This window comes from Anas platyrhynchos, chromosome 6 (genome assembly GCF_047663525.1).
Source record: "Anas platyrhynchos isolate ZD024472 breed Pekin duck chromosome 6, IASCAAS_PekinDuck_T2T, whole genome shotgun sequence".
Classification (NCBI taxonomy): Eukaryota; Metazoa; Chordata; class Aves; order Anseriformes; family Anatidae; genus Anas; species Anas platyrhynchos.
Window position 1 is genome coordinate 28,428,238 of NC_092592.1, and position 906,788 is coordinate 29,335,025.

Genomic DNA, 906,788 nt, shown 5'->3' on the forward strand with positions numbered 1-906,788 from the left:
GACTCTGCGCCCCAGCGACTCTGCGCCCCAGCGACTCTGCGCCCCAGCGACTCTGCGCCCCAGCGACTCTGCGCCCCAGCGACTCTGCGCCCCAGCGACTCTGCGCCCCAGCGACTCTGCGCCCCAGCGACTCTGCGCCCCAGCGACTCTGCGCCCCAGCGACTCTGCGCCCCAGCGACTCTGCGCCCCAGCGACTCTGCGCCCCAGCGACTCTGCGCCCCAGCGACTCTGCGCCCCAGCGACTCTGCGCCCCAGCGACTCTGCGCCCCAGCGACTCTGCGCCCCAGCGACTCTGCGCCCCAGCGACTCTGCGCCCCAGCGACTCTGCGCCCCAGCGACTCTGCGCCCCAGCGACTCTGCGCCCCAGCGACTCTGCGCCCCAGCGACTCTGCGCCCCAGCGACTCTGCGCCCCAGCGACTCTGCGCCCCAGCGACTCTGCGCCCCAGCGACTCTGCGCCCCAGCGACTCTGCGCCCCAGCGACTCTGCGCCCCAGCGACTCTGCGCCCCAGCGACTCTGCGCCCCAGCGACTCTGCGCCCCAGCGACTCTGCGCCCCAGCGACTCTGCGCCCCAGCGACTCTGCGCCCCAGCGACTCTGCGCCCCAGCGACTCTGCGCCCCAGCGACTCTGCGCCCCAGCGACTCTGCGCCCCAGCGACTCTGCGCCCCAGCGACTCTGCGCCCCAGCGACTCTGCGCCCCAGCGACTCTGCGCCCCAGCGACTCTGCGCCCCAGCGACTCTGCGCCCCAGCGACTCTGCGCCCCAGCGACTCTGCGCCCCAGCGACTCTGCGCCCCAGCGACTCTGCGCCCCAGCGACTCTGCGCCCCAGCGACTCTGCGCCCCAGCGACTCTGCGCCCCAGCGACTCTGCGCCCCAGCGACTCTGCGCCCCAGCGACTCTGCGCCCCAGCGACTCTGCGCCCCAGCGACTCTGCGCCCCAGCGACTCTGCGCCCCAGCGACTCTGCGCCCCAGCGACTCTGCGCCCCAGCGACTCTGCGCCCCAGCGACTCTGCGCCCCAGCGACTCTGCGCCCCAGCGACTCTGCGCCCCAGCGACTCTGCGCCCCAGCGACTCTGCGCCCCAGCGACTCTGCGCCCCAGCGACTCTGCGCCCCAGCGACTCTGCGCCCCAGCGACTCTGCGCCCCAGCGACTCTGCGCCCCAGCGACTCTGCGCCCCAGCGACTCTGCGCCCCAGCGACTCTGCGCCCCAGCGACTCTGCGCCCCAGCGACTCTGCGCCCCAGCGACTCTGCGCCCCAGCGACTCTGCGCCCCAGCGACTCTGCGCCCCAGCGACTCTGCGCCCCAGCGACTCTGCGCCCCAGCGACTCTGCGCCCCAGCGACTCTGCGCCCCAGCGACTCTGCGCCCCAGCGACTCTGCGCCCCAGCGACTCTGCGCCCCAGCGACTCTGCGCCCCAGCGACTCTGCGCCCCAGCGACTCTGCGCCCCAGCGACTCTGCGCCCCAGCGACTCTGCGCCCCAGCGACTCTGCGCCCCAGCGACTCTGCGCCCCAGCGACTCTGCGCCCCAGCGACTCTGCGCCCCAGCGACTCTGCGCCCCAGCGACTCTGCGCCCCAGCGACTCTGCGCCCCAGCGACTCTGCGCCCCAGCGACTCTGCGCCCCAGCGACTCTGCGCCCCAGCGACTCTGCGCCCCAGCGACTCTGCGCCCCAGCGACTCTGCGCCCCAGCGACTCTGCGCCCCAGCGACTCTGCGCCCCAGCGACTCTGCGCCCCAGCGACTCTGCGCCCCAGCGACTCTGCGCCCCAGCGACTCTGCGCCCCAGCGACTCTGCGCCCCAGCGACTCTGCGCCCCAGCGACTCTGCGCCCCAGCGACTCTGCGCCCCAGCGACTCTGCGCCCCAGCGACTCTGCGCCCCAGCGACTCTGCGCCCCAGCGACTCTGCGCCCCAGCGACTCTGCGCCCCAGCGACTCTGCGCCCCAGCGACTCTGCGCCCCAGCGACTCTGCGCCCCAGCGACTCTGCGCCCCAGCGACTCTGCGCCCCAGCGACTCTGCGCCCCAGCGACTCTGCGCCCCAGCGACTCTGCGCCCCAGCGACTCTGCGCCCCAGCGACTCTGCGCCCCAGCGACTCTGCGCCCCAGCGACTCTGCGCCCCAGCGACTCTGCGCCCCAGCGACTCTGCGCCCCAGCGACTCTGCGCCCCAGCGACTCTGCGCCCCAGCGACTCTGCGCCCCAGCGACTCTGCGCCCCAGCGACTCTGCGCCCCAGCGACTCTGCGCCCCAGCGACTCTGCGCCCCAGCGACTCTGCGCCCCAGCGACTCTGCGCCCCAGCGACTCTGCGCCCCAGCGACTCTGCGCCCCAGCGACTCTGCGCCCCAGCGACTCTGCGCCCCAGCGACTCTGCGCCCCAGCGACTCTGCGCCCCAGCGACTCTGCGCCCCAGCGACTCTGCGCCCCAGCGACTCTGCGCCCCAGCGACTCTGCGCCCCAGCGACTCTGCGCCCCAGCGACTCTGCGCCCCAGCGACTCTGCGCCCCAGCGACTCTGCGCCCCAGCGACTCTGCGCCCCAGCGACTCTGCGCCCCAGCGACTCTGCGCCCCAGCGACTCTGCGCCCCAGCGACTCTGCGCCCCAGCGACTCTGCGCCCCAGCGACTCTGCGCCCCAGCGACTCTGCGCCCCAGCGACTCTGCGCCCCAGCGACTCTGCGCCCCAGCGACTCTGCGCCCCAGCGACTCTGCGCCCCAGCGACTCTGCGCCCCAGCGACTCTGCGCCCCAGCGACTCTGCGCCCCAGCGACTCTGCGCCCCAGCGACTCTGCGCCCCAGCGACTCTGCGCCCCAGCGACTCTGCGCCCCAGCGACTCTGCGCCCCAGCGACTCTGCGCCCCAGCGACTCTGCGCCCCAGCGACTCTGCGCCCCAGCGACTCTGCGCCCCAGCGACTCTGCGCCCCAGCGACTCTGCGCCCCAGCGACTCTGCGCCCCAGCGACTCTGCGCCCCAGCGACTCTGCGCCCCAGCGACTCTGCGCCCCAGCGACTCTGCGCCCCAGCGACTCTGCGCCCCAGCGACTCTGCGCCCCAGCGACTCTGCGCCCCAGCGACTCTGCGCCCCAGCGACTCTGCGCCCCAGCGACTCTGCGCCCCAGCGACTCTGCGCCCCAGCGACTCTGCGCCCCAGCGACTCTGCGCCCCAGCGACTCTGCGCCCCAGCGACTCTGCGCCCCAGCGACTCTGCGCCCCAGCGACTCTGCGCCCCAGCGACTCTGCGCCCCAGCGACTCTGCGCCCCAGCGACTCTGCGCCCCAGCGACTCTGCGCCCCAGCGACTCTGCGCCCCAGCGACTCTGCGCCCCAGCGACTCTGCGCCCCAGCGACTCTGCGCCCCAGCGACTCTGCGCCCCAGCGACTCTGCGCCCCAGCGACTCTGCGCCCCAGCGACTCTGCGCCCCAGCGACTCTGCGCCCCAGCGACTCTGCGCCCCAGCGACTCTGCGCCCCAGCGACTCTGCGCCCCAGCGACTCTGCGCCCCAGCGACTCTGCGCCCCAGCGACTCTGCGCCCCAGCGACTCTGCGCCCCAGCGACTCTGCGCCCCAGCGACTCTGCGCCCCAGCGACTCTGCGCCCCAGCGACTCTGCGCCCCAGCGACTCTGCGCCCCAGCGACTCTGCGCCCCAGCGACTCTGCGCCCCAGCGACTCTGCGCCCCAGCGACTCTGCGCCCCAGCGACTCTGCGCCCCAGCGACTCTGCGCCCCAGCGACTCTGCGCCCCAGCGACTCTGCGCCCCAGCGACTCTGCGCCCCAGCGACTCTGCGCCCCAGCGACTCTGCGCCCCAGCGACTCTGCGCCCCAGCGACTCTGCGCCCCAGCGACTCTGCGCCCCAGCGACTCTGCGCCCCAGCGACTCTGCGCCCCAGCGACTCTGCGCCCCAGCGACTCTGCGCCCCAGCGACTCTGCGCCCCAGCGACTCTGCGCCCCAGCGACTCTGCGCCCCAGCGACTCTGCGCCCCAGCGACTCTGCGCCCCAGCGACTCTGCGCCCCAGCGACTCTGCGCCCCAGCGACTCTGCGCCCCAGCGACTCTGCGCCCCAGCGACTCTGCGCCCCAGCGACTCTGCGCCCCAGCGACTCTGCGCCCCAGCGACTCTGCGCCCCAGCGACTCTGCGCCCCAGCGACTCTGCGCCCCAGCGACTCTGCGCCCCAGCGACTCTGCGCCCCAGCGACTCTGCGCCCCAGCGACTCTGCGCCCCAGCGACTCTGCGCCCCAGCGACTCTGCGCCCCAGCGACTCTGCGCCCCAGCGACTCTGCGCCCCAGCGACTCTGCGCCCCAGCGACTCTGCGCCCCAGCGACTCTTCCCACAGCTCGTTTTTCAATCTTTCAAATACTTAAGAACCTCCTTCAATTTCAGGCTGACCTGTGTGCACTTGGGCTTCTGAGGCCTTTTTTGTTTTCCTCCAGTGCTTGGAAGGGAGCTTAGAAGCCACCTAAGTAATTTCACAGGAAACAGACAAGGTGAAGGAAGTACTCAAACTCCTCAACAGTAACAACCACAGAACCCAGGAACTCTTACCTGCTGCTGTCTCCTGAACTCGAGTCACTTCCAACGTGCTTCGCAGTGAAATAGTCCCACCGGGGTTCTTCTGAAGAAGGCACCACCAATGTAACTGGCTCATAGAGTCTCTAAAACTATTTCACAGAGAGGGCAGAAAACTTGAAGGAAAAGCAGCCTAGTAGGGAACACTGAGCCCGATTCACCACGAGAGAAAAACACCCTAGGCTACCCAAGCCTCAGTTTCTCCTGGGGAGGCAATTCCCCCACCCATCCTCAGGCTTCCTATATAACAAAGGTCAAATGACCCACACCTGGCAGGTTGCACTTAACAAGGGTGAAGCCAAGAGACCTTGTGGAATAAGCTCATCTACCTGGCTTCAAGGTTTTAAGGTCTATTGCTCCTTATCACTTGTAGAAATAACCTGACAAGGGGCTTAGTGGTTACAGTTGACATAATGAATTAAATACAAAATTTGCACAAAGCTCATATTTCTGTTAGTCATTCTGTGAGCAAAATTAGTACAGAGCCTGTTAAAAAAAATAAATACAAATAAATAAAAGAAATGAATAAAAATAAAATGACCTTAAAGGCAAACTTGCCATCATAGATTTTCATCTGTCTAGTCATGACAGATAAACAATTTAGCAATCAGAATTCCTTTTCTTGATATTAATGCTATCTACATTTTCTTCTCTGAGATCCCTTCTTTATGCAGGACTTTTCTAAATCTAGCCCCATGACCTCTGACTACACTATTTATAGAATCATAGAATATCCTGAGCTGGAAGGGACCCTTAAGGATCATCAAGTCCAACTCCTGGCACCGCACAGGTCTACCCAAAAGTTTAGACCACGTGACCAAGTGCACAGTCCAATCGCTTCTTAAATTCAGACAGGCTTGGTGCAGTGACCACTTCCCTGGGGAGCCTGTTCTAGCGTGCAACCACCCTCCTCTCGGTGAAGAACCTCTTCCTGACATCCAGCCTAAACCTTCCCTGCCTCAACTTAACACCGTTCCCGTGGGTCCTGTCACTGGTGATTAGGGAGAATAGGTCAGCACCTGCCTCTGCACTCCCCCTCGCGAGGAAGTTGTACGCTGCAATGAGGTCCCTCCTTAGCCTCCCCTTCCCCAGGCTGAACAGGCCCAGTGCCCTCAGCTGCTCCTCATGCGGCTTCCCCTCTAGGCCCTTCACCATCTTCGTCGCCCTCCTCTGGACACTCTCCAACAGTTTCATGTCCTTTTGTACTGTGGTGCCCAGAACTGCACACAGTACTCGAAGTGAGGCCGCACCAGCGCAGAGTAGAGCGGGACAATCACTTCCCTCGATCGACCAGCAATGCTGTGCTTGATGCACCCCAGGACACGGTTGGCCCTCCTGGCTGCCAGGGCACACTGCTGGCTCATGTTCAACTTGCTGTCAACCACCACGCCCGGATCCCTCTCTGCGGGGCTGCTCTCCAGCATCTCGTCACCCAGTCGGTACATATAGCCAGGGTTTCCCCGTCCCAGGTGCAGGACCCGGCACTTGCTCTTGTTAATCCTCATGCGGTTGGTGATCGCCCAGCTCTCCAATCTGTCCAGATCTCTCTGCAAGGCCTTTCCACACTCAGCCCCTCATTCGAGTCCACAACTCCTCCAAGTTTGGTGCCATCAGCAAATTTGCTCAAAACACCTTCTAGTCCTACATCTAAATCGTTTATAAAAACATTGAAGAGGACCGGCCCTAAAATGGAGCCTTGAGGGACCCCACTAGTGACCGTGCGCCAGCCTGATGTGGCCCCATTTACCACAAGCCCTTGAGCCCTGCCTGTCAGCCAATTGCTCACCCATCGTATGGTGTTTTTGCTAAGTTGTATGCTGGACATTTTTGTCCAGTAGGATCCCATGGGAAACCATGGGTTCTTCACAGAGAGGGTGGTTGCACGCTGGAACAGGCTCCCCAGGGAAGTGGTCACTGCACCGAGCCTGTCTGAATTTAAGAAGAGATTGGACTGTGCACTTAGTCACATGGTCTGAACTTTTGGGTAGACCTGTGCGGTGTCAAGAGTTGGACTTGATGATCCTTAAGGGTCCCTTCCAGCTCAGGATATTCTATGATTCTATGTCGAAAGCTTTGCTCAAGTCCAAAAAGATCACGTCAGCTGGTTTCCCTTGATCAACCAGATGGCTGATCTTATCATAAAAGGAATTCAGATTTGTTAGGCAGGACCTACCCCTCATGAACCCATGTGGGCTGGGACCAATGACTGCATTGTCCCCCAGATGCGCTTCAATACCTTCAAGGATCATCTTCTCCAGAATTTTACCAGGCGCTGATGTGAGACTAACAGGCCTGTAGTTGCCACGGTCTATTTTCTTGCCCTTCTTGAAAATTGGTACGACATTTGCCAGCTTCCAGTCTACTGGGACCTCTCCAGATTCACAAGATCATTGAAAAATAATTGAGAGAGGTCCCGCGATGGCGTCAGCCAGCTCCTTAAGCACCCTGAGATGAATCCCATCCAGACCCACGGACTTGTATAGATCCAGGTGGAGCAGCAAATCCCGCACACGTTCAGGGTCGGTTGGGAGTTTATCGTGCCCACCGTCGTGGTCCTCCAGCTCAGGGCACCCGGGGTGTATTTACTTTGACTGTGTAGAAGCTATCGCGCATAAATGCCAGGATCCGGATCCTCACTCACTATTCAGGTCAAGGACTGGGCTGGCAAGTTTTGGCTTTAATTTGGTTACCTGCCTACGTTGCTGTTTCCTGGCAGGTCATGGGAAGAAGATTGGCTGGCTTGCGGCAGCTTACATACACGTGGCTTTTAGCCCGCAGTCAAAGCGTTCCTCTAGATCTGGAAATTTAAAGATGGTTGGAAAAGCCATCTGAGTGGTTAGAAAGCTGCCTGGCAGAGAAGGACCTGGGAGTACTGGTGGCTAGTCGACTCAGTATGAGCCAGCAGTGTGCTCAGGTGGCCAAGAAGGCCAACAGCATCCTGACTCCTACAAGAAACAGCATGGCCAGCAGGACTAAGGAAGGTGATTGTCCCCCTGTACTTGGCTCAGGTGAGGCCGCAGCCCAAGTACTGTGTTCGGTTCTGGGCCCCTCGCTACAAGAAGGATATTGAGGGGCTCCAGTGAGTCCAGGGAAGGGCAACAAAGCTGGCAAGGGATCTGGAGAACAAGTCTTAGGAGGAGCGGCTGAGGGAGCTGGGATTGTTCGGTCTGGAGAAGAGGAGGCTCAGGGGCGACCTTATTGCTCTCTACAGATACCTCAAAGGAGGCTGTAGCGAGGTGGGGGTTGGTCTATTCTCATATGTGCCTGGTGATAGGACGAGGGGGAATGCGCTAAAGTTGCACCAGGGGAGGTTTAGGTTGGGTGTCAGGAAGAACTTCTTTACCGAAACGGTTGTTAGGCATTGGAACGGGCTGCCCAGGGGAGTGGTGGAGTCACTATCCCTGGAGGTCTTTGAAAGATGTTTAGGTGTAGAGCTTAGGGATACGGCTTAGTGGAGGACTTGTTAGTGTTACGCCAGAGATTGGACTACGTGATCTTGGAGGTCTCTTCCAACCTAGGTGATTCTGTGTTGTGGTCTCCAAGCTGGGATACAACCACCTGTTAGTTTGGCATAACTGAATTTTGCGTTCCTTGCACTAGCTGTTCCTTCGCCTCCTCTTCAGAGACAAGGACATGCATCTCTTTCACGCTCCTTCATTACTAAACAAACCAGGATAGATAAAGCCCCTTTCTTCACATCAGTAAGATACCTGCCTTTGGTTTCAGTGAAAATTCAGGCCCTAGCACCTGAAGTTTCTTCTGGATGGTGTTTCTTTTGTATAGGGTAATTTCATTTCCCTGTTGAAGACTTACAAGGATGTAGTAACAAAAGCAAAGGCATAAAACAGACCAGGAGGCATAGGCTGCTTTTGAGCCTGCAGCAGACTATAGGTATGATATTATCATTTCAGACAAATACAGTCTACGTAACGTGAATGGTTCCAGCATGCTTGCAATCTGCCAAAAGCCAGAAAATGGGACCTTCATTTTATGACCAGATGGAAAAGAAAAACAACAACGACAAAAATTAAGAGAAGGAACTTTTCCTTCACCTAAATTTTATTATTTTGCAACTCCTTCAGGTGTCCCCAAGGAATTATCAACACCCTCCTCTCCCCTCCCCAGCCCTCCCCCCCAAAAAAATAAATAAATAAATAGAGAGACATTGTGGCAGAGAGGTATAATTTCAGTTCACACCAGAAGACATTCTTCTCACTGAGGTACAGCTAAGCCCCACAAAGCATCAAAACAAAACAAAAAAAAAAAAAAAAGAATGCCAACAAGGGATATATCTACAAGTTAGTTTTATGTGCCGGCATTATTTCCTTGTCTGGTCTCGCATTCACGGCAAGATCTATCTGGGGGGGGAACGTGTAATGCCGTGCAAGGTTGTTTGGTGGTATGACTGACAACATGACTTTAAAATTTTGAGCTGTTTGTATAGAAGCAAAGTACAGAAGAGTACACTACCCCCAAGGGCAACGTAGAAACTACCTGTTGCTTCTCAGGTTTAAAAGTTAAAAGGTGTAAGCAGCTGTTTGAGTACAATACTGACGTATACATGAACATTTTCCTCTCCAATGTACAAGTTTGTGTGCAACATTTTTCATCGTGCTCTCAGATCAGGATTCTGATTCTAACAATGGTTCCTAGTGCAAACTTCCAGAGAAGAGGGAAGCAAACCAGTCCTGACTGCTTTGAATGAGATGGAGAGAGCAAGCAAATGTAAATCACAGAATCACAGAATCACAGAATTTCTAGGTTGGAAGAGACCTCAAGATCATCGAGTCCAACCTCTAACCTAACACTAACAGTCCCCACTAAACCATATCCCTAAGCTCTGCATCTAAACGTCTTTTGAAGACTTCCAGGGATGGTGACTCCACCACCTCCCTGGGCAGCCTGTTCCAATGCCTCACAACCCTTTCAGTAAAGAAATTCTTCCTAACATCTAACCTAAAACTCCCCTGGCATAACTTTAGCCCATTCCCCCTCGTCCTGTCACCAGGCACATGGGAGAACAGGCCAACCCCCACCTCTCTACAGCCTCCTTTAATGTACTTATACAGAGCAATAAGGTCACCCCTGAGCCTCCTCTTCTCTAGGCTGAACAAGCCCAGCTCCTTCAGCCGCTCCTCATAGGACTTGCTCTCCAGGCCCCTCACCAGCTTCGTCGCCCTTCTTTGGACCCGCTCAAGCACCTCGATGTCCTTCTTGTAGCGAGGGGCCCAAAACTGAACACAGTACTCGAGGTGCGGCCTCACCAGAGCCGAGTACAGGGGGACGATCACCTCCCTAGCCCTGCTGGTCACAGTGTTTCTGATACAAGCCAGGATGCCGTTGGCCTTCTTGGCCACCTGAGCACACTGCTGGCTCATATTCAGCCGACTGTCTACCATCACTCCCAGGTCCTTCTCTGCCTGGCAGCTCTCCAACCATTCCTCTCCCAGCCTGTAGCTCTGCTTGGGGTTATTGCGCCCCAGGTGCAGGACCCGGCACTTGGCCTTGTTGAACTTCATGCAGTTATGAAGAAGATAAATCTGTAAGGATAAATGAAGAAGATAAATCTGTAGGAATGTTTTCAGATAATTGCCACTGTCCAAAAGCTTTAAAGTGGTTGAATCCCTGAAAGTTCATTACTGAAAACGCTGGCTGCATCACTGAATTTGAAGGAGTAAGATAGACTTGCACCATCGCAGAGCCTCAGTCACAGTTTAATTGGGCACTGCCTCTAACTTCACAAGAATGAAAGAGAAAAGGTCATCTTTCTACCTTGTCAGCTACTGGCAGACCTAGAGAAAGAAAAAACAAGAGTTGTTAACATTAAGATGTAATGTTTGTTGGTTTTTTTAGGACTTCTCACCAAAGGTGTAATATTGAGTAGTAACCTGACAACAAATGAAAGGGAAGATGAAAGAGTAGAAGGTCCTTGCATGGCCTTAATTTACGTGGCAACTGACAACAACCACAATCCGCAATGATTTCTAAGTGCCTTACACCATTGACCCTTGAGGCACAAAAACGGGATTCCCATATTAGGTAAGGGGAGTACGATCCCCCTCAAAACACGGGAGTCTGGGGTACACGACTGAGTACTGGAAATCTTAAGACTAGGATGGTCACATACCAGAAAGGAAACTCACATTTTAGCACTAAACAACTATCTTTAGAGACAGGCTGGGAACCACAGAATCACAGAATTTCTAGGTTGGAAGAGACCTCAAGATCATCGAGTCCAACCTCTGATTTAACGCTAACAGTCCCCACTAAACCATATCCCTAAGCTCTACATCTAAACGTCTTTTAAAGACTTCCAGGGATGGTGACTCCACCACTTCCCTGAGCAGCCTGTTCCAGAGTCTAACAACCCTTTCGGTAAAGAAGTTCTTCCTAACATCCAACCTAAACCTCCCCTGGCACAACTTTAGCCCATTCCCCCTCATCCTGTCACCAGGCACGTGGGAGAACAGGCCAACCCCCACCTCGCTACAACCTCCTTTAAGGTATCTGTAGAGAGCGATAAGGTCGCCCCTGAGCCTCCTCTTCTCCAGGCTGAACAAGCTCAGCTCCTTCAGCCGTTCCTCATAGGACTTGTTCTCCAGGCCCCTCACCAGCTTCGTCGCCCTTCGTCGCCCTTCTCTGGACCGGTTCTTTTTAACCCAGGGTCCATTGCAGCATCTTCAAAGCTAAAGAAATGGTTGACTGCTCTGTTGAATTGTGTTCCAGGCAGAAAGACTCACGTTCCTATTAACATAAAGAGCTTAATACCTTGTGTAATAAATAGCTCAGTATTCAAAATAGGACTATAATCAAAGTTTACAATTTATTAAAGGAATACAGGTAAGCAAACAGCGCTGGGTGCACCAGGAGTCTCTGCTCCACCAAGACGCACACCAGTTACATCAAGCAGCTGATTTTTATGCTCCTAGGCTAATACATATTCATTACTACTTCTAAAAAAAACAACAGGTTTATTATAATTAGATTCTGGAATCCAAACCCTCCTACTGGAGCATGCGTATCAGTCTCCGGTGGTCCCTCTGGTGGTCTCTCGTGCTGAAGGCTCATAGTCTTCCTCCCTCTTGTCCAACTTGGCTGTATGTCAGAGACTTGTGCAACGTTCCCTGCAAGCTTTGTCTTTTAGTTGTTCTTCAGCTCTCCCTGTCTCCTTGATCTCCTGCCCAGATATCAGAGACTTGCATAGTGTCCCACGCAATAGTCATCATAGTTAGCAGTTATTCTGAAACCCCCCAGATACCAGAGACTTCAAGGAAAAGTCTACAAATACATTTCCCTTCAAGCTCTCTATTGACATGAATTGCTAAAACATTCCTTTGCAAGATACAAGAACTATATACATTAACCACTGTTTTTCTTAGACTTGTGGTTATACAAGGGTATGCAAGACAGAAGGTCACATTCATCATACAATGCGGCCCTAGCATTGTTCCATACTGACACGAATCAGGTGAACATATCTCACACTTGCTTCTGTTCTAAAGATGAGTTTTGGATTCAAATGTACCCCCTCCAAGATGAACAACTACCTTAACTATGTGGGGTTGATATTCTGCATAAGACATTCGTAACGTCAAGCTTCACAGCTTCTCCTCTGGATGCAGGAAAGAGGTTACAGACGTATAAAAGGGCAAGACAACTTCCAAAACTACATTGCATTGCCACAAAACTACTTTAACGTATCCCTGCAGGCACAGAAACTCCTTTGCAAGCCACCACAGATTAGACATTATGGCTAAAGAGCGTGGAAAGGATTGTTGAACAACCCTATGAGCGACTTCTGCGGCAGACTTCTGTGCCGCTCCTCGTAGGACTTGTTCTCCAGGCCCCTCACCAGCTTCGTCGACCTTCTCTGGACCCGCTCAAGTACCTCGATGTCCTTCTTGTAGCGAGGGGCCCAAAACTGAACACAGTACTCGAGGTGCGGCCTCACCAGAGCCGAGTACAGGGGGACGATCACCTCCCTAGCCCTGCTGGTCACAGTGTTTCTGATACAAGCCAGGATGCCGTTGGCCTTCTTGGCCACCTGAGCACACTGCTGGCTCATATTCAGCCGACTGTCTACCATCACTCCCAGGTCCTTCTCTGCCTGGCAACTCTCCAACCACTCATCTCCCAGCCTGTAGCTCTGCTTGGGGTTATTGCGTCCCAGGTGCAGGACCCGGCACTTGGCCTTGTTGAACTTCATGCAGTTGACCTCAGCCCATCGGTGCAGCCTATCCAGATCCTCCTGCAGAGCCTTCCTACCCTCAAGCAGATCGACACACACACTTTGCTTGGTGTCATCTGCAAACTTACTGAGGATGCACTCAATGCCCTCGTCCAGATCATTGATGAAAATATGAAAGAGGACCGGCCCCAGCACCGAGCCCTGGGGGACGCCACTAGTGACCAGCCTCCAACTGGACTTGGCTCCATTTACCACGACTCTTTGGGCCCGGCTATCCAGCCAGTTTCTAACCCAACGAAGCGTGCGCCAGTCCAAGCCAAGAGCAGCCAGTTTCTTGAGGAGAATGCTGTGGGAGACGGTGTCAAAAGCCTTGCTGAAGTCAAGGTAGACCACATCCACAGCCTTTCCCTCATCCACCCAGCGCGTCACTTTGTCACAGAAGGAGATCAGGTTCGTCAAGCAGGACCTGCCTTTCATAAACCCATACTGACTGGGCCTGATCGCCTGCTTGCCCTGCAAGTGCTGCGTGATGACTCTCAAGAGAATCTGCTCCATGAGCTTCCCTGGCACTGAGGTCAAACTGACAGGCCTGTAGTTTCCCGGGTCTTCCCTCCTGCCCTTCTTGTAGATGGGCGTCACGTTTGCTAGCCGCCAGTCAACTGGGACCTCCCCCGATAGCCAGGACTGTTGATGAATGATGGATAGGGGCTTGGCCAGCTCCTCTGCCAGTTCTCTCAGTACCCTTGGGTGGATCCCATCCGGCCCCATCGACTTGTGCACATCCAAGTGCCGTACCAGGTCACCAACCAGTTCTTCGTGGATAGTGAGGGCCACATCCTTCTCCCTATCCCCTTCCACCAGCTCAGGGTACTGGGTATCCAGAGAACAACCGGTATTGCCGCTAAAGACTGAGGTGAAGAAGGCATTAAGCACCTCCGCCTTTTCCTCATCTCTTGTAACTAGGTTTCCCCCCGCATCCAGTAAAGGATGGAGATTCTCCTTAGTCCTCCTTTTTGTGTTGATGTATTTATAAAAACAGTTTTTGTTATCTTTAACGACAGTAGCCAGATTGAGCTCCATATGAGCTTTGGCCTTTCTAATTTTGTCCCTGCACAGCCTCGCTACATCCTTATAGTCCTCCCTAGTGGCCTGTCCACTTTTCCAAAGATTATAAACCCTCTTTTTTCTCCTAAGCTTAAGCCACAATTCTCTGTTCAGCCAGGCTGGTCTTCTTCCCCGCCAGCTCGTCTTTGGGCACGTGGGGACAGACCGTTCCTGCGCCATTAAGATTTCCCTCTTGAAGAGCGCCCAGCCTTCCTGGACCCCTCTGCCCTTCAGAACCACCTCCCAAGGGACTCTACCAACCAGTGTCCTTAGCAGCACAAAGTCAGCCCTCCGGAAGTCCAATACAGTGGTTTTACTGGTCCCCTTCCTTGCCTCGCCAAGAATAGAGAACACCATTTCGTGGTCACTCTGCCCAAGACAGCTCCCGACAATCACATCTGTTTGTGAAGAGAAGGTCTAGCGGGGCACCACCCCTGGTAGGCTCGCTAACCAGCTGCGTCAGGAAGCTATCTTCCACGCTCTCCAGAAACCTCCTAGACTGCTTTCTCTGGGCTGTGTTGTGCTTCCAGGATATGTCAGGGAAGTTGAAGTCCCCCATGAGAACAAGCGCTGAAGATTTTGCAACTTCTGTCAGCTGCCTGTAGAACTCCTCATCCGTCTCCTCATCCTGGTTCGGCGGTCTATAGCAGACCCCGACCAGGACACTAGCCTTGTTGTCCCTGCCAATCCTAACCCAAAGGGACTCGACCTTGTCATTCCCAGCCTCAAGTTCTACAACATCAAAAGACTCTCTCATATAGAGAGCCACACCACCACCCCTTCTGTGCTGCCTGTCCCTTCTGAAGAGCTTATAGCCAGTCATTGCAGCACTCCAGTCATGAGACCGGTCCCACCACGTCTCTGTGATGGCAACCAAGTCGTAGCCTGCCTGCCGCACGATGGCTTCCAGCTCCTCCTGTTTGTTACCCATGCTGTGTGCATTGGTGTAGATGCACTTCAGCTGGGCCATTGCCTTATCCCCCGGCCTTACTATTGTTCCCTCTGGCACAGCTCCAACAATCCTTGCTTCAGCCCCGTCCCCCTTCTTACCTAGTTTAAAGACCTCTCAACGAGCCCTGCCAGCTCCTGGCCCAGGATCCTTTTTCCCCTAAAAGATAGGGACCCGCCTGCAGCCATCAGGCCGGGTGCCGAGTAAAGTGCCCCATGGTCGAAAAACCCAAGATTTCTGCGTTGGCACCAGCCCCTGAGCCACATGTTTAAGAGGTGGGCTTTCCGTGTCCTCTCTGTACCCCTCCCTGCCACTGTAGGGATGGACGAAAACACCACCTGCACTCCTGCTCCATCCACTAACCGTCCCAGCCCCCTAAAGTCTTGTTTGATAGCCTTCAGGCTTCTCTCTTCAATGTCGTCACTACCTGCCTGGGTTATCAAAAGAGTATAATAGTCAGAGGGGCGTACCAGGTTGGGAAGCTTCCTGGCAACGTCCCTGACCCTGGTCCCAGGGAGGCAGCAGACTTCCCGATGGATAGGGTCAGGCCGACAAATAGGGCCCTCTGTTCCCTAAGGATAGAGTCTCCCACAACAATAACCCTTCTGTCTTTCTTGGTGGAGGCAGCCCTGAGGCATGGAGTTGACCTCCTCGCCCTAGGCATCCTCCTGGGAACACTTGCTACCTCTTCCTCACCCACCGGTCTCTCGAGCTCCAGGGCCTCAAACCTGTTGTGTAAGGGCACCTGGGAAGGTGGGACCAGAAGGGGAGGACATCACTTGCGATGTCGAGCAGGGACCTGTCTCCATTCCTCCTTAACTCCCAGATCCCCTCCCTCTGCCCAACGGCGACAGGGCAGGGGTCTGTTAGGAAGCACGGCCGAAAACACGACAGACACCGGTTGAGTCAGATCATGCTGCTCCATTTTATTGCCCGAATAGCCTAACTTTTATAGTGAACTTAACAGGGGCGGACAGTGTTTCACACAAGATTGTTGGTCAAAAGCACTCAGACAAACAACTAGAAGAAAACAACCCCACCTGCAAGAAAACAACCCCCCTTGTGATTAGCACTCACGTAGATCTTGTCCTTGAAGCCAGCTGCTGGTAACAATATTTTTCTGAATTCCTCAATTGGGCAACATGGGAATCATTGTCGTGGGAGCTTCTCATAGTTATTCTGGTAGCTTGGTTTGCTCAGCTACAGCAGGCCATGAGATTTTCTAAGGCCTACTCCTGGTTGCTTAAGGCAAGCTCAGATCAAACAATTGTTCCACGGACTCATGTCCAGGCCCTGTATGCCAATTCCCAACAATTCCCCCTTTCTTTTTGTACGAGCAGTACTTGGCCAAAGTTTTTTCATCAGACGTCGAATACATAACATAACACAACTACAATGACATAACAAAACTTAAACCTAATAACACTACAATTACTGTAATCACTTAATGGTAACACAACTTAAACCTAATCACACCACAACTACTATAGTCAATGAATGGTACCCCGACAAGGTATGTAACAGAAGGTGTGCTAGGGCTGGCTAGACTTTCACAGAAGGTGGTGGTATTCAGTTTCCTAGCCAGGGATACCCAGACATTCTCCTTAGGATCGAAGGCTGTCCTTGGCAGTCCTTGAGTTGGCGCAGCTCATGTCATTGTCAGAATGATTATCAGGAACCTCTTCATGGTCGTCTTCGGCATGTGCAGATTCTACGGCTGCTTTAGTCCACTTTGCAGGGATCCACCGGGTACCTGTTTCCGGCACCACTTCAAAATCTCTATAACGTTTTTGCAAGTAACCCTTTAACCACATTTATCACAATACTACATGCAATGATGATTGACACCACAGCGAACAGAATCCTTAATCCCTCTTCGACTAATGCCAGTAACCATCTATGCGTTGTTTCCACCAAGTCAGTGAACCATTGATTGAAAGGGTTGATACCATATTGAATCTTTCTCATGTGCTCTTTCAGGAAAGTAATGAATTTGTGAATTGACTCATTATGATCAAAAAGGTTTAAACAGTACATTCCCTTAAATTTCTCCAAGTGGCTACTTCAAACAATGACTCCGTACTTGTGAAACATGATTTTGCTCAACCGATTGCAACTAGTCCTGCTAGTTGCTTACAATCGACTCCCCGTTTTTCTAAAAAGCGCTGTAACAAATCTAGGGCTACTTCGTCCTCCATTTTCCTATGATTTTTGCCAGCACCGATTTCCTATGCTTTCAGCCTGCACTATGGCAAAAGCATGCTCTCACTCACACAGTACACAGCACAATCGCACACACAGAGCACAATTGCACACCCAGAGGCCTCTGGCACATCTCAATCTCAGTCATACCACAATCTCATTCACAAGAATATAATTTAGCTGCTGACTCTATCTGCTGTTTACTCTTCAATATTCTCCTTCTGGCGACAGTCGCCTATGTCTTCAAATGCTGGTTTTACGCATCGGCTAGGCACCCAGATTGCACCTGTAGGGAAAGAAACACAAGCGTAACCGCGCCCCAGGTAGATCACTTCAGCAGGGCCTAGCCATTGCCCTGTTTTCATGTCTCTGTATAACACTGTTGCGAAGCACGGACGAAAGCACGACATACACCAGCAGAGTCAGATCATGCTTCACCATTTTATTGCCCGAATAGCCCAACTTTTATAGTGAACTTTACAGGGGTGGACAGTGTTTCACACAAGATTATTGGTCAAAAGCACCCAGACAAACCGTTAAGAAAATAACACCACCTGCAAGAAAAGAACCCCCCTTTTGATTAGAAGTTAGGAAAACAACCCCCTTTGTGCTTAACGGTCACGTAGGCCTAGTCCTTGAGGCCAGCTGCTGATAACAATACTTTCTGAGTTCCTTAATTGGGTGATGTGGGAGTCATTGCCGTGGGAGCTTCTCACAGTTACTCTGGCAGCTTGGTTTGCTCAGCTACAGCAGGCCCTGAGACTTCTAAGGCCTATCCCTGGTTGCTTATGTCCACGTCCTGTATGCCAATTCCCAACATAACACCTTCATGCGTGGTGGCTTAGAAGTTTCTGCCCCGGCATGGTGACGTACTATAGGGGGCTCAGTGCTGTCCCCAAACACACGTAAATGTTTAAGTACAAAGAGAGCCTTTCCTATTATTTCTTTTACGTCTTCAATGTCTCTGAACTTTTCTAAGTATCATTTCATTGTTCCATTTGCCCTTTCCACTATCGCCTGTCCTGTGGAGGAGTGTGGGATGCCAGTAACATGATTGATATTCCATAATTGCATAAATCGTTTCAGTGGCCCACTACTATAAGCTGGACCATTGTCAGTCTTGATAGTGCTAGGTACCCCTAACACAGCAAAACAACTAGTGAGGTGATGCCGCACATCCCGAGCCTTTTCCCTGGGTTGTGCAGTAGCCCATATCATGTGGCTAGAGGTATCTATCGTTACATGCAAGTATTTTAACTGTCCCAAGGCTGTAACAGGAGTGACATCCATTTGCCACACTTCATTAGCTTTCAACCCTCTTGGGTTAACTCCACACCCGGGTCCCATTCCTAAATTATGGTAACTACATATGGGACAAGCCTTCACGATTGCTTGAGCGTCAGCATTAGACAAATTGTAGGCTCGAGCTAGTCCCTTCGCGTTCTGGTGAAATATGGAATGAGCTTCTCGAGCTCAGTAAAATGGTGATAGTGGAGCTTCAGTGACTGCAGCAGCAACTAATTGGTCGGCTCAGGCATTGCCTTCTCCGAGCCCTTGTTCCCACTGATGACTGCGAATATGAATCGCTGCATACGGCTTACTTCTCTGTGCGATTGCAAGCTGCAAACTTGTCAATAGTTGAACCAGTCGTCCATTCTGCACTTCTCGCAAACTTGAGTCCTCAATGCGATTGGCTATGCCTACTACACAAAGAGAGTCAGATACAACACTCAACGGAACATCCTTCCATTTTACAAACGCCCATACTACTGCGAACAGTTCTAGTGTCTGTAATGAATCCTCTTTCTGAGCTTGCAAAATCTGATGTTGCCAGCCATGCTCATCCTTCCATGTCACTGCAGCAGTTCTGGAGCACTTACCGGCATCTGTAAAGACTGTTATTGCGTCTGCAACTGGTTGGGGTGATCACTTTGGTCTACTTATCCAGCCCTGGTTTTTCATCCAGGACAAGACAGGAGATTGTAATGGTTTTGCTATTAACATGGCTCCATCATGCAATAGAGCAGTTTGCAGTTCTCAGAATTTTGTATATACCATTCCAGATCACTTGACTTCATGGGTAACCATATGGTGTTAGGAGGGGCCCCGTCTACTTGCAAGGTTCTACTTCGTCCCTTTTTAATTAATTCTGCTCATGTGGTGATTTTTTCTTGAATTGTTCGTCGTGGCCGCAACGGAGGAGCTAGCCATTCTAGTACCACCATATCTCCCTGCTTCTCCCCCGTTTTTATTTTTTGCTGTGTTATCGCACCCATCAAATATTGGGGGCCACACAGAATAGTTAGATCAAGAGGCGCACCCTCTATACGCCGATGCGTAGCCCGTGTTGTAATCATTGAGGCTATTAGCTGTAGTGCTTGTTTTTGTTGGTCTGTAAGCTGAATTGGTGCTGCTGGATCTGTCCCTCGTAGCAAAGGTCGTAGTTGATTTAACAGCTCGTTGGGAATACCAACCACTGGTCGAATCCATTGCAAATCACCCATCAACTTCTGGGCGTCGTTAAGAGTCTTAAGGTCTGATTGTATTGTCAATTTCTGCGGTTGGATCGTAGCATCGGAGATATGCCATCCAAGATATTTCCATGGGCTTGTCTCCTGTACCTTCTCGGGGGCAACTACTAATCCTCTCTGTTTAAGTTGCTTCGTTAGTTCATCCTTTTGCTGTGAAGAAAATGGTGTTGACTGGGCCAATAGAATATCGTCCATATAATGATAGATTATTGTTCCTGACCATATTCGTCGCAACGGCTGTAGAGCATCGTCGACACAGAATTGACATAGAGTTGGCGAATTTCGCATTCCCTGCGGCAGGACCGTCCACTCAAATCTCTGGTCCGGCCCTTCTTAGTTTATTGCAGGAAGTGTAAAAGCGAATCTTTGCTTATCATTTTCATGGAGAGCAATTGTGAAGAAACAGTCCTTTAAGTCCACTATGAATAAATGCCATCCTTCAGGTATCATCGCAGGATTAGGCAACCCTGGCTGCACTGCTCCCATATCGTACATCTGCTTATTTACCGCGCGCAGATCGTGGAGCAGCCGATACTTTCCCGACTTCTTTTTAATCACAAAGATAGGTGTATTCCACGGGCTCGTTGACAACCTTAAGTGCCCCTGTTGAAACTGTTCTTTAACCAGCTCATGCGCTTGTATCAGACTTTCCCGTTTTAACGGCCATTGCTCAACCCACACAGGATCATCATTCTTCCACAGGAGCGGGATCGGGAAAGTCCAAACAATGGCCATATCTATAAAGGGCGTTCCCAGGTAAGGACCATTCCCATTTGAGCAAGGATGTCCCGCCCTATTAGTGTGTGCACCCCGTCAGGCAACGGACTAACAGAGACACAACATTTCACCACTTTGTCCCCTATTGTCCACCGCAGGGGTGGTGACTGACGGCAAGTGTCATCGTCCGACCCCGGCCACCGTGGCATTGGTTTCAGATGTTGGCCAATGCTGCGGCCAGTTGTGTGTGCTGATTATAGATACATCGGCTCCCTCTCGTGGCTGGTCGGAGAGGAACGGGTTCCCCCTCGGTGTTGCTGTGCATGCGGCCGCGTTTTGTGTCGTCGCGGGGCGACTCTTCCCGCTGTTCCGGCCGTTTCCCGACACGTTGCGTCGACATGCCGCTTCACTGTGATTGCCCGACTGACAATCTGAGCACCATACTGCCCCAGCTTTGCAGTTTCGTCTCACGTGTCCAAAAACACCACCACGATAACATCGCAAGCGGTGTGGTATTTGGCCACTACGGGGTGGTGCTTGACCACCAGAGCGTGACCCGGCGGTTTGCAAAGGAGCAAGAGCTGCAAGGACTTGACTCTGTGTAAACTCAGCATGCTCTTTCATAGCCTGTGCCTGCTCTCGCATGCTGTCACCTAATTGCTTTACTGCCTCTACTAACATAGCCTGTGGGCCTACTGGTACCTGAGCCATTCTTTCCAACCCTTCCTCGATTGTCCATGTCCCGGGTAAGGAAGCTAATATATTGCGAGTAGAAGGGTTGCTATTCTGAATTGCGCACTGTTTTAATATCGTGCCCTGGAGGTAATCAGGCACCCCAGCCGCCTGTATGGCGTTTGCTATGTGGTCAATAAAAAGCCCAAATGGTTCCTCTCTACCCTGTTTGATTCCCATGTAGGAAGGTATTCCCCCTGGCCCCTTTATCCGATCCAATGCTCTTCTGGCCATTCTCATCGATTCCTTCACTTTATCAGGTCCCAGCAATGCCTGTGCTTCTGTCCTAAAATACGGTCCTACCCCCATCAACTCTTCCAGCGTGACCCCATGTAAAGGGTCCCCAGGTGCTCTTCTCACTGTGACTGCTTCTTGACAAGCAGCCTGCCAATGGGCATTAAATAAGAGCTGCTGGTGTTGGGTCAAAATTAACTTCATTATGCTACATATGTCTCCTGGAAGCAAAATATTCGTTCCCCAAATATAGTCCAACATCTGTCTCGTAGGTTCACCTTTCAGACCTGACTCATTTACTGTGGACCGCAGCTGAGTTAACAATTTCCAGTCCAAATTCATGAGATTAACCGTAACATTACCCTGGGCGTCCGGTGGTGAATATACTACCGGGAAGGCCTCTTGAACCAATTGTGCAGCTATCCCGTGTTCACCTTCGCATACAGCCTCATCTGCTATTTGCTTCCACACCCTCTGCCTCTCCTGAACACCTTCTATAAACGGGCTTGTGTTTTTTCTGTCTGGTTTTTGCTCTCTTATTTCCTCATCCATTTCCCCACTTTTGTGAGAAGGAGCCGGTGGTGCTGCTGGTGATGGCGGGAGCACCAACACCGACTCTGAGAAGGATGATGAGAGAGGAGGAGGCTCCCATTGCCCCATAGCCCCCTGAGGCAGCGTTATCGTCCTCACTGAAGGCGGCAATGGGTAATCCCCAGCTCCCCCCATCCCTCCCTGTTGAGGGTTAACACTACCAGCACTTCCTGGCAATCCCAGTCGCTCTGTAGCAGCAGCAGCGACTCTCTGCTCAGCCTGATGTATAGCTAAGGCGTTAGTGACTGCTCTCCAAGGCTTCAATAATTTTTTAGCAGTCTTATTTTCATTAATAACTTCATCAAACAATTTGTCCCCAAATTTACGCCACTCTGTTTGTTCAAGAACTGTATCCGGATTGATAAAACAACCCTTTGTTACTCCATATGCTAATAATCCTGGTAAATCATTTTTGCAGTCTATACCCTGCGTGCTCCGCTTTTCTAAAAAGCATTTGAGCAAATCATATGCCGCTTGTCTCTCCATACCATTATTTATGCTGTTGCAGCCTTTCCGAGACCTCGTTCCCACGTCCCTGCGCGGTTCCGTTTCCCGCGTTTCCCCGCGGATCTCTTTCCACGCTCCCCACGGTTTCTTTTCCCCGTGTCTCACCGTGAGTCCTTTGTCCGGGTTGGTGCTTGGAGTTTCTCAATGCCTCTCAGGTGTTCCGGCTTCTGTCAGGTCTGTGTCTTTCAGAGCCGTCCATGGCTCTGCAGCGTCTCTCAGGGCTCTCTCCGTCCGGCAGGAGTCCCTCCGTGTGCCTCGGGTCTCCCGGCGCTGCTCCGATGTGTCGGTCCCGCGCCGCTCTGATGTCCCGGCGCCACTGCTCTCCCTGGGCTCCCAGGGCCTCCGGTCTCCCGCTCCGCTGCGATGTCTGTCCCAGCGCCGCTGCGATGTCCTGTTCAGGTCTCAGCCTGTTCGGGCGCCATTTGTTAGGAAGCACGGCCGAAAGCACGGCAGACACCGGTTGAGTCAGATCATGCCGCTCCATTTTATTGCCCGAATAGCCTAACTTTTATAGTGAACTTAACAGGGGCAGACGGTGTTTCACACAAGATTATTGGTCAAAAGCACTCAGACAAACAACTAGAAGAAAACAACGCCACCTCAGACACTGGTTTGTACAGCCTGGGAGGAAGATAGTCTCTCCTCACTGGTGGACCTATTCCAAATCTTTCTCCACAGCCGAGACGCCGGCCTGTAGGGAAGAGGAGAGGCTTTCTTCACACTGCTTTTGACTTACATGTTGTGAAAGCGGCATTTCTTTTAGGAACAGCACAGTCTTGCGACTTCCACTGAGTGAAAGTTGTCATAACTCCGCCAGTACCTTCCCCATCGGTTTCTACTCACTGCAAGGCATAATTTGAGTGCACATTAAGGCACCTTTTTCCACACTGCCCGTTGCTGAATCCTAACAAATAGTTAAGAACATTCTTCAAAGTCAGGCTTACCTGTAAGCACTTGAGCTTCTGAGTTGGTGGGGCTTTCTTTTTAGCTTTCCTTCTCATTAGATTTGGAAGGGCTGGAAAGGGAGCTTAGAAGCCACGGAAGTAATTTCACTGAAAACAGACAAGGTGAAGGCAGTACTCAAACTCCTCGACATTAAAGAACCGTAGAACCCAGGAACACTTACCTGCCAGCTCCTGAACTTGAGTCACTTCCACACTGCTTCACAGTGACTTCGCACCACCAGGCTCTCACCGTACTGAGAGGGCACCAACAACATAGTTAGCTCATAGAGTCACTGTTTCACAGAGATGGGACAAAAGGTGAAGAAAAAGCAGCCCACGGGGGAACACTGAATCCGCTCCACCACAACAGCAGAAAAGCACCCTAGAGAACCTGAGCCTCAAACTCCCCCACCAGGAAGGCAATTCCCCACAAGTCCTCAGGCTTCCTATATAGCAAAAGTCAAATGATCCACACCTGGCAGGTTTCACTTCACAAGGGTGGAGCCAAGAGACCTCCTGGAATAGGCTCATCTACCTGGCTTCAGTCTTGTAAGCTTAATTGCTCCTTGTCACTACTAGAAATAACCTGACAAGGGGCTTAGTGGTTAGAGCTGACCTAATGAATTAACTACAAAAAGTGCACAAGGGTCATATTTCTGTTAGTCATTCTGTGAGGACAAGTAGTACAGAGCCTGTTTAAATAAATAAATAAACAAACAAACAGACAAACAAACGAAAGAAAAGACATCAAAGAAAAAAGAAAATGACCTTAAAGGCAAAATTGCTCTCATAGTTTTTCATCTGTCTAGTCATGACACAAAGAATATAGCCATCAGAGTTACTTTTCTTGGCATTAATGGTATTTAAATTTGCTTTTCTGAGATGTCTTCTTGATGCAGGACTTTCCAAAATCTAGCCCCGTGACCTCTGACTACACTGTTTACTTCCACTGCGTATAAGCTGTCAGGTATGAATGCCAGGATCCGGATCGTCACTCACTATTCAGGTCAAGGACTGGGCCAAAGGTTTGGGTTTTGATTTGGGTACATGCCTACCTTGCTGTTTCCTGGCAGGTCATGGGAAGAAGATTGGCTGGCTTGGGGGAGCTCCTGAACACGTGGCTTTTAGGCTGCAGCCAAAGTGTTCCTCTAGATCTGGAAGTCTGAAGAGGGTTGCAGCCTCCAAGCTCAGATACAACCACGTTAGTCTGGCGCAACTGATTTTTGTGTTCCTTGCACTGGCTGTGCAAGGAACCTCCTCTCCAGAGGTAAGGACATGCGTCTCTTCCGTGCTCCTTCATTAGCATCGCATTAAGGGGTGTAGCTGATTAACCGTTATGGGACCGGTCGGATTCAGGGTACCGAACCTGTTGGACACACCAATAACGCGTCAACCGTCTGGGGTCCGGTCGGATATTCACCAGTAACGTGTTAACCGTCTGGGGTCTGCTTGGATTCAGAACACTGAACTATCACGGTCACAGATTCACCAATAACATATAACCACCCTTACCCTAGTTGCACTTAATGAGAGCTATGACAATGCAATCAAGTGTGATTTATTACAGCAAGAGATAACCAGGTTCTTTGGATTGCCGGCAATAGTGCCTGTCTGCAAAAGCAAGCTAGCATGCATGAAATACACAGGTGTTACAGGTGCACAGCCTAGAAATTAATGCGTTAAACGGATCAAAGATTCTAGAAAGATTTATAACTGTTATATATGGAGTGGAAATTCGTGTCGAGAAAATGGTTGATATTAATAAAGAGGGGGAAATTTGGGAACGTGGCCATGGGCGTTGGAAAGCCCCGTGGTTGAGATAACATTAGACTCTTAACGACGAGGCCATCAGGAATATAAAAGTGTTTAGAGGGAACAAAGAAGGGTGATTCAGGAGACTCCATGCAGTCTCCGGTTTCTTGTTCTCCAGTTAAGGCATGGATGTTTCTGGGTGTTTGCTGTTGTCGTTACATTCAAAGTTGTTTGAGCAATGAAAAGTTGTTTTGAAAAGAACTGCCGTGGAGAGAAGGGTATAAGAGGGGAGCCTGCCCTCAAGACAAAAAAAAAAAAAAGGCAGCACGATGAAGTTACATCAATAAAGAAGCAGGAACAAGAAGCGAAGAGGAACAGGCTGACAGAATGGAGACCAGGACGGGAACAGGCACTTTGATTGCCTCATGAAGATAGGTTTGGCCAAACTCAAACTGCTCAGAGAAGCTCGTACAGAAACTCGCTGGAAATAGGCGCACTGGAGCTGGAGAGAAGCTCGAGCTGAGAGAAGCGGACCTGTGCACACAACTGCCCCTCGCTGGTAAGCAGTTGCGCGTTATGAGGAATCATACGTCCTTAGGAACAAAGATTGTCCTGGTAACCTTACAGCTTATTCTCTTTATTAACAATTGGACAGTTTATGAGCCTCAAATATGGGACCAAACTGAGGTCAAGGTGTGCAACTCTGCAACTAAAAATGACAAGGTTGCAGTGGGATTGCTCGGCACCTGGTGAGCAGCCTCTGAGGCCTTAAAGAGCCCTGTGGTGCCACAATCACAAACGTGTGGTTTGCCAGACAGTGAGGGAGCTGCGGGCTCCTTTACTGATCCGACTGCTACGCCAGGGGCCCCTCTGCTGTTACAGCCATCGAAGGCTTTTGCTGTTGCGCTCCCTGCTGACCTGGACATGCCTTTTGACCCAGGTCTATTGGCCTTCGCAAGGAGATGGATATGCTTTTCTTCGATCTGGGAAGAACGGGATACATAAGGCCTTAAGACCGAGTTGCTTGACAACTTAAAGCGAGACACATCGCTCAAAAGGAATGGAAAATGGAGACTGTTAAGTCATGGAACTTAAAGGATTGTTTGTTACCTTTTCTGATCATGCACATGTATAGGCGTACTCGATTTTTATTAAGTTATGGAACTTAGAGGATTGTTTGCTACCTTTCCTGATTGTATGTATGTAGAGGCATACTTGCGTTTAGTATGTAAAGCAATGCTCTGTACATTTAGGATGTTTGATGTTTGTGTGCGAGTGTTGGTGGAGCGTAGACTCCCCGCACACCCAGCGCTGTTTACTTGCCTTTTATAGCTTTTCTACCTTTTAGAAATGTTTGTTTTATAAATATTACAAAATTCAGATTGAGTTGAGACCTCATTTATGACAATAACCAAGTGTTCAAATCTCACCCAAAGGCATCCCAATGGGGGGTGGAGAAAAAGTCTGAGCCCATCGACTGGTCCCAAGAGTCAGGAGGTCCGAAGGATGTTGTATTCCCTTGGTGTGGTACCTCCCCTGATGGTGGTATCTTCCCTAACATCCCCTCTCTCTTAGGCCAATTTATATTATTTTCTCTCTTTTGGGTGGAGCTTGAGTGGCTCTAGCCAAGCATATCTTAGTTATGATTGGTGAAAAGTTCTCCCGTCTCCGTTTAAAGTAATAGACTCCGAGAAATTCAGAGCGCATGCTCGGTGAGGGGTGGTTGCTACTAAACAAAGCAGGATAGATTAAAGCCTCCTTCTTCAAGTCAGTAAGATACTGGGCTACAAAGATGGCGAAGGGCCTAGAGGGGAAGTCGTATGAGGAGCGGCTGAGGTCACTGGGCCTGTTCAGCCTGGAAAAGAGGCGGCTGACGGGAGGCCTCGTCACAGTCTACAGCTTCCTCACGAGGGGGAGTGGAGGGGCAGGTACCGCTCCTATTCTCTCCAGACACCAATGATAGGACCCACAGTGAATGGTGTCAGCCTGAGGAAGGGGACGTTTAGGCTAGACAACAGGAAGAGGTTCTTCACGGAGAGGGTGGTCGCACACTGGAACGCGCCCCCAGCGACTACGCACCCCCCGCAACTCCGCGCCCCCCGCTTCACACAGCCCGTTTTTCAATCTTCCAAATACTTAAGAACCTCCTTCAATTTCAGGCTGACCTGTGTGCACTTGGGCTTCTGAGGCCTTTTTTTTTCCTCCAGTGCTTGGAAGGGAGCTTAGAAGCCACCTAAGTAATTTCACAGGAAACAGACAAGGTGAAGGAAGTACTCAAACTCCTCAACAGTAACAACCACAGAAACCAGGAACTCTTACCTGCTGTCTCCTGAACTCGAGTCACTTCCAACGTGCTTCGCAGTGAAATAGTCCCACCAGGGTTCTTCTGAAGAAGGCACCACCAATGTAACTGGCTCATAGAGTCTCTAAAACTATTTCACAGAGAGGGCAGAAAACTTGAAGGAAAAGCAGCCTAGTAGGGAACACTGAGCCCGATTCACCACGAGAGAAAAACACCCTAGACTACCCAAGCCTCAGTTTCTCCTGGGGAGGCAATTCCCCCACCCGTCCTCAGGCTTCCTATATAACAAAGGTCAAATGACCCACACCTGGCAGGTTGCACTTAACAAGGGTAAAGCCAAGAGACCTTGTGGAATAAGCTCATCTACCTGGCTTCAAAGTTTTAAGGTCTATTGCTCCTTATCACTTGTAGAAATAACCTGACAAGGGGCTTAGTGGTTACAGTTGACCTAATGAATTAACTACAAAAGGTGCACAAGGGTCATATTTCTGTTATGTGAGCAAAATTAGTACAGAGCCTGTTAAAAAAATAAATACAAATAAATAAAAGAAATGAATAAAAATAAAATGACCTTAAAGGCAAACTTGCCATCATAGATTTTCATCTGTCTAGTCATGACAGATAAACAATTTAGCAATCAGAATTCCTTTTCTTGATATTAATGCTATCTACATTTTCTTCTCTGAGATCCCTTCTTTATGCAGGACTTTTCTAAATCTAGCCCCATAACCTCTGACTACACTATTTATAGAATCATAGAATATCCTGAGCTGGAAGGGACCCTTAAGGATCATCAAGTCCAACTCCTGGCACCGCACAGGTCTACCCAAAAGTTTAGACCACGTGACCAAGTGCACAGTCCAATCGCTTCTTAAATTCAGACAGGCTCGGTGCAGTGACTAGTTCCCTGGGGAGCCTGTTCCAGCGTGCAACCACCCTCCTCTCGGTGAAGAACCTCTTCCTGACATCCGGCCTAAACCTTCCCTGCCTCAGCTTAACACCATTCCCATGGGTCCTATCACTGGTGATTACAGAGAATAGGTCAGCACCTGCCTCTGCACTCCCCCTCGCGAGGAAGTTGTACACTGCAATGAGGTCCCTCCTTAGCCTCCCCTTCCCCAGGCTGAACAGGCCCAGTGCCCTCAGCTGCTCCTCATACAGCTTCCCCTCTAGGCCCTTCACCATCTTCGTCGCCCTCCTCTGGACACTCTCCAACAGTTTCATGTCCTTTTTATACTGTGGTGCCCAGAACTGCACACAGTACTCGAGGTGAGGCCGCACCAGCGCAGAGTAGAGCGGGACAATCACCTCCCTCAATCGACCAGCAATGCTGTGCTTGATGCACCCCAGGACACGGTTGGCCCTCCTGGCTGCCAGGGCACACTGCTGGCTCATGTTCAACTTGCTGTCGACCACCACGCCCGGATCCCTCTCTGCAGGGCTGCTCTACGGCATCTCATCACCCAGTCGGTACGTATAGCCAGGGTTGCCCCGTCCCAGGTGCAGGACCTGGCACTTGCTCTTCTTAAACTTCATGCGGTTGGTGATCGCCCAGCTCTCCAATCTACCCAGATCTCTCCGCAAGGACTTTCCACCCTCATCTGAGTCTACAACTCCTCCAAGTTTGGTGCCATCAGCAAATGTGCTCAAAACACCTTCTAGTCCTACATCTAAATCGTTTATAAAAACATTGAAGAGGACCGGCCCTAAAATGGAGCCTTGAGGGACCCCACTAGTGACCATGCGCCAGCCTGATGTGGCCCCATTTACCACAAGCCCTTGAGCCCTGCCTGCCAACCAATTGCTCACCCATCGCATGATGTTTTTGTTAGGTTGTATGCTGGACATTTTGTCCAGTAGGATCCCACGGGAAACCATGTCGAAAGCTTTGCTCAAGTCCAAAAAGATCACGTCAGCCGGTTTCCCTTGATCAACCAGATGGCTGATCTTATCATAAAAGGAATTCAGATTTGTTAGGCAGGACCTACCCCTCATGAACCCATGTGGGCTGGGACCAATGACTGCATTGTCCCCCAGGTGCGCTTCAATACCTTCAAGGATCATCTTCTCCAGAATTTTACCAGGCGCTGATGTGAGACTAACAGGCCTGTAGTTGCCACGGTCTATTTTCTTGCCCTTCTTGAAAATTGGTACGACATTTGCTAGCTTCCAGTCTACTGGGACCTCTCCAGATTCACAAGATCATTGAAAAATAATTGAGAGAGGTCCCGCGATGGCGTCAGCCAGCTCCTTAAGCACCCTGGGATGAATCCCATCCGGACCCACGGACTTGTATAGATCCAGGTGGAGCAGCAAATCCCGCACACGTTCAGGGTCGGTTGGGAGTTTATCGTGCCCACCGTCGTGGTCCTCCAGCTCAGGGCACCCGGGGTGTATTTACTTTGACTGCGTAGAAGCTATCGCGCATAAATGCCAGGACCCGGATCCTCACTCACTATTCAGGTCAAGGACTGGGCTGGCAAGTTTTGGCTTTAATTTGGTTACCTGCCTACGTTGCTGTTTCCCGGCAGGTCATGGGAAGAAGATTGGCTGGCTTGCGGCAGCTTACATACACGTGGCTTTTAGGCCGCAGTCAAAGCGTTCCTCTAGATCTGGAAGTTTGAAGCTGGTTGGAAAAGCCATCTGAGTGGTTAGAAAGCTGCCTGGCAGAGAAGGACCTGGGACCCGGTGGCTAGTCGACTCAATATGAGCCAGCAGTGTGCTCAGGTGGCCAAGAAGGCCAACAGCATCCTGACTCCTACAAGAAACGGCATGGCCAGCAGGACTAAGGAAGGTGATTGTCCCCCTGTACTTGGCTCTGGTGAGGCCGCAGCCCAAGTACTATGTTCAGTTCTGGGCCTCTCACTACAAGAAGGATATTGAGGGGCTCCAGTGAGTCCAGGGAAGGGCAACAACGCTGGTGAGGGATCTGGAGAACAAGTCTTATGAGGAGCGGCTGAGGGAGCTGGGATTGTTCAGCCTGGAGAAAAGGAGGCTCAGGGGCGGCCTTATCGCTCTCTACGGTAAGATACCTGCTTTTGGTTTCAGTGAGAATTCAGGCCCAAGCAACTGAAGTTTCTTCTGGATAGCTTTTCTTCTAAATAAGATAACTTCACTTCCCTTTCATCTGCAATGATTTCTAAGTGCCTTACACCATTCACGCTTGAGACAGAAAAAAGGGATTCCCATGTTACGTAAGAGGAGCACAACCCCTCTCAAAATAGGAGAGCCTGAGGTACGCTACCGAACACTAAAACTGTTAAGAGTAAGAGGCAACGGACTCAAAAGCCAAAGGAGGCTGACCCTCTCCGGCTGTTCATGTAACAGAAAAGAAACTCAGATTTGGGCCCAGGAGCTGTGATTTTAGGGAACGGGGCCACTCCCCAACATGAAACAACTCTAGAACCCAGGAACACTTACCTGCCAGCTCCTGAACTCGCGGCACTTCCAAGCAACTTCACAAGCCGTACCACCAGGCTCTACTGCACGGAGAAGGCACCACCAATGTAACTAGTCATAGAGTCTCTAGAGCTATTTCACAGCAAAAGTAGAAAACAAAAAGAAAAAGCAGCCTGCTGGGGTTCAATTATCAATAATAAGTTCCATTGCTCCTTATTGATAAAAGAAATCACCTGACACAGAGTTTTGTAGTTAGAATAAATTTCATGAATTAACTACAAGAGGTGCGTAAGGGTCATATTTCTGCTACTCGTTCCGTGAGGAAAACTAGTTTAGAACCAGTTAATATAAGAGAAATAAAAATATATAAATACATGAAAGAAGAAAGGGAATGAAATTACCGGCTAAATTGCTCTCACATTTTCATCTGTCTAGTAACAGCAAAAAAAAAAAAAAAAAAACTAAAAAAAATAAAAAATAAATTAAAAGGATTTTCTTGAAATAAATGGCGCGACTCTGCGCCCCAGCGACTCTGCGCCCCAGCGACTCTGCGCCCCAGCGACTCTGCGCCCCAGCGACTCTGCGCCCCAGCGACTCTGCGCCCCAGCGACTCTGCGCCCCAGCGACTCTGCGCCCCAGCGACTCTGCGCCCCAGCGACTCTGCGCCCCAGCGACTCTGCGCCCCAGCGACTCTGCGCCCCAGCGACTCTGCGCCCCAGCGACTCTGCGCCCCAGCGACTCTGCGCCCCAGCGACTCTGCGCCCCAGCGACTCTGCGCCCCAGCGACTCTGCGCCCCAGCGACTCTGCGCCCCAGCGACTCTGCGCCCCAGCGACTCTGCGCCCCAGCGACTCTGCGCCCCAGCGACTCTGCGCCCCAGCGACTCTGCGCCCCAGCGACTCTGCGCCCCAGCGACTCTGCGCCCCAGCGACTCTGCGCCCCAGCGACTCTGCGCCCCAGCGACTCTGCGCCCCAGCGACTCTGCGCCCCAGCGACTCTGCGCCCCAGCGACTCTGCGCCCCAGCGACTCTGCGCCCCAGCGACTCTGCGCCCCAGCGACTCTGCGCCCCAGCGACTCTGCGCCCCAGCGACTCTGCGCCCCAGCGACTCTGCGCCCCAGCGACTCTGCGCCCCAGCGACTCTGCGCCCCAGCGACTCTGCGCCCCAGCGACTCTGCGCCCCAGCGACTCTGCGCCCCAGCGACTCTGCGCCCCAGCGACTCTGCGCCCCAGCGACTCTGCGCCCCAGCGACTCTGCGCCCCAGCGACTCTGCGCCCCAGCGACTCTGCGCCCCAGCGACTCTGCGCCCCAGCGACTCTGCGCCCCAGCGACTCTGCGCCCCAGCGACTCTGCGCCCCAGCGACTCTGCGCCCCAGCGACTCTGCGCCCCAGCGACTCTGCGCCCCAGCGACTCTGCGCCCCAGCGACTCTGCGCCCCAGCGACTCTGCGCCCCAGCGACTCTGCGCCCCAGCGACTCTGCGCCCCAGCGACTCTGCGCCCCAGCGACTCTGCGCCCCAGCGACTCTGCGCCCCAGCGACTCTGCGCCCCAGCGACTCTGCGCCCCAGCGACTCTGCGCCCCAGCGACTCTGCGCCCCAGCGACTCTGCGCCCCAGCGACTCTGCGCCCCAGCGACTCTGCGCCCCAGCGACTCTGCGCCCCAGCGACTCTGCGCCCCAGCGACTCTGCGCCCCAGCGACTCTGCGCCCCAGCGACTCTGCGCCCCAGCGACTCTGCGCCCCAGCGACTCTGCGCCCCAGCGACTCTGCGCCCCAGCGACTCTGCGCCCCAGCGACTCTGCGCCCCAGCGACTCTGCGCCCCAGCGACTCTGCGCCCCAGCGACTCTGCGCCCCAGCGACTCTGCGCCCCAGCGACTCTGCGCCCCAGCGACTCTGCGCCCCAGCGACTCTGCGCCCCAGCGACTCTGCGCCCCAGCGACTCTGCGCCCCAGCGACTCTGCGCCCCAGCGACTCTGCGCCCCAGCGACTCTGCGCCCCAGCGACTCTGCGCCCCAGCGACTCTGCGCCCCAGCGACTCTGCGCCCCAGCGACTCTGCGCCCCAGCGACTCTGCGCCCCAGCGACTCTGCGCCCCAGCGACTCTGCGCCCCAGCGACTCTGCGCCCCAGCGACTCTGCGCCCCAGCGACTCTGCGCCCCAGCGACTCTGCGCCCCAGCGACTCTGCGCCCCAGCGACTCTGCGCCCCAGCGACTCTGCGCCCCAGCGACTCTGCGCCCCAGCGACTCTGCGCCCCAGCGACTCTGCGCCCCAGCGACTCTGCGCCCCAGCGACTCTGCGCCCCAGCGACTCTGCGCCCCAGCGACTCTGCGCCCCAGCGACTCTGCGCCCCAGCGACTCTGCGCCCCAGCGACTCTGCGCCCCAGCGACTCTGCGCCCCAGCGACTCTGCGCCCCAGCGACTCTGCGCCCCAGCGACTCTGCGCCCCAGCGACTCTGCGCCCCAGCGACTCTGCGCCCCAGCGACTCTGCGCCCCAGCGACTCTGCGCCCCAGCGACTCTGCGCCCCAGCGACTCTGCGCCCCAGCGACTCTGCGCCCCAGCGACTCTGCGCCCCAGCGACTCTGCGCCCCAGCGACTCTGCGCCCCAGCGACTCTGCGCCCCAGCGACTCTGCGCCCCAGCGACTCTGCGCCCCAGCGACTCTGCGCCCCAGCGACTCTGCGCCCCAGCGACTCTGCGCCCCAGCGACTCTGCGCCCCAGCGACTCTGCGCCCCAGCGACTCTGCGCCCCAGCGACTCTGCGCCCCAGCGACTCTGCGCCCCAGCGACTCTGCGCCCCAGCGACTCTGCGCCCCAGCGACTCTGCGCCCCAGCGACTCTGCGCCCCAGCGACTCTGCGCCCCAGCGACTCTGCGCCCCAGCGACTCTGCGCCCCAGCGACTCTGCGCCCCAGCGACTCTGCGCCCCAGCGACTCTGCGCCCCAGCGACTCTGCGCCCCAGCGACTCTGCGCCCCAGCGACTCTGCGCCCCAGCGACTCTGCGCCCCAGCGACTCTGCGCCCCAGCGACTCTGCGCCCCAGCGACTCTGCGCCCCAGCGACTCTGCGCCCCAGCGACTCTGCGCCCCAGCGACTCTGCGCCCCAGCGACTCTGCGCCCCAGCGACTCTGCGCCCCAGCGACTCTGCGCCCCAGCGACTCTGCGCCCCAGCGACTCTGCGCCCCAGCGACTCTGCGCCCCAGCGACTCTGCGCCCCAGCGACTCTGCGCCCCAGCGACTCTGCGCCCCAGCGACTCTGCGCCCCAGCGACTCTGCGCCCCAGCGACTCTGCGCCCCAGCGACTCTGCGCCCCAGCGACTCTGCGCCCCAGCGACTCTGCGCCCCAGCGACTCTGCGCCCCAGCGACTCTGCGCCCCAGCGACTCTGCGCCCCAGCGACTCTGCGCCCCAGCGACTCTGCGCCCCAGCGACTCTGCGCCCCAGCGACTCTGCGCCCCAGCGACTCTGCGCCCCAGCGACTCTGCGCCCCAGCGACTCTGCGCCCCAGCGACTCTGCGCCCCAGCGACTCTGCGCCCCAGCGACTCTGCGCCCCAGCGACTCTGCGCCCCAGCGACTCTGCGCCCCAGCGACTCTGCGCCCCAGCGACTCTGCGCCCCAGCGACTCTGCGCCCCAGCGACTCTGCGCCCCAGCGACTCTGCGCCCCAGCGACTCTGCGCCCCAGCGACTCTGCGCCCCAGCGACTCTGCGCCCCAGCGACTCTGCGCCCCAGCGACTCTGCGCCCCAGCGACTCTGCGCCCCAGCGACTCTGCGCCCCAGCGACTCTGCGCCCCAGCGACTCTGCGCCCCAGCGACTCTGCGCCCCAGCGACTCTGCGCCCCAGCGACTCTGCGCCCCAGCGACTCTGCGCCCCAGCGACTCTGCGCCCCAGCGACTCTGCGCCCCAGCGACTCTGCGCCCCAGCGACTCTGCGCCCCAGCGACTCTGCGCCCCAGCGACTCTGCGCCCCAGCGACTCTGCGCCCCAGCGACTCTGCGCCCCAGCGACTCTGCGCCCCAGCGACTCTGCGCCCCAGCGACTCTGCGCCCCAGCGACTCTGCGCCCCAGCGACTCTGCGCCCCAGCGACTCTGCGCCCCAGCGACTCTGCGCCCCAGCGACTCTGCGCCCCAGCGACTCTGCGCCCCAGCGACTCTGCGCCCCAGCGACTCTGCGCCCCAGCGACTCTGCGCCCCAGCGACTCTGCGCCCCAGCGACTCTGCGCCCCAGCGACTCTGCGCCCCAGCGACTCTGCGCCCCAGCGACTCTGCGCCCCAGCGACTCTGCGCCCCAGCGACTCTGCGCCCCAGCGACTCTGCGCCCCAGCGACTCTGCGCCCCAGCGACTCTGCGCCCCAGCGACTCTGCGCCCCAGCGACTCTGCGCCCCAGCGACTCTGCGCCCCAGCGACTCTGCGCCCCAGCGACTCTGCGCCCCAGCGACTCTGCGCCCCAGCGACTCTGCGCCCCAGCGACTCTGCGCCCCAGCGACTCTGCGCCCCAGCGACTCTGCGCCCCAGCGACTCTGCGCCCCAGCGACTCTGCGCCCCAGCGACTCTGCGCCCCAGCGACTCTGCGCCCCAGCGACTCTGCGCCCCAGCGACTCTGCGCCCCAGCGACTCTGCGCCCCAGCGACTCTGCGCCCCAGCGACTCTGCGCCCCAGCGACTCTGCGCCCCAGCGACTCTGCGCCCCAGCGACTCTGCGCCCCAGCGACTCTGCGCCCCAGCGACTCTGCGCCCCAGCGACTCTGCGCCCCAGCGACTCTGCGCCCCAGCGACTCTGCGCCCCAGCGACTCTGCGCCCCAGCGACTCTGCGCCCCAGCGACTCTGCGCCCCAGCGACTCTGCGCCCCAGCGACTCTGCGCCCCAGCGACTCTGCGCCCCAGCGACTCTGCGCCCCAGCGACTCTGCGCCCCAGCGACTCTGCGCCCCAGCGACTCTGCGCCCCAGCGACTCTGCGCCCCAGCGACTCTGCGCCCCAGCGACTCTGCGCCCCAGCGACTCTGCGCCCCAGCGACTCTGCGCCCCAGCGACTCTGCGCCCCAGCGACTCTGCGCCCCAGCGACTCTGCGCCCCAGCGACTCTGCGCCCCAGCGACTCTGCGCCCCAGCGACTCTGCGCCCCAGCGACTCTGCGCCCCAGCGACTCTGCGCCCCAGCGACTCTGCGCCCCAGCGACTCTGCGCCCCAGCGACTCTGCGCCCCAGCGACTCTGCGCCCCAGCGACTCTGCGCCCCAGCGACTCTGCGCCCCAGCGACTCTGCGCCCCAGCGACTCTGCGCCCCAGCGACTCTGCGCCCCAGCGACTCTGCGCCCCAGCGACTCTGCGCCCCAGCGACTCTGCGCCCCAGCGACTCTGCGCCCCAGCGACTCTGCGCCCCAGCGACTCTGCGCCCCAGCGACTCTGCGCCCCAGCGACTCTGCGCCCCAGCGACTCTGCGCCCCAGCGACTCTGCGCCCCAGCGACTCTGCGCCCCAGCGACTCTGCGCCCCAGCGACTCTGCGCCCCAGCGACTCTGCGCCCCAGCGACTCTGCGCCCCAGCGACTCTGCGCCCCAGCGACTCTGCGCCCCAGCGACTCTGCGCCCCAGCGACTCTGCGCCCCAGCGACTCTGCGCCCCAGCGACTCTGCGCCCCAGCGACTCTGCGCCCCAGCGACTCTGCGCCCCAGCGACTCTGCGCCCCAGCGACTCTGCCTTTTTTTCAATCTTTTAAATCCTTAAGAACATGCTTCACATTCAGGGTTACCTTTGTGCACTTGGGTTTAGGAGGGCTTTTTTTTTTTTTCCCCCTCCAGTTCTTTGAATGGTGCCTAGAACCCACTAAGTAATTTCACGGAAAAAAGGCAAGGTGAAGGAAGTACTCAAAGTCCTCAACAGTAACAACCACAGAACCCAGGAACTCTTACCTGCTGTCTCCTGAACTCGAGTCACTTCCAACGTCCTTCGCAGTGAAATAGTCCCACCAGGGTTTTTCTGAAGAAGGCACCACCAATGTAACTGTCTCATAGAGTTTCTAAAACTATTTCACAGAGAGGGCAGAAAACTTGAAGGAAAAGCAGCCTAGTAGGGAACACTGAGCCCGATTCACCACAATAAAAAACACCCTAGACCACCCAAGACTCAGTTTCTCCTGGGGAGGCATTTCCCCTTGCATCTCCTCAGGCTTCCTATATAACAAAGGCAAAATGACCCACACCTGGCAGGATGCACTTAACAAGGGTGGAGCCAAGAGACCTTTTGGAATAAGCTCGTCTACCTGGCTTCAAAGTTTTAAGGTCAATTGCTCCTTATCACTAGTAGAAATAACCTGACAAGGGGCTTAGTGGTTACAGTTGACCTAATGAATTAACTACAAAAGGTGCACAAGGGTCATATTTCTGTTATGTGAGCAAAATTAATACAGAGCCTGTTAAAAAAATAAATACAAATAAATAAAAGATATGAATAAAAATAAAATGACCTTAAAGGCAAACTTGCCATCATAGATTTTCATCTGTCTAGTCATGACAGATAAACAATTTAGCAATCAGAATTCCTTTTCTTGTTATTAATGTTATTTACATTTTCTTTTCTGAGATCCCTTCTTTATGCAGGACTTTTCTAAATCTAGCCCCATAACCTCTGACTACACTATTTATAGAATCATAGAATATCCTGAGCTGGAAGGGACCCATAAGGATCATCAAGTCCAACTCCTGGCACCGGACAGGTCTACCCAATAATTCAGACCGCGTGACCAAGTGCGCAGTCCAATCGCTTCTTAAACGCTGACAGGCTTGGTGCAGCGACTACTTCCCTGAGGAGCCTGTTCCAGCGTGTAACCACCCTCCTTTCGGTGAAGAACCTCTTCCTGACGTCCAGCCTAAACCTTCCCTGCCTCAGCTTAACAGCATTCCCGTGGGTCCTATCACTGGTGATTACAGAGAATAGGTCAGCACCTGCCTCTGCACTCCCCCACGCGAGGAAGTTGTACACTGCAATGAGGTCCCTCCTTAGCCTCCCCTTCTCCAGGCTGAACAGGCCCAGTGACCTCAGCCGCTCCTCATACGACTTCCCCTCTAGGCCCTTCGCCATCTTTGTAGCCCAGTATCTTACTGACTTGAAGAAGGAGGCTTTAATCTATCCTGCTTTGTTTAGTAGCAACCACCCCTCACCGAGCATGCGCTCTGAATTTCTCGGAGTCTATTACTTTAAACGGAGACGGGAGAACTTTTCACCAATCATAACTAAGATGTGCTTGGCTAGAGCCACTCAAGCTCCACCCAAAAGAGAGAAAATAATATAAATTGGCCTAAGAGAGAGGGGATGTTAGGGAAGATACCACCATCAGGGGAGGTACCACACCAAGGGAATACAACATCCTTCGGACCTCCTGACTCCTGGGACCAGTCGATGGGCTCAGACTTTTTCTCCCCCCCCCCATTGGGATGCCTTTGGGTGAGATTTGAACACTTGGTTATTGTCATAAATGAGGTCTCAACTCAATCTGAATTTTGTAATATTTATAAAACAAACATTTCTAAAAGGTAGAAAAGCTATAAAAGGCAAGTAAACAGCGCTGGGTGTGCGGGGAGTCTACGCTCCACCAACACTCGCACACAAACATCAAACATCCTAAATGTACAGAGCATTGCTTTACATACTAAACGCAAGTATGCCTCTACATACGTACAATCAGGAAAGGTAGCAAACAATCCTCTAAGTTCCATAACTTAATAAAAATCGAGTACGCCTATACATATGCATGATCAGAAAAGGTAACAAACAATCCTTTAAGTTCCATGACTTAACAGTCTCCATTTTCCATTCCTTTTGAGCGATGTGTCTCGCTTTAAGTTGTCAAGCAACTCGGTCTTAAGGCCTTATGTATCCCGTTCTTCCCAGATCGAAGAAAAGCATATCCATCTCCTTGCGAAGGCCAATAGACCTGGGTCAAAAGGCATGTCCAGGTCAGCAGGGAGCGCAACAGCAAAAGCCTTCGATGGCTGTAACAGCAGAGGGGCCCATGGCGTAGCAGTCGGATCAGTAAAGGAGCCCGCAGCTCCCTCACTGTCTGGCAAACCACACGTTTGTGATTGTGGCACCACAGGGCTCTTTAAGGCCTCAGAGGCTGCTCACCAGGTGCCGAGCAATCCCACTGCAACCTTGTCATTTTTAGTTGCAGAGTTGCACACCTTGACCTCAGTTTGGTCCCATATTTGAGGCTCATAAACTGTCCAATTGTTAATAAGGAGAATAAGCTGTAAGGTTACCAGGACAATCTTTGTTCCTAAGGACGTATGATTCCTCATAACGCGCAACTGCTTACCAGCGAGGGGCAGTTGTGTGCACAGGTCCGCTTCTCTCAGCTCGAGCTTCTCTCCAGCTCCAGTGCGCCTATTTCCAGCGAGTTTCTGTACGAGCTTCTCTGAGCAGTTTGAGTTTGGCCAAACCTATCTTCATGAGGCAATCAAAGTGCCTGTTCCCGTCCTGGTCTCCATTCTGCCAGCCTGTTCCTCTTCACTTCTTGTTCCTGCTTCTTTATTGATGTAACTTCATCGTGCTGCCTTTTTTTTTTTTGTGTCTTGAGGGCAGGCTCCCCTCTTATACCCTTCTCTCCACAGCAGTTCTTTTCAAAACAACTTTTCATTGCTCAAACAACTTTGAATGTAACGACAACAGCAAACACCCAGAAACATCCATGCCTTAACTGGAGAACAAGAAACCGGAGACTGCATGGAGTCTCCTGAATCACCCTTCTTTGTTCCCTCTAAACACTTTTATATTCCTGATGGCCTCGTCGTTAAGAGTCTAATGTTATCTCAACCACGGGGCTTTCCAACGCCCATGGCCACGTTCCCAAATTTCCCCCTCTTTATTAATATCAACCATTTTCTCGACACGAATTTCCACTCCATATATAACAGTTATAAATCTTTCTAGAATCTTTGATCCGTTTAACGCATTAATTTCTAGGCTGTGCACCTGTAACACCTGTGTATTTCATGCATGCTAGCTTGCTTTTGCAGACAGGCACTATTGCCGGCAATCCAAAGAACCTGGTTATCTCTTGCTGTAATAAATCACACTTGATTGCATTGTCATAGCTCTCATTAAGTGCAACTAGGGTAAGGGTGGTTATACGTTATTGGTGAATCTGTGACCGTGATAGTTCAGTGTTCTGAATCCAAGCAGACCCCAGACGGTTAACACGTTACTGGTGAATATCCGACCGGACCCCAGACGGTTGACGCGTTATTGGTGTGTCCGACAGGTTCGGTACCCTGAATCCGACCGGTCCCATAACGGTTAATCAGCTACACCCCTTAATGCGACACTAATGAAGGAGCACGGAAGAGACGCATGTCCTTGCCTCTGGAGAGGAGGTTCCTTGCACAGCCAGTGCAAGGAACACAAAAATCAGTTGCGCCAGACTAACGTGGTTGTATCTGAGCTTGGAGGCTGCAACCCTCTTCAGACTTCCAGATCTAGAGGAACACTTTGGCTGCAGCCTAAAAGCCACGTGTACAGGAGCTCCCCCAAGCCAGCCAATCTTCTTCCCATGACCTGCCAGGAAACAGCAAGGTAGGCATGTACCCAAATCAAAACCCAAACCTTCGGCCCAGTCCTTGACCTGAATAGTGAGTGACGATCCGGATCCTGGCATTAATATGTGATAGCTTATACACAGTGGAAGTAAACAGTTTAGTCAGAGGTCACGGGGCTAGATTTTGAAAAGTCCTGCATAAAGGAGACATCTCAGAAAAGCAAATTTAAATACCATTAATGCCAAGAAAAGTAACTCTGATGGCTATATTCTTTATGTGTCATGACTAGACAGATGAAAAACTATGAGAGCAATTTTGCCTTTAAGGTCATTTTCTTTTTTCTTTGATGTCTTTTCTTTCGTTTGTTTGTCTGTTTGTTTGTTTATTTATTTATTTAAACAGGCTCTGTACTACTTGTCCTCACAGAATGACTAACAGAAATATGACCCTTGTGCACTTTTTGTAGTTAATTCATTAGGTCAGCTCTAACCACTAAGCCCCTTGTCAGGTTATTTCTAGTAGTGACAAGGAGCAATTAAGCTTACAAGACTGAAGCCAGGTAGATGAGCCTATTCCAGGAGGTCTCTTGGCTCCACCCTTGTGAAGTGAAACCTGCCAGGTGTGGATCATTTGACTTTTGCTATATAGGAAGCCTGAGGACTTGTGGGGAATTGCCTTCCCGGTGGGGGAGTTTGAGGCTCAGGTTCTCTAGGGTGCTTTTCTGCTGTTGTGGTGGAGCGGATTCAGTGTTCCCCGGTGGGCTGCTTTTTCTTCACCTTTTCTCCCATCTCTGTGAAACAGTGACTCTATGAGCTAACTATGTTGTTGGTGCCCTCTCAGTACGGTGAGAGCCTGGTGGTGCGAAGTCACTGTGAAGCAGTGTGGAAGTGACTCAAGTTCAGGAGCCGGCAGGTAAGTGTTCCTGGGTTCTACGGTTCTTTAATGTCGAGGAGTTTGAGTGCTTCCTTCACCTTGTCTGTTTTCAGTGAAATTACTTCCGTGGCTTCTAAGCTCCCTTTCCAGCCCTTCCAAATCTAATGAGAATGAAAGCTAAAAAGAAAGCCCCACCAACTCAGAAGCTCAAGTGCTTACAGGTAAGCCTGACTTTGAAGAATGTTCTTAACTATTTGTTAGGATTCAACAACGGGCAGTGTGGAAAAAGGTGCCTTAATGTGCACTCAAATTATGCCTTGCAGTGAGTAGAAACCGATGGGGAAGGTACTGGCGGAGTTATGACAACTTTCACTCAGTGCAAGTTGCAAGACTGTGCTGTTCCTAAAAGAAATGCCGCTTTCACAACATGTAAGTCAAAAGCAGTGTGAAGAAAGCCTCTCCTCTTCCCTACAGGCCTGCGTCTCGGCTGTGGAGAAAGATTTGGAATAGGTCCACCAGTGAGGAGAGACTATCTTCCTCCCAGGCTGTACAAACCAGTGTCTGAGGTGGCGTTGTTTTCTTCTAGTCGTTTGTCTGAGTGCTTTTGACCAATAATCTTGTGTGAAACACCGTCTGCCCCTGTTAAGTTCACTATAAAAGTTAGGCTATTCGGGCAATAAAATGGAGCAGCATGATCTGACTCAACCGGTGTCTGCCGTGCTTTCGGCCGTGCTTCCTAACAAATGGCGCCCGAACAGGCTGAGACCTGAACAGGGCATCTCAGCGGAGCGGAAGAGCAGCGGCACCGTGACATCAGAGCAGCAGCGTCGGCACATCGGAGCAGCGCCGGGAGACCCGAGGCACACGGAGGGACTCCTAACGGACGGAGAGAGCCCTGAGAGACGCTGCAGAGCCACGGACGGCTCTGAGAGACACAGACCTGACAGAAGCCGGAACACCTGAGAAGCATTGAGAAACTCCAAGCACCGACCCGGACAAAGGACTCACGGTGAGACACGGGGAAAAGAAACCGTGGGGAGCGTGGGAAGAGATCCGCATGGAAACACGGGAAACGGAACCGCGCAGGGACGCGGGAACGAGGTCTCGCAAAGGCTGCAACAGCATAAATAAAGGTATGGAGAGACAAGCGGCGTATGATTTGCTCAAATGCTTTTTAGAAAAGCGGAGCATGCAGGGTATAGGCTGCAAAAAGGATTTACCAGGATTATTAGCATATGGAGTAACAAAGGGTTGTTTTATCAATCCGGATACAGTTTTTGAACAAACAGAGTGGCGTAAATTTGGGGACAAATTGTTTGATGAAGTTATTAATGAAAATAAGACTGCTAAAAAATTATTGAAGCCTTGGAGAGCAGTCACTAACGCCTTAGCTATACATCAGGCTGAGCAGAGAGTCGCTGCTGCTGCTACAGAGCGACTGGGATTGCCAGGAAGTGCTGGTAGTGTTAACCCTCAACAAGGAGGGATGGGGGGAGCTGGGGATTACCCATTGCCGCCTTCAGTGAGGACGATAACGCTGCCTCAGGGGGCTATGGGGCAATGGGAGCCTCCTCCTCTCTCATCATCCTTCTCAGAGTCGGTGTTGGTGCTCCCGCCATCACCAGCAGCACCACCGGCTCCTTCTCACAAAAGTGGGGAAATGAATGAGGAAATAAGAGAGCAAAAACCAGACAGAAAAAACACAAGCCCGTTTATAGAAGGTGTTCAGGAGAGGCAGAGGGTGTGGAAGCAAATAGCAGATGAGGCTGTATGCGAAGGTGAACACGGGATAGCTGCACAATTGGTTCAAGAGGCCTTCCCGGTAGTATATTCACCACCGGACGCCCAGGGTAATGTTACGGTTAATCTCATGAATTTGGACTGGAAATTGTTAACTCAGCTGCGGTCCACAGTAAATGAGTCAGGTCTGAAAGGTGAACCTACGAGACAGATGTTGGACTATATTTGGGGAACGAATATTTTGCTTCCAGGAGACATATGTAGCATAATGAAGTTAATTTTGACCCAACACCAGCAGCTCTTATTTAATGCCCATTGGCAGGCTGCTTGTCAAGAAGCAGTTGCAGTGGTAAGAGCACCTGGGGACCCTTTACATGGGGTCACGCTGGAAGAGTTGATGGGGGTAGGACCGTATTTTAGGACAGAAGCACAGGCATTGCTGGGACCTGATAAAGCGAAGGAATCGATGAGAATGGCCAGAAGAGCATTGGATCGGATAAAGGGGCCAGGGGGAATACCTTCCTACATGGGAATCAAACAGGGTAGAGAGGATCCATTTGGGCTTTTTATTGACCGCATAGCATACGCCATACAGGCGGCTGGGGTGCCTGATTACCTCCAGGGCATGATATTAAAACAGTGCGCAATTCAGAATAGCAACCCCTCTACCCGCACTATATTAGCTTCCTTACCCGGGACACGGACAATCGAGGAAGGGTTGGAAAGAATGGCTCAGGTACCAGTAGGCCCACAGGCTATGTTAGTAGAGGCAGTAAAGCAATTAGGTGACAGCATGCGAGAGCAGGCACAGGCTATGAAAGAGCATGCTGAGTTTACACAGAGTCAAGTCCTTGCAGCTCTTGCTCCTTTGCAAACCGCCGGGTCACGCTCTGGTGGTCAAGCACCACCCCGTAGTGGCCAAATACCACACCGCTTGCGATGTTATCGTTGTGGTGTTTTTGGACACGTGAGACGAAACTGCAAAGCTGGGGCAGTATGGTGCTCAGATTGTCAGTCGGGCAATCACAGTGAAGCGGCATGTCGACGCAACGTGTCGGGAAACGGCCGGAACAGCGGGAAGAGTCGCCCCGCGACGACACAAAACGCGGCCGCATGCACAGCAACACCGAGGGGGAACCCGTTCCTCTCCGACCAGCCACAAGAGGGAGCCGATGTATCTATAATCAGCACACACAACTGGCCGCAGCATTGGCCAACATCTGAAACCAATGCCACGGTGGCCGGGGTCGGAGGAATGACACTTGCCGTCAGTCACCACCCCTGCGGTGGACAATAGGGGACAAAGTGGTGAAATGTTGTGTCTCTGTTAGTCCGTTGCCTGACGGGGTGCACACACTAATAGGGCGGGACATCCTTGCTCAAATGGGAATGGTCCTTACCTGGGAACGCCCTTTATAGATATGGCCATTGTTTGGACTTTCCCGATCCCGCTCCGGTGGAAGAATGATGATCCTGTGTGGGTCGAGCAATGGCCGTTAAAACGGGAAAGTCTGATACAAGCGCACGAGCTGGTTAAAGAACAGTTTCAACAGGGGCACTTAAGGTTGTCAACGAGCCCGTGGAATACACCTATCTTTGTGATTAAAAAGAAGTCAGGAAAGTATCGGCTGCTCCACGATCTGCACGCGGTAAATAAGCAGATGTACGATATGGGAGCAGTGCAGCCAGGGTTGCCTAATCCTGCGATGATACCTGAAGGATGGCATTTACTCATAGTGGACTTAAAGGACTGTTTCTTCACAATTGCTCTCCATGAAAATGATAAGCAAAGATTCGCTTTTACACTTCCTGCAATAAACTAAGAAGGGCCGGACCAGAGATTTGAGTGGACGGTCCTGCCGCAGGGAATGCGAAATTCGCCAACTCTATGTCAATTCTGTGTCGACGATGCTCTACAGCCGTTGCGACGAAAATGGTCAGGAACAATAATCTATCATTATATGGATGATATTCTATTGGCCCAGTCAACACCATTTTCTTCACAGCAAAAGGATGAACTAACGAAGCAACTTAAACAGAGAGGATTAGTAGTTGCCCCCGAGAAGGTACAGGAGACAAGCCCATGGAAATATCTTGGATGGCATATCTCCGATGCTACGATCCAACCGCAGAAATTGACAATACAATCAGACCTTAAGACTCTTAACGACGCCCAGAAGTTGATGGGTGATTTGCAATGGATTCGACCAGTGGTTGGTATTCCCAACGAGCTGTTAAATCAACTACGACCTTTGCTACGAGGGACAGATCCAGCAGCACCAATTCAGCTTACAGACCAACAAAAACAAGCACTACAGCTAATAGCCTCAATGATTACAACACGGGCTACGCATCGGCGTATAGAGGGTGCGCCTCTTGATCTAACTATTCTGTGTGGCCCCCAATATTTGATGGGTGCGATAACACAGCAAAAAATAAAAACGGGGGAGAAGCAGGGAGATATGGTGGTACTAGAATGGCTAGCTCCTCCATTGCGGCCACGACGAACAATTCAAGAAAAAATCACCACATGAGCAGAATTAATTAAAAAGGGACGAAGTAGAACCTTGCAAGTAGACGGGGCCCCTCCTAACACCATATGGTTACCCATGAAGTCAAGTGATCTGGAATGGTATATACAAAATTCTTGAGGAACTGCAAACTGCTCTATTGCATGATGGAGCCATGTTAATAGCAAAACCATTACAATCTCCTGTCTTGTCCTGGATGAAAAACCAGGGCTGGATAAGTAGACCAAAGGGATCACCCCAACCAGTTGCAGACGCAATAACAGTCTTTACAGATGCCGGTAAGTGCTCCAGAACTGCTGCAGTGACATGGAAGGATGAGCATGGCTGGCAACATCAGATTTTGCAAGCTCAGAAAGAGGATTCATTACAGACACTAGAACTGTTTGCAGTAGTATGGGCGTTTGTAAAATGGAAGGATGTTCCGTTGAGTGTTGTATCTGACTCTCTTTGTGTAGTAGGCATAGGCAATCGCATTGAGGACTCAAGTTTGGGAGAAGTGCAGAATGGACGACTGGTTCAACTATTGACAAGTTTGCAGCTTGCAATCGCACAGAGGAGTAAGCCGTATGCAGTGATTCATATTCACAGTCATCAATGGGAACAAGGGCTCGGAGAAGGCAATGCCCGAGCCGACCGATTAGTTGCTGCTGCAGTCACTGAAGCTCCACTATCACCATTTTGCCGAGCTCGAGAAGCTCATTCCATATTTCACCAGAACGTGAAGGGACTAGCTCGAGCCTACAATTTGTCTAATGCTGACGCTCAAGCAATCGTGAAGGCTTGTCCCATATGTAGTTATCATAATTTAGGAATGGGACCCGGGTGTGGAGTTAACCCAAGAGGGTTGAAAGCTAATGAAGTGTGGCAAATGGATGTCACTCCTGTTACAGCCTTGGGACAGTTAAAATACTTGCATGTAACGATAGATACCTCTAGCCACATGATACGGGCTACTGCAACAACCCGGGGAAAAGGCTCGGGATGTGCGGCATCACCTCACTAGTTGTTTTGCTGTGTTAGGGGTACCTAGCACTATCAAGACTGACAATGGTCCAGCTTATAATAGTGGGCCACTGAAACGATTTATGCAATTATGGAATATCAATCATGTTACTGGCATCCCACACTCCTCCACAGGACAGGCGATAGTGGAAAGGGCAGATGGAACAATGAAAGGATACTTAGAAAAGTTCAGAGACATTGAAGACGTAAAAGAAAGAATAGGAAAGGCTCTCTTTGTACTTAACCATTTATGTGTGTTTGGGGACAGCACTGAGCCCCCTATAGTACGTCACCATGCCGGGGCAGAAACTTCTAAGCCACCACGCATGAAGGTGTTATGTTGGGAACTGGCATACAGGACGTGGACATAAGCAACCAGGGGTAGGCCTTAGAAGTCTCAGGGCCTGCTGTAGCTGAGCAAACCAAGCTGCCAGAGTAACTGTGAGAAGCTCCCATGGCAATGACTCCCACATCACCCAATTAAGGAACTCAGAAAGTATTGTTATCAGCAGCTGGCCTCAAGGACTAGGCCTATGTGACCGTTAAGCACAAAGGGGGTTGTTTTCCTAACTTCTAATCAAAAGGGGGGTTCTTTTCTTGCAGGTGGTGTTATTTTCTTAATGGTTTGTCTGGGTGCTTTTGACCAATAATCTTGTGTGAAACACTGTCCACCCCTGTAAAGTTCACTATAAAAGTTGGGCTATTCGGGCAATAAAATGGTGAAGCATGATCTGACTCTGCTGGTGTCTGTCGTGCTTTCGTCCGTGCTTCGCAACAGTGTTATACAGAGACATGAAAACAGGGCAGTGGCTAGGCCCTGCTGAAGTGATCTGCCTGGGGCGCGGTTACGCTTGTGTTTCTTCCCCTACAGGTGCAATCTGGGTGCCTAGCCGACGCGTAAAACCAGCTGTTGAAGACACAGGCGGCTGTCGCCAGAAGGAGAATATTGAAGAGTAAACAGCAGATAGAGTCAGCAGCTAAATCATATTCTTGTGAATGAGATTGTGGTATGATTGAGATGTGCCAGAGGCCTCTGGGTGTGCGATTGTGCTCTGTGTGTGCGATTGTGCTGTGTACTGTGTGAGTGAGAGCATGCTTTTGCCATAGTGCAGGCTGAAAGCATAGGAAATTGGTGCTGGCAAAAATCATAGGAAAATGGAGGACGAAGTAGCCCTAGATTTGTTACAGCGCTTTTTAGAAAAACGGGGAGTCGATTGTAAGCAACTAGCAGGACTAGTTGCGATCGGTCGAGCAAAATCATGTTTCACAAGTACGGAGTCATTGTTTGAAGTAGCCACTTGGAGAAATTTAAGGGAATGTACTGTTTAAACCTTTTTGATCATAATGAGTCAATTCACGAATTCATTACTTTCCTGAAAGAGCACATGAGAAAGATTCAATATGGTATCAACCCTTTCAATCAGTGGTTCACTGACTTGGTTGAAACAACACATAGATGGTTACTGGCATTAGTCAAAGAGGGATTAAGGATTCTGTTCGCTGTGGTGTCAATCATCATTGCATGTAGTATTGTGATAAATGTGGTTAAAGGGTTACTTGCAAAAATGTTATAGAGATTTTGAAGTGGTGCCGGAAACAGGTACCCGGTGGATCCCTGCAAAGTGGACTGAAGCAGCCGTAGAATCTGCACATGCCGAAGACGACCATGAAGAGGTTCCTGATAATCATTCTGACAATGACATGGGCTGCGCCAACTCAAGGACTGCCGAGGACAGCCTTCGATCCTAAGGAGAATGTCTGGGTATCCCTGGCTAGGAAACTGAATACCACCACCTTCTGTGAAAGTCTAGCCAGCCCTAGCACACCTTCTGTTACATACCTTGTCGGGGTACCATTCATTGACTATAGTAGTTGTGGTGTGATTAGGTTTAAGTTGTGTTACCATTAAGTGATTACAGTAATTGTAACGTTATTAGGTTTAAGTTTTGTTATGTCATTGTAGTTGTGTTATGTTATGTATTCGACGTCTGATGAAAAAACCTTCGGCCAAGTACTGCTCGTACAAAAAGAAAAAGGGGGAATTGTTGGGAATTGGCATACAGGGCCTGGACATGAGTCCGTGGAACAATTGTTTGATCTGAGCTTGCCTTAAGCAACCAGGAGTAGGCCTTAGAAAATCTCATGGCCTGCTGTAGCTGAGCAAACCAAGCTACCAGAATAACTATGAGAAGCTCCCACGACAATGATTCCCACGTTGCCCAATTGAGGAATTCAGAAAAATATTGTTACCAGCAGCTGGCTTCAAGGACAAGATCTACGTGAGTGCTAATCACAAGGGGGGTTGTTTTCTTGCAGGTGGGGTTGTTTTCTTCTAGTTGTTTGTCTGAGTGCTTTTGACCAATAATCTTGTGTGAAACACTGTCCGCCCCTGTTAAGTTCACTATAAAAGTTAGGCTATTCGGGCAATAAAATGGAGCAGCATGATCTGACTCAACCGGTGTCTGTCGTGTTTTCGGCCGTGCTTCCTAACAGACCCCTGCCCTGTCGCTGTTGGGCAGAGGGAGGGGATCTGGGAGTTGAGGAGGAATGGAGACAGGTCCCTGCTCGACATCGCAAGTGATGCCCTCCCCTTCTGGTCCCACCTTCCCAGGTGCCCTTACACAACATGTTTGAGGCCCTGGAGCTCGAGAGACTGGTGGGTGAGGAAGAGGTAGCAAGTGTTCCCAGGAGGATGCCTAGGGCGAGGAGGTCAACTCCACGCCTCAGGGCTGCCTCCACCAAGAAAGACAGAAGGGTTATTGTTGTGGGAGACTCTATCCTTAGGGAACAGAGGGCCCTATTTGTCGGCCTGACCCTATCCATCGGGAAGTCTGCTGCCTCCCTGGGACCAGGGTCAGGGACGTTGCCAGGAAGCTTCCCAACCTGGTACGCCCCTCTGACTATTATACTCTTTTGATAGTCCAGGCAGGTAGTGACGACATTGAAGACAGAAGCCTGAAGGCTATCAAACAAGACTTTAGGGGGCTGGGATGGTTAGTGGATGGAGCAGGAGTGCAGGTGGTGTTTTCGTCCATCCCTACAGTGGCAGGGAGGGGTACAGAGAGGACACGGAAAGCCCACCTCTTAAACATGTGGCTCAGGGGCTGGTGCCAACGCAGAAATCTTGGGTTTTTCGACCATGGGGCACTTTACTCGGCACCCGGCCTGATGGCTGCAGGCGGGTCCCTATCTTTTAGGGGAAAAAGGATCCTGGGCCAGGAGCTGGCAGGGCTCGTTGAGAGGTCTTTAAACTAGGTAAGAAGGGGGATGGGGCTGAAGCAAGGATTGTTGGAGCTGTGCCAGAGGGAACAATAGTAAGGCCGGGGGATAAGGCAATGGCCCAGCTGAAGTGCATCTACACCAATGCACACAGCATGGGTAACAAACAGGAGGAGCTGGAAGCCATCGTGCGGCAGGCAGGCTACGACTTGGTTGCCATCACAGAGACGTGGTGGGACCGGTCTCATGACTGGAGTGCTGCAATGACTGGCTATAAGCTCTTCAGAAGGGACAGGCAGCACAGAAGGGGTGGTGGTGTGGCTCTCTATATGAGAGAGTCTTTTGATGTTGTAGAACTTGAGGCTGGGAATGACAAGGTCGAGTCCCTTTGGGTTAGGATTGGCAGGGACAACAAGGCTAGTGTCCTGGTCGGGGTCTGCTATAGACCGCCGAACCAGGATGAGGAGACGGATGAGGAGTTCTACAGGCAGCTGACAGAAGTTGCAAAATCTTCAGCGCTTGTTCTCATGGGGGACTTCAACTTCCCTGACATATCCTGGAAGCACAACACAGCCCAGAGAAAGCAGTCTAGGAGGTTTCTGGAGAGCGTGGAAGATAGCTTCCTGACGCAGCTGGTTAGCGAGCCTACCAGGGGTGGTGCCCCGCTAGACCTTCTCTTCACAAACAGATGTGATTGTCGGGAGCTGTCTTGGGCAGAGTGACCACGAAATGGTGTTCTCTATTCTTGGCGAGGCAAGGAAGGGGACCAGTAAAACCACTGTATTGGACTTCCGGAGGGCTGACTTTGTGCTGCTAAGGACACTGGTTGGTAGAGTCCCTTGGGAGGCGGTTCTGAAGGGCAGAGGGGTCCAGGAAGGCTGGGCGCTCTTCAAGAGGGAAATCTTAATGGCGCAGGAACGGTCTGTCCCCACGTGCCCAAAGACGAGCTGGCGGGGAAGAAGACCAGCCTGGCTGAACAGAGAATTGTGGCTTAAGCTTAGGAGAAAAAAGAGGGTTTATAATCTTTGGAAAAGTGGACAGGCCACTAGGGAGGACTATAAGGATGTAGCGAGGCTGTGCAGGGACAAAATTAGAAAGGCCAAAGCTCATATGGAGCTCAATCTGGCTACTGTCGTTAAAGATAACAAAAAATGTTTTTATAAATACATCAACACAAAAAGGAGGACTAAGGAGAATCTCCATCCTTTACTGGATGCGGGGGGAAACCTAGTTACAAGAGATGAGGAAAAGGCGGAGGTGCTTAATGCCTTCTTCACCTCAGTCTTTAGCGGCAATACCGGTTGTTCTCTGGATACCCAGTACCCTGAGCTGGTGGAAGGGGATAGGGAGAAGGATGTGGCCCTCACTATCCACGAAGAACTGGTTGGTGACCTGGTACGGCACTTGGATGTGCACAAGTCGATGGGGCCGGATGGGATCCACCCAAGGGTACTGAGAGAACTGGCAGAGGAGCTGGCCAAGCCCCTATCCATCATTCATCAACAGTCCTGGCTATCGGGGGAGGTCCCAGTTGACTGGCGGCTAGCAAACGTGACGCCCATCTACAAGAAGGGCAGGAGGGAAGACCCGGGAAACTACAGGCCTGTCAGTTTGACCTCAGTGCCAGGGAAGCTCATGGAGCAGATTCTCTTGAGAGTCATCACGCAGCACTTGCAGGGCAAGCAGGCGATCAGGCCCAGTCAGTATGGGTTTATGAAAGGCAGGTCCTGCTTGACGAACCTGATCTCCTTCTGTGACAAAGTGACGCGCTGGGTGGATGAGGGAAAGGCTGTGGATGTGGTCTACCTTGACTTCAGCAAGGCTTTTGACACCGTCTCCCACAGCATTCTCCTCAAGAAACTGGCTGCTCTTGGCTTGGACTGGCGCACGCTTCGTTGGGTTAGAAACTGGCTGGATAGCCGGGCCCAAAGAGTCGTGGTAAATGGAGCCAAGTCCAGTTGGAGGCTGGTCACTAGTGGCGTCCCCCAGGGCTCGGTGCTGGGGCCGGTCCTCTTTCATATCTTCATCAATGATCTGGACGAGGGCATTGAGTGCATCCTCAGTAAGTTTGCAGATGACACCAAGCAAAGTGTGTGTGTCGATCTGCTTGAGGGTAGGAAGGCTCTGCAGGAGCATCTGGATAGGCTGCACCGATGGGCTGAGGTCAACTGCATGAAGTTCAACAAGGCCAAGTGCCGGGTCCTGCACCTGGGACGCAATAACCCCAAGCAGAGCTACAGGCTGGGAGATGAGTGGTTGGAGAGCTGCCAGGCAGAGAAGGACCTGGGAGTGATGGTGGACATTTGGCTGAATATGAGCCAGCAGTGTGCTCAGGTGGCCAAGAAGGCCAACGGCATCCTGGCTTGTATCAGAAACAGTGTGACCAGCAGGGCTAGGGAGGTGATCGTCCCCCTGTACTCGGCTCTGGTGAGGCCGCACCTCGAGTACTGTGTTCAGTTTTGGGCCCCTCGCTACAAGAAGGACATCGAGGTGCTTGAGCGGGTCCAGAGAAGGGCGACGAAGCTGGTGAGGGGCCTGGAGAACAAGTCCTACGAGGAGCGGCACAGAAGTCTGCCGCAGAAGTCGCTCATAGGGTTGTTCAACAATCCTTTCCATGCTCTTTAGCCATAATGTCTAATCTGTGGTGGCTTGCAAAGGAGTTTCTGTGCCTGCAGGGATACGTTAAAGTAGTTTTGTGGCAATGCAATGTAGTTTTGGAAGTTGTCTTGCCCTTTTATACGTCTGTAACCTCTTTCCTGCATCCAGAGAAGCTGTGAAGCTTGACGTTACGAATGTCTTATGCAGAATATCAACCCCACATAGTTAAGGTAGTTGTTCATCTTGGAGGGGGTACATTTGAATCCAAAACTCATCTTTAGAACAGAAGCAAGTGTGAGATATGTTCACCTGATTCGTGTCAGTATGGAACAATGCTAGGGCCGCATTGTATGATGAATGTGACCTTCTGTCTTGCATACCCTTGTATAACCACAAGTCTAAGAAAAACAGTGGTTAATGTATATAGTTCTTGTATCTTGCAAAGGAATGTTTTAGCAACTCATGTCAATAGAGAGCTTGAAGGGAAATGTATTTGTAGACTTTTCCTTGAAGTCTCTGGTATCTGGGGGGTTTCAGAATAACTGCTAACTATGATGACTATTGCGTGGGACACTATGCAAGTCTCTGATATCTGGGCAGGAGATCAAGGAGACAGGGAGAGCTGAAGAACAACTAAAAGACAAAGCTTGCAGGGAACGTTGCACAAGTCTCTGACATACAGCCAAGTTGGACAAGAGGGAGGAAGACTATGAGCCTTCAGCACGAGAGACCACCAGAGGGACCACCGGAGACTGATACGCATGCTCCAGTAGGAGGGTTTGGATTCCAGAATCTAATTATAATAACCCTGTTGTTTTTTTTAGAAGTAGTAATGAATATGTATTAGCCTAGGAGCATAAAAATCAGCTGCTTGATGTAACTGGTGTGCGTCTTGGTGGAGCAGAGACTCCTGGTGCACCCAGCGCTGTTTGCTTACCTGTATTCCTTTAATAAATTGTAAACTTTGATTATAGTCCTATTTTGAATACTGAGCTATTTATTACACAAGGTATTAAGCTCTTTATGTTAATAGGAACGTGAGTCTTTCTGCCTGGAACACAATTCAACAGAGCAGTCAACCATTTCTTTAGCTTTGAAGATGCTGAAATGGACCCTGGGTTAAAAAGAACCGGTCCAGAGAAGGGCGACGAAGGGCGACGAAGCTGGTGAGGGGCCTGGAGAACAAGTCCTATGAGGAACGGCTGAAGGAGCTGAGCTTGTTCAGCCTGGAGAAGAGGAGGCTCAGGGGCGACCTTATCGCTCTCTACAGATACCTTAAAGGAGGTTGTAGCGAGGTGGGGGTTGGCCTGTTCTCCCACGTGCCTGGTGACAGGATGAGGGGGAATGGGCTAAAGGAATGGCCAGGGGAGGTTTAGGTTGGATGTTAGGAAGAACTTCTTTACCGAAAGGGTTGTTAGACTCTGGAACAGGCTGCTCAGGGAAGTGGTGGAGTCACCATCCCTGGAAGTCTTTAAAAGACGTTTAGATGTAGAGCTTAGGGATATGGTTTAGTGGGGACTGTTAGCGTTAAATCAGAGGTTGGACTCGATGATCTTGAGGTCTCTTCCAACCTAGAAATTCTGTGATTCTGTGGTTCCCAGCCTGTCTCTAAAGATAGTTGTTTAGTGCTAAAATGTGAGTTTCCTTTCTGGTATGTGACCATCCTAGTCTTAAGATTTCCAGTACTCAGTCATGTACCCCAGACTCCCGTGTTTTGAGGGGGATCGTACTCCCCTTACCTAATATGGGAATCCCGTTTTTGTGCCTCAAGGGTCAATGGTGTAAGGCACTTAGAAATCATTGCGGATTGTGGTTGTTGTCAGTTGCCACGTAAATTAAGGCCATGCAAGGACCTTCTACTCTTTCATCTTCCCTTTCATTTGTTGTCAGGTTACTACTCAATATTACACCTTTGGTGAGAAGTCCTAAAAAAAACCAACAAACATTACATCTTAATGTTAACAACTCTTGTTTTTTCTTTCTCTAGGTCTGCCAGTAGCTGACAAGGTAGAAAGATGACCTTTTCTCTTTCATTCTTGTGAAGTTAGAGGCAGTGCCCAATTAAACTGTGACTGAGGCTCTGCGATGGTGCAAGTCTATCTTACTCCTTCAAATTCAGTGATGCAGCCAGCGTTTTCAGTAATGAACTTTCAGGGATTCAACCACTTTAAAGCTTTTGGACAGTGGCAATTATCTGAAAACATTCCTACAGATTTATCTTCTTCATTTACATTTGCTTGCTCTCTCCATCTCATTCAAAGCAGTCAGGACTGGTTTGCTTCCCTCTTCTCTGGAAGTTTGCACTAGGAACCATTGTTAGAATCAGAATCCTGATCTGAGAGCACGATGAAAAATGTTGCACACAAACTTGTACATTGGAGAGGAAAATGTTCATGTATACGTCAGTATTGTACTCAAACAGCTGCTTACACCTTTTAACTTTTAAACCTGAGAAGCAACAGGTAGTTTCTACGTTGCCCTTGGGGGTAGTGTACTCTTCTGTACTTTGCTTCTATACAAACAGCTCAAAATTTTAAAGTCATGTTGTCAGTCATACCACCAAACAACCTTGCACGGCATTACACGTTCCCCCCCCAGATAGATCTTGCCGTGAATGCGAGACCAGACAAGGAAATAATGCCGGCACATAAAACTAACTTGTAGATATATCCCTTGTTGGCATTCTTTTTTTTTTGTTTTGTTTTGATGCTTTGTGGGGCTTAGCTGTACCGCAGTGAGAAGAATGTCTTCTGGTGTGAACTGAAATTATACCTCTCTGCCACAATGTCTCTCTATTTATTTATTTATTTTTTTGGGGGGAGGGCTGGGGAGGGGAGAGAAGGGTGTTGATAATTCCTTGGGGACACCTGAAGGAGTTGCAAAATAATAAAATTTAGGTGAAGGAAAAGTTCCTTCTCTTAATTTTTGTCGTTGTTGTTTTTCTTTTCCATCTGGTCATAAAATGAAGGTCCCATTTTCTGGCTTTTGGCAGATTGCAAGCATGCTGGAACCATTCACGTTACGTAGACTGTATTTGTCTGAAATTATAATATCATACCTATAGTCTGCTGCAGGCTCAAAAGCAGCCTATGCCTCCTGGTCTGTTTTATGCCTTTGCTTTTGTTACTACATCCTTGTAAGTCTTCAACAGGGAAATGAAATTACCCTATACAAAAGAAACACCATCCAGAAGAAACTTCAGGTGCTAGGGCCTGAATTTTCACTGAAACCAAAGGCAGGTATCTTACTGACGTGAAGAAAGGGGCTTTATCTATCCTGGTTTGTTTAGTAATGAAGGAGCGTGAAAGAGATGCATGTCCTTGTCTCTGAAGAGGAGGCGAAGGAACAGCTAGTGCAAGGAACGCAAAATTCAGTTATGCCGAACTAACAGGTGGTTGTATCCCAGCTTGGAGACCACAACACAGAATCACCTAGGTTGGAAGAGACCTCCAAGATCACGTAGTCCAACCTCTGGCGTAACACTAACAAGTCCTCCACTAAGCCGTATCCCTAAGCTCTACACCTAAACATCTTTCAAAGACCTCCAGGGATAGTGACTCCACCACTCCCCTGGGCAGCCCGTTCCAATGCCTAACAACCGTTTCGGTAAAGAAGTTCTTCCTGACACCCAACCTAAACCTCCCCTGGTGCAACTTTAGCGCATTCCCCCTCGTCCTATCACCAGGCACATATGAGAATAGACCAACCCCCACCTCGCTACAGCCTCCTTTGAGGTATCTGTAGAGAGCAATAAGGTCGCCCCTGAGCCTCCTCTTCTCCAGACTGAACAATCCCAGCTCCCTCAGCCGCTCCTCCTAAGACTTGTTCTCCAGATCCCTTGCCAGCTTTGTTGCCCTTCCCTGGACTCACTGGAGCCCCTCAATATCCTTCTTGTAGCGAGGGGCCCAGAACCGAACACAGTACTTGGGCTGCGGCCTCACCTGAGCCAAGTACAGGGGGACAATCACCTTCCTTAGTCCTGCTGGCCATGCTGTTTCTTGTAGGAGTCAGGATGCTGTTGGCCTTCTTGGCCACCTGAGCACACTGCTGGCTCATACTGAGTCGACTAGCCACCAGTACTCCCAGGTCCTTCTCTGCCAGGCAGCTTTCTAACCACTCAGATGGCTTTTCCAACCAGCTTCAAACTTCCAGATCTAGAGGAACGCTTTGACTGCGGCCTAAAAGCCACGTGTATGTAAGCTGCCGCAAGCCAGCCAATCTTCTTCCCATGACCTGCCAGGAAACAGCAACGTAGGCAGGTAACCAAATTAAAGCCAAAACTTGCCAGCCCAGTCCTTGACCTGAATAGTGAGTGAGGATCCGGGTCCTGGCATTTATGCGCGATAGCTTCTACACAGTCAAAGTAAATACACCCCGGGTGCCCTGAGCTGGAGGACCACGACGGTGGGCACGATAAACTCCCAAACGACCCTGAACGTGTGCGGGATTTGCTGCTCCACCTGGATCTATACAAGTCCGTGGGTCCGGATGGGATTCATCTCAGGGTGCTTAAGGAGCTGGCTGACGCCATCGCGGGACCTCTCTCAATTATTTTTCAATGATCTTGTGAATCTGGAGAGGTCCCAGTGGACTGGAAGCTGGCAAATGTCGTACCAATTTTCAAGAAGGGCAAGAAAATAGACCGTGGCAACTACAGGCCTGTTAGTCTCACATCAGCGCCTGGTAAAATTCTGGAGAAGATGATCCTTGAAGGTATTGAAGCGCACCTGGGGGACAATGCAGTCATTGGTCCCAGCCCACATGGGTTCATGAGGGGTAGGTCCTGCCTAACAAATCTGAATTCCTTTTATGATAAGATCAGCCATCTGGTTGATCAAGGGAAACCAGCTGACGTGATCTTTTTGGACTTGAGCAAAGCTTTCAACATAGAATCATAGAATATCCTGAGCTGGAAGGGACCCTTAAGGATCATCAAGTCCAACTCTTGACACCTCACAGGTCTACCCAAAAGTTCAGACCATGTGACTAAGTGCACAGTCCAATCTCTTCTTAAATTCAGACAGGCTCGGTGCAGTAACCACTTCCCTGGGGAGCCTGTTCCAGCGTGCAACCACCCTCTCTGTGAAGAACCCATGGTTTCCCATGGGATCCTACTGGACAAAAATGTCCAGCATACAACTTAGCAAAAACACCATACGATGGGTGAGCAATTGGCTGACAGGCAGGGCTCAAGGGCTTGTGGTAAATGGGGCCACATCAGGCTGGCGCACGGTCACTAGTGGGGTCCCTCAAGGCTCCATTTTAGGGCCGGTCCTCTTCAATGTTTTTATAAACGATTTAGATGTAGGACTAGAAGGTGTTTTGAGCAAATTTGCTGATGGCACCAAACTTGGAGGAGTTGTAGACTTAGATGAGGGGCTGAGTGTGGAAAGGCCTTGCAGAGAGATCTGGACAGATTGGAGAGCTGGGCGATCACCAACCGCATGAAGATTAACAAGAGCAAGTGCCGGGTCCTGCACCTGGGATGGGGCAACCCTGGCTATACGTACCGACTGGGTGATGAGATGCCGTAGAGCAACCCTGCAGAGAGGGATCCGGGCGTGGTGGTTGACAGCAAGTTGAACATGAGCCAGCAGTGTGCCCTGGCAGCCAGGAGGGCCAACCGTGTCCTGGGGTGCATCAAGCACAGCATTGCTGGTCGATTGAGGGAGGTGATTGTCCCGCTCTACTCTGCGCTGGTGCGGCCTCACTTCGAGTACTGTGTGCAGTTCTGGGCACCACAGTATAAAAAGGACATGAAACTGTTGGAGAGTGTCCAGAGGAGGGCGACGAAGATGGTGAAGGGCCTAGAGGGGAAGCCGCATGAGGAGCAGCTGAGGGCACTGGGCCTGTTCAGCCTGGGGAAGGGGAGGCTGAGGAGGGACCTCATTGCAGCGTACAACTTCCTCGCGAGGGGGAGTGCAGAGGCAGGTGCTGACCTATTCTCCGTAATCACCAGTGACAGGACCCACGGGAACGGTGTTAAGCTGAGGCAGGGAAGTTTTAGGCTGGATGTCAGGAAGAGGTTCTTCACCGAGAGGAGGGTGGTTGCACGCTAGAACAGGCTCCCCAGGGAACTAGTCACTGCACCAAGCCTGTCTGAATTTAAGAAGCGATTGGACTGTGCACTTGGTCACGTGGTCTAAACTTTTGGGTAGACCTGTGCGGTGCCAGGAGTTGGACTTGATGATCCTTAAGGGTCCCTTCCAGCTCAGGATATTCTATGATTCTATAAATAGTGTAGTCAGAGGTTATGGGGCTAGATTTAGAAAAGTCCTGCATAAAGAAGGGATCTCAGAGAAGAAAATGTAGATAGCATTAATATCAAGAAAAGGAATTCTGATTGCTAAATTGTTTATCTGTCAAGACTAGACAGATGAAAATCTATGATGGCAAGTTTGCCTTTAAGGTCATTTTATTTTTATTCATTTATTTTATTTATTTGTATTTAATTTTTTAACAGGCTATGTATTAATTTTGCTCACAGAATGACTAACAGAAATATGAGCTTTGTGCAAATTTTGTATTTAATTCATTAGGTCAACTGTAACCACTAAGCCCCTTGTCAGGTTATTTCTACAAGTGATAAGGAGCAATAGACCTTAAAACTTTGAAGCCAGGTAGATGAGCTTATTCCACAAGGTCTCTTGGCTTCACCCTTGTTAAGTGCAACCTGCCAGGTGTGGGTCATTTGACCTTTGTTATATAGGAAGCCTGAGGATGGGTGGGGGAATTGCCTCCCCAGGAGAAACTGAGGCTTGGGTAGCCTAGGGTGTTTTTCTCTCGTGGTGAATCGGGCTCAGTGTTCCCTACTAGGCTGCTTTTCCTTCAAGTTTTCTGCCCTCTCTGTGAAATAGTTTTAGAGACTCTATGAGCCAGTTACATTGGTGGTGCCTTCTTCAGAAGAACCCTGGTGGGACTATTTCACTGCGAAGCACGTTGGAAGTGACTCGAGTTCAGGAGACAGCAGGTAAGAGTTCCTGGGTTCTGTGGTTGTTACTGTTGAGGAGTTTGAGTACTTCCTTCAGCTTGCCTGTATCCTGTGAAATTACATAGGTGGCTTCTAAGCTCCCTTCCAAGCACTGGAGGAAAAAAAAAGGCCTCAGAAGTCCGAGTGCACACTGGTCAGCCTGAAGTTGAACAAAATTCTTAAGTATTTGAAAGATAGAAAAACGAAATGTGTGAAGAGTCGCTGGGGCGCAGAGTCGCTGGGGCGCAGAGTCGCTGGGGCGCAGAGTCGCTGGGGCGCAGAGTCGCTGGGGCGCAGAGTCGCTGGGGCGCAGAGTCGCTGGGGCGCAGAGTCGCTGGGGCGCAGAGTCGCTGGGGCGCAGAGTCGCTGGGGCGCAGAGTCGCTGCTGGGGCGCAGAGTCGCTGCTGGGGCGCAGAGTCGCTGCTGGGGCGCAGAGTCGCTGCTGGGGCGCAGAGTCGCTGCTGGGGCGCAGAGTCGCTGCTGGGGCGCAGAGTCGCTGCTGGGGCGCAGAGTCGCTGCTGGGGCGCAGAGTCGCTGCTGGGGCGCAGAGTCGCTGCTGGGGCGCAGAGTCGCTGCTGGGGCGCAGAGTCGCTGCTGGGGCGCAGAGTCGCTGCTGGGGCGCAGAGTCGCTGCTGGGGCGCAGAGTCGCTGCTGGGGCGCAGAGTCGCTGCTGGGGCGCAGAGTCGCTGCTGGGGCGCAGAGTCGCTGCTGGGGCGCAGAGTCGCTGCTGGGGCGCAGAGTCGCTGCTGGGGCGCAGAGTCGCTGCTGGGGCGCAGAGTCGCTGCTGGGGCGCAGAGTCGCTGCTGGGGCGCAGAGTCGCTGCTGGGGCGCAGAGTCGCTGCTGGGGCGCAGAGTCGCTGCTGGGGCGCAGAGTCGCTGCTGGGGCGCAGAGTCGCTGCTGGGGCGCAGAGTCGCTGCTGGGGCGCAGAGTCGCTGCTGGGGCGCAGAGTCGCTGCTGGGGCGCAGAGTCGCTGCTGGGGCGCAGAGTCGCTGCTGGGGCGCAGAGTCGCTGCTGGGGCGCAGAGTCGCTGCTGGGGCGCAGAGTCGCTGCTGGGGCGCAGAGTCGCTGCTGGGGCGCAGAGTCGCTGCTGGGGCGCAGAGTCGCTGCTGGGGCGCAGAGTCGCTGCTGGGGCGCAGAGTCGCTGCTGGGGCGCAGAGTCGCTGCTGGGGCGCAGAGTCGCTGCTGGGGCGCAGAGTCGCGCCATTTATTTCAAGAAAATCCTTTTAATTTATTTTTTATTTTTTTTAGTTTTTTTTTTTTTTTTTGCTGTTACTAGACAGATGAAAATGTGAGAGCAATTTAGCCGGTAATTTCATTCCCTTTCTTCTTTCATGTATTTATATATTTTTATTTCTCTTATATTAACGGGTTCTAAACTAGTTTTCCTCACGGAATGAGTAGCAGAAATATGACCCTTACGCACCTCTTGTAGTTAATTCATGAAATTTATTCTAACTACAAAACTCTGTGTCAGGTGATTTCTTTTATCAATAAGGAGCAATGGAACTTATTATTGATAATTGAACCCTAGCAGGCTGCTTTTTCTTTTTGTGTTCTACTTTTGCTGTGAAATAGCTCTAGAGACTCTATTACTAGTTACGTTGGTGGTGCCTTCTCCGTGCAGTAGAGCCTGGTGGTACGGCTTGTGAAGTTGCTTGGAAGTGCCACGAGTTCAGGAGCTGGCAGCTAAGTGTTCCTGGGTTCTAGAGTTGTTTCATGTTGGGGAGTGGCCCCGTTCCCTAAAATCACAGCTCCTGGGCCCAAATCTGAGTTTCTTTTCTGTTACATGAACAGCCGGAGAGGGTCAGCCTCCTTTGGCTTTTGAGTCCGTTGCCTCTTACTCTTAACAGTTTTAGTGTTCGGTAGCGTACCTCAGGCTCTCCTATTTTGAGAGGGGTTGTGCTCCTCTTACGTAACATGGGAATCCCTTTTTTCTGTCTCAAGCGTGAATGGTGTAAGGCACTTAGAAATCATTGCAGATGAAAGGGAAGTGAAGTTATCTTATTTAGAAGAAAAGCTATCCAGAAGAAACTTCAGTTGCTTGGGCCTGAATTCTCACTGAAACCAAAAGCAGGTATCTTACCGTAGAGAGCGATAAGGCCGCCCCTGAGCCTCCTTTTCTCCAGGCTGAACAATCCCAGCTCCCTCAGCCGCTCCTCATAAGACTTGTTCTCCAGATCCCTCACCAGCTTTGTTGCCCTTCCCTGGACTCACTGGAGCCCCTCAATATCCTTCTTGTAGTGAGAGGCCCAGAACTGAACATAGTACTTGGGCTGCGGCCTCACCAGAGCCAAGTACAGGGGGACAATCACCTTCCTTAGTCCTGCTGGCCATGCCGTTTCTTGTAGGAGTCAGGATGCTGTTGGCCTTCTTGGCCACCTGAGCACACTGCTGGCTCATATTGAGTCGACTAGCCACCGGGTCCCAGGTCCTTCTCTGCCAGGCAGCTTTCTAACCACTCAGATGGCTTTTCCAACCATCTTTAAATTTCCAGATCTAGAGGAACGCTTTGACTGCGGCCTAAAAGCCACGTGTATGTAAGCTGCCGCAAGCCAGCCAATCTTCTTCCCATGACCTGCCAGGAAACAGCAACGTAGGCAGGTAACCAAATTAAAGCCAAAACTTGCCAGCCCAGTCCTTGACCTGAATAGTGAGTGAGGATCCGGGTCCTGGCATTTATGCGCGATAGCTTCTACGCAGTCAAAGTAAATACACCCCGGGTGCCCTGAGCTGGAGGACCACGACGGTGGGCATGATAAACTCCCAACCGACCCTGAACGTGTGCGGGATTTGCTGCTCCACCTGGATCTATACAAGTCCGTGGGTCCGGATGGGATTCATCTCAGGGTGCTTAAGGAGCTGGCTGACGCCATCGCGGGACCTCTCTCAATTATTTTTCAATGATCTTGTGAATCTGGAGAGGTCCCAGTAGACTGGAAGCTGGCAAATGTCGTACCAATTTTCAAGAAGGGCAAGAAAATAGACCGTGGCAACTACAGGCCTGTTAGTCTCACATCAGCGCCTGGTAAAATTCTGGAGAAGATGATCCTTGAAGGTATTGAAGCGCACCTGGGGGACAATGCAGTCATTGGTCCCAGCCCACATGGGTTCATGAGGGGTAGGTCCTGCCTAACAAATCTGAATTCCTTTTATGATAAGATCAGCCATCTGGTTGATCAAGGGAAACCGGCTGACGTGATCTTTTTGGACTTGAGCAAAGCTTTCGACATGGTTTCCCGTGGGATCCTACTGGACAAAATGTCCAGCATACAACCTAACAAAAACATCATGCGATGGGTGAGCAATTGGTTGGCAGGCAGGGCTCAAGGGCTTGTGGTAAATGGGGCCACATCAGGCTGGCGCATGGTCACTAGTGGGGTCCCTCAAGGCTCCATTTTAGGGCCGGTCCTCTTCAATGTTTTTATAAACGATTTAGATGTAGGACTAGAAGGTGTTTTGAGCACATTTGCTGATGGCACCAAACTTGGAGGAGTTGTAGACTCAGATGAGGGTGGAAAGTCCTTGCGGAGAGATCTGGGTAGATTGGAGAGCTGGGCGATCACCAACCGCATGAAGTTTAAGAAGAGCAAGTGCCAGGTCCTGCACCTGGGACGGGGCAACCCTGGCTATACGTACCGACTGGGTGATGAGATGCCGTAGAGCAACCCTGCAGAGAGGGATCCGGGCGTGGTGGTTGACAGCAAGTTGAACATGAGCCAGCAGTGTGCCCTGGCAGCCAGGAGGGCCAACCGTGTCCTGGGGTGCATCAAGCACAGCATTGCTGGTCGATTGAGGGAGGTGATTGTCCCGCTCTACTCTGCGCTGGTGCGGCCTCACTTCGAGTACTGTGTGCAGTTCTGGGCACCACAGTATAAAAAGGACATGAAACTGTTGGAGAGTGTCCAGAGGAGGGCGACGAAGATGGTGAAGGGCCTAGAGGGGAAGCCGCATGAGGAGCAGCTGAGGGCACTGGGCCTGTTCAGCCTGGGGAAGGGGAGGCTGAGGAGGGACCTCATTGCAGCGTACAACTTCCTCGCGAGGGGGAGTGCAGAGGCAGGTGCTGACCTATTCTCCGTAATCACCAGTGACAGGACCCACGGGAACGGTGTTAAGCTGAGGCAGGGAAGTTTTAGGCTGGATGTCAGGAAGAGGTTCTTCACCGAGAGGAGGGTGGTTGCACGCTAGAACAGGCTCCCCAGGGAACTAGTCACTGCACCAAGCCTGTCTGAATTTAAGAAGCGATTGGACTGTGCACTTGGTCACGTGGTCTAAACTTTTGGGTAGACCTGTGCGGTGCCAGGAGTTGGACTTGATGATCCTTAAGGGTCCCTTCCAGCTCAGGATATTCTATGATTCTATAAATAGTGTAGTCAGAGGTTATGGGGCTAGATTTAGAAAAGTCCTGCATAAAGAAGGGATCTCAGAGAAGAAAATGTAGATAGCATTAATATCAAGAAAAGGAATTCTGATTGCTAAATTGTTTATCTGTCATGACTAGACAGATGAAAATCTATGATGGCAAGTTTGCCTTTAAGGTCATTTTATTTTTATTCATTTCTTTTATTTATTTGTATTTATTTTTTTAACAGGCTCTGTACTAATTTTGCTCACATAACAGAAATATGACCCTTGTGCACCTTTTGTAGTTAATTCATTAGGTCAACTGTAACCACTAAGCCCCTTGTCAGGTTATTTCTACAAGTGATAAGGAGCAATAGACCTTAAAACTTTGAAGCCAGGTAGATGAGCTTATTCCACAAGGTCTCTTGGCTTCACCCTTGTTAAGTGCAACCTGCCAGGTGTGGGTCATTTGACCTTTGTTATATAGGAAGCCTGAGGACAGGTGGGGGAATTGCCTCCCCAGGAGAAACTGAGGCTTGGGTAGCCTAGGGTGTTTTTCTCTCGTGGTGAATCGGGCTCAGTGTTCCCTACTAGGCTGCTTTTCCTTCAAGTTTTCTGCCCTCTCTGTGAAATAGTTTTAGAGACTCTATGAGCCAGTTACATTGGTGGTGCCTTCTTCAGAAGAACCCTGGTGGGACTATTTCACTGCGAAGCACGTTGGAAGTGACTCGAGTTCAGGAGACAGCAGGTAAGAGTTCCTGGGTTCTGTGGTTGTTACTGTTGAGGAGTTTGAGTACTTCCTTCAGCTTGCCTGTATCCTGTGAAATTACATAGGTGGCTTCTAAGCTCCCTTCCAAGCACTGGAGGAAAAAAAAAGGCCTCAGAAGTCCAAGTGCACACAGGTCAGCCTGAAATTGAAGGAGGTTCTTAAGTATTTGGAAGATTGAAAAACGGGCTGTGTGAAGCGGGGGGCGCGGAGTTGCGGGGGGTGCGTAGTCGCTGGGGGCGCGTTCCAGTGTGCGACCACCCTCTCCGTGAAGTACCTCTTCCTGTTGTCTAGCCTAAACGTCCCCTTCCTCAGGCTGACACCATTCACTGTGGGTCCTATCATTGGTGTCTGGAGAGAATAGAGCGGTACCTGCCCCTCCACTCCCCCTCGTGAGGAAGCTGTAGACTGTGACGAGGCCTCCCGTCAGCCGCCTCTTTTCCAGGCTGAACAGGCCCAGTGACCTCAGCCGCTCCTCATACGACTTCCCCTCTAGGCCCTTCGCCATCTTTGTAGCCCAGTATCTTACTGACTTGAAGAAGGAGGCTTTAATCTATCCTGCTTTGTTTAGTAGCAACCACCCCTCACCGAGCATGCGCTCTGAATTTCTCGGAGTCTATTACTTTAAACGGAGACGGGAGAACTTTTCACCAATCATAACTAAGATATGCTTGGCTAAAGCCACTCAAGCTCCACCCAAAAGAGAGAAAATAATATAAATTGGCCTAAGAGAGAGGGGATGTTAGGGAAGATACCACCATCAGGGGAGGTACCACACCAAGGGAATACAACATCCTTCGGACCTCCTGACTCCTGGGACCAGTCGATGGGCTCAGACTTTTTCTCCCCCCCCCCATTGGGATGCCTTTGGGTGAGATTTGAACACTTGGTTACTGTCATAAATGAGGTCTCAACTCAATCTGAATTTTGTAATATTTATAAAAGAAACATTTCTAAAAGGTAGAAAAGCTATAAAAGGCAAGTAAACAGCGCTGGGTGTGCGGGGAGTCTACGCTCCACCAACACTCGCACACAAACATCAAACATCCTAAATGTACAGAGCATTGCTTTACATACTAAACGCAAGTATGCCTCTACATACGTACAATCAGGAAAGGTAGCAAACAATCCTCTAAGTTCCATAACTTAATAAAAATCGAGTACGCCTATACATATGCATGATCAGAAAAGGTAACAAACAATCCTTTAAGTTCCATGACTTAACAGTCTCCATTTTCCATTCCTTTTGAGCGATGTGTCTCGCTTTAAGTTGTCAAGCAACTCGGTCTTAAGGCCTTATGTATCCCGTTCTTCCCAGATCGAAGAAAAGCATATCCGTCTCCTTGCGAAGGCCAATAGACCTGGGTCAAAAGGCATGTCCAGGTCAGCAGGGAGCGCAACAGCAAAAGCCTTCGATGGCTGTAACAGCAGAGGGGCCCATGGCATAGCAGTCGGATCAGTAAAGGAGCCTGCAGCTCCCTCACTGTCTGGCAAACCACACGTTTGTGATTGTGGCACCACAGGGCTCTTTAAGGCCTCAGAGGCTGCTCACCAGGTGCCGAGCAATCCCACTGCAACCTTGTCATTTTTAGTTGCAGAGTTGCACACCTTGACCTCAGTTTGGTCCCATATTTGAGGCTCATAAACTGTCCAATTGTTAATAAGGAGAATAAGCTGTAAGGTTACCAGGACAATCTTTGTTCCTAAGGACGTATGATTCCTCATAACGCGCAACTGCTTACCAGCGAGGGGCAGTTGTGTGCACAGGTCCGCTTCTCTCAGCTCGAGCTTCTCTCCAGCTCCAGTGCGCCTATTTCCAGCGAGTTTCTGTACGAGCTTCTCTGAGCAGTTTGAGTTTGGCCAAACCTATCTTCATGAGGCAATCAAAGTGCCTGTTCCCGTCCTGGTCTCCATTCTGCCAGCCTGTTCCTCTTCACTTCTTGTTCCTGCTTCTTTATTGATGTAACTTCATCGTGCTGCCTTTTTTTTTTTTGTGTCTTGAGGGCAGGCTCCCCTCTTATACCCTTCTCTCCACGGCAGTTCTTTTCAAAACAACTTTTCATTGCTCAAACAACTTTGAATGTAACGACAACAGCAAACACCCAGAAACATCCATGCCTTAACTGGAGAACAAGAAACCGGAGACTGCATGGAGTCTCCTGAATCACCCTTCTTTGTTCCCTCTAAACACTTTTATATTCCTGATGGCCTCGTCGTTAAGAGTCTAATGTTATCTCAACCACGGGGCTTTCCAACGCCCATGGCCACGTTCCCAAATTTCCCCCTCTTTATTAATATCAACCATTTTCTCGACACGAATTTCCACTCCATATATAACAGTTATAAATCTTTCTAGAATCTTTGATCCGTTTAATGCATTAATTTCTAGGCTGTGCACCTGTAACACCTGTGTATTTCATGCATGCTAGCTTGCTTTTGCAGACAGGCACTATTGCCGGCAATCCAAAGAACCTGGTTATCTCTTGCTGTAATAAATCACACTTGATTGCATTGTCATAGCTCTCATTAAGTGCAACTAGGGTAAGGGTGGTTATACGTTATTGGTGAATCTGTGATCGTGATAGTTCAGTGTTCTGAATCCAAGCAGACCCCAGACGGTTAACACGTTACTGGTGAATATCCGACCGGACCCCAGACGGTTGACGCGTTATTGGTGTGTCCGACAGGTTCGGTACCCTGAATCCGACCGGTCCCATAACGGTTAATCAGCTACACCCCTTAATGCGACGCTAATGAAGGAGCACGGAAGAGACGCATGTCCTTGCCTCTGGAGAGGAGGTTCCTTGCACAGCCAGTGCAAGGAACACAAAAATCAGTTGCGCCAGACTAACGTGGTTGTATCTGAGCTTGGAGGCTGCAACCCTCTTCAGACTTCCAGATCTAGAGGAACACTTTGGCTGCAGCCTAAAAGCCACGTGTACAGGAGCTCCCCCAAGCCAGCCAATCTTCTTCCCATGACCTGCCAGGAAACAGCAAGGTAGGCATGTACCCAAATCAAAACCCAAACCTTCGGCCCAGTCCTTGACCTGAATAGTGAGTGACGATCCGGATCCTGGCATTAATATGTGATAGCTTATACACAGTGGAAGTAAACAGTTTAGTCAGAGGTCACGGGGCTAGATTTTGAAAAGTCCTGCATAAAGGAGACATCTCAGAAAAGCAAATTTAAATACCATTAATGCCAAGAAAAGTAACTCTGATGGCTATATTCTTTATGTGTCATGACTAGACAGATGAAAAACTATGAGAGCAATTTTGCCTTTAAGGTCATTTTCTTTTTTCTTTGATGTCTTTTCTTTCGTTTGTTTGTCTGTTTGTTTGTTTATTTATTTATTTAAACAGGCTCTGTACTACTTGTCCTCACAGAATGACTAACAGAAATATGACCCTTGTGCACTTTTTGTAGTTAATTCATTAGGTCAGCTCTAACCACTAAGCCCCTTGTCAGGTTATTTCTAGTAGTGACAAGGAGCAATTAAGCTTACAAGACTGAAGCCAGGTAGATGAGCCTATTCCAGGAGGTCTCTTGGCTCCACCCTTGTGAAGTGAAACCTGCCAGGTGTGGATCATTTGACTTTTGCTATATAGGAAGCCTGAGGACTTGTGGGGAATTGCCTTCCCGGTGGGGGAGTTTGAGGCTCAGGTTCTCTAGGGTGCTTTTCTGCTGTTGTGGTGGAGCGGATTCAGTGTTCCCCGGTGGGCTGCTTTTTCTTCACCTTTTCTCCCATCTCTGTGAAACAGTGACTCTATGAGCTAACTATGTTGTTGGTGCCCTCTCAGTACGGTGAGAGCCTGGTGGTGCGAAGTCACTGTGAAGCAGTGTGGAAGTGACTCAAGTTCAGGAGCCGGCAGGTAAGTGTTCCTGGGTTCTACGGTTCTTTAATGTCGAGGAGTTTGAGTGCTTCCTTCACCTTGTCTGTTTTCAGTGAAATTACTTCCGTGGCTTCTAAGCTCCCTTTCCAGCCCTTCCAAATCTAATGAGAATGAAAGCTAAAAAGAAAGCCCCACCAACTCAGAAGCTCAAGTGCTTACAGGTAAGCCTGACTTTGAAGAATGTTCTTAACTATTTGTTAGGATTCAACAACGGGCAGTGTGGAAAAAGGTGCCTTAATGTGCACTCAAATTATGCCTTGCAGTGAGTAGAAACCGATGGGGAAGGTACTGGCGGAGTTATGACAACTTTCACTCAGTGCAAGTTGCAAGACTGTGCTGTTCCTAAAAGAAATGCCGCTTTCACAACATGTAAGTCAAAAGCAGTGTGAAGAAAGCCTCTCCTCTTCCCTACAGGCCTGCGTCTCGGCTGTGGAGAAAGATTTGGAATAGGTCCACCAGTGAGGAGAGACTATCTTCCTCCCAGGCTGTACAAACCAGTGTCTGAGGTGGCGTTGTTTTCTTCTAGTCGTTTGTCTGAGTGCTTTTGACCAATAATCTTGTGTGAAACACCGTCTGCCCCTGTTAAGTTCACTATAAAAGTTAGGCTATTCGGGCAATAAAATGGAGCAGCATGATCTGACTCAACCGGTGTCTGCCGTGCTTTCGGCCGTGCTTCCTAACAAATGGCGCCCGAACAGGCTGAGACCTGAACAGGGCATCTCAGCGGAGCGGAAGAGCAGCGGCACCGTGACATCAGAGCAGCAGCGTCGGCACATCGGAGCAGCGCCGGGAGACCCGAGGCACACGGAGGGACTCCTAACGGACGGAGAGAGCCCTGAGAGACGCTGCAGAGCCACGGACGGCTCTGAGAGACACAGACCTGACAGAAGCCGGAACACCTGAGAAGCACTGAGAAACTCCAAGCACCGACCCGGACAAAGGACTCACGGTGAGACACTGGGAAAAGAAACCGTGGGGAGCGTGGGAAGAGATCCGCGGGGAAACGCGGGAAACGGAACCGCGCAGGGACGCGGGAACGAGGTGTCGCAAAGGCTGCAACAGCATAAATAAAGGTATGGAGAGACAAGCAGCGTATGATTTGCTCAAATGCTTTTTAGAAAAGTGGAGCACGCAGGGTATAGACCGCAAAAAGGATTTACCAGGATTATTAGCATATGGAGTAACAAAGGGTGGTTTTATCAATCCGGATACAGTTTTTGAACAAACAGAGTGGCGTAAATTTGGGGACAAATTGTTTGATGAAGTTATTAATGAAAATGAGGCTGCTAAAAAATTATTGAAGCCTTGGAGAGCAGTCACTAACGCCTTAGCTATACATCAGGCTGAGCAGAGAGTCGCTGCTGCTGCTACAGAGCGACTGGGATTGCCAGGAAGTGCTGGTAGTGTTAACCCTCAACAGGGAGGGATGGGGGGAGCTGGGGATTACCCATTGCCGCCTTCAGTGAGGACGATAACGCTGCCTCAGGGGGCTATGGGGCAATGGGAGCCTCCTCCTCTCTCATCATCCTTCTCAGAGTCGGCATTGGTGCTCCCGCCATCACCAGCAGCACCACCGGCTCCTTCTCACAAAAGTGGGGAAATGGATGAGGAAATAAGAGAGCAAAAACCAGACAGAAAAAACACAAGCCCGTTTATAGAAGGTGTTCAGGAGAGGCAGAGGGTGTGGAAGCAAATAGCAGATGAGGCTGTATGCGAAGGTGAACACGGGATAGCTGCACAATTGGTTCAAGAGGCCTTCCCGGTAGTATATTCACCACCGGACACCCAGGGTAATGTTACGGTTAATCTCATGAATTTGGACTGGAAATTGTTAACTCAGCTGCGGTCCACAGTAAATGAGTCAGGTCTGAAAGGTGAACCTACGAGACAGATGTTGGACTATATTTGGGGAACGAATATTTTGCTTCCAGGAGACATATGTAGCATAATGAAGTTAATTTTGACCCAACACCAGCAGCTCTTATTTAATGCCCATTGGCAGGCTGCTTGTCAAGAAGCAGTCGCAGTGAGAAGAGCACCAGGGGACCCTTTACATGGGGTCACGCTGGAAGAGTTGATGGGGGTAGGACCGTATTTTAGGACAGAAGCACAGGCGTTGCTGGGACCTGATAAAGCGAAGGAATCGATGAGAATGGCCAGAAAAGCATTGGATCGGATAAAGGGGCCAGGGGGAATACCTTCCTACATGGGAATCAAACAGGGTAGAGAGGAACCATTTGGGCTTTTTATTGACCGCATAGCAAACGCCATACAGGCGGCTGGGGTGCCTGATTACCTCCAGGGCACGATATTAAAACAGTGCGCAATTCAAAATAGCAACCCTTCTACTCGCAATATATTGGCTTCCTTACCCGGGACATGGACAATCGAGGAAGGGTTGGAAAGAATGGCTCAGGTACCAGTAGGCCCACAGGCTATGTTAGTAGAGGCAGTAAAGCAATTAGGTGACAGCATGCGAGAGCAGGCACAGGCTGTGAAAGAGCATGCTGAGTTTACACAGAGTCAAGTCCTTGCAGCTCTTGCTCCTTTGCAAACCGCCGGGTCACGCTCTGGTGGTCAAGCACCACCCCGTAGTGGCCAAATACCACACCGCTTGCGATGTTATCCTGGTGGTGTTTTTGGACACGTGAGACGAAACTGCAAAGCTGGGGCAGTATGGTGCTCAGATTGTCAGTCGGGCAATCACAGTGAAGCGGCATGTCGATGCAACGTGTCGGGAAACGGCCGGAACAGCGGGAAGAGTCGCCCCGCGACGACACAAAACGCGGCCGCATGCACAGCAACACCGAGGGGGAACCCGTTCCTCTCCGACCAGCCACAAGAGGGAGCCGATGTATCTATAATCAGCACACACAACTGGTCCCGGCATTGGCCAACGTCAGTCACCACCCCTGCGGTGGACAATAGGGGACAAAGTGGTGAAATGTTGTGTCTCTGTTAGTCCGTTGCCTGACGGGGTGCACGCACTAATAGGGCGGGACATCCTTGCTCAAATGGGAATGGTCCTTACCTGGGAACGCCCTTTATAGATATGGCCATTGTTTGGGCTTTCCCGATCCCGCTCCTGTGGAAGAATGATGATCCTGTGTGGGTTGAGCAATGGCCGTTAAAACGGGAAAGTCTGATACAAGCGCACGAGCTGGTTAAAGAACAGTTTCAACAGGGGCACTTAAGGTTGTCAACGAGCCCGTGGAATACACCTATCTTTGTGATTAAAAAGAAGTCGGGAAAGTATCGGCTGCTCCACGATCTGCGCGCGGTAAATAAGCAGATGTACGATATGGGAGCAGTGCAGCCAGGGTTGCCTAATCCTGCGATGATACCTGAAGGATGGCATTTACTCATAGTGGACTTAAAGGACTGTTTCTTCACAATTGGTCTCCATGAAAATGATAAGCAAAGATTCGCTTTTACACTTCCTGCAATAAACCAAGAAGGGCCAGACCAGAGATTTGAGTGGACGGTCCTGCCGCAGGGAATGCGAAATTCGCCAACTCTATGTCAATTCTGTGTCGACGATGCTCTACAGCCGTTGCGACGAAAATGGTCAGGAACAATAATCTATCATTATATGGATGATATTCTATTGGCCCAGTCAACACCATTTTCTTCACAGCAAAAGGATGAACTAATGAAGCAACTTAAACAGAGAGGCTTAGTAGTTGCCCCCAAGAAGGTACAGGAGACAAGCCCATGGAAATATCTTGGATGGCATATCTCCGATGCTACGATCCAACCGCAGAAATTGACAATACAATCAGACCTTAAGACTCTTAACGACGCCCAGAAGTTGATGGGTGATTTGCAATGGATTCGACCAGTGGTTGGTATTCCCAACGAGCTGTTAAATCAACTACGACCTTTGCTACGAGGGACAGATCCAGCAGCACCAATTCAGCTTACAGACCAACAAAAACAAGCACTACAGCTGATAGCCTCAATGATTACAACACAGGCTACGCATCGGCGTATAGAGGGTGCGCCTCTTGATCTAACTATTTTGTGTGGCCCCCAATATTTGATGGGTGCGATAACACAGCAAAAAATAAAAACGGGGGAGAAGCAGGGAGATACGGTGGTACTAGAATGGCTAGCTCCTCCGTTGCGGCCACGACGAACAATTCAAGAAAAAATCACCACATGAGCAGAATTAATTAAAAAGGGACGAAGTAGAACCTTGCAAGTAGACGGGGCCCCTCCTAACACCATATGGTTACCCATGAAGTCAAGTGATCTGGAATGGTATATACAAAATTCTTGAGGAACTGCAAACTGCTCTATTGCATGATGGAGCCATGTTAATAGCAAAACCATTACAATCTCCTGTCTTGTCCTGGATGAAAAACCAGGGCTGGATAAGTAGACCAAAGCGATCACCCCAACCAGTTGCAGACGCAATAACAGTCTTTACAGATGCCGGTAAGTGCTCCAGAACTGCTGCAGTGACATGGAAGGATGAGCATGGCTGGCAACATCAGATTTTGCAAGCTCAGAAAGAGGATTCATTACAGACACTAGAACTGTTCGCAGTAGTATGGGCGTTTGTAAAATGGAAAGATGTTCCATTGAGTGTTGTATCTGACTCTCTTTGTGTAGTAGGCATAGGCAATCGCATTGAGGACTCAAGTTTGCGAGAAGTGCAGAATGGACGACTGGTTCAACTATTGACAAGTTTGCAGCTTGCAATCGCACAGAGGAGTAAGCCGTATGCAGTGATTCATATTCACAGTCATCAATGGGAACAAGGGCTCGGAGAAGGCAATGCCCGAGCCGACCGATTAGTTGCTGCTGCAGTCACTGAAGCTCCACTATCACCATTTTGCCGAGCTCGAGAAGCTCATTCCATATTTCACCAGAACACGAAGGGACTAGCTCGAGCCTACAATTTGTCTAATGCTGACGCTCAAGCAATCGTGAAGGCTTGTCCCATATGTAGTTATCATAATTTAGGAATGGGACTCGGGTGTGGAGTTAACCCAAGAGGGTTGAAAGCTAATGAAGTGTGGCAAATGGATGTCACTCCTGTTACAGCCTTGGGACGGTTAAAATACTTGCATGTAACGATAGATACCTCTAGCCGCATGATATGGGCTACTGCAACAACCCGGGGAAAAGGCTCGGGATGTGCGGCGTCACCTCACTAGTTGTTTTGCTGTGTTAGGGGTACCTAGCACTATCAAGACTGACAATGGTCCAGCTTATAATAGTGGGCCACTGAAACGATTTATGCAATTATGGAATATCAATCATGTTACTGGCATCCCACACTCCTCCACAGGACAGGCGATAGTGGAAAGGGCAAATGGAACAATGAAATGATACTTAGAAAAGTTCAGAGACATTGAAGACGTAAAAGAAAGAATAGGAAAGGCTCTCTTTGTACTTAACCATTTATGTGTGTTTGGGGACAGCACTGAGCCCCCTATAGTACGTCACCATGCCGGGGCAGAAACTTCTAAGCCACCATGCATGAAGGTGTTATACAGAGACATGAAAACAGGGCAATGGCTAGGCCCTGCTGAAGTGATCTACCTGGGGCACGGTTACGCTTGTGTTTCTTCCCCTACAGGTGCAATCTGGGTGCCTAGCCGATGCGTAAAACCAGCCGTTGAAGACACAGCATGTGCAGTCTCCTCTGGGGGTCTCTAGGGGAGCCTTCATGCTGAAGGCTCGTAGTCTTCCTCTCACCTTTGTACTCACTCAGCACAATTCCAAGTTTATAGAACAGTTTCTGCAGGTCTTGTCTCCCAGCCGTCCTTCAGCTTTTTTCCTTCCTCTTAATCTCTTGGCCTCCTAGCCAGATACCAAAGATCCGCATAGTATCCCATAACAGTCACTAGTTTTTATCAGTTGTTCTGAAACTCCCAGACATCAAACACAAACAGCTTTCTTATTTGACGCTTCACGAGTAATTAAAACATTCTTCCCCAGCCATTCACGGACACATCTCTAGCAGTGTTAAGTTAATCTCGAAGAAGACAGGAAAAAAGGCTGTAACTGTTAGAAATAGAAGTCCGGAATAACAAAAGCAAACAGGTTCATAAATTTAAGGAGTGTTTTCTGAAGACGTGATAAATTGACTAGAAGGAGGGGGAGACTGGGACACACTGCATCTGTGGTTCAAGAATTAAATTGCCAGTGCAGGGCCCAGAGGCAGACAGGATTCAAACAGAATTGTTCTTTATGGACACGAATTGTTGAAACATTCCTCACACACTGTTGCATAAACATCATCAGCGGTCCAAAGTTGATTACAATTGGGTTGTAATAGAAAACACTACAGAAAGCCTGTCCTTGTCACAAATCACTAATAGCAATGTAAAAAAACTAATAATTTTGTTGTCTGATTTCAGAAAAGGCTCCAGGCTACAAAATCTGACACTGACAAATGTGTAAGTGGACTGGACTATTTTTCTTGAACTTCTTCAGACTGTATGGCAATCATCCATTGAATATTTCAATATCAACAGTTTTAAGCAATTGTCGGACATTGGAAAATATAACTTCAGATATTCGGGTACTTCCATGAAAGCACTGACACTGAAGAACATTTTAGTCACAGATCTGTCCTTTTCACAGAACGACCTGTACCGGATATTTGCAGACATGAACATTGAAGCCTTGACAGTAGCAGGATCAGAGATGATACATATGCTATGTCCTTCATCTAACAGTCCCTTGAGGTACCTAAATTTTATAAACAATGATTTAACCGATCTGCTTTTTCAAAACTGTGATCCATTAATTCGACTGGAGATATTTATCTTACAGAAGAATAAAGTCCTGGTCCCCAGTCCTTTTTACTCACAAGCTCTCCACCTGTCCATTACTCTCCCCCAGCTGGAGCTGGGTACACTCTAATTGCTCCCTCACATAAGGGCAACCCCACCCCCTCGCTTCCCCAGCCTGTCTCTCCTAAAGAGGACGTAGCTCTCCATGATTGCGTTCCAGTCATGCGAGCTGTCCCACCACCTCTCAGTGATTGCAACAAGATTGTGGCCCTGCGACTGAACACAGATCTCGAGATCATCTTGTTTATTTCCCTTTCTCCATGCATTGATGTACGGGCACTTTAGGGAAGCAGCAGGTACGGTTACCCCTGGGGGGATGCAAGAAGAAGATACTGGACAGGGGATTGGGAACGCTACCTTCTCTGAGGAGCTCTCAGACAATCCTATGGGAGAGCTCAGAAGTCTTTCCCTGTCTTCAACGGTGACAGTAATGACCACTTCCCCCAGCCCTTCTCTGTCACCTTTCCCCCATCAAACCTAGTTTAAAGCCCTGTTAATCAGCCCAGAGAGCCTGCTCCCCAACACACTTGCACCCTACTTGCCCAGTCCTGGTCCCCAGATTTTTGCACCAGGAACATGATTCCACAGAGCCTTCAAGCCTTTCTGTAGCTTTAAAATGCTGAAATGCTCCCTGTCTTAAGAACTAGTTCCCCGCCTGGCACTACGAATCGTTGCTTAGGGCTAAAAGCTGAGGCTCTTGTCTGTTATGTGAACAGCCAGAGAGACTCAGCCTCCCTTCTCTGAGTTTGGTGCTGCCTAGCCTTAACATCTTCAGTACTCAGTAGCGTCCCCCAGGCTCTCGTATTTTGAGAGGGATTGCACTCCCCTTATATAATATGGGAACCCCTTTTTCTGTCTCAAGGGTGAATGGTGTAAGGCACTTGTAAATCATTGCAGGTTGTCGTTGTTGTCCATTGCAGTGTAAATTAAGGCCATGCAAGTACCTTCTACTATTTCTTCTTCCCTTTCATTTGTTGTCTGGTTTCTACCAAATGTTACGTTTTTTGTGAAATGCCTTAAAACAACATTACTTTTTAATTAACAACTTATTTTTTTTTCTCTCTAGGTCTGCCAGTAGCTGACAGAGTAGAAAGGTGTGCTTCTCTCTCTTTCTTGGATAGAGTTAGAGGCAATGCCTGATATCTGGCCGAGATGGACAAAGGAGAAGGACAAGGACAAAGCCTGGGAGGAAGACTACAAGCCTTCAGCACGAGAGACCCCCAGAGGGACCACTGGGGACTGATACGCATGCATCAGTGGGAGGGTTTGGAATCTGGGAACTAATTATAATAACCCTGCCTTTTCTAGAAGTAGTAATGAATGTGTATTAGCCTAGGAGCATAAAAAGCAGCCACCTGATGTAATGTGTGTGCGTGTTGGAGGAGCCCAGACTCCCCGCGCACCCAGTGCTCTTTACTTGCCTTTTATTAACCCCATAAATCTCATAAAGCTAAGTTGACTTGGAATTTATAACAGTATGATGGAAAGTGTTGCACTCCAAGTTGGGAAGGGGAGAGGAAAATGCTCATGTATATGTGAGAATTGTACTCAAACAGCTGATTACACCTTTGTATACACCTTTTAAAGGAAAACTTTAAACCTGAGAAGCAACAGGCAGTTTTCTGTGTTTCCTGATATGATATCATGATATATAGATACGATATTAAAGGATGATATCATACCTATAGTCTACTGCAGGCTGAAAAGTAGCCTGTGCCTCAGGTACCGTTTTTTGCCTTTTGCTTTTGTTACTACATGCTGGTAAGTCTTCAAAAGGGAAATGAAATTATCCTACCCAGAAGAAACACCATCTGGAAGACACTTGAGTTGTTAGGACCTGAATTCTCACTGAAACCAAAGGCAGGGATCTTACTGACCTGAAGAAAGAGACTTTAATCTATCCTGGCTTGTTTACTCCTGAAGGAGCGTGAAAGAAAGAAACGTTTGTCTTTGTATGTGAAGAGGAGGTGAAGGAACAGCTAGTGCAAGGAACACACAAATCTGTTGTTGCTCCTGGAACTTGTGCTCCAGCCAGTTTGCATATGCAGCCACATTTTGTTGCCTTGGTTAAATTCCTCCTCAAGGCAGAATGGTTTTATTACAGCTGTAAGGAGCTGCAAACTCAAAGATGACACAAGTGCTATGCAGAGCCCTCGGATAAGAAATGTCCAGAATGGTGACTGAGTCTGGGATATTGGGATCCTCGGAGCTGAGCCTCACTAGTTCAGCTGGGCAATCTTGGTGGATGCCCCGGAGCCCAGCCTTTGGGGTTGGGGTTCTGGAGGAAGATACAGGCACCACGGTCATCCATCTTCTGGGCACTGCTCTGGGTAGGCATAAGGCTTTAGTATCTTTGGGACCAAAACCTTTACACATTGGTGTGTTGGGAGAATTTGGACTGGGCATGGGGACTGCCTGTCCAGGGTGGAGGGGATCTCTCTCTCCCCAGGTGATGTCTCTGGGTTGCTTGGCGCACATCCAAGGGAGGTTTCTCATAGTACCACGTTTTCAGAAGTTTGTTCACCTGATCCTGGTGTGTGATGCCTCGTAGAAGATCTTCCTCTTCCTCCTTAGGCAAGTCAAAGCTGTGCTGCCTGATCTCTTCCCGCATGCTTTCAAAGAAGTGGAGGATGCATTTGTGAGCAAAGAGCCGGCTGTGCTCACAGCAGGTTTCCTCAAAAATCTTCTGCTCAATGTCAATGTAGTTGCTCCAGTGACGGGTCTGCAGGAGGGCAGCCTGGTTGAAGCAAGGCCTGAGCCAGCGGGCAAGGAAAGCTGCTATGATGAGCATCAACAAAATGCTCCAGCCGAGGGCCTGCGTGATTAGAAATAAGCAGAGGAACAGGATCAGCAACAGCATGAAGGCAGCACAGGCTGTAACACTGAGACAGGGAGTCTGTGGCTGCAGATCTAGACTGCTGTCCCCAAACTGTCCCTTCAATCCAGCACCCCAAACTGCACTCAGGATGCGAGTGCTGGGGAGGTGGATATGACATTTATCTGTGCATCAGCAGCTCAGCAGAATAACTCTTTGCAAAGTGGGTCTGGAGCATTTGCTCTGAGCATGGGAGCACCATGTATGAAGGGGACTTTGGTGCTCCCCTGATGGGCACGTACTAATCTCCAGGACATTCACCTGCCACCTACACCAGTTTCAGATGTCTCATTCTCTCATTGTTCCTGAGCAAACAGCTTTCATCTCTCTCAGCTTTCACTGTCCTTGAAGCAGCAGGTCCTGCCTGCAAGGTTAGAAAGGTCTTCTGACCCTGAACAGATAGGGCCTTAGCAAACCCAATACTCCTTACAACTGCTTCTTGCTATCTGGGTTTAGAAGTTGCTGGCTCTTCTAGAAGCAAAATCCAATTAGGATTAGGACAGCAAAGAGCAGTCTTGCTCCCAGCAGGACCGTGGTGAGGCTATGCCAAATCAAAGAAGGGTGGGATCAGCAAATGCCTGCGCGGAGCATCTCAAGGACACAGGGCTGTGCTGGCAGCCACCCACCTGGGACCAGCAGCGCAGGTACCTGGACACTGCCCTGCGGGACGTGCTGCTCTCCACCAGCTCATCCTCCTTGCAGGGCACCTTGGCAAGCAGCTCCTGCACTTGCTCTGCGGTGGAATTGGTGAAGCCTGGGAACTTCTCAGGATCCACAGAGCTGCTGAAGGCACAGATCAGGCACTTGCCATCCAGGAGGGCGACCACGATCCAGACGGCTGGGGCGACCATGGCTCGCTGCATGATGGAGGAGCACATGTACCTGGAGCAGGGGCGAGACATGGGAGGGGAGGTATGTGGGGAGCCTTCTCCTTGCCCAGAGCCTTGATGGACACAGGCTGTCTGGGCTCTGCAGCCCTCACAGAGCAGATGCACGACTTTCCCCCACACCACTCCAGCTGGCATCTCTTCTGCTCTGGGGTCTCTCTGCTGGGGCTGATCGCCAGTGTGAGGTCTGGTCCAGTGCACAACAGTGCTTTTATTTTTATTTTTTTCTACTTGGAAAATCCTTTTCTCAGAGACCTTTCTCACCCTGCTGTGTGCCAACCTGTGCTCTGGGTAAAGGTTTGTGTGCCACAGGGTGAAGCTGATTCTCCTCACCTTTTTACCATTGTAAGTCTGTAATAACTTAGTTGAGGGGAGGGAAATCACAGTGCTGTTGATAAAGAAAACTGTGATGGAAATGCCACACTTCCTTCACATTCAAACACCTCATCTTTTTGCACATTTAAGCCCCTTGAGAAAACCCCTGTGTGCACAAAAGGGACAGGCAGCACTGCAGTTTCCCAGGGTGGCAGCGTAAATGTAGCTGCTTGTTTCGAGATGTTCCTGCCCTTCTTTGCTGGGGATGGGGCTGTGGAGCTCCCTGCTGTGGCCACCTGGGAAGCACTGACAGTGCCCCAGAGCCTGGGCTTGTGGGGTAAGGTGTTGGGAACTGAGTTCAGAGGAAAACAAGTGACCGAGAGGATCAAAGATACAGAGAGAGACAGGATAAATGGGAGGGGGGACACCACTCCTGCTGCAAATCCCACCTGATGACAGCCGGGTCCTTCCTCCTGCGCCCCTGCGGCCGCCTCCACTCATCCAGCATCACCAGGGACTGTCTGTTGAGGATGAGGCCACAGAGGAAGAAGGCAACGGGGGGCACAAACAGGATCCCCAAGCCATAGGCCATGTTGTACTGGTGCAGGCAGGGGCAGCTGAAGTCAAAGCAGGTGTAAATCTTTATACTGGCCAGGGCTAACAGCCCACAGATTCCATTCATTACAGACTCCGAGTTGGACTGGAAGTACTGGAAGATCATCCGGAAGCGATCCATCGTGCTCTTTTGGCTAATTCTCCTCCTGGGAAGTCCCTGGGCTGCCCAGCACAGTCTGTCTCCTTTCCTCCCCCTTTCTGCTGCCTGGGGATGATGAGGATGGAAGAGGGCACGCAGCTTTCACAGGTCTGTCTCTCGCCCTGTTGGTAGCTTTTCTAGGTGAGCAGATGGATACAGCCTCTGGGGGTTGTTTTTTCTGCCCTGTTTCTCATTTTCATGGCTGTCCCACGTGTCAGCCAGTGACAGCCTCCGGTAGCACTGGTCCCTCCCTCCTTTCCCAGGGCTGCTCACTCACAGTGGTGAGCTGTCAGCAGGTGACTGGGAGCTGTCCTTTCCCCATCAAGAAATTCATCAGCTGGTAGAAACCAGGAGAGTCCAACTTGCTCATCTGTGCAACCTCTGCCTCCCTGTCTTTTTTTGGCCAAGCAGATCCCCAGCCCTGAGCAGGCAGGGAGTGCACGCTTGGCTTTGAGCCCACACTATCATCTCCAGCTCAGATTTCCATAAATGAAAATGGGCTGAAAGGCCCAACCTTGCAGTGTAGAGGCTGTGAGGATTAACAGTTTTCCAAGCCTGGAACGTCACCTCATGGCAAAGGTTTTGTACCATTTGTGCATTTGCATGCAGCACACCTGCCTCCACATTTGGGACCCTTGTGTTGTGGCAGCTCATATTTCCCATATAAGATGCTTGTCGTGAAGCTGGTGAATGTCAAAAGATGCCATTTTGTGTAAGAGAGGGTTTTATGAAGGGAAAACTCATGTGTTTGCTTCTAAAACCTCTGCTTGTGCTGCTGTGGGTTGTGTGGCTCTGCCTGCCAGTGAAAAGGCATCGTTGGCACTGGATGTGCATTTTGGCTCAGTGTGCACTAGAAATCCTGCAGCCAACATGAGCTGCACAGGGCAGGTTGTACGTGGAGGGGCTCCTTCTCACTCCCTGTCAGAGAGCACAGTGCAGTCACAGCAACTATCATGGAAAAAGCATAAGGAAAGCTCCAAGTGAGCTCATTTATCCCACTTATCCCACTGCTCCTGTTGTGGGGCAGGCTGCCTCGGTGGGATCACACCTATAGGGAGGGTTGGTACCTCAATGTAGATGCTCGTGGGCACGCAGAGTGTTGTGCAATGTGTGCTGACTCATGGGGTCACCGTGTCGTCTCCTCCAATCTAAACAGCAACTTGCACAATTACTGTAATGAAATGCAGTTGCACCAGCCATCATATTTGTGTTGTCCTTGACTAGCGAATGGAATTGATTGTTAAAGTGCATCCATCAGCAGTAAAAACCCGTGGCTAATCAGCCACTGTTTGCATTTTTGCCATCATACGGCATCAGGACCCCTCGCTGAACTCTGCAGGTGATTTTTAGCCAGGAAGCAGCCTGTCCAGTTTCCAAAGTGCTTTAATGCTTGTTGGGTTTCTCATTGAATGGCTTACATTTATGTGCTGATGGGTTGGGAAAGTTCTGTGCCCTTTCTGCAGAACAATTACTTTAAAGAAATTGTTTTTTATTTAGAAGAAAAGCTATCCAGAAGAAACTTCAGTTGCTTGGGCCTGAATTCTCACTGAAACCAAAAGCAGGTATCTTACCGTAGAGAGCGATAAGGCCGCCCCTGAGCCTCCTTTTCTCCAGGCTGAACAATCCCAGCTCCCTCAGCCGCTCCTCATAAGACTTGTTCTCCAGATCCCTCACCAGCTTTGTTGCCCTTCCCTGGACTCACTGGAGCCCCTCAATATCCTTCTTGTAGTGAGAGGCCCAGAACTGAACATAGTACTTGGGCTGCGGCCTCACCAGAGCCAAGTACAGGGGGACAATCACCTTCCTTAGTCCTGCTGGCCATGCCGTTTCTTGTAGGAGTCAGGATGCTGTTGGCCTTCTTGGCCACCTGAGCACACTGCTGGCTCATATTGAGTCGACTAGCCACCGGGTCCCAGGTCCTTCTCTGCCAGGCAGCTTTCTAACCACTCAGATGGCTTTTCCAACCATCTTTAAATTTCCAGATCTAGAGGAACGCTTTGACTGCGGCCTAAAAGCCACGTGTATGTAAGCTGCCGCAAGCCAGCCAATCTTCTTCCCATGACCTGCCAGGAAACAGCAATGTAGGCAGGTAACCAAATTAAAGCCAAAACTTGCCAGCCCAGTCCTTGACCTGAATAGTGAGTGAGGATCCGGGTCCTGGCATTTATGCGCGATAGCTTCTACGCAGTCAAAGTAAATACACCCCGGGTGCCCTGAGCTGGAGGACCACGACGGTGGGCACGATAAACTCCCAAACGACCCTGAACATGTGCGGGATTTGCTGCTCCACCTGGATCTATACAAGTCCGTGGGTCCGGATGGGATTCATCCCAGGGTGCTTAAGGAGCTGGCTGACGCCATCGCGGGACCTCTCTCAATTATTTTTCAATGATCTTGTGAATCTGGAGAGGTCCCAGTAGACTGGAAGCTAGCAAATGTCGTACCAATTTTCAAGAAGGGCAAGAAAATAGACCGTGGCAACTACAGGCCTGTTAGTCTCACATCAGCGCCTGGTAAAATTCTGGAGAAGATGATCCTTGAAGGTATTGAAGCGCACCTGGGGGACAATGCAGTCATTGGTCCCAGCCCACATGGGTTCATGAGGGGTAGGTCCTGCCTAACAAATCTGAATTCCTTTTATGATAAGATCAGCCATCTGGTTGATCAAGGGAAACCGGCTGACGTGATCTTTTTGGACTTGAGCAAAGCTTTCGACATGGTTTCCCGTGGGATCCTACTGGACAAAATGTCCAGCATACAACCTAACAAAAACATCATGCGATGGGTGAGCAATTGGCTGGCAGGCAGGGCTCAAGGGCTTGTGGTAAATGGGGCCACATCAGGCTGGCGCATGGTCACTAGTGGGGTCCCTCAAGGCTCCATTTTAGGGCCGGTCCTCTTCAATGTTTTTATAAACGATTTAGATGTAGGACTAGAAGGTGTTTTGAGCACATTTGCTGATGGCACCAAACTTGGAGGAGTTGTAGACTCAAATGAGGGTGGAAAGTCCTTGCGGAGAGATCTGGGTAGATTGGAGAGCTGGGCGATCACCAACTGCATGAAGTTTAAGAAGAGCAAGTGCCAGGTCCTGCACCTGGGACGGGGCAACCCTGGCTATACGTACCGACTGGGTGATGAGATGCCGTAGAGCAACCCTGCAGAGAGGGATCCGGGCGTGGTGGTCGACAGCAAGTTGAATATGAGCCAGCAGTGTGCCCTGGCAGCCAGGAGGGCCAACCGTGTCCTGGGGTGCATCAAGCACAGCATTGCTGGTCGATTGAGGGAGGTGATTGTCCCGCTCTACTCTGCGCTGGTGCGGCCTCACTTCGAGTACTGTGTGCAGTTCTGGGCACCACAGTATAAAAAGGACATGAAACTGTTGGAGAGTGTCCAGAGGAGGGCGACGAAGATGGTGAAGGGCCTAGAGGGGAAGCCGCATGAGGAGCAGCTGAGGGCACTGGGCCTGTTCAGCCTGGGGAAGGGGAGGCTAAGGAGGGACCTCATTGCAGCGTACAACTTCCTCGCGAGGGGGAGTGCAGAGGCAGGTGCTGACCTATTCTCTGTAATCACCAGTGATAGGACCCATGGGAATGGTGTTAAGCTGAGGCAGGGAAGGTTTAGGCCGGATGTCAGGAAGAGGTTCTTCACCGAAAGGAGGGTGGTTGCATGCTGGAACAGGCTCCCCAGGGAACTAGTCACTGCACCAAGCCTGTCTGAATTTAAGAAGCGATTGGACTGTGCACTTGGTCACGCGGTCTAAACTTTTGGGTAGACCTGTGCGGTGCCAGGAGTTGGACTTGATGATCCTTAAGGGTCCCTTCCAGCTCAGGATATTCTATGATTCTATAAATAGTCCAGTCAGAGGTCATGGGGCTAGATTTAGAAAAGTCCTGCATAAAGAAGGGATCTCAGAGAAGAAAATGTAGATAGCATTAATATCAAGAAAAGGAATTCTGATTGCTAAATTGTTTATCTGTCATGACTAGACAGATGAAAATCTATGATGGCAAGTTTGCCTTTAAGGTCATTTTATTTTTATTCATTTCTTTTATTTATTTGTATTTATTTTTTTAACAGGCTCTGTACTAATTTTGCTCACATAACAGAAATATGACCCTTGTGCACCTTTTGTAGTTAATTCATTAGGTCAACTGTAACCACTAAGCCCCTTGTCAGGTTATTTCTACAAGTGATAAGGAGCAATAGACCTTAAAACTTTGAAGCCAGGTAGATGAGCTTATTCCACAAGGTCTCTTGGCTTCACCCTTGTTAAGTGCAACCTGCCAGGTGTGGGTCATTTGACCTTTGTTATATAGGAAGCCTGAGGATGGGTGGGGGAATTGCCTCCCCAGGAGAAACTGAGGCTTGGGTAGCCTAGGGTGTTTTTCTCTCGTGGTGAATCGGGCTCAGTGTTCCCTACTAGGCTGCTTTTCCTTCAAGTTTTCTGCCCTCTCTGTGAAATAGTTTTAGAGACTCTATGAGCCAGTTACATTGGTGGTGCCTTCTTCAGAAGAACCCTGGTGGGACTATTTCACTGCGAAGCACGTTGGAAGTGACTCGAGTTCAGGAGACAGCAGGTAAGAGTTCCTGGGTTCTGTGGTTGTTACTGTTGAGGAGTTTGAGTACTTCCTTCACCTTGTCTGTTTCCTGTGAAATTACTTAGGTGGCTTCTAAGCTCCCTTCCAAGCACTGGAGGAAAAAAAAAGGCCTCAGAAGTCCAAGTGCACACAGGTCAGCCTGAAATTGAAGGAGGTTTTTAAGTATTTGGAAGATTGAAAAACGGGCTGTGTGAAGCGGGGGGCGCGGAGTTGCGGGGGGTGCGTAGTCGCTGGGGGCGCGTTCCAGTGTGCGACCACCCTCTCCGTGAAGAACCTCTTCCTGTTGTCTAGCCTAAACGTCCCCTTCCTCAGGCTGACACCATTCACTGTGGGTCCTATCATTGGTGTCTGGAGAGAATAGAGCGGTACCTGCCCCTCCACTCCCCCTCGTGAGGAAGCTGTAGACTGTGACGAGGCCTCCCGTCAGTCGCCTCTTTTCCAGGCTGAACAGGCCCAGTGACCTCAGCCGCTCCTCATACGACTTCCCCTCTAGGCCCTTCGCCATCTTTGTAGCCCAGTATCTTACTGACTTGAAGAAGGAGGCTTTAATCTATCCTGCTTTGTTTAGTAGCAACCACCCCTCACCGAGCATGCGCTCTGAATTTCTCGGAGTCTATTACTTTAAACGGAGACGGGAGAACTTTTCACCAATCATAACTAAGATGTGCTTGGCTAGAGCCACTCAAGCTCCACCCAAAAGAGAGAAAATAATATAAATTGGCCTAAGAGAGAGGGGATGTTAGGGAAGATACCACCATCAGGGGAGGTACCACACCAAGGGAATACAACATCCTTCGGACCTCCTGACTCCTGGGACCAGTCGATGGGCTCAGACTTTTTCTCCCCCCCCCATTGGGATGCCTTTGGGTGAGATTTGAACACTTGGTTATTGTCATAAATGAGGTCTCAACTCAATCTGAATTTTGTAATATTTATAAAACAAACATTTCTAAAAGGTAGAAAAGCTATAAAAGGCAAGTAAACAGCGCTGGGTGTGCGGGGAGTCTACGCTCCACCAACACTCGCACACAAACATCAAACATCCTAAATGTACAGAGCATTGCTTTACATACTAAACGCAAGTATGCCTCCACATACGTACAATCAGGAAAGGTAGCAAACAATCCTTTAAGTTCCATGACTTAACAGTCTCCATTTTCCATTCCTTCTGAGCGATGTGTCTCGCTTTAAGTTGTCAAGCAACTCGGTCTTAAGGCCTTATGTATCCCGTTCTTCCCAGATCGAAGAAAAGCATATCCATCTCCTTGCGAAGGCCAATAGACCTGGGTCAAAAGGCATGTCCAGGTCAGCAGGGAGCGCAACAGCAAAAGCCTTCGATGGCTGTAACAGCAGAGGGGCCCCTGGCGTAGCAGTCGGATCAGTAAAGGAGCCTGCAGCTCCCTCACTGTCTGGCAAACCACACGTTTGTGATTGTGGCACCACAGGGCTCTTTAAGGCCTCAGAGGCTGCTCACCAGGTGCCGAGCAATCCCACTGCAACCTTGTCATTTTTAGTTGCAGAGTTGCACACCTTGACCTCAGTTTGGTCCCATATTTGAGGCTCATAAACTGTCCAATTGTTAATAAGGAGAATAAGCTGTAAGGTTACCAGGACAATCTTTGTTCCTAAGGACGTATGATTCCTCATAACGCGCAACTGCTTACCAGCGAGGGGCAGTTGTGTGCACAGGTCCGCTTCTCTCAGCTCGAGCTTCTCTCCAGCTCCAGTGCGCCTATTTCCAGCGAGTTTCTGTACGAGCTTCTCTGAGCAGTTTGAGTTTGGCCAAACCTATCTTCATGAGGCAATCAAAGTGCCTGTTCCCGTCCTGGTCTCCATTCTGCCAGCCTGTTCCTCTTCACTTCTTGTTCCTGCTTCTTTATTGATGTAACTTCATCGTGCTGCCTTTTTTTTTTTTTTTTTGTCTTGAGGGCAGGCTCCCCTCTTATACCCTTCTCTCCACGGCAGTTCTTTTCAAAACAACTTTTCATTGCTCAAACAGCTTTGAGTGTAACGACAACAGCAAACACCCAGAAACATCCATGCCTTAACTGGAGAACAAGAAACCGGAGACTGCATGGAGTCTCCTGAATCACCCTTCTTTGTTCCCTCTAAACTCTTTTATATTCCTGATGGCCTCGTCGTTAAGAGTCTAACGTTATCTCAACCACGGGGCTTTCCAACGCCCATGGCCACGTTCCCAAATTTCCCCCTCTTTATTAATATCAACCATTTTCTCGACACGAATTTCCACTCCATATATAACAGTTATAAATCTTTCTAGAACCTTTGATCCATTTAACGCATTAGGCTGTGCACCTGTAACACCTGTGTATTTCATGCATGCTAGCTTGCTTTTGCAGACAGGCACTATCGCCGGCAATCCAAAGAACCTGGTTATCTCTTGCTGTAATAAATCACACTTGATTGCATTGTCATAGCTCTCATTAAGTGCAACTAGGGTAAGGGTGGTTATACGTTATTGGTGAATCTGTGACCGTGATAGTTCAGTGTTCTGAATCCAAGCAGACCCCAGACGGTTAACACGTTATTGGTGAATATCCGACCGGACCCCAGACGGTTGACGCGTTATTGGTGTGTCCGACAGGTTCGGTACCCTGAATCTGACCGGTCCCATAACGGTTAATCAGCTACACCCCTTAATGCGACACTAATGAAGGAGCACGGAAGAGACGCATGTCCTTGCCTCTGGAGAGGAGGTTCCTTGCACAGCCAGTGCAAGGAACACAAAAATCAGTTGCGCCAGACTAACGTGGTTGTATCTGAGCTTGGAGGCTGCAACCCTCTTCAGACTTCCAGATCTAGAGGAACACTTTGGCTGCAGCCTAAAAGCCACGTGTACAGGAGCTCCCCCAAGCCAGCCAATCTTCTTCCCATGACCTGCCAGGAAACAGCAAGGTAGGCATGTACCCAAATCAAAACCCAAACCTTCGGCCCAGTCCTTGACCTGAATAGTGAGTGACGATCCGGATCCCGGCGTTAATATGTGATAGCTTATACGCAGTGGAAGTAAACAGTGTAGTCAGAGGTCACGGGGCTAGATTTTGGAAAGTCCTGCATCAAGAAGACATCTCAGAAAAGCAGATTTAAATACCATTAATGCCAAGAAAAGTAACTCTGATGGCTATATTCTTTATGTGTCATGACTAGACAGATGAAAATCTGAGAGCAATTTTGCCTTTAAGGTCATTTTCTTTTTTCTTTGATGTCTTTTCTTTCGTTTGTTTTTCTGTTTGTTTGTTTATTTATTTATTTAAACAGGCTCTGTACTACTTGTCCTCACAGAATGACTAACAGAAATATGGCCCTTGTGCACTTTTTGTAGTTAATTCATTAGGTCAGCTCTAACCACTAAGCCCCTTGTCAGGTTATTTCTAGTAGTGACAAGGAGCAATTAAGCTTACAAGACTGAAGCCAGGTAGATGAGCCTATTCCAGGAGGTCTCTTGGCTCCACCCTTGTGAAGTGAAACCTGCCAGGTGTGGATCATTTGACTTTTGCTATATAGGAAGCCTGAGGACTTGTGGGGAATTGCCTTCCTGGTGGGGGAGTTTGAGGCTCAGGTTCTCTAGGGTGCTTTTCTGCTGTTGTGGTGGAGCGGATTCAGTGTTCCCCGGTGGGCTGCTTTTTCTTCACCTTTTCTCCCATCTCTATGAAACAGTTTTAGTGACTCTATGAGCTAACTATGTTGTTGGTGCCCTCTCAGTATGGTGAGAGCCTGGTGGTGCGAAGTCACTGTGAAGCAGTGTGGAAGTGACTCAAGTTCAGGAGCTGGCAGGTAAGTGTTCCTGGGTTCTACGGTTCTTTAATGTCGAGGAGTTTGAGTACTTCCTTCACCTTGTCTGTTTTCAGTGAAATTACTTCTGTGGCTTCTAAGCTCCCTTTCCAGCCCTTCCAAATCTAATGAGAATGAAAGCTAAAAAGAAAGCCCCACCAACTCAGAAGCTCAAGTGCTTACAGGTAAGCCTGACTTTGAAGAATGTTCTTAACTATTTGTTAGGATTCAGCAACGGGCAGTGTGGAAAAAGGTGCCTTAATGTGCACTCAAATTATGCCTTGCAGTGAGTAGAAACCGATGGGGAAGGTACTGGCGGAGTTATGACAACTTTCACTCAGTGGAAGTCGCAAGACTGTGCTGTTCCTAAAAGAAATGCCGCTTTCACAACATGTAAGTCAAAAGCAGTGTGAAGAAAGCCTCTCCTCTTCCCTACAGGCCTGCGTCTCGGCTGTGGAGAAAGATTTGGAATAGGTCCACCAGTGAGGAGAGACTATCTTCCTCCCAGGCTGTACAAACCAGTGTCTGAGGTGGCGTTGTTTTCTTCTAGTTGTTTGTCTGAGTGCTTTTGACCAATAATCTTGTGTGAAACACCGTCTGCCCCTGTTAAGTTCACTATAAAAGTTAGGCTATTCGGGCAATAAAATGGAGCAGCATGATCTGACTCAACCGGTGTCTGCCGTGCTTTCGGCCGTGCTTCCTAACAAATGGCGCCCGAACAGGCTGAGACCTGAACAGGACATCGCAGCGGAGCGGGAGAGCAGCGGCGCCGGGAGCCCAGGAAGAGCAGCGGCGCCGGGACATCAGAGCAGCAGCGTTGGCACATCGGAGCGGCGCCGGGAGACCCGAGGCACACGGAGGGACTCCTGCCAGACGGAGAGAGCCCTGAGAGACGCTGCAGAGCCACGGACGGCTCTGAAAGACACAGACCTGACAGAAGCCGGAACACCTGAGAAGCATTGAGAAACTCCAAGCACCGACCCGGACAAAGGACTCATGGTGAGACACGGGGAAAAGAAACCGTGGGGAGCGTGGGAAGAGATCTGCGGGGAAACGCGGGAAACGGAACCGCGCAGGGATGCGGGAACGAGGTCTTGCAAAGGCTGCAACAGCATAAATAAAGGTATGGAGAGACAAGCGGCGTATGATTTGCTCAAATGCTTTTTAGGAAAGCGGAGCACACAGGGTATAGGTTGCAAAAAGGATTTACCAGGATTATTAGCATATGGAGTAACAAAGGGATGTTTTATCAATCCGGATACAGTTTTTGAACAAACAGAGTGGCGTAAATTTGGGGACAAATTGTTTGATGAAGTTATTAATGAAAATAAGACTGCTAAAAAATTATTGAAGCCTTGGAGAGCAGTCACTAACGCCTTAGCTATACATCAGGCTGAGCAGAGAGTCGCTGCTGCTGCTACAGAGCGACTGGGATTGTCAGGAAGTGCTGGTAGTGTTAACCCTCAACAGGGAGGGATGGGGGGAGCTGGGGATTACCCATTGCCGCCTTCAGTGAGGATGATAACGCTGCCTCAGGGGGCTATGGGGCAATGGGAGCCTCCTCCTCTCTCATCATCCTTCTCAGAGTCGGCATTGGTGCTCCCGCCATCACCAGCAGCACCACCGGCTCCTTCTCATGAAAGTGGGGAAATGGATGAGGAAATAAGAGAGCAAAAACCAGACAGAAAAAACACAAGCCCGTTTATAGAAGGTGTTCAGGAGAGGCAGAGGGTGTGGAAGCAAATAGCAGATGAGGCTGTATGCGAGGGTGAACACGGGATAGCTGCACAATTGGTTCAAGAGGCCTTCCCGGTAGTATATTCACCACCGGACACCCAGGGTAATGTTACGGTTAATCTCATGAATTTGGACTGGAAATTGTTAACTCAGCTGCGGTCCACAGTAAACGAGTCAGGTCTGAAAGGTGAACCTACGAGACAGATGTGGGACTATATTTGGGGAACGAATATTTTGCTTCCAGGAGACATATGTAGCATAATGAAGTTAATTTTGACCCCAAACCAGCAGCTCTTATTTAATGCCCATTGGCAGGCTGCTTGTCAAGAAGCAGTTGCAGTGGTAAGAGCACCTGGGGACCCTTTACATGGGGTCACACTGGAAGAGTTGATGGGGGTAGGACTGTATTTTAGGACAGAAGCACAGGCGTTGCTGGGACCTGATAAAGCGAAGGAATCGATGAGAATGGCCAGAAGAGCATTGGATCGGATAAAGGGGCCAGGGGGAATACCTTCCTACATGGGAATCAAACAGGGTAGAGAGGAACCATTTGGGCTTTTTATTGACCGCATAGCAAACGCCATACAGGCGGCTGGGGTGCCTGATTACCTCCAGGGCACGATATTAAAACAGTGCGCAATTCAGAATAGCAACCCCTCTACCCGCACAATATTGGCTTCCTTACCCGGGACATGGACAATCGAGGAAGGGTTGGAAAGAATGGCTCAGGTACCAGTAGGCCCACAGGCTATGTTAGTAGAGGCAGTAAAGCAATTAGGTGACAGCATGCGAGAGCAGGCACAGGCTATGAAAGAGCATGCTGAGTTTACACAGAGTCAAGTCCTTGCAGCTCTTGCTCCTTTGCAAACCGCCGGGTCACGCTCTGGTGGTCAAGCACCACCCCGTAGTGGCCAAATACCACACCGCTTGCGATGTTATCGTGGTGGTGTTTTTGGACACGTGAGACGAAACTGCAAAGCTGGGGCAGTATGGTGCTCAGATTGTCAGTCGGGCAATCACAGTGAAGCGGCATGTCGACGCAACGTGTCGGGAAACGGCCGGAACAGCGGGAAGAGTCGCCCCGCGACGACACAAAACGCGGCCGCATGCACAGCAACACCGAGGGGGAACCCGTTCCTCTCCGACCAGCCACGAGAGGGAGCCGATGTATCTATAATCAGCACACACAACTGGCCGCAGCATTGGCCAACATCTGAAACCAATGCCACGGTGGCCGGGGTCGGAGGAATGACACTTGCCGTCAGTCACCACCCCTGCGGTGGACAATAGGGGACAAAGTGGTGAAATGTTGTGTCTCTGTTAGTCCGTTGCCTGACGGGGTGCACGCACTAATAGGGCGGGACATCCTTGCTCAAATGGGAATGGTCCTTACCTGGGAACGCCCTTTATAGATATGGCCATTGTTTGGGCTTTCCCGATCCCGCTCCTGTGGAAGAATGATGATCCTGTGTGGGTTGAGCAATGGCCGTTAAAACGGGAAAGTCTGATACAAGCGCACGAGCTGGTTAAAGAACAGTTTCAACAGGGGCACTTAAGGTTGTCAACGAGCCCGTGGAATACACCTATCTTTGTGATTAAAAAGAAGTCGGGAAAGTATCGGCTGCTCCACGATCTGCGCGCGGTAAATAAGCAGATGTACGATATGGGAGCAGTGCAGCCAGGGTTGCCTAATCCTGCGATGATACCTGAAGGATGGCATTTACTCATAGTGGACTTAAAGGACTGTTTCTTCACAATTGGTCTCCATGAAAATGATAAGCAAAGATTCGCTTTTACACTTCCTGCAATAAACCAAGAAGGGCCAGACCAGAGATTTGAGTGGACGGTCCTGCCGCAGGGAATGCGAAATTCGCCAACTCTATGTCAATTCTGTGTCGACGATGCTCTACAGCCGTTGCGACGAAAATGGTCAGGAACAATAATCTATCATTATATGGATGATATTCTATTGGCCCAGTCAACACCATTTTCTTCACAGCAAAAGGATGAACTAATGAAGCAACTTAAACAGAGAGGCTTAGTAGTTGCCCCCAAGAAGGTACAGGAGACAAGCCCATGGAAATATCTTGGATGGCATATCTCCGATGCTACGATCCAACCGCAGAAATTGACAATACAATCAGACCTTAAGACTCTTAACGACGCCCAGAAGTTGATGGGTGATTTGCAATGGATTCGACCAGTGGTTGGTATTCCCAACGAGCTGTTAAATCAACTACGACCTTTGCTACGAGGGACAGATCCAGCAGCACCAATTCAGCTTACAGACCAACAAAAACAAGCACTACAGCTGATAGCCTCAATGATTACAACACAGGCTACGCATCGGCGTATAGAGGGTGCGCCTCTTGATCTAACTATTTTGTGTGGCCCCCAATATTTGATGGGTGCGATAACACAGCAAAAAATAAAAACGGGGGAGAAGCAGGGAGATACGGTGGTACTAGAATGGCTAGCTCCTCCGTTGCGGCCACGACGAACAATTCAAGAAAAAATCACCACATGAGCAGAATTAATTAAAAAGGGACGAAGTAGAACCTTGCAAGTAGACGGGGCCCCTCCTAACACCATATGGTTACCCATGAAGTCAAGTGATCTGGAATGGTATATACAAAATTCTTGAGGAACTGCAAACTGCTCTATTGCATGATGGAGCCATGTTAATAGCAAAACCATTACAATCTCCTGTCTTGTCCTGGATGAAAAACCAGGGCTGGATAAGTAGACCAAAGCGATCACCCCAACCAGTTGCAGACGCAATAACAGTCTTTACAGATGCCGGTAAGTGCTCCAGAACTGCTGCAGTGACATGGAAGGATGAGCATGGCTGGCAACATCAGATTTTGCAAGCTCAGAAAGAGGATTCATTACAGACACTAGAACTGTTCGCAGTAGTATGGGCGTTTGTAAAATGGAAAGATGTTCCATTGAGTGTTGTATCTGACTCTCTTTGTGTAGTAGGCATAGGCAATCGCATTGAGGACTCAAGTTTGCGAGAAGTGCAGAATGGACGACTGGTTCAACTATTGACAAGTTTGCAGCTTGCAATCGCACAGAGGAGTAAGCCGTATGCAGTGATTCATATTCACAGTCATCAATGGGAACAAGGGCTCGGAGAAGGCAATGCCCGAGCCGACCGATTAGTTGCTGCTGCAGTCACTGAAGCTCCACTATCACCATTTTGCCGAGCTCGAGAAGCTCATTCCATATTTCACCAGAACACGAAGGGACTAGCTCGAGCCTACAATTTGTCTAATGCTGACGCTCAAGCAATCGTGAAGGCTTGTCCCATATGTAGTTATCATAATTTAGGAATGGGACTCGGGTGTGGAGTTAACCCAAGAGGGTTGAAAGCTAATGAAGTGTGGCAAATGGATGTCACTCCTGTTACAGCCTTGGGACGGTTAAAATACTTGCATGTAACGATAGATACCTCTAGCCGCATGATATGGGCTACTGCAACAACCCGGGGAAAAGGCTCGGGATGTGCGGCGTCACCTCACTAGTTGTTTTGCTGTGTTAGGGGTACCTAGCACTATCAAGACTGACAATGGTCCAGCTTATAATAGTGGGCCACTGAAACGATTTATGCAATTATGGAATATCAATCATGTTACTGGCATCCCACACTCCTCCACAGGACAGGCGATAGTGGAAAGGGCAAATGGAACAATGAAATGATACTTAGAAAAGTTCAGAGACATTGAAGACGTAAAAGAAAGAATAGGAAAGGCTCTCTTTGTACTTAACCATTTATGTGTGTTTGGGGACAGCACTGAGCCCCCTATAGTACGTCACCATGCCGGGGCAGAAACTTCTAAGCCACCATGCATGAAGGTGTTATACAGAGACATGAAAACAGGGCAATGGCTAGGCCCTGCTGAAGTGATCTACCTGGGGCACGGTTACGCTTGTGTTTCTTCCCCTACAGGTGCAATCTGGGTGCCTAGCCGATGCGTAAAACCAGCCGTTGAAGACACAGCATGTGCAGTCTCCTCTGGGGGTCTCTAGGGGAGCCTTCATGCTGAAGGCTCGTAGTCTTCCTCTCACCTTTGTACTCACTCAGCACAATTCCAAGTTTATAGAACAGTTTCTGCAGGTCTTGTCTCCCAGCCGTCCTTCAGCTTTTTTCCTTCCTCTTAATCTCTTGGCCTCCTAGCCAGATACCAAAGATCCGCATAGTATCCCATAACAGTCACTAGTTTTTATCAGTTGTTCTGAAACTCCCAGACATCAAACACAAACAGCTTTCTTATTTGACGCTTCACGAGTAATTAAAACATTCTTCCCCAGCCATTCACGGACACATCTCTAGCAGTGTTAAGTTAATCTCGAAGAAGACAGGAAAAAAGGCTGTAACTGTTAGAAATAGAAGTCCGGAATAACAAAAGCAAACAGGTTCATAAATTTAAGGAGTGTTTTCTGAAGACGTGATAAATTGACTAGAAGGAGGGGGAGACTGGGACACACTGCATCTGTGGTTCAAGAATTAAATTGCCAGTGCAGGGCCCAGAGGCAGACAGGATTCAAACAGAATTGTTCTTTATGGACACGAATTGTTGAAACATTCCTCACACACTGTTGCATAAACATCATCAGCGGTCCAAAGTTGATTACAATTGGGTTGTAATAGAAAACACTACAGAAAGCCTGTCCTTGTCACAAATCACTAATAGCAATGTAAAAAAACTAATAATTTTGTTGTCTGATTTCAGAAAAGGCTCCAGGCTACAAAATCTGACACTGACAAATGTGTAAGTGGACTGGACTATTTTTCTTGAACTTCTTCAGACTGTATGGCAATCATCCATTGAATATTTCAATATCAACAGTTTTAAGCAATTGTCGGACATTGGAAAATATAACTTCAGATATTCGGGTACTTCCATGAAAGCACTGACACTGAAGAACATTTTAGTCACAGATCTGTCCTTTTCACAGAACGACCTGTACCGGATATTTGCAGACATGAACATTGAAGCCTTGACAGTAGCAGGATCAGAGATGATACATATGCTATGTCCTTCATCTAACAGTCCCTTGAGGTACCTAAATTTTATAAACAATGATTTAACCGATCTGCTTTTTCAAAACTGTGATCCATTAATTCGACTGGAGATATTTATCTTACAGAAGAATAAAGTCCTGGTCCCCAGTCCTTTTTACTCACAAGCTCTCCACCTGTCCATTACTCTCCCCCAGCTGGAGCTGGGTACACTCTAATTGCTCCCTCACATAAGGGCAACCCCACCCCCTCGCTTCCCCAGCCTGTCTCTCCTAAAGAGGACGTAGCTCTCCATGATTGCGTTCCAGTCATGCGAGCTGTCCCACCACCTCTCAGTGATTGCAACAAGATTGTGGCCCTGCGACTGAACACAGATCTCGAGATCATCTTGTTTATTTCCCTTTCTCCATGCATTGATGTACGGGCACTTTAGGGAAGCAGCAGGTACGGTTACCCCTGGGGGGATGCAAGAAGAAGATACTGGACAGGGGATTGGGAACGCTACCTTCTCTGAGGAGCTCTCAGACAATCCTATGGGAGAGCTCAGAAGTCTTTCCCTGTCTTCAACGGTGACAGTAATGACCACTTCCCCCAGCCCTTCTCTGTCACCTTTCCCCCATCAAACCTAGTTTAAAGCCCTGTTAATCAGCCCAGAGAGCCTGCTCCCCAACACACTTGCACCCTACTTGCCCAGTCCTGGTCCCCAGATTTTTGCACCAGGAACATGATTCCACAGAGCCTTCAAGCCTTTCTGTAGCTTTAAAATGCTGAAATGCTCCCTGTCTTAAGAACTAGTTCCCCGCCTGGCACTACGAATCGTTGCTTAGGGCTAAAAGCTGAGGCTCTTGTCTGTTATGTGAACAGCCAGAGAGACTCAGCCTCCCTTCTCTGAGTTTGGTGCTGCCTAGCCTTAACATCTTCAGTACTCAGTAGCGTCCCCCAGGCTCTCGTATTTTGAGAGGGATTGCACTCCCCTTATATAATATGGGAACCCCTTTTTCTGTCTCAAGGGTGAATGGTGTAAGGCACTTGTAAATCATTGCAGGTTGTCGTTGTTGTCCATTGCAGTGTAAATTAAGGCCATGCAAGTACCTTCTACTATTTCTTCTTCCCTTTCATTTGTTGTCTGGTTTCTACCAAATGTTACGTTTTTTGTGAAATGCCTTAAAACAACATTACTTTTTAATTAACAACTTATTTTTTTTTCTCTCTAGGTCTGCCAGTAGCTGACAGAGTAGAAAGGTGTGCTTCTCTCTCTTTCTTGGATAGAGTTAGAGGCAATGCCTGATATCTGGCCGAGATGGACAAAGGAGAAGGACAAGGACAAAGCCTGGGAGGAAGACTACAAGCCTTCAGCACGAGAGACCCCCAGAGGGACCACTGGGGACTGATACGCATGCATCAGTGGGAGGGTTTGGAATCTGGGAACTAATTATAATAACCCTGCCTTTTCTAGAAGTAGTAATGAATGTGTATTAGCCTAGGAGCATAAAAAGCAGCCACCTGATGTAATGTGTGTGCGTGTTGGAGGAGCCCAGACTCCCCGCGCACCCAGTGCTCTTTACTTGCCTTTTATTAACCCCATAAATCTCATAAAGCTAAGTTGACTTGGAATTTATAACAGTATGATGGAAAGTGTTGCACTCCAAGTTGGGAAGGGGAGAGGAAAATGCTCATGTATATGTGAGAATTGTACTCAAACAGCTGATTACACCTTTGTATACACCTTTTAAAGGAAAACTTTAAACCTGAGAAGCAACAGGCAGTTTTCTGTGTTTCCTGATATGATATCATGATATATAGATACGATATTAAAGGATGATATCATACCTATAGTCTACTGCAGGCTGAAAAGTAGCCTGTGCCTCAGGTACCGTTTTTTGCCTTTTGCTTTTGTTACTACATGCTGGTAAGTCTTCAAAAGGGAAATGAAATTATCCTACCCAGAAGAAACACCATCTGGAAGACACTTGAGTTGTTAGGACCTGAATTCTCACTGAAACCAAAGGCAGGGATCTTACTGACCTGAAGAAAGAGACTTTAATCTATCCTGGCTTGTTTACTCCTGAAGGAGCGTGAAAGAAAGAAACGTTTGTCTTTGTATGTGAAGAGGAGGTGAAGGAACAGCTAGTGCAAGGAACACACAAATCTGTTGTTGCTCCTGGAACTTGTGCTCCAGCCAGTTTGCATATGCAGCCACATTTTGTTGCCTTGGTTAAATTCCTCCTCAAGGCAGAATGGTTTTATTACAGCTGTAAGGAGCTGCAAACTCAAAGATGACACAAGTGCTATGCAGAGCCCTCGGATAAGAAATGTCCAGAATGGTGACTGAGTCTGGGATATTGGGATCCTCGGAGCTGAGCCTCACTAGTTCAGCTGGGCAATCTTGGTGGATGCCCCGGAGCCCAGCCTTTGGGGTTGGGGTTCTGGAGGAAGATACAGGCACCACGGTCATCCATCTTCTGGGCACTGCTCTGGGTAGGCATAAGGCTTTAGTATCTTTGGGACCAAAACCTTTACACATTGGTGTGTTGGGAGAATTTGGACTGGGCATGGGGACTGCCTGTCCAGGGTGGAGGGGATCTCTCTCTCCCCAGGTGATGTCTCTGGGTTGCTTGGCGCACATCCAAGGGAGGTTTCTCATAGTACCACGTTTTCAGAAGTTTGTTCACCTGATCCTGGTGTGTGATGCCTCGTAGAAGATCTTCCTCTTCCTCCTTAGGCAAGTCAAAGCTGTGCTGCCTGATCTCTTCCCGCATGCTTTCAAAGAAGTGGAGGATGCATTTGTGAGCAAAGAGCCGGCTGTGCTCACAGCAGGTTTCCTCAAAAATCTTCTGCTCAATGTCAATGTAGTTGCTCCAGTGACGGGTCTGCAGGAGGGCAGCCTGGTTGAAGCAAGGCCTGAGCCAGCGGGCAAGGAAAGCTGCTATGATGAGCATCAACAAAATGCTCCAGCCGAGGGCCTGCGTGATTAGAAATAAGCAGAGGAACAGGATCAGCAACAGCATGAAGGCAGCACAGGCTGTAACACTGAGACAGGGAGTCTGTGGCTGCAGATCTAGACTGCTGTCCCCAAACTGTCCCTTCAATCCAGCACCCCAAACTGCACTCAGGATGCGAGTGCTGGGGAGGTGGATATGACATTTATCTGTGCATCAGCAGCTCAGCAGAATAACTCTTTGCAAAGTGGGTCTGGAGCATTTGCTCTGAGCATGGGAGCACCATGTATGAAGGGGACTTTGGTGCTCCCCTGATGGGCACGTACTAATCTCCAGGACATTCACCTGCCACCTACACCAGTTTCAGATGTCTCATTCTCTCATTGTTCCTGAGCAAACAGCTTTCATCTCTCTCAGCTTTCACTGTCCTTGAAGCAGCAGGTCCTGCCTGCAAGGTTAGAAAGGTCTTCTGACCCTGAACAGATAGGGCCTTAGCAAACCCAATACTCCTTACAACTGCTTCTTGCTATCTGGGTTTAGAAGTTGCTGGCTCTTCTAGAAGCAAAATCCAATTAGGATTAGGACAGCAAAGAGCAGTCTTGCTCCCAGCAGGACCGTGGTGAGGCTATGCCAAATCAAAGAAGGGTGGGATCAGCAAATGCCTGCGCGGAGCATCTCAAGGACACAGGGCTGTGCTGGCAGCCACCCACCTGGGACCAGCAGCGCAGGTACCTGGACACTGCCCTGCGGGACGTGCTGCTCTCCACCAGCTCATCCTCCTTGCAGGGCACCTTGGCAAGCAGCTCCTGCACTTGCTCTGCGGTGGAATTGGTGAAGCCTGGGAACTTCTCAGGATCCACAGAGCTGCTGAAGGCACAGATCAGGCACTTGCCATCCAGGAGGGCGACCACGATCCAGACGGCTGGGGCGACCATGGCTCGCTGCATGATGGAGGAGCACATGTACCTGGAGCAGGGGCGAGACATGGGAGGGGAGGTATGTGGGGAGCCTTCTCCTTGCCCAGAGCCTTGATGGACACAGGCTGTCTGGGCTCTGCAGCCCTCACAGAGCAGATGCACGACTTTCCCCCACACCACTCCAGCTGGCATCTCTTCTGCTCTGGGGTCTCTCTGCTGGGGCTGATCGCCAGTGTGAGGTCTGGTCCAGTGCACAACAGTGCTTTTATTTTTATTTTTTTCTACTTGGAAAATCCTTTTCTCAGAGACCTTTCTCACCCTGCTGTGTGCCAACCTGTGCTCTGGGTAAAGGTTTGTGTGCCACAGGGTGAAGCTGATTCTCCTCACCTTTTTACCATTGTAAGTCTGTAATAACTTAGTTGAGGGGAGGGAAATCACAGTGCTGTTGATAAAGAAAACTGTGATGGAAATGCCACACTTCCTTCACATTCAAACACCTCATCTTTTTGCACATTTAAGCCCCTTGAGAAAACCCCTGTGTGCACAAAAGGGACAGGCAGCACTGCAGTTTCCCAGGGTGGCAGCGTAAATGTAGCTGCTTGTTTCGAGATGTTCCTGCCCTTCTTTGCTGGGGATGGGGCTGTGGAGCTCCCTGCTGTGGCCACCTGGGAAGCACTGACAGTGCCCCAGAGCCTGGGCTTGTGGGGTAAGGTGTTGGGAACTGAGTTCAGAGGAAAACAAGTGACCGAGAGGATCAAAGATACAGAGAGAGACAGGATAAATGGGAGGGGGGACACCACTCCTGCTGCAAATCCCACCTGATGACAGCCGGGTCCTTCCTCCTGCGCCCCTGCGGCCGCCTCCACTCATCCAGCATCACCAGGGACTGTCTGTTGAGGATGAGGCCACAGAGGAAGAAGGCAACGGGGGGCACAAACAGGATCCCCAAGCCATAGGCCATGTTGTACTGGTGCAGGCAGGGGCAGCTGAAGTCAAAGCAGGTGTAAATCTTTATACTGGCCAGGGCTAACAGCCCACAGATTCCATTCATTACAGACTCCGAGTTGGACTGGAAGTACTGGAAGATCATCCGGAAGCGATCCATCGTGCTCTTTTGGCTAATTCTCCTCCTGGGAAGTCCCTGGGCTGCCCAGCACAGTCTGTCTCCTTTCCTCCCCCTTTCTGCTGCCTGGGGATGATGAGGATGGAAGAGGGCACGCAGCTTTCACAGGTCTGTCTCTCGCCCTGTTGGTAGCTTTTCTAGGTGAGCAGATGGATACAGCCTCTGGGGGTTGTTTTTTCTGCCCTGTTTCTCATTTTCATGGCTGTCCCACGTGTCAGCCAGTGACAGCCTCCGGTAGCACTGGTCCCTCCCTCCTTTCCCAGGGCTGCTCACTCACAGTGGTGAGCTGTCAGCAGGTGACTGGGAGCTGTCCTTTCCCCATCAAGAAATTCATCAGCTGGTAGAAACCAGGAGAGTCCAACTTGCTCATCTGTGCAACCTCTGCCTCCCTGTCTTTTTTTGGCCAAGCAGATCCCCAGCCCTGAGCAGGCAGGGAGTGCACGCTTGGCTTTGAGCCCACACTATCATCTCCAGCTCAGATTTCCATAAATGAAAATGGGCTGAAAGGCCCAACCTTGCAGTGTAGAGGCTGTGAGGATTAACAGTTTTCCAAGCCTGGAACGTCACCTCATGGCAAAGGTTTTGTACCATTTGTGCATTTGCATGCAGCACACCTGCCTCCACATTTGGGACCCTTGTGTTGTGGCAGCTCATATTTCCCATATAAGATGCTTGTCGTGAAGCTGGTGAATGTCAAAAGATGCCATTTTGTGTAAGAGAGGGTTTTATGAAGGGAAAACTCATGTGTTTGCTTCTAAAACCTCTGCTTGTGCTGCTGTGGGTTGTGTGGCTCTGCCTGCCAGTGAAAAGGCATCGTTGGCACTGGATGTGCATTTTGGCTCAGTGTGCACTAGAAATCCTGCAGCCAACATGAGCTGCACAGGGCAGGTTGTACGTGGAGGGGCTCCTTCTCACTCCCTGTCAGAGAGCACAGTGCAGTCACAGCAACTATCATGGAAAAAGCATAAGGAAAGCTCCAAGTGAGCTCATTTATCCCACTTATCCCACTGCTCCTGTTGTGGGGCAGGCTGCCTCGGTGGGATCACACCTATAGGGAGGGTTGGTACCTCAATGTAGATGCTCGTGGGCACGCAGAGTGTTGTGCAATGTGTGCTGACTCATGGGGTCACCGTGTCGTCTCCTCCAATCTAAACAGCAACTTGCACAATTACTGTAATGAAATGCAGTTGCACCAGCCATCATATTTGTGTTGTCCTTGACTAGCGAATGGAATTGATTGTTAAAGTGCATCCATCAGCAGTAAAAACCCGTGGCTAATCAGCCACTGTTTGCATTTTTGCCATCATACGGCATCAGGACCCCTCGCTGAACTCTGCAGGTGATTTTTAGCCAGGAAGCAGCCTGTCCAGTTTCCAAAGTGCTTTAATGCTTGTTGGGTTTCTCATTGAATGGCTTACATTTATGTGCTGATGGGTTGGGAAAGTTCTGTGCCCTTTCTGCAGAACAATTACTTTAAAGAAATTGTTTTGTTTTTACATCTTTTCTGGCAAAAACGTAGGAAAGACTAAATAGGTCCCTACAATTCAGGACAATAAGATGTAAGAGTAGGAAGCATTCTCTGGGCACCACAAGCAACACGGAATTTTTACTTCTCCAGAATACGATCTCCTGGCCTGGATGTCAGAGGTCCATACAGGATGCCTCATGGCAATTATTGTGCACTGCTGTGATCTGGGGTCTTGCCAGTAACTCTGAGCTGAGACATGGGGTTGCTGAATCATAGGAGGGAATATTCCTCCATTTGTCGCAAAAGGAGCTTCCTGGGGTGAGAGAGAAAGAACCCTGGAGGTAAGTAAGTTGCTAAACATGGACAAATGTACGAACTGATTTCCAAACCCAAGCACATTTGACTATCCCTCTTGCTCATTTGACTCGGGCACCGTCCTCTGAGTTAGGCAGCTGCTCCTTGGCAGCTGATCTCCAAGACCACACTGGGAGCTGCTGTTGCTCAGTGCAACCTTTGTGTGCCCATGTGGGACAGCCCTTTGGTTTTGACCCAGCACCACAGCACATCAGAGCAGTGGGGAAGGGACAAGGACACATTTCCCTATTCCTTTGTGGTTGTAAAATAGCAGGCCTGGGCTTTTTACCTGAGATGATAGAGAGGATGGAGGGTACAGGCACGGGAAATCCTCATCATAGAGATGAAAGCTCTTTTACTCCATCACAGACTTCTTGCTTGAGGAAAGAGGATAATTTCACCACCAAAATTCATGTTGTTCATTTCAAGTAGGACAAACTCCGCAGAATGATGCAGTCAGATTTGTGCATGCTTTGGGATCCCTATTCTGCTCTGGGACTGAGCTGGTACCTGGGGAGCAGACACTTCACCCAAAGCTTGCTCTGCTGGAAAAAGGCCTTTGGCACCAGCACTTGTGGTGTGGGAGGTGCTGAGTTACCTCATTAGGAGCCACTGGCAGTTGTTTATAACTTTGTCAAATTATTTAATTACATGGACTGATTTTTTTCTGTCCTGAACGTCTGCCTCAGGCAAAATATTTTTAGAAAACTGCTGCATGGAATGGTCAGCTGCTCCTGGGCTGATGTAAGGGAAAAAAAAAGGGACTTATTTTCCTCTGTTATTAAAGGGGGGTTGTGCAACTGATCTGAAAATGCACAGCAAACCTGTCACCCACCTGGGGGGCATGGTTGTGACTGCTCCCAATAAGAGCAGGGGTCCCTCCCCACCAGTGTGCCAGGAGCCCAAATTATCCCCCTGCTCCTTTTTGTGCTACTGCTGCCAGCCCTGTAGTTACCCTGGGACAAACCAGGAGCAAAGGACCAGCCTGCAGGAGATGGCTGTGAAATCAATTTAGCTCCGAACGTCTCTTCCTTCCTAATTTCTTGGCTCATTACTTGCCAGGCAGGGATGCCACCTCCAGTGAGCACTGTGTTACAGCAAGTGCTGTGCAGCCAGGAGCAGCAGGCACTCAGAGACTGCTCCTCTCCTTGGCCTCCCTGTGTTTCTGCACCCATGTGCGCATGCAACCTACTGCATCTCTGGGGTGCAAGGGCAGCTGGGTGCTCCCAGTCGCTGCAGGAGGACTCTGGTCCTGTCTCTGGGGACAGCAGAGCTGCATCACTGCCTTCTTCCTCCAGGCAAACAAAATAAATGCAAAGCTGGCAGGGGACTTTACCCCTCACTGCCTGGAAATCTTTCAGCATCTTGTATTTATCATGGAAGAAACCACCTTCCATTGCAGCTGCACATGAAGAAGGATATAGGCAGTGTTTTCTCCCTCCAAATAATGTGCAAGCTCACTGACAGCAGAGACAAACTAGGACACAGCTCCATGGGGCAGGGAGCATCCACATCTGAGTACTTCTGCAGAGCTGAGTACTCTCCCCAGGTTAAGCAAATAACGAGTAATGACCATTAAATGATTAACGAGATGCTAGAAAAATAATGGCAGCATTGTGAAATGTAGTTTGTCTTCACTAATAACGTTCTCTGGAGATTGGATGCTCCTGTGCTCTGCCTTGTAACTTCGTTAAAGCACCAACATGCAGCTGAGTGCCAGTGAGGAAATACATGGCTTAGTTTTGTGCTTTTCTTCTTAAGAGCTCATTATATATTGCTCTCCTGGCCATTAAAGCTTAGCTCTCTGGCTTATGTGAAAGCCCTGTTTCCTGATCTCTGCGTTATCCCAACCTTGACCTAATTCACGCAGTTTCTGACTGAGAGAGTGTTTTGCAGGTCCATTTATCTACTTGGCTTCGAACAGATGCTGCGGCGAGATCATTTTAGATGGAGTCTCTTCTCGTCTTGGGAGTGAATTAGGGAATAAGGCAGAGAATTAGGGAATCAGGCTGATCGCTTAATATCGTGGCTCAGTGATTTTCAGACTTCTCTGATCTGATAACGCTCGCACATCTTCTAAGGGAGGTGCAAACTCCAGATAGCAGATTTAAGGCTGCTGACATTTAACTAGCTTTCCTTGTTATTTTTCTCAGACTCTTAAAATTAGGCTCTGGCCCTGGGGAGCCTGCAGTTTGCAGGCTGAAAACCACTGATAACAAACTTTTCTTGATAAGGCAGTTTGTCTTCAGTGCACAGAGGTGTCACAGAAACCACTGAGGTGTTCAGGAGGAAATGGGGCTCAGGTGAGGGAGCCCAGTTCAGTGTGGTAACCTCAAGCTTGGGCAACTCTCAAGGGCTGACGTGGACCTGGACTGGTGTCACTGCTTCAGGCAAGATCTTCAGTAGCTGGATTTGTGCCTTCTAAGCCAGCAGCTCTGCCTCTACAGTGTTAATTCACCAAGGATCCTCTGGTAAGTCATGGCTAAAAGCTGATTCTGCAGCTGTATTTCTTTCCAGTCTCTGGAGGATCTCTTGGTCAGTGGGTGTGAGATCTCTTGAGGTATGGGCTTTGGCTGCCAATGCTCACATCCCATGCCGGTTTGCTCTTATTCTTTTCCTGACTGTTACATTAAAATGCCAATAAAATTATAAAATCTTGCCTGATTTAACCCTGGAGAATATGGTTTTATAAAATACCAAAACAAAATTTGGAGGTTAATTCCATACAAATCGTTCCATGCTGGCAATGCAGACGAGAGATCAAATATGAACCACTTTCTGTTATCAGTTACCAATGACTTGGGTGGCAACCCAACTGTATGACCACATAAGCCCCTTGTGTTTACAAGATGTGAGCCACAGCACAGATTTCTTAAAAGTACTGTGGCTATGGGTAAGTTGCTATAACATGACTCCACCTGTACTGGCTGCGATCAGGCTTGATTCTGATACCTCCAATATCTACAAATAATGATGTTCATGAGGAACTGAATAATGTGACAGACCTTTTGTTAGGAGTGATACAGTATTTCTATCACATGTTAAGAATGGAAGACATTTGTAAAGACAAAGTTTCATTGGGAAATTTCACAATTCTTTTTCACAAGAAAAAATACTTAACTGTGGCCTTAAAAAAAGTTGACTGTGGTTTTGAGTCAGGCTTTGGGCTCTGAGGGAGGAGCTTTATAAACGGGGAGCTGTGCCTGTTTGCACCCAGAGGAACAAGAGCAGGGAGGATGGAAGGGATTAGAGCAAAGGCTCTAAGAGCTGTGGAAATACTTTTTTTTGTTCAACATGAAGCAATGTCTGGGTTTACAGGGCAGGCAGCACCCATCAGTAACAGCATGTTGAAAAGGAGTGAGTGCTGTGCAGCCTGAGCTCAGCATGCAGCAGGGATCCTACACTCCTCTTGGCCATCCATCGGTCTGTCCGATCATACTCCGAGGCAAGAGGGGGATGTTTTGGGAGCACTGAGCATCCCAGAATGGGGCCAACACTCATCAGCAGGGCCAGGAACATCAGCATTGCTGTCCCTGCTGTGTTGTCACTCAGTGACAACTGCCTGACCGTTGGTGCCATCGGTATGGTGTTAGAGATTGAAGCATAAGCGTGGTAGTCACTAGGTACACTTGAGCTCATTTTATATGTGTATCTGAAGTACAAAGATTTATGAAGCTAAAAATCTTGAAAGATTTGTAAATATTTTCTGGGCTTAAATAGTGGTACAGCAGCGTTAAATACTTCTTATGCACTGTGAATAAACTGCAGAGGTTGTTCTGGTAGCTGAGAGGGAAGCAATCCCGCTGGGTGCTGCTAAAGGTGATGGTCTCCACTCCTCTGCGCTGTGAGCCACAGAACAGGAGGTGGAGTTTCCTGAGAAAAATGGGATATGCATTGAGACATCAGAACCAAAACGCTACAGACTGCTTCTTGCTGCAGGAAAATCTGATCCCTCTCCACAGGGGTAAAAGTTCATCCTGTGTCCGTGGTTCGTGGTGGGGTGAGCAGGGAGATGTGCTTTTCCAGTGCCCTGTGTAGTTACTCACTCTTGCCTGCAGTGATAGTTACAATAACCCACCTCTACAAGAGGAGGCTGTGCAGGTGGTGAGGCATGATATGTGCCTTGCTAAGGCATGAGACATCACACAGAGGGGTAGTAGTCTGTTTGGGGTTTGGGTTTGGGTTCTCTCTCTGCCTCAGATTTACTTCAGGCTCCAGTGCTACCTCCAGCCTGGCCTCAGAGCGAGCCACAAACAGAAAGCTCATTATGGCATTTCTCCACAGAGATAGAGTGACTGTTTCTCATCAGGATCCCTTAGTCCCAACCTTCACCAACCACTCTGGCCCTTACCAAGTGGCTGCAGTGCTGTCAGCCGGGCCGGGGCGCTGCCGGCACGAGCATCCTCTGCCCCGAGCTGCTGCTATGTTTCTAAAAGCCTTTTCTTCCAGATAAGAAATCTCTCTTGTCTTACAGGTTCCTTTGGCTCAGCCTAGCTCCAACTGCTAGAGAAGAGCTATTTTTTCAGACGTTTTGCTCAGGATTAGCAAGAGTAGGATGGTTTAGAAGCTGTGAAGAGGACATCTTAATCATCCAGGCAAATATCAGAAATTTCTCTCGTAGCTCTTCTCCTTATCTGCTCAAAAAAAAAAAAAAAAAGCTTTTTCCAAGGATCTGTGGCTCAGGTAACAGCCCAGATGTTAGGTTGTCTGGGCATCCGTTCCTCTGCAGAGTAGTAGTGGGTTTCTGTTCCTAAGTAAAATCCTCACTTCAATAAAGAATTGTTGTTTCATTCACCTGCAGAAGCTAGGGCACTGGAGCTAAAACACACATCCCAGGGCATGTAAAACTGCTGCTTCTGAGTAGCTGCAATTCATCTGCTGGCGAAATTAGAGTCTTGTTTCACGAGGCTGTCTTGTCTTGACTTTCTCTGTGTACATAAGCCACCTTCTCACATCATTAATCTTCTTCTCTGTGTATATTTATGTTATTTATAGAGTGCTGGGTGTCTCCAGAATGTGGTGAACACAAGTGCTGTTATCTGATTATAGCAATTTTGTCTTTCTCCCAGGAAAATAACAGCCTGCCTTAACTTCTCAGGGGGGTCTCTCCCCTCCACCAACAGCAGATCGTCTGTGATGACAAGTGACTTGTGAATGATCCTCGGGGCAGATCTCATCTACACTTGGCCATGATAAACAAGAAACCAACAAATCCTAGGGAGATAAGTATGCTCAGGCTCAAAGGCACAGTATTTCTTTCTCTGCCCATTTTTTTTCTTCTCCTTGTCAGGCTCTGACTTTGGACCCTACTTTTGGGCTTAAAAGCTTCAGAGCTCAAGCTCTGACAGCTTATGAGAGGGAAGATGGGAGGAAGAGGTGGCTGCAGGTTGCTGTGCGTTCACTGCTGCATGACTGGCCTCTGGCATGTCCCTGCTCACTGTTCCTATGTATACAATTGTGAGGAATAATTCACGCATGTTTCTAGAAGACGCAATCCCAAGAAAACAATAAATTTCATCCAAAGCACTAGGTAGTCTCAGAAACTGTGGGGAAAATCAAACAACCATCCCAATCCCCAGAGACAGCTGCTTCAAGAAACAAACTCTGCCCACTTCAGTCCTGATCCTCAGTGCAGAGCACAAAATACCTTTGGAAGACGAAACTATGGGCTGCAGTTCCTAACCCTACTGACTACTGATAGACATGGATTCAACAGAGTAACGGTCTTGTAGGGCACACTGCAATTTCCCATATTCTCTGCCTCAAGTCAGACCCTTGTGGTTCCACAGGCAATAATTATATGCTGTGCCTGGTATTCTGCAGAGGGTAATAATCTCCTCACTCTCCCTTTGGTAACCTCCTATCTCTGTCCAACAACTCCTGCCTTTTTGAAGCAAATAGCTAGCATCACGCCGTCAAGGATGATAGGATCCTGTGGCTTCCTAATTGCCACCCTCTGCTTCATCAGGCTTCATCTGCAGTAACAATGCTCTGAGTATGGGCCTTTTCCAAGAGCTCTGAATACCCCTGAACTGTCCAGTGTTAAACCTCCCAAGAAGCTCAGTGTCTTGATTTTGGTACCACATTCAACATTAAATATGTTGTTAATGTATCTTTCTCCCTTCATCAGGACCTTGTGTGGGCAAACACCCCCTACCTCTTCCCCTTCCTTCTCTGTAGTGCCACTTGTCCCTTTGTGCCACTTCTTGTCTTTAAACCTCATGAAATTTGCCTTTTTTTTTTTTTTTTTTTTTTTTTTTAGCTGATGGCAGCCCTGCTCTGCAAAATACCATGCTGTAGTGACACGACAGAAAATACCTAAGGTCTCAGCCAGGGTCCCTCAGCAGCTCATGGACAAGCACTTTTCTTGCAGCTGATTTTCCAGCCATGGAGCAGCACCTTCAGCTCAGCCCGTTCGGTGCCCCCGCATGCTTTCTGGTATTTACCTTCGCTTTTCCAGCTTCTTCCTCCCATCTGGTCTCCTGCATTTGTTGCCAAGAGCTACCCTTGCTCGTTGTGAGTAAGTCATCACTGTGTGGTTTAAACTGATTTTGGGGGAACCAAGCCAGCAAACGGTGGCCATGAAACAACCACAAACCGGTGTTGCTGCTGCGGGTTACAAGCAACACTCTGAGCTGACTTCACTCTGATTGCTGGCTCTGAGCCGTGGCTTTCTGACCTGAGCAGCAGAGCAGAACGATTAGCCATATAAGTGCAAGGCAGGGGCTGTATTTTGGATTATTCAGATTATCAAACTCTCAATCTCTGCATCTGGCATAATCACCGTTTCATTGCCTGCTTCCTCTGTTAGCTAAAAGTGCACTCTGGAAGCAGATAGAAGCATTGTAACCCCAGCTCTTGCTCTCAAATTCCTTCCCAAAATGAGGCTAGATTCCAATCTACAGGGATTTGACTATTGCAAAGATGGAGAAAGTAAAGGTAAGAACTGTAAGAATTATATAGAAGCAAGGCCCTTATCTTGGCAGTTCGCCTTAACTGCTAGCAAGACTGTAACTAGGACCTTGACCTGTTCAGTTTGTGAAGAAGAAGGTTGAATCAAGGAATGATAATTTGTAAGTATCTTCTTCGGCTGCGGGATCAAACTGAAGAACATCTAATGAGCTCCACTGGCACAGAACTTGCAACTCAGCAAATTCAGATTGGAAGAGAGTTGCAAGTTTTTAACAGACAGTCATTTAAACACTGTAAAATTTAGTTTAATAGTGTGGCAGCTTCTCCTTTACTTGCAACTTTAAAATTAAAGGGGATTTGTTTTCTAAATATGTTTGAGACAGTGAAAATCTTGGCACTAATTCTTAGGCAGAGAAGCAAAATTGCCTTTTGAATCTAGCAGGCATAACTCATGCAGAGACTTTTAGAAGAGATAATAATGTCAGGAATATGTTCATCAGTAAGTGAGAACTGCAAATCTATATCTGTTCGTGAAGTGAATAATGATGGATAATGCTCAGTCACAAGGCTATAATGCCGCCTGCAGGATTTTAGTGACAGCGTGAACAATGCGAGTGGTGCAGTTAGAAATGAAGTATTTATTCATACAGGAAGGCAGTGTTTAGTCCTTATGTTCACGTTTATCAGAACCCAGTGACAGTATCTGATTTCATATTGTGATCCTTTGTGCAGACTGGAAATTTTGAGAAAAGAACAGATCTGTCAGCAAGATTATTCAAATAAGCCCTGCTGGGGACTTGTGCTTCTCCTCTGTTCTTCCTTGGTTTAGATGTGCATTTTGAGATTAGTTTTGAAATGCATGCTAGCTCTTCCTGGCTGCCAAGCCAAAATTAAGGCTGACATTTGCCTGTGGGGTTAGCCTTCACTGCTGGGACAGTGTTGTACCCTTGGAAAAAAAAAAAAAAAAGTTGCACCTGTTTTGCTGAATTCAGCAGTCCCCAATAATTTCCTGGTGAAAAGTGCTTCCGTCATGAATGCACTACAAATTGTCTTTGTGTATCAAAGGGGCTATATGATACTAAACTTGACATTTCTGAGTTTCTGGCTGGTTCCTACCATTTGAGTCAGAGCAAAGAAGAAAATCTGACTTCAGATGCTACCAGCAAGCTGCACATCCAGTGCCACCAGCACTACAACCTCTGTAGATGGGGATGAAAAAAATAACTGCTGTTATTTCCAGGTCACCTTTTTCAGATCCAGCCAAAATCAGTGAAGTTGGCTGAGGAATCCCCACAGAGGCCATTAGGGAATTAATAAGCAGCATGGTCAGCCGTGTCTGGGGACCTCTGAAGGTGGTGCTCAGCTTCAGGAACTACACAAGGGCTGGACAGCTTGGATGGAAGCTGGTCAGAAGGAGAAGTACTGGGTGCATCCTGCTTCTAAGATCTGTCTAAGGGTGAGTCTAGTTTGTCTGGCTGTTCAGCACAGCTTTTGACATGGTGCATGGTGGTTTTGTGGGGCTGTTTGCTGCCTGGGGCTCTGCAGATTGTAGAGGAATTGGAAGTAAAAATCCAGATTTTTCACATTGCTTGAAGTTTATTTGGAACTTTTAACCCTCTGAGGCTGTGAAACTATACTGCTTTCCAAGAACCCAATGGGGAAAGGCTGAGGGGTCTGGATAAGAATAGGATTAGGTTGGCCCATTGTCCATCACTATGCTAGGAGTGGGGCCAGGGACTGTTGGCAGCCCGTTCAGTGAGGAATGTGCTGTGATGGGAAGGAACTGGACCAAAAAGATGTAAAAACATCATGTGCAATATGGCTAGGAAATACTACCATAAAATAACTCCACCTGTAGGCAAAACATCATGTAGGGTCAAGACCTTAATACCTTGGCAACTGAGTATTGAGTAGTATGTCAGAGTTCTTCCTTTGATAATCCAGACCACATTTTTAGGCACTGAGGATGTCAAGCACATTTAGACGTAACCCTTAAGGCACTTGCCCTTTTTCTAACTGACCATATTTAGTAAAGGTTTGTTTTTTTCCAGTACTCCCTGAGGAGGCTGACTTCTCAGCATGATGTAAAGTTGGCTAGGAATGACCCAATTAGAAATCCGAGCACCTCCACTGTTAATTTGGGCAGTAAATCTAATTAAAAGCAAATATTTAGATGCAGAAATAGGAAGGAGGTATGAGGTTGGCACTGGCATCTGTCATCAAAGTCTCGATTTGTTCCTGTTTTAACAGAAAAACCATTCAGATCTGCAAAGAATTAGGGATCTCCTTTAAAAGGAAAATATCCCTCAAACTCTGTTCTTCCACAACAGCTTGTTTGCCGCATCAGAAATATCCATCGTCTAGACCAGGACATCAAAGAGAGACTGACGGGAAGGTCTATTAATCAAAGAGAAATGTTGAGGGAGAAGTTACCCAAAAGTAAAGTGAATGGGCACAAAAAGAAGAGAGAGAGAGGGGGGAAAAAAAAAAAAAAAAAAAAAAACCACTACCCTGCAATGCCAGTAAATCTGTGGAGCTGGTAAATTCACCTTAATGTGCCAGGAGGGATCTCTACTTCATGCTGCTGGAAGTGGGGGTTCGGTCTGGCTGACTGTGAAACTCCAAAGGGAAGATCAAAGACCTGATTATTAACTATGCTAAAATCCTGTTAGATTTCTCTTGTAGATCAAAGGACCCTTTAAAGAGGGAGGAGCTGATTCCCCTGGAAATAACTTCTGCTCAGCACAGGGCTTTCATGTAAGCCCCAGCTTAGTGGTAAGATCTGGGCTTCTGGGATATGGGACAAATGTGTTGCAGTATGGTTATTCTCTGCTCCTGGGAGCTTTCCTCTGTGGGAAGAAGCAGCCCTGGGCTTGTTCTAATACATATGTGGGGTTCAGCAGGCCTTGCCAAGCTCCCCATTGTGGGGAGCACAAGAAGTCTGAATGAAAGGTGAGTTAAAATCTCCTTAGGTAAGTCTTGCAAGGCTATAGGTGACATGTGCATGCCAGAGCTCAAAAAATATAAGCAGTAAGTGTGGGAGAAATACATATTTTCTAACCATCCTATTTATTCTACTTGGTCAATAATTATCTTTATCACATTAATTTTGAGCCTAGTTCATAGCAAACACGAGCAATGCTTTTGCAAATGGCTTAAAAATGCAAAAGTCTTTGGGTTCTGCTTGTTAATACAGGGACCAGCCCCTTACCATGACTTCCATCCCATAACCAAACTGACTTTCTTCATTAAAATGAAACTTCCCAAATGAAGCAATTGTCCAAAGGAAGCAGTTCTCTTCTGCTATTTTCCTTGTTTTGTCATGTAGTGCAGTTATTGGGTTTGTATGAAGCTTTTCACACAAGCAGCTTCAGAGTGAATGAAATTACCAAGTGAAAGAAATGGAAAATGAAAAGATAAGATAAAGGCATCTCTGCATCTTACTTGATCTGGTTCCATGAAAACCTGCGTGGGGAGATTTGTGAGAGGATCGGACTCCTTCGCTTGTCACACGAAGACACTAGGTGGGGCAAGGCATGGAAGTTCAAGTTAACAGACTTGGAGCTGGAAAGCAGGCACACATTTTTGATCGGGAGGCCAACTGTTGTAGCAGTAACTTCTCTAGAGCCTGAGTTCTCTGCTGTCACGCTGTGCTTTCAGGTCACAGCATAGATCTTGAAAATCTAGTGCACTGCAGTGCAGGAGTCACAGGATGGAGTTTCATGCCCTCTGTTACACTGGAGCAAGATGATGATGGATACTGTGGTCAGCAGTGGTCCCCACACAAACACACTCTGACTGATGGGGAAGGTTTATAGGGTATTGCAACAGGGGATTGCATTACTTTTTTTTTTTTTTTTTTTTTTTTTAATATGGGAAATGAAAGAACTTTGCTTACTTTTATGGAAAATGCCTTCTAAATAGACACTGCTGTGAAGATACTTCATGAAGCTGCTTGATGGAAAATTTATTAGGTGGTTAATCTCAACCTAGCAGCTGCAGAGGAGACATGAAGGGGAGGAATGTAGGAAGGCAAAGGGAACAGAGAAGTAAATAAGAAAATTTCATGCTGTCTCTCTGTACTTCTTTACGTCTTCTGAAAGCTCTCCCTTTCTGGCAACCATTTGGCTTTGGGGATGAGATGGGGATAAGAGCCAAGCAGGGTTAGGGCAGGCTTTGCCAGAGCCTGTGGGGCAAGAGACATGAAGAACTGCACAGTGCAGGGCTGGAAATAGGCCAGAGGCTGCAAGTGGGCTGATTTCTACAGAAATGGAAAAAGGGGCACCCTGACATGCTGGGGGATGCTGGCAGTCAGTGTTAACTAAGGCCTGTGGTCCTGCAGGATGGAGCTGGGACTCTGAAAAGCAACTCCAGAAGTCTGATGCTGTTAGGAAGCAGATCCTGCAGGGCCACATAAGCATCAGCCCAGGAGAATGATTTTTCCTGTGGCTTCCAGGATGGATGTCTGTGTATACATGAGGCACCAACATCTTGTGTTAAGTACTACTTGTGTTTCTGCATCTTGTCTTCAAGGTCAGACAGCAGCTTCTGCTCCTGTGCAGGTCCTGTGCTGACGAATGGGAGAACTGCTAATGTAAAGGTCAGAAAACAAACAGAACTAATCTGGAGCATTAAGCTGGCTGTGCGAAACATGTTTTCCTAGTCTACGCACTGTAGAGCCAGTGTGTCATGAAATATTGAAACTTTTTCCCTATCTCACTCATAAAAAAAATAATGAATATCTACTTTTCTTGTGAGAGAGGTGACCTCAGATTTAGCTGTCTCAGGGAAGGAATGCCAAATTGGAAGATCACCTGTCATGATGTCCTTTTGCTGACTGCTGTCTTAGACTGAGCATTTTATAAATGCCGATGGAGATTTGCACCATCAGCCCCTTCGCTTTAAGGTAATATTTCTGAATATATCTTCCAAGACAGTGCAGGATGCTGCTGTGTAATCTGTTGTTTTCTGGCTATGGCTTCGTGTGTACTCCTGCTCATGTGATTCTTCATAATTACTCCTTGTTTGTGGTTGCCTGGTTTTGTGTGCAGTCCCTTGAGGGGTGATGAGCCTAGAAGGCACAAACACAGGCTTTGCAAAGGGAATTTTAACTACATTTTCCTCATTGCTGTACAGCACTCTGGAGTTAGAAATCTCTTCAAAACACCCAGAGTCCTTATATGCAAGTGCTTTCATCTGATCTTGCCTTTTTCATAGTCTGAAATTGTGCCTGGGTACCAAATCTGACAGCCTGGCCATCCTTTTCCAGCGAGCTCTCTTTGCATGTGACAGTAGATGCTACCCTCGAGCTGTCTCACTAATCCTCCTCCACATCCAGCCTCTCTCCCCTTTGACGTATGCCCGAGCTGAACAGCTGGAGCTCATCCTTGCACTCGGCTTTTGGGTAGAGAACTCATGGGTGTTGTCGTGACTTAAGGCAGCAGAGGCTGTCTCATGTGCAGATGTGACTGCGCCGTGGCTTTCCCCTCGTGTTCTTTCACAATAATAATCACGATGTGTGCACCTCTCCCAGAGCTGATGCTCATTTCAGGTGAAGCTCATGGGCTGATTTCATTGTCCTGACAGACTTCTCGGCATGGATTGCAGATCAGTGGTCAGCTGCCTATGCACAGGTACGGGAGGTGGAAGGGAATTATAACGTAGTGCAAGCTCACCCTGCTCTATCACACAGCGTTGTTGCTCCACCAGACCCTCCCCACTCCTTGACGGGACCAGTACCAAGAAATTATATGTCCCTAATTAGTCAGTTCAGTCGATATTACTGGTACTAAGAAACAATCGGTATCCTGACTCACGGGCATGGAAGTCCTACAGTTCTGGCAAGCTGTTTCAATGTTCCCTGTTGCTGAAGCACAAGAAAAAAAGCAAAAACCCAGAATCAGTATGATCCTGTTTTGTCTGTCAAGGGCCCCTGTGATCACAGAGCATATTTCTCACCCTGCTCAACATTTTCTGCGGGAAGAGCTGACACAAGTTGGCAAGGACAGCACCAGCCCCTCCTTCCTATTCCTTATCCAAGCAGAGCGATGAGCAAATCCAAATACCCTTTGATAAAGTGAACCAAGATACGATCACAGCAAAAGCCTGGTGCTGTTTTGCATTCCTCCCCACAGTGTTAATGACAGCCTGTGGTGTGAGGCGAGGCGAAGCCCATCCCTCAGAGAAGCTGAGCACGTTGCTAAGGCAGATCCACACGGCTTCCTGCTTCCACTGATGGAATTGTGTTTTACCTCGGCTCCCCAGGGGCAGCAGGGACCTGGCTGAGGATGTAATCTAAGAGCCATGTGTGGTATAATTTAATATTCTTGCCATGGTCCCAGGATTAAATTGGTGCCTGATGCCTACAACTTGGATTTGGTGGAAGTGAAAGGCACTTGGTTCTTCTGGGAGTGAGCCCAGCATGCAGCGAGGTATCACACAGCGCAGTTAGTGGGCATGATGCATGCGTGAGTGCCTGTGGTTTAATGGGTGGATGCACAGAGATGTTCCCTGTGCTGCTATTTGGATGCCCACCATGCCTACAGTTAAGAACTCAGGGAAAGAGAAATAATTTTTTCATGATCTCTTTTATCCAAGGAGAAGAAGCACCTTTCTGTTATAATTTGCCTTACGATGACGCTTCTTTCTACCATATAGAACATGATTTCCAGAAAAGTGTAAGTCCTTACTCAAGACCTCTTACAATCCAAGGACAGGCACAGAGGGAGAATAGAAAAAAAGGAAATGAGAAAGAATTGGGATTTTTTTGTTGTTGGTTGGAGATAGTTTAATTCAGCAGGATGGAAGGCACTGTGTGGCAAGGGGGCAGGAGCTGGAGTTGCCCGTCTAATGCCCATTCCAGTCTTGTGCTTCTTTGTGAGCTTGCTGTGATGAGCTGTCTCAAAGTAGTGTTCACAAAGGATATAAATAAAGATGTGACTCAGTCTCACATTCTCTGTCCCACCTCTGCTCATGAGCTGCCTGCTGGTGGATTTACCACGGGGCTGGAGCAGGACCCAACACACCAGCAACACCCACCATCGACAAGCTTGTGTCTGAGCAGCAGTTCAAGTGTTTTCAGAGAACAGGGATCTTTTGGCTTTTTGGGTGGGGAAATCATGGCAATAGCTGTTTTCAATGTGAAAAATGTACGTGTGTGGTCCCTGACCAGAAAGAGCTTTTCTTGTACTTACTAGGAAGAGGCAGAGTGGAAGTAAATAGATAGATGGACAAAGCCACCTTTTAGAAAGAAGCTGAGCATTAGACATTTCATTCAATAGAAGGAAGGAAGATGACATTTTGGAGCCCTGACATAGCTGAACTGAAGCTGTTCTCAGTCTTCAACATTCTCTGAAACCCCAGATGAAGCTTGCAGGTGTGTGCATCTCCAGAACCTGGAGTCTCTTGAAGAAAAGTTAATACAAATACACAGTAGACCAGCATCCTGTGGGGATTTATTTTAATGTGATACCTCCTGAACTGCCTCATACAGTCCCAGCTGCTTTTGTGGAGCATCACCACACCTTGCAGGTGCAAGGGAGGTGGTGGTGCATGGCTGCACGAGATGTCTTTTTGGGGGGGCTGGGGAAGGAAATAATGGCACTGGCCCTGAGATGTCCATGCCTCATACATCAGCTCAAGTGTCGTGCTCCAAGGGGAGACTGGTGCTGCTGGGTGCAAGGGGGGGGGGATGCTGGGGAGATGGATGAGAGCTGGGGGGATGTCGAGGGATGCTGGGGGGATGTCAAGGGATGCCAGAGGATGCTAGGGGGATGTGAAGGGATACTGGGGGATGCCTGGGGGATTTGAGGGGTACCGGGGAGATATGAAGGGATGCCGGGGGGATGCCGGCTCGCTGCCAAGACCCCGGCCACTCCACTCCCTGCACCGCAGCTGAGCCGTGGGGGTCCCCGCGTCCCCCCACCTGTCGCTCCAGCGGCGCCCCCACCCCCTGCCCGCCGTAAGGGGGGGGTCAAGAAGGAAGGGGGGGGGGCAGAACATCTGTCTCCATAGCGACGGGGCGCGGCGGGGGGGTCTCGGTGCCGCCGCCCCGCCCCGCCGTACCGAGCCGCCGCGGAGCCGAGCGGAGCCGGCGCGGCCCCGCGGAGGGCGGCGGCAGCGCGGGGCTATGGGGCCGGCTGGGAGCGGGGCTGGGAGGGCGGCCGGTGAGCTGCCACCCCCTTAAACCCCCCCAAAACCTCCCATCCGACCCCATCCCATCCGACCTCATCCCATCCCATCCCAGCCCGCTCCGCCGCCGCTGCTCCCCGGGAGAGACCCCGCGCGGTGCCCTCCCGGCCCGGCCCGGCTCGGCTCGGCTCGGCTCGGGGCTCGGATGCTGCCATGGGCAGCCGCTTCTCCAGCATCCCTGCGCTGCCCCGCGGCGGCCAGGGCCGGCTGCACCGCGCCCGCCACCATCACCTGAAAGGTAGGGCTCCCGGAGCGCCCCGACGGGGGGTGGGCACCCCGGGCTCCTCTTTGGGACGCGTTGGGTCCCCTGGGTGCTGTGGGGTGGGACGGTCCCGTGCCGGCACCCCTGGGGAGCGAGGGGACAGCCCGTCGGAGGAGTCGGAGAGCTGAAGTGCCCCCCCCCCAGGTGCTTCTCTGGCAGGGAACGCTTCGCTTTGGCATCTTTTCTGGGTGCCACGGGAACGTGTCTGTGTGCGTGGGGCTGACAGCCCTGTCTGGAGGAGGGCAGGCGGTGTTTGGGGCACCCTGAGCAGCTTACGTGGTTATTCTCCTCCTCGTGAGGATGAAATCCCCTTTCTGAAATCCCTGGGCGCTGGCAGGACCAAACCAGATGGGGATGGCTTCTGTAAGGCGAGCAGGAGCGACTGCCAAAGTCTCCTCTGCCCCTGCCCTTTTTTGCCCCTCTGGGCTGGGAGGCTGGTAGCAGAAAATAACCTGTCATTCTGGAGAGGGATTTCCTTGGGCAGCAGCACACACCGTATGTGTTCGCTGCTACCTGGGTACCTCTTTGTTAAACAGAGGGTGTCAGCCATCCCTCTGTGAGCAGGGATCGAGGGCAGGTGCTGTCCCTGCAGCCGTTTCAGGAGATCAAAACTTGTTGCAGCTTCACCCGTGTTGCAGGATTTGCAGCCAGCAGCATGGGAGATGGGGATGTTGGTATTCACCCTGGTTTTTACTGAGCTTTTAAACCATAGGATAGGGGAGTGGAAAGGGTTAATAAGGAGCTAGGCAACTGGTTGCTCTTCTGAAGGATTTTCTAATACTTGCATTATACTCCCCTTCCACCTCTGTGCTTGGGTGATTTGGAACAGTTGCATGAACTGAGGGTGGTCATACCATGGCCATGCAAGGAGGCATTACGGATGCTTGCTGCTCTGTCATGGACAAAGTCAGTCAGAAACTCGGCCCAGACAATGGCCGTGCTTAAAATCAGACTTGCGAGGAGGGTGCTGAGCCCTAGATGGTGAACCATCAGCTCTGTCAATGCAAACAAGAAGGTGCACGACATGCTGTAGTAGCTGGTGTGCAATTGTAAACTGCCAGGGAGGATTTGTCTCTGAGAATCATGCTGTCAGCTAGAAATCTTTCTGGAGCAACCTTAAGCAGATAAGAATTTATAAACTGGAGCCAGAAGGGACACTGCCACTTAATCCATTACCAGTGGCTTACGTGAGATTTCCAGGATGCTCGGTATGAATCACCTGATCTGGGGGGAGGGAGGCTGATGGCACTTTTGTTTGTTTTGTTCCTCCTTTAATTTCCATTTTAATGAAATTCCTACCTGTGCCAAGGCAGCAAGTAGAAATGTTCTCAGACTGTAGCACTGACATCATTTTGATTTGGAGTAAAGAGTTAACAAGACATTGTCTTTGTTGTAAAAACCAAGCGACTGCCAGGGACAATATGTGCCTTTTCTGTCTTTTTTGAAACCGAACTGCCTCAGGTCCTACATTTAAATGCAGAATAAACAAGTCTGATTGGATCTGACAGGTTCCTGTAAAATGCTCTGGAGGCACCGCAGTGAAAGTATGAATGTCACACAGTTTTGTTACAAATCTGCCATTTAACATTTTGTAAAGTGTATTTTAATTGAAGGTCCCCAGTTCTTCTTCCCTTGGTGCCTGGCTCAGTGAGAGGGACACTGAGCTTTGATAATTCAGCCACCATCGAGTACTCCCCTAGCCTGGTGCCAGGGGTGATTTAGACTCATCTTTGCTCAAGAAGAAGCTCTGACTGCTATTGGTGGTCTGGGGACTCTGAAGCCAGTCCCTGAACCTTACAAATGTATCCCTGCTGTGTAAGAAGTAAGACCTCCATAGATCTGCTTCCCACATGTACTGAAAGTTTTTATACCTTTCTTTTCTTGCTAATCCTGCTAAAAATGTTCGTCATTAACTAAGCACATCTTCTGAAGACCCTAAGATACTTTGGGTGACATTGAAGACACAGAAATATCATTGAAGACTGGCATGGCTGGCAGAGTACTTGCTGTGCTTTTGGTGTCTGCGTGTAAGAAGGACAGCACCCAGCTGGGTTCTTGGATTTCAGCTTCAGTTTTAAGACCAGGTAGCTGGAATAGGCAGGTCTCTACTGAAGGTGCTGATGAGAGTAAATCTGGAACCCCAGGCAGATGATTTTACTGCTGCTTTCAGAGCTAGACAACACTTTAAAATCTGATCTGTCCAGCCTTAGAAACCTCTGTTTCTGTTCCCTAGAAACTGCTGGATGCCAGGACTTTGGTGTTACCTATTCCAAAACACTGTGTCACCCCTGATATTAGTGTCACAGTTGTGCCTGAAGGCTTTGGCCAGTTTGGAGACGGTGAAAACTAAAGTCAGCGAAAACAGAAGACATTTGAGTCCTCAGCTGCTCAGATGCCACAGTCTTGACGTGGCTGTTAATCTTGAGGCCGTGGCCAGTGGCTGGAAGGAGTTTGTCATTCGATGGCATAACGATGGGGAGGTTGAGGTGAGATTATTTTCAGTATTCCTGAGAGTTTTTCACTTCCCATAATCCAGACATGGCTGTTTCCCTGGGGTGACAGAAGGTGATCCATTGTGTACTTTCCTAATGAGCAAAAGATTGTGATTATCTGGGAACAATCTCCTTACGTTGCAGCCAGATAAACTCCAGGAAATTTTTGCTGTCCACCCTCTCTGAAATATGGTTTGGGACTGCTGTCAAGCAAGGTGTCTCTTAATTCTCCTTTGTAATCCTGCTGTAGCTGTAAGCTGCCCTCCTTGCCTAGTGTTACCACTTCCACACACCTGTAGCTGTTGCACTGCTTCCTTAGCTATTGCTCAGCCTTGCTAGATCCGTTTAACTCTTCCTGCTGTGATCTGTGGGCTGTGTACCCCATCAGGCCTGCTGTGTTGTTCCCAGAGTTGCTGGTCCTGGATGCTAGGAATGTGTTTTTGGCTCTTGGACCAGAGGTGAACCTGGTGGTGGACCACAGGTGGACCCAAATTCCATCTCCTGGGCTCTGTGGGCAAGCTTCTCTTTATCGTCGCTTATCTCCATGTCCTCAGCTGCAAGAAGGCTTAGCTGCTTCTGTGGATCAATATTATGTTGTAGAAGCTAAGAAGTCATACTGTCTCCTCTCTTAAACCCTTTCCTTGAGCATCCTAGGCAGGTTTGCTGCTCTTTTTTGATCCTCCTCTTGCCTTGGAAGGCTGTTTTCCACGGGGAGTGACAGTGAGCAGGATTTCTTCCCGTCGTTTTTCTGACGGGTTATGATATTTATGCAAAAGAATGCATGCACTACATTAGAGACAGCCCGAGGTAGTCAGGGATCCTCTTCTCAGCAGTGGGTGATTACTCATGGGTTATTGGTTATTGTTTGTGTTGCAGTGGCATCTGGAGGCTCCTGTGGAGATCTGAGTCATGCTGGGCTGGGTGTTTCTACAGCCCCTGCTGAAAGGGTGTGCTGTGCTTGCTGCTCGTTCAGACAGATAGCTCTTGCTCGTGGGTGTGTGTGATCTCTGGGACAATTAGGGGCTTATATCTCTAAAGTACCATGAGAAGCAGGTTATTACCTTGGCAGGACAGTTCTTCTGAGTCTCTTCTTTTGCTTGGAAAGCTGAAGTCAGGGCCAGCAGTGGTTTGATGAAAGCTGGGACCCTGCCCTTCTGTCTGTGAGCCTCCAAAAACACAACTGCTGTGCAGCACAGCATCATGGAGATGGAAGCTTCCCTCCTTCCTTAGCCCCTGGGGATACCAGTCATCACTACACGTCTTACATGATTCTGTAGTCTTTGCCGGCATTTTTGCAGTTGCCATTCCAAATTTTACATGTCCCATTGACTCATAAATGTGTCGGACATTTTTCTCCTTTCACTGGTATTTTATGAGCCTCTGAAATGAATGCGGGAGATAGGAATCTGGATGGTGGAGGCATTTCAATAATTTTATGTTGTTGACAGGAAAGAATATCGTGCTGCCAGCTCCATTTCTTGTACTTGCTGGATAAAACAAAGTGGGGAGGAAAAGAACATCAGCAGCTGGTGAACAAGGGTATTAGAAATTGGGGTGCAAGCAGGGCATCAGGGAGAATGCCAACCATGGTGCTGTGGGATAGCCTCGGCTCCCAGTGCTGTCATAATTGGTTCCTTGAACTATCATTTCATTTTCTTCCAGCCTTAGGGAGTCAGAAGTTTCACCATCACAGGCTCTGAAAGTTGCCTCTGGCTCCCTGCTTTTCTGCTTCTGTTCTGTCCTGGGGTTTGATTTCCCTCTGACCTGTCAGTCTGTCTGGGTCATAGGTGTAAAGCTAATCCTGCATGAGGTTCCCAGGTGTATGTTACCTTCTCCCAAGCACTGGATTTTTTTCCCCAAGTTACTGAACTTTGATGTATTGACATTTAAGCTGTCTAAAATCACCCAATGCTCCAAACACAGCAATTTATTGACTTTACTTTTTCTTTCCAATTGTCCCTTCCGTAAGGTACAGAGGCCTGTTGGTGAAGCAGGTAATGGTGCAGCTTGTTGGAAATTTCCCAGGAAACGGTGTAGTGCTTTGCCAAAAGGGACTCTCTGTATTTCACAAGGGCAAGAAAGGCCGCTTCTGAAAACCACTAGGAAGCAAAACAGCGGTGAGGTGATTGAGCTGAAAATGTTAGTCCAAGGCTCAGTAGTAGTTAAAAAAGCAAATGAAATAGTAGAAATCATAAGGGAACCCAAAGAGAAGAAAATAGAGATTTCTACAATTTATACAAAAAATAGATTGATACGATTATATAATTGTATAAATCTGGATGTTGCCTGTAGTTCTAGTTCTTCCCTTTCCACCATCTTAAAAAAGGTACAAGGAATCTGGAAAAGGTTCGGAGGAGGGCAACAAGGGTGACGATCAAAGGTCTGAAATAATTTAATGTAAGGAATGATTGAATAAACTGGGACTCTTACCTCTGGAAAAAGGGACAGATGGGGTGGTAAATGATAGAGATTTAAAAGTCCTGGCTGGCATGCAGAGAAGGGGCAGAGCTCCACACTCTGCTGTCTCTTCCAGTACAGGAACTAGGAGGACATCAGGTGAAGTTGGTAGTTCCCTTTGAGCAGATGGAGCCTGTAGCCATCTGCAGTGGCCGGTAGCTCTCAGAGCTCATTAATAGTGGATGTTATGTGTGCAAAAATGCGTCCAATATTACATGACATTGGAGGAGGTCATGAAAGAGGAATCCTCTGAAGTTTCCTGCATACAAAACCCACACACTCACCCTGCTCATGTGGGCTTTCTAAGGGGGTCTTCCTAAGGCTACCCATAATCTGCTGATAATGATAATGCTGAGATGAGAGCTCAACATTTCTCCACACCAGTGACAGATGGAGCTGGGATGTTCAGTGATTGTATTGATGGCTGCAGGGACAACCTTCTCTGATGTTGGCTGGTCTCTAACTGGATCCATCCTCTTTTTTTTTGTGAATATCCCTGCCTGTGTGTTTACAGAGTGGTTCATCACCACGGCAGCCTCAGAGTCGTGCACAGAACAGAACATCCAGGCTTTATCCGGGAGACAGCAGGGACTGTGACAAGGTCCCTGTGCAAACTCCCACCACATCTTTCATGGATGAGACTGTGTCTCCTGCACCCCAGGGTTTGGACAAATAAAGGTGTTTTTGCATTTGAGGGCTTTTGTGAGTAAGAGAAAACAGGTTCTCTTTGCTTACTTTGACCCCCCTGAGTGACAAAGAGTATAAGCAGCCCCCGCTTTGTTTTGTTTCCTAGACTACTGAAATATCAGCTTTTGTGGATATCCCTGTATCTGGGGAAGGTTCTAATGCAGAGGCTTGGAAGATTTCAGATTTGGCAGCTGTTCTTACCTACTGCTGCTAGGATAATTGCAGGAACCAGCTACTTCTGCATCGCTCAAATTGTTGCCCGTGGCAAGTACACAAGTACATGTCATTTTACTTACGGTGTGTAACTTCACAGTGGCTACTTATTTCAGGGTGGGGATCCACATATGCTCTGGTTTAGGCTCTCTAGAAATTTTCCTGAACTGTCCTGAAGAGTGGGGTCTGCAACACCTGTGTTTCGGTAGCGTCTCCATCCTCCAGTGTCCATCCATGGTTGATCTGCGATTAACGTGGATCACTGCACCACGCAGGTGCTCAGTGCCGGGTTGCAAACTGACAAATCCCCAAGTTGTTTCTGACTTTAATCACAGCGCTGTAGAGGTGCTTGGTTCTGTGCCACAAATTGACAAATCCCAAAGTAGTTTTGGAGACAAGAGCTGAATTTTAACAGAAACACAGAGCCTTACAATGTTAAAGCTTCTGCTGTGACTGAAACACGTGTACATGAACCTGATCTGCCTTGTAACCTAACTGGGTAGGGTACTGCCAGCAGTGCAGCTGGGGAGGAGGGTAGGCACGTGGATAATTCCCCATATGAAGGTCTTAGGTTGATGCAACTATGTCACTAAAACCAAGCCAGGGCAGCTTTTCATCTCCGCTTATTCTTGGGCATCTCTAGCTGGTAAAAGCAAGTTGTATATAAGATTCTAGTTCATGTTTATATTACTGGTTATTTGGCCTTCCAGTAACACGATTAAAATAGAGTTGCATTCTAAAATTATAGAGCAGAGGATGCCATGGTAGTATTATATGTATACAATTCTGTTCGTCCCACTCGGTTCATCTCTTTGCTGAAGCATGGGGAAGGATTCTTGGCTCTCAGAAGATGATCAGGTCAAACCTCAGGGCTATTTTTATGCAAAATTCTAGAAAGTAAATGTTAATAGTTCTCAGCCAGCCTGAAAGATAAAATACCATGCAGATTTTTTATTTAATTTTATTTTTTTAATTGTGCTTCGTGTATTGTGCAAATACTTTTGGAAAACTAATACTAAAATTTTAGCCAAAATAAATTCTTAAGTACTGGCATTGCTTGCAAAGTCTCCCTCCTCTCTTTGTTCCTTCATATTCAGTATTTGGGTTTCATGCTGGTAACACTGACACTTCCAGATGTTCCTGCATGTGTGGGCTTACACATGTGCACGGGCATATGCAGGGATTCCCTGTTGACTGTTGAGCTCATCATTTTATGGTATGGCCAGAACACACACACTGTTTAGCACCGGGACGTGAGAAGACTGGCAGATCCCACATTATTTTCTAAATGCATTACAGCCTTTTCAGCAAAGCAATGGCTGGGGAGCTCTGTAGCTGCCCATTGCCAACTACTCGTGATGAAACAGAGGTCTGTGGGTTGGCCATGAGCTATGGCTGCAAGTGTCTGCTATCCAGCCGAAGTCTGTCTTTGCCTTCATGCTTTCCCCTTTGTGCTCCCTTTGGCTTGTCTCATGGAGGAATACAAGAAGCAACCCATCATGTGTAATTAAAACTTCCCGTGTGACTCCAGAAACCACTGCTGCCTATTTTCCCAGCCAGGCCAGGAGAATATTCCAGGAAGCAGTTGTGTGAATATTCAAAGGGAAAGAAAGTTGATGAAAAATTTCACTGACCCAGTGGAAATGGTTCTACTCTTGGGAGTGTCTTTAAAAAAACTGTCCAGTTTGGGTAAATGAAAAAGTTGAATTTGCTTTCAAACAAAATGCTTTGAAAGTCTTTTAGATGGGACCAACAAATGGGTCAGGTTTGGCAGGTTTTGAGCATTTCCTTTCATTTTGAAATGGGGATTCAGAAGGGGTTATAGGTCCATTTCCCAAAATTGAGAGAAGGGTGCTGCCAACAAGGACCTTTCTTCTCAGCAACAGTCACACCTTTACTGAAAGGGTGATTTTTTAATAGTAATGGAATTGGGTTTGGTAAATTGAGTTTCTCTGTGAAAGAAAGGTCTCAGCGCTTAAATCCATTAAGTTTTATAACATTTTCTCAGGCAAGTGAGAAGAATTCTTATCTGAAAAACATATATATAGTCATTGAAAATATTGTATTTGAATTTGCTAAAAGGCAAATAAATCAAAGCACTGTAGAACAGAAATTTCTAATGTTCCAGCACAGGCAATTTGGGTTATGCTTTGAGAAGAAGTTTCATCCTAATGGGGTATGAAGGAAGGAGCCTGGCTTTTGAAGAGACAAGGGTCTGCAGGATGCTGTGCAGAGGTGGAAATGTGGGATCCTTTGTCCCAGAGGAATTAATCAGGGGCACTTTTGGGGTGTTACTTATGGAGCGGAATGGGAGCATGAAAGTCTTTGTGAGCAGTATCTGTCTGGACATCTTTCTGGCTTCACCCTACTTGAAAGCTGGAGCTCACACCTTGACCCTTGTTTAGAAGAAATATAATCATGTTATGCTTGATTCATTCTAATTTATGTTGACTTCCCATATGCCAACACATGATTTAAAAACCCCACTGATCATCTTTTATCCTCTGTTAGGCATAAGCTCTGCTTGATTTCCCTTTAACTGCTACTTGGATGGAGCCGTGACTATGTTTTTTGCTCTGCTGCTCATCAACACCATCTAATGTAAAGATTAGTATTAGACTCTTAACTTGCTGCTGGACAGGCTTTTGCCAGATAAGCTGAGCAGAGCTTATTTGCTATCCAGATTTCAACTGTTCATCAGAAGGTCAGTTCAAATCTCCTCCTTACGTGATAGCTGCTTAATTTAGCATTTAATTGTATTGATATTACTATGGATGATTTCTTTTATTTGAGCAATTAGTGGAACTGCATTTTAAAATATCTCTATGTATCTCACTGGATCATTTTTGTCAATGATAAATGTTTACTTTGTATTTAGCAAGTATTTACTAGGTAGGAAGGGAAGAGATGGTTTCCCACAGACATATTGACTCCTTTTAGAAGACAGGATGCCACTGGAAGAGTTCAAACAGAATCTGTGTATTATGTGAGTGAGTCACCTGAGCATGTGATAGAAAATGGAAAAGAAAAATTGTGCCTCACCAGTCAGTTATGTTTCAGCATTTTAGCAAATACAAAAATGGGAGAAGTAATTGAAATAATTTATTTATAAAATATTCTACAAATACATTATGAAGGGCCTGGGTAATGTTCTGGATTTCTACATTCCCATTGCTATCTTGGTGTGTCATTTATTGTATTTGTTTTAATAGTAGAGCTCTTCAGTGATTGGATCCCTTAATAGGCATAAAATAAAATAAAAATGCAAAAAAGTGCTCACTATTTAAATCTACAAATACCTTTTGTTTAGAGTAGAGATGCCAAGCAATAAGGACAGGCATCAAGAGCTTTACTCCTCCACTTGCAATCTGTCCTGCATTCATTGCGGCAGAAAGTTCTCACCTAAGCTGGATGCCTAACAGCCTCTACGGATGGTGTGGTACACGGTGCATTTGCTTTGGGTGGTTGTTCTCAGACTGGATTGTCATGCACTGGTGGACTTAGCAGACAGATTAAAAATCAGCTGGAGGTTTCAAGCAGAGAGCTCCTGCAGGTGGGACATGTCGTGATGAATGGAGCGAGCTCTGGTGCTCTCGCCCACGCTCCGCGTGTTTGGTGGCTGAGCAGATAGAGTCAGTCCCCAGTTGTCATCCCAATGTGAAGCCCAGGAGGAAAAATTGCCGAGTGATGGGTGGGAACAGAGACTGAGGGTAAACTCCCAATTTGGAAATGTTAATGTGACATCTATTATTAATAACCCCGCTGTGAAAGAAAAGAAAAACCACAACCCTAATGTTTTGCTGCAAATGAAGCTGTGACACAGGGAAGTGGCAGGCAAAATTAAAATTTCATTCTTGCCATGGTCTTACAATAAAGGTTTTGTGATACACACCCAGCAATGCCACTATAAATAGTCTCGTTATCTAATCTTCCAACTCAGAATATGACAGAAGATTACAAATAGGGAAACAGTGCAGTGTAGCTTTTAGCTATTTTCCCACTGCTTCACTTGCTTCTGCCGGAGCATTATTGCTCTGCCCCTTGTAATTCTTACGGAGACAACATTATTCACAAGTACAGCATGTCACAAGCAGGAGGAGAGTTCAGATAAAACCCTGAAGATTTATGACATAGTTTAGATAAGGCCATGTAGGAACTGAGACGAGGAAAGCAATAATTTGGAGTCCGGCGGCATTTCTCAGGGTGCGGTGAGAACTTCTTGCCAGCTCCATTGGCTCAACTCAGAGCAAGCGATTTATAAGAAGGTGCTCCACGTGGTGGGCTGCAGAGAGAACCCTTCCCTAATGAATAACCCAGACACTCACACAGCACAGACTCTGTCCATACAGGGTTTGGACCTGATCCAAAACCAACAAGACGATGCTAGAAAATTTCACAGGGGCATAGCTAGTGCAGAAAAAACCTCCTGTTCCTTTTGAACTTTTTTTTTTTCCCATGGGAGAAGACAGAGGTGGCTGGAGGAGGGATGATAGCTCCCTTCTTCCCACTTCCCTGCCCTGCTGGGGATGCAGATGCCCATTTTTGACCCTTCCTTGGAGCCCTCCCCAGCCCATCTCACGTGGGGCACCTGTAGGCAGCAAGGAGAGCTGAGTCCTTGGGATGCTTCCCCTGGGCAGGGGCAGCTGAAAACAACCTTCTGTAGCCTTTGAGTGTGGACACAAATAATCCTTTTCCACAGGGGACTCTGGATCGTTTCCTCAGCTGTCATCAAGTGACACAACCTTATAGCAGCCATGAAGAGGTGGGAGGGAGTATGGCTGTTTTAAATCTTTAATAAAGGCTCAAACCATCCACTTTTTGCTGCATGAGGGGAGCACGAAGGCTTTGAATGCTTGTTCAAACCCCAGTGTTTCCACACCACACAGCCTGAGGGAGGCCCTTAGCCTCCAGCACCCAGCTGGACCAGGCTGGGGCCGATGGAGCACATCCAGGCAGCGTGGTGGAGCATAGTGGTTGGCACACACATGCTTCACAGCCATGGTCAACTACAGAAGTCCTCTTCTATGCCTCTATCAACGCCTTCTCATGAAGCAGTTAAAAGCAATGACAAAACTTGAGGAATTGAGCCTCCCTGCAGCTGTTGCTGGGAAGAGGAAAGAGAGCTTGTGCCATCCCCTTGTCCAAAAATAGGACAAGGGATGATTCCCAAGCTGATTTTTAGGGAGGTAACATGATTTGTTTTTATTTTCCACAACAATTCAGTGACAGGAAGACTCAGTTAATCAGCTGTGTAGGACACAGCAGTCCTACATCCATCAGTTCCTGTAGAGCTCTTGTAATCCAGGGTCAGGATCCAGTATTGTCTCCCAGGGAAGTGCTGGGACTTGAGAGCTTCCACCTGTACTCCCAGCCCATTGATGCAGCCAAACAGGCATCCACCTCCATGTACCTACATCACCCACTCCACTCCCTGGTCAGCACAGCACCCACAGCATCCTTCTGCGAGAAGGCAGTCATCTTCAGCTGACTCACTGAGGTGGGCACTTCTGCCTCTTGCAGAAAATCATCCTTAAACATTGCTAAATGCAAACAAGCCAAAGGATGTCCCTGACTCTACCTGCTTGAACTGAGGCACAGTATTGCTAGCAAACTCTTTGGGTTATTCCACCCACCCCAGATTCTATTTCAGCTAAATTCATAGGCATAAGCAATCAGAAACAGTGGCATTTGCAATGCTTTCTGGGCACAGGCACTCTTGAACTGTAGACTATTTACCAAGGAGTAGAATTACCTTCCTAGCAATTAGATTCTGTAGGCAGATCAAATCAGCCGTTGGAACAGAGGTTTTATATATATATATATATATATATATATAGTAAAATGCTCCCAGGTGTGCTTTTTAGTACTGCTTCTGGGCTGAAGTAAGGATTGATTAATAAGAGGCACCCAAACCACATTATGTGGTGAAGCAGAGCTGGAGCAGGGTGCTTTTGCTCTGATTCAGGGATCTGATTGAATTTGATTCCAAGGATTTATGTCCTTGCCCGATTTTATCTGTTAAATTAGAAAGTGTTAAAAGAAGGAGCTATTTTTGGAATAAACATATTAAGCAGTGGTGGAGAGTGCCAGCTAGGTATTGGTGGGGTGGTATTTTATTTTTATGTATGCTTGTCCAAGGTATATTACTCAGAGCATCAGAATAGAAAGCTGCAGGGATAATACACTGCTCTAGGTTTACACCAGAATACTTGAGTTCAGAGCAACCAGTATGTTTTTTTGTGACATTAATGTGGTATCATAAAGAATATGATTAAATTATATTTATTGTATAAGCACAAGTGAATATAATATAGTACTATGCAATTATAATTTTTGCTATAAAGCTCCTACCAGTTGTCCATATTTCTACATTAACATGGAGAGGGGATTATCTTATGTTTTTTTTTAGCATGTTGATAAATGTCCAAACTGTAGAGAAGCTGTTACTTGCCTTGGAAACCATTGCAAAGACACCTCCTGGTTCTCTGCTCACTCTCCTCCTACCAGTAGTCTTTCTCCATTTAATTTATTCTGTAGTATTGCCAGTAGTGTTGTTTTGCTTGATTTATTCTGTAACTTCACCTAAAATAGACTCTGACCTTTAATTTTTGTTCATAGCTTGTATATAATTCTTTACAGTTTTTTTTTTTAATTATTTTATTATCTTATCACCTCCTTAATGAGCATTTTACCCTTTTTAGCCATTATTTAGCCTTTTCAACTTCCCACAGGCCATCTTGAAGCCCCTGAATGGTGACAATTTATGGCTGAATCAAGATGCAGGGTGAGGCTGAACAAGGTGACCCTTAAACTTCACAGAAGTTGTTGCATTTCCCGTGCCTCTGAGGCCATCTTGTGCCTCAGAAATTAATATTAGTAACTGCTACTTACAAATTGCCTTTTACTGTGCTCCACCAAATAATACAATGCTGAAATAATTTATGACAGATAAAATATCCTGGAGTATTCAAATAAAAGCCAAAAAACATATAAGGAAACCATGTCCTGTGTAGGAAGGTTACAGTATGAAAAAAAAAAAAAAGATGTCTTGCTTTGTCTGCAGGTCACATTGACACATGAGCTAGAAATACATGTACAAGATGGAGACCTAGATGTGCTAGATTTAAGGGGGAACTCCGTAGCTGCTGCCGTGGGACTATTTTCAGGTGCTCAGATGAGTGAATAACCCAAATATAGTTTAAGCCTGTGACTATTTAATTTTCATAGCAATGCAAATACATTAGGTGAAGGCTAAGAGCTCTGCATCTAATTTAGCAGTGTTGCTTTAGCAACATCATGCAGGATGCAAATAGTCTCCTTGGTAACACTTCCTAAGTGTCATTAGATAAGCGATGGTTACAAACACGGAAGCAGATCAGAATGAGAGTCCTGCTCTTGTCCTGTGCCTTTTTATAGCCCCAGACACCACGATTAGCAGGAAGGCAAAAGAGGAGAGGAAAGCAGTTTGGAGGGTAGGAGCTCTTGTTAGCATTTTACGTTTTGTTCTTTGGAAAAGCACACTGGTGGTGACTGGGTTATCTGAATTGTTTTAAATAATGTGTTAAATAAAAGGAGGATGCTGTGCCTGCCACTGATGGCACCTCTCAGGGACAGGCACACACTGTTCTCCTTGCTCTCCAAGGGATGCAGGTTGCAGGTATTAATGCCTAATGGCATCCTCATGTCTTGGTGAGTTTTGAACCTACAGGATAGAAAGGGGAGAGGGAAGGAGACCCCAGCGCTTAGTGTGAGGGTGACCCTGATACCTTCACTCAGTGTGGTGGTAGGGGATCTGCTTCTGGGCTGGGACTAAGCACAGGAGCTGCTCCCCTTCTGCCAAGTCACTTCCCCTGCCCCACTATCACTGTCGGTGCATTGCCTCTCCAAAACCAGATTTGTTTTTTTTTTTTTTGTTGAATTTTGAAGACCTTTTCCTAGGAAGCAGCAGTGCAGTAGGGATGAAGGTGAGAAGTGGGGTAACTTAGTGCTCAGAAACAGTGCTCTGATGTTGGCAGAGGAAACTTTTCTATATAGAAAGAGTTGTGAATGGTGGCAGCTTTTCTAGTTCTCATGTAATATAAATATATATATATATATATTATTTATTTATTTTTTCATGAGGGAAGCTGCAGGGATTGCACAAGAATCCTAGCTTTCGTTTGACAATGCTTCCCTTCCCCATCCTTCCCTTCTGTATACTTCTTGTTTACACAGAAAAGCTGAAAGGTACATAACCAATATGACCTGATGGCTCAAAACTGAGAAACCAGACAAAAGTTCTGCCAATGCTTTTGTTTTACACTGATCTTTATTTTAATCCCACTTGTTGATGTCTGAGGATCTTATCCAAGGAATCTGAACGCCTGGTAATGTCAGCACGTGAAGGGCAGTGGTGGAAGGGGCCAAGTCTACAATGGCATCAAAAGAGGTTTATTCAGGTTTGGGATGAAAGTCTGAGAGCAGATGGTTTTATTTTATCATGATCTTGACCCTGCTTCGGTAGAGGTAGACATCTGGTGGACTTCTGTACTTTTGGAGAGACCCTCGGAACCAAAGCTAAGCCAGACCCTTGCAGCCAAACACCTCTTGAACAGTGACCATTAGGTTTGTATGCAATTACAGGTCCCAGGGACTTGGGGCTGGTTAGGCCAAGGGGCTTCATTTCAGCAGTGTACAGCACCTTGTGGTTTAGATTCGTGGCAACAGGCTGACTGCAATTTCTCCTCTTCTGATGTAAAGGGAATTGAAATGTCAATAGCCTCTCTTTACAAGGAGGATTTAAAAAGAAAACCAAACACCAACCATCCCCCACAGCCCTTTTTTTTTTTTTCCTCCCAAATCCTCTTGGAATTCATCCATCTTCATATCGCTGTTATCTCGTGGCCTCTACTCCAAATGTCAGTGCTAATTAATGGGACCTTGGTCCTCCGTGTTCAGATGATTAGCAATCTGCTGTTCCGATGATGAACAATCAAACATTTGTTCATGAGAGAGGGGCCCTCAGGTCTCCTCCACCTCCCGGGGGAAGGTGCTGGGGCTGTTGGCCTTGTGCGTGACAAGAAGCAAAGTCTGAAACACGTCTTTACCTCATGCTGTCAAACCCAAGGAGGTGATGTTCTCCTGAGCAGGGTGAGAGATGTGTTTCCTAAGCCTTCTAGAGGTTAGAGCAGCACTGGGGGGTTTTTTTGGATACCAAGTGCAGCACGATAACCTTCCTGCAGTGAGGTTTGGAACTGTTTTGGAGATGAAGTTTGGCTCTGCATGCAAGTTGTTCTGCAGTAGAGGAGCAGCTTCTCCTCACCACTGTGGCCCATGGCTTAGTAGGACAGGGGACGTGGACAAATGACAGCTAAATGGGAGCTCAGCCCTCAAACTGCCCCTCTGGCTGCTGTGTGCACAGCAGTGTTTCCCTCCAGGACAGCCACATTGCTGTGTTTCTGCCACCTGTTGTATGTAGGAATCATTTTTTAAACCAAATTGAGATAGGAAAATGATCCTTTTTCTTCTTTTTCTTTCTTGATACTCCTGGGGCTGCTCCATCCCTGTGTCCCTGCTGGGGCCTGATGGATGTCTCCTGTCCTGCACTGCTCCCTCCCCCTCACAGCCCCTGAGCCGGACACTGCCCCTCGCCTCGTCCTCCTGCTGGCAGTCAGGGTGGTCTTAGGATGGGGACTGGATATATCAAGGCACCCAACACAGCACATGAGCTTCCTCTCTACCAGCCCCCTCCTGACCCCCAGCCCTGACTCCTCCGTTCCTGTGAATATGCTTCTTTCTCCCCTTTTCACCGAAAAACAAACAGAAGTGATTGCAGCCAAAACTCCCTCCCGGGGTGACTCTGGCATGGACACAGAAGTCTCTCATTCAGCATTCACCTCTGACAACAGATGACTTTTGGCAACTCTCTGCTTGCTCGGATGGGTTTATTAGCACTTGCTGTGTGCTTCCTCTGCAGCTGGAGCTGCTTTCACTGCCGTGCAGGCGTCCGCAGTGTCTCTTCTCTCGCTGGCACCCCTGTCTGTTATTTTTATATTTTTAGTGGCCTTCCTCGTGCAATAACAGGAATTATCTCTTCGACAAGCATCTTCTCAACAGAATATTAATGTATATAATTAGGATAGTATTTGCCTCTTGATTCACACTGTTCATCCCAAAATTGGCTTAATTACACAGCTGCTCCTCTTGAAGGAGGCCGTGTTTGTTTAAAAGCTTAAATATGGAGATAGGGGCTAAATTCCTTCCTTGGAGAAGGCAACCTCAATTTTGGATTTCTAGCTATTTTGTCAACAGTGTTTTGTCTGTTTTAAGGAGGGGAAGAAGTAGAGAGAATGGTACTGCTGGTTTTTGTTTTAATCCTCTACACAGGGAGAAAGGCACAAACCCCCTTGGCCGATTGATTGATTTAGTCACTTTTGAGCTGCTGAAGGTAAAAAGCCTAAGGATCTCACATCCCTTGGTTCATGTGTGATTCCTGTGGTTTTCCTCTCTCTCTGATGTCTTGAAACTCAGGTGTCCCTACCAGCCAGACAAAGTCTGTAGGGTAAGACACTTGCCTTTCACCCGCTTCTAGTTTGCAAACCACAAAGCTAGCTTTAGCAGCAGCCTCAGCCTTGGTGTTATAAAGACATGGAAGAAAAATGCCTCCAGACAAGTCTGTGGGATTATTTCAGCTTTCTGTGAGACAGCTGAGATGTTATGTTCAATTTTGCTATCAATTCTTCAGCTTTGAGCATTGCTGCTGTAAACTATCAGCACCTCCTGTGAGTATGTTAGTGTTTGGAAGTATGCAGTAAATCAGATTATAGCCGCCCTTTATTAACCCTGATGCACAAGACTTCAGCAGTAGAGGTTTGATTCAGAGAAAATGAATGAGGATAGTTAAAGTCAAATATAAATAGAGCTCATTAAAAAACAAACAAACCAGCCTCTGTTTCATTATGTGACTCTTAACTGCACCATGAGAACAGAAGCAGTCCTCATTAAAGTCCCCTGGCAGCCTTGTTCTCTTCATCTTCTTCTGCAAACTCATGAGCTATAGGAGCTTTTGGGGACATGAATCCAATCTGTGTCTTGTAATGGCAGAAAGAGGGGGAAAAACAAACAGAACAAGCCTGTGTGCACGCGCAGACAATAAAATGAACACAGCCCTGCCAGCACATCCATGTCCCATCCAGACCCCTGACAGAGCATCGCTGCTGTCCTGCACCTGGGTAACCTCTCCTGTGCTCTCAGCAGCACCCTGTCCTTGCCAGGCTGTGAGGTGATGGAGGAGCCTCTGGTGTCTCCTCCCAGCACCTCGTTTTGGTGGTGCTGTGGGTCCACGTGCTCCCTGTCCCCATGCAGGGGGTGCTCCTTTCTGCAGGGTTTTGAAGCACATGTGTGTTGGGAGTGCTTTCATGAATAGGGAATGCTTGCCTTCCTGAGGTCCTGAGTATGTAGGTGCAAGGGAGTGTGGAAAGAGTCCTGGAAAGGGTAACGGGCAGTGTCTGGCAGGGAGACCTGTGGTTCTGGAAGTGCAGCTCCTCTTAAAGCAGAGTTAAAACATATTTTGTTTTTAAAAAAGTGTATTAAAGAAAAGACAGCGTGAATCTCATTACGGATAGTGCAATAGCACAAGTGGGAGTTTAATATTCTGCATAAGGGAATAAAAATGCAATACCTCTTGAGCAAACCTATTCCCACTGGAGAAACTGAAGACCTGGAGACTTTATCAGCAAACTGCAGCTTTATGCCATTTACAGGTGGAGAAAGTGCAGAGCCTGCAAGGGACCTGTCTGCATCAATTGTTTTTTTTAAGCAGAAAATCATTCAAAAGTTTTAATTAATTTTAATTCATGGTTGCAGAGCAATGTGGTGCGTGCAGATGGAAAGCGGTAAAGAAGTGTTGGTTCATCTCACTTTAGCATTTTTTTAATGTATACATATGTTTTACAAAAAGAGTTGCAGCTTACTCAGAACCTGGACTGGACCAAAACCCGACTGTTTAATTACTGTTTACACAGAAGTAATTTGCAAAGTGTTAATTTCCAAAATCAATGCACTCCAGTCCAATAAATATTTAATGCTTCCATCTGCCATTTTTAAGTTAGTTACCAACCCTGTCTGATGAAGTCTACGAGACAGTTGCCTGCTGTTGACATAAAGAATGGTTCTGAGATCCAGTTTGTGTGGAAACCGAGAAAAAAACAGGTTTCCTAAATGCAGTTGGATTCTCTTCTCTTGATTTAATACACATGGGGAAACCATTACATATGGAGACAGGTTTATAGCAGGCAGGCCTACGTAAAATTACTTCTTAATTTTATGAGGGGAAATAGGCTGAGTCTTTTCCGCTGGCATGGTGACTGCAGATCCGGGGTCTGACCTGCAGGAGGAACCTGGCTGGCACATGCAGCATCGTTAGCAGGGGGAGATGAGGTGGAGAAGACCTCTGCCCACATATGAAGGGGGATGCCAGGGTTCCTGTGGGCCACGGTGAGATGCCGACTCCTCCGGCTGCACTGGGGACAATTTAATTGCTGGTAGTCACAGGGGATCTGGAGCTCTCTGGATGGGAATGCCCTGTGCCAATGCAAATGTCACCACTCGCAGCACAGCACGGGGGTCTTGATGATTAGTTGTTTTAGTGTTTTTCTAGTATAATTATGTTTAATTCATGTGTTGTTTCATCAAAGTGTCTGTCACTCAGGGCTTGGCATCGTCTTCTTAAATAGCTGGATATAAAATTACAATGTGTTTCTCCAGTGAGACCATATTTCCAGAACATCATGACAGCTTTATTATGACACAGGGCTCTCTGTTTAGCTGAACAGATACAGTGAATTATCCTCTTAAAAAATCAAAATCTCTTGCAGTGGGTCATTAGACTTGTGCCATTCCCTGCACAGGGTTACTCTGAATCAACATCAGAAGCATCTGCAGCCAGGGAGCTTGTGCTGTGGCATTTAGGCTTCCTTGCTGGGCTGGGGTGGGCTGGTACATACATAAGAAATAAACTGCAAAGCACCATGCAAAACAGGACTGATTTTCCAGCAGAAGCTGTTCTCTCTCTGAGTCCTTCCCCAGCCTGGTGGCAGCTTCCAGGGATTATTCAGAAAGCAGTGAAATAGTGGGAATGATCCCCATGTCCCCGTGGTGCCTAAAGCTCCCGCATGAACCCAGAAAAGCGTTGCTGCCAGTACTAGCACGCTTTAAATACCAGTCCCCCAAAATGCTAGCGTGGGCTGCTGACAGATGGGTGGAAGCCTGTAAATAGGAAAATATAGTTTAGATAACATTTGTAGCAGTGTATTCAAATTACTGGCTCAAAGCTATTCCTCACTATACTCTTGAGTGTAAAAAGACCTGTGCAAGCCTAACTGGACCCTAAGAAATTGCTTCCTGTAGCTTTTCTGCTGTGCAGGTGGGTGCTGTACTGCCCCGGGCAGACATGACAGCAAAGCTCTTCTGGATGCATTTCATGATGTTTCTTGTAGTGGATGGAGGGCCTTTGGGATGGGTAGATATGTCAGTCAATCTAATAGTGACACCTCTAGATTAAAAAATTCACCGGATTATGGAAAAAAATTTGGAATTGCTACTGCAAAGGGCTGCCCCTGCGTGGCTGGGAAGCACAGTCGTGTGCTGGTCTTGGTGTTCATACAGGTGGTGACATCCCAGAAATGAACGAAAAAAAAAAAAGGAATGGGGGAAAGTGTGTTGGAAGCATAGTTTGCAGTATTACTTTGCTACAGTTATTATTATTATTAATTACTTTAAGACGGCTTTTAAACTTTGTGGGTCAGGTGCTGACTGGCTGCCCTCTGGCTTCATTAAACAGCATCTAGCCTCAGGAAATCCCTGGTGGCTGGAAACAAATATTAAATTAAGCAATGTATTTGGCTAATGGCTGTGCCTCTACAGCCAGCAACGTGGGGTCCCAGGCAGTTTTCTTGCTGTGTTTTGGGGGCAGCCAGACACACCACATGCAGGTGAAGTGGGGGGAGTGGGAAGTGGTTCGCTGCTTCATACACCAGGCTGAAATGTTTGTGATGCTGGGGCAGTTCTGAGGAGCACCTGGCACTTTCTCTCCCCATCGTCTGCTTTGCAGCAGTCTCTGTAGGAAAATATAATTTGAGCACTGCAGAAATCTGCTTGTTAATGGAGGACGGCACGGTCTGCTAGTCACAGCAGGGCTTACTGGAGATAAATCCCTCTACTTGATGTTCCCAGCTCTCCCACGCAGACACCGAGGCATTCACCTCTCTGTGCCTCACGGTGCCCACGTACAGAGATAAAGGAAGCAGAGATGTGGAGTTGCATTATTGTTATTGGGGACTAATTCGAACCAGAACTGAGTGGCAGGAAAGAGCAGGCAGCTCCTGATTCCTGCTGCCAGCACTTAGACCCAAATTTGCGACTCACTGTGAGATCCAAGGCAGGTTGGGCTGATCAATGTGGGGCCTGCTGCAGGCCACCGTTTCCTCCCTTCCCAATTTCCTCCTTTTGGAAGGATCAATCCATGTGCCTTTGCTGAAAATTTAACTCCACTGGAGGGATCGTTCAGAAAACTGGAGGTGTCTTTGAACTCAGTGTGTGGTTTGTCATTTGACCAGCTTGTCGGCTTGATCTGATGAGTTCTTGTGCAATTTAGATTCTCCTCCTGCTGACACCTCCTTTGGTCTCGGTGGCAGCCCTGTGCCAGCCGGTATGACCATACCTGCACTGATTTGCAGTGCCGTCCCTTGCAAGTTCACAGAATCACAGAATCACCTGAGGGCCGGTCTCCCAGGGCTGTGATTTTCACATTTTTCTGAACCAAGAGACTGTCTGTCATGAATTCAGCAGATGAAGTCAATGAGGCAGCCTTGCCATACCGCTTCCATCCACATATCTCCATCACAGGACCTGGTGTCCTGCCTTGCATGGAGGCTGAGCAAGGCAGCTCAGTTTGGGGAGGAATGGGCCGGTTGCAAGGCTCAGCGCATTTGCTTCTTCATCGTCTGTGGGCCTCGCTACAGAGGCCTGATTGTGCCGCCTCTGTAAGCTTCAATCAATTGCTTGCAAGGGCCATATTAGCATTCTGCAAAGAAAATTGAAGTGCTTTCATGAAGTCAGCTCAAAGGACTTGCGTGTGAGCTATTGTAGGGAACAAAATGGTTGCTGGAAAAATTAAGCTTTTCTGTTTTTAAACTTATGTTCTGCATTGAATTGATTAGGTTAAAAAAAAAAAAAAAAAAAGTGGTGTAAAAGGCTAGAGCCTGGCTCAGGAGAGCAGGGCTGTGGCAGCCTGCAGGATGAGACCCAGGGTACAACTTGACTTCTGTAGCCTCCTGCAGGGCAGCCAGTGCAGAAGGAGCCTTGTCAAAGAGATAAGCAAAGGCAAGCTGGCAAACAACAGCATTCCTTAATAGTGCTCTTCCTGGGTATTAAAGTAATTCTATGAAGCAGGAATTTAATAGTACAAATCTGGCTGATAACCATTCTGGTAAATAATAATAAAAAAGCTCTGACAGTCCAGCCCTAGCTTGACTAATGTAGTGATAGTATCTGTCTTGAAGAGAAAAATGTAATAGCAGAGAAGGCTCCTTGCTGCCATTTGTCAGGGTTGCAGAGGCTGTCATTGGGTGACATTCAGTCCCAGAGACCAGCACCCATCTGCACACCTTCAGGTATGATTTAAGCCTTCTTAAAATCCCCTGTTTCTGTGTCCCAAACCTTTGTTCCTGATGCCTTTCAATTTGAAAACAGCAGCCTCCTTCCCTCATTTAGTGTGGGGATTGTTTCTCTCTAACAATCAGGAAAGTCTGGAGTATCAACCCAGGCAATCTGTTTCTCCTTTGCTACATTAATAGCATTTGCTAGTGCTGAGACCTCTGCTGCCCTGGGCAGCATTATGGATTGTGTGTTTTTCTTACTTAATGACCAAGAGAAGCCAGAGATAGGTGATAAACTTGGCTAAGCACAGAGAACTGAATGAAAAGATTTGCATCTGCCCAGGTGGGAAACAGGGGTTTCAGTGCTGTGCTTTCCTGCTCTTCTCCAGCATTAAAAACTTGGAATTAATTGCTTTGGGTGGAAATCATTGGAATTGATTGGAAGGGGCTGCTGAGTCATCTCCTCCCATCTGCATATTAATGCCACCCCACACCCTTCATCCCTTCCCACCCAGTCTGAAAGCAGGAGGATGAGGAGATTCCCTGGCAGCATCTGGGAGCCAAAGGTGAGAGCTGAAGCTGTGAGACCTGGCTGCCCTCACCGTGCAGCAACCAGTGGGAAATGCTGCCTTCCACTCGTGTGTTTGCTCTGTATTTGCTTCTTCAGGTTGCAGCCAAGGTAATGTGCATTGTTCTTTCCCAGGTAGACACTGGTGTTCTTGTATGAGTAGCTCAGGAGGAGTCTGCCTCAAGCAGCAGACAGATGTTGGGAGCTCTGCTTTTAATTTCAAATGTGCAGTCCTGATGTATAGCCCAGATCAGCTGTATTTTTACTCAAATGATGCTTCTTGGGACAAAGAAGGGAGCATAAAGGCTCCTCTGCTCTCATTTCCTTGAACAGGACCAGGCTTTGGCTTTACAAGTGGTAATAACCAGTGTTGTTGGAGTTGTTCTTACAGTAAACTAGAGGCCCCATTTAGGATTATGGCCTATGTGGTTTGGTGCAGTAAAGAGGGCTTGGGGAGCGCAAGCTCTGCCTTGGAGAATGTGCATCCTTCTTGAAAAGGTCTTCTATCTCGTTTTGTGGCTTGTCCATCAAGCTTTATTTAGTTCTCTGTCAAAAGCAACAGCTTAAAGTGCTCAGGAGTTCAAGCTTGTTCTTTCTTTTGTTGCTTTTAAAACAAAAGAAAATTATTTAGAATAGCAACTTAAGTAAGGTAATGTTATTTGCAGCTTTCTAAGAAAGTGTTGGAAAAGGAAAGGGCAAACCTTTGCTATGTTTGGCAGCTTTCTTGGAAACATTATTCCCTGTGTGAGAGTGCATTAAAAATAATGCTCTCTGGCAGCTCTTTTGGAGCCTGGAAGTTAAAAGGTAGCAACAAACTCTGTATCACACACTTATGTCTTCATGAAATGTGAAATCACAGAAGTTTCAGACTTGTGACTCAGTCTCCTGGAGAGCAAAGCCACTGGGCACACTTAATTTTAATGACTATTCAGTGTTATATTGTTCCTTCTTTCCCCAAGTCCTGGAATGGGGTTTATGTTCTCATATGATAACAGAGGATGAACCTCACAGAGTCTCTCTGATGGTCAATTCTTGTATTTAAGTTTGCTTGGAGCTTCTCTGCTGATGCCTGCTGCTGTATTGTCTCTTTGGCTGGGATTTCATCCAAGTTTGTAAGCAGACATGAGGCTCAGCCCCTACGAGTTTGGACCCCGCTCTGAGTTTTCCCGGAGTGCCAACTGGCCTGCTGTTGGGTACCAGCTGTACTGACTCTGCTAATAAATCTTGCAGTCTTGGGTGATAAAAATCAGTTTCTAAATTTAGGATACCAAAGAAAGTGGTAGCTGTTATTCAGTGGGGAAATATATTTTTCCTCTGATTTGTTACTAATCAGATATGCATTGTTGGAAACACAATCTCTATTTCTTGTACCTCTTTTTTTTTTTTTTTTTTTTTTTTTAATTGCAAAAAGACTTATCCATTCAACACTTATCACAATGAAAGAATACTAGTAAACACAAGCTTGTTGATATTTAATATTCTGATGCTGGACTTGAGGGGAGATCTACAACTTAAAAGGGGGTTGGAATAATGAAATCCACAGTATAGCCTGTCCTTGGGAAATAGGAATGGTGATGTTAACCCTGAGGGTACTGGCTTCTTTCAGTTAGCAATGAAATGGGATCCTTAAATTAAAACTATATAATTGCTCTGCAGCTTTGCATCTGGGGCTGTGGGTACTGTTCATGTTCAGCTATGTGCGTTCTGAAGAATTGCTTTGCTAAGAGCATTCAGAAACGGTGACTTCACATCTGTCTTCTGCTGTGAGGCATTGCTCTGATTCCCTGCAGATTGGTCTCCTCCTGCAGGAAACAGTTACTCCACCTCTCAGCTGAAGGCAGAGTAATAGGTGTTTGTTTGTTTGTTGAACAATTTTTTATCTTAAATGACAATGTTCAACAGAAGCATCCTCTGAGGGTATGCTGTACATCAAGCAATACAGCCTTTTCTCCCTTTGCACAAGCATCTGTTGATAAGGAGAGCTGTGGGTGTGACTGTGGAGAGGAGGATGAAGGTGTGAGGGATGACTTGACAAGGTCATGAAAGCAGGTTCATTCACCCTGCTTTCTCATGTTCATTATCCCACAACCACTTCAGCTTCCTGTCACTTCCAGCCATGTGGCACATGGCTAAGGTCCTTGGTACAGCTTTTATTGTACAATGATTTGCTGCGCTTTCACAACTGGTTGCACTTTCTCTCTTGCAGTTAATTCTGGGCACCTGCTTACTAGAAAGACTGATAAATTCCAAGGAGAACAAGTATATGGTTATCAATGGGACCGAGGAGATTGATGTAAGAACAAAGATTAAAAAAGCTGAATCTGAGTAGTTTTGCCAAGCAAAGACTAAATAAGTCGATATGCTTGTATTGTATTTGATGGGTGTAAGCACAAGACAGGAAGGCATTTAACATGTTCACTGGGATGTAGCAAGGATGAAATAAAAGGAGAAGGCTTGATATGATTAGCAGGTAAACCTTGAGACATCACTACTAGAGAAGTCACAGGCCTTGTAACAACCAACTTATTGGTTTAGCTTTTGTGTAATAAATTCAGTCTAGGGAGAATCCTTGTCTAGTAGAAAAATTAATAGTTTTGAGTATGAAGGATCCTGTAGGATCCTCCAGGTTACAGGATCCTCTGATCCTGTAACCTGGTCCTTGTCTGGTACAGTAAGGTTTCTCCACACTGAGGTCTCAGTGATGGTGTGAAGACGGTGGACCAATGCTAACCTTGCAGGCGTTTGAGTTTTCCTGGCTAATGTGGTGAAAAACTGAGGTCTGTGGCAGAAAATCACTGTACAGTCATTCAAGGAGGTTGTGCACTGCCCTGCCTTTGGTGTGTCCCCCTGTTACTTGGTTACAAACATCCTTTGTCCTCTTTCTTCTCCAGTTTCTTCTGAGGTCCATCTAACAGCTTGTGCTTTGCTTTAGCACCCAGAAAGCCTTGGTGATTCAAGGGGCTGCTGATGATGAACAGGCCAAGGATTTGTAGGATCACAGATGTGATATTGCTCTCCATAAATCTAGTGGCAAAAACCTTTCTGAATTGATGAGGCTCAGATTTGGTCTCTTTACTGTTCTGGGATATAGCCAGCAGTTACAGCAAACAGGATGAGTGGTTGTGGTACACCTTGCTCCTCCATTCCTTGACACGGGTGGCTCAAGATGTACAGAGCAGTTATTGCTGGCTGCCCCAAAGGTCTTTGGTGCAGTATGGAAAGTCTGTGTTTAGGCCTTGCTGACAATGTGCTGTGGACTTATTTTATGGGCAAGGATGTTCCTGGGTAGGTTGGAGGTCTCCCCCTCCACCTCCTCTATTCCTGAGATCTCTTCAGTCTGTAGGTCTCCTTGTCCTTGATCTGAGAGCAGGGGGGTGCTGTGGATCTTGCGGTCCTCACAAATCAGTAGCCAGGAAATCCAGGTCCTTGGATGTTGATGCTGTTGGGCTCTTCACAAGGTTTTAATGCTGTTCTCCTCTCTGAATTCCTGCTCAGCCATCTTGCTTTGCTTCCAGTGCTTTCAAATTAATCACATTTCTCTGTCCTTGTCAATAGGACAATGAATGTGTTTTGTGCAGAAGAAAATGTCCTGAGGGATGGCATGATCTTCCTCCTCCCCTCTGCTCCCAGATGGCAGCATGTATGTGAGGGTGTTGGTGCCTTCTCCCACCCTCCTTCACCCAACAGCCTGGCTGGGCTGCAGCTCCTCTGAATCTGCACCTCACTGCAAAGCAAAGCAAAACTTTGTAAATTAAACTGTAATTAAAACAAGACATCCCCACATAACACGCCTTCTTTCCCACCATCTTTCTGTGCTTATTTCTAGGGCTCTGCCTTTTCTTGCAGGTGTGTTGGGAAGCTCAGGGCCACCCTGCGTGGAGCAGAACCGTTGTTGCTTTTGCTTCAGCAGCCTCTAGTGGGGAGATCAACGCAGCTGAGGCCAGGGCATGGCTCCTCCCTTACTGCAGCCGGAGCCATGAGTTGGTGTCTGGAGTTGGAAATGATCTGTTTTAATCTCTGTATTGTAAGCAAAGGCTGATGAATAGAAGAAAAGACTATTTCTGCCCCACAAGGGGCCAACATAGGAGATTTTTTTTTTTTTTTTTCATATCAGATGTGGGGAAAATAAAACTATCTAGAGGTGAATGAGTCACTTTTCTGAGTCACCAATAGTGGGAAGAGGGGATATAGTATTTGTGAATCAGAAGCAAAAAGTACAGCCTGTTCCCTACTCAGTGTGAGAGAAAATAATGGACAACATCAAGAAGCAATCTTATCCCTATAAGAAGCAAGTTTTAGGCTCTGCCTCAGCATCTTGGGGTGAACCAGTGCCTCCCCCCTGGGCACCATGGCCCTGCTGGTCTGGAGCTGGCTGCATCCAAAGGTGCTTGTTGCCTCTGGATTTTTCCATACCTCAGGGACTTCTGTCCGGCACTGCTGGTAACTTCTTCGGCGTCACCTTGCACATGTTCCCCTACAATATGAGGCCAGAGCTGGCAATTTGAAGTTTACTAAGCCAGACTTTGTGCCTTAAGCATCCCATTCATGCTCACAAAGAATGTGCAAATGCAGGCAAGTCTTGCAGGCAGCAGGAGGGGTGTAAAGCAGAGGCAGTGAATAACACACTGATTGTGCTAATAACTCTTTCCAATTCCTGCTCTGTGCTGCATAAGGAGAGGATAACTGTCCAAGGTCTCATAAGAGGGAGGGTGTACAGCCCTGCTGATTAAAACACAAGGGCAAAAGGGCTGCCTGAGCCAGCAGGGAGAGCTTGGTCCTGGGTGCTTTCCACTGAAGGAGCAGCAACCTGTGGACACGGTGTCTGTTGTGGCTCCTCACTCCAAGGCTCTTGGGTTCAGCTGAGACTAACCAGAGGTGGAGGACATGCACCAGTGGGCAGCTGATGCGTGGGGCTTTCTCCCCGTGTCCGCCAGCTGTCACTGTTGCCGCACACACAGGGGGCAGCGGGTGCATTTTGTCTGGCTGGGATCTGCAGCTGGTCCTTTCAGCGCTGACATCCCCCCAGCTGGCCCCAGGATGAACTGGGCCTCTCGTGAGAGATGCTGCAAAATGCCGAAGGTGATTTTTGCCCCAAACAGCCAAGGAGGCTTGGTTCACACTCAGAGCATTTAGCAGTCTTAAGAATGTGTTCCTGAAGTCACAATTTTGTTGCCTATTAAAAGGTTCTGTAGGGGAATACAAGAATTTTAGCACATACACGTTTCCCTCTTTTGGGTGTAACAATTTCAGAGTTTTTTTTTCTTGTTACAGAGCTCAAGCTCCTTCAAATTACTTCTGATTAAACAATGGCTTGTAAAACAGAGGGGAAGAAAGTAGCTAGTAAATCAGGAGTAGTGGTCACAGCAGGATCTGGCAGGCAGTATCTCATGGTGATAACCCCCTTCCAGTCCCCCTTCTCTTGCCTTGCCCCAAATGTGTGCAGAGTGAGTCCCAGCTGCCTGCAGAGCAGCGCCAGGTGAGCCCTGAGCCTGGTACATCAGAGCCAAGTGGTACTGCAGACTTGAAAACCACATCAGTGTGTAGAGGGAAAGTTTCCTACTGAAATCAAGCTGTGCATGCATGTGGATAAGTATTCATGTACCTATCTCTATACATATGCACTCAGCTTCTTCCACCTTGTGTTCTGTGTGAATTTTCCTGGTGTGGTTGAATACATGAGAACTGTACATGGTTGTAAAGTGGAGGAGCTGGAGCTTTGCCTGCCTGGTGGGAAGCAGCTCAGAGTTGGAGGTGTTCTCTGCGTGCTCGCCAAGTGATACTCTGCAGCTACCTGTAGGAGCAGTTCACATCCCTTTGAGGAATTGTACTTTAACTGTCTCAGCTGGCAAACACAAAATTCGTTGAGTACTGATCAACGTGAGATGAGAGGAGGCTGAAATCAGCCTGGCATTTGCCCTGTTTTGGGAGACAATACGCATATATTGTCGTCATGTTTTGCTTGCATTCAGGTAACCGAGAACCTGATACTTGAATAGACTGAGTCATAGTGTTACTTGTGTTAACTATTCATGTACTCTGTGGAGATTATGCAGCAGACTGCCTGCACCCTATGTTTTACATGTCACTGTAAATTGGATGTGAGATCCCCATACCTATTGGACCAGATTCTTCTGTGAGATGCAGCTGGAAGTCATGCCATCCATCAGTGGTGCTGCTCCAGATTTGCAGCAAAGACCAGCATTTGACCTTTAAAATTAAATTACAGTAAAAGCAAGCACAAATCTAGACAAATTTCTGCAGTGAGATAGATCCTGTCTCATACAGATGTAATTCAGAGGAGAAAGCGAGCTCCTGGCAGAGACAAATGGGTGATCCCAGCCCCTGCTTTTTGTTCATACACTTTCTCTTGACTCCTTTCAAACCCATGTTTTCTTGTCAGTTGTCTCTCATGAAGCTAAGCACGCAGAACAGCAAACTGATAGATTTCAATAGTTTTCTCAGCTCCTGACCAGATTAGCAGAACTGATTATAAAGGTGAAGAATTCGTGGGAACTTGTGCCTGTGTGCAGTGGGAGCTGCATGGGAAGCCTCCTGGGAAGAGGTTGGTTGCATTTAATTTTTTTTTGTGTGTGTGTCTGTGCTCCTATATCAGACAATGTCTGTGCAAGGTGCATGTGTGACTAGTGGGGAAAAAGGCATCTTTCCCATCTCCATTTCTGCTTTTAATTTGGCAGTGCAGGGGGCTGGTTCACAGCCAGGTAAGTAGCTGCGCTCACAGCCCTGCCTGCACCATTAACGTCACTGTGTGTTTGTACCACAGGCTTTTCAATGCAAAATAGGCACATTACAGTCAAAAAGTCAATTTGTTTCTCTAATGAGACACTTAGATGTGCGGTTCAGCTAAACACCACCAGAAATGGGGTGTGCTGCTGTGTGCTTTGAAACCATTAAGTTGGGCTCCTGGAAGGAGGCTGAGCAGCAGCTCGGGCCTTTCCAAGCTTCTTGCTGCCGCTCTCGCCTGCAGCTGCCTGCTGCTGCTCAGCGCTCATCCGGTCTATTTTTAATTGCTTTATACTGATGTGGTGGTTTCTGTACGGATCTCCGGGGAGCTGGCAGTGCACAGCACTAACAGGGAAATCAGTCCCTAGCTGGGCTGCCTCCTGGCTGTGTCCTTGCTTGTTGGTTACGGTGGTCCTCTGCCTGGTGCAGCCCCCCAGTGTTCCCCGTGTGGGGCTGGGGAGCTGGCAGCCCCCTGCTCTGCATTTTGGGAAGCATTAGGCTTCTCAATACCTTAATTTTTGTGGATTACAGCATTCATGGGACTGATAGGATTTAGACATACTTTATGCAGGAGCAGCTGGGGATGGAGTTTCTCTGAGTGTTGCTGAACAACAGGGTTTAGCACTGGTGGAGTTTTCCTTGTTTCTCCCCTATCTCTCTCTTTTTGTTTAACCACAAGCACCGTATGGAAATTCTGCTTCTAACTAAATGTCACAGCCCTAGCAGCATGTCTCTGTTTTCCATATTTCTTGCCACGTCGAGGCTTATCTTGTTTACCAGGTTTGAGTAAACAGGTCGTGGCTCTTTAGAGATGGGAAAGTGAAAGGAGGGTTAACCACGTGGCACCCAGATCCTGCCAGCTGGGATGTGAGCAGATGTCCGCACGCAGGCTGAGGGGGTTCAGTTTGTCTACGCTGAACCTGAGCAAATAAAGCTCTGCTGAGAGGCAGGTAACCTTAAGCTGAGCTCATACAGCATCCAGGTGGCTCGGAGGGCAGAGCAAGGCTGAATCTGCCCATGAGGGATGGCATAAAATTACCCACTTCAAGCTTTGTTGCACTAAGTAGGAAGGCAATTTAAACAATGCGGGAAGGAAGTAGCCTGCTTCTATTTAAATTCACAGCAGCAATTAAAAGAAACAGGAAGTGTGGTGTAAGTTTTGCTGCAAAGCACTGAAACTTCTCCTAATCTGACATTTAATAAATTAATTAAAAAAAAAAAAATCTGACTTCTGCACTGCAACAATAGTGAGGAAATAGAGACTTTGGGGCCAAATGTTAGCCCAATTAAAAAGTGAGTTGGTGCAGTTACACCAAGGTGGGACTGGAGCTGGTCCCTCCTTGGGACTTGCATGTGGTTATCCCTTGCTGAAACTGTCCCAAAGCCTCTTAAGAAAAACGAGATAACCCAGCGCTGGGTTTGCCGCGGCGCGGTTTCCAGAAGAGGCCGCAGGGCTCTCCTTCATCTGCACTCTGGAAACAAACAACCAATTTTTCATTTTTAGTGGTTAATTCTGCAAATATGAAGGTCTGTTTAGTCTTGTCTCCCTAACATAAACCAGCCAGAACCAGGCAGCTCGAGGGGAGTTTGCAACAAGTTCCCTTATTTGGACTCGCAAGCATTGCATTCACGGGGCTGCCGGGGACCCTCAGGGTGCAGGGGCTGCTCTTGGGCTTCCTCATGGGGCTGGCCCAGGGCACCTGGAGCAGCCACAGACACTGGGATGAGTCCCCTCCTGCACTGCCTATGTAGACTGTGCATAGGATGTACAAGGATACCATGCAAAAGAAAGTAAAATCTGCGGAGGCAAACTTTTCTGTGTCACTTCCATGGATGTGATTTTTTGCTTTCCTTTTACAGGGCAAAAATCCTCTGTGTGTGCTTTCCTAGATGAGCTTTTGTCCCTTTTCACACCTATGATGTGGGGTAACTATGATGTGAGATCCTCACCTCACTGCTATGCTGCTCTGTCTGGATGTGGTGGTCTTAATCTTGCAGAAAGGGGCACAAAATGACCTGTTTGTGTATTATATTTTTCTTAATTTATGCTCTTTCTCTACTGACATAAAATTTTCGGTAGCTTGCTGGTGGTGCAAACTTGTAAGCCTCTTAAACCAACAGTTTTTTGTGGTCAGAAATGACTTCCCCGGTCCTCAGCAAACAGGGGAAGTGATTTTTTTTAATTAATTAATTTATTTATTTATTTTTAGCTCCTGCTAGGAGTTTGGTTTTGGTGAGCTCAGCTCGAACTGTGATATGTTCAACCGATGTGATTTTGGAGAGCTGATTACTATTTACCTTTGACAAGAGCAGAAAGAAAATTAAATGTGTATTTCATTTCTACTTCTAACTTTTAAATATTGTCCCTGAGCTATTTCTTTACACTCTCCTGCAACACTGTCATACTCCCTTCCCTCCTAGTATGAGATCCTTTTTTGCACCGTTGCTTCTGGAGGCAGTGCTCTTTATCCAGCATCTTCCACCCCTAAAACACCTTTATTGGTTCTGTTTGCTGGAACTGCATTGCAAGCTAATATTTGGTATGACAGATGCTAAGCACGCTTAAGACATGATAATACTTGGATATGCGTTCATCATTGAAAGAGCCAATATATTTTTTTTAAGTTTGCAAAAGCACTGCTGAGCCCAGATCCCAAATTCTGTGCTGTCCTCCCAAGAGTGCTTGCAGTATCAATGCGCTTGGTTTTGATGCAGCTGTCTCTATTGAATTTGTTCGTAAAGTTGGAACATAAATCTGCTTTTATAGGTAGATATTTATCATTTCATAGTCATCTAACCAAATTTCCTTAAATGGAGGGTTAAGTACTGTCTAAATTACTTTCATGCCATCTGAATTTTTTCACAGATACTTCTCAAGTCCTAATGATGATTTTAAGATGATGGAAATCTGTATAACCATGAAGAAATATTTCTTTTTCACACAGCATTTTTTTCCAAGGAGTCACTGTAATAACTTGTATTCCTGTTCAAGGTGCTTTATAAATTCTGGATCTGGTTCATCAATCCATCCTTGTTTAACAAAGTGTTTAAGTGCATATTTGAATTCCACCTACTACAAGAGAGTTAGGCCAAGTTCACGTGGCAGGAACTGGATAAGGCCCAGAGGAACCAGCTCCCTCTCTCTTGGGTTAGTTAGGGGACCTCTGAGCATTGCTGTGAGTGCTGTAGCTGCTGGTCTGGGATTTTGGCCCTTTTGCCACTGAGATTTCTTCTTGCGTGAATTAAGATGCTACAGGTGGAGCAGGAGCGTCCTGGTCCTGGTCAGAATACGCACTCCCACACCATTTTGGAGCAGCCAAGCTCTTCACTTCTGCCTGCTTACTCAGACGTGTGGGATGAGCTTTTGTAAATTTGCTCCTTTTTTAAGCTTTCTGTACTAAGGCTCTTAATTGACAGTCAGAACCATGAGTTTATTCCCCCTTTACACCCACCTTTCCCTTTAAAACTCCCACTTGCAGAGAGAACAGTAATTACAGATGCCTTTTGAATCACTTTGCTCTCTCTGTAAACACAGTGCCTGACATCTGGCATATTTTGAAGTTTTGATTGAATCTTGATCATTCCTGTAAATAGGCTGCATGTGTGTCATACCTCAGTGCCAGTAAATAGACGTACCTCTGCCTGCACAGGCTGAATGGGAGATGCTCTCCTGGGTCACTCCGTGGTTGGCAGAATCCGGAGGACGGATGCTCCTGGGGCTGAACCTGTGAAATAAAGACTCCTTCAAGAAGAGTGGAAGGACATGCACATGCTCATGACTGTGTTGACATACGGTTAGGATCCTGGTAGGAACAGATGATAAAATGGATAAATGATGTGGACAGAAGAGACAAAATCAAGTCAGTTTTGAGGGAAGCCTTGTTTTTGGTTCTCAGATATGGAAGCGGTTGAAACTTAAAGCATCTTTTCCAGATTTGAAAATCTTTTCTGTGAACAGAAGTTCCTTAGAAAATTCTACAGTTTCCACATTAGCTCAGTGTGAGCCAGGTGGTAAAATAGGTTGTGTTTTTGCAAACTGGGAGTTACTCTGTGGAGTTTCCCACCCTGCTTTATAATTTAAAACAAAATAAAAACCTTATAGCCTAATGGTGAGGAAGCTGTAATGTATAGCATGAAATTCAAAGCTAATGACATGAGGGCCAGGTGAATGAACCTGGCTTTGAATGCAAATGTGAAGTCAGCTTGAAATAGGAACCTGGTTAGTTAATGTCAATGGGTTTAAGCTGGCATTTCCCTTCTCCCTATACCCAAATGTGTATCTAAAATCATTAAGAGAGGACATGTTCACCATTCGCTGCTGAGGTGGAAGGTTTATTGCTAAATTCTAGGCAGAGGGAGGTGAAGTGATTGGCCAGGGATCGCAGAGGAAGGTTAGTAGGATCAGGAGCTGACCCCGATATCCTGAGATCTCTTTTGACTTTTAGGCTGTACTGGGGAAAGCAAATTTTCTGTGCTTACTATAGGAACCGATGGTGGAAAAAATGTTTTACATTTGGTGTAAACACGGTTCATTTTCCACGCTTCGTGTCTGTACAAGTCTTGTGACAAAGACTGAAATTTGTTATGAAGGGCTGTAATTCTTACACACTGGAGGGGGAAGGAATGAAATATTTCCCTTAATCTCTATAGCATATTCCATATTTTCCTTGCTTTGGTTACATTTTTGTGAGGCGAACTATGAATTCCCTTGCCTATTATTAATTTATTGTTACTGGAACATAATAGTGCAGAACGCAGTTCATCCAGGAAAAAGCTTCAACAGGGAGTGAGTCATGGATGGTAATAAACTTCCGTCCCTCTCCATAGACCATAGGACTGTTTAGAAAAATGTTTTTGCCATGATTCCTGAATTGCTTGTGCTTTGTGCAGCAGCTGGTAGAGATAAAGCTGAGCAGAGCTGGGCAGACTCCCTGTCTCCCCTCTATTACTATAGCATGTTTCTGAATCATACGCAAAAAAATGTTTTTGGTATGTAAAAGTGACTTTAGAAAAGCAATTCTGACTTGAAAACAGCCAGCGCTGCAGAGAGGATACATTCTCGGAGCATGATATCGAGTGTGAGATCTACCATGCATACGGTGTTCGGGGAGCTGGAAGCGCAGACGTGCGGAGCTGAGCTCTCGTGTGCTGCCCTTGCGTGAGACATGTTATCTGCTGGGAGCCCTGGGGCTGTCAGGAGGCGAACGTGAAATGGATCAGATAGTGCTCTGCAGCTGCTCGGGTTGGGACATGGCTTTGCACGTTGCTGTCTGTAATTTCAGTCTCGTTGGTGTGCAAGGTCTCATCTGCAGAGGGCTGGTTTCGTGTCTGACGGCTGCGTTGTGTGTTCCCTGCTTGGCCGGACCCAGGACTGAATGCTCCACTTGGGTCCAGGAGAGCCAGATGTGTCTCTGGCCATGATTTACTCTCTCCCTGAAGAGGCAGGGTGGTTAGTCACTGGATAGATATTAAGCACCTTGAGGATGTTCATTAGCTCTATTTAAAATGGCATTGCTGGGATGAGGAGTGTGTAGGCAGTCCTCAGTGGAGAATACTTTCCGTGGCACCGGCCTTAAGTTCGTGGTGGGACGAATTAAATGCCTGTGATATCACATATCAGCATGAGGGCTGGATTCTGCCCAGCTCATGAGCTGGAGTGCTCTGTGTGCCCAGCAAGCTGCCCCCAGCAGGCTAACTGAGCCTTCTGAACATCAAGATCAAAGGTTTTGGAGAGGAGCTCTGGCTGGACAGTCACCCTCCTGGCAAGCAAAGGGGAAGCATCACTGCATGCACGGTGCCGTGACTGCACCCAGCATTGCCTCGATAATGCTTTCAAGTCTAGTTTATCATCTGATGTTTTAGCTGGCAGATTTTATGATTTTAGCAAGAGCAATTGCTGTTACCCTTCAGGGCATGTTTTCATTGTAAAGCCTACAGCTGGGTGACTTCTTGAGTGCAGTGGTGTTATCTGTAAGGCTGCTTATGGCAGTGCTAACACAATCGATTTTCTTCTTCCACAGTAAAGAAACAAACCATAATTTCTGGCAGAAGATAATAAGGCATTATTAAATACTTCATCATTTTGATCATTTTTAAGAGACTTTTACCAGATCCTTCTTCATTAGAAATCTCAGTAGACTTCGCTTTGGCAAAAAGTATTTCACCCCTTGTTGCTCAGAAGCGCAGCACTTCTGGAGCAAAGTGCAGCAGCAGCATTGTGGGCAGGGGTGCACAGCATCCCCTGGGTGAGTTGCACACAGGTGGGCAGGCTGCCCAGATTCCTGCATTGTCTTCAGCTCTCTTACAGGACCTGTCCTGCTGGAGTATCTCTGGCTCTGTATCTCCTCTGCCAAAAGGAAGAATGTTTCCTGAATCGCTTTGACACTGTTGTGAGACTGGTGAAGCCTCACAAAAAGAACCACTTGCTTCCACAACAAACCTTTCAGCATTATCAATACTGAAATTACCAAGCACATGCGCTACAGGTATGCCTTCTGCTTTAAACATCCCTCGGGTGCCCGTGTACCTGTCCTCTTGCAGCTGTCTCCCTTTATTGAAACATACTCGCTCCCTTAGTGCCTGATTCTGATGCCTGCCTAAAACGCCACTGACTTCTCTGAAGGAAATCCTGATTGGTTTTTGTGTAAACAAGATTGAAACTGGGCCACAGAGCTTGGATTTTGAGGTAGCAATAAAATACATTGTTCACTCTGTCCTGAAACCCTAAACGTTGTAGGTAATGAAGCTGGGCAGCCAAGAGGGTGACTGCTGATATGACTTCCATCTGTTGGTCTTCTGTTGTAAAGGAATGGGAGCTGCACATCCCCAGCACGCGGATCTGTCGGGGAATGAGTTTTAGGTGCACAGATGCTGTGTTTTTGACCGGCACCCAGAAAGTATGTATCCCCTGGCTAGGAGTGGCTTAATTTGTTTTATCATTAATTGTTTAATTCCTACACTGGGACAGGCTAGCACAGTATAAACAGAAGAGCAATCAGAGTCACTGTGATTGTATTTAAGCTGTTTGGCGTTCATAAAGCAGCAGAAGAATTGTGTACTCTTGTGTTTTACAATTATCTGACAAACCTGAGATGTGGCAGGGGAGCAGTGTGGTGAGATGCAGCCTGGGCAGTGCATGCTCTGCAGTGCTGCTAATACACACTTGTGCAGTTGTTGTAGTGCTTTTTTGGGATCACATCTGGCCATAAGACCTCTGGGCTGAAGGCATGGGAAGGGCAGAAGGTAAGAAGACAGAACAACCTTTTCAGCCAGGGCAGAGCTCAGCTGTAAAGTTCTTTTCTTGCAGGAAAGAAGGAATTTGAGTAGACATCACTAATTTTTGTAATCACAACCAAATGTTTTATTTGTGCATTCCACTAAAAACAAGGAAAATGGGTTCTGTTCTAATTAATTCTGGATACTTCTAGGTAATGTGGGTGTGTGCTGCCTGGCTTTATTTTTTGATTGTGTAGTTATTGGACATCTGGGACATAAGCTCCTCTGGTTTCTTCCCTGCTAATTTTTGTTTGGGAAAGATAACTTTTTCTTAAATCATGTGTTGCTGATTTAAGCCCCGTGTCCTTGCTTCCCTACAAAAATGTGATGTTGATGTAAGTATGGGCCTTTCTCAAACAGGAATTATTTTTGTTGATTCTTCTCTAATTAAGGTGTCTTGCAGCACTTCTCTCTCTTCAGTGATGTGTATGGATTTGCTATATTTTTTATATTCTGCTTGTTTCTTACTTCTGTGATTATCTGATGGCTGCAGCAGGCAATGACCTATCTGCAGTTTGTTCCCATTCTTGCAGATATTTTTATCCTTTTGAGCTAACATACAGTAATTGCTGTCATTGTCACTGAAAATTAGACATACGAATAGCCATCGTCACTTGTTCTCATTTGCTGCTCATTCTTCTGAATAATGGGTGATGCTCAGATACAGTCACAGTTTAACACGAAACTTCATTGTAGCCAAGTGGAGAATTGAGTTTGTGTCCTCAGTGACTTCCTAGTAGATGCATCTCTGGAATTTACCCAAGTGACCTCAATTCATGTTGTAGGCTCAGGATAGCAGGAGTTGGTTTAAAGGGCAGAGAAGCTATCTGTTTTGTCCCAGAGATCTTCTCTTTCAATCAAGAATGGGTTATGCAGGATAGGTGAAGAGTGGGAAGCTTGTATGGTCATAAGAAATTGTGGAAAAAGATGCTTTTGGATATTTGAGTTTATCTGTATTTAAGGTGAAGGAATTTTGAGCATTTCTGTGAATAGCAGTTGTGGCATAAGGCAAAATAGCTGCTTACTAGCTAAAGCTGGGTTTCCCTCTGCAACCAGGCTCTGAATTGTCTTTTAATGTTGTGTAACACATGCTAAAATCATTGCTTGCTTGTAAATATTTTATTGTTTGAACACACTTTAAAAGGCTCTTAATATTTCAATCTACATCCTGAAATGTTTTCTGCGTAGCAATTAGAGTGCAGCCAGAGAACGGTGCTTCAGTTTAATGGCTTGTGAACTCAAACTGCAGCGATACTGTTCTCTAACAAGTGTTACTCTAATTTTCAAGAGGAAAGACCAGTAGAAAGCTAAAATATTCACCATGTTGAAAAATGTCTGTATTTAATCCCAGGTCTGTGGAATCTGAAATACTATGTGTGACCCGTCTGGACTTAATCTTGGGTGGGAGATGATTAGCTGGATGGTGTAGATTCAGCCTGCCTCAGTTGACTTCAGCAACAATTCTACCTATTAAATAATTATCTTCCACTGAAATGGTCTGGAAATTGCTGTATTGAGCATACAGCATTTCAGGAGTAATCATCATGTATCACCCATAATCTGACTGTAATAATCCCAGTCTTCTGCAATGACTCGGTTGTTCACACTGCCTCTTTCACACCATATCAAATTTGCTTTTCATTATCACTTAACAGTATTTTTCAAATGGGCAGGTTTCTCTTCCCCGTGAAATTTATTTATTAGGGTTTTTTTCTTCAGGATGTACCAAGCTTGTATCCTTGGAGTCTGCTTTCCTGCTGTGTTCTGCCAGCACCTCTTCCTTACTTATTTATTCTTCCCGCTGATTAGATTTTCTAATTAGTGTCTTCTACCATTTCACTTAATGCGCTATGGCCCTTTTAGCGTGACATGCCTGGCTATGCACCTGTCCACCAAGAGATGATATGGCTACCTGGGCTTTCTCCCAAATAGAGGTGTTTGCTCAGTAGAATTTAATTACTGTGCCCTCGCTGCTGCTGCTTTCTTCCTGGTGCTTCAGCTGCTTCCACCTGCTGATGGACTTGACTGATGGATGTCTGTTGTTCTCAATCAGTTTGTAAGATGATTCCTGGCTTATGAATTACTTAATTCTGTCAAATTCATCTTGCCACATTTTCATGTAACTTTGGACTTTAACTGATTTCACTTATTTTCTGAATCAAGACTTTTTAAAGCAGTCTTTTTTTTTAATTGTCACTTTTCTGACATCTGGCAAAACATCTCTGTCAGTCATACTTTTCCAATAATACTTTCCCAGCTAATTTTGCTTGTAATTGCTTTCATTTTGGGGAGTTGGGTCTTTTATCATCTGTATTATCCTGTAATTACTGTTTTGAACTTACTGTGTTTCACATGCTGAATGCAATCAAGTTGATGAAGGAGGGCACCTGGCTGCTACTATTTTTATTCTTTAACTCCTCATTCCATGTGAAGATGAGATCTGCTGTGGCATTTCTTCCCTTACTGAAGATCTCAGAAGGAGAATGTTCAAATTGTGCCTTAGCTTCAGTTGAACATTTGAGCCTTACAAAATGTTGCGTGGGAGCTTGTTGCTGATGGCACTGCAGGGTCAGGTGCTCACTGCTGCAGCTCCTGTCTTCCCAAAGCAGCTGCCAGCCAGGCATCTGTCCCCCATGGGGATCTCCCTTGTCCTTACTGGACTCTGCTGCAACAGCACTGGCTCTCCCCTCTCCCCAGATGACTTTGCAACCTGATAGCATCTGTGATCCCCGCTGCAGATGTGAGGAGCCAAGCACGTGGCTTGTGTTTCCTCACTGCTGCACCAGGAGTGCACAGAGCAGTGCTGCATCTGACAGCATCGGGTTTGCTCTGAAATAGCTAGTCAGGAATAACCTTCCTTATGCTTTGCTTCTTGTCCTGGAGAGTCTTCAAATACTCAAGTTATTTGGTGAAGTAACCTACTTGTCTTGATCTCTCTATATTGATTATCCTTTGTGTGATAATTAAGTTGCCACTTAAGGCAGGCTGTTCGTGCTGCGATGCTTCAGAAATGGATGCTGTTAACAAACCTTCCCCCAGGAATAGATTTACCTCCATGATGAGGGAAGCTATAGTGTTTTACTGCACGTTTCAGCGGGCTGAGAGCTTGGACATTACCAATTAGCGTGACTTGCTTGCTGGGGGGAGGGAGGGGTAATTAGTTAAGTAACTGGTTATGTGCCCATGCCTTCAAACCTTTAACTGGATCAACAACCTAACCTAGCACAGCAATTCCTAATTCCTTTATGAAACCTTGTGCAGAAGCTGGACTCCATCCAGTTCAAGAAGCTGCTGCTTTTCATTAGTGGCTATCTAAGAAAGCCACTAAGAGCAGCCTTTAGAATTAGTGTCAAGAGTGACGTTAAAGGAATATTTGTTCTTATTTGAGGTGCGATAAATCATTTTAAAACCGATGAACTGGCCAAAGAAAAATCTCTCAATCGATCAGGTGCATGCAGCAGCCCTCTGCCTATGATATTGATCTTGCCCTGAACAGCTAAGCTCTAAAGCAAAGATACAAGGTGTGACTGCTAGAGACATCAAAGAGATGATTTTCAGGAAACTGATTTCTTGAGTGCACATAAAAACCTGATAATTAACAACTGTATCAATGGCTATATTTGAAAAGAAGATAATCTGAAAAATGCCTAGTTGTGGTTTTGTAGTGGCTTGATATCTGAAGGAGGGTAAGTTCATATAGTTATTTAAAGGAAGCAATTTTTGAGTGAAATCTGCAGCCAGGTGACTGCAGTAAGTTTTACCAGTAGAGCAGATCTGGAAGCACTTTTACTCACTAGGATCTTGATCATAAAACTTGATCATAAAAATAGTTCAGAACTGGCAGATGTGGCTCAGTAAAGACAGTAGAATGATGCTGTTCTTGAAAAGAAGAATTTGTGGGTACAGATAAGTTAGTGTGATGTGGATCTGTGAGGCAAGCTCAGCAAGAAGTGGCGTGGTCCTGCTGCAGGAGAAGGAAGTTTTTTTCCCAAGGGAAGTGATGGAAACCCCCTTGTTGACAGGCTATGACAGCGTGTCCGGTTCTGTCCTGCATGCTTTGGGGAAGATGTAAAAACTTAATAGAGCCCAGAGGAGATAAACAAGAACAATGAGGATGTGGGAGCAGTTTCCAATGAGAATATTTGAAGGAAGTGGCTTCATTTCCTTGGGGAGGTGAAGGGAGGTGAAGGCCTTTGAGAAGGCTGCGGCAGAGCAAAGCTGTCCCCTGCCCTTCTTCACGAGTAGGAGACGGGCAATCACTGTTGGAGCATTTCAGTCAAATATTTGGGAGAAACTTGCAGAGATTAGCATAGGTAGGTGTTAGGAGTTGTTACTGCAGGAGAAGCCTGTTTTAAGGTAGGTATTAGTGACAAGTCAGACATCCACCAGGCTCAGCTCCTTGTGCTCTAGGCATCCAGGTCGGTCCTCCTGGTGAGGACAGATGGAGTTCTGACAGACAGAAACCCTCATTAATCCATGCATCAGGTACACTGTGATGCTGCCAGTGGCACAAGCAAGAGTACGGCGGCTTCATCCTGACCTGGTGGGACCACTGTGGGGGTGAAAGGGCGTTCAATCCTGTGGAGGAATATTGTATTACAAGATTAGGATTGGTTTGTGTAGGGGCTAAGTGGGCAATCCTGGATTTCTTTCAAGAGGCTGACATCTAAATTGTAACTCCAGCAATAAAGCCTAAACAATGAAAAAGCCCCTATCTGTAAAAGTTATAAAAGCAACTTATAGACACCTTGTTGATCTTACCTCTTGCTAACACAAAAGAGGAAAAATGAAGTTGACTGGGCTGCAGATATTGTCATGTTCAAGTAGCTGAGAGTAGCTCATCAGGTTTTAGGTCCTGTCTTAGTGGACTTGTTTTCCTTTCCTCTTCATTTTAGATGTACTGGGTTGGTACAATTTCATACCTCTGTGTGACATAATTATTTCTCTGTCTGCGATAGGATGTGTATTAGGAAAAACACTTCAGAGCTGAGCTTTAAGGTTTGTTTAACTCGTTTAAGCTGCTAGATAATTAGTCAAATGTTCACAGGTTTTGAACACACCACAGTCCTCTTACATCCCCTCTGAAGCCCCAGGAGTTTGACTACTCAGTGATATCCAGCCTGCTGTGAATATCCAGCCCCCCAAAATTAGGCTTATTTGTTTGTTTACTGAGTGGTGCTATTTAAAGTGTTGTGCAATGGATGAAGCCAATTACTGAGCTATCTGAATACACCTGATCTGTTGCTCACCCTCCACCTGTATCCAGCCTCTGTTCTTTGTGAGCATCTGTGCTATGTTGCAATATGGGAACGAGTCAGGACTGGGCAGAAATGAGCTTTGTGAGAGCAGATAAGAGCGACTTGTGCGGGAGCGGCAGATGCGACTGTTCTCTGCAAGTAGATGATTCCCTAATCCTCTTAAGGACAGCCTCAGTAAAATCCCCTTTGTGACATTAGGCACAGCTCTGGGCCAGGTGGCCTCAGCTTCTGTCACTGGCTCTGTGAGCTGCTTTGCTCTGAGAAAATGCTGCTGTGAAAAGCCACCATAAAAACAGCCGAGCTGCCAGGTGTGCTATAAGGGCTGGGATGACAACAAGCCTCATACAGCAAGATCTTTGAGTACAGCTGAGAGGTTTTCTTTGCTTCCAGGTCCTTGGAGACTATGGGTGGTAGAGATGTTGAGTGCCGTTTGTAGCATTTACATATATTACACGATTGTGAAATAATGTGCAAAAATAAAAAGGGATGGCACTATGGGGGTGAGGGATGAGTGAGATAGTACAGGAGAAGCCTAGTGATGGATGTGTTGTGAACTGACTTGGCACAAGGAATACTTTGCAGCTCCCTCTGTCTTCTTCCAGGGACAATTCCTCCTCTCACTTTTCTTTGCGACGGCACAGCTTAAGTATTTCCCCATGGCTGGATTGAAAATAGCGTGGTGAAGGAGAATGGCTGGGGTTGGGATGGTGGTCAGATGCCTGCCATAAACTTTGTGACCTTGGAAAAAATATTTTGTGCTGGAACGCTCAAAGTACCCCAAATCTGTACCCCAAACCCAAGCTCCATCCCATTGTTTTTCTTGTCCAGTGCCTGCCACTCTCTTCCTTCCCCCATCTCCTTGTACCATATTCAGCCACCAAAATCTGTTTTTTGAACATTCCTCCCAAACCGATCTTATTAACTGCTATGAGGAGTGGTGAAGGCCATGTCTGAATGCCATATGGCACCTTGATCTTTGTAGCATAACAGTGAAATTACTGTGAGGACAAATGGCTCTGAGATTGTTGTTTTCCTTTCAGTTTGATAGACACCAGGATTTTTGTCCTTGTTTTAATTAGCCAAAGAATTTTGGTAAGCCAAAATTCATCCTTGGAATGACACAAGATACATTGTGGGAGTACATCAAGGCTGCCAAGTTCTCTGGATTTTGGTGAAAATAATTTTGGAGGGTACAGTCCTGAGGTTTTTACTTGGGCAACTATCCCACTGACTCATCCAAGACTATCATGTTAAAGTCCTCACAAGGAGATTATGAAAAGGTTTGAAACTGTGTTTCTGTAACGCATTTTTGTGTGTCTAAAATGGCTGATATTAGCTCTATTCCATTGTTTTCTGGTTTATTTTTTAACTACTTCACCATTTTGGTTCATATGTTGTAAAAGACCTTTCCTGACGTCAGAAAAGAGGCAAAAATTTCTGGCCTTGCTTCCTTTGTAAGAGATGGTGATAGCAGGTTCTAAAGTTGCTGGTAGTAACAACATCAGGAAGAAAATAATTTTTTTTAGTCCAATTAAACAGTGGCTTTTCTGCAGTGATGTGTGCCACCCTCACTCAGCCCTTGTGACTCAAGGTTTAATTGATAAAGCAGCAGGGACATCAGAGGCATTTTTAGCTCAAAAGACATTTGACATTGTGGGATCAGTCAACTTCTACAGTTTATACAAATAACATGTAAGAAGGAAGATGTCTGTTCGCAAAGCAAATTCCAGATACAGGTTGTGATTAGTTTGCTCTTTTGTGAGTTTGAAGAATTGTACGCATTTTGGACAAGCCTTCTTCTAAACTGTGTCCTAGCAACCTGGTGGAAGGCCAGTGCCTGCCGTGGAAGTGTGGCTCTGTTATTCAGTCATTCCAGCAAGAACAAGGTGCCCTCAGAGGGTATTTTTCTCTGACTGGTATTTGTCACCAATGTTACTGGTCTTTATGAAAAGAAATTGCATGAAGGAAAGAAGTCTGGGGTCTGAGCTTTCAGGTATTGAAACAAGCATTTGACTTAGGAAGCTCGCCCACCTTTGAACCTACTTCTGGCTCAGCCCCTGACTTTGAGGAACCCCAGCATTTCTGGGCTTGGGTACATTTCATGAATAGGTAAAAAGATAAGTAAGGAAAAATAATAAGGCAGTGCTTGCATTGAATGAGCTTTTAACAAACTATAAGGCATGGGACTGCTGCAGCATTACATACTTTTTGGCTTCGGTGGTGTTACCCTGCATTTCTACTGGTGTAAAGAAGATCTGAATCTGTCCTCTTGGCTGCCCCACTTCAGCAATTGATTCTAAATCAGCCTTGCTATCCAAACATGCAGAATTAAAGATTTGTTACTAATTATGTAGCTGCAATTCCTGACTATTTTTCTTCCTAGTTTAGTCAAAATCTTTCTGACATTTAGCAGATTGACATTCTCTTAGAATCTCCACAACAATCTGTCCACTTTGTTTAAGAAGGCAACATTTTTGGAAGAAACTGCAGCATCTCTGTTGGAAACTCAAGTACCTGGCAAGATACTTGTTGAGCTGGCCAAGTTCTGCTGCTGAGCTTAGTGATAGTAATGGGCAATCATGTGACATCATGTTTTTTCAGCTGTCTAGGGTTCACCTTTTTGTTTTCTGATAGAAAGCTAGTGAAAAAGTGGCTTGGAGTGATGGACTACAGCAAGAGCACTGTTGCCTTAGATAGTTTCTGTGTGGTGCTGACTATTCTCTTTGGTGAGAGGTGATTGATTCCAGTATGACGCTTGGTCAAATTTCTAGTTTGTACATTTCCTCATTCCTGGGGTGTGGATAATGACTGCTTGCTGGTCAGACATTGTCACCGATGCTCGGGAAATGCTTGACTCACCTCATTGCAGGCATAAAATGCTGGATGATGGTTATTGTTCCCAGAGCTTGGTAGAGGAAGGTTCCCATGTTAAAGTTGTCATTTCATGGCTATATTTTAAGGGACTATCCTACTTAAGAACAAAACCCATCACCTAAGCTAATTGTAGTCAGAGACCAAGCAATAACTACTGTCATCAGCAACAGCTGTCATCAGTCTGAAAATAACCATGATGGTTGAACAACTTGCACCTTACCTGGGGTCTCCCAGCTCCACCTGGGGCCTGCATTTCTCCAGTCACTCAGACTGCTTTCTTCACTGGTGTCTGTCAGTGCCCTGAGAGTCTCCTTACATTATTTGTTGTGCCACTTGAATGGTTTGGCACTGTTCTTGATTTCCACCAGCTAGTGGTGAAGAGACCTGTCAAAGAGCCTTAACAACTGTAAAAGCATTATCAGGTGTATAGAAACATGTAAGAGGCATTCATTCTCTTTGGTTTTCTGCTCTGTGTAGTACTCTAAGATACTTACACCTGATGCATCCCACATTTCAGAGTGATTGTGTTGATCTTCTCTGCCTTTGCAGATCACGATGGCGATGAATACATGATGCATGCTCAACATGAGGCTCATTTTTTTTTGTTCATTATATTCTTTATTGCAGTAGTTAAGTGGCTGCAGGCAATATTCCATCTTTTGGGGCAGATTGGTTCTTGCAAGATCAGCTGTGCATGCTGTGGACAAGACAGTTGGTTTGTGTGTCTTTTTTACATAACTTATTGCACCGCAGTAGTTGCTTTCTGTTGTACGTGATGACAGGTACTGAATTCCAGGTTAGCCATACAGAAGTGTGCACTATTTTTGCTATAGTCCTTTTCAGCCAGTACTGAAACGTGGTGGTGACTTTGGGTGTTACAAGCTGATCCTACAAGGGTTACTCAAAGTTCAGCCTTTTAGCAGATACTTAGCTTATCTGTACTTGTCCCTATTGGAAGATCACTGTTTATTCTCATTTTGAGGTCCATGATTTGGATAGCTTTTTACACATTGCTCATTATAAATTATACTTAGTGTGTTTCCATTTGGCCTGGATTCCTTTCTCTTTAAAAGCTTATTCCAGGATTTGTTCACTATCTGTTTCATATTCAAGTGGCCCTTTTATAACCTCAGTGAGAATTTACATGTAATTTAAAGCCTTGTGTCCAGTTTCAGTTTACAGTCCGCTTTCATTTATTGTACAAGAACAGACTTTGTTCTGCTGTAGACACAGCAATTAAATCAGTATTGTTGGGAAAGCTGTGAGGACTTGGTTACAGAGACAGCTTACTGGCAAACTGGTCTCTGCCTTAATTTCAGAAATGACAATGGAGAAAATACGAGAGCTGTGCTGAGCCAGAGCATCAGTGACAAAAGTAGCCATCAATATCTCTCAATGAAGTATTTACTGATGGACCCCCACTCCCCAAGACTTTGGGGTTAAAAAAAAAAATAAAAAATGGAGCAGATAAGGAAATCCTTCCCTAAGAGCCCTGGGCTCTTTGACTCATCTAAAAGATAAGTTCTTTGTTCTTGGTTGAAGAGGGCTTATGACTTGCTCAGGCATTGCTTACTCTGGGTGCTGCTTTGCTGTCTAAGAGGCCATCTATTAAGTAGTATGCTGGCAGAAACTTATACTCTTTTTATATAGCACTTGTCATTTGAAGATCTCCAAATCTATCCAAAGTGGAGGAAATTTATCATCTCTATTTTGTAAATTTAGCAACTAGAAACAGGCATTCAAGGTCAGAAAACCATTGCCAGAGCTGGAAATAAAGCTCAACTCTTTTGAGTTGTATTTTCTGATCTTGCTAAGAGCTAGATCACAAAGGTGGAAAGGAAAACTGTTCTTAAAACCACAATTATTAATTTACATCTGAAGCTATCTTCTGCTGAAGTTGCTAGGCTGCCATAGTCTTTGTCATTCTCTTGCATGGGTAAATAAAAGCTGTTTGTACAGTGTAAACTAAAACATTGCTTTACACACAGTAGCAGTAAACCACCACATAGCTTAGGAATTCAAGTGTGTGCTCTGGGTCAGCATTACCCTGTAATGTTGTGTTAGTTATGGTGATGTGCCCCAAGGGACGGGGATTGCCTACCAGTAACTGTACAGAGCCTGGCAAGATGATGCCTTTGTCCTACTTTGATCTCCAAGATGTTGCTGAAATGTAAATGGTAAATAACATATTTAGGTGCAAAGGCAGTGAACTTGTAAGAAGCAAGCAGAAAATACTCATGTTGCAGCAACCAGTGAACCTGCTGTTTTCTTGTTTTCTCAAGTCTTTTATACAAACTGTGTCACTGGGGAGGGAGTAAGGAGGCACATGCAAACCTATATTGGAACTAAATACAAGAGGACAAATAGTTTTTTGAAGAAGCAGAAGAGTTGGAGGGACTTTGTCTTCTGTATGCAACTGGCTTGGAGAACACTACTCCTTCTTTTAAAAATACCAGCTGCTGACTTGTTGTGCAAGGCAGTGTCTCCCTGGGAAAGACAGTCTCCTAAATTCCACAAGTCCACTGATGGAGAAAAGGGAAATTTTTATCCTTGTCTCTGATGAAGTCATCTCCCCTCTGTGAGTCACAATGTATCTCTGCTAGAGGTGGCCAAAGCCTCAAAATAGTGAAAATGTTTCAGTTCTATCTATGTTCTTAAATTGATCCCCCTCACTGCATTCAAACATCTGTTCCCTGGGGAAGACCATTTGCTTCAGTATTTTGATTTGGAAATTGCACTGACATAAATAGACAGCAACATCAGATTCAGCATCTTGAATGCACTTTCCAGTCTCTGCATATCTTCAGGCTATCTATTAGGGAAAAAAAAAATATTAAAAGTATTTCCAGTGAATTCACTAAGATGCCAAGTCATTTAAATTCTCAGCCTTTTTTAGCCATTGTTGTTACCAGACATTTATATAATGGCACAAAGAAAGAGCGTTCCCCGTCTCCCCCTCCACATTCACCCCAGCATGTAGCCTGGTAGGCTCAGGGACAGCAACTTAATGTGATCCTTTTGTCAAAATGGGCAAGTCACCTCTGAAATGGAAGGTGCCCTGATCTGATTTGAGATGGTCTTTTCTGGTTTCTTGGAATAATACAAGAAAACAGTTCTGTGTCACATTGACATAGGCAACTTTAGAAATCCCTGGATTAGTGTACATCAAGTGACTGGTGCATCCAGCACTGCTAAAAGCAGCTGAGAGAGAGCCTACCTCTTGCTTTTTGACTGTGGCAGCACTGGAAGTCTTTTTCTAATTCTGAAAAGAGAAGTAAATGAGTGCTGAAGACCATTTGGGAAAGCTGCTGCTGAAATGCAATGATAAAAAAAATAAATAAATAAAAAAAATATTCCTGAAAGGTCAATTAACCTAATGCAAAGTGGAAATTCCTGCTATGTTTTGCTGCAAGATGCCCAAGTAGGTTTGTGTTAAAGACTGCTTGCAGAAGGGCTGCTCATCCTGTTGTGTTGGGATAGTCTTTTCTGTTTTATGGCACATAACCTAAAAGTCTGTCTTTCGGGTTCTGTTAGTTTTTTAAGTGTGTTTTTTTTTTTTTTTTTTTTTTTTTTTTTTTGCATACTTAGGAAAAGTCACTGATAAAAGAGGCAGTAAGATTCAAAAATAGATCTGGATGATCTGATGGGAGAAGGGATTTCAAAGTAAAATGCTTTGAAACTCTTTGATTAATAATCACTAAACTCCAAAATCCAATGGGCGGTTCAGATGTTTCCTTAGGGGTTAAACATTGCTCAAATTCCCTTTGATTATCCTCATTATGAGCAGGCCTGAAGATTGCCAGGGTTGTTACAGCAGTGCAACCAACCATGACCAGATTTCATACTCATATCTTTAAGCTTAAAGACTGTCTGGAAACCAAACAAAACCATTCTGAGTCGCCCAGAGTATTGAAAGCCTTTAGGATCATCAAGGGTGATGTTCACTGTCTCACATTTAGTGAGTATTTTACAATTTACCAGTAACATCTCTTTTTGAAAAAGTGTATTGCCCGTGTCCTGCTGCAGGGCTCTGCTCACCTGATGTGCAGGGATCTTGGAAGCTTTGAAGGACTGATATCACATAGGTGAAGTCATGTAGATGCAAGATATAAGAGGTTTTTAGCAGATGGGAAAGGTGACTAAGGCTGCAGTAACAGCACTGACAGTCCCTTCCCTTGAGTTCTGCTGGGGCTGGATCAGATATTCCCTTATATGTATTTATGGCTGATTTTAATTCTGCAGCCCTGCTCTTCTCACGGTGGATGCTGTAAGCAATAGTGAATAAATTTAGGACAAAGTTATGTGTAGTGCTGTAACTATGGATTTTTGTACCGATTAACTTCCAACTCCAGAAGTGCATATATATTTGTAAGGTGCTGAGTACCTTGGTCTCTTAAGCTGTGAAACATTTAGCACCTGTGGGATCTAACAAAACACACAACCGTGTTTCTCTCTGGCACACGTTCTCTTTTCTATGAAAGTGTGTGAAATAACTCTTAGTTCAGAGGATGGCTTGGGTCTATTCTGGTTGTAGGAATAGGGCAGGTGTTTTCCACAGGTGCTATCTCCCTGTTCTGCCTCTCTAACTTACTGCTCATTTACCAAATGAAGCTCCTGGGCTAGAGACTATCTGTGATGGAGGTACTCACCCCCAGAGGTACAGGGAGCAAGATCCCAGAGATCAGCCACAAAACTCACTCCAAAAGCAAAGTGGAAATGCTCTTTTTTATTGCTTTGGTTTTCTTTTTCCTGCCATGAGCCTTTAAATCTCATGTAAGAGCCCAGCTCTGTAGGATTCAGCATCTGCAGGATTTAGAGCTTAAGGCTGGTCTCCTGGACACAACAGGGCATCACCCTACAGCCTGTGCATCTGCAAGTAGGCTCACTATGCTGTCTTGCAGTGTCGTCCAGGGGCTGCTCAAAATGAGAATTTCTCATGTGGTTTTATGCTAGGGTATATTTGGGAAACCTGAACTAGACCATGTGAGAGATGTTTGAGAGACGAAAATCTTGCTAGGCTGGGCAGTGCTGAGGGTGGCCTTTCTGCATCCTCCACTTAGGCAATGGGATACTTCCTGCAGTCTGCTTGCAGATGCTACCCTCTGCTTGGCAGGCTGCACAGTGGAAGTTTGCTCTGTCAGGCTCTTTCCAGAAGCCTGAGGTCAGATTGCAGCAATGTTAACAGTGAAAGGAAGGGTATCAATAAACCTAATACCCTCTTGATCTTTGTTTACATACTAGGTTTGCACATTTTTGCCTCTGTAAACAAAGTGCATTGCATGTACAGTGGTTATGTCCCTCTTTCTCCCACAAAGATCCCACCTTCTTGTCCTCTGTTTTGGAAGCTCCCTGTGTCCATGGCCTCACATAAAGGTTATGGGGACTTCTGAACAACATTTTCCTTTCCTTTCTATGGGCTCTCCATATCCCATGGTCAGCATATTCCCACTGGTCAGCAGTCTTTGTGGCCACTCTTTTCTCTGTGACAAATCATGTAACTTGAGATTTTTTAATAAACTTTCTAGGGATGGGGGACAGAAGTGAGATGTAGAGTAGTCATGACCACCATTACCTGTTCCTTTCATCTGCAGGTGATTATAGAAGTAGCAGCTGTGATGTCTGCAAACTGGGTGCAGAGCAGCCATGTACCTCATGTTTTCTCCTTAGACTTTTTTTTCTTTTCCCTGATTATCCCCTCAGAAGTAGATGGCTGCCTGCTTTGTGACACTTGGGAGATCATTTGGCAATGGTTCCAGTGGGGTGTTGCAAGGCTGTTGTGCTTAAAGACAGGAGACTACTTGCTCATTAATTGAGCAGGGTAACGTGCATTTTGAGCCAGGAAAACTTATCAGGAAGCCAGGGGATGGGAGGGAGGTGTGCATATGAGGGGATTCTGCCCCGTGTGGGGAGAGGAGTGATGGAGGACCTGTGAGGTCTTGGCCTCCATCCACAGTCTTGGCCTGGCTCTGGCAACCACCAGAGCAGGCTGTGTCCTCTAAGAGACCTTCTGTTTGAAGCCTCCAGGCGAGGAAGTGCATTAGTCATATTTTGTCAACATGATAGTGCAAACAGTGAAATCAGTGAGGTGCTGTTTGAACTGGAGTTGTGGTAGATGTGTTATCTTCTGCGGACTGGGAATAACGCAAATCCTATAACCCTTAACAAAGGGTTCCGGCTGTTTTTATAAGACTTTTATTGGCGTTGAGTCATTCTGCAGGGTCCTTCTGGATGCTGAAGGTAGTGTGTTGGCATCTGAGTCACCCATGTGAAAGGTCAAAAGCTTTTGCTTTTGTTTTCGCTTTTGATACAGTTCCACTTTCACATCATAGGTAATAACTCACTGATTAAACTGCAATTTCACTGACCGGGGTGAAGGCCAGCATGGTCATGGCCTCGCAGAATTGTCACCCACGTGGGGTCCCCATGGGCTGCAGCGGCCGCTCCAGCTGGGTGCCCTGTGTGCAGGCAACAGGTGGAGTTGTCCTGTTCCTTAATTGCACGAGGTGTATCTGAGATGTTTGTGTGTTTATCTGAAATTTGATGGCTGCTCTTGGTTAAGCAATTAATTGCTTCTGACCTAGTAATCAAGAGTGTTCATTCACTGCTCGCCTCCCCAGCATGACATCTCTTCTTGGTAATATTTCTACTTACTGGTTGGGTGATTGCAGCTCTGTCTTGGGATGAATAATATACTTTCTCTAAACATTCCTATTAGTGCAGTCTTGCTTGTCTGAGCATTTATCAGTGGTGAATAAAACTTATTTCCACATATGGTGGGTTTATATTTACAACTGGTGTTTGTCAGAACACTCCAAGGCTATTTACTGAGGTCTAATTGAGGGAGAACTGTGATATTCCCACATCGTAAGGCTTGGACAATGAGGAGAGGAATTAGCACTCTTTGATTTTGCATCTTTTAGCTTTGAAGTAGATTTAAAATGATATTAAAAAAAAAATAATCCTATAAATACTCTCTGAATGTGAAGAAATATAAAAAGAATTTGCTCCATCAGCGAAGCTTCCTGTCCGCAAAAAAAAAAAAAGTCAGAAAACATGCTGAACTTGAACTGCACAAGATTTGCAGTGGTTGCCATTTCTCTGGGGCTGGTAACGAGGAACTTGCCAAATGTCAGAGCTGGTCCATTACCAGCAACGGTCCATTAAACTGCTGCTTGGCAGGAAGAGGGGCAGAGCAGCGGGCAGTTCTTCAGCACTGTGGTGTCCTGGTTCTGTGGGTCTGGCACTGGTACCTGTCTCATCTGGGCTCTGACCCACAGCTGGCTGGGGGTGGCAGTCGGATGTCCTCAAAGGACTCAGGGTCCAGCCTGTCTGTCACGTCCCTGGCTTTTGCTGGCCCTGTTTAGATGTTAGCATTCATCCAGCATTACTGTTCCTCCTACACACCTTGCCTGGTGTCAGGGCTCTCTGCCTCTGTGATGCCTCTTCATATTACTTTGTGCTTATTTAAAAAGGGAGAAAGAGCCAGGTGGTGTCAGGCTGCATTGCGCATGCTGCCAATTTACCCTCTTGAAAAAACACATACCCCGTGTGACTTTTTTCATACATGGCTAAAGGGAAATCATTACACTTAATGCTTCAGAAGTGTTTTCAGAAACTTTTAACTCTGTTTCTTACTGAGAAAGTAAGTGAAGAGAACAACTGAAGAAGAAACCCCCACATTTTATTCATTTGAATAAAATAATAGTAATAAAAAAGACTGAACACCTGACTTATTAGGTAAGAAACAGATGGCAAAGGCTTGAGGGATAGTGCGCACACACAACATCTGCTATGCAGATAATATTTAGGTAACAATGGTATTAGAGCCTGTTGCTTCCCAAGGGTTATAAACTGTGGGAACAACCCTAAGACACGTGATTCCCAGAAAAGGACCTAAACCCGGATTTGACTGCCCTGAACTGCTACTATTGGATCTAGCTGTAGTGGCTTTATACTGCTCTGTTACTTACCCAAATGCTGATTGTTTGGGGTTAGTGGAAAATGATCCAGTTGAAAAACCCAAAGCCATGAAGACCTCAGCCTGTATGTTAGGACAGCGAGTGAGTGGCAGTACAGGCCTGTCAAAGAGTTGGGAGTGTAAACTGTTCAGTTGTGGAGAAATTAGTAATGTAATTGCATAATTGGGATTTCACAGCCCATCCAGTCTTTGACTCTGGAGGGATTTCTCTGGGATGGAGCTGCAAGTGGTGATGGTGTAACAGCTGTGTGGGTAAAGGCACATCTCTGGCAGCGTCTGAGCAAGTGCCCTGGGAGGTGGGGAGGTGGCACCTTGTTCCTATTACTTGGTTCCTTCAATATGTGTTTACTATGGGAATATTGGAAAATATTTTCTGTTTTAAAGCTCATCTTCTTCCTCTTGACTGGCCGATCTCTGCATCAGCTATTGTCCCTGCTATCAGCAGAGAGGGGTTCTCAGCTGCCTCCCTCCTGCAGGAGCCTGGGAGAGGAGCTGCACTCCTGGTGGTTTTGTACCTACAAAACTGCAGTCCTAAAAGTGAGGTCTCTGACACTGCGTCCCAGAGCTGGGTCTGTGCATGTGACAGACAGACAGCTGTCACTGCCAGCCACGAGGTGTGAAAAGCCAGAAGGACCCATGTGTGATGCAGGCTAGCTCACACTCATGTGAAACGCACAGACCTTTTCTCAGTAAGAATCTGTGTGCCTAAAACACATTGGACAGAAACTTTGCTTTTGAGAGGTTGGAGTGGGACATGCAGGGCCATGTTTCCAAGTTTCTGCTTTTGGCGTTTGCTGGTCTGGTTGGTATTCAGCTTGCTGATCTTTGGAAAAAATGACCCCCTATTTGCTAGCTAGGTGGGAGATGAGAGCTTTCTGAAGTGTCCCACGTGACTTTCATTTTTATTTCTTGTTTCCCTTCCTGCTTTTGTGCTGCTGCATCGTTTCTTTCTGCATGGTTCCTCCTGCCATTCTTCTTCCCTCTCCCAGTGTGGTTCTGCTGCCTGCATGAATAATCTACTGAGAATCCCTGGGTTTTGATGTTGAGGTCCAAGTCCTGTCTTTCTGTTCTGCCTTATCTTCATTACGTGTTTTGTGCTCATAGAGAGATTAATTCCTCAATGCCATTCTCTCCATATTGACCCCTACGCAGCTGTGTCATTATAATCTTAAAGGTACGAAATCAGATGCTTTTTATTTATTACTAGATAATGAATTGGCGACCTAGGTTTATATAATCAGTTCCCCAAAAGTAATGGTTAGCAGAATTACTTTACATACAAAGAAGTTTAAGGATTACTTGAACAATAAATTATTTACAAACAATTTTATCCAAATTCTTTTCTACTCCTGAGCTTAAACCTTAATCTCTGTTGTATTTTTGCTTTTTTTTTTTTTCCCCTCTCACATGTTATTTGTTTGTTGTCTCTATAGACTTAGCATGATTATCCAAGTGGAAAATCTTTCCAAATATGACTCAGCATAAGCAGCCTTTACAAGCTCCAAAATTCTCCAGATCATGACACTCTTGTACTGGAAAATGGAGGTTTAAAATCATCCACTGCCTATGGTACATTATTTACCCAGCTCATAGGCTATTAACTGCAGCAATTTGTATGGGTCTAACATAGCAATTGTCAGATGCTGTTTCCATTTCTGCTTTTGTTTTGCTTCACTGGCAAAATCCTCATTGATTTCACTGGTGGCAGATTAAGCCCTGCATATGTTTCATTTTCATGAGCCAGCAAAAATGTCTTTCCTCTTTATTGTGCCCATCTCCTTTAAATATTTTTGTGCGTCTTTGCACAACTCTCCCACTAAAATTGCAATGTCTTCCAAGTGTCCTTCCTCGACTCAAGTTGTCTAAATCCAGACAAGCATTAGCTCAGACTAGGTCTTACCCAGAGAAAGGCCCATCCCAGCTGCAGTAGGCCCTGCTGCTGTTTGCTAGAAGGTCAAACAAGCTATTGAATAAATATGCTTTCCTGTGTTGCCTGAGTTTTGAGGCCAGACTGTCCAGTGTTTCACAGATTTACGAAGCAGGAATATGAAGTAGGGACTGTGGGGGAGGAAGTACAAGTTACTGATCTTTGGTTGGAAAATATCCAAAAGAAGTGACGAGAAAGTAGGCCCTGTGGTCTGAGCAGCCAGACGTGTAGAATCATAGAATGGCCTGGGTTGAAAAGGACCTTAAAGATCATCTAGTTTCAACCCCTCTGCTCTGGGCTAGTTTGCTTTACACCCACCCTGTCAAGAGCAGCTGGTTCATGGGGAAATTGCTGTGGTATGGGTTGCCCAAATCTCACACCTATTCTGTTAAATAATCTTCTGCCTTGACAGGTGGCACCGGGGTTTGTCTTGTAGCAAAGACTTCTGTCTGGGGAGATGATAAACCTCACAATACAGATGTGTCCTGTTAACACTGGATGCGAGGAGATACTAAATCTTTTCATGTCCCACATCTAGTGTTCCTGTCTTAATCTAGGTCAGAAAGATTTGTATTTCTAAGATGCTCTATAGTAACGGTAGGTGCTCTCTCCCATCCTCCGAAGTCACTGCTGCTGCAGGGGGAATAGTCCTAAAGTGAGCGAGACCATTGTCAGACCTCAAATGAGGTCTTGGAAATGCCAGTAAATTTGTGGATCAGCAATGAGTCATGATGTAATTTGATAAGGATCTGGTGGAAGGAGGGGAGTGCTGAGCACCAACCCCTCCCTGTTTCCTCCTTGAAGGTAAAGGTTGGGTGTGAGTCAAGTGGGGATTCCCTGGGAAGGAGCAACAGTCTCCTGTGGGCAAGGGTACAATTTCCAGTAAAGCTTTCATATTGCTTCTTGAAGCTACAAGGCAGGAGCTAACATATGAAAACGTCTACTTCTGCCTTGACAGGTCAGAAACATGGCAAAAAGAGTGGCTGTTTTTACACTTCCAAAGAGACCTGTGAACATTTGCTTTCAACAGAGCAGTCTAGCTACTGAAATACTCTGTCTGCATTACGATGGCTCTGTTGCTTTAACTGTGTTGATAAAGACTTTGAAAATGGACATTTGGTCTTTGTGGCTACAAAAAACTAAAGCAACAAAAGTCACCATAGCTGACATGTAACTATGCAGGTAAAATTATTATTTATTTTTTTCCAGATAAAACACCTCTGGGACATAAAAACAGCTCAGTTAAGTTGACTTGATAGGATGGGAGAGATGTTTTGTTTAGAGTGATGTGGCAAATGCTGAGGTCATTGCTGATTTTACTAGCCTGGGGTATGGCTCACAGGTCACCTTAAGAAAACTAATAACTGCACAAAATAGCTATAGAGTCTTTGAATCTTGTGGAATGTACGCTGTGGTCCTAATAAACAATATTTGTGTCTCAACTGAAACTCAACTTCTTCTGTTCTAATTTTGTGTAGAAATCCCAAATATTATTTTTAGAACCTTGGGCTGAACAGAGTTCAGATGTATTTTGCCTGTTCAGTGACCAAATGTACTGGGGTCAGATTCTGGCTATTGTTAGGAATGTGTGAATTTCATAAAATCTCTTGTTTATATTCCAGGCTATCCATTTTTTCTTTCTCAGATAGGTGTGATTTAACATAACATTCTGGTATTAAAGATATCTGCCTGTGTTCCACCAAAAACAAATAAGCTTGGGAGACTGAGAAGGGTGGGAAGATGCAGACATCTAAGTAAAACATATGTTGAATGGGAAAAAATCAGTCATTCTGGGTTCTGGGCCTGTGATTATTTCCACATGCCTGGACTGTATCGCCGTGCTGTGTGCCATTAGTGTCATTAGATGCTTTATGTCGGAGTGGATTTTTGCATATGCTGATGAGATTGCAAGATTGGGGCTGTACTGGGTCTGTTCTGCCAATGTGGTTGCAGAGCTTTACGTGGAGGTGTGTGTCCTTCTGGACCCCTCCTTGTGCCACGTGTGTGGGCACGTGTGTGTGCCCGGCCAGCTCAGCGGTCCCCACGGTGCCAGTAAATGCCTGGCTGGGTAACGAGCCTCCAGGCAGCAGAGTTTGTCCTCAGCCTTTTCAAGAAAAGCAGACAAGAATATTGGCTAATCAAACCCCACGTTGTAAAAAAATGGATATTTTTAACTGGTGCTTGGTGCTGGAAGGAGACACGATTAAAAATAAGCCTAATGTTATTGTTCAAAGGTGCCTGTGTGTTGGGGAGAAATGCCAGTCTTCTCCCCCCCCCCTCCTCCTTGTTTTTCTCTGGGCTCATTTGCAAGAACATGAGACCTTGGGAGCCATTGCTGTTCCACTTGGTTCCTGGTGAAAGGAAAAGAGATTTGACTGTTCCCTCCAGATAAAAACACAGAGAAAAGGAGACTTGTAGGCCAGAAAACATCTTACTATTATTTTTTCTTTCCTTTTTTTTTTTTTTTTTGTTATTTGAGCCTGCCAGATTGGTCTGCTCTCTGCTCTCCAAGTGTGTGGGCGGCACAGACGAGGATGCTGAGGCAAAGAATGGGGGAGGGAGGGAGGGAAGAAGTGAAAAAGACCTTTGGACTGAAGGCATAGCGCATGGGAGGGGGAGAAAGTAATGGCAGTCAGAGTTGTTTTGGTTTGCAAAAGTTTGCAGCAGATCAGAAGAAGCTGTGGTAGGTCAGAGACACTCAGTCTAGATGCTGTAGTGATGAATATATTAGCATGTTTTAGATCTGAAGCATACAGATGTTTTTCTGCGTTTGGTAATTTTATGAATCTTGCATCTTACTGGTGGAAATAGGGATGTTGGATGGAGTTGGCTGGAGGGGAACATGACCATTGCTCTACTCAGTAGTGTACTTACAATTTCTGTTTATCCGCTGTGTGCTTTGAATTAGGCCCTAAAGAAATGTCATTTGATAAAAGAAAAGCTCTGATTTTGTCCTGATAGAATCATTTTTTCCTGAGATGAAGAACCAACAGTTTTTTTTTTCTTAAATTCCAATAGTAGCTACCCACTGCATCTGGCTTATGGTCATTTGTGGTGCTTTTGAGAGATTGAGTTACGTGCAAAACATGATTTAACTCCTTTCTCTTATTATTTAAATGAAAAAGGTACAATAATGGAGGAAGGATAAACTTCAAATACAACTTGAAAAGCCACAGTGAGAATGGGTTGGAGGGGTGTAGGTCAGTGGCATCAGGTGAGGGAGAAGAGACCAGAGAAGAGATAAGCAGGAGATGAACAGAGGGAAGGGGCAATGTGCATGTAAGGCATTACGTGGCTTGTTTCGTTTTTACACCCACAAGATTCATCTTGCTTGGGCTGAAAAACTCACCCTTGCTGTTCAATTTGCCCTTAGAGTATTTAACCTTCATCTCCTTTGGCTCCTTGAAGTCTAATGCAAAAGAACTCGCAAAAGCAGCCCTTTAAGGGCAAAGTTCGAAAATAAATCCAAATAAATCCTGCTTCGTACAGGACAGCCCTGCAGCAGGGGGCAGGGAGGTTTTGGTGAGAAGGGATCCAGTCCTGGGAGAGGATCTGGGACCTTCCACTGTGAGCCCAGCCTGAAGCTTAGTGCTGGGGGCACGTGGTGGGGACATGGTCTCATGGAGATGTGGCATCTCACCTCTCTGGTCATCCCAGAGTTTGTTTTGAACTCCGCTGTGCTTTCCTGTCCTCTCCGAAGGACTTTTAGCAGGGTAGGGAGTTCAGGTAATAAAAAGGTGTTTCTCTGCTGGGTTAATATTTACATCACAAACATAAAGTGCTTTGGTTTGGTCACAAACATCTGCGTGTGTGAGAGGCGTTTTTCAGAAAGGGTGGGGCATAAAGCACCAAGGTTGTCCTATCCTGTAGCATGTATTCACTAAGAAAAATCTTGGAAATTACACTTTGACGCCAAGGGAACATTATCAAGGTTACAAAGTAAAGCTCTCTAAAGTGAGCACGTGCCCGATGGAAGCAGTCTGTCTAACCTTCACTTTCACCCTGGTGCCAGTGCTTTCTGATTACCTTACTTACCTCTTGGAGCTGTTTGCTTTGCAGAGCACTTCGCAGAGCTCCTGCCTGTGCTCTTTCCAGAGCACCAAGCAGAGGGCATGGAATTAAGGTGGTCAGGGCAAACTATCCTGTTGCTTACAGATCCCCGTATGCCTTTTTTTTCCCCTCAAAAGTCAGAATACACTTCTGTAGCTCAGGAAGAGGCAGCACTTCTTCCAGGAATGTTGTGAAAACAAATGGTGTGTTTGCTCAACATGCACCATAAAAATGCTATGACTTCTGCAGGTAATTCTGTTTTTCAGTGTAGAGTTTCGATATTGCCTGTGATAAAGTGCGAATGAGCTACTTTATGTGATGTAAATGTATGTGTAGTGCACAAGTATTCCCTGTAGATCTGTGTGGAGCAGTGCTCTGCTTTTGTTGCTAAAAGCTTATTGCAGTGCCATATCATATGGAACGTCGTTGTTCTAAGTTTCCAAACATTTGATAGACATAGGACTGGGACTGAAATACGATTTCTCAGTACTGCCTTGCTGCTATTATGCTGCGTCTATGGGTGGAGTCAAAATGAAGGTGTTCAAGGGGGAATTAAGAAAAATCTTTGCTTGATGGTAGACCTAGAAAGGCAACTGAAGTTTCATACGCTTTCTCTCAAAGCAAAAGCCATTAGCGTGAAAGGTATAGACCAATCTTTGTGTCTTTTTTAGACTAATATGTTTCTTCTGGTGAGGTGATTGCTTTTATCTTCATATTTCATTACACCTAGATAGGTCTAAAACTCTTTTTGAAGAAGTGTTGTGGATGAAGAGCTAATCGGCAATGAGAGAGAGAGACTATTTTATTAATTTGGTTTATAAATAGATGTGAGGACTAGAAGCATTCAAAAATGCAGTAGGTGTCATGCCCTCAGGGAATAGACTTCTGGCAAATTCCAGATGATATTGCCCCAGAGTGTGCACAGCTTTTCTGTATTATCTAAAAGTTGCTTTTCAGAAGTGCCGTTGAGCCCAATGCAATGCTTTGATGCAAGGTGCATCTTACATTAATTTTATCATTTTTATCATTTCCAAATTTCGCTAACTTACAATATTCTGTGCAGATTTCTAAACTACATTATCTCTTGAAAGTGCAAAAATATGTGAGGAGGGAGATGCTTTTGGCTTTGAAGATAAAAGCTGCATCCAGTGGGGCTTTTTGAGCATTTGCATGATGGTGAGATACTACACAACCCAGCCTGGGGTTTGCTCAATTCCTTGCCTTGGAAATCCTTTTCCCTGCTCAGCCTCATGCCTATTTCTAGTACTTTTCCCTTCTACCACTCCTGCAGATGGTTGCACAGGGATTATGAGAAAATGCCAAGCAGGCAGGGGTTGGCTGGGCTCTCCTGCCACCGTGTCTCTTTCATTGAACCAACCCACATCATGGACATCCATTCAAATACCTCGCTGATGTCTTCATCGCCCTACCGAGCAGCAGCCTTTACTGCTGTGCCTGTGTGGTTCCTGTCACCAAAGCAAATGGCGTTGATGTCTCTTTTACGCTGAGTGCAAGTGTGAGGTGCTCAGCCTAAAGACTTCCCTGTTCCTAAATCCTCCATCCTGCTGAGCCTGCAGTGAATTGTCCCGGGGTAACCGAGTGCCTGGGTTAATGGTCACTGTGCCGTAGGTTGTAGGTGTCAATCCTGGTTTCAGTTTCGAGAATTTTGGCTTGGGTTTTGAATTTCACGTGACACAAACATTGAGATTAGACTTTAATCCAGGGTAATACTTAATTACACAACTCATCATGTTTTCAAATAAGCATCAGCTAGTCAGCAAATCTTTTGCTAGGTCAAGATCTGTGTATTTTGCATTACAGATAAAGAATGGAAAGCAGATATGCATCTTTGGTCTAAGCCCTCTCCATTATGGGCAATAAATTCATGTTAAGAGGAGGCTTAGAATGTAAGATTTCCCAGTTCTGGTCACTGTTTTTTGTGTGCTAGCACATGCTGGTGAGACACTTTCCCTTGGATGCTTTCCTGCTGAGAACATAGTTTTTCTTCTGGAGTTACAGTGTTAGAGGTTCCCAAATGAAGTCTGCTTTCTGTACAGGTGAAGTCCCTGCTGTAACAGCAGTCAGGAGCTTATGCTAGAAAAAAGACCTGAGAATGTTCTTCTAAACCCTAAATTCTTATCTTCCTACATCATCTCCAGGTGGTTGCAGAGAGCTACTGTATTGAGTGAAAAAGGACAACTTTTAGTCAATCAGTTTGTTACCGTAACACTGAGTGCAAGTGGTAATAGAGAAACTGATGTTAACTTCTCAAACACTGAAGACATTAAGAGAAGGTTCCTTGTCCCTGGCAAATATCAGACTGATTTCCACAGTTGCCTGCTTTCCTCCACACTGATTTTCAGGGAAACTCTTTGGGCCATTTCTTGGAGAAATCTTGGTGCCATCACCATTAAAGTGGGCGCAAAACCCCCATCAGGAGAGGGGCAGGCTGAGCGATGCAGCGAGCGCAAAGGAAGAGTGAGGTGGTTTTGGTCCACACAACAAAAGGTCGTCAGACACCACAGCTATTTTGAGATGTCCTTTCCCAGACCTTGGTGGGTCCCTGGTGTCCTCCTTGCTGACTGCCAGCCTGCTCCTGCCTTGCTGACCAGGACACAGGGAAGCAAAGCAGCTGCTCATCACCCATTGCCTTTCCTACCCAAAGCTGCTGCCCAGGGCTGGGTATTTTTCCTGGGGCTGTGGGAGAGGTGCCCTATTGTCTTGCTCAAGGCTGGCTCAGAAAAATCCAAGACTTCAGTCTAACAAGGGGGACTGATGACTGCGTATCTGTCTACAGAAGTCATCTGCAGCCTCAGCATTCTGATCTTCTGGTTAATAAATATATTTAGCAAGTTTGGATGCTGCCTCAAAGTGCTCCTGTAGCAGATCCCCGCTTGGATAGCAGCAGTGCTGTTTGGCCCCAGTTTGCTGGACGCAGTTCATGAACGGGAATGGATTTAGGGGCTGGGTTTCTGTTGGGTCCAGCCTTAATACCTTTGTCAATAATTTAGAAGGGAGCACAAATGGAGATATTGATTATTTTTTTTTTTATATACTTGATGCCACAATGGGAGGCCTTGCCGGGATTGGCAAGGGCAGAGAAATAACCCAAGGGGACCTAGAGGGTATCGGCATGGAGAATTGTAATTGGGAACGGGGTTGTAGACAGGTTTTCTTTGTCCAGAGAAAAAACAGAAGCCTGAAGGACAGAAGAGAAATTTGGGAAAGGGCAAGATCTGAAAGGGATTTGGAGCTGATAAGCCCGAATCAAAGATAAGTTCCAGTGTGATGTGGCTATGTGGGAAAGCTTTGCCATATAGCAAGTAAACCTTGAGGAGCTAGAACGGGGCAGACTTGCACTGCTGTGGCTCTGGGGGCTGCATCCCACAGGAGCTGTTCCACAGCACTGGGGGAAGTTGGGGAAAAGGGGTACTGTTTTTTCAAAAAAAATAAAAAAATAAAAAAAAGGCAATTTTTCAATCAAATGAAACCGTTTACAATTTTCTGCCAAACTGGATGACTCATTCTGGCATCTTGCCCTCCCAGCCCTCTCCCTCAGACAAACAAACAAAGCCAATAAGTCGCAAACAGTAAAATAATCTGAAAAGATAACAGTTCAAACTTTTCCTTTTGGTATACTCAGAACAAAGTGCTTAATGTTTTCTTCAAGACATCATTTCAGAGCTGGATTCAATGACCGTAACTTGAAAAAAATGAGGTAAAAATAACTCCAAAATTAAATGCTTCGTTTTGAGTTAAAGAAACATTTTGTTCAGCAAGACATACAAAGCATTCAGTTTTGGGCCAACACGAAATGATATTTTTTTTTTCTAGCAATCTCTTGGTTGAGGCAGTGAACCAAAAAGTCAATTATTCACAGAGCTGCAGGAAGATTAAGGTAAGGATGGAAAGCAGAGCTGAGAGAGCAAGGGAGAAAAATTGGGGCTGGCTATTGGAGTAAATCTTCATTCCTTGGGGTGAAATGCCTTGGTTGTGGTGTCAACACCCAGAGGTCCCTTTGCTGTCAGGGCTGCCCACCAGGGGACAAAACCAGTGATGTCCTTGTGGTGGCTGCAGGTCCCTGGTGGTGTGGGAGCAGAGCAGGGTGCCCTGGGTTGGCACGATGCGAGAGATGCCCTGCATTGCTCGGGGTGCGCGGGCCGCGCTGCGGTGCTCTTGCTGCTGCTGTAAATGCAGCATCGTCCGGGAGGGGAGGAATTAAAAGGAAAAAAAGTCTTCTGCCAAGAAGCTGCCGTAAGCTCTGCAGAGTGTGAGTTTGGGCAGGGAGGAGCTGAGCGCTGCCTGTGCGCCGCTCATCCTGGGGAAAGCTGCTGCTTGGCTCTGGGGTCCCGGCGTGAGTCTCCTCGGCGGGGCAGGAGGGAGCTGGGTGCTGGCGGTGGTGCTGGCTGCTGCTCGGGGGCTTGGAGATGCTCCTCTGGCAGGTTTGAAACGCTGGGCACAGCCTTCCTCACGCACGCAGTGTTAGTGCAAACACCCTGACTGTGCTTCTTTGGCTTGAGCTTTTCTGCATTGCTTTTTTTTTTTTCCCCCTTCCTCTTTTCAGAAGTGCTGAGTCCCTCAGCACCCAGCCATCCTAAGCAATAACCTTACAACACGGGTGAGAGAAATCTTATTTCCCAGTTTCCCGGTGGGAGAGTCGAGGCAGTGGGATGGCAGGATTTGCCCAGCACCATGGTAAGAGTTGGGAGGCAGAGCTGTGCTTGTGGCTGCATAACTTTGGGTCTCACTCCTTTGCAGAGCGAAGAGCGACTGCGGCATGCCATAAAGATGCATGAACTAGTTTTTCAACAAGCCAGCTTGGACACACCACGGCCGGCTGTGGCAGCACGATGCCTGCTGTGTTAATTTACCCTTAGGCTCGTGGACAGGACTGATGCAGAGAGATGCGTGCGGGCAGGGGCATGCGGTGCTGGAGACGGACAGGAGGGAGCTGGCTCCTGCATGAACCGTGGCGTAAAGGGAGCAAGCGAGGGGCCAAGCCTGGCTGCGGTTCCCCGTGCACCTCCCCGACCACCCTCGGCATCCCCCTGCTTTTAGTGCTGCTGGCCCTTATCCGGCAGCAGAGGCAATGGGCTGGAGAGCAGGAAGCACTGTATCTGGACGGAGCATGCAAGCCTCGCACAAAAGAGTTGACGGGGGGTAATGTTTTTATTATTACAGTCCGTGGCGTACCCGTCTGCATTTCAAGCACTTCTTCTTTGCTTTTAAATAACTAATAATTAACCAGCAGAGGCCGTTTGAAGACTCTGGTGCAGTGATGTCTGGTAATAATTCTTTTCCTCTTATTTTTTTATTTTATTTTGATTTTTGATTATTATTATTATTTTTTTTTTTTTGCCATTCCACTTTCCTCCCTAGGATACCAAAGCAAGTTTCAAATGGCCGGAGCCGTTTGATATTTCTAAATGAAGTCCTTAACGTCGTGAGCGAAGTTGGCAGCGCCTCGGGCTTTGTTCTGCGCGTTGCCTGGGAGCCGGGTACCGCGGCGGCTGCCGGCCCCGCACCTTCTTCCCCCCCCTCGGCTGGGTGAAAAGGGGGCTGGAGCAGGGCGGGGGGGTGCTGAAGAGCCCCTGTGGGATGCTGAGAGCCCCCCGGAGGGGATGCGAAGAGCCCCCGTGGGATGCTGGAAGCCCCCATGGGATGCTGAGAGCCCCCGGCCGGGGGACGCTGAGAGCCCCCATGGGATGCTGAGAGCCCCGGAGGGGGGATGCTGGGGGCCGTGGGCGGTGGGGGGGCCGCACCCGATCTCCCCGGCGTCGGCAGCTATTTCAGGAAGACGCGAAGTCTCCTCCTCCTTATGTAAATAGAAAGGACAGCTCCTGGCTCCTAGGGCCGGCAGCGGGTGGAGGCAAGCGGCGAGGGGCAGGCGGCTGCCGGGCGGGCCGGGGGCTGGCGGAGCAGAGCTGGGGGGGGGGTGCAATGAGCCCCTGCCCTGCTGCTGCCTGAGGCCATATGGGGGGCCAGGTGACCCGCGGGGCGCCGCACGGTAAGGGGAAGGGGGGGACAGGAGCCCGAAATGGCCGGGTGGGGGGCAAGGGTGGAGGGCGAGGGGTCGCGGCACGGGTGGGGAGTGGGGGTGTGGGGTGGCCGCATCTGGCGGGGGGGAGGCTGGTGGAGCTGTCACCTCGTTTCTCCTCTCCATCCGTGGCTGCATCCTAGCAGCGGTTTTCCGCTCTCTGGTGTCACGCCGGTAGGGTTTGGGATGGACACGGGGCTGAGCTGGCTGCTTTTGGGCTAAGCTGAGGTTATCAAGCACCGCTTGGTGTCGGCTGGGTAATGCAAAGCGATGTGTGGGAGGGCTGCACAAGGACCCGAGTATCCTGCCCAGGCCGGTGCTGCAGCAAAATTGGGATCTCCAGGCAGTGTGTGATGCTAGCCGCCTCTGTGTCTGCACAAATCTCATGCCCTAAGCGTGTCGGTGGGAATGTTGTGCTGGTTGAACGTGCTGATCGCGCTGCAATGTTCCGCTTAAAGATGTGCTGCGTGTTCCGTGCAGTTTGGATGTGTTTGCAGGCAAACTTCCTTATTGCTATAGTAAACACAGATAGGAAACAGATAGAAAGCATCATGTAAGCTTGGACTATCTCACGTGCTTTCTTTGAAAAGAGGTTCAGGAGGTGTATGCTGAGGCTGTGACTATTCATATTATGGTCCTAGTTCTTGTTGTATTTTCCAGCAAGTCCGAACTCTGCAGTTTAAGGAGCAAATGGACGCAGTTAGGAGGCAGATGACTTTTCCCTAATGGTATTTAGCAAGCACATCCTTATAGAGATGTTAATTTGTTCATCATCTGTGTCCTGAAATGTCATCTGTAGTCTGACCTTCTTACTTGTCCTGTAATGTCACAACACAAGCATTACATGCAGAATAAGAGCACTGTTGGGTCAACATTTAAGGAAAAAAAAAAGCACATCTTTGGCTGTTGTCTTTATAGGTTCCTTTTCCCTTTTGAAACATTATTTGAATGAGAATGAAAAACCTGTCTGGGAAAGAATAATAGCTGTATGTGTTCCCTGTGTGTGCCAGGGACCTGGTATTCCTGCTGGGGCTTTCTCCTGTCTGTAGCCAGCAGCCCACTGCACGCTGATCCTGCAACTTCTGCCTTTCAGCGATGCTACTCCAGCGAGTGTGGTTCTCTTTTATTTTGTTGGGAGATGGAAAGTGATGAGGAGACATGGGTAATCAACTCTGTCAAATTTTCCTCTCCACACAGAGGGGCTACAGGCTGTTACAATCAGAGGTGAGACACTGTGGTGTCAAGCACAATGATGCTTTTAAAAAATGGATGCATAGTGTATTTTAAAATAATAATAAAAAGTCATGCAGCAAATCACATTTGATGAAAATAGATTGCATCTGGACTTGTGGTTTGTCTGTGGCTACTGTTCCTCCAGTTCCTTATTTCTGCTGAATATTTCTATTTCAGATGTGTCCCAAAATAGCTGGGAAAGAGAACAAAAACCTTATCCATTTCTCTGAAAGATAATTGAAACTGAATGTAACGATACCATAAGGGAGCTGTATTGACAGCCCTTGGGGTTAACACCCCTTGTTTTCAGAAACCAGAGGTAAAATCCAAATTCACCTCTTCCAGGTATTTCTGGTGACCTCTCTGTGTTGCAAGGATGGGCTGGGATTTTCACAAGCATCTCAGTAACTCAACCTTGCTGTAAATCAGATTGGGCAGGGTGAAACCATGCTGCTGGGCTGTGTGGGGCTCTGCCACTGGTGGGGCAGCTGCCAGCTCCTGAGCAGCGTGCCTGGGCTGGAGCATAGGGTCCCTGCCTGCCCTGGGGCTGCCCACCCTGACTATGATGGAGATGGAAAAGTGAACTGAGATATTGGCTGGTGAGGGTGGCATCCTCTCAAAAAGCATCAAATCGGGCTGGTGATGTTTAAAACCTGTGTGACATGCGGTCAGTGGCAGGTGATGCTGGATATCCTGGGATTTGCTATTCTGTCAGGGGCTTTTGTGAGTGGTCCTGTCTGAGCTTCCTGGGGGGTACACGTGTGGGCAGGCAGCTCCTGCCTGGCTGCAGGGGGCTTTGGGTGGAAGAGCTGCTCTCCCACAGGTACAGTGGCAACAGAGGAGAGCCCTGCTACTGTGTTCTGATAAGAGCTGGGCGCTGAACGTGTCCTGAGTCACACCCAAAGGAAGTTTTCAACGTGGAACGAGGCTGGAAATGAGCTTTAACCAATTAACCAAGGGGCAGTAGCTGCTTTCCCAGGAGAAACCTGCCTCTGACTCCATTTCTCATGAACAAACCAACCCCAGCATGCTTGAAAGGCAGCACCGTTAGTTTTGAAAGGGGACATCCAATGGCTTCAAGTGTTGGGAACTGCCACTCCTCCGTGAAATGATGTGAGTTGTTCAAGCATCCTCATGCAATTTCTGTCTGTGTGCCCATGTTCTCACTGGCATCGTGATGGTGCCTGCTCCTCCTGCCCCTTCCTAACCTGTGTGCAGAAGTCCCTGGGGGGATTTCCAGTGCTCTCCATGCAAAAAGTCAGAATAGGAAGTTGAGTGGTAACACAGTCTTGATGGACAGGATGTTTACAGGGTATGTTAAAAAGAACATCTATACATGTGGTGTTTACTTTAGCAATATTTTAAACAGGAAATGTTAATATGATTGCTCGTGGTTCATCTGAGGCTAGTTTCTTCAAGAATGACTGTGTGCTATAGTGTTCCTACAGCATAGGCAGACTTAACTAAATATTTATGTTAAACAGTACTTGCTAACTAATCATGCATAAAGCATCTCCAATAGATGCATAACTCATAAGTATGTTCTTGTTATCCGTTTGATTCAACCGTTACCTGCTGCGTCAGCTTTTAATTCCTCCCTATGAGTGAGATGCTATTTCCTGAAGACCCAGTTCTTAATTTTAAGGGGCCAGATCCAGGAGATCTTGTCTGGGAAAAAACACTCTGAGCTTTTTGTTTTTTTCCTCCTCATTCACTCAGAACCAAACTGACAAAAAGTTGCGCTTTAGCCAAGGAAGCTGCTGCACTGTACTGGGAGAGGAATTCAGTGTGTGTATACGTGCAGGGGTTAGCGATTAACACGTACGCATCCCTTCAGAAGGCTTTTGACAAGCTAGAGGGTACACAGTGGATTAATTCATGTGCCGGGGATGTGTGTCTGTGCATGCATGCACATTTGCTCAATAACCTCCCTTCCTACAAGACATTGTCACTAATAAGTCCCTCATTGCAGGGCTTTGTTTTATTTTTGTTTTAATTACTCAGATGTCACATGCATTCATTAGTGTTTTGCAGTGGAATAATTTTTACACGGGGCAGGGAAAAAAAGTATCTTGTCGCATTTCCCAAACTGTAATTATATGGCATCAGCATAATTACAATGAAGTCTCTGGTGAGAACGCATCAGCTTTTTGCCTGGGAAGGAGCAGTGACTGACAGATGTAATTTTTGGCTTGAACAGGTAAGTTTTTAAGCTTCTTAAGTGGATGATGCTCTGTAACTTGTGGATGCAATACAAGTAACGGCTCGTGTGTCTCTGTCTGATGCATACACAGGTGTAAGTATTACGTATGGCCAAATTTTCCCCTCACCTATTTCAGTGTATAGATGCTAGTTAGTGTCCAATACAGCCACAGCTGTGTGCTGTATTTTTCATGCAGGAGAAGGAAGTGGGAGCTGTGGTGTAACAGCACTCCATCCGCACTGCATGGTGATAAGGACATTTGGGTAACTATCTGGACTCATTTCCCACTGGGAAATTTCAATGGGATCTTATTTGCCATGGTCCTTCCTGCACCTGGCTGTTCATTTATTCCTGTGCAAAATAGGTGTGAAGCACTGGTATTGTCCTTAGCCTGCATTTTGTTCCCATGAAGAACAATCCATGGGCAACGCTTGCTCACCTCAATAGGAGTTTTGGGATATTTGGGGTTTGCTGGAAGCTGCCAGCCCCAGCAAGCATGGCTGAGCAGCTGCTGTAGGGCTTTGGGGAACGGCAGAGGGTGGAGGCTGTTTCCCTAATACAAAATAGCTACTGTATGTAACTTCATTTATTCTTTCTGTGCACAATAGAGCTCTATTTTTAGCTTTTCTCCTAATTCCTTGTAGTGTAGTGAATGGTATATCCATAGGCAAGTGCTGGAACCAGCCCCATGCTTTGTTTCCCACTCTGTATGTTCAGTGCCTATACTGCAACAACCTTTCCCAATACCACATTTCACCCATGCAGTTAATATCATTAAGCTGAATTGTACCCCAGTGCATACTATTGTACACACCTTCAAGTTTAATAATTGCCAGCTGCTTTCACCTAATTAAAACTGCAAATGTCCCAGAAGAAATAAGAAATGAATGAAAAATGAAGACCTGACAACACCAATTTAGTGAGATTTCTTTGCATACCAATGTTACTTTGTATTCTTATCTTTAAATTACTGTCTGGATTTTGGGGGCATTTTATCAAGCTTCCAGATGTGATGGAATGATTGAAAACTGGTTCCCCTCACTAGGGGGTTAACATTTACTAAAACCTGCAGGCAGTCACTCATTGATAACCAAAACGGGACTGAGGAGAAGAGGCTCTTTCTAAACTCGCCCTGCTTTCAGCAAGATTGCTATATAGCTCTGAAAGCAAATGTGTGTGTGTGTGAGAAGTTAATCCTGCTCAGGGTTGGATTAACTGGTGCAGAAGACCCTGGGCAGGGTGCCAAAGCAGTGCTGGCATTTGCTAAAAGTGGGGCTCCCAGAGATTATTTCAGTTTGTGCCTCTGACCTGCAGGTCACCTTCGAGTGTCCTTAGGTGGCTGATAGTATTGACTGCTGACAATGCTTTTGAAAATGAAGTGTGGAGTACCTCCATATAGAGAGATTTTATGGGCAATCACACTTATGCTTCAAAACAGTGCTATTTGTTGTGAAAGGCAAATGAGTTTTTCATTAGTTGTGGCTATATTTGACCGTAGGGGTCTTGGTATAAGTGACGAGAGCAAAGAGCATCCCCGTTCTAATTTTGTCCTTTGCTTTCCTGGCATTTTCCCTGTTCATTTCTCCATGTCCTCTTGATGCTCTGCTGTGGTAGGACCTACGGACTGCATGTTTTGTGTTATTTTTCAGATTTGGTTGTCTTATTTGTCTCCTCTTTGACAGGCCCTCTCCCTCCCTGCAGGGAACCGTTCTTACCTCTGATCTGTTTTCACCTGTCCCTCACTTAATTTCTCTTTTGTTGAGAATTATGGATGATATATTTAGCTATCATTCAATTAATCTAGAGGTAGCAGGTGTCTCTTCAGGAAGGTTTGTCAGATCCCCTGACAAGTCCCAGGGAATCATCTGCATGCCTAATCAAAACAAGTACTCCCAGTGCCAGGCGATTCATACTGTTAATGGTATAAAATAAAGCTGTGAAACAAACACAATTACCATTGTTGACATCAAGAAGGAATTAAGAAGAGGTGGTCTCTAGTCATATAATCTCAAAATTGATAGACTTTAAAAAAAAAAAAAAAGTTACATTAATGATGTCCATACATGCTGAGGATAGAATTGAGATCAGTCTAAAAAAGATTAATCATTGAGGAATGGAAGCTTCTTGAAAAGTGAAGGGAAAGCAAAGAATTGATCCTGATGGATTGCCCTAGAGAATCAGCAGGGATTACTGAAGGCACAGCAGGGAGTGGAGGTGGAGGTCAGGAGAGATCTTGTCTCCCAGAGGCTAAACGAGGAGCATGCCTGCCAGCTGCAAGCCTTGTGGTCCATGTGCCCGTGATCAGAGCATATGCTGCAGCCCTCTGTATGACGGTATCTTGCTGTAGGGCTGATCCCTATTAGTGTTGCTGCTGTCTGCTTTTTTTTTTTTTCCTTTCCCATCTATACCCCCTCTAAATCACAGCATTTTGCTTTGATGATGTATTTATCTGAGTGAAGCTGGTCTGAGATGAGTCAGAGCCTTCTACTCTGTAGCTCTTGTCAAGTTGGTCTCAGTGGTATTTCTGTTCCTTGACTCTGTCCTTGATTTTCTCTTGAAGGGATGCTGTACTTCATTGGCATTAAAAATAACATTCAAGATGACTGCAGTTGATGGGGCTGGGGAGATGAGTCCTTTGGTTTATCTGAGACTTATGGTGGGTCTGACAGCACAGCGAAAGTGGGGGGCTGAGAGAGCCACAATAATTGATCAGATGCATGAACGCATTTTCCCCTTGTAAAGGCTGATAGCAATTTTATTTTAAAGAAAAAGAGATAGTAGTAAAAAGGGGACATAATAAAAGCCATATACATTAATGAACATGATATAGAATGTAAATTCTGTACTCCTGCTTGGCTCCCTTGCAACAGCCCATGTTGGCAGAAATCTGGAGTTCTTGTCCTTCTCCTCAAGATAAAAATCTCTATTAATAGAAGCCTTAGAGATAAACCAAGGCCCCTTGCTATTAAAATCAGTTCCTCTTTGATGGTTTGGTTTACAGCCTTTTCTGCCTACACTGGTATAGTAAATGAATGCTAATACGGGGGGGATGCATCGGGGGTCAAGTACCACAGAGTCCCTTGGGTCTGAGTTGTCCCACCTTATGGTGTACCTCACACAGCAGTCCTGCCCAGAGGCTGCTCTGGGTGTGGGGACCCACACGGGCACACTGCTTTAGCCCCTGGGGAACTCAAGTTGCTCACAGCAGACTTTGTTGATGAAATCTGGAGAAAAAAGGACCCAACACTTGACCAAACAGGAAAGATGTTTGGTGACCTCTTCATAAAATTTGCCTAGGTAGCAGATGGCTGTTCCCATCTTTGACTACCTTTGAAGAGAAATTTTTCTGGATCAAAGCACACGGGGCCTGAGAGAGAAAGTGCCGAGAGCCAACATGCAGATTGCTCACTGTGGCTTCTGAAAACGCCACTTTTAGTCTCACTGCAGGTTTTGCTCTGGTGTGCTGCTTGTGATTGCATGAAGTCTTCTCTGGCTGACATAGCCAGTGGGTACCACTCAAAACAGGTCAGTCTTGGTGTGGGTTTGGGGAAGCGGAGTTCAGCTTTGACTTCAGCTGGGAGGCAGCAGTTTCTGTGAATCCATAGAGGATGCTGCTGCTCCCTTTTCTCTGCTGGTCTCAGGAATGAGCCACAGGCAATGGGGTGTATGGGCCAGCCTGGCCCTGGGAGTCAGGCTGCTTGGCTGCACTTCACTAGGCCATCTTCAGCAAACAAACTCTCTTCTCAGCCAAGGGGTTTCCATCTGAGAAGCAGGGACAGCAGCTGCATATCTTCCTGGTGATTCACCTTGCCTGTGCAGCCAAGTGGCACCGTGTGGGTACAGCATTGGAACATTTTGTCTGGTAGGCTTCTCAGTGAAAGCAGGACCTGCTGCGAGATACCAGGGCAGGATTAAAAATTTGGTTTTCAGGAAACTGAGAGGCTTGTAGTGTCTTAGCTCTGCTTAAGCCAAGCTGAGGCTGCAACCTTGGAAGCGGCACCGGTTGAACCAGCAGGTGGTTGGGGAGCAGCAGGTGCTTGTGATTGAGTTGCACCTTGCCAGGACTGGAGGTTTGCTTTGACTCAGCCTCTTGCAAGAGCCTGTTCCTCTTCTGTTCTCTGCGGTGCTTCCTAGCAACTGAGCCCTTGGCCTGCCTTGCGAAGTTCAAGTGATCCTCAGGCTATTGCAGGTCTGTGTTATCAGCCAGAAGGAAACTGCAGAACCTCGAGGAGAGTGGGTGGGGTTGGAGGAGCTCCCCCACCTGCTGAGAGGTTGCCAACACCAAAGCAAGGATGAGGAGGGGACTGTGCAGAGCCTCAGTGTGATGCTACCCTTTGCTTGCAAGCACAGAGGGAGAATTGAGCCATAAACCACACCGTGGCTCACAAAGAAGCCATTTTAATTTCAGTCTCTGCTGGAAGCACCTCATGGAAAAAAAAAATGTGATCAGTATAAAAAGAAATGTTTATGTTTCTAGGAGCATAGACCTCCCAAATAATTAACATCACTTGACAAACTGCTGTTTAAAATGCAAGTGGTTTAAGTGCTGCAGCTCAACAGGCATTTGTCACAGCTCTGGTGTAAACGTGGTACACGCTGTGGGTTGGTTGCTGCTTTAAAGTAAAGAAGATTTCTTCTGGTAAACATCTTTTGCTTGAAGAGAATGTCTTCATAATTTTATTTTTTCTTATTTGGAAAAGTTAAATGTTAGAGAACCATTCAAATGGCACCATGGAGGCAAGGGCATTGGAGATGTGGTTTTGGAATGAAGTAAATTCTGGACTTCAGTTTCTGCTGCACAGATCATGCTTTTGGTCAGAAGACAGGCAAACAAATGTTTTTTGGCTTTGGCATTTGTGGAGTAAGAGACAGAAGGGAAAAGGCTTTTAGAGGGAGATTTTTGGAAGCTACAGCTTCAGCTTTGGTCTGTCTATATCTAATATTCACTGACTCAACTAAAAGTACTTTAAATAAAACCTTACTTTTCTCTAGGCCTGTTGGGTGAAGGACTGGAGACATAAAGATTGTTAAGAACTGGTATTTTCAAAGGTTAAAAATAGCAGCTTACAAAGAGACTGAGATTAAAAAAAAAAAGTCTCCCTGGAAGATGGAAATTTAGGGACACCCATATTGTGCTGAAACATCTGGGATCAAAATGACTTCTGTCTTTGCACACCAAACAGAATCAGATTATCAAATATAACAGAGTCTTAAGTATCTAATTACTTTTACAAAGGCATTACTGATTCTGTCAATTTCATATAATGTGGAAAAGGAATGAAAATTGCTTAATTTATTTTCTGCTTATCACAAATTACTTCAATGTTGCCCTCAGATTTTTTTTTTAATCTCCAAAGGGAAAGAAACCATCACTATGGCTTTTTTTTTCTTTTCTTTTTTTTTTTTTTTTTTTTTGTATTCCAGTTCTGAGTAAAGCTATTTATTTATAGGACATACAAGTTTGGGAGTCCTGATGGGTGCTGGTCCATCTCACACTGTAAGATCTGCAATATGGTAGGAGTTGCTGTCCAACTTTCAATCCCTCAGAGGCTTTGAAAAATTGCCTGAAGAGACCTTGATCAAGTGGCATGACTGTGATGAGATTTCTGGACAACCTGGCTCCTTCCTGTCCAGTGCTTGAGCAAGGGTAGTTGATTCAGTATCTAGGTATCATGTGTCAGTATTTTATGCCTTGTAATTTGCATGTTTATTGACTAGAAAATGACCTAATTCTCCTTGACCTCTGCTACTTTGAGCATGGCTTATAGCAGTCAGGCTTAGGTGGGAAAGTGGGTAAGACTGTTTTTGGAATGCAGTAGAAAATCTTGTCCTATTTTAGAAATTAATTCCTGAAATCTTCTGTTTTGGGGAAAGAAGGCAGAAAGACCACCTCTTAGTTCACCAGGTCCACCTGCTGGAGCAGCAGAGGTCAGACATTTTTATTCCCCACTACTATATTTTACACCTGGGGTGTTCCTGCTTGCAAAAGATCTGATCCTGCTGTGAGATGGGGGTTAGAGGCTCTTATGAGTTTCCTACTTGACACTGATAAAGGTGCAATTCCTAATAAATTTAGTAATTAAGATGGTGAACACAAAGATCTGCAAGCTGTAATTGCAGATCCCCATGGCCCTGCTTAAGGTGGATTTATACCTATATAAACTGATGTTAAGGACAATCCCAAGTCTGCTGAAATAGGGTATAGAGATGTGTTGATTCCAGCTTCCTGTATTCTTCCTAGGCAGATGTGCATTGGCAAAGGATAAAGCTTTCAGGCTATCTGTTCCCATGGTAGAAAGGATAAAATGCAGAGAAATATCATCTGAATGTTCTCCAAATGGATCTGAAAGGGTGTGAAAAACATTCAGTATGTCTGCAAGAGATGACCGCAGTTTTTAAAAGGCTCTTTGCCAAAGGTCAGGTAACCCCAGCCATTTCCTGGAAGATGTTTCTATCCCTTTATCTGTAAAGTATCTACCTGAGTTCTCTTTACCCGTTTATCAGTTATCCCACAGTTTCAGAGACCTTCCCTCTCTGAACCCTCATACAGCAAAGCTGCTCTTTGGGGACTCCAAAGGTCATGCCTCATCCATAACTCTGAAGCTGCGCTCAGCACACAGTGTACAGGTAATATCTTGTAGTAGTTTGAGAAATTAGTTAGCATATGATAGCTGGTATCTTTTGTGATTCATTGGCTATATGTCCATCTTCCAATCCTTTCCACTTTGGGAAATCTGTGCTTGAAGTTAGGTCCATTAGGTCCTTTGTGCATGCCAGAAGCAGGACTTTTGTGACACATGCATGCCTGGTTCTGCTGCTCAGTTGTTGCAGGGGGAGGTGTATAGTATCGTGTGGGAAGCTGTAATAAAGTGTAAATACAGACAAGTTACCTTGAATAGCTTCACCACTCCAGAGAAGTAATTTTGAAGTGCACAATCTGGGGAAAAAATAGAGGTTGGTAGCAGTTTTAGATTTGTGCAACTTCAATTTGATGACAAATATTGTGGTTTTACTCTATATACAGTACTTACAGTATGTATTGAGATGTGCTTTTGAGTGCAGAGAAACTCAGCAGAGAAATGCTTCATGGCCCAGGAGTCCAGATTTGTAGACTCCAGTTCAGCAACTCTGCAAGTCTCTGCATGCTAGCAGGAAGGGTTATCTGTCAGGGGTGCAGTGTGCTCCTTATTAAATCAGAATTTAAGTCTGTGGCTTACAAAATCAGGTGCAATTATATACTAGAAAAAAAAATAATTAAATAGTCTTTGTTGTCAGAAAAAAATGCCCCTTAGCAGGACAAGGACTTAAAGGATTTTCCACAAATTCTCAAGCTACAAAGAGCAAGGAAAATGGATGAATGAATTTACCTCTGCACTTAATTGCTCCTTGCTCTTCTGAAATTTTGTAGGTGTCTTTCCACAAAGAGAATACAGCACCTTGAGTCCTCTAGGCTTGTTTTTTGTTCATGCAGACCTTCAAGGCAGTCACGCCACAACCATGGCTACATCAGGAACAATGCACTGAATTGCGTGACATTGCATTTCTTCCTCCTTCCATTCTTACCTGTAACCCAGTATGCAAAAATGCCCTTTTACACAAATTAAAAACAAAAACAAAAACAAAAAACACACCTTCCTTTTTCCCAAGCTGGCTTGCTTTTCCAACACTCACTTTTCTCTTCCTTCAGCTATTTAGAAATGCAGTCATCTTCATTATGTTCCTCCCAAGTCTCCTACTGTAAGGTACCCGACTTTGGTAGATGATGACTGGTCATCTGAATAAGACGTGGCCGTGTGAGCAAGCCTGCAGCAGTATGAAATTGCTGAATATTGCATGGCTGAAAGGTTGTCTTCTGCATAGTTTGCATGCGTTGATGTTAACACAACTTCAAGCTAGAAGTGGTAGAACTTCCTTGGCACCCTCTCACAAGAAATTTTGGGGTAACCTCCTCTACAAAAAAAAAACTTGAGAAGTTGGCTCTGCTGCACAAGTCATAAGAAAATAGCCATTAATATTTATGGAAACTCTGTGAGGGCTTTTAATATGCAGGCCTTGATTTTCTAGTCTGAAGTATACTTTTGCCTACATAAATCAGAGAGAACTGGAGCTCTTTCCTCTGCTGTTAGGGTAACAGAAAAGGGGTGGAATTACCTCCCTGCTGTCTTCTGGTGTGAGGAATCACATTGGCCATGGGTATTGAACGGAACTCGTCCTGATAGATTACAAAGTTGTTTTCCTTTTTCCCCAAGGTACACTCTGTGCTCTTTTACTCCAATTTACTGGCTTCTTTTCATACGTCCAGACTGTAAACAGGGTGTGGCAAGACCCACCTCTTCTTTCAGTTTGTGATATTCAGCAAGAAGGGTTGCATAGCAGGCAGGATCACATAAAGCATCTCTGCATGCTCTTCCGAAGGCAATATGAATGCAAGACCCTTGACAATTTACTGGGTGACCTGTTGCAGCAGACACTAAGGAAACCAAGTTCCTGTATGGACTACTCCAGCAGTTATTTATAGCAAAGCGTTAAGTAATAACTTCATGGGTCTGGCATGGGAATTGGTAGGAAGGATGATGGAATAGTATTCATGCTTTTTCTTTGTAATCAGCGCCAGGGATGCTGTTTGTCTTTTGTTAAAATAAACGGTAACTTTATTCCTAGGCTGGCCGTTGAAGGTTCATGTTTGAATTCAAAGGATTGGATTCAGATGTTGATTTGAAAAAACAAAACAAAATAAAAAAAAAAAAACAACACAGGGTTAATTACTGGTAGAGGGTGTTTAAACTGGTGCAAGTGACGTTCTGTAGAGCCAAATGAGAGCGGGAAAGTCAATAATTCTGCACAGAAATTGCAGATTAACAAAGGAATGTGCCAGTGGATGGCCAAATTCTTGTGTAAAGGGAGAAATGTTGCCCTTTCTTCTGTTTTTGCTGCAGCAATACTTAAATTACTTGCCTGGAAAAATAATATTTTAATTGTGTGTGGTGGCTAGCACTTCTAGTGCTACTGGAGACCTTTCTGGTCTGGGCAAATGTTCTCAGTAATAATATCTATTTGTGAGGCAGGAGGTTGCCAGAGTCCTGCCTTGGGCTGGCACCTTTGTTTGTGTGTTCTCCTTCCAGCTCTGCTGGGTGGGCTGCAAGTTTTTTAGTTTGACTGTGGAAGTCAGGCTTGGAGCTCCTGTGTTTTAATCACAGCAGTGCTCTTGAAGTGAATTGTATCAAAAATCCGCTGCTGATGACAAACTCCATAACCTCACTTACTGCCCACTGCAAGTTACTTTGCAGAAATACCTTATGGGATAAATAGTGGGTGCCACCAAAAGAAGAAAATCTGGTTCTAACTTTTTGGGGCCGAGGAGCCTTGGCTACTCATTAAGACCTGTTTTGTTTTAGGAGAGGGGTAATTTTTTTTTTTGTTTTAAATGAGAAGTGAAGCATGTCTGTTTAGAGAAGAACAAGACAGGAGAGCATAAGAGCTGAAAAAGTAAAGGTGTGACAGAAATGTGCTGAGTAAGTTGAGGTCAGTGATGGAAGTGGCTGAGTACTTATGAGAAAGGAGGAGGAGGAAGATCTTTTGGAGAAGGAATGGCAAAGCAGAGGTGAAGGTCATCTGGTCTGTGAGTTCTCACAGAGGAATGGCAGACAGAGAGGGAGAAGTGGGAAGGAGAAGGCGGGAGGATTTCAATACAGAAATGGTGGAGGAGGAATTCAAGGAAGTACATTGTTCCTGTAATCCTGAAACATTTATGAGGTTGTTAAACATGGCCAAATAGTAAAGTCACATTTTCATGTACCTGCTAAGTCGTTAGCTCTTAGTAACTCTACACTTTAAGGGTTTACGTACTGCCAAATGTAATCAGGAATAAAGCCATTGGGATCAATATCTTCTGGGATTGGCCAGACAGCATGTCAAAAACAAAAATTCAAGTGCAATTTTTCTTTGTGAATGAAGAAACCAGAAGACCCTCGGTAATTATATACTTAAAGGGCTTCCCTGTAGGATTGCTTTGCACTTTATATTGAATGAAAATCCTTGCAATTTGGTTAACTGGTGTAGATGTAAATAGTTTTAAGACTGTACCAACAAATGGCAAAATAAGCAGTGTAATCATCTTGCACTGAAAAAGTGAATTTTCAGTTGATCAGAGAGGAACAAAAACATACCAAAGAAGACAGAAGATGTAGTGGGTGACAGCACATCTACCAGTACAAAACTGCAGGGAGGAAACAGCAATGGTCTGAGTATTACAACATCACCACCAGCAGGGTTTTGCAAAAGATTCAAATGCTCCATGTCATAAAAACAAGTCATTGTTGTCCTCAGACAGACACGATGGCAGTCAGGAAATTTCTGGTGTTTCCACTGAGGGGTGGAAGATCTCCATCATGGAGCTGGGCACTGTCCTTTGGCTGTGCTGTCACCTCGCGGTGTCCCCTCCATGGGAAGGGGAGCACTGGCTCTTGGGTTTGGACCTGAGCTGTTTCACACATGCTTGTGGGCAGCCACCAGCAAAGGAGACGTGCTCTGAAAGCAGCGGAAGGGAAGTACTTAGTGTGAAGTACTGCTTGGGCTTGGAAAAATAATCACAGCATTTTAGAAGTGCTTGTTAAGTTTTAAATACGGAGGGTGTAAGGAGCTGCTTCCAGCAGGCATGCTCTCAAAGGACCCTGCAAATTATGGCAGTGAACTTTAGGAGGAAGAATGTGAAATAAGCATGACCCAAGCGCGCTGCATTTTTAAAGAAGACTAACACAAAATGACCCAACTTTACGGTACCTCAAAGTGGATCTAAATTGATGGTTTATATTGGGAAAGAAGGCACGCTCCAAATGTAAATGTCATGTATGAGAGAAAAACTGCTTCCTGAGATTCTTTAGAAATGGCATTACGGCTTAAAGCTTCATGGTATGTGGTACTGAATGATAAACATAATCTACGCTGTCCAGCTGGGAAAGAAGAGAAGTAAAAAACAGTCTCTGGATTATATATCCTGACCAACCAGATACTAAATTAAAGTGAGGGTATTCACACGTGACATTTGCAATAAATTCAAGCAGCAAAATACAGAAGAGGCAACAAAGCCACTGGAGGTTTCACAACTTCAGTCCAAAGTTGTTGTGAATGTTTCTGGATTGAAAGAAATGTTATGCCTTACTCACACATGCTGCTGTAAGGCAGGCGCACGTCGTGTTGGTGCTGGGCATACCTTTGCTGTACCCAGAGATGGGTATTTGGGTTGGCACAAAGTACATTAAGATCCTGAATCCCCAATGTGATTGAGCCTGTCAGCTCTTGAGGAAGAGCTGTTTGCTGATTGCTGATCTAAGCTCATCTAGCCCGTTGGTGTCTGAACATTTTGTGGCTTTGAGGAGCTGATGGTATTTGAAGCTTAAATCTCTATAACCTTGGGGATATTTCAATTAGTGCAAGCGTAGAGTTTGTTCTGAGGTGAATGGCGCTATTCACGTCTTGAAGTGTTATCCAGGCTCTTTCTAAAGGCATCTATCCTTCCAGCAGCTTTTGTTCTGTGCCCTGCAGCTATGAATATAAGCTTTAAATGCCCAACATCCATACCACCATCCTGCAAATGCTGTGTCTGCAGAAATATTCCTGTATTTTTGTCCTATTTTGGGGAGCCTGTGCTATTCCAGTGTCTTATTGTTCACTTGTTTTATTCCAGGGACGCATGGCAGAGCCATGATTTTTGTAGAGAGCAAGGTAGGAGGGTGTTTGTGATTTTTGACGTAGTGCAAAGTGGTCTGTGATTAGGGAGCTTTGCTAAACAGAATGCTTAAGACATGAGAGGTCAGAAGCAGCAGGAGGGTTTTGGCCAGCACCTTCTGCATCCCTAATGTATAGTCTTATACGCTGGGATGAGGTAGAAGAGCAGAGGGAGAGAATCCTCCAGTTGATGATCCAGACAAGAAGATAATTCAGAGATGTTCTTCATTACTAACTTGAGACCCTGTGTCTTTTTACTGGTGACAGAGGGAGTATTTAAAGAAAATCAACCTAATGCAGCTCCTTATATTGTAAATATGGGGTGTGAGTGGCCTGCTGTGGGCCTAGTTCAGCATCTTTAGTCTAGAGGAACATTCTCGATTTCATACAGGTATGATTCAAAGCTAATTCAAGGAGATGAGTTTAGAATAACAGCTTCTCCAACTTGCATTTTCTTTGCACTATTTGGGAGGTCACACTACTTTCTTCTACTTTCTTTTTGATTTTGGATTTTGGTTCTGCATACCCATTTTCTTGTCTCTAATACTTTTAGGTTTGCAGGTTTGTGCTTTTTTTTTTTTTTTTTTTTTTTTTTCCTGATCTCCATTGCCCTCACCTTCTTTCTTGTCCTGAGAAATATCTAAGTTTAACCTTTACGGGTCACCTCATTTTGTGGTGAACTCTCAATATTCGGGCTTCCAAGCTATTACACCGTACATGGAAAGTGTGCCCAGGATAGACTTTCCATTAAACTATTTAAATTGGAAGAGAATGCTGGCACATCTACAAGTATTCCAGAATTAGATCCCAAAATACTGAGGCTAGTTAATCTTTTGGAAGAACAAAAACTCTTACTGATTTATATTTAGCAGAGGGAATGCATTTTAAAAACACAGTCTATATGAGGCCCCTTGAAGAAAACATCTTTTACATTGATTTGTAGTCCGTGGAAATACTACATGGCCATAAAATATTTGCAGTTGGGCTCTGCTTTTATGCAGCTACTTCTTTCCAGCGTGAACTGTCATTAACCCTCCAGGCATGGCCGTGCTGTGGGCTGTGCAGCGAAGCACAGCTACCTCTGGGCAGCAGCTTCGCCGTTCATCACAGCTGTGCCCAGCATTGCAGGAGGGATAGGGAAAAAGCACCTTATGCTAGGGTGGAAATATTGGACTGGGAAAGATGCTTTGGTTTAAAACCGATGCGATGTTTGTTGTTGGGATGAGTGCCTTCTGGCTATGCCTGCAGGGTAACGTGACTCCAGGGAATTTGCACAGTATCTCAGGGCCTGCCAGGATATCAGCGATGGTCAGATACGTGTCTGGGACCATTAGAAGCTACATCTAAGACAACCAGTCAGTGGGTTAGAACCTTGGCTGAAACTTGTTATACCAGGAGACTGCATTTAGCAGTTCCCTGGGCAGCAGCATGCTGGCTACCTCCAGGTGGGACACAAAAATCTCCTGACCCCATAGATTTTCTGGGGGAAAAGCTGAGCAAGTAGCTGCCCATGTGCTCCCCAAGGAGCTGGCACTGCTGCTGCCAGCAGGGCAAAACGTTGTTTTCTCAACCAGAACAACAGGGAAATCATCTCTGGAGCCTGTCTAGCCCACAAGTGAGCAGACGTACTGCCTGGGGACAGCACGTAAGGAACCAGTGTATTGCTTCCTGGCGGTCCCGTGGAAGAGCATGGATGAAAGAAGAAGCTGAACTTGTCCTTGCCATCAGAGGATGTGCACTCCTGTGAGGTTAGAGAGTCAGGCAGAGACGCTGGTGGCCCCAATCTTGCAGCACCATCCTTAGTTAAATGTGTATAATATCTACTTAGGCTTAGTTTATATTATTATAAATTAGGAGGATCTCTAATGTTAATACAGGTGTAGAGTGCTCCATGCATAGCTCTGCTCTATACTAAGAAAATTAATAAATGGAATTAAGTTAGATGGGAAATGACACTGGATTGTCCAAGGTGGCCCATGATGTTAATGTTTTTTCGAAAAGGAGCTTTGACAAGTAGTTACTTCATTAATACATTGGAACAGCGGAGCAAAGATAACTCAGATTATTTTATTAAGTATATGTAATCTTATAATTTTATGGCCAACAGTGTATCTACTTTTCTTTGAGACAAGGAGGATGAAGTCAGAAGTCCATAGTTCCTCCCCAGAATAAATAATTAGATAACACACCCAAGTTGCTCCTGCTTGCAAGAATCAGTGGAGCTCCTGGGAAATAGCGTGGTTGCTGCTGATGGAGGGATTTGCACCGTTGCACTCGCTGGCTCCTTTCCATCTCCTTTCCCCTTTTTTCTTTCTTTCTCCTTTCCCTTTCTCTTTTTCTTTCTTTCCAGGGGGCTGCTCAGCCCATCTTTCTCCTCACACAGCCAAAGGGAGCACATGCTGCTGACTTAGTGCCTGCTGGTCTTATGTGCTCAGCACATTTCTGCTCTGCGGGGGCTTGGGGAGAGGGCAAGAAGGGGGCCTGCAAAGGCAGCTGCACCCACAGAAAGCAGCACGGTGCTGGAGCTCTTGGTAATGGGGGTGGCTGAATTGTTCCAAGTGACTGTGCGAGATGCTGAGTAAAGAGTGCCTTATTAGGTGCCAAGAAATTGTTAATGATTACACGGTAGCATTACTGAAGGTGGCAAGTTTAAAAATTAATTCTCCTGGTAAGGGTTTTCTTCTAAGCAGCCTTATATGCATATAGAAATACTTCTGTATTCTCGCAGCTCTCTTCTCATATCATATTTTCTTCACAAAAAAAAAAAAAAAAAAAAAGAGCATAATGAGCCATCCTCATGGTACTTGGCTTTGCTAAACACTTGTGGTGCCATCAACTGGGTTATTACTCCTGAGGTTGCTCACCAGCTCCGTCCTGCCTCCTCCCTGCCTGCCTCTCCTGCATTTCGAGGGTCTTCCTTGCCTTGCTCTGCACATCCAGGAGAGGTTCCACTAGGCTCTGCCCAGGAGCATCATCTTTATCTTTCTCTGGGCAATTTCAACCACAAACATTAGTTTGGATGTAACTTTCCTACAGACAATTAACAGATTTACTGCTCCTCTGTAGTACCTAAGTCTTCTTTGGCCAACCTAAATTTTTGCACTAGGATTTTATTTTTATTTTTGCTTTTTAAATAAAATATTGCAAACAATATGGGCTTAATAGAACTGAATCAGAGCTCTTTTATCTTTCCTAAGATCTTTGACCTTCTTTTTTTAATCTCCATAAAAATTGCCACTCTCCTGACTCTTGCTAAAACTTATAACCTTGAAGCAAGCCTTCATAAAGTCTTGCATCCAGGATTCAGGTTGTAGCCATGCAGTTGTTGTTCAATGGGTTCCACTGAGGTTGCTTAAAAGAAAAAATAATTAAAAAATAGCACATCTCCAAGCCCCACCCTGGCTGGTATTATTTCCTTTCATGTACATGTTGTCTGTCCGCACCTGTCTCTTGTCTCACAGTTTGCAGTTTAAGTGGAAAATCTTACACTATGTGCGGACCTACTCTCTTGATACATCTCATCACTGCTAAAATAGCACAGATGAAAATAAGTTATGTTTTGGCTTTGACTAGTTTTGTAGTCTTGGATGGGAGTGCTAGATCTGACCTGCTGGCTCAAATCCACCTTGTAGATAAGTCCCTAATTCTCTGAAGTTTAACTGAAGATGCTGTATAAGTTCAGGTTGTCTGGCTTTAATGCTCCCCTTTTAAGCATTTTAATGCTCCTCTTAAAGAATTAACCCTTTGCATTCTTATCATTACATGCCTCAACTCCTGCAAAGCTGTGGTCTTTGTGGAAGAGCAAAGTTGTTTATCTTGGTCATCTTGTAATGCCAAGATCAGTAGCTGACCTGGTGACAGTGATATAATAAGGCCATTATCATCATAACAAGCATAGGGGGAGTTGTTTATAGCCTGGAGATGCGTGATTACTTATTCCTTCAAGAGAAGGCAATGGAAAAAAAAGCTTTTTTCATTTGCACTTATTTACAGTTCCTTCTCTCCTGTGCACATGCACAGGGTCAGGCTGCACGCGAGGAAAACAAGGTTTGCAACCCCTTTCAGTTTCCCATGGTGTTGAGCTAATGTTTATTTTTAGTAAACCATATCTTGAAAAGTGCTTTTAAGAATACATTTGCAAAGCCTAGCACAAGGAGTTCATTGTGGTTTTTCTGCTTTTGATCTTTATTAATATGCCTTTGGAGAGACTGTGCAGATACTTTCAGGGCTAGGGCTTTCCTGCTGCACCTTGCTCGTGTCCCCAGGGAATTGTGTCCCTTGCATTCCCCACGGTGGTTCTTCCTTTTCATTTTCTTCCTTCTCAAAATCCATCCTGTAAAATACAGATATGGTACAGCCACCTGGCAATAAAACTAACTTTGTCATCTCCCTTTGATAAAGTCACCGTATTGAAACACGTTTTTATTTTTAAGATTTTCTTTCATGGAGGGGCTGGTCAAGCTTTGGAGGGGGCTGTCCAGGGAAGTGGGGGTTTCCCCATTCCTGAAGGTTTTTGAGAGATGTGGATGTGGCCCTAATGGGCATGGTTTAGCTATGTGACTTGGTAGGTGAGATTGATGATTGGACTTGATGATCTTTAAGTCTTTTCCAACCTAAATGATTCTATGATTCTTGGTGTGGTGTTTTGCCCTGTCCACTCTTCTCACTCTCACTGGCCTGCAGGACAGGCATGCCTCTGTCACCAACCCTTATGCCTCTCTTTTCCTCTTTCCCAGGTACATAAGGATTTGTCATTCCCACTTGTATTTCGTGTCAGTCCCAGGGCTCTGGTTTCAAGTTGTCTTTTCTCTTTCACTCAGTTCTGAGTGCCAATCATATTACACGCTTAAATAAGTTAATCTTAAACACCTTGCAGTTAGTTTCCACTCTGAAATGAGTTTTGACAATATTCTGATATGTGCCTGTCAAGATTTTTTTTCAACTGGAAAAGATGTATTTGTTAAAAATGAACTCCAGTCATTTTTTTTTTTTTTTGCAGCATTTAAGAAATCCAAGCCTTTAAGACTGTCTCATTTTTGCAGAGCATGAATGCTTCTAGTGAAAACCCCTAACAGGCTTTGGGACACATTTTCTAATCTGAGAACATCCAGTGCCCCAGTGCTGCCTTTTATAAGGCTTGTGGATTTTGCTCAGGCCTTGAGATCCTGGAGCTAGCACACATGAAGGGAGAAGCGTGCCACTTGTGGGGCAATATTCCGCTTTCTCAAACAGCCTGGGCTCCAGAAAGGATGCACTTAGGCGTCTGAAGGCAGAACAGTTTGGAGTGCTTCATGTTGTGGTTTCCAGTACTGAAGGAAATGGCACAACCAGCATCTGTTGTTGAGCATGAATTGAAAATTAAAGCCTATCCGATCCTTAAAACCATGAGAGTGAGCAGATGCTGATCTCTGTGACCCACAACGTGAAACCTGGAAACCTGTATGGGGACGCATGGGGCTTCTCTAGATTTGCAGCACTTTGACACTGGGGCTTTTTTCAGGCATGCCTTGGCTCTTGTGACTGTTGTCACAAGATAACAGTTGTTTGCATGATCATGGCACGTTGTTACAACTCCCGCTTGTCAGGAGGAAGTTTTTTTGCCTGGCTATTTTACAGCTGTGTCGTGGCATGGGAAACCTGTGGTGCCCTTGAACATGCTTTTGGATTCGAGCCTTCTTGTTTGTTTGCAAACTTTATTAGAAGCTATTACTTCGCTTCTCCTTTGTAAGTGACTGATAAGTCAGGCTGTGGAGGAGGAGGATTAGGCTTCCAGCTAATGGAATCTCACATGATTTCTCTGATGCCAGAAGGACTTTTGCCTGTTTTGCCAGCTGAGACTCCAGGTTTGTGAGCTTCACTCAATTCTTTTCTATGAAGATGAAGAAACAATAAGTTGAAACCTACTGCAAAGGCCTCAGATGTGTTGTACCAATATTCCTAGCAGCAAAAGCTAAGGATGTTGAAATGTGTAGTAATTTAAATAAGTGAATGGGAGAAGACTGGAGTCTAGGTCAAGCTCAGTTTGAAAAAAACTCTCAGCAGAGGATTTATTTTTAGCTGGCCAAGCAAGGACAGTGACGTATCACCATATTGTGTTTCAGAAGTGTCCCTTTCCTTTCTTAAGTCCAGTCTTTGGTGTTTGTGTTACCACCTGTCTGAACTTGCATGGTGTATCCTCCTTTTGGAGTGGGCATACTGTCCTGAAGAACTGAGCAAAGGCATCTATCCTATTTGGCCCATTGCTTTGTAACTTCTCCAAACGTTTGTTAGGTGAAAGTAAAACCCAAATATTTTTGGTTTTAAATAAAGACTTTTTTTTTTTTTTTTAAATTAAGATAGTTTCTTGTCCTTATCCAACTGTGTTCCTCAAGTGAGAGTCATTGCTGAGTGAGAGCATGTGGGTTTTCTCCCCATTTGCATTTTCCACCTGAGGAAGCCTTTCCCTGAGTGATTCCTTTCCTTCCCATAGGATGTAGTCACCCTGAGTTTCAGCTGTATGCACAGGGGCACTTCTCCTGCAGGCATTGGCCTAGGGTGAGTTTGACCCATTCTCACTCAGCAGTGCCAGACTGTCACAAAAAATAAGCATTCCTCTAACATTTTTCCCGTGGGGGCAGACAGGACCCTAAGGCTCCGTAACACAGCTCCAGCAGATGCTCTGGACATATGTAGTGTTGTTATCAGAGCGTGTTTTGAAAGCTGTGAGCAGTTTTTGTCACTTCATTACCATGTTTTAAAAGGGTGCCACATCCTAGGGAGAGATGCAGCAGTTGTTATAATCACAGCCAAATTATCCAGTAAAATTAGAGCAGAGATATGCAAACAAGTTAAAATGTCTGTGCCTTTATGCTTCACAAGTTTGTTTTGGTAAGTGGCTGCTAGCAAAAAGTTGGAGCTACAAAATTCAGGTCTGGATGCAAGTTTAGCTTGAATTGAATGTATATTTGGTGTTTGCTTCTCTTGTGAGAAACAGGAAGATGTCTTATATTCTACACAATTTTTAGCATCAAATCACTTCCAGCTGGTTCATCTCTCCCTTACAGCATTGATGAGAATTTTTCAAGGTAAAATCACTTGTCTGGCCTCTTTGCTCTGTTCTGGAGGGATAGCATTGAGAAGCAGAACAGCAAGAGGATGAGAGCAGAAAGCTGAAGAGGCTGATGTTGAAGTTGCGTCAAAATGTTCTCATCAGAAATCAGCATTCTGAGTTCTGTTGTTACTTATTTAGACTTGCTGTGATGATGAACCATTGCACTGTCACATAGTTACAGGCTGCCCTAAAAGCTAGGAGGAATAAGGTTCAGGCTCTACATTTCTACCTCCCAGGAATTACATTAGAGGTGTAAGCATTATTTTATAGTAGCTATATAAAGACATAAGTGTCAGCAATTAATTTGCATGAAGAATGTATATAATTAGTTTATGTAGTTTGTGCATTAGAGGAATAGAATTTTAAACCGGTGTTTAGTCGTGCACAAGCAAAGTGACACAGCGTTAAGGTCACATTGCTTTCATTGCATCCCTGAGTCTATCATGGAATAATTCATTACTCTGTTGGTACTCTATTCCCAAATCTATGAGCATCTCCTCCCAAACATACATGCATAATGTAGTCTGTTTTGTGCACACAAGGAAAAAGAAGCAGATGACTTTTGTTCAGTATAATGATTGTTTTGTGCTTGAACTGCTTCAGGCTCCCTATTGAAAAAAACAACTCATGAATCCTGTCATTCATGAACAAAGCTGCTGTCGTGAATATGTCAGTTGTGCACTGACTCTCTTGGTTAAAGACGTAATCTCCTCCCTGCTTTACACCTTCGCTCCCTCTCCACTTTCCTTGCCATGTCATGGTGTGCTGGTAAGCGCTTTCATGACGAGTGGGATCTCAGCTGAGGCTCCCATCTCTGGAGGAGAGAGGAGTGTAGGTGGGTGGAGAAGTCCAGGTGGGTTATCACTGAGTAGTGCTCAGGTATGAATTAGGAATTTGTGTCTGAGCTGGCACTTAGTGAGAGCGGATAGGACAGCACGCAAAGGCAACTGGGCACAAGGATTGATGGAGCTGCTGTTGCAAAGGAGGAGTGGGGGAAATGGTCAAGTTGGGTGGGAGTCCTCCAAAAAGGGAAGATTTCACCTGACTGGGACAGCTTTGATACACAAACATCACACATGCTTTGGTCCAGTTTTGGAGCTGATTCTTGCCTTGTGTTCTGATGTGTGGCCTCAAAATGGCCTCTGATTTCAGGAGCTGAGCTGTGTTCTCCATGCCATGCCCTGTACCATCAGGTTGCCCGGATGGGGACCTTTGATGTCCTAATAGTCTTTTGTAGTTCAAGGTGCTCTAGAAACCTCTAGTAGTTTACAGAGACAGGATTGACTGACTTTCATTTGGCTTTACAACCTTCTCTCCCCCTTCTCCCCCCATTTTTTCATTGAGAGTTTTTTGTTTTACTTATTACAGTGGATTTTAAACCTCACTTTTCCTCATTCTGCTTTCAGATTCCATAGGTGGCTCATTTCCAGCTTCCTCCCACCGATGCCACCACAAGCAGAAGCACTGCCTTCCCATCCCACAGTGTGGGACTCTGACCGTCAGCCCTCTGCTTTTCCACCCCCACACGAAGGGGTCCCAGATCATCATGGACACGACACAGAAGGCAGTGAAACGCCAGTCTAGCTTCTGCAACGCCATTACCTTCAGCAACAGGCCCATCATTATTTATGAACAAGTCAGGCTTAAGGTGAGTGGTTAATACCTTCCCTTATTGGCATGGTAGCTACTGTGAATGACTGTTGGGGTATACCAGGTGCTCACAGAAGATATTTAACCCCTCCACACAAAGCACAGTAGTCAGAACTTGGCCTTAAATATCTATAATCTTTCTGCTTTTGTCACCATCGTTCTCAGACCCATTAGTACAGACCCCTATAGAAACTGAAGAAAATTGCTAGAGATCCCAATGTGCTGGGATCTATGGCAGCGTGCTAGGCTTCCCTGCCTCTTCCCTTAGAGCCAGCAAAGGAGCAAGAAAGGAGGAAGATGATTCCTTTTAAAAATGTAGGGTGATTTCAGGCTCAGGCCCATAGGCAGAAAATCCCCCCTGTAGGTTTGCTTCGTCTCCTGTGGAGTTCTTACTGGTTCCATTCAGGCTGGAAACACAGCAGGACTCCCTCACATTGCCTAATGGGATTTCTTCCATGTTGGCTAGCAGTTTGGACAAACAACTGCAAGAAATGATTTGGGAGGAGATGAAAGCAACATTTCCTTTTTGAAAACACTATCAAAGGTTTGAGTGGGCTTAGTGGTTTAGGCAAAGGTTCTGGATTATTTCTTTCTCATTCTGAAACAATGTAACTATCTCAGGAAATTCAGTTGTTTATTACTGTATATTTTAGGATTTTAGTTTGCATAACATATGTGAAGAATATGCATGCAAATGTTTCATCTCTGCATGAGGGGTTTATGAGCAGGGCTCCTGCTGAATCTACTGGGAAGGCCTCCTGGGAGTGATCAGCAGGCTTCAGCAGAACTTGTACCCTAGGGACAGACAGAAATGTGAAAATGCCTCTGTTTTCTGATAAGTCCATAAGCCTTATTGTTACGTATGCCTGTGGAATACGGGATCTTAAACATTTCATGTTTCTTACCAGCTAAAGACCAGCCACTAACTTAGTTGTTCAGGTCTTATAAAATCCAAACTCCCTTCGGAAAACTAGGGGAAAGAGGTCAGGAGACCTCATTCGGTTTATTGAGGTTTATTCTGAGATTTCTTTGCAGCTTTGGGAATCTATCAAGCTGCCAGAACCATATGGGGTTCAGGAAGATTTCCTCTTTCTCTGCCTCTGAGATGCATGCCCCAGTTTGTTTTCTTCCATGTAATTCAGGGTACTGCTAGGTAGTGGAGTCCCTTCCAACACTTTAGTGGGAGCCTGAGTCTGTAGAAGCAGCTATAGCTTAGCAGTTTGGGTATGGAGTGCATCTTTTCCTCCCCTTCTGGTACCCAGGGGACCTCCCAAGCCTTTCTACTAGCAGTGGCTGCTGAAGAGAGAATCTGGTCCATCATTAACCATTGCCTTTTTTAGCAAAACTGTGTATCCTTTGTCCAGCTGTGTCTAATTCTTGGCAGGCTTTATACTAGATTTTAATTTGGATATTAGTTTGCCTGTGGTCAGACTGTATTGAGAACTGTTTATAGGTGCTGATTAATACATGGAACATGTGCAGCCTAGATTACCATATGAATATTTACTTCATGCAGCCTGTGATTGCTGTAAAGTATTGGCAAGAGACTGTGAAAGAGTAAATTGTACGAATAACAATGAGGCCATATTTATCTCAGTCCCAAAAGCTTTTAGGGCTTGCAGTAAATTTGCTACAATAAATAATCCTGGCCGCTTCTTGGAGTGCGTGCATATTCCCTGTTTTGGCACATGCATGCCCCCATCCACCCCCCTTCCCCTGGGGACACGTGTGATCCCATCCCAGCCCAACCAGGGATATAAAATAGCAAATCTGCTTCGGTCCTTTCTAGTGCCACCCCAGTGCATGTCCTGCAAGCCAGAGTGTCATTCCCGGGCCAGAGGGCAGCTCTGAGTGTCTGATGCTGTTTTGTGTAAACAGTTTAGGTGCTTGGCTGGGTTGAGGAGGGGTAAAGAGCAGCACTCACTCAAGTGAGAAACTGTCTGTCGGTTGGTAACTTTTTTTTCCTGAAGCCCTGAGGTGTTTTCTCTGACACTTTAATAACGCAGAAATCTGTAGGCTTTCAGCAATGTCCTTGTGGTGAGATTGTTGTGCTCGCAAGGGCACGTGTTCCAGATTTGCCTTGGAGAGGAACATGTGAAAGAAAAAATGCAATATTTACAAATGTTATTACAGAAGTATTCAGAAATCCAAAGAAAATGTCTCAGAGAATCCCTTGGTGAAAATCCTGCACTGTTGGCTCCCACACTGGTATATGAGGAGCTGCTGCCAGGCTTTTGAGGACAAAATCCAGCAGTCCTGGGCAGCCTAGCCTCTGGCGTTGCCAATTACCCGAGCCATCAGCACTTGGACACAAGGAGAAATTACAGTAAGGCAGCAAGTTGTGTGAGACATCTGCTCTGTGGTACCTATTCCTGTTTCTGCTCTTGTCCTGCAGCAAATACTGAAACTGCTTGAGGCTGCCTGGGCGCTGCAGGATTAGTGCACAAATAAACAGACTAATTATGCATCAACTGACAGGCAGTGACTATCCTGGCCCTGCAGAAGGATTGGATTCAGCATTCTTAGGTTTTCATTTCATAGGCTGGATGCTGATGGGCTGTATGCTTTTGAGAGGAGCAGTTCCCAGCAAGGTCGTAATGAGCAACCATATGAGAGAAAAAAATCTCTGCGAGCATGGTGTCCATGTGGGGCCCTGCTGCCACCCTGGAGATCACCCCCTTCTGCAAGGAAAAGGCAATTTTGTGCCTGGGTGGTGTTCCTGGTATGCTGTATGTGCTTAGGACCCACTGCCCGTTCCCTGCCCATCTTATTCAGCCCAGAGCCCAGTTCAGGTCAGAAGCAGTTGATGGCTCTGGAGGCATCTCTGAGCCTTTGTTCTGCTCTCTGATGTGCAGAAGGGTGGGTATGACACATGCAGCACACCAAAATTTATTAGCCAATGTTTCTAGTGTGCTTTTCAAACACATTAAGTAACCACACAACGATGGGGAGCAGGAGGGTGAGTATAGGTGAGCATCACTATCTTGAAAATCACCGCTCATGGCTGAAATGAATAGGTTTTCATCACTTATAATACAACATCTATCATTGTCCCCTAACTGTTTATTAAATATTGTTAAATACTTTAAGTTGTGCTTTTCCACACACAAGTTCTCTGCTGCAAAGCTGTGATTTCATCCAATCTGACAAGCTAAAGAGGGGTGAGATTGTCTTTAGCTTGGCTGGGAAACCCAGAAAACCCTATGGTGGTGACTGTGATTCTGGAGCCAGTGCTTTTCCCTCAGGTCCTGAGAAACCCCATCATCCAAACACCAGGGGGGAAGAGCTCTGCTGCTGCAGGTGCTGCCTCAGCTGAGATGAAAGCTCTTATGGCCATTTTTTTGGCACATTTTGCAAGACGACATTTCTTAGGCCAAAAGGAATTACCCTCGAAATAAAAGTGAGTCATCATGCAGCTGTAATTACATTTCATCTCTCCCCATAGATTTGATGCAATTTTTTTAAAAATATGTGCATTATATCCTAAGTGTGCAGTATTGCTACTTGCAGATGAGATATCCGCAGCAATGTTTGGGTAGAAGGTTTCCTAAATCTGGTGGGTTTATCTGCACGGTGGCCTTTGATATTTGATGGCATGGAGCCCGGAGCGTGTAAATAGAAGTCTGAGTGCCAAATGCTGTTATTGCTGCTGTTGTTTTTTGCAGATCACTAAAAAACAGTGTTGCTGGAGTGGGGCTCTTCGAATCGGGTTTACTTCTAAGGATCCATCAAGGATTAACCCTGACACCCTGCCGAAATACGCGTGCCCCGACTTGGTTTCCCAAACTGGTTTCTGGGCCAAGGCTCTGCCTGAAGAGTTTGCCAACGAGGGGAACATCATCGCCTTCTGGGTGGACAAGAAAGGACGGGTTTTCTATCGGGTGAACGACTCTGCCGCGATGCTGTTCTTCAGTGGGGTGAGGACGGCAGAGCCCCTCTGGGCCTTGATCGACGTCTACGGGCTGACCCGCGGGGTGCAGCTCCTAGGTGAGTACTGCATGAGCTGGGCTCGTGCCCAGGGGTGACACGGAGACATCTCCATTCTCCCTCCAGCATCTCACAATCCCAGTGGGTGTTTGAAGCTTAGCACATAGATACCTCACCACAGGGAGGGGGGGAAACGATGGTAACAGTGCATCGCTGGCAGCCATCTGTAAGTAAGTGGATTTCTGCTCAGAGATGTTGTGCCAACTACGCTCTCTCCGAGCATCTTCTGGAGTGTGGCACATACCTTGCAAAACTTTCTTTTTGTCTGACATGCTTTCCCTGTGCCAAAGTGGGGAAAAGCATTTTTTGTTTTATGGGTAATTCCTGCCTGGATGGCGCTATTGCGGTTTTCTGGCTGGGTTAGTGGACAGATTTAAAACATGGATATCATCCAGATTACCTGGGAGAAACCGTGGCTGGTTTTGCCAGGAGGTTATTTTCATAGAGGAGTTACATTCATCCTCTGGAGCCAGAGGATTGGAAATGCAGTTGGGGTTGGAGGATGGGGAGTGCTGAGTATCTGTGCATTCTGCCATCCTCAGCTAAAATAAAGGTTGTTGGCAATCCTGAGGACTCAGTGTAACCCCAGGCATGCAGTCTTGGCAAGGTTTGGGGTATTTGAGTTTATACATCTTAAACTGAAAAGAGTCTCCAAGGACCCAACTTAATGGTCTGCTAGGCTGGTGGGGACCAGAGGTGTCAGCATGCAGTCTCCTAGTTGGCTTTGTGGTGCTGCTGGGAGGCAAATCACAGCATTTCACCCATGTAACAGCAGCTTCACAGGTGTGGTTTTGACTTTAGAAAAATATTAGATGGTAGCTGCTATCTACCATGAGCTGAATTTAATTAGATGATCCTGCTAGGTTGAGGGAGATTCTGGTTTCTCTTTCATGCAGCCTGCTAACTTCTTAAACAACAAAACCTCTCAACTTTATGATATATATTGGACTTTAATGAAGCCTTATTTTGGCAGTTCTGCATCCTTTCTGCACTGGTACTAAGAAATATGGTGGCAGGGCTGCCCGTAGCAACCTACACAGCCTCTAAGAGGCATGTTGGTTCAGGACATGAAGAAATGGGACTGTCATCTTGTTGCAAAAACTATTGGCCCCAGATTGCACAAGCCAGAGGAATGTAGGGATTTCTCGACAGCTTTTTGCTTTCTTTTAGGAGTAGAAAGATTTATCTTCTGTTGTGAATCAGCTTGTGTCAGAGCCACTAGGCAACCATTCTTAGGCCAAGAAGGTGATATTTGAGCTGGGATCTAGAATTTGGGCAAATGTCACATTAAGGATTCAGTTAGGAAGAGCTTACGAATGACTCAAAGTTCTCTGGGCTGCTCTTGCAAGATTTGGCACCTCAGGACTCCTCTGCCTGATTAATGAGGGCCCATAACTCTGGATTATGTGTTTCCTTTCAAAACACCCGAGAAATGATTTCCTATCTGTCATCCACCCCTGCATTGTCCTAGCATCTTCCACATCCCTTTTCACAAGGAAAATGTGACTCTTGCCAGCCACTGTTTTGCCTCTATTTTAACAGGCTCTGAACTCTCACTGCAGCTCTGGTGGGTATAAACTCTCTGAATGAAGCAAGCAGCTTCTGAGTTTACACAGTTGGCGTGGAGCTCAGATACATATTTATAGCATGTTCCAGCAGCCTTCAGCAGGCTTTAGTCCTAGCAACTGTGCCGAAACATCTTAGGCTTGAGTCCTCTCTATCTCCATTCATTGTTACAGAGCACTAAAAATCAGAGCACTGAAATCATCAGCTCCATTGCCTCTGGATCATATAGACATACCCGCTGCAAAGCTTTGCATGCATGTGTTAGCGTAGTAGACCACACATATAGTATGGGACAACTTGCCAAAAACTCCTGGGACTTGACAAATGAATTTCATAGCTTAGCTACAAACATATGGTCAAATTCAGACCGTTATGGCATGCAGGGCATGTGATGGAGGCTGGAGATGCTGGAGTGGTACGTTGAACAGAACAGCCCAGCATTTCAGATTCCAGTTCAATGATTTATTGCCTCCTGTCCCCCTTGATGTGTTCCTTGTTCTTGAGCCTCTTTGTTTTCCTAAAGACTGTAGGGTTGCAGTGTCACACTGCACCTCTGCACTGCCTCCACTTGATTTTATGTGTGCTTCACCCAGGAATCTGACCAAAAGCTTTACCATTTGTGGTGGTTGTCTTTCTGTTTATTGCAGAATTATTCCCTCCCCACTCCCAATACGTAACTTCACTTCCAAAATCAGACTTGTCCCAGAGAAAGATGTGTAGCAGTCACTGCAAGATCCCACTCTGCAGGGAAACTCATTTACGTCCCCAAAAGTCAACTTCCAAAACTTTGTTTTTCTTATCTGCATTACAATAATAGTCCCAGCCAAAATTAGGGATGCGGTAAAGCGTGGCAATGACCAAGTCCAGTGAGACTGCTCTTGTATTACAGATTTAATACAGGCAAACCTGGGAAAAAGGGGGACAGAAGGCTGTGAGAGGTAACCTCTTTGCTGGAGCCTTCTTTGCCTGCTTGATTTTGTTCTAAACAGGTAAAAATGGCTTGCATGGTTCACCGAATTTCAGCCAAAGGGAGATCAAGGAACTGAGTTTGGGCCATGTCTTGGCTGTCACTGCTGGAACAAGTCTAAATGTGAGACCAGCTTAAATCTACTTTGAAGGTGGCTTTGGTGATGAAGTTCACCACGTGGTCAGTCACGTGGGAGGCTACTCCTTGTTTTGCTCACCTCTACCCACGTTTTACAGAAGAAATGTCTTAAATTCATCCAGGAAGCTGGTGCTCCTATAACCACAAGGTCTCGGCTGTTTTCCTGCCACAATGTAAGTGCCCACACAGGAGAGGTGGTTGCAGTCAAGTGCATGGAGGTTCAGTGCTATAGGGTGCATAGATGCAGGCTGAAGTGACCTGTAAACATACCCTTATACAGTGACACTCTCCGGCCGACATGCCCAGCTTGCAGGCAGGATGGTTTACAGCTTTGCTTCCCTTTTTGGGCAGCTAGTTTTGCACAAGTGCACTTTTACATTCCAGGATAATTTAAAGTAATATTTACTAGAAATGTGCCTTAGCCTTATGTTATCACTCCAACATACACACATGCTCATTCACACTTTAAAAAGAGTCCGAGAAAAATGGAATATAAGCAGTCTGCTGCCTCACTGCTAAAATAAAACATTAAAAAAGACAAGGAAGGGGCCAGCTGTTAACTCCTGGGGTCTTCAGAGCCTTGGAAGAAGGATGGCAGCTCATGGGAACCAAATGGTGGTGTCTCACATTTGCCTGCTTCTTCCCAGAACTTGGCTAGTAAGCTTGGCATAGGCTAAGAAATGTTCATGTGTTCTTTCTATGGATTCAGTGCAGGGACCTTTCCTGTTTATTTTTTTGTTCACTCTTTTCTCTCATCCATCTGTATTTTCATTCAGGCAGTATTTCAAAGTCCTCTTGGTCTTTACTAGCTACGACTTGGAAAATCACAGGTAATTTTGTTTAGGTTGGCACACTGAAAGGCACCTGTTGAAAGCAAAGCTTCACCACCTCTTGTAAATATAAAATAAGTGGTAGTCTAGCAAGACCTTGCAAACCAGGAAAATTTAAAAAGTACATATATTAAATTATTCTGAAGTAGACAGAGTATAAATATATATGTCAATCACAAATATATATACAGATTCTGTTAGAATTAACTGACAGTGCTGTATGTTACATTAGATATTTAAGAGATCTTTTCTTTCTCCATATTTCCTTTCTAGCTTCCTATCACTTTCTGCTTGCAAAGTGACAAAAGTCAAAATGTGAACCAATCATGCATGGAAATTTACCCATCTTGAGACTCAAGCTAGTGCACAGTTGACAAGGAAATTGCACATTTTGTAGGGAAGGAAGAGAACATGTTTTTCTTTCTTTACCCATGTCAGTTCTTAGCTAAATTGAATCTTGAGCTCCAGAGCACCTTTAGAAGAAACATTAAATAAGTCTCAAATGAGGTGGATTTATGCACAAATTTCAGGTGTGAATGGTATAAGACTGAGGCTAAAACTGATTTATCACATGCATCTGTAATTTTACAATGTGGTTATTACTATTTTATTTTCCATGTGCAAAAACTTATTTTCCATTGCCCATGGTAATCCATTTCTGTTGCTATTCTGAAACATGCAAATAAGCACGCTGATGTGCTGAGAGTGGCTCGCACTAAATGAAATTGGATAATCAAATCTGACTGCAGTGTATTTTTACAGTGCATTGTTGAAAGTGGAAGCTATAAACTATTTACCCTCTCTGTGGAAGTCTGTGACAATCTGATGGAAAAGAATAATATGTGTTTAAACAGAGTCCTACTTAATGAAGGCAAGATATATGCAACCTGCAAACAGTCAGTTGTCATTGTTTTTCCGCATCTCCTAAGGGGAGAGAGAATTTAAATTGCTCATAAAGTTTTATTGTCTGTAGCTGTTGTCTCTATGGCAGCTGCAGGAAGCTCTCTAACATTGCTAAAAATGTGAAAACAGCTTAATAAATAACTCATCTCTTGCCGTTTTAATCAATCCCTGCTTTGCCTTGGCATCTCTGGAGGGATATATTTTTTCTAGATGCGATAGGTACTGAAAGTTACGGCTAACCCAAAGGTATTTGGAGGTTTCTCTGTCCTCCAGGTCCGTCTGTCTTGCTTATGACAATGAGGCTGCCGGGGATAGCCCTTCCAAACAAGCCCGAGTTCATCATGGCAGTGACTTTTTTTCCTTCTCTTTGCTTTTGATGGTAAACAGCAGAGAATTTGGGCACATCAGCCTGCGCTGGCATCTCCCCAGGGTCCCGCGTGACATGGCCCCTGCGCGCTGCGCTCCTGCCACGTGCCTTGGCAGCCCCGGGGAGCTCAGGCTCTGCGCTTGGACGGCAACCTCTGAGCGAGCTGGGACAGCCAGGCGCCAAGGCAAACACGGCCTCCGAGGGGTCAGTGCTTTGGACTTGCCTGGGTCTCGATGAAGTGGTGAATTACATCTGTCTTATCGCTGTTGCGCAAGGGTGTACCTGTTGCTTTGGCCCAAACTGCCTCTTCCTTAGCGGGACTGCTCAGGGAGCTAAAACGTTACTAAATGGGAACAGAAAGGACCAAATCTGGCACATAACAGTCTATCGGTGATATGTACACCACCAGAAATTGTATTCACATCGGTGTCAGGAGAAACTGCAATTGAACCGGGGTAGAAATAAACGGGAGAGGGATTAGCCTGGCTATTACTGTCCAGACTGAGAAAAATGAAGACTGTAACAAGACAGCAGGATCAGTGGAAAATAAATTCTGTGCTTTGTCAAGTTCCTTTAGTTCTGCTAAGCTGAAATATTGTTCCTAACACAGGCAAGAAAGGCTATATAATAATATTTTCCATTGTACCCATAAAAGCTCAGGGAAAACTGACAATTTTAAGTGGTGTTTACACCATGGGTATGTGGGTGCTGTAGTCAGATAATGACACTGCAAAGATAAGCTCTTGAGTGTTTTTTTTCTTTTTCTTTTCTTTTTTTTTAAAGATATCTTCACATTAAATATCTGTTCTCATGATTGATTTGGCTGTTGCTTTAAGGAGGTAAATATTCTGGTTTTCAATGAGAAGTTCATCTCAGCTTTGCTAAGTGTTGTTATTTTTTTAGCAGAAGTATGGAAGCTGCAGTCTGGAAACAGTGATTCCAATTAAAAGTGCTTTGACCTTATTTTACGTCCACTAGAGGTATAAACTACTGGAATAATTGAATATATGCAGAATTTATTATACAGCTCTTGTTCGTTGTAGAAGTTTCCAGAATAGGCAGGGCCTTAGAGAATAAGAACACGCTGCGAATGGAGCAGTGTGTACTCCTGGGAAAGATTTCAAAGAATTACTTACATTAGCGGAGGTTTTAGTATTTTGTTTTAAACCATTAGGTTAAAATAACTTTTAAAAAAGAAAAGAAAATGCATTCTCCTAATTGTTACTTACGTGGCGTATAATTGCATTTTCCTTAGTTTGTCTGATGTGGTTTCTATTGCAATTGTGGAAGTGAGAGGAGTCTTTAAAAAGAAAGGTAGAGAGAACGTACTTGTACAGGGAATTAATCTTTGCATCTTTCCGAATTCCTTCCACAAAAATACTCAGCAAAATAATTTAAACCTCACAAACCCTGTCTTTGAAAGCTGAAGGCGAACTCCTCTTTGTTCATAAAGCTAGAGCTTGACAGAAAGTGTGCATTTTCTCCAGTGAAGGCAGTTGAAGCTAGAGGTGAGTTATGTATATAAACTGATAGATGATCTGGTAGAAGAAAAACAATTTATTGAGCTAATCTTGCAATTCCAGCTGTTCCAGCTGAGGAGGCCCTTTCCCCTAAGTCTGTATGACAGATGATGGCTAAACATTGCTTATATGATAAAACTAAACACTGGCTCTGTACTGTATGTCTCCACTGGCATGAGAAAGTACTTCATCATTTCAGTATCTAATTGGTATCACAGCTGCTGAACATGCAATTCACCGTACAGAGGACATGATTTTATTATCCCTCTAGGTGTCTGAGTTATTAAAAAAAGTTTGACACCTTTAATAAAATTAAATCTGCTTTTCCATCTGTATCAGCAACAGAGCTAAAAATGAGCTTGCATTATACTCCAAAGTTTCCATTTGTTTTCCCAGGCTGCTTAAGCAGAGCTGTTGTTGGGCTCAGTCTGGAACTCCTTACCTTTAATCTGATCTGCTCTGTGCTACCAACCATTTTGACCAGTCTTACCAGCTTGCAGCCGCTTTGTGGAGTTGCTCTGGTTTTATGCTGTGAGCAGAACCTTGCCTCTGGTTTTTACTTATTCATCACTTCTCTTTGGCCAAACACCAAGCAACAGAAGCTCCTCCAGACCTTGCCTGGCCTGTCCCAAAGAAAACAAAGGAATTTTGGACTGGGGGAACTTGTGCTGATTCAAGCCAGGGCTTCTCCTTCCAAGTACCCTTGTCAGGAGAAAAGAGCCTCCAGGGGTCTGTGCGAGTGTAACTGTTCACAGGTGTCTGAATGATGGCAAAAGTGCAAGGGGTGTCATATGCTTGTGGAGACCCAGATCTTTCATTAACAACTTGGTTCTGCATCCTCATGTCAAGGGCAAACTGCCCTGATGGCAGGAGGAAGCATTGAGCAGCAAGCTGCCCTTCCAGCACCAAAGGGCTGATGCAGCAATGCCCAGCTGAGTACACAGTGCCTGGTGCCACAGCGTTAAACTCAGTAAACCACTCTCTCAAATTAACCATTGCTAAATTATGGTGCTTTCTTCCCCCTAAAAGTTATCTGTTAAGTGTGCCTGATACGCATTGCAAATAACTGGCCTTAGACACCAAGTTCACATTAAATCATCATGCCAATAAGGCCAGATGGGCTAGAATGACCCATTTGTTCACTTATTCCAAAGAAATTAGTTGGGATTTCATAGGTATGAATCAAAAAGAGCCTCTCTGTTCAGCAGCTGGATGTGACCCTTTCCTCATGTGTATGAAATGCAATTCATGTGACTGCCTCTGTACAAACAGTACAGTGCAACTTTTCAGAGTTGTCTAGATGAAAGATGTGTTGATTCAAATGAAAGAATTTCTTAACAGTGAAATTTTCAGTGGTGCTTCCAGGGCAGGCAGTGCCAGTGCTCTGGGGCTGGGAGATCTGGGAATGTGCATGGAGAACAGATCCCTGTGCTGCCCCAAGCATGTGTGTTCTTCACCACAAGTCTCCTTTGCTCTGTGCAAACAGACAGAGCCTAAGATTCTCTACCTGCATTAAATTTACTTCCAATTTCAATGCAGAGGTTACATTAGTTCTGCCTAGGCTGCAGGTGATCTTGCAAGGTGCTGTTCTCAGAGAGACACTGGGCTCCTTTGTCCTGCTCAGACATTTAGGGTAATCTGTACCTTGCAGTCTTCTACCACACTATTTTTATTACATTATCGTAATATGTTCTTCTGGCACTACTATATTTTTTCAGTATGTTGCGTCGTTTGTTGAAAATAACATCTCTTATACTAAGATGTGCTAGGTAAGTGCTTCCTTGTACTGCCATGGGTATTATAGCAGGGTGTTGGCAGAATGATGCAAAACTTATAAAAAGCATTTCCGTACACATAGGCTAGAACAGTATATCTAGTCACTTACAGGTTTTGATTCTGATTCATCAATGTCACTTTGATCTTAAAGGGCTTTACTGAAATATTTCAAAAGAAATTCCCATTCCATCTGCTCCTATTAGAATTTAAAATTAAACTTACTTGGAATGGGTAATTTTTTAGTCTGTAGCTAGAGTTAAGTCTGATAAATCAGATTGTTGGCCACTGAATCAAGCCTTGTACCACTGGCTGTTGCTGGTGAGTTTAAGAAGATGAAAATCTCTAGTGATGCATCTGGCCACTGGTGTGACCCTTCACAGACAATTAATTCTCTTCAGGGAAAAAAAAAAAATGTTTAATTGCTCTATCTTCTTTTAAGAGGATAAAGACCGCTCTAGGGAAAAAGCCTTTAGAATCCAGTAATCCTATTGCCATGCTGGTACCATGCCAATAAACACTGTGCATCTTGCATGGAGAGAACTGAAGCCCCTGAAATTTTTAATGCAGAGCATCCTGCTTTTCTCTGTGTACCCTCAGCACCATGATCTCAGCTGACCTGATCTGGGATTCTGATGATGATTTGATCAATGCATTCCTATAGACTTTTACATTTCCTCCTCATTCTGCAGTGGCGTTTACCTGGTTGTTTTCCTTTGATCTCCTCAGCATTTGTAGGCAGCAACCATCATCCTCCCGAGCCTTCCGTGGGCATCGGCAGACCGCTCTGTTATCCCAGCATGGTTTGAGTGAAAGCATCTTTTTGACAAGAATGCCGGTCCTGTTGCTTTCTGTTCGTATTTGTAGCCTGGTTGGTTCTAACTAGATCTTATTCAATGGCTACATACACTGGAGTGTGCTCCTGCTTGAGATGAGTCTTGGTGCTGCATTTGTCAAAACACTTTTTTTTATTGCTCCATTCCCAACACGGTAGAGGCTGTAGGTCTTGACTGTAACACCGCTTGGCCAGGTGGAAGGAAATTGGCCTCATGCTGAAGGTCAGTGCTAGAAACAGTTGGAAGGAAAACTGAACTGATGGAGAATTTCACTGTGGAGCTGCAGGGACTGGCATTTTCAGCTCAGCCTAATTGGCTTACTCAAGAGAAATACATAAATAATTTGTTCATAGGCCACAATCACTATTATGACTATTCGTATTATAATTTCTAGTGCTTCAGTTTTGAATGTGCGACTGAAAGGATAAACGCTCCATGTGAAACGGATGAGCTCCAAAGAGCCTAAATAACAATCAAATGGTGAGGCAGAGTGCTCTGTGTTGGCAGGCTAATGGATGAAAGCTGATGGAGGAGAAATTCAAGAGGGAAGTAAAATAGCAGGTTTTAAATGTGTGCAGTTCCCAACCCCTTCTCATTTGCTCAGAAGACTGCATAGGCTGCAGGACCTGAATTCAACAGGAACATTAAATACTTCCCCACCTTTTACACATATGTGTCTGTGTCCGGCGTGCCAGAAATTAAGTATATGCTTGAGTAAGTCTGTTAATTCACATTCCTAAAGATAGCTATGTGCTTAAGAGCCCTGCTGGATCTTTTTCTTCGCCATCTGCTTGTTACCGGGTTCTGTGCAGGGTTTGCTAGGTTAAAACCAGCGATCTGTGGTTAATCAGTAATCAATGGTTATACCGGGATCAGGCTCTGTGCTTAATGGTTTTTCTGGCCTGAGAAGTAAAGACTCTTTCAGGAGGAGAGAGGTGAGTGTGAGTGGGGGAGGCTGGGACGTACTGCAGCAGCCTGAGAAGAGGTGGAGAGGCTGCCTCCCAGCAGTGCTTGCTGTTCTTGGAAAACACGGATAGCTTCTGTGCAGGGAGGTTTAGACAGGGTCCAGAAGCAGGAGGAGGGCAAGAAGATAAAAGCATGGAAACGGGTGAACTGCTGGCTGAAAGCAAGGAAGGAAGAGCAGGCTTGGCAAAGCAGGATCAGGATATATTGGCAGGGAAGGGAAAAACAGCTCCATGACCAGGATACCATCCCTGCCTTGCCTGGTTTCCTTACTAGTGTGAAGTTACATGTGTAAATCACTGTCTTGCTTTGACTTTGTGATGGCAATTATAACCCAAAGACTTTTTTTTTTTTTCTTATTCTTTTCTCCTTTTCCTCGACAGCATATTTGATGCTATTTGCTCTGGGGTGTTAGGAGTGTTTCAGCCACTTTGCATGGGCCACTTTGGATGCCCGGCATGTTCCTTGCAGATAAGTCAGCTCTTTTATCGAGTCAAGTACATACTACTGACACACTCCCTATAAAAGGAATCATTAAGAGACAGGATTAAAACAACCCATGGGGAAATATCTGAGTCAGATGTCTCTTACATCCCAAATTAGATTGGTGGCTTTCTGTTCTGCTCTTGATAGCACCTATTCCTCTTTGTGCAAAAACCCTCTTTATCATCTAGTTAATTTATTATAGAAGTCTTCTGCTAGTGAACATTGACAGATCTATCAAGGGGGTGATTTAGATGAAGGTGAGTAGGCTCTGTGAGGAGAGAGTAGAATCTTTTGTTGGTCAATAGTTTGCAATGGGGATTTCACACTCCTCCGGCTTTGTCTGTGGAATTTGCTGCCAGATGAACTCCCGTCTATCAAGCTGCACTTTAGTCTAATCTACTTAGTAGCATCTCTACAACAATCAGTCGAGGAGAAAACAACAACAAAAACCTCTAAGATATGTGTACTGAGTTCAGTGCTTTTCTGCAGAGGGTTTAGTTACAAATGGGAACAGTGGAAAATTAATGCAAATCAATTGTAAGCATGGCTTTAGAAAGAACTAGTTATGCCTACCTGCATCATTTCTATAGGCAAGTGTTCAGAGTTCAAATAGCCTGATTTGACATAGATTCAGAGTGAGCTTAGCTGATGCTGGGTTAACTCTAAAAGTTTTGTGGCAACCACAGAAGCAAGGATGAAAAATCCTGGCCCAACTTTGAAACTGGCATGAGGGTAAACGACACCACTGGACAAACCATGGCAGCAGTCTCTGCCTGGCTTTAACAGAAGGATGAAAACCATTGGTGAATGACAGCAGCTTCTCAAAGTGCCCCAGGAAGACAACTTCTTCACCCCTGAAAACTTCCACTAATCAGGCATAAGCATTGTCTGAGACATATTTGCAGCCACCAGTGCCAGATGCTCACAAGCACCATCCCCTCCCGAGGATGTTCCTGTTGGCAGCTACTTGACCAAGCTATTATTTTATGGTATATGTAGTTTCTTTTTATCTTTTCTTGCTGTCAGTCTCTCCAGCCCAGTAATCATGTTTTCTTCTTTGCCACAGCCTCCATATCCTGCTGTCATTCTAAAAATCCTTCAACGATGTTAAATCTTTTCCAGTTATATGATGAGAATTAATTCATTCTGACACAGCCATGAAAATCTGATTCAATTCCTTTTTTTGGTATCTCAGTCACAGTCCTTGATCACAAATCAGCATGAGTCAGAATTTCCCAGGTTATTATTTCCTCAGAAAGGCTGATTGCAAGCCTGTCTCCATATTTAATATCCTTTTTTCTGACTCCTGCAGAGCCAAGCCATCGAGGGTGCTGCAATTTTGTTCTGAGATCTGCCTGTTGTTTTGTTATTTAATGTCACAGGTGGAAAACAAGGTAAGAAAAATAAATATCGCAGACCAGTTTTAGTGTTGCAGCTTCCCACCATTAAGTAGCTGTGTCCACGCTTGCTCTCCAGCATGATGATGAATACAGAAACTAGTAGGATTTATTTCTCTGGAGACCTAGAAATCTTGGGTCGCAACTGGGAAGGAAGCATGTCTTTATCAGCTCTTGCAAGGACATGCAAATTTCGTAATGATGGGTTTTCAAAGCAGCTGTATCATGCTGGGATCATCTGCTGAAATGTGCTGTGCTGAAACTCCTCAGATTGGTTTTGAATCCTTTTGGGTTCAGCTCCTTAAATGAGTAGCTTATCTGGAGTTACCAAAAGTAGGCCAGAACAGAAAATATGTGGGAAATACTCTCTTTATCGTTGGGATTTTTACAATTTATTCTCTCCAATGCATGTGTGCCTCTCAAATATTAAGCCTTGAGTCCAAGACCATGTTGGCTGCCCACTGGTGGTGTAGGCTGCTGTCAGTCTGCTCCATGTCGGGCTGTGCTTTGGCCAGGAGGTGTTTGGAAGTGTGAGACTTCCTTTTCCCTGCACAGAGCCACTACCTCTGGAGGCAAATACAAGGAAATCCCGCTTCCACTTGCCTTTGTAGCTCTCCTGGTGCTTGCTGGCCATTGAGCAGCAGCCAAAGTGCAGCAGGAAGGGACAGGCCTTGCTTCTCCCTGCTCACAGGAGGCAAAACCCCTGAGCACACCCTGTGGGTTTGTCAAGGCACAAATTCAATGTCCGCCTTGAGGACTGAGGAATTGTTTCCACGTTCTCCATTGATCTCTGCAGTTCCCTTTTGTGATTATCTTGGGTTCTTCAAATGGGGTAGTAGTAGTTTTAATACCCAGTTGGGTGTTTTGCCTGTTTCCTACCAAGCTCTAGTTATTGTTCTGTTTTGTTTTGTTTTCCCACATTAAAAGAGGTGAGAAAAATGCACAAAGTCAGGATCATTATTTTCCGTGAGGGAAGAATGTGTTTTAGGATTTAATTGTTTAGCAACCAAGCAACAGATTCCTCAGCCTTTACACTCTGGTGTAAGTATATCAGATTGATAACTAATATTAACAGTAAGGGACAAAGATCCATCCTTAATTTTAGTGGTAAGGGATTCAGCTCCTAGTTCAGGTTCAGATTTCTAACCTTCCTGGGACAAACTACGGATGTGTCTGCTTGCTGCAGAGCGGCAATGATGTTTTTCTTTCTTGCAGGGGACTGTGGGTTTCCATTCCTCTGAATTACTGGTCCCCTCATGTGTCAAAGGCACTGCTGTGGTGCTCCTACCCTGCTAGGCACAGCAGTTATTAACACTTAGCCGAGTGAACTCAATTTCCCCTAAAATTTCCAAACAATTCTGGGCATTATTGATGAGGATAATTAGGATAAGATGGTGGTATGCGCAGAAAGGGTGGCCTTTCTGAGGCTCATCTATTATTAATCATCCATATAATTTCCCTTAAGTGACAAGGTGCGATTGCTTTTTTAAGGCCCAATTGTGTCTTTAGGCTACAGGCAGAGATGAGACCCTCTGGCCTGCATTATTGTGAATTACCCACTTGGGAAATGAGAATGCAGTGGTTGGAGATACTGCCTGGGAGCACGCTTGTGACAGAGAGACAAGCAGATGCTGAATAAGCAAGAAATTAATTCTTTCTTCTCTTTCTCCTTCCCACATAAGAGACCAGTTTGTTTTTGCTGGACCTTTGCCGGCATACGGGCTGCAATACGGAGCCAGTGTGTGCTGTCACGCTTAACCTTCGGTGTGGCAGAAAGCAGCCCATGGTGGGGGCAAAAAGCCTGCCCTGGTTGCAGCGTCTGCTGGGCTGGCTCACAGCTTGGATGGTGTATGGGAGGAGTGTGGGGCTGAGATATCGGCAATACATTAAAAGGTTGGAAAACAACTCTTTATGGATGAAACAAATGTTATACTCTGATTTAATACAATACAGTAATTGTGCTTCTAATGAAGAGCAAATCAGTATACTCTTCATTAAAAAAAAGTGATAGCATAATAAACTGAGCCTTATTAAGCTCAAGGAAGCATAAATTGCTTGTAATTCAAAAGCATTATAAAAAATGATTACAGTTCACTGCTGAACTCTGTATCACAGCCTGTGAAAGTTTTTTTTTAATGTTTTGCTTTGAAAATGGCATTTTGCTTAATCAAAGTCGTTGCAATTAGAGGGAGCAGTAATGATCCAGAAGATAGCTGGATGGTGTTGCCTTTTGAGGATCTTCACACCATTTTCTTAGTGTGAAAAGTGATGCTTGGTGTTGGCAGAGAAGCTCCCGTGGCTCAGCATTGCAGCAACTGGAAATGTTGTGTTTTGCAATACACCCCTCTTCCCCCAAACCTACCATGCTGTTGAATTCCATCCACTTAAAACAGAGCCTATGTTTAACAATAATTTAAATCATTATCCTGCCTGTCAGCTCGGAGTTAAGGGGCTACGCAACTGCGATTCTCTGTTTAGAAACTGCCTGGAATAATAACTTTCAGATGTCTCAAATATGCACCACTTATCTATAACATCTAAATACAAATGTCTCCCCGCTGAGCGAGCCCGACACTGTTTACCTATCGTGTCCAAACCATTCCAGTGGGCTTGCTTGGCGCGTAGCGGAAAGCCCTACATCCGCAACTCCTCCAGCGCTGTCAGTGTAATGTTTTTCAACTCCTCCTCACCTTTGGGTAACGGCGAAGACAGAAACAGCCTAAGCCTGGGGGTGACAAGTGAAGAATGTCCCTGTGCACGCAGCCCGGCCCCATGCGAAGGGTAAAAGTGCACGGCAAGCCAGTGCTGTGCTCGTGCAAATGGGATGATGCTTGCGCTGCTGGGTCTCTGCCAGCCTGCTGTGAGATGATCCAAACACTGAATCCCACATGCCCCCAGTGTGCTGGGGCTGGGCACAGCTGAGGCTGTCTCTGGCTTGGTGGTCCAAGGCGCTTTCTTTGCCTGCAGAGCTTGGTGGGATGTGTCAGGTCTCATTGAATGTGAAGCTCACGCTTGGCTCCTGCTGCGTGCTCCCAGCAACTACAGCGTGCCCAGCCCATGAGGGGCTGTGGTGTGGGGCTGCCTTGGGCAGGCATCCTTGCAGCTGCACCGTGGGAAACCAGAGCAGGGAAAGGTCCTCTTCTCCTCTTTACATCTGGCCTGGGGCTTTTGAGGGTGAGTCTGTGATTTTGGGGACTCTCCCCAAGGTGTGGTGTGTCGCGTGCCATCCATACCTGGAAGGAGAGGAGCTTCACCCCTAAAACTGGCACAGGGTACCAAACCACATGTACTGATGCCCTGCAGCCTGATGGGTTATGCTGTGAGCCCTCAGATTTCCTAATGCATCCCTTAGAGTCCCACACAGTGCTCTGCTTTTGTTTCTCTTGGGCACCCTTAGCTGGCCTGTTGCAGCCAGAGAAGGTTAAATAAGGTGAAACAGAAGTATTTAATGCATCTTTGCATCATCTTTCATTCCGAAGTGAAATCTGAGTCACAGCTCACATGCCATGAGCCAAAATATATCAGATCTCTGCAAGTGTTGACAGTTCTACCTGCAGTGACTTGGCTGCATAAGGCAGTTATCCCTTTGCTCTCAGTTAACACCTGGATTACCCGTGGTCTGGACCCCTGCAGCACTGCTGCTTTCCTTGTATCACACACACAACAACAGGTTGTCTGAAATGTAGGTGTTCTGGGCATTTAACATGGCTGTTATTTTTTATTGAACGTGTGAAAGCTGGACTGTTATCACGTGCTGGACTTGTTACCAAATCATTTTACATGGATGCGGTTATGGAAGCAAGGTTTTCCCCATTCGGTTTGGTGGCAGCTACCATGCGTGTCCCCTCCACAGCTACCTGGGGCTGACACAAAGGAGCAACGCTGATCTTCCACCTCTGCAGCCTGGTTTAGCCCACTACTGCATTTTTCAGACTATGTATAATTGGTGAAGCGTGCACAGCATTGGTTAAGCTCAGAATACGGTTTCTTCTTCCCTTTTCTTTTCTTTTTTTTTTTAAATGCAGGCTTCCTTGTAGGGATGTGGCTTGGAAAGGAGTCTGGTTTAGCTTGCTCTCAGCCCGCTCAGGAAACCAGCCCAGTTGGGCTCAGCTTTCCTCATGCAGCAAGCCTGCCTCTATGCACACCAAGGTCCAGTTTACTTACTTGAAATGCCCGGGCTGTGTTTTCGTTCCTCATGAGGCATTCATCAGCTGGCGTGCCTTAGGCCTGTTTTTCCTGGCAGGGTGTTTCTGGGCAGGAGCACACAGAGGCGCATGGCTCAGGCACCCGCTTGGCTTGCCCAAGCTGCTCGTCCCACAGCCGGCCCCACACGGCGTGCTCGGGGAGCAGCTCTGTGGAGCAGCCACACAGCTCTGCCACCTCCCCTCCGCCCATCCTCATTCTTTTTGTGGTCACAGGTGCCATCATCATCATCATAGGCCTGTCCCCACCCGCCCAGGTGCCAGAGCAGCTGGGGATGGGGACGAGAGCAGCATGCAGGACCCACAGCCTCTTCAGGTACCGGAGTTGTTTTCGTGCTGTTTGTTGCTCTAAATCTGTGCTGGGTGTTTGCTGCCTGGACAGAGAGAAGTCGGTATCTAGGATGCTGGCATCTCAGGTATCTTCAGCAAGAGATGACCATTGATGTGGTCCTTCCCAAGAGGCATCCCGAGGTGACATGACTGAAAGTCCGACAGACGGTATTGGCTTGCACAAGAAAGCTGAACTCTTTCTTGCTGGCCAGAAAGAGTTAAGCAGCCGGTGTGGACCTGTGTGATCAGGTACACCCAGTCTCCACAAGGAGCTGGGGCTAGTTTCATTTATTGTTGGTGGGAATTGTTTGCTGTAATAAACTAGAAGCGTGCAGTTGAAATGAGTTTCAGCTCCTCCACAGCCCCCAGCACTCTCTGATCCAGTGCTTTGATTACCTGGGCCCATTTTAAATGCTAGCTCAAGCGTCAAGCCCTCACATTTCCATTTTGTTGTTGAAGGCAAACAATTTTAATAGCTACCCAGCTATTCGTCAGGCTTAGGCCCTGCTGCACGCGTTTGGATAACATACAAGCTAAGTGCAGTGTGGGAGCTAATGAGCTTAACTGGAAATGTCCAGAGGTACCAAAAATCTTTTTTTCAGCAGCTCTTCATTTCTGGTAGAAACAGGGAGAAGTTCTGTGTAAATGATCACTGTAAACATTTCTTGGGATGGCCCCTGCTGAGGTGGAGGGCCCTGGCCAGGTCCCTGGCCAGCACTGAGCCAGGTTTCAGACACTGGTTTGCCAGTGGCTTCAAGGCCTGATGATGCACATGGGTTTCCTCCTCTGTCTCATCTTCGTGCAGATATGGAGAAGTTTTACTTGCATTGTCCAGTTTGCACTGGAAAAAAGTTAGAAAATTTATGTTCTTCAAAAACAAGAGAAAAAAAATAATAGAAATGGAATAGATTACAGTTGTTGCCATGCTGCTGCTGCTGATGGGTTTTTCCCTATCCATGGTTCTCCGGAAAGCGTTGGAGAGCTCCCGAGAAAGGGTCAGTCACCCCAACAGGCTTGCTGCAGAGGTGGGAACAGGTCAAGGGTGATGCTGGCTGCCTTCAGTTTAATCACTGAGATCTGGAAGTGGGAGCTGGAAATCCCAAAAGAATCTGGTTTCTTTAAGTACTTTGACCCTTTGGATTGGCTGTGGAGGCTCCTGGGACAGGAAAATTTATGTAAGACATTTTGCAGTGTCATCTTTTTTCTTGGTTTTTAGGAAATGATGAGGCTGGATGGAATTCAGAGGGGTGAAGGGGACTGTTCTCTTGTGTTTAATAACCGTGGCTGCTTGTTCCCAAGGAGTGTCGGTTGCTTTACAAGGGGAGGCAGGATGGTGTCTGCTTTCTATCTGCTAGGACAGTAACCATTTTATTCACAGAACTGTCTGAATAAAGATAAATTACTGAATCTTGTAGAAAACTTGATGGTGGGACAGCCTTCTCACTAAATGGAAATAATAACATTTTTTTGAGCTTCTCTTTATAACTGTTTACAGCCCTGGGTATAAAAAACCAACAACCCTCCCTCCTTTCCCCACCCCCCCACCAATAATCATACAACCAAACGACAGAAAACAAAACAGACTGCACAGGGACCAGAAATCTTCCAGACTTTCAACGTTTTCATGAAAAGCAGGGGGAGAGTAATCCATTAAATTGTTCGCACTTTTTCAGTTGTCTAGACAGTGCTATACTGAAATAACAGAATGTGTCTCGCTGAAAAAGGAAATTCACTTAGGACTGCAGATCACATGCAGACAGCAGGGAGAAATTGTTGAAAAGCGTAGGGGAGCAGTGAGAGCAAGCTGTCCACCTGGGCACTGCATCTGGGAAGAAGGGCTGCAGCTTGAAGTGTCTCTCAGCTGCTCAGAGGCATCCTTCTGAAAAATAAGGGTTACGCGTACTGAAAGTTGAGAAAACTGCAAAGGAATGTATTTAGCTCCTACAGGTTATGTGTTCACAGTACTTGACAGGTCTGAGTGAAGGAGAAGAGTGAATTTGTTGTTATTTCTGTTGTCATGGGAGTGTTCCTCTGGCCCTGCGCTCCTCTGCATTGCACAACAAGCCCAGGATGCAGCTTCTGTGTAGGGGAAAGTGTGGCAATTCCCTTGAAAACCAGAACACTTCTTGATGTGTTCAGTTATTTTAGTGGAATTACAGCAGAGCTACTTTGTATTGGCTTGTTCCCACAACAGTTATTCAGGGTTTGCTCCTCCATGCTTGGTCTCCAGCACAGAGGAGATGCTGACTGCTTTATGGAGCAGAGCTGAATTTCAAGCTAAATTTAGGAGACTCTCATAACCAAACTAACAGTCTTGACTGATACAAAAGAGCTTTCTTCTTTGTCCTTGTTACCAGGACAATTTCCTCAGATATGCTTTTATTAAGGTATTCTGAAAGCAATGCTCCAAGTATCCTGAACTGTTTCTGCATTTTTGTATGTGGGTTGAAGCATGGACACAGCAATTTGGAAATACTACCCCATCTTACTGCATGTGAAGCCTGAAAGGAGCTTATGGCATGATACATAACGAAACCAAAGATAGAGTTCCTTCCTCTGATCGTGGTAGCAGATGAGCAAACAGAAGCCCAAGCGTCTCCTTTCTGTCTGTCAGCATCATCTTAACTGATCTGAAATGTATTTAAGCCAGTGCTCTGGCCAAGCTGTGCTTTGTGCTTCTCTCAGGAGATACCTCTGTGTGTGCAGACCAAAAGCAGAGACTCAGATCTGAAAAACTGAGTCATCAGACATGAAGTCTCTGATGATTTTCCTTAGATACTGGATGGAGGTGACAAATATGACCAAAGCAGAGGGCTGGGAAGGGTGACCTGATCCTAGGTGTCCTCCAAGGATTAGGAGCATAGCAGAAAGCCTCCTGCAGCTGACAGGGAAGGCTCAGCCACACAGAAGGCTGCTGAACCACGTGGTGGTAACAGCAAGGACAGGATGGATTGTATACTTCTCTCACACCAGCGTACAACAGATTTATTTAAAGTCTCTTGGGCTGTGTTTCCCACTTGAAACTGCACAGATTTCCACGAGAAGTTCAGCTGCTGGCCATCTGCTCACCAAAGAAACACTTAAAAGGGCCCTTTCTCCCTTTTAACACCTAAGAAGTTTCGACATTCAACAAGGCAGCACTGGACCTGTAATCGCAGGCCCTGGGACCTTCCTGCCCACAGACCTGCTGGGGACATTCAGAGCATCATGAGCTGCTCACAAGAGGAGGACTCGAGTCACAGGGATGAAATGGCATCCCTCTGTGGGGCAGACGGGACAGGAGTAGAAGCTAAGGAGCCTGACTTTCTGTCTCGGTGTTGAGCTCATTACAGCACAGCCTGTTCACAGCTGCACTGGGGGCTGCAGATGTGGTGGGAGAGTGGTGGTGGGGAAGCTTTGGGCAGGGCTGGCAGCACGAAGAGCAAGAGGTGGGAGAAGGGGACCAGGAGGAGTCAGATGGACATGTGTGTGGAGGGGAGGGAATCTTAATGGTGAAAACAGAGGTGGCAACCCCACCAAAACAGGTCAGGACAGAGAATAGCATTTTTGCTCTGTTTGGAGAATCCATAAATTAGTTTAGGACATGCTCACAATTTAACCAGGCCAGTGTTTCTAACCTGAAATCCTGTCCTCTAACATGGTGTTGGCTGTTAGCACTTTCCAATCTATTGTGTAAATAGATCGTATTTTAACATTTTGACAAACAGCTTCCCAGGAAAAGCTCCATTCCTCCAGTGCTTCCCCGGGGTCCCATTGTCCCGTACTGGTGTCGGGGTCTGATTTTTCCTTCCTGTTTCACATGAACGTGCAGAGCTTTGACAATTGCACTTTGTACTCTGGAAATACGAATGCCTTCCAAAGCTCGAAGGAGCCTTTTGGTTTTTGAGACTGACCTTTGATTTCCACTGACAGCCAGGATGGATTTCTGCAATTTTTCATGTTGCCCAGGGCCTGACATTGACTAATAGGAATGGATATTCAGCAGGAGTGGTAGGAAAGTCTCGGTGATGAGATTTATTCATGCCGTCCATGCACGCTTTCAAAACTGTAGGGCTGAATTCGTGTTTGGGGTGAGTGGAGCAGTGTTACAACAGGGGTGAATTTAGACCATTACTCCTGAAAGCACAGAGCTGCTCTTTCATTCAACCCCACCCCAGATCTGTCTGATTAACAGCAAGCAGTCTGTGCTGCCTCAAGGATTTCGGTAACTACATGCAAAATCACATGCTTTTCTGTTGAAGAACAACAGCGAGTATTTGCCTTTCATTTATCTTACTTAAGAAAACAGAGAGATTCTGCCTAATTTTACTGGAATAGTCCCTTGCTGGATGGAAAATACTAGCTATACAAAAATATGTAGCAGGACGTAGCTCACTGTGTTTGAGAAATGTTTCTGTAGAACTTCTGCACTGACCACACAAGGGACACGTGGGGGAGACGACACACAGGAACCGGGGGCATTGGAGAGGCTATTTTGCTTCTGGTTATGTTTTTATTGCTAGCTGGGGTCACTACCAGCACCTTCACCACCCACGTCCTTCTGCCCCAACCCCTCAGACAGAATCACGTCTGTGCTTGGGCTTGGCTGTGCCACCTACAGAGAAGGTGCCATGTGCCCGTGGCTGGGGACTCAACGGTGAAGGGGGAATTTGGGTCCAGTTTTATCTTTCCCAGTGGGGCAGATGGGGAATGCAGGGGATAGGAGAGGGAGTATTATTATTATTATTATTATTATTATTATTATTTATTATTTCCTCTGCAATTAGTCAAAGATCTCCGAGGGTATTTCTAATTGTAGATAAATTGTGAAAACCCTCATAGGAAGCTTGGCCACAGGGCACCTGTGATAAAGTAACACCTGGTTACACTGGGGCTCCTATTTTACAATTCTTCATTCAGGTCTCTAGCTGTCTGTGAGTATAATTTCACACGATTAAAACAAAACTGACTTTAATAATTGATTAATTCCTCCCTGTCTTCCATGTCTGCAGCAGGGAGGATGAGTGGAGCATTTTTCCTCCTGTTTGCTAGTTAAACTTTGCAGTGAACCAGCAAAGGTTACAATTAAGGGAGAGTTTATTTTTTATTTTTATATAAGTGAAGGATGTGGAAACAGTCCACCTTTGCCTCAGATTTTGTACAAGGCTATTGTAATTTTTTTCCAAAGCATAAATTTTGGATCAGGCTTGATCTGGCAACATTGGTTTTAGTCCAGGGTTCCTTTGAGCCAGCCACTTATCCTCATGGGCACTGAGCTGGATTTTACAGAAGTCGAAAACTGCATCTGCATCACCTTAAATGCTCTCACCACCCCTCGTGGGCCCTAGCGACCACAGCTCATCCCTGGCATGACAGCTGATGGCATTCTCACCCCAGCAGCCAGCTCATAAGCTCAGCAGTCCATCCCATGAGGGTGACTACTAAAGGATCAGCACGCATTTACTTGGCTTTTTTTTTTTTTTTTTTTCTTTTAAGTGCTCTCTTCTGCCCCTTTGATCAGAATTTGGCACTGGTTCAGGCAAAACACGAACCAAGCAGCCCCTTTCCCAGCATCCAAACCAATGTGAGAATTTGAAGCTGATGTCAAAATAAAGATTTTCAGCTCACGATTCATTTGGGCATAAGCATGCACTGTCTAAAGAAAGATCCTCAGAGAAATTCATCTGCTGAATCCTTCACCTCTGAAGGACCCCAAATATAGTGCTGTACACCATGTGCCTCTTCTTGTGGGTGAGATATTAAGAGCTTATTTATTTATTAGAAAGTGGTTTACAATGTAAGTAAATTTGTGAGTTCCAAGTCTCTCTCCCAGCTGCCAGATGTTGGGAGGATGTTTATGGCCACTGTAAATAAATTCTTAGCTTAATACAAATACATTTTTAGAAATCAAGGGCTGATGGCTGGCCGTTTATGGTGTGGTTGAGGATTTATCAGTCCCTCAGAATATGAGAAAGAAAACAAACAGGATATCAGATATTTAAAAATTCACGGGAAAGAAAAACCCCGAAGTTGTTCTTCATTCATGGTGCTGGGGGCTCAGGTCCGTGCTGCTTCTGCTGAGCTCTCTCAAGTCTCATCAAATCAGGGAGACTCAGCATTATTCAGGATCTGGCCCAAGCATTTTGGAGACTGCAAAAGCTGAGACTTAGTAGTGCAGAGAGGTTTCTCCTGTGCCAAATGTGTATTTGCAGATTGCTTCCTGCAGCTGAGTGACCTTTGCTAAGGTCAGGTTTAAATGAGGGAGAGCAGATGCAGTGGAGCCAGCAGGGCAACAAGGTGGGCAAGCACAAGGAATGGGCTTTATGTTGTGGCTGAAGGTGATGAGGACTGAGCAGCACCTGTGATTACTGGCAGGGGGTGACTCAGGAGGGGGACCTGCTTTCCAGACACAAATAGGACATGGAATTAAAATGGAGCTGGAGGAATTTCCTTTTCAAGGCACGTGCGCAGTGAGGAATTAGAAACCGGCGATGTGATGTCAGGGTGCACGTGGGATGCTCGGTATGTTTTTTTGTGAAAAGTCTCTGTGCCTCAGGGAGGAATGGGAAGAAATGAAGGATTACGGATGCTTCATTTGAGTGCTAGGTCTATTTTCAGCCTTGATGGGGATGGCAGCAGAGGGCCTGCAAATATCAGCAGAAGCTGTGGGCTGCTTCTGCCAGAATGCGTTGTAGTGGCTGCACATTCCTGCCCCGCGCTCTCCATAGCAACATATTTTCAGTGTAAAATATCAGAAACAGCCGAATAGTTGTGAGTGCCGTCCCTCCTCGTGCACGGGAGAAATCTGGTGCTGCTGAGCTGCAGCAAGGCAGAAACCATCCTCACCTCAGCCAGCAGCCTGCACTGGGCTTTCAGTCTGGGGCTGAAATGCAGCTTTGGCACTGGGAGGTGCCTGGGTGCAGGCACTCATAGGGTTTTTGTTCATTATGGAGGAAAAGTGTCCCTTTTCTTAATACTTGTCTGCAGCAGGACAGAGTCAGATGTCCCAATGCAACAAGGTTTGCCCAGGATCCAGTGTTACATCTAGTTAATTTAGGGCCAAATAACATTTTTGCCTGGTGCCATCCCAATCCTTTTCAAAATGCCACTGGACTGCCCAAACTTTGAATTTAGCTGCACAGCTTACTTCTATCTGTCCCTTGAATCATTCCCATCCTGCTGATTTCTGAGGCTGGCACTATGTGTGCTTGGGATGGCTTTGGGACACATGGCAGGTACAGACAGCAGTGGTGGAGCATCCTCTGAGCAAGCACGGAGCTGCTGTCAAAGGAGTCATCTCCAGGAGCTCTGCCTCCAGACACCCATGGAGCAGGAGCACTCAGCAGGATGGCAAAGGCACAGAGACAGTGACAGCATTGAAAACACCCATGCTGAATGACTGGGAGTGCTGGGGAATGAGGCTGCTGACCTGGAAAACAAGCTGGGATGAAGAAATGTCAGATTTCTGTAGAGAAGAGGGTTTCCCGGAGGGCTGAGAGGTGGAGAAAATAGACTCTGAAGGTTACTTGGGATGGCTGATTTCAAATGGACTGTGAAGCATGCTGTAGCTCTGGTGCCTCTGGGAAGGGCCACGCCAACACCCTGCTGCAGCTGAGACTCGTCTTCCAAACCTGGGCACTGGGGCTTGACCAGCAGTCAGCAGGAGGCATGGGTGTAGAGGTGACCTCCTCCAGACAGAGCTGGGCAAGATGGTAGGGCTTGGGATGCCCCATGGTGGCTGTCGACAAGCCGGCAGGTGGAGGCACTCTCTGTTCTGTGGCACTGGCAATCTGGCCCTCCCCTAGTAACGCTTATACAGCATGTGGGAGGAAGGGAAGGCTGCAGTAACTCGGAGTCTACCTAAGTTTTAGGTTTCTAAGCCTGCTCCCCAGGCCAGCACCAAGGTCGGTCGGTGCCTGTGCACCACTGCGCCCTAGCGGAGCGTGGGGAGGACTCAGCTCAGCTCCGGGATGGAGGCTGGGGCCTTGCCTGGGGAGGCCACGGGTTAGGCCCTGCCATGGCTGGGCAGTCACAGCTGGCCGCCAGGACACTGCAGTAAAACTGCAGAGGGATGCAGAGCTGTAACGTGGTTTAATGTGGAGAATAAAGGCCTGACAGGGCGCACACGCGGCAGCTCGCTGTCCCTCCCCGACCCTCTTCTCCCCGTGCCGTGTTTATCGTGCCCTCTCGCTGTGTTATGTCTAATTCGGGCCGCGAGCTCCCCTGGGATGGGACCTGCCATTTTTAACTGCCAGGCGCAAAGCACACCTAAGCCACCTTATAAATAATATTTCTGTGCTCGGGGAAACTTGACACGAGGACGTAAAGGGGTAGCTATGGCAACGGCTGTCCGTGTGTTTTGTGTCTCCTGTAAAGAGCAAAGCGGGGCTGGTAGCACAGCTCCAGCCTAAGCGGAACAGAGCACGCATGGCGTGGTGGGCCCGGCCTGCACACATCCTGGGCCTTCTTCTGGGAGAAAGTCATGGCACTCCTCTTTTTTAATTCTTGTTTTGTTATGAAAAAGAGTCATAGAATAAAAATTCAGCCTGTAGTAATCCTTCTTTCTTTGATTTAGATGTTAGAGTAATGCTAGATTTGAGTACATCATCTGCTTTTTCCTCTCTTCCAGCTTTTACAAAAGGTATGGATTTTAGCTCTGTGCATTCCCTGTGCCATCCTTTGGCAGTCAAAAATGGATGCAAATGTGAGTTATCCAGACTTTTGCACTGAGCTGTGTCAGTGCTTGGTAACAAAGAACATTTTCTCTGTTGAAAATGAAAAAACAAGCACACATTTTAAAAGTCAGTGCTATTATAGCACCCGGAATGGTTGGAGTGCACTGAGCAGAGTGGTGAGAGGGACCATTTTTCTCTGATAACCGGCTCTGGGATCCATCCCAGATTCCTCAGACTGAACAAGACATCACTGGCGCTGGCGAAGACATTTCAGTCAAGCCCAGCAATTTTTATTATTATGTAGCAAGGATTTGATAGTTCCCTACAACAGTTCAGAGTACGTGAAGAGAAGTTCACAATAACATTGTCACCAAATACTGCTTTAAAGTTTGCCGCAGAAGCTGTAGAGAAATTTAGTCTATTAATGGGGTGAAAAATCCTTGCATCCCTGTACTGGTTACCATCTCTTTAGCCCATGTAGATCTCAGCTGGGTACTTGCCTGTGATATTGCTGTATTGACTCTTCTATTGCTGACTATACTCAGTTCAGTCTAATCTCCAAAACAAGGCTTGTTCATGACATTCTGGAGCTAAATATCACCCTTTACAAACCGTCAAAAATAGAGGGTTGATCAACAATTTCCCAAATTAGAGAAGTACAGCATCATGGAATAACAAAGGGTGACAATGAAGATGTAGGAGTTTAACAGTTAGAAACCTGAAAGTGCACGAGTGAACCCGGGTACCCAGTCCTAGGCAAATAGCTGCAAAAACAATGCATTAGCAGCAGGTAAGGAAGAGGTTTAGAGCATACGTCAGTCAGAGAGGGTGACCTTCGGCATCAGCTGAAATGTTAAATCCTAGTGAAAATGCACGGACAGCACAATGGGGCATCATGTGGCAAAAGGCAGCTGCTGAGAAATGACAGAGGAAGGTACCTGCCATGGTCATTTAACAAGAGGTCAAAAAGGAAAGGAAAACCACCCTGTAGAAAAGGAAGAGAGTCAAAAAAAAATAATAATAAAAATCACGGCATTTTTAGGTGCCTGTGTCTTCACCACCCCTGGCCCCTCCTTCACAAGTCCCAAGGATCAGTAATAGCACAAACCAGTTGTAAAGTCAGGTGTCTCTATGGTGGTATGTTTATAGCTGGTGTGGTGTTTTTCTGAGGAAGCTGTGAAATGACCCCAGGAGGGTTTTTTTCCCCTGCGTCTGTGCATGACTCAAATCTGACAGTCCAGCACAGGACTGTTGGAGTCATTCCAGGCTGGCTTCAACTCCAGGATCCCAGCAGGACCAGAGTTTTTTAAGCTTATAGCAGCAGGTGAGAAGGGAGGAGGAAGAGGAAGAAAAGCAGTGCTGTAGGAAGGTGGGATGTGGAAAGAGCAGAAACTTTTGGCACCCGAGTCCTCAGGCCAGGCTCCCTTCCTCAGGGGGCTGAGGAGGGTTTGTCTGCTGGGGCTGCAGCTGAATTCAGCATCAGGCAGCGCACGTCAGATGGACTCTGTTCATGCAAATCCCTTGGCTTCAGCAAGGTCACACTGCCCTGATTGACAGCCAGACTGCAGCCCTCTGGCTTAGTCTTATTTATACTTTCTACTTGCAGCTTCAGAAAAGCCTCCTGTTGTTCTGTCTGAACCTTTTGAGGCCACGTCCTATCATCTGTGCATTTAAATCAGCTTTACTGATAGCCAAGGTGTTGAAGCTTTCCCTGGGGTAAGTGAGAGCAGAATTCACCTCTGCTTCAGGAGTTAGGTGAGACTCTGGTAACAAGATGCATAGTTTCTTTAGTTCAGGGCATCAAAATAATTTGTGAAGAAATCAAAAGCCTAATGGGCATTTGTCATGACTGAATATATAAAGAATTTATGGAAGAGATGAACTTTCCAATTGCATACCTTGGCAGAATTGAGCATCAACTCTCCCTCCTAATTTCATCCATCTGTGACAGCTAAAATGACTGATTCAGGGCTACTATTTTAGGAAATCTCCTTTGCTGCTTACTCCTCCAGCAGCATGCAATGGGACAATGGTGGAGACTGGAGTTTGCCATAAGAACTTTTTTTTTTTTTTTGTCAGGGAACATAGTTTTTAAATCTTTCCCTGTGTAGCCCTGGTGCAGAAAATTATGTTGATTTGAGACTCGTGTGTATGTCCTGTTGTATTCAGTGGGATATAAGTATTTGTTTAGATGATGTGGATGCTTAAGTGCTGTTGTGAAATGGAATAGACCTAAACAGGTGCTGAACTTTTCTGAATTGGTTCTGACTGCAATAGTTGTGTTATTTTAGACCAAGCTCATCAAAGAAAGCCTTGATTTACTGTTCCTGTGCATCAGTGGGAGAATGGTTCTTGCAGACCACAGAAGCTCTGGAACAGGAGTGCAGTAGATGGGGTGTAATAGCTGCAGTGCCATTTTGTACATGTGTAAAACAAGTCAGACATTTTTTGAGAGCTTCTTCATATGAGATTCTGGGGTAGAAATTCTCCAAGAAGTGGATATTGGGAATCAAGACAAAGAAAATATCGTGGACAAATAGCATTATGTGCATTCTTTCAGAAATGTAATTTCATCTTTAGGTGAGGAACCAGCATGGAGGAGGAGAGATGTTCTGTAAACTTAATTAGTCATTGCTAAAAAAATTGAAACAATTTTGGCAAACTGTAGTTGCTTTCTTTCATTATTTTCAAAATGATGTATTTCCATTTTGAGTCTTGAAATAACATTTTAATCTTGAGAATTGCCAGAGCAATTTCTAAATAAGCCCCAGAAATCAACTGCAGTAGCTCTTGGTTCAATAGTCATTTGCTTTGATAAAAGGAAGTGAGATAAACTGAGTGCTTTGTTTCAGGTTATCCTGAAATGCTGTATCTTTTCAATCTAATTTTTCTTCAGGCAGTGGACTGAAATATTAAGTGTTATCACTGCCCTTCGCAGGTTGTGTCTTCACTAGAAAATGTTGTATTCTTAGGTTCTGTTCGTTAGGTAATTGCAAGGAGGCAAAATCCCTCTGATGCCCAGACCATTCATCATTTATCAGTGCCTTTAGCAGACCAAAAGGGACTGCAACGAGCCCCAGAAGAGGCACTTTATGGGCACAGGTGATCACTAGCAGCATTTCTCTGATTCCTAAGGGAGTGGGGAAGACCTAGTGGTGTATTTCAGGTCAATGAGCAGTGATGCTGAGTGAGATGCTGGACCTTGAGGAGGCTGTGGCAGGGACAAGGGGGTTGTTGCTGCATTGGCTGCTCAGCTGGCTGTAAAGCTGTCAGCAGTGGTAGGAGCCTCTCGCTGGGACATGTGGTGAGGAGTTAGGGAAGTACTCATCATCTCCACTCCTGGCAGGAAAACACAGGGGGAAATGAAAGCAGGTGAAAAAGGATAAATGCAGGGTACATAAATACCACAGGAGGGAGGATGATGGATGGGAAGGAGGGAGAAAGCACTTGTTTGGAAGAAAATTGCTGTCAGATGATTCAGGGGGTAAAGGGATGTGTCTGATGTAGCTTGGAAATTGGCTGTGAGCACCGAGATGCTATGGAAACATTCTCACAGTAATGCAAAGAGCATTAGAAATAGAGTTGTTGGAGGGCCCATAGCAATCTGAGACAGTAAATGGTAAAAAGTAAAGCTGTGGGGTTAGCTCTGCATGTAATGCTGGGCTACTGTCTTACTTCAACAGGTACGATAAAAGTGGGTCAACATTTTTAGGAGACAAGGAGAGTAAAAGGGATGATAGTGCTGGTGGAGCCACTGGGTATGAAAAGAGGGCCCTGTAAAGTTATTAGACAACCAGGAATTGTAATTATTGCTTTAATTTCCCATGGAGAAAGAAAATAAAGAAGAAGAAGAAAAAAAATAACTTTTCTAAAGAGGAATTAACATTCAAAGTTCAGGAAGCTTCAGATGAAGCGACAATTGTCAGACTCCATGGAGAATTAGGTCTTGCACAGGTAATTAAAACAAGTAGTAAAAGATTTTCCAGTGGTAGAAAGAATGAGAGGCCATGTAAAGAAAAGGTAAGACACTGTACAGAGGGGGGCAGGACTGAGATTAAAAATAGTGCAGCTATGATCCTAGAAGTGCTGATTGCTTTTCTGTGGTTTGTACCAGGAATAATAATATCCGATCATGGAGTCCAGCAGGTCTGGGGGAATAGAGATAGAAATCCTTTCATTGGGGGTGGGAGAAAAATTCAGAGAGCGTGTGAGTGGGAGATAGATTAAAGAGGGAATGATGGGGATTAACTGGTCTCCACAAAACCAAGTCACTTGATTTCTGTTGAAACCTTCTTTCTATGACTTCATGAGGAATTAGGAAACATCAAATGGAAAACCCATGAACACGTTAAAGGGAACCAGACAAGGAGGTGCCAACATCCAGAGGTGGCTGTGGCAGTGCTCAAGCACGTCCTTAACCTGAGGACATCTGCCTGTCTGCGTGACCACTGGCTGGGGAAGATGAGTTTACCCAGAGTGAAAAGCCTTCCTGGACAAAAAACAAAATGTGTTGTTTGTAACACAGAGGCTGCCAGCACCCTGCAGACTCTGAGCATCAGCTTTTGTGGAAAAGAAAACAAATCCACAGCCATAACACGCGTATGGAAGTTTGTTCTTCATAATCTGCTGTCAGGCTCTTTCAAAACATTCATATTTGCTAAGGAAAACAGTAATTTATTTTAATTCTATGAGGCTAGTTATGTTTTTTTGTGCCATTTCATATGTTCAAATCAATTTGACATGCTTACAGATGTTATGCAGAATTGCATGAATGTTTGTTATGAACCAGACTGGTTCAGAGCACTTTGTTACATAGGACATGTCCCAAAACTATGATTTATAAGTCAGTACTCAACCTTTGTACCTTAAACTATAGTCTATCCATGTACGAAATTGTATGCTTTCATTCCATAGACGTTATTAAAAAATATGCAGATGATCAATTCAATTACTAAGCTGGCCTGGAAGCCACAGTTGTTCACTCTGGCTTAAAAACATCTGTAATTCTCTTAAAGTCAGGGTTTTGTATTATTTTCTTTCTGGATATTCCAACTCAGAGGCTTGCAGTACATAAGCACACATTCCTTTCCCTCTTTTAAAATGTGTGTTTGTTTTTTTTTTTCTTTCTTTCTTTGCTTGCTTGTTTTGTTTGTTTGTTTCTGATTTGTTTTGCTCTGATATTTCATCTGTACTCTGAGTACAGCACTGACCGTTCATGACAAGAAACCCGTGATAATCCTGGTAAGTGAAGGAAGGCTATTTGTATCCTTAGGACACATGTCCTTAGGCAGGACACCTGATGTACTTAATGGTACAAAGGTGCCATTCCCTCAAAAGCAGGATTTGGTGCTAACAGCCACAGGAATTTGTGCAAGGATTTAATCAAACATCTAAGAGCCAGTAACAATGAAATGGCAAAGTTTTTCTCTTCCATCCCATTTATATCACATCTCCAAAACTGAACCATGCAAACCAAACAGCTTTAGTGCTCAATCTCTCCCAAAATGCCTGGAAAGAAATGTTGATTTTGATCCAAACAAACAGGAACACAAAGCAAAGGCCAGTCCAGTGAGGTGCTAATCAAGCAGTGTTGGTTTCCAATAATTTCTGTGAAAGCAGAAGATGTTCATAGCCTTGCAGCTGGATCCACAGGGTCAATGGTCTGGCTTCTTTTGCAGACCAGTTTTAAAATCTGGTGACAATTTTTGCATAATCGTGAACGACTTCTCCCACAGATGAACTCCAGCTTTGGTTTCTTTGTAACCCTTGGAGTGGACTTTGATGTCTGCCCCTTGGTTACAGCAGTAATTCTCTCTGATGTTTTCAGCTGTATTGGCAAGACAACTGACTGTCTTTTCAGAAAGCTAGTTTGGATTGTGTTGGTTGTGGGCAAATAAATGGGCTCAGCTGATTTACATAGCTCTCCTTCCTGCAATGAAAATGGCTGCTGTATCAGTTAGCTCGGCTTCCAAATTGCAACGAGCAGGAAGCCAGAATTTGCATGTAGCCATTAACTCCCACATTAGACATGGGAATGCACATAAAAAACACATTTGTCCTCCACTGACCATGCAGTGAAGCCAAGCTGGTGTGTTGACGAAGAAGGAATTATTGGACAGCAGCTTCCATACTGACCATCGGGATCCCGTAATGGATGAGGGGCCCCAAGGAAGTTGAGTTTTGAGGTGACGGGAGGAACCTGCTGATGGAAGCAGAGGAGCAGCAGGTAGAGAATAAAGCACTGAGTGAAGAGGTGGGAAATGGGAGGGTGCAATGTGGGAAATGGGGTGGTTTTGTTGTGCCTTGGGCTGAACCCCAAGAGGTTTCAATCAAGAACTCTGCTGGAGAAATTGACTGTTCCCTTGGACTGTCCCCATCCCACAGTTTCCAGTCTATAAAATAAGAACATTAATCCTTTCTGCCTCCCACTCACCGTTTATATCTCTCTTCTGTTCATGCGGTGAGGAGCATCTTCTGCTGCAGAGCCCAGCAGCTGGGTCCTGATCTTCGATGCTGTTTGCCCCAGAGCAGATTTTGCTGTCTCTTAAAGAGCACCCTGGGCATCGTACACATATAGCTGCTACAAGTGAAATCATCTGTTGGCTGTAGCTTTGCATATATTCCTGTAATCATGCAAAAAAAGAGAGGAGCCAAAGCAACGAGAGCAGAAGGAAGCAGCTTTATTTGAAACGGGCTATTTATACTATCAACGAAATAGACAGGCACATGTGCAGGTATTGTATAAGTAGGTGTTTATTTAACTGATGTCCTTGATTCTATGTGGGTGTTTTGCAAGGAGAAGGAATGGTTGATCTGAGGCAATAACTTGGGTCGTTTGATTTCTCGGTTGTTCATAAAGGGAAATGTACTTTGTAGAAGTGAATTCCTAAGTATATGGCAAAGGAGGTTTTTAGTCTGAATCATTCCTTTGAGAGATTTTAAACATTTGCCTCCCACATGCTACAATAATTCTTGAAAGTGGCTTCACTGCATGATCCGAGAAGCTGCATTCTGGCGCCTGATGGTTTATGAGAAGTAAACACAATGGAGTGGTCTCGGATCATATAAATTCAGGATTTAACAGTAACAAGCGGGGAGGGGAGGGGGAGACCTGTGTGCAGCATCCCAGCAGCAGCATCCACTCGGGCGTGCGGGTCTCGGCAGCGTTACGCTGAGCGCAGCAGAGCCCAGCCTCCTCCCCAGACCTCACATGGAGCGTACAAACTTGCAGAAAAACAAATAGTTTTACAAGTGTCTGCTCTGACACGCTGCCAGCAGGCAAGAGCACTTTGGACGTGCTCTGTGAGTGGAGTTTTGTCTCTTAATGACCATGAGCGTGGCCTCGGCTTTCTTCACTTCTCAGTTTTTCCTCCATGTTTATTTTAAGTAAGGGTGATTTTCACTCTCCTGTTTGCTTAGCTCGTCCTGGTGCAGTAAAACAGTTAAGATACACGTGGCAGAGCCTGAGATAGCCTAGAGCAAGAGCATCCTCTGGTAGTGAGGACATCTCAGACACTGAGAGTGCAGCAGGCTGCAGCAGATCAGCTTCCATTTGCCCCTTAATTTGGGTGAATTTTGAACCCAGGGCCACACGGCAGCTCTCCTCTTCCAAGATCCAGTCAGGGCTGCTCTTCTTCTTTCCAGTCGAGGTGGTGCTGTGGACTGGGTGCTGTACACACGCTGGAGAAGCTGGCAGCCAAAAGGATTTGGGAGCCAGTATTGCTCCTTGCCCCCAGGTCACAATGATCTTCATCCTTCATTTCTGCGGGATTAGTGAGAATATAATTTGTTTCCATTTTGCTGAGTTTTCAGTCCTCGGCTGCCTTAGAGCTCATAATAAATGGAGCTATAAACGATGTATAGAAATTCCTCTGGCTACTTCTGGGCTGAAGCGTGGTGGTTCCCAGCAGCATGCATCAGCTCGAAACGACTGGCTCAGCAAGGCAGCAAGGACTGCGGTCAGGATTAATACCCACACTCCCACGATGGGGACCACGGGGCTGTGTGTGATGAAGGGTTTCCAGGAGCATAGGTTTGCTTCTTGTCCCGATTGCATTTGAGGGTGATATTATTTTACAGCCTAATACATCTGCCTCGTATTTCAGAGACATCCCCTTCAATGGCAAAGTGTTGCCAGATGTGCAGTTGGCTGCACAAGTCTGCTGTGGACCATGGAGGAGATGGTGCTGGAAGGCCCGTTATCCTCCCTGCATAACCCCGTGTGACAGATAGCACAGATAGTGGGGAAAGCAGCCTGCCTTTGAGCTCCTGAGTAGGAATGGAGCTGCTCCAGCATGGGAGTGCTACGGTATAACTCCTGCAGTTGTACATTTACACAGTCCATTCCTGTAGGTGCCACTGACTATAGGCTGTCTTTTTGTAGCTTAGCACCTGTGAGGTACTTTGGTCATGGGAAATACATAGTGAGCACCAGTACACATTAAAAATAATATTACCCGGTGGAATGAGGGCTCAAAAGAAGAGAAATGCACTTGTGAAGAAGTAAAGCAAAGAACAGAAGGAAGGAAAGAACATGGGGATGTGCACTGGAAGGAGAGGAACATGCCAGCAAGGTTCTGACCTTACCAATTCCTTATTCTACTTAGTAGCAGAGGACAGAAATTTTCTCCAGACACAACGAATCCCTAGGTTGTTATTTGTGTTCTCAGCATCTCTCTCTCCTGGGAGGAAAGATCATTAGAAATGGGACGGGTTCTTACATTATCAGGTTATCAGCCTGATTCCCAAAATCTTAAGGCTTTGGTTGTTGGTTTATTGTTTTTTTTTTTTTTTTTTTTTTTTTTTTTTTTTTTTTTTTTGTGTGTGTGTGTGTGTGTTTTTTGTTTTAGTCATAAGTCTCAAGTTTGATTTACTTATGTTAGGTCTTCTCTAGCTCATTCTGGAGGGTGGTTGCAGCCCACTCAGTTTATGTGAGGCTGGAGGCTTGCTCCAGTCTCAGAAAACTCATGGAGAGGAGGAGGTCAGCTTCCCTAGAGCTAGCAGTTAAATCTGGAGTTTCCAGTATGTGCATGCATGTGTGTGGGTGCCAAGTTCACTCTGCCTTCTCAAATCCTCTACAGGTGTGTGAATCCCTGCTGCTCATGACCTTGGAAAGTCAACTCTTCAGGCAGTAACAAACAATACTGAAAAGGAAAAGAAGGAAATAATGATTTGACAGCCTGATGGCAGTACATCCCCTTTGGGTTTGTGTAGGGCTGAGGTGATTTGTGCATGCTGGTGACTAGAAATGCATTTGTGTTTGAATGTGCACATCGATACAGTAAACACGCATGCATGCGATAACTGTAATAAATATATATTACTTTTATTACACATGTTTAAGGAAATAGATGGTCTTAAGAAGTCAACACTTGGCAGCGGTTCAAATAAAAGGCGGTAGTGACACACTTCTGATCTGGATGCAGCAATTCCAGCTGCATCTGGCTGTTCACCAGCACCTCGTAACCTCTGTTTTAAAGTGTTGCTGCAGTCACTGTGAGCCTGCAGAAAGCAGGAGGCTCCTCCGTGCCCTCCGAGCAGGAAAACGGAGAGCTTTGAAGCCTCTTGTCTGAGGAAGATACCTCAAGTTAATTTAGTATGCAAGGAACCAGCTGCTGAGAATATAAATTTTGTAGATATACATCGCTAAAGAGGGGGAGAAAACAGAAGACTGCTGAACTGCTTAAGTGCCCTTCATCTCTACTTTGCTAAATAAATTACTCCTACTCATTTTTTTATTTTTAAACAAAGCCAGAAGAAGATACAAAGCAATTTGTGAAGTCAGGCCTCCTTTGCAAAAATTCAATATGCCTCAGGTTCTTGAACTGAGGAGCAGAAAATTTGTGTTTAGTGGAAATCCTTTCTGCTTTGGCTAAGGTTATATCACTACTGGAAATTTAAGTCTATGAATACAGCATCGGCATCAGAACTGGACTGATGCAGAAGTCAACAAAACCTCTCTGGGCAGCCAGCCTGTGCCAAGCTGCATGTGGTGGTGGCCCTGGGACCCTTTTCGTATTGAACAGTCTCATCACATAAAGTCATTCTGTCTTTTTGATGTGTGCTTTTGGTTTGTCTCTGCAAATAGAAATGTTCCTGAATGCACTTACATGAAGAGTCCCTCCTTTGTAGGCATTAAAAGTCAGTTGAGCAGCTGGGTCTGTGTTAGCAAGGTGGTAAATGAAGCTTTGGGGGAAGAAAACAACTTGTTTCTGGGTTCCTTTGGGGAACGAAACTGCTCAAAGTCACCCCATTTGTTTCACATTTCACCAGGATTGCTCTTTCGTAGCCCTTGGCTGTTATCACTCATTCTGGTTAAGTGGCATCCCACATCTCTTACAACTTATCTGCCACCCCAAAAGATGAATCCCACTTCATTTTACTTCATATGCGATGGGATTGTTTTTCTTCTTTGGTTGGCTATCTTGTGATTTGTGAAAAAACAGAGCCCTGGAGCAGGCCAGCATCTCCTGAGAGTCATCTCAAAATTTTCACAAACTTACTTCAAATGCCAGTAAACTGCAATCCTTTTTTTCCATGGATATTTGCAAACATTAATGAACTAAGTCTCACAGTCAATCCCATATGCTTGAGACATCTTATCCCTTATGTGGCTAGGCATCTGAGCTACTGATGGGTTTAAGTAAAACAGTTGGAAGCGTAACCCTGGTTTGCTATCACTGCCATGTGTCTTGGCTGCGGAAGAACTTCATCTCTCTTAACCTCTTTTCAGATAGAAAGAGATATTTTGTCCAGCAGCCAAAGGGAAATGCAAGCATCCTGGTGGAAAACAAGCTGTTTCAAAACCCTGGCTGCAAGCTACCCACACATCACAGTTGTCAGCCAGGCTGCACATGCATAGTTACAGGGAATAAAATAGAAAGGACCTTCTGTTCCTATTCAGAAAGGTCTCTACCCATTCACCTACACCAAAGGATCGTCATCAGCTGCCAGTATTAATTTGTTCTCCTCTGTGGATTTCCAGCCAAAAGAAGGCAAAATAAATCTAATTCTATCCAGTAGGGGCACTTGCAATGCAAATGCGAGCCCATATATTACAAAGCATTAGTGCAACCTGTTTCTAAATTACTTGGGGTAATTTTTGATTTTATTTATTCCTCTTTTTTCTTTAATTAACTTTTGGGAAGAGAAGCTGAAATATCAGTTTGGGGAAAATCAAATATGAGAAACAAAGCCCTTTTTTATTTTGAGACTGTGCTTCCCTTGTAATAGCAGATTATTTAAAGAGAAGCCTGGAATAATCCAGTTAAAGCAAAGCAAAGATCTCTGCTGAAGCCAAATTGTGTGTGGGTGTGCTCTTGTCAGGGCTCCCAGAAGAGATGGGCAGGAACGGCTGTTAGTCAGACCTCACCCATCGCGAGAGATGTTGGTTATTCAGAAACTGGCATTTTGTTTTGGCACACCAGGGCAGAACCACTACTCTGGTGTACCAGGAGAGGGCTCATCCCATGGGGAAAATCCTGAAATAACCTGGGTTCCTGCTCTTTTGTTATCATAAAAGAAAATCCCAAGGAGACGTGGCTGGAAGAGGTGTCCCCTGCAAGGGTCTCACCCATGGGATAGGACTGAGTCTCTGCTCCTCTTCCTCTTCTTGTTGTTCCACCTTGTGCCATGTTTGCGCCAGATCCTGGGCTGGGATCAGGCAGTGTTGCTTTGTGCCGCTGTCAGGGGATTGCGTTGTATGGGGTGTTCCCACCTCATGTCATTTGGAGCCTGGCTTGAAGCCACAACACAGTCTTCAGGCTTGGGGCAGGCATAGCTCCTGTGGGGAAATAGTCGATATGGGTCATAGCTTATTGTAATTTTTGCAGAGAATTCTCCACATGCTCAGCTTTCTTACAGAGAATAGTCTCTTGATGCTGATAGGCTTCGTGCAGCAAAGAAAGTTAAGCATATGTATAAATCTTTGCATTATCTCAGCTTACTTTTATAATCTGTTCAAGTAATGTTTTTTTTTCTTTTTCTTTTTTTTCTTTTCTTTTTTTTTCTCAGTATATTGCTCTTTGAAATTTCTATGGTAACAGTGTAGCTAAGAATATGTTAAATAAAAGTAATTTAAGCATTAAAGGCAGGTGATTATGTTTCCTGGAAAAAGAATTGAATAAATTGATGATTAGCTCTTGAAACAGCAGGTAAGGCCAACAAAGAGGATAAGGTTCAATTCTGTTTCCACTGATGGGTACGAATACGTAAGCGTCATCTTTCTTTGTTATATGCCTATGGGTTTGATTTTTAATTGTTTGTCTTGGAGATAATAAATGATTGTGTGTTATTTATAGAAAGCAGCATATGCCCAAGTTCTACACTGTGAAATCCAAATCTGTACTGGTTTGCAGTGAGGACCAGACCACTAATGATTAATTATATGCAGGAATACAAATTAAATTTCGTATGATGATAAATAAATTAGAACTGAACATAGCATTTGTTTCAAAGCAAAAAATATCTAGTTAGAAATTCATTTCCTAGATCTATGAGAATTACTGTAGACAATGAACAGGGCACGAAAACTCAGAGCCTGCATGGGTATTGATTGGCACGTTTGGGGTGTATTTCGTATATTTACACTCCGCTTCCCCTCTCCAAGGAGATCCTCCCCTGGTCAATTCTTTCCATTGATTTTGAGTCCGCCTACTCAGAGGCTGAAAATGGTGGTGCTGGTGTGGAGAGCACAAGAACAGCAATCGATTGCAGATACTCTTTATGGCACTCCGCTCCCATATTTTAAAGGGGAAAATGTATTAATGGTCTCTGATTTTCCCTTTTAAACATCTGAATCAAACCGATTTGCAAACTCCCGGGCCCTTTTCGTTCTCTCTGCAGTGACACCTCTTTTGTTTTCTCCTGCCCTTCCCCGCAGACAGCGAAATCATTCCTCCCGACTGCCTGCGGCCCCGCTCCTTCACTGCCATCCGCCGGCCCTCGCTGCGGCAGGAGACGGAGGACGCCCGCCTCTCGGTCAGCCTGTGCGACCTCAACCTGCAGGAGGAGAGCCTGCACATGACGGCCACCACGTGCCCCATCCCACAGAACTCCCTCAACTCCCAGCACTCCCACCTCCTCCCTTCCCAGCTCGAGAGCGACCTCCGCTTCCACCACCTCCGGGGAGCCCATGTCAAAATCCTCGATGACCAAACCGTGGCCCGCCTGGAACACGCCCGGGACGAGAGGACTTTGGTTTTCACCAGCAGACCCCTTCGGATCAACGAGACCATTTTCGTCAAGATTAACAAGTCCAACTCCGCACGCACGGGGACTCTGTCCTATGGGGTGACGTCCTGCGACCCCAGCACCCTGCGCCCCAGCGACCTCCCCTATAACCCCGAGTCCCTGGTCGATCGGAAGGAGTTCTGGGCTGTCTGCCGGGTCCTGGTGCCCCTCCAGAGCGGAGACATCTTGGGATTTATGGTGAATTCGGACGGCGAGCTGCACCTGAGTCACAACGGTGCCAGCACCGGCATGCAGGTCTGCGTGGACTCTTCCCAGCCCCTCTGGATGTTCTTTGGTTTACACGGTGCCGTCATACAGATCCGTTTGTTGGGTATGTCCGACCCCTGCCTTTCCCAAAGCCTCGTGCACAAACAGCAAGGTGGGACATGCTGTGGGGAGGGGTGGTGGGAACGAATGAAAAAGCTCCCTCCCTACTTTAGCATCAGGTATAATTTTTTTTTTTTTTTTTAAGGGAAAATAAAATAAAGGAATGTGCGTAGTGCATGGCTGCAGAGTTACAAGACATTCCTCTTTCCACTTCTGTAGTATCTTTCATCTGACAGTCTCAAACCTTTTTTTTCTGACAATGAATTAAGCTGCAGAAACCTCTACTGAGTACCAATGAGTCACCATTGACCTGGGAGAAGCAAGGAAGGGGGAGGAGAGGTGCTTTGGGACAAGCTAATCTAGGGCATAGCCAGCAAGAAACATGAGAACGGATTCCCTTTTCTGTGCATTAGCTTTCTGGCAAGTCTAATTCCCCAAAAGCAGTCCAATTGCTTTCCCCAGGCTCATACATGAGAGGCAGGCTGGAAGGCAGAAAGGAAACCCCATACTTCGTAATGCCAGAGGTTCAGAGAGCGTGGTACTGACCAGCACAACAGGAGAGAGGTTTCCTTCTTGTTGTGGTTTAACCCAGCAGGCAGCCAAGCACCACACGGCATTTGCTCCCCCCCCAACTCCTGTGGGATGAGGGAGAGATTCAGAAAAAAAAAAGAAAAAAGTAAAAGAAAGATAAAAGTGACTGATCCACTTTGTGTGTGGATATTGGGCAAGCATCTTCACAAGACCACAAGTGTAGGATGTGGTTGACCTTGAATTTGGACCTTATCATGGTTCTGCTGTCAGAAAGTAATTGATGGTTTCTGAGAACATGATGTAATTCCTGGCCCCATGCTAACTGGAGATTATTTGAAAGAGCTCCTTTCTTGTTTATACTGTTATAGACATTTAAGTACACATATGTTCCTTTTTGCTTCAAATCCTCACTATTAAAATACCCTTTTTACCCAATAAGAAAAACCCAACCAACTAAAACCCAACCAACACCTCTTTTCTTAGGATTTTTGGAGAGTCTTTGAAGATATATTGTTACGAACACACATATCTGTCTGCAGGGTCCAGTTCACATTAACCACAGTCCAAAGTGCCCTAAACAATTTGCTTAAAGTTGACCATAGGCCTTTGCTGTCAGTGTTTTGTGGCTATTAAAGGATCACAGATGACAAATGTAATACTACGATTTATTTCCAGGAGCCCAGGACTCAATCCCTGATAATTCAACCTGATTACATTTGTGGAGGGTACTGTATGTAATCCATGGCTAGCTCTGCTGTCCACCAACACATAATTTTGATAATGGTAGGTGAAGTCAAACAGATCCCAGTCCGAGCAGGAAGATTAAATGCTTCTTTATATGTAAGAAGGAAAACATCCTCAGGTCAATGGGCTTCTGGTAAAACTAAGTCATCGACCAGTACTCCCTTTCATATGAGATCACAAATTCTGGCACTTTTGCACAGAGTGAATAGCTTGTTTGTATGAAATGGGTCAGAGAGGATGTGTCTCAGCAGAAGATCAGATTCATGCCCTCATAGAGAATTCAACAGAGCACTGACTTGAGTGGTGCCCAAGTGGGTGTCCTGCATCCTGGGCAAACCAACTGCTAAGCAAGTTATCTCCCAGTCCCCATGGGTGTCCTCCCTACCTGCTCATGAGTTCTGCCCAAACTGGTACACTGCCTGTAAATGTTTTAGATAAATCCATGTTTTCCAGTGGAAATCTGCTGAGCTGGAAAACTCCACACTACCTGTATTTGTATACACATGACAGACTTCCTGGCCTCTGTTGCTGGAGGAGAAGCTGAAAACGGGTTATTGTTCTTACATGAGATGTAAATGAAGAGAACTGAACCTGCTGACCTTGCCTTGCTCAAGGTAAGGGTAGGACCTTGCAGGGCATACAGCTTTAGCTACGTCAGCTTGGGCAGCAAGCTGCTGTCTCCCAGTTAAAAAATATAAAACAGGAGCTTGCCTGTAGTCTTTAACAAGTGCTAAAATACAAACCAAGCTTTTCAGACCTATTTTTTTCCAGTATAATAATGCTGGAAGCAGTACTTTCCCAGTATCAGTACAGTGCTGCTGCCTGGAAAATTGTGCTGGTGCTGTCTCACCACCGCACATCTCTGCACCTGCAGTAATTATATAGATCATCAATACCCTGATAGAAGGCAAAGAAAATAATGAACTTCCATCTCTAGCTTTTGCAGTGCTATTAGGGAGGTGATGTGCAATGTTTGCACAGCAGTGGAACAGATTATGGCACTTGCCATAATATCTGTCATTATAATATTAGAAAATGTAAGAAGAATATAAAGTGTTCATCTTTTTAATGACAAGCTCCGTCTTCAGAATGCAAACAGGAATAATTTTGTGTGATCTATCTTTTGTAGTTTGAGCTTTATATCACAGGAAAAGACATGTTTATAGTCATCTTTTCTAGCTTTAATGGAAAACGTGAAGTTCCATGTCCTTGAAAGAAATGAGACAGAAATACTGCAAGAAGCATAATTGTACCAAACCTATCTTACATAGCAGATGTCATTCTTCTTCTGGGGGCATGCCATTATTGGAATAATCAAAGCACTGTTATGCAGTATTAAAAGAACATCACACACACAGTGAACCATAAAACACAGCAAATGAAAGTTGTTCTTTCTGCTTCTTCATCTTTTCTGCTTTTCTGGGAGGATGGAGAATGTGGAAAGCAACACCACCACCCTTGAATCTAGAGGTTTATTTTTGATTTGGGGAACAAAATCAAGGAAGGCTCACGGTATTTCACTGGATAATAGAGTTCACAACCTGAGATTAGTTATTTGGTCCTGATCCAGAGAAGGACCAAGCTCAGGGCTCTCCTGGCTAGTGACTTTACCGTGGAAGCTGATGTTTGCTACCAGCAGCTGTTCCATGGCATTGGTACAACATTTCCTAATCTAAATACCAGGGGACACCATCTCCACCCAGGCTGATGGTCTTACAGCACTCTGTAGGAGAGCAGGGCAGTGTGAAGTTGGTTTGATAGTAAAGAATTCTGACTTTTGTTTCAATCTTATCAGCCTGGCATCTTATGCTGGCAGCTTGTTTGCTGCAGGAGAAATAAAAAAGCAGAAAATGAAGATGATGTTGGAAACATTTTTTTTTTTCTTTTTGCCTCCCTACCACAAGGAAAATAAATGAAACCCAAGCACCACTATAGCATGGTGAGAGACCACAGACATCTTCAAAGGGAGGCAGGAGGATGTCAATGTTATTGCAAAGAAAAGGTTAAAAGACAACTTTACCACATGGAGGGAAGATAAATGAAAGGGGAGGGTGCATTAATGTAGCAGATACTAGCATAAGAATATCAAGCTGCTGGCAAATGAAGGGACGCATTTAAATTAGACATAACTGAGGGTAATTAGCAACAGGAATGAGCTATTGAGGGAGGCAATAGATCTTTTTGTCAGTATTGGAAGCATTTCTAAATATTTTAGATGTAAAGTGCTGGTCTTGATTCAGAAATTCTGTGGGTTATGTATGTAGGACAACCAAACTGAAACCCAGATCATCAGGCATGTAGAAATGAAACAGAGTTTGCACATCCTTCAGGAATTCTGTTAGTTCTGGTTTGGGTGGTGGTTTTTTTTTTGTTTGTTTGTTTTTTGTTTTGTTTTGTTTTGTTTTTTTTTTGTTTTCAGGCATTGTTCCTGTACAGTAGACAAAAACAGCCTATTAAAGTTGATTTACTGTTTTCAGCTCTTGCTGGTAAGCGTTTGGACTCTCACACAGTTTTAGCAACAGCTTTGAAAGACTGAAACGAGCCAGTCTGGATACATTGGTCTGGTTTTGGTGGTGTAATTCATTTATGAAGTTAAATTGATCGACCCCATAAGGGTTTGAAATGTATGACTCATGTCTGGAGGAGCTATCACAGCAACAAGTTTATATATTTAGTATTTGGGGAGCCAAATGGTTGGGGAGATTCTTTCATTTTCTTGTGTCTCAGAGTGAATCACCAGAATGTAAAACACCATCCTTCTTCTCCTTTATATTTTTGCGTGTGTCTGTGTGTGCGGTTTCCTTTGTGAATCTCATCCTTTCCAGTAATGTTGAAGTTTTCTTTTGAGCAGTGAAATAATATGTTCCATCAGCAGCTGTACTGATGAAGCTGAGTTGCCAGCTTATCTGCGTCCTGTCTGCATGCACACTTCAATAACTGCAGCCCCTCTGCAACAGCTGCTCAATTTTACAGCTCCCTGGATGTCTCCTCATGCTGGCCAACAGCCTGCATTAGGTGTGGGTACGTGTATTCACATCCATGCTGTGTAAATGCAGAGTGTGCATGGGCTAAGCTCTCCTGCCTCCTTTTCAGTGCACATTGAGCTGGAGCTCATGCTTGGCCACCCACTGCAAGAGATTTAGAAATCAGTTGTTGCTGAGGTTTCCATCCTCCTTTCAGACTTTGCTGAACTTTGTCAGTGGGCTCAGAGCAGGGAAGGGGCAGGAGGCAAGAGCTGACCAGGACAGACCAACTGTGAATCCTTGGGTCCTTGGGATTCCCTGCAGCAGCAGCCAGCAAAATGGAAATAAGGGGCTTCAGGAGGGCACTGCAGAAGCACATGAAAAATGGGGGAAGAGAGTTAATAATCGATGCCTCTTCAGAAGAAGTCCACTTGTATTAATAGATGCCTCTTTAAAAACCTGCCTGTTGTTTTTGTCTTTGCAAGTGAAGTACATATTGCTAATGTTAAGTTGTAAGAGCTGCACAGGAGTATTACAGTACCCACAACTTGATTCTAGCCCTGTGTAGATCTCTCCATTCACGTCCAGTTTTCTATTTAAGGCTTTGAAGGAGAATTAGCACAAAGGGAAACTGTATTGTGAGAGTGGACAGGGTGCTTACAACTTGTCTCCTGGAAAACAGCACAGTCCTGGAGCGTTGGGTGCAGTCAGATGCTTGTCTCCTGGGGCCAGTGTCAGCAATGTCAGAGTTAGTGCCTGCCTGGGGCTTGTGCCAGATAAAGATCTTGTCACTTGTGACACAGGGACCCACTCCTGCCGTGGGTAAGTCAGTGAGCTTTAGCCCGTGTGCTGAGCTATCAGGCAGCATCTGGGCGGAGGCTGGGTAAAGCAAACAGACCTCCTCCAAGTGACAGCCCCAGGGCATGCGAATGTCTCGCCCCTCTACGCTTCCCTCTGTAATAGTAAAAGCGATTATCTCAACTAGGATCATAAACTACCCCTGCATGCAATGAGATGTTCATAAAAAGTGATGTACAGATATCCCTTATCTCAGAACGTCTTTGCCTGCCTACAGTGAATGTACAGGATAAGGGATCATGTACAGGTCTCTCTGAATTACAGCTCATCTGTCAGGAGATAAAATCTGCCTATTTTTTGAGCCAGCACTGGCAAGTGTTAGTTTTTCTGGCTACCGAGAGAGTGACATAGCAGACTAAGCTCTTGCTTTTCCTTCTTTGTCAAACCCCTTTCATCCAGCAGTGCGTCCCATGGAAATTCGGAGCAGTGCTGGCCAAGAAAAGTGGAAGTATTTGTCTCCTGTATGTATCTGCCACCCTATTTATACACGTCCCTCCGGGCAGAGCACAGTGCCGGAGCAGCTGGGTTAGGCAGCAGTTTTCCTTGTGCTCACAGAACCACTTTTGCTGTAGTTTCCCAGTTATCCTGAGCCCACGGGCCTTTTTGAGATGAGGCTGGAAAAGACACCGTTTATGAACAGGAGCCTTTTTGGTCCGAGTAATTAATACCTGTGCTCCTTTAGAGGGCTTTTTATTTTCTTAAACAAGATGTAAGCTACAATTCTCATTTTTCATCCATTTCAGCTACTTAATCCAGGCTCAGTTTTGACCTCTTGTTGGTCCAAGCATCTCTCTGGGTGCTTTGTTGGTCTAGAAAGTGAGACAGAGCCCTCTTCAAGGCTCTTTCACTTCGCTTCACCTAGATGCTCATCGCACGGTGTCCGTGCCCACAGGACTTTTTGGGATGAAGTGCTGATAAACCACTGAACTTCACCCTTTGGGTCAGGAGGGACACCAGCTGGCCTGTCAGTCTGCCATGTGCTCTTTGGCTTCAGACAGCATTCTGGGCTGTAGCATCTGGAGCTTTCATTTCTCCTGCTTAACTGCACAGCAAATAATGGCTGTGCTGGTGCCCTGCTGCCCTTCTGGACAAAGCAGACAGCAACACTCCAGTGAAGCCGTAAAGCACATTCCTTCTCTGATCCACAGGGAAGTCTGAACTGTTCTACGTGTGATTTGGATCTAACTTTTGCTTCCCCAAACTGTGGTTAAGTCTGACACCCATCTGCAAACACAAGCCTCGTGGTTTTGCATGCAGAATCTGCCAGGCTGCTTTTTGACCTTTTTTTTCTGGACATTTCTGTAGCACAATGCAAAATTCCTCATGTTTTCACGGCCTTGCAAAGGACAAAATGTAGCATTGTTCTGGTCAGAAATGCAGTATTGTTCTGGTCAGAACTAAAATCGCCCAGGAAATACTGAATGCAAAACTCCCCATGGATCACCAGCTGATGTCAGTCACCTGAGAGGTAGAGATGGACTGCAGCACAGAGCCCGGGCTCTGAGAGCATGGTTGGCCACAAACAGTGAGCCCAAGGGGAAGGAAGCTCTGGCTGCTGGTCAATGCTGTATTGTTCCCATCACCGTGGGAACATAACAACTGGCTGTGTAAATACATGTGTTTTATAGCATTCAGAAGTGATGGATATGATTACATCCTTCCCTAGCATTATTGTTGATCTTTAACTACCATGTGCCCATGCAGCTACAGGTGCTTTGTTCCTTTGTTTTACTACGACGTATTCAAAAGTCCCTCTTGTGCAAGACCTGGGTGGCCCCATGGGACAGAACAGCTCTCCTGCAGCCTTGACTGGAGGCAAGAAAATGTGATAATATGCATAAATTTACATGGCTGTCCTTTGGAACAGAGAGCGTGCTGAGGGAACAGCTGTTATTTTAGCACTGAGACAAGCTCGCTAAAACCGTGGTTGGTATTTGCAGCTCTCTCTACAGCTGATGGAGCATTTGCATTAGTTGAAAGCCAGTTACTGAAATATAATGTAGAAGGATTTAGCCCTTGCAAAGCTTGTCTTTATAAGGCCCGCCTTTCTGTGGATGTACCACTGAAGGAATACCAAGTTTTCTGGTATCGGTGTCAAGTGAGAGATCTGTCTGGCAAATATCAAGAGAAACCGTGTCTCTCTTCCTGAGAGAAGACAGGGGAAGGAACCCAGGAGATCTCAGTACGCTGTGTCCTGCCACGAGATTGCAAGGTCAAGGGAAGGTACATTGGTGTACAGTTCCAGGTTCCTGACTGCATCTTCAGTATTGGCTTTTGCTCTTGTAATATGCAAAACAGCTGTGTAATTCCACCAAAGTCTGCATTCTCTAACAAATATAGGCATATTTTTTTTTCTGTAATGGAAAGATGAACAGAGGAAAAAAACGAAGTGAGAAAGTTCCACACAGGCTACATCCAGGAGCAGAAAACCATGAGACTTCTTGTTAAAAAAATAGTAAAGACTGAAACTGAGGTCCTACAAGAGTCTTGCATATGGTGATCACGTACTAGGGATCACTATAAGGCCAAAGATCCATAGCAAGTAAAATTAAGTGAAGATATGACACTTTACAGGATTACATTGCTTGAGTATCCAGTCTCTGTAACCTCGCAGCTCGCTAACAGCATAGGAGTGCTTGTTTTATGGGACAGATCTCCATAGTCAGCTGTTTACATGAGCTCAGTACCCACAGATTTTTGTGCCAGATTTTTCAAAGAGCCTTGATCCCATCGAGATAACAAAATCAATGGCCCTGATACACGCAGAGTGTTAAACATGAGAACAGATATTGCACAGATTTTGAGATAGGGAAATTATTTTAGCTGACAGGCTTAAAAATCTGGTTCCCAACAAATAGAAATCAAATTGGGAGTTGTGTAAGGCAGCTAAATGAATGGGACTGTCAAGTGCCCAGTGCTCACTGGGTAAAATGTATGAGAAGTGCATGGCTCTCTTGTGCCCCTTTAAAAGTGCCAATTGAAAGCTGCAGCCAGATTTCAGCCTCTCATCTAGTCATTTCCACTGTGTGCTGGAAGCTCTGGAACCTGCAGATGTGTGGCACAACATTGAAAATCTGTGATTACTATTGGTAATTATCTGGTCTTTATTAGCTGTTGTATTTATGCAACAGATGTGTTCAGAAAGGGGCTCAACATATGTGCAAGTATGTGGCACAAGACTTTATCTTTCTTAGAAACCATGGCAGGATGCTCCCCTATTTTTTCTTTCAGGCACATTTACTTAAGATCCTGGCATAGTCCTTGTGATGGGTATGGGTGGGGAAGGCCCGTTAAAGCTGGACAGCAGTGGTCATTCACCGACAGCACCCTGTGAGCCAGGAAAAACGAAGTTTAAGTTGGGTGAGTTCAAAGGCTAGCCTTGGAGTGCAGGCAGTGGGTATACATTATTTTTATAATACTTGTGAAATAGTCATTAACAGCCTGGACAGGTAATGCAATTAGCAGGAACTCAAAGAACCACCCGGGATGGTGCTTGCCACAGGCATCTGCTGTTGCCAGAAACCCTCCTGGGGACAGAAGTCACACTGTTCATTCCTGTTGGTAGCCAGCAAACCCTGGGCTTGGACTGTTGGTTTGCTTCTTTCTTCCCTGAAAGCAAAGTCTCCAGGCTCTGCAATACTGCATTTCCACTTCAAAGCAGCAGAGATTTTCAGCCTGTGGAGCCTGGTGTCTGCAAGACTTCCATGAGTACAGCCCCAGTGCTCCAAAAGAAACATTGTGCTTGCAGACCTTCTGGGTTCAGATCTGAAAAAGTGCCGTGGGACTATGTAACATCGAATTTAATTATGAGGGGGGGAGGAATAAGAGAGGAAGACAGAGATTTAGTAAAACGGGTAGTCTTACTTTTGTCTCCTTATGATCATGAACACTTCTCCCCATCTGAGACAGCATGAGAAATACTCCGTTCAAATCCCCCAAAACTCCTGGGCACCTTTCTCTGACTGATAGATGTTTTTCATAATAGGCTGGCGCTCAGCCTGTTGTCATTATATGAGTCCCATGAAGGGCCTTGCCCTTCTATCTCTTCTCTCAGGAACAGATCCCAGATGAAGAAGTGCGTTATGATCACCTTGAAATGGCACTCAGTCATTCTTCCGAAGACAGCAGTAATAAGGAAGCAACCTACTGGTATTACTGATCTGTTCTCACCATCCCAGCTGCAGTTGGAGCCTGGAAGTCTGCAAGTACGGCTTGCGAGCAGTGGGTTGGGAGAGCTGCCGAACAGATTCGAGGCAGCTAATCCCTGCTCCAGGTCACAGAAGTGCCCTGGGTATTTCCTTGCAGCGTAGCAAATGTCCCTGAGCACGTTCAGAAGGAGAATACAGGCAGCACATTGCTACTGCCCACCTGGTTTTGCTGTTGTGGTTGTTTTCTGATATTCTCTTTGGGGCCTACACAGTAATAAGTGCTATTCTTAGAACTTTGTTATGAGAAAGAAATGTACAAATAATATCCTTATAAATGAGAGAGTTCAGGGGGGAATGTTAATTGGCAAATTTTGTGTATTTTTAGGGAATATTGCCATTGTATCTGTCCCGTTTGCCAACTTAAAAACTTCGGTGGCACAGCTTTCCCTAGACAGCTGCAATTAAGAGATGAGCAAAAAGATGTATTTTTAAAAGCTGGGACAGCCCCAGGGGGTATCCCCAGAGAGCGGAATGCAATGTTCTGGGAAACCACCCTGCTCACCACAATAGACAAAGCCAGCCAACAGCATCTCCGAGGGCCACAGCTGCTGCGTTTTAGTCACTTTTAAGACCTTCTATAAAAGGGCAGTTATGGATACAGATAACTACTCTCACAAAAATCATCAATACTGGATTGTATCCCAAGAGTTGACCTACCTCACCTTACTTTTCTTTAAGGACTCCAATGCTGGAGATGCCGTAATCTCTCTGGGAAGGCTGATTGCTTTACAGTGCTTTCACTGTCTATATAATGTCCAACCCAAGTGCCGTAACATTCAGCTTATGCTTTAGGAATGCCAGGATTTCTTGTCTTCAGCAGAACTTTCACGGAGAACAGATTGTTTCTTCCCTCATTTTAGCAGCCTGCGAAAGCTGTTATCATCTTGAAATCATAGTATCATACAACATTTTAGGTCACATGGGACCCCTGGGAATTATCTAGTCCAACCTCGGGCTCATTAGTAGGGCTAAGTGCCAAGTGAGCACAAGACCATGACCAGTTGAGTTTTGAGTGTTTCCAGGGACAGGGATACCACAGTGCCTTCAGGCCCCTGCTCCAGAGCTTAACCACCCTTGTATGACCCTGGATTGGTGTAACCTTTCCATAACAGGATGGCATTGTTGATTCATGGTTATCTGGTGACCTCCAGCAATCCCCAGGCCCTTTTTTTTAGGACAGCTGTATTTCCAATTGAATGGTCCAATTCCCTGGCCTGTGTTTTGGTGGCTGATTATCTCTGCTTAAGTGTTACAGTTCTCATTTCATCCTATTGAATACCTTCCCTTTCCTTTCTGACTCTAGTTCTGGTTTGGCAAGACCATTTTGAGTTAAAAACCACGAGCGTACTAGCAGCCTTTCCCCACATGAGGCTGTCTGCACACTCCATGTTCATACTCTCATCTACTGAAAATATAATACTCTCTTTCCTTTTGTGGGTGGACGTACAGGTTCGCTTATTTACACCTCTCCCACAGCGATGACACAGAATTGCAGAGAAAGAGTCAAGCTGCATTGGATGTTCCTAATGTTAGTGCTGCAAAGATAAAACACCAAATGGAATTGATTCAAAATGAAAAAAGGTGATTCTGGTGTGTTCAGCATGTTTGAGATCAAGCATGAGGCAAGATAGCAGCAGAGACAAGTTATCTGGGGGCTTTACAGAGAGGTGGAATGCTTTAAAATCACTATCTAACAAGATTTATTTAGGTTTTTATAAAAATCATGGATTGAAAGCTAGCTTTTGGTAGGAGCTGTGCACACAGTGAGCGTGTTTGGCCTTGAGCGCATGTATCTGGTTTTAGTTAAGCCAGGCTGGCCACACTCATTCCACCCCGCACATGATCTCATTCCGTGCTCCTTGTCATGGTGTCTGCACACCATCCAGCAATATATTAGCAGCGTGAGGAACTTGTCTTATGTTGATTATCCTGTCACCAAGGGAGAAGCGTGTCTTGTCTGGTAGGGAACTCAGATTGTTCTAAACAAAGCTCTATACTTACACTGGAGAAAAGTCAAAAACTGTGCCTTGCATTAGGAGAAGGAGCTGGGAAGGGGTGTGCTGGCCCTTGGGCCTTGGGCAGGGCCATGCTGGGAGGCAGCCCTGCCGCTCAGCAGGAGCAGACTGCAGATCCTGCACTGACAAACTCTCCTTGCACTGCAGAAAGGCCGTTTGCACCGGTGCCAGCAGGCTTCATCAGTTCATATCCGTGAAACCTGGGGCGCCTCCAAATTCCCCAATCAGCCCAGGAAAAAAGTGCTCTTAATAGGCCTTATTTTGCGTTTAATGAAATGACCAGGTTGGTGTTGGAGATGCAACATGCTGTGTGTCAGCCGAATGGAAGAAATGTCTCCGGGCTGCAGGGAGGAGAGGGAAGGCTTGGAAAACTTGTTCAGCTGCTCAGCCTTCGCGTTTGTTCTGTGTGCAGTGAGTGAGCTGAAATCCGTGCCCCTGCTGGGCCTGTTTACAGCATGTGTTACCCACAGGGCAAGTTTTCTGCTACGGTCATCTGTCAGATTGGAGGAGAGGAGACATTGCTAGTGGCTGTCATTAGAGGCTGCATCATTTTGCATATTTACTGAGCCAAGCTTCAGCCTCAGCTCCTGTCCCTGCAAAAAAGGAGGTGCTGCTCTGCAGCATCTCAAGTGTGAGAGTCCCAAAGCCTTTTACAAAAGTTAATTCTCCTTCAGATTGTGCCTGTGAACAAAGTGCTCCTGATTTGAAGAATGGTGAAACTGAGGGACAGAAGGCTGAATAGCTCGTTGTTTATTCTCCCACATGCAGACCTCAGAACAGATTTTAACCCAAACGTGCTCCCTGCTGACCTCCTGGTCCCTGTGCCACACCTGCACTACTTGGTCTTGGTGTGCTGCAAAGGGCAGGAGGATCTAGCATCTGTGCTTTTGTTTTTTTTAACACAATCCAGAGCTGACACTTGGAGTCCCCGCTTCCTGGATTTGGTCCTCACTGGCTTGCTAGTCTCCCTGCAGATAGGAACAGAAAGGCCCATTCTACAGGAGGAAAAACAGGGTTTTTCGGGCCTCCTACTGATGCTTTTTCTCTGGGGAGTAACTCCCAACCCATCAAGGACACTGCGGCTCCAAGCCCTCCGTGTCTCTGGGCTCCTTATAAGGCCACACGGAGAAGCCGTGGTGTTTTAGCGCTGATTTGGAGTTACCCCAGCTTCTCAGCTGGCAGGGAGAAACTTTAAAACTGCAGACAAAACTCGTTCTTGCCACCAAGAAACCATATCTCGGTTCATGCACGTGTGTGCTGCTGTCTCACCACTGTGTTACTGAAGCCCAGGCTGTATCGTTAACAATGAATCTCCTACAAAAACCTTTGCAGCAGCCAGAATTTTAAGCATTCTTTTTTTTTTTTTTTTCTTTTTTTTTTCTTTTTTTTTTCTTCCTTCTGGGAAGGGTTTTAAGATGCTTGTTATTCTAACAGAAGAAGAAGGGAGGATGCAAAGCAGGCTGGGGGGCAGAGTTGGCTTCTCTGGCAAACAGCACAGTAACCCAGAGCTGATGGTGAGCACTGAGAGCAGGAGTCAGCAGAGCTGGGGACATGTAGGAAGGATGTCAAGGATCTCTGCAAGCCTGAGCCATCACAATCAGGCACACAGGGATAAAACATTGCTGATTTGAGGGGGATGTCCTTGATCATCCAAGATTCAAATGCATTTGGGTTGCTTGTCTCTTGGCCAGCCTGAAGCCATTTCTACCCACATTTCTGCCCTCACCTGCTATCCCCTCTTCTGACAGAGGCCACCCTAGAAAAGAGGCAGAGCAATTAACAGACCCGTTTTCCTGATTAGTAAACCCTCACGTTTGTGTCTAGGAAGTCCTTGGGTGACTTAGCATGAATTCATCAGAGCCGGGGATGTATTTTACTCTGGGTTAGCGTAAAGTGCTTTGACAAGGTGATATGTTCTCGTGCTGGAGCCTAGCCCACCCTGCTGCAGGCTTTGTCCTCTACTGGCTACAAGCCCGTCACTGGATATAGTGCTGAGGGCGCATATGAGCATGAGACCATAAGGAAAATAACTGCACTTAATGATCTGAGACACATTAAAGGGCAGAAACAAAGGGTTACGATGGCTAAAGGAACAGCAGCTGATTTCAGGGGCTGTGGGATTTCTGGGCCAGCTGCTAGCATTTGAAAAGGTGTGTAAATACTTTTTTTTCTTGATCTCTTCCCTAGATTTCAAGCTGATAAGACATGAGTCCTGATTAGCATTGAGAGCTGCACCCCCAGCCACACATCCTCAGGCCTTGTCAGACCTGATCTTTAAAAGTAATTGTTGGTTTCTTTTCTCATGGTGCAGGTTCCACCATACTAACCGAGCGGCTGGGGCCATCCACACCAAGCTCACCCACGTCAACACCCAATTCCCCGACCATCCTCTGCAGTGGTGTCTCTGACCCCATACTATCGACATGTGGCTCTGGCCCGCTCTGCAGCTCTATCAGTGGTAAGTGTGGTAAGGTTTCTCTGTCCTCCTTTCCTCTGCCTCCCCCTGCCCACTCCTGCTCTGCCTCCCTTCATGGTCTCAGTCTTGTCTCCCAGAAGGGCTTTAAAAACACAGCAATCAACAGAGGCTCTTGTCAGCTCCCTTGGGGAGGAAGGGAGAGCCTCTGCAAAGTCTATTTTCAGTCTTCTTACGTGAAAGCCGCTTAGATGCCCAGACAGCAATATTTCTCCAACCCTTTTCATCATGAAAAGTCCCAGGGGAGGCAGCAAAGTTTCTGTTATGTTCACGGCCCTGTGACGCACAGCTCCTCCCGGAGCGCTGTGTGGCAGTGACACGTTGCATGCTAACTCGATTTGAGCTCTGCATATGCCTAATCCCCCCCTTTCCCTCTCCACACACCAACACTATCCCTTTCAGAAAAAGGCAGATATTTCTAACATACCAATGAATTCCAGTAGGACTTAGAGAAAATATACATGCGGTACAAATGATAGGATGTTTTGCAGCATTTCTAAAGCCCCAGGGACGTGCATGATCCCACAGCTGTATAATTTACCAAATCCTTGTCACCATTGTCCTAACCAGGGTTGTTCTTTGAAGGCACAAAGGTACTTTCAGTGTCAGGCCTAATAACTTGCGACAGCAAATATTAAGATTTTTAATGTTTTTTTGGGGGGAGAATATAAAAAAAAAAATCATTATCTTGCTACCTCATCGGGCTTCATGGGGAGGCTTTCTCACAGGTGTGTACTATAAGCATAATTACTGCAGCCTCTTGCAGCTCTTGTAGCAGTGTGCTATATATGAGCTAAATGCAGTCCATGTAAGCACTACCTCACCCCTCTGCCGGAGGATCTGCCACGTGGATGGGGTGATTTGTAGCCAGGCACCGTAAACCCAGATCCCTATATCAGACTTAAAGATGAAGTACTGCTTGTCTTGGGAGCTGCTGCCACCGTGTGCCACCATCAAAGCAGATGGCTTGATCTAGCCCTTCTAATTTTTCCTCCTTTGTTAATATTTAGACAGAGGTTTGAAAATGTGAAACTGCTCTTTGTCCCTGCTGCTTGGAAACTGCTGTCTCCTGGTTAGTTTTATGTGGGTGGCAGATCCCAGCAGATGCTGCCTCTCTGCTGCCCTGAGCCTTGGCATGTGAACCAGGTCTCAGCGACTGGGCCAGCAGATCACAGAAAGGATCCCTGAACCTCAAGCATCTATTTCTTCTAGGCTGTGGTTCCTCCCTCTGCAGCTGGCTGCAGGGTGTCAAGAAACCATTTAAGCAGTATGAGTGACCCTGTTCTTTGTGTTTCAGGCACAGCTCCCAACTCTCCTGTCAGCTTGCCTGAGTCACCCATCTCCCCATCCATCTCAGGGCCCTGGGGAGACGAATGCGCCATCTGCTATGAGAACATGGTAGACACGGTCATTTACTCCTGTGGACACATGTGTCTCTGCTATTCCTGTGGGCTGAAGCTCAAGAAGATGGCCAATGCTTGCTGTCCCATTTGCAGACGAGCCATCAAAGATATCATCAAAACATACCGCAGCGCTTAGAGCAGCAGCAGATGCTGTGGTGGGACTAGGGAGGTGGAGAGGAGTCTGTGAAATAACACAGGTCTCGGTCTCTATTCATCACCTGGGAGATTCAAAAACCATCACCCACCACCACCCTGATCCCCACTTCCATGGACAACAGATGACACCAGCTTAGATGCTGCTCTTCTACCCTCCAAGCAAGCCCTGGGACTGAACTCCAGTGCATCAGAGAAATAACAATGGACTACTCTCTCCTACAGATTTTAAATTTTATCTCAACAAAACAAAACAAAAAAAAAAAAAACAAACAACAGCTGGAGCAATCATCCCTTTTCTACACCATACACAGCGGAGAGGAATCTCCCATGTTTAGCAGGGAGAGCAAGTGGTAAAAGGTTCAGTGCTGCACCTCTCCTCCTGAAGACACGGTGTGTGCAGAGGACACCTTGGCAGAAGAGAAGAAATAAGCAATGATGTGGTTCTGCGTACAACTAGCCTGCCCATAGGAAGCCCATTAGAAAGTGTGGAGTGAGGCAAATATTGACCCAGCAAGGGAGATGCAGTGAGCACATTTGCAGTGGAAGGCCTGGAGCCAGCGCAGAAAAAGACCTGGAACTTTTGAAGCAAAACTCTCCCTATGGACACGGGGAGGAGAACAGTACCATGGCAGTACCTTGAGCACTGTCCTGCTGTTCCCCAGCGGAGGCGTTCACGGTGGGTTTGGCAGCCAACATGGGCCACCCTCCCTCCCAGCAGCATCCCGCCACCTCCTGTCACCATCCTGTTGCATGACAAGCATCTCTCACACCCCATCACCACCGAGCTGACTTGTCCCAAATGGTCTCCATGCAGCACAAGGGATCCAGCAGCATCTCTGCCCCATGGCCTGCAGGAGAGGGAGATGCACCTCCTTCGCCTTTCCTCCCTTTACCATCCAGACAACACTTCTAAGGGAGAAAAAAAAAAAAAGAAAAAAAGAAAAAAAAAAAAGAAGAAAAAAAAAAAAACACAAACAAAACACACAAAACAAACAAATCCAGAAACACACACAAAAAAACCAACCCCATTGGGGAAGAATGTATAAACCACATGTCTGCGGGTCTCATTTACTGGTAACTTTATCACTGTGCTTTAAGACAAAAACAGCCAGGTGGTACTTAGCCAGCCCTTCAACAGCCAGCCCGCCGGCAGGACATGGCTGTCCTTAGGTGTTAGAAGGGGAAAAAAGAAAATTATAGCTTGAGGGGTTTAGTTTGTTTTGGTTTATTTAAACAACCCCCCTGCCCCAGCTGGGAACCCCACTGTGGGTGCCTGTAATGGCGGCCCCCATGGTTGCCATGACAACCACCGCACCACCATGGCCGCTGGCCTGGCCTAGAGCTGCCGGGCCTTGGGTCCAGCCAGGGCAGCTCTGCTGTAGCTGGTGCTCCCTGTCTGCCCTCTGGCCCCATCTTGGTGCCTCCAGGGCTGTGTGGGAGGAAGAGGAGGCACCTGGGCCCAGAGGGGGGTTGCCCACCAGGCCAGGCTGGGGAAGGGCACGGGGTTATGCCCGTCCTGCTGAGCCTTCTCCTGGCATGGCTACCCACAGCCCTGAGTGCAGTGGAGTGGGTGAAGGAGCACCCCTACCCACGGGGGCTGCTCCTGAGAGCACCTGGAAAACATGGCCTTGCTCTGTCCCCTTGAAGAAGTCAATGAAGATGCTGAGAGCTGGAGGGCGCATCTTAGAGCCTTTCTCTAAAGGCACCGCCATCACTGCAGCCTACTGCAGGGACCTGCAGCCACCCCCTGCCCGCCTGGTGGGCAGTCCGTGACTTGAACGCTGATACCCTGGTTACAGGGATTTATGTTATTTCTTTGCACACTTCTCATGTCCACCCCTAACCCAGGGGCTCAGCCCTGTGCTCTGGGCTGGCTGTCAGAAGCCCTGGAGCACCCTGGCTCCTGCGCTTGGACCCCTCAGTGAGGAGTGGGAGGAAAGGGTGAAGGGTGACCACTGCCACGGCAGGAGCACAGCCAGTTTGTGGGCATGGAGCCAGCCTCCAGGACAGCACAGTGACTGGCAGGCATGGGGAGCCTGTTTCAGTAGTTATACAAACACCAGTGCAAAAATTTCAGAGAGGGAAAACCCAATGGGTAGGAACATGTCCGTGGAATAGTGGATGTAGGGAAACGTGCAATAAGCAGCCTCCCAAGCCTTTACCACATCACTGGGACCGGTTCCCTCCTGTGCAGGGCAAGCCAATGGGTACATTTTATTTTTCAAGAAACTCCATCCATGGGTATCAGTGCAGTGGTGTGAATTCCCTTTTCACCTTTTGAATTCAGAGTGTTTTAATATATAACTGTGTTTGTTTTACTGTGGACCAAACTCTAGGAGTTAGCAGAAGCTGAAAGCTCCCCCAGCATCCAAGCTCAAAAATTGGGGTTCGGTCCTGCTCCCAGCATCAGCTGGCCTCCAGTTGTGAGCAGGTAGGAGAGCAAGGCTCTCTCCAGGGAGAAAAAACAGCAAAAGCAGTAACAGTAAGAACAACAGTCCTAACCTTTTGTTTTTGTTTGAATTGTGTAGGTTCCCACGTACCTCTGTGTTCTTGTGTCATTTGCATTTCATCGCTTTACTTTAAAATGTTTTGTGTTCTGTTTAAAGAGAAGAATAACTAATTGTGAAAAATTGGATAACTGTGATTGTGAATAAAGTTGATTTAGGCATCCTGCAGCAGCATGAGTGACTGAGTATTTGCCACTTCAGCAAGCGTGGCAAAATGTTATAGGCAGGCAAGAAGAGGTTGAGTGGCATGAAAGCTGCTTCCTTGTGACCCCCTGCAGCCCTCCTCATGCTTCAGGTACGGCCATCCATCCCCAGGGCTGTCCCTGGTCGGCAGCTTGTGGGTCCTGAGCCCAGGGGACGAGGAGGAGGAAGGAGGAGGAAGAGGGGGAGGATGCTCCCGAAGTGGTCCAGGAGTGGCAGAACTGGTGCACCATCGCCACCTGGTGTTCCGCGCCCACCACTGCACTTAATCTTTATTTTTTAAAGGGTTGATTTTGCTCCTTTTCACAGCTACACACACGTGGGATCAGAGGAAGTAGTCTGGATACAGCATAGCTCTGATGGTGGATCTCAGAGAAAAATGGAGAATGAAGGGAAAAATTAATAGTGGGTTACAATACACAAGGGTGTATGTTAGAGTAATATCTTGGTTGCATTGGCCTAGAAAAACCCTTCTAACCCTAAGGACCATGCTACACACACAGAAGAGAAGGCACAGGTCCCAGGCATGCTCCTCATACATATGTTTGTACCTTAAAGCACCCAGGACTGGGTGCTGCCCTGGTAATTCCTTGCAGTTTTCAGAGAGCTGGGGTGCCCAAGCAGGGCTCCTTGTGCATCACCCACCTACGTGCCAGCACTTGTGAGATGCTCCTCCATGCTGTTTGCAAATGCTGTGCCTCTGAAGACAGCTGGCCCATCTCCAGGGACATCATTTCTCTGCAAGATGTTTGTGAAGTGCTGCAGCAGGGAGCAAAGGCATGTCCCCCTGCCAAAATGAAGGACACATGCAGGCAAGCTCAGCCGTCCCCTGCTGCAGCAACAAGGAGTTAGTGAAAGCCAATCCCCTCCGCAGCTCTGCTTTGCAATGTGGAAGCCAGGCTCTAGGAATGACCCTTTTTACCTACAGATTTGCAAACTGCTAACAGACAAGGAAGCAGACAATTGTAGACAATATTTCATAGAGGTGTCCCATAGCCGAGCTGGGGATTGATGTGCTCAAAAACGGTCTTGTTCAGAATTACTTCCCTTATTACAACTCGCCCCACTCTGCATCCCCTAATCCCACTGCCCCCTGCATCCTTCGGGGACATCCCTCATAAGGAGCAGGGATCCATTAGTAGAAGCTCTTCAATCTCCTTTACTCATCTGCTTCACATAGCAGGAAATTTCTGCCTATTATTTGGGCCTCCAAACCCAGCAAGGAGTCAGCAGGCCCCAGCACAGGACCCAGCAACCTTGCAGGATCAAATCTTAAAATTTCATGTTCAAGCACAGCCTGCTCTGCAGCCTGCATGCAGAGGTGTTTAAGAACTCATCCCAACTTGCTCAGCAACCCTTCTATCACAGAAGGGCCACTCAAGCAAAAGGATGCTTCCCTTCTTATTTTGGATCTGACACCTCATCACACTCCAAAAAACACGCTGACATGTATCTTAAGACCTTGCTCAACACAGACAAAGGGTCTTTGTATTTGAGGGCAGCAGTCCCTAAAACTTTGTGAATTAGGAGACAAAAATACAGGTACAGTAACAACTCAGAGCCAGGGGACAAGACAAGATCCTTTATCCATTTAAGCCTGAGCTGAAATTTGCAATTGCACATACACGTAAGTCACAAGTTATTCTGGGAAAGTTAAATTTAGTGGTTTGACAAACTGAGTGGAATTAAAACAGTACTGAAAAGGTTGAAAAAATAAAGTAAACCAACTGGATCACAATTAAAAAGGTCAAAAATTTATTTTTCCTTAGGGCATAAGAGGCAATGTAAACAAAATACAAAAAAATCACAAGTCAATTCTTACAGTCTGCAAGCATTTGAAGATAGAGTACCCTTTCCCCACCTCCCCCCAGAACACTGCAAGCCTGCTCAAATGTTATCAAGCAACAATTCTGGACCCTGAAGGTCCAGTGAATTTTGCCAAGTCCCAAGCAGGGAATAAGCTTCTCATGTAAGAAGGACACTGCATCTGTTTTATCAAACACTTCAAAAAAAAAAAAAAAAAAGTCCAACAAAATATAAATATTACAGATGAGGATCAGATTTAGCACCACCTTTGGTCCAAGCAATCAATGAACTGGGAGATGACAGGTACAGTCTGTTTAGCAAGTCCTTTCTGCCTGAGTCTTTGAAAACGTTAGAGGTTCACGTTGCAAGAACTTGTAGTAACGCTGAGAAAACAGCCCTCAAATTCCGGCCATCCCTCGCAACCTCCGCTGGGCCTGCACACACAGGAGGTGAACATCACCGCTGTGGAGCAGTGCACTCATGGCTGCACCCCTCCAAGCGCTCGGCAGAGCTGAGCTTGGCTCTGTTGGACAGGACAAACGTTGTGCCAAGGGCCTGATCCTGCGCTGGCATGGCAGAGCTCTGGCTTGGGGCACAGCTGAAGAGCAGGAAGGGCTGGGTGATGGTGTGCACCCAGAGCTGCCCTTTCCACTAGCATTTGCCACCCTCCAAAGCCCAGGCTGCAGCACCCGCATTTTGTCAGATGCCTTGAGAGGAGCTAAAGCTGCCTAAACACATTATTGTGGTGTGTGTGGAACACACGGATCAGGAGCTCTTATCAAGCATAATTTACTCCAGGCCCTTTTCAGGCTGATCTTTTCCAATGTAGACACATACACCACAGATGTATAGCTATGAATTTTTGCAGCAGTCTATACTCAGCTGCTGTGCCACACCACGAGCACCAGCCAGGATACACTCATGAGGACTTGTGACAATCCTAGGAAAAAAAATTAAATCCATAAAGCACCTGACAGTATTTTATTTTAACTCCCTGCTCTACAAGTGTACAGAACCTCAGATTGTCTCTTCTTTTCCTCCAGAAGTTTTTGAGCAGTCCTGAATAACCATTATTAGACACTGTTCACCTCCAAGCTGTAACAAATGACTGAAGAGGGATGCTGAGATCTACCTTCAGGGACAAAAATCTCAAGTTCTTGCTCTGCATCTTCACAAGCACAATTGCCTGAGAAGTTTTCTCATTCTCCATTGAGTGACCATACAGAGTTCTCACCTCTACAGACACAGACATGATTAAAATCCCGACCCCAAACATTTGTTTTTACTTCATGGCTTCAGCACATGCTGCTCTAAGGGGAAAAAAAAAAAAAAAAAAAAAAAAAAAAAAAAAAAAAGGAAACAAACAAACCACACACATAAATTCCATTGCTTTACATTGTATTGTGGTTCTCTGAGCAAGCAAGCACCTGGCCATGGCATGTGGCCATTAGGCAATCATGGAAATGAGGGCAGCACCCCAAATGCAGCCCCTGTCCCAGCCAGGGCAGCAGAGCCACCTTCCAGACCTTCCAGAGCAGAGCCATCTGAAACCATTTCTGGACTGGGCACTAAAATCAAGTCAAGTCTTCAAGTCTGGGTTAGGGGGAAGGTAATGGCTTGCACAGCCATTGTCGTCCCCCTCCCCCAGACAAATCTAGGGCAACAAAAAAAATGTGCTATGATAATTTCATTAATTTAGCCTAGGACAGAGATGCACTTCTATTGTCCCAGTCCCAGAAGCAGGCCCACAGTACCGTATGCATCAGCTACATCACCACAGGTCCCCAGATGATCTACAAGCTTGAGAGACTTTGCTATGGATCACTTGGCACAAAGGAGAGCTGTATTTTCTGCACTGAGGATGCAACTCTTGTGTTGGCCCATGAAGAAGTCATTCATATTTGCTAGCTAGAAATCTAATCCGCACTGAATCTACCAAGTTTACGTGCAGACTCAGGGACTGGTCACAGAAAGGTCTGCTTTGTGCCAGTTCAGACTGATGGGGGCATTTTGTCCCTCGTTGATGATATAACTCATACCACCAGTGACAAAAGGTACTGTTGCATGCATGAGTGACATTTTTCTGGCTTTCAGTTTTGACTGGAATGATTGAGAAAGGCAATATTTTTCATGCTTTCCTAGAAAAGAAAATCAGGTGCACCTCAGAGACCCAAACACATTTGGACCCTAGCAGGAGCTCTTCACTGTACAAACAGTTTCATCCAACTGGTCACCTCAAGTTTATTAAATAAAAATTGGACAATCCACGAGGCTGCAGTATTTATTTCTGCTTCTAGCCCTGCATTTGCTAATAGGAACATTAATGGTTGATGCCATGAATGTCAAAAAACCTGTCAGCTCTAAAAGAACCGATACTTGGCCAAAACCTCAAACATCTGCACCATGACCAATATTCACTCCACTGAAACTACTTCAATGAAACTTCAATGAAACTAGATTAGAGGCCACAAGCAAATATGGTCCAAAGCTGTTACAAAACAAACAAACAAACAAACAAACCGAACCAAAAAAAAGGCAAACAAAAGAACACAAGGTTTCCCCAAACTCATTTTCTTCAATTCTTGGCTCAACTCTTAACTCTCATCCCAAGACAAACTGAACGGACTCCCGCCTGTAACCTCTCTCCAAATAAAAACAAGATCAAAAAAATCTCTCAGTTATTCCTTCTCCAAGTACACAGCGACAGAAACCACACCAACTTCTAGACTTTTTCCCAAGCAGAACAGACAAAATGGTTCCCATGTTAAACAAAACAAAAAAAAAAACAACAAAAACAAACAAATAGCATCGCCAACTTGACCACACACACTAAGACCAACCACACGTTTCTCTATCTCTGGTCACCAACATACTCTCCCAACCCCCCACCAGGTACATTCCCACCACCTATCCGCTAGAAAATGGAGTGCTACACCAACACAAAAAATGACAACAGTATTTAATATTCAAGGTCACAATAAGAACATCGATGACCCAGGAAACCCATTGCAAAGCCTCATTTGGACCAGGCCTAGATTGATTTTGTCATTAAATACAAATTTGGTAGAGTGAAACCCATAGGGCTTTCCAAACAAGCCACGTGCAAGTGCTCTCCTAATGGAGGAGGGCACAACCACTCAAACAGATTTCAGCCTTCACTCAGTGACAGGTTTAGGCTCCCAGTAACTGATTATCTCCCGTTTCCAGAAATTCTTTGGGCTAATTAACAGCTCTGGAAACAGCCACAGAGGTACATGCCCAATGGAGTTGCTTTCAACACCCTCCTTGAGTTATCTGCATCTGAACTTTGACCAAAGCAGTGAACTGCTGGCAAGAATTCTCCCATGTGAAATGTGATATCGAGTCTTAACTGAGGAGTCTCATCTGCTTGATTACGCCCAAAGACTGGGAGCAGAGTAACCAATGCTGCTGTCTGTGATTAAACCTATAATAAAAGAACTGACATAACACGAGCCTTGCCAGACAACAGAAGTGCACCTACTCTGTACGCTATTGACCCCACAACAGCCAATTTGGGCCCTTAGTACAAAAAAGTCATTGTAACGCTACACACACTCTGCTTTCACAATACTCCAGGTTTGAACCCACGGTGAGTAATGAGCAAGTCTTTTCAGCAGGCCCATTCAGCACGGGGCAAAAAAATTTCTCCTAGAGACTGGAAACAATTATAACTGCTTTTTTTTCCTCCCTCATGAAAACCTAAGACAGGAAATAGTTAAGTCGGCTATTCACAGAAATATTTCATTTTTTAAAAAGGTTTGTTTTTAATTCCCCTTTTACTTGCTCCAGATCACTAATTGTTAGACTAAGCTCAGTGACTGCAGCATTATCTTCGGTCCTTTTCACTAGGGACAGGGACAAACCCAATCTGCATGCCCAGGGGGACTTGGACTCGAAACCAAATTTGATCTCCCCCCCCCATACACCTAAACCCCAAGGGTGATGATGGGATTTTGTTTATTTATTACTCCTTTCCATGTTGACCCAGACACAGTTTGAGAACAAGCTCTCAAACTACACCAGAACTGTTTGCACAGCGAAGGCCCTGCTGTATCACTTCAATTTCAGATCTCAAACACAGAGGCATTAACAGAGCTTTGAGAGCAGAGTATCTGGAAAAGCCTGAAATATTTGCTTTCGTATCAAGAGTTACATTTCAGAAATTCTCCTACAGTGCCAAGTGATTCTCCCTTCCCTCTGCTTCTTTCCTCCACCCTGCAGGGACCACGAAAGAAAGGTACCGTTGCACCCAGGCAACCCTGAGCATCGGGGGCAGATCACCGTCAGATGAGGCCAGAAAACATTTCCCAACAGCTCCACCAGCACCTGGCTGGTTTTTGGAGGGCCAGCAGGCAGGTGTGGAGCAGCAGCCCATGCCAGCTCTGCCAGCCAGACCTCAGTGAACGCCACCTCCCAGCCACACGAACTGCCTCTGCTACCAGCACCACGTAGCACACATTTGGCTTTGGTGGGTCACTGGCTTCAGGACACAGATTGCCATAGCCTGTCATAGAGTGTAAAACTCAACTTTTCTTAGTAATGGAAAACCCTAACACAGAGCAGTGATGTGTTAAAACCATCTATACAGAGAAAGCACCCGCAGTGTCAGACCCAATAATTTATGGCCTTATTAGAAACAGTTTTTCCTCATATTTTATCTTTTATCTACCCCTCCCCTGCCAATATAGTTACCTCTCATTTCTTTCCCAATTGTTAATATAATTCCCATTATTTTGATTCAGTAACAAACAGGAGTCTCAACTCAGGACAGCAGTGGCTTTTGCTGACAAAAACAGGTCTGTAAAACGCCAGTGTGAAGCTTTAAACCAAATTTATTTATTAAAAAAAAACAAACACAAAACAAAAAAAAAAATTAAATTGCACTCTCCAACTAGAGTCAATGCTACCTCGATGCAAGAACAAATGAAGAACATTGTTTATGGGACCAGCCCAGCCCTGACATTATAAAATGGGAGAAGCGAATTTGTTCTGCCTCCGCCAGCCAGGCCCGCACGCAGCACGGCTTCGCTGCAGAGCCCCGGCCCTGATGTGAGGACACCCAAGAAAAAAGGACACCCTCGCTCCCCACCTCGGCAGTGCATGCACACCCCACGAAGCTGACACCTCGAGGTATCTCACTAGGAAGAGCTACAGGTGACTTAACTACGGGAATCTTTGCTTTGCCCAGAGTTGGGGCCAAGAGAAAGGAGGAAAAGCAGCAACAGCAACATTGCGGCCCGAAGTCAACCGAGTGCAGGGGGCTCTGGATCCGGCCCTACGTACAGTACGTTATGTGAGAGTTACAGACAAACAATAGATGTGGCCACTGAGCAGCACGGAGGGAGAGGAAGAGAAATAATAAGCACTGAGCACGGCTAGCAGAGGCCATCGAAGAGGTAAAGTGTGCAGACACATTCCCCGCGCATCGCCACATTGGTGGTCCCTGCTTCTATCAAGCAAATGAGGGGGAAAAATAACTTAAACATTTGCTCTCAGAACATTGTATTGGTGCTTTTGGCAGCTATTGAGCACTGGACTTACACGCAGCACTTTGCTATGCAGGCAAATAGCATCGGAAGTTGCCAGAGAAGGAGCTGCTGGTGTCGGGAAGACACCGGCAAAATAGCAGCAAAGCTCTGGTTTTAAAAAGCTGCACGATCTGCTGGGAAGCAGCTCACGGCATGGCAGCCCCGGGGCTCAGTGGTCCTGTGCTCCTTTCAGAGGCACGGGGACCGAGCAGGGGTGCTGGCTTTTGCTGAGAATGGCCCCCAACGAGCACCAACTCTACTGATGCTCATGGACTTGTTGCTGGTTTAGACGAGAGCACGGGAAAGAACGAGGTTGGCTCCTCAAAACCAGATCTGTGAAGTATTTGATGTTTGCCAAAACCACGTCATTGATAACATTTCAGTACAGCTGCAGAATTCAGTTTCTCTATTTGAATGCAAAGGTCTCTGGTAATATTCATACGTTCACAAACTGAAGACCAGCAGGACAAAACTGAAGCAGGAAGCTGAGGTACAACTGCCCTCCAGGGACAAGAAGCAGAGCTACAGGAGATGTGCTCCCCAGAGCTCAGAGAACCAAATGCTCTGGCTTTCACATTTCTTTTGACTCTCATGGCAACAGTCCAGTTTTTCAGAGATAAAATTTTGTTGCTACATGGAAATCACATTGTTTTGGACAAATGGAAGTTCTCCTTTCATTCAAATAGGACTTAGAATAAAAAAAACTTTCAAAGAGCAGAGTTTCTGCCCAACTTTATTTTGGACCTGAGAGATCATCCTTTGCAAGCCAAGAAATACGGCATCAAAACCCAAACTGGCTGTGAAATTCTGCAGGTGAGAAATAATCTAGTTAAAACGGGGACTTTCTTCCTTATTGTTAACCTAAGGGGAAAAAAAAAAAAAAAAAAGGAAAGAAATGAGGACATGTAAAAATATTTCCATAGCTTTTGCAATAAATACAAGTAACAATACACTATCAAAACTCGGGACTGCACCAGCAGCATTTTCCCTTTTGAAGTCGATTCTGAAGCGTAAGAGAGGACAACCACCAGCAGAGACGTAACAGAAAGCAGTATCATGCATAGGTGACACACAAAGTATTTAAAGCATAGCTCAGAAGTCCTGTATTGATAAGGATGTTAACGCACATTCTGTACATAAACCTGGCAACATGCTGCATAATCTTTACACTTTTAGTAACAGGTGATGCTTTGTACAAAAAGCAACCATTCCCACCCCAAACAACCCCAGCTATCAGTCCCTACCTACCCAAGGGTCCTGTTTTCATCCAGCTGCACCCTCCCCTGCATTCTCCCTTCCCCTAAGAGTGCACGAATAGAGAATTGCAAACATTTCACACTGCACGTTCCACTCCACGTCCTGGATGAGGGGCCTGTTTATTCTATGAATATTGCACTTATCCTCTCATTGGATTTGTTTTTCTCAAGAATGCAGAGTATTTGGGAAAAATAGACAAAAATTAGGATACAACACAGGAAAATATGAGTTATTAACAAGCTAGCTATGAAGATCTAAAATTAAATAGTACTAGTTCTATTCTGTTAATACTAGTAATATGAAAATAATGAATGCTTTATCAAATTCCCTTGTTTTTCATATAAGATAAAAGCAGTAACTTTCTTTTTAACTGAGGAAAGCAATGAATATATATTACAATAAAATACGATTCATTAAGATCTGAAAGTGATGCAAACAATTATATAATGCCTTCGTCAAACTTTATAGCATCATAATGGAAAGAGACTTTGGGGTGCGCATCCACAAGGGCCAAATCCATTTTTTTTTTAGCTGTACCAGTGCAGATGTGAATTTTTTTAATTTTTATTATTTTTTTGGAGTCTAACCTTGAGCCAATTTCAATCCTTCATCATTGTGCACTTGCTATCAATGTACATTGATTCAAAAACTTCCTGTCGAGACGCCGTGACACACGCACCCAGCTGACACATCTTGGCACGCGCCCATCGTATCTTTTATCTTGAAAAGTTTGGCTTGCAAAAGGCTGGTAGGTACGCCTACACCCACCCACTGCAAGGCATGAGAGCTAAGACACTTAACAGGAATTGCCTCCCATGGGGAAGGGCAGCTAACAAAAACTTATCAAAAACTTATCACTGCTGCTGTTACGAGAAAGTGTTTTGAATGGGGAGACAAAGGAAAACAGCAATTAAACTTTTCAGGCATTATATAAACCTCAATAACGAACTCAGAAGTGCTCATTATTATTAAAGTTGCAGTATACAGCAAGACAATTTTTCACATTCTCAAATTTTGTTCTACGGCATCGGGTTTTGGATTTTTCTGCTGGTCCAAATTCAAGACTTTTTAGAAAGCACGGGCAGCGGTGTGAGCAAGGCGCCAGCCCCGCGGTGACAGCAGCCGCCTCTTCCCCCCGGAGGAGGGCCCCCTTCAGCTGCAAACAGCCTTGCCGAAGCCCTGCAGAGCTCTTCCTCTGCAGCCTGGTTCAAGAAGAGACCAGAAAAAGAGACATTTAAACAGTACTAGTGATTTCTGCATTGAGTGCTCACTGAGGTGTACATGGCATTTAAATATTGCTCGTGATCCAGTGTCAGTTCTGACAAATTTAGGAAATAAAGCTTAAGGTGACATGAACATTTTAGAGAAGAGCTAAAACGCTTCTAGCACTACACTGTCCTCCGAAACCCTTCCAGGTTTCCTTGCCTTTACAGTCAAGCTTCAATGATTTGGTCTAAGGCCTTTTGCTCTGTTTCACAACTAACAGGGAAAAAATCGCTTGTACTTTTGGGTATCAGCAGAGCTGACTACGAGTAGCTGCTTGCCAATCAAAAAAATAATTATTGTCCTAATACCTTTCAGTTGAACAAATAAAAAAAGAAAAAAAAATCAGGGATGCTATGACAACAGTAAGAAGAGAGAAAGAAAATACCTGCAAGTCTGGGGTGTGTGAGGGGGTGGTATTTATTCTACAAATGCCCTTGTAAAGCACCAAACATCAAATAATCAAAAAAAGGGAAGCCCAAACCAAAGCATTGCCACTTGGTGGGAAGCACAGCATGCTGGGCAGCAGCCCACATTCATTTCTAGCATCAAGTAGTTTAACTGCACCCCTCCCTTCTGCTGGTGCAGGTGGGGGCAGGAGGAGGCCACATGCCTGGTTTTGCAGCCCCTCTACAGGCTCTGGCTTTCCTCAGGGCCACGAAGCCTTCTGGACAGAAAAAAAAGAGCAGTTGGGCCAGAATGTGCCTTGGGCTGATGCTCGAGAAAAGCCCGGTGGTGCTGCAGGCACTGACAGTGTCACCCCCAGCACTGCTTTCCAAACCAGCTCCCTGCAAAAGCCAGGGCTGGAGGAGCAAGCCAGCAAGGTGGAAAGGGAGCTGTGGGACAGAGCAACTTCTGTTAGACAGCTGCCTTGTGTTTCACAGGCCAAAAGCCCTCACACTAACCTGAGCCTTGCAGCAAGCTCATTCCCACCAGGGACCAGCATCGTGCAAGGCACGCGGCAGCCGAGTGTCACTCAGGGCCACCAAAAGCAGCTTAGCCTCCCCAAACCCTGCGAGGACTCCTGCAGTTCAGAGGTGCTCTGGGCTCGGCTTTGCTGGATGCAAGCGTGAACATTTTATAGCAGTCCGGGCTCTCCTGGCTGAATCGCGTGCTGCTTTCCTCCCGCTGGGCAGCGGCTCACATCGCGCCGCACCGCACGTGGAGAATTCAGTGGCTCAATGCAGAAGATCTGGGAGCTGTGCTTCTACATCCCCCCAAAGAGATGACCTAGTGGGAATGTCTCTAAACAAAACTTTAGAATATTTTAAATAATAAGTTAATTCTTAATAAATATGTGCTTCAAGAAAATGATAATTATATACTGCACCTTTAAATAATGCACTTAGTTCTCTGCATTGGCTTCCGTTTTGGTTTCTTTTATTGTTAAAGTGCATTAATTCAAAATAATGAACCACTTCCGCATCATTATTGTTAAAAATAAATCATAACAACATTAATACGAGTCACTAAGTCACTACTATTAGTACTGCAATCTAGCAGATAACTCTATGTATTGCTCTATTTAATACTGTCCAGCAGAAGAATATAATACTTCTATTATAATCTCACAACAGCTCCAGCAGTCTTTTACGGCTGCTACCATATTAGTACAACTAAAAATGGGGAGAAGTATGAGAGACAGGGCCACAATGCCTCGGATAGACATCCAGTAAGATGTAGCTAACTGGATATATACATATATATTATATAGCAAGACGTAAGGTACAAAGAGGACCCTGCACACTGTGATATGAGCTGTTGTGCAGATACACCTCCTTCTCCTGCCACCACAATTTAAAAGGGATCCCAACCAAACACCCTCCCCTCCCTATTTGGATGCAGAGAGCTGCTCGGGCCACAGCACTGCTCGTAGCCAGTTGTGGCACCTGGATATTGTTTCAGCTGTTAACCTGTTTTCAGTCAGGTTAGCTGTAGGCAACTCTCTTGATATTACCATGGCAATTAAAAACCCCACCCCCCAAGAAAATTAAGAATAAAGACAAGAACAACATATAAATTGTGTAATTTTTTTTTGGCAGAGAAACATCCCCGGTAACACACAATATTGTTGTGCTGTTTTACTCAGTCCCTTGATCCCAGCTATTTTGAAGTCTTTATAACCTTTACCTTCCAAGCCAAATCAGTATGAAGCTCTGGTGGGAAAAAAGGGCACGTATCATTTTGTGTAAACCAGTAGTGAAATAGTCTGCCCCTTCCCCCTTAAAACAGACATACAATACTGCCTATTATTTAAAGGAACCAGATATTCATCTTGGGTGATTAACAAGGCCATTAAAAAAAAAAAAAAAAAGCAAGACTTTCTCAAGTACAGTAGGGATTTGGCCAATGATGTTTACAGTACAAGAGTTGGCTACCTCAAGAATAACTCCATATTCCAAGCCTTTTCCAATGGATGCCTCATCTATTTCCAACCACACTACCCCCACCATGTGCCATGTTTGAAAGCTTGAGTTAAGAAAGGCAAACAGAAATGGAACTAGAAGAGGCAGCTTCCTGGTTAGCTGAATTTTAGACATAATTCTTTTGATATTAAATCTGAGCATTAAAAGCCCAGGCACACTGTCCATCACAAACATACTTTTTGGATTCAAGTGGGAACAGAAACACATTTGGCTCCTACTTCAGTTTTAAGTCTCTTCTGGTAAACCAAGACCAAAAAAAAGTAAACCCAGAATGCACAGAAAAGACAAAAACACAAAAACAATTCCCCAAAAATATACAAATTAAGGATGTGCAGACTGAGTTTGATGGCTTTTTTTCCCCCTCATTGTAAACACTGCTGTTGCAGAAGGTTACGGCTATTTCTAACTAATACTTTAGTGGGCCCTGCCAGCAGTCAGCACGCTTGAATTTGGACCAGATCACAAAAAAACAGAAGCAACACATTTGACAGCTTTGTCTTCAGTGTCTTAAGGGACTTTTGTACATTTTGATACTATGGTAAGTTTTGAGAAACCCAGCTCTGTAAAGAAATTCAGCCAGGATCTCCTGGCAGAAGTCAAGCACAGAACTAAATATGGAGCCTGCAAAGTAATCAACGTGCTTAAGCATGGGGTTTGTAGGTTTGTTTTTACAAGCACCAGTAGGCATTGCTGCCCTAGAACACCTGAAATCAACTCAAAGAACAAGACAGAAAGAAAGGAAACAAAGAGCCCCCAACCAACACCACCTGATCGCCATTGCCGGTGAGTTATCAGTAACAACAAACTACAGCTGAAGTCAGAGACCAAATCTCTCCACGATGAAAAGGCTCCAACTCTGGACCAACCAACTGTTGAGAAGAGTTTAAAAAAAAAAAAAAAAAGTGAGCTTCTCCAAAGGATTAGAGTCCCTCTGTGTTTCAGAAACCTCCATTTGCTTCTCATTGCAAGTTGTGGAAATGCATCCAAAACTCTTGGGTATTCCATGTATGGACAAGAACGAGGAGAAAGGGAGCCAAGGTTGTAAAAGAGTTTGGCACAAAACTCCCCAGGTAGATGCATGTGTATTTCTCTCATGAAAGGCACACATTTGGTTTCCTGTCAATAACTGGAAAGATGGGATGTCATACCCTGTTACACATACAAGATTATTAACAACTTCACAAAAAGGCATTTGACTATGCTGCATCTTCCTCATAGTTGCTTACAACACGTTAACCCCACAAACCTCTCCAGAACATAGCAGATTTGTCCTCAGCATAGACTTCTTTGTCCCTTTGTACAAACTGGGGCACAGGGAAACGTCTTTTTGTGTAGTAATTGTTTTTTTTCCACATTTACACAGCAGGAACAGTATAAATTAGGGACGTTAAAGATATTGCAATATTAGTTCTTTTTCTCCAAATAATTTGAGGGTACCCAGCCTTTGAATGGCTTCACACCATTCATGATCTGGCAGTACCACCAGCCATTTGGGTTCCTTTCAAGGACCTCCATGCAGACACCTTCTTGAAACCCTGCAGTCTCCTCATCCCCTTCATAGTCTGCAATCGAAACATAGATGTCCTTGAGATTGTTGTGGATGAACTGGGACTTTTCAATGGGCTTTGGCCTGACAGTGGACACAGGGATCCCATTCCTCTGGGTGGGGAGGTTGGAGGTGGTCTCTGAGCCATCTGTGCCTGACCTCTCAGGCTGCTTTCCCTTCGCATCACCCTGCTGCAACCGTGTGTTACTGAAGGAGGAATTCCGACGGACATTTCTAAGATGATCGGTAGATGTTAAAGACTCGTTTCTGCGCAAGGAGCAGGACAGGTTGTTATCCTTTGGAGGGGGAGACACGAACACTGACTGAGGCCGGACAGCAAGCTGCCTCACACCATTCCTCATTTTGACTGGCCCTGACGTTTTTGAGAAACCACCAGGAGGTTTGCTTGGGATGGGTGGTGTAGCACGCTTGCTCTGATTGATGGTGTTCAAAGCTTGAACTCTCTTCTCTATCTTCTCTAAACTGTTTGACTTGTTTTCATTTTTCCTGTTCCTGGCAAATGAGGCATCAGTCTCTGCTGATGTGGTTTCTCGCTGGTTATCTGGGAGAGCCAAATAATGGGAAGGAGCCCAGCCTTCCATATCTCCATATTTCAGGTACCACCACCCACTGGGTTGCTTTTCTAGAACTTCTACTTCTACACCCGCTGGGAAACAAATTTCAGAATCCTGTACCTTTTGGTATGAGTCAGTGGTCACATAGAAACACCTGGAGTCATTTTCTTGCTCAGTTTTGGCTGGATGGCTGGAGCAGAAAATGGCACGGGAAGGAGCTGTAATGAGGTCAGCTGAGCTCCTCCTAACAGGATCATCTTGGTTCTCAGAAGCTGTGTGTGGGGGGCTCTCAGACTCTTCACTTCTTGAACCTTTAAGTCCACCCCTGAGTTGCCCAGTTGGCCTCAGCTGACGCCTTAAAGTGCTGATATCCATCTTTTCTTGGCTCTGAGAATCTGCCTTGTTCAGGAATGGTTTGGGCCTAACAATTGGCTTTGCTCTAATGGAAGGACTCTGTGCAGGCTCTTTCTTCACACCCGTTCTTGGCATGCTACGTAAACCGACATCTGAAGCTGACCTGGGTTTTGTTTCCTCATTCCTGGAATAGTGACATTTTCCAAGATCGGGCTGGATGTTTTTGTCCATCTTGGGCTTCACAAGTGATGATTTTGGGGAGTTGGAACATGGAGAGTTCCTTCGGATCAAGGAGAGAGAGGAGCTTTTCTGAGAATCCGAGTCTCCACTAGATTCCTTATTGGACAAAGTATCTTCCACATAGCGCCTGAATCCCTCATTCTCATAAATGGTCTCTTCTTCATGAGCAACATCCTCTGAAGACTCTCCGACTTTGAACTTTGCTTTCTGAAGCGATGACACAGGAGAGGGCTTGAGGGGCTGAAACAGTCGTTTTTCAGGGGTACCCTCTTCATGACTTTCATTTACTTCACACTCTGACTCAAAGCCAAAGGCGGGCACATCATACTCAGGTTCTTCATATTTGAGCTTGTGGGGAGAGTCCTGGGTATCCCCTGAAGAAACCATTCCAGTTGTTGTTCCTTCTTCAGAATCTTTTGGTTTACTGGGAGGTGCTGGGGGAGGAACTTTTGGACGGGTTAAAGTACTGGTTCTTCTGTTTAAATTTGGCTTCTTCCTCTTGTCAATGTAAGATGCTGGAGCCCATCCTTCCTTCTCTCCAATCTGCACATACCACCAGCCACCAGAATTCTTTTCTATAACCTATGAGATGACAAGGAACATGTTACTTACACAAAAATCTAAACAAATTGCTTTCCGCTCCTCCCCTTCCAACCCAGTCCCCTACAACAGCCAAGCATTATTACTTTTTTTCAGTTGCATCGTTAAGGCTCACCTCTGCCTTTTGTCCTCCACGAAAGCTTATCCCATCAGAGATGCACGACTGGAACTCTGCAATGGTGTAGTATTCCACTTCCACAGAGGGTGGCTCTGGTGGTTTGGGCAACTGAAAACCCTATGGCAAATAGGAAGTTTCGTTCAATTAAATCTGAGAAACAGTGGGCTGAACAGTAGTATAAGCAAGTATTTGCCTTCTTAGATGTGCTAGTCACTAAAACTCTTCCTTCTTCCTGTGCTACTTCCTAACGACAACTTCCTGATTCTCTGGAGTGGAAGCTGAAGTATTGAGATTGGCCACAAGAGAGAAAGCTTTCAAAATGTGCACTGTTCACGACGCCTTCACTAGCTATTAAAACTGTGATAATCTTTACCTGAACAGTAAAACGTTTAACTGACGGGCCATAAAGTGTAAACTGCCATTCCAGCCACCGTAACAACAGCCCATTTACTCCGAGATTTTGTCCAGAAACACTCAGTTCTGGATAGCTTGTCACAACTGCAGAAAATTGCATTGCAACAGGCCCATTTAGGTAGATTCTCCCCATTGCCAAATATCCTACTTTATTAAAACTTAATCCTAATTACTGCTCTTAATATGCTGATAGATTTTAAATGATCTGAATTCTTCAGTGATACAACCTAAAAGGCATCTATCACAGCAAGAAACAAGGATAATATAGACCCTGGAAAGCTTTGCTCAGCTGAAGTGATAGTGGAATGGAAAAGGACTTTAGGATCACAAGATTCCGGTTCCTCCCCATAACAGACCCAGAACTTCTATTCAACCCCAACACCTGCACACCAACACAACCTGCATTTAAACTGCATAAAAGCTCCACCAGAAACAGGACACTGCTATTCACAGCCATTCTGGCAGCATACCAGACTCCTCTAAGAGCTAAGTGCCTTTACATTAAGCTGTCACATTTTAGAGTTCATTACAATTATTTTTAAGGTGATAAATAGGATAAATGGGATAAAAAGAATTTCAGTATCAGAAGCTTTTCAGATTAGTAGATTGCTTATCTACGGATAGACTAGAGGATGGTGAAGCTTCACAGCTTTTGCACTTCATTCCTTCAGGTCTTAACACAAGAACTCCAATATGCCAGGATCTCTTGAACACAGGCTAAACCTGCCACTGACACAGGATAGCAGAAGGCAAAACAATCCTAAACCATTAAAGCGAGAAAGATAATTTGTATACTGCATTTATTCACGTGCTCCCCCATTTCTAAGATAATCCCCATGACTACCAATCCATGTTTCATCTCGCACAGCACGTGGCATTTTGCAGATAATGCAATGCTGCACCTTAGAAACCGCATCTAACAATGTTGTAATTGGATGTTTCAGCACTATAAATTCTGAAACGCAGCAGAAGTACAGTATAATAAAATGTCTTCAGATAATAGGATGGTTTGGATTTAATGAAGATAATTGGAAACAGCAGACGTGTTCAGGGTTTCACATGTATTGTCATTGTTATTTTTAGTATGGGATTAAGTGTAGTAGTCTTGTTAAAACCAAATGTAACGCCAAAGTCTAGAAAATGCTAGTATGATATTCATCTAGTTTGTTGAGAGGCATCTCAGGTGACAGAACTACAAGGCACATACTCTTCATAAAGGGTACAGCAAAGATTTAATACTACGTATTGCCTATCTATAAATAAGTTATTAGCTTATGTTATGACTTTTGTGCAAATGGATTACTGAGTAGTGCCCATCTGAAGATGATGGACCAAATGACATAAATTAGTGCAGACTTGCAGCTTTGAGGATAAAGGATCATAGGAGATGTCTCAATCCTGTAAAACACACCCTTCCATATGATCCAAAACATATAAAACAGTCACACTTAGCCATCTTTAAGATGGGAGCAATGGAAGGAGGGGAGAGATTCCCAGTTGTTAAGACAAGTCATCACTTAAAGCCAAGACAAAGTCCTCGCAAAAGACACCTAGAGAAACTTTAAACCTTATGTGTTGGCCAAACAAGCTTTAACGTGCATGCACAGGACATAACAGCTTTACGACATCCTCCCTTCTTAAAATTCATCCTTTTCCTGTGAAAATATTCAGGCCATCATACAGCTGAGGGATTGTCATGAAGCTATGGGGTCATATCAGTTTGAGTCCTACGTCCTCACATATGAGGGCTTCTAATATCTAGATCTGTACAAACACCTCGTGTCCAACATGAGCTTCTTCTCACAGTACTTATTTCAGTAGGACTGTAAGTAACTTTTTTCTAGGTTCAGACACAGCAAAGCCCTAAGACATTCTTAACTGGGAGGTGGCAGCAATTTAAGAAGAGTTCTATACTTGCTGACTTAGGGCAGTGATTTGAAAAACAAATCCTCCAGTTAACATTAGGATGTCTAGGTTCGTTCAATACTTAAACAATAAAATGAACAGCCATGAAAATAAAGGATGTCTCAGATACTACAACCACCACCCCAGTGCAGATGTAGGAAGTCTCATAAAGCACACCCACACACCTTCCCACTGCTACTATATACTGTAAAACAATACAAACCAGACTGGATTCTCTTCGTGGGGGCGGTCTTGTTCTTAAATTTGGAGAACCTGAGAAGGAAAGAGGAAGGGAAAGTTTACTTAACTTTTTAACTACTGCTAAACACATTCCTCAGCAGCTCTCTTCCATGACAGTGAGAATATTAGAAATCATTTCTTATAATATTTAAGCTTCCTATCTTGTTTCACAGAGGTAACTATGAGGCTATATTAGAAACACTAAGGTAGTTTTGCTGTTCATCTCAGCTAAGCTACCAAATTTAAGAGGAAGTCACTGCCAGAAAGTAGTGGATTGCATTTTCTGCTGGAACTGACCAGCTCCACTGGAGATTGGCCAGCAAAGAATTGGCCTAGTATCTAGCTTTCCCCCCAGCAGTAAAAATAATCCGCTAAATTAATAACATTCATACTGTCCTGTATCATAGTATTTTGCCATTCCCTGAACAGAATAGTATTAGCATCTGCATTTTGTAGATGAAGTAGTAAAAACATTATAGCAACTTGACTTTCCGAAGGCAAGGAAAGACATAGGTGGTCTTCTTGACTTGAACAGACAATCACGCTATCCACATTACTGAGGGTGGGTGGCACATTTTAGGGTGTTCAAAATGGGAGAAAAAAAGCAGCATATTGTTTCAGAAAAAGTTGTTAAGTGACTGCATATGGGCTAAGATAAACAAGCATAAGCTAGCCCTTGTAAAAAGCGCAGTCAAGTTTTATCACTGTTAACAAACGACCATATCTTGGTGTCCCTGCAGATCTACAGACAAGTGCAAAGATTTGCTCAGGCAGCCACAGCTGTCAGGCCAGGACACACAGGACCTCAGCTGACCTTAAGCAATGCCAGCCCTGAAAGACAGAAAACAAGAATCCATTGCAAGCCAGTGGTAATCCAAACTACTTTACTGCCTTACTTATTTGAGCTCTTTGTGGTGCTATCCTTGCGACGGCTGGGGATCCTTGTGCCAGTTTGGAAGCCTGCTTGTCTGGGGTCATCATGGCATTGCCATTAGAGTCATTGCAGAGAATGGGCAAACTGATTTCTTTCTTGGTGATATGTGATTCTGAGGTCTCATTTTCTGCTTGAGTTTCTTTGTCAGTGGATGATTTCTTGTTCAGCAGGTTACTGATCTCCATGATGTTTCCTATGATTTCCACTGGCCCAGTTAAGTTCTTTTTCCTAGACGGAAGATCATCTTTAGCCTTCTTCAGATAGGAAGCCGGGGCCCAGCCCTCTTTGCCGAGATACCTGAAGATGCAAAAGGAAATATCAAACACAGCCTTCTCAAGCATTTCAGGTGCAACAACAAAGGCAAAAGGATGGATGGTAACATCCAAAACTGAACTTGCAGTACTCAGACTAGCTTCTGCAGTCTGGATTCATGTATTACCTACTGACATCTTAGAGTCAGCTCAGTTAGTAGTGAGCTGCAGACTGCTGTTAAGTCATTTATCATAAAGGAAGGAGTCCCTGGGCAAGGCACACAGTTACTCACAAGACAAAGGGCATCACCATTTTGTTTTATGTCACATTTAGACACAACTGGATAAACTCAGTATTCTTCCACACAGCAAAAATGCAAGCCACTGAGAAAAATATTTTAATCCTTCCAAGTGGCAACTCAAAATGAAAGAGGGCTAAAAATAAGAGTAAAATTCATCCCAGTACAGAGACCCTACATCTGCTCTATAAAAGGCCCTTGTGAAATCCTATCTCCTTATAATTATAATAATGAACACTTCCCCTCCTCCCATAACTCCCAGTCCAGTCTGATCAGCTTTTATGGAGAAAATGGGATTCTTAAACCACTGTACTTCCTCTATCACTGCAAGGTCAAGAAACAATTTGACTAGAAAAAACAGCTTTGTTGAAGACTCATTTCCCTGAACAAGCTAGGGGCTATTTGAAGAAATAAACTGGGAAATCTGAACAGGCACCTGAATCCAGCACGTGCTCCCAGAGCACCAGGGTGAACTGCTTATGCTACACTTCAAACTGAAGTCATTCTTCCACAACTGGGCTTTTGGGAAGATGGTTTTTCTAACTCCTGCCATTCCTAACACCTCAGCAGGGATTTCAGATTACAATCAGACTCCAGGGAGGACCACGTGGATGAACTCTGCTTTCCCTAATGAAACCATAACTTGCTACAGAACGAGTCACTGAAACCCCTCTCTCTTTAATCTCTCAAGATACCCAAGGCAGGTGCTTGAACTGTAAGTAGGAAAGCAGGCACCATTAAATTCCTGGTGCTCAGGAAATCTGCAGGAAACACAAAGGTTAAAGCAGTAGGACTCTACGGCTCTTCAGTGAAAATGAAGAATCAGACAGCAGAGGAAAAAGGAGCTGGAGAAGGGGAAAAAATATCAGCAAATCATTCTCTGTTGTTTGTATATTTGTCATGCAAAGCATGGATTCTGGGATTCACTGTCCTATTTCTGCACCAGGGCATACCCTGGGCTCATTTTCCACATCCAGACACTCATGAATGGCACTGGGACTTTATGGAGGGTACAGTAAGACATAGTGTATGTTTGCTTCCTTAGACTTTTTTCATTAACATCTTGCTGTACAAAAGCAAGTACAATTGCTGTAGTTGCAGCAAGGAGCACAAGGGTCTGTGTGTTTGAAAGCTTGCCTTTTCCTTCTCTCACATCTAGATCAACAAGGACACCACACATAAATGCTGCTGTTCCCTAAAGCAGCTTCCCTCTAACACGTGAAGGCAAAGATACGGAATTTCCTCTGTTCAGAGAGTTTAGTAATAAGGTTTTCCAAGGATTCTGGTGTTAAAAAAAAATACAACTCAATAGCTCTGAGCTTTGTTTGCAGCAGCGAGACTAACAAAAAATAATGAAGTGGTAATGACTTGATGTGGCTTCCAACAGAAACACAGCATCTAGCCACTGATACTGTATCAGGATACAATTTGGGTCTACGCAATCCTGTCCCCTTTGAGGATTTTTGGATAAACCTCAAATCAAGTCTCAAAACAGAGACTCCCATTCATGCCATATCCTCTCTTGAGGAGAGGCATCTCTCAGTACTGTTTTCAAGTCCTGAAGACTGTTCACCCCACCTGGTTTTGCAGTAGATGGTCCTTTTGCACAGCTACTGCCCAGAGCTTTCTGCTGCATGTGCATCAGGGAAGTTTTTTTTTGTTGTTTTGTTTTTGTTTCTTTTTTTTTTTTTTTTTTTTTTTCCTGAAGGACTTTACAGCTTTACATGATCTGGAGATGTTAAGATTTCAGTCTGTGAGAAAGCCACATTGGCCAATGCACTGAGCGCTCCAATTCCAAAGGTTACTTTCAACAGAGCCTGATTGTGCAGAATCAGCAAGAAAAAAAAACATTTTACATCCATCTCAGTTTGTGGGAGACTTAATATGTTTAAGATCAGAAAAGCTGCAACAGGCAGGTTCTGTACTGGCTCGTTAGTTCTCCTGCCAACTGTATGTGTTTGGATCAGCCCATATAACCCCGCTGCTTCACACACCTCTGATCTCACACAGTTTCTCCCAATGAATAGTAGCAGCAATAGCTGGGCAGTTAATAACTCTGGGCAACATACCCTCAGTAGAGAGGCTGTTGCGAGTTATTTCTTCCTCTGAGTTAGTAAATTCAACTTGAAGTTAATGCTGAGCAGTAGCTGCCAGCAACTGCCAGCTCATTTGTGTTACTCCACAAATAAAAGATTCTTATGGAAGTCAAATTGGCTTATGTTTTTTCACCTTAGTCCTTGAACTCAGCAATTGCAAAGCTCTTTGCAAACATCACCTTATAAAGCTACTTTCACCTATGAAACTGGGGAGATCAAGAGCTAAGGTGAAGGCTGACCAGCTTCGGAGAAGCCTTGAACTCGTAACAACCTTCCTTTCACATCCAGGAGTTGGATCACAAATATCCTTCCTCGGTTTGTAATCACAGCCTACTGGAGACATTTCAAACCCCATCCTAGATTGCTCTCAACTCTAGTGCAGTTACTTTCACCCCAACTGCACCTTGTTCATCAGTCTCAGAACAACCAACAAGGCTGAAGAAGCAGGCAAATAACAAAAGATTTGTGTAGCATATTGCTACTTTTGTGGCCTGCAAGAAGATTGCCTCCAGGTGAGGGTAGGGCTAGAAATCAAGATTTAAATAAGGGGTGTTAATGTCAGCTCTCGTCATAACAAAAAGTGCACAGATCCACTGAGCCCAGTGGAAGAATAAGAAGGGTACCAGGCCAGAGCTTTAATTTATCCATATTTCAAGTCATTAAAAAAAAAAAGTCATAATGCACAAGGGGCAAAATAAAGGAAGACCCCAATCTTGCCTCTAGCTTCTACAGCAACGAAATGGGAAGGCTACAGAATTAGGTGCAGTGATTTGGTTCCACAGTGATTCCAAAACCCTCCCTGTTTATATTACATGAAGGAAAAAATGGATTCAAACCATAGGAATGTTAAAAAAAAAAAAAAAAAGTCAGAAGTGCCTCTGTGAGTCTGAGAGTCACATCTGCTTTCCAGCTCCAGAGCACTGGAATTACTCCAGAGGGAAGCAAACTGGGGGAGAAAAAAAATAGAAAGAAAAAAAGAAAAAAAAAAGAAAAAGAAGAACAGGAAATGAGGATCAGCACATGGCAAGGAATTTGGGGAAATTACATATTTAAGGTGGAACAAGCTAATGTCTTTAAGGTGGATTCCATTTGCAAGCTGCTGGGTTTGTTTTTATTTCTCAGCACTGATTTGTGTGTCCAGCCTCTGTTACCCAGCTCCGCAGACAAGGCAGCAGGATTCGGCTGAGGTATCTTCCTGCCTCCCCTCACGTTCACTACAGGAGAAAAGAGCTGCTATTTTTAAGGCACTCAGTACTTGGAAAATGGAATTCCTGAGGAAGGGGAATCTTTTTCTGAGCGGTATGGAAAAGCACACATTGGGGCTTAAACCTAATAAACAGCGCAATAAGTTTGAGATAGCTACTTGGGCTGCAAAGGACCAGCTTGTCAGGGACAGATTGCTGCATCAACATTTCCCAAACTGTTGCTGAAGGGGCAAAAAAAAAGGAAAGTTTCTAAGAGCTGCTTATTCTCCAGCTAGACAGCAGAGCAGTGCCTGGAGTGGCAGAGAGGATGACCATTGACACCCAACGTGGTCATCGCGCTCATAGGGTGAGCTAACACACTTCTCAGCAAAAATGGGCTGCTCAACTCAAAATCTCTCCTTAAAAAAAGCCAAGGGCACGTTGTGTTCCCTGACTGCCGTGGGGAGGCTGGGGCATCCACTGCCCTTCACATTGATCAGCGTGAAGGAACCACTTACACGCACTTCTGCTAGAAAGCCTGACAAGCACACACACACTTGTTTCTAGAAAAACATGGTTGGTCCAAAGCAGAGTTCAAGGCAAAGGGGAAAAAAAGGACTTCTTATTGTACAGCTGTTGGTATGGCAAAGGGGAACCTACAGTAGTAATACAGCTGCGCTTCAGAAAAATAACCAGAATAGACTGAAGATGTCTTACAACACTCCTCCCCCCAGAAAACCTATGTGCTGTTGATTCCTTTATCTGCAACTTTGGATTCCACTTCTGTGAATGATTAAAGGAGAAAAAAATGTGACCTGACCAAACCCAGGCATCTTGTGTTCTTGCTATCTGGAGTGCCTTCCTGACTCCACTGCTATCTTTATTAGCCTCTTCTCTCTATGGGAGCATTAGATGGAAGAAAAAAAAAAAAATCCCTTTTTTGAGTACAGGACATCAAGAAAAACAAAAACATTGCTGCAGTCAGCACTTTCATAGCCCTCATTCATAGCTGATGAATCAAGCAGAATTTAAACAAAAGCAAGTTACAGCTTGGGGAAGGGAAAGGAGAAAAATCGTGATTACATGCTGACTAGAAATATGACCAGCTGGGATGTCTTGCACTGCCTGAGATAAACCTGCATTTTTAAGCCACCTGTGGTGCCTTTTTAAGGCATGGGGTGTCAGTATGGCCCGGTCCACACATCTAAGCAATGTCTATATTACAAAGGGGCAGAATCACAACAGAGCACTAAAACCCAAGTGCTCCATGGACCCAAATGGAGAAAGATCTCATTAAGTACTTCTTACACCTTATACCACTGTCTTAGACACACCTGACCTACATTTTCCCATAAAAATCCCTTTAAGTCACAAGTCTGTCCTCTATGACTGCTATTTCAAATACATAACAAAGGTAGATACACAATGACAACTTCGCCTGCCCTTCAACCACAGCCCCTCTGCTTGCCTGAATACCTGATCTGGATAGGCAGAAGTCAGGCAAATTGATGGATTCGACTTATCAACTAGTAAGTTTGGAAAAGGGCCACAGCCAAAGTTATCTTTTCTGTCCCAGGGAATAACACCACCTGCCCAAATAGCTCAGCAGACCACAGTCAGCCTTTCACGGTTGCTATAAATAGATTTAAATGGGCTGCAGAAAACCTCCCATACCAGAAGCACATTAAAATCACACACAACAGAAATCACTGTTAGGGCTCTCGTATCAACTCAGAGATGGGCTTTTAACTTGAAGGAAGAAGAAAACATTGAGAAGTTAAGGAATTTCCCCCACTCGAAGTCTACAGCTTTTGCATACACTGTGCTATTTCTTTAATCAGCATGGCCTTAGCCTTTTCTTTACATTCCTTCAAGATGCAAGAGGGGCGTCCTCACGAACAAGAATTACTTATGTACTAACATTAAGCAAACGATCAGAAAAGCTCATTGCCACAGGTTCTGCAGCAATGTGGCCGTGCAGCTGCTTTACCTGATGTACCACCATCCTTCCAGGTTCTTTTGGATGACCTCCACGGTGACCCCTTTTTCGAACCCAATCTCATCCTTCCCCTGGCTGGCGTACGGCTGGATGGTGACATATTTCTCTTCTAGTGAAGGGAGAAAAGGCAACATCAGTTAGGGTCAGGATTAGTCCAGCTGTTTTTCTGTTCTGCTTGCTTTTAAACTGTTGTGCAGCGATTACGTGGAGCCATTACAAAAGGCGGAGCCCAGCTCAGGGGCCCACTGATTATTTATGCTGACGACATGATAGATAATCAGCCCCTTGCCACTGCCCTGCTGCTGATAATCACCGAGCATTTCCATGCCAATAATGACACAAAGTCCCCTGAGAGTTTCCCCCCCTCCCCAAGTTCCTCGAGCGGGTAAGAAAGAGGATTTGAAGCTGGACTTAACTCCCATACTGTAACTTGACAGAATCAGCCCGGCTGCCAAATCAGCCGAGCGTCACCGCGGGAGCTCCAGCCAGTTGGCTCTTTTGAACACGCACATGGTTGCACGAAGCATTGTGTTACTGAAACCCGAGCCCTGTATCCTGAGAGGGACCGATGCTCCCCAGCTCCAAGGGGCTGGCCCAGCACGCTCGCTGCTCTCCCCGCAGCTCCAGAGCGGCGTGGGGCTACAGGAACGAGCTTGAAACACCATTAAAAGAAGTGACATGTGAACAAAAGGGGTGTGCATTTAACAGGAGACCATACATCATCTTGCATTCATGGGTTGTGAAGTGTTTGCAAACACGCTTCTGCAAGACCTCACTCCAGAGAAGTACGCAGGTGGCAGTGGGAAAGGAGGGCCAGAACCGAGACACGTACTTCAAAAGCACAGGCTGGATTTCAAGCAGGGGGGTTAAGCCAAAAACTTAGCTGCTGGAGGTGGATGGGGGATGCTATCTCCTTTCCAGGCTGGGCAGAAGTGAGCCAACTTGCTGAGCACAAGCCAATGAACAGAGCAAACACTTTCTCAGCATCTTCCTCTGCCCACCAGGAGTCACTTACTGCAACACCTCCATCATGCTCGGGGTCAACCTTTCCCTCCGTTAGCTTGAAAAATTACAACTGGCATTGAAAACATGAAGTGCCAGCCTCGCTTTGCAGCAGCAGACGTGGAAAAAGTTACCAAACCCTTCTCCTGAACCCAGGCTGCAGTGCATGTAACAGCATGAGTTTCTGTGGCTAGATCAAAGGCAGGGAAGGCAAGCAATAAAGCACACCCCAACCGGCCTTCCTAGCCCTTTCTGCTGGCAGTCACAACAAGGCACGGCCAGGAACAAACAGGGGGCTGTCAGTGCACAGGAACTGGCAGGAAATTAAGCGAATGCAGAGTTCCTGATCGCTGCAGAACAAAGGAGCTATGAAAAGGTTGCAGCAGCTTGAGGCAAGCGCTCGTTTGGAAAGAGCGAAGCAGACCCAGCCATCTGTTTGGTCTTGTGGCTCAAATGCATTTTGTTGCTGGGAGAAACATGGAAACTTAGAAAAGCCTTACTGAGACAGAGTAAGAAATAATACCTCTGAAATGGGGGGAAAAAAACATTGGCAGAGCATCTGGTGGCAGAAAATTCAGCAAAACTGCATCTCATAAGCCAACTTCCTTTGACGGGTCACAGTAGAGCTTTCTAACTCCGATGGAATAAAATCCATCGGAATCTTTGTCCCCAAGAGGAAAATATTCTCTCCTGCTCCCTGTTAATGCAGCCACTTTATTACTGCTAAGGAGTTTCAGCTAGTTTGTAATTAGCACCATCAAGATACCACACCTTCCCCACAGACACGAAACCCAACTTCAAAGTCACAGGACAGTTCTCTGTGCTGTGTTTCTGCTTTGCATGGTAGAGGCAGGCTTATTTTTCCTCTTTTTTTAAAGTGACTTCTGCTAAAAGGAGCTGAGAGTCTGGTTTCTACCACCTGCAAAACCCAAGCACTGAGTTGAACTGTGGAAGGTCCCTGGGCACCCAGAGTTTGTCCCCAAGAGGAAAGGGATGAGAAGTTTGGGTGTGCAGAGCTGCAGCAGCTCCCAGCTACACATTGCTTCAGACACTTCCATTTCTAGGCCAGCAATGCAGAGCTAAGCCACGCGTTTGTTTAGTGTTGGAGGACTGCTCTGCTTTGTCTCTCCCCCATACCAGAGCTGCTCTATCAGAGTTCACCCTTGCCACTACAGCTACAGCAGAAGTTTCTCTGTTTATCTTATTGCTCCTTCACATAAACAGCAGGCCCTGCTGCAGCTAAAGCCAGCTTTTCAGCTAGCTCCAGCTCCTCTCGCTGGGCAGAGCGGTCACACTCTCTCTCTAGGGATGCAACCTCCTTACTGCTGCAGAGGGCAGGGGAGGTCACACCTTCAGCATTCACGCCTGGATTTGCACCACAGCTTTCCAAACGCCTGCTCCAGCACGACTTCTTGTAGCTGAGGAATGGGCACAGTCACCCATCAGCCTCACAGCATCTCTGGGTCTGATCATTAAGGGAAAATGAAAGTTTGGGGCAAGGGTCCTCTGCAAACTAGGATGCAATCACCTTCTGAACATTAAATCCCTTCCTTCTCTACACAAATCACTCCCTCCATTACGCATTTAGGTGAGATGCTACCAGGGAAAAGGATAACAGATGTATGACAATACTGCCTGGCCTATTGCTCTCACCTTGCTGCCTTGCATACACCACACAACACTGCTCATCAGTGGTACTGACTGGAGACAGAGGCCTCCTCTACAAACACACACCAAATTGGTAAGGAAAACACAGCCCCATCCACATGTCATGACACTGGGATGCACAGGAGGGACTGGTGGGCCTTTCTGAGCTGCAGCTTTCCAAAGTTCTCCCACGAAGCAAGACAAATCAAAACTGGGTTAAAAATCCACTCAGAGAAGAGGGTCCCTACGATGTTTGTGCCTAACAGTTCTATTTTAAGCCCCCAGATCAAAAACAGGAAGGCACCATTAAAATTTCCCCTTGCAAAGTGCTTTCACAGCAAAAATTATGGTCATTTCCAAGATTACACACGGTTGGTTTCTTTCAGTGGTGCAGGGGATACCACAAACACACATGAGGTTTGTAACTTAAACCGTATTCTGAAGATAGGGGCCCCCTCGCAACCCAAGTGTAATTCTGGTTTGCTTCTCAAAGACATCCTCTAGCCAGAGGACGTTACGCCTAAACCACCGCTTGCTGGAGGGAGCTGAGGAGCTTTCAATGGATGTGTCGCTTCAGAGGATTGATGTAGGGTTCGACAGATCAGATTACAGCTACTCACAAGTCGTTAAGAGAAGCTATTTGACACTTCATGATAGATACATGAAGTTACTGGAAAGACTTCACGCAGACAAATGGCTTCAGGAGAGAATCAGCAGAGCAGCAGCCAGGGAAAAGACACTGCACGGAGTTACACAGACACCTCTGAAATATGCTGGTTTTGTTCAGATACTGTGGCAGGTGATGTTACAAAACACACGTCAGTGAACCGTCCCAGACCTACCAACAAAGCTGTATGCCCAGATCTGCAAAGAACTCACAAGTGTTTAATTCTGATTCATCAAGTTTTGACTTAACAATTAGCAGAAGAAAATGCAAACACGAGTATAACTTGTATTCCCCAGCTGCAGCTTCCATTACATCAACTTCACCGCTGAGGTCAAGTGGGCAGAATAAACTTTAGTATGTGCTACGAAACACATGCACCAGCTAAAAGGCTGCACTTTGGAAATAATGGGATGAGAGTCAGGATCAGCTGGAAATGGCACAACGATACCTCTGTTTTTAGCTTGTGACACCCAGAGATGTGTTAATAACTCAATCAGCCAACTTGACTTGTATTTCCTTACCTCTAATTTGCAGGTCAAATATATCTTCCCCGGCTAACTAAAGGAGATAGCTCCATTGGAAATTCAGCCATCACAGTAAGCCCAAACAAGGCAAGCATGAAGAAGCAAAAGCCTGTTTGGCAAAGAGCTACGACGTCTGTCACATCATGCATTATCCAACTGCAACCCACTTTGCTTGGAAGGAAGGAGTTAGTGTGTCATCCTTCCCCCCCAGACACGGACTACTTAAAACACACACCACAAGGATATCTGTGCTGTTTGGACTACCAGACCCACGCCACCCCCTTGGAGCTGTGCTTAGCCCAGCCTTCCCAGGCAGGCTGGCAGCCCAGCACTGAATCCACTAGTTACTGCAGAACCCCACTTCCCTATCAACCTTTCTCCTTCCTTTTTTCCTCCCCAAAGAAAAGTAAGCTTCTATTTTACTCTGGTTTTACCTAAAAACTCCTCAGGGAAGACAGCAGAGGCTTGGGGCCAAAACTGAGATGCAAATCCTTGTGGATCACTGGGAAAATTGTGTGGATAGTAAAAGACAGTTGTAGCAGCCATGTGACAGACCACAAAACTAGAGAAAGGCTTTGTCTAGCAACTGAGACTTCCCACCAGCAAGTGTAACACAGGCTGCTGAAGCCCATCTAGGACATGTGCCCATACACAGTACAAAGCATTTAAGCTGTACATTGCCCTGTATTACTGCTATGTATAGCATGTGGTTTGCACAGCGTGGTCCCAGACGTATGCAGCCATGCTATTTTCAGCAGACCTGGTACAAGGAAACCAGTGGTATTTGAGTGTTGTGGGTCATTCCTTCGTAAGCCAGAGATGTACAATGTTCCTCAACGGCTCGTGGAAAGAAAGAAGGGAAAAAAATGTTGAAGTGTTGGCACCACAAACCCTGTGTAAAACTCCTTTCTCTGTACTAAGCCAGGCAGGTTTCAGAGCAGCTTCTCTTGGTTTTGAGAATAGAGATTGTTTCTAAGGCTGCTGGAAGCAGTGTGAAAGCAACTCTCGTCAAGCAATCCAAACCCATGCTAGGACAATTCAGGAGTGCCTACATGTATTCTCCCATCTATTTTTAGGTTAAAAAAATATTAATAAAGCGCAACTTTCTACATAAATAGTATTTATAAAGCTGCTTTTATATCATCACATGATTTACAGCAGAGCAAGATGACCTACAGGCACCTTGGCAATACTCATCAAGCAGCAAAAGGACATTTTTGCAGCCACGGTGCAGCAGGGACTGAAATACTTCTGTCTTACCCAGCCTGATCCTTGGCTCTGATAAAACATACTGGCTGCAGAAAAGGTAGTGATATTAAAATTTAACTTATTATAATTTAGGAGGACTTAATATCAATGCTTCATGCTTCTTTTTGTGTGTAGGATTAGAGCATGTAGTTAAAGGGTCAGCAGGCGTGTCCATTCCATCACCATCCCTTTAGTCAGTGTATACCTAAATGGGTTTTGTTTCATCTGCTGTATTTTTGTCTACTGGTGAAAATGGAATCTCAAAGAATTTTTAGGCATTGGACACGGTGCTTTCTGTATCAGGTGACCCACTAAGACAAAGGAAAAAGCCCTATTCCTCAACTAAAACCTTGAAACAGCTAAGATGAAGCTCCATCAGTTCCTGAAGAAGCCGTACTTAATGGTCTGACAGAGCAAGACACCAAACTTAACAGCCCATGAAGTTCCTTCCAATCCCATCTGTCAAACCAGGGCTTCAGATTTTACACGTGTGCTCACACACACACCATTAAAATTATGAGGTGTCTTGAGAAACGACTTGGTCCCTCCTCTGGCTGTCTGGATTTATACTTACTGTCAGGTCAAGGAAAGCAGACCTGCAGTTTTACTGCTGGAGTTGTAACGTAGAACTTCAGTAGTGCTTTCCAAATCTTCCTTATTCAATCTTCCCAATTCCTTTGGCACTGGTTATTTCAGATTCCTCCTAGTCTATCACCAAGGTAACAGTTCCTTTCCCCAACATCTTCAAAATCTTCTATCACTGCTGCTCCTCTCTGCTAGAGCTCTGATCTGGCCTTTCGATCTCTTTTGCACAGCCACATCCTCTCTTTTGCTCCCCTCCCAGCCTTTCAGCAAGCTGTTCTTGACCACCATCACTCTGGTTCTTCAACCAGATTACTTAGCACGTGTTACACCAAATTAAGTGGTCCCAGCTTGAATTTCCAAGCCTTAGTGCTACCACTTTGCTTTAACATCCTACTACACATTGAAGTGGTCTGCTCCCTTTGCGTTTCCCACTCCTCCACATCCTTTCATCTTTTCCCACTCAGCTCCGTGCTTTTCCTATGATGCTTTTCCTGCTCAACCTGAGCAGGCTCCCTCCTCCGTCATATCAAATAACCCCAAACTCTCAAATCCTTCCTAAAATAAGCTTCACCTACCCCAGCTTCCTGCCTTGCCAAACAAGTTTAGCTTTAGCCCTTCTCTAAAAGCTTTTAAAAATACCAAACAAGTATCACTTTCCACTGTGAAAAACCTTTTGGTTGCAATAAGATGCGTGCCAAATTGCCACTTGCCCGAGCTCCTTTGATGCACGAGCTTTCTTTCTCTTTGTTTAGGCTGTGAAGTATTTGGGACAGGAACCTTGCATTTAAGCAGCTAAAATACCGTGCACGTTTCCAGCCCTGCACAATCAGCCTCATCTCTCCCAGGCAAATGGCCAGCGCTCAGATGCTTCTGCCTCCAAGATCCGAAGGCCCCGCTTCGGGTACCCCTCCTTCACCTATATTTTAGAAGTTTGCTCTTTTCGGTCTCCACAAATAAGCAGACGAGTTATGGGCGGCACTTTGGGAGCCGACCAAGCACAGGAGCAATTTCCTTTGCCCAGCTGGTGTTTTTGTACATGCCCCCAACTTTCCATGACCCCGGCCTTGTTTGAAATGCTGGGGGGGGGGGGGGGGGGTGGATAGAGGGGAGCCGGGCTAGAAATTAGCCAATTAACGATTTCTCAGCAAAATGCAACAGCCCCAACCCTACGTCTTCCAAACCGCAAGAAGAATTTTCTTACAAAATACTTTCCCCTCAGTCAGCAGTCTGTGCTCGCCCTCCCCCACCCCTCCGCTCCACCCCCCCCCTTTGTCAGACCTGCTTCTGGAAAAAGCCTCCCCGTTCCAGAAAGCCGGGCAGTAATTCAGCACCGACTTGGTTTTACTTGTCTAAATATTCAGCAGAGAGAATAGCTATCCACAGTTATCAACCGCATTCGTCTGCAGACAGGAGCTCTTCAGCTTTTGTCTCTCCCCTTCTTGTCCCCCCCTTTTTTTTTTTTTTTAATACCAGAAAGGATGATGCCAACACAAAGAAGAACATTAATGACGTTTCTTCTAAACAGTTTTTGCATTGCACACGCTCTTTCTTCAACCAGCGAGGGGTAATAAACATTTACTACTTTCCTTGGAGCATGGGAGGGCGGGGGATGGAGAAAGAACAACCCAAACGTGCTGCTGTGCCCGTCTGCTTTAGGGCTGCAAAGCCACCAGTGACGAATGGAGTCAGTGGATGAAGGACAAGCAGGGAAGGAGTGAAAAGAAAGGGAGAAGTCCTGCGGGCTGGGCAATGCAGGGGCTGCCGAAGCAGGCAGAGCGGATCCAGTAAGACGCAGGAAAGGGTCAGAGCACACGAGTGCAGCAGCCAGGCTGGGTTGCTGCTATTGAACAAGGTCTCTTTGCACAGCTGGAAAGTTGGCTGCAGAACGACCTGCCTGGGCAGGGAGATGGGGTTCGAGCATCAAGAGCGATCCAGTGGTTACACAGCTGCCTTCCCTCCCTCTGCCCCCTCTCCCCCTCCCCGTAAGTTAGGCAAGCAGTCAGAAGACCTCCAGTTTCCAAATCGTAGCTTTAACTCTTTCAGTGAATAACTTGCTTCTTGTGCTAGCAGCTACTCTTAAGTAATAGGCTCATTTGGCAGAAACTCAGCCCATATGTCACTGCACTGTTGGTATGAATAAAGCTATTCCCGCATCGTACCAGCTCCAATCGAGTGCTGGGCACAAAACCAGGAAAGCCATAACTTATGTCAAATATCTGGTGTATAAAACAGCATGCAACCCCCCAGTTTTTCCCGACCAAACGCTAACAACACAAATGACTTCTCATGAAGTCAGTCTGTAAACAATCCTAAGCCCTCTCCTAGGGGAAGTTCCAAGTAAATGCGTTTGTAGAAACAGCGTTTCACCTGGTGCAAGCGAGCACCAACGCCGTAGCTTGCAGGTCCAACAAGGGTCAGCATTGAAGCAAACTACAAATGTTCAGGTTTCTCCTCACAACTGGTATTTGTACTAGTTGAATTTCGTTATGTATAGACAAAAGTTTAGAAAACTTCCCACATTTAAAAACACTTAACATTAAAAAAAAAAAAAACAAGCTCTGCAACTATACAAGAAACATAAACCAATGTAATCTCTTAGATCTGGGCACACCACAGACATTTTAAAGAGAAAACTTCAGCAACAAATGTCATCTGTTTCTCTTTGTAAAAACAGGCTACAGCTGTTCTCTTTGCAGATTTTTTTCCAGCTTTAATAAAGGAGCACTACCATGATATTCAATAATTTGTCTTTCATCTTTCTTATTTGCAGACCCAGTAACGTTGCTCCCAAATATCTAAATTTCAGGGTTGCTTAGCTTCTTTGAATGGCCTTGAAAATGGTGGAAATAAATAAGCCATACATTACCCTTGATACGCCTCCCCCTATTAAGTAGTCTTTCCCATGGAGGCAAATGGCCCTCTCTTCTGCACTAATCCCTGCAGTCTCAGGGCAGTAGATACTTCTGAGCTGTCCTGACTGGCACAGGACTGGCTTTTTCAGCTAGAGAGGGTATGCTCCCAGCACATAACCAGGAGCACAGCCAGGCTGACTGCAGATGACATGCTAGACCAATAAGATCCTGCTTTTTAGAAGACGAGAAGCAAGTGCCTGCTTTTGCAAAGCACTGGGAGCATTCCCAAGTTGGTATATGGGACTTGAAACATTCAAGTCACTTGGAAAATCCTACCTTTCAAACCCATCCTTAATTTTGGATTTTAAGTAGTTTGACCACAAATCTGGCAGATAAAAATGCTTATCAATGGTACCCAAGCATAAATATAAAAGGAAGCATCCTTTACAGGTTGCTTTTAAACTGCAGTGAACTTTTGGAGCTAACCCTTCCAAAAGCTGGGACTATCACAAGCAGAATATCACTGGGTGGGATGAGTTTCAGCCAAAATGTTTAATTGGATTTATTTCCAAGAAAGAGGTCAAGTGGGGGAGGGGAAGCTGTTTACCCTCCATTAAACAATTTTGGCAGCCTCCTGTCTGAGCAGCACTAGTTCTTCTGTGCTCTGGAGCAAGAGCCTGCAGGCTGGCAGCAGCGTGCGTACAGTTCAGGCATTCGGTCATTTCTGCACAAACCCACCCAAATTTGGCCTTGTTTTATGCCTTTTGGGCTGGGATGGGAGGGAAAGAAGGGAAAACGAGTCTCTCCTGACCTCACATAAACTGTGATCTGTTAGAGAGCAGCGGGCTGAACACCCAAAGAGACTCATACTTTCTACAATAGCAGTTTGGAAGCAGTAACGTCTGTACAGGCTGCAGCTATGCCAGATGCATACTGCCTCCAACCTGCCCTCAAGCTCAAATCACTTTTACTTCCTAACCTGCTCCTGTAAGAGCTCCTAACCTACTATTTCAGATGATGTTGAATACCTTGGTTTTTGCTAACCTGGCTAGCTGGGGCTGAAGTGCCTTGGAAAGAGCTCATAGCAGCAGCTCCTCCTTGGAGGATGAGCCCCAACCCTTGAGATGCTGCAGGTTGTGCCAAGATCTAGTTGGAGATAAAGCACACACTCCCAAACTCAGAAACCCAGCACTGCTTGACCTAAAAGGAAAGAAACTTTTACCAGGCAAGACAAAGGCAGGGGTGGAAGAGACTGTGTGAGCCTGTGGTGTGGAAGGCTGCCAGGGAAGACACTGTGACACCAGCCAGAGGGCAGCTCTGGAGAAGACACACATGTAGATGATGGGCATAAGAGGGAAAAGTTGGGACTGGAACTTAGATCCTTGAGTTATACCAATCCACTATGCTACAGGACCAACCCTGCAGCCTTGGTATTTTATGGATTTTTTTTTTTTTAATGTAATATGGTATGAATAGGAAAAATGTATTTATTTGAACTGGTAAACAAAATGTTTAGGAAACTGATTGCCCCAATTTTTCCCAGTTAAATTGTCAGGAAGTATCTGCCAGATTTTGACATGCAAAAATAAGTAGCTCCCGAATTCTTTAGGAACAGAAATAAGTATAAGTTGTTTTCCCGTGCTTACAGTTTTTTGTTTGTTTGTTTTTGGTGCCTTCAGGGTATATTTGGTGACTAAGCAAGACCATGTCTTCTGAGGATAGTATTGGCTGCTGCAGGGTGAAGCTACAATAGCTACACCACTCTTGTTGCTTCGAATCCTTCAGTGATACTTTGAAGTACAGGTAAAGTGTCACCAAATTCATACCTTGCTTGACACCTGCATGGGTCTGCACACACACCAAACCCAAGAGCAGATAAATCTGAAACCTTAAAAATACATTCTCTCCATACTAGGACAGGGAACCTTTTCCCTCAACTGGTAAGTTTCTCTTTCACTTGTATCTGGATCCATGCCCCTCAGTAAGATTACATAAAGCTTACACAAAAGGTACATGTGATTTTTTCCCGTTTATAAAGTACAATGAATACCACACCTGGATGATCCTGTAAGGAAGGGGGAAGAGAACAAGGGGTACTTTTACTCTGGGAAAGATGCATTGCATGCACTAGAGAAACATTTTGTTTGGAAGATTACTCAGACTTTACCCAAAGGCCACTTCAAAACATAAGGTGGTGGGGTTGTTTTTTCCCCACCTACGTTCCCTGTCAGACCAGCAAAGCTAAAAAGATGCTGCTAGTGGTGATATTTTCAACAACTAGGACTGAGATCAAAATCTCCCAAAACTTCGAGAAGTCTGCCTCTAGTACCAAGCACTTATTGCAGGGAAGAAAGGAGACCAAGTGGAACAATTCTCATCTTTCCACACCAAGCGCTTTTCCAGTACGCACATCTCTGACCGTGACTCTTTGGCATTCTTCTCATTTTAATAGCCTTGAAAGTATCACTTAGTCTTTCCTACCTCAGTAAGTACGAGTACAGATGTTCCCAAAGTTAAAACACAACAGATGTGAGCTTCCCCAAGCTGCACAAGCAACCCGACTGCAGAATTACACTTGGTTATTAGCCTCCAGCTCTTGGGGTGCCCAACCATGGATCCAAGACACCCTCAAACCATCACATAAGAAATCCACATCTCTAGCAGAGTACCAGACGCAGATCAAGGACACCAGCCGCACCACCCCAGTGCACAGTAGCATGTTTTTTGGTGCACCCTTAGAGGCCAGTGCCATAGGAAGCTATTCATTCACCTCGACTCTGCTGCCTGTTGACTATCCCGCCCAGCGTCCATCGCCGGTCCAGGCGCCTCAGGTGAGCCTTGCGTCGCTTAGAAACTAGTTTGGAACGTGGATGGAAACATAAAAGGAAAAAAAAAATGATGGGAGGGTGAGGAATAAAAACAAAACATGGCATTTACAAGCACTGGTCTTGTTAGCAGAACAGGTTAGATGGGATGCAGAAACTTTGGTTTAGTTTATATAGTACAGTGAAACAAGTTAGCTTCTTGAGCCTGAGTAACAGAAACCACCTACAACTGTCACAAATTGCCACCCTTGATATTAATTTTCTTTAAAAAAAATAAAAAACACAGACATAGACACAAAGCAAACTGCACAACAAAGGAAAACGTGTCCAAGGTGGCTGCAGGGTCAGGACAGATCAACATCACTGCAGTTGGATCTCCTTGTTAGGCTACAGGGTCTCTGGAGAATTCACTCCGTTGCATGCAATAATCAAACCCAACGGGGCTCTAACGCTCTCTAAATAAATTACCACATCACCAAAAAAAAAAAAATCAGGGAAAAAAAAGGTAGCTTCTGATAAGTGAGTTCACTTGTAACAGCACTCAGGAACTGCACCCAGCTGGAAAGTGTCTGCTGTCTCCTTGCTTGCAACATGCAACTCAAGCACTACCGCTGATAATACTCATTATGTTAGTAGTTGATGTCTAGATCATGATTAAGAGAAAATAATGAACAAACTAACCTTCCTGTTATTGAGCAGGCTCAAGAAGCTAACATGGCAGAACCGAGAATTAGTCCCACATTCAAACAATAATTTATGCTTAAAATATAAACAAAATATAAACAAAAACAAAACACTTATGGAAATGGCGTTGTGAGAACAGCTGTGCACAGAGGACACCACTTGTTTTCCAGATTGCATACTTGGAACCATGCTTCAGTTCCTTCTTCTGGTTGTGGAGATGTGAACAACACAGGAACCACTGGACTGGCACAAACACAGACGAACACTTTCCTCTTCCCATGTAAGGGCTTCCACTCTAGTTTGGCAACTACCGAAAGTATGCTTGGTGCTGACAAGAGTAATGCAAAATACTACACTTCAGCTATCTCTAGGGCACAACCACAACTGTTTTCCTAGTGATGCTGAGAAAGCTGTTCATCAACTTATCTCATTAATGATTGCTTGGCTCTGCAGTCATTTTGGGAATATGCCCTCATACTCGTGGTCTTCTAACACTATGCTCTACAGACAGCTAGGAACAGCAAAATGTTTTGATCAGGGGAAGGATTGGTTGAACAAGTGTTAATAACTTCCCCAAAAAAGCAGCTGACGCCTTCTTTCCCTTCACAGCTACTGAGGCTTGGTGCAAATTCCTGCACCCAGCTCACTCACCTCAAATTTCTCCTTTGCTGTAAGGCCTAAACCTTCCCTAGCCACCCTAAGTAGAGGTGTGGTGTCTAGGCACAATGTCTAGCTAGTGGTATTCTGTACTTCTCCTTTGATCCCATGTGGATCAAAGCAGAGAAGAACCATGAATTTTCTGGGGAGCTGGATTTTAACTACATAGATCACTGTGGTTTTGGCTAGAGGGACTTAGTAATCCTCTTGGAAGCCCACAGTGGCACAAATGAGTAGCTGTCTTCAGTCCTTCCTGGTAGTGTTTTTCTTTCACGTTGGCTTAACCTGGTAGCTTTCTCCAAATCCACATGCTGTTAGACTGCCAGTTACACACACACTACATGAGAGACAACACAAGACATTTTAGGAGACAAACAGATTATAGCACGAAGAAAAGCTATAGCTGAGTTCACAGTAACGCTGACACAGATCGTGACTGTGTTAGGAGGTTTCTGTCCAAGAAGCGAGGAGATTAAGGACATTGACCTAATAGGTTTGTGGAAGGGGGAGAAATTCATGTCAGAGGTCAGCCACCCACAGCTCCTTGCTCAGAGCAGAGCTGAGTGGAGGATTCAGCCATCTGGGATCTCCTGGTCTCCCACAGAGGGTCACACAGATCCACCGTGTTCTCCTTTACACAACGGTTCTAGGCTGTCCCTAGTAATAAGGCTTTTATACTTCAGCCACATTTTTGTGAGTCAGTTTTTCATCTTCAGCAATACTGAATTTTGCCATGCGATCCCGGACTTGGACTTCGGTGGCCATCCCTTAGTTAGTCACCAGAAAGGTTATTTATCAAGAAGTGTCTAAACCTTTTAAGGGATCTTTTTAAGATGTTTACTTTAACAGCTCCTGTGGCTACACAAGTTTCTCTAGATTGCTTTCTGAATGTTTTCCAAGCTCCGTAAGAGGGTGTTACTCCAAACACAGGCCCAGGTAGCAGCTGACTGTCTACCCTCATCCTGTCCAAAGATGTTGTGCAGGCTCAAACACAGGGAGGAAACACATTTGTCTCTCAGTGAAGAAACCAGAGATGCACAGAATTATTACTAATATGTAGGGGTAGTATTATTAATACCTTAGACTCAGCACCTCCTTATCTGCAAGGGTCTGCCACCACAGAGAGGACCCCTGAGTCTGCCTGGCTTGTGGACTTGTTCTGGGCCCTCTGAAAATGCAGAGGGCTAAGAGGCTGATAAAGAAAGTTCCCTATAGTAGTGTTTCTGCCCTTCTAAGCAGACAGTACAGATGGTATAGATGCAGGAAGTCTACATCTACAGAATTAATTCTGAAAATAGTATGTACTCCACATGCAGGGGCTAGGGCACTTAACTCAGTCAAAGTACTGTCCTCCTCAGTTACATTGGAGTCTCCTTCTGCCTACTGAGAGAAAGTGGACAAATTGTCTGTGTAAATGTTTGGTTTTACACACTTCATTAAGAGAGTGAACTGAGTTTTTCCTTCCTCTCTTATGGAAGCCTTTCTTTCCTACTTATAACTATTGGGAGGCCATTCCACTATATGGAGAGGAGAATAGCTCAAGTAAAACATCTTTTACTTAAAAAAACAAAGAACAAAAGGAGCCTCAGCTTATGTGGTTAATAACATAGAACAAAGTTACTGAAAAGCAAGGGAAAGCTGGGGCACATCAAAGCAGCTGCAGAGGTAATGCAATTAGATTTGTCACTGGGATGGATCTGAACAAAAAGGGAAGAACAGTGTCAGGTTTCAGTGTATCTGGATTTGCAGTAAGGCAGGGAATGTGACTGCTGACCATAGCTGAGGAGAGCAATGTAGTGGATTAAAGAGGACCGAGAGGAAGAAGATAAGGAGCATTTGATGGATTTTCCATTACCCAGGACAGATTGCCACGGAGCAACAATCCTCAGCAGAGTACACTCCAGAGGGCAACATGAAAGGAGGAGGAGAGCTTGAAATGAAAGCAGTTTAAGCAATAAGGCTGTCAAGCATGCTTCATATTTAAGAGTCAGGAAAAGGGAGGCAGCTACAGATCAACAGACAAAGCATTCTTCTGCTCTTTCAGAAAACAGCAAGTTTTTTGGTCTATACTAACAGGGAAACTTTACTGCATCTGCTAGGATGTTGCATCATACCAGACTGGTTCCCTGCCTGCCAGGCTACAGTCAGCCTCTAAACCCTAAGTGAACCAGGATATGGGTAGCTTTGAGCAGGGAAAAATGAGTTAGAGCCAAAGATTTCAATAAAGCCACAGATGTCACCCTTGAGGCCCAGCAAAGTAACGTTTTGCCTGTTTGCTATCTTAATGGGCAGACTGTCACCCTGACACATCTCTAAACCTCCTTCCTCTATGCTAAGGAAAGGTCAGCTGAGTTTCCACATACGTTTTACGTAAGTGTCATGTCAAAAGCACCTACAAATTTAGCTAGAGATTCATTAGAATGAAGCAAATGATAATAGAAGTGTCCTTTGTACACAGTTGCTACATGAGAAGTCCATTAAGATGCGGTTAGTCTTTCATAATGGAACAGGGGAACATGTGAGGCTGCACTATTCCATTTCTGGAACCCAAATTAAGCATCTTTAGCCAAAAAACAGCACAGCTGGATACATATACATGACAAATGGCACTTCAGTTGTAACAGAGTAAGACCACACCAAATGAAGTTACCTTTCCACACAATCACAGACCACAGCAACCAGCACTTAAACTAGTTTTAAGGATTAATTTAACAAAAATGTACTGAGAAGCCACCACTGAAGTTAAATCTCACTCCTTTTAATTACCCGTGGCTCCAAAAAGCATATTCTTCCAAATAAAAGCTCTCACTTATATAATTTCTGCAGACAAGCCATGCAAGTTCTTTCCTTTGACAGACATCATAGTCCAAGACCTGTCAGAACATGCTGCTTGGACTTGCACCGGAGTTTTTTTTTTCTTGTTTTTATAGTTTAAGGGTATTAAGATGGGTATCATTTCAGTGTTTTTTTGTTTTGTTTTTTAAACACAATGACAGTCCAAGACAGTCACAAAAGAATTACAGGCATGGTACTTCATCCTAATTTCTTCAACAGTTTAAATTTATTTACTGATTCAAAAAAGCAGAAGAGATTAACGCAGCGGATTAGCAGCCATGAGTGGTAGTAAGTTTTCAAAGTTGCTCTTTTGCTACTGGTGGAAAAGTATACAGCAAGTGAATATTGGCTTGCCTTTGACAACAAAAAGCTTTCCATACCTTCCCCAGTTTTGGATGTGTTGATGTCAGAGTCATCTCTGGTTCCATTTTGGGATTCCAGGTACGTAGCAGGGACCCAGCCCTGCTCCTCTGCAGTGCTCACAAACCACCAGCCTACAAAAAGAAGCAAGAGAAGTTGCTCAGTCAACAGTAAGAGGAACAAGGATAGTGGGATGCTAGTGAGAAGCAAGCACAGAGTCAGAAGCTTTGGTGCAGGTTTGAGTTACTCTGCAGCCTCCTAAAAAGAGGCCATTTCTGTCAGATATTCTCAAAGTGCCTGATGAGTACACAGGCAGACCACACATAAAAAATATTGTAAAAGAGCAAACAGTTTATTTTTAAATCTGAAATCTATCCATAACAACTCTGACTTGAGTTCTCCAACTGAGTTTCTGAAAGCCTGTCTTGCAGCATGTACATCTACAAAACTGAAATGCTTTGTTAGCACAAATCCATGTTTGAGGTCTCAGAAGTCAAACAACGGAAGCAGGAAAGACTTCAGTAGAAGAGCACAAATTTCAGAATAGGACACAAAATAAACACTCCTAGCACACTTATCATCACCATTGCCAGCGTTCAACAATTGCAACCAGTATTCAGTGACCTAGAAAGCATTGCACACAACAGAAATAAGACAAAAAGGCAACCAAAATGGGACTTCAGGCTATAAGGACCAGTTTATTTACCTTCCCACCTGAACCTCTATGTTCATATTATCATCTAAAAAAACCCAAAGTGATCATCAACTCTATTGAGACGACCTTTAGGTCGTATCTATGGATGGATGAATAAAATTTTAGGTGAAACATCTTCCAGTTAAACACATCCCAGTCACAACTATCCTCACACCCCTTTTCTTGCTTGGCCTCATTGATTTATTGAACCTTCCCCTGAGTTTGATGGAGTTGCTCACCCACGAGCCCGCAGCTCTAGGTTTGGAGCACATCTAGATTCTGCTGCAGTCAGGTAAGGTCAGGGTTAAGATACAGGACCATAAAAAGTGAAGCAGTTAAAACATTCCCATTGTTTTATATCATCTCCCAGTCTCTCCCCCCAAAATGCAAGTTGATTCGTCAGGAGAGCGCGAGCTATTGTTCAACGCTCGTTTTAGAGCCTGCCCAAAGGGAGTTGAGGAAACATTTATTTCTGTACAAGCGCTTCAGAGCGGTTTACAGACTTTAATGGCTATCATAAAACCAAGAAATTTCACAGGAACCTGAACCTGCCTGCGATGAGCTAAGGCAGAGACAAGCCAGCTTGGTTTGCAAATAGATGGGGGCACAAAGACTGATTTCTTTTGTGACAAAGCACAGACTTGTGTGATGGCCACACAGCCCTCCTGCAGTGAGGAGATGAAGCCCTGGGTCCAGTAAGGGGAAGGGAGACTCTGCTGGTCTCCATGGCCATGCAATTTGCAACTTTAAAGGAAAAAAAAAAAAAAAAAAAAAAAAGGAACCATCTGAAATAATGCCTAAGTTCTCACGTTAAAAATCACCCATGTTTGTTCCAAAACTTGTCACAAAGGATTCTACCAGAGGACAGGAGTTATAAACCCTAATTTTCCTTGCAGGAGCCTGCAGCAGGGAGACAATGTGCCCCAAGGAACAGACCCCCTCGCTCCTCAGCGGCACAGCTGCTAGGTAGCTCTATTTATTTACTCTCCAAGCTCAGACATGGCTTTCCATTTTCTGGCCCAGCAGAGGGTTGGAAACTTTGCTTCACAAGGCTCATGGTTGGAAAGTTTAAATTTAGTTATTCCTCCCCAGCAGGAGGTGGATTCTCCTGCCACGAAGCCCACAGCAGCGAGCACTGGAATCTGCCAGAGCAACTCAAAAATGCATCTTCACGGTCGTTCCTCATTTTACCAGTAACATATCAACATGGGTAGCAAACACAGCTTAACGTACACTTATAATTAAGCACAAAATGTCAGAAGCTGGCTTTCAGCTGATACCAATTAGGCTGGAATTGTTTATGTAAACTCTTCCTCAGAAAGAAATTAAATACAATTGCACAAAAGGTCTTGCCTACACTTAAAATGTGCGCTTGGGCCAAAGTCAAACCATGGTAAAACAGTTGTTGGAAGGCTGGAGCTCACAGCCTTGACGCCAGCCCAGTGCTAGACCGTTTCGCAATACAGCTCCTCTGGCTGGGCTGACGGAGATGTTCTGTTGCCTCAGAGCTGAGCTGAAGGCCCTGCGTTTGGGCCCTCATCCATCCAAACAGGGCTCCCTGTTAAAAAAGCAAGTCTTTGCCCCCAAACCTGGGCATGCATACGCCTGCCTCCCCATCACTCCCAAGTCCTTTGCAGGGTGCAGACAGAGCATGCAGCACTAAGGTCATAAGCAGCTTTGATTCTTCAAGGCGTCTCTGAGGGGAAAGCTGTTTGCCACTGAATTCGTGAAAGTTATTTCTTTCTAAATATTTCCTTTATATACAATGTGCAAGGGTAAAGCACAGACCAGAAACCCATGCAGCTAATGAGAAATCAGCAGCGTGTACCCAGGTTCAGAGATAACAAGCTCCACGCTGAAATCCCACCAAGAAGCTTGAAATGGGAGAAAAGCTTTAATGCAGGAATACAAACTCCCATTCATAGGGAAAACAGAACAAAAGCAAAACAAAGCCAACATTTTACTTATACAGCCTGAACAATTGAGAAGAGTGAGAAACTTCCAGCAGCACTCCCAACAGTGGGAAGTCCAAATGGATGCTCGCAAGCAAGACACGCAAGGTCTTGGAGTGGCCAAGCAAGCAATGCAGAGAAAACTTACTCCTTATGAGGCATAAAATCCGAATTATGATGGCACATCTAAGCCATAACCCTGCAGAAAGGAAATTACAGCATGGCACAAGAACCGAGACTCCTAGCAGAAAGAGGCTGACGTGAAAGTAAGTGCCACAAGGCAGGTCGTGCATGACAGCATCAAACTGCAGAAAGTCACTGTCTGGCAGCTGATAACAAAGTATTTGCTCTGGATTACCACCTGGGGGGAAATATTAGGGCAGCTGTCACTTGGCCCCACCAATGGCACCTTTTTATTTATTCATTTAGCGAGCTCATGCAGATGAAGTAGCCAGATCAGCCTTTGTTTGCAGAAATTCAGGGCTATAACAGAGCAAACTACTGTGTGTCCCTCCCCTGCCATCTCTCCCAAACCGTTGCAGCCTCACAGGAACATTGTTAGAAAACTCGCTTTTGAAACAGAACAAAACATCACATTTATTTTGAGTTCTCCCTCTATGCTGGATTTTAGCTTGACTTCACAATTCCTTATTAAAACCATTCTGCAGCAACATCTGCATGGAATTATGTAAAGTTATCTCTGTGCACTGCCAAGCCAGGCTGAGGTTCGCTCTTGCACTCACACCATCTGTAAAAATTAGGCACTGACTTGCAGCTCAAGTTAACCCTTACGGATGCCCCTAGCTCTCAGACACCAAAATGCAACTCTAAAGCTCATGTGGCACGGATGTCTAGACTGAGAGTGTTACCCAGCCCTCATCCCTGAGGAGGGGATCCTCAAAAGGAGTTTCAGTCTCAGAAGACGTAGGGGGAATTGTAGCTGCTGCACCCAGGCCAAGCTCAGCTCAAGCTTTGCTGCATTACTCCAAATCCTGCCTTAATACTAACCCAGGAATATGAATTTGTAGGCATGCAACGCTCCCTCCAGATGCATTGGCTCTTTGGCTGGCACGTCAGCATCTTTAGCTGCAACAGACAAGATGTTTCTACGCTCACAGGGTCCATCTAGTCTCTGAGAATGAGAGATTTTGGCATGGACCTACACCGGTTAGAGAGAGATGAAAGGTTCCACATGCCACACAAATGCACACTCATGGTTAGCTGATGATTGTGGAGCAGACCGATCGTGCCTGAGAACGAATAAGTGACCAAAAATTTATTCTATAAATCATATTTCTGCATCTAATTGTATTGCCAGTCCTCCTTCCAAAAGTTTTTTTTTTTTTTTTAAAAGACCCCAACCCACCCCATGGGAAACTACTAAACAACAATCAAAGGGCTGCATTTTGTACAAGTTTGGTTTGTGTTGACCCTTACTCATGGCAATATTAAAACTTAATTATCTCCACACAGACAGGAAAATTAGCAACGTGAACAGAAGTAGCATATAAGGTGCTACGAATCCCTTGTTTTTGTTGTTAACAGCACGAACATGCTGAGCATTGATCTCCAGCTCTCCCCTCAGCCATTAAGCTCTCTGTAGATTTTTATTGCCAACTTTCAGCTTAACCAAAGTAAACAAGGACAGCAACGCTGTAAAAAGGGAATGGGAATCTCTCCTGCATGAGTGGACTACACTTTCTTCTAAACAAATACTTAAACAACACTCCACCTCTCAAGAGCCTTGGAAAAACCCCACTCGAGCAGCAGTCTGGTACATTTGCTGCATACTCCTTGCACTTCAGAGAGCTGCTCCCTTTTAAAGTCCTTCTGACTTGGATCGAGAAATTTCAAGAGATAGTGCCTATGACTTGAGCTGTCCTAGAAATATTAGATGCTATCATCTCTCTTCAAAACATGGCCCACAGACATTTTTATGCCAATAGTTGACCATTTTCTTTCAGAGATGCTATCTGCTTCTTTAAGGAACAGCTCAAATGTGAGAGCATTGCTGTGCAGATGAAGGCACTTGCTTTTTCCTCCCCTCCAGAGCTCTTTCTTCCCACACAGTGCATGTATATTTGATGCACGCAGGGAAGTCGGTCATAATTGCCTTGGACAGATCTCTAACAAATATGCAGGAGCAGAAAGACAAAGGTAGCAGAAGCAGCATATAGCAAGACTTTTTCTGCAGTAGGAATGTTCTCACACCCTCTGCCTAACAATTTATGGCAGTGTCCATACTGTCAGACACTACCAGTGTATGTGCTGGCTCTGCTCTGTACAAGACTGCTTCAGTCTCGTACTTGGCAAAGGTGCTGGGTTGATAGCGTTGAACTTGTGTGAAGGCCAATGTCTGATTTCTGAGCATGTCATCCTCACAATTCACAGAAAAGGCATCTTTGCCTTAAATATGGAGATAAGATGCGAGAGATCTTCCTAGCATGGACCTGACCGCAGTTTGGGGTACAGAGGTCTGTGCATGAGTCAACACTCAGCAGACTGGGGCCGTCATCTCTGGATGAATTATTCAAGTTGGTGAAATATTAAAGGCAGCTTTTATCCTTAAACACATTTCCCAGCCTGCGTATGCTGTGGGCTGTGCTGCAGCCACCACTCAGCCGTGAAGCAATGTTTGTCTCGCTTTAAAGATGGAAGCGGGGCTCCAACAGAGATGTGCTAGAGGAAGAAAGCGTTTGTGCCAGACATCCCGCTTGAGCGCAATGAAGACTCACAGCACAGATTCACGGCCTTTTTATGTGCCGTACCCAGACCAGGCTGGGCCACATGTTAGGATTTCAGCTCAACCACATGTCGTGATCCTTCCTTCAAGTCCTGGAGCTACCTGCTAGCTGCATGGTGCCCACACGTTCCTAGGGGCAACCACACTTCCCAGTGGGAGCCTCATTCTGCAAAGTGCTGCAATCCTAAAAGTCTGCGAAAGCAGTCAAATGTACAAAGGTTGCAACCTTGCTTGCAACAACCACTGTGGTTGTACTCCAGGTACAACTTTAGGAGGAAACAAAAAGACAAAAAACCTCACCAGCCCATCGCCAACAAATTTTCAAATTTGCTGATGAAATACCCTAAGAGCCCCACAGCACTGCAGTGGGGCAGCAGAGTTGCTAGATTTCTTATGTGAGAGAAAGGAGAAAGGAGCCTGTCATTCCTTTCCTGGTAGCCCAGCATGGGAGGAAACGTGCCAGCTGCTGGTGGAATTGTTACTTCTGTATGGGTCATGAAACAAGTTTTCTGTCATATCACTGAAAGATAAATGATGAACTACGAACGTGGAAACTCCAGTATTACTATTTTTATGACTATTATTTTTAAAGCTTCCTTCCTCTCTTCTCAAAGAAAATAATCCAATTAGGATTTTAAATGTACCAAGCAAACATTTTGCTCCTGGTACTGAGTATGCCACGGCAGCTGACAGTTCATGGATTAGGAACCACACACCTGACCCCTGCCCACACTGATCGCACAGCAACAGGTATAAAAGTCAGGTCACAGACTACGTTCTGCCCCACAAGCAATTAAGCGGAGTAATATTTGTAAAGAGCCAGCACATTCAAGGATAAAGAAAGAGGCTGCACACCCCTGTGCCTTGCTTCAGTGTTCAGCTAACATTTACAGGAGACCCTACAGGAATATAAGAGGAAATATATAACCCCAGCTTAAGAGCATCACTCAGGAACACCGTCAGCCCAGAGCACACGTGGAGTGCCACTGGGGACACCTCTCTGCCCACACCCTCTGTGGGAGAGTCTGAAAGCTGAGGTTTGTTTTCAGTGTGAAGGCAGCAGCATTTTTTGCTTAATTTGGTGATGGGAACAATATTTGAGAGAGCTTCCTGAGGTGAGGGAGGAGATGGGGAGCTGAAGGTGGGGACTCCTGGAAGGCTGGACTGCTGATATCAGTTTTTGGCCATTAGCAGAACAGCACTTTGCCTTGTGGAGCTGAAAGTTGGAACAAAAAGGCAATGAGCTGAGACCAGGGTTTGATGTTCTCCAGCAAGAGCTGATAGCAACAGCTGATGCTTAGGGCTCAGCAGCAGCACAGGGAATAGAAGCACTGCTCTAGGTGTTTGCAGGCAAGCTCAAGGAGGGGGAAAAAAAAAAGTGAATCCTAAAGTTTGGGTGCTGTTACAATGAAAGCTTTTCCCTGCAATGCCTGGCTAGTAAGGCAACTTGTTGCTTCAGGTCTGTGTGGTTATGGATTTGCTATCCAATCCTTTCACTGTCATTTTCCTCCACCTCTACTACTAACGACGTGGGGTAGGTGGATGGAGGCTTCCCAGCCGTGCCTTGAGCATCTCTCCCCTTTGCTGCTGTTCTCCAGCTCCTTTGGCTGCAGAGCTGGCTGGCATGGAGGGCGCACCACGTGTGGACAGCATATCCATCCCAGTTACTATTGCCACACAAGTTTTTCCTGGACCAAGAGCAGCCGAGCTGACTAGGTGTGTACATAAGTGCTCAGTACGGAGTCCCAGAGCATGTCTCAGATTTTGGCTTAAACATCTAGCTTGCCTGGACTGCTTTCACGTCACATCATATGCACAAATACACGTATAGATGTGGAAACTCACACCCTGACCTCTGCATTCAAATACTGATCACCCTCCTCTTCTGTTGGGATTGAAACTGCTTTTCCCCGTACTTCTGGAAAAACAGAAGTGTTTAGAACATGGGAAAAGTTCATGGGAAAAGCAAAAACTGGATAATATACAATTCAGCTCTAATACTTTGTGGGTTACATCACTAGTAGAGACGATGGATATTCAGAGTATTAGACAAGTAGGAAATACCGCATTATTGTATTCCTTCAAATCTTCTAAGCTGGTAGATGACATGTCTTTCAGAGGGGCACAGTTGGAAAAACACTTATTCATCTCTGATGATATTTGTGAATTTACGTGCGCACAGATGTGTAAAGCGCACAGTTTATCTTTGTGTTCTGATAATGTTATAAACTCCCCATGTCCTGGATCTGCAGCTATTTGTTATGGCCCAATAGTTACCCAGGGGCTTCCCCTCCCTGTTTTTTTAAAAAAAGACCTCAAGCTTGTGTATTGACACAGCTGGAATGAAGGAATCTGCCAAACACGTTCTCAGGAATTGGCACATGCATCCGCAAGGCCATCGTACAATCCAGCACAAATTACACCAGTTGTGTCCTTAAAGCAAGGAAATAAATGCACTACCTATCGCATTAGCAGCGATGGAAAAGCCTTAGACGTTACCTGTAAATCCCAGACAAGGTCCCATCGAGCTCCATGTCACCAGCTTCCCCTAAATCAAGCACCCTGGCCTCCCCAAGACAAAAGGAGAAAAAAAAGCACCACTTCCTAAGCCTGCCTGCGGCCAGCTGCAAAGAAACACACAACCAGGATGCCCACGGTGCTGGCCAGCATCCCAGCCCACCGAGACCAGGAGATGCACAGAGCAGTGAAGCAGCCAGCAGGTTGTACAGGCAGTCACATCCTCAGACACACTAACACCTTCTGAAAATAAATTTAACATAATTTTTATTTTCCTGCTTTACTTAGCGTCACAAACACCTAATGGTGAAACTGCAATGCGAGCTGCATCCCACGTAATCCAACGAGTTTGTGGCTCACAGACTTTGGTCGTTACAGGAACAAAAGGAACGAAGAGAGGAGTGTTTTACTCAGAGGAAATATCTCATCAATCATGACAAGGAACAAAGCTATCTTTTGGTGGGCATACTGTATTGTGCAAGCAGCCTGGCTGCAGCTGTTGGCCTGTGAATGCTTGAATGCTGTACAGTCACTGAATAAAGCAAGATCCACCATAAGCAATTGGCTTTCAAAAGGTTACCAGCTTGTACTGATGTCTTTTGTCTTGGAAAGTGACAGAGATGTGCCCCTCGACAATGAAATTGTGATTTTAGTAACCACAAGGCCAGGTGAGATTGCCAGAGAGCACACAGACTTCACTGCCAGTATTAAAAGCTGTGCATTAAGTCTGTACAGACATCAAGTGGTAGTGCCCTCCTCTCTTCTTCTCTAGACACCAGTTTTTAGTTTTTACTTCTTCAGGTCGCCAGAATTGACCAGTGAGGATACCAAGTGCTGCCTGTGTCCTCCAGCACAGCTTCCCTGATCATTCAAGTTCATGGGGCACTTCCCTTGCTGCTCATTGATTACAGCCCAGAGACTTGCGTCTTCTACTGCCAAAAGGATCTCTGTCCTTCATCTACTTTAGAGTTTTTACTCTTAGGAAGATCTAGGTTATATAGGAAAGCTAAGCAATAAGTCTCCCCTCACCCTCCTTAAAGGCTGGTCTCCCACCTCCTGTTCAGCAGCCCACACTTAAGGTTGATGTCTACTTTACCGATGAACCCAATGAACCCACCAAAGTGATATCATAGCCTCAATGTTTATAGAAATCAGTGACTTACAAAAGACCCTGACCACAAGTGGGTTTGCTGGGGTATGAATAGACAAAAACTGCAGCACACGGCGTAAAACAAGAACCCAGAGGCCAAGCCCAGCCCGGGGCAGCAGACAAGCAACCCACTGGCTTCAGAGAGGCTACGCCAATGCCGCCACCTCCTGCAGCACATTTTCCAAAGCCACAAGCAATTGCTTCCAGGAAAGGTATGCAAACAGACGGCCTTCCACCCCAGGGGGCAGGAGCATCGCAGCCCCAGGAGCCAGGGGAGACTCCCTGGGTCATTCCGAGCTGTGGGGTTGTGTGTTTGCTGGGGTCAGCCAACAGGGTGCAACAGTCAAACTCACAAGTAATTTCCTTTACATTCACAGGACTTAATCTTAGAGCAAACACATCTCGTGTCCAAGCCTTCCTCTAGGAAAACATGAATAAGCTTGCAAATGGGCCTCAGAGCAATCTTGTCCAAAGATTACAAATTACTTCCTAGCGGTTTAAAAAGTTACAGGCCCCCAACCCCAGCTGATAGGAAACAGCCTCCATAGGCAGCCTCCATAGGCAGCATACATAGCCAGTATTTACATCCCACACAGACTGACAAAAGTCACTTTTGTTTTAATTTCTTTTTCCGAAGTCCGTAGAGAGTGTGGTGTCAGTTGCTTACTGGGAAATCCTCAAAACCACACAGATTGAGGAAAAAAAGAGACTCCGTGGATTAGGAGTGATCCTAACAGTACAACGCAGCACTCCAGGTGCTGGAGTCAAAGTCACACAGGAATCCCATATTTCAGTCAAAATTACAGCAGCTGCCCCTGAGAGGGACTCGAGTAACCTCAGGACACAGAGCAGTACTGGACAAGAGCTCGAAGCAAGGCACAAAGGCTGTACTATAACCAGGGGACAGAGCAGGCGAACAATGACGTGAGCTCAGCCTGAAGCGCAGCTGAGTCACCAGATGAAAGCCATGGCCTTTCACAAACAGCTTCTGTGGGATGCTTTCGAGCCACAAAGCTCCTCCTGCTAGAGGAACGAGGCATTCAGCCTCCCGGTGCCCAGCTCAGTGTGTGGAGCAGCAGCACCGCTCCAACAACCAGCTCAAAAATGGCCATTTCCGTGTCCTGGCCATTCCCTCAGGCTCTGCTTTCCAAATACAACCTCTGTCCAGCTCTGTTCATTAGCTAGCTCTGGCAAGATCACAGCCCAGATGGTACCTTATCGTGAATACTGATGTAAGCCCAGCTGAATGCTCGGCTCTCCCTCTGACGCTGCGTCGTGGCTCCTCTCCTGAGCTCCATTCAAGCCGTGCTTCTGCAGTGACCCCAGGAGCTGCGCCTCAAAGAGCTGCAGGAAATGACAGCTTCGGAAATGAGCACCCGAGTGATGAATAGCAGCCTGCAAGAACAGCCGGGGAGCTAGCAGCGTGCCAGTTCATGAACTGCACTGTGTTGAGCAAGGACATACATGGGCAGGCAGCATCACCCACACTCCCCAGAAGAGATTACAAACCCAGCTCAGTGTTTTCGGAAGGTTTTTTTTTTTTTCCAGGCTTCTCTAAAATTTAGAAACTTACAGAGACATTGCTATGTTTAGATCAGCACGAAGCTGAACCAGCCCCATTTTGAAAAAATAGTTGCTTGAGGGAAATTGGAAGAAAAAAATAGGAAAAATCGTTTTCTTTTATTTCTCATGGAGACCCAGACTATGGGAGCAGCCTGTGCAGGTAGAAACAAGAGGACATTCACCTTTAGGAAGGGGAAACCTGAGCTCATCCAAGTAGGATTCAAGAAGCAGACAGAAATTACTGGGGTATCTGGTTCCATAAGCTCCAACAAAAAGGTGCATCAGCAGTGTAAGAAGAGAAGGCAAATACAGAGAAGCTGCTGAGGCAAAACCCCCTGGTAAGATGCTTACCTTTCCCCTTAAAGGGAAAACCACTCCTCCCATGTTGCAGGGTCACCAGGAATGCCAACTTCAAAGCCAGGTTAGCCTTTGATGCTCAGACCCGAGAGGCAGCCTAGACCCAGCGCAGAGAACTGCTCTGCCTTCAGAGACCAGAAACACCTCGCTAAGGCTTGCACTGTGGGAACGACAACAACTTTCCTATTAACACCTCCTTCATAGCAAAAGGCCGGGTTACCGCCTGCCCAGTTGCCAGCCTGCCTCCAGGAAGGCACGGTTAAGTGTGCACTAAGTGAAAGGCCCAATATTTAAACAGTTTCATCCTCTGACTCTCCTTCCTCTCTATTCAATCTTAATCAAACAAAGCCAGAGCTGGTACTAAGCACAGATTTGCTGGCAATAATCACTGAGGCTGAACTTCTGATACTAAATAAGGGTCAACTGTGCAAAATTAATGAAGTGAGATACAGAAAACCCGTCAATCTCTGTGTTTCACAGAGCTGAAACAAAACAAATCTAACATTGTGAAGCTTACTCCTTTCCATTAGGAATAAATCAACCATGAAACAAGGGCAGGAGTAATGCTGTTCTTGGGTGAAAAGCTAAGATTTGCAGACCCTCCATGACAAACACACAGGCACTGCACAATACAGCACCCTTTAGAATAAATAAGCAGCACAGTGAGGGATTACCTAAACCTGTAAGACAGATGATAGAGGCGTAGTGTTTATCCTTTCAACATGCAGACACTTAAGCTTACCCCATGGGTGCCTGCAACATCAAACCCTTCCCTTCCCTCAATGCAATGCTACCAAAAGACAGATTGGACTGCCTGCACACCCTACTGCAAGTGCATCCCACTTGCTTTGCTCAGATAGTTGTTATTCCACAATCACTTTGATGCCAACATCATAGAAAACCTTGAACTCTGGCAGGCTGCAGCCCTCTGCTTTTCAGGATCTCTCTTTGTAGCTTGACTGCCTTTTTTTTTTTTTCCTTCCTTCTCTGAAAATGCATTGATTTCCACTTTTTATCTTGGAAAGGTCAGTGATGGAGCACAGAGGCTACATGTTCACCTCAAGCTGAGTATCACACAGCTGGTTCAAAGCATTGGCAGGCAAAGCAGCAACCCTCAGGTGCTCTGAGTAACAGCTTGGCTGGAGGGCAAGGACACAACAAGCACATCCCAAAACAGATGCAGCAAAGCAAGCCCAGGTTTGGCTGGTTTTAGTTTGTTCGACCCCACCAAAGCTCAAAGCAGAGTGACACCCGATGGCCCCTGGAAAGCCCTCTGGAAGCACGTACCCACGAGGACAAAGAGGATTGTCCTGCTGCTGGGGAGCTGCCCTAGCTTTGGGGAGCACTCTGCAGGAGAGCTGAGAATCAAACCAATTCTTACAGTGTAGGGGGGGAGATTTTCCCTCCCAAATTTCCAAGTCTTGGTTACTTCCCTTCCCTTCCCCCAGCATCCAGATCTGAACAGTGTTTCCTTTGTTTAAGACTTCTGTAGACAGCCATTCTCTGGAGACAGGGCCTAAATGGCTATAGCACAACAGGACCCTGATCTCAGCCGGGCCTTAGGCACTGCTATTAAAAAAAAAAAAAAAAAAAAGCACAGATCACAGAAGCACAGCTCTCTGCGTAAAAGTCTGCACAGCAAATAAGTCTTGGGGTAGGTCTGTTAGCTGCCACACTGATTACCATGTTGGAACACCATAGTTTAACAAAAGTTTAACAAAACCTTAGTTTAACAAAACCTTATAAGCCCAGTGAATTTATTCTGAAACATCCCATTTAGTAACTACACGCACATTTGGAAGGGTAAGCTGGAGTTCACTGCAGCACAAGGGTGAGGTATCCACAATATGCACCTTCAGCAAGACCAATTGGACTATTAGCACTTTTTTGGATGACTAATGAAGTTTATCAGCTTGCTTTCCTCTCAAGGGCCGTGGGAAAGGATTATGGAGTGCAAAGAACCCAACCTGAGCAGACAGAAGAGTTCATCCTTCTGCAGCTGCTAAATCCCCACTGTGGAGGGAGATTGGCCATTGCACTTCAGAGACCTCCCCTCATTCACACAGGCTCTTCAGTGCTCAGCAAAATGCTGCAGTGCAGCCTGCAGAAGGCCAAAGACAGCACGTGTTCCCTGGGAAGGATGGACATTACTTCCAGCTCTCCTGACTTATGCATAGACCTTCAACAGCAGGAGTCAGCACAGCCACCACCAAGGCACACCAGTCCCCGATGATTTTCTTGGTCAAGCTCCTGGCTAGTAACAGACACCTTCTGGAGGCTCAGAGCTGCCTCCTGAAGTTCCTCAGGCCCACGATAAGAGGCATGACAACAGTTCTGTGCTTACAATCCGTTTTCATGAAGATCACGTTTGCTTTGACTGACAGATCTGTCACCAGCTGCTATGGAAGTCCACGGGGTTGCCTAGTACCAGCACACACAGTATGGGCTGGGAGCACAAAGCAAGCTTTTTATATGCTTATTTTGGGAAAGGTCACACGCTGTATTTGCAGTAGATCATGTCAGTCATTAGTTAATATTAATTAGTGGTATTAAGCTGCTAATTTTATTTCTAAAAACAATCTTTGCAATCTGCTCTGCTAGCGAACAAGTTCATCTACATCCCAAACAAGAACCAGAATTTGGTTTAATAAGATTTGGAAGCCAACTTTACATTGAGCTAAAATTAAGGGCTTAACTCTCAATCCTACAAAAGCCTGTATTTGTTGGTTATCTGCCAGCACATACTATCTCAGCACTAAGCTATGCCTCCCTCTACTTGCTAGTCCACGCTTGAAGCTGAAGGAAACAGAAGATCCAAAAGGGATTCAACGCTTTGTCTGTCCTCCTGCATCTCACAGGCCATTAATGCCACGTCACCTGGCTCACCAGTGCTGTGCCTACTAACTTTAACCAGATTACTCACTCTGAGGAACATGGCTTTTTTTTTTTTTTTTTTAAAAAAAAACAGCTGAAGGTACAGTACTGGGGATATTCCAGAAACACAGGCAGCAGCAACCATCACCTGAGGAAGTATCACACAAGACATTAACCTGCTTCCCAAAATGCCTGCTGAAGATTTAGCTGACAGGAAGGTGGAAAGATTCCGCCTAACTTGCAACATTTGCCCACCTAGATTTTAGTTTTGTTTCTCCATTTTTTTGCTCTGCCGCTTTGTCTTGAGCAGTTACCTCGGCAACAGCTTCCAAGAGTCCCAGAAAAAACAAGGATGATCCAAGAAAAAGTCACAGACATTTCTCTAAGCCTATCACATCAGCAACTGTCATCAGAGGGATGAAATCAAGGCCTTCAGTACCACAGCTATTGACGTCTCAGAGCATGGTTTTGACCTCACGACATGTTTTCTAGTGTGAGCAAAATGCAAAGCAGTACTTTCATGTTGAACCTCCTACAGCCTGAAAATATCCAACCCTATCAGAGGATAGGATCTACTCCTACCTGTATGCAACAAATAAGGTGTGACAGAAGAAGGGGATCTCAGGAAAATATTTCTACCCTCCTATTGCAAGGGGCAATTAGTCTATTTTGCCCACATTTGCCTCTTTTAAATCCCGAGCTCTAAGGAGAAGATAATAGTTAAAATTCAGAGCTCAGTATGACATTTTGCATTTGCTGATGTGACAAAGATGTCATCATGGCTACAACTTACATCCAGAAGCTCTCCCCCCCATCTTTTCCACCAGGAGATGCAGACATCCTCCTCTTTTCTTCCTGATATCTCTTTTCCATAGAAAATAGGATAAAGACAACTATTGATCAGCTGACTTCACACTTTCCTATCAGTTTCGCTTCTCTGCGTTCAGGGCAGCCCCCTACAACACGGGAGTGAGAGGAGGTTGATCTCCTGAAGCAGAACAGAGGCAGTATCCCCACTTCTGGCCTGTCTTCTCTCCAGAGGTAGCTCTGGTGCCTGCCAGAGCCCACTCCCCATCACCACAAAGGAATGGAGTTGCTCACATTTCATGCCATTCCCACCTCTATTTTTAGAGCTCTAACAGGGTTCGTGCTGCAGTTTGTTTATTTATAAAAGTAGGATGCAAAATGCCCCCAGACCTCATGTTCTAGTCAAGTGCAGGCTTAAGCACTTTGCTCAGCTGAGGAGCGGAGCCAAGGCCTGAGTAACATTTTAAAGAAATAAAAACCCATCTGTGAGGAGCCCCTTCATACCCCACCACAGGCCATGCCTGTACGGCAGTGCCATTAGGCCTCTAACCCATCACAGCTTTGTGCTGTCACTTCCAGCCTGGCTTGCATTTTCCTTCCAGCTACGTCTCAGGCCTTTGGATGCGCCCACGCTTATTTATTCGCAGCTCAGTTTTCAAATTCTGCAACAGAGCCAAGAAAACGGAGCAGTTTCTCCAGATGAGGTCCTGGAAATTAGCTACGAGGATTTCAGTTCAATGAAGGAGGAACCTGCATTTGCTCGCTCTCCAAACTAAACGAGGGCTTGCAACTAACACAGGTATTGCCTAACAACAGCAAAAACATTTCTAGCCCCAAAATTTATTGTTAAAGAAAGCTAAAGTTTAGCTTATCTACCTACCTCAAACCTTAGGCTAAGGTCAGGGATTGGTTTCAGGTTGGAGCTCAGGGGATTTCTTATCTGCTGCTTCAAACCACCATCACAACTGGATGTGATGACCACCACTTCACCTGAGCAAAGTTAGCAAGCAGCAACAGAAGTCAAGAATAAAGGATATGAACAGCACTGCCCTCAAGAGCTGCTAGCATACCTCTGGGTACGTGTCTCATAGCTACACAGCTAAACTGCACTGAATCTTTAGACTATTTTTGGTCCTCAGCTTGTAAAAAAAAAAAAAAAAAAGCAGCATTGCTACTTCACTACTTCAGTGATTGCTATTTTGTTTTAAGGTTTTTGTTTATAAAAGACATATGCATAACAGAGAGCTAAGTGTGATTCCCTATCATGGTTTCTGTGCCTGCAGCTATACTATTTAAGAAGAGATTGATAGAGAGCCTTACTTCGTAAGCAAGATGCCTGTCTGTAACCAGAGCCAGAAATCTCAGGAGCACAAAACTTAGTTCACATATAGCGAGAGACTTCTTACTACAGAGATGAAGCATTGATTAAAAAAACTCCAAGATGACAGAACAGCAGCTGAGGCACCCCCTGCCCACTCAAACGAGTCGCAAGTTTAAAGAGAGAACAAAATGAACTTGGGTTTGATTCCTCTGTGCTCAGAATCCCTCAGTGAGGCCGATTCCCTGCTGCCAACACACACTCCAGCTCTGAGCACGGGGATGGTGGTGGCCAAGCCAAACACACGCGTGGCTGGAGAGACTCACAGCAGATTAGGCGGCTCTTCTCTGTGCTGCTACATGAAACGCAGCTGGGGCACCCCGGCTATATTAAGGGCACGTTTCTTGGCTGAGCTGACGGCTGTTGTGCACTGCTGCAGGCAGCAGGGATGCTCATCTCCACAGCACTGATACGGCACTTCCAGCAGCTCCCTGAGCTGGCAGATGGAGATTCTTGGGAATAACAGTCATGAAGAGCCCTAGAAGGGTTTATATTCTCACTCGGATTATCTAAATTCCAACATGAAAAACATGCCAAAAACATCCTTATTTTGGATCACAGTGAAGTGTCCAGTAAAAGGCTGGATTTACAGAAAGCCAGCTGCAAGCAGAGGCAGCCCTTGGTCATCGGCATCACCAGCATCTTAAGGAGCCTACTCAGAGCTGCAGCTCTACTTGCAAAGCCAAATGCTTAATGGTGTTGTACCTCCGAAATCAAGCCATTGCCACTCCAAACAGATTAGCTCTCTACACAGCCTGTATCCTCAAGAAACACAGAGCTACAACTTGTCCCTTTTCTCATTTTTTCTCTCTCCTTCTCAAAGGAATAGGAATATTAGAAACCGTGCCCTTACTCTAATGGTGTCACCTAATGAAGAAATGAGAAAAAAAGAACATGGAGTTCCCTTATAATCCTTATCATTAAACATCAGCACTCTTTTAGCAACTTCATAATCTGGCCATCAAGAAAGTACAAAAAACCTACACTGAAACAGTTTAAGAGCCAAAAACACAAACCAAGCATACCAGGCTCATTTGGGCTTGACACCATGTATTTTTTCATGGATTTAGCAGTCAAACTTTCAAGAAAACTACATGGATGTCCAGCTAACATCAATAAATACTAGTAACATCACTACTAAGAGGTAATTTGATGGGGGCACCAGAAGATTTAGGACAGCAGACATATCTCTATCCACAGCAACCTCTTGTCCATGCAGCACAGCCTGGGCCAGTGAGAACTTCAGCACCTTCTAGCCCCCCTTGTGCTAGTTTTGCCACACTCCGCAATGGTTTCACACTTTGCAATGGTTTCAAGTTTCCAAATTAGAAGCTTTGCTGGATTTCCAATTTCTAGATATCCCTATGCCAGCAAAAAAAAAAAATATTCTGAAGAATTTTAATTCTTTTCCAGACTGCATAGCAGGCTTAATTCCTTATTCTCTGTTACTATTGTCTATGAGTTCACTTGACAATTTTCAGCCCTTCAGATTTACAGCCATTCCTAGCAAAGTATTTCATCCACAAATAAACGCAACCATCCTTTTTCTGAAGGCAAGGGGAAAATATATAGAAAGCACCCAGATGTTTGGCAAGTACATCAAAGCGAGGCTAGGCAGTACAAAAACCCTCACCACGAAGACGTTCTCATTGCTTCAACAATACAATCACATTTTAAATATGAACAGAGCAGGCTTCCAAGTGGGTGCATAACATCTATAATAATAAATTAATTGGAACTGCACAAAAACCTGGACGACAGAAAGCTATACGCTAAATCAAACATCTTCATGGGTCGCTTCGCTATGTGAGGCCAGTCGCACGGAGTCTGAGCAAATCTTTGCTTTTCACATTAACGTGAAATTAGATGAGGTTGGGCAGCGATATCAACTCCTGGCCAGTGGGTATCAACTTAACTGTCTTTGGCACAGTCGTACTTCTGTTCTCTCTGTAAATGGAGAGCACGGTATTTGGCTCTTCAAACCATGCAATTCGCTGCTGACCCATGTACGTTCATTTAGACGCTCTCGGATCTTTGGAGAGCTGCGAGCACTTTCCCCTCCGACAATATTTCATGACTTCAACACTTAATACCTTTTCCAAAGGAGGACAGATGTGCAGGAGCAGTTTCAGTCTTCCAAAAAGTTTTCCATTAGGATCTTGATTTTCTCTGGCTGTGTAGCCCAATAGCATAACCATGGCTCCTCGAGGCTGGAGAGGGGAGGCTGCTGCTCGAGCACAGCTTGCCAAGAGCAGGCCATCCAGCTGAAGCACTGCCCATTTGCTGCCCACGTTCAGACACGCTGCTGCAAGGAGGCCACCAGCACACAGATACTCACCCTTTTTTGGAGCACTTTGAAAAGTACTTCGTGGAAGAAAAGCTTGATCCCAGCTTGTCTTACAAGAGAAATTTCAGCCAGAATCCACCACGCCAAACATTCAGGCTTTTGAGGCATAGAGAGGTATCGTACGGGCAGTAGGGTAAATAGCTCTTTTTGTTTTCAGAACACTGCATATCTGAGTTACAGGAAACAAGCCATCAATAACTTTAAAAAAATAAAAATAAAAAAAAATTGTGGGCTTTGAAGGGGAGAAGGATGAAGAGGAAAGTCATGGACTCCAAGAATTTCACTCCCAGCTTGCCAAAGCCATTGGTAAAAGTGCCTGGATTTTCTACAATGGCTTGGATACGTGCCTCAGGAAGAGAAGCCACTTCGTAGTAAGCTCCTGACCATGAGCAGAATCACACTTCGGGTCACTCAGCTTCGGGGAGAAGAGGCTACTTCCCTTCCCTACAGGGAGACCACATCTGCAAGTGAACTGCTCCTGCACACAGAGCCATCAGGCTACTCAGTCAGCCTCGAGGAGTACGTGTGCAAGGAAGTCAGTTGCCATATTCCACAGGGAGGCATCAAATTTGTGATGGTGTATTCAGAGTGGATTACCGTGGGTTAAGGGAGGCATATTTGATGGGAAAACACATGGCCCTATTCGTAAAACTCCTTGGGAAAGTCAGGTTTTCCTAGGAATTCAGAGGCTGGAAGCAGAAAGGCAGCCACAAGTCAGCTTTCTGATATTTGTGAATACCTTAAAAACATTACTCGTTTCTGCACATTCCTATCAGGACTCACTGGTTTTTGCTTACTCTCCATTTTTTTGGCCAGGAAATGCTTCTGCTGCAGTCACATGATTAAGAAGTCGCTCACTAACTTCAGCAGAAATCTGACACTCAAGTGTCTTTGGCCTATACAAAGAGCATTTGGGATTCTGTGGCATCTGACAGCTTTCCCCTCCTCCAAGACTGACATTAACCAAAAGCCTCCTATCCAAAACAAAAACGCCAGACAGAACACAACTTACATTCCTCCTATTTTGGGGAAGTCTGGATTGGAAACCTAATTTCTCATCTTGAACCCATGTGTAGCTGTTTAAGTGTAGCTCAGGAGCCATACGACAGTAACAGCTTATTCCTATGAATGCTATAGAAAGCTAATAAAAGAGTGAGAATTTCAGCAAAATGTACCCAAAAAAACGCAACGCAAACAAACTGGATCAAACTCTGATCATATTCCTACCACCGAGGATCTCCTGCTGCAGAGAAGGGATGTGTTGGGAAGAGGTAACCTTGTGTCAAGTTCCAAAATATGCCAGTTGTATAGAGGGAGGCTGAGCACTCAGCTCACGTTTCACCCCAGGCCTGCTCCTGATTTCCACAAGAAACTCCACTTGGATTTTCCTGAGCCTCTGCCACCTATTCAGAAACCATTTTTGAGCAGAAATGGCAAATTCTCACTGCTGCCTGTTCTGCAGCCCCTACATGATCACACCATAAAGTCCTCTGCCTCTTATTGCCTTCTACCACCCTTCAAATGGTAAATTCTGAACAGTTTGGGGCAAAATTCCGCCTACAAGATGCAACTGGCTTTGAAGCAGAAGAGGACAGACAAACATCCAAATACAAATTGAAAGCACTTGCTCACAAGACTCCACTAATGTCTCAACATTTCTTGACTAGTCAACACCTTACATTTTTATTTTTAAAAAGTACTTCTGGCATAGCTTTTTGGGCCCCTTAAATCAACGCCATCAAATTCCACTACGGATTTAGACTTCACAATGTGACTTCAGTTCTCCAAGCACAAAGTAAGAGTCTTGTGAGAAGGTTTCGTTTCTGCCAGCATCCACTTCCAAGCTCTCCAGCCCCGGATAACAGAGAAACAAAACAGAGTGACTGCGTAACGGCAGTCAGCCTCCTACGCACTCAGGAGCTTCCTGGCTACTACAGCATCACAAATTTCATGAGCTGTCAGTGAATGGAGCTAGGTCCAGTCATGTGCCCACTGGTTTTGAATCACAAAGCTTGTGGCCCTACGTGCCATCCCAAAGCAATATCCTGTCATGACTCGGTGACAGGAGGCACAGCTCTGCTGTTTTGAGGATGATTGTGATGCTGTACACATCCAGCAAAACACAAAAGCCTGATGTGACCATAGAAGTGATCAAGGCCAGGCTGGATGAGACTTTGAGCAGCTTGCTCTAGTGGAAAGTGTCCCTGCTCATGGCAAAGGGGTTGGAACAAGGTGGTCTTTAAGGTCCCTTCCAGCCCAACCCATTTTGTGATTCTCTATCTAGAGATGGAGAGGAGCACACAAAGCTCTGTTGGGCACCCCATTACAAGAACTGGGATGATCAGGAACCATTTGCCAACTTGAGCAAGGCTCTTGCTCACATCCATGCACTAACAAATCTCTACAAGTCACAGGCAGCTCCTGTGCATTGGCTTCCCTAAATGTAAAGCATCAAAAAAGCAGAGAAAGAAATTAAAAACATAACCAGTTACATGACCGATCTTCCGCCTCCTCAATAAAAACAAACACTGCAGAGCAAAGGAAACAAGTTAATTAGCACAGAATGGGGTGCGTAAAAGTGACACATTTGAGAAGACATGCAGAAAGAAGCCAGTTTTGAAGGTTTTGTCTTTCACAAGGCACCTCCTGTAACTAATGTACATGGAATGTTTTCAAAGACATTGGCCACATACTGCTCCCATCAACTGCATGGGATCATCAGCACAGCCTATGGGATGAATCACTCCTGTGTGTTATTTTATCCCACTTTAAAGATCTCAGAGGGGGAAAGCAGGGGATTGTTCACACAGATATTCTCCCCCTACTCCCCAAAGACGAGTGAAGGACTCGCTATGAAAGGGGATACTGCTGAGACTACCGATACCCTGCAGAGGAGCACACACCACAGAAGTAAAAGCAGCCAAGTTGTTCCACACCATGAGCTGTGCCACCTCTGGGGCTCTTCAGCCATTCTCCCTAGGCTAGTTGTTGTATCACCAATGGAAGGGGTCTGTTGGGGTCTGTCTGAAGTATGAGCATTGCCCACAGGTGAAGAATTTGGTGCAACTTTGCTATTTCCAGAAAACAGCCCTTACAAGTCCATGTTCTCCCAGGAAGAGTTGCTGTTCAGCTTCAAAGTCAAAGATGAGCAGTTCTGACTTCGTTCATGGCTCCAGTTGAATGGCGGAGACTGCAGTTGTGAAGTCTGCCTTCTGAAGTGATGACTGCTTTTACCAATCTAGGTCAGTGCTCAACTACAGCAATCGAGGCTCTTTCTTGCCAACTCGCTTGCAAGAAAAACACCAGTACCAGTGGATGGTCTGACTCCAGGGCTCTACCTTATAAGTGCAGCTCTGGTCCATCCACCAGGACATGATGAATGCACAGCCCAGAGGCAGCTACAGAAAAATGCCTCAGCATCACGCTGTCGAGGTTGATTAAGGCAAAGCTTCAGTCCTGCAGAAATGCAGCATTTTGGTTTCCTAGACTGGGGAATGTGCTGCGTTATGTTTCCTGAGATCAAAATGTACTCCTGACAGGCAAAAATTAGCAGAAGCTTTAGCTATCCAAAAAAGAAAAAAAAAAAGATCAAAAAGCATTTATCATAGGAAACTCTGCAAAACATGCAGGGGATATCAGTGGAAAGGAACAAGAAAAGCCACAGAATAAGTGGCACCAAGAAGTCACTAATCCCCCTGAACACTCAGGTTATGCTCACCTCAGGCCTCCCCTCCTGTGCTGGTTAAGTTTTCACCAAGTTTACCTGGGGCCAGCCAGATGGTCTACTCAGGAGTCTGATTAAACAAGAGGCAAAGAAGGAATGCACAGCACTGCACAGGGCGGCTCCATCTCATCTATAATGGCAGTTTCCCTGAAACCAAAACCAATTTCCCTCAAATGCCACTGAACCATTCCTGTTAACCCAAGCCAAATTTAAACCAGTGTCAGCAAGGATCTCACAGACCATCCCCAGAACCACCCGGTCTCCCAGTTCCCACACAATATTCTGCTGGGAGTATCCTCACTGATGGGGGTTTCTGTTTAGGGTCGTTTGCAAGGGCCACCCCTTGGAGCAGGGTAGGAAGGGCAATGCCCTTTCATGTGGTTGGTTCTCAAACCTGGGTGCTTTTGAGAGATGCTTAACTTCCCATTCCTCAGTTGAGTGAAGGGTTCACATACCAACCTCGAGAGGCTCATTTCCTATTTTAAAATTAACAGGCTGAAAGCCCAGGAAGTGCACAGTCTGCTCCAAAAATACACCAAAGATGTCTGGAATGGCCAAGTGTATAATTTAACTTGTAGCTGGTTCAGGAACCAGCTCTGCTTGCAGTAAGTCAGGAGGAACAAGAGCCACTTTCTATAGGGTTTAGTTGTCCCATTTGCCTGGTGACAGAAATAGCATCCCATTTCTGGTCATTCTGCTTTTATTCAAGGACATTCTGGTTACAGAAGATCTACTTGAAACAGGAGAATCACTTGCAAGATCATCCTGAAACTACACCCATCCTGTAATTTTGGTTCTTCATACTCTGCAGAGCTTCCTTTTGGTAAGGGCAAGGAATTTCAGGCACTGCTAAGAACAAGACCTCAAAGAAACTGCCTCTCACATTTCTGATCCAGTTTTCAGGCAGACGAGCGAGCTTCACCTTCCCTCCTGTGAGTCAGTTCAGTCTTCCCCCCAACACACCCAAAATACGGACTTCAAAGTGGTAGCCAATTTCTTCAGTGCCCTGGAAACAAGTTTAATCCTAGGGTTTCAACTGCTCAGTGACAGATTCCCAGAAGGTTCACATTACCCATCCCAAATCTCCAGGTATGCTCAGGTCAGACAAACATATCAAGTCTCTCCAATCAACTCAGGTTTCACTCTCATTGTGACCCACACAGTTTGAGTAAGGACCGTCTTACGATGGCCAGACCTTCCTGAACTTTGTTTCAGTATAGCAAAGTTTGCTGTTTCAATTTTGCTTTTCATTTCGTATGCAGCATCCTTAAGAGCTATTGTCCTTTAAGGACAGATCTCACCTGCACACATGTTCACCGTTCTGAAGTCAGTGCAGTGCCTGAAATCAAGTCACAAAGGTGTTATCTTACACTTGTCAGGCAGTGCAGACATACGCCTGCCAGTGTTAGTCCAGCTAGTCAAGCTGCTGCAAATCACACAAATGCAGCAGCTTATTTTCTTTTATCCAAGCACCAAACCAGCCTGGGATTCTTAAGCAAACACACGCCAGCTGGATCACGTGGGAGCAAAGCACAGCTCACCGAGGCTAGGTCTGCAGCACGAGTGTATCCAGCGCTGCCCCTCCGACTGCTGTAGAAGACGTTCTCATCCTAGCAGCACACTGAGCAGAAAGGGGGATATGTGTGCAACGTGAGAGGGGAAAAAAGCAGCGGGAGGCGATTCTGCAAACAGAATTAAAACAACTTTCAAAAGCAACAAGCTGGGGGCTCTCCAGCACACATTTGCATTGCAGGGAGAAATAGAAGATATGGACTCAAGCAAGGGCTGGGAAACACTTGGCATTATCACCACGTTGAAGTTCAGCTATGCTGCCAATATAACTACAGTCCAGTTTCATTTGAAATAATAAAGTGATGTCCCATTGCATGTGAAACTTTCAGATGAAGTCACACAGTATCAAGATACAGAAAACCAAACCTGCCAATAAAAATAGTAAAGAGAAGCCAGCCAGTAAAACAGAGATCCAGCAGAGCCCCTCTCATCCCCTGCGCCTTCCAGAACTACTTCAGTTAATCCAGCCATGAGCCAACATCTCTCAACCAAAAAATAGCCTCCATCAGGAATGCTGGAAAGTCTGATGTTCCTGCCTGAGGGGCAGAAAGGAAGATAGACACCCCGCTCTCAAGCCACCCCCCGCCGTACCCCCCGTATCTGACTGTATTATGGAAGTCCGAAGCAAGATGATTACTTTTATAGGTTTTGCTTCATCTGAAGATGGACAAAAACATTGGTTTGTGGGGAAACTGAACTCTTTTTAACATGAAAACCAAAAGTAAGGAGCTACGCTGCTGGTTGTAACTGAAAGGCATCTGCTAATGATTACAGCTTCCATGTTACTGCCAAAGTATTATTAGAACTGCTTATTTGCTGTGCAGCTTGGGGAAAAAAAAAAAAATCTCTTCCATCCTTTATTAATCTTGTCCTCATCTGACACAACAAAAACGCACCATCAGGCTTTTGCTTACTTTGAAAAAAACAGGCTTGAAAGTCACCACAAGAACCAAAGCCTTTGTGTATAATTGCTCTCTTGATTAAGTAGAACAAAGGGCAGAAGACGTCAGTCACCATCTATTAAGTTTACTGTTTTAGGGGCTTATTTAAAGTTATTTCAGTGACTTGCTTTCTGAAAAGAAACTGATGTAACAGAGAGCTATAAAACCAATTCTGAAGGTTGTTTTTTTTAATGCAGTCACATCCCAAGGAACGTAGCCCACAAGGCAACTGTGGGACCGATGGGACGGTTTCCATAAGAGCCTTGTATCTTCTTGGCCCCAGGTAGTTTCTTGCAGCAGTGCTGAGCTGGTGACCTATTTGGCTGATATAGGAAACCCAATCATTAGAAAGTTTATGCATTCTAATATGAAAAGCAGATTTTCCTTGGAAACATTTTCTTGGGGCAGGTTTCAGGGTCCCCAAACTGGCAGTGACTGCATAAACAGAGGCGGTAATGAGTGAAGGCTCCAATCAGGGATGCTGTGTAAAATTTTTTCCTTTCCAGCCTGCCATCCCGGGCTCCAAGCAGGGTATACAGTGGAAACAGAACGATTTTAACCATCTGCCTGAGTATAAAGGCTCGGCACGGCAGGATTAGAGGGGAAGGGAAAGAGGAGGGAACTCACAGGCAGCTGGAAACTTCAGAATTTTCAGAGGTCTGGGAGAGAAAGCACTGCTCAGGAGTACCTGGCTGTGCTGCACAGCAAACTTAAAGGCAGCATTGCTTTTTGTCACACCTTCTCCATGCTTAGACACACCCTGTTCCTCCAAGGCTAAATTGCCTTTATGGAGAAATAAGGTAGAGTGTCCGTGGTTTCGGGAGTCACTTCCCATCCTCTCCCAAGGCAGCCAGACTCGCAGGGCAGTCTCAAGCGTCAGAACAGATTTCGTGCCCACCCTTACTAAACGAAGCCCAGACAGGCTCATTCCCTCTCTGCTCCTAGAGAGCTTCTCAAGGGTTTCACTCCCTTGAATATGGGGAAGTGAGAGCAGCTGCAGCCAGGAAATAATCTTTCCAAAGGCTGACATTGACTTTTCCCCTGCTTTGAACTACGCTCCTCCTTGTTTGCAAACAAGTGTCCCTACTCGCTGACCTGGTAACCTTGTAGGACCTCTTTCAAGACTGCCTGTGTGCCCCTGCAAGCAGGCTGGGTGTTTCAAGGCAGAGGAAATGCTCTGTCTTGACTTCAATTCCAATTTCTTGAGAGATTAGAGAAATGCAGAACCCTAGACGGGTAGAATTTTGTTCTACATCAAGCCAGGTGGAGGGAAGTTTAAAAGGGAACACATTTACTTCAAGAGGATGTTTAGAGGACAGCAGAGGCTAAAAAGCCAGCTCTGTAGATGCATATTTTCAGGTACCTAAATACTTCCTACTCACAGCAGTAACATTTCCCCACAGCTTAGAGAAATTTTGAGGGTGGGAGAACTGTCCAACAGAGACATGACATCAGCTAAAGAAAATGCCAATGAATAAATAAGTTAAAGTGGTTGGACTTCAGATGGCTACATAAAAGGGAAAAAAAAAAAAAGCCTAACTAAGCTTGCTCTGCCAGAATACCACTTGCCCAAGATTAAGAAAAACAATGGAAATACAATGGAAACTGGACAAAAACGTGCAAATAAACCACGTACTACTGCCCAAGGCATTTGAAGAAAATATACTCTGTAAGAATGATTTCAAATTGAAAGCTCATTTTTGTTGTGTCTCTATCTGGAGAGAGGTTCCTTAAAAAAAAAAAAAAAAAAGACACCACTTAAAAGCCAGCTTTACATAGATAGGATCTGAAATGGAATTAAAGAGGAGATGTTTTGTAGTAGTATGACCTTATGACATCTTGTGTCCCTATTACTCGTTAATCACGTTTTTCCTTCCATAGGAAAATTAAATGGGGCAGCATAACTTGGAAAATAGTCATTAACTCCTTACTGCACTGAAAGCCTCCATGATAAACATGAGGAAGCAGCAGTACTAGCCAACCATTAGCGAGGCTTTACAAATGTGCTGAGGCTGACTTCGGTTTGACATTGAGCTGTTCCCAACTCAAGTGGGGCCCAAATAGCAAGCCATGAATCAATCCCTCAATCCCATCAAACAAAACATCCCTGCTAGCAGTGATCCAGAGCAGTGTGGAGGTGTCCCCTGAAAGCTCCGGCAGAGGTAGGCGTTGCAGAAGGCACGGAGGTACCAGGCGGCCGTATTTCAAGTGTTCAAAGAGAGTTGGTCACTTTGAAGAAGTGTGCTTGGAAGAGCAAGGGCACACTGCAAGTCACGGCTGCACAAATGATGTGTCCACAAAATGAAGGATGGATTCCCAGTAGAGATGGAAACATCACAGTACAATTAAAAGGGACAACGTCTTGTCACAGGGCTGAACAAGTATTCCCAGCAGAAAAGTAGGAGCCCACTTAATCCCTCTGCAGAGTCCCAAAAACACAGGTATCTCAGAGGCAGCAATGGAAAACAGCTTCATTTCCCACAGTGACAGCACAGCTCTGGAAACCAGAGCATTAACAGCCCTGCTTTGGTTCCAGCATAGCAAATTCCCTTCCAAGCTCTTAAACTCAGAAACGCACAACACTTGCCATGTAGGTTTCTAAGTAGAGCAGAAGAAAGATATTTAGACACCACGAGACAGCAGCATGAATATTACAACACATCCATAATTCAAACATTTCATACAGCAACCTCCCAACCTCAGCCGAGATGCTGGTGTTCTTCATGCTCTGCAGAGTTTCCTTCTTGGTAAGGGCAAGGAATTTTGGATACGACTAAGAGCAAGACCTCACAGAAACTCTCTCTCATTTCTGATCCTTTTTTCAGGCAGACAAGCAGGTTTCACCTTCTCTCCTGTGAGTCAGTTCACAGCCTTCCCCCTGCACACACCCAAAATACAGACTTCAAAGTGGTTTGGTGCTCGAGCAATGGGCAGGTTTAGAAACATCAGCCCCAAATAGCCTATTGTTCAAGCACATGTACACAGCATCCTTGAACCACAGCTTGGCAGTAACTGCTTCAGAAACATTGCAGCATTCTTCCTTTGAGAATTTAATGTGGATTTACCATGCCCACAAAGCTTGAATTAGGGCTTGATCTATACCAAGATCCCTTGACTGCTGAGTGTTGAACAGTCAGAAAAGGAAAGCAGCTACCACCTTCTTACCCTTGCAGAGACATTTAAAAAGCAAATCAGTCTAGGGAAAAAGGGAGAAAATAAACAGCAAGAGAAGAGGTTAGAAAATAGCTTACAAAACAGAACCACCAGAAAGGTCAGGGTAGGCTGTCAAGGGCTGCTTCCAGCGTAGTACAGCTGCTAAAGTCATTAGACAGTGTCACCCCACCCTCAGGCTCCCAGGGGCAAAAGCAGAGGAAGGAGGGCTCCTCCTCATCTCCTGCTGACCTGGCAGTTTCTGGTGAGAGCGTAAACTCTCTCCCCATCCATTCAATATTTTGCAAACAGGCCGCTGGAAGAGGGAGTGCCTGTTTTGCAGGGTTGGTCGGCCACACTGTTCCCAGAAAGGAGCGGATCTCCAGTGAGAACTTGGCTAGAGCAAGTCAACCCATCCAGTTTTACCTCTCTGCTCCAAGCTCAGGCTTCCTCTGGAGTCAGAGAGCCTGGATCAGTCCTGATGGGCTGTTCCTGCCCATCCTACCAATACTCCATTGACCTCATTTTCATTGAGGACTTTAAAACAAGGCATCCAGGCTCCCTCCACAGACGCCAGCTTCCAGACAGTGAAAGCTTAAAATAAATCCCACCAAACACACCGAATTTGCTTTGCTTACACGGCTGCAAAACAAAACAGGAGAACAACCAGCCTCTATCACCAACTCCAAGGAGCCTGAAGACAGAGTCAGAGACACTGCTACAATGAGACAAGCGAGTGCCACTGAGCATCCTTACCCAACACAGACAGCTCTGAAACTCCGCCAGCACAGAGAAATCTTTCTCCAGCCATGGAGCTGTGAGTGTCTGAAGGAAAAAAAGCATCTATGCTTTGCCAGCATTGTCCCTTTTTGGAGGGAAAGCTTCTACAAAAGCTGTTTTTTAGGATTTTAAACAACTTTCCAGTAACTTCTAGCCAAACATTCCTCCTCACCCACCCTGCCTCCTTAGATGGCCTGTGTTTGTCTGCCTTAGTACACACACACTGGGCAGAAAACCACGGCAGGACAGGAACTGATTCATAAGTGGATAAAGTATCCTTCACTGCAGGGCTGGTGACAGGCCCAGAGAGGCAGGGAGCAAGGCAGCAGTAAGTTCAGAAGAAGATGCTGGACTTCACTGTCGCAGCCTTCACTTTCTGATAAAGGGGTTTGGGGTGATCCGTCCTTACACTCAGCTCTAGATATTACAGAACTATGAATATCAGTGCACACGGGAGTAGTTGCACAAGCTGTCCTAGGTATTTAGTGTTGGCTGCTCACCTAAACACGTCTTCTTGGGCAAAACCACCAGTGCTAGGAAAAGTATTTGACCTACCCAAGTGTTTGATTTCTCCTCCTAACATTCCAGGCACAGCTCAAGGATGGCCTGTCATTCTAGGCAGTATTTACTTTTTATATCACAACTGTGGTCTCTTAAAGTTTGCAATTCAAATACACAGCCATGCTGGGAAGAAGTGGAAACGCAAAGGACTGAAGTAGTTTTCTCAGATCAAACAGCAGGTCAGGGCTGGATATACAAACAGAAATTAAGTCCTGAGTCACATCTGCTGGACTATGCTCTCTTGAAACACCCCGTAAGAAAAAAAAAACAAAAACAAAAACAAAAAACACAAAAGCTTTGCAGAGAAAGCCAGCACACACAATTGCACCTGAAATAAAGCGTGATGTTGGCAATTAGGCATACTGTGTGTGGTAACACATGCAAGGAATGGATGCACAGCTATTGATACTTCATAAGTAAACACAGTAATGGTATTCGCAATTTGGTGTAGAACTGTACCCATGCTTGAAGCCCAGGAAACTGCTCGCTTATCACTTATCTGTTAGAACAAACAAGTACACTGCGTTTTGGCCAACTTGCAAGATAACACAGATTTGCTACCATTGCACATAGAGACATGCTTCCCCCAAGTACAGAAGAGGGAGCACGCAGATGGTAACATCCTAGAGAGAGGGGGAAGGCAGCAGAAAGCAGATGTGAGACAGGAACAATTGTCTTCACAGAATTAAAAGAAAACAAGCACCCTAAAGCATGGGACTGAAAATAATGCTAATTGTGAAAGCAAGCATGGCAGAGAGGAAAGGTTGATCCATAAGATGTTAAAAACAAATCCAAAAACATGTTTCTGTTTCTATTTAGATGACTTTAAAGGTCACAACTTTGGCCAAGATGCAGAATTTCATCATGGAAGTAATCCTGACTTTACTTGGTACCAAATGAGAACAGTTACTAAACCCCAGAAACCCTCCGAATAAAGGGTGCAGTGCTCCCCATGAGTAGGATGAAGTCTTCAAAATAATGAGTAGGATGTAGCCTTCATACTAATAAAATAGAGCTGACAATCAGGAAGCCAGCACGCCCCCAGGAATCAGTCACAGGAGAGCTGTGGCCTCTCTATGTCCCCTTCCCCAAACACCACTGCAGCCAGTGAGTGGCACAAGTGAAACCACAGGGTAACACAGCACAGTGCCAGGTGGGCACTAACCTCCTGACACTGGGGACAACCAGCAGGTCCCAAGACTCCTAAGCCAGGACACCCTAAGAAGCAGAGGCCTGTCCTATGGTGTCACTGTAGTGCTGCATCCCACAGCCCATCACAAAACAGGACGAGCAGGCCTCCCTTCTCAGAGGTCCCTCTGGGTCCCGAGAAAGTTATACTAGCTATAATAGCTTTGTTTTATGCATTGTGTGTGATATTATATCAGAAATTGGTCTGCAGTTATGTGATTGCAAAGGAAATGGCTGCGGCCCTGCTGAAAACGCCACCCCTCCATTCCCCCACCACAGAGGCAGCTCTCAGGGCTGTGAGGGAAGAGCAATGGCGGAGGCCGAGGTGCTCGGGAGCGTGCTGAGACTTCCCCGTCTGTCAGGTTTTCCATTGCAAACACTGCTGCCACAGTTCATAACTTGACCGTTTCAAGCCACATCCACGCAAAACTTGGCAGAGAAGGAGTTGCTTGGGCCCAGTTCCCTCCCCCTTCTACCTTAAAGAAATCTGCTTTGGATTCCTGCTTTAAAGTCACATTTCATTGCTGCAGCACAAATACGTATCATCAAAACACTCCACAAGGCTTTTTCAGTTAAGGTTTTCAAGAAGCAAACTTGCTGGACAGACGAGACTCAGGTCAGCTATTCACATTATTCTTCTGAAGCTGCTCGGAGATGTTTAGATAGCATCAGCCAGTGCAGGTTGCCTGCACAGTGCATTTAAACAAATGAGTCGCTTCAGGCAGAAACAGACCCCGTAACTGCAGCCTGTTCCCGGATGCTATCTGGAAAGAATGTAAACGTCCATTTTTCTCTTGATGCATTTGTAACCACTGCTATATGCAGCTTTTCTTGCCTCAGCTGACAGGAGAAAAAACAAAGATCCCTCAGACACATCAGGCACCATGTAGGCCTTCCACTTGTATAACCAGAATTCAGAGGAAGATCTGAAGGACAACTTCTGTTGAGCCAAGGTAGGTATTTATTACAAAAACTTATTTTCAAAGTCCGAGAGCTGGTATGTTACTGAATCATTTGTTCTGAAGTACAGAAATCCTACAGACTTCTTTCAGTCCAGTGAGATTTGCTTCTCCAGCAACTGCAGCAAGCCAGGTTACAGTGACCCATGGTCTCCACAGCCAAGATGAAAGGTTTCAGAATTTATTCACCGCATATGTTACACTGACCTTGCTTTTAAAGTCTTAATACCGAACAGAAGTTTCGACTTCAAATGATGTCCAAGTCATAACTCTCACTGGCTCAGTAATGAAGACACCCTTATACAATTCTGCTTCAGTGACAGAGAAAATTAAGTATGAGGCAAGGCCCTACCAAATAGGTTTGCTCATGTCCAACTGCAACATGCTTCAAATCCCATCTCTTACGTGGCAAAAACAACACTGAATAATGCTGTGCAGTACGTGCAACACACTTAAGATGAAGTTAACCTAACTGACTATAACTAGGTAGGACTTCAATGAATCAAACACTAGAGGATTTTTTATTCTTCTCTACTTCTGCCCTGCACACCAGCCTTTGAAAGCATCAAGTGCTTCTTTCCATGGGGGGACACACAATTTGGAGGCACACAAACATGGTAACTAGCTCATGCCCTGGAAGCAGTGAGAAGAAAACATCCAGTAGGACACAAAACAGGCACCACTGCTTGGAAGCAACTTTTGAACTTCCCTGTGTAAAGGCCATCTGGCCAGTAAAGCCAAGGTGTTTCTTCCCTACAAAGCCATGCAGCTCCCACTCTGGGAAACAAAAGAGCCATTAAAGTGTCCCTAGGCATCGGCATGCAACCCTATTCAGGCAAGGCTTTTAAAACTCAAGCAGTCAGCTGTGCCTTTTCCTATTTAGCTTTCCCAAGGTACAGCTAAAAAAAAAAAGAAACCAAACCAGACATACGCTATGTTATAAGCAGGTATACATACAGGGAAGCTTGTGATACTGGCCCAGCAGAACAACCACCACACTCAAAGCACACTGTCCAGTCCAACAGCCTGTTAGCTGCATGGCTGAAGTCCTATCTAGTCATAATTCCCTCTTGTCCTGGTGGACTGTACATGGCAGAGGTTCATTGCAGAAACCATCCCTGGTGCAGTGACATACTTAACACCTTCATCTCTGCTTGCCAAAGTCAGGAGGAAAAAGTCCAATTTATACAATCAACAGCTGTAGTTTCTCACTTAGATATAACTGTACAGTAAAATGAATTGCCACACACATGCATAGTGCAATAATCATATTTTCTTAAAAAGTGTGTTCCCATATTCTTAGAATTCATAACCACATCTTCTAGACATGCTTGCCTACACTAAACAGATGCCCAAATTCACACAGTAAGTTACAAGTTTCAAAAGCTTACACTTCAGAAAACTTTAGCTAGACCCATTACATGTCATCCACAGCTTCAGCTGAAGAGACAAGAATTTGAAGTATTGAAGTCATTCCTGTGGTATCCCTAACCTAGGAGAGAGTTGGAGTGTATGTTTAGAGTACTGTTCTTGGAAAAAGTAAAACATGGTTTCCTTGCCAGAACGGTTTAGAGAAGCATCCAAAGCAAGTGATGCTTGATGTACATCACCAGTTCGTGACGTTTTTTCATCTGGGCAGAACCGTAACATGGAATTCAGTGCTTCATACTCCCTCTTCTTGTTTGCATGGAGATTAAGAGATCTAGCTGCTAAGCATCAGAATATGGTCTCAAGGACTGTAATCCAAATTCAAGGATGTTTTCTTAAAAGAGGCACATTTCTGTGCCTTTTGTATCTCCATGTCATGTGGTTCAATACAATATGCTGTGAACTGCGCAAGGCAGAGAGGCCACATTAAAAGAAAACACAAGGGAGCTGTAATTTGAAATTCAGACACTTCTTGCATTATTTAACAACCCAATTCCCTTGGCTCCATAAGCCATTATCAGAGCCAGGGATATCATGGATACGAATATAAGTTGCCACAATAACCAGGCTTGTTCTGACAGCAGTGACACCCATTATTGACAACGAGGAACCCTCAGGCTTGGAAGGGAGGAAGCTTGTCCACTAGTCCAGAAGAAACTGAGATATTTCCCCTCCCCCTTACAATTACAGGGATGGCTTTAAAGCAGGGCAGATGAGCATTCTGGCTTCTACTGGTTTTGCAAGCGATACAGTCAATACCCAGAAGACAAGAATTTCTGTTCCTGCTAGCCAGTGCATTTCCACACACTCTCCTTTTGGACACCAAACCAAGTCACTGGCCAGCAACTGCCTGCAGCCCTGAGCCAAGCAAGCATTAGGCTTTCATACAGCAGAGAAATCACCGCTTCAGTAAAAGAAAAAAAAAAGGTATAAATACAACGTGTGGTCATCATTGTGGATAACCTGACTCAGAGCACTGGGAAACGGACTTGAGCTGGGACCAGGGCGTCCCGGTTCCCCTGCCAGTGTGCTCCAGAGCCAGCCGGCCATGGAGCCACACACCAGGAGCCTTTGCTCGAGTGGCTCCAAGTGCCAGCAGCTCCTCTGGATGAGGACACACAAGTCACGAGTGGGCTGGAAAACAGTCCTGGACAACTGCTCTGGATTAATACACAAGGAGTGCTGGAGGGTGGAGGGGGAGCTGCTGAAGACAGGCAGTTATTTAAACCAGCTGCTAACCCGCTCCAGCCACTCACATGAACACAGCCTCATGCATTTGTTCAGGCAGATTCCAAGCTAGCAGGCATCCAAGAGTTAAAATACACAAAGGACATCTATGCCAACACTTGCCAAAAAGCTCATTTTCCAAGTGCAAGCTGGTTATTCAGTGGATGGCAGGAGGGATTTCATCTCGCTTTTACAGGACAGGCTCTGCCTCCTCGCCTCAAAATTCCCCAATTAACACTTCTGCAAGAAGTTTTTGAAGCCGTGCATGGCCACGTATTTGTCTACGCACATTCTCTCCCCTCCCTACTGAGCTCTGGGCCACGGGCTACGCTGTCAAGCCAAGTTTCATCTGAAGCAATTTTTAAACACTCAACCTATAAATCCTCCAAAAAGGGAGTTAGTAATGGAAACGCTGACAGAGACTTGAAGAGACAGCATGGCAACGATATCATCTACTACACATCAGCTTCATTAGCTGCAGATACTTCTCTCCCTCACCTTCGTTTTCCATTAGTGTACTTTGGCTAATTAACGCACAAAACCTATGAAACATTCTTACAGTAGAAGGCAACATTTGGCCTCCAGCCCAAATCAACATCGAGAAACTTCAACATCCTCAGCCAGACATAGTAACTGTACCAGATGGAGCTAATGTACGGCTGCAAGTCGCGGTGAAGAAACCGAAAGGAGAGGAACACATGCAAAAATCCGACCATTGGAAGAGAGAAAAGCAGCAAACTTGTCTTACCACTTTCGTTTTTCTCTATGACATCCACGACCTCTCCAGCCTGGAGGCTGATCTCAGAGTTCTCCTGCTTCTCATAGTTGGACACCACCACATATTGCTCCAGGATCATGGGTTCAGAGCTAGCATCAGCACCTGGGGAAGGGAAAAAGCAAGCCGTAAGCCAGCTTCCAGCCATGGCTCCTCGAGAGCGACCTCCGTCCATCCGATTCACGACAGGCCAAGTTGTCACCAGAGCCAAGCGAATCAGCAAACAACCTTGGCTCGCAGCATATCCCCAAATGGCTGGCCATATAGAAATAGCCTCCTCTGGCCCACAACCCAGCAGCACAGAGGGACATTGGAGAGAAGAAGAAGAAAAAGGGGAAGAAAAAAAATATTTTTTTTTTGAAGAGGAGCTGAAAATACAGTGAATTAGTTGCAAAGTTTCATGATGGATTCTGAAAATAAACCTCTTCCCAACATGGTTTCCACAATCCTTGCTCCCATTCAGAGCGAAAAATCCTGGGCAGAAGCAGCATAAATCCACAGCTGAGCCATCCCCCCAGTAAACCAAAAGAAAAAACAGCTCTCCCCTTGGCGTCTCAGCTCCTTCTCCACTCTAAAGGCTTGAGCTGAAAGTCAAGAGGGGGCTGTAGATGCCAATCATATTCGTCTGCACTGCAGCCCTTAAATAGAAACACATGAGCGGGATTGAAGGAGAGGGAGGTGGGGTGGAGGGAGAGAGGGAGGGCGGGGAAGAGTGTTTACTTGAAACAGAAGAAGAAAAAAAAAGTTATAGCGCCAGATTCTTGCTAAAACACGGCCACCCCCCGCCTGCCCCCCGCCAGCGCCGCAGTTCCGCATTCCCCGCTGCAGAAACAGCCCCTGCACAGGGCTGAATGTGGCGTCCCGGCTGTCCCCCTTCCCTCACCATCGCCCTTCGGTGCTTTTTTGGAGCTCTTTGAGCCACTCTTGCCAGTTGTACAGTTTTGTTTCATACCGAAGGCTTTTGGCTGTCCGAGCCCTTTATGAATGAGTGTCAGCTCTCATACAAACAGGGATGAAAAAAAGGCACAAAATAACCGTTCTGCTCCCTTCCCCCCACAGTCCTCAGGTTGTCCTCGGGTGGGTTTTCTGTTTGTTTGCTTATTTTTGATTTTTTTCCACCCCCAAATAGAAGTCGTGCATTCTGGGGAGGAGCCGTGAAGCAGGCAGGCTGCCATACCAGACCCGGAGGAGATGGTCGCGCAGCGCTGCTCGCCGCGGATGATGTGCCTCGGCTCTGATGCAACACGAACAGCATGAAAGGGGCGCCTGCACCTCCAGCACAGGCAAGGACAGGCTGCCTGCTCCTGCCTGGAAACTGTCCCTTAAAATCCTGAAAACCTTCAGGACATCAGGGTTTCTTGATTTGTCCATAAACTCTTTCATGTCCTGCAAAGTGTCCGAGCAGAACAAAAAGCACCTACCATCCCTGCACCAAGAGCCCCCAGCCACATGCCTCCCTGCAAAATTATTTTGCAGGTTTCCTGAATTGCAGCATTGTCTATTAAGGCAGAGCAGCTCAGGCCAACAGCGTATTATACATTTTACACAGTACGAGGCAGTTCCTGTCTCTCTAGATTAAGACACAGATGGAAAGGGGAGACAGAAGCAGATGTATGGCTTTCTGAGAGCCCCATTTCACGTGACGGGGGCAGAGCCAGGAGCAGGCTCCAGGTCTCCTGAATCTCTAAAGACAAATTAGCTCCAAGAGACAGGAAGGAAGCAGCATGGTTTGAAGCTGTCCACCGGACAAGTCAGGGGACTACAAGCCAAGCACAGGATGCTCAGCGCTGCATTTCCAAAAGCAGCACGGTCGGATGTGTTCGGGCTGAGGATGCAAAGTGATTCTGCAGGCAAATAATTAGCATCCCTGCCAACAGAGAGGTAAAGAGTGCATCAGCCATTAGAACAGCATCCTGTGAAATGCAGATCCTTAAATAAAAAGTAATTAATTCAACATTTTCCTGAAAGGAAGCACTATCACAATGCCTCCCTTTGGACCAGTCTTAAGAAGTCCAGAAAATTAGACAACTTCCTTGCTCCCTAAGCATGCCTCTGACTCTTCTCGTGTTCCACAGGTTAATTTTCTGTAAAGAGGAGTCATCTCCTCTAGAAGCTTGTGTTTAAGAGATTTAGCTCTTCTGTGGATGGCTGAACCACAGCCAGTAGCATGAATAGGGGGGGAAAAGACCACAACAAAGAACTGACAACCTTAAGATTTATAACAAAAATTCTCACCATAGTTGTTCATTCTAAACAAGTATAATTTCTGTGCACAACCAACTTAATTTGATTGTTCTCATTTAGAACAGTGCTAATTCAGGTATTTGGAGTGCAATGTGGTGCCTTCCTCCATTTCACACTGCTTTTCCCAGACAGCCTCGAATGGGGCAGCAGCAGCATCTTCCTTCAACCTATATAAGCAAGGAGCACCTACAACCCCTGCTTCATTTTTGTCCTGAGACACATACCAGTTCTCTAACCAAAACCAAAAGTCATCATGGGAATATGTTTGTGCATCAGCAAAGAATTCAGTGAGCATGGAAAGGCAAAGGAGAGACTGAACAGTTGCAAAGGGAAAAAGGGACATGCAGGAAGCTACTTGGTAAGTAGCCACTCCACATCTTCTCTTTCTAATCTCCTAGAGGCTTCTCAGGAATAAGATAAGGAAAAAACACCACACAGCATTGCCTTGGTGTTCACGAGGTGCATGCATCCCTGCTGGGAACAAAGAGAGGACAAGGCTCGAGCATGGGCTGGCAGACACCCCACTGCCAGCCACCCATGCTGGCCCAGGGACCACGCACCAGGGGAGCACCTTGGCCAGCAAAGAAGCCAGAGAAGGAGCATTTCCCATCCTCTTCCACAGCTCTAAAAATAAAATAAGAAAAAAAAAAAAAGCAAGATAGATGATACCTGCATGCAGATATCTGAAACTCAGCAGGACATTGCAATATTGCTTATCCTGTCCTGCCTTGGATGAAGTATTCCCTGCAGGAGGGCTTTTGGCACAGCAGTGGCTGCTGTAACGCATACAGTTAGGAGAACATTTTAATAGAAGCTTCTTTAAGTGCTACAGGGCTCCTATTAAGACAAAAAAAAATAGGGTGATAAATTCCGTAGTCTAGGAAGTAACCAAGGTCAAATAAACCTGTTCACTTATAGCTACAGCAGATCATGCCCTTCTTTTTTGGGGTTGGGACATGTCGGGGTGTCCCTGGAGTTCCCAGGGTGATGCTCTCCTAGTAGTAGGCACGGCTCAGTAGGGAGGACTTCACCAATAGCAAAGGAGTGAAGAAGGGAGGGAAGAGAATAGAAAAGCAAACAGTTTCTCCCAGTAATTAGAAGCCTTAAATGTTTTCTAGGTAGTCTGGTTTAGGCTGTTACTACATTCCCTCCAGACACAGCCAGCAGGGTAAGAACTCCAGCCCCCCTCAGCTCCATCCCTGGGGCACACCTTCAAAGAAGTGACTTCTCGGTGATGCTTAAGATCCCCAAAACATCACTGGTCTGCTCTGTCAGACCCCAGGCTGCCTCCCCCCAAAAAGGGGGATGCAAAAAGAACAAGGCAGGCAACACTGAGAGCACAGCACCAATTACACCGGCTGCTGTGGGCGCTTCTGCACCCCTGCCAGCCAGCGGGGCTCTGAGCTGTAACACAGGACGCAGCCTGCTCAGCCTGAGCCACGCTGGAGAAGAGGGATGCAGAGCAGCACGGGTCCCCCAGCAAGTTCACATGCACTCTGCAATGCCCCGTGGATATTGCAGACCCACTTTTAAAAAAAAAAAAAAAAAAAAAAGCTTTTTCAGTATAAGCAGGAGAAACTGAGAGCAGAGGATAGGATAAGGCTGATGTGCCCGGTAAAGCCCTGCTCATTTCCCCCCCAAAAGCAGCATTAGTGCTTGGGTTCAGCTCCAACTTGCAAGCCCTCCCCCCGAGCAGAGCGCACGATAGATTGCTGGCTGAAATAAGAGTTTGCTTGCCTGTCCGGTTACTTTTGCCTCGAGTCCGTTTCCTGGTTAAAGTCTTGAGGATAGCCCTCCTCCTCTCCATAGGGCTCCACTTTACAATCCTCCCGCTCCTCACCTCTGCGGTTACCTTCCCGGGACTGGGCAGAAATGTCATCGGAGCTTGTCCGTGCCCCCCCCCAGAGCCGGTGCTATGAAGTGACACAGTCGCACCCCGTCCCCCTCCCCGGGCAGCGAGGAGGGAGCATCGTTCCTCCTGCGGTAATCAGAGAGCAGCAACTACCTCCTAAATAAGAGCACAGGGCGCCTGTTCCAAGCGGCTTCTTCCTCCTCCTCCTCCTGTGTTGCAACAGCTAAAACCTATGATGGTTTTGCAATAGCCAAAAAATTAAAACCACCAACTGGACTCCAAAAATAAAATCATCTGGATATGGAAATCTGAGACTCCCGATCTTTGCCAGAGCGCTCTGTTGTTATCAGGCTATAAACATGTCTGCTCTTTTAATCTATACAGCATGCGGGCTTTTATATCGCCCTTGTATGATTATCAATCAAGTGTTTACAGATTCAGACTAAATGACTTTGGACTGGGCTGGTCAGTGGAAGGTTTGAAAAAAGCCCAAACCACAGAAACGGTCAGAAAATGCCCTGAACGTGAGTCACAGCTGACGAAGCAGCTGGCAGGTAGTCGGGCTCCTCAGCTGCGGGCACAACTGCTGGGGACACGCATGGGGCTCACATGGGACACTTGGCAGAAAGCATCCCAGTGTCACGGCGTGCCACATGGCACAGTCAGAGCGAGGGACAGCTGTGGGAGCTTACATCTAGTGCTGTGGTTTCTTGATAGAGCCGATTCCTCAAGGGTAACCCTTTGCACATCTCGGGAAAACTCCTTTGGAGAAAGAAGAGGACAAGGACTAAAGAATAAGAGTGCCCAGAACGGCACCAAGCCTACTAAAAATCCTCAGATCGGTCTATCCCCTCACAACAATCACATCCTCAGCTTTAAGCACACACATTTTCTTTGCCTAACTAAAGCTTTTACCTCTCTCCTTTCTTATCAGAAGGTCCATGCCTCTGTGGTCAATAAACATGTTATAGCTGCATGTTTTCTTTGAGCCTTCTGCCAGTGATCTAGCCCAAAGTATTTTAAGATACAGAGCTTAGTTCTGCCTAAAAATTGGGCTAAGTACTGCACAAAGGATAAAAAAGATTTTACCATGACAAGCACGTGAGATTACACAAGAGCTCAGGGTCTTGGAGTAGACTCAAAAGCAGTTCCCAAACTAACCAGTTCCTGGAGTTAGCAGTGGGATGAAACTAGTGGAGCTTTCCACAGATCTCCTTGGGGACAATGCAGATTCAGAGAAAAGTAGGTTCTATTCCTATTCGGTTTCTTTATAGGATCCAAGCAATCAGGCCTTCAACTCAGGAGATGAGTACTCCAGCCTGGCCATCCTCAGCCCCCCTTCCCCTTCAAAATCCAGGCTATAATTGCACGTCAATTATTCATGGCAGTAAAAGGTCAGATGCGGCTTTTGTCATTAGAGAAGGGGATCCATCTCCATCCTGTCTGCCAGGCAAGAATCCCTCCAGTCATAGCAGCATTCAGTTTTACAGATCAGCAGCTCCTGCTGTAGCAGTTTTGAGCCATGAAACTTTAGGGGCAGAGGCAGAACTTCAGCAACACCTGTAATAATGAAAAGAATTCAGTACAAGTCCAGCCCAGTCTCTGGCTCCTACCAATAAAATAATACTGGCAAGCCCCCTTTTGTCCCATTATCAATGAAAATTAGTATTTGCGAAAGGCTACCAAATGGGTTATTAATACACTGTTATTTCCGTGGCTCCTTTTCTGAGCTCAGCTTGGTAGCTCTCTTACTATGGACAAAGCAATTCCTTGGAGTTTCTGAAGAAGGTGACATTCTGCTTTTAGACAATGGCGGGATTAGAAGCAGAAAGGGATGGGTTAGGACTTACAGGACTCCAAGCCAGAGAAGTTTAGCCTAAAACCTCATCCAACACCCAGTATCAGAATAGGAGAGTGACACAAGGTTGAGCATAATGCACCCAGTGATGGCCAAGTCACTACACAACACCTCTCATCCTGAGATAGCAGCCATAATAACGCACAAGAAGTTTCTCCATAAGTGAGCACCCACGCACACACCTTCCTCCACTCCACAGCACTTATGAGCTCCGCAAGCCTTTCTGTGATGGGGCAATAGGTTCCTCACAGAGCAGCTAAGCCTCAAGTCTTTGTTATCCCTCTGGCTGCACACGCAGAAACCAGGCACAGATGGCAACTCCATGAGCTGCATTAGCTCCCTCTGGGCCCCACGGGTTTCTGCTACCCACAGCCACAGGGAGCCCAAGCCAAACGCACGCACCATCCCCAAGAAGGAAATATGGCCAGCAGAAAGTTAACGTTACTCCTGGATTCCTTCCCCAGCATACGGGGTGCTTATTTTTCCCTCGCATTTCTAAGAAGGGAGATCTGGGTAAGCCTTCAAGTGCCTGGGACAAGTGGCAGCCTGAAGGCAGCCTGGCTTCCAGCGCTGGAGTACGTGTCCGACGCACAGCTAAAAGCAGCAGCAAAACACAGCCCCACGGGGAGCGCATCGGGAACGAGCTTGGCCCACGGTAAATGGCAGGCACTCTCTCAAGTGAGCACACCACTACTGTTTCTTCCTCCTTCACAGCCCTCAGCAGCATTTCCAATAAAATCCTGACAAACGGAGCAATTCGATGCTGACCTTTGCCAACTGGAGCTTGTTAGGATTTTTCGTTTTTTATTTTTGATCTGCTAGGTTTTAAGAGAGCGCCAAGAAAAATTAGAGGCAGGAGGGTGAAAGGAAAAAAAAAAAAGAAGTTGAGTCCTCTTTCCACTCCTTCTTGGAAAGTTGGCTTTCTGAACAGCAATCCCAACCAACTAGGTTACAGGTAGCAACGGTTAAGAAAACTGAAGTATTTTGCACACAGATCTGTTAAACCATTTGGAGATTTTTCACACAGCTGCTAGACTGGGTCCTCCACCAGGCTGAAGTCACCTATATACTTTGGCATTCTCCCTAGTCATGCTCAGCATGGCAACACGTTCACGTTACTCCACATCCCACCAAGCAAACCAGCCAAGGAATTTAACAGCAGTTGGGGTGCCCCCAACAACCCTAATGTTAGTCTGCAATACGGCCCATGGCAGGTCTGAACTGAAGTGGAGCTGTGCAAGAAATGTGGGTTCATTTGGATGAGCAGCAGATATATATCACGTGAACTGGAACAGTTTAGGGAGCTAGAGGCAGTGCTACTTCACTGTGAGACTGTGCATCAACATCTCCCTTTTCGAGCACTGTGCAGTGCAATCGGTCACTTATTTGCCCTATCATCATGCACAGGTTTTGAAGCCAAACTAGCTAAATGCATGTTGCTAAAAGCAGTCAACGGAAATGAAGGAATTTTATCTAATAAGGTTTTACCTTCTTTCTCTTCAGAGAGCTTAAAAGCCTTGGTATTTAATTTGCCATGTTATAGATAGCAACATAAAACAGTCCCAAGAGATGCAAGGGAGTCAGAAAACCAGCCCCAATTCCCCCAAACCAGACAAACCAAGGGCTTCTTGTCACTCTTCCCAAAGAGCACCTCTTCTGTCTCCTTCTCCACACGTTGCCCTCCTGCTCAGTCTCATTCTGTTTGTCTGAACTCCCTCATGACCCACTAACCACCAGGCTCCTGTGACCGAATACTTCAGATATTTCTGCACTGTTATGTCCAGCTACCACCCTGAAATCAGACCTGTTCTGCTCAGATTGGAGACAACATCCCCCGGGGGGTATTAAACTTCTGTCAAAGATAGCATTTCTGAAACCACAGCAGTATGACTTACTAAAAGCCTCTGACAAGCAGGCACTCATCCATCAAGGATGGTGGGGTTTTACTTACATGCTTTGAACAGGGCATGAGCTTGGATATTTAGTAAGTCAGGTGTGGAAAGCAGCAGGATTTTTCCATCTATCCTTGCCTTGAAACCTATGGGTGGCCTTAACTGACTGGGTGCCCAGGCCAGCATCCTTCACAGAAAAGAACTATCATGAGCTACAGACTAAGTTTGAAGAGAGTAAAAGAATATTCTCTGGTATCCCACATCAGGCAACATATTTTTGCAGAGAAATCTACTGATTACTCAAGAAAAGAACCTAATTCTTTATACTATATAGCTTAGCTTTTGCCTTGTATTGGGTTACTTTTCCCCAGGCCTTAACACCTCTATAAGTCGCTTCCCTGATCCTTCCTCCTTTCTGACTCCTTGTGACAAGGAGTCTGAGGCTCCCATGAAAGTTTTGCAAGTTTTGCATCTTCCTCAGTCCCATATGCTCCATAAAACACCCCTTCTACCTACTGTGCAAAAGCAAAGGAGAATTACAGAAAAAGAATGAGCATGCTCTTGTGTTCTTTTCCCTTATCTCAATCCACAAGTTCTCACTTTTGGTCTTCTTCTTCTCTCCCCTGTCCCATGGGGATAGCGAGCAAGCAGCTGTGCAGGTGCTTAGCTGCAGGCCAGGGTCAATGCACCACAAGAGGGGAAGCTGCTTTGGGTTATGGGTCTGGAGCTGGATAAGGAAGATGTCACACAGGAAAATTGTCATCTAGTGATAGCAGCAGGGTGAGACAGGAGTCAGAAAAGCAATGTCCTTGTCATAACTCATGCATCATAAAAAAATACAATGCACAGGCAGACAACAGATCCTGTATATTCACCAGGAGAGACCCATATTCAAGACAACTCCAAAACCACATGATTTAAACAGACTTTTCAATGGCATGCAGAACACCAACACACAAGAAGTTACCTGGAGCAATGCTCTTTTTGGGAGTCTCAGACAAACTGGACATCCAAACTTGAAATCCAAGAAAAGGGCAGCAGAAAAAGAGAAAGCAATTAGAGAAACAAGAATAGTCACAGCAGCAAGTTTGAAAGTAGAAAGTTAGTGAAAACACATTAAAAGAAACGTTAAACTTCTCTTTAGAGTTGCATTGGCGTGGTGGGGACTCAGTTAAAGGTAAAGTCACACAAACTACCCAGTTAAAACAAAAGTTAGGTGACTTGCAGAAGTTATAAGATCTGTAGTGATCCAAATTTGAGATCAGGGAATGAGATATGCTCTGAGCTTATTCCCAAAAGGAGAGGAAATGCATACCAAGAGACAGCTTGACTCATTAAGTCTCAGACCTGCAGAAGTACTTAGCTTTGCAGCTGTTAATGATCCCCGTAAGACCAACAGGCAACTCACAGAGATGGAGCTTAGCAAATCCATTCACGTTTCTACAAGCATTTTGTTACCCTGGTACTGCAGTAAGGAAAGTAACAAGAGACAAATGATGCCCTGTGGAAAAGAGCACAGAGCTCCAATGAAGGTATATTCAAAGCACAAGAAGAAATACCCTTTTTTTAGCCAAAAATACAAGGCAGAAACTTGGTTAAAGACAAAGCTGATACAGTTATTATCAACAAGGTCAAAAGTTTTCCCTCCCCCTCCATGAAAGGAGGTGTAAATACTTGGCTTGGGTTTCTGGGAATAATCTTCAAATATTAAATGCTATTTTTGTCTGAAACATGCTTCCAGTGTATTCAGAAGTCAACAGGTTGGCCCTCATTTCAAAATAAGAACCCGTGAACCCTCCAGTTCTGGGAGATGAGGGAGCATAAGGAGAGCTGTCACCCCCACATAGCCTGGGAGAAGGGATGGGGAGGTGTTCATACAACAGGCTGAGAACTTCCTGAATATTGACAACTTCAAAACACATTTTTTAAAACCCATTTGCAACGTGGAACCCAGTTCTGGACCTGTCAGATACCAGCAAGGATGATGCATCCTTCACATACTGGGAGAGAGGGTTGATCTGTACTGGTGGCCATGTCTACTTGACTTGATATTGTCTTTTGACCCACACAATACCATCAAGACAGCAAAAAGAAAAAGAAAAGCAACCAGTAAGATATCCCTAGAACGCATTTAACTGAGAAATTTCTAGCACAGTGCGAAGCCTGAGAAACAGCTTTCAAACATTCCCACTGGAAACCTGAGGTCCAAGAAACACTTCGCTGCATTTCCTCAGCACTAAAGGAATGGTGAGGTTTTGAAATTCTTCCTTTATATCGGGCCCACAAGTTTAATTGCATTAGAGCAAGACTGGAATTCAGATGGATTTGGCCTTGCGCTTTTCAGTAAGTTCTCTATTGTGGCCACTGGGAAAAAAAAAAAGTGAAAATTTCTAAGCTCCTAGACCCCAAAGCCATGCACTGCACTGTCACATACAGCACAGAATACACCACGATAAGTTGCAATGATTTGTTTTGGGTTGTCATTAGAAGAGGGCTCTGCACTGGTAGAGTGCAACAGGAAATCATCTGGCAGGGCGACCGTGCTTCAGCTTAAAGAGGGAATACGCGGCGTGTTTCTATTACAGGCTCGGGGCACAAACGGGAAAGGGTGTGAAGGAGTTGTTGTCAGCAACTTGTCTATTAGCTTTTTAATACACTTCCACCGCCTTCAGGAAGAGGATTACGAACGTCAGTCAGCCGTCAGATCTTTTTCCAGGCAGAAGAACCTGAATATGGCAGTGATAAATGAGGAAGATGGAGAAACAAGCGGGAAGGGTTTGGTTTGCCCCAGTCCAAGCTGGCAGCAAGAGGCTGAGACAGCCAACAATTAAGAAAAGAGGGAATAAGCTGTGCTTCAGACAAGTTTAGGGCTCCCCTGGATGTGCCTGCCCAAGAAGGGAAGGAGGGAACTCAGCCCCACACCTACAAACACCCCACGACATCCCCTAACTGATGGGGAACGATGCTCACCATAAAGGGGCAAAGCAAAAATCTCCTTGCTTTTAAACACCACATTTTTCTCTCTTTGTCAAAGCCATTGATTTATCCAAATCAGAATAAGAAGGCAAACTAAATAGTAGCTGGTAAACAACCCCCCAGGTCCCAAATGCAGGCTCCCCAGCATCTAGGCAGCAGCAGCAGCACCTCCCGGCTGCCCCAGCCTGACAGCAGCGAGATGTAGATGAGGTTGCTCCTGAAGCAGAAGACAGCTAGCATATTTCAGCTGCTCCTGCACATCTGCTTAGCATTAAACTTCCTTCTTGGGGATTTTTTTTTTTTTTATTCCAAGACGTTTAAGCTCTAATTGCTACCAGCTTCTAAGAGCTCCCCCTACAAATAATAAAAATATCAGACGTTAGGGATGGATTCTGCCCCGCACAGAGCTCAAACGGAGAGCTGTGCAGGGATCCGGGGTACGGGGAGGAGGTCAAGGGCCCCGAAGCACTCTGTGCCCATGCCAACAAAACACAAGCTTTCAACGGTCCCGGGTTTCCCCTCCAGGACAGGGTTTTACTGGAATTCTGCACAGGGCTTGGAGCCGCTTTCCAATGGGATTGGTAACGGTAAACGAACAAACCCTCGCTTCCTGCCTCTCCTCTCCCCCTCCGCTGCACGGCCAAGCGCCGGCTGGTCTCAGATGACTTGGAGGAGGAGGGGGGGAAATCTCAGTATTTGGAAGGGAAATTAAAGCTGCCTGCTCAAAGCAAGCCACTCCTAAGGCAACGGCATCCTGACTCTGCTCCTAACGCCAGCCCCCCCCAGTCCTCGCTGCCGCCTTCAGCTGGAGCCAGAACAAACCCCTCTGATCGGAATTATTTTTAAAAGCTCCAAAGAAACGCAGGTCCATAAATTACAGCGAAGCCACGGAGCCAAGGCAGTTGTGCAGAGCGCTGAGGAGGCTCCCTTCAGAGCCACAGCGCCCAGAAATAGCCACAGAAAAAGCTCCATCCTGCTGGAGCTGCTGCGAGGAAGCTGGGGGACTCCGGGATGGGCCAGCCCCAGTCCTCAGGTGGGGAAGGGAAGGAAGGAAGGAATTAGAGAGACAAAGGCTTTGAAGGCTTAATTAAGCCAGTTGTCATGATGAACTAAGACACATGAAACATGATTTTATTTAGATTTCACCAGAAGCTTTCCTGCCGCCACCGAGAGCCATTTGTTTGCCGCTCCTCCCACTGCTGGGGAGAGAAGAGGCGCCAGACTGCTGGGGACTGACGCTTCGCACCGACACAGCCCCAACTCATCCCATTTGAGTTGCAGCCTGTTTGTCTTGCATGCAGCTAGAGCAGAGAAAGCTTCAGGGAAAATGCCTGAAAACATCTAGAGTTGAATGCACGAGCACAAAGCCACCACATCCACACCCCTGTTCCACTCCAGCCCTGCACATCCAGCCGGGTCCTGGTCCAGCAGGTGCAAAGCAGCTCCTCAAACACAGCCCTCCCACCTGATGCAGGTTCCCTTTTGTCAATAGCATTGTTCAAAGCTCAGTTCAACACTGAGTACAGTGCCCGTTATTTAATACTGCTAAATAGAGGTTGCTTCTAGCCTAAAGGTTGACAGCGTGCAACCCCATTGTTGCAAGAGATGTTCCTCACCAGGGAACTGGATGGGACTGTCTTGCTTAGGACTGTAAAAGAAGTTTAATTACACAGACATGACCTTTCTTTGAAGCTGCCTTCCACACAGATAGCAGCAATAGAGACATTTAACTAACAGGCTCTTCTGTTCTCTCGAAGCCCTACCTCAAACGTCACCTGGGAATCCTGAGATCTCCACAAAGCTCTGCAGCTACGGGGTACAGCAAAAAATACTGAGAAATGCAGTATAAGAACAGGTGGCCTTGCTGCAGAGATGCTGATACCTGAAAGGGACTGCCCTTCTCCAACAGGCATCAGCTCTGTAGGGCATTAGTCCTCTCCATAATCAAACACTGCTGGCTCAGATAGCCAAGGACTGCAGCAGTGAGTGGAGCTAAGCATTTTGTAGATGCATTTCCCAGCCATTCACCCTCCCTAACTTACCCAGAAGGGTGAAAATAGTAAGTAATATAATTTTAGACTGAACTGAAACTGTATTGACTTCCTGGGAAATCAGCAATCGGTGCTCCACTCCAGAGAACTTACTGGTGGTCCAGTGATTTCTCAGGCTGGAACTGGGGGAGGTAAATGCTTTTTGCTCCTCCATCACCATTAAAGGCACTAAGAGATGAACGGGGGTGTTCTCATCCCATCAGTGGTATTTGATAAATCAGCAAGAAAAAGCTGCAGTGGGGTGTTTCTTAGAAGCTGCCCAATTCTTAGAAAAGGCTAGAGCCTTGTTCACTGAAACGTTCCTCGCCTAGGGCACAACTGAAAATAGAAGCTAAAATTTTGTTTCAATCACGGTTTCCGAGGTCAAGCATGCCAAAGTGCTGGTATAAATGAAGTGCCAGTTATCCTAGCTGCTCAGGTAGGGCACCACACTGCCCAGAACAGGTAAGCCCCAACTCATCACTGCCTTTCCCTCCTCTCCAGCCAAGCTGAGGGACAACCTCTTTTTTCTCTTCCAGCCTCTTTGCCTCCAGCTGGGGCTTGACTGGTTAAATGAGAAGGTAAGGAGATACACAGAGCTAGACCAGGGGCGGGGGGCAGAATATGAGGTGTTACCAACCCCTGAGGAACCAGAGTACCTGCTTTTAGCAGTTAGCCTGTATCAGAGTCCACCTGTAGCTCTACAACATGGGTGTACAGTAAATTGCAATAAATAAAAAAAAAGCAGATGAGCCTCAGCCTGAATGAGAACCATTTTCACACATCCCTGGCTCACACAATTAACTCATTCAATTAGGCAGAAAACAACAGAGAGCAGGAGAAACAGGAGGATGGCACAGAAAGGCTACGAGTGTTTTGGTCGATTGCTTCAATCCCTGCTGCCCAAGGCATCCTGTTTAGCTGTGCCATTGATGTCCCAGAGGGACCCAAAACAAAACCAACATTTGTGCCCGGTGCCTGACCCAGGGTGGGCCCGCTAACCACCCCGGCCCTCCCCACAGCTGCTGAAATAAGCTTCCCTTGTTCTTATGGCTGGGACATTGGTGCCACACCTTTAAAGCAAGTGTTTTAGGATAGCCTTTGAAGGAATACCGAGATTGGTTCGAGTCCGTTTTGTATTTTTTTTTTCCTCCCCCAAACAGAGACTTGGTGTGTTTTGAAGTCTCTCATCTTCGCAGAGATGTCTCCTCTCCCACACACCTAAAGCAGAGCAGCATCACCTCCACTCCACACGCCATCTGCTCGACAGGCAGTCCGTTAAAGAGCTACATCTCGGCAAATATTTGGCTAGTTGATAATCCCCAGCATTTTCCCAATATGCAAATCCAGCTAAAGCGCAGGAGTAAGAGGATTTGACAGCAGGCATTAAATAAAACCTTTAATTTTAGTCCTATTCGCTGGGCTCAGCCTCCTGACAGGCAGGGCTCGGAGGGGCTGTGTGTGTGCAGGGTGGGAGCAGAGGGGCTGAGCCCGGGCAGCTCCATCCCCTCCTGGGCAGGAGCAGCCACCCTGGAGCTGCTGGGGCTCCTCGCCTCCCCGGCACCACGCTGCACACCCGTCTCAGCCCACTTCCACTTGCCACGTAAGCAGGGCTGCCTGGCGCACGGCAGACCCACACACGCTGCTTGGAAAACGTTCGCATCTGGCTTTCACGTGACTCAGAAATTCATCATCTGGATAACTCGCTCCTGCCGGGGAGAAAGCCACAGCCGAGGAGTCCCTGCCCGAGTCGGGATGGAGCTGTGGGGTGAGAGGGGCTGCCTGTGAGACACACAGCACAGCTCCCTGCTTACCCGCTGCACGTCAGCCGCCTCATTCAGCCCTTTGTCCTTTACAGGAGGAACAGCTTGGGAAAAAAAAAAAATATGGAGTCCCAATTTTCTACTCTGTTTACTTCTGCAAAAGCCCGCCCTAATCCCATTTGCGAGCCCAGAAGTACACAGGGCTGTTTAGGGCTTGTTCTGGCAGCCATGGTGCACATTAACTCTTTCCACATGGCAGAGGAGGGCTGCTTCCCACATGAGTGCTATGCTCCCTGCACACACAGCTTTGTAGAAGTTCCCAGAGTTGCTGGAAATTGCCTGGAATATCTGAACACCAGCCCACACCTACAGCTGTACAAACTGAGAGCATCACTCGTCTGAGGGGGGTAAGAAAAAGCCCTCGACACTGCCAAGGAGGACGGCAGAGAGCCCCCGGCCATCGCACTTGGAAAGTCACAGGTACGTAGGAACGCCAGGAGTCGTGCATGGCTCAAACACTCAAAAAGAAAAGGGAAAAAAAAAGAGCCAGGATCAAATCCCTACTGCAAGAAGTCCCCCAGCCAAGCGCAGGGAGCGCAGTGCAGCAGCAGCGTGTCCGGGCAGCCTGGTTTAGCTGGCAGCAGGCTGAGCTGGCCCACAAATGCATATGTGATAACCCCTGCTGAGCACCTAGAAGGAATGTTTGCAGCCATCTCTGATTAGAGGAGCCACCCCAGCCACGTCAGACCAGTGAGGGTTTTGCCTGTCACATGGCTGTGCACAGGCTAACCCAAACGTGACGGTGAAAAAATCATGCCCTAAGCTTCAGGCCCTTAGGGAACACTGTTTGTGGGGTCAGTGCTCTCAGTTTTTTAAGGCCACGCACCCTGCCATCCAGGTTTCCTTCTCACAAGAGATTCGAGTTTCAGGTGCCCACCAGCCTGATATTGTTATCCCAACCCCTGGGTGAAAGCTCTGCTCCTCCCTCCCATGCAGCTGGAGCCCGCCGGTGCCACGCACAGATTCCTGCAGAGGCTGAGGACCATCACCGTGCACTCCAGCCCCTGAGTGCATTTCTCACCTGCCTTATCGAAGGCAGCAAAATGAAAACCTGATACCACAGCTCCCTGCGAGCAGGAGAGGAAAATCCCACGCAGGCAGCGTTAGCACCATCTGCCACTTGTCAGACAGAGCAGGAAGGCAGCACAGGAGCAGACGGAGAACAGAGGACTCCCCAAAAAATCAGCAGAAAAGCCATCACACCCCTTTAGAGACAAAAGCACCGGGGCATTCAGCAGGGTGCATGCTGTCCTGCCTTCCATCGCCGTGCTCCAGCCACACCTCATTCTTGCAGCCCTTCCCTGCCCAGCCGGCCCTCTCCCCCCGACGCGGGGCTCTGCGCAGTGTTAGCTGCGAGCTGGGAAGCGCAGGGAGCACAAACACATTCCTTTCCCTAATCCCGCACCCTGTCCCCACACTTCAGCTTAAAAGCCGGGCGGCGAAGCAGAAAGCCCACACAAGGCACACACAACTGCTCCTCTCCTGTCCTCGTCTTCCTCCCCCCAGCATCTGGGCCACCCAGAATAGGCCAGCGAGCCCGTACAGCCAGCAGGCTACACATCTCGTCAGCAGGAAGGCTGAAATAAAAAGAATAAACTCCTCTATCTGCTCTTCTCTTCAGTAGCCTCAGGCAGAAGGCCAAAGCGTCTCAGTTTAAACAGCGACGTTAAAAATGTGGTGTGCGAGGAGGATGGCGAGATCAGCTTCCTCCTGCCAGAATCCCCCAGGCTGGGCTTGGAGGGTGGACTGGACAGATTTACACCACGACCAGAGATGCAAAACGGTGTCACACACGGGGATGGAGGCAGCCTGGCGTAGCCAGAGCTCTTCCTCAGACCCCTCTCGGTGCCGGTGCAGCTGAGCAGAGAGCAAACAGCCCTGCTTTGGCAGAGCTGATGTTGCTTCAGCTACGTGGTAACTCACAGACTTGATTAAAATAAATCAGGAAAGAAAGTGAGCTGCTTGGGGAATTATTACATCAGGCAAAAGCCAGTGAGTGGAACGGCAGTGAGAGAGGAGCACATTCGCTAGGAGAGGGATTAAATCTCCATCGTGAGGAGAGGGAGCTCTGCCATCAGGAACTGGACCGAGGACGCACATCAGGGTCAAGAACTCCTGGCTCCCTCCAGACCAAGGCCCAGGATGCTCAGCCCCAGTAACCACATGTTAAATTTTGTTTTGGGCCTTGGTTGCTACGCTTCTGCTTACTCTACCCTTCTTTTATTACTAATTCCCTTTATCCTCTTGCTTAAAAAAAAAAAAAAAAAAAAAAAAAGCACTAAGTGAGAACCAAGATGTTCTGCCAGAATCTGCTCTGGTGTTTAAATTCCATGTGGTAATTAGTACATGGAGCCAAGGAGGTTAATTGTAAGTGGGAGAGGAGATCCTGATTGCTGAGCAGGAGCACTCCTGTCCGCACACGTTTGTGAAGCTGCGGAGCAGCGGCTGGCAAACGCCCCAGGCCAGCCTCAGCACCCAGCCCAAGGACACCAAGGCAGTCCCCATCACTGCTCCTGCACGGACTAATTGCAGAAAACAAGGCGAGGAGCACGGCACGCACATGTGATTCATCAGGGCACAAACAAGAGCACGTGCCTCAGCCTGCAGGAATCACGTCGCACCACAGAGTTCTTGCAAGGACTGAGACACTGAGCCCAAGCTGTGTGGTTTAAGATGTTCCTGGGGCCTTGCCATGAGCTTGGACAAACTTAGATCCCCATTCACTGCCTTAAAAAACAAACAAAAAACTCTTCTTGGCCAAAGCTTTCCTTTCGGATGGAGTACAGGGAGACAGATGTCAGAGAGAAATGAACGATGAGAACAGAATGCCTGAAACTCGCATTTGGGTTGAAAACCACGTTTTAGCTTTGCTGCTGCTCTCACCTCAGCTCAGGTTCATTAAGCAACAACCAGCTGCCTGCTTCGTCACTCACGCACTCCACACAGGTCGCCCGAAGACATCTGCTGAGTTATCACCCAGACAGAAGATGCGCAGCCTCACAGTGGGATTCACCACGGTAGTTAATTGGATTTTTCCAACATCTTCATAAGCTTGCTCTCAGGTTTAGCCCCTTTGAAGGCCCATTTAAAAGATTCAGTCTTCCTCTTGGTAGTTACAGGGGGAGAGGAAGGGCAGAAGGAAATCAAGACATTTAACCCATCTCTTAAGTATCACAAAATACCTGCTAAGGCTGGAAGCTCTGCATCCTCTCCTCTCCCCATACCCATGCACAGCTAAACGCCTGCCAGAGAGCCATGAGCTAGCAGGGGACTCCATGTTCATAGTCATGCCATAAAGACTTCATCCCTGGGGTCGACTCCTAGGTCCTGGGACAGGTAGAAACAGCCCCAGCCACACAGGTTCAGCTAATGGCTCACACATCTGTAAGCCCGCTGAATGATTAAGCCCAGAAGGGCTAGCACACACCATTCATTTCCTCCATATTACCTCAAAAGGAGGCAGTTCAAACTGAAGTTAAGAAAATAAAGTCATTTATAAAAAGAAAAGAAACTCGCAAGACAAGCCACAGAGCTGTAAGCGCAGGCTAGACGTGTGGTGTGACAGGACCAAAGAGGTTAAGCTCTGAGGTGATGAGCATAGCTCCACAACAAACCCAAAAAAGAGCAAAGAGTTGAGCCATTCTCCTTTGTAACTACAAAGAAAGGAGAAAAATCTATCCCCGATAACTCAAACAGCAATTGAGGCATCTCCCTAAAGGTGGCACAAGACCTGCCCAGCGCTCTGCTTCTCCTTCACTTGGAGGCCCTCAGGCTGGAGTTGCCGTCCCCTCTCTCAGCTCCGCTTAATTTCCCCGTTGAGGGATAAGAGAGCATTACAGAGACATCTATAAAGAGACAGAATTTGAGAAGTGGCTTCAAATGCACTCTGAAGTTTTTATTTACTTAGCCAGCAGATACATCCTTCCTCATTTCAGGCTGCAGAACGGGAAGGGACCGGAGGTTGTCATCTGAGTGCTGCAGTGCTCTGCGAGTCCAAGAGCTGGACGTGGGAACCGAGCTGAAGGATGCTTCTCTGTGCTGGGGAAGCCAAGCCTCGTCGACGTCCTCACCAAAGCACCACTGGCTTGGAGCGAGCTGCTGAGCTAATTCTCTAAGTGCTCAGTTCCAGGGGCTATTTAAACAGCCTTCAGCTGGCAGCCTCCGCCAGAGCCTGGCCAGCTTGATGCAGGCAGGATCCGATCAATTAGAGAGGGGAGACACCGCGGTGCTGCTGGAGCCATAAACCTAAGGTTTATTTCCCCTCAGAGGGGGACATCCTACCCCACAGCAATGAGGGGTAAGAAAAAGCCACTAAGCAGCAGCTCAAAGCCAGCAAGAGCGAGCAAGCAGGGGGGGATTTTGTTATGCTTTCAGAAATGGGGGGGGGGTCCAGCAGTGCTTTTGCTAGCAGGCACTAAAGGAGTGTGCACAAGAGCCTGGCTGCCCACAGGGCAGGTGGCAGAAAGAGATTCCTTAGCCTTGAAAGCAGAGGTGAAACAGCATCTTCTGCCATCTTTGTTAAAAAGGGGAACTCTCAGTAATCAAGGAGCATGAAGATTCAGTATGGAAAAGCCCTGGAGCCCGTGTCACCTCCCTGTTGCCACCAAATACCAGGTCTCAGATGCTTGCTCCAGCATCACAACTGAGAATCTAACAACTTTGGCATTAAACAAGTAAAGAAAGATTCTCAGCAAAGGGAGAAACACACTCCAGGAGTTTGGAGCTTGTTCTAGCCAGCAACAGTGTAGTGTGAGTATGGGGGACATCCCTGGGGAGAAACGTCCTCCAACTGCTTTTTACAAGCCACATCAGGATTAGCAGATGTCTCAAGGGTTAATTAGTTCACCATGCACAGATGGGAGCTGGTAGGGTTGGGAGAGTGGATTAACCTAATTTGTGGTTCATAATGTACCATGCAAATATCCCTTACCAGGCTCCAAGTCATTCTGCCCTTATTTTGATTTGAGGAGAGAAAGCCCCAGCGGATGCCTGTGCAGAACTAGCACCTATTTGGAGTGACAAATGAGCTGCTGTTCCCTTGGTTAACACGACTGAGGGATCAGTCTGAAGGGCAATTCTTTCCCTGTTTGCTACAGAGGGTCTTCAGAGAGACCTGGATGGGAGCACTTGTTGCAAGCACGCAGATTATGCCCACCAGAACCGCTCCTCGCAGTTGTAATGAGGCCTCATCGGTGCTGACAGATGGTCATAGAGCAACAATTCAATTGACTGGAAATATGAAGGCAGCTCTCCAAAGCAGCTCTGCGGCACGTCAAGCAAAGCCCCAGAAATCCAAGGTAACAGCACACGTGGTGCTTGAGGTCACACCAAATGCCCGTGCCTACGCAGAGCCTCAGCTGCTTCAGCAAAGCTCCAGCTCTCGGGGCTGGCTGCAGGTTAAAGCGTTTATAATTAGATCACAGCCCAGGGAAGGGCTGCGTGTTTATAGAGCTCTTTGCACAGGAGGAAGCCTGGCTCAGGGCTGGCATGCAGAGATGCCCCAGATCACTGCAAGACCCTTCTGTTTAGCTAAGCTAGGGCCACGCTGCTGCGCGTGGTTCAGGAGGTCTCCAAATGTTTACAACCAGTATCAGCTGCAGTGATAAATGTTTCCATAACTCCTCTTCAACTCTGAACTTCTCCAATTTCTCCCTGCTTTAAGGGTTGAGCACGAGACCAGCTAGAAATGCACTCGCTGGCAAGGCAGAGGTCAGCACAGAGGTGGCGCTGGCTGTTGGAGGCATTCCCCAAATGTTTCTGCCATCAGCACGCTCGTGCCCTGCCTGCCACGCCTGAGATGCAGCAGCTGCAAGATTCCTGCCTGACAGCAGGGGATGGCTGTGCTCACGTGCAGGAGTCTCCTCCCAGCTCATCCTTGGTCAAGGCAAAATGTGTGCTCTCAGGTCCGATTTGTTGGGAGACATTTGCACTTAAAAGTGCCGCTTTGTCCCATTTAAGGATGGAGTCGTGCTCGCACCTACAGAGGAAACTGTGCTTCAAAGTTATTTGTTATCTTAAAAGGCTCTTTACAAGGCAGGCTGGGAAGCTGTGCTTATTTACCCCCTCGCTAGATCAAGTGTCATAAAGCCGCTCTTTGTTAGAGGCTGTAACCACCAACTCCCTGGGCATGTTCCTTGGCTCGTTGTGCACGTACTCCCACAACATCCAGCTCCAGGCAGAACCAAGCATTCCCCCGCCACCCTAAATTCAGGCGAGAAGATGGCTGAGAACAGAGCCCCTTTATCCAGCTCCCTTTGGTCAGGGAGCTGCTTCGCATTCCTGTCAGTGCAGCCTAAGTGGAGAAAGAGCATCCCGAAAACCCCACTGGTTCCACATCCTGCAAGCAGTAACAGCCAGCAAGAAGCAGAGAAGAAATTGCCCCAAAAGGAGCCCCAGCAGCACACAGAGGTGGGAGGGACAAGGAGGGGGAGCCCAGCCTGAGCCCTGGCCTCCTGGATGGATGAGCAGGGCTCTGGGGATGCCTCATGGTAGGAGGCCAGTGGAGAGCACCAGGCACAGTTGGTGCCTCAGCTCCACAGGCTCAACTTAATCCTTCTTCCCCCAGCATCATGGTAGATCAGTCCCAGCTTCTCCACAGAGCCACAGGAATAGAGCAGGAACAATTCCTCGCATCCCTTGCAAGAGCAATGCTGTAGCTCCTGTGTATGACAACTGGGGCACTGGCCCCAGAGCTCTCCTGGTTTTCTGGGGCTGTTCTAGGTCAGTGCTAAATCAGGTTGCCCCAGGGACTTCAGCAGCATTTCTCAGCACATTTTGCAGGGCCCCAAAGCACTTGGCGCTCTGGATAGGGCACTGCGAGCCAGGAGCTCTCGCAGCTTTGCAGCCTGCCCCTCTGGAGAGCACCGCTGCCCATTTAATTCACCGTCCATTTTGCGCAAACAGTGCAAAGTTCACTTAATGTTATGTGCTAGAAGTGCACCTGCATCTCTGTAAAAGGACCCGTTTTAATTGCAACGCAGAGAGAAGCTTTGTAGGACAAGGGGAAGATGAAATCTCCTCCAGTTTCTAGTGTCAGGCCAGCACCTCGTGCCACATTGCCCCTTTGCTACCACCCCCACCTGCATTTGCAGTAACTGCTGAATGAACTCAGGGGAAGAGCACCACAGGCACTGGCCTGCAAAGGGAACAGCCATTTAATGCACAGGATGGCAGGGTCAGGGAACAGCTCTGCATCACTGTATCACTTAGCTTATTACAGGGCTGCAGCATAAAAGCTCTCATAATTAGCAAATCAATCTAGGTAGCAACATTCACTGAGATCAGTACTTCGCATTCATCTTGCCCAGAGACCCAGCCATTGCAGTGTTTCTTCATCATCATCATCTTAAAGAGGAAAAAAAGTAAAGAAATAAAACCCTCCCCTCCCATCCACACAGGCCAGAGTTTTCCAGGAGTTGCTAATGGTCCAAAAGGCCCCTTTGGATGCCCTGATTGCGATTTGGAGCACCCAGGACTCCAAACAAAGTCAATGAGAGTTGCAGGTGCTTAGGAGAAGGGAGGGGGAAACCAACCACGTCCAGCTCAGAGCAGCCAAATGCAGAGGCCCGTAATTACATGTCCCTACTCCCTATTGAAAGCACATCTGTAAAAATCACCGAGAGCTCCAAGGGGAGGAGAAAATTTGGTTTTGTGTAGTTTCAGATTAGGGCTTTATAGGACATCTGAATCCAGGAGTTAAAAACAAAACACTGAGCTTGAGCCATTGATTCAGCCCAAACCCTGACACAGGCACAGAGAACATTTTGCATCAGAAGCCTTACCACATCCTTTTAGAAAGGCAAAAATAAGATTCAGGTCAGAACAGAAAAGCATTTCCTCCCTTTTCCACCCCCATGAAAAGGATCCACAACTCTCAGGCTGCATTTTGACTGAGCTCAGGTAAAGACATACTTAAGGAAAAAAAATATAAAGAAATTGAACACAATTACTTTCTTGGATTAGAGAGAGGGCTGCATAAATACAGTTAGAGGAAAGCAGTCATTTCAATTGCAATACTGTATAAGGCAGGTTTCTTTTCCTTTCTAGCAGGGAAGAAATAATCTGATGCCTGTCTGTAGCAGGCTTCAGCAACCCAAAGTTAAACTGCTACACAGTTTCATGCAGCACAAGATAAAGGGAAGGTTTGAAAAGGAGAAGGGGAAAGAAGAAAAAAAAAGTCCTCTCTGTAACCATGCAGAACATAGAAAGCCTGGTGTCTTACCTGATTTTCTCTTTGAAGATCCATAGTCCCTGAAAAAAAGACAACAACAAATAGACATGGTTAGAGCTGGAAGCGGTGGCGAGAGAAGGGGCGCGTCCCAAATTTCCACCCATATGCTCAAGGGCTCATCCTGCCCACTCCCTCCTTTAAAGAGGAGGTCAGGGCTGCAAGGCATTGACAGGCAAGGGCTGGGACAGATCCTGAGCAGCACCGGCTCATCAGCAGCAGCAGCTGGGGCTTCTGCAGCACCAGGGGCTGGGGGAGCATGTGATCAACTAGACAGAGCAAACCATCCACCAGCAGCAAGGCAGGGGAGAAGGGTGTCATTTTTTCCCCTTTAAATCGAGCTATTAAACGCGTGGCTACTGAATTAACCCCTGGTGTTCCCCTGGAGAGGAAGGGGAACGTTAGCTGCTCGCTGCAGGGCTGCGGCTGCTACGGGCTTATCTGGCTCGCAGTCCCCTCCTTTCAGGGGCTGCTTAATTTGTGCATAACCTCCAGATCCCTCCTAGCTATCTCTGACACGCACTTGTCTTCCCTGAGGAAAAAAAAAAAACACCCCAAACTTTGTCCCTCCTTCTTTTTTCCGGGATGGGGAATGACCCCTTACTTTTTATAGGGATTTCGAGGGTGTCGGCACCTTTGCTTTTGACAGAGCAGCTGAAAGCTCAAAAAGCTGCTACAGAAGTGGGAAGAAATTACAGAACAGAGCTGTGAGAACTGATTCGGATAAGCAGAAGCAAGGACAGAGACACTTTGCTACGGCTGTGCTTCCCCCCGGCGCTCTCAGGAAAATCTCAGCCCTGGCTCTGAAAGGGTCTGCGCAGCCGGGAGCCGGGGCAGGGGCAGAGCAGGCAGCGATGGCATCAGTGTCAGGCACAGTGCCCGCAGCACGGTCACACACTGCACACCCGGCAGTGATAACGCTGGGAAAATCATCCAGGCTCCCTGCAGGAGGCTGCAGGAATCCCACCGCAGGGGTGGCAGCAGCCTCTGAATGTCCCGGGCTGCCAGGAGCGGGGTTGTCCCTTGCAGCACGCTGCGTGCTCCAAGGGGACAGTGAAAAAAGGAGCCCCCAGCTACCCCGAAGTGTGTATTTAATTCATGCACTGAATTTCAAGCCAGCTCAGGGGATCATCTGAAGAAACAACGCGTGTCTGAAGGGCAGAGCTACATCTCAATCAGCTGCTTCTCCCAGCACTCCGCATGCACCCCGTGCCTTGCACGTCTAGGATGTGCTTCCAGTGAGTAACAACCATCCAGGATTTTTTTGCACCCTCTCTGAATTTTCCAGCGTCGCTTCTGTTTCAATTAAATGCCTGTTTCCGCAGTCATGCCTGCTGTGGGATTTGATGTGAAGATGCTACTGCTGATGAATAGGCTGCTTCTTCTGCAGAAGTGATATCATATGCAGATATAATGCTCACTAGATGGTGCCCAAAACAGAGACCCCTCACAACGAGCTGGGGAAGGCACGACCCCCAAAATCTAATCAGCAGCCCCAGCTTTGCTCCCACGCCAGCGTGGAGCTCTGCGGTTGCTGTCAGCCCAGTGCCCCCAGCACGTGGCTGCCTCTGCTTGGTCCTTGCCTTCAGCTGCCTCGCATTTCACAGTGCTAAATGGTGAGGAGGGGAAACGCTGCTGGGATCCCCGCACACCGTTTGCTTTAACCCAATACCCCACCGTGCAGAAGGTTGGTGATCACTTCAGTCCCTGGGCCTGTGTGTGTGACTGCAGTAAGCTTTTAAATGACTTTTTTTTTCTTTTAATTATAAAGGAATCATAAATGACTCATCCATGCAATTTAAAGAAGGCAGAGATTAAAAAAAAAAAAACAACACCACAAAACAAAAAAAAATGAAAACAAACAAACAAAAAAACAGATATTTGAAACTGTTTTCCTCTTCCTCCATGCAGATCACATGAGGACAAGAGATATTACTCCATAAAGAACTTTTTCACACTAATCTTTGCTCCTGCTCTAGTTTTATCATGTTCTAATTTGGGAGTTCAGACATGGACCCCCCGTCTCCCCGTCTCCCTGTCTCGTACATTTTTCCTACACCCACGTTTCCCTCATAAAATCAGGACAAAGCAGTAAAATGGGCCTAGAAATAAAACCCTCCGAAATAAAACCCAGTGAAATTGTGAAAGCCAAAACTTGTTCCTCCCAGCAAAGATGAGAAAAATCTCACTACTGAAATAGAAAGCGAGGAAGGCCTAGCAAATCATTTCTCCGGCTGGGCAAAGCACTCCTTGTATACCTGCTGTTCTCCTCTCTTCTGCTAATGTAGAAAGGTTTGTGCAGCAAGCAGCAGGGAGCCCTGCCTGACCCCATATTTATTTTTTTTATGTCCTATTATTCAGGATGTGATTCATTGATGTCTTTCTCCTCTCGCAAGTGACGGTCTAGATGGTGAATACCTCGTAGCCTCACTGTTTTCAGAGGAGCATTGTTGTGAAACCGAAGTACCAGATCGCGTCCAACACAATAAAGGAAATTCTTCAGTGGTTTCTCCTAGCTGTAACAACTTCCAAGCAGAAACTCTCATCTCCTGCAGCATGGACTGTGCCTGGCACGCTGCTAGCCCTTCAATCAGACGAGAAACCTGGCCTTGCAGAAGTAAAACCCTTCCAAGGAAAGGTGTAGTCATGTCTGCAGCTACCCATGGAAGCTTGTTTTCCCTTAAGCTCTGGCTCGTTTTATCTTTTTATCTCTACACACACACATATTTCCATTCTGACTTCTTCCATTTCTGTGTGAGCACAGACACGAGCATCCGAATTTCGCTTTCAGCTATAGCTGCAAGAGAAGCAGTGAAACCAGCAGGTGGAACTAAGAATAGCACCGGCAGGTCCCTTCCCTATCAGCCAGGATCGCTCCATACTTGAACAAATGTCTTTCCCCAAAAATAGCATATTTCCTTTTTTTTTTTTTTTTTTAATTATAAGATAGCAAGTTTTGTCTAAGGTCTTCCCATGGGGCATCACCCTTAGTTGACACTGAGCCTTGTTACTGGCAAGGAAAGTAGTTCTCTCTGCTAATGATATTAAAATATCGCTGGTGCCAAGTTCATCACAAAGGCTGAACACACTCTTCTTGCTTTAATGCCAAAGGAGAGGGAGGCTGGATCTCCTTTCTCATCAGTAGGACACCAGGACAACATCACCTATTTGAGTCCTATCAGCGAACACGGAAGGAAGACCATGAGTATCACCTCAGATATCATTGCCTTGTTATCCCATCAAGCTACACACAGTTAGTTGGTCGTGAATTTTGTGAAAGACCAAAATATTATGTCACTGAATGTATATGTCACTTGGAATCCACCTTAATTTAGATGGTTATATTAATAATGTTATGGAAAAGCTTTATGGCGCATCTTTTCTTTAGGGACTAACTTTGCTGCTGTACTCAGTGAGAGTTAACGACATAAACATGCCATGTTTGTGTTTTAATCTATCTAAATACACAGAGATACCTACAAGAAAAGCAGTGACACGATTGGAAAGTTGCTTAACAAGTGAGTATCTCAGTATTTGCTCAATAAAAGCCTACTGAGGTGTTCCAAGTGGAGGAGAAGACTGGAGGTGAGCAGGCATGTCTGTAATGCTGGGTCCATCTTTCAGCCAAATCTCTAATTCTGTGGATTTGTATTTGGCCTGGGGGGTTTCTCCTGCACGCTCCGTGGGGCTTTGGCAGGTCAGCAGAAGCCTTGTGCAGGACCAGGGAGGTTTGCAGAGGAACAGAGCTACAACGGCGGGACTGCAAGGCTGCGGCTTTGCTCCTGCATGGCCCCTTGGAGGCGATGTGCTTGATCGATGTGCTCGATGTGTGGGCACCACAGTATAAAAAGGACATGAAACTGTTGGAGAGTGTCCAGAGGAGGGCTACGAAGATGGTGAAAGGCCTGGAGGGGAAGACGTACGAGGAACGGCTGAGGGCACTGGGCCTGTTCAGCCTGGAGAAGAGGAGGCTGAGGGGAGACCTCATCGCAGTCTACAACTTCCTCGTAAGGGGGTGTCGAGAGGCAGGAGACCTTTTCTCCATTAACACCAGCGACAGGACCCGCGGGAACGGAGTTAAGCTGAGGCAGGGGAAGTTTAGGCTGGACATCAGGAAGGGGTTCTTCACAGAGAGAGTGGTTGCACACTGGAACAGGCTCCCCAGGGAAGTGGTTACTGCACCGAGCCTGTCTGAATTTAAGAAGAGATTGGACTGTGCACTTAGTCACATGGTCTGAACTTGGGTAGACCTGTGCGGTGCCAAGAGTTGGACTTGATGATCCTTAAGGGTCCCTTCCAACTCAGGATATTCTATGATTCTATGATCAAGAAACTTCATCTGTGCTGCAGGTGGGATGCAAAGGCTCTTTTAAAGGCTTCTCCCCTTCGCCATGGGGCAGTGGACCCAAGCAAACTGACTCGGTGGGATTCCTCCACATCACCTTGAAGCCCAGGGCCTCTGTGTGCCAGTAAAGCGAGGCTTGGCTTCAATTCCTCGAGCAGAGATTTCAGACGAGCGTGAGTTTTGGCCATGAGAGTAAGCAGTGCCTGCACAGCGTGGGGAGCCGGCAGGGCTCACGGAGGAGCGCGGCTGGGGGAGCTGCACAGCAGACATTTCATCAGGCGAGACAGAAGCTGAAGGAAAAATAAATCTCCTTTCTGTCCGTTTCTCAGCGTTAGCTGTCCAAAGGAGATGAGACGGTGACAAACTCTGAGTAATGGAGGTTAATCTGTATCCTCCAGAGTGCTTAATACATAAATGGAAATTGTTCTGTATTTGTTGGCTTTAGCTAATTCATGTTTAAATACATTGGAGGCGTCTATGTTCCCATGCTCCTTAATTCCTAAAACTCTTTAGTGCTGTGGAGAGGCTGCGGTGGAGATGGATGACATTTCAAACAAACAGCTCCGATTATCATTTAATCACCAATGATTTGCCAGGCAGATTAAGAGCACAGCAATATTTTAACTGAAAAGTCCACGCTCTCCCTCCCAGCATCCGCACGGTTTGCAGTCAGTAATGAAGACTGCCGGCTTTCTCAGGAACTATTTTTCTTAACATCGCTATCAGATTCTGGGACAGGGTTTTTAAAGTAAGCCAATACAAAAATACCTTGCTACTGCTCCTTACGCATACAGGAATCTGAGCCTTGAGAATGTTCTTGCATCTTGAAATTCTCCTAGCTGATTTCACAAAGCACAAAATCAAACATGACCAAGAATTAGCACTGGGTGCTCAGCCACCACTCAGCTGGAGGAGCAACTGACCACTTTTACAAACGTACAGGAGCTGGATGGAGAGGGCAGGGTTAAAATTCAGACTCATGATGCTAGGAGTGCAAAAGTTTAGCCATGTGCAGTAAGGTATCTCCATTCCCTGAGCTCTGAGCCCCACGTGACACACAGTAAAGTAAAATTAGCTCTGTATCTTATGCACCAGGAAGGCAAACTCAAAAACGTAGATGCACACAGCTATACATCTCCCCCTCCAGCACTCCGTGCTCCGAAATCATAGAGGCACAGCTGATCTCTTCCCCAAGCCAAATAAACAGATGGAGGCTTTTTTTTTTTTTTTTTTTTTTTTTTTACAAAATATTCTGTTCATTTCCTGACATAAATCGTTGCATTGTGGAACCCTCTCGAACATGAATCTGTCCTTTCTGAGCAGAGGTCGAGCTTTTCAGCCGGGTCAGAAAGGCTCCCATTGTGGCAGCCCCGAGACTCCAGAATTCCTTGCCGCCAGCAAAAGGGACTTGAGGGGGCAAGAAGCAAAACTGGCGACCTGACTTCAAACACAGGCGTTTTCTGCTGGCTGGTAGCAGTCTCTGCTTGCTGCCGAGGAGGGTAGGGCCATGTTGTGAAATCAGCTCCTTAAGAGAAAGGAGACACTGCAGAAGAGAAAAATTTGCCTTCCTGCCACCTTTCTGTTGTTTTCACAGAGTGGCTATGCTCCGGCACTGAAAACCAGCACAGTTTATATATATTAATATAAATGTGTATATATTTATATGTTATATATCTCTGCTTAGGCTGCAGTGATTTTGTCAGCATCACAGAACAACAGTGGCCCAGTTTGGCTCACCGGGACCCAGCTGGAGGTCCTCATTTAGGGCTGGCTTCCACCAGCTTCTTTCAAGCCAACAAAGTGAAAAACAACCCAACTTCTCCCCGAGAATCTCAAAGCGCTACGCTGGAAACTCTTCCCTATGTGCAGAAAACATCTTCCCTACCTGGGTAACCTTAGCTCGCACAGAAAAGCCCAGGCTGTAAAGAGATGGACGCTGCCTCCTCTCCAGCAATGCTCCTGCATGAACCCATGGATTTGTATCACAAAGGGGAAGTGCAGCACAAGAAAAAGCATTGCCCTCTGCCCTGCACTCAGCAGGGACTGGAAATTAGCCCCACAGAGGACAGCTTGAGCTGTCAAGCTCTGCCACCAGGTTCGAGGTGCTCTGAGACAAATAACATCTGCATGGATGTACTCAGCCTCCCTCAGACCCGGTGTTCACGGGGCTGTTTGCTTTTCTTTTGTGTGTAGAAAGGGTATCGAAGGACAAGAGGTGGGTTCAAGGCAACCCACCACTTCCCTGAACGATTGGGAAATGTTGCAGATTTCTGTCCCAAGATTCCTCAGCGGTGAAATTGTTCATTTGGCTCCGGAGTGCAGCTTCAGTATTTGGCTCGGGCGGATGAAATGCAGAATTAGCCTCTTGAATTGTTCACAATTACATTTTCTTATGATGAAATTATCCTCCTAGAGGAAGACGGGGCTCCGGAACTGCACATTCAGCAGTTCAGCAAGCTGTGAGATAGAGAGCCCGGTGATCTGACAGCAAAGCCCAGCCTTGGCAGTACCGGGGAACGATGGCTCAGCACGAGCAGGAGGCAGCAGGACACCGGGGCAATGAGCTAATGCCATGTGATGCTCCACTGCAAGGCTTTGGTGGCCTTGAAAAAGACAGCACGAGTGTTTATGGCAGGCTTTTTCCTGGAAAGAAGTATAAAAACAAGATCTTGCCTAACAGTCACATCTTCATCTGGTTTTGCTTTACCCTGTTTATTCCTTCAGATTGCAAATTTCTCCACAGGACAGAAAAATGTATTTACCTTAGCAAGACCTCTGGGTGGAGGTGCTCTTCACCTCCTATAAACTGACCTTGGTTGTCCCTTGCGGAGAGGCCAAATTTATCTCTGTCTTCCAATGACCAAGCTTGTGTCACTTTGTTATAGTATTTACAACAGAAACGCTGAGTGATAAAAATGAGGTCATAAAAATAAACGACTTTCATGTGCAGCTTTACCCCTTGTGCTTGGGGATTTCGTTACACACATCTACATGCCCGTACATTATGTATGGATATGTTTAAAAGATGCATCTGATCACAGTTTCCAATTAAGTACTGAACATCAGAACCATAAATTCTCGTGTACCTTACGAACCGGCCAGGCTAACGAGCTCTCACATATATCACACCGATCTGGCCGAGAGCTTAAGAATGCAGCACAGGCTTTGAGTTTTTATCTCATCTCTGCTGAGCCATTCCTGATTTGAGGGTGGGCCCCTCATGTTCTGTTTCCCAAAGGGGAGTTGGGTCTCACCTCTGGCTGGCAACCACATGAACCATGCAGGTTTCTAAACCGCAGCCCTAAGGGGGAATTTAAGAAGAGGCAGAGACCCTGTGCTGTACCCCGCCGGGGACACAGCTCCTTCTGCTGTTCCAGGCTGGCTTTGCTTGGAGCTACACGCTTCCTCCATGGCCTCTCTGTTCTGCAATGACACAGCCTCCCTTCTGCAGGTAACCTCCCAAAAAGGGACGTCACCCACAGCCCGCCAAGCTGAGCCTGCCTGTGGGATGCAGGATGCCACCACCTCTGCTAGGGAAATACGGAACCACCAGCATCCTCTCCAAAAGCAATGTTCAAGACAGTCCTTGGAAAAGGAGACAGGGAAGGAAGAGAAGAAAATGTGTAAAGTTACAGATCTCCAGGCCTCGAGCTGAGGCCCAGACAGAACTTGTCCAAAAAGGCTTTTGACGCTGAATTACCGCACCAGGAGGAATACTGGGAGCACAGCTGGTGGTGGAGGAGTGGAAACAGGGAAAAAAAGGGTTTCCCCAAGGCACTGTCTGAGGCTTCTTGATCTGCTTGAAAAAGTATGATCTTCCCTCAAATCGGATTAGCCTCCTTAGAGGGAAAGAATAAACAGAAGAACCTCCAGACTAGGAAAGACAGAAGTGAGCAGCAATAACACTAGAAACCTACAAAACCATGATTGACCCAGAGAGAGAGAGAAAATATTCTCTAATTCTCATAACCAAAAACCTGCCGAACTAACAAACCACCAGTTTAAAGCAAAGAGAAGAGCTTCTGCATACAACATGGCTTAATCACAGAGCTCACTGGTGTTCTGTGTTGTAATCACCAAAACCAGGCAGGGGTTCAGAGAGCAACGAGATAAATTCAGGAGGAGAGGATAAATGGTGGCTATTGTACTCCCCGCTCTGGATGCTCTGACCCAAGAGGTCCCATAACTGCTGAATGCCAGAAGCAGAGAGGATGCACATGGGAAGCTCACTCTGTATTTGCTTTGTTTTCGTATTGGCGATAAGCCACTGCTGGAGACAGGAGGCCAGATGGGACCCTGGTCTCACCTCCCTGTGGCCTGGTAATATATTCTCCTGTAAAAGATCAGACCGGATTAGGATAAATTACATCCAAATCATGCTGCATTACTCAGCACATTAAATTGTCCTTAATCACATTCTTTGATGGTCCAGATTCCTGCTTAAACTCACCTCCTGTGCATATTTCTGTGCCTACGCTGTCGAAACCGCTGCTGAGTTTCACCTGTACGCAGCCAGGCCATAATGAAACGCCAGCGAGGCTCTTTGATCAGGCCTTAATGGGACTCATCGTGGGGACACACTCTGCAGTGGCAAAGTGGTTTCCTCATCCTGTCTCTTTCAGAAATGTTTTGTGAGCCTTTAAAAGCAATTTAATCCTGATTTAGGTTAGCTAAGTGCTTTCTGCTGCACATGTGAGTTACAAGAAAAGGGCCCTCATCTCAATTTGTTACACTGCTTAGGAAATCAGTCATAAACGCTGCAGTGCCTTCAGCGGCTCTGACTTCAATGCAGCGGAAGGCAGCAATTTGAGTAAATACTTCATCATTCTCAATTCTCCCACATGGCACATCCAGCACTTGACCAGACACATCCTATAGGACTTTTTTTTTTTTTTTTTGGTGAATGGTGCTGAGCTTCCCCTGTTTAAGCTGTTCCCATTGTTTCCTGAAGATGCTCAAGGAAAGAGACACGCGGCTCTTAAACAGAGAGCAAATGAGATGAGTGTCTAATAAAACCGAGCGTGCGTTCAATGACAGTGAGTCACCTCATCACACGTCTAGAGGCGAGAGGGGTGTACAACTCACCCAATAAGCAGAGTAGCAGCAGGAATGCCAAAATTTGGATGACCTGACTTGGCCTGCTGGTGGCATCCCGCCAGCCCCAGGCAGAGGTTGGCACCAGCAGGACAGGAGCCATGGCAGCGTGCAGATGGGACAGGCTGTGACCATGTAAGCAAAGAAACACCCCAGAAGTGACGAATCCCTGAAGGAAAGGATCTCAAACAACAAAACAGCTCTTCCACATTTCCATTTGCCAGAGAGAACACAGACAATAACTACTAGGGGAATAATCACACAGCCTCCCTCAGATGCCCTGCTTTGCCCCCAGGCCGTGGCAGCCCCCAGGCCACCCCACTCCCTGTCCCCACAGCAGGCCCCGTGTCTGGGCACCGCTCCCAGGGATTCCCCACAGCCCGTCCCGACTCGGGGCTGGCACCAGCTGATGTGCTGGAGCCTCTCGCAGGGAATTCCCAGGCTGCCAGGGGCATTTTTGAAATTTTAAAGGCTCTAAATTAGTAAAGGAAGAAATGAGTTGCAGGCACTTCCAGACATGGCCCGGACCCTGTGAGACCTCCAAGCTCCCAGCACGAAGGGGAGCCTGCCAGACGCTTGATATTAAACAATTTTGTGCTGTTATCTGGTACTGCTCTGCTGGTGTCTAGTCCTTCTGCTTACTCATCTGGCTTTTCAGCAACATGCTGCGTGGACCTCTCGGCCTTGCTGCTCCTGCTGGGTGTCCAAGGGGAGTGGGACCTGAAGGATTAAGACAGCAGCGTGCACAGACAGCAGATGGCTGCTGCATCTGTACGTACTTTGCACTGCTAAATACCCCATTGCCCCAGCTAGTTTTACGTCCCCGGTTAGAGGTACATCTCTCTCCTGACTTTTTAAAATCATCTGCTGTACATATGGCCCCAAGAATGGTAAATATTTTTTCCAGGAGAGGTAAAAACTTACTACACACGTGGGAAGACAAGATCAAGCCCAAAGTATAAACTCCAACTTGTTCATCTGGTGACTGCCGTCATTCTTCCCCTCGTTACGCTTCTTTCAGTTAAACAGTGAGATTAAAACACAGCCATTCCCCAAAGCTGCCTCAGCAGCATGTCCTCACTTAACTGTCTTGCAACATCAAATCTCTTTCCAGTGTACTAAAAAGCGGTGTAGCTCCCTATAGGACACCAAATTTATATATCTTGGAATTGTTTTCTGCTTGTTTCTACAAAGTGACACATGGAGAGGTCTTTCACGTCACTGGGTTTCTTAATTTACTTGTCAGAGACATAAATCACTGCATATAAGATCTGCGAGTTCATGAACTTGAGGAATTTTGCTAATCACTGTCCTTTGAACTGAACTGTTTTAGAAACTGGAAGGCTCCAAAACATCTAGTAAATGCATCTTGTAAATTTTGCTCAGCTGGCAACTACTAAAACCAGACTTGTCTTCCCTGATTGCCTACCAGCATTAGGCAGCCTTAAAGCACACACAATGGGGTTCTAACACAAAACCATCAAAGGAAAAAGATGTCTTGGGTTTGTCTTGCTCAATATAACTGTTGGAATTCATGAAAGGCTTTTAAATTATCATTCACAGGCAACAATTAAGCCAGAAAAATAGAGACAGCTTCCCAAAGTCAAAACCTTTCAAACACTAGGGTTGCTTTTCAAGGCAATGACCATAACCCCTTTTATATACCCAAATCTGGTAACAGGTCCCACTCTTCTCTGCTCCCCAAGAGGGTAGAGGGCTAAATGATGTGGCATTTGCAAAGAAGCAGCAAGAGCATTTCCTGAGTGCTCCGTCCTTGGAAGCATCAGACCCGCTGGACAAAGGCGCTTTGTGAGCACCCCGAGGGCAGTGCCCCACTGCCCAGCAATGCAATTTGTGTGCTGTGGGTGTGACATCACTGTTAAAACAGCCCCCTGCTTCAAGATGGTGTAAGAGATTGTTTGTGTCAGTGCCTGGTTCATCTGGGGAAGGAAACAAAGTTTAACAGCACTGCCATTAAAAGGCAAATCAAAAAAAAAATCATATTGACCTCAAATACCTGCCTGTTTACTTGCACTAAAACAGCTCAAATCATGCCAACTGGTTTCTTAAGGTGACCAGCATTAAAAACGAAGCACCTCTGGAAAAAAACAACAGAAGGTCATCCTTTTATAGACATTCAAAAGTGCATTGTGCTGAATGTAAAAGCATCAAGGCATGCCAAATACAAAAGTACCATCACACACTAGGAAACAGTGCAAAGTCTGAGTAGATCTTAAATTTTACAGCCCAGTTTAGGTACAAAATTGGAGGTTGTTCAGACCCGCTCCCACAGAAAACAGCGAGTTTCTCCTCGTTCCTTTTATGTAACTCCTGACAATTCTCAGTCCAGACATTAACTTTTAATTCACCTCGTACTTCTCCAAAGAGGGTGTGTGTGGTATTTCCAATATCTTTTTCCGTGTTCTCAGTCCATAAAAGTGAAGAGAAATAATGAATGAATTTAATTATTCCCATCCAGTCTGCTGGCTATAGAAGAAGACCTTTTAATTTGGCTAAAAGAGAAATTACTTGTTCCTTCAAAATGCACACTGCCTCACAGGTACTGCTGGCCTGGAATATGAAGGATCCCTATGTTTACTAGGGTAAATGGCCACTGGCAGCTTATTACTGCTGTAACTGTTCACGCTGTGTCTATGTCTTAGCAGATGTGGGTGGAAGGAAAATGTCATCCCTTCTTGGGAATCACACCCCCTTCTTTTAGGCTGCTGCTCTGGCTTGCTCAGGAGCTCACAAGCTCAGAATATCGACCAGGTTCTGCACAGCTCATGTCCTGCAGTCTGCTTGTGTGCACTGTTTTCTCCCTTTGTGACTTAAAATGCCAGAAGCTGGATAATATGAATTCACTCTCAGGAGGAACGATGCCTCTCCTATCAGTGGCATGCCTTCCATGCCTGGCTGTGAGCTCCTCCACGTGGAGCAGCACCTACAGGCTGGGATGGGGAACGAGAGCAGCCCTGCGGTCCCCAGAGGTCTGCGTGTCCTGAACTGAGGTCTCCGCCGTGGTGTCCAGCCAAGCAAGACCAAAGGCAATGCAGACACACAGCATATCACACCAGGCTGCAACCACAGTGCATAAACACGACTGTAAATGTGAAACACAAAGATCTGTGCTGCTCTCGGCTCCCAGTACTGAGCCAAATTCAGACTATTCATACTATTTTGAATAACCTCTCCTTGCTAAAAAATACTGCAAGGTCAAAAACCAAAATCTGGGCATATCAGCTGTGAGAGGCAGCAGCAGGGATTATGAATCAGAAAGCGAAATCGTGTCCTGCTGCCAATAACCTACTTATTAATGATTTCTTCCCCAGTCATCCTCTGGGACCAAAGCTAATTCCTGGAACAGGGCCTCCCTGCATTGCATCCGCTGGCTCTCCGGCAGCAGCTACCAGCTCATCCTCGGCTCCCAGTGCTGGTACCAGAGCAAACAGCCAAACCCTGCTTGCCCGGCACTGCAGAGGTTTGAAGGGAGCTCCCAGGGCCCCTCTGGTACAATCCTTATCTAGCAAGCAATACCGTGTGCAGCACCAGAAACTCAGCTCTCCATTTAACGCAGCTAGGATAAAATCCTTCAAGCTCCGCCGTGCATCCCATCCATTAGCGGTGCCTGGGGAGCTGTGCTGAGGCCTAGCTCATGATTAGATAAAAGCTTTTCCTTCTAAATCACTGTCCAGAATAAAAACCAAGGGTCTGGAACAGTGAACTCCACATATAGTAGAGGTCAGGCACGTCCCCTCTGCTGGTTATTTATGCGCCTTTGTTCTACACTGAAGAATGCGAGGTTTTGTGGTAGGGAATATATTTCATTTCTTTGTAGTGATAATGACACCAAGCCTCTTCACCCAGTAAACATGAAGAAAAGGGAAAATGCTCTGGTTTTACCCAAGAAACACCTTTACAATAGATCTGTGAAAATATTAGTTCAGAGCCCTGCGTGTACCAAAACAAACCTGGGATGGTGATGGAGAAGGAATGTCGGTGAGTTTTGGCTACCTCTTCGTCCCCAGCATCTGAAGGCCAACTCATGCCGAGCAGGTTCCAGGATCTCTCTAACCAGTGGAGGAACTGTTCAAATTGCAAACATTACTTCGCCCCTGACCCCTCTGTTGCCTGCCCCTTCTTTGAAGGGTCTTCAAAGTACATTGAGGAAGCCAAGCAAGCAGCTGAAATCCTGGGGCACACAAGAGGAGGCTGCATGCACAGAGGGGACCCCATGTGCCGGCCCTGGGGCTGTGGCTCAAGGCCATCCCTGAAGAAAATCTGGGAAGACTTGAAAGCTAACAGAAAAAAATGGTAAGAAAGCTGAAAATACGTCTCCAGGAGCAGTTTTGCTCAATGCTTAAAGTCAGGAACATCTCAGCAGCAAAAACACAGTTCAGGCTGGGAACCACTGGGATCAGACCATGCTGTGAACACTTCTGAGCATCTCAATGCTGCCAGGGCCATATGGCCATGGCCACGTTACCTTCACAGCTGAGCACCCAGAAATGTGGGTGAATCTCACTCCTCAGGCACCAGAAGAGCAGGGATGAGCTGCCGTGGCATTTCACAACGGCCAGCGGAGCAAAAACAAGTACCTGGCCCAAAGTCACAGAGGAAGAGCAGAGACCGGGGTTTTGTTTCTCGGTCTCTCAGAGATCCCAGTTCAGCTGGTCGACCTTCATCGCATGCCACAGCGGGAGCTTAAAAATACACCACTCCTCTTAAAAATGTGTCACAGCTCGCAGAAATAAGAAAACCAGGTTGTGGGTGGGAGTGACTGCACAGGATATATATATATATATATATATATATATAAAAAACTTCGAGTGACAGTCTTTTAAATTCCACTCTACGAAAAGTAGACTCTTTAGCACTTCAGGCACCGAGCGCACAATTATTATCACAGGCTCGAAGCAGAACCACTTTATGAGATAGGGGTCATTTTCAATTCATTTTTTAGGGCATGGATTTTTTTTTATTTTTGCGGATTTTTTTTTTCAAGTAATTATTTTACGCTCAATTGCAGCTTTTCACTGGTAATGTCACGCTCAATTTGGAAGATACGAGCATCAAATGACTTGGCGTGGGGATATACTCAAACAAAGGAAAAGGAACTGCTTACAATTTCGGATACGCTTGGATAGCTGTGATTTAAAAATGGCAGCGCTTCATTCCAGCGAATGTTACAATAACAAGCACAAGACTAATGACCTGATGCCTTGTCAGAGATGTTCACAGGTCAGATAAAACGACCGCATTATATCGGCGGGGTCCAGCGTTTCAAAGGCAGCCCTGCTTGAGCTTCTCCTGGGCTTTGATCCCCGCAAGCCGTACGTCAGCGCTATCCTCCCAAAAGCTGACCTCACGCTGAGGGTTTGCTGCCGACACACTTTGAATGCTCCGAAATGCGCTCGGGCTGTCCTACCTCCCATCCACGGCCACCCCCAGCACCCAAGCGGTTTCCTGCTTCGCAAGGAAGCTGCAAGGGAAGGGAAGAAAACCTTCGGCCCGCATCAGGGCTTGCCAAACAGCTGGCGAGGAATAGCTCTAGAGAACCCGATCCTTAAGCAACTGTGGGGGAGATTTGTCAATTTAAGAGCAGCGAGGTGAGATCATCCGCTGCCTTCTGATGTCTTTTGGCTGAAGGCGGCCCACGGACAGCTGGATCGCCCCGGATTCTGCACTTAAAACACATGCGCAAAAATATTTGCGTTTCATCATCATGTTGCATTTTTCTCTGCTTCTCGGAGGCCTTCCCTCGGCTCGCTCCAGGATTTCCAGGCCTGTATCACATCCCTTCACACCTGCTGCGGTCTGTTCCCGTTTAACGCTGAGCGGAACATGTGAGCGGTAACAAAGACTTTGCTCAGCGTCTTCACTGTCTCCTTTGCTGGGTAAAGTTTGCCTTTTTTTTTTTTTTTTCCAGAGTTCCCCTTTATTTAAAGTTATTAGCTATGTAATCTGGGGAAATGAGGCTGGATTCCTGGCAGATAGGATGCTCTGAGGATGCCATCCCAGGAGCTCGGAGGCGAATTGCACCAACCCACTGCAATAGGGCAGGCGCCCCTGCTTACGGACGAGGACACGCAGGCAGGATTTCAGCAGCACCTGCACTTCTCAGTCACTTCATTTGCTCCAGGAAAGGCTTCATATCTCTGAGAACAGTGGCATCCGTCTTCCCTCACGCTGCCAACCCGTGCTACCCGTCAAGAGCCCGCACAGGGATGGCGCAGGCAGCTCTGCGGGATGGGGAGGGACTTGCTGCGGTTACTTAAAATAACCGGGGAGATAAACGAGGTTTGCTGGGACTCTGCCACCTGTCATTGCAGGGGCGTGGTAGAAATTGTCCCCCAGGCATTGCAGAGCAGCAGCAGCTCTTGTTCCAGCCTCTGGAACAAATTGCAGCCTTATCTTGGGCTTTGGCAGAGTTTTGCCCTGTACATCTGATATTTCTCCCCCCTAGAAGACAGATAGAGACATGTACAGGGTGCACTGGCAATGTAATGTTGCACTGTTAGGTGTTGGGGACCAGCTCCACCGAAGTGATGGGCAGGCACGGCCTCACCAAGGCTCACATGTGTGCAAGAACAACCTGCTGTGTCCAGAGCTGAGCTGCTTTTGGAGAAGATAGAATTTGAGGCCAGATGCACCTTTATTTCACAAATCATTTCACCCAATTTTACGATGCTCCTCTTCCCTTCCTTCTGCAAGATGCTAAAGAGCATCTTTACCTTGACCACAGCAGGCTGCTTCTGGCTGATTTTACACCCAGCCTTCACCTCCCTTCCCCTCAGTCTTACTGAGAGCATTTCCAGGAAGATGTGGCGCTTCATTTCATTAGAGGCCGTCTACTCCCCGCAGCTCATTTCCCTTTGCCTGGTCAGCGCTATGCCACGACGTGGAAATGAGTCCCACCAGGGCTCGCCTGGCGCTGGTTCCTGCTCCACATAAGGCTCCCTTCCCTCACACACTGCTGCACATCTCCTCGTCTCTCCGTGTGTTACTCTGGACCACCAGACCCGCAGCAGGACAAGGGCTGCTGTGAACTCCAGTGAGCCCTTGTAGCCCTGCTGGCCTTGGTTTTCCAACCAGGGGTTGCTTTTCAGGCAGGTTATGGCTTCTACCAAGTCCTGGCGGCACCCGGCCGTCCCGTCACAGGACGGGGGCTCAGACACGTCATCACCTCTCGCATCCTTCTCCCTCTCCAACTGGAGTCAGCCACAACGCAGATGGACCCAAGCCAGATCCGTGGGGACACCGAGCTTGGGTTCAAGCCCAGACACCGAGGCTCTGCTTTGTCTCCATCTCAGAACGGAGCACGGCGAAAAGAAACCCTTGGGACACGGCAGGGACCCATTAAAATTGATGGGGTTAAATCATCCTCGTGCAAATCACCGACTTCAAAAGAATTACACAAGGGATGAATACGGAGCCGTTATTTTTCCTCTTTCTGCCTTTCAGAAAGATGATCTTCTTTCCAGACTGCTACGCTCAGCTTACGCTCTGCTCAGCCAGTCCCTCTAAGCGATCTAACAACCTCCTCGCAGCTCTTACTCCGTGCTCTCCTCCTCCAACCAAACAGCTCCAGGAGCTGCTCACCACCTCGGGTTTTCCCTGCACAAAACAGCCCTCGTGTCCTTCCAGCCGGCTTAATCTATTTTCTGTATCAGGTGCAAATAAATAAAATAAAAAAAGGAAGGAAAAGAAGAAAAGCAAAGGTTTGTTAGAGAAACCGGGAGGGTTACGGACACACACAGCAGATTTCTTCCCTACTGGAGGGTGCAGCAGCAGGAAAAAGGTGCAGGTACAAGTGCAACCGAGGGGGAATCCTCCCCCACATAAAACTACAGTGCACAAAACCCAACCAGGACTGATGTTTGCATGTCAATTACTTTTCTGTAATTGAAAGCACTTGTTTTAGCTAAGGAAGTGCTGGAGACCAACAAGGCAGGCAGAGGAATCTCCTGTGTAAAAGATATCAGCTCCCAGCCACGCTGTGGTCTGCAAGCCATTCAATAGTAACGCCATGGAAGATGGCCTGCAACTTTTTCAGCAAAGAGCTCAATAACCTTAAAAAGCATAAATCGAGACTGCTAAAATTGGCAGATGATTTGATAGGAAGAAAATGCTTTTTGGGGACTGCTTTGTGCCTGCCAAACTCACCCAGACACAGATCCACATATGGATTTCTAACCTATCCAGGTTTCAGGGGTGATTACAGCAGAGACTGTGGTATGAACCATGCCAGATGTATTATTTTGGGAGAGCTGATGCATTAGAGGTAGACAATGAAAAGCTCAGAGGTTATTTGGTCTGTGAGTTACCCCACCTCCATAGTTCCCAGGTATTCAGCTCTGGGGGTTTTGGCACAGGAAAAGGAGGCTTGAAATTCAGATCCTGAGCTGGCTTCAAACTTTGCTGAAAGTCTGGAGGTGTTCAGAGCTGGGATTTTGACTAGTAGCTCCCAAAAGAGGCCGGTAATTTCTCGGGGTGAGGCGGCGAGGAATGGAAGGAACCGGTGTTATTTCACTTTGCTCGAAATGCAGCACAACCATCTGTGCAGCCTCTACACCACGGGGCCTTGAAGGAGCCACAAAACAGCCTGACTGTAAAGCCAGTCGCTGAGAAACAGTACCTGCCGGCTGACACAGCCTGCTGGTACGCCTCAAACCCCTGGAAGCAATGCCTCCTGGCAGCTGCTTTCTGTCTGCGATGCGTCGGCCCCATCACGTCCCCGCTAGGGCCTTTTACTGCCGCGCTCAGCCGCTCACCAAGAAGGCATCAGGAGGAGCAACGGGCTACAAACAGCAACACCGAGCGATCAGGAGCTCCGCAAAGCTGCTTGTAAATCTACGAAAAGTGGCGTGTTTCCATAATAAACAATCCCTTATCGCGTCGCTCCGTTCCCACTTAGCGGGCTGCTGGGAGAAGGGAAGAAAGAGGCCGGTTTGCGGGGTGCTGCATCCGAGAAGATCCAAGCAGGCAGCCTGCGATGGTCTGCTCCCTCTGCTGGCTGCATCTCCTGCGCCCTGCGCTGTCTGGGTGCTGCTGGAGGCGATGCTGCTCACTCTGCTGGAGGCCAGGCACCAGTAATTCCTCCCTGTGCTGTGCTGCAACAGCTGTGCAGGCACCGCTCTGCCGGGCTTTACACGGATAAAGAATAAAGGAGACAGCCCCAAGTGAGAGATGAGGGCTACGTGGCACAGCGCAGAGCTGTGAAGAAACAGCCTCCAGCTGGGACGGAGAGGGCCCTGCCGCCACTGCCGTGAGATGTGGCTGATTGCAGTGCTGCGGGGATGGGAAGCGCTCCAGGAACAAAAGCTGCAGTTCTGTTACATGCAACACTTTTGTTTCCTTTGCTCTGACTTCTTTTGCCAGCATCTGGACACGCAGAGCTGTGTAACTGCACAACGCCACCCACAAGGCCTGCTGGTGATGAATTCGGCTCACTGTGCCTGATGGTGCCACAGCAGAAGTGGCAATGCAGGAAAATGCAAACCTCTGTGAATACATCCAGCAGGCAGAACCAGCGATGGAGAAGTGCTTACGTATGTCCATGTATTTCATGTTTGTAAAATAGGCATTTCCAAAGCTTCATCTTGATGGCGTTACCCTGCCGCCAGCAGTACTTTGGAAAATTTGACAGGAGAAAGCCCAGACTCACCGTGTTGCCCATCAGCCACAGGCATCCTCCATGGGGAGCTGAGCTGAGAGCTGAAGCACAGAGTTAGCCACGGACAAAGACGAAGCAGCTCAGAAAAAAAGAGTAATATCACTCTGAACCCCTTTCCCCCACCTCACCCCAGAAGACCTGTGCCTGTGTGGCCCCATCTGGCGAGGCTCCCACTGAGCTGCCCACACCGAGCCCCTGCCCATGGATGGCACGGGGCAGCTCACACCTCTGTTAAACAGCCTGCTTCCTGGTAATTAAATCCCGAAGGCTAACAAGCTCCAAAAGTCTAATTCCAGGCTTATTTTTCCTAAGTCGCTTTTGATATAATGGGGGCAAAGCAGCCCACGTATCTTTTAAAGTATCGGGCAATTTAATTTCTTGCTTCTCTGCCAATCTCTAACTAGGCATAGCCCTTTTGATGTCTTGCCCTGTGTTTTGAAAGGATGTGGCAATCGTGACAGTTTAGAAATGTGCACGCAATTATTAATGCTAATACAATTAACAGGGAAAGGCTCACACTTGGATCACAAACCCAGCCCCCTTCCAACCCCAGCCCTCCTCGCAGGCTTCCAAGTAAATAGGTCAGATAGCAGCACAGAACCCCAGATAAAGAAAGCTGATGTTTACACCGAAAAACAGACTGAGAGAATTCCCCAGAAAGCCCTGAGGGTTGGATTTCACGTAGGGTAACCTGAGGCAAAGTTGGCCCTGGGATGAAGGATCAAATGCCCTGAAAGGAAAAAGCCAGCCCCCAGGGACCAGCACCTTGAGCAGGCGGCTGTTACTGCAAAGGAAAGGGGGTTGTCAGCACTCTGTAAATACCACGGGCACAAAACCAGCACAGTTTCCCAGAAGAGAGGGAAAAGCCCACTTGGCCAAACCCAGAAACAATTAGGCCAGGCACGTCCCAGTCAAAGCTGGCACCGCAACAAGGGGAGCCCGTGCCACCAGCGGTGGCGGAGCTGGGAATGCTCAGCACTTCTGGGAACAAACCAGTGGACACAGATTTCATGGATTAGAGTAACTGGGCTGAGCCTGGTGCCTCTTCTCAGAAGCTTCAAAGAAATTGTTCTTCCCAGGCCCAGGAGACCAAAGGCAGCTGGCTCGAACCAGAGCCCGGTCAGCCCACAGCACCTGGGGCTGGGTCAGCGTTTCCATCGCTGGAGGCTGCTCCCAGCCTCTTCGCCTCCCCAGGTCCCGAGGTGCAGGTACGGGAAGGGGGCTCCTTGCCCAGGACACACAGCCCCGGCTCCTGCCCTGCAAGGATCTGCCCCAGACCTGCTGAGTGGTGGGAGGATGTGGGAAGGGCACAGACCCCGAGCTCCCAACAGCAGCTGGACATGGCTCTAAAACCACAGGAGCTTCTTCTTCGGGTTTTCAGTTCCTAACTGCAAATGGATTTTCCTCTTACAGCTTTTTACCAGCAGTTCAACCTCTGTGGCTTGTGAATTGCCCGGCTCTGGGCTGGTCAGAAGGCCTCATGCAATTGCAGAGCCTCCAAAGTCTCTTGATTCAATCAGGTTAAAGAGGTCCCGGGCCCCACTCCCCTTCCCCTGGGAGCTCCCATTCTTTCCTTTTCTTCAGTGCTTAAATCTTTATTCTGTGACTCTTCCGCTCTTGCGCCGAGCCTTTCATTTCACCCACAAAGAGCAATTTTCCTTCAGAGCAGCGTTTGGAGGGCTGCGATTGGAAATTTGTCCTCGTTCCATCATTTTTCAAAGGCTTTGCAGTTCCAATCTATTCCCCACCCTGGGTTAAAGAGAGCGACTTGGAGAGCTGCTCATCCTCCTCCAAGGCAAGGAGCAAGGTCTGGCAGGGAGCAGCTCAGCCTGGCAGGGAACCGATCAGCTGCTGCCTGCCTGATCCCTGTAGGGACTGTATGGGGTCTGCAAACACCACGCTGCTGAGGGTGGGTGGCTGGATGGGTGGCAATCATACAGGATAAGCGGGTGCAGTCCCTGCCTCCTCGGGAAGAGCTGTGCCTGGGAAGCTCTGGAGAGAAATGCTTTCTCTGAGACGTGCTGAGGAGCATCGGTGTGAATGAGCAGCAGCACAGGAGAGCCCCCAGCAGATGTGGCAGGGTGACATCCTTCCTGGGTCAAACAAGCAGGCCAAAACCTGGATTAATAATCCAGTGTGTCAGGCTGCACGGGCAATGCGCTGGCAACACGATTTGGGTGACAGCAAACACCCAGATTTGGTGCTGACAACTCCCCTAACGGGATCGCGCATGAGATCTGGGTGTAGGAGAGCTGTCGCTCTGACCTTCACAGCCAAAAACGCAAGCGAGCCAGTGACACCTTCCACCCTGAAACTCAGCCGAGTGCCACAGCACAGCCAGTGCTGGGGACGGGAGAGGTTTCCCCTTCCAAGTCGGGTCTCTAGCTTAGTGGGCCCGGAGCAAGGAGAGCCTAGTGATCAGCACAGCTTCCCTAGCTTGGGGAGGTGATTTGGCCCAGCACTGACAGCTAAAGAGATGGTTAGATAACCTGCAATCTCCTCCACGTGCTTACAAATGTCTGATCCAGGTGTGGTTCTGGAGTCGTTAGTGCTAATGTCCAAGACTGCAAGCCTGCTCCTTCCTGCTGCCGCATCAACTCTGAGATGCAAAGTCAGTAAACACAAAAAAAAAAAAAAAAAAGAGAGACAAATGGAAAGAGATAGGGCTGTAACACCTAATAAGAAGCCAGGTGGAAAGGCGATTTCATATCTGTTCGTAGCAACACGCTGCAGCTTTCCCCCTGCTGCCTAGAGCAATTCCTGCTCCCTGAGACAGGGCGCTGAGAACAAGGCAGCTTCACCAGAAGAGCATGGTGAGGGGGTGAGGCTGGACACAATGCCACCGTGCCCAACATCTGCACAGCCCACAGGCATTATTTCCAGCTCAGCCCGTGCCTGTAAGGCACCATCTCCCCACACTGTGGCAGCAGCTGCATGCAGAGCCTTCCTTTCAGAGCTATTTGTCCAGCAGCCAGCAAAAGGCTTTGCAAAAGGGTGGCAGAGCTCTGCACGAGTCACCGAGTGCAACCCTTAAAAATCACGAGTTTGTACGTCTCCTTTCTGAGCTGTCTCTTTTTGGCCAGACTGACAAGTACCTTTTGCAGGATGTTGGAGCGAGACGGCCTCTCCAGGGGAACCTTTTTGTAAAACCTGACTTCGTGCTCTTCATCATGCTGCCCTCCTCACGAGTCCTCCTCTGGCGCTGCTCCTGGAGGACACCTCAGGCTGGGAAGCTGTGCTCGGGGGCAGCCCACATGGGATCTGCTGCCAGATCTATTCCTTGGCCTCTGGTCTTTGGAGGAGGATGGGTACCTCCATATGAAACCACCACGAGCCAGGCTCTGAGCAGGGGCATCTCCAGAAACACTGAGCACAGGAGAGGCTCTCACCCGCTGCTGGCTCTGCCGAAACCCAGCCGGTGCATGGTGGATGGTGCCCGAGCCCAGGCTTGGGATCAGCTCCTCTCCGGCTGCCCCCATCAGGGCTGTTTTCTGGTGATAAGAACCAGCCCCGACGCTCAGCTCCAGCGCAGGAAGTTTGCTCCCGTCGCCTCATTTCCCACCTTCCTCCCCTCTCCCTGCAGGTTGGGGAGGTCACAGCTCAGGAAGGAGGCACCGAGGAGCTCCCTGCCCCTGCCACTCTCCTGCTAGCAGCCCTCAGTGCTTGCGGCTGGACCCACCAGCACAGCTCCTGCAGAGACGAAAGCCAAAGAGCTTCTCTGGTTTGCTTGGCGAGCACCACTCTGCAGCAGGCTGTTTGCAAAAAAAAAAAAAAAACAACCAACCCCACCGTAAATCCTGTATTTGTTCCCGTTCCCTACCCTTCCTCCTCCGCTGTGTGGGGCAGCCCAGAAGCTGATGCAGCTCCCAGCACGAGGACTGGGAGCCCTGGTGCTGCTGGCACTCAACACAACGTGCTTCTCCGCCTCGTACCCCGCTCCCAGACGTGTCAAGACATAAGTAACGTGTCCTAAAACCTGTTTTTAGGTATCAGCTCATGTGGCCAAATGTGCTGCAATCCCAAGTCCTGAGCCCATCTTAGCTAAGTCACAGCCCATCAGATAACTCAGACAGCTGATGGCCCATCTCAGATAATTCATCGCCAGTCTCTCTGCCTTTGGTCACCACCATTGTTTCCCCTCCAAAAGAAGAAAAAGAAGGGTCCCCCATGGGTTTGGGAGCAGCTGCAGCCAGAAGTGAAGTAGCATCACGGCTTCTGGTGGGACCAACGCACCGAGGAGTCACCGGGCTGAGCCAGGGGAGGGAGGAGGTTTCTGAGCTGCCGTGTCAGCACTTTGCTGTTCCTGTCAGCTCTGCACAGGCAGGTTCAAACTATTCCTGCGGGTCAAAGCAGCAGTAACAACAACCAAAGCGCAGCAGCAGAAAACAGGACGCACGCCACGGTGTGGTGCAAAGTTGAGTAATAAGCCGGCCCCACCTCATACCTCCAAAAAACCTCAGGACAAGTGTATCCCCAGGGTAACTCAGCTGACATCAGCAGCGTTACCGCATGTGGTGCCTGCCCTGTAACGTTATACAACACCAAGAAGTTGCTCGCTGTGCCAAACATCACCCAGACACCCTTGGAGCAAGCACCGAGAGCTTGTTGCGGGATCGTCCCCCGGTGAGGCAGGTCACAGCCTGCCCGGTACAGCAGCCCTAGGTCAGCCCTCGCAGTGTGGCATAGGAAGGATTTTAGGTGCAGGCCATTTGCCAGCAGGACTAGCATGCCAGAATTATTATTTTCCTATTATTTCCTGTTATTATTTCCTCTATTCAACCCGGCAGGGCAAAGCGAACCCCTTGGTATCGTGCAAGCTGCTGCCCGTCTCGCCCCAAGCAGCTGTGCTACCCGTTGCTTACATTTGCTCTTCCCCTGTCTCTGGTTGACCCAGGAGATGTCAATAACCTCAAGGCTGAAGAGAGAAGAGCACAGCAGAAGGGATTTCTTCTGTAAATGACCTTGCATCAAATGCATTTGTGTTTCAGAGGCTGTAGGACATGTGGCACCGGGTACCCAGCAAGGCGACTCCTCTACCCCAGCAGCAGCAGTAGCTGAGGTTTGACTCCTATCTTAGCAGAGCCAGTGGTAACCCACATTTTAATCCCAAGCCTGAAGCAATGGGGAAGGAAGAGAAAAGCACCCATTTTTACAGCCAGGAGCACTCCAACTCTGATTGTAAATGCATATTTTCTTCCCTTCTTTCTTTTTTTTTAGCTGTTTTCCCACTGGTGCAATGTTTGAGCTGATACAGAACATATCTAATTCTGGTCTCGATAAAAAATAATCTCCCTCTTAGCAGTTACTGAAGTGTGCAGCAAACTAAGAAACAAATACCGATCAGCACAGGCTTTGCAGTGTTAGATGCAGCTCTCCGGAGGCAAAGGAGCACCAGATTCCCAGTGCTTCTGGTGCTTGCCCCCCTCCCTCCCAGTCCCGTCTCATCTGCTGCCTCCTTCCTTCTCCTGTACCTCTGTGAAGCCTCTAGTATTTCAGCATGTCCCGCAGCAGAGAGCAGTTATTGATGGTGTTTGGTACCTGCCCCAATGGCCAGCCCCACAGGGTCCTGTACATCAGCTGCCGAAACACAGACCTGGGCGTTTCTGCCTTACAGCGAGTCCCTGTTCCTGCCGGGGTGAGAGGGGTCGGTGGGGAAAGTGAAGCGACGATGCTAGGGGACACTGGAGGAAAAGGCCGCCTGGCCAAGCAGAGGAAAGCCAAGGGCTGAACTGCAGGAAGCTCTCTGAAGGTCCCAAGGTCTCAGCCTGGCTGCTTTGCCAGCTGTTAGTCCTGGTGAGAGCCTGCCCGGGACTCTCTGCAGTTTCTTTCCTCGGGCTGCCTAGGACAGAAGAGAGCAAGGACACCGAGCAGCAGGTCTGTGGCACTCAGCCAGCCGCACGCGTGCTCCCTGCACGTTGCTGGGGCTACAAATAAGACCAGAGGGAGAGGAGGCCCGTGCTGGGCACCGCTCTCACACAGCCACCCCTCAAACACGAGTCCCACACGTGCCTGCTTCTGCCTCGGCTCCCAGCAGCTGGAGTGGGGCTGGCTCCGTCGGGCTGGCTCATGTTTGATCTCTGAGATCAAAGAGGAGCCGGGAGGCTCGGAGGGGCAGGGAGGATCCTTTCTGCCATTTGTCTGCAAGAGCAGCGGAGCCTCGGCTCTTGGCTGGAGCCCGTAGGTGTTTCCTCTGCGGGGGACTTCTGCCCCGCTACGCATCCCGTAACTCCTTAACGCATTCCTGAATCCCACGGGCATCGGAGCAGATCTTGCCACAGCAGCGGCACGGAGGAAATAGAGCCCATGCAAAATCCGTCCCTTTTTACTAGAGTTTCAGCAAGGGGAATGTTTGCTGCCCGAATCCTGGCCCGAATCCACGAAGTTGCAACTCCTGGCTTCTCAGTTCCACCCCTTTGACCTCGGATCAAGCAGCATTTACAAGCCAGCAGAACGGGGCTGAAGGCACCAGCCCTGAAAAGACGAACCAAGAAACTCATCTCCAAATGCTGGCAATGGCTGCCTCGGCTCTAATGATCCCCTCGGAGGCTCTCCTGCATCTCAGCTAAGCACAGTAATGCCGCGTTACATTTATTCAGACCATATGTAATACACACAAGAGCCCATAAAAGCTTAAACAGCACAATAAACATTTGGAAAAGCACAGTGACCAGATTTACGGGGCTTGGACACCTGCCAGCATGACCCACCAGAATCAGATCCTTCGGTTTTGTGTAAGCACGAGACGTACACACAACGCACACATGGATGTGTTGTTATCCCTGAAAGAAAGACAAACAGCCCCCAAAGCCCATCCCCAGCACGGGAATATGACAGCCTTCCACTGTGTCTGATTGGAATTAGTTTAAATCAAGGCCATAAAAAAGGGTCTTGGCAAGGAGGAATTAATGTAGCACGACAAAACTTCATCCCAAGGCACACAGTAAAACTGAGAAAGGGGGGAAGACAAAAAGACTCAGACACTTAATTTCCATTAAAGGGAAGAAGATGAGCCCTGCTGCAGAAGGAGAGCTGTGCTTTGCCAAATTCCAAGACGCTTCCATGCTAATTTTCCTCCAGCAGGATGATGTGATACCTCCTGTGCCACCTACCAGGCTGGAGGAGGGGGGGTGATGGCTCGACAGAAGGGAAGAGGTGTGAAGTGATGATGGATCCCAGCAAACCAGGAACTTTTTGTCTCGAGAATCTCCCCAAACCTTGAACATTCATACAAAGCATTTGGGGCTAGCGGGAGAGCAATGCACCGGTGGGACATAAAAGCTCCCCTAATTCTCAAGGTGAAGAACAGTTTGAAAGAATCTCACTTTCCTTATATCTTGAGCATTTTGTGCCTCAATTTTTTTCCTCTTCTGTATTTAATAACACAGCTAAACCCAGCCGTTTGCACACCTACAGCCCCTTCCAGCTCACAAAGACATTACACACTCCGGAGTCGGTACAAAAGGCGAGCATCCAGTGCTGAAGACAGAAGCCAGGAGTCCTGGCTCCGCCGTTTTGTGCTGTAAAACACATCCAGGGCAGAACCTCATCTCCAGCCTTACAGCGAAAGGAAAGAGATAAAAGAAGAGCACAAGATGCTGCTATTGAGAAACCCGACTCATTTGTTATGATAAAGGAGAGCATTAAGGATTAGCTGGCAATACATGGAAGGAGTTGCCCACCTCCCACGCCTAACTTCCCAGAAAACGCTTTTACAAGCTGAAGACGAGCTGCTCCATAAAGCCATCCAAAAGACAGGGCGAAGCGTGACGACGGATTTACTTACATGAGGCTGGGGACGCGCAGATGCCCGTGCTGTTGAAGAAGCTGCCGAGAAGCGCTGCTGTGCCCTGCCTATGGAGCACACAAGGAGGCTGTTTGTGTTTATCTGCCGCGCGGGGAGGTGGGCAAAGGAGAACAAAGGCTACATGCAAGGGCGCATTCTCTCACCCACTGGCACGGGCACGCTCAGGGGCTTTGCGTAGGACAAGGTCCATCGTCTGCAGCAGCGGAGAACAGAGCTGGGGGCTCTGGTCTGACACGGTGTGAGCTGCTGCAAAGACCACACACTCGGTGACCGCAAAAGCTAGCGAGGAGCCATGGAGCAGCAAAGGGTCCTGCGGGAGGAAAAGATGCGCTGAAGCGAGGGCCAGGACTGCGTGGGTAATTTAGCACACGCCAATGGAAAGCCGTAGCAGCTCCCTGAGGGGGAGGTCAGGCAGTTTAAGATCTAGCTGAGGCAGATGTGCTCTTGTTAGCTCACCAGGCAACAGCCATCACAAGAGTTATAGCTGGGAAACACAGGACAGAGGGAAAGGCAGGACAAGACAACACAGCAGGAAGGGCAATGTACATTCAGCACGTCCCTTTTCCACCTGCTTGGGACAAAGACTCAGACCAGGAGTCCAAACTCGGTCCAAACTCCCAACTGCTCAAATGGCCACAGCAAAACCTCCTGCTGCAAACAGCCCCATGGCTGGAAATGCCTGCAGCATCGCTAACACAGCGAGCAGACGCAGCCCTAAGGGACACGGGGACAAACAGTGGAGGGGGCAGCCAGCACGGTGAGTGGAGGGCAACAGGAGGCACCGAGGACTGACTCTGGACGAGGATCTGCAGGTGGAATAATCTGCCCCAAAAGCAGGAATGTGGGGCGGATTATTCCATCTGCAGATCCTCGTCTCCACAGGGAGCCGGGTCTGCAGCACCAACCGCACCAACCTGCAGCCGGGAGCTGCATTTCATGGCATCCTCGTAACCTAGGGCAAACTACTTTTACAAAGCTGACCTTTACAAACCAGTTCAGTGCTTTTGCTGCCCCAGTTCTAAAATAAAACCAGTGTTTTACAGTCTGATTGGGAGAGCTGGGAGTGTTTGGGCTGTACCTCGAGGTCAATGTGAGCAGCTGTAGCAGAGCAGGGCAGTGCAGCAGTAGCGTCGTTGTTACTACTGCCGGGTTCACAAGATGCTTTCTTTTCAGTCTTACTCTTAGGAGCAATCTCTGGGAAGATTTTGGTTTGACTAAAATTAGGAAAAAGATATATTATAGGCAGCCAGGGACAAAAATAATGCCATTCCCATGGATTTTGTGCTATTTAAAGGGACGCGATACCTATTTTTAAAAAGTCCAGCTCCATCCAGCTTCAGCAGACAAACAACTGACATCTGTCAGAACAAAGACATTTGGAAAAATAGACAGAATATAATTTTCCTAAAGCTTTAGGTGTGCCCGAAGTGAGCCAAAGTATGGGAGCAGGAGCTGGAAGCCCACCCTGTGTGACAGAGCACAGCGATGGCTCCGGCAGAGCACGAGCAGGGAGCAGTTTTTCTAACCTATTTTTAGAGGAGGACCTTGGTTTTGAGCCATGGGGTTGAAGGGTGAGCACAGCAGCACAGAGACAATATTTTGTCTCAAATGCTGATTTCTGCTAACTGTCCTGGCTATGGCCAGGTGGGAAGAAAGCCGATGCCATGGATTCTGAGTGAATTGCAGCTCCACACAACAGACTGAGTTCTTCTCTGTGAAGTGGTGGGACAGAGGCCACAGAGCTAAGGAGATTTGTGTTTCACAACAAACAGCAACTTGAGGCACCAAGGAACCAGCAGCTCGTGGGAATTTGCCCCTGACAGCACACGATAAAGTGGTAAGGTTTTCTTCCTGCAGCCCCACTGCATCCTCCACGGCCAGCTGCTGGGATGCAGAGGTGCAAGGATGGGGCGAGAGTGAGTGCTGGGGTCAAAGGACGTGAGCAGAGAGGGCAGGGACTGCAGGAGGAGCAGGAGAAAGCAGCTGGGGGTACAGAGAGACCAGGGCAGGCGCCAGTGAGAGGTGCTCACATGCAGCATCCTCAGAGGGAGGTGCTGAGCAAGTCATCCGCTGCTGCCTCATTTATTCTGAAGACTTAAACGAAAGTCTTGGGGACAACTGCAGACAGGACAGGGCCGAACACAGAGGAGTAAGCTTGCTTGTGTTTGTCTATCATATTAATAGGTGCATTATGTAATTTCCTTGGCTTACTGATGCAGCAACTCTGGTTACAAGATGGGATGGGATTTCCTTGAGGTCATTCCCCCAAACTGTGTGAGTTGCAATTTTCCTGGCTCACCCACAAACAGAGCGGTTTGCTCTTCTGAAACACGAATGTCCGACTGTTGAAGGCTTTTGCCAATCAAAACATTGTGGCCTTACCCCGTTTTAATAATCTGAGGCATCAATCTCCCCCTTAGTACTTGTTTGATGTGTTCTGCACCCTGCTGAAATATCCCCTCCGGACCTCCCTGAGCTCATGCTCTGATTGAAGAGAGATGCCCCGCATCGGGCCTGCAGCTTTCTCTCTGAAACTCTTAACAGGGGAGGGTGGTAAAATGTATTTATTTTCATGTATTGAGGAAAGACCACATATTCCAGCCTCTTTTTTTTCCATCACTCAGAGATGGGCCCGAGGCCAAAACGGTGCTGCTAAGCTTGTTTTCTATTTAAAACCTTCATTTTTATTAATAACCCTTTACAGCCTACACACCAGCACTGCGGGAGTTGCATTTCCGTGTTATGTCATCGTGAACCGTTATGTATTTAATTCCTGTACCCACAAACCCATATGGACATCATTAAACACGCACCGTACAGTATTAAAACTGTGTTCCATAAAGTGTGATTTAAAGAAAAAAAAAGGAAAAAAAAAAAGACCTATGAAGTGCAGATTTTTTTTTTCCTAAGGTCATGGGAAAATGAAGAAGTAGGGGAGAGAGAAAAGGTTCAGTGGGGCTGCGGGTTAGCTCATAGCAGCCCATGCCTGCAGACCGAAAATCCAGCCCTCCTTGTCCGCCGTGGATGATTAATTACCCAGTAACTTTGGGCCAGATATGACGACTTTCTGTTTGGCAGGCCGCAGAGACAACTTCTATAAAAATTACAGGTTACGAACCGGTGTGGGACCTTGATGATTTTATTTCCCCCAAATTGGGTCTATGTTAGCAGCAAATCCAGCATTTACGTGACTTCTGCAAATCAGTAAGGACGCATTACCCTCAGCCTCAGGGTCTTGTCTGTGTCCAGGACACTCCTTTCATTCCTCTACTATATATTGTACAGGTTTGGGTATGAAAAGATATGGTAGAGAGAAAGTGATGGAAGAAATGCATCAGGCAGCAAATACACCCTGCATACAGAGTACCAGCAGAAGAAAAAGAAATGAGTATAAAAATTCTGACAGAAGCAGGGCAGAATGCATTGAGAGGGAAGAAAACAATATCCAAGGGATGCAAGGAGAATGTAAAAACCTCAGGGACAGTTTAAAACAGCACAAAAAAAAAGATATGTCAGTATGAGGCAGAGAAGCTGATGCAGTCAGGGTTGATAAGAAAGCAAAAAGAAAGCAAGAAATAAGAAGAAAGTGCAATTTTTTTTAAAGTCTTGTAAAATAAGACTTAACTCTTTATGTAAAATAGGAGAGAATAAATCATTTGCCTACAACACAAACTAGACACCTCAGGATGCCCCAGTCCTTTATACCAGATAGAGACCTGCCAAGCCCTATAGACACGAGTGGGCAGCCCAGGGATTTTTCCCCATGCCAGTAAGCGAATCCTCAGAAACTCTTTCACCCAGCAGGGGCTGCTTCATCTTTCCTTCCGCAGCCTCTAAAGCACAGCCCTGTCTGACTGCTGAACTCCCCCCGAACATGGAGCAAGCACAGGCTGAAGCAAATGAACCACAGGGAAAATAGCAGCCGATGGCATCTAGCAGCAAACACTGCCCCAGAAAGGTTCTCTGCAGAGCTTTCTTACGGGAAAAGGTCACAAAGAGGCTGTATTGGTGCTCCCTCGATTTTACAGCTGCACAATTAAAAGGTCCTCTCAAAGATACAGACATAAATACATACCTAATTGCTTTCAGTATCTTTATGGTTTTCTTTATGAGGTATTAGCAAAAACAAATTCTTATAAAAAGAGCGTTTATTGCGCACACAAATTGTCTGCTACACAAAACCTACAAACGTTTGGGACAGTTGAGCTTCTTTGCTGTTTTTTTCTGTGTTTAGGAGCTTCCAAGAATAGGTGTCACCTACCCTCATCCCTTGAAAACTGGTGACTTAATGCAAGTTAAATTTGTTGTGATGGCTCCCGAGCCCATGTGCTCACCCACATCAATCTCCAGGCAAGAGAGGAGAGAAGAGCTAACATTATTTGTGGAGGGGGGGTACAGGAGAATGAACCTCCTGGATATCCCAGCCCTCTCCAGAACTTCTCATTCCCATCAAACAAACACACAGATGACTACACAAACACACAAATAACTTTGGGTGCACGTGTACTCCTGTTGAATTCAACACAATCATTCACTGTGTAGAAAACTACGCACGTGGATAAACGCTTGGAGAAGCAGGGCTGCTCTCTGGATGGGGCTGACAGCACGTTTAATGTCATCTGGCTGCGTTACTCTGGAGGTGAAATGTTTCTGACGTGTGTCTCTGTAGGGCTGTGTCCTACTTCTTTCAAAATCTGGAATTTGCTTTGGTGTTTTACGAATAAAGCCTTAAAAGGAGCAACAGACATCACCGGCAAAACGTCTTCAGGGAACTTGCAAAGGACCCTCACAGCCCCAAGCTGTTAAATTATTTATTTTGGGTCATTTCCTTCTTAAAATGAGAGTCATGTCTTCTACTTGTACAGCTCCCTAGCATTTGAGTGTATATGAACAGAATATATCTCAAATGGAAATAAGACCGGAGATGTTCTGAGCACATATTAGGACAGATAAGATCATGTCAGAAAGCAACATTTGTTTGTTAAAGCCTGAAATTCTCTGCTCACTGATATTAATTCAATCTTCTCTCACAAACATTATTTATCCTGCCAGGGAGCAGGGCTTATTGGGCAGTAAACCAGGGCTCAGTAGTTTATATGCCTGTCAACAAAAAATTAAATAAAAAACACTTGGCAGAAATCGGCACAGCCAAAAATGCCTAATTTATGAGGATGCTGAACGATCGAGGCAAGAGTGTGTAACAAAAGCCTTAAGAGAAAGCAGATAGAAAAGGAAGAAGAAAGGTAACAATGATATAATGCACTGGAGAGCGGCTCCCCAAAAGGAGAGGGGGCAGGGATTTGTTTTACAATGCTTGTTCCATCCCTCGCCGAATAATCCGAAAGCACCTCCGTTTCCAAGTATTGCATGTTTCATATGCTGGAAGCATCACAAAGCATCCTTCATCAGCCTGGCCCTTTGGCAGCTCTCCTCCAAATGCAAATGCTACATCTGGAAGAGGCAGGAATCCTCTCTCCTGCCTGAAAGCCTCCTTTTATCTCCCGTCCTCCGCAGCACTCCTGCTTCTTGCGGCCGCTCGCTCCGACATAATACTTTATTGAAGGGATTCAAGGCTTTCTCCTCGGCTGCTGAACGTTTGCCTCTGCTTCAAGCCTCAGCTCACCTCGAGAGCCCTCTCCGGAGCGGGGCAGCCGGCCAGCCTTCAGCCGAGCAGCTGCGGGACACCCCCCTCCCCAGCACACGCAGGGCAGCAGATACAGATGAGCACCAAAACCATAACAATGCCGATTAACAGAAGCTTATTTGTCAGGGCTGGCAAGAGGAGCAGCTCGTTAGCTGGTGTGGCCTGCGCAGTTGAGCCGCCGGGGGTTCCTCCTCCCCCCAGGGGATGACACTGGTGCATCACGAACATTGCTAACGTTGTTCGTGCACGTCCAACAGAGCCGCGCTTTGTGCATTGAGGCGGCCCGGGAAACAATCAGATACTTTTCTACTGACCTCTCGGAGTATGCTGGAAGAGTTTAAAGCTGCTCGCAGGGACGTGAACGACTCTTGCAGCTTTCCCCAGCTGCCCCCAGCCCCTCGCTTCTTTATAAAGACGTGTGTGGAGGTGAGGAGTGGGGACTGGGGACAGCCCTACACCCCGCTTTCTACACCACGTGCAGCAGGTCCGGCCCCAGCCACGATGGGGACCCCACCCAGAGACCTGAATGTCCCTACAGAAGGGGTCACCTGCAAAGGCAGCTGGCACACGCCTCCGTACACGTCTGTCCACTCTCCAGCTGTCCTGCTGCTCAGCGGAGCTGCTGAAAATTATCCAAATTTGGGGACCGCATTTCAACAGGAACCCAGAGAAACATTTTTAGTGAAACGCATCAATGAAAACTCCACTTTCAGCCAGATTTAGAGAATAATCAACATCTCCACTACATCCTGCATCCTGATGAAAAGGAGACTAATCTCATCTCATCATCCTCACAAACTCGAATCAAGTACCCTAGCAAGTGAGGACAACGCTGGTGAGGATCAGCTCGTAGAAAAAGGACTGAGCAACCTACCCAAGGGGAAGCAACAGCGATGGCAACCCTGCTAATTCACCAGTGAACCTCAACAGATTCGAGTCTCTGACAAACTCTGTCTCTGTTAAAAGTCATTCACACTTCATTCCCAGCACACTGGGATGGGAAAGGAAAAGGTTTATCTGTTAGATATGGTGCCCCTTCAGCCCTGCCGCCCTAACCCCACAGATCTTGCACCGGGTCTCCCCTCATAAAGCCAAACGCAGATATTTTGGCCCCCAGCATCCAACATCTTCTTTTATATTCTCGAGCACGAGGTATCTCAGGTTACGAGTGATTTTTTGCGGTGGTTCCCAAATGAGCCTGAACTGCTCTGATTTTTCAAACCCACCAGCCGGTAATTGAAAGCAAATGTAATCAGACATATACAATGTTCTGAGGTTCACCGCAGCGCATTGCAGTCAGCATTACTGGAGTGGCTATTAAAACTTCTTGGAGCTGGGAAGCAAATACAGCTTGCAAGAATCCAGCAAATAACCGGCATTTATTAGATTAGGCTAAAGCATTGCAAAGCCACAGTCAAGCCTCTATTCAGAATATATCTGAGGGTTGTTTAAACGAACATCTTTCCTAGCTTAGGCCAATTGTTTTAAGAGCTGTGAATGGAAAGAAGGGAAGAATTCGGCTTTTAACACACAAAAAAATCTGCAATCCTTACATCAGTGTAAATCTCAAATAGGCCATTACTGTCAGCGGGGTTGTTCCAATCAAACCCTGGTGTAACTGGAAAAAGGTTGCCCGAACACAAAGGGTATCTTTGAACCCAGATACGCTGCTCTCGCTGGAGATAAGCAGTAGCAAATCCCTTCCATAAACCTCCTAAACAAAAATGCAAGCATTAAGAGGGGCGGGGGGAGGCTTTTAATTGAATTCCCACTGGCTCTCGAGTCTACACTTAAAAGCAAGTCCCGGGTTATCTGTGAAATTTCAATTAAATCAAAAGCTTTGATAACATGATAAGTCACTCCAGAGTTTGGAGTCAAAACATGTTGCTATTTGATCCTCTGCTTGTGTTTCTGGGAACAGCACGCCTGAAAGACAGTCAGCTGCAGACAAGTCAAGAAGATGGAAAGGGTGGAAATGAATCTAGCGCTGGATCACCGTGTCTCCTCCAGCCACAGCCACTTGAGGGCTGGTATTTTTTATACAACCTCAGGCCTAAAGAAGGAATCCCACCACCTTAAGAGATAGGACAGGGCAAAACAGATCATGTTGGGTGCGTGCAGCTCTCCAGGGCAGTGTCCCCTACTGCCAGAAATGTCTTTTCTTTCCAGGCTTGCTCCAAACAAGATTTTAAACAGCAGCAGCATTGACAGCCGAATGCAAAACTCCGTGGATGTGATACTCCAGCACCTGGCTGTGCAACTGAAAGGACTTCCAGCTCAAAGCCTTCTGGTGGCAAGGGGTGAATGGGTGAAGCACCGTGCACAGGAGCTGCCTAACGTGCTGTTATGATACAGCTAAGCCAGAAAGCAAGCCTAGAGCATGAGGAGGAGGCTCTCCAGAGAGTCCTTCCTGGCTTTACCTCTCTCTCTGTACACTCTTATTCTTAATATTTCTTCCTCTCTCTTCAGTGGCAACTGCTGGATGCTCAGGGCAGTACCAGAGACTCTGAGAGTTTAAAGTCCTGCTTACCAAGGAACGTCACCTCTGCTTGATATGCTCCACCTTAAATAAATTTGAAATGTCACATCTACCCACCCTGTATTACACAGCATTACAGCACATTTTAAGCAACACCTTCCCTTGTTATATATAGCACAGAGGGCACGGCCTGATAAAGCCCTATTAAATTTAGTGGGATGTCTTACCTCGCCCCCAACCAGATCAGGATTGCATATATGGTTACATTAGGTACGTGTGCCAGAGAAAAACACTCCTTTTATAACCAGTGAGCCTACTCCTTTGCAACAGTGTTGAAAATAAAGGGAGTCTCCAGATAAGCAGTGTCAAAATTACACAGCAATCAACAATAGGAAGCGCGGAGCAGTGAAAAGTCTCGTCTGACCCCAGGCGCCACTGGGGGATAATTCATCACCCTGGCAGCAAACACCCCACTGAGCACGTCTGTCCCTCCTGCTCTCCTCCTCAGAGTGGAAAAAGATCTTCATTAAACAATAGTCCAACGATATTAAATATAGACAGGGCAATGACAAGCTGGAGTCTTCTCCATTCTACAATTACATTTCTAACCCAAGCTGCCTGTTCTGGTGTTGTAGGGACGTGACACACAGAGAACGAGATTGGCTATGTTCAATCCTGTTATGTTAGCGAAAAGAAATCCCCACCCCATCTCCTCCTGCCTGGCAGGTCGTGAGTCAAGGGTGACAGATACCCCGGTGTGTGCAATTAACCTGCTAGCAGGAGCTCGCTGCAGAGCAATGAATGGAGATAAGACGAGGAAATACCCATCCCTCTTCCTCTCCTCAGCTCTAGGCCCATCCCCAAAGCACAGCAGCACCAGATGCTCCTCTCCTGCATGGACCTAAACATCTCTCAAGGGCTTATCAACATCAGCAATCCAAGCCTTTGGGCTGCCCCTATTCTGGGGTGTCAAACCAAGCACCACCAGTCCTTAAACAGAGGCTTTCAGAAGATCTTGGTTCACTGGGTCAAACATTTCCAGATGTGAGAGCCCAAGGATAACGGGAGTCCAAAATTCCTCACAATGTATATTCTGAAAGCAGTTATTTTGCTTCTGCTCCAATCCTGCTTCGTTCTCCAATGCCAGATGAATAAATTTGTTCTTTTGGCTCCCAAACTGGTTTTGAACAGAGAAGCACCAGCAGAACAAGCTTTCCCGACAGGTTTTGGAAGTCATGTTTCTTCCAAATGGTCTAAAATCAAAATATTTTTGTAACTGATCATGTCTAGAATTATACTGCAAGAGGAACAGGGTTTATTTACCAGAATCAAATCCTCTTAGCAAATCTCTGGAAGTGTACATCTGCAACCATGCTGCAGATACAGCCAGGAGACGTAAGAGGCCTTTCCAATGCCACCAAATAAATAAATGAGACAAAAAGGAGCAGACTTCCAAACCCCGGTAATTAACCACTGAACTTCATTTCTCTGGACGGAAGGAATTTTATGGGTTAAGTTAAACATTAAGTAAACTGCTACTTTCTAATCTACAAAATAGGCACTGGCAAATTGTCAGCAGTGATTGTTCCTTTAGGATATGAGGAAAAATTACTGGACAGGAAAAAGGCACTCGAGCCAAGAGGCCTGGCATTTAGTTTTTCTAAAGGCAGTGTCTGCTTTCCAAAATACCTCTTCAGTCCCAACAATTTTAGAGAGAAGGAAAAAAAAAAACTCAATTTTGTGTTGATAAACTGTAAACCTTTGCTAATCCTGACACCACTGCTGCTCTTGACCCCAGCAAGCCAGTTCTCGGTACCACCAGTGAAGTAGGAGCCTGGTGGCAGCACTCCCCCCTCGGTCACATTCTGAAGCATCCAGAGTAAGTCTGGTTATTCTAAATCCATCCCGTGCCCGTGACAGCACGCCACTTTTAAACCCTGCAGCGTGGTCCTAGCCAATCCAGGCCAAAGCTATTTATGTACACTTGGCCACCACTGCCAAGTGTCAGTGCATTAAACTGCCTTTGCTCCTCTCAGCCCTGTGTCCTTTCACAGTCAGATCCACAAAGCATGAGCAGATCCAAGTGTGATATTCACGGCAAGGAACAAAATTCTCGCTGTACAGCAACAGCAATAATGTATGCTGCTCCAACTGCCATTCTTCTACCTCTTCTTTTGTGGTTGCTGAATCTATTTCATTTAACATGCATTATGCTTCCCCCCAGGTTTATTGTTTGATATTTATCTGCATATAACCTCTCTTTTCATTTTTTGGCCAGGTAGCAAAAGGATTCAAATCACGTCTCAGAAAGGCTGCATTATTTGCTGCTACCATTGACACCGCTGCCAGTAGCAAATTTCAATCCCCTCCATTTGATATTCCAGCCCAAATCATTCATAGGTTGTCAACAAAAGGGGAATTTCCCATGTGAAAGAGGATGTGTGATGCATCTGTTAGTTCTTTTTTTTTTTTTTTCCATACCTAGAGCCTACTCCATCCCTGCGTTGGCGTAGTTTATTTGAGGCAACAGTCTCCAAGTGGGACCTTCTCATAGACCCTGGAAGCAGGCAGTATAAAAGTCAGTGTGTATTCTCTGGGCATCTGACAATAACCAGGGCCCAGAGCAGGAGCTCCTGGTCCCCAGGACAGAGGGACATGCCAGGAATCAGCCACACTTCACTGCGGCATCTCTGGGGCCCCAGACTGCCTCCCCTCTCAACCCCAGATTTTTACAACCCCACGCTACGGGCAGCATATTGTAGAGCACTTCTGCGACTTAGAAACCCAAGAAACATTCTCACAACAAATTTAGGGGCTGAGGCCAAATATTTGGAGATAAACACAACTCTAAAACGAGCACCTTTGAAAAAGTAAACACAGGTGCTCTGCTAAACTGATACTCAGAGGGCTCTGGCACCTCGTTCCTACTGAAATCAGTGCGAGCTGGACAACTAATTGGGAGCAGCCAGCAAAAGGCTCTTGGCAAACTCAGCCCTAACAGGTTATTACATCCTTAGCTGCTCAAATCTCAGTGAAGGTGATTAGGTCATTTTTTGAAAATGCAAAACTTTTCTGCCCTTCAGAACAATGGGTCTGAACTGCCTTATCTTCAGACAAACCTTTCTCAGAAAAATATCAGATAATTTTTTAAAGCTTTTTTCCTGCTCTGTGTAATGTGATTTACTTCCCAGATGATAAATCATACTGAAGTACTACTTCCACCATGTTCTGATTTTGCATTTCTTAGGGAAATCAATTTCCATTCCGCATCTCTGAAGCGGAATGAATGTTCCTAACAAAATGCGTTCATTGAGCCGTCACAATCCCATCACCAAGTGCACACTGCAATACTGATTGTCACAAAATGGTGCTGACTACCTTCCTAAATAAGGTGGAAATTATCTTTACTGTAAGCCCTGTAAGAAAGATGAATTGCAAACAAATCAGACTAGATGTTCCCAGATGAAAAACCTGCCTCCTCTATCAATAGGTATTCCAGGGCAGATCAGAGGACTTTGGGGAAACAGGAATAGTCGTCTCTAAACACAATTAAAATAATGAAGTAATGGGTAGAAAATAGGCTCAGGAAACTGTGCTTTAGCACTAGTAGCCTCACAAACTAAAACTTGGTTAATGTATTACCCTGGCAATTTCCTTCCTTACCAGAAGTTTGTAACCTGTGAAGAATAAAGGAAGAATCCAGCTTGCATTTCCAAGTTACTGCCTAGCATCTGGGTATCTGGATGTTATACCAGTATTTATTTATATGATGGACATAGGATCAGTAAGGCCCATGGCTACAGACCACAATAAAGCATTTCTGTGCTTCAGTAAAGGGAGCATCATCATTACGTGCATCAACCCTCATAATAACATGTCGTGTAGCTAAGAATTTCCCTAGTTTGCCTGGATTTGCATAGAGTTTGAAAATCACTTTATGATTCTTACAGGAAAATATTCTCAGATAATAAGCACTGCTTTAAATTCACTTGTTAATATTATTATTGGTGATTTAAAACCAAATCTCTTTTGAGCCTGCATGAATTTCTGCAGGGGGGGGTGCTGGGGAACTAAGCCTTTGGATCTTGCTCTGCTTTTTATACTGGATGAAGACCCAGAAAGGAAAAGTGAACTCTCATCCACACAGCCTGGCTCTGATATTTTGAACCAAACAGCAAAAATACCCTAAGAGCAGTAAACCACATGCAATGTCTATTTGATTAATACTACTCTTCGGGTACTTCTGTTATTTTTAGTAAAAAAGAATAATTTAAAAAATGGTTTCTGAGATTTTGTTTGTTGACTGTGAGCCCTGGCCTGACCTCAGCCTTGAATCCCAATCCCCAGTAGAAGTCTGAAATTAATCCACCTCTGGCTTAGTTATTAGTAATTATAATTATTAACAGAAGCGTCCTGTAAATGCATGGCTTTCAGTGACATGGTGTTTTAATGTAGAATACTGGGGAAAAAAAAAAAAGAAAAAAAACCTTTCTTCTTACTTTACAATACCTTTTTCTGTTGCAATACAGGATCTGTCTTTACATGGGCACAGTAAAAGACACAAGCCCAGCCATTTGCCTTTATACACACACATTTGCTCAAACATTAAAATTCCATGTCACAAATCTAAGCAGCTGAAAACTTCTCCTCCTGTACCAGAGCTCATGATTCGAGGTTTTTGCTCCAAATCCATGGAACAGAGCAAGAGCAGAAGCAGCAAACTCTTCGGGTGCCCTGAGCTCCAAACCACGCTGTGCACACCCACACTCCCAACATGTGCCAGCTGCCTTACAAAAAACACATTTTTACCCCATAAAATGGTCTGAGAGAGCTCCCAGACTATCTCCCAGAGGGATTTAGTGTCCTCTGATGTCTCCCCCATCCTGCACGAAGGGAACCTGCTGTGTGAGCTACCTGACCCAGCTGTAGCTCCGCCGTAGGCACAGCCCAGCTTCACCAGCAGGAGCAGACAGCAGACCATCAACTGGGTCATGCGTTGTGATCTCTTGTGACATCTCTCCAGCTACCTGCCTGCGAGCTGCTGGACGAGGAAGAGTTTTAATGGTGTTGAATGGCATACCTGCTGCCTATTGTCACAGGGCTCGAAAGCCTGGATCATCACCAGAACAGGAAAGAGATAACCTAAGCAGCAAAGCCAACCGAACAAACCGGCTACATCCCAGCAGTGTTGGGAAACCCCGTCTTTTATTATAGCTGGATTGCTGCTCAGCACTGTGGGAAGTCAGAGCACAGCAGTGGTAGGAAATGAGCCTGCAGGGAGCAGCCTGCAAGCCAAATGAGGCGCAACGTGGAAAGCACCAGAGGCAGAAGCAGTGAGGACCAGCAGGGCTGGCGAGGAGTTATACGGAACAGCTTAGGAACTCATTTGTAAAAGTGCTGCAGGCACTACAGGGAAATGGCAGTTTCTTTGGGGACAGCAGGAACAGAAGTGAAAGGCACAAATTCACAACTGAATTCCTGCAGGAACACAGAAGTTACTGTACGTGCATCATCGTGAGTCGTGGCTCAGCAGCTAAGGGCATGGAGACCTCTCAGCAAGCCCGGCTGTGAGATAAACCAGGGGGGTTTGCCTCCTCCCTTGAAGTTTAAGCTTCCACGTTCTTCTGACTGGAAGCACGTGCTCAGTCCCTGCTCTGCTGATGTGCAATATCCCAATCGACTCTTGGGGCTCATCAAAATGCCCACGGGATTAAGGTCACACTCCTGAAAATTAGCTAACGGCATCTCACTGCGGGTCAGGCTTTGTCTTAGGAGGCTGAGGTTCTGCAGAAAACCAGAGCAAGTGATCACAAAACTAAAGACCGTTTTACTGTGAGCAGAGGGAAGATGTGAAGGCGGCACAAGCATCCCTTGGTGGCCCAGTCCCTCACTTGATGGTATTTGTTCTCCTTTAACGCAGGCAGCTGAATGCCTTGTCTCTGCTGACTCATCACTACGCGAACAATCGCTGCACTGAGGGCTAAAAGAAGCAACTGAAGAAAGATAAAATAATCACAGAAGTCTAGATGCTGCCTCCAGGCTACCTCGCTCCCCCCGCAGTGAGATGAATGGGGCCGTGAATGAGGTCCAGGGCAGACTGATTTCACAGGGCTCAGGCAGTGCTGGCTCACTCCTCCTGGAGGGGCTTGGCAGAGGAGGAATGAGGGAATGAAGCGGGGATTTCTCTTGGTTGACCGCACTCCTTCGTGCAGTGGCTGCTGGGGCTGAGAATCTCCCTGGAGGTGTCCTTCTCCCGGACCCTACACAGAGGTCCAGCAAGCCCCATACCTCTTCCCTCCCCCCTCAGTTCACAGAAGAAAAACACTAAGATGTTTCCATTGGCTTTTACATCATCTTTTTGTAGAGACTAATCTGCAGTTTCAACAATACATCTTTTGTGAAGCGCTCCCAGCAGAAACCTTAGACACCTTCCCTAAGATCTGTTTGCTTACAGAAGACGAGGTAGGATTTGTTTAAACCCAGCTAGATTAATGTCTTGCAGACATTAGTGAAGTGAGATTTAATCAGGTTATTGCTCTACATTTTCCAGGGAAATAAATCACACTTATTACTAGGTTGGAATAAGATGCAAGGCTCGGACTGAGAAAATGTGGTCTTTTTTTGTTTTTTCCTGGGGGAAACAAATGGGTAACTTGAAAATTGCTGCAAGGCTATTGAACAGGGTGCCCAGCAAAAGGCTCTCAACAACATTTAGGAAGAAAAATAAAAAGAAAGCCATCATGGTAGAGCTAGCCTGGTGGTGGGCCTTGATCCCCATTCCCTACCTTGCAGAGATCCAGTCCTGACTCTGTTTTACTCAGGCCTAACTCTGTAAGATCTGTATCAGCACAGAAAGCAGGCAGGAGCATTAGATAGCATTTAATACAGATTTCTGAGGTCTACTTGGGTTCCTCTAGGTGACCTCTACTGTAACCCTGAGATCTTACTCCTCTTCTGGGGGTTCATTGCTGCCCAGGACATATGGATGTCTCCTTGCATGAGATGGGTGTTGTGGGATCAAGCAACCTTTGCAAACCTTACAAACCTTAAATGGAAGCTCTGACAGTCAGTAGGTCCAGAGTGTAGGCATATCCTGCTGCAATACTTTCTACATTTGCAGTAGGTGTTTAGCAATGAACATGCAACATCACTTTCTCTGCTCGCCCCAGAAATTTCTCTGAACTAAGCCTAGCTAGAAAATAATAAGAAAGAACAGCTCTTTTTTTTCAGACCTTTGATTTTAAAGCTGCTCCTTTTATCATTCACAAGCAAAAGGGATGCTCTCAGATGTGCTAGCAGTGCTTTCTTCAGTACAAATGCCAATATGTGGCGTTACACAAAACCGTATACGTGCAGAAAACAAAGTTTGGGAAATCAAGCTGCAAATGTCCTCTCCTCTACACGAGCACTGGAGCTACAGGTCTAACCCAAAGACAGCAGAATTCAATGCAAAGCTTTCTGCTAACTACAGGTTCTGCACACACTGAAGTGGCCAAAACCTCCGAAAAGCTTTATATCCATTTCTCATTACCAAGGGGCTGTGCTAACAGTCGTAAAACTGAATTATGGAAGCACAGCCTGCAATGAACTTTCAAATTATGCAACAAAGCAGCACAAAACACAATGGGACTGAGTCAAAACATTAAAGGAGCACAACAAAATATATCCTGTTCTGTATACAGGAGAATAGGAAATATTAGGGGAGGCAGCACAGTTGCCTGTAAATACCCTCTTGCCAACACTTTCCCCGCAATTAATTAGTCCTCTGAACCCTGACAGTATCAGCATGAATCAGCCTGTCCATTTCAAGGTAAAGGCTAAGATTCTGTTTTGTGTTCAATGGAAACTCTTTTCCCAGCCTTTTCTTAGTTTCCTGCTTAGAAAGAATAGACTCTCCAGAGACAATTTTGGATCTGGACCACAATCTTGCTCCCTTCAGATAACTAAGTATCTCTGGGCAGGAGTACATTTAAAGAAGCAGCTGGTAATTATTAGCGGTGTGCTTGCTGGCAGGATTTCCCCCTGCTGCTGAGCCAATGCTTTTGGGAACTAAATGAGTCTTTGGTGATAATTATCAGGCAAAACCCACAAGCCAGGGGAGGTTCCCTCATTAGAACTATCAACAAGAAACAATGCAAAAGTGGGCAGAGGATGGCTGCACAACGTGTCTGAGGGTTGCTTGACTCCTCTGTCCTCCGCACACCTGATGTGGTTGTATGTAATTGCAGTAATTGCCAGGCATTTTCTAAGGCATTGCCTGAAAGCTGTTCCCACACCTACAGCAGCAATAAAGGCAAATGACCTTCAGCTTCTCTCTAGCTAATCAAAAAGAACTGAGCACCACTGGAAATCCCTGAGGCACTTACTCTTTTGGAGGGTTAAGGTCTTCTGGGCGAGCCTCAAAGAACCTGAAGACTTCATCACACTGCGAAATGTGAGGAGGAAGCCGAACCAGTGCCTGCAGAAGAAAACAAGAGGGAGAAACACTCAGAAAAATCAAGTTAAAAACGTGTCCTCAAATATCTAAACTACCATGCAAGAGGAGACAAAACATTTTGGCAGGTGGAAGGAAATAGAAAAGGAAAGCCTCCTGTCCAGCTACTTAACTGAGAAGAAAGATAAGAGCATGTCTTGAATGTAAATGTCAAGCAGGGCGTGATGAATTTACATGAGTGATGGCACCTAGAGTTGGCCGATGTCATTTTTTGCCATGTGTACAAGAACAGAACTTGTTCCACCTCTGCAAAGCCATTATACCGAAAAGATAAGTGCTCTGTGGCAGGGCTGTTTGGTGACAGGTTTGCAGAGAACATCAGACAATGAGGGCTTACAGGCTCTGTGTCAGTGCACACAAATTCAAGCAGTGAAAATCTGCAGCCTCAACCTCCGCTAATACAAGGGATTAATGTTCCCCATAAAGCTTTCTGTCAACAGAAAAGGCAGAGTTTGCTTCAAAAATAATCATCAAATAAAACACGATGATTTGCTCCAAAACTGAGAGGAAAGGAATGCGATTGTCTGGAAGAAAAACAAATAAATAAAGCACGGAGGCTACTTCTGCACAAAGAAGGCTTCACCGTGGTGCATCCTGGCTAACAATGCCCGTACGCTCTGCAAGGTACAGATCTGCAGCGTTGTCACACTCAGCAATACTGAGTGCAGTCTGGGAGGGAACTACATTATGCAGAAGTGTGTTGGAAACAAGCAGGCAAGGCAGAACCATGCTATGAATTTGTTGCTCAGGCTCTAGAGCCTGCCAGTGCCAAAAGAAGCCACATAGCTGCTCACAAAGAGACAGGCTGGCAGCTCTAAGTGTCATGATTCTGAGATTTACTCCAGAAGCAACCGGCAGGAGAGGAGAAAAGGCTGGAGTTAACCTCCTCCTGTGCTAAGTTATGCTGAAAATAGGCCATGGGTTAAATATAGACCGAGTTTCTTAGAGGTCCTGTAAACCTGTTTGACAAAATGAGATTGTCTGGCTCTTCTGCTACTTGAAAGTAGGACAAACAATCTTGGAAGATGGATGAAAAACTATGCCAGAGCTAAATGAAGGTGCATTAGGGCAAACTGGTTATACTAACCCATGAGACATCTGCTTTATCTTGGTCAGACACCCAAGAAGGCCCAGCCAAAGCACGAAGGCAGGACAGGGCAGTCTCTTAACCGCACGTTTGATTTTAACCAAGCTTAAGAAGTGAAGAAATCTGTTTCCAAGACCACTCCTGCTTAGGGACATCAAGGAAAGTAGCTTAAAAATATATAATCCTGCTCTGAAACTGTGGGTCTCCAGTATTAGGTGACCTGCTCCTGTTTTTAGGTGGTCTGAAATTGCAAGCCAAGTGCTCCCAGGCCTCCAGCTCACCTTTACGGGCTGAGGGACATTATAAAAATGCAGGGAAAATTCATCTAGTATCAGCAAGCTGGTGAAGAACGAGACACTGGCCTTTGGTCATGTGCAATTGTGCTTTTGAGCAGGAAAAAAAAAAAATACCCTGTAATGAGGAAGCAGCATCAGCTGCAGAAGCTTGGCAGTACCTGGAGGGTCCAAGTGCTGGGGCGTGCTTACAGAGCACTGCTGGTTCCTGCACTAACACATGATGAAATATAACAGATGGAAAACTAAAGTCCTTTATTTTGAATGAAGGGCGCCTTAGTTCGCGCTGCTATCCACTCAGTCTTGCTGTCTTGCCTAAAAACATAACAGAGGTGTGAGCTCTCTGCCCTTATTCCCAGTGTGTATAAACACAGGCATCCTGCTGGCAAAGGAAGACTAACACTGGAAGTCAGTAGCTGCCCGGGAATAGTAACAACCATGGCATGTTGAAAGAGAAAGAGAAACGCCTCACCAGCACAGACACAACAAGGACACAAACACTAAAGAGTGTTTTATTCAGCTGCACCCCAAGCAGGAGAGACTTACAGAGGAGTAATGGCACCTGACAGACAGTGTAAGGGGGCTGAGATTTAGCGAATGCTCTGTTACTAACACCCTGCTCGGTTTGGGCAGGTTCCTTAACCTCCTTCCATGAAATTCAGCAGGGATTTATCTTCTGTTACCCATTTACGACGCTGAGCAATAACACTTACCTAATCTGCTGAAAGGTTATGAGGCTCAGATATTTAATATCTACAGTGTGTTTTGAAATCTCTAAGGGCTTGATCTTGTGCAGTCAATGGAGCAACAGCAAGCACTGCAAACGATACGTATCATTATAAGGGAAACATAAAATACCCAAGTTATACCCATCGCAGGGGGTCCTGCACATCAGGCACCTTCTCAGATAGTTGTCACTTCCCTACGTGTTGCAGGTGTTTGCCCCTCCCCAAAAACAGGTTGCAGATGTCAATACTGAATCGGAGCACAGTGGGTTAGTGGGTTTTCTTTGACATAGGAGTTTGGTAATCTGCCGTGTAGATTTGGGCTGCTAAATCAACAGAAGCTTTAGGAAATCTGCTCCCCCTTGAACTGGTGCTCCCCTGTTTGGAAATCTCCGGAAGGTCTAAAGGGAGTGCTGTGGTCCTGCTGGGCCAGAGGGGGTAACTGGAAAGCCCTTCCATGGCTCTTGGCCATGGCTCTTTCCCAGGCAGGTAGCAGAGGACACAAATCAAACAGCTGAAGCTGTTCCCAAACCCAGCCATCCTGCTCACCCACCCCAGCGACACGGTGGCCCTGGGGCAGGGCTGGCTCTCCCACTGCTGAATCACCTCCCAGAGTGCTGCAATTTTCAGCCCAGTGCACTGAGGTGGAATGAAAACCACCTGATAATAACTTGCCATTGCATGCTTTGGGGAGATCTCAGGTGTAAAGTCTGCAGCCAATCAGTTTTTAGTTGTTTATAAAGAGCAAAACCCTAAGAAAGAGTAAGAAATGCTAAGAAAGTGCAAATGATAGTGTAAAAGCAACTAGAGTTGGCCTGTTTTGGACAGTGGCAGGGAGCAGCAAGATTGGTTTGAGAAACAAACCTCATCAGCAAACACACAACATCTACCTGTGATCAAGGCAAGTGCGATGCAACTTCAGAGAGTGAACAAAAAGTGCACTGAGGAGATGAGCAACACCACAGCTCCTCTGCAAGGGGAAAATACAAGTTTGGGTATTTCCAGAATTCCTGAATTGCCTTCAGGGCAGAGCTGCAGCAGGCTGAAGGCACGACCGTGGGGTCAAGGGAAGAAGGAAGAAGAGAAAGAGGAAAACAGATAGTGAAAAGAGGAAAAGGATAGGGATGTGACATTCTTCCTGGGACGTGGAAAACAGAGGTAAATGCACACAGCTACGTATAGCAAGCATCCAGAAACAGCACGGAATTTGCACAGGAAAGGTGAAAGATAAAAAGTGCCAGTGAGCAGAATTCATCCTTGCAGCGCTGCTAAGTATTATCAGTAACAGCAAGTTTCCTTGTTCAGCCAGCGAAGGCAGACGTGCACCACCTAGACCTCACATACTCCTTAGGAGATGGGCTTTTATGTGTTATTTCAGCCTGTAATGATGTCTGTCTCTCTATATTACAGGTTTCAGACAGTCTTGCAGAGCAGGGGATGATTCAAAAAGCTATTAGAAAAGCTTCCACGGCAGGCGGGGCGTTAGCAATCAGCCCTCTGCATCGGGCACGACCAATTCACACCGCTCAGCTGCTGGCAGGCAAAGCAGAGCAGAGCACAGCACCGGCGGCAGGCAGGGCTGGCTGTTAAGGTTATGTGGATAGCAAACAGCTCGGTGGGAATATATTACAGGTGGACGGCTTCACGAAATGCATGTGCACGGGTGAGAAAACACACAGTATGTAAATGTGCCCTGAATGCTGCATGTTGCGTTTATGTATAAACAATTATAAAAAATAAAAATAAAAAAAAAAACAACAGATGCAGAGACATGACTCTATAGAGATATAGAGCGCGTGTAGGTGTGTGTATGCATACAATGATATTCACCCCGCTGAACTTTACGTATCTAAACCTGGGGACTGGTGTGACTGGTATCATCGTTGGTGGAAGACCAGCACCTGCAGGGGGTGGTTTGTCTGCCCCACCGCAGACATCTAGCTTTGGGTGGGGTGATCTCTCCCCACACACAGCCCGCTGAGGGAGCTCAGACACGTAGCTCCCTAATGCTCTGCGGGGTTAAGCCCAGCTCACAGATCCAGAGACAGCTGACTACTGAATGCTTATGGCTCCCTGACTTTTCATATTAAGGAGCCTGTTCTCAACTGCTTATCATCCTAATTAATGATAATTGCTTGTGGCAGATGCTTGGGAATGGCCACGAGTTCAGCAAGAGGGAAGATGCAATTACAACAGTTCAGTTCTCAGAACAGAGAAACAAATTCTTGTACCTTCCTGTATCTGTTTTATTGAGAGCTCCAAGTAACTCCAAGCTTGAACCCCAAGAAATGAAGTGTGGAGGTTGGATGGCAAACACTGACAGAGACTAGTGCGTGCTGGTGGCTCAGGCAAGAGAAGTGGGGAGATGCAGGAATAAATAAAGAGCTGAGGAAGAAAAGCGGGTGTAATTTTGGAAGTAACTGGGACATAAAAGAGCCTCTGACATAAAAGGGCCACAAGGCACCAGAAAGCAAGGCCCTATTCCAGGTACTGAGAGGGGCACTGCAAAGTTTTTCACTTAAACCCCTTCATTCCTGAATAGGACTAACTACTATTCCATTTTAATTCTGCCCTAGCTTAGTTGTACGATGGAAAGAGACAGAACCGTCTGTTCATCTGTCTTGACAAGTTCAAGGATTAAACCTTGAAAGAGAGGCCGGACTGAGAGACCAAGAGGGAGGTAATTATGTTTTTTCCTTTTTGAAGTGTGGTCTCTCAAACTGCGAACTTTAATAAAAGAATGACCAATATTTCCTGGCGCTGATGCAACTTGCTCGTATAATTTTTATTTAGATTGTGTGCGTACGGGTACTTAAACCTCCCTTTGGAAAAGCCCATAAGCTACTACATAAATACACCTCCTGTCAGGACAGCGTAAAAGCGTGTGACAAATTTAAGTATTTATGACAATGGGACTTCACATCTTGAAAGCTCCCCTGCACAAAGATGCCTCCCTCAGTTAGGACCAACAACCACGACGATGCAAGTCTGCAAATGCTGGCCTGAGTCTTCCCCGAGGGCTGAGGAAGGAGAGCGTGGTGTTTCGGTGACCCACTGACCTGAGAGGCCTTTCGTGAACACAGGATGATGCATACTGGACATGTACACACCAGAGGGGTGTGTGGGAGATGAAAAGCTTACTAAATAAAATGCCCCCAGCAAGGTGAGCCTGTGAAGTTGCTCTTTCTTCCACATTGGCAACAACTTATTAAAAAGTTAACAAAACCAGGCCCAAGGAGCCCAGAAGACTTTCAATCTCACTGAACTAATTCCAAGCCTAGAGTTACGAAGGAAATCATCCAGAGATATTGAGTCCAGTGGGCAGCACGCGTTCACAAGCAAAATCCAGTTTGTTTGCTAACTTGCTCAGGTTACCACAAAGGATATCCAGACTTTGCACGGATGACAAAAGCCCTGGAAATCTTTTCTTGTATGTCCCAGTCTGTTTTTCATTGCAACTTCAAAGCTTCTTGTGGCCTTAGCACAGACACTGGCCTAATTATCCCTGTGAAGCCATTTCTCTAGGCTGGCACACAGCAGCAAAGAACCAGACAGGCCCGAGGGGTCGGGAGGCCCAGGCTGCAGGGAGCAGAGGTCTCAAGCCATTGATGACCGACGCTTTCTGCACAACTCCCCTCAAACTCTGGGACAGCCTTTGCCTGCCTGCCATTGCTTCCATGCCCAGTGAAGGAACAAAACTTCAAAACAGCCCCAGTCGGAGCTGCTTCTCAGCCATGCAAATCACCGCGCTCTGTCAGAGACAGGCTGCAACAACAACACAACAAATGGTCGAGCATTTGCACCGCTCATTTGGCAGGGCCCATCTGTGCTTCACTTTTGCAGGGCAAGCTGGGTGGAGAGTCCTCATCTGGCAAAAGAATCACCACCAACTTTGCGTCTGAATCTGCCTCCCTCCACTGCTTCCCCAGACTCCAGCAGACAAAGCTCTATTGTCTCCTTTATTCATTTTACTATCCCACGTCAGATTTCCTCCGCCAATTTCACCTACATCATTCCAGCATCATTCTCCACATTTTTCAAAACTGAGCATGTCGTCTGCCTACTCGTTTTCAGACTAGCATGGGATGTAAGCTTTGCACCCTTATATGAGCAGGAATGAATCTCAAAATGATATTCTTGCTCCACAGTTCTGTACAATTCCTCAAGAGTCAAAACATCTGCTGGGCTGGGGAAAAAAGGCAGAAAACAGCTAATGCTGCCAAAGAGGTGGGCACGATCCTACTTGCAGGCCGTGCACCAGCTTGGGGCTGGGGAGCCAGATATCTTGTGGAGAGAAAAGCCCAGCGAGGAGGAAGGCAGCACTGGAAGTGCTGCAGTATCAGCGACCATGTCAGCGGCCGACTCCAAGACATATTCCTCAGAGGTGAGCGGCAGGGCACCGCTAGGGCAGCCGGGCCGGGGCTGTCTGTCTGGGCACAGACAATGGGGTCCCAGATAAGCAGCTTCCAGCGCAGGGCAGCCTGGGGCAGGGGCTCCCCCCCAAGTAAATCGCTGCTTTCTCCACCACGCATCTGCTGGGTGAACCCTGACATTCGTCCTCGCCGCTCACGTCGCGGGTAGTTCCTGTCGGAGGGCTGGAGGCTGGGGGTGCAGCGGGACCGTGCATATTTTACAGCGAGACTTGTGGCCGCCGGCAGGAAGACAGCGTGGTAATTGTCACACAGAGAGCCTGATCTCATGAGATAAGGCTTTAATCGCTGCTTCCTTGCCCGGGTGATGCAGATGGCAGGGGTTTCGCCCGGCCCTGTCACCGCTGCCCCCTGCGCGCCTCAGGCGCTGCTGTGACCTCCTCCCGGTTGTGGATGAGCAAATGTCTGACTGGAGCAGTTCTTGGGGATGGTGGTTTTCCCCTCCACCTGCTCCTCTGGCTTTCTAAAAACGGAAAGAAAACCCCACGGGAAAGAAAAGAGGAAGTCTGGGGTTTAAATTACACGCTGACGTGCTCAATACCTCTGCAAGAGCTGGGTATTGGTCTTGTGTAGAAACGACTTTTAATCTACCGTCAGAGGATTAATTATCATCAAATCATAAAGTTGAAGCTGGAAAGGAAAGATTAGGTCACTTAACCCTCTTCTCCACACAGCATGCTTTTCTGTCCTGCCATAAATTTCCAGACTTTCACTCGTTATGAGAAACACCCCTGAAAGCCGCCAGCCCATCTCCAGTTCTGCACAAACCCAAATTTTCCCTCCTGCAGCCCAGACGGGCAAGGAAAAGGAGAAAATGCCATCTTTGTTGGGCCTCTCTGCCTGCTGAACTCTTGCATTCATGGAGACTGAAGTAGAAATAAAATCCGCATTTATGTGAAGAGCCCCAGCAGGGCAGACTATGCCTATGGCCTTTTCTGATTAAATGAGGCACCGGCGCAGTGTATACATTACGCTCAGCTGAGGATTGACACAACAACCACCACGGCAGTGCTGGCTAAGGGAGCAAAGAGTGGCCTCTGTTTTCACCTGCGCCATCAGCCTCTGTGGTGCCGGGGCTGGACTGTCCTTGCTTCCAAAAGACCCTCCTTGTGGTGGGCTCAGCAGAGATGAAGCTTTTAGTAGTATCTCTAGAGAATGGTGCCACACAGCTGGTGCCTGTGAGCCCCCCTCAGCAGGGCTGCCAGCTGTCCCCCTGCTCTTACCCTGCAGTACTCGTCGATGGGCTTCAGCCTCTTCACAGCTACATCTCGGACGTGGCTCCTCCGGAACAGGATCTTCCCTGCAGAGAGAACAGAGGACAGGGGAGGTTTAGGAGCATTGCTGACCACTGGGGAGAGTGCAATAGCAGAGAGCAGACTTTGGCCACAGCCATCAGTGCCCTGGGCATGTGGTTTGGGGAATGGGGTCTCATCCCCAGCTCCAACTTATGGCAAAGGGACTTGTTCTAATTTTATCCTGTAGATAAAGTATAAAAAAAAATAGTTCCCAAGTTCCCATTCAGTGATTGCATTACCCTGGCACAGACCAACAGTAAGCTGTGACTCACTTCCACTTTGGTGCCGCTTTGGCACGTTGGTGCTGGAGCTCCATTTACGCCCCGTCCATGCCCACCCAGCCTCCTCCCACTGCAGATGCTCCTGTAGGGGAACCACACAGCCAGCACACAAGGAAACATTAGGCTGTTGGTGACAGAGACCTTATAAATCTACAGAGGGAAACCAAATAATAGAAGAAAAATAAACAAACTTTTTTTTTTTTTTAACGTGAAATAATAATAACCTCAGTGTCCTTAATGGATGACATTTCTGCAAGTCAGCTAAGATTAAATAAATAGCTGGGTTTTGTGTTAAACTGATTGTAACAAAGTTTATCAAAATAATCTAGGAGCTGAGTTTCCCCACACACAAGGATGTCATAGAGCTGGTATTTTTTTGGCTTGAAGGGATTTTATCTTCGTATCCTTTTTTGGTGGTTTTCTTCCCTTTTTCTTTTGTGCTGTATTTCTTTTAATGTATTGAGACAAGAATAAATTATATGTTCTCCTTGTGGTGGAAGAAAACAGTATCTGCCAGCATTATTTAATCCATGAAATGTCTACGTAAAAAAAATGCTGACATATATACCACCTCCTGCTCCAAACTTATTCTGCCAACAGGCAAATGAAATACTAATCCAGAGATCATGGGATAAGAAAATGGACTAGGAGATGAAATCAGACCCAAAATCCGAATATGTGGCTTTGATTTTGTCATGATTACAGTAGTTGAGAGGTTATCCTCTTGGGAGTCATCATGCGGCAATTGAAGGGCAAGCAGGCGATCAGGCCCAGTCAGCATGGGTTTATGGAAGGCAGATCCTGCTTGACGAACCTGATCTCCTTCTACGACAAAGTGACGCGCTGGGTGGACGAGGGAAAGGCTGTGGATGTGGTATACCTTGACTTCAGCAAGGCTTTTGACACCGTTTCCCACAGCATTCTCCTCAAGAAACTGGCTGCTCTTGGCTTGGACTGGCGCACGCTTCGTTGGGTTAGAAACTGGCTGGATAGCCGGGCCCAGAGAGTTGTGGTAAATGGAGCCAAGTCCAGTTGGAGGCCAGTCACTAGTGGCGTCCCCCAGGGCTCGGTGCTGGGGCCGGTCCTCTTTAACATCTTCATCAATGATCTGGATGAGGGCATTGAGTGCACCCTCAGTAAGTTTGCAGATGACACCAAGCTAGGTGCGTGTGTCGATCTGCTCGAGGGTAGGAAGGCGCTGCAGGAGGATCTGGATAGGCTGCACCGATGGGCTGAGGTCAACTGCATGAAGTTTAACAAGGCCAAGTGCCGGGTCCTGCACCTGGGGCGCAATAACCCCAAGAAGAGCTACAGGCTGGGAGAGGAATGGCTGGAGAGCTGCCAGGCAGAGAAGGACCTGGGAGTGATGGTGGACAGTCGGCTGAATATGAGCCAGCAGTGTGCTCAGGTGGCCAAGAAGGCCAACGGCATCCTGGCTTGTATCAGAAACACTGTGACCAGCAGGGCTAGGGAGGTGATCGTCCCCCTGTACTCGGCTCTGGTGAGGCCGCACCTCGAGTACTGTGTTCAGTTCTGGGCCCCACGCTACAAGAAGGACATCGAGGTGCTTGAGCGGGTCCAGAGAAGGGCGACGAAGCTGGTGAGGGGCCTGGAGAGCAAGTCCTATGAGGAGCGGCTGAAGGAGCTGGGCTTGTTCAGCCTAGAGAAAAGGAGGCTCAGGGGTGACCTTATCACTCTGTATAAGTATATTAAAGGAGGCTCTAGCGAGATGGGGGTTGGCCTGTTCTCCCATGTGCCTGGTGACAGGACGAGGGGGAATGGGCTAAAGTTGCGCCAGGGGAGTTTTAGGTTAGATGTTAGGAAGAATTTCTTTACTGAAAGGGTTGTTAGACATTGGAACAGGCTGCCCAGGGAGGTGGTTGAGTCACCATCCCTGGAAGTCTTCAAAAGACGTTTAGATGTAGAACTTAGGGATATGGTTTAGTGGGGACTGTTAGTGTTAGGTCAGAGGTTGGACTCGATGATCTTGAGGTCTCTTCCAACCTAGAGATTCTGATTCTGATTCTGATTCTGTGTGTAATGAAAGCATAGCCTTTAACAGCCCAGTAGCAGAGCTCTAAACCCTCCCAGAGTCTGGCCCTTTTGGTTGCCTTTTCTCTTCACAACAGATAACCTGTAAAGTGTTAAAGCCTTTTGTTTCAGACAGGAGAAAGTAGTTTATCACAGTCCCTGAGAATTCGGGAGCACAACTGGTCAAGTGGTTTGTTCTGTGAAGTAAGGTCATTGTTTCAAAGGTGCCATAAATTTCTCTCTGCTTCCACGTGGTTATCTCACTACAAAGCCGGTGCTGAGCCATGCCTGTAGGATGTGATGCATGGTGGTAACAGAGCACAGAGGATGTGAGAAATCTGCAATAGGTGGCTGAAACATTCGTCCGTGTTCGAGTGATTTAACCACAGCTCTGACATGTCCATCACCCTGCGCTGCCTGGCTGTGGACACATCAAAACCTTGCTGCTTTCTGCCTTCTAGCCCCAGTAAATGGGGGGAATTATCTGTACTTCCAAAACATTTCTTACTATTTCTCCAGGATCACGCTGTATTTGTAATGCATAACTGCAGTAAGCCCCCTTTTTTTTTTTTTCTGGGAGGGAGCATGGGGTATCTGCAGGGAACAGACTGCTTCCCTTCTTAGTGCTCTGCAAATGCTGCTGTGGGAGATCCTTGCATTTCTCTGCAACTTTTATAAACACACTGCAAAGAAAAAGGGACGTTTTGGAAATGTTCTCACTGTCTGGCTTTCCTGTTTTCAGTTCAAGCCACGAGTCAAAAGTAGAACCGGTGACCATATAAAAATATAAAGGAACCAAAGACTTAAACACATTAAAGATCCCCTGCAAATGCCATTCAGCTTTCCTAAAAAGACAGTTTACAGGGAGGCCCAGTCTTCAAAGTAACATAATAAATGAAAGAGTCAGACATAAGTAACAAGATAAATATAATAAAGAACGTTATATTAAACACAGAGTACAAAAAAGACCCCAGGACATGATGAGTTCTCCTTCAGTCCTTAAATGGAGATGGAAAATATCAGGATGACTGTGGTGTTCGTACGGAGCAAAGCCCAGGAGGTGCTTCCATTTTTATCCCTTCACCCAAAAAAAGGAGACTTTCACTCCGCTATTGGAAGCTAGAAAAGGGTAGCACTGTGGGGTAGATGTGCCCAGTCCATGGTATTAAGAACTGAGGTCTGGAGAAGGCCAAATAGCTCAGACCTGTGTCGGCACACAAGGCAAGAAGAGAAACGAGGACCGTCAGCAGCACCTGCTCTGGTGGGTAGTGAGATGGGACCCTGACCAAATCCAAGGTAATTAGGATCACCCTGTTAATGAAATAAAGAGAAAAACGGGAGGCAACCAGCAGAGAAGGGCACATGAAAGCCCCCAGCAAGGAAACCCCAGGGGGCAGGGGCAGGGAGCACCTCACGCAGCACCGAGGTGAGGCGGGAAGTGCTGTGGCGGCTGGTAAATGGAGGCCGGCCCGGGCAGCTTCCTCATGAGGGTGGAGTGCTGCTTTACGCACCCCTCGGCTTTTCCTCTGGGCAGTTTCCACATCTCTAAGGAAGGGACCTAATTCTGTTCGATTACATACAGCACCGCTTCCTTTCTCAGCGACCAAGTGAATGTTACTGGGCTTGGAGCAGGCCAAGGGAGGTCGGGCACGTGCGTTGGGAAGGCCTCTGAGGAGAGCAGCACTGAGAGAGAGAGACATGGGGAAGAAACAGGGCTCCAGTCCTGCTGCTAATGCAGGATGACAATATTTATTTTTATCCTTTTTTCTTTAAAGAAAATATTATTCCTAGGAAATTAATGTGGATAAGAGGCAAAGTATCAGGTTCAGCGTTGCAGGGGACATCTTAAGTCATCCCTTCATCTCCCTGTGTGTATATAGATGCAGCCTTTAATTCCATGGCCACACACCTCTCCTCCCACAGGGCCCCAGTTTTATCCTGTGTACAAAGTGGGAGGAATAAAGCTGTCCAGGAGACCATCTCTCTGGCAGCTGCAAGCTTAAATCTGAATATCACTTGATTTCACTTGAATATCACTCTGAATATCACTTGATTTCTGCAGGTCAGCACCAGGCAAGCTTAGGTGGAGAAGCACCAGAGGTCTCCACGAGGATGCCTAGCAGGGAGTCTGCGTTTTCCTCTCCAAGGAAGAGGGACAAATGATACACAACTCCTACACTCACAGTAGAGGCCCGCTGTCATAGCAGCCACTGCTCAAGACTGGTGGTTTGTAAGCTCTGAGAGCCATGAAAACAAATCTCTTAATTATACCTTTCACTGCAAAGGAAAGGTGCTGGCCTTGAGACCTTCTGTAGATGTCTTTCTTGATCTTCCCAGCACTGCATCAGTGGCTCAGCCCTGAGCTGCCAGCACCACTGCTCTTTGGAGCTGGGCAGGTAGGAGGGAGCTTCAGCAGGGGAGCAGATGTTTAGCTCCTTTCCAAATCTACCAGGGAATTAATCCACCTTTCTCTTACTCTGACTGCTGAGCTTGATTCTCCTTTCAAGGGATGTCTGGGTGATGGACTGACCAAGGGTTGTTCCATGCAAGGACAGCCTCTCTGTTGGAGGTTAGGAAGAGCCCAAACACGCTGCAAAAGGGATGCTGAACAAATGCATATCCACATTTAATCTTCTACCTCAAGTACAGACAATCCACTTCAGAAGGCTCTACATAAAGCAAAGTGTATGATAAATATTCAATGGACAGCCTGAATACTAATGGGTATGCTAAAAATACTGTAATGCCTCATCTGATGCACGTTTAAAAAGACATGTGCTGCCTCCAACTATAGAAGCTACAGCTGTGGGGGCTCCATCAGTCAGTCAGCTGTCTCCTAAAAGCAGGAAAGAGCTCTTGCTTTTGTGCCTTTATGTTGTTACTGCTATTGTGCTCTTAATTCTCTCCTCGTTTTACCCGAGAACCTGAGTGATACCAGGCCTGTGTGAGTACTGCCAAGCAACGTGTTCAACTTAAGATCAAATTTTCAAAGAGAGTCTGCTTACGAGATGAGGTCAGACTCTTTTTTGCAGTTATATTGGGGTTGCACTAGAGAAAGAGAGAAAAGAATTTAGTCCTAGAGCAGTTATAGCTTCTCCTTTTGGGCTAAGCAGCTTCCTCCACGGTGACTAACACCATTTCATGGCTAAAGTATTTTTATGAAGGCTTTTACGCCTTACGCATAGCTGCTCTTACTATTTTTGCTCATCAAAGAAGCATAAATGTGCAATCAGATATGACTCCTCAACCCATTTACACCATGAAATCCATCCCAGAGTCCTGCAAGAAAGCTCTCAGGTACCTGTCATGCAATGTAATTCCCAAATGGAGCACGTAAATATGCACTGATACCTTGCAGTGCAAAATATGTAACCCAACAGTACAGGACTATGGGGTAGAAGAAAAATCTGACACTTTTCATGGACATAGGTGTGATTATCATCCAGATGGCAATCTGACAATGGCCAAAAAAGAGGTGTGTTCCTTACAAACTGATTTCACATGGGGATCCCAGTTTCCATGGATTGTTTCATCCATGATTTCCTGGAGTCAGAGAACCAGTGTTGAACACTGATGGCATTTACTCCTGACAAAGAAAGGGGAGGGAAATGATTCATACTGTTTCCACTGGTGGGAGGGGGAAGGACTTTCTTCATAAGTGGAGACTCGTGACAGAGTCAGAACTGTTGGCTGAACTTGGCTGCCCAAGAGCCTCAGTTGATAACAGCCTTTGCTAATCAGCAGAAATTACTATGGAAGGTGACAAGAGGTGATGGAGACAGATGGAGCAACCAGGAAAGCCAACATAAGCAATAATAATATTGCTCTGAGATATGGGGGGGACAGAGGGTTTCCTTCTGTACCTGGATCCTGTTTTTAATGTGCAAAAGCTGCAACGTATAAGAAAATCACTGAGAAGCAATATAGGATGGAAAACAGCATGGCTTGATTATAAGAGTATCACCAGGAAGAGAAATTTTCTGCCATTCGAACTGATAGAGCAGAATATATCCCTACATTAATAATTACAAGGAGAAACCAAAGACAGGCAAGTGATGAGGCAGGACTGCCCACCAGCAAAGAGTTCCTACCTCTGAACCTGGCTGCTTTCAGCTGTCTGTAGGGTTGGCTACTTATCCCCTGGAATAACAGCACCAGCTCTAGAGCAACTTAGCTACTACAGCCTACAAGAGCTCAAGCACCAGGCACAGCTGGAAGAAGGAAAAAAGCTGTGAGCACTGATGCTGAAATTCAGGAGTGACAGATGGGGGCCACAGGGTGCAACTCTCAAGCTAACAGCTCTGTTACTGTTTGTACAGCGTTCTGCATAAGCCAAGAGCTACTTCATGTTGCTCTGTGTCCTGCTGCTATCACCCAAACAACCCGCTGCTCCTGTCATCTCTTCAGCTGCCCCAGCTGCACGTCTCCCACCTCTCTAAAGCAAGGCAGAAAGCGTGATGCAGGCAAATTGTGCACCATTTGGTCTGGTATGGGCAGGCTGTGAAGTTACCCTTTCATTTTTCATGCTGTGGGATGGCTTCCTGGACATTATTGGTCTGCACACACCAACAAACCCACAAAGATGACCAGAGTACAACCAAGCAAAGCATCTGCCTCACGCAAGAGGATGTCAACCTGAGCACTGGTGCCCAGATTCCTTACAAGTGAACTTCCCAGTCTGGGAATGGTTGCAGAGTGTTGGGCTTTCATTCAGGGAGTGAAGTCTTCAGTTTCTGCAGTGCAATTGGTGCCTCCTCGAACTGCACAGCTCAGCTTCTCCAACATGGAAAGTGAACTCTTCTGTAATTACTGGCTGTCAGTGTTACAATGCAAAGAGAATGCCAAGAGCTAAGTGCTTTTAATTGCAGAAAGCAGTCAGTTTGTCACAAGGGAGGAGAATGGTGTTTACACCTGCAGCCAGCCAACAGCAGCAACTCCTTCACCTGGAGGAACAAAGCTGATGATAATTCAGAGTCCCACAAAGACATGGAGCCAAAAGAGGGTCACATTTTCAAAACATCTAAGAAACACTGCCTTAGGAAACAGCAGGGTTTCCTCACACAGGGAATGCGGGAGTATCCCCCTCTTTGCATACAGGCTTTGCTCCACCACAAAAAAGAGGCACAGAAAAACAGGAAAGCTTATGCAGATCCAGAGCATCTCCCTTGCCTATATGCATACTTCTTCCCTAAGATAAGAATCTGAACATTTACACAGCCACTGCACCCTGAGTTTCTTTGAACATCCTCTAAAAAGATCTGTTTAAAAATCTTCAGGACCAAATCGTCTGACCTATGGAAGCATCAGGGCTTCAGTAACAAACTTCCAAGACCTTATACCAAACTGATGAGAAATATGCCAACCACTACATCTTATCACTTGTGCTCAAACACTTGATTTATCTTCTGTATCAGCTGACACCAGCATCCTGCTTTCACCCAGGTAATTAGTGGTTCCTAACCCGGATCTCCAACTCATCAGCAGTCCACAGTCAGTCGGCATGGCTATTTCATGGCTATTTTCAAGAGTTACTTTTCTCCCTGGACAGTGTGGGAATGATGTGGATCACTGTTCGTTGGTCCAACAGGTTTGGGAACCAGCAGCCCCTGTTTGTGTTACATATGTGCTGGTCAACATGCCCATATCATCTGAGATACTCCAGCTTGTCCTGCAGAGTGGAAAAAGGCAACAGTCTCTCACATGATTCTGTAAATGTTTTTCACCAAAATGCTCTTCCTGAAGGGCTAGACCGCGTCCCTGTTGCTGCACTAACTAAACTCTTCCTCTGCTCTTTCAAAACCCACGCTCAGTGTGTTTTTTGACCTGCCTCACTGGGATCTGTTGAAGCCAACAGGAGCCTTCCTGACACTGGTGGGTAGGACCATCAGGAGAGGACCATCTGGTCCCAGCTCAATCTTTTCAATCACAGGCCTTAAGGAGTTCAGCCTATTAAAATATTTCCACTATCTTCTAAGCCCTTATAAGACTACCTTCTCGTGCAAGGTCAAAGACCTCGTAGCGAGGTCATTGGAGGGAGGTGGATTCGCACCGCACCCTTGCCAAACTACACTGGAAAAGCAGAGTAAGGTCCTAGCCACATCCTTTGGCGTGACTGGCAGTAACGCCGCCTGGGAGGCTCCACCCTTGTGCTGGTTGAGAGCCGGAGCTGTGAATAAAATAATATTTGCACTCACACCACATAGATCAAAGTCTCTCGTTATTATTATTAGGAGGTAGGTCTTGCAATAACTCGGTGCTACGGCATACACGGCATAGGAATGTGGCAGGTAGGGGATGAGGGGTAGGGAAATGAAGGTGACTTCACAGGATCACAGAATGAGCACACGCTAATGACAGCAATGAAGTCAGCCCACAGATCCCTCTGCTGTAGGGGGATGTAGAATGAAACCGTAGGATGTAGAGACGTAGAGTAAAAATACATCTAAATTAACAGTCAGGGCCAGAAAATCCTCTTTAAACATTTGTTCTAGTCAAAAACAAATCCTCAATCTCTGCCATAAAAGAGGCAAAATTCTCTCCTATGGTCGACCTCGATTAAGTCAGCTGCCAGGTACACATGTCCCACATTACAGGAGGTGAAATTCAGCACTCAGGTTGGCAGGGACACTGCTCCTTAGAGCAGTTGTGGTATTTGGAAGGCACCAATTAACACAGAAATTAAACAAACAAACAACCCGGCGGCAAACATAACTAGGTGTCTGTGCTTGTCAGAGACTGGAAATCAACAGCTAGGGTTTCAGAGAGCAGTATTCAGAAACAAAATCCCCTGTGCTTTGCAAAACAGAGCGCTGTTCTTTCTTTGCACAGAGAAGTGCTCTCCCAGAGCCCTCCAAGCTAAAAGCTTAAAGCTCGGACTAGTTTTAAGCTGAATTTTCAGCAGGCTAAGACACAGAGGAAGGTCACTGAACAGCAACCAGACCAAAGGCAGCCTCTGAGACGGGAAGCTCATCTGCAGCCCACGACACCAACTCAAACCCAGGGCATCGTTCTCTGGTTCCAGACACACCTTTTTAACACACCTTACAAAACAGCCTGTGGGTCAGGCCCATGCTGGTCCAGCAGCACCTCCTCTTTAACTCCTGACCATGAAGCCACCCACGTTACCTCCCTGGGTGCCAGCTCTCCCCACTTGCTCCGTATCAGCTGCCCGACTGAGAGCACTCACACACGTGTCTGAACACAGGAGAAAGCAGCCCTGTCAGGTATCGGCAGCTTTTCCCATCCACGGCTGCAGAATCAAAAGCCTCTTTCAGGGATTAACGTCCTCACCAATTACTCGCCCCCTGAAAGGAAAAGTGCCGTCAGCCAAGGTGACAGCAGGGCTCTAGGACTGTGCACGCTCTCGTTTCCCTTTCATGGTTACTCTGTCCTTTTTACTGCCCAGGAAGAAGCAAAAAAAAAAAAAAAAAGGCAGACTGGAAACTAATGTTTTGTTATTTTTTGTATTTTTAATAAGGATCACTGGGCCAGAAGCATAAAAACATAAAAATAACCCCAACTTTATTGCTGAATTAAAGAAAAAACAGCAAAATGAATAGGCACAGAAATCTGAATTAGGAATGTGAGCTGATAATTACCCTTTCGGGCCCTGATTAATTGCATTTGAAGCCACGGAGAGACGCGGAGCAGCCAAACGGGCCTGACTGCTAGCAAAATACACACCTCCAAACAAACTGGTCTTTCTCCCTCGGTGCCACCGCACTGGAATGGCAGCTCCCCAAACGCTGTTTGCCTTTGTGTCCTGGTGTGCAGCGCTATGCAGGGCTGGCCAGAGGGATAAAGTCCCACTGTTGGGTACCTCAGATAACCCCTCTGGGGTGGGCCAGCCTGCAGACTTGTGGTCTCCAGGTACAGGGCTGCGAATGGACAGATGCCATCTCCTCCATTTCTAGGTGGGAATAACCAGCCACGTGTCTAGCTGCTGAAGTTCAAGAAAGCAGTTTCACTGGTTGTTGCAGCACACAGACAAGGGACAGATTTACTCCACTGTGTTGCAGTGATGTCAGTGTCACATTTGGTTGGGGTGATGGTCTAGCTGTAGTCCAGCTCCCTGTCTGCAAGAGTGGCCAGTAAAAGATGAAGAAATTCAAGGAACAGGACATGTGTAATGGGATCTGTCTCTTGATATATACTCCCCATCACTGCACATCAGTTTTTTAGACTTCTTCTGAATTAGAACATATTTTTTAGAAAATATCCTACAAAAATTGTTCTAGTACTTTTTTGAACCCACGGATATTGCGGTCCCTTTGGAGATGTCTGGAAATCAATTTCCTAATTCAATCACCTGGCATGTGATTACATACTCCTTTTTGTTCACTTTAGGCTTGCTTTCCAAATTTCACGGGCTGCACCTGGTTTTTGCATTCAGAGAATTAAAAAAAAATAAAGATATATCATGTCTCCATTACTCTCTCAAATCCTTCATGATTTCACAAACTTCTACACTATCCCACCCATCACCTCTGTTCCAGACTGAAGATTTCTCATCTATTTACTCTCCTCATACAGAAGCCAATTCGGCTCTGTCACCCTTCTCAGCACCTTAGCTTATTGCACCTTCCTTGAGAGGCAATGACGAGAGCTGCACATGGTATTCACCGTGTGGGGAAATCGTGGATTTCCACAGCTGAAGCTCTGTGTTTTGTTCTCCATTCTTTGCCTAATTCTTTACAACACCACGTTTGGCTTTCTGACTGCTGCTGACTACTGAGATGGAGTTTTTGTGGAATCATCCTCAGACCTACTGGAATCTCATCCCTGGATTGCAACAACTCTTTTTTTTTTTTTTCCCCTCCACAGCATTGCTTTGTAGTTACCAACACTGAACTGCCTTTCTGCCATCGATAGCATGAGATCCTCCTCCAGCTTTTTGCAGTCAGCTCCAAATTTTAATATCCTAAGTAATCGTGTGACCAATTAAGTTAGTCATATCACTGACACCCTCTTTTACAGATCCTGGGTTGAACAGCACAGAGCCTAGCACAGCTCCTTCAAGAATCCTGGCTGGTAAAGTTGAGTTTCCTTTTAGATAAGAAGTTTTTAAGTCTTTATCCCCAGAGGAGACATTTAAAACTCTGGGCTCATTTGCACCTATTGGCTTTCAATCACCCAGTTAAAAACTTTTCTGTAACAATTTTAATTTCAAGTGTCAGAAACCAAGGGTTATTGTTCATGTCCACAAACATCAAAGCATCCATCCTCAAATGGGGGCTCCAATCTGGCAGAAAATAAGCTTACAGCCTATGTCAGCCATACATCAAATAACAACAAAGGCTGTTAATATAATTATCTTCTTATTGCTATTTCTGGAGGCACAGTAGGTTTTGATGGAGCTTGCAGTAATAGGATCTCTTCTGCCATAATTTACGAGCACGTCTGTCTGGAACAATTTTCCACATGGGAAATTAATCACATTCTGCCTAATGGGAGGAAAAATATCCCTTTGCAGTTTGAATTGGATTTGCCATGGTCAATTGGACGTGGGATTCTTCTTTATCCCTAGTGATAATCTGAGGTGTAGTGTTGCTGTTCAAAATTCACCATGTTAGACTCCGAAGATGGAGATACTTCCCTGCCCGGTGATACTTTTATGCAGTGCCCACCTGGCCATGATGAAACAGGTCAAATATACCAAGATGGCACTGCCCAAAAATTGGATTGTGGCATATGTCAGGGTGCCCACCTGAACTGCTCCGGCTGGGCACAAGGTCCATGGGGATGTAGGGCCAGTGCCAGGCTGCAATTCTGAACGATACGTGACAAGGTATGAATGACAGAGCAAAGAATGGTATTCAAGGTATGAATGACAGAGCAGGTCCCATTCACGTCCGTAAGGCACATGCTTATTCCTGCAGGCAAGCTCCTGCAAGGCAGCACAAGAAATTGAATATAGTATAGAGACCTCCATGTGCCAGGCTAATGACAAATCTGGAGGCTGGTTGTTTCTTATTTTTCCAGAGATTCAAGACTGAACAGGCCAGAAATTGTGGCTGACCTTCCCTTTACCGAGATCATTTGCAAAACGTCAGTTCAGGTTTAGTTCAGGTTTGAATTTTAATCCCTTCCTCTCTGCCCATCAAATGCAGGGTGCAGGGCAAACGCCTTGGTGCTGATTCATCTCTACTGTGTAGAAATTACAAGAAGTTACACGAAATCCCTACTCAGAGAAACACTTCTGCTTGGAAAACCCCCGTTTTCTTTTCAGTTCCAGTAGAAAAGGGGCAAGAGAAAGAGTCAGAAAGGGTGATGGAAAATAAGCCAGAAAACTAATGCCTCGACTGGCACCAGAGATAAAGGTGTTTGCAGGTAGCAGGAATGGAAGCCAACGAGATCGGTCTCTCTGGGATCCCTTGCCTTGCCATTAAAGCAGAACACGAAGTTACTCCATGTTCCTTTAAGGCTGTAAGACTGAAGGAAAACAGGATGGCTTGAAGTAAGAAGGAGTAAACGTATGACTGGAAACTATGAGTGCCCCTAGCCAAGCACCCAAAGGAACTGAGTAAATTCAAAGTTCATTAGTCAGGGACTTTATTGGTACTTGGGACTTTTGACTGCTGAGCAGGATTTAGACTGAGAAGATATTCTGGGGTATGCTACTCTATTTATGTTTGAACGGAACTCAGCCTCACCCCATGTAACATTTTTCCATGGAGATCTGAGCAGAAAAAGCCCCCACGTTTTTTTTTTTTTCCCTGGGCAGGGTGAGAGCGGGTCCCTTCTTGGGATCAGCACTGCGGAAGGGCAGAGGGGAAATGTCAGCTCCCAACCCACTGGGTGAGGGCAGAAGGAACAGGGTGGAGAGGAGCAGGTCTTCTGCAAGGAACCTGAAGGTACTTTCCAAAATATTTATTCCCAGAGCAGAAACCTGCCATCCCACTGCACAAACACCGGACAGCACCTGAATTAACACCTGGCAAAAACAAAACCCAGGCCATAGACTGAAACTACCCAATTGCAAGAAATACAAGAAATACATTAAAGGCTGCCCATCCCATTCAGTCACTGATGCTGGGTCAAACCTTAGATTTGCATATATCTTGAGCATCGCCTATGTATGCACTTTCCAGCATACTGCCCTTATTTTACGTTCTCTTCAAGAACTGTTCAAATCCCAAGCAGATCCTTAAATCACTCTGAGTTAATACAGAAGTTAATACTTCTTTCATGTACCTTCTTTTTCATCTTATTTACCCAGAAGTGCTAGATTACTCTTTTCCACAGGTGTATCTTTTGTACTTCAGTGTCATCCAAAGAAAAATTAAAAAAAAAAAGCTTGCTATTTTCCACATAGTTAATTTTAACTCACCGTTTATTAATTCGTGTTCACGTGCCAGGAGGACAAGACAGGTGCGTTTCAGCTATTGTGCTGGATTTTTGTTATAAATCTGTTACTTGAAAAGAGGGCACTGAAATGACCACTTTGAAAATATACACAATGCAAAGATTCCAATTGATTTCTGGTATTTTTGGAGGCACACAGGACATTATATGATCCCTTGTACTTAACTCTTCAGACAGCTCAGCTGCCTGGGAGTGGTTGAGGAGGGTCACTCCTGAGTCAGCCCAACGAGTCAGATTTGCTTTAGATCATCTCTTAGTCCCCAGGAAACCTACCCAATGCATCACAGACTACACCCACAGCACCTGAAATTCCCCGAGGAATCACAGGCATCACAAAAGCCACACACAAAAACTTCCTGTCCCTTTCAAGGTATTGCGATAGAGGAACACTGCGGAAAGGGAAGTGCACATTTCCAAAAGCAAAAGGCATTAATGAGGGCTGAGTCTGGCCCCAGCACTAGCACGAAGGAAAAGCAAGCTGACTGACATCAGAGATGGTGTCTCGTTGCTGGGAGTGAGAACACAGCTTGGATACGCCACGCGGAGATTGGAAACATATGCAGCATCCCTGGTCCTCTGGGGAACGCCAGCCAGCTTCAGGCTACAGAGGAGAGAAAACAGAGAGGAGCCCGGAGGGGACAGCCCCCCTGTTCAAGTGCTGGCACTGAGATGGACCCAAAGGACTTCAAAAAGGGACGCAAGCACCCACAGTGGCTGCTTTGCAGCACCACAGGGCCCTACATGTGGCTTATGGGGTGAGGAAGCCAAGAGAAGCTGTGTCCCTGTGCAGGAAACCAGCACAGGCAAGAGCAACAGAAGTCAGTGAGACTGAAAACCATTATCCCCCTTCCCAAGGAGCCACTTGTAAAGACAGGTTTTCCTGTCTTTTCATACTGATGCTCTTGATGCTCAGGATAATAGCTTTCCTTCCACCATACTAAAATAGCCAACCCATGCAAAACAGAAGTCAGATTTTCAAGCACACACGCACACAGACACGCACCGGGAACGCACGGACACTTCAGAAAACAGGAGCCGGGGTCAGATGACACTCGGGCTCTTCGGAAAATTTCCGGCTGGAGTCTGTCGCTCTGTAAAACTATCCTGAAATAATTCAGACACTCCAGGCGGAAAAGCCAGCTGCTTCCCTGGGTCAGCCTGAGAGCTGCTCTTGAGATCACTCACTTGTCCACCCAAAAGAATCGTGCCTTGGGCAGGCTTTTGCTGGCTGCCCCAGCAGCTGTAGCCCAGAAAAAGCCCAGTTTGGGATCCCAGTAAGCCAATGGGAGGTTCCTACACCCTGCCTGTAGCAGCCTGTGCTTGCGCCAGGCTGGTTTTTATGGAGAAAGATGAAAAGTGAGGAGTTTGCTCTGCCATGCATCCATGCTGCCCTGCACCACCCGGTTTTACTGTGGTCCCAACGTCACACGAAACCGTGCCTCGTGCAGCCTGCTGTAAAGCAAGCTCTTGTGGGAAAAAGGCCGGGACCGGGTTCCCCTGGTCTCCCCCATGCTGCCCTGTGAAAGCCACAGATCCCACTGCGTCCCCGTGCCAACCCTCAGCCCTTTGATGCCCACGCTCCCACTCCCTCCTGTCCCCCGGAGGACGAAGCAGCACGCCCTCCTCTCTTACTTGTGCCATTGCACGCAGCAGCAGCCAGGAACGTTTTTTTCCCTTGCAGAGGAATCAATTCACCATAACGCAGTAATTTAACTCCCCAGTAATTAAGAAGCCTAAACTCAAACTCTCACTTCCACACGGTTACTCAGAAGGGAGGAAAACCAACAAAAACACTCGTCGCCATCACCAGAACCACCCCTGTGAAGGTCCTAATTCCCTGTATCGCCTTAATTAAAAGCGGATGAATAGCAGCCTAGAAACGTTTCAGAGAAATAAAGCCGATCTATAGGCTTAGGAAAATAAAACAGGCGGAGGGAAACAACACACGAAAATCCTGCCAATTTTAGGGCTTACCAGAGGATTACAACATCTGGCCTCTCTGTTCAAGGGGAGGTGAACCAGGGAAGGGACGACACTGCACGGGACAAAGGTGCTGCACGGGGCGAGCATCGCCTGCAGGGAGCTGGTGGCAGGAGCAGAGGGAGAGGAGCAGGAGCAGAGCTCGGAGGCATCGCCCTCGCCGGCACGGCTTTCCTTCGGCTGCCCCAAGCACCGTCCCTCCAGCCGACACCGCAGAACAAAGGATCTGGGCTAATTGCGAAAGAAAGGGGCCCAGGGGGGAGAAGAGCCTGCCAGATGATGAGTAGAGCTGACCTCCAGCGAAACAGAGAGCGATTTGATGAGGAATAATGTAATCCATAAGAGCACAGCGGGGAGCGGTGCTGCTACAGCAACACAGCACCCGGCTCCAGGGGACATCTGCAGAAGGGAACAAGGAGCAGTGCAGGCACCTGGGTAACTAAAGGTCTTTCCTGCTCCAGTACCTGAGTGCTACGCAGTGTTTGATGGATTTAGTCTTTTAACACCATGGGGAGATGTGGCAAATCCCACTTGTCTCTATTTTTTGCCCCATAAAGAAGCACAACGAGGCCAGGTAGAGCCGAGCCTCCTCTATCCCACCTGCATGCCCAGATCTCCTGTCGCCTCCTTCTCAAACACCTGCAGCAGAGGAAAAACCGGGGATGAGTCGTGGGGAGGATTAACGGCTACACACGGCCGTACCCAGTGATTTCCCACATCACACCCTAGGGCTGGGGGAAGGAGAGAAGTTAAACGTGAGCCCCCGGCAGCCTTCCCCTCGCTCCCACGCCCGCACACGGCGAAGCTGTCTCTGGGGCTTCGTGGGAGCAGCATCCACACACACCCAACGTGCACGCACATGGTGAACCCAAACGGATTGTTTTTCCACTTGGGCGAGAGAAAATTAAAACCTCGTGAAAGTCTTTTTTTTTTTTTTCCCCTCGGAAAGAAAGCAAATGGACTTTGCTGGGCTTTACCGCATCTTAGCCTCCTTATCAGTTCGATTTCATTCTTAAGTCTTTTTAAAACCTGGTGTCATACAATCTGGCAGCCACAGCGATGGGCTTTATCTAGAAAAACACAGGGAAAGGGTTTTCAAAAGCCCTCAGACCTGCTGTAACTGCTCCTGCCGAAATCAAGAGTAAATCCAAGGATACTGCTGGGAGCAGAGGTCAAGGCTGAGTGGGCTCGACGCTACAGAAACTTATGGGTGGGATTTTCAATCTCTTCCCAAGTGATTACTAATAACAAAGTATATTAAAAATAAAGAGCTGAGCTGTGACCCTGAAAATATTGACATATGTGCCTAGCTCACAGCTTGACAGTAATTACGGGGGGCTGATTTCTCTCACTTTCTCTAATGTAAACCAGCAATAAGAGTCCAGATGCTTGTGAAAAACCTTGGCTCGCAGAGAATCAGCTACAGCCATTTGGTGGAAGCGCTCAAGGTCTGCAGGGCTTTCAAACACATGCATGCAGGCAGTGTTTGAAACTGTGTGAAGACTCTTTTGGGGCACCAGGACCTTCCTAAACCCATGGTCACACCAACATGTGAGGGCACCAAACATGCGACTGGACTCTTCTGGCTGTGATGGTGCTGGATATCCGGAGAAACAGCACTCAAATCCACTCACTTCTAATGGACCACAGTGGAAGTCAGATAAGGAAATGAGGGCTAGTAAAAAACAATAACACTAGGAAAAAAATGTATTTTATTGTATTTGTGCAGACCTGACTCTGTGACATGAATTAATCTAACTTCAAAGGATCAAACGTCGCACTTACAAAGCGCTGCATCGAGTATAAGCGTTTCCAGGCTATTATGCAAACCCAACTGAAATAATATTATGGGCACAGGATTGCTCTGGTTCCCTAATCCCAAGAGGAAAAAGGATGTGACTTATTTTCTCATCCTGACAAATCATCTTAAGACATTGCTGAATCAGGCATGCCTGCAGCTCAAGAGGAAATAAGTCCAAATGTTTAACTTTTAGTACCGACTTTGAGGACTCATTAATGAGAATGTAAAAATAATCTTATTCAAATCCCCTCATTGTTCACGATGTAAACCCTTAGATTTGGTAGTTACTTTGGAACAGACAATGCAAAGGGGTAGGAAAGGTCATTTCCACTGTTATTCATTTCCATGCTGTTTCACCTTCGGGTTCCTGCACAATGCAGCAGTCTTCACAGCAAACAGTTCAGGGGAAAATGGTGCAGTTGCATAAAGGCTGCAACTGTTCCCACTATGCTAAAGCCATAAAACTATCACAATTGAACCAAAACTTGATAACAGCTTAATGGCATAAAGCAATATTTGGATGAAATTGAACCCGATCATATCACTCTAAAGTTCCCTTTCCAAGTTGAAAAGCTTTTATTTACAGTCTTTACTTACACCCAAGAGACTTTGCCATGTTTTAACTAACCTGCCTTCCTTGTCTTCTTAACCTTGGTCCCATTCCAAGAAAAAAAGATGTCATCTGACCACAGGTGGGGTACAATTTCCAGCAGCAGAATTAGCCCACAACACAAAATCCCTGCTGTTTATTCACTGAGTGATGGAGCACGTCCTGGGGAGGCAGCTTAGCCAAGATTTCCTCGATGAAACAGGTGGGGACAAACAGGCTCGAGGTATCTCTGACACCACATCAACCTCTTGCATGAAACAAATCTCTAAATCCTGCCTGTTTTAACCCTTCTGGTGCCACAGCCAGCAGCGGGGAAGCAGAACATGCTGAGACCAGCCAGCGGGTCAGTGCCATCGTTACGGGCACATCTCTTCAGATGCAGCTCACCCCACGTTGACACAACCATCACAGCCTGCTGCACCGCAGAAACACGGCTAAAAAGGTGCAGTCCTGCACCATCTAAGGCTGTGGAGTGGGAAGAAGCCCAGACAGGTGCTCCGAGCAGCTCTGGTGGTGCAGCAGCACATCCCCGGCTGTGTGGGATGCTGCAGGGAGAAGGGGTGCCACGCGGGGCAGCATCCCAGCTCCAGCTGGGAAGCTTTTGCTTGGCAGCTTGCGTGCTCCCTCCAGCTGCTGGCTGCCCGCTGGTGGCTCTCCTGTCCCCTGTCACCACCTACCAGACCCAGCAGCAAGCAACCCCTTCTTCTCCCAGCCCCTGGGAGAAGGGGGTGGCTGGGACATTGTGCAAAAGTAAATATTTACATAGCCGGGGCCTTCCTTCCCCTGCCCTGGATTTTCTCCCCCTTCTTAAAATGTCACAGATCAGCTGTTTTCATAATTGGGCAGGAAATGAGTTCCCTGCTGGCTGGCAGCTTAACACCCTCGTGCACCACGGCTCCAACATCTGCCTCTGCTGCCTGCCCCCACGTGCACCCGGCATCTTCAGGGGGACGGATTTGGCTAGGAAGGAGAAGGAAGCAGGCATGGAGCAGCACAACTACTCAGCACTGCTGAGAAACCCCATCCCCTGGTCCACGGGTCAGTTCAGGATCCCGGGAGACCCAGTGCTGTGTTTATGTCACTGCAGAGCAAACATCCATAGCAGAACAACACAGCTTCCTGCCTGCACGCAGCAGCGAGTGCACTCAGGAAATTCAGGCATATTTCAAGCTTGCGACTTTTTCTTTGTTCTTTGGAGATGTTGCTAAAAGGATTATTATCTAGAGGAGACTTCTCCTCCCAGGAGGAAATGTGTTAAGCACAATTTGGCATTTTCTGTGTTTTGCAGGAGCTGGGACCAGGCTAGAAATATTCTCCCTTCTCCTCTCCGCATCGTGGAAGCTGATGACTTCAATAGACCAGCGGTGACAGAACTGCCTGGTGGGAACAGGCAGCAAATGCCTTTTCCTTGTACTCTGATCCGGTGGTTTTCCTGCTTGCCCAAGAGGATACCAAGCTACTCTGCGTTTGATGGGCAGGGTGATATCCACTTGCATCTTTCAACCCAACGGTGCACGCAGAAGAAGTGAAGCCAGCCTGATTTCCAGCCCCAGCACCTGAGCTAAAAACCCAAAGCAGGCTGCTGATGTTTTGCTTATTCCAGGTCAGCCCCGTGCCGCTCACAGCCCCGAACACGAGAAGGAACCTGCGGGTCGGAACCTGCCAGTGGTGAGGATGTAAAACCAGGAGCAATGTCATTTTCTGCTCTTTATTTAGAGGTGGCAAAACCCTGATGGAAAATGACATGGTGAAAGTGCTTAGCTGCAGACCCAAGGAAATTTGAGAGCAAACATTAATTACCTTCATCCCGAGCACAAGCCTGGGGCCTGTATTAGCACCTCAGTGAATGGGAGAAGCTCAAGAGGATTGAGTTTCCCCTTTGTAGGACTCACTTTCTTTTCCTCACCTACCTACCCTCGCTTTCCTCTTTCTAATTCCCATGTTATTCCTTCTCTCTGCTTCAGTTTTCCCTTTAAATGGGACTATAACTCCAAAAAAAGAGTTGTGGGGCTTAGACACTGCCATAGGTTATTTCACTGGAATGGAAACACACTCGGCCTGGCAAATCCCTGCCTGCAGTATCCTCTCACTCTGCTCCTAAGTGTAAGGATCCCCTTATGTGTAAGAACAAACGTGTTCGTGAGAGCCTTAAAATAGCCCCATTGTGGAGCAGGAAGGTCTGCAAACACAGCACACTTCAGAACATCAGCGCCCAAAAAGCTTTGTAAATAGAGAAAACGGAGCAGGAGAAATCGCTTGTGATCAGGCAGCGAACTCCCAGGTTCATTGTTTCCAAATCCTCAGGAAAAAAATAATCGCAGCTTATTTTAAGCATGCGAGGGTTTAAATAAATCAGCTGGCCCAGCCAAAAGGCAAAGGGGGATGAAAACAGATGCAAACAGAGTTCTGGGCTATTACTTAGCTGGGAATCTCAGCAGGGCTCTGCTCTCCTGTATTGCCCAGGCAGCTTAAATGGGAATACAACGGAGACAAGATCTGGCAGCGAAGAAACATCCAGAGGGAATCTCTAGAGCCTGTGGGACTGCAAAGCCATCGCAGTCCCTGGCGAGCCTGCCTCCTGCGTTAAAAAGCACTTTCATTCTCTGGGTCATTTGTTGATGGATTGTGGGAAAAAGTCAGATTTCAACCGAGAGATGAAGACAAGCAAGCCCTTATATAAAGCCACCTTTTCCCCAGCCTGTGGGCTGAATGCAGAATGCTCTCAGACTTGCTACATACCAGCCACTTTAGATTACAGGCTTGCAGAGTTATTTTTAAAAAGTAATTATAGTAGTAGAGGGCACACTCATCTGGAACGGCTGCCCGAGGAAACGACGAGCCCAGCGCAGCTCAAACTGCTTTTCAAGTCTATAATCGTGTTTATTTATTGCCTTTAAAAACAAGAATCGAAATCCAACTAATTTCTGGGCAAAACCGTCTGTATATTTCCCCAGTGAATCCAGGCAGCTCTGCTGCACTGAAAGGCTGCCCTGGTTGCAGGCAGCCACACTGCACTGAAAACCTTTTTGGTTGAGCATCACGCATCGAAAAAAAAACAAAAACTCATTAGCTCTGGCTTCAAGCAAACCCCAAACAAAAACTTTTCCATCCTTTGTTTTCCCTTGAAGCTGTGGCTTGGTAATTACAAAACCCTCATCAGGAGACTCTGATGGTCCAAGAGAAGCACATCGTGTTCTGCGTATGCTGATTTCTGCCCAAAGGTGGTTTCTGTTTGCGCTCTTAATGTGTCAGGGAGGAGAAAAATATTCTGTAGGGGTTTGCTACTTCAGAATGGGTAGCAAATGGGCTCTTCATTTCAGTTGCTGGATTGTAGATTAGGGATCTACACACTGAAAAAGAACTCAGAAAGGGTTGAAAGAGACAGAAGAGGACCACGTACTTGGGCAGAAGTCACCATCATTTCCCTGCTAAATTTGGAAGGGCAGGTGTCTTTCAGAAAGTATGTCCAGAAATCAAACCCAAACCCTTCAAACGTGCATGCTGGGCTCTGCCCACACTGTGTCTCCACACGAGTGGATAGGTGATAGAGGACCTCGGGGAGAAAAGTCCTGGCAGCAAATAACTGCAGCTAGCAAGAGGGTCAGTGCCCGGCTTCATTCAGAAATCGAAGAACCCCACTCACCCTCTCCACCATTTTTTTGATCCCTTTTGTAACGAAATTGGGCCTTTGGCTCAAGCCCTGTTAATGCTCAAAGCCTCCAGGAGGCCTGACGGTGCCTTTGAAAGAGGCTGGGTACACCCATGGGGCTCCTTACAGCTCCGGCAGCTCCTTCCTCTTTTTTTGCAGGTTCTTCAACCCACAGCAGCCTAAGGGCATCCTATGACCTCACGCTTGACAACCGTAAAGACTTAAACCCTAAAAATATCTCCACGGGATCTGAAGAAAATAATCCTGCCGCTTGCCCCCCTGAAAACCATCAATCCTCGTGCCACTCGGCCCAGGAACAGCCGCTTCCTCCCGGCACTTCTCGCTTTCCCTTCAAGCCTGGAGCCGCCAGGAAATGCATTCTCCTCTGCTAAGAGACAGGAGATGAATTTTCCGCAATAGCTCTCCTAGCAAAGCAGAAAATAGAAAGAAACAATAGCAACCGCAACCGCTCTCTCGAACAATAGGAGCTTCTGAAGAGTAACTCACCAGAGGCACAGCATCGCCCTTTTATCAGCCAGTCCTAAATAAGCCGGAGTGGAAACCAGCCAAGGACCCGTTAGCTGTCTGGCTAACACTGCCTCAGCCCAAATATAAGTTCATCTTAAAGCTGGAGGCATCCTCCCTTTTCAAAGAACGGGAATGAAAACTGACAAATTCTATATTAAAAGGAAATTATCTTGCATTATGGCATGGCCTCCACAAGGCTCTCCCAAGCCATCCTACACCAGGAGCCCCCTGTCCCACAGGCTGCGAGGGGCTGGATCCACGCAGCAGGCTCTGTCCAGGACCTCTTTGCTTAGTGAACCTGCTCCTGCACTGCAGATCTTTTCTGGAGGAAATGTTTGCTGCCTCGGATTCGGGAGGCCATGGAGTGCCTCTGGTTACCTACCCAGGCTGATTGTTATTTGTAGCACTCGGGTATTACTCAGCAAAGCAGTCAGCTGAGACGTGTCTGGGTGCATGCCCATCAAACCTGCAGAGACTACACCTGTGTACAAAAGGCACGCTGTTTAGGATGACTTAATCCATAATTTAATCCAAAAAGTCAGACACGAATGCTCTAAGAAAACTTCATCTGATCTCTCCCTTTTTCTTTTTTTTTGTTTAACCTTCAAACTATTTTTTGCCTGTCTCTGAGCTGCTGCAATGCTGATCCTTTCAATGCGGGTCAGGGATTCAAAACGATGCTAAAGAAAAGTTAAAAGAGCTCACTAATACCTTGCTGCTTGGGCTCAGATTGCTGCAGGAGAGGATAATCAAAAGCCAAAAACAAGCCTGAAATTAAATAAATATATTTCCGCTCAGAAAATCCCTCTTAAGAATTAGGAGGAGGAATGCATTTCCTTTTAAATGCCACCTAGCAACAACCTCTTCAAAGGAAAAAGGAGCCAGTAACTGGAATATCCCTGTGATTTCTACGGGTCTTCCTTACCACCGGGAGGGAGTGCTCTTTGAAACCCCCGTGTGTTCTGCCTCCACGAGGTGGGGAGAGTAAATGCAGAAAATGCCCTGCGTGCACCAACCACGGCTGAAATTTGGTCCCTTCGACAGAATTATACGCGGCCACGTCCTAATTTTGCTGATCCTGGTCTTGATTTACACGGGTGGAAGGGGAACCGCAGGATCCAAAGGTCACCACAGCCTCAGTTAGTGGGGTGAGCCCGTCCTCTCTGCTTCAGCACGAGAGCAACCTGCCAGGATCTCCGACGAGACGCTGCTTCTCCTGCAGCCCGGGGACAGACAGACAGAGCCAAGCTGGAGCGCACCCAGCCGCTCGGCACCACTGACAAAATACTGCTGCAAACCTGGCTCGAGCCTTTCTCCTCAGCTTCCTCCTCCCCGGAGAAACGACAGCATTTGAAAGGGAAAAAAAAAGACAAAAAAAAAAAATCCCAACAAAACCACAACCCCGAACCGAAACAGAAGCAGACATAACCACCTGGGATGCAGTTCATCGGCAGGAGCTCTACCTCCCCGCTGCAGCCTGCGAGCGGCCAGGAACGGGGGCGAGGACGGTCCCGGCCGGCGTTTGCTGGAGGTTACTCCCCGTCCTGTCCTCCTGCATTGTGCAGCACCGAGGGAGGCTCCCGCCCGCGCTCCCCGGCCGGCCCCAGGTGCCTGGGCGGCGCTGCCATCGCCTCCCGTGCCCGAGGCCGCCGCCGCACCCTTCCCACCGCCCTCCTGGCGCACGCAAGGCTGCAGTCGCCCTCAGACGGGCCTCCCGTCCCCAAAACTTGCTTTGCTCCTTGCTGGGCCCGGGGGCAAAGCCCCGAAGTGCTCCCGCTGCCCCAGGGACCCCTTCCAGATGGTGCCGGGGCGTTTCGTGTCTCGGGGAGAAAGCAGGGCTCTTCCTCAACAGCACCGTCTGGAGCTTCGCCTCCGCCAAGGAGAGGAGCAGCAGCGCCGTGCTTTCCTCCCTCGTAGCAGCTCAGGTGCAAAAGCAGGAGGAGAAAATAGTAACGAGGCCAAAAGGAAGCAGAAGAGAGGAGCAGACCTCGCCCGCTCCAGCCCACCAGCTCCCTTCGTCTTCCCCCCCGTGTGTCCCCAGGGAACCCCATCACGGCGTCGGGCCACAAGGGGGACAGAAGAAGGGAGGACAAATCCATAGCTTCTTCTCCCTGCTGATGCAGATAGAAAAGTATTTGACGGGGAGGGAGCAAAGCTCCAAGTCCACCCTGCAAAGATTGCCCTTCAGATACGGCAGCAGAAGAGGTGAGGGAGAAATCAGTGCCTCTCGCGTGGGCTCAGCCGACAGTCCCACTGCTACAGCCAAAAAGTGCTTTTCATCTCTGCCTTTTTACAAATTGTCTTTGGTCTAAAATGGGGTTTTGTGGCAAATTTTATCCTAACTCTTCCACAAACTCCTTTCATCCTCCCTAACAAAAATCTCATATCACCATCTTAGCAAATACGTCATGCTCTCTGGCCTCTCCACAAAGACCTTCTTATGTGGGTTTTTTTTCTGCCTCTTCTGCCCTGATGAAGACTTTTCCAACAGTAAAAGGGAAATCAGAGAGAAGAAAGGAAGAACTGATAAGAAGATACAATGGGGAGAAGGGAATAAAAATGTAAATTTTTCCCTCTCAGTATGATAAGGAAAAAAAAAGAGATCACAAAAAATTGAGGGTAGCAGGGTGAGCCTCAGGAAGTAAAATAAAACTATAAAATAACCCACGGGACTTCTTGTTCCTTGTTCCCCTTCATGGCAATGAGGCTGTAGAGTCCTTATTTGTGTAGGAGGGAAGAGGGGAATATATTTGAAGAAATAAACTGATAGACAATATAAAAAAGGTGTCTGGAGGAAAGGAAAAGTGCCCTTTCCTGCTGTGGCCTCTCCTTGGAGGGCAAGGCTCTGAACTCTGGTACACTTTTCTTGTTCCTACAGGTACAGGAGTTTCAGCACAGTCGAGTAATGAGGCTTGATTACCCCAGCGGGGAGGCAGCCCTGCCTGGTCATTTGCAGCAATACCACCCCAACAAAACAGCAGCAGTGAGCACAAAGGGGGCTGTCACCTGTGCATAAAGCAAAAAAAAACAAAATCACCTGTTTTAGGACAGCACCACAGCACTGCAGACCTGCTGGAGTGCCTCGGGCTGCTGTGTGTCAGCTTTCTAAAACAGAGCCGATGGCGAGCCCGGGGCACTCAGCACCTGGCAGTCCCTCCAACTTGGCTGCATCAAGCCCACAACAAGCAAGCAAGATCATAACACCTTCCTAACAGTCAGATTTAAGCGCAAACATCTGCCCTGCTGTTTGTTTTTTTGTTTTGTTTTTTTTTTTAATTAAGACAGCTGGTAGCTAGGTATTTGTCTCAGCGATCCACAGCTCCGGCAGCAGAAATGCCAGGCACGTTGTAACTACGGCAGCCAGTTCGTTTAACAGAGTTGGACGTTGTTTGGCATTCAGCTGAGTCACCTTGTTGCTGGATCAAGCAACGAGGGCTTTTCAGCAATTCGACAAGAAAGAGGCAGAGAGTCTGTATCAAAGGTAAAATATCTGTGATATACGTTCTAAATTAAATACAGCTGAGGTCTAGTCTCTCCTGGCAGCTCCTCTCTTTCGGACACTAAGTCAACCCAAATGTTTTCCAGATCCAACTCTTCCCCCAAGGACACAGCAATACCATCTCCCTCGTGTTCTGGGAGGGTGGGAAGTGTTATAATGGGCATATGGGATGGAGCTCCTCCTCTGCAAATATCACCCACACATGTACCAGGATATCCATCACCCAGAACTGCAGGCAGACAGCAGCAGCGACCTGCGCTCAGCCAACACTTTTTTTAAGACAAAGTAAAAGAAATTGGCCAGTGGCAGTCAATAGAGGAGGAACAACACTTACCTACAGACAGATTTTCCTACAGCACCTCCCCTAACGTCATTTCAACACCTGTGTGGTGCTTTTTCGGGATCTCAAAATGCTCAGCAGCAAGAAGAGGCAAGCAGCACCCGTGCACACAGTACAGACATCTCACAACCTGACTCATCTACGAGTTTGCTGGTGGCACAGCTGAAAATAGAGCCTGACCTTGGGCTCCTCTCACTCCAGGTTGGAAATTGAGGGCAACACCACCTCCCCCTGGCTGCACCGGATCTGGATGCTGCACAGGGAGCTGCAGAGAGCAATCCCTGATCCCTAGGGCTGCTTTCCAGAAGGCCCGTGGAGGCTGCCAGGCTGCCGTGCTGCCCTGCTGTGGCTCCAACGCTTGCGTCACGTATTTGTGCTGCTGCTTTCCAAGGCCCTACTCCCTGCTAGCCCCAGAGCTGCGCTCGCCACACATCTGGAGCAGATCTTCTGCCTACAAGCAGCGTCAGGGACTGTGGCACACTCCTGGAGAGGACTGAGCCCTCCCATCCCAGCTTGTCTTTACAGACCTTTGGGGGAGAGTTGGGATCTCCTTTTTACGGTTAAAGGCAGAAAAGACCTTTTAACAGGCTGAAAATACTCCATTTATCTTCACACTCAGTGCAGCGAGCCAAACTTGAAGCCAACAGCCAGAATCGTGCAGTCAGACAATGGGGAGCTGGCCTGAGCCAGCATTTCCAAGAGCACGCTGCGGTCTGGCCCAACGCGCTGTGCCATCCCTGCAATCGCTGCTGGCAGCGTGCACTTACCCCGAGGAGAGGATATCCATCACGTCTAGCCCCTCTCTGAAAGCTGTCAGAGGGACAGCAGCTCAGGCCAAAGAGACATTTCTTTAACTTTGCAGACAGTTTCTCACCCATCTTCTTTAGGGCTTTTGCCATAGCATTACCTGGTAGAAAAGGGATGATTCTTTGCTTGGGGTCTTTCTGGCCTCCTTCGATGGGGAACTTGTCCAGAAGCTGCATCTGCAAAGGAAACAGAAGAAACGCTTTAGGGGGAAGGCAGAGTGGCTGCTTAGGGACAGAGGATTTCTTGGCCTGTGTATGGCTTGGAAGAGGATTAGCAAAGCAAAGCAACTGCAGGAATCCCTCTGCCCAGCTGCAGAGGAGACTGTACACGACGATACGATCCTGCTCACTCCAAGAAAGGGAGGGCAAGTTTCTGGCAGCGCACAGGAGCTGGGATGGGGCCAGGGCAGACATCTGAGCCTGGCCTTGCCACGCTCCTAAAATTAGGCTCTCATCCTTCATCACAAATGCGCCTTGTCCCTACTGCACAGCCTGCCCGGGTTGGTAGAGGCAGATTTTACCTGTCCCTGTGACAGACCTCCTGCCTAGCTAAAACTGCTGTCCAAGCAACCAGAAGCTACCTGCCAGGGATCCCAGCAGCCCAGTCACCCATTCCCAGCAGACTGGGAGCGATGTCTTTCAGCCCACAGCCTGCAGGCCCTGAGGAAGGAAGCCAAGCCCTCCTGCAAGACCCCTGTCTTCTCACCTGAGCTCCATCCACGTGCAGCCCAAAGCAAACACCCAAACTGGCACCAAAAGCTGGCTGGGGGGGCTCTTCAGCCCTGTGTGTCCAACAGCGGGGCCATCTGAGCTAACCACCCTTCTGCTACCTCAAGAGATTTCCTTTAAGAAATATTTTTTTTTTGCTATAACAGGAAAAAAAAAAAAACACATTTTATTTTATTTTACTGTTTTTGTTTGAAGCACACAGAGCCCTTCTCCTCTCCCGCAGCACACAACATCCCCGGCATTTTCCCCACATGGAACGGCAAAGCAAAGATCAAGAGGAAACTCGGGAGCAGAGGGAACATCTGCGCAGGAGAAAAACTTAAAAGATCCCACATGTTTCCCCATCAGGGAGCCAGCCTGGTAAATAAATAGAGCGTAGCTTTGCGGATTGCTCGCTAACTCACTTTTCTACCTCCAGAGCCACGATTTTTATTGAAAATGGGAAATTTTGTTTTCTTGGAGATGGAGCTCCGGGTGTCTGAGGACAGCCACGGGCAGCGGTTTTGTTCAAAGAAACACAGGGGAGGGGGAAAAGCCCCACCGATTCGCTTCAAACTCCCCTGCTCCTCCACTTTGAGCCAGGATTCTCACTTACTTGCACAGTGACTTATTCAGGCTGGAAGCGATACAGTCAAATTCTCATGGTTATTCTTGGAGTTAGATTAGCTTGGCTAACACAAGCCTTGCTAACCACATCAAGAGCGTCGCAATGTGTACAACAGCTCTATTTATCTAAAGGGTGGATATCAGCAAAATAGATACACCAAGCGACAGCTGGAAGACTTTGGCTAAGCTTTCCTAGACGACGCTGCCCCGGGTCTCGTTTCCGCGGGGATGGCAGAGAGCTGGGGGTGGCACAGGTTCTCCAGAGGCCATCGGTCTGATTTATGGGGCCACAGCCTGTCCCAAGGGTGAAATCTCCTGGATGTATGGCAGATTTCTCGTCTTCTTTGGTGTATCAGGCAATATCCCAATGAGCAACATGGAAAATTAAAGACAAGGAGTGAGCATTTGCCCTGCCCCAGCAAGAGAAATGGGGCAGTGCTGGGCACCTGGGCAGGACCGTCAGGATGGAACCAGCAGCTGAATCCCTGGCGTGAGATAGGGAACTCTACAGAGATCCTACAAAGGATCTGTGCAAGGACCTAACGGCAGGCCAGCAGTAATGTCCCGGCCTCTGTACCCAGCTGTTCTCGTCAATGCCTAGAAAAGCACTCCCAGCACGACTACGGCTGTGTGAATGAGTGTTAATGACACGGAAAACCTGCAACAGACTGGGAGGCAGTGACTGCCCATCAGCTCTGCAGGGCAGGAAGCCCTTCAGGATGTCAAAGCCAAACAAAAAGAAGCACAGATCCTTCCTCGGCACTTCCCTGATCGGTTCTGCTGTGCAAAACCAGCGCAAATCAGATCTAAAATCCCGGACGAGCAGGATTCCTTGCCCTTACACTCATGGAGAGGGACACAAAGCAGAAGACAAGGAAGAGATGGGCTTGTGGGGGAAAAAAATACACAGCAACAGGCCTGAATGAAACATCCCAAACCTGCCAGAGGTGATGGGGCACCCTAAGCCAAAGCCCAAGCCCATCTCCAGTCAGAAGAGATGCTACCAGTGGAGATAAATGGCCTGAAATGCAGGGAGCTGCGGGCTGCACCACAGAAGCTCCTCCTGGTAGTCGCAGCACTTTCCCCATGAGGATAATTAACAGCAGAAGACCAATAAAGAGATTCTCGGTTCACTTAGATGTCTGCACAGCATCCAAAAGTTGAAAACTCTTTAGCATGTGACAAATGGTTTTCTGCTAAAGGAAATCATTACATTTCTTGCAAATATACATAAAACTGATAAATATCTTTCACTTATCACCCCTGGCTGTTCCGTTCAGGCATGGCAGCCTCCACAAATTGTTTGAGACACAACATTCAAGGTAGGGACACGATTCACTGCACAAAGAAGTCACCTCCCATTGCCTTGAGTAAAAGCATCCCAGGGGAAAGGAAAGAAGGGCAGCCTGGAGGTGGAGGCTTCCCGACGGATGGAGTTAGGGCAGAGAAGAAAACCAAGTGGGCAATGCATTTTCAGCAAACCTCCAGGAGCTCACGCTTGGTTTTTCTGCTTACAAACACTCACCCATAAATCCCACCACGGGGAGGCTCTGATTGCGTGACCAGTGGGATGAACAGAAAGAAATCTGTCAGCCTGGCACGGGGTGGGGGATCTGTTTGGGAACAGGGAGGGGAGATGGAAACTGGGAAATGAGCCTCCCACCCAGACAGGCAGCGCGTCTGGAGGCAGGCTGAACAAACACACCCCAGTCCTGCTTCTGGCACAACACATGTGTCCACAAATGATTCGCCACCAAAACCGCCTCCCCAGGCTCTGTCTCCCCAAATTATGCCGGGTTTGCCAACAGCTTTCCCATGTAAGTCCTCCACAGGGCCCTGCCCTGGGCTCTGAGCAGCTTTGTTCTCGCTTCTGCACTAAGCTCTGTTAGAAGACCTGCTGTAAACCTTGTGGTCCACACAAGGACTTTCTTACTCGCAGTAGTCAGTAAATAATAATGTAATTAATCAAAATAAAAATTGAGGGAATTACTCGTGTGAGGTGCTGCTCATTAAGATGAGCTCAGTCCCCAAGCACTGCCCTACTCCGCTCCTTACTCCCCCCACATCACCGTGAAATCACTTGACTGGCAAGGATGGAAGAGGAAAAGGGTTTCACTGGTATCACCTCTCATAATGACTGGCCTCTTTTCTGAAGTTCCAGCTCCTGCAGGCGAGCAATTGTTTGAGAATCAGTATTCACTGTTAGAAAAGGACCAAAACCTAGTCTAGCTTTTACAATTCAAAAGATAAACTTTCAAAGATAATCCAAATTCATCCTTAAAGGCCACAAAAATGAAAGACAAATAGCGCAGTCTCTGCGCTTTTGGTATAAAAGTAGGGAGCTCTGGAAGCTGCCTCGCATGTTTAAGTTGCATGGGAAATGAGGGAGAGGCAGCCAGCAGAGCTGCTATTGCCTTTTCATCTCTTCTGCTTCAGACCACATCTATCTAAGAAGGTGAATATGCAGTGAAGAAAGAGATGCTCCTCAAAATAAGGATCGTATTTGTCTCAGCCATCACCAGCTGATGGCCTCTGCAACCGCATCCCATCAGTTGTGCTGTGAAACTCAGATTCAGCTCCCCGTGCCTTGTGGTGGTGCCACCTGATTAAAAACCAAACGAACTAAAACAAGCCTCCTTTGAGACGCTCCAAGTAACATCTCTGGAGATGAGAAGCCAGGCAGCTTCCTGGTAATTATTTACTTACCGCCTTTTATTTACCGTGGTTAAACTTGCACAAAACAACATTTCCTTCTCTTTTAGGTGTAAGGACGAAAAGCACCTGAGACGAAGGGGTGACTTGTCTTCTGCAAGAGATCAGCCTTTTACTCTGCTGCAAGCCAACTAGTGAGGGGAACACGAACATAAACTGCTTACTGGCCTGATCCTGCAGCATTTGGCAGTGGAAATTCATTCTTGATTTGGTCTCAAGGTTTTGGAAGCGTGTGACCAAGTCTAACTCTCCAAAACTAACCCATAGGCAGTACCTGATCACCGTTTATGCCTTACTCTATGGACTGAAGCTGGAGTTTCCTGCTGGGCTGTTAATTCCTGCCCTTCCTTCCCTGCAGCAGTTTTAACTCTCCCCCAGTCACAAGAGGGAAGTTCTCCACACCTCTTAAAACGAGCAAATTAGGACACCCACGGAACCGCTTATCAGAGCGCATATCTCGCTGGGTCCTTTCAAGTGGATGTAGGTTTGCCTTGTGTACAGATAAAATCAAAGTCCCCCACGAGGTCAGTGCTGCAGTCACAGGAGATTGATTCTTACAAACAGAGACCCTGAGAATGACTTTCATCCAAACCCATGACTTTGGCAAGTGAAACAACATCCAGAGCTGCAAACGGCTGCGGGACTCCGACCTTTTGCAGAGAGATGGGGCCTCTCTCCCTCTCCGCAGTGTCTGATTTACTCTTGTCCCAGCAAAATAGCCAGTTGATGAAAAGCAAATCATGACCATGAGACCAAGAACAGCGTATTTCTGGCACGGTGCCCCCAGAAACCCCATCAAGTTTGCCACCTTACACTCTGTCACTCAAGTGGTCCCAAGGCTGCAACTCTTCCTACGCTGAATGCAGAGAGGCAGATCGGCTTCTCTCTTCCCAAGTGCTCATCAGGAAACGTGCTTTTCATTAAAAACGAGGCAAGCCAACATCAGCACGAACCTAGCCACTGCTGGACTTGAAAATTAAAGTACACGAGGATGGAAGGTAAGGTACAGGAGGAGAGGTAGGCACCAGGCACAGTGGGCGAGCTCGTGTGGCTCATCTGAGCTCAGAGTCCCAAAAAGCAATGAGGAGCTAAAGCCAGCTCATGGGGTAGAGGAGATAAGACATCAGTACAAGTGTGGTGTTGTGTGCACCCTTCTACAAGAAGGCTGCAAATGAGACTGAAAAAAAGCAGTGCTGCTACCAGGGATCTACAATAGGAGATAATGAAACTCGCAGCCTCACCAGGAGGGGGGTAGAGCATCTGCCACTCCAAAATGCTTGAAAGAACCTGATGTGGCTAATGAAAGCTTAGGCGAGAAGGGGAGGTAAGATATCAGAATAGAAAATGTTATTAATTAAACCCGGAGAAGCAGCAGCAATTTCCTTTCCTTCTGACGATGCAAACCAGCTGTGCTGCTTGCTGACATGACCAACGGTTACGGCATCATCAGCTCCATCCTGAGTTCCACACGGTGTGGTTTGCAGGGAAGGGCGAAGCCAGAATCAGGTTGAATCCTGCCATCTGCCAGAGCTTTCCCATGGCTAAGCCTCTCTGTGGCTCTGCCTCTGCTTTCGCAGCTGGAAAATTGGGAGAGATCTCAGGAAGGGGATGGGAGATCTAATCAAGAGCCACCAAACGCTCTGAGCCTCATTCTGCAGAGCAGGAGGCAGAGACCAAATTTAAAGGAATTCCTTCAAAATCAGCAGGATGGAAGCGAATGGAGGAAGTATTGTCAGTGGCTTTCCGAAATGCTTATCCTCCCACTTGTGGGCTTGTCCATCTGTAGCACATTGCAAACCCTGGTTAACCAGAGCATCCAGGGTGGTCTTTCACGAGCCCCCAGCTCCAGCAAACGGCTCTCATCCTGCCCAGTACCACAGCAACATTTTGGTGGATTTCCAGCTGTGTCAGCAGGTGAAACCAAGCAGGAGTGGGGGTGACACGAGAGCCGCTCACCCCAGGTTCACCTCGCATCAGCCTGGTCAGGGAAGATCCCGTCCTCAGCATTTTGGTTCCAGGGCAGCATTTCTGCTAGAGCTCATCCGTGGAGCATCCCTGACACAGGTGGGAGGACCTGGCCTACCCCAGCTCAGGGCACGCTTGTGTTTGTTCCTCCTCTGCCTTACTCTCTCCGAGGAACAAGAAGCCACTTTGCTCCCCCAGACACACACCCGCAGGAGGGCTGGCTAGCTCCCACCCCTTCAGAGAGTGACCGAGCTGAAACAGAGCTGCTCCTGAGCACAGCATCAGTTAGCCAGAGTTCGCAGAGGCCTGGGGGATCTTTGGGTGAGGGCATGGAACAGACTGAGCCCAGCTGTCAGCTACTCACGTGGATAACCGATATCCTAGGCAGCACGAGGAGGTAAAACTCCATCGCTTCCTAATGTAACAACCAGTTCCTCAGTGCAGCAGGAATGATTACACCGGGCAGCCACAGACACTGGCTCTCCCCTGGTGTTACATGGTGCCACAGCATGCAAGAGAAGAGCATTATTCAATTGCTAGGAAGCAGCAGTAACTGGCTTCCCTTTTATTTTGGAAATTAAAAAAAAAAAAAAGAATTAAAGCAAAAACTGTCCGGATAAGCAGCTAACGTGCCTGACAATTACAGCGTTATAGGATATGTTCTGAATTAAATCAATCCGTGAGAAAGTCGAACAAAAGCAGGAAAACACATATAAAATAAAGAGAACAGACACCGAAAGCATGGTGTAATCCCCAAAGGGGAAACGCCTCTCTCAGGTCTGAAAATTTCCACCAGAAACCTTGGAAATCTTACAAGCCCTTCAGCATCCAACTCAAACAGCCAGGAGAGGAGAAGGGGGGGAAGCAGGGAGCGGGGGTGTTTCCCCAACATCATCCATCAGAAGAGGGGAGGCTGCTTCCCAGCTGACAGTGGGCATTTCGCTTAGAGAAACGCAGCTTTCTCTACGGGCTCCGCAAAATGAGCCCGGTGTTTGTGGCTAAAGCAGACCAGCAAAACATTCAGAGGCGCTGGTTTGGGATGACAGAGCCACTCGGTGCATCGCTGAAGAGCTTCTCAGAAAGCCTACCCTGCCCCTTCACAGAGCAGCTATTGATGCACCCCGCCAGAAGCATTTTGTTTCCCCAGAGCTAAATCAGACTGGCCTCATCTGACTTAACCGCGCTGGAAGATGCTGGGACAAAGGCCACTTCATGCCTTGCCATCCGTCTGTGGTGCTTTTACATCCCTTGTTACTCCACTATCTGCAGCGCGTTTGCCCCAGCAACATCCCTGGGAAGCGAGGCCACGCTGTGATGCCTGCAGAAAGAGAGAGGAGAGATGAACGCTGCGGTTACATGGCACGGCGAGGTCATGCAGAGATGGCAGAGATGTGCTGGTGCTGTGCCCCGCTGGGTCAGTGAGCTGAGCTTCTGAGGAAGGCTCATCATTTTAGGAAGGGATGCAAACACTTTTCCTGCTTTCTGGAGAGCGCCGCCAGAGCACAAGTCCCATTTTTAAGTACGGTGGCAAGTGCAGGAGCTTCACTGAAAGCAGAGGGAGCAGAGCACCAAGGTCACCTCTGTTCATCGCCGCTTCATTCGGCGCCTGAGAACTCCGTAAGCATTTACCTGCTGTCTTTCTCTCAATTTCAGTCCTTTCCACCCAACCGCTGAGACACAGCGCAGCACCTTTGGGGGTTTATTAGCACATTAACCTTACTGAGCCACTGCAACAGCCCCACAGCACAGACGGCCAGTTCCTAAATCCTACCCAGAGATCTTCGTCCTGGCAGGAGCAGCTCAGCCCAGCACAAATGGGTCAACGGGAGGCTGCAGGGGCCCGAAGCTTCCTGCCCTTGCAGCTGCAGGCTGCACCCGAAATGCAGCACAGAGCCATGAGCAGAGTGCTGCTCTTAATTAAACACTCGCTGTTAGCGCTAATTACACACCAAGGATTCAGGTCAGCGCGATCTGCAGGCTGGTTTGGTTTTGCCCAGCACTGTCCTGCTGTCGATTTATTCCTACAAGCCTCCTGACCTGCTCCCCAGTGTCACAGGCTAAGGACAGCACCTCACGGGGAGGCCACTGATTTACCATCCAAGGGTCTGCTTGTGTGCCAGCGCGACTTCCCCTGCATCCAGCCCGTCCCCCAGGGCAGCTGAGATGTCGAGGGGCTGGAGAATCCCATCTGTCCCGCGCAGAGATGCCCTGTCCTGCCTCATGAGGATGTAACAGCTGCTCTCATCGGCGTTTTGAGCCAGGGCTGCTCAGACAGAACAACCCCATCTACATGAACACATTTTGTTTCATCTCCTGGTGCAGGAGCTCTCTCAGACACCATTTACACACCGGTGGGCAGCTCACCTCACACCCAGAGTCCATCCTCAGCGAGGCTTCTGCTGCTCACGCAGCAATGACCACTGTTTTTTTTACCAAATCTGCTTAAACAGACACTCTTAAGTTAATTTGGTAGTTTCATGACCCGCAAGGCTACTCCCCTGCTTGCACTACTACGAGACAGATGAGGCTTTAGCTCCAAATGTATGAAATTTAATCCCCGTGTTTTCATCATCTCCATCTTCTCTGCAGCCTGTTAGCTCTGCTTGATAGATTGTCCCCTGGAAACCGCAAGGAACTTTAATATTGAAAGCAGAAACAATAGCCCCGAACACAATGGCACATTTTCCTTGAGCAGCTCCATCTGCAAGAGTATCTAGTCATCTCCGTGGGACGCTGGTTGTAGCTCTGGGGAGACGGGGAGAGCGGCCGCTCGGCGCAGAACAATGAAGAAACCGTGCCAAGCAAAACACAGCCACAGGTTTTAACTATGTGCTGGGAGGAGACTCCTTTGTCTTCTTTCTCCCTCTCTCCCTACCTCCAACCGTCGAGATGTTTTGCCTGTGGATCTGGTTCCAAGCCCATGCGTCTCCCGTCCCTGGGGTAATTTAGCAAAGGAGCACAGACGACGAATCCCAGCAGCCGAGCGGGCAGACGGGGCTGTGCGTGTAACAGATATCTTGCTCCGGGCCCCAAGGGAGGTGAGCACGCAGCAGCAGGACCAGAGCTTTCCAACAGCTCGGAGCCAGCTGCAAACCTCCCTGTTCCCAGCCCCAGCGCGTGCCCTGAGGCTCAGATCCTGCCCGGTGCCAGGTGTGGGGATCTGCTGAGGTTCCTCATCTTGCATCTGTGCCCAGGAAGGACAGGCTCTGAGCCACGGTTCCTCCCCTGGGTTTGGAACCGAGGGAGGGAGGAGTTATGCCCCAGAACATGAGAGTAGGGGCACAGGGGCATCTCACAGGTGTGTTTCTACCTACAGATTTACCAGTTCTGGTGAAATTCATTGCAACATTCAGCAAAAGCACTTTCAAAACATCTCCAGCACAAGTACACAGGATGGGCGCCTTAGCTGGGCACCCAAACCCACGTCAGCTCCTTCCAGTGGCTGCCCTAAAGCACTGCGGGGTCACTCTTAAAAAAAAAAAAAAGAGGGATTTGGGTGACATCTGAATGCTAACAGCCCATGCCCAGAAAGAGGACCCCAGGGGACCCACACAGCCCCCCCGCTGTGCCTTGCAGAGGGACCAGACTGTGCCCAAGGCGGCACTACAAGGAGGGACACCCCGTCCTGCAGGACAAACCCAACCCAGCCCCCTGAGAAGGGAGCCTGAAACCTTATTTTTGTATGGACAAGCCCGCCTTAGGAGCTTCGTTAATTTAATTGAGAACGAAAGCAAACCCTGGGAAAGCAGAGGGGGTTGGATGGTGGCCATTGGGGCTGCGTGTGCGCAGCGCGGAGCAGGGTGGGCGCGGTGGCTGCTCACAGGGTCCCCGTGTTGCACCGCGCTGCTTTGCTCCTGCAGGGCCTTTCAGACAGATAATCCTTCATCCTGGGACACGCTGCTCAGGGAGCAGCTGCTATCCTGTGTCTTGCACCAGCGAAATACACAGAACGCTTGGCAGAGTGTGAAAAGCAGCAGTGAGGGTGAGCTTGCAGCCGAGGGTGGTCACGGCGGCACGGGGGCTGCCCACCAGACCGACCCTGCTGGGTACCACGCGGACACCTAGGGCTATTTCTCATCCTCCCCAGGGGTTTTCATGCATCTATGTTCTGTCCTTGTCCCCAGCACACAAAGCCACATGTCCACATCCACCAGAAGGATGCCCAGACTGTGGAAATATCCCCGTGGATGGGTCCTGACCAACGAGCTGCAGGTAGCACACAGCTCTTCTGCCCTAGCCCCTGGTTGGGGCAGGGAATTCACATTTCACAGCCCCCCTGCCAGCATTTCTTGGTGATGCTTCATTAAAGAAAGCACCCAGGAACACGGTAACTTGCATCAGGGAGGTTCAACACTCAGGGCCATGATCGTGCCCTCCAATTCCCTCACCAGCAGCCATCGAGCTGTCTGGTATTCAGAACTGGCTGCTGCTTTTTTGAGCCCCCCCGCCTCCAGTGGGATCTGTAGGGCAATTTATTTGAAATCTCAAGGCCTGATTTGAGGCTCAGGAAAACTTTTGCAAAGTTTCTCGTTCTCTTCGGTGTATTTTAGATCAGCCTTTAGCACCTTGGCATCAGAGTGGTGAGGGAGCAGGGTACAGGCTGGCGAGGGAATTTGCAGCCATCTGCGGGACCCAGCCGTAACGTTTCCGCTGAAGAACAAAAACAGATCCCCAAAAAGAAGTGAGAAGTGAGGAGGAGGTGGAAGGAGGAATGTCACATCAAATGCTTTCTACCAGGACACGAGCAACTTAATTTTCAAAGTTCCACGCAGGGACCCTGCTGATGTCAGCCTCACTGAACCTTGATGCTGATCTGATCCCTTCACCTCCCTTCCTTATCAAACAAGGAGAGAAAAGAGCACGGGAGGGCAGCAGCCACACACCTGTGGGCAGCCCTGCACGCAGAGCCAGTGAGCTGCTCATTGCCAGCAGCCCAGATGCAAAGTTATCTCGCTTAATTAGGGCTTCCTTTGGGGGGAAACCTTGGCTCGAGTAACTGCGCAAATAAATTACGCTAGCCGACACGCACGCGGACGCACAAATAACCTCTTTTGCTAAGCCAGGTGCAGACATTGTTTCTAGCCCGTCATCTGGGGCTGCTGCACGTCTCTCCATGAGGTCAGGCGCGGGAGAACATCGTTCCGGACACAGGTGGAGGAAAACCTGAGAGAGGCTTAAGGAAAACAGCAATGAAACTGGGAAGAAATGTTCCCTGCTCTAACAGGTGCGGAGACGCGGCTCGGCGTGCTTCAGCACAAGAGCTTTCAACACAGCCTGAGCGCCACGCTGCAGATCTAAGGTGGTTAAGGAGGCTTTGAAATCTCACCCCTGCTTTGAACCTTGAAGATTAGCATCAGCGCGGAGAAGGAATTGAAGCTGGAGGAAGACGGTCATGTTTCGAAAGCAAGCAGCAGCAGGTGGAGGGGCAAGCAAAGGGGCTGCTCTCCGGTACAGGAGCAGCCTGGGCAGGTGATCCCCTGCCCTCGACGTGGGACTGAACAGGATTAAACTGTGCAAACACAACAGAGGCTTGAAAAGGAAACCTAATTTCCCTTCTTAGCGATATTGAGGCATGTAACAAGGCAAACTGCCAGACAGCTTCTCATGCCTTGCTGTTGAAATTGAGCTGAAGAATATGATTTGAGCGTCAAGGCGTTCAGTGACAGGCTGTCACTGTAATAGTATCTCATCTACTTAAAAGCATCTCTCAAATGTCAAAGAAGGTGGGAAAAGAACTTCAAGCTTTATATCCTGAGTCTGAATGTGTCCCTCGAGGTGCTGCTTCCAGATCGACACAGCAAGAACCCATTTCTAACATCAGAGCAGAGTACGGAGAAAGGGGGTAAGACTAACAGGAGGAAAAGACACTGCTGTGGGGTTGGTTCTCAGCAAAACGCTGACCTGCGGGAGTCCACCAGGTCAGACAACAACCACAACAAAGAAAGAATACAATATATTGTGTAGGTAACAAATAAATACAAACCAGCTTGTCCTAGAGCAATGCTGTATGTCCATCCTGCAGGCCTGCAGTAAGAAGCTATTACAATATTTCTGATAAGAGGACAACGGCATTCTCACAAGATGAGATTTTTCTGTGACCTTTTACCATCCTTCGGCCAGAATCCAATGCCCAGGACTGAATTTAAAACCCTGAATGAGAGCAAAATCATCAGTCTGAGTTTTCACCATGGCCGAACTGCATCCAAGTGCCTCATGGTCACAAGTTAATTTATCCTCTCAAAATCCATGAAAGCTGTTAGAGAATGGGCAATCCAAACCTGAAATCTCTAAGAGCCAGCTTTTCTGCTTCTGTCAGGACAGGACAAAACATAAAAGCAACATGTCGTGTTCCTCCTTGTAGCACTTTAATCAGACTAAGGAAATAATGCAGGACAATACACCCTGTGTGCCTACAGACTGGGAATTATGGCTTGCACCAGGTAGAAGCACTAGAGATCATTGCTAAACTTGCCTCCCCATGGAGAAAAATCGCCCCAGTGCTTGTGGGCTGGAGCTCATGGAAGCTGAATGTGCCCCTTCCTGCACGAGGCTCTCACTGCTCATCTCTCAAGGCAGGAGCACAGCGAGCATCCAGCACAGTCCTGCAGCGTTTCCCCAGCTGGCCCATCTCCGTTCCCTTCATCAATAAGATGGGGCTGGCCACACCGGGCTTTTATCTCAACAGAGAGTGCCTGGGCTCAGCTAATAACGATGAACAAAGGGATTATTTCTTTCAATTTGTATTCATCGGGGCTTGTGGCCTCTCATGCATTTTCCGTCCTCAGACACCAAGGAGACCGACGTCTGCTCAGAGCTGCGGCAATACAAATAAATTAACGGGTCACCACAAGTGAAGGAAAGCGAGTTTTCCACCCCAAAGACTGGCTTACTTGAGAGCCTGACATATCTGAAATCCATTTTTTAGAATATATTGAAAGGGCTCTCTTTTATAGAGGGACTTTGTTATGACGTGGAAAATTCACAGCTCCTCACATCAAGCCACGGGTGGAGGCAGCCTGGAGTATGAATTAAAAATAATGTGGTTGTTTGCAGAAATCAGCAGCACCGATTTAAATCCACACCCTCCTCCCTCCTCAAATAATCACCCTGTGAACGGAGGTGGTTTATGGAGCCTTTTGGAAAATGTTCCTCACGGCCTGCCTCCCGAACCCAAAATAAAACACATCACATCGCAGCAAATACTTCACCAGGGTGCTGCTCTCTCTCCCCCCCCAACCCACGCCTCTCATTTGTTGCTAATTAAGTGCCCCAGCAGGTGCTCGGAGCACAAACTCGACCCGGCTGCAGCGAGCAGTGATCAAACCCCCCTGGAATGCCTTCTGGGAGAGCGGCGGCCTTCCAGGACTTGGGGAGGAAAGAGGGTGAGGGATGGGTCAGCCTTTGGGTCAGACTGTGCGAGCTCCGCTGCCAGAGGGTACTTTCGAAGGATGGGTTGCTAGAAATGGCTGGGTTTTGGGGAAAATGTTGGCTCTTCTCTATTTTGCAAGCCCTGCTCCGGGCTGGACAAACCCCAGTCTCCAAAGCAGGCAGTGACCAACGGTGCTGTAGCCGAGGCAGGAGATGTCCCAGCCTGGCCCTGGGCGAGGCCAGGAAAAGGATGCAGAGCGAGCCGGGTGTTGGACCAGCCGGGAAGGTTATCGGCTGTGTCTGTGACACATCAGGGCCACGCCGGTGCCATGTTCCTAGCTGCCACCCAGAGCAAACGGGGACACACCTGGAGAGCAGTTTTGTGACAGCAGCTGAAGCCCTGGGACGTGTCCTCGCATCGCAACTCGTGGTGCACCCACCTACCTGCTGGCCTCCACGCTGTGAGACCATTTATAGGTTCTCGGGGGATACGGCATGGACCAAACCCACCCCACGTCCTTCAGCTCTAGGACCAGGCTGAGAGTTATCAGCACACAGGCTTCATGTCTGGACACCCTAAACCAGTTACCCCTTGGGATAACATGGAACAAGCCTGGAAGGAAACCCTTTGTCCCTTCTACAACTTGTACTCCTGGCAGCAGAAGCCCACAGGACCAGGACAAAATCCCAAGAAAGAAAAGCACTATTTATATTTCTGCTGAGCGCTTGGCTTTTCTTTGGTCACTCTGCTGACGTTTCACTTCTTCACCAAACCCTGTTAGGAACGGCTGGGGGTTTGGGGGGAGGAGAGGGAACGTGGTCATTAGGGTCTGGCTTAGCTACTGCAATACAGCTAACGTTTGGCTCTGTTAAAAGGACTCCCAGCCAAAACTTCAAAGAGCTTCACAAACATTAATGAACAAACTTTCTCCAGGCGGCTGATTATAGCCCCCGTTTTATGGGTAGATATTTCCAGATAGCCTCCCTGCCGACCCAGCAGCTCCCCGTTCCTCGTCCCACACCGCAGACTCCCGGCTTGTAATTGCACTGAGAACATCCCCGCACTGAGGCAATGAAACTGTTCTGACCTAGGAGTGGGACGGGATTTGATGCCCCACATACTCCAGGGCTGTCCCCAGGCGAACCTGAGGTTTTGTAGGGCTTCCTGCAACTTGGAGATGCTTTCTGCCAACTTCTCCCTCTCCATAAGGCCAGCTAGGGACTACCTTCGTGGAGCACACCGCCCTGTAATGTTCCATCTTCCTTATTCCCAGGTCCCAACAGTAAAAAAAACAAAATCTGCAGGGAGACCTGCATTTGTTACAGGGACTCGGGTATTCCTCAAGTGCCATCCCACAACGTATTTTACCCCTAAAAGTTTTTGCCACGCACCAGCTTTGCTCAGGCAGCAGCAGCACGGCAGTGACCAGGACGAGCCCGGGCTTGGATTTCAAGGCTCCCCAGACCACACAAGGGCCAAAACTCTCCGGGTTGTCAGAAACCAGAGATTAGCCAGAAAAAAATGAACAGCCTGTTGAGTAATTTGCTCCAGGTGAATAAGACACCTTCCCTGTAAGACAAAACTTCAATCACTGAGCTCACCTTAGCTCTCCCAAAGCATTTTTTCCTGTTGGCGTTTTACTCAGTCCTTTTCTCTATTACTTTCTAATTCCCTCTCATGTGGCATTTTCCTCTCTCACGGGGTTTTTGTGGTTTGTCCGACACCTCTCTCCAAACACCTGGCTGAAGGTAGCAGCTCAGCAAGTCGCGCTGGTTTCCTTCGCACACCCTGAAAACAAACAAATGCAGCCAGACCCAGGTGTGGGGTTCTTGCGCTCACTCCGGTTGCAAAAATGCTGCTAAATCGATTAGTACCTGTCCTTAAAATATCACCTGTACCGTGAAATACCTAGCACCAGCAAGCACTTCAGACACTGAACCAAACCCGCCCATGCTCCTGCAGGTTTGTGCTTCCCTTCCAAGCATCTCTCTTGGGCCCCGCTGTGTTTTAAGGCCTCATCCAACCCCAAACACCAGCACTGCGGCTTCCTCTTTCCTTGGGAAACTGCCTGGGAAACAAACAGCAACACAAGAGCCCAAGAGATCCTTCTCCAAACCCAGCACTCCTCAGGGTCCCCCCAGCACAAACAGCAAGGGACCCTCGACCCGGTCACGCTTCTCTTGGGAACAGGCAGGGAAATGCTGGAACAGGCAGGAAGGGAATAAGGTGGGAAGCAAATCCCAGCTTCCCACTCCGCACGCCGCTCCTGCAGAATTATTCAGGTGCTACAGGGAAGGAGCAAAAAGCCCCCTCTTTGCACTTAAATGCATTAACGTAAATAATCTCCCCATAACCCTTGCAGGGCTGTTTCGGATGGTTGTGAGCAGAAGCTGGGGGGAACTGTCACTCCTCAACTCTTTGGACTTGGGTGCTTCAGGGAAGAAAGGGCAGGGAAAAATCCCGCCAAGGAATGTGATTTTCAGAAAAAATACCTTGATCTTTGGTTTTAAAAAAATTAAAAAAGGAAATACACTGCTCTCCTGTGTTTTATTGTTCCAGCAAACAAAACCTGGAACAAGGTTAACAAACAAGGGGGCTCCTCCCTCGGCTGAGCTTTAAATCCTGCTGGGGAGACTGAACGGGCTGAATGGGACCTGCCAACACCAGGGTAATGGGAACAGAGGTGGGACATCGCAGGAGGTGTGTGTTTTAATGTGAAAAGCAACCAGCAGTGAGGAAAATTGGTCTGAATCCTCCTCAGCTGATTTGGGACCAGACCTCAAAAAATAACAATTCAAATAATCCTTTTGACTAATTCCACTGCTTTCTTTGCTGGTTTGGAAAAATCTGCCCAAGTTAAACTCTTTCTAGATAATTGATAAAACCCACATAGACGGCAGCACGGCCTAGCAAGCAGGTAAAGCAATCGGGTTAAAGCTTCCAAACGACATTCACAGACACTTCTTCAGTCTTTGCCCGGTTCCAAAAATACTATCCCATGAATATGAGAGCATCTGGTAATGTGGCTTCACTTCCCAGCTGTCAGATCCAAACTGGAGAGGGGAGCTGGCACAGCAGCTCGCATCGCAGCTGCATTTTCCCCCGATCCCTCCCAGCGCTTACGAAGTTTTGGGCCAAGAGCCCTCAGCGCAGGTTTCTCTCCCCTTCTCATAAAGACAATACACCTTCTAAAAACCACATCCCACTGGGATCTTAGTAAGTAAGAGTTCACCACTGCTGAGCTCTGTCGCTCTTCTCATTTCTGACGTTTCCTTACGCCTGACAGCAGCCGCAGGAAGCTGCCACAGCCCTCAGCACTTGCTGGGGGCTCCTAACCCCGACACTTCCCCCCGCCGCTGGCTACTGCAGAGATGGGGGCTCCCGGGGGAGCTCTGCTTTATGAGCTCTCACTCTCCACCTGAAACGTGAGCCAGTTTGTAACTCCACACCCTGCTGCACCCTCCCCTCCGAAGCTCCCAGGCTGTGTGCCGTGAAGCAGAGCCGGCAGCCGTCGCCACCCCGGCACGATCACACACCTCGGGGATGGACTTCACGCTCTCCCTGGGCTGACGACATTTACAGGGCGCTGAATGCGGGATCCAGGCCTCGTGAAACCACGCGGAGCAAAACACAAGCCCTAGCATCACGAGAGGCAGCAATTTCGAAACCATTTCCCACCTCGGAGCACGCCCTGTCCGTGTATCTAAACGGACCCTGTGAAGAAGTCAACCACCTCTTTGTGACACCCCCAACCTTTCTAAAATTAAAACCTGCTCCTTTCTCTAACTAAATATAGAGCCAGTGGCTTAATTAAACTTCGTTTTACTTCTAGGATTGGGAGCCTTCCCCAGCAGCAGGTTATTTATTTGGTTATTTGCCGTGTGCTTTGAACGTGGCCTCTGTTGTAGCTGGGCAGGCGCGCTGCCATTTCCCCGTCATGGCCCTCATCTCTGTCTGACGTGGCCCGGGCTCTTTAGAAACAAATACTGGAAACCAAACGGATTGTTTCGCCAAGCAAACATTTAAATAATGATGGAAATAAGAATTATAAACAATTCCATTTATTCACTGAAAACAAAGATACTGCCCCAAGCCAGCTGGTATCCTAAGGCACTGACTAAGCCCCAGAAGGAAAAAAAAAAAGGCATTTAAATAGCCTTTAATCATCTAAGACAATCATTCCCAGCTCAATAACCACATCAGCTACTCTTTTTTTTTTTTTTTTTTCCAAGGGAATTTCAATTCCCCTGTTCCCGACAGGCTTGCTGCTGGGCTGTGTTTCGGAGGGGAGCAGGCAGGGCTCTCTGAGAGCTGAATGGGGCCCGGCTGCTCCGGGAGCTCCAGCACAGCTGCCAAAATGCCAGCAGCACGGCCAGCGCGCCCGTCTGGTGGCTCAGGGCTTCTCCTGCAAATCTGCTTTGCTGCATCACCTGCAGACCACTGCCGGCCTCTCCACGAGCTGTTTGGGACACTGTTTACTGGGAGGAAAGGACGTGCCATTCCTCCCCAGGGAGCCGGGGCTGACCTCGGGGAGCAGATATGTTGACAGAGCCACGCTCTGATTTCCTCTCAATTTTCCCAGGCTAGGTTCAGTTTCTATCCCGTTCTTAAGGAAGCTGTTGTCAAACCGCACCGTGCATCCCAGCTGCTGGAGCTATGTCCCTACAGCCCCAGGACTGCCGGGGATGGCCTTGAAGCCAAGCCCTGGGGCTGAACCCTGTGGGTCAGCTACGTTGCCAGCCTCCTGATCCGGAGGAGGGTTTCACTCTCAATGCCCGCAGCGGGGCCAAAACGCTGAGGCCCACGCCACGAGAGTGGGAGCAGGACAAATGCCATCCTTGAGAGCAGACAGACCATCCTGGCCAACACCAGCAGAGCCCAGAGTGGAGGGAGGCCCACGCCTCGACTGCAGAGCCCCGGTGTATTCACACCACAGCTCAGCCCACCCCTCTACCACGCAGTTTCTCCCCACTCCTCCCCTGCCTGCTTCCATGTGCACCCTGAGACACACACGTAGCCCGCACGAACACTCCCCGAGCTCGTCAGAGGCTGGGAATCTCGCAAAGCCAAGCCTCCCACGCGGCGAGAGGGGCAAGCTGCATCACGCACGGGGCCTCGCCAGCAGCCCTCCTTCCTTCCCTTCCCTTCCCCAGCACCCCGAGCTGCTCGCGGGGTGGCAGCTCTGGAAGGGAGCGCCCTCAGGCACCGCAGGGTGAGCTGCCCCGGGTGCCTGGGAAGCCCTGGTGGTGGTTGGGAGCCTTCTGCAAACTCGGGAACGTGCTCATCCCATTGCATTCTTACCTACAGTCTTCGTCACTGAGGAACCCAGCGCATGCTTGAGCTTGTTGATCCGCCACTCCTACAGAGCTAGGAGCAGGAGTGTTATAACACACAGTACCGTATGCCCTACCAAAATAGTTGGTGCTGAGTTAGACCGTGCTGAACCACCAGATTTAGTGATTGTGAGGCCACTTGGGCAATTAACCCAAACTAATTAATGCTGAGAACGTAAGCGTTTTCATCAGGGCAACATCAGGCAGCAACCCCACAAGCACCCCGTGCTGATTTCCCCTTCGCTCTGCCCCAGGAAGCCGATACCCCGAGGCTGCCAGCTCACCTCGAATCCCCGTAACCCTGTAAGACACCGAGTGCTCAGGCACAAGGAGAAATTACACTGGAAATGAGAGTGGATGTTACAACATTTGATAGAGCGTGGGGTAACAGAAGAAGGGACGTTGGGACAGAAGAAGGATCGATAGCAGCAGCATTCAGATGAACTCTGGTCTGAACAAGCACAGTTACAGACCGCGAGGATTTTTTATAGTCCCATTTTTGTTTAATGTGCTCTTCAGTGCTCAGTTACTTCATTACAGCACTATAAACAATCAGGATGGCCCTAGCAATAACAAACGAAGCTCTTGATGTTTTATCGTCAGGCTGGAAACAACTTACATCTCTTTCCGCTCCCTAATAAAATTCTTGATATTCTTTTTTTTTTTCTCTTTAATGTTCTAATTGGCTGCTAGTGAGTTCCTCTTTCTGCACCACTTTGAAGAAAACCTGCTTAGATCAGCAGACCGCATCGGCCAGATAATTTTTTGCTAACTGATACACAAAGCAAATGCTTGAACAGCGCCTTGTTTATTTGCCTTTTCAAAATTGTGACATTTCATATGTCTCCTTGTGGCCAAAACGTCTGTGTGGGTCATTGTGTGCGGAGACTGCGAGCTGCCTACCTCACATTCCTGCCGCGGCGCTGGCGGGGACATCGTTCGCCTCTCATACCACCAGAAACACAACGTGGGATTGCTGCGTACCACTAAAGGCGGCTGCTGTGCTTTGTCTTGGAGAAAGCTGCACTTGGCAACTGCAGGGAAGGCTCCTTCCCCAGCTTCACACAGAGAGACCCTCATGGAAGGGATGGAGGGACTGGTATCTGATCGCAGGGCTTGGCCCCTCTGCTGAGGCTCTTGTCCTGTCCAAACCCTGATCCAGGCACCAAAAACACCAGCACAAAAGCAGACTGGGACATTTGGAGTCGCTGGGTAAGATGCCTTACGCTTTAGGAGATTTCTGCATGTGCTCAACTGCAAATCTCCATCCTGCAAAAACACTTTCCAGCAACAAAAACGGGGGCCTTACATCTGTAGATGTCTTTTATTGCGGAGTGGAAATGCCAGGCACGATCCCTGCTATCCCGATAAAAGTGTCCTTCCTCAGCTCCTTCAGGGACAGCAGGAGCACTGCCTACCAGAAATATCAGCTCAGGACAGGATTCTGCTGCCACCACCACCAAACCCACCCCTGATGGTGGGAAACCTCAGATGGCATCCAGGTAAAGTGCCTGCACGAGCCCCCAGCCTGCCTCGAGGCTCAGCACTTGCTGCAGGCGATGCTCACACCACTTTCCCCGCGTTGGGCTCTCCCCTGTTCTGTGCTGCACACAAGAGCCAAGGACCCAGGGGCAGGGTGCATCCAAAAGTGGCAATTAAAATATTACATCAAGAGGTGGCTCTGACCCCACATGGTGCTCGGGTGCAAACGCCTCTCCGGGGTGAAGGACAACAAATAATTGGACCTGACAAGCCATTTATCGTGCTGCTTTCATCTACGCAGAGCTAACTCAATACTTACAATCCTATTTGCAGCAACACTGGCATCCACACGTAGTCTGCTGCCGTGATTTGACCCACATGCAGCAGCAGATGTGACTTGGTTGCACAATTAAATTGAAGCAGGGTGTTGCAGCATCATTTAAGCCCGCATTTAGAGATCTCCAGACCTCACCGAAGCAGCACAGAGCTGACGCTTGGCTCGTTGCATTGGGTCTGGTTTCTACTTACGCACCACCATGGGGCAAACTCTAGCTTCAAAATCCCACAGTGTCCAGATCCACTGCCCTATTACTTATCTCAAAAACCTCCTGACACACAATTCAAGCACACACACTGCTGAAACGTCACAGCTAAACACTTCCAGGGTTTGAATCCTTGGGACAGAGCAGCCTCAGAGTGCCTTCAGTGCTTAGCACAATTTGCTAGGAAGTATTAAAAAAATAAAAACAGCAACACCACAACAACATCCGACAGTATGATACAAGAGCTCTTAAAACCTCTGAGCCATTTGTCGCAGAGAGACCAAGGCCGGGTGGGCTCTTTTTAAAGAACCCTGAAATTACAGTAGTGAAATTAATTATTTGTGTTCCTTTCTCTTTGCCCCTGGCAGCCCCCCGGGCTCCCCCATGGGTCCTATCCGGTGTCACTGCCAACATCAGGCATCGCAGCCCTGATTAAGCCGTTACAAGTCAGCCCTTGTTCCTCCACTTCACTCGAGAGCAAAGGAGGCACGTGCAGGCTTCGGGAGCCCTGAAGCGTGGCTCTAGATTTCTAGATTTTGGGAGCAAAAGGAGGGGGGTCTGAGGAGACCGCCTTCATCACCAACAAGCTGGCGGTACCTCCAGCACCGACGACATGGTCTGTGACCAAGAGGTTCAGCCCCTGACGAGTTTGGGGAATGTGGCTCAGTGCTTTCATGCTGGTTTCCCATTTTCATCATGAAAAGCTCTGAGCTGGGCTTTCCAAGGCAAAAATCCCTCTTCTATTCAGGGTACCTTAATACAGCTGGGAATCGCTGTTTGCAAGGCGAGCTGTGGCCCAGCACAGATCCCCCCTACAAGCCAGGCACAGTTCAGACAGCAAACGTGGGGAATCCTCCACTGCTACACCCTGACAGCGCTGCTTTGCAACACCGGGAGGACTTCAACACTTAAACGTGGGCAATTGCAAGCAGCTGCAGCAGGGGCTGCCCAGCTCCTATAGAGACACTGCAAGATCTGCAAACCCCAGGTGAGGGCCTCGGGAACTCACAGTGCCTCACAGCACGAGCTAAAGGGGCTGGTGCAGAGGGCTGGCGCTGCTCAGGCAGTGGTGGCCCCGACAGGGATCCCTGGGAGAGAAAAAAGGGTTAAGGGAGGGAATTTTGTTACTTTCTTGTCGTATTTTCTCGTGGGGGGAGAAGCGTTGTGCAAGCGGGAGTTTTCCACTGGCGCTAGGCCCCCTTGCACTTATCAATGGGACCTTTCAGGGCTCACTCCCTGATTGAGACATCATTTCCTGTCCAACACACTAACCCCATTGATAACTCCCCGCTTGATGGGAACTTTTCAAACCTACCAGGAAAGGCCAGGAGACCCAGAAGAACATACGCATGAAAACAGAACTGGGGGCGAAAAGAAAAAGAAGAGAGAAAGAAACAGTTTGGGGCACAAGCCACGCGGACAACAAATGTTTGTGATTACAGAGCGGAGCATCTTTAGGAAGCGCATCAGAGAGGGAGAAGCCATTGCACACATCATTCATAGCAGTGGGACTGACAGGCCTGGTGCCTCAGGCTAGAAAGAAGCGGAGAGGGGCTTAAGAACATCCCTTTGTTGTCTTCCAGTCACACAGCAAACGTGGACATCAAGACTGGCTATAAAAATTGTCCAGTCTTCCCCTGCCAAAGCCAGAAGAACGTAACCGGTATGGCTTTCAGAGGTGGCTGGAGACTTCAGATGTCCAAGTACAACAAGCAGAGTGTAAAGGGGGAGCAATGATGAAACTCTCACTCTTCAAAGTATCTCCAACCAGGCACTCAAGGGAGGAACCATTTCTTTTCGAAGTCATCCCAGCAAATTGACTGCCTGTTATCTCCCACGCCACGGCCCAGCCGGCTGTGCGTGTCCTTCAGGCCGGCTCATTTGATATTCTGAACACAGCCCAGTTCCAAGCACAAGCTGCAGCCCCAAATCAGCATTTTCCCCGAAGTTCAGGAGTCTGATAAACCTCAGTTTTTGCTTTCGCTTGTTCCCAAGCAGAGGTTTTACAACCCCAGGCAATTACAGTGCTGCTGCCTGGAAAGGTACAGACACAATGGATCTGGACTATGGTTAAACAGGACAGCAGCCAAAAAGCTCTCCCAAGTTGTACAGGTGCTTGGCAGCAGCACTAGAAACGAAGCAACTGCTGCCCACACTGAAACTTTGTAATTTAGACTTTCTAGTTTCCTGGCTTCAGGCTTCACCCAGCATCAATCCAGCAAGAAAACTTTCAATGAAACCTAAATAGACTGGCATGGGATAAAGCAACAGAGCCACACTGGGTATTTAAAACAAATCAGCAGGAACCAGGAGGCTGGCTGGCTGGAGAGGCGGTTAGAAGGAGGGACAGAAGGTTTCCACTGCCATCCCCACTGCTAAACTGCTGTGGGAGCATACAAAAGCTCTGCTCTTTTCGGCAATTTAGGCAAGTAGTTTCTGAGGGCCCACGATGTAGCTCCCTGTCTAAGTGCATCTCGAGTATTTAAAATTAGATTCCCTCTTCAATAGGAACCATTCATGAAAATGTCAGCCCTAAACGTCTTCGCAGTGCAAGTTACTCATTGTGAGCATACCACCCACTTCTCTTATACCCTACAAGGACAGAGCCTGAAAAGTTTCAGGATGGTGACATGTAACAGACCAAACAAGCACAAAGCCTTATTTAAACGTAGATCATCCCAGCTGGAGATATGACTGGGAGTAGGAGCAGAAATAATGCTTTGTGTAAGGAAAGCCAGCCTTACCTGCAGATCAAAGAACTTGCTGTATCGGCGGTAGATGATCTGGGAAGTCAGGTCGGACCATGTCACGTTGATTATATAGACCTGGTCAGGGAAAAGAAAGCACAGGTCAACACGGGCTCTGAAACACAGGCAACACACGGCTCTCGTTCCACAAGGATACTCAACGGGAACCCAGCTCTGGGGGCTGTGGGATTGCAGCTCTGTAAAACACAGCCAGTGATGCAGACCCGTACGTGTGCTACAGCAGCTCAGCCCAGCACCTCTGGTAGCCAGCAGGCTGATTCAAAGGTGATGTGAAGCAGGTCAGTGAGGGCGAGACGGTTTTCTAACATTTGTGGAAACAACACGAATGCAGAACAAGCCCAAGGTTTCCCTTGCCCAGCCCTGTTACACGTCCTGAACAATCACCTTACAGAAGCACTTTTGCCAGAAGACACGAAGAAAAATGATTCACAAGTGCACACACATACACACACATATTGCACACAAATATTTCCTTTTGACCCTAGTGCCTCCAAAATATTTTTAAAAAGAGGAAAAACTAAACAAAACAAAACAAAAAGAAGCCAAGTTCTGGTCTCAGACCTACCAGCTTTCAAGCTGAATGCCGGTCCTGCTGCCTTGTTGACAAATACGCGAGACACAACCAGACTTGAGCTAACACAGGTCACTAAAGGTGACCACACGACTCCAACCTAATGGAAATCACAGTTAGGGCAGCTCCTGGGTCTTTAAAGCACTTTCCAGGTTTCACATATGGAGCAAGATAAGGATCTGGCAGAGGAAACAGGCAAGCATCCCTCCTCCCTCAGCCCCTGCCTGCAGCAGGAGCTCTGCCCTTTGCCTGCAGGGACGGGGGACGGACAAGCAGGACACCAGCCCAGCTGCCGAGGTGCAGATGCTGGGTTATTGCTTTTAAAGATAAGCCCTGGAGGGATGTTAAAGACCAGGTTGAAAAACACTTTTCCAAGGACCAGTAAGGGATTTTTCCCCCTTTCTTCTGTGGTAAGAGCAAGATGGCATCTGATGCCCTGGGAGCACGGAGGTCCTGCAGCCTCTCTTCCCTCTCTGCTCATTACGACCACGTTCAGTCCCAAGGCCACGTGCTCCCTGTCTCCCCCAGCCCACTCCCATGGTATTTGAGAGCTGGACACGCAGGGAAGGAGATCTGGGTCCTTTTATAGAGCACTGATGGTAAGGAGCCTGAAGTTGACTGAATTGCCTTACCCAACCCACCTGCTGCTTCCAAGAGAGCGCAGCCCTCAGAAATCCAAGCTATTCACCTGCTCTGCTTCACATTTCTTCTACAAAACCAAAAAAAAAAACGTGGGTGACAACCACGTGGGTTCATGAGGGGCAGCAAGACAAGCGACACGAGCATTTCAGGCCCCCTTTACAGATCTTACCCAGGCAGGGGTCAGGCCCTGGGACTGAAGCCGCTGTTGCCAATTTTCAGCCCAGCCGCACTGCACTGAAGGATATTTTTTTCCATGTGTTTGTTGTGAGAAAAAGAAAAAAAAAAAAAAAAGTTTGTAGCTTCACTCTGGGCTAATTCACAACACAAATATTTCTGCTCGTTCGCTATCCAACAGCTACTCTCAGATGGAAAACCCATTCGATTAAAAACAGATCCTGACAGATGGGAGCTGACCGGGATCCAAAAGCAACTTCAGATACTGTAATCCTGGCCCCGGGTTCTCACAAAGGGGATGAGACAGGGATAGGGGAACACGTTGCACATCTAAACGATGTTTATAATTTTTAATTACGCGTCTTTTTCTCCAGAACTTTGCAAGAAAGACACGCCACAGCCATCCAAGCTTTTTGAGTTTGGCAGCACTTCGAGCTTCCCCATGCTGCTCTTCAGGAACCCAAAAAAAAAAAGAAACACCCTCAGCAGCGCTGTAAGCCTTAGGTATCTTCACACTCAGCAAAAGAGGAACTGGGTGGTGTACAGATGCATTGACTCCTCTTTCATGGGAAAATAGAGCAGCAGCAAGGAGAGCCTTGAATCGTAACCCGGAGCTCTGTTAAGCTAAAAATGCACGGGCTCAAAATCTGCGGCAGGACGCAGGTGCAAAAACCTGAAACGGCGATCGATTTTCATTCTTATTTGCATAAATCACACTGCTTCTGGAAAGCCATTTGAAATAATGGGGAATAAGAGCTGCTTGACCTCAGAAAAGATCAGTAAAATGCCAGATTTTAAAAGCAAGGTCCAAAGGTTTCAAAAGCCCTTCGAGATCAGATTTCCCTCCTTCGGAGATCAGTTTGACGGTTGTTCGCTTCTGCTGCCTTACCCAGGCCTGTAACCTTTTCAGGAGCAGCAAACATTACATCAGCTTACCTCATCATATTTTTTTGCTCAGATCTTAAAAGGGGTCACTGTGAAAGCAATTAATACTATCCCAGGGGAGCAGGAGCAAAGCAGTCCTGGGGGAGCCCCAGGTCAGGCAAATGCACGGGATGAGGAGGCAGAGGAAATCTCGGCTACATGCATCAGCCTCGCTGCTGCCTGCATAGCCAAGAGAGGGCTTTCTGTGGCATTTGGTGGCTCCCCAAAACGGAGCCACCCGAGCCACTGTCTTGGCACATATCCCAGCCACAGGGCAGAGAGCTGCAGACGGCCCAGAGGCGAGATCTCCCTGATGGGAGGCACCTGTGATGAAGCAGAGACTTTGCTCCCAGCACTTTGCTCCTACCCATGGGAGAGCCAAGAGCAAGCTCTTCCAAGGAAGTTTCACACATTTATGACCTTGAAGGGGTCAAAACACAGCCAATATGTAAATGTTTTGCCCCCCAAATCCTTTAAAAAAGTCCTTAACAATAAATAATTGAAGTACGAGTGGCAAACAGCTCGCTACACGGTCACTGGAAACCCCAGCTACAAAGAAATCCTCATTTTCATTTCACACATCCAAGTCTTTTCTCAGTCCGTGTGTTTTAAAAGAAATCCTTCCTCAAGGAAACAAGCAGCAGGCCCGTACAGAGCAGAGAATATTAATCAGGAACTGTGCTTGATGAGCAGCTCTTAATATTCACACTGCATGAAAGGCGGTGCAGGATATCAAGGGGATTTTATCAGCTGCTAATTATTGTTTAATTCTAGCGCTGGGAAACTTCCATTCGATCCACCACAGAGCAGAAAATTTGTTGCCAGCTGAAGTTAGAGCTCTCCCTTTCCAGCCTACACAAAGCAATGAGAAGAGAGGACTTCCTACTACAAAACACATTAATTCAGCTGTCATTGGGCATGACTTTCTCCCTGGATGTCTCGTTTTCAATGGAAAATATCCAGCCCCAGCTGGCACAAACCCCAGAGGTACAGAACTCAGGTTGCTCTCGTGTGACTGATGCTTCAATTGGCTCTTTAGAGGACAATGTTTTGTTTTCTACAGCTGATCTGGAGTGGAAGATAAATGCCTGAAACCAGCCTTATGATGAGGCCAAGATAAAAATCTCTACAAATACCCAAGCTAGTGGCAAAGACAAGATTCCAGAGCAGAGACTAGAAACATGCCTATACCCATAACAGAGGGCACTGATAATCTTTAATGAGCAATTACAGTAAACACTGGCTTTTATGAATGCAAAAAAAACAACAATATGGTGCAATTTGTATGCAGATTTCACCAGGATAGCGCCTTTTATCCTGGAGAACATCAGCACCTTCAAAAGCCTTGTATTAAAGCATTGGATGTTTGTCTTGCAGTGAGTCATGACCAAGAGATTCTCCTTTTTCCCCGTATTCAGACATTGGTGCTGCCTGTGAGCTGGAAATTTCCCAGCTCGGCTGGTGGAGCACAGCACGGGAACGCTCCCCGGTCTGCTTCAGCTCCAAGCGAGCTTTCTGCACCCACGAGGCTGAAGGAGCGAGGCTACTCAGAGCAACAACCCCAGTCCAGAGCTGTTCTCACCCCAGGAACATGAAGAGTGAGCTGAGAAACAGAGGCAGGAGGCTCAGCAGAAGCACGAAACGCAGGCAGCTCCGAAGGGGAAGGCCTGTGGTGGGCTGGCTGTGCCGATGGCAGGGCGCCGTGCAGGTGCAGGGTGTCTGGCTGCCTCCCGAAGCAGATGTGGTTTCACAGCCATCCCTCTGCAGGGCTCACGTTTCCATGAGCGGCGGGGGAAGTGTAACTGAGAACAAGCCAAAAATCGACCCACGGGTCTAGTGGACGAGTGTTGCATGTACCTAGGTTTGGGAAGCAAAGCAGAGCTGCAGGGTGCTGGAAGGAAGGGATTAGACAGCCCCGGAGATCACCAGGTCTCGTCTGCGGGCAGCCACCACGCAGGAAATTTATCCAGGATGCAGCAATTGCAGTTTGAATCACAATTTGCAAGCTAATTTAAAGTCTAATTAAACATATGGAGAGAAAGAAAAAAATGAGGGGGGGGATAGGAGCACTTTCCTTCATTTATCTTCTCCTCAGGGTCTTGTTTCAGCTGTGAAAGGCAACACAACAGGATTACTGCCGCTTGCCTTTCTAGCCATAACACATCAAAACTGTTCTGTGTGCAAGGAAAATAAACTCACTGCTAGCTCTGACCCCAGCCACACAGCGAGAACCAAGCTGGCTCCCTTCTAGTCAAGAAAACCCCACCACTGCTACATTCACATGCATGGGCACAGACCTTCCTCCTGGCAGACTGAACCAGGATGAAATCCTGTTTTCTTTCTCAAACCCTTCTACCTAAACACTAATGAGAACAGCAAACAACTGCCTCAAGCCAGCCAGCAGACATCCCTGGGAAGGCAGGAAGAGGAGCTCATTTCAGTACGGGGACACCTGGCTGGAGTTTGTTGTTGTTGTGGCTTTATTTTTTTTCCTAGCTTCATGTGTAGGGAGCAGGAGAGCAAAAGGGATGTGTCTGAACAACGAGCCCAGCTCACTGGGTGCACACAGGCAGAGCAATACAATACTCAGTAGCTGCCGTATTTTTCTCCTGAATGGATGAGGTTTCAAAGTCCATGGTTCAAACTTCTCTTTAGTCTCATCTTTACATTTCAAGGAGTTTTTTTTTGTTTTGTTTTTGGCTTTTGCCAATTTGGATTCTTCAGCACCGACTTCCCCAGGCCTCCACAGCACCTTCCTGCTAACCAGATGCTCAACAAGCCCACACAATCAGAGCCAAAGGGGTAAAACTCTCCATCGTATTTCTTCACTTGGTCATCTGTACAGTCATGAGAGGCGTAAGAAGGTAAAACGTGGAACTGGTGCCCACAACCAGTGACAAGAACCTGACCAGGAGCTGCAGAACGGGAACTGGAGCTCTGCAGCTCCCTTATGAGCCACTTCTGAGCCTCTTGCCGGGTTCATCCGATTGCTCCATTTAGCTTCATCCTCAGGTGTGTTACAGCAGCATATGATGTGCCTACCTCTCGCTGGCATCTGTGTTGCATTAACAGGGCTTTGTCTTTTGACTGATAGCCTGGGTCACGCAAAAGACTAGTCAAGGCTCCTGTCTTCTCTCTAACTCATCCAGTAGCTGAAGCTTGTGGAAGGAGAAGAAGAAATAGGAGTGGTAAGACCCATTGCTTCCCAGGGTATCGCCTCCCAGCTTCAGGAAGCAGAAAAGCAGCTTCCCTGCAAGGACACGGCAGCCAAGGGAAGAGGAGAACACAGACCCAGACACTTGGATGAGGGAGACAGAGCATCTGTGCAGACTCATTTCTGCCTCCAATCCATTTCTGTCCACCTCCGTTTACTTCCCATGTGTGGTGGAACTATTTGTGAAGCAGAATAATCACAGAGCTGAGCTTCTGACATTTAAAAGTTGATAGACCATCAGAAAACACAAAACCTACAGAGCATTAGAATGGAGGAGTGACAACCATAAAATGGAAATAGGAGCACGCAGGCTCTCTGTGAAACCTGGCTCCCTCGTGGCCTTCTCAAATACCCCACCTGGGTCTGAAAGAGGCTCTTCTAAGGCAAGCAAACTAAAATATGTCCAACTGCATCTGAAGGTAAAAAGTTTTCAGCTTATTGCATCTCAGATCTGGATCCCAGTAGAATTATAAGCTACTTTAGCTCAGTGCTTTTGTCTTTCCTCCCAGCAGGTGATCACTGCTTCCCGAAGACCCCAAAATATCAGAGTTTTCTGGTAAAAGAAGAGAAACTCCTTTTTAAAAAAGGAAGGATTTGGGAAAAACAACAATTGGACAAAAGGGACCCCTTCACATTTGGATTTAAGTCCTTGAAGGAAATTTAACTGTAAGATTTTCCACTCATCTCATTAAATTAGTTTTGGAAAATGATTTGTAGTTAAACTTGTTCTGAAAACAAAAAAAGACCAACCAGCCCTTTGGAGCCAAAACGATCATTGCCGAGTTTCCTGGGGCGAGGGACACAGAAACAGTTCGGGCACATGAGAACTCACAAGAACCTGCTTGCTATGGAGGGAAATGCGTCAAGACCAAGGAGACACATATAGAGAAATCACCGTTTCCCAGATCTAACACATCTTTGCACAAAGCTACTTATCCTCATGAAAAACCTCTCCGGACACCCTTCCTCCTGCTCTGAGAACAAGGGCCCATTTGCCTCGTCCCAGCAGAACCGTACTGCAGCTTTTTCCCAGCTCTGGAGCAGTGCCAGAGCATCCGCAGCTCACGGCTGCCCAGCAGAGCACACCACGACATTGCCGGCCCTGCTTCACGTACCACCACATTGCAAGTACACAACCTGAATTACCCCAATCCCAAAAACTCCCTGCAGGCAGCCTTGTAATTGGAAAGAGGTTTTCCTAAAACCCGACCTTCCTTTGGGCTTCCCGCGGCAGGGATTCCTGCGCTGCACCAAGGCTTGCATGTAGTTTATGTTAGCATGCAAATCTTCCAGCTTTGATTCGTAACCTTGCATATGACCCCCAGATGCAGCGCTAGAAAAGCAAAGCAAGGGCCTGGGAAAGGGAGCAAAACTGCTCCAGGCCCTTCCAGAACAATGACAAAGCTCTGGGACATTCTTAGTCCAAATAATGGAAATTCTCCCGGGATTTTGCCATAGAATACTGGGATTTTTTTTTCCTCTCGTTTTGGGTAGAGAGAAACAAGTTCATGTAAACCACGAGACCCTCAGACTCAAAAAGCCAGAGCTGAGGGGCCTACTATCCATGAACAAACAATTCTGAAAAGCTTGTCTCATTTCCATAGTTTGCACAACTACAGTTTTCGCGTGTGACTGGAGGATAAAACTTGAGGTCAAATCACCTGGACCAACCCACAGAGCATCACTGAGCAGTCAGCACCATGCACCGACAGAAGAGTATTTGCATTTGGTTTGCAAAATGCTAAAGGAGTGCCTAAAAATGGACTTACCCTCAAATCGTAAACACCATTCAACAAGCGTGCAATTCATGCATGTCTTTGATTACACTGTCTGCACACCATACGTGTGCAGCACTGGATGCACTCCTCTGGAGGACACTACTGACAATGTGCAACTAAATCTAGAAGAAGGGAATAAAACTCCACAAGTGCAGAAAGTGCGGAAGTCACTGGGAAGAATTTCTTTCATTGCAGCGCCCCTTGATTTCAAGCTTAGGTGAAATCCTAGTTTCTTGCAGAAAGAACTGTGAAAGACGGTTTTACGTCCTAGTTTTGCAACCAGCACCTCAATTTCACTGTGAAATACTACAGAAAAGGCAAAGGTGGAGAGCCATCCTTATTTCCCCCCATACTTCTGGCCAAGCCAGGAAAACTGATGCAAGAATCCTGTGCAGGGCAGATTCCCACCAGTGGGGGCACGGCACCAAATTAACCACAAAATTACCTTCTTCCTGTGGAACTTGAGGGTTGTCGGGAGGACGCTGCCAAATCCTCACACCCTCAACCCTTCTGCCGCTTTGCTAAGTCGCACCATTGTCTCTGCCCTTTCCTTTCCCCCTCCTCTTCTCCCACCCATCCTCGTTTCCCCTCCTTTTCCCACGCTTGGCTTCCTGCCTTCTGACTCTCCCTCCCCAGCCGGGCAGGGCCATCGCAGACAGCCCCAGCACATCCCGCTCCCAGCCTGCAGTTTGCAGCTGGGCCACACACACGCAGAGCAGACGCCCCCAGCCCTCCCCACAGGTCTCCAGGTGGTGCTGATTCACCAGCCCAGGCTGTGGGGTCTGCGGGTACAGCAGCTTTGCACAGCTGGGTCAGGGATGCAAAGGATGCGTGAAGGCTTCCAGGCTCCCCTCGGAAACCTGCAGAGATGGCAGGAAAATACATTTTACTGGGAGGACACTCACACTGTTTACCTCCATGTCTCCAGATGAAGGATTCAGCAGATTTATCTGCCCCTGGGTTGGGATTTGCCCCTCGTTCAGCTTCCCTCCTGCTCCGGGGCATGCTGCTGGTTGGTAACTTGCTCTCTGTCGGGGGTGATGGTGACAGCAACCACACGAATTCCTTCTTGTTTACCTATCACAGCCCGGCCACAAGCTGCACATACCCTGGGAGTTACTCATTTTTGGAAGGAGAGCATGCGGCTGCAAGTCAGCATGTGTCACCTTCAATATAAGCCTTTTAGAGCCATGCCTACATTACATGTTCTCCTGAAACCCGCAATAAAATGCGAATCAGCAAACTGACTGCACACGTTTACATTTCTGTCGAATTCAGGGTTTACAGTGCCTTGGAACAATAAATAAACCTCTTCCTTTCACTCCCCAAACATGAGTATTCTCCCACTCCCAGCCACTTAAAGGGAATTATTAATGTTCCTCGGAGAGAAACTATTAAATCTGCTTAAGTGACCACCCAAAGCCTAGCAACATTTCTGTCTGTACCAGCAGGCTTTCACGACCCGATACAGCTGCACTCGACACACACAGCATCTGGAGACGGCAGGAACTTGCTAGGCAGGGTTTAGGGGGGAAAAAACCATGTATGCATCCCAAATTTGGGTTCTCAGACTGGTCTCATCCATGGGGCCCAGCCGCTGCGGGTGTAACGCTTCCCAGGGGCAGAGGCCTTTGAAAAGTGAGGATTCGGCTCCAATCCACATTTGGAGGATTCAGAGTTTTTAACCTGGGTCCCCAGAGCGATTTTAAACTCCGATTTATGAAGTGCTAACACAGGAAGGAGCTGGAGGCACCGCTGTAATTTACCACGAAGCAGATATGCAAAGATAACAACAAGAACCAGCGCCCTGACAGCCGGCCAGGCCCGAGCCAGCGCGCCCATGGCCTGCTCAGGCACAGCACGGACCAAAGCCAGCGCCTGCCTCTCGTGGCCTTGGGCAGGCTGTAACCTGCGCTCCTGGAGGCTGGGAAGGAGGCAGAGTATTTTTATTTTTATGCAGGTGTCCTGACACACAGACCAGTAAGCAACGCTTTCTGTCCCACCCCATGGCAGCCTCCACCTGAGGTGAAATCCTTCAAGCTGCGTGCGAAGGCCATGAAGCAGTCGGCCGAGTGCCACGAAATGCAGGAGGTGTGAATTACAGCGTCACAACTCACACCCCGAAGAGTCCTGTTGCAAAAGGGCTCAGGGCAGAGCTAGTATTTTTAGTTGTAATTCCCCTGCGAACATCTTTTGAGTAGGGATAGGTCCAAAGAGGCTCAGATCTCCCCCTCCTCAGCCCTGTGAAACGAGAGTAAAACTAGCGGGGCTTGGCCCAGGGCGCCTTTTCTGGAGGCTTCAATACCATTAGGTGAATACTTCTTAAATATAAGCCACTCAGAACAACACTAAGATGGACATAAGACCGGGTGGTATCAGACGGGTGCATCAGGAACACCGAGGAAGTCTCCCACAGGACACACCAACCCCCCTCTGGCACAGCCAGCGTGGCTGCTGTCATTTGAGGGAAGACAAATTCAGACCAAGCGAAGGCAGGAGCCCTTCCAGATGGCAAAGCCGCAGGGTTGGGAGCCAGCGAGACACCATTGGGCTCCCGTAGCCTCTCCTCCCTGTTAAGCAGCCAAATTGCTGCTGAAGGTAAGTAAGCACCTTGTAAGGACAAGGCAAGTCTTCAGAAAAACCTTTTGGCGTTTCAATTTCCTTGTGGTCACGAGGAGATCTCAGCAGCTCTCCCTTCTCCAGACACTGAGGTGATGAGAGCTTTGCCGTGGTCCCACAGATAAACGTCGTCTCCTCAAGATGGGGAGTTCTTGGAAAGCACAGGGCAGAGACTGAGCAGTCTGGGGAGATCACAACAGCAATCCCTTTGGAGGCTCGGACTGCCACGGGCAGGCCACTTTTCCAGAAAGGGCCCAAGTGCCAGAGATTTCAATGGAATCGAAGCCCGCACTCCACTGCCGAGTTGCAGCCCCTGGCCACCCGGGTCTTCCTCTGTCACGTCATCCAAAGAAGCTTTAGAGCCCCTAGACTCATGTAACTTGATTTGTGGGCTCTGCTGAAAATCCCAATTCTTGGTGGCTGTCATCCTTCCACCAACGTTTTGGACTTTCCCCAAAACAGGGCTGTGTGCTTGGCCTCCAGCCTGACCGAGCACGTTGGTGCTCCTCCAGCCTCGCAGAGATGAGCAGGTACCCCCCAATCTTCGCCCCAATTCCAGCACAAAACCCCCCTGGTACCCTCACCTCACACATCCCATACACCCCACTCCCCATTTCAGCTGGAACTGGCTGAACCTTCTCCAGGTTGGCTCACTCCTTGCCACAGCTGCAGCAGCCTACACATATTTCCAGCCCCTCCTTTGCTGCGGATGCCACATTTCCAGCGAGGCAGCCCCTCCACGATGGCAAAGGCAGCCAGGAGTCCTTAAGAGGCTGCCACGTGGCTTCAGCCTCTCAGCTGCACCACATCTTAACTCGCAGCAGCAAGCGAGCGAGCCACTGGCTCCCCAAGTCGGCAAATCACTACCACGGGGAGAAATTGCACTAAGAAAAATAGAGAAAATGGGAAAATGCCACACCCGCCAGGCCTCTTAGAGGCTTTCTCATGGACATGGGAGCCCTTCTGAACCCCAAGCTGCCTCCAGCACACCGCTGAACTGCAAATCTGCCTGGCAGGGTGAATTATCCAAGCATGATTTAGAAGTGAGCTCTGAAGGTAGGGAGCCCAGCCAACTGCCGCATCTGGCCACAATATTGAGAGGCAATCCCCCAGTTAATAACCCCAGACTCCATCGAGGTGTGACATTAAAACACAATCCCAATAATATCCCAGCCGTGTCACTTTATTTTTTTTCCCCTTGAAAGGGCATCTGGCATGCAAGGCTTGGGTTTTCCCTCATCCCATGGAAAGCAGCAGCAACATTTTCCAAGGATCTCTGTTTCTCAAGCAGGGAGTGGGAAGGGATGGAGTCAGCCCATGTGTGGCTCCAAACATTTTTCCAACCAGCTGGATTCCCATCCCCATCTCTTCTCCCTTCTTTTATGCAGAAACTCAATTACTGTGACCAGCCTGGAGCTGGAGAAGGAAAGAAATGCCGCTCCCACTGCTGCTGTTCCAAAAGCAGCAGCCAACAGCAGCTGACTACCATGAACCTATGACCTCCTTCAGGAAGGTAAAAGCATCTCTCCCACTTTACATACAAAAATTCTCCAGGAACAGAGATGGAGATCTATGGAAAGAGCCTGGAGATCTGCTCCTAAACCCAGCTCAAGGAGAGCTTCCTCCACGTCAATGCTCTTGCACATACCTTTGTGACCCCTGCTGAAGGACAATGTCAAGACTGTTCTGGTGAAGCAAATCCTGACTTCAGCTTCATGGTACCAAGAATGCAGTTCTTATTCTCCCCTCCTTGTTGTACACTATGGGGCAACACACACAGTAATGTAGAAAGGAACGTGTGCACCCTTCCTTGTTTTTAGGCTGCCATGAGCTGAGATTCTCCCCCAAGTTTTGTGTTCGTGTGATTTTGACAACTGACAAGAAACCATCTGCCTCCCAAAAGGAACTGTGGAAACGGGCTTGGCTGTCTAGCACGAGTCCAACCACCTCACCAAACTCCTCACCACAAAACCAGGAAGGACTCAGATCAACCCAAACACCAACTAGACTTGAACTCTAACCCTTTTTTTTAAAAAGGGGCATTTTCAATCAGGTTTCATTTGAGCCATGGGCCCCAGGCAGGGCTCTCCCAGCTAACTGCCAAACTGGCTACTGTGCTCCTCTTCGCCCCACAGTCCTTATTTGATTGGCAAATATTAGTTCAGAGCTATAAAACCTCTCTGGAACATGCTCCCAATAAACTGAATTCCTTCTCTAACTAATCATTTTATTCGTCTAATTATTAGCAGTGCTTGGAACAAATTAGCCACCCCAGGCAGAATCCAGCAGGGTTTGGTCCCTGCCCAGCAGCCGTTCACACCCTGCCCTGGGAGGGACCAGGACTGAGGTCCCAGCTGGGCTCCTCGTGCTGTGGCTGGGCTGCAGGATGAGCTGAAGGTAGCTGGCAGCATGTTGCAGAGCATGGCCAAGGCTGATAACGTCCAGCTCCACTGTCCTACACCCTACCTTGACCTGGAAAAGCTGTTCATAAAAGCGAAGGATGATCAGGTTTGTGAAGCAAGTGTCAAGGAGATGTTTGTAGCTAAACCAACAACTTGTCAGTAATACTGAAATGAAGCCAAAGCAGACCGGCACAGAGTGCCTGCTGCTAAAACACAGCAGAAGAGCGAGCAACGCGCCCCACTCCGCAGAAGCCGCCCCTCCGAGCAGCAAAATTTCACTCGCCAGAGCCTCTCAGTGGCACAGGCAAATCCTCGGGGATATAAAAAGCCTGATGACTCGCCTGGCATGGGCAGACGGCAGCTCAGGCACGCACAAGGATTTGCTCCTCAGACACATGCGGGCCCGGCCCGGCGGGGATGCGATATCCTGGTATCGGATGCTTCAGAAAGTTCAAACGCCAGTCACGTCTGACAGGGCAAGCAGCACAGGATTCAATTTACCACGGGAGGAGGGCTTCCAGGTCTCAATCTGCCTCCTGCTTGATCTCTCCTCTCCCTAAGCCACATTTCCACAAAAACCGTGTTTCCATACGCCGGGTTTGATGGCCAGGGCAAAGACAAACCCGGGCAGAACCTGCTCTGCACAAGGAGCAGAGGACAACGGGGATGTCCCCAGAACAGCAAATGGGAGCTCTAAAATAGTCCTGAGGGGAGGGGGGAAAAAAAAAAAAAAAGAAAAAAAAAAAAAAAGGACAATATCCTGAAGTATAAAAGTGCTTTAAACACATTCGTTTCACAGTTGCTAGAATATAAAGCAAAGCCCTGGAGCTCCGCCAGCCAGTCACTATTTTTATGACCGTATCAAAGCAGATGATAAAAACAAAAAGCTCGAGGGTCAAACGCAGTGCTGGGATTAGTAACCAGGCCGAGGTGAGTAGCGTGATACCACGTCTGAACAGGATCCTCTGATGGCAGGCCCTTAAAACACATTTGCTTTTTTTCCACGGGCAGCAGTCACGCCTGAAAGCCGTGGGCCAGATTCCCCCTTCAGCCCCTTAGGGTGGGAAGGGCTTTGTGCACAACCCAGAAACCGGCACCGAGCACCAGCACAGCCTGGACCTGTCTCGAGCCACAGTACATGGGCACTGAGCAGGGTGCCCGCTGCAGATTTCTCTTTAAGCCGACCTCTTTTATCCACGGGGACAGGAGGCTTCCCTGCCCAACAGTCTCCAAGAGGGAATTTTAATGGCAGAGATCAGAGGGAAGCTTCAAGCTCGGGCTGTTTGTTTTAAACGCTGGATGTTCCCTTTGCTTGGTTATTTTGGCCTTTGGTTGAGCTCCCTTTTATGTTACACATCAAGATAATTTCTTCTTTTGTATGTCAGGGTTGATCAAAACTCAGGGTGATTTCCTTCCCAAATATTCTTTTCAACTAAATAAAATGAGTTATTTGTTGCATTCAGGGTTTTTCAGTAGTGCCTTTTTCAGTTTCTGCACAAGATGCAGGATTTTATTCCAGAGGGCGTGCTTCAAATGAAAACCCTTTTTTACCTGATTTTCCCAAGGAAATAAAGTTATTCTTTAAGGTAATAGACTTGATTATATGTAATCCGCAATGACAATTAATTGGTTTGCATCATTTCACCAAAACTGAAGTCAGAAGCGCACATTTCTCAGCCACGGTGGTTTGAACTACAGGCAGGAGCTCTCCCACAACAGGAGCAACGTGTAATTTGGGGACATAATTTGGGGACAACGCTACGCACAACAGGGGCTTTTGATGAATAGCTGCTGCTGTGACTCAGGGAGCTGTAACAGGGCCCCGAGCCTTTGCAACCAGCACGGCCCTACTGTCTCTGAGCTCTGACCCCATTTCACACGAGCTGACCAAAAAGGCAGCCCCCCCCGCAAAGCGCTGGGCACGCTCTGGTCCCGCTCCCCTCTCTCCATCACGAAGGCTCGGTGGATTTGAGGCAGCAGCTTCGCCTCTGAAACACAGCAAGATGGCACTGCTGGATTCTGCCCCTGGCGAGCTGTAATTTTGATTAAAGGAGCAAAACCTTAGATCCCCTGAGCAGCCTCATCTCCCATTGAATTTTTCTTTTGATCCATCTTCTTCCCTCAGTCAGAATTTCAAATAGCTAATGGTGCTTTCTGCTCTCCTTCCTGACATCTTTCAAGCCACCAGCCTTGCAGCACATCAGACACTTGTGTTATATGATGCAACGTGTCTGTGAGAGGGAGCTCTACCATGCGTCTGCACGAAAACAGAAAGCAACTTTGGGGAAGAAAACACAAAGAGGAACTTTTCCAGGAATAAATTAACGAGCTGCCAAAAACAGCATATGCAATCGTTTTTCTACTACTTCCAGCTACGGATTGTCTGATGCAACAATTAAAAAACAGAAAGAAAAAGTTTTAATGGGGTAATTGCCATACCTGAAACTTCAGGTGCTATCAGCAGGAAGAGCACAGGTCTGACCAGGGGATTTGAAAGCACACTACATGGGTAGATTCTGCCTGGCCCCAGGACATACTTCATATTTACAAAATCCCAACACTTCTTTAAGACATGACTCCGGAAACCCAGAGTCACCCCTGTTCCATGTCCAGTCAAGGAAAATGGGTAGGGATCAAATCTAAACCTGCAAGTACTGCCTCATTGTGACCACACACATCAACCATACAACCTGCAAAGACACCTTCCATTTGCTAAGCTGAAAGCACCTGGCAAGGAATGGAAAAACACTGACATATCCCCCAAAATGACTTTTCTACATTCTGCATTCATGAAGCCTGATATCCAACAGTCCAGAGAGCCACTTCAGGTGACCCCAGTCGCGTGCCAAGACGGGGACTCCCAAGTCTGGGAGATGCAGAATCACTGCCCCCGTGGGGTTTGCATTTACTTTCCTGTCTCGTCTCTGGACCTCAGCTCTGCAGCTTGTAGCAGTAGCAACAGAGAAGATGCCAATTCCTAAAGAAGTGGCTCCCAAACCAAGCACACCCATCAGCTTGTCACCTCTTCCAATCCAAACCAGGGGAGAAAATTGCACTGATCCTTTAAAGTGTTCTTGGGACTAATGAGCCGTGTTACGGCACAGTGCTCGGGCTCACCGCTGCTTCTTGCTAAATCTTATTATGAGTGTAAAATTAAGCCGCTCTTCTTAAAAGTGTTAAAATGACTCCTGCTTCAGAACATCGCTCTCAGGGGAAAGAAGAAAGTTTGCAATTTCAGCAGGCAAATGCATGAGATTGGCTCTTAATTACCAAAGGAGAGGCAGCTGGTTCAGTTCGTGCTATCTTAATTTTCCTCTCTTTGATGTCTTGATCACATCTTTTGAACAACAGGCTTGAAGCTTCGCACTGCAGAGAACACTTATTTTCATAATGAAAGGGAAATATTTTGCTCCATGAATAATATTTGGTTATCCTGATAGGCCACATTGATAGGGCTTCCTGTATTGTGTTTTCAAGCTAACGCTGCCTTGAAAAGAGGCCTGCAGGGCAGTGCAAGGCTTGTATCTGAATGATAAATATGTAATTAGTGTACGTGTTTAGCATCCTTTAAAGTGGTATCAAATGGTTTCTAATAAGAAATGCACAAGCACCCAAAACTTTCTTGTCCTGGAGGCACAAGAAGGAAGATGACTTGCTTCCCATTTCAGCTTTAAAACTTAAAGTTTCTAGGCCATATGGAAATGATGTTAAACATTTGCATAGCACGGCAGCATCTCCAATGTTGTACAACTTACAAAATCGCAAGTTCTGCTTTCCACAGACACCGGAGACGGCCAAAAATCTGGAGAAAGCACGCCGGTTTGGAAGCTGCTGATAACAGCACAGAGTGATCTGCAGAAGCCATATCTGTGTGCTCCTTTGCAGTGGCCTATGGGAGCAGAAAAGCAGGACAGCTCCGCACATGGCACCAAATTCCTCGAGAGGCAGCTGCCCATCAGTGCTGGAAAGCCAACCCCACACAGCTGTCTGCAGTCAGGAGCTGTTTTCTTGCTCAGCAGGCCCCATGCGAGGTAGGCAGTGGGTCAATTCATCCTAATGGTGTAAATCACTGCGGAGCCTAACCCGAAGTCAATCAGGATATCCCGACTGGGCTGCACATGAGAATAAAAAAAGGGGTAGTGAATCTTGGAGCAGAACCTGCTAAAAGGGTTGTTCAGAGACAGGAAAAACGTCTCCAAAATGCTTCTGACCAGGGCTATTGCAAACACAACCTTTACTCCAGTTCTCCACACACAAGCTGAGCCTCGATCCAGCAGGTTACATTCGATCTCTCCAAACAAAACCTGGCTGCGGAGGAGTGCCTTCAGGATGCAGACTTCATCCTAAGCACAACACCCATTTCCTCACCCTTTTTCGCCTTAAACCAGATGTTGTTGCACTTGCGTGCGTGACGTTTGTGCTCCACAAGGCAGACGCTGGTCAGATTTGCTGAAGCAGGGAACAGCACCGTGGTTAAGCTGCTTCCTATGCACGGAGGAGCTTTGAACATCGTGTGTGTCACGGAGCCCGGCGGGTCGGAGCCGCGAGCGCCGCCCGCTTGAGGTCTCGGGCTGCAGCTGAGCAGGCGTGGGAGGCAGCTGGCCGCAGCTCACCACCACTCCTCGCTGCCTCTTCTCCTCCAGCAGTGGCTGCCACCAGGTCCAGGTGTGCTGTCCCCCCAAGATCCGGGTGAGGAAAAGAGGCTCGAGTTAATCCCTGCTGTCTGGGGAAAAAAGGAGGGTTGCCAGGAATCGGAGCTGTGGGAGGATGTGACCCCAGGCCAGGAGTAGCTGGAAGCGATGACATCTTACCCCAGGCACAGGATAGCATCCCTGACCACAGCCTCAGGCTACCAGCAACCAACAGAAGAGCTTTTCTTCCAAAAAAGGAAATAATTGGGGACTTTTTTGCTCCCTGAATTGGCTAACCACAGTCTCACAGAGATGCCAAGACAAAGAGAGTGCAGGGAAGAGGACCAGTGCCACTACGCACCAGGAGCCCCACAGGCTCTGGCTGCCAGCCCCCAGCACATGCAGATCCCTAAGAGGATCCCTCACAGCCCTTGCTTCGATGCAGCAACGCGAGGGGACCTCTGTGTGTGCACTGCTGCCCTACAAAGGCAGGGCAGACATGGCCTTGTGGCTCAGACCAAGATCCTCCCTCCTGCACCCTGTTCATCAGCCCGCTGAGCTCTGTTGGCTACCAGCAAGCTTTAGCCAAGCCTAGGGACAGCTGTGATGTAGTTGTCTCTAGCTCTCCTACCTTAATTTTGGACCTGTTTCTTCCCACATCCATTTGACACCACCTTCCTTGCCCTGCTATTTGCCTCAGTGCTGAGCAGCTTCCGAAACGTGCCTGCTTTCACCTTCCAAAAAATGTGCCATCCCAAGCAGGATGCTGCAGACCAGGGGCAGCCCGAGAGGCAGGGTCCTTCCCTGGTGACTCCATCCTCTGCTCATCCCTTCTCCCGTGAGCTCCGAAGAGCAGAGAGAGGCTGGGAGCAGCCTTAGCACAGGCAGGGGAAGGCACAGCCTGGCTGCCAGCAGCACTCACCTGCCCTCAGAGGAAAGAGGGGGAAGCAAAGGCCACTGCCACCCGTCGTCCTCCTGGCGGGGAGCTGAAGGCACACGTGCTCACACCCCTGGGTGCAGTTCCTTCCTTTAATTTAGCACCACATGGAGCAAAGCTCTACCCAGCCAGCCTCTACGAATAAAAATAAACTGCAGTTTGTCACTGGGGCAGCCCGGCTTAGCTCCTCTGCCTCGCACACGGAGAGGCAGCATGGGGCTTTGCCCTGCCCCGTCCTGTCCCCGACAGCTGAGCTGCGATGTGCTGAAGGGGCTGCCACAGCTGCAGGGATAGCCGAGAGCCCCATGAAACTGAGCTGCTGGCTTCTGGGAGATTTTGGGGAACAGTTGCTCCAGCAGCTTCAGTTTCTTGTCCCCTGCACACATACACACACGTCTCCCCCAGTGCTGGGAACATTTGCCAGGAGAGCCCGGGTCATTTTTATCAGCATCGGTCCGTGCTACCCGGGGAACGCTCAACACACAGCTCAATCCTGATCAAACATAAATCATTGTTATTTATTAGCAAAGTTCCAGTGAGAAGCTAACAACAAACACTAGATAAAAAGAGTTTTAGGGCATCCTTTGGAGCACTGCCCTATCTCCAAAGAAAACAAAGAAAAAACCACCACGCGCCTGAAAGCTGGCTGATTTTCAGCAGCGCTGATGCCAACAGCGTTTATATCCTGTTCCACCTTCTCCCAGCACGCAGGAATGCTCCTGCAGCCCGAGAGGACAGCAACAAACACGGGATTATAAAGCCACAGACTGCAGAAACACAAACACGTTAAATCAAACGAGGAGGTGTAATTTCGGAGAGGGAGGCACCCCGAGCTGCGATAACAAACTTCTGCTGGCAAATTCACAGCGCTCCGCGGCCAGGGCCATTATTAGCACATTTCTTTATGAAGACCAATTAAACCAGGGCAGAAATTAAGAGATGTTCCCAAGGCAACTCAGCGAAGCAGCGGTAATTAATTGTGAGAGAGACCTCAGCTTCACCCTCAGCTCACCGGATGAATCCCTTCATGTTTCCAAACACTAAACCACGCTGGGGAGACACAACCCAAAGCCCCCATTCCCCGAAGCCGTTTCATCCTGCTCGCTAAACCACGCACCAGAGCAATCAGACACGTCACTGAAGCGCTGTGATTAACGTTATTACACTTATTAGTTAATTCACAGTAATTGTGCATAAAGCCTGGCCTACTACAGCTCTACAGCTCGCTGCTCGGGCACGAGGAGCCGCGATTCCTCTGCCCAGCAGAGCCCCACAGCCACAAGCAGGGACCCAGATGCAGCAGGAGTCGACTGGCTTTTTCCCTCAGCTGCACGCTCCCAGTGCAGAGAGCTAACCAATTACTGAAAAACCACCTGGAAGAAAAGGCTTCAGAGGGAGCAGTTTTGCAATGAATGGTCTTAATTTTAGCCCCCCTTTGAATATTTTTTTTTTTTTTTTTATTAACAACAAGCCTACTAAGTACTTTAGGGCCAGAGTTACACTGCTGCACGTTAGCCTCCCTTTTTCTAAAAATAAATGACAGCTGTTGGCAATCCCTCCAAGTCCTCCTGCTAATCTCCATCTGCCAGGGAGGTAACACGGCCTCAGGACATGGGCCCAGTACCTCCAGCCCGTTATCACCAACGCTGTCCCGCCTTCCAGCTTTCTGCTTTGTTTCCAGGGCACAACAGCCCTGGGGTGGCTGGAGGGGGAGCCGGGCATCAGCTGCTTGACCTGCGTGTGGGGGCTCCATTTCTGGTCCCTCGGGCTAGCAGCTAAAGCGAGCTGCTCCTTACCATGTTCAGCAATAAGCTGAGAGCTCTGAAGGGCCATCCTCGTCCTCAGCCCACGGCATGGTCCAGCAGCTGGAGAGGGGATGGACAACGGGGTCACCAGATCCTGGTCTAGATGAACAGAAAGGATTTGGGGGTGGGCAGCTCAAGGACTCCCAGGATCAGTTGGGTTTCCAACACGCAGGCACTCAGCACCTCCTCCAAAAGCCATCTGGGACAGGCTTACCAAATTCCACACTCCAAAGCCCTTCTCTCAGGGCCACCGTTCCCTAAATCCACTGCTACCCAGTGGCAGGCAAGTCGTGCCAGGTCTCCCATCCTGCGGACAGAAATCTGGAGCACTTTCCCTGCAGAGCAGCCCTGAGGTTTAACCAGCTGTGCACGAGGCTTTCACAAGCCTTGGGGCTATACTACCAAGTATAATTTTCACAAGTGGTCTTTGCTCATTTTTGATGGACAGAATGGTGAATTTAAGCCAAATAAAGGCAAGATTTCTGCCAGTTGTTACTTTTACCAGTGCTTTTGAAACAGGCTCCAAGTCTTAGTGTAAAACCTAATGGTTTAAAATATATGGCACGGTGTTCTCCTCTTGGTAGTCCCAAAGAAAGGAACCTCAGCATCCATGACAGAGTTAAACAACTGAAGAATACATGAGTCTCTCGGATAGCTTTGATGAAAACAAGTTGCAGCCATCATAAAGCTGCCTTATTTCACTGATAAGAAATTGGATGGTAAGAAAAAAAAAAATGTGTAAAAACCAGCACTGAGTGTAACAGTGAAGACACTGACAAATGCTCATGACAGGGCCTGGGAACATTCCCCAGCAAAGGAGGATGGAGAAACCAGCCAGCAAGAAGGCTGGCCAGGGCCAAGGACAGCTCTGGGAGAGGACAACTCGATACAGCTTTGCTGGAGCACAGTCAGCACCCAGCTCTGTAAAGGGGACAACGTCAAGCGATGCTGATTTTAATGGCAGCAGATCTGTAACTGCACAATTTGGCCTCGGTGGGACTGACATCCCAGGGGTCGCTGTGGCCTCTCCCTTACCCCAGTGACAAATGCCAAAAACATGCAAAAAGGGCAGATATGGAAGCTGAAAAGAGAGCGCATTTGTCTGAAACAGCCCAGCATCAGTTTCAGATCATCAGCATCCCCAAACAACCTAGGGAGCAGCTGGCTGATAGTTGGCCTGGTTATCTCCCCCAGTGCATCAGTGCCCCGGCACGTCATCCCCGCGCCTGCCAATTGCTACGAGCTCCAAACGTGACCCTGGCTCTCTTCCCCAAGCGCCGAGAAGCTCTTGTTGTGTTTGGCTCCCCCCTTGTCCTCCCTTCACAAAAGCAGCACGCTTCCACAACGTCAATCTGGAAATTATTTACTGCTGGTGAAGCTCAGGCAGAAACCGCAGGCCACCTCGCCTCTCACCCCAGCGGGACACCCTGGGGACGTGTCCCCCAGGAGCAGAGGGTGCCCCAACGCCAGGACTCACCCAAGGGCTCCTCCAGCTCTACCAGTTGCTGCCCCAACGCCCTTCATCTCGCCTGCTCTGCTCCCAAGGCTGGCTGAAAACTACTTGGTCTGTGTTTTCAGAACACTAAATAGACGCCATCTGCTTAAGATTACCCTCATTAAAGCTAACGTGGGAACATAATCAGCCGTGTTTTCTCTTCACTGCTTTTGCAAGTGGAGTGTCACTTTGCAAGGCTTTGGAACAAGTTTCTCCGAGATTCCCTGAAGGGAAGAAAACGAAACCATGAGAGAAGGTGCTCCCCAACAATTAGCCTCCTCCGTGCTGACCCAACCCACAGCTCAGGGCCAGGACAGTCCTGAGAGCCTGTCTCCTCCACATCACATCTGCCTACAGCTGGCAAACCTCCCCCTGAGGTCAACCTTTTCCAGGGGCTGCATCTGGCAGCCGCCAGCACGGGCAAGGCCGTGTTCCAGTGTGAATTCTCCCTTTACGTGCTTGAAGTTGCCCAGACTGAACTGCTAATCCATGCTTGAGCTCACCAATTTACTTGTATTCAGCCTGCTACAGCTGAGAAGTGTGGGGTGGGGAAGTCTGTTTGGCTTTGAGAGTGGCCTCCTCTACAGGAGGGAGTTAGAGCCGCTCAGCAGAACGAAGGCCAAGAAGGGATCGGTCACTCTACAAAACAGAGAAGTGGGACAGGAGGTCAAAGCAAACTTAAAGAGACCTGTTTATGCAAAAAAGACAATACCAGAATCAGGATGGGCATGAATAAAAAGCTTCTACACTGGAATTGAGGCTTCCAGTCAAGCCAACCCAACCACCTTGAAGGGTCATATGCAGGAATGCAACACGCTCACATACCATCAGCCTTAGGCTGTCCTAGGTCTGTGTTCCGCAGTCCCATGACCCACTTCACAGCACGTTTAGCCATAAAAGCACTTCTTCCATCAGCCCAAATTATCCACTGATATTATGAGGGCTCTGAAAAGGGACTTCTGCCAGAGATATGTTACTGTGTGCACACTGCTCTCCGTGCCTAATCTGCCTCCCTCGCAAAGAGATGCCGATGCATCGAGTGTTTGGGGATGCTTTCATGAAAGGCAGTAGATAAGTTCAAAGTCCAAATATATATTAATAGTACTACCAGCCACAATACCTCTACAGAAATAAATTGCCACTTGACCCAGGGCTGGAAAGCAGAAACCGAGCTGTCAAGGCCCAGATGAGTGACACCAGCCCAGAAAAGCATGACGGGATCCACAGAACAGTGTGCAGAGCACAGGAGGGAGCTGGGAGCGATGATGGGAGGCTCGCTCCCTCGATGCGTGCACCGCTCTTCCTAACTTCAGCTGGCCACGGCTCAACAGCTCCAACTAATATCAGCCACATGCAGCGAGCCTCAGAAGATCGAGCTGGTGCCATACAGCTAAGGGACATCCAGGAAAGCAGCAGAAGACCCAGGCTTGGCCGAAGTGAAGTTGAATCTAAGCTCAGCTCCCCATTTTCAATGAAGCTTTTCAATGAAGCTAGATACTAACTACGTAAGAGCTAAAGAGAGGACACTGCTTACTTAATCTTCGGCAGTCAGCAGATTTCTGACTTTCTCACCCAACATCCCAACATAGCTCGTGTTTGCTGGGTGTCAGCCCTGTCCCCGGAAACTTGGAAATGTGTATTTTCAGCCTTCATATCAACTTTCAGCAAGGTGTTCCTCAGCTTAATTACATAGTGGGGAAAAAATACATTTAATTTCATCCCACCTCCTACCCAAGAATGCCGTAATTCCTGCACCATTGCTGAGAGGCTGAGCCTGTTTCTCTCCATCACTTATTTGTCCCCGTTCCACAAGAACCCAGGATCTGCATACAGACAAGCATCTCTCCCTCTCTTCCTTCCTCTGTTTTTAGAGTACTTCAGCTGATTCAGGATAACATTTTGGGCAGATCTTAGTATGAGAAGGACTGGACCTCTGCCAACCTCAGAAAAACAAACTAGAGCTAGGGATGGAGGACTTGTTTGGTTTGAGCAGCTTAGATCCCAGCCACCGAAGGTAACTTTATAAATCTTTACTTTCACACCCTTTGCAGAGGCAGATGGAAACAAGTCTAGGAGCAAAACAAGGAACAATAGTTACAAGAATGGCATGAATGGCCTTATTTCAGCTATGGGGAGTGTTGTTTCTGAAAACTAAGGAAGTTAATTTATAACGTTAGCAATCTGACAAGCACTCTATTTAACAGGAACTCGACTATTGTGTCTGAAACAAACGGGAGCTAGCATGAGAAGAAGGATTGCCACTGGCTATGACTTGGCTATTATTTTATCACTCAGGCTGCAGGACCCCTCAGCTCGTCTTGCACGAGGGAAGTCATGAAATTAAGCATTTGTTACAGCTAAAATTACTGGAAAACGAAGCTTTACAAACAGCCATCTGCTAAGCAGATACAGGAGCCCCATCTCAGGCTGAAGGTGTTAGCCACAACTTCCAGGCCCTACACGTTTCCCATAAAGCTCCTGTTGGCTTCTGATGGGCACGGGGACCAGAACACAGCCAACAGTGGGAAGGGAGAGCCTGGGAACTCAGTTAACGACCTGAAGTGAATGGACATTCGCTGACGACAGCACGGCAAAGTTGGCTTCGGAGCTTGGCTTCTGGCACAACAATGACATAACGCTGTGTTTACTAGCAGGGAAATCTGAGGGTTGGAAATAGGTCTGTGAAAAAACCACTAACACGGTTTTCTGACAAGCCGGCAGATTAACATCTATTGTCACTGGGGCAAGGCCAAACGTGCCTGGACAAGGTCCAGGAGTTTGATGTCACTGAGAGGCTCGCAAGGACGTCAGCTGAGGAGCGTTCCCATGTCACCTCAGCACTCACCGCCGCATTACCGCCGAGAGCGACCATCAGCTAACATCACCACTCGTTTAACCCTTCCTATCACAACACGCGGCAAATACAACGTGCTGGACTTCCAGCAATGGGGCTTGGACTCAAATTTGCTACTGCTCACGTTAACCAGATGTAAATGATTGATAAAGGACCGGGCAGAAGGGTGCTGGCCGATAACTGACACGTTCAATCACGCTTGGACTGTCAGTCCTGGGTTAGTACTACCTAACTCTGCCCTTCTTTGAACAGAAGCAGTGGGCATCATTTCTTCGTCTGACTCCTTAAGATGTTTTCAAGTCCCCTGTGACACAAATCATGCAGCCAGTTGCATCCTTGACTTGGTCTGAGTCAAAATCTTCACCATAACCCAGCCAACACCTCTTAGCCATGCAGCAAAACAAAAGCCAAGAAGTTTCAGCTCCTCTCCAAGATCCCAACTCAATCCCAAGGATGCCCAGCTCCCACGAATGCCAGGGCCTGGTGACAAACGATCCCACTCTGCTCACCAGATGAGTTAGAGCCCTGATGGCTTATAGCATCGCCATACAACAACTCAGTGGGCAGAGCCCCATGAAGCCCTTAGCACACAGGGAAAGCTTTGAGCCACCTCTCTTCAGGTGCAAAGGCTGCTGGAAGCACAGCAGTGCTATATTCTGTCCTTCTACAGACCGTCAAACACAGTGGGAGCCTTCAGTGCTCATTCACGAGATGCCCTTCAGTCCAGTTCTACCACACCAGAAGGTCACCCAAAACTCCAGAATTAAGATAACAGGAAACAACACCATGGCAAGATTGGTCCTTTTTGGAAGGAGGAGGAAAAAAAAATAGAGTAAAAGTGTATTCTTAGGGTCTGTTCAGGATCCTGAAGCTGGATCAGCTTCAACAGGACCTAAAGATCCACTGCAAACATCTGCTTTCTGTCCCATTTCTCTGGCCATGCCCTCTTCTTGCACAAAGGCAAAGCCATGCAAATGGTAAAAGAGAAGCACAACACACGCACACAAAACCTCACATCAAAACCCCAGTTCCTACCAAACAACTGCACACTTCCCCAGTACAACAAGGGAAGAATTACGTAAACCAGTGATCCCCATGCTTGTCCTGACCACCGCCAGGGCACGCAGATGCACAGTGCTACCCACAGCTGAGACCAGCAGAAACCACCAGCAGGGCTGCCCCAGACAAGCAATCTGTCTGACACGTTCAGCAGTGAGGCCAAGGCTCCGAGTGGCAATGCCTCACTCTCATCCCCAGCACTATAACCTCTGATCCCACTCACTTGGGCAGGAATCTCAGTTCTTCCCCCAAAAAAAGGAGGCTTCACATGCGAGGGAAGCACCTCTCGCATGCAGCATCGCTCTGCAGTGCCACTAGGGAATTGTCAGTGCGATACAAAAAGCCACTGATCCTCAGGCCAAGAGAAAAGCAAGAGATTTAAAGACAACAACTGACTTTTTTTTTTTCCCCTGAGCATGGGTACTGCAGCCCCCAAGGGTCGTCACCCAGGACAAATTCACCTAAAGTAGTTTTTAGTTAAAAACAAACTAATGATACTTACCTTCCTTTACAAATCAGGGATGTCTACATTCAGGGATGAAATGCAAGCTCCAGCTGCCCAGCACAGAAGCAGGTGGAAAGCTGCTTCCCCAAAACAGCCCAGAGTTTTGACACAGACTGTTACAATCACAGAGACGGCAGCAAAAGATTAAACAGAAAATTTCTTCTGGAGCAGTAACAGCTGAGAGACGAGGCTCCTCCATATGCCTCAAGTGAGAGCATGTTGGAGGCTGGTTACTGCTCTAGACACGAGTAAAACAACCTGTGTTGTCTTTATAAAACATCACCTGCTGAAGCATTAGAGGAAAACATATTTGGATTTGGGGAAAGGAAAGAACTTATAAAGGTTGTCCAGGGTTTGTACAATACAGAAGATACAGGATCGCTACCTTTCAGTATGTGGAAGACCAGCATGGCTGTTCCTCTGGCATTAGTCACTTCTTATCCTCCTCTACTTCAGCCAACAGCTCTGATCTCCCATTATTAAGAGCAAACAAGCAGCCCTTTCGTTAATAAAAAGACACATTAGTACCGATGTTCAATGTTGGTTCAGGGATTCTGATAGTTTAGCCTGAGATATACACACACACAAATATACGTGCACAGTCTCCCTGCTACTCCTGCCTTCCCTATCCCACAAACCAGTCCCAGAGCTTGTTTTAATCCCACTTAGGGAAACGCTGAACTCCAGGCTTCCCTCCTGTGACAGGCTCGGGAGATGGGAAGGAGGGAGGGAGATGCACTGAATCGGCTCTCCGTGGCTTTCTTCCAGGAAAATACTTCACATATCCTTGTTTGTTTGTTTTTAAATTCTAAGTGATTTTAATGCTGGTGAAAGTTGCTGGAGTGACAGCCCTGGGAAACTGCAGGCCTCCAAACGGAGGCGGGAGCAGGGGCTGTGCCAGCTGCCCTGCTCCTGCTGGGGGCTGGGAGCTCCGCGGGCTCTCCCATCGCAGCATCCATCCCACGAATTGCTGGTCCCTTGCTCGAGAGGAAGCAGGTGGCAGAGTGCCAAACGTCCAGAGGCAAAGGAAATTCACTGAGTTCAGCAACAGTGCAACAAAGCACTCGCAGGGCAGGGGAATAGAAGATGGCAAAATTGTTTCTCGGAGTATTTTGCTTGAGGTGTTAGGGGTCTAAAGGTTCACCCAAACAGCACACCGAAACCACCTTGGTAGGTGAAGTTATAAGCAATAATTGAACAGCCTGAGCTAAGGAGATGGAAAATGTCACGTTGAGGAAGCAGTTAGAAATTCTTATCTTCACAGAGTAAGAAAAGTGGTAATTCAGGTGCTCTCTGCTGCAAGGGGTACCTGGCCAGAAGATTTCACCTGGGCTGCTGAGCTTCGCTGACAGGGAATGCAGACACTGCAAATAGCATCCCCCTGCCTCCTGCCAAGCCAGCTCCCCAGAAAGATCACCTTCCTCACATCACCCCAAATACTTCCACAGACCCTGGGATGCAAGACAAGAGGGAATGCCCTAGAGGAGCACCCTAGAGGAGCAGGCTGGCAGCCGAGAAGCATGCCCAGCATCCTAAATGTGCATGTCCTCAGAGAGGAATGTGGCTTTTGTATCAGCCCATTCATCACCGTGTCCGCCAGTGTAACACTGAATTCAGTATCACACCGAACGTTAACTGCAAACTTTAATGTATGAAGTTATTAAATCATCCAGGAATGCTTGATCTGTAGGCATGCTTCCAGTATGTCAGGGGCAGCTGTGGAGGACTTCAGAACAGCTATGGTTAACGCTGGCTTTGCACATTTCTCCTGATGAACGTAGATAGGGATGTTTTCCTTACACACAAGCTTGTATCAAGCCTATAGAAGTCTTCTACTAAGTGCTCAGGGCCTAGGAGCCAGGTGCATCACTGCGTTTGGCTAGAGTGGTTTATAGGAAAAATAAAACACAGGCCATTGGTCAGAGAAACTGAGAGCAACATTTCAAAACACAGCTATTGCTAGTTATGTTTCAAACACGGTGTAGCCAGGACTGTACACACATTTCTGGACACTTAAAGCCTGTCAACATTTTGTTCCATCCAGTGAGTCAGTGCCACAAACTGGAGAAGTTCGTTATGATTACAAATGTGACTACACAGCATCACAGCCTTATTGGGAAACCAGGGTATGCCCTGACCCTCTGCTCCATGTCTGGGACTGCTGAGACCACTAAGGACACGCTGAAGCTTTATAGAGCAGTATGAGAAGTTGTGATGAAGGCGCTGATTCGGGGATGTAAGTTCTGCCCACACAAGTAGAAAGCTCCCAGTCTGGCAGTTGGGTGGTTAGCCACACACCGAGCTCCTCTCCCAGCAGCTGGAACATGGAGTAGCCTGGCAAAAAGCAACAGCTAAACAAAATCAGGAGAAGGACATTTTACAAGTGTCATAAAGGTCAGTCCAAGCGTGACAGCACCAGGTAACACCTCCACGTTCAGGCACTTACAGGTATTACAATGGACAGGATCTCTCTGCTCTGCCTCCACTCCGGAGCAATTTGATGTCTTATTACGTTATCCTTCCTTACATGATCCTTCTTCACCTTTGCAATTCAGTGCTCACTGCTTAATCAAGAGTCAGGACAAACATTCAGGTTTGTCTGCATGCTTCTTAGAGCAAAACCAGCCCTGCTTTGTACTAAAGGCTTTTACATATTCAGAAAAAATATAAATACATACAGTAAGGACAGCATATTACCGACATTTAGTGAACGTGACTCGGAAAGACTGACTGGGTTGTTACTATTCAGATGGAAGGCAGTACAAAGAAAAAGTGAGCACTGGGAAGGTTCTAATTAGCTCGTGAGATTTTCACTTCAAAATCCTTTCAGGTAAAGAAATCCGCCCTGTTTTCTTTTGCCTTTCCTCTTCCCACTCCCCCAAAAAGTGATGATGGCCCTGCCCAGAAGAGAGGAACAAAGATCCTAGAGAGTGGTTTTGCTTTATACTAAAGAGAAAAGAAGAAGCATTACGATTAAAAAAAAAAAAAAAGCAAACAAACAAACATGGTATTTACAAACTTCTGAGTAAAACTTTCAATAAAGCCTCTCTATAAAGGTGTGAGCCAAAGCCCAGGGAAGCTACCGGGAGTTTTTCCATTGCCATGCCTGTATTTTGGTCTCGACTCGACCTGATTAAGCAGCAGACACCTCCAATTTCAAACAGTATGCTACTGTGTAACTCTCTGCCTTTTTCATGCAATATTTATGCAGCATGTTCCAGGCTAGGAGGTGCCACTTGGAGCTACAAGAAAGCATTCAGCTTCACAATGCCAAGCCAGGTAGGGCGCTGCCAGCCCCCTCTGATAATTCTGCTCTTCTCCATGGTATCTGGGAACCAATTCCCTTTGTGCGAGCAGGCTCTGATTAAGAGGACACAGCATAAAAAAGGAAAATATAAAAAAAAGTCAACATCTCACGTTAGAAGGTCCAGCTGTTTCCTCCCAGTTGACTAAATTAGAGAGCTTGTACGTCACCTCCTGCCTCAGGTAGGGTCACATTGAATCCCTCTTCCTGTTTAATCCACATAAAATGGGAAATGGTTTTTGAGGAAGACAATGGCAGAATACGAGGGTATTTTTTCAGGCTGTGCGCTTTTATCAGATAAAGTGCAAGACTGCTTTAACAGCCAGAGAAAAAAATAGAAAACGCTTCCACACACTTTATGGGTGGCTGTGGGCCCAATCACTTAAACTCTCTTTGCCACATCTTCCCAAATGAGCCCACCAGCAGCACACACCCCACCTGGCAGGGATGGGAGGAGGGCAGTGCATCGAGATGGGCAGGATCAGGGCACGGGACCAGCAGCCAGGCTGCTGTGGGATGCAGGAAGCTTTGGCTCCATTCCCTATTTCATCATTCGCTTCCTTCGGATGTCTGCTCGGTTCAGTCTCCTCTGGGAAAAAGGCATGATTTCAGTCCCTCGACTCCTCTCCCTTTTAGCTCAAAGCAGCCAAACCGGGGTAATTCTGACCACCGAGCCCTGCACGTTGTGTTACACAAGTGGGCCCTGGCACCCGTCCACCCACACACACACTCGGGGCTCTCCAGAAGCCGCAGAGGCCACCCTGCAGCTCTCAGCGGCTGAAAGTCCCTCAAGCCAACATTGCCCTGGGAACCAAGTCCCAGTCGGAGTCAGTAGGGGCATCCCAGTCACTTTTAAAAGGGAATTTGGAGGCTTTTGGAGCTGTTACCCACGGCTCACGGGCTTGCTAAAAGCTTTTCGGTGCCTTTCCTCTTGGCCTCCCTCCCGACGCGCCGCAGGCCTGCTGGGGCTTCCAGCCTCCTGCAGAATCTCATCCCGTCCTCAGCACGACAAAGCCAGCCAACTACCTCATGTTTCAATCGGTTTAAATCCATTTCTAAGGCTGGGGACAGCTTTTTACTTGGCAAACCGGTGGATTTAGATATCACTGCCTCTTGGCTGAACGCTACCCACCCGCAGCTCTGTTGAAGGGAAGGCCTGTGAGCGCCCCGTACCCTGGTGGGCCACCCCTCTGCCCTCCAGAGAAACTTTTGGTTTTCGAGGTAATAACTGCCAGACAGGGCATGACGAAAAGCAGGCAGGTGCCTAAAGTATCTCAGCTGCTTTGCAAGTATGCCTTGAACAAACTCAAAGGGGCTGTGCGTCTGTTGGGTGCTTCCTAAGGTAAAGTAACATGGGAAAGACCTCAAAGGCAGATTATCTTCCAGACATGACACTGGGAGAGCAAGAGGATGCTGAGACAGGGCAGAAAGTCAACTTTCCATGGCACTGAACAGAAAAAAAAAAAAAAAGGATTTTACACTGGCATTATAAAACAGTGGTGTTTGAGAAATTATAAAAAAGGCAACAGGATGCAACGTCTGATGTTAGAGAATTTTGCTTCCATGAGTAACACCTCCATCAACATGTGGTTACAGTGCTAAGGAAGTGAGCAGTCCTCTGAGCACTCGTGGGTGCAGGCAGCTTTGGACTAGTGAGGTTTGATCTCTCCCTCCTGCTCCTCCAGCCATCAGGGAGCAGGGGCAAAGAGCTGAACTCACCTGCAGAGAGCTGTATCCACAGCTTCCAGATTTGCCTTAAAAATACTGACTTTTTATCTTCCCATCGTCTTACCAAACCTAAAAACCGTGTGAGATTTACATCTCAAGCACACAGAGCAGTGGAAACCATCCTTGAAAGACACAAGTCTGCCCCAGCAGGGTGGTGGTCCTGATACAGAGCAAGGGAGAGGAAATTCTACGTGGCTGGCCTTCTGTGCTCTCCTTTGCCTCTCCATTTTTGACATAACCCTTGCCAGTACTCAGAAGTTCAGTTCTGAGGAATGATGAAGTCACAGAGAAGCCTAGTAATTTTCTGGCTCCCTGCCAGCACCCCAAGCAAAGATAATAGTAATAATAGTAATAATTCAGACCAGTGAGTCAAGCTGGATCGTGGGCCCTTGCAAGAAAGCCACAGGCAGTTTCCTGTTAGGGGAAAAGGAGATAGCAGAAAACAGAACAAAAGTCCTAAATAGGTAATCCATCTGCTCACGTAACATCTCCTTCTGCTTCACATCAAGTCCCTCACAGCATCCACCTGCAGGCCACCAGCTGTGTGAGCTCCAGGCCCATCATATCCTCATGGCCAGCTCACTGTGGCTCACGATCTCTAGCTCTGCTAACTAAGAGTCAAAAATAAAAAATCCAGGCTGAGATCTTCTTCCCCTGAGCCACTGACACTCCCAGCACAAGCATCAGGGCTGCACTGGATGACCCCAGCAGGGGAAAATCCAACTCCTCCTCCCACGGTGATGTGAAAAACCAGCACAGGATCAAACACCCTTGCCACTAAACCCATGACTGCACCCATGCAGCAGAGGGGCTCCCGTGAGAGCCCATCACAAGCCAGTCAGAGGTGCTGTTACGAAATTATTACCGTGCAGAAGAGCTGGGACAGTACGCCAGGCATCTTATGACTAAAATCAGCAGTGCACCTCGCTCTTTTGACTGGGAAGAGACAGAGAAGCCAATTCTAAAGCAAGAGCATTTCATCTTCCCTCTGTGCTGAACAAAGCTGCAAACCACACAAAGCCCCACTACAAGAGGAGCAGAGCGGTGCTGGAAGAGGAAATCTGTGCTGATGTGCATATCCCTGCCCTCGGAATAACACAGGCACACTTAGAGACCTCAGAAATGACCTCAGGCATATAAATGTCTGCTGAGATAAGGCACATCGCTAATCAGCCCTTTGTGGAAAGGCAAGTGGTCAGGAAGGGCTGGGGAGGAGCCTGTTAATTTGGCTTCTAATGAATGTTTGCCATTACCCAGCTTGCCTTGAAGCTGCGAACAGGTGAAGGTGCTAACCCCTCCTCACCTTCCTGAGTGTGGGATCAAGCACATCTGGTAGGCAGAGGCACCCTGCAGGGCTCTGCAGGGAGGCAGGCAGGCGGTAACTGAGCTTTCTGTCTGGAGATAACCTGGAAGCAGAGAGGGGAGGGGAGCCTGGCTTCTTTAAGCCCCTCTACGAAGAATTAAGGGAGACAAACATCAACAGTGGATCTTTTTAAATAGAGAAACCTTTTCTGGTTTGGGGTTGTTACTTCAGACAATCACAATTTCAGGTTAAAAACAAGAGAAGCAATCCCAAAGCAGACCAAATTTCCACACAACTGAGACACTTTGGGATCGTTTAAAGCTCAGCAGAGGGTAGAAAAGGGATTTGGATTTTGTTACCAGCTTTTTTGCTTCAGAATGATTAAGTGACACCATCAACCATTAGAAGAAACATCCTAATTCACCCAGCTTCATCACAGCATTGCTCAGCCAATGCACGACCCTGCTGTGCCAGGGGTCTTTCCATCAAACCCAGACTTGACCTTCCTGACATTGTTCTTGTTTTTTAGAGAGAAAAAAAAAAAAAAAGGGGGAGAAAGCAAGGAGATTTAGTATTTTCACAGTATCATCAAGTGCAAATTAATTTTAAAAAGACCACCTGCATGGAGAAAGAATAGGAAATAAATGCAGAAAATCAGAAGCTGCAGGAACAGGAGTAGCTTGTGTTAGCGCTACACCACACAAGAGGCATGTGGCTATGAATCCAGCCTCCTCTTTATCCTTCCACATGCTGCTGTCCAGGCAAGCCAAGCAGGATGCAGAGGGAGACACCGCAGACCCCTTCCCTAGCGGTGATCCCACAGGGAGGACAGCTGTCTGGGTTCCTATCAGATAGCACCGGATCTAAAGCTTTTCATCTCTTCCCATGCACAGAGCCCTACAGCTCTTCCAGCGAGGTATTAATCTCTTCAGAAGTTTCACGCACAGGGCTCACAGCAGATGATATGCAAAGCCACCTTCTTGCTTTATACTTTCTCGAGTCAAGGCCACAAAAGCTATGCCAGTATCATCAAAGACATCTGCTCCAGGGAATGATCCTTGGCATCTAGGCCAAGCGGCGCAGGGGATTACGTGCTACTCACGTTCAGCCCTCTCCACGTGCCTATACTGCCTAAGATCTGCCTTCAGCTCTCCAGGCTCTGTCACGGCCCTGAAACATCGCAATTAAAAAGGAAAGGGGCTCAGGTGAAACTGCCTCAAATACCCACATCACCATCCTCTAGAGAAATACATCGTTAATCTGATGCCACGATGTGCTGTGTGGCCTTAAGGGCTGTAAGGTATTACAGAGCCAACATATGGCAGAGCACACCAAGCTTCGCACTGACCCAAGTATACACAGACAACAGAAGGAACTAAATCCCAAGCCACCTTTACGCTTATCATGAAAGAAAATAGTTGCATCATGGTGTAAAAGAGCGCAGAAACTAGCAGCCAGTGGATCAGATCCAGGGATTTAAATTCTTTGACAGCGTTGGTTCACCCTGAGTGAATTATTCAGCCAGAGCCAGATGAAAGGCTGCAGCACACACATCTGCAGCAAACTGTAATCTAGGAAACAAAGAAGCAGCCAAGACTTCTGGACCTACGGGTTAATTCACTCATCTAAAAGAAAGAGATTCACAAGGACATGGATCATTTTTAATTGAATTATGCCAATGCTTGTTTGTGAACCAAAATCCATTGTGCTGAACACTGCTCAGCCAGCGTCAGTCAGTTGGACGAAAGGCAGACACAACACTATTCACACAACAAACCATTTAATTTGCAATTTTTTTGGCCAAGAACTGGACACACAAGGATACGGAACTGTTGTGCAGAAGGCAATATTAGAAACAGCATATGGAGAGCGGGGTGAAGGGGGAGAAATAGGTTTCCCACTAGAAGTCTTGTGGAAAGCTGCTTGTAGCAGTTTGTGTTACTGTTGGTAAGACACAGTAACAACAATCATCAAGGAAACAGGGAAGCATTTCTGCAGGAGAACAAGGGAAATACTTTGTTTCAGCATCACAATACAGGATTTAAATACCAGTTCTCTGTTTATTTTCCAACAAATAAGAAATTAACTTCAGTTTCTCCTGCTGATCAGGAAGCTATTGCTCCCAGGTCCTTTGCATAACTCGCTGCTTGGCAGACTTACTTCTCCACAGAGGCTCCAGAGCCTCTGATGCCAAATCGCAGCCACCTTTCAGGTGAGATAAGAGCCTGCAGCGGTGTCAGCCACAACTCCATGACAATTTCCAAGAGCAGCAGCAGCCTCTCCCGCCAGGAAGCGGTGAATGAATAACGCCTGACCGCCCAGGTCCAGCTGGCAAGGGGCGAGACCTGGAGCTCCCACCCCAATGAATCGGGCACCAGACCTTCAATCGCACAGCGGATCAGAGCTTCAGCTTCACATCCGCAGATCAACATCTCTCAGCAACAGAGTGCCCTCTAGCCTTGAGCTGGGTTACGGTTGATGCCTCAGAGGAGAAAGCTGAGTGATATTAAATGCTAATAATACAAAGATTCGCGTCCGATCTTTGCTCTTACCTTTCAGGTAACCCAGTCAAACACCGACCAGCTCCAAAGAAGCCTGGTAGATGTGCAGTGCCAGGACAAACAGAGCACTGAGAGGGGTTTTGCACCAGCTGCAGCACCCCTTGGGCTTTTGCTTACCGCAGCTGGGCGATTTACCTTCGGGATACACAAAACCTAACCTGCGTGTCTACACACAGGTCGTGTTTTGAGAAGAGAAATAAAGGACTGTGTGTAACCAAAACCCAGAAACGGAGCCAGGAAACGAAGGAAACATCTCTTTTCTTACAGTGTGGATGGGGAGAAGCTGCTCCACCGTGAACTCCTGCAGGCAAAGCGTCCGGGAGGTTGTTAAACCTCGCCTGATGCCACTCTGCCAGCGGCAAGGTGCGAAAGGAGGAAGGCAAACACCAGCTACAAGCGAACCCACACGCCGAGGAGCCTCGATAACCACCCAAACCCCCTTCCACCCCCCAAAAATAAAGGTCTCGCTGTAACTTTCTGGGCGAAAAGGCGCACAGCCTCCTCCAGCACCCCCGGCTCGGTGTCCCTAGAGGGGGGTGCCACTCACGTAGTGCTTCGAGGGGTTCCTCCGCTTCTCCACATCCACCACGTTGGCGTCCAGCACGCTGTAGGACAGCATCGCGCCGCTCCTCCCGGGCCCGCCGGGGCTCCCACCGGCTCCTTGCACCCTCCGGCCGCCGCGGCGGGCAGGAGGGAGAAGGAGGAGGAGGAGGAGGATGCCCCACTCCCGGCTCCGCCCCGCGCCGTGGCGGCTCCTTTCTCCTCTCCCCTTCTCTCCCCTCCGTCCCGGCAGGGGCAGGGCTCGGCCGCCGTCCCCGCCTCAGGGCGGCCCCCGGCGGGCCGGGGCCTGAGGGGAGCGGGAGCCGCCGCGCCCCGGGGCTGGGGGCGGTGGGGAGCGGGGGGCGCGGCCTGCCCTGAGATGGCGGCCGCCCGCTGCCTGCCGCCGGGGGTCTCCTCACACGTCTCTCCCCAGCCCGCTGCCTCAGCCCGGCCCCTCAAAGCACTCCGTCGTTGTTAAAAGTGTCCAAAATATGGCCAAGGTCACATCAGAAACACGAGGGGCTGAGCCCAGCCCTCAGCCCACACGGCTCAGGGTTTATGGCTGCTGAGGGAGGTTGGCGATGTCCTGGCCCCCTACTCTGTGATGAAAGGTGGAGGGAGGTTGCACAGAGGCTTTTTAGAGTGATAACCCTATTTCATCTCTTTGTATATACATAGACACTGAAACAACCCTCACTCTCCCCTGGTCATACTTCAAGAAGAGCTCGCCCTAGAAATTTCACGGTGTTCTTACGCAGTAACGTGTCATTACTTTGCATATGATTACTCTGGAGGCAGTTACCTCAGTAAAGGGAGCTTTCATGTGATCTCCCAGCCAGCAGCTTGCTTTATGAATTTCATTAGCCATTCACCGAATGAACTGAAGTCACTAAGATCTCTGTTTCCTCCACTGACTGTAGCGTCTCCAGTCGCAGCCTGAACAGATTTTCCAGTAAGCTCCCTAAGCGCTGCTGACAGCTGCAGACCTGCAAGTCTGGGAGTGTGGAAAGGTCCCAGCTCTTGGCAAAACAAAGTCCCCTATTTACAGTGACAGAACGGTCAGTCTCAGTGGGATTTCACTATATGCTCTACAGGCGCATTTCCTGAATCACAACTTTTGTACTGCGTTATTAGCCCTTCAGGAACGATCATAAGATACGCTCTGGAATCACAAAGTCGCAGCTACCTAAGCCTGAAGGCTGATGTTTCAAAGTGAGGAAGTCCATAGCTGGCTTCCACAAGCAGGTTAAAAAAGCAAGGAAAAACATGAGCAACGCCACCATCATACAGCTACATGCTGCGTAATGCCTTCCTTCCAGCCTGCAGAGAGGAAGATGCTTGGACCCAGCCTCCTCCTCCCTCCTCAGCTGCTACACCCAGTCCACCAAAACTAGCGAGCTGATAGAACAAGATAAATTTCTGATGTACCATTTGAGACATGGAGCATATGCTAGACCAACTCTTAGTGTTGGGATAGGAGAGGAGAAGTATCCACCTCTATTGTCACTTTTTTCTTCCAGTGCACTCCCTTCTCTCCTCTTTGAAGGACATCCCACCTCTAACCCTCATGCATGACACAAGGCAGTATAGCAATTATTTACATTAGAAACCTGTACTGTTTAGACTGGCCAAGAAGTCCCTGGTGTGCAGAGCAAACAAAGAAAATTCTTCCCCGACAATGTAAATATTCAAATAACCCATTGATAAAAATATGCCCAGCATGATAAGTCTTCTGTGTCTCAGATGCCTCTTTCCTGTGAGCCATTATCAATATACATTACACACTTCATCCCCTTCTCCTATTATCCTATCCAAAAAAAAAGAATAAAAGTTCCCCCCATCATTAAAAACACTCAGGGTTTGTTTAAAATCAGCTTTCAAAACATTTCATTGCGAGGGAAAAAGAAAAAAATACATCATTCTCCAAACACTTTGCCCCATCCTTCCTGACATTCTTACTAGTCGGTATTTTTTTATGGATATTCTCATCTGTTCTTGCAAGGAAGGAGCTACTACTTTCAGGGATACCTTAATGATGCTTTGGGGTTTGTGCTCCCCTAGTGACTACCCTGTACTTTCACAGCATCAGGTCCCCTGTTCACCTTTCTCACCTTTCTTCCGTTCAAGGCAATTTAATTCTTTCTCCTCTGTTCCAGACAAGCTTCTCCAGCTGCAAAGCCTGCCCAGCCCTTGTCAGATCTGGCTTCTCTCCTGTTGTCTGCTGATTTTGCTCTCATTGTCACCTTCTGCTCTCCTTGTTTGCTTGCTGCATCCATCCATCTACATAGGAAAAAAAAATGTATGTTGCTAGGGGCATGGATTGTTCTGCTAAAATATGTACAACACCCAGTCTAGTGGGAGTCTGATCCCAGGCTATTGCAAGACTGGCAGAAAATAACCAAAACCCCTTATTATGCTGCAGGCTTGGGAAAATCGGCTCCTCTCTTAGGCAGCAGCTGGGAAAATGGAGCTGACACTGCCTGCCTGGCCCTTGTCCTGGAGAACCAGGCTTGGGCTGCTGGGGCTCAAGGAGAGAAAAACAGCACACAGTGAAAAGCACAGCAGGCTCGCTGGATGGCTGGGCCCATGTGCTGAAGAGCTGGTACCTGACTGGGACCATGAAAACACAGACGAAGGCATGGCAAATTTATAGGAAAATTACTAACTTTAAGTGTTTTTATCTTAAATCTCCTGATTTTTGTATTTCTTTCTTCAAGTCTCTCTTACCAAAGTCAAGTCACTGCATGGGAATATCACTACTAACAATCGCTTCAATTTTAATATGTATATTAATGTCAATATTAACAGCTGAGTTAATAATTCACCTTTAGACATTCATGATTCCAGTAAAATCCACCTCAGGAGCTCCCCAGGAAATTCAGACTTCTGAAGACTGAGATAAAACAGCTATTTGAAAAGCATTTTTCTACTGATTTGCTAGGTGAGTGCTGGGGCAAAGGATTTTCATTTTATTTTATATTTGACTGAACATGTAACCAGATTAGCCTCACGGACCTAATACAGCCACAGCCCAGCAACCTCAATTTCGCTCCAATTACAGAAAAAGCTGATGCATGACAGAGTGTGCGTGTGACGGTCTCAGAGCTGGAGCATGACTTGGGTTTTTATATTGCAAGAGAACTTTGTCATGCTGGCAATTTTTTTGTAAATAAGCATTAGAGTTGTAAATTGAAAACACTTGGATCATAAAAACAGTGAGAAAATAAAACAAGGGACAGGCTTTTCTGTGCTCCATTAAGGCTTAAGCATTTAATGCTTCTTATTAATTCGTGGCATATCACTGTTGATAAGTAACCACCCCCACCCCCCCAAATATCATCCAGCACAATGCAGCCTAACAACCTTTTCTGAGTGTCTCGAGTCGCTGTTCAAAGACATTTCCTTCCTGCTTCTGCTTTTCTATTTGTCAGGGCTGGGCAGCCAGGTCTGCCCTTGCGACAATCAAATGCTTTCCTGTCCCATTAAGTATGAGAAGCTCTAACGGTGCTCAGCACCTTGGGCGGAAGCAAAATGCCCCCTGAGCCCAGACTCCTGGGGGAAGAGGAGTGATTCGGTGCTGTGCATGACAGATTAGCCACACAACTCATTACTGGCAACTAGAGTTGCATGCATAATCTGCAAGACATGGTACTAGAGATGTGCCCCTTAGGGGTTTTTTGGCTCTGATGTGCAACAGCACAACACAGAGGCTTTGTTACACTCCCATCTCAGATTCTGTACTCACAAAACCTCAGTTTCTTAAAAGAGTTGCTTGCCATGCAGTTCTCCCACTTCAGGTTTTCAACATCCATGCCTTTTGATACGAGTGACAAGAATAGTAGAGCCTGTCTGGCATTCAAATCTCAAACTCTGAAAACACAAAGCATGATGCAATCTTTTTTTTCTTTTTTCTTTTTTTCCCCCCAAGTGAGCTGCATCTCATTTTCTTGGGAAATTACTGCTCTTCAAATTAAGTTCACTCTTGCGATAAATATGCCCAGCTAATGTGGTAGAGGGAGCTGAGGAACCCAGCTGCAGTCCTGGCTGAGCAGCCCTGTAAACTCAGTAGCGTGCCCCTTCCCCTCCCAGCCTCTGCAGCAGAGCATGCTGCTTTATCAGCCCATGTGCAGCCTAGTATAACCGAGAAAGCAAAATAAATATTCTCTCTACTAGCAGCGTACGTGCTTTCCCAATGGCTAACAGCTTTTTCTTACACTATAAGAGCTGCTTTACCCTCTCTACTTAAATTATGGATTATACTTTTCCTGAGGCAGCTTTCCTAGAATTTAACCTGTCCATAACTAACGTTATCTTTCAGTCCTCCCTTACGGGAGTGATGGATGAAAGACTTCAACAGCAGGAGCTGCATCACACGCTCTGCTTAGGGTAGTAGCAGCAGCCGGCAGACTGTTTTTCATCGACATACACCTTGTACTTTTCCATTGTTATGAAGGTTTTGTAGATATCTGATGACACGGTTAAAACAAATAAAATAAAGCAAGCCCAAGCCATGCTTTTCTTATGTCTTACATAAACATCAGGCTTACATTTGTGGCAGCTGAAGTTTTTCAAACTGATCACAGGTTTGGATTGGGGTTCCCCAGGCTAATTCCCAGATGCTGTCCCTGACTTCAGTTGTTCTCACTGTTCTCAAGAGGACATTTCAGTGCCGTCTTCTGCCTCATGCTGCAAAAAACTTGGCAACCTGTTGTTGAAAATGCAGGTTTGTTACGACTGAATTAGAACTAGGAAGAAGTATTCTTCATTTGCATTTTCTTCCCATGTGGCCTCTCAGCATACACATGGACACTGAGTCCTCTGTACTAATAGATTTAAGATTTCTACCAAGTCCTTTTAAACTTGAACTTCCTTGTTCACTATTTTTACTCGTGCAACCCCTTCTGAATAGACACTGATTTTATTACTTAGAACTTCTTGTGGAAGGCAAAGCTACGGTTTCTCCAGCAGGGCCTGGTGTAGGTGTGCTTTTTACCTGTGGAGTTGGAGCAGCACCACTGGCTGACATGCTATCCAGGTAATTCCAGTCGTTTCCTAGGATTTGGGTGTGTATTAGGCTGTGTCCATGCAGCATGAAAGATAAAACCCTATAAACCATTTCACTGTCAAGAGTGTTTGTAAGCAGCTCTTTTCCTCTCCAGGCAGGTTTCTAAAAGGCAGCCAAACGCAGAGAGCACCTGTGGGACATGGGCAGGTTCTTCCTTCAGGACCACCTCCATCAGGTACTAACAGCATCTGGGTGACAATTACGTTGTCCTGAACATTTTGATCTTTAAAGGAATTTTGGGGTGGCCAGCTCTTATTTTAGCCTCTAACTTTGAGCATCAAAGTTTTTGAAAAGACGAAGCACCCTGCAGAACAGGAACTGTTAAGGGACAGCGTAAGGAAGGCACAGCAAGAGCACGTAAGTATTACTCTGCTCTAGATAATTTTGTCCAGCTGTTTATGATAAATATTCTCTTACTCCATTTTTTCTCATGCCCTCATTTCCTTCCTTGCTTTCTATTTACAGAAAATAAAGTAGTACAAGTCCTTGCTTTCATTACACGCAGCACCTGCTGCCTGGTCTGAAACAGATGTCTGAAGCATCATTAGGCAATTATTTCTTAGCCTTTTTCAGCTGGACTAATTTCAAACATCTTTTTGCTAAATCCTCCTCCCTCTGCTTCCTCTGTAGTTCTCATCCTTTCCTACATTAGGAGTTCCAACAAAAACTCCTCTCTGTATCACTTTGCTCCTGTTATGTTTGTCCTGGATCACCGTACCCACAGAAGAACAAAGAGACAGGCTCTAACTACTTTGAACCAGGAATTAAGTTCAAGAGACATTCTTGGAGGGGAAAAAAAGACAAGGTAAGGGAAGGAAACAATGGGAGAGTATTAGTCAGCAGTGGAGGCAGCAGCTTCAGAAGCCCAGCTGGCTTGTCGTGGCTCATTTCTTTGTGGACATTACAGCAAAGAAGAGCCTTACGCACACACAAGGACAACTCCTACACTCTCACTGGGAATGACTTCAGTTTTGGCAATAGAGAAAAACCAAACTCCAAACACCCCTTTTCCATTTCCCTACCACCTTCTATTTTGGCAAGAAAGCACATTTTAAAATCAGCTAGGCCTGCAGGGCTTTGAGGACTATTGTTGGGGAAGGCATCTGTGGGAACAGATTCCTCCCTCTCATTTCCAGGTATCACTGCAATATTTGGACGAGGTCTCCACTACTGGGAGGAACTTCTCAGCTCGGTAACAGCCTTGGTGCACACTTCATTTAATGCCAGCAACTCTTTCACAGTGACATACATTTGTGATTATCTTACCGTGCTCCCAGCAGAGGTGGGACTACTTTCCTCTCTGCTTTACTTCTAATTTGGGAAAATTTAAAAAAGATGAATTAAGATTAAGGCTGAGCCATCTAGTTTTTCTATGAAAGCAACGGTTTAGCTGTAGCTATTCCTCTAGTTTTCAAGCAAGACAAGGAGATGTTTAGGCCCATACATGCTCGCACCTTCACAGCTCGCTCATCCCAGGCGAAGCTGGCAGAGAGCTCCAGTTCTGGCTGGTAGGAAAGGAGTGTTCACTCTTCCAATCAATAACAAAAAGCAAGCTAAAACAAGAGCGTGGGAGATGTTGTGCCAGGTTAATTGGCACCACGCTGTTCAATGGTTCAATTCTTGCTGAAAATTGTTCCTTTAGGTTATTTCTTTCACTAGCAAATACCAGGTTATGTTATGTTCGGGCAATCTTGTTAATCTGGGCCGGTTTCAACTTGTAAATTACTGTGACTGGATTAGTATAGTTGCCAATGCACATTTAAAAGGTATTAGTGGGAATAGCCTGGTGGCATCCTTAACAATCATAAATTCAGCTCTCTACCCTGACACAGATGCTGCACCTTTACCAGATTTTAGGTTCATTTGCAGTTCCCCATCATGAACGTCTGCCTTGGGGTGACCTCTGCTAGCCAACTTCAGGCAAAACAGCCTAGTCAGCTCTTAAAAGAGCACTGCAATGCAAGAACTAATGGTTCTTGTGGCAGTAAAAGTTACAAAGAAATGGGTAGAGATGGTTTTGTGCATAGTTTCTCTGGTGTTGTATGGTTTTCTTCCTACTCCCTTATCAGCAGCACCAATCTGGGCCTCCTCCTTCTACCTGTGCATCCATTTTCTTGAAATGTGCAAGCCCATAATGTCACAGGGTCCTTCACTCTTCTTAGCCAGCCAACTGCTTACAAAATCACTTGAGGCGGTGGGACAGAAGAGGTTGACAAATGCCCAAACACACAATATAATCACATCCATCACACCACAGCATAATGCCACTTTCTTGGGGAACAACAAGAAAAAAAAAAGGCTAAATGGGGAGACACTAACTAGTAGATACACAAACTACAAGTTTCTGAAAGTCTGCCTCAACTTTACCAATCATGTCTGTGATGAAAGCTGCCTTGATTTGACACTTTTAAGTGTCAAGGAGAGGCGGATGGTTTCTGCCATCTGCAAGTACAGTGTGTGCTTGCTCTAGTTTGGGCAAGATGCGAGCGTTTTAATTTTTAACTATGTTTATTTTCATACTTGGATACAAGAAACCCACAATTAGAAACTTGGAGGGTGCTACTGGGTCGGGGGTCCTGGGAGGTAGGAGGCTGTTTTCCTGAAATTGCAGCTCCTTCCTGCTGAAGGAAAGATCCCCTTCTGGTGCCTTGGGAAGAAGCAAGGAACAGCCCGCTGGAATCTGAAGGGGCTGCGAACCGTGCCAGGTCAGGTAGGCAGAGGGATTGTACCGGTGGTTGTGACTGTCCGAGGCTGACACAGGTATTTGAGTTAGGAAAGAAAAAGGGAACAAAGTGGGGAGGAAGCAGGTTTGACCATGATCTGTGGTGCAGAGATGAACTGAGACTGTGAATGCAATGAAAGGCCTAATAAATGACAATTAGAGGAGAGAGTGGAGAGCAGAAACAGGTGACAGAAATTAGGAAAAAACCCTCTGTGCCTGACCGGGCCTATTGCTGGGAATGAAACCCAGGATTCCTGACTCAGCATTCCCCTGCTGCCAACAAACATCCACAAAAATGTTTCCGTAATGCTGGGAGCTCCTAGAAGATGATATCCAATTATTATAACTACTCTTATCTCCTGCAGTGAATTTTTTCACTAGTGAAAAAATAGTGAATTTTTTTTTTTTTCTCACCAGCCTGCAACTGTTGGGGCAGGAGGGATAGAGACTATGCTCAAAGAGCAATAAAGAACACAGCACCACACCGAAAAAGGAAGTTTCAAAATTCAGGTTGCCTGTGGTGTCTGAACTTGCTCCCTTTCCATTTAGAGGTAAGGATAAAGATACGATCTTTGCTAGGCACATCTTTTTTCCAGTAAGCCGCAGGATCGGCTCACTCCCAAAGTAAACCAAACAGCATTTCTTTGACAGGCAGATTTTCAGTACTTTGTCTCCTAATTCTTCACATGGCTCCACACCTTACTGGCTGCTCATTAATGAATTGTTGTTCTGGATAATGAATTAGCAACCTCTTCCGTGTATGGTGTTCGCCACTGAAATAAGCAAGCATGGACAGATCCACAGAAGTAACAGCTTAGGGTCACAGAGCCAATCTTTTTTCCCCGCTTACTACTTTGAAAGAAACCCTTCATTTCTCAGGTGGTTTGTGTAAAATACATGCACTCATGAATACAAACTCAGAATCCAAAGATCTGAGAACAAGAACACTCAGAAATCATTTAGGATTCCGGGAAAAATATTCTATACGAATATAAACCAGGAGACCATAATTGCCTCATAGGACGCGGAGACCAAAAAGACAAGACAGGCAAAGCAATATGCATTGAAAGAGAGGCAGAGGAAGATAAAGCAGTTAGTGAAAGTAGGGCTTGGATTAGAGCTCAGTCCCACTCCAGCATCTATCCATTCCCTCACTCCCACTCAGCAACAGTTCTTCTCTAACAGCTACCACTGACAGATCTCAAGAGCTTTTAATGACTAATGTTAACAAAAATTGGGGTTATGAGCTACAACCCAAGGAATTACACTATCCCCAATTTTCAAGGCGTGAAGCAACCTTATCTTCTCCCTCACCTAAACAGATGGCAGGAACTGAAGGTAGCCTTATTCTGTCCCTTTGTCTTCTCTCCGGAAAAACAATCAGCTTACATTTTTCTAGAATAGAAAATTAAAATTCTTTGGCCATTTAAACACTGCATTTCTATGGCAACATACCTTTTTAACGTAATGTAAAAATGCTGACTGCTTTTAAAACCTGCATTTCACTTACCTGCCTTTTACAGCCATGACTGTTTCTATGGAAACCAGAACTGGCCATGAAGCAGTCCTACAGCATGAATTCTCACTTGTCAGTTTTACCTTAAAGCGCCACCTTCAAAGTCCTTTAATAAACCAGTAGCGACTGCATTGCCTAAAGAGTTTTCAAGTTAAACAAAACAAGAAAGCGAGCTTTCACTGAACACTCCACACAATATTTTGTAGGTGGGGTCTAAATGTAAGAATTTTAACAGCGTGAGTGATATGACTCTTGGTTAAGGATACGATCTGTAAACAGAGAGACAGTTTATGAGCAGTAAAAGCCCTAGTGTGTGTAGTTAGACTTACATAAAGGTGACTTATACCAACATGGGTATGTCTAGACTGCTGTCACAGAAGCACACTGTAGAGATACTGACTAAATGGGTAAATCAACCCACAGAGAGCTCTGTGCTCCGCACATGCTTACGGTATTCCCTGTAGGTACAGGAGTGGGAATGCACTCAACCAGAGTCAGTGTTAGTCTGTGCTAGGTGGCTACCATGGAAAAGAGAAAGTATGCAAGCTTAAGGCACAGCTATTTCGTGCTGTTGTTCAGAATTAGAATCAGTATAACTTAAATCTAGATTCCTCCCTTAACTTTTTACCTTGAACTTTCACTCTTGTAAAAAACTGTAGGCACTCTTGTGTTCATTCATATTATTTCCCTAACTTAAGGGAGAAAAAAAAAGTTATTTTTCCTGTTCTTGGGGATCGATCTCCAACAGAATAAATCCTTCATCACAGGAGTCCAGCATTGATAGCAAGGACCAGCTTAAAAACTTCCAAGGACAGGTACTTTTCAGAGTGACTTACCTGTCTTTCCCAAGAAGAGTTCCTCCCACCTCACGTCTAAGGCTTCACAGTTATCACTGCTTTTATATCACAACAGGAGCAGGACAAACAGGGCAGACACTTTCTGTCTGCACCAACCACTGATGCTTAGAAAATAGGAGGCCAGACATTTTAGGCAGACTTTACACATAGAAATACATCTAAACCACAGGAATTGCAGCATCAAAGCTGGAAGCAACAGAATACTTTAGATGCTGCATGTATGACTCTACAGGCTGCAAGGGACAAAGATACAATCCTATTTTGGTATGAACTTGTTTTAAGGAGATCCTAAAGAGCAATATGATCTCCAGACCATCTTTTCCTCCAGGACTCAGCTGCACAGAGCTTCTCCCAAAAGATACCCAGCCCACTCACTTGGCAGACACCCCCAGGAGAACCAGGCTCTCTCGTTCTTCTAACCTAAGAGAGACTATCACCCCTCACACCAAGACAGCAGGATTCACTCAACCCTTTCCCAGGGAAATCAACTTCTGCTAATGCAGCAGGGCATTCCAAGGGGTGGGTCAGTTTAGTAAAATGAGATGCTGTGCTCTTCCATATGGTCCAGGACACCACATACTCTTCTTAAACTACCCTCAAGCTCATGCCACGTAGGCGACTGGTCCACAATCAGGCGGTAACATATGGTTAACTCCTGAAGCGGCTCTGAACTGATGTCCTAACCTACTTCTCCTGTTGACAGCCTTTATTTTAAGCATCACTTCAAACTGATCAGTATAAGGAAGCAGGAATCTGAGAAGCTCAACTCCCCCTTGCCAATATGACCAAGCAGACCTTTATCATAGGCATCAATTAAACTTGCAGTTCCCCTCGGTACCACTTCCCTCAGTATCTGGACTTATTTCCCTGCTTTCCAGAGTTATCCATAGAAAATGTAAGTCTTCTACAATTCTTTCTTAATCCCTTTCTCCCCTATTCCCTTCAGCACAGGTACATCTTTTTGGCACCTGTTCAGGCCCGTACTAAGATCTGCCCAGAAGGTACCTAGCTCTTAACATAGCAGTAACGCTAGAAACAGAGGCAGCCCGCAGGGAAGCCAGCTATTAAGCTCTGCAGCAAGTAGGGAGATTACAGGGAAATAATGACGCACGCATGGTTTTCCACTATGGACAAATGCACCATCTCTTTAAGGCTGGAGTTTTCCACAGGCCTCTCAATGCAAATGCCAAATATTTCATCATGCTTTTCTCTTAGCCTATATCTCACTGCAGCTACAGCTTGGAACAAGGCGTATAATATAACAGCAAACCAGAGACTTGGCACACATGGGGCTACTCACTGGCTTTCCTCATGCATATGGTTTATTTTTCCCTGCTATGTCAATCCTTATAGGGCTTTACCACTACATCTGCCTCCTGGGAGCCTGCTAGTTCAACTGTTACAGGGAAGGTGCAGAGCAGCAAGGAAGGATACATTTTTCCTTTTTATGCTTTTCAAATTGAAGGTATCACCTCCACACCATGAATTAAACAGAGTACTTAGACAAGCCCCTGCTGCAGCAAGCCCTCCGAGCAGATACTGAACAGCTCCACGCTTTGAAAACTGTGGCACATACCAGAGTTTTGATTATTCCAGGTCAAATGCCTTTCATGTTAACCTTCTCCAGGCTGATCTTATTTCATTAATGTCTTGTGTTCTACTGCAAGCATGGATATGGATAGTATTTTTCCTGAACGTGACAAGGAAGAAGACACAAAAGGCAACAGGAAGCAAGGTCAAAGCGAGTCTTGCTGGTTTTCATACTTTCTTTTCCAAAGCACCTGATTCATAGTTTATCATTTCTGATGTAGAAAACAATTTAAAAATAAAGAGCAAAACAGTGGCTGATTTTGAGACTTCTTGTCTGAATAGAATCCACAACAACACACATCAGTAGTGCATGTGGTAGCCAGGGGAATCCAGACAAGCTTTACAAGCAGTGGAGAAGGCTGCAGGATGGGAAAGGGATGCTGGTCCTTGTTCCTGGATATTACTTCTCAGAGGAAGGTGGGGATTGCTTTGGGAGTAGCATATCCGTGCACATTCAGGAATATACCTATACATACGTGGGTACACCAACACTGCCAGGAAGGGCAGGCAAACCTTTTGACTGTTTTCTTTCATGTGCTTTCTCTACCTATTACAAAGCATACATAAAAAGAACGGCTATTGCCATATGGAAATATCACAGCATCAGTCTTTAAACCAGAATGATGAGTCCTGACATGATCATTACTGTAAACAGTGCTCTTTAGCAGTGACTTCTCTTTAGGGCTCACTGGACGTAGATGCGAGAAGGCCATGTCACATCTTACTGTTTGTCAGGGAAGGACATGCAGAGAAAAAGTCCAGCTTCCTTTCCAGCTCCCCTGCTGTGTTAGGACCTCCAGAATCAGTTTGATACAACTTTCACTAGTAATAAGGAGGAAGTCAGCAAGAATATTAAAACAAATATTTGGACAACTTCTCAGGAGCTGGACAAAAATAGCACTTGGAGAAGCAGAACGCTCTTTTTTCCCCCCCCCCATCTAGATCATACTTGGTAATAGCAATTTTTCAGTGTCAGAGTTCTGTCTCAACCATTCCTAATTCCTCGCTTTATCCTGATTGGACCAGAACAAACATATCTTCCTTCTTTAAAATGCCATATAGTATCCTTCCATGGTGCTGACAACATCACTGTTACTCTCCAGCAGTTCCAAGACACGGTGCATCACCACTTCAGCCAGGCTGGGGTTGTAGTTCTGCCTAACACAATTCAGGACATGAAGAAAGTGGCAGCCTTTTTCAGCATCTGTAGGAAAAAGAATTAAAAAAGGAGAATGTAGCCAGAAACCAAATGAAAATCCTTTTGCCTGTATACAGCATTAAATACGTCTGGAACAGGAGGCAGGCCCGTGGCCAGATGTGACTACTTGCCCAACACTGTCATCTTGTGGGAAAACTGTCACAGTGCAACTTTTGTTCAGCTACCAATGCAATCCCATTCCTACGCTTGAAACTTCTCAATTACTGGAGTAGAAAGTCACAGAATTTCGGTATCAAGTTTAATCTAATTTTAAAGAGAACAAACCCTGAAAATGTACATGAAAGTAGGAATATAAAAATAATTCTTTTTCCTAGAGAGCAAGTCAGAAATAGATGTCCTTAATAATGCAGTGCAGCATGAAGCAGCTACTGTGTGCCTGATGGAGACATTAACTGACACTCAGTTGTCCCTACCAACAATTTCCCCCACAGACCCTGTAAAGTCACTATCAGTGCTGCAGGATCCCAGTCTTTCCCTCAAGTTCTCAAAACAGCAACAGAGATTGTTCTCCTCCATGGCTAACAATGGAAAACTGGCATAAATGAAGCACATTAACACAAATGACTTTCCTCCACCTCAGCCCTAAGCTCAGATGACGTAAGGTAAGTTTGATACAGCTAGTGAGAAATTTGCATGAAGTTCTGGGGCCAAGAAGATCCCTGTCCTATTTTGCTGCTGCTTTTGGTTTTATTTTAGCAAATCCCTAACTCTAGAATCAGCTAAGCCCCAGAACTGCCTTAGAAGCTGCAGAGGAAAGTCACTGGTAGCACTGCGTACACTTGAGCCTAACTCCTGTCAGACTATAATTCATGCAAGGATATTTCTTTAGAAGTCAGTGGCTCAGTCTGATGAAAGACCTTTGTGGCTGGGAGAAAATACATTCACCACCCTAGGATGGATAAGCGCAGAGAACAGAACAAGGAGTCTACCTGCTCTTAGTGACTGCTGCTCCAAACAAAGTGGGTAGCTGCATTTTGGATTAGTCACAGGTTTGTCATAAGACGGTCAGAGCGCCCATCCCTGATCTACAGTAAATTAGCTTAAGCCCTGATGAATTAGATTAGTGACTCAGGGGTTACCCAACAGCACAATGCATCTTTTGTTCTAGATGCTGGTAGAAAATAGCATTTTGGGGTAATGGCAGGTGTGTGCAATAATTAAGCAGCCCAGATACATTCCTAGGCTACCACCCAAGTTAGAGGGAATACACACTTCGAAGTGGTGTGATGCTGTCCCTCTTTCACTGCCACAATGGGCTTCAGCGTTTGTCTATGACCTCAGGTAATCCAGGCTGTGATAAACTGCCTTGCCTACTGATATAAAAGGGGACAGAGTTAGAGAGAAACTACTCTTTGCCTATTGTGGACATGCGGACAACACAGGTCCAGTTGGACGCATTAAGTTTAACTTTAGGTAGTTTTGGCTTTATTCTCTTTACTATTAGCTTCATCTAAGCCTAAAACCAGAACAAATGCACCAGGAAAAGAAACAAACCTGGATTAAGTCTATCATTTTGCAGTTCAGTCTGGAGTCAAACTATACTGTCACCCTTTTCAAGCTGTCTTAAGCCTCTAGATAGACCCAGAGTGGACTCTTATAAGGGCACTTCAGATCAGGCTGTGGGGAATTACAATTAGAACCAAGGTCTAGGATTGTAATGTTGACATATCAGGGTTTGTGGAGCTCAGACTAGTCATGCTGAGGGCTTTTTTTTGTTTGTACAATAGTTCCATGCAGCTGGGTTGGGCCTGAGAGTGTGTCACAAGAAATGATTGGGGTGAGGCATTGTCTTGAAAGCTAGCAGAGAAAATTTGGATAGAAGCGTTTGGTTTATAATAAAAACAGTCTTACTGTCATGGAAGATTAACGTTGCTCTTGAAGGAAAATGGGTACAAATTTCTTGCAATAACCAAGCAAAAGCCTTTGAGGTACTACCATGTTCCTATTTTCTCACCAGGAGGCTGCTCTCTAACCAAGGCCAAGCGGGTGGCTGTACCTGCCCATGGACAGCAGAGGGGGCCCGACAATTACACTGAGCTCTGTGCCATTGCATCATTCCGGGACAATAAAATATTCAAAAGTATCCTGCTGGTTTTGATCGAAGCTTTTTGGTTTTCCTTTTCAGAGTCTTCTAATACTGGAACACTGAAACAGTCCTTCTCAAAACCATCAGAGGAAGAGAGACTTACCTGGAAACTGTGCTTTTTACAACAGGAAAATAAACAGAAAGCTTCAAGGAGAGCAAGAGGCTCTGTAAAGCAATTGCTATTTTTTCCCTGCTCAGTATGAAAAAAATAGCTTTGAGAACTCAGTTTTCTCTGTAACTATCTACCAGTTTCTATCTGCTGTTGACTGGTAGAAAAAACTTAACCTCTGGTGGAGCAGGGAGAGTACTTCACCACTGTGACAATACACACCAGGCCTGATGTCCTGCATCAACTACATACAAGTTCTGGCTTTTATAGTGGCCCAATTAGGAAACAAAACGTGTTTCCAAGAGAACTTGCTAATCTGTAAAATGGACAGAGGAATGATTTGCCTTCTACAGAGGAGGTGTTTGTATTTGTTAATGGATAAAAGACAATAGAAAACATATTGTAATTTGTTGCACTCACACAGCCTCCAGCAACTAAGCTCATCTTCAACTGCTCACCCTGTAACAGCTACTCCCACCAACCCCCCAGAGAGACAAAACTTTTATTTCCACATGTAAACCATGTTAACAGCTGCGCTATTGCTTAAGATAGCCAGTTGGGAACTCAAAAATCATTCCACTTCACTCACCCTTTTTTCTCTGCAGGATAACCATCACAGATCAGGTCCTACAAGCACTATCATAATTATGATGGTATAAGGAGAAAAGCAATTTAAGAGTATATGCCTTATATTCTAGTCAGTCATTTATTCTTTACTACATTTTACCCCACAACTAGCTGCACTCCAGCAGCAAGTGATCCATGCTAACATGTTCAGCCCAATGCATTGACAAACTCTGTATCAATGTACCTGTGCAATTAGCAGCCACTCAAGGCAAGCACTACCTTTTGTAATGGCAATAAGACACCATATGCTTCAGGAACAGGGTAATTCCGAAGTCAGACGAGGTATATTACATGAAATGAAGTGGATTTTGTTAGACTGAAATCCCTACCTGTAAAGAACAGCCACTCGAACTCTGCACTTGCTTAAAACCTACAGAGAATACCCTACTGACATAAGTGAATGTTACTGTTGGCTTAATGGAGGTGAGGATTTCACTTTTCTGCACTACCGCTTTTGTGTCAGCTCCCATGTAGAAACTGACCTAGCAAGATCTGCCACCTACCCGAAGTGCAGAGCAACTGCTATTAGTTGCTGACCTAACCTCATTGCATTTGGTTCCTCCCAAAATTTATGTACACTGAAAAGATACAGATCTTAGATAATGGCTGCTCATTTCAGATCTGCGAGGTTGCTTCATGCTAGGCACATGTGCTCTCTCACTCTCTCTCTCTGCTCATAGGAAGCTGCTCCTGCACTTCTGCTTTTAGCTACTCTGATGAGCTACACAAGTAATTTAGCTTCGAGTTTAAGGGTAAGGACAGGAAGTGTACCTAATCCAGCAGCAGCAGGAGAGATTGTCATCAAAGTATCAGCACCAGCTCATAGCTCACCAGAAACCTGACCACACCAGTACTTACGCCTGGGTTTTCGGCAGTCCTCTTTAACCACATCGAGGGTCACTTTAAGCAGGTCCTTATCATAGTCAGTCACCTGGAGGTAACGGAAAAAAATGGCAATTTATAGTAGTCTATTTCACAGTAAATGGAGCGGATGTTAAAAAGGATGTATCATGGCCATACATCAAGGCCACAACGTATTCTAAACTTACATTGTCATAACTACAGTCAGCAAGATATGCTGCCTCCAAGATAAATAATGCATGTTAAATCTTCAGTTATCTTTTGAGCAATGTTAGCAGCATTCAGGAGTTAGGAGAAGAACATAAGATACCAGAATCAACCCAAAAGAGGGCATCCAACTCAACAGAACACTGAGTTTTAACCTAAACCTGACAGAGACCTGTCCCAGTCTTCAGTGTGCTCTGTCGCATCAGCATACAGTTAAGCAACCCAGGTTGAACACAGACTGCACCTAGAACAGCAGCAGTGCTGAAGACTGGCACTGAGTTACAAGAAGATCAGCTTGGTAGGTGACAGAGAGGTATAAGTAATAGTAAAGAAAGACGTAGATAAGCCTTTGGAATAAACAGACAGCACTTGGAGGTCCAGCTTCTCTTCCTGAAATATTTCTACTCTGAAACTATGAAATAGTCAAAGCATTGAATATGTTTGCAATCACAGCTCAATTCCTTACATGGTACAAGTCCTTGGAGCTACTAGGTTTCTGGAAAACCACTCCTTCTTCTTGTAGCATCTTTATTGCTTCCTTAAAAACACTGTGAATCCTTTTGGAGCTGGAGTCAGGTTTTGAATTCACCTGGATGGGAAGAAATGTACACAGCAAATGGTGAGAAATCTCAGCCCAACTAAAGCTGATGGCAAAAGCTCCAGAAAATTTCAAGAGCAAGAGAACTTCACGTCATTTTGTTCCACATTTTTCTTTATTTGGTAAATCACAAATCTTATTTGTTACATGCAAACCAACCTGTTAACTTCATCAGTTACATATGAACTAACCAACACCTCAGTCTTTAAAAAAATATAAATATCAGAAGCTTGTGGTTTCGTCAGAATTGTACAATCTCCTAACTGCTGTTTGCAGCTATGTGATTATGTACTGAAAGCCCCCTTCTTTTGGAATAGGCCTATGATGCTTACAGAGAATTTGACTGCTTTGATGGTATTTCTATGTTGTTTTCTGGGAGTGAGGGGTATATGGAAAGAAGCAAAGATCAGCGCTTTGTAGGGTGATATTCAAGAGGAATCCAAGTGCTAGGAATTGGATCTCCATCTCCTGATACCAAACTGAGGCTGTGTCCAAAGAAAAGAAGGAAACTGGTAAGAATAATATTTGTTTCTTGTCCCCTGCTTTCCAAATTTTTACAAGTATTTTAGTCACGGTTTTAAGAGTCTCTCCACAGCCCTAATGAAATGTCAGGAGAAAGAGCGTGCAAGAAATTAAGATAGATATATGAGATAGGGAAACAAAGGATGAAGGCTAGAAGGCAGGTGGGAAAAAAGTCTCTTGTGAAGGGTTCAGGACACTGCTAGCAGAGTAGGAAGTAAGAAAAAAAAAAAAAGGAAAAGCAGGGTTTGTTTGGAGATAGAGCAGAGCTAAGACAGTGGAATGACAGCTGGGGAAGTTGAAGGAAATAAAGAATCAGCTGTGGAGAGGAGAATGTATGGGCAGATAAGAGCTAGACCATTACATTCTTTCCCATCTTTATCTGTCCCGCTGTTTCAACCTTCCATTTATCTACAAAGGCTGCTTCAATTCCCCAATTGTTGTTTCCACATCTGTTGGGAACACTCTGTGCTCCCTGTGGTTTCCTTTGAGAGCAGAGCTGAACTGCTTCCCACAAGCGAACATGTGATGAATGGAACCAGACCACACCAGAGCAACCAAAGCAAGAGTTGCCAAGCCCTTTCTTCATCTGCCACCATAAACGCTCCCATCCTGTCCTGAGCAGAAGTATCAGCCTTCGTGTATCCTACTTCATTCACCAGGGGAACTCACAGAAATACTGGGAGTGAATCAAGCAACCACCGTGCACCAGAGTGAACTCACATGGACACGTGGTGACAGACACCAGGTTGGTAACGAAAGAACGTCCCTTCACAAAGCATTACTTCCATCCATTTGTAAGGCTCAAGTCCAACTCGGACTAGCTGTAAGCCTGGGAATTGACATGCCTCACCAGGAATGGTTTAGGAGATCCAACAGAGATATTGGCATTGGCACGCTCTACAGCTTTCTCCACACCCTTCCCCTCAATGTTTCAGCAGGCCATAATCACAGCTCTCTCACTCTTTCTTTCTGTCCAACAACAGCAATCTTTTTCCTCTCAAATCGTTAGTCAAAAATAATTACCTTGTAGTCCAAGGCAATTACCACAGAAGAATAGCTATTATTCTGTCTTTATTTGGCTTCAAGTTTTCTCCTGTTACAGAAGGATTTTAGTGTTTGAATGTTTGCTTGTCCCCTGTCCACCACAGCTGTACCAGTACAACTACAGACACTATTTTTAACTACAAACCTGACCTTACATCTGGACACCATTCCCCTCACACCATTAATACCTCCATCATACTTTATAGTGCTGCTTCTTATGAACTGAAGAAACAAACAAAATATAGAAGAAAGGGATTTTGTTTATTTGCTTTGTAAGTGAAGAGTGAATACTTTCTCTTAATTATTTTTTTTTTCTTCAGGACAAGAGGCAATGGGCACAAACTGAAATACAGAATTTCCAGCTGAATATGAGAAAACTCTTGTTTGCTGTGAGGGTGACTGAGCAGAGCACTGGAACAGGTTGCCCATGGAGTCTCTTACTCTGGAGGTATTCAAAACCCACCTGGATGCCATCCTGCCAATGTGCTCTAGGTGATCCTGCTTGGCAGGGGAGCTGGACTAGGTGATCTCCAGAGGCCCCTTTCAACCTCAACCATCCTGTGAAAAGCACATTCACATCGCTGTACCTAAAATGAAGAGGCTTTGCCTCTAACAAATGCAGGAATCTAAAGAAACTGCTAGCAAAGCAACCACCTCAAGACTCAGATCAATTTTTAATGTGAAAGCAAACATTTGGCGAGGGGAAAAAAGATAAAAATATCTCCAAAGAAGCAGGATAATTATTCAGTTTGGCTTAACACTGAGATCCCGTCAGAAAAGGGAGATAATTAAAAACAGGCTCCGTGTGAACTGACACACAGCTCTGCCTGGATGGATACTGAAACAGAATCACTAAGAAAGTAAGTCAAGAGATTGACAGAGAAGGCAGAGAGGCAGACTTGGGAGTGAGAAAATAAGGAAGAAGCTGCTACATATCAGCACCCTCTCATATGTGCTGCAGAGTCTGAAAAAAAGGTCTCTGTGGGAGAATTACCTCCGAAAAACAGATGAAGGCTCTTCCCCTATCCAGAGACTTTAATATTATCCTGAAATAATGGGAAAAGTTTTTGTGTTTTTGTTTTCTAGCATGCTCTAGAACATGCTTCTGCCTCTCTCGCCCTCTGAGTAAATCAACAATTTGACAAAGTTCTTTGTGAACACCACCTAAAGTTATTTGATCTGTTTTTTTGGTCCACCCAAAACATCTCCAATTTCTCGTCCTGCAAGTCCAAAAGTCAATAGCCCGTCTCCCTAATACCTCACCTTTCTTTTATGCCAAACCAGACCCTCTTTTCTTCTGGACTTGCACAATCCCCTGAGAGCCAGTGTACACCGAAGTTTGTGATTTTGCCTTCTTAGCAGAGATCTAGAGGAGGCTGAACGAAGGCAGAAGAAATTTGGGACAATAAAATCCTACCTGATTTCACATTTCTGCTTTTATTTCAGGAGGAGATGGAGAAATGCTTGCATTTCAACAGTTACAAAGATGCGCTTATAGGTGTTAACATAGCTCCTTCCAAATCACAGCTTAACAACCATCACTTTACTTTTACAAAGCTTATTATCCAAGAAATTCAAAGCATTTGCAGGTATTAGGTAGTTTAAAAGCTGATCTTAAGCACTAGTGAGATTTGAATCTGGATTTTCAATTTCCCTCTCGCAACATTCACAAGTCATTTTTCAAAGTGTCTCCCTTCAAGCATGCCTTAAGTTTCAGGTTCCCTCAAGTGCTGACAGCAGGGGTTCTCCCTGTCCCTCTCAAATCAGGTCCCTTTTAAATAAATGAAGCTGGACATCCAAGCACAGGACCACCCTCAAATCATTCATCACTTTTGCAAAGCACACCCCCTTACACCCCGCTTGGAGAAGCAGCTATTGAATAATGATTTATCACTACCCCCCTCCCACATCCAGCAAAGCCAACAGAATACTTGTCTCCAGAATTACGTCAATATTTTAACCAACATATTCCAGCTGGTGAGTCTCACATAGTTTAGTGGGCTGGTGCTGTGCAACCAATTATTCTCCGGTCTTTAAAGCAAAATAAACCTCCTGCACAATCAATAATAGGTCAAAGAATGAAGTGGTACAGGAATTAGTTTGAACACTGAAAGTATGTAACCTTTGGCTCATTACAAATCACAACACACCCTGACGGTGTTAAAGTTTCCTGGTATAACCACACACGTGATACTACTCATGGAAATTGCCCTTTGCAATTTCTCATGCAACATTTAAGCCTTGCTTTAGACAGGTGATAATTTTAGTAATAGTGATTCTGGATGTGTCAGCCCTGGGCTCCTATAATAAGCATTGCAATACACGTATTTAAAGTAGCAGTGAAGCTTCCTGAAGAGGCAGGAAGAGAAGAAAATAGCATCAAGAATGTATAATGCAAAGCACTGTGATATAGCTACAGCACAACGTACATGGCCGGGGTAAGTGTAACACTGTAAAACTCCCTGCTTTTTCTACTTGTCACTGCTGACCTTGAGATAATATTCAAATCAAGGGAAGTACAAACAGTAGGGTTTGGAAAGCATTACCAAGTCCAAGATAGTGACGTGCACGAGCTACAATGATAGGAAAACAGCACACACTATAGCTAAGGCATGGGAGTAGTACATCAAAACGGTTGATCAAGACTGGCTGGTTGCAAGTCAAATTTACTCCAGATCAGAAACTGGATGGATCAAGTTCACATGAGCATTTTTTTTCTCTAAACAAACAACAACAAAAAGCCAGGCCATTAATTGTCTAAGTCCAGTAAGTACACTCTGTTCTCTAATCACAAGATGACTTTTCCTTTCTTCTTGCTTGTAGTTTTCCCTGTGGTACCCACCCCTTCAGACTCAAAAGACATTTGTTTTAATGGAAAGGCTACCAATTAGGAATAGAGAGGACACTGGTTATGTGAAATAAAGCTTTACTAGTTTTAAAAATCAAAACAGATTTGTTAATTTGTAATTACTTTTAAAAATGTTGAGTTCTCTTACCTCTGTAACTATAAAACTAAAAGTTACCTAGTTTGAGCAGAGGACATGATTTAAGTTCTGCCACATGCACCTGCTAGAGGGAAATTTATTCTTCTGGAGGACCAAATGCTGGGGAACCATTAGGACTGGAACTAGATCTTCTAGAACATGTGTGGAACATGGACAGGGTTTAGATACAGTAATCCTGAAAAGGAACAGAGAGATGCTGCCTACCTCAGCTACCTCCTTCCATCTTCACCCCCCTGTTCCACTCCACTGCCAATGATTCCATAGCGGCTCACCACCACCCTGGAGGAAATTTTCCATGAGAAGATACCCTCCCATGTTGAGAAACACTGTGCAAATACTTTAAAAGACGGGAAAGAGATGAAGGGATTGCACCACATCTCCTAGGAGCACAGAGAAAGGGAGAGAAAGTCAATAAAAGGGTTTAAACAGCAGCTGTGCTACAACATTGGAAACAGGAAAAAGTGTAAAAGACCAATTATACTTCAAAACATCCCGTCACAGCCAGGAAAAGTGCAAGAAGTGAGCAGGTATGTGTATTGTACTGTGGCTTAAGGCTTACAGTTTGGTCCACTCACCTATCTCATGCCTTGGTATATAGGCATGATATAAAATCATTCTACACTAGCAGCACCTTTCATCTTTTCTTGGTTTGAGGAAGATGCAAAACAGAAGACTACACAGTGAAAAAGAAAGGAAGACGTAAAGGAATCAGATCTATCACTTATTTTTGTGGATCAAACCAGGTACTCGACCCTTTGCCAATTATGGGAAGTGACGTCTTCAAGGGACAGGGCAGAGGAACAACAAAATACATTCCCAGAGCACTACTGGGAGCACTCTCAAGGCATTCAGGTCACTTGACAACTGAATGTTCTTTCTTATGCAAAGAGATATAATCCTCTTTGCAAGGAATTAATACCAAAGGGCAATGGAGAGAACTGCAATTTCTAAATAAGCATCTGTGTGCCCAGATTCCTGGGACATATACTCACACCCTTGCATCAGGGTCAGGAGCAACAGCTACTAATTAAGATAGTTCCTCATGACTACTAGCAAGGCTGATGCTGCGGGGAGCAGGGGAGGAGAGATGGAGGTGCCTTTATGTTTGCTCTGCACCAGTTCCTTCTTTAAATGGCTTTGCAAGTCATTCATCTTAATCTTTCTATAAATGCTGAAACTTCAGAGACGGACATTTCCAGTATTAGTCACAATGACCACTACTTCCTCTTATGTAAAGTGTCTGAGGACTTTTAATGCTCTTCCAGCTGGTTTAGAAAAATACCCTGTTCCACATTGGATTTTCTAGTATCAAACTTTTCAGTTACAAATCATAGTAGTTCTTGTCCTTGCTTATATCCATGATCATTTTAAAGCAAACAAATAAAGCCTTTAATAAAAATAAACCAAGAAGCAGTTAGCAGAAGCAGTTCACTGAGGCATGAATAGAGCTACTTTTTATCATTATCTGGCTTTTTTTTTTATATTAAAAAAAATGTAGTAAATTAATATTATCTACTAATACAACATAACACTTCTAACAGTGCATGTCTGGATCAGGCACTGAAAATGACTGCCATGAATTTCTTTCTTTACAGAAAACCAAAAAGCAAACAAGTGAGTCATAATGCTCTGGATTCATGTTTCAGTTGCTGTTGGTAATTTGTTAGAATCCGTAACTCCTGGTTTTGCAGAAGTTTACCACTTCACACCTGTTGAGAATCAGGCTTGTAATTTACCCAAATAACAAATAAAACCATTTTACGAAATGCTTTTTGTTCTACCATTTTGTAGTTGGTTGAGAGCATACTATCTCACTGGGAAACTTCTTAACAATTCAGCTACGTGCACTTACACATAAACTGATCTAAATGCAACCATCTGACCCTTTCAGTCATGACCTTTCACAGCTAGGGATGTCCAACAACAGAAGTGTTTAACAGAGCATTTTTTCATTCACTCACTATCTCCTTTAGAAAGCCACATCTATACTAATATATTGAACTTCAAATGAAATAAGACAAAGAATTGTCCTCCCTTCTCCTGAGCCAATTCAGGATCTCAAATATCTGACCCAAACAGCTTGAGTGCCTTAAGGAGATCAGTGACATTTTTCACAGCTCTAGGTAAGGCAGTGCGCATTGCATACTGTAAGGTTGCTCAGCCCTAATACAACAGAATTTTCTTGTGGCTTTCTTCAGTCCAGCTTCAAATACCCCACGTGACAAGGTTTCTCAGGCCGTGTAAATAATGCATGCCTAAAACTAACGATGATGAAAAAGCACTTACAGTTTTTGAATCCTCTGAATGCATCAGTCTCTTATCTGATTGTTTAGAATTCTTGGCATTATTTTCCCTACCAAAAACTTGAAACAGGTACAGTCACTCACCTGACAGCTGCGACTGGACAGTGGCTCACCAGCCAGGGACACCAGAGTATCTATCGTTTCCAGCTCCTGTTGGTAAAAGGTCTGAATTTTGTTTTCTAGCAGGAAGTCTTTCACTTTCTCATGCAGAATATAAATTGAGAAATCCAAACCCTCTGGGCCACTGCAAGGATACAGAGAACAGGTTAAAAGGGAAGAAATACACTACTGATATTTTTAGATCACTTGCCTAATGTTAGCCTGGTAGACCGGTTTTCAAAGGTCAGGAGGCATTTTATCGCCCTTAAAGAATTTGAATCTGAACCCTTAATTAAAACAGACCATTTTAAAATGCATTGAACATCCAGCTCTTCCTCTTCAATCATTTATTGAAATAGTGTTGGGATTTTAAGATCTGAAGTCTCTAAAACCACACTACATGCATCAGACCTGCCAATAAGTATCCAGCTACCCTTAAGCTGAATACAATAACTTGTGTTTGAATTAGTTTGAGGTTACGCAAATCATGATTCACAGACAAGGGCAGCGGATTCAGGAATATTTTGATTGATGAGCTCTTTATCCATATATGTAAAACAAAATCAGCCAAGGTTGCTCATCCATTTAATTCGTTGATCTCGCCTGCAAATCTTGCTCCAGACTCACTCCTTTAAGAGATGCAAGAGGCCCGTACACAGTATTTTACTACCTTCCTAGTATTCATTTTAGTTCAGCTTTATACTTCTTTTCTCAGATTATGAGCAAGTATCTCATCTGTATGGATCATCAATTATTTAGAGAAAAGAAGACTACTACTAAATGCTTGTGCAGAGACTAAATCACAGTGGGGCCCTGTTCCATCTTTCTCTGAAGTTAAATATCAAATAAGCAATAATAAAATCCCATGCTTTGCCTTTAGACCAGTCTGCATACCACATTTACCTCTGTCCCTCCCCTGGGCTTTGGAAAGGTTTATCGTAAACTTCTCTATAGAGACAAGGGAGCTCCAACAGCCTTGAAATCTGAACATCACACACAGGATCATCCACTTTATCTGGAGCGGAAAAAAGAGCAGACAGACTTGTCTTTTAAACAAACATACCTGAGGCAGCACAATGGAGTGTCACAGGCCAGTATTAAATCGGCAAATTTTGTTTGTTTTTGTTGTTATGAAAATAAAACCATAAAGGTCACTCCTGCTTTTACAGTTTACAAGGCAGTAAATGACCACAGCGTATTGCAGACTATGCTTGCATCTGAATAACTTATTAAACTGGAATTTGTGACCTATATTTTACCTTTCAGCAGTCTTTACACATTAAATGAAGTTAGCATATAGCAAGAAGTTTTGTTTGTGCCAATCTGAAACCAATTTAGAGACCATTTGAACTGTGTGGCTCTCCTTTAATGAAACAATGGCATTGTTACCAACCCTTGAATGGGTTATATATTCATAAAACTTCTGTTTGGAAAAGAGGGTTGACGTTCCCCTCAGATTTTAACTACAGCTGAAAAAACTAGAAACTTTCTATCTGAGCTACACAAGGCTTTTAAAGACAGGCTTCTCCAGTTACACAATAGCACAGGCACTGAGGAGAATAGATGTTATGCAACTGGAAGCTCCTGGGATACAAATAATGGACTACTGTCCAAACAGCTGTCGGATATGTGCCAGAATGACAAAGAGGAATGCTTCTCAGTCATTCTGCAGAGCCAGATAGTTTAGGAAAACTTGGGCTTTAATGTAAAAATGTGACAATAAATTGCTGGCTGCCTGTGGAATGGATTATACGGGCTGCAACAAACAACTGTTTCTTCAAAGCAGCAAACACTCTTGATGAAGCGTGACACAGAAGGTCATCAATTCCCTTCCTATGGGTCTTGGTTGTTCTGCTTCAACACAAATAAAAACAAAGAGCAATTCACTACCAAAGATACCCAATCATAATATCTGGACAACCTTCTTGTCACCTTCATAGATTTTCCAGGAACGCCTCATTTACGGGCAGTCTGATCCCACACATTAAGTAGTGTATTTTCTAACCTTACACTGCAAAAATTAAAATAAAGGCATACAGATGAAAATCTCTTTAGAAAAATGAGCTGACAGAAAATGAAGTGAAAATTATTCAATGAATTAAATACAGCTTGTGTCTTATAAATACAGACAACCAAGTTACATACGTCACAGGTCCGTAACACTCACAAAAACATGAAGCCTGAATTTCTCTTTGTTGCCGGTAGGTTCGGATGTAACCTCTGACCCTGACAACATCCCCAATCACCAGCTTGGTTTTCTGGCTCACTGTTTCCTGGAGTTTCTTCATCTGTTCAAGTACTTTAAGACTGCTGAGTGTGCTTGGACTACCTGTAAGAAAAGGTGAGCAAATCAGGCATGGAATACATAAGCATCATAGCAGTCATATTGCTAAAAAGGGGCAAAATCTCAGGCATCATGTGTTCTGATCAGCAAAATTTTTGGATAACAAAGATAGTTTATAGTATTGTATTTATTTAAATAGTTCACCCGGGGAAGGTGTATAAGGAAAGAGATACTGACTTATTATTGAATGTCACAGACAGGTTGAAAATTGAAATATTAATTTGAAACTGGCAAGAGTGATTTTGTCATACTAAAAGGGACAGGGGAAGAAAAAAGGTCAACTGCACTTTTTATGTAAAAGAAGCATGATTCATCTGAGGTGAGGCCAAAGGACTGATGTGATGCAATTTCATGTCCACACTGAGATGAATGCAACTCGACAGAACTTCATGTTTACGTAACGCACCTTTGCAGGAGGGTTATTTTTTCCTAGCTGAAAACCTGACTAATGATCCAAGAAGCCCTGATCATGATTACAAAAGGCGAGAAGAAAGTTTCCTGTGCCTTTGGGAGCTGTTTTCTTTAGCAGATACGAATTATTTCCTTCAATAAAACAGTGTTCATTCAGTCAGTATTGATGCACAAGTAAAATAAGAACACAAGGCTAAAACAAGCACTCTGGGTCCTCACTCTGTGTGAACCAGTATTTCACACAACTGCTTTCATGAATTTAAGTTCTTCACAAAAAAAATGATTTGATTGTGGGTCCCCATTACTTTTCTGGAAAAATTCTCTAAGAGCAGGAAATGTCTTCTGAATTCCAACGCTGTAGGAACCTTTCATACCACTTGTCATACTATTGTTAAATGCAAGCTCATATGAATCATGTTTGTATAAACAGGGTTGTTCCACAAATATAAACAGTTTTCAATTTTGATATCAAGCTTTTCCCTCCCCATTTTATGTAGTACATATGTAAATGTATAGCAACGTTTATTTCAGCAGGGTTTTATCAGCTCTAAACTACTACAGGGGCTTTCAGGATCACCCGAAGTAGAAATTATCTCATAATTTGATCTACAAGGAGTACTGGAAAAAAGGCAAATAGAAAGCTAGACACTACCGAGTTCTTCTGTTATGAATGTAAGATTAACTTCATTTCAAAAATACATTTTCTGCACATTTAGAACTGTTCAAATCATAAAAAGACCAATGGCATTGTTCCTGCTGTGTTTAAAGCTACTTTTGAGTTCACCACTAATATCATAATGCATGAACAGGAGGAGAATATGAATGTGAACAAAAGAAAAGAAGGGGGATCCTGAAACTACTGTATCACAAGGGTGGGGAACATAGACCAAGCTGCTTTGAAAACCATAAGAAGAGGATTCTCTAAAAAATTTCACAGCACGGAATTGAAACGTATTACTCAAAAGGAGAAGGCATGACAGGTCATAATGTAGTGGTTTTGTTTGCATCACTATTGGCAACAGGACAAAAACTAACATAAAGATCCCAAAATGGCCCAGGCTGTAGGGCATGGTAGCATAAAATAATAACAATAATAATAATAATGTTAAAAGTAAGTTCCATTTGCTCTTCTGCAAGTTTGATCATTTATTGAATTATTTAAGACACGAGAAAACAGAAAAAAAATACAGACAAAAGAGGAATTATTTATTTGATAAAATACCTGATAAAGATCTGGATACCATGGGATTTTTCCAGCAGACACAATTTATAACTCCAGTACTATCATCCACTGGAAAAAAAAAATAATGCAAGAGTTACAGGGAGCAAGAAAGCAGGTAGTGAAAAGCAGGTTCCAAGAAGTGAAAATACATAGATATGCAGGGACATAACTGCCAAGACTATCTCAGCCCAACCAGTTTAAAAGGGAAAGTAGGTGCTCAACTCCTACTTCTATCTTTGAAATAATCACCAGACTTGTTTGTGGCTGTAGCTCAGCACCAGATACGATGCCTATGTCCATGAGCAGCAAAACAACAGGCATCTCCTCAAAAAAATAAAATAAAGCTTTTACGTAATTCATGATGATTCACTACATATACTGGGTATGAGAGGTTTCTAATTTAATTGACAAAGTCAGAAAACAGATCAGTCCTGAAAGCTGAAGCTAGACAAATTGAAGTAGGAAACCAGACACAAAGCACAGAAACTTTACAGCAGCAATGAGAAAACAGCACTTCAAGTTTGGGGGGTACAGTAATGTGAACAGACTGAGTGTCCTCCCTCCAGCTGCAGTTTTCACACTAATTAATATCGTGCACAAAGTCTGCTGGCCTTTCCTGTATAGGAAGATGATCCATAGAGCAGAAAGGCAGCTCCTCTAGCCAGGGAAGACAGAAGACGTGCTTGTGGTTCTGCCCTAGGCCAGGGATTCCCAACTTAATGCACCACTAGTGGCATGCAAGCCACTTCCTTTCACAAAAAGCCCAACACCTCCTGAGCAGGGTAGCTATATACACGTAGCTTTTCCTGTTTTGCTAGTACCTGGGCAAAATCAACTGTGATTTCTGCCCTAGGCACTATATTGTTAAAGACAGCAGATAAATAAATAAATAAATAAAATAAAATTTAAAATAAAATAAAAAAAATCAGAAGAATCAGGAGACTGTATGTATGTAGGCAGCATGCTCAATAAACGCCCTCCAAATAAGAGGGCACAGGGTGCCTGTCAAAGCACGGCAAGGATCCATTTCCAGTCCCCCTAACACTCTGAGCATGTTTCTCCTTGAGCTTAACCATCTCCAACACCGGGCTTCCACTCTTCACAAATCAGAATCCGCAGTTTTCTTCTGATCCCCAAACCAGATCCATAACTACAAAAGCATCATTTGTGTTTACCAGGAAGGCACTGATTGGTACCTGCAGCCGTTTCCTCTGGGAACCATAGCATCAAAGCAAAATGCCTCTGCATTGTCTCATGTGTTTTGAAACAATCTCTCTATTTGGGGGTCTGATTTCAAGTCATTGTCTTGTCTTCCTGTTTCCCAGTGGGTTTGCTGACCTAGTCTGGAACAGCCACATTCCTAATAGCAAACACACAGCATTTATAAGATTCAGGCAATCCCAAATTCCATCCCTAAAATTATGGCTGTTTTATTGCTTATCCCCCTTTTGAGCTCCTGTGTCTGGAGCAATTTCATCAGCTTTAATTCTGCACCGGTATCAATAACAATCTAGCTGGTAGGATTTCCTGTCCTCGGTAAAGATCCAGACCAACTATTTTATTAGGAGGAAGTGCCCCCATACACCATGCCAAGCCCTCGATGCCAGCCAGCAATGGCTATAAGAGGGCAGATGACATCTCACCATTATGGCACTGCAGATTCTAGATGTTCCAGCTAGAGACCAGCTGCAACAGACACGCTTCCTAAGAAGCTTAGGAACAAACAAGACTGAAGGATTAGGAGGCCAGACTCCTCCTCCTCAATGTAACAGTCAAACACGGAGTCCTACAGGGATTGACCCAGTCTTGACCACAAAGAGAATGCTGGTAGCAGAGCCAGGCACTGAAACCAAGTTTTCCCAGTTCACAGATAAAAGCTTTGAGCAAAAAGACGAATAACTCCTGAACCACAGCTGAATGCGAACTATGGCAATTGTATTCTAATTAGATGGGAAAACGTTAATCTATTTTAAATGCACTCAGGGGGTCTACAAGCTTTTGAAAACTTCCTGTGTTCCCTGCTTCCCTTCCTCATGCCCTTGGGTTTAATTTTTTTTTTTTTGACTCTTACATTTGTTATCATACCCATCTTGACAGTTACACATTAACTATTTGAGAAACAGTCTTCTCAAAGTCAGCTGGAATATTACAACCTCTGTTTGCTTTTATTTCTTTACAACAAAAAGTGTGTGTTTTTGTAGGGTCTACGTGAGCTTGCTGAGATCCCAGTGAGATGTTTTTGTTTGTTTGTTTCTCAGGCAAGTGTTAAACCTTTCAGACTGGCCCTGGAGCATAATGAAAATCACATGTGATATTGTTTGGTTTTATAAAAAAAAAGGAAAGGAAAAAAAAGTCAGAAAGGTGCACTAACTAAAAATATGAGCCTCGGTTTAGGCTTCAATTAGATATCCTTTCCCTAAGTGATTATAAAATAACAATAAAAAAGACATATGTCAAAAATGGGTTTTATGCAGCATATAATTACATGTATTTATTTATTGCCAAGTAAGAAAACCAATTCACCCTCTTAGAATTATTATTTTGCCACCAATGCTGGCTGTCTGGTTTCACAGCAGAGAGAGGACCTAACACCTATAACAGGGATATATATATTGTGAATTAAACAGGTAGGAAATGAGGGAGGGGAGATGGTGGCAGTGATACGAAGACATTTCAGATCTCTATCAGAGCAAAACTACAAAGGGGAGATTGCTTTGTAAGTCACTTTTAAGCAGAGGGAAGGTGAGCAAATGCTGAGCAGCACGCAGCGCTCTGACCGATGCAACACCTGCTCTGCGACACCAGCCAGAGTCTGCTGAACTGAGAGATGCCCCGGGTTACAAGCAGGAAACTGTCTAAGAAGTTAGTTTTATGTTGGTGGAGTCAGCCTGCCTGAAAGCAAGGACAGGCTGGGGAGAGGCACCCTGGCAGGTAGCCTGGAAGTTCAAACCAGGAACTGCTGGAACAAAGAGCAGAGGTAGATGTGAAAGGACAGCAGGAAGGCAGGCTCACTGAGAGCTGTACTTAAATGTTGGCTGATCTGACACTGAGGCCTGATTTCCACTAGTCTGCACCTCCTTTTTTAATTTCTATTCTTCCATTTTCTGCTCCTAATCAAGCATTTCCAACAGTTTTATGTCCAAACTAATGTTGAGGCAAGCATGGGAAAGCACTACCCCAGAATTGGTTTTGCCTTGGTCACTATGATTATCTTCCTCTGTTCTCATGAAGTGATAACTGTATTTGCATACTAGTGCAATAAAAGAATAATAGCTGGCATTCTGCTTGTTTCAGCACTTCATCACATCACCAGTTACATCACCATGTCCTAACTTAGGCTTTTGTTTAGCTTGTGCTACTCCAGGTGTCATAGGAACTCATGCCTTAAAATACCTAAATTTGATTATTTAGCAAAATGGAAGATTGAAAAAAAAAAAATCTAGAAAATATCCCCTTTAAGAAACTTGCAGGGAAATTTCTGCAGAGCAGAGACAACTTCAAGCAGCCACGTATGGGGTATACTACATACACTAGCTGTCAGTGCTGCTCCGCAGCAGTATGATGCAACTGCAGGTGTTACAGAAGCTGTGACCCTGCTCTAAACTGTCGATGGTATCTTCGCAGCATTCCTCTTAGAGGAATTATTCATCAAAGAGGCACTCCACAACTTACCTCCATCAGGTGGAAATCCATGGTGGCAGCGACACTGGACACAAGTCCTTCAAATGCTTGGATAGTGCCCATGCATTCGGCTCCCTCTTCCTACCGTGAGATGGCCTCCCCTACCTTGCAAACTTGCCACATCACCACTACTCCACGCTGCTTTTTCTCCAGATGAAAAAGACAGCTGAACAAAATGACTCTCAGATGTTTCTATGTTAATGAAATAGTCTGGATATTGGGAAAAGCAGCAGGGAGAAGTCAACTCTCAGCTGGTGTTGGTAAGGACTGGTACATACTGTGATGGTTGAGTCAGATTTGCTAAGGCACTGATGGGTCTAATATAAACAAACTCCTGCCTACTATGAAAACCTGGCTTCAAAATATGACAAAACATACAAAAACTCAGAAGGGATTTCTGAAGTTCAAAAAAGAAAGAAGCGACTTCTTCCTCGCAGGAACCATTAAATCCATTTATATGTGACTGAAGAAGCTGCATCTGTATGTGAAGGGAAGATGGTAGAGTCCAGCAGCAAAACAATAACAAAAAATAAGATTTTCTAGATGACTCCAAATCAGTTACTCAGCTTTAACCACTTATTTCTCTATTTTTAAGTGAAGAGAAACCATAACTTCCCTAAATTTGCCAACTAATCTGGGCTGGGGATGCACTATATAAGGACAAGAGCAGAGTTGTTCCAAGAACCAACACTGATAAAAAAAAGGCAACCTTTGAAGTTTTAACAGTAAGATTAGAGGGCTGATAAGTGCAAGAACAAAGAAGGAAACTTATCTTACCTCCATAACTGTAAAAGGCATCTCGTTCTTTAGTATGAACCACTATCCCAACAACGTCCACCTGTCTTACTGGGTGCCCATTATAGAAGAATATACCTAGACACAAAACATTCTGGTTAAGTGTAACTACTTTTTTTTCCCCTTCAACAGCCTACCCAACATAGTCACATTTGTCAGTAAAAAACATTTCTTACATATTTAATGTATCCTAAACTTAACTAATGCCTCCTCATGTGAAAAATCCCCTTAATGTTGAGTTCTGGGAATATTAGAAGGAAGAATCAGCTCTATGTAGGAGACCAGAATTGTGCTTTTGTAGTTGCAGAACTTCATTAACTGCTTGTTTTCTTGTACATTTGGATCTGCAAAACAGTTTGTTTGCTGCAGGCTTTAGGCTTTTTTTTTTTTTTTTTTAAACATTTTCAGCAGTCTTCAGAATGAATAATGGAACACAATGGAAGCAGTTTGAGCTTCTCGCAGTGCAGCTGTTCCTGGTTAAGGGAGAGCCACCCAAAAGAGGGAAAACCAACAATTCTACACAATTCTGTCTTTCATTTCTAAAAGGACGGGAGCCACAGCAAGGGGCAGGGGATGGGAGGGAGCGTACCAGCCCTTTTAGATTGCAGAGTACAGTATGCAGTCGTCATGGGCAGTATCCTGAGCTTCAGTTTCTGAAATAACATGTTCTAAAAACATCTATTCAAAGCTATTTTTGTGTATGTATAAAGATGACTTGGATATTCTTGGATAAGAATAACACACAAAATTACATTCAGGAAATGGGAAGGAATCGGAGCCCAGCGGACTTTAACTTACTGAGGTTGCCGCATGCTGTAATCTATTGAAAGAGAGTGACAAATGTCTTTAACAAATGCTGATGTAAGCATATACTGAAGCTTCATAGCCCACCAGCAGGAGAGTAACAGGACAATAAGCTCCATATATATGCCAGAGTAATTTTATTCAATGTGTTTACTGCAGTTTTGGAACACTGTTGTTTTACTGAAATATAACGCCATCCGGGATGTTCAGTGAGTGTCTACTAAAAACTAGGTAACTCAAAGGACACAAAGGGAACATTTAACTCCATGGCAAATCTCACAAAGGGAAAGAGAAACACTGCAGCAAAAGGAGTCACAAAATCGTTCTGCATTAAAAAAAATAAAACAAAAACTGAAATCCCAAAATAACTTGCCCTACATAGCTGGCAGCCTTAAATGGGTCTGGAATTAGCTTTCTTCGCGTAAGAGACAAAACCAGCAAAGTCTCAGAAAAAGTCAACGGTGATCAGCCAAGCAGGTCACAAACAAAAAGTTTTGCTGGTCAAAGTCCACTGGCATGGTTTGAGGATGCATCTATCGCTGTCATCTCAGCACTGGTAACCTACCCATGCAGTCACTGGCCAGGCGTGGCACAGAGAATGTTTAGCAGGTTTGTCCACTCCTCATTGCATTTATCAGGACACAAATAAACACTACTACAGAAACTCTCAATGAAGATGCTCCCAATATATATAAACATTAATTAAACCTTACAAAATGGCTATAAAAGAAGGTCTGGGTCAGTTTCAGGGCAAATCTGCGAGGCAGACTCCAACCTCTTCATGTGTCAACAAGCAACGTGTTATTATGTTCATTTCGCAGTTAGTAATCTGAGTTTTGGCAAAGGACAGTGGCCAGATAAAACTGGTTCTCTCCATCCCCATAAACTTAGACAGAACTCCACCCTTACTCTCTGAGAAACTACCTGAATTCATTTGAAAGATAAATTTATATTTACACCATCAATTAGAAGTTGTTGAACTTGATGACTTAAAAAGTGTCAAGGAGTTTTTCTCCTCCCAGATTATCTGTTCAAATTATGTTCATATCAGCAGCAATAAAAACATACTAAACGTTTCGAGCCATGTGTGAGTGCATTCAATCAAGCTCTGATTAACCCAGTAAATAACACGGATATTAAGATGCTGTTACCACAACAGGAAGCCACAGCAGCGGTTCAGGGGGCTATAGATACAGAGCTCACCAGAGCAACTTCTGGTCGTATCTTTACTAGTACTGAGGTGTTTGCCAGTGCTTTAATTCTTATTACCTCCTTTTATGTTATTTGAGCTTCCCTTGTTCGTTGATAAGCTGTCACAATGCAATGGTGCGTGATATCTCTGAGAAAAGCTCATTTTCATGATGTGATTATGTGTTACAACTGAGTGTGACACCCACTCTCATTTCAAGGCCTCTAAGACAACACTGTTGCTGTTTTTAACTGAGTGGTTTTCCAGCCTTCTTGTCACCATTTATAGCAGGAGAGTAATTGGACAGATTTAATGCTTTCCTCTGTGTTCTTTTAAGGGATTAGTCATTGTTGCATCAAATCCTAATGCTTAAAAATGGAAAGAAAAAACTTATTAGGTCATTCAGTTCATTTCCTCAGGACCAATACAAGATTGTTCCGTACAGTAAATTCCTGGCAATTTGTACAGTCAGGATATAAATAATCCCAGTGAATGGGATCCCACCTTCTTCCTGGGGAGGCTGCTCTGCCATTTAGCAGATATCATTCTAAGGATGTTTTTCCTGACATTCAGCCTGTGTTTCTTCCCATTCCTCCTAGTTACAACTCTGTTTTGCACTTGTTCATTCTTAATTACCCTTACTTAGTGACTGATTTATAGCTAATCATAATTAGCTCCATCTGGCCTTTAAAAAAAGCCATTAAAAGCAGAGAACACTGGTGGCAAACACCTACCTTCTTCCTTCCCCCAGAAGTGTTTCCATTGTGCTATCATTTGTTGCCAATGAATGTGAAATGCTGAAAGATAGCTCATTTGGTACGTACACAGTGCCAGGACGGTGAGCAGAGTTCAGGATGTTTGTTCTATGAAATTCATTTTATTCTTTAAAGTTCAGTTTCTAAAATGTAACAGGGCTGCAAGCAAACTTAGTTGTGCAGAACGCCAGATGCACAGGAAGCGGAGAAAGCTTGCATGCACCAATTTTAAAGGCTGATATCTTGACATGACAGATACCACTTCCTTAGGGCCATCTTAGAAAAAAAGCATAACAACCAAACTGAAATAGTTTCTGAAGCACAGGACAACTCACTTCAGTAAAAGAAAGGGAAGGGAAGTGAAAAGGAAAACCCAGGTGATTTAGAGGTGAACAAAAGAGCACAGGGTTATACTTTCCAGGGCTAGTCCTCCTTTGAAACATGATTTTTAATGTTCAGTTCTTCTGAGTATATGTGCGTGTATGAGTTGCTTTGTATTTTGTTCAAGAACAATTAAAATGTCCTTAATTAAAGCAGAAGCAGTCTTTATCAGATGCATTTGCTATACTAATACTTCAATAAGACTGCAGACTTTAAAAAGCTTCTAGATACTGCTAACACTAGCACAAATATAAACAGACTGTAATCCCATACTTGCAATGGCTTTAAGAAAAAAAATCTCCCATCATGTTAAATAACAAAGAGGTGTAGAAATTTATATATATATAAACTTTTGCAATTTGCAAAGTCCCTATGAACATAAAAATGGTTGTGAAGAAGCAAAGAACTACCAGTTCTTCATTTCAATAAGAAGAGCGCTATTGTTATCTTTGCTGTTAAAAAAAAACAACAAGAATAACAAAACCTACAGGACAGAATTTATTCAGAGCCAAACGCGGGTACCTTTTATAGGTACGTATACATAGTATATATATACACACATGCACTTTTTATAGTGCAAACAAAAGCTCAAGGTCAGACCCACACTGCTTTAGACAACGTACACGTGTGGGTGATATTGGCCAAACACCAGCAGAAACAGACTGCAAAGCATACAGTTTCCAGCAATGGCTAGGAAACAAAAGGCGTGGCATAAGATTCTGAATAGATGCCAGAATGTACAGTAAAGTTGTTCAAATATATGAAGAAAGTCTTATCTATCATATCTAGAAATTAAGCAGACAAAGCCTTTATCTTTTTTTTAATATTACGTTAATATGCATTGGCAAAAGCAAAATACATGCACTCAATGCCATTAAATAATCAATATTATGTAATTAAAAAAAAAAAAAAAAAGAGGTATAAATTCCTCATCAACTGTTGTGGAGACAGTGGCAAGGTATAACACATGACAGAAAGGACCAGCATTTTTAGAACTCACTTTCAGAGTACAACACGCAGCAGAAGCACAACGTTACCTTAATGTAATACAGATTGTCTGTATATACACACGTGTGTATACACACAAGAAGAAAAGCCTTCAGAACTAACACATTCTGTTTTTCCACCTATAATCCTTTGAACATGGTATACAACCTGTTCTTCTTAGGACTGTTACAGGTACTACTGTCACTTAGCTTCGGGGCATTAAAAAATAACTGCACGAGCATTCTTAAATCTCTGGACAAGAAGCACAACGTAAATCAATTATAATTCTACGTGCATCATAACCAGCACATGTAAGTACATACCTGGCACTTGTTTAGATTCTCTCATTTCTTTTATATCTTTAATATAGAGTCTTGCAAATGCAGAAAATACAGGATCCAACCCCCAGAACAGAGAAGGCGTCTCTTCTTCATACTTCTTGGACTCAGACTGCATTCAAAACCTGTGAACACAGGAAAAAATGTAGTTATTGTCCATACAGGTGAGGAGAGGCTGTTCTCCTATGTTCCAGCTGAATGAAAAAATAGCTTGTGATTTTACAACCAGCAACACACCAGAGCTGATGAAGAGTCACAAGAACTTGTCTAACACAATGTTACCTTTGCATCTCATAAGATATAGTCACAATATCAATACTGACAATTTACTTCAGTATTGAAGCTGAACTGTAACATCATTCTACCAAGCTCCTTCAAATGAAATACAATTTCAGGGATTTCTCATCTGTGGACATAGAGAGAACCAAATACAATACTTCTTTAAGAGGGTGATAATAATTAGTTACTTCCTGTATACTTCATTTTCCTCCCCATCATTCTCTTTCCCTTCCCTAAGATATTCTCCTCATTGTTCACCCTGTGCTTTACCACAGGAAGGAAGGCTTTTTTTTTTTTTCTTTTAATAAAAGAAAAGCAACCAGCCCTTCTTTATTTCGGACATGCAGTCTCCAATACCTTCATAATGGTTCCTTTCCCCTTTTACCTCTTCAGTTTTCCCTGCTTCATGCCTATCTTCTGTCCAGAGCTAATTCTCAGTTTATCACAGTTGGTTTCAAAAAAAATAGCTCTCAATTCAAGAAGGTTTGTCCTGGACACCTTGTAGAGATTTTGAGGGTGGATATACTTTTTATTAGTTTCTCTTGCATGGGTAATTAAATTGTTCCTGTAAAGCTTTCCACATTACCACCAAATGGACATCAGCCACTTACAGGTGTAGACCAGAGCTGATAAGTGGGCAGCTTTTGAAAGTCCTGCATTACAGCTGAGAGTTGGAAGCTCAAGTCTTCTGAGAGAGAAGAGCTCCCTGCTACGGGTTGCCAGTGATCTCTGTACTCTGCAAGAGACACTTATAGCTACTGATAGAGAGCCAACACGCCACAAATATCAGGATAGCATCTTACTTCTTTGGGAAGCAACACAGCTTGGATTCCGCTTCATTTCTGTTTTCACACTTAAAGTTTAATTTGTGGCAGAAAAACAGTACAGCACAATATGCTAGAGTGTTGCTGACATCTTCTCTATAAGGTGAAAAGAACTGCAGATGATAATTATACTTATTTCCAAAATAAATACTTTGGAAAGTTCCACCATAACTTCACCTTTAGGTAACAACCTGAGTATTTTGGTTTACACATGGATTTTTGTCTCTCTGCCACCTACAGGCAGGTTTTCCCAACCTACCCCTTTTGCACATGCAAGGCCTACTCAGAAACTTATTACCATCCTTTTTTCCACTCGAATCTCCACAGGAAATACACTTTTTCTGCTGCTGAATTGCAGGCAGCGCTCAGTAGAAATTGCTAAGCTAAGCTGTTAACCACATGAACTTCGTATCGCAAGGTTGCTGTTCCTCCATATGGCAGCTCTCCAGTTGCTTGCTATATAGCCTATATCAAATTTAGACCACAAACCTTCCCAAGCAAACACATGGTTTGAACCTGTATTTTACTTAACACATTCATTTTCATGACAAAATTAGTCTTCCCAGTGCCTCTCTGATTGCTTGCAGTCTCATGTATGCTGGTGCCTGCCTTGTTCCTACATTACTGTAAATATATATATATATGAAAAAAAAAAAAAAAAACAAAAAACAATTAGCCCAACAAAAGGTTATGGCACACACGCAGAGATCACACACCAAACAACAACCATACATCCTACGGTCAATCAGGGTTAGCACATGGGAAGTTGGAACAAAGAGAAGCACTCCTGCTCAGCGTCCTGCTCTCCAACAGGCACTTTCAGGGTACCTTTTTGTCTGTTATGGGGTACAGCCCCCCAGCTATTCACTTTTAGTGGCTCTTCTCCCAGGCAAGAAACGTGGACACAATCTCAGTCTTGCTGCCTGTCATTATCTTGCACACAAAGCAATATTCCTTTCTGCACCACGTCCCCCAGTGTATTCTGCAGGATTATTGCAAACTGTCGCAGCTCAGCATTAGCCTGTTCTCCTAGACAGGTAGCAGACCTTAAAAACAAGCTAAAAAAAAAAAAAGAGAATCAGGTGAAAAGCCTAACTTCGTGTTTTGCATGAACAGCCACTCGCTGGAGCAAAACGCAGCAGTCACCCCCGCACATGTGCACATCTGAGTGGAAAAATTGGTGAAGCAGCACCACTAGAGATTAAAAATATCTGCAGTGTATTATTTCACTACGCAATTAACATCTGGGCATTTTAAATGTGGTAATAGACTGAGCACTAGCCAGAAGGCTGAACATTTCTGCCTTACAGGAAACGAAGCACCTTTTACTGCTTCCCTGTCCTGAAGGAAGATTGATTTGTGCAGCAAAAGCTCTTTGTATCTCAGAACTACTGGGAATTAAATCTCAAATTCTGTAGCTTCCCTCTACCTCACAAGCCTTGTTATAGCTCTTCGCCATAGAAATATTCTGCCTTCACGTACAGTAGCATCCTTCTCGGCTGATGTGTGCTGCAGACATCCAAAGTTCTGGGGATTCCTGGATACAAAGCAAATCCCCTCCCCAGCACAATGAAGCACAGCAAGTTTTTCTGAAGTCTAGAGAATGAATCCTCTGAAGCCACAAGCTAGACAATCCATACCTATAAGGCAGGGATAGTGAAACTGCACTCCAGCCTCTAACTTGCTTTCAGCAATGTCCAACAGGCTCTGCTTCTGCACAGCAGTTTTCTCTTGCCCCTTCATGGTCCCTTCAGCCTTCCCAAGCAGTGCCACCACGCAAAGCCAAGCCCATTTTCTTTCTTCCCTCCCAAGTGGTCCACTCAGAAGCCCCATTTTACCAGTTACCTATCCAAAACCGAAGGCCTGTTGCCTCTGGGAGGCAGAGACATCTACTGTCCCCTGTAGTGCTTCCCTCCACACACTCATTAGGAGCCCATTCTGCTAGGGTGGAAACTTTCTGATAATTCTGCAGTGAGCTCTGCCTTACAGCCAGCTCACGGCATCGGCAGCTGTCGTCTTTTTGTTCCTGTAACAAATGAAGATGTTAAATAACCCCTTCCAATGGATCTAACTGTAAAATAGTTTACAGGCTTGATGCACGCAGACGGATAGTGTTAGAAAACAGAATTCCTACAAGGCTGATAAAAATGTTTCTAATCAATTTCTCTTCAGCTATGTACCATTATCTTCCCATAACTTCCACTCAAATCGGCACAGGAAGCCTCTCCATCCCGGGGGTTAATTAATCACGGAGCCATCCTGCCAAAAGCAGGGCTTCCCATTATGCCAGCAGTGCTTTCTGCTCCCCACTGGTCCTGCTGGCGATACGCTATCAGCCCGGCAGATAACAGCCACCCTGCACGAACCAAGGGGCAAATCGCAGGCGGTGCGGTGATGCAAGGCGCTGGAATCAATAACAACACAGATAGCCAGCAATTAACAATTCCAAACAGATCTGTGCGTACAAATGTTTGGGAACTGAAGTGACTTTTGCTGAACGACGTGATGAGATTTAGCAGCACAAACAGTAGAGTCCTAGTAAAACGTTATCTCTTTCTGCATTTTTTTTGAAAGCAAGTAAGGACTTTGCAACTGCAGTAGCGGAAGGAACTCAGTCCCGCAAGGTGATGGAAAGGCAAAAGAGGCATCAGGTCCACACGCTTAATAAATATGAAATATCCTTTTTTGCCTCTCGGTAAAATACCTCTGGAGGTAACAAAAAAACAGTAAAACAAATAAACACACAGGAAATCAGGCACTAAATGTTATCACTGAAATGCTTCTCTGCAAAACAGCCCTGTTCCAAAGGTAAAAATGTGAAGTTTTTATGGCAGTTATTTAAGTACAAATAAATAAAAACACCCCAATTTGAGACTATTGTATGCACTATCCTGTTCAAACAAGGCCGTCTCCTTGACCTCCTACTATCAATGTTAGCTTTTCTGACCTAAGTGAGAATTGAAACAAGTCCCTAATCCTCAGGCTTCTCTTGTGAGCTCAGCAAGGTACTATCCTAGCCTAACAGGAGAAGAGAAATCAAAGAAAGTTAGCAGGCTTCTCAACAGCTGCCACGTCCCAAAACCAAGCCCATTTGCTACCTTCCTTCCCAAGTAGCCCACCTGGGAGGATGGTCCAGGCTTGTTCGAATAGCTCCCAATTAAACCACCCAAGGGATTTGTTCAACAGAAGCAGCTTCAGACAATAAATATCTCAGTTCCTAATCCTGTGTTCACCTTTTTAAAAATGTTAAAAGATTAAGAACTGGACTTCTTCCAATTCCAGTGTCATGGGAACTTCAAGGAAGAGAACCTGTGTTTGTGTTTCTTGTGGAGCCTTTTAACGGGATGTGATTTACAGCCAGAGCTCTTGGAGAAGATTTCCTCACTTTGAGATGACCACGATGATCGTTTGGAGCCAGATGAAGCCACACAAAAAGTAGTTCGTCAAAGGTTGTCTGCAATTAGCATGCAACTACTGGCAAAGCGCTGCAGAGACTCTCTCAAGCTAGCTTTGAGTCAGAAGCAGAGGATATTTACCCACCAACACACGTGGTATAAACATCCTGCCAGGCATCTGCTCCTCTCCAAAGCCTACACACTGCACCAGCACCAACCACATACACAGAAGAAGATCCTGAAGTGCTGCAGCTGGCTGCCCAGTGCATTAAAGCAACTTGCAGTCACCCTTGGTGAACTTGAACAAACCGGGCTATGAACTGTGGCTGGTAAAGAATTGCTTTACGGGTCAGCCATCCCCACCACAGAGAAAGCAACTTGTGGAAAGTGGGGCAGAGCAAGCAGCTGGGTTTTGCAACCACCCCGATCATCTGAATTGAACTCAGCTGTGGCTGAGTCAACACCCTGCTCGACAAAAGAGCATTATTCAATTCTTCATGAGCAGCAGAGGCAATTCCAGCACTATACAGTTAAAAATGGTTTTAATTAGCCAAAGCCACATACAACATTTTAAGTTAAAAGCAAGCAAACAAACCTGACATTTTATTACTCAAGTAGATCTAAGCGAGCTGCAAAGTAAAGCCTTTGGTTACAAACAATACGGAATAAAGACTCTAAAACCAAAGTTCATCCATAGGCTTTTTTTAAAGCTACATAATTAAAAGATCATTTTCAACACTAGTAACAAGAAAAAAAGCCACTGAGATCAGAATACATCACTCAGAGAAAGTAGGCTAAGCACTTCCAGTCTAAAAATCTACCTTCCACTGCTTGTGTGAACTCCCAAACTAGATGCTGCAACAAATGTCGGTAGGGAACTACATCCTCTATGTCTTGTATGCAAGGAAAGTACAGTTTCAATTTTTAAAAACTATTTTTGAAGCAAACTTGAGAGCTAGAACTCCTGAATTTCAATAAGTTCAGCAGTTCCTGAAGTCATTTGAGCAAGTGTTAACAACTGCAACCTCCTGAGATAACTCATTTATCAAAGGAGAACAAATTGCAGAATTTCTGTGAAAGACACTGCTCGAAACTTTAAACATCTGTCTTTTAATTACATGAGATATTACAGCGCACTTCCCTGCCAAGGGAAGATGGTGCAAGACAAAAGACCCATCACCATGAACTTTAGCCAGTAAGCAACACGGAAAGGTATTGCCCACAATCCCTAGATAGGAGAAAAAACACCTTATTTTGTCATCAGGCTGACACAGTTACTGCACTGAATGGTCTTCCAGGAGAGTTAATGTCTTCTGATGTAAACTGTCATGTATTTTTATCTCTGTTTTTCATTTCCAGAAGGATTTTGAAATCCTTCTGGACAGACAGGTGTTTCTGCAAAAGACCAGATAGGTTGGTTTCTCCAACATCAACAGTCTCAAAAAGAAGAAGGGCAGAATTTACAATCCTAAAGCACCTTCTGTGGCATTGCAGATTGTTTTACATGCAAGTTAAACCTGGTGACAAGGTTTCAGCCCCCAATTTTCCAAAAGCATGATTCTGGACAACCAAAAAGGAAGCGTGCAATAAAAAAAAATAGAGGCAGCTCCTTCAGATCCTCATCCCATGTGTTAGTCACAAGACATTTTCTATGTATCAAGAAACCAGCAAACCACTCAACAGACAAACACACTGGCTCTGTGTTTATTTGTCACAGCTGTAATCTTGACACAAATAAAGTAGTGGTAATCACTGCTGATAGTCATAAAGCTTCACTTGCTATTTGTATTTTAAAGCCATTAGATAATCATGCTGAAGTACCCTCTTCAACTAATTCTCCTAACCTGTCTGGAGTGAGGGCAAGAGGAAGTCTATGAAGGTGATTAATTCCCTCTAAAAGCTCTTAATCTCCCACGGCGCTGTGAGAATGAGCTGAGCTGCTGAAAAGACATTCTTTTGCTGGGAAAGACAGTTCCCAGTTGTTGGCGTAAAGTAAAAACAAACAAAAACTAAAAATAAATTACTTTTTTTTTTCCTCCTTTCTTAATAAATAATAAGTTTGCTGGTTGGAAAAACAGCAGGATGGAAGCTTTGAGAGAAAGGGCTCCAAGCAGTCTCTTGGCAAGTGAACGTTTTTGGGATAGATACGCATATTTTACTGATCCACTGTAAAGGGATATTCAGGTTAACTAACAAAGCAAAGAGAATAAAACATAACTCACCACGTTTTAAGGCAACACAGTCAGCTTTCCTGCTTTGCTACAGCAGAGTAAAATTGATTTAGTGCTACTTCTTGAAGGAATGTTTTCAAATTCCACAAATGTGGGTAGAAGTGGCAAACACAGTTAAATAGCTTTCTAAAGCTGTTAGGCCTGTATTCTCCACAACAAAGTTAATTCAAGTTCTAGAAGCAAGTTTTCCTGACTACTTTTGCTCCTTTAAATAAGTTTATGCATCTGGTGTAAATTAAAACAGCCTCTGGATTAAGATCAGGATTTATATGAACATTCATAGCACAACAGAGCATTCCACTACAACCAGAGACCTACCAATGATTAACCTCATGTTTGGTTAAGGTGCACAGACGTGTTAAAAGTTTTCAAAATATTCACAGAGCACACCAAAGCGTTAGATTATGGCAGACCTGTTTAAAGTTCTGAATTCAATTAAAGTTTTTCTTTGCTGTACAAGTGAACCTTTTAACTATATCAGAACAAACCCATGCAAACTGAAGCTCTGCTTGAAATGTGGGCTCCAACTAACACTGGTGTTGGCATACACAAAATAATTCAAGGCAGAATAACTTTGAAGTTTCAGACATGAGTAGGATCATCACATTGTCTGTGAGCATAACTAGAGGCTGAGATTACATTTGGAGCTCTTTTGGAGGACTATTAAAATGGTTGGAAGGATAATAAAATTAACTTTACACTGACTTTCATTTCTAGACCAGTTAGTTTTGGGTTTTGTTTTGTTTTGTTTTTTTCTCCCTTTGTATGCAATTCCACAAAATTATTTGTTTTCTCCTCCAAATATAAACTCATAATGCTTCCTGGTCTGAAGGAACTTCTTGTAGAAAAACGTTTAGATGCTACTAAAGATAACCCCGTGCAAACTGAAAGACAGCATGGAAAAAAAAAAGAAGCATTGAGACATTATTATTATTATTACAGCATTTTCTCTCTTACTGGGAGAATTTCAAACTATCAACACATGGAAGAGCAAAGTTTGATTATATTTTTCTAATGCTCCTTGTCGAGGTTTTTTGTCCTCTCAGCCATTGTCTAGAAAAAGTATCCAGAGTTGCTTGCAGCATCAAAGGTGTATATTCCCAGCCATCAAGCCTCTGAATTCCTTTTGCAACTGTGCCACCTTTCTGAGGACTAGAACTTCTGTAACTGAAATCAAGCACAGGATTTCTGAGGCACAACAGAACTACAAAAAGTTTTATTAGGTAAAGAAAATTGATTTGATCTTCTCTTATTCTTTGGATGCTCTCACTAGAGAGACATAGATAGAAATATCAAAGGTGTGCAGGTATTTTCTGATTCCTTAAGATAAATTGTTCTGCACCATCTCTTACACTCTGTTCTATGAACTCTGAATGATTTGAAGAGTAGTTTATTCTCAGCTAAGGATTCTGGCTCATCATCCCTCATCTTCAGCTGCTAAATTCTACTCGGACCTGTTAAAAATCCAGAGACTTTGTCCTCTATCAAATTGTGGGTTAGCAATTTTTGCAATTCTCAGAGGATGTTCTGAACTAATGAGTATTTTACAGGTCCTCCCTCTGAGCTCTTTCCGTATCTCATCACTGAGAGCCGATACAGGACACCAGTCCCGTACAGGACAAACCAAAAACTGCACAGGAACTCCTTGCCTGCAATATGAATGTTGTCTCAATAGCTTACCTCCCTATAGAGCAAAGAAGGCTAAACTGCTTTGCTAGTAATGATTTTTGCCTACCTTCAATAAAAACTTTTTCTGAATCCATTAGCAAGTCACCAAATGGACAGAATAGCAAGAATCCCGAAAGAAAACACCTTGCTGAGTCCTGTGGCTGCAACTCCTTATATTCCCTGCATGAATCACTGTCACAGTTACCATATGATAAAGTCGTTGCTATTTCTGACTTCGCGGTACGTGGGAAAAAAAAAAAAAAAGACAGACAAAACATCCTTTTATAAACAGATTAAAGCATTTCCTTAATTGTATTTCAATAGATGCCACACCCTACCTCAGGCTTCTGAAAGTCAGTTGCTCCTGTATACTGCATCCAGAACACTAGATTATAGCTCAGCCACCAGCTGCAGGAATTATTTTTTCTTTGGGTAATTTTATGGGTCTCTGCTACCGAAAATTCAGTTAAAATTAGTGTAATAGACTTTTTTGGTTTAATTCATAAATATCTCATGGTGTACTATGCAATATAATTCTGTGGATGTGAGATTAAAGGTTTATTCTGTCAAAAAAAAAAAAAAAAAAAAAAGAATTTTGGGGATTTTGGGAAACTTGAGCTACAAAGTGAATCCCATCACAATGCTGTTGTCTCATAAGCAGGTCCCAGCACCCAAAGTTTGTGTATGCTATTGTCAGACACACAATAGCTGTTGTTTGCCTGAACAATCTCCACAGGACAGCAGCAGCATGTGCAGCTGTAATACCAAGAAGAGAACCTACAGAAAACCAAACCATATTTTACAAGTTACAGTATTTTTTGACTCACAAAACAGAATTACACTATAGTTTATAAAAATCTAGATAAAAATAGCAGAACATAATACATGCATAAACTATGTTAAATGTGGATGAAACGTAAAAATGACTTTTTCAGTGAAAAAGTACACTTTTCTCAGTAACAGTTTAAATTTAAACAATTTAAAGTTTAGCTTTGCATTAATGAACAGTCAGTATCTCACATTTAAAAGTTATTTGCTCTTTTTGATAATAGATACGTTTCCTACATTATCCCACCACAATGTCTCTCACTGGGATATTACTAAACCATCAGTGGCTTTCTGTCCTACCCTTTTGTCAGATTGTCCTCTTTTTCCTTCCAAAATGTTCCCTATTTTTCAGTAAGGTATGTTTTTATAATCTGTGTATAAGGAATAATAAGGACCCTGCTTATGCTTACTGCATAACCAGCACTGGGTTGCTGGCCATAATAATAATTAAAAACCAAGACAAACAAACAAACAACTTATTTCCATATTGCAGAACAAGTTATTCAGTCCTAAGATTCCAGAGCTGATCAGGATCACACGAGAACATAATGTCCAGTCTGGAAAAAGGTTCCTGGGAAACAGAGGATGAAATTCGGGATTTGCAGAAAGAAAAGCAGTAATACATGTGGGGTTTTTGATTCAGATATTTTGTGCCAGTATTGACTGAGATGCAAAGCTATCTTTATCCCTTAATAAATTTCTAATCCTAGCTGCTATGTGAACTAATGCAAATTTGAAAGAACAAAAAGAACAAATCAGCTCGTGACTCCTATGCAAGAGGAAAAGGTCTAATTACCATCTGGAGGAAAGACAAACATGGAGAAGCATTTGTAATGCATGCTTTCATGTGACTTAACTAAAGCTTCTAATATCCATCAGATGGAGGGGGCTCTACAAGTTTTAAATACTTTGCCTTGTGTTCATGTACAGTTTTGATCAAATAAATGTTGCTTTAAGTATAATCTCAAGTGAATAAAATGCTTAGAAAGAAGATACCAATATTGCTAAGGCTAGCAGTATTTTGATTTTATATTATTTTAAAAGAAATCAATAGTCTAGGTAGACTTATTCATGCATGGTTCTGTGACATTATTATAGTCATCAACGCATGGGATAAAAGAATTTAGAATAGCTACTGTACTACAAAAATACAGCTATCCACAATGCAACAAAAAGTTTTAATACTAACCCAAAACTCACTTTATAGGAATTTTCAAATTAAATGTAAACTGAGCAGTGTCCAACCTTCTTCTTCAAAATTTTATCATGAAAGAGGACTTGAAGTTTCTAACTACATCAGTCAATTAATCAATAATAACAATCAGCTACAGAATTTTAAAGCAGTTGACATTTCCCATTAAACCTGAGGCATGGTTTTGCTTGTCACCCAAGTAAGTGTAAAAGCACAACTTACCCCTCCAATAATATATGCAAGCCTGACTATGTTTCAGAGTATCAGTCTTGTTTTGAAGCAGATCAGCTGGAAACAATAAGACAAACATTTATTTTTTTCTTTTTTCTGGCAAGAACTTCAGTCAAGTAAACACATTAAAGCTTGAATACATTTGATCTGATGTGTCACGAAATATTCTTGTAATATTTATTGAAATATCTGATTCTTATTTGAGTTTTTTAGACTTATATTATTGTTTTTCATCTAACATTTGATTTCAAATAAAGTTTATTATTCCATAAAACATCATTAATTTACTTGGAAATATTCAGGTAATCTGGCAACTCTTTAAATTGCTCTGTCTGCAGTCCAGAGGTGTTGCCTGCCACTAGAAGATCAGAAGGTTTGCTGGGAGCGTTATCTCCAAAGGTCAGAAGTAGAAACCCCGTCGTGCATTTCTAGAACAACTCACCTTACACAACTAAGCACCGTGTAACAAATTTAAGCATCTCAAGTGGTGTATTGCCCTCTGAAGATACTTTCCCCCACAGACTACTGAAAAAGCTAAGCCAATTTAGACTAAACCCAGACTTTTTGAAGATCTTACTTGTAACATTTTAACACTTGATCTTTTTATTACAAACATCAAATGGTACCAGTATACGTTGAAGCTTCCAATTGCCCTGTGTTTGTATGGCAATTCGTAGATTTTCCATGAACGCATCCCAGTGCATATTTCCTATGGAAGTGCATCAAAACCAAGAAGCCATGCAGGGCATCATTTCTAGGTTATTGACAGAAGTCTGAGGATTAATTGTGGCTCTAATCATATGGGAAACTCTTAAAACTTCCTCGTTCAGTGTCTAACCTCTGCTATTATATACATTTTCCCTATTGTACTAAAAATAACTGAATTATTGCTGTTACTCAAATCAGAAAAGTTCATAAAATGCTGAGTCCAAACCCAAGTCTCTCCCTTTTCTGTTCCTTTATGAAGAAGGCTGATTTTCAAATGCAGAACAGAAATACCCATCCCTAAGCTACAGATCTACCAACTGTCCATGCAGAAGGGCTTAGGGAGCACTGTATATGATGCTGTCACCACTTGCAATGCTTCCAACAAATGGGTACTCTGACTTGATGCTCTTTGGAGGAAAATGCACAGCCATTTAGGCTACCCTCTTAACACCCTAAAAGAATAAAAGACTTTTTTCAGTGCTTATCTACCATCAATTAGAGCATTAGGATAGAGGAGTCGGGTATGGTAGGAGAGGAAAATGTCTGCTGAAATGGGAGAAGAAAGAAATAGGTCGGGTGTGGGAGTCACCAAAACTTTCTCCTAAGCATAAAGTTAGTAAAATTATGGTGGTACAAGGCAAAGTATCTGAATTTCATCCCACAGAATCCAGAACTCCAAGGAAAAAGGTGTCAGATTCGGCAGGAAGCACAGCAGACTTTGGGAACGACTTCAGAGACAGAGTAGAGTTTATGACTGAAACAAGAATCCTACACAAGAGACAACATTAACTCCGGGGACAGAAAAAAACAGAAAAAACAGAGTCAATGGAAAAAACACCTCCATACAACTGGAAAACATCAACAAAAATACCACATGCATCAAGTAAAGAAAACAGAAGAGTGAGCACTGAGTGCCAATGGTGACAGACAGATCAAGGCATATGAAACAAGAAGCACGTCTCAGATTTAGCCACCAACAAGTCACCCGTGACCCTACAGCAGTTCAATGAACTCAGACATCAGAAAGAAGATTGGAGGAGATCAGTGAAAGCGTGGGTGGACAGAAAGTCAAGACGATATAAAAATATACCATTAATTATTTTTGAAAGAACTAAGGACAGGATGTAGGACTGCAGTTTAGGGCAATTTATGTAGTGAAGCACACATCTATGATTAAATTTCGGAAGCATGCATTTACTCTGAATGAAGAGAAGCCGAAGAAAAGCAGTTTAAATGAAATGGAGGTAGAACTTAAAGGGGGGGCAGGTGAGAACAGTAACAAGTGTAAGTAATTAAAAGTCAATTGGAAAGGACGGTGACATTTAGCAGCAGAAAGTAGGGAGAAGACATCTAAATCTTTAAGAAAAGAGAAGGGTTTCAGTAAAGAGTCACAGCTATTTCCAAGCTGGTTTATTCAACGTACAACTAAGATAGTTCTTAGCTTACTCAGGCATTTTAAGGAACCACTGAATTTTCAAAACGCATTGCATTAAATTCCCAAAGACAACACTTCTGTATCCTTATAATCCACTTTTATCTCTTTATCCCTACCATCTGAAAACATTTACAGTTGCTAAAAACTCCTGCTACCAGGAGAAAAGAAAAAACAGCAAAGAAACAAACAAACAAGCAAAAAAATAAAACAAACAAACAAAAAAAAACAACAGGCTTTACACAGCCTCCTCCATACCAGGAAGTCAATGCAAATTGGGAATGATTTGCTACTAGCACTTAGCCTTCACCTGAAAGGGTTTATTTTTAGAAAAAGAAAACTGCGGCTTATTCTCATTTTCAGATACTATATTTAGACCTCAAATAACTATTAAAAAGTAAGAAAAAAAAAGTTTAAAATGAAACTTTATCACCGGCTTCTTGGCTCATTTGTTGTGCCAGCCTCTCATCTTGTATTTTCAACCTTATAAGAATTAAAAGCTCTCTGGTATGGAGACTATCTTTATAAAAGTCTAAAACAACACATCTGCAGTAATACCTAGCAATATTCAGTCAGTGTTAGGATGACGCTACTGTCCCTGGTCTGCTGCGAGTGAACCTGGTTTATCACTCGCGTGCTGAAAGCAAACCAATATGTGATGTAGATGCTGTATGTGAACTGCTTGCACTCTTCATCAGTAGAGCTGAGAAAGAACATGGCCCTGGTATCTTCGTCGCCTAATTGCCATCACTCTTACGGGAGCAAACCCAATTACATTCCTTCACTTGTAGCTCAAGAAATTTTTTTCACTTTGGCATTTATTCCCAGTTACTGTTACAAACCCTGGCATACACACACACACCCCCTGCTGCCCTCTCACATTAACCCCGAGGCTAAAGAAAAGCTGATCCTGCCTAGATACAAGGATTTCATGCTAAGGCTTTTGGACTCCTTTTTTTTTCCACCCTGTCCTCATCGATTAGTTTAAACAACCAGATCCAAATCAGCCCCCAAAGCGCTTTAAAGATCCAAGTTAAAACCAAAATACTTGCTTTCTTATTGCATTTAATCCCAACTATGTACATGAAGCTTCAAAATGAAGCTACTAGGTGCAACCAGTCAGATCATAAAGGTGAAAGGAAAACAGCTCATCTAGATCGCAGCTGTTTCTTGGCATTAGCTTTATACACGTAAATGGTCTGGGCTGTAAATACCCTCCTCAATGGTTTGGCATTATGCATCCCAGCTGTCAATACCAAGGAACCACAAAGCCCCAGATCATTTTTGAACGATGCTGATTGCTACAACAAATCAGGACTCCTATTAGGTTAGCAAATGTATTTGAGAGGCTCTCTATTCATAGAGTAGGCCTACCTTTGAAACTGATTTTGTACAGAGTAAAGAAATTAACTTATGACAACATTGTTACTTCACTCATCAGATTTTCCTGACAGGGGGCATCTTCTTGTTCTGTGGGGGCAGTACCTAGCACAGTGTGTTCCTGTACACTATAAATACTATTAGCAGTAGCAATTACTTAACATACAACACCAACATATTCTTAAGAGCCTTCAACCCCAGCACACCTCACCCACCAAGATCACTGTTACAACACGATGGAAAATTCGGTTCCAGACTACTACTATGCCCTTAATTCCTTCTGAACCACTTTTGGAGCCTTTATTACTACAAACACCTGTACTGCTCCTTTGCTGAAATCCTCTTCTTGACCCAGCCCAGCACTTTCCATTCCTTATATCATGTTCCTTTCAAGCAGGCTGCCTGGGCTGCCATGATCCCCACAACCAGTCTATCTCAGCCTCTCATTGGCGTGACTGAGTTTACACATAAACTGCCCTCGTTAGATAGCAAACTACTGTCATGCTAATAAAATGGTCTGAGGAATGATGCACACCGGAGGCCTGATCTTTAGAAGTTTTTAATGAACGGTTTAAATTAATGGTAACTGCAGGCACTCCGGTTGGTAAGAGGCTATGGTGTTACATTATTATTCTCACAGGGCGTTTGTCTCATCGCCAGATCTCCTAAGTCTCAAATCATTGCCTTAACTGCAGGATCAGCTTGCCGCCTCCTGTCAGAGCCCAAACTTTGCCTGCGAGATGCCTGCTAATCGCATCTTATCCAGGAGCCGGGCACACCTCCTGCTTTAGCATGAAGGCACACCACACATTTTGCAGCATACAGGCACCACGGCTATTCAAATGCAACCATTTTTCAGGCTGATGAAGAAATCGCTTGTGGGATGAGGTTGTTGAGGAGGGCAAATCAAGCCTGTCCCACTGATCAGATCCCATGGGAGATCTCGTGTAATGCTATGCCACTGCTGTGGCAGGTGAGGGGCAGGTGGAGAAGCAGGGCTGGCAAAAGCAAGCGTCCCCAAAAAGTGAATGTCCCCAGAGAGTGGGTGTCCCCAAAAAGCAGGTGTCCCCCAAAAGCAGGTCTCCCTGGGCAGCCCCTTTCTGCCTCAAGGAACCTCTGTGCAGCCCGGGGCCTCCATAAGGGCAGGACGCGGTGCTTGGGGACACAGCTGGGTGACGCTGGTGGCTGGACCAGACGATTTTGGATTTTGGAGTCACCCTTAAAGACTTTATGAGGCCCCTCGGCCTGTGAGGGGGAGGTAGGGAAAAGCAACGGGGGGGGCAGGAGCGGGCAGCGCCACCTCAGGGGACAACGAGCCCCCCCCCCCCCCCCCCCCGCGCCCTGAGGTGAGGCGAGGCGAGGCGGGAAGGGGGGGGGGCGGGGGCTCGCGCCCTCCTCCATTTTGGGCCCGGACACCAACTTACCCGCCGGAGGCCTCGGCGCGCTCCTATTGGTCCTCCCCGCGTCACGTGGGAGGGCGGGCGGGGGTTAAAACCCGCCTGTGGCAGCGAGTGCTGGTTGTTTGGGGGGAGGTGCGGCGGCTGCGCATGCGTCGGAGGAGAGGAGGGGCGGGAGCGCGCACGCGCGGGCGGGGAGGGGGGGGAGCGAGCACGGAGCGCGCGCACGCGCCAGCGGCGGGAGGAGGAGGAGGAGGAGGGGAGGGAGGGGGGGGAGGTGCCGGGGAGGGGGGGGAGGTGCCGGGGCCGCCCCGCCCCGCAGGAAACGGAGCCGCCCGGCCCCGCTCGGCGCCAGGGCGGGGAGCGGAGCCCGGCAGCGGAGCGGCGCCGTCAGCCCCGTTCCTTCAGCACAGGAGCAGCCTCAACACCACCACCACCACCCCCCGGTGCCGCCCGGGCAACTTGTTGCCGCCGCTATGCCCCCCCGGCCCGCCGCCGGCCCCTAGGCTCGGGGGGCTCCCGGCCGTTTGCTTCCCCTCAGCGGGCCCCGTGAGGCGAGGAGGGGGTGTGTGTGTGTGTGTGTGTGAGGGGGGTGGGGGGGGGGAGCCGCGATGTCCTTCTTTAACTTTCGCAAGATCTTCAAGCTGGGCGGCGAGAAGAAGAAGAAGCAGTACGAGCACGTCAAGAGGGACCTGAACCCGGAGGAGCTGTGGGAGATCATCGGCGAGCTGGGCGACGGCGCCTTCGGGAAGGTGTTCAAGGTACGGCCGCGGCTCCCCCTCAGGCGGCCCCGAGCCCGCCTCGAAGCCCCCGGCAGGGCACGTGTGGAGCGCGGCCCTGCCAGGCGGGCGTCAAGTTCAGGCTGCTTTATTTCGATTTTTTATTTATTTTTTTGGAGTTTTGCTGCCCGTGGGAGTCAAGCTGAGCTGGTTTTATGGGCATTCTGTCGTGGGTCCTCGTGGGGCACCCTGGCTGTCCGTATGTGGCAGGGTGTCTGCGTGTGCGCCCAACTTCGCTCAGTTTCATCTGTTTATCTCGCAAAAGCAGCGTTTCCAAGGGTTATTATCTGCCACTTCTCCAGCCAGATAGCCTAATAAAATAGATATGCTGCTGGTGTTTGACAGGACGGTAGTTTTCAGACAAATCTCCGGCTAATTTTTCCCTCTGAGAAGTCATCAGTGCCCTACATCTCATTTAGGGATAGTTTGGAACAAATGTCATGGGGGATAAGTGTGACAGAATCAGGGAACTGACATAAATTGGGACCCTGGAGCAGATTTGGGGGCTAGAAAAAATAGCATGAGAAACAACAGCATTTGCAGTGTTTCTAAAAGCTAATCTGGTCAAGAAATGTTCATTTTTAGACTTGAAGTCTCACTTGAGATTTCATGAAATCTGGGTACAGATCTTGTACTCCTGAAACTTGTGCTATTTTTGGTATAAACTATTTTTGGACTTTATGTTGTGGTCTTACCTGCTTGTGAATTTGAGCAAAAGCGTGTTGCCCTGGTGAAGTCAGAATGCTGGGGTTTTTCCCCCCTAGGAAGTGGCCTACATCTTGTGTGTTAGGAGCATCCAGTTTATTTTGATGTTGGTGTAGTACGTGGGCTAGATGGTGGTCCTGCTGTCAGTGTGGAAGATCATCATTTTTCTTATTAAAACGACTGGGGAATATGGCTGAAGTTGCTGCCTCATAAAGCTTGGTGACTTCAAAAGCATTGCGTTGTCTCTAAGAGCATTTGCAGAGAATTGGGGTTATTTCCTAGAACTTTGGAGTTCTAAGTGTGGAGTTTTGTTTCCCTTTCTGTGACTATGATGCTCTGTCCCAGAGAGATGCCTGGGGGAGCCTTAAAGAAACAATGCTAAATATGTTTTCCCCCGCCCCCACGTGCATTTCCCCTCCCATCTGCAAACCTCTTGTCAATTCACATTTATCTGTAAGCATCTCTGTCTGAGCCCCAGTCTGTAGAGGAAGGTGTCTGAGCAAGAGAACCGATAAATTTTGCTTATCAGTACAATTTGTCTACATCAAGAGAGTTTTCAAGTTAGATGGATTTTTATCTGATTGGGAAGTGGCAAAGTGTAAACACTTTATCTTGAAGTTTTTGGAATTAAACCCTCTTAAAATTGTGGTAGTCAGAATTACACATGCAGTAACACAGCTAAAAATGATGAACGTATAACACAGGTATCAGTGTTCCTGGGGGGAAAAAAAATCCTGTTTAGAAAAATAAGTCTTGCTGCATGTATGCAGCAGCATTCATTTTGTTTCCACCTAGTTTGAAGAAAAAGGATTACACTCAGATACAAACTGTGCTTGTTTTCCTGCATCTGAGCATGCTTGGCAAGGAAGTGTTTCAAAAGCAAGGGTGTGTTATAGTGTACTTTCTTGGATATACACCTCAATTGAGCAACTGCAATAATAACCCCTTTAATACCTACTCAAATTTTGGAATCAAAACTGTTAACAGAACTGTCAACTTGTGGAGACTGTTAGCTTTTGTTTTTTAAACAGACGATAACCCTAGTGTCAGTTACATTTGACAAAAAGAAGTCTCTTTGCTTAACATTAATAATCAAAACATTCATTAAAACTTCATGAACATGCTTCAAGAGTTTAATCATCTCCATTTTGAATTCCTGTAAATGGTTAATCAGATATGAGCTCTACCAAAGAAGTGGTTAGAGCATTTTTAGCTGAAGCTGATGTCACAACACCCTTCTGCAGTTACTCCTGAGGTGGAAAATTAGTGGAAACTGCCAGTATGTGCGTAGATACAGAGTTGTACTATATTTTAACTCTATAAACGGGATTTGCAAAGGTTAAAACATCTTTGTAATTAAGATCCTAGGAGTCACTGTATGAACGTCCTTGTTCTTGGAGCCTTGGCAGATGCAGGATGAAATAAATGGCCGGTTAAATAAGGCTTTATAAACTTTGTGTTTTTAATAAAAACATAGGCTGCATGCTCTGATTTTCCCTAGAAAAGTATTTGGCTTAGCTGTAAGCTCATCTTTTGGACAAGAGTATCAAATATTTAAATAGATACTCAAAAGCAACTTTTAAATGATTCTGGCATTATTATGAAGCCTTGCTGATTATATTTTTTTACATTAAAAAATACTGCATCTAGTGATAGTTAAGCCTTCAGGGTATTGAAAGCTTGTGATTCATTTCCATTCTTCCCAATCAATTATAAGTGTCTTGCTTATTTTTTGTAACTTATTTATTTAAATTACAGGAAGAGCTTATTTCCTCTGATGCTGTTTGTTGTCATCTTCTAAAGCTCACATGGCCCTGACAATTGATGTATTTGTGTTCGCTAACTTCTAAATGATGTTCAGGAGTAGTGGTTCTTAAAACCTCTAAGTGTTCGGCTGCTGTTGCAAGCCCCTCCTGTGCTCAGAGGGGCTGTGTAACTGCAGGGTGTCCATGGCAAGGTTGATGGTTGTACAGGGCTTCTTCTGGCCTTCTCAGACTCTTAAGAGAGGCCACTTTTAGGCTGTTTTCCTTTCTTTTTTTTGCTCTTGGTTAAGGAATAATGGGGTAGCTTTTCATCCTTTTTCAATTTCTAGGCTCTTGTGGTTCTTCAGTATCAGGTGATGGCCCTTGGAAAGAGAATGGTGAGGTTGCTGTTATGGACTTCTTTACAATCTTTTTTTAATTGCCATTTGTGGGTTTCCAAGAATTCCTGGTTGGGATGCCAGGGTTCAGAAAGACATTGAAGAAGCAGGGATTTCAACTTAAACTGGGAGTTAGGTAGCTCTCCAACTACTTGTTCTTTTTTTCTTAAGGTTTAAAACATCTGATTTGATCAAGTTTCCTGAAAAATTTTAGGCTTCAAGTGTTAAAGTTTATTGTGAACAGTTTGCTTTGTAACTTAGTTCCATTATTATATGATGTTACATTATTGTGTGTTACATTACCCTATTTGTATCAAATGCCAGTTCAGTGCCTGTAGTGCAGATCTCTTTAAGGTCAATCAGTGTAAGTAATTGTTAAAGTATAGTCATTTTAAGTAAACGAGTGAAGTCTTTCATCAGCTTTAAGCTGCTTTCTAAATTGACAGAAGTTACTGTTCAGATGGTGTGAAAACAGACCTTTAAAAATGCCTAATGTGTTCTGGGGCTTTCTTGCTAAAGCTCCTGACTGAGCCTCTTTATCATACAGATGCACAGCTAATTAAAATGCAGATATCTTCCTGAGTGAACATGTGAAGGAAAATAAAATGCTGGGACTGTATTTCAGTAAAATTCACCAGCCTTTTTTTTTGGTATTATGAATACTGTACACTAACATAAGAACCCTTATACTGCAGAAAGACATTTCTGTAGTGTTTTGTTGGTGTGATCTCTGAGCCCTTCGCTGGAGTATACTCCTCCAAGAAATTTGTGGTCTTCAGTGCATCGTTATGATAATTATGGGTGCCATCTGTACAAATATACTAATTTTAGGTTTTCTGTGGGAACACATTCTATACCGGCAGAATATGCGTGGCAGGATACTGTGTAAGTTAGCAAGGTACCTATATATGGTATATAGGGAAAATACTGTGTGTATATACACAGTGTGAGAGAAACTGTCCAGTTTCCTTGAGAGAGCCCTTTGTACATGTCTGATTTTGAATTGTGTTCATGCTTCTCGGTTTGAATTGGCATATTCTGCCCATTTATAGTGTCACATTTATTACCCTGAATATTAGATGTTGGAGGCATTGTGCGTGCAAGATTCTTATAGCAATTTGGGAAGTCAAATATTTGTATTTCATCTGAAGTTACCAAGACAAGTCTTCCAACTGTCAGCAATTAACCACTGCATGGTTAAAAAGCCAGCTCTGCTTCCTCTTTAGTCGGGAGCAGAAATGTTTTGGAAGCTGGTAGCTATAATCAGGGTGAGCAGCATAACCAAATGAATTTTCTTCTGAAAAGTTACAACTGCATAAGTATTCCTCTATACTTTGTCTGCAAAACCAGCCCATACAAACTCAGCTCTGTCTAATGAAAGAGGACTTTTGATAATGTTACGTCCTTTAAATGAAATAAACTAGTGATGTAGCTTCATTTAAGTTAAGCTTTTGTTTCTGTATTTAAAACTTGCCTCTAATGGAACTGTGTGACTTTCAGAAGAGCTTGCTTTGCCTTAATGTCTTCTACAGCAGCCAGAAACACACAATTCTTGAATAGCGATTTAATAAGACCAGACCATTTTGGCTGCCTCATTTAACCAGCTTTAACTCCTTTTAATGCTTAAAAAAAAAAAAAAAAAAAGACAAATGGTGGCTGCTTAGAAATACTTTTTGTCTAATGCTGCATCATATCTTATTTTCTAACATGAAAAAATGCCTGAAGTAGTCTGTCCTGAAAACAAAGTCAGGGCAGAACGAGGAGAATTTATATTTCCTAGTCTCCATGGCCTTAGAGGCACGTTTGTCTAAATCATTGCTACAGTCAGATATTGCAACTTAAAGTTCTCTTTACAACACTAATGTATCACACTGTTTGCTACGATGGCTATCTTTCACTTCTGTGACTTACCACTTGCAAGAGTAGATTTGACCAATTAATATCTAAGATGAAGCACTCTCTGGTGGCTTTTTTCATCTGTTGTTTCTTTTGATTTACGTAGTGTCATTAGCTCTACTAGCAGGTAATTGTTCAGAAGGATTTTAGAGCTGTTGGAACTCACAAGCCTTTCACATTAAAGATGCAGTCCATGCAGAAGTGCATTGCTTGAGTTCATCTGAAATCTTGTGTGTTATGTTTCCAGTCAAGTACTGTGTTTCAGGAACCTGAAGTTTCGTGCATGGCTGCAATAAGGCTGGACATGGAAAGAATAAGCAGGCGAAAATATCCTAAATTAAATCTTAATACATAAGAGTGAATCTGTTCAGAACTTCCAGCAATCTTGATAAAAGTTGTTTGCTGTACTTAATCATTCTGATCTATTTCCATTCATAACTGACTATATGTGAGTTGACCTCTTATTAAACTAGAGCAGTAAAATAGTTCAGTTGTCCTCAAGAGATCCGAATTAATATTCACTTAAATGCCATGTTGCTTTGTTTAGCCATTGAGACATTAGTAGATAAAGGAGAGAGGGGAGGAGAGCTGATTTACTCTCAAGAGAGTAATGTATAAGATGATAATGTTAAATTTTAAATATGCAATCCATATAAAATAGAGCTAAAGCTTTTCTTAAAGCTTGTTGAGGTCAGTCCTTTCCATAAGAGTAGCCTGGATGTTTTAGGGCTGCTTTATATGCTCTAGATGAAAAAAGATGCATGCCGTCCACAGAAGACGAAGGATTTTAGTCTGGCTGATCAGCTTGGTGAGTTGCTCAAAGTTAACCTTTTCTTCCTTTTGCCTGCTGCTCTGTAGTGTTATCTTTACTGTCACGCTGCTGCAGTTCTGGTGTGTTGAAGATACCAGATAAGGAGAAGGCAGTATCAATGTTTAAACCCAAGAAATTGTGGTAAGGCAAAAGCTTTGCAGATCTCTTTACACCTATTGTCACTTTCGCAAAGTTTTCTGAGGAGATGGGTAGTGCAAGTAAGCTGTCTGTGGGTTGTAAAGAGGAATTTTCTTGTTTTAAGTGGATATTTGCTGGCAGTGACGTCTCTGTTTCATTTAGTTTGTGGTGAGGAAATACTCTGAAGAAGTAAGAAGTAGGCACATGTTAAGTGCCTCACTTTTTGGATGTCTTAGTGACTTGGCCGAAAACCAGCATCACAATACTTAACTTATGACTAATGTATTGTCTGTCTCTTGCCTTCAGAATTAAAGCTGCAGACAAGTTTGTGGAGGATAAATATAAATTGCTCATGACCGCTTCTTAGTGAGGCAGTCATCTTTTCCAAGGTGTGAGCACAGCTATATAAACAGTTTAAAAAAAATCAAATAACAATTTCCTATTTACTTGGAGTGCTAAACTGTTTATGGAAGTTGCTATTTTTTCCATGTAACCTGATAGTTCATATCTCCTAGCTAACTATTAGTGTGCTTGGTTTCTTGTCTGGAGAGTAAGACTCTCCTTGGATTTTAGGCATAAGCAAAACGTGACTGCGTTGTTTTTTCATACATTGAATGAAGCTTTTTTCAGCTGCTCCAACTTGGTGAAATAATTCCTCATGCTTAAGTCACATGTGGTCTAATAATTCTGATATAGGAGCTGAAAAAATGTGGTAATGTTTTTTTAACAGGTCTTGTAGACAAATTGGTTAAACCTTCTCAACTAAATCTTTGGCAGAGAAATAGCCCTCGAGTAATACAATCCCCCAGGCAGCAGTATGTGCTATTGTTGCAGAGCAGTAGTTTGCAAGTTTCTTTTGGTGGTCACCCAAATTCTAGATTTGACCACCCCATAAACAATAATGAAGGAATAATTCACTGGGTTTGTATTTGCGATTGCTGTGGTCCCTACTTTACGATTCTTATTCAGAAATGGGGGAGAAAAAAAATCTAAATTATTTGGAAAACATCCTGGAAGTAATGTTTTTTTAAATGGCTGTTTTAAATTTTAAAATGGCACAAAATTGCCATAATTCCCCTCATTTAGGGTCAGACTGTAGGTGATGAGAATACTTGTGAGATGCCCAAGTTGGTTCTTTCTCAATAGTTTTTTCTCTTGCAGTTTTATTAATTTCTGATGTTGTCTGTGACCTGAAATGAGAGTTTTCCCCAGTGCAAACACAAAATTATAGGAAACACAAGGAACCTCCCTTTTTTCTGCCCCTTTGCCACTACAATCTTCCAAAATCGAGTCTTGAAGAAAGGCTTTTCCAGTAAATTGTCTGGAGCTCCTGAAGGAGGTATAAGTAGCAACACAAGAATGCAGTAATTCTTAAACACTCAGTCATCAAATGATATTTTTTTCTAGGTCTCTGATGTCTCCAGATTTATTTTTTTTACATTCTCTGAAAGCAGCACTGTTTGTTTTGTTTTGTTTTGTTTTTTTTATTTAGAGTAAACTTAAGGAACCAGAATAAGTAGGAGACTTTGATGTGACTACTGTGCGTTATAAACTTTCAGGTTGCCTTACCACTCTCTTTCAACACTGTCCAAGGTGGAAGTAGAAATGTCTGCCATTCACATCAGTATTCAGGTTGCAGAATGGTACCCACTGAGTATTACAAACATCCTTCGGTGGCACCTGTGGCTTAATGATTCCCAGATCTGTGTACGAAGTCCTGCTTTGTTGTATGTAGCTGTCTATGATACATCTGAGATGTGTGCATGGTGTAAATACAAAATTTGCTTGGCTCTTTTGTATTACAGGTAAGCTTTAGAGCTGTTTACCAGTTTATCCTAATTAGTACCACTGCTGAGTGCAGCTGTGAATGGGCCTTACATATTTCATGGACCATGACCCACGTTTTGAGAATCTTACAAGATTATAACCATCACGCTCCTTAATGACAGTTGCATTTCTGTAGCAGAGGCAGCATGTAATTAAATCTTCCGGTTTGTGATCTTAAATGCATTCCTTGAGACCCTGGTGCCTGAAGTGTAATTTATGAATACTTTTTTCAGTCTTTGCTCCTTTGTGCTCCCCCAATAGCCTTTAATTATATTCAGATTATAAGCTCAATTGCCAAAGTCATCTTGTTTCAACTCTTCTGCCTGTAGTCTTACTTTATAGTAACTGCCAAATTACTCAATTTTGAGGCTTGTGCTGTCTCTTCACTAGATACTGTCCAGATTGTTCCACCTTTTGGTGTTCAGTGATGGAAAAGCCATGAAATTTGCTGTTAGACAAACAACAAACCTGGGTGGAGTAGTCAGCAAAACAGAGGATGAATGAGGGTTTATAGTTCATCTCCAAACCTGTGTAAAATACATATTGTATCTCCCTCTTTCGCATTCACTTCTAATGACTTTATAATATGATTACTGTATGGACTGCTGAAGAGAACATCTTAACTTTCAAATATGTTCTGTGGAGACACTTTTTCCTACTCAGAAAATGAAGTCTTTTTATAGATGAAGAAGATCTAGTACTTGCAGAATGTTTGAACGATGACAGGCACTAAAAATTAACTAATGTTGGATAAAATCTAGCAGGCTACCTCAGATTGGTCTTCAATGGTATTTGTACTTCAACTAAAAATCAGGGCATTACAGGAAATGTTAACATTCCACTGACATTTCTGATTTTCTGTTGAATATGCACTATGCTCATGCATGTAAAACAATTAAAATGTGCAGCAGAAAATTTACCTGAAGAAAAAAAACAATAATGGAATATTCTTTGTATGCTTAATGCATCTACTTAAACTATCATATTTGGTTTCAAGAGGACATATTTTTTCTTAAAGCACTTGGAAATGTCCATAAAAGCGAGTTCCAATATTAAAGTCATAGCATATAGATTTTTCTTGTTCTTTTTCACTCTTCTGGATGAGGAGTGATTTGCACTGCATATGTTTATATAGAGAGGGAACTTTCAAACAGCTAAGTATGAACGCTGATTTAGAATCTAGGAGAAAGACACGAGCATTTTTCCCCTTTATATATCTGTTTATATTTCTGAGCCATTTTCTGTTTAATTACCTGTAGCCAAGAGCAATAAATGGCTCAAGAATAGATTAATGCTGGAATCAAGTTTAACCCAAAATCTGGCTTTAGGAAGTGTTTCTACCAGAAGTATGTTTTCCTATGATGTGATTTTAAATTTTTATTGACTTTCTATGGAGAAGAAAGTGAAGCAGTGAAAAAGTAGGATTGTTCCATAAGAGCTACATTGATTGAGTAGCATTTAAAATTTGCTCAATCCCTCTGTATTACAGAGGGCTAAGTGACAGTTACCTTCAAAAGGCAGCCTTAAGTTAATCTGTTGGTTGCTGTTTTCCAAATCTTAGTATGTGAAACTGAAGGAGATGATATAAAATAAAGGGAGTTCAGTATTCTTGTAAAGAATTTTCCTAAAGTTTCCTTAATGCAGTAATTCCAAATGAGTGGGTGAGCTGAGAGTGGAATTGCAACTGTGTAGTCTACGGCGGTTTCAGGGGAACCATTACCTGAGAACTTCAGTTGTGCCTACACAAAAATTGTTTTACCTGCTATGAAAGCAATGGTGAATCCCAGTGCTAAGGCAGAATCGTTCTTGAATCCCTCCAGCTTGATAATGAGTTAGAGAAGACTGTCCCCTTTTTAGTTTTGATACGGAATGGGACAGCATTTTACATCTGGGATTTGCTTGCTTAAGGAGGACTTTGGGGAACTAGGTCTTATCTCTAGAAATTCTTAGTCATAACCGTGACTAAGAAAACAGTGTTCCGAGGGAAGTTGCACTGGAATTAATTCTTACTGTATCTTGTAGGACATAGCCCTCTGGACACAGATTTATGCTGGAAATCCCAAGTTTTCCTCCAACAGTTGTCTGTTTTTTACAGCTTAACAGATGACTTTTCACTTGTATTTCTAAGCAGTACTTTACCAGCTAAAGAGTTAATGCTTTGTAATTAGGAGGTAAAACTTCAATTGAGAAATCTCAGTTGAGAGCTTCAGCAAGAATTAGCATGTTGCAGTAAACTCATCTCCTTCAGAGCCTTTGTGCCAGTCAGGTTGTATTCAATTCACTGTGCTGCCTTGTTAATTTTGGAAAGCTCAGTCATGTTCCTGCCCCACCTTTAAGCTTTTTTCCTGTCTGAATTGAAGAGGCCCAACCTTTTTATTTTGTATTTGTAAGACCAACAGCTTGATCCCTTAATGGTTTTTAACTGTCTTTCTTTCTGCCTTCTCTCTCACTTGCATGACCTCCCTGGCTACTGGGGATCTTTTAATTCACCATTCAAGTGAGCTGTTCTGCTCCTCAGTGCAGTCCTGGGTCAGATCCAGAGGTCTGCACAACTGCATCATCCTGTGCAAGTCTGGAACTTCAGATCAGCTCTGGGAAATGTGGTCAGAAGGGTTTGGAAAGGCATTACCCTAAAACAACTCAAATGGGTACTCCTAAGAGTTCAGCCAAGCTTGTTTTTCACTCTTTCACCTTCTGAATAGTTTTTACTGCTAGTGGAAATGCACTAACTGGCTTTGTAAGTAACCGGAAAGAGGAAAGCAGTCTGCTGCTTTTCATCTCTTCCGGGTGGGGAGTCTGAATGCTGAAGGATCATATAAACAAGAACTGTCAAGTGTTTCCTATGGACAAGGATAGCTGTTACCTGAAAGTGCCTCCTTTGTTACAGCAAGAGCTTTAAGCTGACCATTAGTAGCAGACTTAGATGTTCTGGTCAGCTTAATGACCCTAGGAGTTGTTTAATTTAATGTTAGGCTTCAAACAGTAGTATTTAAAAGTGAAATATAAAAATGCTAGTGTACAGGCTTCTTAATTCTCCTATTTCAGGGACATGAGTTTTGATGCTGTCATAAACTTAGCCTTTAGTTGTCCAGCATGGGAACGTTTCCCTTTGAGCTGGTGCACTAAAAAAACAGTTTTAGTCTTAATCAATACTGTACCATAAACAGAGCCAATTTCTTTAAATGTTACTACAGTTCAAATAATAAAAACGTTAAATAATTCAAAGGGCTGCAGTTGAGCAAGAGAAAAGCCTGAGAGCTTAACTCAAAGCACTTCAGGGATCCTGGCACATAGAAAATGGATGTTTAATAGCTAATGGCTTTAAAACTTTTTAGTGTCAAACTCAACTCGTAGCCTTAAGGTTCTTCTGAAAACTGAAACAATATGGAGCTGTGATACTAGGTGAAACAGTCAGTAATGTGTTTTCTCAGATTTTCAATGTCTCTAGGAAGTACAGAAGCGACTGTTGAAGTGTTTGGGTCTTCTCCCTGTCTGCCTTCCACACCAGGTTACAACAGCACAAGTCAACTCAGCCAGAGTGCTGACCCAGTATTCCCATTCCCCCCTGCTACTTGTGACAGCTTTGGTGCTCGCTGACCCCGTGATGATCTGGGCCAGGGGACCAAACCCATCCAGAAGCTGAGTGTACACAGAGTCAGGTCCTGAACTCCAGCCAGCTCACAGGAGGGCCAGACAAGTGACAGTGCTGATGCAAGGTAGAAAGGACAGGACAGGTTCAGCTTTGGCTCAAAAGTTGTTGGAATTCACCATTTAAAAAAGAAACAGATTCTGAAAGTTAACATCAGAAGCAACTTGTCCCACTACTGTGCTGAATGTGAATGAAGTTTACTTACAGAACCCAAGTTGCTGTTTTGGTGGCACTTGAATAGCCGATTTACAAGGAATAACAAATGTTTGTTCAGATGATTTCCTCATCTCTTGATACGTGATACTTGCAGCACAAAAATATAGCTAGAACACTGAATTCTATGTGAGAGAACCTTTCTGCCTTGCTGTCAGATTTCCTGCTGTTTCCATGAGATGACACGTAGCTTTAGCATCATTATGTAAAAGACTCATAATAAAACTAAGGGGAAGTCACAGACTGTAAGCACTACATGTACATCAGAATACATTTTGTAGAACTGACCTGAAAATAACTTGTTCATATTACAAAGCAATGGAAGAGTTGAAAGAAACTGACTTAACTGTATTGACTTCTTGTTGTTTTGTTGTCTTTGCCATTGGTTTCTATTAATTGACTTAAAAGATACATGCATGAGAGCAATAACTTCCCTCTAGAATGCTGGAGTTCCTGTTTCTTAAAATACATTAATACCAAAAGAATTATGAATTTGTCCCTGTAACAGTCTTACGTAAGGAGGATGATATATAGCTTTTTAATGAAAACTGCCAAGAGCTACTCTACTTCCTCTTTCCTTCAGAAATAGGGGAAGTTTCATCTCAACAGACGAGAGCCTGCGTGGAGCAATACAGAGAGTATGCGCTTTGATAGTTTTGCAAGAGCTCTTGCCAATATGAATGTGGCATTGATGCAGTCGTTTCACTTCCCACTATGTTACAACTGTGACTTCACTTTTTCATCAAATGTCTTTATGTAAAATAGTAGATCTTAAACTGCTTATATAGCTTATATTTTTCTCCTTAATATATGAAGTATTCTTTTATTGCTCATATTAGTAAGACAATGAAATGGGATGGTAGTGCTTCATTTTGTTTTGTTTAATCTTTCCCCTCTGGCCGTTTAGCTGTGCTCACTGCAAGTCTCGAACATGGTTCACGTTGCAGGGGCGGGCTCTGCAGTACCATTTCCCAAACTGACCGTTTTCTTGAGCTAGTGAGGTATATACACTTCAAATAAATACTAAATTCTGTTAGATCCCATCATCTTCTACAGTAAATACAGAGAATAAACTCTTAGTACAGATCCTCAAATGTTTTTGTTCTGCATCTGAAATGTAGAGTATTTACTCATTCTTTACTTTGACAGCTATTTTTTAACTTAATGACTGTACCGCATTTCATTTCTATGACTATGTAGTTTCCCTAGTAACCTGTCAGAAGGTCTTTGTTGAAGGGTTCTTAAAGTCCAAAGAAATTGTCATTTGTTCTTTATTATTTTGTTGACTTGTTCATTTCTAGTTGGGAAAAACAAGTTTCTGTGGATGTGTTTTTTTGTTGTTGTGCATGAATGCACAACTGGCATTGGAAACTGGCTTGGAAAACCAATCTAGCCATCTTACCTCTGATCTGGATAAAGGCCCTGGGCAGAAGAATTCCCAATTTTGTGTTTCCTTACCTAACTCAAAAGAATGGAGTAAGGAGGAACTGTGGCTTGACCTAACTACTTTATTTAAATTCTATGCTAATATGTGTACAGCTGTGAATGTACAACATGTAGTCTGTAAAATGCTGGTAAACAAAACGACTTCGTACTAAATGAAGCCAAAATTCTCCATGATATATTTGTTTGCAGGCAGCTGTGGAGATAGCTTTTAAAAGTCCAAATGTCTCCCTAGAAAAAGATGTTAGCAGGAATAATGTTGGCTCCTTGAGCCATGTTGTTAATGGAAGAAATCTAAGCAAACTGCATTTCTAAGTGAACTAAGAAATCCAGTGCACTAAGGCTTCTGCCTCTAGCAGAGGATAGAAGCAAGATGACAATAGAGAATGCCCCCAGGTAAAGGAATCAGATTTCTTACAGTCTGTGTTCAGACAACCCATAAAAGCATCAAGAGCAAAAGATACAATTCCCAGCTATCAACCTGGCAGCATGGTTGCTCTGAAAAGTGGTTGAGACACAGCTTCAACTCCGGTTTTTGGCTAATGTCTTAAAAGTAGTTGTAGCGAACAGCTAAAACTGGCAATTGTGGCTTGATTAACAATTATTTATATCATCGCTAATTGGAAGCTTTATTAATTTGTCATCTGGAGAATGTTTATTGCTGGAATAAAGATCTGATTTTAAGCTATAGCAATTAAGATAAATGTGTAAATGAATCAGCAGTGTTTTGTTTTTTTAATGTGAGAAGACAGAACAAATAATGATAGGCTCTCCATAGGGCAGGATGAGGATGCACTGGGCCGGGTTTCCTGGGAAGCTGGAAGTCAGTTTGGGCTTGACACTGGTGCTGGGTAAACTGGGGAAAACCTGCTGGCAGCTCTTAGTGCCCTCTGCAAAAGGCCTGGCACAGCAGCACTGCAGGGGTAAATCTTGACTTGTCACACCTCCCTCTTCTCTTAGGGGAGTTGATTGTGATGCAGAATTGTGCGGTTTAATGCTGCTTTTGCAAGTAGTATGTATGGTTATAATAACTCAGTTTAGGGGAAAAAATAGCAGTCCTTTGCTTTTACACCTCTGACACCACTTAATGTCTTAGTTGCAAATGTTTCTTCTATATTATCAGCTGGATTTCTGGGTTGCTTTTAAGTGAGCTCTTATGCAACAAGAGAAAGGGGACAGCTAATGTTATAAAACACTATCGTGCCAATGCTTAGGATTTTTTTCTAAATGGGTGTGCTTAAATAAGAAGAATGATTCTATAATCTGATATAATTGCCTCTCTTAAGTTGCCTGTAAAGAACTGTTTCAGTTATTGTGCACTTATTGGCCAGCTGAGCCCTGGATGCCTCACCGATGCATGTATAAGTATCCCTATAATTTTGGGGAAACAGCACACGAATCTGGATGCAAACTCTGCCTAGCTAGTATGCAAAGTACCACGGAGTTCATGATTTCCCTAATGTATTTTCATTAAGTTAAATATAAAAACTGTGTTGCATACCAGTCCCCAAAATATTTTGTGGAATCCCGGATGCCAACTATGGAGGAAGCAGAAGAACCACAATAAATACAAAGTGCAAGGAGAACGTAAAAAGAGTCAAGTTGTCATGGAAACAGTTCCAAAACCAGTGCAGCCACAACGGCAGCACCACACCATCATGCCATAAGTATGTGCAGTCTGCACCAAGCCCTGGACGTGATGTTGTTAGTAACGCTGTGTCATTGTAGGAAGGAGAGGTGCTTTCATCTGCCGTTTCAGTGTGGCATTAAACATCCCCTGGCCTTAAACATGTCCTTTCCTCAGTAGAAGAAACTCTCCTGTAGGTTTAGCTGTACAGGCAGGGAAAAATTGTGACTCATGGGCTGGAGTGTAAGGGTGTATCATCTTCCCTGGTAGATGCTGTCCTTTTGTTAGCTTCTCCTGCAACAGTCACTGCAACGTGTTCTAGCAGGTGTAACTGAAGTTAGCTGCCGCCTAATTCCTTGGACCAAACAGATGTATTGAAACTCTCTGTGGCTTCTTTTTAATATTATGTTTTCAAACAACGTGCAGTGGAAACTGATGCAAAAAAAAAAAAGTAGCTTCTTTGAAATTCTCATCTTTCTTAATTTCCAGAAGTGTGTGGAAGCTGCCATCTCCTTCCTCGGCCTAACTTCTGAGTTACTGTAGAAACAGTGGTTTAATACAGCACAAGCAGCTAAGTTTGCTCTTGAATTCAAATTGATAGTGTTAATTAAATTTCTCAACATTTGATGTTAGATGTTATGCAGTTAATGATTTTTAGAGAAAAATCTACTTTCATTAATAATAAAAAAAAAAAAGTTTTTAAAAGATGTTTGAACACTTAAACCTGTACAACCAAGCAGTATTTTAGTTTCAAAATGCATGGAACAATTTCAGTTATGATACACCGAATGGACATGAAGGGGAGTCCAGCATAGTTTGTGTTAGACCGAGCTGCTACTTACAGGTTAATTTGATTGGGCTGTTACAGTCTGAAGTTCTAGCAACTTTTTTTCTTCCTTCATATGTTCAAGGAAGCCTGAGATCTTTCTGAGAGCTCTAAGAAACAGCTCTTGCTTTGTGCTGTGCAAGGACACTTGCTCAGTGCTGATTACTCAGATGAGACATCCTCACAAAGCGTACAGGGAGCTAGGTCTGACAATCCCAGCTTTCCGCAGAAGTGTAGCATTTTACCTGCAAAAACACTCCCTGAATAGGGATGTGTGTTTTTCGCTTCTGGGCAACCTTGATGGACTATGATTATGACTGTAGCTGAGAAGAATGAGTCAGAAAGGAAGAGCTCAACTGATTTGTTTTGCTGCTTGCAAAACATTCGGCGTGGTTATATAACTTCTCAGCAGCAAGCAGGCGTTGGGAAGAAAGGTGACAAATGATATTTCATCTCCCATCTCAGCAGCGATTCTGGCTGGCTGAATGGGAGATGAAGGACGTGCTTTTTTTTTCAGTTGGAAGTGGTGTTTTAATTTGTAGATGCCTACGTGCCATGTCACAGGAGGGCAGCTGCGCAGTTGGGTAGGAAATGTTTGCTGCTGGTAGGAAACTGAAACAGCTCCTCGCAACCAGGGCCAAAACTTCACATTGGCCATCTCAAGATGAAAGACTGAGCTATCTCTGAGCTCTAATCCTATTACCGTGGAACCGTGGCTCTGCTCTCCCTGTTGTCTGTGGCTGGGAATATGCAACTGCTTGGCTGAATGCCCAGACAGTAAACCTGCCTTTTAATATTCTGCTATCAGTCTCTTCACAAAGCTTCTGGATCTGGAACTCGTATTTGGATATATGATACTGTATCAAAATCCAGGATTAATAGGGAAGAGGTCACTAATTTCATGTACTCGCAGATGCTAGTTTCACGTAGAAGGGTTATTCCTCTTTCTGGTACGGACGGATATGTTTCCAGCTGTTCACAACATTTTTCCACAGTTGATGTCATTGCCATTTTAGTGTGAGGGATTTAGGTTCGGAGAGAAAGCAATTTGCAAGTTCTAATTTCCTAGGCCATATTTATTACGTGTAAGCTGGCTGTCTTTCTCAACACTCTTAGAATTAGGAGAATAAAGATATTTTTCTGTGCCTTTCCTGCTAACGAGGCTGTTCCATCTATTGCAAGATCAGTGCTGCAGCACACAGTTTGCCATTCCCTTGTGTGTGCTGTCTCTCTGGAAGTTAATGTTTGCTGCTGTAACCTTAAACATACAGCCAAATAGAGGTTTTGGTGAAAAGATTGCAATGTTTATGTATTGTTGCACATAATAGTTAATTTTTGGAGGAATGGGTTATTCCATTTCAGCTTCCAACCACGTGTTTATATACACTTTGAGATGAAAGGTTGATACAAACAAAGAAAATCTTTCTCTTCCCTTTCTTCCCTGTCTCCACATAAGGCAGGATTGAACCATAATCATTAAAGACAGCAGTTTGGATGTCTTGGGACTGAAGCTTAAATCATCTGTCATGGAAGTGGAACCAAATTTATTTAAGCGGAGCATACAGGAGAAACCTGAAGTGATAATTGAGATCTGTGATATAGGAAGAAATTGCTGGGCACATCTTAAAAGAACACAACCTCTGAGTAACATTAATGATTATTTGACTTTAAATGTTAATGTGCTCAAATGCAAAATGAGGATATGCAAATCCAGACTGCAGCTACACTAACATTTTTGCTCCTGCTCTGACCTTTGGGGAATGTTATGCAGCAGAAGAAAGATTTCAGCCAAAGTCTAGAAAGAGCAACCGTGCCCCCACAAAGCTGTAAATGCTCATTGTTCCTCGGAATCGAGTGGGCTTTTCTCTTGGACAACGCAATGCCACTCAAGTCTTCCAGAACAGAGGCTTCATTTTATTTTATTAGCGAATTTTAGAGAAAAATGTACTTTCACTAATGAAGAACACTTCTTTCTGATTTAAGGGATGTTTGGACACTTAGTATTGGTCAATCATACACGGTTTTTCAGCCTCAGAATCCACGGGACAGGATTTCTTTTGTGCTGCTTACAGCAAGTCCCATAAGTGGATGTTTACTATAGAGTTGTATATCTTGTCTGCCCACAGAAATATCTGGTGGAAATATGCTAATTTTAAAGCTGTTGTCTTTTGAAGATAAGTCTGAATCTAGACATGCAAAATATTACTATCGGAAGTAAGAATTTGAGTGTATTTTCTTTTGTTTATAGTTAAGATGCTCCTAAAGATAATCCCCATCTCTATTAGCACTTTTGTTTTAAAACCAGATGTTTTAATAGAGCTACCACAAGGAGGGGAAAAAAAATTATCCAAAGCAGATTTTTCTAATTGCTTCAAGCAAAAGATCTGGGAAAAATCAAAATACAAAGCACTCTTGTAGATATGGGGGAGGGAAGTGTGGGGGGGGAGCACTGTATAATATAAATACAGCAAACCTCCCTAGAGTGGAATTGTGCATCCTAGTTTATCCTTGCTTCTTTCTTTCCCTCAAAGGTGGAATTGAATTTGAAAATGGTAGTATCAGTTATCGTTAACTGATGTCGAAGTTGAAAATGCAATTTTAATTAAAGAAAACACTCTGACTACTCTACAGTTAATGTGCAGATTTGTATGGCAAATATTTCTTTTTTTTGAAGTATCCTCATAATAAATTCTACAGTATTGTGGGGAGTGCCTGGCCATTCTTGTTTCAAAAAAGTAAATTTATAGTTGAAATTTTAATATTTTTAAAGGTGCTCTAACAACTTGTCTTCTGCACACACGAACTACCAAGTCTAGCTTTGTTGGGTTGTGAGACATCTGCTAAACCTTTCAGGTTTCATTTACAGTGGAGCTCTGGGACAGGAAAGTTGCTCTTTCATTCTTGCTATAAAACGTGAAACCGAAACAAATATTTTTTCACATTATTTAGCAGACTTTTTTTTCTTATTGGAATATGTTTGAAAACTTCTCAATAGTATGTTCTTGAGTAACGTCATACGGATCCCTTGTCTCTGTTGTTAAAAAGAGGAGGGAAAATATTAAGGTGAATGTGGAAGGTGATGTTTTGTTGTTGTTGTTTTTGAAATTAGTATTAAGACAAAAACCTACTACATGTGTACTGTACAATATTTACCCTTACCATACGCCGAGCCTTAGCTGATTCATCTTATAACCATGTTTTGCTGTTACAGTTGTTTTACTAACTGTTTTCATAAACATCTGTTTTAAATCTTTTTTTTTTTTTTCATGAGCCACATTGAGAGAATTCTTTATGGTTGTCAAAGTAATAGTACGTAGACCGTAGAAATTATTCTTAAGAATTCTTACTTGCTCTCTTCACAGCTTTCAAGTTACATTTGTATGAAAGAGATTAGGTGACAGAGGTTGGGGCTTTCCTTGGTTTCCTGGGTTCATCTCGCAAGGTTTGGGACCAAGGTGCCCATCCGGCAGCTGCCCCGGGCAGTTGGAATGGCCCTGGCAGGGCCCCATCTCCTGCTGCTCTGCCCCAAACTTCCCATTGCGGTGTCTACAGCCAGGAAGAGGGGATCTAGACTCATTCTGCATGGGTGTCGCATGTCAGACTGAAGTCTGCTTCGCCAATTTTAACTTGCACTGATCTTTTCTTACTACTTAAAAAACAGCGTCTCTAATTGGTTGCAATTTCCTTGGCTTTTTTTTTAACATAGAAATACTTAAGTGTGTATCAAAAACGCTTTTTATTCCTGGGTACCCAAGGTTTTGTTTTCCCAAGTCCAAATCTCACCTGTTCTGCAGCTGACCACGTCACTACAGCAGCTCTGCTGCCTCGTCTCAAGGCGTGGAGCAGTAAAGTAGAGGCTGGATGAATGCAGGCTTCGTTGAGTAGCCAGTGCTCCTAGACTTCTGAAGCAAACAAGGCAAACAGAGTTAAATGCCCAGGCAAATTAATGGTGGCTTGGCATCTCTCTAGCACAGGAGCTTGAATGCAGCCCCTGGCTCAAGAAGAGAGTAACCTACTGATTACTGGTAGCAGATCTGGTTTTCTGTGTGGCTTTGCCAACAGCTGTGCTGCCACAATGTGGGGAGTGTCAGAAGGGCAAGAATGCACAGCCAAAAATGAGAGGGTGGAGGCTGCCTTATGCTTCTTGCCAAGTGTTGGTAAATAGTTCTTTGAGGAGCAGCGCAGAACTTCACCCAAGGCATACAAAACGGTAATGACCCTAAGCTGCATCATGGTTTAAAGAACGCAGCAGGAACTGAGTATTTCCGTGTCCCTATCTGTCATTGATTCGTGACCTTGAGAAAATCTTTCATTGATTTATGACCTTGAGAAAAATTGCTTTCTTCTGCTGGGATTTATCTAGTCTTCACTATGCAGATATTCTTTTTGTGGAGAGGCAAGCTAAATGTAGGGAAACGGCGCAGAAATATCAAGAGGGAGGATCTGGGTTTTTTGCTGGTGACAATTGTTTGGAAAAATTAATCTCTAAAAAATTGCTGTAACTTTTTTTACAGGCTCAGAACAAAGAAACAAAAGTACTAGCTGCTGCAAAGGTGATTGATACTAAATCAGAAGAAGAACTTGAAGATTATATGGTTGAAATTGATATTTTGGCATCCTGTGATCATCCTAATATTGTTAAGCTCCTAGATGCTTTCTACTATGAAAACAATCTGTGGGTAGGTATTTTTTCTTCTCTAAATTCTTTCATTTTAAAAGAATATTGAGATTATTTTTTTCATGGTTTTATTGAAATATTATCACATTTTGTCTGGGTTGTCACTATTGGGATAATTCCACAATTTCAAAACTAATTTCTAAATTGTAAATATGACTGATAGGAGGCTGTCACTGTAAAATCAGGCTGCATTGAGTCATCAAGTCAGCAGTCTGAATATAAAATCTGGAAATTAGCATTTCATTGTGTTGTATGCGGAGAGTTCTTGGTTGGTATTTATTTGTAACAGCAGGATTCAGATTTTAATTACATCATCACAATTTAGAATGAGGCTCAGAATTTACAGCTGCAAAATAAATAATGGGCTGAAAAGGTCAGGCTGGGAAGTATGTATTTTAGATAGAAGTGATTTCGTTAGTACTTGCAGGGAGGACAGTTTACCAGGATGAGAACAATAATTTGCTAAAAATCTAGATATTTGTACATAGAAGTGTTGTGGGAGTGTATGTGACTGTACCTCAGTTTTCTGGTTTGCCCTATGCACTGAATAACTTGAGCAGTGAAAATATAATTTTTTCCTTTCGGTGGCCTGATGCAGTATTTGTAAGTGCTTTTGGAATTACACAAAGGATACGTGTCTCTTTAAAAGGAGACTATAATTCAGAGAGATACCTAAAACAAATAACAGAAAACTTCCTCCAAATTATCATAGAATCATAGAATATCCTGAGTTGTAAGGGACCCTTAAGGATCATCAAGTCCAACTCTTGACACCGCACAGGTCTACCCAAAAGTTCAGACCATGTGACTAAGCGCACAGTCCAATCTCTTCTTAAATTCAGTCAGGCTCGGTGCAGTGACCACTTCCCTGGGGAGCCTGTTCCAGTGTGCAACCACTCTCTCTGTGAAGAACCCCTTCCTGATGTCCAGCCTAAACTTCCCCTGCCTCAGCTTAACTCCGTTCCCGCGGGTCCTATCGCTGGTGTTAATGGAGAAAAGGTCTCCTGCCTCTCGACACCCCCTTACGAGGAAGTTGTAGACTGCGATGAGGTCTCCCCTCAGCCTCCTCTTCTCCAGGCTGAACAGGCCCAGTGCCCTCAGCCGTTCCTCGTGCGTCTTCCCCTCCAGGCCTTTCACCATCTTCGTAGCCCTCCTCTGGACACTCTCCAACAGTTTCATGTCCTTTTTATACTGTGGTGCCCAGAACTGCACACAGTACTCGAGGTGAGGCCGCACCAGCGCAGAGTAGAGCGGGACAATCACCTCCCTCGACCTGCTAGCGATGCCGTGCTTGATGCACCCCAGGACACGGTTGGCCCTCCTGGCTGCCAGGGCACACTGCTGGCTCATATTCAACTTGCTGTCTACCACGACCCCCAGATCCCTCTCTTCTAGGCTGCTCTCCAGCGTCTCATCGCCCAGTCTGTACGTGCAGCCAGGGTTTCCCCGTCCCAGGTGCAGGACCCGGCACTTGCTCTTATTGAACTTCATGCGGTTGGCGATCGCCCAGCTCTCCAACCTATCCAGATCCCTCTGCAAGGCCTTTCCACCCTCATTTGAGTCCACAACTCCTCCAAGTTTGGTGTCATCAGCAAACTTGCTCAAAATGCCTTCTATTCCTACATCCAGATCGTTTATAAAAATATTGAAAAGTACCGGCCCTAAAATGGAGCCTTGAGGGACCCCACTGGTGACCGCCCGCCAGCCTGACGCAGCCCCATTTACCATAACCCTTTGGGCCCTGCCCGTTAGCCAATTGCTCACGGGCAATCGTGCTCACGGGCTATCCTTTAAGCATGGAAACAATGGAAGTGTAACACCGTATTTCCTGATGGAGATTTCTTTTGATGAGCTTTGTGAATGCTTTCTATGATCTGACTGTGGAGTAAAATGATGCTGTGTGTACGGTGGAATAGTAAAAAAATTTCCATGCATAAAGGTGAACATGAAAGCAAATATGCCTAGAATTTGGAACAGTTGACAGGCTTCACTGGCAGATTATTTACATCTCTTCTAACTAACTTTAGGTTTAAAACAAAATTGTAGATAAATAGTTACAGTGAAGTGGAGAGCCATGAAAATGAGAGGGAGGAGAAGGCTATAATGATGTGGTAAGTAAACAGAACTTAGTGGAGAGGGAGAGAAAAATAAGAATGAGAGTTGGACATAAAGAACATGTTTTTGCTTTCCAGCTTTAGAAACACGGTTTCTTTACCAAAAGAGACCTTTGCCAGATTGTCAGATCAAACACAAAATTTTAGAGAAGGGAACTCTTCATACAGAATTTCCTATACTTTACTTGACAATAAATATGCGGAAGCATGTAAATGGGATAAAGGTTTAAGAATTTACAAAGAATTGCATTTTATAATGCATGTGCTAGTACCATTGTTGCAAGTATTAATTGAATTTAATTTGAAGAAAATGATCTTCTGAGGGGTAAATCTGAGTGTTATTTTGTAGGGTATAATTTGAGGTTTCTTCTTCCGTGAACAATTACACTCTGATTTTAAACGTACTGTAAAGTACAAAAAATCAAGATACTACTTCCCAGAGGGCTGTTTAGGTTTCTGACAAAAAATGCTCTTCAGCTGTCAGACTGAAAGTTATAATTTAATGTTCAAAGTTCAAATTAAAAAATGAAAACAGCTAAGGAAGAATGGAGTGGCAATCTTGGATGATCTCTTTGCTTCGCTTCCCTGCTCTCCTCATTTGCTTTGTCTACTCTTTTTCTCCTTTGTGTATGTTTTTTCTGTCCTAAATGTGAGCATAGTTTGTGCCCCAAAATAGTGGCAGTTCAGTTTATTTATGTTTCACATGTAAACTGAGACCTGGAGATTGCGTTATTTTGGTATGAGTAGATTCTGGGATAAAACCACTTCTGTATTGTAGGCATCAGTGAAAATGGAGGAAAATGAACACAAACTAATTTTCATTAATATTTAACATCTACTGGAAAATAATGTAGCTCCTCTCTCTGCTTGAATATTCCAACTAGATTATAATATTTAAGTACGATATAACAACAGAAGAGTTTGTGGCACAAAAGTAAATCACATTACTAGTCAGCTTCAAGCTGACCTTGATACTTTTAATGTGGAATCTTACGTTTGGATTAAAACTTTATTTGAGGATCTCCCAAGCATTTTTTTCAAGTCATTTGCGTTAGCTTCACAGCCATACTATTGGTTGCTCCAAGTTGTACCAGTATTTTGTAGAGGTTAGCTTAAAAAATAATAATTCATGGTCAAATAGTCTGAAACTCTTGTCTCCCAATAGTGGTCCCTTAATCAATGACTCAGTTCAGCAGAACTATTTAACTTGTAATTTATGTATTCTTTTGTTTGTATACAGATCCTGATCGAATTTTGTGCAGGTGGAGCAGTAGATGCAGTAATGTTGGGTAAATAAGTTGTTTCAAATAATAACATTTTTAACATCTTAAATTAAGAATATTTATGTATTTTAAGACTTGCTTCACACATGTATTGTTTTGAAATGCAAATGTTTATGTAATAGGTGTGGCATATGTGTTGAATGTCGGGGTCTTTAAACGATATTTACAACTGTATCTGTGGATATGGTAACTTGCTGAGTTAGACTAATCCTCTCATTTTTAAAGTGTTTATTCTCAAAATCCATTTTTAATGTCTTGATCCTTAAATGAGTGTGATGAGCTGTTCTCTCATGCTTATGAAGCTCTCTGTTGTTTTAACATGATCTATATTGATCCTTTTTTAGGATCTCATTCTCCCCCTTCCTTTGTCATCCTCCAAATTAGATTGTGATAACTTTTTATATTGCATCAACCTTAAAGTTAGATTTCCTGTGCTTATTCCTCAAATTAGGTGAATGCTAATGCCAGTAAGTAAAGGGTCTATCTTTAACATCTCTGTGTAGCACAGAAAAGATGCCCAGTCTCTACACTATGTAGCCTTTCCACAGTTCAGATAGGTAGGAGTAAGTACATAATATGGAAGGTTAGGGATACAAGGGATGAAATTTTTGTTTCACTTAAAAATAATAATAATAATCATAATAATTTTGATGTTAACCTAAAAGGAACAAGTATTTCAAGATAGTTTTTCTAACATAAGGTGTTTAGAATTGGTCAGATTAATTGATTTTTTTAGATATATTTCTATACTGGTTGCTATGAGAAAAAATAAATAAATGCAAAAACATTGTGTTTGTCTCTTTCTCTTCAAGAGCTTGAAAGGCCATTGACAGAGCCACAGATCAAAGTGGTATGCAGGCAGACACTGGAAGCATTGAACTACTTGCATGAAAATAAGATCATCCACAGAGATCTAAAAGCTGGCAATATTCTTTTCACATTAGATGGAGACATTAAGCTAGGTAAGCATGTTGTACATAACTCTTTTCCAGAACTTTACGTGGTCTTATAATCGTGTTTTCTGTAGGCTATACTTAGGCAGAATTCAGTCTGTAGCCATCTAAATACAAATCTAAGGATGAGAAGTTCTTCATTTTCATCTGCAAGTATTATTATTGTTACTTTTTTTGGCTTCTCTTGGAAGGCTGAAGATTTAATAATAACTCATAGTCATGGGCCATATTTCTAAGCATAATAGAACTACTCATGTAGTTTCTAAGTAATACTGTGTAAGAGAAAATATAGGTAATAGAGATACATGGTAAGGGAGGCATTGATTTCTTTCTGTTCATTTTAATTACCTTGCGTGAGCTAGCTTCTCCTCATATGGAGTAGAACAAGTTGAACCTTTTGTAAACTTGGCTGACACACGTATCTTGCTAGCTTGCACAGCTCAGACCAGAGGCAGATTTCCTCCATACATATATTTAGTGATGTATTCAAGCTTATAGTCAAGATTTCTATAAAAAAGATTTGAAAAGTGTACAGTGTCCCTTAAAAGAGCATTTTAGCCCTTTTAAGTTTTCTGTACTTTTTGTTTCTGGTACATAAAGATGTAGATTCCTCATTTTATAAATATGTGAATAGCAAATTTCCTCCTTGCATTTGAGCTTTATTATTTCAGTATCTATAGTGCATCAATATTTCAGGTTTTGTATTTGATTAAATAGCTCTCTTAATCCTCTTTTTTTTTTTTCTGCACAGAGCAAAATTAGGCTTCCCAAGTGTTGAGCCCATCAAGTCATTTTGTATAGATTAAAGACAAACATATGGCTATTTTGTCCCTTTGCTCTAATCTCTAGATCTTCATTAAGAAAGTTACATCTATAATAAGTCTATAATGTTTATATTTAAATTTCATCTTTTCTAAATGAAAAATAGTGCTTTACTGACAAATAACATAGTTGTGCAAAGAAGCATATAAGATAGACGGGGGAAAATGAAAGACAAATCTCTGAGAATTTAAATCCTGAAATCAAAAACTGAATGATTTACTGAATTAATAAGAGTTAATATGCTATGTCCAAGGAACATTTCATAGGCTAATGTAGTCATTTTCTAATGAAAATAATTTAACGTAATTTAACTTAATTAATTAACAGCGGATTTTGGAGTATCAGCTAAAAACACAAGAACAATACAAAGAAGAGATTCTTTCATTGGTACACCATATTGGTAAGTGCACCATTTTGCTGGCCTTTCAGTATGAACTAATACGCTAATATTACTTCTGTTGTTAATATAGACTTGATTAAATATCATGTAAATGTATTAAGAGTAGAATCTGCTTTTTAAAACGTTGCACCAAATTCATGTTGAGAACCTTTTTTTGTAAGAGAAGAGTGCATTTTCTAACCTGGTACTTCATTATTCTGTTTGCAGGATGGCTCCAGAAGTAGTAATGTGTGAGACATCTAAAGACAGGCCTTATGATTACAAGGCTGACATCTGGTCTCTTGGCATTACTTTAATAGAAATGGCTCAAATAGAGCCACCTCATCATGAATTAAATCCAATGCGAGTGCTCCTGAAAATAGCAAAATCTGATCCACCTACGTTAGCACAGCCTTCAAAATGGTTTGTATTTTAATGACAACTTTCCCACCCCAGTTTGTAGAATTTGACTATGAGGCCTATATGTGTGCCTTAAGTCTTGCTGAACTTTGTGGTACTAGTTTTATGCATGAAGTCAAGTACAGGTACATATTTTATGTATGCTCTGTGTGTGTGTATATACATCCTATGTATAGGCAGATATATATCCTATATACATGTATATCCTTACACAGTGGTTCTGTGACATTTTTGCTGTAGCTCTGTATGGAAGCTTTTATGCAAAAATATTTTGTAGAATTTAAAGACCTGGCAGACGTTGCATTAAGATGTATGAAAAATAACCTTTTACCAATGCAGTAAAAGTTCTAAAGACTACCTGAAAAAGAACATCAGATTAAGGAAAACTTAGATATTTTTATACTAGAAAAACATTAAAAACAAAATGAAAAAAGCTGTTAACTATTTGGTTGCTGTAATATCCTTCTGTGATTTAGTTGGGGATATAGCAGATGTGTTGTATTGTAAATTCACAGCCAGAAGTCAACTCTTCCATAAATGGAAGAACATTTTAATGATAAGTGTCATGCTGGTCTTTTCACTCTTTCATTGTCTTTCTGTTTTTCTAAATCAGTAGGACATGGAGTTGTTTCACTGCATTGATCTCATGTCAAGGCTAAATAAAAGCCGTTACCTGTTTGCTTTTTTTGTAGGTCATCAGATTTTAAAGATTTTCTGAAGAAATGTTTGGAAAAGAATGTAGATGCAAGGTGGAGTGCAACTCAGCTTTTACAGGTAGGAGGAATTAACTGTTCAGAAGTATTGTTTGAAGGCAAGCCTATTTTATATTCTCTTAAAAGCAGAGTATAATTGGAGTGACTACTTAAATTTAATATTAGGTGTTTGTACACAATCTGTGTTTAATACTGTTGGATGATTGTTTTTTGGCAAAACATAATGAAATAATGCCAAGGGCAGATCAAAGTCTTTGCTTACATATATTTTGATATAGTATAACTAATTAATTTGCATAAGTATTTAAATTATACTTTGATACATGTAATGGGTGAAGGAGATATTTACATAAGTAGTCAATTGCTGACAGGTGTTTTAAAAGCTTTAGTGCTCAGCTGTCTTCTTTAATGCTGTCACTGCAGAATGGCTGAACAGGAGTAGATGTGACTAGGTACATTTGATTCTGTTTAACGTCAGCGCACATTTACTTTATCCATAATACATCTGACATGTGTTGAATAGATTAAGCAGCAGGGCCAAGTGGAGAAAGAAGATTAAGACAGTAGGAGTAGGAGAAGAGCAGGTATCTGTTTTCTCTTAAAGAAATAGTTCTATGTTCTTGATAAGAGAAAATGTTCCGAAGGAAAAAGATTTTTTCTCTGGAAAGAATGTTTCTAGATAAAACTTATCAGGAAATAATTTTACTGTGGAACTGGAAAGAAATGAAAACCATTTCCAGGAAAAATAGCCTTTAAAACAAATCTACTTTTATACTTTGGATTATGAAACAGGTTAGTATAAATGAATACCTTGTATTTTTAGTGTGTTTGTTAGATTATTTACACAGTATATGTGATTACAAATGTTTTGATTTTAAAACTTCAACGGAGAAAAGTACATTAAGACAATTATGATTATTGTTAACACTGTGAGTCTTCAAGTTTGAGAGAACCAGAGTAACGTTTCTCTGAAGTTAATATTTCTTTCAAGATATGATTTTCCCACTCTGTATGATGAAGTTAGAGCTTAGTATTATGTTTTATTTTCACAAGCATCCGTTTGTTACTGTTACTTCCAATAAACCGATACGAGAATTGATTGCGGAGGCTAAGGCAGAAGTTACAGAAGAAGTTGAAGATGGTAAAGATGAGGATGAAGAGGAAGAAACAGAAAATTCTCTGGTCAGTTTAACATTTGTTTAAATATGCAATTAGTTTCAATCACAAATTTCCTATGGAGAACTCAATTTTCTGATGTTCTACCTAACTTTTGCAGCAAGTCATCTAAGAATAACTGCAGAAACAGACTGTAACCTTCTTACAAGATAGCTAGTGTTTTCAAAATCAGCATGTTCTTCAACTCATTAAGAACTATTAATAAGGGATATTATCTCTGTTTATTTTTACTTGTGTATGCAGTGTAGACCGCTTAAAAAACTGATGCTGATTTATATATCAAAGGTCTTACGTCTAAATGACTCGATGGACAAGTGAACATATTCTTGTATTTCATATGATGCTTAAAATGTGAAATATGTGACTATTACAACATAAGCTAAGTTTGTGATTTTAGTGTGGCTGTCAAAGGAAAAACCCCAAATCAAGAAAATATATTTTACTAAGAGGATACTGAGCGTATTTTTAAAGATGCTTAAGAAACTTGGAACAGGAATTCAGTTTGTGAAAGAGCAAAGCCCTGAAGTTCAATTATGTGGCAGTAGGCTGCACAGTGCACATGTCGGCAGTGCTCTGATAAAACTGGTTCAAGCACTGTCAGCACGGACAGTGACCGGTACCACTGGAAGCAGCACAAGAAGCACTCCTCCCTTCCCACCTCGTACCTCACCAAACCAGGCATGTTCCCCGGCCTTCAGACTACTTTCTTTATCCAACCCAAGCAGACCTCCAAGTGTGCATTCCCACCAGCTTCCTCCAGGACTTACTCTCAGTCTCCTAGGGCATTGCCATCTGCTAATTAGCTGCTAAGGCATCCATTTCCAGGCAAGCGGAGCATGAAGTCCATCCTGTGACTCAAAGTGTCTCAAAACAAGCAGCTGTACGTTGGTGACTTGTACTATTAGGGTAGTTCCTGTCTGAGCCAAGGGAGCTGTGAGGAAGATGCAGTTACAGTACTGCATTAGTTTTAGAAAAAGCATGGAGAACACTACACTTCTAGAACAACTGAAGAAATCTCTTAAATGCACTTTTAAATTAAAAGACTGTTCTCTGTGTGCTTAGGAAAACCTTCAGGTAGGAAATGTGTGATCAAACCCGCGCTTGTTACAATAATTAGCCTAGTATATTCCGAATGGCAAATCAGAAGCCCTATCTCCAAATTACAGGGTTCTAACAGTAAATAGACAGAGAGATACCATAATCACTTTGAAGAGTTAAAGGGCAATTATGGTTAAAGTGATACTTTATTGGTGTATTCTTTTGTATATCTGCATGTAATCTGATAACATTTATTTAAATTCCAGCAATGGCAATTTCTACAGTTAGGTAACTGTTTCTGTTCCAGTTCCATATTACCACTTATTCAGCTGTACTGGAAGTTCTCACAATTTTAATGGAGTTTAACAGTGGTTAAAAAAGAAATCTACATATTTTTATCAACGAACAAAAGGAGAGATGAATTTTGATGAAGCAGGAGGAGGTTTTACTATTGAATTTTATCAGTGCTGCACTAACTAAAGCTACATTGCTCCTTCCTAGCCAAACAGAACAAATACATGTTTTTCAAGTCTGGCTGTAGATGGGACTATCAGGGAAACTAAACTAATAAAATAAGGAGCGATGTGAGTGCAAAAAGACGAGAAGATTCTGTGCAGTGTGCGGCAGAGGACAGATCATAATCCCTTTCTTTCAATTGCACTTTATTTTATTGAATTCTTACAAATGGAGGAGGGTTTTTGTGAACTGTTCTGTTCAGAGCCCAGCTATGGTTAAGGTACTTGTCCTGTTATAACACACACTGAAGTAGTCTGAAACTATTAAATTCATATAATTCTGCCTGTAAATACAATATACTCATCTCTTTGGATATTCCTCAGTAGAACTGTGCTTTAATTAAATTAGAAAATGATGAGATAGTTCCTTTAAAATTTCCTTAAATTTTTCCTTTCCTTTAATTTTTTAGCAGCTACCTGCAGACAAGCGTGCATCATCAGACCTTAGTATTGCCAGCTCTGAAGAGGATAAGCTTTCACAGAATGCCTCTGTACTGGAATCTCTTTCTGAGAAAACAGAAAGCAATGCAATTGAGGAGAAAAACAGCACAATATTTCCAGATGATAAAAAAATTGGAGACGAATCTGAGGGCATTAATGTTAGGAAAATGGTTGAGACCATCTCTGATGCTACTGCTGATGATATGAAAGTGCAGAATGGTTCTGTACCAACTGGTGAAGTTGAGCAAGGCCAACTATTGCCAGCTGAAAAGAGTACAGAAAGTCTGGAAGAAGCAGGTGAAAATGCAGAACCTCAGAAAGGAGGGGAAGAACTTGATACAGTAACAAAACCAGAAGTAAATGAACAGAACCAAAAAACAGAGAAAGAAAGTGACATAGGAAATGTACAAACAGAGGAAGATAAAGTTAAAATAATACCTACAGCTGCTAATACGGTAGAAATCAGAGAAGCCATTTCTGAGGAGACTGGTGAAAAAGAAGAGGAAAACAGAATAGATCTCTCAGAAAATAAGACTGAAAAGGTCACCGTAGATAATACTATAGAGCAAAAGGAAGATGGAGCTCAGGGAGAGGCAGTGACAGACATCATTACAGAATCTGTACCTAGTGCTGAGGATAAAGTGTCAGATGAAGAAAAGGAACTAATAAAGCATGCAAATGACAACATTGAGGAGATAGGTGGTACTGCTGAAACACAGATCATCGAGGGGGATAAAATGCCTGAGATGGCGGATAAGCCTGTGGAAAGTCAGGCTAAGCAGGTCTGTGAGATAATCAGCTCTGAAGAAACTCTATCAGAAAGCCAAGATAAAGTGATCAAAGCAGATGAGAAGTTGGCAGAAAGTGAAAATGAGGATATTTGTCAAATAAGTAGCATGGAGGAAACAGAGAGCAAAGACTCTGGAAAAGATGATATGGGCCAGAAGACAATGCAGGCCAAGCCTGAGGCTATTTCTGATAAGGCGGTGGATAAGCTGATGGAGATGGACCAAACATCAGAGGAGCACAGACCTGAGAATATCCAGGAAAACAATATTCAGAGAGACAAAGAACAGTTGGCAGTAACTTCTGATGAAATAATGAAGAGTAAGCTTCAAGATGCTGCCGATGAACAAGCTGATGACTCTGAAGTCACTCCAGTACCCAGTATTAGTATAAGCACTGAAGAAAACGATGAAAAGGTCAAAATGGAAAATCAAGACAGTACTGAAACGTTGCAGCAGCTAGAATCTGAGAATCTGAAGGAAAATGATGCGGATTCGGGCACAGGTTCTACGGCTGATAACAGCAGCATTGACTTGAATTTGTCAATATCTAGTTTCCTTAGTAAAAACAAAGAGACAGGATCAATATCGCTACAGGTAAGTGTAAGCAATAATATATTTGTATATAAAACCCTGTGTGAGTGCAGCCCTAAAACTATCTGCACGTTTAAACTTTGCTAAGAAAAACTGTGAGGAACTGCTATGGCAGCATGGAATATTAAAAATTTGTATAAACTGCAATATTCTGAATTGAACACTCAGTAATGTCTGAATGTTGTGCAGCCAAGCTAGTAGCTACAGAACTGTTAATTAGTTTCTTATTTTGTTACAGGATTATATGCTAATCTGTCTTATTAAAATATAACAAACAGTTATAGACAAGGAGATCTGTGTGTAGTTGTAGTTCACATCTGGTAGTCGAGAAGACTGGTTCAGTGCCTTACACTGCACAGAATCCCTGCTTTACCAGGACAGATCTCTGAGTCTCACGCTGAATTCCTGTCACTTCCATCTTCTGTTTCTCTGTTTAGAATTAAAAGATCTAAGGCAGACAGCCTCTCAAGTCTGTGTATGCCAAGCACTGTACTACTCCTTTGTACTGTATTGATGCAGTTATGCTGGGGTGAATGAGCTTATTTACATAAAGCACGTTCCAGAATATGAACTTTATATCTTTATACTGATATGATTATTGCCATACCACGATAGTAACGGTGTAATCACGGGTTTGAAGAAAAACAACAACAAAAAGGACGTGGCTATGCTAGCATGACTTCAGTGTATTTGCAGTAAACCCTTACACAATGGAGACAAAGTTTCTGCCAGGGTCTCTTTTGTTCTGTCATGAAACAATAGCAGCTTTGAGAAGTGGGAATCTTTCCAATTCTGTGAGCAAGGTCACATGAGTTGGTTACTATCATATAAGAATTAAAAACAAACCAAAAACAAAAAACAAGGAACAACAAAATGGCTTGCTAGTTAAAAGGTGTGAGGAAAAATAATTGAGTAGATGAGTTAGTTGCTATTCAGTTTCAGTACTGTTTTTCAGAATTAAATACCTTTTTTTATGACTGAGAAAATTATAGGCACAAGCCAACAATACTTGCAACTCTCTTCAGCTCTTGAAAATCAAACTGCATCAGTGTTTCATTCAGGGATTACCTAGCTTTTTCTCTGAACGGCAATTTAGATTATCAGTAATCAGTTTTCCTTTGAATAAAGAATGTTTCAGTACATGAGAATTTTTCTAAGTTCTCACTTAAGTGATAACCAGTAACCAAGAACTCCTGATTTATATGCAGCAGCCCTCCACACAAACATTTGAAGTAATTTTTTTTTTTTTTGTTAAAGGAATATGACTTAGATACAGAATAACTTACTGATGTTTTATTCAGGAAACTAGAAGACAGAAGAAAACTTTAAAGAAAACTAGGAAGTTTGTTGTTGATGGAGTAGAAGTGAGTGTAACCACGTCAAAAATAGTTACTGAAAATGACTCAAAAAGTGAAGAAATGAGATTTCTACGGTAAGCTTTTGTAAAAGTACATTTTACAGGAGGTTTTATTGTCTTGTACATAACTGATTTTTTTCACATTGAGTAAAAGCAAGAGGGGTAATGGTCTTATTTTTGTCATGTTTGGCATTGCTTTCGTTTATTTTTGTAAATAGAAAGGAATGCAGAGTGTTTCCTGATGAGATGATACAAAAATAGCTTTAGTGGACCTAAGTTGTAAATGCTTTTTTTTTATTATTTTTTTTATTTTTCTATCAATATTAAAAGTTCTCTTTCATTATTAGGCGTCAAGAGCTAAGAGAGCTGAGACTTCTTCAGAAAGAAGAGCAGAGAGCCCAACAGCAGCTTAGTAACAAGCTCTTGCAACAGCGAGAACAGATGTACAGACGTTTTGAACAGGAAATGACAGTGAGTTTTTTGGATCTTGGTGCTCTTAAAATGTGACATCCTGATGGAGTAGGCCAAATACTCACAACAGCATTACGGGCATTTCTTTGATGGCTATAGTTTAATTCTTGCTACTAATGGCAATATTTTTGTGTTATGGGATGCCAAGCTTGTCTGCTAGAACACACTTGCCAGTAAACAAAATGAAGGTGTTTTTTTTTGTTTGTTTGTTTTTTTTAAACAGAGTAAAAAGCGACAATATGATCAAGAAATAGAAAATCTAGAGAAGCAGCAGAAGCAGACAATAGAGCGGTTGGAACAGGAACACACAAATCGTTTACGAGATGAAGCAAAACGCATCAAAGCAGAACAGGAGAAAGAATTGTCTAAATTCCAGAACATGCTGAAGAACAAAAAGAAGGAGGTAAGAGACAAAGATGATGGTATAGAAAATAAGGAGTATGGCCATAGCAAATGGTTGAGGTTAGGTCTCCTAAAAGTCACATCAGCCTCACGTGCTATAATAAGTTGTGGAGGGAGTACAGTAGTCAATGGTATTCCTTTTGTTTTACTGCCAAAAGTGAAATACAAACAGCTAACAGGAACATTTGGGTATTGACTTAATGTAGAAAATATCATCAAATTAGGAGACTATTTTTCACAGAATATTTAATAATTCTTTTTACAAATAGTAGATTAAGATATAGTATTTTATTAAAGACTGAAAATATTTGAGATTGCTATATTAAGCAAACCAGCTATAACTACTTAGTAAATACTTAGCAAATTAGAATTTCAAAGAAAACAACATGTTCTTCATTAATGAGAAGAAACACTTAAATTCCTGAGTTTTGGTTAATTTATTAGATTTTTATTAAACGCCTGCTGATGTGATTTAGAATTTCTTTATAGTAAGTGTTAGGTGGATTTTGTTCTTTAACTCAAAAAGGCGAGCTAAGAGAGACAAATCTGATGACCTAAAATCTTTTACAATTAATTTCTTGTGTGTTGCACAGTTAAGGCAAAGTGAGTGACACTTTACACTGACACCTTTTGCTTTTGATTTGCTTGCGTTAGAATAAGAGCAGTGTACCTCTATGGATTTTGCCTCATAATAGCTGTTTTATTTCATTTTCAGATCAGCTATATAGTGCTTGTTTGTATATAAATGTCTCTAGTGTTTGCTCTCATAGTTATTAGACTTCCAGAGATTTCTTTTAGAATCTGTACTGTCCATGCTTTTGCATAGAAAGATCCTGTAGTTTAAAAAAAAAAATGCATAGAAAAAATATATTCAATTTGAACTGTCTGCTCATGTAAATAACCATTTTTCTTCTTTTGCGGAACCTCTTGCATTTTTTGAGTCTCTTTCTACTCACTGGTGATTGGGTCCTACATGGGAAAGCGGGAAGAATTTTATATATTTCTCTGAGCTAAAAGCAGTTCTTTCACGGAAACAGGAGTAGCATGTGGTGATTTGGACTCTGTTTTCTGATGATGCTTCCACTACTAAACAAATAGGCATTGGTCTTTGGGTGCATAGTTTTGTATTTAGAACTTCAGAAGGCGATTTACAGTTTGAAGGAAAATGCAGCTGGTGCTCTCAAACTTCCCATTGTTATATTGAGGTGTTTGCAGTGTTAAGGTTTGTAATTCGCAAGTGAGGGGGGGAAAAAAAAAAACACAAAAAAAAACAACAACCAGCAAAATAACAGATTCATATTCAGCTGATTTAGCCAGGTTATATTTAGAATATTTCTACTCATCTAGTCTAACTCATGTTGAACTGAAACAAATGTTCCAGTTCAGCATATGTGTAATGAAAAGTTTCTTAAAAACATAATCAGTTACGGATGGTTTTTGCTTTTAAATTCTTCAGAACTGAACATTTACGACCATTAATATTTTATTTGCTTCTATGATGATTTTTAAGACTTACCCTATGTAGATGTCATTTATGGTTGAAACACTGATAATGGCATCTTGTAAATTCATATTCAAGACAGTGTCAGAAATAGCTCTCTTTCTGTGGAATTCATTTTAAGTTTCCAACCGTTTTTCACAGCTTTACCATGAGGTAAACATACTCTGTAGCCCCTTTTCAGTAGTGCTTTAAGAAAATGCCACTTCTGCAGGTGGCGTTTTTCTTATCTACCGACTGTTCTAGCTGCTGCATGAAAACGCAAGCAAGAGACTGCCATTTCTGAGAGCACTGGGCAGCATTTGCATGCACAAAGAAGCTGGCATATGCCTCTCTCTGCGCTGGCACACCTAAAGCATGCATTGTTCTGTCTCTTTTCATTAAGCTCTCCTCACTAAGCTAACATCCCTGCCACTGAAGTAATGCACGCTTCCCAGTTCCTCTAGTGCTTGACCTGCATGTCCTATGTTCACAATAATGCTTGCTATGGAGAAAAAGTGTTCTTTTCGCCACCTTCTGCATGCTTATATACACTGTAGGTTTTATGTGAAGTGGAGAAAGCACCAAAAGAGCTGAGAAAAGAGCTCATGAAACGCAAGAAAGAGGAGCTTGCACAAAGCCAGCATGCTCAGGTAACAATGGCAGCTTCAAGCTACTAAAATACAAAAGGCAGCAGTATTCACACAGCTTGATAATTTCACTTGTTGTTGTTGAGTGAACATGAAACTTAACTCAAACTAACCCTGTGGATTGCTCTCTTTCTTCAAATATTGCCGTGTCACTTCCCGTGGAGTATAATGTGTAGAATTGTAGGAGCGGTGATTTTCAAGTTTGTGCCGTTAAGCATAATGTTTTGTTACGTTGTGCCAAAAAAATAACTATTTTTCTATGGCAATTTTCATTACAGTGCTTTTGAGTGGTAAGTACCTGCAGGTCTGTCAAATGATGGAGGCTTCAGGCAGAAGTTATTTTGGGGCACTACAAGCACAGGGGAAAAACATATATAGAATAGGTAAGCGTTAGGCATCATGTTCTAGTAGCAGAACAGATTAGGTGAAACGAAACTATTTAACGTCTAAATGTAGGTGTAGAGAAACTTTATAAGACATCATATATAATGTCACGCCTTCAAACTTGCTGCCTTTATATGAGCTATCTGGACAGAGGCTAATATTTCAGAAAAAATGCTGTTGTGACAGCCGTAGTTTGTAGGTGAGTGAGTTTGTACCCCAGCAGAGCAGGTTTGGGTTGAGTAATTTAAAGATTAAATGATTGTGACCTATCAGAAAATACCAGCAGCTCTATCTGATTACATGTTCGGTTCAAGAGGGGATTTCCCAGCTGAGAATTTGATTGAGTTACAGCTTGCCCCATACCCATGATGTGTCTCTAAGCTTGTTAAGGAAACAATTCAGGAACTAAATTTTCATAATGGTTGTGGTGACTTTGTTTCCTTCGCTGGTTTCACTATGTTAAAGTAAGGGACGGTTTTAAAGTTGGAAGATCCTTACTTGGAATGAGGAAGTACTAGGCAAGGTGCAAATGGAGCATCTTAGATGGCCAGAATTTTTACTGTCAGCGACTACCTTTTTTGCAATTAGATTTGACATTTTGAATGTATATTTCTAACATACAGCAGAGGGTTTTTGAAGAGCAGCACTATATTTGATTGTATTCTGACATGGGAAGTACGTTGTGTCCCACAGGGCGTTGCTCAGGTTATGATTCAGTCTTTTCAGTTGTCTTCGTGTACGCTGTTCAACGCACAAATGCAGGATGTAAGTCCTAAAATGCAAACCAAAAAGTTTTATTTCCCTAATTTTCCAAATGTGTGGTTTTCTTCTCCTTCTCCTCATATGTGCTGATCAGTTTCACTGCTGCCTCCAAGAGAGCTAGCACAAATGTTTTATCACTGCACTATTTACTGAAATTTTGATCTTTTTACTGTCCTCTGGGCAAGACACCTGAAGTATCTCTCCAACATGATATAATGCTGTTCTCTGGTGTGTGTTATTTGTTCAGCACATGTGAGGAGTAGTGTGACTTGTATGCTCTGCGTGCAGTGAGATTGTGTATTGTAAAGGTGGGAGTCTAAGATACTGGGCAAAACCAGGTGGTATTTTTTTAAAAGGCAGACTGCCTTGTGCTGCCTGCCTTTTGCACCACCCAGCATGTTCTTCAGTAAGGTCAGTGCTTGTTATTTACATGATACCTGGGTAGATGTGGGAAGCAAAAAGGCCAGATTGATTTCTGCAATTGCCTGGTTTATCTTAGTACTAGCAATTAGCATGGTTTGTGTGTTTTGGGGTTTTTGTGTTTTTAAGATTTACAGTGTAGATGCAGCAGCAATGATATTTAAATTACTGACAGTAAATTCCCAGCATAATTGTTTTTTGACCATGACTACACTAGAGCAGCTGTCCTCATGTACTTCCTAAATCAAAAAACTCCTAGCACTTCATACGTAGCATTAATTATGTGCCCACATGCTCAAAATAAACTTCTAGTTTTTGTATCCTTTCCCTATCGAGAAAGGGAACCAAAGCAGTGTTTTTCTTCAGCCTATATATTTGGTTACGAATGCCTGGCGTCGTTCACAAAGGTGGCCTCCCAGTCCTTTTTTGTACCCCCAGGTCTGCTGCTGTCTGAGCATTCCCCAGCTTCCTCCCTCTGGTTTTGTCACTTGTGCAACTCTGCTGCCCCCTGGGAGAAACGAAAGCCTTGTCTGCTATTCAATGACTTTCTGTGGAGATGAAAATCAAAATTCTCCTGGACATAACAAAGGATTTTTGACAGATACCTAATTCCATATGTTGCTGATGGCACATTCAGTAAAAATAAAGTAAAAAGCCTAGCTCAGGAGGCCCTTCCACTCATCGCCTGTAGCCCAGCACTGTTTTCCTGCCTCACGCCATCTCCGTTCCAACAGGCCATCTTTTTGCTTTGTTATGTATAACAGCAAGCTCTGCAGCTGCTCGCCTTGGCTCTGATACCTACACTACTATTGTGCTTTTTTGACATTTATATCCTGATGGAAGCATCTGCTTTAATTCTTTAAGCGTGTGCGCATGCCTGCATGCTTGTAGATACGTTTGGGGTTTGGTTTTTGAATAGTGGCAGAGAAGAAATGCAACAGGATGTCCTCGGGGTGTGGTGGGGGCTTCCTACTACTACCTTCTCTGTAAGGTGATGCCACAGACTGGAATGCGCTAGATAAGAGGAAGATGCAGGTGATACGGGGACTGCAGCATGCAGATGGCAGGTGTATCACTTTGCAAGGAGCCAGGTCAGCTCTGGTGCACCGAGTCTTTAAGTCCTGCAGGACACAGTTCCCATGAAAGCCATTGGAGTCTTCATGGCAGCCTGAGGGGATTCCAAACCTCCATCAGAAACTTGGTATTTGTGACGTGATAAACCACTTGAGTTCATGACAGGATGAAGCACTTCAGATAGAGATACAAACCTGAAACCCAACATATAAACAAATAGGCTTTACCTAATAACCCAAAGCAAAATAATCAGAAATGTTTTTTTCTTACATTCATGAATCCATGACATTTGATATACTGAGATCAGCTTTACATCAAGCATGTTTGTCTTCGCTAGCTTTGAACCTGCAGTTTGTTTTGAGGAAAGATGAGCTGGAATGATTTACAGATGATTGGTTAGTCTGTTGCCTTTGTTCTTATTTCTGAAAGTATTTAAATATTAAAAATATTCTCTACTCTCTGCATAGAAAATACAAGAGATAGGTAGTTCTATAGCACGAGGCATGTTAGCTCAAATTTTCTTAGCTGTATTTGTTTTTGTGTATATATAACACGGAACTGGGAATTTCATTAAACAGTAATGTGGCTAGAGGAACAAAATTTAATTTATTTCTATTGGTTTCCACCAGGAGCAGGAATTTGTGCAGAAGCAGCAACAAGAACTGGACGCATCTCTAAAGAAAATAATTCAGCAGCAGAAGACAGAACTAGCCACTATTGAACGCGATTGCCTCAACAACAAACAGCAGCTCATGAGAGGTATTCAGCGTCAGACTCTCTCCTTAAAGACATATTTGTGTTGTATCTTAATAAACCAACAGTCTGCCTGAAACTTCTGAAATCAGAGGCCTTTATGACTTATAAGGAACTGCAATAAAGCCATGTGCTATAGAAAAGCTTTGCTCTTAAAATGCAGCTGTAGGCCACTTCTAAACATCCACTTGCAGGTGGATTCAGAATGATTGTATTGTGCTTTCTAAACCAGCCTGCATTTTTTCCAGCTCGTGAAGCTGCAATCTGGGAGCTGGAGGAGCGACACCTACAAGAGAAACACCAACTCCTCAAACAGCAGCTCAAGGATCAGTACTTCATGCAGAGGCACCAGCTGCTTAAGAGGCATGAAAAAGTTAGTGTTGATTTTAACACTTCCTTTTGTGTATTAAATCAAAAATATATTTTATATTTACTTGATTTACAATACATTTCAGACTTGTGATCTCTTCAGGTAGCTCTTTGCTTGCCTAGGCAATACCTGTGCAGGTATTTCCATGCTGTATACGTTCTGTGCTATGTACTGAAAAACAAATAAACCTTAGAGTAGGTCAAATCTTGCAAATCTAAGCCAGACTGTAACTTTACAACTGCAGGAGTGGAGGTTCAATTCCACTAAAGTTTCTCCTTTCAAAGAGCAGAGACAGTTAAAAAAAAATGTAATTCACAAGTTGTATGGATTACAACTGGTAATATATACCATATTTCTTTGATGACTAAACTTTGTATGGGTTGGGCATGATCCAGAGCTCCCTGGAATAAATGGAAGACTTGATCCTCCCTATCCCTACCACTAGGGCAGGGCCGCTGGTTTCTGCTGAAATAAACGCTCCAAGAACGTGCTTATTGATGAAATGATGTAACAGTTATAAAATAACAAGTATTCTGTAACATTTCCATGTGGTTAATGTTTTAGGAAACGGAACAAATGCAGAGATATAATCAACGCCTTATTGAGGAGTTAAAGAACAAGCAAACTCAGGAAAGAGCCAGACTGCCTAAAATCCAGCGAAGTGAAGCAAAGACTCGAATGGCTATGTTTAAGAAAAGTTTAAGAATCAATTCATTAGCCTCTCCAGACCAAGATCGTGAAAAAATTAAGCAGGTAATAAAAATGATTTTAGTAGTGTAGAATCTTGATGTGATGTAAACATAAGTGTGACAACAGGCAAGAATGCACTCTCAGCAAGCTTGCAGGTGGTACAAAACTAGGTTGATGCATGGATGGGTCTGGTGCCATTCAGAAGGATGTGTACAAGCTGGAGAATTGAGCAGAGGTGAACCTTATGACGTTCAACAAAGGCAAACTCAAAGTCCTGCACCTCGGGAGGAATAATTGTAGGCAGCAGCACATGCTGGGTGTTGACTGCCATGAAAGCAGCTTTGCTGAAAAGGCCGCAGTGGTCCCAATGGACAGCAAGGTGAATGTGAGTCAACAGTGTGCCAACACAGCAGTGTGCCCTTGTGGCAAAGAAGCCCAGTAGCATCCTGGGCTGCGTGAGGAAGAGTGCTGCTGGCAGGTGGGAGGAAGTCGTGTACCCCTTTTCACTTGAGGCACATCTTGGGTCCTGTCCTGGGCTCCCCAGAGCAAGACAGACAGCTTAATGTAGCAAGTCCAGCCAAGGGCCGTGGTGATGATTAAGGGATGGGTGGATCGTGGTGTAAGAGGAGAGGCTGAACTTGTTGGATGCTTCAGTCTGGAGAAGAGAAGGCTCAGGAGGATGGTAGTCACATGTATAAATGCGTGATGGGAGGGAGAGCCACATTCTTCTCAGTGGAGCCCAGTGACAGGATGAGAGGCAGTCAGCAGAAACTGAAATAGTTTTATGTAAGTCAATGTAAGTGTATAACTTAAGAATGAGGAAAAAAATCACTGTGAGGGCGGTCAGACAATGGAGCAGGTTGCCTGGAGAGGTTGTGGAGATGCACAGAATTTAGAAATTAGAACTTATTTAGAATAACTGTCATCCTTTAAAAGGGAACATTGTGAAGGTTTTAGAGATTTGCTTTATGCACAGAAGTCCCAGATCATGGTTTCCATATGATGAGCAATGGAAGGATTTAAAAAAAATCTGGGCAGTAAAATCTGGGAAACAGCTCCCTTACTGCTTAACGTCAACCTCAACCAAGACTTGTTGCAACACCTCTGTGTCACTTAGCTTTAGAGAGAGTTAACTTCAGGTGTCTGAAAGTGAAATGTGCTGTGCTTTACAGAGAGATTAGAGTGCAGAGAAAAAAGGAATGGTGGACAAAACTGTGAGGCCATTCCGTTTGTAGGAGTTAAAAATAGAATAAAAATACAGTTGATATTCATATATCTTAAAACCATTCAATTCACTATTACTGTATGGTGTTTATACTTGTTCTGTTTTAAAAACTTTTTGACTCATGTAAACTGTTGTATATAGGAGCACAATACGAATCATCTTTTTAATTTTAGTTTGCAGTTCAAGAAGAAAAGAGACAGAAAAATGAGAGACTGGCTCAGCATCAGAAGCATGAAAATCAAATGCGGGACCTTCAGTTGCAGTGTGAAGCAAACATCAGAGAACTGCATCAGTTACAGGTTAAAAATAGATGACATTAAATGAACGTTCAGTGGGAAGATTCACGTTAATAACAGGCACAGGCAAAGCAGAAACACCTTTTCCTGCATTTTTACTGATTCATGTGGATTTTTTTCAACGTTGCTTTTAAAGGCCTGCATGATACTGTTTAACCAGGCTCAGAACCTAACATCAATTAATAAGAAATCATTTTACACATAAGAAGAGCTTGAGCCATAGGCAGATGGTAGCTCCTAGAATATTTATCGAGTTCCCAGCACTGTTCTGTGTAGGAAATGTTTCGTTTTAACCTCCTTTGCTCAAATGTCATTATTTGGAGCAGAGGTAGGCAGCACCAGCCATTGCCCACAAGGCATGGAGTCTTTGCGAAGTGCAGGCTGCCACTTTTGAGCTTTTGGAAGCTATTTAGAAGGAATGCTCTTCTTGCAGTAAGGAATTCAATGCTGTTGTTTTTCGTATGCATTTTGTAGAAGTTGGTTCTGCATACTGAAGGCCAGGCATCCTTTTCCATGACGTCTGCTTTTTCTCTGCTTCGGGACACCAGGCAGTTTTAATGCATTAAATGATCACCTGCTGATCACCTTTGTATAGAGAGAGGTTCCATCTTCCATTGGCCAGTGAAGCTACTTCTACCGATGGCTTTCCTGCATCTGGTGAAAACAGGCCCTGGCTGCGCTACTACTAATACGCCCCAGCAAATGCCCAAGTACCGTGGGAGTCTGCGTGAGACTTTCAGCTAAAGCAAAATCAAGCAGATTAGGGCTACTCTGAGCCACATCAAGAGAAGTTGGCCCTTAGCTGCACTCAGGACTAGCCAAGTGCTTGTCATTTTTGTTGCTGTGCTTTCGTACTCTGCATCAGAGCCAGCTGGGACTGGAGTCTTAGGAACAAGAAGGGCTTTAGAGACTGCAGTTGCCAACTGCTCTTTAATATTAAAGAATTGTTGCAGCCAAATGCTAAACCGTATTCTTGCCATGCTTCAAAAGGCCCCTGGCAGCTAAACAAACATGTATAACTTAAAGGAATGTGAAACTTAATGTGTGGTTTGATTATCCTTCTCATTACAGGGTGATTCTGTGGCTGCTTCTATGCAAGCACGTTTCTGTCTCTCTAGACCCCATTTGTTAGTCTCAACTCCTTCAACTCACCAAGAGTTGAAGTATTGGAAGTATTCTTCCAGAAGTTTGGAAGTATTTTTCCAATAAAAAAACAACAAACTAACTCCTTTTTAATGTAATTGATTTTAATAAATTATACAATTAGAGAGAAAATTCAGAAAACAAAGCAGAAATGCTGCGTGACCTTGGGTGGTGTTATTAGGCAGTGACCACAGTTTGGAGTAGCACTGTCGGCTGCTCTCTGAATGGTGCTCAGCAACATGTTTAGATTTACAAGTATTTCTTATCTCCATTGGTTCTGGTGGCAAGATCAGCTCTTGATAATGCAGACCCACAACAAACTTTTATCTTGTAATTATGTACGTCACTGTTTGCACAGGCTAATAAGCTAATTAAAAAGAATTAGGACAACATATGTCACTAGACAAATAGTAAGTTGTCTAATCTGAATTAGTTTGACAAGGATTATCTTTATCTTGTTTTAAGAATGAAAAATGCCATCTACTGGTTGAGCATGAGACTCAGAAGCTGAAAGAGCTGGATGAAGAGCACAGCCAAGAACTGAAGGAATGGAGAGAGAAATTGAGACCAAGAAAAAAGGTAAATTGGAGCAGTTTGAATTGGAATATAATGAAGTGTTAAACCTAGCAAATACAGATCATATAAATTTTGCTGAGGAGCAGAATTGAGCTATTATACAAAACTGCTATAGTTCACTTATAATAAGTTAAGATAGGTGCAACAAAAAAGGCTCACAATTATCAGCCTCTTCCTGTGGTCCTCTTGCAGGGCATGTGTGCATATTTGCGTATAAAACCTCTTAGCTGGAGTAAATCTGTTTTAGGACTCTATTTCAGAAGCTAATAGGATATTTAAAAAAAAAAAAAGAGGATGAAGTAACAAATAGAGAGGATGGTGGTGGTAGCTGTTTGTTTGTTCATTTTGTTAAGATGTTGTATCAGACTGTCAGCAGTAGAACAGGCTTCTTATACTTCCATTGCCTTATATTCATATAACAATCTGATCTTGCTTTTAGACACTGGAAGAAGAATTTGCCAGAAAACTGCAAGAGCAGGAAGTTTTCTTTAAAATGACTGGAGAATCTGAATGCCTTAACCCTTCAACACAAAGCCGGATTTCCAAATTCTATCCAATCCCCAGCCTTCACTCCACTGGGTCGTAACTCTGGGAACTGCTGTAGGTTTTTCATATTTGGAGTTCTTCATCCCCGTCGTCTAACCTGATCTAATCTGTGGAGTACATCAAAAGACCTGGCACTTTTTGTTTTCGGTGGAGACAATCAGTGTCACGATCATTCTTTTTTTACTACTTTGAATGGAAGAAAAGAGAAAAGGAGTTGGTGTATAATGGTAATGTGACGTCCTTCAGATGTTTCAAGAATGTTTTTTTTTTTTATCTCAGTCTCAAAAAGTATGTTATCTATGGTTTTGACTTTAAGTAAGCCTAAAATATGAATTATAACCTTTCTCATCACAAAAAAACGGTTTCTTATGTGAATATTTAAACTGTATAAGTTCTGCTACTGTGTTTTTAAGTGTGTCATTTCTACACAAGAGAATTCCACAACTGAAACTGCCACAAGAGGTTTAAAATGTTAGTGTTGAGCAGTGTCTTCATAGTGAGGACTAAAACTAATTGCTCAGAACATGCCAATAATCATAAAAAATGAACCCTTGTGTTTAAATACGGATGGTAACAGTAAAAACCTTTACAACTTCTTTAAAAAAAAAGAAACCTCTGGCATAAATTAAACTGAGCTGATCTCCATTACATATTTTGTCCATTAGTTCCATAATGAAATGGGGTGCTAGTTTAATTAATACAGTGCCTGAAACACTTCGGTATGCTAATCCTGGCAACAGGGTAGTATTTGTCACTTATGAAACAAAAACAAAGTAAAGCTCCTTTGCATTGTTGTTACTGTACAAAACAGAAGATTTCTTGCTGCTACTGCCATTTTTGTTGTAAATCCTCACCCTAAAATATTTTGCACTAAAATATGTAAAGGTGAAAGAAATGCTAACTTTAAAATGCACAGTTTGTTGTTTTCCTTAGCTATTACAGGTGGTTAGTTCTACAAATCGAAAAGCTGTAGAATGTATTTTTTAGGAAGCATTGTGTGAGACGCACGCGGTCGCTCTAACTGTACCGGGAATGGGTAGAGCCATCCTTCTGTTCTTACCAAAGCCTGTTCATTGGAACTCCATTGCAGAAGTGGAGGTGGGTGGTTGTATTTATGGATAACCATGGCAGAAGTCTGATTTGGTTGGAAATGTTAACTTGATTTTTTTTGTTTGTTTTAGTCATTTTATTTTATAGAAAGATTTAAGTTAAATATATAGACAAAATACTTAATGAAGCTGTTTTTTTGCTTTTGTGTTGCCACGTACTAACATAGACGGTTTTTATTTTTTAAGTTCATAGATGTAAAATAAGTTATTTACCTGACTGATCTGCAGTGGAAAAAATCTGAAATGTTTCTCATAGCTGGTAGGGAAGGAAAAGTGTATTAGGTCACTTTTACTGCACTCCTTGTGATGGTTCGAGTCATATCAAGACAGTATTATAAGCTGTATTTGGTATGCTGGCGTTGAATTTGTAAAATAGTATTTGTTTTCTGTTATTTGAGGCCTAACTTTCTAGTCTCTTTGGGCGTCAACTGCAATGTTGGTTTTGTTTTGCTAGCTTGCATTTAATGTGAGACTGGTGAACATTTACACGATGTTCATTTCATGGGAACAGTATTGATGCACATGAATGAACTCAAATTAACATAGGACTTTAATCAGATGCGGTTGAAATCTTGGATGCTGAAATCCTTGGATGTTGCAACTATACCTTCTCAGTGAAGACATTTAAAATTTGCAGCACAGTAAAAGCAGTTGGAAAATGCATGTTTTAATTTAATTTTTGTAACTTTTTGATAGCATAATTACTTTAATAGCTAGCCTTAATTTCTGGCATTTTATTATATCACTGTGTATTGTGTACTGTTGTAAATTCACATATCATTATCTCTAGAATGTTATCTGTTGCTAAATGCAAAGTTCCTTAAGTGGTTTGTTCAGTAGGCTGAAAAAAGACTCTGAAGGCCTTTCCTTTAAGTTCCACCATCATAAATTGACTGTTACTAAAATAATGTTAAGTAATCTTCACCTCTGTATTTAACAGAATTTGTTTGCAATTTTGTATGGAGCAGGCTCAGTGATTTATTTGGAGAGTAAACTTGGCAGGCAGATTTCCTCTTCTGGATTATCTCTGCCTTTATCCACATTAAATTCTCAGAGAAATGTTAATCTTCTTAGATTTTTGGCAGTTTCAGTGATAACTTGCTAATATATATTGGCATAGTGGTTACCTCTGTCTACGTCTGGTAAATCTTTAATTTGAAGATCCTTCTCACACAAGCTCCTGCAATCTGACCTCACTGTAAATTGTACAAATGCCTGAGTTGTGTGGTGCAGGGAGGGACTGAATGTAGCAGTCGAAGCCTTAGCGAGTCCTTGGCTGTGTCTGGAGCTGTAGAGCGCTGTTAAGCAGCTGCAGTCTTGTGACTGTGCTGAGAATTGATACCTGGTGTGCAAATCCACTTCTCTGGGATAACAGGAGCTAACATAGGTACTTACATGGTTAGATTGAAAGCCAGCGTTTTATCAGCATTGTGGAACATGAAAGAGGAGGTGTATGCTGTTAGGGCACTGTCAGAAAATCCAATTCAAATAGATTTAGTCTCGCATTGGCCTGGAAGAGATCGTCTGAGATATAAAATCCAATCTCTCTCCTATCACGTGTCACATAATCCCTTTAATAAATGGTAGGAGCTCTGTCTCAGAGGTAGTTAGGTGTGTTTTCTGTAGTCAAAACAGTCTGCTAGCTTGCTGAGTTTCTGGCAGATCGCATTTTTTCTACGTGCCCCTCAGAAGCTGAGCAAATACTGGTTCGTGCTCACCTTCCTTTTACATTGTAGCTGCTGGCTGCAGGAAGATGAACAAAGGCCCTAAAGCACGTGCACCACAGCGCAGCGCATTGTTCTCTGCTCCTCTATTTACAGTTGGTTTGGACAAGAAAAATATCTCCATGCAAGCTCATGGCCTCTGACGGATTCAGACCTCACAATTTTTAATCAGCTCTGAAAGCAGATTTCAGCACTTGCTAAATTAGCTTTCTTGGGATGGGGCATTGTAAATAGAGGAGTCAGCAGTTCTTCTCACAGCCTGACAGTTACGGGAGCTCAGCTGCTCCTGCCAGTGCAGCCCTGCAGGTGGACCAGGGAGATCTTTGGATGACCAAGCTCTTTTAAACTTAAATTAGTTTAAACTTTGCTGTTGCTTGGGTGAAGAGGGAATACTCCAGCACGTTTGCTGCTCTGTTTCCCATAGAACTCCGCGGTTTTCTTTCAAGCTCTCTGCTGAATGCATAAGAAGCAAGTGTGGCACGAAAAGCTATGGTATGGTATGGAGGTTACTTCTGTGGTTGACTAGATTTATGCTAATTTATTGTTAAAGGTTTTCCTTTAGATGTTCAAAGTGAGAGGGGGCAGCGCTGCAGCTGTTGGTACCACCGCCCTGATTCGCGGTGTCCTGACCACAGGCGTTCACTCAGTGATTCTTCACAGGACTTTGTTCGGTATCCAACCCCTCACATGGCTTAAGATCCAGCAAGCCAGGTATTTAAAAATGATTCTTCTATCCCAGAGACCTTTGATATATCTACAGGGAACAGGATTTTTTTTCTTAATGAATACATAGGAACCTTAGCACCTTAACAAAGTCAGAGTCTGATAGAGCCAGGCAAAACAGTAATATAATTGCTTTCCTCAGGCCACAGTGTAAAAATGTCTTTTATGGCAGGAAAATGAAGACAGTGGTGCCGCAGTCTTTGGAGCTCAGGGAAAGGAAGAGCCCTGATGCTGGCCACCACCTGGGTAACTTCCTGCTTTGCATGTTAGCAGTTACAGCCCTGTCATTGTACTGCAAGATCTGTACTTCTGGATCTCAGAGAACCTTCCTTGTGTTGATGTGTCCACATGTGTTTCCCAGTCCCTGACTGTGTTTAATTCACAGCAGGCATGAAATGAGGTCAGAGAGAGCTAACCTTCCTCAGCCCCAGACAAGGCGGGGCCAGGATGCCCTGGCATGTTTCTTAGTCTTACAAAGGATGAGAGCAGATAAAGGGAGGGAAAGGAAGAAAGCTTCATAGCATTTCTCTAGCTGGGAAGGTGATGTTGTTTGCAGAGCTTTTAGTTGTTTTTCAGCCTCTTTTTCTTGCCTCAGTCCTCGTCCTTCGTTTCTGTAACTACTGCACTCCTGGCCCAAGGGCAGTCGGTGGCTCCAGAGGGAAGCAGAAGCCCTCTTAAGCTAAAACATGCTTAAAGCAGCAACTAAGGGCTCACACACTTCTCTGCACTGAAAGCAGAAGGGCGTTACTGAGCCCCGCGTTGCTTTGATTTTATGAAATACCTTCCACGGTTTCCATGCTAGGTAAAGGCCCTTTCTCTCTGATCATCAATCACCCAGGTTGAAAGGGGGAAAGAGCAGGAACTAAGCATTCTAGAGCCATCCAGTGACACCCAGCTGTTGCGCTGTCCTGCCCCTGTTCTCTGTAAGCAAGCCAGGCAGGGCGCTGTTTGTTCTGTCACAAAGCCTGGAAATGCACGGCAGCTCCTGCCTCACCTCGTCCCAGCAGTTCGTTGAATGTTTTATGTTCACAAACCAAGTTAATTTTGCCTTACAGGAAGCAACCAAAAATCAGGAGATGGATAAATAGTTGGCTAAGGATCTCTGTATGTACAGCTCATGGAAATAAATTTGCAGTAGCAGCCATACAACAGGTTTTTTTTGTTTGTTTTCTGTGTTTTATTTTTTTTGGTCTCGTTTTTAAAAGCAATTTGATTTCATGGCTTTCTGTAGAATATTGTAATAATTCTGCTGTAAATACAATAAAAATCACAGTTTGCTGAGATGACCTCTGTTTTGTTCTTGGAATACGTGCATGAAATACAAGGGAGCTGTGAGGGAATTCCAAATTCACTCCAAATTCCAAATTTGGGCTGCCTCCTCTACAGTCCATCCTGTGACGCGAATTGCCTCAGGGCAAGCAAGGCGATGTGGTAGCAGTGTGCAGAGGCCCCCAATAACGAGACTGAAAACCACCACACCAAGAAAGAACTCGCTGCCTGCTCCTGTCATGTACTGGTGTTGAGAAGCAAAAGAGCAGCCCTCAGCTGCTCTGACCACACGCTGCATCTGCTACAATCACCGATTTTGGTTGACTGCCCAAGGTGACACTGATAGGCACATGCAGGGTATAAAATACACTTTAATGGGGATGTTTACATTAAAAAGTTATTTTTTCCTGATGTTTAAAAAATAGAATACGAAAATATTTTTTAAAAGTCAACAAGTTGTTTAACAAAAGTGCTTTGGTTCTGTCCCTGTGCATGCCCCCACCTGCTTCACCAGGTCCTCCTGCCTGTGGCCAGCACAGCAAACATGTGGAGAAGAAATCCTGGGGCGCTCAGAAAGCTGTCCCAGAGCTTCCTACAGCACTTTTTGTCTGAATCTGATCTCTAAAAAAACCAGTTGTTTGGTGGGGAAGAATTTCTTTTTTCTTTTTTTTTGCTGAATATGTGGATAGTTGATTAAAAAAATGATTGATAGGTTTTTACATAGCCGGGAGTAACACAAGAAGCCTGGGCTGGCTGGGCCGCGGAGCCCTGGTCAGCCCCCAGACGCACACACCTGGGAAGTCGGGGCATGAAGGCACACATTCACAACAGGAGCAAACACCCACAGCAGGACCGTGCTGGACACGTCCCAGAGCCATTCAAACCTCAGCAGCAACACCGAACTATCGAGTCTAAGGAGTTAGCTTACTGGCGAGGACATGTTAGCAGTAAGGCAATGAAGATCCACACAGATTCTCTGTGGGCTGCTAGCAACGCTGCCCAGTGCAGAGCTGAGTTGGCTCTTTCCTTAAACCCCAACGCTTCTTCTTTTTCTTCTGCCAACGTACACTTGTTCACCTGGGCACAAGGATATTGAAAGGCAGGTTACTTGAAGCATTCATATGGGGAAAACAAAACACAACTTTAAATCAAACAGACACCCAACACGTATTGTGTCAGTTCCCCAGAGCTGGGCCGGTGTCTGGGGGATCCTCCAGCCCAGCCCCACTCTCCTGGGGGGCAGACGTCCCTACCTTTCTCGCCTTTCTCTCCTTTGGGTCCTCTTTGCCCATGGCGTCCCGGTGGGCCCATCGGTCCGGGGTCACCTGAAGGAACAAGAAGGCCGAGTTGGCCCTGAGCATGACAGCCTGCAAGCAGGGCCAGGCAGGGGAAGGGAGACCAGGTGGGGAGGGTGCTTGGGCTGAGGGCCTGCAGCGGGGCTGGGACCCCGAGAGCAGCCCAGCGCCAACCACCCCGGTGGACACGGCGTGAGAGGGAAGGGGTGGCCAGCCTTACCTTTGGGTCCGGGGTAACCCCGCTCGCCCTTCTCACCAGGAGGCCCCTGGACAGTTCCATGTGCTGGAGAGGAAAATTAAGGTGAGCATGAGTGAGCAGGACAAACCACCTGCAGAGGACTCTGTATTCGCTTAGAGAAGCCCTGAGTCACACGGGAAGGCCATCGCTCTAGGTTAGATGGGGTTAGACTGAGCAGGGCAGGATTTTTGCGAATGGTTTTGGTCCCAATAAAGTCCTGGGGGCAGGCTGTGAGCTCATGGCACCAGCACTGCGCTGCCACCCCTACAAGTGCCCTGGCTGTCACCAGGGCTGGAGCTGGTCCACGCAATGTGAGAGCAGTGAGCAGCAGCTCTCTCATTTTGCCCTACATGTGGCAGCCCAACCAGCTTAAAATGGGCCACAGGGTTTGCAGGTCTTTAGGGTTTGGGGTGAGTTTCCTACAAGTCGTGGGAAAGCCTGATGGCCTTTCTAATGATGAGAACAGCAAGGGAGGAAGGGGATGGAAAGACCACCTGCCTCCAGCTTTGCATCTTGATTAAATTTCTTCAGCATGCAAGGGTGAAAGGGTTATTAATGCTACAAGAGGCTGGAGAGACCTCATATGCATGAGCCAGAAACACCAGGTCAACGTCACTTACCTCTGAAGAAGTCCATAAGATCCTCGGTGACATTGCCATAGGCTGCAAAGACCCTGCTGATTCCAGGGGGACCAGGAGGACCTGGGGGACCTGGTGGCCCCTGTCCAGTGAAAGACATCAGGTCCTGGAGGATACCTCGGCCTGAGGAGATAAAGACGTTGTTTGAAAGGAGCTGTGGCTGGATGCTGGGGCGGGAGGATGTTAGGGATAGCTGCGGGCAGCAGAAAGAGTGAGGGAAGGGAATGGGGCGAGGGAATGGGATGGCAGCATGTACAGGGAAGCGTCCCACTCACTCTGCAGGTTCTCTGACACGTGGCGCGCCAGCTCGTTGTAATCCAGGGACCCAGAGAAGGAGTTGCTGTAGGATCTGCCGGAACCTGCTGATCTCCTGTGGGCCTCCTCAGCTGCCAGCAAGCCATCAAAAGAGCCATCACCACCCCTGGAGGCACCGTAGGAGCCCTCGCTGCCCATGGAGGCACTGTACGATGACATGCTGCTCATGGAGCTGCTGTAAGAGCTGCCTGCGCCCAGCGATGCCCCGTGGGAGCCCTCAGCACCAAGGGATCCTCCGTGCAACCGCTCAGAAGACAGCGACTCGCCATACACTGACGCCAGAGACCCAGCCACCAAACCGCTGTCCCCTTTGGGTCCTGGTGGTCCCCGCGGCCCAGGGGGCCCGGGCGGCCCCGAGATGTAGCTTCGAACTTCATCACCTGCAAAATACAAGAGGCACTGAGGGGATTTCAGGGACATGGGGATACCTGCCCCCCCCCACCCGATGGTTCTGCAGATGGGTGCACTGCTCTCAGGCCGAGGACAGCAGCACTGCCAGAAGGGCCTTCTGCGCCCAGGCTCCCAAAAGTGAGGGCACCCCCTTGTCCTTCAAAGGCTGCCCTGGATGATTTGCCAGCATGACAGCTCAGGCCAGTGCTGCCTCACAGCTGGCCCAGATGCCCTCCAAATCTCACATCATCATTTTCTCTGTAGGAAGGGGTTTGTCAAAGAAAACACTTTTCCAATGGCAAAAGTCTGCAGCTGACCTTACTAACGGCTCACTGCTCAGTGCAGGCCACTCGGGACTGCCCAGTGCCTGTTCCTTTAGGCTCACAACAAGGACTTTGGCCTTGCAGTTGGACTGAGAGGAGGCAGGCCTACGGGGTGAAGCTGACTGCCCTACAGACTGTAAGGGAAGTGTTGGGATAAGCCCGCGGGGATAAGGTGGTGTTGCTCCAGTGCCTCCTCAAGGAAGGCTGCTACAGGGCTGCCTCAATGCAGGATGGACACCATCCCCTTACTCTTCAGGTACTGGATCAGCTCGCTCCGGAACTCGTCGCTGTTGGTGATGTCTGCGTAGGACAGGAGCCCGGTTCCCGAGAAGCCTGGTGGCCCTGGAGGGCCCGGCGGGCCAGGTGGGCCCTGCACTCCGGAGATGGAAGAGTATCCCACATCTTGAGAGAGAGGAAGAATGATGTACAGTGAGAGGACAAGCAAATGGCACATCTAGGAATCTTGTAAGCTTAAAGGTTCCAACCCCAGATTCCAGCCCTTTCCAGCTGAGATTTTTTCACGTGACCCGGTTCCCAGTGGGCACTCACAGGTCCCAGCGAGCTAAATCTCAGGCTCAGTTCCCCCCAGCACCTCCAACCAGAACCTCCCTGCCAGCTGTGAGAAACCCAGGTGCTTTACTTTGTAGGTAAGCAGAGATGTCCTCCAGAGAGGCGCCGGGTGATCCAGGGATCCCTGGAGGCCCTGGAGGCCCTTGGGGACCAACGAGACCACTGAATTCAGAGTCTGCAAGACACAAGGGAAGATAAGATGTTACCCAACCCTCTGCAATTCTGATGAACTTTCCCTGACAATATGGTAATGCCAACTAAAACCAAGCCTGGGGGACTTTCTTCTCCCCAGCACCATATAGTGCGGCCTTGCTGGTGCAGCCCACTTCCCTGAGTGGACACCCCAAAGAGTGTAGAGGTTCATATTTTTAGATATATTTTTAAAAAGTCCAAGAAGCTCCTTTATGCTGCAGAGTTTGAAGATAAATCTTCTCAAGAAGCAGCCACTCGCGGTCTGTGCGGGTCCTGGCATTGCCCAGGAGGCCCGCAGGGCTTTAACTGAGGCAGAGAGGATCACTGCAGTCTTGTAGAGGGCTATTTGTGGTGACAGCCAAAAGGAAAAGTTCTGCACTCATAAATGAGTTCTCTGCAGATCGGGGATGATGGTAGGGACCCTGTGGCAGTGCCCTCACATATTGAGCTTTGTTAGTGTGACTGAGCCTGGAAAAAGCTGCTGGGGGTGTGGAGGAACCCGTGGCACGGGAGTCAGGAAGTTGGCTTACTTCGCAGGTATGCTGTTAGCTCACTGTATGATATGCCAGGTGTCCCCGGAGGCCCAGGTGGTCCAGGGAGCCCAATGTTCATCCCAGAACCTGCAAAATCAGACAGATCCAACAATAGCATGTTACCAAAAGGGGCTGTGCAGTGGGAGCAGGTAGGCTGCAGGGCTCGCTCGCAGGCAGTGCAGGAAGGCTGCTGCAAGTTCATCGCCTGGGCTGCCTTGACACGAAGTGGGCATAGATCAACTCCTCCCCAGTGAAATATATCCTGGCCGCAGACCCAGACAGAAAAGGAAGATAAAGGAAATTGAAGGCATTGATGGGACTCCTAAGATGGCTAAGGTGAGGTGATGGCCCTCAGCTCAGTTCTTAGCAAAGCAAGAACTCATTCCTCGTGCCTGGATAATGCCTTAGTCACAAGGTATCTTTGTTCTATTCCAAGTCTCTCACAATCTCTGTGAGGACGTCTCTGTACTTAGGGTTTCACTCAGCCAACACTGGAAAAGTTTTCATCGACTGCATGAGCTATTTGGCCAGCTCTCAAGAGAACAGAGGGAAATACACACTAAAATGACCCTTACTTGACAAGTAGCTGATAAACCGCCTGGTCAACTCATCATAATCCAGTGACAGAGCCATTCCATCTCCTCCTGGTCCAGGAGGCCCTGGTGGGCCCTGGGGTCCAATCAGATATTGACGAATCTCTTCTCCTGGAAATGAAAGACATTTCTTTAGGACTGTCCAGCTGTTTTAAAGAAGCCAGGTGTGAGGGGTTCGCAGCTGAGCTGAGACCTCTCCACTAGAGAGATCACTCAAACCTATGGACGCAAAGCTCCTTTTCCAGCTAACTCCAGCTGGAGACAGGAGACTAGAGGGAAGGGCAGACCTCCAGGCTGCTGGGATGCTTCATCCCCACCTCCCATGTTTCTCTTCAGGGCCACTTACTCTGCAGCATGTCCAAAAGTTCTTGATACAAAACTGATGTAGATGACACTGAACTGACATATGACTGATAACGATCTGAAGAGCCTGTGGGAATAAAAAGGTTCTGTGTCAGCCAAGATTAAGAGGAGGAAGCAGGTGAAGAGGGGTCAGACAGGGACATAGGAAAGGTGAAATAATCCAGTTTAACTGCTGGAATGGGCTTCCCATGGAAAGCACCACAAATCAGCTGCAGTCTCACACAGGCTTTAATGGGCTGCTGCTTAAAGGCTGTTGTCTCTCCTGAGGTTCCGGTCTTCTCGGTGTTGCACAAGCTCAGCAGGGTGTGATTTGGTACTCACAGAGCTTACCAGCACAGGAACAGGGTGCTTACTTGTCATATAGCTCATAACCCGCGCAGCCAGCTCCGCATAATCCAAGCTATTCCCATCTGCAGTGGTGATGATCCCGGGTGGGCCTGGAGGGCCTGGTGGGCCTTGGGCACCGGTCAAATAATGCCTTACGTTGTCACCTAGGAGGGATGCCCAAGATATGCTCACATCATTAGAGGGAAGATGACGGCCAAATGCACAATTATTGGACCATTTTCCCCTAGGGAAAAAGCAGGGCTACAGAAGAACAGTTCTGCAGAGGCCACAGCAGACAACTGCACTTCATAATATTCAAGAAAAATAGGGCTGCTGCCTCTAACAGTGACAAGGGGCTCAGGGAGCAAAAGGAAGACAGGCATCTGCTGACCTGCAGCAAAACCCAGTCATACTCACTTTTCAGGTAGTCAGTGACATACTGCTGGATCTCTTGAGATGAACTTCCGCCTGGGCCAGGAGGACCGGGTGGGCCGGGAGGACCTGGGGGTCCCTGAATTTGTCTGGATCCACCTACAGAAATCATCATAAGGAATGTTTTTGGCATGGCTGCATTAGACCAAGTAATGCTAAGCATTGAGCTTGCATTAATCCCTTCCCACAGGTCTGGGAAGAGCTTTGGGAATGACCTATGCAGTCAGTGGCTCCCCTTCTATCCCCAAACACACTGTAAGCATGGGCTATTAGGTAGCGAGTCTTTAATTCATTTGGCATCTTACAACTCAGCCTATGCAGATGGGCAGGGCTGCATCCAGAGATTTCCCTGGCTTCACACTGACAGACCTGCTCAGTTTGTGCACTGAAAACAAAGCTGGGCAGAAATGTGTATAGAGAGCAAAAAGCACCCAAACTCATTAAGGCTAACCCCATTGCCCTGCTGCTCCCAGTCCCAGACAGGAACATCAGCATTTCCTGGTAGCATCAGAGCAATGACAGTTCTTACCTCGAGATGTTCCTGGGATGCCAGGAGCGCCTGGGACACCTGCATCACCTGGAAAATAGAGTGAAGGAGACAGACAGTTATTGCAGGTTTCACTGCAGGCTGCACCCTTGGTTTGTAAAACAGCTGAGCTACATCTTGGCAGAGAGGCCACCACCGAGCCCTTGGAGGAACTCAATTGCCCCGGTTCTGCTGTGCCTGAAAAGGCAGGGGTGGGAACAGCTGCAATTCCCAAAGGAGCAGGCTGCTCCATCCCTTAGTCCCAACCCGACACAGCCGTGTAAGGCCACCAGCAAAGAAAGAAGGAAGATTTTTAACTTCACCTTTGGGTCCTGGTGGACCTGGTGGGCCTGGAGGTCCCTGCATGGTGACTGTACCACCTGCCAATTGCCAAAGGAGAGTTAGAGATTCAAAGGAATAGAACATGTGGACAAAATCCTGGCTCCACCAAAACTGAGTTAGGATAGAGCAGGACTTTGCCCCCTGGCATCTGCTTATGGACAATGAATTTAAAGGAGGAAAAGGGGTACAGACTGACCATGGGAGAAGATTCCTGGAAGGCCAGGTTCACCCGGTTCTCCTGCATGGGACACAGAATGGAGGAGCGGTCATATACACAAACAAGCCACGCTGCACCCCAGGGACATCCCCTGGAAGCTTTCTCACCTGTGAATCCTCGTGGACCTGGTTCGCCTGCAAACAAGGGAGCAGAGGAACATCGTTAATATTTGTTTTGCTCTGATCTGCAACAGCAACCCAGCCCAACCTGCAGAACAGTCTCGTGGTCTTCAATTTGCAGGGCAGGAATGGGGAAAGGGATTAGATCCTTTCTTTTCCTACCAAGTGAGAGCTGAGCTATGCTTAACACGGCCACCTCCTCACACTGAGTTACTAAGTCCATGTTCTATTTTGCAAAAAGATTGTTCCCCTTTCTTTAATGGCAAATCTGAAGTTTTGAATGTTCTTGAATATCAACGGCTTGCAAGGTTGGGCTATGAATACAACAATGCCTTGACATCAGTACTGGAGACTAATAAATTTCTTCAACAACTGACTGTTTTTACTGAAGCAGGCAGGAATACTACTTAGTGACCACTGTGCCAGCTCTCCTACAGCCACAGAAAGGCAGGAGAGTTTCTGCATCCAAGCCCTTCCTTCTGCCTTTTCAGTCTGTGGTGCTGAGATCCATTCAGAATCTTGCTGAGGACTCACCTTGGTCTCCCTTCGGGCCTGGTGGACCTGGTGGACCCGGTGGGCCTGAGAGGAATGTTTCTGTAATTAAAACAAAAATGTTTCTTTATGACATCCAACAGAACATGATACAAGTTTCCTTTGGTTTCACCTGTTCAAAACCAAGGGTATGCTCTCTGGAACCACAACAGGCAGGACATTCCCAGGGCACAGGTGAGGGAGTGAGTGGGAGGAGCCTACCTGAGGTGGATATAGAAGATCCTGGTCTCCCTGGTGGGCCTGGAGGTCCTGGCAATCCCTCTCCTATGCAAAAGGGACACAAACAAGCTTCAGAAAAAGTGAGCCTCAGTAACGTGAGCAAAGGCATGTTAGAGCTCCTCCATCTCCAGCCATAGAGATAACTCAAAATTTTCCAAGTATAAGCTAGTGTCATTATTTTCTGTGCATAACTCTCCCATTTTGTTCCTTTTAATTATCATTTGCCACTATAGCAGATGTAGGACAGAGAAATTCCCCTCTTTGCGGTGCAGCGTGCCTATCCCAGCTGGCCTTTGCTGCATTAAGAGAGAAGGTTCATATGATCACACACCAGACTTGCTCCCCTTTGCTACTGAGCAGAAAGCAAGGAATGGGGTTATGCTCTTGTCTGACACCCCCCTGCATGTCCCCTCTTCTGGCCGTGGAAGGCAAGCTATCACTTTGCTACAAGAAGTGGAGTGGGGACACTCATGGTCAGAGCTGCTACATCTGTCCCCAGCTGGAAGTTAAAGCTGGATAAGCAAGAATTAAATACAGAATTGTTTGCAGTTGTTTCCTTTGGGGATTTGAGAACACTGAGCTTCTTCCCAAGAAGCATGACTTATGACTTACTAGTCTGTCTAGCAAACCTTTGCCAAAGCAAATCTGCTCCCTTGGGCAGCATCTCACTGCTGTGAAACTGTATTAATAGGAACCCGCTATGTGAAATCCTGCTTCCAGTGAGGTCAGTCCTAACAACTCCCAACATGTCCAAAATCCTATCTGGCGTACAGCGAAGTGCAGGACAGAGGCACTAAAAAATACCTCACTTTTCAGGGTTGTTTCAGAGAAACAAGCTCTTACCTGGTGGGCCACGAGGTCCGGGGGGTCCCTGCACAGATTCACCTAATGATGAAACAAACAGGGGTGTCAGAGGGTGTTCACATGGCCAGCTTCATGCTCCAGAAGCATGCCGAGTGTGTCTCTGTGCCCCTGCTTATGTGCTGAACTCTGCTGTATTACATACCTGGTGGTCCAGGGGGACCTGGTGGTCCTGCTCGCCCTTGTAAATCTGCCATCACTGTGCAAATGAAACACAGACAAAAAGGAAAAATTTGTTGCTGTGAAGCTACTGCAGCTATGGAAACACTTGGTATGTTGCTGATAGAAGCTCCTGCAGTCAATGGTGGACCCAGGCAAGTGTGACTCTGATGTCCTCTGCCTTGCCTCTTCTGCCTATTCTACACACTTACAGAGGTCCCAGACCCTAAGAATCATGGCTGTAAGTGCATCACACATCTAGCTTCGCACTTTCTTCAGGATGCTGCTAAACCATTCTGTTCTGCTCCACTTATTCCCATCTTGAAATAGCATTTTCCTCCTGTGAATTCATCCTCTAATTTGCTGAGAGATTCTGATTTCCTTCCCTCCTTCTTGCTCAGATTAACGTGCCCTTTTAAACCAGTTCTCCCCTTACAGATGGCTCCATGTTTGTACTACTCAGGGAACCTCCCTGTGCAAACAGTGTCTGAAAGGCCAGACTGAGACCCCACAGCCCTGTGACCATCTCTCCTGCTGAGAGCTGTTCACTAACCACCCCTCCATAGCTTTCCTCTCAGTGCCATGAGCCTGGTGCCATCTAACTCCTTTTGAAAGCACTCTGGGATGCACGGATGATAAGCAGGGCAAAAAGAGGTGGCTGGTATTGGTGTCCCACCACTAATCACATGCACACACACTTGCCCTACGGCCTGTTGAGGGGAAGGAGGTAGAGGCACCTCCTGTTGGCCGGGAGCAGCCTCAGGGCCTCCAGCACCTGTCCAAAGGAAGGAGTGGAAAGCCAGGCCCACTTACTCTGAGATGCCAGTGATGAGACTTCCGTCCTGATAGTTTCTACCACAGCTTCACCTGGGGATCCCTTCTCACCCCGTGGACCTTTTTCAAGAAAAAAAAGAGAAAAAGAAAGAGAAAGCAAATTAGTTAACTGACAGAGGGTGACATTTTGTACCCACACCTCATCTCCCTGACAATGGGTTCAGATTTTAGTTATGTGAACTGGAAGCCTTAACTCAGTCCCTGGCTCTGAGGGACACTGGACTCAAACGTGGAAATTACTGCACAATTTGCCCTAAAAGGACCATAGAAAACCAGCTAAAAAGGGTTCTTAGGAGACTCAGCTCTGCTCAGGCCTTTCCAAACAGATGTCTGCCTAATTGGCAGTGGTTTCAGTGACATTTTTACTAATTTGGCTGTAGTTTGTTCTTGCATCTTTCAGAATAGCAGGAGGTATACAGCTGAGCTATATCCCGTACCACAGAAAGGCAACTGCATTTGAGAAGTGCCTTAAAAATGTCAGCTTCCAGGGAAAAAAAAAAAAAAAAAAAAAGACATTTGCAGCTTCCACATCACACTGGCTCTTACTATCCCCTCCTTCCCTTGGGAAGGAAAAAAAAGGAAGAATGGAAATTCTTTAACAGATTAATTAAGCTCAATAATGCAGCAAAATGAACTGAAAGGAACAAATCTGCAAACAAAAGCGAGTGAGATTGTGCCAAGGGCTGAGAGACTAGAAACAAAAGAAAACTAATGAATTCAGTTCTCTTAAGGAGCAGAACCAGGGCAGATGGAGAATGGTACCTTGCTGTCCAGGGAGACCAGCTGGCCCAACAGGACCTGGTTTCAAAAAACAAAAAGAGATTGTGTTAGATTTTCCTGGTTCTATTTTACAGTAGCAGGAGAGAATCAATAGGTCCTTTATAAGAACAGAGGCTATCAAATAATGTATTCATCTGCTCAAGTAAATGGAATTGCTATGGGGTAAGAATTCATTAAAGTGCTAGGTGCCTCTCAGACTGGGGAAATAACCAGAATGGCACTGACCACCACCTACATGCAATAGATCTAACCCTCTTCATGCATTCCCTGCTGCAAAGGCTTGTTCTACCAAATCAGCTCCAGGATTAGTGCCAGCTACATAGATGGGACAGGCACAGAAGTGCCACGAGAAACAAGGCCCAGAAACTTTGCTGCCTGACACCAGTGTGCTAGAGGGCAGAGAATGACCTAAGAGCGGTCTTTCTGCTGTCTTGAGTTCACAGTTAAGATTGTAAAAACAAAGCACTTAATAATTTTGGTTCTGGTGTGAGGAGAGGGATTAGACACACACTTGCCTTACTGAGAGGCAAAAGAGCTTGATTTGAGTTGCTGAATTTGGCCTGCCTCTAGTAGTCATCAGGAGGTAACAGTAGTCTTCCCAGTTTCTTCATTTTCCCAGCCCTTCCTTCTGTCCTGCATCATTGCGATTGCATCCCATTTCTCTTTTAGGGCCACTGCCTCCCTAATGCTGCCTGAGATCTTGTTCTTTCTGCAGGGAAGGGTGAGGACCATGAGTGTCTAAACTGCCTGAGCAATCCTGACTCCTACATGGGGCCGCCTGGCAGGGACCATAAACATCAATGGTTAAATTAAGAACTAGATACATGGCAACGAATGCAAGCTGCCTGCAAAAAACACTGCAGCTTCTTTACCTGGAACACCAGGGGGTCCAGTGGGGCCAGGTGGGCCAGGTGGGCCTGGGGGGCCTGGGAGAGCAATAGTCGATGAACCCTCTGAAAAACAAATACGTACACTTGTACACATGCATAACACACACATGCAGCAAACGTGCAACAAATCTAACCTTAAGGAATGATTTGACCATCTATAGCAACACTGGGAGCCCCCAGTAGAAGCCTGGTACACAGTCAAGACGAATTTAGAACGCATAACAAATACAGAGAAAATCTTCCAAAAGCAGAAGCGCTTGGCTCTCGCAGCACTACATACCAGCACTGATGACTTTGCCTGGAGCTCCAGGTTCTCCTAAGAAAAGAAAGAGACAAAAGCTGAATTTCTTTTTTTTGGGGGGAAGATCTGTCACTGTATCAATAACATTTTCTCATTTGTCTTATTAAACATGTGATTCCTGATCTCTTTGTCCTTGATCTCGTGTGAGAAATCACAGCACTGGAGGGCTATGGAAGAAGCAACAAAGCCCGGCTAATCCACAGATATAATCCAGAGATAATCCAGGTTCTCTGATCTTTCCAAGCACCACATCTGCCAGAACAGACAACAGGCCTTGATTTATCTGAGAAAGGTGCACAGATACCCCTGCAGTCACCAGGCATCACGCTCACATGCCCAGGGTAGAACCAGGTTTGCTAAGGTTTTCTCAGCTGGAGAACTAGCTCTGATGAGTACCTTAGTGGGTGCCCTGCCTTTCATGTGTGCTCAGGAAGGCTTTGGCTATCAACTATTCCACAAAACTTCCTTTCCTAAAGCCACTAGATGCCACTGTTGATTCAGAGACTGGGCAGCAGAGCAGCTAATCCTCCTTCAAATGAAGTGCTTAGAGAGAAAATGAGTATCAGGGAAGAAACAAAGCTCACCTTTAGTCCCTGGTCTGCCGGGGTTCCCTGGAAGTCCTGATACAAGGTAGACAAACAATTTTAAATAGGTAGCACAAATATCATTCTGTTTCACTCAGGTACCCCAGTGAGCTTCACTTGTAGATTTATAAAAGGAACTTCCTACACAAGAACCTGGCTTTCAGCATTTATAAACATGTTTGCCTACTTCACAAGGTCCTGACAGCAGGTGGAGGGTTTTGTGGCAGACTGAGCTGGTGGTGTCCTTGGGCAGAGGTAAGGGCCTCCCTTCTCCCTCTGCTCTCTGAACGATGGCACTGCTCACCAGATTTGCCTGCAACTTCTCCCAGGTACTGCTCCCTGCTCTGAGGCTCCTGGCTAAATTCCCTGGTGACGTGCCCCCCAAACCACTTCTGCTTGCAGAACATCACATCCTCTGTTTCCACCTCTCCCCTCTGTTTCTGCTGCTGATTAGAAGGATTTTTCAGAGATATGCAGGGAACTGAAACACGTTCTTTGTTGCAAATTATGTTCTGGGCAAACTTTCAAACACTCCAAGGCTCTGCTTTCCTCAAAATTTATGCACCAACCATAAAGTCTGTCTCAAAAGCCAAGGTAGAAGAAACCTTGGAATATCACGTCAGGAGCCCTGAGTTGTACAGAGGGAAAATCACAAAGGGTTTTTGCCTGTATCAAAGTGTGTCATTGATAAACTTAAACACGATGAAAAAAACTACCTGGAGGTCCTTGGGGTCCTGTGAGACCTGGGGGAAAAAAAGGGCAAATATTCTAAGATATCTAAACAAATTTTGGTCAGGAGGAAGGATAGACAAGGAAAAAGAGATTACATTTGCTTAAAAATACAGCCCACAGCCCACAATAGTACAAATTGGCTTAGCACCTGGTATGTAAACTGAATGTTGGCACTGCTGTTCTGGCCTGCAGTGCGTGCAATCCTGAGATCACAAAGGGCCTAAATTCCCTTTGTATTTTCTTTTTATCACCGTCTTACTCTGCAGAGATCCTCCGCCAGTCTTAACTTCAAAATAAGACTGGAAATTGTTGACAGAGACGTGTTCCTGACCAAGAAAATAATTATTTTTGTTCTCTGTATGCTTTTACCTGGCTCTCCTGCATATCCAGGAGGTCCTGGAAGACCCGGTTCACCTAGGGATATAATCACCATTAACAACTCACAATCCACGATTTATAATCTACCAATCCAATCCATTCACGCTTGGCCACCAGCCATCCCATCTATACCTTCTGTACCTTCATAGCCAAGGGGCCAATTTCAGTGACAGAGGTCTGAGAGGTGAACCCCCATGCCAGAAAAGAATTGCAGTGAGAACAATTCAGTCACAATTTTACAGCCGGCTCCATTATATGTCTCAGTTCCATGCCTACAAGGTGACTACAGTTTTCCTGACATGTCCCAGGACACGAATCAGCTGCCATCTTCTCCCACCCTTTTTACAAATCAACTGCCTGCCAAATCAGAAAGTACCTGCTCTTCTACCTCAGAGAGATCTCTTACCTTTTTGACCTGGCTTCCCATCACGGCCAGCTTGTCCTGTGCAAAAAAAAAAAAAAAGAGATTCTCAGGAACTGGTAAAATAGTAACTCAGTTGCCCAGTCTTCCTACTAAGAGGAGTACAGCCCTAAGCACTAGGAAGTGGCTTTTCTTATTGCATCTGAATAAAACCTTGGCTGCAGTTATTGAAGATCCAGAAAAAGTTCACTTGAAACTAAAGTGCAGGACAACTTTTCTGAGCGTACAGACTGATTTTAGCTATCTAGAGAAAAGACCTGTGATCAAAACCAATACAATTCCGTTCACAAGTTGTTCCCTTGTCTGTGCTCACAAAAACAGACTCAGGGTGGAAATGGCATTGTCCAACACATAAACATAGCTTTTTCTGTTACTCACCTGGTGGTCCTTTGGCCCCTGGCTCTCCTGGAGGACCAGGTATACCTCTTGGGCCTTGTTCACCTGTAATGAGATGACGCAAAAATGGATCAAACAGATCTTGGTGAAGATGCAAGTTATGACTGTTAGCAATATTTGGTGCTTTGCAACTGAAAACCAGCATTGACAGGATGTTCAGGCCTTATGATTCATGACTGTTTCTGGGCATTAAAAGTGTTCAAGGGAAGTGAATACAGTTCATAGGAGAGAGAATTTCCCCAAAAGACAAACACAAAGATTCCTACCAAGGATGGGAACTATTTAGTTAAAACTTGAGTGCATAAAATAGAACTCCTATAACCAGCAAATTTTCATAAAGCTATCTAAGATTGACTGGGCTGTCTGTTCTTTGAAAATTCAAGTAATTCATGTGCATATTAGACAGGCTGCTACTTCAGGAAAACAATCCACTGACCTGTCATTCCACGAGAACCCTTCTCACCCTGGTCACCTGCAGTACAAAAAAGGAAAGGATTCTGTGAGACTGCTTCATTGTGAAATCTTTTCATCAGACAAAGACAGTCTGCTTTCTGACAAAAGCACAAAAGAACAAGCCAAAGAAGGGTAGGGTTAATTACCATGGGCAGTATTCATATCTGAAGGAGCCTAAATAAAATATCCAGAAAAAATATTTAATTGACCAACATACCTTTGGGTCCAGGGGCTCCAGCAGCTCCTTTCTCACCTGAAAGATAAATGGATGATTGAACAATAGCAATAATAAGTCAGAAAGGAAAGAAATTCCATACACCAAAGAAAGTAATAGAAGAAACACAAATTCCATTATCAGAGAAACTCAAACTGGAACTTCCCATCCTTCATTGCAGCTCCATCCATGTTTCCTCATCCAGATTTCTCTGTTATCTCTCTCTTATATTTCTCAGTATTTTCTCATAACCACTGAGTCTAGTTCCTCCTCCTCTTACACTTTTCTCTGCTGCTAGCACCTCAACACTATGCTCAGATCAAGTGTGTTTCTCAGAGCAGTGCTGGAAAAGGAACATCAGCTAGTGCTGCTCTAATTGCACAGGGGAAGAGAAGTTTACCTTTAGCACCTGGGAGACCTGCTTCTCCTCTAAATCCTTGTAGGCCAGGAGGACCTGCAGAAAAATGAGATGAGGGAGTTAATTCATCCCGCTGATGACTAAGCACCACTAAGGAAGACAAACTGTGAGAAGTTGTCACTATTTTTTTTCCCCTCTAGTCTGTAAGGCACCATAGCAAAGGAAGGCAGCACTCACCTGGAGGGCCTTGGGGTCCTGGAGAACCCGTCAGACCTGCGAATAAGGAACACAGAATTTCTTTCAGTATCACCACAATTAGACAATGAACAAAATATCTTTGAGTTTGACCAGCAGCATCCACAACCTAAAGGATGTTTAAGAGATCAGGATCTCCCTAGCCCCTAAAAGAAATGGCATCACTGGCATCTTGAAAAGCAGAACATTGAATCTACACAATTTAGTTCTTGTAACATAGAGGAACTGGTTTTCCCTAAGGTAAGGTAAAGGGACTAAAGCCTTCCATCTTGGCTGAGATGTTGGGATCTGTGCTCCAGGTAGGATCCATTCTTTATAGAGCAATTTGGATCCCCGTTACATGAACTGCAGAGCTGTAACTCTATTAACAACCTGTTAGGGGTATGGAATTTACCCTACCATATCTGAAAGCAGAGAAAAAACAGATGGACACATAACATATATTAAAAATTGACATTTTTTGAAATCTCTCTGCTGATCCCCACTCTCACTAAAAATCCCCAAAAATTTATTGCTCTAAAGGTTATATGTACCTACCAAAGTAAATTTTAGCTAAAATGAGGACTGCCAATTTATTTTTCTGATTAATGAAGTGCAATATAAGTGAAACAGGAAGGCTGGAGTGTTCATTTCCTCCTCACAGTGCACCTAGACAGTCTGCTAGGTTCTCTCTGTCCATATTTACCTTTAAGGCCAGCAGAACCTGGGGGACCAGGTGGCCCTGGAGGCCCTGGCTCACCAACAGCACCTGCAGAAAAAGAGCAGAAATAGATAATATAGACTACAATTGTGATCCCATTTTCCCATTCCCCATTTTCCATTATTATTTTTTCTGGCAAGTGACATGAACAATCTGCTAGGTAATCTGCTTGTCAGTTCAAAACAGACAAATAAACACGCATTGTCCAAGAAAAAAATCCCATCTCACTGATCTTTAGGATGAGAAAGAGAATAAACCCCCAGCTTAGGTGAGGTGGATAGCAGGGAAGAAGATGACCTTGATGCTAAGAGCTTTTGCTTCTGCCAAACTTAAACTTGACGGTGAAATCTGGCAAAACAAAATTACTTGTTTGCCCTCTGTAAGCTTGGCACAAAACCCCCTTAAGTCAGATTTGTCTGTGTTGGGAACATCTAAAATGAAATTTGGATTTGAATAATCAAATCAAATCCTATTCCTGAGGTGTCTGATAAATCAGGACCAAACTCCAGCTTTTGTCTATCTCAGCGTTATCCAAGAACAAGATATCTAGTTCCTACCTCTGTCTCCTTTTTCTCCAAATCCAGGTGGTCCAGGCTCTCCTCGAGGTCCTGGTAACCCTTCTCGACCTCTTTGTCCCATGGGACCCTCCATACCAGGATCACCTACAGGAGACAAATGCCTTGTTAGAAAAGCTGTCTTTACGCAGGCCTTGGGCAAGAAAGATCCATGTCTGCCTCCATGGGGGAAAGCAATGATCACACCAAGCTATGTCTGGATTCCCTTGTCAAGCGCCAAACAGCCGTGAGAGACTTGCAGCACTGCTGAAGATGCTTACCCATGCTCCCTTTCTGTCCCTTTGGTCCTTCTGGCCCTTGGTGCCCAATTGGACCAGGAATGCCTGGAAAGAAAAACACAGCAAATGTTCAGAGTCCTTGTCTGTGTACCATGAATGAATAACACACAAATTAGTGGAACCTGGGAACCTGAAACCTGGAGGGATTCAGCAGCTGGGCTAAAGGATTTATTATTTGCAGGTTGGGTACTCAAACAGGTATGTCTTTAAAAGAGCATAACAAATATAAGAGCACAAGGAACTCAGGCCAAGTACTCATGTAGCTGTGGGACTCTTTCGAAAGTAGGCTGGGATCTTCACACCCCCAAATTAGTAATGGTCAAATAAAGGAAAGTCAGGTTGAGGCTGTGCTTACATGTATAACCAAATCTCTGTAGCTCATTATCAAGGTATTAATCAAGTGACTTAGTCCATCTGCACCTTGAGCAAGATTTGCAGTGCAAAATTTGTTTTTGTCAACAGCAATGTCAACAGTAACATCACTAAGTGTCCTCCCTCAAAGGGGAATTGTACTACTGCTCACCTGGGACACCAGGAAGTCCTCGATCTCCTGCAGGGAGAAAGAAATAGACAGTCAGTGAGGAATATATCTTCCCTGTTTTTTACATTTGACTGATTCTCACCCCCTCATAAAAAGGAGTTTATGTTACTGGCATGTTTACAAGTTCTACCTTCTCCAGCAATGCCATGCTGGGCCCCTTGTATTTATGCAATGGATTGAATTGTTCACACTACACAAAAATCTCTGAAGCACTTTCTGATTAAACCAGGTATAGTTTTACCTCAGGAATGATTTTAATCCAGGTGAAAAAAGATTCAAAATAAGAATTGTTCTCTCTCCTACTGTGACCTCTAAAATTGCCTTTGCCAGGAAGAGCAAAGACTATCTCAGCAATATCTGAGCCACAGGGTGCATCAGCTTCTCTGTCTAACTTCTGGGGCAATAAAAATTCATATGCTATGTAGGCCCAACGGAAGGCTGTCGAACAACCTAAAACAGCAGGTAGCTCCAGACTCACCTTTAGGACCCTGCATTCCCATGTCACCTGAGAAAAAGAGAAGAAAAATAAGATCAGGAGAGATCCTGGAGATATTTCCAGTGATTCCTCATGTATTTTGTTTTTCTAGTTGCTTTTTATCTTTCAAAAAAATACAAACAAGTTGTAGATGAACATGGACAATTCACCCCTGGACAGTGCAGGGTGCACCCACCTCACCAGTGACATATGGGATCTGACCTTTCACACTCACACAATGTATAGGGTGATTGGGCCTCTTGTATTAATTCTACATAGGTCCAAGCCCTCCACAGTTTACGTGGCAAACCAGCTTCACGCTCTTTTTGTTTAAGTATAAACCAACATCAGCTTTCTCACTGCCAGCTTCCTCTTGTAGCAACAACCACTCCAAACTTGAGCATTGCCAGAACCAAGGACTACAACAGGGGAACAGAAGGACTAGATGGCTGTACCTTTCATACCAGGTTCTCCTCTCTCCCCTCGGAAGTAGCCTGCAACAGGAAAAAAAGTGCTGTTAGGCTGTATTACACAGCAAAGTAGCTACTCGATTCACACACAAACATCCTTCTAATCAGATTTTGAGGCTGCAAGTAGCACAGGTTATCAAACACGATATGGCTTTGGGAGTAGAGTTTCCTCAACAAATTTGCCTTTGCAAACTCTTGAACTGCTAAGAGTTACGTGAAACCTCTGAAGCTGGGAAAATGCAGGCTCCTCTCTTCTTAGCCCATTTCCATTGAAAGAGAAATACATAATCCTTCCCTTGCTACCAAAAGTAGCATGACAAATAAGCTGTGGGTTCATTTTTTCTGTGCAGTTCTTTCAAAATGGAAATCTCACTTGCTACAGCTTCCTTTCTTCTCCCATCCCTGCTAGCTTTAAAGGATGCACCACCTCTGTCAGTTGGCAGTGTTCTGTGCACCAGCAAAGCTCTTTGAGGACAGGTGAGGATTCTGTATCTGAGAGACTGCACTGCACTCCAGAAGTTAGGTCTTTAGGTCCTTAGGAAGTCAAACTTTCCCACTCCCCTTTAAATAATCTGGTCTCATGCAGCAGGACATTTACTCTGCTCACCTCGTTCTATTTCCTTGTTCAGTCTGCTCTTCACCATCAACCAAACTGATTCTTCATTTTCAAGAGGGAAGGTTGAAGAGGGTGCCACACCTTGAAGATAGTCTACTCTTGAAACATCTTTTGCTATGCTTGGACTCCCGTGGTTAACTGCCAGGAAGCTGTGATTGATTTTTTCCAGGTCGTCCACACGAGATTTCAGCTTTCTCACTTCTTCCGCTGGAAGGTTAAAGTAAAATGTTTGGGAACATGTAGATGCAGGTTCTATACCAGGGACTTCTAATAGCAGTGAGAAGGCATCACTGTGACAGAGAGCTATGGACACTGAATTTTGCAGGACTATTCTTTGCATCACTTTTTTTTTTTTTTTCCTAGCAGGGAAATCTGGAGTTTAAATGACAGCTTTGGAATCTGATAGTCTCCAAGGAGAAGAAAGACTTCAGACCTCAGAAGTTTTCCCACTCTCCTCACCCCAAGACTATATAAGCCTTCATTGCAGGTTTATATTCCTTATCCATTCTTTCTGTCCATTTGTAGTATGTTGGTGGCAGTCACAATTTTGAGCAATGAACATGCTCCTCCTCAGCCCTCTGGCTTGGCAGCTCTGGTAGTGAGTTACAGTTTGCTTGGCCTCTTTGCCAGCTTAAACCCTCTGTTACTCTTTCTGTTCTATTCAACATTTTATTCCTCCATATCAAACTCCCTCCTGTAAGCAGAAGGGAGACCTTACTTCTGCAGCTTCCCTTTCTCTCCTTCTCACCATGGCTGTAATCTTTCTCAGGGACAGGGACAGATAGAGGTGGATTTCTTTTCAGTCCCGATGTTAACTACACATGGAGGTCTGTGACCCAGCCAGCTCTTGTGTTCATTTCTTACCCAGAGCAATGAGTCCAAACAGTAACCCGAGGAGAAGCAACCAGGCCAGAAGCAAACCCAGGAGCCATTTCCACCAGCTACAGCAGGAACCACAGGGACACCAAGATGGTGCTGATCCAACTGCACCCCCCACATCGCCATTTCGTATTTCTGAAAGAGGGAAGGGGCACTCTCACAGTGAACAGCTCCTTGATTTCAGAGTCAGAGTCAAAGTCTGAACAGCAACACTTACCTGCATATGTTGCTTTGTCCCTTGTTGGTACTGATTTCAGTCCTCCTGTTGTAACAGTAGAAGAAGATTTAACAGTCTTTCCATGCATGATCAAACTTGGTGCATGGGCTTGCAGGGGGAAGGTAGTACTGGAGGCAGAAGGAGGTAGTTCTCTTGCATTGCCACAGGGGCAAACTCTTACCATTTGCATCTGATTTGAGGCCCGTATCTGTAGTGTAAGAAGAAGAAAATCCTTGCTTCTCTTTCTTCAATGTGTCTTCTGCAAAGGATCCTGAACAGGAACCAAATGTAATTGAAAACATTACAACAGGAACCAAGCCTTTTTTTTTTTTTTTCCAAAGGCAAAAGGCATGTTTTTTACTAGGAAGCCACAACAGTTCTGTCAGTTTAAGCCAGCTGCAGATCTAGTTTCTGTTTTTGAGGTTCCTGAGCTGCGTGAAATGTCACAAGGCATGCTCTGGAGCTTTAAATGCACAGGCTAGACCTAAATCCTACTGGCATGGTTAAAGGCTAAATGCCTGCCCAAGCTTCATGGCTGGGCTGCAGGGGTTTGAGTCAGGTGTAGTGTCCTGAGCTCTGAACTCCACAGATAGAGAAGACTCTACACTGGCAGAGTTGATCTGGCTGCATGTGTAGGACTCTTCTTATACATTCCCCCAAGCCACGTTGTTCTCACTGAAGCTCTGTCAAAATTCACCATCTCCAGAATGTGCCCTGTGGAGATGCTTCTGATTTACCTTCCCTTTATGATCACTCTCCATTTCCCTACACTCAGCATACCCACACATCCCAAGGAAGAGAAGTTACCTCCATTAAGCCCGGTGTTCGAGGCACTAAAGACTTTGCCACTATCCTTTGTCATGATCAAGAGCTCCATCTCCTTCTTTGCTGGGGCATTGTCCTTCTCCAGCAGCAGGAACTTGCAGTCTTTGCGCAGAATGTCATCCCCCTGGGAGCTCAAAACAGTTCCTCCTGGAATATTGGTAAAGGACAGGAAAGAGGAGGAGATGAGCATGGCCAAAGAGTCATAATTGCAACTTACAACACTTTTGTTTGTGAGAACAGGGAGTCCTGTTGTGATTGGGGTTGCCACCACTACAAGCCAGCAAGAGACACACTGATCACTTGAAGATAAGTGGAGTGCTGTGTTTCATTAAATTTTATTAGAGTTGTCTTTCGATATTTCACTAGCAGGGGAACAGCTTCTTTAGGAAACAGAGAACATGTAGAATTCAATAACATATAAAAATGATTTGCTCAATGACCACCTCACTTCTCAAATACACCTACTACAGAATCATAGAAACTCAGTCTTAGAGAGACATCCAAGGTTCATCAGAGCCAGCACATCTTAAGCAGGTGAGCAGAGATACTCGGAAACACAAAGCACTCCATATCCTTGGGAGCCAGGCATGCTCATGAGGCTTTGAACTGTGGCTTACTGAGGTTGGGCTCAGGCCAAACAAGGTTAAGAAATGTTGCTGTAGTCACCCTTCTGCCATTAGGCAGTATCAAATATAACTGGAAGGGTGTACAAAACTGAGCTTGCAGAGAAATTGACAGAACATTGAAAATGAAGATACACAGACTGGTGTTATTACATCATTCTAGTACGAAGCTGGAGTAAACCTACATTAGAAATATTATAATAACTTCTGTTGTATTTCCACATATTTTTAAGGCTTGCCATTGAGAGAACTTTGATTACAAAAGAAACTTGACTTCCCTTAAACAAAAAATAAAAGTCTTATTCATAGCTGTTGTAGTTACAGAAAATAAGCTTGAAAAGTTGAATCCCAACCGTTCAGAGACCAAAGGCCAGTAGAAAGACCTCAGCTTCTCTCATTAATCAAACAATCTGATCATCAAATCCTTGTTTTTTGAATGGTCAAGGCTGATACTACTGAAAAAATAATGGTTAAGTGTAACCTTGCCAATGTTTTGGCTTCATATGAAGCACAATGTCACATGTGTGATCTATTCAGTTGTCTACTGAGCAGAAATAGCTTCAGTAAGATTATCCAAGTTACCACAAAGTGGGGGAGATCTCACTCAGGCCAGCCAATTTTCTCATTCTGAGATTCTGGGTCACTTGCCTTCTTTTCAGAAAGGCACTGGGGAGGGGCTTGGCTAGTTACAAGTCATGCTCCTGAGGAGTCAGGTGTTAGTAGCACATAGCTGGCTGAATCTCTTACTCACTGCTATCATGACATGCTTGTACAAAGCCATGCCTAAACAACTGGAAATGGTACGCTCACCTGCTGAGGCAGACACACCAGTACTAGCCATGGTGTTGCTCTGAGAAGTGTTCTTCATCCCATATGCTGCAATGAAGAAATCCCAGAATGAAAGAGATGGAGGACAAGGTACCTACACATACCAGCCTTGGGCTACACATCGTTTCAGGAATCTTTTCTCATTTAAGGCACTGAGGAAAACTCAAATGAGCACGGGCTTCCCTAGTAAAAAAAGTTTCTAGTGCTTACATAGGGAGTGGGAGCCATTCCTGCATAGGCAAAGGAGGTGAAATGTTCCTCAGTATCTCCTCACACCACCCTGCTCCACACCAGCAGAGGGCAGTGAAGGAACCTCTATCAGGACGAACATTCTAGTCACTGCAGAAAAGGTGGGAGAAGGAAGCACACACCAGTGACTCCCACATTTTCTCTAGGCTTAAATTGTTGCTGACCTGTGGAGGCTGCAGAGGCATTCTGGGTCAGGGTTGAAGAGTTTGGTGACAGGTTGTTTTGAACTCCAAACACTGCAAAGAAAAATTATAGGAGTTGTAGGAGTCCTGCAGGGCAGTTCATTGTACGTGTCTGCCAGGACAGTTATGCTGTGAAAGTTTGAAAGGAAGAACAGAAAAATCTGACCTGTTGAGGAAGTGCTCAGGCCTGTGTTCAGAGTATGATTGGTGGGAGCCAGGTTATTTGGAACACCAAAAACTGCAAAAAGAGGAAAACAAATTTTATTACTTCTATGGAATCAGAAATCCAGCACCAAGCCAGTGGCATAGCTACAGAACTTAAGAGTAAGGGTCACTTGAAAATGCAGTTAGTGAAAATGCACAGTAATTACACGGAGGAAAAATCTTGAAAATTGTGACACTAAACCACGCTTTTACAGAATTCACAAAGGGGAGAAAATCCCATATCAGACAAGTTGCAATCATGAGATAATGTGAAAAAGCAAAGCTTTTAGTAGTACACTATCATGAAGCTTCCTGCACTCTTTCTCTGCATCTGGGAAATAACAGCATCCCTGGTACTTAGAGGCAGGTCTTACAAGGTGTAATCACAGTGAAGATTTATTGATTACATCTTTAGTGTAAGAGGACTGAAGGATTAGAACCAGGTGTTCTTATAGTGAACCAGAATCATCTGAAGTTCACTAGAGTCTAAAACTAGTTTTGATAGAGAATGTGAGCCTCATTTAAGTCAATAACAAAGCTATCATAAAAGTTCAAAGACAGATCAGGCAGTCAGGACGATTGATCCTCACAAACAAGAACTTTCAAATACAGTCAGTGTGGAAGCAGAGAGCATGAAGTTACAGAAAAGCAGAGAAAATGTAAGCCTATCTTCTGCCACTTTACTCTTCCATCATTTAAATTCTCTCTCTGCAGAAAGAGCACTACTTTTGACCCAGTTTCAGCATGGAGTTTTTTTTTTTTTCTGCCAATCTGGGCAGTCCCGGGAACGTACCTGATCCTGTAGAGTGAGACATAGCATTGATCAAGGACGAGCTCTGGGCCATGCTGTTGTGGTATCCGCCAAGGGAAGACCCAGCAGGCAGAGTTGAGGACCAGTTGTATGAAGGGAGGGCAGTATTCAGTATGGTTGTATCATATGTCCCCGACACTGTAAAAAAAGACAAAACAGTAATGGTTTTCAACAGGACCAGGCTTGTGATTTAGCATGCACTGCAGGTTTATGTGGCAGACAAATTAATCTGCCTTAGATTTCAATTAACGTAGTGGAGTCCATGCAGTGACTCCAGGTTAAGATGGTATAATTGATCTCAAATGCCAGCGGACTACAGCCCACCTGAATTTTAAACAATGGACTGACCTGATAGCATGACCATTCACAAAATGCCTTGAGGAGATTTCATTATTTATAGATGCTGTGATACCACAATAAAACACTTAATGTACTTCATTCCATGTTCCTATTAATAAATCATCCTGGAGTGTGAAACCTATGATTTTTGCTTCCCACATGTGTGGCTCTGGCTCACTTTTGTACTGGACTAAAATTCCCAGTTTGAGGCAGGATTTGAGCCAGCAGAAAGAAAAAAGACATTCCTTGTTCCTACATACTGGTGGAGAACAGTGGAGTGAATGTGAACACCACTGCCTCAAGCACTGCTGTGGGCCTTATAAATAACAAAAGCTAGTTATTTCAAATAGTATTTCTATTATTATCAAATTCTACTGATTTCTGAACCAGTGGTATGGCCAATGAAACAAACACTGACCCAAATGTTGTCTTCAGTGCTATCTTCATCTTGCTCAGAGACAAGAGATAATGCCACTGTAAGACATGTTTACTTGGAGCTCTGGTCTCTGCTAGCAGTACCTCTGGATTAAAGCTGCTGGCAGCAGCAACTGGCTTAATTTTATGGAAGTTGGACAAGTCACCAGAAAGCCACCCAGAATGGCTCATGGTAGGGCAGCCCTCTGGCATTCTGCCCCTTTCTCTTTATTGCCAGCACTACCAGGGACAGAGACCATGTATTCTTACTCTGATGTTCTTAGCAACTGGGTATAGTGGGTATTTTTATGGAAAAAAAATTGTTTGGAAGGCTCCAGCATTGCTAACTGTTCTCTGCCACGTACCTGACTGAGAGCTCTCAGTAACCATCTTTGTCTCCACCACAGCTTTTTTCGGTATTGGGAGGGTGCTTGATGGTGATCGAGTAGGGCTGCAGCTGGCTGATCGACTCCCTTTCAGCAAACGTTTTACATCATCCAGCTCTGTCCCTGGCAGGAAAAACAAGCATACAAATATATCCCAAAGCCATTGTTTCATTGATCTGTAATCCTGCCCAGACTAAACCATTTAGTGGAATTTACCTGTGAGTGTCTACGAAGTTGTACTGTTCTGGGGGTGCCACTGACTTAACAAAGTTTCAAGGGCCTCATTTCAGGGTCTAAGTACAACTCTACCCTTGTAAGACCACCATATATCCCACAGCATGCTTCCTTGTTCAGAAAGGGGAGATAAATGAAAGTTCTTACAGCAGGAAAATGGGATAACATGCTGCTATCCATCATATCCATCAAGACTGGATCCTAGAGACACTGCAGACATACCTAGAGTAGCAACACTCACTGTGTTATACCTGTTCCCCCTGGAGTATAAGCCATGGTACTTACATCTGCCAGAGGGAGATGCACTCTGAAGCCGGACTCGTATTTCACTCTCTGGGAAGGGAAAAAACAGATCATGAATATGGAGTGAGATGTATTTATGCCCTGATCTGGAAATGAATTTTTAGGCTGAAGTGAAGTTCTTCTTTCCTGATGTCTGTGTTACCTTGCTACTTGATCTAAGCAGCACTCGTGGCTTATGTGAATTTGCTGTAAATTGGTTTGAATGACTTTTTGTTTTGGGGTCAGATTTTTCTACTTTTAATTCCAGAGAGCAGTATTTTGCTCCTTGAGGGCCTCTATTGAAATCAATAGAATTGTCAGTGCCAATCAAATGGAAGGCCTGATTATACAGTCCTCAATCACATTGATATTCCAACTCATCACAATTACTATTATTCTACTGGGTGAAAACCTACAGAGCCAAAAGAAGCCTCAGGATTTTAAGGCTCACTAAATACACAAGTTCCCTATTACTTACTGGGTAAAACTCACACTTCCATCTATATAACAGGCTGTAGGATTTAGGCTCTTGCAACCTGCTGCCTTTTGTTTTGTCTCTTTAAATGTAACCCCCAACTTGACAAAAACTCCATTGAATTAAAACTATCAGGTCACAAGCAGACATTTATTAAGCCAACATTCTCAAGAGACATTCCATTTTATTACTGACTTTTACTGTCCAGCACAAGAGAATCAATCTGATTTGGTGGGGCAAGCCTGTAAGCTTGCTACCCACAAGCAAGTTGACCAGCCAGGACATGTGAAACATGCTCCTCAAGATGAAATCTGAAAATGCATGCACTAGAAATGAAACACGGACTTTGGCATTCAGGTGGAGAAGATGATAGACTGGGGCAATTTTCTGAAGTAGTATGAGAAACTGCAGCTGATTCTCTGCTTTATTATGTATGGCCTAGTTCTGCTGGGAGGTATGTATTGTGCTAGAGGAGACTGTAGAGATCTGAGGTAGAATAATTGGTAACTGTGACATTCTCCAAGAGGAGTATGCAAGAGCAGACGTAGATTTATACCCACTGCTAAAATTAACTTGGATAAAATGACATTATAGTTTCCTCCTCAAGCAACTGGGAACATATATTAAACTCTTGCACAGTGATATAATCCTGCTTTCCCCAACACTGTTAATAAATTATTAGAAGAGCTGAATGATTTAAACGATGCAGATTTACAGTAAGCTTGCTAAACACACCACAACAAGTCCATAATTTCTTCAACATCTCCTTACCACCAGCATAAGACCATTTCAGGGAATGGCCTTACGGTTTGTTACATAGATCTCAGGAGGAGAAACATAAATACAGCATTGTAAAATTGTCAGAGGGGGGTCACAGAGCATGGATGGACTGAGTTTATGGTAGTAAACAGTCAAGATGGAAAACTATGTCCTATACCCCCAGATGTCGAGGTCCCCAAGCAGACCCTCCATTCTGATAAAGTCCTAACCACCATGACCTTTACTGGAGTCCATTTTTACACTGAGCCTTTAAGCAATTGCTTACAGATAAAATGGTTCACATCTGTAGTGGTGTAAATCCACATACCTTGTCTGACTCTAGACTTAAACTGCTTTGATTCTAGCCAAGGAATAGGCCCGTTTAACACACCCTGAATTATACTGAAGAATTAAAAAAGGAGGCTTTTAAAAGAGCAGTATCACTCACCTCGACTTTGGCTTCTCCCTCGTGTGGAAGCAGATGCTGTGAACACCAACAAGAGAAAAACAATATTAGGTCTTAACTGCTTACACCACCTCTGAAAATGAATACATAAACCCTGCTCAGAGTGCTGAAATTCAGGCAGCAGCCTGCATTACTTGAGGCACAGCTGGGGACATTGATTCCTCAGTTTCTGCCAGGCCCCCTTTAGACCATGAGGTATCTCAAAGAGTGCATAGCACCTTGGCATTTCTAGACCAACTGCCATTTCTGTTTGTACACATAAATGTTGTTCACAGATGATGATCTCCTATTTCTACAGGCCAATAGGAGGATAATAGCCCTGTTTATGCCATCAACCAAGGCTGGATGCTGTGAAGCCCTGTCTCTTCCCTGAGCCAGAAAGACAACCTGATCACATTCTCTGCCTGCGCCGAACATAATAGGCCTGTCAGAGTTTGGACAGGGCAAGCTCATAGCTGCTGACAATATTCAATATAAATATACCACTTGAGATCCAATTCATCTTTCCAATAACATCATATAAACATGCTGAAGTCTAGAAAAGAGCTAGTGCATGGAAGAGAAAATCCAGCCATGGCTCAAAATCTTAAGGGGCTATATTTTTTTGCTTGGGGTTATTCCCCTAACTATGGGACAGCAAATGTCACAAAGTGCCCTACGTCTCTGTTCTTCTGTCCATGTCCTGTGCCATATGGGGACTGTTAGAAGAGCAGCTGAAGGCAGTAGGTACAGTAGGTATAAAGTACGCAGCCTCTGTTGTGGAATCAGTATCAGCTAGAGATACTGATAGCTGACTCTGCTGTCTGCTACACTGATGTAAATCTCTAATAACTCCTTTGAAATCAGGAGCTGCACTGGCTGCCAATATAGTGGCAGCACCGGCAGAGCAAGATGTATTAATGTGTGAAAAGCCATTGTAGTCACCAACTCACATGACCTTGCCTTAATACTCAGAGGGACAGTTCTGAAAGAACATACCAAACTCTTTTCTGGGGAACTCTGGAGAAGAGTTAGCACTGGAGCTCCCTGCAAAGAATAGAAAGATGTCATTAATACTTTTTAGAAGACCATTAAGCACTTTCCAAATATATCTTCCAGGTACATGTCTAATCCCACTGGGTAATAAACATTTCATTCAAAAAGAGCTATTCAGGATCACTTGAAAGAGTTGCTAATGTCTTTCAACAAAAATATGCCACAACTCTTCTCAGGAATGAACATTACTATAAATAGGACCCCACCACTAAAATGTGTCCCTGGTGGCTTATTTCCTAGGAAAGCCACAATGGGATTCTTGTGCTAATTAGGATAATCATGCATAAATATGCTGGCAGTCCCAATAGACCTCAGAGTGCACTACCCATTGCCTCCTTTGTATGGCATGTTCTGTGATACCTTCATATGTTGCATGGCGGCTGACATAAGTTTTTCTTTCAAACGTTGAACCAGGTGATTTGGTGAGAGTTGAGCTGGGAGACTGTGCTTGTCTGTAGCCAGATGACGATGATGAATTCAGTCTACCACTTCCACCTATACACACACAAAAAAAAAAAGCCCTCAGCAAATGGAATAAATGCCCTGGGTGTAGACTCTACAAGTCCTGAGTGCTTTATGTTCCTGTCTTCAGAGCTGGACAGATTTGCATTGGTATCTCACAACTAGAGATGGGCAAGAACCACATTTAGATCTAACTCTGACTGACCTCAGCTTTCATGCAGAGAGGAGTTTGTCTTTCTGGTTTTAAAATGTCTCTTGTCAATAATCTCCATGACTGAAGCATTTGGCCTAATGAGGTGAATTAGCCATTTCTACTGAGCAGGAAGACGGCTGACTTTGGATGGGGCTGGGTTTTGGTTTGGATACAGATATACATGTAAACTTCAGCGTTATATGATACAAAAACTGGGAGATGGTTGAACAAAACTCCTAGTGCTGAAGGATGCAGTTCAGGAGGTGAGGGAAGGCAGACATGAGCGCGCTTCCTTTCCAAAGCAACCAGCCACATTCTCACTTAGTCATGCCTTACTCAGTCCATTTCCTGGAGAAGTGATAGAGGTGTGAGTCAGGCCCGAGGCAGCCTGGAGGTTATTAGTATTATATTTAGACAAAGGGGAGAATTTCCCTTCTTAATTCATATCAGTGCTGTGGAAAAAGAACTGAGCAGCCATAACGAATGCTTGGTTTATGAAGGGACCAGATTCTTGTTTTGAAATCTGCTGATGGAGTATGATCAGAGTGCAGCACAAGGGGAGCCCTATGACTAAGTACAATATACGCATGCTGATCAGCAGGATCGGACTGGACATTGTTTACTCATCACTGTAAAAAAGAGCACGCCCTTGTGTTCTCGAAGTATTTTCTAGTTCATTTTCCCCTCTACATGGACCTGTTTTGTTCTGTGACTTTTCCACTTAATTCAGCAGAAAGAACTACAGTGACAAATGGGCCTCTGCTGGAGGCATTCTGCAAGCAGAATGGGAAAGCAAAGATTAGAAAATGCTTTGTAAATCTTGAAGGGTTCATCATCTCAGAAATTCAGATTCTTTTCCCTTTTTCTACACACTGGAAAGAAAGAACAAGTGGGATGGTAATCCCACAAAGTCATTTAAATGAAGAGCTTTCAGGAATGGGTTCAGTTCTCAGTCTGGTGCCAGTCTAGACAATTAGATTGGTATCTTTACTGGAGTTACTTCACATTTGCCCTGAGGCAAAGGGATTCCACACTCTGGCCTTTAACTGGTAAGAGGCTGAGTATCAGATCGACTGGGAATGGCTCATTCACCCTTTGAGCTTCCACACCCCACCACTTCCCTCCCTTAGACTTGTCAGCAATTCTGGAGCATGGAGAATGTTTTCTGTGAGGACAGTTATCCAATCTGTCCGATTGGGGAAGGTGTGCCAGAAACTTGGCTGGGAAGTTCATTTTTCAAAAACCTTCACCATGACAATCAAAAATCTCAGCAAAGTGGACAGGACATACTGATTTAACACAACCAGAAAATATGTCAGACGATTCAAAGTGCTAAAACCATGGATACATACACAAGAAAATATGTTCTGTGAAAATCTTTAATAGTAATCTGTCCTCTGCAAGATTAACAAACAGAGTAATCAAGTCTTTTGAAGAAAAATGCTCAGAAAGGATGTGATTTGGAAATCCTGAAAGAAGGGAAATCTGATTTCCAGATAACTTAAGGGTGGTAGGAATGACATTTTTTGTTATTGTTCCCCTGAAAGAAAAAGTTTTTCAAAAGTTAAAGAAGAGTAACCTGAAATCAAGTTTTCCCTGTGGAAAATGGGAATTTTGCCATTTACTCACCCATCTTCACAACCAGCTTTAGGGAAATAATGCCTTTGCTTTGAGTATTTGTCATTTCTACTTTCAGAAACTCTGTTTTCCTCACCTCTGCCTCAATCTACCTCCCTGCCCTGAATCTCTCCTCAGCCCATTTATGCTGCCTTTGCTTTCTATTTCCAATGTCTTTACTCCTTACTTGAAGTCACATAGCTGCTGCTATGGGTGTAAGACCTCTTTTCCACTCCACTCCCTCCAGTGTGGGATGATGTTTTGAGCCCACTGCTGCTCCCTCCTTCTGGAAAAGAAGAGCACAAAATGAGACATTCTGTCAGGGTAAAACACAAGAAGAGCAAGGATACTGCAAGACAAGGCAGGAGGTACCCAAAGCTGTCCTCATACTTTACAAGGGCAGCTTCATGTCTGGCAAGACATCAGAACTGCAGGGATGTGTTTTGGCAGGGCAGATAAACATTCATGCTGCAGAGTCAACACGTTTGTTGTCAAGTTTTGTTTTGGACATGGGCTGGGGTACACTTCTGTTAACCCTCATCATAAATGAGACAATCCAGTCCCTTTCCAACTCAGCTGCAGCAAGCTAATCAGCAACACAGTGGTATAAAGAGTATGGAGGAGTCTTCCCTTCTTGCTGCACAGAGACAGAAATCACCTGTGACATCTGATACTACCTAAAGGGATTCACCCACTGTTGTTGACTGGGTAAGATGGAGGCAGCAGACCCATCACTTTTGCCTCTTGTCCCCAAGAGACAGGCCCCACTGGAGAATATATCGGTCTACACCCTTGAAGAGTCTGGTGGACTGTGGAACTTTGTTTCTGACAACAGCCTGATGGTTCCCCACATACTGCTCCTTCTCTCCCCTAAGCGGCATTCTGGGAGGGGCATTTATGAAAATAACTTCTCTTTGGGTGTTAGTCTTCCTGCAGCAAGACCTGTTGCACCCAGGGATTTATGAAAGCCAGATAGCACGGAGGGGCAGCAGTCACTGAGCAGAAGTAATGCAATGGATCACAATTACTTACTGGGTGGTAAGGAAGTCAGCCTTGTCGTTACTGTCTCTGTAATAACTGAGGACAGAAAATTATTATTATTATGCAGAAGTTATTGCATGTTATTCTAGTCAGATGAGATCAATGTTCTACTTCATTCCCATGGAACAGCATGACTTATTCAAGAAGATCATTACATTTAAAGCAAAGTCCCGTAAGACCACACTGCCTGAAAGCTGCAGGCTGTATGCTTGCACACTTTAGTCACGTTACACTAAGTGCATCACTGCCATGAAAGACTTTTTTCTTTACAAGTCCCTGGAGCCATGGAAGTCGTATTATTTCAGGGCACTACTGAACCACACAGCAGTTGCTGTAACTGTGAAGCCCAAGGTCAGACCCCTCACTAGCTTCCTATTAGCTAACTCCCACAACACCATCAGCAAACATCCTGTTTTACGTACAGCCAAAAAATATATCTAAAGAACATTTTCTAGACCATACAGGGCATTGGACTCAGAGGCACAAGGAGAATAAAAATGTTTGCACTACTGGTTAGAAATGTTACCACAGGGCAATCATTTCTGTTTAAACAATCAGGTCATGCTAAATGTCTCTAAAAGTCTGACCTTGACCCATTCTATTCTTTTTTTCTGACTTTGGCAGAGATGCCAAGGACATGTGCAGACTTAGGTCTGGATATCTGGTCAGCATTGAACCTTTTATAAAACTGGAAATCTGGTTGTGGGATCTTTGGTGAGCAATTTAATCTTGTAATAAGAAAATAAAAAACGTTCTCCTTACGTCTTTCTGTAACTTCTGAGCCATCTTGCCTCGTTTTCTTCGTTACAGAATCCATACCATTGCCACCTGCAGGGAAAGCATAAAGACTGTACTTAGTTTTGTGAATAGCAGAAGATGGCAACAAATCCCCACAAGTCTTCTCTCTTCAGCAGGGGACTGGACTGCCTGGAAGCCATCCATGCCAAAAAGTTTAAAGTGCATTTCCAGAGCCACCTGTGTGCACCAGACTGGGTCTTTATAAAGATCTGATCAAACCCACAGGATTCAAACATCACTCCCACACACCTGCTCTGTGCAGGATTCAGCAATGCAGGAATAGAAATGCAGACAAATGCTGGAGTTCTACCTCTGTTTGCTACGCCTGTGCTAGCACAAAAGCCTAGCAGAAATATTGTTGCACTGTGATGTTCATCCTGGGCACTCCCAGTATATATTCATGCTCAAGTCTTGGCACTGACTTCAGGGAAGCAGAAAAACACCAGACTTTACAACGTCTGTTTTCAGCAGCAAGGAGCTTAAGGTAGGAAGAGCTTTATCTTGCCTTACAGGGCCCCTGTCTGTGGCTGTGGAATCTGGGCTCATTTCAGGCCAGGTCAGGTCAGTCTACACGGCATTGAAATCACTGCTGTGAATGCTGTGTGTGTTCTTCCTCCTGACTTGGATCCCTCCCTGGTCACAATTACTAGCCCTGGCACAGGTATAAATGTCTGCCAAGGCAGAAATACCAGAAAGAAACATTACAGTTGTGAAAAAGAAACATCAGCTCAAAAAGAAAACACTCCTGCCACAAGGAGTTGCTCACTCCTAGTCTCACTAAGATAACATTTCATGTTGTGCAGCTGCACATGCAGGGAAGGATGATATTTTAATTCATGCAGAAGGTGATAATAGACAAAAACTCTCCTCTGCATTTGATGACTCCTTAAAGCTGAAGGCCCAACTGTACAGAAAACTACACACTGAACAGGCTGAGTCTGAAAATGCTTTGGGCAAAATTATTTGCAAGTTTTCAGAGTCCAGCCTGAGGCAGAACCCAAGGTCCTCTGATTCAACTACCACTTGGGCTTGGTCCTCGTGATTCCACCTTACCCTCCTGCAAAGCATCTACCAAGGGCCACCTTTGATGTTATGCTTCCTACCCACGCACAGACAAGGACATGAGGCAGGAATACGGAGGAATATCTGAAGCTCAGATTCAGATCTGCCTTTGAGCAGCTCCTGAAGCCCCATCCAGGTCCTTACACAGCCTTGGCAGCAGGACATGACACAACCCTTGCAGTATTTGCTAGTACTGGGGATTTCCAAGGGACTAGCCAGGGGGCTGATTCCTAGGCAGAGCTCTGTGCATTACGAGAGCTCTGCCTCCAGCAGGACGCAGGTCCTGCAAGGGAAGCTTCCCGGCCATTCCCTCCAAGGAAAGGCAATCTCTGCTACTCCTGATTGCATCAACAGGGGAAGCACCTCTGCAGCTTCTACCCCAAAACCAGATGCCAAAAGCTGCTGTAGGGATGTCAGCACTACACCTTTATGTTTGGAAACTGCTTCCCTCCTGCCTTGTAGCTGCAGAACTCCTCTTTCTGGCACTGGGAGGAGGCCAGTACCACCCCTTTGCGCACACATCTTCTGTGTCCTCACCTTTCCTTGAGAAAAGGCATCTTGCTCTGATACCAAGCAGAATTTTGATCTTGTGCGTGTCTTTGCCACGTGAATGCAAAAGCCAGCCCGGGCTCCTGCAGGCTGACCGAGCTTGACTCCCACTATCTGCCAGGACTGGCTCGCTTCACCAGCTCCTCCTAACTGGGTTCAGGAAGACGTAGCTGTGGGCAATGTCTGAGGTAAAGCAGCGGCGCTGTGGAATTGGAGGAGTCACCGGCAATTATCTCGGAGCGACAAGCAGGAGCTTGTGATGTGGGATCGCTCTCCAACAGCGCAGACAGTTTAAGACAGGACAACACTAAGGTTGGTTTAACACAAGCTTGGGGCTGAAACGTGCTTGTGGCACTCCCCAAAACAGGGAATTTGCACAAGGAACCAGGAGGGATCTGTTTAGATGTGTGCTTTCCACCTAAGCCCAATGCTGCTGCTCCAGCTGAGTGCAGCACAGCACACTGGCGAGGATGCTAAGGCAGCCTGGGATGGGACGTTCAAACTCCCCGTGTTATTTTAGAAGCTAGGTATTAGTGGTGTGCAATGGCAATAAAGAATTATTACAGGCACTTTTCAAATGGGAAGGGAAAAACTATTTTATAGCCACGAAGACTTATTTTGGTGGAAAAATGAAAGCAGGTACATTTCAGATCCCTTTGTTCCTCTATAACAGCCTTCCACTTATCCTGTCTGACTGCTGTTACTCTCACAGCACATCCCTTCAGCACTGTCCTCCCTCTATTAGTATGGCTCCTGCTGGGAGACACTCCTTTAGGAGAAAAAGGCACCAGCAGGTGCTGAGATTAATAATTTTTAATGTCAGAGGAACCCTTTGATCACAAATACACTGAGACTCGGTAGATGCCTCCAAACCATGTCACTGACAGCGTTAGAAGCAAATGCCCTGCCTGCCACCACATCAAATCCTCTACGGGTGCATTTCAGGTGCTGCTGTCCTAGGGCAAAAAGAACCGGTTAAAAAAATGCCCCCTTAGCTCACCCTCACCCCATATCCCATGTCTAGGACCCTGACCTCACTCTGCTTTAAAGCTACTTCTTCCACTTCCAGTCACTCAACCAACAGCGACATAGTCAGGACCGAATCAACAAAACCAGGTCCCCACGTCTGCTCACTCAGTAGATCCCCTCAGACGATGCTAGTGCCAGGGAAGCAGGTTAGGCACACAACCAAAGCGTGGATGTGCTGTAGGACAAGTAACAGCCCCAAAGCCTCACTACAAGTCAGTCCAAAGACAGGAACAGAAGGCAGGGCTTTTACCTCATGTCACTGCATTCAAGCTGCCAGACCAGCTGCAGAAAGGATTAAAAGCACTTCTCAAATCAGACTTCTCTGGCTTATTGTGATGAAGCTTCAAAAACACTTTTACAGGGCCTCGTAACCTCCTATGACAAAATGTGGCCCAAAATCTGTAATCAGTGACTCAGTGCTGATAAATAAACCTGCCTGAGACAAAGCAAAGCTTGTCTGTGGTGAAATGGACTTTCACTCCAAAGTAGCTTCTGGCATTTTCAGGACTTATTCCTTTATATTACAGCCCATAACCAGCACCTGAAGCTTAAATTTACAGTCATTATTCTTCCAGCACATTTCAGATCCTCTTGGATTTAAAAACAGCCAACAGATGATCCGCATTTCACCACACTGATGCCCTTATGCAATGGAGAGCATTCAGTTACCTTTATCTATTTGCATGGTGGTTTCACAAAACGTATTAAAAATTACATTGAACTTGGCTTCGCATTTCTTATCTCCCACAAGATATACTCCTTGCACTTAATGCTCTTTTTAATACAGCTATAGTTTGTGACAAATGCAACCCCAGAAGACCCAGCTCTTATACAATTCTAATTTTACACTGTATTCCCCCACAGAAGAAACATAACACCTCCTCTATTTTGTCTGAGAACACAGCATCCTGCAAGGAATCTGGAAATAAAATAAAATAAAACAGAAAATAAAGGATATTTTTCTTCCTATTTTTTTTCTAAATAATGTAACTTACCTGGTATGCTTTGGTTACTGAACTGAAAGTCTGTTTTCTTCCTCAACTGTTTCCTATAAAATTTGCCACCTACACCTTATATTGTGTGCCTCCAGAGGTGCGTGGAATCGGAGTGATCATCCAGAAATGTTCACCTCTTCTTTATTTAACCTGTTTTACTCTCGTCCTTCTTGGGCTTTTCTATCCCTTGCTCCTAAACAAGTCCTGACAAAGGCGTGTCGTGGTTTCCTGCCTCACCCTACCCTTCCAATTATCTGAACTCACTGGAAAAAAAAAATCTGCCTCCAGGAGTCAAACTTCACTGAAAGCAAGAATGTTCCTACCTATTTGCTCAGGTAGATTAACTGTTTAGATCCCAGACAGACAAAGGAGCGAAGGCTTATGTCAGGGGAAATGAACTGTTACAACAGGGCTTTCTGATACATGATCTGAGCATTTTAACACACAAATCTCACCTGTTCTGGCATTTTCTTGCAGAACGTTATTACGCAGCACCTGCCGATATCTCTGCAAAGCTGGCTATGGGCGAATCCTATTTTGCTGCTTGCATACGCTGGAGCAAACTTCCAGCTGGTACAAACAGGTTGAAAACAGAAGTCAGTGCCCTGAACTGCTTGCAGCCCCCACAGACGTTTATGCTCTATTCAGGAGACAGCATCATCAGTAAATACCGTAATCAAACGAAACACACCAAACTGAGTAAGGAACAAGATTTCTTCCATGTCTACCATGGAAGCAGAAAAGCAGCCATGGCAGGTTGAAGACAAACTCCATCCAGCTCACAACTGTGTCCCACCATGGCCCATATCAACAGCAATGGGAGGGCTGGGTGAATGAGTCGAGCACACACAGATATGCTCCTGGTGTTCGCTGGAGACTTCTTTAGCCAAAGGCAGAAATTTTGCAATCATTCCATGAGGGTGTTTTTTCCATTAATTTGTCCAATGAGTTTTTTGAATCTGTACAACATTTTAGCATGCCCAGTGTTGTACAGCAAAGTTTCACAGCTTACCTATGCCTTGTGTGAAGATTTTTCTCCTCCTGAACATGGCAGTGTCATTTGGTGCTCTGTGTTCCTTCATACATTTTCAGAATTCACCAAGGCTTCTCTTACCCTACACAGACTTTGTCAGACTCATATTGCTGCAAGGGAGAGAACTTGAGGATTCATATCTATTTTTGCACAGACCTTTTGAGAAACTGTAGCTGTGTCCAGCCAAGATCATACTCTGCTCATACTGGAAATTTCTAAAGGTGTTGAGAGACACAGCTGGTATAAAGCACTACACAAAGGCTTGGCCCTGGGTTTCTTACAGGGGATCAAAACTTCTTCAGAATTCATCAAAGCATCTCTTAAATCCCAGAACTTGTATTTATATTTATCTTTAGTCAGATATGAAGTGTGGAGGAAATCTTTCTGTGCACTAATCAAAGGATATTCAGTTGTCTAATCCAGCCACATGTGCTAATTGAGACATTAAGATGTGTAGAGCTGTCAGGGATCTCAACAGCCTGGGACTGCTTTGGCTTGTGACCTGACAGAAAGGACAGAAGTGGCTTTGGCTTACGACCTTCATGCTCTTCAAAATGTTGCATTACCATCCCTCTTATTATCAACTCTACTTCCACCCTGCAGTTCAGTGACCTCATTTTACATCTGCTCCCAGCACCACAGATGTGTGCTTCAGGCATATCCTGGCTGCTCACAGACAGAAGCAGTTCAAGGAAAGGACTGAATGCAGTAGGCTACTGTAGGTCTGTAAGACCCACTGGGGCTCACTGGACTGGCACACACACTTTGCTGGAGCAAGAGGTGGGACCTCAAATTCTAAAGCAATGCCCTCAGCACTGGAGGAATTCTCTCCCTCTTTTACCTTTGTCCTACAGCTTTCCTTATACATGCATGAACAGAAGAAGTAGTCAGAGTAATTTTGATAAAATAAGAAAATTGCAGTATTTTAACCTATACAGTGTGGTCAGTGACAAAGATATTGGTTTAAGGTTTCTTGACGACAAAGTGTTTGTGGAACTGCTCTTCATGAGTCATTTTGCCAATTTCTTACTGGAAAGAAAAAAAAGGGGGGGTTGGAGGGATGGCATTGAGGTGCCTTAAAAGGAAACTGGAAATAGATTACATCTTGAGAGCACTGACTCTGCATTTAAAAGTGGAAATGTAGCAGAAAATGAAGCTGAGGATGCTGGTAAAATCTGCCCAGTGAAGCACACTCAAGTTCACTGAGGTTCCTAATGCGCAAGTGTCAACATCAAGGACATAATTTAGAGAGGTCCTGAGCAGCCTCACCTCATACTGGCCAGCGATTGCCTCAGGTATTCAGAGCCACTGAGAGTGAGGTGCTGCGGCTACCTGGCTCACTGCAACACAACGCAACAGAGCTATCTTTAGGCTCCTGTGAGCTAATCTGGAGATGACAGCTGAATTATAAAGCCCTTCCCAAGAACAGACTTGAGCAAAGACCTATGAAATGTTCCAAAAGTTTACAGCTGCTGATGCTGACACTGCAAAGGCAGGGAAGATGAGGGAGAAGTCTACACTGCACATTCACTGCACCTGGAAGTGGGCTGTGCTACGGCAAATCTGAATCACTTTGCCCTCTGCAAGCTGAGCCCAAAGATAAAAAGCCTCAAAGCTGAACCCCGCCATGGCTGTCTGCTAGCAGCTGAAGGTATGTTCGTGGTTTAGAAACAGCCAAACGATGACAGCTTGTTATCTCCAACCTCAGAGGGATCTGTACAGCACAGGATAAGGTGCGTATCGGGCTGTCAGTTGACACATAAATTACATGGCTAGTGAATCAGCCATGAATATGGCTGGAATACTGCAGGCCCACACAAAGGTGCTTCACATAGGGAAGAAGCAGCAACACCTATTTCTGGGTAGCAACTGCAGCTCCCTCAGTGCCTGGGTTTTGTGCGCAGGGCCAGGCAGCTCGGAACCAACCAGAGCCTCCTGAGTCACGCCTTGACTCAACGCCCCAAGCCCACGGCTTGCACATCCCTTCAGAAACTCATCGTGAGTAACCTCGGGCATGAATAACAGCCCCTTGGGAACTGATCGTTTCTTTGGGGTGCTGGGAGATGAGTAATGTCAGGATGCAAAAAAAAAATACATTGTTAACACAATATCCCGGGTCCCAAGAGAACTCAGTGATCAGGAGAAGATATCTTGGCTGTTTGTACTCATTCATATAAAAGCTGTACAGCTAAGGACCATCCTTCCTCTCTCCTTCTGGATTTATACGGGCCAGGATAAAACACTGATCCGTAACAGTGCAGGATAAACTGAACTGTGCTGGTCCAGAATGGAGGGACTGGGCTGTTCTGGTGGGGAATGAGTTCTGGTGGCCTCTGCCCAAAGCCAAGCCCACAGCAAGGACAGGCGGGGTGTAACTCCACCCGGGTGCTCTGCACAATGGGTGTACACATTGTCCTGTGCATCTGGGACTGCTCCTGACGATGCAGGCTGTGGTGACAGGCAGGTCCAAACAAAACACACCGCTGGCATCTTAAAGTCCCCCTGTCCTTGCAGCCTTCTGTGTGTGCCGATGCTTGGGCACATTTTACATCTTGGTACAGGATGGGCCATGCAGCAGGGATGGGCTGGCAGAACCAAGAGTTACCACACACATCAGACGCACCTCAGAAGGCACCAAGGCTGGGATGTCAACAGACTCGTTTGCAAATGTGACCTGCTGTCACCTCTGTGTCTCCTGCTCTGCCTCACCTGAGGCAATTAGGAAGCCAGCAAACCACAGCTGGGCAGAAAACCACAGCATCTGCCAGGGAACAGAGCTGTGAAGAAGAAGGACCTGATCACTGCTGCTCTGAGGGGCGTCCTTGGGAGTTTATGTAACTTTCATCCACGAGACTCCTCTCCTTAGTGATGCAATGATGAATAATCCCTTTGGCTGTCCTCCAGGTAAGAGTTGCCCCCAGCACATGCTGCAGACAGCAACAGAGCCACGAGCTGCACTGAGCCTCTTGTTCGATGCTGCTAGGTACTCACGGCCAGCCCACTGCCCAATGTGCTTGGTCAAAAACAAAGGAAACCAGTCCTTGAGTATTTTATTTAAGAGACCGTGAAGTCCGATTCACAGGATCAATAATTTCCTATCCCTTAACTTTCAGAAAACTTCTGACTACTTGCAAGCTCGCTCACAGACTTCTCCCCGGTTTTAGCACTGGTGCCAATTGGTCCAAAACTCTTCCCCAGGAAACGCATTACATTATTTGCTAACCCTGCATGTCAAATGGTTCAGCCAGCCAGGCAGCAAAGGGACAAAACCAATGCCAGATGACCTGCCTGTGGTGCTGCCAATACAAATAGAGGGGAACAGACAAAGCAAAGTGTTTACAAAGAACTGGCAACAAGCAAAAACAATAAAAAAAATATCTGGCAGCCCCCAGAAAAACAAGATTTGATTTGTGAATTGCTCACCAGCCATACCCATGGCCAAAATTTCAAGCAATCAGTACTTCAAACAAACAATTCAACCACTTCTTCCAGCTGCCAGTCCAAAGCCTGCAGCTTTAAGCACCATCACAAAAAGCAACGCAGAGAGAATATGCAGGGCAACAGTACACACAGAACAAAAGCTTGAGACACTTATCTTAGAGATCTGCCTCAGAAACCGTTGAGTATTGGTGAATAAGTATGATTTCCAGCTGCCCTCTTGACAGAAAATTTAAAACCTCCATTGGCAACAAGTCCTGGTGGAAAACCTCAGGCAGGCTCAGCCACAGCTTGCAGCAACTCACCTCCTGCTTGGTGGGAGAGATTCTCATTAGCAGGATGGGAAACACATGGGAGGGTGGCTGAAGGGAAGGGAAGGAAAAAGTTAAGTTGGAACGGACCTACAAAGGCCAAGTCCAGTGCCTGACCACTTCAGGGCTAACCACAAGTCAAAGCATGTCATTAAGGGCATTATCGAAGTGCCTCCGGAACACTGACAGGCACGGGGCATCACTGTTCCAGTGTTTGACCACACTCCTCGTAAAGTTTTTCCTAACATCAATTTTGAAATATTTTCAGGATCTAACTCTGCTTTCAAGAGTAGATCTCTTTATCATTAGCTCTGTTGTCACACAAGCCTTCCTCTGAAAAGCTTTAGAAGTCTGGGAGTTGAAAAAGCCTGAAAACTCTTGCACCAGAACAGAGAAAACATGTCAAAACCACAAAACATACAGCATGTCATGCAGACTAGGCAAGGATACTTCTGCAAATATACTTCTGCAGGATTCCGAGCACACGGAAAGTACCTGGTAATTTTGGAGCCAGGATAGAAAGTAAATGATTTAAGTTCAGCCTCTTTTATTAACACAGTTCTTTACTATGCCCCATTTACATGGCATACCAGTCTGTCACATTAGGGAACACACAAAACATAAAAACCCAAGCCAAATGAAACAAAAACAACAGCCAAACAAACAAACCACGCATAAAAGAAAAGCTAATACAAGTTTTTAAGCTTTTCAGTTCCTATGTTTGCACACGACAGGCTCTTTTGCAGTCCCTGCACCGTGTCTGTGTGTGGTTGCCTGCCTGTGCCCATGTGTACGTTGATCATGAAACTGCCTTTTTAGTAAGATTCAGTTAGAAAACAAAAGGATGTTAAGTACAACGGCCTGAACCCAGTTTTGTACTCCAGCACCATTACTGCAGATTGTGTGGAGATTTCTGTTTCTTTTTTCTTTTTTCCCAGGGCAGCAAGGAGAATTACTGGGTGTATAAGTTTTCTCAAAGTTAAACGTTTTTTAACAAAGAAAATACCAAAGCTTTTTAGAACAACTTTTCAAAATATCTTTTAATCACTTAAAATGAAAACCCCTCACACTAAGCATCAAATCAAGAAAATCATGAATTTCTTCCAAAAACATTTGTTTAAATAAACCCCATTTGGGAACTACCTGCTAACGTTCTCAAGCTGTAGTCTGGTTCTAGGCAGAACTTGAAGAAAACCATTGCTAAATGAGGCAGATCCAACTAAAACCAGCTATGGTAAGTACAAGACAGTTGATTTTTCAGACCTGAACGGTGGTAACAGCTGGGTATTGTTCCCCAGGAATATTTTTCTGGGATCATTCTTTACAATAAGAGGGAGGTGAGAGCACAAAGCTTTTATATCTCTATTTTCACTGCTTTAACAAGCAAATAAAATCACTTAAAAACCCACATTTCATGTACAATCCTGAGACTTGGTTTTCACTCACTTCTGCTAGGTTTACCTAGCTGAGATTCAAGAGTAATAAATTGTCTTATATAGAAGAACGTTAGAAGTCTCTGGGGACCAACTCAGATAACAAATACTGTCCAGCACTACTACAGCATTATATGAGGGAGTTGTGCTGGGCACTGCTGCGGTGTCATTTCCTAAGTGCATTTTTTCTAGTATCAAAAATGAGGGAGGTTAAATCTTACCCTAGGCACAAATGTTGGAGAAGCCTAGGGAGGATGATGAAAAATAAAGACAAGCTGGGAAACGCACATGAATTCTAATTCTGCTGCATGCTGAGCTCATAGATGTGCTCCTGTCTGTCTAATCATGACAGGAGATTTGCTAATTAACACAGGTGACTAATATTGAAGGGGTCAGAGCCTCCTCTTGGCCTAAATCTGTGTCAAATGGAAATCAAGGCATTACATGTTCCATGGAGAAGCAAGAGAAGGACAGCCCAGCAGTGAATACACTCACTTGGAACATGTAAAATGTGGTGCAAGTCCTTTCTCTGAATCACTTTTACAGTGAGTTAAAGCTGAGATTTTCACATTATTGTCTCTAATCCTCTGTTCAGATAATCTGCTCTGGGCTGAAGGGACTTGAGAAAATATTTCCTTTTAAAGTAGTAAGATTTCTAGGAGAAGTACCAAGATTATGAAGCCATGCTTCTGATGTAAAAATAAATAAATAAATGTGGTTTTGTAAAATCACATCAGAACAGCTGTGCTCTGCAGATCCTGAGAGGTTCTGGCTGTCCCTCTAGAGCCCACCCATGATGAAGGCTGAGGCCATTCAGCAAATTTCCTGACTCAGACTTTGAATGGAAGACCAAAAAAGCTCTTCAAGATTTCTGTCCCAGAGGTGGTATCTGTTAAGTTCTCCAGCAACATGCTCCTTCCTCTTTGTCGCTAGGAAGGCACTGCCAGTGATTAGGCTCTCAAGCATTTCAGGGTGGTGCTCTCTTTTCACTGCCAAAGTAAACAGAATGATAAGTCCTGGATGGGCTGCTGAGACACTCCTTCTGAGGGAACACCTTGTGAGCTATGTTTATTGCCATGGATCAGAAGAGATTCTATACTTCTGCCTTAATCAGCTTCTTGTTATGGGCGCTTCCCGACCACAGATCAGCTAACTTCCAAACACACGTTTATCAGACTATTGCAAATGAGTTTTGAATCAGTAAGAGACAGTTTCCCTTAACATAGGGCTGGATTGTGCTTGTTTCTGTTGCGTTTGTTAAGATCCGCATTAACACTGCATATTATAATGGAGCAACTATAGATCTTTTTTTCAGAACAAAGGGCAACATCATCCCACTTGCTACAACTGCCTGAGGCAAGGAGTCATGTGAAACTGATTTTATTTCTATTTCTGCCTCTATTTATTTGCCACGCTGGTCCTCAGAAAGGCTCAATTCTGTCTTACTGCACCTGCTTTTCCTGGGGCACGCAGCCTACCCTGCCATGTACAGGCTTGCAAAGCCCTGATTTAAATGGCACTCCTTTATTAGCAGATACATTCCAGAGGCATAAAATATTATTATCCAATACACATGGCTGGAAGACTGCAGATCTTCTCCTGCAGGACTGGGAACACAAGACAGGACATGAGCCTTTTGGTCGAATCAGTCTCCAGAACACACCTCCCGTGGCAGCTGGAAGCTTCGTACGTGTTTTCAGAACTGAGGCTGGAGACCCTTCTGTCTCACACCGTAAAAATGACTGAAGTAAAGAATGAGGTAGTCCCATGCAGAGCCAGTAACACTTCTTCAGGGCTGCCTCCTCTTTGGAAACATTCTTCTGTGTTGTAGAAATTGTGTCTCCGTCACTTTTCCCCTCTCCACTCTTGTGTGACCCCACCTGGAGCACTGTGTTCAGCATAAAAAGGACACCGACCTGTTAGAGCAGGTCCAGAGGAGGACCACAGGGACGATCAGAGGGCTGGAGCACCTCTCCTATGAAGTCAGGCTGAGGGAGCTGGGGTTGTTCAGTCTAGGGAAGAGAAGGCTCCAGGCAGACCTCACAGCAGCTTTCCAGTACCTAAAGAGGGCCTGCAGGAAAGCTGGAGAGGGACTCTTTGTCAGGGAGTGGAGTGATAGGACTAGGAGTAAGTTTCAAACTAAAAGAGGGTAGATTTAGATTAGATATTGGAAAGAAATTCTCCACTATGAGGGTGGTGAATCACTGGAAAAGGTTGCCAGAGAAGCTGTGGATGCCCCATCCCTGGAAGCGTTCACCGCCAGTCTGGATGGGGCTTTCGGCAGCCTGGTCTGGTGGGAGGTGTCCCTGCCCATGGCAGGGGATGGGAACAGGGTGATCTTTAAGGTTCCTTCCAGCCCAAACCATTCTGTTACTCTATGATTGCTTCAGCTCAGGATCAACTGATAAAATGAAGAACTAGATGGCTGCTGATAAGACTTACGCAGTTTACAGCACCAATAAAAAGCTGGACCTAGAATAAAGACTGATGTACCGGCTCCAAAGTACTTTTTAAAGTGAGCAAAAAGGCTATGAAAGCCTAAGTACCCATCCAAAGCTTCTATAGTCTATACTGCACATGGGGTTTGTGGCAAGGGTTCACAGAGAATATGTGAGAAGGTAAGGAAAATATTTCATTTTTATTGCATCCTGAAAAATAAGAGAACTCTATAGGTCTTCAAAGCAATACAACCCAGAAATTCATGCCCCAAATTCAATCCTACATCCACAGAAGCTTTGATCTACAGATCTGAAAGCAGGACAAATGCTTTTGTCCTCAACAGTGGGAAGGGAAGCTCATGGTAGAAAACATCAAACTAGATAGTAGTGGATTTGGTCGCAGTTTCTAAATCACTTGGGTAGCAGTGCAGTATCTTTTTCTTCCTAAGTCTTTAAAAAAGATTCATGTGATGACAACCTCCAAGTTTAAGCCATTTCAAATTCATCAACCATTTTTTTTTAGGAAACGAAACAGGGTGGATGGTCTGAATTATTACATCAGATTTCCGACTCCTTCAGATCATGATGGAGACAGCAAAGCCAACAAACTTTAAGTTGTTGTATCAAGAGGTAAAAATGCCAGCACTAAGCATGTTTAGCCGTCCTTGACTCCAGGAGAACCTCTCAGGAACAAGCAGTAAAGAAGTCACAGTGCTCAGCGGAACTGCAGGTGAGTCAGTCTGCTAACATCTCTTCCCACAGACGATGTTATAGGTGTCTTCCTCTAGAACATATTTTTCTTCTGACTTTGAAGGCGAATTGATTGCTTACAAAAAGACTCCCTTCCGTCTTTCCTAGCTTTGCAAGGAGCACAGCAGTCACTGTGTTCAGCCTGGTCACTGCAAGGCTTTGGAGACAGCAAACTGCAGTGTGCTGCCTGCTCTGTGGTGGAGATCCGTGTGACAGTGCCGGTCCTCGCTCTGTTTGGGGGAAAGCTGGCACAGGCTGAAACTCTGATCCAACCTCCTGCCACACCAAGAATTTTCTTTAAGATCTTGGCCGCAAGGTACAAGGTCTATCTTGCTCAGCTTCTGTTATGTAAAGATCTTTATATCTTATGAGATTTAAGGATTTTATGCTTGGATTTTATATATTTTTACATGTTAGTATAAATAATATACAGTATATTTTACGTTTTAAATTTTTATTTTATATTTTCATGCTTAAATAAAAAATATAATTTATTTTTATCTACCTCACAGTGCCTTTTAACCTGTATCTTGTTACATAATTATAGCATTTGTGGATTTCCTTCCATAGGCTAGCACTTCAGATCAAGTTTCATACCCATATCTGACAGCCTGGCACAGAATTCCTGACAACACAAACGATACCACAGAAGCAAAACTACAGATCAGACCCACAGTATTCAACAAGCACAACACTACTCAACACTTCTCTTCAGAAACCACTTGAAAAACAGATATTAGAGCTAAAATCTCAGTCTCCACCCATTCCTTTTTTTTTTTTTTTTTTTTTTTTTTTTTTTTTTTTTTTTTGCCTTGCCTCTGTGTTAATTATAAAAAGAAGTAAAAGCTGGAATAAAAGCTGGAAACTATGGCTGAGGCTACAGAGTAGTTAGTCACCCCATCACTAGCTAGAATGAGAGTAAATATTTGAACTATATTGTAGAAGTTGAAATTCATAGCTGGCTGCTCATTAACAAATGTTTTTCAATCAGTTTTATGATCCCTCGCTTCTCTTTAATCTAGAGCACTTTTTGGTTTGTAGCTTTCTTCTTATGTGGGTTAAAAGCAGCATCCAGCACCATCCGGGGTTATTTTCTGCATGCTCCCATTCCCCCACACCTCTCCAAGCCTCCCACCTTTTATTAGCGATCATGCTTCTGCAAGCAAATCTCCAGCCAGACACACCTTTGCCATACAAAACCGCAGGTGATATGCTAATTCCAACCAAAATCTGTTTGTTGAAGGATAAACAAAGAGAAGATTTAGGGCCCAGCAGATAACAGAACGGATCAGTGCTGGTCTGTGGTCCTTCCACCTGATTTATTTTTGCTTCAACAGAACACAATGGTACAATACAGCCTGTGGTGTATCTACCCACGGTTATTGGTGTAGCAGTAGCAGTACTGACAGTATCACCTGCAGAAATCACGTACATGTAGCTCTGCCATGCCTGACCCTCTGGCAGTTGATGCAGTTAGAACCCAGATGTCCCAGCTGCTGCACCTAGCACAGCTCGTGTCACTAGTCTGTAACTCACTGGTACAACTGAAATGACATCAAGATGACAACCATGAAGACGACAACCATGCAGCAGCTCGCCAAGGCGTCAGAGTTGATTGGGAAGGTTTTATTTTCTACAGGACTCCTACGTCTCTGCAGCTAGGCAAGGATGTAAACAAGGAATATGCAGAGGAGATAAAGAGCAGAAGCAGAGGAAAGCCTCTTTATATAATCTAGCTCCTAAGCTCAGTTACTCTTTCATTTCTTGCTCTCCTCAGTAATGGCCACACAGTGGTTCTATCACTCTTTCACATAACGCTGCCTGCAGGAGGATTTCATTTGGCAAACCAACCTTCCTCCAGTGCCAGGAAGGTATTTAATCACAAGCAAAGGGAGAAACAGCAGCATGATGGTCAGTACGCTGCACTCTAGCAGCTCAGCTGACAGGGGAAAACCCTGAGGGAAAAGGAAGCTTTTATTTGTCGTGCATTGCTTGTACCAGGGCTTGAACACTGACTTCAGGCTAGCAGATGATTTTTGAAAAAGTTCTAACTAAGACAGTTGTAAGTGAACACTGAAAACTTAGGGCCAAGCTATTTAAGTAACCTCTGTTTCCAGTTTCTGGCAACTTTTCTGACTTGGCTCTGAACCTTCTGGCTATGCCCATCTCTATTTTCATGTCTCTGCTTGAAAAATCCCTTTTCTGACCCAAAGCACACAGGTATTGCCTTTCCCAAAAGCCAGGGCTCTTGTGTGTCACTTCTTGTCAGCAAGATGATCACTGCCTGGAAATTTGTTATTATTCAGCCTTTTCATTTCAAAGTGATTCAGATTCCCATTAATTTGCTTCTGTCCGAAGTTCAACTTGTGAGACAAGTGATAACATGCAGACTTCCCTTATCAAAATTGTCTCTGTATTTTATGGTTTTCAGATGTTCCTGCTGGGATGGATCTTTCAGAGAAAATGTTACTGCAGGTTGCCAGATGCACGTTACGGTGACTGCCTTGCTTACCCAGTGCCTTCAAAAGAACAGCCCTTTGACTTCCACTTTATTATCATCCATGATTAAAGTTGTCAGCTGAAGGTTTTGTAACCTCAGCAAATAATATAACTTCCGTAATGCAGATGGTTTTAGTTTTCAGCATAGAGTTCAGAATAAAGTATTACCCCTCTCTCAAAGATTCAAGTCTGCACTAAGAAAATATTTGTGTTAGGTATGAGGGGAAGATAAAAATTGTGGCTCAAGCACAATTTTGGTGATTCGATGTGAAGAACCCTCACTAACAAGTGTGTGTATGACTGGAGTTAGTCCACTGAGCTCACTAAATCCAGTTTCTCTTGTGAAGATTAGGAAGGCACTCACAGGAAGCCCAGTGAGAACTCCGTTCCAGTGCTCCCCCTTCTGACAGAATAATATTTGCCTAAGTCTGTAAGGGTGAACACTGAGAGTCTTTATATATTCATTTTGATGTAGGTGTGTAATTTGAAGCACATAAAGTTTTACAACTGTAGAAAAATACATCTGAAAAAGCTGACAAGTAGATATCTTGTCCATCTCCCTGTTCTAAGACCCAGCTCCACTTACCTATTCTCAACAGATTTTTCTTTAAAAGACACCAAAATTGTCCAAAGGTTTCAGAGCCTCCTGAGCCAATCTGGTGCACACCTCACTGTGCCTGCTGTCGGAAATGACCATGGAGTTCCAAAACAAGTAACTTGTGCTTCAGCTGAGGATCCCTTTCTCTTCTACATTTTCAGTGTAACTTACCTCCTTTTTCTGCCACTGCCACTTTTATGTATTTGAACGCTGCTGTTGTGTATGCCATTAGGGATTTCAACATCAGATTCAGCTTTTCCTGTTCCCACTGCTTTTCCTCAGGATTCCCAGTCCTCTGACCGCTGTGCACCATCACTACCCTTCATGGGGACTACCCACATGCTTAAAGCTACACGCGTATGTACATACTGTGCTGAGCTGGGGACTTCATTCCCAGCATTGCCCAAGGCTGTCAAACACATGCTGGCCTAGCTTAATTCCATGACACTTCTGCTAATTACTGTTTTGATAATAACAATTTAGCAGTCTTGCAGATATCTTTAAACCTGTAACTGCAGGTAAAACTACTGTATTTTGCTGGAAGATGACAAGCGGTGCCAAATTAGTGAAGCTCATAGATGGGACCAGCAGGCAGTGCTGAACTTAGTTTCAGTAGGTATTTACTTAATAGTGCATGCGCGAAAAGTGTGCATTGGAAACTGATGTTCTTAAGATTTCTACAAGAAAACTCTTTAAAATAAACAGCCATGTCCAATACCTACTGATATATCTCCAACCTCATCAATACAAGGTTTGATCCCCTCCATCTCAGTACACAAAATATGGAAGGGAGAAAAGCATCTGTAGAAGCTAATGCATGCCAAGAATATGCAATCAAACAAAACAAAGAAATCAACAAGCCAACACATGCAGGCGAAATATCATATAAGGAAGCCTTAGGAAGACGGAGACCAAATGGAAGAGATGCAATGGAAACAGAGACTCAGCAATTGCCAGAAAGAGTCAAGAGCAGTCAGCTACGTGAGGCAGGGCGGTGAACTATGGGTGAGTTGGTGTTAAATGGGTTATTAGAATTACATGCTCCTACTTTTATTCTTTATTTTACTGGAGTTATTTGCAGTGTCTGTGGAATCCTGCTTTTTCTAAAACAAATGCACTGGGCACTATGGACAACTGAAAAATAACAGACTAGTGAAAAAAAAAAAAACACAACAGCATTTAGAAGCAATAGAGGTGTACAATAAAATATTAGGATGTACAGCTCTCAACATATAAACATGCAATCAATAAACAAGCACATGTTCAAATACAAATTCATTGTTGTGTACTGTGTGCATCTGAAATAACTCACAGAACATTTCTGTACTAAGTATTCAAGGAACTGTTATGGATAACCAAAACCAGTATTTTAAAGAGCTGGAAAGATTATTTGAAGAGTGTCCTTTCAGTGCACTGTTTACTGCTTTACTTAAGACCTGCAGTTTTAAAACACCAGTGGGAAAACACAGACAACATTTAATTTTGAAATACATTCTAAAGATGCTTTGATTTAACACATACCAACCTCTTCATTCAAAATCTTCTGGAATTGGTGGCCATCTCTTGGGATTCCTCTGCCAGAGATGATGACCATTAAACCATGGTTTAATCATCTACAGCATCACTTGAAACATGGCTGCATCTGTGGGGCATAAATGGAAAGGAAATCTTAGATTTCAGTTGCGTTCATTCTACTAATGGCCTTGATAGGCCAAAATGATGAAGTAAGGTAGGCTTCTAGAGAATCCGGCTTTAAGGCAAAATAAATAAATAAAATCTGACTCAGAATTTCTTTCTGAAATGCAAAAAAAAAAAAAGTTGTCGTCACTGAAGAAAACAAACTGCATGATGCAAATAGTGATAGTCTTGATTATTCTTTGTACCCATGTTTCACACATGATTACATAGGGTGCAGCTATGCATGCACATGATCCTACAAAAATGAGGGATGGCACAAAGGATGTTCTATCCAGACATCACTGTGAGCAGTTTTAAGGTTAATCACACCTGGTTTTACAGACTCAAGAAGAGGCAGGGCACATGATAGTTAAAACTCCAGGGTGATCTATCTGCTGATCTCACTCCTGTGCAGTCTTTCAAGAGAAAACTTGTCAATGCATACCCATATGTTGAGTTACCACCAAGCATTTAACAATGATGAAATAGATCATTCTGGCATGTTACCCATGAAAATGCTTGTAATTAACTCAAGGAAAATGCACTAAACTTTTAAAAAAATCAAGATCAGAGTAGCTCTCCTTTCAGCTGTGATTATTACATCAAGAGGTTTCCAGTTGCAGTTGTGCTACCTTATGGTGTGACTGTCAAAGAGGGTGACAAAGAAGTGCCCTTTTTACATGACCACTGATACGTGGGATGAAGGTCACTGATGCCAGGACACAACCTCGCAGCTACATCGTCAACTGATGCAGAAATGTCCCCAGTTAAAGTGGGTAGCAGTTTCTAACTTGGCTCAACAAAGAATTTTCTTAATTTTCTTAGTATCAGATCAACATTATGGGACTCCATTTAGGACAAATGTTCTTCTAAGCCCATCGAGGCTGTATGAAAATGGTACGATGTCTGTTACCCATTAGTAAAGGTCCTTCTGCATGCTGATGTGGAAAAAGGGGTTCCACATGCTGTTACTTCAGATATGAACAGGATCAGGAATTTTACCCTGAAATTAGCCTGGAAATAATTAGAACAGAACCACTACAGCTCACGAACATTGGGATACCCAGCTTGAGATGAGCCGTAACAGGCACACATAGCACATTTTACTCAGGACACTAGGGGAAGTCAACAAGCCTCAGTCTGTGTATCCCTTGCTGACAGAGATGGGACAGCAGCATTCTTGGTGCCTTCCCTATAGCTGAATGTTTTGAAGGGAGGGTTGATTAAACAAGGGTTTATTTACTTCCCATGACCTGTAAATACTTTGAATCTTTTGACTTTTAAAGAATTTGCTTCAGCCTTTACACTAAAAGTGAGTGTTTTATGCCTATTTACAATTGTCGGTGAATTTTTTCCTAAGGTAGCTATGCTTAGATGTGTGATGTTGTTTGCACACACCCATACAGACAGAGCCCACCTCTCACAACAGCACATTTAAACTATCATACAAGTTATTAACTTGATAGTATGACCAGGAAAACAGAAAAACACTTTGAGTCAGCTCTCACACGAGGACTTTGAATTCGGAGCCTGGTTTGCCATAAAAGTGTAGGCAAACGTCTGACAGCACACTGAACTCTCAGATCTTTATGTGGCACCTCCTTGTCACCAGTATCCAGGGAGGGAAAATTCTCAGAACACCACATTCATATTTCATTCCTAGGAAAAGACCTCTAATTTTTTTACTTTACAAGGCTTTCTGTAGCCTCAGGTTAATGAGCTAATTTGTTTCTTAATAACAGGGAGGGAGTGTATTTCTACATCCTGCCTGCTGATGCTGCAGTTTAGGAGGCAGGGGGTGTGCTCAGCAGGATGTTTTTTTTTGTTTTAAATCAAAACCAATAACGAGGGTTGTTGCTGAAGTGATGAGGGACAAGACTCACTTAGGTCTACATTCAGAGCAGCAGGGAGAGCCCCAGGAATCCAGGAAGAACACAAGGTGTGTGTCTGTCTGTGCTTACCTGCTTGCTGCAGGACTTGCCTACAGGCCCCCCAAGGCCTACAGACTGTGGTACCAGCCCTCAAATCAGCTACACTTGTAGATAAACCACGTCTACGCTTTCACCTTTGGCAGCCAGAAGCACAGACCAGTGTGATCAAGCTATGAGTTACCTGGACATGGCATGAAATTGACTTTTGTGTCCCAAAACAACTCTTCAAACTCCCATACATACAACCTGTGTCATGCAAACAGAGCCAGGCAGTCAAACTTCTGCAGCGATGGATATTACAGGAAAAGAGAGATGTTACCAGGTTCTGAATCAGGGCTTTTTGCCTCAGCAAAGCTCATGATGCTTCTGCTCAGCTGAGGGATGTCTGCCTGTCCTCCCTCAGAGCAGACTGTGCTCTACCAGCCACCAAGGAGTCTGCTTTTCCCCACTAACAGCCGAGGAAGGTGCAAGAGCCTCGGTCACAATACTTGAAGACCAGGGAAGTTAAGACACCAAGACTAAGCCAGATTTCACCCACAATCTCTCCAACAACTTCTCCCTTCCAAACTCGTTTTAAAAACTGACACAGACTTTTGAAACGAGGATGTAAAGCAACCCCAATTTAACATCTACTCTGACTGAGCATTACAGGGCAGAGCTGCACGTTCCTTACGAAAAAACAAAATCTCCCAAATACCTTGAGCACAAAAATACCCTCAGATCATCACACATGACAAAAGCTGTAACAGGTACTAGTTTGGGCAAGGGCTTAGTTTTAACAGCCTTGAAATTTCTTAAAATAATGATCAATCACTTCCCCACCAAAGACAAAAACACTGAAGGTCTGTTTATTGTTTCCCTTCTCTGCCTGCTTCTCTCATAAAGACTTCAAACACTGTAATTTTTGGCATGACTATGCCAGAGAAAATCCCACATGCAGACACAAAAATAAAAGACATTCTTAGGTTGTTCCCTTTCATTAGCACCGTGCCTCACCCACTTGGTTGTTCTCGCAAGCAGCAGCAAGAACTAGGAAGTCCATCTCAGCTGGCTTTTACCTTACCTTTTCCTTTTGTAATGGCAAATTGCAGTAGCTCAGCTACAAGAAATTATGTCAGTTTTTCTTTTCAACACAGGTACTTTGAAAACTGAAGCAAAAAATGTGGTGGAGCTCAAGCAAGCCCCAGGCACAGAGCAGAAAAGACAGAATTTTGGTTTTGGTTCAGCTTTACACTGATGTCGTCCTGCAACTTCTGCGTAATTAGTGGGCATTTGCACCATTATAAGAGCAGAATCTGTATCCCAAGGTCAAGTTTTATTGTAGTCTAAACTGGTTTTACTCTGGGAATCTGGCCTATGCAGCCCTTCCTTTGCTACATTTACACGGCTGCAAACAAGTCAGAACATTTTTCTGAGGAGTGAATTGCAGCCAGCGAAAACACAGCCCTAGGCCCATGCTGAAATGGGTAAGGATTTAAAAATGTTTGCAGCAGTTAGTGGTTGGGCACAGAAAAACACTCCACCCTCCCGCCTCCGGCAAGAGAAAACATGCAGACAGTGCAGCGAACTTCATGCGTCAGGATCCATCATTTGGCTTTAAACAAGATCAACAGATTTCCAAAAAATGAGAAGAGGGGGCAATGCATATGTGCCTCAAGACTCGGTGTGTTGACTAACATCTCTGTTACTCATTGGTGATGTTTAGGGAGAAAAGGCACGGCTCTTGTGCCCAGCAAGCTGTTAAATGGAAGCTTTGTGATGCCTCTGGCACTCTGGAAGAGAAGAAGCTGTAAAGGCCAAACAGGAGCCTCTAAATCCAGAGTCAGTGTCCTTTACTGCTCCTCTCCTCTTTGGATTTGCTACAAGAGATAATGCCATGGGGGAATACAACATGTTCTTGTCCTGTCAGTGCAGATGCTGAAGCCTGAGTGCTCTCCTGGTAACATAAGATTAATGAAAGAGATGTTCTACAGACAACATCTTTCACTCATGCAGGCAAATTGTCTGCCGTTCACCTGGTGTAAAACGGAAAAAAAAAAATCCAATTGCTAAAACATCACCATAGGAACACCAAAGGAAATAAAACAAGGAATCACATTTTCCTGCTTGTTCTTTAGGGAAACCAGTTTCTCTGCAGGGCAGCAGTATGTTCAGCAAACAGATCCCAACAATTTTTATACCGAGTGCACCATTTCCTATAATATTTTTCTTTCATTTTCCTTAACTCAAATTAGTCTGATCACAAAAGGAATAAAAATAATCCAACAATAGTTACTATAATGCTTAACTGTGTGCACACGTTGGTGAGCTTAACTGAAAAGCACACAAAACGCCCCACAGTGTGCCATACATATGCCAGCATCAATAACACATGGACAATCTCTTTTTCAAGGGAAAGAGGCACACTTTTTGAGAGGAAGGTTTTAGTCTGGCTGCTCTTTGCCATCTTTAAGTGGATAGCGATACCAAACACTACTGGGTTTCTGCAGAAGTACTGGAAGTCACTGGGTAGTGACTGAGGTTACTCTCCAGTTCCCAGCTTGGTCAGGGGCCTCCTGCCACATCTTGGAAAAGTTACGTAAATTGCAGGACTACTCACATGTTTAAACACCCAGTGAATCCCTAGGTAAGCTTAACAAATGGCTAAACACTTAATACCAACCTGAAACAGGACCTCTTAGAGTGACTGCCCAGCAGTGAACACTAATGATAAAATTTCCTTTTCTCCCCTCATTGTGTAGTCCATCAAATACCCAAACCCTCCATGTGGAACCATCTTTCTACATTCACAGGCTCAGGCTGCCTGGAATTCACCCAGGGTGGGGCACATGGGCGTTAATCTAATAAGGCAGCAACGATAATGCACAGGATGACTTTTTCATGTTGTGTTCTTGTAAAATCTTACTGGAATCTTAGCTGGCAAATGATCTAAAATCTCAAGCTTTCTGTTGTTCTTGTGCAACACAACTGTTAGCGTGTCTGTACAACAGAGCATGAGTAATTTAAAAACGGGACCATCCTAGAGACAGAAGGAAACATGTTGTGAACCCAGAGACATGTTGTCTCAAAGCTCCAGTGCATTTGAAAACCAACCCACCTGATGAATTTGCAGCAGCAGTTCTACTAGCAAACCATTTTTTAGATACTTAAAAAAAATGTGACAAAAAAATAGCTGCAAGTATTTAAAAAAAATGGGCTAGATCACATTGGGGCTCAAAAATGTTTCAGAAGTTCTTCAAATACCAGTAGAGGTATTGTGTGTGTTTTTTGCTAGATGTTTATAACTGATCATACAGTTTCGTCAAAGAATCTAACTTCTGATGTTTGCTAAATGTGTATTTTCAAATATTTAGAAATAAAGTTTAGAAAATATGCAATTTCACACACAGTCAATCCCTGTACAAGGAATAATCTGAAGGCCCAAATTCTGGTTTCCAAAACAGAATTCTTACAGATGGGCTGTGAACGCTTTTGTATCTTTTACTGTTGATGTTACGAGAGAAAAAGGTTACTGTCCTCAATGTAAAATTCTATTTGAAATTAGTGAATCTATGTATACTTTTGGCTAGAAGCACAGCAACTGCTAGCATTGACCGTGCTCTGTGCTTACTCACCTCTCAGTTATCCTGTTTCAATAAGATGAGAAGTTACAGGAAACAAAAAGAAAATTCATCATCCTCATCCACAGTTGTAAGGAGGAATCAAGCACGATACTCATGCAGTTCTGCTACGCAAATCAAGGGAATGATCTATGGAGACTGCAGGTGTGTATTCTCCACGCACGCTGACCAGCAAAGCTGTGTGAAGGCAGCGTGGAGCAGCTCACCTGGAGGCTGGGAGCTGTTGCTGTTACGGTCACTTCCAACCATTTGCTCAGTCCTGACACAGTTATATTGTAAAAACGTTTTATATGGATCACTTTTGAGAAATGTTAAAGTCCATTTGGGGGAATGAGGCCTGCAGCACAGGAGAGATCTTTGCTGACAGGACACTTGCTTGAGCAGTGCCTGCACATCATGGCGATGTAATCCGGCACCAAACCGCATGACTGCCACTGCAGCTGGGGCTGCTCGTTGCCATTTTCACCATCTACCTGCCTGCTTTTCCAGTCACATTTCTTCATTTTCACTTCTCCTCCCTGCACACCTGAGGCAGTGTGGCTCAATTTGCGCTTCCCAACCTATCTCCCACTCCTCAGGGTGTGCTCCCCGGGCACAGCTCTCCCCCTTCACTGAGGGGACAGCACCTGAGGCGATCACCACATGAGGCAGCATCATGGTTCCCTCAGCACTGCCAAAATGCCTGGGCTCGCCCCACCGACCCCTCACGATGCCGAGCGCCCCATGGCGCAGCCAGAGCCCCTCTCCCTGAGGCGGGCGGGCACACCACAAGATGGCGCCCAGCCTCGAGCACCACCTGGCGCAGAAAGCAGCCTGCCCATGCTGGCCTGAGGAACACAGCAGGCTACAGAAACACACATAACACCCACATGGGGTAGTAGTGGTGGTGATGGTGTAGGGGACACTACACAAACCCACCCCACTGAACACCGTAAGGCTGACTTTCCCCGCACGCAGGCGCAGCGCCGCCCGCCCTCACTGCCCGCGCAGGCGCCGCCCGCGGTCCCGGGAGCGGGGCCCCCTGAGCCGCTGAGGGGCCGTGAGGGGCCGGGGGTGCTGCTGGGGACGGGTCCGTCAGGATCCGGTCCCTCAGGGTCCAGCAAAGGGTTCTGGGGTGCTGGGGAAGGGCTTGAAGAGTGTTCCCGTGGGCGAACGTCCTGTTAAAAAGTTTAAGGAACGTGTTTAAGTAACGGTGTTAGTGAAGTGTTGTGAAAAAGTCTTCGCTTTGCTCAGGGTCGCTTGCAGGCAAGTAATCCGCGTTGGGGTGTAAAGCCACAGGGTTTTGTGGGTTAGGTTTCGTTTTTGAGAGAGTTGAGCGAGTCTGTTGGGGCTAATCCATAGGCTTGAAGTTATTTTTGCTTCTTGGTAGTAAGAGAGACAAATTTATGACAAGCTCAGTACTGTATAGGTATGATAAAGCGTTTTGTAGTCTTGCTTGGATTAAGAAACAATATCACAGATGGGGTCTGTGGGTTTCCTTTTTAATGTGCAGATTGTTAAAAATTCCCAATTAATTTGACTTTCTGTAGTAATTATGTCCTTTTTTTTTTCCCTAATAGGATGCCATAGGTTGAATTTGGAACAACCGGAGGGAACGCTGACTTGACAAGACAAATGAAGATGAGTAGATAACGGAGTTGTCCTTGGTACAGAGCCAGGAAGAGCAGAGCTGCTGGGTTAGTAACACTTTGGCATGTTTCATCTTGGAAGAGGAAGCCCCTTGTGCCAGTCCTGTGTTGCCCAGCAACTTCTTTGTGGGATTTTATTTTTAAGAGGCTTGTGTTTTGAAATTCCCAGTGGCAAGTTTTAGGTAAACAGAGGGCGTAGCTGACGATTTTCCAGCTGCATTTTGGTCATTAGCAGGTGGTTCACAAGTGCTAAACTAAGTCAGATATTGCCAAATCAATTTAAAGTTGATACATGCTGAGTGGTGTGATTTATCATTTTAATTAAGTTGCTTTTCTGAGCAAACTGGGAATGCATATTGTAATCTAAAAGTCCACTTGTATGAGTAATTACTTTTTCAAGAAGCATTCCCAGAAGGATCAAATGAAATAGTAGATTATTTTCACAGACCTGGGTACCCGATTCTTTTTTTTTTTTTTTTTAATAGAAAAGATTAATTGTTTATACAGATGGACAATAAAAATCTTGTGGCTCCCAGCAATCCTTTTATCGCTTCTTGGGTTACAGTTAAACAAAGGACTGGTACTTCACAACCTGGCTTTGTAAGGATTTTGAGTTAGGCAAGCAGTAGGAGCCGTTCAGATTAAGAAAATATTTTGTTTGGAGTTAGCTTTTTTTTGATGAGTTTGGTGTTGTAGGATCTGATTTGGATATACAAGCATAGTATAGTATGTCAAAGTACTTCATAAGTTGTCTTGATCCTGCGTAACAATTGAAAAAAGACATCACTGCTATAGATAGCACTAGGAGGAAAAAAAACAAACAAACATAATAATGGAGAACACCTAAAAAATTTTTGTAGGATTTTTCATCTCAAAGAACAAATACCATAGATTTTTATTACTGAGGGAAAAATAGTACAAAAAATTCATAGTCAGATCCTTTACACCAGTTAGTAGTGCCATTTGTCACCTTGAAGAAAAGGTATTCATAAAACAAGATTCTATGTAGTGCATAAAACCACTGTGTAACTTCAGCAGGTGTCTTTTTGAGTGTAACAGTTAAAAAATAAGCTCTAGTATTTCTTCTTAGAGTTTTTTACTCATTTCTGCAGCCATGTGACTCATAATCAGGTGAAAAGGGTACTACGTGTAACTCATTTTGTTTTTTAACAGAGACTGACCATCTCAAGATGGAAGAACCAGTGTCTGATAAACTGACATCTTTGTGCAATACTCCAAAGGACTCTGGCACAGCAGCTCCCCAGAGGACTGGTTCAGGGAAGCAGGTATAAAAACTTGTTTTTCCAATACTGTGATTCTTCATAGTAAGAAAAATGCTTATGAAATCAAGTAGTTGGAAGGTAGCTTATACGTACAGCTACAAGGTTGTGCAGGTAAGGGGCGTGAGGAGTGTTCTTGGCATGCCTTGCTCAGAATACGCATATGTTTGCTGTGAATAAAGTGATGTATTCACTATTAGCAGTCTATCAAAAATCCCATACTAGTAATTTTCAATACTTTTTAGTTTTCTCAAGTCAAAGTTTTCTGGGTTCCTTTATAGGCAAAATGTGTTTCCATGCCTATTTGCACTTGAATATAGTACACTCTGATTGTAGTTCAGATATTCTCCATAATGCCAGACTCTTTTTGGGGTTTCTTCTAGCAAGCATACCGTGATGCTGTCACACTCACCACAGTGTGTGTTACTAAAAACTGCATCTATGCTGGATAAAGCTAGGTTGCAAATGTTCGTTAGCTAATCCTTCTCACCCATATTTTAGTATTTTCCCACAGGTAGAAATGTTAGACACAAATGATAAAAATACTTATTTTGAAGAAAAAATCACTTTTTAGATGTTCATTAGTGAAGGACCTCAAAGTATGAACAAATTGAAATGAGGTTGTTACAGATACTTACAAGTAGAAAACGTATGTTTTAGTGCTAATGCAGAAAACATGTGGTGGGATGCAACAACAACAACAAATCTTCATTAAACAAGAGGAGAAATCAAACTAGATGAAATAAAATCAGCAAAGCTGATATATGCCATGTCTTTTGCACAAAGACTAGATGAGTAGCTTTCCCTTAATAAGGATTATTGGATTTGTTCCTAGACAACATGGAGGTACGTTTTCCAGTAAATTGCCCCCGTGTGTGCAAACACACCTGAAAGGAAGGAATCAACTTGTTAATTTTAAGTTTACAAATGCTACAGGGACAATTCAGAAGTCTGGTTTTACAATTATCTTTATGTATATGACATATTCTGCATGGAGTTCAGTTTCGGTTCTTTGAAATTTGATTAAAGATGAGACTTTTGTGATCTTTCTCTCTTCTGCTGTTCTTCATTTTCTTCAGCCAATGAGTGCAACTCTAAGGGAACGATTAAGGAAAACAAGACGTTCATTTAATGCTAATTTTACAGTGGCAAAGCGGCTCAAAATAGACAGTGAAGAAAAAGACTGTGCTGATGTTGACACAGAGCATCTGCCACAAAAAAGTGTGGATTGTTCCAGGTTACAAGATGGTTCTGAAAGCCTGGAAGGAAACTGCACTGGGCATACATGTTTCAAAAGTCCCTCACAGGAGAACAGTCTCTGTGAATCAGGAGAGAACGGGGTTAGGGTTGATCTTAGTCACCAACAGTCCCTGAAAGAAAAAGTAAGGCTGGTGAAACAAGTGCAAGAGAAGGAAGAACTGCTTCGAAGGCTCAAACTGGTCAAGATGTACCGATCTAAGGTGAGGAGAACCTCTGAAAAAGCACTTATAAATCATGCTTTGAAGTGAAATGGAGTCAAATCTTCGTTTATTGATTTAAGTTACAATACCAAACCATTTAGTTTGCGTGATATTTGTGTATTATCTCAGTTTTAAGCATATTATAAAAATAGATTTGCAGAGTATGAAACTGATTTGTCATTTGCTGAAATGTCTTTTTTGTCCCCATTTCAGAACAACCTGTCTGAACTGCAGGCTTTGATAGCGAAATGGAGAAGCAGTACCCAGCTGATGCTCTATGAGCTACAGTCAGCTTTTTCTGCAGATGGCAAGAAAGTGAGTCTCAGTCAACTGATAGATTCTTTTGGGTTAGAAGACCAGTTACTGCACTACAGCAGAACAGAAGAAGATTTTGTAGACACCTAATCTACTGGTGCAAAGCTTTCAATTACACACATGCATAAGCAGAAAAGACTGAATGAATTCTGATAACCTTAGAAGTGTCGATCAGACAGTGAACTGTGTTTTCCAGGACGTTTTCTCATGAGCTACGGGTGAAACTGTACATAGATACGATAGGCACTGTAAAAGGCATTACTTTACAGAAGAGATTGAACCCATGCTGACTTCTGGAAAACACATTTTCAGATGCTGGTCAAAACAGTTGCCTTTAGAGGAACTGTTCCTCCTAACCCTTCGGCCACAGCCTGTGGTAGTAGAAGGGAAGGGTAGAAAACAGGAATTGACATCTGTCTGCTGTACTACATTATGGGAAAGCTGCAATGTTCTGTTTTTTTTCCCCCCTTTGTATAAGAAAAGTGCTCCCTTGTCTAATGAAGTGCTTCAACTACAGCATTGCTTACCTTTCTGCAGTAAAGCTGAATAAAACAGCATTTCATTTATCCTCCAATAAACATTGTCTCTTCAAAATGTTTTTCTATAATTATTTTAATTTGAAATTGCTAATTTTCTCACTTCAAAACACACAGTGGTAGACTCTTCAGCTTTTATTCTCCTTAAAATCATCACTTACGTAGTGTAACAATACATAAATCTCTCCCGTGAATATTTTTTCATATGCAATCACAATTGTCATTGGATGTACCTTAACTGTTCAGTATGGATGCTATTTCTCCTGTTTTCCTTAATAAGGAACAATTCCTTAGATACTCAAGTGGAAAGAAAATCACAGATGAAATAGTTTGTTGCAACACTGATAGGCCTCTAGACTATTATTAATTAGACTTAAGTTTGGAGTCACAAGAATTCTTACTCTTACGAATAGTGAATGCTGCTGCCTGCTGAGAATTAAAGGTTATTCAATAATCTCTTCATGATTACTGATCACAGTTTGAGTATTAAGAAATTATTTCTTTTTGCCTCTTTAGCTTACTGAGAAATGATGATGGGGCTTCCTGATAGGGGTACTTCTTTTCCCTGAGACCTTTGGCAAATTTGGAATTCCCTTCTCCTATGGAAGTTTCAGCAGGAAGAAAAAAAAAAAAAAAACATTGCAAGAAGAGTGCAAGATATAATTAGAATCCTTAGAGACTTCAGTTAGAGGTGATAAAGCAAAAAAGCAGCTGCAGTGAGGTTAAAACAGAAGTAGTTTTCCTTATAAGCATGGAACTTTGATGACCCTAAGGGATCAAAGTTAATTAATGTTCTTAGAAAGGGGTAAGTTTAGATTTTATGTGAATTTATGGAAGTGGAAGAAAAATTAAAGCATGGAAGAGAGAAACAATTTGTAGATGTAAAATCACATCTTTCTTGCTGTACTTCATTTCAAAATGTCCTCCAACTGCATATTGCAGACTAAGGATATGCATTCTACAACTACATCTTCTGCTTATTTTCTGTAATGAGCTATATGTTTATATAATCAAAACAGCAGAAAGATAATACTAAGTATAAAATATATGAAACAGACAAACGTGCATCTTTCAAACTGGTACTATTTTAAAAGAAATTACAGAAGAAAGTGTTGAGAGTTTAGGGAGAGAAGGTGTATGTCCAAACTCTGGGTCTTAGACAAGACCAGTTTCCTATACATCTACCAGGACTGGGCTTTTTAAAGAATAGGGAATGTTCTTGATCTCAGTCTTTCAGCTTCTGCCTGAAGAATTCCAAACTCTTCTTCTTGTTCCCTTAGGAGATCCCGCAGGTTTTTCTGCTTCAAAATCTCTTGGTAACGCTGCTTTGCGTTCCTTTCAGAAACACGCTGTATGTCTGCGTAAAACAAAATAAAAAGGGTCACCCTGTACATATAGTGGCTGCATAGTCTTTATACTGGACCTGCTCCAGAGTTATTCCAAGTTCTGTATAAAATAGGCAAGCCTTTTAAGAAAAGGCTTGCAGTTAGTTTTAAGAGTCTTTAGTGAATAAGGCAAATAAATAAATAAAAAAGACATTGGGTGCACACCCAAGGTGTTAAAACTGTTTTACTAGTGAAAAGAACTATTCAGTTTTCCAGTCACGTACCCTTCTCAGCTTCTTGGTCCTCTGTTCACTTGACTGTATGGAAAGTCAATTAACTTTGGCTACAAGAGCACCAATCTCTAGGTATGATCTTATGTAAATAGCATTAAATATGGTGTGGTGTAAAAGCTAATTGTGCACATAGTGTGATAGATAGGAATTTTCTTTTCCCTTAGGTGATGCTGACGGAGAATAGGACTGTCTAGCTTAGGAGGTGTTTTCTGAATGCTCTTTGCTTGTGACTTAAAGTGTGTTACTGTGACTCACCAGCTGCCCGAGACATATGCCTTCTTTCTGAAACAGACACAAGCATTTCCTTTAGCTGAAGGCTGAGCTCATAGTTTGCCTGCTCTTTTAAAGCGATGCACTTCTCCAACTCTCTAATTCTTTTCTGACGGTTCTTCGTATTCTTCTTGTGCAGCTGTCCATTTCCAAAAGAATAAAGCAAATGCATGAGATAATACAAAAGACAAACTTTTGATGGAAGCCTACAATCTTCAACACTGTCTTGTAGCTCAATTCATTTTCACGTGCTTTGATTTGCTAGCTTTACTTTGTATAGTGTCTTTCAGTATGCTTTATGGAGTTCTAATACAAGTAGCAGACGAACAAAAAGGCATGGGCCAAGGAGAGAGAGATTTAATAGAAAACTTGAAAGACAAAGCAGGGAAAGGAAGTCAGTGGAATCAGCGCATTGAAAATACTCCCTTGGCTGCCAGCCACTGTGGAAGATAGGCTATTGTGCTGATGCTGTCTTCAAGGGCTGTAAAGGGCCAGGGTAAATACCAAAGATTGAAAAGGAACACAGAGAAAATGGAAGCTGATGTCAGCTACAGTAACCTGGAGAAAACCCAGTGGAATCCCTTACAGACAAGGATAGTCATAATTTAAATGTTGAAATAGGTAAGGGAGCCAGCAAATCAGATTGCTGTGTCTGTGTTATTTTGAATATAGGAGGGTAGTGATATATGAACTGACCGGTAGTCCTACAGAGAAACAGCTTTAGGCAACTTGAAAAAACTATTGAAAGATGAATAAATACGTAGGTGTGTATATGTATATGTACATTCATCTGTGTGTGGAGTTGTGGCTGTGCTTTAACAGTCCTTGAGTTAGCTGAAGGGGTGGTATGCTGATGTGGGATGCTGTTATTCCTTACAAACACCTTTTGCTAATGAAGGAGAGGAGTTGCATTTAAACTAAGGACGTCTCAAATGCAGTGGTTCACTTAGGAATAATTACCTTATCCATGACATCAAGAGTCTGCTTCATCACTGAAATGCGGTGGGCAATGCGGCTGTCATAGTTCAGCACGGTTAGGAACTGAGAATTAAAAACAGAAGGAAAGGAGGTTGTTAAGCCTTTGCTGTTCTCAACAGTTCCACACTTCTGTAAAGACAGTCATGACATGTGAAACTCAAAAAAAAAAAACCAAAAAACAAAACAAAACAAAAAAAAAACAGAATTAGACACAGTGGAAGACCTTGCTAGTGATCATAAATGGATATGTTAAAGATAGTCTTGCCATACAATAGACCATGCAGCCATTAAGAAGCATTATATGTTTTGATGGAAACAAAGACCATATGAATTTGTTGTGAAGTTGTCAAAAAAACCAACAAGATATACTTTTACTTATAAGATCGTCAAAGCTAGCACAGGTGGAGGCCAAATGTGCGCAGAAGACAGGTTTCTGTGGATGTAACATTTATCTTTCTGAAAAAACATCCCACCAAACTGACAGATAACAGTTCTGCGGTTTGTCTCCAGTTAAAAGAAGCGAAACAGAAAAGACCCAGCAGGCTCCTTGCCTGCAGCAACAAATTGCTTTCTTTCACTTTTTCTATGACTAGCCCTCATTACAGGCATTCTCAGGTCCTGGCCCCCACGTATTTCTCTGAGCCATGTTTCTTTCTGCTCCTGTCATGGTCTCTGTTGCCCTTCCTACTAGCCCTGCATTTCTACTCAAAAATACCATTGCTATGGGCAAGGACAAGTCTAACTGGCAAACAGTGCATCTCTTTAAGTGAAGTTTGACATAACGTAACAGCGACACCCTGGTGATAAAGTTGTTGCAAGAACTTTTCAGTGCATTGTCTCATCACCTCTTTGGAAAGCTGTTTTGCTGATGTTAGTTTCAGAAGTCCCATGGCTGTGATTCAGAAATGAACAAGCAGTTTGGACAGGCAGAACTAATGAAGCCTGAGCAGAACAGATGTTTGGGTTTTCTTCTGATCTTTTGATTGAATTGCAATATCTTTACTCACTCTCCAATATTCTTTATTTTCCCTGTGCTTTATAGCTCTCCCCACTGCAATATCTCCAGCTTCCCTGTCCTCCAACATCCATTACTTTGAACCTTTATTTCCCCTACCTCATCACCGCAAAAACAGCTTTACATCCGATCCTGCAGCACCCTCACACTTCCTCTACCACCTCGCTTCTCCTCTCTTCTCCCAGGGGTATCCCCATTGCTCTCCCACAACCTTTTCCTGTTTTTTGGCCTGCCAAATGCATTTCTTCAAAGCTGTGTAGGTGCTGACTGGTCTGCCCAGCTGCTGTTTCTTGCCTGCCAGACATAGCAAACAATTACCTGTCATTCTTCTGCTGGTACCAAGGCCAACAAATGGCACTGGGGCTCAGCAAGGCTTCTGTATGAGCTCTATCTCTGAATACTGAGCAAAAATTACAGTATTTCTGTGAGACACCAGATGGGTGCACTTGGGAACTAGTCAGGGATAACTTTGCCCTTGTTTACAATTGCATTTCATCACTGATCAATCTCAAGAGCAAAACTTCTCTTTGGAAGCTGAACTGTTGATATGTTAACAATCAGGTTTCTGGGTAGCAATAAGAGAGTTAAAATGTATAAACAATTGCAGAAGAGGAGGCAGCAAAATTCTCTGTGGTATAGAGTATAAATTAGAGAAAGTAACTCACTAGCTGGCGATCTTTTGAAATAGGTAGCACTGCAATATCTCGAGCCTTCTGTTTCAGATCTTCTATTTGCATTCTCATTTTCTTATGTTCCCATTCCAACTGAAATATCACTCTAGAGAAGTCTTTACGCTCCACCATGCTAGCAATCTTTTTTTCTCCTTGAGCCTGAAAAAAAAAAAAAAAAAGATTAATCTTAATTAACACACACTATGGATTATGGAATAATTATTTGCAACAAGATGGGCAAGCTTCCAAAGTGATGATACTAGTAAGGAAAATGTGCCATACTGCAGACTCTTTCCAGACTTTGCCCAAGATGGTTATCTTTTGTGGAATTTTGTTCCCTTTTATGCTTTGTGCCACAGTGTTGGATCATAGGAGGAGATGAAGAAAATTACAATAAACCTTTCTCTCTACATCTTGCAATCTTTTATAAGAAGGCTAAGGCATCTGATCTCTACAAAATACAAACTTGCTCTGTATAAGGTATTTTGCAGTTGTTGCTGAAGGCTTTGTGTATTAGCAGTAAAAGGCAAATTTACAGCTAGAATGCTTAAAGTATGATAATCGATTTCACCTTACATAAAAAGGTGTATCAGTTAAACCTTAATGTAAGCTACTGCTCAGCATGACTATACGTTTGCCTTGAGAGAATTCTAGGACTGTAGCCCAGGATATTAGGATTTTCTATTTACAGCATGTTTGTAAGTGATGGCATGTCTAAAAACTGTTGTCATTTCATTGATCTGAATTGTATTCATCAAACATCAAGAAAGCAGTCTGCACTGCAATCTCTATATCATAATAAGGGGCATTACAGAATTCTTAACAGCTTTTAGTTTACAATTGAGCCTCCTGGTGTGTAGTAATGAATTGAAACTAGATATCAAACTAGAGAAAAAACAGAGTCCCTGAAGACCAATATATTTATTTAAAAAAATTAGATTTCCTTATAAGTTACCATGATACTGGAATTCAGCTCTTCAACAACACTCCTATTAATGAGAATGGCATTGGTGTAATCTGGGATCTCAGTAATTTCCAATTCCACCTGTCCTTGTTTTAACAAAAACTGGAAAGTCAAATCCAAATGAAATTTCATCTTCTTCTCCTGCAGCCTAAAATGGCAGAAAACAAAAACAATGCTCAGTGATTTCAACTTAATTATATAAATCCCCCCGTGATGCTCAAAATGTTTATTACTGATAAGTGGTATGTTCATGTAGGGCTTACTTTTTGACACCCTGTCTTCTATGTGCTCCAAAAATGACTATGGAGTTGGCAATTTATTTCTGTACATAAAGTTGTCAACCACTAGATTCAGTTTAACAATCTCTAGCAGCTGTTCTGAAAGGAAATGTCTTTACCAAACAAAAGCCTCAACAACAATTGAAAAGGAAGTGAAGGAGACTCCCAGCAAGCACTCTTTTTTGCTGTTGTTTTTTAATTTAAATTATCCTGGGGTTTGCTCCTGAATTCCAATGAATGTGAAGATTATGTCATGTGCATGAAAAAAATGAAATCAGCTCAGTGAAGTCAGATGTTGTGTGACTGAGCTGCAAACTGCAGTCAGCAGTGATCACTGTAGCTTCCTCAGGCCTACATGAGCAGAAGTTAGTTGACCCAGCTAGCACAACTATGACCTTGAAGGCTTTTTGGCATTCACTGTAAGAAACAGCTTTTGGGGCAGTAAGTTTGCATCAAAGACCGTGCCATCTTGACTCATGTTGTTACTTAAAATGCTAGGTTAAGACTGGTTTGGGCTTGCTCACACATGCTGCAATCACACCTCACCTCTGAAATATCTTAGCTCTTTTAGATGAATTCTAGATAACAGACTGTTGGAGAGTACAGCTGTGTAATTCTGTATGTGACTTCTGGTTCTGTGATGGTGGATTATTAATATGGAGCTGAACATAGGAAAAGAGACAAAATTACCAAATGAGTTCTTGGGAAATGTATTCTATGTCTGACTTAATCTTCTGATCTTCATCCATTCTTCTCTGGAGAAAGGCCTGCATCTCTGCCAGATTTAGGGCTTTCCACTTCACCTAAACAAGCAACATCATGGCATTCTGAACTTTTCCAACTTCGTAAGCATGTCAGGACAAGCAAGAAGAGAGCATAATATCTTAAGAGGACATGTGTGTGTAAATATAAATATGCTGCCTGATATTTTTGGAGTCCTAGTAGAGCACATGACATAGAGGTTAAAATTCTTACATTCAGCTCAGAAAATCATTTATTCATTTATGTATGATTTACTGACATCAAGGGAAATCATTTTTTCTTCTATCTTGGTCAAATGTACCTACATCTCTGGAAATTTCAGATTTCCACCTTCATGCTTTTAAAATAAGCAAATAGTTCACTAGAGCTTTCCAGCAATACCATCTGTTAAGAATTGCTCTTGGTGTTGTAGAAGAAAATGGTTATACATTGGTGCAGATGCAGCATGCTAATGGGAGAGAAAGACTCCAACAGATGATGAAAATCAAATACTCTAATAGGCTTTTTAAATAGAGAAAAGTTTCTTCTTATTATTATTTTTAAATAAACTGTATTAAGGTTTTAATTATCTTGATCAAATCCTTCCACCCTAGTATGGTAATGTTTGCTCTGAAGGAGAACTAGAGCCGGTTTCTCTTCTTGACATTTCTGTTATTCTGAATTGAAGGTGACTAGAGGTAACTTAGTTGGTAACTTACCAACTCAGATGCAGCTTTTGTATGCTACATTGTCTCCTCACTACCAGTCTAACCCTACATTGAACTCCACAGAAATTTTAAGACCTGAAAATACTGAGAAGTATAGTGGAAAAGTGAAGGATTTACATACCAGTTGCTCACTCTCCATTTTACTTCGTCTAGCTTGACAAAACTGTTCCCATATAGATGGGTCTAAACCATCAGGCATGTGCTTAGGATTATCCAGCTCATCCATGGCTTTCATTAAACAGGTGAGTATATCTTTGTAATCTTCAGTTGAGGCTGAACAATTCCCATATGGGTTAGCGGTGTAAGGGAGCATTTTTCTCACTGGGGTCCTAGTGTGCATACACAGTACGTGCAGTATTTACTTATTTTTTATTACATAAAAGAAGCTAATACATATAACTGAATATTTCATACTCTCAATCTCTTGAAGAGCAAAAAGGTAAGACAACGTCTTACACAAAATAAGAATATGTTTTTGAGACCTGATGATTATTTAGATTGCATTTAAAATAGATTTTGTAGAGTAGATAAGGAAATGTTAGTATTCAAAATAACAATTGTTTATATGATAGGAAATTAAATACTGTTAACCAACCAATAAAAGCAGGCAGTCTACTGATAACCAAAATAATTTGGATTATTGAAAGAAATAGCAATCTCATTCTTGAAACACAGGTGATACTAGTATTTAAATAATTCTAATCAGGGTGAACTTACCTTGGTCGACATTTGTAAAGTTGGAGAAGTTCATCAAGAAGATCTTCAGGAACGTCAGCAAAGTCCTTACTAAAATCACTTTCTAGATTCTAGGACAGAAAAAGAAAGCTTCCTTGTCATTACAATGTTATTTTTAAGAAAGCAGCAACTTACCCATATCTTAACAATGCAAAATATTGTGCTTTTCCAAGCTTTCACAAGCATTGAGGAAATGTGGACCATTTCATAATTTTTTATATGCATATACTCTCCTTCATTACCTAATTTCAGCATTCAGCAAATTGAGCAGAGCTCATCCCATGCTTAAAATGATGTATGTTCTTATTACCAAGGCACGGCATTAACTTTTTTATTCCTGAATCTTGCTTGTGTTTCGCTAGAGTCTCACCTTATCTTCAGCTATTGCATTTTCATATGCATCACTGTGAAACTCAATTTTCTCTTTTGTATTCTGGATTATTCCTGTAACGTTGACCTGTAGCAAAACCAGAGGATTTCAAGAATGAAACTCAACCAGAAGAAGCACTGAATGGCTATTCATATACACTGATGAAGCTGACACCTTCTCAGTTCTAGAGAAAACCTTATGAGCCATTTTTAAGAATACAATTCAGTGGTTTATTTGTAGATGCAGCTTAGAGGTGAGCAGGTATGAAATTCAAGTATTCCACTGCTTAAGAAAGTATGAAATTTGTGTAAGAAATTATACAAATTCTTCTAAGTCTTCCTTTTATATTTTGAAGGTGAGGATCTATGTTGATTCTTGTTTTTACTTGCATAGAAATTTCCTTTTCCTTTCATTTCATCACGTCATATCAGTCAGAGATTCTCAAATGCTGCTCAGTGAAAGGTTTGTGACTGTAGAACGCAATTTCCCTGTTAGTATGCCACACGTCAGGATATGAAGCTTATCTGTTTAATCAATGCTGTTAAATGTTTGTACTTTGCTGGGGAGACTGCTTTGTTGTATTTGACAGTTTGCGTGGACCAAAAGATATACCAATGGGAATATTTAGAAAATTCTTAAAAATGCATTTTGAAAAATGTAACTTGGTACACACTGGGCCTCAGATAACTTTAAAACTAGTTCAGCTAGTGAACTAATGACACAGACTAGACGCCTACATTGGAACCTCTGCATGAAGCTCACATACAAACAGTTGCTTGCAACTCCAAACAGAAATCTCTACAGGTTGAGTGGGAAGTCTGACATAGGGAGGCACTAGTGCGTTCCCTGTGGACTCAGGAACACCTACACAAAGTAGGCAAATGGACAAATATTGTGCCGTGAGCCAGAAACAACCTGCAGACTACCACTTAGATCACCTGAATCGGACAGGTGTTGGCAGGACACAGGAAACAGAACTGTCAGACACAAATATTACTTTTGGCAGTAAGCACTCATATTGAAATACAGCTCTACTACTTGCGCTCTCCAGTCTTTTTGTTGACTTGTATAAGGTATGGCAGGGACTGGCATACTCTTCAGGAGATTAAATTTGTTGATATGCTTTTAACCACATTGTACTCTGTATTATGTTCAGCTTCCACACACAGGTGCTCGTGTGCTACCTCTGCCTGTGCTTTGGGCTGACAAACACAAGTCAGCATGGCCCTGGACTACATTAGATATCCCAGAAAAAATGTGATGGCATTACATGTTCTTTTGTGCGTCTTCCTGTCACAAATCGCATCATTATGGTTCTGTCAGATTGATATGAGATACTCAAAAAAAAAAAAAAAAGGTATATAACAAATAAATAGCTGTATGCCTTCTCAATGTATGGAGCTTCACCAAAGAACTCCAGATGAACCAAGATGAGTTTCTACTCAAAAGAATGTGTTTATATGTAGATGTATTTATAATGTACATCTTCTGTACACCTCAAGAAAAAGTCAATGGCCCTGTAAACTGCCAAAAAAATCATTTACAGCAAAATGCTGATTTGGAAAGAGCAATTTTCACTAGAAACTATACTTCAAATACTACATTTTTCCTAAGAATGGCATTTAAAATAATTTACATTCTCTTTCTGCTTCTTCATAAAGAAATGCCGAAGTCCAGCTTCTCTAGTGTCCAACTCTTCATCCAACAGTAAAGAATAAATAAGATTGACTATTTTGAGTTCTTCCTGTGAAAAGATTGTAATAAGAATTGTTAACATTCCTTCTGCACAGAGGGAGAGATGAACAATTCATGTTCTCTGACATACCTGATAGATGACCATCTCTAAAGTCACTTTTCTTTCAAAGAGCTTGCATACAGTCTCATCAAAATTGTGCGTTGTTTCCTGTATGGAGGCTTCAAGTTTCTTCCATTCATTTTCCAGTACCTGGGGAAGGGAAAGACAAGAGAGGAGCAAACATACACAGCAGAACAAATTCTCACACAGTATACTGAAGAATGCTGGAAAATTCACAGTATGGAACTGTATCTCCCCAACAAAAAGCTTTTCTTTTTATTTCCCTTAAGTTTTTATAGTCCTGTCCTGTATTTTTCCTCTGTTTTCTTGCAACAAAGTTGTCTAAGCTTTTTATGCACTTTTATCAACCGGCTAGTTTGTATTCCTGTTAATGATTCTGAACAGCCGTTTTAGAAATTCTAACAGTCCATATTTTGCATAATCAAAACAACAGCTACGTTCTGGAAGACAGTATTTTCATGACTGGCAAAACAGAAGGCATGATTCACATTTCTTTGAATCCATCCTAACAGTATTGTGGGTTGTTCCAGGGACTGAAGCTATTAATTTCCATCATCAACTAAGTACTGTATTTGAAAGGCATTAATGATGATTTTGTAAAAGAAAAATCCCTCAGCCAAAAGGTCCCAGAAGTTACATTTTTCGAAGAATAATGCTGCCAGACTATGAAGTTACGTTGTCCAGATACCATTTTGAAGGATAAATGACATTGTATTATTTGTGTATGGCATCAGCTACTCTGGGAATGGAACCTGAAAAAAACGTTTCAGGAATAGTGGTCTATTTTGGAATGAAAATTACTTTTTGTCAGATATCACAAGTTTTGTCATATACTAATTGTTATTAGTAGAGACTGCCTTTTTTACTGTCTAAGCTACAACTTATGTAATATGCTGCATGATCTTCATTCTTCATTTGTTAGTATTCATTTTAGAAGTAGATCCTGAGAAAAATTAGAAAGCTTCATTTATGCGCACTGTGAACAAAGCCCTTTCTCATTTTAATTTACCCTTCTACGCTTTTCTTTTTCTTCATTCAACTCCTTCACTTTTTCCTCATACTCTCTGAATATTATAACTTCTTGATCACTCCATTCATGTTCAGGCTTGGATATAAAAGGAGGTGGAGGAATATCCTGCAAGTATTAAAGACAAACATGCTTGAAAAGCAATTTTAAGTCTCCATCAGAATACTAATAAACTACAATAAGTATCAAATTTAATGAGAGGTATTAGAGACATGTAAGATCTAAATAACATACACGTTCTATTTCTGTGGCCTGTTGCTTGTACCAGTAGTTTTGTTGTATATTTATGGTCCTGTCCCCTTCCACTTGATTACAAAATTTTCTAGTGGATCTTGTAAAATACGAGTATGTTGTACTCAAACATACTGTGGTCAGTACAAGACATATCATATTTTCTGTTACAGAATAAGTGGGGTTCTCATTTTCTGAAACAGATTAATCCCATAGACAGGGTTTGGTCTGCCTTATCCTTTCTCTGTGACACTCTTGTTTTCTTCCTCTCTTACTGTAACAACTTTATTTGCTGAGTTAAATGAAACACACTATTTTTCTGTAAGATCACAGCAATGGGCAATAGACACTTTCCCCCATAAAACAATCATTGTACTGGGATTATGTTCCTATGGGATAGGGACTTTGGGATAGGAACAAGTGTTGATGGGTAAATCATGTACAGGCACTAGAATCTTGTAGTCTTGAGTTCACTATATGATCTTTTAAGGAATTTAACTAAGCATAATGCAATTCTACAATTCTTTGTTTTCTTTTATTACTAAGGTTGGAAATACTTGCTAATTGCAATTCATGTTTCCATAAAAAAACAACAAGCTACCTAAATGATACAGCAGAAACACAGCTTACAATTTTCAATATGTCTTCCTTTTGGACTTCTAGCACTCCACCCATCATGTCATTAAGAGCACGTAGTCTTTCATTGTCCTGGGAAAGACAAATAATATTTTAGGATACAAAAGAAAATGTAATAGTTGGAAGTTTTGGGAATGGTAATAGGGCAGTTCACCTCTAGATCGCCAATAGGATTCTACTGTGTCACTAGTAGATTAATGCTTTTTGGTGATGCTTGTGAGAGATACTAAAGGTCTAAGATTTATATTTTTTTTCTGATAGACAGATGGTCATATACCAAATAACTTCCTAAAACTGCAATTTTGGCAGTTTTGGAAGCAGTTCATAGACTACACCTGGCCAGTTTGCAGGCTAGGATGAATGAAGTTGTATGTCTTATGGATGCAAGTTGAATGTCTTACTGTGCATCTCTTTTGGGGCCAGAACCCTTTCAGGCTTTTCACAGACATATTTAAAAGCCAGAGAAAAGCACTGTGATCTAGTCTGATCCCTGAAGAGCAGAGGTCAGAGAAACTCAGCCAACAAGCTTGTATCAAGCCCAAAGCTCTTGGCTGAGCAGTAGCATACATGTACATTTAGAGATGTATCTAGTCCCCAGTCTCCCAATACAGTGTTTTAAATTGCTACAAAACAAATTTTTAATAACTGGGAGTGTAACACCAAACCTTTCTTCCCCCCTCAGCTTCTCTGTGTAGATGTACATGTAAGTGTAAATGATACTCAGGGGGAAAAGGCACACTTTGTCATTACTTAGCATTTTTACATTTACTCTCCTATACTACTTTACCGGAATATTCCAGGGCAGCATTAACTAAATAGCCCAATCAGCAACAATGGCCTGTTCAGTAAAAAGGATACAACTAAGTACCAGAGCAATAAGGCGTCTTTCCATTTCAAGCTTAGCCAGCATTTCTGCTCTCTCTCTCTCTTGCGGAGTCAAGTACTTTTCAGCTTTAATCTGAAAGAAGGAAATAGGGTTCTTATCAGGATTTTTTTCTCCAAACATGATCACACATGGATTAAGAAAATTTGGAAAGATGGTGTAATATTATTTTTATTCATAATTTTTTTTGTATCTCTGCTCTATGGTGATATACCTCAAGGAAAAAAAAAAGTTCTTTAGAACATCTCCAATAACTATACTGAAAAAAACGCTAAAATATTCACTACCGTCCTTCTTGCTGATGTTAGTCATAGTTTGAGCGTGTCTTTGGGTTTTCTGACAGTAGAATAATAGACTGGTGAGAGAGAAGACAGAAGAGGGAAAAGACTGACTTACAGAGCAGTTGAAATAAAATAATATTTTGTATCAAAAGTACAATGTTTATATATTATCAATTTGATTTAGAAGTACAGTACTAACTATACCTAAGTGCCTAGATTCTTAGTTTCTGATGCTCAGAAACTGAAGAAAAAAACAGAGAAACTCTCATCTATTGAAGTGACTCGCTGCAAGCCTGATTTGAGTCTTACCAGGAACAGGGGTAAATTGGACCTAATTTATGGACAATTAAAAACTTCTTAACAGTATTTTGTTCATTTCAGAGAGGCTTATTAAGAGTTTTCTACCTAAAAAACGAGGGGAAGCAAAAAAGCCAGACAGATGATTTTACATACACAGACACATCTGTTTTAAGACTTTTCAATACTGACACAATGGCTGGAAATGAGAAGAATTAGAGAACTGTATTTGTGTGGGTGAAAGAGAAAGATTTCTTTTTCAGGCACCTCTGAATCCTGAACAGTGAGTACTTGCTCTGGCATCTCATCATCTGTAAGACCTGGCTCCCACACTTCCACTTGGAGGTCAAGTTGAGCCAAGATTTCTTGGATCTTCAGGTTTCTTTCTTTCACTCTTGCTATCTCCTGCTCCTTTTGTCGTGCAACTATGTCAAATTCCTTATTAAAAGCAGTTTTCACTTTGTAAATGATGTCCTGAAATACCAAAAAAGGAAACAGCAATGCTCCACAGGTCCCATCCATCAATGATTATATAGTACTTCTCAGTTCTTTGGAATCATGAATGTGTGTATTTGTATGTGTGACAGACAAAGAAACTGGTAAGACCCCTCTGTTATAAGGGCAGAGTTCAAGCTTTGTTAAGTGGACAACTTTTTATATATTTATTTATTTTTGCCATTTGATAAAGATTCTGAAAGACACATACTGTTGCCAGAGCTAGAATTAAAATTAGGCTACTTATATTTGCTATTTTTTTGCAGTCTTTGTGTGAAGGAAGAAAGTGCTTCAAATTAAAAAAACACATGACCTGTGATTGTAGAGACTAAAACACAAGAGCAGGAGAGCAATGTTAAGGACATACTTTCCTGATTTTTAAGTGATGTAGCCTGCAATTTTTATACGCGTTGAGGTGATTTTCTGTCTGACATGTAAAGTAAATGGTTTTTAAAGCATATATCCCTAGTGGATATGTTCTTCCTTTTTAGCCTAAATAATTGTTCTCAACAAAGAAAAGCACAATATTAAGAGAGAAAACTACATCTCTCCTACTGCATCACTTTACTAAAAGAAAAAAAAAAAGTGAAAAGAATTTCAGTTCTACCATTAAGCTTCATATTTTGAGTTGCTTAGATGTTTGTGATTTATATTACAATAAATATTTCTATCCATGGTTATTTCATTGATTTCTAATATACTAATAATGTAGGACGTAACACAGCAGGATGACAGACAAGGTACACTATTGCTGGGAGAAAAAAGGCTGTTCTCAATGTCTAGCTAGCCATCTAGCTCTGACCAAGCTCACTATCTGGGCCAAGAAATCTAAGTGCCTCTACAGTTAGAGAGAGGATATGCATCTTTAAAGCCATGCAACAGAAAGATCTTGTTACATTCAAGCTTGCATTTAAAGGTGTTCCTTGTGTTTCTTCCCCATCTACTTCAAACACCAATATATCTACCAGATTTCATATATTACAACACATAATCATTAATCTCTGCTACCACACACAGTCTTAAAGAGCTGTAAGGAGGCAATGCTTGATAGTAATTTAACGACTTCTACCTACCTTTGTAGATCATCTTCACAGGAAGCCTTTTTTGTATTATGGTTATTAATATGCTGGTTAGGGTACGAAAAGTAAGAGAGTCTGATAGTACTGAATAATAAATAACAGAAATACTGAAGGCTCTAAATGAAGGGATGGTGAGATTGGAAAGAAAGGAAGTGGTATGGGTATCCAGCCTGTCTTTCATTCAGCAGCAAATACTAGGGAAAGAGGTCATGTTTCCACTGGGCAAGCTGAAATGCGCAAAGTAACTTTGTCTATACAAACTCTTACAGTAAAGCACAAGTGGGTAAATAAAAACATCCTCAAATTGGGTATCTGTCTTCATATAGATGTTTTTCTTACAGACTTCAGCTGGCAAGACCACGTGGTGTTCTACAACACCATGTGCATTTATCAGCTTTCAGTGCAGTAACAGAGACCTGTGCAGCTCTCCATTATGCAGTGCAAGTCTGCCCAGAAGCTAACAGTGGCTGTGACTGCTGTGAGAACCAACAGACACGACAGTGTCACTGCAGTAATACAAATTTAAGAAGTAGTCACCTTCAGTAATACTATTTGATTGACTTTCTGCTCCCTAGAGTTCAAGTCCAATTGGTGGTAAAGCACAGATGTGTCTCCACCATATTGAGAACTCAGACTTCCATCCAGGCAGCAAGATGTGCTAGCACCAGCCATTACTTCTTCCGCTTTCTCTTCTTCTTCTTCTGTCTCTGACACAGTCTCAAGACTTTTCTTCTGAACCTGAATATCACAAACATGATAACTATTAATTTTGTAAGCAGTCCAGTGGCACATGCATGAAAAAGTACTAGAGGTTCTATTCAGCAACTAAGCCTTGCCCAGCAATAAAAATAATACAAGTCAATACATGATCATATCTGGAACACTGGGTCCAGTTTTGGGTTCCCCAGCACAAAGACATGCTGGAGCAAATTCACCAAAGAGCTACTTATACACTTAAGAATACAAAGCTTCTAAAATATGAGGAGAAGCTGAGAGATCTAGGATTGTTTAGGCTCAATAAGAGAAGACTTGGGAGGAATCTTACTGATATGTATAAAAACCTGATGGTGGGGAGTTAAAACAACAGAGACAGACTCTTCTCAGTGGTATCCAGTGATAGGATGAGAGGAAATGTGTATACATCAAAATACAGAAAACCTAATTTAAACATAAGAAAACACCTCTAAAGTGAGGGTTGTCAAATACTGGAACAAGTTGCCAACAGAGTTTATGGAAACCCATCCATGGAAATACTCCAAACCTAAATGGATATGTCCCTGAGCAGATTGCTGTAGCTGACCCTGCTTTAAGTAGGAGGGTTGGACTAGACTTCCAGAGAGTTCTTTCAACCTCAGCTATTCTGTGATTCTGTAATACTGATATATTTGTTCTGAGTAAGAACATAGTTCATCTTTGCTTATCTTTTTATTTTTATTTGGACAATTTCTACAGCAAGAAAATTGAGCTCAGAAATATAGCTCTGTAAAGAAGGATTAAGATGCCTATTCAATTCAGAACATCCTGATCCAAAATGCCTTTCTGCAGTACTTCAAAGAGATTGTACCTTAAGATCAGCTGCCTCGATCTTCCTTAACTGGAGAACTTTCTCCAAAGTTGCCAGCTCTTCTTCATTAAGTTCTTTCAGGGGATAATTCTGCACTTCACAAGCTATATGGAAACACTGCTCAAAAACAAAAACTGAGTTAAAAGGTCTTCATAAAGCATTTATCAATTAATTTGTTCTATACCTGAATGTTAAACCGTTACAATGACTGAAAATCCAGAATAAAATTGAGGAGCAAATAATATAGCAATATATTAAAAAATAAGACTAAAAGCGCTTGCTTTTTTGGTAGTGAAAATGGTTGATTTCATTTTTTTGTTGTTGTTTTCTTCCTTTTAACAATCTGTGGATGTAGCATTTTTGTCCTGGGAATTCTACCAGAACTAGATTTTTGTAAAAAGACTTGGTCTTTCACCACCCGTGAGATAATCCAATAGCACCAGTTAGACTAATGTTCCTCTCTTTGAAATAGGCAAAATCAGTGCTAAATTTGGCCTTTATATTTTGTAAAGTAGAAGTCATACTCATGGCACACAGAAAAATTATATTTACCACTACTTCAGGAAAACTGCATAATGATATTCTCTGAGATCAAGGAATTAAGGAGTTGCATATCTGCTTATCAGCACTCTTACTCGCCTTAGAAGATAAAACTAGCCAGGGTCAGAGAAAATGAACAAAATGAAAAAATTGCATGAGGCCTGAGAAGTAAGCCCTTTCCCATATTATAAGTAAATCAGAAATGTGTTATACATCTATTTATTTAGTTTCTGTACCTAAAGGAATCAAAAAAATAGTAGAGAAAATGTGGTGGAAAGCAGAGGTTACCTTAACTGTACGTCCTTTTACAGACATGGAGTCCCAGCACTCATGTCTGATGACATTTTGCAAGTAGCAGTTGGCTAAAGTCTCCATCTCAATCTTTTCTCTCACCTTTCAAGGTACATAAAATAACATAAGACAAAGTGCAAAACAGGCAGTTTCTATTGATTTACTGAAATAACACTAACAGATTAAAATAATTACTAATGTTTAATTATATTGTACTTTCAGAGCTACCTTCTCCAAAACCCTGTATCACATGATATTGAAAGGAATCTTTTTATATGAGAGAAAAAGAATCCCAGAACTTCAGCATACTGTCAGAGTTACAGTTTCTGGCATAATTCATATTCCAATTAACAGTGTCTGCATAAAGTTTCACCTACTTCAAAATGTGATTTTATTTTTTTTCCTACTTCTCAGCAGCAAACAGCAATTTTGAGATCATCCTCTTTGCTCTTCAATCGTTCTTTTTCATTTTCACTGCCACTTTTAAAACATCTCCCCACCACCATTCTGTCATACCATGGCCACTTCTTGTTCAGCCTCTGCTTGCGCTTTTTCCTGTTCTTCTGTATCCAAGTTGAACTCCTGTTGCTCCAGTTTCTCAATGTCTGGCACCTGTTCATTTTCATGCAGCATTTTCTGAATCTTGTTTTTAATTAAGAAACAAAAATTAATTGAATGCGAATAGATAAGATGCTATTTTTAACATTGTAGAACTTGATACCAGGTAAAATGATTTTAATTGCCTTCACTTTTAATTGTTTCATGGTATTGGTTAGAACGGTCTGCACACAGCTTGTGACAGAGTGCTACATGAATGTATTTCATCTTTCTTTTAAAGTTGATTGAGATGCAATATATGAAGTTCTGTATATTTTCTAAGAATCTGTCTAAGAATCTGAGTATAGCACCTGAAGAAGCATGTCTCTTTATTACCCATCTGCCCAGAGTTTATGACAAAACTCTAACAGAGGTCTAGGGCTGGTAGCTATAAAGGAAATAAAGGAAATTTTTTTGAAAAATTTTCAAAAAAAAAAAAAAAAAAAAAGAAGCTGGGAAGTCAAGACATTATTATTGAAAGAAACGCACAGTTTTACGCAGCTTCTTAATTCCCATTTGAAGTTCTTTCTTCTGGTCAGCAAACCTCTCAGTCTCTTCTCTCATGACCTGACATACAACAAATATATTGTTGAAAGACAAAAATAGACAGGAAGAGAAAAAAGACTGGAATAATCTAAAGGAAAATTATCTGTACAGAAAGCAAAACTCCAAAGGGAGATAACTGAAACAGACATAATGCTAATTCAGAAGGATGATTCTCAGAATTGTTCAGGAGAAAAAATTGTACTAGCAGGTTACATCAACAGAACTTAAAAGAAAGAAAATATTAAAGAAAGAAGTAATCACAAATTAAATGAATCTCAAACAAATTGAACTGGGTAAAGCACACTCACAGGATTTGTTAGGTGCCATATATTTCCTTAGATCTGTCATTGGCACTAAGCATTTTTGGTGGGATATTTAAAAAATGAAGTAAACTAGTATCTGTTACTGATTTTCAAAGAGTGAAATATTATTCTTTGCTGCTACAGCCTTGCTGTAAAAAATTTACAATTGCTCTCCACCTCTGGAATTTTCTTTCTAAAATAAACGTACAGCTTAAGGTAAGATGATAGCTATTGATTGCATGGAAAGGGAATGTGATTCTGACATTACATGGACTATATCCTCTAAAAGTCAGGTGCAAATCTCCTAAAACATTAATAAGCAGTTTAACTCAACCTGGAACCACATTGCTACACTTCGACCTTTGCTTCTTACCACCTGTACCTAAGATGACACTAATATTCACATGGCAGTTATGTGGATGCACAGTCATGTGGATTTGACAAAAAAACATCCAATGCAGACACTCAAAGTATGAGTGCCTGTGTGAAAGAAGAAACAGGAATATATGTCTGGGAGAGGGATGGAAAAGATTCCACACTTTCATTGGAAGTATGTCTTAGATTCACTCCATTTACTTGTGAAACTGTATCATAATTTGGACTGTCATTACTTAGATACTTTCTGAGATACAGAAAGCAATGGTACTTTGTAAAAGACAATTATTTTGCCATCATTCGACCCCAACAGCTGGACAAAATACAGTGCTCTGGCTTATGTCAAAGTGGTTGCATAACATACTCACTTCAACCTTAACCTGAAATAAACCCCAAAAGTGTTTTGTTTTTTTTTTTTCCCCCTGCAGTTAATGTCATGTAGTTGACTATCAATTTAACACTGCTGTAGTTTGTTAACTGTGGCCCTTGAGAAGAAGAAAGCACCTGCCTTGTTACTTGTACTGATCTTCTGTGCAACTTTTTGACACATTTAGTAGAAAAATGTCTTCATAAGTTTCTGCAGGAAACCAGCTTGTCTGGCACATTTACTGAGTTTATTCCTTGTGTAGAAGTGGTCCTTTGGTCTTTACAGCTCCTGTTGTGCTAGGTTCCTGCCCTGATGTATTTAAAAGTTTGACCTAGCATTTCTAAAAGCCTACATCACAATGCCTTAAAATTGCATTCATTTATTGTATATAATTTGACACCTCTAATGACTATTGACTCTTGTGAACTTTGGCCTTGGTTTGTACTTATTCTACAAAAATACCTTCTTTATTTTCTGACCCAGCCAGGTCATTTCACTGGTGCTGTCTGAAGGCAAACTGGTGGAGTTTTCATCTTCTGTCACCTCTACATTAGACGACTGAGCTGGTGCCTCCTGAAGGTAAGGACATAAGCATTCATCTTAAGTACTTACAGGGAATGAAAGAGAACCCGAAATAAAATTTTAAAGACGGACTCATATTAGAAGCAGTACTACCACCACCAAATTCCAGAGAGTGTTAAAATATTTTTATTCCCTAATGATTCCCCAGGTTTGACCCAGCAAAGCTTTGCTGTTCTGCAAAGACTTTTGACTGTAATGGGATGAGTGTACTGACCTCTGTAATCACTGCTTTGCTTGATTTCAACAGAAAAACATGTTACTGATAAATATTGTGAGTTACTAGTTACATCAAATTGCGAATGACATAACTTCATATGAGGAGAGAAAAAAACAAACAAGTAAAAATCAAAGATATGTCATCTTCCCAAAAACTATTCAATTTCCTTGATAATGCTATTCCACAAATGAATAATTATCATAGTCCACATATAAGGGGTGTTCTACTTTCACAAAAGGATTTTTTTTTTGAAGACAGCTCTTATCTGTAATCTTAGGATAATGATCAAACTTTTTTTTCCCCACAAGAAGAAAGAAAATACCTTAGATTCCTTTTCTGAAAGTGATTCCGATGTGGATTCTGGGTCAAAGTGCCATTCTGCCATACATTTTAACACAGCATTTTCATTTGAAATAGACTTGTTCAGCACAGTAAGAAGAGATTGCCAATGAAAAGCAGCTTCCTTAGCTTCAGTTTCCTTTATTTTCCTAGTAAATAGAAAGGACACTGATGCATTTGTTGTGTATTATAAAAATTGAAGTTTTAAATATCCTCTATAACATTTCCATTAAGTTTTTTAAACATGCCTATTCATTTTTTTTACATATGTTTCAATATTGTTTGAATATATCTAGAATATATTGTTTGAATACATCTAGATATGAATATATCTAGAATTAAATGAAGTTTACACAGAATGAGAAATTTTGAAAGATGGATTACCCAGATTATAAATATTGCTCTGAAGAGATCTTTAATCTCTGCATCAACCTGAACATTTGTTATACCACAGAAAAGTTGTAGTTTCAAGTGTCTCTTACTCTTTGTATCTAAGAGCTCTCTATAGCCACAGTTAAATCCCCTTGAAAAACTGTGATGTCTCCTACTAACTGAGTTGAAACAGTATCTTGACAGATATCTCAAATTCCTACTCACATAAACCCAAAGAGCCCCTCTCAGGTGGTTTATTTGAAAGTAGCAAAAAGCCCATTATCTGTAATACTTCTCAGAAGACACTCTGATCTTGATCTGTAAACCACACCCAAGGTACAATTCATTCCCTACAAGGCTGGTGGGAACCTTTTTCATGAGCTAGGGAGACCACCTCAACAGATGAAAGGAGTGATTTTATTGCCCAGCTGCATCAAATTCTCCTCCTTACTTTGAGACTAATCAAGAGGAAGTCTAGAATCACAAGTAGATGCAAAAATTAGTCTGTCAGGATCCAAGAACTGACACCATCAATATTGTTCTGCCACTTTACACATACTTCCATTTCAGACACACCAGGGCACCATCGGTTTCACCATTAACGAGGATGAATTTGCCATCCAGTGAAAATACTGCGGATCTGATTCCCCCTCCTTGATATGAGTGGCAATGCTTTTGAGCAAGTATTTCCTAGAAAAGTCACAGAAACAGTTCAGCAAATATATTTTACTAACAGACGATGTCTGTAAATTATGCTGCTTTATTTTTAGAGAAAGATCTATCCAAAATATCGATATAAAGTATATAAAAGACTAGAGGTCATAGTTTTTGACCACAGATAGGAGCAATTTTCTAGTATATAGATTTTGTAGGAGACAGAGAAGTAAAATTATCTACCTGAAGATTTACTGGAAAAGAAAGTAAGTAGTATAATGTGATCACATTCACATTCATTATAAAAAGAATTGTACTGTATAATGTTATGTCAATTCATGTTTAACAAAAATTTTTCAGGAACATCCTATATTTAAGTGAATAAAAGCTTGCAGTGAAATACAGTAGCTCTTACAGCTCTTTCAGGTGTAAACCGAACAAAGCCTGTGCCTGAACACCTGCCTACCATAGTAGAAGCGTGATAGATGAACAAAACGCCATCTTTTGCTGCTGATGCTAGCCATCGGCTGTTGGGTGATAAGCAGAGGAATCCTGATCCAAACTGATTGCTAGGAGTCCTCTTTTCTGATAACAATACTGGTGGATCTTCCAAAATATTCTGCCAAGCAAACGAAATGTTAAAAGCAGTTGAGTTGATGGAAATATCTATACAATTTTAAGGAGACTAACAATAGATTTGTGGGTTGTTGATCACATGTCCACAAACTACATGAGTTTTAACAACCAGTATTTGACTTTCTCTGTAAAAGAACAAGGAGATTTCTTTTGCCAGGTTTCTGAGCAGTAGTAGTACACTGAAAATTAACATTTGGGAATGGAGTAGACAATTTTAGTGCAGAGAGGATGTTTTTTTTTTTTAGAAAATATCCTTCAGTATTCACTTATCTACAGAAATGTTGGCTGGTACTTCACTACCACCCAAAATATAAGTTTCAGGGAATTACCTGTTCAGAGAGATTGTATTTACAGATGAAACGTGCACAGGTACAGTAGCCATACACTGTGTTATTCTTCAGTCTGACCGCCGAGCTCAACGGGTAATCCAGATCATATTGCTCCTTTTTAATGGCACTAGCATTTAGCATTCCTTGTTCATTAACAAACTTTTCATTATCTAAAAAAATTGGAAAAAAAAATAGGTAGGGAGAGAAATCCCCACCACTAATGTAGGTGCTCCACCTATCAATTATTGAAACCAAACAATCTCAAAGAGTGAGCATGATCTGAGTTTTCAAGGAGGAGCATGGGAGTTAAGATTCATAGCTCTAACACTAACTCTGTGGGTTGTGCCAATATAGCAACACTGCAGTGAAACGGCGAGAGCTCTCCTAGCTCTGAGTAAGCACTAGAAGCAGTATAGCCAGAGTGATGAGAAAATTTGTCTACACCAATGTACCTGACTTTCTTGGGTATTATATGAGGAGTGCAAATTAGTTTGCATGGAGGATCATGGCATCATTGCTTTCATCGAGATCACATTTAGATTTCTCTGCCATGAAGTATACACAGCCTGGGTGGTATTGGTTAAAGCACTTATGTGCATATCTTCAGAGGGCATTTTATTCATTTTGGTTGTTTAATTTGAGCATTCAAGAAGAGACACTTAAAATTAAGACTTATGCAAGAACTCTAGATCTTCAGCATCTTTCAAAATCAAGCTTCAACATAATTGTCTGTAATTCGGCAAAAAGTAATCCAACATTACTGGATATTTAGAGAAAATACTAACTTAATTTAAAATTATGTTTATAAATTATAAACATAAAAGTTTATAAAAGTTTATAAATTGTAGGGCCTTTAAAAAATATATATGTAAATAACAAGCAAATCTGACACTTGGTTTACTTAGTTTTATTTTTCTCCAACAAAGGCTTTGCTCGTCACCACTTGCATATAATGTAAAATGATACAAAAATAGAATAATGTTAATAATGAACATAAGCTACCTTTCTGGGGGTTAAAACCAGATGATCTTTAAGGTCCCTTCCAACCTGAGCCATTCTATGATTTTTCTGTAATGTGACATACAGAAGATTTCACTGAAACCTCAAACTGTATTGCTTGACTGGAAATTCTTGGCTGGAAGAGACATAAACCTGGAAGTGCAGGTGTCACTCATAACCAAGTCTGTCCTGCACTGGCTGTATGGTGAGGACACCAGTTGCAATTAGCCTTTGTGACTCTGCATGTGAATTACTTCTCTTTTTCCTTCCTTGGGTTTCACAGCATCACAATATTTCTGCTGAAATGATTCAGCTGACTAAGTCTACAGGCACCCATATGAGAAATGGTATCCCAGGAGAACGTACAGATGAGATGAAGAAAGAAAGAAGTTAAGATTATTAGTATTTTGCGTAAGGAATGGCAAGAATATGTTGTTGTCTTAGGAAAACCTTATGAAGTATGTATTTCAGTTCTTACCTTCGGTGAGTGCTGAAGGCAGACAAAAGATTTCCAGCCTCGCTCGCTGGACCTCTGCTACATTAAGAAGTACCATTACTTCAACTAAGTTGTTCTCAAAGTCAGAAACTACAGAGAGACCCAGCACTTCATCTGCCAACACTAAAGCAGATAAGGAACACCAATGTAAATTCTTACCGATTTATGGTAACATTTGTACTGTGATATCACATGAAACAAAATGGAGATCTCAGTTCCAAACACATCTCAGCACAACTATACTATTTGAATTTGCATTAAAGTGTCAGACAAGCCACAACCTGACTTCAGAAGTGTTGAATCCACACAACTTCAGCTTCAGGCAATGGGCACTGAGAATGCTGAGCACCAACAGTGTTTTTGTTATATTAAACATTCAAATCTGAGTTGACACCTAGCTTGAATTTTAGCAACTTTGAGACAGTCTGCTGATAACAACCAGATAAAGCACAGAAAGGCCCTGTTCTAAGAAGTCAGCCAGACAAGGAGAACATGATCAGGCAAATTCTGAAGATTATCTAAGGAGATGTAATTCTCTATATGGCTTAACATATCGAATATCCAAGTATTATCTGGGAAATAAAAACTATTAAAATTATAAAATAATGCCCTTTATACTTAATACTTACACTTTATATGTATATGTACTTAAAATGCTTAGACTTTATACATAAAGATGACAATCTATATGCACAGAATTATAACCTTATTGGAATTGAGACTACAAGCAGATTTACAAATTTTAGAAGATTTTTTTTGTGACTTAAAATTCCATCATCTTTTACTCTTCAGTAAAAATCACCAAACCTGACACTTCCACCCATAGTAAAGAAGACTGGGGTGGGCATTTGTAACAGGAGATTGCACTCACATGTCATGACCTATAGATCATTAGTATGAGTCCTCACATGGCGGGCCACAGAGATATTAAGTTCTTTGCCACCACTGTTACTTTTGTGCTGGACTTTTGACCAGCTGGTCAACTGATCCAGTCTCTTCCCTGAGACTTAAACATGTCCTGGCAGAAAAGTCGTATTTGTGCATTGGCAAACTAAAATTATAGGGTGATGATATTGTTCAGGACATGATTTTTTGGGGAAATGGATGGGAAAAATATTTTTACGGTTGCTCCTCCTAAAACCTACATAGAATGAAGAACGGTGACTTAGTCTGATGACTAAGTAATATACTTTAAAAAGTAAATATAAAATATAACAAATAATGAAAACATGATGTCATTTATGTTGCTACAAATACTACCTGTATATCCAAGAACCTGGAATAATTTTGAAGGCCGAGCATCTAGAACAAAGATATGTTCTTCTGTAGCTCTAGTGATGAGGAACTGGCCACTCTGGTCATAACTAGGTAAAATAAAAATCCAAGTAAAATACAGATTTTGAATATTAAATTCTAAAAACCATTCAGTGCAGTCAATAAAAAGGTCAACTTTTATTCACAGTTTCATAACTCTGCTGACTACCTTAAGGGCATAAATGCAATTGAAATTTCAACTTGTAGGTTTACAGTGTCAGAGCCTGATATAAATCCTAGTGCTTTAAGTGTAATTTCTAATTGAGTGGGTTGGCAATCTAGAGTTGATGTCATTCCGTAGCAATCTATTTTAACAGCTTCCTTTGAAGTTAAATTATTTTAAATAAAACTACTAAGCATATTCTTATATTTTTGAATAGACATGTCTTTGCATTGATTTCACTTTAAATAAGTTCCTTTCCATATCTATTTTTAATGTTTTATCTTAGGTAATTATGACAAGAGATCCCATCTGACTCTTGAAGTAACAGGCAGATTTACATTAATATTTAGCAGTTCAAAATCCATTTATTTTTAAGATAGAAGTAAAATACTCTCTTTTTTATTATTATTGAAAAATAAAGAAGTAATCCTTTCAGATCACAAGAGCTATTTATAGAAGGATTGGTAAATTCTAGCACTGTTAGCAAATGAACTGTTAATAACTGTAACAAAAAGATCCACCATATAAGAAGGGATGACCCAAAGGCTTAAATTTAGCTTCATAAGACCTTGAATTTATATTCTGTGACAAATAACTCTCTAAGTTCAGATACATGGAATTGCACATAATTACTGCATATGGTTATCTGTCAGGAAGGATCCTATACATCAGTATCCTTAGCGTTCCATTCATTTTTCATAAAAATTCAACCTTATTATATTTTTCTCATCTAAATCCTGGTACTACTCTTGCAAGCAATACAGAAAAAAAAAAGAAAAAAAAAACAACTGAAACAGTTAAAATACTTTACTTTGACATTTTTAGAATAAAAACTTCAATTTTTTTCTTCAACTAACTGCATTATTCAAGCGACAAATCAATACTATTCCTGCCTCTGTTACTGCATACTTACTGCAAAGATAGTACTGGAAATGTGGAAAGAAAAACTATGTGAACAACCCGTGGAGCTTCAACGTCGGTAACATCAATGAAGTATATTTGACCACTTTTGGTCCCTACAGCAACACTGTTTGAGGAGGGACAGCAAGCCATAGCAGTTGCCTAGTTAAGAAATATAGAAGTTACTCAACAGCTCCATATCATTTTATATGACATTATGCTATATGTTAGTATGCAATTTCTTTTACCATTTACAAGTCTCTAAAATTCAGAGAAGAAAACCAAAAACCAATCTAAAAATCTATTTTCTTTTTTTTTTACAAATAAAGGATTTTAATAGACATCATAAGCATTTTTTCTTATGCTCCGTATCTACCTATCAAAAACTAATTCTCTGTTCCTCTGGAAAAAAAGACAGGATTTTTCAGGACTTAAACGCATCTTCAATCACAACAAAGCATTAACAGTTGTAAATACTTTATCAACTCAATTCCTAAAACCTGTTTTTCAGATCAGTCAAGGCTTTCAGTTTTTATACACTTGAAACATTTCCTGTCAGTTCTGATACTCATTGAAAATACAAATTTAATAAAATAATATCATGCAGATTTAGATAATTTATTTTTTTTAAATAAATGCTTAAAGACATGTCACTAGGACATTAGGATGAAATGCCTTTCTGCTTTCTGAGTTAACTTTGTGATTAGGTCAAGAAATCACTCCAAAAGAGTCTTTTTAAAGTCTTTCATTTGTTCTTTAAAGACACTACTTAGCTTTCCTCAAAACTGTCCAATTTAATCAAATTCACAAATTTGAATTAAACAAATGTCACGAATTGAAAAAAAATAGATGAAGACTTTAAGTATCAGTCACTACATGAACTCCCAGTTATGTGTACCTCAATATTAAGGTCTGTCTTGCTAAGAGAAGTCCCATCTTCCAGGAGCCAAACTTGTACTTCACCTGAAATTGTTACAGACTTAAACAAAGAAAAACATAGTCAGATGAAGGTGGAATAACCAAATAGTCTGCAAGTAGCTAGTAGCTATTCTATGGAATATACAGTCAACTGAGTGTATCAGATCAAGGTTTTTGCTTGGAATGATCTCGCTTTTGCTGTAAGTGCAAAGTTAAAGAAAACATTTAATAATTTTTGTGAATTGCTGCAACTACAGGAATGGTCTTTAAGCAAGATGAGACAAGGGTAAAACATAAGCTTGATCAATATTAGCATTTGTCCAACAATAAAAAAAAAACCTGCTTAGAATTTTCTTTGCAAAAATAAGTGCTTAAGGAGAGGTCTTTGCTTTCGCACATGAAGAATGATGCATATCATAATTTTGCTTCATTTTCTTATGCTCAGACAATTTTATAATTCCACAGTAAAGTATGGCTAGAGACCAATCAACCCTCATGTTACTTACTCTGAAGTAAAATTTATCGTTCCCATGCTAAGAACAAAGAAACAGATTCAGCAAAGTTAATTAAGACCCCAAGGTTCCTACTTGAAGAATTCATGGCCTGGGGACAAATCAGATTTGCTGGTTAAAATGTGTGTCTTGTAGGAGGTCAAAGATATTGAACAAAAGCAAGGAGTTTCTCAGAATGAACAGAGCCATGAGTAAGGCCCTCTTTCTCCCTGGACCCATGACAGAGGCATCTCTCTTCCAATTTGTGCGGAGGACTGCAAATACCAGTAGGAACTCCTTGTTCCAATATCTGTTCTCTGAACTTTATTCACATATTTCTGTTCATGAATGCTTGTGAGTCATACAAATTGACAGCAAAACCAGTATGACATTTTAGCCACCTGTGAATTATCCACCCTGTATTCTAAAGCAAGTTCTGACCTTTTTGTAAGCCATACCTGAATTAATGCCATTTACATCCTTTAACGAGTAGCTATACTACCGTAACAAACATCATGAGTCCCAGTAAGACTGTTGGTTTTGTGCCTTAGCAACATATCAGTTACCTGAAAAAAGCCACTCTTACGTATAAAGATAACATCATTTCATACCACACAGTACTTGTTCTCTGGAGGAAGAAAATCAGCTGCCAGAAAACAACTGCTGCTTGCATCCAGGAGTTTGACAGCTTCTCCTTTGCGGGCAGGTTTGTAAGTATAGATTGTCCCCTGACAAATAAAAAGAAATAATCCATCACTGGGCTATCAAACTTTTCATTAAAAGCATTCAAATACTTCAGCAAAAAAATACCAATTTTTCTGAGCTTCACTCTTTAAAGGTTTTTATTTGATACTGAAATGAAAGTGCCCAGTAGAGTTCAGCTGAATTTAGCAGATTATATTAACGTACACTAGCTAAACATCAGGTTAGTTCACTTGATAGTGATCCTGATCCAGCTAGTCACATTTTTTGTCTTCTCAAAATTACTTCAATAAAACTATTTAAAAACATCCTATTTCATCTTACTCCAAGAATCAATAAATATGATTTGCACGGAATGCAAATCATAAACAATGCTTTAAGAGATGCTTTTATCTAAAGATCTCAGAGTCTCTTAGAAGCAATTCATAATTGATATTGAGAAATAATTTAGAATGGCTCTACTCATTTTACAAAAGAAAAATTGAATCAGAGAGAGTGTAACCAAACTTACCATGGCATTGCCATTGAAACCTCCCCCCATCCCAAAGAACCTTAGGAATGCCAATTTAAATGATCAAAGGTGTGGAAAAAAGGCTGTAATTTGAGAATTTGGCTCCCTTGCATAAGATATCTGGACATCAAGCTGGTCAAAGAAGAATCTTGGATTGGATTGCCAGAGGAATTCAACATGAATGTGCAGAATAACTCTACTACATAGCCACAGTAGGTCTGATGTACCCAAGTTACATTTTTCTTACTGGGCAGGCATATGTTAAGCCTAGAGCTCATGCGTGGTAGGTCCCACATGGCCTGGACACACTGGAGACCCTGAATCCATATTCTAAACAATTGTTTTTATTGGGAAATTAGGAAACAACTATTCTTTATAATCAACCATCTGTAGAAAATGATTTCTCCATGCTTCAATACAAGTTTCCAATCTTGTGTTAAAAACACCACATGGACCAAGTTCACTGCTGGGATACATCTGTTGGCTTATAGAATTACGTTATGGACATTTCACATTAGCAGCATCGGCATGCACATACAGGATCACAGGAACATCACAGAATCACAGAATTTCTAGGTTGGAAGAGACCTCAAGATCATCGAGTCCAACCTCTGACCTAACACTAACAAGTCCTCCACTACACCATATCACTAAGCTCTACATCTAAACATCTCATTACATGATGCTATTCTCTCAAATGCTATACCTGATCAGTAACAAGCAGAAGTATCGTGTAATCAGGAGAGAACAGGAGGCTGGATATAGGCTCTACAATGTCAGCGCAGATTTTCATCTCATACTGAAGACCTCTGATGTGATAAAAGAATAAAATGCCCTCCTGTGCAGAAAAGTACAAATCATCAGGTCTAGGTCATGCATCCTAGCCCACTCTGCCAAACTTATCAGCAAGAACTTCTGAAAACCTCTAAAGTAACAGTTTTCAACTTTATACCATAACTAGTAGTCTGATTTGCTCTTAGTCTGTCTACATCCAGAGGACTCTTACCTTGAATAATAATTATATTGAAAAATTCAGGTGTTCCTCAGTAACAGCACGTTTGATAACAACAGACTCATCAGTTAATATATATATATATATATGAACTACTAAATATTTATTTATTTTTATTTTTTTTTAAGTGTCAGAATTTGTTCCGCTCTTAACCAGTAGTGTACCATCATGCATTCAGGTTAAACAATGAGGCAGATTTTGCACAAAACAATTTTGCAGTTCTCTTGGCCATTTTCTCTACTTTCATGTTTCAAGTTCATCTTTCTTTTCTGTTCCTCTAGAATCTCCCTGTCTTTTGTTAAAAATAGTATTATCCTCTTTTGTCGCTTCTTTGACTACAAAAATGGAATCTCTTCCCACTGCTCCCTTCCAATTTCTTGTCTCAATTCTTAACAAGGAAAACAGGAAAATATACACAATGCCAGAGGACTGTTATATCTCTGAAACCCTCCTTTTTTTTTTTTCCTAGCTCCTGTCTTTGTAGTGAACTCTGCAAATGTATTCAATTTAAATACTCTTTGATTTTCACGCAGCATGAATAAGTTAAGACCATGAAGGATGCCTTACATTTCCAGCTGTGTACAGTCCCTCGTTACAAAATGCCATGGCAAATACAACTGTTCTTTGCAGATCCCTTGGTTTGCCACCTGAGAGCACAAGACCGACATAAAATATCAAATTTAACTTATTTCAACAATGTGTCTCGACAACTGTTCTTTGCAGATCCCTTGGTTTGCCACCTGAGAGCACAAGACCGACATAAAATATCAAATTTAACTTATTTCAACAATGTGTCTCGACTTCAAGTCTGGGAGAATTTACTATTTGAGAGCAAGAAGATCTATGGGCTATGATTCTATGGCATATTCTTTGGACTTTTGGCTTTGGTGATACAGGAGCAGGCTGGTATACATAATTTGAAGTGACAATACTACTGTGGTCTGATGAACTACAAACTGATCTGAGAAATAGTTTGATTGTGTAAATGCTGCTAAATAGCTACAAAGGTCAATATACTAAGTTTGTCAGTAACAGAATCATAACAGCCATTTATGTTGGAAGGGACTCTAGAAATCCCCTGATCCACCCTCCTTTCTGCTCAGCAAAGGGCCAACTCAAATTTAGACCCAACTTCAAAGCTGAATCCCATTGTCCAGAGTCATATCAGGGTCATATACAACTGATACCCAGTCTGAATATCCCCAACAATAAATATTCCATAGCTTCTTCGGGCAACCTGTCCCAATGTATTCACTATGATTTTTTTTTTCTTATTATTTACCCAGAATTTGTGCTGATGCAAACTGTATCCTTTTCCTGTTTGGTTCCATCCTCTCTGTTACCTTTCATTAGGTGGCTAAAACAATAGTAAGATATCCCTTTTCCTTCAGGCTAAACAAACAAACAATCAGCTGGTTTCCCTTGGTGGACCAAGGGAAACCAGCTGATATGATTTTTTTGGACTTCAGCAAGGCTTTTGACACGGTTTCCCATAGGATCCTACTGGACAAAATGTCCACCATACAGCTAAATAAAAACATCATACGATGGGTGAGCAATTGGCTAACGGGCAGGGCCCAAAGGGTTATGGTGAATGGGGCTGTGTCAGGCTGGCGGGTGGTCACCAGTGGGGTCCCTCAAGGCTCCATTTTAGGACCGGTACTTTTCAATATTTTTATAAACGATCTGGATGTAGGAATAGAAGGTATTTTGAGCAAGTTTGCTGATGACACCAAACTTGGAGGAGTTGTGGACTCGAATGAGGGTGGAAAGGCCTTGCAGAGGGATCTGGAAAGGTTGGAGAGATGGGCGATCACCAACCACATGAAGTTCAATAAGAGCAAGTGCCGGGTCCTGCACCTGGGACGGGGAAACCCTGGCTGCACGTACAGACTGGGCGATGAGATGCTGGAGAGCAGCCTAGAAGAGAGGGATCTGGGGGTCGTGGTAGACAGCAAGTTGAATATGAGCCGGCAGTGTGCCCTGGCAGCCAGGAGGGCCAACCGTGTCCTGGGGTGCATCAAGCACGGCATCGCTAGTAGGTCAAGGGAGGTGATTGTCCCGCTCTACTCTGCGCTGGTGAGGCCTCACCTCGAGTACTGTATGCAGTTCTGGGCACCACAGTATAAAAAGGACATGAAACTGTTGGAGAGTGTCCAGAGGAGGGCTACGAAGATGGTGAAAGGCCTGGAGGGGAAGACGTACGAGGAACGGCTGAGGGCACTGGGCCTGTTCAGCCTGGAGAAGGGGAGGCTGAGGGGAGACCCCATCGCAGTCTACAACTTCCTCGTAAGGGGGTGTCGAGAGGCAGGAGACTTTTTCTCCATTAACACCAGCAACAGGACCCGCGGGAACGGGGTTAAGCTGAGGCAGGGGAAGTTTAGGCTTGACATCAGGAGGAAGTTCTTCACAGAGAGGGTGGTTGCACACTGGAACAGGCTCCCCAGGGAAGTGGTCACTGCACCGAGCCTGTCTGAATTTAAGAAGAGATTGGACTGTGCATTTAGTCACATGGTCTGAACTTTTGGGTAGACCTGTGCGGTGTCAAGAGTTGGACTTGATGATCCTTAAGGGTCCCTTCCAACTCAGGATATTCTATGATTCTATGATTCTATGAAACAGTTCTCTCAGCCCATCTTTCCATGTCAAGTATTCAAACTGCAATCATCTTTGTGGCCTTGTGCTGAACCTCCTCCATGACATGTCCTCCATAACATGAATATCTTTTTTGCACTTTGGAACCCAAAACAAAGTGTTGGAAACAACCCCTAAATCCTAACTCAACTAAATTACAAGTCACTGCAGCTCTAAAAAAATGTTAGTAAAACTAAGCAGAAGAGAACCTACTCTAACATCACTTACTCCAATTTAAATTAGAAAGAACAGATATTATTTCACTGACACTGTTTCTCTTGAGGCTATTCATTTGACTGTCTATCAGCACAAAACCGATCAGTTATTTATCAGGTACATGTAAAAAAGATTGCCATTCATCTGTCTTACAGAGGCCAGGGTTATCTGAGTTCTTCTAACCAGTGGCTTCCAGCTATACTCATGTATTATTACTCTTAGCTGTGATTTGAACATGGAAATACCTTTTTTTTTCCATACTTCTCTACGAACATAGGCCACCACGTCCGATACTTTACGCATGTGTTCTGCACAAAAGAAAAATAACATCAGCCTTGTTTATATGTCAATGTTGCACTAAAAGTCAGTCTACTGCAAAAAAGACTGGAATTGGTATACTGAATCAAAAATGTACATTCTTTCCCAATATCCATCATTGGGATAAGGCTTTGGGTAACTGGGCAGGCACAATCTTTCTGTAGTTCAGCTGGCAGCTGTAAAAGGAAGTGGGAATACAGCACATGCTTAAGGTTGGACATGCACTTGAGTACTGTACTAAATAGAGACAGATTTAAATTTAAATAATTTAAATTAAGTAGAAGCTTCAATACGATTACCAACAAATCTGTTACAGCTTTAGGACAGGACTCAAAGAACAGGCCAAGTAAAAGCCTAGCAAACATTTTTGTTTCTTTTACTGAACAGGCAAAAACACTTTAGTCACACCTCAGCTTTTCCTGTTCCAACTCTTGATTTGGTATGCCTATAGATCTGATAATTTCAAAAGCAGAGGAACACAGCTGGATTTTTTATTTATTTTTTAAGGAGCAGCCTTCCATTTTTGTGTTAACTATCAAAACTGAACAGACATACAGTACTTTGGGAAAGTCAGGGATGCTTGCTGCTGATTAAAAAAAACAATATTTTAAACAGCAAAAGAAGAAATCAAGATTATCGTCAGCCTGTCCATTAACTCTCAGTCTTTATTAGCGGAACAGCTCTATGCTGGTTTACAACAACATATTACCCCCTTCTAGTGCTGGGGAGAAGCCTGTTCCACTACTCCTCCTACCACCAGTTCACTGAATCAGTGAACTTCACGTGTGCACTAGGACTGACACCTTCCATCCCTGCAAAGGATAACAGGGTGCAGGTTGCCATTGCCAGAACAGTTTATGCTGCCCACCTCTAACTGTCCTCCAGCTTAGAAACCCTCAGAACAGGCCTAGATGGGCAGCACACGGTGGGGAGCAGGAGTGAGACCTCAGGGTTCCCAAAAAAAAAGACATGGTATGTGCAGCTGTTGCCAGAAAACTTTATTCACCAGCATGCCAGAGGTCTCCATGAAAACAGACAGATTGGAATATATATGGGGGAGACAAATTACCTTAGTAGTTTGCAATCAATCTGAGGGACATGTGCTGAGCATTCTAGAAAAACTTAAACATAGACTGCTTTGTTTTAAGCCAGAGGCATCTTCTGCTCACTCTCTGTGCTTCATACTTTCTGCAATAAAGCCTGATAGTCCTTACAGACTTGTCATTAGAAAATTGATTATGTAACAGCTGACCTTAAGGAATTATACTAAGCAGCATTATATTCAATTCAGTTGTGCTGTTAATTGTTATCATGATACACCTGAGTCTTCAAAGATCTGTTCTATCATTAGCTAACATTCCAAATGAGGACAATCTAACGTTTCATGCAAAATCAAATAAATTATTGGTACCTAACCAGCAGTAAATGGACTGTGTATAGCTGGTATAGTAATAGTTTTATGTTAATCTAAGAGGGCTGTTAATAAGATAAAGGTTCCTGGAACTGTTCTCATTTTATTTAACAGTTTTCATGTAGATAGAGCTTTTTTTTTTCTTGCCTTAGAAAAATGAATGCTTTTTAAAGGGTGCTAAGGAAACCCACTTAGAAATTCAACAGACATTCTAAAATGTTTACCATACTAATAAAAGAACAATGTTGTTCATATGGCTTTACTATATAGCTTTACATCTTCTATGAGTTACACAATAGAAGAAAAAAAAAAAAAAAAAGCTTTCATTGTCCTACCCATCTTCCTCCTGATATGAATAAAACACGTAACAGAGCTGTTTCTTACCTGGTAGAGGTTTCTGTTGAAGAACACAAGCACTCAGTGTCTCGGCATCAATTTTCAAAATAAATCCTTCTTTACAGCCCATGTAAATGTCAGAGTATGCAGTCCAGCAGTGGGCAGTAGGATGCACCAAAGGCTTAATATCATTTCTAGGCTTCAGCACAAAAATAAACCAGTTAAATTAGCAACCGGCAAATATTTGTATAGTTGCATACATTTTAAGGCCAATAAAAAAATCATTATCTCAAGTCTGATTTTATTACATTCAGTCATCCTTTCACTGAGGCTAGGAATTTAGGAACCAAGTACAACTTCCAGAAAAGCCTGTCTCTGGAGATAGAGGTAGAGAACTCATATCTCTCCCCAAAAGCCTGTCTAAACAATGAATCATATTTTCTTTAAAAATGGTGTGTGTACTATATATATATATATATAATTATTTTTTTTCTGGATTTATCCTCCAACATCTTTGTCTTCTAGCTTGGAAATCCCTCTGTAATCTTCCCTACTTTCACAAAGATCTTGACCCACCATAACCATTTCATTTCCCAATTTTTAATGATAAAATTATGATAAAATTCAACACAATGAGCTCCCAGATCGTGGGATTTTTACACCAGAATAGCACGGGAATCCAAAATTGAAAGAGTTACCCCCTATGACATCACCCTGATAAGTGTTGTTCAAACTGCTTTTCAGACGAGTATTGTACTTTGTAGACATAACTTATTTTTTTCTTCATCATGTGGTCTTGCATACATGTTAGCATTAAAACGCACTTTGTTTGAATAGCTTTTCTTATCGTATAACCAAATTGTTCTGAAAAAACAGCCCTGTCAAACTTTCTGTCATTTATAAATTAGTTCTAGAAATATCCCAACCATAGACCTCCCATGTGCCTTGAATTTCATCTGTCTAAAACAATTCTCATAAATCTGTCATCCATAAAACAGGAAGAACAGTACCTCTCCACCAAATATTATTAAACACTGGGACCTGCTCAGATACAACAGTACTAGGGGTTATATAAATACAAAAAATGGAAAGAATCAGCTTGAAGAGGCTTCAGTGAAAAAATGTAAAAACACATGAGAAAACCTTGTGAGGACATTTAAAAGAAGATTCAAAGAACAATGTATGTGAGCAGAGCTACTTTAATGCTTTATAAATCAAATAGGACAAACTAATAAATCTATGGCAGGTTGGGACTTTATACCACCAGAAAAGCATTTAATATAGGCATTTTCCCTGATTCTACAAGGCTTGAACAGCACAAATCTTTGGCAAGGTTGCAAATGAACTACTGTGAATCAGAAGCTTCCTGTGTAAAGACAACTTTTATAATGTTCCTTTGTCATTACTGCCTTTATGCAAACGAGATAAAATATGCTAATCCTAGGATGAGATTATGTAAATCCAAAATGAGGTTGCTTCTTGAACTGTGCATTGGTACAATGGTGCATAATAATAATGCAGTTTTTTTAAAAAAAACTTCTCTCCCTTTTGAATAGCAGCTCTGCAGAGAAAAAAAAAAATCCAGGATGGATCCTTGTCATTAAAAGTTTTATAAAAAGTCAGTGGAATAAAATTGGTACTGGTGATGAAGTGGAGTCAAATGGGCTGTTAATTGCAGTGAATTTACAAAACTTCAGTCCCAACTATAAGAAATACTGAAACAAAACGAAATCTGTATTATGCAAGAAAAGAAGGTTCGATAGCTTGAGGATGTTACGATTCCTTTCACTCTGCTGCCCCGTCGTGGTTACACTCTGGTACATACCTGGCCTCAGCATCTTGTTCTAGAGCATGGACACCTAACAAAGAGGTGTGCGTGCAGCAGGCTTGCTTTTCCTACTGGCCCATCACACATTCCTTAGGAGTGGGCTACTGCCTCCAAGGAACCACGGACTACAGGTTGACAATAACTCCTCTACTTATTAGTCTAAATAAATGGTTCTCCAGTTTTGATGCTTATACCAACAAAACATTGACCTCAGCTGACTTGGACTTAGTGATAAAGAAAACACATCCTTCTATTGAATTCTGTGGGGATTAAGAGAGCTTCATCAGGCTATGATACTGTTTCCACTGCATTAAACTGAAAGCACCTCATTAACCACCCCAGGAGCACCACATTGTCTCTTATTAATTAAAAGCAAACAAACAAAACCCTATAATGTTAGAGAGGAAAATAACTACAAGGTATGAACAAATGTTGACACGCAGATTTTAGTCCAGAGTCAGACAACTGCTCATGTACATTTGTAATAGAATACAAATCATCAATGATAGCGACCATTTATTTAAACATCTGCAGCAGCAGCCTGTCAATTTATAAAGTCAGTGAGGAATGGTAGTTACAGCACTAAATACTTTGTACAGGTTGGTTCATTACAGCAACTGCAGTCTGAAGATATCTGGATATCTGAAGAACTCAGCCAGCTCAGTAATTTCATCTCACTGAAAGTTGCTGCGTTAGATACTTTTCAACATAAGAATCTGAACAAAACAGTATTTCAAAGAAGCATCTTCTACATCAAATGTATCCAGATCAACTTGTGCAGAAACTGATTTCCCTAAGCCATATGTTTCACGTTGGGAGGCTGGGAAGGGAGTGCTTTAATTTAGGAGACACACATTTGCAATTCCCCCCAGTGCATAATGACTTGGATAGTAAACATAAAATTAGTAGCTACCATGAATGTTTCTGCTTCATCTCCTACCAGTCCAGCAATGGCTGAAACTGGCATAATAGGGCCATGGTAGGGATCTTCATTACCAGAATCCGGGAAAAACAAATCTTCTTGAAGATTTGGAGACCCGTGTCCATAAGGGAGTTTCACAGGGCTGTGAAAAAGCAAGAGACACTGTCTGAGGAAAAGAAATATCACAAATAGTAAATGCTGATACAAAAATGGGAAGCATGTTTTTGAAATGTGGAGACACCGACTAGGTTAATGGGCTTTACTTTGGCAATAATAATGGAAAACTCTTCATAGAATCATAGAATGGTTTGGTCTGGAAGGGACCTTAAAGATCATCTAATTCCAGTCCCACTGCCATGGGCAGGGACACCTCCCACTAGTCAGGTTGCTCAAAGCCCCATCTAACCTGGCCTTGAACAATTCCTACAACACTGCTGTAGAGAATCATTCTACATGGCCTGTACCGTGTCACTGAAAAGTAGTAGTCATTTATCTACAAAGGAGGGATGTTCCTAACTGGCTGAAGCCACATTCTAGCTCATTGTCTTTTCTTGTTGCTTTGGACAAGCAACTATTCTATACTTCTGTTGCCTTATTAATCAGGATTAATAATGCCACACACCTAATTTGTATATACATACTGTAAGGATTCAAGCTTAATGCTTATTTGGAGAAAGTTACTAAGTTGATAATCAGTGTGTAAGTGGCTGTTATAATGTGGGAATTCTGGATTCTATAGTTTACAAACTATGCTATATAGAACTTGAAAAAATGTTATATAAAATAATTCTCAGTGGAGGTTTAACATCTACTGAATGGAATGAAAAGTGGAAAAAAAAAAGAGTATCAGTATGTTTGCAAAAGGCAGAAAGCCTTCAACTTCCAGATCTCAGATTAAGGCCTCATCTATACTTTTAGTAGTATAACCATGTCAGGGGTAATAGACTGGTTATATTCATAGTTAATGAGATGAAATATGCTGTTGGAGATTGTAGAGTAGCTGCCACTGCAACGGCATGCATGTTATACTTCAAGATCCCCGTCTTGAACAATGCATGCTAGTCCACCTCTTATATCAGACTTAAAAAAGTTTCTAGCATAAATAAATCCTAGGTTTGCTGTGCTCAGTGAGTTGTATTATCAGAGCCACCCCCTCTACATCTGTAAATTGACCACAGAAGCTGGATATCACACAGAAACCTGGTACTGCTTTTGGTACAATTAGTGATTGTAACTGCATATTGTTTAACAATGCTTACTAGAAAGCAATTGAGCCATACCCAGCAGTCTCATAGCCACAAAAGCAATGCACATTCCCACTCAGTGCTCAGAACAACCACTTGCAGGATCAGGAAAGCAGTCCAGGCACTATATTAATGCAATTGGGTGGCTTTTAATAGAGACAACTACCACAAATACCGATTAGTATTAGCTTCAATGGTGTGCATGACTGGGATATGAGAGTGCTAAGAAATTAAACTGTAAATTCAATTCACTTGATTAACTAGGTAGAATCAAACTGGTTGCTATTTAACAATTACTGATTGTAATGGCTAGGCAAAGTAAATTGAATTAAATTCTTTGCAAACAGATGTAGGTTGCTAGTCTTAGTCATTAAAACATACTTATAGATATTTATTTTTTTAAAACTTGAAAGGTGTTCTACTTACTTTTGCTTAAGGTAATGCTCATCATAATTCCTTTCAATATGCCAGACAGTAACAGAACTCTCATTAGCAGAACACAGTTGTTGCCAATTCATGGGATTAAAACTTAACGAGGTCACTGGTACGCCTGGCTGGGACTCACTGCACAGGAGGATACTGTCTTGCCAGTTCCTTCATTAAGGAGAATAAAAGAAAATCAAATCCACTGAAGTCGTCAAAAACATTTAAGCCAAATATGTGGATGTGATTCTAACTGACACTCAAGATCACAATTGGAAAACAAACACTTTGCCGCTGACTAAAAACTATGTTGTCAAACAAGACAGGTTCTGAGACTGAAAAGGATGTGGTTAGTTAGCCACGCATAAAATTAGTACTGCTACAAAAAGAAGGAATAGTAACATAATTTTGAGAACTCAGAAGGAAAGAGAGAAAACTCAGTCAGCCCTTGATTATCAATGAATTTCTTGGGTTGTACAATAATTGTGCTGTGAATGCAGGCACATGCTACAGCTGCATTAACTAATTTGGGCAAAGAACAGCACAGAATTTGTACGGGGCTGTTACGTACAGCTGTACATAACATGGGAATACCTTTGTCTAGTGTAACCTATTGTATAGTCTCATACACTAATTCACATATTTCTGTGTCCAGATTAATTCTTGAATGCATTTGCATTTTTAGGTGCTGTCTGAAAACTGATTAACATAATTTGAAAAAACGGTTATAGCTGTTTCTTAATTTCATTGGCAATATATCTGACAATCTAAATAACGTTTACAGCTCTCGTATTTGTCATTACTGCTGAGATGAAGAAAACTAAAATGCATACAGTGCTGTAAATGGATTTAATTTAATTGCGTTGTTCTGGCTTCTAAGAAATTTCCACTCAGGAACTGATCAGGATGCAAGACAATGATGTAATATTGATAGTGCATGCAAAAAAAAAAAGAGAAGTATTCACATATAAGCACTAACTCTCATTAACATTACAGAAAGCTATAAGCTGTAATTCTGACTTTAAAGGTACCAGCATAGATGTCTCTCTCTAAAGATGTCAGTATTCTCATCTCATACCTAACAGTGCCAACAATCTTAGAGCAGGTAATTTATTAAGATCTGAAGCACTATGGTATGTGTATCTAAAGCAGGAATCTGAAATTGAGCCTCTCCTTCAAACAGAAAAGAATAAAGATCTGGGGATAAAATAAGACACACAAAAGGCAGCTTTTAGTTATCCACAGGCTTTCTCTGTTCTCAGTTAACTTCCAAAACATCTCGTACACCTTTTATTCTAAACTACGTGCTTAAAATACAGGAATTGTGTAATCATCATATTGCAATTGCATTAATGCTAAACGTGGATTTCTTTCCTCTGTACAAATTTCTATAATGAATGCACATTATAATCTAACTACAAAAAGGAAGATCCTGATCTCACAGTAAATTCACCTACCTCTGTTCAAGTTATTATAAATTCTAAGTTTAATATCGTAAGGTGGCTTTCTTTTGTTATTCAACTCTTTCTGACTGGAATCAAGGGTTGTTCTAATGATAATTAGATGCTGACAGTGGAATTTGTGCAGATTCAAATAGGTTTCCATTGTTTGGCCTTGGAAATTGTCACTACTTTAAAGCATTTAAATATTTCTAGATGTTTCCATTTTAGGAATAACCTAGAATAGTCTTTCAAGACAGTGGATTTTTGTTTTAGGGTATGCATCAAATATATTAGACCACACATATTATTCTGTGAATGATAAGCATGTGAATTCTTTCTGACTTTTCTTTAATCATTGTAAAAGAAATATAAAGGTCATAATTACATTGAAAGTATACAGTATTTTCCTACAATTTCTGCTGTGCAAGCAAGAGCAGAATTTTGTTTTTACAGAACAAAATTCCATTAAATATTTTGACTTTCTGCATCTCCACCATATCACATAATATTGAAAGTAATGATCTAACCCAGTGACACATGGTAGTATAATCACTGAGCACACCTGTAAGACAGAACTAAGATCAAGCACTAGTAATTAAGAGGACTACTGAAAATAATAATTTTGAAGAAGCTAGAAGATAGCTGTGACAAAGTAACAAGTCTTTCTGCCTAGTGCTAGAGAAAAAAAAAAAACAAAAACAAAAACAAAACAACAACAAAAAAAAACAAACAGCAAATTGGGCATAGAAGGTTTGCAGACAATGATCTATCAGGAAAAAAAAATAAAAAGAAAGATGAAGGCAACCAGTTTATCATTCACATCTGTTAATTTAATTTATGTTAAAATAGTACACACAGAAAAATATTAATTAAATTCAAATAGTATTAAAGAAATGTTTTCACTCTTACCATACTGAAAGAACAAATTCTGGGATTGAAGAGTAACCAGCTAGATAAGGGCCTGTGAAACTAAATGCAAGTACAGTGTAGTCCAACTGAACATTACCTAAAACATGAAAACAAAGAACGTGAGCTCTAATTGCCCAGACTTTCCTGTATACTATGTCAAAGTGCTCTTGTCAGTTTCTTTATATTCACTCTTCAAAGACGCTGTGATTCCTTTTCTTCACACCAAATTGTTTTAATTTGATCATAAAAGCATTCCCTAAGTATCACTGTTTGGATTTTTTTTTTAAACTTGTTTCACTAATATCTCAAATTCGTAGTGTTTTTTCCCCAAGTGCCCTGCAATCCTTTGTAGTCAATTTCAATCACGTACATGAGGTAAGGAACTGCTATGATCCTCTTAAAGGGGAAAGAAACTGAAACATGGATAGGGTAAACAACTTAACTGAGGAGAGAAATATTATGGAACAGGGGAAATATGTATTAGATCACAGCCTCTAAACTTGAACTAAAAGAGCCATAATTCCTCTCACATCTCAGAGTCTCAGCGTCAGACCATCTCATCAGTCTGCTTGGGAGCCTCCTGCAATATGATCTTCCTTTGTTATTCAGACTATATTTTCCTGTAATGAATTCCATTTCATTCCATTTGTTTTCCCTTTCTAACAGTTAAATTTTATATTGTCCTGTTCCTCTCCAGCTTGAATCTCACTGAAAGTAGTGCAGTGAAAAGTTCTTTATGATACTTTCTGCGATTCTTGGCATTAGAAAGTTTCCTGTCACACCGTTTCTCAAGCGTTTCAAAACAAAACAAAACAAAACAAAACAAAACAAACACCCTTCAGAAACTGGCTTTGTTTTAATGAAATGGCAACAGGGAACATTACCACACCGGTACCTTTTAATTCTGTCAGTTTATTCAGTTCTGGAAAACTGTAGACATATATGAGGGGATTCAGCTTCCGGTCTGAAAAGGCCAGCACTTTGCTGTTGGCGTTCACTGTGAAGGCTCCCACCTGGCCGGTCGGACACTGCAGCGCTGTCGTCTTCTTTGTTTTAATGTCCAGGAAGAGGATGTAATTGCCACAAGGGTAGCAGACGGTCTGATTGTTGATAAAGCCCAAGTTCTTTTTTGAGAATCCCTGAACCCAACTTAAGAAAGAACAACTCTGTGTTAAAACATTACTCACAGACACACGTTTCTCAAAATACTGCGAAAAATTGAATGTAACAGCTTAAAAGGCATGCTGGTCTGATGCTTCGGATTTGTTAGATTCATCCTCATACCAAACTTGCAAAACCACAAGAATTTCAGCCTCTAATACCATGCATCACTAGATGCATGTTTCCAAAAACACAGGGGTAATCTTACAATGATGGAGCACAAAGGACTGACACAAGAACTTGGAGATGCTTATATTTCTTCTACTTTTCATTAACAATAAAGTTAGCCAGTTCACAGGCTTTGTTTTCATACTCATAGGTCATAGTAAAAGAGTACACCTTAATTCTGAAATAATTACAGAAGCACCATCCATTCTAGGGACTCGATTATGTTTGCTTAACCTCTTGTAAACTTTCATAGTTCATCTCGTTGCTGTAAACTAAAAAAAGAAAAACAAACAAACAAACAAAAAAAAAACAGGCACAGTTTGTATGAACTTAACTAAAGGGACTGTTCTGCTTTAAAGAAACCAGTACTTTAATACAGTAAAACTTCAGGGACTGAAATAAATTACTGAAGTTGAGTCACCTTTAGAACGTGCGACATACCAGCAAAAACCCTAACCACCTGCAAGTGGTTTTTTATCTTTCAAAAAGGGCATGGATCAACATCAGCACCTCCTTATCCAGGGGACTTGCATTAACCACTAAGTGAAGCTGCCTGAGCCACAGCTGAGTCTGGCAGAACCGTAGCAACACCATTTTGGCAGCGTACCAGCACCCTGTGTCCAACACCACCATCAGCACTGCCCCTTCTAGTTTCTGTTCAAGCCCTTTCTGTCTTTTTTCCTCTCCCACATAGCAGTGGTGGGAAGAGATCTTTGCCCTCTGCGATTGCAAGTAACATTGTTATACTCCTTCCACGATCATAACTCAGTCTTAAGAGCAGTTCAGCTGCTGATCTTCTGTACTCTGTGAAATTATATTATAGCTTCAGGGCTGCCATAATTAGGGACATTCTTTAATGATTAGTCTTAAGGTAGTTATGCCCAGCAATAACTTGTGTCATCCTTTCTCAGCAGTTTTTACTCAGCCTCTTCTGCTACACACCAGAGGAATAAGCACAGCCAGAGAGGAGTGAGCATGCACTGACCGTATGTTGTTGCAAAAGAACTGACTGTTGTGGGAACAGAGCCCAGACATGTCAGCTGAGGAGTGCTCTTCCAGCTCTTTCACATGAGCCCTAACCGTATGACCTGCCTCGGCACACAAGCAGACCTTTATGAACAGGGTCACAGGACCAGCTCGATGCTTTCCTGCAGTGCTAGATCTGAGTCTGCGGGAATGAAATAGTTTCAACTTTTGTTTTACTCCTCCAAACAGATTCTAGAAAATACGTATGCAGGGATAAATTAACGGGCTGACTGCACAATTTATCCTTATGCAGTGGATAAAGGTTTACGAGGAAGAGGATCCAGACTGATCTGACAGCAGCTATGACCGATGGGTCACTGAACTAGCCGGGGTTCCCCCACATGTTCTCCACGCTTTGTCTCCAGCCCCCTATAAACACAGAGTGTGGGAAGCACTTCAGTGAGAAACTTTGCTGGCTGGTGAAATGTAGGTGGAACAAAGTACAATGACAAAACGAATTTTATCATTGAAAAATGCTCGCTATAGTTAATTCAAAACAGGGCTTTATATGTAACTTAGTTTTGTCAAGGTTCTGTCTTTTCTGAAGACACAGAACATAGCATTCCCCCTTCCCACTACAAAATAACATTGTCACTTCCTTCTAATGTTGATATACATACCAGTACTGCTGACAGTGATCTAGAATGCATAAAAGAAAGGCAAACTTTAAATGCTTCTGTTTTATGGAAACGGGCTGTGCTTCTACACTTAAAAGGTCACTTTTTTTTTTTTTTTCCCTGTTGCGTTGCATAATGCTTTCATTTAATAATTTGTTTTTGTTTTTGTTTTTCCCAAAGCAAAAATAAACTGGGTCACGGCTCTGCCATGTAAAAGCAGTTTGCACAAGGGACCTGCTTCACATTGCAATGAATGCTTCAGACGGTGCCTTTTTTATATATATATATATATATATATACTCTGATCGATGCTTGATCCTCCTTTTAATAAGTGTGAGAAACACTCCGTAGCCAATAACTTAGGCTCAGGCGAGGATCTCAGTGAAGTAGTAATTTATTCGCGATTGCAATGGCGGGCGCCCCACAAGCAGGAGAGAGCGCATCTACTAGTTCCAAAACACAGTTTATATACCTTTTGATGGCAGGACCCTCCCCTGTTTCCCCACTGAGTGGGTAATCCAGGTTCACAATCTATCTGATGCTTCACAAACAATGCATAGTCTTCAGTTGCCGGCCTGTTAAATTTCAAATTTCTTTTGACATTTTTACTGTTTGAAGTGGTAATGTTTCTTCACTTATCTGACTTGACTTGACACCGTGATTTTCACCTAATTGTCCTAAGGAGACTGGTTGTCTGCATTTTACAAGGTCACCTGCTAAACTTTCTTATCACTGTAAGCATATCTCAGTACCACATTCCCTCCTTCTAAACAATGTAACTCTGCAAAAACAACATTTCTATTCCCACAATTCCCCCCTTTTCTTTTTTTATAAACTGTTGATTTTTGCAAAACCTTTCTCTAAGGTGCAATTTGATAGACTTCTTCTTCTTTGCTTTCCATCTCCTCATTATCTCCTTATCTGAGTAAGGTGGTAGCTCCATGGTCATTTGTTTCAATAGTGCGGTTTCAGTTAACCACTGTACTAGTCCTCTTACACAGGGGATAATGCAGCAACCAATGGCTGTCAAAACTCCTACAACTACGATCAATGTTGCAAATATGCCTATTTTTTTTTATTTTATTTTTTTTTTTTTCTGCCAATTCACTGGCAAGGGTGGTAAGCCCTTGCAATGCTCTTGTTACCGAGCCATCTGGGACACTATTGTTGGGTATAAGAGTGCAACAATGGTTGCTCAGTATTACACACACAAACACACCTACTTCCTCTGCGAGCATCATATCTAATGCTATCCTGTTTTCCCAAGCCATTTTGCTGGTGGCATCTAGTTGTTCAGCGATTCCTCTCATTGCATCCTTGGTATAATTGATGAATCTCTGCTGATTATAATAGAAATAATTAATCCAATCCACATTTTTATTGATTGTTACCCACCAGAACAGTGACTCAAACCCTGCAGCAATTTGATTTCTGGCTTTATGTTCATCTGGAACTCCTCTAGGTACCCCAATAGAATCTATATATACTCTATCATCAAATGATATTCCTAAGCCTCTTTTACTTCTGGGTATTTGTGATGTTTCTCTTTCAAATGCCAGGGTGAAGGGTATAGCTAATTGAACAAGTGCACAAGTGCCTTCCCAATTAGATGGTAGGGTGGACCGTAAGATCTCCCCTCCACCGTACCACCAGAGATCTGCCCTGGGGATCTCTAGTCTTGAGCAGTTTCCCATCAAGTCCTTGGTAGCACAAGGCAAATTCTCCCAGATGCCAGGTAGCACTCACACCCTGCCGTGAGAGGCAAGCTGTATGGTTACCTATAGCTGTAGAGAATGCAGGGGGAACCGTGATACTGTTATCATGCAAGGAACAGCAAAGAGAGACTTACAGGCCTCATTTCCCCAGGCAGTCTTTTCTTGGTACAATGCAATCATATATCGCATCCCTTGGGAGTCTTTGGTCCACCCCCATGGGAAGGGCACTATCTGGGCAATCGGTCATCCTGAGGCACAAGCATAGCAGTAGCTACGGTTGAGACTCTGGATGGTATATTTGACCCATTCTATCCAGGCATTCACATCCCCATACCTTGTTTGAACTGACACATTTCAGAGGGCCTCCTGTTTTCTCTCCTGTTTTCTCCTTGAGTTTCTCCCTTTCTCTGATGGCAATAGAGGATTGTTTCCATACAGTATTCTCAATCTGGCTGTTGGGTCTCTCTCAGTTATTGGTTCTCTCTGCTCAATTGTCGTTGGGCATTTAAATCTCCACAAGCTAACACCTCACAAACATCAAACGTGACAGAATGTGGTACATAACCCTCTGTCACAGTCACCCGTATTTTGATGGGGTATCCCGTTTTTGCTATTATCTGGTCATGCCTTTTGCAAGTTGCCAATTGACCAAGGCCTTCTCTGAGGCCTAGAATCACTAAAAACAAAATTAGTAATCATTTTTTTCCCTGTCATTATTTTTAAACCTTAGGTTTCCAAATAATTATCAATACAAAAAATAAGATGTACACTACTACTATAACAACCCCCCCTTGGGAGCACTGCATTTCGCTATAGGTCTGTTCTTTCTTTCAATCACAAGTCACAGTCGTTAGTTACCTGTGAAAATAAAGGTTAGTTTACAATTGTAAGCTCTTATCCTGCTCAGAGTCCACTATAAGATTTTTCTATTCAATTTCAACTTCCAACAAGTCTTTTGTAGGAACAGCTTCCCAGGTACTAGCGTCGACGGATGCCTTCACTCGAGTATAGTGAGTCCAACCTTTTCCGCAGTTCTTATGGCTGTTTCAGTGGTTAGTAATTGTCCTTCCCATTCAGGCCGGAGTTGACTCTTTCCAGGTCCGAATCAGGACCCGGTTTCCTGGGTGATGGTGGTGAATGGGGAATTCCAAAGGTGGGGTTTGAGCCCACAACCCACAGGTCCTGAGAAATGACAAAGAAGAGGACAACCCCAGAATACAGTTCTTAAGAAAACTCTCTTGTTTTGAATTGTGGTATCTCATCCCTTCTGCCCAGATAGGGCAATCTGAACAGCATCTCATATGGTGAAATTCCTGTATCCTTTCTTGGTGCTGTTTAAACCTGTAGGAGTAAGCATTTTACCCAAGGAAATTGGGTTTCTAACACTAGTTTAGTTAATTGCTTCTTTAATGTCTGATTCATTCGCTCCACCTTCCCAGAAGAGGAGGGGTGCCAGGGGCTGTGAAAATCCCACTCAATCTCTAAGGCCTGCTTTAACCCTTGCAGTAAAGCTTTACGCCCATCCAGTCACGTGGTCAATTAGGACAAACAAGTAACTCAGTAAAATTTACCTGTATACTTTGGAAAGGTCAAATCCCTGGCTCCCGTCCCCCTCTAGATGGGTTACAGAAGACCTTTTTATTTACCTTTTGACATATAGTACATCCTCTGCATATGTGCTTCGCTAAAGTGTATATTCCTATACAGACATACTTTTTTAGCACAACATCACACGTTGCTTGCACCTCCCAATGACTCTTTTGATATAAAACAGTTAATATTTGCCTCATTATCACTTTATTCAGCATTTCTCTCCCATCAGGGAGTATCCATTTTCCTTCAGACTTCATGGCTCCTGATTTCTTAAAAAAAATCTTTCTTTTAAAACTTTTTAGTTCTTTCTTAATTTTCAACAATTCTTTGAATCCTCTCTGCATTTATTCTTTGTTTTCCTTCAGACATTAGATGCCTTAAATACCTGACTTCTCTTTCTCCATATTGTAATTTATTTATTTTTTTTTTAATACTCCCAAGCCCTGCTTTCCCAGAAAGTTGAATAGCTTGTTAGTAGCTTTCTTCACAACTCTTTTCTCCTGTCCTGACAATAGAAAACGATCCACATATTTGTTAACATTAATACCTCCTCGGGAGGTTGTAATTGCTCCAAAGTCTTTTTTTTTTTTTTTTTTTTTTTTAGAACTTACCCAAATAGATAGGTGGCCCTGTATAGCCCTGAGGTAAAATTGTCCACCTATATTGTTGCTTCCGCCCCCATTTCAGGGTCTTTCCAGTCAGAGGTGAATATATGTTTGCTCTCAGGGTCTGAGAGCACTCCATTAATAACACTGTTATTCCAGTCTAACAATTTACTAGTTGAATGCCCAATTTAATCATCAAATTCCTTCTCAACAAGTTAGTTCCTGCCTTGGGTACATACAACAATTACCTAGCGATCATTTTATCCCCTAGTCTCAGCTTGGTATCCCCCAAAAGTGGCACTGTTATCCCAACCCCTTCTACCCCCATCACTTTTTAGGGTTTCATTAGTTAATTTAATCCCTGATACTTTACAAGTCAGTAATGACCCCAGTGTATTGGGTTTGATGGCAAGGTTCGGCGGCTGTGAGTGGGGGGGGGTAGGAAACTGCAGTGGCAGCCCCCGTGAGAAAAAACCCAGAAGCCTCCCCGTGGCAGGTAAGGGACAATTTCATCCGGCCCCTAAGGGGCTCACTGCTGCCCAGAGCCAAGCCATGAGCAATACAGTCCGTGCCTCTGTGAGAGCACATCCACGAAAACAAACAAACAAAGAAACAAACAAAAGCCTGCTGCTCAACAGCAGTTGGGAGAGCGAGAAACCCCCCCGCAGACACCAAAGTCAGTGCCGAAGGAGGGGGGAGGAGGCGCTCCAGGCGCTGGAGCCGAAGCCCCCCTGCGGCTGCTGGAGAGGCCCCTGGTGGAGCAGGCTGTTCCCCCCTCCCCGATCCTTGGGAAGCTGACCAAACACCACAGCAAATATACCAAAACTTCTAGACTGTTACTTAGATAATGCCTACATCACCTTTCCCTGCTCATTCAATTTCAAACAGCTCTGTTAAATATTACATGCCACACCTTTAACACCTTCAGCAACCCTTTTAACACTTCCTTTATCTTTCTCCAGCCTGTACTTTTCTAATACCAGCACCAAAGGCTCAGTCAGGGTCCAACTTAATTCCATACCTTTTCCCTCCAAGATACTGAAACAACATATCAATATAGTATATTTCATGCCATTTTCCTTCTTTCTTCCTTCTCCCACTCCAGATATTCCTATTCGAAGTGGCCAGCCTGGCCACACTTAAAACATCTTATCAAAGCCTGTCCCTGCTAGGACTCAGGCCACAACACAGGCAGCCTTCTTTGCCTGCCATTCCTTCATCTCTCTTCCTCTCCTTTCCATCCTGGCCCTGACTCCCCCTGAAGATTTTTCCTCTTTCTCCAACCCTCTGCCTCACTACCCGCTGCACCACTGTCAATACCATTAGTTTCACTCTCTCTCTTTTTTTTTTTTTTTTTTTCCTTCTTATCTCCCCTCCAGACACACACCTCCAGGGCCTCCCGCAGGAGGGTCCCCCAGTCAGTTCACTACATCCCCCCACCTTCTGAAGCATTTTCTGCGTATTTTGCCAGGCTTTAATCACACAATGAACTTTCAAGAGCCCTTGGGATACTGGGTCCTCAGGTCTCATCCCCAAGTACTTTCTCATTCTGACCCCAAGTCTCTCATATGATTTCTGTGTTGCACACTATTATTATTCCAGCCAGGATCGGCAAGTGGGTATTTCTGCCCTGCCGGTATTACCCCTGGTCCTGGAGGATGAGCTCTTTCCCATTCTTGTATAGCAGCTCTCCTCCTGATCATTCCCATTTCTTTCCCTGTAAACAACATACTTACAGACATAATTCCCTCCCCCAAGAGTATAAATCAGGTCGTAGGAACTGGTCTAATTGTTCAACTAGGCTGTTGGGGTCCTCGAATAAAGACTTCCTCTCCTTCTTAAAAGTCCTAACCTCTCTGCTGGTAAGGAGGAGGGGGTAGTTCACCTAAGAGGATACATTGTTAGTGTTAGTACTGTTAGTATCAGGGAAGGCAAAATTCTCAATATCTCTTCTACCTTGTTCTAATTCTTGCCAGAGCCTAGAGTACGATCCTTCTTTAGGGACAAGTGTTAATTACAGTCCCTGTCTCCCTTCCCGGAGTGACTGCTGCTGCCACCAGTTCAATATTAAGATTATAGGGAGCATAACTTGGCTCCTTCTCTAAAAAAAGGAATCTTCTTGTTTACACATAAATTTAAAGCCTGAATTTTCATCAGACCCGTATTTTGGCCAAAATACTGCTGTTTCCTTAATTGGTTCTTTTGTCCAGACTGATACACAATATTTAACCTTTTTTTTTTTTTAATTATTTTTCTTTTACAATCCCTCTAATTTTGGGATTATGTTTCCAATCTCTTATAATTCTTCAGGAAGAACTATTAGTAGGCACTCCCCCAGGGATATCTCCCTGTCCCCTGGAACTCATATTTTCCCATTTTTCCTAACCCTCGCCAGTATGTGCTACAGAAATTTCCCTTCTGCAGTGTACCACACACCAACGTACTGAAAAATGGGGGTGTACCGCCAAGCACTTCCCCGTGCCAGCGTTACCGCACACCTGAGTTTACCAGATTCCCTGGTGTACTTCCAAGCACTTCCCCGTGCAAGGATTACCGTACACCAGATTCCCCTGGTGTAGTGCCAGCACTTCCCCGTGCAAGGGCTTACCATACACCAGATACCCGACCCCCAAGGCAATACTTAATATTTCTTACCTTGGTCTGTGCACAGAGTTACCGGATCGATTCTTAAAAACCCGGAGTGCCTACCTTCTTCCTTTCCCCACTACTTCACGGATCCTGCCTCTTTAACCAGTCTCGGGCCCTCTGTCAGCTTTCCGCAGAACCGCCACCGTCGATGCACAGGACCGCTGAAATCAGCGGGGCATGCCTTCCTGCTGCTGCGGCGGTGGGGCTCCCCAGTAGGTGACTGGCTCCCGGACGAGCCCCCAAATTGTGAGAAACACTCCGTAGCCAATAACTTAGGCTCAGGCGAGGATCTCAGTGAAGTAGTAATTTATTCGCGATTGCAATGGCGGGCGCCCCACAAGCAGGAGAGAGCGCATCTACTAGTTCCAAAACACAGTTTATATACCTTTTGATGGCAGGACCCTCCCCTGTTTCCCCACTGAGTGGGTAATCCAGGTTCACAATCTATCTGATGCTTCACAAACAATGCATGGCCTTCAGTTGCCGGCCTGTTAAATTTCAAATTTCTTTTGACATTTTTACTGTTTGAAGTGGTAATGTTTCTTCACTTATCTGACTTGACTTGACACCGTGATTTTCACCTAATTGTCCTAAGGAGACTGGTTGTCTGCATTTTACAAGGTCACCTGCTAAACTTTCTTATCACTGTAAGCATATCTCAGTACCACATTCCCTCCTTCTAAACAATGTAACTCTGCAAAAACAACATTTCTATTCCCACAATAAGTCAATAAAATTGAAAGTAGATTTCTGCCCACTAACGAGTTGAGCACCCCTAGCTGGGGAGCTGCCCCTTACACACCACGGGGGTCGATGAAACAACTCAAACACTTGCACTGAATTAGAAAACTTAAGCATTTCTCCCACTACACGGAAGAAACATTTAAAGAGCCGAGAGTGCTGTGAGAGGCCGGCCCGGCCGCCCCCACCTCACGTCCAGCGCCGCCTCCTGAGGCGAGGGGCAGCGGCCGCCCCCCGGGACCTGCTCCTCGCCCGCCGCCATGCCGCCCCGGGACGCCGTCTCCTAGCGACCAGAAGGGGCACTGCGATTGGCTGAGGCGGGCTGCCCGCAGGATGTAAGCAGGCGGCTGATTGGGCCAACGCATTGGTACCCGGTATTTAAAGGGCCAGCAGGTTGCGGGCTTCCTCCTGGTGTTAGGGGAGCAGCGTGGGGACTGTATAGGGGGTTTTGGGGGGGGGGGGGTTTCCCTCCTGTTTCAGCGGTGTTTGGGATTTCCCTTGGTGGCACGGCCCTGCCTGTGCTCTGTCACCTTGTTCCTCTGTTCTGGAGGCCCTGCAGCCTGGGCAGTTCAGAGGCAGCTGGAGAGATGTGGTCCCATATGGAGAGGGGGGTGTATGGCTGCGGTCCTGCTTTTTTTGGGAGGGGGTCAGCATTGGGACAGGTTGTCCAGGGAGGGGGTGGAGGCACCATCCTTGGAAAGGGAAAGGTTGGACATGGTGCTTAGGGATATGAGTTGGTGACATTAGCATTAGGGGATGGTTGGACCAGATATTTTGGAGGTTTCTTCCAACCTTAATGATTTCCAGGATTTACACATCCATGGTGTTTGGCACTAGCACAGTAAGAATCCCCAAGCGCTTTAAAAGCAGAATTAGCTGTAATGCCCTGTTTTCATCCTCACAGGGCTATTGCTCACAGTTTCTCACTGTAGTCTTTATTTGTGTGCTGTAGCAGTGTGCAGCTCCCAGGCAGTGCTACCCACTACCAGCACTACTGGTTGCTACAGGAGCATCTGCCCTGCCTCTTGTCACTATTCTCTGTGATCCGTGCTGCACAAAACCAAAACACAATGAGGAATTTGTTCCCCTGTGGTGAGATCTTGCTGTTTTCAGGCACTGCCTCTGTTGTGTCCCCAAGGGCTCTTATAGCACCCAGATCTGTAATGGTATAACTCTACCTTGGATTTGTGTGTGCCTGTCTCAAAATAAATTTTGTTGTTTGTTTGTTTGTTTTTGACCCAAATATTGCTGAAACTGTCCTAACAGGAGGCTGTCAGCAAAACAAGGAATGTCCTCTGGCACAGTTCTTCTAAGGGTGGGAGAAATTATCTTGTTGGACAGGATGTCTTACATATGGGTTCTGTTTGCCCAGGGCATGGCAGGCTTGTGCAATGAATTACCACTCCCTTTTACTGTTAAGTTGCTTATTGCTGCTTGATTATGTAATTAATGACTTGACAAAAATTCATGTTGTGTTTGAGTGCATTATCGTGTCAGGTTTGCGGTGACTTTACTGGTGGCCATCTCAGTGTTTGCCAGCAGGAAGGATCTCCCCACAAAAATACTGGTCTTTGTGACAGGATGCCTGAGCCTAGCTACAGTAACAAAGCCAAACTAAAAGTCAACAGCAGGCAAAACTTTCCCTGTTGTATAAGCAGGGATCCCCTGGTGGCTCTCAGAAAGCTCCAGATCTCTATTAGCACTGACAGATTTGGCAGAGACGTCCGTGGCAGGGACATGTGCCCACAAGCACACGGCTTCCACACAACTTTGACTTGAAGGCAGGGTGGAAATTGTTGTTATTATTATATAAATCATTATTTCCCAGGTGGTCTGGGATTTGGTGCGAAGGGCAGCGCAGCTGCAGGAGGTCCCTGAAGAGGAGAAGGAGGAGGAGGAGGGCGTGAGGGCTGCCTGCAACACCCTTGCCCTTCCCACCGCCGCATTTCCCTTCGATTTCCCATTTCCACGGGCGATTGGCGGCCGGAGGTTACAAAGCAGCGCCCAGTCGCTATAAAAAGGGGACGAAGGCAGCGACCTGAGGCAGGGACCGCCCCAGGAGGCACCGCTTAGTACTCCGTGAGGCGCTCAGCATGGCGGGCGAGCATTCGCGGAGCCTGGGCAAGGGTAAGCGGCAGGCTCGGGGGCTGGGGCTGCGAGCACCGGAGGGGGACCGAGGGGTGATGTGACGGTGGGGCTGCTTTTCTCCTCTCTTCTTCAGGCAGCACGGCCCCCGGAGCGGTGCCCGAGGGGCTGATCCGGCTGTACAGCATGCGCTTCTGCCCCTTCGCCCAGCGGACTCGCCTCGTCCTCCGAGCCAAGGGCATCAGGTGAGGCTCCCCCCGTCCTGCCTGGGTGTCCTAAAGAGCTCCTGGCTGAACATCCCCGCGGGAACTGAGGGAAAATAGGGGTGGTTTTGTGGTAAAACTCGCGTTTTTTGGTGTGTGTGTTTGGTGGGGAGGGGGAGGCTGTGCTGGAGTGGAGGGTACTTAGCGCTGGGTGGGAGGTCGGTAATGGAAAGGCATGAAGTAAAGCCGAAGGAAAACAAGCAAACAAACGCAGAAGTTGTGTTGTTTTCTTCCTGAAAGTTTGCAGTAATAGCACTTAGCCCTGTTCTGAATAAGTGCAAAGAGAGCCTCGGCCTGTGTTTGTTTGTTTTTAGTGTAAGGTGCAGCAACAATTCAAGGAGATGCAAGTCTTTAGCGTAACTTTATGCTGCCACTTAGTGAAACGTGGGAGTAAGCAAATGACATCTTTAACAAAGAAGTACCATCTTCTTATAAAGTATTCTTATTCTTGTGTTGTAATAAGTTTATAGAAGCCCGAAGTTATGGTGGTTCTTATTTCAAGACAGCCAAGTCATTTACATGTTTCCAAATGCTGAGTAATGCTTCCCTCAGCTCACAGCTTCAGTGTAACGGGGTTCTTCACCTGCTGCTTCCCAGCAGGTCCCAAGCCTGTCCCAATTTCGATAATCAGCACTGTGCTGGGAGCAAAGCAAGTGTTAAGCCCCCAGTTCTCCTCTGATTGCAGGGTAGTGTGTGTTGGTGGTGTCTGTGTCTCTCACCCTCCCCCAAAATAAAAGTAGATGCATTAAAATGTGCAGGTCAGTCTAATTCTGTCGTTATTTAGTGTCTTTGGACTGATACGGGGTGCTGGGAGGTGTGTTTTAGTGTAGTGGTTTGGAGGGTTTTTATTGCTAAAAAAAAAAAAAAAAAACCTAGTAGCCACCTTCTGGTAACTTTTGATTGTTTTGAAGGTTCAGCAGTATTTAGCAAGCCTTGTATGGGTTTTCTGGGGTCATGCATGAGTGTAATTTATGCTTCGTTAATAGACAAATTTCCTGTATGTTTGTTTTTAATCAATATTTATTTTGCCTTTGCCCTGCATATCTATTCTATGTAAGGTAGAAGGCTTATCACAGGCAGGGAAGACTTGGACTTTTGTGCAAAGTCAGATTAAAGTTCTGGGGCAGCTCTTAATTGCAGTGTGGCTTAAATGCAATTAAGTGCTTCCTTCTCAGAATGTTCCTGAACTTACATGTGGTAAGTGTGCTGTATGCCAAGCTTGACCTTTGTTTTTAGCATGACTGGAAGGCCTGCTGCTCTGTGCTCACAAAAGGTTTGTGTGTCTTATTAACTTAATAAACAAGTCATTGTAAGTCAGCTCTGGTTTTCTCTGGTGAAGGGAAGTGCTCCCTGGCAGTGGTTCTGAGTGTCAAATGGTTAGTCCTGGAGAGGATCCCAGGGAAGACCAGGGAGAGAAGGAGAATGAGCATTCAGCCTCTCAAGGACTATAGCTGTTGAGGTTTATTGACTGCATTTCACCATGGTATGGAGTCGACTGTAGTGGGGCTGAACATGCTTGGATTTTGTTTCCTTTACTCTTCTAGCTATGAAGTAATTAACATAAATCTAAAGAACAAACCTGACTGGTTATTTGAGAAGAACCCCTTTGGGATAGTTCCTATTCTGGAGACCTGCAAAGGCCAGCTTATCTATGAGTCCCCGATCACTTGCGACTATTTGGATGAAGCATTTCCAGGGAAGAAGCTGATGCCTTCAGACCCGTATGAGCGAGCCTTTCAGAAGATGGTCCTGGAACACTTCTCAAAGGTACTGTGTGATCAGGGTAGGGTGTGTTCCTTACCTCACTAGAGCTTCGCAATCTCCAGCTGTATTACTAATGCTGCTTTTATCTCTTGAGGGGTCTTGTGTATAGCAAAGCCAAATAAACGGCATTTAAATTTAACCTGAGAAATTTTGATTCTCTTGCTATTAGCTTGTGCAAATGGCTCTGCATCTGAGTTGCTTCCAGTATTAATGGGAAGGCATGGATACAGGAAGACAGCTAGGCTAGTTAAAGTGTATGACAGAGGCAGGGTTTCGAGCATCCTGTACTATATATATAATATAGTAGAGGCCTGTAATAGAGGCCAAACTAACTTAATGCTTGAGACATAGGCAGTGACAATTGCTGTATTTTAATCCTGAGTGTTGCTGTAGGACACTGTATGACTGTGGAATGTGACGAGTGCCTGACTGAGAGAGCCTACAACCAAGGCCAAGAGCTTGCAGGTGGCCATAGACATGGGACCTGTATAAGCACCCTGGTTTTGGCTCTCAGTATGGGGTGGGGGCGGGCTCTGTGGCTGGCTGCAGATAACCTCTCTGTACCCTAAATGTAGATAGTGCAAGCACGTGCTTTGGAGGATCTAGGAAGTGAAAGAAGTCTTGGATATAAAGCAGTAGAGAAGAGGAAGGAATGCAAGATGCAAAGAAGAAGAGATGTGGACAAAGAAAGGGGGATAAACGGGCAGGGGAAGAATCTGTTTCCCACTATTTCTATTCAGAAAGGCCTGTTGTAAAGGAGTTACAGGGAACCATTTTGTGAGAAGTGAGTTGTGCTGTGAATGTTGGTTGTGTGAATGACAAAGATCTTAGAAAAATGCTTGTATATGAATTTCTGTCCTGGTTTGAGTTAGAACAGGATTTTCTTCCTAGTAGCTGGTGGAATGCTGTGTTTTGGCTTGGGATGAGAAGAGTGCTGATAACACCCCGATGTTTTAATTGTTGCAGAGCAGTGCTTATACCAAGCCAAGGGCATCTTAGCCTTTTGCTCTGTCCTGCCAACAGGCAGGCTGGGGGTGCAGTAAGAGCTGGGAGGGGACAGACCCAGGACAGGTGACCCAAACTAGCCAAAGGGGTATTCCATACCATCTGATGTCATGCTAAACAATATATAGGGGTGGCTAGCTGCGGGGAGGGGGCTGGACTGCTCGGGGTTAGGCTAGGCATCAGTCAGCGGGTGGTGAGCAATTGCATTGTGCATCACTTGTTTGTACATATTATTAGTAGTAGTACTATTATCACCATTGTATTATTATTATTATTGTTATTATTATTTTCCTGTCTTATTAAACTGTCTTTATCTCAACTCACGGGCTTCACTTTCCATTTCTTTCCCCTGTCCCAGAGAGGGAGGAGGAGGGTAAGCAAACGGCTGCGTGGTGTTTAGCTGCCGGCCGGGTTAAACCACGACAACTTCGAAAAATATAGTTAAGCTTAATTTCTGGGCAACTTTCTGTGCTGTATACTAACTTATCTGGCAATTACTGTATTAAAAATGTACAGGTCTCTAGAAGCCTGCATATCTCTTTTTATAAAAGTACCTTAACTGTTGATAAGTAAAGTGCATTTGGTTTTCAAGAGTGTGTACCTGGGGAAAGACTATTGCTTCGTACCTTGACACTTTGTTGATAGTACATGCAAGCTAGAAACACGCTCCTCTTGTTCTGTTGCTACAGGACTAAAATCCATTAGTATTTTATTTTGTCTTCCTTTGAGCCTTTACCTTTTGTGAAGTATAAAAGATTTTTGTTAATGGACTTTAACTGTTTAAAAACATCTTAACATCTAAGTTAGTGTCCTAAACTCTGAATGACTTGCTTGTATTATTGTAATAGTGATACTAAAAACTTTCTCCTTTCCTTTATACAGATAACACCTCTATTTTTCAAGTATGCTATGGCTCTCAAAGATGGACAGGATACCACAGCTCAGAAAGCGGAGATTACTGAAAAGTTAAGCAAACTTGAAGAGGTAAGAGCCTTTCACAGTAGTGAGCAGGTTGGCAGTTACATAGTTTCCCCTTACATCCCTCTCTCCATGCTTTGGTATTTGGAGCTAGATCTCTTCTTGTTCTGTTGGTAGCTATAGCAATGAACAGTCTTTCAATTTACTCCCCCCAGCCTAGGATGCATAACAGCACCATTACAGCAAATTCCAAGTAGCTAAACTGATACTCATCTGTATGATGAAATCTCTGTTTGATATGGGGAGATTTCTGAGTTGTAGCTGACCACTTATGTCTTTGTTCCTCCTTAAATGTAAGGAGGCCTAGCAGCATGTTATAGCAGCAAAGGCTGAGGAGTTCTGGCTGCTAAAAGTTCATCCTTGTTCTGCCTGCTTATCTTCTGGTGGCAGGGGAAAAGTGGGCTGAGGGAGCAGAGTGTAATCTGTCCCTTGCAGAAATCCAGCCGTGGGCTGTGTTCTGCTTCAGCTGTGTAGGTAACTGCAGCAGAGCTCCAGGAAGTGCCAGGTGACTTTGCTGTATGAGGAGCTTCACAATCCTGCTTCAGTGTCAGCAGTGGTTCTTGGCTAGCCTGAGCAGGTGTCAGACTTGTCTGTATCACAAACCTGTTCCTTCTGTGTTTTTAGCAGCCGCAACTAATGCGTGTGTGGCTTAGGTAAGAAGCAATCCTCCCCCAGCATGTTTTGCTTCCTGTGCGAAGCTTCCGATAGCTTTCTGGTACTTCCCTAATTCTCCTAACAGTCCTGTGCTTTCTGTTTCCTTGCCCACTGAATTGCTGAACTAAAATTGTTTTCAGGGTAGTCTCATCTGATTAGGCTGCTGCTGGAGTAGTGCTGCTGCTGATACACTTAGCTTCCCCCAAGAGCTCAAGTATTTCACTTCCCTGAAATATAAATCTGTTCAGCCTTAAGGCAAAATTAACCTTCTTCCTGCTTTATTAATGCCGTGAAATACTTGCAGCTCTTTCAGGGTCTCTATTTTACTATACTCTGAAGGATTTTGCAGCAAAAGGTTGGCTAAGGATGGGAAGAAGGGACAAAGCCATGCAAACATTACTCAGCCTGTTGCAAGACAAATCCAAGAGGGAAATGTTTGCAAACACTGCTGTATTTAGTTTGCTGCTGTCCAATAGAGGGAGCTGTGTTCCTGTCTCTGGGACTGTGGAACCTACAGATAACAACTGTCCGGTTATTTTCTACCAGACTTATGGTAATTCAAACAGCATGAGATGTTAAAGGACTGCTCTAAAGCTCATTAGATCATGGGGGCTGAGGGACACGCTGTAAGTTCCATTGGAGTTCCATCTTAAAAACACGGAAGTGTCTGGAAACAGTGGGACCAGACTCCTAAAAGAAGAGACCAAGATCTGGAAGTTTGTTAAAGCATACTGAGCTTGATGCTTGTTACACTTAGGCTTCTGACATGTTTCAAAAACTTCTGCAAGGGCTCATGCATTCCTTGTGGCTCTGCTTTTTGTGCTGAGCTGGGGTCTCTTTCTGGTGTATGTAAACGTCATACTTCCTGTTCCTTTGCACCTGGAATCAAATCCAGTTCCACGTGTAATGTCAGAAATGCTGTCCTGGCATCAGCTGCACTCAAGTGTTGTGGGAACAGAGTCTTTGCCAAAACAACATTACATTTGGTTGACCTCATTGCTCTAGAAGTGCGTATGTATTGTTTGACTAGTCTCTGCCATTATTCCTTTTTTACAGATAACAAATCAGTAACTGATAGATTCTAAGAGCTAAATTCCTTTTTGTTTGCACACAAGTTGCAGATCACTAGTGATTAATAATACATGGCAAATTTTGAACAAGCACAGGAGAAGAGCTGGACTGACAGTGTATGAAATAGTTAAAACTTGATATCACAACTGTGTTACTGACCAGCTCTGACTCCTCAGATACTGCATGCATAGGAGAAGTGTGCTGTATCTGCGTTATTTCCCATCTGATTCCTTCAGCATGCCTGCATTCCACTATGAGCTGGGCTTTTTGTTACTGTAGGGTCTCGATGTGCTAATTTTCCTTCTGAGGGTGATTGTCCTCTCTCCTCACAGATTCTGGCCAAACGCAACACTACATTTTACGGTGGGAACTCAGTCTCCATGATTGACTACATGATCTGGCCCTGGTTTGAACGCCTAGAAGCATTTGAGCTGACGGAGTGAGTACTTTGCCTGGCTTTTAGCACGCTCTGAAATGCCTCAGCATAAATATTCTTTACATACATGGTGCAGCAGTGGGCCACTTTTAGGGGCTGCTGAAGAGAGTGAGTGCATTGTTACAGTTTTGGGGTGGGGGAAAGCATCTTAAACCAGAGGTGAGTTGCTAAGGAATCTTTTGTAAAACAAAATCAAACAAAAAGTTTTAAACAGACTTTTTGTCAGATTTGTTTTCCTAACAAATAATTTTGGCAGATCCTGAAGTAGTGATCAAAATGCAGGATTTTCTTTCTGTTTCTACATTGTAGATGAAAATGGCCCTTATTTGAAGGGGGAGGGGGGAGTAGAGGTATGGACACCTCTTCAGATTTCTTGGTCTAAAACCTCAAGCTTGGGATCAAATCTTCTGATCCTCTTTGGAAGTTCTGGGCTGATAAAGGAGGCTCATTTTGTTTTGAGGTAGGTAAATCATATCTTGCCTAGCTGTAGGTCATCTGTCCCTGTTGTAATGGATTTTTTTTTTATACTTAAATATCTTGGTCTGGTACATCCTTAAACAGCTCCAGTTACCATGGTATTGGGTTAACATAAGGAAATGGTGTCCAAAGGAGAACTGATTTATAGCTGGTTTAGTACAGGGCTGAAGAGTCAGCTTGTATGAGGATGTGGGTGATAAAATGAGAAGATGAATGCTGTGGTTTAACCTGGCAGACAGCTAAACACCACACAGCTGTTTGCTCACTCATCCCCTCTTGCAGTGGGATGGCAGAGAAAAATGAGAAGTGCAAGAATTAATGGGCTGAGATCAGGACTGTTTAATGAGAGAAGGGGGAGGAAAAAAAAAGAACAGCAAAAAAGTAACAAGGAACATACAATACAATTGCTAACCACCTGCTGACCAGTGTGCAACCATTCCCTGAGCAGTAGCAGGCCCCCTGGCCAGCTCCCCTCTGTTTTATTGCTGAGCATGATGCCATAAGGTACGGGGCATCCCTTTGGCTGGTCTGGGCCAGCTGTTCTGGCTGTGTCCCCTCCCAGCTCCTGGTGCACCCCTAGCCTCCTCGCTGGCAGGGTGGTAATGAGAAGTTATAAAGTGTTATTGTCATCCTCAATCCAAAACACAGCAACATACCAGCTACTAGGAAGAAAATTAACTCTATCCCAGCCCAAACTAGGACAATGAGTGTGGTACAGTTAGAGGCACCCTGTTGCCTAAAGTATTAGTGAAGAATGAGGAAGATGCAGGGAATCCAGCATGAATTGAAACTTCTGGTACTGTAAGATGAGGACTTCACCGATGGACCTCTGATGTGCTTTGTCTTCTGCGTGGCCCTTGATGGGAAGGGGAAATATTACAAACAATACAGAACTGTGGGCCTAGAAATATTGAGGTACTTGAGTGATTGAAGAGCTCAACCACTGTATGTTAAGAAAAGGTGCTTCCTGGGTAAAGGTTGGGAGCTATCTAGAGAGGTTATGCTTTAACTAACCTTGGGATTTGGAAACTGGAATGCAAAGTACTCTAGGTAGTGTGCCAGAAGAGAAGGAAAAGAACTGTGGATGCTGTTAAACTTTCAATTTGCCACACAGTTTTTCTCAAGGGTGTGTCAGAGTGGATCTGTGGATTTTTGTCAGTTAGTTGAATGCTCAGTTTCCTCATCAAATCCTCAGTTTCCTCAGTAGACAGTCTGCATTTTGAGCTGCTGGGTTGCAGGCTAGTAGAAGCTTACCTTGGTTTGTGACAGAAGGGATTTGTGAGCTGTGGAGAAGGACTCAACCGCTGCACACAATCTGTTGAAGAATCACTACTAACAAAGTGTTCCAGAGGGAGGCAGTGGTGCACAAGCCTCTACTTTCAACTCGGAGCAGATGAGAAATAAGAGTAAAGTCTCCTTTGCAGCAGGAATAACACAAGCAGAAACATGCTGATGTCTTGCACAATAAGTGCTCTTTGTTTGTTTCTTTAGCTCAGCTTTGCAGAGTGCACACCCTCTGTAAGAACTCTTACTTTCCAGATGCCAGTCTCTCTCCTACCATTTGATATGTATTATTGTCACCCACTCTGAGCCAAATGTTACACTGGGAGGGATAAAGCAAAACAAGCAGTTAAACAGAACCTCTAAAGCTGTTTAGCTTCCTTGACGCCCTCCTGATGTCCCATTGGCGTTATTCAGATTCTTTCCTTTTCCTGTAGCTCCTTGAGCCATGCTCCAAAGCTCCAGCGCTGGATGGAGGCCATGAAGCAGGACCCTGCTGTCCAGGCTACGATGACTGACACGCAGACATTCAAAAACTTCCTCCAGCTCTATCTGAAGAACAGCCCGGAGGCGTGCGATTATGGGCTCTGAGGTGTCACTGGGCACGTGCCTGCTGAAGTGTCAGTGCTTCTTTTCAGTGTGTGCTCTGAGGATCTGGTGTAATGTGGTGCGGGCTCTTCTCTTTGCTAATGGGGGGATCAATCTGTGCTGAAAAGATTGAGATGGCTGTGAACTCTCCTCCTTCCTGCTCAGGAGAGAATGCGATGGCTTTAGGCAGGAGGCAGGACATCATTGCTGACCGTGGGTATTGATCGCATCAAGGAAAGTGGTGCCTTTACTTGGGGTGACCGTCTGTCATCTCTGGCCTCTCTGCAAGTGTTGCTGTCAGTCAGTCCCCAAACTGACCTACTACTGGCTTTAAAAATCGTAATACTGATGTCTTGAAAATAAAAGCAAAAGATGTTTTCTTTAAGCACGGTTATTTTTTTCTTCTTCATAGGCATCTCTTAGTCACTGGACTGGTTGCATGGAGGGGAGTGAGGCACTGTCAAAGATGATAATGTGGAAACAGCTTTGCACTTGGGCGCCTTTTGAAACTGTCTTAGGTTCTAATAGAGCAGAAAAAACACTTTGAGCGTGGAGACAAAATTATTTGAATAAAAACTAGTCAGAGGAAAGAAATCTTTCACTCTTCCCCCACCAACATAAGTGACTAAAAGAACTATGACCCACTCTGAGGTAGCTCAGCTGTCCGTGTCTTTCTCTAAAGGCCACTAACGACCCAATCTGGCCAGAATTCAAGGAAATACACATGCATTAAGAATGAGGCAGAGCAGTTCACTCAGGTTCAAGGACAGGGCTGCTGTTCCAGTGGTGCTGAGGCAGTTATGAGATGAATGGAACTGTTCCTTGCTATTTCTCTCATTGCAGTGAGGGAAGGTAGCACAGCAGAAGGTGGTGATTCACAGTTTTCATGGAAGCTGAGGCTCTTAAGTGCCTTGGAGCTTTTCTGGAGAAAAATAGAACTTTCCTCTGTTTCAGCATCTACTGCCCCAACACAGGAACTCTGAGGAGGTGCATGCTTGTGTAACTTTAACTTCAAGCAGGAATGAATGATGGATTTGGTGAATAAAATGAGTTAGCAGGAGCTCCTCTGATAAACATGCTTCCTACCAGCTTACAGATCCTGGCAATCTGTGAGCTTGCAGCTATTGGAGGGGATTGTTTATGCTCTTACTAGTTTTAATTCAAACTATGCAGGTTTTGCACTCGTGTTTGTGACTTTTAAACACATCTGGCACTACTTAGAGAAAAACTAATTACTCTGCTGTTTCCTTCCAGAATGCTGATGTTCTTTTAAAAGTTTCACAGTTCAGATCTGATGCTGCATATGTTTACTAGATTGTGATTAGAGAACCCAGAGGAATCTTACAGCTGCAAGGTGTCAGAACACAGATCTAGGCTGTTTCAGTACATGAAAGAAGGGTTTGAACTTGTGCCACAACCCTTGAAATGGTGTTAGCGGGATCTCAGCAGCAAAGTTCCGAGAATGACTAACTGTAAAGCATTTTGGTTTTATTAGTTGCTCTGGCTGTTAAAGCTGTTAGTAAAGTGGGCTGGAAATTGGCTTCCATAATCATGCTAGGAATACATTGCAGTTTGCTCCACTTTATTACTGGGAGGTAGTGGGAGATGTGACTTAAGGAAGATCCAGCAATGGGTTAAGAACAGAGACTGGCATCCAAAAATTCAAGTGGCAGAGTCCAGACCACAGTAACCAGGAGACTGTACTGTGTGAACAGAAAAGTTGTGCTCTCCCCATCTTTGTTTAGTGGCTCTAGAGTATACCATTATAAATATGCTGCTTCAGCAAGAAAGTGTAAAATGAAATATTCTGATGTATAATTTACTATTAAATATCAGTGCTCTAAATCCTCAGGCAGACAGCTGGGGTCCTGAACCCATTACAGCACACCAAGACAGACCTCAGGCAAAGTGTTTTTGATGTGGTAATGAATATGCAACACTTGGGCTCAGCCTTAAAAGGAAAGGAGAAGTTAATGTGAGGTGGACGGGCTCTCTCCCTTCCCTGTGGATGGGTGTAAAGGATACAACATATTAGTTCAAAGAGGCCAAGAAGAAAATGCATATTCTCAGTCCTGGTGAACAGAGGAAGAAGATGAAGTCAATAAACAAGGATCAAGCGGATTAGTAGCTCTGCTCTTTAATCAGATCTCCCCTTAAAATCTTCTGTGGATCAGACTGTATGGAATGGGATGTATGCGCTCACCTTCTGCTCCACAGTTTGTCTTTGAAGGTGGTTGTTGATGCTTTTCTTTTCCAAAACCATGATTTTTTTTGTCATTCCCTGTTGTTGTGCCACCAAATGTGTACAGCACTACTTTAAAAAAAAAAAAAAAGCTCAGGACCAGGCAAAAAAGGACAGAAAAAGGAAGAGAAAAGTAAATCTCAACTTCTTGCCATGCTTCATGTGAGAGCTGTCTGTCATGATCATCAGGATTGCCTGGCTGTGTGTGAGGGCATGTGTTAAGCATCTGTTGGCACACTGGTATGTCTCCTGGGCCAGCTCTCCCCAGTTTTCCACTGTCGTGGCATCTGTAACATTCCTCTGTGGTGTTGAGATTTGAGAACTGGCTGTTTCTTACCCTCTCTCTCTCTCTCCTTTCTCTGTTAGTAGCCTGATTATTTCACCACCCTGTTCCTTGGACATTTGTTTCACTTGGGAAGGGTTGATGAAAATTCAGTCTCTTTGTGCTCATGAGAACAGGCGTCGCTTACTAAACTATCCCTAATTTCTGTAATATAGTGGAACCAGTCTCTTCTACTGCTGGTCTAAAGCTGACAGAGGCAGGTTGTTTTTTTTTTATTTAGCTGAGTAAATCATTAATGCCATGTGATGTTGTTAGGATTTTTCCCTCCTAGAGCAAATTTTGCTGATTTGCCAAGATGATAAAATGCAACAGTGAGGTTCGGCTGTGTCTGGGGTGGAATGTGCACGTTGTTTAGCAGTGTGCAGTAATGCTCTATTTTGAGCCTAGGAGGGTGCTAAAATGCAGCTTGCAGTAAGGGGCTGATGTATGGAACCTTTTCTGTGCTGATCACGGCCATCTGAGCCCAGGACGTGGTCTGAGGCAGCACGTGCCACAGGTTTGTGCCTTAGAAGCATCAGTCTTGGCAAAGCTGGTGGAAAAAGCCATCTCTCCAGGGGAAGTGGAGCTGAGAAGGGGGCACCAAACAGCCTCAAGCTGCATAGGGAGGAGACAGTTTCCTGTAAACTGCAAGCTGTGTGCATGAGTCACCTACGTGGTCATGCAGCAAAGGCGTAGGACAGCTGGGAATAAAGGATTAAAAAGTTACCTACTTCAGACCACCTGAAGAACCAATGGAAACCAGCAGTGAGAGACTACGGCTTAACACTGTTCTTCATGCAGCTTTCTATGTTTCTCTTTTCCCAAAGGATGCCTTTGTGCCTTTTCTCCTGCCACTTCGTTATCAGAAGGCAGCTCTCAACAGGAACACGCGCTGGGCCAATCCCCAAGTTGGAGTGTGGCAGGTTTTTCCTCTACACTCATCACAGCCTTTTTCCATGTCTGTTTAAGCTTGGAAGTAGAGGTTATCTCCACTCACAATAGCTAAAGCAGGAAGATTAGTCAACCAGTTCTCCTTGTGGGAAGACAACTCAGATTTTATAACCCATGCCTTCAAACCCAGGAGGTGCCTCTCGGTTCCTTTTTATATGCTTTATGGACCTTGGCTGCGTTGTGCTCGTGTGTCCATGCTCTGGGTCAAATTTTTCACCTTAAGAGCTGTGTCAGGTGTGGCTCTGACAGGAGACAGCGTGGGTAGAAACCTGTGTGTGGACAAGCCTTGCTTTTCTCTAGCTTTGCCTACAGGAGCTTCATATCATGGAGGTGATAAAATAACCCACCCACAGCCCTGGAGGTGAGCCGAACCGTCAGTAGCACGGTGCTGACAGTGCAGAACCTCTGGCCATGGGAGCGCCTGTGTGGTGGCAGCCAGACAGAGCTGCTGTGCATCACTTACTGTGCATCACTTGTGCTCACAGGCACAAGAACCGTCCCAGGGCTGCCCTGTCCTGCCCGGCCCTGCCTGGTGCAAACTGGCAGGGAGGAGACCTGGAAGGTTTTAGCACGCAAAGTGCCATCCTGAGGACTGGGGAAATCCCTCTGTGCTGTCTGGTTCCTAGCACAGGACTAGGGAGTACTGAAGGGCAGGAGCAAGGTAATGGGTTTTGTGCCTTGATGGCTGTGGGGATGAGGCAGGCTGGTACTGGTTCTGCTTCACTCTGCCTGCTGGCCCATTGGGGTTTTAATCTTTATTCTGTGCACAATTTTTAAAACCAGTGTCAATTTGACATTTTCACAAGCTCCTAAATGCCTAAACAGCAAGGGCCGTATTTAAATGTTTCACCTCTGCATCTTCTACATTTCTGCCTCAGAGCAGACCACTAAAGCTGTGACACCCACTTTCAAGATAGAAATCGCTGATCATTTTTTCTTTGGCCACACTCTAGTTTCAGCAAGATTCATAGTTAGTTAGAAACTCGGTGCCTTAGTAAAGGCAGCACCTCTGCAAACTGACTGGTAAAGAGGATTCCTCTAGCTGAGCTGGAAATTCAGGAGCTTTTTGGTTCAACCAGTAAGGTCAGCGTCTACCACCAATATTCATGGCTTCCTCGTTCACATTACATCCTACTCTGGAACAACTTCTACTTGGGAGTCTTATCAGGCTTAATGTGCTAGGATTGCACAGGGCATATTCCAGCTCTATCCTTCTGCTGCCTCAGAAACCTTTCTTGGGAAGCTAGAAATAAAACAGACTACGCTTCTTTAGATTTTGTACAAGACTTTCTTTATTATAAATAAAGCTGCATGAGAAAATCTATACAAATTCAACAGTGTCCTGCTATAAAAGCAGCAGTTTGAGTACAGCATCATGAATCAAGGAAGAGCTTAGTTTGGAGGGTTTTGATGTTATTCCCCATTGCAGTTCACTGCCAAGGTAGCTCTTTGTATTACAGTTTTACTTCTGAACTAACACATTACCCCCCAGAAAAAAAAAAAAAATCCTAAAAAAAAAGACAGGTAATAAATAAAGCAATTTATGACATAAAATCCTATGAGAAGAACTAACCCCTCAGTGACCAGCAGCTAAGCTGTTAAAGGTGAATTCTTATTTCTTCACCACTGGGAAAATGTTGCAAAGGCTTGGCATTACAAAAGTACAGTGAATAAACACCAAATCCTGCTGCTAGGATGACAGATAAGGTTTGGTTTGTGGTTGGCACAAAGTGAGGAGTGAACTCCCAGCAGCTCCCCTTAGAAGACATTCAGCTCCTGAACAGCAATAATAACTTAGACCAAGGCATTTCCTAAAGGTGAATAGTTCCTGAGGCTATGTCGCAGATCAGTGGGTGTTATCACCACTGCTAATTCTGTTGCTTTGAGAAAACCTGTAATAAAGTATTAAAACCACAAGTTGAGGGTGGAGGGAGTGGCTGGAAAGCAGCAGAAGGCACTGGGAGTTCAGCTGGGTAATTCTGGTTAGCAAATAACAAGAGCAGCACCAAAAGGGGGCTGGGATGGGCAGTTTACCTTTCCTTAGGATCTCCCGTAGGCATTACCAGGGATGCGCATTTGTTACTCGTGTCAAGCTGCTTCTCATGGATGCCCAGCAAGGTGTCAATCAGGGCAGCACTAAACATGGGGGCACTGAGAAATCTTAGAAGGTTTTTAGCAGCAAACAGCTGATGAAGCTGTCTTGCCTTACAAACCTTTCTAACGAAATGTGAGCGTGGCCTTTTACTGAGAGGGGCAGTACCTGGTGGGCAGATTTATCACAGGAGAGACGAGCCAGGGAGAAAAGAGGAGAGAAAATGCCAGAGCATGATGTTCTTCACATGGCAGCTCTCAGCTGTCATGCTCCTAGCCTGAACGCACAGACCAAATCTTGTAAAAGGTGCTCAGGGTGAAAGGAGCACATGGCATTCATGTAGGCAAATTATGCCGAGCAATTTGCTTTCAGGGAAGGCAAATCCATAAATACCTTGGCTCAGCTCCGGCTTGGGTTCAGCTAAACCCCATGGGAACACGTTGGGGTGAGTCTGGGTTTAAAAGCAAATGTGCACACAAATAGAGAAAATGAAGAACAAAAGATTCGACGCACTTATCAGTGTAGGTTCCCTTTGAGCCTAAGCAGCAGTGCACTGAGGTGTGTAAAGACAAGTTTAGGCCTGTGTACATGACTGTAGGACTGGTGTTACGCAGCTTTGCTCTGCCATTTTAAGAGAGAAGTTAGATTATTCTGTTAAACAGCCTTTTCTTCTCATCCTCCCCCTGCTCGACCTTATAACAAAGTTATTTTTCAACCCTGTGTGTCATTTCCTGAGAGACGGGGGTCACAAATTTGTTTCTGTTCTTTGGACAGGCTAAATTTAGATGCCTGACAGGAAGCAGCAGAGAATTTTTCATTTCTCTCCGGTTGGGCTAGGAACACATTTAGAAGCAGCTCAGACCACAACTGCTCTGGTACGACCTGCCTGCAGGCAGCCCATGCAGACTGTCAACCTGAGCAGGAAGAAACAGCAAATTGCTTGGGTTTGCAAACAACTGCTGCAGCTTCCAACGTAGCCTCCAGTGTTCAGCCACCCTCCCTGCGCCTCTGCCTGTCACTACCTGTTCGTTGTGTCCCCTGCGAGTGCTCCTGCACTCTTTCCCACTAGGGAAGGCTTGCTTGGTTATGCTGATGAAAGCCAGGGGCTTACAGCTCGTTAGCGTTAGCAATTAGTCCTGTCCTGATGCTCTGCCAGCCCTGGCAGTCTCCCAGGCACAGATGAGCCAAGACTGTCCTAATGGCAGTAGCTACCAGCCTCTTCTCTCCCATTTTGATTCCTGCCCCTTGCTTTCTGCTCAGACTTATTACTTAAGCACCCCGCAGCTGCGATGGTAAAAGCCAAGGGGAAAGCAATTAGAGCAAAGAGCTCCCTGTCCCCACCACTGGGGAACCAGGAGTGGAAACGGTGCAGAAACTGTTCCTCAGTGGTGCGGGGACAGACGTGAGCAGACATCAAGGAGCTGGTGAAATGGTTCGTACAAGGAAAAGGCAGGAGAGGCCATGTCTTTGGGGAGTTTAGCAGCAGACTGGATAAGGAGCCGTGTGCCAGACCCTGTCCCTAGTAGTGATATGAGGTTCAATCTTCTGTCTGATGCATGGGATAGATGGGATTGACAAAAAGGAATGCCATCAGAAAAAAGATGGTTTGCTAGCTGCAGTTCCCAAGAGTAAACCCCATCAAAGCAGCAGTCTTCAGAAGGATCGAGGAAGCCCTGTAAGGAGTCAACCAGGTAGCTTTTACCTGGCATGGAAGGGATAAGAAGACACATGTAAGCAGCTGCAGAGATTGCACTGCCAATCTCTGCTGTGTGTGCACCTCCTGCATCCCTCCTCCTAACTTGGGGCCATCCTGCACTCATTAAAACCATGCTGGGAGAGCTGCACTCCCATTTGGAGGGTGATCGTTTACTCCTGGTACCAAACTCCTGAGATTGGGCTCATTACAGAGTAATTTAGAGGAGTTTCCTCTTTAATAAAAGCAAAACCTGCAGCAGTCGTTTCTCTCTTTGCTGGTTCTCAGACTTGCTGCCTGGAGATAAGGAAAGCAAACAAATAAACCAAAAAGCCAGAACCCAGTAACAGCATTTCTCTCTTATCTAATGTAAAAAAGGTTCCTGGTCGTTTATCTATCTGTGGAAAATGGCTAAGAATAAAACCCGGTAGCTGTGTTACCATGAAGAAAATGGAAGACATAAATGAAATGGTCTCAAGACACAGGTCCTGCTGCTTGCTCTGCTACATTCTCCCCACTGAGAAAACACATGTTGTGTCCAGGAGTGTTTCTGATAGACAGGATGAGCCGTTTAAAATAGTGCTGCAAGCCCTATCAAAATGCCTTTTCTAAAAACCACAGTTCCCCTTCAATTAAAGAGCAGTGCTGGATTTAGAGATTTCTGCGTGCAATCAGGATTGTGTGTGACCTCAGCAGTGATGCCTCCTTCTCCCACTGGCACTGAGTCTCACTTCCCATCGTCACAGAGCTCCTGCTGCCTGCAAGCAGACAGGCTCCTGCAGCCCCAGGATCCCGTCTTTGACTCCTCCACCCTTTTCTTATCTTCCCCTTCCAAAGGAAATTAAGTATTTGGCTGCCACCACCATTGCATTGTAGGCATCTGAATAAATTAATTACTCAGAGTTGTTTCTCATCACCACCGTAGTGTGACTGAGGCACAATATAAAAATACATCCTTAGCTGTGTAAAACCCAGCCAGCACACCAGTGGAGCAGAAACTTACTTTTCTACCGTGCCTTTCAGTTTCTCCCTATTCTCCCCCCATCCCTCCTCCCTTCCTGCAGACACCACGACCAGGACAGGCTCAGCTGCAGACAAGAAGCTGCGCTGGCAAGGCCGGTTGTCTCCAGGAGGCTTTGAAAAGCTGCCCTCTGGACTTGTGCATAGAGGACCAAGTGTTTTTCCTGCTGGCTTTGGTTAAATGGACTCCTTATGGATCCCATTGGTGTGTGCAAGGGGAATGTGCACCGTGTACTCGTTGATCAGTGCAGACGTGTTCCTGAGCATCTCGTGGAACGTGTCAACTGTCTTTCTGTAAACGTCCCTGTGCAGCACGAAGGGACGGAAGAGGTTGAGAGGCTCGGCTCTCTGGAATGTGATGGGGAAGCCCAGCTCTGCCGGTACCTTCCCGTTGCCAATGAAGAAGTGGTAGAGCTTCTTTTCGTGCAAACATTTCTCCAGGAATTTCAGCATGTCCTGGAGCCGGGCCTCCAGCTTCTCCGGGGCCCAGTCCTGACCAGGACGCGCCTGCAGCAGATGCAGCAGCACTGTCTTCAGGTGGTAGTTGGTGAGCCCGCTCGGGCCCGTGAGGCTGCACTGCTTCCCGTGCAGGAAGGAGAGGATCTGGAGGCAGCTGATGTGGCAGGCACCGGCCGGCAGCGTTTTGGAGATGAGCTGGATGAACCTCCTCTCGTACACCGCAAAGGTGAGGAACCAGCGAGTGCTGGAGGGGAGCTCTGCTGCCAGCTCGTTGCGAGGGAAATGGGAGATGAAGTAAACGTCTGAGTTCTCGTACTGCACCACAGGGGTGAGGTTGAAGGCGACTGATTTCCCTGACCTGAATTTTATCTTCAGGGCTCCCGGGGAGTCCAAGAGGCTAAAAGACAGGTCGAATTCATACTTGTGGGAGATTTTGTTCCAGGCCTTGGTGACTGCGATCTGGAACCACTTCATGACTTGGTCAGCATCAAGATACTGAGTATTCTTGAAGCACAGGAGGTCTTCCATCTCGCTGCTGGGCCTGGAGGTATTGCCTTGGCTGTGGAGAAGGCACAGCATATCTTCCCCTAGTTTAGTCTTGTCACAGATGCAACCCGTCACATCCTCATCTGCCCTGCATACCTTGATAGTGCCGTAACCTTGTTCATCGGGGGGAAAATTGTCCCCGGAGCACCAGATCTGGGAGCGGAAGCAATACGGCTCTGGGGGCGCGAAAGGCACTATCAGGTCACAGACAAAAGGTTTCCGCACCCTCCAGTTCTCGTACATGCTCCCCACACCCATGCAGTCCTCCACTTCCATGTCAGCGTCCCGGTTGCAAACGCTCCTCAAGGCCTCCAGCAGGTCGTCTGCAAAGCCCTCCACCATCTCCCGCATCCTGGCCATGTCGCCAGTGGTGCCCAGGATTCGCTTCTCGTAGAAGCTGGCCAAGGTGGCCTTGTCGGGGAAGGCCACCCCCTTAAATGCCTTCCCCAGGACAGCCATGTCATCCTCTTCTGCTCCTGTGTCCTGCCAGTTCCCCTCCTGGAAATCCTGCCTCCAGAGCTCGATCAGCAGGAAGATGACCATGGAAAGAGCCGTCCACATGTCCCACGGGACCTTTTCCTCTTTGATTTCCTCCACTACCTTTGCTGCCTTCTCCAGAGCCTGCTGTGCAGCTTCCTGGTCTGCGATTTCCTGCTCCAAGCGCAGCTTCTGCAGCCGAAGGCTCTCCTCCCGCTCCTTCATCTTCTGGATGATTTCTTCCGTGTTCTCGGGGACAGTGCCATTCTCTTTAGGGAAGAGGAACGGGTGGTTGATGATCGCTGTAATCACCACTAGGCACACTCGGAAGATTCCCACGGGCATGGCAGTTCCTTCCCTGAAAGAGAAAGAAAGGCAGTGACCCATGATTTGGAGCGTATTCCCTTAAGAAGAAAAAATAAAACAATTCCCACTTGAATAAAAGCTTTGGCATATTTTCTAACCCTGAAAAAGCTGCTTGAGTTCCTAAGCCAATGCCTGTTCCTACAAGTTACCAACTAAGCTTCCCAAGGAGACTTTATAAAACTTTATTGGTGGCTGGTGAGGATGGAGGGATCTTTCTCATTGAATAAGCTTTGAAGGACACAAGTGTGACAGCATTTGCTACCCTCATCCCACCGCAGCTCTGCGGGACAGCGAGGGAGGGCACATCCTTCTCCCCTCCTTTGAAGCTCACAGGACAGAAAGGAAGAGAAGCAGGAGGGACATTGCCAGACAAAAAAAGAGAAGGCTGGAGATGAGCACCACTTGCCCCAGCATAGGCTGGAGGTGCAGTAAGGCAGATGTGGCAGTGGCAGAGGCAGGGCTGTCCCAGCCGCAGCCAGCTTGGATCAGAGCAATGTGCAGTGCAGGCAGCCCCGATGGCACTTGGGTTCCTCCAGGGCTTGCACAAAAAAACTCACACGGTGCTCAGGACAATGCTGAGTGCCCCTCCCTGCGTAACATTCGCTAACAATCCTTTTTTTAGAGCCCATGCACAGATGCTCGCCCTTACCCACTGCTCTGGAGATGGTTTGCTGGCCTTTCTTGTCCCTTCTGCACTCACATTAACTCGCTAATTCATCGAGCAATGGATTAAAGCAGAATTAATGCCCAAAGCTGGGCATTGCAGTTATTCTGTGAGCTCTGTGCCTGGCCACACTTTAAAACTAACCTGGGCTCACTCCCCATTGCCAAGGGCTTTTATCAGCTTGCCGGGGCAGGGCAGGAAGCGCTGGTGATTTCCGCTGCTTCGTGCTGTGCTCCTTCAGGCTGCGGGCGCTTTCCAAGCTTCAAAATAACATGGCCAGAGGCCAGGGGTGTCCTGCTGCAGTCCTGACTGGGACAACATCGCTCCTGTGCCCTGCTGGGCCCTGAAAGAAGCCTTAGGACCTTCTTGTACCCTTCGAGAGTCTTCCATGCCCAGCTGTCCTGCTTCCAGAGGCTGCCTGCCCCAAGGCTCTGCCAGCAGACAGGGGCAGCCCAGAAATCCCACACCAGCACTGGCTCAGCTGAATTCATTCTCATTTGCACTGGCAGTCCAGGATATCCCCCCCCTGGTTTAGCAGGAGGAGGGTAGGGAGCATGTACGCCTCCTTTTCCCCCAGCCAGCTGCCATCGAGCTCTGGAAGAGGCTCAGGATGGAAACTGGAAGTGAAAACATCTCCAGGTAGCGTGGATTTGCAAGAGGCACGTCTGTTTTCAGCCTTAACAGAGGAAGCTCAGGTCAAAACTGCCCTTTCACTGCTGTAGCTATTCCCAGCAGAAGATGAATGCACACATGAAGCCCTGGAGGTCGGGGATGCTCAGTGGGCAAGGTCAGCTGCAAGGGTGGAAGGGGCAGAGCGTTCCCACATCTCGTCACAGCCAGCTTTCCTGGCCAACGTGGAAAGACCGAATAATACAGGTGAAACCAGTAGCACTGCCTGCTGGGGCGGTCCGTAACAAAGGCTGCTCTCTTCACTCGCTTTCAACTTCAGCCCAAGCCATTTAAGCCTGATAAAAATATTTATGCTTGTGCTGGCTGAGACAGCTTTGGTGTGGGGAGGAGGGAGGGAGCCCAAATGCTTCCCAGCTGGAGACTACCAAAAAGAAACACTATTGTTTCATCTACACATCATCACATTTAGTGACGTTTCAGTCTTAAAATATATATATATGTATGTATTCAGGAGGTTTTAAGCAGCGAATTCCCAAAGCAATCTTCAGCCTTTTCTGGCCCTGCCAGTTTGTTGTTTTTTGTTTTTGTTTTTGTTTTTTTTCCATTCAAAGCACGGACAATGCCCAGACGTGGCAATAAGCTTTCATCTCGCCCTGTTTTGAAGGCCCTCCTGCACTCCTGTGTGCAAGGTGGAGAGCGAAACAGCGCAGGCAGGAGGAATGCTGGGGTGAGCAGCACGTGGCCCTGCCAGCCCGATGAAGACGGCTGTGCCAAGCTTGGTGCCAGCTCACCGCCGAGCAGCAGTGGGTGCTGGCTGTTCAAACCTGCCTCCGCACCAGAGGAATTGGTTTCCTCCTGGGCTTTTCTGTGTCATTCACTGTTTCAGTGGCTGGGCACTTTGCAGATCTTATGGTTATGATGGCTCCGAACAGGCCTGAGAAGTGAGGGGGCAGGCACCGTCCCCGCTCCAGCTCAGGGAGATAAAAGCAGCTGATAGCCCTGTTGCCTGATGAGAAACAACCATCAGTGGCATCCTCCAGCAGGCTGTACATTCAAAGGCTTCCCCAGGAGCACCTGCAGCCCTCCATGCTCGGCTCCCAGGCAAGTTACACCCATCCTTTCAAGCCTGAAGCAGCCTCCCCTGAAACTGCAGCCTGCATGTGCCCTGAGCCCAATAACCCTCCATCTTCTCTGAGGACACAGGAGAATATTTCCCTTTCATTAATCGCCCTTCTCCCTCCCCAGGAGATTCTCATACCGCCCGATTTCTCCTCCTTCCCCCCCACCTCTTCTATTCTGAGCCATGGGAAGCAAAGCCCGCTCTGGCTGGTGTTCAGCAGTAACCCGGGCAGGAGCGAGCTGAAGCTCTGATTCTTAAATTAGAAAACCCAAGTGAAGGGACTGACTGTGGTCCAGTCGTGCACTGAAATACACCGAGACGTCATTAACGACACGCTTGATTACTTCCTGCGATTCGGCTGACACAAAAGGCGGCGCATAGGTGACTGCCCCAGTGTGCTTCACTTCGGTAGGCTGCAAGAAAAGCGGGGATTTGAAGAGATGATAGCAACTGCAGCTGGTTGGGAGCGTTTTTCATTGAAAGCTGCCAAGTTTTCAAAAGCAGAGCTTTCAGGGGAACAAATATAATGTTTGAGAAGGTCCCTGAGGTCTGTAAAGGACTCTGCAGCCTGTTGTACTAGACAGATGGATCGTCCAGAGCAGCCACTGACCTGCACTTGGGCTTTTTTGCTGGGAAGACACAAATCCCAAACTTAATTAGTGCACTTAATTACTCAACCTCACACCACTGACACTGCTGGTTTTCTATGATCTCCTCATCACTGTTCACAGAGCAATCAAAAGGCCTTTGCTGGCTCAGGGTGGAGAGTGAGGGTGGTTTTCCTTTGAGTTTATGTATAAAGCTTCAGAAATGGATGTGCTGGATAGATGCTCATGGAAAAAGACAAGGGTACTACTAGAGGGGGCAACACACTGCTGAAAGGATCAGTGTGGTGTCTGCCATTAGCTGCTGGACGTTTGCTCAAATTTTGCCTGTTTTACACTAAGAACAAGAAAAAAGATTTTAATTTTACATGCACACATTCAAGAACAGAGCACACATCTCTACCCTTGTAGTCTGATCATTTACTCGGGATGACAAAAACTTCTTTTGAAAGCTCTCCTCCGAATTCAGGAGGGGCTGGCAGTAATTGAAGTTTTGGTCTCCTTCCCAGCCCCTGAAGCTGCTGCCCTCATCACTTGGCTGCCTTCAGGTCAATACTCTGCTCGCCTGTTTGGACCTGGGCTTCCACAGGAATCAAGGAATTGGCATTGGAAAGACTTCAGTCAAACCTATCTGGTTCTTGAGACTATTTTTACTAAAGAAGCACTTTCTGGGGTGGGCAGGGTCCGAGTACTATTTTGGTGAAGAATTTCAGCCCAGGATCCAGTGAGGTTTCCTCCCAGGGCCAGAACTGGGAGGCTGTGGGTTACCCGGTGTCACGGCAGGATGGATGCTGCCAGCAGAGAAGAAACTGCACCCAAGAGGAGAAACTGCACTGCGTCTCCAGACAGGAGTTTCCAGGTTCACCAGAGTCAGCCAGGTGGGGCTGCCAAGGTGCTGGACCCTGGGGGAGGCTGCAGGGCCCTTGTGGCTGGGGCAAACACACACAGCCCACGTACTGGGACAAGCCCCAGGGTGACAGAGGGTTTATTGCACCAGTCTGCTCTTCCCACCTGCAGCATACGTGTTAGCATGTATGACCACGTCTGGTTTCCACCCGGGGATGTCTCCTGGCACAGACAGCAAGAGCCCAGGGGCTCAGATGAGGATCCTCAGCTGGTTTCCACCGCCCAGACCCCACTGTTGCAATGAGAAAACATCCCCAGATGTGCTCAGAGTATCCTGCACTTCCTACTCAGGCCACGTGCCCGCTGGCCTTTGTTTTGCTGTCCGAGAACACGTCAGCCCTTCGCACCACCCGTGAACATCCCGTGCCAGTGGGGTCAGTCGCCCAGCCCCAGTCGGACATCCTGCCCAACAGTGGGCTTTCGGAAGCCGTACCTTCCTCCCGGGACAGCAGGTCAGCTATTTCCAAGGAAACGCTGATGCTCATCCTGTGTACGGGGCTGGGGAGCCCTCCCTTCCCACCGGCCGGTGGACTCGGCTGGACAAGCACCTGAGAGGCATCACTCTGGAAGCAGCCCAGCTCCCACAGGACCTGCATGTCGTGGGCTCCACACGAAGCTCCGCATGAGCACCGATCGTGCCAGCACCACTGCAAGCAGAGGAGTGCCCTGCCTGCTCTAGGGAGGATGGGGATTCGTTCTCATTTCTTCCACTCATTCACTGTCTTTGCCATCAGGAAGCCTTTCCTCACGCTTCATTAACTCTTGATGCAGTTTGAGCCCCTAGCTTTCCAGTGAGCATTGTGAGTAAAAGCAGGACAGGCTGTTTCTTTTCATTTTGCAGGACTTAAAATATTTAGAGGCTCTCCCCTGCCCTCCTGCTTCATCTTTCTCTGCCCACGGATCTGTTTGTGAGATGTTGCCATAATATCCCATGGCTCCTCTTCCTCCGTCCCCAAAACCTGGATAGGACAAAGAGCTCCCTTTCTGGCGCATACGGAGGTATTTACCATCTAGTGCTCTTTCCCAAAACCTACACAGATACAGGACTTGTTAGATTTTCAGTTTCATCAGTGCACGGGGGATTTTTCTGGGTATTTCTGAGTCACCATTTCATTAGCAGCATGCCATACCTGTGTGCACAGAAAGAACATGACTCTGGCCCTCTCCTCCTGCCACCAGGAGCTGTCAGCCACCATAAAGGACACCTGTAAAAGCTGCTAAATAAACCCAGAGCCACGCCGTGCCCTCAAAGCACTTGCTGTCTGTAAGGCTGGACACAAGAGGTGATACCCACAGAGACCAGGAGATAAACCAGCACGAGGAGGATGTTTCTCAGCATCCTGCCTGTTGCCTGAATGTCTCTCTGCTTTTTAACTGTGCAAGCCAGCTCAGCTCTTGCCAGCAAGCAGCACGTGGCAGCCAGTGCAGTGCCTCGGGTTCCCCCCTCTATGGCCAGGAAGGGTTTATTACAAATTGTAACAGGCTGCTGGCTGTGAGGGATGCAGGAGGGGAAAGGTAGGAAGTGTGTCTGTGGCTCCCACCCACGTACTGGGCTGTTGTGGTAGGATCCCGGCCAGGAACAGCTTGGCTTTTTAAGCTGAATAAATTTTATCTGTTAATTGAGAGGAGAACAATTGGAGTAGACCGAACTTTTATGGTTTTAGGAAAAGAAAAAACACATGCCAGGACTAAAAAAGAAAAGAAAAGTTGGCTTACCAACCTCGGCAGCTCCCTCCCCCTCAAACCAAGCGCGATGGGAGCCAGGTACTTCCCTTGCACAATCTTTCATCAGCACAGATGGTCACAAACAACAACAACAACCCCCCTCTACCTCACTGAAGGGCTGTAATGTCAGTGACAACGTGAGGAGCGATGCCACTGCACTCGTGCTGGCTGGCCTCCACCTGGAGCTCACGATGGGATCATCCCAGGAGCTCTGGCTGTCACCCCCTCAGATACACGGTGGCTTATTGGTCCAGGCGGAACAGTCACCTCGTGGAAGGGTGTGCGAAGACAAAAAGGGATAAATTGCCAAGATCTTTGTTCACACCTGCCCTCCTTTTCCCGGTTAATTCTCAGCAAGGTGAAGAAAATGAAAGCAGTGTTAAATCAGCCAGCAGTTACTCCGACACTCCTCACCCTTCAGCATATTCCCTGCATCCCTACGCACCCAACTTCACTGTGTGTTGTACGTACATTGATACGGGTGCTTCAGTATGATAGGGGCTGCAGGAAACCTTACTAGAAAGTTGGTTTCCCAGCAGGGATACACCATCCCAGCTCATCCAAGAAGAGCACACGTAGATACTGGCACAGCTCAGATGTGACTTGCAGAATGATTGTGGTTTATGTGTGACAAGGAGGTCCCATGGCAGTCACGTAATGAGGAGCTTTTATATGCTACAGACAGTAGAAAGCACATGCCTCTAATTGCCAAATGCTTCCACATTGAGAAGCAAAAACAGCAAAAAAAATTGTCATTGTGGGCTGGAAATTTACTTGGTCTGAGGTCTCCCACTCCATCCCAGTCCTGACTCAGTGGCAAAGCAATGCAGCTGTGTCAGGAGCCCTGCAGGCCCCCAAGTGTCTGCTTCAACAGGGCTCAGAAGCACTGGGTGAGCCTGGTGGTCTGTGTGATATTGGAGCATTGTTTTGATAACTGGTTGCAGCTGCTTGTATTCAAACAGTCGGGGAGGAACAGTATTAAAAAGCTGGCTGTGGTAGCAAAAACGTCACCACAGAAATGAAAAGCAACGCTTTATTCCATTGCCTAAAACCCCGGCTTTTCTATAAAATACAAATATAGTTCCTTAAATAAAGCAAAAACACCAGACCGTGGAACCCCTGAAGGGCTGGGCGGAGGGCGTGGAAGGAGAAGAGAGCAACAAAGAGCGATTTTGCTGCAACACTTCCTCTGTTCTCACAAGCAAACTCACTGCTCGCACAGCCTTTCCTCTGCTTTCACTAGGACACTCCCTGCTCACAGCACACCAGCACGGGCAGGAAGCGTCAGGCCCTCTTCCTTCATCGCGTAGTGGCTCTAGAAGTGAGCAGGGGAAACAACACAAACACTCTGGGAAGCAGTAAGCCCGTTCTTGGCTCACTCCTCATAAACCCATGGACTGCCAAGAGACACGCACGCACACAAATATCTTGGCTGCAGAGCACTGCTGGCTATCCCCGCTTCTCAAAACTAGTTCGGATGAATAAAAACCAGAGGAGAGAAGCAAAGCCATACAAGAAAACAAACCGTCCCCCTTCTGTGCGGTATTTCCACGAAGCTCATCCTTCAGTGGTCACCAGCTCGGGGCCATTTGCACCCAAATGAGTGACTCAGAGCAGCCGATTGCTGCACGCACCCGGACGTAATCATTTCCATGTGCCCTTCGCTCAGCCCCCTCTGCTCACCAACAAAGGAAGAGATCTTCACGCTCTTCCTTTCCCTGAACTGTTTGTAAACTGACTGCTGGGAAGCAAAACTCTGGAAGTGTTTAATGGGGTAAGAGTGATGCAACTTGCAGTGCTGCAGCAAAAGACCCAAACGCGCATGTGAGGGCTGTGAGGACACGTGGTTCTTATTTGGGATGTGTGGGGTGAACCCAAACGCTTGCTTCCTTTATAACATAAGCACCACAAAGGAGGGCTTTGTTTGAGAGCCAAGGGGCAGGCTCTGCACGCTTACAGGCTGCCCTAGGATGTAATGGGAACTGTGAGTCATGGCTGTGGGGCCCCTGCTCATGGGCACAGAAATCCCCTCTGCAGCAGCAGTCAAGGAGCTTAGCTTGGGAGCAAAGAGCTCCCAGCTCTGTGTGGAAGACCGAAAGCATCCAGGACCAGCAACAACTGCAAGGCTGAGCTAAAACACGTGCTGTGGGTGACCTGCAGCGCAGGCACGTCCCTCTCGGTTGGCATTTCCTCCTGTAACTCTTTAAGAGCCTGGGATCACAACCCGCACCCGTTCCAACAGCACGAAGCAGCCTCGGCTCAACGAGGAGCTGGGATGGATGTCAGCCAAGCACCTCCTGACTGCCTTCTGTCTTTGGTTGCAGAGGAGCGTGGCCTTGATAATTAGACGGGGCATGGCTAGCTCTTGAGGTCGGACTGCAGCACAGCTCTGTGTCAAAAGTCACCTGAAGAGTCAAGGTAACTCGTGTCACCGTGTGTTACAGCAGGGGAGAGCCAGCTGAGAAATTCCAGCCACCCAAAATCCAGAGCCCTATCTCATCCTTGCCCCTCCTATCCTGGAAGAAAAAGGTTTTCTCTGTTTATCACCAGTGGATTGCCATTGGCAGCTTAGAAGCAGCTGTACGACAGAAAATCAAGAAATCTAGAAATCACTTTTTTCTAAAACCAGTGGCAGTCAGGTGCCTGAACATTCAGGGGTAAATGATTTAGGGGGTAAGCATCTTGGATCCAGATACACACAACCACAAGCCTGTACTGTGAGCATGAAGTGTCACAGTTTAGGCTTGAGAACATCTCTTAAGCTCCACCTCCTGTATACATTAACATTCTCCCAGAGCTTAAAAATAGGCATATCTTGCATTGCCCTGACAGAGCAATATGTTTTCTCCTGCCTACACGCAGAGCCTAAGCTGCCTGGATGGTTTCTGGCAAATCCCTGCTTTGCTCTGAAAAGCTTCCAGCAAATCTCCATCTCTGCATCACAAGACAGTCTAGACTAGTGCCTAACTACCTTGACCTGTAGGAATTTCCCCTCATCGCTGTGTGTACTTTCTGCAAAGGAAGGTGTAAGCCCTAGTGGGGTTCTGGCTCACACAGATGAGAGACACCTCCCCCCTGCAGGCAGCGTGGGAACCTTTTGCTCCCACTCCCCATCAGGTGCACTCCGACATCACCAAATCCTCTGCGATTCAGAACTGAAAACAAGGCATTTGAACTGTTTCATCGTTTTCATTCGATTTTTTTTGGCTACAAACTGCATCTTCCTAATTGACAGCACCCACCATCCATTGGGGAACCCAGATAAAGCCACACCAAGGTGGCTCAGCTGACACCTTGGAGCTAAACACATCACTTCTCTGCTCAGGTGTAACAACCTTCTCTGCGTGCTCTTCCCCCTGGTTCTGAAAGCAAAGGAACAAGACATTTTCTCTCGCCAGGCAGCTGAAGTAACCGTATGAATCAGACTGTGCCTAACAGCACTTAAATTCTGCAACAGTTGGCCTCAGCAGCCCTCGTCCTTGCCAATACCACACTCGGTTTTTCCAAGCCGCATGCATGGCAGTGGGGTGCATCAGATGTTTGCCCTGCAAATGCTGAAAAAGCATCTCTGCCTTGAGGCAAACGTTGCTGATATAAATAATGTGCCGGATCAGCCAGAAAAACCTGCCTCTGGAAGAGGAATACTAATGAAAGGTGGTGGGGGGAAAGGAAGAAGAGAGAGATCCTCATTTACACACGGGTGATGGCAGTGGGCCAGCTCTCACAGCTTTGATCCAGGCTGGTGGAGGAACATGCCAGGGAATGCAGTGAGCTGAGCTCTGGAGGAGCAGAGTGGCCATCTGAACGAACTGGGATGGGAAAAAGGGGGACAGACACCACCCGACGCAGACATGGATCCAGAAAAAATAAGGAAAAAAGCAAAATCACATGGAGTACGTGAAGAAACAGGTACTGGGAGCTGCAGCAGGACACGACAGCAGCCAGGATTGCTGCTCTGGCAGCTGCCTCTGCCACCAGCCACGTTTCTTCCCTTCCCACCACTGTCTGCAGCCACACACTCAGAGTTTCCCCAGGTTTCTCAGGGATCCTCAGACAAACATCATCTGGGCAATTAAAACTCTGCTGTTTTGTAAAAGCTGCTGCTTCACTTTGATCCAACCACCTCTACCGTCAGCTCTGATCATCAGGAGGCTGTCCAGGCACTTCCAGGCCTTGGCCTCCCCTCTGAAAGCTGGAAGAAGGGGGATGTAGCTCTCCGTGGATCTGGGAAAGGGAACTCCAGCCACTTCTCCTGTGTGGCAGCAAGTGTGACAGTAGCTGCTGTCAGCAAAGCTTGGACCTTTTGGTTCCCATCTGCCTTCTGACTAGAGCCCAAGGTACCAAGCAGCCAGATGAGGGCAATTCTAGACTGAATGACAGAAGCAAGAGGCTTTTAACACTGAACCTCCAAACTGAAGACATTTCCCAATTAAATCTTCTCAGTATTGCTAGACCTTTGCAATGCTGTCAGCCCCTCGTTGCTGGAAACAACACCGGTTCCTAAAACATGAGCCACACCACTTCCCTTCCAGCACTTCTGCAAGGCTAAAGATCTCCTAGCGAGAGCTGATCGAGATCAAATCACGCCAAAACTGGAAGGAAGAATGACCCCTGGAGCACTTACCTGCTGTGCAGCTTTGCAGGTGCTCATTAAGCTTCACATTCCTCCCATCGCCGCGCTGAGCAGGCTCCGCGCAGTCACCCACCACTGACGCCCAGCCAGGAAGTCTGCAAAACGCAGTGAGAATGAATGAGGAAGTTCAGGCAGGAGATGGGTCCGTAACGCAGCTATCTAAATCAGGCATTGATTAAAATAGAGATTAACTCCCCCCACCTCCTCCTTACCTAGCACAGTGATCACAGAAGCTCAAGAGACCTGAAATAATCTGCTTTGAAGTGATCAGGGAAGAGTTAAACCTCGGCTGCTCCCACGAGGAAGTGTGTGAATCATGCCCTGGGTCCTTCTTAAGTACCAGGGAGCAGGGACCTCCCTCCTCAACTCCATCCTCACCCACCAGCCCTTTCCTTTTCAAATGGATTAGGGTCAAATTAGCAGCTGTGTAAGGGCTGGGATGGTTTTGCCTGGGATTGGTTTGTCTCAGAAAAGGCACTAGCTGCTGTAAGCAGCTTGCGAGGTAGGAAGACTTGCTAGGAGAGCTGATGTGAGAAACAGAAAGCACAGGAGAAGAGGCAGGAAACAGGTCTGAGAGCAGGCAGGAAGACGTGAAACGCAGAACCACAAGATAAACTACTGTACTTTACAAGGAGAGGTTATGAAATTTCAGATGAAACAGGAAACGGAGCGAAGCCCTCTGAGCAGAAGCAGTTGAGCGGTGCGATGAGCAGACGGGGTCACCCAGCAGCCACCTCCCTCCCAGCCACTTCAAACCCTCTGAGTGCCTTGATCCAACGCCTGACGCAAGCTGGAGCAGCCCCTCCCCGGGCTGAGATGAGCTTTGGAGCCAGGTCCTTTGAGGGCCTGGTGTGAAGCCGATGTGCCTTTGCTCTCCTGAATTGCTTCATGTCGGCAGCTGCTGGGGATGGGGTTGATCAACCCTCCCTCCTCCCACCTACCTGCTCTGAGCAGACCGCGTGTAGTTTCACTTCTCTGCTTCCCTCTGCAACTCGGAGCCCAAACTGAACAACCAGATGGAGCCCTGACGTCCTGATACCTCTGCACCACCAGCAGCACGCTGTGCCAGCACGGCAGCCAGGCTCTCCAACCCCACAAGGGCAGGATCTAATATCCCAGTGGATGTTTGCTAGCCCTCAGGGCCTGCAAAGTCTGCTACCGTGGTGGCTGGAGGCCAGCAAGGTACAGCAGGAGGTTCTGCTGGAGGAAAGGAGCGAGGAGCGCTGCGCTGCCAGGCGGGGAGAGGAGCAGGGAGCTGCTTCTAAGGGACCTGCACGTTCTCACTTCTTAAAAAAATATTAAGTCATAGAACTGCAGTCAGGATCTCCCTCTGCTATACATTTACAGATGTTGGAGGAACCCTGGCTGAGGTGTAGATCACAAGCAGGTCCCTGTCAGTAGTGGCTCTGCATCCTCTCGCGCTGGCACAGACCTCCTCTGGCTTCCTCCATGGTGTTTGCTCTGGGGCAGCCCTACACCAGAGCTTCCTCTCCACATCAGAGATCCCAAACGCCCCTGCTCCAGCGAAGCTCAGCAGCTCATCTGGCCTTCAGGACATGGCGGTAAATCCTGTTTGTTTTGCTGAATCCCTGGCCAGAAGAGCCCAGCCCCGAGGCAGGCTCGCGTTCAGCAGAGAATCAAGGCGGCTCAGCCACCTTGGCACGGCCCACACGTGTGGAAACCAAAACAAGCTAAAAAAAGAGCCCTGCCGCAGCTGCACCCCTGGGCTGGCTCTCTCCATCCCTCCGCTCACTCAGATCTTGGCTACCTGCCTCCCTTCCTGCTCCCTGTGCTGAGGGTGAGCAGGGAGAAGGTTTTCAGCTGAGCCTGAATCCTGGGCTCCACGGCTGGGCACGCGACGATGCTGCCCAGCACGCGCCCTGGCCTGGCTCCCTCCCTCCCTCCAGCCTGACAGCCAGAGTCTCTCCCTCCCTCCACCACCCGGCAATTACATGTCAGGATGGAAAGTACACTGCCTGGCAGCAGAGCTGCTTTTTATCAGGGTAAGTGGATTATAAGAACACTTGGGAGAGAAAGAGCTGGCCCACCCAATAGCCTATTTTAAAGGGGGGCTGAGGGAACAAGCCAGGAAATGTTTTTTTTTTCCAGCTCCTTTCTCCACTGAACCATTGCTCTGGATTGTAATTGCAATTCCACAGAGCAGGGAGTGCAGGATAGGACAGCACAGAACTGCAGGGAGACTTGGGCAGACTCCTTACAGAATTCATGCAGTTTATCAGTGTGTCCCAGAAGAGCTGCTTCTTAACACTCACCTTGTTGACAGAGGCTGAATTTAGCTTGAATTTTGCAATGAGTAAATTTGTTTTAGGTGAGATACAGATGTGTAAAGAGAGAGCAAGAAACCAAAAAATAAACCACCCCTTTCGCTGGTGCACTCATTGCACTCAGGGAACTGAGTTTTAAAGAAAAAAAAAAAAAAAAAAAGGGAAGAAAAAAAGCCACAATGTAACCCAGTAAGTGTGCTTTCTGATATCACTTCATTTGCATGAATTTATTTGCAGGCAAGCCCCAAGATACTGAATCAACAGTCAACAAGTAACCGGTTGCTAAAGCCAGACTAAGATTGTCCTTAGGAAAGCCATGCGGTTTTTGCATAAAAAACAAACTCAGAAATGAGTTAGATCAGCACACTGAACCCCAGAGCATCGCATTTCTGTGGGTCAGGTTTCCTCTCTCTATTGCTCACTGCCACGTAAGGAGGGCTGCAAGCACAAGCAGACCTCAGAGGCACGCAGGAGCCCTTCTCATCAAGGAGGGAACCAACAAAACGTGAAATGGGAGCGTGAGGCACAGTGCTGGTGGCCCCAGCCATCACTTGGCCTGCAACCATCACTCACGGAGAGCAAACTCCTCCAGCCCCTGAGCTGGGCTCTTCAGTCTGACTTGTAGGGACTGGGGATAAAAGGCTGGGCTTGAAATACCGCAGTGCCCAAGCAACAAAGAGAGGAAGACAGTTAGGTGGGGAGGGGCCAGCGAGCTCCTGACAAACAGGTACAGCTCCCTGGGCGTGTGCAGGTACCCGGCTCTCCCTTGCACACACCGATCGCTGGTTTCTCTGCGCCCTGGTCATGCAAAAAATAAAATGTCATCTACCAGCAGGGAGCCAAGAAGCCCTCGGGGCTTCACCAGTTCTGACATGGGCTCTCTGACCTTTGGCAAATTGATTCACCTCTTTCCACTCCAGTGGCCATCACACTTAATGTGTGTATTTCCCATACAAGCAGCAAGAAGCATCTATTGTGCTGAAAACAAGGCTGAAGAGAAGGCTTTAAGTTTCCATGCCTAATTTCCAGGCTCTGCTTTTCCTTAAGGACTGAAGGACGCCTTTGAAGTACATTAAGGCAAACTGGGAGCAGTAGGGTTTTAAAAAAAAAGATGTCTGTGAAGGGAAGCAGCAGTCAGAGCTGCAAAGAGCAGCTCTGGGATCCTCAGCAAACCAGCCCCAGTACTGCCTGCCCGGCACCTCAGGGCCTTGCTTGGCAGCCCACAGCAGTGCCCTGGGCATGGTTTAGGCTGCTGGCACTCGGTAAAACTCCACCAGTCGTAGCGTTCCCTGTTACTAATGTTCTCTTAGGGACACTGCTGGTGCTCACCTTGCCTGGCCACGTAGCAGACCCGGATAGCAACACCTCCAGTCCTCCTGGAGGACTTGAGCACGGCAGTTCCCAACAGAGCTGCTTCAGCAGGAGGCTGCTCCCTGACTTCACTCTGATCTGAAGACGGGAAGGCCAGCGAAGCCCCGGCTCTGTGGCAGTCGTACAGCCCAGGACCCGCAGCATCGCAGCCCTGTACCACCACCACCTTCCAAACCAGACACACGCAGCCGAGCCCAGCAGCTCGGCCCCGAGCCCAGCTCCCTCTCTTTGTGCTCCTGAGCGGGACGCGGAGCAGAGAAGAAAGCCAGGAGCTTTGCAACCAGCTGCGCCCAAACCACGCTACCCCGGGACAGAGGCAGCGAGCTGGGGGCACCCAGCCCTCACCGTCCCCGGGACCAAGCCTCCCACCTCCTCCAGCACCTTTTATCCCCAAAAAACCCCGGCGATACCCTGCCAGGAACCCCTTCCCCCCCAGCAGCCCGTCCTTTCCCTTCCCGACCCCCGGCACTCACCGGGCTCCGGGCCGACCCCGGCTCGTCCCGCAGGCGGCTCGGTGAGGCTCGGTGAGCTGCAGGAGGGCCCGCCCAGCCTGTCCGGAGCGGAGTTTTGCTTGCTTTTGCTTTTTTTTTTTTTTTTTTTTTTTTCCTCCTTCCCCTCCTTTAAACCACCCCCGCCAGCCCCAGGGGCCGGCACGCCGCGGTTCGCAGCCCCAGCTCGCCGCCGGCTCCCCCGTGAGCTTCCCGGCTGGTTTTGCAGCGGGGATGCAGAGGGAAAGCGCCCATTTTGCCTCTCGGATGCCTGCTGACCTCCCGGGGGTCCAGCCGGGGAGCTGTGGGGTCAGGGGCCCGCCAGCCCCCCGCTAAACCCCGCCGGGGGCACGGGAAGGGGGGCTCCGGTGTGGTGAAATGGCTCCTTACGGGTCGGGCCGGGGAAAGTTGGCTCCACAGCCAGCACTTCCACCAAAATGCTCAAGGAACCAGCTCGGAGCAGCAGCACGGGGACATCTGCGTGATTTGGGGCCCCAGCCCTTCGCTGAAGCCTTCCTCCTCCCTCCTCAGCATCACAGCCCTCTGCCAACGCCGCCTTGGCGAGTCGCGCGTTGTGCACTTCACCGCTTGGCTTCCCAAGGTTCGGGTGGTAGATGTGCTCTACATGGCAGGACCCGCACTGCTGAGGCTCCTCAGGATCCAAAATACCAAAATATCACCGGGCAAACGTGGGGGCACAGCTCTGCGCGACTGCTTGGAGGTGCCAAGTGGGGCTGGCACGGCAGCCCGCTCTTCGAATTTCCTCAAGTGCTCACCAAGTAACTATTTTGATGTTATTTAAAGGGCTGAGTTTTTAAAAGCGTGGTATGGGTATGATTTCCTAAGCGTCTGAATCGAGTTTATTCAGGTTTACCGGCAGCCTGGGTGTTAGTGCATTCCTTTCCCATTATGCCACAACCTAAGGAAAGCATCTCAAGCACAGCAGCGCTGGAATCTCCCCGCGCCGCGCTGCAGGACTCGGCCTGTCTCGGAGCTTCCCCTGGGAGCTTTGCAGAACCAGCAGGAGTGAAAACAGATCCTTCTCCAAGATCACAGAGATCCGTCACCTAAACCAAAGGAAAATATCTATTAAATACCACCTGCAGAAAGCCTGACAGGGCAGTCATTACTGATTCTGGCCGTATGTGTGTATACGTATCCATTGAACAATACAAATTGCTATAGGTTTGAGAGCCTGTGACTCCCATTCACCTGTTAAATCTTCCTGGGATACAGGTAAATGAGCAATGCAACAGGGAAAAAGAACAATTTTTTCGAAAGGAAGGCTCACATCCCAACAGATGATATTACATATCCACCGTGCCATTCAGGATCCACTTTTTGTGCCCCCAAGATGGTATGAAGTTATGATACCAACACAATACATATAAATGGAAAAGTCAAACCAAGACACGTTTGTTTGATTTATATATCTTTATCTTCTGATGTAGCTCAGCAGTTTGAAAGAGGAGAGAAAGCTAGAAACACATATCCTGACAACTCCGGTACGTGATTCATTGTTTGAATATTGCTGCACTGCAGAAGACTTAAGATCATTATCTTGCTAAAGGTAGTAATTTATTTGATAATGAGCCAAACTCTGCTAACATTACTCAGACGTTGGGCAGGACCTGAAGCTGTGAGCAGTGGAGTAACAGTACCACAGCACACTGGGACATAGCCTGTGGCTCTGTCACATGGATGCTGCTGCAGCAGAAATTAGGCATAATAATATTATTTCTAAAGTGGACTCTAAGATCCTATCGGCAGGAGTAGAACAAGAGCAAGATTTGGGCAGAGAGTTAAGTTATAGGTAACTTCCTCAGTTGCTTTCAGACATGCTAAAAGATTGATGGGTTATTTTGTTTTTTTTCCAGTAGTATTTCTAATTTCTTACAAAACTAACAATATTTTCTTAAACTATTACAAGCAGTAAATTAAAAATAAAAATCTTGCAAGATCTGAAAAGGGCGAATAGGGGTATGATAGGCCATGAGTAGGCAGCAGTGAAACATATTTTAGTACAGTGCAGCTTCATCTTCACAGGAACAGAGGACAACGGGCTGCCAACCAGGAGCACACAGACAGATTCAAGGAAAAGTCCAGGCAGACAGGGTCACTTGCTCACAGGTGTCCTCACCTACTCCCTTACACCTGACCTTATAAACATCTTTAATCTCTATGACTTCCACAGCCTTTCTTAGGTATTACGAGGGGAGGGATATTTTCTTCAATAGCCTTTTCCTCCCAGTGGACACAAGTGTCAAGCAGTGAAAGATGCCAGACAAATTTAAAGCTAGGAAGATTTGGTGGTTGAAAATTAAAAGGCTTAATAATAAGATATGAATGAGGGAAAGGAATAGATTAGGGAATGGATTCTACTGGTGGAACAGAAAGACTGTTGGAAGGTACGGGGGAAGTTGTTTCTGCTAATGAGCACATTATGAACCTAGATACATTTGAAACTCATTTTTAAACACAAGCAAATGTTCATGGTTGGGATGACAGTCATGGATCAGGACTGGCAAGCTGGTAATGGAAAGCATCCACTGAAGAAACCTGAGCCATGTGTAGGGCCGAGTGTGCTTATGCATTTGTAGGCTTTCCTTCATAGCCTCGCTAAGGATTAATGATGCTGGGCAGTGGGAGAGAGTCACTTCTACCAGACTGTTCCTCCAAATATGTAGGAGGAAGAATCTTCCCCATGTCACTCTAAAGCTGTAGCTCAGATTGGTAGCATAAACCATAACTGTGTTGGTGCTACAAGCCCACAGTGGGCAGCGAAGGTGATGGGATCAGCAGAGCATTGCTTTCCTCCAGGGCGCTGGGAGGATCCCTGCGCTTGGCTCAGAGAGGCAGAAAACTTCAAACAAGTGTCACAGGCCATTGTAATCCTTGTTGAAGAACTGGGAACAAAAGCTTTGACATGAAACTGTTTTGTGGTTTCAAACCGTGCTGTGGAATGGCAAATTCAGCTTGGTTCTAGGATTATCGACCTAATTTCAATTACTTCCCGTAATTTTCATCCATTTTATTTTTTATGTAGAGCATGTAATTGTACATTATACAAAGACAGCTTGTCAGCTTTAACTTGTGTCTCAGAGCTAACCAAGCTCTTTATTAGGGTGTTTCTATTAATCAAAACATTTCCATGATTTCGCTTTTCATGAAAATGGTAATGAGACATGGTGTGTTTCTTCCTCTTGAGATCCTTGGCTCAACTCCAGTGCCAAACATGATCAAAGGTTGCTGCTATTTAGGATCTGTTGTATGATCTTTATGGACAACATAGGAAGCCTCAATCCAATTTTTCGGAACAAGTGTTCTCATTATAGCAATATCATTTAGCTTTAACATAACAGAAGGAAAGTGCTTTCAAAAAGAATATAGTAAAAGTATCAGCTGGATTAAGGACTTTATAGCAATTCCTTGTGACTGGAGAAGTCACAGTATGATTTAGTACATTCTTAGTCCTTTTAATACTGCAAAACTGATTTAACTCAGAAGGCAAAATGGATTTTAGGGCACATCCCAGACCGTCAGCCCACTGATAGCGTCTGCAGTGTCACTGGTGTTGGAGACCATGAGACTGCGATGGATTTCCACATTGCTGGGGGAGACTTGCATGTGGAGAACTAATATTTATATAACATGTTTAATATTTCTAACATATGTAAAAGCGATATTTTAGTTTAGCAAACGGTTAGACAAATTTTGCTTTCCTTAGTGGTGATTTCCCACTGATTCCCATCATCTGAGTAAAAAGAACAAAACCACATGCAAATGTTGGACCTCATCCATGTCTACATGATCACCCCACTGTTATGTCTCCATGTATTAATTAACATTTGTAACACGTTTCCAGAGCAGAAAAGAGCTGTTGTTAGGGGGCAGCTCATCAAAGCACTGTGGTAGTGCAGTGCCACCTGCTGATGTTCTGCCTTACTACAGCATGGTGTAAAAGGAAATATTTCAACGCCCCCCACCGTCAGGTTTTCCCCTATTACTACTTCTTATCGTTACCTTCCAGTGTCCAAAAGGTTCATTTTATACTTCCCAGAAGACGTGTGCTGCCATGGTCCCTGCCCCAAATTGCGTGCATTCTCCTGGGTGATGTTATGATGATATTTTGCTCTATTTATTTATATCTCTGCAGTAACCCATCAATCCTTACACTCAGCAAGTGATTACTTATCGTTTTCATGCCACTGTGGTTTAAAACATGTATTAAATTAACTGTCCTAGGGGCCTGACCTCAAATAAATCAGTATATCTTTTCTAGTAACCCTTTCTACACCCACACAAACACATACATGCCGCTGATGTGAACCACTCTTTTATGTAGCTGGTGAAACAGGTGATTCTGCTTATAAACCATAAAATATTGATGTCTCCTGAACAAAGTCAGATATTTAGGGAACTAAGCAACAATCTTTTCAACGAATTGAAACTTCCTGGATCCAGCTTGTCCCTGCTGTTAATGAAACTATATTTAGAAATGATTTTTTTTCTTCTGTGGCTGAGTTTTTTGCTCTCACTATAGCAGAAAGGTTCTCACATAGGCTTGGCTTAAAAGGGAGAGTTAAAGTCAACCCACTTCAAGATCTTCACCTTGTCTAGAAGTTCACTTCACGACATGACTACATAATTTATAGCCAAGACAGTCACAGCACATTGCAGGATGGCAGCTGTGATTATCTCCACTTCATATTCATTGGAACATAAAGCACAGGGAATTTTAAGCACATGGTCCCAAGTTATAGGATGTTCCTTCAATGGTCACAAACTTGTACTGAAGCCTATATAGTTACCACTGGAAGGTCTCACAGGGCATAAATCACCGTGAGTTTGAAAAATAGAAAACCACGGGGATGCCTCAATATATGGATATCATTTTTGGACACATTACTGCTGTTACCCTCAAGCACAAACATTGTGGGTACACAGTATTAAAGGTATATTCACGCTAAAGGTGAATAACTCACTTTATGTTTCCATTGTTTCCATTCAGGTTTTTTTTTTTTTTTTTTTTTTTTTTTTTTTTTTTTTGTAGCCATAAGAAAGGGTGTCATAAACATCTAGATTATATATTTAAGATATAAATGTGTAGGCTTTTTTATTTTTATTTATTATTTTTTTTATTGTGTAATTGCCCCGTTTTAATCTCTTCTCTCCCTTCAGCAGGATTTTGCTGACAAAGTAAAAATCTCATCTTCTGCTGTTTCTTTACAGGTGCAGCTGTTTTGTTGGTTAAAGGTCTAAGAAATTTCTTTTCTTGACAATCTGAAATCCTAGAATCAAGGAATTTACCATTATCATTTTTCTGGTACTTCTATTAGGAAGCATCAGTACAAAGGAAAATGAAGAAAAAAAAAAAGAGTGCAAAACATAGAAAAGGTACTTTAAAAAAAAATATTTATTAGAAGTGTGCTTTGAAATGACTGAAACTAGGTTTCAGCATGCAGGATATTTTTTAATTAAGTCATACTTATACAGAATATATTATAAAATGTGCCTTATTCTCCAGCTTTAATAGTAAAATTAAACCATTTCAAAGCATCCCTTTGAAATTACCTATTTTGCCACGTAATCAGTAAAATGAAGTGCTACAATTCAGGCTTCATTAAGCCTGGGAAAATTTTCCATTGTCGTTATTAGTTTCAAGTGGAACTTTAAGGTCATACAGCATGTCCGTTCTGCTGGGGAGCGTACATGTGGAACATTACATTCTCTGCCCTAAAAACCTATCCGATGAACCAATTTGTGACCCCACTGAGGTATACATACTATTTCAAGGGTTAGCTAGTAGTGGAGCAACCAGCAGTAGCTGATAATTCAGCGCAGCTCTTACAGTGCAGAGCCATTGTCCGGGGTTCCCTCGTTCTATACCCTGCTTTTGTACAAAATCATTAATGCACACAAGCAGACTAAGCAGTGTGATTAGTCAGATGCAATGAAAAGACTGAAGTCAGGCTGTCCTTCTGAATGTGGAGAGCTTTCTGTGGATGTGATTGCCCCTCTATGGTGTCAGGTGTGCTCACACCTGGGGCTCAGTGAGCCACCCCTCTATTTCCAGGGGACCACCCTGTGCCCATGATCCAAATCCCTGCTGCTGTGTGGCTGGCCTTGATGATGTGCTCACGCCTTGCTGTCTGCTCACAGCCAACAAGATAACTTCCCCTAAAAGTTGCAGCTGGGGCAGTGCTGCTGCTTACACACGAACGGAAAGCAAAAAAATATATAAATAATAATTTTAGCAGCAGCAGCCTGTGCCTGCCTGCCAGCTTTCCTGGTAGGGACAAGGCCTCAACCCCTGGGCAGATGCCACGCAGGAGAGCAGTGTGACCTGAGCAAAGCACCCCAGCAGGGCTGAGCACCCCCAAATCCCACTTAATTCCTTTCACAGGACCCTGCCTTCTTCTGTGCCTTGATTTGACTTGTTCTGCCGAGCAGTTGCATCTCGTTGACCCATGTAGTGCTAGGCTAACAGTTGGGCTTGCTGATCTTAGAGGTCTTTCCCACCCTAAATGATTCAACGATGCTGTAAGCCATGCCGTGGGCTAAGGATCAGCCTTTTAGCTCAGAGGCTGTGGTGCAGCTCTGGCTGAGACCCTCGGGGCCACAGGACCGGGGTGCCTAGGCTGTGGTGCAGCCCCTCTGCAGGCTTTCCTGAGGAGGCTGCGGTCTCTGAGTTGTGTCTGTGAAGAAGGAGCTGATGTGACTGAACAGGGTGCTAGGCACATTCTTCGAGGCTCCCTTTCCCCGCAGCAAGTTGGCCCCATTGATTGTTTGGCTACCCCTGAAATAAAACTGCTAGTCTGTTATAGCTGTTAAGGTCTTTGAATACAATCAGGCTCTGTCGGGCTAGACAATGTCCTTTATTAGATCTATCAGGAGCTAGACTCGATGATCCTTGCGGGTCTCTTCCAACGTGGGATATTCTGTGATCTGTGCAGGGCACCCGGCAAGGAACGAATCCCTCCTTCCAGCCGCGCCATCTCCATGGCGGCACAGCGCAGACCCGCCCGCCGCCGTTCCTAGGAGACGGCACGGCCGCCTCGGCACCACCAGGGCCGGCACCGGCCCCGATCCCGGCCCTGATCCCGATCTCGGCCCCGATCCCCGTCCCGGCGCCTCCCGCCCTGCCGGCACCATGGCTGAGGTGAGCCCCCGCCATTACCCGCCCGCCGTGGCGTAATGGCGACCCCTCCACCTCTGCCTGCGCCCCTGCACCTGTTGAAGGGTCGAGGCGCTGTTGAGAACAGAGTGCAGTTGGCTCGGTGGTTGAGAGGTTATTTATATGCAGGTTGTAGTAACACAGACTGTAGGAATACCTGCTGTGTATATATTTCATATGTTGTTATTGCGCTTGTCGCTCTCTGTATGATCACAAATGTAATGAGATCAAAACTGAAGCACCAAGGCTTTCCCTTTTCCACACTGAACGCCCTTCTGCACTAATGACAATGCAGTTTTTAACATTTCACTCCTCTTTGTTGTTTTTTCATTGAAGTTTCTGACACAGATACAAAAAAATAATGAAATTGGAGACTTGGCAAGGAGGATTTGGGGCTGCTGCCCCTGTTCTCAGTATATTACATAGCCTGAGCTTGTGTTCATGCCGTAAGAGGCTATTTTTATGCTTTTAATTCCATCTTTTCCTGGTGGTTTAAATGTGCATACCCTTAAAACCAACTGAAACAAGTCTTTGCTGACAGATTTTTATTTTTAAAGATTCTTGCCTTTCTGTCAAAGCTGTTTGTGTTCAAGCAGGGACCCGAACCATTTTTGAATCCTTTGGTTTCGAGGGCAGGTCTGTGGGGGTGCTGTGCCTCGGGGAGCCGCGTCTCACTGCCTGGAGATGCTGGCAGGAGATCAGTGCTCCTATCCACATCAACCTCCCTCCAAGATGCAATTTTAAGGAAACACCTAGGCTTCAGATGGCAGCACAGAGATGCTCCAGGTAGCTGTGAATGGACTTCAGTAATGGAAGTGAAGCATCTGTGACCGAATGAAGCGTCCTGTGGGCTGATTTATCTTGCTTCTTAGCAGTTCAAACTGTTGAGAAGTGGCCGTACACCTCCCTTTGGTGTGTTTGCATGCCATTGAAGGTTATAATGGAAATTATTTTAAGCAGTTGTGGAAAACATTAGTGGAATTTGGTGTCCATAAACTAAGCGGGCAAAATTTGGCTTCAGAACTGAGCTAAATTGGATATTACCACCGTGAAAGGTTTAACAGAAGCACTTTCTGCAGGGAATGGGTTTGCTTGCATTGCCATTACTGATGCTTTCACATGTTCTTATCTGGAAGTGATTTGCTGGCACTATTTGCATGCAAAGAGTAAACTAATCAGACTTTACAGTGTAGAGAACTGAGAAGAATTAAAGCTAAAATACTGGCCTACCTCAATAGCTGATGTATTATTTAAACACTGCCACAATATTTTCTAGACCTATCATTAAAATAGTTGTGGTACTCAATTGCAGGAGCTCTGACTGTTAAAGCACAAGTTATTTCAGTAAAATCAGGAGAAATCAATTTGAAGAATAGCCTGAAATGTGCATATCATACCATAGCAAGACTACGGTTATTACAGATTTTTTTGTCATGGTGTCTTAGGAGCTGTTACGTACTCAGTGTATTGCTTTTTTTTATATTTGGGGGTCATAAGTGAGATGTTCAATTCCTCCTGTTAATTGATTATCTATCTAATTTCATTCAGGAACAGTCTGCCAAACCGTATTTAGAAGAAAGTGCATTTGAAGCACTGGAAAAAGACTTCCAAGAAGTCATCAATCTACTTAAGGGAGATAAAACTCTGGAAAAATTCCAAATAGAATATGAAAAGCTCCATGCTGTTTTGAAGAAGTCCCATGAAAATGAGAAGCGTCTCATGGAAAAATGCAGGGAGCTGAACGCTGAGCTTGTGGTGAATTCATCTAAAGTAGCTGCACTTACGAAGCTCACTAAGGATGATCGGGAAACTATATCATCAATGAAGGCGGTAAAGTTTTGAATAGAATTAAATATGATAGGATATAGTTAATGAAAAACATAGTAATAAGAAAGCTATCTGCAAGAACACTTTATTTTATGTAGAGACCTATCTGGAGAACTAAGCATAGAGCTGGCATCTCCAGTTCCTTAACCTCTGCTTTGCTACCGACGGCTTTGTTTCCTTAGCCTGGTATTGTTACTCCTCCCAGGCAAATTGTGTATTTATTTGCACAGGGATAAAACTAAGCCAATTCCATCAGTTGTCAAGTACTAAATGATAGTTTACATTTAAGCTTTCCCATGTCTATAAAATAGCATATCTGCATTTCCAGCTAGCACAGTTTTTGAAACTGCATTCATTAATATTTTTGAATTGCTGCTTGGATGTTAATTATTGCCAGACTATGAAAAATCTACTCACATGCTGAAATATGGATTGTAGACCAGGGAAGTGTCATCAGCTCACTTAAATAAATGTTTTATGGTGTTTTTGAGAAGGAATCCTATATAGCATTTCAGTGTTACTTCATCAATTTACTCTGGTGTGTTCTTTGTCATTATTGATTTGAATTCTGTCAAAGTGCTTGACTTGCTAAAGAATAATCAATGTTTTTAGCCTCATACTGAGGTTTTACTACCATGAACCTAAACCTGAAAAATCATCAGAAGATGGTACTTTGAACTTTTTTCCTCTTCATGAACGTTTAAACGCTTAGGTTGTACTACCCAGCTAGACTTTAATTTAGCATTTAGTTGAGAAACCTACACGCCTTGCAATAAAGTGTTAATTTCTGAGGGTAGAAGAGGCTACAATGTTCTTAAATGCTTCAAAATAGTGATTTACATTTTTTATGCTATAGACTTACTTTGTTCCAGTAAAATAAATTCAGTGTAACAATATGAGCACTGCAGAAAGAGACGTTCTTTAACATGAAGTTTCTTGTCCATAGAATTCCAAAGAAAATAAACTCAGAATAAATATAACCAGCAGTGCTGTCACCCTATGGCTGCAGCTTGCCAGCCCATGGTACTGCTCAAAGCATCCTCAGGAAGGTGGAAAACCACATGTAAAATCTTGTTGATTTTCACTGCCACTAATCAAAAACCCTAGTAGGGGGCTGTCAGGAGCCACGGTGATCCTTGCCATTTTCCTTCTGCTATTACACGTCTATACTCTTGAGTGTGAACAGTAGCAGAGGCAATCCTTCAGGATGTTCCCAAGCTGAGACAACATCATCTTAGTAATGTCATAAAACTGAGTGCAAGAGTAGGAAAAATAAGAGCCTTTCCAACATCAACAGCTGAATTGAAGCTAAGGTGAGGTATGGCTTAACAATATCACCTGCTGTTGAAGCAGCTAAGAGATTTTGTAGTGAAAAAGCTGCTTGACAATATGATCCCATTAGAAGCAATGTGCAATACACACCCTGTGACATTTAAATTCCAGTTGTGTGATGTGGGACAAGTAAACAGCGCTGATACTTTTCATTTTGGCTGGGAGAATTAGTCTTTCCATTAAATGTTCAAGAATTAGTTGGATGTTATTTATGATGTTCACATCATGTGTTGGGGGTTTGATAGGTACACCCTTCATATGTCATGTTATTCTCCTTTCTGAAGAGAAGACTGCAGTTTTACTAACTTTCAAAAAAGGTATTTCACAGGTGCCTAAGGCAAACGTTGAGGAAGGTTCAAGTGCTCAAATAGCAAATATGATGTTGTTCAGCGCTAAATTAGACAAACAATGTTCTAGTGTTTCATTATTTACAAGTGCTAGAAGAATCCCAGTGGGCTGTTCCTAGAAAAACAGTATATTTGCTTCAAATTAAGGTCCTAAATCCTGGTGACTTGATAGGTCATCCGGGTAACAGGTTTACAGCCTTCCTTTTCTGGGTCATTGGTTCATATACAAATAAAGTTTCAACTGAGCTGCAGAGGCAATATTTTTCTCCTTGTGAAGCCTGGTTGTAATCAGTAGGATTTGTATAGGGGCAGGGGCTAACTGTGCAAATCAATTGCTGGTAGGACCCAAGTCAATAATAATCAATAGCTGTTACTGTCTGATGGCACTTCAGTGCTCTGTTTTGTGGTTTTAATGAACTGGACGTAATAGTCTGCTGTTCACAGTCATGTCAGGGGAACTAAGGGCCAAGCTGACCCCTAGGGGAATACAACTCTCTTTTTCATTGATAGGGAAACTGATCCATACAGCTGCACTGGAAGAACCCTAGAACAGGAATTTATAGTTACCAAGTTTTCAATTTCCAGGGGAATCAGGAATCAATCCAGTATACTAATAAACAATTCATTAATTCTCAGTCTCTTTGCAGCAAAACCAATGTGATCTTTGGGGCTATTTAATGAAAAAAAAAAAAAAAAAAAAGTAAAGCAGTCACATTTTATGAATTCTGCTTCACATTTCCCAGAGTACTTTTCCAATTTTTTTTTGAATTGTTTTAAATGCAAACACCCAGTATAGTTCCATTTTTAATTATACAACAAACTGCAACGCGTGTTCCCACTTCCTGGGTACACGACACATTCTGCATTCTTTCAGTCCTTTCTCCACTGAGTAATTATGTGATTATTTTTTCAATTAAGGCATCCACCTTCAGAAATTTCCTCCTCTTTACTTTTGAATTTAAAGGAAGCAAATTATCGAATCTTTACTCAAAGTATAAGAAACAACCAAGAAAGCCATCACAATGAAGCCCACTTTTGCTGACACTGGAGTCTGAAGCATTTTTTTATTTAGATGTTGCCTGTTAATGAGGCCATCATCCATGCATGCTAACCCTACTGATAAAAATTGTTTTGACACACATCAAAAGTGAGATGTAGTTCAAGAAGCTCAGCTTCTGGTTACCTGCAGTCACTGCTTATCTGAGTGACCTCATGGACTTCAGAGGATCGGTTTTATGAGTTCTCACCCATGTACAGTTTTGGGCCTGAGGACTCACTGAAGCCAGTAAGACCCCTCACAGGACATACGGATATTATTCACCCCAAGCCCCAATCATAATGATTTAATTCACCAATTTTAATCATACTCTAATCAGCCATCAGGAAGCTTTGATTTAAATAATCAGCTTTAATCTTGTTTTCAATTTGCATTTCTCCTAGAGAAAGATTGGTTGCCTGTTACAGGTTAGCAAATCTGAAATGTGTATTTACGGCTATATTTTATGCTTTTTTACCAACTGAGATGATACACTATGTCTTTATACCATTATTTCAGCATAGCATGCATTTATTTAAATTTCATATTACAACATTTTTATGTAAGAGAATAATGAATGAAAAAGTTTTATTTACTGTATGATATTTAATACTTTGTGTGATCATTGCTGCATTTGAATGGAAATTAGAACCCAAAATGTATAAAACAAAAATTCACTACAGTATTTTTAGAGCTGTTTTAAATATTCTCGACACATAAGTGAAAAGCATGTTTTTCAAACTGAATTTTGAACCAAGTAATTTATTAAGTAATGAAAATACTGTTTGCAGGTAGAGAATTGTACCTTGTTCTTTGTAGTAGTTGCTTATAACTTCTATAAGAATTTCAGAACTAGTAAAGCCCACTTTTTATTAATATGCTGGATGTGGGGGTGGGAGAGGGAGAACAAATATTCCTGATCTTTGACCTCCAGCTGGTTGCTCTGGTTTTTCAAATTTGTGTCTGCTGAACTAATTGAACAAATAAAATGAAAATGTATTCTCCCTCCAGCTTGAAGAGGCCACAAACGTTATATTCTGTTAGCTTTTCAGTACGTTTTGGTAGCCTATTGCTTCTGTTAGCTCAATGACTTTGAGCTTTTAATTTAGGCAGTAAACAGCTTAGCGCTACATTTATTTGATTTAAAAGAGCTCAATAAATATATTAACCATATACCATAACATAGCTTGTCATCATTTTGAATTTAATATTAAATAGATTTATTTTTAGATCCAGAGATGTTAGTTCAAATAAAGAACTGCTGTAAACAATTTGACATAAATTACATTATTAATTATTAAATTAAATCATTAATTATTAAGTTATCTGATATTGTTCATTGTGGATGTATTTTTGATTTTTTTTTTTTTTTAGCTTCTCTAAATAGGTAGTTAAAACCAAAGTGCACTAGGTCCTCACAGATGCAAATATACAAAGAGGGAGCAAAGGAAAGAGTAACATCTTTTTTTCCTTCTCTGAAAAATAGTAATTTGGATGTTCTTTGTTGTAACAGCTAACAAGATTTTTAGAGACAAGTGAACTCTTTGAGTATATGGGACGTCTGTAGGCACTGCAGCTTCAGTAAATGTTTAGATGTTAGTGGGATTTACATGACCAAAATCTCATACAGTGAGATTTGATAATATTTAGGTCTGTGTTAGAGAAAATAAGTGAGAGTTTTTGAGTGTGAATTGACATTGTCTGAACGGCTCAAAATACTTGTTATGCCCTGATTCAAATGGAAAGACAACTGGCAAAGAAAACTGCTGTGAATCTGAGCATGAAAAGACATGAAACTCTACTTGCTTAATTAACAAAAATGCAAGGCAATTAATTTTTAATTTGTTGTTCATTTTCATCCCAATTTAATTTCTGTAAGTCTTTTCCATTTTGTTCCTAGGAGATTGAAAAGGCCTGGAAAATGGTGGATGCAGCCTATGAGAAGGAACAGAAAGCAAAGGAAACAATTCATTCACTGCAAGAGGAAGTTGTGCGCCTGACTAACATGACGGAGCAGGAATCTGGTCTGTCCTCGGGTCAGGAATACAAGTAAGTTTTCCAGAGAAAGGGGGAAAGCCTGATCTGATCTCTGAGCAAGGCCTTTAGTATATTCAGATATTCCCTTCCAGGAAATGTGCCAGCACATAAAGCACCTGGATGCATGAGAAATCCACTCCTTCACATTTTGGCCCTAAAGTATTCTGTTCCTGGGTAAGAGATTTCCTTTCATTTGAAGGCTTTGTCATCCAGCCTTCCACTAAAATATGTCTCTCTAAAGACAACTCTGTGGCTGCTTTTTGCATTTTCCTGAAAGGGCTGGGAGCTGTGACTTTGCCAAGACCTCAGTCCTGCAGTTTCCAGCTGCTCAGGCACTCCATGATTTCTTCTAAAAGTTCCTTTTGTATTGATCTCCAGTTCCATGCTGCCCTGTCCAGTGACAGGGCCATACAGACAACTCCTCTGCGGGTTTCCAGCCCTGTAGGGTGTTTCCAACTCTTTTAGAGCAATCAGGTTGTTTTTTAAGGTTGAGCTTGAATCCACATTGCAATGTTTGGACTTTCTTTCAGATTGTAAATGTGTCCAAAGAGGCAATCTGTTTTATTCTTACATTAGGTGACTGCAAGACATAACCCGGTTAGGTGCCCAGTCAGGTAAGCTGCAGAGACTTGTTGCGATAATGTAAGAGGTTTGGTCCCTACATGGTTTTGCAGTGGGCAGGGAAGAAGAAATTTTGCTCCATTACCTTTTTGAGCAACTGAGAGTTTCTTCAGTCCCCTGAGGATTGGGATATAAGAAGAAAGAGTGGTTTATTGACAGTGACTCTAAAGATCACAGTAGGTAAAGCATATAATTTGATTGACCAAAAGACCCTTAATCCAAGAGTAGTTTAAAATGAAACAAAATGGCTTTTAAACTCCGGTTTCACACGAAGGATCCTGCTCTGGCATAGGAGGAAGAACAGAAAGGGCTTGTGACACTGTTTGACTATTGTTTCCTTGCTTCCAGTATCAGAGATTTGCTAAAACTTAAAGAAGAGATAACAAAGGAACGAGACCAACTCTTGTCAGAGGTCGTGACGTTACGCCAAAATCTAACTCAAGCGACAGAGCAGCAGCAGGATACAGAGAGGGCAAAAAACGAGGCAGAACAAGCTGTAATGCAGGTCTGTACAGCTCACAGGGTGGTGATTTTAGGCTTTGTACCAAACCATTCCCCCCTTCTACAATTGACTAGTATGCTACTACCTGTTCTTCCACAACTCAAACTTTTCCAGGAGTGCTCAGAAAAAAGTCTGTTGTGAATTATTTTTATGGTTTTTCTCTGTTTCTTGGCTACATCCTTTGTAAAGCGTATTGTCATGTACCAGCTGCTTCTACGGCTTTCTAATACCCTGAATGAAGCCAGGGTGCCTCTGCCTCAGTCACAGTTGTCTTTCATACTGGAGTTCCTTTTTTTTCTTTTTTTCTTTCCTGCATTGTAAATCTGCATGCCTCCAAAGGACCACTTAGAACACAGAGCTTGAGTGGAGGACCTGCGTCCCTTGCTGTTGACAGTGGTTGTCATATCATGCCGTATGATCATTTTTAAGAATGTATAAAATTCTGACTTTAAGCTAATTAGGCTATTTTCTCCCACACTGCTTCTAGGAAGCTTTTTCTGCACCCCACTTCATGGTGAGGGTGACGGAGCACTGGAACAGGCTGCCCAGGGAGGTTGTGGAGTCTCCTCTGGAGATATTCAAGGCCTGTCTGGACACCTACTTGGGCGTCCTGCTCTAAGGAACCTGCTTTGGCAGGGGGGTTGGACCCGATGATCTTTTGAGGTTCCTTCCAACCCCTTCAATTCTGTGATTTTCAGAATCCCACTTTTCTAATGTTTAGAGACCTCATATTTGTTAGACTGATTTCTACCTACTGTTTTTGAGCTTAAGTGATGTTTCACTTCACCAGTTTCTGTACAGAGCAGTCATATTCCACCCTTGCTTTGCCCTAATTGTTTTCTCTCTAAGTTAGGCTCTCTTTTTCCGACATTCTGAGGAGATATGTCTCTTTACTGAGCAATATGCATAGCTTCCTTTAAGCTATGCAGCTGGAGGTACAGAAGACAGGATCAATAGGATACCCACTGAAGGGAGAGAAAGCAGAGAAGGAAAATGGGATACAAAACTCTGATACATCAAAATACAAAAATGGAATAATGAAGAATAGAAAAATATATAGAACATAAGTAGGGGCTGGACCAAGACATCAAGAGAGGGGAAATGCAGAAAAGAACACTTAAACAAAGAAAAAGAGATGACGTGGAAGCAGCAGTTAGCTTGCAGGTTTTTTTACTAATCCCAGATAGGAAAGGGTTGATCAGCCCATGCTCCATACACAGTACTAATTTCTGTTTCTAAAGCACTTAGTTGGGAGTGTAGTACAAGAGAATATAAATCGTGGCTCTTCTGACAGCATTGTGGGCGTGGGAGAAAAAAGAGAGGAGTGAAAGTCCCATCAATACTTACTGAATCTTGCCAACCTCAATCTTCTGATACCTACTTCACCAGCCTTTAGATTTACAGGATTGTTACAGCTCATGGAACCACCTCCCATTTTCTCAGTATGAAATTCTGCACTTCAGACTGCTTAAATGACAATGTTTTTTGAAGATCCTGTTGAAGACCCTGGCAGTTCTGGCAACTTTTCATCAGGCTGAGAGGGAGAGGAATCTGTAAATGAAAAGCATCTTTAAATTGCTGGTCCCTGTCTGAACTGGATATTTCCTTGTGGATCAGCCCCCTGTGGATTTTCTCTGCTGATTCTGCTCCATCACATTTCTGGGGAGGGAGAGAGCACAAGTCACAGAAAATTCTATCAAATATGAAGGAAAGTTCTTCTTTCAAAGCTCTTGCAGAGGAACTTTGAGAGCAGAAAGATTGAGAGCACTTGTGAAAATGAACATTGCTCTGATATCTCCCTCTTTCCTTTATTATCAATGTAATACATGCTTCTGCTGGTGAGATAGAAAAATAAAAATAAAAATCCTTGCAATATAACATCAAGTCCAAATTAGTTTTAACCCTGCATTCAGAAAGTACCACTTCACAAATAACTTACAACAGAAAATACATTTGCTGCTGTGTCTCCAGAGGAATGCTTTGTGTCTGAATTCTATCAGACCCTTCTGCTTGAATGAACTGACTGGTGTTTAACAAATCCTTGTCATCAATAAGTAGGTTCCCTCATACCAGATTTTTAGTTCAGCCACTAGATAAAATACTTCTGAGAAGATTCTGTGTAGTAATGGGTACAGTAGTATAGAAGTCATTGTTTTCAAAATCAAACATAGTAGAATAAGAGGTGAAAGGCCTCACTTTCCTAAATAAAAGGCAGCAGAACTTAAACTTTCATCTTCTCAATTGTTATAGCTTCAGCAAGAAATCCAGATGCGTCAGAATGAGGCATCACGAGAAGCTCGAAAGAAGGAAAAAATGGAGAAGGAGCTGAAAAATCTTCAAGCTGAAATGGACAACAAGCAATCTGAGATCAAGAATTTACAGCAAGTTATACACAAGAACAAAGAGGAACAAGTAAAAATGGAACGGCATCTAAAAGAGCAGAAGGTAGGATACATGGCACACTTTTCATCATGTCTAATATTAGGGTCACATTCCAAAATATGAAAATTGATGAAATTTCATGGAGAGGGAGGGAGATTATTTTGTCAAAATTTTAAAATATTTAAATATATATGCATATATATATATATACTAATAAGTAACCATTGAAAGCCATCTGACAGATTTCAGATAAAATTCCTCACAGAAATTAGTAGTGGATTGCAATGATATACTTAGAGATCATCCTGAGAAGATGACAGCAAATGAGACAAAGTCTGTGAAGAGCAAGGATGAACCAAGAGTTTGCCAAGTTGGACTTCTTTCATATATTGCCAGATTCACTATAGTGGCATTGGTAAAATGATTTTATGTCTGATCCCTTTTTCCTTCTCTGTCACAATAATTTTTAGCTACCTCTCAAGCTTGTGAAAGTGTTTCTGTCAAAGGGCAGAGAACTGTCTTCATAAACCTTTTTGATTGATTTTACCCATTCTTTTTCCAAAAACTTTATCTGGAAATGTCCTAACATAGTGTTCTGCAAGTGTTTGAATTTTCAGGTTTTCAGTCCATTTCCCCTGACTTTGAGAAACTCTCAGAGAAGCAATTTCAGTAAATGGCAGGAGAGATCTCATCACTGTAAAACAGCCCTACCTCAAGGGAAACTTCCTTGGGAGTTGTGTGTATCTTGTAAATTTATGACTTTTATGGCTTTATCTTCCCTTTGGGTCCCTGAATTGGTGAGGGTGGAGATTTGTGAACTTTTTTTTTTTTTTCCCAACATAGACTCTTAGTAAAATACTTCACATAAATAGATAAAGAGAACACTTGATTATTTTTCTGAACTTCTCCTCCCTACAAGGAGTATATTGAGATGCTCAAGTGTGTGCAGAGAAGAGCAACAAAGCTGATGAAGAAAGTCGAAAACAAGTGTAATGAGGAACAGCTGAGGAAACTGGGGTTATTTAGTCTGGAGAAAAGGAGACTGAGGGGGGATGTTATTGCTTTCTGTGACTACCATAAATAAGGCTGCAACAAGGAGGGCGTCTGTCTCTTTTGTCAAGGGACAAGTGATAGGATGCAAGGAAACATTCTGAAGACGTGCTGGGGAGGTTTAGATTGGATATTAGGAATAATTTCCTAATTATGGAATTAGGTAGCACCTAATTAGGTAGCACTAAAGGACATGTTTTAGTGGTGGACTTGCTAGGGCAGGAAGATGGTTGGACTTGATGATCTTAAGGGTCTTTTCCAACCTAAGTGATTTTATGAATGTCACTGAATGTGAGGTAGCTTTTGAGGGCAGTTCCGTGATCTGCCAAGACAATCACATTATTTTTAAATAGTATATCTGCAATTCCTAGTTCTGTTGTATTCTTCCTCCTCTACTTTCAAGTAGTCCCTTTCAAGTTTTCTAAGTGCCTATTTTGGAAGCATTCAGTTGTCCAAATTATCCTGGAAATCAGTAGTTTACATAATGTACAGTGCCAGGGGTAATTAACCAGGCTACTGCCCTGTTTCATTGCCTGTGGTAGCTTTGAGTTGTCTGTGAAGGCATTGCATTGTCTTTCACAAAATGTCTGTCCAAAACATAGGCTATTCAACTGTCCATGAGTTAGAGATCTGCAAGGGAAGGTGAGTCCGCTATTGCAATGCGATGAGGTTACTGTTAATCAACTGAATTGTAGTTGCCTGTGATGCCTGCTCCTACTCCACTCAAATTTCTAATCTGTTATTGCTTGCACAACAGTGAGGTTGATTTGTTACAGCAACTGTAGGCTTCATCCTACCCGTGCTGAAGTTGCAATAAAGAATACCCAGAACCACAGTGTAATCCTGGCATTCACAACACAAGAAAGAAGCAATATTCCTTGTTTTTACATTCTTTGCTTCAGCGTGCAGTTGGAAGAGGGCGATTCTGCTTCTCTTACTTTAATTTTTCTAACAGCATAGTGCATATTGACTTCATCAGTTTATTGCACATTACTGCTTGAAGTGAAAAATACGGTGATCGTTCTTTGCTCACTTATGGAGTAATGGTTGTTAGAGGAAGTCTCATCAAGCAGAAGAAACCACCAGCAGTTCCAATATTGAAGCGTATGTTCCCCACGCAGTCTGTGAAACTGCTGTTCTGTGCTTATGACTGAAGACAAATTAGAGAAGAAAATGGTTGTGTCCTGGTCTCAGCAAGCCATGTACCCAGAGGAGTGTTATTGGCATATTAATGTAGGATTAGCTCGCTAAGAAACAGAGTTCCCCTGTCCTATGCTGATTAAAGTCATTTGAATCTCATACTGATTTTCAGTAATTATATGTAGCAAGTGGTTGTGTTACGTGATGCTTGCCAAATGCCTAATAAGAATTAAAATATTTATCTACCACTTGTGAGAGAGACCTGCTAAGCTCACGGAAAAAAAAAAAGACACCGGCTGTGTTATTCATTAGAAATTATCATTTCCCCTAGTCAATATGAACATTTGTCATATTCCACATTAGTAATTTCATCAGCAATGAAGAGCGGGTTTTAAGCAGAGAACAATCTGCAGCAGCTTTTATCTCCCGGGGAGATGGAAGGTTCTGTCTTCATGGATTTGCAGATGTAATCAGATTAAAAAGGAACTAATAGGATTGTTTCTTAATCTAACAGATCTTGAGTGAAAAAGCTGGTAAGGAACTTGAGCAAATTCAGGTTAAATATAGTCAGCTCGTTCAAGAGAGTACGCAGCATAATACGATGTTTGAAAATGTGATGAAGGATGTCTATCAGAAGACAACAGAACTGAAAGTAAGTACCAGAAGGTGTATCCATCCAACCAGACATGTCCCTCTGACTGTAGTCATACCACTTGGGACAGGGGTGATCTCAGTACTTGTACTGATGGTTCCCTACAGGTAGTTTTGGGGGAAATCTGAGGAATGCCTAGGAATAGAATCTGTTGCTTGATGCCATTTTTTCTGTGGTGGCTGATGAAGTAGTCTGCAACGGTATCAGCTGCAAGCGTAACACGTAGCTGGCTGGAGGAGCCCCATTTCCATGCAACGCACAAACCAAAATGTTCAACTCAGTGGGTTCATAAAGGACACTTGGTACATCTCACAAGCATAAGGTATTCTTTAAATTGTGAGATCTTCACATGAAAACAGTGACTTCCTTTCTTACAGTGATTGACATAATCTGAATGTTGTCAAAACCCATTAATAAATGGTAATAAATTATAACAACGGTGTCCTGGAGAGCTTCACTGAAGGGAGCTGCTTGCTACACTAAAATCCACCCCCCCCTTGCCCTCCAGAGTCACTGGAAATCATTGGGAAAGTGAAATACAAGTAACCAAGGCAGTGTTTTCTTTCTGATCTAAACTGTTTTCTTGCCTGACTTTACATTGTTAAACATTTGTTTTATACCACGCAGAGGCTGGTGGGTTTCAGTAGGGGAAGGATGAGATGATTCCTGCATATGACTTTTGGGCTGTGTTGAGAGCATTTGTGATAAAGGGTGTAAGTTTTATGCATAAGTTTTAGATGTTATTCCTTTGTTTACCGTATCTTGCTTTTTGTATCATTTTTGAGGTTAAAACACTGAACATATTAGAATATTCAGGTTGAAAATCATTATCTTATCAAGGCTTAGTCATGGCTAGCCAATTCACCTAACAGCAATGTTTTCCAATAGGGAATTATTATTTTTTTTAATTGAGAACTGTTAGTCAGACTGATAAAAGCTAACTTGTGACAGATTAAAAGCTCAGTTCATAACTAATCTAATGCAGAACTTCCTGATTTGTGTGGTAGGAGCTTGTTTTCTGTTGTACTTTGCTAGGCAGATGGGAGGACATTTTTCTTACCCATTTAAGAAACAAAGTACCATGTCTCCCAGGTTATTTGGTTGTATTGTTACTTCTAGCAATGCCATCATTGTGTAAGACTTTACAAAATGTTCAAATGTGACTTACATTTGTGGCTCTACAGCATCAAAAAGAGGACTTTGATTCCATCATCTAATTCTAACTTCTGGAAAAGTTGATGGAACTTGTAAACTCATGCACACAAGCTTCTGGGGGAAGATCCTGCATCCTGCACAGTTAGTAATTAAGCTAGTTGTTAAAGCTTCTAAGAACCCCAGTTGTCATCTAAGATGCCCTTTTTGTAGGCACTGTGCTAGCAGTTTAATCCTGCAGTGTACTGAGTGCCTATAGCATGGTGTTAGGCAACCTGAACTGTGAAAGTATTCGTAAACTTTTGAAGATTGATGTCAGGAAGAACTGAGGAGATTCATATCCTCCCAGGGGATACTCACCTACCAAGATTCATCATCTTACAGAACCAATATTTGATGCTCTAAATGGAACGCTGTAGTCTGTGATGGCTGTAAAAGCTAACAGTACTACTGAACTTATAGGGGGAAGTAATATTTACTTCTTAAAAGTAAAGAAACAATTTTCAGTTGTGATAATGGGTTGCTGTTCCAGGTAACTGGTTCCTTAATCTCCATGCAGTGTTTTGATTGATTATTTCCTCTTCTGATTGTACAGAAAATAAGATGAACTCTACCTTGTGTTTTTCCTTTAAAGCCATGGGTTATGAAAGAGATGGGGATAACAGATCCCTGCTGTTAGGGACATGCCATTGAACCACAGTACAGATATCATTCTCATCACAGTCACTGTCCCTAATACTTCAAAGGAGATCACAGCTGCCTATGTTTAATCTGCAGGACTAATTGTGTAGTGCTCTATGAGGTGTGCAGCTGGGGATTCTTTATTGAACATCTTCAGCCCTAAAGCATAAGGTTTGATAATTGTCATTGCCCTACCTTTGTTTATTTTTTTTCCTATGGTTCAATTAGCTAATCATCTGCTGTTAGGTGATCCACAACACTTATACCTTTGCTTACCAGGGCACTGAATTTCATGGAATAAATATATACTAAATACAGAGCTATTTTCTTTCCATGAGCACTTTCTCTTCCCCTTCCTTGTTGCTGTTTTATAGGCCAAAGAGGAGGAATTGAATCAAATGCGCCTTGAAATTTCAAGGCTGAACAAAGTAAGAGATGTTCTACAGGGTAAGCTGCGTTTTGCAGAGGAACAAAAAGTTGATGCAGGACATGAGAGAGAGAGCCTAAAAATTGAAATATCTGGACTAGAGAAAGGTAGGTGGCTAACTAATGAATGGATCTGTCTTCTTATCCACGGTTTGTTCATTCAGGGTACATCTTCCTTTCAGGAGCACTCTCTTTAGTGCTTGGTATGATACTGTACAAATGACAGTTGGAATGTATGTCAGCCTTTTCTAAAACCTCTTAGGGTTACAGATTGTTCACAATGTAGAATAAGTGGGGTGAAAATAAAAAGGACATAACTGAAATTGTGGTGTGCAAGTTTGTGCCATGTCACACAGAGTGTTGTCCCCAATGTTCATGTATTGCTCCTGCTCTAACCTGTGAGAGAAACGATCTCAGACCTTACTGAAACCAGACATGGCTAGGACACTTTTTTCCTAATTGCTTTGATTCTGCCGAACCATTCATCATGAAAATGAGTGTATGCAAGTGAGCTGATAAACTTACTTCTGGAACTTTATGGATTCAGTTGTTCAGTGGGTATACTAAAGCTGTACAGGTATTGATATCAGCTTGCTAGCAGATCTGGAATATTTTAAGAAAGAACTTTCAACATTTTTGTGAAATGGAAATTTTGGAAGAAAATTTCTTGGCTATAGTAACATTTTTTTTTTTTTAATGCAATCAATTACAAAGTAAAATGTATATTAAAATAAAAATCAACAAATTTTCAAAGTGATTTTCAAAAAAAAAAGTTTTGTGAAGATTTTTTGGGTAAGGTAATATTGTAGATTAAATAATATTGTAAATAGAATCATAGAATCATAGAATATCCTGAGTTGGAAGGGACCCTTAAGGATCATCAAGTCCAACTCTTGACACCGCACAGGTCTACCCAAAAGTTCAGACCATGTGACTAAGTGCACAGTCCAATCTCTTCTTAAATTCAGTCAGGCTCGGTGCAGTGACCACTTCCCTGGGGAGCCTGTTCCAGTGTGCAACCACTCTTTCTGTGAAGAACCCCCTCCTGATGTCAAGCCTAAACTTCCCCTGCCTCAGCTTAACCCCGTTCCCGCGGGTCCTGTCGCTGGTGTTAATGGAGAAAAGGTCTCCTGCCTCTCGACACCCCCTTACGAGGAAGTTGTAGACTGCGATGAGGTCTCCCCTCAGCCTCCTCTTCTCCAGGCTGAACAGGCCCAGTGCCCTCAGCCGTTCCTCGTACGTCTTCCCCTCCAGGCCTTTCACCATCTTCGTAGCCCTCCTATATAATTAATATAATAATAATAAATATAATAATAAATATAATAATAAAATAATAATAAATAATAAAATAATAATTAAATAAGTGAATTAAGTAAAAAAAAAGTAATATCGCAAAGTAATAAAGTAAAGAAATGTAAAATAAAAACATTTGAGGCAATGAGATCTCACCTTTTTTTTTTTTTTTTTGGCAAAAAAAACCTTTACTAGACACGTCATCTAGTTCAAGTTGATACATACTGCCATAAAGGTCGCTTCCTACTCTCCCTCGTTTCTACCTTATGTCCTGAAGAGATTGAATGTATAAGATAGGAATTCCTTGTGGCTGTATTTATGGAAAATCATGTCTCTTTTCCATGTGTCTCTGCAAGGGTGGAAGAGCTTTCCCACAAACATTTTGCTTGTACTGCTTGAGGCCATGCTTTGTATTGGAGAAGAGAGGGGAACTTAAAAAAAAAAAAATCAGATCCATACTGGAATGACTTAGAATGGCTACTAATAATATGTCTTCTTGCAATACTGGACACATTTTAGCACTCCAATGTACTTCATTTCCTTAGCTGCAGTTTTAGCGTAACTGTATATAATACTTCTTAAAATAAAATGCAAACAAATATGGAATGGTTAATAACTTTTTAATAGTATATGCACAATATTAATCTTGACCCATGGCAAGTAGTTTTAACTCCACTGAAGTCAATAGAATCTCACTGCTTTAAAGGAGAACCGGATTTCACATAAAGGGATTAGAATGAGACTGAATGCCCTGGTATTTGAAAGTGCTTCAATTTGCTCACTTTGAAGCTTCCTAAAAGCATTTGATTTTCACTGTGCTCCATGATTTCTGAAAGTTCAACTGCTTTGTGATATTTTGGTTTGAGCACACAAATATAATGAGTCCTTATACCGTTAATTACTGTGCTTGAGTTCTTCTAAGTACTGAAATAAGTATTAACATCCTTAGCTGATACCTGAGGTTGCAAAACATGGTCACAGCTAATTGAACTCTTCATGTAATGTTTAGTAAGGCCACTAAGTTGTTTCTGCGTTTTTAACATCTGTTCAGTTTGAATCCAGAATTTATACTCTTTCCTCCTTTTCTCTAGAGTTGGAGGCTGCCAAAAAACAGGCAGAGATTGACAAGAGAGCTATAAATGAGCTTATGAGGGAAAGGGATATGCTAAGTAAGGTGAGCTTGCATTGGTAATATTGATAAACAAACCTCATGGCTTGAGAATGAAATGTCTGTAGTTTAAACCCTCACAGAGAAACAGAAATGTTGTAGAATAAATAATGTTGAGTCAAACATTCAGTTTTCCTTAAGCAGATGCTTATGCCACTTATTTTCTGTGCGTTGAAATAGTGCTAGTACCCATAAACACATTAAATATTTCTAAGCTTTAAAATATAAACTGTCAGGGAGTTAAAAAAAAATGCTATATGCTTTCACCTTGCAAACCCGTGTTATTTGATATCTGAAGAGTTGATTACATCTGTGCTTTTAGACTCTGGCATATGAAGTTTAATATTAATATAGACAAAGTCTGTGATAGTAGAAGAACAAACCAAAATTTTGACGCACCATGTAGCAGCTTGGAAGACTGTGTTAATATGACTCCTGGGTTTTTCAGTCCATTTCTCTTGCTGATCATTTTCCATCAGTCCATGGTTCTTGTACTGCAAGCCAGCATCTCATGTTTGTGGGCATTCCTGAAGTGTGCTCTAGTAAATTCAATGCTAAAAGATGACTTTAGCTCAGGTGATTTTCTTGGTATGGATTCATTGTTCTGTGTCTTGACTCAAGAGGCACAGATTTTGCAGATTCCAAATATTTGTTTTGGAGCAGGGAAAGAAATTTCAAAGGGCGACTACAAGGCTGATTTTGTAAAGATGAGATCTTGATGTTTTCTGTTTAATCCCTATGCATAATTTGAAACCAAGCTTGGTTCATTCAATTTGAACTTGCTGTTCAGAAAATGAGAAATAAGGGTATTTGTGTTTATTAGTTATTTTAAATGCTACTGACATGCTTTACAATCTAAATGCCTTGAAGCTGGTACGGTTTTTCCAGTTGTTAATTATACAACTTGTAAACAATCCTATCCTTTTTTTTTTTTTTTAGTGCAGACATTAGTGTTTTAACTTCAAATCAGAAAAAGTGCTATTTGGCAGCTCTGTTGGAATTTTTTATTTTTTATTTTTAAATTAGATATGTGGCTCAAGTATTTCTACTGAGCAAATTAGGTAAGGGATAATAACATCAGGAAGTCCATAAACCACTTACATAATGGCATATTTTTGCCATAGTGATGGCAGTGTTGCCTTTTACAGCTCAAGAGTCATTTTGTTTCCCCCCTCAGAAAGTGATCAAGGCTACAAATGCCACTCAGAAGCAGATAAATTTGGTGAAGCTCCATGAACAGTCCAGGAAAAATTTAGAAGAAGAAATCCAGAATTATAAGAATGAAGCCCAGAAACAAAGGAAGATTATTTACCAGTTGGAGAAGGACAGAGAGAATCTCATCAATGAAGCCAATGAGCTCAAACAGAAGGTAGGAACAGCTTTTTATGCAAGTGGTTCTTTGCTCTCTTGCTCTTGAAACTGTAAAGATTATATATACATTTCTTTACATGCCATTGGGAGGAAACAGATCAATAATCTTCAGGCAGCTTACAAAGATTTCTTATTGTCAGTGCGTATTGCCTGCTATTGTGTTTCAGGCCTCTCTGAGTGAACCTCAGCCATGGCTGTTTATTCAGTGAGAAACTTGGGGTTTAGCTGTGTATTGCTCTTGTTCATCAGTCATCTGGGAAATGAAAACAAGGCAGGAGTTTAAACCCCAGCCTCTGACTTACACCTGAGTCCCACAACTGCAGCTCTTCTATGCAGTTGGAAATTACTCTTCAGTTGTTCTATTTTATCTGCAAAGGACCTTATTTTGCCTGCCACTGGTGTCCTCAAATTCTGTTGAGGCCAGTGAGAGCTGACATCTGGACTCCTTGACATCTTCGTAAGAGACTCTGCATTTTGAAGATTAGTCCCAGTATGAGTAAAACATAGGAAGATGTTCAATCTCATCTGCAAAACAGAGATTTTGGAGGAATAGCTGCAGAGAAACACTGCATAAAAGTTGTGCTGTCTGGTGCCCATTATTATGTATGGCTTTGTTTCTGAAGGTATATTCAGGAACATGGTTGTAACATGTTCCATTAATTGCTGAAGATCACATTGAAGGGCCCTTGAAGAAGCTCATTGATTTACTGGGATTAACTTTCAAGCTGTTTCAACTCACAAGTTATTTGCTATCTTCTCACCTTAAAATTATCCTTTACATTTAAGTGTGACCAGGGACTTTTAAATAGTGTTTTGAGTGATACATGTTCTCTTGTCTGGATTGCCATTTGTCATTTCCTAGGAATAATACTTTGCAGAAGTGAGCTTTGTCTTTGTTGTAAAGTCCCAGTTTGCATCTTTTCCTTGTAGTGAATTTCTAACAGTATAGCTGTGAGTTAAGAACAAGGCAAACAAGTAAGGATGGCACCACTACTGAGTTCTTGAGTAGGTTCATTGAGCTAAGCAGGTAACCAACAGCAACTGATAGTGAAGTATACAGGTGAAAAAGTGAGAGGGTCCGGAAGAAAACTGGGAATATCTAAGACTTTCTGCCTACCTTTGGACCCTCTTTACCAAACGTGAGAGGTGTAGTGTGCTAACAGCTCAATAATACTTGAGGATGCTGGGCCTCTCACAGGGCTGCTCTGTTGGGAAACATTGCATGTATCTTTTCTGTATTTATAAGGGAGAATTATTTGAGTTTAATCATTCCTGAAAAAGCAGAGTCAGCATCTAGTCTACGAGCATGAAGCTGAAAAACTTAGTCCACGAGCTTATTGCACTTACATTGCATCAAAACCAAGTAAAAGATTTACAAATACAGTGACCTACTTTTGAGCCTTGCTCCAGCCTGTGATCACCATAGTGCAAACTGCACTTATTGATTTCTTCTCCCTGCGATTACTATTGGCAGGTTGTTTTAGCAGAAAAGGAAAAGGCAAGAGTAGGTTATAAACTGGGACTGTGTTTTTGTATTGCACTGTAAGCAGTTCCTGGGATCCTCTGCAGTCAGCTTCAAATGTGCTAGAATTGTATTTCTGCAGCTGTAATAAAATTTTCTATATTTAGCTATCCCCTATCTCCAGAGTTGTTTGGAGGGACCTGATAGAATAATCAATTAATTAAGCTCCTGCCCCATAGTTGGACCTCACAAGGCTTTACTGCTAAGCAAGGGACAACTTTGCCGACTGCAAACTTTGCAGTTATTGACTATCTGATGTAAATATTTTTATATTCTTCCGCTTTGACATATGAACGTAAATCATAGCTCAAATTGCTACTTTCAAAAACAGCGTCTGGAGAACTGGCTATGAAATGAAGTTGTAATGGACTTCTCTCCTGGATTTTGTCCATGTGATTCCTCAGCTTTTTGTTTAATCTTTTGATCTTTTTCCTGGATTTAAGTGTGCCATTCTTCTTTCCCTCAGGCAATGAACTTGAAAAATATTGTTCCTGACGTTCACTCCTCAGTTTCCTTTTTATTTCTTTTGTCTCCTTTTTATCCAACACTACAAGTGTTGGATTCCATTTGATTGATACTCATTTGTGCTCCTTGGCTTTCAACTTTATACAGCAGAAGGAAGATTCTTACGTTGAGAAAAAAAAGTATATATATATTGGGAAGCCCATCATAATGATTAGAAACTATCTATATTTTTGCTCCTTTAATGTAGTAATTCTTATATATTGTTATGGTGGTAACTGTTTAATGAAGGTGTCTATAAAATTTTGCATTTTCATTTATTGATACTGTATGTGATCATCTTCTCTCTACAGTTTATAGTCTACACCACTCCATTCTCTTTAGGGAATAATTGTGTCTCCCCATTCATGAAAAGAAGATAAAAGAAGACTTAGGTCAAGTTTGTTATCAATGGTTTGTGATCAGGTGTTCATTTTAAAAAAAAGTTGAATTATTAGAAGCTAACTGGATTTCACACTGGTGGAGTATATGCAGACCTTCTTGGAGAATTACGTTTTTAACCATTTTATTGTACAGATTACATCTAAAACCATGTACAAAATCTAGCCTTGCTTTATAAACAACCTAAGCCTATTCTCAGTGAAAGCTGCTTATGTTGATTTTATTGAACCAGCTCGGTGGCAACATTTTCAGTAGACTAACAGATGTGCATATCTGTAAGTTTTAGTCTTGGAAAAACAAACAAACAAACAAACAACTATTAGGTATCAGACTGAAATAACATGTTCTTCCACATAAGCAATCCAGAAAGGTTGAACTTGGACATGGACCGAAGTGATTTTATCCATACCTACAACTTCTTATCACAGTTTTTTTAAGTTGTCGTCTTAGATAAAAATGACAAACCCCATCCTCATAATCTTGTGATAATGGCTTAATCATGTTCCTTTCCTTCTTTCTGCTCCAGATCCTCCAGAACCTGAAGGATATTGAATTACGGGAAATTCAGATCTGTGACTATGAGAAGAAAATACAAGAGTCTGAGATTAAACTAAAACAGCAACAAAACCTCTGTGAAGTTGTGAGAACAGAGAGGAACCTATACAGTAAAAATCTGGTTGAAGCTAAGGTAGAAGAGTACTTTTTTTCTTTGTGTTTCCTTCTTTGTTTTATTCTCTGATCTAATTTTAATTTGTTCAAAGGAAAGTTCACTTCTTTAAATGGTCACTTGCATAAGTGGTTTCTGAATTCCTCTGTGTTTTGGGTAAATCAATGTTTTTGGTTCCTGAGAGTTTATATGGACCGTATGTATCTGGACTGGCAATAGGAATTCATGGTCATTACGTGGCAATACCCCAGCTTAAAGCCATGCATAAGACCACGGTGTGAAGGAACTATGGATTCATACAACTCCATCAGAGAAGAAACATTTTCCTTTCCCTCTTGGCTGCACTTGGTTCTATCCCTTTAGGAGTTGTCTGTGTGTATGAAAAATAGGGTATAATGGGAATAAGATTGCCTCCTTAACCCTGTATGCAGATGCACATTAATGTATATTGTGATTTTGAAAGCAGAGGGAACACTTTCTCACCTGAAGGGGAATTTTCTGACAGAACTAAATGCTTCCACCTCACTTGTTCCTTTCAGGGAGTGTAATTTTCCTCAGATAATGATTCTCTCCATTCCTATCTTTGCCTTGGGGATCTCACTAAGATGCTAGAGGAAGAGAACAGATCACTCAAGAATACCCTGTTATTCTGATGTAAAGATTTAAAATACTACACAAATCCTATTGCAGTTGGCAGAAACTGGGACCTTGGATAGCTGTGATTTATGGCATTGGGTTATTTCAGGATTCTATACCATAAACGTGTATAGTAGATTACAAATTTATGCTCTGCTTTGCATAGGTAGATGTTTTGCTTGAGAAGCAGGTGGGAATGAACTGTCCAAGTTCCTATCCTACTGTATGCTTGATTTGCTTAGGAATAAGCTGCTTTGTCAAATAGGTAGAACACTTTGCTTGTCCTCTGTCTGCTTCTTGTCAGTGGTAGTAGTGCTGGGGTTCTCGCTGCTCCCAATCACTCAGGAGAAATAAGAGTGAAAATATGCAGTGCTATTATTATTCTTTAATTATTTTTATTATTTTAATATACAGCATTGATTCTCTTACTTATAAAGAACTGGCAACTATATGCTTGGTTACAAAATGAAGCAGGGAACTCATCAATTTCATCAGGGTTTGAATGTTTATAGGGTGGCATACATGACGCTGTCCATGGTTCCAGTTGTTAGAGGCTGTTATTTAGACTTTAATACATTACTTGGCTCACCATAACACTTTTTTTAGCAAGTCTTGTATGAGAAGATGGCTGAGCCCAAAAGCTCTTTTGGTCAAGGCAGTATTATGTGTGGCAGTGAAAAAATAGCTATTTGTAGTTCAGCAACAGGCCATCTAGCCATGAAAGGAAAAAGGCCGGTGATGGTATTAAAAATATGCTGTTATTCCTTTTGAGAAGTAAAACATTTGCACAAGCTTGCTTAGATAAAACTGAAGTCTGTGGATTTTGTTTTTGAGGTTTGTCAAACTAGGAATTGGTACTTTGTCAGTACTGTTTTTGAAGACTGCCTTCACTCAAGACCTTCCTTAACTGCATTAAGCATTTCAGGAAAGAAAAAGTTTCTCATTTAGCAAGTAAATGCACACGGATGGTGGACGGTGCTGAAAGAAAATCTAAGCTTAAAACGATTTTATACTGAAACAGAATGTACTCATATGAAAGGTGGTGATGCCTTCTCTGTGAAGTGGTAGTCTCCAGCAGGGGACTAACAGCTTTTAAAGCTGTTTTTGCTGGATCCAGAAGAGCATGTCTGTCCATGGATTGAATTTACTAGCTTCCATTCGTGTCACAGCATGTGCCATCACTGCAGTCAGTGGAACAGTTTCTTTGTGTTGCACAGGCAGTCACCTTTGCGTTGGGAGTAGAAATAGTTCTAGTGCCCTGACCTCTCTGCAGTGCTTCCAGGCTTATTGCTCTGTGTCTTGAGCCTAAAATATATGCTAAATATTCCCATACCAGTGGCTTTCCTATTTCTGAGCACACTGTTTTCCCCATGCACCTTTGTATAAGCTAGCAAAAAAAGTAAAATGGAGCTAAGCATTTGCTACACTCCCTTAAAGACATACAGGTATCCTACTCATGGCTATATTCATTTGCATAAAACCAGCTTTTTCCCAAACATTTATACCCAACTATACCCAACCTTATTGAAAAGCACTACTAGAAGCATGAAAAAAGATGGATAGAATCAGAATCTTGTTATGAATTTGGATTGAGTTCTAGTTCTTATTGTGTGTCCAGCACTCCAAATGAAATGGCTTATTAGAGTCATTAGTGATTATTGTTGTTAGCAATGTCACAGTAGCATAAACTAAAAAAATTGTCATATAATGAAACTTCTATCACATTAAAAAGTAAAGTCTAGTGGTATGTACAACACATTTCTCAAGCATTGTGGTTACATTTCTCAAAACTGAAATAGGCTGAACACCCAAGCAGAAACTTACTATTTTTTGATCCCTTTTTGGGATCACACTTTCTGTACTTATAGGATGAGATAGCAGAAATGAAGAAGAGACTAAAAGCTGTGACACAACAGGCGGAACGGCTGACAGAGGAGATCACAGACAAAGAAGCAGCCCTTGCGAAAGCTCATCAAGAACATCAGGAAACAGAGAGGGAGAAAGATGCATTGAAGGTAAGACCCCTTACACACAAACCTTATTACAAAGGATGGCTCCCATGGTTTCAGAGACTGCATCATGTTCCTGGTCTGTGGCAGTTGTCTTGCTGTATCTTAAAAAAATCTTCTGCAATTGAAGCACAAGATCTCAGCACTATTTAGAGGTATTAGTTATACAAATATTCCACGTAACTGACAGATCATTTCTGCCTGTAACTATAGTTAGAAAGGCCCTGGAATGCCAGTTGGAACCCTTACTAACTAAAGTTTTTTACTAAAACATTCAATTTTTGTTTCAGAAATGTGGATTTTGGGGATAGCCTGATTGCAGTAAACTTTTTAAATGTGGACCCTTATAATTCAAGTTTTCCTTTCTTTAAACTACTTTCCCCCTGCTGTTTTTAAATGTGAGCCCCATTATATTACACTTCACATTCCTGAGCTTGAAGCTCTGACACTTCTCAGCCCTGGCTGCAGCCCATTCTTAGATATGCCATTAAATTTGTGGTGATATCGCAACACAATTTGCTGCTCTCTCAAAAGATTTAAGGAGCTAGTGTCCACAGTAACTTATATTTCTCTTTACTAAGCAGTAATAAAACAAAAACTGCAAACAAACAACACCCCCCAAAACTCAACAGTCCTCCACCACTTTCCACAATGTTTTCTTTTGGCAGTTTATTGCTGTGCAACAATGATTCCTTAGGTTTTCAGCCCCTCTCAGCACATTATATTTATGACAAGATGCCAATAGAACTTTGTAAAAAATGATGAATTTATGCTCTTGTACCTGATCTGTCTCAGAGTTGTTCTATCAGTGATGGAGAAGTCAAATAGTATCTCATTTTCTATGTTCAGCTTTCTGCCTTAACTAGTCACCAATTCTGCCTCATCACCTCAGAATTGTCTGCTGTCCATTCGACAAACACAATTGCTACATGCTTTACCCACTCAATTATTCACTAGCAAGGCTATGGGCTGACATCACATTAGTGAATAGCTTCAGGGCATTGTGGTCGTCTACCTGCCTGTCTCTGCTGAATACTGATGCATAGGAGAATTCAAAGAAGGCTCTGACTGACAGAGGCACAAAAGAACCCAATTATTTGTGTAGCAAGCCAGCTTCAATTTGTCCTGTTTGTACTGATGTGAAGGAAGCAAGCTGTTCCCCAGAAATCAGTTTAAAGAATGCACTAAAGCATGGAGTAGTGAGATTCACAGGAACAAAATTATACAGACGTTGGACTTATGCTTAGCTCAGCTGTCATAAAGGTCTTAAAAATGTGTAATCATGGTAAATGAAACATGGGACACCTGATCCAAGCTCCCTTAAAGCCGGTACAATGCCATCCTTTGGTTTCAGTTGGCATTCCTACAGGCTTGCAGATCAGACAGTTTTGGCAAAACATCCAAGTGTTGACAAATATGTATCTGAAAGCTATAATAAGTATGGCCCTCCAGATTTGAGCTGGTGGAGGCTTATGTATGCTTTTTACATGATCACGCTTGTCTCTTTTTTTTGAGCATTTTCTCAAAATCTGAACGTGAAACTTTCTACTTACAGTTATTATTATTATTGTTTTCAGCATTCTTTCTCCAGCCCCAGGTACATCTTTTCTAAAATCTGTATTTTCCTCCCACCTCTAGAACAAATACAAAAACCTGTTCACTTACTGTAGTGTTTCAGAACCTAAACAGGGATTTAGTTTGAATTTTGTTTGAGATGTTGGCACAGGTCCCATATAAATTCATCTTTCTTGCTGACTGTTCTTCAGTTTTTGCAGACTCTCCGAACCAACCTCAAATGAGCTGTGCTCATTTATAGCAGTTTCAGACCTGCCACTTTTTCTGCTTGTACTGTGTTTATTCATTTCTTTTTCTTTTAACTAATGTGCACAGACCCTGATTCTGTAGTCTTCAGCATATTTAATCTCAGTGAAAGTCCTATTAGTTTGTGGGGCCTGTGTGTGACTTAAAGTATTTATGTTCTTTACTGTGCAAGGTAGTTCAGATTTATTTTAGCTTTGTGCATTCCAGTGAGGAGATTTGTTCCTATGAATTGTTTGCTGCTAACATCTACTGCCACTCCTTGTTTACAACTCATATATTTTGTGACATAAGGAGAACATAGAATGTTGATATATTAAAAAAATATTATCTAGCAATGTGAAATGCATGAGCAGTTTTACATTCGTAGACAGCTTTTGCACACTCTTGATTGCATTTCAGTATGAAGTGGCGTGCATTTTTGTTCGGTTGATGGATTCTGATGAACATCCAACACTAAGTAAGAGAGATGTGAGTGTTGCACATATGGGAAAATGAGTATTTTATTAAAGAAAATAAGAATTGAACAAGCTATTTTATTATGACGATGGAACTGTTGTTTCTGTCTTAAATCAATGTTTTTGCAGGTGCAGCCTTCATCACAGCCTCATTCTTTCAGCGTTCAATGATGTTCTTTCTGAAAAGGCAGCTTGAACGTCATCATTATGAGGGTCAGAGCTGTGGCAAAGTCTTTTAGTCAAGGCTTGAAAGTTTTCATATTTGTGAAAAGGGACTGTAGTCAGCTGGTTCCAACTTTACTATATGTAATTGCCTAGTAATCCTATAAATTTCTAATAATCCAAGAAGACCTTATTACTCTTTCTCTACGTACATGTCTCGAATTACAGAGTTCATGATAGAAGGATATTGGTTAATTTTCAGTATTTATGTCAGTGGTATGCAGCCACTGTAACAATGCATTACTTCTCTTTTGCTTAGGGGAATCCTTCCCAGTATTTCTCATCTACACTTCCACTAAAAAATGCTAAGACTCTTTAATTTTGCTTTTCCATGCCTGATTGCCATCTTCTCCACCAGTTCTGTTATTCCAGTCTGAAGCCTGTCCCGGGTAGATGCCGATTTATATTAGATAATGTAAATAGTTGCCCTTTCTAACAGGGTGAGCTATCCTTTCTTATATCCCAGCCTTACTTTGAATTTAGGTCTGCTAGATTTTCATAACAGAATAACAATTCAATTGAAAAAAAAACAAACACCCTCCAAATATTACCTATTAAAAACAAAAACAAACAAAAAACAAAATGAAATTGCTCTGAATTACATCTTGAGCCATTATTATAAATAAAAATCCTTCTAAATATCTGTTGTCTATAAGAATATTCAAATACTGTTTACAACTTTTCTTTACAGTCTTCATGCTTGCTTGTCTTGATGATTTATTCTCAAAAACTAACAAAATATGTACCTCTCAGGAAATGAAGTGAATGTATGAGATTCTGTTCAAATACTAACTCTTAATCTCAGGTATATAATGGAAAGTTGTTACTAAGCACAGTTTACCTATATTCTTTGACTCCACCAGGCAGAACTTCTTAAGATGAAAAAACAGGCTCTGGAGACCAAGCACTTTATAGAAAATCAGGAGGCAGAAGAGAGAAAACTCCTAAAAATTATTGCTGAGGCTGATGCTGAGAGGCTGAGGCAGAAGAAGGAGTATGAGCGGGTAGGAATCTCACATTTGGCTTTTCAAACACACTTTGTTCTGTTCCCTTGGTTGTCCAATGCATTTTTAAGTTTATGATTCGCAGCTATGGTAAAAGTGGTACTACTAAAGCATCGTAGTGTCATTGAAATAAAAATATTAAGATACTGAAATGAGTGTAGTTTACATTATACTACATTATTACATTGTAGTTTACATTTTTCAGGAGTCTGAACCCTTATAGCAGAAGTTACTAGGCTTTGCTATTGTTTTTTTCACTAATAACAGTGAAACCTCTTAATGCAAGTGATTTTCGCTGATGAAAATGTAGTCACAATGCTTTAGGATTGTACTGAGGAACTTTAATTAAGATTATTGCTTTGCTCTGCGTCCTTAGGTTATCAATGAGAGAGATATCCTAGGGTCCCAGCTTGTTCGGCGCAATGATGAGGTGGCTCTGCTCTATGAGAAGATCAAAATCCAGCAGTCCATCTTAAACAAGGGTGAGGCCCAGTACCGACAGAGAACGGAAGACATCCGGCTTCTCAAGCTGGAGATCAAAAAACTTCGGCGTGAGAAAGGAATACTTGGCAAAAGTGTGGCTAATGTGGAGGAGCTCAGGTAGAAAAACTGGTTGAATACATTTCCATAGCGACTGCATTCATGATTCGGTGTTTGAGACAGAAAATTTCTTTTATGTATGGTAGAGATTTGTTTCAACAAACATTATACCTTGGAGAACGGGATTATTTGGTTTGACCTCAAACACAGTGGATTAAATTCACAAAGCAACTAATCAGTGATGAAGAAAATTAAAGTATAAGATGGAGGAAAGGAGGAAAAAAGACATCTTTGCCAAAGCTGAAATAGCTTCCACATTTCACCTTGTATTGTGAATTACTGCCTACAGAATAAACTTGACAGACAGCAGCAGAAAAGGTGTTCATAGTTCAGTGAGCTACTTAGTGGTACCTTGGGCCCAAATTAGTGGAACTGCTTTTTATTAGGCAATCCACAGTGGATGGGGAACACTTGACATATTTATAACAAACCCCTACACATTTTCAGAGCTCTTTCCTTCCAGATTTATATGTAGACTTGCTCTGAGAGAAAGATTTAGTTAAATTTTCATTGAAGGTTGTGTTTCTTTAAAACAGAAGTTTAATAGCCCCAGTCTGATTTATCTCCCCCTACTCTAGCTTAATTCTTCCCTTCTTTTTTTAACCCTCCCAAATCTGAGGTGTATTCTTTGCTGACAGGAAATGATTGTGATTTTTCTGTAGAACTGGTCATGGTTTGTAAGGAGAGACAGCTATGAGAGACAGCAGATAACCATTATACTATTCTCTGTAGCTATCACAGTTTTGGGTGAGATCTTTAGCTTACCTTTATCAGTATAAATCCATGGCTTTTACTGGAGCAAATTAACTTCAGTCTGTGGTTAGTCCCATTGACTCCAGTTTAATTATGCCAGTTTGATTTGGTGTAAGATAAAAAAGAAGTGGGCACAAAACACTAACAACTGCAGTTTTCATTGACTTTCTGCAGACAGGGATAGGATTTGAATTTGCTGCCCAAATGCATTCAGCTGATAGCCTATTACTGTATTGAAACTCCGTAAAGGTATTGAAGTATAGAGCAATGCATGCTGTGATGGTTGGATCAGTTCTTGGATGGAGAGGTGGATCAATCACATATTTTAATGAAGTCCAAAATTATCATGAAAGCTCTCTGTTGAAAGAGTCCATTTATCACTTGTGCTGCTAATTAGCTTCCTTGATTTGCCAATTGGAGATTTTTTTTTTCCTTTTCAATAACCTTGTCCAACCCCACAGTTTAAAAAAACAGGTCTTCTTCTGTCTAGTGAGCTACATTCAGCACTAATGTTGGCAGGGAAATACTCAGTGAGGGAGTAGGCACATAGTGATCCATTCCCCTTGAGGAAATCACAGGATACACCCACCAAAGTCATAAGGGTTGGACCCTTGCAGAATGTGTCTTGGTTTTCCTGCTCCTTCACTCCCTGACCCCAGCATGGGGACCTTAGTTGTCAAAGCATCTTTGGAGTGCTAAATTAATTTTATATTCAGCAGCAAATCACCTCTGGAGTCCCTTGACGAGAGGTAGAAAGAGAAATCAAACTTGGGTTCTCTAAAGAACAGTGTCCATCATAGTTAGGCCATACATTATGCTTTATTTACTGGATTGTGTGAGCCATGTAGTTTTAAAACCTTCTTTCAAATACCAGCTGTCAGATTCAGTACAGAGGTAACTGGGTATGACACCATAACTGTGATTTGTAGGTTACTCCAGATGAATTATGAATTAACTGCCATTCTAGCCTTAATGTACACGGAAAAAATTGGGCGATGAGATCCACAAGGCTGTGAACTAGATTTCCCAGGAACTGATGAAAAGTCCCTTTTTTGAGTCATTCTTACTAACACGAATGAAGTGTTCTACCTGTGTTATCTTATGGGACCACCTGTATGATGTTATTGGTGTTACAAGAGCCACTTTGCCAGGGCTGTAGTGCGTGGAAGAATGGTTTGTTAATGTTTGTATTAATACCTTGGGCACATTGTTTGGGTCTTGGTGTGATTGTTTGTTTGTTTGTTTTATTTAAGACAGGAGGTTCATCACATGCGGAAGGAGCTATTAAGAGAACAAACTCGGTGCAAAGTTCTGGAAGAAGAACTGGAGAATCCCTTGAATGTTCACAGATGGAGAAAATTAGAGGTGATGTCTCAGCATCAAGTTCCCAAAGCCCGCATTTCCAAATCAGTGACACAGCACAAAGCCTATTTACTTTACTGTTATGCAAATTATGTGGAAGGGCAGGCAGGCTGAAATTTCCATAGTACCAATGGAACAGTTAACTGCTGAATGATTCCCTCGCACAATGCAATCAGTGTTATTTTTGTGTCGTTTTCTCAATAAAAAATTGCAGAGGGATTTGTAAAGAGCCAGTAAAATGCTAAAGGGAATAAGAATGCATAAGGTGAATTTACAAGGAGGTGATTCCTTAACATGGATGAAGTGAAAGAGGATGATAGGGGAAAGGTATAATCCTACTCTCACCAGTTAGGTAGATTTATGTGGAAAGAAAGGCAGGATTAGAAAGGATCATAGAACAGGTGGACTGGGAACAGACAGACATGAAGTCAGAAGGTAAATCACATCTGTGAAAAAAGGAAGAGGCCTCCACATAAACGGTGGTGGAGTTTCAAAGATAGCCATTCTGGGTAATGTCAGGTCAGCTGTTATGTAAACAGCAAATCTAAATTTTCACACTATTTGAACCTGCCAAATGAAGGGGAAAAATAATAAATCTGTCAAGCATAGACCAAATATATGAACATCAGTTGGCATTACTTCATTTTTTCAAAGTAAGTCAGAGCCAGCTGAGATTTCTCTGTTGCATGGATCTCTGATCTGATGCCAGCCTGGGTTGCTTAGCTGCTCTAATAACGAGTGGTTACATGCTAGTCCCTACAGAAACAGAGCTGAATATTTTGGCTGTGCTTACTAGTGTAATAGTTAATTTCTGTTCTTTCCATGCAGAGCTTAAAACTGAACAGTGTGATTAGCTTTTCACATAGAAGGGAGATAAAATGCAGGATGTTAAAGACATCTAGGTACAATCTCTAGTAGCTCCACATAACAAAGGGAAGTCAGGCCAGTGGAAACATCTGGTGGTGGAGGAAAGAATGTATGAAGGAACCGATAATGGGAAATGATGTCTTTCCATTCTAGGTCACTGGTTTGTATTTGGAACACAGAAAGGCCACCAGATGGCAAAGTCCATATGAAATAATTCTGATGGGGTTTTGGTTCAGTTCCTAATGAACAAATACCCTCACAGCACTACAATTGTCACAAATTAGCACCATGTTTGGGCAGCGCTATAGAAGAATCAAGGACTGAGTGGGCCATGGGGACTGAACTGCTTTTTAGCCAGGTTTCTCAGGAAATGTTGTGGGGTTGTGAGTGCTGCATGCATATCTGTGTCAGTGTGTCCCAGTTACACTTGAATTGATTAGTCAATTTAGATAAAATCTGATAGAGGATAAAGAGTCATGAGATACCAAGGTCCTTATAAATACAAGCAAAGATGCAGATTGTGGATAATTATTGGAACCTTTACTACAGTGTGTTTAATCATTATGGTCCACCAGAGAAACTACATGTGAAAGGAAGGACCATGTGGGAGGGATGTGTTGTGAATCCCCCAAGTGGGGAAAAGCTTCAGTCAGAATTTAATCTTCAATAGACAGTAAAGGATCCAATAAGATACAGAGAGATGGAAACGTAAGCTTTGCTAGCTGCTCCCCACAGAATTGTTTTCTCCTTAGAGATTCCTCCAGATGCAATCTGTGACAAAAGAATAAAAATGGAAGAAGGGTAGAGAGACGTATGCTTGCTCCTTGTCTTTACAGGCTATGTAGACAGAAAACAGCGGTGTACTGGCAATGATCTGTCATCTTTTTAAGTGCTTAATTCCATTGAAGAATGAGATGCCACAAATGCAGTCACCTTAAAGCCTCATAGTAGTTTGTCAATATACCCCCATAATTTATTTTTAACTTTTCACCCTGTTTCAAAAGACTATATTGCAGATTTTTTTTTTCTTTTGTTCAAGAGAAAAGTCTTCCTCTCCTGAAATCCCACTTTGAAGTTTTTAAAACAGTGGGAAGTATTTGCACTGCTCTATTTATTTTAGGGGTCAGTTTCAGCTTCTGCTTAAAACCTAAACTAGCCTCCTCTTTCTTCCCTGCTGCATGGTTCTGCCAATCCATTGTCTTTGGTGTTAAGTTTTGAAGGACTCCTATGTATGTTGGATGTTTTAGAAGGATTCATAAGGTTAATGCTATTAAACGTGAGGTTTTCAAGACGCAGAGATTCTAGGTTCAGGACTCCTTGAATATGTGCCCTTAAAAACAAACAATTAAGTCCCTCATTCCCCTCTGCATCTCATTTTATATTTGTCACTTTTGGACACTTAAATATTGTGGTTTTAATTTGCAAGAGAGAAACATGAACTTGTTATAATGTATAATTTTTGATACTGCTTTGCTCTCATCTAGGCCAGTGACCCAAGTACCTATGAGCTGATCCAGAAAATACAGAGGCTACAGAAGCAGCTTATCAGCAAGACAGGCGAAGTGATAGAGAAAGAATTGCTCCTGCAGGTACTGCAACATACATAGGTAGTTGTATCTCATTAACATATTTACTTAGCCTGCATTATCTGCCTGCTTAGATACGTTTCCAGAATGTTAGTTTTATGCATGGCTTTGAATTTCTTTTGCATGCCCCTTAAATATCTTTAGATGGCAGCACTGACTCACTGAAAGAGAAGAAATAGCATCTGATTAGTTAATTTTTATGTTCTGGTTACTGATACCTGGATAATGCTGGAAAATAAAATTAAAGGTTTGCTTTAGTTTATTCATATTGTACATTAGTCTTTCAAATCAGTGTTATATTTTTCTGAAAGGTTTTTTTTGTCCTTTTAACCATGTCTGTTATGACCAGGACTTGTGAAGAAAAATTCCTGTTTTAATTCCATTTGTACTTAGTTTGTTGTTTAGCAGAAGGAATCCTGCAGAGTTTATGTAGTTTAGAATCATAGAATCATTTAGGTTGGAAAAAGACCAATAAGATTATCAAGTCCAACTATTGAGTAACGCCACTAAAACATGTCCCTAAGCACCACATCCACACGTCTCTTAAGTCTCTCCAGGGGTGGCAACTCTAACAACCTAACCATCTCCTGATACAACCTGAGGCCATTGCCTCACATTCCATCACTTGTCACCTGAGAAAAGAGACCAACCTCACTGCAACCTTCTTTCAGGAAGTTGTAGAGAGCAATAAGGTTTCCCCTCAGCCTCCTCTTCTGCAGACTAAACAACCCCAGTTGCATCAGCCACTCCTCATATGCCTTGTTTTCTAGTCCCTTTTCCAGCTTCATTGCTCTTCTCTGGAAGAGAACATGTTTAGGTATGTTCTTCTCTGGGCCATGTTTGACTTTGTGTTGAACTTGCCAAAACAATCAAATACAATAAAAAAGACTGTCTTTGGGCTTCGACTGTAGATGTCAGACTGAGAAATTTGTCTCCTTCTGTCTGGCAGCTTTAGGCATAGCTATATATTGCTAGCTGTACATATGATTTGAACATCGTGGTTTTGAATACCCTAACAGTCTTGATGCCTATATTGGGCATCACTCACTGGCTAGTAGAATGTAACCTGAAGGTCCTTCCGTCTCGCAAAGAAGCTCAGCAGATGTTATCAAGACAGGGTTTGGCCTCCCTCTTTCTCCTTTGTTTTGTAGAAAAACTAGATCTGCAATTTCATTTTAAGGTATAGTGTTATGCCTTTGCTTGAAAAATGTGATCTTTATTACCTAGTGCTGAAATGGTGTCAGTAAGATAGTTTGTTAGCTTAAAAAAATGGAGTAAAATAGCTTCAAATTTGCTGTGCTGTACCCATACACAAACTCAAATCTCTCTGTGAGATTTTTATGTACTCTGTTGCTTATCCTGCCTTATCCTTAGTGTGCTCCCATTTAGCTATTATCTCTAGTTAAAAGTAAAAAAACTGAGTTATAGAGTTACTAAGTTGTCTGCCCAAGAAAATGTTTGAAGTAATAGGCATTTGAGCCTATGTTACTATAGCAGCCACTGGCAGAATCTTTCCATCTATGCAGCAGTCCCTTCTACAGAAACTCTGCTTTTTATTGTTTTCCTAGATTTAAGTCAGAGTTTGTCTATATGATATTTAAGCGTCATATCTAGAATTGTTAATGGGATCCTTTGTGTCCTTAATTCAGGCATCAATTTCCCGTGCAGGAGTACTGAAATGGTCTTCTTCCATGAGACTGATGGCAAAGAAAAGGCCAAAAATGCCATGCTCCGAGTTACGATTGGGTGTTCACCATAAACATTTCTTAGTTCTTTTCTGGTTTGCCACAGTGTTTTTGAATCGAACACTAAGACTGAAATAGAGATCTTTCATAGCAAGGAGAGGTAACCAGAGATGGAGGACATTCCCCAGCAGATTTCCTCAGAGGGCTGCATGTCCTGCTTAACAGGTCTGTAGTGGAGGGCTCTGAAGTTGAGTGTACTGCCTGAGCTTCTTCTGCTAAGTGGCTGGATAACCTCAGACAAGTCATTGTATTGTCCTCTGAACTGCTTTTCCTATATACAAGTGACATAATCTAATGACCAGAACACTGGAACTGTAATGGTTTTGGGTCAAATCTTTGCATCAAAATGGAATAGAATTTCTGTTATAAGTCTTTCCAGGTAGTCATCTCAGTTCAGTTCAGTCTCTTCTTACGTGCAGCAGTGGAGAAATTGCTGAAGGCTTGACCTGTTCCCAGTTAGCATACTCTTCCCTGTATTCAGAGTCAGAGACTGTAGGAGCTTAGGGATACAAACTTAGGAGGTTGTCTTTGCTTCCATAAGTCATACCTCCTCTCTCCCAGTCATCCTCATCCACATTTTGCCCTGTACAAGGGCATAGCCATTACGTGTATCTGCTTTAAAATGATCTCAATCTCCTGTTTGCTATCTGTAATACTTTTGAGGTGTGTGCAGCCATCATGCTGGCAAATAGGATATTTGCTGTAAGTGAATCTTGTGAGCGTCTCTGTCTTTGATTTCTGCATGTGCATATTATGAAACTTAAATTCCCTTACATCAAAGTGTAGTAATAAAATGGTGTGGAAAAAGCTATGTGGATCGGATATTGAATGTTAAAGACACCTTTGGAATCTAGAAATAACCCACGTCTGCAAATGGCTGAGCCCAGTGTCAGCAACCTGCAGTTTGATTTGTAGGGTATTCACCTTGCTGCATCCTCATGCAGAGCCATAATGTTTGTATAAGAAAAAATAATTCCATTTGTATTGTATGTACTATACCTCTGTCTTCTGACTGATCCTTTTTTTTTTTTTTTTCATAAATAAAAGCAGGTTTATACAGGGTACAATCTTTTAGGATGAGCTGGAAATAAGAATGGAAATTGTTGTTAACGAAGGATCACTGTATATGGAATCATATAGAAAAAACATCTACTTAGCTTACCTGCTCCTGATATGTGTTTGATCATATCCTTTTTAGTTAGCTTTTTCAGTATTTCTCACCTGCTAGTTCTTTTAAAAATGATGTAGCTGTAAAATCATGCTACAATCCATACTATGTGATTAAAAGAATGATTCGCTGCATTTAAGTCAGGAAATTCTGATTGCTGACAGTACTCTAGTCCAGGAAGAAGCCAGCTTGACTCTAAAATCCCATAAAAAATATCTTTCTTAACCTTTCATCAGACATTTACTGAGAGAGATTGAATATGCAGCATGATGAATGTTTATTTTAGAATGACTTTTCCAAGTTGAACACTTTAATAGAAGTGTAGAAATATTTCTCATGTTTTAGAAATTATTCAATTAATTAGCTTTTAACCTATCAGCTCTTATACATCAAATAAGGGGGGACATCCTGAGACTTTGCAGAGTAGATGCAAAGCAGTCGCTTGTACTTTCTCCTTTAACTTGGGGTATTATCACAGCTGTGAGCTGTTGTGCAGATGAAAAATGCTGTCTTAAAAATCAGATCCCAAACTGAGGTCTTAAATACTTATGGTCAATAAATACCCGACAGCATTTTTGCCAAACATCAAAAACACTACTTCAGGGTTAGCCAGCTTCCATGTTTGTGTCATTGCCTTCCACCTGAATTTGTGCAGTTAAAAGGTACAGCATTTTTTGATTCTTTTCTAAACCAATGAATAATACTGCAGTGCTTCGTGGAGAAATATGTTGCGTGTTAACCCAGGGATTTCAGTGATGGGTGAAGGTCTTTGTGAATGCATGTGGTGTGAGCAAAATGTGCCGTATCGCCATAAGGTATAATTATTAATAAGCAGAAGGGCTCTGTTGACAAATCCTGAACACATACACACACACACACACACACACAAACAAAAAAGATACTCACCCACGTTATATGTGGGGTAAGTCCCCTATGTGACTGAAGCACAGCTGCATAATGAACAGTGATGTGTGGTAAGCACACAATGTACACAGTGTATCCATATTACCTCGCTATGATTATGATTAATGTGGTTTTACAAAATGATCCCATTGCAAGTGAATTATGCATTGCTTTATTTGTTTCAAATTTAGTTCTTTCTCTTCAGAGTGAACTCCTCTAATTTGATTTTATGTCTGACTGAGTGGAATTTTATTCAGCTGCATGTCTCAGAATGGATAACTGTGGGAAGATTCGCATTATATGTCAGCTACCTCAGTTGTCAGTCATCTCAGAAGATTGGTCATAAATGTAAAAGAGACATGTGCAACCAATATTATCTGTGGAGGGGGGAGGGAGACAAAAGCAAGGAGGGAAAGAAGGTGGCTGTACGTACTCCAGTGATACATATAAAATCCTGCCACCTGTGTTTCAGTAAAGCCTGTAGTACTGAGAGTGTTGTTCTTATATATTTGTTAATCGTTGTCATTTTAAGTTGTCTTAAGTTGTCAACAATCAAGGATCAGGACTGAATAGTTAGGATGTGATGCTTCCAGACCATTAGCATCTTGAGATCATAGTTTCAAAGAGTGCAAGGGCAAAAGGCATGATTAGCTCATGTATCTGACTCAGCTTACAGCCAGATAACATCCACGTGCCCTTGTACTGAGCCAAAATTTTAGCCAAGCTCCAAACCCTCCAAAGAACTGATGGTCCCATTGACACAGAGAGGGAAGTGAAGAGGGGGCACTGCTGTCTCCTGTATAAATCAGCAGTTTCATTTCAGGTACAGTAACATACAGGGAGGAGGTGTTCTCTGTGACCTTGGGCAGGTTACTGAGCTTTTGCATGCCTCACCTCAGGTAAAATAAAACGGGAATAAAATAATTTTTATGCTTGTAGTGGTGTGTGAATGAATATATTAAAGACATGACTCAACTCGGTAGTAACAATAGCTAGCTAAACACTCCAAATAGGCAGATGTTTTATTTCTTTTGTGCTAACTTGGTAGTAGACCTGTTGTATCCAATTTGAGGTGCTTGTTGCTATAGTGTCTGAACAGATACATAACCATCTTTTCTCAGAGCTGGTAGCGTGGTGTCATAAAGAAATATGTGTTAGAACAGTGTGGGGCCATGTAAGTTTATGCAGGCTGGCACCTGCTGGAGTCAAAGAAGTTTTCTTCCAGCAAAAGGAGGAGCTCTAGGATTTGCTTCCATGTATTTGTCATAAGAAACTTTTCTGCCCGTTTATTATATAAAATACTGTTTTTTCAATCTTAGATCATTTTTTTCTCAGCCCAGCTCACAAAAACCTCTTGAAAAAAAAAAAGTCCTCTTGAAAATCATTTCTTTCCCTAGCTTGGCAGTTTCATAAAGCATGCTTCTGCTAGGTTCTTCATTGGTCTCCTAGTGCTTCGTGTAGCTTTCTCTATATAGCATGGAATGCAGCAAAGTGTGCTCAAATGCTGAGTAAGAGATTTTCTCATCAGACAGCCTGCTAGGGAAAATGGGAGAATATGCTCCTATTACCTGCCTTTATTTTGGTGTTCTGAAAGCCCAGTTCAGTTTTATTTGAGGTATTATCTGTACATCTTCCAAATGGCTGAGATTTACTTTACCCTCTCAAAACTGGCATTTATATACTTCTGGTGCTGAGTAGAGATTCTACTTGGATTTGAGAGCAAAACCTACTTGGATGTTACATGTGGGGTAGTTTGTTTGAGTTGATGATTTTTTGGGCAGAATTGTCTATTTTCTTAAAAATAACTGCAGTCCACTTCAGGAAACTAATGACTGTAGAATCCCAAAGAGTCTCTTTTGACCTGCCTGTTATTGTTTCTCTGTCATTGTGCCTTCAGAGAGATTTTAGTGGAAGTAGTTTGGGAGAGAGCTTTGTATGCACTGGAACTTACAGGTGAATGCAAAATCCACTGCCGAAATACAATCCTTTCTTTAGTACTCCTTTATCATTCATATATATAGTCAGCCTTTTGAAGGGATTTTTCCATGTAAAAATGACAAGGGAAATTTTCTTTTTGGCTTTTTGTATTTTACTAGGACTTGACTCTTTTCTATTTCCTGGAGGATTTGAATTCCTCTGGAAGCACAGGATTAACACACTATCTTGAGGCTGAAGCTAGTAGTTCTCTCAGCCCTCAATTAAAGTGTTGAGTATATTGAGCTTTAGACCCTTTCTATGCTTAGAAATACCATTCCTACTGTCAAAAAAAAAAAAAAGTTAACGTTTCTGATTTAGCTTGTACCAACTCTCAAATCACTGAAGACTTCCCTGCTAGTGCAGTTGCATCTAATTGCATAGCTAGCAGCTGGCATAGCCACGTCAGCACAAAGAAATCACACTGCTAACTGAGAAAACCAAGCTGGCAAAACTTTTAACCATTGATCAGATAGTTCCTTACACTTAAAAGTTGTCCTTTCCTTATAGATATATTAAAAAAAATAATCTAAGGGACGTTATGTATCTTAAGGAGGAGGAGAGCGTAGCACTTTGTTGAGTGTAGCTTTTAACTTTACAATTCAATTTTCAGTTGGTGGCCAGAGTTTCAAGGGATTTATGCTAGAATGTAGAAACGAGAAATACAGCATGGATTCTAGCCCAAGATTTACTTTTTGGCTTTCAGCTGAGTACGAGTCAAAGAGAAAAAAATAAATTATTTATGCAGTGCTGTGCATGGACAAGTAGAAATTAGGCACTGGGGTGTCAAAGGCCTTGATTTAGAAACTGGACTCTGAAGAGAATCTGTTCTTTTTTCAAATGAAAAATAAAGTATTCTCATGAACTCTGGCTATAACCCTGTTCTAACGACTGACCAGTAACAAATGTCTAATTATTAGTACAACATTTTGAGCACAACAGATTACTGTGTTAGTGCCTTCAAATTAACTTCAGTCCAGTGCCTTGAATCTGGTTTGAAGTGGAGTGACCAAGGCAGTGTGAGATGACACGTGGAGGTACTTTGTGTGTCGAGTCACTCTTCAGGACTACATTTTCATGTTCTTTCCTTGTGCCATTCTTTTATATACCTTTTGTTGTACGTGAGACATTCATTGATGAACTAGAGTTTTGATTGGGGATTTTAACTTTGCCTGTAAGGGGAAATGTTTCGTATTTTAGTATTGGTGTTATCTTGGAGGATTACGTGTCTTTCAGTGATTCTGATGGGGATTTTTCTATACAGAATATATTCTAATATTAATTCTATATAGAATTTGTTTAGTGCCTTTTACATTGTCACTGATACTCTTTTTCCATTTATTCATTTATTCATTTATTTGCTTTCTCATTTGCCCTAAATGCTAATCGTGTGTCTAGCAGGGTTCTGTGAACCATTCACACTGAGCAAACTGTAGGATCACTGTGTTAATTCTCTGTGCAACATACATGAGTTCATATGCAATCCTGTACTGATGTAATAAAATAATCACGTTTTGTAAACAGGACAGATAACAGGGTCACCTGTGTGAAAGTCTCTTAAGGGTCTTAATATCTACCTGACAGTTTTGTGTAAGCCTTAAGAATGAAATAGGGATTTGAGGGCTATTCAGTTCTTGTGTCAGCTCTCCTCAGAAGGCAGTCGATTTCTATTTCTGAATATTTTGAATATAGTCCTTGGCACATTAGTTTATTTTAGCCCTTCTAATCTCAGTCCATCTAGAATTAGAAGATGTTCTATGCTATAGAAACTTACAGCATGACAAACTGCTCTTCAAAACATACTGACATTTACATTCTTTCCCTCCTCCTACATACGCTGCAATTCAAATGGAAGAAAATAAACTTTTCCCAGGGAAATTTTTTATTGTTGTTGTTTAGGGTCTGTTGTTTAAAGAGGACTTTCAGAAACGAGGGAGGAAAGGTGATGGTCAGTTTACCAGCATCAGGTGAAGATAATCAGCTGCTCTGTACAGTAAGAAAGTATTTGTCCAATGAATCTGCTAGTGCAAATGTATCTGGCACTGGAAATGGGAATCAAAGCAGATTTCTTAGCACTCAAGACAATTTTGGTGAAGAATTACCTTAGTGGAAGAGTTTAATTCTTATTGAATCTGTGTGGCACAGCATTGCCCTCACAAACAAAACAGATTTCCCATGATGAAGGGTTTTGGACAGAAACAAGGTGCAAATGTGATTGAGAAATTAGAAGAAAACAGGTCAAAATAATAACTTCTGGGTATCTGTGCCATTTTAGCTGCTCTCATGGTGTTTTACCAGTAAATATTTCAGATGCTATTTACAAAGACGAGGATGTTGCAGGTGGAGTAAAAATCTCTTAGGGTTTATGGGCAGGGAATGGATATGAATATGTAATATCTTTTTAAAGGTTTTTAGGAGAATTGATATATTTGCTTGAATTTGAGTTCAAAAAGAGAGCTTTAGTGGGTCATCAAATGCCATCCCTCCACACCACACAAGATTGATTTAATTGCACAAATACCATCCTTGATAGATGAATGTCAAGTATAGATTTGTTTCCTGCATTTTAATACAAGTACTGCCAGCCCATGAATTTTAGCATACATGGGCGAGATTGTTGGCTGAAAGTATGCAGTGGTTTGTGGTTCTGATTTCCCCCCCTCACCCCCCACTTCTAAGCTGCTGCTGTAATCCAGACCTGTTGTTTCTGACCAGCAAAGTGCAGATGTATTGGCTTACCTGGCATGGCAATTTTGGGATCATGGGAGACTGAGTTTCATTTCCATGTATCTTCCAGGAGTTTTAGTGAGCTTTGGCAATTCGTGTAGCCACTCTGTATCCAGACCCTTTTGTAGAATAAGAGGATCACTGCCCTATCTGGATGCAGTGCTACAGCAGAAGCACATTAAATGTTGAAAAGCATTCAGACAATGAAATGAGGAGGGCTTGCAAACACCATAAGGTAGAGAACATTGCTACTATCTGTAATCTGCATCAGAAGAGCAAAAACAGCGATCACAAAATTATTTTCTTCAAATACCTTGCATTTGGTTTGCACTTAGAAATCCAAAGTGTGGACATCCTGTGTCATTAAACTAAAAATATTTTGTAAAATGAGCTATTCCTGAAGTTCTGACTCAGACAGAATTGCCATTAGCTTCAATGATTGTTCGCTAGAGTAAATCTTGAGTAAAAAGTTCAGGAATTGTTCCAGTAAATGACAAATAACTGAAAACAAACTTGTTTACTCCACATTCCTGTATTCAGCATGTATCTGGGAAGGAAATAAATCTGCTGTGCACCTCAGGGTAAAGTGTATTAATCAAACAGTTATCTTGTTAAGGGAAAGTAAATGACTCGCTGTGCTGACTGCATACATTGCTACGCACAGAGTTAGCAGTGCTGTTAGCAAGCCGATACTGTTAGCCATCCAGAAGCTGCCAAACAAGAAAAAACACTAGAAGAGTGCAACAGCAGTGCAGCAATACATTCACAAGCCCATATTATATATTGTGGCCCAGAGCCAGCTGCAAATCTGTATTTTTCAGATGTGCCCTTTGGCAGGCGTTCTTCCATTGAGGCAAGTGTGTTCTGCTCCTCCCTTGGCAGCAGGATATGGACAATATGCAATGTCCCATGCAGTGGTGGATTATTATTTTGTATGACATTCACACACATACGCACACAAAAAAAGAAGACATTCAACATTCAAGTGTGATATTCACACAGAAACGCAAACCAAAAATACACTAAACAGGGACAGACAAGGTTTTACTAATTTATTTCAGATCACTTATTTTCATTCTTACAGAAGTGTGAGTAGTAGTGTTGGGAAAATGTGCAGGATGGTGCAGCAGCACTAAGGTGGTTTGGGGGCAATTAGCAGCAGGCAGACAGAGTCACTTTAAAAGTAATATATATATATAATATATATTTAAAGTAGATTAACAGGGGAGAAATGGGAACATGGGTGTAGAAAGAACTCTGTTTCTCCATTCACAACCCACGCACAGGGAGACTCTCTGCCAGCTGGGCTGCTTCACTTGGCCAACTGATCCACATCCTCTGGACTCTGAGCTCAAGTTTTCCTATGCCTGTCTTAGCTATAATCTTAAGCAGGGGATGGCACACATTGGCACAGCAGTTGTCTTTACATGAACATTAGGATTCTCTCTGTCTTTCACCCTCCATTAGTCCTGCTTCTCTGAATTTTAAAAACAGATGGGGAGCTGAAAAAGATCTCTTCAAAGTATACAAGTGGTCAGCTCTAATTACAGTGAGACTGAGGGAAACCATATATTAAAGCATTCATGATTTCAGAATTGCCATGTGTATTTCTTAGATGTGCCGTTATCTCTTAATAGGTTCCAAAGTGTAACAGGAGACCAATCTTTCTTCCCAGAGGTCCTTGGCATATGTAGGGAGCCACTGCTATCCTGTCAGAAAGATGTATGTAGGCTTTGCTGCCTTGTTAGGAGGGTATTTGTAGGTTTAAGTGGTGGCTTGACTTTGAGGCAGCTGCTCAGAGGTAGCGGTTCTAGAACACCAAAGGACTTGAAGCTAAATGCTCTCATCTTTCAGGGAAGTCTAAGGATCTAAGTCAAGCAGGTGATTAAAGAGATGTAGGTGCCTAACTTACAGATAGGTATTTGCAGAAGCAGGTTGACAGTTTCTCTGATCACCCTTTGAGGTCATTTGTCAGATCAGCCAGAAGTGAGAGCAGGAGCTGGGTCTGCTGGGAATCCCATTCCCAACCCTCCACCTGCAGGAGCAGCTAATCAGTAGCAGCACAGCCTTGATAATTCTTTTTTGATAAGCCTGTTATTTTTAAAATCAAATTGGCTATAGAGTTGTTAAAATACATGTTGTTACACTGACATTAAAATACAGAGTTTTTAAGTCAGACATACATTGGCAGAAGAGGCTCTTTTGGCTCTGTATGTAATAATTATTGGCCAGTAAAATATTTCGCCCCATTTTCCTTGCAGACATATTCACTTAGAATATTTAGATTCCTTGTTGATAAGATTTATAGCAACCTCTGAGTCTCCCTCAGGACACTCTAAGACAAAACCTCTACTAGAATGGGAAGCCAAGGTTTGTTTAGTGCTCTCTTCAGCCCAACTGTCAAGCTGCAGGCACTGGGGATGTTGCTGGAAAATTCACATCAATCCATGTTGCGTCACCAGTAATTCTCGGCCTCGAGGAGCAGCTCCCCACGTCGCTCTCATTTTGTGTGTATACAAGTCCATGTGTGTTCCTGTGCACACATAGGAAGAAAAGCAGATTATTAATTGATCATCTTCTGCAGTGTAAAGGATAGACCCTGAGTTTAAATGAGCTACTCTGATTAATGATTTTATAAACTCTGCTGTAAGGCCGATAGTAAAAAGGGAATTGCTGCTATTATTTCTGCAAGAGGCATCCATACCATTTTCTCCTTCTGAAAGCTTATTATCCGTGCGTGTCAGAGTTCAGAAGTCTTGAAAGGAGAGGAGGATATATAACATATTTGTTTGTCCACTGGAAAAAAAAAACCAAAAACAAACAAACCTGCTTTCCCACACACTTCCTAGGAGAGATGCAATAGTACCAGTACCTAGCAATAACAATAAAAAAAATAATAAGTTGCAATTGCACTTTAGCTGGAAATGTTTGCACGTAGTTGTTCCTGGAAAATGGTAATAATGTAGCATTCAGCTCTTATTGTTATAAAAAAAAAAAAAAGAAAAAAGAGTCAGGGGTGAAGACCTAAAAAGATGCTCCAAGGTATTTTTTCTCTCTCATTAAGTTGTTTTGAAAATGCCAGTCAGTTTGGTGCAGTCTGTGCCAAAGGAAACAGATTTGCTCTGGAGAAGCATTATTATCAACTGGAGGGATAAGTCATCTCAGACAGGTTTAATTTAACTCCGTCTAGTGCAGCACAAATTTCACCAAAGGAGGGGAAATGATCCCAGCCTTTCCTTTGGTGGCAGCACTTCAACGAGAAAACCCCAAGCACCTCATGCAGTATTCGCGTTGCCGCTCAGTGAAAGGACTTCATTGTCCTGTCCCAAACCCAAATTAATTTGCTCAATAAAACCCTCACAGTGGATACTTAAAGGAGAGTGTAGATGATGAAAACACATGCTGTTCTGGGGAACTGCTTGCGTGCAGAGGTGTTTGCTGATGGATGTGGAATAGACAAGAAAGAGCAGGAGCTTTTGAAAAGTGTTTATTGAGAAAGTTTTTACTGCACATTTCTCACAGCGCTGGAGGCAACTTTCTCCTATTGTTACAAAATTCGTGAAGGTTACCGTATGCTAATTTGTTCTATGCCTCATAAAACTCTTCATCGTAGATGTCCTGAGCAAACAGCTACTGCATTAGCTACATGCACACACCCAAATAAGCGTGCAGCTTATAAAGATAAAATAACTACGACCAGATGTGTGTTTATTGGTGCATTTAATCCAGAGTCCGGTGTCCTGGTTAAGACTTTGGGGTAGGGATCACAGCCCCTTAAGGGTCCTCTGCTGCTTTGTGGTGTCCTGAGCTGAGCACAGCTCTGCTGTTGTGGTTATACTGCCAATAACCCCCCCAATGTTCCCCCCAGCGATGACTGCTTTGTTTTCCTCAGCAAAGCCATGAAGAGCTGTGATGTGCTTACACAGTTACCGTGTTGCTTCCTCCACCTTACTAATTAAAAGAAAGATTTTTAGGTAGGTTGCCACCATACACAAAACTGCACGTTTTTGCTCTGCATCTTTATCTTGCTCTTTTATTTATTTTCTTCTTTAGCTGAAGGCTGCCAAGCTTCAGTTACTGGAGACGGGAGCTCACACAAATGGAATTTACTGAGATGCAAAGGATTTGGGACTTTTGTGGTTTTGTTTATTTATTTTTTTAAAAATAATTTGTGTGATAGAAAGCTTTTGATGAATAATATGATTTTTATGGGCCTGGTGGAGAAGGCTGTCGGTGTGCAGCATGCCGGGTGAATTTGTTGAATTATCTGCTTGGGAAGACAAGCTGGTGAAAATGAGAAAGCTGGGGCTTCGTGGCCTATTTCTGCTGTGAATACATCTTCATTAAATGTAGGGTCATCCATCGTGTCTGGCTCAGAATGATGCCCTGGGCTAACTAACAAGAAGGGTCATTTCAGGAGTTTCCTAGTGTCTTGCTGAGGGAGAAAATGACATAAAATGTAGGCTCATTTTTTTTTTTCAGAGCTAATACCTGGTGCATTGGTCTGTCCCAGCATTGCTGACTGCTTCCCACTCCTTGTTGAAGCAGTGAAATGCCTTGGTGCCACTTTGGGAATGTCTGATGGGGCTGACGCTCCCTGTGGCATGGCACAGCACCGGGCTGTGCTGGTCGGCAGAAAGAGCTGCTTTTGAAGCAGGATTGTGCTTGCAAAAGTGATTCTTCTTGCTGCAGACCGACCCAATTTGTGGCCACAGAGTCCCGAAGAATCAATTGAAATTTGCCAAACACCGGCCAGTCCTCTGCAGAAGAATACTGCTTTTTCTCAGTGCTCTGTAGAGAAAGCAGGCCGGGAGGACTGTGCATTCTGGCTGACACAGCAACTAGTTAAATTTAGGGGGAAGCAGCAGCTCTGCCCCCCCTCCCCCCCAAGAATTACTGTACTGGAGACTTAGAGAAGCAGAAACATATTGTCATGGCCTAGCCTAAAGGCAGATCTGGGGGCTCCTCGGAGCTCCCCTGGAAAACAAATCTGAGACAGAAAAGGCTGTTCTAAAAATAATGTGGAGTTTTATTTACACAACTTACTCAGCTGGTATTCACAGAGGTGCAGAAATTCTCTTTGGAATGCCTGAAATTTGACTGTAACCCTTAATCTGAGACTCCCAGTGTGCCCTACGTACACAAAATGAATGTGCCCTCATCTCTCCACCATAGGCTTGGTGTCGTTTCTGTCATAAAGCAATGAAGCTGGTTGAAATTAAGGGCTCAGTCCAACAGCCAAGCACCTGCTGAGTTCAGTGGGAATTTTGCCACAGGAAGGATCACATAAAGAGCTTGGGTACTGGCCTAAAGCTCATTTAACAAAATGTACATTGCTCTTTCCAATGAAGGATGAACAGCATCAATCTGGAGTTGTGGAAAGATCTGGTGGATCTTCCTTCACCTCAAAGTGTGTTTGTACTTAAGTACTTTTCATCTCAGGATCATGTAACCCTGGCCTGATGTACGTTGTTGTTGCAGCCTGTGATGAGGATGGATGGGAACGTGAGGGGAGGCAGTCTGGGACAATCCAAAGCCGTGTATCTTACACAAACTGTAATGCATTGATTTATTCCTGCACAATGAGTGCAGGATTTCAGGTAGCTTTTGCTCCAACTTAATTTGCACAGCCACCAACAGAAATAAATGGAGTTTACTGACTTCTACTTTGGACAAAATATGCTACTGCTTTTGAATTACTGCATTACTGCCACCCCACTCATCACTGCTGACTTACAGTTTTCTTGGAGAGAACCATTGGGCTCTCTCCGAGACGTTAAGGAACACACATGCATTTTATTTGGTTCCAAAAAGCAACGTGGATCTATCTTCTGGGAGTATTAATTCACACACTACAACTGAAGGCTTTTTTGAATATATCCCACTTACTCTGGACAACCCTGCAGGTCTTTCTACTATACCTGTGCTATATCTGATATCTGGGTATTTTTAAGCTATCTGCATATAACACAAATTGCACAGATTGTCTGTCATTCCAATAGAGCTAGAGTATTACTGAAGCCAAAATTTTAAATTATTTTGTGCTTTTTCTTTTCTTTGGGCATTCTGATTTCTTGTAGGTTGAGATAAAAGTACCTGCTTTGAGGAATACATTTTTGGTGGTGGCATCACACATAGTTTGTAACTAATAGTTTATATACTAATACACTCTGGTGGTTACCATTTTAAAATTAATTGAAATTAATTGATTTTTGTCTGCATCTTAGGATAAAATGACAAAGTATAGAAATACCAACCCGTGCATACGAACTTTTGCTGATGAGGAAAGGAAGCACCCAGGATTTTTTGTCAATGTTTGCTGACATATGGTGCTTTTAACACAGTAGCGAATTAATTGACTAGATGTAAAAGAGATGGACAGTTCTTAGCAAGGAAGGACAGGATCTGCATTATAAGACAGCTGGTTCTGCCTCTGTTGGATTATGGAGACAATATACATCGGAAAGCTAACGAGTCTCTGCTGCATAAGATAGATTCTCCTTATAATAGAATTGCACACTTTGTCTCTAAATGGGGTTATTATACACACCATTGCACAATGTTTGAAGAGCTTGGTTGGCCCTTGTAGAGGGTTAGGAGAGAAATAAATTGGAAAACAATTGCACATAAGACCTTCAATCCATCAACTGCTCCATATTTATCCAAATTACCGTTACACTGTTCCAAAATACAAATCTGTGATACATTCAGGGGTGGAATGTTAATACTGACCGGCCAGATTTGACAAGGCAGATTTTTCTTTTGCTGCTGCTTTTAACTTGCAGTAAAATCTTGCATCTAGAGAAAGAAGAGGTGGTAGTGGCAGCCACTTGCAGTGACACAATAACTCTCCACTGAGAGTGAATTCTCAATTTAATTTTTGCCACTATGCAAACTCCAGCCTGAGTCTCAGGAGGTTTTGATTTTTCCAGAGATGAGCTGTGAACAGCTTAATTTATAAGGAGCTCTTCCTCAGTCACATACAGAATGTAAGGGCGACGTTTGCAAAAGTAAATTATGATTTGAAGTGCTTTCATTTTCAGGTCTGTTAGTGCATGGTTTTCAGAAATTGCCAAGGTCTAAAACTCTGGACACCTTATGCGCCTGAATGCTGGATACCCAGAATTTTACATGTTCACTGAGCAAAGTCAAATTCTATATTATATAGCTTAATTCCCCCCACCAACAGAAGAAATCTGTGGTAAGAGTTGCAGTCGGCACTTATAAAATGCCAGCAAAAAGGGGTTTTGTCAAAGCCAGTATAAATAATCACATAGCCGACCTCCAACATGGCATTTTTGTCATCTTCTGTTAAATCTTTTGTCTGCTAGACCAACTTCCAGTCAAATACCCCTCCTTTTCACTTCAGCTCTCCGGGTACCAGACAATGATCAGATCTTGCTAAATAATGTTAAATAATAACAATCTTAGTCTGACACGGTAGATACTAAAAATATTGAAATCTGCAAAGCTACGTGGGTGGCTTTTTCAGTGCTTTATTCCTCAGTCTGGAAAAAAGTACATCCTCAAAACCCAGTTCAAAGCAGCCTTTCAGTACAGAAAGCTGCAAGTGTATCCACCGTGTGGTTTCCATTCAGCCACAGTTATATCCCACTCCAACAAGTTCTCTTATCCAACATGAAGAAGACACAAGACAAAGAAAAATTACTTGGTGGTAGTTGTGCTAGTCATAGTTATTCCTATCCATCTTTTCCTTCCGTATCCGAGGTTCCCCTCAGTTAAGATATATATATATATGAATATATGTATTGTGTGTATGTATATGTGCTTTGCAGGATTTTGTCTAGAAGAAGTTGTTATTTCTTTTGTACCTTCCTTACCTGACATTTTTATAGCTCAACACTTCCTGTTGGATGAAGCTATGACCCTTAATGTAAGACGATGTGGCTCATATGAAGAAAAATTGGAATAAGCACAGTTACTAGTAATTAATTCCCCACCCCTGGATACTTTTCCAGGGCCTGTTTTATGTTCTCTGTGGTAAAGCGTGCTCACTGATGACAGTGTTTAAGAGTATTTCATTTGTTGTTCGAACTAGCTGGATGTTTCCCTTAATGAGCTCTCCCACTGCTATCACAACAACTTTAAATACCTTATGGCTAGCAAGGAAAGACTGACACACAGGCAGATTTGTTTCTGCAAATATCTTCTTGGTTGAGTTGCATTTTTCAGTGTGGTTGATCTCACTGCAGGTTGTGCTGCTGCTGTAGTAGAAGGGAAAGTTCTTATACAACTGTCTGTTTTGTAGGAAAAGGAAAAACTATATGTGGAATTGAAGCATGTCTTGGCCCGTCAGCCTGGACCTGAAGCCGCAGAACAGTTGCAGCTCTACCGGCACACTCTTCGAGAGAAGACTAAACAGCTGAAAGTAAGAAATGTCCTTTCTCTGGCTGAGGGGCTGCCAGGCTTGCAGAACAACTTCACTTGTGATTCTGGAGACCTAGGCTTCAGGAAGATTTTCAATGATCATTGTGCATGCCTTGGTATATTAGATTAGGAAAAAAAAGCTAATTCTGCATCTCCCCAAGGGAAAAGCAATAGCATTAGAATATCTTTTTACAACATTACATTTGTTTATTTTATTAAAACAGAAGAAAAGTCTTGTTAGAATGTGTGCACAGCACAAAGCTGTATATGTTTCTTGTGCATAGACATTCTGTGACACCATCAATTCTCCATTAAACTGTTCTCCATCCCTTTCCTTAAACTGTTGAGATCTTTAATAAACAAAAACATTTCATTTTCTTTTTAACAAGATAGTGGGAATATATTGAGAATCCAGTCTTAAATTACTGTTATTTCTCTTGGAATGCATACATATATATTAGACTTGCAAACTTTATGGTGATGGCCAGAGTAACTTGTCCTAACCCCTTGTCACTAAAAGTGAAAATTTCTTGACTCAGAAGGAATCTTGAAGAAAACTTTGAGAGCATGATATTACAAATTGAGTCTTTGATAGCACGAGTTGATCTTCCCTTGTTCTTGCCTGCATGAACGATCAGTCTCCCCAGGAGTTCATCTGCTTCTGCAGCTCCTTTCTCTGTTGCAGTCATCATCTCCTGTTCACTGCATCATAATCATGTCTATACTAACCATGAGGAAAAAAATGCAGGAGCAGATGGGCCCTGAGGAAACAAAGAGGCTGTTATGCAAATCTTAGCTTTCCATGGAGAAGAAAAACAATGTAGAAGATGTAAAATAGAAGCCAAAGTTTAGCTAAACTGGATGTGATTTGAAGTTTTCCATACGGTTACCGTTTGTCCATCATGCATTCAATTGCTACTGTTTATTTCAGGCATAGTACTCTGTAGTGTACTGGTGTGCTTGTCATTTTGTGGTGCCAGGTGAAGTTTTTCTCCATCTTAAAGAAGGAAAACATACTATGTGTACTCCTACTTTCTTTAAAGTTTACTGATTCAAATGGAAGTGGCATTTTATTCATATTTGCACTGCCTAGTGCTACTTTGCTATTGTGGATTTAATTATTTCATGTAACAAAGTGGCTCCCTATGAATAAAGACCATTATTACTAAAGAAAGTCCTGTATTATATTATTATTATTATTATTATTATTATTATTATTATTATTATTATTATTATTATTATTATTATTATTATTATTATTATTAAGCCCTTCATTTTGGGTTTTCACTTAGATCTGTGTCCCAGAACATTAAGAGCTAATATATGTATTAATATAATTCCCATAATGCCTGGGGCATATTTGACATGTCTTACTGTAGTTAAATTGCATAGCCTTAAATTTGTAAACTGTCCTTAGTGGGCGGAGGTGGTTGAGTGAAACACGATGGAAAATGGAAATGTGGTAGAAAATAGTGATGTCATACGTGGTCAAATGTGAAAGACAAATGTGCTTATAAAAGTACTAATTTATGTTGAAGTAAAACTGACATCTCCTTTTTCTGCTTTTTTTGTCTTTTGTTTGTTAGGTTTTGTCCTCAGAATTGAATATGTATGAGTCACAGAGCCAAGAATACAAATATGAAATTGAAAGGCTTGCCAACGAGCTTCTGAATGTGAAAAAGAAATATCTCGCTCAGAAACGCAAGGAACAACAGGCCAAGTATGGGAGAATAACAGTTTTGTCTATACAACTTTCTGCATAAACCAACTTTTTTTAAAAAAAAAAAATGGTTTACCCTTTTGATCAGAACACATCCAAATTTGACTGAGGTGATGTATAGTTTTGTTGCCTAACTTTCCTGGTGTTTTCCTTTATATTACTTCAGTCTGGTCTAGATTTACCATGATCTGTGGTCAGGTAAAGAACATCCAGCAGTGATACTGCTGAGGTATTCTCCAGTCCAGTTAAATATTCATGCCAATAAGGAGGTGCCCAGAAGACACAGATTACTAAAAACAATGTCATTGTTGTTTCCAAAATGTGGCAGTTGTGCCTGATGACTATCTCCTTCTGGCAGCAGATATCATGCCAATGGTTGTAGAGAAGAGCATTCTCCATCCACTTTGTTTTCTTCCTACATGCTGATGGAGGAAAGTGAGAAATGCTGAGTCTGGGTTTGTCAGATGTCTTACCCTTCTGAGGGGAGAGTTTCCTCGTAGGTAGTTGTCTCACTTGGTGGTACCTCCCTGCCAGCCTCAGTCTGCAACTGAGCATTCAGCTGCTCCTCTTGATGAAAAGAAAATGACTCGGGTCTTAGTTGCCTATTTTGTGGCCTATTAAAGTGACCTAATTTGCGGAGGCTGGGAGATGAGGCTATTCTGATAATGAATCTCCAGGCTGGGACACCAAAACTATTAGTCACTTATGAAAATGGAGTTATGGGACTTTTCCTCTTAAAAGGAAGTTACTTAGATTTGTGCAATCAGATGATATGATGTTTTACCGAGTTTTTCTGTGTATGCCTTTTGTCTTTCCATCCCTTTCTTTCCCCATCCTCTCCCTTCCTGGCACACCAAAGCCAACAATCCTCTGTGTTGCTGAATATATTCAAAGCTGACAGTATCTATTTCTTTCTTAGTCATATTTCAGGCAGCAAACAGTTTCAATGACTGAATTAGCGAAATAGCCAGTGATAAACAGTGACTTTTGTCCCCCTGCAAATTGCATAATGTTACCTTCATGTTTGAAATTAGCAACAATTGTGCAGTGCTAATGGCCTTCCTGGAGCTTTAGGATCAATATGTGAGGCTGCCATAATGCTTGATAATCCATTTCCAGCAGCTAAGTATCCTCTTCACAATAGTTTTAATGTTTCCATTTTGGACCCTGACATCATGTTTCTTTCTGTTCACCAGACGAGAAGAAATTCACCCATGTTTTGTTGTTACATCGCACCTGGAATTAATTCCTGTCATAACGATTGAAAAAACAACTTGTTAGGGCCATAACTGTTCTCAGGAAAACAAAAACATTGTGCGAGGTGGTGGCGACTGAACCTCGGCCTGTTAATTGTACACAGTGAATGGGAAGTTGTGATGCAGGTCCATTAATGCCATGCTCATTGCAGTGTTTGTAGGTTCAGGATAGCGATATCTGTTGTTAGTGCAGTTCATCAGGTTGTTTTTCGTGTGGACGTGGCTGTAGTCCTATGAGCACGGTGTCTCTCTAACATCTGCGTTTAGGAAATACATTCACGTGCTACTGTTGGTGCTTCTGCAGGACAACTACATCTCAGTGCTCCCACCTGAGGCTCAGAAGCTACCAGCGCTGTGCTGCCAGGCTTGCCTTGCACTTTTCTTTGTGCCTGTGGCAGCTGAGAGGTCGCTAGGTGCTAGGTCTGTGCTCTCCTCTGCCCTCATGGTTTTGTTCCCCAGAAAAAAAATGTTGTGCCACAACCTCCTTTGAAAGACAGTGTGCTCCCCAAGGCAAAAATGGGCATACCAGCCATGGTTCTGTAACCTCGAGACTCCTCTTGGCATTGCCCAACAGCAGTACAAAGGAAACAACCTTGTTGTGCTGCCTTCCTTCGCCAAACTGCCAATCGTGCATGACATGTCTTTTGCTTTCTGCAATAAAGAGCTTGTTCTGCAGCCAGACCCTTCCCCAAGGAGTGCTTTGCCCCTGACACGCAGCCCTGCCACATCATCCCCGCCTCAGACTGAGCAGTCCAGGCACAGCTGGGCGTGTAGATGCTAGTCAAAGAGTCAGGGGCAGTTGATTCTTACAATCTCAGGTTGCTCTGAATCCCAGCTGAGACAAAACCACTGACTTGATCTCCATCACGCTGGCTAATGTTAACATCATGTCTGAAATAAATGTGTCTACTTTTGCTAATAAAAAGAGGATCCTGTCGGGACGATAGCATTAGCAGAATTATTGACTACACTGGTATGAAAGAGAATTAATGCTCTCAGATAACCTCACTCAAAGGTATCATCTAAAGCTTTTATTGATTTGCACAAGACAGTTCTGGTTTTTGATTTAAAGTCTTGATATTGAATTAATGCAGCTTTCCATGGGATGCTAAAGGAATATAATGAGTGACAACAGGAATTTAGCTTTGTTTTGTGTTCAGGCTGAAAATGCCTTGTTTCAGACTTTGGTTGTGAATTTAAAATCTTTTTCTTCTTTTGGATTCCAAATGGTATCTTTTCTAGATGTCTTAGGCTTTCTTTTCCTCACCCTTTCCATTTTTTCCATTTTCTCCTTCTGTGTCTTGTACCCTTTCTGCTTTGTTAATTTTTCTAATTGCTTCTAGCACTAGGGTTCCAGTTTGATCTTTGTAAGGACTGGTGAGAAAAGACAAAGCTTAAATCCACATCAGAGACCTCATCCTGAAATCCTACCTATGTAAATAACTGCTCTGAAGAATGTCAGTAGTAGCTGGGAGCTTTTTCACATGGCTACTTGCACATTAATTCTACATAATATATCACAGTGTTCTGCTGTACAGAATTTTCCATATTGATGAGCACATCTGTTGGGTATCTCCATGGGAGCAATGAGGTCAGCATGAGCATGGACTCTGGATCATTTTCTCTCGCCAAAGTTGGAAGCCCAACAGTGGGATAGGACGAGCCATCTAAATGTAGCATGTTAGCTCGTAGTGCTGTCAGCTGGCATGCCCATTAGTGCTGTACTGATATAATTAAACACATGTACAAATGGTTTTCATGGCTATGTTCATCTGAGCCATCTTCTGCCTATTCTCCCACCTCCATATGAGTTAAATTTGGAAAAAGAGGCATAACTAGTCCTCCTACAGGGTTTCTCTGAACTTCCTCCTCTCCCTGCACAGACAGTAATTTTTAGAGACAAACTATTAATTCCAGGGGGTGTTTTTTCCTCCCTCACTGGGGACTGAGTAAGGGTGCTAATGTGACAAGGATAGACTTCGTAAAAGCCTGGTTGCACTCACATTTTTGTCTCAGTCTCAGTGACTGTAAAATAAAAGTAATGGTACTGGCCTTCTTTGTAAAGCCTTGAGACGTCTACTGTTGTGATAAACTACTACATCGCAAAGCTCCACTTTGTTAATTTTAAATATCTTTGGGCCTGTTTCTGAAACCTCCAGGTGTATCACAGTGAGCCTGAAATACTGCCCTTTGTGTATGTTCTGCTGTGCTTACCTCACGAACCTCATTAGAGAGGCACCAGCTAACCCTTGTTCCCTCGTCTTAAGGCCAACAAATTCAAGCCTTCCTGGATCCTCAGAAAGAGCAACTTCCTGGGGCCATCGGGGCGCCCACAGCATAGTGTTAATTTTTCTGCAAATGTCACAGGCAGGGTAATTATCACTAGAACTTTGTTAAAACAGAAAGACAGATAATGCTATTTATTCATTAAAATTCAACAAAGAAAAAGTATCTCCACGTTGAGCCTTTGATGAATGCAGCTGTTTGTTTGAAAACAAATGTATACTTGCTAGAATGGGTTGATAATTAGAAATCTGAAGTCACGGAGCTCATGTACAAACTTGCTCTAATGAGGCGCTCTGACCATTTTGGGGAGTGGCACTAAGCTCATTTATTTCTGATTTTAAATAATTCCAAAAATCATCAGTAGTCTTGTAATTAGATCCAAACAGACACCTAGTTGTGTCGGTTTAGCCTAACAGGCTTTAATCAACAAATTTTTAATGATCTCTTGATACACGATTGCATCAAAGAAACTTTGGAGGACACAGATTTCCTTCGTTTGTAAACATCACTGGGCAACAGAATGAAAAATGTATTCTCTTTTTCTTTGTTTCTGTTTCAAGGGAGAAGGAGCGATCCTTGGCTGAAATGGAATCCGAGTTTCCACGCCGCAAACCTGATGTTCCTCGCTTCACTGGAGGGGGCTTTGCTCTCAGCAGACCCCTTCCCCGAGTAACAGCTTAGCAATGGACTTACCCCATTCCCTTCCCCGGTTTCTTGCTAAACTCTGTGCCAGGCTGTTTGACAAACAAGAACTGAGGAAGAAATTCAGAATCAACTTTCATTCTGAAATCACTCTATTGCTTTCAGAAAACGGCATTTTATGTTAGAATTAACCTACTTTTGGTTTAGAAACAGTGGACCAAATCTGCCTATGTGGTGCCATCTGAATCCTGTCCTGGTGGAAGTGAATAGTGGAGACCATGCTGATTTTTTTTTCAACACTCTATCTCTTTATTAAGCACAGTAACACCACAAAATGCCTTAATATGTAGAGCTGTTTCCCCTTTATCTACCTCTGTTGTAAGCACTCACTTCATTTATCGTCTAAGTAAAAAGCACCTGAAAGAAATGAGAAAACAGAAAGGAAAAATTAATAAGCTGATGTTCCAAGCCCTACTGAGCAAATGCAAAATTAACAACTCTTTACTTAGATGTACACATGTAGCAGTTCTTTGTGCAGGTAGTATATAATTTGGTTTATTCAGTGTTTGCTACAGTTGTTTGTAAGATCAAGGAAGCTCGTGGCTGCAATGTGCATTATTAAGACTGAGATTCTGTTTACTCTGATAGACGCAGTGACATAATTATGTCTGTTCGGCTGGGGAGGCTATGCACACTGACTGGGACATGCTGTTCTCCCACATAAATCCTTCCTAGTGAGTTAAACTTGGACTCAAAACATGGCAAACTTTACTCTTTAATTTCTAGACACTTGGGCATTTTTGTAACTTTCAGAAATTGTTTTTGTAATACAGCGGGAGCCCTCCAACCTTTTCAGCCAAAAGAGATTTAATTACCATTCATTAACAAGTGAAATAACAAAGTCACGGCATGAGGTGCTGAAGTATAGAAAACTTTCAAGCTGTAAAATAAAATGTTTTGAAACTGATTTGTACATGGAAGCTCTTTCTCAGCCTGGGGGATAAAAATACTTGTCCAAAGAGATATGCTGATAAATATTTCACATGCACAAAAAACCCTTTGCAAAGATTTTGTTCTTTCCTTTGGTGGAATACATAATTAAATATTAAAGCTACTGTGGGAAACTTTTAATGGAAGTGTTTAATTCAAAGGAATCAAGTTAAATACGACAGGGATCTACTTTCCTTTTGCACAGGGGACCAGAACACTTAGTCATCAGATCCATTGTATTTTTCTTTTGTTCCCAAAATAACTATTATTGCTTTTTCTCTGTCAAGTGCCTTATTCCAAAGTTATCATTTTAGGGCAGTCATGCTGTCTGAATCGTGTCTTTTGTGTATCTGACATGTCCTAACTATAAAGTTAGGATAATTGAGAATAACTGATGGGTGCTTGAGTTTGATGGGATCCCAAGGAGGTTTTACTGAAGCTTTTAAAAGTCAGTATTTGTTAAGGTCCTGGGTATTCAGCCTACAGCTGGACTCTGCTATGCTTACTGACACCGGGAAGTAATTTGTACTGCAATAAATCAGTAAATTCACATTAATTAATTCACATGATTAAGAGAGAGACAGTTACTCTCCGAGAACACCATCACACTGCAGAGGAGCAACTGGTTTGTCATGCTGAGACATGCAGCATGCCCCTAACTCAGCCAGAGGTAACACAGCTGTGCACATCTTTCCCTCTGTTTGGTGTCAGGGTTTAGAAGACAAGCTGTCACGGTGGCTAGCAGAGGTCAGAACAAAGGAAGGGGAGCCAAACAGATGGAATACGTTCGCTAATTTTTGTGAGTACACTAATAAAACAGGTTCTTTTCCATCTTTAGATGTATTTAATAGTAACTTTTGTTACATTGGGTGATCTGTTTTTACAGTAAGACAGACACTCCATCCCTAGCTGGGTCTTGATCTGAGTTGTCCAGTCTCTAAAATGGGAGGAATAGCGTCTGTCTACTGATTTGCAAAGGTGAATTAACTTGTAAGATATAGCTATATTAACATATAGATTTAAGTTAATTTGTAAGAATTAACACTAATAATTTTTCATAAGAAAAAGTGCTTAATATTCTAGGTGAAAAACAAACAAACAAAACCAAAATCAAAAAACAAACAAACAAACAAAAAAAAAGGATTGAAAAGAAATATACATTTTTTAATGCAACGTGGTCTTCCTGCCCGGAGAGCTAAGAAGCGAGTGCAAGAAATACCACCTGCAAAGTAGGGGAGCTTTTTTTGTGTACATCCACAGTTTTGGGCATCCAGATTTGAATGCATTGGCTACTACCTCCACTTTTATTGTACTGTTTACTTACTACAGGGAAACTAAATTCACATGTTAGTTTGGGGAAAAAGACAAGAACATAAAGACATCAAATTGTTGCCAGTAACTTTCAGCATAATCAGGAATAGAATAACTGCAGCCAGCTTGATTTATAGTGCCAGAGAGTCAAAAATATTTCTGAGTTCGTGTAATAGAAGGGATTAAAGCACACCAAATCCACCCCCCTGGTCTATAAAAGTCAGGAGCCTGAAAAATCTCTCTGGATGCCTGTGAACCCAGCTGATGCAGCGGCGCTTTTAGTGTTCAAGGATGTGGCTCGCACAGCAGGGAAAGGCAGAGTGTTAATGAGAGTATCATTTGTTCAGTCACTTCTGCATTGTGAGCAGCAGCTCTGAAGTGCTTCTCAAAGTTATGTTGCAGATTGATATTAATTGAATTCCCATCCATGCAAGATGGAAGCCTAGAAGTAGTAAGGGTATCTTTAACTTCAGGTTCCTGCAAAGATATGCGATAAGATGAAGACGAAGGGCTATGATCCGTAGCAGCTAAGTTAAAAGAAATCTTTCTTGACTTTAATTGGTTTGGATTGAAGCTGTAGTAGTTTGCACAGTAAATCTATCCTGGCACCTTTTTTCAGTAAGCAAAGTTATGTGTTCATTTGCAACATGTAGACAATATTTTAAGTAACTTCCCATATTACTGATCTTGTCTAGCAGGTGTGTTTTCAGCATATTATTTAAACGTGACAAAACCAATAAACTGTGCACTGAGCCATCCATTCAAAGGCTCGCACAACCCTTCTGGGATCACCTGTTAGGCCTGACAGCACACGAAGCCTTCCTTTACCCTCAGGTTGTGGACTGAGAGCAGTGAGAGCACACACCACACACCCACTAACACGTCCTGCTGCTATAAGCCTGGGTAGCCCTTGAGTGAACAGTGGTGAAGAACAGGTCACAGCTCAGCTTTGTTGCATTGAGATCCACGAACTCCAGGTCTAGGGCAGGCTGGGAGAAGGTAAGGACTTGGCACCTGCAGGCAGGAGCTTTTACTAACACGGCAGGGCGGAGGGTTTGCCCTGAGTGGAGCAGCAGGTCCTGGGGCACTAATTGGCCTTAATGGCCCTGACCAGCCTCACCAGGGTCCAGGGGCTCCATTTAACGAGCCCAGCCCTGCTACTCTCCTGGAGCACCCAGCAGCAGGACAGAAAAACAGCTTTAGTGCTGTCTTTATAAGTCGATTAGAAGTGTGAGCTGCTGCTGCAGGATGGAGAGGGGTGGGCTGTGCAATAAGGGGGACTCCAGGTGCTGGGAACCCTGCTGCCTGCCCTCCTGGCTGCTGTGTGTGAGGAGCCACCGCAGAGCTGCTCGGCTGCGTGTCCTGGAGCCCTGTCTGTCTGCAGGTGGGTTGGCATTAACTGTGTGAGTCCTTCATGCCTTTGTCTCAGGCTGCTGTATCGTATCTTTTTGTTGAAGTGATGCTGTTGCGCCTCAAGTAAACTGCAGGAAAGAGGAGAGAGAAATAGGTCCTGGATTTACTCCTTATCCCCTGGATAAAGTTATGAGAGGATGAAGTTTGTAGGGGAGTTAAAAAGCAAAACCAGTTGGGCAGAAAAACCAGTATCTGCCACTTTTTTTGGAAACGTTATGGGTGTTTCTTGGAAGCTGGCTCATCCCAACTATCTTTATCCAAATTAGAGTCTCTAAATCATGTGTGTTTGTATTTAGGCACTTGAGCAGTTGAGTATTATTTCCCTAGCAGGTGGTTCAGCTGTTGTGCTATCCCCACTAGCAGAGTGTATTTTTAGTTTGTTTCTAAAAGCGGTAGCTTTGATCCTGATGCTCTTTCTCTTCTCCACTTGCCTACTTTTTCAGCAGCCCCATGCAGATCAGCCTGGCTCCTCCTGCTGTTCAGCATGCAGAGTGCTGTCCCGGGACAGTCCCATAGGCTTGATTGAGGAGCTTCTCTTCCCAAAAAGGTGAAGCTGTGCCCATGACAAGTGTGGGTGTGAAGGCTCAGGGCAGGATCTGCAGGCTGTGCTGTACGTGGCTGAGGCTGGGGACCTGCCTGTGGTGATCTCCTGTCTATGGGATTAGAGGTGTTGGGAGCTGAGAGAGGTGCTGGGCTAATGGGATTTCACAAATATGGTATTTGTGAGATCATCAGCTTGCCTAACATCCAGAGAGAAAAGAAGGTGGAAGAGTGGTTTTAAAGGCTCTTAGTTTTGCAAGCTGGATCTTGGTGGATCTGTGCTCACCTGGCCACCCTGGAGGAGCCTCCTTTTCTTGTGGTGGGTGCTTTAATCTGCCCAGGTGTGAGATGGATTCAACAATTGTGCTTTCAGTCAGCCCTGACTATTTAAACTTTCCAATTCTTCACAGCAAGCACCATTTTTCAGGGCTTTTTCTTGGCAGAAGACTAAGTAGCAGTAATTTAAAGCCATTTTAATCTGAAATGAGAATCTCTACATGGGGTTTGAATGCACTTCAAGTTAAGTATGTGTTTGCAACTTTTGTTGCTCCCTCTTAATTTTCCGAGTGTGCCTGTAGAAACAGGGCATGTTTGTGTAGTGGCAAAACATTGGGATAGCTCAGCCTCCCTCAGATCTGTGGGCTGCAGGGTGATAGCTACAAAAATAGTAGGGGAGAGATGTATTTGGTATTGGTGCTGAAATGTAGGCAATTAACCTACATCTAATTTCTCACCTTAAAAGAAAAAGGTGGTCAGCATCTGCTATCTTGCCTCCTCAGGAACACCCTGAAACTTTCTCGAGTACAGAGCATTTCTGGAGGAAAAATGCATGGTTTATTTAACTTTTTTTAAAAAAATATATTTCTCTCCAAGTGCTGTGCCCTTCTGCCATGGGGAACCACAACTTTCTGGGACCACTCTGACATCTGTGTGATCAAAAGCAGTGATGCCAGAAGTTCTCCTGCGGCAGCTGAGCAGCAGGAACTGACCACAGGCACGTTCCTTGCTGGCCCCGATTGCAGGGTAAAACATGTTTGCTTAAACCACCTTTGTCACAATAAATGAAAAGGTGCCCGAAGCAGCAGTTTAAACAGACCTGCTCTGCCTTGCAATCAGGGCATGCTAGGAGCAAACACGCATTCAATTCCCACATTTATCCTGAAGGGTGGTAACTCGCAACTCTGCGAGCATCCTCAGAACTGCTTTTTTTTGCTCTGCAAACCTGTGCCCCCTCGCAGCCCCTTACACAAAGGGTGAGCAGCCCTAGCTGGGGCTGGCCAAGCAATATGCTTTCTCATTTCCGAGTCTCTGTTTGAGCTGCCTCATCCCTTGTGATTTCTGTGTTATCGTTCGGATGTATTCCCTCCTGGCAGGTTAGGAAAACTCATCACTGGAGTTTTATTTTAACAGAGTGTACAAAAAGTCTTCTAGAAATTACCAGGTCCCTTGCTGATTCAGAAGCTGTAGAGGAAAAAGACAGGAAGACATGAAATGTCTCAGACCAGCCTTCTTTATTAGCCCTGCGACACTTTATTTGCTTAGTTGTGAGCTATTTGCTAAGTCCCGGTGCTTGCACCAGTCACGAATTTGGAACAGCTTCAACAGTAAGTTTTTCTTGCCAAAGTTCTCCTCCAAATTCCTTAAAGCAGCCTCTGTTTTAGTTTGGTTTTGGAGTGGATCCTGTTGTTCTTGTTGCAGAACTGGGTGTCTCGATCGGTATGCAGAGCAGCAGGCGTGTCAGAGCCATGTGTATTAACTGCAAGGAGCGAGCAATTAAGTGAACTTCAGTTACACAAGTCAACTGATCTCTGCTTGAGTACATTAGCTGAGGATTTAGCGTATTTCCATTTGCATCTAATCAGGTGCAATTCCTCCTTTGCTTTTAATCTGATGTGTACTCACTGGATCTAAGTCTGATTTTTATTTTTTTTCTTTTCTTGAACCTTTAGTGTTAATATTGAACCTTGATGGCAAACAAACCATTCCCATGCCAATTGCTGTCCTCTGGTCAGTCATACAGGACAAGCAGCCTGATGCTCTGGATGGATACGTTGGGGTTGTCCTCAGAAATGAGGCGTTTCTGTCTTATGGGAGTCTGGAGGCTCTTGTGGTGGGGTTTCTGGCTGGCCTAGCTGTGGAGACGCCTGGAGGATCCTGATCAGGCACTGAGGGAGGATGGTTGTGTGAGTGATTATTTTGTTGGTAGTGAGGCAGTGTTTGAACACTTATTCCCCTTCATCTCCACAGCTCCTATTCCACCATCGTGATACAGGGCGGTTGGTTAAAATGCCAGGGTCTGTGGGCAAGATGCTGTATTTTGTAACCCCTGGGGAGACCTCATATTTCTGTGGCAGGCCTGACTTCTGCCCCTCTCCAAGGGGGCAGGTGGCTGTCCCCATAAGGCACCAGCTGGCCCCATGTGCCTGGCTCTGGTGTAAAGCCTGGGGGCAGCAGGGGCTGAGCTCTGTGCTCCCACCCAGCCCTGCAGCCTCTCCCCACAGTGGGATGCTGGTTTGGGATGCTTGTGCCTGGGGCCAGGCGCTGTGCTCCAGCTGCTTGTGATTTCAGAGCTGTCAGTCACACACCCTTCACAAGCACTAAAATTCAGATCAGGCGCTATCACGGGGAATTACATGCCAGCATCACTTGTCTGATCAAGAGCTTCACCTTGTGCTCCCGGGGGAGGTGTCTTATAATTTACTTCAGGCTGAGGGATTTTTTTCCCCCTATCTGCTTTATTGCAAGCTGGCAGCACACTCCTGAAGCCACATGCTGCCCGGCATATCTCCCTGCCTGTTTCCTTTGCTGGCAGCTTGTGGATTTCTGCTGGACTTTGACCTAGTTTTGAAGCTGAGGCCTTGCTTTCTTTACCCACTTATTTCATTGCTCTGGCAGCTCCGTTTCCCCATTGCCACCCCGTGTCCCATGCCTGGGCTGCTGACATGGGGGGTGCCCCCCTCCTCTCCCCCAGCTCCTCGCTGCCAGCTCAGAAGATGGCTCTTGTCTAGGACCACAGGATCCCAGTGCCACCAAATTGTCCACCAGGCTATGGCCAAGCACTTGAGCAGCCCTGCAGGGTGATGTGTTCAGTCACGGGTCAGAGGCTTTCCCAGTGTCCCATCTGGCCTGGTGAATCTTCAAAACCTGAGCTTTATCTGCCCTTCAGGGTGCCTGGGGAAACCTGTGCACCCACTGTCCTTTGGCTGAGTGATCCTCTGGGTGTTAGAGAGCACGTGTGGTGCCAGGCATGGAGGCCTGTAAGGCTCTGGAACCTTCTAAAGCCAGACAAGGAAGCGGGCCAGTACCACCATGCAGGCCCTGTAACCCCGCTCAGGAGAGGGACCTGCAGCGCACCTCAGGAAGCACGAGGTGACTTCTGCCCAGCGCGTGGTGAGGGCTCCCAGACACAGGTTCAAGCTGTGTGGGATCCCTGTGCAGGATCCAGGCCTCTTTGACCATCTCCTGGATCTTCAGCCACAAAGAAAGGCCTCCCTGCCTTGGGGTGCAGAGCTGAGAGGTGCCTCACAGCCAGCACCTGAGCTGGGGCCTGCATGGAGCATCCTGGCCCCAGGCACTTTTCCTTTTTGACTTGCTCACGAATCAAACCCGGTTTGAATGCAGAGCCTCAGGCCATCTCTGCCTCGATTCAGATCTTACAAGCATAGCTGCAAACCTACCAAGAAGTTTTTCATGTGTCTGCTTTCTCTGTGGATTCAGTGCAGAAAAGGCCACATCTAGGTGAGATGCTTCATCCTTTTTTTTTTTTTTTTTTTTTTGGGATCTTTTCATCTAATACACTTGTCAAATGCTTGCAGGCAGCTGCAGCTCAAATCACTCTGTGTTTTCTTGTGATTGCTTTGCCTGATAGCGTGGTGAGTATTTGCATCTACTCAGTGCATGATGGATGGTTGGATTTGTGCTGTACATTGCAGTCCAGGGGTATAAATGTATTTAAGTAACTTGCTCAGCTTAAACACCAGCACTGTCTGCTGCTCCCTAGTCAGCATCATGGGCAGAGAGAGAGAAAACAACAGCGGTAATTGTGGTGATGGAGTGTCACTGGCAAATAATATGAGCACAAAGACTGTTTCCAGAGATGGAGTATGACTGCTCTGTAACTCCTATTGAGCTTTTGAGGGAGGACAGACTGAAGACCCCATTCAGAAGCATGGAAAGTGTGAAGGGCTGGGAGTCTGGGCAAAAATTAGTACTTGATAAGAGTATAATTCTATATTAACAAAAAATTTCACAAAGGCAGGGAGGGAAGAACCCTAATTGTCAGAGATGCAGTGACCCCAGGAGTACAAGTGGTGGAACTGCTCCCAGAGCCCAGTTCAGCAGTGGGGATCAGCAGCTGCTTGGCTCACAGGGCTGCAAGCCCAGCTGAGGGCTGGGTACGAGCCACCACAGTGGATTTAAGGTCCCTCCACACCATTTTGAGTGCCAGCTGGGAGAGGTCTGTAAGTGGTTTCTTACAGCCCTATGTATTTCCAGGTGGAGGGACTATGTGCAAAGCAATGATGGAGAGCAACCAATCCCCAAATCCAGCTGGTGTCAATCAGGGAAATTAAAATAACAAATGAGAAGGACAGGTGCTGTCAGTCTTCCCGGAACAGAGAGTGAGCAAAAGGGAGCACGCTTGTTTCCTGTGTGATATGTACTTGCTTTCAACACTAATGACATTTTAGTTTGCTTGGTGAGCAGGGGATAGAGATGGACTAATGAGGAGTGGAAAGAACTTGGGATGCAAAGCCAGGGACTCCTGGGAGGCCCAGGAGGAACATTTGCATAATCTTAACATCTTCCTTTGGCTCAAATCTCTCAAGTCTCCTTCCTGGGAACTTCACAAACTCTTTCTTCAAGCGCTGCAATAGCAACGTGCTTCTCTCACTGTGACACGCAGGATTTCAGTGGGGGTTAGATATCTTCATCCCATGCAGCCCTTTTGTGGCTGTATCCAGGCTCAGTTTCTGTGCCAGCAGGCCTCTGGTGCCATGTGGGGGCTGTGTGGGCAGCTGGGCTTTGAGTGCTGAAGCATCCTCCTGGGTCTGTGGCCCCATCGTGGGGCAGGGGTACAAAGGGAGTCACCTCCTTGAAGGACACTGCAGGTAGGAGCAAGCTGGCCTTCTCGCACCACTTGTCTTTGTTAGTGATACACAAATGCTGCGACCCCCTCCTAGGGTGTCCTCTGTGCATGTTTCATTCAGGAGTGGCCCTGTGTGTAAGGTTATTTGGGGCAGTTAGAGGAAGAAGTGTTGCAAGGTGGTCTAAGTCTGAAATGCTCTCAAATGAGAGCTGCCCAGGCAGGCTCTTCCCTCATGTGGTGGCCCCTGGGGCACTTCAGAGCACCCAGGGCCCAGGCTGCAATTTGAGGTGTACGTGATGAGCTGTGTTAGCCCTGGCAGGACTCTGCGTGGGCTGGGGTGCAGCCCTTGCTCTGAATGTTGCTGCTTCCAGCTCACCCAGAGGTGGTGTGAAGGCTGCAAGGCAAACCGCAGGGCTGTGTGGCTGTACTGCTCCTCAGCACTGCTGCGTGTGCAGGGTAGGGAAGCTGCTCTGGCTTACACAACTGTGGTTATGTTTCCCTCCATCCCTAATTTTATTTGTTACTTTTTTTTTTTTTTTTACCATTATCCCCTTTGGGGCTATATTTTTTATTTAATATCTAATTCATTTTTAAAGGCAAACTCATTACTGTTTTGGAACTGTGGGTAGATTTTTTTTTTTATTATTTTGTTAATACAGCAGCCATAAGCAATTTTAAAGCACTGCTTTACTATATAAAACGATCTTCCCTTATGATCTGATGTTGATGCTGCAGCCTGATTTATTTTGGAGAACTGCAGCAAATGGCAAATGCTTAGAAGCTAATCATCACGTTGGTGATGGACGTATGGGTAGAGTATGCGCAGCACGTCTTTAAAAGACAGGCTGGTGAGGCTTGTCGTGCTCTGCAGCCTGCATGCGTGGTGCTTTATGCCCCTTCTTGCTGCCAGCCAGGGCACGGGTTCGAAGGAGTCGAAGCCTGGCTGGGTCTGGGGATGCAGGAGGAGCTGGTCAAGGGAGATGCTTGGGTATGAGGTGAGATGAAGCTTTTTGCTGGGCTCCTCTCCTGCACCATTGGTCGTGTGTGCTTATTCTGAAGGACAGAAGTGCTGCTGGGTGATGCTCAGAGGATGTGGGGTCACTGAACAGAGACAGGCCCTGGGGTTGTGCCACGCTTGCTGCCAGGTGTCCAAGTGGCACCGCCCCAGGGGATGCTTGGAGCTGCTGCACCATCATTACCTGATGTGGAGGGATCGGTGCGGCCTGCAGCAGTTCCCATTTGTGCTAATAACAAACACTGCACGGCTTTTAGGCAGCAACATTTCCTTTTCTCACCTGCTGAGGCAGCTCGGGAGCAGAGTGTGGCTGTCAGCCTGTGCAGTGGGGAACAGCCCGCTTCAGTCCCCCCTTCTGGAGCCCTTGTGGTCTGGCTGGGGAGATGGTGAAGGAGATGAGCCTGAAGCTCTTACTTGTGAGGCTGCTGGAGGCCTCTCTGAAGCCAAGACTTTTTTTTTCCTGCTGGTGGATGAAATGCAGGCAGGGTGGCGGGTGTGCTGATGGAGTGTTTGAAGCTTACATCAAACACTTCTGGTCTGGAAACCTAGAGGAGCAGGGTGCTCTCTGGCCCTGCTCTCACCTCCAGGCTGTGCAGGCTGCATGGAAATGCCCAGCCTTCCCCAGGGATGGGGCTGACCTCCAGGGCTGGGCTCTGGTTGCTGAAAAGATTTGCCTGGGCCATGTGAAATGTGGGGCAGGGGGGCTGTGGGCAGAGCTGGATGCTCAGTGGTGGTGCTCAGCAGCTCTGCAGAGCCCTAGAGCAGGAAGATGCTGGTCAGAGAGTGGGTAACAAGGCAGTTAGGGGCACGAGGGGTGGGTAACGTGTCCCATGTCCCTGTTGGTCTGCCCAAGTTGAAGGTGGGGCAGGACTCATCCTGGGGAGCCTGGGTGCTGCAAGCCTCGCAAGAAAGGAGCAGCTGAAGAAGGCAATGCGGTGGGAAAGAAAAAATAACTGCTCTGTGCAGGGGCTGCTTTTGCCTCTTCAGGCAGCAATGGGGAATAGCTCCTGAGCCAAGCAGCTGTGCTCTGAGCTGACCTGCACCATGCTTAGCCCAAAAACTTTATTCTCCTGTGTGCATTGTAGGGGAAGTGTTGACAGATTATGACTGATGTTGAGGTGAATGATTTCGTGACTTCTACAGGACCTTGCTCTTTACTCTGATTTTTTTTTCCACCTGAGTATGTCTGGGAGAGGTTATTCAGCTTTTTGGACTGCTGTTTTGGTCTCTTCTGCCTGTTTCTGAGCTGGGAGTGCGGAGGGAAGGCAGAGCCTCTTGTCTGTTCCCTCTGCAGCTGCCCAAGGCACTGAAGGAAGCAGAAAGCTTCCCTGTAATTGCTGGAGAGGTGTTTGTCCTGTGTGGGACTTGTCAACTTCTGGACGGTCCCCAGATGCCTGTGTGCTTGCAGAAAGCAGGAAAGCTGGAAGTGAAACTGCAGCCACCAAAAATGGAGCGTGGGTCTGAGCAACCTGTGGGTGTGGGCAGCCCTGGGGGAGGAGGTCCTGCCCCAGCATGGTGAGCTGGCATCTGGGGAAGGACAAAACCTTCAGTGATGAGTGTTCCTTCCCCAACTGTGCTGCTTCGTTGCTGGTTGAGCTGGAAGAGCCTGCAGAAAGCCTTTGGGTGCAGACGGAGGTTAATTGTGCTGCTTTTCTCCCCAGCCCACCTAATCTTTGCCATTGATGTTTCTGCAGCCTTTCCCTTTAAAATTAAGGCTATTGTTTTTCCCCTCTGCCAATGGAGAATGTGATCTTGGAGGCAGAGACTTTTCCAGGCAGTCTTTATGAACAAAAACAAGCGTTCAAACCATGAATGAAGTCTTATGGCTGGCTGGGAACTTTCTCAGTAGATGTCCTGTAGCAGAATATGCTAAAACTTGAACCCGAAGCTCTGCAAATACCTATGCTTCTTTCCATAAAACCTCCAATGAGAAGTACTTTTGGATGGGAGGCACAATTCTTGGATGGGGCAGGCAGGAAAGCCCTGGTGCCAGGCTGTTCGCATGCGCTGGGGGATGCTCTGGCCACACCAGCCACTGTTGATCTGGGTGCCTTGGTGGTGGGAGAGGCACAGCAGGTCTCCTGCGGGGCTGGCTGAGCTTCAGCCTTGTATCATGACTTGTCTCCTCTACAGCATCCCTCCTAACACAATGTGAGCGGGGATAGCAGCAGCTCTTGGAGCCCTGGTGGGTCTCACGGAGGGAGGCAGGGGTGGGCCTTGTGCCAGTTCATAAAACAAAGCTGCTCCTTAAGGCCAAGCTAAATCAGCTTGTGAAGGAGGGATTAAAAAGGAGGCAGAGGGCAGCTACAAGGAGAATGCCACCAGAAAGCCGGCTCTTTGATTCGGGGTCAAAAGCAGATTTCGATGCATTTGGGCTCTAAGCCCTGTTAAGTGCTGCTGCAGGCAGGCTGGAGCCTGGCGACAAGCACTAATTTTGAGAGATTATTCCTTGCTGGTGGACAATTACACACTGATCTCAGCAGGAATCTGAGCATGGCTAATCTAAATGGCTGGCATTTTGCTATTTGGGAAGCGATGCCTTTTGATTTGTTAATGTTAGAGAGCATTTACCCTGCACAATGAAGGTTCAAATGTTCTCCCCAGGTTTCATTACTTCTCAGGCTTGCTCAGTAAAGGCAGGAACAAAATGCCCGTGCACTGATGTTGTTGGTAAGTAGCAGAAAATCGCCCTGTTAATGTGGGGAAAGGCTCCTGCTTGTGCACTTGAGAGGCTCCTGGGATCAGGCGTCTGGCACCAGCAAGGGGCTGCCTGGGGTCCCTAACAGCTCCTGGGGGTGCTGCAGCTCCTCTCTTCGAGCAACATCGCCTAAATGTCTGTGTCAAGGGGCAAGACCTCATCCAGCTTGAGTTGTAGCTGCTGGGTGCTGTGAACTCACCTACAGTGAGATCTTAGATATGACAGCAAGAACAGCAGAAACATCAGAGGTGTCCAAGGTGGCTACTGCCACGAGGTGCCTTTTTCCTCATTTTTTCTCCACCTTTTTGGTGCCTCGTTCCTCATGTTGCTGCATCCCCAGGTGGGTGAGCTGGGATCCGGCCTCACCACGTGTGAAGTGCTTCCAGTACATCCCCAGCTGGTATAAAACGCCGTAAGTGCTGCCTGCAAGGGAGTTGCGCTTACTTGAACCAAAAGATTTGCCTGTGAGCATCCAAATTCATCGGAGAGCAGCTTGTTAGTAGCACCTAGATACTATGGTAATTGGTGAGCTATAAATACCCGAGCAGACATAATATTAAACAGGCTGTGTCATCAATTAGTTAATGACAGAAGCATAGAAATGTTGGATAAAAATAACCTGTGATAGCACAATCCTTTCTTCTTACCCCCTCCCCTACTCTCCCTACCCAGAAGCGAGCAGCTCTGGGACACCTCATTTTTTACTGTTAATAATTTAGGAGCTGTAATGTGCTGTGATGAGCAGCGTCTGATCTGCAAAACATTCGCTTTTCCTGATTGCTTTGTGCTTCCAATCCTCCACGAGTCGCAGAGCTGGTAAAAACAAGAGGATTTGATGCTGAGAATCCTCTCGGGTAATGAGGTGGAGTGCGCGGTGCGGCTCCTAGATGGGGCTTGTTTAATTCTGGTGGTGGTGCTCCCACAGTGGCAGCAGCTGCCTGTGGTGTGCAGCAGTGTGGCCTGACAAAGGGCACGCGGGCTCAAGGGATGGGGAGGGCTCCGAGGAAAGGAATTTAGCACTTTCCTCGTTCCTTGGGCTGGGATCTGCAGCTGTGAGTTGGACCCTACAAACGCAGCCTGGCTCTGGTAAAAGCAGCACATTTCCTTCATCTGTTTTGTTCAGAATTGGCTGTCAGGTTTAAGGAGGATCCAAGGAAAGGAGTGGGACAGACTGCCCCACAGGCAGTGTGGGTGTGCGGATCCCATTCACAAAGGTTAACAGCCTAAGAGCAACCTCAGCAGGTTGCCAGGAGAAATGGGAACGCAGCTCTGAGGCCCATGCCCCAGCTGCTGTCCTGTTTTTTCCTTTCTGGCAAGGAAACGCTCATGATGTGAAAGTTTGACCTGATAGCTGGAGCCTGGAAATCTTTTTATTGCCCCCCATCTTACTTCCCCTCTGATTTAATAATAGCTAGGATCCTTTATACAAAACAGCAAGACACATGAGCCCTGTCTCTCTATGGCATTTAAACCACATGGGCACAGAGCTTGCTGCTGTGCTCCTTGCCCTGGCAGCACTGCGTGTCCCTGCTGCCTCTGGGGGCTCATCCCTGGACCCAAAATGTGTCCCTGAGCATAGGGCGTGCGTGCTCCTGGGGGCAAGGAGTGCCAAATTCATTTGGTTGCCCCTGGCTCCCTCCTGACTGAGTGGGGAGGAGGATGGGGGCCATGCTGGCTGCAGTAGTCGGGGGTCTGGGCCTCCCCTGAAGTTCAGCAGGTCAAAACTGATCGAAGGCACGAGGGAGAAATCCCAAACCCCATCCAGAAGCAGAGAAGGGAAGCTTTCATGGTGCAGCTCTCATTTCCACCATTTTCACTTCTTCTGCTGCTTTTTTTAATGAAGTAACAGACAGTTTGTTTCTATTTAAATGACAAAATTGTCGCAACTGTGACAATTCCAACATCCCGAATTCTTAAGTTTAGGTCCATTTCCCTCCTCTTTCTCCACCTCCTTTCCTCTTTTCTGGGATACAGAAATTAGGATAGGGTTTAAGGAAAGGAGGTAAAGACTAAAGGGAATCCTGAAATACCTCAACTTCTGAAAAGGGAAACAAAATGATTTTATTTTTTGTTTGCTTCTTTGGGGTCTTCTGTTCATTTTTTGGAAAAAAAGTCTGCCTATTCCATGCCAAATACCTTATTTTTTATTTTATTTTTTTTCCCCCAGCTGAGATGAATGCCCGTGTGTGAGAAGCAACGACGGTGTCTTGTTGTGAAAAGCTTGTGCTCACTGAGGCTGGAAAATCCTTCAAAGAAAGGCTCTGGTGATCCTGGGCAATTGGGAATTCCCACACTGATGATGGATCAAACCAAGGCAAGGAAACAGCAGTGGATAAATGGCACAAATGAAGCATGGAAGGTGAGGATGTTGGGATGGGGCTGGTTTGGAGGGATTACGGGGCGAGGGGCTGACAGAGAGCTCCCTGGGATTAGGTGGGGGCTGAAGCTGGTCCCTGGGCAGGCAAGGGGTGAATCCTCTCCTTCTCCTTCCTATTCATGGCTTTTGTAAAGCTCCAGCACTTGCTGGCAGGGTGACTTTGTGTCACCACGGAGTGCAGGTGGCTTTGTAGTAATGAGCTTAGAGCTAATGAAGAATATCTTTAGGTGTTTCTTTGGAAGAAAACGCTGATCCATTTATAACAAGTCACCACTTGCAAAGCAATTACCTGAAATATGTTTTTTTTTTCTCTTTCTATATAAAGAATGAACCTTTTTAATTTTTAAATCAAAATATGTCAATGATGCCTGTCAAGAGTGATTGGTTTTTGTAATTTAAATGTTGTGAACATATCCTGTGAGAAGTCTGCAATAAGTCTATCTTTTTTGTTAGGCTTAAAAAAGAAAAAGCAAAAGCAAGCAGGGCTAACTCCCTGGAGTGTAGGAGGGATGTTTTTTTTCTAAAAGTGCCAAACTTCTGAAATCTGAAGGCCTCATAGTGTGCACATTTCCATGTAAATACTACAATATCTGTGGATTTTTTTGCCTCTACTTCTTTACTGTTGACTTCCATGGGTGGTTGCACGAAGAAGTGATGCAGACAGCTCTGGTCCCTTCCTTGCTTGGTTATGAGAAATGGGTTTAATACTGGAGCTGCTCAGGTCCATCACCTGTGACCTTTGGGTGCCCAGCTCATTCCCTGCAGTGAACGCTGGGCTATTAAATTCTGCATATTTTATAGGGAGCCAAAGAGGGAAATGGTGCTGATGTCAAAACTGTTCTGCGTAGGTGTGGCTGCTCCGTGCTGTGTCCTTTTTCTGTGACCCTCTCCAGCTTGTAGCAGGAGGTTACAGCTTCTTCTGGTGCTGGTGGGCTCTGGGGTCCCCATCTCCAGCACAATGCCACTCCACAACCTCAGTGGGTGAGGGGGGATGAGGAGTGTGGGGTCAGGGGCACCTCATGCTTCATCCTCTGCACCAGGAGTGCCGCTCCCTGTGACTTGAAGGGGAGATGCCTAAATGGCTCCTTGTTTTCCAAGCTGTTCCAACTGTGATGGTGGTAAGTTTTTGGCTGAGTAAATTAAAAGGCTTGAGTGTTTAAAGGGGGATGAAGTATTACTTGTGTTTATTTTAAAATATATATGCACTGGTTTTTACAACACTTTTCATGGCTCATGAAATCCCTTTTATTTTAATTTCCTTCCTAGAAAGTGTGTGATGTGCTGCTCATTGCTCAAACTCAAAATAAGATTTTTATCATGGATAGCATCCATTTTAAAATGTTTGACAGACAAATTCCTCTTATTTTCCCCGTTTTTACCTACCCCAGGGCTTAAGTAGCTCATAAACAACAACAGCATCAACAAAAATTGTTTTGTTATTCAAATGAGACTTCTTTTTTCCTCTCTGCAAACTGTCTTTAACAATAATAACCGCCTAAAGCTCTCCGATTTCCTTCATAGGCAATCATTCTGGCCAAACCCAAACAAAGTAGGGAGCCCATTTACCCAGAGCCCATTTTGCATACACCTGCTATAATTATTTTGATAGGCACATCAGGGGGAACGCGCTGCTGCACAACGCTCCTGCTTAATTCCTTCTGTGCAGGAGCATCACCTCGCTGCCTTGACGGAGGACTTCGTGGTTTGGGGGCTGAGTGGTCCCTGGCTGGGAAGGGGCAGGGTGCTCTCAAACCAAGGCCATGTGCCTGTAAGGTGGGGGCTCTGCTCTCTGTCCACAGATTTTGTGGGACTTGTCTGCTTGCTGGTCACCGCAACCTAGTGAGGTGGCATTAGCCTCGTTTGGCAGATGGCTAAATGAGACAGGGAGAGGTCAAGTCGTTTGACAGGTGTTGATGAGCTCTTGCAGCACTCTTGAGGTTAGGGCTGCGGTGTGACACCAAAGCAGCTGCTGCCCTACAGCTTCTTTCTGTGTTTTTTCCCCTGTATATTTCTATGTCCCTATCCCCAGTGAGTGTTGTGCTGGGATGTATGGAAAGTCTTTGTGGTGCAAAGGGGCAGGTTTTGGCTAGCGAGAGTGTAATGGCATTGCTGAACAGATGCAGAAAAGCCAGGGCAGGAGTTCCCTACATGTTGTCTCAGCCACGTGGGACATGAGGCAGTCCTTTTAATCGGGGCTGATCTGTGAGAAGAAAGTTCTGCATCTCTTTCATGTGCTATTTTTGCCCTGCTTCGGCAGTGGCACGGGGGAGAGGCCTGGCTAATGAGAGAGCAGGGTTTTTTGATGCCAGCCCAGAAGGCAAGTGCCAGCTCAGTCATCTTTTGTGCGTTGGTTATTGAAGCCATAGGTGGTCGTGGGGAGGACTGCGAGGAGGTTTTCCATCTGATGTCGCGCCAGCTGCTCCTGAGTGCACATGGCTGAATTTGGGAAAAGAAAACTGGGAAAGGGAACTGAAACCCCCTGGTGTGGATGCTGACCCCATAACATAAGCATCTCTATGCAGGGCTTTGAGGTTTGTCTGTTGACTATTAGCACAATCCTGGACCTTGTTATAACTCTTTGAGCTATTCTGTGTAAGTTGCATTGATCTGTGGTTAAAAAGCACTATTTAAGAGCTAGGTATTATCGTGATTTGCTTTTACCTTCTCTAATCTAGTCCTGAAGAGGAAGATTTGTACTGTGACAAGAGAAGCAGTGCTGCAGGGATTAGCCTCCACATGTCCTGATGCGCAGAGAAGAGCGGATCTGGACTGCTGAGCCCTGTTGGCTTCTCCAAGCTCTCAGAGGCTTTCCCATCCCTTCTCCAATCACCGCAGTAGCCATGCAGTGGAGGAGTGTTTTCCTGGGGGGTTGATCATTGTTCACCCTTGCGATGGGAGAGTGGGGGGACAGGTAAAACTCCAAAAAACTCCAAAAACCTGCAGCTGTGGGGTTGACAGGAGATAGACTTGACGTGGGAAAAGCAGAGCTATCCCTGAGGCAAAAAGGCTCACAGATATGCCATCCCTAGCTATTGCTCCTGGTGGTGAAAAGGGTTATGCAGTTTGGTGGGGAGAAATGTGTATTTTGTCTCTGCCTTTGTTGCTGACATTGTTGCAGGAATTGTCCTTCTGTTTTCTTGGAGGGGCTTTACCCAGGTGTTTACCCTGGGATAATAAGAAATAGGGCTGGGAAGGGTCCTGAGGGTCGTTTAAGTTCTCTTGTGCAGGATCAGTTTGACCTAACGCAACAACTATATCTGAACTTAAAACAAGTCTCTTCTGCCTCTGAAGAAGCTTGCTGACATCCAGAATTTCATTGTTTGAAAGCAGGCAGACCCAGACTTTTCCTTGCTGAAAGAGGCAAACGGTATTTAAAAAGATGTTCTGGAAAATGCAGGTGACTTTTCTCAATGCTGTGTAACTTCAGAAATCAATTACTTTCTTTTACACTAAAGAACAATTAAGCTGTTCAAACCACTTGGCAAATAGCTACAACATCCAGAGAGTGAGAACTTCTGGAAAGGACCGTGGTGATTGCTTAGATGCCTGCCTTTGATTAAATTAGTTAATACAGATTTTCTTTCTCCTCCCTTTCCTCTAGCTCTGAGATGCAGAACGCAGGAGGCTTTGAACTCGTATTTTACATTCTCGTGCCTACCTCAAACCCACCTTGCGATAAATATTTGAAAGTTTGACTTAAACTGCTCCAAATGCTTTCTAGATTCCCAGATGAATCGCTAAATTGCCTAAAAGGAGAGCCTGAAGATGAAACAAACTCCACAGTAGCAAAGCAGACTGGAAGATTACATATTTCTGTAATTGATAAAAGCGTCAAATTTTCACCTCTGTAAAAGAAAGAATCTATATATTAAAGCCCTCAGATTATCTGCGAGGACTTTATAGCTATAGAAATCAAAGGCAAACTGTCAATTTTCCTCATTTTTTCTCTCATTTCCAGGAGAAAATTCTCCTTATTCTCTCCAAATAAGGACTTCTTTTTCCCATTGGAAACCTGGAGGGAAAGCCTGGGAAACAGAGGTTAATAACCTTGATTTAGAGCAGTAAAAGCGAGTGGAAAAAGACAAGTTGTTTAACTCAGGCAAGGCTGAGCATTCGGGGTGCAGGCAGCAGGGTGGCGGTTTGCTCAGCCATTGGGAAAGCAAGTCTTAATTCCTCACTGCCTGGCCTGCTGGTTTTGGAGGATGTTTGTGCCTCTCGTGCGAGAAGCTTGCCTCTTGTCATAAATCAACTCCATCCTCTTTGAAACTGAACACAACTGGGGGTACTCAGAGAAATAATCAGTTTGGTTCATGCTTGGAAACCAGCTTGGGTTGAAATTTTGGGTAGTATGGCTGCAGGTAAGAGTGCTGCTGCTGAGGTCAAAAGCATGGGCTGTGGGGGAGATTTATTTGGATTTTTTTCTTGTTTCACCAGTAAGGGAGTAACCAAGAGGGGACGTGCAAGTTGGCACAGACTGGCTTTTCTTAACATGTGTCATGGTCTTGTCCATGGCTTAATTCATGTGAAGAAGCAGGGTCTCCTTGCTTGTGGCATTTTGAAAGCCCTATTTCTACATTCTTCCTGGAGAAGTGCTTGGCAGTAGCATCCTGTTGCTCTGTGATCCTGCTGGTCTCTAAATCTGTGGGATGGTGTGGCAGGAAAGGGGCTGTGGTAGGAGACCCAGACACTGCAACCCAGACACTGAGCTGGTGTCTGATGTCTGTGAAAGGCAAACGTGGTCTGATCGTGTACCACGTGGTGTCGTGAAGCTCCTGAAAGCTTATTCTTTCTGTCAGTTTTTTTTTTTTTTTTTTTTTCCCTTCTGGGTTTTAAGTTTCTGCTGCTTAGCTTTGTAAAATAATAAATAGCAAAAAAATATTCTTACAAAGTCATGCCCAAGGCTGGGGCTTTTTCTAAGTAGTCTTGATTCTTCAGAGGGAAGCTACTACTAAGCAAAAATTACCATAATTAACTATAGTAAACTGCTTGCCATGTGATGTCAGAGGCTTAAAAGCTTCGGTAGGGATCCATGCAGTATCTGAAAACAAGGCCTCAATGGTCTAATTAAAAAAGAGCAAGAGAGTGGAGCAGGAAAGGCTAGTGATAAATCTAAACAAATCACAAAAAGCTGATGAGAGGGAAGGTAAACGAAGCTTTGCGTCTTAGTCTAAAAAGAGCCCAGGAAGTCTGGATTTCTTCTTGCCCCACACACCTTCTGAAGCCAATGGTCCCTCTTGCTCTGGATTTCATGCAGATTCACTGGGAGTTTGGATCAGGGCGCAGAGCTTTTCAGTGTGTGAAGCAGACACATTCCCTTTAAGACTGCCAGTGCTGGGAGAGCACATCAGATTTTGAGCAAGTTCACCCTGAGGCGGCAGCAGCCTGGTGATGAATGCGGGCAAGGCAAATATTTGTATAGCAATTACCCATGCGGTGCGCTGGTAATAACACAGATACGTTTCTGGTGAGATGGTGCTCGCAGCAGTTCAAATTGGGGCTGTAAATACATCGGCTTCCTGGGAAGCAGGAGGATTTACGCTACCAAAATTGTTCTCTCTGAGCTCGTGCGCTGTGATGCTGCTGCTGCCTCGGTGGGGGCCAAGCAGATCTCCGAGTGACTGCTGGTTTGCTTTTCCAGCCGCTGTACCTTGAACACTGTCACCAGCATGTGGTGGGCTGTGGCTGTGCCCTATCACCCCTGTGGGCTGGAGGCTGGTGCATACAAGCTGCGTGTCCCAGGCTGAGCTCTGCTTCTCCTGCAGCCTCCTCCAGTGCTGCTGGGAGCAAGGATGCCAGGAGGTGCGTGGGGCCTTTGCAACCTCACGGCTGCCTGGCTGGAGAAAAATAAGGTGCAGACCAAACTGCTTGAGGGAGGTTGCACACATAAATGAATAATCAGGCTTTGCCCTCAAGGCAAAGTTCGCTGGATTGCGGCTGTCTGTTCAGATGGCCGGAGGTTTCCCTGAGCCTTTTAATGAGAGGAGTTGTGCTCATCTTCCTCAAAGCTGTGATGTAATCTTTGGTTTCCCATCTGTCCCTTTTCAAAATTTGTGTGGTGGGAAAAGCAGTTTCTTTTCCTTCTCATACTGACTCCTCTTTGGTTGTGGCTGTCCGATACACAAGTCAGCTTTTGAGTTTGGATCCATGGGTCCCACTGTTTTCCCCAAGACCTCGAGTGAGGCTGTAACCATGGCAAGTCCCTTCTGCTGCTCAGACAAACCATCTATGTGGAAGACTCTTGGCCTGCCATCCTGAAAGGGAAAAGCAAAGCTTTGCTCTGAGAGCTCCCAAGCAGAAGAGAGGGAATCAAGAAAGGCTTTTGGCTGCTGTTGGGCTGTGGCTGCAGGGTGTCTGGCTAGAGAGCACGAGGATGGCCCTGGTGGGTCAGAGCAGAGAGCTGTGGCAATGCTGTCCTGTCACCAGCAGCAAAGGCCTGTGCAAGGTTAGGGTGAGCAAATAAAGATCTGCTCTCCTCAACTCCATGTTTCTGGTGGTTGGTGTCTCAGAGGCTTCCAGAACCAGGTGTAGCATCTGCATGCAATAGTACAATAACACGGGCTGTGTCCTGTTCCAGCTGGAGCTGGCTTGCAAAAGCTTTGGAAATGCTGCCTACATCTATTTATCTGCTGAAAGCCTGGGCCAGGTGATGGTTCCTTTAAGGCAGTGCAGGTCCAGTGTGGTTCTGCTCATTAAAACAAGATCACCTTGGCAGGCCTTTCCCGTGCTGCTACCATTACGGATGGCATAGCTGCATCCTGCCAAACTGCCTCAGGGCAAACTGTGAGCACAAATGAGAAAAAGATTTTTCTTTATTTTTTCCCCCTCCTGTCCAGTAGAGTCACACTATCCAGGAACCAGAACAAACTAGACCTGTGAAAATATCACTCCTTCTATCCTGTGGGTTACAGAGGAGAAACAGCTATTCATCTGATCCAAGGCAGTCTAAGGGGAGATGCTCCATCATTAATGGAGGGTGCAGTTCAGAAATGCAGCTGAGCTCATCCAATGTTCCTGACCCTGAAAGTTTCCATGTTCCCTCTGCTTGTATTCACTAGGGCAGCTGTAGTCAGCTTGGATTTCAGTTTTGCTGGTCAGCTCCTTCTGGAATGATTCAGCTCACTTACGTGGCAGAAGGATAAATGTGACCAACTTATTTTTTTCCCCAATATGGGGAAAGGAATCACTTTGTCAGATTAGTGAGCTGAATGGATTCTGTGCAGGGTCTGGTACAAGGGCAAGGGGTGGGAGTGGAACCATGTGGCTGATGATCAGGTTGGGGAAAGGGAGGAGGAGAGGAAGGAGGGCTAGGGCTGACTGCTGGTGGCTATTAGCTGTGACAGCTGGCATTACAAGAGGTTAATTCTCTCCACAGGTTTGCAGCCACAGTGATCAGATAGGGTAGTCTGTGTCAAATACCGTGCAGAAGCCCAGCGTGAGGACAACACCTCTGATTTTCAGAGAATGGATGCACTTGGATTTATGAATGATTTTTTTTTTGAATTTTCTCCCAGGAAGCCTCCACAAGACTGTTTACATGTTTGTGTCTTCTTTTAACCTAATTACTGAGCAGCAGCCTCACGTGGAGCTGCAGCGTATGCTAGCAGAGGCACTGCTGGTACAGCTCTTCTGCCTCCCCAAACAGCATTATATACAGCAAACAAAGCAGCTGTCTCGGCTACAGTTGTTACAAGCTGTTATTCCCACCTCCTACCTACCCTTTGAGATGATAATGTTGTCTCCAAAACTGTGCGGTGTATGTATACAGTATTTATGTGATATAAATTGTAGTGCTCACTGTGAAGTGCACTGTGGTGATGCAGCTCCCTTTCCTCGTTCCCCGTCTATCCGGGAGATGTATTGCACAGCGTGGTGGAAAGCCCCACCAGCAGCTTACACCTGCAGCAGGAATTTCCTCCAGGCAGCCAGACGCAGCTCGAGCTTTAGTTATAAGAGACTTGGTAGCTGGAAAAAGTACCTTGAGGGAGTGGTGGTGGGAACCACTGGGCTTGTGATGGTTCTGGATCCTGGAGATCATTCATCTTCTTGATGGGATGATTCAACACTCCGGAACTAGAGTTTTATGACCAAGTGGGGTCTCTTAGCATTTGTGCTCCTTGTCATCCTGACAAGTCATCTGGTCAGGAAGAACCTTGAATAGTGGAGTTGGCGCTTTCCACCCTGACATCCCTTTGCAGATGCAGAAATGAAGCAATAAGGGGGCCTTATGGGGTGATGCTATTGTCCAAGGAAGGATGAGAAGAAGGATACGTGCTGGTAACCAGTGGGCCACCCTGGGATTACCCAGCATGGGCCTAGTGAGCTCCTTGCTCTTGGAGGGAGTCAATATGGGAGAAAGCATAGCTCCCACTTTCTTCTACCTTTTTCTGACTGAATGTACTCCTGTGGATTTTAGGCTTGCATACTACCAGTTTCAGCCTGACCAGCATGTGGTCCAGTGTGCCCTGTGGCAGTGCCCTGGGCCCTGTGGGATGTCCCCGTGTGATTTTTGCAGGCCACATGTTCTGTGGGTCTCCTTGTACCACCCACACAAGGTGCCCAGAGGTGGAAATGTGATCACCACAGGCTCCATACACAGGCAGTGGAGAGCTGCTCATCCCACCTGTGACCTGAGGGCTGTATTTCCCTACCTTTAGGCACCTTGACAAGGCATCTGGGCCTGAACAGCCAGCATGTGATGCGGATGTTCCCCCAAATGAGATGTGTACTGTGTGCCCTACTGTTATGGCCTGCCCGTGCCCCTTCTTGGAGGAGGACCTGTCTTGTGCTTTGTGGAGCAAGTACCCAGAAAATTACAGCACGAGCACATCATAAACTGCAGGTTATTAATGTCAGCTGGCTGCAATTTTAGCACATTCGAAACTTCAGGAGCTGGCTTGTTGTGGCTGCAGCCAGGTGCTGGGCTGCCTCCTCCACCTCGCCGTGCCAAAGCACCTGTTCCTGAGCACTGTCTCTTCTCCTCCTGAGCACCTCATGCCAAAGGCTGTGCTGACTGTAGCTCCTGCAGCAGCTCCCTGAGGTGCAGACTGTGTGGATCTGTCCTGATACCTCCTCATTCCTCTGCTAGGTGCGTGCATCTCCCTACCCTCACCTCTTCTTGCATTGCTGCTCCTTGCAGCTGAATGGTGAGAGCGAATGGTTTGTGAACTCTGGCTGAACTGACAGGATCTCTTCATAACGCTCCACATTTCTGCAATTAGTGTTTTTTTTAATTTAATTTTATTTATTTTTAACAGGCTCTGCTCCCAGATTTACTGAGCTGAATGCAATCGTTTAGCTTCATTATTCTGTTGCAATAGGTCTGCTGGCAAGTTTATTAAGCAATAAGGGATGAAAGGCAGCAGGTTTCTAGGTGGTTATAGTGTGTGTTGTGTAGTGTTGATAAGGCACAAGGTCGAAGGCTCACAGCTTTAATCACTGGAGAAAAACACCCTGGAGAGACAGAATCTTATTGGTATAATGGCATGGAAGTGAGTCATAAAAAAAGGAACTACTATTTCAAACTGCCCATTCCTCTGCCTGGAGAAACCAATGCGTAGGAGAGATTGTTTGTAGGATTGCTCTAATATCACATCTATGGCTGTCTTCCCCTTAAGGATCATGGGCCAGCTGGAAATGGAAATCCACTGAACCAGCTCCTTTTTTTTTTTTTTTTTTTTTTTTAAACCTCCTAGTCAGAGGGATCCAGTTTTGGTTGATAAAATTCATGCTGAGGGGCTTTGTCTCCCTGCAGGAGCCCTGGAGTTCTGTGTGTCTGCAGGGAACTTGTCAGATCTCGTGAAGTCTGGCAAGCTGCTCCTGGTGGCCCCGCTGGTGGTGTTGTGGCTCCTGCCTTCATTGCATGGTGCTGCTGCCTCTCTCCTGCTGGCATCCTGCCTGGTTGTAAAGCAACAGCATCTTCCTTGGGCCTGAATGTAGCTGAACCACATCATTTTGTGCAAGTGGACTGTTTTTTTCCTTTTTTTTTTTTCTGAACAAGTAGACCACGTACTGCTGTCGCTCCTCTTTCTTACATAGTGGTGTAAAGCAACATTAAATTAGGCAGACCTCAGTGACTGGATGAGGTAGTGTAAATAAGATGTGGGGCTGTGTAAAACATTGATCCTGGGACTTTCATGAGACCAGGCACTGCAGGCATTGGGCTTTCTCAGAAAGAAATAGGGACTGGATGGGGCATGGTTTCACTTGGTTCCACTAATGATGGGGAAGTGCAAATATAATCAACGGGGTGTGGGTGACATTGTAATTAGTAAGCAAAGGCTCAGAAAGTAGACTTCCCACAAGAAAGGTGGGAATTGAAGATTCCCACAAGAAGTTGAGAATTTAAGTGTGTTATAGGGACCCTCATGTCTTGCAATCAGAAGCCTGGCCAGGAATACCCTATGCACCTCATAAGCAAGCCATGTTTTGTTTCTCTGACTTATTAATTTACCTGTAAATTAAGGACTGAAATTGTCTGGATTGTTACTTGTTTTTAAACTTGGGTTTACATCTACAGGGGCAGCAGAAGGTGGATTTACATTTTGCTTGTTGCATTAAAAATTAATGCAAAGTGTTCCCTTTGTCTCCATAAAACAGTTCACAGCATTATTACATGAATTTTCTTCACAATCTGTCCTCTCATCTCATGCCGCCCTGAAAGAGGCTTTGCAAGCTTGGGACAGGCTCTGATCATAAAAGAGGAGACTTGCTGGCATCAGCTGGGCCAGGTGAGGAGTCTACACAGAGCTGAGAACAAGGGGAATCTGATTTTAAAGTCTCTGCTTCTGTGTCTGCTTTGTCACTGGTCATGACTGTGGTGTTTAGCAAGTCACGTCACTGCTACCAGAGTCCTGGCCTTATACGCACCCTGTAAATCTGGGCTCATAGTATATAGTAAGGTAATTTCAGGGGGAATTAACAAATTTCAATGGATTAGAGGCCTATCCTTTAGAAATGCTAAGGAATATTATTGCCTCCCCATGGAGGCTATTAGAAATTGAAAGATGACATCTGAGGGGAAGATACCATTACAACAATGTAGAGAAGCCAGATGGACAAGGGATCCACACAGCTTCTGTCAAGAAAACGGGGAACATCTGTCTCTGTGGGGAATGGAAGAAATAACTAATGTACCCGTGTACAGCCTGCGAGATTGATAGCTGCAATTTAGCAGAGGCTGTTCAGCACTTTTATCAGCAATGACAAAGTGGCCTGCCGTGTTACCTGTTTCTTAATCAATCTCTTGATTGCAGTGTGGAAGGGGCTGGAGTTTGTCTGAAGAGAGAGAGAGAGATCTTATAAAATGAAACAGCAGTGACACAACCATATGGGGGACCATATGTGAGGACAACATCTGCAGAGGACTTCATCTTTTTTCTCTTTTTTTTTTTTCCTTCTCATTTAATTGCAAGGAGTTATTGGATTAATATGCAGATCAGGTCAACAACCATATCTGAAGAGCCCAGCACTGTGAATCAGACTCCTGTGGCAGGGAAGCAGAAGAAGTTGAGTCCTGTGACATGAGAGAAGATTAATTTAACGCCCTAATGTGTAAAGCCTGCCCTTGTTGTAGGGAACGGAGGCTGCAGGAGAGCTCTGCATCACCTAGTCTCTGGGATGAATGCTGAATATGGTGGGTCACCACTTCAAGTCACTATGAATTGTTGACATTACAGGGCATCGTAAAGTCAAAATACTCATCCTCATTTTGGAGTTCTGTCAGTGATGTTGTAGCAGCCAAGCTGGTGGCTTTAATGGTCTGAGCCTTTTGTAGGTGGAGTGATGTGATAAGGGCTAATGTAGGGCAGGGGAAACAGACAAGCTTCTGAGCACATCTCAGCTGATTTAATGTCAGAGATAACCTCTGCCTGATAGCATCGCCCCATCCATATAACATCTTGCAGCACACCAAGATGCCTGCAGCATGCTCCTTGCTCAGAAAACAGAGCTCCCAGGATACGGCAGGTATGATATGGCCCCCAGATTAGAAATCCACTGTGGGAGAGAAATTTACCTCAGAGAGAGAAAATTGTGTTGTGTTGTTTTGTAAGTCTGATTCTGTTTATAGCCTTTTCCTGTTCTGTTCAACTTACTGAAGCAGATTTTCATCTGGAGTAAATAATGCAACTGTTCCCTCCAGTGGAGCTACAATGATTCACACCAGCTTGGGTTTGGTTCTGCTAACCTTAACTCCTCAGTGTAATTAACTAAGGTAACTGCATTCTCATACCCGTGTGTTTCTTTTTTTTTTTTTTTTTTATGCAACTTTAAGTCAACTACAGTGACTTTATATAGCCTGGAATAAACTGAACCCCAATAAAACCACCCTGCTTCTGTTAGGGCTGGAGATGTTTCTTTGATCCTAGTGATTTCTCAGCTGTAACTTTTGTATCATTCAAACTGTCCTAGTGCATAAGGTTTTCAGTGTCAGGATAGGGTACCTGACACACCTTTGCTTTAGGAACCCTGACACCATCAGTAGCTTAGTGTTGGTACCCAGAATTTAGCACCCTTGCCCCAGTGAGAGCCCCTGGAGAGGGTTCTGGTGGTGGTAGCTCTGTGGCCAATCTGTACTGGACACAGTTAGGTGCAAGGCAATTTGAAAACAGCCTTAGCACCTGCATCGTTTCCTTTGGTGTGACATTTTGTTGTTACTGTGGTGAAATTGCAGGGACGTGGTTATTGGACATGGTAATGCAGTGGCTGGAGGTGATATGGAAATGCAGTCATTCACCCTGCACAAATCATTGTGAGACTGCTGAAACTAACGGAGGGAAATGGGGAAATGCTATGTGTTCTAGATGCAGGCTTGAACAGCAGCTGAATTGCATTGATCAGTTCACTTTCTTGAATCAGTAGACAGGAACAGATATGAAAGAGAGGAAGTGAATTGACATTATAGAAATGGTTGCTTTATTACCCCATTATCTCATTCTCTTATCCAATGAAAGCCCAGTTGTTCAGCACTTTAACCAAAAACTTTTTTTTTTTTTTGTCACACCATAGTGTAATAGCTTTGTTGTGCAGTGAGGGTGTTCCATGAATACTTTCATGGCTGATGCAGTAGCTTTGGCCGAGAACATGTGCCATGGCCCTGTCCCCCCTCAAAGACAGGAGTGAACCAGAGAGAGGGGTGCTGAGCCCCACTAAAGGTTAGCCTGTGATGCCTTACAGAGCTTTCTTCTGTGAACGCCCTCCCTTCACTGAAGAAGGCAAAGTGCTCTGGTGATGGATTTCATGGAATAGGACACCTGGGAGCAACAGCTATTCGAGTATAGTGATGTGCTTTATGGAGAGATTATGTTTTTGTTTAAGCTTGCTTGGATGTCAGGATGACAACTGTTTGGAGATTGTGTGGACAAATGAAGTGAGAGCTAATGCTCAGCAAGAGGTATGCAAGCCTCCCAGGGGGCATGGATTTGCCATAGTACAACACAAAATCAGATTTCAGAGATCAGCCATGCTGAAAAGGTATCGACTGAAGATAAAAGCAGATGCTTACCTGCTCACTTTGTGAAGTGCTTTATTGCTCACTTTTGTTTGGTTTTGCACTAAGTAAAGGGATCTCCGTCTCCTCTCTCAGGTGGGGCTACCCTTTGCATGTCCACAGAGCTCATCACTCTTTCCTCATCTCAGAAAGACTGAAACACAAAGGGGGAGGGCAAGGCTTCTTTTTCTGAGTACAGAAACAACAACAAAAAAAGATTTGGCCATATCTATTGTGGATTGATGAGATCCTGTTCACCTGTTGAGGATTTCTGGCTTCTTTTTCCATTATGAGATGTGAGAAGAAATGTGGGGAAGGAAATTACAGGACATTGCAGTATGGTTGAAGTTGGAAGGAACCTCTGGCAATCACCTAGTCCAACCTCCCTGCAAAGCAGGATCACCTACAGTGGGTTGCACCCCCACAGTATCGAAGTGTATCCTCATTGACCAAGTGCCACCAGCTGTACTGTCCCTGGTGGTGTACAGGGGTTGTCAGATCCCTTGCCCACAGTGCTGACTGTGGGTGACCATAGGGTAAAGGGAGCAGTGCACGCTGTTCTCCACTATGGAGGCCCTAAATGTTTAGGTTGGTTTAAAGTACAGAAAATCCGAAGATAAAGTTTAAAGAAAATCTGAAGATCAGAAGTTCTCCAGAGGGTCCCAGGGTGATCTGATGAGGAACCCTTCTTATGCTGTGGATGACCACAGGCATGTGGAGTCTGAGGGTGGATGTCACCCAGCTGGCAGAGGCTGTACTGCTGGGGATCCAGAAACCAGGGGAGATGGACTGGGATGGGGAGTTTGGGCTCTCAAGTTTTAAGTCCCTCATTAATATTCAGGTGTGTGAAAAGCAGAAGGGTTTTTGAGATCTCACCTGTTCCCATCACATTTTAGCTGAAAGCAGAGAAAAAGAGCTGTTTGGTTGGGATGAGCAGGTAGATCTTACGGCTCAATGCTGCTGGGTCTCATGCAACCAGGAAAAAAAGTCGCTATGTTTTAATGCCTTTCCTCGACCTTTGTGGTCCTGGTTTGACTTCTTCTGATGGATGCCTCTTTTCCAAACACTGCTGGAGTTGAATGGACGTGGAAATTGAGGTTGTTCCCGATGGTCAGGGTGGATGGACAACATGGGGAAAGGTTGTCCCATACCCCAGTTATAAGGACAGGGCCTTGTCCCTCATGTTTTCCCACAGATTTCCATCACTGCCACTGTGGAATTTTGCTCAATTTCCTCTGTAAAAAGCTGGGAAAATGCAGGGTGGCTGCCACTTCTTACAGACAGTGAAATCAAAATGATGCCTGTGTAAAGGGAAGCGAAGATCCAGGCACAGGTGTTGGGGTGGCTGCAGCCTGCTCTGTGCCTCTTCCAAGGCCTGTAGGTGAGAGGCGCTGAAAGGAGGGCAGCAATCCAGGGCAGCTGAAGCAGTTACAGAGGAAATTGTGTGTCTCTGTGCCTCTGTATTTATCTCTCTGCGTGTCTGTTTCCCTGAATTTGTTCTTTCTGTCCTCAGAGCTGGTGGACTAACTTGGAAAAAAAAAAAAAAAGCATAGATGATTTACTGATCAAAACAGCTGTAGGAGTCTGCCCGAAGCAACTGTGGAGAACTTGGATCTATAATAAAACCCTGTGTGCTGTGTTATCATGTAAATATAGCTAGTAAAGTTAATAGTTCATAACATATAGGGGATCCGTAAATCTTAAGATGCCTTGGCTCGTGAGATCTGCTGACAGCTTTCCTCTCTGGGAGATGAAGTGGTGGCTCAGACTGCTCAGCACCATCCTGCCGTTGGTAGCAAAGCTGAGGACTGGCTGTAGTTCTTCATCCCTCTACACCAGGCTGCTTTGCTCTCCTTCCCTGGTGACCAAAACGAGTTCACACAAGTTCATTGTCCCCCCCCAAATCCCACTGAAGCTGACAGGAGAAGAGGGCCGCGACTCCCTAGTTGCTGAAGCAAGGCTGCTGCTCGGCCCAGTGACTGTGGGTCGGGTGGTTTTGGTCCTGTTCCTGCAGTCCCGGCTTCCATCTGCTTTTCTATAGAGGTCATCAACCACCTCAGAGACCCCAATCCTCGCTCCTGTCATCTGGAGTCAGACAGGACTCATTAAAGAATGTAAATAAAGGATGTGGGCAGGCCTGGCAGTGACAGCTTTCTTGTGGTGCCAGCAGGCCCTCTGTCAGGTGAAGCCAAACTCCCAGCGAGAGCTCCTCGGAGCACCTTTGGGATGTGTACAGAGGAGCTCTGTGGCAAGATGAAATATTTAAAACCGCTTGGGTTTGAAGCGAGATGGGGGAGCAGCGGGCTCTTTAATCTGTGCACAGTTTTAAGGCTGCCTGTGAATCATTGATGAGGAGGGCAGAGTGTTTCTAAAGCTCTGGCAGGTCATTAAACCCGGTGATGGACTCATTAAGCTGTGTGGAAAGCCCTGGACAAAAGTACCAGAGTATTTCACATGCATTGCCCTGTGGAGCACTAGCACTTCTTACCTGTGACTCTTGGGGTATTGTTGCAGTATTTATTAATCAAGGAAAATGTCTTAGGCTGGTGGATCACATTGCATAAGAGGAAATGTGTGAAAGAAGCTCTTTGATCTGTCAGGCAGTAGCATAAGCAGATACAATAGCTGGAATTCAGAGTTGTTCTAGCCACGTATTGCACGTGGGGGCTGGGTAAATCACCATTGCCAGGGGTTTTAACTGGGACTGGACCGAGGTGAGGATTTTAGTGTCAGTGTTCTTACGGCTTGAGTGGAGGCAAAGCAGAAAAGTCTGCTTTGCCAAGCTGCCTCCTAAGCCCCATGTGCCCATGCTGTAGTGTTGCCTGACCTCTGCTGCACTTGCTGCTCTGTGCCTTAGGCTTTTTCTGACCCACCTGCAAAGAGTACACACGCTGTTCAGCGGGCTGGCTAAGCTTACAGCCATCGCAATGACAAATGCGGTGTCAGATGATACCTTCAGCTGGATTTGATTTTCTTTTCTTCTGAGAGAGGTCTGGTTTTCAGCAAGACTGTGGTCTTCTGCTGCCCATAGCCCTGAGTAACCCTGACCTTACTGCTTACAGGCTCTGGGCTCAATCTCCAGTTGTTAATTACACAGAGCTAGCTACTTGGATGGTGTGAACTGACATTACCCTCTTGGCATCGGATGGGTGTACAGGACTTGAAGGATATCCCCCAATTGTCTTACATTTACATAGCTGTGCTGCAAAGCGCTGTGCAAATGCCACACAGAGGAGATGATATCTGCCTTCCTCAGGGGGCCAGGCATCGTCCCTCAGCTGGCGAGCAAGCAGCAAATGCCCTTTTCTGCAGAAAGGCCACAGCTGTCTGCCCTGGCTTCCCTGGCCCTCAGGAGGTAGTGGGAACAGCTGCAATGGAAAAGACCCATAGAGGAGGAGCAAGGGTCTAGCAATGTGGATATGCTTCTGGGCTGAGAGCTCCGAGTTTCTCTTCCCTCTGCCTCCTGGTTGGGTTGAGAATGAAAAGAGCTGGAAGCAGCTTGGAGGAAGGGCTTGTCCGGCACCGCAGAGGCATGGGGATTTCTTGGATGCTGGGCTCATGGCTCAGGTAAGCCCACGTGTTGCTTGAAACCACAGGCAGCAATGAGATGGGAAAGAGCTTCATCCCCCTTGCTGGGCACACAGCGGTGTTAGCTGCATCTTAATGTTTATTCTTTCTACTTAAACTTTTGTTGGGACAGCTTACTCCTAAAATGCAATCGCCTCTGGCAGAGTGGAGGGCTGATTGCTGCTTACTATGGCTTAGGAATTCAGAAGAGGAAGTGAAGAGGAATTAAATAGGAAATTCGTATTCTGCTGCACACAAAGGTATCCGAGATGCTCTAGTTTTGTCCTCAAGTAAACAGTAATTGAGTTGTTCCTTTTGCTTGCTTTGGTTTATTGCTTGAAACAAATAAGTTCTCCCTTAAACGATCCATTTCCAGAAATCCTGTAAGCAGTGTGCTCGGTGGAGGTGGGAAGGAGGGGTATGTGAGAGGACTTAGGGGATGCACAATTGGGAACAGGGAGTGCAGTGGGAAAGAACAAATGAATTCTGACATTGTAAGTGAAGATTAAGCAGTGAAGAGAGTGTGGCTTCAGCTGGCAGTCATTACATTAACAGCTTGGATATTCCAGTAATCAGTTTAAAGCTGAGTTTATCATGCATGCAAAAAGCTCAGCTCTTCAAGGTGTGTGGCTGTAGCTCAGAGCGGTTGAAAGTTGAGAGAAATTAAGATGGTGTGGTGTAAAAGTGTATTAAAGATGCTTCTTCCATCCATTGGAGGAAGAGACGGAGATGGCATGCTCAGGAGCAGGTTTCTGTAGCTCATGATCTGTTCAGCTAAAGGAGGCAGCTGTTCTTTACCCTCTGTAGAAAGCTCAGTCACCACCTGAGACTGGGCCACATCTGGACTCCTGCCTCTTCTAGTAGTCTCTGTCTCTCCAGTTGATGAAATATGCTTCTGCCTGTTTTCTTTTTTACCTCCAGCTGAACAAACTGGCCTGCAGTGTATTACACAGCAGAACGAGCCCGTTCTCCTGCTCCTCCTTGCCCAGACATGCTTACCAGTGCATGCCAGTCCCTCTGAAGCCGGTGGGGCTGTGGGGAATGAGCTGTGCGATTGCGCTGCCCTGGAAAGACCTTCATCAGGTATAAATCTGCACAGGTTTCTGGCTTCAGTGAGTCTGGAGTCATTCGTAGCATGTTTTCTCAGTGTTTCTGCTCAGGCAAGTCAGCAGGCAATTGCCTTGAGTAGAGCTGGCTCCCTTAGGAGCCTCTGCCAGGGGACATCCAGGGCCGTGCTGTGTTGTCTGGCATTCCTCTGCCTGTAATTAAAGATAGCGGCTTCAATCCATTCAGTCATCAGCTCCTTTAGATGCCCTGCCAAGAAATAGATCTATATGTCCCAATTACTATGTGTATATATATGTATATAAATATATGTATTTTTAAGAACTGTTCACAGTTTCAGGGCCCTGTGATGTGCTGTCCCTCTCCTATCCTCAGTCCCTTTCTCATTTCCAGCCCCAAACTGGAAGGGACTCTGTCTCCATTGCCTCCTCCGTTGTGCAGACAGTTTTTGGCTGTGCTTTTTGGCACCTGGCAGGCGGCAGCCCAGGCCCTGACAGCAGTCAGCTGTCCCACGAGTGCTTGCTGCATCCCCTTCCATTTCAGCTCGTGGGGAGGCTGAGACTTGACCTAGAGAGGAGCGGTGCTTTGAGATCCAAACCTCTGCTGTGGCTGGGTGTAGTAATGGTGACAGTATAGAATATTGTTCCCTAGAAAATTGTATGGAAAGTGTTTTTTCCTGCCTTTCCTTTCTGTACCAGAGGTTCTCTCTATACCAGAGGTCAGCCTGATCCTTGCACCGTGCAAGTAACTGGCTTGTAAAGGTACAGCCAGAGGACAGCTCTTACAGAGAAGCAAACAGCTAGAAAATCTCCCATCCCTGTGCTTCGCCAGAGAAGAAACGAGTCAGTGTTGAATGTCGTCCATATGGAAAGTATGGTGCAATGGCAATCGTTCCAAAGTCTGCTGTTCCTGTCTGTCCTATAGCTTTCAGGAGACCAGTGTGCCAGTCCAAGCTTTTCAAGCCCAGCAGGCTAGCAAAACACTGAGACAAGTGGGAGAGAAGTTCAGGGAGAAGATGCCCTAAAGAAGCTACCACTTTCAGATTTTTTTTACAAATCTAAGGGGCTGGAAGAAGATGCATTTAGAAAGGATGAAAATGCTGAAGATGGTTTACATGGATAGAGGACAAGGAAGGACGCCTGGGCACTTGTGGAATGCGTGCTGGGGAATGGCCTACAAAGCAGGCCACAAAAGGATGCTGAGAGCAATAGCATAAAATTAAGAAAAGGGGAAGCTGTAGGCTGGAAAGAATTGAAATTGTCCTGGTGAGAGATCTTTAACAAGCTGTGGGTAATTTCCTCAAGGGAAGCGATAGACTCTCCATTGCGGGGATTGTTTAAAAAGTAAACTGGATGAAGCAGTAAGAAATATGCTCCAAGGACTAATCTGTCAACTTGAGGGATTAATGACCTAATTGGTCCTTTGGTTTCCTTCCATCTCTCATGCTCACTGCTCTGTGAGCAGCAGCTTCTAATTATTAGGTAGGAGACTAGGCTAAAGGAGTAGTCTTACTGGAAAAGCTTCCTTGCAGTGACCTGGTCTTCTTCCAGACTTCTTGTCCGTGAAAAAGCTTTGGTGCTTTAGAAGATAGAATAGCTGTGGGGCTTAGAGGGTCCCAAACTGAAGCTTGCTTTTGCTTTCCTTATAATGCCTTGGGTTGTTTCTGTTTCTTCCTGGTAGGATATTCTTGTGACACCTGCCCAAAGCAAGCTGTTCCTACAAAGCTATCATAATTTGGTGTCGTTCCTACATCTCTTGGCTGCATTGTGCTGAACTACTTTCTGCATGCTCCTCAAGGCTTCTTCAAGGCACAAATTGGCACAGAGATTGTTCTGGCATCAGATCTTGTTGCTTTGGATTATCTGGTGAGGCAGAACAGACAAAGCTTTGCAATCACCCTTCTCCCGTCCCCCCATGCTTTCCATCTTCTGAGTTTCTGGTGATATCTTGCTTCTCAAATGCCCCATGAAGGAACAAAGGACATGATCAGGGAAAGAGAAAGGTCATGACACTTGTCTTCTGCTATTCTTGATGCTTGGAAAATGCACACTGTCATTGGAGAAAACTTCAAGATGCTAAAGAAACCAGGACCTGTCCTGCACTGCAAGAACATCAAAGTGGTTGGAGGCAACCACAGCAAGACAGAACACAGCTGGCTCTCGCACCTATCTCACTTCATCCTAGTAATGATGAACGGCATCCTTTTTTCTTACCATTTGCCATGACTGTTTCCCCTTCCCTTCTATCCGTACCATTTAGGATGTGTGGATCATTGCTACATCTACTGTGCTGCTATTCCCAAGGTCTCAAGTGCTGAGAAAACTGTCTTGCTGTAGTTTTCTTGTCATCCTTTTCCCTTTGTACATCTGCTGGTAAAGCAGCCTGGCAATAGATGAAACTTTAAATACATTAGACATGCATTTGCATTTGAAGGAGGAAATAAAATATGCATGATTTGTCCTAATTCAGACTCACAGACTGGTTCCAGATTGCCCTCCTGCGATCGGAGTGTGACTTTTTAAAAACAATTTCAGTCACTCTTTGATTTTATTTTATTTTTTTTCAGGTTTAAGTGATGGGGTTTCCAGGGCTTTTCAATGAAGGCTTCTTTATTTGGTAGAGGTGATCTCTAGGTTTCATGATTTCTTTTCAGAGTCTTCAGACCTGGTTCCTGTCAACTGCTGAGCATCGTTAGTCTTTCTGGCCTTTGGGGGGTTACTGAAGCTCACCCTTGGGTTGGGATTGGTCCCAGCATCTTCCGTGTGTCTGAATTCAGACCACATCTTGTCTTTCTTATCTTATTTTCAGTGACTTCTCAAACTACTTAAAGGTATCTGTTACCTTGGAGCTTAGCAGGTTGTATTGCTGCTTCTAACTTGGACAGCACAACCTTGGCAAATGGCACTTGAAGTGGCAGCTCCTGTGGCTCCCCTTATGTTTTACCTTTCAATATTTCAGCGCTTATGTGCTCTGTTTGGTATTACCTGGCTTTAAAATTCCCAGAAGGACAACGTAGTGAAGCAGGACCACTGATCTTCTGTCTTATATTTCAGGCTATCCTTAGGACTATTGGCACGCAGGGCACGAACTTCATGCTGAAAAGGGATTTCTGCAGACTGTGTCCCTGGCTTGTTCAGTGCAAGACTGAGAATTTAGGTGTATGTGGGAAGGGATGGGGTTGCACATGTAAAGACAGGGCAAGTGAAAGGTCTGGAGATATCAGAGGGAGGCAGTACTTGGGGTTTTAGCCAGTGAAGTCCAGTGGTGGACTGGAGACAGAGATGAAACAGGTGAGTGTGTGATCTGTTAATATCAGATGTTAGAAGATAAAAAAAAAAATAACACAACAAGATCTGTAAAAATAAATAAATAAATAAAATGGACCAGAGTTGCTTGGAGGGGAATGGCACATTGACTTGGCTGTGGTCAGCAGTGCCAGTTATACCTTCATGTAACTGGGAGGGAACTTGAGATTGGGAAGAAGGTATGGGGATGTTCCTGGTGAGGTGTGAAAAAAGCTACTGTAATAAATCCAGAAAGGTTCTGAACACCACTTTACTGTGTTTCCATGCTGTCCTTTCTCCAGCTGCTAAAGCTGAGAAAAAAATAGAAAAGCTTTCAACAGATATTCATTGGCAATCAGAAGAGAAATATCCACGGTGCTGTGTCTGTTTTCCTTGGCCACTTCCACTTAATGAATGCCCTTAGAAAAGCAGCTCTGCTATTGAGCCAAAGCAAATTCTGCACCATGTCGGTTGGTTGTGTGTGCCCTGCGGACAGAGAACAAAAGTGCTAATGCATGATTTATGCATCAAACCGGCACAGTAACATTAACTAGCCAAGCTGCACAATGTGCCTGTTAAATAGAGACTGCATCTCTGCAGGCTAAAGTGCTTCTCACCCTGACCCACCTGCTTTACTGAGGTTATTCCAGCTCTTCCTCCCCGCTGCCCTTGGAGGTGAAAGCAGCCTCTGTGCTGCTGTTGTGATGCTCAGGCACAGGGAGGAAACTTCTATATGCTCAGCTGCTGTACCACAACTAGGATGCAACATTTTTAATCAGGGGTTTATCCTAGCTGTATGTACCTGCTGAACTGGGGGGTGCAGGGAGGTAGCAGAGAGGGTCTCTCTGGGCAGATTTATTGCAGCCCATTCCCCTGTGATGTGAATATATCATCTTTGTGGTTAGCATTTTGTTTTAGAATCTCGTTATTAGGAATCTCTTTATTAGATTTCTGTCTCTCCCTTTGGGATTCTGCAAAGACCTGTGCAAGGGCTGGCTGAGTGGGAAGGGGACACACAAAGATATTAAATCAAAGATGTAAGCCCAAGAGGAAGGAGATGGTTTTCATTCAGAAAGCAGATCACTTTCTTTCTCCTGGCTGCTGGATTTAGGTGTTCTCACCTGTGCCCAAAGGCTGACCATTGTACCCTGGAGCTGGGCATATTGCAGCTTGTCTGTGGCTCCCAGGTCTGTGTGCAGGTGCTGCCTCCTGGAAATCACTTCTGGGGGTTTTCCAGATACAGGAGGTGTCTTCAAGCTGTGTAGGTTTGTGCCACAGGGGTGGTGATGCATGAGATGCAGATAAAAGGTATGAGTACCATATGGATAATGGCTATTTGTTAATAAAGTCTGGTGAAATTTACCTGTTCTCTGCCTGAGGGTTGGCAGACACAACAGCTGGACTTCCCTGTGAAGAAATTCAAGGGACTTCTAGGAATGGAGGCAACTATTTGGTCCATGAACTTTTTGTAGAAACCACTTCACCTTCAAGGGAATGCCATTTTCCATGCATCCTGACTCTCACAATCTTATTTCTGTTGCCAATTCATAGTGTGCGGCTCAGGAAAGTTATGTATAACCCAGCAGGTGGTTGTCATCTATATCTTGCTGCCACATCTTGGCAGCAAGAGAAAGGTCAGGAATGATCTTCTCTATTGATTTAACGTAACTTCTATTTAGCAGAGAGCACTGTTGAATGCAGATACACATTTCTCTTCCTGGCTCCACGGTCCTACCACCCCTTAACATGGGTGAGAGTGAACAGGAATATCAATCCTAGCTGGCAGGGTGCTTCTTCTTTTGAACCTGTGCCACTGTGCCGAGCTTAAAAAAAAAAAAAAAAAAAAAAGTGCGAAGCCTGTTCTTTAGTGTCTCTGGTACCGCGTTGGCTCAGTTGGAAATCCTGGCTTTGTGGGTTAGTCCATCTGTAAATGGAGAGATCGGAGCAGAAGGGAATAGCTACAAAATACCTTCCTCTTCTTGTGGCAAGAGGATATTCTCTGCTGTGCTGCCTCGCCACCCACGGTTAAGTTGTAGACTTGTTTCCAGCTGAGCTGAAAAGGGCCAGTACAGTATAGAGCTTCCTGAACAAGGTCTTGGTATCCACCAGTGCTGGGATACTCTGATTTGAAGCTCCTCAGTTTTTTTTCCCCAATGTCATTACAATAGCTGGCAATAGCTGGTCCTGGAAAAAAAAAAAAAAAAAAAAGAAGAATCTGTGATGTGTTTGGACCTGGCATGGTGCTTTTCGTGATCTTAAGTGTGTCTATTAAAACAAAAAAAGGCCATATTGAAAATCAATTTTCTCCTCGCAGGTCTTAAGCAATTTTGTAAGATATAATAAGATGAGCAATCTGGTTCTGGCAGTGAAAAGAACAGATGCCAGACTATAATTTCCCTTACCAGAAAGTGCTGTGGAGTCACTTTGTGTCACAGAGAGAAGAATGTGTTATTAATAGGGGACAGTTACAACGTGAAGCCTGGGAGCAGACGCTGCATCTGGTCTGCGACATATGGAAGATGGCAGGAACACATCCGGGCCAGCCAGGGGGGAGATGACAAAGGCTTGGAGCAGAAGAAGTTGCCCTCACCTTGACCGGACAAGGGAAATTCTTGGGTAACACATCCCATTCCACTAAGGGGAATGGGATGTCCATATTTACATATTTATGTCCACAGAAACTCTTACTTGTATTTTTTTCCTGGCCAGCTTCTGTGGAATCTGTCAGCACAAAGGTGGCATTGCCCCTCTGCACAGGCCTGGTAGCTCTGCGGCCCTAATCTGGGCCCTTTGCAGATTTCTCAGCTGAAGAAAGATTCAAAGAGTTGTGAAGAAAATCTTCCTGACGAGTGTTGACACACGAACATATGCCTTCTCTTATCTCTAGCAATGTCCTGGACCTGTCACCAGCTCCTCCTTATCAACGTCAGAAACGAGCCAGCTTCTGGAACAGCACAACACCCCTTGCCCACTTGCTCTGTGGGTACAGGCACGCATTACGTTTGAAGTGGGTGCTGGCTGCTGCAGGGACGGGTAAATTCACGCCTGAATTTATCACATTTTATATCTCAGGGCAAGCAAGCCCTATCTCTTCTGAACAGACTTCAACTTGTTCCCCATTCTGGCCAGCTCGCTCATCTCCTTATTAGAATTACTGGTGTTAAGTATTGGGTCACAGCTAACCTTTCCTGGAGGCTGTGGCAGAGATAATATTGCATTCTCAGCATCATCAGATTTGTTCTTCTCCATTAACTGATGGGCTTATGTTTTCCTTTAGTGTCCTCTTACTTTTAATGTATTTATAGAGCTCCCTTTGTTGCCTTTATGTCCCTGTTAGTTGTAATTCAGTTTAGGGCTTAGCCTTCTGATTTATCTCTGTGTGCTTACGTTAGTCCTTTATATTCTTCCATAGCTGCCTGTCCTTGTTCACTCTTCCTTTACAACTTCTTTTTTGGTTATTCAGTCTTTAAAGTGTTCCTAGTATAAACATATTGTTTTTAACCTGTGTTCACGGTCGTTTCTCTGCATTGAGCTGTAGTGCTGTTGTGCTTTTGATGCAGTTTCTTTCAGCACTACCAGATCTCTTGCGTTCCTCTTGGCCTTAGATTATCTCCCAACAGACCATGCCTCCTGGTTCTGAATGTGTTGAAGACTGCTTTGTAATTTTTTCCTTTTTTTGAAGTCTATTGTTCTTCTGTTCTTCTCTTGGTCTCCTCGCCCTTTCTTCAGTGTCTCACGATCACACCCACCTTTCAATTCTTAAATTTCTTTCACTTCCTCCTCATTAGAATGAAATCTAGACTGCCCACCTACTCCCTATAATTTTATTCACCTTTCAAATCAAAGATTTGTCACTATTACAAAGAACTTAGTTCACATCCTGTTGTATTGTTTTAAGTTCCTCCAAGGTAGGTGATAATTGTGCCATTTAATCAAAAAGATTCATTCACTAATTTCTCTGGATCCACCCCTCCCTCCCCAGTTTCTCTAGAGTAAGGGACCTGGAACAGGGATTGTCTTTTCTCCCATTTCTGAGCCTCCAACAAGCACTGCTGCCATGAAGTGTAGCACCTCTTCCCTTTTTCTTTGTTATTTCTTTGGATCTGTATATGTAGCTTTCCCTATGTATTTTCTGTTTGGGCTTGATTCTGTTAATGCCATCTTAAGTACGGGAAGGCCCTGAATTTATGACCCGAAAGTGAAAACAGAACAGGATCCCTTGTCATTTATTCCAGAAATTGCTTTTGTCATCACAGCGAGCTTTGAGCAATTGTGAAACATCTCTACTCATTATTATGAACCAATATAAAAGACTGTAAGCTATGCCTGTCCTACTATAGCCATGGTTTGAACACCATCTTTCCCTTGCATTCTCAACATGCTGTGTCAAGGAATGTATTTGCCATAAAGTTTGAGGCCTCTCTTACTATTTTTTTCAAAGCAGGGCTACCTGGTCAGATAACTCTGGGAACCACTAGACTTTGTCACTTCTCATTTGTCTCTTTGCCTCACAGTGTCTCCACAGTCAGGATTCTCCTGGCTTTTTAAGGAAATGGAGTCAGTCTGTTTCCTGAGGGAAGTTTAGATGCATGCTTGTCTGGTCTCATATGAGGAGAGTCTGGTCTCACCAACACGTGACCTGTTAGCTAAGCATTTACATGTGCAGGACACAAGAGTGTTCATGTAACGTCTGGCATTTTTACTAGAGCAGAAACTGCAGCTCCCTTCCTTGTTAATAACACAAAGTCATTATCCCAGACCAGTGGCAAAGGATGGCATGATGCACGCTTCATCAGTGAGTTGAAAATATATTGGAATAGGTGAGCTTATGTGCTTAAGTGTGGCCCCAGATCCTCCTATTGCCCTTTGCTAGGACAGAATGAAGTCTTGTACTTCATTTTTCATTGAGCTGAATCCTTAAAAAGTGTCTGATAATGGGAAGGGATTCACAGTGCAGTTCAGACTCAGGTCTGAAAGTTTTATACTCTGAGTTTCCTTCTCTTTCTGTTTTCTCTCTAGAGTTGCTTCAGCTTGTAAGTCATTTGTCAGAAAAAGAGGCTAAAAATGTTTTCCTGTTCTCTGCTACAGATAACAGAATTTACGAATCTGCTCTGTTAGTAATAAATGTAGAAATACTAGGTATTTAAACATTTTGCATATTTTGTAATCTTAATCACAAAGTGAAGCCATAAACACACATTATCCCAGTGTTGTTTATTACAGTGTCTTTACAACAGCAGAACATTTAATTCAGTGTTTTACTCATTTTGGACAATTACAAAAAGAAACCTTTTTCATAGGTCCTGTGCTACTGTTTCTTACTATCTAATGGCAAGTCATAATGCGCCCAGAATGGGCTGGTTATACAAGTGTTTTGGCTTTTATTTCATTTAGAAAAAAATCATAGATGCACAGAGAAGCTTGAAATTAGGAACTTTAATAGGTTCAAAAGTCAGAGTAATAAAAAGGTTGGGGTGCATTGCCTATTTATTTTTGATTTCATTACTTTTAAAAGCTACTCCTGTGATTTTCTTGGAATTCTTAAGAAGTGAGTCTTAAGTCCTGAAATTTGATGCTGCTGCAGCGATGCTGACTTAGGATGGTCTCTAAAAGATTGTTAGCCTCAGGTGAGAAAGAAACACTTCCCGGTGTAAGAAGCTTAGCAGATCATTTGACATTCGTGCAGGTTGATTGATCCAACTAGTGCAGATCTTGGGTGGGTAATGTGCAATGGTTCGACTCCCAGCTGGGCTAAGAGTGGTAGGTTCAAGTTTCTGCTCTGCTCTGGAGTTAATCCAGTACCAAAATCGGAGCAGGTGTTCAGGAGCATAACTGTGAAGAGGGGTTAGAGATGCCAATGTTTGATTTGGATACCACAGTCTGTAAAGTCACCACTTGTGGAAGGGGTATGTAAATACCTCTTTGCAGTGTTCTGAGGCTGGAAGCTTTAAAGGTTCTTCGGTAATAAGGAACTGGGACAGAGCTTGTCTACAGAAAGAAACTCAGGGAAAGTCCTGGTATCAGCGAGAGGAATAAATTAGCTGTATCAACTCATGCCCTCATTCAGAAATAAAGCAGCATTAGATTAGAGGAATGAGTGACAGGGCTTGAAAAACTTCCAGAACAATGATGTCCATTTGGGAATTTAAAGCACCTTTGTTTGTGTGATGCCTCCATGCTATTTGCTGATTCACTTCATCTTTTCTGAGCGTTCTTTCCCATGGTGATATGGGTCACGGTTAAGTCTCATTACTCAACTATCTGAACTTAATCCTAAGGCTTAGGCTTCCTTTGCAAACACTGATTGCAACAAATTCAAAACCTGTTTTCCCCAACTGTAACTGTTGTCAATATTTCCTCTCTCTGGAAGCCTTTTTTGCTTGAAGTTTCATTCCCTCCAGCTGTGCTATTCAACCATCTGTGCCAAGTTGAGATGAATTCTTTGAACCTTGCCAAATCTGTATGCGTCTCCCACACTGCCATATTCTGAGCCTTGCACCCTGTGCCACCCCGTCCTGCTGCAAACCCAGGCTGAGAACCACAGCAGCAGGTAGTGTAGATGTCAGACTCAAGGCATATGCACGGGCTTGTTCCCAGGGAGAAATTAAGAGTGAATTGGTTTTCATATTGCCTTTTGCACACCTGGTAATTTTTAACCTAAACTTGAAAACAAAAGCTGCTTTCACTCACACTCCGAGCAAACTGAGGTCAGCATTCAGCTCTGAAGGAACTAATTTGTAGTATTAACAGAGAATTACGAGGGAGCTCTGGATCATCCCATGAAGTATAAGCCTGCCTCTGTGTGCAACGAGATAACAACCAGCCATCCACGGATCTTTAACCTCTGGAGTTGACAGCATGAGGATGAAAACAGAAAAGCCTTCCTGCTAGAGCACAGGGATCAGAGGAGGCCTGTGTAATTACTAGCCATTAAATAAAGTACAATCCTACGTCTTCAAATGCCAAGACACATGTATAATTAGCTGATAAACTGCAAATGAATAATTATCCAGCAATGAAAGCCAGAAGAATGAAGGGATGTTGTTCACCTTCTCTCTCCTTGCAGGGAAGAGTGCAATGTAAATTGTTTATTTTAGTAAAAAGTTGGTTATGTGGTAGCACAATGACTATCTGAACCAGGAGACAGCATTTCGCTGCTAGGCCCAGTATTGGTTGCTTTGTGGACTGTGGTGAGATCCACGTAGCTCAGAGATTGATGGTGGTTTACCTTCAGTTATTTCACACTGGCTGGAGCTGCAAGGGGAGCTGCTGCTGAGCTGCGTGGCTCTCGCTCTGCCCAGGGAGCTGAAGGCAGCAGCTGGGGCACATTTGCAGGACTGGAGTTCAGATTCACATCTGCAGGATGGAGGCTGCATTTTCGACTGCCCTGTGCCAGCGCAGTGCTGATGATGTGAAGGTTGCTCCAAGGTGCTGGTTTCCACCACCTGGGATGTGGCTGTGAGGTACGATGCTCACTCAGGTGACTGTGCTAAGTCACCGTGCATCAGCTGAGCTACGGTAGCAGTCCCTGGCTGCTAGGTCAGAAGGAAAATAACGTAATTCACTTCAATCTATTTTCATTGTGGTGCAAACTGCTGGGTAATCTCATGTTTTCTGTGACATAAATGTTTCCATGGACGTTTACAGTAGTTCAGATGTGTCATAACTTAGATGCCTGTATGAGCCTCTTTTATTTTCATAATTACCCAATCTCTAAAAATTCCCTCTAGATACGTCAATGTTTCTAGATTTGGCAGAAGTAGGAATGAAAGAAATAAATAGATGCAGGGAACTAAAATCTGTTTTGCTTCCATAATTGAGGTATTTTCAAATCAAAGAACGTTGGTAGAAACATATTGTCCTCAGTGCTTTCAAGCTTCAACAGGTTTAGCGATGTAAGTCTGTGCCTAATAATCTGAAGCATGTTTATTGCTTTTTGTTCAAGGAGTGGGCTGTTTAATGGAATTACATGTTTGCTTGCAGTATGTTACTCAGCCTTTAGATGTCTCCTGCTGCTGAAAACAGTTTGGAAAGGGTGTTCCGTGGTTAATGAGAAAAAGAGCAGAAGTTTTGCTGCTGCCTGTTTCGGTTCTCTTTAATGGGTGGCTTTAAACGCTTTTTGGGAAGATCTCTAATTTCATATACCATGGCAGCTAACAAGGGTGGGTAGTGATGCTTGTATTTTCCAAATCAATTCACCCATTTCTTCCTAAAGCAGCTTTTTTGAATTTTGAAGCTTACAATTAAGTCTAAAATATAACACTTCAAGTGAAGTATATATGTATTTCTGAAGTTTGAACACACAAAGTGATTCATGATCATAGAACAGCAAAGATCTTTCTTAACATTAAGTTAATTTGTGCTTTGGAAGAAATAGCATTGATGTGTGCTGGCAGTGGCTTTAGAATTTGTCTCTTAATAAGTATGTACATAAAAATGATTTCATATGCATAAGCTTTTCTTCTCAAATAATCCTACAGTTTTTTGCAGATGGATGTACTAAATAGAGCCAGTGAAAAATCAGACATTAAAATGCAACCTGAGAAGGGTTGAATTTCTTAAAAGTTTTTGGTTTTCACAAGCAGTTGTTCTAAAACAGTGTTTTTCATTTTACTGTTTCTCTGGTTTGCATTAAAAATATTTCCACCAAAAGTTCATTATTTTTTCTATTAAAAAACTTTTGATTGAGAGCCTGCATTGTGTTTGAAAACATCTTTTGCAGAAATACACCCGAACCCAACATGCTCTAACATAAATCAGAACGTTGACTATGGCAGCAGCTGAGCAGTGAGTGACTCCATCACATTGATTAACTCTGGGAATGAAGGCTATGAAATAACAAGTCAAACTATGGAGGAAACTTAAGTGAGATGTAGTTCTGAGGGAGAAAATCTGTTTGGGAGAGGAAGGCTTATGCCCTGTTTCTTTCAATCAGTGCAGTGCTGGTTTTTGATTATCAGGATTAATGACCTTGACTTTCAGCTCTCAATCAAAGGGCAGTGTCTCCAGTGGAATTGATTTCTCCTACCAAATAGCTGGTTTAGAAGCCATTAAAATTCCTTCAGACTCTCCAGTGGTGTTAGAAGCAGCTGTGAGTGACCTTGGTGGATAGCTTCTGGTTGGAGTTGATTAGACAGTTGCCCCATCCCACCACAGTTCTATCAGTTTGATTTTTTTTTTGTTCCGTTTTGGGAGTTTTTTGGATCTTTTGGTGACCCTTTTCTATACCACAATGACCAATATAACGTGGTTAGGTGTGAGTAATGAGCAGTCAGTGTGTCCAGAGACTGCGAGGCTCCAGGTCAAAGGCTTCATCTGCCACAAGGATTTCAGATTGTTTCCCCAGTATATGATCCACTTGCAAGGATATTCTTTCAATATCTGTGCTTCTTGGATTTGTATTTGTAAGAAGAATGCAGCAATCCCAATGCCGATTCCCCAGGCTGGTAGTTGAACTATGTACCGGCGAGAAAGAGGACAGGTCTGAATCAGATGCAGAAGAGATTTCAGCGTTGATTTCCCACATTTTCCTCCAGTTGTAGTGTTGAGGTGTTTCAGGTTCCGTGCACTCTAGACACTAACCTGAAATTTCTGCCTTGTCAAGGTATGTTTCTACTGAAAAGGAAAAAAAAAAGTTTGTTTTGATGTATTGACAATTTCTTGATGAAATACAGGCTTTGATTAAAAAAAATAAAATCTGCTCTGCTCAAGTTCTGACTCTGCTTAGCTTGTAAGATGTGATTTGATTAAAGTACATACCAACACGGTTGCAAAAACAACATATTCTGTTGGGCAAATCTTAAGTATAGAAAATAAAGGGAAATGAAAATCATTTTCTTCTCAGTAGGTGCCTGGGAAACTTTAGTATGTAAAACATGACATTGTTCGTAGTTATTCCTTGTCCTCAGGGTGCCAGGTCCTAAATTCTGGAAGCCTTCGGAGATGCGGCACAGCAGTTTTTGATTAGAGACCCATCCTCAAAATTTTAGTCTGGGTTCCTCCTGCTTCTCATTTTTTGGTATGAAGCAAAATAAAAGGGGGAAATCTGAGTGATGAATTTACCGGGACCAGGGAGAATTTAATAGAAGAAAGCTTTATTGTGAAACCTTTTGTAACTGTTTGAACTGTGCCCAATTAGAGCAGACAATACATGGTCTTACTCAAAAGTAGCTAAATTAATTCTCCCTCCATGCTAGTCTACAGTGTGGAAGAAGCCATTTGGTTCCCAGAGAGTAAGAAGAATAGAAACAAGGCTGTAGTGCACCGAATAACTTCACAAATTAAAGGTTGTGTTCTGGGATGGTACAAGGTGGCATTGTGCACTTTGTTTGTACAGCACTGCAGTGAGAATCAGCAGCCTGCTACTTTCCTGTCTGTTGCTGCTCTTAGGCATTTGTTCAGTGTCAGACATCTCCGTTTGTCTGGCGAAGGCAGGCATAGTACAAGGGAAGTTTCTCAGTGAACTTAGTTGAAGAAACAAGAAGAAATATTTGTAATGAGCGGAGGAATAATTCCCTTTAACACCCTTCATATGAAGCTTCCAAACCTCTGAGTCTTTATGAACCTCTGAACCTCTGCTCTGTGGAGCAGGACCAGGGGGTCCTGGTGGACAGCAGGTTGACCATGAGCCATCCATGTGCCCTTCTGGCCAAGGCCAAGAAAAACGGTGGAGCAAATAAATTCTTCAAGGTAAATAAGTGAATGTGCTAAATTTTGGCTTTTAGCTGTGAGGAAAGCTCTTATTTCAAGATACCGGTCTTCATTGGAAGTACAAAATGTTGGAAAAGGGCTTTAAAGGGCTCATTCTTTAATGGGCTCTAATCTAACTAATCAGTTTGAAGAGCCTTGAAAGATCTATTTCTAAGCCATTTGAGAACGTGATTTTTAACACCTTTAAGACAAAGTAAGATCTGTTAGGATTGGTTTAGATCAAAGTGGGCATTCCTGAGAGTATAGAAATAAATCAAACAAGATCTTTTTCTGGCTGCATCTTCTGTAGTTATTTAATTACCTCTCATTTCATACTGAATCTTGAGATGGGAAAATACTGGATTATTTGGATCTTCTCTATGCCAAAGTTAGTATTAAGCGACATGTTGCTGGAACTTCTTACACTGAGATGTTAATCAGTTGACAACTACAGAAAACGTTATATATGTTACTGACATTAGACTGTTGATCTTATGCCTAAATTTTAACTTGACTGATTTATTGAGTCTTAATTTTCAAGTGATTTGAAGAGATATTGAATGCTATTTTTTAATTACACAGGTTGAGATGAAAGTTCCTAGGTAGCTTAAAAAGTAACGGGGTTAACTCATTATATTTCTCATGGCAGCTTGATCTTTTCTTGCAGCTACTTTCTTCCTAGTAGATTTGATTATACTGAAAAAATGATATTGATTCACGACTCACTTGCTGCGTCTCTTTATGGAGAAGGGCTTTGCACAGTTCTGAAATATATATGGAGAAGACTTCATGCTTACAAGATTTCCTTTTAAGAAATTCATACTGTTTGATTTGTCCTTGTCTTTTTTTTTTTTTTTTTTAAGGACTTGGCTGGGCAGTGAAGAGAGGATGGGCAAGTTTAGGTGTTACCTGAGTGCACTGAGTAATGCATAGACTCTGTCCTTGGAAGAATGCTCTTCAGAATGTCTTAGGGGAAGGTGTGAATAAAATCACAAAATCAGAGCATAGAAAGAGGCCGATGTCTTTCCTGAGCAGTTCCAAGAATGCTTGGCAGCCACAGGAGTTCTGAATGGCAGTGCAAACAGCTGACAGACAAACACCAGGGCAATAATGAGTGTTGTAAGTGCAGAGGTGCCAACAACAGGACGCCAGAAATTGATGGGGGCAGAATCTGCTTTCTGTGGGTAACACTCTGTTCTGTAGACCAAGTAATACTTGCGTCAAGTGTAAGAGCTTTAAACAGTAAGAGCTTAAAACTGTGCTTTAAACATCCAGCCTCCTTTATACTCCAAACTATGAAGGGTGGGAGGAAGAGAAGGTTTCATTTTGGTCTTCTCTCACCCAGCTTTGTGCCACAGCTAGGTTTCCAGAATATATCTTGTTGATTTGGTCACACACCGCTTTTCAGTCTTCAGGTTGCTTCTGCTCATTGTCTGACTGGAAAAAAAATCCCGTGTTATTTTAGTCCTCGTTTCTTTATCTCTCCAGTTGTAGGATCAGCCAGGCATGCCTTATATGAGCTCAGCCTCTAGTTGCTGTAATTAATTTGCCTTAAAACTGTTTTCCCTTCCAGTCCCACCTTGGTAATCTCAGAGCTGGCAGTAAGCAAAAGACCACAGGTGAGGATGAAAGTTCTTGGAAGACCGAAATGACTTCTTGTCAGTCCACACTAGGCTGTTTTAAAAAACAAAACAAAATTACATGAGGAAAGCAGGCAGAGCGCTTCAGATTATTAGATCAATCTAACTCAGTGCCTTGCTTAAGGAATATGTCTGCAAATAGTTCTGTTGGGGACTGAGGAACCAGTTGCAGATCACGTAATGCATCGTACTTACATTCAGCTGTTTGCTAACACAGCATTTCACAGGGATGGCCCTTCACTGCCTGACCTCCAGAGAGGCACAAACAGGACAGAAAAGCTCTGTATCAAGAGCTACTTGACAGAGGCCCAAAGCTCCAGCTGCCAGAGGAGATTGCTCATCTTCACGTTGCAGCAGAGTGAGATTTGCATTACAAGGAAAGCTCTGGGAAAGTGCAAGTCTCAGTGGCTTCAAAAGTCTCTGCTTCCATGGAGCTCCTTACAGTGTTTTCAAAGTGAGTTGTCTCAGGCTATTTCATGGGTATTCATCAGTACAGAGAAAAGTTCTGGAGAAAGATTTCTTGCTAAATGGCTGCATTTGTCAGTCGTTTGGCTGCAAAAGTCACGTTAGAGTCATCTTGGAAGGCTTTTCTGGAGACACAGGGGTTTTAAAATCTCCAAGAAAATACAGAAATTTGTAAATGAAAAAATAACCAAAGGTTTCAAAAAGCTCCTGTGGTTGGGCCCTATAAATACACTTAATAACGGGCCCCTGTCATGGCAACAGTGCATCACATGCTTCCCTTCATGGATTCCCAAGGTTGTTGTTGGAGCTTGGTGGGATCCCATCTGGTGTTTGAATCCCTCCTGAGAGGTGGCAGTGACTTTTTTTGTGTCCGTAGGCTTCTGACCGCTGCTAATGTCAGGCAGCAGGGAGTTAAGAGCAGAGTGGTGTGGAGGGTGCAGGGGAAAAGGTCTTTCACCCCGTGTTCCTGAAGTTGTCTTAATTAAAGCATAAAGGGCAGAGTTATGTACATCGAAAACAACTGCTTGCGTGTGTCAAAACCATTTCATTCCCTTTGTGGCTTTCTCTGTGTATTGATTCACTCAATTAGCAGTGCATGGCATGTTTCTCTTTCAACAAAATGCTGTGATTCTTCTGACATTTACAGGGCTGGGCAATGCACATGAACCACTGACACTGCTTAAGATGGTCTTTGGTGTACAAATCCCGGAGACTTCTTTCCCAAATACTTAGTGCTTCTACAAAGCATCCCACCCTGCCCACTTACTTTGTTTCCTGTAACTGATGAGAGATTTATAACAGCAGTAGTTGCAAGGAAAAAAAATGATACATATAGAAAAAAAATAGTTTTTTTTTTTTTTTTCTTGAAGTGTTGACATCAAATGCCAGACATCAAATGAAATAAAACATCATTATAATAATGAAATCCTAATGGCTCATGTTTTGAAAAAGATGCAATGATTTCTCCTTCCCTAACAGATGGCTTATTTTTGGTCATCTTCAAAGCTGTTTTCTGTGCTCCCAGCAGTGGGAAGATGTGCCCCTGAAACGTGTCTGTATGAAATAAGGCTGGAGTTTGATCTTAACGTTTTAAGGATAATTATTTGCTGCGCTCTGCTGTGTGCTTCCCCTTCTGCCAGCTGCAAGCCAGGGACACCGCTTGATCAGAGCACAAGGGCTGAGCCCTGGACCACTTGCTGACTTACCGATAGTGCTGCCGTGTTGACTCTCTCACTTTGTGCCTCTTTTTTCTGCTTGGAAAGTTGGGCTGCAATTTGACAGTTTTTGAGCCAAATTCCAGAGGGACTTTTCAGGCTCTTCTGTTTCATTTTTGTTTCCCAGAGGTTGATGTTTTAAGGGTTAACAAGGTTTCAAACTGGAATGAGCAGAACATTTAAAGAAGCTGTAAGAAAGGTTGGTCACCCACTTTTCAAACAGCAGGCTCTCATGGGGCTGCAGCAGAACCTCATGCAGCTCTTAGCCCTACAGGGGCTGTGATATCACTGGCCAGAGGAGACCATGTGGACACGTGTCAGCTTGGCAGGACTCAGTAGGATTGGCCCTGCACAGTTAAAAATCTGTGTGACTCACTAGGTAATTTTTGACTCAAGCTTGAAACACCAAATTCCAGTGCAATCTAAGTGTATCTTCCTGAGCATCTTTGAAAATCTCAGCCCTGGTGACCTGGGTAGCTTCCGTTTATTGTACATGGTCCTACGTGCCCTTCTGCTCTTGTTTTGTTCTGTTGTATATAAACCAGACTAAATTAAAAAGTGCTCGTTAAAAGTGAAATAATGTTTCTGTCAACAAACTAAATACAATCAAATGTTAAAGTATTTTAAAGGAAAAAAAAAATCTACCTCCTCATTCAGCCAGTATTTTGCTCTGAAACTTGCTCTTTTTTTCAGCCCTCTCTCAGAGCTTGGCCTCTGTGTCCCCCCTCCAGTGTCCTCTCATTTTTTTATTTTTATTTTTTTTCCCCCTGATGTGATCACAGTGGTTGCATGATTTCTGTGCATATGTGTACGTGCTCACTTGTGCAGCATCCTGGTCAGCCTAGTTTCTGCATCAGGATTTCCATATCTTTCACTCCCTAACCTAAGGGACATTTTGTGGTTCTCTAATTATACCCAAATAGAAGAAAGCTACTCAACCAGTCTCCTCTGGAAAGTGATGTGAGTGTCTGCAGATCAAAACAAGGTGGCAGTAGGCCAGAGGATCTCTGATATAACCTCATTTGGACTTTGGCATGTAGAAAATGAAGTCATTTTTAAGGCTTTGTTTAGACAACACATATAAAAAAAAAATCTTTTTATTCTTACTCAGAATTCGCTTTGTCTCATCCACTTCTCCTGTGATTCTGCTTTTTGTCACAACGCCCTGAATAATGCATGGTCCCCAGTGAACGCAGGACGGTTTTGTTGTCATACGAGCTGTGAAGGAGCACCGAGATTAAACTGTACACTTAGAGCCACTGCCAACTGCTTGATTGATTTCTGACAGCTTGCTGAGGGAAGGAATTAATTCATTGAGACATATTAAACTCCTCACCCCTACCTCCCCTTCTGTTCCTTGAAAGGGTGGTCCCCTCATGGCTGCTGGAAGACAGCTCTGTGAACTGGGGGTGCTGGGTGCATGATGCAGATACTCGCCCCAGCCCATCTGATGCTAGCAGAGCTGCTGCGCTGGGTTTCCCTTGATCCGCACATCCCACCTCTCAGGGGGATTCCCTGGTGAATTTGAATGCCAGCAGCGAGTGCTTTAAAGCAGAGAGGCTGCAGTCCTGTGCCTGCCACTGCTGGGCTGCTTTCAGCAGGACTCTGGGCTCTGCACAGGATTAAAGTGGCCTCAGGCCTCTTACAGTGACCGTACCCTAAGCTGCAGTGCCTGAGAGTCACTGGGTCTGTCTGATTTAGAGCGTGAAGATCCAGCCCGCTCTGTCCTCTGAGGACGTTTCTAGCCTGGTGGATGTTCAGAACACGACAAATTCATACAGGAGGCCACAAACCACTTCATCAGAGCGGGTCACGTCCTAAAAACAAACCTGTCCCTTCTTTAAATGACAGACCTGATCCAACACGATGACCCCAGTGCTCTTGGGAAGCTTCACTCAATCTCCTGCTAAAGGCAACTATTCGTTCACTCTGCAGCATAATTGCCCTATTTCAAGGCTAGAGCTACCTTCCCTTGGGACAGGTTTCACCTTTGCTCAGCTGAGCATGTGTATGAGTGATCCATAGGAGCACACGGAGAGCAATTTAAAGCAGTAAATTCCCTGCTGCTTTTGGAGGCTGTTAAATCAGAGAGCTCTAGTGCGAAGAGAAGGTCCAGTGCGAGATTTTTCCCCTTTCTGAATAGGTTTTCTGTTGTTGTGAGCTGACATGGCTCTTTTTCCTTCAATGCTAAATTCTTCCAGGATAAATTTTCAGCAGGGGTTTACTTTTTCCTTAATGGCAGTGATGGAAAGCCCGCGAGACAGATGAGAATGTTGATGAATGTGCTGTGTATTTGTTGCATGGTATTTCCTTCAGCTCGATAGATCTATGATTAAAAAAAAAAAAAAAAAAGCAAGTGTGGGTATAGAGAACTAATATTTTTCCCGCTTGTTTGGCACTGATTGAGAGGAAGGCTACATTTGGCTATACGAGCTGTCAGGTGGCAAAAATAGGCCAGGAGAGTGAAGTTAATAATCGATAAAGGGTATGGCCAAATTTCTGCACGTCTCCTCCCTAGCAAAAGGGTTTTGGTTCAGGCAATAAAGCACCCCTTCTGTTTGCCTTTGGCTGCAGTGGGCTGTGCTGTTGCTTGACCTACAGCATCGGGCAGCTTTTGGTACAGAAATGAAAGTCTGTGTTCTGGAACCTGCTTCAAGGTCCAGTGGAAATGGTTCTCAGACACTGCTGTGGTAAACCCTTTCCATCACTTTAGAATGGCTAAAATTTTGTCTTAGTTGAAGGCTTCAGCATCCTTCAGTTAGGGGTTGTTTGCGCAGCTGTTTGGTCACACTTAGGAGAAATATCCCAAATAGTTTGAAAACAGTCATTTTTGGAGGACCAGTTTTAGGCTGGTTAATACAGCTCGTCGATGTTCAATAGGTAGACAGCATTCTGCAAGTGAGCACACCCTGTGCTACTCCTAGAAGGCTGTAGAAATCATCTGCTGGACTTCCTTCCTTCCTTTCTTCCCTCCCTCCCTCCTTCTTTCTTTCCTATTTTATGCAAAGTTCCTAGGCAATCTAGCAGACATTAAACAAAGTTCTGTGAAAATAAAATAACATAAATTGCTCCCAAGTTTAATAGAAGAGAGAATAATCTTTGTTGGATTTGGATTTTTAATTTTGCATTTTGCTAGCTGATAGCATTTATTACAACTGTCTCTCTGCTCTAAAATTGGAGAGAGAAATAGTTTCTTTCGATTATTTTTAGTCACACTTTAAGTTAAGTTTCCATTTGCAAGCAGTTCATAAACAATTTGTTTTAGTTAAATGGTTATTAAAACGTTATCTTCCTCTCCAGTGGATCAATAGGACCTTCTCCAGAGCTGTGTGTAGCCAGCTGTAACACACTGCTCCTGATTGCAATACTTTGGGGTCCGTGGCTCAGCTACGGTCTGCTGATGGTTAAAGCCAACAGCAAAGACACCGGATAAAATCTGATTTCTGTTCCTTGATCTATCACCGAACTCCTGTCTATTTCATAATTTTCCCCGTCTCCATCAGAATCATATTAATTAACCCTTTATAAAGTGTTTGAAAAGCATTAGTGGAAAACTAAGGATTATTATCATGCATTATATACGGACCGTTAGCAAATAATGTGTGATTTTAATCTTAATGAATTTTAGGTTTCTCACAGAGTCATTTTTCTCTCAGTACTCCTGTTAGCTTCAATCTTTAATATACTCAGGTCATCAGCATCTTGCGGTGCAGCAGAGGGATTAGCTTGGAAAACTCCTGGCTATCAGACAGTGGAAAGAGACAAGTACAGGACTTAAATGAAGCCTCATGGTAGCTTCTCATTCATTGTTCTTTTGTCTTTAGATACCACGGTAGGCCTCTAAGTCTTTCTTTGGCACCAGAAAAGGCAGTAGGAATAGGGGCCTCTGTGACCTGCTTGCAAGAAGCCAACATTAGAACAAGGAGGTGAACTTGATCTCTCAAGTCCTTGAGTGATGGGCTAATAACTGGGAATTTGCACATTTGTTGTGTCAACAACCAATTTTGGCTCCTGCTTTCCATCTTACAGATAGTAAAAATTGAGGTTCACAAAGAAGGTAGTTAAAACACTTAAGATGCCAATGACAGAGCTGGTATCAGCTGCCAGCCATGGAGAGCTTTTGTTGTGAGATAATGCCTTCTGGTTTTAAACATGTACAATTAAAACTGCTCTGAGCTTAGTGTGCCTTTCTCTTTTGTCTCCATGTTTTGCAGACTTCCAATGTAACTGCTGTACAAATTGTCAGCCTGACCTCTCTCTGCACCTGTCCTGTTTGGAGGATGACATTTTCAAAAGCAGCCCAACAATTCATGCCTGCAAGAGCCCTTGGAAGCAATAATGGAGCGGTAACCGCCCACCTGTTTCTGGACTCACAAACCAGGTAACTTGTCATGAGAAGCCACCTGTGTTTGTGTGTGTTCTCATTCCCATGTGTACCCAAACTCCTGGTTGAAGCTGCACCTTTGAAATCACTCATACAGAAGGCAATTTAATTTCAAGAAACTGTACCAGGAGACACAGCAGGAATGAAGGCTGCTTTCCAAGGTTGCTGTGACTCTTCTTCCTGCCCTTTTCCATCCAGGTGACTGGGACCAGGGGGGCTGAAATTTCTGATATCTACTAGAGAGCTGTTCTTGGGAGGAGTCCTTAATTTGGGATTCTCTCCTCTGTCCACTGGATCATGAAACTGGTTAGAAAATGGCCCGGTAGTTAATTCAAAAGTGAGAGAGTGGGTGGCAGTGAGAGCTGACCAGGCACAGACATACCTGCATGAAGAACATGGCTGAATACTCCTTATTTCCTCAGGGATTTGCAAATTGTAATGAGCATGTCAGAGGGCACGTGGGTGGGTTAGTACCATTAAACTTTATTGCATGGAGTAAGATTTGTTTATAGAGATTACTTTCAAAACCAGGGAAGTTTCTTTTCTAGCTATACTGGTACTGGGCTCTGCACTTGGAGTGGGGGTATTGAAGTTTACAGTAGCTGCTTATGCTTGATGCTTGGGTTGCTGCAATGCATTTGCCGTAGAGGTGATACAATAAATTAAACTCAATTCCTGAGAGCCACTGCTTGCTGAAGTGACATGAAAGTCAACCCTAGCTGCTGTCCCAGGAGATATAGGTGAAATCAGGTTTGCCTATATGCTTTTACTGGTTTACTTTGTATTAAGCACTAGGGTTCAGTCCATTTTGCTAAAAGCAGAACATGTTGCAGCACTGCTTTAACTTGAGAGATAATAAACAGGCTAGCTCTCAATGCTGATTAATTGGGAGATCCCCTGCTCTGCCAGAGCAGTCTTTTACTGTGCTGCTCTGTCTGCCTTGCTCCTGAGGGTCCTCATTATACCATTAGACTTACTCTTCTACCCTTGAACTAACTCAGCGGATAGAGATGAGGCTGCTTTTGTGAGCAGTATTGTGGGAAATGGTGTGAAACTAGGGGAGAAAGTAGGGAGTTATTGGAAATATGTTATATACATGACTAAATCTGCCCCTTAGAGATAAAGGATTGGCTATGGTTGAAGTAGTGAAACCTTTACAGCCGTTGCCCCCCTTCAGCCCTTAATGACAGTGTTGCTGTTCTTTCTTTTGGTGTGAAATCAATAGATCCAACTCTAAGGTACTGAGAAAATGACAGGAGCACTGGTTTGGGTGGTATTTATAGACTACTCCCATTGTTCAATGGATGCATTGAAAGTGAGGTCCAATCTGTTCCAGTGACTGGCCTTGCCAGGTTTAAAGAGGTTTAAAGGGCTTGTACTTCGGCAGCAGTTGTCATTATAAGAATTTTATTCATCATTTTATTCATCTATGTAGTCACTTTGCAACTGACACCCAAGATGGAAAAGGCTGTGCATGTAATCAGCTCATGTGTTATAAAAAGATATAAAAAGTGTAAAAAAGAAAAAAAATCAGCAACTCTTTCTTGGGGTTCCCAAGTGGAACAGAAAGGGACTTCTCTGGTCTTATTTTCTGAGAACCGTGCCTCCAAACACCCTTCTCACGAAGGCCTTTTCCATTCCCTACTCAGTTGACTGGTGAATGGGCTAAGTTTGAGTTTCACTAGACATCTTATTATTATTATATTTTATATTCTTTCCCTTCTGATCTCTCCATTTCAGTTGTTCTCCATTTCTTTATAGTGATAGAGCTGTTATTCAGGTGCTCGATGAACTAGTTTCCCTGATTATTTTCCTCCCACATCCTTATGTTGGCAGGATAAGCAACCTTGGTTGTGTTCTCAGATCATTCCAAATTTTCCTCAGCAGGCTTCTTCCCTAGCCAATTTGTGCTGTTTTTACCTGTGTGTCTTCTTTTTCAGAACAAAGCAAAACTAACAATATATTTATTTATTATTTAATTGGAGTTCTTTTATTAGCAGCACTGAGGCTTGGGATGCTTCATCCTAGATTAGGGACAGCATTTATTTAAAAATAATAGTTCATCCAAGCAGAAGAAAAGCAGCATGTTCACGCTCAAAGAGAAGAGGGAGTTGGCAAACTTGCTTTGCTTGGCATGTGGAGTCCTTCTGCTTGTCACCAGCCTGTACTCTGCCTAGAAATAAAGTCTTGCCTCTGTTTTGCACCATGATTTGGCTCTGGGGTTCAATTTGGTAAGACACTGTTGGACTACCTGACACCACTCATGAGCCTGGGACATAACAGTCCTGTGTGAAATGGCTCTTATTCTCATCTCTTGCTGGGTGTGCTCTTTGCTGCCAGGTGATATGCTTGCATGCTGCATCTCACCATTAAGATCTGTTGATAAATATAGAACTTTCTGCTTATTTTCCATCATATAATTATCTTATGAACTGTTTTGTTTCAGTGTGTTTCATAATTGGCACACCATAGATTAAGAGGACAAGTTTTTAATCACTCCATCACTAACAAGTAGAGGGTGTTACTCCTGGTGGTGAACAGCCCTGACTCTGTTAAATTGGTTGTATTTTAGTTTCCACTGTGTGCCCAATGGATAATAAGCAGTACTTCGTGATGATAGAAAAGTCCTTGGCTCTGTGTAAGCAATATCTGCAACAACTAAAAACATCAGTAAGTTATCACCTCTGTTTTCATCAAAAATCTAAAACACAGCATTGTTTGAGCCTCTACGAAGAAAATTAACTCTAGCCCAGCCAAAAATACAACAAAGGCAGAAGCAGAAACTTTTATCATCATATCCTGAATTGTGGTACTCTTCAGTTTCCCAATATGAGTGACATGGTTATTGTGTGCCAAGTGCACATTGCTTCTCGTACTTTCAGAATACAGGATTTTATGTGGTATCTCACAAGCAGCGTATGTCCAGCCAGACTCATTGGGGACTGGAAACTGTAAAGGCCGAAGGCCATAAATCTCAAAGGCTTCCATTCCATTTATTTCAGTAGATTTTAAGAGGTTTTGATCTGTATTGTTTCAAACATTGTCTGGGACATGGTCTGGCTTAGCGGTTCTCCTGCTGGTTGTCTCATACACTTTGGGGAACATGAAACTTGATCCATTCTCCAGAGTATATTTTTCATTCTCAAGCTATCTGCCAATTTCTTAGTTATGGATTGTGTCTCTGAGTAAACTCCTAATTCAGATTTATAGAGCTACTCAGGAAAGGAAATGGATGCAGAATCCACGTAGAAAATAGCTGCATGTCTGCCAGCCGGCTCCTTCCTTTCAGGCATCTCATTAAGAATCCAGTTCTCATACAGATATGGTCTGCACCTCTGAATTGCTCAGATTTGTGTGAGGACATGTTGGGAATTCTGTAAACTTGGAAAGCAGCTAGCAAAGGAATACAAAGCAGAAATATTTTTTCTAATTAAATGTTGCTGGTGTTACCAGAATCTCAAAAGTGATCATGTGTATTCAGTGCAGAATTTGTCTGTATCCATAAGAGCTGAAAGGGCCACTGCTTTTGCAGTTCAAGCCCCAGCCAGGGCATTCTTTAACAGTATGAAACTTTTCAAAGCAAATAGGAACGGAAACATTACATCTTGGCCTAAAAAATTCATTGAAAAAGGGTTTCTGTTTGTAAAATATTTAAACATTTGCCTGCAGTTGTAGGAATACAAGCAAAATTGTGCTACTGCATGAAAATCTTATGAACTAGAACGGAAATGGAGGTCCATGTGCAACTGCAGCCCAGAAGATGACTCACGCACATAGCTATAAATTATTCTCCAGAAAAATTATTACTTATTAACAAACACTATTTTCTGACAATTTCAAAACTCTTGCACAGGAAGGAAATACAAATCTATATATACACACATGCATAAGCACAATATTACCATATGAAATATTCTAAAGCAGATTCCTTCACCTGTTAAAATGGTCCAAACCCAGACCTACTTCCACTAATCCTGTCTTCTTCCTCCCATCCTCCATTTTTCTCTTCATCCTTCAATCTTTCCTTGGACTGGGACAGTAATCTTGTGTGCATTTGCTTTTGAGATGTGTAAAATTCATGGCTTCTGTCCTGTCAGTAAATGAAAACATTTTGTGCTCAGGAAATACCACCTTCCTAAACTCCTTTGCAACTGTTTCTCTTTGACCTGACTGGCTTTTCCCAGCTTTTTACGTTGCATGCTACCTGAACATGAACACAAGGGAGCACCAGAGAGTCTTCTATTTTTTTAATTTCTTATTTTTTTAAGGAAAAGAAAATAATATCACTGAGTGGGTGTGTTTGAGGAGGGAATAAATCAAATTCCAGCCAGAAGGCACTATCTGAATGGAAAGTATGGCAAAGGTAGGCAGAGATTTTTCCTGATGGCCTGTACTCTTGTGAACCCAGGGAGCTGGGTCAGGTTCTTGCCTATCCTGCAAGTCTGTTTTCAGACCTGAGGTAGACCTGCTCTAGATCCTGAGGTAGCTGGCTGATGGATGGAAAGACACCTTCCCAGTTTTCTACTACTGCACCCTCTGGATTTTAAAGCAAGGAAATCTGGTTGTGGGACATGGCTACTTTCAGTCCTGTCAGCAGGCAGCCTGTCTGCAGAACGTGCTGGAGCTTTATGCTAAGAGGGGGCGTCAGGCATGACCTGGGGCCCCTGGCTGAGATATTCAACATCCTCCCATCGGTTTGATCTGTTTATCATGGCTGTACCCTGATTCACCCTCCTGGGGCTCCCCAGGGCACCTCTGAAGCCATCCAGCACCATCTCTGGGCACGGCACTTCCAGGGCAGGGCTCCGGGCTTGGCCTGGTTTGGCTTGGACCCAGCTTGTGAGACTGAGCGGCCCGCAGCCGTGCTTCCAGTGGCAGTCCAAGTATCTGAGCTGGTCACCGCCTCTGAGGCCTCACAAGGTTTAGCAGAGCTCCAGAGTGTGTAAAGGGTGTCCTGTGGATGTGCCAGGTGTACACTTGTGGTCCCCAGGGAAGGCAGAGCAGGGTTTGGTCCTCACCACAGAGCTGTGTTCACATCTGTTGCTCAGAGCCGAGGCTGCTGTGGAGCTCTGTGGAGCGAGGAGCGGTGCAGAGCCGGGCATTTTAACATATTTATGGTGTTCTACAGCCCAGAGAAGTGAAACTGTGATGTGCCAGAGCTACTTATCTGTTGCTTATGACTATTGCACTACTTCTGTGTAATCAGCCAGAAAACTATCTTAGGCAGCCCTATTTTGCTTCTCTTGATGTCACGAACAAAAATCCCATTTGCAGCAGTGATACAGAAACAGGGAGGAGCAGATGCTGAAAATAATGCATTTTAAAATTATCTTGATGAGGGAGGGGAGGGTGCGGGGGGTACTACAGAATAAACTTACCAGATTTCATTAAATATGTGACACAAAACGAGCAGAAATTTAAGCCTTTTTTAAGAGAGTTGCCTGTAGGACTGTAAACCCTGAAGACTAATTCCTATAGTCTGGGGGTGACATTAGAGGTTTGAAAGGTAATGAATCTGGGCCCTCAGACAGGTGCTGCTGGGTTCTGGTGACTCTTCAGTAATGATTTTCTGTATAAGGGCGCCACAGATCTTAGTGTCTTCTCCCAACACATGTAGGGATGCTGTGCATGAAGTGGCCAGCAAGCTCTGCTGAGCATAATGCCAGCGCATTTCCCCCTTCAGTTGCTTCATCCCTGGAGGGAAGACTTCGGGATCAGGGCAACAAAACTGCCGCTGTTGGCAGTGGCTCATGGTCATGCCCATGGGCTCGAGCTAGGTCTTCTGTTTTCTCTGGGATGGTGGAAGGGTGGGAATCCACCCTGTCTCTCCCCTGATACACGTTTTCTGATGCAGTCCGCAGGCTTGCTTCTGTGGCTACTGACTTGCTCGCGTGACACCTGCAGGTGGGCAGGTCTCCAGCACTCTGACCCTGGCATCAGAGGAAGCTGGCTGCAGGAACACTTGCTCCTTTGATTCTCACCACCATGCTCTGACTTCAGCAGTGCCAAAGTACTGATACATGCAGAATTAAGTGACTGCTTTTAGCCAGACTGCAGCAGCTCACACAGCGTGATGGGTTCACAATTATACTCTGGCCTACTGCAAACTTGAGAGAGGCATTAACTTTGCTGCAGATCTTTTTTTCACTGCTCTAGTGTTGTTCTCTTGCTGTGTCTGCCTGCTCCTGAGAGCAAGGGGCAGTCCAGCTGTATTTTTTTCACTGTCTGTATTGACTCATAGTTAACATTTCTTGATGTTTTTAATAGAAGTGTAACTCCAGGCCCTTCTGGGAATACATGTCTGATTTTTCAGGTTTTATCTTTCTCATTGATCCCTTTCTAGTTACTTCAGCCAAAGGTGAGGAAGTGTTGTGTGAATGATGGAGCAGCTCTTTTTTGTAACTAGATTGTATGAAAGGGTCAGCTGTTAAGCTGGGATTCTTACAGAAACCCCAGAAATAGGATCTCTCTGCTTTTGTGCAGCCAAGACAATTACTCCAGGGAGAACACTCTTCAATGCACTGAATTCCTGAATTCACCTTTTCACTCTTATATTCTTTTATATATATATATATAAATATACACTATTTCACTCTTATATTCTTTTATATATATATATATATATATATATATATATTTTCCTCTAGAGGGTGAGCTGGACAAAGATTACATAAGGGACATAATCCTGTGAGGTCGAATCCTTTGCAGATATTTATTATGGCCTTTGCAGTAAGAATTGCTCACTACAAGTTACAAGGCAGTGACAATAAATGATTGCTGTACCGGGTTTACTTTAAAAGAATTTGAAATAGATTCTGAGGTAACATGTAGCAGAGCACAGAGGAGGAGAATAACCTGGTGTTTATGTCATCTGATAAGGACCCTTAAGGTCATCATAACATAGTAAATGGGCCTGTAATTTTATGGCGAATGCTAACAGAACAGAAAAAATCTCCCATCCTTAGTCCTTGACAACTCTGGCATTGCTTGTGGCTACTCTTTTTCTTTTTAGATAGTTATGACTTGGGTTGATAAAAGGTTCAGTAACTTGCTGGACTAATTGGTGGGAGGACATATGTATTTTGTGGTGCAGCCTGAAAAGAAAATTAAAGTTTTATCAGGTTTCAGGAAAAAATATTTCTGTTATTATTCTGGGATATTATTATGCCATCTGGAACTATTATCCATCTTGTGTGCTTCTAATTCAGAGAAGGCAGTGCAAATAAATGTGCAAGAAGGTTACCATACAGTGTTAGGTGCCAGGTTTGTTTCTTTGGTTAACCAGGTACCATACTGTCTGGGCAATATTTTGCATACAACCATCATTTTGAATCCAGGAAATACAACTGCCAGAAATCTGAACATTGTAAAGCAGCGATTAGGGGATTAGGAAGTAGAGGTACATCTGCCATCCTGCAGGGGAGGAACTAGACATGTTGCTTTTGTTTTTTGGTGTAAAATATGGTTCCATATTTTTGTACTAATAAAGAAGACATCATGACCAATTGAGAGGTGCAACACTGAGTCAGAGAAAAGTCCTTTAACCCAGAATCAAGTCTTTGGGCATCTGGCAAGTGCTTTTCAGAGATGCATGAAATCATGTCAGTGTGTTCTGTTATTACCCGCGGCACAAACAGGACAGACTCTGAGCTACAGGTGCAATGTAGTACACATGTTAAATCGAGTTGTAATGTAGCTCTTCAACAAGTGAATTTGCTGCATTGCATAGTTACATGGGCTGCCCCATGTGTTTGGTCTCAAAGTACAAACTGCTACTGCCTGAACAGAAAATACAGCTCTGCTTCTCCAGGCGAGAGTCATCAGCTTCTGTCTTTGGCTTTCAGAAAATGAGTGTGACAACGATGGAGGCCCCTAATTGAAAGAGCCTCCTGGAAAATTATAGGCAAGAGGGTACCTTCTTACCATTTTAGCCTGATTTTTCCCTATTTCAGGTGTGCAAGCACAATGTGAAGCTGAATGGGGAAGGTGGAAGTGTATCATACTATCATGAGGATCTAGCTGCCATGCACTTGGTCTGGGAGTACTCATTCCTGAGGAGAAAAAATCAGGTCTGCTTTTGACTACATGTTTCTTGAATCCTCTCTTGCAGATCTAGGTTTACCGGAGTCTAGATTTAATGCTCTAGCACTGATCTTTTCTGCCAATTGATTGATGAGGTAGTTGAAAGACTCTTATAGAGTTGCTAATGAGTAGGAACACATGACAATTTTTCCCTATTCCAGCTGTACTGGGGGCAGCAATGTAGGAGGTGAGTTCTGGAAATGGATTCTCAGTGCCAGGGCTTCCACCACAGGTTCAGGTTCCCTCACACACGACAGCACTCAGGAATTCATGGCAAAATCTTACATGTTGTACATGTAAGTAAGTTGCTGTCACCTGTTTGAAAGCTCTTATTTTCCACCTACCCATCAAAGTTCAGCTTAGACCAAACAGTCTGATTCTTCCATGCTGCGTTACTCTTTAGGAAGTGGCAAATACCCTGGATGCTGTGCAACATCTGCTGTAGAACATTCTCTGATATGAGTATGAGGGCATAGTGAAACAGAGACTTGTTTGGGAATAGTGGACAGTCTGGAAACTGGCTCTGAGGTGCTGGTTAATTGTCTTGAACAGTGAAGCTAGACAGTGGGATTTCCATTTGTCCCCTAACAAAAGGGACATTGTGAATTAGGATAATTGTCTAGCTTCCATGGGAGCTATCCTCAGGAACTGGAAAAGGTAGAGGCAGTGGGAGAAAGGGGACCAGTTAAGCTGGTGTCAATGTCAAAGATATGAGGCTACATCACAATATCACTGCAGAGTTCACGGAGAGACAGGGATACTTCAAGGGATGATGTAGAGTGCCTCAATTCAGTGTCTACAGTAGACATTAACAGAATGTCAACTCAAATGAAATCTCTGACTCATGCTTTTATTTTTTTTTAAGCCTTTGTGCCTCATTCTCTAGGTGCCCTTTAGTTTTTCACTGTTCTTGAAGATGTAATTTGATTTCTAGGGCCACCTCCAATTCCCCCATTCTCCTTTATGTGTGTGGAGCTCTTCCACGCTGATTTGTTCCTCCCACCCATCCCTTTGTATAGAATGGGGTGAGCAGCCTCCAACACAGCGTGCCCAAAAAAGGATTGTGCAGTTGTAAGGTGCTTGTCACCATCACACCTCGTTCGCAGCGGGAAGATGACTCAGCTGCCACCCCACATGGCTGGGATGTGTCACCAAATGAACGATGACATTTTCAAATGTGGTGGGATTGGGGACTGGAGGAGAGGGGAGAGGAGGAGTTGGGCTGTGAAGGGGCAGTGGGGAACATCAGTGTTTCCAGTGATCTGAAGCTTTTACTTAAAGGAATATGCAATTTAGAGAAGTGTCACCTGAGCTCATTGTGATCTCTTCTTTTCTTTTGCAGTGAAGGAAAGGCTGGTTCAGTAGTTAGAGTTTTGGCACATGACTTCAGTAATCTAAGCTCAACTCCCCGTTTCTTGAATCTCTCTTAGCCCAGCTCTAAAGCAAAGCTGAAAACATTTCTTCCTCATGAGACCACTGGGAGGCTTCAATCGCAGTCTGTATGTGCTGATGTCAAGGAGTAGATCTGATTGATGGATGTCTCCCAATACATCACTGTTTGTGAAGCATTTGGAGCTCTTCTGATGCGTAAAGCCATAAAAGTGCAAAATTTTCTCTCTTCTAGAGAACAAAATGTATTCACTACTTGTGCTGGCATAGTCTGGACTAAAATTAAATCTATTGTGTTAAATGGTACACAGACAAATGAGTCTTAAGGCTCACATGGAAACTAATGCATGGAGACAGCTTGTTTTGAAAGGACAGGCTACTTAAGTGCTTCAGATACTACAGATGGTGAAATAGATGTTGAAAATCCAGTTAGTTTGGGCTTTTGTGTAGAGACTTTACAAGTACAGGAGGTTTTCATTCTCATGGATAAAGCTCATATTTATTCTTCACTGCAGTGGACAGATGCACGAGCAGTTAAAAGAGGAGCAACTGGGGTATAAACTGGGGTTCAATCCATCACCGACTTCCTTTGCTGCTGTGGGGAAGTCGCTTAGACACAGTGAGCCTCTGTTTATCTGTAAACATGGAAAAAAATAATCCTTATTCCGCCTCACAGTGGTCCTAGATCCTAATGCTCATTTATCAGATTTTTAAAAAAGCCCATTTATGTACCATCCAGCTGTCTGGGACAGTAGAGAGCCTCATCTGGCTGTAGCCTAAAACAAAGTTCCCTGATGCTTCAGAGGTGGTATGGGACCATTTGAGGGTGTCAAACATGAAGTCCTGGCCAGAGTCCAAGTTCAGCGTAGTCCCAACCTGTCTCCTGGAAATTGCTCTTCGCGTGTTCAGTAGGGTAAGCTCTTGTCTGTTTTGCATTGCTATTGTGAACCATTAAAAGAGCTGACATGCTTCACCCCAGAGGAGCTGCATGCTATAATTGGTAAATCTTTTTTTAAAGTAAAGCAGCGCGTGGCATTTAAGTGTTTTGCGATTCCTTTTGGGAAAAGGGAACTTATATAAAAGGGTGTAAGGGTACTTTGTTTAGATGAGAAGTGCCTAAATATGTTTGTTCTTTGGTGGAGCTGTAATCATGTATTCAGTGCCTAATGAACAGATGACAGTGATAAATGTTTGAAGAATGTCATTATAGAACAAACATTTCAAGCCAGTAGGTGGAAACGTGGATTCAGCTGGTTTTTAGGAGTCCAGGAACATGAAAGCAAAGGCCTGGAATGAATCTGCTTTGTCAAGAAGTTCAAGTCTGTGCTGTCAAAGGCATTAACTCCTTCGCAGTAAACTCAGTTTAAAACAATCCAGGGATCTCTGTTACCAAAACGTTGTTCTTGTGCTGGTTAGAAATTATTTTTTATTACCCAGCATAATGTTGTTAGTTCTGTCCTCAGCATTAATCACCTAAGGTGTTTATGAAGAACAATCATATCCCTTTTCCCTTTTTTATTGCTGTACCAGGTCCTCCTTGTTGGATAGAGTTTTTGTCTTCCTGATCACACTGTGAGCCCTGTTTTGTACCATTTCTGATCTTAACAGACTTTCTGAGTATAGGCGACAGGAACTATCGACGTTTTCCCAGGGAAGAGTTCTTTTAGTGGTCTAACAGCTCCCTCTCTTACTGGAAAGAAGACACTTCATGGGTTGCAATGACATTTTTCCCCCATTCCTGCATCTTGCTGGTGTCATTTGCTGAGCAACTGATACAGCACGCTCTGTCTTTCTTTTGGTTAGCTCCTGGCTTAAAGCCCCAATTCTTACTGGTCCTTAACTGAGTGGTTTCACGGTGATCCTCCAGAGAACTTGTGATGGTTTGTCCATTCCTGCCATTGGCTCATTTCTGTTACTGCTTGAGTGTAATTTCAGAAGGGGAAACAGAGTGAAACCAGTCCCTATGGGAGTCGACTAGTAAATCCCCTCCATCTTCATATTTCCATGTTTGATACTAGCTATTGCTATTTCCAACTCTTGCAACTCCTTACCCAAATCCCTTTAAACACTTCTTTTCTGGGTTGATTGACAATTTCTGACAGTTAACATAGCTTTCCTGGAATGCAGATAGATGAGATTTACTCCAGTTCTTGTGCAGAGGAAGCAAACCTTATCAAACGGAGCTATTGTGATCTTGGAGATCTAGCTTTGGGAAAGTCTGCTTCCACTTATCTCTGTCTTTTCTTTTTTTTTTTTTTCTTCAAAAAAGATTGTGAAATTCTGCACATGGTAGAGGCCAGAATATCTGGCCTGTAGCAACCTGATAATTTCTTTTAATCTCTTAGCAGTTTGGTAATGAAGAAAGCAGTTATAAATCTCTGAGGTGAGGTCTGTGGATTCTCACGTGGGTTGCCTAATCTCTCAGACTGGCACAAAGAGAACATCTGGAGTTTTACTTCTTTTCCATGGAATCGGTAATTTCCTGTCCCACGTATGTATTTCCAAACATTGCTTTGACCCTATTTTCATTATTATCATCTTTTAGAAAAGCCAAGATTGACTGCTTAGTTTGTTTTGAGGTCCTGTCTCAATCACTGTAGATCTTTACCTGATGTTAGTTGTGGATTCAGTTCTTCCTTTCCTGATTTCCTTTTAAACATGGAAAAACTCTTCCTGTTGGGTCAGTGGTTTTCATTTCATTTGCTAATTCTTACGTGAAATCCAGTGACAGGGGAGACCATTTCATGCAAAATGCTAAATTCAGTACAACCAGAACACCCTTCTGTGTGCTAAGAAAGGTAAAGGTGGAGATAAATATTTGAGAAAAGAGATGAGCTGTCCAGCAGGATGAGCATACAGCAAAATGTATCGAGACTCCCTGCAGGCTTCCCAGCAGCAATGCAGCAGGATCTCCTTCCAGCCTCGGCTTCTTGAAAGCTTCCACTGCCAGCCTGGCTGGTTTGGGAAGTTTTCCTTTGGGAGTGATGTGTGAGAGTCCTCCTTGCAACCATCAGTCCTTTCAACAGTCTGACTGGGAGGAACCAGCCAAGGGGGAACACCAGTTTATCCTTTTCTGCATGCAAGAACTCTGTTTGGTTGTTCCTGTGCCATGCTGGCAGCCTGTGACCTGCATCCTAGGCTGGCCAGGAGAGGTTTGCTGAAGTCACAGAAGTTGTGCTGATTTACACTCATGGGTGTAACAGATGGATGGTTTCATCCCTGTCTGTTTTCCAGAGCTGGTCCAAACCTGCAAACAAACATTGGGCCAGTGTTTATTTTGTTTGGAAAGGCTGTTTGAATTGATCATGTTGGATGTTGAAGTCATATTTGCCAAATTAAGAGGGCTCACACGGGGGCTTCCCACTGCAGAAGAGTACAGATGCAGAGTGAAGAATGATCCCCTAGAGAAGAGCTGGAGCAGACCACAATTCCCTCAGAACTGCACACAGCAGGCGGCCACACATCATTGTTTCCATTTGCACCCTTTATTACTGAGCAGCCAGATTATTTAAACAAAGGAGTGTTTGAGAAGAAAACGGATGTGAAATGGTTGTGCCATCAGTTATTCCCCACGACTGTTGAGCTGAGGCTATTTCCCTTATCATCCGCCTGTGTTCATTTGTTGTCTTCTGTTTCAGATTGCAAGGGTGTCTTACTGCCTGATGTCTGTGTCGTGTTTTACTCAGTCCACATCCAATGACAACTGTCACATTGCTCAGGCAAGCCGGGGAGGACAGAGACAAAATATTATATTATGTAGAGCAATACAGGGAATTCTAGCAGCCCAAGATGGGGAGCTGTGGCTGCGGTGTATGTAATTTCATTTTTCTGGTAGGACAGTTCCACTTCAAAATTTGTCATAGCTGCTGAAACGCCGTCCTTGGCTTGCGAGTGATGGCAGTGCGCACAGGCCCACTGAGTGCTGCCCAGGCTGATAAAGATCCTTGTGTGGACCCTGAGCTAGCAAGGGGTATTATTTGATTTTGATTTAAAAAGGGAAAGACTCGAAACGATTGGCTGCAGTGCTGGCAGCTCTTCCCTCCTTCCCCTTCCCTCAGCCTAAGCAAGTCCCTCTGAGGTTAGATAAGACATGGATTTATGGAACATGAGCTCCACTTTGACTGTGAGATGAGCTGCCTCACAAAAAGCACGTAGATAGGCAGCAGCAAAAGAATAGCCAACGTGCAATAAATCTACATATGGTAACTGGCTTCTGGAGCCACCACATCAGGCTCTTGTTCCCTTCCCTCCCCTTGCAAGTAGGTACAGAAGTGGGGTAGCTGTAGTTTTCTAGGTGCCCATCAGCTGAACGCGGTCGGTGAAGGTGGGTGACACATTCCCATGGATTTAAGTAGGAGTTAAGTGCTTCCACGTGTCCTAGTGTATAAGTCCTCCTTAGGAGACTGGGCTCATCTGTATGTCTTAGCTATTTGAAGAAGACAAGGGGTGGAAAGTGAAGGCTACTCAAGATATGAGGTGAAAGCAGAGATCTGAAGTAGGTATGATGGAGATGCCTGACCCCAGCCTGGAAGAAAACACATCACTGACTAATGTGAGACAATGCAGTATGTGAAGTAGGCAAGAACAAGATTTGGAAAGCAGGTGACCTCTGCTCATAGCCACTCTGGTAGCTGGAAAATGTCCAAGAGATCTGGACATATTTTTGCATGTTATCTCTAATCACAAGGTAGCTTGGTCATAAATCTTGCTCTGTGCAGACATAAAAGTCCATCTCAGGACTCCAGAGGTTGAATTAAACATCATCTTCCCACCACTGTGTGCCAGCACCTCACATGTTCATAAGGACAAGGCCTTTATTGCTAGGAAGCCAGTAGCAAGACAGTGAGTCATGTCTCAGACTGTAACAAAAGTGCAAAAAAAGTTCTCCTGGCAATTGCTGAGGAAGGTTGACATTGCAGTGTGATAACATGCAGCCCCTACTAGGATGTGTAAATGGAAAGAATTTTCTAAGAAGCGCATCTGTGTTGTCAAATTGACTTAAAACCAACCTTTTGAACTACAAGCACAGTAGTAAAGACATTTGAGGGGGAAACTCAGGTGTTTTTGAGTTAACTTTTAAGTTCATGTCCACACAGCATCCTGCCTGGCAGTTCTGAGTGGCAGCTGGTCAAAATCCTCTTGATGGAAAACTTTTGCTAAACTTTTGTTTTCTTCAAGTCTGCTTATAAAAAGTTTAGTTGCTTCTAAAAAGCACAAATAAAATGTTGTTTTTCAGAAAAGCTTTTAAGTAAGTTCTCGTTATCTTCTGAAAAATGTGTTTTTGCTTTTTAAAGCTTCTGAGAGAGGTGGGAGGAGTGAGCAACTTTCTTGCTTCCCCCTTTCTTTGTGCGAATAGGAACAGACTGCAAGAAGTGGGAAAAAAATGAAGCAGTCATAAAAACTTGCTGCAAAATTATTGCCATTTTTAAACATGAATATCTTAGTTTTGAATTTTCTCTGTGAGAAAGAGAAACTGCCAATGGTTTTAAATATTGAAGTTAAAAAATGCACTTTATTTAAAATTTTGAAAAGAAAGTAATGTTTCTCCAAACCAGGTCTTATTTTTTAGGTAAAATTTCATATAAATAAGGGGAAAAATATATGGCACGTTATCTCTAGCTTCTCCAAGCAGCACATCATGAGTTACCAAGAAAGCAGAAGTATGGGGATCTCTGAGCAGCAGCTAGGGGAGCCTGCCCTGGAAGGTGGAAAGCCAAGGTGGAGCCTGAAATCTGAGCAAGCTCTGGGACAGGGCAAGATGCTCCTTGGGGCTCTGCTGCCTGCTGTCACTGCTGCAGCGTGGGCTGGCGGGCTGCTGTTTTGTGGCAGCTGGGGCTGGGACGTGCCTGCAGCGTGGGGAGCTTCGGAGCCAGAGGGTGGCTCTGGCTGCAGCAGTAGGCAGGCACAGAGGCAATTGTAAACGTTTATCCATTGCCTGATCCACAACCAGCTTTAATCTGTAGGGCGTGTACTTCTCAATAAATCTAACACTAACATTAAGTCAAAGTATTAGTACTAATTGCATAAATTAATTATTCATTTTCTCCCTTTCAGACCTACCTGAATACTATGATGCTAGACCCCAAGAAAGGGGGGAAAAATTACTTAAGTCCTGGTCCTAGCATCTCTGCTTTCTTTACAGATCTCCCACGTCTCCAGCTTTTGCTGACGCCTGACGGCAAACCAAGGTGCTGCATGCTTATATTAGCTGACCCCGAACATCTGGGAAGGGGAGGCAGCTGGAGGCCTGGGGCTGGCAGCTTGTGTCAGAGCTGGAGGCTGGAATTCACTGCCTCTGCACATGTGAGTAGGCTGCTCTGGTTCCTGTTATATTCCCTCTACCTCCTTACTAGGGAGGTGTAACATCCTTCTGAGATGCACAATTTCTGAAAGTGCTGTTATAGTAACAGTTGCTATGGTGGAAAACCACTGTGCCCAGCATCCCCACCCTTCTGCTGCTAGAATTCGCCTCCCTGCTACCACAGACGCTGGGAGCTGCAGGCACAGACTTGCCATGGGCATGCAGAGCTCCTCTTGTCCCCTGCCTCTACATTGCACTCTCCTTAGTCTGCCTGATTGCTCTGATTGCTCCCAGGGGTCACAATCAAGGGGGTCAACCTGCAAAGTTTGTTCTTCCCACCACAAACCCTTCTGACAGTGTTGAGGTTGGCTCAGAAACCAGTCCATGAGAGCTTGGTTTTAAAGAGTGAGGTTTGGATGGCTGAGAACTCGTGTCTCATCCTCGTCTAATGAAAGGGTTTAACTCTTGCTCTGCATGGTGTGCTATCAGGCACATGGGCTAGTGGAAAGCAGGATAAAATCAAGTCTGTGATACATGGCGTGTATTCCCACCTGCACCCTGATGTGCTGGTTCGTGTGCCATGCTAATACGAAGCTCTTTAAGCATGGATGCATGGGGCTAGGTAGTGTGCACTGCATCCCAAACCCGCATGCAGAATAAAGCTGCATTTGCCCTCCAGCTCAGTCAAGACAGTCGGGTTTGGTGGCTGCAAATTACTCATTTCTCTTCCTACATTCTGTGTTGTGTGCTTAGCATGAAAACAGTTTTTGGCAGTGACAATCTGTACCACATCCAATATGACAGAGTCCCAGATGCGGCTGCAGTCTTTAAGTGCTGTTGCAGTAGCTCTGCTAATGAGTTCTTGCCAGATCTACTAAACCAAATCCTGGGGATGTGGATGTGCTTGCATTACGAGGCAGTTCTCTCTCATCTCTCCTAACTGGGTTCCCTGTTTCCCAAAACCAACGCTGACATCAGGTATCTGCACCCAGCCACATGGATGATGACCCCTTCCCTAAACTGAACTGTTCCTGTCTTAAAAGAATGGAAAATTTTGTGACTTACCCTGGGGCAGTGGGGTGTAGCTGGCAGCAGTAAAACAACAACAAAAACTGACAGTAGTGAATAAAGAAAGTGCTTTTCTAGATGATGGGGAGTTCAGGATGCACTCACAATTGAGCTTTTGTTTGCTGTTGTTCTTCTTAAATAACTGAAAACCCAGGGAGCGTGTCGGGGGAAGCCACTTTGATATGTTGGGTGCTCATCTGTCCGGGAGGATGTGGTCTGCTCAGGGTGGACCGTTTCCTTCTCTGCACAGAACAGAGCAAGGATTGTCCGCGTATGAGAAAGTCGGAACTGTGACCCTTCAGAGCACGGCCTTGTTACTTCAGGCCTTTGTGTTCGGAATCAGGAGTTTCTTTAGCTCTGAATTTGTGCTGTGCTCTAAGGCGAATGGATGAAAAACATAACCCAGGAAAAAGGTCAAGGCTTTCTTGCGTTTGCACTAATGTTACCCCCTTCATATGCTTTCTTTTTTTTTTTTTCTTTTTTTTTTTTTTCCCCAGTGAATGTATTTTTGTTGTTGCTGTTTTCCCCTGGAATTTGCCATTTCTGTGAAAGCAAACCTGGGACTTGGCTTTCAGAACCCAGGGAGGCTGAGCTTTAAAGGTGTACATACCATCACCCTTAATGTATGTACTTGGGCAACGCTGAATTTTTCAATTTTTGGCATTGAATATTCTTTGATCATGATTTTCATTTGACACTCCAGTTCTTCCACTTAAGATGCAAAACTTAGGAGCTTTGGTAGGGGAAGAGAATGTAGCTCCTTATGATGTAACTGATACTGGCTTTTATTTAGGGGCAAAATAATGAGTAGAAGTCCTGGTGGCTTGACCTCATTTGGCAGACTCCTTATTCTGGTGATGTCAATGAAAGGTGACATGGAACAAGGTAGCACCCCCAAATTCTCCCGTTTGTACCCAAATTCATCAGCCCAGTGAGCAACCTCTCTCCCTCACACCTGAGGGCTGCACTGCACTGCTGCTGTGGTGAGGTCTCCACAGCTCTGTACAAGCTGTCCAGCTTGGCAGGATCTCTGCTCGGCTTCATGTTGGCCAGCCTGTGCTCCTGGCTGGTAGCTCTGCCTCCGGCCCTGCCTGTACTAGTTGAAATGAAGACAAGAAAGGACAGTGGAGTTGTTCCAGCACCTTCCTTTTGTCTTGGGGCCATCCTAACTCTGTGGGGATTTTTAAAGCTGTGATGTTTTTCTCCTTCTGGGAGAAATACCTCTGTGCATGTTTTTCCTGCTTGCAAAGTTTTGTTTTCTGCTGAGCCAGTTCCCTTGCTGGTGGGCCCACCTTTTTGTTTGAAACACAAGCTGCAGGATAAATACTCTATTTATTTCACCAGCTTTGTCAACCACACTGCAGGAGGATGGGCTCTGAAACTGGTGCAGGATGAAGGGTAAATGCGATGAATAGCATTTCCTCCCTTTGCTTTTAGGCAAACATTCATGTTTGTTTCATCTGTCTGGAAGTAGGAGAGTATGAATGCAACTTGAGCGCTCCTTTCTCTTGATTATTCACTTATTTCTGCCCTTGTTTTTCCTTGTTTGCCTTTCCTGTAGTTACATATGTTCTTCCTACCTGCACACACAGTAAATGTGTGTTCAAAATTCAGCTTCTGGTATAAATTCTGAGTATCTGCTTTAATTTTTAGTGGAGCTGATTTTTGGGGACAGTTCTCATGCACCTGATGGAGTTAGAGTGATGTATGCCAGAAATGAATCGGGGAACAGTGCTCTTGCAGTTCTTGACCTCTTAGGAGCAGATGCTGGCCATGTTGCCTTTCCTGTGCTATCAACTTTAAGTTGCTTTCTTTTGCCCCTTTTACTGCAGGGGTCAGTAAAGGCTCTCCCTGCTGCCTCTTGTCTAGGGCTGGTCTGATGCCACAAGAGAGTAAAAGGGGAAGAGAAAGCAGGCACTTCCTGGAAAAACACTGCAAGTTTGGCCAGTGTTGAACCTTTAGCCATGTTTCCAGTGTGATTCTTAATCCGTCCACAACTAGCAACATCAGACGTGAGCCCATGCCCCACATATCACTCACAGATGTTCAGAAGTGACATACATTCCTGATAGCTTCCAGCAATAGAAAACATAGAGCAACAAGATGATTACGAATGAATGAATGATTTTTTGTGGAGCTAGGGAGTGCTATAATTGTGTAATGGGGCAGGGGTATTTGATACGCTGGTTGCTAATTTTGCAAACCCTCAAGTGTTGATCTGTGTGGATTAAATGCATGCTGAAGACGTTTTCTATACTGTGCCACTTGAAATTCTTTCTCTTGATGCAGGGTGTTCAAAGCAAATCATTTTCTGTTTCCCATTTGCTAGTGAATGCATGCCATTTAGTTTGTAATTGGAACGCAGCATGCTGCGTGTGACTTTGCAAGATCATGAAAAGCGGTCCATTTTCAAAACCGTACAAGTATTTGTCAGCTTTGTTTTAAAATAGGATCCATACATTTTATGGGGCATGTGAATATACATATTAGTTTTCTCACACAGGTGAATCAGTTATATTCTGATCTGACATCAGCTTCATGACCCTCAGGTTACCTCCTGTACTAAATTTTGTCTGTTGCGTCTATATTTAGATTTTAGCCTTGATTTTCTTAAAAAAGAAGACAAATATGGAAAAAAAATAGACATAAAATGGGCTGTGCTTCTACGTGTTGTTCATAAGCCAGGAGATTCAATGAGCTATGCCAATTTGGCATGTTGAAGCTGCTTGACAGTCCATTTCTTATTAAATACGGTGTATTTAAAAACGTCAATTTTACACAACTACGGATCTGTTTGATTAATGTGTTTTCTAGGGAGTTTTTAAATACTTCAACTGGCTGAGAAAAGTCCACTAATGCTTAATGGGGCATGACAGTGGCCTCAGCCTCACTCTGATGTGGAATGTCATCCGATGGGGGAGACAGAAAGGGTTATGGTCCTAATGTTATGGGGGATAAAATGCAGACAAATTAATGGAACAGATTTCCTTCACACTTCTGGAAATACGATTTTTTTCAGGTCAGCAAACATGAAAACCTTGTCATCTTTGCCTCTGAAGAACATGTGCCTTTCTGTGAGAAACAAACTCCTTATTTATTTATTTTTTTCCTTTTCTGATCCTACTTTTTCTCCTTGAGTCGGTGATTTGTTGTTGTTGTTTGGTGGAGGGGCTGAGGGAGGGAAATGGGGGCAGTTTGCAAACGATGTGACTTAACATGACAGGAGTTAATCAGAGTTCATGTGCCAAGCCAGCATTAGTCAAAGAAAGCGCTGCTGCTCTTTCTGGGAGAATAAACATCTTTGTGCAGTTCAGCTGTCTTGGTATTTTGGCAGGGGGGGAGAAAAAAAGGTTCAAAGAAATGCTGTAGGATCCTTGCCTGCCTATGATTTATAATGTACATGGCATCTGTAGAGCAAAGAGGACTGCAAAGTGCAGTGCAGAGAAAAATGCTGCTACAGAGTTGAAGTGGGGTTATCTGAAGCACCTAATTTTGCTCTTGGTGAAAATTTGTACTGTTGCTCAAAGAGACTGGATTTAGGCCACTGCCAAGAGCTGTTGAAAACCCCATTGTGGGCTAAGATCCTGTTTCTGAGGTTAACTCCAAAGGAGCTTTGCCATTTTGTGATACAGGATTGAGACCAATGAGGAAATGGGGGGAAAAAATGAGGAAATCTGGAAATACTCCGAGTAGTTAATGGGCATTGAGGTTGGGAGAGTGGTTGTGCAGAGAAGCAGCTCTATTTTCAGTCCCTTGGACTGAGGGGTGCTAAACTGAGGGGTGGCCAGTTTGCAGACTGAGATGTGTGTGGGCTGGAATTAATGCAAGGACAAAAGATTGACCCCAAGCTTAACTCAATTCTACTCTCACAGAGTGAGTAAATGGTCAGTGGGATCTTGTTCTCTTGTGGATTTGTTGGTCTATTTAAAACACAACTCTGTGCTCATTCCTCTGGGATTCATTGGTCTTATCTCAGTACTGCTACTTATCAGTAAGGAACAAAGTTGACTGGAGGTATGGATACAATCTGCCCTCTAACGTGACAGCCTTTAGATCAGGATTGTTATATGGAAGGTAGGTTTACATCTAAATAGAACATTGCCAGCATCCTGCTCTGCCGCACCAGTACCTTTTCTAACACTCCGAGGCAATTTCTCTCCAATTCCTCTCTTTGCTCGTCACCAGGAGCCAGATTTCACAAGAGAGACTCGTTCAGCAGGCCTCATTTTCATGTTAGGTCAGTTTCCTGTGCATTACTTGGGATATCATAGCATAAAAATAATTTATGTTCACATCAAGGAGGCTTCACAGTGTTTTGAAGAAGCTTTAGAATACGGGAGAACAAGATAAAATGACGACACGGCTTCTATTTTTCCAAATACGCAGTATGTAGAAGGTTTTCTGAGCCAGGTGCCCAAGGAGTGGTGAAACGAATTCAGGCGATGAATAGGTTTCTCTTCACACTCAAAGTGGGAGTCAAGAATTCCTCCACACTCCGGTTGGGTTGGGAACAAGCTGTTCGTGCCATTTTTTTTTTTTCTCCGTGATACAAACCTGGTTGTTCATCTCCCGTCTTTATCAATTAAACAGTTGCTTCAGAGCACACAAGTCTCATTAGATCTGAAGACTCAATGCCTTGATCTATCATAAATGGTTTAAGATTAATATGGAGGAGGGTAGCTTTCTTTTAGTACTTTGCAATTTGATTTAGCCTAGATATTATTTCCCAATGGAGAAGGGAGTTGTTTACCTTGGAAATATCATAAGTGATGGAATATTGAGAATCGATCAATCATTGCCTTGACGCTCACACACAGGCATCACTGAGATGCAGGGATAATTACAGACTGCGATGTTCAGGTAGAGTTGTTTAGAGAAGCGTTTTGATTAAACCTCAGCAACTAATGAAGGGTGAATCTGGACAGTGCATTATGATGGAGACATCCTGGCTTTTGTCTTTGAAATGCATTGTGTCATTCAGAGAAACAAGAGCGTGTAGAATGATGCCACCTTTGTCAACATGAAAACCATATCTGCCTGCCTCAATTCCGTGTGTTGCCAATGTTAATTAAAAGCCCATCCTTTGATGCCTGGAGAGTTTCTTTGAAGCGGTGCAACTGAGGACAGGCTTTGGCTCCAAGTTTCTTTCCTTCTCATTTGCTTATATTGACAACAAATATAAATCTATGAGGGCAAAGATTACATTTGTTCTCCTTTTAATGGGACCACTCATGCAAGGGCTTTGGGATTAGATCTTAAATTGGCACCTTTTAAATCTCTGAAACAGTTACAGACTCATTGAGCCATGTAGAGCTCGCACATTTCTTACAGCTAGAACTAGCTGGAAATGACTTTTCTCCTTTGTCAAAATATGTTTTCTAACAAACATTTAGCCTGCCCACTAAAAACAGTGCAAAACACTCAACAGCAAATGCAGTTAAGGTAAAAATACTCAGCTGTATTTCCTCTTCTAGTGAAAAAAGCACAGACAAATCAAACATGTCTGGGAAAAAGTAGATGACATCTGGGAATAAAATCTACTGCTGTGTTTAAGAGAAAATCTTAGGGAGGGGAAGGATGAAGAAAGGAGCAGCAGATACATTTTTTATGGTTCTGATCACCGGTATGTTTAAGACATACTTCTCCTTGCATCCCCTTTAATGTAAAATGGCATGACAGACTGAGTATTTCTCCTCGTCACCATCCTCAGGCTTTCTTGCATTATCTCCCCCTATGAGAAGAACCCAGCCAGGCTCAGCTAGCAGATATCTCTCTGCAGCTGTGAGATAACCGCTCTTGGGATGGAATGGCTGCGTGGACAACCCAAGCTGTTGGGGAGCAAACGCAGTGGGTGCTCTCCAAGGAAAGGGACTGCTCCTGTCTCTGCTGGGTTTGTTAGGGGTTGCACACCTAGGATCCAAGGTAGTCTGCATGTGTGAATGTGTGCTCTCTGGGAGACTGCAAGGGCTGGAAAGGGGCTGGAGGTGGGTTTGTGTGGCAGGGAAGAGTGCGGTAGAGAAAGTTAGTGCTTCCACAGCCTTGCATGCAATGTTAGTAAGCAGTAAAATGGCTATTTTTTTACATTGTGTTTGAGTCTTTAGTGTCTCAAGACTTGGGTTGGAGCTTGTATGTGATCCAGATCTTGAAATAAATACACTTTTATGTGCATTTGTGCCAGGGAAAATGTTTCAAAGCCTATGAGGTGGATTCCAAGAGTGCTGCTGGAGACATGATGAACCTGGGGGAGCTTTGCTGGAGGAAGGACGAATGCATCTCAGCACCTGATAATTATTTCTCTGCAGGATTCTGAGTAAAGCATCGTTGATGTCAGGATATGAAGTAGAGTTTGATCTTTCCTCCATGGGCAGCTGTTTCTGACCAGCGGTCCGACATCCTAAGTATTTCTGTGGGACTGATTTTCTGCTCAGCTGCATTTTGTACAGTGAAGTGAGAGCTGAATGTTAGAAACATGCCTACTTGTCCCCACCTGCTGCTGATGTAAATTACGACAAAGGTGTAAGGTGAAATCCCACTCTGTCGCTTTTCACAGTTACACCTGGCTTTGTTGGCATAACAAGGGGCTCTGATTTATATTGAAACACTACTGTATGCCCACACCAGCAAGGAAAATGTCACGTACAGAACACGATTCAGACCACTGAGTTAGTTGCCTTGACTGTCATTGATTTAAATGGTGGTGCTCAGATCTTTAAAAAAAGATCTTGAGCAGCTTCCAGGATGGGGGCCCACTTATTAGTGAGCATATTGTAAAGATCCAGGCTTTAATATTGCATCTAATGGGAGATATTGTCAAGGAATTGCTGATGATAATTTCTCTGAGTACACCCTTGTAATTGGTTGGTATGCAAAACGGTATTAATGTTAGTCCTGCAGGCATCTGTGTCCTTCAGCCTTGGCAAGGAGAGATCAATGCACCAGGCGAGATGAGAAAGGTTCTAGAGAATGTGGGATGCCAATTTTCACATCTGAGTATGAATAAGACTTATCTTTTGAGGTTGTAGAGTTGGGAAAGGGAATATATAAACACAGAGAAACTCCCTTTTGAGGTGAAATGTAGTCCCCATCGCACATAAATTTTAGACCTCTGCTCAGGGCAGTGAGTGAAATGAGTTAAAGGTGTAAAATTGTTCAGAAAACCTGACCATACCTGTGTCAGAAGGCAGAGCACTGTCAAGGGTCCTGGGCTTTTTAGTTCACTTTGCCATGGATATTATCTTAGTTGCACAGCTGAGTTGTTCTAACTGCATACCCTTTAAATCATTCAAAAAAAAAAGTCAATGTACGACCCATATTTGCCTTCAATAGTTTGCAAACCCCTCTGGGATCTGCTGGAACCAGGGGATAAGAATTTCACCCTTTTGTTTTGCTGGCTCCTCCCGTGACAGGGTGTATTCAGAGCAGCTGAGGCTGCTGATTCACGCTTTCCTTCCGCAGGTATTCAGTCAGTAATGAACGAGGCAGAGGAGCAGACCCTGAGAAAACTGCGCTCTCTGATCCCCCGCTGGGTCTGCTCGGAAGGTAATGGAGAATGTCTGTTCTCTCCAGGGGTGTAAAGTACACTCTCTAAATGCAGAAGAAACAGGCCTGTTAGAAAATAAATGTGCTTGTAGATACAAGGAAGACAGAGAAATGAAAAATTAAACCAAGCCAGACTTTTTTTCCTCAAATGAAGGGTGATCTCACACTGCAAATGATGAGAAGCCATGAGGATAATTCAGCAGCTGGGGCTTCTCTATGGGTTTGACTGGAAAGAAGACATCAAGCAGCACCCCAGCACTGGCTTGCAAGAGGGTTGCTGTTAATTACATCCCTACATCCATGATGAGCAGGAGAATTAGGGAAAGAAGGAAGAAGTTAAAAGTCAGTAATCTTCCTTACATCTAATGATGTCCTCTTGGACATGTGCGTTCTGCTGGGACTTGCTAATACGTCCAGATTCATTCTTGCTGCTGCAGCTGTTACAGACTGGTATTTCCCTGGTGCTCATGTTTGGAGGACTGTGAAGAAATACAGTAAAGAATCACATCCTCCAAAACCTCTTCTGAAGAAGTTAGATCAAAACTAGCTTTCTTGCTGTGTTTTTTTCACCCTGCTGGGCAGCTGAACTCCACCACAGCTGCTCTCTCCCTCCCCGTCCTCAAAGAAAGAGGGGGAGAAAGCAATGGAAAAGTGCTCAAGGGTTGAGATAAGGACTGGGAGATCCCTCACTGCTGACTCACATGGCTCCATACCACAGCGTCCATCCATCAGGAGAAAACTGCTCCAGCACGGGTCCCTCATGGGTGGCAGCTTCCCCCAGATCCCCTGCTCCTGCATGGGCTCTAACGCGCAGCGTGGTCCCTTCTGGAGCCAGCTGGAGCTGGCTCTGATCTGACATGGGGCAGCTTCTGGCTGCAATTCCCCCACTGCCAAAACCTTGCCACATAAACCCAGTACAGCCAAAAGTTACCTGAGATGCTGATGTGAAGGAGGAAAAGCTAGAACAATAGGATACACCGTCAGTGCCTATTCAATATTTCATAGAAACACCTGCTCAAATACAGTGGTGTGCTCTTTTTGGCCATAGCCTGGCAGATAAGCAAACACTTAATCTAAACATCTGCTTGACTACAAGGTGGTTTGATCAAAAGCTTTATTTAATTGTATGGTAAATGGCCTCAAGGGCTTCCTAGCCTCGTGCGTGTGATGTGGAAACAGGGAACAAAGTCTGCCGTAGAAAGGAATCCAAAGGGTTGGTTGGCATTACCTTCAAGAGTTTTGCCTAGGGTGTGTGCACAAACAAACAAAAACGAGTAGAAGGAACTCCTACTCCTTCCTGGTGAGGTGGCTTCTGCTGCACTCACAAGCATCCAGCTTGGGCAGAGCTGGAGGAGGCTGACGACGCAAAAATCCTAGGACTTTGTCAGGTCTGGCTTGAGGAGGAAGTAGGAGACCAGCAGCAAAGTTACAAGGCAGCCTCAGAGTGATGTTTCATTGCAGGTGGGTGTGCAGCCTCATTGGGGGCTGCCAAATCTAGTGAGCAAAGATTTCACCCTCTGGTTCCAGCTCAGCCAACACAGCTACAGATTTTCTCTTGCTGGTGTGGAGGAGTGCACATACCAGATGCTCTGCTACCTAGAAAGGGGGACCCCTGCTCTAGCAGGTGTGAAGTCTAAGTCCAGGACTTAAAGGAGCCCTGAACTGAGAATTTGAGATATTAAATCACTCCCTTTGCTGCAGGGAAGAGATGTAACCTTAATGTGAATGGGGGTGTGTGAGCTCCCTCCTGTGTCTACTTGTGTGATAAAGGTGGACCTCGATGAGGGACCTCAGCAGAGAAGACTCTTTAGCTGCCAGTTCAAGGTCCCTCTGAGCCTCCTGTGTCGGTACTGCAGTGATGATGGCAGTGCAGGGGAAAACCTAGAGAGGGGAGTAAGAAAGACTCTGTCTGGGCTGGAGAAAGTTAATTGCAGCATAAAATGCTAGTATGGTATTAATGAGAAATTCACTCGTGGAAAGTACAGTGTCAGCCTGAATCTGCTATTTGTAAAATTTACATAGCAAATAACTAACACTAATCTGTTTGATTTAATCAAAAACTTCAGTTTAAAAATATTTAAAGAAAAAATTAAAGACTTAAAGACTTTTTCTGTTGAAGTTTGCTTCTTCCCTTTGATTCTCAGAGACCAGAAACCTCCATATTTCAGAATTACAGATGAATAGTGCTTGAAGATCATATTTTAACCCTATTTTGTCCATTTTTCTTACATATATGATAGAAGACCGGAATGAATAACTTACAGCTGATTTCTGCTGTTTCTGTTTTACTTTCTTTGGTTCTTTTGCCACACTGTCCAGCTTCCAGGGGTGAGGAAGTATTTAAAAGGCGCAAGGTAAGGAAATGGAAAACATTTTCCCTCCCCAGTTGCAAAAAGAACAAAATACCTGAAATCTTTACTTTCTTTGTATCATGCTACAAAAGACAGAAATGAGGAAAGAGAGGAAGAACATTTCCTTTCCCCAAAGTAATAGAATTGAACTGGCAAGGATGCGTGGCCAAATGAAGGGTTAGTGCCAGAAAGCTCCCTTTTTTTCTCACCGTACCTTGAATGATCTATGAGCTACCATTCCTTTCCAGCAAACATTGCTCCCAACTCTCAGCTGTTTTTAAGTTTGAAGTGATTTTTAAAAGAGTCAGCAAAAAGCTGTGAGTGGAAAATGAGTTCCATCTTGGGATAACGTGGGGGATAAGGTGCCCCCACCTTCCTTTCTCACCCGGACCTGATTCCTTGTTGTCCTGTTGCCAGCCAGATAGCCCATGACTGGTGGCGGTCAGAAAGTGTCAGCAGCCCTCTAGTAACTGGGCTGAGATAAATCCCTCGGGTTTCACCCTAACGTTTCTCACTTTTTAACTAAGGACACACCTTTAAAAAGGAGCAACAACTGAAGCACAGCTATTGAGAGGAGCCGAGAGCGAGTACTTTCTGGGGAATGCCTAATTTTATAAAGGAGTAGGAGGGGTAGGGTGGCCAAAACCCCGGTCAGAACTTCACTTTCAGAACAGTGAGGCAATTTCAGCTCCATTTTTCAGATGGAAAACTGGGGGAGAGGTTTTAAATGACTTGCTCCAGGCTCTGAAAGGGAAATCAGTGCTGGTTTGACCACTGGAACTCTCACCTCTCTCTCTGCTCAGCCTACAGTCAGCCCCTTACAGATTAATAATCATAATAGCGCCTTTCAGCTTTTATCAGACCATCTGATCTGACCTGTGGCTGCGAAGATAAAAGGCCCTCTTTGCTCCGGTTAATCCCCCAGGCCATCTTCTTTCCTTTCCCCTTTCTATCTGAATGCATTATTTCCCTGTCCTGCCTGCCCACTTGTGGCATTTGTCTCCTGCTGCCTCGTAACACTGATGCTGGTTTGCATCTGACTCTCTGCAGAGGACTGCAGCCACTTTGAACAGCAGCTGCCTGTTTAGAGATGCTTACGAGTTTCCTTTAGTATTTCCTCTCCTCCCTTGGCAACTCCTCTCAGTATGATTTATGAATAGCAAGCATAGCTGGGGGTGATGCGAAGTATCAACACCTCTGACTTGCAGTGATAGGAGCCAGGGTAATTAATAATAACAAACCAAGAGAGTTTGTTTTGCAGGGAGGTCACGTAGCCGAGGAGTGCTATTCTGTTTTCTCCGGGAACAGGGGAAGTCAGTCCTAGCCCTTCCCTGTGCAGTTAAATCTGCATGTCATTTTCCTTAGATAATTAAGTAATTCCAGCCTTTCAAGGAGAGAGCCTCCCCCCTTTTCCCTGTTAGCTTGCAGATGTAGTACATGTACCTTGCGGCAAATCAATGTTAACTATATTACCATGCATTATTGCAGTAATGGAGTAGAGCAAGCCCAAGGAAAAATGTTCAACCCTTGGCGATTGCATTATGAGCATGAGGATCTTTTATGTAGCTGCTTATTAATTGCACTTTCATTCGCGTCCCTGAATTTTAACCCCTTTGAGATTGCTCTGCAGCTCCGGAGTACAACTAAAATCACCAGGTACCGGGCAGAGTCAGAAACAGGGGAATGGTGTCAAGAGTGGTCTCTGTGATGCTGCACTGGGTGTCTGTACCAAAGCTGAGGAACCACCAAAAGAAAGAAACTGTTAAATTGCTTAGCAGAATGCAGGATAAATACATTCTGGGCTTGGAGCAACAAATGTAGTGGTGAGGCGCTCGTTTAAGGGAAGGGGAGTAATAAAAGGTTTTGACTCCTCTGCCTGGGCATCTGGTGGTGCCTGCTGCATGTTTGGTGTTGCACAAAATGCAGGCCCTTCCTCCTCCTTCTCCAGATGAAATCCCTGGTTTGCCCCAGCAGCGTTTTTGGTTTGTGAAGATTTGCTTTCTTTGAGGTTCCCATTCACCCTGTCTGAAGGCAGTGAAGTAGTGTGCTGTCTGCGAGAGGCATAATCAGACTTCAGAGCAGGGATTGTCTCCTTGCTGCATTTGCAGGCCTGTTCCTAAACTCTGATAGGAGCTCTAGGCATTACTGGAACTTAAATGATTATTAACATAGTAATATTAACTTAAAATTTAGCACTTGCTTCATGGAAGTGGATGCAGTAGTGACCCCCAGCCTTTGCCAGCCTGGTATTGAGGATGCATCGCATGGTGTGTGGGCTACATGTTGCACACTTCATGGGGCCAATGATGTTTTTCTAATTTCCTGTGGTTGTGCGAAACTCCAGTGAGTCCTTAGGGAGCTGAAGCTATGAGCCAAGACATTCAAGCAAAGGCTGTAATAGCTGCCACTTAGTTTTGTCCTACTTCCTGGCTTAGAAGTGTTGGGAGCTTGAATTCACCTGGGACGACTCCTTTCAAAATGTTTCAAACCCCATTTACATGAGATCTGATTCAACCTGGCTCTTCTCAGGAGTCAATGTGAGATCTCTTGTTGCTAAATCAGTGCACTGGAGATGTGGGGCACTGCCAGGATGGGCTTGGTAAGAAACACCTGCCTACAGCCAGCTGCTTCTTGCTGTAGTTCGATGTTATTTTTTCCCTGTATTAGTTCTTTCTTTTCATTCTGTTCTTCCCAACTAGATGCACACCCTTCCACTCACGTTGCCTAGTCTTTCCTCAGTGCTGTAGTTCAACTTCTCTTTTGTTTGGGGTTGGTCTTAAGAGAGGGCAAAAAATAACCATAGATGAGAATCTTAAAAGGTGGTGTGTATGGTTTTTTTTTTCTTCTTCTTTTTTTTCTTTTTTTGCTGTGGGACAGAAAACAGCACCAAGCTGCGGCAGGTTGAACATCCTCCTGTGAAGTCCCACCATCAAAGCCAGGGTCCCTGCCAGACTTGTTTCTCTCTAGCTAAGAAAATTCTGCCTTTGTGCACACACACACACAAAGCAGCTTTGGATTTACCTTGGGCGGAGAGGAAGAAACAGAAACAGCTCCTTGCCCTTGTAGGTCTATCTCAAGCTTTGTAGGGGAGAGAAAGGGGGAAAGATTTGCCTGGAAGAGGAAACAAAGTGCAAGAAGTACCTGGGGTGAGAACAAAGTCTTAATTGCAGAGAGTTTCTGTGTCGCTGACCGAGCAGCTCCATTCTTCTAGTTTGAGCTCTGTGGGGTGGGAAGAGCCAGCTTCCATCATTTTTCTCTTGTTTCTGATTTCTGGGGAAGTGTTTTCTAAAACACCTCCTTGTGCAGTACCTGATTGGCTCGGGTCTATCAAGGGAAGTTTTCATCCTTGTGGATTTGTGGGTTCTTGCTGTTTCTTTTGACAGTAGCCTGCGGGGACTTGAGTGTGGCTGATGTTTGGTCCCTACTTGTTTGAAGCTACTAAGCCCTGCTGAAAGACAGCTTGAGGCCTTCCTTGGCTGGAATTTCCAATGTTCACAGGGGCACGGTGAAAAAGCAGGGAGATTCTGCCATGAAACTTTGCAGTGGATGTTTTTGAACTTTCTCCTTGTGCTCTTTTAGACCATGCCTGGTTTTCTTGGCTTTACATTTCTTCTCTGGGGGCTTCTCTGCCAGACAAGGTGAGGGAATGATTCTTCTGGGATTACTGAGGACAACATTATCTGCCTGCCCTGGGAGCCAGCACTATGCAGCACGCAAACGCTTGGAGAAGATGCGGTTGTCTCCAGTTAGCGATGCCTTCTTAAGCTATCCTTTCAACTGAGGTTTGTGTTGTGTGACTCCTTTTGGGGACCTTGATTTACAGCCTGCAGTACAGCACTGATGGGCTGATTGCCCCTTAATGTGCTTTAGGGTTGGCACTGTTGCAGTCTTTGGATCCTAACAGCGATCTCTGCAGTAAGACAGTCCCAGGGCTCCTCTAGAAGGGAAGGCTGCTCTAGGATCAGACCTTCCTGCACAGCGCAGCGTGGGGAGGGACAACGTGAGTCTGACAGAGCACAATTTGTCCTTCATTGGCTGCTGTCACATCTAAAAACCTCTCCCTTTCCCTTTTAACTGAGTCTCATCCTATTGTTTAGCGGTGATTCACCCATTGTTCTGTGCTGTAGTTAAAGCAGTTGATTCTGTTTGAGAGGTGAATGAATTATGCCACCTCCCAAGATCCCATTTTTAAGGTTTGTATAAAAGCTAGTCACTTCTGAAATGGTCTTATCTCAATGGCTACTGAAATTTGGTAGTTATCAAACCCTAAATCAAGGCCTGTGCTTAAACACAAACTGTGCTTGGGCCATGGATGCGCCTTGCTCTGACAGCTGTGGTTACTGTCATCAGCTACGTATTCACCACAGCTTCAGATGTGCCAGCTGAGCTCCACCACTCTCCCTGACATGCTTCAGTCAAAAAAAAAAAAAAAAAAGAAAAAAAAAAAAGGAGCAGCTGAAACACTTTAACTGTTGTTAACGGGGGTCACCTGAGCAGCACAGCGGTTAGGGTGGGTACCTCTTCTGCTGGCACAAGAGGAAGGGTGTTTGAAGGGTGTTTCCCCAGCAGTGAGACGTGACAAGGTTTAGCACTGTGCTTTTCTTCTTCCAGAAGTTTGTGCTAAACCTTGCCCCTGAAGCTCTGGCAAAGAGCTGCATGTCCCTGAAGTCACAGTAGCCACAGCTCCTGCTGTGAGCATCTTGAAGAGAAGACGTGAACCTTTCCAGGTCCTGCTGTGCCCTAGGGAAGGAGTGGGACAAGCAGAGAATAGGTTTCAGGTTCGCTAAGATTCTCTGTGCACAGCAAGGCAGTGCTTGTGCTCCGCTTCTTGGAGTTAAAAACCACCCCTAAACAATCACAGGCAGGAGGCTTCATTAACAACAAGAAATGAGGAGCTGATGAGAGGGGCACAAAGCTGCTGCTAGAAAGGAGGATTGCTCTCCTCCATGGAACTGTAAATTGGAGGCAGACCTTGGGAGGGGAAGGGAAATTAGTCACTTACGCTTTCTGAATCAATGACCAGGTCAATATTAGTTGGATTCCCTGTTTTTAATCAGATTTTCTCCAGAGGGGATATCTTAGTACTCACAGCGTGTTCTTGGATATTATAACATCTTAAGCCGTGATTATGCCTCTCTTCATTATATGTGGCACAGTTAGATCCAGCTTGCAGAGGAGCTCTTTGAATTCAGAAGACAAAGAGAGGCTGCAAGTTTAAATGCCCTGACCCAGTGCCTTCTAAGAGACGCTGAGGAACAGGCTATCAAAAATTTGGCAAGTGCTTCTGAAAATGTAGGATTTTACTACAGTTTTGGATAATTTGAAATCTGGGAGACAGGTTCTTGTATTACTAGTGGAAAAGACAGAAATGTACGTGACCTGCAGTATGCAGTGAATTCAGCACTGTGAACTTGTGAGCTCTGCAACTAATCTCTGTATATGCCTCAAATCCACGCACTGTTTCCACTCTGATCAGCTCTCTGACATTCCTGATGATGCTGAAAATTATCAGCAGAAGGGGATTTTCTAGTCTTGGCTTTAGGAGCAACACCGGCACCCAACACTGACTGGGAACGTGACCTGAAACCTGCAGAATCTCCCCAGAGCATTCACAGCACCTCTGCCTTCTCTGTGGGTGGCTGAGTCCTTCATCTGTGCTCTGCAGCTCGAGCACCTTTTGAGCAACCTGGCTGTGCTGAAGGCTCCCTGCCATGGTCCTGCCTTGCTTCAGGGGCTGGCTGCTCTGGGGCACACCCTGCCTGGCTGGGCTAGGAGGAAATCTGTCCCATAGAAGGGGTAGTCCTATACTTGTAGAAACAGGCCTGTGTGCAGGCAGTCTCCAGTCTGAGGATATAGGGACACTTCTTAATTGTTTTAGTTTACATAGATTCAGGCGTTTCCGTAGCAGACAAGACAGCATTAGCACAGAGCTGCTTTGTTTTCCAGTGGCTGGTCTCACCCATAATAAATGGATTAAAGTTAAGTGAAGCAAGCATTGATTTTTCTCTTAGTACGTGTGGGATTTCTCCCCTTGGGAGCACTTGAGTTGTGTGGGAGACCTGCAGGGAGGTGGAAAGAGTGCAGCGAGGCTGGGGCATTGCTTTTCATTCCCATCCCTCAATTTCCCTTTTGTGATCTCTTCCCCAACCCCTTTCTTTTGGGTTCCAGTAAGAAAAGCTCCAGCTCCCACTCGGGACTTGCCTGGGGTGACAGTGGCTGGGAGACAAACTCTGGGCCCCCGAGGAGGCCTGGGGGAGCTTGGGGCAGTGATGGGCAGAGCTGGGCAAGGCAGAAGGGATGGGGGTAGTGATGGGGAGGGTATTGACAGGTGTGGTTGGAGTTAACTCTTTGGTTGCATTTTTTTTTCCAAATAAAAATGACCCAAAATAGGGGAAAAAAATACAATGAAACCCCCAAATGATCAATGGTGCTTTAGAAGGGTATAGCATGGGATAAACACCAGGCTCTATTTCCTTTTTACTTTAGTTAGTGGCATTAAACTTGCTCCACCCAAATCATCCCCTGCATGCAAACACAACCGCCCCAATTGCCTTTCTCTCCTTAACTGAACCCAGCTCCCCCTCGGTTGTAGGCATGTTCTGCTCCTTTACATTTGTGCCCCAGTTTGCCTTCTGGAGCATTTACTTTCTTGCTCACTTGGAAATCTTGTGCACTGCCTGGTGCTGTGGCGTATGGATGCCTTACATCAATTACCAACCAGCGTGGTCCGACCGAACATAACGCCAACCCCTGCTTCTTCGAGTGGATGTTTGCAGCTGGGCAGGGATTAAAGCAGATTGTAACAGATTAGACCAGGGATTAAAACAGCCTGTAATGGATACTGTGCTGTAGGCTTCCGTTTCTATCCTTGGAGGCAGACTGTGCAAATCTGGGCTTGTCGGGTGGTTCCTCCCCGTCACCCTGTCTCGCAAGAGGCCAGGTTTTGGAGCAGACCCGAGGATCCTGCAACAGGGATGCTGCACGCTGGCAAAGCCCCTGGTCTGTGCGCCGGCGATGGGCACGCAGTTCGCGGATCGTGCAGGAGATGGGGGTGTTGCTCACGTTACCTTTGTCTTCCAGAGCAGGAAAAGGATGAGGGAACACCGCCGCTTCTTGCCCTGGCACCAAGGCCTCTGCTAAGGGCCCATGGCTCCGGGGTGAGCGGGATTTAACAGAGTCCCGCATCATCAGTGGGACTTCAGCTGTGTCGCCTGTTATTTAACAGAGGTGAACGGGGGGGGTCAGGATTTTCTTGACAAGCACCACCCCTTCCTCTGGGTATCTGTCTGAGAAATGAGGGCCTGGGGTTTCTTGCTGACAAGGTGTTAGCTGAATGTCCAGGACTGTCCCTGAGCATGACAAGTGTGGGTGATATTCACAGCGCGTGATTTTAGTTGTCTTCTGCCTGCAGGGCAGGAGAGACCGGCTGTTGGGGTGGTGATAGTACTGCCCTAAAGAAAGTACTGGTGAGCACACCTGGGCACGGAGCCCATCGCACTGTGCTTTGTCCCACACGGCTGGGCTCCTGTGGTGACAGCGGGGTGTGGTGGGCACAAAGCGATGGCTTTGGTGGCAGGGTTTGGGATAGGAGATGTGTCAACAGGTCCTGTTTTACCACAAAGTCAGGGATGATGCCACACAAGCAAGTGGCTGATCCAGGTGTGAATGAAGACTGCGTCCTAAACGGTGTCCAGCAAGGCTGAGAGGGGTGGGCTCCACGACTGGATGGGCCGCAAGGTGGTTAAGCGGTGACAATTGCGACCCCCGTGGTGTCTTTTACTCCGTGGTGACAGCAGTTCTGGATCGCCAGGAGCAGCACCGAGCTGCTGCCGGGTGCAGGGGGGACCGGAGGAACTTTAGGCACTACCAGGGGACAGTTGCTGTGCGTCCCACCGCAGGACGGGCAGCGCATCCCCGTGCGGCCAGCAGCGGCAGGCTCCGGGGCTGGGATGCTGCCCGCCTCCCGTGCCACCTCCCCGGGGCCGCTGATCTCGCAGTGTCCCCGTAAGGACGGAGCTGACAACCCCCATCTCGGGGTAACCGTGCTGGGGCTTTGGGGGCGGGTGTTGGCGGGGGGAGAGGTGCAGGGACCAGCCCCCGTCCCCGCCGCCCCCCGAAGCGTTTCGGCGGCGTATTTTGGGAAGGAGCCGGCTGCAAGGCAGGACTGACATCCGCCGGGCTGGGGGCGGGGGCTGCGCTTCCCCTGCCCCCGCCTTCCCCTTCCTCGGGGCTTGCGGCTCTCGGGCAGAGCCGTGCCCGCAGCCGGGGACCCCCCGGATCCCCCCAGACCCCTTTCCCCACCGCTCTCAGCAGCCTTTGCGCTCCTCTCCCCTCTCCAAGCGGCAGCTCCCGGGGGGCACCGGGTAGCGAGGACCCCCCCAGCACCCCCAGAAGCAGGACGTGGGGATGTCCCCCCCGGCCTGGCTCGGTCCCTTTGTCCCTGCCGGGCTGGAAAAGCCACCTGAGGGGGGGAACTGTTGAGCTGTCCCCGCTTTGGGACGGGTACGGGTTTGGGAAGGGGGGGGGGACCGCGTAGCTGAGCATCCGTCCTTGGCCGGTGAAAGAATGGCTGATGGGGTAAGTGGGAGGGTGGGCTGATTAACACAGCGCTAATTATGGCCCCTTTCCGAAAGGAGGAGGCGAAGGAGGGGGTGAGGTCGGCCGTGGGTTTGATGCGAGGGGAAAGTGCCGCCGAGCTGCTGCAGTGAAGAGCTCCAGGGGGATGAGGCAGGGGTGACCCGCACAGGGGGGGAAATCTCCTGTCCAGCGCTCCTTCCCCCCCCTCCCCGTGCTATTCCCCCAAACCTTGTCCGAGGGCTGCAAAAAAAGGCTCCTTAGCCATTACCAAGGAAAAGCGGGTGTCCTGGCCGGGGAGATCCGCGTCCCTGCAGCGGGAGCTGCCATCATCCGAAGAAACCCATCTCCACGCAGCCCTGGGACGATGCTCCAGGGAGCTGCCCGCACATAGTGCCCCTCCTCGGCCACCCCAAAAAACCCTCCATCCCCCTTCCCTGCCGGGGATGCTCCCGTGCGGGTTCCCGGCTGGCCGGGGCTGTGGGGCCGCTGGTACCCGGGTAGGGGGGACATCAGCCGGGGGGGTTTCACCCCATCAGCTTCTGCCCCCCTGCACGGAGAGGCACGCGTGTGTGCATAAATACAGATACACCGAGGGCGAGGAGTGCCCCCGCGGCTCT

At 45.1% G+C, this 906,788-nt stretch overlaps 11 protein-coding genes and 3 long non-coding RNA genes across 44 annotated transcripts; 7 read left to right on the forward strand and 7 right to left on the reverse strand.

Moving 5' to 3' along the window:
- Positions 1 to 75,114: 75,114 nt before the first annotated feature.
- Positions 75,115 to 76,346, forward strand: LOC140002847 (uncharacterized). Its single transcript, XR_011810385.1, has 2 exons — positions 75,115 to 75,283; positions 76,054 to 76,346. It is a non-coding gene; the product is annotated as an uncharacterized lncRNA (long non-coding RNA).
- Positions 76,347 to 77,355: 1,009 nt separating this feature from the next.
- Positions 77,356 to 79,800, reverse strand: CALHM3 (calcium homeostasis modulator 3). Its single transcript, XM_005031001.4, has 3 exons — positions 79,514 to 79,800; positions 78,489 to 78,744; positions 77,356 to 77,802 (listed from the first exon to the last, which is right to left on the reverse strand). Exons 1-3 carry the CDS (start codon positions 79,798 to 79,800, stop codon positions 77,356 to 77,358), a joined length of 990 nt encoding a protein of 329 aa, XP_005031058.2.
- Positions 79,801 to 97,487: 17,687 nt separating this feature from the next.
- Positions 97,488 to 99,932, reverse strand: LOC140002834 (calcium homeostasis modulator protein 3-like). The gene is made up of 3 exons (XM_072040227.1): positions 99,646 to 99,932; positions 98,621 to 98,876; positions 97,488 to 97,934 (listed from the first exon to the last, which is right to left on the reverse strand). The coding sequence occupies exons 1-3, from the start codon at positions 99,930 to 99,932 to the stop codon at positions 97,488 to 97,490; spliced, it is 990 nt and encodes a 329-aa protein (XP_071896328.1).
- Positions 99,933 to 103,508: 3,576 nt separating this feature from the next.
- Positions 103,509 to 108,594, forward strand: LOC119717406 (uncharacterized). The gene is made up of 3 exons (XR_005266872.2): positions 103,509 to 104,243; positions 106,842 to 106,998; positions 108,035 to 108,594. It is a non-coding gene; the product is annotated as an uncharacterized lncRNA (long non-coding RNA).
- Positions 108,595 to 116,725: 8,131 nt separating this feature from the next.
- NEURL1 (neuralized E3 ubiquitin protein ligase 1) lies at positions 116,726 to 265,730 on the forward strand. Of its 8 annotated transcripts, XM_072039768.1 has the most exons (8): positions 116,726 to 117,112; positions 179,126 to 179,189; positions 180,050 to 180,451; positions 204,985 to 205,226; positions 208,894 to 209,215; positions 247,028 to 247,708; positions 261,335 to 261,481; positions 262,794 to 265,730. In XM_072039768.1, exons 3-8 carry the CDS (start codon positions 180,196 to 180,198, stop codon positions 263,033 to 263,035), a joined length of 1,890 nt encoding a protein of 629 aa, XP_071895869.1. In that variant the 5' UTR covers positions 116,726 to 117,112; positions 179,126 to 179,189; positions 180,050 to 180,195; the 3' UTR covers positions 263,036 to 265,730. The 8 variants fall into 8 exon arrangements, with proteins under 8 accessions (XP_071895869.1, XP_027315694.1, XP_027315698.1 ...); XM_027459893.3 differs by lacking the exons at positions 179,126 to 179,189; positions 180,050 to 180,451 and having other exon boundaries at positions 116,728 to 117,112; XM_027459897.3 differs by lacking the exons at positions 116,726 to 117,112; positions 179,126 to 179,189; positions 180,050 to 180,451 and adding an exon at positions 139,132 to 139,186.
- A 1,765-nt stretch (positions 265,731 to 267,495) lies between these two features.
- On the reverse strand, positions 267,496 to 503,354 carry SH3PXD2A (SH3 and PX domains 2A). Of its 10 annotated transcripts, none has more exons than XM_072039762.1 (15): positions 503,213 to 503,354; positions 466,032 to 466,112; positions 442,651 to 442,726; positions 415,589 to 415,665; positions 407,703 to 407,794; positions 364,289 to 364,317; positions 350,206 to 350,253; positions 341,366 to 341,497; positions 306,726 to 306,839; positions 302,115 to 302,198; positions 290,811 to 290,928; positions 284,953 to 285,287; positions 284,040 to 284,089; positions 281,495 to 281,614; positions 267,496 to 281,361 (listed from the first exon to the last, which is right to left on the reverse strand). In XM_072039762.1, the coding sequence occupies exons 3-15, from the start codon at positions 442,724 to 442,726 to the stop codon at positions 279,469 to 279,471; spliced, it is 3,168 nt and encodes a 1,055-aa protein (XP_071895863.1). In that variant the 5' UTR covers positions 466,032 to 466,112; positions 503,213 to 503,354; the 3' UTR covers positions 267,496 to 279,468. The 10 variants fall into 10 exon arrangements, with proteins under 10 accessions (XP_071895863.1, XP_012957585.4, XP_005008986.4 ...); XM_013102131.5 differs by lacking the exon at positions 503,213 to 503,354 and adding an exon at positions 501,109 to 501,328; XM_005008929.6 differs by lacking the exons at positions 302,115 to 302,198; positions 503,213 to 503,354 and adding an exon at positions 501,109 to 501,330.
- Positions 503,355 to 512,992: 9,638 nt separating this feature from the next.
- STN1 (STN1 subunit of CST complex) lies at positions 512,993 to 554,144 on the reverse strand. 9 transcript variants are annotated; one of them, XM_038181212.2, is made up of 12 exons: positions 554,031 to 554,128; positions 549,078 to 549,143; positions 540,370 to 540,599; positions 538,424 to 538,563; positions 533,967 to 534,062; positions 529,509 to 529,577; positions 527,699 to 527,860; positions 526,435 to 526,546; positions 525,517 to 525,676; positions 518,427 to 518,549; positions 517,751 to 517,823; positions 512,993 to 514,055 (listed from the first exon to the last, which is right to left on the reverse strand). In XM_038181212.2, the coding sequence occupies exons 4-12, from the start codon at positions 538,554 to 538,556 to the stop codon at positions 513,898 to 513,900; spliced, it is 1,086 nt and encodes a 361-aa protein (XP_038037140.2). In that variant the 5' UTR covers positions 538,557 to 538,563; positions 540,370 to 540,599; positions 549,078 to 549,143; positions 554,031 to 554,128; the 3' UTR covers positions 512,993 to 513,897. The 9 variants fall into 9 exon arrangements, 8 of the variants coding, with proteins under 8 accessions (XP_038037140.2, XP_038037139.2, XP_027315704.2 ...); XM_038181211.2 differs by having other exon boundaries at positions 540,475 to 540,599; positions 554,031 to 554,127; XM_027459903.3 differs by lacking the exon at positions 540,370 to 540,599 and having other exon boundaries at positions 554,031 to 554,120.
- Positions 515,103 to 516,474, forward strand: LOC110353376 (uncharacterized). Its single transcript, XR_002403803.4, has 2 exons — positions 515,103 to 515,351; positions 516,196 to 516,474. It is a non-coding gene; the product is annotated as an uncharacterized lncRNA (long non-coding RNA).
- Positions 554,145 to 554,288: 144 nt separating the features above from the next.
- On the forward strand, positions 554,289 to 603,406 carry SLK (STE20 like kinase). Of its 4 annotated transcripts, none has more exons than XM_027459884.3 (19): positions 554,289 to 554,764; positions 574,572 to 574,736; positions 578,090 to 578,138; positions 578,945 to 579,094; positions 580,235 to 580,307; positions 580,515 to 580,709; positions 581,399 to 581,480; positions 582,473 to 582,601; positions 584,559 to 585,971; positions 587,270 to 587,400; positions 587,673 to 587,796; positions 588,020 to 588,199; positions 590,236 to 590,328; positions 593,595 to 593,724; positions 593,967 to 594,091; positions 594,653 to 594,841; positions 596,177 to 596,302; positions 597,908 to 598,021; positions 598,458 to 603,406. In XM_027459884.3, the coding sequence occupies exons 1-19, from the start codon at positions 554,615 to 554,617 to the stop codon at positions 598,602 to 598,604; spliced, it is 3,765 nt and encodes a 1,254-aa protein (XP_027315685.1). In that variant the 5' UTR covers positions 554,289 to 554,614; the 3' UTR covers positions 598,605 to 603,406. The 4 variants fall into 4 exon arrangements, with proteins under 4 accessions (XP_027315685.1, XP_027315687.1, XP_027315688.1 ...); XM_027459886.3 differs by having other exon boundaries at positions 584,562 to 585,971; XM_027459887.3 differs by lacking the exon at positions 590,236 to 590,328 and having other exon boundaries at positions 554,290 to 554,764.
- Positions 599,727 to 640,051, reverse strand: COL17A1 (collagen type XVII alpha 1 chain). The gene is given in 59 exon segments (XM_027459883.3): positions 599,727 to 604,368; positions 604,371 to 604,466; positions 604,643 to 604,678; positions 604,680 to 604,714; positions 604,905 to 604,967; positions 605,543 to 605,683; positions 605,836 to 606,255; positions 606,838 to 606,990; positions 607,229 to 607,333; positions 607,881 to 607,970; positions 608,459 to 608,587; positions 608,823 to 608,906; positions 609,193 to 609,330; positions 609,584 to 609,697; positions 610,128 to 610,175; positions 610,448 to 610,504; positions 610,663 to 610,704; positions 610,791 to 610,817; positions 611,337 to 611,396; positions 611,556 to 611,618; positions 612,417 to 612,458; positions 612,580 to 612,633; positions 613,407 to 613,487; positions 614,190 to 614,225; positions 615,080 to 615,160; positions 615,378 to 615,413; positions 615,983 to 616,018; positions 616,699 to 616,725; positions 617,084 to 617,128; positions 617,499 to 617,534; positions 617,892 to 617,954; positions 618,346 to 618,381; positions 618,580 to 618,615; positions 618,977 to 619,030; positions 619,172 to 619,207; positions 619,875 to 619,937; positions 620,447 to 620,551; positions 620,725 to 620,787; positions 621,266 to 621,292; positions 621,762 to 621,788; positions 622,214 to 622,252; positions 622,836 to 623,051; positions 623,709 to 623,858; positions 623,941 to 623,985; positions 624,122 to 624,211; positions 624,748 to 624,912; positions 626,199 to 626,264; positions 626,630 to 626,701; positions 626,814 to 626,885; positions 627,645 to 627,800; positions 628,781 to 628,924; positions 629,321 to 629,368; positions 631,000 to 631,035; positions 631,996 to 632,043; positions 632,413 to 632,547; positions 634,512 to 634,610; positions 635,357 to 635,401; positions 636,128 to 636,193; positions 639,799 to 640,051. Coding segments are annotated over 58 exon segments (4,626 nt in total). The 5' UTR covers positions 636,183 to 636,193; positions 639,799 to 640,051; the 3' UTR covers positions 599,727 to 604,308.
- A 20,210-nt stretch (positions 640,052 to 660,261) lies between these two features.
- On the forward strand, positions 660,262 to 728,020 carry LOC101796130 (swi5-dependent recombination DNA repair protein 1 homolog). 2 transcript variants are annotated; one of them, XM_005008920.4, is made up of 8 exons: positions 662,328 to 662,440; positions 684,924 to 685,019; positions 718,862 to 719,160; positions 719,255 to 719,363; positions 720,926 to 721,148; positions 723,033 to 723,134; positions 725,186 to 725,292; positions 727,485 to 728,020. In XM_005008920.4, the coding sequence occupies exons 3-8, from the start codon at positions 719,127 to 719,129 to the stop codon at positions 727,636 to 727,638; spliced, it is 729 nt and encodes a 242-aa protein (XP_005008977.2). In that variant the 5' UTR covers positions 662,328 to 662,440; positions 684,924 to 685,019; positions 718,862 to 719,126; the 3' UTR covers positions 727,639 to 728,020. The 2 variants fall into 2 exon arrangements, with proteins under 2 accessions (XP_012958623.4, XP_005008977.2); XM_013103169.5 differs by lacking the exons at positions 684,924 to 685,019; positions 718,862 to 719,160; positions 719,255 to 719,363; ... (2 more) ...; positions 725,186 to 725,292; positions 727,485 to 728,020 and adding exons at positions 660,262 to 660,771; positions 661,086 to 661,202; positions 663,514 to 663,894; positions 664,108 to 664,803.
- CFAP43 (cilia and flagella associated protein 43) lies at positions 665,811 to 717,360 on the reverse strand. 2 transcript variants are annotated; one of them, XM_027459881.3, is made up of 39 exons: positions 717,222 to 717,360; positions 707,654 to 707,907; positions 706,759 to 706,855; positions 704,411 to 704,578; positions 702,732 to 702,882; positions 700,039 to 700,189; positions 698,171 to 698,233; positions 695,643 to 695,722; positions 694,770 to 694,901; positions 693,462 to 693,578; positions 692,340 to 692,420; positions 691,455 to 691,603; positions 690,325 to 690,428; positions 689,047 to 689,187; positions 687,570 to 687,739; positions 687,071 to 687,223; positions 686,510 to 686,640; positions 685,562 to 685,727; positions 684,903 to 685,013; positions 683,340 to 683,417; positions 682,770 to 682,895; positions 682,251 to 682,355; positions 681,423 to 681,539; positions 680,396 to 680,596; positions 678,552 to 678,758; positions 677,692 to 677,781; positions 676,818 to 676,895; positions 675,939 to 676,064; positions 674,939 to 675,058; positions 674,750 to 674,857; positions 673,114 to 673,200; positions 672,726 to 672,814; positions 672,130 to 672,337; positions 671,230 to 671,342; positions 670,253 to 670,409; positions 669,292 to 669,456; positions 667,594 to 667,674; positions 666,619 to 666,772; positions 665,811 to 666,102 (listed from the first exon to the last, which is right to left on the reverse strand). In XM_027459881.3, exons 1-39 carry the CDS (start codon positions 717,293 to 717,295, stop codon positions 665,945 to 665,947), a joined length of 5,061 nt encoding a protein of 1,686 aa, XP_027315682.3. In that variant the 5' UTR covers positions 717,296 to 717,360; the 3' UTR covers positions 665,811 to 665,944. The 2 variants fall into 2 exon arrangements, with proteins under 2 accessions (XP_027315682.3, XP_027315683.3); XM_027459882.3 differs by lacking the exon at positions 694,770 to 694,901.
- Positions 728,021 to 732,415: 4,395 nt separating the features above from the next.
- On the reverse strand, positions 732,416 to 753,058 carry ITPRIP (inositol 1,4,5-trisphosphate receptor interacting protein). 2 transcript variants are annotated; one of them, XM_027459900.3, is made up of 3 exons: positions 752,216 to 753,058; positions 748,078 to 748,181; positions 732,416 to 737,795 (listed from the first exon to the last, which is right to left on the reverse strand). In XM_027459900.3, exon 3 carries the CDS (start codon positions 737,780 to 737,782, stop codon positions 736,133 to 736,135), a length of 1,650 nt encoding a protein of 549 aa, XP_027315701.1. In that variant the 5' UTR covers positions 737,783 to 737,795; positions 748,078 to 748,181; positions 752,216 to 753,058; the 3' UTR covers positions 732,416 to 736,132. The 2 variants fall into 2 exon arrangements, with proteins under 2 accessions (XP_027315701.1, XP_027315702.1); XM_027459901.3 differs by lacking the exon at positions 752,216 to 753,058 and adding an exon at positions 748,299 to 749,877.
- Positions 753,059 to 759,187: 6,129 nt separating this feature from the next.
- Positions 759,188 to 816,607, forward strand: CFAP58 (cilia and flagella associated protein 58). Its single transcript, XM_072039767.1, has 18 exons — positions 759,188 to 759,392; positions 760,956 to 761,237; positions 765,850 to 765,998; positions 766,956 to 767,112; positions 769,360 to 769,554; positions 772,196 to 772,333; positions 774,541 to 774,700; positions 776,977 to 777,059; positions 778,231 to 778,422; positions 781,376 to 781,537; positions 784,021 to 784,167; positions 787,523 to 787,663; positions 788,040 to 788,263; positions 790,270 to 790,381; positions 792,730 to 792,834; positions 809,618 to 809,737; positions 811,323 to 811,456; positions 815,559 to 816,607. The coding sequence occupies exons 1-18, from the start codon at positions 759,384 to 759,386 to the stop codon at positions 815,677 to 815,679; spliced, it is 2,631 nt and encodes an 876-aa protein (XP_071895868.1). The 5' UTR covers positions 759,188 to 759,383; the 3' UTR covers positions 815,680 to 816,607.
- The last annotated feature ends 90,181 nt before the right edge of the window (positions 816,608 to 906,788 follow it).

What these genes read in the sequence shown, in the direction of transcription:
- LOC101796130 (XM_005008920.4), top strand. Translation starts at nt 719,127, where the DNA reads ATGGCGGGCGAGCATTCGCGGAGCCTGGGCAAGG. An exon ending in TTCGCGGAGCCTGGGCAAGG is followed by an intron (nt 719,161 to 719,254) that starts GTAAGCGGCAGG and finishes TCTCTTCTTCAG; the next exon opens with GCAGCACGGCCCCCGGAGCG. An exon ending in CTCCGAGCCAAGGGCATCAG is followed by an intron (nt 719,364 to 720,925) that starts GTGAGGCTCCCC and finishes TTACTCTTCTAG; the next exon opens with CTATGAAGTAATTAACATAA.
- CALHM3 (XM_005031001.4), bottom strand. Translation starts at nt 79,800, where the DNA reads ATGGATCGCTTCCGGATGATCTTCCAGTACTTCCAGTCCAACTCGGAG. An exon ending in AAGGACCCGGCTGTCATCAG is followed by an intron (nt 78,745 to 79,513) that starts GTGGGATTTGCA and finishes CCCCTGCTCCAG; the next exon opens with GTACATGTGCTCCTCCATCA. An exon ending in ACCTGCGCTGCTGGTCCCAG is followed by an intron (nt 77,803 to 78,488) that starts GTGGGTGGCTGC and finishes CTAATCACGCAG; the next exon opens with GCCCTCGGCTGGAGCATTTT.
- SLK (XM_027459884.3), top strand. Translation starts at nt 554,615, where the DNA reads ATGTCCTTCTTTAACTTTCGCAAGATCTTCAAGCTGGGCGGCGAGAAG. An exon ending in AGATGGAGACATTAAGCTAG is followed by an intron (nt 579,095 to 580,234) that starts GTAAGCATGTTG and finishes ATTAATTAACAG; the next exon opens with CGGATTTTGGAGTATCAGCT. An exon ending in CACAAAGCCAGCATGCTCAG is followed by an intron (nt 590,329 to 593,594) that starts GTAACAATGGCA and finishes GGTTTCCACCAG; the next exon opens with GAGCAGGAATTTGTGCAGAA.
- ITPRIP (XM_027459900.3), bottom strand. Translation starts at nt 737,782, where the DNA reads ATGCCCGTGGGAATCTTCCGAGTGTGCCTAGTGGTGATTACAGCGATC.
- CFAP43 (XM_027459881.3), bottom strand. Translation starts at nt 717,295, where the DNA reads ATGGCGGCGGGCGAGGAGCAGGTCCCGGGGGGCGGCCGCTGCCCCTCG. An exon ending in GACTGTACACAGCTGGAAAT is followed by an intron (nt 694,902 to 695,642) that starts GTAAGGCATCCT and finishes TTTTCTGCACAG; the next exon opens with GAGGGCATTTTATTCTTTTA. An exon ending in CTTTACAAATGTCGACCAAG is followed by an intron (nt 672,338 to 672,725) that starts GTAAGTTCACCC and finishes TATGCACACTAG; the next exon opens with GACCCCAGTGAGAAAAATGC.
- LOC140002834 (XM_072040227.1), bottom strand. Translation starts at nt 99,932, where the DNA reads ATGGATCGCTTCCGGATGATCTTCCAGTACTTCCAGTCCAACTCGGAG. An exon ending in AAGGACCCGGCTGTCATCAG is followed by an intron (nt 98,877 to 99,645) that starts GTGGGATTTGCA and finishes CCCCTGCTCCAG; the next exon opens with GTACATGTGCTCCTCCATCA. An exon ending in ACCTGCGCTGCTGGTCCCAG is followed by an intron (nt 97,935 to 98,620) that starts GTGGGTGGCTGC and finishes CTAATCACGCAG; the next exon opens with GCCCTCGGCTGGAGCATTTT.
- CFAP58 (XM_072039767.1), top strand. An exon ending in CTATATCATCAATGAAGGCG is followed by an intron (nt 761,238 to 765,849) that starts GTAAAGTTTTGA and finishes TTTTGTTCCTAG; the next exon opens with GAGATTGAAAAGGCCTGGAA. An exon ending in ACAGATGGAGAAAATTAGAG is followed by an intron (nt 790,382 to 792,729) that starts GTGATGTCTCAG and finishes GCTCTCATCTAG; the next exon opens with GCCAGTGACCCAAGTACCTA.
- NEURL1 (XM_072039768.1), top strand. Translation starts at nt 180,196, where the DNA reads ATGCGTGCGGGCAGGGGCATGCGGTGCTGGAGACGGACAGGAGGGAGC. An exon ending in CCGCGGGGTGCAGCTCCTAG is followed by an intron (nt 209,216 to 247,027) that starts GTGAGTACTGCA and finishes CCTTCCCCGCAG; the next exon opens with ACAGCGAAATCATTCCTCCC. An exon ending in CATACAGATCCGTTTGTTGG is followed by an intron (nt 247,709 to 261,334) that starts GTATGTCCGACC and finishes CTCATGGTGCAG; the next exon opens with GTTCCACCATACTAACCGAG.
- SH3PXD2A (XM_013102131.5), bottom strand. Translation starts at nt 501,180, where the DNA reads ATGCTGTCCTACAGCGTGCTGGACGCCAACGTGGTGGATGTGGAGAAG. An exon ending in GGAACCCCTCGAAGCACTAC is followed by an intron (nt 466,113 to 501,108) that starts GTGAGTGGCACC and finishes TTCCCTGACCAG; the next exon opens with GTCTATATAATCAACGTGAC. An exon ending in GACCTTAACCCTCCAAAAGA is followed by an intron (nt 364,318 to 407,702) that starts GTAAGTGCCTCA and finishes TCTTTTTTTCAG; the next exon opens with GGACTATGGATCTTCAAAGA.
- STN1 (XM_027459906.3), bottom strand. Translation starts at nt 538,556, where the DNA reads ATGCAGTCTGAGTCCAAGAAGTATGAAGAAGAGACGCCTTCTCTGTTC. An exon ending in GCTCCAAGGACTTGTACCAT is followed by an intron (nt 517,824 to 518,426) that starts GTAAGGAATTGA and finishes CGTTACCTCCAG; the next exon opens with GTGACTGACTATGATAAGGA. An exon ending in GGACTGCCGAAAACCCAGGC is followed by an intron (nt 514,056 to 517,750) that starts GTAAGTACTGGT and finishes TTTTTCCTACAG; the next exon opens with ATGCTGAAAAAGGCTGCCAC.